The sequence below is a fragment of the Indicator indicator genome, chromosome 20 (assembly GCF_027791375.1).
Source record: "Indicator indicator isolate 239-I01 chromosome 20, UM_Iind_1.1, whole genome shotgun sequence".
NCBI classification, from domain to species: domain Eukaryota; kingdom Metazoa; phylum Chordata; class Aves; order Piciformes; family Indicatoridae; genus Indicator; species Indicator indicator.
The window spans coordinates 13246775-14400207 of record NC_072029.1 but is presented as its reverse complement, the minus strand read 5'-3'; the positions used below and the strand labels follow the sequence as shown (position 1 = coordinate 14400207).

The 1153433-nt window shown below is 39.2% G+C and overlaps 9 protein-coding genes across 12 annotated transcripts; 4 read left to right on the top strand and 5 right to left on the bottom strand.

Annotated features, from left to right (window-relative positions):
* Window positions 1-4478: 4478 nt before the first annotated feature.
* MNX1 (motor neuron and pancreas homeobox 1) lies at window positions 4479-7713 on the bottom strand. Its single transcript, XM_054390228.1, has 3 exons — window positions 7116-7713; window positions 4906-5066; window positions 4479-4817 (listed from the first exon to the last, which is right to left on the bottom strand). Exons 1-3 carry the CDS (start codon window positions 7711-7713, stop codon window positions 4479-4481), a joined length of 1098 nt encoding a protein of 365 aa, XP_054246203.1.
* Window positions 7714-49021: 41308 nt separating this feature from the next.
* On the top strand, window positions 49022-112562 carry UBE3C (ubiquitin protein ligase E3C). Its single transcript, XM_054390018.1, has 23 exons — window positions 49022-49087; window positions 57249-57302; window positions 59930-60004; window positions 60714-60860; window positions 61355-61470; window positions 63434-63591; window positions 64945-65098; window positions 65779-65999; window positions 66279-66433; window positions 66631-66818; window positions 73120-73206; window positions 73871-74028; window positions 74558-74790; window positions 79380-79484; window positions 80537-80624; window positions 84033-84130; window positions 84778-84910; window positions 86635-86882; window positions 100176-100388; window positions 106412-106600; window positions 106698-106764; window positions 107635-107765; window positions 112322-112562. Exons 1-23 carry the CDS (start codon window positions 49022-49024, stop codon window positions 112490-112492), a joined length of 3255 nt encoding a protein of 1084 aa, XP_054245993.1. The 3' UTR covers window positions 112493-112562.
* Window positions 112563-121419: 8857 nt separating this feature from the next.
* Window positions 121420-179002, top strand: DNAJB6 (DnaJ heat shock protein family (Hsp40) member B6). 3 transcript variants are annotated; one of them, XM_054390244.1, is made up of 10 exons: window positions 121420-121506; window positions 131144-131252; window positions 133264-133373; window positions 135654-135713; window positions 136070-136180; window positions 145108-145236; window positions 146143-146284; window positions 148034-148104; window positions 169212-169418; window positions 177422-179002. In XM_054390244.1, the coding sequence occupies exons 2-10, from the start codon at window positions 131188-131190 to the stop codon at window positions 177502-177504; spliced, it is 978 nt and encodes a 325-aa protein (XP_054246219.1). In that variant the 5' UTR covers window positions 121420-121506; window positions 131144-131187; the 3' UTR covers window positions 177505-179002. The 3 variants fall into 3 exon arrangements, with proteins under 3 accessions (XP_054246219.1, XP_054246218.1, XP_054246217.1); XM_054390243.1 differs by having other exon boundaries at window positions 145105-145236; XM_054390242.1 differs by lacking the exon at window positions 177422-179002 and having other exon boundaries at window positions 145105-145236; window positions 169212-169525.
* Window positions 179003-269126: 90124 nt separating this feature from the next.
* On the bottom strand, window positions 269127-861355 carry PTPRN2 (protein tyrosine phosphatase receptor type N2). Its single transcript, XM_054390032.1, has 23 exons — window positions 861226-861355; window positions 804738-804788; window positions 714477-714590; window positions 655172-655289; window positions 649712-649874; window positions 638858-639329; window positions 632743-632997; window positions 631377-631417; window positions 629681-630051; window positions 610958-611044; window positions 596036-596115; window positions 492190-492254; window positions 366392-366604; window positions 346100-346294; window positions 325655-325802; window positions 319497-319570; window positions 311255-311332; window positions 298625-298744; window positions 297426-297592; window positions 291777-291830; window positions 289625-289689; window positions 274322-274395; window positions 269127-269198 (listed from the first exon to the last, which is right to left on the bottom strand). Exons 1-23 carry the CDS (start codon window positions 861353-861355, stop codon window positions 269127-269129), a joined length of 3207 nt encoding a protein of 1068 aa, XP_054246007.1.
* A 14207-nt stretch (window positions 861356-875562) lies between these two features.
* NCAPG2 (non-SMC condensin II complex subunit G2) lies at window positions 875563-909360 on the bottom strand. Its single transcript, XM_054390099.1, has 27 exons — window positions 909286-909360; window positions 907107-907286; window positions 906093-906207; window positions 905474-905631; window positions 904524-904658; window positions 902604-902698; window positions 901717-901786; window positions 900967-901053; window positions 900487-900582; window positions 896125-896250; window positions 895085-895264; window positions 894579-894731; window positions 892656-892878; window positions 890707-890828; window positions 890109-890282; window positions 888224-888294; window positions 887789-887942; window positions 887433-887606; window positions 886815-886931; window positions 886551-886694; window positions 884581-884680; window positions 883739-883923; window positions 882869-883012; window positions 881398-881501; window positions 880452-880549; window positions 879968-880070; window positions 875563-875644 (listed from the first exon to the last, which is right to left on the bottom strand). The coding sequence occupies exons 1-27, from the start codon at window positions 909358-909360 to the stop codon at window positions 875563-875565; spliced, it is 3465 nt and encodes a 1154-aa protein (XP_054246074.1).
* A 12612-nt stretch (window positions 909361-921972) lies between these two features.
* On the bottom strand, window positions 921973-985321 carry ESYT2 (extended synaptotagmin 2). Its single transcript, XM_054390031.1, has 24 exons — window positions 984968-985321; window positions 958537-958578; window positions 957446-957580; window positions 955081-955157; window positions 951924-951996; window positions 951030-951119; window positions 945457-945512; window positions 941474-941594; window positions 940717-940893; window positions 940239-940321; window positions 938772-938820; window positions 937997-938086; window positions 937328-937423; window positions 934483-934584; window positions 930708-930770; window positions 928633-928707; window positions 928181-928267; window positions 927299-927448; window positions 925801-926189; window positions 925355-925453; window positions 924613-924744; window positions 923166-923271; window positions 922182-922231; window positions 921973-922084 (listed from the first exon to the last, which is right to left on the bottom strand). The coding sequence occupies exons 1-24, from the start codon at window positions 985319-985321 to the stop codon at window positions 922039-922041; spliced, it is 2742 nt and encodes a 913-aa protein (XP_054246006.1). The 3' UTR covers window positions 921973-922038.
* Window positions 985322-991638: 6317 nt separating this feature from the next.
* DYNC2I1 (dynein 2 intermediate chain 1) lies at window positions 991639-1014349 on the top strand. Of its 2 annotated transcripts, XM_054390092.1 has the most exons (25): window positions 991639-991653; window positions 992880-992933; window positions 994573-994996; window positions 995536-995588; window positions 995843-995893; window positions 996211-996522; window positions 997011-997069; window positions 998127-998184; window positions 998883-998960; window positions 1000459-1000645; window positions 1001692-1001794; window positions 1003177-1003306; window positions 1003785-1003896; window positions 1004226-1004320; window positions 1004642-1004768; window positions 1005628-1005800; window positions 1006319-1006481; window positions 1007345-1007458; window positions 1008461-1008522; window positions 1009557-1009608; window positions 1011008-1011068; window positions 1011316-1011412; window positions 1011655-1011786; window positions 1013007-1013230; window positions 1014178-1014349. In XM_054390092.1, the coding sequence occupies exons 1-25, from the start codon at window positions 991639-991641 to the stop codon at window positions 1014347-1014349; spliced, it is 3108 nt and encodes a 1035-aa protein (XP_054246067.1). The 2 variants fall into 2 exon arrangements, with proteins under 2 accessions (XP_054246067.1, XP_054246068.1); XM_054390093.1 differs by lacking the exon at window positions 995843-995893 and having other exon boundaries at window positions 1000432-1000645.
* A 1428-nt stretch (window positions 1014350-1015777) lies between these two features.
* On the bottom strand, window positions 1015778-1024720 carry MTPAP (mitochondrial poly(A) polymerase). Its single transcript, XM_054390097.1, has 9 exons — window positions 1024543-1024720; window positions 1022215-1022387; window positions 1021439-1021669; window positions 1020836-1021060; window positions 1019845-1020056; window positions 1018856-1019082; window positions 1017576-1017668; window positions 1017399-1017472; window positions 1015778-1016614 (listed from the first exon to the last, which is right to left on the bottom strand). Exons 1-9 carry the CDS (start codon window positions 1024718-1024720, stop codon window positions 1016252-1016254), a joined length of 1776 nt encoding a protein of 591 aa, XP_054246072.1. The 3' UTR covers window positions 1015778-1016251.
* Window positions 1024721-1030002: 5282 nt separating this feature from the next.
* MAP3K8 (mitogen-activated protein kinase kinase kinase 8) lies at window positions 1030003-1046383 on the top strand. Its single transcript, XM_054390193.1, has 8 exons — window positions 1030003-1030037; window positions 1030912-1031272; window positions 1034630-1034794; window positions 1036860-1037121; window positions 1039623-1039729; window positions 1043723-1043875; window positions 1044472-1044718; window positions 1046250-1046383. Exons 1-8 carry the CDS (start codon window positions 1030003-1030005, stop codon window positions 1046381-1046383), a joined length of 1464 nt encoding a protein of 487 aa, XP_054246168.1.
* Window positions 1046384-1153433: the final 107050 nt, after the last annotated feature.

Below are 1153433 nucleotides of genomic sequence, written 5' to 3'. Positions count from 1 at the left end.
TAGTGCCCACAGCCCAGCAGGGCTGGATGGGGGCAGGAATTCTCCATCCCCATCTCCTCTGTGTGGGAAGACAGAAGGCAGCTGAATTAGAGGCTTCTGCATTGTCCGTCCATGCTCCTGCTTCAGACACAAGTCCAACCTGCCAAAGGCTGCCATCGGCCAAGAACATTAACAGAAGTCCTGTGAATAATAATTTCAAATAATGGATACATTAGAGGAAATTGTGTCCTGCTTGCAGATGTCCTGCAAGCAGTAAAATGGAACTAATCTTCCAGCTACACAATTCATGGCAAGCCACTGTCTCTGCTAGGTTTTACAAGAGGAAAAGGGCATCTTTATTCTCATCTACAGATTTTAGAGACTAGTTCCAATTAGATTTAACCCAGTAAAACCTGCTTCTTCTCCAAAAGGAAGAAAAAAAGCAAAATTTTCATGTTAGTCTTCAGAGCAGGGAGAACATGACAGTCAACATCTTCTTTGTTTATGCCTTTGCCGGGCTCTTTGGAGGGGACATTATAAAAATCCTCAGTCCTTAAGGCAAAAAAAAGTAAAGCAAAAAGTCTCAGGAAAGACAAAACCACCTCATCTGATCAAAGACAACCCCAGCCTACCATATATGTGATGCTGATTGCATGAGTATTAGCAAAAAATAAAAAGAAATCTGTATCACAGTTGTTGAGTAACTCCCAGAACAACGTGCAGTTGGTATTAACTCTGGCCAGACCTGAATCAACATGTGGGGGTCAGAAGGCCTGTAATTTGGTTAACACACAAAACACCCAAGGGAGGCTAAGGTCCCTGGAAGTTTCCGCTCTTCCACTATTTGTCCTCTGTTGCTGCTTATGAGATTCAAAGAGCCAGCCAAGAAGCAGCCTGCACATCACAGGAATGACGCGTGGCTCAGGAATTAAAAAATAATATTTCTGCTTTCACAGCTGAAGCACCATGCAGTTATCCCAGTATCCACAACTCACAAGGGAGAGTCAGAAAAGAGAGTACCTATGCTGAGGTTGGCTGCCTTGGGTGATCTCTCGTGCCTGAGGTGTCACTCACTTGGGGAAGCAACTCTTAGTGCAGCTCCCCAGCAGGAAATGAGAGCTGGGAACAGAAATTGGAGCCTCGAAGGAATCACAGAACCAAAGCAGCCCCTTGCAATCCTATGGGGAGCAGCAGGCACACAACACTCCCACTCCTGGCCCTGCTGCTGCCAGCCAGGTGGGTGTAAGGAAAGGGGTGTTCAAGGAAGAGGAGGAAGCACAGGATAGAATTTTACTGAGAACTGGAGAAAAGTTTTGGATGAGCATAACAGTTTGGACCTCAAAAATAATCAATAGTCTTTCTGCTAGTGAAGAATTTTGTTCCCAGCTATTTCATGGGGAGTTTGAGGGGGGATTATATATTTACAGTTTCCCATTTGGAAGACTTTTAGCAGGTTTACCTCAAACATATGGATCCTATTTTGGTTCTTTTGTTTTAGCACTTAATGCTTATGAAATTGCCAGTTAATGACATCCATGCCTAAATCATGTTGCTTTTTAAAGCAAAATGTCTACTAAAGGCACATATTTATACCTACCACTTCTCAAGTACAGCAATGAAAGTTTTAAGAGGCTTGTTACCTACTGTGTCTGGGACCGATAGAATAACGAAATTCTACAAACAGGGGGTTAGATTAAAGCCTTGCTAGCCCAGTCCTAAAGCAAAGCAACCTCACCAGCACCAGGGCGGTGCTCAGCCGGAGGACGCGGCCCCTCCCTCCGCAGCCTCTTGCTGACCCGCGGCCGCGGGAGATGACGGCACCCCTCTGGCGCAGCCCGGATGGGCGAACCCCGAGGCACCCACTGCCCGGGGCCAGGTTGGGCCGCTCTGGGAGCGGGGAGCAGGGCGCGCACGTTACCGGGTTCCGCTAATCCCCCTGAGCCTTTGATTACCCTGCACGGGGGACGAGCCTCCTCACTTCAAAAGAGCGTGGGAAATCCTGATTAAAAGGCTTTTCTCTCCCGTTGGGATCGACACCTTCTTTGAAGCCCTTCCAAGCGACAATGCAAACGCACCCACCGCCAAAGGACCGTATCTATATTTTAAGTAACTTTAATTTCTCTTTCCCTCATTCTTGCTCTCTTCCCCCCTCCTCTCCTTTCAATTTTGGAAACACCTGGTAAGTTGTAAAATGATTTACGAAGTGAAAGTGTTAAATGAGGCCACCAGCTGTAAGACTGACAGAGCTTTATGAGTTTTATTAGGTGCCCTATTATGGAAAATAAACTTTAATCCATCCATAAAAACAGAATCTGAAAAACATATTTGCCCTTGTAGTCTGGAACACTGAAGGTATTCTTGTGAGACGCTGGGCTTTAAAGAGATTAATTTTATTGAGACAGACACAATACACCGGTAGGACTTTGATACAGAGTCCGTGAATAGCTGCCTGTACACCCAGGGCTATTTTTCATAGGGCCGAGACACCTTTAGGCACACACCTCTTGGGCATACAGTAAATTTCTGGCTTGCTGGCAGACGTCTGCCAATTTCATTAACGGGTACTTAATTGGAATTTTATAGCTGACGGAGGATCTTTTGGGGAGAGAGAGGTGATCTCAGGTAGCACTTCTTTTTTACCTTTTTGTTTGTTTGTTTGTTTTATTTTATTTTAATGCAATGATAACGATGCGGCCTCCAAACTGCTGTCTTGTAGATGTTTTAAGGTGTAAGCAAGAGGTAAATCCTGTTGGAAGTGAATAACTCCGGCAGGTTGCTGGATTTAGGGCAGAGAAGCTCAGCGTCACTTTGAGTCCGTTGCATGGCCCTTGTGCAACCCTTCACCCACGAAGACAGAGCTGAGGCCAGAGACTTCGAGAACTGTATAGCGACCAAAGCCTTGAACTTTCTGTCGCCTTGAATTCTCCACAACCTGCCGTTCAAAAATTTAAGTTAGAGCCTCACACGTGGTTTGTTCCCATACAACGGCAGGAGGTATCGATCAAATCCAAATCGAGCTCATCCCCATCAAGTTTTTTGACATATGGGATCAATCCAGATCTGTGATTTACTTGTGTGATTTGAGGCATTGTTGCTAAATGCCATCTTCAACTGGCACTAACTACCTGAAGCTCTCCGTGATGGACAACTCTTTCATTGTGTAATCTCATGCCACAAACTCATGTATCCACCAGCCTATATTTCACAAGCTGGGTTTTTACAGATCTCATTTAGAGGGGCCATGCTGCTCCCATGTGAAAGGTTAATGCGGTTTTGTGAAAAATTGCTTAAAAATAAAAATAAAACAAATCAAACAGGAGTGTACAGGAGTGGAAACGCTTCGTATTTCGGAGCTTTTCACCCCCCGGATCTCTACGAGGGATTGGTGGTACCCGGGATGCGGGAGAATGTGGGGGATGCTGGGGACCGGAGGCCGCGCCCGGCGGCGTGGACCTCAGGTTCCAGCAGGTCCCTCGTCCCTGCTGCGCGGCCTTAGGCAGGAGAGGGAGCTGAGCCACCCGGTAATTCATTAGCGGCGATGAATTGCCAGCCGTGGCCCCGAGCTGGTGGGGATGAGCCAGTGATTATATTTAAATTTGCTATAATTGATTTGGGGAAGAGCTGCAGTGACAAGGATTAATTGATCAGCAAATTTATTGGAGAGATAAATCCCGCACTTATCGAGAAGCCGGCGCTTCGCTGCCGGGGCGGCCATCGTGGGGGTGTAGGGGATCCATCCGCGGAACCGGGAAGGGAGCGGGAGCCCCTCGCCCCCTTCCACTCACCGGAGCTCCTCTCTCTTTTGCTCGATTCGTCCCCAGTACTGAGGCGCTTCTCTCAGAAAGACCCGTGCTGATGTCAGATTTTGCGCCACGGCTGCGGCACCGAATCAAATTCGTGTTAGAAACTGGTTCCTTACTCCCTTCCTTCGACATCACCAAGAGCACCGGGACCTTCCGGCCCGGGAGAGCCCAGCATCCCCCCGCCAGCATAAAGCGCTCATCCATCGGAAGTACAAAAGGCCGTTTATTTTCCACCCCATCGCGCAGGTGGGAGGGTCTGGGGAATAATTTAGCATGCATAAGTAGAGACTTTTTTTCTTTTTTATAAATACAATATACAAAAATAAAGACAGTATTGAGATTCCCAGCAGTTTTAACATTCATGACATGAACAGTTTTCCCGATATATAGCAAGAACAAAACATTTCCAATACTCAATAAAAGGAACACGCTTTTCTTGGGGGGGGGGGGAGGGCAGGGATAGGGGGGGGCTCAAGTTTTGTGTGATCTGCAGTCAACAATAACACTGTATGCACCGTAAATCCTCTTCCCTGCCCTGCCTGTGGAACACCCTTTTCTCCATCCCCCTCCAAGCAGGGAGAAATCGGAAACAGGGCAGAGGGAGCAGGGCTGGTGCCGACCAGGAGCGGTGGAGCTGCCCCCGGGGCGGGACGCGCAGAGCCCGGGGCTGGAGGGAGCAGGACCTGCGGAGGAGGCTCACTGGGGCTGCGCCGGGGCTCCGTGCCGGCCCCGCGGCTTCGCATCCTCCTCGTCCGCCTCAGAGCAGTCAGAGGAATGGTAGGGACAGCATCTCCCGGCTGCTGACACTGTTGCCTCCTCTTCTTCCTCCTCATCTTCCTCGTCCTCGGGCTCGCTGTCGGCCAGCTCCCGCATCCTTCTCCCACCACTCTTCTCCGGAACGGGCAGCAGAAGGTCCTCATCTCCCTTGTCCTCCCCACAGCCCCCCTTCTGTTTCTCGGCCTCCTGTGCCGCCTGCTCCTTCGCCTTCTTGCTGCGCTTCCACTTCATGCGCCGGTTCTGGAACCAAATCTTCACCTGGAGGAGACGGGGGACACAAACCCCCCCACTTCATTCACTGTTCCTCCCCCATCTGCCCCGCGGAGCCGGGGGTGGGGGAACTTACCTGAGTCTCGGTGAGCATTAGCGACGTGGCCACCTCGAAGCGCTTTGGCCGCGAGAGATACTTGTTGAGCTTGAACTGGTGCTCCAGCTCCAGCAGCTGCTGGCTGGTGAAGGCCGTGCGGGGCCGGCGGCACTTGCCCAGGAGGTTGGACTGTGCCTGGGCTGGGAAAGGAGAGAAGGGGGGAGAGCAGATGTGAGCATGATGAGGCATCCCCCCGCAACCAGGCATCCCTGGGACCGGGGTGAGAGGCAGAAAAAACGGTGAGCGGGGGGAGATTGAAGCAAGGATGGACAGTTATCCACCAGAGCACGGATCGAGGGAAGGATCTCCTCCAGTCTCCCTGTCCTCCGGCTCCGGGGTTTCTCGGCTTGCAGTGTCAGGGGATTCCCCCATAGGGACCAAAAAATAAATTAAATTAAATCTTTTAAATAAAGAACAATATGTCTCTTAATTTCCCAAGAGCCTAACAAATGCGAGACAATAAAACGGAGTCAGGAATCACGGCGAAGGGGTACCAGCCTCCCCTGGGAGCAGCAATTTGCTCCATTTAATGCTTTAGTTGAACGTGCCACACTCCCAGCACGCCCAGCCCCGTTTAATTAACGGGATTGCAGGCGGGCACTCCTCCACAGGCTGGGAACACTGGGCACCAGCCGCCCGCCTCAGCGTAAATCAACAGTGGCTGTCTTTGAAGGGAAGTTTCCGCGTTCAGAAACAAAACAATTCTTTAATAAAGGATTGCATAGGGCAAACAAAAAAAAAAAAAAAAAGGGGGGGTGGGGAAGGGGAGGACAAGGCGGGGGGCACTGCGGAAGGGACTGAGTCCCTTCGCAGGGTCCAGACATGGCCAGAGATGATGCGACGCAGAGGCGCTACCGCCCATTTCTCGAAGTATTTGGGCACTTGGGATCATTTGATTTAGGGGAAAAAAAAACAACAAACAAACCAACCACCAAACCACCCAGACCAAACACAAAGCCGACAAGTCCGAAGGGGTGGCTCTCGCTGCCCGGCCGCGTTTGGAAGCAGTTCGCTAAAGCGGGCAGCAAGAGAAAAGGCCAGTGTCCACTTCCCGGCAGCAGCGCCGGGGAGATTTCTCACAGCGGTGCGATTTTCCGAGGCTCCATTCTCGTTTCTCTCTGGTTATTTATTCCTCCCCTGCATCTTGTTTGAGAGGTAGGGCTCTAACAGCTTTTCTAATTATTTTTTCCCCCTCTCTGAATGTTCCAATCTAAACAACCCCAATTCGAGAGAAAACAATGGACTTTTTTGTCTGCGAATGTGTGTGGAGAGTATGAGAAGGCGAAAAGAGTGAAAAAAAAGGAAAAAAAAAAAAAAAACACCAATCCTTTTCTTGGCACGATTTTCGTAAAACTACACCTCCGGTATTGTTAAATCGGCCATTCCCACAGAGAGCTCACACCTCCGAAAATGCTTTTTGCCTAAACCAGATGCACACACGGTCCCCATCGCCGCGAGGCCTAGCTCTCCGCACCGTCTTAGCGGGGACTCCGAGATCGCCTAGCTTCCCGCAGCGTTCCAGCCTCCCCTGCTCCCAAATCAACCCCTTCCCACCATGTTTATTTTATGGATATTCATTATCCCCAAGGAACGCGGAACCACAGATTTTTGGCTAACCTCAGACCCTCCCTACACCCGCTTGGCCAGAGGAACCTGCCGTAATTATCATAAACCCATTACCAAGAAAAGAGAAAATTCAGAACGGTGGCTGAGTGTTGGTGACCTGCTATCCCGCTTTTGGGGGATACATCAAGACCAGGTTTTGGGGAAAGACTATGGAGCCTCTGCCTTTTCACCGTAGCCCCCCCCATATACCCTCCACGGCGGCTGCTGCACTCCGTGGACGGCGAGAAAAGGCGTTTGCAACGGCAAGGAGCGATTTGCTACTTTCTTATTTAACCTGCACTGAAAAACCGAGCCCACAAGGGCCGCGAATGGTCAGGCGACCCACAGACCTTCCCGCCCCCTTCCTATCGCGGAAAGCTGTTTCCTCCTTCTAATAAAACTAAAATAAACAAACAAACAAACAAATACAAATAAATCAAATTGTCGAGTCCAGTTTGAATCTGTCGCTTATTTAGGCGTGAGAAAGGAGGTATTTTCTTTCCTCTAGGAAGGAAGCAGCTACCGGTAGGTTCCCGCACCGGCACAGGGGATGCAGCTACGGTCAGAGGGAGGCAAATACTCACAGTTGAAGTCGGGCATTTTGGGCAGGATCATGCCGGCGGTGGAGGCCCGCAGCCACTGGTCCAGCTGGAAGGTGCCGGCGCTGAGCTTGATGGGGTCGGCGGCAGGGTGCGATGGATGCGCTCCCTGGACTTGCGTGTACGAGTAGGAGAGGGCCGGGTGCTGCCCGCCCAGCGCTGAATACCCGTACACGGGATGCCCGTAGAGGGCTGCCTGCGCAGGCATGCCCGGCCCGCCAGGAGCAGCAGGATGCAGTCCCAAGGCCATGCCGGCTGCCGAGGCGTGGTGATGCGGATGGGAGCCGGCGCCAGTACCGGGCAGAAAGCCGGGTTTCGGGACTAGGGTGCAGTGAGCAGCCAGGAGGCGCGGCGGAGAGGGGCTGTCGGTGCGCAGGCAGTCGGCGGGGCCGCCGGCGGGATGCTCGGAGGAAGATGAAGAGGACGAGGAAGAGGAGGAGGACGGCGGGCTGCCGCTCCCGCTGCTACTGCTGCCGCTCAGTGAGGTGACCAGAGCAAGCGGCGCGCTCTGCCCCGCCGCCGCCGCCTTCGGGGGATCGACAGCCAGCAGAGCGTCGATGCGGAAATTTTTAGATTTTTCCATGGGAGCGCCGGTGGGCTGGGACGGGAGGCGGCGGGTAGGAAGGGGGAAATCACGGCTCGTCGGGCGGCCCTGGGCCGGCCGCGTCTCCCAGCGGCGGCGGCGGGTGGCAGTGCGGTCGTGCTCCGCGGCGCGCCCCTTCAAGGGCCGCAGGCGGCTCCCATTGGGCCGGCGTCTCTGCAGCTTCGCCTGCCATTGGTCCCGCCGCCCACCTGTCACGGTGGCCCGCCCCCTTCCACCCCTTCGCCTCTAGGCTCACCCCTGGGGATTCCGGGCAGCGTGTAGGGGTTAGCGGGAGGAAAAGCTCCGGTGTTCGGACGGATAGCTGGCTCCCCTCCGCGGAGAGAGCCCTTCCAGCCACAGCACTGGCCTGGTTTTGCGAACTGAGATGCCTCCCGCCGTGTATTCAATGGCAGTTTTCCACTATGCCCGCACAGTGTAAATACCTGTTACAAACGCGCCGACGGCCGCTTTTTAACGAGTCGGAAAGAATAAACACCTGTGGGTCAGGGAGTCAAGCCTGCCACCAACTTCTGGGTCTGTCAATAGTGTTATTAGACCTGCTTATCTAAAGCAAACAACCCCGAACAGAAAAGGGAAAGAGCGGGGCGCGGGGTCGCTCCTTCATCAGGGTCTCATTTCCCCGAGGGGGCCTGCAGGGACCACTGCAAAGGTGGTGTGAGTGGAAGGTCACCAAGTACTGCCAAGGTAAACACGCTTTTCCTTCAAAAAGTCTTTGCCAGCCCCGGGGAGAAGGCAGTAGGCTGCACGAAATGCCCATGTCGCGGGCCCGCCTCCGTGAGGCCTCCTCGGGAGGATCTGTTTCGCATCCGGGGGGCGGCGGGGCTGTACTCTCGGGGCTGCGCGTGCTACCGCAGCGAGGGTGCGCTGCCCGTGCCCCTGGGGTGGAAAAACTAAAAGCAGTGAAAAGGGAAGGGGGGAAGGGGAAAAGAAGGGAAGAGTGTGGGGAAAAAAAATAAATAAGAGAGACAGAGTCTGACATTACCAACAAAAGATCCCATAACTTTGCTCCTGGTGCCCTTTCTCACCACTGTTCTATGAGCAGAAGGCCCAGAGCGGCTTTGTGGGGCGCACGGACACGCAAGCACTCTTACCTTGTGCCCTGATATTCGCCTTTTCTCCTGCACTGCTGTTTTCCCCTTTGACATCTCTGACTGGAGCCTGTGGACACATTCACACAGCACACACACAGGCACACTACGGCAGGCACAACGAGGCACACAGACAGAAGCAGGACAGATGGGCAGGCACACCTGTACAGGCCAGGCACAACGGCAGCCGGCAGAGGCTCACGCGTGTCACATTGGAGCCCCACGCAGGCGGACAACGCTTGCACACAGGTGTGCCCCACACCCGCACAAAAGCACGGGTAGAGCAGAATCACCCAGACCCGCACAACAGCTGCTCCGGCACAGGGGACCCCGACACGCACACGCTGTGCAGGGGAGCTCGGGGACCAGCCCCGTAGACGCATCCCTGCACCCTGCTCTCCCCTCCCGGGTCCTGCGGGAAGAGGAGTGGGCTACCGGGTCGCAAGATCAGTTTCATGAATCGCTTTGTTTTTTGCCGGGCCATCGGCAGGCTCCGAGGGGCTGGAGATGCCTCAGGGAAAGGGCCCAGGCTCACTGCCTGCTGCCCGAGCTCCCGGGCTGGCCTCATGTTTCCATTTGAGCGGCACTTTGGGTCCCACATGAGGGGTATTCCCACGGTAGCGAGTGTCATCATCATCGGGACTTGTTCCCATGGCCGGCTCCAGAGGCAGGGGCAATACTGGCCCTGTACCCGCCTCCTCTTTCCCTGCATCCCAGGTCCCGGCAAGGCTGGGCGTCACCTCTTTTCGATGCATCGTGGGCAAGGGGGGATGTCCACCCTCTTGGAAACGGGGCTGTCACCGGACAGAGACGCTATCAAATCCCAATGCCCGGCGATGCAGGGGCTTTGCAGTCGCGTCCCGGGCGCATGTTGTTCGGCCCCTTCTCAGCGCAGTTCTGGGGAGAAGAGCGCGTAGCTGCAAGGGAAGTTACCCCCAACTGTCAGCACAAGGATGCGCTCAGCACACGGAGGGAAAACTCTGGCCGGAGTGGTGCGCGTCTCGCAGTTGACGGCGAACGAAGGTGGTTGATACCGTGACCATTTCTTCAGACAGTGATGGGCCGTCTGGTGGGGGCCCGAGGCCGCATCACCCCCCTCCCCGGGTGCAACACCGCCTCCCGGGGAGGAATCAGGCCGGTTGCCTAGTCCGGGCACCCGACGCCTCCGGGCCCGGTGCCCCACGTCAACATCGTTTGGCTGATGGACGTACAGCAAAGCCGGCTCTGACTGTGACTTTGCTCCTCTATTCGCCCTTCGCTGCCCTTTAGGAACACCCCAACGGGGCTAGCCCGGCCCCCGCCTTCAGGGTCCCCTCACTTGGACCCTACTAATCGCTCCCAGGCTGTCCTCTCGCCTCGGGGGCAATATTCGGTGCTCGTAGGAGGATTTCGATTTTCACCTTTTATTTTTTTTTTTTTAGTCGAGTACTTTTTTCCATCCCTTTTCGCCGATTATTTTTATTCCCCCGTCCCCGTTCCGTTCCGCGTCCTCCCCGCGACAGGTGCCGCAGGACACCCGGCACAGCTGAACTTCCCGCGGCTCCCGCACCTGTGTTGATCCAGTATATTGCCCGGGAGCCAACAATGCGCGGTTATCTCGGCGGAGATAGTGCAAGGAGCGCGCTGCCCCGACACCTCCGGGTGGTCCCCTTTCAGCAGAGCCTCCGCTCTCCCGGCCGTGGGCAAACAGATACCTATCTCGCCTTTTGAAAGGCCGGGGTGGTGCACTCAGGGGGCGGCGTGGGGCCGTGGGGTAACCCCGGGCGTCGGCGGCGGGGTGAGAACGGCGATGAGTCCGGAGCCCTGCGATGGGGTCGTGGGGGGTGTCTTAGTCTTCTGAATTAACCCCCACACACTCCAAGCCGGGTTTCCCCCGACCGTACAGTCTCTCCAAAGCCGTTGCAAACCTCGGGCCCGGGGCCAGCATTATTGCCAAAACACATATTACACCACGACATTCTGTAAATGAGATAATGATACATAAACCTCCCTGATAAATGTGACATCCTCGGGATGTCTCCTCTAAATTAGCCGCTTGCATTGACTGATAATAATGGTGAGTTTATGAAAGCAATTTCAGTGCAAAAAGCACAGGGTCTTCTCGGTCTAATCAGCCTGCCTCTCTTAATGGATGAGAGGGTCAGGCGGAGAATTATTGACACTCTACTGCCCTTAACCTGTTTCCCAATAAAGCTGATTAGTTTTTTTCAATTCATCAGCTAACCACTCTCGCCGGGACTGCATCAAAGCCTTATTTGCTCAGGGGAAATCAACAAGTCACAGATCAGATCCATTACGGAACAGCTCCGGCTGTAGGCGGCTCCCGTAACGGGGCTGGGGGGTGGCCCGAGGCATCGTGGAGGCGGGGGGTGTGTGTGTGTGTTGTTTACTGGCTCTTCTGGGGAGAAAACGAGCCCCTCCGGGCACTCGGGCTCGCATAATCAATCTCAGGTACCTGAATATGCCTATGCATTATCAAATTTTATTTTTTTTTTTCTTTCGCCCGGGAAAGGAGACCGGGATCCCGGCAGGCGCCCCGGGCAGGTCACAAATGCGGTTGCGTCCCCATCAGCGCCCTGTCCTGTTTGAGTGCTCCGAGGCGACTGCCTCTGCACGTCCCTCCCAGGAAGAGTACTTCATGCACTTCGAGATGTCAGTCCCGGAGAGAACGGCTGGTCTGCAAATGGACTGCAAAACCCCTTTCTTCACCCCAAACCCCCACATTTGGGGGCAAATCTGTCCCTGCATTAGGATGCCAGGATACCTTTTTTTTTTTTCTCCTTTTTTCTTTTTCTTTTTTTTTCTTTTTCTTTTTTCCATTTTAAAAAAAAAGTTTAGTTTACTTTTAGGATTTTTTTTTCCTACAAACCACCTGCTCTCGTTGGACTTTCTCTTCAGATTAGCGTCAAGCAAAAATTACAAGTTTATTTCTGCTACTGCTGCAAACCCTGCATCCGGCGCAGTTTGTCTGTAATAACGAAAGCTTGACAGTTTCTGCTCATCCACAAGAAAATAACAAAAAGCCCACCAAATGTGCGCTGTCCCTTTAAGCCCCGACGACAGCTTCTCAGCCCACCCCCCTTCAATTTAATTTCATTAAAACAGAGCATGAATATTTCTATTAAACCTAAAATGAAATATGAAGCCATTTAGACTCTGCCTGCACCAATCACCCAGATTTATGACTTTTATTCATCACATCAAGAGCTGGGAAAAATGAATTTTCTTCACCCAGGAAGGAAATAAAAACCTTGCCTTGGTCATTTCCAGAAAGCTGTTAATTTGCCCATGTGGTAATTACTTTCACAATTAACTAAAATACAAATCAACCTGACAAATTGGGTTAGTTTATATATTAATTAGCCAGTTTAAATTTATTCATTATGAAAAGACAATTTAAGAGGACCTCGGGTGTCTGTTTTATCGCAATAAATTATTGTTAGGAAATGGGGGCTAATAAAATATCACCATATTTGAGGGCACCGCGCAAACGGGGGGCTGCCGCTCCGCCGCGGTACTTACGCGGGCTGGAACACGGCTCTCCGCAGGGGCAGGGATGGAAATGACATCCCGGAGGAGGAGCAGTAGGGCCGGGGCCGTGCCCCTTCCTCCAGCTGCTCTGATTTAACACCCCGTCGATAGGATCATTCGCTGCCTTTTAGCTTGTGATCTTTATAAATGTCCCGCTATTAAATTAGAAAATGATTCTCTCCTCGTTTAATTGTATTCTTTCGTTTCTTATTTCCAATTAATTAGTCCTATCGACGTTGCAATATTTTAAATGACTGGAGTCCGTTTACAGTTTAAAATATATGGGTCAGCGCGTGCAATTTTAGACTAGGCAGAACTATATAATGTGGGTTTTAACTACTCTTCTCTCATACGTCTTAAACATCTGGCTAGATGCATCATTCGGAAACACCGCGGGTATTTTGCGCGGTTGGGACCGGCCGCGCCGCTTCCCCTCTAAGCTCCGCAGGGGCTGCGTGGTTCTGAAAATCGCTTACGCCGCTCCTTCCACCGGCGCTGCAGAGAAACGGGCAGTTAAGGACAGACCCGGGCGGTCTGGGGCAAAAGCTGAGGGGATTCTTCTCCCACTAGAGCCTCGGGGTGCTCCGGGGGCTGTGAAATGCCTTTGGGGCTCCCCCTGCAAAACCTCCCCCGTGCAGCCCCTCCATACAGGTGCAGCAGGGGAAACAGATGAGGGGCTGTATGGGGACTCTGATGATGCCTGTACCCCGCAGGACCCTGAGCTGGGGACTAGAGAGGGAGTACCAGAATGTTTCTCTATATAAGTAGATATCATAGGGTATTAAATAACTGGCCCCTCCTGGTTGGGGTACTCAGTGGGGCCTCCCCATGCCCAGCCCCAGGGATGTGCTGGGGATGGAGGGGAACATGTGTGTCCCTCCAGTATCAGAAGCAGGCAGGAGACCCAGTACTCTTTCACCTTCCATTCTCCGCTCTTTGCCATAGTAAAGATCCTCCAGAGCTGCCCCAAAGAACAGGGTGGGCAGTGTGAGTCACCTTGCTTAACTCCTCTCCAGGATCATCTCACCCTTGGTCAGTCACCTTTCACAGAGCAGCCACAGGCTCTACACAGTCCCACGCTCTTTCTCCATGAGCTGGACTGACCCTGTGCCCATGCTTTGAATCATGAGGGGACCTTACAAGCCCATGAAGGGACTCCTGAACATGTACGAGGCTGAGGGAGAAATTCCCCAGGATCAGACTGGCTTCTCTGAGAAGGACCAAGAGGCATTGGTGAGCATGGCCAGGCTGTGACAGTGTAGTGGAGTGAGGGTCAAAGTCTGCTTCCTGCTCCCCCTTCCCCCTAGGGCTCCCCTTGGTGCAGATGAACACAGACACTCCAAGTCTGTTGGTTCTTCACCTCAGCTGGTGACTCCTCCCTCATCCAGCCCATTCCATCCTACTCTCCAGCCCGTGAAGGCTTAAGGGCTACTGCAAGGGTTGCATGTCTCAGATATCCTGTCTGTACGCAAGTATGTGAGACATCCTTCATCCTGAAGGGCTTTCTGGATTACCCATCAATGACTTGTGCTCAAACACCTGGGACAGAGAAGTTACCTGCCACCTTTGTCTCATACTGAACCTCTTCCTAATAGCTGTGGGCCTGGGCAGCAAAATCCTGGAGGTCACATGTATAGCAGGCAGAATTGCGCTGTCCTGTCCCCAACTCACCAAATGGGAGTGCCCTAAGTAGACCTTGGGTCTGTAGATCTTGTAAACCTCTTTGAGCTTTTGAGATTCAGGTAGTCCCAGCCTCAGTCTCCAGCTCTGCCTGCATGAGACCATCTCTCCAACCAGGCAAGGCAACTGATTTGAGAGGAATTATTTGTAAAAATAACAGACTCGTGTAGATGGGGTGTGGGATGCCTGCCTCCTCTTCAGGAGACACATGAAGACTCTCTTCACCTTCATTCTGTTCAGCTCAGGGACTGTTTGGGCCTCCAGTGTGCATATCAGAGGAACAACATAAATGCCATGAAGAATGAAAGATGAATCATAAGGGCAGATTAATAGCGTGACAAATACTATTGTTTCCTAGCCTGGTCTTCAAAGTTCCCTCCCATCCATGGTGGGCTCAGCTAATGTGGTCAAACCTAAACATGAACCTCTCCCAGCATTAATTGTATCAAATGTCATCGTAGTAACATTAATCATGACAAGTTCCTCCTGTGATTTAGGAGGTTGTAATATGTGATTCCATAAGACTCTCATTGTGATTTAGCATTGATTAATGTCCGTTCATAAAATGATATAAAACTTACTTCTCTTCCATTGTAGAGCCCCAAACCACATTTCAGCCAATATTTCAAAACCTTGTTAATGAAACTGCTAATTTCAGAGGGTGATAGTGATGGTTATGGTGTACATGGGCTTGTGTGGAGGGGTCTGCTGTAGGGGCAGGAAGAGGTTATAGAAATTATTTCCAAAGCAGAAAATTGCTGTCCAGTCTAAATTATTTCATGTGTTATATGGTTATTCTGCTGTGACTTCAGACTCACACCAGAGTTTCTGAGGATTTAATCAAGACTTTGAAGTGTCTGACTCAAAATGCTCAAAGAATCAAATAATTTTGGTGATAAAACCCACAGGATTTGTACCTGTGGCTTCTTCATTCCTGTGTAGCATTTGGCCACCTTCCACTCCCAGCAAACTGGCTGCTCTGAAAGATATTCATAGACACAGTTTGCTTTCACTGGATTTTCTGGAGGCAGGAGGCTCTGCTTGGCACAGGGCCTAGTACAAAATAGCTCATGCCTTTTATTTCCTTTTCTGCTTCTTTTTTAAGACACATACCAGGGATTGCAACGTGCATGCTTAATGTTATGTGAGCCAGGAATCACGCTCTTGCAAAGAAAGATCAAATTAGTGAAGTGGGGAAGAGACTGTGTGACTAGTGAAACGTTTAGAGAATGAAGAAAAAGAGACTGAAAGTTAACATCTGGATAAAAAACAGTATATAACAAGAAGTTTAGCATTTGCTGCTTTAGTATATATAATTTAGCTACAGATAATAGATAAGAGAGGGTTCACAGGATCACTTGATGGGAAATATATTGATAATACAATTTTTCTTTGCAAAATGTATGCAATGATTGCAGTTTTGGTTTAATAATAAATTTCACTTTGAGGAATCATTTGATTCAAACCTCTGCTTTTTCTAATGGCATTCAGAATTATTAATATCTGTCTAGCCAGCTAAAGAGGTTTTTAAAAGAGTATGCTGGGTGTTCTGCAATTAGAGTAGCCATCTGCCCTTTATTAAAACTCCATTAACCTTTACATTAAAATACATTTAAAATGCAGACACACTGAAAATATCAAACACAAATAAAATAGATAAATGTAAGTGGGTTCTTTGCCTTACTGGCTTATTTGTGCAGAATGTGGCAAATTGTTGTGGCATCTATAATTTTCTGGGGACAGATAACCACTTTGCACCATCAATTTTCCCATGCTAAGGATAAGAAATAATTACAGGAAGGTAATGGAATTAATAACATCTTTGATGAAAAATTCTAGAACATGATCTTGTTTATAGAAGGCCAGAAAATCGTTTAAAGTTCATATTATTAACTTCAGAATAAAATGCTTAATTTGAAGAGCAGAACTAATTTGCCTTGCTCATGCAGCTCTGCTGACTACAGTGGAATTATTTACATGATGGAATGAATCATGCAAATGAAATGAGAAAAACTTTTCTGAAAATATTCACATATAGTCCATATAAAATTCAATACAGTTTCTGCAGATGCTGCTGCGTTGTTTCATCGACCCTTGTGTTGTGGTATTTCTTGAAGAAGTGAGAGTGATGCTGTATTTTCCCTGCCTGAATTATTGCCACTACTAACAGAGCTGCTGATTTTGTTTGCAACTAAGTATGACTAAAATACCCCTTGTAAGACCTACTTTTATTGCTTCTAATTTCATCGCATTTGATCAACGTGGTCTGAAATTCCTGAAGTTAAACATTTGCCTGTTTTTTTTTCTTTCTTTCTTTTTTTCTTTCTTTTTTTTGCCTTTTTTTTTTTCCCCAAGTCAGGGAAAATGGCTTAGCCATTTCCAAGACTCCGTTGTTAAAGAAATAATGTCATTGTTTCCCGTAGATTTAAGTCTTCCCGGTGAGAATGTTTGCATACCCATTGAGCTGTGATTTACAGCCCCAGCTGGTGAGGAGCAGGTCCCCCCTGGCATGGGGCACACCTCCTGTCATCGATCCCACAAACCCAGCCTCTGGCCAAATCATAAAACTTTCGAGAGCAGCTCCTCTGTATGCTACGCAGCCTCCTCAGCTGCGTTTCCCAGGGACTGCCTTTGCTCTGGAGATAACCCTCGTCATCATCCGAGAAGGATTTCCCTCCCTGCTATTGCTTTTTCTGCCTCCCGTGGCCTGCAGCAGCCGGTACCGGAGGAGCGAAGTATCAAACCCACCCAACTGCAGCGAGGGGAGCGGCCGAGGAAGGCGCCGAGTGAGTAATGCTGACTGAGCATCGCGGGTGTCACACCTGCAACGAGGGCTGCAGCGAAAGTCAGAGCTGGACATTACGGAAGCAGGTAGGGGGACATCAACGCCAGAGATGCCGGGACAAGAGGGAGGGTGGTGGGAAGTGAGGAAGGGCAGGGAGGATGAGGAAGTGCGAGGGGTCCAGGTTTGCGGTGCGAGGCTGGGGCGGAGTAGCAGGGAAGAGTGAGAGCGTCTGGAGAGCACCACGTGAAGCGTACGTCAGCATCAAGAGGGAGAGCTCAGTGGTGGTCTGTATCCTGCGCGTTGCTGCTGCTCCCAGCAATTTCTCACAGAGGAATTTCTGCCAGTCCTAGAATGAAATATCCTCATTTTCATTGCAGAACTGACTGTCTAAAAATGTTAGCTGGTATAGGTGACTTTGCTCTGGCAGGGCAGTTGGACTAGACGATCTTTCAAGGTCCCTTCTGGCCCCTAACATTCTGTGATTTACACTGCAAAGCATTTCAACCTGGACCACAAGAAAATGGTTTTACTTGATAGAGTATTTTCAGAGCCATAGTTTCTCAGAAAGTTTTACAACATTTTGCAGTTTCTTTTTATTCAGAACAAAGCCAAATGTCAGAATCATAGAATTTCCCTAGAACAATGAATCCTGCTTCCTTTAAGGTCCTGGTCTCAGAGATCCCTGTGTATTAGCTGGTACAATTGAAACTCAGATCCCAGTAAAGCCCTGCTGATAGAGAAACAGTTTGGGGGATTAAATCATATATATTTTTATGGACCATCATGCTATTTTCTTAATGGCATTTTTAACAATAAAATCCACATCTCTCTAGACTGGGGAAAAAAAAGCTTGGCTTTCAAACAGGTTCACAGTTTTCTTAGCTCAGTTTATATATGGTCCTTATATTGACAGTACTTTTTGATTAATATTGTGTATAACATTTCTTAATGCATCAATTGAATTAATTATGCAGAAACATTTGGTCACCTGAGGGTACTATTGATGAAATGACATTTTATTGACAGTTTAATACTGAGCTTCCTTAAAACTCTCTGCTGAATAGATTGGTTCAGCAATTCAGGAAATAATTTTCTTTTCCCCAAAATTTGTCATCTGGCTATGAGTACATCAGGCTTGCTACTGGAAGTTAGGAGTGGGCTACTTTGGGTCTTCTGCTGATGAACAATACAGAGGAGTGGTTTAATCCATAGCTTCTGCTGTGTGTGAGAGAGAAACTTTCTCCATGAAGTTTGATAAAATGCACCTGTGGGTAGTAGCACCACATCTCCTTTTAATAGGGGCCTTGCTGTGGCTTTGGGAAGTTCAAATTATTTTGGTAAATGAGTGGAACTGTGGCTGGGTGACATATATGGCTGCTAAGGTTAAAAAAAAGAGCTGCCTCCACCAGCATGGCTTGTGAAGAGCCCAGATTTGCTGCTCTACTTACACCTTGGCTGGAAGACCATTCAAAAATTTATCTTCTCATCACAGTGTGGACACTATGATCTTAGTGAGTGGCCTTGAACAAGTTTTCTGTAGCTTTTGTTCTGTTTTTTAATTCCAGCCTTTAATAGTCAAACAGACTTCAAAATGACACATTTGGGGTGGGATTTTCAAAAGCTTACAAGTGACTTTGGAAGAGGTGTCTTAGGAAATTGCTGGGGTACTCAATCATTCAGACAATTTGGGAAAAAAATCCTATCCTTTATCAGTATCTTAGCTTTTCTTTCTTAAAAAATTGGAGTGTAGAGGCAGTCCTGATGATGGAGAATAATATTGACTTTCTGTAGCTGATAGCAGAGATGTGAGTGGGCTGGGAGTTTTCCAACCAGATGTTTTTTTCTTGGAAAATGCTGATTTATTGAAACTGAAACTTTTCATGGGAACATATCAGTAATGATTAAATTTTGTTGAGAGAGATTGCTAGGGTCCGAGCCAGAATTTCTCTCTGTAATAAAAAATGAAATCCTCAAATGGGGAATGGTCAACAGGTCAGGGCAGCCATCTGGTGCCTGTCTGAGTCAGGTAGAGGAGAGGACGGACTGTGAGTCTCCCACATAACTGACATAACCCTTGGGCTATTTCGTACTCCAAGGATTGTCTACTGGTTCATCCTAAAGCAAACTTAAAAATCTCTCCAGTTTATTCTTGTAACAAGTATAACCAATTTCTTGCCTAGATTGTTGTGAGAATTAAATATTTGCTTGCAAAGGTCTTTGAAAATCCAATCTATCAAATTTTCAGTATTGCAGTTATTATTACTCACTTAGAGATGAAGTTGCACTGCAGGGTGTGATCAACAGAAACACTTTGAAGAGGGTGTCTGGATGTCAAGTCCAAAGACTGAATACTCTGGAAGCAAATTACTGGTAACTGCATTATGGTGAATTATCATCAGTAAATGTTATTAGCGTGAGGATTTGTTCCCATCAGAATGATGTTAATACCATATTAGTGATGCAGGTCTTTGGTGTCAACATGAGAATATCAGATGCAAGTGGAGGAAAATTGTATTGGATTGTGGAGATGATGGCAAATCAATGACACAGCAAATCTATTGAGAGCAGTTCATAGTGACACAAGAAAGCAGTGTCTGCATAAATCAGTGCAGCCCAGTGGATACTGTGAAGGGAAATTTCCATGGAAGATTAAGTGGACATTGTTATCATGTCAGGACTATGTGAAATAAGTGCTACAAGATGAGGATGATACTGTGATACCAACATTTAGACCCACCAATGTCAACAGAAATTACCCTCTCATTAAAAGGAGTCAACAGCCTACTCTATTACAAACTCCATCAGCAGCATGAGCAGCTACTGGGCTCTGTCAGGCCTGGGGGAGGTCCTGTGTTGCATCAAGTGCTGCAGTGTTTGGTGCTGAGCAAACACATGCCTACACCATCTCTCCTAGTCCAGAAATCTGCCAAAGATGTGGAAGAGCAGATGTCTGTAAAGGGGACGCAGCAGCATATGAAGAGAGGAAAGGACACCACGGTCATCGTGGGGGCAGTGGCCTCTGCTTTGCTGAATTTTCTGTATGCCAAGGAAAGAGGTGAAGAATCAGGAGACTGATATGCTCTGGGGACTGTATGGAGCAAAAGGGAGGGCAGTTGGAGAGCTGGAGTGAAAGTTGCGAAGATGTTGCTGATGGGAAGCAAAAACTGATGGTGAAGTCACTCAACAAGTTTCATAGCTAGCCCCTTGCTTAAGAAGTTAACTAATATGTTTGGGAGGTGAGTTGGTATGTCTCATTCTTCTTACCTCCATACAGTATAGAGGTCATGGAATGTTCTTCCTCCAGATCCTGCTTTTCTTGAAACTCCTTGACATCACAGGCATGGTCCCATATCTCAGCATGTAGCCTGTGTGTCCTGCACTTGGGGAGTTCCCTGCTGTGGATGGGAAGCCATTCTGCATGTTCTACACTTATTGTACATTTATTGAACATTTATTAGTTAAGACACAGTGAGCTGGGTCTCAGGGAAGTCAGTGGGAATTTTGCCACCACTCTGACAGCGAATGGGACCAGGCATTGTGTCTGCAGAGCAGTGTAAGTGTCCTAATGTGTTTAAAGTGTTTATAAAATTACTCAAGTCAGACACATTTTTCAGTTCAGCCCATTAGCCTTTCACATGTGTTTGTGTGGAGTGCAGCGCCCAGGCAGACCGGCGGCTTGTAAATGTTAAATCAGCATAAATATCACAGCCTCCATGAAGACTGTTAGTGGGGCAACTTAGAGCATGATTAGCATAATTCAAGGAAAGAAAATATTGACATTTTATAAATCCCTATCTCCATAATGCTGCATGGAAAGTGATATCTGCAATACTAATGGATGCCTAATTGATGCTATTACAATACTTCCAGCTCACTGGTGAGAGGGCCTGTAAAAGAGATAAGATTAAAAGAGGTAACAGTTGTAGTAATTTCAGCCACATTTCTGGCAGCAAATTCTGGAGTAGCACTTGCTTTGACAGTTCCTGCTGGCATTTATTGCTTCGTAGTTTCAGGCGTTGATACTGCGAGGATGCTGGGCAGTGGGTGGTAAAGAGGTGCAGAGGGTAATGAGCAGGAAAAGTCAGATTTAGGAATGAATCAAAGACATTTTGTCACCCACCTTTGCATGGTGCAACATTGGTGGCTGCTGCTGAGAGCTCTCTTGACAAAATGGGGGGGAGATGAAGAGGAACATGACAGTGAGCACCTGTGGCAGTGATACAGGAAGATGTTCAAGGAGGAAAAAGGCAGAGTCCCCTCCTGGCACAGCCTGTGGCTGTTGTGAAGTTCATGAGCTTTTGTGGGTGGTTTTCTATTTATGTTTCACACATGGCTTCTCAGGCACTGCCACTAAACTGAAAATGCGCTTTAATCGCAGTTATGAGAAGCAGTTACTGGCTTAGCCTCATGCTGATCGGGGCAAGGACTCCCCAGATACCATTTTAAGAAGCATCCCTGTGACTTGGAAACTGGTGCTGCCCTTTCACACCTCGAGGTGCTGATCAGGTGTAGCTCCTCAGAGTGAGGAAGGGCTGAATCTTTGAGTGCACCCCCAGGAGGCAGGGGGGAGCTGTGGCTGTGTGCCCTCCACCCCCAGCAGGGATTCTGGGGACAGCATAGCAGAACGTTGCAGTGTGGTGAACGGGGAACTCTGGAAAACCAGTGTTATAGTCTGTCCTCAGGCTGAACCTCTGGCAGTGAGGAGAAAGTGAAAGTTTGGGGTAATGCTTTTCTTTATCAGGGCTCCAGATTTGTTGCAACATTGATTTGTCTTTGGGTGACGTAAATTTTCCTTTTATTTCTGCTATTTGAAGGACACAAATATCTCCTGGAAGCAGAGCAAGGTGTGTTGATATTGGTTCTGTTCCAATTAGGGTCTCCTTCCTCCAGCATCTGGAAATCTAGGACACTAGTTGAAATACTAACCTTGCTTGAAAGCTCTCTTCTCCTGCAGCAAGACTTTCATGCTGTGTGCTTTTCTTCCTGCACATACCAACTGGTGTGCCAGAGGCCAGGCTATTGCACATGAATACAAATAATGCACAGTACTGCTAGAATTGCATCATGTCATTAAAGGCAAATCCTCAAGCAAAGTTACCTTCATGCACCAGGAATTCTTACAAATTCAGGAGCGATGTGCTGAGGGGCATGGTTTAGCACCAGACTCAGTAGAGTTACATAATGATTGGACTCAGTGACCTTAAAGATCTTTTCCAACCAAAATGATTCTATGATGTGAGATTTGCAAGACACTGATGCACCTATGGACACCCTGGTCCCTCATTGCTTGCTTGTCTCCAGCCCCAGTGGTGTTGATTTTGCTTCTACTACATCTGAGCAATTTGTTTAGAGGCTAACCATCATTTGTATGCTGAATAACCTAAACTCTTTAATCCAAGATTGTTGGCCCCAAGAGGGAGTGAGCTAAGTTTCCCCAAAGATGGCAAAGAGCCAGCACATTATCTTGAATCACAGTCTAGTTCCAGAACAATCAACTCTAAGTTGTTTAAGGAGACTGTGTACACTGAAGTGGCTGTAAATCAGCATAATGAAAACAACAGAACACGTAGAAATTCATTACATATCTGATATGCTGGGGTGTTATTTTATTATTTGGTGCATTCACACTTTATGACTGTTTTGCAGCATGAAATTCCTCCGATGGCTGTGAAATTGCAAACTGCTGCCACTGTTTTTTTGCAGGAAACAGAATGCGTTCCGATAAATAAGTAAATAAATAAAATAAACACCTAAATGTTTTATTATAATAAAGTTACTTCAGGCCAAGAGTTCAATAAGGAGAATTTATAAACATATCATTTCAGATCTTGGAAGGATTTCAACATAATTTGCTTGTGGTATGGTAAGTGAGGTGAAATCCATCTACAAGTCTCTCTGGAGTAATAAATATATGGAAGTGTCTGTTTATATTTGCAATGAATTTACTGTAGCAGAAGAATTCTGTAGACTATAGAAACCAAATATGCATGACTTTTGGGTGAGGAAGGAATTCTTTAAACACTTCACTCTTAAGTGAGATCAATTTTATTTCTCCACAAAACACCCCCCCTATTCTCTCTTTACTCACTTGACTCAAATGCAAGAACTACCAGTGCCATTAAGGTTTTGAAGAACCAGGCCCCAGGGCCCCAGCTTTCAGCAATATTTTTTGAATATGCTTTCATCTAAGTTGACAATGTAAATAAATTATAATAATTGAGACTTCATTTTCTGTCCATTTGTAAATGAACATAGATTTTTCAATTTATCTAAGTAATTAACCATTTATCAGAACTGCTGGCTGTGTATAAAATGACAATTTTATTTACAAATAGACACTGGTGATTATCTGAAGGTATTTTGGGCTTGCTACTCAAGTCTTGAGCAAATTCTCCCTTGTGCAGGTGGATAAGGCTGAAGAGTCACCTACTGCAGAATTCCCTATTCTGTTGTCAGCAGCATCTCTGTAGGGCAGTGAGAGGTGGGGTTGCTGAAGGAAACAGCTTTGCTGGAGCAGGACAGTTTTTCACTTAGTAGCACTGCTGAGATTTTCACTTTGGTACCATTCACTGCTGGGATTAAATCAGCCTATTTAACTAAACTTTTGAAACCTTGCACAAATAGCCATCCAGAGCTTTCGGGGAAGTTTTATTTAGGAGAGGTGTCAGGTGGTAGAGGTTATCCTGTCCCACTCCAGCAGAAGCAGTGCTTCCTTTCTAAATAGCCAGGGTTAGGCTCACTTTCTAGAGCTACAAATTAAATTCCTCACTAAATTGAGACTGACAGCCCTTCCAGCCAACACATCTCCAGTCTCTGGTATGTTACCTCTTCCTGTCCCATTCCTAAGAAAAAAGGGGTCAAGAAAGGTGGGAACTGCTAAGACTAGTGTTTTTCTTAAACCCACAGTCAGAACTTTGGTAGCTGGTCCCTAGGAAGTGGATCAACTCAGGGGCATCTCTAGTGGGAGCAAAATAGGCCCCATTTTCCATCTGCAATTTTGAAGTGACCCAGAGGCTTATCCACAAGTTCAGAAATCTTGCACTTGAAAAGTTTTTTTTTTTTTTCCCTACAAAACCATCTGCTCCAATTAAGAAAAAGAAAAAAATAAATGTTTAAAAAAAAAGTTTAAAAGTAGCTCTAGATTTATAACTCTGGTAACCTCCAGTACCAAAACAGAACCATAGGGGGAACACGACTATGTAGCAGCAAATATACATATTTTGGGGTTTTTCACTTTCACTAGATGAACCCAAAGTCTTAAGAACAAACCTCCTGCTCCAGGTATGCAGAAAAGTTGGAATTTAAGAAGGTAGCGGATAGAATCAAAATCTGACCATGGAGGGAGGTCAGTCTTCTTGCATGAGCAGCCTGTAGAGCATGAAAGGATATATACAGAGGCAGAAGGAGCTTGAAGTCTAATGCAGCAAAATAATTTTTAGTAGATTAGGCTAGCAAAAGATCAATCAGAGATTGCATAGATAGTTTTTAATCACACCCTGGGGCTGGATCAAGGGCTTCTCAAGGTCTCTAACAACTCTATTTTCTGAGATCTGACAGCAGTTCCAAGCTGAAGTGCTTAAAACTTGCTATGCAATATAATTGATTTTAAAAAGTGCTATGAGGTATTCTGGCCAATCCAAGAGAGAGAAAACGTCCCTTCTGCTCTCCTGGTGTGCAAATCATAAGATGGATAATAAAATACAGATTGTGACAGAATTGATTTCCACTCCATTTTGGAAATGAATGACTTTAAAACATTGGCGATCTTCTCTTGCCTGGGTTTTGAACTCCCAAATGCACGTTTTAGCTTGAGAGGTTCTTTCCATTTTGAGAGGCAAAGCAAGTATTGAAATGTTTTGGCAAGCAGGGCAAAAAAAGCATCAAGCCATACAACTACTGAACTCTTGAGAAAGAATGCAACAGCAAAACGCTGCAGTGAAAAGGAGCCTCTCCTAATGAGGAGAAGCTGTGCAGAAGGAGGATCACCGAACTTACTCTGGGACCATAGGGATCATGATGGGAATTGTCTGCCAGCTCCTTAAAGAGGCAGACGTTGAAGAAAGTCTGATGTTCCACCAGACCTTGAAATGTGAAGGGTGGAAAGAAAAAGAAGGAAATAGTTGGCAATGACTTAAAGTATGTACAGAATTAAAAATTGCCAGAGCTTTGAAATCAAAGCTCTGGAGAAGGATGTTTGCACAGCCCTACTTATCAAGGAATGGAAAAGATCCAGTTCAGTCTGATTAACAGTGGAAGCTGATGCTGCAGATGAGGAAGGGGAATCACAGTCTCTGACATCAACAATCCAAGGATTTTTTTTTTTTTCCCCCCTGGAAGGGGAATTTTTATTCTTTGCACAGACCTTTTGACATCTACTTCCCTAACTCATTCCCTCCAACAAGCAAATGACATGTAAACAAACAAAAATCTGCTGGATTTCTTAATGGAAAGTAGGTTTAGAGTATGTGTATGGGTTAAACCAAATCTAAAAATCTGGAAGTCTGAAAACTGGTCAGGCCTAGAAATTGCATCCAGGGATAGCATAGGTAGGTTTGATCCTGTCCCAGGTTCAGGTCAGAGCATCTCAACAATCCTATGATTTGCTGTAATGGAACTGTGGTTACCAGCTCCCCTTGTACCTGCTCAGTGAAAAAAGCTGTGGTTTGCTGGTAGCCTTCAGGTAGTATTAATTATGCTGCTGTTGAAGGAGTGGTTCCTCAGCCAGGGTTCCTGCTATGTATCAGCTCTAACAATCACCTGACTGCAATCCAGGTTGGTGATTTGTCTGCAGACTAACTATTTTTGGGTTTAGGGTGAGTTTTTAATCTCACAGATTGATTAACTCTGCTTAATGTGGGCTGCACATTCATTCACAGTCTCCCACTCTGTCCTTCTTTGCATCTTCTACTCCTGTGGCTCCCATGAAGACCACCTGCGAGGTGCCTGTGGGTATCTTACCTGGGCCTGGATAAGAGCTCTGTTTGCAAGATGCAAAATGACCAAGCGTAGGATATGAAAGATTACTCATGCCCCCCAATAGACTCCAGTGCAACCAGTGCTTGAATATATTATCTTTACATGGAGAGAGACTGGATAGGATGTCTGCCTTTGAGTGATCCTCAACGGGTGGTGTGGAAGAGCACAGTGTTTGCATCTGTACAGGTCATCTCAGAGCATCTCATGCAGACTTCTATGAAACAGAGACTCCTTTCATGACTGCCCCAGCTGAAAAGCAAATTGAAAAACCATTACAGAGACCCTGAAGCTGCTTGGGCACAGCAATCTATGGGAACTGCCATGCAGATTTCTGAAGCTGTTTCATTTGGGTGTGTCCTTGTCTCTTTTAATTTGCTCTTCAGGATCAGGCCAGTGCACAGTTTGTGTCCTTGGAGCAAGTGTGCTTTCTGCCCTTGTTCTGAGTCACCACATGACAGATAACTTTTGTCAGTGGGAAACAGCCTTTACTGTGAATCACCACACTTCTTATGCTCAAAGTTTTTATCCTGCCAATCAATAAGCCATGTGGTACATGTCAGAGAGCAAATACTCCATGAAAAATAACTTCCTAATTTGTAAATATGTGCTGGAACTGCCGACCCAACTATGCAGTGACTGCTTACAGTTTCCAGGTCGTTTCTGAATGATCTTGCAAAAGAATAAAACAGAAGAGTTAAATTTTTTTCAGCAAATTCCTTCCTGTAAGTTCTAACTTCCCTTGTGCAGAAATTCACTGTGTAAGCATGGAGGATATTCCATGGCTGTAACAAGCAAATCTAATGGCAGCTTGTGTCTCACTTTCCCTCTCTGTGGATTGACAGTAACTTTGTATTTTGAGGTTACTGTGATTAATGAAATGTTCTTACATTTAAATGGGTTTTGATGAGATCCCACGAACTTAGCATGCCTGATGGTCCTAGTGCTACCTCAGGTGACATTGCAATTGCCTTAGCAGTTATTAATGAGCTGCAGTTGCCTCTGATATATGGCATCAGAGAGCCTGAGTGTGTTCTAGGGCAAGATGGGTGGGGAAAAAGCAATGTCCAAGGCTTCATGAGATGATGGTTTCCCACATCCACAGGTCTGGTTTCCTAGGAAGCATGTTCTTGTCACAAGAGACTTCCCCAAAACAAGATGGGGAATGGACATGCCAGGGCTGGACAATGTTAAATGCACTATCACAAAGTCCTCACATGGGCATCAACAGAAAGGAAAAAGCTGTACTCTGTGAGTGGAAAGCAGAGTATTCCCCACAAACCTTGTTAACATACCAAACCTGGTGGCTGTCAGCCACTTGTTCATCTAAGAGACATGGTTCCCTTCCCTCCAAAGCAGGTGAGTCCTGAAATAATACTTTTTTTTTTTTTTTTTTTTTTTTTTGTAAACCAGTGCATTTCTGCCAAGCACTTTGTTACTTAGGAAAGATTTTGTTGAAAAGTTTCTGTTCAGCTCAGTGCATCCTGACACCAAACTCTTGGCAAGCATGTTGGGATACAAACAGACCCAGATCAGGAGGTGACAAATGGCACAGTCCCAGTCTGTATAATCAAGACTTCCCTATGTTTCCCTTATATGTTATATTGGTTTAACTAAATATAGTAAACCACAGTTAACTAAGTATAGCTTAACCAGAGTCATTAAGCAAAAGCAACAACATAACCTGTGCAAGGGACAGGGGCTGTTCTTTTGTTCTGCATGCAGCCTAGAGTAAAGCAGCCCTTTAGGCTTGCAAACAGTGTTAGAAATTAATATCAAGTGATGACATATGGATTCATTCACCTCCCAACTATTGGATAACCTGTGAGCAATTTCCCTGAACCCAGTTGTTACAGTCTGAAGGTCAAAAGCACAGAATTTTTGTAAAATTTGTTCTGACAAAGAAAATCTGTTTTAGTTTCTGGTTGCTTCTGATTTACTGGATTGTCTCTGTGGTTCCTACTCTAGTATCAGTGAACGGGTTTCTCTCTAGATGTTTTCTCCATAAATTTCAGAATATCCTTACTGCTTTATGTTTTTAATGTGAGCTGAATGTTTAGTAGCTGGAAAAGGGACAAGTCTCTTCTTGCTTAAGAAGAATAGCAAATTATTGCATTGGGAACATAAAAATGATACCTCATCATTCAGAAAGTACCTGTGCTGAATGCTTGGAAATATCTGACTCTTGTTGAGTTTTAATAATAATCGGTCAGTCAAAAGTGGTGACATCTGCATGGGTTTGGTGACTTCCATATCCCTCATGCAGATGAGTTCATTACCTTTCTCTACTAAGGGAGATGGAGGCAACCATTGGACTTGGCAGTGTATTCGTGGATCCTAAAAATTATGGGAGAGGAGACAGGGCTGTTCTCCAGTGGGTAGTAGGATGGTATGTGATTGTGGTCACTGCTGCTTCTGAAGAGAAGCTGCAAACTCTCCTGCATGAAGGACTCGATTCAAAGCCCACTGGGATGGAGTAGGAATATTTCTGTGGACTTCACTGGACTTAGCCCAGGCAGTATGTCCCTTTCCTTGGACTTAATTTCTCAAGTGTCTGTACATGGCAGGGCACAGAGATGAAATGGGCCTCCCCAAATGTTACCTGACTCTCTCACTTACTCCTTGGAGCCAGACCCTGTGGTCATTATGGGCATTCCTGCACAGCAGGCTTCTGCTGGCTTAGATGAGTGAGTGGGAAATGCAAAGGAGTGACCTTGATGACATACCCTGATGTGGGTACCAGCCTTTCTTCCCTGTTGTTTGACTTGGAGATCCATTTGCCCGTTGTTACGGGTGTCTATGCACAAGGACATTGTCTCCATGCTGCTTCTCCTACCCTGGTGCTCATAGGATCTCTGGAAAAGCTGTTTGACCTTCAATAGCTAATGCTGAGGGGAAATATTTTCACCAGCCAAGGTTAATTCTTGTCTGTTCAAAATCGAGCCCAGAACTCTCTGGAGAGGGGAAAGTCCATACTTGCTCTGTGCCTAAGCACTGGCATGGCCATTTGGCTAGGGAGAATGAAAAATGTTACAGCCTACTTGGTCAGCATACCCCCCAGCCTTGATTCTTTCTCAATTCAGAAAAAATTAAAGCTCAACCCCAGGTGAACTGACAGCCAGCAAGGTGAATAGAAATACCTTTTAATGTTCTTGTATCTGTTCTTTACTCCAGAATACAGATGTAGCTCTACTCCTGGGGACAGTTTTCAGAGGAGTCTGGTTCAATCTTGACATTAGGATGCCACTAAAAGGAACCCATGTGGTATTTTGCCCTCCCCCTTCCAGTGTGATTTAGAGAAGTCAGGTGAACCTTGTTTCAACCTTGTTCTTGGGTTCTAAGTGGTCATTTCATTTAGGACATTTGACTAAAAGCCCTTTTCATGGAACTAGCTCCTGCAGGAAAGATGCCAGCAATTAATGAAAGATGATAAAATAATAAAAGAAGTAATACATTAGCACATTTGGGCAGACCTTTTCATTATATTCTCTTTATGGACCTCTTCCAGCAACAGCTGAAGAGCTTCTTTATCACTATTCTGTAAGTGTTTTGGTTTTCAGACATTAACAAGTTGTTTAAATGCAAAAGCTCTCTTTTGCTTTTCCGTTTCCTACTGGTAGATTTGACACAAATAGCAAAAAAGAAATTTTGGTGTGTTGCATTTATACATTTTCTCAGTATATATACTAATACCAAAAGGAATTTGGACCTGTGACTTTCTTCTTCTTTTTCCTTCCTGTGAACATGCACAGATGCAAATACACCTTATGAATACTGGTGTGTACTCTTCTGCTTGAGCAGGGCAGTACTATGTAGCTATAGTAGCCACATTGTTTTGATATAGATGATTTATCTCTTGAGACAGTAACTTCTGAGAAACCAGAGTAACTCCACCAGCCCACAGCACAATGACATCTCTGCACTTTAAAAACACTAGTCTCTATCTCTCCTGTGCTAAGTGGGAACTCACACAAATTGCATGACCATGTAACTGCTTCAGTGCTAGTTCTAGCACCAGTACAAACACTAATCTAGGGACACTGTTCAAAGCTTGACTATGCTTTTACCCAAACCAGAAATAGCTCTCTAGGTGGATCTGTCTTCTGGCATCCAAACAGGGCATCAGGTGGGAATGACTATTTTTAAAGCTTTGATTTAACATGTAGTTCAGATTTCTTGAGACAAGAAATGTAGATATAGTAAAGCCCCATGGGAAAGCTAAAGGGCTTTCCTTTATGTCTGTTATGTTATGTCTTTCCTTATGCCTGTTAAGTAATTAATTCATTCCACTCTTCCCAAAGCTTTCGGACAACTCATTACGAAAGGTATCAGTGGAACTGGGGCTGAGAGGAGGCAACTCCTAGACTGCCTGTGTACCACAACCCAGAACGCTTATTTTGGAGTATTTTCATGTATAGCACAAAAATAAAATGCTGCACCTGATTTTTTATTCTGAAATAACACTGAGACTAGAAAGATTGATGAAAACTGCCAAAGTTCTCAATGTTATTTTTATTTTCCCTATACTTAATCTGTTGCCTTTCTCCTGAAATAGCTGTTGTTCTACCTCCATATATAGATAGATATTTAAATCCTCAACTATTAAGTAGTGGTTTGCCAGACTGGAAGAAGGATGTCAATGGATTGTCAATTCTTTATACCAAGTAACTGATTAATTGGCACAATGTTAATCTCTAAATCAGCAGCAATAAATTCTATCATTTTTAATCTTGACCTAAAAGTACTAAAACACTTCTAATTGCCACTGTTGCTGCTGTAAAGTGACTGATTAAACTGCATTCATATCATAATCTTTGTTGCTCCTAAAATGTCTAATTGACAGTCACATCAGTGACTCAGTGCCAAAAAAGGCAAGGGATCTTGCTTTTGCTTTCTCTCAGGAATGCCTTGAATGGGAAGATTTGATGTTTTTCCCCTGGCAGTGCTGGACACAGGCCTTTAATTTTAATTACTGCTGCAATGCTATTTATTGTGTGTGTTGAGTCCAATGTGCTGGGTGTTTTACAAACCCAAGACAGAACAGTTCTAAGCCTGAGAGTTGAAGAAGAATAGATAGCTAGGAAAGCACAAAATCATGATGAAACATCAAACCAGACACCAGTTCTGCAGTATCAGAACTACTGACAAGTTTTCATCAAAGTAAATGGGAGTTGGAAGGAGAAGAGCCATCTAATTTTTTATCATACTTTATGAAATTATTTTCTAGCAATTCAACATTGAAAAGATCCTGGAAGTCAGATTTACCCTGACCCCTGTATGCATTCCGAGGGAAAGGGATATAGCCAAAATCCCACCATTATAGTGAACCATAAATCCTGGGGGCCACGGGCAGCTGGGATTAATGAAGAACAGCCTAGTGGTCCCAGGATTAGGATGGCTGTATCCAGGTTTCCTTTGCCTCATGTCTTCTCCAGGCTGAACACAGCTCAGCCTGATTTGCTCTTGTACTATCATCATGCACAAGTGGGATTTGTAAAGTAGTATTTTAACCTTGTAAAAAACAGAGTTTTCTGACAAAGCAGCAAAGCAGATCATCAGGATCCAGCCCTGCCTTCTTTGAAGTCAGGGGAATTGGGGATGCTTTCTGGCAGACAAAATACAGCTCACCCTTCCTGTGTGAGTTATCCAAACTGCTGAGAAACTTGAGTGGCAGCTTCGTATTATAGAAACCTAAAAAAGAATGAAGTAAAAATAATAAAAGTCACAAATCCTGCTGGATTAAGCTGAGGCCCAACTTCTAAACTTTTGGGAACTAAGTCAGTATGAAAACGCAGCTAACAAAGTCACAATGCTTTCCATCCCAGATCCGTGGATTCTGTTCTGGTTTATTCATTATCAGCCCAAGTTCTGTAGCTGCAACTTTATTATTGGTCCCATTCCACATGCAGTTTGCAGATGAAAATGTGTTGAAACTGTACCAGATGTGATCTGAAAGAAACTAAGAAAAAAGTAAATCCAGACCACCACGATACTGTAACTATGACTATAGATATTGTAAGCCTTATCCTGCATTATTGCATTTGACAGTATTACATTGTAAGTGGCAGTATTGCTTTAAATTAAGAGTCTGTTAAGCTGAAAACCTGTGTTTTAACACAAAATTGGTTAAAGAAATCCCAAACATTCGGAAAACCATCAAAAGGATCAGAAAACAGCATGAGCAAGGTCATTCCTTTTGCCTCCTTAAATCTTCCCATGATCCATGCAGTTGAGTTCTGTAGGATTTTGGAGAGAGGTACTGGCAAAGGAGAAGGAAATAAGGGGTGGAAGGCCACAGCTCCTAGCACAGGTTTCTCTCAGTAAACTCAGGGCAAATGCCTGTGGGTGCAGATTAGCCATATGGATTTTTAAACATACCTGTTGCTATCTTGGAGAGTGAGAATATAGGTGGTGGGAATAGACATATCCCTTGAATTACAGAGGCTTTCTCATCTCATGGACATCTGAGGGGCTGGAAGCACAGAATACCTCTTCCCTATGTTGGGAAAAGAGCCATGTTTTGCAGCTTGACCCTGTACATTTTGCGGGTGTGGATACTGACTGGAAAACAAGGGCATTAGTGCAGTGTAAATCTGCTTCTGTGGGTCAGCACCAGGGTGGCAGATGGCTATGGATGAGTGCTGCTACCTTAGTGTTGTTTTTCTGTGGTTTTATTAAGCATTGAGGAATACACATTACATTTAAAAAAAGTATTATAGTAATTTGTGTGTGTGTGAGGGAAGTGTTTTATGGTATTTCTCCTATGCCATTCTTGTTTGTTGTTGCAGGGAATTTCTTAGCTACAATGTTAGCAAGCTGTAGGCAGTGACCAAGTAAACGAAGCAATGAGCTTAAGAGGTCTGTGAAGCCAGCCAATTTAATCTTCTCCATGTAAAATCATGTAGGTGAGGAAGAGGAAACTCCATCTGATAGCCATCTTTCATGAGATGTTTGTGTAATTTGAAGTTTCCTCTATGAGAATTGAGAAATATAAAAGTATGGAGTATTAATCACGATTGATTTGGTTGTTAAATCGACCTCTATAAGTCTTTTAAGGTTTTTCTTTCTTTCAGAGCACCCAGTCACTCCATCTTGTGCTTTAAAAGCAACATGAAAATTACTCTAAAGAAGAGGTTATGTCTTTCACTGTGGGCTTTTATAAGGAATACCTGAAGAATTAATCTTGTTTCTTAAATAAAAGGTTTCTTCTAGTTCATTACTGCTTTGAAATTAGCGGAGGTTCTGTATCTTGGCAATTTCTGGTTTTCATAGGTGGAACTGAGTAACTTGAAAGTGAGTGCTGTGATTTCTCTGAGACAGGTGTCACAGTGGGAGTGTTCTCTCTCCAAAAGAGACAGTTGATGTCTTATATCCCAAATGTCAACAAGTGAAATGATACAATCATTAAAACCAAACCTAGCCACAAGTCCTGAGGAAGTCATCTGACTGATCAGCTTCACAGATGTCAGTCTCTTGTCTTTTCTGATGTCCTGATGCACCAGCTGCAAGACACCACAGATTTCTGGTACAGCCAAGAGCTGGCTGAAAAAGTCTAATGAAACAGATAAAAGCATATCCTAAAACTTCTCATGAATCCCAGACTGTGTGAATGCAGCAGATTTCAGGCTTTACTTGCTTATCATGAACAATAAAAAAGGCTACAAACCCAATTTAAAAGAAAAAAAAATAGATAGTCCTTGTCCTGTACAGGGGTAATTCCTGGCCCTCATTCAGCCTGTTTCACTCTATTTCCTCTTTTTTTTTTTTCTCTCTCTGTGTCCATGGCAATACACGGTACTGTAATGCTTACATCCACCAAATGATTTGGACAATAGTCAAATACCGCACACATCTAAATGGCTTAAGTGGGAAAATTTGTCATGGGACTGTGTGAAGGTTTGGCACCAACCTCCCAACAGCATGGAGTAATTGATCAATCATGGGAAGGCGTGGAATTGCTGTGGGGTTGCTGGTGGATTTTCTTGGTTTTAGTTACATGGGGTGAGATCCGTTTCTTATGGTGCTCTGGCCTTCAAATATGCGACCAGGGGCTGCTGTAGCTATCTTGGGTTGGTGTATTGTCACAGCATTGGTGGTTTGAATCACTGTGGGAGAATCCCCCACCTTGGCGAAGGAGGAAGACATCAGACTGGGTCACTCTGAAAGATCTCTCGCAAGACCTTGCATGGCTTCAAAATTATAACAAAGTCCATAAATAGATGAGTGCTCTCTACAACAATCTGAAAAGTCTCTTCTCTCTAGTATCAGATGACAGAATGAGAGGAAAAGGCCTGAAATTGTGCCAGGGAAGGCTTAGATTGGATCTTAGGTAAAGTTTCTTTACAGAAAGAGTGGTCAGGTATTGGGATAAGTTGCCCAGAGAGGTGGTGGAGTTACTGTCCCTGGAGATGTTCAAGAAATGTGTGGACATGGCACTTCGGGATATGGTGTTAGGTCAATGGTTGGACTCAATGCTCTTAGAGGTTTTTATCCAACCCAGATAATTCTATTGCTATCTTATGATTATCCTTGATTAATTTGCATTTCAAGCTTTTCTCCAGTGCTGTGGGAGCATACCTTAGAAAGCTGGGGCTCCCACAGAGCCATTTGCTCCAGGAGTCTGCAGAGCAGCAGAGAGACAGAAAAAGGGCAGGTTTGGGGCTCTGACTGTGGCAATGGGGTCTTGGCCAGGAACTTTGTCCAAGAGGCTCTCAGCCTGCAGGAGATGAATTTATCTCATTGAAATGCTGAATCACTCAACTGGCAAAGCTGAAGTTACTTCTCTGATAAAATGTGTTATCTCTGCTGTTCTCTCTGACTTGTCTTGGGGAAATACACTGTATAGCTTATTCTTCATCAGAAGTAATTAATACAAAATCAATTGTGTGCCACAGTATTTGCCATGGAAAAAAACCCCAAAAACGTGATGATAAGCTAATTGACAAAGTAATTTACAACAGATACATTTTGGGAAGAGTGTTATATGGCAAGCTCGGGAATGTAAAACTGTGGTGACAATTAAAGCCAACATTTACACATTAGTAAACCTTAAAATAGTCCATGTCCTAGATTTCAGAATAATCTACAAATGGGTCATTTTTCAACTTACAGTCTTCAGAAACTATTGTTAGACAGGTCCAAAGCAGAATTTTGTTTGCCAATAAAATTTTCCAAAGGAATAGTGTTAAAAATGGTTAGAACATAATGTAATAGATTTATCTGTCATTTTCAGCTAATGGTTTTGGTTTCCCTGTGATTAAGAGTTTGGGACAGAAACATCTTATTATTCATGTATTAGAAGATAGTTTCATTCCTATTTTAAATGCAAATGACCATGCAAACCTGAGTGCTGGGTTGCCTTTTAAGTATTTGTCATCAAATCCATTAATCCTCAAAAACTTCAAGTCCACTTATGATCAGATCCATTTGTCACATTGGACAATGCTTCTTCTACAATGATCATCAGTGGAACATTAAGTGAGAACATCCACAGGATGATCTGTAGATTGCAGAGCAAAGTGTGGAAAGATATTATTGAACTAACTCCTGATCTTTCCCCATGTTTACAAGATTTCTAAATTGCCAAAATGCAAACCCAGTGTACTGCTATTGCAATGAACATAATCAAAAAGAAAAAGGAAGGGCAATTCCAAGGATTAAGAGATGCTGTATCAGCAGATACATACAACTAAAATGTACCCTCTCTGTGTTCTGCTACAGTCTAGTAGCCAGATTTCATCATAGTTAGTTTCTGAAGTGTTGTAATTTTTACCTTTAACACTGTTTTTTATACTAGGTCTTAGGACTGGGTAAACATGACCAAACCCTCATATTACTGCTACTAATAAATACAAAATGCCTCCTCTCTAGGGGTGTTCAAGGCCATGTTGGATGAGAGGCATCATAGAGCCATGCCTAGCTGAGAGGCATCCCTGCCCATGGTGGGGAGGTTGGAGTAGATAATCTCTAATGTCCCTTCCAACCTAAGCCATTCTGTGATTCTACAAAAAATAATGAACACCCCAAAAGAACTATGGTGATTTTCTGATACTGTATAAGATGTTTGACAAATGCATTTGTAAATTTTAAAAGAAACTTGCTGCAGTCCACTACAAATTTCTGTAGCAGAAAAATATCTACATTTCTGCTTTATGGGCATATTTCAATGACACCTTCAATGAGGAGACATTTTGGTGGTTTCATGCTAAATGGTGCCTCCAAACCTGTATTTATCATTTTGTCATACAAATTAATTGTGCAAGATAACCAACATGACAAGTCTTGGAATATTTTTGCAGCACAAGATGCTTCCTAACTGTAAAGGAATGATGCAAAATTTGAATAGCTAAATGAACTGATCCAGTTTTAATGTTCAGATACTAGACATGAACATTCTAGTTCTTTTGGATGATGGAAAATTGCACCGTTTGCCAACTATGGTCTGATGCTAGGAGAGACCAATGTCCATAACTGCTATAAATTAATTTAGTCATAGCAATGTCATCACTACAGAGGTTACACAATTTATTTTTCTTTAGGTTTCTTTTGTTTGAGCCAGCTTGCTAGCACTTGAATTGAATTACACTGTGAACTAACTTTCAAACTGTATCCATGTTGTTCCACACCTTTTAATTTGTCTGACAGACCTGAGCTTTATAATTCATGGCACTGGTAAAATCTGACCTGCTCAGCAACTTCATTCCTAGTGAACATGGAAGAACTTTTTGGGCTCACAGAGGATGTGTGAGAAGACCCTCATGAAATGAGCTGGCATGGAGTCTGGCACAGTACCAAGTGGCTATGCAAGCAAACCCTTTCCTTGCCCACTGTGGCTTCCCAGGTGCCACTATACAATGGGTACAAGGCTCTAGAGGTGGAGGATCAGTCAACGATCTCAGTGGCTTTGCAGTATATCAAAGGGGCCTAAAAGAAGGCTGCAGAGGGACTGTTTACAAAGGCCTGTAGTGATAGGATGAGGGGCAATGATTTGAAATTAGAGAAGAGTAGATTTAGATTGGAAGTTAGGAACAAGTTCTCTAGCATTAGGGTGGTGGAACACTGCAACAGGTTGCCCAGGGAGGTGGTTGAAGCACCATCCCTGGAGATATTCAAGGTTAGGCTTGATGAGGCTCTGAGCAACCTGATCTGATGGAGGATGTCCCTCACTGCAAGGGGGTTGGACTAGATAACCTTTGGAGGTCCCTTCCCACCCAAACCATTCTATGATTCTGTGATTCTATATTGCAGCATTTGATCATGTGTACTTTAGCAGTGCTGGCTGGTGAACGTTTCCTGATCGTCTTCAGCACATTGCTACAGTGATCTGTTCATCATATTTCATTATCAAATGCAAGGTTAAATACATTATATAGAGATTTTAGGCATGAAACTCGCAAGGTTAATGCAAGCACAGCAATAACTGCTCATGGAATATAATTATACTTTCTCTGCATTCACTCAGCTACATTTTTTTTTCTTAGATACCAGGGTTATGCTATGGAAAATGTTACTTCCCATCAGGCCTTGTTATTGGACTTCTTGAGATTAATGTTCATAAGGCCAAAATATAATCCACAAAAGATGTCATATCTTGGGAAATTATTACCAGAGATACTTTATTTAGTAAATTAATAATTGGCAATGACATATTGGTAACATATTAAGTACAGCATGAGACTGCTCTGCAAAACTGTCATTCTAGCAGCAACAGCCTAAAACTAAGTAAACAGTTTTTCTTGAGTTCAAAAGTTAAAAGTATCTTTAAAATTTGGTTCCCTTTTTAATCTTGCCTACTAGATAGATAGTGGACAGTGCAAGGCCAATAAATACATGTCAAAGGCTGCATAATTTTTTACATTCTATGGTGTTTAGTTTGCTTGTGTGGCTCCTAAGGACAGGAGATTTACCTAGGAAATGTCATTTTGGTGCAGAGTCAAACTTTATCATGACAGTTTCTAAAACTAATTTCATTCATATTCAAGATCTTGTTGTTCTCTCTAGTCAGGAAAATAACTATCTGAAGATTATCTGTGGTATACTACCTGGTGACTCCCAACCATGTTAAATGGACCACAGAATTGTAATTTTAAAATAATTAAAGTGGAGGCAGGAGATTTAGTTAGCTGCAAAATAAGTAACCTTGAACTTCCTAAAATCCTTTGCCGTAGTCAACCTGAAAATTAACAACAATAAGGAGATCAGATGTGTGAGCCAGTCTCCCTTTAAGACAAACTCTTAAAGTTAATTTTAAAATATATTATGTATCAGTGAATACCAGGACTACTAGGACACAACGTTATATAGAGATGTGGGGGGAAAAAAAAAAAGAAATTACACATTCACAGAAGTACTTCAAAGAGAGAAAGGACTCACAATGACAGGGGACATCTGCTTGGCAACACAGCACCCAGCTTTGGTCAGGCACTTGACAAAAGGTGTGAAGAGGAGCTAACAGAATGATGAAGGGAGTGGGGAGCTGACCTTACAAGTACTTTCCAATATGTGAAGGGGGCCTACAATAAGGATGGAGAGAGACTGTTTACAAATGCTGGTAGTGATAGGACGAGGGATGGCTTCAAAGTAGAGAAGAGTAGATTTAGATTGGGTGTTAGGAGCAAGGACTTTACCATGAGGGTAGTGGAACACTGGAACAGGTTGCCCAGGAAAGTGGTTGGGGCCCCATCCCTGGAGATATTCAAAGCGAGGTTCCACCGGGCTCTGGGCAACCTGATCTAGTTGCAGAGGGGGTTGGACCAGATGACCTCTGGAGGTTCCTTCCAACCTAGACCATTCTGTGATTCTATGATGCTATGATTCTACGATTCTATGAAAACAGAGTTGGTGAGGTTCCTGGAGGTGGTGTGAACCAACCTAGCTGTGAGCACCTACTGAACTGATCCTGCTCACTAATTTCCTGTCAGTTTAATCAGCTAAACTGAAAAGTCAGACAAGAGCCAAAAGGAAATGGCCAGGAGAGAAAGGAAGAGAAGAGAATTTGGGATCATGGCAAGAGGTTAATAGATTGACTCAGCTTGCTTCTGGTAACCTCACCTAGCCCAGCAGACCAAGACTTGCTCAGCCCAGCAAAACTTGACAGGGCAAAAGGAAGATTTTGTCCATCAACACTCAACCAGATAAAACAGAAGCCAGTTGCAAGAACAAATGGATACAAACTGGCCATGAACAGAGTTTGACTACAAGGGTTTTAGGCTCCATATCAGACAAATTCTGCAACATCTTCTAATAGGATTAGTTAGGAAAATGGAAAAGACATTAACACCGAGGGACAACCAATAAACACTCAAGTAAAAACCTTAAGCAGAAGGTGCTACTTTTTCACCCAGAGAGCATTTATAGGCAGCAACAGGACTCTGCTGCTGGAGGATGTTACAGAGGCCACAAGGATAAATGGACTCAAACAGGGACTGCCCAAATTCCTGAAGGGCAAACTCATCAGTTTCTACTGCACACTAAGTGTTCCTAGGACGGAGCTCCATAAATTTCCGCAAAGCATTATACATATGGAGCCTGTGGTAGCAGGGGACTGGAGTGCATGACACAGGATGCCTTTTCAAGTCCTACATACAAAATGTATGGATCACTGCAGAGGCAAATGGATAAAATTCCATGTCTTGTATTCCACAAGAGACCAAAGTTCTGATCTGTCCAAAATATTTATTTGCTTAAGACAAAGGTATCAGATATTGCAAGGCAAGCAAAACTTGCAGGCAAGTTTCTGTTTCTCAGTTAAAAGTGTTTTGGCTTGATTCTTCACCACCAATCACTGTTACTTACTTCAGTAGCTGTTGGGACTAATTGGTAAGTGGAACTGACAAAAGTTAGTATATATTTCATACAAATCATAGTTCAAATGCTATTTCTGTTATTTGAGTTGCATAATTTAATTCTTAAATTACAGGTTTATGCTCCAGAGATGCATAATACACAAAATTTAGCAAATGGTCAGACCTGTGTTACAAATTTCCATATTCCATTGCCAGCTGTAAATATTAAAAAATTATGAATCAGATCCAAATAACAACACATCCTTGAAAATATTTTTGTAAGGAACCAAGAAAATTCTGACTGTATTAAAGTCAAAGACAGATCTTTTGCAAAGTCAATGATGAAATCCATATGGGATTAATTTGAATTGCCTTTCATTTTTTTATGAGCCTTCAGGACTCACCTACTTGCCATTTCCAGTGTCTGTAACCAGAAAATTATTTTTCCTTTTTAACTGACTGCTGGAGTTTTTCTACAGTCCAGTAACTCCAAAAAATAAGGCAATATCATAAGGTTTGTGTGGTAATTATGAGAGTCAGCTGGAGAACAAATATGTTTTTGAAACTCATCCTGCAGGAAAAGGATGAGGAAATGTCCCTGTCTCACAGGGACATTTGATGAATTGGGCAGGGGTTCCCATGGCTAGGAGAGTGGTCCAGCCAGCTCTGAGAAGGTGGGAGGACCAAGGTGGAAGGAAGAGTGAGATGCAGATCCTGACTGAGCTGACATGGCCACTGCTTCCTAGGGGGGACACAGGTTGGGGCAATGCTGTCTGCTTTTGGGTCTGTCTACCTCCTTCCTCATTACTGCAACTTCTTATGCCCTACGTCCTCCTGCAGAGGCAGGAGCTGCCTGTCCTGTTGTGCAGTGCCACAGGCAAATTTGCACTGAGAGCAGAGTTGCTGTGCTGTCTTGCCCTTGGCAGCTGGCTGCCCCATGCAGCTTTTTGTGTCCGTTGTCAACCCTGCTTGCTGGGCTGCATATGGGATGGAGGGAAACAGAGGACTACAACTGGAAAATATTTAATTATCAGGCCACTTAAGTTCAGATCAAGCTTGACACTTCAAACAATGCCAGTGGACTTGATATAATTTTCCAGAAAATGGATTTATCTTCTACTGATGTTAGCTGACTTTATCTTTTAGACTTGACTAACTGTCCATTGCTGGCCAAACCTCCTGGGAGGTGCTTTACACAAGAACAGTGATAGTGGAGTAATGAAGACTTCTCTTGAGGCTGGACAAAAACATGGAAAAAGAGCTGGAAATATCTGCTTAGAAGATAAGTGCTCAGCCTAAAGAGGAAAAAAGAAGAGCAAAATCTGCAAGAAACAGGCATGGCAGGAGGGGGCCAAGAGGGAAAGAAATGTTTTAAACCAAAAATAAACCTCAGTTCTCAAATTTAAATATATAAAGCTGTCTATTAAAAAAAATAGGACCAGAGTACACATGTACAGTGCCAAATAATTAATGACTTTTAATAACCCTAATGAATTTGGATTTCATCAAAACCTTGTTGCGTATCATTGTCCGTTTCAAGAAGGGACTATGAGCTCTTAAGGCAGACTAGCACCTGTATTAAAATGCACACTGCTGACATCTTTCCCAAGTACATCAATTATAATTAAAGAGTAATAAGAATGCCAAGATGGACTTCTTAGGCACTTTCATGTAGGAGCCCTAGCATTTAAAATTAAATCCATTAATTGTAACTACTGTACGTTTGTGATCTCTCAGCATGCAAACTAATTCATTGCTTTTGCAGTCATGCCAGTCTTTGTTAATTAAGGTTTGTGATTGATTTAATTTGAGCAGGAATCTATCAGAGTGCCCCGAACTGGACTGATAAAAGGTCATTAGTTCATACTGTTCAAGACAATTTGGAATCTGATTGTGAAAAATGTTTCTAGGCGCCTGACAAAAATTGATTAGCAAAATGGGCTCTAATTGTTCAAAGGAAAGCTCCGTATTTTCTTCAACCCAGCCTTCTGAAAGTTCATATGTTAAGAAGCTTTTCTCACTGTGAAGTGGCTCTGAAATACGTTTGAAGATAAAAGGCTTTTTTAAAATTATTGTTGGCATTGCTTAGGAGATGAGGGAGCCACAGTGCTGTCATCATCTGGAAGACGATTTCTTTTTTCTCTTTCCATATATAGCAGCCAGCATTATGGTCTCTGAGTGAGACTCAAATATTAACAAATGTGTTCCTCAAAAAAAATACTGAGGTAGAAATATCTCTGCTGTACAAATGTGAAAAGAGTGTGGGACTGATATGAGTAACTCCTTAGAAGGGACACCCTTTTGTCATTAGAAAGATCTAAGCAATTGAGCAGTAATACTGATAATGGACTGATACCTCTCATCTTAAAGTCAGTGTTGGATGACTCACAGCACTGATGCCAAAGGGAACCTGGAGCAAACCAGGTCAGATGTAAATGACAATACTACAGCTATTAGTTAGGTGAAATGAATCACAGAATCAGGCAACAGTTATGTTGAAAGGGACCTGTGGACTCGGTCCAAGCCCTCTGCACAAAGCAGGGCAACAGATTGCTTACCACCCTGTGCAGTGTAGATGTGAATATCCTCAAGGATGGAGGTTTCACAAGGTACTCATCTGGGTCTCATTCCAGCGTTTCTAGTTGCAAATACCCTAATTTCCCTTGTTGCCACCTGTGTCTGTTACCATTTGGCTGCAACTTGTGTCCTTTGCTTGAAGAGGAGTCTAGTTCCACCTTCTCTATATACTCCCATTTGATAGCTATAAATTACAGTAAGGTCTTTCCTTCATCTTCTCATCTCAAACAAATAAAATTCTTTCAGCCTTTACTTTCCCAAAGTAAAATGGGAATTATTCAAGTCTCTCACACTTTTCTCAACGTCCTTGTGTGACACTAATAGCACTCCTGAAAAGTTTTATTCCTCATTTGTCATTTAGGTCTTAAGGTCTGTTTAGAACTGTCATTGCTCTTTGTTTGTGGATGAAGGATATACTTCTTCTTTACTGACTGTTTTGTCTTCAGTCACATGGAGGGTGAACTCACCTCAGCCAGCTCCAGCCTCCAGCTATGCACATGGCAGGTGCCTAATCTCATCATGAACTTTCAGTCAGGAAACATATTCAGTGAGTTGAATCTCTTATAAGAGAGGTGTTTAACAGAGGAAGTGTTGAAAGGTCTAGATGAAGAGGTTAGACCAGATGCCTAATATTTAGACAGCTAAAATTAGATTACACTGATCTTGCTCATAAAGAAATATAAAAGTATGCAGAAGCAAAATTCAGGACCTTTATTCTAAGACAGCATAAACTGTCTTCAGTCAAACTGAATTTTGTGTAACCATGCTCATTTTTACCAACTGCAAAGCTAAATAAACGGATCTGAGCTGTGCAATGTCTAAGACTATAGAAGAATTTAGGAATAAATTAATACACCCATGCAGAAAAATAATCTGAATAACTTGAATGATGCACAAATGTATGTCAGAACAATCTTTTAGGATTACATGGCATAGCTGTAGTAAATTCTCCAGAATAATTGTAAATATCAGAATATTATTGTTTCCTTGTTTCTTCTTAGTTACCTGAACTGGTTTTGGTTTTTCTGGGTTTTGGTGTTGGCTTCTCCCCCTGCCCCCCTTGCTTTCTCTTAATTTTCCAGAGGATCGTAATTTGTGCCTCTCAAATAATTTTTGCATGATTTTTCATAATATGAGCTTATCAGCTGCTTACCAGCTGCCATTCATTTCCAGCAGGTTTGAAGGTCACTTCTATTTCAGGAGCTGGTCAGTGGGTGTGGTATTGGCATGTGTTTTCATTAATTTTTTTTCACTGATAAGAGATCCAAGGCCCTTTACACCAAATCTGAGTGTTCACAATGAACATAGGTGAGGATGTTCTGGGATCTTCTTCACACATTCAAGAGTAATTTGTTGTGAAGGACTTGTTTAATTTTTTTCTGAGAACTTTTGCAAGAAAACACTTCCACATATCCATATATCAATATATACACATATAAGCATGTGTGTATGTATATATTTTTCTGGATCACAAGGAAATTCAGGTGACCTAAACCAAAGAAATAATCTGTCCTGGTTTTCCTCAAACCACATAACAGATTTGACTTTGATACGGCTCTTGTTTACACGGGCACCAAGGGAAGGTGAAAAATACTCCAAACAATTTAAATAGGAAATGAACTGGAACACTTTTTAACAACAGCTAGATGTGCACTGGCCCACAGCACAGATGTTTCTGTCAGCATAAAATCGGCACGTCGGAATTTGCTTGGAATGGCAATTTTTGTAATGCTTATATATAGGGAAAGCTTCCAGGTATAGTAAAGGTAAGCCAAAGACAACAAGGTAAATATGAAGTTATATTTGTGCTCACTTGAGGGCAATTATTCTTTGCAATTGGTCTTTCAAAGACATCTCTGGATCCTGGATGCTCCATTCCTATTGAAATAAATGGATACTTATTTTTTTAGGCAGACTTGGAAAAGAGCATCATAATCTTTATTATTTAGCTGAATATCTTTGCAGCACTAGTACTGGAATTAAATATGTTCATAATTTTTAACCCCAGAAAACAAACTAGGATTTATGGTTAGCTAACATTTGCCAAGTAACATTATAACAACTCACAACTATATATTATAAAACTATAAAAAGCCCTTAACCCCACACTCCTCAGAAGGATGGATACCTAAAAGAAATGACCTTGTTCAGTCAGATTCTGTGAATGGAATGTAGGAATCTCTGGGGGAAAATTTTGCTATGCAGATCTCATAAAGGAGCTGAGACCACAGGGTAATAACTTTTTCATCTTAGAAAGCTTTCTTATTCTCTTCAGCTTGACATTCCTATGGAGGAATAAGGTGTCAGCATTAAGATAGGTACCACTTGTTTGCCTGTTTTACAACCTTGAGAGCATGGACTGTAGACGACCTACAGATATTCACAGATTTCTAATGAAAACCCCCAAAATCTCACTGAACCAAGCCAACAAAACACGGAATGATCACCCCAGACAGGAGTCCAAATGCATCACTGTAGTTTGCTGATCTGATCAGCTCTGTAACACAGGATGGAGCCTGTCCATTTTTCAAAACTGGGCTAAAGCCTTGAACAGTTGTTTTGATAATGTAGAGGAGGGTTTAGGTCTTAATAGTTCCTACAATTACTGCTGAATCTGGCCTTGGCTCAGGAATAAACTCCTTGTATTGAAAAGATTTACTACCCTAACTATATCTGTATCTCAATTTAATGAAAATGTTAAGGATAATTTGATGGTCTCTTGCCAGTGTAATTTTAAATAAAATGTCTTCATTCTTTGGCAGTGTCTGTTGGCACTCAGGCTTAACTAAAGGAAGTGCTTAAGTGAAGTGCTTTTTACATTACAGTGTTGCCAGTATATTCTCTGATAGAACAGATTTAATTTTCAGTGTTTTACCCAGAGTAAATAAATTAAAAAAAAAAAATTACCCTCCCACAATCGGTCCATATGAAAGCAAACCTTACTAAAGCAATACTAGAAATCAGATATTGGCCTATCACAGCATTTGGACTAATTTCAAGTCTCATCTCCTGTAAACTAAAGTATTTCTAACTTATTTACCATTCACTTACTATGCACTCCTGTAAAAAATGTTTCTGCATCTTGGGAAGTAATGTAGCACATAATGAGGTGCTGTCAGTGCATCTCAGATTTTCATCTGAGTTCAGCAAGTCAGCATAAAAGTTTAGGACACTTTATTATAATTGCACAGGGAATGGAAAGTAATGGTAAGATGGTGACAATTTGGCCATCATACCCTACAGAGCTGAAGCAATTGCCAAATACCCTCTTGATTGCTTACCCTGTCTAAATCAGGAATATAAGCACAGAATGGAGCCAGAAGGACAATGCACCAGAAGTTAAATTGTTGGAGGACTAGTCTGAGAATTGTAGATATAAAACAGTGCTCATTCAAAGTGTAAAATCAGTATGTATAATATTTATTTTCTTTTTAAAATGTAAATGTTATTAATTTAATATGGAGAAAGAGTGTTTCCAAAACCTATAATATTTCCCTGAAAAAAAGCAGTGTGCCATTACTTTCATTAAGGTACCAGTGGCTTATAAATTATAAAAGTTCATGAGACACCTCAGTAAGCTATCCTTCACACTCAGCACAACATAAACTCAAGATCTTCATCAATGTTGGGAAAGAATTATTTTGTCATATTATTATTACTACTCAACAAATCTTCATTCCTGGTTTGGTACTGAGGTGTCAACAAGCTACATTTAGAAGATGCTTTGCTCCAAGTCATTAATAGTGAATAAGGAAAAATAAGATCTTACAATATCAGGTACGTACCACAGATTTTTTCCCCTGTCCTTTGGCACCAGGAGGCAGGCCCAGGAGAGAATCTATAGGTAAGTTTCTCTGTAATGTGGGTTGAATCACATTTTACCTGTATTTTTGACAAGTGTGACTATCTTTGTGTTGCTGTGGCATGCATTCGCAAGAAAAAGAAGGTATTCACACATCCTCAGAAAACTCGATTGTGGGGAGTGAAGAAATTGTTGTGTAATGACTTTTTTTTAAGAGATTGTATCTGATGAACAACTGTGGGAAAGATGGGAAACTGCATATGGAGCTAACTTCACTGCAGCAGGTGAGGCGGGTGGGTGTTAACACAGCATACATAGGAAAGCATTATTCCTAGACCCTCAGATATATGTTTGTCTTAGTCCTGAATGCACTGACAGGACTTAATTGCCCTGAACAGCTTCAGCCACCCCTCTGCACTTCAGTCTATCTAAGCTTTGGGAGACCTGTCTCCAGCCCTGCCTCCTGGACAGATATTGGACCTATGTCATAGCACTATCTTCTGCTTGTGTCTGGATCGTCCAGATCATCCCCTTGCCCTGCCTGGGGCTTTTTGGTGGACCCTGCAACCATTGCAAGGCTCTGCAATGATCCTTTGGGATTACATCACAGAGGGCATGGCTTGTGCTGGGGTCATGCTCAGCATCCACTTGTCTACCTTCATGGAACAGCTGTTCTTTTGCTGCTTCCTGAGAATATTAAACCAATCTCTGCTAGACAAAGTCAGTTTTCTCTACTGTGATATGTGTATTTTGTCCTTAAACAAGAAAACACACTTAGAGTTTATTTTTCAACAAATTCACTGTATTTGTGATATACTCAGTTGATTCTGTTACACAAGTTTTCATTTAATAAAATTATGTCTAGAGTGGCAAATGCAAATCACTAAGACTTCTCAGACAAGCATTCATCAGCTGAGACCACGTTATTTACCACCTGCTTATTAGGAAGATAACAGCCATGGTCAGCAGAGGATATTGTGTCCTTCTGACATTGGAGCTGGAATCTGTCAAATGTGTATTGGTCCAAAACCTACTTCATAGAAACCTTGGTCTCACCAGTTTCGTGTTTCTTTGGCTGCTTACATGAGGAGGGATTGAAACCCTAAGTTGGCTTTGCTACTGATAGAAATTTGGCACAAACTCATGTGTAATAGGTTACTTCTGTATTAATTAAAATCAATTAATTAACTGCTAGGGACACATAGACTAGTCCTTTTTTGTATGAGACCTACAGAGTTTATCAAAGCCTGTAAGTCCACTCGAAAAGAATGATTGGAGAAAAACCTGAGATTGCTTCCATATAGAGCGATGTGATATTACATCATCAATGCAATGTGCTGAAACTGTGAATAAACATTTGATGTGGTATTTCACAATGTCCTAAACCTCAACTGCATTCATTAACAGTATTTATAGGAGGCCAGACTTGCTTATATTGAAAGTAAGTTGTTGGGAAATGCAGGGCTAATGTTTACTCTTGCCAAGCACTTGTTCCCTTATGTAAAGTCTGACATTTTAAAACTTAGACTCTTCTGAATCATCCAAATCCAAAGAAATCTCAGCAAATACTTCACTTGTTAGTCAACCTGGCAGTAGTTAAAATGGCATTGTGTTCTTAGTATGAACAGCTGTGAAGTGCATACATAGTCTCCTGACATGGACCCTTGCCATTCGTTTGTTGTGGTATGCCAATGTGAGCATTCAGATTTCCACTGAAAGAAATGAAAGCTGTATTTGGCCACCTATGTTTATTTAGCACCTCGTAGCTGAAAGGCGAATAAATGGTTTTTTGCTATTGATGTTGTCTATGCCATCCCTGTAGCTGAAAGTATGCAATCACTGCCCTGAAAAATGGAGAACAGGGTAAGAAATATAAAATAAAGGAGCCTTAGGTGTAGTTTCACTGTTCAGGTCTGCTGTTTTCAAATTGTAGACTTTTTGTCTTTCCATTCTTCATTGACCGTTTGATGTCCCAATCCCACGTGGGCCCACCTCTGTCAGGAACTTTCTCAAGTGGATTTTGACATCTGAGTAAGCACAAGAAGCCGTACTTGGGTGTTCAGCGTTTGCTCTTCACACTGTTCATGAACACACCGCAATGGTGTAATGTCTATCATATACGTATCCCACAAATAAGGCCAAATGATACACGTCCGTAATGCACGCTACCACAGCCCATGGTTGCTGAGGCAGGCAGCCATGCACTGAGGCCAAGCAGGACACTCAGCACAAACCCATCCTCAGTGCAGTCCAGTTGGGGCAGAGACAGTGCACGCGCTTCTAAATCCAGCTCCCAACGCACCTGTACACCCACGCAAAGCTCCTAGTGAAAAAGGGAAGTTAGTTTTAGATAAAACAGGCCCACTTCGGACAAACTGGACACCGGTCAGGGCTGTGAGAGAACCAGCTACATAGGGTGGAGGGGACAACTCGGTCGTGAGGCCCGGGCAGGGGTCAGGGCTCATCGTGTCTAGCAGGCGGCAGGGGCCACAGCCAGACCCCAGGCCAGCCACGCAGCAGCGGCCGCAACCTCCCTTCCCTGCGCCGGGGCCGCGGCGCATCAAGGCGCGGTCCCGCTGGCGTCGGAGGTGCGGCGCGGCTCCGGCGGATGCGGGCGGTGCGCGCGCCGCCGTGCCCGTCTGTCGTGAGCGCGCCGGAGAGGCTGCGGGCGGCGGCCATCTTATTTCCACAGCCGGCTGCTCCCCCAGTGCAAGTGAAGCAGCCCCGTCAGCCCCCTCTTCTGCTCCTTCCCTCCCACTACACTCAGCCATCGCCGCCGGTCAGAAAGGGGGCGACCGGGGAAGCGAAGGCCGCGGGGCGGGGAAGGCGGAGAGGCGGGTGGAAGCCGGGCCGCCGTGAGGGGAGCAGCCCCGTGGGGGCGGGCAGCGGGGGCGGCGCAGGGCTCGCCGGTGGCGGGCGGCCGCGGGTGCCAGCCCGGGGGTTCCGTGCCTCCCCGGGACCGGCGGCGGCCCCCTCCACTAGACCCTGCCTGCCAGGCGGCCGACGCCCCCTTTACGGGGTCAGCTCGGGGGTGGAGACCCCGCTCTAGATGGGATAAGCTGTAAACATGTTCAGCTTTGAAGGGGATTTCAAAACAAGGCCCAAGGTGTCTCTTGGAGGAGCGAGTAGGAAGGTAAGAAACGGCGCCTGTCTGTCTCCGCGTTTGTGTCTGTGTCGGCTTCTCTTGTCCCCCGCCTGCCTTGCCGCCTTGTATTATCGTTATTTTTACCGTTGGGCCTTCAAAAATGGGAGCAGCTATGACATAGGTTTAATAGAGAGGGGGGAAAAAAATCCTCCCCTCCTGATGATGTGTTTATCCCTGATCTCTTTGGCTCTGTGTTGTGGATTTTTTTTTTCCAATCAGGCCACACACCCCCTCTCAGGCTTGTAGTGTAGTAAGAATTGTGGGAAGCAAGGAAATGTCTCCGTAGCTCGTCCCTCCTGTAATCAGTCCGGTTTGTTGTGGCTGGTGGCATCTTCCGAGCAGTTCATCTGTAGGTGAAGGAGTGAAGATTTCGGAGACTTCTTGCCATTTCTCTCCAAAGGGAGAGTCTTGCGTGGGCCCCCCCTCGTCGGAGCAATTGGGGGTGGGAAACAGCCTTACACAGCTCGGGATCAATGCAAAATGCTGGGGGAGGCTTCATGCACGTGAGTGAGGGTTGCGGGGTCACAGGTTTAGCTTTTCCGTCAATACCAGACTATTGAATCTCCTTGCATTTATTGATGGAAAAGAAGTGAAACGATTTGTTTAGATATTGCTTATTGGACAGGGTAGTAAAAAGTTTCAGTCAAGCACTGAAGGGCGTAGAATCGCCGAAGAACGAGAGAAAGGACAAAACGTTTTTGGAAGCGGCCTGATTTGAAAGGGTCACTTTAGTTTACTGCTGAAGCAGTGATTCCCCATGTTGTCATTGGACATGACTGGGAAGTTGTTGGGTGTTTTCATTAGTATTTTCTTAATCTTAATTGGGTTAACAAGTCTTAAATTTTTGTCACTGTGTACTGTAAGCAAGTTCGATTCTCTGAAACTTCTGAGTTTGCATGATGTGAAATTAAAATCACAGTGAAGTTTGCTTTTGGATATCATCTTACATAATTTATTAAGGAGAACGTGTAACAAAACTGTATTTAAATTGTGCAGCTTTTAATCTGAATAATCCTTTGGTTACCTTTGACATTTCTGTTCATTAGACTACATGCAGTGGCATTACACATCTCAAAAATACAATAGGTATTCCCCAGCTGAGGTAGTGCAGAACATGTCCCAGTCCCCAGCTGTACATTTGAGGTATTTTACAACTTTTGACACTGCCTTACTAGTAGTGTTACTTGGAGAGCATGTTTCCTTCCACAGAAATAAACAACTGTCATAATGTCTTATTTTACACCAACTGATTTCTGCATGAAAACTTAGCAGAATTCAATCAGTTTTAATTATAGGGGCCTAATTTATTGATGTCATGCAGGTAAAAATTTCCAAGGGCAAATATTAAAAAGTAAAGGAAGTGGAAACTGAAATTGATGCATGACTTTCACTCTGTCCAATTCAGAGGTTATATTTCGTTATCAAGTTGATATGGACTGGTCACAGATTTCATGAGTTTCCATTTACATGTACACTGTACATTTATGCTGCAGCAATGCAAATCAGTTAGTTACAGCTTTGGACATCATGGTTTTATGGACATCATAGAATACCCTTGAAATAGCTGATTATTTCCAGGAACTATGTACAATACTATTGAAAGAATTATTTAAATGGTACTAAGAGTTACTCCTAAAAATGCTTTTTATGCCCCAAGCTTTTATGTAAACATACTACAGCAGAGATTGACATGGCAAGTGTTTATGTGGGTTCGGTGAGCTTCTCATTATTTCACATCACAGACTTCTTGTGATCATGTTTCTCCTACCTACAGGCTTTAGTTTTGCTGAGGGCTGAATTATAACATGTTTCCTTTCAGCTTTTTGTGCACATGTAAAAAACCAAACAACCTGTTCTTTGCTAAACCCCCTTGTTCTTTCCAATTGTCTATAATTTTAGAAAGATACATAGTTCCAACTCTGTGCTCTCTGATGCTCTGTGGGTTAGCTGGATGCTTAGTACTACTGCCTTTTTGATTCATTTGGTGGAATAAAGCACAACTCAGAAATACTGGTAGAATCTATATGTATGCTGCCAAACATTAAGAATGTCCCTCCCCAGTCGGGGGGAAGTTTGCCAAATCTTGCTGTTGCACCCATATTAGCAAACCCCTCCCAGTACTAAAGCAGGGACTCCAGTTTGAGGAGCTGGTCGGTTCTAAAGATGCCAGTGAGTCTTCCTGATCTGCATACAACTACATCAAAATAAATGATCAGCAAAACTGACTGTTGAAAGTAGGTTTTGCGCATATAAATGCAGCTGCAAACAGTAACTGTGTTGGTTATGGGTCACATGTTGATACCCTGTCTGACATCACCATGCCTGTGATGTTTGGGCCTTAGGAGAAGTTTGCTTCAGTAAGCCCTAAAAGCATTAATCATAGAAACATAGCTGGGGACTTGTAGCATTGTGGCAGTTAAAGGTCCTGACTCCAGTGTGCTTTCTCAAAACAAACTCCTGTGGCATTTCTGTATTATAATAGCAGAGAGGTTCAGACTTGTTCTTGCACTGTTTACATCTTATGCCCATGTGCATTACAATGCTCTGAATTTTGGGTGCTGTAGAGAGGCACTTCAACCAAGCCTTTTGCCAAAAAAGTGGTCTTTAAGTACCATCTATTTTTGTTAAATTCATGGGTTGCAAAATTAATGTTCTCAAGATGACTATCCCTGTGACTGATGCTTTCATAATATAATATTTTAATGCATAGTACATAAGTGTAAAAATATAGGTGTTATTGTCAGTGTTTGGACATTTCCTTGTGTATCTGCTTTCAAAAATCTGCTGATTCATTTGGACTGTTAGTGATGTATATGTTCGAGGGTGTAGATACTGTGTTTTATTTACAATGTGATGAGTTATTTTTTTTTTAAACTCATCTTTTGGGTTACTTATTTTCACCTTTAAAGCATGATCCCTAGGTTATAAGGCTCTTCAAAAGATATTTTCAGATTTAGTTTTAATTGTAACTGGCAAAACATACTTTTATTTTACTTCTAAAGTAAAATAGCCTCCAAAAATGAATACTGTTACTGGAGATCAATGCGAGAACATCTTGAATTACTAATGGGCTTTTTGTACAGGACTGTAATTGTTGCCTAAAGGCTTTGGCTGCAGAATTTCATGGTGTGTCAAGCAGGAAAAAAGAAGTGCATCTCGAGTTGGCTTGGGGTGCAGTTCAAATTGAGCTAACCTAACCTAATGTGCAGTGGACTGAAACAGATGGTCCTTCACCTGGGTGGTTCCCACCCTGTTGTTGTATCCCATATAGCAAACATATTTCTTTGAGATGGAGTGTCACTGTGCCTTCTGGTGGCAGCTAGCAGGTTTCACTAATTTTATCATAAAACTACGCTCTTGGTGGCATAGTGCAGAATCTGTCCAACAGTGCTAGCTTGATTTGGTGCAGTCAGGCCTAGCATTCCTTTATTAATCAGTGTTAAGAAAAACATGAGGTAACAACAGTCCTTTAGTACATCCATGCAAGGGATTCCCCATGCCTGTGTGGAGAGGTACAAGGAGCTTTGTAGCGCCACATTATTCATTTAGGTTGTAAAATATAATAATGACATCTTGTAAGTTTTTAACAGGGAAAATGGTTAAAAGAATATTAAGTCAGATTTACAGTATCACTTGAGAAATCTAAACCATGTTTTTATATATCTCAAGACTATTTAAAATAGAGTATTTTAAAATTCTAATGCAGTATGAATTTGTATTACAAATGAGTTAGTGCTGTCATGAAAGTAAGAATGAAATCAACTTCACTACGTTTCTTTTGTCTTCTAGGACATGTTTTTGTGGAAGACATGGAAAATTAATAATGAACAAATAGTGATGACTCCATCTGTAATTGAAAGTCTCTTTAATTTCTTTTAATAAGAAAATTTTTAATAATCAAAGATATTTAATTTACAAAGTTTATTTTATTTTAGTGGTTACTGATATGCTTTCTTAAATTAATAGCATAACATTAAGCATTAGATTCCTGTGTATTTTTCACCCCACTCACAGCTGAAGTGCAGGGGTAGATCTCCAGAAGCATCATGTTTGTTCTTTGTTGTCTGTATTCTACACATTAAATAAGTTCTTGTGGAATAAAAAGTAATGATTTGAAAAAAGTGGGCTGTGAGATTGCCAGAGTATGGAGAGATCTGCACAGGTTTGCTTCTAAGCAGATATACTCTCTACATGGCACTGCCTGCAGAATGAAACTCTCCAGGCATGCTGAAGGCATGTCACTGATTACTTCTAAATAGGAACGTTTTACTAACTTACTGAATGCATTAGGTATCGTCTTGTGGTGATAGATGTCTGTAGGATTTGAGGAATGATGGGAGAGGTTTGAAAAAAGGTTTCGTTTCTCTCTTACTGATTCGTTTAGAAAGGTGTTAAGTTCAAGAAGGAAGATTGATTTAAAAAAAAAATCTTTTAAATTATATCTTGTTATAACCTACACCAGTTCACAATGGAAATGAAACAGTGCTAGGGATTTGTAGTACAGGATTTCTAGATCACAATTACAGATTTAGAATTTATTTTTGAATGATGGCAAAGACTTGCACTGCTTTGCTCTGAAAGATCCTTGTCCCATGACACACATAGCGTATATCTGTATTCAAGTATATACCCCATTCTGAGTCAGAGTGTTTTTTCCAGAACATGGGAATGTCAAAGCCCACTTGTTTCTGAGACAGTGAAAAGTCACTCAACTACAATGATGTGTGCAATATGCATCCTAAAAGTCACGGTAAAGACAATCTGAGTAAATGTCTGGGAAACTTTTGCATTTCTTTTGGCTTCTAGAATCTCAAGTCAAATCCTGTTCCACTGTGTGTGGCTTTGTAGCTACTATGATAAAAGTAGTTCTTGGTACTCCCTACATCCTACAGTAAAATTTGAGCTAAAAAACTACAATATTTCTAGCAAGCGCTGTGACATTGATTTCAGTAAGATCAGGCTTTCCCTGGCCAGATACCTCTTTGTTGGCATGTTTTAAGGACTTTAAAATACATTCTTCCGGAAAACGGTCTTCTCTACATGTAAACCTGACCATGATGTAAATAATTGGAGATGTGAAGAGCCACTAACTGTTCTAAAGCAGAATTTTTCAAGCTGCTGAACGTGTTTTACGCAGGCTGGCTGAGCTGCGTCCAATAGAATTTAAATTGCTGAGGTTCAGTTCAAGACCTTGTGTGTCTTTAAAATGCTAATTTCTTTCAACATTTGGAGAAAGCAATTGAAGTGGAGTTTATCTTGTCTAAAATAATGTTGAAGCTAGAACCATTTCTGAGAGCAGAGAATCTGGTACTGTGAATAGCTCTGGCTGTAGGTAGGAAGGGGTGGTGAAATAGCATCTGTAGCTGTCAGCAGTCAGGTGACTGTACAGATGGGAGTTGTCAGATGTATATCCCCTGCTGTAATGCTGCTGTCATTCACAGCCGACCACATAGCCACAGCTACAGAGTTTAGCTCTTTTTTGCTCTGCTGTTTCTAAGAGGATTTCAGAGATGATTGACCAGTTAACTGTCTTTAAGAAATAATTTTGTTAGTGTGCCCTTTGTAGGTGAAGAAGATTATTTCGTAGTTATTTTAATCTCTTTCATGTGGTGGCTTAATTTTATTGAGTATTTACTGTTAATTTTTAATTTCTGAAGAGGCAGTGTATTGCAGTTGGGTTGATTAGCTCTGAAGGAGATATATTTAAATGCAATAAAAATGTATGTAGTGAGAATTACCATTCCATTCCTCTATGTTTCTGTTCTATGTGGGCCTTATTTGACCCATAATAATTTTTTAAAGGTGGGATGTGCTTACCTGAATATTTTATTAAGACAGGTCCTCTACTGTATTTCATTTATACTTTACCAAATTGGTGTTTTTTTTTTGCAAACACTCAAAGCAAGTATATGACATTGACCAAAAATTTCGAGTTTTGTTATTTTTTTAAAGGTGGATTGGTTTAGAGAGTGCTTGCTTAAAGGAACCTGATTCCTGATCAGTGCAAAGCTAGTGATACACTAAGTGAGAATATGCTGCTCTCTTATATCTCTTCTCTTCCTGCTCCCCCTGCTCCCCCCACTCCCCAAATACTTGGAGTTGTTTCTGATAAGTCCTGTTATTTTCCTGTATCTACTAATCCCTTACATTTACTATGTTTGTATAGATGTTTTTTTGTACCATTCTCTTATTCACTCACATACAGCAATTTGTCTTCCGTTTTCTATGTGGTTTTTTTGCTTTTTCTTTCAATCCACTCTGAAGTGTAAGGAAAAATTCAGCAACATTTTGTTTCTAAGCAGAAATACTCCCTACATGGTGCTGCCTGCAGAATGAAATTCTCCAGGCACACTGAAGGGATGTCACTCTGATCACTTCTAGATGGGAACATTTCACTAACATATTGAATGCAGTGGGTATCATCTGTTGAAAATGAAGTAATCTATTAAAAAAAGACCTGAAACTTTAAGCCATCTGTTGGTTAACTGTTTCTTAATTTAGTACATTATTTTATCCTTTTTATGTGTGCAAGGTCAGAATCTCTTGCTTCACACATTACCAAGCAGACCGGGAACCTTTCCTATTGCTTCAGCAGAGATACATCTTATGTATAGATTTTGGTGTGATTTGTTTACACTGTGTTTAACACAGGGGAAAAAACTCTGTCTTTAGAGGGCAGTAGCTATAGTTAGTGGTGTCTTTGGCTGTAAATACTGTCTTTAGAGGAAAACATGGTTAACCATCTAGTGGTTTGGTGGTGTGTTTTTTTTAATTTTTTTTTTATTCTTCATGCTTGCTGCAGTAAATTATCTGGAATACATCCCCAAATTTAAATTCCCTTTTTTTGGTATCTCTAGGTTGGGTTGTTTTTTTTTCATTCTCTTGATATATTCTATCCTAAAGAAACTGGAAGAATCATAACCTCTGTATCTTCAAAAAAGAAATTTGGAAGACTTTTGCCCTCACTTTTTTTGTATCTGCATATAGACTTTGAAAATATTCCAGCACAGTTGTTTTAGACATGGTTAAGTATTTTATAAACATTCGTTTGCCAAGATAAATTGTATTTTTATGTGTGTAGATACATCTTCAGCTTGAGTATGTTTTATTTCTTAACTTTTCTAGACTAATAAGGACATAAGGAGAAAAGGAAAATAGTTATATGTGTCCTAGAGGCACAAAAAGAAAATAGTTTACTTAAATCTATTGTCTATTTTAGACTGGGTTTGGGAAGGTGTCAAGGTACTTTCAGATCTTCACTGCAGTGGGGGCTGAATACTCTGCATCAAAAAGGAGTTATTTTTTGTATTTCTTTGGAGGTTCTGCAGAACCATCCATTAAGAGTTTCTTACAACTAAAGCTTTGTTTATATTTTGTAATCTGTGTGTACCTGTTTAAGATTGTGGGTTAGAAGCTAATGCACAAGTTTTCTATTGTAATGGTATTGTTCTTTAGAGGCCTCATGAATACTTTATTTTTTTCAATTGGAGACATCACCATCCTGAAAGTTTCAGTTTGTAGCCTTAATTTGGGCAAAGAGTTCAAAATTTTAAAAGGAAAAGTTCTTACCATTTCTGCATAAGCCTGTTTTGACATCTTTACTGGACAAGTTTTAAGGAAAGGGTGAGTAAACATAAGAGCTTAGTGCTTTTTTTGCAAGTTAGACAAAAGTATGGGGCTTTGGAAGGAACAGTGATGACTTTCAACATGCCACAACTTGCTGTGCACACCTGGGCCAATGTCTTGTGTGCTCTCCAAGCAAGGAAAACACTTGATAATTGGGTACTACCTGATGGAATTGGAACCTTATTGTGGTCCAGCTCCCCTATTTTTAAATGGATGATGTTTGATGTTTGCCGATATTAGTGGGATGCTGGGGAAACAAATTTGGACAGGGACCAGTACTGTTTGCTGTTGTTCACCTGTCTGTTTTCTTTTCACATAGCTTTCTTCTGTCACTGTGCTTTTGAGAGGGCTACGTTACATGTATTTGTAAGCATGGGAAATGATTGAGACTTGCTTTTCTCCAGGGTCTTACTTGTTACGTTTTATGAACAATCCCCAAAGTGAAGTCAAGATTAAATAACATGAACACATTTGAATCGTGTTTGAATGAAAACGCAATAGTATCTTTATTTATGCTTTATAGGAAGAAAAGGCTTCTCTCCTGCATCGTACTCAGGAAGAAAGGAGAAAACGAGAGGTAAAGTAGACTGTAAGCGTTTGCATACACACTGGATTTTTCTTCCATGTTGTAACATTTGCAGTCCAAAGTACTTTTGTTGCAGTCATACTTGGTTCAGGAATGTTTTGTTTCAGTTTGCAAGTTCTCAGTAGTTTTCTAGTACGCTACAATTGGCAAACGGTTTCACTGCATTTAAAGGTGCTTCCTAGACGTGATTTTAATCTCAAAAAATGATAGTTCAACACAGACTGGCTGCAGAGGGGATTTTTCCATTTGTTTTGGTGCTCATTTGGTCTAGACTTTGTTAGGAAATGAGAGGTATTTGGATAGTTAAATTGCAGGTTTTTGTCTATAATCTCTTACTAAGGATTGGTCTCAGCAAACTCTTCTGCTCCTGTTTCTGCTGTAATGCGCTTCCCCAGTGTGTGCCTGAGTTCTGTGAAGGTAAAATGGGAACAGTGATTCTTGAATGCACCCTAAAGTGCTCTGAAATTACCTGAGAATTGAGAGATGATAAGAAGTTCATGTGTGAGGCTTTAGGAAGCCTTAATACTGGTTTGTGATGGAAGCTTACTGCCATGGATAATTCAATCTAGAGTAATGCAAAGGAGAAATAGGGACTGAAAGGGAAAACAACCAGTTTTTAAAAAAGTGGCAATATGAAAAAGTGAATGTTTAAATTTTATCTTTTTTTTTTCTCCCCTCCAGTCTCGAGATGCAAAAAAAAAAGGGCTTAAAAATGAGTTTAGCTCTGTAGGTTTCATGCTAGTCAAGAAAACTGTTTGATGTGTTTGAGCTGTGCTAGGTTCAATACAAGTTTTGCAGTTGCACCTGTTTCTAAGTACAATTACTGCTGTTTTTTTCTTTCCAACCTGAGTGTATAATTATGAACCGAGTTTAAGTATGAAGTTACTAGGATTTCACCGGTTAGTTCAGAATGCTGTGTCCTTAGTGACATACATAAAAAGATATTTTTGCACTTCACAGACTTTTTGTCATATATCAAAATGAGTAATTTGGTTGCTCAGTTCTGTCTGCTGCAAAGCCAACGCAGAGTCACATACTCTATACCTCTATATGTTCACACATACATGCAATGATTTTCTGTGCTATGTATCAGATTCTCACAAGATGAGTGACTCCTGAGAATAAAATCAGTTACGGCTTTTAAGAAATGCCTGTAGCAGAATCTTAGCAGTGACCTCAGACTTAAAACCTTTGCAATTACGAGTCTCTAATTGACAATTATCATTCTAGATAAAACCTCTACCTAAAGAAAAGGAGAACATACCTACTGTTCAGTTGAGCATTACATTATGATTATGAAGTGATAGTGCCTATCTGTAATTGAATCTCTCTCCTGCTTGCCCCCATACTTTGCAGTTTTACTGTTAGATACTTCTGAGAGAAAAATATCCTTTGACCTATTAAAATTTTGATTCTGGACAACACTCTAGAGGTAATTAGAATCCTTCAGGTATATGCTTGTTCAGAGAAATTGCTTTAGGGCCTGGGGGTTTCCAAGAAAAATACAATAGACATTGGATGGCAGTTTTATCTGGTGTTTTTCTGGTCAGTTCAGGTGAAGTGCTTATGTTGAATACATCTTTATAGGACAATAAATTGGCAGTCCAGTTTTTGCAAGTTGAAAGTTGGTGTGAACTTTCCCAAATTTATTTTAACAAAATTTATAAAATGTTGTATTTTGTTTTCCTTGGTGGCCTTCAAAATTATGGGCTCATTAGAGTTCAAAAACTGGTTATGTTAAAATTACCCTTCTTAAAGTGGGCTTCTCTGATTTTCACTTATGATCTTTGTACTTTATCTTCCTCAACCTTTGTATTTTTAGGTTCATGAGCAACTTTATCCCCTAAGAAGCTATATGAACATTATTAGAATCCTAATTACAGACAATACTAGAAGCCTAATGACAGTAGCCACTTCCCTTAGTTATTTATTGTGATGCTGGGGGTGTTGTCAGAGTATTCCCTGAGTGGTCTTTCCATAGTACCTGAAGCAAGCTGGTTTTCAGTTCCTCAGAAAGTGAGGCACTGTAAATTGACTATTTTCTAGATGCAGAGGAAGACATAATAAAGTAACTCACTTTATACATCTGACTTGAAGGAGAAAGAGCAAGAATTTTTATTAATTTTCATATTGTACTCCTGGTCTTAAAGCATTAAGTCTAATTTTTTTTCTTTTGACAGAAATATGGCTTCCAAATATCTGAATTTTTTTGTGTATGGTGGTGTTTGTTTTTGGTTTTTTTTTTCCCCCCACATGTAAACTGCACCAGCCACATTGTACTGAGTGGAAACAAATAAGGGGGTCTTCAGTGTTAGCTGATCTATGCAGAAAGAGGAATGGTGTCATTGAATTTGACTTCTTCAATGTTTAAGACTTCATCTAATAAAAATGTTTATTTTTGACTTCTGTACTATTACATACTTAGGGAATATTAAAAATTCTTTTGCAGTATCTTAATGCTAAATTTATACATAAAAAGCTTTCTTCCTGATTTATTTGATGCAAGCCTTCAAACAGTGCTTAGTTTTCTTTAAAATATACATGCATATTTGATAAAATGGTAGAAATTATGAGTCAGTTCCACAATGATGATTTCTGTTTTCTACTTTCTTTTACAGGAAGAAAGACGGAGGCTGAAAAATGCAATAATAATCCAGTCATTTGTAAGAGGGTACAGAGACAGAAAACTTCAAGTAAGTATTTGCATCTCTCTAAATAAATAAATAAATAAATAAATAAATAAATAAGCCAGCTTGGCCAAAAAGGAGATTTTTTTGCTAATACATCATTCTATTGAAAAATCTATACTTTTTTGAGTACTGAGTATGCTCACAAGCTGAAAATTCTTTTTCCCCCCTGATGTTTAGACATTTATTCTGCAAAGCATGTCTGTGACAGTGGACCTAATGGAATTATGCAGGTGTTTTTTTTTTTTTAGCAAATGAGAACAGTTAAGTATTGGCAGCAATCACACCCAAGTGGAGCTTACTTTTTCCCAATATGGCTAAGGTGATAGATTGAGTCAAAACTGTGTTCTGAACTGCTAGTTGGGTAGGTTATTCAAAGAAAGCATTGTATCTGTTTAGATTCACTAATATTTATTGAGTAAAGTAGGTGAAAATGTTTGTGATATTCTTTTACTTCAGAAGCAACAAATTGGTTGCAATGCAAATTGCAAGAAATGCAATGCAATGCAAAACTTTCTGAATTGTAGAAAGCAGTTTTTATGGCTTTAACTATGATAGTGTATATGTTTTGATCTCTGAGTAAATACTTTTATCCATTTTACTACTTTGCAACCACTGTGTGGTTTGGGAAGTTGAAATGAAGCTTTAAAAATTTTACATCTCTATTTTAAGTTGTAACTATTATTGATACATTGATGCATGTCTTCTTTTTCAGTACTCTATCCAAAGAAGTGAGTTTGATCGCTGTGCTGATTTGGCCCAGTCTGGAGGAACCTTTTCCACTGCTAATGGAGCTAATTTGACTCTTTTAGTTCGTCAGTTACTCTTTTTTTATAGACAGAATGAGGATTCTAAGCGTTTGGTGAGTACCCTTACATACTTTGATCCGTAGTGCATTTATTTCATGCACTTTAAAACTCTTTCTCTTAAAAATTTTGTATGGGTCAGTACTTCTGGTGTATCAGTTGCGAAATCCCTGCAAACTTACCAGCCGTATGAGTAAGTATGATTTATAGTGGATATTAATAATGGACATTAAAGAATTATGGCTATTTTAAAACAATAAGAAAAAACATTTGGGGTTTTTTGGTTGTTCTGGTTTTTGTGTTAGTTTTGTTTTTGTTTTTTTTTAGTAAGAAGTTATTTAAATTCAGTCCTAACTTTGAAATTTAACTATTAGCAGTTTTGTAGTGTATGTTGTATAACTTTTTTTTCCTTAGCTGAACATAATATTCTTACTTGGTGTTTTGTAAATCCTTCAAAGGTATTCAAAAGAACATGGAAATATTATTGTCTGTGTTGCAATAAGTAGTGTAACTTGTTATAAACGGTGAACTTATGCATATCTTTTCTCAGATATGGATGTGTCAGAATTTAATTAAACAGAGTTCTCAGTTTGTCAAGCAGTTGGATGGTCCAGACAGACTTACTTGCTTATTCCAAATAAAAAGACTGTTGGGGCTGTGTTGCAGGTAAACTCTTTTTTTTCTTACGTGCTGTTGTCTAAAAAGTGTTTAGAAATTATGTTGGGCATTTTTTTGTTTCTTTTTGCAGCAGGTGATGTATTAAATACAAATTTTATTTTATAGAGACTTCTTATGTTAAATACGTGTGTAGGCCATTGGCAGAGGATACTTGTTCCTGTGTAAGGGCAATGGACTGGTTCTTAAGCTCCAATGACTTTCAAGTTAAACATGTACTTGGGTGCCCTGCATTCACACAGATGTTCTTACCTGTTTGTATATAGGGCTATCATTAGCAATATTTGTGAAACCAGAAAGTATGGGGAACTGATAGTGATGAGAAGATACTATCTGAGTTAGACTGATGTTCCAGGATATGCTTTGGATATATTTTGTTTTAAAACTAATATTATTCCTTGTGCTTTATTTTGAATTTAAGGTGTGTTACACAGTAATGCTACTGGCTTTGGCAGTACATTTATCATTTGTAGTGGGAGGATCCTGGGACGATCACAGGAAAGCAAATTTACCAAGGCAGCTTGAATAGCTGGCAGCTAAAGCTTAGTTTAATGAAACAATGTATTGCTCTTATCAATATTAGGAACTAGTTATACTCTCCAGAGGCCTAAATTTATTTTCTTTTTTCCCTTTTAATATTGAGGCTTTTTTAGAAAATTGTTTCATTTGAGTCATTTAACCTTGTGTTCTTACAGTTGTGCATACTGTATGTATAAAAAACAGTGGTATCAGATACTAAAGAAGACTTGAGTGGTGGGCTTCTAAGTGCATGTACAGTGGAACACAGTTGTGGGGTGCTGGATCAAATTGGATATTTTCACTGCAGTTGAAATTACAGTTTTCCAAATGCAACTTACAGTATTTCCACTGTCCCTTCCTGTCCTGGGGATATGGGAAAACAAAAGGAGTGAAAGGGCTGTCCTTGCCTATACATGTAAGGAGGGTGAAGGAAGAAGCTTTTAACTTCACTTTGCCAGCATGATGATGAGTGTCTACGCTTGTTTTTTGAATTGCTTTAATGTTCTGCAAAAGCCTGGAAAGCAAGCAACGGGACAGGTAGTCAAAAAAGTGTGTCCTTGGGGATAAGTTCAGATTCATAAGCAGCTGTAGCTTTTGATGGCATGGTAAAGAAGTTGACTATGTAATATTGTAGCAAAAAATAGTAGCTTGATTTCAGCTACATCTGCAAAAATAGGTCTTGTTGTCAGAGTATCTTTGTTTTTCTGTTCAGTGAAATGTCTTAGCTATGGTGTTAAAATCATTTTGCTAATAGGTCCCTGCTCCCTGCAGAAGAGTTGGACTAGATGACCTCTGGAGGTCCCTTCCAACCCAAACCTTTCTATGATTTCCCTGAATGACTGGGATGGGAAGGAAAGTCGCTAGGGCAGCTATTCCTATGTACATCTCATACTAATGAATTCTAATTCTAAACAGGCCCTTAATCTTGACCTTTTCTGTGGTTACTGATAGTTGTTTCATGAGCAACTTGCTAAAAGGATCAGAACAGTTTTATTTTCAGGCTGTAATCAATGACATTGTTTTAGTTATACATAACATGATGTTACACAGTGTTAGTTCCCAGCCCATGTTGGTCTGGGGCTTTCATGGCTTAATTTTTAGTCTGGGTGGTAATACATGCTGGAACATAATGTATTATTTGATTCCCTTCCAGTTTATGCAGTAGACTTCCAAACTTTAGTGTCATTGTAAGTAAGAATTTAGTAGGATTTGAAGAGAGTGCCATATTCATAGAAACCCTAAACCTAGGAATTATTATTACAAAGATACCAACAAAAAGATGTAGCTAAATTACTGAGAAAATTTGGAAACCAAGTATAAATAAGTTATTTTAAGGTGAATGTGAAAGGGTTTTTTCAGTTCTATTTTTAAATCAGTGTGTATATGCTGGTGGTGAAATAAGAGCAATATCTCATTAAATAATTTTCATTTATAGGCTACTGCAAAATTGCAATGATGACAGTCTGAATGTTGCACTTCCTATGAGAATGCTTGAGGTATTTTCATCTGAGAATACATATTTGCCTGTTTTACAAGATGTCAGCTATGTGACATCGTTAATTGAAGAAATTTTGCACTACATGATTCATAAAGGTGAGCAGCTAGGAACTAGAAGTTCTGGGAAATAGTGGAACAGAATGTGTGATACCTGAAGACTGTTTTGTTTAATCACATTTTGCCTTTACCACAAATGTAATGAATTAAGTGCTATGTACAGTAGCCTATACATTAGATAGAGATTTTGCTTGTAGAGATCACTGCTTGAGAAGTTACTGTTTGATTTCTTTGGAAATCTTTTTATAAATTGAATATTCTACCAAGTTAATTATACAGACTTTTACCACAAATTTTGAGGGTAGGTGGCTACTACCTAACAAAAGCTTTATTCTAGTTGCTGTTTACATATGCTCACACACTCATGCACACACAGCAAGGCAGAACTAAGCTTTAATTGTGTAAAAGTTGGATGTGATGTTGCAGTGCTGTTCTCTATAAATGCTGATGGTGATTATTATCATAAATTGGCATTACCTGTTCATCCTGCTAATACTAGAGGCATTTTAGCAAGGTGACTGAGCTTTTGTTTCCTTTGTACCAACATCAGCAAAAAAACATCACCCTGGGAACGAAGAAAAAAAAATTGGCATTGTAGCTTGAGTTTGCAAGGCTCAGTTATTCCTTTATGATGACTTCCATTTGTAGCATTGTATATCAAGTTAGCTAGTCACTGATAAAAGGTTTTAGATGGGACCCCTCAGTGGCATGACACTATTTATGCATTTAGAGTGGTTCCTGTAGTTGTGGAACTTGTCTTAGTTTAGGAATTAACTGAGCAAGAGGAGGTTAGTTTAAGAAGCATAAAATCACAGGATTCCATTTGTACTTCAGCAAGACAAAAATATCTTTATGGCTTGGGTGGTGATGTATTATTGTCTGAGAGATCCCTGTTTTGGAAACAGTAGTGGTATTCTTCAGCCTGCTTAGGCAAAGTGTTCATAGAATCAAGATGCTCTGCCAACAGGACTTTTACCTGTATGATGCAGTTGTGCTTTGGAGTAGAGGGGAAAAGGAACAATTTCTGAAATGGTGGAAGGACACCTGTCAAGCATGACTAGAGGCACTCAGAGGAGAAAAGAACATCTTTTTCAGGGATCATTGTTTAAAACAATTAAATTATTCACTTTATCATGGGTATTTGAAGATCAAACTGACTCTAAATGAAGCTATTGATCTATGACTGTATAAAGTGATGTTTCCAAGGAGGTTCTTGGTATATCCCATTAGTTATGTGAGTGTAACTTGGACTGTTGTAAAATGTCTGCCTCAGTAAAGCTTCATGCAATGATTGTTAGGTATTTTTCAAGTTACGGTTAAGTATGTAAGTTGTTTTATATGAAAAAGAAGAAAAATAATGCTGTATTTTAAAGTGGTATTTCTCATTTGCAGGCTATTACAAGTCGCTTTATTTGTTAATTAACAATAAGCTTCCCTCAAGTATTGAGTATTCTGATGTTTCTCGAGTCCCTATTGCAAAAATACTCCTGGAGAATGTTCTGAAGCCATTGCACTTTACATATAGCTCCTGTCCAGAAGGTGCAAGGTAAAGTTAAAAATAGATATTTCTGTGCTCATTGTCAGAGTGTGCAGTTTGTTGTTGTCTAGCTGTTCTTTCAGTGAAGTTTGCTGATTTATTTGCAATATTAATGATTTTTTTGATAATACTGTATGTTGATGAAACAATGTAGTTTCAGGTGTGTTTAAGAAAAAGGCAATAAAATGCTGAACGCTACAATAAATAGCACAGACAATAGCAGATACCATGATGTGTAGGAACACAGGTGTGGGAGAACTTAGATGAGCAGAAAAGCAGTTAAGGGCAGATGAAAAAAATTTTGGATTTAAAAAGTTTGACAGAGGATCTGAGGTTTATGGAGAGAAATTACTAAATCATAGCTTGCAAGCAGAAAGAATCAGGTAGGTAGAAAGATGGAAGAAAAGTCACACAGTATCACGTGATAGTGTTTTGTGATGAAGTAGTGTTGGGGGAGGAGACTAATTGTGCTTTTAAAATTATTTTTTTATTTCAAGATTATGAACAACAAATTTAACTTCAGAACAATTTTCTATGAGTTTGTTAAAAGTGTCAAGGATAAAATGGAGAGCATTCTGCAGGCTTCTTCAGATCATGCTCAAACTTGCAAATTGATCTATTGCTCTGTGGGTATAGTTGTGGGAAATTTTACTTGTGTTTTCTACAAAGACAATTTTTCTTCGTTTCAGGCAGCAGGTTTTTGCAGCCTTCACAGAGGAGTTTCTGGCAGCACCTTTTACAGATCAGATATTCCATTTCATCATTCCAGCGCTTGCTGATGTGCAGACCATTTTCACTTATGAACTCTTTCTGAATGCACTATTATTAGCAGAAAGTGGATGTTCAAGAAGAAGTGATCAAGCCCCATGGCTTTTTTACTTTGTGTTAACAGTTGGAGAAACATATTTAGGTGAGAAAGCTGAATGGTTAACGTATTATTTTTTCATATTCCAGTTAATATGTTACATATTTTCACAGTGTGGTTTGTTGCCAAGCAGAAAGGACAGTTTGTGAATAAAAATATTGGAGAGATCTTTTTTATTAGCTGTTCTTCCCCTTTTCAGTAAAAATTGCACTTAATTTGGGAAGATTTGGCATAATGTACTTGTTCAAGTATTTCTGGTAAAGTACATTTTCTAGTGCAATATGATGTGGCTAATGATGTTCTGTTTCAATATATGTGTTACAGGATCCCTTTCAGAGGAAGGTCTTCTTGTGTATTTAAGGGTACTCCAGATTTTTCTGTCTCAGCTGCCTGTGTCTACTGCTGGTACAAATTGCCAAGATGCAAACAGTGATTCTGAAGATGAGGATGAAGAGATCAGTAAAATGACAACTACACCAGTAAGTAGTGTAGAATTTATTTAAATGAATTTGTATTATAGCTGCAGCAAATAGAGGCAAAACCATGATCGTCCTAAGTCTGGTATTTTTCTAGATATGTATAGAAGGGAGCATGCTTATTTCTTAAGTATTATGAATTTTACAATACTTGATTACTAAAAAGACTTAAAGCAAATTTTTCTTTAATTTGTTTGCAGGGTGATGGGAGAATATCAGTTCAGTACATAACTGAGGAGTGTCTGAAGAAACTGGATACAAAACAACAGACAAACACTCTGCTGAATATGGTTTGGAGAGATTCAGCTAGTGAAGAAGTCTTTACCCTGATGGCATCAATCTGCCACACACTGATGGTACAGCACCGAATGATGGTGCCAAAAGTCAGGCAAGTATGAATAATAGTGATGTTGAAATGTAGTACATCTGAAGTCGGTTTTATTAGATAAGATTTGTTTTAAATACCCTCTGGGGATTGTTCTGTGTTTTCTTTTAGACTCAGCTGAAATAAATAAGAATTTCAGAATTTAAATAATAATTCCAGGCAAACCGAAGGGTGGATTTGTTCTGTTTCATTTTTTACTTCTTGTTGATCATGCTTTCTCTGTAGTAATTGCTGGATCCAAAGTGTAACATCTTGATTTGCTTAGTGAGTGGCAAATAGGTTAGTCTTCAATGTGATGACAGAATATTATGAAACAGGTAATGCTTGTGAAAACCACCCACTAATAGGGATTGCAAGCATTCTTGAAAGTGATTTATCCATCACCTTGCTCAGAGGCACTGTTGTGTCATTCTAGCAGAAGTTTGTCTAGCTTGTTTTTAAATGTTTCAGTAATGTGGATTTGACAGTCTCTCTGGCTTGCTGAGTGCTGAAACCACCAGCATAAGGGGTCTTTAATATACAGCCAGAATCCCACTTGCTGCAAATGAAAACCATTCCTAACTATTGAAAACCACTGTTGTTTGGGAAGTCTTTAACTCCTGAGATGGAGATCAAAGATTTATTCGTTTGTACAACATTCTTTTACAAGGACTGAAAACTACAAATATCAGTAACAATGGGAGAAGATTTTTGATGTTTTTATTATCAGACTAAGATCCAAAAGTATTAACAATGTTCTGGTGCAAACAGACTTTTGAGTAAGTATGTACTTGCTGGTAGTAAAGTAAGTATTTAGAGAATGTTGTAAACATCATCAATTCAAACTGCATTGTAAACAGTGATACAGAAAACTAATTAGGTGCTATCTTAGCCCGGTGGTGTTTATAGCTGCTAGAGGAAGTAAGATGTCAGTGAAACTGTGATTGCTCGATTAGGGTAATTAGTTCTTTGTAGACTAATTGCATTAGAGCAGGATGTGAGACCTGAAGATCATAGCAGCAGTTGAATTAGTATGCCCACTTTATTGTTGCACCTAGTACATTGCCTTGGATAGTAATTACTGAGTTTAAATGCATCACTGCTTTGGCTTGAAGTTGCTGGTGAATTCTCTGGAAAAGGGTGTTTAATGAATAAAGAAGTCACACAGAACTTCAGCTGTATGGGTATGGCATCTATTTCCTCTAAGCAGCCATACTGGGTCTTTGCAGTTATTTGTGGTAACAGGCTAGTGGCACACTGGGCAAATTCAAGCGCAATGAAAGCTCTACTCAACACCTGTCACAGAAAGAAATTTACAAATTACAACTTTTGAACAGCTCCAAAATAGTTGAATGTACCAATTTTAGAAAAAAAAGTAGTAGAAATTTGTCAGCAATAGAGAACCAATGGAATTATTTTTATGGTTAAGATGAAGTTAATTCAATCAGATATTTGGTAAATTAAAGTAGATGTTTAATTACTAATTCTGACTTCAAAGTCAGTAACAAGTGTTGGATTTGCCAAGCATTATCATGTCAGGAGGTATTTTGTCCTATTATCAATGCATTTTAGGTCTGGCCTAAGTTGCCAAGCAGCTATTCTAAACATTACTTCTGACTGTTTTTCAAAGGATTTGATGATTACTTTAAAGGTAATAAATATTGTGCTGTTTTGGAAGACAATTAAAAAATCATTCTGAGTAAAGTATAGTTGAGCAGAAATAATGTATTTAAAATTATTTTAAATGTATTTTAAGAGCTCAAAATGCAATTAAGCTCAATTAAAGAAAAAGGTTGCAAGACTGGAAAAAAACCTAGTGGTAGCTAGTGTTCGGTAAGGAAGATGAGAGGTGTAAAATAAAATCCTGTTTGTAATGAAGTAATTGGAAATTACACTTGTTTTCAGAGGGGCAGAGAGTCATCTTTTCACTGTAAAGTTGGTATGTATTATTGAACAGTTATTAAAAAAGAAAACTTGAATCTTGGGAGTGTTGTTCTCATTTTAAGTAGATATATAAGACCTTTGTTCGCCAAAATTATACTTAAAATAACTAGTAATTCCTGTTTCTGCAAAATACTTAGAGGTCTATTTTAATATTACAGACTGTGGTTCATCAATATGGTTTAACATTAAATAGTAATAGGCACTCTGCTTGTACTGGGGCTTCAGTCATGATCATCCATCTGGTCAGTACCCCAGAGTGATTGCTGATCCTGGTTTTTAACAGTTTCATAGTGAGTGCGCATTATTCCTATTTAATTAACATAATATTGTTAATCTTAAGATGTGGTTGAAGATAGTTTGAAAGCACACACTCTGGTGTAACGTGAGCAGCCCGTCTTCATACGTGTGCAGAAGATACTTTGGCTTTACATCAGACTATTTCAGTGATTCCACACTGCTGTATTTTTCTTAAAACCAGAAACATTTTATAAGAAGTTTTTACTTCTTTTTTAAGCTTTGTTTTACACTGTTGGTCCAATACAAAGAGAGGCAGAAACAAGAAGCAGCCTGAAGAGCAGCTTAGTTCATTTAAGGATGGCTTTGTATGGTGTCCCCTACCTGTGACACCTTGCAGTTCTGAAGTGTAAAAATCTGCTGCCCTGGCAGCCCTGACCTTTCACAGACTGTATGAGCTCCTCTCATTCTAGTGTATTCTCTTCATTAACTTAAATGGTCTCAGTGGGAAGCTGGGCCCAATTTATGACCTAGACTGAAAATCTTGCCTTTAACTAATTAACTTGTAGCGGTGCCTCAGCTAAATTAAGCTTAATGGGTCATTTAATCTGTCCTATTGCACAGGAGGAATTTGACACTTTTTTTAAAACCAGAGGTACCCAAAATACTCTTCTGGCAAGTATACATAAATCATGTGGCCTTCATGGACAATTAGATACGTAGAGAGAGAAACAAGGTTCTAAATAAGTGATCGTTATGTACTTACTTTTGGGAGCAGGTAATTTAATTTTATATGATTAAAATAGGTACTTCAGAGGAATCATGAGAGTGAATTTAACTCTGTCATAGTGTATGGCTGAGACAGTGTGTGATTCTCCACTTGAAAGGAGCATTCCACTCTTCTGCTAACAAGAACATGATTTTCCCAAACTACAGTGCTACATCTGAATATTCAACTTCACAGAAAATCTGTGAATGAATCCCATTATATAAACCCATGTATAATGATCTCATGAAAAAGAAGTTGGTGCAGTGAGATTTTAAAGAAAATGCCGTGGGGGGAGTTGAAAACCAGGGTTTAAACTTTATCAACCTCATTTGCTTTTAGAATAGTACAGATACTGAAAATGAAATCCCAGAGTTAGATTGCAAAAATTTACATTATCAAACATGAAGTCTAATCTTTTTGATTTCTACTGTTTATTTGATTTCTTTAAAGTAAAAAGTGGTCAAGCTTTACAATAACTGATTTCTAAACTTCATGGATTGGTAATGCTTTGTCTTCAGGGTATATAAGCTATCTCTGTCATGTTCTGCAGCTTAGCAGGAAGAATTCTCTTGCACTGTCTCATTTTAATGTAGTTCTATCTAGAAATGCTGGGTTTCAGCACATCTTTTCTCTGCCAAAGACCAACTGAGAATCACAGAATGATAGAACGAGGAAGATATTTTACTATTAGCAAATTTTTTCTTTGCTTTTTAAAATTTTAATTTTTTTCTTTGACTTTTCATGTTTCTTTTTTTTTCAATGTGAAGCCAAAAATTTTTAGTGCCACCAATTTCTTAAACTATTGCAGAGATAAGATTTTTCAGGGCCATTCCTGAATTGAGGGTTTGTGGATTTTTTTAAAATTTAAAAACAAATTTAACAATTAAAATACTTTAGAATTGATGAAATTGATTTATGTTCTGTAGATACTTCATACAGACAAAATAGGGTATATGATAATATCTTTTGCCAAATTTGCATTTTTGTATTTAATCAGGTTTTCGGGGAAGGGAAATGTGAAAGTTGAATGCATTCAGCATTTCTGGAATTGGGCCATGAAATATAGCAGTTGCTGAAATTGACTGCCTGAATCACGGATATGGAATAAAAATGGCTAAAACTTAGACAAAGGTTATTATTATAAGCTCTTAAGGTTTGTCCTTTTTCCCCTTTCATTATGGCTGAATATTGCTAGAATGAAAAAATGAATTACATTATGATAGGTTCAGTGCCCATAATATTTGTTCATTTCTGCTAAAACTATTACATAATTTCCAGGGATGATTGTAAAATTAACAAGTTTTCACTCGGAAGCCCTATGAGACCTAACGGCACTGTGCCAAATCACTTTTCTTTTCAAATATGAGGCTGAAAACTGAAGGTCACTAAGAAAATTTTTCATTTCAAAAACCAAGACATCTAAGCTATCATTCTGATATTTAAACATTAAAATACAAATCCTTATTCTAAATTAGCTACATATAATAAGCTCTTCCTCAGGTGATAATGTATAATTTCCACCCAAATGCCAAAATAATGTGACTTGAGAAGGAAATAAAATTCCCATTTATCAAATTCAGGTTGATTTAAAAGAAAAAATTCAACTTTCCTAAAGCAGAACTTAATTTTACCATAAAACTTACCTTAAACTTGCATTAGTTGCCACTGCTTCAAATTTAACTCAAACTTTGAAATTATCACCAATATGCAACTTGATTGGAATATGTGAAGCTCCCAGGTCTTTTAAAAGATATGATCTATGTATTTAAACTCAGAATATTTTAAATAAGATGGATGATAGCAAAGTCAGACTGCAAACCAGAGATTGCTTATGTTTCATTTACACTTCTTCTGCATGCCCCTGTTCTGTTTCCAGAACTCCCTGTACCTGTGAAACTCTTATCCTTTCTGTTACTTGAAGGGTTCTGCCCTTCCTCATGCTACTTTATCCTTGCATGTTTCTTTGTCACTGGCTTTTGGTGAATGCAGGTGAATTGAGAGCCTGAAGAAGAGGCGAGGCTAGCAGTGTGGGTGCATGAGAGGCTGTACTTCACGGAAGGCAGAAAAGAGCCTACAGGACTTTAGCAGCCCAGTAAGCAGGGACCCAGAGGCAGTATTTGTGAGTGTGTGTGTGCGCAAGTTTTCATGTGTTCTTTCTTTTGTTTTATTCTTTTGTTTTATTTTAATGTCTTAAACCCTTCTCAAATATTTTTAAGTGTTTACTGATTTTTTTTTTTTTCCCTTAATGAAATGTGTGCTTCCTTTCCTTTGCCATCTGGCAAATTTTAATGTATCCATATGGTCCATAATAAATACTGTTCTTTCAGGCAGCAGCTAGTCTACCCTCCCTGCTCCCATTTCCCAGCCTCCTATCTCTTGTATGTGTGATCACAGCGAGTATTGTTATTATGAGGCCGTTGACCTCTGAGAGGAGATGTGGACCTGAGCATCTGTTTTACCTTATTTATTCTTACAGTAATTAGGAGACCTAGTAAAGTAGCATTTGGGATAACTCACTGAATACACTTCTTCAGTGTCCAAAAAATGACAGTTCAGTCAAAGCCTGTTTGATTTTTCTGGAACACACAGATTGTTCATACAGTGTTTGTTATGTATGTTGCTTCCTGCAGGGACCTTTTGAGTCCATGAAGCTTTTTATTTCTCATTTCTTCAAAAAATCAATCATGCTTTAGTCATGTCTGTAATAATATGGTTAAAGTCAGTCCTATGTATAACTGACTTGTAAACAAACACATTTATTTTCACATACTCAGGTGTATAAACCATTTGTTGTCTATGGATGGCCTAGTGTATGTGTATGGGAAGCTACCCTCATAGACATTGTTCAGTTGATGCTATTTTTAGATCTGTTATGCAGAATGTATCAGTAAAATTGCTATATAATTCTAAATCAGTAGTTGCTTCTAGCATAAATTAATTTTAAGTATTTTAGTCTACTTTTCACAAAAATGGCTAAGTTTGTTAAGTTGGAAGAAACACAGAAGTGACTTGTAACTAGTTGGTGTGATTTTTTCTTTATTAGAATTTACAAAATTCTCATATAAATAAATCGGAGTATATGTTGTTTTTATTAACGCACATTTAATACTGTGAAATACTGAAATCTTGGGGTTATATTACTTGATTTGATGCAGAGTTAATGAAAATGGTACACTTTCAGATTTAAGAATTTATATGCTTGTTTTTCAGCTTTTGGGGCTTTCACCAGATTTTAATAGAATAGAACCTCCATCTTAAAAAAGAAATCTGAATTGTTAATGTTTGAGAAATCCTTAACAGAGAAGTTCTTATGGAAGCATTGTGGTTTGTGAATACAGCACTTTGGAAAACACAATTTATTTGAACTTCCTTTTGCAGGCTTCTTTATAGTTTAGCCTTTAATGCCAGATTCCTGAGGCATCTTTGGTATTTGATATCTTCGATGACTACACGAATGATTACAGGGTATGTATGATACCATATCTGCAACAGCCTTTGTTAAAATAGCACATATCTAATGAGAGGAGAATGAGACCATTAGTGGTATGACAATGTTTATGGAAGGTGATTAAACCAAAACTCTAATGGTTACCTACTTCCTATGGTTTCATAAAACTGAACAAACTCCTGGCAGTTGGACAGTAAATAAATAAAATCTGCATTTAAAGTGAGGTGGATGTTTTACAGTTTTTGGAGTGCTTCCTAGCATCAGTATAACAAACACCAAATCTTCAAGTGCTTCATCCCAACTTTGTGAGTTTTATCTCTTAGGCTTTAACTAATCCAAAAATTGATGGTGGCAGAAACGTATTTCCAGGGACCGAGGCATTGGACCTACAGATTTGTTCTATGCTGACATGCAGATTAGTTACTCTTTGCTTCATGCCTTTATCATAAACCAGAAAGTGTCTGCAGTCTGTAGTAGTTAATGTCAAAGTTACATTGAGACACTGAGATGCTATAGTGACAAGAACTTACAAAGAGTAACTTTATTTTGCAAGGATGGGAAATAGTTATTTAACTGAGGGTCTCATCCTTATTTTGCTGTAGGAACTACTAAATACTTAAAAGCTGAAGTTAATACTTTTGAGAGTATAACCATCATTTATTTGCCATTTTGTATTTTAAGGTCTATGGTGCCACTTCTTCAAGTGATTTCAAGAGGCTGTCCAATGTCTTTAGAAGACTCTAGTCGAATTATCCCTCTCTTCTACCTTTTTAGTTCTTTGTTTAGTCATTCACTAATTTCTATTCATGATAATGAATTCTTTGGTGATCCAATAGAAGGTGAGTTTCAAGCATACTAAATAAGAGTGCTTTGCAAAATGTTGTTGTGTAAGACTATGGAGTTCCCTGGACAATGATTTGCTGACATCTGTGGTGAAGGGTTTTCTGGGCTGACTTGCTAATAGTCCCCTGGGCACTCAGCTTTCAGCAGGCTCTTTCATGGTGATTGCTTTTAGAAAAAAGAGAAAAAAAATGATGGCCTACAATTTGGGAACCCTAGCTTTACAGGGTCTGATGTGGAAGTTTTTAATCATGGTAATTTTTAATCAATCAGTAAAGAGAGTGAAGTTGTTCTGCGCTGAACATGTAGTCTAATGCAAACTAAGAGAATATTATAATTAAAATAATTGTGAGTGCAAACAGTTACAAACCCTGATTGCCTTTATAAGTGTATACTCATTCTCTTTTTGGGTGATACTTGCTTTCCCTACCTTTAGATTTTATGTGTGAATTTATACAATTAAATATTTGTTCTTTTTTAGTAAAAAAGATTAAGATAAAGTTGTTTAAGGAAATGTGTTTTATGTAGTTGTAGGTCAAAGACAATCATCAATGATGCCTTTTACACTAGAAGAGCTTGTAATATTATCACGCTGCCTTCGAGATGCATGCTTAGGAATCATAAAGTTGGCTTATCCAGAAACGAAACCAGAGATTCGTGAAGAATATATTGCAGCATTTAGAAGTGTTGGAGTAACAAAAAATACAGAAATGCAGCAGTGTATCCAGACGGAACAAAAAAGGTGGATTCAGTTGTTCAAGGTAAATGGTGTCAATTTCAGCACATATTTAATTAAAAATTTCAGACTTCTGCTGAAGAGGTGAGATTAAGTTTGTGAGTTTTTTAATTACACTTGTAACAGTTGTTACAAGAGATACCGATTTGGGAAGGTTGCTTTTTGGTGTATTCGCTAAAATTTGAGTAGTTAAATTCTGATAACTAAGAGAATTTTTTGCTTCTTATTTTTCTTGCTTATCGTGTTTATAAAAAAGTTACAGTACAGAATACAGGTTTTTAAGTTGGACTCCATTCAGTGAAGTACTTAAGCGTGTCATTTTAACATTATATAGGTGTGAGTTTCTAACTGGCTTATGCATTTACTGAAGTATTCCTGTATTAGAGGCCTCACTAAATTGTTACCATGGTGTATTGGCTTTGTTGGTGTTCTACTAAACTGTGTTGGCACTGCTGCTTTTGGATTTGCTGGAATACAAATGGAATGGTGAATCTAGCTCAGCAAATGTAAACTTAATGTATACTCTTTATAGATGTACTTCTGCTAATTTTATCCATGGCGTCCTACCTAAGGCGTGAGTTAAGAGAAGCTGAAAACACTGACAGGAAGGAACCTAATATAACTGTTGTCCAAAAAAAAAAGGGGGGGGGGAGAAGTGCTTGACTTGTCATGAAGATTCTGCAGCAAACACATCTAGTCAGCTAAAATCGCTCATTAAAGAAGTGGGAGCAAAAGAAATGCATTTTCCAAATTGAATGCTAGATTTACAGTCTGTTTAATACTGGCGACCTCTCACACACTAATGTTCAGTTCGAGTCATCAGCTGTCCCTTCAGGTCTTTTTATCACTGCTTTTGTCAAGCTATCTATTTAATTGAAAGAAGTTAATTGAATGAAAATGATCAACTAAGCTTGTATTAATATTGCTAATGGAACTTTCTTCTTGGCCATGTTTGGAGAAAGATGTCATGCTAGACTTTAGGAAAGGCCCATTAAGGCTTGCACTTAACCTGATGGGCTAATTAAGGAATGCTTATTCATTCTACAAGTCTAAGATAGCCTCTATCCAGCCTATTCTGCCTGATTTTACAACACATTTCACTTATGAGCGTAAGCATTAATAGCAGTGAGAGTAACTGATAATGTTTTGATTGCATTGAATACAGTCCTAATGCACCACTGAATCTGTAATTTGCACGGATTGATCTAATACATGTTTGCACAATTTAATTTAATTACTTGTCTTTAAATTGCCAAATAAACTTTCGATTTAAAGGTCACAAGTGAAACCCCCAATATTTCTAATGTTCCAACAAAGATATCATGATTGGTGTATTTTTATGTATTCAGTTTGTATTACTCCATCTTCTATATCTTCTCTTTATTTTGTCTGTTGCATTTTGGCAGTCAGAAATGAAACTTACATGCAACTGTCTAAACTCAGTGTACTCTTACTATTTTCAGGAGCCAGAATTGTCTTCTCTTAACTGAGTTGCAAATGTATATCTTGAGGGTATCTCGAGGAGTCTACTTCTACCAAAAAAGGAAGTAGCTAATAACAAAACTTAAGTTGTTTATTTCTTCAGAAGTATTTTGTTAAAGATAAAAATTCAACCCATCTGAAGTTTATCTTATCAAGAATACTGTTGTACATAGCACTAAGGTTTTACTAAGAGTGGCTTCAAAATAGTGTTTTGCCAGTAAGCAGGCAGCAATATCTTCTTCCAAATCATTAAAACAAAGCTCAAGTAGTTAATCACAAATTTAAGTAGAAAGTACTATTACTTCCTTTACACTGTCAAATACATGAGACATTAATCCTTGCAAGCTGCTTGCAGGGAGAGAGGTACAATCCTTCCCTATCATCTATGCTTTTATTTAGTATTTTTTCTTTTTTGGTTTTCTTTCAATTTCTCACTCCTGTTTTGCGTATTTTCCATGCCACTGGTGTCTGATGATACAAATTCCTGTGTTTATACACACAAATACAGGTGAGAATGGTAACAATTATGTGCATATTTGCTAACAGATTGGAGGTCTTTGGTAAGATGTAAATATGAAAATGTCTTTATTTGACAGAGGTCCCCTTTTTTTTGCTCAGTGTAATATTGATTAGTGTAGTCAACTGTTACAGATTCCGTAGTACATGAGTACATGAAAATGAATTTTGTCAAATAAAAGAATTATTTCACTATCTTGAGTTAATACTGCAAAAACGTGTTGCTAATTTTGCTGAACTTCAGTTTTGAATGTTACTTGAACATGGTGCTCTATTGAAAAGAAATACTGACTGTGATATTTATTGGGATGGGTATCACAGTATCACAGTATATCAGAGGTTGGAAGGGACCTCAAGAGATCGTCAGGTCCAACATCCCTGCCAGAGCAGGATCACGGGAAGGAAATGGGTCTTTCCTTTCAGTAAATCACCGACTTACAATTTTTTTACAAAGGAGTCCTGAGTTCAGATTGTTAAGATTTTCAGTACCCATTCATTATGTAGGTGGAACTCTAATCTCATCTAATTTGATTCAGCTTCTTTTAAGAATTCTCTAACTGCTTGTAAAATACTTCATTAGCATGGCCTTCACATGGATAACATTGGTTTTTTTTTTTAACCTTTTAAAAAAATCTTACAGTGGTAATGGAACTACAGATTCTCAGTGACTTCTCTAACCTGCACTGATTTTTTTTTTTATAAGGCCAAGGTGATGAAAATTCCTGTGTAATCAGACAATTCCCTTAGTAGTATTCTTTGTTCTGTCTTTATTCAAGGCCTTACTTTGCAAAGTAGATCTTAAAAGGTCCTTTGTGTGGTATCTAGACACAGAATTCCTTAGAAGGCCCATTAAACTCTTTGTTACTCTTGACACCTGCCCATTAAGACTGTCTTTTAGCAAGATTACTTCAGAAAAGCTTTGTCTGTATTTTTTCCTATTAATTTTACAAGTGCTGTAGCTCTAAGTTGCAAAACAGATGGCTGTTCATTGTAGAAGAGGTGATGTCTTCATAGGCTGGTAATTTAATACTGTATTAATTCCACTTAATTATGTTTTATGTAGTGTTGGGCTAAGTTGGTTCTGCTTTGGATGGAAGGATTCCTGGATTTGAAGAAATGTCCAAGAAAAATACTAAAATTGCAAAGACCCTGCTGACCATGATAACTGTTGTTCTCAGCCTCCCAATTTTGTTATGAACATATGAATAACTACTTACCGATTCAGTCATTTTTTGACTGTAATTATAATAATGCTATAATTACCTTTCATCATTTTAATTCCTTGTGAATAAAATAGAATTAAACATAGTGGGTTTTCAGGTAAATGCTTTATACCTTCTGTTGGAAAAGGGCCTACTAAGGTAATACAGTGAAGGGCTTTTACAGAACACATTTTACAGTGATACAGTGTATATCTCTACACACATATGAAGCACTGTAGATGCTTTTTAGGCTTCTTAGGGTGATCACCAGAAGAATATTTGGTAACTATTCTTATTCTGGAAATGGTTATCCAGTCATTTTCTCAGGAGTGATTTTTACTTTCTGATCTGAATCTAGTATGTTGGATCCTTTAACAATCATATGGCAGGGTTTACTGTAAACAGCTGAGCTAGCCACACTAGAGAGTGTGTTTTAATAGAGAAAAGAACTTAGAGGGTACAGTTCATTTGATAAATTACTACCTACTTCGGGATGAGGTAATCTATTTCTTCTCTGGCCAGCTTTGAAAACAGTAGTAAGATATTCATTGACAAGAAAATGAGCCTGTACTTCTTTTTGGATGTAGACCCATACCTTTAAAAATATCAGCATTTGTTTTTCCACATGGATAATCACCTCAGTGTCTGCTGAGGTGATATCATTAGCAGACACTTACGGTTCCTCTGAGGCACTTCTAGCTGGAAATACTTTAGCTTGTTAATGCAGTAACAGGAAGTAGTCAATCTTTCATGTACTTCAGAGATGTTTCTTTTGATGTTATGTTTTGCTGCCAATTTAATGCTTCTGCTCTCTCCTCTACTTTCTGAAGCTGATGCTATTTTTTGTATAGTTTGACCATTGAGAAGCACACCACATGATCTTATGCTGACTAGTTAAACTTAGCTAACTATTTACTGTAGACAGAAATACCCATTCTTTATTGGTTGATGTCTCAAATTTGCCTAGTGTGGAGTGAAATGAGCTTTGTCGTGAGCATCAAGCAGAAGTTCTGTTCTTCTGTGAAATTCTGGAACCTTATATAAGCAAAAAATGGTATAAATTACATGGTTAGATGTAACTTTCTTTAAATAAGTAATTTAATGCTGATAGCGAGCTATTTAGGCTTCCCTGTAGTGGCATACAACTTTTTAGGTGGACGAGTCCTAGGTAGTCCTTGTTCTTAGATACTGGAATGATACTTTTAAGTCACAAAAAAAAATATTTTAAAGTAAGGCACAATTACTTGCTCTTACATTTAAATACCTTAGGATGAGAGTAAGTTTTTGTAAGTTAAATATAAGTAGCAATTGAGTACATTACTGGAAGATACTTTTAAGAAGTTTTGCTTGTGGATTGTACAGCTTCATTCACAGTGATAAATGTACATTCAATGTATGTGTTTCTGACACCTAGGTCATCACAAACCTAGTGAAAATGTTGAAATCTAGAGACACAAGGAGAAATTTCTGCCCACCAAATCACTGGCTCTCAGAACAAGAAAACATTAAAGCAGATAAGGTAGGAGTAATGTCCTTTTACCACATAGCCTTACAGCTGTCAGCATTTCAGTGGTAATGTGTTTGGTTGCTGATAGTTTCAATGATGTTGCACAGATCGTGTGGTTTAAAAGCTGGAGTAATGCTGCTTTTGTCTAACACTGAAGTCTTGCATCTGTTATGAAATACCTGTTAATTCACATTTCCAATTCATTAAGTAGAACTTTGTCTACAGTGCAATGTTGTAAGTCGTCTGTTTTTGTAGCAGAGGAGAGTTGAAAATCTGGTAGCGTTTTGTTAGACGTATATGTTCTAGTTATTTTAAGTACTTCTCATAATAAAAATGCTAAAGAAAATAATTCTTCTGTAGTGGGGAAAACCCCCTCAAAGTGGTCTTCCAAAAGAAAACAAAATTCAGTAGCATTTCTCTGCTAAACTCACCTAGAAGTTGGCTTTTTTTTCTTAAGAGCTTTTGAAAGAAACTACATTGAGCTTAAAAATCGTGTATGCGTGTGCAAAAGAAAATGCTCATATGTATGTGCAAGTACATCCTTTGAATATTTGAGTAGCTAGTTACAGCTCAAATAGGCTTCACCCTGCGCTGTTAGATGTCTTAACAGTTGAAAGTTTTGCATGGAATGGTTACCAATGAACTCTTCTGTTTATTTTTGATGATTGTACATTTGCTTGGCTTACATTCAAGATTCCCATTTCTCTGTATGACAGTTTTTTATCGTAATTATGAAATCATGCTTACACACCTTAGAAAAAAGAGCAGTAGTTGTAAACTGTGATGCTAACCTCCATAAGAAGTGAACAATTTATTGGACATCTCAGTTTCTCTAGTATCTTAAATACCAGGACTTAATGCAACATTGCATGGTATTTTTAGATGACAGATGGACTTCATATTACACTGTGAATTTTGCAGCTTAGCTTTAAAGAACAAGTATAAGGAGTAGTTCAGACATTGCTTTGGATGTGACAATTTAATATGTTTACTATGTAATAGTAAATTGTAATAGGAAATTTGACAATCATAGGTTGAACTGTAAAATACTGTTAATTTATTAGGTTACACAGCTTTATGTGCCATCTGCTAGACATGTCTGGAGAGTCAGAAGAATGGGAAGAATAGGACCTTTGCAGTCTACTTTGGATGGTAAGATGCCTTCTAGGCAATTTTTGCTACAGCTTATCCTATACAAAGAATATTGTTTATTTTGTATGAAAAAATCTTATTGATAACCAAAAGCAAGGCAATCTTTCATAGTTTTGTTTCAGATATTAAAAAAAAATGTATATTTGTGTACAAATGCGTGTGTATGTCTTTGGAATATTTAATGTATAACAGCTTTCACCCAGCTTCTACTGTCGACTGGGGGAAATGGTGAGGTGGACAGATGATATGTTAGAAATACAGATACTGATGTATAAAAGGCAGTTGCATAAGAAACAAAATTTTAAAAGTTGCAGATATAAAGGGTTGAGGTTTTGCTTTTACTGTGTAATATAAAGATACGTTATTATATATTAAACTGTTACAAACAAGCTCAGTGATAACTGCATTGCTGTTTACAAATACTGCCTCTAATTAGATAAGGCAGAAATGTAACCCCTTGAGTTTTTCAAAATATCTGCACTTCATGGCACTTCTAAAGAAAGATGAGAGAATTGGACAAATATAGCACTCGAGTGAATTTACACTAGTTTAGTTGTGGCAATGTGCTTTCTCCTGTAGACAGTCTGTTTCTTTCAACTTTTCATAATTTAGTAGTATCACTAGGCTAGAATTTTACCTTGCTGTGCTCAGGTAAAAAATTAATTACATCACTAGTACTTGTGAAGATTTAATAATGAGTGAAAAATGAGGCCTTTGGGCAGGAAAGCGATTCACCTATCAGAGTCCATATCTTTCAAGGTGATGTAATCTGCTTGAGTACCGTAGCCAGATATAGTAGATCATTTAGAGAGGACCGTAGCCTTTGAATGCTGCCTTAGAGTTATACAGAATTAAGGGCTTTATCCAAGGTTGAAACCTAAGGAATTCTTATGTTATTTTTTATTTGAATAACTACAGTGGTAGAAGTTTACTCTGGTTGCCTTGTTTGTATAGTTGCGAGATAACAGCTAGTTGGTCCAGTTTAAGTACTCCTCGGAATTTTGAAATGAATATTTTTTCAGTTTAATTTCTCTCTTTGGAAATAGCCTATTTGAGGTGATGGATAATATGGCATCTTAAAAGCAGGTGTTTTAGCAAAAATTTTCAGGCTTCAACAGGCCTGTATCCTGAGTACCTTATGGTACTGCTTGTTCCATTGACCTACATGACTTTTGACAGCCACACTTTTGTGACGTTCTCCGCTGTCAGACCTGTTCCATGTTTATTACTTCCATAGTCTTCCCCATGTGATGAGTCTACTAGCCTCTTTCTGCTCATATGTGTAGTATCTTGAGTTCTTTCCCTTGTTTTCCTTCCCATAGTAGTACCAGTTCCTTCTGTTTCATTAATGCCTTGGTCTGGGGCAGTTGATGGATGAAGAAATGCATGTGCTGTGGCTGGTGCCAAGCAGCAGTGCACCCTTGTTTGCTGGCTGGCTGTCAAACAAGCTGACACACTGAACAGAGTGGATAACTGAGCTCTTCTTGCTGCTTCTGTGATTAGGTCACTAATGGAATTTCTCTTCTTTGTGGAGTTCAGAAAATTTTCACAAAATGTAGTATTTCTGAATCTCTTATGTCAAAATTTAGGTTCAGCTGTTTAGCTCAAAAGGTGTGTTGGAGGCGAGATGTTAAGATGACACTGTGTTTATATAAACCTTGTTTTCATGTGAAATTGGGCTAAAGAGTGCAGTCAACACGTGTGAGAACAAGCAGCTAACAATGTGCATGAGTTGTTTAGTGTCTCTTAACTCCATATGGGTTAAAGCCAATTAGCATGAAAGTACTGCTGAATCACATATGGTCATGTTTATTTGTGCTTTTTCATTTACTTAAATGGCAGACTCGTGCGTTCTAAATGCCCTCTGTATTGATGACTCCATCCCATATTTCTCTTTAAAGAAAGAAGCTGTGATGGAGAAATGCAGATAAAATTGACTAATTGACCAGAATAATTGAACTGTTGAAGTCATGTAGTAGTTTACCTTTGCTGTACGTGCACTTTTTATTTAAAATGCTTTTAACTGTTAGCTTAATAGGCTGCATACATTGTCTTTAATTAAAAATGTTTACTAAGTAAACTAAAGGTGATCACAGATAAGCATTTTATCAGAAATTCCAAAGGCTTGCAATGTTGAAACCTGCCCCAAATGAATATACGTCAAGTATGTGATGTTTTGGGCCATGTCATGTTAAATTGGTGCTTAAAATATCCCTACTTAAAGTGCTTTGAGGAGTGGGGAAAAAAAATAAAATAGAAGAGAACATTGGTGTCCAGTTACAGAAGGGCAGGAAGATGCTGGTCAGGTAGCAGCCAAAGGGAAAACTTGTAACTGTCAGCAAAAACTTGCGGAGTGGGCAGTAATGTGAAGCATTTACGTCAGATTTGTAATATGGTCTAGACTCTGGAGTATTTTTTTTCAATAAGGTGGTTATTAAAGAAGAGGAGCAAAGGCAGCTTTATTTCCACTGGGGGCTTTTCAGGAGCTTAGTGAATGGAAACAGCAGAGAGGACATGCAGGATCTCTCACTGCTTTATTTGCCTGGCTGCCTCTTGATCAGGTCTTTGCTCTGTAAAGAGATGCAAAGTCAGAGCTATATTTACCTGGGTGTAGCCAACTTACCTAGAGCTGTACCTAATGTTCTGTCTCTTGGGATGAGATTCAGCTCATCTAACTTCAGCTGCTTAAAATGTATCTGGTCTAAGCTGATGGCTTTCTGAAGACAGTGGAAGGACCACTTTCCAAGTGTCCCAGGAATTCACTTCCTTCTGTGGCTGTAGGGTTTGGGACTTCAGATCCACGAAAGTTTTAAGTGTTTGGTATACGTGGGACTGGATGATGTCAGGTGATCAGCCCCATGCTGAAAATAACCAGTAATCAGAGCACTTGCAGAAGTGTTCCTGTGTTGTGGGTTGCTGCAGTGTTTTTTTACAAACTTGTCCCAGCCTAGCTGCAAAAATATTGCTAAATAATACTGCTAGGGAGGTAGCAGTCAGGTGGGAAACTTCTAGGGGAAGTAAGGAAGTAAGAGTCATGGAGTAAGAGGTTATTCTGGCCTTGCTTCTCTGATGATCAAAGTAGTGTTTTCCGATTTCATTAACCTGCTCTTGCCTCTGTTTTTAGCATCCCCACTTATTTTCCCCTCTTCTCTCACTGTCCACCTCTGTTTCCTCCTGCTCCCAAGCCGAGATCCCTGCCTTCTGAATAAAATAAAAAATACAGGAGTACTTATTTTTATACACATTTCAGTTAGAAACTATTGCTTAAAGAAAGGTAAGGACTTTGTGTGACTGTTTAGTAAATACTTTTTGGTATGTATTTTTGTGCAAAGTAAATTGAGTTACTGATACAAAGTAAATGGTTTATTTAAAAAATGCTATTTTAAAAATTATTATTTCTGTTTTAAGTGGGTTTGGAACCAGCACCTCTTTCTGTATCTGAAGAACGACAACTTGCAATTCTGACAGAGCTACCTTTTGTAGTTCCTTTTGAAGAAAGAGTAAAGGTACCTAATTTCTAAACTGCTTTTTTTTTTTTTTCAGTTTGTTGTTTTCTTCTACTCTTGTAGCAACTGAATATTTGAAGTTAATTACTTTTCTTTTACTAGTTGTATCACCCTTTATAAAATTCAAAAATGTATTCCAAGATATATGAGTACATTTCTATGTTTATAATAAACTGCAGTCCTGAGTCAGTGGTTGATCTACATGATTGCACCCTCTTGTGGTAAGCAGAGCACTAACTAGTTGTGTTATCTGTATTAAACACATTACAAAGTCAAGACTCTGGAGACTTATGTGCAGTGGGTGGATTTACTCAGAATGAGATGATGGATGTCCATTTTGGGAAAATAATATCTAGACATTAAATTTCTGCATTCATATCTGAGTATGTAGTTTAAAACTTGCAAGATTTTGCTTTTGAATATTTTCTAGATTTTCAATATATTAGGTTTGTTGCCAGAGTCACTTGCATCATATATATATTTTTTAAAGCTATTATTCCCCAGCTCAGTGAAGGAGAAGACAAATCACTTGAAAGTTGAGTGCCCAGAAGCAATTCAAAGGGCAGCAATGGTAGTGAATAACCATGTCTTACTGAATATTTAGAACTGCACAATGACATGATTTATCTTTCCACTTATTTTAACAGATTTTTCAAAGACTGATCTATGCTGATAAACAAGAGGTTCAAGGAGACGGGCCATTTTTGGATGGAATTAATGTCACTATCAGAAGAAATTATATTTATGAAGATGCTTATGATAAACTTTCTCCTGAAAATGGTAGGTTTACGGTAATTATCACCTCATTTATAACATTTAACCATTCTTTACCATGTAGCTGGATATTTGCTTGCTTGAATAGGATGTTAAAAGTGCTGCAAGGTGTAAAGGTTCTTATAAATTTCCTCATTTTTATATAAAGTAATTCTCATCCACATTCTGATTATTGCAGTCTCGTTCTCTTTAACACAGTCTTCCTTAGTTGAAACCTTCTTTTGCAGGGCTTTTCTTCCCATTTACTTGTCCAAATAACTGTACTTAATATATTTATTTATGTATGTAGTTCATTAGGCGTAACCTGCTTTGGTAGTCTGTGTCAACAAAAATATACTGAGACTGCAGAGGATTTGCTAGGTACAGTATGGCTGTGAGAGTGTGAAACACATGGCTTATGAGAAGCTGTAACTTCAAGTGGAAAGTTACGGAAGCCAGTTTGATGAGGTGCAGTGGTGACATATAGCAGCAAGGGAAATTTTTGCTGGACATACATGGAAAATACATTTGACAGACTTGTTAAGCACTGAAATCAGCTGTCCAGGGGGGCTGTGAAGTCACCAACATTGAAGAAGTTGGACCAAGGCACTGAGCATCCTGATCTGGCTTGAAAACTGGCCATGTGTTCCACATGGGGATTTTTGATCATGTGAAGTCGCTTCCAGCCTGAGCTGTTCTGTGGTTCTGTCAAGCCTTCTGTTTAGCAAAAAGAGCTCTTCTTTCGACACAATTTATCTGCATAGAACTTACCTGTATATAGTTGCAGCTAATGTTTTCAGCCTTTTCTTAGGAAGAAAATTACTCATAAAACAGTGACAAGAGAGAAGCCAATAAACTCATAGCAAGGGATTTGGAATTAAAGTAATCTCTAGGTGAAGATTTCTATCTTGTTTAGAGGTACTGAGGCCATGGTGGTAGCTGGCCATTGAAGTTTGAAAATTTGTGTATTATGCACCATGTATATGCACCCATATACATACACACATATAGAGAGAGCGCTATCTAGTACTGTATTAGTGCAGCACAGTGCTCTTTAGAATTGGTAAAAACTAAATTAGAAGGTTAGTCTGTCTTTTTTTTTTAAGATGAGACAGTGTAATAGTTGTTTTTTTTTTTAATTTTGTTTCTGGGGTAAGTCACATGAGCTCCATGCAGGAAAGCAGAAAATAAAGAATTCCTGAAAACTGCAAGAGATGCAGTTTCAAGACTGTAGATTGAACTGATTAAAATCGATCTAAGAGAGTGAACAGATGATAGATAGGGTCCTAGAATTGATCAGAAGGGGGTGAAGAACACTGATTTGGAAGAGGCATCCAGGTTTGTCCACTGGCTCTGAAATGAGACCTACACAAAATTACTTTCTGCAATACCTTAACTGAGGTCATTAAGAAAACAAACTTGAAATATCAGAAATGTACTAAGTTGGTTCTCATGGATCTATGTTTTTATTTATATGTTTACTAATGTGCAAACATTTTTCATTTTTCCCTGTGTGACTGCAATTTCCAAAATATTATGTAATAGCTTCCAGTGGATGACCCTTTGTGCAAAGCGAGTTTCACACACTGCATATTCCCAAATTCAAGTTAGCAATAGATTTTTGCTATTTACTCATTCAAATTTTTTTATATGTTATTGTAGATATGTTTGTATGTGTAGTTACATGTTTTTATCCAAACAAAATTCAAGCAGAGAGTTGTATTTGAGTTTTTTCTCTCCTTTCTCTGCAGAACCTGACCTAAAAAAGCGCATTCGTGTTCACTTACTTAATGCACATGGTCTTGATGAAGCTGGTATTGATGGTGGTGGAATTTTCAGAGAATTTCTGAATGAACTACTTAAATCAGGATTTAACCCTAACCAGGGATTTTTTAAGACCACCAATGAGGGACTTCTTTACCCCAACCCTGCTGCACAGATGCTTGTTGGAGACTCCTACGCCCGACATTACTACTTTCTTGGAAGAATGCTTGGAAAGGTAAAACCAGTGTTGTATAATATAAAATTAGAGCAATATTGAAACTGTTCAGTAATTTTTTATTCTTTTTAGATTTAAACAAAAATTATTTTTTTTCTAAAGCTGAGGAAGTACAACTTCCAGATGTTGGATCTGAACATTTTTTTCTACATATCACCCAGATTTCTGATTAATTTTAATAAGTTACATACTTGAGAAGCACAGAGAATTTGAGATACTCTTGACTGCCAGTTAAGCAAAGTATGCATGTTTGCTTTTGTGCTTATCCTCTTGCTTAAAGTTAAGTTGGTTGAAGCCAATAAAACTATTCTGCTTATGGTGATTTGTAAGATGGAGCTTTCTGGAATTAAACTGCTATTATGTAAACAGAATATATGAAATGAATATTTTCAGAAACAATTTCTAGTTGCTTGAGGTGTTTAATTCTTGCTAGCATTTAGTATGGCCATAATCATTTACCATACTTAAGAGCCATGTACAAATTACCTTTCACTTACTCTTGGTTTTTCATACATTTTGCATCTTTCTTGAGTTTTAGTGCTTGGTATTTTGATGTTGTGAATATTCAGAGACTAATACACACTTGTTGAGCTAGACGAAAAATGAAATTGGGGGGAGGAGGGGAGAGAAAGTAAGAGGGAAACAATTACAAATGTTCATTGAATTCAGTTTTCTTTTAGGGTCAGGTTTAGTACTGAGGCTATTTGCTTTTAAGCCCTTGAAATAATTTTTGTAAGGCTAATTAGTTTGGAATACAAATTCCATTTTGGGGAAAAAAAAAGTATTGATTGCTACTCAGCTATCTAAATCTGAAGGTATTTAAGATGTAAAAGTTTCATTTAACTTGCTGAATTATTTTGGAGGCTAAAATCCTGTTGACTTGCAGTGAGATTGAACATGTAGTTGGATGTCCTTCTAGTGTAGCTGGAAGCAGTTCAAGAGGATGTTGTTGGCAAACTTGAGTTGTTGAAAGAGTGCTGTTCTTTAGAGCTGCCAGTCAACTGATGAAGATTAAACTACCACTTTGTAAGCAAATTCTCTGCTAATGCATCCTGGATTCTGCAATATCCAAACTTGTTAAATAATGACATTTTTGAATCAGCCATTTCAATAAAATAATTTTTGAAGGATGTTTCTGTTTTAATGGGAGATAGATTTAGTACCAATGCAGTAGTTTGTAATGATGACCTACGTTTCGTGTCCAAGGTTTCTCCTTCTTTCTGCATCCATAGATTTTTGGAGTGGGGAAGTGAACACTGCTGTGGTATCATGAGGAAGTTACTTCACTCCAGAAACATTTAGTATTTATCTAGGACTTAGTTGTCAAGAGGAAGTTCCAAACATAATTAAAAATAAAAATGCTAATTTTGATTCTTATTTCTTCCGTCGAAACAACACATTGCTTTCTGTAACTGGATTTTAAAGATTAGCATAAAGATAAATATGTTTTATCTCCTGTAGAGTGCTACAAGTATAGTTTTGGTTTTGTCTTTTTAAAATCAGAGGATCTATTATTTTAACATTTTGAAAGCATGAATTGTTTTTGTATTTGCAATGTGTTTACATAAGGTAAGATGTGACAGTGTTACTTAATAATTAGCCCTGCCCAGGTGCACAGACACCTTTTTGGAAGTGTATTTAGAGACTTGATGAATCAAACAGAAAGATAAGGCACGACCATACTACTCAAAACCTGCCAGTATTGTGGTCTTGGTTAAGTTATTGAATACTCACTCACCTGTTTTCAAAATGTGTCCATTTTATGCTTTACACAAGGTTATTTGAGAGCAATAGTGGATTATTAAAAGCTCCTTTGTAAACAAAGTAGATACAGTGCAAAGGAAGCAATCAGGCATCCACAGCAATTTCTTATTTGTGGAAACCAGTATGTAAAGAGTGCTGCCATCAAAAACTCTCACGTAAGAAGTTTCAATGTTATCAGAAAACAAATACATTAAAATATAATAATTTATAGAAATTCTCTGTCTCTTGGTAACCATTTCGTACTAATATCCAAATGCATTTAACTTCCAGTACCATAGATTTACACCTAATTTAGTTTTTCTTCTCATCAGGAAGTTTCTAACAGCTTGACATCTTCTGTGTTAATGAACCAGTTCAGAAGTAGAAATAGCTGAAAATGTAAAACTTGTCTTTAAAAAATGGTTGTTGCCTCTCAGAGCCCCAGGACTCTTACTGAACTGTTTGACAAAAGGAACATTTGCCTCTTTTCTAGTGCCCCAATAAGGACTTGCACTGGCACAGATTCAGAAAGTTAAAATAAATAATAGGTTTAACTCTTTAAAGCATTAGATGCAACACTTTTGTTGTCATGTCTGGAAAGTAGTCCCATTTGGTGTCTCAGAAGTATGGATTGGATGTTGTAATCCTTTTGCTCTCTCAGTAGGTAGAATTGGGCTGTGGGGAAGCACCTGGTTTGGTTTAGTTGTCTTTCCATATGCAGTAGTTGTGCTGGAAGCACTAAGTCTTTCCACGTGCAAACTTCCCTGCTGCAACTCTGGCAATGTAGTGGACTTGGCTCAGGAGAACCCTGGAGTTTATATTTTGACAGGCTGCCAAAACTTTAAGCAACATAGTGAGAGAAGGCAAGTTTGAAAGCAACACCTGAGAATCTTAAATGAGGATTTTCTTTGTGCTGATTCTTGGATGATCTGCTGGAAACCTGGAAAGAGGGAAATTCTGGTTAACCGCTTAAACAGAAACAGTGACTAGATAGAGAATTAAAATCTGTGCACGTATCTAAGTGTTAAACATGCATAATTGACAAAAAAGTTAAACTACATGTTTTAAAATGAAATATTAGAAGGGTAATAGTAGAACAGAGCCAAATTTTACTACCTTACTAGTAAACATAGGACCATGACTTATTGATTAGATTATTTTTCTGTATCTTGGAGAGTGTGCCTTGTGGTTACTGTGTGTAACTTTGGGTAGAGCTGTGCTAGGTCATGTGTTGTGTGAGATACTGTTCTTGGCTGCAAGGTACAGTTCTAAGCTGAGCAGTATCTATGGTACAAGTAGTTCTTAATCATTCTTGGGCCATATCTAAAATGGATTGAATCAGTGGAAGTCTTTTACAGCAAGGTCTGGATCAGATCCTAAACTCTTAAATCATTAATAAGCTGCACATATGGAGTGAAAACTTTTAAGCAGATGTTTCTAGTAATATATTTGTGTGCCCATTTTGGGCCAAAATCTTGTAGAGAGAAAACAAAGAAAGCAAACTCTACAATGACAGTTACTGAGCTTCATATACTTGAATATTTGGTAGGATAGTGCATCAAGCATTGCACTGCTGTGCTTCCACTGTTTCTCTGACTCTCTGAAGAGTGCTTAGAATCATAGAATCTTAGAATCAAGAAGGCTGGAAGAGACCTCAAAGATCATCGAGTCCAACCTGTCACCCTAAACCTCATGACTATCTAAACCATGGCTCCAAGTGCCACGTCCAATCCCCTCTTGAACACCTCCAGGGATGGTGACTCCACCACCTCCCTGGGCAGCACATTCCAATGGCCAACCACTCTCTCTGTGAAGAACTTTCTCCTCACCTCCAGCCTAAACCTCCCCTGGCGCAGCTTGAGACTGTGTCCTCTTGTTCTGGTGCTGGTTGCCTGGGAGAAGAGACCAAACCCCTCCTGGCTACAATCTCCCTTCAGGTAGTTGTAGACAGCAATGAGGTCTCCCCTGAGCCTCCTCTTCTCCAGGCTAAACAGTCCCAGCTCCCTCAGCCTCTCCTCATAGGGCTTGTGCTCAAGGCCTCTCCCCAGCCTCGTTGCCCTTCTCTGGACATGCTCCAGCAATTCAACATCTTTCCTAAACTGAGGGGCCCAGAACTGGACACAGTACTCAAGGTGTGGCCTAACCAGTGCTGTGTACAGGGGTACAATGACCTCCCTGCTCCTGCTGGCCACACTATGCCTGATGCAGGCCAGGATGCCATTGGCTCTCTTGGCCACCTGGGCACACTGCTGGCTCATGTTCAGGCGGCTGTCAACCAGTACCCCCAGGTCCCTTTCTGCCTGGCTGCTCTCCAGCCACTCTGACCCCAGCCTGTAGCTCTGCATGGGGTTATTGTGGCCAAAGTGCAGCACCTGGCACTTGGATTTGTTGAATGCCATCATGTTGGACTCTGCCCATCTGTCCAGCCTGTCAAGGTCCCTCTGCAGAGCCCTTCTACCTTCTAACAGATCAACACCTGCTCCCAGCTTGGTGTCATCTGCAAATTTACTGATGATGGACTCAATCCCCTCATCCAGATCATCAATAAAGACATTGAACAGGATGGGGCCCAGCACTGATCCCTGGGGGACACCACTAGTGACAGGCTGCCAGCTGGATGTGGCACCATTCACCACCACTCTCTGGGCTCGGCCCTCCAGCCAGTTCCTAACCCAGTGCAGAGTGCTGCTGTCCAAGCCACAGGCTGACAGCTTGGCCAGGAGTTTGCTGTGGGGGACAGTGTCAAAGGCCTTGCTGAAGTCCAGGTAGACTACATCCACAGCCTTTCCCACGTCCACCAGGCTGGTCACCTGATCATAGAAGGAGATCAAGTTGGTGAGGCAGGACCTGCCCTTCCTAAATCCATGTTGGCTGGGCCTGATTCCTTGGCCATCCTTCAGATGCGCAGTGATTGCCCCCAAGACAATCTGCTCCATGATTTTCCCTGGCACTGAGGTCAGGCTGACAGGCCTGTAGTTCCCAGGTTCTTCTGTCCGTCCCTTCTTGTGGATGGGCGTCACATTGGCCAGTTTCCAGTCTTCTGGGACCTCTCCAGTGAGCCAGGACTGGTGGAAAATGATGGAGAGAGGCTTGGCCAGCTCATCTGCCAGCTCTTTCAGCACCCTAGGATGAATCCCATCAGGTCCCATGGACTTGTGAATATCCAAGTGACTCAACAAGTCTCGAACTAATTCCACATGGATTTCAGGAGTACAACACTGCTCCTTGACCCCATTGACCAGCTCAGGAGGCCAGTTATCCTGAAGTCCTCCTGCCTTACTGTTGAAAATGGAGGCAAAGAAGGTATTTAGAATCTCAGCCTTCTCCTCATCCTTAGTTACAATGTTACCCTCCACGTCCAATAAAGAGTGGAGGCTCCTCTTGCCCCTCTTTTTAGCATTAATATATTTATAAAAAAGCTTTTTGTTGTCCTTCACGGAAGCGGCCAGTTTAATTTCTAACTGTGCTTTTGCCTCTCTAATTTTTCTCCTACATGGTCTAACAACATCCTTAAACATATCACTAGTTGCCTCCCCCCCTTTCCAAAGGCGATAAACCCTCTTTTTTTCCCTTAAATCCTTCAGGAGCTGCTTGCTCATCCAGGCTCGTCTTACGGCATGTGGGAACTGCCAGTTCCTGTGCCTTTAGGAACTCCTGTTTGAAGTAGGTCCAACCATCCTGGACCCCTTTGTTCTTAAGGGCTGTTACCCAGGGAACTTTCCGAATAAGTTGCCTGAACAACCTGAAGTTTGCCCTCCGAAAGTCCAAAGTGAGGGTTCTGTTACTGCTCCTCCCTATTTCCCTGCATATTGAAAACTCCACTATCTCATGGTCGCTGCACCCTAGACAGCCTCCAACCATCACATCTCCCACCAGCCCTTCTCTATTTGAGAACAGCAGATCAAGCAGAGCCTTACCCCTGGTAGGTTCACCTAAGAGCTGCATCGGGAAGTTGTCATCCATGCACTCTAGGAACCTTCTGGACTGTCTCCTCTCTGCTGAATTAAGTTCCCAGCAGATGTCTGGTAGGTTAAAGTCCCCCACAAGGACAAGGTCTGATGATCTTGAGACAGTTTCCAGCTGCTTATAGAATATCTCATCGGCCTCCTCATCCTGGTTGGGTGGTCTATAACAGACTCCAACCAGGATGTCAGTTTTGTGCGGCCTCCCTCTGATTTTAACCCACAAGCATTCAACCTTTTCATCTGCAACCTCAAGTTCTGAGGCATCAAAGGATTCCCTAATATACAGGGCCACCCCTCCTCCTCTTCTCCCTTGCCTGTCTCTCCTAAAGAGCTTGTAACCCCCCAGTGCAGTACTCCAATTGTGAGAATCGTCCCACCATGTTTCTGTGATGGCAACTACATCGTAGTTCTCCTGGTGAACCAAGAGTTCCAGTTCATCTTGTTTGTTGCCCATACTGCGTGCATTGGTGTACATGCACTTCAGCTGATTCACCAGTTTATGTGGTCCTCCCTCCTCTCCAGGGAGACTGGTTTCCACACCCACCCCCTTCAGACCTATTTTAAAGCCCTCCCAATGAGTCCTGCCAAGCCCAGTGCCAGCACCCTCTTACCCTTTCTAGATAACTTCAACCCAACTTGGTCCAGCAGGTCAGGTGCAGTAAGAGTTGCCCCGTGATCAAAGAAGCCAAAATTCCGCTGCTGGCACCATCTCCTAAGCCAACTGTTGATGGTGTGGGTTTTCCTGTTCCTCTCAGTGTACACCACAGCTGCTGAGGGAACTGAGCAGAACACCACTTGAGCTCCTGCCCCGTCAATCGATTTCCCAAGGGCCTTCAATTCCTTTTTAATCTTCCTGGTGCTGCTCTTTTCAATTTCTTCACTTCCAGCCTGGATTACCAGCAATGGGTAATAGTCAGAGGGCTGGATTAGTTTAGGTAACCTTTGGGTGATGTCCCTCACCCGGGCCCCAGGTAGGCAGCACACCTCCCTATGGGATGGGTCGGGATGACATATGGGTCGCCTTGTTCCCCTCAAGAGAGAGTCTCCAATAACTATAGCCTTTCTCTTTTTCTTTGTAGCACTGGTCCTTAAGGTTTGGGGGGGCTGCTTCGTCTTTGGCATCTCCTTGATTGGTTCCTCTACAATACTCTCATCCGCATTGCCCTCAGCCTGCAGAGTCTCATAGTTATTGCTCAAGGGCAGAGAGGGAGGGGAAGAGGGTTGGGGTGCATTCCCTTTGCTTCCCCTGACAGGGACCTGTATCCATCCTCCACTGCTCCCCTCAACTGGAGGGGGTTTCAAAGCCTGTTCCCACATGTCCAACTCCCTTTCACATTCTCGTATGGTCCTGAGCCTTGCTACCTCCGCTTTCAGCTCAGCCACTTCATCCTTCAGCTCAGCTACCAAATTTAAGAGACAATTCACCTGGTCACACCTGACACAGGTGTCTCCTTCACCCTCCACACCAAGTGCCAGGCTCGAACACTCACTGCAGTGCTTTGTGGCTTTTCTTTTGCCTTCTGAGTTTTAGGCTATCCTTTCTCATTGCTTACTGTCTATTTAATTAAGATACACTTTGGCTTGACTTGAATCGGCACACTCTTAATTGATTTGTGCTGCAGCTACAATTAATACTACTTGTACCTAGAAAGGTAGGTATGGAGTTAGTGGTAGTGGTACAAAGAAGGTAATTTGCATAAACTTTGTTTTATTCATTTCAGTTTCCCTGCACATAATTTTTTGTAGACTCAGCGTTTTGCTTAAAAGCACGTTAGCAGATGATCATTTGTCTCAGAATATCCTGAATCATCTGAAATGGAATCAAAACAGGAATTTACCATGGAAAATGACATGTTCTTTTAATTACATATTTACAGTGCAGAAACACAACCATAAGAGAGTAAAACCGATACCTTGTGGACATTATTTCATGATTTATGAATGTAGATGTAAACTAATCTGAATGTGTTCTGTGATGTGGTTATGCAGCTTGAGAATTCCTTTGTGTACTGGTTTGTTTAACATTAACCAATTATATTAAGATTACAAATAGCTACGTTAGTACTAACCTTGTAGATATATGTCTAGCACTAAAAGACTGCTGAAATGTGGTATTTTAACTCCAAATCGTTAGGAAGGAAAAGCATGTATTGATGGATTGTTATATTTATTGGGTCATAATGTATTTAAATTTTCTTTAATGCATATGTTAGTGATTGTTTACCGTGATGAAGTGCATAGAGGTCTCTGCAAGGAGTTTTGCGTGGAAAGAATTACCTCACGTCAGTGGGCACTCCTCAATTAAAAGTTCCATTAGCAGATGATTCTTGCTTCTGGTTTGTGTACTGATTGCATTTTATTGCCTCTAAATCAGGTTCCTAGACAGGGAATAAATAAACAGTTAAGAGTGTGTGGTAATGGTATCCTGATCTTTATTCATGGCTGGGAACACCTATGTCCATTTCAATCAATTAGGTTTGGAATATTTACTGAAATACTTTATTCTAGTTGAAATGTCTTAAAAAATTACTCATTTCACTGCTATTAAAATATAAATTTGTCTTAGAAGCATATCCAGAGGTTGGTTATACAGTAGTCAATGTTTCATTTTTTTCAGAAGAACGTGAATGAAGAGGAGATGTTTTCCTTTTATCTTCAGCTCTTACTAAATTATGTTTAAATTTGAGACATGAAAAATCTATTAAGCCTTTTCTGGAACCTCAGTAGTGAATGGTAACTGTCAGTTATTCAGTGCATCCACAGGTATCTCTAGTCCTTCCCTTTCCCATCCTTTAAAATCCCCTAGATGACATTGACAGCAATTTGTTATACATATGGTGTAATAGATAACTGTTCCTACTAAAACACAAAGAAAATACTCAGGTGATGAAATGGTGGTTTTCTGCAAGTACCAACATTTCTGGAGCACTCTATTTTCGTAATAAAAATTCTTGTAATAAAATGAAATACAAATTAAATTCAAAATCAGCTTAAGATCATTATATTCTATCTGCTCCAATAGACTCTTTGGAAATGGATCCTTACATTTTTATGGTAATGTATGGTTCATGAGTCAGTCATGAGCTAGTTTTGTGCTTATCACACACTAGCCATCCATGTCAGGTATTGCCAGGGACTTCAGCAAATTGAACAGGCAGGCACTTAACATCCCAGTCTTGCTGCCTCACATCTTTGAAACTTTTATGAACTTGTACTTACTGACCTTCAAATGGCCAGCAAATGGGAAAGCAGAAGTAATACCAATTTACAAAAGGCTTTATTTTTTCTGGAGGAAAGAGAAAAATTAAATCTGAGGATACTGACACTACCACAACAGGTGTTAATAAAGCTTTCTCAGAAACCTAATTACAGGCATATAGGTGTGGAATTTTGGGCTCTTAATTTTCTGAAAATGGAGAAGTCATGCAGTATTTGAAGAAAAGGCACACTATGAATTTTGGCAGGCATGTAGGGAAGGTAATGCAGCAGATTTTCCATCACTACAGTGAGGTGAATGAACCTCTGCTATTGTGGAGCTCAGAACTGAGAGTGACTGAAAGTTACCAGGTAGACGTATTGAATTGTTACATGCACCTGAAAGAATTAGTTTTCTTTATTCATACAGATGTTAGGAACAATATCAATTTAGTTCTGCTCACATTAAAGCACATTATTAAGTGTATCTGTAAGAAATGATTTTGTCTTAAAATTACTAAATGTTAGCTTTCGAAATGCTTCGGATTATGAGTACCTGTTAATTTTAATTCAACTTGTAATTTTAGTTTTATCTTTTTTCATTAATTTTATCATTTTCCTTAGATTAGAAAAGGCTTTGCTGGCCCCAAAGACTGTGACTGTGGTGAGATATTTCTAGGGTATAAATAATAAGGTAGAAGGAAGTTCTAATGGTTTTCCTATTTTTCTATCGTTTTTATTAATGATTCTGTACAGCTTTGAAGATCTATTGCACTCTGTAAGTGCTAAGTATTATTTAATAGTAACTGTTTAAAAGGACTGGAATAGAAAGGGTTATGGTCTCTGGGGCTGATAAGGGAAATAACAGAATTTAAGCCCAGTCATTTACTCCCTCAGATCATGAGACGTGTCTTTCTAGGGGTATGACTTTATCATTGTTTGGATTTTAAAATACAGTTCTAGCTTGTAAAGGATTAATGGAATGTAGGTGCAATGACTGATCAGTTATTTTCCTTAAGAAAGATTTTAGTTGAAATAGTAAATGAGAGAATTAATTGTGGACGTGAAAGTGTAAGTGAAGGCACGAAAGCTGCCTCACAGTCGGGGAGGTTTAGTTGGTAGGTCTGTGAATTTGTTTACGCAGTTGGAACCTCATTCAACTTGTAATCAAAATTGTTTCGGTTGGAACTGACCTTTAAGATCATTGAGTCCAATCATTATCTAATTCTACCAAGTCTGGTGCTAAACCATGGCCCTTAGCACCACACCTGTCCTCTACGATACTTAGCTAATTTGTCTGAAATGTTCTGACTGCTTAATTTTTTTTTTCTGGTTTTAAAACATGGAGCAAACTTTTTTCTTTCAAGAGCTATTTTCTAAATGATGTGATCATACTTGAACAATGCCTCAGGTAATCATTAAGTACTATTGCAAAAATTACCGTATATAGTCCTAGTCAGGTATTCTCATTAGGATGAAAACAAAGGGAAAGGTCCCTTGGAGGCTCTGAAGTGTTTATTCCTCTCCCCTTCTCATCTAAACATTAGAAACTAGATGTATAATGTCATATATGAATGCTGGTTGTTCCATTCATGACTTCCTATCTGGATTATTTTGCTTCATGTAAGTCAGTTTATGGGACTGCAGATGGACACAGTGAAGTAGGGGCTTGTTAGAGTGGTAACTTGTAGCTCCCCAAGACAGTTCACTGAGGGAAGAGATGGAAGGAGTGAATCTCCACTTCTGGCCATTTGCTTAGCTGTAATAAGAGAAGTACCCTTCAGAGTGGACTTCTGTGGACATGTGGCTGCTCTAAGATTGTGCTCCCATTGAAAACGTGGTCCAGCTGTCCCTATGCAGTTTCAGCCATAACTGTGGGCTGGATCTGATTCCAATTTGAAAGCAAGCTCAGTTTTGAATAGTGACTTACGAGGTATCCACCAGCACCCATCCCCCCTCCCAAAACCCAACCCAAAGCATACTACAGATAATCTGCAAATTTTGACCTTTATTCAGCTTGCTGTAATGCTCATGTAACCTCTACTATACAACTGCTCTGCTTTCAGAGAAACCCAGTAAGCAAGATGATTTGTTCCATCGCTGTTGCGGGACTGGGTGGAATCACATCTTTTGACAGTAAAAGGTGGTTTGATCACTTTATGCTGGCTGAGAAGCAAGGAAGTTAGATGGAAACTCAAAAATAAAGTTCTAGTTTATTTAGTCATATTCAATTGTACACAGCATTTCTCAGCATCTCTGCACAGTGCTGTAGCTGTAATGGCATAATTTACCTCTTGGAAACAGCACCAAAGTTTATCATGCTCTTATTTACGAAAGTTTTAGTGCATTTTTTAATTAAACTTTATTAGGATGACTTGACTTTCAAAGTAATTAAAACACTACTGTTTGTCTTGTTTCCAAAAATACTCTGGTTTTAATGTTGCAATCACTTAGCTAAAAGAAGGAGTAATTAAAGTTATTCTCAAGTTGCACAATTCAGTTTATTTAAAAATGCTTTATATAGTTTTTAGATGAAGTTATAAATGTTCACTTTGGAACTACCTGAAGATTAATAGTGATGCATTTGAAATGCATTATTTTTTTATTGATTCTTAATGTAGTAAATTACTGAAGTTATTTGGCAGCAAACAGAAATAGCCGGTGATGTTGTTCACATTTATTTTCCTGATAGCGTCACAATTTGCATTAATTGCATTGCAGCTGCACTCACTTATATTAAAAAGCTTCTACTATAATTAATCCTTTTTATTTCAAATCATTTTGGCACAATTTCTAGCAATAAACACTCATAAAAGACAGACACTTGAAAAATAACGTACAAGTTTTTTCAATATACCTATTGCTGTTTTTTCCTGACAGGGAATTATTGATAGGCTTCTAGGATCAAGTGTTGCAAGTGGCTAAGACTTAAGACTGGTTTGAAAAATGTTAAGTGGATTATTTTGCATAAAAAATAGACAGGTTTTGAATTTGTGTAATTAACCTGTGTTTAGAAAATACCTTGATTTATGTCTACATTTGTATTTCAGTTGCATACATTATGGAAATTTAATTTATAATCCATTTAGCTGATGTGATCATAGTTTTTAGTGCTATCATTTATTAGTCCTTGTATATTAAATGCTCTAAAGGCTTAAACCTGCCTTGTGTAAAAAATTACACCTCTACATTTACATTTTATGACTCATAGATGGAATTCTATTTTAAATTCGGGTAGCTTTGATATATTTAAGGAATTACAATGGCTTTATTGTTACTAATGCAGGAACAGCAAACAGTGACCTTATACATTGCAAATTAATGATTTATCCCTCTAGTTTGCTTTTAAAGTCAACTATACAAATGAGGATTTCGACTTCTACACCTTGAATAAATCATATGGCTCTAAATATAATGCACCCTTTGGCTTTGAACTCGTTACTCTGAATTCTTTCTGCAAGGTCTAACTTGCCTCATGGAAATGTTCTTTCAGAAGTTGAGGGAGTTGTGTATATTTTTCTTAATGTCTTTGCTGGAATATCATTGAGTGATTAGAGTACATTTAGTCTTCTTGTTTCCTTGGGGTTTTTTTTTGGCTCTCCCCCCCCGCCCCACTTCTCATTTTGCTTCCTTTCTAAAGTATGAAGCAGATTGTAGAGGAATTAAGACAAAACACTGAAACACTGCTCTTGAAGACTGAAAAAAGAACAATGTTTTGTTGGTGATGCTTTTTCTGTTCAGCCTGACAGAGATATTAATGATACTGTGAAGATCTAGTTGTCATTGTTAGAGATGCTGATGTGGCAAATGGACAGAAGGAAAGGCTATGCACAGACAGGAGGTTTCAGTAATGTGTTTTAACGGCTTTTACTTCTCCTTTATGCATGTCTTGCATTTTCTTTCTAGCTCTTGAGTTTCCATCTGTCTGTCTTTTGAGAGCCACCATAAGTACTTCTTTCTTCCCAGTCGACAAGAAGTTGTTACTATATGAAAAATAAGCACACTTGTTTCGCATCACATCAAAACGTGGTCTCACAGTAGATCTGCAGAGACTGGTACTGCTGGAGTATTGAGTTTTTTCTGCGTTTTTGACAATTCCTGAGGCAACTCAGTTTACAGTGAAAATACGTTTTTTCATGAGTGCTGGATGTTTGGGTCAGGTTTGTTTTTCATTCAGCAATTTTTTTGACAGGTGTAACAGTGTCAGGTCTAGGAAGGATTGGGCATATGATAGAGTCATCACTGGTGAGCTCTCAGCTTGGAAGTTAGGATGGTTTGATAATGCCATTAGCCATTAGATTTCACCAAAATATGCAGCAATGAATCTGCATTTTAAAAGGTACTGGGTCTACAATAAAAATCTCATGCATTTAATTGCTTTGTTTTTCAGGCTCTTTATGAAAATATGCTGGTGGAGCTGCCGTTTGCTAGTTTTTTTCTCTCTAAATTATTGGGAACAAGTGCGGATGTTGACATTCATCACTTAGCTTCGTTAGATCCAGAAATGTACAAAAATTTGCTTTTTCTCAAGAGCTATGAAGGCGATGTAGAAGAACTTGGACTAAATTTCACTGTGGTTAATAATGATCTTGGAGAAGCACAGGTAAGAATGGCTTTCAATTTTTGTTTTCTTTTATATATGACTGATGAGGCATTACTACCCCTAATTAATTTTTTAACTTGGTAGGAAAAAACTGTTAAGGGTGCTGTGTGATGTGAGATATCATATGGATTCTGACTTAGCATTTGGAGTAGACAGTAACTAGGTGTTATTAAAAAATAACTTTTGATGATGACTTAAGAGTTTGGTTTTGTAAGTAGTAAACTATGGTGACTATTTTCGAACAGTCATGCTTGAAAAATTTTGTTTCCCAAGATAATTTCTTGAGCAAAATACTTGGTTTCTTCTTTGCAATTATTTGAAATGCAATCAAAAACTATATTATGTGTTAACTATAGAAGTACTTCCTGGTTTGGAATCTGAATTACAAATCAGAATAATTCTAAATACTAGTGACCCTTTATTGTCACTAAGGAGTGTTGTCTTCTTTAGCTGTAATTTGTCCAAGACTTCTGCTTTAACAGCATTAGAGTTGAACTTTATCTTTACTCTTCTATCACCCATTTCCTGTCATTTTGGAAGATCCTAAAACCTGGATTGCATTACAGTTTTAAAACAGTATAATCAGATTTGGAGTTTCTGAATTATACTAAAGGGAAGAGTCAATGACTGCCTGATATATATGTTTAACATGAAACATTACTTATCATAATGTCATTTCCTCCATGAATTATTCTCCCTCTGTGAAAACTGGCCTGCACTGTCCTAGGGAAAACACCCCAAAACTGAAATAAAGGCACGTGATAAACGTGTATCAAACAGCAGGTTCTTCCAGCTCTGCTCTGTTGTACTGTACTTGTAGCATCTGCCCTAAGGGACTGATATGAATTGAGTCTGTAGTAGCTCCTGTATTTGGTTACTAGGTTGCAAAGGACACAAGGTGACAGTTTCCAATATAACCCAGGATTTTCTAGGGCAGCAGGATAGACTGTTGGTTGTATTCTGAAGTCATTAATTTAAATGCGCTTAAAGCGATAGTTTTGTTGATTGCAGCTAATACAAATTCAGTTTTCTCTCTAAAAAAGGAAGGTAGTCAGTATTTTCTGGACAAGTTTTGGTTTCCATACTCCATATATCTACTCTGTGTGCCCTCAAAAATTAGCCACACAAGTTAGAACATACCTCAACAAATAAGACTGAGGAAAGAGAAATAGCTCAGAAATTATGTAAAAGGGGAGGTCTAAGTTAGAGATGCTGCCAGCTCTACCTACTGCAGCAAAAACTTGTAAAAAATGATTGTTGCCAAGAGGCTTAATTTGTTTGTTTAAAATCTCTGAAGGCTTTGGCTAGTATTATCAAGACTTTAGATTTTTAATTGTTTGGCATAACCTTAAAAAGAAGATTAAATATAACATTGAGTTTCTAAATCACTAAACTCAAAGTAAGTTAAATATTCTGATGCTGTTTTGCTATGTTTACACTTGGAGAGCAAGCACTACCTGTGAAATATTAACCATCTCTTAACGAGACTTCGTGTTAGTGTAGTCACCATCTTGTGTGTTTAGATGCAACAAGTTTTTATACTTCATTTCATTACCTTAATAAACCTCATACGGACAAATAGATTTTGTCTGGTATTTGACTTGTGTAACCATTGCATACTAATTAATTGTGTCAAGGTAAAACTAATTCACTTTGGGAAAAGAGCTTAATTTGCACTCCTTTCGTTGAATGTGCATTATTTCCAGTTTTCAGCTAAACAGCCACTTTAGTGTCTAATAAATTAGTGCCCAATAAATGCATAATAAATCTATCCTTGTAAATAGCTATCCTCAGGACAGTGTCCATCCAGCAATTGTGGCACAAAAGCATTATCTGCAATGAAAGACACATTGCAAAGGGGCTCCATCGCTCCTGTCAGTAGTAGAAGGTAGAAATTCTATTATCAGCGTATTGATTCGAATCCTGTAATGTGCTTTTAGATCCCATTAAACTATTGTCAAAGTGCATTCACCAGAAGTTGAAAAAGGTACTTAATAATTTGCACATTAGACCTGCTAATTAGGGGAGCTATGCCATCAGCCTTATCTTCCAACCCCAAAGAGCTTTAGCTTTTGATAAAGAACTATCTAACGCAGTGATACCAGGCTAGATTTTAGCTGTTAGATGGGCTGCATAAACTGGTGGCCAGTAAAATATCTCATGTCAGCCTGTAGTTAGAGGTGCCTTCAAGTTGTAGTGTATATTGATTTTATTTTTCCTTTTATATTGTAGATTAGATGATGATTAAATGGTTATAAAATGTGTAAGATTAACAAATTTAAGAGAATGCCTCCTGTTTTCAGACCTTTCTCTCAGTGAGGGAGGTGAGTTTTGGGGCTGTCCAAGGGAAGAGAGGAAGATTCAAATGTGTATTCCTCTTGCTTTAGAAATGTTAGATCCTGTACTCCAGTGAGTCTTCTCAAACATTGATAGCTAACATGGGTTGGAACAGTTGAATAGGATAGGAGACTCCTATGAGTCTTTGATAGGAGACTCCTATGAGTCTCCTATGGAATGTAGAAGCACAAATCCGCAATCACTGTAAGTTTCTATGAAATTCACGTAGGGTAGAAGTTGGTGTCAGGACATCACCTTGGGGTTTTCAAACATGTGAATGTCATTGCTGTTAACTGAAAATACTGTGAATCACTAAAAAAGAGTTCTTTGTCTTTAAAGTTCCATGAGAGAAAATATTGAAGCCTTGAAAATAATTCTGAAAGTTTCTATCTTGGCAACTTCTATTGGAGAGTTTTCAGAAGGCAAAATGTTTTGAGGCTGATCCTTCTTGGGCAGATTTATAACACTTATGGCAAATGCATTCTTAGGCATTCAAATGTAATCTCCTACCTGGAACTCCTGCCTAAACATCTGGAAGACAGATGACAGGGAAAGAAAGAAAACTTTTATTGGTTTATTTTCAGAATGGGGAAAAGCTTCAGCAGTGATGTGAACAAAAGCGGTTGGAGTCTGATACAAAAGATAAAATATTTTCATCTATTCTGAACCCATGTTTCTGAGAGTCCTTTACTATCTCTAAGAGTGTTTTTGGAAATTACATGTCCTAACGCCTGGACACACAAACCAAGAATACCTTGATGACAGATCCCTTATTCTTTCCTAAGCTTTTTCCCACTCTACCCTCTAAATATTCACACTTTTTCTCTATTAGCTAGGGAAGCATCTGCCACTGGCAGATTTGTGTGAGCTGCCCGTAGCATTAAGTTTGTCCAAGTATATCCAAGTTTCTGTTAGAGGCATTATGCAATACTTTGGTCCACAGTAGTAAAAACTGCCAAGTACCCCCCTTTCTCGTAGATTTTTAAAAATATGGGACTTTTCTATCCCATTTTGGTATTTCCCCTTCATTTTGAAAATGTATTTGTGAGTATGGAATAAAAACTCAGTTACCTATGCTATTACTTTATTGATCTGAATGAATAATGATCTAAATAATATGTATGATAAGTTTTATTTAAAAATGTGTCATTTTGATAGCAAACCAAATTAAAAGTTTTGTTTGTTTGTTTAAACTTACTTCTACAAAATGGATAATAACTCGATGACACAAGCCTGTGGTTTTCAGTTCTCTCCTGTCCTGTGTATGTTCATGTTACTATCTCACACCATCTAGTGGCGAAAACTGGATAGATGGAAGTGAAAAAAAAAATACAATTGAGTGTGATCCTATCTCAAAGAAAAGAACTGTATTTGGTGAAGTAGTGAGAAAAGATCATGTAATTGTGCAGTTCTGTGAAACAGAAAATTTGTAAGTGGGCAGATAGCAAAGCGTTAGTAGTGTTGATGTCTCAGTGACCTGTTCTTGAGGAGCATCTTTATTAGTTCTGATCCTGTAACACTAGAAAAAAGAGGACAGAAATTCAAATAACAAGAGAAAGCTTTCTGATCTTGTTAGGCTTTGTAAAAGTGTATAATATAGGAGAAAACTAAAGGAATCTGGCTTACTTTATTTCAGTGGAAAAAATCTCTGGGCAGATTAATGAAGTTACTGCCTATATGTATTAAATCATTGATATAATTGAGGAGGAAGGAAAGAGCTGGTTAAGCTATAGGACAATATTGAAATAAGAATTGGGTGTGAACAAAGTCTATCCAATGGCCTTGATGTGTTCTAGACTGTGTTGTTGCCTGCAGTATCAGAGGAGAAAGCTCAGCAGCCATGGGGCCCCTTCTCATGAGATGTTTCGCTGTGGTATGAAACATGTCCTATACTTCTGTTAATGCTCCTTGTGGACTTCACCAGTGAAAGTGTCATCACCCTCAGGCCAGTCAGTGGCACCAGCTACTGGCCTGTAGCTCCTTCAGAGTGTCTGGCTGCATGGCATGCCAGGTTCCCAAGGGATGGACCCCAGAAAAGGCTATCCTGCCTCTTGTGTCCATGGTTTGTTTTGAAAGGGACTCACTTGGAAGGGAGCAAGGTAATGTGTGCAGGGTATGAAGCAGAGTCATTTCACTTAATGCTCCAGGGAGTAGGATTTAAGCATAGTCAGTACTACCTGCACACAGACATAGTGGAGTATTGATGATATTTTTTTTTTTTTTGTGTAGGCAAAATAAAAGCAAGAAGCTTACTTCCCACTTCAATCCTTCAGCTGCAAGACTTATTTTTAATGCCTATCGTAATTCAGGTTGTTCTGGCTTTTCAGGGAAAGTGGTAAATACTCCATCACATGGGGTCTTAATACCAAGATTGCCTGTCTCTCTAAAAAATGTGTTCTAACTCATCTATGGATTTATTGAGTTAAATACAGGAATCTCTAGACAGAATCCTCTGGCTTGTGTTGTCTGAGAGGTCAGATTGGCCTTAAAAAGCTATGAGTCAAGTCAAAATCCGAAGGCTCAAAAACACTGTGAATTTTTAATCTTGCTATTTTGTGCTTTGCTTAGTACTAGAACATGTTACAAAATAAGCTATTTATATTTAATTCTCTGTGCTCTAAATGTCTGATCATTACCACAGACTGAAATGTGCAGTCATTTTAAAAAAACTTTAAAAACTGCTGAATCCAGAGTGTAGAAAAGCAAACCCTTTTTTGGAAAGGTTCAGAAAGTGTCAGAATCTCGACTTTTCAGTTATTTAAATCCTCCTCTTAGTACTCCAATAATCCCAGTTAGGCTGCTTCTCAGCAAAATTAACCTAATATAGAAGAGCAGAATATGTAAAGGTCTTTAATATTGTACTAATGACTACCACTGATCCTGATTTGTATCTTGCTGCAATTACATTATCTTTAGTTTTTCATTAAAAATTCTTCCATGCTGAGGTGCCTTGGTGTACTTGAAGGATGAAAGTGAATCTTCTCAGTAGCAATACAAGGTTTATGCTTGATTTTTTTGTTGTTGTTGGTGGTGGGTTTTTGTTTATTTTTTTTCTGTTGTTGAAAGTACTGAGCATGTATAACTTGGAATTTAAGTAGCAGGAATTATGAATGCCTGTTATTCTGTAAATTAGAGTTTAATTGTGACTTGGCAGACACTGCTTTTACCATAATATGGTCCTGCAGCATTCATGATCACCAAATAGTTGGAGGTGAGCCTAGCCAGTCATGCATGGCTTTCCTAGTCCAACTGGAAGGAGGATGTGTGAGCTCTGTGCTTATGCATCAGTGAAACTAGGGGGAATCCTGCCAAGGGGAAGATTTTCACTGATGTTTTTCTGACTTGAAGTGGTGAATTTAGTATTACACATGGTCTGCTATAAAAGTGCTCTGACTTTGCCAGATCCTCTTTCTGGTAATAAACCATGGGGCCATGAAGTCAGATGCATCAGCGGCTGGTGGTCTAAGTCTAAAAACTGGATGCCACAGAATGTGCTCTTTTGAATAAACAGAAAATAAAGAGTAAATACCTTTACTTCTTGTCATACTCTTTTATCTTGTACTGAGGTGAATGTTTTTGAGTATTCTAGTACACTTCACTTACTAGAATGTTTTGTAGTTCAGTTTTACAGCTACAGCACACAGAACTAAAGTTTACCAAGATGATGAAAATGGTTATGTTTATAGGTGGTTGAGCTGAAGCCAGGTGGAAAAGATATTCCTGTCACCAGCGCGAACCGCATCGCCTACATCCATCTGGTGGCAGACTACAGGCTAAACAAACAGATTCGACAGCACTGCCTTGCTTTCCGTCAGGGACTGGCCAATGTTGTCAATCTCGAGTGGCTTCGGATGTTTGATCAGCAGGAAATACAGGTACTTCTGCTTCAAAGTGCAGAAAACAGTTGCTTTACACAGAAATAAATGCTAAGTTTTGCCTGTAATGTAACTGTCTGATTTCCTTCACTGTTAGGTTCTGATTTCTGGTGCCCAGGTTCCTATTAGTTTGGATGACCTTAAATCTTTCACAAACTATTCAGGTAAGCATATTTCACTGAAATTAAAAAAAAAATGCATTATGACTGACTGAGGAATAAATAAATTTTTTTTTTTTTAATCCTAGCATTAGGAAAAAAAAATTGTGGGGTCATTCTTGCTAACTGTAGTTGTTAACTTTGGCCAAACTCTTTGGACAGGTGTGAATTTGAGATTGGGTAAAAGTACCACCTGATCTTATAAATTCTGGGAAATACAGGTATGCAGTTTTTTACTCACACGCTTAAATACAAGTTTATAGCCAGACAGTTAGAGGATATGTAATTCCTTTTCTAAATGGACGTTCGTCAGTGGTTGTGTCTAGCTGCCCCAAAAATAAGCCTGCAAACAACTTTGGGATAGTTATTTCTACCCCTGTATTCAGATGCTTACCATTTCTCAGGCAGTCTGTAGAGAGAGTGTATATTTTTTTCCTTGTGAGGAATTCAAGGTGTCTTCATTTTTCCGTACATATCATGAATGTAATGAAAAAGTAGTTACTGTATCATCACTTCACATCCAAACTTAGCTCAAGGTAAGCTGATGCATGAAATATCCCGAGTCTTGCAGATTTTACAAACTGTTAAAAGGCAGCAATCCAAACCTGGCAGGTAAATGCTACGCTAAATAAAATTAATTTAAATAATTCATTGAAGAAAAAAGCTGTTAAGAAGTTGAGGTAGCCAGAGGTAAGCAATGAATGAGAAACTCAAAATGCAGTAATCAAAGAGATCTATAGATACTGGAAGTCAGCAATGTAAGCCTGCTGGTTGAAGTATTTTCCCCAAGCTTTTCAAGATTGATGCTAGGTTTCTGCAGAATTTATTTCTTGCATAAAACCATTCTACCTATAAATCATTTCAATCTCATTATAGGTGGCTACACAGCAGACCATCCTGTAATTAAAATATTCTGGAGAGTCGTAGAAAGTTTCACTGATGAAGAGAAACGCAAACTACTCAAGTTTGTCACGAGCTGCTCTCGACCGCCTCTTCTGGGGTTTAAGGTATAGATGTCTTCCCGACTTCCGGGCAAGTTGTGTAAACACTGCACATGATGATACAAGCTTTTCTTGTCTGTAGAAATCTACGGTACTTGAAAGATAAATGTTGTAAGAATTTCTCATCAGGTGTAGGAACTGGGCTGTTCCATGTGACGTGTCTTGGAGGTGATACATGATGAAGTTCACAAGTGAAAAAACTCTTGATGGTTTTCATAAGCATTATTTTCCTCTGGAACACAAGAGACTCCAGTATTAAAATCACAAGGTCTCAGACACAGACCTCTAACACTTGAATGATTCAAAAGACACAAAAGTGTCTGCGGGTTGTCATAAAGTAGTATGTGGTTCAATTGATAGGAGTGATGAAAGAATATTCTTAGTAACTTAAGCAGCTGATTTTTTTTTTTTCAGGCTGCAGAGCAATTTTGAAGTGAAAGAGTTGTTTCTGGTGCCACATTCTGCAGGGAGGCATAAGCATGGCCCTTTTCCCTTGACTTCTCTATCCTCTAATGCTTCAACTTCACATTGTCTTCCTTCTGTAAATCTTCTATTTATTTTCCTGCTTCTTTGTCAGCGGCTATGGGTACGCAGCACTGCCATTGTGTGTGGTAATTTAAACCTCCCTTTGGTGCAGCCATTCTATAAACCTCTGTGCAGTCTCACCCTCTGCATAATCCCTTCAAGCTGCTGTAGCAAGTGCTGTGAGGTGCCACTAGCACGTGGAGGGGCAATGTATCCTTCATCCTCAATATCTATAATCTATAGCTCAGCTACACTCGTTTTATAGGCATCTAGGAGAGGAGTTGGCTTGTTCAGTGAGTAATTTGACTGTTCCACATGTCTACTTCAGGGTGAAGTGAATCATGTCTTAGACACCACAGAACATACTAACTAGATCCTCTTTAGTGTTAGAGTGTCCAAGGTGACTAGGTTTGGATATAGAGACTGTGGCGATGGCTGTTAAATAACGTGACTCCGATCTAGGGGATTCATCGATTTGGTTGATGTGATTGATCAGTTAAAAGCCTGCAAGCATTTCTCTCCAAGTCTCTGTGAATATCACTCTACAGTACTCTAACTATAAACAGGAATTTTTAGGACAGTGGGAAGAACAATTCGAAAACTGGGATGAGATCAAGATAGAACAGTGCACATTAGTCATGGAATGGAGGGAGAATTGGGAAACAATTGTGTGGAAACAAAGTAAACAGAAGCCTCCAGTTGTTGTCAGCCTTTTGAATTAGAAGAGGAGAGAAGGAAATGCAGATATAGCTACCCAGCTTTTTGGTAGCCAGTGTGACATTTGAAAGAACGGAGGAAGTGAGTCAAAAATTAAAATACTAAGGCTGACTGCGACACATTGGAAAGAGGCCAAATATGAAAAGCAAATTTTGTGTGTGTACTTGGGAGATAGGCTACAACCTGACTTTTGACATACTCGGCTAGGAAAAAATAGAAGTAAAATACTCATCGAAGTTTCAGCATGATAGCAATACGTTAAAAGATTAGGTTCACTTACGACGGCCGTGCGAGCTCAGCCACGTGCAACAGGATTGGAAACAGCAGAGTCAAAAGGCATTACTGCTGCATTGCTGGGCAGCACTGAGCAGGAGTTGGGTCAGTATTTGTGTGGTGCTTAGAGCAGTATCCTGTTAAGATGGATTTACCTGCAAACCATGGGTTTGCCAGGAAACGCTGGCCAGAAAAGGAAGTGGGTAGCTGCTGTCATTGTCAGTAATGTCTTGCCAGCCTGTGGCAGCCTGTGGTTGTTTAGAGCTTTGAAGGTGAAGAGTGTGAAGCTGCAGGAGTGTAGCCAAATAACTATCTGACTATATTTGTGTTGATGGCAGATGTTAACACAAGTGATCTTCCAAATTTGTTTGCAATTTTAATATGTGTACTCAGATTTTCTGAGAGGAACACCATTTCTGGTTTGCACTGTGAAATCTTCTGTGTGTTTTATACTGTAGAAACTTCACATTTTCAAGTTAGTGTATGTTAATGTAAGATAAGGAAATGTCTTGGCATTCATAGCATACAGATAGCACAGTCTAGCTCAACATCATTTAAAAATGTTAGCTTTCACTGCCAGAATGAGGCTCAGAATAACATTTTCTAAAGCTAATTAAAGTTTAATAAGTTTAATGCATGTGATTGTTACAGACAAAAAAAAAAAGTCATTAAAGTCTGGTTGAAAATGTTAAGTTCCAATCAGGTCACATAATAAATTGATGATACTTTTTACTTCCAAACTATTGCAGTTTCCCGCTGCACAGTATTTAATTATGCAACAAATGGTGCCCTTGCTGTGACATTTCAATGTAGAACTTCATTTTTCCATTTTTAAAGCTAAAGTAGGGGAATTCAATTAGCATTTTGAAAGGAACACTAAAAACGCAGCATTTTAGCCATTAAATACTTTTAAGGCATCCATTTGAACAATAATTTAGCTTAGAATCTCATTGACCTATTGCCTCTCAAGCTGGTATTTTTTTTTCACGTTTCTAAACTCAGAACCATTTTAACTCAGGCAAGCATTAGATAAAACTAATACTTTCTCACCAGCAAAAGTGGTGCTTTAGAGGTAACAAACAAATATTTGTTACTACATTCTTTCTGTGAAGAAAAAATCGTATTTTTAAAAAAATATTATATACAACATATCTTCAAAGACTGTTCCTTGGATCAGTAGTTCCTAAGTAATCCAAATAACACCTGAGTGTCTTTGTCATTGCTCTGTGAAGCATCAAATATAATTTCTTTAAATACAGATTGCTCTTTATTTGGAGAATATAAAGTACCTCTTGAGTTCTAGACCATGGTAGTGCCAATACTTGCTTAATTGGACACCTGACCAGATCCTCTGTCCATCTTCATATTCATAGATTTAGGCTTGCTGAAAGGTTAATTTAGAGATAAATCCCTTTGGGGCAAGAAGGGCTGTTAGCGTTGTCTTAGACAATGGATTTTTAACAAGGAAAATATAGTATATTGTGGTGAGGAGATGGAAGATGAGGAGAAGGAAGATTATGTTTGGTGATTGTTTATATTTTTGGGGGGTTGGGTTTTTTCAATGTTACAGCAGGAAATTGGGTACTCTAACTTTCCCCCCTCCTCCTCCCCCCTTACATCTGGTCACTTATCCTTTTTTCCTCACAGAATCACTTTAACATAAGTAAATGCTCAGGTAGAATTTGTGCATAAAACTGGAATATTTCTAGACTCTTAACAGAAGAATGTTGTAGCTGCCATTGCACATCATTTCATTAGCTGGAGCAAAATTACCTTTGGGATTTTTGTGTATATAGGAACAATGCCCTCTCTACCTCTAAAGACAAAAGCCAAGTATAATTCTCATCAGAAGACTCATTTTTATACAATGACAACGTGTCATTCAAACACAACAGAACATTGTTTTCCATTTACCTCTGTTGCTGCAAGGGGTCTGGTGTTCCTGATGTTCAGCATGTATTTCATTGTCAGAAACCTTCAGTATGGCAAGAACCCATCATTCTCCTGTTTCTGCAGAATATGTGGGATCCATTGGTATTTGGGAGCCTTTCTAAGGAGAGTGTGAATCCCAGTTCTGTATCCCAAACGCAACAAATTTATTACGTGCTGCTGTATTACTTTTTCCATTTTGTGTTTCACTGGTTTTGTAGCATCATGTATTTGCAGAATGGAGTGCGTGGATAATAACAAATTATTGCTATTTCCGTATGTGCTGGTTTGGGGCCAGACAGATCGTCTCTTGCCCCGAAAGGGACAAAAGAATGAGACTCACACAAACGGATTGGAGAGTGATGGAAAGTTTAAATGGAAAAGCAATTGGTGAAGCTACAGAGAACTACAAACTACAAAGCATAGTGACAAAGAGTATCCCAAAGCATACAGAGCCTGTTACAGAATTCCCAGAGCTTCCCAATCCTTCCCTTCTTCCCACCTGAGGGTAAACCCAAACCCCTCAGGGCTCTTTCTTCCCCCTCCCACTGCTAGGCAAGTCTCAGGCTGGCCAGGTCTGAGACTGCCCCCCCCTCCATTCTCCTCCTGGCATTAGGCCTAGACAGGCCTAAGAGGCCTTGAGGATACTCCCCCGGCATTACCCGATAAGAGAGGACATCTCCCAGGGGAGCAGAGAGGGAAGAAAGAGAGAGAGAATGACTTTGCAGATGGCCTTATAGGGTGCAGGATTTTATGGGTAGAAATACGTCGTTTCCTGTGTCCACCCCTGTGGGTGGGCACCCAGGACACCAGAGGTGTATCTCATGCGGCAGTGGCAGGGGGCACCCAGCCTAAACTGCCACACCGTAGAAGCAAATAAACTGCTTTGTGTTTTACAATTTAATGGATCTTGGTGGAGACAAGGTTGAGAGAAGCACTACACAATTCAAGAGTGCTGTTGGGGCCACTAGGAATGAGAGAAAATGCCATTTGTGTATGTCATTGTGACAGGTTTAATCTAATAATTTATTTCCTAGAAATCTGTGCCAGCTGTTACGGGGTAGCTTTTGGCTTGGATGTTATTTTTTGATACGTTATTTTTTTTCTGTCATTTTCAGGAATTATATCCTGCATTTTGCATTCACAATGGAGGATCTGATTTAGACAGGCTACCTACTGCCAGTACCTGCATGAACTTGCTGAAGCTTCCTGAGTTTTATGATGAAAACCTTATGCGAAGCAAGCTTCTTTATGCCATTGAATGTGCTGCTGGATTTGAATTAAGCTGAGTCAAACTGATGCTTATTTGAAGATCTGCAGAGGAACTAACCAGTGCCTACTCTATAAGCAGCACCCATACTCAAGCAGTTTTAAGGGAATTCTGTCTAGATTTCTGCAGCTCTTGTGTCTTATAAGATGCCCTCAAATAGGTTTCATTTTTAAACACAATTTCTTAGTTAGCTTTCACTAGGTAATATTACATTGACACTGCTTTATGATTCAAAACAATGAATGCTGTGTGCAGTGTGGCTGTGTCCTGTGTTTATGCAAAGGAAGAGCACATGTAAAGAAGAGTGACATCTCAGTGAAATTAACCAAAGATGCAGCTTTGGCTTTGTGCTGTTCAAACATAAATAATTTCACAAACTGGCAATAAAATTGTGTACCATGCAGCACATTGGGATGAGACAGGGCTAACATCCTGTAATTAATCTTTTAGATGGAAGCGAAGCAGATGTTTGCAGATATCCCAGAACTGAGAGGATGAAAATGCTCATTTCTGATAACCTAACATCTTTACTTACATTGTAGAATTGTTTACAAATCATAGTTGTTGCAGAACTGATTTTGTTTTAGTCTACCTTCCCTCAAGGTGGTAGGCACTGAGATAAAATGTTTATAATACTCCATTTGTGCTTTCTGAAATACTTGGAGAAATTGGAATTGCATTAAGTTCAACGTTTGGCTGCATCATTATCACTTGAACACTGTTGTGAATGGGTGTGACTATCCATGTGTTCTCTGTTCCGTTTCTGTCTTTTGTGCCTGTACAGACTTCTGTTTTTCTTAAAAAATGTATCAGGCTCCTGTTGCATACACAGTACATACAAACGTCATCACTTTGGAAAAAAAAATACATGTAACAACCATTAAAATTATTTAAACCAAAGTTATCAGGCTTTATCTTTTATATTTGAAGCCTGTGGTGGTCACATTCCTTTTCCCCGTCATTTCTTTCCATATCTATGCTGTAGACACTAGTCAAATTATTTTGTTTTCTTTGTTTTTCTTTTTTTTTGTGATTAAACAGCTTTTATCTCCATCTGCCTGCAGTACTTCTGCTAAGAAAAGTAGGTGGAAATATGCTGCTTAATATAATTTGGTATCTGGGGAAAAAATTTGTTTTCACATGGAAGGAACCGATCCTCTAGTTGTAGGCACATCGCTGGGTATTCATATGCAAGCTGCAGTCAGTTTAAAAAAAGGAATTATAGTTCAAACTGCTAAGATTCATAGGTGCATCCCTCTGAACTTTAGTTTTATACTTTAAATCATCAAAATTTACAATCAAATTTGTATTCATCTCTTATGCAAAAAAAAAGTATTTTGCTGTTACTGGGAGCTGTGTTGGATTTCATATTTAATAAGCAGTAACTAGCAATATCCTTTTACATGTGGGGAAATGGAGTGATTTTTAAGATGTTTACTAGTAACCATATAAAAATGTATAATTTCTTAATTTGGGTAATAAATGAAGTGTTAAAATACTATTTGTAGTCTTGATGTACAGAAATAAAACGATTGGTTTTCTTTTTGGTTTTGCTTTAGGCTTTTTATTTATGTTAAATGTTACATACCCAAGCTATTCTTTATCTCCAAACTCTTTTCTTGTATATTTTTCTACATAAATTATGAAATTTGTAAAGAAGTTGAAAAAGAGATCAGTAATAGTGGAACTGCCTCTTCCTCCTTGCAAAACCTGAATTCTTCTTTTAGATAGCATTATTTATTTTAGAACCTAATGCTTTAGATATTTTGAAATTATTTTTTGATTCCATTATTTTGCTACACTGGGTAGTGGTGTATCTGTATTTTGTAAAATTAAATTTTCTATTTAATATTTGTGTTTTGGAGGTTGTGTTGGGACACACACCAGGTAATCAGGAGTGGTAATGTACACTTTCTGCCTTGGTACAAGGAGACAGTGCACACCATTCCTGCCTGTTACTGTGAATGCAAGTTCAGCAGGGAAGGTAGGCTGGGGAAGGTGTGAGCTGCAGATGGGTGTAGTCTTGTAAATGCAAAAATCACACAGCTGTGGAAGACTTCAGCTGAGAATTTGAGCTAACTGAGGATATTTGGTATTTCTTCAGTATGTAGTACTCTGTGATCTTGTTTTGTATATTCTATACATTAAGTGTGAAATTCTGACATACTGAAGGCAGTGGGGTTGTAGCCCAGAGTTCATTCTGCAGGTGGTCAGTTGGAAACCTGTGCTGCAGCAGCTGACACCACCATCAGTATCCAGACCGCAATACGAAGCGGGTTGGGCTTTCTTTTGGCAATGGCTGCTTTTACCTCTGGCTGTCAGCTGTCTTCTTACAGTCAGGATGGAGTCCCTGCTTTTCAATGATCCTTTGCTGGATATTTTAAGGACCAGGAGAAAAAGGTATGAGAAATAATACAGTTAGTCATGTATTGAGGAGCTGGGTGGTCTCTCGTAGGTCTTAGCTAGGAAACATTGTTTATATATGAAAATGGATTTTCTGTTTGTCAAAAGAAGAGTGAAATCTCTCCTGGTTGTGATGCTCCCAGGGTTTAGGTAGGCAGAAGCAGGAAACACTTTGCATGCAAAGTAACCTGAAATATTGTAGATTTTGATCATAAGAATTACAGCAGTAATAATTCTTGGTTTAGAGATGTTCTCTGTGCAAGACAACTCTTCCTTGAAGTCAGTTCCTGTACTTCAGTGTTTTGTCTTCCTAGTTCAGTACTTGTCTTTTGAAAAATGAATTACAGCATTTTCTCTTTCGGTTTTGTTTTAAAATAATTTTTGGTTTGTAATTTTGTAACCTCCTTTTGAAAACATTTTTGTCATGGTTTATCTTTATAATGGAAGAGGTCACAAATTCTTCATGTCTCAGAGTTAAAAGACATAAAAGCAGAATAATAAAAAAAAAATTAGCACTTGGTCTGTTTCATGGTGAGAATTTTTCCAGGTGTGGCTTTAGTTCTACTAGCTAGATTAAAAACAAACTCAAACCAAAACAAACCAAAAGTGATTTGCCTTGTTCCTTAATCTGTTGTCTCTGTCATGGTCCTGATAGCCAGACTTCTATAAATTTCACAAAACTCATAATTTCTAGAGGAAATTTACATCTGCAAAAGAGGCAAGCTTTCTCTCCAGTTTCCTGCATAAAGACTGAGCTGACAGAAGTTTGATTTGAACAAGAATATCTTCCCTTACTTTATTTGGGGGTTCCTTTAAAACCAATGAGCTTTCTGATGCTGTTAGTAGCAATGTGGACAAGCCTTTTGACATCACCTGAGTAAATCTAGCACAAACACATGGTTTGGATTTCCAAGAGAACCCTTTAATAGTGCAGTGAGCTCACACTCGATTTCAGTTTAAACCAAAAATCTTAAGCACCAGTGGGAAAGCATGTACTCTTCACCACTGAAAAATAATGCAGCAGAGAAACAAAAAGGACAAAACTAGCTGTTTTTCTTGGAATGTTTTGTAGGAGCTGTAATTTATTTATTTATATGCAAAAAACTTCATAAAACATGGATCTGTGTTACTGGTTTGTGATGTAAATGCTTGTTACTGTTCTTTTTCATGATGCTTTGCCTGTCAGTGAAGGAGGGAAGCAAGGAACATGGTCTGTAAAACTGATCAGGATATCTATATTTTTATCGACTTCTGCTTTTTTTGTGAATAAAATAATTTGAGTTTTCTTGAAACTTTGCAGAAACACTCTTTTTATTTTATTTTTTTCCCCAGTAAATTTGGCATTCTCTTGCTGAAGATTGATGGTACTGTACAGATTCTAGAAGGAAACTAATAATATCTGCTCACTGGAACAGGCTGCCAAGGGAAGTGGTGGAGTCAGCATCCCTGGAGGTATTTAAAAGACTTGATGTGGCACTTAGGGACATAGTTTACAGAATCACAGAAAGTTCAGCATCAGAAGGGACCTCAAAAGATCATCTAGTCCAACACTTCTGCCAGAGCAGGATCACCTGGAGTTGGTCACATAGGAACACCTTCAGGTGGGTTTTGAATGTCTCCAGAGATGGGAGATTTCACAACCATTCTGGGCAGTCTGTTCCAGTGTTTTGTCACCCTCACAGTGAATGATTCTGTGTTTTTCCTGCTTTAGGTTGATTTGTAACTTCAGTTTTCAAGCTGTGAAGTTCCCATTCTGTCAGTCAAATCCCTGATGTGCTTTGAAAAAACCTTTTTCAGAGTCTTTGGAAACAACAAAATTCCCTTGGATAAAAATATGTGAAGCCGTAATTCATAGTGAAGAGTGTCACTCTTGTCAGCACAAAACCTACAAAACCAGTTTCTTCTGGAATCTTAGCATGTATGTGGGTCCCTCTAATGTGCAATTTAATTTTTATCTCCTTTGATAATTACAGTTATCTGCTTCCCTTTTCTATTATTTTCCTTGCTAAATACACTTCTGGTTTCCATGATAGCATTCATGATGTTAGTTTCGTGCATGTTTATTTTGGAATACTTACAAATAGCACCACATATTCTACCTGCCACTAAAAATGTGATAAACAGAAAATTGTACAAAATTCCTCTTGTAAGGCACTTCATAATTCGTAGCATGAATAGAACACAGATGCCTGGCCATCTTGCTTGGTTTTCAGTATGTAGCTGGTAGAATGGAAAAATAATAACAACAACAAAATGATGTGTGTAGAGCAACAGTACAAGGCAGGCAGTGCTTGTGAAGTTATACCAGTTGAATCAATTTCAAAGAACACAGAATGTTTGAGGTCAGCACTAATATCTGGAGACCACTGAGTCCATCCCCTCAGCTAAAAGTAGAGTCACCTAGAGCAGGTTGCTCAGGACCTTGTCCCATAGAGTTTTGAAGGTGTCCCCATGGATGGAAACTCCATCACTTCTCTGGGCAGCCTGTTCCAGTGTTCAATTAGCTTTACAGTAAAACATTTTTAATCAGGATGAAACACAATTTCTTGTGTTGCATTTTGTGCCCTTTGCCTCTTGTCCTGTCAAGGGGCAGCACTTAAGAGCAATCTGAGCCTTCTCCTGGCTGAACAACCCTAGCTCTCTTTGCCTCCTCATAAGACGTGCTCCAAAACCTTAATCATCTTCCTGTCTTGCCTGTTAGTGAACACAGTAACATCTACAAAGAACCTCTGGGGAATGTTGATGTGACTGGGAACTACAGTAGTTCTTCTCCCTGCCAGATGCCTGTAGATGTCAGTAGTTGTTAATAAATGGCACTTACCAGGTAAGGTTGGATTTAAGATTTTGTGGCTTTGCTTTTACATCTTCCAGTGCTGCTTTGTCTTCTTAAGGATTTTGTGAATCTGTTGCCAACTCAAATATTTTCACAACTCTTTATAAATGCAATGCTAAACATTGATGTGAAGACCATAGGACTAATGCAAAATGTTAAATCACTTCTTTGACCACCACCACCAGCAAACATCTAGAAGTGGAACTTCTTGTAGGAACTCCTGTGATTTGGCCGTCTTCAACAAAGGTTGGGTAGCCCAGCGTTCAGTGCAATCCAGCAAAACACGTCAGGTAGTCAAACAGGAGAAATATGAGAGTTCTGACTGGCACTGATGGGACTGCCTGCACACAAAGGCATGTACAGATGTCTTGCAGGCTTGATTTCACACTGTCAAAGGATGAGCTTTTCCTGTGTGACCGTTACAAACAATTGCTACATTTCGTTACCAGAATAGTTGTTCTCCGGTTTAGGACTAAGTTTACCTGTCCACAGCTCTAGAAAACATGCATTCCATTTCCCGTGTTTGTTAATGTGTTTATAAGGAACAGCTTGCTCAAAGGTCCTACTATATTTAAGATCATTCTTTTCTGCATTCCCAGAGCACTTGTTAGTTCATTCTGACATTTGACTGAAAGTAGTTCTGTATTATTTCGATTTTATTCTCAGTTTATAGTTACACGTAGCTCTTGATGACTGGTGTAGGAAACAGCTATTCACCAGATGGTGTTATTTCAGATCATCTTGCTGCTTCTGCTTACCCAAATGTTAGATCTAGCAAAAGCATCTCTTATCAGTTGCTCTGCAGTTTTGATGTATGTTATCAAACACACCTTTTGAAGAAATTAGTTCCTTATAGCTTTTGTATCTTTAATAATTCAGCTCTGCTTACTGTTTTCCTTTTTTCCCACTGTGCTTACAAACAGTAGTAGAAGTTAAAGTTCTGCGGAAATATTTTAAGTCTAATTATCTCTTAGATGTATCTTGCTGTTAATAAAAATTTTACATAGAATTATCTAATGTTTGGCATTGACATATGGGTAAGAAAGCATATCCCTGATGAAGTTAATGAACATAAATGCTGATCAAGCTGTCCTTACAAGGAATAAGCTCGTACCATAAGTTGTGAGATCTGACTTCCCACAACATTTCTTAAGTTGTTGTCTGTCGACCCCAAATAATCAGCAGAATACAATTGATATTTCAGGAAGAAATGGTGAAAACACCAGCCATGAATGTTCAATGGCTTTCGAAAGCATTCCCCCAGTTCAAGCTTTTGGTTTTACAGAGAGATGTCCAGGTAAACTTGCAGCCTCTTGATGACCTAAGGAGCACTATACCAGTGAAAACTGAGGTTCTGCTTGGCAGGAAAACTCTGGAGAATGCTAATGAAAATTGGTTATTTTGTCCTTTTAATGCTTTTTGTGCTTTTTAAACATTAGGTGTATTGCTCGTATTTCAAGTCTAATTGTTTCTGATAAGCTATCAGCAGAAAGTTAATACTTATATTTAATTAAGTGGCACTTTCCAGAATTACTTTGCCGGTAGTACCATAATTAAATGATGTGAGAACAGTCTTTGATACATATGAGCATATTCTTTGCTAATACAAAAAATAGAGTCTGTAAATAGAAAAACTGGATGCATTAAGCAGCAGGCCAGAGCAGGAGGCCGGGAAGGCTACAACCATTACCACATCAAAGGGACTAATATTAATATCTCTCTAATGCAGCTTTTTTTAAGCATTTCTTGTATTCTGATGGGCTTTTCATAATTGACCTCCATAAGTCATGAAAAATGATTAAAACAAAGAATCTGGGAACTGGGTGAATTGCTAATACCTCCTGGAATGCTGCCACATTATTTCCATCATTAGGTTAGGCCTCAATTAATCTCACTTAACTTCAGCCATCTGTAAAGTGGCTGTCAAGGCACTTCCGATGAGAGACAGCCCAGAGACGGAGCTCCAGAGTGTGATTCTTTCCTTACCAAAATACATCTCCAAAGTGGGAGGAATGAATCATGCCCTGGAGGTGCTTCCTCCCCTGTCTCTCTTTGTAGTTGGACACCTTAGCCTAGGTGCTTAATTTCCGGGCACCTGAACTTAGTTGAAATGAACCAGACCTTTCCCTCATGTTCCCATGTAAGAGCTGAAAATTCTTGAAAAATGAAGATCTTTCAATAACAGAGTTTGTTCTGACTTATGACTCAGCACTTGGATCTTTGATACCAGCTTTGACAGACCAACCAGTCTTTATCAGCTTTTGTTATTGGAACGTTGATCCTCTGACAGCAGCATCAGATTTAATGCTCTTTAACACAATATGCCAGCTTTTGCTGCAAGCAGCTAACCTTAAAAACACAGAGCACTGTTACTTTACACTTTTGTAAATACCTTCAAAGAAGGGTTTAGGAATCCAAAAGCTTTTCTATTAGTCCTGTAAGTAGGATCTAATTAAACACCTTATCTATGAGTCCTGCTTCTTCAGTCTTTTCTGTGACATTACCTCTGATGAGGAGGAAGGTGGTTTTGGCTCTTCACCTTATGCAGTTCCCCATCCTGTTTATCATGTGGATCTACAGCCTGGACTTCACAGCCACTTGCTGCTGAAAAGCTAATAATGGTACTAGGGGTCTCTTTGATCTAATTTTAAAGATTTGTTTCCATGACTACAATTTGGTATCAGATCTCATGGAACAGTATTTATTTTGAAGCCTCTATTTTGCCAAAGCACCAAGCCTATAGGTTTCCTGGGGTTGTCCTACTACTTGCCTTGCTGATTTGCATTAGCTCCTCCTCTGTCTTGATTCAAACTTGCCCTTTTTTTTTTTTTCCTGTTTGAACTGACCATACCCCCACACAAACACCTCTGAAATAATGAGTAGCCTTTTAATTGACTTTATTTGGGGAACACATAATTTAGGTGTGGAAACGCTCTAATTTCACCATGGTAATCTATAAATAGATGCCTCCTCCAAAGGGCAAGAAATGTAATTTTGCAGCAATTTAAATCGTGGATCAAATCCAAATTTAGAAACTAGAATAATAATTTGGCTGCTTATGGTTTGCTTTCAGCCATGATACTTAGAAAACCCAAAGGATGTTTAAATATACTCAAACAACACCAGGAATCTCTAGAGGTGGCAGCTGGAAAATGATGACTCTGGCCTCAATACAATTATGCGTGAGGGTTACAGTTCTTGAGACAAAGAAACACAGGGGAGGAAGAATTTTTTTTCCTCACTTCTAACAGTCAAACTCACCTATTCCAATAAATGTTTTAAAAAATTATTATTTTTCCCTTTCCACCTAGAGAATTGTTGAGGCGTTTGGCAGCCAACTGCCGGCCTCTGTCAGCCGGGTTCTAATCCCCCGGTTACCCCTAATGGCGGTGCTGTGCGGCAGCGCCAGCGCCGGCCTCAGCCCTTCCCGGGCCAGTGCCAGCCGAGCCCGATGAAGGCGGCTCTGCCAGTGTAGTGCAGCTTCGGAACGTGGGCTCGGCCCCCCGGGAGGAGCGACCGGCCTGCCTGGCCGAAGCACCGCCCTCCCCACGGTCCCAGTCCCTGGTTCCCCCGTGTCGCTGCAGAGCCGCTGGACGCCGGCAGAGGGCAGACTCTGCCTGCGCGGATTGCGCGCGGCCAGGCAGCAGCACGCTCTTCGAGAAACTTCCGGAAACAGCTGGGCGGAAGTGACGTTGTGTGTGACGAAGCTTCCTGTTTGCGGCTCTGTTGAGCAGTTGCCGTTGTCCCGGGTTGCTGGCGGGGAGGGTGGTGGCCGCGCTGTGGAGGTACCGGGGCAGGTGAGTGCGAGGGATTGAGACTATGCCGAAACTGACTTTATCTCATTCGGCCGTGAGAGAATGAGGGGGGGAGCGGGCGGAAGGGCGCGCTGGTTCCCGGGCGAGGCCTGGTCTCAGTTTCTGCGCCGGGCCTCGGTTCTTAGCAACAGTGTTGCTGGTAACGGGGCCTGCCATGCCGCCATGCTGCGTGCTGGAGGACCGGCGGCCGTGTGTCCCCATAGGAAATGGGGTGCTACCTGCCTCGAGATTTTCTATCTAGTTGTTGGGCAGGTGCATGGCGGCAGTCCTGGGGCGGCCGGAACGAGGTTCGCGTGGGGCGCGCTGCAGAGCGGATGGGGCGGTGGGGATCTTCGGCACTGAGGGGCGGGCAGTGAGGGAGCCGCCCCCGGGCGCAGTGGCTGCGTTGGGCTTACCCTGTAACTCGGAGCGGTGAAGGTACAGTTCGGGATCTTCGGGCCGTACGGCGCAGATCGGAGTTATTTTCGGTTTGCCGCAAGCAGGAAGGACTTAAGAAAAAAAAAATTACAAGTCGGTGTTTCCGTTTTTGTTTGTAGAGGTTTCAGTTACAAAAAGGTGAGGGAGAGTCGCATTTCACTCTTTGCTCTTGAATGCGTTGAACATACCTGAAAGTCCTGTACCTCGCAGTGTACGTTTTTGTCATACTTGTAAACTAAACATTTTTTTTTCCCGATCAGAAGTAGTTTGGTTAAATTCTGTTTTGTGTTTATTCACAGTAGGTCGGTAGTAAGGTTTGATGTGGGTGAAGGTGGTACTGGCTGGATGTTTTGAACTTGCAGTTGCTAAGTTGAAAATAGTCACCGGCAAGTGAGGATCATAGTTTGTCTTAAGTCTTTGCTGGACTTCTCAGAGAGCAGTAAGTTAGGAGGTGAACTTATTTATTACCACTGTTCCTGTTTGTAGCAACACTTTATGTTGTGTTACAGTTTTATTGTCAGACATCTTCATGGCTACTCAAAACCTGAGCTGCAGGCTTGAGCTATTCTGTGGAAGCCATTGGAAAAAATCATTCAAAATACTGAACAAATCTGTTTAGAATTCTGATAATGATAAAGGACTTGTTTGGTTCTCATTTGGCCACAGTAACATCATAGAAGCTAAACGTATAACAATGCTAATGTGCAAACGATCAAGCTCGTGACATTGCCTTGCCAATCAGTGATCAAGCCCTGAGTTAGGATATAAAGCATCGGAAAGTTAGAAGAATAAAGTGTTAACATGGGGAACAGCTGGAATGAAACAAAGCTCTGCTTCTCAAGTCTTCTGAGGTTGGTGTTACTGCTGTGTGCTGACCTTAATTTTTGTTTATTCTTCGGAGATCCTTGTACTCTAGTACAAGGGATTTTATGTTCAGCTGATGGTCAAGAGCCTGGTGGTTAAAGTACCATTTAGTTTGCTAGATTATGTTGTTGGAGAAGACTTGTTTGGACTAGTGAATAAATGCATTTGCAGATGTTGTCTCTGCTTGCTTTTTTAATTTTTTTTTTTTTTTACTTTCAAACAACTAAAATTCTAACTAACTAGTGCACAACATTATAATTTTGTTTCTTCTTCTTGGCTCTCATGCTGCCTTTTCAGAGACATTTCAAAATAGAAGTTATTTTAGGATTACATTTTCTTAAATATCAGCCACGGGAGGAGAAATTGACATTTCTAATTTTACTGGCAGTACTGTTTAAATTTCAATGTTAACAATAATTTCTGTATCCCTAGACTGCAAAATTATCTTTGTTCTCTTATCTGATTTGTGTTTTTAGCAGTTGTGCTTTCTGACTACAGCATGTTCTTACCAGTCCAGCTTTTCTCACTGGTATTGTTTTCTCTCTTTCCTAGTTTGATACAGTTTGCTAATTTATCTTGTCAGGAGTTTGAAAGAAAGCATGCAAGGCTTCACTTTTGTTTAACACAGGATTTTTAGCTTTCCTATGTATGTATTTTGTAAAAACAATATAGTAAGAAGAGAAATTTATATGTCTTTCATTGACTGGTAGTTTTGGAGTGCACATGGAGAGAGGAAACAACTACAACTTAGTTAAATCATCGTCTCAATAACCAGGATATATTACTTCTGTATGTTTTTTGGACTATACTCACAAAAGAAATATCTGTGTTTGTTTGCTTGTTAGTTTTAAATTGTAAAACTTCCAGAACTCCTGCATCTGTACAGCTGTGCTTAACACATTGTCACAGTTAAGTCTTTAAGCTGAGGTGGGGCAGGTTGAGTATGATGCTTGCGTTTTACTGTGAGACTAGAAGTTCTGTCCTGGAATTGACTGAATTGTCACATCAGCCTGAACAGACCGAGTGCAGCCACCTGCGTTCTGTTGACTATTCTGCTCTTGTGTAGGGGATGGTGCATCTCAATCAGGTCAATACTCTGGACTTCCAGATTTGTGTGCACCCCTTGTTTCTTGCCATATAAATAGTGATGTTTTTAAGGGGGTGTATTGACTTAATTTTCAATTTAGCTGTGTGAGGTTTAATGTTCTAGTATTTTGCTCCTGCAGTAGGAGGTGCTTCATTTCTGTGATAGCATTTATGATGAACCTTGTCAGCTGTGTTCTGAAAACATTTTCTGTCAATGGTTTTTCCATTGTCTGGCTTTATGCAAGAAATGGATTAGTGAGAAATTATTTAGCCTTGTCAAAACATATTGGATCTTATATACAATGATTGTTACTTTCAAGATAGGTAAATTAAAACTGTAGTTGATGTTTGTGGGTTTAAGTTAATTTTGCTTTTTAACAAAATACTACATTTGAATGTCAGATGTTTTTAAAGTTTGAATGTAATAAAAGCATTATTCTGCTTTTGTTTATTTAACTGCTAGGTAAGAAATAATTCATGCATATGAATTTCTAACCTACAGTTACTAGTTGTAGGTTTAATTTATGTTTTCTGTTTGTTCTGAGTAAGTACTGAAATCCCGCTGATAGTAGTGAGGACTCAGAACTACAAGGATCTTAAAGCCCATAATTCTGAAGCCATTTGTAGCTACATTGCACCAGCTTTTGTTAAAGCTTTGTTAATTCTTTTCAGTAGAAGAAATTCTTCTCCATCTTAAAATGTATTCTGGATCTCTGACAACCTGTCATCATTCTGAAAAAGAAAAGGGCATTTGCTTGAATGCAGCTTTTTTTGTGTGTGTGCTGGTTTGCTTAAGTAAAATTATTCTGACTCCAAAAACTACTTAAGGGGAAAGTGTGTTGAAACTTAAAACAATTTTCTTTTCCCTGAAGGATCATCTAGTTGCGTGTGATACTTGGCTGAAACGTCTGGACTTGATCTTTGCCAGCTGAGGCTTTCACTGTTTGTAGCTGCTTAATCAAACAGGGATCATGCATTCTTTAAGGAGTTAGGAATATTTTTATTTTGTATAAAACAGCCTTTTATGGTTAGTTTTAAGAGGGTGCCAGTGTTCCAGATATTTGTATAACACAATTCCAAATTTGGACACCTGAGTTGTGTTTGGAAAAATACCCCTTTGGTTTAAGGATAGCTGGTGAATAAGTACCCCTTGATTTAAGGGCACACTCATAAATCAGATAGATAAGCAGTTGGAGTATCATCCAAGGGTGTGAGGGTAGCCTGTTCACTGATCTACTTCCTCTTCCAGTTTTTGTTAGCTGCTTTACATTTCTTTCACAAATGAAATTGTGTTGGTTTTTATTTTTTTTTTGTGTTTTTCTTAGAGTTCTATTTCCATTTTTCGTAGGTCAATTGTTCTCCAATTTTTTATTACTTGTTGCCCTCTACAGGCTTTCTGTGTGCCAGGCAGTAACACAGACAGAAAGGTCCTGTGGTTCTTGCCACAGTTGCATCTTGCTCTCCACAGGAAGAGAGGAATAGAGGGGGTTTGTTGTAACTTCTTGCTTTAAAGGGTGAGAGAACCTGATGCAGGTGACTCTTTCTTGGGTTTGGTGGCTGGGTTTGTTTGTTTGTTTGTTTTTTCTCTTTACCTGGCACTTCCAGTTCTATTTACAGAAAGCCAGTCAGCCTAGCTGCCTTTTCCCCTGCGTGAACTGCATCCTCTCCTGTAATCACAGTATTAAAATCTACTCATTTTCTATGTGAAACAGGATGTTTGGTATAAACATGAGATTAAACTAAGCATTTTGGAATGTTCATTTTACTAGATTCATCTCATGAGGATGCTGTATTAATGGAATGAGTATAAACATTGCTATTTAAGTATGTTTTATTAACTTTAATTACATGGTAAAATTGCATTTTTCCATGAAACTAATTTCAAGAATCCATGAAGTTAAACTGACAACTTTTCTAAGCCTAGGTAGGTAGATGTTAAAAGTACTAAGGTTTCTAATATACCTTAGTCAATACCACACTGTGTGTATATCAGTGGGAAGAAAGATTTAATGTTGATGCACTGTTTAAATAGATGTCTTAGTCATAGATGTCTTCTCATTCTCTATTTATTGCACTGTACAGAATTAAAATAACTTCTTTTTTGATTTCTTAGCATTCTCAAACTTCCTCTTACAAAGGTTTTCTGGTCTGCATCATGGGTGTTAGTGCTTGTACAGTGGAGGTTTGCTGGTATGGCCAAGAGACTGCTCATGATCTCAGCTCAATTACTTATGGCCCATCCCACATGCTGTTGCTAGAACTGACTAATATTTGTCAAGGTTTTGGGACTTGTATAGCTGCCTCTGTTGCTCAGTTTTATTAGGTGAAATACATCTGATTGTTGCCTGAGTGTTGTTCTGCTCTGAGGAGTTGTGCTGTGAGATCTGTCTTTTTTTTAGTTAGGGCTCAGGATGACACCAGAAGGCAATTTCTATAAGCAGTACCTGGGTGTTAAAGACAGTGGCCTCTTCAAGCCAGTGAGAATTCCCTGGCTGGTACAAATGTGTCTTGGAAGCCTTGGCAGGTAGTTACTGCTTTATGGTTGATCTTTACTCTCTTTTAAATGGGTAACATGGAGAGATAGAGGCGAATAATTCATGGATTTCATTTGAAATCTGTAACTTGTGAGCAAATGAACTTCATCTGAAGGCTGAAAATACTTGTATGTCTCTGAATTTACCAGACCATAAATAATAAAAAGTTTAGCAAAGGTGGCTTAGCTATGTAAAAATAAAAAAGGAAAATGGAATACTAGAAAACTTCATCTGTGTGCGTATCTTGCTTAGTATTCTGTGTATGGCCCACAACAGTATTAATGCTACTGTAGCCTGCAGTAGGAATGTGAAACTTTATCAGGTCCAGCTGCCATACTGCTTTTTGATATAACTCTTGGAATGTAAAATATAATATTTTTTTAATCGTAGGTTGCAATTCCCAAATATGCTTGAGTGCGTGCATTATCTGTTGACATAGCAGAGGCATCTCTGTATTGCTCAGCTGCTGCTGAGTAGGTTAAATGCAGGCTCAAGCTGGACTGGGATTCAGAACAGGGTATTTATTCTTCCTGCTGCCAGAAGCCTGCAGTCCTTTAGAGAAGTTCATAGAAAGCAGGCAAGTACTAGGAATTGGATGGCTGTGCAACTTGACTGGCATCTTCTGAGAGCTGTATGAATCAGGAATTTGGATCTCTGTCTCCCACTACCCAGGTGACTGTGCTAGTCACTGAGCTTGAGCTCTTCTGGCATCTTTCAGGACGCTCCATGCTGCCCCATTGCTTCATGGCCAGAAATAGATAACTTTTTCTGTCTAGGCTGACTGCAAAGGTCGCATGCCCCTTGCTGTCTAAATTCCCTCCCGACTGATTTAAGAATTTGTTTGGATACCTTCCTCCCTTCCATATTTAGTTAGGGGTACTGCTCTGTCACCCCTGCAGGTTGTGCAGATTACATTTCTTTTTGTTTCTTTCTTTGTCATCTGATCGTATAAAACTTTATAGCTCTCTACATATCTACTGTAATTTTCTCATGCCTTTTATGTAGCTGAGGTCTTTGCTGCAAAGAGAGTTTATGAGCTGGGCTTCAAAATAATTGTGAACTGATCTGGCTTTGGGCTGTGCTGTAGGAGGGATGTTTCAAGACTGGCCCTGCAATCCTTTCAGTTGCCTTGAACCAGTATAGGCAGTCGGAGCTTCTGCTTGGTAAGCCAGAACTAAACTGACTTCTCAAACGGTGACTGAGAAATCTATAAGCTATGGAAACCTTCGATTCATGTAAACAGTTGGATGTTTGATTTGTTCACGGCTATTCTAGAGAAAAGAGTTGAGAGTAGTTGATAGCATCCTATAAACACAGTACGATTATGAATGCAAGAAACTGCAATTTCGCAAGCAAACATGAAGGCCATAAAATGATTTCTTTAATCTGGAGTTTTGTTTGGTTTTATCTTCTGAGACTTTGAAGTGTTCCTGTGGTTGGAGGTGGGAAGTTAGCTCATGTGGGCTGTCTTCCTTGTGGCTTTTAAAAAAAACCCAACCATCTCTTCAGTGCCTAGTGTGCCTTGCTTGTGTATTTAGAGGCAAATTCCTTGTCAGTTATGGAGTTGGAAGATGATTTTTGTGATGGCATTTTGGTTAGGACGATTGACTATTTTTGCTTTTCATCTTGCAGGATGGTATATGGTTTGCTGCTTTGAAACTTTTAGGCAGTCTCACTATGCAGTTTCCTACTAGCCCTAAAAATATTTTTTCTTTCATGGGCAGTTTTCTGTTTTGTTATAAGATGGTCATGGTTGTTTTGTTGAATGACCGTTTTAAGTATTGTTTTCCTAGAAAGAGTGGAGACCCCTCTTTTCTAGTTGGTGGGTGCTAGGTTGTTTGGGGTGTTTTTTGCGTTGCTTTTTATGGTTTTGTTTGTTTTGGGTGTGTGGTGGTTTTTTTTGTGGTTTTTTTTTCCAATCTTACTGGATAGCTTTGCACCATTTGCTTAAGACGAACTGTAAGTTGCAGATGAATTTTTTTCATGCAAATGTGTGCAGAAAGGTTTTAGCAATAAGAAAAAAGTTCCTCTGGTACTAAAATTGTAGCATTGCAGTTTATGCTTGATGGTAACTATCAGATAGAAATAATGATTAATTGGAGATAAACTCTTACTGTCACTCCAATGTTTGGTTAGAAGAAAGAAAATAAAACCAGCTTGCTTTCTTTGGAGAGCTACTGACTTGTTTTAATTTCCAGACTTCATGTAAGTGGCAAGTAAAAATTGTACAATAACACATTCACAAAACCCAGAATATGCAAACCCCAGGCATTTAATTGAAACAATTTCTCTCTTCTTGGATGAGTTGCTTTTTAAAGTCAGAATAATCTATTAAGATCTGGGCATGCTCAGCGCTCACTTTTGGTCCCAACTTCAGGCTTCTGTTATTTTGGCTATATTGGTACATACAAGCTGCAGCAATGTTTTTAATGAACAGCTCAAGTGTGTATGGAAATATATGTTGAAATCAATGTGACTACCAGTGTGCACAAAGTTCTTTAGGAAAAGATGTGATATATTTTGTTTACATATAAGTTGTTTGTCCTACCTGCTTATCCTAGCTAAAAGCTTGAGTTTTGAATTCTCACTTTAAAATACCTGCCTGAGAGAAGCAAGGCTTGTATTGAAGAAAAAAAAGAATATGGAAAACCCCTTTAGCAGTATGGTACCACTCTTATGTGTTGTGGCTTCCTGCTGTTGGCTCACTGGTTTTAGGCTGATACATCTTGCTAGGAGGGGCTCTGACCGTAAACTTGACTCATAACAGGTTTCCCTTGCCCTGATTTCTTTATGTATACTGTATGTTCCATATATGCTATTACTCATAAGAACTGCAGGATTTAATAGCATACTTAACCCATGCCAACCTTGCTCCTCACGTATAAATATGTAGACTTGTTCTAATTATTGTTTGGGAAACAACAGAACTAGCAAGGCTAGTTGATAGTAAATATTCTGGGATATTCTTAGTAATCTCAAAGTTTACATATTGAACCCTGCTATTACTGTATCGGCATTGACATTGTAAATGTTCATTTTAATGCATGAGTCCCAATTTTATTCATCCTCACTTCCCCCCCTTTCCTCCCTTGTGGAGCTTTATTCAAAGGGCAAAGTCAACAAAAGGGCTATTTTACCTGCTACACTTTTTTGTTTATCATAGAATGGCTTAGGTTGGAAGGGACATCAGGGATACCTCCAGACTCCCCACCATGGGCAGGGACACCTCTCAACTGGATTGGCTGTTCAAGGCCTCATCCAGCTTGGCCTTGAACACTCCCAGGGAGTAGTCATCCACAACCTTCCTGGGCAGCTTATTCCAGAGTTTCGCTACCCTCGTACTGAAGAATTTCTTCCTAACATCCAGTCTAAATGATTTAGATTGCTAAAACAGCCCAACTTCTAAAAGTGTGTAGCTCCTTCAATGTGTTTACTTCTATGTGTAGTTTGTAGGGTAGCATAGCAGGGTATCTCTTAAACTGTTTTTGTCATTTGAGGAAATGTGTTTAACCACATCCCTAATTAAAGTTAATTAAGCTTTAACCTGCAGCAGCAATTTAATTTGAAGATGTACCAATTTATTTTAAAAGGCAATCTCTCTTTAATGTTTATATTTCTGGATGTTGAAAGATATGTGCAATAGTAGTACAATAACTTCATTTCAGAATATTTTACTGGGTTGTTATCATGCTTGATTCTTTCAGCATTTATGTGAAAGAACATGAAAATGAGACTTTGCCTAGGCTGAAATGACAAACGTCGAATGATTTGGGGAGGAGAAATAGTTTTGGTGAAGTTTTGTTCTTGATGTGTAAGATAAGAAAATGTGAGTAATATGTTGCTGTATTGTTCTAAGTGTATTTGGATGACTTTGCCTGCAACGAGTTAATAACTCATCAAAAAGCTTGTTCATAAAGCTTGAAACAACCAGCAGGAGTGGTAGGATGGAAAGGTGGTTGGAAGTTTCACCAGAATCGAAACTTGTTTCAGTGGTGGGGAGAAGAAGCCTTCCATGAAGAAACAAAATACTTTTCAGAATTTTTTAAAAGATTATTTAGTTTAGTTGAAGTAATGATTAATGTAACTGTTCTGTGTAACTGGTTTTTAACATTGACAAGAAACTGTCAAATCCTTGTAGGACTCTTGTGAAAATTGTGTTCTGTAATACTAAGAAACAAGGTGTCTCTCTACTGGAGCTGGTTGGTTGGTTAACCTTGCAATAGGAGCAGTCTTTCCTGGCTATGTACTTTGTTGTTAAACACAAAGAAGATTAATAGAGTTCAGTAACTTTGACAATATATGACTTTTCTGTTAAGATCTGAGTATAGAAACTATAGGTGGAATTGTAGATTTCTAAGATCTGCACGTACATAGGTTTCTTGAAGGGAGCATCTCAGTGGAAGATGGAAGATGTGCCCCTTGTTTTATTCTTATGTTCTTAATACACGAAGCAGGTATCAGAGATGACATAAAGTGAGCATGATGTGTGTTTTTTTTTTTTTTAGCGTTCAGCATGTATAAGTCAAAATGGTGACATACTGTACATAGTCTTCTTAACATACTGATTTGTTTCAGGAAGCTGCTGTTTACCTGTGCCTCGGTGCACCGTGTTTCAGTGGGATTGAAAAAAAATCAATATCAAATCTGTCAGCTTCTACCTGAATTTTATGAAGTAGCATTGTTGGACAAGCTTCATTTACAAGTTCTTATTGCTACAGGGCTTGAAAGGCTCAGCTGTCACTAGCAAGACACCTACTGAAACATGGTGGATTACTACGAAGTTCTGGGAGTGCAAAAGCATGCCTCAGCAGAAGATATTAAAAAAGCGTGAGTATTACTGGTATATAAGTTATTTTGTTGTCAGTACTAGGATGAGTAGTAGTCCCCTTCCTCAGTGTTCTGAAGAAAAAGAATTTGTTTTCTTTATGAAATTGGGAAAAGAATCCTGAATGGTGCTGAAATGAAAATGTCGTCAGTTTCTGTGCAAGTGTACCTCCAAACTTGATACAGTACAGGCAATGACAGCTCCTTTTGTGGATGAATTGCAGTAACTGTACTTTGCCTCATTTGCAGAGGTGCTTTTCAAAGTGAAGTATTTGACACACTGCTTTTTTTTTTTTGGATACGTAGGTCTTTCTTAATGTGAGGTCTGGTTTCTATGCTTCGGTTTTGATGGACTGAACATCTGTTACTGTTAAAAACTGTATATAGGAGTGTTCAAAGGACTTAAATACAATTGCTTGCTCAGATATACTGTTTTATGTACTGTTTTAAGATGGGTGTTTGTAACATGTTGAAAGATACTGTTTACTGTTCAAACAGCTGGGAGGAAACATTTCTGTATTGTGCATACCCAAACTGTCTGACAATAAATTGCAGTTTCAGGTGACTGGGATACCTGGGTTTAATCAATCAAATTGTACTAGTGCCTGGAATTACAAATTTCTGCACATATTACATTGACAGTTCAAATGTTTAAACTGTGGTCTTGTATGACTCAGTGTAAACTGCTCCAAATCAGCCCAAGTGCAAGCTTAGCTTTGTCCCTTTTCTTGGTTTAACCCCAGCCAGCATCCAAGCACCACACAGCCACTCGCTCATTCCTTCCCCCTGCAGTGGGATAGGGAGAATAATCAAGAAGTGTGTTAAGAACAGTTGAAACAGAATAGTAATTGGAAAGAATGTAACAAAAAGAGAGAAAAGTAAAACCCAAGACAAATGGTGCACAATACGGTTGCTCATCACCCGCTGACTGATACCTGAGCACCAATCCACTTATCCTGACCATACGTTCTATGCTGTGGAATATCTGTTTGGATAGTTCAGGTCAGCTCTCTTGGCGCCGTGCTCCCTCCCAGCTTGCTGTCCACCTGCTTGCTGGCAGATCATGGGAAACTGAAAAATCCTTAGCTCAGGATAAGTGCTACTTAGCAACAAGTAAAACATCAGTGTGTTATCAACATTGTTCTCACACAAAATCCAAAACACAGCACCTCAAAAGATCATCTAGTCCAACCCTCCCTGCCAGAGCAGGATCACCTACACCAGGTCACGCAGGAATGCACCCAGGCGGGTTTTGAATATCTCCAGAGAGGGAGATTCCACAAACCCCTTGGACAGCCTGTTCCAGTGTTCTGTCACCCTCCCAGGGAAAAGATTTGTCCTTATGTTTCCATGGAACTTCTGTGCCTCAAATTCCACTCATTGCCCCTTGTTCTGTCATTGGGTATCACCAAGAAGATGGTGATCCGTCTTCTCAGCACTCACCCTTTACATATTTATAAACATTAATAAGGTCACCCCTTAGTCTCCTTTTCTCCAAGCTAAAAAGACCCAGCTCCCTCTGTCTCTCCTCATAAGGAAGATGTTCCACTCCATTAGTCATTTTTGTGGCTCTGCTCTGGACTCTTTCAAGCAGTTCCCTCTCCTTCTTGAACTGAGGTGCCCAGAACTGGACACAATACTCCAGATGCAGTCTCCCCAGGGCAGAGTAGAGGGGGAGGAGGACCTCTCTCGATGTATTAGCCACACCCCTTCTAATACACACTGGAATGGCATTGGCCTTCTTGGCCACAAGAGCACACTGTCGGCTCATGGTCAACCTCCTATCCACTAGGACCCACTGGTCCTTTTCCCCTTCACTGCTCTCCAGCAGGTCAGTAGTCAACCTATACTGATACATGGGGTTGCTCTTTCCCAGGTGTAAGACTCTATGCTTGCCCTTGTTGGATTTCATTAAGTTTCTCCCTGCCCAATTTGTTTGAAACATTTTATGTTTGTTTATATAGCGTAATACTTCATTTCAGAGTAAGATGTCCTTTGTTTTCCTTCCATTTAGGTACCGTAAATTGGCGTTAAAATGGCACCCTGATAAAAACCCAGACAATAAAGAGGAGGCAGAACGGCAGTTTAAACAAGTAGCTGAGGCCTACGAAGTTTTGTCAGATGGTAGGTATTTTAAAAGGGCTTTGAAATGCAGAGCTTTAGTCTGGGTATCAGACTACAAATAGTGATCTGTGATGCTTTAAAGGGATGTTGTAACCATCCAACTCAACTACTTCCTTTTCAAAACAAAGGAGAGCTAAAGAAGCTTTCAGGTGAGACAGAATAAGCGGAAAATTTGAAACAAAAGGTTAAAGATCTCTCTAGATGTGTAAGCAAACCAGTTTGCTTCTAGAAACTGAAGTCCTGTTTGCCAGGCTCTTTTCAGTAGTTTCTGAAGATACGTGTGTGAATACCAAGACTGATATTATCTATGTGGTAAAGCCCATGTTGCTATCAGTATAAGGGAGTTACTGTGTGTATACAGTAAAAATCAGACCAGACGAACCCTGCATTGTGTACTGCTGGGCCTATTGTAACGTTAGTCTAGTCATGACAAAGCCCAAGCATACTGTAAACAGTGCTGAAAATCTGGATTATGTTTGGGTGAATTCTGTAGATTCAGTCAATTGTGGTAGCTGAGGACAGTGTTAATTTTGAATTGTTCTGAAACACTTACTTAGCCTGACCCATGTGGTGCAGGAATACAGCTTGTAGTTCACCCATATCTTTTTGCTGAAAAAGTATCATTATCTTTTGCGTCTGTTCTGGCAAAAAGCCTTCTGAATCATAACAAAGTGATTTAAGCTGCTTTGATTATTTTCCTCTGTAATTGACTGCAGCTGTCTATATGCTATTTCTGAAGTGTCCTTGATTTCACCTGAGACCAGTGAGTATGGGAAAACTATATTTAAAGCACTAGCAGCATCTAGATTACCCTTCAGAATTTGGCTTGGTTTATGAGGCTGCAGTCTTGTACACCCTGTTTGTTTGGTTTTGATACGTAACTGGCATGGGAGAAACAATTTATGGGCAGTTCTTCTAGAGTAATTTAACCTTAAGCGATTTTTTTGAGCAACATAAAAATAGGCTATTGGTTTAGTTGTTACACAGATCTTTTAAGTTCTTCAGAAACAGTACACTGCTAGAATTTTAGTCCACCACCGGTAAATACTGCCTGCTTTTGGATCTAGATAAATCCTAAGTTACTGGTGCCTTAATAATCATTTTTACAGCAGGGTCATTCCAATCCTGAGCTGTGTGATTGAGAGGCAATAAACCTTTCTGCAGACTCAATAAATTTTTCCAACACCGTTAAGTTTTGAACGAAGGCAGATTTTTGGCAGAAGAATAATTTAAAAGCGGTTACATAATCAAAGAATACTGAAATTAGGTGATCACAGAGCACACGTCCCTTGTGATTTCAAGAACATTATGTTTTCTGAGATGTACTTTGGGCTTTTTGATCTTTCTGGTGGTCTTCACTGTTTCCTGCACCTTCTGATGGTTTGTCTGCCTTAATGGTTTGGTCTTTTTACCTTGGTGTGTAGGTTAACCTCCTTTCTTTAACAAAGGGCTTTCTAGAAGGGCTGTGCAGATAATGTACCAAGCTATGCTGGGAGTGTTTGTTGATGAACCTATTGCAAGTTTCCATTGTTTGAAGGGGAAGACCAGTCTAGAAAATTTTAATTCTTGTTGGTCAGAAGTATTTTACTTCGCAGCAGCTGTTTGAGGTAACGGCATGTTCTTTCAGTGATGCTATTTAAATTTCAAAAACATCTTTTGTGGAAGAGATTCTGGTGGGAATAGCATGTTAATACGCAGGTCTAAAATCAGATGCCCTGAGTGGTTTCTGACTGATGCTTCCACAACAGGGCAAGCAAAATAAACTATTTGACTCTTTAAGCTCTTCAGGTTCCTTTCTAGTACCAACAATTTGATCTTACATATTAATCTAAGAGAGCAAGCAACTTGAGTCAAGTCCTTCCATGGCATATTTTAAAAATCACTTCATTTTGCTTTATTAAACTATTAAGTAATTATAATTAATTTGAGGGGTTTTGCACTCACTTGTAAAAACAACTGTGTAAAGATGAAGACTACAGTATGCTTTTTAAAGGCAAACTTCCTTGTGAAATTTGTTCTTACACCAGAATTTTTCCTGATACAACAGGACCTGAGCTTTTACAGCTAAGTGGTAGTAGGTACAAAGTTTAGTTCCTGTTCTTTCTGAACAGAAATTGCTCCAGCAATCCTCAACAAAAATGTTCACCAGTTACATCCGAGAATTTTCTCAAATAAACTAGACTTGAGAAGATACTTAGCTGAGAATAGCAGTTAAGTCTGGGCTTTTTTCCAGTTTCAGTGTGGCTGTTTACTGACATGATGTACAATTTCTCCTTATAGTTGGTAAACGTGAGCTCTATGACAAGTACGGAAAACAAGGCTTAATAAATGGAGGCGGAGGTATGTTGACAACTTGCAGTTATTTGCTTTCTTTATTCTGGTGTTAAGCCATTTTCTGGACCTTACTTTTTAAAACGGAAATCTGGAAATGCTTATAGTAGGACCTAGATGTAATCTTAGGAAAATTGAAATGAAAATTCTTGTTACAATTTTTTTTCCTAGTTGTTGTAGAGGTATTGTTCATATTTGAAAATAGAGAAAAGAAAATTAATTATATAAGGTATTGTGTATACTTAACTTGAGTGATACCTAAAAGGGAAGGAGGTATTTTTTAACGATTCAGATACCAAGTAGGCCTGAACTTTCTTGTTAGTAAGAATGTGTGTGGGTAATTGAAATGTAACATTTTTTTGCAGTTGGAATGCCTCACGATAATCCATTTGGATTTGAATTTACATTCCGTAACCCAGAAGATGTCTTCAGGGAGTTTTTTGGTGGGAGGGACCCCTTTTCATTTGATTTCTTTGGTAAGTAATCCACTGGTTTTGATGTGTATAGTAAGTGTGGCTAAAAATTTACTTCTACAAAACAAACATCGGTAATGCATCTTTATTTAAAATAGCTTGAAAATGGGAGGTAAACAGTCGGTATTTTGTATTGTATTTAAAATATTTGTTTCCTGCTTGTTTCTTCTTGGTTGATTTGACATTACAGAACAGATACAGCTTGCAAATTCATGTTTTGTTGGAAGGCCTGGTTTTAAAAAAAACACATAAAATCATGGCTCCTGTGACTGGAGATTGGAAGTAACTAACATTCTACAGGAAAAAAATACATCGGAATTCCCTCTTGAGAATTTGACTGGGCAAACAGTCTGCTGAATTTGATCTCTTTTCATCTGTAAATATCAAAAGATGGTTTTGACAGCTTATGGACAAGTTAACTGTAACTGTTAGAATATAGCTCTCAGATCGAACTTGGATCAGTGCAGGCATGATTTTCTTCTACCAAGATAAAGACAGCTGCATACATAATTTAGACACTGTCCAAAACTAATGTCACATGTTTGCTTGGGAGATACTGTCCCTGAAAGCTCAGATAATGTAAATAGTTCTTGAAGCCTGGATGCTTCAATTAGTTAAAAGAAGGAATTATGTGATAAAGTAGTCAAAGTAATCTTTTTACCATAGTGCTGATGGTCTTTTGGCTGATGACGTTCCTTGCACTAGTGTATTGAAGGTCTTTTGAGAGCTGTTGGAATTCTTACTAGGTCTCTCTTTGAACATTCTACTGCATAAACTGCTGACCTATAAAGCAGAAAAGATTGTGGGGTTCAGTATTTAGAGAAAATAATAAGGCCTATATGGAAAACTGCAAGAAGTGTACTTGAAAAACAAAGCTGTCTTCTTACTGAAGTGCCTCGATGCTGATTAATCTCTATAATAATGTGTGTAGTGGTTTAATATTTTTAAAGGCAATTTTTAATCTTTACTGGCAGCATTGAGGGGTTAATTCACCTCAGATTTTAATTATATTGTTCTCTAGTTTGCTATTGAGGGATCATCTGTTGTTGGATGACTAATGAAGGATTAGAAAAGGGGTTTGAAGGACTAGAGATTGAATTCCAGTAGAATGTTCATTGATTAATTAGATGAATAGCTTGAAGACAAATGTGGAAGAGGATAAACAACAGAACTTAAGCAATTGCATCCAGTGGGAAATCAGAGGTACTAAAGGGCAGATTGGAGGAAGCATCTAGCAAAATACTGATGAGTGAAATGGGAGCTGAACTGGGAAGATGCAACTTCTTCACTGTCCACAGAAGAAAAATCTTAAGGAATACTAAAAAGGATTTTGGTGTAGGTGAGATGAATGACCAGTTCTGGGCTCCTCAATTCAAGAAACAGACACTGAATAGAGTCCAGTGAAAGGCTGCTAAGAAATTAAAGGACTGATGCTTCTCTTGCTTGAGGAAAAGGTTGAGAGAATTGCTGCAGTTGTTTATTGTAGAGAAAGCTGATGGTGAGAGTCTCATCAATGCATATGCAAAGAGAGGGTGTAAAGAAAATGGCCTGAGGCTGTTCTCAGTGGTGCCCAGTGGCAGGACAAGAGTCAGTGGGCACAAATGGAAGCACAGGAGGTGCTGCCTGAACTTAGGTAACACCTCTCTAATAGTAGGGAGACTGAGCATTGGAATAGGTTACCTGAGAGGTTGTGGAATCTCCATGATTGGAGATAGTTATAGGCTGTCTGGATGTGGTCCTGGGCAACCTGCTTTAGGTTGGCTGTGCTTGAGCAGGAGCTTGGATCAAGTGGCCTTCAGAGGTTCCTGCCAACCTCAACTATTTTGTGGTTGAGTGGTAGAAAGACCTAAAAAAATCTGAGCAAGATGTTGAGCATGAAGGTAGTTAGGAGGAGTTGGGAGAGAGTGTTTAGCTCTCGTTTATCTTTTCCTCTGAGGTACTTTAAATAAAACAGGTAGTTCTCAAATATCTGTATAGCAAATTGTATAGGTGTGGCATGTTCTAGCTACTGGGAGACTGACTTAGCCTCTACTTAGTTGTACTTGCTTCATCAGCACTAGCAAAAGATTTAACTTGCTGTCTGAATATGTCAGCATTCATCATGAACCTTAAAGCCATGAAGTTAAGTCATGGGCTTAAAAAGAACCTGAGGACTTACCTTTTGGATTTCTTGGAAGGCTGCACAGCATAATGTATAGAGCTGTCCAGCTTATCAAATGGAGGTACTGCTGCTGCCAAAGTTTTTTCCAGGGATTTTGGAGCTACTTTAGCTTCTTCTATAGAGCAATACTCATACATCTTACTCTGTGGTAACAGGGAACTTAGCATACCCCTACTTTAGTGACATTGAGGCATGTTTCCAAAAACATTCTGCTTCTGCTTAAGACCTGAATTTATTTATTGAAAAGCAGGTTATCTACTTCATGTATTGATCTCTATCATTGACAGCTTTTAAGATACAAATAATGTGCTACAGGCTCCACTTCTGCAGAATAAGATTCTGGCACTGTCAGCAGTATTACATGTACTCCAGATGATGAAAACTAATTGTTTCAATGCTTTTTCTGCTTTATGTGGGTAGTTGCAATGTCAGTGATGGTAGTCCTAAAACCTGTGGTCTGTGTTGAACTTTAGATTCTGAGTAAAAGCTCTTGTATTTTTTCTTGTCAGAAGTCTTCAAAGTGAGCACCTCTTATTTTTTTGTTAATTTTTGAAATTTGTTTTGGTTTTCACATGCTTAAGGCATTGTTTAATACAGCAAAGTGTAACTACAAAACAGTTTTTCCACAGCTTTCTGTAAAAAATGTTTGCAGCAATCTCTGCATTTATGTGAATGTTTAAGGTAGTAGAGTATGAAAATACATCTGCTTTCAGCTGAATGTAGTGCATTTAATAATGCCAAAAGAAAACTGTAGAATTGTATGTATAGCATGAATATTTGGATTCGTAAACTTAACACCCTTGTAGATTCTGCTGTGTTAAAACACTGGTGGGACAGCTTCTGTCCTGAAGAATAAGGGACTTCTAAAAATGGCTTTTCAACTTTGTGAATTTTCTCTGGAACTAGTGACTTTTTAAGGAGTTACTCTGGTTATAATTGATTTTATAAGCAATTGAGCAAGGACTGAGATCATAATTTCTAAAAATGTATATTGGTGGAATCAAAGATGAAATTGAATAAATACTTTGAAATGTTTGCACTTTTTCTGCAGTTTGAAGTCTCATGTAATGAATCCCACACAATGCAGGTGGGACTCTATATCCTTACTGCCATTGAATATGTAAAGAGCAACATTCAGATGCATATTCCTTGTAAATTTATAGATGTGAAGAATTTCTAGAATTTGGCTATGAATTGAGTCTGTTATACTCCACAGACTTGCACTGCTCTCTTGCAGTTACAGAAAGTGTTCTTAATAGAGAGGCATCTTTATTTATTCATAGGAAAGAGGAGTATGTATGAAGGCTTCTGTGGTGATTTCTAGCAGATCCGTCCATTCAGACATTTCAAATGGAAATTTATAACACTGTTGAACACAGCTTCCAACTGCAGTAAAGTTATTGCTATGATGAAGTTTGTCTTGTGCATCCCAAGCCTGTTCAGGTTGTTAGACCTCCACCAAAATGGTTTTGTTTTCTTGGATGGCTAGCTGGTTAAATTGGTCAGAGAACATATGCTGAATGTAGCACAAGAAAACCAAGTCATTCCGTGGTAGTGGAAAATTCCTCCATTTTTAAGGTAGGTCTGATTATTTGGGCATTGACTTGATAAATAAGAAATGTTGGTTAGAGTTGAATTTAACTCTGCTTGAGCATCTTTGTAATCATAGTATAGATGGCATTCAAAGGTAATGTTTTAAGCCTTGTTTTTCTAAAAAATTACTAATCATAGGATCTCTATTGTATATCATTAGAAGGACTTTCAAATGCTTGTGGTAAGCTTTATTAAATAAATGGGGCAGATACCTGTTTGACATCTGATTTATAGAGGCAAGCAATTACAAAAGACCATGCTGAAACACTCCAGGCAGGTGAATCAACAGTGCTTGCAACAGCTTCTTAGCTTGCAATAAGTTTGCAACAAGTTTGCAACTTTTAAACTTTTTTTTTTTCAAATAGTAGGTAAGACAGAAACACCCACTCCCAAGAATTTAATTTTATTGTGTGTATCATATAGTGCAGGATTACTGGTTGGATTTGATGATCTTAGAGGTCTTTTCCAACCAAACAATTTTATACTGCATCTCTAGCCCTTTGCATGAACAGATTATTCAGACCCATGTTTCGCACTCTCTTCTGGCATGATCCATAAAGTCACTTAGAGTATGCTTTTGATATAAACAAATGATGACAGGCAGTCACCTGTGCTGCTTTTACTTTCTGAAACTCTGCAGACTGTAATACTCAAAAGCTGTGGAGTTTGACTGCCTCCTTATGGAGGGGCTGTGCAGCCTTTCAACCTGATTCTGCTCAGTGTACTGCAGTTACAGTGTCATCATCCTGCATCAGCAATAAGGGCATTCAGCTTGTGTGTCGTATTTTGGCAGAGGCAGTAGCATGGCTCTGATTGCAAAGAAGGGAAAGCAAGCTCTCTACTGGCTGGGGAAGTAGTCCAGTGAGTGATGACTGAGCAGTGATCCTGTTTTCACAGGGTAATGCTCCTTTGCATACTGTCCCTATAAGATTATCAGCATCTCCAGCTGCAGCAGTGCATGCATGTGAGAACAATTGCTGGCAATTTATCTCAATACTTGATTTTCTGAAGGTGAATGATGGCATTATGCTGGAATGTGGTCAACACTTTCATCAGGGATAGCATTGTTCTGTGGCTGAAGGCATCTTCCTGCACTGCTTTTGACCCTTGGGCACTTCTTCCTGCTGTCTTTGTAATCAGCACAGCTGCTTTTATGGTCACACTGTGAACTCTATCAAAGAATTGCCGTGACTGAATTTCCTTTCATCTGGAGATGCTTTTTTCAGCTGATCCATTCCTCATCTGGTTCCCCAAGCAGAGCTGCCCTGGTGCAAGTGTAACAGTAAAAGTGAGTGCCAGAGGAAATGTGTCCTTTTCTCCTTCCCCTATTGTATGGTGCTCTCCTGCCTATTTTCTCTCAGATATGCCAGAACTGAGTCAGATTGGCTCATGGGTACAACAGAAGGCTTACAATATGAATATTAAAGTGTTCTCTTTTAGATCAGTCATTGGGTTCCATGATCACAAGGCAGGAAAGGAGAGCAGTCACATCTTTCAGGTAGTAGTTGGCAGTAGGTTTATACTGCTGGAAGGGAGAAAATCGTGTTCCTGTGTTACAGCTGAGGCCTCATGAGAGTAGGGAGGGATCTGAGATACTTGTTTTCATTGTTGTTGTTTGACTTGTTTAGAAGTGAAATTCTTTTCTTGTGACTACAGAAGAGGATTCCATGGTTCACAGTGAGCAGGTTTAATGTTTTGTCCAGCAGAACAAGACAGTTGGTACATTTGAATTAGTAAAGATTTTTCTAAATAATGTAAATTCTTTTGGAAACACTAGCTCTAGTGTCATTGTTTTCACATGGGTTTGTTAGTGCACAATCTTGCCTGGTGCTGGGGGGGTTTTATGCTCCAACCTTTGAATTAACTTTTTATTGTCTGTAAGTGCAGTCTTGCCACCTAGTAATAGGAGTCCTCTAGTCCTTTGTTTTGTCTCTCTTTTTGGGTAACAGTTTACTCTGAGTTCCTACTACTGATTGACAGATTAGAAGGCTGTCTCACTGGCTTCCTTGAAATCTCTTACCTTTTGTTCTCTCTTGATTTTTGCTGTTTTGACAGCCCCACAGGTCCTGTGTCAGAAGCGTGCTCCAACATTGTTGTTGAACTGAATCTGATACTCTGTCCTCCCATAAGCTTCTCGTAAGACCCAGATTAAACTGTGAATTTATCTCCAGACAGTATTTTGTAATACTATGAGGTTACAGTAGTCTAGCATTTCAGTTTTCTGAAGCTTTTAAGTTGTATAGTATTTGTATAATACTTTCCCTTTTTAGAAAGGCCTGCATTTCTGGGTTGTTGTTTAGTGGTTGGTGTTACCCTGCATGGAAATGCTTTGCTTAAATCACAAAATAGACCTACCAGTCTGAAATGTTGCCATTTTGCTGAGCAGTTCCTGATTTAGGGACCGAAAGCATAAACAGGGGCTGAATAGTTGTGAGGTATTACTGTATGTTTGATACAGTAACTGATAATGAAGAGGCTCCTGTTGCCTTCTTTCCTTAATTGTTCCCTCTCCCCGCCCCCCCCCCCCCCCCTTGGACGCTGTACCTGGATGGCTGTCAGGATAGTTAAAAAATATTCCCTCAGGAAAGTCCTACCCACTTTTCCTGCACAATTCGTCTTGCTTGATTCCAGTCCACTCTGTAAAAATTATTCAAGTAATATTTACTGGAGAGAATTTCTGGAAGAGCACTGGAGGATTATTAGCAGTGCTGCTAACAGATGCCACCTGAGGTTGGAACATTTGTTTAATACAGAGTGCTGACCTCTTTCTGTGGTGTGTAGGGGTGCCAAAGGTTAATAAGGCATTTCAAAGTCTTGGTTAGGTTTTTGTTTGTCTAGGAGTAGACAGTCCGTTTAGAAGCTGTGTTGATAGCAGGCATCTCTGGATAATTCTGTGATTCTTCCTAAAAAATGTTAGCATTTCTGCTGCTGTTGTGTTGAGAAGGAGATATACTGTGGGAGGTTTAAAAATACAGAGCTTACATTGTAGGTTGTTTTGTTTTTCTTTGAACTCCAGGTAACAAGAAAAATTGGACTATAAATAGAAAGCTTAACAGTGGGAGTAATATAATATAGATATTTGTACACGTGAGTGAATGACCTTCATAACTAACTTGTGAGTCACTCCAGCAAGAACAAATTGGACTACAAAACAATTAATTGCAGTGGATTTACTTGCTAGATGATACGCTAGTCTGAAAAAAAATAGCCTTTTTAATAAATGGGCTTAGTGCTTGTTTTGGAAATAGTAATTTTAGTGGGAAGTTCTCATATTTCCCTTTTCCCTGCTCAAGCATAGGTTTAATTTCTGTTGTTTTTAAGTTAGTAACAGATCATCTTTGCATTGAAAAAAAGCTTGTTCTACATGAAAAAGAGAGAAAAAAAATGTTACCACTTGATTGTCAGTTTGGACTTGCTGTGGTTTATTCAATAAATGCAGAAGCTAGGGGAAGAACAGGTTATTTTTAGTTGCTGTTCTTGGTATTTTATGCCTTTGCTGTTGTGTTTGAACCTCAGCAGCTGCCCTTGTTCAGCATAAATACATTGTGACATTTCACTTTCAAGTAATTGCATACAGTCCACATTGTGACTAAAAACTTCTAATTATCATATTGATTGCTTTAGTATTGTCACTGTTGCATTAAATGGGCGATTTATCATTTTGTGGGGGCTACCAGAGGTGGAATAAATACTGTGTTTCTCACCTTTCCTTTATTTCCCTGCTTTCATTATTCTGTTGCTGCTAGCACCAGTTTCTGCGTTTTTCAGTAAGAGCTTTTTCTGAGCAGTGTTTCAGACTTACCTTTTGATATTGAGTCCCCACTTAAAAAACTTGGTAAAATTGTTGGCATTGTACAACACTCATCCTGCAAGACTTGCAGTTGATGGAGAGAGCACTCGAAGTTCCTAAACTTTTCTGATTTTAATGACAGTATTATGTCTATTGACTCTCTCTTGCATGATTGAAAATTTTTACCTTGTTTTTTAAGAGCATTAGCAAAAAACATTGACATAATTCTAGTAATAACTGCATTTTTTTTTTTTTTAGGAAAATGTGATAAAGTACATGAGAATTGCTTGTGTAGGTGTCTGATCCTTCCCCCTTTCCCCTTTTGAGATTTTTTTTCCCCTTTTTTCCCCCTTCTTTTTTAAGAAGAGACTATTGTCTTCCTGATGGGGATGGAACTGCAGCTGTTCTGAATGACATAACAGTTGTACTTGAATTTGAAACAGCATTTTATCCATGACCTTTCTTTCTCCTCTCTTCCTCCTGCTTGGTAGGAACCATGTATAAACCTCCATACTTTGTTGTGTAGACATGCAACAGAATACATGTTTGAAGTACCTGATGTGGCAAGTGCTAAAATAAACACTTTGAACACTTTAAGATTATGAGTCATCAATCCCAGGCTTGTGTTTGTGTATTTCAATAACTGATATAACCTATTTGGAAGTTACTTTCCAGAGACCTCATCATGGTGATCCACAATAAATCTTGAATAGAAATAAGCTTGAAAGTTCAGGTACCCATGTGCACTATTTTAAGGTTTGTTATATTCAAATTCTAAGAGTTTTTAATTTGTCTGTAATGTCACTCTTTATTCTGCACCTTTGGAAAAACTTGGTCTGAAACAGGGAGTTCTGTAGAACAGGTGAAGGATTTGTCTTATGGTGATTTGGTGTGTAGAGATGATGGTTGTGCATCTGAAGAGTATATTAAATCTGTCAAATGCTAACCAACTGGGCATGGTTGGCTCCAAGTAAATGATGAGTTCATTTTTTTAATTGTACCCCCCAGTGTATTATGCTGTCTGAGCATTTGATAGAAACAGTGCTATTTCTCTAGGTCTTGCCATTTCTATTATACTGAAAAATGTAAGGACTTTTACATTGTTTACTCATTTTTAATACTGAACAGCTAAAATGAAGGAAGCGATTACTTCTTAGAGGTTATGTCTAAAACTGAGACAGAATTTAGTCCAGGAGGAGCAGAGGAATTATCTTTTTGGTGGATTGTTCAGTAGCATCAAATATTTAAAAGGAAGAATCTTAACCTGTAAGAGGAAATCAATCTCTCTTTATTTTTTTAATGAAAAATCCCTGCGTAATCATTTAACCAATCAGTATTACCACATGATTCTTTATTGATTAAATGTTGTCTTCTGTTTTGTAGAAGACCCTTTTGAGGACTTATTCGGGGGCAGACGAGGTCCAAGGGGAAGCAGAAGCAGAGGTGGTGGATCATTTTTCTCTGCCTTTAGTGGATTCCCTGCTTTTGGAAGTGGTTTTCCTTCATTTGACACAGGTGAATATCCCAGCATTTAACAAGGAATGCAGTTTGGGCTCACAGAGTATCTCAGTAAAGTAAGCTGATAAATGCTTTTTTAGAAGCTCCTTGCATTTGGGAGATTCTAAGGCTGCTTGTTTCAAATCAAGCTGCTTTCTGTGAAGTCTGAATGGAAATGAAATGGTAGTTACACTCTTTGGCCTACCTGAAAGTTCATGAGAAGTAAACAGGCTTCGACATGGTAGAACTTCTTCTAGTGTTCTTAATTTTGGTCCTACGGTTTCTTTATAGTTTTAGAATTGGTTTTATTTTGTTTACATTTAGGTGTTGGGGAATATGATAGCTTTCATTTGAGGTCCTGAAATAACACTGAAATATGTGTGCCTAAACCCTGTGGTACTACTATGTAGTTCTAGGATAGTCAGTTTGGACGCAGGCCAGGAGTTGCTGAGCGTAACTTGTAGTCATCATCCTTTCAAATTCTAAGATTCTGGGCACGTTAGTGATACAAAACTTGTTCTTTCTGCTAGCTTGGGCCATCCCAACAGCTACATTACATCAAAGAAAAGATTAACTCAAGTTGCTAGCTTTATCTTGAGTGGAAAGAGCATATAATGGTTGAGTGCAGCAGACAGATATGAATGCCTTTTTTTCAGGGGATGGGGGTGATGAATGGTATTTGGACAACACCATTTGGAGCTTGAACTGTGGGGTCCATATTGGAGAAATCGATGGGGTTGCAGCCATGCTTTTTAGTATCAGGCTGATGCTTAATGCCATCTAGTCACTGGTGTTCTTTTGATTCAACCAATTAATGGCACCCTGAAGTTAGGGTGTAGTCTGAGTGGGTGGTAGATTTGGATCCCCCTGTCACTGACAGCATCCCATTGGCATTTTCAGTCAAATACCATTTTTCCCTAATAGGTTTTACTTCCTTTGGTTCATTGGGACATGGAGGCCTTACTTCATTCTCCTCTACGTCATTCGGTGGCAGTGGGATGGGTAATTTCAAATCAGTATCAACCTCAACTAAAATAGTTAATGGCAGAAAAATTACTACAAAGAGGTAAGTGATATAAATGTATTTGTATGGAACTTTATGTGGTCACAATCATAGCTATAAATAAATGCATGTAATTATACTATGTATTTATACACATAAATATAGTGCTATGTATTTCTGCTTTTGCTATTGTGGTGATAACATTACTTGAGTTTCTCTGATTTAAAAAACAAAAATTTGAGAAGTTTGAGAAGGTCGACTCACCTTGGCGTTGCTAAGTTACTTAAAGCTATAGCCTGTGGAAAGATACTGCTTTTCTTTAAACTCTTGATAGTTGAGGAGGATTCAGATCCTTAAACATGCTTTTAGAACTGCCCTGATCAAAAATGAAGGTTTGAAAGGGACCTGGCAGTGGAGCTCCTCCAGGCTTTCAGATGTATCTTTTATTATGGTCCCTGACGGCTGTCTGCCAAGTCAGCCTGTGCTGGATGGGAAAAGTATAATGAGTTTCTGTTGATTCTGAGGCTTTTAACCTGGGGATTGGGAGGACTGCAGACATGATAGGACATGAAACCATGTTCCCTAACATCAGCTCTAGTTTGCTTTCCTAGGCAGTGTTTGGGTGATGTTTTTATCTGTTAAGTGAAATAAACAACTGAAACCTGCTTTGGAGAAAACTTCCTGTTTGATAAGTGAATTTACAAGTACTATATACCTCCTCACTGTTTCGTGCTTGTGGTGGGAAAATCACTGCATGCATTGGAGAAACTCAGTTACAGAGTGGCCTACATGGAACGTTGTGATCTCAAAGTTAGGAGTATTGAATGCATTTCAATACTTAAAATGTACTGCCAAGCAAAGGAGAACTGACTATTTTGTTTGGTAACTTGTGTCAAATATGGTTAGCCACATCTAGGAGGATAAATTGACCCTCTTTGGGAAGTCCTGTTACTTGTAGAAGGTCTGCCTACAAGGTAGCTACCTCTTAAGATTCATGTCCCAGCACACCCAGTGAAAATCCTCTCTGAGTAATATTTTGCTTCAGGCAAGAAACTGTTCCCTTGGATTTTAATACAGGTGTATTCACTTCACTAAGTCTGACTTTCAGAAAAATTTGTACTCCTCCATGTGGTTTCCTCATTTGAATCATGAAGGGAGAATACCCAGTTAGTTAAAATTCCAGCAGAGATTAAATACTCTAAAAATAACTTAAACATTCCTTATCTTTCTGTTTTTAAACCAACAAAAAACCCCAAATGCGAAGAGTTCCTTAATCTCTCCTCCCAGTCAGATACTTAAATTTTGCAACGTACATGCTGGTCATACACTTGGTATGCAGTAGGTCTCCAAGTTAATTGCTCTGAACAAATGAGAAGCGGATTAAAAACTGTCTTGTGTGCCTTACATCATGCAGAATTGTGGTTGTGTCCAGAATAGTACACATTTAACAAATGGGTAGGTACTAAATGCACTGTCAAAATTTACAGTTGATCTGTCCAAAGGCATTTAGTTCTGGGCAATAGTGTAGTGTCAGTGCAACTGTGACAATGAATGAGGTGACAGCTGTGACTGTGAACTCTACAAACTGGAGGATTCAGACAATTTTCCTGCTATACATACAGGGTATCAGTAGGGGAATACAGAGGGTTACTAGTTACTGCCTCTGTGCTGTTAAATACAAAAGCCTGCCAACTATAGTTGCATTAAGCAGGCAGTGTGCTCCATTGTAGTTCATTATCTAAACCCCTTGGTCTAGTATGTAGTTCAGAACTGCTTACAGTGCTTCATTATGGCTGTGTTTTTGTCCTACAGGATTGTTGAGAATGGACAAGAGAGAGTAGAAGTTGAAGAAGATGGCCAGTTAAGGTCGCTAACAATAAATGGTAAGGAGAAGCCTCTGCGCTTGGATAACAAGTAATTCAACGCACGCATTTAACAGAAATTTTAAGCTATAACAGCCACCATTTGAGGATTGACAGGAACATTTTTTGAAGATTTCAAATGAACTCAACTTTCTGTATATCCGTACTTAAGTAGTATAAATAGTTCACAGAAGCTTGTATTTGTCATAGACTTGAGTTGATTGTTGGGACCACATCCGTTGGACCATTTTTTGTCCTTAAAGCTGTTAGAAATTTCTGTATGCACTTTTCTTTTTATTATATATGATCAAGGTCAACCATGGTCCTTTAGTAGTGCTAGGGCAAGATGTACACTAACACTAGCATGAATCTTGCTTTTTCCAATTTGAAATGTGAGCCAATTAGTAGTTTAAGTCTGCTGTGAAGTTAAACATTTCCAGGATAACCTTTTTTTATAATTTTTTTTTTTTTTTTTTTTAAGTTTAATAGTGAACAATGTTAAGACATTTCTGGTAATGCATTTCTGGTTTAAATAAATTAAGGATGTTTTCTAGTTGTGCATGAATGCAGACAACTTAGTAAGTTTTAACAAATGTTTAAATGTGTAATGTAAGCAAAAGGTAAACAAAAGTGAAGGCAGTAAGCTGAGTCTTTTGTTATTTGCTAAAAAATTAATTTCAAAATGAATAAATGCTGATGTTTGTGGTGCATTCTTTCATGAATGGCATTTGTAACCTTCTTGTGTCTGTGTGTGATTTGGGCAACTTGGGAAAACAGTGCTCTTTGTTTTTTTTTTTCTTTTTCTTTATTCTTTCAGTCTTAAGGATGAGGGCCTTTGTTCTTTGCAGATGTTTTCTTCAGTGTGACTGAAAACATGATACTTAGTTTCTTTTCTAAATCTGTATGTGAAGCACCTGTTTTTAAGAAGCATTCAGAGGCTGACTCTCTAACTCCATCTTTTGCCCTAGTACAAAATTTTTTTTTTTGTTTTTAGTCCTAAAGCAACTCTGTTTAAAAACATAAAAGAAAAAATTACAAAGTTTTAAGTTCTGAGATTTGCTTCAAAAATTAAACTGTGCTGAACACAAATGTACAGGAAAACATTCAGTAATATCTGATAAGATTTTATTTTCTTTTTTATTTTGAGAACAAACGCAATTACTTTGAAGAAGATTTGGACAAAGTTATTAACATTAAAATATCCTATTTTTAGTCATAAACCCAAAGATGAAAAATTAATTAATGCCTTTTGTTAAATTAATGGACTGAAACAAAGCATTAATTTGAGCTAAGACCAGATTTTCAAAGCTTAGTGAAATACTTGATTTCTGTATGACATAGAGAAGGCATGCAAGTAACTATTGGCATATGTTAACACCTGTCAGGCTCTGAGTAATTTCATGCATAAATCATGGCTCTGCAGTTTTTATATGTGTGCCAGCTTTGAACATCTGGCCTTCATGAAATTCTTTAGAGTGGCTTAGTGTTAAAAGAAAAAAAGGAGGAAAAAAAAAAAAGCATGGTGTTTTCAAATGATCACTTAATGCCTTCTTGCTGAACACCATCTGCTTTGTACTAACAAATGTGTTGGTTATTAAATACATCGAAAAGATTTGCTCCTGTTTATCATGCAGGAAAACAAATTCAGCTTAACACAAACCAACAATATTGCAAACTATTACAGCAGAGTTCATGTTTGCAGCAAAGTTAGTATATCTTACTTTTGTCGCTCTGCCATTAATGCTGATTTCATAGAACCAAATGAAATAACAGGCAGAAGAAGAAATAAACATGTACCTTTGGTTTTGGGGCTACAGAAGTTATGTACCTCTTCAAGCTCTTTGCAGAGTTCTTGTAACTTCAGTGTTGTGTTTTTGATGTAGAAGCACAAACTCAGTTTAGAACTAAACTGTTTTCTTGTTAATGCTGTTCTTTTTTCCTTCCCTGTGTATGTTCCTTCTTGATCCAGATAACTAAACAGACAATTTCAAAATCTGGCTTTGTTGTGATGTCTTGAGTTACTAAAAATGTTAATTTATAGGACATAGTGTACTCCTTTAAGTTATGTAAACTGTAAAAAGTGCTTCAGAATTGGTTAATCAACTCAAATAAAATTAGGACAATCTGGAGTTGAGTTTGAATTCCTTCGTGCTTGACCCGGAAGTTTTACAGTGAACTGCCAAACTTCTCCACCTATTTTAATCTTAGGTAATCGTTAAACATTTAAATTGCCTAGATCAAGTGAAGAACACAAGTACAGAAGAATAGCTGCTAGTGGCAAATCTGTACCCACATGCTCGCCTGAGATCTTCCTACCCAGAAAAGTGTGGTCCTTCTCACATCATTGCATATAAACGGTTCAATCCAGGGTTCTATGATTAAATCTTTTAACACTAAATTTGCTAAAGATCAGATGTTTTGGATAGTCTCTTCTTCCTTCAGATCCCTGAAGCTGGATATCGTCAAGAGCTGGACAAAATAACAGCATTAAATGGCAATACTACACTTTCTTGGTAGAAAGTAAAAACTGGCGAACACAGAAACAAAGAAGAAACGAGTCGGTAGAAAGCATAATTTATCAGTAAATTAATTTCCACAGTAGTCAGCAAATACCCATACACCAGCATTTGAACAGGCTGGGGGTTGAACTGGGTAGATACATGGACTTGGCCCAAGTATAGAACTGGACTGGCAGTTCAGTTGCAGATGTTAAAAAATTGTCTTCTTGCACTTGACCTCAGCCAACAGGCTCTGCCTCTTTCAATATGTAGAACGTAGGGTTGTTTTCTGAAACAACACCACATCCAACCTTTTAAAAATGCAGTTTCTTGCATCCAACATAATTTTTAATACACAAAATGAATCCTCATTATATGCTTACTGTGGATCCCATTTAAATTCTTCCTGTTATGTTGTATATTCAGAATTTCTTCTTATTTGTGCTGCTGAAATTAGCTTTTTCTCTCATGGAAACCCACTTTACTAGGTTGCTCTGAAAAATGTTATGTCATTCTTTACTAATACATAACTTGCATGGATGTACAAAACTTGCTTACTAGAAGTCAGGGATCATCAAGGGCAGCACATTTTCCTAAACTTCCATTTTGGCCAATACATCCCCAAATACTTCATAGCAGGAAAGGCTCAAAATTCTAGCAAATGCTAGGCTTCAAATGTGCAGTGGGATGAGGAGGCTTTCAAAACCAGGTGCTGTTTGATTAGAAGTATCGTTTCTTCATACAGGAGGGATTAATTCTGAAGGTTTAGGGACACCATCCAGTTTAAATGAAACTTCCTCCAGTGGTTTGGAAAACTAAGATGGAGTTTTTGAACCTGCTAAATCACTTACTCTTTCATGCTCTGCTTCAAAGTTCACTGGTAGAATACAGTAACTTTGTAATGCTTTTTCTTGGTGCAGCTTCTTTGGTCTCTTCTGCATGGCAGTGATTTCAATGCAATACACCATAACACAAGTTCCTCTTTAGATTGCATGGCATCTACCCCTTTCTCTTGGCTTTACTGAAGAAGTTTGGATTTTTGCCTTAGAATGCTTCACATTTTAAAATTGCTGCAGCTATTGGTAGTTCTTCGTTCTTAAAACTTCTTCTCTTGAGAATGACAGGCACTGTTTTGTGGTGTGACAAAGCTGCCCTTCAGAGTGAGTGTACATAGCATTTTTAAGAGGTATACTGTATCAGCTTGTGATTAATTGATGGACTGAGTCTTAGAATGCTTAAAATACGATTGTGTAAGACTTAAAAATCCCCATCATTTCAAAGCCCTAGGGGTTTGTATCTCTCTGTCAGTGTTTGTGTTCAACTGTCTTGTTTGCTTGCCCTCTTCAGTGTATTGGTGTCAGGTTTGTCTTTGTATTTAGTTGTTCTGCTTTGTTGTAGACCATCTCTGGGGTGGTCCGGTGATAAAGATTGATTTTATTTTTGGAAATATGAATTCTGTTCCTGAATCTGCTTTTATTCTGCTTGAGAAATGAGTTTGTCTCTTATTTACCCTTAGTTTCATTCGTGAGGTAACGGTGTGGTGCTTACTGGTGAAGATGATTGCATTGCAAATTGCTACAGCTGTGTGATGCTTGTGGTCAGAGTGCTTTTCACAAGTGCTCAATGTTAGTGCAGTGCTTTAATTTAGTAACAGAATACTTGTTAACCTTTTTGTAGAAGCAGTTCTTAGTACTTCTGGAAAACTTGTCTCTTTGATCCTGATTTTTGAATGTCTTGATATTTAGCCTTATTTTTCAGTCATGTTCTTGCAAGGTAGTTGACAGATTACTGATGTTTGTATTGCAGTTAGTAGTAACCAGAACTGTGAAACTCTTACTAACATAAGAAAATGAAGCTTGTTTGCATTGTTTGCTGCCTCTGGTCTTGTTTACTTTGGGACTGAATTGTGACTGCAGACTTGCTTTATTTAGTACTCGGCAGAGACAGTTTGGGTTTTCTTGTTGTTGCTTGTCTTCCAAGTGGTTGTTTTAAGTAAAAAGCTTTTTATCTTCCACACAAAATGCTGAAATGGTCCTTATGTTGCAATAGTGTTGGAATGAAGCATGTTTACTTGGTTAGTCTTACAAATTATAGTTTTTGAATATGTTCTTTTAGTGGGATGACTGCATGAACTGCTTTGGTTTTGGAAAAAAATGTCCTGACTGGAATTGGTTGTTGAGTAGAGTGCACTACTGAAAGGCTAGAGCAAAATATGTTTGCGTTATACTCTGCTGCATAGGTCATGTGTTCACAAAATGGTAAGCCTCACTTTTGGGATGCTGCTGTCAGATTAATAAGAAAAAAAAAAAGTTAAAATACTATGACCATCTGAGCCATAACCCTGAACCTGTGCAGGCTGACTGCTGATTTGAACTCACTGAAACTTCTCTGAAAACTGAGTTCTGGCAGACAGAGCAGTGGGTTGGTGTTATCTTACTTCTGGCAGATGTTAGCAAGTTAATTGAAAAGCTTTGTGAGTACTGTATTCTTGTCATGCTTGCCACGTCCAAAATCTATGCACTGGTTTGGATGTGAAATCTGAAAACTATGAAGTCCTGGTGTGAGGTAGATTGCACTGGTGGTCTGAGTGCTAATTATATTCCACATAAAGGAAGCTGAAGACTTCTGCCTGAGAAGATGTCAGCTTTGAAATATAATGGTGGGGATTAAAGTATCTTTAATTGAGAAGATAAGTAAAAAGTGTTATTGAAGGGATGCCATTAGTAGAATTTTCTTTAGTTCTCTGGTGTCGTAAATAGTGCTACATTTTCCAGCATAGTGGGCTCATTTTAAAATCACCAAAAGTAGATAATTGTTGAGCTTTATTTAAAATTAACAGTCAAGCAGATAGATTTTTTTTTTTTGAGGCTCTATCACAATAACTCTTAAAACTTTATTTTGCCCTGTGACTCTTCCTTTGTACTGAATCACAAATGAGAGCTTTCAGTATTCTTTTCAATGCAGCCAACTTCAAACAGAAAAAAAACCTGCTCTCTGCCAGCTGGATACTTTCTTACACCTGAATGTTAATTCTGAGGAAGATTAAATAATAACACCTAGTTTGTAAAGACTACAGTAAGGATGCTTGTCTTGTATGAGATACAGCAAATGACACTACCTTGAGAAGGCTTCAGTTCCTCATTTTATTGACTGCTAAAAATCAAATACAAAATCTTCTGCTTTGTTTCTTATTTGTAAATTTATTTGAATGTGTTACTAGTTTGGAAGAGGAATCCAGGCTGAGTGACTGGTCACAGAACTCACGTTGTGGAACACACATGCCTGATGGTCAGGAGTGAGAATTGTTTTGGCTGTGTCTGTACTGGAGGTGCTTGAAGTTGTTACTACAACAGCTAAAGATGCAAAGCAGCAGCTCTGGAATAGGATTCTTCTGTCTTGATTGCAGTCACAGGCTTGAATGAATTGGAGTCTTGGAGGGGTGTTTACCTGGAAAAAAACAAGCCTGCAAAATCTTTGACACATCTGGTAGAAAAGCTGGGCAGATCCATCAGTCTTGATTTCTTTATGGGAACACATGCCCTATATGTGTTCATCTTTGAAACTGTAAAGTAACTTTATAAATAGTAAAGTAAGATTAACTTGGGTATTGATCACAATCTGCATAGCTGTCACCATCGCCACCTCTGGCAAACTTTTTCCTGAGCATGTATTTGAGCCTTTAAATTTTTACAGAAACTTAATCTGAATTTGTCATCCTGTTGCCATACTTGTCTTACTCAACAACAGAATACTGTCTTGCTTTTGTGAAAGGGCATATCTGGAGTATCAGTATTCTTCCAAAGGGAGCTAGGCTTTGGAGGTTTCACAGTTGCTTTGGACTTCTCTGTGAAATTATTTCTGGAGGAAAATGGAGAAAACTCAAATGGCCAAGGTTCAGCCTTTCCTCCAGCCTCTCTTAGCCAGAGTTGGAGGGTGAATTGTCTTCAGAGGACTTTGACCAGGCTTTCTATAATAATACTGACTCTTATCAGAAGGCACTTTGGTCCTTTGATTTATTTGGACATGTCCTGTAGTCACTCAGACACCTCCCAGAATTAGTCTGCTGATCTCAGACCTATGCATTTCTTACTGCTGGGTGCTTACGGGAAATACCCGCAGGTCCTTATCACCAAGTGTGCTGCCTTTCACTAACAAAAGGATATTATTCAGGTCTTCCATGCAAACTGGGAGCTGGATGTTAAGAGAGCAGTAAAGAGCTTGACATTCACTTAAAGCTGTTTTGGGTGCATCTGGTATTTCCTGCAAGCTCCTGAACGAGAGCAAAGAGGTAGAAAATTTTTCTCTTTGGAGATTCATGCTCTGAGTTAGAACAACTGCTAAAATGTTTCTTTCATTAAATACCTCTAGTGCTACTTCTGTCTTTTGTATGACTGGATGTTCTACCCACAAGAAGAAAGATCATGGAATCACAGAATGGCTTAGGTTGGAAGGAACCTCAGAGATCATCTACTCCAACCTCTCTCCATGGGCAAGGACACTTCTCAGTTAGACTTGGTTGCTCAAGGCATTATCTGGCCTGGTCTTGAACACTCCCAGGGAGGAGGCATCCACAACCTCCCTGGGCAATCTGTTCGAGAGCCTCACCAGCCTCCTACTGAAGAACTTCTGCCTAAGATACAGTCTAAACCTATTCTCTCTGCATTCCCCCTTGTCCTGTCATTAGACACCCTTATGAAAAGTCCCTCTCCAGCTTTCCTGTAGGCTCCCTTCATATATCGGAATTCATGAATCTTAACTTCCTTGTTAGACACAATGTTGTAACTTGCAGGGCTGAAACAGTGAGGGAGAAGCAGGAAACCAGCACAGCCTGCCTTGTGCTGTTGACACAGATTTCAAGGACTTTTGGCCTTTGCCTTTCTCATCATGAAAATCTGATCATGAGTTAGTGAATGCAGAAGGGGTGGGCATTTGCCTGGTCTCCGCTGGCTCAAGCTCGGTGCTGCTGTGGAGGCTTGCTTCCTTGACAGTGCAGGCAAGGGAGGTGCTGCTACAGCCAGAGGGTGGTGTGCCAAATTCCAGTTTGATTCTACAAAAATGGGTACGCCAGTAAGATGCAACTGCACATATTAAAGGTCACCTTGTTTGGAAGAAGGGTATAAACATTTGTATCAGGCTGGACAAATTCAAAAGAGAAGGTAAACACACATTTTTAACACATGGGTTATTTAGCTGTTGGAAGAACCTGCCAAGAGAAGTAGTCACTCTGCCTTTCAGAGTTTTAAAAGACTAGCTTTCTGAAAAATACAATTTAGTGGCAATGAGTTTTTGGGCTCTACAAAGAAGTAGTGGAAATTCAGGATTCTGGGAGACAGATCAAGATGTAACACAGGACACACTGTTCCTTCGGGCTTTTCTTCATAATCTGTGCCTGAGCTGCTTCTCTCCCTCTCCTGACATGTTAACGTTAATGCACATGACATCCTCTTATCATAGTTTTGAGACTGGGAGTGCTTTTGTGATAAAATAATTCGAGGGATATTTGGGGTGGTGCGTGGGGGCCACCTTGCATGTTGGGAGGTGCTGAGGAAGCAGGATAGCTGAGAAGAGAGGAGACAACGCATGCCATCTAGGGCACAGATACTATTGCCTCATGATTTGCCCTGAAGCATCCAGTTTGGGATGTGTAGGTGCTGAGAGTGGACTTCATGTGGGACAAGACTTCTGGATCTATTAAGGTAAGTAGCTGCTTTATTGTAGTGGACAAATTGGGTGTTTAGTGATGAGAAACCAGGGCGAGGGCAGGGATGACTGTCCCAGGAAGTTTGATTTGGAATTTGCATTACAGTGAGCCCTTGTACATCTGCTGTCTTCTCACCAACAATAGACTGCAGAGCTTGAGAGACTTTAATTTCAGCTCCAGAGGTGAAGATTAGAAGCTGCTAAGTAAAAAGAAAATCCTGTGTGCTTGCCATGCACATTCATATTTTTGAGGTGTTCTACTGGTACATGACTTTTGCAAGGGAGGCTATCTAAAGCATTTCTGAAACACTGGTACTGACTGCTTTTGATCTATCATGGAAGTATTAGCCTAAAAAAACTGGAAGATAGTCCTGTGTGAAAAGCTAAAGTTAAGTGATTTGTCCTGAATGCCACCCATAGCAGTTCTGTAGCCGTTAATATAACTCTGTCTTGAAAAGTGTCATAGAACAGAAAGTGAATTTAAAGTGCTTTCCAAAGCAGTGAATCATTTGAGAAGATGCTTCTTGTAATCAGTCCTTAAAACAAGAAGCTCAACTCAGGCTAATAAAACATTTCTTCTGAAAAGACACAGGTGTTTAAGCCTGCCTGCTCTTATTGATGAACAAAATGAAGAACAAAAGATTAATTGATTACTCTTCTGTGGTTTCCACTCTTCCCTCTCCTCCAGCACTGGCTCTGAGATCATGTGTGTGCTTTGCTTCCGAAATGTTTATAGATGACAACGACTACATCCCTGGTAACCCTTCTTGTAGAATAAATAACAGAGCCGAGTTCATGCCCGTGCTGTGTACTCTGCTGCAGGGAGGTGCTTGTTGCCCTGCACAGAATAGTTTCCAATAGTGGAAAGCTTTTTTTTTTTTTCATGAGAGCTGTTGGAGCGTTTTGCTTTACGCCTTCCAGCTTCTCCTGAAACAAAAAGCCAGCCCTTTGTTCGCACCAGGCTCCAAATTCAGGTCACTGTTTTGTTTTATGGGTGTGGAGGCAAAATTTCCCAGATGATGGGTGTCTCTGGTGCTGAATATGGATCTGTAAGTGGCTTGGAGCCAAGCTTGCAACTTTAACATAGGACAGATGGTATATTGCTAACAGAGGTCAAAGCCTGGCCAGTTTGCTGTCTTCATGACAGTTCTGATGAATCTTCTTTTAAAATACAAGCCCTCAAATTTTTAATTGAAGTTTTGATAGAATTGGCCACTCTGAGGTGTTAGCTCAACTGTCATCAATGTCTTGCATATTGGTATTACACCAGCCCAGGTTTACTGATGGGTTTAATCTTCTGCACAGAAATTCAGTGCTATGAAGGATTTTACTAACAATTTACCTTGTGGAAGGTGAAGTTACTGCCTTGCTTGCTTAATTTTATTTCCAGTTCACTATTCAGTCTTGAGTAAGCAAGTTTTTCTTTAGAAAACCAGTTGTTAATTATTTTAGTCAGTATTTTAAAAAAATTACTGCCAAAGGAGATTGTTTCTGCAGAGTTACTGAGCTGTATCTAGTACCAAGAGTGCAGGCAAGGTCAGAATTGTAATTAACAAGTGATGAAATGTTCTCAAAGGTGTGGAATCTGGGAGTTTTTATGTCAGTTGCTGGCTTGCATAATAACAAATGTAGGTGAATGTCAGTCTTACTGTTGTGCATCTGTTCTGGTTTTCTGTCTGCCGCAGTGCTGACTGCAGGACACTTTCAACCCCACAAAGAGAGCAATAGTGATCTTACAAGGCTGAGGAGAAATGCTGTAGTGTAAATGAAGTTTGACATCTTCAGACTGAGTAAAACTCTTAGCAAGTGTTTCTGAGAAGATTCTGACTTTGCTAGTGTTCAAGGGGGAGGTGGATTATCTTTGCTGGATCCTGCACTTTGGCCTACTAGGTGTAGAAAATTGTCTTTGTAGTTAAACAGTTCCAATCTCTTTGGTTTTGATGATTTGGTTTTAGTTTTTCAAATATTTATACCATGGGATAATGAATCTGCTAACAAGCAGCCAAATATTTAGAAAAGCTTTACAGAATTACAGGAAATGTGGATATGTCCATACCCTGGGTGAGCATGGAGCTTTGAAGTGTGTCCAAAGAAGGACAGTGAAGCTGTTGAGGGGTCCAGAGCACAAATCCTGCAAGGAGCAGCTCCATGAACTGGGGTTGTTTAGCCTGGAGAAAAGGAGGCACTGCCCTAAAGGAGGTTGTAGTGAGGTGAATGTCAGGTCTCTTCTCTCAAGTAACAAGTGATAGGATGAGGAAGTAATCTCAAGTTGCACCAGGAGAGTTTTATATTGGATATTACAAAAGATTTCTTCACTGAAGCGGCTGGAAAGCATTGGAACAGGCTGCTCAGAGAAGTGGTGGAGTCACCATCCCTGAAGGTATTTAAAAGATGTGTAGTATAGATTGGTTCTGAGGGACATGGCTTGTTGACGACTTGGCAGTGCTAGGTTAACAGTTGAGCTTGATATTAAAAGATCTTTTCCAATCAAAACAGTTGTATGATCTGTGATTTTGAATAGAAGCTCATGACAGCAACTTCAAGCATCAAGTTGTCCTGTCACGCAGTTTTGGTGGGTGCATCCCACCATGGGCACATCTGCCTCAGCACTCAGATGTTCTTTGCTCCTTTCTGAAATGTGGTGCTCTGAAATTTCTGTGCCTTTGTGGTAGCTCTTAAATACTGGTCCTCCTGTTTTGGCCCCAGAAACCACGTTTGGAAATGGTTGTTACTGTCCTTGTTGCTTCATCCCGTGGATCTGAGAGGTGTGTTAAAAGAGAAGGTGGAATGGGGCCACTGCAGCAACATAGGATGGTAACAGCCATCAGTCCAGGCAAGGGCAGCAGCTCTGGAGTGGCCTTCCCAGGAGATGCATGGCCATCCTTGGTACACCAGGCAGCTACTAATGTTGCTATTCAAACCCTTCTTCTGTTCTCAAAACTCACAAAGCTCTCTTGCTGAAGTAAGTGTTCCCTGTTCCCACTGGATCTCTGCAGAAGAAGCCTGTAAACTGACTGCGGTACTGTTCCCAGGCACAAAAGATGTTGTAAGTATGATTGTTGTTGGATGGTAGTCGTCTTCCTGGTTTGGTGTTTGTTTTCTTTAACTGAGAAAATTGTAACTTCTGTGTTCTCCATTTCTTGGTTACTTTGGTCAGTACTTCAGGTTGAGCAGTATACATGAAGCAGTCTCTTTATGTGTAGATCCATGTATGTTTGTGTATGTTTGTGTGTACATTTGTATGTATGAACATGGAGTTATTGGATTTGAAAAACTACTTCTTGTGTTCCTAAACCATGGTGGGTTTTCAGGCACAGGCTGAAGAGGTTGACTGTGGGTGGGGAAGAAAGATTGTTTGGAAGTTTTCAGAGTTCCCTAGATGGATTGGAGATGCCAAGCAACAAAAAGTGGTGCAGCTTGGGAGTTACAACCCCTGTAAGGCTGCTGTGCAGCTTCCTAATTAAATATAATATTTAGTCAAAATCAGTATTGAATGTCAACTCGAAACCATATTTCTTTTTTTTTTTTTTTTAATTCAGACTTCCATTAGCATGTCAATATTATCAAACAGAACACCACTGGCAGCTTAGTGCTCTGGTTGTCAGGAGGATGTTGAAAATGGGATTAGGTTTTGCAGTGAAGGTTTGTAGAACACTTTCAAACCTCCTGAGCTGTCAGAAGAGGTGTCCTGTTACTGTGAGCATGTGTCATTTTCAGGGTCGATTAAAGCATGATGGTCTTTGTATGTCAATGGAAAGATGGTGACCTTTGGAGTTCTGTAAATCAGGGATGTGTGGGAGATGGGATTTGCTTGCTCAGTCCTAGTAGTGCAGGGATGGATGAGGAGTGAATAACACATTGAGGATATAATTGGAGAGGGCAAGTACCTCAGGTTTTTTTATAATTAACATATGACACCCTTGGTGTCATATTTAAGGCTCAGGGTAGAAGGGAGAATATTTTTTAACTTATTAACCTGAAAAGATGAGCACTTAGAAACTGAGCATGGACAATGCAGCATAAAATGTGGAGCTTGCTGTTACTGTCTTGTGTCTGTGAGCTTTCAACAGCCCTAATAGCCATTTGATGAAAATATAAACTTGGTGATTTTGTGCTTTTGCCAAATTACTATGGAAGTGTTGACAAAACAGTTGGGGAAGGCATTAATCACATTTTTCTGAAGCAACTCATGAAATTGTTTTCATTTTAAATTTAACTGCATGGCTTTTTGCTTTATATGTATTTTCTTTTATGGTACACTGGATTCGCTGTGCATTAAGGTTTTGAAGGCTGGTTTAAAGGTGATAAGCAATGGAAAAATGTGTAACAAAGCTGTAATTTGTAAATTAGAGCTTGCTCTGAACTGCCCTGGAGATGCTCCTTTTAGTGAGGGCCACTAATGGAAATACGATGTCTTGATACTTTCACGTGTTGTTTTAAAAAACGAGAGTTATAAAGATCCATTCATTGAGAGAGAAGAGCACTTTGCATACTGCCTGGAGAGTTTTCTAATTAGAAACCAGTCTGATCTGCCCTGGTGGTGGCAGCTCCTAGGAAGGCTGAAGGCAAGAAGCAAAGTTTTGTCTGTTGTGGCAGTGAAGGGGCCGTTTCGTTTGGCACTGGTTGGTTCTGGAGAGCGAGTGCGAGAGGTGCAAAGGTCCACAGGGCTCTGCTTGGGCACAAGGAGAGAGGAGACACCAGTGGAAAGCACCCTGTTTCTGGGTAAGCAATGAAGGGCCTGGCTGGGCCGCATGTAGTTGCACTGTGGATTTTTTTATTTATTTGTTTTCCTCTAGCAGTGAGTATTAAGTTGTGTCATAAGGACCAGTTCTTCCGTTTTTTCTCAGTACAATTTTGATTTGCGCTTGAAATCCAGCTTCAAAGTGAAACTCGAATTGTGAGGCTTCCTCATAGTGGAGGTGAAACCTGCAGGGATTTTTGCCTGGGGATGAAATACGGGCGAAATGATAAAAAACTCTGGATGTTGAACCCCACCAAGTATTTTGCTGTTAGGGATCCCAGTTCTGGAGTAAAAGGAGCTGTGTAAGAGAGGGAGACAGTTACAGTGATCTGAGCCCCATCTCGCCTACATGTGACTTAGGAAGTGTATTAGGGAAAGAAGCCTCAAAGATAGAAGCCCTTTGAGTAACTTTTTCAGGGCAGGCAGCACAGCAGCACAGTGACATACGTTATGACTTACAGGAAGCTGTGGTAGAGATCTGACATGACCCTGGAAAGTACAGAAAGCACCATCTTTAAAGTAATCTCAGTTGCTGTTTAAAAATCAGGTCCATTTGTTCCAATCCTGAGCTTGAAATCTTGCTAATTTGAATTTATATGTCAAGCTGTGGAGCTCAGTCTTCATTCTTTGCTTCCTTTCAAAATTCATGCAGAAATGAATAAAACCCTGTGTGATAAGGTCTTTTATTAAAAGTGACTTTGAGCAGCAGCATGCAAATGGGGTCATCTCTTTGCTTGCTGGAAACATGGGGATTTGTGTTACCTCCTACTGTTTGCATTTCCCACATCCCAAATCTTTTAAGATGAGAGAGTTGGGGGTAATCTGTACGGATGTCCTGGCCTGCTTTGGCAGAAGAAAAATAACTGCAGAAGCCTGGATGTGCTCAACCTGCACTTCTCTCTGCCCTCAAATTTAATGTGGGGCGATGCATTTAACGTAGCATCTCCTGATCAGAAAGTTTTGGCAATGATGAGGCAAATCCAGGCTTTCTCAGCAGCTCCTCTATCTATCTGTCAGACTGCAGAGCTGTGCCACCTGGTACGGTCAGACAGAAGTGGCTTTAGCCTTGATTCCATTAGCCACTCAGAGGAACATCATGATGACATTTCTTTTCCAAGTACCTGCTTGCAGTGCCACTGTAGTTAGCCTATGGTGTAGGCTCTTTTAATTTTCCCAGCTGGTTGCAGGTTGGTCTGTCTTGGTGGTGAAACAGAGTTTTCTGGAGTAGCTCAGAGTGCTGGGAATGCAGGATTCATGTTGGTACATGCTGGGCTTGAATACAGAATATAATGGGGCTCTTGGGCGTGTATGGGGGTGGTAGGCAAAATCCAGATGGCTAAAAAGAAGAAAATCCGAAGGCTGAGGGAGTTGCTGTGGGGTGGGGAGGGTGAGCCAACCCAGAGCGGGGCTTTCCCTGCCCCTGCCCTGTGCCGCTGGGTAGGAACGGTGCGAGCTGGCACCGGAGCAGCTGGATGCAAGGGCAAAAATAAAAGGAGTAAGCCCATTGCCAGTTTTAAAGCCAGGAGGTTAGAGGATTGCTATGTGTGCTGAGAAAAAGCACCAAGCCCTGCCCTTTCCTGGATACTGGATGTGCTGCAGCCATGGCTCTCCTGGGACAGAAATAGCACTGCAAGAATTGCTCCATTGGTCTCTGTCTTTTTTCCCAAGTCCCACCCACTTACTTTCCATCACTTCCCAGGACTCCTCCACCACTGCCTCTTGGGGAGTGTTTTCCCCCTTGCAGAAAATGGCCTGCTCCCATGGCAGAGAGAGTAGTGCTGGTCCTGGCCTGTCAAAGCCTGGTCCAAATTCCCCAAGTTGTAAACTTACTACAAGTTTTTTGTTTGGAGCAGGGAAACTGAATGCATACGTGAGCATGGCAATCTTGGTGAGGGCCAAGATGTGCAGTCAGAGCCAGCACAGAGTGTAAGATAGTGAGAGGATGAGGTGAGACATGCCCCCGGATTGCTGCGGAGAGTGCAGATTGAGAGCTGACAGTGTTTGTGTCTCGAGTTTCTAACCAGCTGAGCACTCGGGGCACCACTTCAGCTCAGTATTCCCAAGGTTTTGCAGGAGGGATGTCTCAGACATCAGTTTGCTGCACCAGAGGAAGCCCTGCATCTCCTCATTCTCTCAGTAGCACTGAGGAATGGAGAGTTACTCTGGAAGCAAAATGATTGCCAACAATTGGTGAAAGCCACTGATTTGTGAGACATTTTGTCCCTCATCCTGTGCTGATAAACTTCACTGAAATAAACTCCCTTTACAGTTTACCAAAGCTCTGCCCCTGGAAGCAATGGGACAGCTGCTCCAGCATTCCCCAGATAGTTTCTGAGTGATTTCAAGGCTCTTTTGGCTTTTGAGAGCAGTTGTGTTTGTTTTTATCAGTAGATGTTAAAATAGCTGCTTTTTCTCATAAGCATCACATCGAGTAACAGGAGAGAGATTTTTTTTTTTTAAAGGCTGTCCCTGCCAGACTCAGAGACATGTTCCAAAGAGGATTTGAAGCAAATTTTAGTTTGTGTGGAATCTGACAAACCCAAGAGGGCACAGGCTGAAAGTTGATTCTGTAACTCCTCCTGCTAAGCATCACAGTACTTGTGTTTCCTGGCATTTAGAAACAAGAACAATTATTCAGAAGAACTTGCTCAACACAGCCTCCAGTAATGGTGAGGGAGTATCTTCTTGGCTGAGTGTGTTTCCTTTACAGTTCAGGAGGGGTGTAAGGGTTATGTGTGCACATGTGGGTTTGGGAAACACCCTGGGCTTGGTATCTTACAGTGAGCATCCCTCACTCCCAACAGAAATTAAAAGAAAGTGATGATTTGGCAACTTCCTGAACTTTGAAGTTTGGCCTCCCAAATGAGAGGCCTCCCACTTTCTTCTGTATTTTAGTAGAGTTTTTTTTCTCTGTGCTAAAATGCATTAGATACGGAGCTTTTAAGAGAAGAAACAAAAGAACCAGTTAATCTCCAGGAATTTTTCAGCCCAGAGCAATCCAGGTCATTTCCATTAAATAAGGTCTTGGCTCCAACAGCCTCCTCTAACACATCTGTCCCAGCAGATGTTGAACTTCTCAGAAGAACCCTGGTATCTTCTGCTAAGGTAAACATTAATACTGGAGCTGCTGCCGCAGAGGAAAAGTTGATCAGTACAAAAGTCTTATCAAGTGATTGCAAACCTCATAGTGCTATGAACTTCAGATAAGTGTGTTTCAGTGCTTTTGCTTTCTCTCTAAGTCACTGCTTGGGTCACAGCTCAGCTCTCCCCAGCAGCTGCGGATGTAGCTGAGTCATCAGAAACTCCAGTGCCCTCCGTAGGCACAGGGTAAATTCCCACAGGAGCAGAGAAGTCGTCAAGTGAAGGTTTTTCCTGTTGCACTCTGGTTTTGTTGTCAGTCAGCGTTGGTAGCAGCTCAGATGTAGCATCAGGCATCCACTGGAGTCTTCTCTAGGAGCAGCAGTACAGTGTCCTGCTCTGAGCTTCAGAAAACACACCACCTCTTCACTTGTAAGTCTCAAAGTATTAGTTAGAAAGACACTTTGCCAGCCATCATTCAAGGAAGATTTGAATGCAGTAAGTTTCCTGCAAGCCATCCTTACAAAACTGACTTACTGGAGCTTAGCTTGGAGCCATCTTGTGTCACTAGATACAGCCAGGTGTCCCTCACCAGTTGCATCTTCTCCTAATGCTGGTTACAGGAAGGTCCTTGTGTGTGCAGCCTCGGGGAAGCCTTCCTTTGGAGTAAGTGAACCAGTGTGCCTGCTTTTTGTTTCTTAACACAGGGGAAAATCCTGGTGATGTAATTTTTCTTGGTTAGGCGTGTAAGAAAATAGCACACAAGCAGTAGGGCTGCCATGTGGGAACCATGAAGGCTCCACTTCTTCCTGCATGGGAAGTGACATGGTAAATAGGTGGTTTGATATCCTCAGGATGTTTACCCCGGTTTGTTTGGTATGTTTCTCTTAATTACTATCTTGCCATTAAGTACTACTGAATTCCTGGTAGGATTCAGCTCAGCTCCAGGACATACGTGGATGTTACTTAAATGTAACACAAATCAGTCATGCTGACAATAATGCAGGGCTGCTTCTGTGTGAAGTGTGCTGTGACTTAGCCATCCCACCTCACCTGGAATATCCTCTGCCATGGTGTTTTCATTCCTGTGCATTATCTCTGTTTTCCAGGAGCACACACACACCCCGGGGTGCATCCGGTGGCTCACGTAAAGCACCCACCTAGTCCAAGATTTGTACTCACAGTTTGCCTTAGACATGCCAAATCTCTGTGTTACTCACACAATAGGAGCTGGCAGCGACTTGCTGATAAGGCTGCCCCTCACGACAGCCGATGTTGCCCTCTACTGGTTAATTACAGGTGCAGGGATCCATGTTTCCCCCTTCCATACAGCAGCATTTTGTTACCAGAAATTATTTTCCAGCCCAAGGCTCACTTGGAGCAGGAGGCAGGTTTTGGTCCTAATGCACCTTTTATGGATGCTACAGCTCGTGTTTGATTTCTTTTTCCCCAGAAGCTGCTTTTTGTTTAGGAGAACCTGATGCACCAGAAAAATAATTATTGTTTTTAAATATTACAAGTGATGCTGAATCCCTCATTTCCAGGACTAACCCTTAGAAATGTAACTTGCCCAGACTGGTTTTGCAAGTGAAATAACTTCAAGATTTTTAATTATTATTTGCATTAGTAGACTAAGACCTTTTTCTTAACACTGTAATCTGGATGCTGAATCCAACAGCCCCCGATAATTGCCCCCTTCCTTGCCCCAGCTGGGGTGGCTGCATGATGAGCTGGATCCAGGCACTGAGCTGGGTTAAAAATAAGCTTGCAAAAAGAGTTATTTTTAACCTGGGTCAGTCCCCTGCTTTGGTTCACGGTGCGCCTGCCTGGGCTCTCACGTGGGTGTGCTGGCTGAGAGGCACAGCAAACAGCAAGAAGGAGCTGTGGGGGAAACCAAGGGCATTTCAATGCTTGGAGCACCCTGAAAGTTGCTTCTCAGGTGGATATTCCATCACTGGACTTCGCAGTGGACCCTCCCTCCATACAACTAGTCTTCCTAAAAGTCTTTTCTAGGACCAACACTGCTGCTGACGCAACTAAAGCAGTTTTGGGTGGTGGTGGCCTGTGACTGACCTTTCCCAAAGTAAATTTTTTTTCAAGTCTCATATTTGCAATTGGTACTGCTGGGGGTTTTTTTGTGTTTTTTTTTTTTTTTTGAGTCTGGCTCAAATATATTTAAATATGAAGAACAAGAGAAAGTAGTTGATGCAAACGACACTTGAGTTTTTGCTTTACAAGGTGTGTAAAAGGTGCTCAGGAAATTGGTGGCATCTGCTGACCACAGGACATAGAGAATTAAATATTTGAACCACAGCTATGTGATGTTATGTGTGGCACTTAACTAATCTCTGGTGTCCCTCTACTCTCCTGCAGTTTGGAAAGGGATAAAAATTGGACTATTTCAGGGACTGTTATTTGTTGAACTACAACTTGTCTGTAGGGGAAGAGGTGAAACTGAAAGACTCTGGGTGAATGAGATGGTTTAATCCTTTCAGTACTTAAAGGGGGCTTGTAAGAAAAGTGGGACTTTGCAGCAGGGCCTTTTGTAACAGAACAAGAGGTAATGGTTTTAAACTAAAAGAGAGGGGAGATTCAGACTAGATATAAGAAAGAAATTTCTTACCAGGAGGTTGATGAAACATTGGCACAGGCTGCCAAGAAAGATTGTAGATGCCCCATCTATGGAAATATCCAAGGTCAAGTTGCACAGAGCTCTGAGCAACTTGATCTGATTAAAGATGTCCTTACTGATTGCTGAGGGAGTTGGACTAGATGACCTGTAAAGGTCTCTTCCTGCCCCAAATATTCTATGATTCTCTGATTTAGTTGCAAAATATGCTGCCTATGTAGTGATGGGGAGCAGCTCTGCATCCCCCTGCAGGCTCTGCTGTGGGGCAAAGGACAGATAGGAGCAGGCTTGGAGAGCCCAGGAACAAGTACAAATGATTTTTCTGGAGGTGCAAGAGGGCCAGCACGCAATGATGCTGTGGGTATGTCACCAGGGAGGAGGAAGGTATTTTGATTCTCCTAGTGTTTAACCATGCCTTCCACACCACCTGAATTGGACTGAAGATGTTGAGATCGATCCCTAGCATAGTTAGGAGTTGAGTTATTCAAGAAGGAAGACATGCAGTTTCTGTTTCTCTGTGGGGAGAGGGAGCTCCTGCTGCTGGTACACTGTAGTTTGTTAGGTTAACTCTCTTTGTCTGGGTTTTGTGTGTGCATCTGGTGTGCATAGGTTTGCTGTGCTTTGGAGTTTGTTAACTCGTGGCATTTTATAGGCTTCACCTTCAAAGATCTGATACCATCAGACTGATACATGCTGCAGTGCTGTTCCTATAGCATGTGAACTCCCACAGCATCTTATGGGGAATGCTGCCAGCTCTGCACCTGAGCTTTTCCTTGCCCACCACCTCTTGTACCTGAAGTGCTGTGCCCCCTCTGAGGGGGAAGAAGTCATCTGCCAGCGTTCTCCTACTCCAAGGAGAATCGTGGACACGGCATTTGATTTTGATGTGATGCAGGCAGTGCCGAAGTGCAGAAGGCCTTGGTGTTACCATCGCTTGTGTTTTCGTCTTGTTTGCTTGTGCCTCCAGAAGTGCAGGAGAATCCAGGGTAAAAAAGCATGGGTGGGGGAGGGGAACGGGCATTTAATAATTTTAATCACCTGGGACAAGGGCCCCTCTGCATAATGTCCGAGCACATCAGGTGCTCAAATACACGGTGGTATGACTTGAGGTATGTCTTGGAGCCCTCCTCTTCCCCAGCGAGGCCCTGGGTGCCGCATTGCCCTGTGAAATGACTGCTTAAACACACCTTGCCTCCTTTTCCTCATGCCCTCAGAAGCGTCTCCCCAGGTTCGATTACAAGGTAAAGACAACTCGCCCTGTTGTGTTTGAGAGTGTCGGTGGTTTGGTGCGCACCACCGAGCGGGCATCGCCGCTCTGCTTCCGTACTGCATGCGTGGTGCTTTTTCCATCTTCAAAGCATTTCCCAGCCATGAACTAAGAGCACAGGCGTTAGCTGAGGGCACACACCCCTCCCGAAGCAGCTGATGCCGGCCACATCCCAGGAAAAACTTCCAGAATGTGACACACCACGTTTGATGCAAATAAAATGACGCCATGTTTCATCAGCTCTATTAAAAGTGCTTAAGTAATTGAATTAATGAAACTTTAAAAAGCCTTTGAGAGACAAATGTGGTACACACCTTTCTTCTCACCTCTTTTTTTTTTTTTTTTCCTCCCCCCCCCCCCCCAATTTTTGTTTTCCCTGTTGAATGTCTTTGGTTGGCTTTTGTGTTTGTTATCTTACTGTTTGCTTTCCAGTGTGTGGTTTTGCTGGTTTTCTTTGTTTTGTTTTGTTATGCTAGCTGATTTGCAGCATTGGTGGTACTGTGGGTTTCTGCAGCAAAGGGAAGTGTCATCTGCCAAACAGCATGAGGGTGACTGGAGGACCTCATCTCTCATACTTTCACAAACATTGGGGTTTTATTGCCATTGTGTTCATTCACCTTTGCTGTATGTGCCTGCCTTGCTCCCTGGACTCTGCTCACCTCTTACATTTTCAACCTGGCTTCCCATCTTCATGTGATCCTTCACATTTCTCTACTGCCCTTCCAGCTATGGATATTCAGCATCCAGCCTCTCTGAACCCACACTGGCTTTGTTTTTCTCCCACCATCCCTATAGCCAGCTTGGGTATTTCTCCCTCCTTTTGCTATAGCCTTTTCTTGAGCAGGGCTAACCCTTCCTAAGCAGACAGTCCAGGTAGGGTGGAATGAGATGACATGCTCTGCACAGGACAGAAATACTGTCCAGAGCCATGTGCTTGGCTTGCTCACCTTTTCCTTTTGGGGAAAAAGGAAGCAGTGGCCCAGAGTTGTCATGTCTAGCTGGCTTTTTTGAGTGGCTTGAGTGTGGTGAGAGGCCATTGATGGAGCTTTCTACTCCAGACACTCCCCAGTCAGCAGGTAGACAGGACTGTCTGTGAGCCCAGGCAAGCCAAGTGTTTTGTGACATTCAATTTCCAGCCCAGTTTTAAGTTTTCTTCAGGCTAAACTTGAGCATTTTGGGCGCAGCTCACTCTTCTTGCACTCTTTGCTTTTGCAGGTGAGGCAGATGAAGAAGCCTTTGCTGAGGAGTGCAGACGGAGAGGACAGCACGCCCTGCCTTTCCAGCCGACCAACCCTCGCCTGCTGAAGTCCCACAAGCCTGCCAGTTCCCCCAGATACGCCTATCATTATAATAGTGATGAGGTGGAAGAGCAAGATAGAAGCCGGGTTACAAGCAGCTTGGAGACCCCTTTTTATTTATCAGGTGTGCACAAGCATGTTGATGAGAAATGTGCAGAAAAGGATCCACCAGCTAGTCAAAAGCCCAACCCGAAAAGCCAAGCAAGAGGTTACTGCTGTGTGTTGACTTAATGTTAGCACTCCAGTAGATAATAAATGGCAGCTCGTGTGTCTTCATCCTGCGTTAGCTTTGCGCTTCCATGTAGTCTAGATTCACAAATGTCCTGGGGTAGTCAAGGGCCCAGGGCGGATACTGTTGTGCTGCTGAAGTGCCAATGCTCTTCATTCTTAAAAGTGAAGGCCTTTTAGAGATGAACTAATCACAGTACTGTGCACTTACTTTTACCTAAATTGTGCTTGGCTTCATTGTTGAAGTTCAGCAACTTGATATTATTTCTCAAACCTGCAATTTTAGGCACTTAAATCCTAACAGAAGGATGAGCATGTTCAGGTGAACGTGGAAGTGTGGTGATCATCCCAGTTATTTTTGGAAGTAATTAGTCCTTTGATATATTTCATGTCTGTAATGTTTCAGCAGTGTAGTCCAGAGGCTATCCTGGACAACAAAGGCCTCATAACTACTTGATTTAATTTGAACCTGTGGTCAAAGATCATCCAAGACTGCCAGGACAGGTTTTTCTGAACATGAAGATGCCTTTCTAGTTGGATGTCTAAACCAAGGGCCCTTCTCAGTAGTGCTGGATTAGGTGAAGTGCTGGCAAGCGTGAGCATGTGAGGCTCCTCAGGGTAAACACAAACACAGCACATGAAAAATATGCAGTGTACTCCAAAACATGCTCATGGACTACCTGCGCTGTGCCAAGTTCAGCTGCCTTTAAGAGCCTTTAAATCTAACACTTTGTTCTGTGTGGAAAACCTAAAGATAACATGTGGGCTGACAGCTTCAAAAAATAGAAACATTCAGATAAATTTCCTCCTGGTCAGTTGCTGGAGGTTTTATCTCTTTAGGGGTGGCTAAGTTGAATCTTTCATTTAAAAAGGAGGGAAAAAAAAAAGTTTAACACTTCTCTGCAGAAGCCTGAATGTAACCTCTGGGCTGATGTCCTAAAATCTCCCATGCAAGGCTTACAGGTTTTGTCTCCTGTGTCTGCTGCTGGCCAAAACCAAAACCTTAGCTCTGCATTTGGAGACTTGAGGTTCTCTGCAATGATAACAATACTTTGTAGTGATTTCCAAAGAGCATCTGAGTTTGACATGAAGCTTGTCATTTTTGGAGCAACTTTGGACTTTTTGCTGTGAATCTATTTATGCTCCAAGATGCACAAGTTTGCAATGAAAATGAATTTCCAGAAGCATTTGTGCAATCACAAAGTTGTTTCTTCTACCAGTAGACTGTGAGTTGCCATAAGAGATTCAGGGTGAGAACCTGATTGCAGTAAGACTTAAGATTTTACTGTTGCTTAAAATATTTTGCCTACTGTTCCTCTGATGGACAGGGCTGCAGAAGGACTGGTCGAGTCACTCATAAAAACCTACGTGAGTGTCTTAATCCCTCCCTGGGAAGTTTGTGCACGAGCCCTGGCCAGTAATGCCATTCTCCTTCATGGGTGTTCACCTCTGCCATCTGCCTTGCCTTGCAAGCAGGCTTCACCAGTGCAGCTCTGTAAATACATAGACCACTTACTTGCTCCTGCTTGGCTTCTCATTGATCACTGCAACAGCTGCCGTGCGGACACAGGCCAGCGTTGGTGAAGAGGAGCATCTTTTCTGCCTGGGTCCAAAGCCCATGGTTCAGTGGAAAATAAAGTTAAGTTCAATGGCCTCAAACTGGGCACCGTTCCACCTCGAATCAGATGGTTTTGCCACCACTGCTGTGTGGCCCTTGGCAGTGAGACTGCATGGCAGTTTCAGATATTGTCCCAGTTAGAGCACCTCAAGCAAATCCTCAGCTGTTAGTGATTCACCTGCAGTGGAATGGCTTTCCCAGCTTTCTGAATGGGAATCGTTCTGTTTTCATTTATAAACTTGTAGCAAATTGAAGTGAAGGAAATGGGGATAGGTTTCATCTTGTCTGTGTGGTGGGAATCCCTCTGGAAGTGGCCAGCTTTCTCTAGAGCCCAAGGAGGAAGGCTGGCCAACTTGTTTAGATTGGCAACCAATATCCAGAAGTGAGATGAATCCTCTCCTTAGTCAGGATTTTCAGGCTTTACAGTGGGTATTTAAGAAATTGGAGTTTAATTTGATTCTCCATCTAACACTGACACTGTTTTAGTAGAAATTGCTCTGGCTTTTGTACTGTTCCTGGTTTCATAATGGCCTTTTAGAATAAACTCCAGCTCTTGTGCTCTGAAGTCACTGCGTATCTCAAACAGTTCTCTAGCTCCAAACAAATATTTTTAAAATAAGATACAGATACTGCAAGTAATGTTCTTCAAGATCATATGGTGTATGACTGACTGGTGGTAGCCAAGCTGTCAAAGTGGCATTAATGCCAGGGGCTTGCAGCTATTAGCAGTAGAAATGGTGGTAACTATTCCACCTCCCCAAACCCCCCCCGCCCACCCAGAATCCCACCAAACCCCAAAACAAAACCAAAAAAACAACTTTGGATTTGAGAGTTTTGACCTTTATGTAGAAAGAATGGTTTAAATGTTTAATGGTTAAAAATACTGAAAAATACATGATACAAAAGATCCTTATTTGAAAGATAATATTGCAAGGTTTGCTCTTCCTTTTGAATGAAATACCTTGTATTAACTCACAACTTACAACATTAATAATTCATCTTTGCTGCATTTTCATCCACTGGCATCCCTGAAGAGGAAACCACTTTGAAAGAACTAGTTTCACTAATCTTGATCCTCATCTGGCAGAGATTCCTCTGTGGACAGTTGAGCTATTTTTACTTTATTCACCTTTAATGCAGTCTCCTTTTTACCAACACAGTTTCCTGAATTACACTTTACTAACGACTAACATCAATATGCTTGGTTATCCAAACTGATTACTTTATCATTCCCTCACGTATTTGTATCTGAGCCTGTGATGGAAAGAGAACAGAAAGCAAGGCTGCTGTTTTCTGTGGAAATCTAGTACATGAGGAATGCTGGAGGTGTGGAGATGGGAGTGAGCTCATGCTGCCTTTGCTCCACATCCCCTGGCTGTAGCTGTGTGCAAGTGGGACAGGGTCAGAACTGTACTCTTCTGCAGGCAGGGGGTGGGAAGAGTGACTGTTGGATTTGGAAGCTGGCTGGTTGTTCCCTGGCTTAGCTAGAGCTGTCTTCATGCATGGTTTTTTGGCTGCTAGTATGAGAATGTCCCATTAGCCATTTGTAGCTTCCTGTAGAAGGTGGTTGGCTTGCACATGGAAGGGCTTCCAAGGCTGCATAGCCTTGCAAGCTTATGCTTGCCATGTGGGAGTAAAATGTTGGACTTTATTCAGTAGTAGTGTTGCCTTAATTAATGGCAGGCAAGCAGGTTGTATCTGGCTTGATATGTTCTTGTAGCAGTTCTATGCAGAATTGGTACTGACAGTCGTATGGTGAGCAAGCGTGAAGGAAGGCCCCAAGTTGTTCAAGCTTTCCAGTCCCCTGAAACATCAAAGTTGGAATGACATCACTGGGTTGGCCAGTGAAACTGGAGAACTTGCCCCTTAACAGTGTGGATAATTAAACAGTGGAGCAGCATACCTAGACAGGGTGGGATGTTTTGTCACCTCAGGTCTTCATGTAAAGGCGAGTTCTGTCTCCTCAGTGCTCTGTGGATGAGAGCTGAGGATGCGCTGAAAGAATTAATAGGTTAGTTTGTGGTGTGTGCTGGGCAGTGGCTAGGGCTGGAAGGAGGCAATGTGAAAGTATAGTGTAAAGCTGTAATTGTAACTTGAGTCACACATATGAAATTGTAATGAAGCTGTGATCTGGGGCAAATTCTTACAATAGTATATGCAAACGTGGTCAGTCTGAAATAACAGATGGTGGCTGCAACTCAGAAGTTAGCTACCTTTGAAATATTTGATTATTGTTCTAACTACAGAGAGATTCCTAAGAGCAGAAAATGAGAAAGTCCCCTACAAAACCCAATCCACACATGCCCCACTGCCTTGTTAAAGCTCTGTGTGCATGCTGGAGCCACAGCTACTTCCATGGTTTGAAGGAGGGCAAAAGAATGGCTGCCAAAAGTTACTAATGGCACCAAAAAGTTAATAATCTTGAAAACCATTTTCTCTGGGACTTGAACAGAGAGCATAAATCCCCCCCACCCCCAGCCTCAGTGCTTCAGAGCCTGCAAGTGGAAGGAGGCTCCAGCAGAGCCATCACCTTTGCAGGAGATGTACAGAAATTAGGCCGTGGCTTTTATTACTGACTGCTGTGTGTCAAGAAGCAACAAAGCCAGAAGGCTGCATGTTAATCATCAGTCGTGACTGAAGAACTTGTTTCCTTCTGCTGACTCCTACGCTCCTTTGTGCTGGCAGAAGGAAGGTGGAGCAGACCTGTGGCGACATTCTGCTCCTTGGTAGAACAGGCGCGTGTCAGGCAGGGCAGGAAGAAGTAGGCTCCCACAAATGGGTTGGGGAGGAGTGTTTTCCCTGGGACACTTGGCCCTTCGGATCAGCCACTTGATGTGCACACCTCTCTTACAGTTGTCACCCAAGACCAAGTGACTGAACAAACCTGTGACTTAGGGAGGTGCAGGTGACAAAGAAGTAGAAAGACAGATGAAAAGCCAGCCTGGGATGCAGCAGAGAGGCTTCTTGGTTTGTCTTGGTCCTTGCTGAGTGGTTGAGGGAGTTGCTGCTAAGCATTGTTGGAAGTTGGTTTCAACCTTCAGCTTTCTGAAAGCTGAAATAGCCTCTGTGCTCTTTATGGTTGCTCTGGAAGTAGATGAATGGATGAAATGGGAAAAGCAGGTCAGTGGATGCTGTTTGGTTTAGACAAGAATTATCCAGGTTGTAAACCATGTGTAATTCCAAATGGTGTGGCTTCTTGCTTCACCCATCTCTGCTCCTGGCAGCTGATAAAAGCAAGATCATACCAAGTGAGGCTGATACCTGTCTGCATTTGAGTGACTCTAATTGTCAAAACTTGGGCAAGCTGTCAGAAATCTCTCTCCCTCCACCTTTCCCTAAGACTTTCTGTCTTAATGTAATGAGATGACTAACAATTACTCTTAATGGTGGAAATTTGAAAAGCCCTTCTCAGAGACCAGAACTGTTTGACTGAAGCCAGTTCAGCCAGGCCCTGAGTATGGGAAGTCTCCATGACTGCTTCGTGATGCTTGGCAGCTCACCAGGGCACCAGTTCACTGCAGATTAATCAAACTGCAATGGGACCGCTGCTTTCTAATTCAGATTTTGTTCTGTCATGACTTTGGGGTTAGGATATAACCAAGGCAGCTAAACATGCTTTCAATTAGTGCTGGATGAAGTATTTGAGTGAAATAAGCACCGAAGGGTTGGCTCTTTAGCCAGCAGTTTTTATTTTCGCTAGGAGCTGCTTCACTTCTTTGGGTCAGGTTTCTGGCTGTTATCACCCAGCGTAGCATCACTGAAGCTAACAGCCTGGCAAAGTTCGACCCATCCTTTCTTCTTCAGTGGGGTTAGAAAAGGATATGGTCAAGAGTGAAATTATTTATCACAGCAGGCTCGAAGCAGTTTTCTCTTGAGAAATATGCTGTGTTTGAGCCTTATCTCCTACTTCGGCCAATCCGTTTCTGTGTATGTCAGTGATAACACTTGAAAGATTTCCACTTTTCACCCTTATCTTTCCAGAGGCTTGTAGGAGACCTTGTTGTCAAATGCCTAAATATCTTCATTCTTTTTTTTTTTTTTAACCTTTGAATTGTTTCATTTGTAAGACAATGAATTATTTTAAGTCCTAACTTACATGGTCTCATGGTATTTTCAAGGAAGAGTTGTTAGAATTTCTTTCAAAAATCTCAAATGTTCGAAGAAAACGGAGTGTTGCAGAAAACCACAACAGCAGCAGCAACAGAATAGTATTATGATATAAAGTAACAGTATCAAATGCAGTCATGCCTGGATGTGCCTAATAGAAATACTGACGCTGTTTTGAGAATGAAAAATGAGAAAATGATGAAGGTAATAACCTGTTAGGGTTTAATGATCCTTTCCCAATTATCTGTGTTAATGTTTCATAGTTATTGCATGAACTAACTGATCAGCTGATATGATGCTGATTTTCCCTCCAGTAAAGACAAGTATCCTTTGAATAACACCCCTCAGATGACTGACTCTCAAGAGTCAGCATGTTTCTTCTGTCTCCACTGGCCTCTGTGGGAAAGCAAGGGGATGCTTGAGCCTTTCTGGGCTGTGTGCCTTACAGCAGTAAACAAAATGCTAAGGGATCCTTATTTTTGATGATATGTAGGTGACTGAAGGGCTGACATTTAAGTTAACTTCATGAATGGAGTTCTTAGGAGATGTTCATGCAGTGTCTCTCAGGACTGGATTGTAGCTCAGAAGGGTGACAGCATGTGAGGAAAACAGTGTCATCTGCAATTTTGCAAAGCACTGCCAGTTATTCTCTTCCTTAAACAATAAAACTGGTTTCCACACTAACTTAGTGCAGGCTAATCACTTGTGGCAGAATTTCTAAATAAATATCCTGCTGCTTGACTCAGGTGATTGCAAAAGATGAAGTCATGCTGTTGATACAGCGTAGGAGCTAGAATGATAACCTAGGAACAGTTCCCCTTTGTTACAAGGGAGTGTATTTCCTCTAATGCACAAGCCTTTGAGATAAAGTCTCAAGTGATTTTAGCCCAAAGATGATATTGTGCTTCTGCCTAAGTCTTAAATTTCAGCTGAAGAACTGAACTTCTGCTGTAGGCACAACCCTAATTGCCCTTGGGAGGAGCTCTGATTAGGAGCAAACCCGTCATAGCAAGGCTTCATACTCCTCTGACCTCTCACCACTTCCTTTTCCCATCTTAATTTTGCATTAGTACTAAATTGATGGAGAACCAGGCATGATGGTGACACAGCTTCATCAGGGTCATCTCTGCTTGCTTGCAGACAGAAAGAGGGAAAGAAAAAGATTTCCAGACAGGGTTGCTGTGCCCTTCCTGAGCTGTTCCTCTACCTCCCAGCCCTGCTTCTCAGCTGCTTTGCAGGAGCTCCATTGCTCCGTGCTGGCCCCCTTCACCAAACTGTGCTGATTCCCAGTGGCAGAGCACTGCTGAACTAAAAGGTCCCTCAGAGCATCACAGAATGATTACCTAAGTGAAGTGTTTGATAGCTTTGAGTTTAAGGTTTGTAAGTGCGCTTGGATAGATGTGGTGCTGGTTCTGCACAGTTCACTGTCTGTGCAAGTCTGTTAGTGAGTGAGTTGCAGTTTACTGCAGGTTTGGAGGAAAGGGCTCGATGCCAACCAAGAACTGTTTTTCATACCTTTTTTTTGGGGGTGAGGGGAGGGTAGGAAACCATTGGGATGATGATCACATGCCTGAAAGCTTGTGCCTACTGAACCTGTAAGAAATAATTGTTGCTTGAACTTAATGCTTCCATGCACCATTGGAGCTGCAGTAGGATATAACCTATGGTGCATAGTTAAGCATGAACAGGCTGATGACCTGCATATAAAATGCCTATTGGTAAACACCGAGCACCTTATTTACTCAGGATTCTTGGCATTCCCTAGTTTTAAAGTGGAAATGCAAATACTGTGGTGATTGACTACTGTGAGCAGGAAATGCCAGTACTTAAATGGCTCCTGCTGTATAAGTCTTATTTATCGCTTCCGTATTGAAAATTATTCTGGTTTTGCATGTGCTCTAAGTTTGAAGCTTTTTCTGAATGGCTTTGAAGTATTTTGAAAGTTCTCCAGAGCTTTTCAAACTTCAAAGATTGATAGTGTTTTCTTTCTATTCTACATAAGGGATATATAGTAGAGCTGGGGAGGTAGTGGATATGATCACTTAAAGAAAATGCATTAGAAAGCCAGACCTTTTCTTTAAGATTCCTTAAACCATTCAGATAATGTGTGCTTTTGCTAGAGAGAAAAGTCCATGAATGCTGTGAATAGTGTTTTAAAAGCCATGTTTCCTCAGGACACAAAGAAGGCAGCAAGAGGAGGAAGCAGAAGCAGAGAGAGGAACAGAAGAAGAAGAAGTCAACCAAAGGGAGTTACTAAAATGGACTTCTCTGCTATGCCAATACCTTTATAGTAATGACAACTTAATGGTACATTTGAGCACACCTCTTTTGTGTATATTTTTTGACTGTTCACACTGCTAGCAAGGAAGTGACTCATGTTTAAAACTGTACTAAAATTGCACTATGTTACCCGTTTTAGTTTCATGGAGTGGCTTTCTTGCCAGATGGGTTAGGGAATTCCAATAAGGCTGATCTCGGTTAGAAGTGTGTTACCTTTGAAGATTGGAAAGCAGAATTTCTTACCTCTTCCTTCCCTGAGACTAAAATGACTCTAGTCTAGTGTTTATTTGTTTTGTGGGATATAAAGGCTTGTGCAAATGCCTGTTTTGTGTGGTCACTCTGGCATCGACATCAGGCCTGTTGAAAGAAGAGTCCTGTTCCCTCTTGTTGGGAATGGGATTGAGACATGAGCTCTGGTAGGGTAATTTATGCAAGTTTCATAAGTGACTTTTATGGTTGTTGTTCTTCGCCAGGCTGGGCAGCAAAGGTTTGTCCCTGCTATTAAAATGTTCCTTCATTTAAAATTGTATCATGAAGTTATATCCTCTGATTTTAAGAACCTTAGTGTAACGATGGTCTCCTGTAAGCACTCCTACTGATTTCCTAAAAGCATAGCTGATTCCCCATGACTCGTGTAGTGAAATCATTCCTTATTTGAAAAGTTTATTTTCAGAACCTAGAGACAAACGATCTAAGTGCTACTTCAAAACTGGTCTTTGTTTCTGCTGAGTAGGTTCTAGATAACAAACATTTTTTTCAGCATCCATATAAGATTTTTATCAAGCTGTTTCTGCAAAGAACTTACACTTTCATGTTTAAGAGCATTTTGCATCGGTTTTATTGCAGGACTAATTTTTTTAGCTTGAAAAAAATATCTTCAGTTTAAAAGAAATACAAATTTTCTGGCAAGATTACTTCCTTGCTTCCCATACTTGTCTCATGTGCATGGCACCTTGCTTCTCTTAACCTTGTAGTTTGTACAGAGCCCTTCCATTGCCTTAAGCATTTACTTGCATGTTTGTTGTCAGTATGTTGCCTCCTCTATTTAACTTCCAGGTAGGAGTTATCAGCTTATGTTTTCGTTTTGTTGCTTTTGTCCTCCCCTTGTCAATATGCTGTTGATGTAACAGACTTAAACCTGGCAATATTGAAAGTTCATGGTTCTGGAGAAACTCACTCATCCTGATGTTTAAAAGATGTAGGAATGCACATAATGGTGTCAAGAAGGAGCTAACCAGACAAATCAAGTCTGCATTCTGGTAAGGGTTGATGTAACAAGTTCTGGTGTCTCTGATATCTGAATGGTTTAGCTTCAAATGCTTACGTTGCCCAATGTAGCACTATGCAAATATATAGCCATACATGAGCTCTGTTAGGGTACTTAAATTGTGGTTAGTATGAAATAAGACTGAGTACCAGTTTTCTGTCACTTAAGTACCACTTTTTGTTTTGTGCAGTGTTACTAATATTTAAAAATAAAGAAAATTCTCCTTTACACTTTGTCCTCTTGCACTGTACTGCAGACTGCAGCTGGGATGAGTTGTTCCTCTTTAGTTTCAGTTAAAGGTGAGGCTGAGCACAAGGGGAAGAGTCTTCATTCACAGAACCTCCACAAGCATACCAAGTTATTCCTTGTGCTAAATCCACATGCAAGTCGGTGCAGTCCCTGTGTGAAATGGCTGGTAATGGAAGAGAAGGGTTCTTCCTAGCTGGAAACTTCACTGTAAGGAGCATATGCCTCAAACAGCTTGTACAGTTGCTGTGCAAGGAGCATTCTTCCTGGACAAGACACAACGTTTTGAATTGCCTCCCATTTAGGACACTGGGAGAAGTCCCTCCCAGTACATGTACCAGTTTTAAGTCATTAGCACTCCTTTTGCTTTGGGGAAATCATACATGCTTTAAAAAAAGCAGGAGAGGTGGTAACAGTGTAGGGCTGGTCTCCCCAGGACTGTCCCTCTGCTGTGAGCAGCTTCACATCATAGGAAGGAGTGACTTTGGATCGGGAACAGGTCTTGGAGAGTTACAGCAGACTGAGATTTGGTAAGTAAATGTCGTCTTGATGCTGTTAGGCTTGAAGGAGGATGATAGAGCATACTTGAAGGTAGGCTCTAAATTGCTGAGGAAGCTTTTCTCACCAAGGGTATGCTTGTGCTATGAGAAAGGTGCTGGTGTGCTTGCAACTGGGCTCCTACCCCCTGTGCCTCCCGTAGGGAGAAACTCCTGGGAAACAAGAGTGCCCAGATGAGGGAACCATGGGCATAATCTTTCCTATAATTACCTAGAATCTGCCCAAGCTTGCCCAGAAATGAAGAAACGTGAGCCCATGGCCATTAAGCCTAATTCCTCCCTTCTCAGCCTGACTGTGTCTGGGTTTTAACTGAAGGGTAACTGCTTGATTGAGCAGGGCTGTCAGCCTGGGGATAGCATTGTCCTCAGGGAGTGATGCTGCTTGCAGGACAGCCTGGATGTAGTGCCACGTCCACCACGTCTGCATGAACATATCTGAGGTCTTTGTATCCCAGTGCATCCATCTGCATGATGGGGAAGACTGCATGATGATATGGTTACTTAAAGTATGTGTTGGGGCAGGAAAAATGCAGGTGGGTGTGAGACACCACAGCTGATAACAGATGATGCTGGCTTAAGTGGCTGTGAAGAGATCTATTGTGAAAGCTGGAAAAAGATTCCTGTCCATCCTACGCCATTTCTGTGGAAAAGCTGAGGAAAGAAACAGTAGTTTAAATCCAGACCTGACATGATGTAGAATATGTACTGCAAAATGATTTTTTACAGAGCAGACTCCTGGGCTCAGAGACCCAAAATGTTTTCAATCCCCTTAGTATCCCATGAGAAAAGTAAATTATGAGGGTAGAGTACATACGGAGTGGAGTAACAGTGTGATTAAAATGATACACAGAAAATAAACCAAAAGGGGACACAATCACAAACAAAATACACACAGGTAAAGGTTCCTGCTCCTCACTTGGAAGCTGCAAATGGTTTAAATTCAGCTGTTTTTTCACACTTTTTGGAGAAGTGCAGTCTGCTCTTTGAGCTAAGGTTTGCAAAGACTGGTCTTACATTAATGATCTCAGAGTTACTTGTAAGTGTTAAAATCAGAAAAATGTTTTCTAGCGTCAAGATGTTGCCAAATCTCTGCTCCATGCTTATGGGCAGCAGCCTGCAGACCTGGAAATCCTGCTTCTAAGGTAACACAAAGCTCTGTTTTTCTGTCAGCTAAGCTGCCTTTACAGAATCTCCCCAAATTTCCCCGAATTTCCCCCCAAATTTCAGAACATCTTATGAGCCTTTGCATTCATTTCTTGAAATAACACACTGAAAAGGTGCTTCTTTTGAAAAGAGGAGAGTCAGAGGCCCAGAAAATGTGCAGTACTCATTAGGGAAGCAGTAAAGTGCCCATTTGCCCAACCACATCTGAAATAATGTGACTCGTACCTACTTCAGGAATGTTCCTAGACATGTGCCACCAAACTGGTGCCTATCAAGTGGTGGGATTAGCTTGTTCGTGTGTTGACTGTTGGTTTATTCTGTATATGCAGAAATGTATTTATTCCCATGTTTTTTTTTTTCTTTGTTTCATATGCTAGTTGCACAGGATTGTTTATTCCTGGGATGTTCAGGTTAGTCCTTCCTGCATTTCAGATCTAAGTTACCGTTCTTCATCTGCAGTCCTGCTCCTTTAAGTCCAAACTTAGCTCACTATTTAGTGCTCTCTCATGTTACCTTGCCTGGGAAGTACTTTACTTTAATTAACCTATTGATGGAGATGGAGTGGTACAATTGCACGTAATTAGGTATATTTAGTTCTCTTCCCAATTAGCAAGTTGAAATCTGATCTTAAGAGACTTCATATCACTAAACATTGCTCATTGCCACCTGTAGCACCAAAAATTCTGGGCAAGGCAATTTTCCTCTCCACTGATGAGAATTAAAACAGGGCAGATAAAGCCATGTATAGACCTCAATTTTAATAAATGTTCATATTTGAAACTATGATTTGTTCAGCTGCCCTGTGCCAGCACACTTTGACTTCTCACAATTTTTTTTCTGGCCAAAAAGGTTTAGGCAGCGTTGGAAAAGTGTCAGATTTGGTAAGTACCTTGTTACTGCCCTCTTGGCCACCAGCAGTTGAGTGCTGTCAGTGGAGGATGCACTTCCAAAGTGGCTGGGCTGACCTGTAATGACATTTCTGAGTGTGGAGTAGGTTACCTTGCTGTTCTCATCACAACAAGCAGAGACTCTTCATGTTATTTGGCACATCCTGAACTCCAGCATCGAGTACCCCAGACTTTCATTCTGCCTCGACAAAAGCTAACAGTTCACAATGGTAGGTCATGCCAAAGCCAGTATGCAAATACACCTCTGAAATGTATTAGGTTAAGACATATGAAATGTGTGCTCCTGCCTGATCTTTGGAGTCTTTGGAAGATTTAATATGTTAAGCTGAGTAATGCTGGTTGTGTATTGCTACATGAGATCGAGAGGTAGGTTGAAGATGCTTTCCTAGACTGCATGCACAGAGCTGAAGAAAGGAAGGGGATCGAAGGAGGCATTAAGGAGCACTAAGCAAATGCTTCCCATGGCACCTGGAAGGAACACTCACCAGAGGTGCACGACTTGATCCTGGCAGCAGATGCAAGCTACAACCTGCCATACAGGTAGTGTTGTGACAACATGGGTTTTACAGCTTTGGGACTGAAGGCGAGGAGGTAACCAGCACTAGAGCCTTGGCAATGCTGTGAGTCATGCTTTATACCCATAAAAATGATTTGTCAGCTACCTGGCCCACTGTCCTGTCTTTGATAGTGACTAATGGTGGATGCCTAGGGGAGAGCACATGATCAGCCGAAACGTGTAATTATACCTCACCAAAATGTTTTCCCAGCTGTGGCAATCTGGGACTGAGGCTCCTGGATCCAGAAATGGTCTCTCTGCACCAAATATTTTTTTTTCTGTTGACTTGTTCAATTGCCTCTCAACCTAGAACACTACTCAGTGGCCAGTGTCCTGTGGTAAGGGATTCTCCACCTGACTCTGTTGGGCAAAGATAACCACTGTGTTATAAACCTCTCTCCTCCAGCTTCCTTTGATTTCCTCGCCTTCTCCATCCTGACACAGGAAGAGACTAAACACCACATCCTCATTCCCCTTTTCCAGGCTACTCATGCTTTTACATAGTTTGCTTATGCAGCCTTTGGTGAACTCTTTTATGGCTCAAGAGGTCCAGAAAAGTTGTCTCCTGCCTTTGCTCACCCTCTCAGTTAGGAAAGCTTCTTAGGCAGCAGCTGTCACTCAGCTCCATAAGTTGTGATGTCTGCCCAGACAAGCATGACTAGTACTTGAGCAACTTGCTAATACCCCGTTAGCAGGCTGACAAAGAGAGGAGGGCTGTGCAAAGCCTGAGGTGCAGGAAGAGCAGAACAGTGCTTCAGACTGGGCTTTGATGCCCTCAGTCTCACCTGCCTCCTACAGACTCTGGAATGAGAATGCATAAGCTCATGGCAGTGATGGTATCTCCAGAGCATGGTCCCACACATCTTCACCCTCCTTTCTATCCCCTCAGCTGAAATGGTGTCATGAGGCATTCCTTGATGGCTCACGGACCACGTACCTCCTGACTTCGGCACAGCTGCTGCTGCACTCATTCCTCAGACTGTGAGGGCTAACTGTCTGTAACTCCGCTTGGCTGGGAGCTTGACAAACTGTGGAGGAAATGCTTTATTGTAAGAAGTGCCTGGTGATGCCACCTTACCTGCTCCCACAGAAAACCAGCACTGGCTGCAAGATCCCTGCCAACCAAGGAGACAGGTCTATTAACCTTGGGAAGACACCGAGCTCCTGGTGTGACACATCCCTGCAGGCAGTGTGACTTCATGTGCCCCTGATTTTTGCAGCAACAGCTTTTCCACTCCCACCCTCCTGTCCAATGTGTGGATGGTATTTCCCATCTGTGGCAAGCTGGGCTGTGACTTTTCTGCTCCCCTCAGCATCTTTTGTGCAGGGACATGTGCACGCAAGTGTTCCATTATTGGGTTTTAGGTTCACTGACATCATTTGGGAAATAGTAAAGTTTGGGGAGTTTGTTATGAGGAAACATCAGTAATGGTAGGGAGGATCCAGAGATGTGGGAGGGTGCAGAACATCAAGAACTGATTCTTAAAGAGCAAAGTCAAAACTGGCCTATTCATCTGACTCCTCAAAAGGCTCTGTCAGGATCTCTCCAAGCTCAGATTTTGTCTGGCTCTGCAGTTCTGCTTCAGATCCAGCTCGACTTTAAATATGATTTTGCCCAATAGGTTTTTGATCTGCATACAGACTCAGGCTTGAGTGACAGGTACCCTCTGCCTGCTGTGCCTCTTGCTCCAGCAGATAGCTCTGCTGAGGCTTGCAGGAAGGGGTTTTCCAGCTACACCTGAGCTCATAGCTGCTGCTTAGCAGAATTCAGGTTTGGTGGCAGCAGTTTTTTAATCCACAAAATTACTTCCCTTGGAACCACAGATTTTTTAATCATGAATACTTAGGAAAATATTATTCAGCTCATGTGTAATGCTGAATTACCCAGGTTGCATTAGGAGATGGGATGTGATAGAACATGATGGGAATGAGTCACTTCATATCATGTTTTATTGTGATGTGTCAGCTGAGAAAGCTAGAGAGCTATAGGTGTTTCTACCAGCCCAGTTACGAAACAACTGCTGGTTCATGCAGAGATTACAAAGTTTTTCCTAGGCTAGGTAGCAGATAAGTTTAGGTCTGGGGTTTAGCAATGTTTTGTTTAAGTTGCTAACAATGAACTGCCTCAGAATCTGCTTTCCACCCAGAATGGTAATCAGTTTCTTGTTAGCAAGGGTTAACCTCCAGTCATCAGGATGATACTGTATCTCTCTTGACTAAGGGGAGAATTTGTGAGATTGCCTTTATTTTAGGACTGCTGCTGCCATTGCCCATTGCTGCAGAACTGAGAATACGAAGGCATTATTTGGCAAGTCAGGAGGCTAGAGACTGACCCTGTTCTTCTCAGTTTAATCCAGAGAGTGACAGCAGGGTAGACACAGACAGAAAAACTCAAAGAGTTTTCAAGGTAGGCTTTTCATTTCCATTACTGCTGGATGCATTGCTGGTGGTCATTAAGAAGCAGCACACAGGACCCTTCAGGATGTTGCAGAAGCCCTGGCTATGAAACTGTGTCTATGGGATGTGGGCAATGGAGCTTGTGAAGACCAGTGGGCTTCAGTTCCTCTCCACCACTGGTCTGGTGAGACCTTCAGCCAACTGCTTTGCCTTCTGCAGATATACACATGGATTTGCCAAAGCTGCTCCAGCAAACACCCACTCAGCTGGGTGGCCTGGAAAGATCTGGTATATGTGATCTCCTATGGGGATGGTGGATGACATTTTGTTTTTTTAAGAGTTTGAGAATAAGGATGTATATGTTCAGCTGTTCTTGTTGTGCTATTTATTTGAAGTAAGAGGGGACTCAGCAGGCCTCTCACACATGGGACAGATTTGGGGCAGGTGTACACGTCTCCCACAACTCTGTGGCTTCTCCTGACTGCAGCTCTTTGGCAGTCCCTGTCCCTTTAGTCAAATGTCTCTCTGCAGCAGGAAAAGTCAATTCAGTGAAATGCTCTGGGGCTTTGCTCTGTCAATAAACAGAGACCAGGGTAGGACCTTTCCCTTCATTTTTATACTATGGTTTGAACTCCCCTAAGTGTTGGGCTTGCACCATTAACCCCCTGCAGCCCTGATCTGAGGAGGAGGTTTCCTAACAGGGGTGTAAATTCTTCAGAGGAGGCATCTGGGGAGGGAAGCTGAATAATGGAAACGTTAACAGACCTTTCATTACACACCCGATATATCATTACTTAATTTCTTTGCTTTTGTCTCCTGTTTTTATAGTGTGTTTTCTCCCTGATCAATAGCATTCATCCTACTCAGTGAACAGGCTTGATACTGTTTTTATGGTGTGAAAATTACTGTTGCTTTGACTGGCTCCTATTACCAGGTGACACTGCTTGGCAGAAAACAATTAATCTTCCTATTATTTGGAAAATAAATGTGATTTATGGGAGCAGCAATCGATAGTGGTCTGCGTGCTGCTGTCAGAGTGCTTGCTTTCTTGAAATAAGGGTTTTACCTTTGGAGTGTGGAGGCTGTTTGCCTACTGCTGTGGAGCCATTTATAATATCTATGTTTTAATCTCAGCTTTTATTAAGATTTTTTTTTTTTTACAGGTGATGATAAAGAAAACATCTGTTGGGTTTTTTTAAGGGTTTGATGGCTATGTGGAAAGCAGTTGTGTAGGTGTGAAGTTAAGCAGGCTAGCAGGGAAGGACGTGTTGTGGATGATGGAGGGAGGAAGAGGAAGGGAAAGCTGACCATCAAGCACCTGCTGTCGCTTCCCTTCACTCACTACAGAGCTGATAGTCAGCACTAAGGATTTATTATTAAAACCCCACAATAGTGATAGCAAAAAAATGGAGCAATTTAACTGCAGGGAAGCAGAACCGTTTCACCTGGTAGCTGTGCAAGACATTACCTAGAGACGTCTGGGGAGGCTTGTGAGGCTGTTTCTCATTTTTCTGTTTGCTCTTGCGCTTTTGCAGCATCCTGTCTGCTGCCTACTAGTTGGCCTTAGCTATTGTGAGCCAGCTCTGCTCATAGACAGGTGGGAAGGGGCTAATCAATAATTTTAAAAAGTCACTTTTCTGTCAGGTAAAGTTTTATTTTGGAGATGTTTTACTCTCTCTTCCTGCTGGCCTTCTTGCTCTGCTTTGGGGCTGATTTCTGGTCAGGCTGAAGTGAATGCCAAAAGTTGTTTCTTCCTCCCCAGAAATAAATATCCATCCCTACACATGCATACATATATAGAGGTACCTCAAGCACCCTTCTGGTGCCAAGAGGATGGATTTGCTACTAGCAGCTAAGAATCTGAAGCCTTTATCAGTCTTAAAAGAATGGAATCAGCAGTTTTCTGGATATCTTTATGCAGAGTCTTTACTTTTCAGGCCTCTGAGTTTCTGGTCAGGTAGTGCCCAACAATGAGGTGATCTAAGCCTGATTCAAGTCTCCTTAGTGGAACTCTTTTGTTTAATAGTCAAGAATGGGATATTATGAGAATTTGATCTGCTACCTTAGGTGAGGCTATATCCCATCACTTAATGGTGCCTGTATTGAAGTTATGATCTCATGGCAAACCCAGAGGGTATCTTCTAGGGAACACCTAGTCACAACCAGCATAATGACCTCATTTAGGCATCAACTCTTACAGAAGGTGCTTCAGTTACTCATGTTCTCAAACAGCTGCTTCTCAAGGAACAGGTTTCAATGAGTAAAACAGCATAAATACAGTTGCCAGGGTATCTAATTATATAGAATTGGATAAATATGATTACACCGCTGTTAAAGGGACTTTGGTGTAATTTATTTCTTTGACTTGTAAGAGTTTGATAGAGATAGAGAGCTATCAAACAGAGTCCACAGTTTTGTTTCCTTATCTGAAATGAAAGCCTCGGGGGACAACTATATTCTTGTATTTTGAAGAATAATTTAAAATAAATACCATAGCTTTTATATCAGACTCTTTCCTTCTATCTGGGATTTTTGTCACATAGATGTACTTATTACAGGTGCAGCTTTTCCTGCTGTCCTACTTTGGAGAGGATGTATTTGAGTGTGCTCACCTGGCTATTGGCACAGGATTCAGCACTTGGTGTTTTAGCATTGTATTTCTAGTGGTAAGTATCTTTGTTGGGAAAATTACACAAGAACTGGAAGAGGTGTTATACATTAATCATACCAATACAGATAGAATGGACTTGTTTAAGGCTTCATGCATGTAACCAATAAGCTATTGCAGAACCTGCCTTTCATGAACACATGCTGGCTGGGCCTGATCCCACTCTTATCCTGCACTTGCCATGTGAGTGCACCTACATCAAACTGCTCTGTAATCTCCCCTGGCATCAAGGTCAGGCTGATATGCCTGGAGTTCCCTGGCTCCTCCTTTTGGCCCTTCCACTATAGAAGATCCAAGGTGCTCCTATATAAATTAAACCTTGTGGAGCATGCAATGATTTTCTGAATGGAACTAACCAGTTTTTAATTTAGCCCTGGCAGTTGCTGTGCTATTTGCACTAATGCATACTAACATTCAGTGAATTAAATCATGATGCATCCTTCAAGTACAGCACTGAAGAAATCCCATCAACCCACATCACCTTAAAGCAGCCTTCAACTACTGATTTGTATTGCTCCAAACATGGAGCACCTTACTGTGATGAGTTAGCTCTAATACTTACATAGTAAACCCCCAAATCCTGCTATCTTTTATGAGCCTAGAAGGAGCTTTACTCCACAAAGCTTAATGTACTCATGTCAGGTTCCTGACTTCATAAATAAAGCAGTGCTCTGCTTTCCCCCTAGGAAGAGGTTGTTGTGCTCCTGTTTCATGTCAAATTGAAACATTTACTAAAATAGCTTTCTGGCATCAGCCAAGAGCTTTCTACTTCAGAAGCTACCTTATCCTTATTTTTGATACAGCTGAATTTCCTAGCACATTACCCTTACTTATCAGCTTTGTGAAAAAAATCTGTTATGATTTCTTCCTGTAGACTCCTCCTGGTTTTCTGTGATTCGTGAGCATTTGGGGCTGCTGAAGCACATTTTTTTTGCTGCAGGAATCAGCTCTTACAGATAGGAAATTCAAAGCTGGAAATTTGTTGGAGTGAGAGTAAGCTGGAGGCAGAAAGTGGTTTGATATATGATGCATGGCCACATTGCAGCCATAAGTCTGTACTTGAGAAGGTGGCTTTCCTAGTCAATAGAGTAGCTGAGTTAGAGAGTCCAGGACTTAGAGAACCTGCATGCAGTTCTTGATTCTGCTCCTGCCTTCTTGAGTCAATCTCAAAATGGTTACATCAGCCTATCTCACTGTTCCCCCTTGTAAAATAAGGTAATTTAATCCCTTTCTCTTGCACTTCACTCAATCCATTTAGCTCATTAATTCTTCAGACTAGAAACTCAATCATGCTGTTTCACAAGGCAAGCACACAGAGAATTGTGGAGCAATACAGATTAAACAGTCTTGTAGCTTATACAAATGAAATTCAACCCTAGAGAGTGCACTCCTTTACCATCAATACTGAGACAACAGATTTCTTTCTTTCCCTGAAATCTAGACACACCAGAAGTGGAGATGGGTGATGTCTACGAAGTGTCCATCTCCACCCCTCTGCCCCGTGGCCTTTGTGGCATTCCCTCTCATTCTGCTTAATTGTGTTTGCAGTGCAAGTATTTGTATAATCACAGCCATATCCCAGGGCTTTCCCAGAGGTAAGGGGCTTTATTTCACTTCCATCCACAGCTATCTGCAAAATAATGTCATTAGTTTACCCCATGTTTGTCATGAGAAAACAAAACTGAACAACTTCAATGGCATTTGGAGGAACAACACATTCCTGCCTTTTGGCATACTTCAGTCTATAACTCTTTATCCAGCTGTTCCTGTGCTAGGATGTCCACCACTCTGGGGTGTGACACAGAACAGGGCTACAGGAAGACACTTTCTTGTTTTAGAGGAATGTTTCTGCATGTCTATCACAGGGAAAGTTATTAAACTCCTGCAGCCATTTATCTTCTGTACTTGTAAGCTGCTCTTTCGTAGGTACTCCCATTTCTGGGACGCAGGTTAAAGCAAACCCACTGTAAGCAGTTCTCTTCCAGCTCTCCTTCAGCTCCATCCCCAGCATGCTGGACATAAGTCAGACTGGAGAGGAACAGACTCTGTAACTGTCCTCTCTGAGGGGTTTAAATAGATTTTCCTGCTCATTAGACAAACCTAACGTAACTCTAACTATTCAAGCCAGCTAGTGTGGTAAAAACATGTTGTAAGATCTCAAGAATTCAGAGCAAAAGAAGGAACATTTTAAAAAGAGCCCCCCCCTCCCCCCACCCCAGACAGCTGCCTTTAATGGAATTAGATAGCTTAGTTAAATAAATAAGAAGCTATTGCTTGTAGAAAAGCATCTGAGTGATTTCCTCTGAGGTAAAACCCATAGGGCAAAAGAAAAAAAAGGTCTAAAAAGACATCCCTCACCATAAACCCAAAGAGACTTTTCAGCTTTACAGTAGAAATTGGAGAGACCACTCAAGCAAGAAGAGGATTAGGCTATCTCCTATCAAGCACGCTGGACTGGATTTTTACAGCAGTTTAAACAGAAAGTGGTGGACTTCTGGGTTCTATTTTCCCCCCATTTCCAGCTATGGCAAAGACTGGAAGAAAAAATATTCACAATACATTCTCTAAGGTAGTCTTCCCAGCAGGACAGGTGCCTACATTCTCCTTCCAGGTCCCTCAACTTTAACTACAAAACTGCTCTGCTTTGTACAGCGACCACAAAGGCAATGTGATACATTTATACCTTTGGCTAGATCTGTGAAGACCTCATGTCCCTCAGCACTGAACGTGACACTGAGATGGCCTGGCTGTGAGAAAAAAAAGACATAGCTGGTGATGAAGGGTCTTGGATGCTGCCTGATGCAGGAGACCTGGAAGCAGCTACACTACAAAAAATCTTGCCTCGTAATTCCCTCTGACCTGGGTTCCTGATCCCAGACACATCAGCACTCAGCTATTTCAAATCTGCTCAGGCTTCCAAAAATACCAGGCATGCCCTGAGCATACTGCCATTAGCACAGAGTCTGCCATGAGAACATGGAACAAGCTTGTTTGCTCCATGCTGGAGGCACTCTGCTTGCCTGCCACTCTGCAGAACAATGTGACTGTACTTTCACAAAACAGACATTGGGCAAATTATTACTGGAGTTCATATAAATGATTCTTTATTAAAACTAGATTTTTCTCCACTGAGAATAGGCTTTTCAGACTGCACCTTTGCTCAGGTGTGTAGCTGACTCTAAGCATTGAGGGGGAAGGACTGAGTACATTACTGCTGTATAGTCCTCAGCTCTATCACAAGTCACCTTGCTGCTCTACTGCTCTTTGTCTTAAAGATGTTCTTCTAAGTACCAAGTTAAAAGAGAGCATTTATTCTGAAGCTATGCTCTCACGCCAGTTTGAATTTACATCACACCTTGTGGCAAAAGAATTGCTTCAGTATATGAATATTATTATTAAATAGTATTCAAGGATGCTGTTGATCTACATGAGTTCATCAAGGCTAGCTGTAGTAATGAATTTCTTGCTCAATATATGGTGAAAATGGGTTCCATATCTTTACACATTTATAAATTTAGCTTCAGACATTTTATTGTGACTGGTGCTGCTGATAAGCTTTCAAAATAAACACACATGCTTTATTCTAGATGACCATAATCTCTATTCTGCCTGCTTTTCCTGTTTCAAAAGTTCTTCTAAGTGGGACTTGGTAGGCCAGTACAGCCTTCCTGGAATTATTTCAGATGAATAATTCTGATGCCAGGGTAATATTTGGCTGGTACTTCCCCAACCTCCCTGGAAAATTCATTCATATTTAAAAAACTTAGAAAACTAGAAATTTGCTGGTTCCCAGCTGTCTTTTGCTCCTTATAGCCTACTTTGGGAGCACTGCCAGAAGCTCTTCTCGGTCTGCTCATGATGTGTATGTATATAGCTCTTTCAACACAAGGTATGGCTGTGGACAAGACATGTTGGTTGTCTCTTCTCTTGTAATACCTATTCTGTGTAGGCTTTATTACTTTATTATTATGGGTTACAGATTTCACAAACTGGGAATGAAATCGTGGTTAGCATGATACCCCCAAATACTAATCTGTCTGCTTGGTTTCTCATGGGAGCTAGTTTCTCTTTGCACAATCTCAGCACCTTCCTCCTGACCCAGCACAGGGGCAGAACTAACATCAGAAAGTGTGAAATTCACTGTTAGTGTAGAATAATTTTACTTAAAGCCACTGGCCTAAATCCCAGTGGAATTTATTTGTGAAACATGAGCCCTTAGTGTAGCACAGATACCATGGTTTTGTGTAAAAGTACAGACTCTTGCTTAGAAAGATTGACCTGATATTAATGACAACTGCATTTAGATGGTAGGAATTAGTACATGCCATAAACTGCTTGAACACTCATTAAACCTGATGAATTCAATAACCCTCCTGGGCTAGAGAGAGATGCTGCTATCATAGTTTATGATTTCTCATATATTACATCTGTTTGTAATTGTTCTACCTGTGATGTTTTATGTGTGAAAGGGGTAGCATCAGCAGAAAGATCAGCTTTTTTTGAAGAAATGGATGCTCTGCAAACAGGACACAGTGCAAAAAGCCTGGAAACAGGGAAAGCTGCTGGAAATCTCTCAGATAGCCTGAGGAAGTGCTGGAGGACTTGTCTATACAGAGAGAGAGCCTGAAGAATATTTTTATGGAGCAGTTATTACACTGTGGATTGAGGATCATTTATGGTAAAACAATTTGTATTCTGATTTCAGTTCCTTTGGTTTGAGTGCTCTCCCTTTGGAAGTGCTGCCACAGGAGCTGCTTATCCACTGCTTGGAGTCTGGTACTTGATGATACTGATATGTGTCTCTTTTATTTTGCAGGGAGCACTGGACTTGGGCCCAGATCTGCATTTCAGTGGTTCTCTAAACCATTTAAGGCCTGGGTGAAGGTAAATCCTCTTAAAACTGCATGCTGAACATCATCCGTTTTGTGTTATCTACATAAGCACTTCCTCCCTGCCCCCCCCCTTTTCTTTCCTGGTAGCACAATTCCTTCACTTCTCAGGTTTACACTTTTCTTTGGTCATGCCTGTGTTGATGGGCTGAGAGCAACTCCTACCAGCCTGGGCCAATTCCTGATGGAGTCAGTGGGTCCTGAGCCAGGCCAGCTGCCCTTGGCTGTGAACTGTAAAGTAAATATTTCTCTTACACTCAGAGCATCTCCACTATTCCAAGAATGTCTCAAAAGCCGATCTAGGCTATGTCAGCTCTTCTTCATATGCAAAGGGGAAAAACCCTTTCAGAACTGAGGCATGGGAAGTATGTGACGCTGAGATGTGTCATTGTCTAAACTTTGGGCAGGGTGGGATGTTAGGGAAGGTTTCCAGGGAACAAGAAAAACTTTCACAAACTTACTGGCTGACGTCCATGGCAAATGTCATTCCAGATATGGCAGAGAATTAAGCAGCTCTATAGCAAAGTCAAACCGCATTGAAAAATAAAGATCATAACATTTAGATTTTCATATTAAATGCTAAAAATATTCAAGTCCTGTAAAAGTCAGGGAGACTGAGGAAGAGACTTATGGTCCTTGTAGTATTTTAAAGGAGTAATTTTCTGTGATTCTGGTTAGGAACAAATTCAATGTTTAGATGCATTTAAGCGTGTGAATTGCTTCCCAGCTTTAGGAGGGGCCAATCTTTACATTATGTACTTTGCCAAACTGTGGACAAAATTTCTCTCCCCTGGCCAGTGATGAGTCCCACTGTGATGAGAACATACTGTCTCTAGCTTAAAGTGTCCATTTTAAATCTAATACATAGAGAAAGAAAAAAAGCTACCATTCAAAGAAGGCCAGCTAGGATTAAAAAAATCCTTACTCAGGCTGTATAAAATTATAACAGTAAATAAATATTCAATATCTCTGATAACTAAATCTCTGCTGGAATTATAACATTAAACAAATATTCAATATCTCTAATAAGCAAAGCTCTGCTGGCCTAGAACTAAATATTTAAAAATTAAATGTGTCCTACTCCATGTAAGACATTGTCCTCTACTGATTCTCCTCTTATATGTCCATTTTCTCCTTTTTCAGCTCTCTTTCCACCTCTCTCTGGGGCATTATTTGCCTTGATCCCCAGGTCCAGAATTATTTCACTGCTGACAACTCTCTATTTAGTGGATTCTTTCAGTGGCAAGCACCTGTAGGGAGCTGTCTCCAAGAAGCCTGTTATCAAAGCACCTGCTACAGACAGTGGAGCTCTAGTCAGTGTAAGCCCTTGACTGAGAAATGCTTGAGCTCATCCTAAAGTACTGACCTACCTTTGACTCGCCCTCTGGGCTCCAGTGGTCAGACTAACATTGACTGTAATGCAGCCTTACACATCAGCCACCCTGGCAGACACCTTGACTTCCATGTCCTAAGCAGGAGCTGAATCCTGCCTTTCTTGTGAACATCCAGTTGATTATGGTCCAGTTTTTAATCTTCCCTCCTGATGTTTTCTCCTTTCTACATTCTTTCCTAATCATGGCAGGTGATGACGCTTTTCTGCCTGTCACTCAGGCTTCCAACCTAGCCATCACATTAGCCAGGATTTAGCTGAGCTGTAATTACTGAAATCTCACTGGTTCTTGATTTCTGACTTCTCTGAGAGCCAATCCTTCCCAGCAATGCACAGCAGTAAATCTCCAGACACCAACTGTTTTGTACCTAGATCCTCACAGGTTGCTTTCCGTTGCCCTTGAGAAATTCAATCCTACCCTGCTCTTACCCATGGGTTATCGAAGGTCATTCTCTAGTCTGGATCAACTCTCACCTTTCTTTATTCCACACTGAGACTTTTTCTCAAATAACATTGGACATAACCTTCTTGCCTTGGCTCTCCTGGCACAGCTTGTCTGGTTCCCTACTTTCTGCCTCAGCTTTCATTACCTATGAGGAGTCATTTCCCATCAGGTTGCCATCATCCCATTGTTAGATTTTCCCACAAGAACGTGTACACTTTCTTCCATCAGGCCCTCAGGCTTGGGAGAGACATCTTGCAGTCTCAAAGCTACATCACTACTTGCCTTCAAACCTCTTATTTAAATTCTCCTTTGCCATAAAGCTTAAGAAAAACCCCCACCTTTGACACCACACAGACTACAAGAGGATATTATACTAAATAATATATTTCTTCATGATTTCCCCTTTTTCTAACAATTTTATTATGATCTTTTTGGAGTGAGAATCTCATTCAGGGGTTTGTTGTTAGAGAAGACATAAACACAGGGTAAGGATAAACAAACTCTTTTTCATTCAAGAGAAAGATCCACCAAAATTTCCTGTTGGTTGGCTGTTGTGAACTTCTTTAGGAGCCATGAGTATTGATGGCACTTTGCCTAACTCACTGTCACTTTTTCTAAGGTAATAAGGCATAGTTGCTAGCTGTAGGAGACGTGAGAGCACCTCATTTCAGTCAGCAGCACCACCACCTTTTTTCTTCGATGCTGCATTTTCTGGAGAAGCCACTGGAGGGACACCTCCACTACGAAACTAAAACCAAACCCAGCCGCAAACGGCTTCAGCGCTTCCAGTCTCGTCCCCTCCTGCTCCCGCGTTATTTCTCTGCTTACAAATTCTTTCTGGGTTAACATCAAAGACCTAAAACGACCTAAACTTATGAGGTTCTATAGACACAAGAGAAAAAGAAAGAAGGGAGAAAATGCTCTTGTCGTTCTGGACCAGCATTAAAGATCAAACCTTCACGGTGGGAATGTCAGCAAGATCTGCTCCTACAAAGCTCAACTTGCAGAGCCCCTGTGCTGAAGTGAGGCTGCTCACACAAGCAGACCCTGCAAGAACAGGCCGGCCACAGCCATAGCATAAATCTGAGCCACCAGACATGTTTAGGCATCCAAATCATCTCTGATAGCCATATCAAAGCTGAAATTGTCTCATGTTGGGTCCTAGGGAGCTGCAGAATTTCCCTTTTCCACATCAAGCCTTTTCCTGTTACTGACTCTTGCCAAACCACACTTCCCCCCCAAGCTAAATAAACAAATATTTATGACTAGCCACTACTTTCCTGTAAAAAATAATAGACACTAAGAAGGAAGCAATCTGAGGAAGACATGCCAAATGTGTCTAAACCATATCTCTCTGCAAATATGATTCTATTTTTGTATGAAACAGAAGGCAGGAAACATTTATGTTTCTGAGAATCTAAATTTATCTTGAAAAGAATATTTATTAAAGTCACCATAGAAACAGAAATTTAGAATAATTAGACCTATTCCAGTTGTTACAATTATTATTCTGTCCACAGCATGATCTGCTATATAGCAAATAATGAACAGCTCAAGATCTGTTATAATCTTATTCTAGAGATTTTTACCCTTTGTTGGAACCTCCCAAACTTATGTGGCATGTAAAACTGCCCTTTCACACTCCTGCTTTAATTTACTTAACAAAAAGAGTAAAAGGAGAAGGAAAAAATAATCTTGGGATGTTTGCCTGGAAGTAAGGACGCAAGAAGGTTTGAACTAGCAGAGCACAACTTTAAGGTGGTATTCAGGAGAGTTTCTCAGATTCAAAGATGCTTTTTCATTTGCTGATTTATAAACAAGCTCTGTGGTTAGCTGTACACAGCTCATCAAGAGTCTGCTTTGCCTGGTGGTCCAGTGGTCTCACTAAATTATATCAACAGTTGTCACAGCTGCTCCTTATAAAGCCATTTTGAAAAGAAACCCATCACTGATTTGCAGGAGACCATTTTTGTAGCCTTTAATCAGAGTATCCTCTGGTCTACTCAGCAATGAGCTCAAGCTCTGAGCTCAAGCTCTGATCTTGCCTGGCACAGTTCCCTCTGGTTTATAGAGGGGATGGCACATGCCACACTCCTGCTGGATTGCCTCGCATCCATGTGGATGTGCTCCATACAGGAACTATTTTGGTTAGAAAACTTTATAAACAAGCATCTTACAAATGCCAGACTCTGAAATACGTTTTCATACGCGAACCCCAAATTTCTATGGTGAAATATGGCCTGCAAAACTTTAGGCAGCTTGTGCTCCCACCCTGACTCGGTGCAGCTCTTCCCCATAGCTAGTGCAGAAGCTACTCCACATTAACCATAAGAGTTTCATTGTCTATCAGCTTATTGGAAGCTTCACCTTTTCTTCCTGGATGTATTTTCCAAAAGCAACAATGTAATCCTGTATGCACAGGTTATATTTATCACAGCTGGCTTAGGCAGAGACAGAATTAATTAGGAAGTGTCTCAAATGTCAGATCATTAAATGAAATTGTAAAAAGGTAAATTGTAGTCTTCAGCAAGCAGATATCTCACAAAATGATCCTTGAAACAAATTGCAGTCGCTGTAAAATTTTCATTTCTTCTTTGCAATTGCTTATAGGGACAATGTACATGGTTCCACATAAACACTAAAACTTTCTAATTTGATGTGAAGGTCATCATAGAGGTTGGGATGAAGAATTTCTTTTAGTCTCTGAGGAACAACTAACCACTGAACAAATATTTAATTTGCATTTTACATTGCATTGAACAGACTTGTCTTCTTCAAAAAATCCCCCTAGAGTTTTAATTCTTGTCAAAAATTTACAGGAATAAAAGGGAAAAAAAAAACCAAAATCAAGAGATACATAACAAGAAGCTAGCATTTAATATATATATATATATATTTTTTAATACCAAACCAGGTCCTCTAATAGTGAAAAATGGGAAAATGTAGCTTATTTCTCTCTTTCCATCCTAAAGTGCCATCTTTTTTCTATCCTGAAATCAATACATAAACTCAGCAGTGGAAATGCAGTTTAGTTGGAGAAAACCTTGTAGCACAGTTTAAAAATCATGCCTGTTATTTTAATGTGCTATCTGATTCCAGGAGCTCACAGGAGATTTCTGTATCATGATGCTAACTCCTAACTCTTACCCACATTACAAGGGGTAACAAGAAAGCAAGCAGCAATGTGGGGGGTAGCAATATTATTCCTCTTCCTTCTCCCTCTTTTCTCCCCAAATCAATCTGTTTAGACTGAAACAGTTTTAGCTGCAGTGTCAAGGCAACACAATATAAAAAAGGATGCTTTGAAGGGCCTTCTGTCCACTTGCCTGGATACTTTGCAGACCATTTTGGGCACATATAGGCCCTTGATGCTTGCTGTCTCTGCAGTACTGACACAATGCAGACCCTGGCAGCATACATGTGCAAAAGCAGGCAGGTAAACAAGCCCTGCTCTCTGAGGGAGCTAGTGTTACTGAGCTGCAGGGAGGAGGAAAGTTGCATTAAAGCCAAGTACACTCTTTCCTCCCACTTCTTCTAGTGTACAGAGGACAAATCAGATCTGGAGGCAAAAGGACATGAGTGGACCTCGGAAGAGGCAGTCAGTAGCTCAGCATGATGTTGAGGTTGTATTATATTAAGGTCAAATGTAGTATCTTCAAAGCAGTGGTCCCAAACACTCCAGAATCTATTTAAGGAGCTCGTTTCTTCTTAAGATTCCCCTCAAATTTGCATCTTCTCTGTGGACACCCAGCTGTCTGGCCCCACTGTGTTAAAATCTTACCCTTCCCACATTCATAACTGTTAAGAGGGGCAAGGGGCTTGGGGTTGGTCACCCTTCCAGGGACCCTTTCCTGGGATTTTTCCTTGGTTGCAGGGATGTAAAGAGGGTCCCTGTCCCTTCTCCTCTTCAGAACAGGTTAGAGAAACCATTCCTGAACTCAGTGAGTGCTTGTAAAATGAAGTAACCTGTATGGAAGGTCTTCAAGGCTTTTTCCCTATAAAGCATTTGTGACAGTGCTATCACTGGTCCCTCCCACAGTCCCAGCAGACTTTCGAAGAAAGGAGTTTTCAGCAGAAAAGTGCACAGAGATTCCTGCACTGCTGAATCTGTCTCCTTTGCACAGCAATGTGGAGGGGAACTAGGCTCTGTCCCATCTGCTTTCCCAATTCTAAATTCACTGAATGAACTGATGCTCAGGAGCCAGCACTTGTAGATGTGAACCTGGATATCTCTGAAATTCAGGTTTCAGTGCTGCCTTTGTGACTCATCTTTGTTAGACCATGTCATCACATATTGGTACCCACAGGCATATCTACAGTAGCTTCACCTAAAGTAGGAGATAACACTCACTGTGTTCATAACCTGCTGTAACAGAGAAAGTGTTTCCACCTGGAACTTGGCAATTCTCCACCGCACCATCAGACTCACAGCACTCAGTGAGACTGGCAGAATATGCCAGTAAAAATGTCTGTGTGCTTAAAGGAATGAAAAAAAGGGACTGACCATCACAGCCTCTAATCTTCCACCAATCTTGCTGAATTACTTTCATTCAATCTTCCTTTGTGTTCTTACCTGATATCACACTTATCCCTTCATGCATGCTGCTCCTGCTGAAAGCGCAGGCCTTAGTCATCTGTTAAGAGGGTACAGTGAATGTTACATGAGTGTATTCTTGGATTATTTTTTTTCCCCTTTGTGAACTGTTAAAATTGCTTTTTGAGGTCATGAATGCCTTTTCTGGCTATCTCCACTCCTCTGTCTTCGTCTTTGACACTGAGGACGTTTGAGAGGTACAGGTCATGTTGCTTAGGAGCATGAGATGTAGAAAGCTTAATGCATGAATCACAGTCATTCTGTTTTGTTTGCAAAGAAGAGGTAGTTGGGGATGTTTTCTCCTAAAGTAATCTTTTAATTAGCAGATGTTTTTAAAAGGAGGATTTTTTTTTTGAGCGGCAATCATGAAGAGGTCTGCCTGCTTTTTGTTTCATGTTATCCAATGATTAGCCTGAGAGAGATATCAATTATATTTGTATAAGAGCATTTTTTCCTCATTGTTTTTAGCTCTGCGTGTTACACTGATTAAGGGGAATTGATCTTTGCTGCCATACAAAAATGGGAAAACAAACATCAGCTCAGTGATTGTTCAAGATGCGCTCCAGGGCCACAATTTGAGCCAAGCAGAACACTTTGTGGCTTAGTCAGACCACGCAGACAAGTCTATCAAATGTACAATGTGTCATATACAGATTTCTGTTTAGTGGACCTTTCTGTCCCAGCCTCCACATTTATCATTGTCTCTGTGACAGGAGCTCTGCCCTGTTATCCTGACTTGTATGTCATTTATCAGTGTTAAGTACAACAAAAGAGTATCTCTTTAAATCCCCTTTACCCTTTCACATGCTTCTACCCTTGAATAATGATATCTGTCTCTGCAGCCACAAATATTCCATTTCATTCTTTCCTTTGTATTATGTTAGTTGCTCAATAAATGATTAAAATGGCATTAGTGTACTTCAAAATGAAAATTACTGTATTATAGTTGAATTTATGTGTAAGAGAAGAGAGAAAAACATTTGGGTGCTTTTGCCTCCTTTTTAGGGCTGTCAAGACAGAAGAATTTAGTACAAAAAGCCCCCATCCACAAAATCAAAACATTGCAATATGTCAACACAGCCCAAATCAACCCCAAGCCCAAATCTGAATTTTTCAGCCATGGGTATAAATCACTGTCTCCAAAGCAAACAGTCTGAATTATGACATAAACCCAGAAATTAAAACAGCATTGATGGTCTTTTAACCTAATTTTACATAGGACAACAGCACTTATATTTTCTGAAGAACAAAAGGAAAGGTGGGGAAATAGGCCACAGAAACCCTAAAATGGTTACACAAAATGTGGAAACAGTTTCTGGAAAAGAGATTTCCAAGCAGCATTTCATGACCATGTTTGCTGCCATGTTTTATGACAATGGACCATCTTTATACAAAGTTAATAACATGCTGGAAATCATAAACTTCACAGAATTTATGTCTAGTTACTGCCTTGCAAGATGTTTTATAGAGTTCTGTTAGCAACTCTGTGTAATGGGTAAGTTCCAGGCCCAGGTTATTAATAATAGCTTCGAGTTTCAGTTTATGATCAATAAAAAACCCAAACCAATTGCCATTTCACAGCTTTGTTTCTCATTCTCTCATGTGTTCATACACATAAATCATCTGGTTCTCATACTTCTCCTGTTACATCTCCCAATGTATTTTCCAGACCTACTTCCCTGCTCTCCAGAAAACAACTCATCCTTCATGCTTTGCCCAGCCTCCTCATGCTCCCTCACTCCTGATGCTGCACTGGTCATACCTGGTCCCTGTCACTCCTCATCACTGTGCTAGGTCCTTTGAGGCCTCACTTAAAGAATGCTGAGACCTGCAGACTTGGAAACAGCAGCAAGGGAGCATCTGCAGGGGAAGAGAATGCTACATGGCATGGCTAAGTCAGTGTGAAATGTGAATGGGAAAGGATGAAAGGATGCTCTCACTACTTCAGATTTGGGTCCTGAGAGAGCTATCAAGATCGTTTCCATTTCTGTAACATCTGCCAAAACCTCTCTGACCAAGACAGGTAAGTGACTGTAACATGAAAGAGACCTGGGGGTACTGGTTGACAGCCACCTGAACATGAGCCAGCAGTGTGCCCAGGTGGCCAAGAGAGCCAATGGCATCCTGGCCTGCATCAGGCATAGTGTGGCCAGCAGGAGCAGGGAGGTCATTGTACCCCTGTACACAGCACTGGTTAGGCCACACCTTGAGTACTGTGTCCAGTTCTGGGCCCCTCAGTTTAGGAAAGATGTTGAATTGCTGGAGCATGTCCAGAGAAGGGCAACAAGGCTGGGGAGAGGCCTTGAGCACAAGCCCTATGAGGAGAGGCTGAGGGAGCTGGGACTGTTTAGCCTGGAGGAGGCTCAGGGGAGACCTCATTGCTGTCTACAGCTACCTGAAGGGAGGTTGCAGCCAGGAGGGGGTTGGTCTCTTCTCCCAGGCAACCAGCACCAGAACAAGAGGACACAGTCTCAAGCTGCGCCAGGGGAGGTTTAGGCTGGAGGTGAGGAGAAAGTTCTTCACAGAGAGAGTGGTTGGCCATTGGAATGGGCTGCCCAGGGAGGTGGTGGAGTCACCATCCCTGGAGGTGTTCAAGAGGGGATTGGACGTGGCACTTGGTGCCATGGTTTAGATAGGCATGAGGTTTAGGGTGACAGGTTGGACTCGATGATCTTTGAGGTCTCTTCCAGCCTTCTTGATTCTATGATTCTATGATTCTATGAAAGATCTTGATACTAAGGAGATGCTTAGGAAGGTATTATTGGATGAAAAGCAGGTCACCAGCTCCTGAAGGTGGTACAATATCAGGAATGGAAATGGGGGAGTCATTTGGAAGGCAGGGTGTCTCCAAGAGCTCTTGGTTCTCAGGTCTGGCAATTGGAAAGGCTCCCAGGGAGCCTAGGGGGTGGAGGTTGGTTGCCATCCCCGAGAAGACTTGCCTTTTGTATTTGTTTCCTTATGAACATTTACTTTCGGTGTGGTACCTAAGAGCCTGGTCATATATCTTTGCTAATTGCCTTCTCTCCAGTTTAGCCATTGAATTTACTTGGTCCCCTGTGTATGTTGGTCTTAAATACACTTAGCTGAAAATCAATAGATTTGTACTGAGTAGAGGAATCAGGTTGTGGAGCAGGTTTTCGGTAGAGGGTGAAAACCCACCTGAAGAGGTTTAAAAAAAGCATGATGTAATGGTGTTTGTGGAACTTGTGTGCTGGCATGCCAGACTTAGGGGAGTCTGAGAGTTCTCTGGAAACAGGGTACTGCCTACTTTTTGCTGACAAGTTGCTATCACAGACTAGAGATCTAGGAATAACTCTCTCACAGAGGCTGCCACCTGGCAGCTTACATTTTTCAACTGGCAAGCAAATCCTAACCTCTGACTTTCCTAGGAACATCTCTGGAGGGCAGAGAGGTGATCTGAACACCCTTTCTCTGGCTGCTTTGTGAGAGCTATCCCTGGGTGACCATCTCAGTGCATGCAGTGCTTCAGATGAGCTCCTACTCAGACAAAGCCTTACTCAAAGCCACTATGGCAGCAGTTTTCCCCAAATGGGATGTGCTGGTCTAATAGCCACTTCCCAGCAGAAGAAGAACCTATGCTTTCCTCCCATCTCTGCTCCCTGCTACACACCCTTACCATTTACCATGTGGCAAATCTGTGTCTCTCTGGGTCCCTCTGCAAATGAATGCAGCTCACTTTTTCCTTAGTTACCAAAAGTCACAGGAGACTGGACTAATTGGCAACAAAAGATCATGAGAAGAGTTTAAGGAAACTAAAGATGGTGTGCAGGAGATAGTGGAAGCATGAAGCTGAGTGTAGGGAAAGGGCACAAGATTCATGTCCCCATTTTTAGGCAGTAGTGAACTGTTAGATCATCCCACCAGATCATGAGCCATCAATACATCCTCAGCTCTCCTGGAAGTAGTACTCCTGGAATAACTGAATGCAACCTTCTCACAAGTGCCCCAGACTGGTGACTTGCAGTTGCCCTATAACCAACTCATGAGCAATTCATTGCTCAATGGTGAGCTCCCATTTTACAGGAGGTGTTTTGAGTGTCACTTCTAAATGTATCAGTCAGCATTTTGCACCTTGATTTTGTTTTCACCTTGCTTCCATTATTTCAGTCAAAAGTGCCATGCAATTTCTTCCCTACAGCATACAAGTTCTTCTCTGGGAACACCTCCCAGCTTTGTGCCATCAACACACATCATCAGCATGATCCTGACATTTGTGCCAGTTTAGCATGTGCATTTAGGCTACATTTTCAACTAACCACATGCTGCTTCATATACCCTGATGGAGGATGGCTTAACCCCACGTTGTCACTTAGTACAACGTTTGATGCTAAACACCCTTCTGGCAAGAATCTGATAACTCCCACTGAAATCAAAAGGGGTCTTTGCACTGGTGTTAGTGTGCCAGGCCACCACACCAAACAGGCTGGAAAATTTAAGAGCAGTAAGTGTAAGTTGTAAAGAAAATGGTTTGAATATGCCAGTTTTATTTTTAGGCTAAATTGTGTAGCTTTATATTGATCAATACAATGGGAAAAAAAAAACCCCACCCTGTGTTTAAACAAAATTACAGTGAATTGCTCAAAGGCAAAACAAAATTCTCTGCTCAGCTGTTTGGCTCACATTTGTCTCCCTTTACTCCTATGGAAGTGACATTTTAATTAACTGTGTCAGGTGGATGTGTAACATCTCTGCTGAAAAGCCTGTATCAGCTCAGCTGTGTGTCATACTTTTTATACCACTAACATCAAGGGGTCACACTCTTGTGGCAGGAGGCTCCAAGTTCTGAACAAATACTTTCTAACACATAATCTGTCTAAGCTTTTCTTCTGCTTGCAGTGATTTCCTTGGATTCTTTTTTTTAAATATGAGCAGGATCAAAAATCAGTTTCTTTTTGTGGGTAATAAACAGTTTTGCATGGGACTGACTGGCTAAATGGCAGCAGCTTTGTTTCTCCAGTGAGTGTTTTTCATTATGAATGCCTAAGCGTGCAAACATAAATCACGGCATCTGTAAATGTGTGTGCAGCTCTGAGGTTCACTTTCTGTGAATGTACATGGACACAGAACTCAGTCACTTGAATATTCAATGCAAGTGAACAAAAAAGTGGCACAAGTGTGGCTGGCACAAGCAGATTTCAAAATGTAAGCTCAGAATGAAGATTTCCACTCGCCTTGCCAATGTGAACACCTTAAATTTTGAGAGCTTTACAGTATCGACTGGATTCTGAATTTTGCAGATAAATACGGTGTGATACAAGCCATGAGACTCCACAGAGTCTTAAGAGGAACATATCAGTTGTGTCACAGAGTCTGATTTGAATCTGAAGCTTTCCTAGTCAACTGTCAGCTTAGACCTAGATGGGAATGCTGTGGTGCGGGAAATACTTTTGCTGAGATGACAAGGAGATGGTCAAAGAAGAGGATCACTAGCTTTATGAGAGCTCCTTGTCAAACCAAGCATGAGGGTGAGCAAGCAAGGAAATAGTGTGTGAAATTCTGTGAAAGGTGAAGGATGAAGCTGAGCCCAAACAAATAAACCAATATATGCTGGGATTTGAATTGTGAGTGTGCCATTTTAACCTCAGTGAGCAGGAGGAAGAAACAAAGGAGGAATGGAAATCTATATATACACTTATATGTGTGCTTGAACATATATTCTCAATCTGTCACCTTAAGATGTGCCCACTTAGCTGCAGCTGTGAGTGGGAACCTCTGAAAGAATCACTGAAGCAGGAGTGGGCATGCAAATACAATTAAACTCCAGGAGGCTGGAGTACTGCATTTTGGTAGATGCGCTTTAATTTTACCAATAGAGAAATCACACACAGATGCAATCTACAGGGAAAGAGCTTTGGAGGTTACGAACAAAATCAGCTGAAATTAAAGAGAGGCAATTCAGACCTTTGGGAAAGCTAATGGCATTTTCCCAAATGCATCATAAGTGTATGATCAGTGGGAGCTCACTGCACAACAGTAATGTGAGTAAATGGCACCTCCTCCCGTGATAATGGGGAAACTGAGGCACAGAGCTGTTTGGGGATCTGATTCTGCAAAGCACTTAAATGTATGCTTCAAACATGGACCATTCCTGGAGGTTCCTGGAGGTGTTCAAAAAAAGATTGGATGTGGCACTTGGAGCCATGGTTTAGTTGTCAGGTGGTGTTGGGTAATAGGTTGGACTTGATGATCTCTGAGGTCTTTTCCAACCTGGTTGATTCTGTGATTCTCACTGATGGCAGACACTGCTTTCCTGGACCTAGAAACTGTTTGCCTCCTTGTTAAAACAGGGGAATGTGATGGCTACACTTGGAATTATTCTATGGTTTGAAATGTGTTAAGTTTACTTTGTTGAGACAAAAGTTATGTGTATGGCTGAAGATGGCCAGAGACGGGCCTGGGACACGAGAATAGTATTGCTGAGAATATTAGGCACAAGTATCCCTGATTCCATAGCAGTGGGAAGTAAGGAAGAGCAAGGACTGAGGCAGGCAGATGATGGACAAGATACAAAGGTATACGGGAAGCCTCAGAGATGCGCTGTTGAACCTGCACATCATACAGAATATGCTGCAACAAGCTTGGGGCTCTCCAGATATCCTTGTACTACCTCAATATAAGCAGGGGACACTGGGGAAAGGCTCCTTTTCTCCCTTCATTCACTTTGCAAGACATGGTGGGGCAGAATTTGGCCCGTTTCTTTTAAGCATGTTGCTTTCTAATCCTTTTCTTAAAAACTAAGGCAAAGCTGCAGTGATTAGTGCAAGCTCTATGGTCAGAATCTTCATTTCTTTATGCCACCTTCATTTCTGCCACACAGCTATTTGCTTCTTCAGTAGCTTCAATGGAATATGGATTATATTTTTTAGCTAGCTAGTAAGAAGGGTTTGGGTAATTTAATCATTCTTTAGGTCTTGATGCCTGTTCTAGCAGCTTTACAGCTGATGACAAACCCTCAATAATCAGATCTTAATGCATTTTCAAGGACAGGAAATACTACCTTTCATTATACTATCTTACTGACACCATGTCCACTGCCCTTTTACTGATCCTCTTCCAGAAAAGTGAAATCTGCTAAAAATTTGCATTTCAGTCTACATTATTTATCAGAATTTTTCGTATTTTGTGGTTGACTTTTCTAAGTGTCTCATAATGATGATATCTGCAACTCTAAGCACAGTTGCATTAAGATCTACCAAAACTCTAGAACACAAGGTCACTTGCTCTCTGTGGGGTTCTCTCTCTATTCCCCTCAGTGTCAGTACCTCCTGACTCTTCTCAGAATGCCACCAAATGACTCGGTGACAGTAGAAGCACATCATTAAAATCAATTTAGTTAGAAAGATGATGAACTTTGATATATTTTCAGGCATTGGAATGTGCTGCCCAGGGAGGTGGTTGAGTCACCAACCCTGGATGTGTTTAAAGGTCATTTGGATGTGGTGTTTGGGGATATGGTTTAGGGGTGAACTTTGTAGAGTAGGGTTCTCAGTTGGACTTGGTGATCCTGAGGGTCTTTTCCAACCTGAATGTTTCTGTGATTCTGTGATATGGGGAGATTTACTTTGATAACTTGCAGAAAAATGCTGGAAAGGCTGGTACTGCCTGGCTGCTTTTCCCTTTTTCTTCAATGAGAAGGTATGTTGAAAAAGTAGAATTTATTATGTTTTGTCTCCCCTGACTTGAGTCATTTAGGAAGCAGGCACATAGTCTACATCAGCCACGTGGGGTCCCTCTATATTCAGTGGAGAGACACCTTCATCCCTCTCACTGTGAGCTCTCAGAGTTTATGCTGAGGGGTCACTGTGATTTTGGACAGTCTCTCCTCAGGAAGGCTCACTATTCCTTAGCTGTGGTTTGCCAAAATTGTTGCCTTAAGAAAAACACTAACAAAGAGATTCTCTTTTAGTCTCTTTTTCACAAAAACCTGTGTTCCTTTGGAATTTTCTGAGCCTTCACTTTTAACACTATCCAAACCCTGAAACAAAGCCTAAGCAATATCTTGTTGCTAATTTTCCATATTCCAATCCTTCCTGCTTTCTCTCCATTTGTCTCTTTATTTTCTGTTGGTTTTCCAATAGAAGGAAAGCAGAACAGAAAATGCAGAGAGAGAAAAAGATTAAGCCTGTTTAACTACACCATTAAAGGCTCTATGAACACACAGCCAGGACTCCCAAGGCAAGTAGAGCTTCACCATACGATATTCTCTGCAGAGTTGTGTGGGATTAGGTGAGCAGGGTTGCCTCTTCAGTTTCTGCTTAGCCATTAACCCCCAGCAATCTCTACTTCATACTCCTGGGCTTCTGTGAGTTGAAGGGATAAGAAAGAATTTACAGTAATGGCTTATTTCTGCCAGATCTGGGTCCTGGTAGCAGTTAGTCTGCTCCTCTCATCAGTCTGGTGATACAAAGCAAGCAGGATGATGCAAGTCAGACAAAGCAGCCTGCTTGATTATTCTGCAAATATTTTGCTTTTTTCAAATTTGCTTACTTATCAAAATATGGGGTTTGCTGATAAAAGGCAGCAGCTCCATCAGAGTCCATTACAATCTCTCAGGCAAATACTCTAATTTCCAAATTAGTCCATGGACTACAATACATTCAAGTGATCTTTATAATCTCTCTTCTAAAAAAACATCCACTATAAGAATTACGTAAAGATGGATTTTCCAGGCAGAGAGCTTGCAGTGTAAATGACTTGTGTTTGGATAGGTAGAATGCATATCAAAATGCATGCTCAAATGAGAGACCATATTGACTCTTTCCAAGCTGTTATGGTCTATTAGATAAATATTATCTTAGTTCAGGATTGTGGTAGTTTTCTATATGCACAGTTTTCTGATAAGCCATATGGACTCTCAGATAAAATTGTGTCTTCAGATTTAGAAAGTGATATGGCTGAATAGCTGTAATGAGTATGAGGAAGCTCCTGTTAACCAATTAATCAGCATGTGTCGTGAATGCCCCCTCCCTTTCTTGTGTTAGTATGTGCTATAATATATACCCAAGCAAACATGCCTGGCTCAGTGGTATTTTGACAAAAAACATATGCCAAGGGCATGGCAGCTAATCCTTGTACAACAGTTGTGGTTGTATTTGTATCCCTACACCACTGTGATTCCAGTCAACCTTGTGATTATTTTCCATCTTGTGCACACAAACGCACACACGCTTACAAGCACAGCTCACCAGTGTTAACAGAAAGAACTCATCTGCCTTCAAAGGTTTCAGTCACGCTTTGCCTTTTCTCAAGAATAACTTACTAAGCACCAATGGCAAACCTCAGTGGATTTACACTGAGGTTCATCTACACTGCATTCATCTACATGGACTGTGAGCCCCAGGGATCACTGCATAACTTGTACGAGTTCAGTGAACTTACCAAGGCTGGGACACAAGCCAAGAAGAGAATCGTAGAATCATAGAATTGTCAGGGTTGGAAGGGACCTCAAGGATCATCTAGTTCCAACCCCCTCGCCATGGGCAGGGACACTTCCCACTAGATCATGTTGCTCAGAGCCACATCCAGCCTGGCCCTAAAAACCTCCAGGGATGAGGCTTCTATCACCTCTTTGGACATCCTGTTCCAGTGTCTCACCTCCCTTAAGGTGAAGAACTTCTTCCTAATGTCTAATCTAAATCTCCTCTCCTCTACTTTGGATCCATTCCCTCCCGTCCTATCACTACCTGACATCCTAAAAAGTCCCTCACCAGCTTTCTTGTAGGCCCCCTTCAGATACTGAAAGGCCACAATAAGGTCTCCTTGGAGCCTTCTCTTCTCCAGACTGAATTGCCCCAACTTTCTCAGTCTGTCTCCATAGGAGAGGAGCTCCAGCCCTCTGATCATGCTTGTAAAAAGGTTTTGAAAGGATCTAATATTTTCTCCCAGCAGAGGAAGTGCCAGGTGGCTGTAAGGTAGGATGCTCCTAGGAGAGTGAGCTTCATTTTGGGAAAGGGATGGTCCAAATACAGATAAGGCCATGAGTGCCATTACATTGTTCTTCATAAAAGGGTTAAGCAGCTTTATTTTTGACCTTTGCTTTTTTTTACCTCCAGACCTTAGAAGCTAAAGCAACAGATGACATATTAAGAAAGTAATTTTAGCAGGTGAGGAATGTAACTTCATTTGGTCCTCTGTTCCATGGCTTTCTTATTATCTTATTAAAAGTAGCTCTGCTTTGAATGGCTAAATTCATTCTCTGCAGCATGGTGCTGAAGAGTAAACATCATACAACTTTGATTTGCTATGACTAGAGAACACATGCTGTTACTGAAAAGAACATACGAGATTGCCACGCTTTTAGAAACCAAATGTTAATTATGAGTCGGGATTGGAGGACACAATAAGCTTTTGCCCATTCATTCTAGCCAAAGATAATTTTCAAGCCTCTGCAAAAATTGTACTTTGCAGATCTGCTTGGATTCTTGTATTTTATCTGGAGAGCAGTATTTTCAGCTCCTAGTCCTTGCAGAGGAAGCTCTGGCTGCAGGCATTGTTTGATGCTGTTGCCTACCTTTGTGAAGAGGACATCAGCCCCTTGCCTGTGCTCATGTTCACAGCCATCCTCCATGAATCTATGTTAAAACGTTCTGCTTTAAGTGGCTCTGCCATGTTGTAAAGGTGCTGTTGATGCTTTTGTAGGCTAAATTGCACAATGTTCTCTTGAAAACATAACTTCTTTCTGTCTATATTAGGCTGTATGTCAAGCTTGGATGGGAAAATAAGAGTCATGAGCCTCAAGCATCAAGAGGTGTCAAAATCAACCGCAGCTGCTTTATCCTCCCCAAAATCTGGCCAGAGGTAAGGGAAGATGAGGCCTGTTTTTCAGCAGCAGTTAGATCCTCTGAAATATGCAAGGCACCAAACCAAAGTTGCACATGTAGTAGAAGTTTTGGATTCCCTTTGCTTTTCTGGGCTCTAATATTTTATGCAGCATGTTTTAAATAATTTTGAAAAATTAGGAACAGCTGAACATTGATGTTTATAAGTTCTACTAAAAACCATTGTGACTGAAAAAGTTAACCTGCAAAACCTTAGATAAGGTCAAAGCCTCTCCCATTTCCAATATTGAAGTGATGTGGGAGGAGCTATCCCGGTATCACGGTAGACTAGAGGTTGGAAGGGACCTCCAGAGATCATCGGGTCCAACCCCCATGCCAAAGCAGGATCACCTAGGGTAGTCCGCACAAGAATGCATCCAGACGGGTTTTGAATGTGTCCTTGTGGCTCTCCACTGGATTCTGTCCAGCAGATCCCTGTCTCTCTTTCAGTGCTGGGCAGAGCGTAACTGGCAGAAATTATGCACATGCACACTTCATTCTTGCAGCTGCAGTGCAGGTTATTGCAAGAACTCAACTTGCTTTGCTCAAATAACATTTTGGTAATAGACTACACTCCTGCACCTTATATTTCAGTGCACCTTCAGTGCTGTCAGATTCTAAAACCAACAGAGCACTCTATGGCTGGCTGTTCTGAAGACTGCTCTCTCTTCAGTTCTTCAGGAAACACAGTTCTCATGAGATTTCCAGCACCCATGCTCCGTTCAAAAGACTTGGATAGGCTTGAATAAACATCTGACCTTCTTGAGGAAGAAAAGGTAAACCTCCCTCCCCTCCCACCCCAGCTGCGATTCTTTTGAGGTTCTTTTGTACTATTTGTCTTTATTTATCAAGCAAAGAGTATGTTTCAGTCTATATAAGAAGAGAAGACTTTCAGACTTAAAGAAGCTTTTGGCTGTAATAGAGACAAGAAGTTCAAAATATGAAGCCTTTAAGAAGGAAGTTTTTGTTTTAAGTTTTTTACACTGTGAAGAATAGACAGAATAAATAAAACCCCTTGTGCTTTATGGTATACAGCATGTAACGAGCCCCATCCCCAGCTCATTGTGACAATTGCAAATACATTGCAGGCTTTGGGGAAGAAGTGCAGAACTGTATGGCTTGATCAGGCAGGATTTGGAAGGTCTTTCATGGTTTTGTTTTACTAAAACACTGCTGTTTTCAGCCAATTTTCATGTGTGCCATCAAAACCCAAAAGTAACTTAAATAGATGTCAATTTCCTACGTCATTAAATCCATGTCTTTTCATTTGTCTTTTTTCACTGAACATTTGATGTTCTTCTTCAAATTGTTCTAGGCTCAGCCTCCGAGAGAGTAGCGAGGGAAAATCAGGCCATTTAAAAATAAAATAGATTACTTCTGCACAGCTTTCTTTAATCAAAACCATTATAACTGATGGCTCAGAGCCTTGATTACTTCTCTTCAGAGGGCACCCCTTGATTTTGCACGACATCCCTGATTATTGTGTTTATTTATTTATTTATTTATTAGCTTTTTACTTTCTGCCTTGATTTCTAGGTCACTGAGTTGAGGCTCTTTCTTGCTCTAAATGGACTTCCTTTTTTATCAGTGGCAGGTTATTTTTCTTACAGGGACTATGAAGTAAACATGCCCCTTTTCAGAAGAAGACAAAAATCCCCATGGTCACATATTCCTGGAGCTCTTTTTCTTTTTTCCCTCCTCTAGCCCCCATGGAGAGCAAGATTGGACCAAGAGTCATTCCTCCCGACCTCTCCCGAGCCCCTGTGGTGCTATGGGCCAAAAGGTCATTTTCTCAGGTTCCTTCTGGAGGGAGAATCCAAAGGTCATTCCCTCCCCTCACAACTCAAGTGCTTCTGAGAGACATTTAAAACTCTTTTGAAGAAGGAGAGGAGAAACTGAGTCCATGTACTTTACTTCAATAGCCAAGAGATGTAAACCAGGGCTGTGCATGAAATGTTTGCCTCGATACTCAAACCTACTCAGGCCTGGTCTTGGGTTCCCAATTTGACACTTTGTGAACTTCAGCAGGGATGGGCAGAGATTGCTCACACAGCTGTGAAGTAAGCCTTTCCTATTCTTGAAATTACCCTTCTCCTTTCCACAGTCCCCAGGATGCTCCTTATCCTCCCAAATCTAGGTTTTCTGAGGAATTATGAAGTGGTGTTGAACAGCTATGAACCTTCTGATTCTCCTGGTTCTTGGGAACGGAGCTGCAGGGATCATTTTATGAGTCCCCTTAGAAAACCAACCCTGACAGACTCAGACAACCTCACCCAGAGCTCCTGCTGCAGCTGCCCTGTCATCCACGAACACAATGGACCAGTTTTGAAACCACCCTGCATCTCCCAAGAGAGAAGTAAATAGTCAAGGTTAGCACCTCTACACTTTCTCTTATCTCTTTCAAGGAAAAAGTCTCTTTTTCCCCCTTGCTCTCTGAATGACAAAGTAATAGAGAGAGATTTCTCATTGTTAATTTCCTTGCCCTGCCCAGGGAAGGAAGGAAGGAAGGAAGAGAAGAGCAACAGTTATTTCACAAGGTCCCCCACAGAATGAGGGCACCAAGGGTCACTTCCTCTTAATCTGTCCCCTCCAAAGCAGAGCAGTTAGGCTGTGTCAATGCCATGGTCCCTTTATGGTGGATAGGCAGCCAGAGGTCATCCCCTGCCCCAGCCTGGCTCTCACTGTGGACACACACACTCTCCTGTGCACTTGTTTTCTCTGGCTGATGGAGGGCAGGAGAGATTAGTTCTTTTTTCCTCTCTGCTTTGTACACAGGAAACTCACAAGTTACTTACCTGGGCCCCTTTTAGAGAGACAACAACAAAAGGGCAGTTCCTAGTTTGGTTGCTTTTGTGTTTTGTTTTGCGTTTTGTTTTGTTTTGTTTTTCCTGAGGATTTTTCAGGCATCTGGGGCATAGCTGAATTAGCTAAGCAAGGCTTTAAAATCCAAATATAAGTGAAATGCTGAAATACAGGTTTTGAGGCACTTGGAGTGTTTGGTGACAATGTCCAGTGCAGACACAAATTCAGGGCAAAATTTTTACTGACCTAAGTAGGCAACAGCCCTAAAATTGGGGAAAACACTAAGCTCCTGTGAAGCACTGTAAGAAAGCAAGGATCATGTGATGATACACTGGAAAATTCAGATTCTGTGTTATTAGACAGGACACATTAAATAAAAACACCTATCCTGCTTGGGGATTTTTTGGGTGTGAACTGTTGCAGGTGACTCCTTTAGGGCCTGATCTGAATCTTTTGAAGTAATACAAGTGGTATGATTGAATTTCACATGCTTTGGATCAGGCCATGACTAGGCTTCAGTCTTTACATTAGTCTCTGGGAAGATCTTTAGGGATATAATGTGGAATTAAGAATTCTTTTCAACAGTTACCTTTTCACAGAGGACCTTCTGATTTTTTCAAGTTTTGGGGCCAAATTTTGTTCAGAGATTGAAATCTACAGTTCCCACTGAAGGCAGCAAGCTGGTCTTTGCTGCCTCCAAGGCAGGGCAAAGGGAAATAAGCACTGTATAGCTGCTTACCTTGGAACAAGAATTTGGCCCTAAGATAAAAGCAGAAAACACACATTGCATTGTTAAGGCATCCTACAGTTGCAGCCTTCACTGTTTTAAGTGGCATGAATAGTGAGCTGTTCAAAGAAGGTGTGCAGACTTTCTGCGTACTCATACCCTAGCTGAGCAGAGAAACTAATTTGGCAGCATAAATGTATCCAGAACCTCCATGTGAACTCCTCAGCAAGATTCAAAGTTCCTTTTGGCACACTCTAAGACCACTTCCAGGAGTAGAAATTGCACTCAAGACTCTTCTTTGTTTGTTTGTTTCTTTCTTTCTCTCTTTCTCTTCCTTCCTTCCTTCCTTCCTTCCTTCCTTCCTTCCTTCCTTCCTTCCTTCCTTCCTTCCTTCCTTCCTTCCTTCCTTCCTTCCTTCCTTCCTTCCTTCCTTCCTTCCTTCCTTCCTTCCTTCCTTCCTTCCTTCCTTCCTTCCTTCCTTCCTTTCTTCCTTTCTTCCTTTCTTTCTCTTTCTTTCTTTCTCTCTTTCTTTCTCTCTTTCTTTCTCTCTTTCTTTCTCTCTCTCTTTCTCTCTCTCTTTCTTTCTCTCTTTCTTTCTCCCTTCCTTCCTTCCTTCCTTCCTTCCTTCCTTCCTTCCTTCCTTCCTTCCTTCCTTCCTTCCTTCCTTCCTTCCTTCCTTCCTTCCTTCCTTCCTTCCTTCCTTCCTTCCTTCCTTCCTTCCTTCCTTCCTTCCTTCCTTCCTTCCTTCCTTCCTTCCTTCCTTCCTTCCTTCCTTCCTTCCTTCCTTCCTTCCTTCCTTCCTTCCTTCCTTCCTTCCTTCCTTCCTTCCTTCCTTTCTTTCTTTCTTTCTTTCTTTCTTTCTTTCTTTCTTTCTTTCTTTCTTTCCTCCTTCCTACATTTCTCTGTAAAGTCAGAATGACTCTCTTAAGGCAGATGTTGACCCCTGGTACTGTGATTGCAGTCTGTGCATTTCAGGGCTCTGAAACAATTCGGGACTTATCCAGCTCTTGAGAGAACACTCTGTTTCTGTAGAAGCAGTAGCACTTAAACGTGGAACAGCATAGCTTTCATGCCCTAGCTGAAATATATCTCTGTGAGGCTGCGAAGCTTGGGCAGTAAATGACTATAAATGCTTGGAGATCCCTGTGTAAGTGTTCAATATCGTTGCTGTACAGCACCCCACCACTGTGGAACTCAGGATTGATGCCATTCATCAGTGCTTCAGATGACCCCCTGCCTTACAAATGAAAGATTTAGCCTTTGCTAATAGAAGTGACGTATTTTACATGCTGGGTTACATGTAGGTGGGACACCGGTCCTCTGCACAGTGTGGAGTCTTTCTGCCCATGCCCAGAGACATTAAAGGATGTGATGGGGGAACAGGATGCATTCTCCTGCACAGACTTGCTTGAATCATTCAAATGTAGAGCTACTATTTCCACCCATGCCCATGGATCTGTGGCTCTGCCTTGATGCGTTCCCCACACTTCAAGCTGAGCATGTGAGGATTCTTTATTAACTGTGATTTCGTTATTGCCACACAGTGCTGCTTGTTAAGAGGAACACAATGAGTTTCAGTCATTGTAGTATCCTTTCCTCCTCTCCCTCCCCAAATGCCAAGTACAAATCCACTTAAAAAGCAGAGATCTTTTGACTTCTAAAAGAAACTTTTATCCGTATAAGAGGATAAGAAATTCATTAGCTTAAGTTGTGTGATTGTAACAGCTCATTAGAGCACTGTGCTTTTCAGAGTGAGCATGCCTTCAGCCCTACATGGAATCTGTCAAAGTTAAGGATAAAGGTATGGGACAACTTAACCATCCTGGAAGGCAATTTCTGATTTTTAACTATGCAGACCACAGGGTTCATTAAATTATTTTAATGAACAGTCACAAGCCTGACATTCATATCTTCATTTGTGTCTAATTGCAAACAAAATGCGAAATAGCAAAATTGATCTTTCTTGCCAGATTTTAATTTATGGTCACTAATCATATTTTCAGAATCGTTTTGACAAACTGTTGTTGTTTTGGGTTGTTTTTGCTCTTTTTAATGTAAAAAAAATATTTCAGGTTTAACTGCTGCAAAAGACTGCTGTAAAAAAAAAAATTCAACATGGCTTCTCTTCAAACAAGGGAAGATCTACCACTTCTAAACAGAAAACATAGTAATTAGTCCTGCTAATTTGCTGAAAGAAATCAGTGATAAAGCAGAGTTCTCAGCCATTTGTCAGATGAAGAAAGTTAGCGATAGGGCATTTTTTAATCTGTGGATTTTCAGAAGGTATGGCCTTGACAAAGCAGGTCATTTTCAACATTTTATAACATATGAGGGGAGATTGGAATGTATTTTCCAATCTTCCCCTGGCAGCCTTCATGGCTTTAGTCAATTTATGCATCATCTGGCAAAGTTCAAAACAGGGCACTGGGTCCCAAACTGTACTTTGAAGCATCCATAGCAAATCTTCTAATCTCTGCTTTCACTATCTGAGCAGCATATGCATTAGACTGGAATTTGGGATCAGCTTTTAGGTTGAGGGGTGAAATGTTTGCTTAGATAACCTACAGCATCATGGCTTCAAGTGTAATGTTCAGGTTCGGATAAATGATTGCTTTCCATTTTCCCCAAAGATAAATGATAAAAGATACAGTTTTATACTGGGATTTCTAGACCTCTGTACCTGCATACACATGGACATCAAGAATTTCTTTGAAAACGTACATTAAACACAAACATTGCAAAAGCAAATCTTTCCTTACGCTATCCTGAGAAAAATGATACTATAATACAAATATTGCGAAAGCAAGTCTTTCCTGCATGCCATTCTGAGAAAAATGATGCTATTTAAAAGAACGTGATGATGGAGTAAGCCACCATTGTGTGCCTTTAGTGATCAACGAGCTTTCACTATTCTTATTTAATCTAAGCAAAGCTCAGTACCTTTCCTCCGCATCACAGAAAGGAAATGACACATTTTTTAAGTGTAGCAGTACTGTGACTCTACAGGAGTTAACAAAACTTCACAAATGCAGGCAGGTTCAATGCTTTCTGCACTTTTTGTTTCCAAGTACTGTTTCTACTACAGCAATTTTTTTTTGTTTTGTTGTTACCGTTTTCCCAACTGTGCTGTTTCCCCACTTCCTGCATTTTGGCTTTGTTCTCTCCTTTGTCATTTGAGAACAATGACTGTGCCATGTGAGGTAAGACAAGCTATTGGCATGGAGGGTAAAGTCACAAACCAGTAATTATTGTTGTAGAGTGCAACGGAATTAAAAAATAAGTCTGCTTTTGAAAGCGATTCTTTCCACAGCAATCTCTGCTGTAGTGTATGGCGGTGAATAGTAGTAGAGTGTTTCTGCTTCAAACAGACAAACAATACAAATTGCTTATCAGTTATTCAGTTATTCAGCTAAGGGCAAGTAACAACCTTTATTAGGGAAAAAGAAAGAGGCTAACACAGGGTTTTGTGCCGGGCAGCTCCAAGACGCTTTTTCTCAGACAAATCCCCCTCAAGTTACAACTATTCTAAAATACACACGCTTGTCTTGATTGTAGTTGGGTTTTTTTTAATTGTTATTTCATTTCCTATTGACCAAGCATCATGCTTTAGCATCAACACACACCGTTAGGGTCCAGCTGGCCACACTTTCAAAAATGGCCCAGCCTTCACTGAAGGAACACAGCCGCCGGCGCTGCCCGCCCTCTTCCTGCCAGCCCTGCCCGCCCTCTTCCCGCCCTCCTCCCGCCAGCCCTGCCCGCCCTCTTCCCGCCCTCCTCCCGCCAGCCCTGCCTCTAACGGCCCAGCTTCGCGCAGCCTCCCAACTGGAGCTTCCCTCCCAACTGGAGCTTCCCTCCCTCTCGCCCCGTCGGATTGGCTGAGAGGCTTCAGAAAGGTGGTCGCCGATTGGCTGGGGCTGGCTGCTGTTGCTATGACTCTGTTGCTAGGGCCTCATCCGTCTCCAAGCCCCGCAGGAAACATGTAATGAATTATGGATGGTTGATTTTCTCAAAGAGGCCTGATCTGTAATGCAGATGAGCTGCATCCCCCCCACCTTCCCTTCTGGGGAAAAAATATTAAAAAAAAAAAGGAGAGAAGAAGGAAAAAAAAAATTCTGAGTTTTAAATCAGAATCTGGCATTTGCTCCATCCCCAGCCACCAGAGTGACTCCTGAATACTGATGTTAATTCTTATGCAAAGACAGGGCCAGAGGTCACTATCTGTTATTTGTTCAGGAAAAGCTTGTAGGATTTTCACTGAACTCTATGACCCATTGGGGCATTATTTTTTTTTTTCTCCCTCTTTCGTTCTGAGACAAAATAGGATACAAACACCAGAAGTGGTATTTTCTAACAGTTGGAGAGGAAATTGCCCCTGTTGAGCATGATGGAGCAGGAGGAATCCAGCAGCCAGGACAGACATCATGCTGATGTCTCTTACCTCATAAAAGATGTCTTTGCCCAAATACGACCTAAGACCTTCAGCTGCCATAGTTTGTGTGGCGCAGGCCTTTGTTAATAGTTTCAGCAGCCTTTGGCTGAAGAGAGGTTCCCTGTGAGTGCCACATCTATAAAATGACTGCTTCACACAAGCACAAAACTTGGTGTTGTTAACCAAGACCTAGCTCCCTGGCTGGAACCCCCTACACGAACACAGCCTCTCATGCTTCATACCTGAATAAAAAGGTTGCTACAATTAATTTAGTTTCCTAATCTTCACCTATTAAGAAGGACAGTTGATGTTATGCTGCAGAAATCTGTAACTGATTAAGCCACTTGTTTCTCTCCAACACAGAAGTGAGGGAAAGTAACACACAAAAGAAACAAAACCCCATACCCCTCTGGGTCGAGATAAAGAGTTGAGATAAAAAGTTTTACTGAGAAAAATGAGATAATACAATGCACAATTACCTTAGCTTAGCCAATTTGCAGAACAAGCTCAGCAAAATGCAGAAAGAAGAGGCATAAAGCAGAAAACAGAGAGCTAACTAACTCCCACCCACCTCACTTCCATCCCCACTGAAAAGAACAAACACCCTAAACCTGGAACCCAAAAGCAGCCACCAGGACAGGAAGCCTCTCATGTTACAGTCTGAAATTCAAGCCTGGTGGTAGTTTTGGGCTGTGCCTTCAAAATTTTCCACAGATCTTGAACAGAAAGTAGTAGAATGTAAATAAATCACCACTAGATGTAAAAAGGAAAGTAATGCTAAATTCTAAATAATCCCATTGGACAGATAGCTACCATAAAGCTAGTTGTGTACACTAACTTTCTCTTTTTTCAGCTTCCTTGCTCTGGCAGATACTAACTTCTGGCTTCTGCTGGCTTTGCTAACCTTGAATGTGTTCTTCTTGGGGTTAACTAACTAACAACAACTCTCTGCTCTTTCTCTTGTCCCACATACAGAGGAGTAGGGAAGGGAGCAGGGACAGAAGCTATTAGCAGCCCCCTGGTTTATCCAGAGGGGTTCTTGTTTATAAATATATATGTGTAAATATGGTATATTTTGTATATATTCATTGCATTTCATATTTAGATTGTAGTTTTGCTTGTAAATACATCTTCATTTGCTTTCCATCTGAGCTGGTCTGGCAATTTTATGTTGGGAGGAATTTTCAACCCACCACAAGCCCCATAATACTTTGCTCCAGCCAGCACTTTTATTTTGAAGCTGGGGTGAGGCAGGATGATGTGAATAGCACCAGCAGATTTCAACTCAACCCATGACAAAATCACAATATTTTGCTATTCCTCATTTCCATTTTCCTATACTGATGTCAGAAGGGACACCTCTCTTGTGTTCAAGCAGTTTATTATTATTTTTCGTCCTTTCTGTGTCAAGCATCTGCAGACAAATGCAAATTGAAAAATTTTTATTTTAGAGAAAATAATGAGCCCGATCCTTATTTTGAGTCAGATTGTGTGATTTTGGCCAGTCTCAGCCAACTGTGGGCATTGTCAGCTGTCCACATATTGATGTCAGTGGAGGTCTCTTGGTACTTTGAAGGTTCATGACTGATGTGAGGGACAAGGCAGCTCTGTTCCTTCTCAAGGCCCTGTTTGTTTGCAACTGCATACTTAGTAATTTAGTCAGCAAGGAAATGACTGAGAAATTAAACAAATTTCTGCAGATTTTGTATTATAGAATTTATGCTTTTTACATGCCAAATCCAGACTGATTCTTCCTCAAAGACAAGTAAATGACTTAAACAAGAGGTCTAAGATGAAGATGAAATATATCTGAGCCTCCTGTGATTCCTTGTGTGACACCCGATTTCTATGATTATTAAACAAAATGTTGTGTTGTGTAAAATACAATGAACACTGAAAAAAAAAATTAGTTGATGAAAAACTGCACACAGGCATAGAAAACATGCTCAGCTCTAGCCATAAGGTAGTACTTGAGAGATTCAGCTGCAGTGACCCTTATCTTTTATTATTTTCTATTACAAAAATATTTTCTATTGAAGGAAACGGTTAAGGCAAAACTATATTGCCTATCCCACCCATTTCTGACAGAGCATTCATCTAACTCCAGAAAGAAAAAATAATTCCAGGCTATATATGTGTCATTAGAGACCCAATGATGCTTAAAGCTCAGAAATGTCTGAGATGCAGCTTGCTGAAAAGACAGTATTAACATTTGTGTATATGGACGTGTTAAATTTGGGGGTTTTGTGACAGTGGTTCTTAGCAGCACATGTTAGAATGAAAAATATGTTAACAGTTTGTGCTTGCAGGAAATGTAGGTCATGTTTCTGTGAACCAAATAATTGTGTTTAAAACTTTTTATTTAGTGATCTCTATTTTTATATATAACACTCCGTGCTTACCACATTGGAAGCCGATTGTTCCTACACCTCTATAAGTACAGCATGCACCAGGAGATTTGAAACAGCTTAAATAGCAACGAAGAAGCGAATGACTTCTTAAGCACATATGCAATTTAAACAAATAGATATTTCCAGTGCTATAAAGGACATTAGTATCCCTCCATGCTTCCTATTGAGGAGGCACAAGAAATTCAACCAGCAGCAGCCAAGTTTTCCTTAGCCGGACTGGGCAGTGTAATGATGTCTGTGGCATAGCAGAGCTGGGCATCGTAATGATGTCTGCAGCATAGCTTTTGCCTTCATGAATTGGTCCTAACTTCACTAAAAGTGTGCTTGAACCTGCAGGGCAGAGAGACCTCAGCTCCAGTGAGCCTTGCATCTTCCCCAGGACATTTTGTAGGCATCTTCTCAGGAGGAACCTTGCTGAGTTTTCCTCATTAAAATTTTATAATTCCCTTTGCTGTGTTTGTGTGCTGAGGGATGAAGGAGAGGTTGCAGGTCTTTATGGTGTGGATCCTACAACCTAGACTCAGATACAATCTATACTGGACAGCAGTGAAGTGCAAGAATGTCTGTAGTCATCAACAGGCAGAGAAATGCTGCAGAAAGCTTTTACAAAAGAGGCAACCCTTAAGGAAAGCACTGAATGAGGAAAGGAAGTTGTTTTGGTGCATGAGGAGTGGGAGATCAGTGTGTGGCCAGGGTGGAGCTGGAAGCAATCTTTAGAAAGTAGGAATGATTGTGAGAAAGGGAGGAAGTAATTTTTATGTGGGTCGTTCCCACCCCCCACTTTATATCTGACTGATCTGATTGACAAAAAAACCCTAATCTATTTCCACAGAAAATATCAGTTATATTTTTTTCCCCAAATTTCTCATGTTGTTGCTTCAGTAGAAGTTTCTTTCTTTCAGAAACAAAGATTAGTTACAAAGAATGAAAACTTTCTAAGGCTCCTTTTTTATTAAAAACTGTATAAACAAAAAAGCTTTGCATTTTTAACAAGAATAGTTTTAAAATAGAGCTTTGGCACAACCATATTCTTCTCAAAGATCCTTCTGTAATTGAAAACATTTTCTGCTGAAGTAATTTCAACTGGTTTATTCTATCAGTAATCTTTCATAGAGTTTACATTAATCCACAAACATTATATAGTATGATGAAGCTGATGAGAATCAACAAAGGATAAAGTAGAGTATCACAGCCCAGATAAAGAAACTCACTGTTTAATGCCAGCTGCTCAGGAAATGTCAAAAGTAAAGTGAGTTTCAGGTCAAGGGCACTGGGAACGCTCTGCTAGCAAATCACAAGACAGGCAGCTCTTGTTATTAGTATAAACGAGGATATGGTGAGTCCTTTTTAATCTGTCTGTGGGTCTCCTTCCAGCTTCCCAGACATGAATCCATCCCATTTGGGCTCACCTCTGTGGGATTGCTGGGAGTTTAAAAAAAACCACCCTTTCCGCTCTTTCTAATGTTGCCCATCAGATTTGCTAAAGGCTGGGATTTCAGTGAAAATCCTGCTCCTAGGAGACATGAGGGTTCAGTGCCATGCTTTGAAAGTGCAGAAGATGGCACACTACTGCTCCTTTTTTAACTTTCCATGACAGCAAGGATGTTTCTTCACCCCTTGTGTTTCTGCCATGACATTTAATAGTACTCGTGTCAAGCCCATTTCCATCTTGCACACCTTTGCCTTTGAGCACCTTGGTGTGCTCTTCTGGAGCGTTTAGATGGTGGGTGGTGAGCGCACCTTCTTTATCACCACTTAAGGGAGTTGTACCTCTTGCTACAACACTAAATAGGAACATGATACTTATGAAGAAATAGAACCAGAGTGTGGGCAGGTTAATAGCTTGATGAACCTTTCAATCGGTAGTCTGTTTATGGAGGATGGGGCATTATTTCATGTGACTATGAATCAGAAGATCTGGCCTGGGAAAAATAACATGATATGTGTTGATACTGCTTGAATAAAATGTCCCCAGGAAGGTGCTACAAAATTAGAAGAATGTTGACATTTGCTCTGGAATGAATGGCAAAGCAATTTGGCCCTGTAACTTCAGAACTATAATGGGCACTTTCTGCACCTGAGTTTCCTGTAGATGTCCAATAAATGTCCACCAAGTCTGCTGGGAAATACAAGGAATTTTTGCAATGGTTCTTTGGAATGTTGCAGATTATCAGCATGGTTTGACTCTTTCATAGTTTCATAGTTGGGTTGGATGGGACCTTGAAGGTTATCTAGGTCCAGTCCCCCTGCCATGGGCAGGGACACCTTCCACTAGACCAGGTTGCTCAAGGCCTCATCCCGCCTGGCCTTGAACACCTCCAAGGAGGAGGCATCTGCAACCTCCCTGGGCAACCTGTTCCAGTGTCTCACCACCCTCACTGTAAAGAATTTCTTCCTAATATCTAGTCTAAATCTGCCCTCCTGGAACTTTCCTTGCTGATATTTTTAGCATCTCTTTGAATTTTCAGGGATCCCCTAAATGCACACTGTTAACATACTGTGGGATATGGCTCATATATTTCCATGATTTAGCACTAGGAAACAAGCCTCTTTTGTACAAAGTCTGTGTGCGCAGCTAGGGCATTGCTCAAGTTGATGAAGGAGCTTACTCCTTTAAAAGTTATTGTAACACTCAAGTATGTTATCACATTTGTATTGTTTCAATAGTGGATAATATGAGATACAGTCTGGGAAGAGAGAGCTAATTGACTCAGACTCTGTTGGTGCCACAGAGGTTTTTTTCGTTATTAGAGCAAGGCAGATTTGATCCTGTTTGCAGTGTAATTGTCCTGTGTGTTGGCAGCAGAATGAAGAAAGAAATGACAGCCAGTATAACGCCAGCTACTATGGAACCAAACTTTCAGTCTAATCAGTTACACACAATTCACATATATTTTCACTGTGATGATTTTAGTTAAAGAATTTATGTCCTCAGGGCTAACAGTTGCATACCACAGGCATAGAACTGAAAGACCAAACTGTAGTGCCAAGTACGTATGAGGCCCTAGCAATGATGGAGATTTTATTAAATGAGACATGACTAATTCGTCACAATTAGTTAAAGTAATACCTTCTCCCATCTTTTAACTAATTTCTTTCTACTTTGACTTGAGAAATTCTTTCCAGTCTTAAATCTGCCAGTCAGTATGATTCTGTGCTTGTAAGCCAGAAATACAAACGTAATATCTAGGAACATTTGCCTCTATCTGTTCAAAACACAGATCTGGTTTGTTTGGTGCTGCCTTGTCAGTTCTGGCAAGTTTGTACTTTTGAAGAAATCCAAACCTCAAACAGGTAAAGAAACAAATGTCCCAGCCTCCACTCCTCCAGCCATCTCCATCTCCCCAGCATCCAACATTTACCAGTGGTGTGGTTTCTGTGTGTACCCTACAGGGATAAATTCTGCGGTAGTGATTTCTTTCAAATGTGTTTTTTCCCTCGGGATGAAGTAAATGTTTTAAATTACAGCTATAGCATGGAAGAGAGAATTTGACTAAAACACAAATATGAGTCATGACAATGTTCGTGCTTTATTTTCAGGGTAGTAGCTAAACATCTGCTAAATTACATTTTAAAAGTTACCCAATATTTCACAGTGGGTTTTATCTTTTTATTTGTTATGTTCTCTTTTAAGGCCCACTCTTGATCCTTGATCTGTGTGGGAAGGTTGCCTCATCTATGAAGAGCTCCCAAAATTCAGCAGAACATCACATGGAGTGATTCTCTGTGAAGCTGACTACAGGACAAAGACTGAGGTTTGTGCAACAAGGACAGTACTTCATGGGACATTTAGGTGGAGCCCTGGCATAGTACTAGGTGCACCAACATGAGAGAAGAGATCATTACTTAGAAAAAAACACAAGACTTTTTTTTTTTTTAAAAGCTTGTGCAACAGAAATAAGAAATTAAAAGTGACTCATCTGTGTTGATTCTGTCTAACCTTTACTTTCCCACACATTGCTGTTTTCTTGTGTTAGCAACTTTAGTGTAGTAAAAGTGTCTCACTGAGGAGCAGAATGCTGTAGATGGGCATTATCTTCCCTGAGATTTGAAGTGTGTATTTAGTCACCCAGCCTCTTGGGCACATGGTGGAGGGCTCATGTTCAGTTGTCTGTTTTGCTTTTTATGTTTTCTTTAGTTGTTCATTCTGGCACTGAGTGGGCAGATAAGACTCTTGAACAATCTGTAATTACATAGTGTCACAGTTGACGAGGTTACAAAGGAGTAAATATGTAGTTGGTATTAGAGAGGATATTTTTAACAATACTCACTCTACATCTAATAGAGTGCATCTGTGTCCTCTGTGGGCACTTTGCCTTAGATAATATAAAAGGAGAGCAATGGGGAAGAGAGCAGCACAATTATACATGCATAGTCTTTAGCAGAATCACTTTCTGCAAATACACACTTGACATTTGAACTCTTTCATACCAGCCCTGCTCCTACTGATGCCAGTGGCATCTTTGCCCTTGAGTAAGAATAGGATTGAATTCTGACTGTTGAATCTCCTAGGACAAGAGAAGTGGAAGTTTCCCAGCATGATCTGATTACCGTAGTCACAGAGAAGAGTTTTATTAGACCATTGTGTCAGTATTTCTTGACCTGAGGTCATGACTGTGTCTTGGGGAGGCATGACAAGTCTCCCTTCTTTTTGGCTCATGAGGAGAGAACAACAATCTGATATATTTTCCTGTTGTAACATGGGTCGCAGTGCAGAAAAGAAAAAATAGTTTCATCAGCCTGCCTCTGCTGAATTGTTACCTGCTGCCTTTATACTTCTGCTAGCCAAATTTTGGTGTCTTGGCAATACAGAACAGCCTGCTCTGGACAGTGCCACATGTCTAAGGTAATGAAATCATAATGTATTTATACTACTGAGAGTTGAGAGAAATAACCTTTCAAAGAGTCAAGGGCCAATTCTGTGATGGCAATGTAGAAAGATTTGTTTCATAGGCCATTGCATATTGATGCTTGATGTTTCTTGGCCTAAGCAGTTGCTAAACATGCACTTGGTCACCTTTGTTATTTGTACTCCAACAGCACTTATAAATTCACGTATCTTTTCTAAATGTATAGAGTGAAAGTCCATTATTTCCAGCTGTGAAAATAAGAAGACTGACTTCCATGAAACAGTATCAGTTCTCCTAAGCTGTTACACTCCTCATACAACCTGAGGATGTGACTCAGGCTGTTTGGAACATCCACCCACCTCTCAGCTTCGATATTCAAGGTACTGCAAGCATACTGATCTTCAGCAGCAACATACCCGCCTCCATGTGCACGTTACAATGAAAAAGAAGGACTCCCCTGTGTGTCTATATTGTTCCCTCACTTATATCATAGCAGTAAAGGGAAGAATAGTGTTTGAAATACCTTCAGAAAAACAAGGCAAAATTGAGAAAAGGCAACAGTACGCACAGTTTGTCAAAGCCTGGACAGAAGTGCAGGCCTGCACTATTTTCTAGAGTCACAGTGAATTCCTGAAGAAGTTACTAATAATTTGGGTTTGTTTTCCTTGCCTTGCTCTGTCTTTCTATATCAACTGATGGTTTTCAGCTTCTGACAATAGCACCACCTATGCAATAAAGCAGAAATGATCAAGAAATAGGGGGAGTGGTGAGATGATATGCTTCTCTGGCAGCTTGATAAGAGCCATCTTCTGTATGAATGAGAGAAGTCAGATGCAGAGCAGAAAAAATCCAAGAGAGCTTGCTTGTGTTTTTCTTCCTCTTTCCTGCAGCCACAGGAGTGGATTGAAGTAATCCCAACACCTTGGGCCTGTCGTTCTGTGGAAACATTATCCCTTCCCCCAGTATGAAGGGTTATTTGTGACTTCTTTTGTTCTGCCATTTACTGTATTTTCCCTGTCTTGAGGTTTTCCCTCATTAAAATGGTGTTGCTGTTTTTTGGCATCAAGGTGAGCAGGACATAGAGAGCCAGGCCTGCTTTCATCTAAAGGCAGAAAGAAAACAGTCCTTTTCCCTTTGACTTTAGCATATTTTGTGGGATCTCTGCCTGACCCCCACCATTCCCTTTCTCTGCCTGATCCTTACCATTCCCTTTCTCTGCCTTTGCTCCTCCTTTGGTCTGCCCACTCAAACATCCCTCTTGCAATTCCTTTCCCCTCCTTGTCATGTAAAAGCTCAATATCCAGGTAATGAATGCCATCTCACCTCTTTCATTTTACTCATATTTCTGCAAGGTGAATGAACCCACTGACAATGGAAGGCGGAGATAAGAATTCCCCATGGAAATACCATACATAGGTAAAATAATTCGGAGCAAAAAATCCCTGCAGGTTTATAGAAAACACACCACACACACACACCACCCCCTCTACACACAGAGATTTATTTATCTGCTTTACTGCATTTTGCTTACGTCAAGAGCTGGATTGCTCCTGTGCAGCCCCCTCACCAGGCAGATAATTGCTACATATTCTTTTGTATTGCTGCCACCACCTCCACCATCGGGCGTTTCTCAAACAATCGCCTGCGCAGCCTCGGAGCAATCCATCTCTGCAGACAGTAGGATAACAGTGCTTTGATATTAGGGGTCTCCCAGGAGCAGGTGAGAGTCTTGCCTCTTTTCTTGAAAATCAAATGAAGTAAATACTGTGCGTTTCTCCTTCCTTTTCCAAATCATTAGCAAAGATGTTAAATAAACCCAGGCTAGCTCTCTGACAGCTCCAGCCTCCTCTGGATGGTATCTCGTTGGCCGTCACTTCCATGCAGACACACTGACCCGATGCAGTGTCATTTATCATTACCTTTTGTTTACAGCCACTCAGCCAGTTGTCACTCTCTGTGACAATTCCCATATTCAAGCCAATATGAATTTATTTTTCAAGAAAGACTTTCTGAGAGTAAAGCTTATGCCTCACTGAGGATCCAGCTGTACAACAGCAAGACCTTTTCCTTCACCATCATCCATTATATTTCTGATTAAAGAAATCATAGCACAGCCTGGCCTTTCTCTTCTTGTTATTTACTGCTCAGGGTTTCTCCCACATGCTTGTGCTTATCCTTTCAGCTGGGTATTCATTAAATTCTATTGCTATGCATTTAGGCAATAGCAATTCTTAGGCTTTCTTGTTTGCCTCTGCCTATCTCCAGCTCCTGAAGGCCTGTTTCCTTCTCAACTCCCTGGACATGGGACTGTCAGACTTCATTGGCTGCAGACCGCTGGAGATGCTAGATGTGCCAGGACTATCCATGAACTCCAATTTTTGTCCTAGAAGATGCCTCTGAAAATATAACATCCGTATGTGTGAGGTGAGAGATAAACAGCTTTATAGGTCACAGTAGCCATAGCAGCAGATGATCTTGGTTTTGATCTTTCTTTTCTACCCTTCCCTTTTTCCTCACTGCTCAGTGAAGGTGAGAAGTTGGGAGAAGCAGTAGATGCAGTGGCAGCATCCTAAGAAGAGCTGGACCACATGTGGTTCTCTCTCCTCTTCCTGCACTGGTGTGACAGCGTGCAGTAACAGCCTCTTTGCCATGGCTGTGGCCAGGAGGACATGCCCAAAAGCTGGGTTTGCTGAGTTGCCTTCTGGTCAGAGGCAAAGCTGGATGGAGTAAAACTACAGAGACTTGTTGCATGCAGAGACCATCAGCAGCATGTTCAGCAAAATAGTTTGCTATGCTATGGACAAGTAATGACTCTCCTTCCAATTTTTATTGTCATTAATACATTCATTACCAAAATAGATATTTCACTTCCCAGTACTAATGCAACCCAAGTGCCATTTAGTACATATCTATTCCCTCTCCTATTGTACCCTACCCCAACAGCAAGAAATACATAATTGCACAAAAGAGGGTGGGGGACTATGGACATATTTTAAACTTCCTCCAATCTGTCTACAACTTCAAAATGACAACAGGAACCATATACTGGGCCCAAAAGACAGAGTTGGATGAACTATTTTATGCAAGATTTCTGGTGAACCAGGAAGATTCCATGATGCTGAATATTTACTTCAAAGCAAATTTTATTTCACTCTATAACTTTGCAGAAAATATGCTTGTTTCAATACTGTGAGGGTGGTATATTCTATTTTTTAATTGGAAAGTACATTTCAGCTAGAAATGGCACAAACATTTATTTCAGAAAATTAAAACATTCTTAGCAAAAAAATAAATTATTTTAGTACACGAAGCATTTTGTGTTGTCTGATAAAATTACTTAAAAAATATTTCTCTGCTTGTTGATAACTGACAAAACAATTTGGAATGAGACAGGGCTATTTCAAAGACATTTTCCCAGAGCTACTAGAGAGATAAAAATCCATTATCTTTAAAGCTCAGAGTAGAGAGCCTAAGTCATGAATATTATGCTGAAAGCATCTTGTGATCTTCAGATAGCGGATACTGTGCTCTTACATATATATATATATATATATATATATATATATATATATATCATATAGATGTGTGCATGTGTGTATTTGTATATACATATGTGGATATGTGAGTATGTATCTATAAAGAACAAGCTCATTGTGCTATAGCAGTTTTGCCCTCAAATATAGTAGCTCAGTATGGCTTAGGAGAGGCATGCAGTCTGCATTATTACAAATATTAGTTCTTTAGAGCTTTGGACCCAGTCCAAGATTTAAGCACATACTTGTGTTTGAGCATGTCAGTAATTGCACTGAGCTTTACTTGAGAGTTTTCCTTAAGTCTTTTCTAAAAGTCTTCCACAAATACAAGGTGTGGAATTTTGTTATTTACCCTTTTATTAGTCCCCAACATCCCTCGTTTTCTTCTGTTTTGGAAACCTGCATGAGGTGATGCATGCATATGGGGGTTAGCTATCTGGGCTAAGTATCTGGATCTCAGCTTTTTTTTTTTGATTCACTCAAACAGGACCACTTCTAAGAGCAGTTAAATCAAGCAGGGCTGTACTGGACTCTATGCCCACATGGCTTAGAGAAAAGATCTGCCACTGCTGCTGATGGTATAGAAGGCATTGAGGGCAGTAGATACTATCTGGGGTAAAAAATACCAAGCTCATGAAGTCGGGGTGCTTTCTGCCATGCCTAACAATAAATCAGTAAATTCAGCTCCAGGACTTCTAAAGTGGGCATGAATCTAGCAACCTAGCCCTGGTCCTTCATTCTCAAGACTAAATCTCATTTTTTCCCGCTACCTGAGTCAGACTGATCCACCTTTGCCTTTGTGTGTTGGATAGCGAGTGTCAAGCAAGAGGTGCAGCAAGAGCAGCACAATTTGCTCAGCAGTGCTTTACGTGAGCACTCTGTTGGGGCAAGAGCGGCACCTCGTTCTGTTGACTGGGAAGCAAGTGAAAACAAGCAGATCAGCCTTTGGCTGCACAGAGCTACAGATCAGGTCCCCAGTGCCCAGTGCCCCACTGATGGACAGAAACGCGTTGTGGAGGCAGTGTAGCGTGGCTTGTTTAATGCTGCATTATGTTAATGCATACCAGAGAGCCATTAACATGGGAATCTTAGATTTAAAATACACCAAACCACACGATTCAATGTTTTGTAGCAGTGTGTACTCTGGAGTCATAAGCACGTAATTTTTTTGATCAAGTTGCAGCCCAAAGCAAATTTTATCAGCTAAGTAGCTCTCTAATCTATCTCTCCACAAATATATACATATTTCTTTTAAATAAAATTTGTTAATATTTGCCAGACACATAATGGCACTGTTATTTTTACCCAGGGTGCAGGCTTTACCTATTAAATGTTATACAACCTTTCTAAAACCAAATTAAGCAAAAACATTAGCATCAACCCATTAAATGCAGGCACTATTTAAACAATGTAGATGTTTTCAGACACTAGCGTGAATGGAAAAATATTGCTGCCTTGACTGTCATATTATATTTCTTTCCTATTGAAGCTAAGTGGGTTAAATTAAGTGATTAATTAACTATGCATCTGCACAATTAGGCGGGCATTTTTATTCCATTTAACTTATATATTTATTTCTAGCTTGGGAAGAAAGGAACCATAAGCAGACAAAGGGAATAATATATACCAGGATTAAATATTCCCCACAGCACTATTGTAGTATGGATTTTACTATCATTTCCATTGTAGCATTGTTAAGTCGCCGAATTTACAACTCAGGCATGTAAATTTGTTCCATGGTGAAATTTCTCAGTCAGAGGAAATTTTGCTGGATTTTTATTTACAGTTGTTTTCAGACTAGAAAAGCTATAACAACATCTAACAAAACCAGCCACCTTTGTTGCAGGTCTTCTGTGTTTGTTTCTGTCAAGGGTTGACTTTGCCCAGCCTGCCATTGAGATGTCGTTTCCAAAATCAGCTCCTGAGCTTCTACCTGGACTTTGATTTGTGGTTTCATGAAGGAAGGTGAGTAAAGGCAGATGCTGCTTTGCAGCTCAGAAACTGCTCAGATGTCAAGCCAGTCTAGAGCAAAAGCAGCAATCACAAGTTCAGTTTCTTCAGTCCTCTTTCCAAAGTGCACGTGAAAGTCCATAAACCTGCTGTTAACATTCAATGAAGACAGGCACCTATTGCTTCTCCTCCCCGAGTAAAACTCTGTCCTTCCACACGTTTCACTGCCTTCTCATAACCACAGCTGGGTGCATCCTTGTGCTGGATTTCTTGTCAGATTCCCCTTGGATGGTGAAAACAGAAGTGCTTTTCAGCACTGCTGCTCACCAAACCTCTTTCTGAGATGGCCTTTATCTCATTCCCTGCCAGAATCCTGGTTGCTGGCTGGTACAAATGCTGTAAATGGACTAATGTGGGCCCAGCAAGTGCTGGGCCTACTGTTTTGAGCTGTGCCTTTGAAAATAATGACCTGGATTGTCAGAGTCCTCAGTCAGCAAGGCAAGAGAATGAGAACCCTGCTGCTCCCCTGCTCAGTTTGCAACTCCAGCTGTTGGCAGTGGCAACCATTCAACCGAAATTCCCTACAGTGAGAAAGGTCTTTGGCAACATAGAAATGTTGGGATTTTTCCCCCTCTCCTGTAACTTTTGTTTTTTGACATCAGCTGCCTTGTGTCCTTACACAAAAGTCTTTTCTTTTTTCTTTTTCTTTTTCAGGCTGACATTTTGATTCTGCTTTAATTAAGCCACTTATGAAGCAGCATGACTCTGTTTTGGAATGAGTTGCACTGGTACCAGTGTTGTGTGGAGGCATCTCTATTTCAGAGTGACTACATCCCTTCTGACAGTCCTCCCACGACTAGCCCACCTTGCCTTGCCTCAGTCTGGGTTTTTTTACCTATACAAACCCTACTGCTCTACAAGCATCCTGACCACATGTCACAGGGCAGTTTTTGTGCTGAAAGGCAATCACTTTTGCTCCTTTGCTTTTCTGCTTGGCCCTCCTCTTGCTCCTCTCCCCCTTCTTCCCTCTTCCACTCAATTACTGACCCAGTGGTGATGCTGTGTCCCAGGATTTCTCAGGGCTTTTTTCCCTCATCCAGAAGAGCCTGTCTAGTTCTTACTGAATTAGTCAGTGCTTTGCTGCAACCTACTCCCGCCTGGAGCAGGGCATGCAGGGAGTAAACTCGTGTGGGGACAAGGGCCAACACCATACTACATTCAAGGAATGTGGGTTGCATTACTGCTGTACAAAGGTGTTCCCTCTACCTGCAGTTAAGCAGTCAATTTGTAGCTTTAAGCAGGTCATTATAAGACCAATAATTATTCTTTTTTTTTCTGTTTAATTTCAAATGCACCCCTGTCTTGCCCTGCTTATGTGGTGCTCCTACAGCTTTATACTTTTCACAGCTTTGTTTTGTTCAAAGTATCTAATTTTGCAAAAAAAAAAAAAAAGCCAAATGTCCTGCCTTTTCCACATGACCATGTGCTTTATCTTACTCTGCCTTGCCTGTTTAACCACTGTTTTTTTACCCTCTCTTCCCTCTCTGCAGAGCACAGTAGACAATAAAGTATCAGTACTTTGCATGACATGTTTATCAGGGTAGAAAAACACTGCTTCAGAAACCCCCATGAGTGAACATTCAGTTTTTTAACTACATTTATAGTAGAGAAGGGAAATTGCCAAAATTAAGTCATGACAATATTACATAAATCCGTGGAGATGATAAGGCAGATATTGCCAGACATCACCTCTTGTAACTCCACTTCCAAGCCCATGAGCTCATCCCTACCAGCATTTCCTGCTTGAGGTGCATGCCTCAGTCTAGAAGGCACCATTATAAGGAATTCTTGGCCATTTTCAGTCACATCCTTGGAATTTTTAACAATTCAGATTAAAATCTATTATTGTAAAGTCTAGTTACTCGGAAATGTACTTTTATGATTGAAAAACATATGGAAAAGGATTTAAACAAAGAGAATGAGTGCTCAGTTTCACTGCCTGAATTAAAGAATAATACACAGTTTCCTCATGGGATTGTATTCGTTGAGTGTTTCATTCCCATCCCAGCAAGGCCTTTCTGAGCGCTACTGTGGTTCATGAGCACTGTTCCATTGTCCAGGTCTTCCATTTCTGTTTTGCAGCCCAACATTACAAAAAGCATCCACTTATAGAAAAAAAAAAATCCATGGAGGATAAGAAATAATTACAAATTAACTATTATAAATTTTTTTACCCTGTGCTCATGGTTAGTGGATTGAAAATTCAGCCCACTTGGATGAATCAAATTAAATGCAAGGGGAAGACTATTGGGAAATGATTATCTGGTCCCTGTGTCCTGGAAGTCCTGTAGTGCACCACTATGAAATTAATAGCATTTCCAAAGCCAAATGGCTGAATTCTGGAGCATAGGATATCGTCCTAGGACACTGCAGAGTTACACTGATAAAATCTAACACTACGATAGACACGAAAAAGCTCTTAAAGTGCCATTAAAAAATCTTACTGAATATGTTTAATAAAAATGTTTTATTAAGTACGTTTTCTTAGGGACGGGACGAGACCAAACTGGATAAGAAGATGGCAGGCAGAATTAGGTAATTCGTGGAGTCCTGGCTCTGTAATCCCTTTTCTATAGGAGAAGGGAAAAGTGGAAGTGTAATTTCAGGAGAAGAAACACTGCAAATTCTGCTTCTTTGAGCAAGAAAAGGAGGAAACTGTGAGCATTCCCTGATCTGCCCCTGCTGCAGGGCAGCTACAAGCTGTCGCCTATTCAGGGCAGACGATGAAATTACAACCTAGCATAGCCCAGTGGGTTTGCTCACTGCCACAACAGCTATGTTTAGTGGTGGGTATTTTCAGAACCAGAACTTTGTGTTGTAATCCTTGTCACACAGCACCTGACTGGCAGATGTCTGGGTACACAGCGAGGCTTGGAGGAATTGGTAGCTTGGAAGTGCTGGAGAGGTTTTTGAACCTGACTGCTTTGATCGTATTGTCTTTATTCCAAAAGTGAATTTCTAACTACAGCCACAGTTCTGTGTCAGCAAAAAGCCAGAACTCACGTAAAAACAATCTAATTTTTGAGTTGTCAAAAATGGCAAGATCATTAAAAATCTTTCAGCTCATTAATATATAATAATCACATGCCAGCTTGCCTTGAAATCATTTAGCAGATAAGATCTCCTTTTGCTGTTAACGAAATGAATTTTAGAACATTTAAGGTATTGTTTCTTTTAAATCTTGTTTTCATTTATGATCGCTTGTAAGTGTTTATATCCATTTAATACCTAAAGGAAGCATGTCCACAATATGTCCCTGGCTGAGTTCCTCTGAGTAGTTCACTCTTTCAGAGTGGTATTGGCTTAGCTTGTTGGTTCAGTGATCAGCATGATTTTTGAATCAATGTAACACAGGAGAGGGTTTACGTTACTGCTGCCACAAAATGTAATCAACCGCCTAGCATAGTTGTCTGAAGAATTATCAAAACATAGAATGCAAAGTGGCATAGATAGAAGTATAATTCTGGTAAAATCATCAAAGGATGCAATAACTGAGATAGAAAATGCAGTGACAGATCTAATTAACGAACTAAATTACAATTCAGACCAAAAATAATTGTCATTAGAAGTAAAATCACATTTCGGTCTGAAGCTTCTCAGCATGTTTGCCGTAGTGATTGGTAAAACCAGAAAGAAACCCACTCTCATTATTTTATTTAATGCAATTATTACACACAAAAATCAGTCAGGAAATCGAATATGCCAGTTTAGCAAACCACTCTCAGCTGAGAGCCTTCCCTCTCACACTGCAACACAGAGCTTTAGTCTAGGGCTGCTGGTTTACAACTCTCTCCTTTTCTGCTCATGTTGGAGTCAACATTATTTTTTGATTGACTTCTTCCTCCCAAATACCTCTTTGTTTTCTGAATTAAAACAACAGACCGTTTAATTTTAATATTGAGATAATTTTGTGTCTGAATCACTTGGAACTGTCTAACAAAAGGAAAATACTAATCGGACATGTGCCAACTGCAGTTTAAGTTGGGCTGCTTTTAATGTAAGCTGAAGAGCTTTTGCATTAAGCTCTAACAATGGGTAGAGCAGCCGCTGAGCTGATTACTTAAGCAACCTCTGGATATATTCACACAACAAATTTGAATTCTAAGTATTTTGCATACTGTTTCCACCTATATAATTGTCTGCTGGCCCTTATCATTATTTATTATGCAAAACTGATTTTTTTTTTTTTGGAAGCATGAAGAATGAAGTGATTTAGTATGCAAACAGTTAAAACTCCCATGTGGATTCCCATTTCGTATGTGTTGATAAATTCACTTATGGTGACTGACAGTGTGAGATTTTTTGGGGTCATATCGGTCACTCTTTCCATGACACTGATGAAAATGATAAACTAAATGCCAGAAGTGTCCCTGGCGCATCATAGGATGAAATGTGCAAAATGTCAGTGTCTAGCCGGTGTCTATTAATAACTAAATATGATTGCATGTAACGAGCAGAGATTTTCATGTTGATTGAAGTATGATTTCTTTTGATCTTCCAGATGTTGCTGCTTAGAAATTCATATTGCTCTTTTGCTGCTAAATGCATAATGACCTTTTATAACCTTTTAACTGTTAAAACCCCTATTATTTTCAACAAGGAAGTCAAGTTTCCAATTTTTTTAATGTTGAATGGGAGTTCCTTTCTCTCCCCATCCTCACTTTCCTTTTTTACTTTCTCTAGTCTCCTCCTCTCCTCTCTTTTTATTACCCTTCTTTTCCTCTAATACATTTCTTTATCAAAGTTCCTGATGACACACTGCTGTGCTCAGAGGGGCAGGTGGCATAAGATGGTTGGATTCTGTCACCACTTGTGTCACTGCCACTCCTTTAAAGCCTCAGGGAGTTGCGTAGCATAGCTGGGAAATGTGGCCCAAGCAAACATTTCATGTAAATACCCAGGTCACCTCACTTCTGAGGTAGAAAAGAAACAAAAGCAGGTGTCAGAAATAAAGAATCATGTAGCTGATGCTGATAGTGGAGTGATCTGCTCTGAAGAAAGGAATTGCAGAGCATTGTAAGCTTTCTGCATGAATAATGCATTTGTGTCGCTCATTTTTGGGCTTAGTCACACCCTGCCTTCCACATTTGGCCCATTTATGGTTGCACCTGTGCATGAATGGTGACTGCCTGAGAACTCACTAGAATAGAAAAAGGCCTGGAGTAAAGGCAGCAGCAGCAGCAGCAGCAGCAGCAGTGTAAGCTTCTCTTCATTATTCAGCTTTTGTGCCAGTCCCGCATTAGCAGAAGGCTGTCTCTGGTCTGTATGACTCAGCCTTGTTAATGCAGGGAGCTGCTTCTGCACCATGAAGGTGTTTTAAGTTCTTAACCAATTTGTTTGGTGGTCACTGTGTGAAGATGGAAAAGAAAGGTGTCTCTACTCCTGGCACTTTGGACAATACGAGTCGTCACTGCACCATCCCAGGATCACTCATACCAAAAAGGGCCTTGGGAGGCGAAGCAGGGCCAGGATTGGCTTGAGAAGTATATTTTGCCAAACCCATTTAAAGTATTTTGGATGGGTCTGGAAGGAGAACTGCATCTGGCATGTTGTGTTTGGTATGGTGTTTACTCTGTGGATTAAGGGCCAAATCATCTTTATAGTCTCATTCTGAGCAAACGCAGTGTCTTCAAGTAGCACTCCTGTAAATTAGCACAAGGACAAATCTGCTTGGAACAGTTTGACTAATTCAGTGTAAAAGGCTTGTCCTATCTAGTTATTTCCCAGACATCCTTTGGGCTCACTTCCTTCCAGCCTAGGAATCAGTCCAGTGTTTCTTATTGTCTGGATGCTGGTAAACGATGGAAGCTTTCCAAGGGCAAGGCCAAAGCACAGGGCTATCCTGGGATGTTTTGTGGCCTCTGAAATGAGGACATGGTTATGGCATCTGTTTTAGCTGTTGTGTAACAGCAGGAATATGTTACCACTTCTGCACAGGGAGCATGTAAATGGAAAAGGATAATGACAATAAAGCAAAGGAAAATACGTTTAATCTGACAAAGTTTTTTACACCTAGATTCCATGTTCCTGGAAATGTTCAACATAAACCGAATTATTCTGGTTTTAGTTGCAAATTCATCACACAAAGCCAAACCCCAGGAGATCCTAGATCCTTGGAGGACTGGAGCAAGTCTACCATAGCATAGGTAGAGCTCCAGTGGCTGCTGTACCATGTTGCATCACATTTTTGTGTTTGCGGGTGAAAAATGCTGACCTCTGTAAGGCACCTTTGCAATATCTTTGTGAAAATGGCTGCATCTTTTACATACTTCCCTGTGGATCTGTTTGTCACTAGTGCAATAGTGACAGTCCTGGAGCCCTATTGCTCTCAGTTTCTGGCTCCTGTGCAGTGTACTGTGTCATTCATTATATATTCTGGTCCCATCTGGTCTGACAAGCCTTCTCCATCCTCAGAAGCGATTACAAATAATAATGATGACAAAACCCAGAGAATTTTTGCTTTATTTTGAAAATGATTGTTTTGTGTTGCATGAGGGCTCTTCCTGCCTATCTCTGGGGGTCACCTGGCAACCAATTCCTAGCCTCCTGTCATCAGATCCATATCAAGCAAGGGCATCGGGAAGCTCATTTGGGATGGGAGCTGTTCCCTTTCATGATCCCTGCTGGTCTGCTGTGGGCAGAGGTGAGGTGACTGTGTATATGATGGTTTCATGACCATTCCTCTGATAGAGGCTATTTAAACATAGTGTAGCAATTTCATTTGTGTGCTGCCAAAATATTAAAAGAAAAGCTGATGCTAATACAGTATCAACCACCAACACTGCATAATTAAGCATGCATTATTTGCAGTTGATGTTTGTCTGTTTAATAGAATTAAGGATAATTAAGAGAAAACAGTGAGAAGATAGCACTGCACAATATAACAATCTACCAAAGCAAGTTAAACAGAGAAAGCAATGTCTTTGAGTAAGATTTTTCACCCTGTGTGCTGTTTGTTCCTTTGGGTCACCTAATAAGAAAAATGATACGTTTGTGTAGGTGCATCCATACCCATATGTGTTTATACATGTGGATTAAGTGAAAAAGTGACAGAGCATGTCTTGGGTACATTAGGACTTCAAAAAGGTACACTCAGATTTTGGAAGAGTAGCAGCATTTGCCACATGGGGCTAAGAAGAACACATTCCAGCTTTCTCTCGTCCAGTGTCCTTTCCTTTTGTTTACGCCGAAATGCCCTGCGACTGCTCCTGTCTCATCACATTCCCCACTCTCCTCATCCTGAAGCTAACGTCCCTGAATTGACTGGAATACATCCAGAGGATGTTAAATACTGGCTTGGTCACTGGGTTTTGCTACAGGAGTGAAAGTAGATGGATGGCTTGTGCCAATCCATACTGTGGTAAAAGCATCTTCTTTTGACATCCCACCTAAGCTGCCCCCCTGACGGTGGTGTCTCAGACATAAATCACCTTTCTGCTGGTGGCTATCTCTTTGCTTCAAGGGCCTGTTTCTTTAATCAAAATCAGTAGGGACAGCAGAAGGAGTGTGGCTAAGGATGTATTTACTTGAAACATCCAGAGCTCTGAATATATCACCAACGTGGGCCAGAATGGCCTGGGGAACATCTGTGCTTCAGCTTTTCTCAACAAAGACAAATATGTCTCAGTGCTTTGCTATTACATAAGTTTCCATATTGGTAGAAATAATTCAATGTATCTTGGTAATTCTGTTAAGGCAGGCTCACCAGTTCCCCCACTTCAGATTCAATAGTAATTGGGTTGATATTACCTGCAGGTATCTTAGTAAGAAGATGCTGTTAATGTCACTACTCCAGAAGCTTTATCAATTCTTTAATTGGTGCTAGAAAGTTGACAGCCTACCCTTATGCATGTCTGGCTTTGAGCAACCTGAATTTTAAGTTATTATTTGAAATTATTTTTGTTTTGGAAGATAATGCACTACAGAGGGACAGTAAGCAGCATCCTTAGACAGCATCCAGGTTTGATGAATGGATACCTAATGCAATCACTATTTTTATTTGTTCCTGTAGTGGAGGCACACCCAGGGGCTTTGGGGAGGATTAGGGCCTCTCTGCTCTGTACCGTTTACAAACAGCTTGCAATTGAACGTGGATTCATATATAAGAAAATGAAACCAGCCATTCCCTTTCAGAAAAAATTGAATTCCCTTCCCAGCAGGTCAATAAGATGAGCTCAGATGGTGGTAGTTGAAAAGGATAGCTGTCACAGTGCACAGCAGAGCTTCCTTAGGAAGGTCCCATATCTCCATAAGGCTTCAGCGAGATGAATCTCTGCATCACCACAGAGTTTTTGGGAAAAATCATGCTCCAAGAGAGAAACTTCCCACTCTGTCTTCATTCCTCCAGGGCTACCTTTACAGACAGTTGCAGCTGGTGGTTCCCTGTGGTAGCAGGGTTGGCAGACTGCCTTGCTTGGACAAAGTATGTGGCATAACACTGCCCCAGTCCCCAGTTTGGCCAGTCTCTTATCTGCACAGCTGCTAGCAGAGAATGTAGGAAACAGTTGCTATTCTGGGGGTTATCTCCTTTCCTTCTCAGCAACAACTCAAGAAGCAAGTCCATGTCGCCTTCCCAGACCTGTCCCTTCCCTCTCTCACCTGAGCATCATCTCCTGTTCCCCACTCATGAAGCATTCAGACAGAGGTTCAGTAACCCACAGAGAGAACTTAGAAAATCCTTTTCCTGGATTGGTTTCTCTCATCTTTCCCTACACCTTTCCTCTAAATCTTCTCTTTGCTTTTGCAGAATTTAATTTTGCCTGTAATAAGGATGAGCCTTTGTGTTCTTAAAGGTCTGCTGAAAGCTGATCCTGAAATGTACCTTTCTGCCTGGATTTTGCAGAGCTCTCTAAGATTTAATGCTCCTAGGACTGCACAAAACCCTGATGAGTTACCACTAAGGGGTAGTGAAGACTACTGCCAGCCGTGTGAACCCAACTGGTCTAATTTGCATGCATGGCTGCAATTTTTGGGGGGCTGGAAAGAAGGAAAAAGAGATACAGTTGCCTAAAGCTCTTTGCCAGTCAATGCAAAGGCATAAGCAACTTTAAAGATTTGCATAGGTTTCTACTGTCTCCCTTTTTTGTGAGGCACTTGGTGACATGGTTTAGTAGTCATGAGGTCTTGGGTGACAGGTTGGACTTTGATGATCCTTGAGGTCTTTCCCATCCTTATGGATTCTGTGATTCTGTGAAAGCAGAGGGGAACCACTGGAAATGTTAGTTGTCTTCATGCCTTTGAAATCTGTTTCATCACCCTCTCCTAAAGGCAGAAATTTAGTACTGGACAGTGCCATTTCTTATGTTTTGAACTATGTGGCAGTAGTTAAAGCACTGACTTAGGATGGGAAGCATCCAGCTCTCAGCTTTCCTCTGATGGAGGTAGAAATGTTCTTCAACTTCCATGGTGCCCTGATCAGCAAACCACCCTGATCAGACATGAGCACTCACAAACTCTTCTTTTCAAGCCACACCATGGTACAACCAGTCAGTCAAGAGTCACATGGAAGAGACAGAAAGCAGGAGGGAACTGGGCAGCAGCCAGCAGCCAAACACTCATTCAGTATGTCTTTTAGCTATAAGATAAAGAACTATCTATAAGAACTAATTATCTATAAGATAGACACTATAAGAGTAGAGATACCCCAGCATGCTGCAGCCATAACAATAGGGAAATGACTGCACCACCTGGGTGGTATCAGAAGTCCTGGCACATCTGGAAGTCGAGGCAGGGTGTAGGTGCTTGTTTGCTTACACTTCGGATGCTTTGGGATCAGTAGTCCCAACCACACCACCTGCACCAGCAGCTACAGCAAAGAGCCTGCGCAAGGTTCAGGCAAAACCTGCATGAATTTAGCTGTCAATGTCCAAGCACATTGTTGTTGCAAAGGAGCAATTCTGATGAAGGAGACCAGTGTCTGATATTTGTAAACCAGAGTGTGTCTGTGTTCATATTTATTCACACCATTCTCCAGTGTTTCAGTTCCTAAATTGGTGTGAGGATAATTCCTTGGAAATTAATAACTGTTAGAGCTCTGAGGCTTGGTGAATTGTTTACTTCCTTACATCATTAATACCATCCTTGTAGGGAGAAAGAGTGTTGAAAATAATAAACACTCTTTCCTTCATTAATATTCTGAAGGCTGTGGGTGCAAAGGCAAGACCTGTCTGCTAGCTATCATGGGCCCTCAAATACACAGCTTCCAGCTGGTGCTTCAGTCCACACTCAGGTCTTTCCCTATCACCATAATAAAAAAGTGTACGACTGCACAAGCCCAAGTTTGTATCTTTTCTGCCACACTGGCTTCTGTTGTCTGTCTCTCTGTGTATGTGTTAGGGATACAGTATTTAGAAAACGTGCTGGATTTGTACGTGCTGGGCGTTCGTATGACTGCGGCGTCTGGCTGGGCAATCACCCCCAGCCCTGACGGTTGGCGGGGCTGGTGGTTCAGTAGGTGGCACTATTTCCTCTTGCTTTAGGACCAAAGCCGAGCCCCAGCGCGGTGTGAGGAGCCGTCAGGAGCCCTGTTCGAGTCCGTTATCCGGACGGGTTGTTTCTGTAGGAGACGTGAAGCTGCGTTTGTGGCCTCGGGTTGGGGGAGGACTGACCCTGGCATCGTAGTTAAAATTCATTTGTGCGAGTTCATTCTGATTCTACAAATCTCTTTTGCACATTCAACTGGGTACTGTATTGTTTTTACTCACCAGCCTAAAAACTATCATCTGGTATGCAATACGTTGTAGAAACTCTTAAACCAGTTGTTACTATCTACCCCCGAGATGGCGTTACTATCTACCCCCGAGATGGCTGCATTCTTACAGTGGAAAAGAAACGTGTCCGTATACATTCTTCCCCTTACAATGTCCAATCTTAATTAATTGCCACTTACAAAGTGCTGTGAGATCCCCAGAGGAAAAGAAAAAAAAAGTATGGAAGTGCAAAGTATTGTTAATTGTGATTTTAGCACTTTAAAAGCATGAGCCTGGCCCTGAAAACTAGCCACAAAAATGCACTAATTCCAAATTCTGCATGAGAAAACTTGAGGCCACAAGGGAATTTAAAAGGTTCCTAATTAGGGAGAATTCATGAGGCAAACAAAAACTGGAAGACAAAGGTTAAACAGAAGAGGCAAGAATATATTTCACAGGAATCCAAACGACAAGTAGAGAAATGCAGTGACAGACAGATTCCTGGTCTGGACCACAGAGCAGGTGCAAATCCACCTGGGGAGATGCCTGAGCCTTAGCACACTCTGCACTGGTTCCTGTGCTGGGCAAACCCATGCCTGAGGTAGCTCAAATAACTTCCTTGGAATGACACCAGGGATTTGCTTGGCCCCTTTTGTCTAGCTGATATCACAAAGGCAGAGATGGGGAATTAGACTGACATTGATAACTGCCTGCTCTTCAGCTGGGGACAGAGTGATCATTTGTGTGCTCCTGGCTCTGCCCCATAGGGTCTTTGGATCTTGTGGGATTTTTCCCCCTGTATTATTATCCTTACTATATTTAGAAAATCCTGGAGAGAAGGAGCAAGTGGTTAAGAACACTAACTTAAAATAAAAAAATGGAATTGGATTTACAAGGGCAGCTTAGGATACTAACAGCCATTTTATGTTCTAAGTCCAAATGTAAATTTTCCTAACCCTCTCCTCTCCCCTCACAGGAAACATTTAATTCTTTAAACATTAAATTTTCCACTGGTAATTTACCAGGTGCCATAGCACTGGGCTTGCATCAATAGGCCTTCAATTGCAATTTGGTGACTCTAAGTTGTTTGACACATTTCAAAGTTGTTTGACATGTTTCACTGATAATTTTTTTTGCCCCTTCCCAAAGGAGGGGATCCTGCAGCTTTCCTTGGAGCCTGCTTTCCTCCCACCTCCCTGCAGATTCTCACAAAGTACAGCCAAACAGTCCTCCCCACTACACACCTTTTTGCCTCTTCTTCCAATAATCCTTGAGACTGAACCCCTGCTCTGTTTGTTTTGGGACACAAACTCACAGATCTCTCTTTCCGGAGACTTTCTGCCTGTGGGACGCTGGGAGAGATAGGCTGTAGCTGTCTGAGTGAATCCCATAATTTATTTCCAATTTTGTAGGAGCCCTTTCCTTTGCATTTGCAATTCAGTATTCACGGACTAAGGGACCCAGCCATGCCTCTCCCCCAGTGCGGGGAAGGATCCAACCCTGAGGGCTACAGAATCAATGCTTTACCACTTCTTATTCCCTGTGACTTAATGAATATTTATATCTTTATTGCAGCATGGAATAGCTCAGGTCCCCTGAGCACAGCAAGCAGGGGAATGTTTGATTTGAGAGCCCGAGATAGCGAGTGGTTGTAGCTGAGATTCAGGTGCCCTGGGGATTTCTGTGGAGGAGGGGAGAGCCTGGCCATCTATGTAATTTAGGTACCAAGGAGGTCTTGAGGATAGCTGAAGTTAGCACACAGAGCAGCAGTTAGATACCTCCAACCCCCCAGTGAATCTAGTTCCAGAGACTCCAGGACCATATGCAGTCCATATTCACATATTTTAATTATTCAGAAAAGGTTTTTACCTTCCCTGAAAATTAAGCACAAAGGGCCTAATTCTAAATGCTGCAGTGATAACAACTCTTGGTAAGTATCAGTGAAGCTGATCAGGAAAACAGTGTTTCACATCAGCCTCTTTGAGAATTGGTTTTATTTCTTACCTAACCAAATATGTGTTGTCATCTGACTAATCCATACACCTACAAAAGAAATCATCTCTCTTGTTTTATCATTGCTGCATCATTTCCTCTTTGGACATTCACTGCATATCTAAAGGCTCCACAATTTACACAAAAAATGTAAAGAAGGATGTGGAGTTCTTAGAATGGGTCCTGAGGACGGCCACAAAGACAATCAGAGACCTGGAATATCTCTCCTGTGAAGACAGGCTGAGAGTTGGGGTTGTTCATCCTGGAGAAGAGAAGGCTCTGGGGACACCTTGAAACAGCCTTTCAATGTTTGAAGAGGACTACAGGACAGCTGGAGAGAGATTTTGTACAAAGCCATACAGTGATAAGATGAGGGATAATTGCTTCAAACTGAAAGAAGCTGGATTTGGATTAGACATTAAGAAGAAATTCTTCACCACAAGGATGCTGAGGCACTGGAGCAGGTTTTCCAGAGAAGTTACAGAGGGTCCAGCTCTGGAAGTGTTTAAAGCCAGGCTGGGTGGGACATGGAGCAACCTGGTCTAGTAGGAGGTGTCCCTTGCCCATGGCAGGGGGTTGGAACTGGATGATCTTTAAGGTCCCTGTAGTCTGTTTCCCTTGCATTCACTTAGCTCTTTAGATCTCTTGGCAATCAGTTTGTAACATTAAAGAGAAAAGAGATTAAGGTGGGGAAAGAAAAGAAGAAATGAAAGTTAGATTAGTGAGCTGATCTATGTCACTGTTCCTTGTTGAGCCAATGTGAGGAACACAAAAGGGCAGTGCTGCCAGTAGCAGGGGGATGTGCAGGGATGGGGACTGCCCCTCAGAGCTGTGAGCTTCCCCCATCTGCCTGTGAAACTTCACCCACAGAGGTGAACGTGTGTCATTCCTCTGTGTGATCCTCCCTACGTGCCTCCTAGTAGAGCTCCCAAGCTAATGTGAATGCAACAAACTAGACCCAAATGCCTCAATTAGAGCATGCTATCATTGCACATACCACAAAGCAATCTGAGATGGGAGAAAGAGGACCTGAGAAGTGATGCTAGCAGTGGTAGGAGAAAATAGACTGTTTTCTTTCTGGGTTTGAGCCTAATTATTGTACTAGGAGTCTGTCATCACTGATATATTGGAGCTTTAGGGCTGTGCTGAAAGCAGGATAAGTGCCAGTAGCAAGAGCACGGGGTCCTCAGTCCCAGAACAACAAAAACATCTTCATGAAGGCAGTGACCTGCAGGAGTCTAATTAGCTCTGGTAGCAGCAAGACCCAGCTGTGATGCTGAACACAGATCTGAAGCTTGAGGAGACTCTGGCCAGCCACAAGCAGGCTCCGTAACTGTGCCAGAAGAGAAGGGAATAGAGGAAACTTCTGCCATGGTGACATGAAAGAGTACTCAGAAGGTGTCTTGAGCTCTTGTGCCAGCTGGCTGAGTGGCTGCAGAGCCTAGGTATAGAGACTAATTTCTGGGAAATGTAAAGACATCTATGTTTAATATTAGAGCTGATGACTCATTTTCTCTATTTGCTATCCCAACTGTGCAACCAAACAGAGGCTCCAATCTTCTTTCCTATGACCTTCAATCATCTGTTGGAAAGTCCCATCATTAGTATGAAACTGGGAGAGTCTATTTCAGAAATTTCAGTAAGTGAGATGAAGAAACTTCTGAGCTGCTTTTGCCCATCTTTTCTTGAAAACCAAACCAAGGTAGGTCACCCCAAAGGCAGATTTTCCCATCATTCTCCAGTACACTCTCCATATTGTATTGAATGCAGGAAGCTGATAACCTTAATTTTGTCACGTTTTTCAAGACATGAGCCTCTTTTCATCACATTCCTCTAGGCAATTCCAGATCTATTTTCTACTTGACCCCATAGATTTGATTTGCATGGCAGGCTGCCTATTCCTTTAAGTTTGCACATTTCCTTTGTTTAACAAAGAACCCCATCTTAATCCCTTGAATTTGCTCATGATTCTGCCATTAATCCCTCAAAAAACTAAAAGGGTACAAAAAGTACAGACTCTCCCAGAACCTGGGGAAACAAATACCAGGAGGAAGATCAGCACTAAATGCTGCTGTTTAGCCATGCACTCCAAGGGCATTAATAGGTTACAAAATGGAGCTGCATTCAGGTTAAGCAGACAGCTTTGTCACTTTGCAGATGACAGGCCTTTAGACTCACAAGATAAATAAGACAACTCAAGCATGGCTTTAGCACTCAACATACTTCTCCTTACGTTCTTACAGAAGCTTGTGCGATTGTGTATTAATATAAAAGGCACTTTCCTTCCTGTGATTATTTATGTAATCAGTAGGAAAAAAAATTCATGATGAACTAGACTCTGCAGGTCAGCCTCTGATCACACTAATTTGAATGTTGGATGAAGAAAAAATGGTACAGGCAGCCAATACCCTGAAAAAGAGAAGACCTCTGGGGATGCTAACAAGGGACTGACAGTGAGTTGTCACAGTAGACTTCTCTGCTTGTTTACTGTTTTTCTCTCTGTGTATCATCTGGTCTTTTGCCCCTGAATTACTAGTTTAGGCTCCCCCACATGCAAGACAGATGCCTAATTTGTGGATACCAACAGGAGTCATGTCCAAAATAGATGTTGAACTGCTCAGACCTGTTAAAACCAAGAAACTTTTGGGCACATCTGAAAATACAGCATTAGTTGCCTCAGAAACACTGATTCTTGAGGCTGTGATGCCCACAGATTTTTAGGTGACACGAGGTTTTGTGAAGGAATGGGCTTGGGGTATCACTTTTTTGGATCCCAAGCCTGTCCTCACAGCAAAGGTGTTTAATTCCTCTGATTATTTTTGCAGACCTCTCCTGGCCCCACTCCAACATGGATTTCCATGGGGATCTTGTGCTGAGAACCCCAGAGCTAGATGTAGTAGTCCAGGTGGGGTGTCACCAGAGCAGAGCAGAAGGGCAGAATCACCTCTCTCAGCCTGCTGCCCTTGCATGTTCTCGTGCAGTCAAGGACACAATTCTGTGATAAGCTGGCTGTGGTGCTGATGCTTTTTGAAGTGCTCCCCAGGTGGAACAGGAGGACTCAGGCATGAAGTGATAGAGTTTCACAGGACCCTTAGTGCAGTTTCAGAAAACAGTTTTACTGACACTTATCAAAGGGGAAAAATCTGGCTGGTGGCCAGCAGTGTATGGAACACTGGGCTCTGGTGAGAGCTCATCTATGATACTATGTCTAGTTTGGGTCCCCTGCTGAAGAGGAATAGGAGGAAACTGCAGGTCTAATGGATGAATACCAAAGTGTCATAAACCTGGGAGCTCATTGCTAACAAGGAGAGGCTGAGGGAGTTGGACCTGTTCTGCCTTTGTGGCAAGAAGGCTAAGGGACACACTTGTAACTCAAAAGACTTGATGGTGAGCTAGAAAGAGGGAAGACTCAAACCTTTGGTATTGCCAGGCACTGTAACAAGGGCAAAGACCACAAAATGTGATTTGGGATTTCAGTTTGGGTGTTAAGAAAATGCATTTCAGCAAGAAGGCACAGCGGTGGAATTGTTTGCCATCAAAGTGTCATGCAACCTGTACCTTTTGAGGTGTGCAAGGCTCAGCTACACAAAGCCACAGACCTGCTCCCATGTAGGCCCAGCTGAGTAAGAAGATGGAAACTAGAGATCTCCAAGTGTTCATTCCAATCAACATTTCTGTGATTTCATGATGTAGACAATCCTGGGCTTTTTTTTTTCTTCTTTTTTTTTTTTTTTTTTTTTTTTAAGCTGTTGCTTGTAGCACAAACGCAGTTACAGGGCTCTGAAGGGAGACTGACTCAGACCAGAAGACTAGAACAAAAAAGTCTGAGAGCAAAAGTTTTGCTCTAAGCCTCAATCCATCAGAAAACTTGAAGAATGTTATCCATGTGCTGGTAGAAGATGAATGGTGTGCTCACCATTATATAGAATGGACTGACGGTGAGTCTCCTGTCATGGTAAAAAGAGCTGAGGATAACTTCAGAAGAAACCTGCTGGAAAGAGGCTCAAGCTGTTGCTCAGCTGACAGCAGAACAAAATCTTGATATGCCCTAAAATGATACTTACAGAGACCAAGGAGCTTATGTGTGTGGGGCCCCATAAAGCTCTTGACAGTAGTGCTCCTGATTAAAACGTAAGGAAGAGAGAAGGAAATACCCTGAGGAAGCAAGACAGCATTAATTTTACTGGTGCTGGGTTTGGGAGTGAGTAATACACCAAAGACTCAGGCTTACAATCATCCATGCTGTTGCAGTAGCCCCAAATTTAGTCTGCAACAAAGAAGTCTGCTGTCAACACGCACATATCTACACCACCTTTCAAATAGCTTCTAGTGCCACTTGCCAGTTACTTCCTAGGTGCTGAACACATTCCTGACAAGTGGGCAAGAGCAGCATTTCCAGTTCTCACTGTTCAACAAGTCTTTGACCGTATCTTCTGGCTGCTGCACAGAGCTAATTGTGCACTGCCATTTATCCTAATCCCTTGAATCAAACCAAAGCAGCAGATTGAAACCATGGCAGGCACACACCAGTCTGCATGGATATGAAACCTAGAAAAGAAATAAACTTGTAGATCTCCATGGATCAATTTAAATGCAGTATTTTATTCCATTCCATGTAGCTTTTTATACAGTTCCATCACCATAGCAACAGAGGTCCAGCTCTTCAAAGGGTATTTAGGTATCCTTCAGCATCTAGATCTACCAGCTGGGGGCTATTTCAGCCACAAAAGTATTATTAAGCTTCCACACACTCCAGTGTGTGTCCAAGGTACTGGAACATCAATGCTGCCCATAGCTGAGAACCTGCTAAGTGCTCCAGCTCAAGCCAAAACAGGACATGAAAACAGATCCTCAAAGTCAGAATTTGACTTTCTAGTGCCTTGGAAACACCCTGGGAACAAGGCTATATGAGCCATGGCTCACCCAGTGGACGGCCTAGGGACAAGTACAGCCAATGGGCATTTCTGGATCTGTCCGTCTTGCCACCTTGGCAGCCCCATACAGCTTGGTGGTTAAAGCACTGATGTGTGACAGACAGGCTTAAATTTTACTCTGAATTATTTGAAGCAGAGAAGTACACCTCCTTTCCCCACATCCTGCCATAGCCCCACTTCCAATTCTCCCTGTTTGAATGAACAGGGTGAAGCAAAAAGATTTCCTGTACAGAACACCTTGCGCGCAGGGAAGAGGTTTGAATTTTGCCCTAGATGAGGCAAAAGCAGGGAACTGAGCTAAAGTTTCCTGCAGCACAAGATTAACAATCATCTGTCATGGTTTAATTCCATTATCTTTTTGTAAAGGGAGTTGTGTGTGCAGGGGGATTTTTAAAATATACCTCTTTCTGTGCATATAAATTGTGTACTTCTTTGCATGCTTCTGCCTAGATGAATAGTGTGTGTATATTTAGCAGCATTGTACAGATCCCGCATGGAGAAAGGCTGTTGTGTACATTTTTAATTTCCCTTCAATACATGTTGTATACAGGGATGCTTATATGTGCAAGGCTGTGTGTGCATGTGCCCTGTTTGATGAGGGAGGGGGATCTACTTGGCATAGTACTTATTAGTATCATCAATCATTGGGGGGTGTCATTTCCAAAGTCCCTTTCCCTTACCTAATTTGCTAAACCTAATTCTTTATCACCCTACAAAACCCAGCATGAGAGATGGAGTGATAATGAGAGGTGGCTTGCTCATCCATGCTCTACTGTATAGATGCAATGTCAGCCTGGCATCTTCTTGAAGGATTTCCCATTTTCTTTCTCCTCCCATGTAGGGTGCTCTGTAGCTGCTCAAGCCAGAGCAGTTGGCAACCCATTGCATCCCTATTGCACTGCGGCTCTATTTACTTCTGACTCCTTAGTGTGAACTCCAGTTGCTGCAATCTTTAAGTCAAGCACCTTGCTTGATCTGTCTGCTGGTGCTTTCTTGGCTTGGATATGATTGTTAATGCATCCAGTTCAGGATACCTCCAAAATGCACTTCATGAATCTCAAAAACCTAAGGCTATGCATTTTATTTTTTCCCCCAAGTCTGATACTAAATTAGCAGACGACCTTTATCAAAAACTTGCCTTATTGAATTTGCCAGACCTGTTCTACTTGTGCAAATAATTGCACATCTTTAAAATTTAGGGGGTGGAAAACAACAAACCATGAGTGGAATCTAAACTACTGACTCAAGCCTCTCATGGACAGGGCCAGGATTTCATTCTCTATGTGCTGTCACTCTCATCCCATATGCAAGTGCTGTTCTTGCAATGAATTTAACTCACTAGAAGCCATTGATTTCCCTGGGTTTATTCACAGGATTGCCCTACACATGGACTCTTCATGGAATTAATGGCTCTGCATCCTGTCCACAAAAATTACAGCACTGGATTTGGGCCCAGTTATTCATGGATGTGACTTTGCTTCACCAGCAGAGCTTTAAAGTACACAGTTTCTTCTCTCAGTTTTTTAAAAGAGGATGCCATATCAAGAAAACACAAACACATGAAAATGGCAATAAGGCAAGCCAGGAGCCATGCAGGAAATGACCTTCAAAATCTCATGCATGTTAAGGAGAAAAAAAAACCCCACCAAGTTCTCTTTTCCTTAAAACAGGGAAGGTACATCCAGTGTGTAAAGCTTTTAACACCAACACAAAGTCTCAGTAGCGACTGAGTCTTCTGTTTGGTGAGGAATGAGTAAGAATACAAAGATGTCACCAATTAGCAGCATCTCAGTGCAAAGTGTGAATATTTTTAGAAAACTGAAAGAACAGAAGAATTTATGTTTAAACAAAGAAGAGACTTTAATCAGAGGAGAAACAGATATTATGGGGGATGCTTTACAAAAATCCTTTGGGAATTTGGTTGCTAAGTGCCAAGAGGAACAGTGCTTAACTGATTTTTCTTTTTTTCTTCCTTTTTTTACACTCTGAACATCTATGGTTCCCCCAGTGACAACACAGTTCCACAAAGTAAACCATTTGGATCTCCCTGTTCAGGCACTGTCATGATGCCCTCAGTCTTTGTAGGAGCACAGGAAATAGCATTGTGGATCAAGGCACATTGTACTGAAGTTTCACTAAGCCCCAGAATCTTTCTACAAGCCCAGTAAAACAGATGACTTTGGGAAGTAGCTACTCAGAAGGTGAGATGTCAGATCAGTAGCACAGGTGGACAGCAGTAAGGATTTATCAGAAAATCAGAGGAGAATGTTTCTGACAGAGTTGTGATAACTGGAGATGTACAGCAATGGTTCTACTTTCACAACTGGATTCACAGTGATGAACCTTACCCTCCCCCCTCGTGTCCCCCTGCGGCAGCCAGGCAGATGCACAACAAAAGCAACGTAGCTCTAAAGCCCATGTGCAGTAGCAAGGATCCCAGCCATGGATCCAGCTGTTTGCTCAGAGGCTCTGAGGCCACAAAGACTGCTTTTCCTTTACAGAGAAGGTTCTTGTTTGCTCAGCTTCCTGACTGAAAGCCATGTTCAGATAGCTATAGCTATAAATAAAGGCTTAAACAATGGTATCCCTTCTAAGCAGGGATTGAGTACTATGCTGACCCATTGTCCCTTACTCTACTCTCGGCTGGCTTTTGGGTACCCCTCTAAGACTTATTCTTCAAAGAAAATATGAAAAACCTTAAAGGCTAGAAAATGACAATATTCCTATGGGAAGTGTCAAGCATAAAGGAGAACCTGTGCTGGCTACAATGTAGACCTTCATTGTACATGTGCTCTGACCTGGTGATTTCACACCCAAGAGGATCACACAAATGCCAATGTCCAAGGAAAGGTACCAGCAGATTAATTGTATCCCATTGGAGGGCCCATAAATGAACTTGCCTAATAAAGTCCTCTTTTCTGGAAGCTGTAAGTACCTAATGGAAATGGCTTTTACCATAGAGAGGCTACAAGGAATGAAGTAAGACTTTGGCACAGAAACTGCATGCTGCTGATCAATGGCTGTTCGTCATCCCAGAGCCAGAACCACAACTCTCTCTTCCCCCAGCAAATGCTCCAATATTCAAGCTGTCTGAGAAGTATGAGTATTTTGTTGGCCTTTTGTAGCAGGCCTGTAGAGAAAAGAACACTAAAATAAATTGTAAGTCTAAAAATTAAATGAGATTAGACACTAGCAATAAGCCTCAATTCCTGCATATTCCCTTGCAGGCTGAAAATAGTCCTTTTCCTCTCTTTTACCCTAAGGCTGTCCTGTCGGCTCTGTCCACCTGCCTGCCTCACTGACACAGGTTGCAGAGCTATTCCCTGGAGAAGATGAAGGAATTGCAACTTGAGCTCACAAGTTTTGACAGCTCAACTTGTCTCCACATGCTATGACAAAACATGGGTTTTGTTGAAACACTCTTTTGAGGCTGCTGTATATTTCTTGCACCAACATCTAAGGAGATATTAGTGGAGGTTTGTTTTAGGCTCCATTTCTGGCAGTACCTTCCTTAATGATTGACCATTCCATTGTAACTAATATTTCTAATGGGTCTTATCATTGTGGCATGTAAGTTAGGTCTTCTAGCAACATCAGGAACAGTCATGCATCTGCTCTGAGAAACCATGTAAGAATGTTTTACTGAGTGATGTGGCCATTTTCTCTCATGTCTACAAGAGGCAAAGGAGCAACTCCTATATGGATGACTAACTCAAGAGCTGCTTCACTTAGACCACAATGACCAACTCCAAAGACAGATGAAGCTCTTACCCTCGCTAGCAGAGTTTCCACTCCACCAAGACAGGTGGAAATTGGCTAGGTCTCAGATTTTTTCAGTCTGTAGAATTTTAAAGGAGTCACCAAATGATTGCAGGGATAAATCTTTCTTGCATACCTTGAAACTGGAAAATATTACACTTCATGGCAGAGAATCTTTTGACAGGTAAGTACCTTGTGATTCACATTTGACTTTCATCAGTCATACCAGAAGTCAGATAAGTGCAGTTAATACTGTGCCTTGAGAGGCTGCCAACAATCTGTAAGGCTAAATGTTTCTACTATTGTATTTAGATAACTGCCACAGCTGCCTGCAATTAGATGGTCTGTACTAAGAAAAATATTATTACTTTGTACTAAGACAAGTATTATTACTTTTGCAGATCCACCAAGTTGTGCACTGAGGTGCCATTCAAGCTAGGACAGCTCTGAAGTTAGTTGGCACAATCCTCCTGCTGCTTGAAGGGCTGTGTATCAACTTTGGCCCAGGAGCTAGCTGTACACTTGGGTAAAACACCAGCAATTTTCACCTTGGGGTAAGGTTTAGTAGAACTCATTGTTTTTAATTTGCTGCTTTGAGAAGTGTAACTGTCTATGTTTTATAGATTTTTCTTTTCCTATGAGGGAACTCATCAACTTTGATGTCTGTAACTATTGATTCTCTGTATTAAGGGATTGGTAAAACAGATTAACTGCAATAGCATGTTAATTAAGACCATGTTTCAGCTTTCCAAAATTACTCTCTCTTTGCAGAAAGCTGATGAATTGACTGGCATTAGAGATCATCCAAGCCAAGGAGCCAGAAGGTATAGCTCACAAGGGAAACCATCCACATACCCAGGAGAAGGTTTGGAGACAGCATCATCCTGTTTTTGCAGTGTCCTGTGTGTGGCTGTTATATCCAAATCTTCAGTGGTGCTACTAGGATGCTTTGCATAGACTGAGCTCTGTCAGATCTTCAGCCAAGTTGAGACTGGATTTGCTGTCTGTGAAAATCCCAGGATGATGAGTCAAAACTAGAAACAGAAAAATGTTCTGCCAAGCAAGCCCAGCCTATTAGAGTGGGAACCTCTTCAGTTTTTTTAACATTACCTTCAGCTAAATAAATCACTTGGCTCCTTCCATCCTTAACTTTAACCTGTCTCGTACAGTTAAGCTTCAGTCTTTTGAGCAGACCTTTGTGGTGGGTTTGTGCATGGTACAGAGGGTGCTAATCCTAGCTCAGGACATTATGGCTGTCCTAGGGTAAGTAACAGTTTTCAGCTGCAAGGAAAATGCAAATGCCTTGGGTGCTTTGTTCTCCCACTATAGTGCTTCCTGGAGGAAGGACCCTCTGCCTGCCTTCCACTCCAGCTTTGCTCTGCCTTTCCCAAGCCCCATTTCTGACTGCACTCTCACTGATAATTTTTTTTCAGAGGCTGTAAACCTCAGTGTCAGTTCAGCTTGCATTAGTGTCAGAGAAATATCTCTTGACAGTTTACAAAAGAGAAAATGGAAAGCTGAGCATTTTTTAATGTGAAATGCGGTAGAGTTCCTATGCTGAGCTTCTCTGAGAGGCCTGAGGCTCCAGCTGCCTGAAAGAGCTGATAAAAGTTGCTGTCATACAGTGATTCAGCTCCCTTCTCTGGCCCTGCTCTAAGTGGATGACTCACAGCACACATGAACTTTGTGGGTTTTTAGCTCAGTCTTCACTGTCAATGCCTCTTCCCATCTTTCAAGTGGATGGACTACAAGAGAGGGAGAAAAGTCCCCCTCACTGTGAGAGAAGATCAGGTTTGTGACTGCCTGAGGGACCTGTGTGTACTTTGGTCTGTGGGACCCAGAGGAGATGCATCCCAGAGTCCTAAGAGAACTGGCTGATGCAGTTGCCATGCCACTCTCCATGTTATTTGAAAAGTCATGTCAGTCAGGTGAACTTCCTGGTGACTGGAAGAAGGGAAATATTGCACTCATTTAAAAAAAATGGTAGAAAGGAAGACTCTAGGAACTACTGAGATGTCAGCCTCACCTTTGTTCCTGGGAAGATCATGGAGCAGATCCTCCTAGAAAGTATGCTAAAGTTCATGGAAGACAGGGATGTGATTCAAAGACAGTGAGCACAAGCCATGGGTGAGTGTATGTCCTGCCTGATCAACCTTCTGTGATGGAGTGACTACATCAGTGGACAAGGGAAGAGCTACAGATGTTGTCCATCTGAACTTCTGTCACCCACAGCATTTCTAAATCGGAGTGATATGGGGTGGACTGTTTGGCGCATGAGGAACTGGTTGGATGGTTGCATCCAGAGGGTAGTGGTCAACGACCTGATATCCAGATGGAGGTCAGTGACAAGTGATATCCCTCAGGGATCCATAATGAGACCAGGGTTGTTTGATATCTTCATCAATGACACACACAGTGGGATTGAAAGCACTGTCAGCAAGTTTGCTAATGGCACCAAGCTGTCCATGCTTATGCCCAGTTAATTTCATTTAATTTGGGTGTTGAAAAATTGTCAAGAATGAGTTGCACAGCTTTTGGACTGTTGGTTAAAAATACATCTTTGCTGGGTAGATGGAAGTGTGCAAAATGTGGGTACTTTCTAGAAGAAACCTCGATTTTATTATTGATACAATTTGTCACTTCCAGCGTTTTCTGGAAGGAAGAGGGATATTTTTTTAGGAGAGTATTTGAGCTGGTTCTTGTCCATTTTGCTGAACTGAATTACTCCCCCCTCTCCAAAAGGCTTTCTTTTTAATAACAGCTGTTATTTCTTTCCAAGTGCTGGAAAAAAAAGAGTCCAATAAACCCCTCCTTGGGTTCCTTCCAGAAATAAAAAATAATTCGGCCACCATTCAGGCCTGCCTTTTCATTAATTCTGTTTCAGTGTGTTTTATATGACCACAGGTCTGCCTTTGCAACAGCAAGGAATCTCAGTGGGATGGAGCAGCTTCATCGATCAGCAATCCTGGTCACCCAGAAAGGGTGTTAATTGGCCTTGGTACTTGAAGCATGTGACACCACCTGACCTAATCATCAGAACTGGAGAAGTCAATAATTCAGAGGAGAAATGCAGATGGATAAAATAAATACCAATTCTATACAACACCCTGTGAACATCATTCCTGAAACCAGCAGTGCTATATGGAAAAGGCAAGTCAAGCATCTGCTGGATAAGGCTAAGAGCAAGAATAAGTCTGTGTTTTCAGAGTTTCACCTTTTAGTCTTCCATCACGTACGTTTGATGTGTTTCAGCAATTTGTCATGAAAGCTCCTAACTGAATCTGTGAAAATTATTCATTCTTGCACTCTAATAGCCCAGCAGTGCAGCTTGCTGTGCCCCTGCACTCCCCAGGGAGGGGCTGAGGCTGACAAAGCCAACATGACCTGGTCAGGGGACTGGTAGGGACATGCCAAGGCTCACTTCCTTCTGAGAAAGGGCAGAAGCTCACACAAAATTCAGTGTCTTGGTTAAATGCTGCAGGTGAGATCTCAGCTGCAGCAATGGGAGTGGGATTGGTTAGCCACAGGATACAGTGTTTACCTCCAACCACTGATGAACTGCTAACTTCAGACTGCTAATTTGGGTCTGTAATTTAGACCCATGAAGAAGCTGGTGCAAATACCTCCCCAGGTGCCTGTGCATCAGCCATGGCCAGGGGAAGGCTGAACAAGAGAGTGTTACCTTGAGAGGCAGGACGATCTCCTTTTAGCCTTATTAAAAGTGTTCCCATTGCTGTGTTGCAGATGAAGGACTTCAGTTCCTAGAGCTGTCAGGGGTGACTTTCCAAGCACTGACTGCAAAGGAATCAGCATGTGGAAGCACAGGCTGTCCTGATGAGTGTAGGAAAGGATTACCTCACATACGCAGCCAGGGTCTGAGCACATGGGCTTTTGGCAGGCAGCTGGGTCAGGCAGAGGCTAGTGAGACAGAAGAGTCCAATATCCCAAACCTGCATGGGGGCAGAGGCCAGATCTCTTGTGCAGTGTGCCTGGGTAGGAACAGAACAATAAACATCCCTTCTGTGGGACAGGGTGGTGTCAGGATTGGATCTGGAGTAATAAAGCTCTTCATCCTGCCCTCTCCAATGGCAGCAAGTACAGTAGTGAATCCTAAACCTTCTCCTAAACATTCAGAAAAAGAAGGAAATAAACAGAAAATGCATCTGATGGGCAATGGGTTAAATGGAAGATGGTGAAAAGAGTGTCCCCCACTGCCTGTTGTGTTGACAGTGAAGCACTAGAACTGGAGCAGCACTGGCCTGCACAAGCCCCTTCAGAGGGGAACATCTGGAGGAGCAGACATAGACCTGGCCTCATCTGGCAGGGTTGTACAAACTCTTTTGTGTCTGTTGGCAGGGCCAACAACCCTGGGACCCTGCTGGGGTCTGCTGGGGCTACAGTACCCCCAGTAGCCAGCTACAGAGGTGAGCAACTCAGTACTGTGTTTAATGCCCTCTGCTGTCCTGTCTTGTCAGGAAATGGCAGGTGACAGAAGATTCTTAGATGTGAGACAGGAAAGCAGTGGGCATATGCCAAGTCCCAGGCTAGGAGCCATTAGGACTGAAGCCCCAAGGGTGAGGACACGTAAAATAATATCTGTTACAACCTCTGAACACCCACTTGGGCTCTGAATTGCCTTCTAGTTTTTGTCTTTAAGTCTAATGATAAGCAAAGTACTTGTGACTGTCTCTGCAGCCATGAAGCTCCTCAAAGGCTGAGGTGATTTTGTGATTAAATGTTTCTGGACACAGCAGGTGGCAATTCTCTTCCCTCAGAACCCAGCACATGGCAAATGCACAGAATCCAATCTGAACTTTGATGTAATGAAAACCAACCCCTGAGAAATTTCTTACTCAAATGTGAAGCTGTGAAGACTGGGCTAAAGTCTCAGTCTAGAGTAGCCAAATCTCAGAAAAGGGTCTTTAGAACCAGAGCATCCTGAAGAGCAAATTTTCAATTATTTTCTTTTCATCAAATTTTTCACCAAATACGGCATTTTCCAATAGAAATCTGTTAGTTTTGCAGCCGACTCTTAAGCCACTTGGAAAGTGGACATCTTCAATTTTTATTTTTTATTTAAAAAAAAAAATCAATTATTTCTTAAATCAGCTCCAGAAATCTTTACAGCAGCTCCAGTACCTTGTCTTTGTATTTGCACCCTGACCCATTCTGTAGAGCCACACAAGGGAGAGAGAAGAATCAGCTGCAGATGATGCCACTGCACATGACAGTGCTCAATAAAAATAAACACCACCTTCCCTATTTTATATGTGGTGCAGTGGCAGCACTTGTTTACCTTTAGAATTCCATTAAGAAATGAAATTTACAGCCTTCCTCTTTAGAATTTTGTCCCTGACCACCTCCCTTTTAGCAATGTAAACATATCAAAAATCATGGCTACAATGAGAGAGTCTTCTAGGAGGCTTTCAGGTTTGTAGTTTCCTACCAGTTGGAACCACCTTATGCTTTTGGAGTCAGTGGAGGGTACTGGTGGGGGAGGCACTGCTGCCAACCAGGTGCATGGACAGAAGTTACAGGCAAAATGCCTCCTAGCTCCTAGCAGAGCCAAGATGGTAGGGAAGAGGTGGACGTCTCCTACACCAAAAGCTATAGATGCCCAACCATGAGTAAGTGAACATGTGCCTGGTAGGAGTGCTATGATGCTATTTTATCCAGCACAAGTGTCTGGAGGTACACTTACCCATCTGTTGGCTATCCACATAGCTGTACTCTTTATTATTTTTTTCTGTTGTTGTTTATGTATATATAGATCTATTACATCTCTCTCTCTCTCTATATATATACACCTTGCCTCTCCAGAGAGTTGCCTAGATAAACATCTGTAGGCAAAGTACAGTCCACAGTGGGGAAAAAACCTCACTGTGTTAGGAGAGAAGTTAACATAAGCTTACAGTTAAAGGTCACAGGCACAGTCCTGTTTGTTGCAATTGTTAAAAATAAGCAAAGCTTTAAAAAAAAATAAAATTAAGGAAGAAAGTCTAACAAGGCACTACAAACTCATTTTGTTGTCCTTCAGGTGCCAGAAGGTGTTCAGAGACAGTGGAGCTATTGATGTTATGTCAAATATGAAAGGAAATGAAACCAGATTATAGTAGTCTGGTGGACAGGAATGAGAAAAGACATAAGGAATAGGAGCAATAAAATCTCCAGACTAGCCAGGTGAAAGGTGCAGACCTGGTTTGTCTCTTCTCAGAGACAACAAAAGTGCTCTGAGTGTTTCATTTGGCTAATGAATCTATGCTCCTCTCTCTTGGGGCAGAACACCTTATCATTCCCCAAATGATGCCATTGTCAGCATAACTCATGGTGAGGTGATGCAGGGAAAGAAATCTCTGCTCAGCTTCCTTGGTGCTGGTCTCTCCTTCCTTCAGTACTTGGTGCTGTAAGAGGGCTGATCATTGCTTACATCTGACACTGCTCTGCTCAAGAGCTGCTGCCCTGTCTCAGGGTCTTTGAGGCCAGAAGGGACCACAGTGTGCTGTGAAAAAACATCACACCTTTATCCTTTCTCATACCAGAGTCTGCTTACTTTGCTACAGCGCAAACAGCTCCTTCGCCTATTCAACTTGGGTGCAAACCGAGTGGAATAGTCTCCTCCATTCTTCACCTAAAGGTTGAACAAGAGTGAAATTTTGGCTGAAAGGTGGTCAAAAGAAGGCTGGCCTTTGACTGAAGTTAGAGCAGGAGGTGATTCTGCATCTCTCGTATGGACAAAGTACTAACCTGTATCACTGTAACATAACTCAGGTGGCTTTGAACCTTGTGAAAGACAGGATGCATTCCATCCCCATCTACTTTTAAGTCATTTCATTCCATGATAGGGCTGCTTCTCATCCTTGGTTCAGGACCCAGAGGTTTTGCCCACTACTTGCACTCCCATCATGAATATCTAGCAAACTGAAGTTTCAAGACAGCAGAAGATCAAACTGGTGTCATAGCACGTGGGACAGCCCTAGGAGCTGGAACACTGTCTGGTATTGTTTTTATAGGCTCTGACTAAAAAGGAACACCAGAAGTCATGGGGTTTTTAATATGCAACCTCAAAATGTCTATTATTCATAATCCTCACACAAACTTAACCTCTGCTTGGGCAATCTTTGCCTCAGCTGTGTACTGCAGTTCTGGCACATCAGGGAGGCTCTGTGGGAGCTGAGTCTAGCAGTTGCCTGCTGGCAGTGCAATACTGTAAGAGCTGCAGTTTCCCTGGCCAAAGCCCCAGGCACACTGTGGAATGGCAATGTTCAAGGGAGACCTAAAGCCCATAGCCAAGTGGGAATCCTTCCACAGCTTGGGATGCTTTCCTTCTGCAAGAGAAGCTATTTCAGTAATGTCCTGCCTACCTAGTGCCCAGATTGTATTTTCCACTGGGAACAGTGTTTTTCCACTTGCAGCTCCCAAACCATTCTGGGCTAAATAACTTGCCACTACTCATCTCTCTCTGTTGATTTGGGAGGAAACTGAAAGGATTAGTGGAGACTACCACTCAATTTTTAACTGACTGGATTAGGGGAACCAAATCCCACCTTCTATGCCTACATTATAGACTGAAGTGTTAAAGGATGAGATGGGATGGGAAGATGAAAGCGTGTGTGTGTGTAAGTGAATGCTTATTAGAGGGTTTATAAAAACATCTCTTAGTGACAGTGCTGTGCTGTTATCTGTCATCTCCTGGATGGTCTAACTCGCACAGAGCCACCACTCATTCCCTGATCGGGGGTACAGACAGCAGAAATTTATCAAGATCCTGGTGCTTCCTTTCCCTCCCTTCCCCAACCTTCCATACCTCATTATACATTAAAGGGAAACTCAGACAACTAATTAAATTACTTTTCCTTGACTTAAAAAACTTAATAATATTAAAAGAGCTTTCGCAGATGCCAAAAGTTAAAAGCTATAATGGCATTTTCAACCAGCATTGAATTATTAATTAATTGACACACATTAGAAAAAGTGCAACACATCCAGCCTCAGCCATCTATTTAGAGCAAGCCTTTAAAATGTGATGGTATGGTTAACTCATGCTGGTCAGACCCAGTTAGGCTTGTATACATAGCAGCAGGAGCCTCCTTTAGGATGGGAGTAGTAACATTGGCTACATATGGCAGGGCTGTTTGTGTCTGCCATTTACATAAATCCTGCTTTTACAGGACTACAGTTTGCCAAGGGAAATTTAAACAGCCAGCATTCTGCTTAGAAGGGGCTTTGTGGACATTTTGGTGGGTCTGTGCATGTTAGGTGTTGTGTAAACAACTTACAGAAAAGCAAGTTTCAGTGGATGCAGAACAGGAAGAGCTTTACTTAGAATGAACAGTAAAAGAGAGAAAGTCAACACTGTTCTGTTCTGTAAGGAACGTATCACTGAATCAGGTCACTTCCACAGCCCCTTCAACCATGCATGGTTAGATGCACCAGATGTTAAATTGATCTCCCTTTTCAAAAAGAGATGTATATTCCTGCCCACGGAACCAATCTGTAAATAATCAAAAGGTAATTCTAGAAAAGGTGGTGGTTTATTCCCCCCCCTTTGGTCACTCACAGGAACACTGTCTTCTTTCAGCCTTGGCAATGCTTTTACAGGGATTTCAAAGATGTGGGTCCACGTTGGCTTCTGCCCAACAGATCAGATGTGGCATCAGCAACAGTGCAAGAACTAGTCTTGCTCATGCTCACTCTCTCTCTCTCTCTCAATATCTGTATGCAGGAACAAACATTTCTAACTTGGACAACACAAATGAAATCTGCTGGAAAATGGAGCAGATTTCCTGTGTGAAGGAAATGGATGCCACATTTAGAAACAAGTCCTACTAGAACACTGCTGTTTACTAGGTTTTTTTACATGAACTTGAAAGTCTAAATACCATGGGTTTGGCCCATTTTCCTTTTTTCCCCCTTTTGTGCTGGAAAGCAACAGTGCCTGTGCTCCCACACATAGCTGTCACTGGCTGTGAGGTACACAAAGCCATTAAACACTACCCAACATAAAGGCTACTCTCCAGTTGTTCCCTGCTGTGGTCATTGTAGCACCTTGTTCCTGGGCTTGGTGTATGCCCAAGCAATGCTGTCTGATGCTGAAGTCATAACCCTACCTTAAATGCAGTACTGATGGATGTTGAAACAGGCATAACAGGGGTTTTTAAAAGGTGCTGCCAGTTTGGGAGTGGTGGCTTGCATCTGGGAAACTACTGCCCTATGAAATCTCCTCCCATGCCCTGAATTTCAGCAGAAGCTGCACAATCCAACTAATAGACCCATGATGTGAGATTCAGTTTTCTGAATGCAGGCATCCAACATCATTTGAGGTACCTCAGGAGATTTAAGCCACCAGCACAGGACTGGCAAACAAAACACAAGACTTCAGACCCTCAGCCATTTGGCATGAGGGCTAGAGGCTAGGCAGGATACCCACAGCATCTGCACTCACATTGAACACTTACAAACGAGCATGGAATCCTGCCCAGAGGGTGAGATTCGGCTCATGCACTAAGACACACAAATATAAATCCTTCCATCTGTGCTACATGCCTGAGTGTCCACTACAGTAGATGGCAACCTTGTTAGTGGAGCCCAGAGAGGGATTTGCCTGTCCAAGTGTAGGTGGTTCCTTTCGGGCAGCTGATTAGCAAAGAATTTGCATCAAGGCAAATTTCAACTAGGTCTTGAAAATATATTTTTCACAGAGGACCTGGAGGAATCTGCATCTCTGGAGATACTCAGAACTTGTCTGGAAATGACTCTGAGCAATGTGCTCCAAGTACTGCATTGAGTGGAGACTTGCACTGACTGAGCTGCATAGCTGCATTTTAAAGTTCATTCAGTAGCTCTTCACTGACTCCAAAAGGATACCAAAGCTATTTGAGTAGGTGTCTTACTCTACAAGTTGCATCCACTCTCTCATGTCTAGATCCTACACAATGGAGAGCATAACAGGCAGGGAGAAGCAACATGGCTTTTGGAGGGGGAAGTCATGTCTCAAAAGCTTACTTACTAAGGAGCTTTGAAGGAGTCATTTACCAGAGGCCATTTCAAGACAGGTTCTTGCAGAAACTGCCATTGGATTAGGGGGAAGGTTTTTGCAGATTAATGAGTGATTAAGAGGTAGTAAGCAGGTTGTGAAGCAAGGGAGAGTTTTTGCAGTGGTGGTGATTCCCCAGTACAAATGATGTGAGAAAACAGGAGGTAATAGGTAGCAGCATGAACGACACATATTATCTAGGGCTGTAAAAGTAAATGTAACTGTGAAGTGTCAGGGAGAGACCTTGAGACTGTGAAGATGGTAGATGAAGTCAGTGATGAGAGCAATAAAATAATGCACATTGTGAAATGCACATCCCTAACAATAAAGACATTATGATGACTTCTTGGTGAGCTATTGCCCAAAGAAAATAATTTGGAATTGCTGTGAACGGAGGTGGTCTGTGATCACCAGCTCAGTACTCAGCAGTGGAGTATTAGAAATTCAAAAGAAAAGGAAAAAAATAGCAAAATATCACTATATAACAGTGGACTGTATCTGGGGACCTGTGCACCTCAGAGCAAGCATAGCAGAAACATAAAAGGGCAAGGTAAGGGACAGCAAAGGTGATCAAAGGCATGGGACAACTTCTGTAAGAGGAGAAATGAATGTTCAGTGTGGAACAGGAGAAAACTGAGGAGGAAGAGGATAAGAAGACCTACAAATTCAAGGATAAATTGCACCCTAAAAATGCTTATTTTCCATCATTTTCTGCAAAGAAAGCTTACGGCAAGTTGCTCATCTGTAGAATTCCATGCAAAAACTACTCAGAGATTGGTTAAGATGAAGCCCACCTCTAACACCTGTTGGAAAAGATGGAACAAAAGATTTCTTTATCCTTGAAAACTGTAGCCAGAGCTCCTGCAGGGAAAAATCTGGTGGAAGGCGACAGAAGTCATGTAGCCCCAAACTTAAATCTGTATCACCCAGGATGGTTATTCATGTAGAATTTTTCCCCCTTCCTCTGTATTGCTGCTTTACCTTTGAGTAGGTGCATTCTCAAAGAGAGAAATTAATTTTTGTCTTAACTCCATGGCAGTAAGAAGAATTTCCCCAAGGATTCAGTTATTTCAAGCACACAGTATGCCAGTTCTGTCACTAACCCAAGAATAAATCCAACCTACAGGTTACCCCTTACTGTGGGTGCACAAGTCTTTGTATTCAGCACACAGAAATATCAACCATATCAGCAGTGGAGTTTTAAACAAGTTCTAAAAATAACCCCAACAGGGCAACTTGAACAGTTTTCAATACTGTATGGGGGGCTGTAGTAGTTCAGCTGGGACCAGAAGCAAGTCTTTACCTTTCCTGTTGGCACCAGGCAGGGCAGCAGATGAGCAGCTCTTTCCTCCTCTCTCCCGTTTTACTGAGTGCTGTGTCCTGCTTCCCCAGAAGCAGGAACAGCTGAGGAAGGTGTGCTATCAAGGGCATGGCTCTGCAACAAGAGGTTTCAGGTGTGCTGGGGCTGCTCCAGGCTGATGCTCAAACCCAGCTCTTTCCCGAGCCCTACCAGAAGTCAATATCCAGCCTGCCATACTGAGGAGTTAGAGCCATAAATACAAACCCGTGAGTAACAGCAACTAAGTAATGCCCCTTAGCAGCAGCTGAGACGCTGTCCTACAGCCAGAGCACTGGAGAGGCTGAGGCTGCCTGTGTCTGTGTAGCATGATGCAAAAGCAAGTGCTGGCTGCATGAATCAGTGTATGCACAACTGATGGCTTTCGTGTTTGCCTAGAAGATACATAATGCTCCAGTAGTTATACAATTAAATGTATTTTCCTTTTTGTCCTCCATCTGATGTTACCAGAGGCTTCAGAAAGCTATCTTGGAGATGAAAGACCTCTTAAATTACACCACTAGGAAAATAGCTATAATGGTGCATATATTTTGCTTCCAAGATGAAAGTCACCTTCTTACACTGAGAAAGGCACAGATATTAAACCACGTAACAACAGGGCTGAGGAATGTAAAATGTGATTCTTCTGATGGGAAGAGAATGAGCTGGACCAGGATGGTTTCTCCCTGTTTACATTTTTCTAGGTATTTCCAGGTAAGTGGCAAACTATTTTAAGTCTTCTTCAAAACACAAGTGAAATTTTAACACACAATACAGGACCATGAAAATTGCCATCTCATGGCTGTCTAATCCTGAAGAGTAACTCTGATTTCATGGAAAGATACAAACCTTCATCTAGTGGACAATGATGATGGGAAAATTACTTCCTATCCCCTGGGGTAAAGACTGGTTACTTTATGCTGTGCTTATGTGGGAACCTTAGACTTTATCCCTCTCAACCTTATTTAATGTAACAGTAAGTATTTTCCATTACCAGTTCAAATCCTTCTGTGAATCTTGCTACTATTTGAAAACTATAAATCCTTGGGCAACCCATACCACCCATTATGTGAGGCCCTGATCCATCAGCCTTCCTTCCTCAAAACCATTTTCCTGCCTTTAATTTTCCTGAAAGAGGGTAAAATTTATTCCATTTGTTAAGATGTACACTTTGTGACACCAATTTTTTCCACTTCCCAGTTGTACAAGGACAGTGTCTGTAATTTAGTAATTTTTTTGCCTGCTTCACTTCCTGGTCTGAACACGGGTGTCTGCCTTGACCAAAATGTTAGAAGCTGCAGTATTACAGGCTATACACCCAAGCCAGAAGTGCCTGCAATCTCTTCAGGTTAAAGATCCACCTGTAAGCTGCCAGCAGGATGTTTGTGCACTTGTCAGCCCTGTGTGCCCACCTTTGATATTCAGAACCCAGCTCTCCATCAACAAACTGAGGTACCACTCCCACCTTCCAAACAAAAGCAAATCACCAGCTGTTGATGCTATACTCACAATACCATACTCCACAGACAATGTGACTTTATTCACAAATATGATTTTTACAGAGGTAGAACAAAATACTTTTGTATAATTATTTTCTTTTAAAACTATATACATATAAAGAATATAATAGAATGACAAGAAAGAAGAAGTTGTAAACAAAACAATATTATGCCATCAAATACAGTACAAACAGCATGCAAGAACAGCTTCAAATGAAATCTTGCTGGTGTAACTTTATTTTATTTCTAATGTGGTAAATGAAGAGTAGTAAAGAGTCATGCTCTAATTGGATTGAGTATGCCACAGCTCTGCAATTTTGTTTTAATTATTTTTTCCCCTTTTACAATAAACCAACAGGATAGCTTTCTTTTCACTGTGGTGGGGAATGTTTTTGTAATGCCCAATGTAATCTTAACAGAAAAAGACAATAATCAAATCTACAAAGTGTACTCTCATTTAAAAAGCAAAATCATAAAAACTGTACAGTTTTAAAAAGTGAGTTTTATCTCAACTGCTTCTTAAGAGAATTTTCTAAAACAAGAATAAAATATGCAGAATAAAAATGAGGAGAGCTATTCTTCTGTAACAAAACTAATCAAGCAGTTGTTTCCTATTCCAACAAACATTTTTATGTGTTTTATTTTTTTTTAATTAATGACTATTCTGGAAATTATGAAGTGGGCTGGGTTTTATTAATGTTCCACTTGACTAATAAAGCATGAACTCCTTTCAGGTACTATAGCTGTCATTCCCGTGGAGACTGGTCCTGCATGCATGCTAGAGACAGGAACAAGGTTTAGTCATTGGTGTAGTTTTAAAAAATATTTTTTAATGTTTTAAATTTTTAGTAATATCTATAAAAATAATCTGGTTTGTTTTGCTCTTGGATTGAGATTTGGATATGGGATTTCCTACTGAAATTCATTCTTGGTCCTCACAATTGCCAAGGACTTTAACTGGATGCTACCAGGGCTGCACCAGGTGCCACAGATGATGGTCAAGAGCAATGGTTAGAGCTTACACCTGGAACACATGAAGCCAACAGCAAACTCCACACTGTTTTCCCTGTGGCTAGGGCTGAACCTCAAGGATCTGGGATTTGGAGAATGGTGCTCTCCTGCCTCCCTCTAAATCCTGGCCCATGTCATGGGAAGGGTGAAGGCAGGAGCAAGCAACTCTGCTGTGACTCCTCGGAACTATCAGCGCTGGTGACAACCACCCCTCCGTCCCTCAGATTAACACCCACCATGGCTACCTTAGTGTGGGGTGTGCTCAGGTCACTGCCCTGCTTGGGGCCAGCAGCCATGCTTGCTGCCGTGTCTGGGGGAAATCAGGGTGTTCTTCTTTGCCAGAGGCTTTGGCCAGCAAGGAAGGAAACTGAGCACTGGTGTTACATTGCCCTCAGGCAGCTCCCTCCCTTAAATGTCATTTAAAGATTCAACCACACAAGCAGCAACTCTAGATTCAATTCCATTATCAAGAACATGAGGATGGTCAATACTAAACACCTGCTATTTATGGCTATGTGTCAGACACCAGCCCAAGCTTCGATTGCAATGAATTTACTAAGGATCCAGCAGAATATTGAACAGTGAAGGATGGTGGGTCTCATTTGACTCTGGGTTTTCAGGTGACCCTAGCTTCCAAAAAAGATGCTTAATTAAACTTGCCAGTGGACACGGGACACGCCCCTATCCAGCACAAGCGGCCAGGGGGGCCCTGGACTAAATCACAAGGATTAAGTGAACCTCAGTGAAAAGCGTAAAGAAATACCTGCCCTGCATGAGCAATCTATCTCTGTGGCTCTATCCATGGCTTTGGCATCTTCCTGGGAAACGGACTGTCAAACTCCTTTGGATCACCCTAGTGCAGCTGAAACCTGTATTTCACTAATAGACCCTGCAGCAGATTATCACCCCCAGAAACAGGGCATTTATTGAGAGGTGTGAACAGTATGCTGCTTGCACAGATGAAATACTCTGTGTGATAGTTTACAGTCAATAGAATAAGCCTGGCACCTCTTTGAGGAAGAACTGTACAAAACGGCTGAAATAACAAGATTGTCAATGAGGTTCAGTGGGATATACTCTAACCCTCTGAGTAAGACTGCATCTTTCTGTTGTGTAAACTGGTCTACAAGTATGAATAAAACAATACATCCCTGCCCCATTAGCCTCGGTGAAGATTAATGCCCTCTAATCTACACTAAATAAACTCCGAAGCATGAAGAGCAATATTTGAGTCCTACACTCAGCTGCTTGTGAATTAATAGGGATCACCCTGAAACTGCCATCATGCAATGTAAATATTTGCAAAAGAACAATTAAAAAATATTCCTGAAGTGCAAACGAAAGGCTCATCAGCCATGTTTGTGGTGTGCACAGGGACAGTCAGAAGGCGAACATTAATGAATCCCAGGGCAGAAATCTGTGCTAAAAAACCCATTAGCCCATTGCCAGTAGGTAATGGCACACCATCTTGCACTGGGAAATAATTCTACCCAATAATCAGAGGGCTTGGCTTAAGATACTCTCATTTTGATTCTTTGGACAGCTTGTTTGGATATAACTACCTGTGTTTTCATAAAGCTGCAGTACATGGCTCACAGTAAATCTACTTCAAACACTCGCTGATACTGCTCAAACTGATCTCATCTGCCCTGATCTGCAATTTTGTGTTAGCTAAAGTAATAAAAGAATCCTGTTAAACCTAAATTATCAAATGAAAAAGGCAATTTTCTCATTCATACGCCATTAGTTTTTTTAGTTATTGCTAGGAAAACTCTAAAATGCTTAGGCCATAAAATAAACATGTGGCTTAATGTACAGTATGTGTACTTAAGAGGATGATGGCATCTGCAGTAACTGCTCTGTACTGTTATAGTAATGGAATGCACAAATTAAGCAACAGCACATACCATGTAAAGCATACAATAATGTATGGCAAAAAGTAAGAAGCCTTCTGCTTTTTTTTTTTAGTTTTTATTTTTTAATAATTCTTTAATTGCTATAAAGAAGAAATCACCAATATCCACACCTACAACACAAAATTGCAACATGGTTGACTTTGATTGATGCCTGTAACCTGTGCCAGCAAAACTTGGTGGTATTGTTATCATTACCATTTCACTGATTAGGAATTTATAAAAGCTGCCTCTTCACAAGTTAAATTAAATGATGTATTTTCCAGTGCTGACGTCAAACGATTAGCCTAATACAGATTCAAGCAAACAACACTGTTAAGATTTTGCATAAAAAAGCACCCCAGATTTTAAAATCACAGAGATGTTAAGATAGCATATGAAAAAGCATCCAAGTATTCACTTTTGATAATGAAATTATGAGCCTAGATCACTTAGGTACCTTTGATGATTTTACTCCCAGGCCCTTCATTCAAACATATCAGAGTACTTTCCATCAATAACTGGAAATCCTTCAGAGTACCACAACTTAACCTCTGAATTCACAAAAGCAAGATTGCATAACCAAACCATTTGCAGACATATTTTAGCATTACTTTGCAACAACAGGCATTAGGATTTAGAGAACACAGGGATTTCCGAAATTCAGCATGTGTGGTTCTTTATCCCTTCGTGGTTAGTTAAAACAGGTATCAGTCAGAACAAGGACAAGCAGAGCCTCTGCAGAAAGGTGCAATGAACATTCTGATCAGACAAACTCGATGAGCATCATAAAATGCAGACTGGAGGTTTCTCCTTCAGCCAGGCTTTTACAGAAATATATTTTCCTGGCTAAAAAGGATGGCACAGCACAGTTTTACAGAGAGAAATGCAAAAATATAAAGAGGAAAGTCCCATTTTCTTCCTCAGTTATCCCATAAAGCCAGGAATCCGCTTCCCTAACCACTCTGGATGTTTACCTGACTTCTGATGGGGCCTTTCTCCATCACCTGAGGTGAGCCTACACTCTCCTTTTCCACGCTGTCAGTGGTAGGTGCATGATCAGAGTTGTGTTTGTTATCCCCTGGTTTCCTATTAATGTGACCAACTTGTTTTCCTGGCTGCAACAACTATGCAGGCCTATGTACTTAGAGTTCAGATTTTCTTCTATTCATGGCACAAAGCTGAAAAGTAAACAACAGTTAAGAAAACATTGCCTTGCCAAAGCCCAGCACGATAAGGTGGAAACTCTCTTTGCCAGGGCCTGGACCTGTGTTTACTCACACTCTCAGCACTGTTTCATGCTCTAACTCAACATTGTGTAGGAACAATCACCATCCTTTTCTGCCCTCCCTCCTCTTATTCAGCCTCTGAGAAGTTACAAAATATAACAGAACACAGTTTTCTGAGACTATATTGACTGCACTAATTACCCACAATACTGTATATTTGCTAGTAAGAACATGAATGTGTGCTTTCAAAGTGGGACATTTGGGGCTTCGAGGATGTGAAAGGAATTTGATGGATTGTTCTGTCACTTAATCCGAGGCTTCAATGTCCTTTAAAAAATTTGTTTAAAACCCCCAAAACCAGACTACGCATCTTAACTGTTGACCTTTTACCAGCTAAAGGAGTTTGTAAGGACCCTATCACTATGTGATTACAACAGAAGATACACAGTTAAGGTCAGGTCACGGTTTCCAAGGACATTCACAGGGACTGAGGATGAGGAAAACGAGGGACAGATCCTGCAGGAACCTTCAGGAGACTGAGCTGCTCACTGGGGAAGTGCCTTGAGTATTGCATTCACTTCCTCTGCAACCGCTGTCAAAGCAAACTCAAACTGCTCCTGTGGAGAGAACAAATGCATACTCTGAATAATAAAGCAAAACACTTTCCTAAAGCCTGGTACACTGCTCTGCAGCTAAGCATCCTCCAGACATTGTTGAAAACATGAATATGCAGGATGAACTGTACGCTGTAATGGGAAGGAACAAAATGTTCTGGGATTATTGCTGCCATATAGCACGTTTGACAGCATCTTGAAGCCAGAGTAATTTTAATGGAGAAAAATGTTGGTAGCAGAAACTAAGCTATTGGGACACAATGATGTATTACAATTACGTGGTCAGAGGGTTTGGGAGTAGTTATCACCAGCAATTTTCTTCTGGCACAGAGATGGAAACTTGTTAATGCAACCAAGATACAAATAGGCAAGATGTTGCAAACCACAGCCTTTGGCTTTTCTCAGGACTGTTTCTAGTTGAAATCAGATAGAATAAACAGTCCTGAGAAATATCTACTTTTTGGTTTACCTGTTTCCTTCCTTTTCAATGGTCTTTCTACACTCACAAGTTACCTTACAATGTTTAGACCAGCTCTATTTAAGAAATACTTGGGAAGGTTTTCCTCTGCTATTAATTTACTGTAAGCATAAACCCAAAATTACTAACAGGCTTCTGTGCTGGATTGGAAGAGGCAAGAAGGACACAGCCATGAGTGTCCATCTCTTCTAAGTGCAACCCAAACAGACTTCTGAACTGCATAGTCCTGCAGACTGACAAAGGAGTTCTACTTCCTCAAGGTTAAGAGATGTTACATTTTCCAAACAGGTAATTTTTTCTGAAAATTTTAGCCTACTGAAATATCTGACAAGATGATTTGGTGTTTGTGGCTTCTCAGATGAAAGAAGAAATGTGGGCAATTTATTTCAGAATATAGGCAAATCAAGGACACCAGACAAGGACTGTGGAGAAGTGTCTGGATTTTGTAGAAGTACTCCAGTTGTTTACACCAGTCAGGGTCAAAAGCTGCTGAAGAACTGGCATTGAGAATGGAGGTCTGAGGTGCACCCTACAAAGCACGCTGAGACCACTGCTGGGATACTGTCTGTGTCTCCAGTTAGAAAATGATCTGCCTTGTCTTACTCCACTGAAGAGTTGTATCCCAAGTGGAGATGCCTCAGAGAGAAGCAATGATGGGCACAGTCCCTGAGCAGAATAAAGAACAAAACTCAGAATAATTTCTCAGAGACACTGACATTCAAGAGTTTTGCTGTCTTCTTGGTGCTGTCAAAGTGGCATTTGCTGGACTGCAGCCAACAGTTTTTAATCAGATGTCAATTCACTCTAAAGAGCGTGACTCCTTAGGGACAGAAAATGGTGTAGGTACCTGCTTATGCCTCCCTGCACTCCCCAAGGTCTCTGCAATTCAAAGACAAAGCTGGGAACGCTGGTGACCACGCAGGAGCATCAGCTGTATTTTAGCCTGAGTACACTGAATGCATGAGAGGAACTGAAGGGCAGCGGCAGCAGAGAGGGCACTCTTCTGGACACGCCATGCTAGAACCAAACCAGGTGCTTATAACAACTCTGGAAATTTGGGCTGATGCTTGTGAAGTTCTTGCCTTCAGGAAAACAGCTGCTTGGCAGGAAGAGCCAGCATCTGCTGGACCCCACTGATGCAGCCCTGCGAGGTGACAGACCTGTGGAGCAGCCTGGGAGACCCTTGTTCTGGGGCTGGCAGGAGAGAAGCAAAGCAGGTGCTCCAGGATGCCAGTACTCAGATGTGAGTGGGACAGTTGATAGCCATCACTGCCAGTCCCTGGAGCATGGGGAGCATACCAACAGAAGAGGCTAATCTGAGCATGATGGGGTTGACATGGTGTTGCAGCCAAGTTTCAGAGATGTACAGATGCCTCTTCCAAGGTGTGGGTGTCAATTCAGAAGAGAAGCTGCCCATGGTAATGAGGCTACCTAATGTTCTCTTCATCTGAGTGTTTTACAGTCAGGAAAAGCTCCTAAGACTGGGAACTACATTAATATTAGCCATATTGCTGAAAGTAACTTATATTACTCTGAAGTTATTCACTGAGCAAATCTGTCCCTTAACCTTGTAGGTCCAAGATCTGTTCACCTTATTGTGAAGATCTGTCAGGCTGGAGACCATCTGACCTGTGGGTGTCTTTACCCCTCACAGGGGGGTACCCCTCACAGGAGTGCAGGCCATTATTACACTGCCTGAGGAGAAGTGTCTGTCTCACCCAAGGACTGTGGATTGATCAGCATGAACTCCAAAGTTCCATATGGACGTCAGAGACAGGTCCAGTGGAGACCACCAGCTAACATTACATGTGACCTTAAATTACTGAGGCAAAACAACTTACAAAGCATAATCTTTACAGACAGCTATCAAGACTGACAGAAACACTTCAGTGAAGGGAGCAGTGTAGCAGAAACAAGAGATGTGTGAGGATGTGGTCTTTCTGGGAGGGTGCAGCTGAGCTCTTCCCCCTCCTTCCTTTTGCATAACACAGGTGAAAGGCAGACAGTGCAGTTTCCGTTGATGTGTATCACTAGCCTCCAAAGAAAAACCTTAACACATCTTCTGCATATTTCTGTGAGAACAATCACAGTTAAATTAATTGCAGTAATTTTAAAAGGCATTTGTTTTGTACAGCTACACTGTCATTCACATATGCTATTTGCATACATGAGATTGACTGGAGATGAATTTTAACACCTAGTTTTGCCTGGTAAACAGAGCCAGAGAATCATTTTGTGGCATCAGTCCTCCTATAATACAAAGGTAACAAGAATATATTTAATAAAAAATACTAAGCTATGTTTCATTAAGTCTGCAAATAAAAATTCACAGGAAAGCAGAGTATATGTAGCATCTATGACACAATATAGATCTTAGCTAAATATTACAGATTAGGAGAGAAAACATAGAGGACAGATTAAAAATGGAAGTACATATTTTTCCCATCACAGAGAGAATGCACTTCCTCTGTCATTACTTTTTCCTCTCACATTTATGATTCCCCTGCAAAAAAAGAAAAACAAACCCAAAAAAACCCCACAAAACAACAAAAAAACTAAACCCAAAACCCAGCACACACACACAAAAATACCCAAACCACAAACCCTCTATTATACTTCTCTGAAATGCAGAATGTCATTATGATAATGTCATTACCATTTATTATATACCATGCTTTTGAATTAAAGATGCCTTCCAGAAGACAAAATGTTGGAAACAAATCTTTCACATGCTTATTGAAAATGTGGAGCGCTGCCTGCTGGAAACACAATAACATTGCTGAAGTAAGTTGGTGTTTATTTTGCCTAGGGATATTCTGTAATTGGCATTTCTAACCTGACTTTTAATCCATCGTTTTAAATTACTCCAACAGTCTAATATTCCTCATTTGTATTCAGTTGGGAAAGCACAGGGGTTTGTTTAAATCCATCAGAAAAATTCTCTGGGGATCGTGCATTGCTAGCATGTAACCAGATATTTATAATTTGCAAGACATTAGCTTGAATAAGTGATTTTGGTGGTTTTGAGAAAATGACAATGATGGAAGAAGGAGCAAGAGAAGAGATAAGCAATATCCTGATGAAAACACAGGGTGCATTTGTTTCCTGGAGCTCATCCAGATAAATGTTTGGAGGGTAAAAAATGCTTCTTGAGTGAGGTTTTCATGGGATTCAGGTAACTACTTCTGAGCTAGGTAAGAGAATTGGTTTGCATAACCTCATTCTTTGGTTCTGGAGCTATGTTTTGTTTTGTTTTTTCTTTTGTTGATTGCAACAAATTGTAAATTCCCTTCCCTGAGAGGGAACCTGGAATCTGAGGTCTGTATTTCTACAGACCTGCCATATATTTTGGATGCATTCAGAGAGTAGCTCAAGGCCTTCCGTCTTCCCTCAGGGTAAATACATGTGACATTGGATACTGTGTGCTATATGCATTTTCCCCCCCTGTCTGAATAACCAAAGGAGAAGAAAGATTTGTGCAATTTTATGTCTTACTTGCAGATAAAGATTAGTTAGCTTTGACTGGCTCATCTTTATTTTATGCACTTGATTGGTGAATAATAATTAAACCCCCCCCAACTGTTCTTCAGCACCACTTCTCCTAGTATTAGTGGGAAGATAAAATGATTAGGAAGAGATTCAAGAAAACTTATGAAGCAATGATTCCTGCAACACACATTCATTTCACCTTTGTCCCTCAGCAATTTCAGCTGCCTAAATGCTGCAGACTTTCCTATCAGTTCCAGCCTGGCCAAGGCATAGTTTTATCACATTGCTCTTCTTGCTCAGGTTGGAACTGTAACTCTCATTTGATATTTTACAATGTCATATACAGATTTATTTTGTCTCCATGCCATGAACAAAATTTTTTATTGCTATATTTGCAGCTCTTAACTTGCAGCAAATACCTCAGAGTATCATTCCATACATCCCTGAAATTATTAATAATAAGAAGTTTCCTTTCTAATTGAATGGACTACAGTCACACCATCATCTATATGTAATAGTTTCACATTGGGGAAAAATATCAAAACTATTACTACTTACAGGAATCACAGAGCAAGGTGCTCATTTCACCAAAGTGTACAGATACACTTACCATGCTACATCCATAGAGGACATGTCATTAAGCATGATGTAAGCTCTTCTGCCCCAAAATACAAAAAAATGACCTGATTTCCTACAAAACTATATTCCTTTTGTTCAAAACTTCTTTTCTTTTTCCCCACAAAAAAATTCAAATGCAGAAGTTACATTCTCTTTAATGAAGATTAAAAAAACAACTATTCCATGCACAGTTAAGCACAAATACTCTAAGAAAATAATCCATATTTCAGGATGAAAGCAAGAACATTCTTTCAAATGCACATTTTCTTTAGTAGGTTATAGATTGTTGTCTTGACTGCCCTTCATATATGGTAATCAAGATAGATGTTGGAGATGTTACAAGAAAGAGCAGTAAACACCAAAGAAAGTAGCCTAGATAAATCTTCAGCATAAATAAACCTCAGTTGGTAGGGAGCCAAACAGAGTAATCAGCAAGCGACCTGCGTTAAATTAGGTCATACCCTCTCTCTTCTGTCATGAAAACAACTACTGTGAAAGACCTTTAATGTATTTAAAATCCCAGTGGATTTATTGACAGTACCTTTGTCTGGACCATGCCTGGTCTCTGGTCCCTCAAGTGCTCCAGGGTAGCAGCAATATCAATCTCTTTAGCACCTGCAACAAACCACAAATTGGGCTGAGTTCAGAGCACAAGATAATCCATGCTGCATCTGTCAATCTCTTGCTGTTGGGTTCCCTTTGGGCTAACAGTCCAAATGAAAATTATTACATCCATCTCTCAGCAGACTTGGCAGGCAGCTGCAATTTTTGTGTTCATATAGAAAAGTAAGAAGTTGGGGCAGCCTTTATTAACATGAATTCAAGAGAAGCCAGACAAAAACAAATTCTTAAAAATGCTTCTGCATCTAGAGCAGAATATTTATTGCAGAACCTAAGGGTCCATCTTGTCAATGCCACCCAGTGCCCCTTTGTCCCTTCTAAGACCATGCATTGAATCAAGGGCCTGAACCACACACAGATTTATGCTGTTAGAACAAGATTTAGGTGAACTTTTGTCACCTGCAGCTGAGATCCAGAAAACTTGTCTGTGGCTTCCTAGCTCAGGACCTCCCAGACCATCTTGCTGTGTGATCACTGTTTTACTTGGTGAATCTACAGCATGCTCTTCAGGGTATATGTTGGCTGTCTGGACACTGCTGCTGTGTAGTGATTGTCAACATCAGGATGCAGAAAAGAGCATGCACAGCCTGACTGCTGTGCGGACTGACTCTCTTTCTTGGTGCAAATAGAAGTGCTTTGTTTTAAGACATGATATGTGGAGATCAAAGAAAGCCCCTGTACCTTTCACTTTTCCTATAATAACCCAAAGCATGGAAAACTGAGAGAAATGCTGATTTCCTTCACAATTTCCTCACAGTGAGGTGTTTCAATGTCATCCTCTTCAACTTTCTTAAGTGCCTAACTTGATATATATTTTTGAAGGGATTGAGAGGAAATCAGGATTTTGGTCCCTCTTTGTATAAGCACCAAGAGTAGAAGCCTGGAGAGCAATCCTTTGAGGTGAGAATTTGGATTTCTTGCATCCTGTCCCTTTCTGCATCTTGCAAGAACATCCCACAGTGTCAAAGCATGAGGCAGATGGGCAGAGTATAATCCTAGTCTAAGTGTAACTGCCCCATCTCTGCTCCCCTATCCCCTACTGTCTATGCATTCTCCTAGGGCAGATGTAGGTCCATAGCTTCTGAAGCTTAGAAACATACTGACCTTAGGTGTCTCCTCTTCAGTATGTATACTTTCAGGATTAGATAGTTTATCAAGGACAAAGATCAGCTACAATTCTGAAATCTCTGTTTTTAAAGATACTCAGTGTTGTGCTCTAAAGAAGACTGTGGCCCATCAGTGTGCAATTTGACAACCATTTCTTATTGCCTGGCCATAGAACTCTCCTGTGCCAGTTTGGGACTTCCTTTTGGAGGCATTTCAATGACTCCAACTACTCACAGGGGTCTCAATGCTTACCTTGTGGGCCACTCACACTGCTGCAGTAGCTAACTTGTACACATCTAGAACATACACTTGTTTAGTTCCCAGGACTGGATTTGGAGGATTGGACACAATGGCTACCACTTTTCCCACAACTCTTGCAATTTAATGGTAATTTAACCACAGTCTTGAATAGCCTCAAAGGTGCGTTGCAAGGATCAACCCAAAGACCCTCCCAGTGGAGCAGGCAGATTCCAGTGCCACACAGGCTTCCTCATGGTTGTAAACATGATTATCCTCCTCTGATGAGGGATGGTCTTTGCTTGAAAACACTCTAGGCTTAGGACAAAAATGGAAAAAGGTTCATGCCACGACCTAATAACACTCTTTAATGGCCAGAGAGGCTTCTCAGCTTACCTTTGTAAGAGTTAATTCCTCTACTTCTGTGATGCAAGATTGCAGGCATTTACTAGAGAACTGATGCTTGCTTTTTCATCATCATTAAGAGAATAACGTGCTTAACAGTATGAACAATGCCTGATTATAAAATCTTGATTCAGCAAAGCTCCAAAGCATATGTTTGCACTGGAACATAAGAATAGTCCTGGTGGGTCGGTGTGCTTAATGGATAGTTTGTTTTGACGTGTTTTGTCAGTAAAAGTCCCTTAAAAGGTCAGGTCTTTACAACTTAGTGTTCCCCAGCCCATGCGTTTCGATCAGCCTGTCACTCATGATCATTTCTGATGTCCTCAGCTATAGGCAATTAAAAGGAAATGCAGAGCAAGGTATGATTTTGCAAAAAATCACGTATCTTGTGGAGAGGCCAGGGGGTCAGACACGAGGCAAAGCAGAGGAAGAGATTAGTTTGCAACCTGCTTTTTTGCATTTCTGAATGTCTCTGGTCCTACGGGAAATACCTAAGTGCCTAAAGAGGACGATGAACAAAATTTAGTGATACAAAGACAGGCAGCTGTTTTGGAAAAAAAACTCAAGCACCTTGGAACAAGAACATTCACAAGGAAAAGGAAGAAATCAATGGCATTAGGATCAAGCCAGCATGACTTGTCTTCTCTCTGTATGAGCAAACCTCTCTTCCTCCTGTGCATCCACTGGTACACCTTCTGCATCTATTCCCTTATTGTCTAAAACACAGGAGTTAAAAAATACCTATACACTATTAAATCTCATTTTTTGGTGAAGGCTTTTTTTTTGCCTATTCAAACTTACACTAGACTGCTTTTGCATTACGTAAATTTGGTTCTCTTCCACTGATCTGTGCAATAGTCTGCAGAAAGTTCTCCGGTGACACAGATGGACAAAGGAAGAGATTTCCAAGGCACAAAGGGAGGCCTGAACCCAACCTGCCTTCAGAGGTGAGAGGAGCTCAGTGTTTAACTGCAGTGTGAGCTTTGGAATTCCCTTTGGAAATACTTCCTTGAAATCTGACACAAATTCAACATCATCTTCACCACACTGAAGTTTTCTCTTTAATCTGAGAGTACAACAGCGTGGCGTAACATTCTATAGCACCCAGCAACACTTTATGTATGCTTTTGAGCCATTTCAGGTGACAAAAACCACAGCATATGCTACATGACATTAGGAGAGAGGGTACTCCATTTAAGGAAACTAGGGTCAAATCATGCTTTTATTGAGATGGCCACAAAATACCCACACACTGCTAAGGTATTTTAAACATTGTTTATCTGGAAAGCTCACGTGTAAACTAAATTTGTGGTGGTTTAGAGCAAAAGCTGGAATAATCTGATCCACTGACTCCAAGGATATGCTGTTACTAGAAGCATTTTGCTCAGACTGCTCAACTATGAAGTCCAGTAGTAGATGGAGAGGCAACTTATTGTCATTCAACAAATAATCTAGAGGAAGGATTAAAAATGTTAGGAAAAGAGAACACAAAGTAAGTCGAAAAGGCAGTATTTTCTACCTTTTCTCCTCACCAACATGTCTGCTGGTTTCACAAAACACAAAGGAGGCTAAACCAGGAAGCATTTAAAGAAAAAAGAACTGACTTTTCACCTTTTGACTGTATTTTACTCTGCAGGGAATAAATTTGGTTTGTGTTTGTGACAGGTTCCTTTTTCATGATGGATTTCATTGCTTGTTTTAAATGAATGTACGAATGTAACTTAAGTGTGGGACTGAGCTAGCGTTGTACCAGCAGTATTGTGAAAAATGACTGTGCAATGTGTTTTATTTTTTCTTTCACACAGAACATGCATTTGCAGTAAAATCACTGTGAATCAGATACCACCAGCCTTCCCCTCACCCTTAGCAGCTCAGTGAGCTAGCTGAGTAAATATTTCCAAAAGCACTTCCACACCAGCGCAAGCGAGATTCTAACTCCAGCGATTAACTATCATCTTCCTAAAGGCTTGAAGCATTCACAGTGAGTGCACAACAACCCACACCAGGAACATTAACTGGATAAACGAAAAGAAAACAAGAGAAGATGCAAGCTGAATGATATTTTGCCCCTAAGGAGAGAAGCAGTTTCTGAAGTTTGGGGTCATATCCTTTTCAGCCATTTCTCTCCCTGCAGGCACTGATGCAGGATGCATGCTGGCACTCAACAGCTGGTGCTCCTGATTAGCAGATCTCAAGGGGTTAAAGTGTTTTGCCCTTAGATAGTCATGTAAGTGTAATACCCAGAATGTCATAAAAGCATGGGTAAAAGTCGAATTCCCTTTTTCTCCTGCAATAAATAATGAGCTAGCCACATTGGGCCACAATAGGCTCCATGAGGTGACCAGCAGCAGCTTGTGATATTTAAAATCATCACGAATTATCTAATGTTAGTTTTATGACTAAAATAATGAAATTTTCCCTTTTTTCTCCCCCCCCCTGCCCCTTTCCTAAAGACTGCTTGTGCTTGTGATAAGCACAAGCAACCATGATAAGCATGAGAAACCACTGTGGAGAATAATCCCTTCTACATTGAAGCAGCATTGCTGTCACTGTGATGGTGACAGGAATATGACAGACAAAGTTTTTTGTTTCTTGTATCAGCTGGGAAGAAAAAGTGAAGTTATATCATCAAAAAGGTGTTTTCAGGTTCAGCACGCTTCAGAGTTTGTGCACATGAAAATGTGCTGAGATTTTTTTTTTAGTTGTAAGAAAAAATAAGCATTTGTTACATAAATGTATGAAAATTTTGGCTTAATTAAGGCATACTTTGAGATTTTATTTTTATGAAATAGGCTTGAACATGTTGGCACTGAAGGCAAACTCAAAAGTTCTATTTTATTCATTACTAATGAAAAGTGCAGCATAGATTCTGTGAGACTGATAGAATTTTATATTAAAGGACTGTATTAAAAAGAATATTTTAGATTCTAGTTGCTCTGAATTTTCTATGTATTTATAAAAATAAAATGATCCTTAAATACTTCATCAAAGCAGTTATTTGTGTGTGTGGGGGGGGTGTCTTTTTTTAAATATCCCAAACTGAAGATATTTCTTTGTGGTGTTTCACAAACACATACCCACTCATAAATATTAAATTAAAAAGATTTTATGTGTAGCTGGGAACAACTTTCAGATCTACCAGTACATATCCACAAAAGCTAGGACTATAACTCTGCAGAATGGCCATAGATTTGTACTATGTATGTCCTGCAGGATGGCTTGGTCATTTAGGTTGCTACATTTAGATGCAGTTGAGTTGTCTTCCAGACTAACACTCTGACTTCCTGCATCACTTTGGTTAAAACATTAAATTCACTCTTTGTTTCACACCATCATCTAAAAAATGAACCATCTTTTTCCTACCTATTAAATTGTTATGAAGGCAAATCGTTAATGATTAGATTACACGGCACATGGACACTAGAGAGATGAGGACCTAGATAGGCACTTTTTTTTTCTAATACTCTTTGCACCTTTCTCAGTCCTCTTTCTGTTCCCCTTGATCACAAAGCTGAATGCATGATGTGAGTCATGCTGAGCAGTTATAAATGTGGGATTAGTAGAACTGTTACTATTTCTCCTTAAGGAGATGATGATGATCTCTGTGAGAATAAGCACTTATCCCAATAGAAAAAAAAATTCTAAGGGTAATACAGAAATGACACATCAAGTACTTTTCTCTTTGCAGCAGTAAGTATTCAGTTTCGTTCTAGTCAGATATTACCTGCTTAATGCATCTTTTTATATTTATTATATTGTATAGATTTTGAATTAGGCCTTGAAGGGCAAAGGGACTTGTTAGGTCAGACTGATAACTGCCTTGTTAAAATCTTGAAGGAAGAGTCCCTAATATAGTTCTTCCTATTGCTGTCCCTAGAATTTGAAAAAGATCCAATTAATATATTCAAGATGCTGCTGATTGGCAGCCTTTAGCCTCAGAGTTAGGCACGGTACAGTGTTGAGGGTGGTTGGGAGCATGATGGAAGAGTCACTCATAATATTACAAAACAGCAAAAGTACCCAGAAAGAAAATAAAGGCAAAAAACACAGTGTCATCAAGAACAATGAGCTGTCCCTTCACAGCATGTCTGTGTTTAGGAAGAATACAAGTGCTTTTCATGTTTGGGTGATGCCTAAAAGTGATGCTTCATGGTCAAAGCAAACTTTTGCATAGCAGCTTTATACTGCCTTTCTTCCCTCCCCTGTGTGAAGACTTTGACAAATTCATGGGCTTTTTTTGGTTTAGTAGTTTAGTGTTTGGCTATGTCTTAGAAAGGAGGCAGACAGTAAACTGTAGAGACTCAAGGACAGAAGCTTCCTACACAAAACCAGACAGCAACAGGATCCAGGTCTGCCAGGAGCCTGTACACAGAAAGGGTCCATCTATACTGCTGGCTGTAATAGTGCAGAGAAAGAAGTGGGCCCTCTGGGGAGTTAAGAGGGTATAGTGTACCAGTACCCATGGACTATTACACTCTCACAGCTATGCTGTCCCCAGTGCCCAAACTGGCTGGACATTGCACAGATATGCTATGGATTTGCAATGCCCACAATGTCTCCAGCTTCCCACTGACAACTTTTAAAGGATAGCTTATGTAGCTGCTCCAGCGAGTGTTTGCCCCATTGGGCACTTAATGTTGCAGCAAAACATTTAATCACACCATATGAGGGGCAAACTCAATCTGATTAAAGAAGAAAGGGTGATAACTAAGGGGAGTGTAACACCACTTCTTCACTGACCATTAGTTTTAATGGCATACCAGTAATATTTACTAACTAGCTTAGTCTCAAAGGCCCAGCTTCATCTCATCTACTCCAGCCATCCCTGAAGCTTGAATCAGTTAGTTATCTCCTTTCCCAACAGCTGAGAGAGGGGAAGCTCTGGTGGGCAATTCATTTGCCTGAGAATTATCCTCCAGAGGTGCATGTTCTTCTCCACTGGTGACTGAGGAGACCTAGACAACTAGGTGGGGTAAGATGCCTAACAGTAGGTACTTCATATAGCTGAAGTCAGTTGGAATGAACCTGTGTTGAAAAGGGTTGAGTTTCTGCACTGCAGTTTTGGGCTCCTAAGTACCAAATCTAATGGTGTTTGAGATCTGTGTTTTGTGTCTGTTGCACTCCCTCCTTCCCTCATCCTCAGTTAGGCAGTTTTTGATGGAAATGGCAAAAGACAAAGCAACCTGAATCACAATGTAAAGATAAACCAGTTACAGTATACCATAGGGAAGGTGATGGAACTGAAAAATGTAAGAGTAACTACTGTTTATACAGAGCTCTGATTCAAAGAAACAAGAATATTTTCTTGTAAATACTGGGCTTTAAAATAAGAGCTGAACAACAACTAGAAACTGAAAAAATAAAAGCAATTTTCATTTGTAGTTATCCAGATGTCTGCTGCTGTAGCTGCTGGATTTCTGATATTGGCCAGGAGGATCATTTGATGCTTTTCATAGCAAGAGAAAAGCACGAGCAAAAACATAGTGAAGGACACACTTATAAAGAAAAGAAAAAAAGATAAATGTATTCTGGCTGGCGTTTTCATTAAATGCTTATTCTCTCTCTGACATGAGCAGAATCTGTGTGCATGTCTGTATGTAGTTAGGGATGGACCCAACGTACACCTGAATCAGTGAATTGTCCTCAGTTTCAGACAAAATACCTAAGTGCTTCTATACATCTAACAATGACCTCAATTAAAATTTCACTGCTTTTATTAAAACCAAAACAACAAAGCCAAGAAAATCCAGTGGGTGAAGCAAACACATAAATGGAAAAGGGGATAATTAAGGTAATAAAAGTGGAGTAATGAAAATTACCGTCAGTCATGCACACACAGAGTATACATTTACGTTACATAATGTGTTATTATTTACACATTTTATATTGATACTTAAAACTACATATTATAAATGTATAAATGTAAGTGATATGGCTTTGTCAGTACACAGTCCAAAGGAAGGTGATACTGAAGATGGAACACTTAGGAACAGCCTAGTATTTTAACATCTGCTACAGGGAAATAACTTCTGAGCTTGCAAGGATAGACATTCACTACTGAGATGTCAGATTCTAAGCTAGTATCTTTTGTCAATGCAGAAAAACACATGCAGAAATCACTCACTTTAACTGAATACAAATAGATGACAATTTGAGGACCAATCCTTCCTCACATCCACTGTGCATGAGAGTATGCACATGAAATTCTGTAACATAGAGGAACTGTTTCTCTTTAACATCTAGATTTCCTCCACTGTCCCCAGAAATTATAAGTAAAAGGAATATACCTACATGCAAGAAATAGAATTTCATGAGTTTTATTCCATATAGGGTAAGATATCCCATAATTACCTATGGCCACTCTAGAACCAGTGCACATATCTAAGTTCAGATTACACAAGCACACACACACACATACATGTGCACATACAAGTAAGGACTGTGGATGTACTGCTACTACCTACTTAGAGCTGTTCCCCAGTGTCAGCTCCCATAGAGTTCCACACAGTTTGCTTCTTCTAGCACCTCTTCTTCCAGAAACTATCAGTGAATTACCTGAAAGGCAGTTCATCTCCATGTACTGAATCAAACACGAGCAAAGTTAAGATGCTGATTGCAAAAGTGCCATTTCTGAAAACACGCCCTATAAAGTCTTGGAGTCCCCTTTGGAAATTGTGAATTTTCCATAGAGGGGACACAGAAGTAGCTCACCCACAGGAAACTACTAAATTGTAAGAAATGCATTTTACGTTACTTTGATTTTACATTGCACGTAGGTGGCAATGCCTTCACAAGACAGTACATGGAGTGACCTGAATAGAAGATGCAACTATTACGGATTCATTCTTTAATGACAAACCCAGTCCTTCTATAGAAGTTGTGGAATAATTACACCTTACTTAGGTAATATATGTTGCATCCTTTACAACCAGAAGACTACAGAAAACTTCCATCTGGTCAATTAAACACTTCTCTTCAAATCCCTCTATGGACTGCTGCATGAGATTAGCTACAAAAAAAAGTAGGTCTTCACTCTGTTTATAAACCTCCTTTTCCAAACATTTGCCCAGCTGCTTCTCAAACTGATAGCACAGTACTTCTATGACCAGTTTTTTCCCCTTTCCATATTCTAACCTACCCATTGTGTGAAAAAATGCTGCCCAAATTCCTTATCTGCTTGTCTCCTCCTTAGTTTCAGTCAATGACCTCTTGTTTTCAAATTAGTCACTATCTCAAGCTGCTTACTGACATCAATACATTCCTTTCAGGGTCTTCTAATGCTCTATGGGGACCCCCCTTCGTGCTCCCTTTCCCAAGGAATAGCCCATGTCTGATCAGTCTTTCTTCACAATTCATTTGCCCCAAACCCTGAATAATTAGGATTGCTTTTTATCATGCTTTCCTACTCCCAATTCTTTTCCAATAAAATCCTCAGAACAGCAAATCACTGAAGAAATATAGCTCTTGTAGAGTAATCCCCAGCCACTAAACTAGCTAAAAAAAAAAAAAAAGGAAAAAGCCAAAGAAATTATATCAATAATTTGTTTGCTTTTTGTTTGAAATCTCTATACACCACAAAGGAAACCATCTAAAAATGCATACAACATACACTAGGAAACATCGACCAACACCACCTTCCCAGTGGTCACTAATTCATTTCACAACAGAAGCTTGTAGAACACACTGCATTTTTATATTCATTTTGTGAACTATTAATCAGTGACTTTATAGTGCAAATAACGTGCCAAAAGCTTTGAAGCTTTATATGTCAAAATGTGTTTTGCAAAGGAAATAAACACCGTTTAAAACAGCTTGTTCTAAATTGAGAAAGTTCGCTGAGCATCACAGGCTGGACCGTGAAAAAATGTCCTATACATTCCCTATACACTTTTGCATGTAGCTGGGGGCCCAGATCTCATTGTGATTAATTATCTGCTGGGAAAGGCTGCAAGAATGAGCACTATTTGCCTAATTGTGTTTCCAGGGTAACTCATTACATAAAAGTTACAATACATAAATGCAGCTCATTTGGAAAACTGGCATTACAACATATGATATGTTTACATGGACACTAAGAACTTCCTTCAGAAATTGAAATAGCAACATTTCAGATTTACATGGTTAGCACTATTGCTGCTGAGAACTGAGGCAGTCTTGTGGATAGTACAATAGTGCTAAGTCTAATTTTTCGGCTTTACTGGCCTGCATTTTTAAACATTTTCCAACAGATAGTGATCTGTGTCACTGAAATCTCACAGACCAGCAATGTGATTGATTCAAACTTAGACCATGAAAACAAATGCATTTTTAAGTCCTGATTTTTTTTGATGCAAACTTTTCTCCAGAATACCACCTATTTCTAATCCCACTTCTTTCCATTTTACCATTAAATTAAAAAAAAAAAAATCTCTTACACTATACATTAATTCAATGACTGTGTGAAGTTTTGTTTTAACAGGAAAAGCTAGATCCTGGGTTGAGGAAATACTCCCTCATTCACCAAGAGCATATCAGAAACATGCTCTATTTCTATATCAGTAAATACTCTATACTTGTATCATTACAACTGAACAACAGAATTTATTCAGACTTGCATAAGCATGCAAAAATAAGCTGATTGAATCCATTTTAACATGAATATGGGCAAGCATTTTCTTTCATAAAATCCTTTCAGAGAGGAGCTAACCCCACAACTTCATCATGATTGTTAAATCCAGACAGCAGACAAGCAAAACCTCAGCAAGGGTTCAGATTAGCCAAAATCATTTGATCACGATGAGTCAGAAGGTGAATTAAGGAATCTTTTGTTTTGCTTTAAAATGTCATGGTATGAACTGCATCTGCTCAGGAGCTGACTCACAAGACCCTCAGACAATAGGGTAGTAGGGGCAAGGAAAGGACTTGGGGAGATAACCTCCGCAGCCAGCCCAGGCCAGAGCGTGTGCGCTCATCAATTATAATCCAAGCTTTTGAATTTGAGAGAATAAACCATTGGTTCAGCTTTGCTAAATTTAATTTTTTTTTCCCTGGGTTTTAGAATTTAGAAATCAATACTTTAAAGGGATTTTAAAATTCATATTTGTCTTCCTTTTGACTCGTCTCATTCCAGCTAGTTCAAACACAAGAAAATGGATGGCCAGCAACCCCCAAGCAGCTGCTAGCTGGATTAATATCTGAAAATCAAACTATTATCTACACTATCCAAGCTTCTCAGTTCAGAAAAATGAAAGTGGGAAGACTCATAATATCTTCACTTCTTTTTTTTTTCCCCCCTCCTTTTTTTTTTTGGTGCCAGAAACACTCAATAAAAATGTCTTGCAATATATAAAACTTTTAGGCAGTACAGTAAGTCTGCAAGAAAGACAATAAATGAGAAAATTCTCAACTTTTCTTGAGATCCCACAAAAATAAAAAACCCAGTTATGTCAGGGTTACTGTGAATTTGGGGTGAGGAAGGAATATCAAGTGGACTAAATCTAAATCAGTTTATCTTCCCTAGTACCAAAAGATAAAACTTGTGAATACATCAAGAACATTGAAATTCTCAGCAGTCAGCCTCAGAAAAACAGTCTGTGACAAAAACCCAGCAAGCATTATTATCTAAAAAAAAAAAAAAATCCATTATAATTTTTCTGTGTTTATTTAAATCATTCAAGTATGCATGGAGTTCAAATAAATCCCTTCCCAACTTCTCCCTCAAAACTAAAGATTTGCTTAAGCTGTCTATCAGGGAATGAGGGGTGACTTGGTAACTGCCCTAAAATTGTAACACCCATGTAAAATAGTGTTAAATAATATTTAAATGCATTACTGTAAGGCCAGATTTAACAGTCTTTCCTTTTTATTATTACTTGGATGGGTGTAGGATCAGGGTCTTGTAACTACTCTGCCTATCAATCTAGCAAGAAAAATAACTACAGTAATAAACTACACGACAAATAGCAGCACTAAGTTACCTGAGAAACTAAACAAAAGGATATACTTGCATTTAAAACTTGCCCCTGACACAATGCAAAAATGATAGCACTGAAAAGATACTGGTGTTCTCTTGACGGTTCCAGCATCTAATAAGATTATTCAGTGTATGTTTGGAGCGAACGCACAGATGCAGTCATTACATTTACTGCACAGAGGACAGTGAAATTCATTAAAAACACAACCCAACACGACAGCCCTCCTGATGCTGTGCAGAGCCAGAGGGAGTCCTGCAGGCCAGCACTGCATAGCTTTCAAAGGCAGCTGGGGGCTGGGAAGGCATTTGCTGAGTGAGGGCTCCTGTGAGCTCTCTGCTTGCTCTTGTGTGCCCTCCCACCAGCTCACCACCCCACTAAGCACACCAAGGGGGCATTTCTACCCTCAGTACCAACTTCTTCTCTTCTGCAAGCACACTAAAATAGGGAGCTTTGTGTTTCTTTAAACTTCATTCCTGCTTTCTTGGAGGGGTTGGGGCTGTCAGGCTGAAGTGGCAGGTGTCAAGCACAAAATCCTTCCCAACCTGATTTCTTTCCCCCTGCATTAGGCTTTAAGAACAGATTCCTTTCTGGTGCTTTTCAGCACCTAAAATAATACGAGGCACTTCAACAGACAAGATTGTGGAAGATATGAATTTATAACATGTTTAATAGACTAAGTATTAGCACTAATTCAATGAGCAGTAGGAGAAGAAATTGTAAATGACAAAGGCATTTACAGTTAACTGTCTAAGAGAATGCAGGGAAGTAAATCATTACTTGAAAAAGGATCTCCTTTTCTCAGCCTACCCTATTAAAAGCCCCACTAAAGAGCCAAGGCATTTATTGATTGCTTTCTACTTTCCCACTGCCGAAACTAAGTACTCCTCTATTTACTTTGATTTAAAAATGCATTATTGTCTACTTTCTAATAAACCAGACAGTAGGACAAGAAACTCAAATCATTCTAAGTTTATTCTTAAAAGTCTGGTTTTGTGGTGGTTTTTTTTTTTCGTTTTCTCGTGGGTTGTTGGGGAGGTTTTTTGTGGGTTGTTTTTCTTTCTTTTTCTTTTTTTTTTTTTTTTTTGAAAGACTGAAGGCCTTAATCCTTAAAAGCCTTTTTGAAAGAAATGTTACTAGATGCTGGCCTTGCAGCTGGGTCCAGATTGAAAGTGCACTTAGATTTTTATGTGTAGCGCTGAAGGACTCTGAAGTTAGCCCTCGCACTCCACATAAAAGCTTTGGAAAGGGCATTCTTTGCCACTCGTGCAATTCATTCTCTAAGAAAAGGAAATGGAAAGAAAGATTTCATGTCCAGGGCTTCAGGCCTTTGATCATTTGATGAACATTGGATCCTCAACCTGGGCCTCCAGCTTCTCAGGCCAGACAAAGAGGGCCCCGGCCGCACAGGCTGGGCGCGGGTTCCCGCCCGAACAAAACCTTTGGTGGCCGCACAGTGTGACAGCCTGGGAAAGGCCCACCTCAGCAGGGCTGAGATGCCCGCTCTGCCCTTTGATCTTTCATTTAAACCCCAGCCAAAGCGCCAGGTCAGAGGATTTTGCGTTGCAAACCCCCATGGGCAGAGGGGAGCAGGTCAAGAACAAAATGGGGGTGACCGATCTCCATAAAGCCCTGCGACGCCTTTCTCTGGCCAGTTTCACATGACTTGTCTGGTATTGTCCAGGGCTAAGCCCACACTTAAAATGGAATTTGACATTACATGCTACAATGGAGTCAATAAATGGCATTCTTCAGTGCTTTTACAACAAAGTCAACCCTCCCTTAAGTGGCTGAAAGCCTCAAGCTAGAAAATACTTCTCATCTACTTCTTTATGTGAGTAAATTGCATATACTTTAAATCTAGTTTTCATTACAGCTGCTCATTGCTGATGACTGCAATGAGCCGAACAAATACCTAACAAAGGTCTACATTAATTTTACGAGGTACCATTGCTTCTATTTTTAAAGACTAGGTTGTCACATGGCACATAACAAGCATTGGAAATATCTCCAGATTCCTTCACAGAGTGAAAACCTATTTTCCAACAAGCATGAAAAACCAATCTCATCCCACTGAAAAATTTATTTTCAGTACACTGCTAAGGAGAAGGCAAACATACATCTTCTTTTAACATCAGCAGCAAGTTCCACATGATGCTCATGGGCACAAAATTCAGTCCCCATTTGATGAGATATGTTAGGAAAATCTGGAGAGTGAAAAAATCCTTAACTCTTCTTTCTAAAGGGACAGGAGGTTGCTACATCCCACAAGACTCAGATCTCCAGGATGCAAAAGCACATGAGTGCAAGGCATGGAATGTGATTTTAAACTACATATGAAATATGTCCTTTTACAAATTTTAAACAACTGAGTGATTAGAAAGTGATTAGAACTCAAAGTGATTAGAACTCAAAGAACTAAATATCATTTATATAAATATATGTTTTTACAATTTATCATTTTTCTTTAAATACATGTATGTTCATAATGACAGATCAAGGTGGCTTAAGAGTTTAGGTTGAGAACTAAGAAAGGCAAATTACTATTTTCTGTTTGTTTTCAACCTCACGAGGCTTCTCTTCCTCTTAAAATGTAGTTCTAAGAAACTGTGATACAAACATGTCCAAAAGCATGAAGAAGGAGGATAATATATAAATAAAGTTGACTACTATTAAGTCTTTTTAACATATGGTCGGGCTTACATGCCCACTTTTACCCTCATTCCTTTTGGAGACAGAATCAGTATTAAAAATTTGGTTTAGTTTTAACACACAAAGATTATATCAATCAATAAAAAGTAAAGGAATGGTCCCAATCACTAGAGAATCTATAGACTTCATTTAAACAAACAACAATACTATATTTATGTTGATGGATGATTTCTGACATCATAAAATTACGTCTCACAGATAAAGAAACTAAGAAACAGAAAAGTTAAACAAATTGTTCAATACTGGAGAGTGGCGGAACTGGGAACAGAGCATTAGCTGATTTATTTTCAGTCCTCTGTCCTGTTCACTAGACTCTTTTTGCTCTTTAAGAGAATAATTAGCACAGCCTATGAAGCCCTGTCTGGTACCACTATTTCTAGGCACTTTGGTGGCAATGGACATCTACGAAAGGAAATGTAATGACGTATGACCATCATGGCTGCGTAGGTGACAGCTGACCTGGCAACAGTCACGAAGCAGCCCAGGACCTAACGCATGTAAGCACAAAATAAGGATTGTACAGAGCCAGAGTATCTTCTAAAAACTGTGGTGTGATGACTATTTTAAATGATAAAATCCAAAATTTAAATGCTTCTCAATAGTGAAAAAGCACCTGCTCCTTCACCAAGCACTTGCATTCGAGTTTGTTGTTTGAAATTGCTATAAAAATAAAACTTAAGAGCATTCAGGAAAGAGTACAATTTGCCTCTAATTTATTCTCAGATTTTCTGTGAATATTGCTCCCCACGTTGTCATGGCAACACAAGCACATCTTTCAGTACTAAGGAAGTAACAAGCCTTTTGATTCTCACCTTTAGCCATTTTATTGAGAACCATGTCAATTAGAATGTAGGTTCCACTTCTTCCCGCACCATCACTGCCAACAGAAAGGGAAAAAGAAAAAATAAAGCTGATCAACGTGCATCTAGATTCAATATGGAGATACCTGCCCCTAATGTCATACTGTTATACATGAGGGGAGAGAATGAGGGGTTAAAGGAGGGTATTGAGAGAGGAAAGAAGGCTTGTACAGAATTAACACAAGCAGTTTGTAAAAGATTAACTGCTAGCTTGCATTGATAACAGGGGTTTGTCTTGATTTTTTAAGTCAATTTCTCCTTATGCAAGCAAAGCATTTTAAGCAACAGTGGAAAAGTCACTAACACTAAAACAGGATACCATTTCTATTTAAAAAATGTACATATAATGAGCTTAGTCACTTGTATATGAGATCAAGCACAGAATAAGCCAGACCAGACCATTACCCAGAATGGTTCCAAAGTGTCACAGATTGCGTTTGAACACAGTGGTAAAAGGGAATGTGTACAAAAATCTGCTAGAGAACCGAAATATTTGATACTGAGGGACTGCAATCTTTCTTCAGTATACATCGTAAGCAGCTCGTTTTTTCTTTTACCTTTCCTTTTATTTTATTACCTTTCCTATTACTCCATTGCCTTAGTTGCAATGATCAGAAAAAGACATTATCATGTAATTCCTAAGAAACAGGTTGAACTTTTGTGTATCATCAACCCTTCCTCAGAGATGTGAGACCAAGCCTTAGGAGGGGGAAAACTCCCTAATCTGAATGCAGCTTGTGTCCCTTTCAGAGAGCAACATGTAATTGCCAGCATGATGCTCTTTTAGAGCTGCTGTTAGCAAACATAATTAAGACTTTAAGTAAAAGCTTTTTTTTTCTTCCCCTCCCCAAAATTTTTACAAAGGTGCATGTGTGACCAATTAGACTGGTATGTAGTTTTATTAATTAAGTCATTATTTTTATTGATAGCTCAATTTGTGTACAAGAATTAATGAAAGGAAAAATAATAGAACAGTGTGAAGCGCATTATTACATTCTGTTTACAGGTGGGCTATGAAATGTAATTTTTGTTAAGTCTCTGTAGACAGAAGCTTTTCTCTTCCAGTTACTAGATCACTGCTTAGAAAAAATGAGGTATGGTAATAACTTTTTTTCCCCCCCCTATCTCTATGAAGAAAACAAAGGTACAATCTTATTAGTTAAGCTGAATAATGAGAGAAAAGGCAGCAATCAGGCTCAATTAAAAAAAGTAATGAGCCAATGGTAGACATTTCCATGCATCACAGTAAGGAAAGAGCAAGAAACTTGAAGGTTCTTCATTTTGCATCAAATGTTTCTTTTCTCAGGCTTCCTGAAGGCAATGCAAACAAATCTCCTCCAGGGCATTCACCTCTGCAGAGGGCCACTTCACCAGTGGAAGGTGACTCTGCTGAGCCACATGTGAGAAACACATCCCCTCCCTCCTCACCCAAAATGGAGTGCCACATGTCAAACAACCTGCCTCTTAGCAGGGCTGGTTTCTCTACCTTCCTTATGTACAAGAATATCATCGATAAATAAGTGCATCATTCTCCTTATAACTCAGAACCTCCAATGGTAAAAACCAAACATTAACGTTGTTATGTTAAAGTTTTTCAGTGATCTGCCTGATACCTCTTATGTGCATTGGACTGTCAGGCCTAAAGATAATCTGTGTTTAACAGATTACTCAATCTCTGGGTAGTTTCCATCCCCTGACATTGCCCTCTTTTAACCATGATCACTAAATGCAAGCAAAGAAGAAATAAAACATAATTCAGTGTTACTATAATAAAGACTAATTTGGTAGGGAATGCAAGGAACCATTAGCATTCTGAAGAAGATTTATGAAACTGAAGTGCATCTTGTATTGGAAAGGGTGGCCATACATTGTTAAGTCATAGCACAACATCTACAAAATCATAGGATTGGATAATTTTATTATGAAAACAGATCCTAAGTATTAATTAGCATTAAAAAAACAGCTGAATTACATTTAATACTTCAGCCTAACTCACTGCTGTTTAGTGATTAATCTAAAGCTTTAATTTGTTCATTTTTTTAACATCTATATTAAATTCTTACTCATACAACTCTCTCTAAACTATTTGAGAAATTGTACTTGCCTGCAATGAACAACTACTGGACAAGAGCGACCCCTGTAGCACTTGTTTACTTTTCTGAAATAAAACAGACACAAAAAATTAATTAAGTATATTCCATAGTTTCTCCAGCCAACTGTCAAAAACAAGCAATTAGATAAAGCAAATACTGCAGTCTTTAAAGAAACAGTCAGGCTGATAATTTCCCAATAAAACAAGCAGTTGTTACCTACATAATCTTGTTTAAAGTTTGCTTCTGCTCTGCTGCTGTAGAAATCCCAGTAAACATTTCATTGTTGCTGTTGGCTAGGCAAAATAAATGACCTCTTTTCTCAAATGTCTCATGTTTTAGCTCCAAACCTAAGATTATCTTGAGATGCTTTAATTTGAAAGGCAACTTTAAGTTCATAAGCTTGCTCACAGAAATATCAAGGGGCATCAAACTGAATCCAAAATGAAAAACACAAAAGGCTATCTGGTATACTTTGTACAGTATGTGATGATTTGTAAAACCAGTTGTCCCTAGAAAGGCAATTACCAAATCTCCTGAAAAGCCCACAAAATTCTAAAATGTAATCTATCGTGGTAAAAATAGCTAAAGCCATCAGTAAGCTTTACTGCTTTGGTTCTAGTGCAGAAGCCTTATATATTTAATATTTACACATTCTTGTCTTCTACAGCTTCCTGGTTAAACATTCTCAGTGGCAAGAAAATAGATGTGAAGTCAATAAAAGTGAAGCACAGAAGAGGTCTGCTGATACGTAAACTCAAGGAAATAACTAGGGCTGAAGCAAACTAAGATACTCCATCTAAGAACAGAGACCACAAAACTGGTTTGAATCTATTTAAAATACCTTACAAAACCCCAAATCCCAACCCTCCTCTTCTGCTTTAGGATATATTTTGAATGTCAAGTATGTTACAGGCCCAGAAACCTATAAAATATGCACACTTATGTTAACAAGGCAAGCCGAATAATGGCTAAAATGGGAAAGTATTGCTTCAAGAAATTAAAACCATTCCATTTACTTGATGAGATATTTGAGTTTACTGGAGCTAGAAGGTCTCATATAAAATTATTTCATATGGCAGCTTCCAAGGGGTGCTCAGACTCTCTCATAGTCACCAGCTCACTGTAAGTACTAAATAGGATGCTGACTGCTAAACTCAAGTGTGCCACAGGAATTTGGCAACTGTGGCATGAGGTTATTATGAATTTTAAAGCATAACTAACCTACTGAATCATTTAGTTCTTGGCTGTTCATCTATTCACTAACATCTGTGCTGTGAAAACATGCATATATCTTTAAACACTGCTTACAGTATAGCCTGAAGATGCCTGAAGTTCTGATCTGACAGGGAGTCAGGATACCTGCAACTCAATGCAAATAGGCAATGGAGGTGCTGCTGCTCTCCCATGTAACTGTGTTTTCATATTCTGCTTTTTATTATTTAAGATTCTAACCAAACTTGATAAGATTATTAAGTTCTTGTCATGATTCCCTTTAAACATTAGAATTCAGGAATTTGTCACAATTCTTACTGCATTGATTACCAATGTAAATTGTACTTGCAGAGTACATGGTGTCTCTATATTCCTTGATGGAAGTAAGTAATACAGTAGAACGATGTTCTGTGAAGTAAGTGGTAGGTCATTGAGAAGCACCTGACTTTAGAAGGTAAATGGACCATTTCTATGTCCATAAATGCAAATATATGCAGGCACTACAAAGCAGAACTTCAATGACTTAAGGTGCAGCAGAGTTTTCACGTAACTGAACTACTCAATCCGTAACGGTCATACCTGAGAACTAACTCCTCCCATACAATAGAAAGCCTGGTATTTGAGGTTTTTTTATATTGTACAGTAAATTATATTTAAAATGTCTATAGTAACATCTGATACAGTCAGTCTGCATTCCCCTACCTGCAGCTGGTCATTCTCCTTCCATCCCCCATAATGTGCATTAGTAAAAAGTAATGTCTGTGTTTAAAGAACTAAATGAAAGCTAATAACCACAGAGGAGCATTTACCATTTTTTTTTCCTGCTTGTGTGGTTCCTTTGTTCCTTGTATGGTACCATTAATATGATGTTTGCGTGTTGTGACTAGCCATCTACCAAAGTCCTAATAAAATTTCAATGGCAAACTCAATTTAAGCCTATCAGTACATCAGATCTTCCAGTAAATCAGACAGCCAGAGACACATGTTAGGGAAAGACACCTTATGTTTGTCAGTTTTATTGAAGGCGTTTCAAACATTTTCATCATCACACATTTCAGAAAGCACATTAAAACAAAGAGTTCCAATCCAGCTGGTTCATAGCTCTGTCTATATTTAGCTTATGAAAATATTTAGAAATGCAGCAACATCTTATTTCCTTCTTAGTTCTGGCTAATGAGAGTGAGCTGAAAATTCATCAGTAAGCATAGTTCTTGAATGTTGAGGAAAATATATATTTTTTATATATATATATATATATATACACATATACAGGAAGAATTCACTTAGAAAGAATGATTAGTAATACAAACCAACCCTTGGCTCATTGAGTGAAAAAGAAATCATCATGCAAACCATCAGCAAGCAAAGGTCAGAGGTCGTTAGAGGCTCAGAAAAGGGGTTTCCCACATTGTCCCTGCAGCAGAGTCACAGTTTCCAATGATCACTTTTGTGACTATGCAACTGGGCTCATATTACTAGCTGCAACATCACAAAAATGACACTGGCAACCGCTAATTAGCTGGCAAAATAAGAATTTGTCCATTTTTAAAGTGAGCAGTGTTAGTAAATGCCATTGCACACAGCGAGAAGTGATAGCATAATAGATATGTATTTTAAGCAAAGCCCTCACATGTGATGCTAATTATCTTTTAGCTTAGCAGTCCCTCTTTAAAGTGTAAATGTGCTCCCTCTGGGCTCAAGAAATATTTAATTACACATATCAGTGCATGACTAACAAGCTAGTCCAGAGCAATAATGATTGGTCTATTGTTCAAAATGAAATTAGGACTCCAGAAGCGTTTAAAACTGACCAGTGGTTTCTGTAGTAGCCTCACCTCTCAGGGACTGTCATTTGTACAGATTTTAAAAATACACAGAATAATCTCTTTTTGGCAATTTATACCTACATTATAAAAGTATGATAGATTATTCCACAAGGTTTAATGTATCTGCTAGATGCAAAACCATCTAAAATACTGTTTGATACATAGTAAGATAAATGTAAGCTTTCAGTTTTCAAAGAGACTTGCAAAATTTACTTCAATAAAAATTGTAAGGTCCATATTTCCACAGACTCTGGGCAAGGTAATTTTGGGAATCCAATTTTTCTTGGTGATGAATTATAAAAAATAGAGGGTTGGTTATGTATATGTTTAATTTCATATATGTATGTGAATATATAAATATACACACATATCCATATATACACAAACACACTGAATGCACATAAAAACATAGATAAGATTAAAAGAAATGAGAGCAGCCCCTTCCTAACACTACCCTACTATGGGTAGGGTAGTGCTGTCAGATGTTTATTCTAAGGGCTTTGTGACTCAGCTGTTGCAATCCAGCCGAGTTTGTACTTTAAATAGGAAGCTTCAGGTGCAAAGCATGTGTAAATGAATTCCAAATACATCGTTTTAGCAATAGTGCATTAGGGTTTTGGTTTGGTTTGGTTTGGTTTTTTTGTTATTAAAAACCCAGCAACATCAGATGACCAAGAAAACTGAGATTCACAGACCAGCTATTGTGCATGCCAAAATTCCTTTCCAGGCGGAATTTTACTATGCATTCAGTATTATGAGTTCATTGTACAAAACCTGCACGTAGCAAATGATTACAGTAGCCTACACTGGACTGTGAATACATATGAAATGAACACTCGGAATTCAATTAAATCTTAACAGGTTCATTCCCATACTGGCTTTAAATACAAAGAATGGCAGCTCCACTACTTTCCTCATCTATATTTTTTCTTTTTCAAAGTATTGCATAGCACTTCTCCAATATGTCTATTTAACCCTTGAACAATGTCACTCTAAGAAGTGCTTTCTTGACAATGTGAACTGCGACTTACTGTAGATCTAATCCTGCAGTTCATGCAGGGACCTCAATTCTTACTGAAGCAAGTTGGAGTCGAAGTGTTCCCAGCTTCCCATGTCCTGGCTGTATGGGCTCATTTATAGTCAAGTTAGAATTGCTAGCAGATTTCCCACTAACTTCAAAAAGAGCTGAGTTTGCTCAGTACTGCAGCCTTGCACGTCTTAAGGGAACCGGTTCAGAATTTTTGTTACAGAAATTCACTATAAGTAACTTCTTCAGTATCACAAGCAAAGGGAAATCAACCCATGAAAATCACATCAAAGTTTGAACCCAGAGAATTATGAAAATTTAATTACAACTTCTACTCCATCCTATGACCGTGCTTCCCTCCTCTGCTATTGCTTTTATGTCATGACTCTGTAGTATATCCTTATATCCTTACCTAGACATAGCTCCTAGTAACTCACTGAAGCTGTCCTTCATTACTTGACCTGCACCGTGAGAGATGACTCTCTGCTTTGAAAAGCAGTATCTACAAGAATACTGATGGATGAAGGGTGCCATTTAGCCCTAAATTTGTATGGCTAAAATTTTGCCAACAAACAACTGCATAACCAGTTCCCGTTGGGTATACCCCAGCTTCTCCCCTCAGGTACAGGTGTGTTAACTCTGACTGGCATCAGTCAGAGCTTCCAGCACTTATTCAAAGAAACAAGTCTGGAGCTTTTGAACACCAAGCCCCATATAATCACTTTGGGAGGCTGTAGATAATATTGTAGCCCAGAGAGGAAAACATGTGATCCCACAGGCCACTTGTGGATTGAGAACTAACTCCCCAAACCTCCTGGAGATTCTTTTCATTAATCGTAAGCGCAGCGCTGTGGATTAGCTGATACATGCTAACACCTACACATGATGCACTGGGCACGGTTCGCAATCAAACGAAGATTATTTTTCTCCAGCATTTATCGAGCATGGCTTTAATTTTCAAATTAAAATTTAGACACAGCAAACATTAGGGAAGGTGGAAAAGACTTTCACAGGTTTTGGGTTCTTGTATCTTTGTATTTTAAAGCCATGTTGACTTTCCTTAAAATTCCAGAGGGTATGTTTTGTCAACATTTTCATCTGCTTTCTCAAATTTCCACCTTCCTGCAGCCACAGAAGGTCTGGAGACCTCACTGTTTGATCCTTACAAAGAAACACTCCTCCAGGAATGCTGCTATTGTGATTTTTTTTGTTTTTCAAGTGTGCTCACACTACATAATTTATTTGTGAGATTCCTGCAATAAGGATCATAGGGGAGCCGCACAAAGAGCTTGGAGGTTGCAGAATGGGTAAATACTTGGAAAACAAAGAAATATAAAAGCACTGAAGAGCTGTACAAAGGGAAGAAAGGTATTGATCTGTAAATGGGAAATGAGTATGTCTTAAAACCAGGCAACATCTATATGTGAGACAACACTAAACATCAGCCTACTTGCAGATTTTTGTGTTAATTTGGCATTGTGGCTGAAGAATCCCCTTTCTAACCAGAAATATTTAAAAGACTGCAAAAAGGACTAAGTTTAGTTCCTCAGATTCTGTAATTGTCTTTGAACAAATTGTCATACTTTGTGCTTTACCTGCGGAAATCCAGAAGTGATCTTGTGGAAGCAGGAACCCTCTGATCATTCCAGCTGAGGAAGTGAAACTGTGTCACTGTGCGGGTTTCATTTGTCTGCAGGTTCTTCAGGTAGAAGCTCCTCACAAGGAAATCCTCACACCAGATGTGCTCAGAGACAAGGTTTACCTACAGCCCACAGGAAGGAACACATGGAGATCAGCAATTTCAGCTGTAGGCCTTAATCATCAGTATTGTAGGTAAAAGATGTCTAGGATGACAGAACTGCATAGGAACTGCTGGGATTTTTTTTTTTTTAATTTAGTCATTGATGTAGTTATCAGGGAGGAGTTAGCTGTCACTGCTATTTTATTGAAGACATAAAAATATCTTGACAGTTTTAATGCAAAAGAAAACTAAAGTGAAACTTTATGTCATTATGTATACAAAAGACACTGCCTGAAATTATGTTAGGACTGTCAGTCACTTTGTATTCAGAAATGCCCACAAGATATTGCCCAGTCTGCACTCAGTGGTCTTCTCCTGCTATGTAGAAACTAAGTTTAAAAAACAAATGTAGTTTATTTACAGAGTTCATCTTCGCAAAAATGAGTTTGTTCACGTTTTAGTTTAAACAACAATATTCACATTTCCCTGTTCTTCGTGTTTGGCATTGTGGTATTAGTTTCTTCCTCAGCTGACAAGTGGAAGAATCTGACATCCATTGTCAATGGTATATTTTGACCAAACTGGTGATACTTTGAACTAGAAAATACAAATATATATTTGTTGCTGTGACTGAGGCAAGAGGTAAAAACAGATAGCACTACTTGCTAAATCTATAGAGCAGCTATTCTACAAAGATATACATATGGCTTAAATTCACTAGTTCTAAAAATACTGTTTACTATAAAATATAAATACATGGTTTCACGTTTCAACCACTTGCAAAAGCATTTGAAAAACAAAATTGTTATCCTTTATTGATTGTAATACTTGGCTCATTATTTATGAGATTTTATCCAGCAGAAACTACCTTGCTATTAAAACTGTGCCGGTTTCTTTTCTGCAAAGCTGAAAAGAGTTGAAGGCATATGAGGAGCACTTGAGAGCCTTGAGTTCAACCTCCACGTCAGATCAGCCTAAACACCATTTTTCCCCACGTGAAATTAAGCTGTATGCTTCCTGTCACGTTTACAACCAGATATTTTGTTTAGGTACCTCATAGATGTGGTAGAGGTTTGACCCTTCGTCTGGCCAATAGTGGTAGCACTGTTTGACTCCGTTTTCTGCGAGGGGTGTCAGCATGACAATAACGACACAGCCGTTCTCCCAGACCATCTGCAGACAAAGAAAGACACCGTGGCCACATTGTGACTGCCTAATTACTGCGTGACATGTATAATTACTGCACTCAGACACACAATCAAAATTTATTCCATTCACAGGAAATTTATTTCATTTTCATTAGACACTTTTACTCTGCAGCTGCTTTCAAATCCTTGAATAAACTGGCATCATATTTTGCAGGCATCCATGAAATATTAAAGAATTTCCAGTTATTTCAAGTCAGGTCTTCCACAAAAATCTCTCCTCATTCCTCATACTGTGTTCAGCTGCTCTTCCATCAAACTTTCAGACCCACAAAGGGAACACTGAACAATGGCTGCAGGATAGACAGCTATCTGGGATTTGATATTTAGTATTAAAGGAGTATGCACCTACTGAAGTGTCATGTACTTAAACCTTTTTGTGTCCTCAGTCTCTTTCTTATTACCATTGCCATCTAGGAAAACCATTAAATACTGCATTGCTGAAAAAATCCTGAAAGTTTCATCTGAACAACAGCAATGAGGAAAAGGCAGGAAAACCAAAAATCAAATCTGTTCTTCCAGAAACATTTCAGATGGAGAAATCATCCCTCCAAAATCACATTTAAAGAAGACTTGTGGCAAAAGTGTGTTACTTTCTCTTACATCTCTTTTCCTTTCTTCCTTCTTTTTTCTTTCCTTTTGTTTTTCTTTCTTCATGCCTTTCATTTTCTTTTTTATTTTATTTCCTTTTTATCCTTTCTCCTTTAATTTCCTTTCCTTAACATTTGTTTTGGCTTTTTTCTCTCTCTCTCTCCAACTCCCTTCTTTTACCTTCCTGTTTTTTTTCTTTCTGGAGGCAGAAGGAAAGACCAACTCCTGCAGCAGACTGTGCATTCACATAGTACAGGTACAGTAGGAATAGAAGAAAACAGTGTATCTTCAGTATCAGCATGACTGCTTAATAATATACATCAGCCACAGAGTAGGATACAGCTCATCCTCAGCTAAAGGCTTTGTAGATGTCTCCCACAAACAGCAGAACAAGCAGAGATGCTCTGGTCTGCCCTATCTCTGTTCCAAACACAGCCCATGGCTGAACAAAAAGGCTTCTATGAATTAATACCAAGCAGCACAACACCAAAACGTGTTATTATTATGCTGTACATTGACGTTATATTTGCATACAACTTTCATTGTCTTTCTGATAGCATATAAAATTACTGAATGAAGAGTAAACTGCTCTTTTTGTGAAGGGTTATGTTTATTTCACAGAAATATTTATCAGCAACTGTATTGACATGTAAATTTTGTAAACAAAAAAGGCCTTTGTCTAAACTGTGTGAAGATGAGATGATACATTCAATTCAAGGATTATTTTTTTTTAATTACATATCAAATAAAAAGGTTTCCCATTCATGGATAATGATGTTGTCTTCTCTTTCAAGAACAGCTTGCATATAGAGAAACAAATAACATTTTTCTTCCTCTCCCCACCCCCCCCCCCATTTTGCAACATAATTAAAACAACTTTCAAAACCATAGTAGAATTATTTAGAGAAACTATAATTAGAGAAATTAATCCAAGGTTATTTATAATTTTGAACAGAAGTGGGGGGAAGAAACACAACTGAATGTGAGGAATAAAAATAAGCTTTTTTATCTTCTTTTTTTATCCCCTTAAAATTATTTTTAAAACAAAAATACCTGTAATCCACTCATTCTCCCATTAAATACTAATAATGCCACAATATCAGCAAAAATACTTTAAATTGACAGGTAATTTATTTCCTTGACAGACGTAGATTTATTGTTTGTATCTTTTTTTGCATTGCTTTCTTTACACACATCTGGGAACTTCCTTTGTAAGGAAGATCATGCAGATTTCATTATTTCTAACATAGTTTCACCTTTGTTTTTAAAGTCAGCAATCAGATTAAGGTAAGAATTCAAAACATGTATCTTCCTTTAAAATTAGCCCCACTAAATCAGTACTTTCATCACATAACGATTTAATGTGCCTCTAGAAGGTATGGAAGCTCATTGAAGCCATTACGAAAATGAGGAGAAACACAGTTTTTATGAGTGTAATAAAAATACAATGATCTAGACCATAAACTAATCATCTAGCACTCTGCTTGTGCCACCCAAGTGTAACATTATAAAAGCCCACTCGTTTAGAGAGGAATCCTTACAGTTTGGCAACCCTCTTCATTGGTTCAAAGACACAGCATTTCATTAGTAAGGGGCTGCCTGCACCTCTGAAGATTTCATTAAGCATAAATCCAAATGAAAGTTAATTTAAACAAACAATTTCAAAGTTACTCTAGGGCATAATATTTCTTTTAGGTCATTGTGTGAAAATGTAGAAGTCAAATCTACTAAATCAAGGAAGACAGCGCAATCGAATGCTGTCATCCCTGTTACAAGCAGTTGTCACCACATCTCCTGTGCTTACCATTGAGACACAATTCTCACTACAGCCTGTGACCAGAGGACAATATTTTCTTTTTTTCCTGGATAATTTAAATATTAGACTATCAGGCTGTTTGCTGAACTTCTTTCCAAACAACACATAAGTGTTCAGGGGCAGTTCACAGAGTTTCATACTGTCACCTGACTGCCCCATCTTTAACTTGGTGATGGATTTCTCAGAAGCCACATTTTCCACTTTGCTGTGCCCAGTGTTCAAATATGGTCATGTGCTGGAAAGTGACCCTAAGGAGTGTGTCTTTGTAATTAATGAAGGAACAGGAAGCACAGACCTGGCCTGCACAATCTCAGTACAGCCTTTGGAGAAGTGCCTCTGGTTACCAGTAAGTCATTTCATCTGGGCTTGGAGAATAAAGTAGGAGGTTCAGTCGCAAATACACAGCAGTTCAAGCAATTCTGAACTTTTTATGTTTGCATTCAACCCAAGTTTAAAGAGACTATAAGGTCCTCAGTATAAAGGTTTTTCTTTTTATGTAGAGCCCAGCAAAATTAAGCCTTGGACTCTGTGCCTATAAAAACTAAATATACATAACCCCCCCCAAATATATTCCATAAAAGATGTTATATATAAACCTGAACTTATTTAGATCACTTAGCACAGGCAGTTTCATGTTTGCAATTTAGAGTAACAATTCCAGGAGAAGAAGAAATGTAGAATGAAGTCTTCTGAACGGAGGTGATACACTCTGAGTTATGTATAGCAGCTCACTACAAAGCTTTGCAATGCGTTCCTTTGCTGAAAAAGGAAGAGTGTATAATTTTGTGTGACATATCTACATTCAGCCTATATGCCTAGAGAGTAACATGTTAATGATCTTCAATGAGGTTCTGCTCTATATTTCATTCTCAAAACATTTCTTAGACAAGAATAACACCATCCCTCTTCATTTATTGCATATTAAAGGCTGAATCCTGCAACCTAAAGATGAGCAGTGCATTTGACATCTGCAGGATTCCCTGTTGATGAAATCTACCACGTGTAGAGACCTCATGCTGTGGTTATCCAGCATGCCAGTCCCATACAAAGAACTTCCACATTTGGATGAATTATATTTAGTATGAATTATGTGCAAAAGACCACAGAATTGTTTTTCCAAGAAAGGAGAAAAATAAAGTCAGAATCAGGAGAATCAGCACCAAAACACTGCCACAAATGCAGGTTTTTAAGAGATTGTAAATAAAGTATTTAATATGATTCCCTTTATTATTATTTTTTTCTGACACTTCATGTCTAAGCTTCTTTTTCAATGAATGATGCATCCCAAGCCCCATTTTCCAGTCATTTTCTTATTCAGTTTAGTGTTGGGGAAATGACAAGATATGCTCTGATCAGACACTCTTCTTTCAATGGCAACTGGTGGAAGAGTTTCTAAAATGTGATGATTTAAAGAGAAAATAGATGGGATAATCAGTGAAGTCCAGCCTGTTCACTAAAAATAACAGGCTGATTATACCAGCTGCTTTCTGGAAGAGATCTCCAATAAATGAAAAATTTCACCTTTTCAGTCTTTTAGGCTTCCTGAATAGTTATTAAATGCAACTATTTGGAGAAGCAGACAAACAAGCAAACAAAACCCAACTAATTTCTAATGATAATCAAAACATGAGATGAGCAAATGTATCTCCTAACCAACAAAACAAGGTACTAACCCCTGCTGAATCAGATAATAGTCATGCCATTACATATCTTGAATGTAATTAACTCAACTGTGACTTCTTTCAAGTCCTATACTGGAACTAGGAAATACTGTACTTAATGGAGATAGAAAACAGCATAATTCTGGGATATTTTAAAACAAAACAACAATGCTTTCATGGTTTACAAAACAACAGAGAAACTGCTAACTCAAACTCAGAAAAATAAATTGGGGGGAAGGGGATTTAGATTTATGTTATTAACTAGAACTTCACAATGCATGACAGTCAAAAACCAATTTTTTCTGCAAAACCTTTTGGTTGAGAATGACTTATCATTTTGATATGAAAAGGGTCAAGTCTGTCAGTCAGTGTTGCCATTTGTAAAGTCATAGCTGTGCCAGACAGCAAATGTGTGTTAGGTTGAAAAATTAATGATTAACAATCTATGTTTAATTAACTTGCCATTGAAAAGATGGCTTGAGAGAGGGTCATATATAAACACCTGGATGTCACATTGGCTCCACGTGTTATATCACTGCTGCTTCAGCAACACTTGTTTGGAAGCTAATGGGAAAAGCAAACTCAGGATGATTGTATGTGTTGCAGTAACTTCTGCTTTCTCAGAGAGACATAAACTGCTCTTATTCTTCTCAGTAGACTCCTAACTCAAGCCTTATTATTAAATAATTTAAATATAAACACTGCTTAGTATTGTGGTGCTGACAAAACCACACTAAGGAGAGACAATCTGCTAACCAGTAATTAGCTTTTCCCTTCAGTATCGGAAAGGTGTGGAACCTAAACAATAAAGGGACAAAAATTTTAGAAGGACCACTTGTAAGCACCTTTTCCAACAGGAGCCATAATTAGAAGTGAGCATGGTAAACACACACTCCTTGACTGAACGCCCACGGAATTACTAACGCTGTATTTATTTCACATGGCTTGACAAGTTACTAGAGCTCTAGGGGCTACTGTTCTGTGCCTATCTCTCCCTTGCTGCTTTCCTTTTATTAAATTAAAATATGCATATTTTACACATTGAATTGCTTTGTGTCGCTTTTCATCTGCTCTTCTTTCTGAAGGTGAGAACTGATTAGACATGCAGGAAGTCCCATTCCAGGCAAGGAAAATAAAACTTGGGAATCACCATTGCTTGAAAGCACTGTGTTCTGCACAGAAGAACAAAAGGCAGGGAAATAATTTTGTCTGTAAATTAATATCAGCACTCATAAACTATGCTGAACTGGGAGCACAGAAACCAGTAATTAGGGCAGGGGAGGGTTTGGTACAGTTGTTCTTACTCAACCCATGTGCCTGGAACAGTGGTTTTGCAGGGAGACTCATTCAGCTACAGGGACATGATCTTCTGCTCACTGGGGTTTGCCCTTGGATATGACTCATGACTAATGCTTTATACACAGGGAACAATCAACTGACAGCATTCTGTATTTCTTCTGCTGAATATAATAAAAAATGGAAAAGAAAACCAAGTACTGCCAAACAGATATACAAAGCTTTATCGTGTGTGTAGACTGCAGCTTAGGAACTGGGTTCTTCACATGCTGGTGTGTTCTGGGAGGAAAATGGTAGCTAGTTTTTGAACTGAGTCTGATAATATGCTGCTCCTCCATATGGGTAGAGACAAATTATCCTCAAAACAGTTTTATATGAAAAAAATGCAGGATTGAGAGCAATGAAGTCTCTGGCTCAGATGAGGGTTCTGGTCTTTACTCCTGGGACTCTTTCTTGAAATAAAAACTAAAAATAATCAAAGGAGCAGAGATGAGGTCTCTCCCCATAATCACAACAGTGTAAAATCTCCCCTTGAGAGAGCTTTCTTCTTTGCTGGCAACATATCCCTAGCTTTAATTAAAGGGTGAAGAGTACTCCCAATTTCAAGACTATTTCACATATTGGTAAATAGTAGAGGAAAGATGAGGCAATAAGAAGTATGAGTTTGATTCAGAACATGTAGAATGAAGCTCTTTCTCACTTCCTAGAGGAGCATCCTAATCACAAAGGCACAGCACCTGAAATTGGCTTTCCTCATCCTGTGTTTGATTCAGTGCTGTTTATGAATGGTATCAGACCATCCCTGCCAGACTGGAACCCCATCAGGGACTAAGGCATCTGGGGGACAACCTAGGCTGAGCTACACATCTATTTAGGCAAAAGCTAGGGAATTTTCTGATCCAAACTACCACTGTTAACTGTATTTAATTTCATGACCTACTGTTCTAGGTGCTTTGAACCTTACTGAATGCAGACTGAAGAAAACCAAATTTCTCTACTCCTTCAGTAGAAGCTATTTAATGTTCATATACTTATTAATGATGCTGGTCATGGAGGGAGGACATCACAGAAACACAATAAATGTTTACAAAAATATGTATTATATGTGATTTCATTTTCTAAGGCAACTAAAGCATATCCTCCTAAGTCACTTAGCAGGAACTGCCTGAGCCCTCCCTCTATTTCACTTAATATGGAAAATTAAATGAAAAAAACATGGAAATGCACTTCTTTTCATAAAGAGAGACAGGAAAGAAGGGCAAATGGAGGTAGATTTATGAAAGCAAGGCATAATGCAGGGTATTTTTCAGTGGGAAAAATGATGGCCTCCTACAGAAATCTCCACTTGGAGATGATGAACCTTAGCAGACATGCAATTTATAAAACTGGCATAATTAAGGACAATTTTTCAGTGCAAAGACAGTTGGTTCTAAATATCCTAACTCCAAGGAATAGTTTCTTGCATATTATCATCCCTTGCTCCTTAGAATACATTGCAAGTTAAGACATGTACTTCCTGTCAAATACTTCATGGAATTATAACACAGGACATAGGGAAAATAATAAAATTTTATGCCTCCAGAATTATTCACAACATGGAACTCCTGCTGCGAAAACTTGTTATAGATCAGAAATGTTCCACATCCTCTTTCTTTTGAATTATGTTCAAAGAGATGTTGAATTTTAATAGTGTTGTGTGAAAGAGCTGAGTGAAATCTCACTGAAGCTGCTGGACAAAACCATCACCTTTCATTCAAGATAAGTGTAAGAAACAAGCAAACTCTTTTATGGAGCCTGATAACTGAAATTACAGAAGTTATCATCAAAACCAAGAGAAATGCGAAGCATATGGACCCAGGAGTTTCTCCAGAAACTGATATACTTAATGCAGAGAGTCATTAATCAAGGCAAGATGATTAATTCAGATAAGCAGCAAAATAAAGAAAGCACCAGCACAGCTCAACACAGTAGCATTGTGATTCTGGTAGAAGAAAAGCTGTTTGTGGTAAAACACTGGGTGAATGAGGCTTAGGAAAAAAAGGAATTATTGCCTGTTATTTAGTTCTCTCTTTGTTCCAGGAAACAAAAGTCTGTACTTTCTTTATAAATAAAATGGAACTATATCAAAGCATTCTGAGGATGAATTCTCTTTCCAGCTGAGAAGAAAACAACCCACAGGCCTGGCAAATTGTTTAACCTCCCAGGTAAAAATGGATTAATACCATGTGAGGGGAGGCATCCAGTTTTCAAAAAAGGGAATCGTGAGGTGGAATTCCCACTGAATCAAAATAGAATCAGTGGAGGAGGTATCTCTCAGAACTAGTAATTGGTAAAGAGATGAAAACAAGACCAGACGAAATTAAGGAAAGACTTAAATCAGCTGGAGGCTTTTTAAAATTAATTAAAGTAGTAGCTTGAAAATTTCCAGAGTGGTCTAAGGGATGACATGCAGGCATAGATGAAATCTCTGCTTGAGCCACAAACACAGGGTATCCAGACATAGTAGGAAGCCCTGTGGCAAAACAGATCAATGAGATGACTGACAACACAACTCCTGCAGGCTAGAAAGTTTTCAAAGAAATAGGTAAGCCAGGAAAGTTGGAAGTTGGCACTTGCTGACTTAGAGGAACTATGCCAAGAATACGAGGAGCTGAAGAAGCAAACTGGAGGGACACAGATGACTGTGCAAGTCTGATGCCTGGAAGTGGTCTTACACCGTTAGAAAAGCCAGAGCAAGACTCTTGAATTTTTTATCATTATGTTTTTCACAACATGACCAACATACAGGAGCTTGGACTATCTACAGAACAAAGACTGCATCTTTGAAAGAAAAACTTCCATCAAGCTGATCCTTCTCAGGTCTAATTGAAAACCCAAATGAACAGAAAGGTGTACAGATAATGCTGAGTCTAATGGGCAGCTCTAGTTGCTCAAATTAAATGATAATGAAGAACAATACTTGCTCTCTTCCTGACCTTACTAAAAAGAACAGCATCTCCCAAGAAGTGGCCACTAGTAAGATGACTAAAACTAGTCCCACTCCAGTCCTATAGTGGTACTAGGCATAAATCTGCTCACCAGTAGTAAGAATGCTGAACAAAAAAATCAGTGACTTATGAAATAGCTTTGCTCAGTGTGGGAAAGAGTAGGCACTGAGCTAACCATGATCTTTGCTCATATCTGGGCAACTTGAAAATAGTAAATAGAAATTTTATTGTTAAGTGTCTAATAGCACTTGCACAAAAATAATGGGCACTGGGTCAACAGAACAGAAAGAAAACTAAGGAAAAAGATTATCCAAAACTAAATAATCTGTTTGGTTTAAAATAGACATAATGGATGTGACCACAAGATCACATAGATGAAAGACACAAAGAGCAGCCAACACTGTAGACCAGTGTTAGAGCTCAGGAACTGCATTACTTGTGGAAGAAGCTTCCTCCAGATGCATTGGTAGCCTTCTCTCTTGCTAACAGGCATTTGGGTCATTGGACCACTGAGCAGCTGGACTACAGTGAAACCTACAAAGTTAAGTACTGTGACACTCTATAAATCCATTCCTAGTAGGCCACACTGCTTGCTAATACAGAATGGAAGAATCCAATGCAAGCATTAAGAGAAACTAGGTTTAGAAACTGCCTCTAGAACTTGGGCATGAGTTCTAAACAGTCCAGACAAATTAGGAGCAATCTGGGTTTCATGACAGATATCATCTTAAACTTTCAAGTAAAGCAAATGCTTTGTAGGAATGTGTTTCCTAGAAATCAGCTTGAAATACCTACAGGAGTGTAAACAATTCTAAGAGTTTCTTGCTGGAGTAGTCTTTCAGCCAAGTTAAAATGGCAGCGCCTGATGCCCACCATGCAACTAGGCTCTTGCAAATCTTAGCATCCAAGTCTCTGCAAAAATAGGAAGCAATACATGTAGTAAATATTGCATAGAAGGTGATGCCAAGCTCCAAGAGTTTCTGTTGGACTTGCTTAAGCATGACATTGTGCAGAACAGTCCCATGTCTCTCTGGAGTCAGTCACTCTTCCCACTGTCACTCAGAAAAGTGCTTCACTGAGCACATAAAAGGGGGAAAATGCAACACAGCTCACAACAGCTGGTATTAAGTGGAGGAAGGAGAGGGAGGAGAACCACTGAGAAGATGAATCAGGAATGAATAATTGACTCTTTAAACAATCCCTGGTGGCAGCACCATGGTCTGTATACACTACAGAAAATTGTATTGAAGTAAACATCAAGGGATTCTGCCCTGACAGGAGTTAATACTCTGTCTTCCACAGCAAGTTCAGGTTTTCCATGCTGAACCTTAAAATAGGTACTGCTAGATGAAAAATGGATATAAACTTTGCTCCTGCATCTGGCATAAACCACAACAACTTGAAGCCATGGCTTTCGACCTGTACAGTGGACCTACTACATTTCAGTGGTGATGGGCACAGTGTTCTGTAAAGAGTTAATCTCTTGGCCTGTTTATTACACCTGGTTGATACCCTGAGCCACATAAAACTTGGGACAGTTCCGTGAATCAGCACAACGACACAATCTGGGGGAAGTTTATATTTTAAAAAAGCAGGTGATGGACTAATCTGATATAGGTAGGTTGTTATGCTGAAGTGACAGACGACATCAAAATGCATGTGAGTAGCAAACTTATCTAAGGGAACTATTAGAAGAAACAATAAAAAAATATCACAATATAAAATGGACACATGGCCACTCTTGAGCAGCCAAACCACAGTCATCAAATGGTTTCTGTGGAGATGTTTACAGATGATCTTGTGGAGAGATGGAGTGAACTTTCACTGATGGATAATTGAAAGAAATAGCTAAAAAGAGAAGCAGCAAAGTGAAGATTCTCCACTCATAAACAGTGTGATGGTTTAAAACTGTCTTTTTAATTTTCCTTCACAGAGTTCAAGCAGAGAAAGCGAAATAATGTAAACAAATCACTATTGGGTGTAAGAAAGCAAAATAACGATTTATTCTAAACACTTCCTTTGGAGAGAGAGAGAAATGTTTAATAACCACTACTCAAAACAAAGTTGGGGCAGTCAGAGTCTGAGTTCTCAGCTTGCTTGCTGGGCTGTCTGGCTGCTGCTGCTTCTTTTCTGGCTGAAGATAACACGCTGACCTTGAGGAGCTACGTCTAACAGCCTCTCTGCTTCTTAACTCTCTGCCTTCTGCCAGGGGGGTCTGGGAAGATTCCTTCTGGCTGGTGGAGGGGAGAGGCCCCTTGGGAAGGCCCCTTTGGAGGAAGCAAAAGGGGCTTGACTGTCCTTTTTCTGTTGATTGTACATATTTGTAAATGTTGTGAATAGTGTATATTTGTACATATTCATTGCATTTCATCATAGATTGTAGATTTTGCTAGTAAATACAGCTTTCATTTGCTTCCAGACTGAGCTAGCCTGGTTATTGTCGGCGGGCGGGGGGGGGGTGTGTGTGTGTGTGGTGCGAATTTCAGCTCACACACTGTTACAAAAAGTATCAAGAAAGAAAGTGATCTTTTGAGTATGAAGTTGAAATGAAGAAGATTGGAAGACAGAAGAAATAATGTTTCAGTTTTAGCCTCTGTGCAAACAGGTTGTCTAACTGTTCAATATGGAATGAGAGAAGGACAAAATACATTCTTCACACTGTGTTTGAATGATTAATTCTGATTTTTCTGCATCAGCAGCAATGCTTATACAAAGGATATTTTTTAAATGCCTCCTTTAAAAAGGAGAACTTTTTTCTTTTCAACATGGAAAGATGCAGTTACAGGTAAAAATATACAAAATATAAATATATTCAAAAAATATACAATTAACCCCCCTTAGACCTTAGGAATCATAAACTATCATGACAGAACAGCTAACACAGCAATTGATTTGGAATGTTTAAATACATTTTCAAGTACCATGCCTGTTATAATAAGTCCACCTGGCAAGGGAAAAAAGATCAGTCTTCTCAATTGTGAAGACAAAAATCACAAGTTACTTGAAAATTTAAGCCAGACCAACAGCACAAGAGACTTAAAGCAGAAAGCATTTGCTCTGCACTTTTAAAAGCCAGTCCCAAAAATATCTCAGACCGAGCATTTAAATATCCAGACACACAAAAATCAAACGAACTTTTGGAAAATGTTTCCTCATCACAAACAGTAGGAAATTGTGATCTGAAAAGCATCTTCAACAGAGATCAGTTAACACTTTTTAATCATAGGCCAAGTGATGCACATGAAGAGAGATGATGATTTCAACTGATGCAAGCTCCTGCAATACAATGGCACTTCCGAAAGTTTTACAGAGACATTCTTTATCTTCAGAACAAATGTTTCTAAATTCACAATGCAAAACAAAAAATAAAAGCATATGTTCATGCTGATAATAAGCTCCAGTTGGCCTCCTCCCCAAACAACTTCAGATAGCTTTCAGGCACAGTTTTACACTTACAAGGGAATATCTAACACAGAGTATCTGTCACACAATCACACACATCTAGGCTGGCAGTGAGTGCATGTCCAAATCTGAGAGCTGCATGAGCACAGAGGAATACTGCATGCCAAGTAAGCTCCTATTTGTGCATAAGCAAGTGCTGCTTTTAGCCCCAACCCTGCAAAAATTATGCACCTATTTAAATGGATGCAGCAGGGTCTTAACTCAGCCTGTAACTCAGCTGCTGCTAGTAGGTAAAATAGACAAGAATTTAAGCATTTGGGGGAAGTGGGACATGTGAGAAACAGGATTCGGTGGAAGGATTAAATGCTACATAGTCCTAGGTCCTTTTTGATCTGAAAAGTGACAATGAATCCTGGCTACAATCATAAGAATTCATCCAGTCCTTGAAAGTTGTTTAATTGCAGAAACCTGGCACTAAAATACGAATACTCTGACCTGAGATTTTCAATATAATTTCTAGATAACTGTTCTTCCTCAGAGTTTGTCATATGCATAAATGCCTTGAATATCCATGTACTAGATTTTTAAAAGGCATTTGAATGAAGGATTTTCTGCCTGTTGTGACCCATGCACAACATATTTTTCTGTATTTTAGATTTTTAGAAGCACAGCAAAGCATTTGACTTGTAACATACATTCAGTTTGCAAACAGATATTTTACTTACCTGCCAGAAGTCAGCAACGGTAGCAGGGAGAGGGCCCTGGGTGGCAATATATGCAGGGTTTCGAGGGTCGTGGTCCATCTGGAATAAGGTAAGAGAACACAGACTTCATTTATGTAAAGAAAATCCCTTGCTGTATAAAAACAGACAGTATATGAGGGCAGAAAGAAGGGACTTCCTAGAGGACTGTCATGTCCCTCCATCCTTTACTGACAAGCAAAGAATTTTAATTCTATTTATAAGTTCAGAAGATAACTTATAAAAAAAAAAAAAGACAAAATGTTACTAGATCAGTATCAGCACTGAGGAGCAATGTCCTATGTCCTCAAAATGCAGTGTAAGATCACACATGGTGGTTGACAAAGGCATTTATTTGAGATCAGTACTTGTGGTTTCGTAGCAACCTAGGAGCCATTTGAAACATTTTCTACACTGAGTTTTAAGAATGCTTCACACATCTAAATATGTTCTCCATTTCCACCGTGCCAGTCAAGGGCACATGTAACTAAAACCCAGCAAAAACGGGGAACAAATTCTGTTTCTGGCTTTTTCTGGTTAGCTGATTTATCTAAATACATGGATTTGGCCTCAATAGAGGAAGTTCTGCTTAAAGACCTTAATTATTACATTTAATTCAAGGAGCAGAAAATTCACTGAGCAGAAAAAATAAAGAATCTAAGAAACAAAGCCATCAAGAGTAAATAGGATTAGTGTGTTACAATGAATGTTTTCAAACTGATGGGTGGTTTTCTCGGTTCTAAATCTTAGGACCCATTCTGCTGAAAAAGAAGATCTACTGATAGGATTAAAAAACAAACAAACTCATTCTAACCCTGAACTGCCCAGAACAAAACTTTGAACATAAAGAGATCCAGTTCAACTTTCAGATGTGTGGGTGTGACTCAGTGACACTGAAGTCGGTGAGAGTTAACTCAAATCCATGGAGCTGAAGGCAGACTTTTTCTCAATATATGATTCTCTTCTATAAGTAAAGATCTGAATAAGAATGAATGTGAGTCACATTTGCATTAATAGGCATCTACTGAATTTATTCATAGCCTATCAAAATTTTCAGTGATGGTACATGTCAGCGTAAAAGAAGGCACCTCATAATTATGTGCAACATAAAAGAGGGAAGAACCATAAAAGAACAGATGTAACTTATTCTAACAGAACAACAATATGATGAATGCTGCAAAAAGGAAGAACACTTTTATGTTTCTAATTTTCTGATGTATAATTAAGCTGGACTTAATATCAAAGTTCTCCATGACAACACAACACAGGTAAAATGAAGTCATAAAATCCATTTAGAATAAAATCTTACTTCTAATTCACTACCCTTAGTTACAAAAAAAACTTGACTAGGATGTCTGTAATACCATCATTTTATTCTGAGCTTCACTAAGATGCTTCTCATATCAGCAAATAACTCCTCACAACAAGCAATCGCTCACAACAAATTTCAACCTTGCTTTTTTTTGCCTTTTAACAAAAGCAATTCTGATGGCAGGACGTTTACTACCATGGGTATTTTGAGACCAGGGGAAAAGTAGCTTTCTTTGGAAAGTAGTGCTAGTAAAAAAAAAAAAAAAAAAAAAAAATCAGGAAAAATGGAGAACTTTTTGTTTTGGTTTTGTAAGAATTGAGCCATTGAACTAAACACATCTGAAAACAACAGCAAGTGTGAATAAGGAAAGTCAGGCTTAAAGGTTTGTTTGTTTATTTGTTTTTCTCCTATGGTTGAAATAATTTCTGTTGTTCTGAATCCCACAGAGATCTATATGATTTAATCATGTGCTTAAATGTTTTCTTTTGCTGGAACTAAAACTCTTGGCTTAGAAAAAATTCGACCTGCACCAAGGAGGACTCACTATTCCCAGTGGAAATAGTTGTAGACTGCATCTACTTGAAAATGATGTCACTTGTCTAACAGATGAGAGCCTGACTTGGAAATGTAACCGACAGAGAATACACCAAACTTTAGAAAAATAGTAATTTACTTTGAATTTCTTCTTAAACTAAATTCTTTTGTATGTAGACATGCCAGAAAACAAAGGCAGAAGAAATCAAGGATGATGCAAATAGCGCTGTCATGGAGCAAATACATCTCAACATTCAGCTGATAAATCAGGAATAGGCCAATCTTGGCATTTCAGCATTAATCAAGCTCTGTCACAAAGGTGCTGTTGGAACGTGGCAAACATTACAATAAGCATTGAGTAGTGAAGTGTATCAGCAGTTTAACAATAATTCAAAAGACAATTACAATTATTACATTCCAAGCACATTGTGTTGCACAGAAAACAATTATGAACAGAAACTCTTCTTGCTTGAAGCAAATAGAAGGTGGCAGAAAGCCCTATCACACTATTAACTGATCTTTAACTGAACACAAATAAGAGCAAAGAATAAACTAATTACATGAAACTCCTGGTTTCATCAATTTTCTATTATACATACTCTTTTAAAGGCCACGTATTTCAGGAAAAGTGTGGAAAATCACTATTCTGGTCACATTCAATTTAACATGAGTAGATGACTGCAAGGGATGGTTATTCATTGTTTTTGTTATGTTCCTTTTTATTCTCTCAAGGTCACCAAGAACACCAAGGACATCTTAATCTATCAAAGTTGAATGAAGTTTGGACAAAGAAATAAAGTCAGTAATGGGTTCCAAACTAACTAATCAAGGATCAAGTGAAAGGCTTTTTTTTTTTTTTTTTTTTTAGATTTTTCTATGTCAGAAATCATCATCTTCTTTCAAGGATCTTTCAGATTTCTCACTTTGTGAAAATAAAGCAGAAAATGTATTCTCCAGAGAAGGACAGCAAATTGCAGGCTTCATCCTATCAAGCAGTAAACCAAGAATCGACTATTTGCTAACATTTTACATTGGAACAACATTCAGAAATCGCCCTGACAGTAATTGGTCAAAAAGAACAAGATTTTTCCCTCTGTGTCCCCATCAAAGCACAAAGTTCACAAGGCTGAACTGGATCGAACAGCCATTTTTGGAAAGAAAAAGCTACAATTATTACAACTGTTCTGCTATGGTGGAACTCTCATTTTCTGCTGCAGCACAATAAAGACAAGTTTGTTCCAATTTATTTTTTTATAATTTTGTATTAAGGAAAGAAAAGGATTGAGGATGACTATAAACGACCAAGCAATCGACTGTGATTTCCATCACTACCAATAACAAAAGCAAATGGAAGCAGAAAGGAGGAGCATTCAGATTTCTTGTTAGAAAATAAAAACTGCCAAAAACTTCAATGGCACAAATTGTGTTTTTCTACAGGGCTTTGTAGTATAAGTTGACTTTTCATATCTTAAAGGAGGAAAACATATAAAGAACACAGTATCACAAGTAGTAGCACCTTTGTTAAATTAATATCATACCACAGTTCTAACTTTTGCTTTACCAGAGAATAAAAGCTGCTCTTTCAGGTTTTCCTCCATGAGTTCTACTATCCAGTTGCTTTGTCCTAGGACTGTGCAAGGATTCCCTGAAGAAAACTAATCTTTGGTTGAGTTTTAGATAGAGGTCATGCTGCTGCCTGGTTTCACTGATCATGCTGATGAAACAGAGCAAAATCAAAACACTCTAGGAGTACAGGCTCGAATTCCTTCCATTTGGACTAGCAAGTGGTACATACAGATTCTTGTTAAGCAGTCTTCTAAAACTGTAAAGTGAAGTCAAAAGTGCCAATAGGTACCAATGACCATTTTGAGATCTCATGTAAATGATACACCAATTCATTCCTGCCCTTTACCTTCCCTTTCAACTTGTCAGATCCTTACTTCCCACATGGAAATATGCTGGATGAGATGTAGTCTAAGTTGCACTGTATTTACCTTGACCTAAACCTTCTGAGTCCAGCTGAAACATTCCTAAATCATACAAGATTAGAATGAGATTTGGTGTAGACCAAATATGATGGAAAGTTGAACTCTGATTAGCACCTTAACAATTTGTATGGATTGAAGCTACTGTGTAGTTTCCAGATTTCATATGTTTATAATACAAATAAAATCTACTTCCATGCATGTATTTATTATACAGAATATAGACAGTCTCTGAAAGTAAAAGTATACTTGTTTTTGTAAAAGCCTATCCAGCAAATGCAGATGAACTTTTTAATCACATTCATCTCAGTATTAAAATTAAAAAGGAAGACTAGTCCTCCTTTTCATGTTTCAATTAAAATTTAAAACAATTTTTAAATCCTTCCTTTAAAACCCCTAATGGAATGAAAGAAGTAAATCTGGTTGTGAATGCTATTACGAATTTCAGAGTGTATTCCTGGTGATGAAATTTGTATGCTGTGTTTGAACAAACTGTCATGCTAATGACATTCCTCAGTCTGGTGTCTTCAATAATAAGCAAACTGAGTTTTTAAATGTAGTTGATGGGATTTTTTTCTCTCTCAGACACCCTATGAGGAAAAACAGAATTCCCATTTACTTTCATGACCTCTGATTTAAAAGCAAAGATTGCACATTATTTACTACTGGATGATTTTCCTGAAATTTAATGAGGACTAAGTACAAATATGACAGATGTAATTATCACAGTTTTATTCTGCACAGTCAGGGTCTTCTTGTGCTGTAATTGCAAGCCTTTCATTCAGCTGCTGATAGCAGAGTTATTATCATAGTACTTTATGTTATTTCAGAGAGGAGGGAAACAGATTTCTACCTCACTTTTACCCTGAAAATTTATCCTGAGGACTCATTTTGCCTGGCCTCATGCTACAGTGAAATTAAAGACTTCTGGGAAAGATTTTGACTAAATCTTTTCTGATTTTCCTTACCCACATCCAGCCATGGTGAGACCACCAATCCAACCTCAGTTTTCACAACATATTGGAGGCAAAGGAGGTCCTGAGGGGGGTAGCATTTTTTAAAAGGAAGAAACATGTGGGCAGGTGGCCAGCTCATTGTCTAGTAAAGAGATTTTTTTTTTTTTAATGGTGTACTGCTGCACTCATTTAGACTTAAGTTAAGGTTGAGTGAGCCCCAGCTGGAGACTGGACCACTGACCCAGAAGCTGGCGATGCCCAGTGACATGTACACGACTGGAAGCCTTCCTTTACGAAACTCAAATATAATTACTTTATTTTACACTCTTTCCCCACCAGACAGCTCACACGTGCAGGGACAAAAAAGCCTCTTCCAGTCAGTTCAGACTGCACTGATCCTGTGCTATTAATGCCCATCTTGCAGCTCACTACAATGCTCACTCCTAACCTAAGCCCTGCAAGGCGCAAACGCACCAGGAGCATCACTGTATTGACATGATAATTACTGGGGTTATTTAAGTTGAATGGCAGCAGTCTGAAGGAAAGGAATGGTAGGATTTTTCCAACACTGAATAAAGGCAATCTTACTGGTACTCCACAGCCACTGCACACTTACGAAGATGTGGATTAAATCTGCGTCTGCTGACAGAAAAGATCTCAAATAAACAGCAGAAGTCCAGCTCATGTATGTCCAGTTCAGGCTCTAAGAGCTGCACAGCAAGAGTAAATACTGCAAAATCAAGTGCCCAGGATAATGTTCCAGTAGGCTTCTGAGATGAGAACAGACACTGAATGTCTCTGCCACTCCTATATTCCACCTCATTATACATAAACTATATCAGATCAACAAACATGTTTATATTAACCTGAAGATATTTAATTTTTATTGGAATGAAACAGTTTGTAGGGAATCTTTCCAAACTATGGACTTGCAAAATAGTGATTTTCTCCTACCAACCTGTCACTGCATCAACTTCAAGAAACACACATTTTATTTATTGCTTTCAAAACAGAGAAATTGCTATTGACTTAGTGAAACAAACTCACAAAACACCTGGAGCATGTCTTCCCTTGGAAGAGCAGGTCATCTACACAAGTGTGGGCTCTGGCACTTTCTTTCCATACAGTATGGTCCCTCTCCTACCATGAAGAAGAGGAACTTGGGAGTTTCTCTTGGCAATTTTGCATGACTATGCAAGATACTGGGTGCTTGTGCCAATCCAATGAAGCACTTGGGCACCCACTTATCTCTGGGCATAGAAATATTTCTGTAAGAGGTACAGAGACAGCCATAAGAATATTTGCCTGTGACCTGTCTCATTAAACAAAAATCTTGAGCCTAGGAAAGCTACAAAAAAAAGATGTACCTTGTAATTGTGCAAAAGAAAATAACCTTATTAAGTACTGGATGGAAAGGCAAGATTACAATCCCCTGTAAAACCATGAGAGCTAAAGCTGTGGAAACAGAGCCCTGCTTCCTGCATTGTCTTCAGGCATCCTGACAAAGCAAATCTTTTCCCAGTTATGTCAATGGAATATCTTTCTCTCCACCCCCAACGCTACTTAATCTTGTACTTTTCAGTGCAATTAAGGAAACACACTATAATACAGAATTACAATTGCAACAGGCATATACACACGTGCAAGAATTTACCCCTTCTCCAGCCAGTTAAAACTGGGTCCACAAAGCCTTTTGGGCAGGTTTCCAAAGCCTGTCCTGGTTATTCGGCAAAAACACAGCATCTGTACTGCTGCCAGCACTGAACCTGGCTCAGCACTGTCTACAGATGCTGCAATTCTACTTCTGCACCATGCTGTAGTCATGTGAACTACAACCAAGCTCTTAAAAGAATACAGTATCTCACTTCCAGCTAACACTTCCCACTCCTGTGCTTGCCACAAAACCTCTCAGCTTCTGCTATCAGATTAAGACTTGACCAAACATAACTCACCAAATCTGCCCTGAAGAGAGGCAGAGCAATGAAGTGCATGAATTTACAAGCAGGATACATATTTCTTGAAGTGCTAAGTTACTCTGATGTCCTAATCCTGGGGTCAGCTAGAGATTGGTCTAGTTAGAGACATACTTAACAGTGGTCCAAAACCTGTTCTAGTCTGTACACATCCACCTGTCCTCCAAAACAGCAGCTGGAAATCCCTGAAGTGTGCAGATGCTTTGGTATCGCCTCTACCCTATGCCAAAGCTAACATCATTCTGTCTATTTTTCAGCTCTTTGAATAAAACATTTTTATATATTCAAGGAAATGATGCTTTTGGAACTCCCATGAAAGCAAGAAAAACAACGTTAAGAGAACAGGTTCTATGTAGTTGTGGGTTTTTTTAAGACAAAAAAAGTATCATCAACAACTTTGGAAAGAAGCAGCCTCTAATTTCACGCAGTTGTAAAGTGTCAGCTGCGTTGGTCACGCAAAGTAGAGGACAGATAATTCCCAGGAAAATGAATCAATAATGGCATACACAACCTACTGCAAGGAGATCTAATTTTCCCTCCTAAGTTCTTTCTCATAGTTCCCATATAGCAACTTTTCAGTGCCTAATTAAGGTGCATAAGAACCATGGGCAAAAGTGACTCCAGTACTAGCATGGCATAGTGCCTTTTCATCCCTTTAATTGGATAGCATGGCAGTTCCATTGAAATGCTATGACAGGGCAATGCTGCTGGCTCCATTATACCTGTTTTGTGCTTAACAGCAGAGACCTATCTCTATAACCTTTTGCAAACAAGATGGGATTCATATTCAGCTTACATCAGGTGAGAGAAAGGGCAGCTGGGCTGTACTGGAGTAGTAGGCTGCAAAAACTGGATCGACCCACTTAGCAGTTTCAATGAATACACAAGTGGAAAGTGATCTTGTTCTTGCTTTCAAAACAGTAAACTCAGAGAAGAACCAAAAGAGTTACAAAACCACCAAGTTATGCATTGGCAGGGCAATGGAGGCAGAAAGATAAGAGGAAATGTCACTTCCTAATGCAGAAGTAGTTCAGAAGCCTGTAGAGCTCAGCACTTGATGCCCACAGAAATGATTCCTCCTATGACTGTTGCTAGTAGCACAAAGAAAAAAAGGACAAGGAAGTTTTACCCCCTCAGAGAAGGAAAAGCTCCACTACGGCTGTATTATTGGAATTTTATGATCCATAAGTTAAATATCAAGTACAGAAAAACTGACAGCATTACAAGGTAAAACAATGACTAATGACTTTGTTTTCTTAGTACATAAACTTCAAGGGTATTGCATGCACAAAGAGAAGATTTACTTCTCTTCCATTTGAAAGGACAGCCTGATATATCTGTGAGGTGCTCAGAATCTGAGGTTGCACAGAACCTGAACAGTGAGGTACGTGAAGTTAACATATTCTAACAACAAGGAAGAACAGAGACTGACTATGTGGATTATTTCTCATAGCTTACCATACTTACAATTGGGCTAGCGTTGATGTAGTCTGAATTGTCGTGGCTATTTTCACCTTTCAGACATATCCTGGAATGATCATCTGTAAAGGAGAAAAGAAAAGAAGAAAGATTCTATGCAAGTATTCTAACCATTTTAAGTTAAACAATTCAAAGTCAGATTAATGTACGTTTAGAGATGGACAAACAATAAATATCAGAAAGGGTATTTCCTTCTGATTCCCAACCTAGCATATCCTCCCACCCTACAGCTGCAGCATCACAGCTGGAGTCAGTAATGAAGCACTAAGATATCTCAGAAGAAAAGTATCAGAAAGCTTGTCTTCATGAGATGCACTACAATGTGCTACAACCTCCCATAGGAAAAAGGTGAAACTCTACTGCTCAGGGAGTTTAAGATTTAAACAAAGCAAATCACTAGGGAAAAACCCCAGTATTACAGAAACCACTCCTGTGTTTGCAGGGTCATGGAAGAAGTAACCTGACGCAACTTGTTCATCTGGCATCTCTATAAAATGAACAGCAGGAACATCACCGTTGAGAGATGGACAGTAAGTTAATCTGTCCTGATCAAAGACTGGTGCTGTATGGTGCTACACTAGAGACATGGGGAGAAGTTACGACTTGGAAACGTGCCAGTAGCAACTGCACCTAGAAGTGTGCAAGTGGCACATACATATATCTTACACTGCTGGGAAGGCAGCTAGTTCAGACACCACTACTAAGAAACAGCAACTTTGGACATAGAAGACTTACTCATGTTTACCCATTGTCAATATTCTTTCATCACTTTTTAATTTGTATTTTTACTGGTGCTCAATTATGTTTAGAGCTGGCACACCTCAAACTCTATTCTTTACTCTGGGACATATGTAATAGATGGGGTTTATTTATCTGTATTTAGACAGGAACAATACAGATGTCTGCATCTCTTCCGGTCACCTAGACTTTCTGCTACGAGAAAAGAAATATTTGTATGTCATGAATCATGTCATCCTGGTTTAGCTAAAACAAACAGGCTAAACTGCACTTGAGAAGCAGCCATTTCTTTCTACTGACTAAAGAAAGACTGACCAGATCACACACAGAAAACGTGTGCAAGAGATGCCCAAGTCTTTACATATGAATCGCAAACAATTTTGTACCTGATATGTAACCAGCACAATTTATGCTTCTCAGCAAACCTACTCTGCACAGTATATTGTGGTGAACAAGTCGTGACAAATGAATGAAGGGTCATTCTTTACTATTCACATAAAATTATTTCCTATGGCAAGGTTTCAACAAAATAGGAGGATGAAGAAGATGAGAAAGTGAACACTTTCATGAACATTATTCAGTTCCACCTTACTTTGCCACCACTGCACAAAAAAAATTGAAATAAAAATGAACTTGTGACATCTGAGATCTTGGGGCTACCCAAGACTTTTTATAGGGAGCTTTACAATGAGCATTGTCATAGAGTGCTTGGAGAACTACAGCTCTGAAATCTTTTGGCTGCGCAGGAGATATGCAGGTTTTGTGCACTATATGTAGTCTCTCACGAATCTTACGCTAAGTAAGCACTCAGGATTAAGCCTCATTCATTGGATAGCAAATGTGTTTGAACTGATCACCAAAGAAAATGTGTGAAATGTTTTCAAATGGATGAGGGAGAGTAGAAAGTGATTCATCAGTATTTAGCACAGAGACGTCAATGTGACTATCCAACAAAAGTCAAATGTCAGATCAGTAACTCGAGGATCTGGGGTTGTTTTGGGGTTTTGGTTTGTTGTGGGTTTTGTTTGTTTGTTTGGTTGTTTTTTTTTTTGGCAAACACAACCTCTGATTTAGCGTGCAATATGATTATCCTGACGGCTTGGAGGGTTTATCAGAGGGTGAGACATGCTAAGGTTTTGGTAATGAAGAGCTGGTGAGACTTTGTATTTGTTCTCAAAAGAAAAAAAAAGTGCAAAAAAGGTTGTACATGTGTTTTCTGAATACATCAAGAGTTTGCACCCATGTGTGCTTCAGTTGCAGAATAAAGTGTTCATATTGACAATGAACAGATTGTGCTTGTCTATGCCTGTTATCACCTCAAAGCTTCTAGGAACTAGCATAATAGCTCTTCAGAAACAGGCAGGAAAAGAAGAAGGAAAAAAAGAATACCACTGACACCAGTTTGTTATGCTAACTATAAGCAATTAAGGGAAAAATGCCGGCTGTACAAGCCTTTTTGGTTTTTTGGTGTAAACTGCATATTGATTGTGTTAGAAGCAAGGAAAGAGAAGCAGGAGAAGCAGGAAATGAAGGAAGGGGATGACAGAAAAGGAAGATATACAAGAGTAATCTAAAAAGCAAGCAAGAAAGATGAATGAAGAAATAGGAGAGGGATGGTAATAGCAAAGTGAGAGAAAAGACAAATGCTGTTACCAGCTACTGCAATGTGGCTACAATAGCTACTGCTGAATGCTGAAGTACTTTGCATTTGTTATTGCTCCAGTCAAGCTACAGCTGAAAGAAAAGTAAAATATATAGATGGCTATGTGTGGCTGAGAGAGGCTTCCTAAAGAAGGCGGGTAGTACTAGCCCGAGTTTGCAGCACAAACCCCTTCAATTCACAGACTAAGAAACCTAAACTTTGGTGTCTACATACAGATTATCTTCATGTAGACTAGGTTGCCGCTAATGAAGCTTGATTTAGTAGGCAAAACATGAACATGTTCTGTCTGTGAAATGTTAGAGTCGATGAGAGTTCACACAAGGATAACACATACGACACAAGAGCTAAAGACTTGTACCTTATTGAAGCAGCATCTGAAGCTCCCACAGATTATATGCAAGGGCACGCTAGAGTTATTAAATTCGCTGTAATCCAAACAGCAACTTTTGGCCATTACACAGTTCTCTTGATGCCACTGTACTGACTAGCTCTTCACTGGCTGTAACAGTTGGTTTGACACCTGACTCATAAGGAGACAGCTACATGGAGATATACTTAAATTTAGGCAGTTTAATGTACCTTTTCACAGAATCATGTCCAGAGAATTTGACATAATATTTATAGTGATATCTGAAGTGCTCTAAGGACACTCAGGCTAGCAGCTAGGAGGGCCTCCCTAAGGAGGCTGTGTTATACCTACCAGCTCTGTGTGACTACCTTGAATACTTTAGACCACCTCAACTAGCACTGAATTCCTGCATTTAAGAGACTGAGTTGATTGCAAAACGTCTGGATTATTAAAACAGTGACCGACACTACAGTGCTGTGCCATCTCACAATGCAAGTGGCCCTGCAACTTAAAGAAGGCCTATTAGTTTTATTGTTTTTCAGATGGGGATTGAAAGCTTGGTAAAACAGGATTCACATCTTGCCTAATTCCCTCTGTCTTCAGTTTCCTTTTAGTCAGACATTTCTGAAGGAACAGAACGAACAAACAAAAGCTGGAAACAAGGAAGTGGGAAAGTGAATCACAAAATCATAGAATCATTAGGGTTGGAAAAGACCTCTAAGATCATCAAGTCCAACCATCAACTCAATACCACCATGCCCACTAAGCCAAGTCCTGAAGTACCATGCATAAATGATAAAAATGGATCAGCCTGAAGTCTGTGAAGTATCTGCTATCAAGTATTTTAAAAGCTGTTTCTAAATAGAAAAGATTGGTATAAGAGTATGCTATGCTAAAAACGTGCGATTGAAGATAATGTTGATCTAGAAATGACATCAGCATTGTAATCAGTGAAAAATAACATGGTATTGTTTTAAGACTGGTTAGGAAAGGAAAATGCAAAGTAAATACAACATAATATTAATGCTTCTTTGATGCCTTCCTAAGATGAAATCTTTTACATGAATTATCAATCTTTTCTGCCTTGCCAAGATGATTACAAATATGAAAGGAATAAGGAAATGCTAACAAGGCATTACTCTGTTAGAATACGCTGAATGTAGCATAACAACTTTGTAGCATATCAAAAGCATATCAGCCTTGCTTCTTCATTTATTATGAAGCAAATCTGTGACTTTGCTATAGTTTTAATGTCAAACAATAAAAAAAAAAAAAAGTGGACAAACTGGACTCTTTCTCATTTCAGTCTAATATTAGAGTCCACAATAACCATCACTTTATCAAGATTTTTATATTGTCCAAACTCTATGCCACACTTTCCAAAGTAGTTTTAACCTGACAGCTTTTTACCACTGTACAGCAACTTCATAAGTTAAGGCCAGATAATTTTGTGCAGTGAAAAAGGAAAGTTTCCAGCAGTCTCTATATAATAGAACTTACCACATTGTAATAAAGCCAAAAGATAGCCTTTCCCTCTTGTAAATGCCCTAAGTGATTTTAAGTGTGCTAGAATACTTCTAATTAACAATTCCATAAATTTCAGCCACCCTATCCGTGTCCAAAAACCTTCCCAGGTCGTACTGATTCAGTCTGCTAGACTCAACGATGGGAAGAACAGGCATAACAATCTGCCATGGAAAAGGCAAAGGCAGAGACTGTCAGCTGAAGGCTGATCAGAGTATACTGATTCATTCACTTGGTACAATATGATGAAAAGAGACAGAATATATTATCTCTCAAAATTGTTGAGCTCTCTGATGTGGCATGACACTCAAGCTAAAAAACCTCTGCTCCGTACCACTGCTGCAGCTGCTACTTCTGGATCCAAAGCTAGAATGATCTAGTCTTGAGGGTCCTTATCTTATTGCTCATTGTATCATGCAGACACATTTTCTACATTGGCTGAGTAACCAGCACCCATTTCTGGCAACACCTGTAGCTCCCATGCTGTCTCCAAGGCAAGCAACCAGTAACAACCTGGCTTAATTCATGAGCAGTGACTTGGAACAGTTCAAGATGGTCTGACTGTAAGTATACATTGAAATGAACGCTTTAAGCTGGAAGATTAACTTGGATCAATACACATTATCATGGAGCACTTTTAATTTCTTATCATGTTGGTTAAATGCTATTTTCTTCAGGATGGGAAAGAGCACAGAAGGCTTGCGCTCTTTTAAACACATGTATGTCAGTAAACTTGCTGTTTCCCCAAAAGGCTTTCAAGCAGCACCACATTTACTCAGGGGAATTCATATCACCAAACTACTGCACTCCTCTCCTATGTAGCAAAGTATTGCAGAAAGAGCCACTACATAAACAAGAGAGCCAAACCCTGCTGAAGCAAATGCGCAAGGACTGATGGCTCAGTTAAATTGTCATGTACCTCCAAAGAATCTTCAATCTAAATCTGGCTCTGACATTTACTTAATGTGTTACCTATCATTTCCCAATTTCTAAAGCAGGAATAGTACTTACTCAAGGCTCTCATATGGAAAATTAATGCTTTCGGGGCACTGGAAAAATTAAAATAGTTATAGACGTTTGCCAAGCTCCCAGCTGGATTGTGGGCACACTGACTGAGAACATTTTTGTTGCTGTGGACTGCATATATTTTCAGTTCCAGTTTTGTTTCATTGGTTGCTTAATAAAATGTGTGGACATAGATTACTAATGTAATCTATGAGATACATATATTTGCATAGGAAAAACACACTGCCTTCATTTCAAGCTCAGAAAGGTGGCTGCTTTAGGAAAGAGCAGATTTGAGGAATATAAACACTGGCAGCTTTTTTTCCCCTCCTTGTTCTCTTTTTATCCTAAGCCTAGCAGAAAGAGAAGCCAGTTTTCAAGCTTATCCACTGAAGCCTAAAAGGGCTCATTCAGCACAGCTGAGTATCTGATAAACAGATCATCTAGCTCTGATTATAGACTGCTGGTATTACTGTTGGATGGACATGATACCAACTTGTCTAAACACAAGCCAAACTTCTTTCTGTTGAATGGCTACAGATGCCACTCTTGTACAGAAAGTATATTCCAGCATTGAAAAGCACTCTGGCTATTGAATTTCAAGAGACAGCACAGCTGCAGCAGTGCTATGTAATATATTTGCACGTTTTGGTAACATATATGCTCTTATAAAGAGAAAAACAGTCTCTGATATGACAACAGGACATGTACCCAGCCCACAGTTGTAGCTACAGCTTTCAAGCACTCAGCTAAGCTGCTCCATATTCTGTTTGCCTGTTGCCTGTAGCTGTCAAACCACTGTGCAAAGGATATTGAGAAAAGTATCAAAAGCTTGAAATGCAATCATCCAAATTACTGTGTACATACATGGTACTACAGCCTGAGAGCGATTCTTCTGGATGTTTTCCTCCTGCTGGGCAATGGTGGTGGCATTGGGTTCAGCCTGGTAAGCACACAGAGCTTCCCACTCTTTCTCCAGACGATTCTTGTTTTTCAGATGATCTTCCATGTAGGACTGGAATTAAAAGAATAATGTATTAAGCATTGACTTAGCTATGCTGAAAACTGAGCTAAAAGGATATATCTCAAGATGGAAAGTATCAGCATCTCGAGCTCTAGGGACAAAATACACTCAATCTCATGGCTAATACGTTCACTGAAAAGTTAACTTGAAGCTTATTTGTGCTACACAAAATGAGAACACGAATGTGTGACAGAGGAGAAATGCTTGAAACCCCCAGGTACCTGGAAAACCTAAGTCCAAATGTCTCTTTCATCAGGCAATAAGGAAGAAACAAAAGCCCCTTAGTTACTACAACAGCTCATGTAAAACTGAAGGCCTTTAAAACAAAAGTTTAAGCACACATGCAAGTCACAACAGTGACACAGCTGTTGAAGAAAATAAAAAAATTGCCAGGCTGAAGAGTCATGGCTCAAATATTGGTCATTAGAAATCCATCCTGCACATGGCACAGAGAGAGCCTTGAACTGAAAAGGCACTGTTAATTAATATTAATGTGTGTTATGAAGGACCGTACCTGGCATTCAGTAAAGTTAACAGCGTTAGGAAAAGCATCACCAAAGAAAAATGAACTGGCTGTGGCAGGAATGCTGCTCCATCAGAGTATATTGGTGCAGGCCATAAGTTTCTGCGGATGTCCTAAGGCTAGAGATTCAGTACAGCAACAGATCAGGAATTCAGCTCCCAAGGTTTGCCAGAATTTAACTAACACCCTATTCCTTCACCCCATGGACCTGAAAATTATCCAGGCAGACGAGGGGAAGAGAGCAGAAGGGAACAAGTGGGAAAAGAAAGAAATCTTCCCCTCCACATAACAAGAAAATTAAAAAAGTTATCACCCGGTAGTGTAAGCCTATTCCTACAACCAAATTAATTTTCAGAGCCTGTTGTCTTCTCCTTCAGCAAGCAAGAGAATAATCTCACATGTATCAAATTCATATTTTTAAATTAAACTCCACATTACTTTTACAAAGTAGACTGAAGTTAACATCCTTAAGCATTAAAAAAAGGGAGAGACTGTTTTGAGGACTAGCTCAAGGTTTGGACAGGGTTTGGGAGCAAGGCAGTGGGTGTCTCTGGCACAAACATTAGTCAAAGTGGTTCCTGCTGGAATGCCCAATCTGTAGTAACACTTGTCTAGAAAAAGCTCCTGGAAAAGGTTCACTGAAAAGTCTAAGTCTAAAAAGTAGATTAATTGTTTAGAAAATCCTTTCTATAGACAGTCTCTGTTAATGTCAAATAGTTCTTCCCAAACATGCTTTAAGGAAGAAAGGCACTCATGCCCTCTCAGCAGGTTTAACAGAAGGTGCAAAAAGCTTGCAGCTTGTCTTCTGCCAAATGGGAGATCTGTTAAAGCTGTCGCTCCACCATGCTCCTACCTGACCAGCAAAGCAGAATACTGCTCTCTCCTGCAGCTTGAATGGTTTTTCAGTTATAAAAGAGCCCCTGGAACACAGCCTTGTTTGGTGCAGTTTGTTTGGTGTGTGCATCTTTACACAAGATTTGTAAATCAAACCCTGTTACCAAATGCAAGTCAAAAAGTGATGTTTCCAGAAAGGACATCTTTAAGCACAGACATACACTGTGTTAAAAAAATGGTTTGTAAAGGAGATGAAAAATACTAGTGGCCTAGATATAATAATAACACCTACTGTGTGATTGCTTCTTTACTATATTGAAGGCAAAAGTATCACAGTGGACAGAGCTGTGACCTGACAGATGGGGAGCTGGGAGAGTTGCACAGCCACATCATGCGTTAGGGGAGCAGGTCAGCCAACAAATTCCCAGCATTAACCTGCAAGTTAAAGGGAGGAAACCCTCCTCTAATAGTTCGCTTGTCCTTGTCAAAAGGCCATTGCTACTGGGGAAGGGAACGAGGCTGAAGGGCCCTTTTCTTTTCTCCTAGTAAATTTATGCCTGGATATGTATACTGAACATAATAATAATTAAAAAAAAAACCCTCTCCTGAGCAGAGATTAGTTGGTACATAGGAATGTTTATGATGTCAAAGGAAAAAACAGTAAAATCTTACAATGCCACTGAGCCAAGACTCCTGTCTTGAGAGAAGCTGTTTAGCATGCAGCAGGCAGAGATCAGGCAGTCAAGGACCAGCCTGTAGCATCTTCCCATTTTAAACCACAGTTTCACAATCTGATGCATTTTGACATGCCCAGGACCAATGTCCCACAGGCGTCAGGGACATTTTATGCAGATACACAGACCTGCCAATACTGAATCTCTGCAAAATATTGTGAGATTGATGAAGCTGTAGGAAAAGGGCCATGAATCTTAGAAGCCTCCCTGTGGGTCCAACTTGTTTTAGTACTTTCTTTTTAAATCATCAAATATGAAACAGCTAAGGTAATTTGATCACTTTACAGCATAAGAATTTTTAAATAACTAATATCTCTTTAAACATGAATATTCTTTTTGCTTTTGCCTTCCTTTTTCAGGGAATCCTGAGCATAAGAGAAATGAATGTTCCAACTGAAACACACTGAGATCTTTACTTTAACTAGAAAACTGCTTTTCATGTAGGTTCAACACCTGCATCACATGGATCAGACTCACAGGGCACTTCCTGACAGATCTTGAAAAGGTGTTTGACTGTTTGAATGGACCCATGGAAGGCTCAGCACAATATGAACATCTGCTTTACAAGCTAGTGAGCAAGAAGCTTGTTTTAAAACATTCAAGAGTCAGACAATTCCCTTAGAGTTAAGTAATCTTTCATTTACAGTCCTTCAGAGCCCCTACACTCATCCCCACTTTGCTAAACAGAAGCTTAGTGATTTTGAAACACTCTCTTGGGAGCTGCTTGGATGTACATTAAATTGAGTGGAACTTCTGATATTTTAGAGACTGTGTGTCTACTCAAATCCACTCCTTAATCAGGATGTTTTCATGAGACATTCTGCAGTGTTTCCCTGGTACAAAAGAAATTCATTACTAACATGTCAAACATGTTATGATTTTCCTTGTCCCAGCACAGCAGGTAAAATAAATAGAGGTTGTCACCACCGTTACTGTAATGCCCCTGAAACTCTGCTGAAAAAGATAGAGGTCTGGTCTTACCAATAAGTCCACATCAAGACAAATCCTGTAATCCCAAGATTATGCTATTATTTAAGCAAATACTGTCTGCTTGGACAGATCTCCTGATATACCTTAAATGTCATTGTCCTGAGTTTCCTTCCACTGGTCCTCTCCTGCAAAGACAACTTGCAGCCCTGTTCATACTTTCTCTTGTATATAGAGAAGAGAATCTTGCTACCAAACATGTTATGGGGATAAGGAGAATGCATTGATGTTATGTGGAAAAGTGAGCTGTGTTGTAAAATCCATTATTCTTGTGTGAGACATTTCAGTCATAAGGCAGAACTGAAGAACTGTCCCAGAGACAGTATTAGAATCCAGAGCCACATTCAGACCACACAGAGCACCACAACGTTTCTCTACATTTTCTAAGCATTTCTCACACTTTCTAATGCTGTTTCATAGAAACATAAGTTGCTTTAATGATTACAGAAGGTTGATGCTCTGAGTTGTGGTTGCATTCTTGCAGAGATCAAAGGCTGAGAACTCACCACATGTTTCCATGAAGAATGCTCTCAGTGGTGCTCCGTGTACAAGAAAACACAGGAGCAGAGCCAAACTATTCCCATATTTTTCCTACCTTTCTTCCTTAACAAAGCAGACCTTAAATAAAGAGATGATGCCTGTGTTGACCAACTAAAGTATTTCAATCAGTTAGCGTGTTAAGAAAATCAGTTTTGTCCAACACAGTTCTATATTGAAGCACCATAGGTATTTCCAATGCTCTGATCCAACCACCCTGTAAAATGCAGAGCCTATAGCTATTACCAAGACTAGCTCCATCTCTGAAACATCTCTCCATAACTGTTGTCACAAGCACTTAGCTTTAGTCCTAATGTGGCAAATCAAGTTTTCAACATAAACTGTAGAAAAATGTGACTTTCTTGGTCTAGTCACATTGAGTTTACATACACAAACAAAAATTCTATTGTGGCAAATCATTGCCAGAATCTCACAGAATATGCATCTGGAAGAAATCTCAGTAAATTTACATCTTGCTTTAGTTCTGCATCCACTACTGTCAATGACAACACTCCTGACTTCACTGGAGACAGGGTTTTGTCACCTGATTAGTCAGACATTTCAGGCTGAAGGTTCCTTTCTCTTCTCTAACTTGTCCCATGCCATCCCAGCTGTCTTGATCTTACCAGCAAAAGCTGCCCAAGGTAACTACAATTGAACAACAAATCTAGGAAATAAATTAATGAGAATTTATACTTTGTCTTCATAAAATATGCTAAGAATTTTTTTTCCTCTTCGATGTTGTGGCCTTATTACTACCATAATACGTTTTGATCTAATTTTAAATTGTATTTCTCAGTACCTGGTTACACCAGTGAAAGGAGTAATTTTGAAGCCTCCTCAATTAAATTCTGAAAAATACCATGAAGCTTTACTAGCAATTTTACATAAAACACTACTAATATCATACATAATATGGTAGGTGGTAAAGGAAGACTGGAGAAAAAAAACCCAAACAACAAAGGGAGACAGTTCTTTGACAAAGCAACTATTCAGCCTGGTGCGGAATAATATCCCTAGATTGTTTCAAATAGGTTCTATTATTCACACATAAATTAACTTCCATGGTGATACCAACCAACAACAAAAAAAGTGACATTCCATAGTTTCAGTTTTATATTTTTGGATGTACAGATTATTGTAAACAACTATGCATGCACACAGCAAACAGTCATGCTTTAAGTATGCCATCTAAAATGATTTTAGATGATTGTCCTTGGGTTTCTAGGGAAGTATCATCTTTGCATGAGCTGTGTATGGCATTGTCTACCAGACTAGACTCTCATACAACTTTTTGCAAGATTGACTGTAATTCACAAGTGCATTAAATGGCAACCTGTGTTCTGTTTACCTAAATTAATATACCCTTGATGTAGCGAATATCACTGCCTCCTCCTTTCTTAATGCTCTGATAATAGAGTTTTGTAACTTGTAAAAGGATTACTTCAATCCAATCAGCAGGTGCTGGGATCAGTGTGTGTCAGGCAAACACTTACTAATCCCTTTTCTTACAGCCCCCAGCTGCCAAAGGTGCTCAATGAAATCCCAATGAAATGGCTGGATACAACCTGGTGTGGACTGATGCAGGTTTTCAGCTCTAGAAGAAATCCTGGAAAACACAAGTGATGCTAAATTGCTTCAATTGGAATGATGGAAGCAGGTATGCTTTTGAACGGAAATGTAGCTAAGAAAGTAAACAAAAAAAAAGAGAGAATGCTTATTATGAAATATTTACTCTACCTGTCCCTCTAAATATAGCAAAGGATAAAGAAATTCACTCTATAAAGAATCCCTTTGCAAGGATTATCAGCTGCTTAATGGTGTCTTCTAGGTCTTAAAATACAACTACCTCCATTCCCTCCTCCTTACTCACTCACTTTCCTGAAGTCTAATTCATGCCTATGAAGTTTCACCCCTGCAATTACTTTGCTTTAAATAAATCTCAACAAAAAGGAGAAGATGATTACCGTAAAAGGAATATCATTTGCTCCCTTACAATCTCTGTATTTCTATAGCTCCTTCTGTCCAACTGTCTGAAAGTACTCACGTTACTTGTGCAGCAGAGCAAGTACCATTGCTGGTTCACAGACAGGACATGAAAAGGCAGAAACACTGAAGTGAATTTCCCAGGATCACAGATCATGGTTCCTAAAACACTTATTTTGCAGGGAAATTCAGAACTCTGTCTTCTTGATCTCCATTTCTTCTCTTTCCCATGATCATGTTTATAGCCAGGACTCAAGGTCATGAATCTTTTATGAATCCACATGTGATATCATTTTTGTAATTAGAGCACGCCAAATGTTCTGTGTTCAAAGGAATTAGAATAGGTTTGGGTTTGAAGTTTTAGTTGAGAAAGAGAGGGTTTAGGTGGTTGATGAGTAGAGGAATTTAATTTATGCATGTTTTAGATTCTGTTTATACAAATAGGTGCCAAACTAAATAATAAAGATTTAAATGATGAATTAGCCTGGAAGCTCATTTTGGCTTTCTGTACTTCTTATGGCAAATTTCACAATAAAAACTTACATAGGAAATAGCCTGTAAGTAAAGGAAGAATGTCATTTCCAAAGACGGAGGGCTAAAGCTCTTAGCCAAGTACTGCCTTTATTTTTTTTTTCCCCACAGTGTGGGATAAGTTGTAACATTTCTTAAACAGAAAAATAAATAAATAAATAAACCAACCCCCAAGCCTCCCCATTACAGACAGCTCTGCAGTATAGAAACGGATGCCAAGGATTATGTCAGCTGAATTCATCAAGTGAGACATTTTGGGAAGCAGTTCTGGAAGTTTTGTTAAAAAGTAAAAGGGCAAGCTACAGAGCTGAATAAAAAAAAAGAGTACTAGAAAAACTGGAAAAATATATGTAGATCAAGTCCTTTAACACTGTGATAAATATTGGCACCCAATTCCATCCTCACAAGAAACTGCTATTTTCTTCTTAGACATTATGCCTATTTTTCACATGATCCCTTCTTCTCACTTCATTTTTTTTTTACTAATGGTTTGAATACCACACCAGAATCGAAGACGTATTTATGCTTCATTTATATGCCTGCTAATGATGCTGTATATCTGAAAACTTCAAAAACATATTCCTACTCACTAATTACCTAGATGAAAACACAAACCCAAATTCCCTGCATTCTTCCTCTCCAAACCCCACTAACTCAATTAAGCATCTAAATTTGGGTTCCCAGTTGGGTACTGTATTTGCAAATTTAGATTTTAGTGAATCAAACTCTGTGTTTCTTTTCAGAGCCCTTGTACAGTCATCTTCATTTACTACATATAAAAATTACCGAGAGATAAATATAGGATTCTGAAAACGTCATGTTTAAAAATAACCTTCTTTTCAAGCGTGGTCAAGTTCTTCAGAGATAATGAGACTAGGAAAACCCAGGCAACCGTGACCAAGTACATCAAAGTGATGCAGCACAAGATATGATTTATAGATACTCTGGCAAATTGTACCTCTGCTAGACAGTGGCCATCTTGAGGGTAAGAAAAGGAAATATTATTTCTACAGACATAACATCGTTGATAGAACAAAGGGATAAGCAGCAATGCTCTTAAATATGTGAATAAAAGTGAAAAGGTGCTTCTCCAGGAATAAACTGACTCATAATGCAAACCTCTCTACTTTTCAGTGGGTTTTTTCTTTGTACACGAACACACTCTGAGGTTGTTGTGAAACTGAGAACATGCAATACGATATCCAAGAGGTCTTTCAACCCACTCTCTACTCACAGCCTAGCAGCAAACTATGCATAAGGGCAAGTGAACTTATGGTCACCTGTGAGAAAAAGCATGGAAATAGAAGATTGAAAAATCAGCCTTCCTTAGAAAACTCCTGTAACAGTCAGGGACATGAAATGTCAAACTCCCCAATCATCCTCAATGGTCAAATCCTTGGACTCAAGATCACTTTGGAAACACGTCTCCAGCCTAGGAAGTTCCACGTCTGCACACGGCAAACTGCAGAAACGCAATCCAGTTAGACTAAATGACAGTCAGGACAATAAACAGGAAAGAAACTTTTTCCACAAATGTGCTTTCAGGAATTAATAGAGATGACTGTTGGAGAAGATATGCCTGATGTCTGCCATAATCCTTCCATGTCACACTCAGAGTCACGTTGAACCAACATGCAGCAGGAGACAGCAACACTGGCCATGAGAAAGATGTAGCTGGCATCTACCCAGTTCCCAAATCCAGTGGAAGTGTCCCATTTTTTAGGTATCCTTTTATCTATGCTCCATGGGTTTTTCAGCTGAAGGTGGCCTAGCTCAGTGCTCTCAAGCTCTCAAATATTTTTCTCATGAAAGCACTCAAAAGGGATTGTGAAGTAATGGTAGAAAAGCTTTAGAAGTGTGTAAGCTGAAGACATCCTACCTACTCCTGGGACTCTTGGGTTTCCATGGAAGCCAATAAAGGATAACACTGACAAAGGGCAAAATAAGAACAAGGGAAAGACAATGTGAAAGAGGACAGAGAAAAAGAAACCAAGAAAAAAAAATAGAGGTCAGCAAAGAAGTGAAATCATGCAAGATGACACTGTAGTGCAAAGAAAGAAAATCAGAAAAACAAACTAAAACAAACCAACCAACAACCTAGAACACAGCAAATGAAGAAAATGCTATGGGAAGAAGTTAATTTTGATCATAATTAGTATTTGTCAACATTTCCTCTTGCACTGTTTTCTCTTCCTTGGAACACTTCATATGCTGAAGCAAATTAAAAATAGAGAGAGTGGTAGCAGTGGTTTGGTACTCAGTAGACAATTTCCTGCTAAATAGAAGGAAAAAGCAAATTAAAGAGCCTAAAATTCAGTGCATGTGTGCATGTGTGATGGCTAAGGATGTAGCAGTTGGGGAATAAATTCTTGAAGAAAACAGATATCAATTCAGAAGAGACTCAGAAAATTAGTAGATGGCATCCTTTTCCATCATAGGGCTAGCTAACTATAGCCTGCACATCCTGTTTGGTTCTCACAAGCTTTTCCAATGTGTATTTAATATCCTCCAGACAGCTCTCCAAATATAGAAGAGTTTGCTTTTCAATAATGAGGCCAAAACTAAACTCACAGAATCAAATCTGACAAACTCAGGTACAGAACTCCTTTATACTTTCATGTCGTACTTTCATGTCTTAAAAAAGACTAATGAGGGACGAAAAAAAAAAAAGGGCAAAAACATTACCCTTTGACAGGATCCTTTTTTCTTTTAAATCCAATACAATTAGTTGTGAGAGAGCAGAGCCCTGGGATGCCAGAGAATGGAGGTCTACTCTTGGCTCTGCTTCTGACCTCAAGGTTAGTCTTGGTTAAGACAGTTCCTTGTCTGTGCCTGAGCTTCCTAGAGTAAAGACAAGATAATGATATTGACCTTTAAATAAAGAGCTTTGAACCTACTGATCAAAAGTGCTGTGTAAGAGTTGGATTATTATTATTTTGGTTACTGAAGTGAGTTGAAAGGCCCCCGACAACTTTAATCAAAATTTCTTCTATTAGGCTCCAGAATCCTACCTGAAAGGCAAAGTTGTGAGAATACACAAATGGAAAGTCCAAGGCTCACACATATCCTCACATACTGCAGTTTTCTTGAATGTAGCAGAACTTTAAATGAGAGGCTCAAAAAAAAAAAAAAAAAAAAAAAAGGCAAGTTCTGGACTCCCAGAAGAAATATGTATTAGGCACCATTAGTATATTCACTATGTTGATAGTAATAAAATTATTTATATATATATATATACACGTACAAAAGGTGATTTTGTAATGAAAGTGCTTCTTCAGGTACTGCTACTGTACACTATTTAACAACTACTATGTTTAAGCTCAAACTCCTTTGATTCTGTCTGATGCATGAACATACACTTTGTGGCAATTTTTGCTACAGTACCACTTTGTCTGCTCAATTGTTGCAGAGCAGCATGCATAGGATTAGAGATACAAGTTTCATTCTGTAACCTGTCATATTCTGGGTGAACCCAACGAAATTCCAACATGGCCTGCAGAGAGGTAAAGCTTGGAGTAATCTCATAGTAGAGCAGGTACACAAGGATTTACTGTGTGGATCATATTGTTATACAGAATTCATCTATCCACACAAATAATGCATTAATCAAAGCATCGAAACGATCTCTGATCTGTTCTGCTGGTAAGATTTGTCACTGGCAAGGACATGTGACATCTCTTACATTAGTTTGTTTGGTTGTTTTTTTTTTTACTGTAATGGGACAGACACAGGCACATTGATAGTGTTCCTTAACATACATTTCTCCTCTAGTACTCATGTGAACTGAGACCACTGCAAATCAAATTTTGTAAATTAGCACTGCTTTGCTTTTCACCATTTATGTCACTATATAATTGTAATTTCCTCTTCCTGAGGAGCAGAAACAGCCTTGTCAGCTTCATTTGTACATTCATATAAGAGATGAAAATTGCAAATATTGCAAGGAGAAGTTTTAAAATTTGACATGCCAAGGAGTTTTTCATTAACACTTCAAAGATGTTTAAACCACTGCTCACAAATATTTATCTATACTTATATGAGGATACTGTTGATGGACATGGTATTTGTAGACCAGAATACATGTGGGTATAAAACACCCACCACTGAATACTCATCTCAAGGCACATGATACTGATAAAAGTATCTGAAAATAGAAAAGAAACCACTATTTAAAGAAATAAAAAGACCTAGCTAAACATGTAGTAACATTGTTAACAAACATAATTATAGGTTTTTTTCTGTGTCATAAAAGTATCACCAAGGTCTAGGGCCTGACTCTGACTAGGCTCCCAACTGCTCGTGAGCTGTGTGCAGAAACCACCTTTCAGTTCTCAGGATTTTCTGCTGTGGGTATTTTTCTGTTGTGGTCTCAGTAAAACACCTTCACTTTGGTAAAATGGATATAGAGCTACCATCCTGGAATATGTGAACAGAAGCAGCTCGGCATCAGCTCACACATGAACAGCCTTAGCTCCCATAAAACAGTCATTCATTTAAAAAAAATATTTGCACCCTGCTGCCAAACTTAGACAAATTCATATGGAGCTTCAGAAAATAGCTGTTTTAATAGTAAATGATGTTCCAGAAACCTCTTTCAGGCTAAACACTCTCGTCAAAATTATTTTAATAAGAAAGATTAACAATTTCAACATTAGCTGCTAATCCCCTTTCATTTGAAACTGTGCTGATAAAATTCTTTGCTTGTCATTCAAATAGTAAGCAATAATTATAGATTTGGGGGCTCCATCTCTTGCTTCATTAATAGTAAATTGCATGGAAGTCTGAAGCATAAAGTCAGCTTTGATACATCTCAAAATGCAATTTCCATAGCTTTCCTTAGCTATGTACAATTAATTACAGAGTTAATAAGGGGAATATGTTAATGAAAGGGAAATTATTCACTCAGGCCACCTGGTCTTATCAAATTTCTTTAATATGTTTCCTTCTTTCTGTGAATTTGGATGACAGCAAGAACACAAACCATGGTGTGCATTGCTAGTCCTTTAGTATTTGTAACCAGCTAAAGTTCACTGCAAGTATGGAAAGAATTGAAGAACTAAATAACTGACTGTATTTGTTTTCTCAAGTTCCTTTTTAATTTTAAGACAACAATGCATAAACAGCTTCATAATTAACAGTCTTTTCAATGCTCAGAGTATAAATATAATGTATCTGGCAAGGAGACATTGTCATTGTTTATTTATTTGCTTTTAAGAAATGTGTTGCCTGTACACATATTTAATAAAAGAAGTACAGAACATGCTTTGATTCACTACACCCTGACCACTGCTAGAGCTTAGTTGCTATGTGCAGTAAGGTTGTTAGATGTTTATGGGAATGTTTTAGATAGTTCAAACAGCCTGGCCAGAAGGAGGCAAGCTTGGAAACAATGCAGTGGTGATTCATGGTCAGAGAAGTAGTTTTTAAAAGACATGTCAAATCCAGAAACCAACCATCTTCGACAGGCATTAATGAATTTACTACTAACCAGACTGAGGACAGAAATATTTCAGGACCTGGACACCAGCCCTCATAGTCCTTCCAAATAGAAAAGGGCAGAGAATAATTCCCACAGCAATAACAGGTCATGCTTGGTAGAAGTGATGCCTATGAGCAGTTTGCCACCCCTCCCTTCTACTTTCAGTTCAATCCAACGGTGCAGCAAGCAGCCAGAAAGAAGCAGCAGCTTGTAATTGTCCCCTGCAATGAATAAGGTTTTCTTGGCCAGCTGGGCAACCTAAAGCAGTATCAGCACATGAGTTTAAGACAACATGACAGCATTGAGGGAGAGCTACTAATTAGAAAAAAATTAAACGATATTACTCTAGTCTGAAACAAATGAAGAGTTATATAAAGGAGAGAAATTTACAGGAAAATTACACATCTCATACAGACATACTGGAGGAGGGATGTCATATTTGAGGGTAGACTTCAACCTTATCTGGTTTTGACTAGAAATTATCATAGCCTTCCTTCACGAACCAGCAAAACACTATGTCATCCACAAGTGAACTCCACAGATTTTAATATTTGTGTCCTTATTTTAAAAATGTTTCCACAGCTGCATCGTGGGTGCATATGCAAAATCTGATCGTCACAGGAGCATTTTGTCTGTATCCTACACATAAATTTTCCACATACCACCCAAATTCTGATACTTTATTCACAAAACACTGCCAAGTTAAGGCCTAATCCCAGAAAGAGTTGCAGAAAAAAAAGTGTACTTTTTTTGTATCTTACCCTGAAGACGAGCATAAACAGACTTTGTTGAATCGATGAAAGGATTAAGCTCTCTTCATTACCAAGAGCATCTTAAGCAGACCATTTCCAATATCATCTTCTGGTGTAGCTCACATGAAGAGAAGGAGCTCCCAAAAATACCACTGGATATCTTAAACTGCAGCTAGTATAACCGTGCAGAAACACAGCTCCAGCACAATGTCTCTTTGTAAGTAACACAAGTAAGCTCTAGTTTCCTCCTGAACTCATAGGTGTTCTTAGAAGCTCTGAAGTTGTAGTCCCACTTACCACGTCATTTGGTCTTAGTGGGGCATCATGTCTCACGACCTGTGTGAGACATTTCATTACACCACAGTGAGTCAAAACTCGTCTTCTCACATCTGCCACCAGCTTGGAAACATTCTACAACATGCATTATCAAATACTCTATAAAGTATATTATCATATTGGGCATCCTGCCTGCGAAGTGTTCCTGAACCACCACCCTCTTTCTAAAGTCCTCCTCCTTCTAAATAGGAATTTCCACATGTTAGATTGAAAATATGGTAAACTTCTATAACAGGTTATCAATGACTTAATGGATGATGTGAGCATGTACAATAGGACAAATACAGCAGAGTGCTTCATTACTGAGAATGCATTTGGAGACAAAAGATAAGGCCAGTTGCTTCTTGGACAAGGGTTCATCTCTCTGCCACTAACCAGAGTCTCAGAAACAGCTGAGGACCCAGTAACAACCCTTATCTTCAAACTGAAGTACCAAGACAGATCTTTTTCATTAAATGACCTCATAGCATCTCTTCCTACTTGCTGGTACTACAACTGGTACTTATTGTGCTTTGACATTACCTGGATGCTCTCTAGAAATGGTAAAAATATGGGAGAAACAGAAAAAAAGTTCAGATAATCACTAAGTTTTGTTTCAGCCACGGCAATGATCCTTTCTTATTATTTTCTGCAAATAGTTACATAAGCTAGTTATGGGTCATATATTTCTCCCAATGTAATGTTCTTGTAATTAGTACTCTAGAATATTAATAAAAATATTTTCTTCATCTTGCAACTAAAAGCCTTAGGGAGTGATATAAGGTGGTTAAAAGTGTTCAGCCAAAGAAGCTTAAACAAAGCTGGAATAAATACCTCACAGCCAAACAACAGACTGAGATGTAGTCATAGAAATTTGGGGACTTACTTCTAGTTATGAATATATTTGAGTAAAACAACTGAGAGGGAAGAATTTAGAGGACAAAGAAAAAGGGTTTGAAATTAATTACATAGCATGTTCATGAGGAATGTTTTCCTTGATTTAATACTGTCTCTGTAATTGTCATTATTTCCTAAGGACCATTCAACAAGATTAATATACAAGAAGGGAGGCATCTGGACATGAAACAAATCCAAATGGAAGAATCAAATGGTAACCTATTCAAGAGTATTTTTTCCTGAGTTTTATTGATGAAATCTATGTAGTACATATATCCATTTATTAGCTGTATGGCTCTATTAGTAGAGTTGCTTTCAGCATCTTATGAGGAAGGGATGAAAGACTTGGCCTGTTCAGCTTGGGGAAGAGAAGACTGAGAAAGGATCTTATCAACACTTAAGAGTATCTAAAGGGTGGGTGTCGAGAGGATGGAGCCAGTCTCTTTTCAGTGGTGCCCAGCAAAAAGACAAGGGAAACCAACACAAACTCAAACACAGCAAGTTTCATTTGAACATAAGGAAAAAAGTTCCTTATTTTGAGGGTGCCAGAGCGCTGGAACAGGGTACCCAGAGAGGCTATACAGTCTCCTCCTCTAGAGATATTCAAAACCTGCTTGGACATGATCCTGCACAACCTGCTCCAGGTAAACCTTCTTTAGCAGGGGGGTTGGACTAGATGATCCCCAGAAGTCCCTTTCAATCCCCACCATTCTGTGATTCGGTGATGCAATGAGACTTTTTGCATTTGTTCTTCACAGTTTTTGTTTGTTTCTGTATCTCAAGCCCTGGCTTTAAACAAACAGAGAAAAGTGTTTCAAAATGAACATTTAGGAAGGAAAACCAAAAAATAACATGAAGAGGTAAGTCCCATTTCATCAGCAGAAGCTCTTTCAGGACAAAATCATCTCCGCTTGTCCCTAAACACACAACTCGGAGAGAGAAGGCTAAAGATTTTCCCATCCACAGTATTTATGTCTTTTTGGAATATTGGCTATTTTGTCATTGAGCAATGCAATATACAACAGCCTTTTCCCTTGTGAGTCCTCTGGCCTGACTGTTTATGATGAAATGGCCTTTAGGGGCAAAGCCTTCCCGGGACTTGCATTTCATGAGACACCTACAACTATTTATACTGGCACAGCTGAAAAATAAGTTGGGATTTACATCCACTTAGCAAGCATGTGTAAGGAATTTGTTCATTTAGCTAAACTCTGCCACTGACTTCCTTCCCTTCCCATGTGAGAGAGGAATTTTTAATTAGTTTTCTCAGTTGTAAGCTTGTTTTTAAACAGAGCATTCCTATTCTTGAAATTCATGAAGACCTGAAGAGAAATTACTGGTGGTAGAAGGACATGGTGGAAAAAAAAGAACAATATTTAAAAACCTCACTAAATAATCAGACACACTATAATTGTGACAAAGACCTTGTTTTCTGGACCTGCAGTCCTCACCTTTGTCCCTGCTAGCATTAATCACTTCTGCAGCATGTGTCCCCAGGCAGTGCAGTGCACTCACATACCCTGCATCACGCTCCTTCACTCAGGAAATATTTTCTGTGTATCTAATTTGCTCAAGGTGGAAAGTGCACCTGCAGCTAGCACAGTGCTATTGGTCCTCACATGCTGGAGTTTCTCTATTTATTTGCTTTAAGACTAAAACCAAGAGGTTTCAGAAAAATGTGGTTTAGGATTTAACAAATAATTTTTCTTGTTGGAATATGTCCTCTATCACACAATTCCTCACTCTTCCACATTGAAGAAAACCTATAGTAGCTACCCCTTAGAGTGCATTTCAAACATAGTTTATTTTTAAAAATAAGGAGTGAGGCAAAATTGCTTAGAAACCATAAAAACATCATGCAAAGGATACAAGACATCAGGCCATCCACCAGGTTCAACATTGCAAACTATTCCCTGCATATTACCCTTCTCTATCCCACAGCAATCATGCCAACATTAAAACTTAAATCAATGCAAAATCAGCATCTTGGATTTAACAGATTTCCCAGCAGCAGGTCTCCATCCTGTGTCCCCCAGTTTAAGCTGTGTCACCTGTGTTCAGGTTGTGTCCCAAAACTTCCTTTTGACACAAAATTATCATGTGATGCCATCTTTCACTTCTTTAAGGGGAAAGTCCTTTTGGTTTTGCAGGCATATTGCCAAAGACAAAAGGATCAAGTGGACTTACATGTGCCAGATGCAAGGCCTTCAATTTCAGTCTCTAGTTCATTTGTTTCCAAAGTCTTGCTCAGCCCAGTTATAAACCTTTCTTCTCCTTCTGAAAAGTACAGTACTTGCAAACTATCACAGACTGTTATTATTTCCAATGCATATAGCAGTTTCATACCCTCAGGGAGAAGACTTCTCAGACTTCCAGCATAAACTGAAATAGTACCGAAGAGAACCTTTTGTAAATTCACAGTTTCTGATATTCTAATTTATATATAATGCTCCAAATTTTATACATCTGTCTTTATAAGGTAAAAAAAAAAAAAAACAAACAAACACAGAAAAGAATTTCTCCTTCTACACATTCCCTCTCTATGGTATTCAGATAACAACCCCAAAATGTTACCATCAAAACCATACACTCCCTCCCTGCAGTACTGCTATTCATTTAAAAACTCATAAAAGATTATTTTAACCAAACAAGCGTGGCAATATACAAAGCAGATGTGGAATCCAATCTACCTAACTTATGTGCTGCACTTGTCCTTCAGCACAAACAAAAGAGATGCCTTCATCTGAGCTGCAGATGTCAATGGGATGGTGCAGGCACAACAGGAGGCCTCCCAAGAGAAATCCACTCTTTGCTGAATTATCTGGAGACCTTCAGAGCCACCCACTCACTTCACCAACTAGAAAGGGAATTTATAGATTCAAGTCAAAATTACTTCATTAAGTGCCAGAAATGTAGGTCTATGTTAGAAGCCCAAGTTAGGGAGACTAAATCACTCCTAGGCACCTTCAAATCCCCTTTGGTTTTCTTGTTGGACTGCAAGAGGAAAAGTTGCACTTTACTAGGACTTCTCTTGGCACTTGAAATGTAGATGCACACATGTGAATAAAGTGGATGAAAATGTAATTCCAAGTTCTTGCTCTTTCCCTTGCTATGACCTTCTGATTTTTTTTCTCCTTGCAAAACCAACAGTGACTGAAATGAGGGCAGTTTGTTGTTGTTCTTGCTGAAACCAGCCAGCCAGCTCCACAAACATGACTGCATAAAACATGCTCTTCTAATTACACTTTCCAAAGTGCTTGAATCTTTCAGAAAGACAGAATCAAAAAGTGCCATATGGGCCATCCTCCTGCTATAAATGTGAGGAAAGAGAATGTGAAAAGGGAAGGAAAAAAAAAAAAAGCACTGAATGTTGTTATTGCTGTCCTTCTGGGCCTCCTGAGTCCTCCCTGCTTCCTCCTGCCAACAGCACAAACCACCTCATGCTCCTGTCAGCAGCGCAGAGACATTGCTTTTGCTGCATAGGAAAGTGGCAGAAACGTCAGATTTTTCCCTTTGAAAGACTGGTTTCAGATTAAGTGAGGAAACTGCCCCACAGCCACATGTGTTTTTCCAGACCTTGAGTCCTATAAACGATGGGCTAATGACAAGTAGCAACTCCTCCAGCGGAACAGTACCTGTGGCCAACCACAAGCTCCAATAATCCCAAAGCTGAGGTGGGTTGGACATCACTTCAGGTATGACCTGCCAGCATTTTCCAGCAAATTAAACAGGTTTAACCAGAAATATTTCTGACCAACACTACCTCTGAGCAAGATTACATGGAGTCCTTCACCAGTTGTAGACCCATTTCATCTAAGCTGCTTTCATTAAAGATGTATTCTGTTTATAAATCAAAATAAAATATTTCCTGCTGCCACTTTATATAGTAACCCATTGTTTTATTTTCTTAGGGGGAGGTCCTGGCATGTGACTGAAGAGCCCTAGCTCAGGTAACTTATACTTTGCCACACAGGGTAGAGCTTAAAAATACATCTACAGAGCTGCAAGTACATTCACCCTGAAAAGCATATGGCATTTCCCATTCTTATTGGGCCCCTTGCTAATATCTCTCACTCATTTTTTAGGCACTGAGACATTTATTACGAAAAATATCTACAAAATTAAAAATATTGTGGCAGCAGGAAATAGAGGGAACTGGAAAACTTCTTTTATTGAATGCTATAAAAGTTGCAAAGCAGCCCCTTGCTCTCTTCCACTTGTAGCTGCAGGGCATGGGGAGGAAAAGCTCATGTCTGGTGAGCCTTTTCTATTGCTGAAGTCCCACAAGCCACTGCATCTCCAGAGGGAGAGAAATTCAGGCAAATAAGGTATTACACATATATGCATTTACTTTTGAGCAAACATAAATTAGGACAGCTCTCTGGTTTCAGTGTGACCCTCGGTGACACAAAACATGAGCATTTCTGATCAAGTCCTATCATCTGCTTCAGTGCTGCAGCTCAGTGATACTGATCTTTCCATGTAAACCCAACCTAGCTTCACCTCCAGCATATCTTGAATTTATAGTTTAACTACTTCCCTTAAGTAAACATCCCACTGTCTGCCTGACCTGATATCCAGGCTAAACACATCCTTTTGATTCTAACCCATATTTTCTTCCTAATTGTATCACTGGCGTCCATTAAGAATGATTTTTCCCCATCCTGTATTTCAAAGCACATAGGCAGACTCCCCTGAATCACTGATTTTTGTTTGTTCAGTTTAGACTAAACAAATTAACTATTTTTACTCTCTCTGTGTGGTTTGTACTCTCAAGACGCTGCAGCATTTCTTTTACCCTTCTTTGAAGGCTCACCATCTAAGATATAACATATGCAGCTAGATAACTACCATATGTACGAGTTCATCCAGGGTTAAACAGGATTGACTGAATTATGGACACTGAACACCGTAAAAGTCATCTTGACCAATCTATTTTCTAGGTTTATTTATTGCCATACAAGGACAATTCTTTCCTGCAATTTTACAGAAATTCCCAGGGCTAGAATAAGTGGTTCCCATATGCAACTTCCTCTCCTTTAAGCATCATTTTGTGATTTTTTTTTTCCCAATAATATAACTGAGAACAATTTTGCTCAATTTAAAGTAGTTGAAACTGTTTGCAAATATTAAATGCATATTTCCGCCTGCACAGGAAATTTTTCTCTTGTTCCCATAGAAATGTATTGCCTTAGAACCTTATAACAGCAATTTGGACTTATTTTGAGGTCGGGCAATTGGGGATGTTAATTTTTGACTTAACCATTTTAGTTAACCATGAAAGGAAATCGAGTGAATTTTAATTTTAGTGAGGCAAAAGCGAGATAATAAAAACTGTAACAAATGATCTTCTCTCATGGGCACAGTACTGCCGAATTGCACTTGTATACAAGATTTTAATGTAATACTTAATGCCCTCAAAGAGGAGCAATAGGCAGGGACAGAGAAAGAAAAAAAATTACTCAGGATGACATACTCTGATGAAGCATCTGCTTTACAATCCTACCCTGCTTTTGCTCAGTTTTATAGCTGCGCTGATCAAGGCTGAAGGTCACTATCTTGGCTGAGGTCAAATTACCTCTTTGGGTTTTGCCTGCCTTCATTCCTTTCTCCATTATGTGAGGTGGCTTATAAGAACTTGAGAAGTATCTAAGAAGACAGTACTTTCTAATAAAATTCCAAAGAAGAGAGAAAGAAGTTAGACAATTATTACCCAAGAGTATGGTCTAGTGGAGAGTTTTCTGAGACACCCCACTGGTGAATCTTGTCAGCAGTGCATAAATAAATCAACAGGGCAGTTTCCAAAAGCACAGCAACACTACCACCTGGAAAGGGTGCTTACTTTAGATCAACCATACCAATAAATAGCAGAAATCCAATACAGAATGCAAAATAGCACCTGACTCACCATCTTTACTATCATCTAACTTCTACTCAGGCAATTTCAATGCACTCTACAAAGACAGTTTAAAGGAGGAGGAAAATAAGGCACAAAAATTGGGAGATTACAGCTCTCCCAGCAGGACACTTACAGTAAGAAACCAAAACAAGCTGTGACCTGTTCCAACCATTGGAGCCTGACTCTAACATATACACAGACCTTCACTAGTCCATCTTCTGCACTGACACTGGTCATAAGCTGTGTTTGGAAGTAACCCAAGCTTTCCAATGCAGACTCCACCAAGAGAGGGTAATTTCAAACACAGAAGAGACGCAGTGTGGAATAAATTCAGGCAAAGACAACAAAATAAGACAAGGCTCAACATTCCTTTTCCAAGAGTAATGGAAAACAAATTCCTCCATATCACTAATACTCTATTGTCTTCTCAGCACAGATACCTCCACACATGATATATGAGAAAAAGCAGCAAAACAATCAGAAATTTAGTTGTCCAAGATGGGGTAAACATAAATTAAGAGGACAAAAGGACAACAGAGAGCTGATCTTTTCTAAAGCAAGTGCACAAAAAACTTGTATGTCCAAGATAAAAAAATAATTCCCCAGAGAAGAAACAAAAGATACAAAGAAATGGAAATAAAAATCCCTTCAGTTTTAACAATACAAAGCTGAGATTACCAGCAAAGCTCAGGATTATTTTTTCACCTGTGAAAAGACAGTTTTGTGCTCTTTAAAAGATCTCTCTTCCGAAAACTGAGCAGGTACATCAAATTCTGACAAAGTTTCTTCTGCCAGGAAGAGAGAAACACCTTACCAAGATCATGTGACCGGTGGAGATGTCCATGTTGGACTGAACTGGCTCCTCGCTCCAGGAGGACGTGCTGCTGCGGGCCGAGGGGCTGGGGATGGGCCCATCGCTGAACTGTGAGGAAACGCTGTTTATTCGAGAAGCGTGCAGGGGCTCGGGGCGATCAGATGTTTTCACTGCCATGCGCTGACGGCATAGCTCCTAGAGAGAGAAAAAAGGAAGAAACAACCCACAGTTAAGAGTAATTACAGGATGCAGTCTACTAAAGACATATGATTTACAATATGTTTCCAGGGCTGGAGTGCTTTCCCCCTCACTGCAGTGATTTTTGGAGGCTGCCTGTTCTGTTAGGCACATCCACAAAGAAACAGTCAATGAAATTACTATGTGATGACTACCCTAACCTTTCAAAAGCGTAATTATGACTGCACACACATCTCCTTTTAGATAACCAAAAATATTATTTTGGCGCTTGACTTCTCTAACAGATAGCCTTTTTTCCCCCTCATATCACCCTGTGCTCTGCGAAACCACTTTTGAGCTGTGCAACCTCCTGAAGTTAATGGGGTTGCACACGAGTAATTGAGAGTGCTGCTTGGCCCTGGATATGCAAACTCAGCAAGCTCAAGGCAACGGAATTGATGTGCTCTCCAGCATAAATCCTAGTTGATAGATGCCTCATTTCTCTTCATTAAAATAGCAAACTCACAACACTTCCTCCCTGATGTGGGGCAGAGAGGATGAAGAATGACATTAACGAAGAATCAAAGCAGAAATCTGTCACTGTATTGTTTAAGCAGCTTTGGCGAAGAAAGAAAATTCAAGCTATCACACATGCTAATGCAAGCCATGTTAAAACACCAAAATAGATCACACTGGGAATATGCATTTACAGTTGCTCCCATGTGCAGAATTCACTCTAAAATACAGAACTCTGGTTAGGTAACAGAAAATCCTGCTGGTTAAAACCGACTCCTTACAGTACAAAATTCTGACTCCAATGGGATAAACAGACCCACAGTCACACTGCCATTGTTATAATGCTTTTAGAATCGGTTGTGTGTGTGTATATGTAACAGTATAATAAAACTATAATTTTTTAACATATGTCTATTGACCACAAGAGATACTTGGCTGCCTGTGGTGCACAGCAAGACTGGCTAGTCCACAGTATCTGGCCATATTGCACGCGCGCTGTGGCTACACATTTGTCTCAGATTACTCATTCTGCACAGACAAATACTAAGAGCACAGTCTTCAGCCTCAGGCTAACAAAATAATACAGTCTGAAGAATTCACACTATTGATATGCCATAGCTTCTGTTTTCTTATTCATTGATAATATAGTTGCAGCCCAAATGCCATCAGTAGAATGATCTGAAAATCCCCATGTGTCAAATGCAATAAATCCTTCTTTTCAAACAAGGGTTAGAAATATATTAAGATGATGGTGTTGGGTTTGTTTTTTTCTTTTTTTTCTTTCTTTAGCCTTGTAAACTTTAGGACAGCATTCAATTAAGCCCTCTGAAACCACCATATTGAGTCTTGTCTTGCCACCACATATCAACAATTAAAGACCCCTCCAAACATTTTCTTCTACCAAAGCTTCTGTTTGACTTGCCATCAGAGATGCTTATGTGGCATTTTACTATTTTATGGTGTGTAATATATCATATACATGAAAATTAAGATACAGTAAGAGAAAAATCCATTATCTTATATAAACAGGAAATATTTTGTTCTCCAGTCAAACACAGTCAACAGAATTTGGGAAGCACAGATTGCTCCTTGCATGTGATGTCAGTTCTTGTAATAACTGTTCAGACTGTCCCAAGTGAAACTGCTATCAAACTCCACCATTGTAATTTGTATATTTATTAATTTCATCCATGCCTTGTAAGAATTTCTCCAATTTTTATTCAATGTAGGGGGGTTTCCACATTTGGCTACAATGTTTTCTGTCACTTGGTACTTTTGCTCCCACTGACTTTAACAGGAAAAATATTAGGAAAAAAAAAATTAAAATACTTTGAAATGGAGTCACATACATTAGTGTTAGATAGGTCAGTTAAACTATCAGTATTAAAACCAAGACATTTTAATATAGGAAAAAATGGTTGTTTTGTTTGTTTTTAATTGTAAGGACCAAAAAAAAAAAAAATCTTCCCTTCTCTTTTTCTCTGAAGAGTAACACATGTCATAGGAAAAGATAGCAAGAGTCCAAAATGGCTATTACTAACCTCAGAATGACCTTGCAGTAAGTGCAATTTCAAATCCCTACTTTTAGCAGATTTTAGGAAAAGTGTATCAGCATGGAAACTTTTTAGACAGAAAAATAAACCTACAGAAGATCAAAATGCTGTTCAAATGGTTGGATATGAGCCATTCTCAGAGAGACTGGTTCATTAGATCAGGCAAAAGTCTAATAAGTAGAAAAATATGTAGTCTATCACATAACTGCTGAAGGGATGTATCTTCTGGATTGCTTGCCATGTGGCATAGATATAAATTTATTATATTCTAATAGACATCCTGCCACTTGACTCACCCCAGCTCTGTGCTAACAATAGCATTTGTACTCAAACAGGATCTTTGTTTTTAAGTTGATCTGTTCCTGCTGCTCATATCCTGCTTCAAGTCAAAATTCTCTGTGTTTTACAAGTGGTTGCCTTGGAAAGGATTATAGACTTCTGCTTACAAAAAAGAACTCGCATCAAGTGAACTCCAAGAATTAGTATACCATTTTTATGCAAATAATAATGACAAAAGAAGTAATATTATAGCCAATTGGTTCTACAGCAGATCAACCTCCATCTAAAATGTAGCATGTTACTAAGAAATGTTGTTCTAAAATTAAGTTTAACATGGTCATGGTCCTCATGAAAGAAGACAAATTTGAGAAACACAGGAGAAAAATAGAAAAATAAGGTAATCTAATCTGAAATAGCAACATATTTATTTCCTGTCATACACAGAACCAAAACAGTTATCCTTAGAACTGCTGTAGCTGTGAAATACCTTAACCAAAGCAACCACATCACTACACATGTCATAAAAAATGTTGAATGTAAACAGGAAGGTCAAATCATAGTTGCAAAACCACCCTGAATTTCCCAATTATTTTTTTAAATTCCCAAGACAATGTGTTTCCCCACCACCTGTAAACAGAAATATTTTTTTTGTTGGAATTTATTTCTAGATTGGCCTAACAGCCCTTGACAGGTCTTCCTTCCTCAACTCCCAGCCAGCCCAGCCCAGCCCAGGCTGAGGAACCTGCCCCATTCCCATGTGCATGTCAGCAGTCTCAGGACACCTACAGCTTCTGCTTCTTCAAAGTCACCTCTCCATTAGCCCAACCATTTCAACTCCTGGTTGGGTTTTCAGTCCAGCCCTGCAAGGATAACACAGCTCACACTACCACGTATAAAACCTTTGATGTGTGGGCCACTTTGGGGAGCCAAATGAGATTTTTTTCATGATATATGGACTAGGAAGGTCCAGCTCAGAGCTGGAAATGCCCAAATGTGGGATCTGAGTTGGCTTCAACCTTGAGATGGTTGGCAGTGTCTCCTTGCTTGCTATGAAAGGCATTGGGAGTAGCAGGAGCTTAGCATGTGGGGTGTTTCACACAAGGAGCTCTCAGGGAAACACCATCTCTGGACACTTAAAGAGGTGGCATCACTTCACAAGCACACAAAATCCAAAGTAGTTAATACCCTCTTTAATATGCTGTAGACTGTTACTTGTAGACTTCTCTGCATGCTCAGGTATGCTTTTCCTCACTCTTCAAAACCTTTACTCTCTTGAGCATTTAGTAAATCAGCCATCTACCAAACCACAATTAGAATTTAAACTTGACTAAAACGTCAAAGCTACAAACTGTGAAAATGACACGAGCTGCATTGCTGAACAGTCTCAGCACATACACCATTAAAAATATTTTCTAAGAATGAATTCAATTCACTGCAGCACTTCTATATTTAGCTGAGTGGCTGAGGCTATTTCTGCTGTACTGCGACTCAGTAATGTCTAGCCGTTGTTTGTGTATCATTCAAGTGCCATTCTTCATTTAAAAACATCATTTACACCTAAAAAAGCAATCATAATGCATACAGTGAAAGATGAAGAAATGATCCTCCTGACCCTTCAGGCTATGATCTAATGGATGGGTTGGACGTAAACATTTATTTAAAAGGTAATTTGAAGTTTATGACATTATTTCCCATCGCATGGGGACTGCTATCATGCTGAAACACTTACCCTGTTTTTTATTTCCCAACATTTATTATCAAACTTATGTGGCAGTCACATGCAGTATATAATGGAAAAGTAATATCATTGTGTGACAAAAACTGCCATAACCAAGATAATATTCTGTAAATAATGTCCACTTAAATGAGTTCAAAGTACAGCACAATGATCATCTGCAGAGGGCTTTTTATTTGAGACGTAATTGATAACCTTAAACAAACCATAAACACTATTCTCAGGGAAGCCCTGGACCTCTTCCAATGAGGTTTTAAAATGTCCCTAATACTTGGTTGTCCTCACCAAGACAGGGAGAAGCACGAAGCAACAATAATTCAATAATTTACTCAAGTACAATAAATGGATTTCCATTTGTGAATGAACCATAGAGCAGTCTAAAGGTAGTTTATTCACATTTAAAGAAGGGCAATAAGACACTCCATGCACTTAAAGGACAACAACTCACAGGGATGGAGAGCCAGTCTCTCAACTTGAAGAGATGAGTAAGAAACTCCTCTTAATCAAGGAGACATCAAATCTGTTCAAGTAAGAACCCCACAGATAACTGTCCAGGCCTGGCTTAGACCTGCTTATGGTCAGAAGTGTCAGGCTACCTATTCTCTATATCCTCAGACAATGATAGCAGCATTTGCTGCCACTTGGCTTCACGATGAATGAAGTCATTTGTGTTACAGAAGGACAAGACAGCAAATTATAATTTGGAGAAATTTCTATCTTCTGTCAAGTTCAACTAATACATTGGTATCTGGGAAATCCATCCAGTCCTCGGAGTTTACTAAAATGTTTCAATTTAGAGAAAAATCTAAGCATATACCCAGGTAAGGACCGAGTATAGGCAAGGAAGAAACTAAAACCAGATACAATTGAGGCTTGAATGGTCATTATTGAATCTTATCCCTTGTTTTATTTGCAAAAATGCAATCTGAAAACCTCAGGATGGTACATTACAGGCAGAAGACCTGACCTGATCATTGTGGTTAAGAGGTGCCACTCACTAAAGATGAGCCTTTCCATCTCTGAGTTGCTGTTTATTAAAATATACCTACTTAATGCAAATACACTATGCAGTATCTTCAGGTACTTCATGTCCAGTACTGATCACAGAATGTGAATTGTTCTCATCTAGCTGGTACCAGGTGCATTATAAAGGAAGCTGTTCAGTCCAAAGTAAATCAAAACAGCTTTGTATTTGAAATACTGCTCTTCTTCCCCAGTCACATGAACCTCAGACTGGCTTAAAAGGAGCCTGGAATCTGAGGGAAATTCCAGCTTTCCAGTTTATTTATGAAAAAGAAATATAATTTCATTACTAGTTATTAATGAAAATAATCTGTTTGCATAATGGACCCCCAAACTTACACAATTCCAGAAATGAAGCCCAGAAAATAGGGCCTAACATTTCCATGTTCTTAAGATGCTTTTGCTTAACAAATTCAAATGCAAATCACTTGAGGTAGTCCAGAAACTAATGTGACACAATTATTTTTAAAATTAACAAAATATAATAGAGAAAAAACCCTTCCATGGCATAATTATTAAGAAAATGCAGAGACATTAGACAAAGAAATTACTGTTTATTGGAAGTGATAGCTGAGTGTACAGCAAACCTTTTCAGCCTGACCTGTCTAATACTCTATCAGAAACAAATCTGCTTAAGCAGGCATGATCACAATAGCACTGTGTTCATTTCACTTGTGAAACAAAATGGTTTCATAGAAATTTTAAATTAAAAAAAAACAACAATTGAGTCTAAATATCCAAGGCTATACTTTATAACAAAATACATAATGAGAACTAAGAATAGACGTAGCCTTTTATATGCTAAGTATGGAAGAGTAAGATCTTTTAACATGCTTTTCTTCTCAGCTTTAATACATCTAATTAAATAGTAACCTCGCTTTCCTTTAAGGAGGTATTATTCACAAGATAAGCTGAGGTCTGCATGTACAGACCTATGGATGCAGTCATAACAGTGACATTTAAAAAAAATGAAAAAATAAGGTAAGCTCATTTTTTTTTAAACAAATGAATCTAGGACTACAAACATCATTATTCTCTAACTAAATTTGCTTAGTGTTACTACAGGGTGAAGCTAAAGTCATTTGGCTGCCTTTGTTTTGCTTCTGCATACTTAATATGCTTGCAGGTGTTATATATTTTAACTTATTTACCCTGTTCATAGCTTTGAGGAAAATTACAGTTTTATTACCATTTATTTTTGAGTTAATGCAGCATACTTTGAAGCTTTAGTTTCATTTTAACATACTTTTTGTCTAGGAGTAAAAGAGCTGTTTACCTATGTGGAATATTTGTAGATATATTTTCTGTCCTTGACAGAAAGGCAACTACTGATATCAGTGTGCCTTCAGAAAAGGAACAAAGGGATATATTGCAAAAGAGAGTGGTATTTTGAGAGAGACAGCATCAAACATATCATCACATAGCTATACTATGTACAATTCATATTTATCTAGACTCCTATGTGATTGATCTTGGGAGAAAAGGAAAAAAAAAAGAAAATAAAAGAAAAAAAGAAGAAAGTACAATGTATTTATTTGACTGTCAATCCAGCCTTAGTCTGTCTAGATCAATTTACTATCTGCCCTCTCATACTGCATATCTGGATAGAACTCTGAGTCTCAGTGTAGGGGTTTTACTTATTTTAGTTTTTAAATGACTAAAAGGCAGAGCTGTTGTTTCTCTTTGAGAGCATGACAGTCAAACACAGGCTTGAGTCTCATTTTCCCCCCACAAAATCCAAATTTTGAGTAAGGGCTGTGAAATTTCAGTTTTTAAAATTTCATTTATTTTAGCATTGTGATTGTTTCCTAGTGGTGACTCATTCATTATGACTCCCCTTTCTCCACATACACAAAGAAATTAAAGGCTATGCAGGAAAGGAAAGGCAAAGAAAACAAGGCTATCTTTATATGGAAAATGGCTTTTCCTTTATTTGCATTTATTTGTTTTATTCCATCCCTTTAAATTTAAGTATTTAAGGATATCCTTAAGTATTTAAAGATAGTCTTATCCTACCAAATCAAACAAAGAAAAAGCCATCACATCTCTAGAAGTCCAGTAGATATGAATATTTCTGGCTTGCACAGAACCAAAGGTACTGACAATGCAACACAGCCTAAGGAAGTATTTTTACTTTAATTCTTTCATTAACCTCTCAGCAATGAGGTAAACATACAAATAGCCCAGAAGCTCCTGAAGGAGGGAGAGATCTTTCACCTGGCTCACACTGCCAAGAAAGACACGACAGCAAAGGTCTAATGATATTTCCCTGGAATAATGCAGTGTGTTTTCCCTGCTATCCATGCTGGCATCTTGGAGGATAATACTAGAGGTGAGTGAAATTTGAAGATCATGTTTAAGCTACTTTACTTTGGATTTATTTCCTACATAAAAATACAGAGGACCACTCTAACTGGGACTGTGTAAGAACAAAAGTTACGTCCTTGATTTTTAAGAGGGAGGAGTTCACTGAAACAGATACCTGTCTTAACATGACTGTGGTACACTGGGCTTCACAAATAGAAGATATATAAAGAAGTTCCTGGTTTCTTTAAGCTGATTTGACCTGGTATTTTCCCTGCATAATGACTTCATGATGACATCATGGTGGTTTCTCTCAGACTACCTGGGTGGTAAATCTAGAGGCAGCAGGATATGAGATTGACCTACCTGCCACACCAAAAAAAAAAAATAAAATTTGGGGTGTTTTCAACAATGCTGGTTTCTAAACTCTATTTCCCAGCTCTGGTTGTATGTCACATTTTACAAGTACACTGTAAGGATGAAACTGGAAGAGGAATAATTTCTTAAGGAGTAACTAAACTAAGAAATATAATATGCAAACCAACCTTTTCCATATTTTGCCCATTTTAACTAACTAAAATACATGAGCATGTACATGAGGGAACAGCTACTTCTAAAAATGAATTTACACAGTAACTTGTCACTAGCATGGCAAAGCCATACAGCACAGTATGGGCTACAAATAAACCACAGTAATGACTGAATTAAGCTGAAAGGCCATGCAGAACCATGTGCAAATTGATCATGTATTTTGACTTCGTCTAACCCACCCAAAGCCTGACCATCTTCCAGCAGATGCCAGCACTCTAAAAGATAACTGCCACAAATGTTTCCTTTTGCACTCCCAGCGTTTATAGTTGCCTGGGGCCCACAGCAGGCAAAAAATGCAGTCCCAAGGCAGCTGTAGTTTCTCAGGAAAGCTACACATTAAGGCTGCATAGTCCACTATTTTATTGCCTTTCAGGACTAAAATTGGGAGATCTTTTCTGCTAGAAATAAGAATTCTCAGCTGCAGCAGGATGCAGCATGGAAAGAAATAAACATATAGCCACAAGTTTATGCCTAAAAACGTTATTTTTTCCATTACAAAGATTACTATCGCTCTTGCTAAGCCTATGTCACTGCATTCATGGTACTGGAGGTACTAAAAACATCAGAGAAATACAAAAAGAAGTCCTAAAAACTTCAAATACTCTTTTTATCATTGAAGATGGCTATACACATAAGGAGTGATGCTGGGTAAGGAAGTATTTATTAAGGATGGCCATCAGCAACAATCTTTTTCCCCCCTAACATCATCTATCATGACAGCTGAAATTGCCAGTCATTACCCTCTCCTGTTTGGAAAACTGAAGTCATTGCTTTCCACCCATTCCCCACTGAAAATAAAAATAAAATCACTCTTTCAATTCTGCTATGAAGAGCAAATGCAAATTTTCTGAACAAGGAAACTGCATTTTAAAAATTGATCTAAAAAGCATGAAGTTGCTAGTAAGTGAGAGCAGGTTATTATGAGCCAAACCAGAGAAATTTCACTAAACTATGGTCAAAAACAGTACGTATGAGTTTCGTCATGTGCCTGAGAACAGACATTCTTTCTATCACACACCACAAAAGTCTTCAAGGGTTAAAAACGTCAGTCAGTATTTCCCCACATTCACTTCATCAGTGTTGCAGAAGATACTAGAAAAACTAAGAGGGGTTTTATACTCTCTAGTACTGATGGTCAGAGATACAGGGAGACTTCATACTCTGGAGAAAACAGCCTCAGCAAAACCACACCTTTCTCTTGAGCTCTCCCCTGCCTCTCTGTACAGCTTCACCCTGAGCTGGCAGAGAGCTGCAGACACACACACATACACCCACCCCTCCTATCCCTAACCTGTCCTAAGGCACCCCTCCAAATAAATACCCCGAAGCAGCAGCAAGGAGTTAACGTGTGTGTTTGCTTTCAAAGAGAAGAACTTCCTTGGCCATTACTGTAGGCACATTCCTAAAATGGTCACATGCTAATTTTGGATTATTTTAAGGTGTTGGGCATGAAGTTATAGATCTCTTCTAACATTATTAGCTATTTCATTACCTAGAATACTTTTTCTCACATGCTTCTTTGTTACAGAATCACAGAATGTGATTCAGAGATTTATGAGATGCACATTTGTGCAACAGCAACATTCTGCAGGTAAGAGTGTTGCATGTTGCAATTCTATCACACAGGTATCTTTGTTAGTCTTTTACATATTTGATGTAACTGAACATATTTCATTGGTACTAGGCAGAAGACAAAATAAGGATTTCACTCTTTCTTCGGTCCCTCATTTTATGTACTTTTTTCTTCACTACACTGCCAGTTGTTACTGTTTCAAAAGATATAATCTGCCTTTTCAATCTTCATACAAGGTTTCCATATCCTTAATCATTCTTGTCACCTTTTCCTCACTCCATTTCTGCAGCATTGCTTTGGCAATGGAGTGACCAGAACTCAGAAGCCTCAAGCACTGATTTATACTTAATTAACTTCTACAGCACTCAAACAAGAAAAACGAAATTATTAGTCAACAACGTCTGGAGAGTCATTGGGTCAACCCAGACCTTCAAAAAGAAGCTGAAATTTGGAACAGCTTGCTAGGCAACCTTCCTGTATGTTTTAACTTCACACCAAAGCACTTTCCAGTGAGGTTAATTAAGAATTTCAACTCTTTGTTTCACTCTTGTGAGTGACAGTATATGGAATTTACATGCTCACATTCCCATTTTACTACACATATTACTTACCCCAAGTAGAGAGGGAGATGCTGTATGACATAATTTCACTATGTAACATGAATTTACATGTGTAGATTGTCCTTCATCCCAAAACAAATAAATTAATCTCCATCACACTTCTCCTATCTTACGTGGATAGCCAGCCGCTGGCACCTTCCACTGCAATCTGCTGCAGCAAAATCTCTTCCAGCAAATCACAGTTTCATTCTACATGTGGCATTTTTATTTCCCAGGAAGCCAGGATAAACTCCAGTTGAGAAGTTGGAAAAAGGTAACATCCAAGTTTCTTTTCTCCACACCACCAGAAAAGCAGCAGCATACTGAATTTTTCCTTTTGATCTTTTACTAATAGCAAGAAAGATCAATATTCCTCTGACATGAATATTCTCCTCAATACATTTTTGAAGACTGAGGGATGTTCAGACCAGCAGTACCAGAAAATATGTAGGGTTAACATTTCTGGCTCTATCGCAGCTCACTTCAAACCACATACCTCTGCTGTTGTCAGATAGCACTACCTAGAAAATGCCTTCCCACCTGCATGAAATGTATGTATCTCTAAATTAGGTAATGATTTTAATCAGCAAAGGTAAGCATGGAAACCCAATACCAAAAGTAAGTTTTATCATGATAATGATGTGCAGTTCCATCTTTGGAAGGCACTCCTGAGATCTTTGAGATGCTGCCAGAACATATTTGTGTAAAGCAGCAGCAGAAGAATAAAGCAAGAATCATCAAGAAGCATGCATCTGTTAGCTAGGCAAGGAAGAAAACAAACAAAACCCCCAACCACCTGCACCAAAAATAAAGTGGATTTTATCAGTCTGAAGCATTAAAAATTTAACAAACTATTTCCCTGATCAAAATCTATGCTTGTTCAGAATGCAGTCATCCCATGCAAATATCAATAATACATCATTCATTCATCTTTGTCAAAAAGGCTAGAAAATGGCCAGCAAAGCTTAGAGAAAATGTCATTTCTGCTTTGGATAAGCCATCTATGCTAAATTTTATTTTCTCCATTTCAAAAGCTATTCTCTACCATCCCCAAGAACCAAATCAATTTTGGTTCTTTAAAGGACAACTTCTAGGAGTGTCCTTTTACAATCTCCCTTCTCCAGTATTGGTTTAGTTATTTATTAAGAAAACAAGTGACCAGAACTGTATCTGCATGCTATGAGCTGAGAACCTGAACTGGAATCCAAAGAGCTGCAGGAACACCCCAGATGGCTTACACTGCAGAGACATACACTGGTGCTATGAGAGCTTAGAACCTGTAACAGCAAAAATCACAGCAAAAAGAGGTCAGGTGAGCTATCTCAGTCCTCCACCATGCCATGCTCCTTGTGTATTAAATCACTCAAAACTTCTTTTACAGTTCTTAAACCCACTAGAAAGCGTTCAGATCTCTGTTATTGAGGGACTTCTTAGGGTGTTGGGTAGTGATAGGACTAGGGGGAATGGATCCAAGCTAGAGGAGGGAGATTTGGATTAGACATTAGAAAGAAGTTTGTCATCATAAGGGTGGTGAAACACTGGAACAGGTTGCCCAGATGGTGGAAGCCCTATCCCGGAATGTTTTTAAGGCCAGGCTGGATGTGGCTCTGTGCAACCTGATCTAGTGGAAGATGTCCCTGCCCATAGCAGGGGGGTTGGAACTAGATGATCCTTGAGGTCCCTCCCAACCCTGACAATTCTGTGATTCTGTGTAAATACATGAAAAGGAAAACATCTTGGATAGGAAGTCATTATCCCTGGATCTGTAGCTTCGTCCCTGTTGAGAGGAATGAAATGAGACCTCTTATCCAGTCAACAAAAATCACATCCTCAATGTCCAACTCTTTGTACCCCTGCACCCAGGCCATCCACAGGTCCCCCTATCCTCATGTGTCATGCATGCTCCTGAGGCTGTTTAAGACAGACTTCTCAATTGTGCCTTTGGGAAGACTGGAGCAGCATGACCCCAGGAAATCTGCAGTCTGCTCTACCCAAACTTCTTCTCTTGTAGTATACAGAGATCTCATTGTCATTAGGCAGGACAGACCTGGTCTGCCAGCACGCTGACAAGCACAGCATGTCTTCCCTCCCTGCATGGAGAAGGAGAAAGGAAGCAACACTGCTTCCCCTACTTCTTTTCCCTTTCACTGGCTACCACATGAGACTGGTGTGCAGGATGAACAGATGTACCCAGAAGAAAACAGTAGAAAGAATCCTTCTTATATACCTTACAGACTTCAGAGAATAAATTGCAACCTGTTCCTGCTCATAGCCAAGGTGGTCCTACAAGGACTGACAAACATCATCCACAACAGTTCTTTATGTACACACAATTAACTTCTACTGTCTTCCAGGGAATGTGACCCTGGTACAAGACTTGTTCTGCAAACAAAAAAAAAACTTCCCAGTTAAAATATCTTGAAAAAATATTTTTTTTCTTCTAGTGCATCACTCCGAAGGAATATGAAAGGCTCAGCAAGCCAGACCAGAGTGTTAGCTGCTGAGTGTTCAGAGAATACACAATAGAAGAATGTGTCAAATCTGAAACACGATAACAGAGCTGCTCCAAAAGAAAAAGGGAAATCCTAAAACTGAAAAAAAGAGAGCAGAACTGTGTAGGAAAGACAGGCTTGATTATCCTCTATATCACATCAGAAAAAAAAAAAAAAAAAGCCATTGAAGACAGTGTAGTTATTCCAGAAAGAAATCAGGACACTCAAGATGATGTACTGCCTGGGACTGCAGATCAAATACTCTCCAGCCCATTAGGCAAGGCTGTGGTTATCTTTGGCTTCTTTATAACGTACAGGCACTGGGACATAATCAATTTACCAGAGGGAGACAATCCATTGTACTTCTCCAGAACCAGCCCACGCTCAGCTGGCAAACAGCCCATGGTGCAGCAGGCACAGGTAGAAGGGGCTTTGAGGTAGGAGCAGGATGCTCAGGAGAGGGATGCTCAAGAGCAGGACTGCTCAGGAGCTGCAGCCCAGACCCTGGCAGTTTAGGACAGAGAGTTAGGGCAGAGAAAGAACCAGTAATTCTCACCTCTAAAACCGGGTGGCACAGACAAACGATTTAAAATGTTAGGTGAATGAATATATGTCTTTTTCTTGGCCTCTGATAACTGTGCTGAGCAATTGTTTGGGAGAAAGTTGTGTGGCTTGGCCTGAAATGGTGCCATGGCCATTCAAACTTCTTCCTGGTTTAATTCACCAGGCAAGATGCAGTCTGAAAGTCCAGAGCACCTCCAGCAGATTTTCTAAGAAACAGCTGTTTGAATAAGGACTCTGAATTTCCTGGTAATTAAAAATGAGTCACTAACTCAATTTCCCCTCCTAATAATTTTTATATCATTTTCTTACATTCTAAATACATAGAAGTTATACTGCAAGATGCTTGGAGCAGGTTTGTCCTCCTTCCACAAAACACCAAGCTCAAACATCATACTGTCTAGACAAAGAAATATAAATACAGCTAAGTAAGAGGAGAGGGTTGACATTACCTTCTCTCTACCACTTTGCAGTAATCCTATGCAGAACACCAGCCAACTACTTGCAACTATGACATGGCACCTTCTCATCAAAGCACTCCAGGAGTTGCATGCATACTCATTTTCCTTACATACCCACAGAAAACCTCTCTCCACACCTGCCTGCTCTAATGTAAAGTGTTGCTGCATTGCCACTGCTTTGACAGCCCAGGACCAGGGCTGTGAAGGCAAAACATTGTCTGATAGGAGCAAGACTATTTCTCCAACACTGAGTAATTTACAAAAGATAGTTTCGTAACTAGGAAAAGCTTGGAGGAAAGTCATTCATAAAAAGGCCAATGAGCCTCTCAGAGCCAGTGCAGTTTCCCCCCTATGCATGTGGGAGAAGGGAGCAGAGCAGGGAGGAGGTGATGAGGGAACACTGCTCCTCACAGATGGACACAATAAGCCCAAATACAAAATTGCCCTCTAAAATCTGTGCCATCAGGCTTCAGCACTTAAGATGGGCACTTCTCACTAAGCAGTATTTTGAAGTTGATTTTAATGCCAATGGCATGTTTGCTAGCATATTTATTCATACACACCCCATTCTATCAAACAAGCACCTTTGATAAATTTATGTTGATTTATAAATTCATGCAGTATTTTGAAATGCCATTCTTTACATTACTACCATTTAACTTAATTTTATGGCTATCACAGGAAGCAAGGTTAGGGAATTACATAGTCCACTGCACCACAGGAATTGTGGATTGTTCTGAACACTAATCAAATAAAACACAGATTAAAAGTTAAATCTGTATTTGTACACCTCCTGTTTTGCCTCATTCTGCTTTGGCCAGTCACTGTCTGAAGTGGATGAAGTGTTTAAACATAAGGTAAACTCTCTTCTAATTACCTTAAAACATATCCCACTTCATTTTTGCTCTCCCCTTATTGTTATGCATGACTATTGTGTAGAATATATATTTTGCACAGTATGAAAACTGTCTCACCTTATAGTGGTTTATGCAACAACATTGCATACAAAGTATTTGCAAGTCCCTGAGAATGTATTTTAAGAAATAATTCTAATGAGAAAATTGTTCACATAATACACACTAAGCAGACTTAAATGGACAAGAATAGCTCTTCTAATACATACCTATCTATGCATACCTTCTAAACCCTCTCTGTGTACATTTTATTATGAACAATTACAGTTTGTCTTGTTGCTTTACATAGTCATGCAAGATGATTTTTTTCTCCTATAACAAAGACACAGGAAAAGATTAAAAATGTGTTAAGTTCTTTGCTTCTTCAGAAGAAAACACAAAAATGCCCTTCGTAGCATTCAGCCTTAAGACAAAATTTTCATCTATCCAAAATTTGTACTAAAGGTATTCCTTACTGAAATGTTTACTAAATACTCATGTACTGAATACACATAGTCCTAAGTGATATCTTTTTTTAAGTGTAGTGAGAGGTTCCTTGAAAATTAAGTTTTACATAGATAGGAGGGAATACTTTATGGTACTGGTCATACTCAGTTTACTGGTTTTCTTTGATCCCAATTCTGATGTTAATCAGAATATCACTGAGAACTTGATCAATAAGAATATCAAAATTTTCCTTCATTATCGTGCTTAACTTAGTTTGCAGGATTCAATTTTCTATAGAATTGATAGAATATAGTATTACTATAATGTTAAGGTCTAATACTGAGTCAGTCTAGAGTGTAAAATACTAAGCCATATTAGAGGCAATGAATTATCTCTGCTTAAACACACAAATCAGGCATGATGGTTAAGTAAAGAATATGTTTCCAATGGATTCTTTCATCTGAAGCCTTTCAAAATATTTGCAGCAAAATATTTATTGTAATTGTCATAAATACTGTGTTCTTAACATTTCTAATACAAAATACCAGCAGGACCAAATCTATAAAAGCACAGAGAAGTTCTTAGTGGCTTTGAATCCAAAATGATCATGTAATTAATAAGACTGTATTTGACAAAGGAATATATAATTCATATATGATACAATACGTATAATAATGTAGAATTTAACATATAATTTACAGCTATATGCCTGCCAAATCAAGTTACTTGAACAAGTTTTTAAAACAGCTGATGATGTAATCCAGCTGCACTGAAAACAGTGTAGCCATGAATACTTCAAACAGTGTAAGAAGGAACTTCATTGTAAACTGGTCTTTGCCTCCTCACTCTTTAAAGGAAGTTCTTTTGGCTGAGATGAAGGGAAATTAAAAAGAACATTATTGACATAAAATATTAAAAGGCAGGCTTTTCTGAAGCATTTTAACTTTTGGCTTTAAATTCCATTATGGGCAACATTTTGCGGAGCATAACCAGTGATGCAGAAGACCATGCTTGTAGGAATGTTCTGCAGCACAAAGTATAAAATATGCTGATGATTTAACATCTCACACAACCCAGCACTACTCACAGGGGGGTCAAAAGCCAAGGTTCAGCTGGACTTACAAATACATCACCCTGAATCAAACAGAGCATCCCTAAATAGTAGCAGTCACTAACATACACTCATTACATTAATAAATTGCTCACTAATGGGAGCAGTGACAAGTAAGATGTGCACTTAGTGGCCCTGCTTGCAGCCCGCCCTCGATGTTTGAATGCCCGTTTCTTTTTTCTGGGTTATGTTCTAAGGGCTTCAAAGTGCATGAAGAAAAGCTGCTCAGCGTTGTGAAATAAATCAAAGAATGTCTGCTGAAAATTCCTAAAACGCTTCTGCCCTAATCTCCCAGACCAGAGAGTGGGCTCACAGAATGCTAAACTTGCTTTTCAAAGAAGATCAAAGCAACAGGAGCAACAATTAAACACATGGGTGCAGGTGTGCGCATGCGCAGGGGCACTGCAGAGGCAGCAAGAACCTCTTTTCAGCCATCCCTGAATGCTAGTGCTGACTTACCTAACCATTACACATGTGATTTGAAAGGACAGGAGGTACACAACAACTGCCCACCTCTATGTAGAAAATACGCTTTATGCACATGCAACATTTTACAAGCTACTCTATTTCCATAATTTTCAAAAGGTCCTTAACCACTGTCTGATTAAACCAGCCTGGAATTTTGTTGTTTAGTGATTCAAAGACAAATGAAGTTGCAATTGTGTATCTATCCTTCCTAGTGTTACTTACTCTTTCAATAGTGTTTAGTTTCCCAGACTTCACTTAACACTTTAAAGACCAGATGCTTGCGTTTCCAAACACCTTGAAGAACTAGATCTCTTTTCAAGCAGTACTGGGCGATTTGGCAGCTTATCAAGGTGTTGGAACTTGCTTCTATTGGACTCAATGGTCAGACTAGATGATTTCAAAGGGCTTTTCCAACAGAAATGATTCTATGATTCTAACAGATTTTATTTGCCTGCTTCAACTTCTAAACTGTATTGGTAAGGCTGCTCACTTCTACATGCACTTCCACAAGAAATACTCATTTTGGTAGATAAGTCTGCTCACATGAGAACTGCTCAAGCTAGAAGCTAGACACCCAAGGAAGGGTGATGTTGCATGACAGGCACTACGCCTCCGGTGCGGGGAGAGGTTTAGCAGCCAGCCTGCTATTTCCCTGACAATGTGGTTTGTCTGTTTTCCCCTTCTTAAGCTGGTATTTAACTGCACAAACAAGAAGGTGGGGGGAAAATAATAAAAAAAATGCAGGCAGCTGTGGGAAAAAATTCTTCCAAGTTCACAGAGTGAGTAAGGAAGGAGTAAAACCCCAAGTGAACTCTCCTGGCTGAACTGGGTTAGGATGAAAAATGCTCCTGCTAAATGTTGAAAATTTAGGTCAGTCTTGTTTATGTGAAGATATAAACCACTGACATTTTGAGAAGCATGTGAATCAAAGTGATATTTCAGTTTTCTCTGTGAATCACATTGGGCTGCCAGGCCCTTTTATAACAACCAATTTCTTCCCCTCAAACTGAATAAATAAATCTAAATTGTCACTTAAGCTGTAAGCAGCAACATACTGGAGCATTGTGCTTTAAAATCTAGTGGCAGCAACCACTGAAATATTTCATAGTTTTAAAAAACACTGAGTTAACTGAGTAGATACTTAAGAAACATTTAACAGAGAACAAACTAGGTCCAGTTTTGAAAGCTACCTGCGTTTTTTCTTCGCCTTTATTAATTAATACAGGTTACATTATTCCCCTATGAGTATCAGAGAAGATGAAGAAAAAGATAACTGATGCTTTTCTGAGACATCTAATTGATGTTATCCAAAACATGCATCACACCAGATACCCATTACATTTAACACAGCTCAACATAAGGCGATCTCCACAATGCCAGTAGAGCTCTTCCAATCCACGTGAATAGTTTATTATACACAGACCCAGGCTCAGTGATGCATTTTGATAAAACACTACTGAGCAGCATCAAAACTGACAAGAGTATTTTGTCTGCCCATACTAGGGCCTCCCACTGCTGCCACTGAAACAAATGGCAAAATTCCCATTTGCTTCCACAGGAGGAGAGCCAAGCCCTTAGAAACCTTTGTATTTAAGGAAAAACAGTTTTCCTCCCACTGATGACTACAGTTTCCCTGAAAAACCAATGGAAACGTTTAATAGGTCAGCTGGTTAGGACTGGGTCCAAAGGTCAGGAACAAAGAGTATTAATAGTCTTGCTATTGAAAAACTGAGCAGCATCCTCGAAGCCTTGTTGTTGTTTTTAAACAGAAAAAGTCATTCTTGGATCTAACTAGTAAGATTTAAGAATATATATGAATCCATAAAGAAGAAATGAAGCACACATTTCATTTACTGTCTGGATTACAGATTCTTATTAAACAAACCAGAGCTCATTATAAAATCAATATCAACTTAACCGCTATATTCCCAGGAGAAATGGCAAAAAGGTCACTCCAAGAAATTCAAACAATTTTCCTGCTGGAAGGGCATGATTTTAATTACAGATACTATTAATTAGAGCTGTCAGTAGGAAGATTGTCCTGTTTATTATCACAAATTCAGTTTCAAGCGTGATTTTGGAATCTGGAGGGCTTTTTTTTTTTTTTGTAATTTAAGAATTCTTGTATTCACATGCACAATTCTTGTATTCAGGAAGAAACAAACCACTTTTCCCTGTATTAAAACCAAACAAAAATATTTACAACCACAGTCTCTTTGGCCAACAAAACTGATCTGACAAACTACTATTTTGTTCATACTTTATCCTAGAGGACACTCCTTTTTCCACTGGAAATGCTCTTGCTCTCTCTTGCTTTGGAAGTCATTAAAGAAATAGAGTGATTTAAATATTTTCTTTTTGTTTTTAAGTAAACATTCGATTTAAACTGAAAACCCAAACCATTCCCGACAATAGTAATTGTTATAGAAGCATTCATATTTATCATTCTGTATCAAAATCTCCCTGGACTCAGCCTACAGAGATGTACTTAATATATTACATATTTAACATGTAAGAGGCAGAGGCAGATCCAAACTTCACAAGGAAATACTAGTTTATTCCCGTATGACTCCCAGCTGCCAATATGAATCTATCTCAGTTCCAGAATACAGAAAGACCATAACGTCTGATCCCAAGAAGAACAAGAAGGTAAAATAAAATTTCACAGAAGAGTGCCACTAGTGAGACCCTGTGGGTGAGTAGCAGACAAAAATACTACAGCCACAATGTTTACACATACTTGAGGTCTTTTTCCTGGTCACACTCCAAATATTTTGGGTTAGCAGACCCAGGGCTGTGTGGTATATGACCATAACAAAAGCATTACCACATCAATAACACACCAAGAAGTAAACGCCAGGATCTAAAACAAACTTCAGGAAGACTTAGAGTGTGTCTCTACCCAGTACTTTTGAAAGTGAAAGAGAAAGCCTGAGGTTTCTGATTTATCTCAAGAAATCTGAGTGCAGCCTTCCTGTATTACTGGGTACACATCTGCTACCATTGTTCTCACAGACCCAGTGCTGGTTTGCCTCCCCATCTATCAGCATTAGATTTCATTTTATCTGAATAATGGCAGAAGGTGGCAACAGATCGGGTCAAAGGCTCTTTTCATATCAGACCCTGAAGAAGCCGATTACTCAAAAGGAGAGACATCTTCAGATAACCGTGCAAATCATTCCTCATAAATGTTAAAGATTTTTTGTTATTAATAGTGGCAGGGGTGACATATTATGGATATTAATGTTATTTTTCGGGGAATTTCAACTGATAGGGCTTGCCTTTTTTTTTTTTTAATGTTTCTAATTAGGCACGAATTTACAGCAACCAGCAGAATAGCCAATATTAATACCCAGCAGTAAAAAGCTGCTACAGTGAATCCACGGGAATATGAATGGAGCAGGGTGGAGGGGGGGAGGGCAAGCTGCCCACCCCCATGGCTCCCAGTATGAGATGGGTCCCCCCAGGGTCTGACGGTTAACCCCAGGGGAAGAAAGCTTGGTCCTTACCTGATAAGCAGCGGGGGCGTCGGAGCCGACATCGGCCCCCAGCGCCGAGAGCTTCTCCCGCAGGCGGTGGTGGGCGCGGTGGCGGAGGCAGTAGATGACCCCCGATGCAGCCAGGACTCCCGCGATGCAGGCGAGGGAGAGGAGGGTGAGGAGAAGAAATTTCGCGGATTCTACCTCTTCCCCGCGCTGCGGGAGCGGCGGGACGTTGCTTTTCTGCAGGGGAGGAAAGAGAGGCAGCGCCTGAGTTGCGCGGTCGCGGAGCAGCGCAGAGGAAGGGGACCCCGTCGAGGGTGAAACACCCGGCAGCGCTAACTTTCAGTCAAGGATGAAGGCAAACGGGCCAGCAGAGACATCACCGCTGACATGCCCCCCCACCTCTACCCCATCCCCTCCCGGCGGCTTGCATTTAACTACTGAAAGGCAGAAGCGGGCGCGCAGGCTACGCATAACACCGCGGCGCGCCCGCAGCTCCACGCACCCCCCCGACACTCCCCCCCCGCCAAGTTCTCCCCTTCCCCCCCTCGCCGCTTCGCATCCAGGGCCAGGGGCTACGAGGGCAGCAGCAAGGGAAAATCCGATTATATATCTTTTTCTTGGAGTGAAAAATAAAGCACGTCACAACAGAGGAAAAAAAAAAAGTAGGTGGCGGTCCTTCCTTTTGTCTGTTGTAGAAGGCAAAGGATAAAAAAAAAGCCCGATAGTTCCAAACTCCTCCAGATTACTATTATTTTTTCAGCAATAGGAGAGAATCCTTCTAGTACATTTCACTTGTCTCCATGTGCTAAAAAGTTGTACAATAATTTCCCCTCATTAGCTTCATTATAAGCTATATTAGCAACAATTAAAAACGCAACATGAAAATGAAAAGACCAGGCGCGCAAATTGCAGCAAGACTCATTTGGCCTGCATTCCCCCTTTCACAATTACCAGGGAAATGAATTGAAAAGCACGCCCCTGCCTCAGTCCTGGTTGCTACAAGATGAGAACAATTAGCAAACTCCTTTCCACCACCTAATTTCGCGTGGTAACAAAATGGATTTTTCCCCATGAATGCCTAGCCGGCCTATTCATTATCTCTCCTCTATTAGTAATTTTCTGCTCCGTATTCAGCTAGCCAGCTCTTAATTTCCTCCTGTCTCGCAGTGTACACAGTGGCTCTTATGTCAGGCCCGGTCCATTTTTATCTTGTAATCATAAAGGCCACCAAAGCAATTATCGCTGGTCTTGACTGTAAAAGCTTGTCATTAATTAGCCTCCTTGCCTTCAGTGCTGAGGATTAGCCGGGGCTGAGGCTGAGTTAATGGAAATGCAGGTTCAGTAAAACTCCCGGATTTTCTTGCCTGGATGCTCCGAGCGGAGGAGGAGGAGGAGGAGGAGGAGGATCGCCTGGTTTGTAAACCCCGGGCGGCGGGGGGCGGGCGCGGGGCTTGCCGAGGCCAGACATGTGCCGCCCGCCTCCGCGCCCGCGCAGCCACCGCCGTCTCCCTGCATCCCTCCCCTCACCCGCAGCCGGCCCCTCCTCCAAATCCCAACAGCCACCAGGAGAACGGTACTATGTCCCCCCACACCCCGCCCCAGCTGCGGAGGGCTCAGGAGCCGCCTGCCCGCGCCCTCCTCCCTCCCCCGGGCACCTGCCCCGGTCCCGCACTGCTGCCCGCCCTCCGCGCCGGAAGGAGGAACGAGGCTGGTTTGTAAAGGGGACCCGGGAAGGGTCAGCGCTGACGGCAGCCGCTGCCAGCTCGGAGCTCCTGCCGCTTCGGCCCTGGGGGGCTGGGGAGCGGGAGTAAAGGACTGCAGCGTTCTGCCAGTAGCATCTCCCTGAAATGCCGCCTTCCCTTCGGGGCCAGGGGTCGCAATCTGCATCTAAATAGGCCGCTCCGCCAAAGCGCCGGCGCCCTTTCCACGAGCGCTGCGCCCCGGGACACGAAACCGCCTCGCCGTGGTGTTTGGCCTCCCACTGGCGAGGCAGGGACAAGCCGCCTCCCCCCGCCTGCTCCGGAACCCCTGCGGGCCGGCCCTGCTACCCGGGTGCGCGCAGGGGCACGGCCATAAGCGGGAAGGGGCTGGCGGGCAGTGTCGGGCACTGCTCCTGAACCTCTTGATGCTTTGCTTTCGCAGCCACGGTTTTAAAGGATTTTCCTTCTCCGATTGCTGTGTGAAAGAACCGCACAAACACCCGAGGAAAAGCTACGCGAGAGAAACAATGAAAATCATGGGAGCAAAGTGCTGTCAAATGCTCCGAGTAAACACGGGGGGGAAAGTGCGTGCTGGCCTCTCTGCCCCTAGTTACAGTGATTGTAGGTGTTGTGTCCAACTTTGCAAAGCAGGTTTCCCTTCAGAACCGGGGCTACCGTTCTCGGAGCTGGCTGTCCTTAATCAAAAATGCGCGTGCTGAGACAGCCCCCACGTCCCCAGCGCTCGACTGCACCCCGGAACGTAAAACACGGGGGAAAGTTCGAAATCGTCCGTGGGGTGTTTAGGATGGCTTACACCTCGGTAAGCACTTTCCGTGGGGAACCAGCATAGCCGCGCCGGCTGGTGATGGGCTTCAGGCAGGCGAGGCTTTGTAAAAACCCTACACATCTCAGGGGAGCATCGCCAACGCCTGTCCCGGCCTTCCGTGTCCTGGAAGGGGTTGGTGGCCCGGCAGCGGGAGGGAACGGAGGCAGGGGTACGGCCGCTGCCTGCAGCTCCTCGCCTGCGCGGACCTCTGGCCGCTGCCCGCCATGTCTCAGCGTCTGATGGGAAAGGGAGCGGAGAGGAGTTCTGCCGTGGGGCCGCCGCCCCTTCTCCCTGCTCCTTCCTCTCTCCTATTTCACGGGGAGCACCTCCGGAGCAGCTGCCGTCGGGGTCGAGAGAGTTCCCCTCTCCGCTCCCTGCCTCCGGGGAGTCGGTGCTTAGGGCGGACTCGGCTTCTGCCCACACCGCCCCTAGAAAAACACCCGGGCATCGGTGACTGATGCCGGCTGCGCAACACCGCGTACACCGTCGAGTAACGACGGCGGCGGCAAAGCCCGGCCGCCCGGCTCGGGGTCTCTTACTGGTAGTGCTGCTGGGCCCCGCGCTGAGGACACCCGGTGCCGTAGAGGGCAGCGGGGCCCGCCCCTCCGGGCCTGTCCCGTCAGGAGAACGTCCAATTGCCCCAAATCAGTTGAAGAAATCCTCTGCCCTTTTCTCTTGCCTGATGGTCTGACCAAACATCAAATTATGAAACGGGTACAAACCAATCCAACGAGTTCGTTACTAGTTGCCCCCCTCCTTCCAGCCAGGAGCACAGATTTCCCCACCCTGCCTAAACCTTCGGTTCTTCCTTGCAATAAGGCCCCAGCCTGAAAAGGAGCTCAGGGTTAATTAGTGGCGTCCTGTCAGACTTGACTTGAAATTGAAAGAAAAATGTTTAAATATTTATGAATTTGACATTTACAGTCGGATGTCTTTTAAAGCAGAACACCTCTCCCTGTGCTAGTTGGGGCTGCCGTGGTGTGTGTGCCTGGGGTAGAAGGCGAACAATAGCTGTTTTATAACAAGAAAAACAAATCACCTTATTTTTTTCCCACCCCCCTAAGGCTTAACAAATAAATAGACCACATAAATTACAGGTAATTAAATATTAAACTCAGCTACATGTAACTATGCATTTTTAAAACTTTATATAACAGAAGCTATCGACATTCCTCTGGATGGTTTTCTCATTGGAAAAATTAGTAGCATAGAGTCCCAGTGAAGGAAAAACAACTAATTCCTAAATGGAGGGCTTAGAAAGTGACTCTCAACACAGAGGCTTTGGAGGTATCCAGCCAGTCCTTACTTGCTTTGAAACAGCTCAGCCCGAGCCTAAATACTAGAAGGCAAAAGATTTACCCTATCTCAGAACAAACGTTACATCTACCACTTACATTCAGCAGTGTCTGCTTGAAGTACACTGCTTCTGAGGTGGTTTGTGGTTGGTTGTTTTTTGGTTTGGTTTGTTTTTTATAGGGGAAAAAAATGCTTAGGGTCTGATCTCATGTAGGCTTTCCCAGTCCCTTGACAGAACACATTTTATATACACCCAAAAGTGAGTCAGTAACTAGAGCAGCCATAATGCTGGAGTCACAAATCACTGCTCTAATCAAAGAGCAGTGTCCCGTTCTGTGGTGTCATCCCATGATGCAGCAGAACAGCCATTTCAAACGAATTCCAGTCAAATGTAAATATTTAATGCATGCTTTCATGTAAATAAGTTCTCACACCTATGCTGGAAGTGTGGGAGAAAGTCTTTGTAAGAGCAGAGAGGGGGTCCCCGTGCAGTGGTGTGAAAGCTCACCTTCCAGATGCCTCAGGAGAATTACACTGCATTATTTCCTTTAGGACACAGGGCCTGATTTTGGACCTCACTGAAACGAAAATTGAGGTTTTGTTTTGTTTCATAAATTAAAAAAGATAGTCCTAATGTTAGCCTCAGTTTGCCAGTTACTACACCTTTCCACTTTGCAAAGGAAAAAAATCACTATAATTAATTTTTAAATAACTTGATGTTATAACTTTGGCATGCCTTGATTTTTACACATACATTACACAGTTTTGTTTCTGACCAATAAAAAAAAGGGCAGATTTCTTAGTAAACGCAGGCAAAAAGAGGAACTTCAGAATATGATTTGTTTCAAAATATTAGAACGTTAAAAAACTCAAGAGGTGCTATTTTTAATTTGGAATTCACTATAGAATCTAATAAATGAGAGAAGTGAGGCGGAAATAATCATGTATTAATTCTGTGCATTACAAAATCTTTTCAGAAGCTATTATCAGAGCAAGAGGCATTGTGGTTTGGATTCAGGGTGGGAGAAATCCTTTGTGCAACTGAAAGCTATTGTTCCTCTGTGCAGATGAAATTGTACTTGCAAATCTGCCATTCAAGGAGGGGAAAAAGTGCCTGGGCAGAAGAAAAGAATTCTACAAGAAAATCATTATTCTTAAAAATAAACTTTACTAAAATAAGTTTTAGTTCATTGGGTTGTTGTTTGGGTGGTTTTTTGTTTGGTTAGTTTTTGGGCGTTTTTGTTTGTTTGTTTTAAAAAAGAGGATTCTTTGCTAATAGTTGTAGCTACTGACATAAAGGATATATGTATTATGTCCTTTATACAGAAAGCATGAAGAAAGAGATGTGTGTGGGTATGAAGATATATAGTATGTATCCATATAGATATACACACCACATATCTGTGCATGTCTGCTTGCTTAAATAAATCTAAAGTTAAATTCACTTCATGTATTTTGCCTCTATAAGGTTATCTGAGACATAGGTTGAGATATATTATGCTGGTTAATTTTGATAGCTTACTAGAACACCAGAGAAACACTTTATATTAGGAGGAGCCTGGCTACCCTAAGTTGTCCCCAAGAAACCTACAGACAAGATTCCACACCCCCACACACACCCCCTTTAATAAAATAAAGCAGCAAACAGAATGGAAAGTAACATCTCCTTTGGTTTTGGTTCCTGCTTCTCCTCCCCTGCTTTGTGTTTCCAGTCAGGTTAGACTGGGACAGCAGGGCCTGAGGATGTTCACCTGAAGTGTGTATAATGCTTTTCATGATCAGCACTGCACTCTGGAGCTGTATGGTTTGGGCTACTTGTTGGTGTTTTAAGGTACTATCTTTAGAGTTAATGAGAGATTTCTGAGGCTGCTATCCTCTGCCTCCCTTTTCACCATCACACTCCTCCCTTCCCAGAAAGCTTGTCTGATGCCAGCATCACTTTCAGCAGATGTCAGTTCACCACCTGAAATGAGGTCAATTCAACACTTTTACTCGGCAGGATAAAATCAGATGGGAAGGTACTTTTTGCTTCTTTTAGGGGTTGCAAAGATTACACAAATCGACAAACACAAAAGGCAGATGGATTTCTGGGAACTGCAGCTTATTCAAATCACTGAGAAAGGTCACTGCAAGAGCCACAGATCTATTCATCTATAGGGGTACAATGATCTTTCCGCAACCTTCAACAACACAAAGCACTCTGGAGCGTCTCTATACCTTTTAGTAGGATTAATACCATGAACAATGACTAAATACAATCAAGAATTCAGTGAGTTCAAAGATCCCTTGATCAATGGTAGATATTTTCTTCTGGCTTCCTAAAGGCAAGTGACGTTGCTGGTTAGAGTTACAAGAACTTACAGCTATTATCCTGAATCCCACTACAAGGTGATGCTGAAAGATGCCAAGATGTCCGAGAATCCCAAAAAAGTTTGTGGTGTGAAGGGAATAAGGTTGCAAAAGAAGAAATTTTAAGAACTTCAAGATTTTCCTGAGTGTGATTTTTTTAAAGTCAGCATTTAGTTAAAAGAGTATGGCACAAAAGCCTACAGCATCACTGAGATATTGTAGGGATTAACACACAACTTGGAGAAACCAGAGAGCCACGTCCATGCCTGTGGAGGAGGTAGGTGAGCCAGAGATGGAGGGAGTGTGGCCCATCCAGCCTGAAGCCATGGAGCATGCCTCTGGGGTGGCAGCAAGAAGAGGAGGGTGCGGTGACACCACAATGAAGGAACTTCGATTCCTGTCTCTAAGGTCTCAGGAGCAATGAGGGGGAAGCAGCAGAATGGAAGCACCAGGAAGCAGATTTCCTCCTCAGCCCAGGCTTTGTAAGCCGGAGTGAAACAGATAAACAGAGGGACTCAGCAGGTCCAAGTCACAAAGTGTCAGAGCCCGAGCCAAGAGGACGGTCAGCGATAGCCGAGCTTAATCAAGTATCTTCAGCAAGCAAGAGAAACACAAGCCGTAGTGCCAGCGCTGATATAATGCTGATGCTGAAGGCACATAATTTAGGAATTAGATAAAGTGCCCTTAAACCTGAGTGCCAATAACCGAGCTCTCTCTGGGTAACACGCTGGCCGCGCCGGAGGCCCCGTCAGAGGAGCGGCCGCCCCGTCCCGCAGGGAGCCGGACCGGGCCTCTCACCTGCCCAGACACCCCTGCCGCCGTCTCCGCGCATCCACCGCGGGCAACCCGTCCGCGGGGCTCCGAGCTGTGCGCGAGTCGAGGGAAGCGGGAGAGGATGTCCCACTCCGCCCCTCTCACGTCTTACTGCCCCGAGTCCTGCAATATTCTCGGGGCACCGCTCGACTCTCGGAGCCGGGAGGAGGCGAAGTGGCCCTCCCTCCGCCCCTCCCGCCGCCCCTGCTGCTTCACCCAGGACCTGACTCGGCCTCGACCGACGGGGTGGTGGTGGCAACGGCTGCCCCCCATCCCGTTCGGCTCCACACCCCGCTCCTCCGCCCCACGCCGTGCACGCGAGCTCTGGCCAGGGCGCCTCGAAACACGGCGGCTCCCCTGTGTCCCCCCGCCCCATTCTCCGCCACATTTACCTGCTGCCATGGGGCGGGCTGCCCCCGGAAGGGCTCAGCGCACCTCCGCGGGCTCTAGCAATCCTCCTTCAGTGCCAAAACTTGCTCCCCTCAACCCACTCCTCAGCGGAGACAAAGGCGGCGGCAGGCACCATCGCTCCCGGCAGCCGCCTCCCGGCTCGGCTCGGCAGGGCGGGGGAAGCTGGCAGCCCCGGGCGGCCTCGGGCAGCTCCCGCGGGGCGCGGGCAAGGGTGGAGGATGCCGGCGCGCCCCGGCGCTGCCCTCCTTATATCGGGCGGCTCGCAGCCCCTGCCGGCGTGCCGCACATGGCCCATCCACCGGTTGCTATAGCGATGCCTCCCCTCCACATGTTGCTGGCAGCAATTGGCTAAGGAGGTCTGGGCTGTTCAGAAACCCTTCGCCGGAGTGAGGCGATGAATGGACAAGGGCTGTGTCACTCATTTGGCAAAGCTGTTTGCGGTTTCTGGTGTGCATGAGTAGTGGTTTCTTTGCCCTTTTTTTTTTTTTTTTTTTTTGTGGGTTTTTGGTTTTGGGTTTTTTTGGGTGGTGGTTTGTGGTTTGGTTTTCTATGTCTGGTTTGTTTTGGTTTGCTTTTTTCTTTTCTTTTTTTTTCTGTTGGTGCCACTCTTGCAACATGGAAGCGGAGGGCACAACAATGACGGAAAGCCAAAATCAAACAAGGGCATCAAGAAAAACCTAAAGGTAATTTGCATGACAATATAGCAAAGAACCCTGCAACGTTTCATCCTGAAAGGACTTTCCTCTATTAAAAAACCTCACATGGTCCCAAGCAAAGGAAGTTCAAACTTTTCTCCCTCCCGTCCTCGTTCTCCTAAATAACACAGGATAATAGGAAGAGGCAGTGTGTTGTGCCCAGCTATGGGACAGTGGCGGAGTTAAATAAACCCCATCAGGGACTACCGAGGGCAGGTGAGGGCGAGTGGTGCTGTGCCCGGAGCTTCACACCCCTAATTTCCAGTTAAAGCTGCTTTTCCGCGCAGGTGCCCTGGGGCAGCACGGATCCAGAGACAGACCCCGCAGTCTTCCCCGACTCCCCCAGATTACAATATGCCCCCGACAAACGCTGCGGGGACATCCCCTGAAGCATCAGCCCGCGGAGTTTCCCGGCTGCGGGAGTGGGACAAGAGCGAGGGGGGAGCGAGGAGGCCTGCCAGGTGCGGATGACAGGTCCTTGGGAGGCCCCTTCAGACACCTCCCACCCCGATAAAGTGCCCTCCCGCTTCCCTCTCCCACTGTTTCCCGTTGCCACTACAGCTGGGGATGGCAGGTAGGGCAGAACTGGCCCTCCTCTGTCGCGAGTGGAAGGCTTTCCCCTTCCCAGCCGCAGCCTCCCTCCGCTCAGGAGGTGCAGCCCCTGCGCGTATCCCCCGGGCAAAATCCACCTGAGCCAAGAGAGCCGCAAATCAGGGAGGGGAGCTGATGCCCCTCCCTCCCGTTCCCTAGCCGTGAGGTGGCCCCGGCGGCAGGGGGACGGTGCAGAGGGATCAGCGTGCGGGGATGGGATGGGATGGGATGGGATAGGACGGGCCGCCCTCATACCCACATCCTTGCCTGACCAACAGCCGTCAGGAGGACGGCCCGCAGCCCGTACTTTGCCTCTGTTTTCACTCTTCCACCCCCCGACAACATTCATCCTGTCTGCAGCCGACGCCTTGGTAAGCAGACGGGCCTGTCCAGAATGCCAAGGAAGAATAAGGGCAGCCCGTGTCACCAAAGCAGCCCCACCCCTCTCCCCAGAGCGGTTCTATCAGACAGCATCAAAAGTAAGGTAGTATTCAGAAAGCACAGAGTGGTTGTGCCATAGGCTCCCCTCCCGTCCACCTCCGATAACCATAAACCCACACCAAGCCTGCCCCTTTCACATTGAGGAAGATGCTGTTTCCTTCACTAGCGCTTTTGACAATAAGGTTCCCAGGGAGAAGTACTCCTCACAGTCTTACATGCTCATGGAAAATCCTTCATGTTCCCATGGATTAACACAAATTTGGCTTCTCCAAACATTTAATCAGCTACATTTTTCAGTGCATAGTATCAACTTGTTACTTTGTCAGTGTGTCAGCCGGATAGCACTACTCTTCCTCTAACATTATCCTGCCCTGGTAGGAACTATAGCATACAAAATTTGCTCACTAACCTGTATTACTTAAAAGATAAATGAACCTGCCAAGAGACTTCATTAAAAGGACATTTGTGTTTGCATATAGATCCTTCAAAGAGAACTGTCTGAAGTGGATAAATACTTCCATTAGCTTTATACTTTGTATTTTTTATTTACAAATATACTAATTATTATTATGGGCAAATATTACCTCTTTTCAGAACTGTCAGGTGCTGAATGGATTGAATATGAAATTGACCAGCCAAGTGTCAAGAGACAGCAAAACATTGTTTAAAAGACAGATTTCCTCAACAGTGAAATTTGGAGACATTTGTAGTGTGATTTAAAATACTTTTCTTTTTTTTTTTAATATAATGTTCATTACTTTTATCTTGTGCTAAATACAGCTTTTAAGGGGATGGCAAATATATGTGAGGGTTATGTCACAGGGAAGAAATCATAGACATATATGATTTAATCTAAATCTAAACATAGATTATTTATTATGCTCATCATTAAAAACGTAGGACTTTTTGCCACACAGAAAAAATAAATTTCAATTGTATACTAATTTAAAATGCTTTTTAGAGTTTTCCTAGTACTGTTACTTACAGCCCTCATTTGTAAATCGACTTACAGGTACTTGATAAAATCTCATTTTCAATTGAATAACATTAATTTAGGGCTCTAAATACATCTTTTCATATGATTTAGTGCCTTTGTAAGTGGGAAAATAAAACAACCTGACATTGGTAGTACTTAAACATAGAATTTCTAGAAAGTTTAATTATTTTTTTTCTTGGAAAACACTTGAAGTTGAAGGTAAAAATGACTTTGAGACAGTTTCCCTGGTTTGAGCATATCTAAAATACCATTATTTTTAAGATTTGCATTAACATTCACTCAGATTCAAGAGCTGTATTTGAACTATGCCTAAACCCAACATATTCTGAACCTTTCCATTTCAATGAGAATGGTGCTGAAATATATTTCCACTTTGTACAGCACAAAGCTCCTGTCTGACAACTAGCAGTATTTGTCAGCACTCCTTATAAATCTGTTCATAACTTGGTGCTGAAAACCACACTGACCTTTCAGCCTTGATTTCTGAATACAGATCTGTCTGCAATGTAAAGTTCCACCACTCCTTTCTCCAAATGCATGCACAATGTATAGCATGATTTTCATTCTTGTAAAGGATGTGTGATAAAGCTAAAACACCATTTAATCTCATTTGTTGTTTTGTTTAGAAGTTTTATCTAACATCCTTTGGAGCCCTTCACCATAAATACAAATCCAAGTATGTTGCAGAAGATTTGCCCCAGATTTTCTGTCCATGAGGATCTTAAGATCAAAGTTGAATTTCCTTAGCTCCTATGAACAAGAAGTATTTTCTCAATATTAACTTCCTGTACACACTTTTTCCAATTACCTTAACTTCAGAAATACTTGCATTAAGAAAGAGACAGAGCCCTATGTCTTGAAACCACAATGTATTTCTTATAAATAAACCCAATACCTAGCCCATGATTTGATAATGGACTTAGCAATATTTCATCCACTAGACTTCACTGAGTTTTATGTCTTATCTTCTCATGCTCATCTGTGAAGATCAACACCAGACACTTTCTACTTCCAAGTAAATTCTAGAGCTCTTAGCTTTATTAAGAAAATTATTTCATTCTGGCTAAGATTTGAATCTAATTAATCTGTCTTGCAGTTAAAAAATGATAACTAAATTCAAGCTGCATACTATTCTTCAGAGACAGCTTAAAATATTAATTAACTAAAGAGTGCATTTTCCATTTATTTTAATTACATTAATACAGTTTCAATAAATAAAATAGTGCTATGCTTCATCAAATCAAACAAACCTGAATGCAAATTCTTCTACTGATTTGTTATCTGTTCACATTGGCCTTTTTGGCTGTTTATTTTTCAATAGGAAAGAGATGCAGGACTGTTTGGGGGTTCCCATTAGTGAAATGAGGTCCAGCTGTCTGAAAAGGTCAGCTAAGCCTGCTAAGAGGCTGTCAGATACAGCCTTGTAAAAGTAGCATTCTGATAACATACTCCTTATAAAGGTAATCAGTGATAGCAAACTGGATGCCTTTATAGACATTTTTAATCAAATTAAGATTTTATTTAAGTACTTTTTTTTCAGGTTAATAAAAAAAATATCTGTTAGAACTCTCTAATACACTTGCCTACCATGCTTACTGATCAACAGACAAAATGCTACAAGACAACTGGATTGGTTGTGGTTTTATGTTTCAATTTAGTTAAAGTTGACATGTTCTAGATTTGCAGGTGAACCCCTTTCTTGAGATAAGACACAGGACAGGACAGAGGCAGTCTTGTTAGTAGCTACATCAAAATAAAAAAAGAGGTGTTATTCTACCTAATCCAGTAATAATTCAATCCTTCAAATAATTGAGCAGCAGCTGAAGGAAAACTAAACTGAAGAAAAAGTTACAAAATACCTTTGGTGTCACAGCAGATGTTTTGAAACATGTCCTTTATACATTTCATAACACTTTCAGGCTCTTTATAAGTTAGGACCCAATCCTGCACACCTCAATCCGAGAAATTAATTATAAATCAAGGGAACTAATCAGAATAGCAACTGGAACACAATAGTAAATGCTTTCAGGGTCATGCTTTATGTAAATCAATATTTCACAAAAAATGCTTGCAATATTGAAACCTTAATTGTGTTGTGATTAGTTTTATATTAACAGAATATAGATTAAAAATATTAATTTAAGTTGTAGCATGAGAATAAATGCTGTTCTTATGAAAGTCTGATCAAGAAGCTTCTATAAAAATGTCAACTCAAAAGTTGTTTAATGTTAAAACATTATGAGAAATGAATGATTTTACACTGTGATCTTGTTATAACAAAATGTGGCTATCATTGAAATGTTGAACTTATTCTATGTGCACGTGCCAAGAATTCAGAGACCTGTTAGGTGTCAGTTTTCTCTGCTGTAATATCAGCAGTTTTGTTGAAGTGCTATTCTGATATTGTCGTGAAAAGGGTATTTATTTCTTTTTTCCTGAGATGAAAACAAACTAGTACAGTTTACATGTGAAAAAGTATTTTCAGAATAGTAGCCAGTGCTGCACATGAAATCTTAAATCAAGATGTGTTTTTTTCTGCCTTTGACAAATATTGCTCCTTCTATCTTATCTTCTAAATACTGGTAGCCTCAAGACAAACATAGCTTACATTAGGAAACTGTCCTTCATTACATTGATTGGCATTCACTTCTAACCTACCCGAATCTGATGGTAGAACATTTTTATTAGTTCTAAATTGTGTGCGTTATAAATTTAAAATAACGAAATACTTTAAATAGTTTAAAGTTCTAAAACCAGATGGTTTACAAAGTTTTTATGTGCTTTGTACAGTCCCATTGAGTTTATTTTCACATTGACTTTCTGACTGCAGAGAAAGTCCATCTCTGTGGAAAACACAGCAATGCTTTTTACAAAAATGTTTTGAGGCAGCAATTAAACCAGTACACAAAGTTTTAGCAAATGTCAGAATTACAGAGCACTGTCTGGCCAACTAAAATTCTTGCACCAGTACTACTCCACTTTACATTTGGTGCTATCATTGCTTTAGGGTCCCTGATAAAGGTTTTGCTTTTACCTTGTGACCCACAGAAACGATCTAAGTCTGAACTGCATTAGCAGGATCACCAGTAACACCAGTCCTAGGGCTGAGCTTTAACCATCTGAGCTTTACTTTGGCAAAGATGGCAGACACCCAGTAAAATCCTTCTTACACTTTCGCACCACCCCCACTCCCACCCCAGTTCCATATTTTAGAAAGCAATTTGCCAAGGTTTTCCTCTTCTTTTTTTTTTTTTAAACTCCTACTGAAAAAAGGGCAAAATGTCCCTTGATAAAAAGCAAGCCCTTGGTCAGTAAAGCAGGTAGGCACTATGTGCAAGACATTTTTAATATAGCTAATTCCCTGAAAGTATGAACACTTACCAAAAAGAGAAGGAAGATCCTGAGACTTGTAGGAAAGAGGATGGAGACTAAGTAACTATCAGAAAGACCCTTTTCTTCTCTGAGTCATACTAGCATTCAAGAACATTGGAAAAATTTGCCTTTTCTGGCTGTGGAAACAGGAAGGTGACTACACTGGTTTATGCAACCACAAGCTATAAAACCTAGATAAATAATCACATATGACAGCGTGCTAAAAACAGTGTATCACACAATCATTTTAAAATACTTGCTTTAAACGTATGCCTTCAGATTACTATGAAATCAGAAAGATTGTTATCCTGTGTTCTGCATGTAATGAGACATGTGCATGCACAATTAGATTTTTTTTCCCCAATTAATTTCAAAACAAAGTTGTGTGGATTTAAAATGCTATTTAAACCAGTAAGACTTTAGAGTCACTGCTTTACTGACACAGGTACATCAGTTTACGTGAAATGGTTTCTCATGGCTTTTTTCAGACACTTGATGTTTGAAGCAATTATCACTGAAGAATCTTTTTAAATAAATAAAAGAAAAAAGAAGGGAAAAGAAGAGCTAATTTATGCAAACAGAAGCTTTCACCCTTAAACAATGGTCTTACAAATGGTACCAAGAGCTATGTCCACATGCCTATCACTGGATCCCCATAACATCATCAGAATTTTGGAAGGGCAGCGAATGAAGGGGTCATGCCAGAGCTTGATAAGACATGCACTGACAAGCCTCTCAAGCAGAGCTAATTGCAGAGGGAAAGTCAGAGCTTCTGAAAAGATCTTCTATTTATCACTGTGTTTTTTGTGATTTGCTCAGGCTTTTGAAGGAAAAGACCTTCTTGACTCTTCCCTCCTTTTAGCCGCTGTTATGTATAACTTTGTTCAAAAGGTTTTCCAATAAATCTCAAGGATTTCTCCTAAATCAATACAGACTTTAAAACTGTCACTAATACTAATGATGCAACCTTTTCAAATGCACAGATCAGGAAAATTTAGGGGTTCTTGCACTATCTCAAATTATGTATAAAATTTACATTTGTACAACAAATTAGATGTTCTCTAATGTAGCTACTCCTAAGTTTTCTCTGTTACATTTTCTTGTGAATTCAAAGAATTTAAAGAAGAACAGGACTTCAGAAAAACTTCCTCTGGAAGTCCTTCCAGCCTTCCTCTGGTTCTGTTCTTAGAGCTCCTGAAGGCACTGCAGAGATCTCAGGATGGACTTTAAGCATACTCAGGGAAGAGCTGAAGGTTTGGTGCTCGGATCAATTGCTTTGCACATGAAAGTGCAACTCTCCCTCAAGCAGCTCATAGGCCAGGAAATGAGTGCCATGATCAAAGCTTACATCTTTTTCTACAACCTATCCCTACTTCCAGGACAAAAGCACACTAGAACCTGACTCCACACAAAAAAAGGAAACTATGCATTAAAGTACTGCATTGTTTAAAACATAAATGTACTGAAAGTTCTTACAGAGTTAGAACTATGACTAATAGAAACATTCTGCTGTTCATCTCTTTGAGCAAATGGAGAAGATGCATTTGAGAAAAGGACATGAGAAGGCATCCTTTAAAATCTTTGTTTTCCTACACCATTAACTAGCTTTTAAAGAGTTTTCATTCTTTAGCTAAATTACACTTTGGGACTGATTAGCCCATCTTCTGTTTCACTCAGCCAAACATTTGACCTGGCACTACTGCAGACTACTTTGGTGTAACACCACTGTGTGTGTTCCCTGATACCTGTGCATTTCGTTCTGATTTCTTGCTTCCAAAAAACCGAAGTCAAGTCCACAAACTACAGAAAGCCCAGTTATGGGCTTAAGTGAGGTGCAACTGCTCCCTTTTCCTCCTGCTGGTCCCAAACGCCTCATAACAAATACAATTTCTTTTAGTTTATGTTCACCATGTTAATTACTCTACTGTTGATCACAATTAAAAATCAACTGAAATAAATATAATCTCTTTAGAAAAGTTACCATAGAAACAACATCAGAGAATTCCCTTAAAAAATGTCAAGATTTCCCTCACATTTAAATACGGACTCCCAGGCATTACTCACACACCATTAAAAACTACAACATATCCAGTGAGTCATTAGTTTAAAAATATATCCATAAACATACACTCTTTCAAAGACAGACATGTTTTTGTCTCAGTAAACATGTATCATGACATGGCTCAACTCTTGATTTTATCTTGTTCTGTTTTACATCCCCAGAGAAAACTTGAACACTGCTGCCTTTTGTTCAAACACCTGACTGAGGAAGGAGAGAGAACAAAAAATCAAGAGTGACAAAACACACAGAATGTGAGAAATCCCAGCAAAAGTTAGTCAGAGAGAAAGAATAACTGTGAATACATATTTACATGGTAGTAGATGAGATGAATAGAAAGAAAAATGTCTGAAATGAGACATAGCACAGACATTCTGCACACACAAACTGTAACGTATCTTAAAGTAAGAATATTTTAAATTGAGAAAATTCCTAATTTAAACTAATTGAGGCTATAGTACTGTGCTGTATCAGGTGATTTCCATTTCTTTGTGCCAATCTGTACTATAATATTAATCTCACATACTTCCTTCTTCTGTGGGATAACTGGCAAACTCTGACAGCTCTTTGGCAGAGTAGAAGGCCCATTTGCAATAAGACACTTTGATCATACAGAAGCAGAAGAAAATAATCTGGAGTCTAAGTGGAAGGTGCTCCACAAGAAATAATAATGCAAATTTAAGGAAAATTCAGAACTGACCACAAAGAGACTGATAAATAGTTTATTCATAATCTTGCATATTTAGAGGAGATAATAATATAAAGGCATTGTGCCTTCCCTTTGCATTACTGGTTCTGCTATAGATAAATACCATGGCTGAATGGAACCAGATTAACGATAATAAACACAGTTTTCTTATTTTCTTTGTAGTAAAGCCAAACTGAAAATGAGGAAAAACAACAAAATTGAACTATTTTTTGTTCTCTAGGCTCTTACATAAATGTTCTATTTCTTTTTTTTTCTTAATGTAAAGAGTCTTAGAAATGAAATTCTGAATTTTTAGTAGTAGAAGTCCTCCCATTCCTGCTAAATACTTTTTCCTCTTTTTTATTTTATCCTTCCTCCACTTTCTCTCCTGTTTGTCACTTATTCAGAGAGAAAGATAAACACTGAAGGACAAATATATGAAAAACAATAAATCCAGTCTAAAAACCCAAGCCAAACAAAATTATTTTTCTTTCTTCTGATACTCAGTTTCTACTGAGTATTTATATTTGTCAAAAATGCTGCAAACATTTCCAATATTAAAGAGATTTCAAATACAATATTTTGTCATTTTTAGCCACTTATTAATTTATATAATCATTGTAATCTGATAATTCTAATAAACTTTTAGGGTTTTTTTGCTGTCAGCATTGGGTTTTCTGTTCCAACTTCAGCTGAGTGACATGAATAAAAAGAATAAACCCAAGGAATGAAACTGAGATCATGAAAGGGTGAGGAGAGGTGTGGTATCAGGACAAATCTTTGTAGAATACATCAACAGAAAAACAGATTCTGGAACTGACACCACATTTTAAATTATTTTACAGATTTTGATTATAAATTTCCTGTCAATCAGAAAGATAAACATTTGTAGTATTCTTCTTCCTAATGCCATGAAGGGCAGTGCATAGGACAGCTGTAATGGAGCTGTCATTGACATTTTGCTTCCCATTTTTGTTACTAATTCTAACAAGAAAGAGCAGGTTTGGGAAATACTCAGATGCCATTTTGCACCAGTACTGACCTCTTAAAGAGTCATATTCCCACATTTAGCCCAGATTGTGCCCCAGCCACACCGATAAGAGGCTTGCTCTTACTTGCAAGAGACAGAAGCACAGCATAATCAGCAAGGAGTGCAAGGAGAGGTTTAGGTATGAAACACAGGCACGTTGTGGCAAGTCTTCAGCTGGAGGTTGGCTTTAAATCTTTGGTAATTATGTTTATATTCATTGCCACAGGGGGAATTTCACATACAAATAGATCTGTTTGTTTCAAAACCAAGTCATTCAGCGTTGTCTGGATCAACAAAACACATTTATTAGTGTATGGACTCAGTGCCATAACACTACAGCGTGCTCATGAGAGCTGGACTTTGCATCTGGCTATCAAAGGTAGGTGATTAACGTGCGGAAGTTATCCTGACAGAGAGCTCCCTGCTGACCACACATCTGAGTGTGAGCTATTTTCATGTGAAGTGTGAGATTTGCTAGAGGGAGGTGCTAGTTTCTTCAGTAGACCTCCTCACCTCGCTTCTTCAGCAGGATGTATTTACTTTATTTTGAGAATTTCTCTATGTTCACCTCATCATCTATTTACCTTTAGATAGGAACAAATATCAAATGGGACCAACACAAAGACCCGAGGTTCAGCCCTGAAGCCCCTTCTGTACTGTCCTGTAGCTTTGCCACCTATGAGTAATACAGCTTGCCCTGAAATCACTGCAAAAATCTCACTTCTCCGGTCCTCTCTCCAAAAGACAAGTTGCTGGAGCTGTAACAGTTTACACTGGGGAAGGTCTGTCCTCATCTATTTTTATTCACACATATGAATCACACTTCCATGCACCACAGCTAGAAATAAAGCAGTAGTCCACCTCAAAGCTTTAAATTACTTAGGGCTTAATTAAGAGTATGATAGAACAGATAGGAAATTTAAGATGCAGTTAGAGGGTAAATTGTTGCAGATGCAAGCTCATGTGTCTGCTGTATACCTCAATCTGGTATTTTCATGCAGAACAAATTCCCTACTAATTTTCTCCTTTAGATATAACATAGAGTAGTGTAATAACTATGATTACCATTATATGAAAATTAAACAATTTTGAAATTGCAGGGTTTGGAAACATGACTATCATACGTATGACAAAGAAAAATGCTATCTTTCTGCATCACTTTATCTCATACATGGATGAGGGTTGGATCTTGGCCCACTCCAGTTGCTTTGTGACACTGCAGTTTTCAAGCAACTGCAGAGCTGGGGTAGGCAGGTCCCTGAGCACTCTCATGCATCAAAGAGGCAGAAGAGTTGCTGTCTATTGATTCCTCTCAGCCTCTATAGAAAGGCCACTCCTTCAGGACAGGAATACAACATGAGTGCATTAAAGCAAGAACACCCAGCTTCTTTTTAGAGAGTCCCCTTTCATTTTTAATTACCATCATGCTGAGTGAGTGGTCCCTCAAAAGGGGAAATGCCTCAGAAAGATGACCAAAGCTGTCCTGTCTTATACAAGTAGGACAGCCTATGAATCCTTCACACTATTCACAAGTTTGAGCATTCATCCACACGGAAAAGAGAGATGGAACAAGGCTGTAAATTATTTCCTATCGCAGCCATTTGATCTGGTACTTTGTTCAACAGGACTCTTGGTTGAAATTGGGCTATTCCACAAAAAATTTCCCTGTTGCACCTGACTGCCTCCAATAAATGCATAATTATTTATTTTTAAGCTGCTTGCTTTCTGTTGGTTTCCCACAGAGTCCTGACTGTTGCCTTTTGTTGCTGTGTAGAGCAGAGTTTAAGGAGAACACCATGGACCTGAGACTAAGAAGGTTCTGTTGCTTTGCACTCTATTATACCACTAAATTAAGCAATCAAAAAGTTTGGTTTTAGTCCTGACTGTGTGTCAGTGACAACTGGTAAGAATTTCTTAAGACTGTATTAAGAAAATACAGCTTTAATTTCAATCTTGCTAACACATTTACTACATTAAAACAAACTCTACACTTGGCCCGAGAGCTGGACCTCCTCGTAGCCAAGAGCTAGAGAACAAGAATTCTATAAATGGCTTTCCAGTGACTGAGAAAGAGAATAAACACCAAGTCCTTTTTATGGGAGAAGAAATCAGGCAACTGAACAGTTGCATTATATGGTTTAGGGATGCAATTAGAAATCATGATTTTTGAGAGTAAACCTCCTGAATGGAGAAGAAAGGCTGAGTGTGTCCCTCAGCTGCATGCTAAGGAAACATGCCTGGACTTACAGTGTCAGTACATCAGCTACCGCTGCTCTCCTGCATCAGCAGGCCACTGCTAATTGCAGGGCTGAAGAGCAGTGCTGTGCCTCCCTTCCTGTGTGCTCTGAGCTGGGGGCATTCCTTCCTTCCTGCTCCCTTATGGTGTCTGGCCAGAGGAGATCTCCTTAGGCATTTGAAGCTTTCAGAGAAGAGACAGAAGGTTGCTGGAAGCAGATGTGATGCTGCTCAGCACTGAACATAGGAAGCAGCAGGGCACAGCCTTCAGTCCACTCCTTCTCCCTGCACAGAGACACTTGGAGCAGAGAACCAAAGGATCACCTTGGTGCCATCTTTCATGCCAGTGACAGAAGCTCTCAGCCCACGCCCAGACCGAAAGTTGACTTTTTTCTGTATGTTGTGTTTCATGCATTGGAAAACTGTGTAAGGGTTGAGTGAGGAGAGCTTGGGCCTCTCTGGTAGCCAGTCTGTGTCAGCACATCTCCAGGCTCTCACACAAAGTGGTCATGTCTGAGCACTGGAGCCTGTCATCACCTCTTTGCAAAAACATTCCTTAACCATCACAGGACAAGCAGGCCAGCCAGGCTTACCTACAGAGACACCTGCTCTGATGACACGAACAATTGCAGCTACTGGAGTTACAAAAGTGAGTATTTTCTCATAATGTACAGGTCCAGAGCAGGTGCTGTGCCGTTGGCTGCCACAGGCAAGCTTTCCCAAAGCACCATGTGTCCTGGGGCAAAGTCCAGGTGCCCAGCTCCAGGCTGGACTCAGGCACCTGCGTGCTTTCAGCAGGCTAGATCTCAGTACATGAACATTGAAGAAACTAAAGCCAAGGTGTACAAGGCTTTGATAATCACGCAGAAATGGGTGTAACAACAGGCAATAACTGAGGGACAGAGATGTGAAGGCAGCTGGGTTGCAGTTTTGGATGTAGCCACTTTTCACCACGGGCTCTGAAATCCCACACTGAATTTAGCCCCAGATTTCAGGGGCAGCAGCTGCATTATGCATTTTTCCTAGGAATGTCAGCTCTCCAGCTTCTAAGAGCAGGGACATTCATCATCTGCAGATCTGCTGGATTATTTATCATTGGAGAAAATCAAGCATTCTTACTTATACTTTAATTTAAAATATTCATATGGATCTATTTGTCAGCGAAACTCTAAATGGTTATGAAGCATACAGATTGTAGCAGATTTTACTTATAGGAACACCAAAACATACCTCAACATCTCTTTTGTTGGAATTCAACTATAAAAACTCTGTGACTAAGATGTGCTTTGACTTTAACACCTCTCTAGCGGCTTGCTGCTTTTCCTTATTAAAAAGGATCCCAGCAGAGTACTTTTCCTGGTTATAGATCACTTTTTGCCCCTCACAGTAGAAAATGTGTGCTCACACTAATTTCTATATACCAGATTATTATTATTTCTTGTGACGATCAGATCTGAACAACTTGTCCTGGCAGAATGATTTATGCATCTCATTTCAATAATAATAGGCCTCAATTTGATTTTGAAAAAATATTTTTTTCCTTTTTTTTTTTTCTTAAACAGGAAGAGGATTAGAGAGACCTCTGGAAAAAACAAAAGATGCAAACATTTTATTTATTTCCTTACGTTTGCCCACTAAATTGTCAGCACAACAGCAAGTTTATTTTAAAGCCTAGAGAATTTTTAATACAGTTGGTATCATAGGCATTTAATGGGAGGTGTAGGCTAGAGCTGCTAGCTGGGAGGATGTGGGCAGATGGTAGAGGGATTGTGGATGTTATGGGGTGATTGGGCCATTTGGAGGAAGAATCAAGGTGCCTGCCCAGAAGCAGGTGAGAATACCTCTGTGGAAAGCCCTCTTTTTCCTCTCATGGCCTGGCCACACAAGGAAAATCACATTGTTATAAAACCACCTCACAAACTGGCCCAATAAATCCACAATTTGGGTTGATATTAGTGCAGCTATTCCAGGTGAGGGGGAAAGCCCCAAACTTTCTTAACTACAGGGTTTATCTGCCCTCTCTGTATCCTCCAAGATGCTCATCCCCAAAATAATTTATTTTTCAATACACAATACTTTCCTTTTTTTTTTTTTCTTTTTGGCATACAATGGTGCAGACAGAGACAAGAGGATGAGTGGGAAGAAGACAAGGTGTTCATCTTCAGACCCATGCCAGATCTCATCAGAGAAGCTTACAAAGCCTTTCATAGTTAAACAATGACAGCAAAGTGTCTTGTTCTACAGATTTCCATGTATTTTTGGATTTGGGGAAGGTGAAGTGATGAGTGGGCATTTATTCCCATGTCTGTTCATGATGGTATAAACTTTTGCAAGTCATTACATTTATCAGTTACTGAGTTTTCACATTTGTAAAATGGATGCAGCAGAACTTCAGTCCCTCACAAGGCTGCTGTTGAGTTCAAGTCATTAAAATTTATAAGATGTATTCAAAATTTTTAGTCAAAAGTTGCTGTATAAATTGTAAAGCTTGTAACATCTGTTTCTTTCTCTACACAGCTGAATACCAACCAGAAGCAGAAAAAAAATTAAAATAAAATCATTTATATAGGTTTCCTTATGCTAACATTGCCATTTTCTGTCTTTTTCCTCATTGCTCAAGCTGAAAAGATATAGGTAGGCAATTCACAAGTGGCAGATCATTTTTGAATAAGTTGTGACTCCCCTTTGCAACCATCAGAAAAGACCTGCTTCCAGACTGTGTGGATTTCTACCTAACACAAATAGCCTGAGCTCACTAAGAGGTCAGATCTCCAAGCTACTGGCAAGACCTTCATACAATAATGCTAACAAGAAGTTGAAAATCAGACTAGGCACTGAAAAAAATAAATAAAATGAGACTACACATTCATGTATTCTTACCCTGGTTTAAAACCAAGCAAGAGGGGTACAATGCAGTTAATTTAAATATCACAGCTGACAGACAGCTGTTCAGACAGGTTCCTGTAACAAGTGCCATAAAGCAGGAATAAAAAAAGGTGGCTTTGTGAAAAATGCCCAAACCAGAATGATAAGGGATAAAAATAATTCAGTTGTGTGTGGGGGGATATGAAGTTTCTAACTTGTTGTCATAATGGCTCAAAACTCACTCATACCATTGTAGTGCCAACATGGCAATTTCATGATCGTCCTAGGATCTTAGAATAGGCCATGGATATACAAAACCCAATCTATCTCAGCTTCACCCATGAGTCATGAAAAATCTAGAGTTTAATGAGGTGGCTGCTAAGGGATAGTTAATTTCATTAAACAATTAACAAGAACGACCTCTTGTTTCAGTGTAGTCTTGGGAAGAAAGATGGAAAAATAGAGAGACATGAATTGGTAGGCAAAGCCCAAATATATGAATATCTGGAGAATGCATTTGTTACCTGCAGGCTTGTCAGAGGGATGTTCTGGCTAGGAAAGCCTGATATCTAATGAAACACTTACATTCCAGTATCATGAAAAAAAACCAGGCCCAAAGCAGAGGAGACATTGCACATAATCACTAGCAAATTTAAGTAAACCAGAATTCCCAGGCTCTATTGCTAGCTCTTGACTTCTCTTGGGCATGCAGTTTAACCTCTCTGTGCAAGATTTTCCGTAAGAACCAGAGGGATTCAGAAGTGCAAGTCTCATTAATTTTCATTAGACTTGTGCAACTCCACCCCCTGGGTCCTTTGAATTTCTCCCTTCCTGTGTTTTTTAGTTGACTTCCCTGTTAAATAGGGATAATAATTACAACTGATCAACCTGTTTAAATATTACAGTTATAATATCACTATTATCTTCATAGATTATATTCAGCACTGAAAGAAATACATCATAATAAATAATGCAGAACTTTAACATCTGTTCTGGTTAGTAAATAATTCACAAGTCAATAATTAATTTTCTAGCTGTTCATTTATAATTGATAAATATTTGCCAAATATTCAGAATCTGAAAAATTTTATCTGAACTATTATGTGAACTTTTCCTTTTAATTATTACACACTCACTATTTGTGTCATTTAGCTTGGCATTTAATTAACACAGTATTATTTTCTGTATCCTGACTGAATGGAATTTCTCAAATGTTAGAGAGAAAGTCACTGTCAATACTGAGTCATGAATATTCACTTAGTATGACTTTTCAGTGCCCACAAAAATTCATGGTGCTTGGAGGACTCACCAGGATTCTCAGGAACAGCATCATTTCTGGAGTTAGTTTCAGTGTGTTTATTCATATGACATACACTCATACCATTTGACTTCATCTGCCAACTTGCCTACTGTCCAGTAGTTCCATTAGCCAATTCTCCAGTTTACTCCCAGTGCTTATGTACTTCAGCTAATTAATATCTGCATGATGATTTAGAGTTTGGTGATCAGGATTTGGGTGGGAATATTTTTTAAATTAGTACCAGTATTTACAGAAGAAAAAACCCCAAAGAAAACCCCAAACCAAACAAAAAACCTTTGAAGTATTCTTTCAATAATTCTTCAAGAACTTAGATGCCTTTTATAACCCTGTCACATTGGAAAACGTGACAAAGGCATCTTTGACACATCAGACTGTGGCTGCCTTAACAAAGAAAAATCACAAAGCTCAATCACTGCTTTTTATTCTGCAAAACATGTATCACTAAATATTGCAAATAATCATTACCATCAGTGTGCATTTATAATGCAGTTTAGCAGTAGAAGACCTGAAAGATTGAGATTATCCAACCTGAGGCATCTTCCTTGGCTGGTAATTAGTTGCTGTAGGCTATTTGGGCTACAGAAAGTAACGAGTCTGCTCTACAGGGCAGTTCTGGCTGTAGGATGAAATGTTCTAAGGAGACACATCTTGCTCTTTCTCTGGTACCTATACACAGGGCCAGAGCTGCTGAAGGTGCTCCTGTTGTTTCAAAAGCAGGACAAAAAAATATTCACTTGCTACTTTTCCCCTTTAAAGGAATCTCTGCATTCAACAAATGTTCCTGATTAAGTCTCTGAAATAGTCTAGAAACAAAATGAATAGTTTTAGTCTGGTTCTCCAGAGGACTCAAAATCTGAAGCTAATTTTCACCTGGATTTAAATGCCTCTTCAGAACAAGAAGCTGCATGCAGATCCATACAAACTCACGCCTATGTGGGTGCATGGTGAGGGTACAGGGGTTAGAAATGGGACTGAAAAACAGTCTGTCTACAGAAATGATGGCTACGCTTCTCTCACTAATTAGACCTTGATCAGATTAATCATGTATGCAAGTCCTACTGAATGCAATGGGACTACTGCTGGGGACAAAAATAAAAAGCAAGTTTAAGTGCTGCAGGTGGTTAGATTGTCGATAACTGGAGCCAGAACCTTTCATATAACAACTCAAGCAGGGAAAAGCTATCTTCTACCCAGCATTTCCACGCCTATTACTTCACCAGAATCATTAGGATTGTTATGCAGTGAATATCCCTGGAACAGCAAAGTATCATTATAATGGACTTTTTGTTACGAGTTCATAGTATCCATAAGCCTATTCACATAGCAATATGCAGCCATAAAGCTTTGAACAGTAGGGTTTAGAGAGTGGAAAAGTAGCACAAAAATAATTCAATAAGTTGTTAGTCTCACAAACAGTATCAAAAGACTAACTTTTACAAAGATCTTGACATTTGAAGCTAAGAAGATTTTACTTGTTCATATTATTTTCATTAGGAAGTGACACTTATTAGGGATTTTTTCCCACTCAGGCACAGAAGAATGAGACAAAAGCCAGATATTTAAAACCTTAATATAATGGCCTGGTACCCTGTAAATAAAGCTTTGTTGATTATCCATTTGCTCCAAATATCTTTTTTGTTAAGCCACTATTTTTTAGGTCATGTCTGCAGTTTAATCAAAAATAACTGTAACAGGTACTAGCCCTTGAACATAAGCATCACCTACAGATGCAGGAAGCAGACAGCAGGTGTGTTCATTGTACCAGGCCAGGAGGATCTTTGCTCCTTTTAAAAAGGATTTGATGCAACCTGAGGACAGGGCCTACATTGTCATTAATGCTAAATTAAATGAAATTTCATTAGAAACAATCTAAATAGGTAGAAGCCACTATTGAGGCTGCTAAAGGCACTGCTACCAGTTTCCCTTTATACTGGTGCAGTTATTTGCATACTTGTTTAGCAGATCAGGGGGCCTGAACACCTTTCTTGTGATGAAGGGCTGAGTGAGTTGGGATTGTTTAGCCTGGAGAACTGAAACCTTTGGGAAGACTTTATTGTAGCTTTTCAGTGCCTAAAGCAAGCATTTAAGAAAGATGGAGAAAGACTTTTTACCAGGGACTGTAGTGTTAGGACAGGGGGTAATGGTTTTAAACTAAAAGAGGGTAGATTTAGAGTTGATATAATACAGTACACCCAGAAGCACAAGCACTAAACCTGTCAGAATGGAAGGCTGATGCAATTTTACAGAGTTAGTCCTAACCGACTTCCCTGAGTCAGAGCAACATTTAATTCTCGGTATTGTAACTGCTGGGCAACTGTCATAACCAAAGGGCTATTCATCCTTGTCCTTTGGAAACATCCTACCAACACATACAGGCTTAGTTAATAAATTAGGTAGTGCAATAAGTTTTGAAATTCGTAATAAGAAGAAAGTTACCCAGGGAGGTTGTGGAGTCTCCTTCTCTGGAGACTCTCAAAACCCACCTGGATGCGTTCCTGTGTGGACTACCCTAAGTGATGCTGCGCTGGCAGGGGGGGTGGACCTGATGATCTCTTGAGGTCCCTTCCAACCTCTGATATACTGTGAGACTGTGACACTTCCAGAAATAGTGCTTAAGAATCATACTCCCATTATTCTAACCACATTAGTGAATTAAGGCTAAAACAGGATACACCTCATTAAATCCATGCTGTATCTAAAGGAATAATCTAAGTCACAAATAAGTAACCTACTCCAAGGCCTAAAGCATCAGGACATTTGCAAAGAAACTATGCAAACATTGCTAAAGATGACTATTTCAGCTAAAAGTATAGGCAAGCCGATGTTGGGAGCAAAGGAATTCATGACACTTTGCCCAACCTTTTTCTCCCATTTCTTAAATAATGAATGGTTTGAAATGAGAGCAAGTCAACATCTCATTATCTGATGTACCATCCTTTCACAAGTCACATCATCATACAAATTCCCAAAGAGGTAGCAGATTTGTCCAAGCCACTACAGCTATCAAGGAACATTTTATACAACATGCTATTGGAAATAATTTCACACACAATGTCAAGTTAATCCTAAGCATGCTTGGTAGCAAGGGGTCCTAATAAATTATAAGGCTGCAGAAGCATAAGGAAAAGGAGGCTTTGTAAGTCCTTTGCTGCAAAGAGACTATCATTTTGTTTTTCTAAAGTTATGACATTTTGCCTTTGGGTGGTTTTCTTGGCAAATACTGTAGACCAGTGTCAGAAGAGGAGGAGGAAAAAGAGAGACTGTACAATACTTTCTATTATATGCATCACATGGTGTCTTTTGGTTGACTAGACAAACAGCTTTAAAGTTCAAGGCTAATTCAAATTGGATTTTAGAAACACAAAGTCTTAAAACATTTGTACCAAACTAAGGGATTACACTCTTATCTTATCCTTAGAAAAGCTTTTAAAAAAAAATATGGTCGCTCAGATTTTAAATTGGGTCTTCAAAACCCTCTTGTCTGTAGCTGTGTCATCTGCTTGGTTGCCTATTGTGAAAAGGTAAAATGCCTCATAGAGAGAAGGATTTGCATAAATTGCTATCACCTGCTAGCCATCCAGGTTAATAAAAGGGGGGCAGGGAAAAAATGTAGGAAGCCTTTGAGCCTAATCTTTCTTGACTGTTTCTGTGCCAAAACAGAGGAGCAAAATATTGCTGTGGTGGTCTTAACCTACAGATCATTTACAGCGTGGGCCCAGTCTTGCACCTTGCTATCATTCTCTTCACCTACTAAAATCTGTCAGAGTCGAGGAACCTGTTCATAGTACAGATGCTTTTAGTCTTCTGCTCCCCACATGTGCCAGAAAATATGTCATACAGGATACAGTGGGAGCAAGCTATATTAAAAGAAAACCACCCCTTAGTGGTTTGAGTAGTGCATACACAGAAATTGGACAGTCAGGCTAGAAATAACACATGAACATAAAAAGGCTATTAGGTAAATGCTCATACTTCAAGCTAATTGTACACCTGGTAAAGAGGAGTTAAGGGCAATCTATAGCACTCTACAGCTAACTAAGGGATAGTTACAAAGATGGCAGAGTCAAACTCTTTGCAGCAGTATTAGATGACATATTGAAGACAATGGTCATCAGCTGTGGCCTGAGAGATGAAGACAGCCCAAAGACTTAGGAGGACCATACTACAACTGATGTGGAAGTATGTTGGTGATAGCTGCAGCTTGATCTGGAGGTGAGCCTAGACCTTTTCATGTCCCTTCCAATCACCACTTCTGTAATCCTATATAATGCCAGGTATGAAGGTTAACATGGTGAGTCTGACCATTTACATAAAAGATAAAAAAAACGTATAGCAACTGTGAAAGCAGTAATTTTGTTCAGAACGATAAATAATGGCTCTGACAATTTACTCCAGCATAAAGTATTTTACCAGTCATGTCAAATGAACTGTTTTTTGTAGTGTCTGCTTTTTCCTGCTTAGACAGTTCACAGGAACCCACCATTAATATTCATGGGGAATTTATATTTACATCAGAACAGGTCACAAAGTGAGCCAGCGCTCACCTACAGGTGAGTCTCATTTCAAAAGGAGTGTCCACTGCACTCTATTGTCTAAAAAGGTATTTACACGTTGCAAAGTTTATTCTCTTTTGTGCAGGAGAGGAAAGGGCAATTTGGCTTAGTGTTGAGGACTTTCAACCACCTGTGAGACTGACCACAGCATTGCCTGGAAATCTCACAAAAAAACCATCACTGCTTGTGTGCCAGCCTGTTCTATCTGCTGTAACAAATATATAACCACATACATTAAAAACACATTGAACTATGAATTGTTATAATAGGGAAAGCCTGGATTATGCATTGATTAGTTGACCTATCCATGAAAAAGGTGTTTGATGTGCATCTGTGTTACTGCACACGGGCAGATCAACGATGCAGTGCTGATGCTTCTGCTCTGTTTATCTCAAATATACCCAGCTCATGCACATGCAATGCAACACTGTGCATATATTTCTTTCAGGGAACTCTCTGATTGATCTGTAGGAGACATATCTGATGATACAAACGAGCATAAGGAGCAGTCTTGTTATACATGCAGTGCAAGGGATGCCCGCAGAAGGTTAATCCATTCTCAGAAGTTGCTAAGTAACAGTACCCTGAGCTCAGGATCGCTAATTACTCGACAGCTCATCGCCCAAGACTTTGACTTGTGTTTTGTTGGCTGCACATCACTATTTCTTGATAGTTTATTTGGGCAGTAGGGGTTGAGGGGAGGAGAGAAAGTACTGAGTCAATTTAAATCAGCAGAGAATCTGAGTTGTCTCACAATTTTGAAATTTGAATCTCAGTAAAAGCTCCTTAGTCATGAGAAAACACATTGACTTCTGGACCAGTATCTACTAATATGCCAAATATTATTCACTCCAGCTATAATAGCTCTACCATTTCAGAATTCTCAAAATTCTTTAGAAGACAGATGAAGTAAACTTGATTTTGTCAGCCTATCATGTGAGTGCATATTACTTAGAAAGTGGAGCCCACGTATGTTTTGCATATCTTAAGTACCTCATTTCTGTTCACTGGAGGTTATTTTCCATCTGCCAGGGATTTTTATTCACCCTTTTTAAAGAAAGAATCAATTGAGTCTCCTCCCAGCAGACAGGTAAATAAACTTGTACCAGCAATGGGATTAAGGTCAAAAACATAACCAACATTCCTCTGTAAAAATACATTTATTTTAATCTTGGGTATTTATTAATGCTGTTAGAAATCTCTCCAACATTTGAATGTTGTGACATTTGAACAATAATAATCTTTTTGCCTATCACAGATATGTGCATTTTTGTTGACAAATACTGTAATACATGGCTTTAAGATCCAAAATAAAGTTCTAGCAAAAACTTCACATAAATTAAGGACAAGACCAAAGCCAAAGGAACTGCATTTGGTTCACAGATGCCTTTCTAATATTAGGGAGTAATGATCTACAAAAAATAACACTGGCTAAAGCTTTATTGTTGTAAATATAATAGCTATTTCAAAAGCATTTAAAAACAATATGAAAGATACCAATTCATGTAAAACATGATGGAAGAAAGCACATATCTAGCTGAAATAAAAATCAATAGAATTTGTTGCATAATTTAGACATAACTTTATCCTCTTCTATTCAAATGAATAGAATGAGGGTTAGCAATTTATATGCCAAGTCTCAGTTCTCAGGGATTAGAAACAGCTGAGATATACTGCAGCATTGAGGTTTATGATGTGAAAATGCTGACAGTCTCAAATAAAAGAGCACTGCTGCTACATCAGATGGGAAACTTGATCCAGGAACTGTTACTGGTTTGGTGTAAATGTCTGAATCCCCAGCTTCAGCCTAAAGGGTTCAAGTTTGCCCAAGGGATGTTGCCTAGCCTCTACCTCTTTGTCTACAATACTCTTCAAAGCAATATTTTACCTTAAGTGAGCTTCAATTCAACTACTTCTAAAAAAAGTACCCTGTAGTGGATCACCAGCACAAGGCTTGCATGACAGCTGAGCCTGCTTAACACCTTAAAGAAGGGATTAACAGATGTATTTTCTCAAGCACTGTGTGTGAGCCTCCTTCTCCTCTGCTTCTGTCTCAGGATTTGTGGCATTGTGGTCCCTACTCTGCTCTTATACTTCCCTTGCCTGGCACATGTGGCTGTGGCAACCAGCTCTCTAATTCAAAGGCATCTCAATGGAAAAGGACATTCTTCCTAAATCCTGTTTTTTGCCTTTCCCCAAAGCTAACATGCCTAGATTATGCAGAAGCTCATGGCTAGACCTCAGGCTAATCTCTCTGGATGAGGGTGTTTGGGTTTTCACCCAGTAAACCTTGTTGTTAAAGTCATTTGACAGTGCAGCATGTTCCTCTCTCTGAGGAGCTCTTCTCAGTGAGTCTTGGCTGTCCTGGGCAGATGCAAAGGAAATTGCCAGCCAGAGTCACTGCATTTGATCCCCACAGAGATCATTACACTTTCCTGTTTCCTCAGGCCATGGCTAAATAGGGCTTGTGGTGTCTTGAGTCTATAAAGATGCATTTTTCTTTCATGACATGTCTCTGCTTCCTACAAGACTTCCCCAAAATAAAAAAAAGTTTCAAAATAAAAACTAAATATAAAAAGGTAGGCTCTGAATGCTGTACTAAGCATGAAATTCCCTGAGGTGTGAGGTAATTGTAGCACCTGGCTGTCATGGTAACAGGCACAACTGCAATTAATAAAATTTAAAGTGTGCTGTATTAGGAAGATGTTAGGTAGAAGCTTCCACAAGCCTGTGGGTTTTTTTTTTTTTGTTGTTGTTGTTTTTGTGGTGTTTGTTTTTTTTTAGTCACTCCTGCTTTCCCCCTTATCCTGTCTGAAAACTTTCCTGGTGCACCTCAGCTGGGCATCAGATGTTCTTTAGAGATTTCAAACCTTTGTGCAAAGCCACTGCCAGCCATTCATAAACAGAATGATACTAAATTTCTCTGCCCTAAGGAATAGTACCAAACACGTACAATTTGGAGAACAGAACCTTCAGTTCTCTATAACGTGTACTCTTGAATACCAGGAACTAATCTAATATTGTGTAAACCTCCTTTCACCGCTCGGCTTTATAGCCATCACATCAGCATGGTTTTCTAGCCAATGTCATGCTGCCCTGGAACTAAGAAAATCAATGAAGGTTAAAAATCACACACATGAAGGCATTGTGTTGATCTGCACTGCCATTAATTTAAACCATTTGGGGAGGCTAAAAAGCAACCCAATTATTTTCTATTTGCAATTCTAGTGTAGGGCTAATACACAGAGCAATACCTAGTATATAAGGAAATGTAAACCTGTCAGTTTACTGCTAAGTGACCCAGCTTATACAGATGTAATTAGAAAGTTATTAAACCAGGGTCCCTTTAGCCATGGCTTCAGATGAACAGCTCTGCTACTAATACTATCCATTAAATTGCATCCATTTATAGCTGGAGCACTATCACTTTTTAATAGCATTACTCCTAACAATCAACCAGCATATGCTGTTTCAGTGTTAATCCTTGCCTGCCATTGGCTACTTATAAACACAATACACATTAAAAGAACCATAGCACTATCTTTGCAGATTGTGATTAGGAGGCACACCCTCTTTTGCAGGTGTGCAGGTACCAGGGGCCAGGCCTGCTCTCTCCTAATCAGTGCCTGTCAGGCTAGAGGGGCCATGTGGCATGGCATGGCAGGATGTGGTAGCTTACTTGAGGTGACATCCTCAGGAAAGTTGCTCTGTTTCACAGACCCCTCTGAATGTTTCTGCATTTCCCGCCTTTACACAGGTCCATACAAGAGTCCATTAGCTCCACCAAAAAAATAAAAATCTTCAAAATAGGTTCAACTGAAATGCAAATGAAAGCCTGTGGCAAGAAGGCAAATGTTCTCTTTTTTGAGATGACCTTTTCTACGTTTATCCATAGAGATTGATCTGTATTTGCATGTAAAACAGTATAATTCTAGTTGAAGATCTTTTTAAAGTCAGGTATTTTCCTAACTCCCTGCTTTATCTGTGGGAAGGTACATTTACTAGAACTTAAATCTAGAAGCATACAGGCTTCTGAGGTTGTACTGCATGGAATAGTTTAATTAGGTAATGGTACATCAGTATTTTTAGGAGAACTTTCATTTATTACATGAAAGTGATCATAAAAGTTGAATGAGCTCTGGAAATAACTTGTTCTTTCCTGATACTATTCAAAACCTCATCTTTATTTTTAGATTTAAGATCTATCTTAATTTTAAACTGTATAGATACAGTGTACTTAGAACATATATAATTAGAAATGAGAAACATAAATTACTCTAGATCAGGAGCTACACAATTTTGCCCAAGACCTGCAGTTGCAATGCCTGTAGTTTACCATTGGAGACAAAATCTTTATAATAAAATGGCTTGCATCTCAGACTCTTTCAGGTGCAATGATCCATCAACTGGGTCTGCTGCATCTAACCTCAAGTCCATAGATATCTAGACAAACAGAAAGAGAGGAATTCTCCTTGAACAGCCTCTCATTTTTTCTCTTAGCCTTCCCTCCTGCATGTAGTAATGAATTCTAAGCCCAAGGTTACATCAGTGACTCATGGACACAGAGGTCCAGCTCACTGACAGTCCTGCTTTGCCACACGTCTATGGAAGTTCTTTCATTTTGCTAGACTGTAGAAACTGTGTTTCTGATCATGTAGCTTTCTATACTGATTTTATCTGAAAGCTTCCTCATTTAGACCTAGACAATCTTAAAATGAAAGCATTCAGCTCTTGTACCCCAAAAGTATGAAACACTAAGGTAAAAAGAGAGAATCTGTGTTTCTTAAAACATTTCTAAAAGACTGCAGATTCTAGCAGGTAAGACTCCCTGACATTACTTAGTGGAAGATTAGAAGTAACAAGCCAAATAAGTTCTGCAGTGCTAAAATACTAATAACTGCACCAGAATGGTTTTGAAGCTTGAAGAAATGTATGTGTATGTGTGCACTTTCTTATAAGAAACATCCACGTGTGTACTGAAAATACTAATGTGGAAAGATCAGTATAGAAAGACCTCAGCATATTGACGTCTTTACTGGAGTAGGCTGTCTTTAACAGTGGTGAGGCACAATCTTTAAATGCAGAGGTGAACAATCTTTATTGTCCTGATCCTTGAAATAACAGCAAAACTACAGCATATGCCACAATACAGCAGGATTTTAACTAAGCTGCCTGAAGTTCTTGCACTGTTGGCTCACAATTACATGCTCTAGATGAGGGATGTATCAGAAAATATATTTTTTTTTTAGGAGAAAAATCTCTTTTTCAATTTCTATTTGTTGAATACTGTTTGCAATGGCACTGAAGATGCTAAGTATCTTCCTGGATTTGATGCTTTATGGCTCCTCATTATAGCAGTTGACTATATATATCTGAATGTTTTATAAGAAAAGGACACAAAGAGTCTTATCCAAAGAGAACTTCTGAGCCTGCATATTAGCCCATTATAATCCATATAACCAGGTCTGACCTACTGTGGCAGCTTGCTGATATATTGCCATAACAACTACATATACACATTGTAATACAGTTCAGGCTATTACCAATAAAAGTCAGTTATCTGGCCTCTGACATTTATACAAGCCATAAATATCCAGAAATAAGAAAGCTAGATCTTGCTTTCCTACTTCTTGTCTTCCTAATGATGCAGGTTTTTTTCAAAGTTGTTAACAATCCTGTGTCCAAGAGCTGCTCAGCTCTGTGCAGTCATTGTGCACATTTACATTTGCCTATAAAAATGCAAAACTTTCACTGAAGCTCTTTAACAGCAATTTTTCCCTCTGATTTTGACACCTCCTTTATACTCTCTCTATGTTGTAAAATGGAAATTCTTAGATAACCTGACACAGAATAGTCTATTTTTGGTATTTTAATCGGGACCTGCTTCCCTCCCAGGATTTACTTATGCTATAAAGCCAAAGCTGGTACAGCTGACAGAAATTCTGTTTCCATGCTCCAGCTAAACTGTTGCAAAATAAAAAAGAAATGTACAACAAAAGCTGCATTTTCTTAAATTTTTACCAAGTAGAAATGTAGTGTTTCTTAAAAACCCAAACATCCTCTGTACTGGGCACACAGGCATATTCTGGATTAGAGTGTCAAGAGGACAGAGCCAGGCTCTTCTCAGTGATGTCCAACGATAGGACAAGGGGCAATGAGTGCAAGCTGGAGCACAGGAGATTCCATCTGAACATAAGGAAAAACTTCTTCACAGTGAGAGTGACAGAGCAGTGGTACAGCCTGCCCAGAGACTGCGGAGTCTACCTCTCTGGAGACATTCGAAATCCATCTGGATGCATTCCTGTGTAACCTACTCTAGGTGACCCTCCTCTGTCAGGGGGCTTGGACTAGATGATCTCTAGAGGTCCCTTCCAACCCCTAACATTCTGTGATTCTGTGTGTGGTTCAGATACTGCAACTGTCTTCTAAAGTCTGAACAGACATCCATACAAACGTCAGCTACTTCAATTCAGCCTCGACACAGCAGTTCCTAATAGACGCACTTGGGTGGTTTAATACATTTACTAGAACATTGGTTCAGATAAAATCTGTGTAAAACAGAGACAAGCCTCATGTGCCATACTTAAACTGTTAAATCTCAGCAGTCTGATCTCAGCACCAAACTCACACACACGCTTCTGTGGTGGGCTCAAACTACCACAACTTCTGACTATCCTGATTGAAAGAGTTGGTGGGCAGATGCCTCATCCCCTCGAGGCATGGGATAAGGAGCACTTGGAGAATTATACCCATCTGAACACTTCAGTAGAAGCCTTGCTGCCCAGCTCGGTTGCCACAGTTGCAAATGTGGGCCTGTAGCTGGAACCCCCATTGGCCAGGTCTGGCAAAATCACAGCCCAAAAGGGAAAGCTGCACTACAGATCAGTGAGAATTTACTTAAATGGTAAGGCTTAAATGAGTATGTCTTTCCAGGAGGACAGCCACTTTCTACCAAGTCAGGCAGAGTGATATTGCTTTTAAACTAGCACCCAAACACAAACCAAGTATCTGTGTGAAGATCACTCGAAGAATTTGTGTCCTGCTTTGAAATTCGATGAGGCCTCAACTGCTAGCTTCAGATCCTAAAATTTCCTCTGCTGGGTAGCCCTGCTCATCTAGCCTTGTTTTTACATGTTTTTTTCTGTCTTCTTTGCTATCATCCTCATGTTTTTTCTGCCTGTATTTGTTCCCATGCCTCATCCTGTTTTGCTGGGATCTATAATCCTCAAATCATGCAAAGCTCCACTTTCATGACTTCTCCAGTGCCTGGTCTTGTTTGTCAAGATTCTTCTTGACTTCTTTCACTCTGATTCAGCTGAGTTTAACCAACAGGTAGGACCACCCATGTCCCATTTGCGACCAACTGAATCAGACTTCAGCTTGCTGCATCTGTTTCCATCAAGTTTGAGAGCTCTGACTACTGTAAGCATATCAGAGAACAAACTTTTGAGACTGGGAGGCTCTACACTCTATTCAGTGTCCTTTTTTGTTTTGGTTTTTTTATTGAATGTAACATAATGAATTTTGGGAAGGGCACATCTGCTCTCCTCCACAATTTCAAGGGGAATGTTGGAGGCAAGTTGAAGGAAGAAAAACGTATCAAAGACTATTAAACACAAAGATACCATCTGTAGTTCAGAAAGTCCCTGGACTGCAAATTACCGAAAACTGGGGAAATACATCAGCAAAGTGTCACTACACACTGGCCCTATTCCATCCTGTTGTTGCCTGCAGTTGGATGCAGACTTACATGGTCCAGCAAAGATGTTTTGTTTGTTCCTAGGCAGCCAGGGGAAAATCATCAACTTTTATAATCAACTGTGTTTATTGAAGGGAGGATCTGGAAAACTGAAGGCAGGACTACTACCATCTGCTTAGTAGAGCCACTGCTTCAAGTACGTCTGCAATTGCCTGAATGCCAAAGAACTGACTGATGGTACCAGTGGACATCTTCCAGAAGAGCAATATCCCTGTATGAGCATCTCCCTGTAAAGTTTAAGGTAGTGCCTTTCCACACGTCCTGCCTCCTAGTCAGTGAAAAAATGATGGTGGTGGGAAAAGGGATGTAAGCCCAAGCACTCTATGAAAGGGAAGGCAAAAGGGGACCTGCAGAGCCCACCAAAGTAATTGAAGTGAGGAGAAAAGGGGAGAGCCAAAGTGAACCCCTTCCCTTCCCCAATCCCATCCAACAGCATGCATATCTTTTGTATATGGTAGTGACACTATAGAGCAAGCCGTGTCCCAGATATGGAGGGAAAGCTCAAATTCCTGGGCCATGAGCTTGAATGACAGATGCCCCAGAACAGATGAACCTAGTGATAGATGGTATATCTCCCCAGAGCCAGAAGATGTTACTCCTTAAAGAACTATAATGGGGGGCATGGAATTAAATTACGTGTGGAGACTTGCTAAAAGGTTAAAGAAGATCATTGTTTCTGAACAGCCTGTGGAATACAGAGCTGGACTGTGCACTGATGGAGTGGGGGAGCCTGTTTCAGCTTGTAGCAAAGAAGGACAAGATCAGACAGGATTTGAACTAGGGTAGCACAAGCCCTGAGCCCTAATCCTATTGTTTCTGAAAGCAGATACATTTCTTTTATGCCCTGAATGTGCTCACTCCTCAGTTCAGGTCCCAAGTACCAAGGAAGGGAGCATGCCGAGGGACTCGGAAACACGGGTAGGAGGTGCTGGCTGCAAGTGAAGAGGCACCACAGCACAGGCAATCGATGTACCCAAGCTCAGGGCTTTCTGGGGATAACCTGAGCATCTGGCAAGTCTATCTGCAGCAATGTTCTACCCCATTGGTCCAAGATATTATCTTTTCACCCTCTGCACGACTCTGTGCAGTGACCTAGTGGACCCCTAGGAAGAGTCCAGCTCCAATGCAATTAGCGCAAACATCAGAAAATGCCTCCCTGTCATACAACTACATATAGCTGGGGCACAGCTTGAACACATTTATTCTGTGCAAAGCTTATGAAGAATTTGCATTAGATAACGCAGATGGAAATTATGGCTTTTGCTGCTGTTTTTAAAGCAAATTTCACCCAAAGAGCTATTTACCTATTATCTAGATTCTGTTGTTGATAATTCTAGCTTTGCAATATGAATTAAAAAAAAATATTTTAAAGCAATACTAGGAAATGCATTTTGCACCATGTAATTATATTAATAAATAAAATTGTTTGATGTTAAATATTTGTTCTTCTCTCACTGTAATCACACTTTTGATGCTGCATACATTTACAATGAAAAAATGCATTTTTGGAAGTCTTCAAACTGATTACTTTTTCATCACAATCCATTAAAACCTTAAGGTTTTGAGTGGAGGATTTGGGGGGGGGGGGTTTGGTAGTGGGTGGTAGTTTTTTTACTTTTTACTTTTTTTTTTTATTTGAATGGTCTGTTTTGCTTTGGTTGGCACAGTGAAAAGAAAGAAAGCAATTTGGGTTTAGCATGCAGAATTTAACTAAGCTTTATTTATTTTATTGTCAGAAGTAATAATAGGGAGCAATTTAAGTACTTTGAAGATGTGCATTTAGTGGTCTTTGAAGCATAATCCCATTAAGATTAATAATGAATTACATCTGAGAAAGACTATGTCCCTTAATGCTAATGTCTTTTGCAAGGTGGATAAATCGCTCAATTTAACAGCAAAGACAAATGTGCAGAGGAGCTGTAGTTGCAGTGGCTTATTTGATGTTGGGAGGTTCTAATTTTGGTGGGGTTTGTTGTTTGTTTTGTTTCTGTCTAGAATACACAGAGACTCATGGTCAATCAAAATGTTTGAGCAAAATCATACCCAGGGTGGACCACTTCCCTTAAATAATCACCATCCACTTCCTATGACTGCAAACCTTGCCGCTAGTTGTCCCACCACTGCCAGAGGCTTCAGTTTCTCCAGCAGGTCTTGGGCATGGTGCACACTAAAAACCTGCAGCAGCCAAGATGGGCTGAAAAGCTAAACAATGGTGGGACTGTAGATGGCCTAGTTCTAATCTGGCTCAATAAACCACGCTCCTAAGTGTCTCATGTGGTGTTTCACAAAAACTCATCCTTTCACAGGCTACCAACCCCAAGCTTCACTCTGGTGCTCCAGAGTGCAGAGATTCTGCTTCTCTGCCTGGAATGGCAACATTTTTCTGTGGTATGCATAGCTAGGAAGTAAAAGGTAGATAGATGTAAAGCACAGCCTGTTGTTTTAAGAGCAAGTGGGATGCACCCCAAAACTGAAACATAGGCTGCCAAGTAAAGTGCTAAATTAGAGCTCACACTAGCCAGATCACACTGAGGAACAACCAATCTCCCTTCAAGCTTCCTTTCAGGTCCAGCTTTGTATCAGAGACCCAATGGAGCAGATCTTTGTTCCCACTCAGGTACGGGCAGGACAGCAGGCAGAAACTCCTCTTGTACTCTTCAATTACATGTATGTCAGTCAGCTAAGTCTTCATCCTGCTTAATTTAGAAGAGCTAAAGAGATGAGATCACAGACTGGTACAACCACAACATCAGGGCCATTTAGCCCAATAAGTAACACTGTAAGTCACTTCTGATTTCAGTCGGTTCAAGGGGGCAACAAACCTCACAGTATATGTAGCCTTCAAAGCACCTATTAAAATACATTTTTATGTTGTAATTGCTCACTAAGATGGATGCATTGATTTATTCCCTGACATCTGAGAAGCGATTGTACAGAATTATAATCAGAAGAATGCACATAATATATTCGAAAAACTAAGCATGAAAAAATCAGTTCAGATTCCACTGAGTGTGAATTTGGGGAGGAAAAAAACATATCCCTTCACCTTCTCACTACTAATGCAGTAGGGTTTATTTTTGAATGAAGGCAATATGAGTTTAAATTAAATGTCAAATATAATTTAACATTAAAGCATGAAGTGGCTGAGTGTGTGCACGTCAAAACTAGCAGCTCCTCTGAGTGGTTAATTGCTATCTACAAAATAATAACCCATAAAAAGATCTCTCATTTTCAGTAGTGAGGCTTAAATTTACTGCACTGGAATAATTCTAACAAAGTAGAGCTTGGAAGCCTTTTTAGTCACCCATGCCACATAAAGACACACAATGCCAAATAAAAACATCTGCAATCTGGCTGCCTACTTCTCTGGGAGATGTCTAGACTCCTTTTATAATCAGCAATGAGAAATAGACACTTCTAGGCTGCAGTTCATCTTGTCCTAAACTAGATATCTAAAATAGGCCAGAAGAATCACATCTGAAGAATGCCTATTTCTCTCCACTGACTATAAAGGAGGCCAGGAGTGATTAACTCAGAGGCAGAAAGCTACAAGGCAATGTGTAGTTTTGATCATCTTCTGCCAACAGGATCAATGGACCAATGCTGTATTTCTATTTTTTTTTAATTTTTTTTTCATTGACACCTGACAGGTAACTATTTCTAATGTTAGAAAGTGGATATTTTATGCAACATGTTTCCCACGTTAGAAAGCAGTGAAATCCTTGCCAAAAGAAACTCCAACCCTGGGATATTGTCTCTGGGACTGAACTCTGGAATTACATTACAACAACCAAATAGCTAAAACTGAGCACAACCATCCCAACAGACCTAACATTGCATGCATTTGTACACCTGCTTAATTCTAGCCATACAAATAGTCCCACAGGGCAGATCTAGGTGACTTTTTAACTAAGTTGTTGGCTATCAGTGAGCAAAGATCTGTATTGCTGCAGTACAATGGACTGGATGGAAACCTCCACTAAATCAGTTAAGTTCTGCTCTAGGGAAGGGGCAGTCTCATTAGAGAAAAATAAAAACAGCACATGCATTTTATGCTGGTATACTTCTGTCTCAAGGTTAAGTTATGACTTAATTTTCCTTTTTTTTTTGGTTAGTATTCTGAAATATGTAACAGCATAAATAATACAGAAAATCTGACTCAAATGCATTAGGAACAGCTAGACAACATTCTGATAAGGAAGAAGTTAACAGCAACTGACTTAAGTTGATTGACAACTTCAGCCCTTCAACATTTATAACAACTAAATATCTAAAGTAGCTTCCAGGATATGAAACAGAAATATGTTATTGTAATGTCTCTATACAACTATTTCTGCTAGGAGAAGGAAGAGATTTGAGATAAAACAAGAAAACAGTTTTGTAAGCACATTATCCCTGGGGTCAATGAGTATAAAACCAATGAACTGTGACTTTCATAATGATTTCTTGTTGGTCTTCAAAGTTACATTTCAGAATCACACAGAGTTGTCCAGTTTCTGTTGGGTGACAGAAGCTTGCCCTGTACATTTGAGCACATCCACCAATACAGAAGTTTTGCTGTGAAAGTTTACAAGCATCATGTAAGACACATGATGGAGAGTGTGGGAAAGAAATTAATAGAGCAATCTGAACACTAAATATTCCTTAAATGGTAAGAATTACTATATAATCAGAAAAGCACTGAGTTCGATTTCTAAAAGCTAGTTATAATATGGAATGATATGGATGGAGGAAATGGAGGGTAAGCAGCCTGGAATCACAAGGGAAGGAGTAAGCAGTTCCTGTCCCAATCTTTCCACCAAAACAGATGCATCTAAGCCCTACGGAGCTGCCTTTTTACTTTAAGATGAAAAATTCTGAAACATAAGCAAGGCTTACATCTCATTGAAAGTTACTGTTTTGTTTGTTCTCCTTTGTCCAAAGGCAGTGCTGACAGCAGGCAAGCAGCCTTATAAGGGATGAGGCCAGAGACAGCTTATGGCTGTGGTAACGCAGTCCCACTCCATACAGCCACTGCCAAAGGTGCAAATCTGCAGGAGGTTTTACACAGCGGCATGAGCTTTAGGCACAGTGCTGACATCCTAGACTGTCTGCCAGCTTGGTCACCTCTTGCCTTCACTGTGGATCGTTGGGTGTTAGCCATAAGCTGGTTTGAGTGGTTCCTTCTCCTTCTGCCTGCTGCTGCATCTGGTATGAAGTGCTGCTATGATGCCAATGGCATCTCAGCACTGTCAGAGCAGTCCTGAACTATCTCATTTGCAGCAGTGGAAGCACAGGTTTTCATTTGCCAAAGCAGGTCACTTTTTGTAGCTGGGGAGCTTACAGCCATGCGGGAGGTTCCTCACCCTCTGACCAAAGACCAGAGCGTTTTTTCAAGCCCCAACACAATGTGCGTAGGACACACCTTCTCTGCTGTCATCCCTCCCTTTGACATACCATAGGCAAGCACAGAGGAGCTTAGGGCTATTTCATGTTCTCACCTGAGGACTAAGGTACAGGATCTTGATGTTTTCCTGTTTGGTTACTGTCAGGAGCTTGCTGATGTGGCTCCTCCTCTACATGTAGCAAGCCTTTCGCAATCTTAGTGCCTTTCCTGCACTATAAAATCTGCCTGTCCCATGCTGTCCTGGCTCATGAAGGAACACAAGGACTATCTGCCTTGTTAACAGGCACAAGACTGTGCTACAGCAAGTAGAAGCAGAAACCCATGATAATAATTTCTTCCTCATTTCAGAGGAACCCCACACATTGATGTGCAGCTATGCTTGGCAGCCCAAGACAGAAAAAGCCAAGGAAATACAGGTGCTTTGCTACACTGGGTGTAAAGAACGATGTAGTCATTACCAATTTCTGACACCTGGGTGCATCAAGAGCCCTCTTGCTACTTCCCAGCTACAACCTTTGTTTCTTAGGCTACTATAGAGAGGTCTCCATACTTTCTACCTAAAATCTGGTAACCTGCTCCCATCAGTGTCATGATGCTTCATTAACATAATCCATTCACTAGTAACTGCCTTCTGTATATTTGAGGTCATAAGAATGTTTTAAAACAAGAAATAATCACTTTACCCAACAACAGAGCATATGAATATGACCTTGTGATACTGGTCATCATGGTAAAAATATATCTGTAGTATTTGCTGTATGGTTTATTCTTCTGCAAGCTAAACTCCATAACAAACAATTAAGAACTTTTTCTGAAACCTCAATATTTGTTGATTTAGCAGAAAAAAATGCATTGTAACAGATGAACTCCAGCAAATTTTGCTGAGGTGGTTTAGATGTTACTGTTCTCAGTTATTTTTCCTATCTTTCTGCCAAAGTTTCTACCCTGGACAGAAGGGGAAAGTGAAATGTGGGCCCATATCTCACCTTCAAACTGCTGAGATATCAGTCTGCAGATGGATGCCCTTGAAGTACAGGTGTCCAGTCTTTTTTCTTGACCTTGATAAAGAGCACATTTGAAAGAAATATGTCCATCAAAAGCTTTAAAAATAAAAGATGCAAAACTACCTCAGTTTTCTCTCTCCCTTGCTTTCTCAATGACTACAAGTCAAAGCCTTGGTTCTTTACAACCGTCCTGCTATATGCTAATTTCAGCCAGGGACCTCCATTGCAGGGTACAACAAAAATGAAGTTATGAAAGGATGAGATCCATAGCTCTCTTAAATGTTTTGTATTTTTTCAATTCCTCAGTCAGTTCCCAAATACTTTTTCTGGTTCTATCACAATTCCAGCACACATATGGAAACACAAAGTGCCAAACAGATGCAGCTATTCGTAAGAAAAAGCCAAAACCTCCTGTCCTCTGTCAGTGATCTCTGACTTTCAGAATCTTACCTGAACATTCATCAAATATTCCCTTTGCTGTTGTCATCCCTCTTAAATACATAAAGAACTTATTCATGAATGTATAAACTTTTGTCAGTCTCTAAAGTAAATGGAGTTTTCTTTTAAAATGCTCTAAATCAAAACTGCTCAGTACACAGCGCTCTGTACTGTTATCCTCTCTTCTTCAGAGAGTGTCTGCTTTTGATCCTTTATTCCAGACTTCTCCCTGGCACTGATTTCTCTGTCAATTTGGGAGATCTGCTCTGTGTTAATGTTTAGATGGTGTATTTTGATGTTTTTCCTGTCTCACTTAAAAAAAAATATCTCTCTGAAAATTGGTGCTAATAAAGGTTAAAGATGCTCAAGAATAATGTAATTGAGGATTTTGTTCTTCCTTTTTTCCTTCCCTGCCTCCCACTATTCTGTGAAGAAACAGTCAAGTAACCATTGATGGGTCAGAAATTCCATTTGAGTTGCACAGATAACAGACTTTCATCCATCCTACTACAGAATATGGCCCTAAATTCACAAAGGACTAAAGACTATAGTCCAGAAAAAGGTTCTTCTTCAGGAAGCAGAAATCAGTCTCTCCGTTTCCTACTTGGACCCCCATGGCCCTCATATTTCATGCTGAAGGAATTATGAGCTTGCTTTGCTAAACCATTTCTTTCATGCTGTGCAAGGAGACCACCACTTAGGATGCAGGAGTTGGGTCATCTCTTCCCAAAAAAACATTCAATATTCATTGGGCACTGCTTTATATAGTATCTCTCTAATGGTTGAATTGTCTTTATTCATCTAGTGAGAAGAATGGCAACAAAGCAGCAGAGACTGAGTCAACTCTATGAAAGAACACAGACAAAAGAGTAAAGAAATCCTTCTCTGGAGTATCCATGAGTGTCTTCATATATGATTTTTTTTTTAATTAAACTTCTGCATTACACTCACTTTTAGAGATAGAGAAGTCTCTGTTAAGAAGCAGTGGAGAACTCTGAGATAAAGTAATTGGAAATGTGTCCTTCTGCAGCTCCTATTCACTGCTGGTGTTCAACAATAAAAAGAGAATTGCAACCATGAATCACAAACACTACTGTGCTGTCTTAATACTGCCTTTCAAGAACTGAAGAGACAAATACCACTTAGTCAAGGAGAAGCCCTCATATATCTGATACACCTCCAAATGCTGTGTGATTAATCTCTTTCTCTTAAAAACAAACAAAACAAAACAAACACTGGTTGAACAAAAAAAATTCCACATCTGACAATCTAGACTTCCAAAGTTTTGATGGAATGAGGCCACTGGTGAGCAACAGTAGAACTTCACACAGGAAAAAACCCCAAACACTTTACTAAAGCTATCAAAAGAGCTATTCTTTTAGGTAGTTTTGGAGTAAATAAAACAACACTTACTCCTTTAAGCGATTTGTTTGCATTAAATGATTCATTTGCATTTATTTGTCTAATCCCAGAGAGGTCATTGTGCTGCAGCATGCTCAGACATTCAATCAGGGCTATTCTTTAAAGCCAAGTGCTGTGGCTTCTAAAGTGAGAGTGTGGATGCTGGATTTCAGCAGAGTTGGAATCCACTACTTGAAAGAGTTTGCTATTCTCCATTGTCCTTATCACGCTTGCTTGTTGAAACAACATCAACCTTTCAGCAGTGGGAAGTGGGTGGCCTGGGGAGCAGGAGGGATTCCTGACATACCGCATGGCCCTTTGGGAATCACTGTGAGATGTGTTTGCAAAAGCACTGGTGACTGCTACTCTTCTCACTGTGAGCACTTTTTGAACAGCTTCCATAAGCCTCTTCAGGATTATGGTCCCCTAGTGCTTAACTGGAAAGCTGTCAGAGTTTCAAGTGCAGATCTCTCCTCAAAGTCATGTGTGTCCTTTGTTCATCAAGGTAGGACTTCAGATTTTGGTTAGGCTGGCTTTCACTGCCATTTCTGCCTACATGCTCTCGCCCCAGCACTTGCCCTGATCTGGATCAGGGAGTTGAACTGGTAAAACACTATGAAAAATAAGAGCTGAATAGATGTATTCCTATTTAGCACCCTGGACTGGTTCACCACGATTGATCGTGGACTTACTGCAAGAAAGAAAATGGAAGCACATGGCCAGGGTAGGACAGAGGAAGTTTTTACAGTGGTTTAAGGATATTGTTAGTTTATTTATCTGCCTATAAATAAATCTCTTCCCATGGCAGTGCTTTAGGAACTGTGGTTGAAAAAGACACTTATGAAAGTGCTAATGTAATTTGAATAAATGATGGCATTTAGGCAGTGGCAAGAGAGGAGTGAAACAGCCATTACATAATGTAATTGGAGATTTATCCTCCAAAGCTTTACATTTCGAGTGGGACAAACTGGATGTCCCAGAAACCAGTAGTTAAACAAGCACTGAATTTGTAAACCCATTCAAAATTTGTAAAAAGTATTGTTGTTTTATTACTGTTATTTATCTTGATCGTGTTTGTTCTGCTTAGAAGACATAAAACACAGGCGCTCTTTGCTTTAATTGCTGGGCCTATTCTTTAGTAAACAATGAAAAGTGATTAGAGATGTTTTTTGGCATGCACAGTCCAAAACCACCTAGTGAGAGTTCAAAGAACAAAGCAAATGCTTATTGGAAGAAATTACTCAGCTAACTAAACTTGTGTATCTTTGAGTCAGAGATTTTTTCAGCATCTTTACCCCATTTATCAACGCACAATTACTGTCACTATTGTGTTGTGTCATTAGGCATAAGGTTACAAGTGCCAGTTGGAATAAAAAAATTGCAGTAATGTTGGCATAATTTTTCATTATCATCTTCATTAACCACAGCTAGTGGGAGTAAGAGTTTATCCTTGCTGTTGTCATCGTCATGACAACACTTCCAAAGCTTGTCTGCCGAGAGTTCACCAGATACAAAAAACCTGAATGTCCTCATTATTCCGCTTCTCACACTCTCACCCATGCCAAGGGTGATCCGAGATGCACAGGGCCCTTGATTTATCCCCTGTGATTTCTCTTGACAGCCTGGTATGGTGTCTCAGCTTAAGGCAATCGGTCTGATTTCACAGTTTAATTACTGCTAATCTGAAGGAGCGTGGCCAATGCTAATGAGCCAGCAGCAATCAAAGCCATAATGGTTAAACTCGCCCTGTTTCATTCTTCTCTTTTTATTAAAACACCCCTGCCCTGAAATAAGAAAGTAATTTCTTCTCTGCACAACTGCATTGAGAGAACAGATGAGCCTCATACAATTTGGTGTTATTTCAGAAGCAAACTAAGATTCCTTTATATTTTGCACTTAACCCTCTGTTTAATGTTAGTTTCCAAACAGCTTTGATTCAAGAAAAGAATCAATAGTTGGGAAAGACTCATTAGCAGATCACTAGCTCGACTACAGAACATCCATGGTGGCACACTGGAGCCAAATTTGGGATGGAGACCTCCTTGATTTCTGCAGCTGGGCATTGCTGAATTATGCAGTGAATGAAAATACCTATGACAGCACTGTGAAAGAGAACCTAGAGTACTCAGAAAAGACTTTACAGTAAAAGGAATTAATTATAAAATAGGATAACAATAGATGCTGCAAAATGACCAGTGCCCTCAGCTGACACCACCCAATACCAGCAACTTGCGCATTCTCCCTTTTCTTGAGCTTCTCTCCTATTGTTGAAATAGATGAAAAAAAGCACAGAAAAAAAGCTTCAGGACCAATTTCTCTCAGTCACACCTCTCAATCAAACACCAGGAGTAACTCCAGGAAAATAAAAGGAATTGGGCCCCATACCTGCTTTTCCATACATCCAATGGCTGCATTATGAGTTCCTTCAGATAAATTTCTGTTGGCATTTTTCTAACTCAGAGCAGAACCTCCATTTAAAATATTTACCAAGCTTTACTCTGTTGATTTGATTAATTTACAAAATGTTTTACACTTTAATGATTCTCCATACAGATAGTAATGTACTATAAGCATGAGCCTCAGCATCAGTGTAAATCCTGAATATTTCTGCAACCTTAATACAGCTATTTCACATCTTACTCTGGTAAGCTGTAAGAAGACTCTGGCCCACTTTTGAATTAAGCAGGAAAACTGTGTTTCAGCGTTACTATGTGTGATTTATGACACACAGATAGAAGGTTAGGCAATATTTTGCTTGTTAAATGACATGGGAGGAAGAATGTTAGAGAAATCAGCCATAAATAAGAGGGTTTAGAGCAAATTTTGAAGAATGTGAACTGCTTGTCTCGTACTTGCCTCGAGTTTATCTGTCGTTACTTCAAATTTGGTGTTAGTTAACCCTAAGGAAGATAGCTTTTTAAGAATGCAGTGGGCACCTAGGAATACCTGACCAGAGTGGAAAATCCTGTCTCCTTTGCAGATAAAGTTGTTTAGTAGAACAGTAAATATTAAAACGTAGCATTTCGTTTTTACTGCAGTGTCATTTAAACGTGGAATATAGGAAGGCAGTGTTACTTTGTAGGATTAAGTCTAGTATAAATCATTTGATCTCAACCATTCATTAAAGAGCTGTTCTATCAATGATTGTTTCACATTCATAATGTTGTATTTAAAACCAGAAAAGTCCAGGTTGTTATGCTACAGAGACCTGTTAGCTTGCAGTGTTTTAAACCTATTTAACCTATTTTTTTGGCTCTGCCTCAGTACAAAAAAATAATAATAATTAAATTTTTTTTAAATGCTATGGGTACTTACAAAATATGGCTATTTTCATAAGATATGAGAGAGAAAGAGTGTCACAGGAGGGGAACATGATTCTAATAATATTTTGTACTTCATCATAGCACTGTCAGAAGATGCCAATGGAGACTTCAAGTCATTTTAAAGAACCACTTCATTTACAGGGAAGGAGTTCACTCCTAATTAAGTTGGAAAGCCTCTGGGGCTTTTTCCAGCCTTTACAATTCTGATTTCCCTGGAGAACTCCTGGTAAATCTAAGAGATCCAGAGATTTCAGTGTGATTAAGACCCTATTGACACAGACATTAAAATGGCACTAGTCAAACTATGCCACAGAAACCCCCTGTCCACAACAGCACAGGTAAACTGAACTAGAAGCCTGCCAGTAATGATGCTAATATGGCATAACTATGAGGCGCAAGTGATAACAAGGAAAAGAAGAAAAACTTAGGTTTAAGACCTCACTAGTCTCCATTAGTACACCTCCTCGATATTCATCTGCCTTAGCTGGCTGAGAAACCTTGACGTAAAGTGAAAAAAATGAAAAAAAGAGAGAGAGCAGAAAAGCGCAAATTTTAAACTGTGTGCGAAAGAGCTACAATTCTGTTATCTTCTAACTTAGACTGTATCTAGATGGTAAGAATGTAGTCTGGTGGCACCAAATGATATAGTCTAGCTAGATGGGAGATCTGAATCCCTGTAAATAAAACTGACATTTGCACATAAAGCTATATTGTTGGATTTGATTCACTGGAAAATTCCACAGACTCTGTCAGTTTGAAGAGAAGGAATCAAAAGTGGTACAGTACTTACTTACACTGTTATTTTCATCATAATTAAAGAAGAATGTACATACAACTGTAAAATAAGAATCAAATTACTTAAGCATCTATATTATTGAATTCTAATCTAAACTGATTATGTGTAACATATTAGTGGGCTGTCCATACAGGTGCATTTCAACACAGAAGGCAAGGAAATACCCACTCTCATTTATAGTTCTGACTTGGTTCTCCCCTTTTATTGAATATCCATCAGAAGCTCTAGGCTGATAAGAAGTTGTCAGTCAAGAGCAAGTACCAGATAGAGGGACTCTGGCAAAATTGAGGCCGTGTAAATTTGGGTCAAAAAGAGCAAGTTGCACTGAAAAGCTGCAATAGAGCAGGGAACTAATTTTGTGTCATTCTGAATAATGGAAAGCATCAAAGCCTTTGAATTATCTTTCTCTTCCCATAAATGGGAATTGCTAGCACAAGTGTAAAGCCTTTTTGTCACTAAAGTGATACAGGCATCAAGTAAGAGACATCATTAGCAAATGTAGGGTATTTTAGTGAAGTGTGGTGTGATGGACCCTGTGACAAAAGAAACACAATGATGAGCAAAGACTTCTAAAATATAATAAAAGGGACACATTAGTCACATGGAGGCAATGCCAGCCAAAGATGATACTGTCAAGAAATCTGAGTTGGTTTCCTTCTGGATGTTGAAAATTTGGAGGTTGTCAGTTTTGCTTAGCTGTGGATATGGCATCCTGTTACTCTTCCCCCCAAAAGGTATTTCTCAGATAATAATCCATCAAGCGGCCAGAACCAGTGCTGCTGGAGCTGCACTTGCACAGTTTGAAGTGGCTCAGTTTTTAAGTCATAATAAAGCAATTGCCTTCTATTAGTCTATAATAATGCTGCTGTTCAGATTTTTGCAAGACAGAAGGGAGACAACAGTAGCATGTCACTGCTGTGGAAAGAAGGAATCTGAGGAATCATATAGAAGAACCAGAAGGGAGGACATCTGAACACAAAAAAAATCAAAATGAATAAAATTGGAGATATCCTCAAACAGAAACAAACGTCAGAGGCAAAGGAAAATAAAAGAAAGCATACTTGGTTTGTTTAGCAACCAAGACTAATTCCCCTTCCTGTTACAAAAGACCTTCATAGATCAAAGTATTAGAGTGCTCTGAATTTCACTTGGGCAACCAGCAATATCCTGATTAGATTTGTATTTAAACAGAATTCTCATATATTTCAATTATCAGAATTATTGGAGCCAAATGCTCTTTCAAGTTAGACCTAAATTATCCATTTTCTAAGAGAAAGTGAAAAGGCATACAATATTGATACCAAACATTGTTCTGTAGAGCCATATATACATTTAGCACTCACAAGCATAAATGGAAGCATTCTGTATTCATGGAGCTCCACTTGTGAGCTGGAAACTTACTACAGCAAACAAAAGCAAGAACGTTCTTGGGTTTCAATTATTTTAATATTCAAACAGTCATTTTTCAGCCTAGTCTCCAAAATTGTTCTTCAGAACAATTTGTTCCATGTGCTCAAAATGAGAAGAGATACTCCAAAAGATACTGATTTTCTTATGTGGGGCTAAGCACCTTCTAAAATCAAGTGCCCTTCATGACATGCCATTTGAGGATGCAAAGCCAGATGCACCCTGAACTAATGACCTCTTTAAGTGATGATGTGATATCGATTGATTTGCACACTTGAATATCCCTAGTAGTGAACAGGAATCTAAATATCTATTGAAACTGCCCGGGAAGCATATCCCCTGCTACTGAAAAGAACCCAAAGCAATGAGTAATACCAGCCAAACACAACAAAGAAGCCTGAGAGGTATCTCTACGAGAGATCTGAGAAATCTAGCTGTTAATTAAATGCACAAGAACATAGATAGAGAAAAAATATTAATTTTACAGCAAATCACAAATTCTGTAAATAACTGCTTCTCAGACTTAACACCTACATTTTGAATCTATGATTCAAGAATTACAAAACCCCTTTTTTGTGGCTCCATTTTTAGGATAATATCACCATTACTTAAAAATGAGGATTTTCTTTCTTACAGTACTGTATGAGGTTTTATGTCTTAACTTTTATTTGTTGCTATTCAGTAGACCCTAGGAGTCATGCTGTTACTATGTCTCATGCTGTCTGTAAAATTATGAAGTGCTTGCAGGATAATGGGGAGAATTCATTAACACAGGAGATTTTCAGTGAATAATCTTCCAGATTCAGAGAACCACCTCCCTCCTCCTACCTTTCAGAATTTTGCTGCTGAAAGAGATTACTCCGAATCACAACACAGCAAAACAAATTTCCATTGATGCTTTTAACTATTGTGGACCTTTGACCACTGTCACTGCTCCCATCCTCCCTACACTCCCACTGCAAGCAGCCTCTTTACCCTCACAGTGTTTTCTTACAGGTTCCTTTCGCAGAATCTGCATAACACCCTACTTCTACTCCAAGATTCTTTCCTTATTTTAGCAATCTTTTTCCAAAAGATGATGCTGTCTATCTCATCTGCAAGAAATAATAGAAAGCAAAGATGTTTAAAAATGCCACAGCCATCTGGATATATCCTTCTCAATTATCTTCCCCTCAATGTCATCTGTACGTCTCAGTTACTGCATTGTACTGGATGCCATTACCTGGGCAAGAGATCAGCTTTTAACCTATCTTATAAGAAACCTGATGTATCTTTGAAACCCTAAAAATAATAATACACTATAATTAAAGAAGAAAGACTGTAACTTTTCCCTTGTTTTGATGAGATTACAAGTGAAACAAATCACTATTTATTTCCAACACATCACCATCACTGTATCTGAATTATGGTTTTCTCCTGCTTGATAGTTTAAATAATTTAGGAAAATGTTAGGCATACACCTGCCATTTCCACTGAATAATTTCTCTAGAAGGTAGAATGACCCTACTCACATTCACAGATCTCTTGCAAAGAAAAAAAATAATTATTGTAATATGAGTTTACCAGTCAGGTTAGATCTGATTTAAAGTAGGTGAAATGTCCGGGCTGCAAATTTTATATGCAATTTGTATATACAGTGGGTTAAAAAAAATATTTGAAAACCATAAAAATTTTAAAGTGTCATGAAAATAGCAGATTGCTAATCTATGCCATATTCTGTCTGTTGAAAATCTCAATGTATTTCTTCAAAGGGCTAGCTCATTTTAGTAACCCGTATGCAAAAGGGACACCATTTTTAGCTGTCAGTGTAGGTACTTATTCCACACTGGATTGTGTGTTCTCTTGGGATCCTGCTAAAGATGACATAAGTGTCTGTAACCCAGTATTACTTCACAGGTAAAATTTCAGAGTCAGGACCTCACCTTGTTGTTCATCAATAAGAATAAGAAACATCAAAGAACCTTCTAATGCTAGCCAGAAAGTGTTGTCATCACTGTTAGCACTGGCAGCAGCTGAAGGTGGATGTACAGAACTTCTACAGGGTTGGAAATGCAGCACTTAGAAGTCCAGATGCACGATGTCCTCGATTATCCAAAGCCCCTGTGCAGAGTTCTTTTCTCTTTTAAACCTCCTGTACCAAAGAGCAACTCTTTAAAAGGCTGCCAACAACCTTCCTCCCAGTTCTAGGGAAATATTCAATATTTGCACTGAGATGCTTTTTGGGGTGTTGGTAGCTGCATCTGTCTCTACTCGTGAGGTCCCAAAAATCAAGGTTGCATAAGACTTACTTCTTATAAGTGCTGGTCAGTCTGCCAGGTTGCAGCACCCAAACTCAGCAGATGGTCAATGAGCTATAGGAGTGAGAAAGAGCAGGAACCCTCCCTCCTTAAAAAACTAAGAATGCATTGAAGCACTCTTCTAAGCAGGGGCTCTAGGTTATCAATACAATAGGAAAGTGAAAAAAAGAATATAAAATCCCTAATTCTAAATACTTTAATCACTTCAGTTGAAAAGATGGACTAGGGTCAAGCCCTTACCTGGCTCCTAGTGCCTAGTTCTCTCACCTGGCAGCTACTATGCCTTCCTCTACAGTAATCTCTGTCTGACAGGAAAAGAAAACCAAACACCCACCTTCCATTTCAAGTTATTTTTAGTAAGGTATGTGAATCATTGTCAACATAACCCAGAGGATACTGAAAGCCTTTAGAAAACCAACTCAGGTTACTTTCCATCACATCATTATGCATGTCTAGAATTCCTTAAATCATGCTCCAGCAAATGTGGTTTCTGTTTTGTTTGTGGGGTTTTGTTTGTGTGTTGTTTTGCTTTTTAATGTTTTTAAGCTTCTTAACCATGTTACTCAAATAGGAGATCTGATTTTTGTTAAATATGTTATCTACAGACAAGAAAAAGAACATGCACAAGCAATCTCTAGGCTTCCTGTTTGGTATCTTCACGTGCTTTGGTAAATAGCAAGACATGCAAGATGTATATGTTTGAAAATAGCTTTAGTGATGCCAGAGAATGAGTTTTGTAAGGATCTTTGTGCTTTGCTTTCCTAGCTATGCTAAAACAACAGCAGTGGATGGTAGCAGGCAGTTGTTATATGCACTATATGTATACAATATTACATATTATCTACCTCTTTTCTTTAAAGTCTTCCTTAGCAGTAAAAGAAGCAATACAATGCTAATTGGACATCGAATAACTCATCACTGTGATAAAAGCAGTCTGCTTCTTCCTTGTTTTAGACCATATTCTGACTCAGACAGTCTCATCTTGTTGGTTTACACTTAATTTGCCTCTTCATTATCTTTTCAACCATAAAAAAGATGATAGCTTCTTTGTTAAATAGAAACCCAGGACAGAAGCAAACACTCCCTGCAGAATAAAACCTCTATAGGTTAAGATGTTTTCAGTGTGTCTGCCTGAAGGAAAAAAAATTGCTGGCAATGGTATTAAAATAATAATAATAAAAGTTTTCCAAGCTTCAGTCTCAGTGGCCCATTCTCAGGAAAGAAGGCATGTAAAATATCCAGAGCACCAAAGAAAGCTGAAAAATTATGCTTTCACTAATCCGTTCTCATTGAGCCTGAAGCTGTAAGATGATATTTTCCTAACATAATCTTCTAGTTTGTGTCAGTTGAAGACTGCATTTTCTGGAATTGGAAGATGTATCCAGACCATTGCATTTAATAACCTTTGAAACATCTTTCTGTCTTGAATTTGTCTAATAATTTCTTAACCTCTTTAAACATGTGGAATCTAAAACATCTTGTAGCAATGAAATCCTCAATTTATTTTGTGTTATGAAGAAAAAGTGCTTCCCTCCTGCCTAGCAATTTCAGGATGTCCCTATGTCTTGTTGTGTGGTAACAGGGGATGATCTCCTCCTCTCTACATCCTCTGGATCATTTATAAATTTGTACACCTTTTTAGATCTTTGTTGTTCACAGTATTATATGCACTGTGAGATTCCTTTTTTCCCCAGGGTGAAGAGATTTGGTGCATTCATTATCTGCCTGTACAGGAACTGTTCAGTATCTCCATTCAGGCTGCAGCTTTTCCAGCTCCATCACATCCCACTGGAGACAGGATAACAAGAACTGCACACAGATATGAAACACAGGAATGTCAGAAGTTAGAGCCAGGAATGCATTTTCTTTTCTGTTCTGTTCCTTTTCCAATAACTCCTTTTTGTCTGATGAAGTAGCATTTTTACAAGATTCTGGGCTGTGTGCCAGAATGATGTGAGATGACTTGATGTTTTCAGTGGTATTTTTCTAAATCCCGAGTCCTCTGCACTGGGCTATCCTGCGGGAAGGGTTCCCAGAAAAGAAATGAATTGGCTGTGACTGAAGAGTCACCACTACCTGTGTGCAAGCCATCCCTGCTATAGATTTCATCTCAAAGCAAGTGTTGCTGTTGTGGAAAGGTCCCTCTGGGAGAAGGCAGGTCCATACCATGGCTGAGTGGCTGCATTAGACACTGCAGTATTCTAATGTAATTAGAAAACAGCTGTGAAGGAATAGTCAATTGTTTTTTGGCAGTCACAGCCAATTTTGCACCAATGCAAATGATGAATCAAATCCTGCAAGTGTACAGTATCCACTGAGGGTGCAATGGCAGAAGCCATGCTAATGATTTTAAATCTCGTTTATACCATTTTTGGCTGATGGAGCAGTCTCTTGTCCCCTAGAAGCCTCCAGTGTGAATGAATTCCCATACACTGCATACACCTATCACACACAGGAATTTCCATTTACACCGTAACACTGATTGGGAAGGGAAGAGTAGAGCCAAATGGGTTGGCTATGGAAATTGAGTAGCTACCTTTCAGCCACAAAGTAAATATAATACGTTCTTCTTCCTTTCCAGAGCAGGAACAGAATCACAGAATCAATAAGGTTGGAAAACACCTCAAGGATCATCAAGTCCAACCTGTCACCCAAGACCTCATGACTATTAAACCATGTCACCAAGTGCCACGTCCAATTCCCTCTTGAACACCTCCAGGGATAGTGACTCCACCACCTCCCTGAGCAACATCTAACAACTCTCTCCATGAAGAACTTTCTCCTCACCTCAAGCCTAAACTTCCCCTGGTGCAGCTTGAGACTGTGTCCTCTTGTTCTGGTGCTGGTTGCCTGGGAGAAGAGACCAAACCGCTCCTGGCTACAACCTCCCTTCAGGTAGTTGTAGACAGCAATGAGGTCTCCCCTGAGCCTCCTCTTCTCCAGGCTAAACAACCTCAGCTCCCTCAGCCTCTCCTCATAGGGCTTGTGTTTGAGGCCTCTCACCAGCCTCGTTGCCCTTTTCTGGACACGTTCAAGTATCACAATCTCTTTCTTAAATTGAGGGGCCCATGCCATACATTACTCAGTCTCACCAAATAAACATTAAACTGGTAAGAAAAAATAATATCAAGTACCCAATTACTACCAGTTTGCTCCTCCCTAACTGTCAAACCCAGTCTATTTATTAATGCATTAGAAATACTCATCCAAGAGAATAGAGTTATTCTTTCAAACATGTTCTTCATACTGGTTCTTTTAACAAACATCTAGCTCTGTTAAGGCTATTAAATATCAGCCTGTGAACTGTCATCTGCTCCTAAAATGTGTGCCACCTTACTGTCTGAATGATGGCAACAAATTCTAGGGCCATGTTATTTTGCTAAGGTCCCCCCCAAGATCTTTAAAAATTATTGCATGTGGCAGTTGGGATTGGAAATGATTCTTAAGAGGAGGATAACTGCTACAACCACACTTTGTAGTAATGCCTGTTAACATGACCAAATGGAATCCAGTTGTCAATGTTCACAGAAGTACAAACTTTGAGATAAAGATGCTAGAAACAATATTTGAAAATGGTCCTTTGTCCCTCTTGTTCTGGCCTGGAAATAGCTGTGTGTGAGTCTTTAGAAGGCAGTATTTTTGGCCAGATACTCAATAAATGTAATAGAATTATCATGGGACAGAAATGGCATCCAAAAATGGATTCATGTTTAATCTGGTAATCTGGTCCCATATGGCACTTTAAAGAGTGGGAGGAATTAGTGTTTGCTGCTTAAAGAAATTACCCAGAAAATGACTGCTGAAGACAGACCAAATAGCACCTCATCAACATTCAGTGTGAAAAAGACAAACAGCATAGGAACAAGAGAAGTTAAAAGGTGAGCCAGCAAAGAAAGCCAAAATTTGTTCCTGCATAGCTGGGAAAAGGATAATAATCAGATGATAAAAGCAACCTCACAAAGTACTGGTTATAAATAAAAGGGAATTAGAATGTATTGCACAGAAGGGCAGAAGGTAGTTTCAAAGCTGAACCTAACAATGAGCCAAGCTCCATCCTTAAATACCCATTCACCTTCACTGCAGTTCTGAGAAGGTGTTAAGAATGCATCAGAAAGCACAGTTTGGTCTGTATTTATCTCTAATCATCTTGATGAGGGAACTGAGGGTCTCTGGCACAAGGCTCGTAATGACTGTCTTGGTTCTGACACTTGATTGTGCTTTAGGTCACTGTTTCAGGACACAATTCTGGGAAATCAAACAGGCCAATGTGGTTCTTTCTTTCTGCCTTCATCCCTCAGCCCTGCTGTTTTATTTGTTTGTGAGGCCTTGTGATGAACTAGATTCAGAAACTCAACTTGCAACTAATCCTGTTTAAGAATGGGGGGAAAAAAAAAGGACTGAGCATATTTTTAATTTGGCTAAGGTCAACCATTTCATCTGTAGCCCTGCAAAAAGTGGCAATGGCACAACAGAGGAGCCACCCCTGGAGTGAACAGTTGGAGATAAATGGAATAAACAGATGGAGTTGAAGAGGAGAAGAGCAGGAATGGCTCAGCCTGCCTTTGATGCCAAGAGCGACGCTTGCAGAAATGCACCCTCAGAGCTCCCAGTTTGTGCTTTCTCTGGAAGTGTGTTAATATCTGCACAGACACAGTAAACATGGCCTCTGTGCTGAAAAAAAAAAAAAAAGTAAAAATTATCAGCCAAAAATAACTGAGGTATGAGATGTGATGAACATCCAAAGCACTTCAGATTCTAGGCAGACAGCTCAATAATTTCATGATGCCTTTTCTATGTTCTCCTTCTGCCAGGATGTTCAGCTTCCCCGGCCTGAACCACACTGGAAAACCTCCTGTCTTGACATTGACCTTTCACTTGGCCCATCCCCCAAAACCCTATGAAGTACAAGAAACCCTTCTCTTTTACTGAAATTATGGAAGCTGAAAGGCATTAAAACAATGGCTAGTGAAGTTGCAGCTAAACCCAAGCAAGGTTTGCAGGTTGCAAATGTATTTAGTTATTCTGTAAAAACACAGATGTGCAGCACAGGTTAAAAACCAAAGAAAAGCTATTTTTTCCCCCCCTTCCCACCTGCCTGGAAAGGAAAGCATTTTGCAGAACAAAGCATCTGTTGTAAAATGAAATAAGATGTTACTTCTGGGGTAAGAATACAGGATTTATCTGTAAAAGCAGCTCAGACCAGGGCAGTGCAGTGGCTAATGAAACCTGTGCCAATATGTGTCCAAATCCTTTCCCTTTGTGTCACAAGTTCAAGCACACCAATTTGTGACAGAGCTACGAAATGAAAAATCACAGCCCAGTGCACAGAGATAATATAGACAATAACTAAGCTTTTGCTGCATGCTTATGCACACATGCAACACCCAGCATTCAGCTCAGGCAAAGCTTGGCTGGCTCACCAAAGCCAACAGACCCAAGATAAAGAGTTCAAATTAGAGGGAGAATAAAGAAATAAATCTCTCAGGTGCAGTCTACAAACACAACAAAACACAATACTTTTTGACTGGTATCCAGAGGCTCTGATCAGGCACAGTCTTTGGGTCCTGCACAAATATCCCATGTCAGAGTTAGCACTATGTCATTATGTCTTTAGTGGGTATAGTTTCCTCTTAGTTCTCTTTCTACTGCCACCCATCTCCTTTGTTTCCTATTAAACTACCTCAGGATCTCCAAAACCTCTGGAAAATGTACTTTAAGAAACTAACTTAATTGTATCTGCAAAGCCATTTGCAAAGGAAAACTTTTGTTTGGTTGGTTTGTTTTGTTTAGATAGCAACTGAGCTAGAGGGGAGACAATATCCATTTTTCCTCTAAAAAATTCCACAGGCAGGGGCTAGTCTGGGTGCCAGAGCAGCAGCTACCAGCTCTAGTCAGTATGGATTACCACACTATCTAGCATTTTCAAAACCTCTTTGATGAGTGAAACCCCCAAACATTGATGAGAACAAAGCAGTATTTACTCAGCAATGTACGGTACATCAAGAGGGAAATACAGTAGAAGTGTAAATGTTGTTTCTCCTTTCCTAACCCTCCCCCCCCCCCCCTATTTTCTGAGAAATGTAAAACTGCAGCATGCTCTCAGGGTCTCTTTCACTAAGGACTGGCAGCTCCTCCACCCTCATGTCATCACCCAGACATTTATGTCATTTAGTGGTTTAGGCGGTTATAGGTTCAGACCAGAAAGATCACAATTTGCCAGGCTAGATACAACCAGGCTAGAGGGCTTCACCAATTAATAGCAATCCTGTTGTTATCACCAACAAGCCCTTCCAGGCTGTGCTTGATTTCCCTTGTTCCATTTCTCCTTTCCCTCCTCTGGAGGCCTTGTTTAACTCTTTGCAGAAAAATATCAAATAGGTGAACTCAGGTGATGTAAAAGCAATTTCCCTATGTTCACCTTTTTTGTGCTCTGGTCAGCCAGGATTTCCTTGTTTCACCTAAGAGAAAGGCAAAGGATGTGTTCCAAAACCTAGCATTTTATTTGCCCAGTATCCTAGAAGGTTGTGCCACTATTAATGCCTAGCTCACTAACAGTGGTTGCTTCCCATCAGTTCTTACAAAAAAAAGATTTATTGACAGGTCAGAAAGGGAAAATGGCAGACTGGATGTACTCATGCAGCTGTAATTGTAATACTTGATCAAACCTATACTTCGGTTCTGCAGTGTGATTAAGATGTGGATGTCAGTAAATGATACTTTTATTTGAGGATTTGGTTAAAATAAGGAAGATATTATGCCTTTCTGATGGCTTATTTTCTTTATGGCCTTTGTATTGTGTCTCCTTTTTTGTGTTGTTTCCAGATTCAGGAGTAACCAGACCCTCCTTATGGGCACACACTAAAAGGTATCCTTCAGCGAGTACAACAAAAGAAGGCCTCTTGTTTCACCTTGGTTATCTTGTCTAATTACTGAGGCTTCAGGAGAGTTGCCAGACACAAGTTTAGAAGATGCAAAACAGCATAGGAATCAAGTCACAGTAGTAAGACAAACTGGCAAGGCAATGAGGACTCCAGGCTCAGCCCTTCAAAGGGGTTAGGCACCACCTTAAATTTAGCACAAGTTCCAATAACTTCCAGCATGCAAACAGCAATAGCATCAGTTTTCATCCCAGAATGGATTCACACTTTAAATCCAAGAGATTCTAGTGTCTAGAAAGACCAAGTTCCCCTTGTATCTCTGCAAGTCAACTGATTTTACTCAAGTTGAACTATTACTTAATATGAAAAGCACAGGCTGGAGATGGGCTAGATGTGCAAGACATGTCATGAAAAAAGCTGGAATTAATGGATGGGTCTCATCAATCTCAACTTGTATTTGTGATGAAGACAGTGCAAAGCGAATATACACCTTAAATAAGAAAGGGAATGTCAAAAACATGACAGTTATAAATCCAAGGTCAACAGTAGCCTTCAAAGAGTTTTCTTAAGCAGTTGTGATGGATTCCCAATTTGCTCAGAGTTTCATGTAAGACAGCTTGACACTTTATTGCCACAAGTTTTACAGCATAAAAATGTCAAGGCTTTCAGCTAACAGCAGATACATCTGAAGGAGATTATAGAACCTTGACCTCATTTTTGGTACCTATCTTAGTTAAGCCATGAAGGGGTACCCAAGCCATACAGGAGTGCTAATTTTTGTCAAGTCATTTCCTTAGTGACTACTTATAAATGACAGCTTAGTCTAAGCCAAAGTCCACAGAACTCTTGACAAATATTACCATTGACTTTCATGTAAAGCCCATAATGTCCTTTCATCTTGAAGGCTATGTACACATTCCACCCACTCATACTCTGTTGAAGTTCAGCAGCTTTCAAACAGATATAAAGTAAATACTTGAACAATTTAGAGCAAACCTACACTATTCCTTGGAAGAAACGGTGAAGTCTGCTTTAAAACAGCATTTCCAGGGTTACTTTGAGTAGGTACAGTGTATGTTTTGCCTTGAATCTCTAGACAGTCCCCCTGAGATTGTAAGCTGATGTGACCTATATATATTTTTTTTATTATTTTGAAGCTAACCCCTGAACAATTTTTATCTTGTTCTCCCACAGATCTCTCAGTGAACCTCAAAGTCTCTAAATTCCAGGCTAGATCTCCAGCCTTCAGGGAATGGCAGAGCACTTCAGAACAGGTTTCCCAAGAAAGACAGCACGTTCATCTGCTGGCATGGCGTAATGTTCTTTGCTTCAGTTCCTATGGTCTTCCCAGATTCATCTTTCTACCCCAAATCTGTGGTCAGTATCCCTGCATTGCTAACATTGCAACTCATTGGTTGTGGCAGTGGGCAACCTGGCTCTGCATTTTCCTCCTTCCATTGTTCAAATTAAGTAAGTGGTTTATCATTTCTTTGACAATCTAAGTATGTCTATTCATTTGTAGTTCTACAGCAGCTCATTAATACCAAATCAGAGATGTGAGATACTAGAGCAGACAGACACACAGATGTACTTATTTCTTTATCTATTTCTTCCCATGTCCTTCATGTCTTTACTAAAGTAAGAAGTTATTTTTTCTTCAACATATATTGGGAGATAAACCAGGAAAGCAAAAATATAAACAAACAATAATTCTGCAGAATTACCCGAAGAGAGAATTTAAACTTGTATTGTGGCTCATGTTGCCATCAGTTGTAAAGCAAGAAGTGCAAAATGTGTCAGGGTTTCATTTCCAGTCATAGATGTTAAATTTTAAATCTAGTCTGAAAGATAATTTTAATGAGCAACTCAGCTTCCACTTCAGCTGAAGGAGAACAACTTCTGGTGCAGTCTGTTTCCTGGATACCTCCCAGGGGACTTGATCCTTCAGTGCCTTGCCTAGATATTGATACTTTTGCACAAAAAGGTATGATGTGCTACAGTTCTCGTTGCAGCACTCGCTGCCATTCTCCTCTTCTGCTGAGCAGATGAAAACGAAGAAACAAGCTGCAAGGCTGCAAAGTATAAAACCTTAAACCTGCGCTTCCATGACCAATCCTTTGTATTGGAAACACCACATTTAAAATCTTAGCAGAGAAGAGACTATTTTTAAAGTCAATGAAATAAAAATTTTATGTTAAAGTTGCATAAATGCAAAGAGTCCTATATATTTGAATATTATTTTATGTTGGCTGAATTCCTGAAAATAATAGTTATGCCTCTGAAAGCAAAAAATACGATTAGCTTTAATAAAGCTTATCAAAAGTTTCCTTTCTTAGAAACATATTTTAGAGTTTTGGGTGGGAAACATACCAAGTGTCCCTTCCCAGTCTGACATTACTCCTGAGTCGATTTAATTCTCATCTCGACCATTATGTCTCCCAGAACTTGCTTCTCCTAAAACCTCAAAGATAAACTCTGCAGTGACTTGGGATCAGGCTTGCTAGGTACTGGCAGTCGCAGGCAGTAGAGGGGGCTCAGACACAGGGTTACTGGGTTGGCCTCGCCTATTCTGTTCATTTTCACTCTTCACTGATGCTAACAGCAGAACAGAGAATTTCCATCGCAGTACTAAAACTTTGGAACCCAAATTTTCTGACAATTTTCTTTGGAAATTCTGTACATGAATGCTTTTGATGATAATTTATATTTATTTCTTGCATCGAGACATTCATCAGCAAATCTCAAAGATCTTTAGAAAGGAGATCAATGTCATTATCATCATTTTGAAATTAGCTTACCAAGAGATTATTATTTCTGGTACAACGTGATTGCTATATAAAAGCAGTATCAATGCAATGGCATTTGCCTTTGTGCCATAAGTTTAACGCTGCTAGATAAAAATTTCTTTAAACAAACCAGAATAAGACAGCCTTAGTATTTTCTGCTATTTGGGGAAAAAACCCCAACAAAACACAAACCAAACCAAACCAAACCAAGCCCAACCAACCAAACAAAAAACACACCAAAACAACAAATCACAATCCAACCTCCCCTCCCCAAACATGAAAACAACCCACAATAAACAAAACAAAATGACAAAGAAGAAACAAAAGAAAACCCAAACCAACACAACCCCCTCCCCAAATCATTCCCCCCACCCCCACCCCCCAAAAAGCAACCCATCAAACCCAGAGGAAAGAGTGAAAGAAATATGAGTCTTTTGGCCTAGATTCAGAAATCCAAGTTATCCTTACTATACATTTATCTTAATTCCAAACATATAATCCCAGAAAGACTGACAGAAAAAAAAACCCTGAACACAGTCATCAGGGGAAAGCTTTGCTGCTTGCTGAGTTACATGCCCTGTCCTCTACAGAAAGGGCTTCACTGATATTTTGTGGAAACATGGGCCCAGACTCGAACAGCACTGTGCTTGCTCCCTGAACAAAGAGAATACCAGAGGCTTTCAGAGGACCTAATGCTAAAATGCTGCATTTCCTTACTGTTAGCCATTTTGCTGCAATGCATCCTTGACAGGGCTTAGATGTTGACCTATCAATGCAACACCCAACTCAAGCAAGTCACACAGAACCACAGAATTAACCAGATTGGAAAAGACCTTCAAGATCGTCGAGTCCAACATAACACCCAACACCATCTAATCAACTAAATCATGGCACTAACTGCCTCATCCAGTCTTATTTTAAACACTCCCAGGGACTGTGACTCTGCCACCTCCCTGGGCAGCCCACTCCAATGACCAGTCTCTCTTTCTGTGAAAATTTTCTTCCTAACATCCAGCCTAAACCTCCCCTGGTGCAGCTTGAGACTGTGTCCTCTCATCATGGGAATGCTTTGCAAGGGAGGGAAGATGGAAGGAAAACATTATCAATAACTAACAGCAACCAAAGTATTTATGAGGAGTAAGTTCTTTCATGAAAATCTTTATTACAGCACAGGTCTAAAATTGTATGTATATTTTTGATTTAAGTGCAGGAGAAAGTCTGAGAAATTGAAACTGATAACAGCTAGAAATAATTTTTGCAGCAGACAAAAAAATGTGGACAACTTTGTTCTTTGAAACAAAGAAGTTTGTATTTTAAAGAGAACTGAAAGATGTGGCTTTAAACAGTTTGACTGCTTCTACTATTCAGGCACCAGCCACAAGACAAAAAGAGGGGAAAAAAAAGTAACAGAAAAAAAGAGAGGAAGTTCTGTAACCTTTTCAATATTCTTCATTAGACTCCACCATCCACAGCCCCTAGAGTGAACTGCATCATCAAATCAATTGCACCAAAGCCTCCTCTGATTTATGAAAGGCCTCACCATGGAGTTTTCATATACTAGTTATTTAAGTACTGAAAAGTCTTACCTATAGATCCTCAAGTAATTACACACTGAGAAAGCTCACGCAGAGCAGATTTTCAGCAAAGGGAGGCCACCACAGGAACAAAAGCCTTTTACAGCTGAAATCAGGCATGTATTACAGGTTTGTGTTTTTATAGGGCTGCGTTAAGAACCGAGCCCTGAGACTAGCACAAAATGAGAGCAAGGGGACTCTCCCAGTGATAAATCTAAGGAGATGTAAAGGCATTTCCAGGACCATACCTATGATGAAAGCCAGATACAGGTTTTTCCCTTTACAACTGTCTGATTAAATCTTTTTTGGTGACCTGCAATGAGACACATACACGCATGTGTAGATGGTAGGTGCTACAAATAATATCACCTTTCCATATTTGTTCAGTTTGGATTTTTTTAAAATTATCTCATTACTTTTATTTTCTCATTCCCCACCAGCATTAAACCCCCCCAAAATACCCCAAAAAAAACACCAAAACCCCCAACAAACAAACAAGAACACCCAAGTTGCTACTTGCAGGAGTAGCATCGGCTGCGTTTCCACTTCTGAGATCTGGGCAGTGGATTTGTATGGAAGATTCTCAGTCCCTACAGTATTTGACCATTGTGTCATGATGGTGTGGGTAAAAAGAATGCTCAGACCTTTTCTCTGAAACCTATCCTTCAAATACAGCAGAAATGGAGCTTTCAAATGCATTTTCAGGAGGAATTTTATATTGGTGTCTTGATTATTCCCAGCTATGCAAAATAATTCCTGATCTGTAATATAGTAAACCCAGCAAAAGTAGTATCAACAGCCTTCACTTCACTAGTGGAAACTATTTGCCCACTTTCCCCTGACCAAAGTCTCTCCAAAAGCATGAACTGGATAGGTGAGTCAGTTCTCAACCCTTCACAAAATGGAAGATCACATTTATATGTTGTATCCTCCTTTATGAAGATTTATATTCACTTCACAAACGTTTATACTTGTTTATACTCTTTTAGGAGGAAGGGTAAACAGAACTTTGCAGAGCCTTTGCACCAAACACAAAGAAACTTAATCCCTCTGCTCAAGTTCAGTCAGTTCAGTTGGTAGGCTGCACACTCACTGATATTAAGGGAAGATTGCTGCATATCATGGCTCCCAAAGAAATCTAGTTCCTCCCAATAACAACAGCTAAATTGACCTGCTCTGCTCCAGAGTTAGTTGCTGGTTACTCTCAAATAGGTACAGATAACAAAGTCATATAGAAATCCATTTTACATGCTAAAATCCATACCAAATGCCACTACAGTTTTAATAGAGACGACTGAGCCATTGCACCTCGTGTTAACACTCATGTGAGCACAGTCAGAAGGTATCATGAAGGCCTTGGTTTAACTCTTACCTGTGATGCTTATACACAATGATACATTAATTAGGTTACAATTTCACTGATAACCTAGAAGCTACAGCTTGCTTTTTTTTTTTTCTTTCTTTTTTTCTGGGTGTCCTTTAATTTAGAGGTTTTTTCCAGGTAATTAAATATCGCAGACTACATTTTGGTGGATTTTAAAATACCTTTTTGACAAAGTCAATCAGCTGCTGCACCCTAAAGTGGACCCTCTTAGTCTACCTGAGAATAATGCAGCATCAACTCTTTCCTACTTAGAAAGCACAAAGTAATGCATAATGGGGGGATTAGGAGGAACGTGAGGTGTTCAACATAAAAAAAAAAAAAAGCTATAAGGTCCAAAACTACCTGCAGGTGAATTTAATAAGACTTCCCTGAAGTTATGGCCTGCCCTAAAGACAAGAACTAGCATGTAGTTAATAAGAGTGTAGTTACCAGAACACCTTTTATTGTAAAATACTTTTTGTACCTAATAAAGCTATTTTAATTACATTGTTAAGTTAGAGAAAACCAAAATGAATATTGTTATCTTGAACACAAGCCCTTCTATAAACTGAAAGGAGAAAGCATTTTGAAATGGTGAAACATATGAATTTGTTCTGTACTTGTGCTTATGCAGACCACTGTCTTCTCCTGGATCACCTAGCAGATGCTCTGAATGCTTATTATCGTATCATTCTTTGGAATCTGAAATCCATCCAGACCTAGGATAGGGTTTTCAAAGGATTGAAGCCCTAACTCTATTTAGGATCGTTCCCATAAAGCCTAATCTTAATTGCTTGATTTGGCACTTCACTGGCTACAGTATCTTTACTATTTTTAAAATAGAACGACGACAGAGCCCAGGTTTGGGTTCATCTAATAGAACTCAAAAACATGGCATCTGGTCACAGATTTTGCTCACAAAAGTGAGTAATGTTTCTGATTTGTCATTGATCAAAGTGCAATTTATCTCCCTTGGGGAAATAAGGATGACACAGTATTTTCCAACAGGTGTGACTCACAGTTATCTTCCAATGAACTTCTAGAAGCAAAACGACGATCAAATTTGGCAATGGGTATACTGGCTTCCCCACAACTGCTATTTTTACAGTGCTAATGGCTTGTACTTTCATTGGATCACAGTGAACAATGGTGCCACAAGGTTCCCTGTATCCCGAGGGATGCTGTAGCTTCTTGGCAGCATATATTTTATCTGATGTCAGACAGCACCGTCTCCAACAGCAGCAGCATCCATCAACTGCCATGAGCTAGGAAAGAAAGCAGCTGTTTCCAAATCTTTTTGAAATGATGTGTAATACACTCAAACAAACCTCCCTTCCTCTCCCCTGGGATGTATTATAAATATTATGAATTTGTATTATTAATACTGTATGAGTGTTAGAATATTTATTGTAAGTATGGGGCCTTAACATTTGTACAACTCAAGTGTGTCTAGGGACTCTCTCACTTAAGTGCTGATATGCAACTGCTTCTAGGTAAGTATAAATATCACAGGACAAGATTGCACAACAATTTGAGACAGAAAGTAAAATATGTCACATTATCCTACAGGGCAGATGCTGAAAAGTATGAAGTATGAATTATGACAGGGCATTAGGCAGCCAGTCTAGCAAAAGTGTAATAAGATTGTTAACGAACAAGAGATCAATAGCCTTTTAATTTCTCCACCTGAAGTACTGCAAAATGCTCCCTGTAACATGAGGTTTTCCAGGGAAGGATGTCAACTACTCACTAATCAAAGCTACTTTCTGCAGCAGTGGTGTGCCTCACAAATCGCCCTTTGAGAACCTGTTCCTGATTTCCTTGTGAATCAAATTGCACTCGTCAACCAATGTGGGATTGCTGTAATAGGAGAAAGCAACAAGGGAGGACACCTACTGATATATTACTTTTCTATTTTATTAGCAGGAACCGTGTTAAAGCCAATTAAATTTCATAGAACAGAGAACAGTTGTGCTCTTCTGGAGATTCCTGTGAAGGTTTAAAGCTAAAATTGAGAGTCTCCCACAGAAACTGTTAATTATAATTGTTCTTAATAAAGAGGGAGCATAAATGAACCCAGAATTTGAAACTGTTGCTGCTGATTTAGCAGGTCTTTTAATAAAGCTTTGTTTTTAAAAAACTGCTCTCATAAGCCTCTCTAATATTCCAGCAACTCCAAAGCTGCTCATCACAAGCAAGGTTATTTTTTGATTTTTCAGTGCACAAAAATGCAAGACTTTTTTATTTAAGTACAAAATTTCTTTCAAAACTTGGTATTTCATATCTTCAGCTAACACGTGTACTAAGCAGCTGGAAATGGCTACTGGAATGTATTTTTCCTCATTTTTATGCAAAGCACAGACTGTTCTGCTGGATCTTTCATAATTATTGCTGAAACAGGTATACTTCAGATTATTCACAGTTTTAAGTGTTCAAGAAACTGATCTAACATAAGAAAGTTTAACCTTAATAGCTAAATTCCTTTTAGAAATAGCAACCTTTCTGGTTTTATTTGTACTTTAAAAAAAAATTTCCTTATTCTGTCCTACTTTTTCCCCCACCATAAACAATGAAATATTGAATTTACAACTTTTTAAAAGGCATTCTTAAGACAATGTGATCAGATGTTACCCCAGGAAAGAACAGCCAGTAAATCTGCAGGCGTTTTGTGGCTGACTCAAATATGCAGAGAAGGAAAAGCCAGACTACCCTGCTATATAATTATCAAGTTGCTTGCAGTCTCAATAGCTGCAAAATTATTTTTTTTCTGAACTCAGCAAGCCCCAGCTTTTCAGCTTTTGGGAGTTGGCACTTACCTTCTCACATGTACTGTGTCATCACTTCAAACAAGTTTTCCTTGAGTTTCAAGAGTCAGTAAAAAAAAAAAAAACCAACCCTAGCTCTACAAATTCCACAGTAATTTGCATCTACCACCATCACAGGTTCTTGCTCTCCCTCTGTTTATTTCCCAGTTTGTAATGACAATTTTGGATCACCAGGTGTCTTTCTTCCTAGTGAAGCCTCTCAAGACAGACTAACAACCATATCAGTGTCCTCTTTGGATTTCGATCACCCAGGCCTTTGAGAAAGCTGGAGAGGGATTGTTTACAAAGGCCTGTAGTGATAGGGCAAGGGACAATGGTTTGAAATTAGAGAAGAGGAGATTTAGATTGGATGTTCAGAACAAGTTCTTTATCATGAGGGTGGTGGAACACAGGAACAGGTTGCCCAGGGTGGTAGTTGCGGCCCCGTCCCTGGAGATATTCAAGGTTGGCTCAACAAGCCTCTGAGCAACATGATCTAGTGGAGGATGCCCAAGCTTACTGCAGGGGGGTTGGACTGGACCTTTGGAGCTCCCTTCCAAACCAAAACATTCTATGATTCTATATATTTTTTTTCCCTGTGGAAAAAGATGTTCATAGCATTACGACTGTTTAGGCCAAAATTGTGATGCAACTCCTAGTTCAAGTCTGATGATGTGAACTGTGTCATATGGAGGTGTAGCTCTCCTTTCTGCTCTGTTATAATCTTATTTTCCCTACACAAAGTAGTAGTCTGAGTGTACTGTGTAGTAGTGTGAGCTCCCAAGATGCCACCTTCTGGGAGAAAATACATGTAACAACCTTCTTGAAAAATGGGTTCTATTTATTCACGCATTTGGCATTTTAAAGCATGATGTATAATTTAACAAAAAATATAAAATCAATAACGATTTAGTTCCAACTATAAAGCAAGTAGAGCACAGATCAATTTTAATAACATGCTTATAATAATTTAAACACCAACTGATGCCTGATAAAAAAGCTCAGAGAGATTTTGCAGGTGTAAGAACTCCACATTCAGTAAAACATGAACAAAGAAAAGCCTTCACTTTACAGTCCTCTTCCTCCTCCAACACTGCTTTAGTCTGACCATTGTACAAGAAGCACTAGATTAAGACTTCACAAAGAACTTTTCCACTCTAGCATGTCACAAAAGATTAGCATTTTTCAGTCCCTGAAACTTTCATAGAGCTATGGTGCTGAAGTCAAGTAACCTCAAAATGCAGGACAGGCAACGCTATAGCAAAGACAATATGGGTCAGGCTTCTCAAGCTCTGTCTAGACTTGGTAACTGCAGGCCTTGTTCTGTTGAGCATGAATCAATAACAGAGAAATCAGGGCTACTTTCTGCACAAATGGTACCTGTCTTCATGAAGTTCTCAGTCTAACCTTGTAAAAGAAATAACCCCAGCACTAAATATTTATACATTCCATCACACTTGTGAAAGCTTAGTATAATGCTGAGTTCAGAGTCAGCTCCAGTGTGGACCACCTGGTTCTGAAAGACAAGGCATCAACATCTAACTTGCTGTCTCTTCTGTTCCTAAACTAGAGCCCCCAACTTCAAAGCCCTGTGACCCTTCTTCTAGGCTGGAGCTTTCCTCACATAACCATTCACACAACCAGCCCAAACTGAATGTGGAACCAGAAGTAAGGTCAACAAGACAATATCTGAACAAGGGTGCCCGAGCTACCTTGTCCCTTTTCCCTGCAAAAGGAAGACTTTACAACTCTAAGCTAGGAAGTTTTGACTTTAACTTCAACCTTAACATAAATGCAATGGGACACCCAGGCAATCAGAGCCCTGTGAGGAAAGGGATCACCTTTTCACCAAGAGAAGCAAAGATACTGAAGTTTTTCAGTTTTTCAAGACTAACTTTTAAGACAGCACAAAGTACCAAACCTGAATGCAGTAACTACTCTATGTAATGAAAACCCAGTAATGGTGAAACTAAGATTTTTGTAAAAGGTGATTTTCAGTGTTTTACTGGGTCAAAACAACCCTGACAGTTGCCTCTGGACACATGGGAAGATGTCTATAGTCTGACTGCCCCTGCTTTTCCCAAGCATCTCCCCTCCACCCTTGCAGTATAGGCTAGGCTCCTATTTACAGTCCCTGACTACTGCACGCTTCAGCCACTTTTTGAGGTTTGACATCCTCAGTTATGCCAAGGAAAAGGGAAAGAGCCTTCATCCTTGGAGAGATTGGAGCCAGGAGGAAGCCTTTTGGCTTGCAATTTGGCACTTTTTTTAGTAAAGCACACAACACGATACATGTAGCCCACAACAAACAAACTAGCTAATTATACCTTTGCCAGAGTGAGACAAACGTCAGGTCCTCTCTTTAGCAGTGCTTCATTAGTTGTCTGACCTGATGCTATTCAGTTTTGGACAAACTTGGATCAGTGACACCTAACAGAAGTCAAGCAGAATCAGACAATATGATACACAATTAATCAGACTTTCTGACAGTCTCCCATTTCAGGCCAAACTGACAAGCTCAGGTGAACCAAAGGCAAGCTTTGGAATAAATGCAGTCTTTGCTGGAAACCTGTGTTCCCCCATGGAGCAGTTAAGCTGCATGAACTGGAGTGGCCTACACTCCTCCCACTGTTTCCTGAAACGTTACATGGCACTCCCTAATACTTACAAAATTGGCAAAGTTCCCAATACCCTCAAATCTATGATATTCATCTTTCCCCAGAAAATTGTGTTTTGATTTACTTTGGGGGCTGAAACACAATAGTCAGTAGTAGCATTTCCCTATTGCAAATAAAACCTGGAACACCTTTCTAAACTGAGAATTCAATAGAGGAATGTCACTTTAGCACCAATATTAGCAACATGGATGTTTCTTTACACAAACCTATAGAGCAAAAGTTAACATCTCAGTAATACCTCGCTGTCCTAAAGAGGCAGCTCAGCAAATTATTTTGTTACTGCTGACAATTTGCAAGTTCTTCATATTAACACATGGAATTGTGTAGGATTGTGTGAAAGCATTTTTAGGATCTATTCTGCTTATTTGCATAATAAAACTGACTATTATATATTTTCTGACATTTGAGAGATCTCAAAGTCCCTCACAAACTTAAAATAATACACAAACCAGAGAGACAAAGGGTAATTCCACTGAAAATCAGCACTGGTTTAGCAACACACAACACTAAACACGAAATCACCTTGTTCTCTCATACCTACTTCTGCAAAAGGTAATAAACCACTAATGAATAGAAAAAGATGAGTTTCTTAAAGCACAAGGGTAAGCATGTAAGATAGTCTGTTGAAAAATATGAAATAAATTGAGACATCAATACCAGTCAAAAGAAAATAATCCAGTTACTGATGCTTTACCAGAATATACATCCCCTTGTAAGAATCATATTCTTCTGACTTGGAAAATAGATGAAACTTTAACATTTTTTTGGGATGTACATGGGGGATGTACCCTTCCACTCCAATTGGGAAACACCACCATATGCCTGTAACACACGGCAGCCCTATAGACCTTTTCAAAGTGAATTCAGCTGTGGCCAGAGAGGGGGAATCTAAGCAAACTCTAGGCTGCCAAAAGGATACAACTTATTCTTCTCTTTCAAAGATCAGAATGGGGATTGACTTTTCTTGTGGTTTACAAACAAAGGACAGTCCAGGACATAGATCTGTATCTGAAACCTTGAAGGTTTCCTCACAGTCCATTGGCTGAAGATTCCCAGACCCAGATTTTCCAGTTTGTATCCTGTCTGTTCCATTCTTTTGCTATTAATATTTGTCCCCTCTAATTTAAACAGTGCATTCAGGTTGTTTGGGTTTTTCTCGAGTAGAGGCATTAATTTCACAGAGGGTGAGTATTTACTACAGCAAGCTAGATAATTCACAGTAACACTTGCATTTCCATCTTGAAATAATTATTTAGAAGTATGTTTTGCTCTTTCTCAGCAATGTTATTTTCAACTACATTCAACAATATAAAAAAACCAGTTTTTTAAATGTTTCTTGCACTTTTGTGAAATTCCAGTTTTACAAAAGAAAGCAAAAGGAAACTCATGGGAGTGCGTTTTAAATAATCAGTCTCAGAATGTCTAAATTTCACTTGAAGAGTGCTGCATAGAATTTAAACATTTAAATGCAGAGCCAATATTGTCATATAATTTCACTTCCTGAACATTAGTATGACACTTTTCACCTCTAAATAATAAACATTAATCCCAAAGCAATCTGGTTAGAAGTAAGCATAAATATCTGGATGCACTGAATGGTGAGCTGCTACTACAGGCAGTGGTTATGTTCACACTCACAGCACTACGAACCTGACCCAGACCCTTGATGAGCATTTTAATTCCTTATGTACACAAAACAAAACAGTAGAAGGAAAGTTAGTGACTAGAATCAAGCTCAGTGTCAGAAGTTGTCTTAGCAAATTAGGTTTTCCAGTTCCTTGCTCTCTTTTTGGCTGTTCAAGCCACACCAATTGTATTTGAGTCAGAAATATTTTGCTTGGTCTATTAAAAAATGAGTTGTCTCTTACTCTCCCACAGCTACAAAATCCACATTTGACCTTCACACTGTATTTCAGTATAGCATTGCTTCATTTTTCACACATAATCTGATTTCATTATACAGGTCAGAATTACTCATAATGGAAAGTTGAACTAATAACAAGGGGCACCACTGATGCCTCTTGCCTCTTCATTAAAGGACTTTATTATAAATGGAATCATAACCAAATATACAAGCATAAGGCATTATGACAGATTTAAGCTTTTAGTGCCCCCCTTATTTTTTCCCCCCCCTTCCTTTTTTTTCTTTTTCTTTTTGCTTTCTATTCTTATTTTCTAACTAGAGAGTAATCAGGTTGGTTGATTTAGCTTCATTTAGATTGGAACAACTATCGGTCTGTTTTGGTAAGATCTTCCACTCAATACAACAGCAGCAGCACACTTTTTAATGCACAGCTCTGCATGAAAACAGAACACAAATCTCCAGCTCTCCACCCACTGTGCAGTGGAATCTGTGGGTGACAAAGTGCAGTCAGAAAAGCACATTTGCAGCCTGTAACAAAACAAATGTTAGGATGGTAAAGAGAGGGGGAAAAAAGGAAGCAATTTCTAGAAAGAGTTTAAGCCATCATTTACCCTAGCAGGAGGATGTGACTGACTTGCCACTTTAAGGCTTTATTGATTAATAAGATTTGAGGACACAGCATAGCAAGAAAAAATTTCTTTCTTTAAAAAAAATGAAAATAACTTCAAAAGATGGTACACAGCTATTCAAAGTTGCTCATATTTACTTTGGGATTGAAATGAAGCCTTTGAGCATCAGGAATCCATTCCAGAGGGAATGAATGATGTATTTTGATTTTTAGACTTGCTATTGTACTTGCAACACATCTTTTGGCAACAATTCAAGTTCTTCTTAGTTTAAAGTTGGAATGACTTGCTTATCTGTGGTTGAACAGACCGAAGATGAGGAGCCAGTGCTCCTATGTGCCTATGTGGGAAATGGGATGCTCACTGTTTTGAAAATGAAAAACAAGGCTCCAGATCAGCAACTGACTCCAAGCCTGGAGCTAGCCTATATTGCAAAGTCACTCACATGATCAGAAGTTATGTGTTATTAAAAATAGATGGTTTTTCTTAACCAGCAAATGAAAAATAAATGTAAATGTATATAAATGGCACACTACTTCCACATGAAAACCCTGACCTTTGTTGTGTACCTGTGTCTGAGAGAAGGTTTGATTAGCAAATCCAGGACCTCAGTGCCCAACAAACAGGTCTAGCAGAAAACAAATGAATAGGTGTAGCTTAATTCTACAGTAGTCGAAGGAACAAGTGTTTTCACAAATGCATCTTAGAAAACCTAATTCTAATGTGGTTGCCATTGCCCAGGCTAGGCTAGAGAGTTACACTGATGGAAAACTGAAGCAAGAGAAAGCTAAGAAAAAAGAGTTTTCATTTCTTCCAGCTATTTTCAGTTTCACTTATTATTTCTCTCATGTCACATACTAGAAAAGACTTTCCCTTCCCTTCCCCCTCACCCCTCCCCCCCTAACACTTAAAACACAAATAAGAAAAAAAACAGCAGCAGTAATTCAAAGCTCAGGGAAAAAAAAAAAAAAAAGGATGCCAGATTTCAAGAATGAAATAAAGTTTTCCCTATTTCCATCTTAAAATGTCCTGCTTAAGAGTTCAAAGCCTGTTTTTTCCCCCCTCTTCTAGGCTAGCCAGGAATAAAATACTATGGCCAGGATTTAAAGTACAACTTTTAAAGTATGTGGAGAATTCAAATTGGCAACAACAGAAGAAACTGGATTCTTAAGAAAAATACAATTTTTTTTTCAGAGTCCCTGGCATTTGCAAATTTGGATTCTTAAAAGAATGTGGGCCAGAAAATCACCACAATAACTAAGCTTCATTTTCCACTCATTTAAACACACTGACCTAGACCTATTGTTTTCACCAATAAGGCAGCCACCATGCAGCTAACTTGTGGTCACAAGCAGACCATTAACAAAGCAGGGAACTGAATGAAAATCCCTGTGCCCCAACAGAGCATTAGGCAGGACAGCATTCCTTCATGTAAGAGGAGCCTTTAAATACATCTAATGTTGCATAAGAAATGGAAGCAAGCAGTATATCTAAAAAGTTGGAAAACTCCTCCTGTATTTAAATTAAAATGGAAGAAATAACCAAAAAAATTCAAAGAACAGTTACTTATATGAGTATGTTTGGTTTGTTTTTTATTAAACTGAGATGACACAAAGCCATCATGATGGTTGCCTCTCTGCCATAACACATCACATTTTATATAGAAGCTGGTATTTTCTTTGTGAATCATTTTGCTAGGAAAAGACCTTTAAGATCATCAAGTTCCACTGTTAGCCCAGCACTGACAAGTCACCACTAAACCATGTCCCTCAGCATCAGTCTCTTTGTAGCACTGTATTAAGGATTTGCACTAATTTGTAAACAATAATATTTACAAGTATCACAAGAAAGAAGCTTCTAAATGTAGGAATTGCTGAAGCAGTAAATCTTTAGTAGCAAGGTTGTTTGTTGCACTATGGACTTTACAAGGACCATTGTTTTTAAAAGCCTCCTGTGGTCAGCATTCAAATTTCAGCTACTGGCCAGTGCTGAGTCCTTAGGGAAACACAATGAACAGCAGAATTAAATAGTGGTTTTTTAAAAGCCTGGGATTTGGGTTATGCCCTAATTATGAAGTTTGGATTTGTTTCTGTGTCTGACTGTGAAAACAAAGCCCCATGCAGGCTATACTATTACAATCCCTACCAGAAGCAGAATGAGCAATCTGCACATTTACTGCGATTTTGCAAGTGTTGCTTCACTTCATAAAGATCCCTGTCATTTCTCCAAAGATACAAGAGCATCTTACAAGAAACCTGCACTGCACTAATTCAGATTTTTTTTTCCTCCTCTAGAATGCCTTATGCATTCCTGCACACAGACATGCTTTTAGGTGACATGATACGTTTAAGACTGGTTACGGATTGCACTCCCCATTGTCATTTCCATAAACAACTGACCTGCAATCCGTGTATGCTTGCAAAGGCACACAGCCTGATATTTTAAAAACATCAAATCTAAACTATATTTTCACTTTCCCTCTTGTGTTGTTGTTTCCTATCAAATCAGGTCAAAGCATTTGTTTCAAGTGTATTCAGCGGTGCCTGGAAAGATGGTGCTTATGACTGTTAAAAAAAAAGCCCAACAACATAAAAACCCAAACAAACTTTCATCTCCCCATTCCTGCTATCCTTATTCCCCACCAACCTGGGGATTAGTGATTCAAAATCATTTATAGATTCAAAAAGAATTGTGTACACTGTAAATGCTGGTGAGTAGCCCAATATGTAGGACTGCTCCTGTTACATATTTTCATAATCTCTCTCAATTGTGGGGTTTGTTTTACTCCTTTGGAGATTTTTGCTGTTGTGCTATTAGATGCCTATTAATATATTAAGTAAATTGCTGTTGTGCATGAGAGCAACCAAAATTGACTATTTGAATGCTAAAATAACTAGCAGTTTCCGTTTATTTCATAGCTGATTAGAAATCTGCCTTTTGCACTGAAGCAGTATTTACAGGGTATTCATGTAGCAGACACACAGTGTAATCTTCTTTCTCTGCAGCTGACAGCACACAGAGATGTTCAATGTAAAACTCAATGATGTACAAAGAATTTGACTGCCATGAGAAAACTGGTCCTTTTCTAAACCCTCTCCTGATGGATTGTGGGAGGCAGACAAAATAAGGATCTGCTATGAGGCTGATAAGTCATTTCTGTTCTCTAAAATAGGGAAGCAGGACCATATTAAAGGTGAAAGCATTTATAAATATAGTCCTGTGGAGAAGGAGATGGACAAAAGGTTACATGTGATGTTTGAGTACCCATTAAAAGAAGCAGGAGCACAAAAACTGAGCAGATCAAAATAGACGTTTGCATATGGCCATTAATTGAGACAAATTTTTGAAGAATGCAGCCAAGATATTCCAGCATGAGTAACAGAGATTGGGCTAAGTTCACAGCAAAGCACTTAGGAAAAAAATAAAAAAATCACTTGGTTTTCAGAGGATATTTGAAACTTGAACACAAAATGTAATTGTCTACCTTTAGGCACCAAAAATGAAGCCACTGACAAAATGACTAACTCTCAGCAGCCATCAGTTCAAGGAAGCTCAAACACTTAGCCCAAATTTTCATACACAGGTGAGAATTTTTTTCGCCTGTGTGTTTCTATATGATGTCATACATGGTCCAAGCTTTTACAATGACACAATTAGTGCATAATATTGTCTTAGGGACAGCTTTGGCATGTAGTGAATCCAGTGGAAAGGTTCCTCTTTACTTCCATGGCTACCACCCTTGATCTTAATCCTTTTTTGTGTGTGTGGAGATTGGTACAGTACCATATATTATCTTCCTTTAGATAATTTGTAACACTGACACGTGCTCATCCCTAGGATTTAAGAACATTAATGAGATGCTGCTTACTCAGAAACCTTCATACGCGTATTAACACACAAAGGTGTGAACTGACAAGCACAAGTGTATGAGAAATATATGTTACAAGGTCCTTGCTTAACAGCCCTTGCTTAAAAACATTTAATCCACTGAAAAAGCCCTTGCAATATTTATTTTTGCATTACAAACCAATGATACAACAGAAGCTTGATAGTGGGTTTCTGTTTGGAGATATGCATCTGGGTATTATTGAAAATTTTTCATTAACCTTTTTTCTATAATTTGACAGAGGGGCAGAAGTGTTGAAAATGCTGTTACAAATAATCAGAAAGTAGGGCAGGCCCTATTTCCAAGTAAAACATAACAAAATTATTTAAGAATAAAATACTCTTAATTTTAAAAATAATTATTTTTGCACATAATGTGTTTCTCTTATCTTCAGCTAAAAAGTTAACCTACCATATATTTTATTTAGTTACATCCACACTGCCTTGGCTTCCTGATTCCTTTGCTCTTCTGTTGGTAGCAGTGAGAAAGAGTCTTCTAAAAACTGATTTCATGATGTGACTCTTATTAAAAAAAAATGGAAACATTTCTCTGGCTTGGATTTTTATAGAAAGCTGTTCTGACAAAACCTATATTTTATATCTAATGCTTTTTCTAAGGTGCTCTGATTAAAAAGGACAAACTTCCTCGACACATTTTCTTCTCCACAGGAGCCAGGGTTTGTTTCAGTTTCAAACTTCACTTGAAGCGTCAGACATCAAACCTTTGCCCTAGAAATTACAGGCTGCACAAACAGTTTCTGAAGGGTGTGCAGGAATTGTATTTGCATGTTTTCTGTTTCTAGTACTCTGCCTTTACTACAGCTGAAGTAGCCATTGTGGACAGAATAGTCAAGGCTGAATAAAACAAGTTGGAGTGATTAAGATCTGAGGAGACCTTTACTGGATATTTAAAGCCATACATCTTATTAACTAAAACAAATCTGGTGACAGCCATCCCAAGCTTGTTTTTAAAATGCTTTATATATAGTCCTTTTCAATTAAAAATCCTGGATTCTTGCTGTCACCTGTATTTGTAAGACATGCAAGTGGAAAGAGACCCAACTCTTTCTGTCAATTGGATCATGGGGCAAAAACACCTCTTCCTGATGAAAAGGGAAGAGGTTTGTGGGTTTTTACCCCATGACCCAATTGACAGAAAGAGTTGGGTCTCTTTCCACTTGTGTATCTTCCCTCCACTTGTATCAGTTTGCTGACACCAGATGAAGTTGTGAGATGAACATGTCATAAGGGCAAGGCATCTTACAGAGTGGCCTGGGTAGGCTGGAAGAAGGGGGAAGCAAAAACAATATGAAGTTTAAGAAAGACAAGTGCAAAGTCCTGCACTTAGGGTGAAATAACAAAGAGCCCAGCAGAGCCTAGGATCAGACTTGTTGAAAGGGATTGAGAGGTCCTGGTGATCCCGAACAGGAGTCAGCAGGGCACTGGTGCAGCAATAAAGGCAAATCAGTTTCTGTACTGGATGCACTGGGCCATTATTAACAGAGATAGAGATGTGACCATCCCACACTACCCAGTGTCTGATAGACTGCACCTGTAGTACTGTGTCCAGTTATGGATTCTTTCCAGTTCAAGAAAGATGCAGATAGACTGAAGATGGTCCAAAGGAAGGTCACAAAGATTATCAAAGGGCTAGTGAACTCACCCTTTGAGGAAAGGCTGAATGAGGTTTTTTCTCCCTGTAGAAGGTAAGACATCACAGTACTTCAGTTGTGACTTGTGGAATTCCCATTATGGGAAGTTTTCTGTATGTAATAATCTCATCTGGGGTCCCTTTCCCCTGAAATGCTGATGCTGATCTTTCAGGGTCCTTTCTAACCTGAGTTGCTCTCTGATCACCCAAACAGATTCACTAATTATAGATGAAATTCAGCCTGAAATATTATTTGTAGGGAAGAATTCAGATTGATTAAGATTGTTTATTTAGTGAAAAATGCAAAAATTATCTTATTCTGGGAATTTGAGGCAGCCATAACATAGATGGTGTTGTCACTTCTCCCTGTGCATTAAATGCCTTGAATTTTTTGCTTTTATTTATTCCTTACAATTAAATCCAGAGACCTATACAGAGATAGATGAAATTAGTTTTTGGGAAAAATAACAATAATTACTGGATCTATTTTAATCTGGAATGCTAAGACTTTTCAAATGGAAACATATTTCTCTTCAGTGTTCAGTGAACAAAAAAAAGGAATTTTCATGGGGAGAGATAATTGTATAAAAACAATTCAAAAGTAAAAGATAAAATTGAAACAGCTTTAAACTAGTAAACACTGAGTGCCTGATTTTTCAAGGCTTAGAGCTCTCTTTATGAAAACAGAAGGATTATCCATAAGCAGTTGAATTTGTTATTGCTGAACTAGCATTGATACTGATTATGCCAATGCCTTACTGGTCCAGTCAGTTAGGGTAAAATACTACTCCCCTTAAAAGTGGGGATTCAGTATTACTGAATCTTTAAAGAAAATTTAGGAGTAGGAGGACTTGCATGGAGTTCAGGCTTGATCTGTAGTGAAGATGTCATTAGTGAGAAAGAGGACAGAGCCCTAAATTGCATTAATTCATTTCAGTACTAGATTCCTTTCTATACCACACAAGACCCAGGAGAACTGAGCTGGAAATGGTTTTTCTTTCCTCCTAAAACACAAGGAATTTCAAAATTTGATTTGCATTCATTGGATCAAATCCAGCAATCTGAACTTTGCCCTATAGCAAACGACGATACATTTTTTGAACCATTATAAACAGTTTATTTAAATAATCTACAATGATTCATTGGCATTTTAAAAGTTCTAAAATAGACTTTTAAAACAGACCTCAAAGAGTAACTTCTCTTGCTCATATCACTGAAGTGGCAAGATCTTCATTTTCTATGTAGCCCTGTTACAGTCCAATTGGAGTGCAAAGAAATATATCAAATTTGGAAGAATTTTTGAAATTCAGATAAACTGTTCTCCTGCTACAAGTAAAGATTAGCATATTTTGGCTAATCTGAGTTTTCAGTGATAAGCGATAGTACATTTAGTATGTATAACAACTCAGTATTGCACTATTTATTGTTTCTCTCTCTCTTCTTAACTGCAGTGCTATAGTTAATGTAATGGACAAGAGCATTAGCACACCAAAGATAATTACAGGGAAACTTCCCTTGTTTCTGCGTCCCTGCAGCCTCAAGCTAATCTCCTGCCAGCACGGACCATCCAGATAATGTCAGGTCTCTCCAACACACACAAACACTTCACAACTTGTTGATATTCAACACAGGAATTAGGGCAGACCATTTTCATTCGTGGCTGCATATTGATGCTAGTGAAGCAATTAGGAGTGCCCTACAAGTCTCATTTCGTTAAGACCATAGGAATACCCAGGAGCCAAAAAATCATCTTGATTAAGACAGATCTCTTCCAACACAGCCCTCCTCCAAGTGTGGATTCATCACTGCCTTTAGCAAGCAGACTTAGAAAAAAAAGTGTGGACTGCCATATGCAGCTGATGTTTTTTGCTAATAAGCCAGTGTGTAAAATCTTAACCATGCTAGCCCAGAAAACACAATGCTCCATGAAAACAACAGAAATAATCTTGCAGTGTAGCATGGCAGCTTTGGATGCAGCCTCAGTTTAATTATTAATCAACCCTTACACTTTGTGGACCACCTCTCAGCACTGTCACACATTTCCTTCAGCATGCTTGCTTGCTTTTGGAGAAACAGCCACAAGATTGACAAGTGAATGAAACAAAATTACCCCCCTCAAACCAGAAAGGTGTCCTCTCAAGGTCATGTTCAGACAAATGGCATGAGCTGTGTGCTAAATCTCCAGCAATTTACCTGGGCTCTGGATAAACAGAATCCTTCAGGATCCTCTGAAGCTCTAATGCCAGCTCCTCCTTCTTTTCCTCCTCCATCTCCCATATCAAATTCGTTGTGAAGTTTCAAGGGGGAAAGGTTATTCTACAGCTCACAGAGGTTATTTTAAAGCTCAAATCCAAATGCATTTTTAAACACTGCTGAACTCACTGCAGATGCCATACACTAGACAAAGAGCTGCAGAAGGCTCACAATAATACGCTAATTCCATTGCGAGAAGAAAGGGAGAAGACTTCAATCAATCTTGAAATTAATTTTGCATTTAAAAATGTAACAGCCTCTGCACTGTGCAGAGTGTCAATTCTTTTATCATGATTACTTGTTATGTGTCAAACCATTTAGTCTCACCTCCTATTGTGCTGTGATTGAGTTCATGGCAGCAAACATACTGGTCATAAAAACAATGAAAGCTTAAATGCTGCTCAAAATATTTGTTTCACCGAAGCTGAATAATCAAATGCACATTATGCTTTTAGTCAACAACTTTAATTTAGTTCTGTTTAACTGATTGCCTATGCCTTACCCTTTTTTTCACTCCATAAAGGAGGCCTGTAGCACAAACAAGAAGTAAAATCGCGATCTAGAGCTCATATGCCTGTAAATAAAGAAAGGCTGAGAGCTTTTCTACTTACATGTTTTATGAATTCTTCTGTCTTCTTCTCAGTTTAAAGTTCTGGATCCAACTTGCAGCTTCAAACTTTTCAACTTGGATCTCTGCAATGCTTTTGGTGACCTATTTTGAATTTTCAAAGACCTGAACTGCCTACAGAATCTACGAAGTTCTTTATTTTTTTAAGACAGGTTTTATTGATCCCAAATCTGAAAATGCCTGGACTTGTTGAACCTTTCTGCTCTGGTGAGCCCACCAGTACATGTAGGAGAGTCAAATGTGCTCCCCAAAGGAACTGCAGTTAAAGAAGAGGTAAAGCTCCCACTCGTTAGCCATACTAATTAGCACTGGTGAGAGCATGTGCTTTCCATCGGCAGAGAATATTAAAGCCTACACTGAGGGCCACTGTAGTGATGGGGGCAGAAAGGATGTGAGAATCTGAGTGCTTCTGCTGCAAGAGTGTTCTGGTCTCCTGTACCTTCCTGCATGTAGCAGTTACAAAAGTTTATGACATACTGAGAGAAAAGTGTATAAGTGAGGTGGCTAAAGAGGCAAAAATCAACATCTTCCTGCACACCCAACCATGCTGCTAGCTGCTCTCCTGATAATTGGTTTGTCCACAACAGCAGTGGACATGGGATCCTATGAACTGAAATTCTTTTGGACTTGTTTGTTCTACTTTCTGGAAACATTTCTTTTTAAGATGTGGAAAGGTCTGAGTTTTTTGTTGCACCCTTTAAATGAAATCCCTTTATTTGAAGTCTTGTGGGAAAATTATTTTTTTATTTCTTTTTCCATCCACAGCCTAACAACTAAATAAATGCTGTGTTCTGTAGTAAATTCTCCTTTAATAAGAAATATTTTACTCCTGTGGAGTTAAGTGTAAATTTTAACTTTCCCTCTTTATTGCAAAGACATCTTCACGTAGAAGATGAAAATGGCATTTCAGCCTTTCAGTCTCAATGTGAATATCTGAATACAATATCCCAAACAAATGAAGAAATGCACCAAGATGAATATGAACAGAGGGGAAAAAAAAGGGGAATGAGCTGTTTGGTTATGGTTAAGAGTGGGAAACAGGGAGCAGCACAGGGATGGCAGGCATGCATTGCTATTCACTGCTAATTTTGTAGACCATTTTTTCTGCTTCACAACCTTTAGGCACTGGTCCACTCTGTAACCTGCTCCACAGATCTGAGGGCAGGCAGATCTGCCCACAGTACTACTTTATTAACTGTACATAACGAGGCATGCAGCACTTCAAATAACAATACATTAGTCAACAGAACAGGAACCCAAAATGCAGGGCTTGGGTTGGCTTGCTGTTCACCTTCACTCAAGCAATGGCTTAAGGCTGAGACAGGAAAAAAAAAGAGGTATCTAGCCACTACTAGAGGTAATAGAAGCCCTTTGATTCTTCTTTCCCCTTTGACCAAGGCAAAGGACTGACCAAGCAGGCTGGCTGCCAACAAAACTGTCCAGAAAGGAGAAATCTAGGATGTGACTCCTGCTAGGGTGAATGTTGGAGTACACCACTGCCACTGTGTCTGTATCTGTTCCTCACATCTCAGCAGCAAGGGCCCCATCCCCTCTTTCCATCTTTCTGCTATACCTTGACTATTCCCTAGAGTGTAGAATAGCAAAAACTTAATTTTTTCCTTAAATGATTTAAAGTTTTGACTAACTGATGGTTCTGATTTTTTCTGTATTAACCTCTGGAGTACAGGAGGGAACTAGACCATCTAATTTTCACAGAGTTGAACAATCAGACCCCTAACTTGATTTAAGAGAGTAAAAAGTGAAAAACAGTGGGGAGACAAGTGTGAGAAGAGATAATAACTACATAATTATGTTTTTTTTCTACTTAGGAAGAATACAATGAACAATTTTTTTTTTTTTTTGCATTTACTGATTCATTTTGGAGATAAAATACTGAATTAACCCAAGACTGTCCCCAGTCATAGTGTCTAAAACTGAAAAACTCAAACAAAAGCCATGCTAAGAATACAAGTATTAATTATATACTGATATCTCTAAGCTCTTAGGAAAAAAAAAATGCAAACACTGTCCTTTAGATCATGCCCTATTTCTGATGTAGACAGACAGCACGCTAAGGAAAAGCATAAAAACCCTTATTTCTCTGAGTTTTCACTTATTTTTGTGACATTGCTTGTTGTCTGTTTATCTACATTTATAAATATCAAGGGCCAAATTCAAATATGATATGTGAGGGGATTATTGTCATCCATCCAAAGTGCCTCACTGAAGAAAAGTATCCTATGTTCTCCAAAAGAAAAAATAAAAAAACTTCAACCCACCTAGCCCATGGCAACATTTTTCTCAGTTTCTGTCCACATTTTCTGTCTTACTTACAATATCTATGATTAATCAGAAAATAATCCTCTGTTTTCCCATAGCTTTCCATTCAGAAACCATGGCATAATCTGAACTGTGTTTGCTTCATAAGCACACACTGATGGGTGAGAATGGTTCCAAGACTTGGGACGACTTCAGGGGGAAAGTTGAACACAGGGTGGAAATCTCACCATGCTGCTGAGACTAGTTAAGAACTAGAGGGGAGCTTACCCGCTAGGAAGATGCTGAAGACCAGCTGTGATTATATTCTTCTATAGAGGGGCTGGAAAGGGGCAGAGGATTATTGTAGGTAATGAGGGATGCTGATATGATCCTCACGGGACAGAACCCATGTCACTGGTCTGCTATGTGAATACAAGACAGGTTGGTCATGCCCCTTGATACAAAATCCTACAACTGGAAGGACAAACCTTTGCTCTTTCAACCATTTATTCTGCAAATCTAGTTTCAGAGGTCACCTTGTAGCTGTGTGTCACTGCAGGGGTACTGGAATTCTTTACAGCAGCCATCACATTGCAGCCATGTTGTAATACCAGAAATACTTAAATGACAGCATTCCTAAATTAAAAACCACACCAGTTACAAATAATCACAATACAGAAGTAGAAGCCCATCTTAAGTGTCAAGTTTCTGGCGCTTCCACAAACAACGGAACTTGTGAGAGGCACATGTGAGAGCTGTCTGCTTGCCACCATATTCATATTTTTCTAATGTTTATCCAGTGGTCACTATCTGAGCTTGACAGTTCTGTTGCAGAGGCACAGCAGTTTTAGTTTCCAAATCAATTTAAATAACAACCAGAGCAAGACTGTGTAGCAATGACATAGGGAATGGTTTATAGAAGCAAGGTTTGAGCTTGAAAAAGGTTAGTTTCCTGCCTATATTAAAATGGAAAAATCCTTGTTGTATTGATATGGAAAACTCTTCTTGAGCACCTAAAAGCAGCTGGGGAGTGAACAATGAGTACAGATTGCAAATGCCAGGATCAAAGCAAATGTGAAGTGTGGTAAAAAGGGATAGTTAAAGTCTCCTTTTTAAACGTGCTGAGCATGGCCTCATTTCCACTGAATTGGCTACTGTGTTGTGAAGTCAAACTCAGGGACTGCAACTGTCCTTTTTTGCCTTGGCACTTCCTCTGTTTCAGTTCCACAACCTAAGCTCAAACCCAGAGAATGACCTGGCTCATAGGGCTGCTTCAGCACAAATCAGGAGATAACCAGGTAACTACATGACACAATAATCCCTTCCTAGCATGAACAGGTGAAATAACATCTCTTTTCCCAAGGGGTGGAAGTGTGTAATGGAGATTTTGGACTTTAAAGATGCTTTGTGATTAAACATGGGGTCTTTGATACCACTAGAGGCACTAATTTTGCTTGGAGCTTTGTCCCAAGTAACTTCAAGAGTAGAGACCTAACGGCAAGGTACTTCTAAAAGCACTTAAATGGTGATCTGATTTTTAGTTTCTAGATAGCTGTAATTCTCATGCACTAATTGTTGCTGGCTAAATATTGCCATTTCTGTAGATCTTTAACTTAAGTCAGGTGAATTTGAAAATACTTGTGTAGGCACTTAGCAAAATTCACTCACGAATTCATGTCCATAGAAAGGAGTATTGATTGTGAGTTAGTAACAGTAAGAAGGGCTAAACCTACTTTCTTCCTACAAATACATTGTTGTGGTGTGCTGCACCAACCCAGATGATGGAGACACTTCCAATAAGCTGCCACAAACCTAAAGCTAATTATGAAGACAGGAAATACTGACTAGGAAAATGGACAGATAAGAAGGAAAACACTAAGGTGAACTCAAAATCTCTGTATTTCACATCATCAAGACCTTTCTTGACAAGCTCCATCTCTTCTCTTTATATACATAGAAAATCAGCATATCATTTGATAATGACCTATCAAAACCTATGCTTTGATTACAGGCAGCTGCTTTTGATTACAATCAATGAATCACTAATTTGTGCTCAGCCACAGAACAGTTGGACTCCATCTATTATTCATTCTTGAAGTGGAGATCTTATTTAGAACTGGATTCCAAATTTCACTAAAGCTTTTACCCTCTTGGCTGTTAATAATTTTGTTTTGAAGTTTGGTCTCTAAGGTTTCATGATGGCCTCTTTTGTCATGCTTAAGCTCTGAAATAATATGCTCAGCTGTTGCCCAGATCTATGCACCTTTCTCCCTGTATGTGTAGAGTGGGCTAATTTAAGTCTAACAACCACAGGATATTCTTTTGATTTTCAAAAGCCCTTGCCTTTATGTCCAGTATAAACTGAGCCATTTCCACAAGGGACTGATAAAATATGGTCTGTGATTGTGTGACATGAGATTTGCAGGTCTTTGAATTTGTGTACAACATCTTTTATATACATACATATAGATAGATAGATATATACACACATGCATATGACACAATAAAAAATTACACAAATGTCAGATGCCCTCTCAAGTCAAACTATTTAGCTTGAAGTCATGGGATATAATGCATCATTGTACAATTACGTGTGCATTCTTCAGATAAACCCAAACCTTTCAAGCTCCAACATCTCATGTTCAACAGCTTTGATTACATTATCACTAGCCCAAGATAAGGGACTGCATGTTTTTTCTTAGATTATCAAAGAGATTGTTCTTAAGGGCTCGTGAATTATTTCTGCTGTGGAAGAAAACCTCTCCTGTGTAAGTGCCTTTGAGTGTAAGACTATCTGGCACACAAATCTGCCTGATGCCATCAACCAACATGCACGTGACAGCTCATCTGTTATATGGAGGATGACCAGGCTCAAAATGAATTAATGATCAATGAATGTTAGTTTTCAATCAACAAAAAATAATTAATATCAAGAGGGTAAGTTAATTTACTAGCTCAGAATGTCAAAAATGCCCTGTTATTCAATTTGGGTGCTAGGTGTGATAAGTGGATGCCTATAATTTAAAAGGTCTGCTCTAAGCAACTGTTAAATACGTTCACTGTATGTGGAAACATTTTCAAAGCGCAGCTCACACCTCAGAGCCTGAACACTGTTCTTAGGCTAAATCTGAAGCAGACAGCTCAGGCTTGAGGATCAGTCTAGTAGAACGTATACAGCACTTGCTGGGAGGGATCACAACTTTGCTTTCTGGTCATGGTTTGTCTCACTCCTCAGACTCCTCATGAAATGTGGCAGAAACTGTGACCCCAAAAGGCAGCTGGAAAACAGCACCAAGTACCCTGGGGTGCACTCCCCATACTGTAAACCTGTGGAAAGAAAACCTAGATATCTTGCTGTAAGTGGGGTAGCCTTGAGAGAAAATCAGTTTTAGCAACAGACGTTGCTTGGAAAACAGTGTTGGCTCTTAAATTTACTCTTAAATTGCATTCTAATTCTGAGTGAGATTTACCACTGACAAGAAATAGCTGAGAGAAAGTGAGATACCTCATAGTTCAAAACAGTGGGCACAATTAGTTGCAGGCACAATTAGTTACAAGTATAAAGTGGCATCCACAAAAACCAAAGATGAAATTTAAATTTATACCTCAAGCTTGACAAACACAGGCTCATAGGGACCCCAATGAAGTCCACATTTCTAATAAATGTTTACTGCTCCTTCTATCTCTGCCCACTGACTTCAATATAAATCATGCTTTGTGATGTTTTTAAATAGTTAACAGCATGCTGTAATCTGTAACTCTTACTCATGATAATAAGTACTTAATCATCTCAACAGGATCTAGACATTGGGTCTGCTCCTGAGAATAAATTACTTCCTGTTGAACATAAGGACTCGGGCCCATGTTTATTTACACATTGTACGTGAGATTCACAAAAAGACTGTGAAAATTCAGCCAGAGGTCTGAATTTACAACACTTGCTGGGAGCTAAGTGCCTTTGAGTATCTGGCACATAGTACCAAACATCTGACAATCAATCAATCCATGAAAAAAATTTTGCCCTCCTATGTATGTTACTTCCACTAAAGTCAGCAAGTTACACATATTTCACCAGGGAATTTGGCCATAATAGAGCTGTTAAGGCAGACTGACATTTTGGAGTTCATTTTTAAGTAAGGTAGTTCATTAGAAAAATAGCCATGTAACTAAATGTTTAACCACCAATACATAGATTTGAAATGTCAGGGAGGAATAAGTGTTACGCTTGCAAGTCTCTTTATTTCCCAGGGAAAGCCACATAACTCACTAGGCCCTTTACAAACAAAGAAACAAAAAGAGGAAAAGAAATGGCTTCATGCTCTTGAAACACCTCTGGGAAACAGAATGGCTGAGTGGAGCCACACAGCAATTGAGCTATAATGGCCAGTAGCTTCAAACAACACAAAGCCTGCATAAATGTCAGCTTTCCATTATTGGCAGCCCGAAATCTTTGCAATAGAGTTGTTTCTGTTAAGATGTGACTCTACCACACGCTCTAATTACTGTTAAAATAGTCTATCACGTCCGAAATCTTTCAATTTATAAACACATCCACAGCTCAGGGCACAGGTAGATTCACAGCAGCAGCATACACTGAAACTATTATTGATGGCTATCAGCAACACATATGAAGGGAGAAAAAAAACCTCATCAGTGACAAACAGGTTTGGTGCTCACTGCTTTCTGCACTAGGGGTGTGGGATCAGACCCTGGCTGAGTTACCATAGCCTTTGCTTTACAAAACATCATCTAGAAATTAAAATTGAACCTCTGAAGCCTAAGCACAGCTCTAGAGTCAGGGAATAAAGCTAATGAAATCTGTGTTGAACACCCTGAGACTCTTCTAAATGTTTTCCAGTTTAGTTGAATTTGCCTGGATGCAAGTTGAAACAAACTTGAGACCCTGTAAAATTAACTTAAGGCTCCTGAAATGGCTCATGCTGTTTCAAACATATGGATATAAAACACCAATGTGACTATAAAACTCCTTTCCTGTGGAGACAAAGCCTAAGGTAAGCTGAGTCTGTATTGATGTGAGAGAAGTACTATGAATTATCATTATTTGCTACATCACAGAAATACACACAAGCTAGAAAATGGGTAGTCTTGTCAGACAGTGAGGATCAATTGAATTCACTTGGAATCAGGTTCCCTTCTACTTTGAGGTGACACTAAGGACCTCTGGCAGGCTGCATGAGGTGTGGAGTTCTACTATCAACATGTGCTAGTAAATGGTACAACAGACAACACAGAGATGCTGGAAGTAATATATCTCATTATTTGGATGCTGGGTTATGGGGGAACACACACAAACTTCTAAAGGCCTGGTATTGGCCAGATGTGGCGCTCTCATTGCATTTTCTTTTTGTTCATTTAGGATTCAGTTTGCTATATGAAAGGCAGACACACATAAATATCTACATACAAACTCCATGTGCTCTTGTCTTCAATGCTTATTTTTTCCCCCTCCTAGTTTTCACAGGCATAAGCAAAGAACTTAAAGACAGTGAAGAAATAACAAGATCAAAGAATTAAAAATTCAGTAATTACTATAAAGTTTTGAGTGCTGCTTTAGAACATGAGTGGGGTGATGTGTTAATGCAATCATTAATGAAGGAGGTCCTGTAAGCAGGACAAATGTCACGTGCAGCACTGAAAGACAGATCTTCTCCAGTGGCAGCAACTATCTGATGTGAGATTTGAAAAACACCAGTGAAACCTATTTAACTTCCTTTTCATATGAGAAGTAATTGCACCTTCCCTAAAGTTCTTTGTGACTTTCTGGTGTTCTGGTGTTTTCTTCTGAAAAATCAAGCTCACCAAAGTAACAATGTGAAGGACAGAGTCTTTTAAAAATAGCTTCCCACTAATTATAATTTTTGCCATTTTGGTGTGCTCTTTTGTGATATCTTACCATATTGCTATGGGAATAAGGAACATGTATTGGGAGAGGCTACTGTGAGGAACCAGATAATTTCAGGACCAACAGGTATCTCTGTAAGATATTCTGTGGTCATTGCGTCCTAGTAAATCCACCTCTCTATTTCTCTTACATCCTTACCTCTAGTTAGAGCTCTTTAATAGCACTGCTGGAGATCTAGGGATAAACTAAGCTGTATTTATCATCAGATATTTGATAAGTTTGATGACAGGATAAATGCTATCTACAACAAAATGCATAAAAGCACAAAGCAAAATGGTAACTAGCTTCAGAAAACAGAATTACTCTTAGAAAAGCACTTCCCTGCACCTTAATCCACATTAATCTATCTGCCACCCCTCAGTCTAGTGCTGGTGAATTTCCTGGTCTTGTATTTCTGGAGTCTTCCTGAAGGAGAGTCAGTGTCACAGCACAAATAGGGTATCATTTTAATTGTAAAATAAGAAAGATATTGTTCCCTAGTATCCCACTGGATTAGACTGAATGTGAATGAAAAGGATGCAATCTGAAGGTGAATTTTAAAACATTAAGCCTGCAAAGATCTGAAAATCTGGGCAGCAGGTACAAACTGCACAGGCATAAGGTCTTCAGGGGTACTGTTCCCAGGGGTGGCATTTTGCTCTTTCTACAGATTTACATGTCTGGGACACTTTACAAAGGTGATTAAAAGTTATTCCTAGTGCCCATCAACACTTACTACCCACTGCAATACTAAGTGGGTGCAGCTGCACGAGCTGAAAAACTCATGCCTTCCTTCTCCAAAGCTTATACTTACAGACAGTCACCATTTTGCATTCACCTTTGAGGAGGCATGCATCAGAGACAGCCTTTCAAATCCAGCTATGGGAAAAGTTTCGGTAAAAGTGTATCAGCATTGCCTATTGCCTTTCCTTACAAAACTTAGATGTGCAAACCAGGAACCTTGTACCTTTTTATAATGTTTGTATTCTGATGCTTTGAACTGGTTTCAGAACTGTCTTCCTTCAGTTATGATTTTCTTTTGCTGAAGCAAATGAAAAGCAGCAGGCATGATTTTTAAAAGCAAAACAAACAACAGAGATTACACTTAGGTCTGTGGATTCCACCTGCAATGCCAAAACAAGCTATCAGATTACAGCATAAAGGGAACAAAAGGCACGACCTATACATTTATTTTTGCTCATGCTTTTCACTGTTCTGTTGGTTTTTATTGCAAGGCTTAATTAAAATTAATAGCAAGTCAGGCTGGCTTCAGATTGTTTGGGAACACTACAGAACATTTGGATTGTATCTCCACCTACTGTTAGCAACCAGTTATCTAGAGAAGGGCACATCTTCAGCATTTTAAAGCACTGACATATGTGATGCTCTGGGATACAAGCTGGGCAGGTCATGAGCAAGACAACAGCAGTCTGAATTGATGGGGGAAGTTTAATTTTGGCTAAATCCCATATTTTATTATTACTATAAAAGGGGTGCAACTGGGAGATCTGAGCTTCTATCTACACTCTCCTGTCTTGTATAAAACTCAGGTGCATTCAGGCAAAAGGAGCAGCCTTTTCTCTTGTTTCCATATATCTGGAGATTTTCTCCTCCTTTGTCTCAATGGGAAGGGTTCTTGTGAGGCTGGGGCTCACAGAAGTGCTAGCATGCTTTCAAGTGCATAGTTTAAACAAACTTCTGAAAAGGTTTCTTAGAAGCAATCTTGTACTTTACATTAATGAAAAGCTTACCTCTGAGATTATGCAGAATGCTACCTAATTACATGTAGACCACATCTTGCCATTCCTAAATATCCCTTTTCTTTTACTTGAGATAGATTAACCAAAGGGAGTTTGGTAGTATCACTGCAACAGCTTCTTCTCAGACATTATGCTGCTCAGGGCTTTTCCAAACTCTGAATCAGGCATTTTAGGGCAAGAAAAAAGCCAGACTGAAGAGTTCATAGCATTGGATCTGCCCAGCCTAACAGTAGAAGATGTCAAATACTTGGATATGGCTCCAGCTCTGCCTCAGTCAGGGACTCACTTGCAAAGTGGCACTTAGTTGCATTTAGGGGGTCACGTAGTTAACCCTTTCTTTAGATAAGCAAAGAAGATCTGGTCTTTGCAAAGGATAAGGGCAAGATGATAAAAGTGCCCCATTTCATCGAGTAGCTTAGTAATTAGAGTAGCTGTCTAAATGATGTGGGCCCCTATCTTGATCAAACAGTTTCTCCACCTAAGGGATTGGGACTCATCCCTCCTGTTGGGCAGCTGAAGCCACCAGAGCTGGGGTTTCCTACTGAGGCCCTTCTCAGTCCATTCTGTTGAAACTCTTTGCATAGCCCAATTAAATATTCATTGGGCCAGACAGTAGTGAGCATCACACTGTAGCTTAGTAGTTGTGGCAGTCCCCAGGGAAAGATTCTCATCTCTGCTCTGATGAATATCGAAGTATTTTCTCTAAAGTATTTACTGGAACAAAAATGCAACAGCATTCAGTTCAGTGCACAGCCCTGAGGGGCCATGCATGTGAGAGAAGTGCTGCAGTGGGGAGGAGAGACTTGACTTTGCATCCTGCATCTGGGGTGCAGGTTAAGTCAATATATGTGTCTCAATGAATGATTATTTAGTGTTTTATGGTACTTACCTGCTGGTCTCAGCTGGAACAAAATGTTCCTGAACTAAGGCTAGAAAATTAAGCACTCTAGATATCAGGAAAAGCCAGGATTAATGTTGCTTACTGAACTTAGTCTTGCTCTACATGTATTTTGAATTTGTGTCTTTCTAGATGACTCCTCTTTACTCAGGGCACAACAGTGGCCAGTGGGTTTTGTGTCTATATTCACATTTGGCCATTAGCCTTATTTCTTTCATATTACACCATGTCTTCTGTGATGACAGATGTCACCTGTAAGGCTGACATATAGGTTCCCCAAAGAGGTGGCTGATTCACCATCCTTGGAGGTGTTTAGAAGATGCAGAGATGTGGTGCTTAAGGGACATGGTTTAGCACCAGACTTGGTAGAATCAGAAAACGGTTGGTCTGTTCCAGCTGAAACAATTCTATGATTAATAACTTTCAATATTTTCATTTCCCTCTTTGGTACTCATTATTCCAGTATATAAACACTCCAAAATTTTAATGAATTTCATATCCTCCCTAGGACATAAGTGGGTATTGTTCCCTCTATAAAAAGCGGATTTGAGGCACAGAGAGATTTGTGTCAGAAAGTACTCATTAAATTTGGGTATCCAGTTTGAGCTGTCTCTGTATGTTGTAGTATTTCATATAGCCACACAAAATCTCTAGTTCACACATTTTTTATGTAAGTGTTCACTAAACCTATGGATGAAGAAGGTTTTGTATATCCAGAAAACGACAAAGAAACGGCAATCTCTGACAAAAGGTTAGATAAGAGAACTACATAATTATATATAAAGACACTGGTAAAAGCAAATGAAGTTCTGCTGTTTTAACCAAGAGACTAACCTGTCCCATTCACTATATATTTTCTGACTCAACAAATGATGTAAGGGCCTCTTAATTGTTTGCTTTATTGCAAAGTTCTAGTTCATTGCCAGACCTGACCCTTTCTGCATACAAATGAAGCAGGATTCTGTAATTAAACATTCTACCTTAATATATATGGAAATATGGGACAAATTAAGGGTGTACAAACAATATAAACCAGACATTAAATTTTGAGGGCTTAATTTTCCTATTTTTTGGTAAAGATTTTTTTTTCATAATAAAAAATGATATCCATAAAATTCTGACTTAAAAACTAAATGCCATGTGACACTGGGAGCTTAACCAAGTGCTAAGTGTCTGTGTTACAGACTTGTTTGAAAAAGCTCTCTTCTACTTCTCACCCTGAACGTACAGCTTGTAACAAACTCTCAGGATCATGGTCCACAAGCCCTCAACAAGCTTTTTTGTCCATCCTATACATGCCCATCTGCCCATCCATGCGGATAGATTCCCTGGTGAATTCAGATGCTAAAATGTCACAAGTTTCTTCAGGGCATGTGCAAACCATACAGATGCACAGATTTATAACCACTTTGGAAAAGATTTCTGAGATTTCCATAAAAATGAGCAAAAGATAAATCCTTGTCACATGGCTCCCACTACCCATCAGCGTTGAGCAAAGGTAATGGAGATGAATCACTGCAACACTAGAAAGAAAAAAAGCACCATAACTGTTTGACACTGGCTTAAGGTTAATTTTCCACAGTGCAGTCTCAGAAATGACTGAGTTGTTTGTGTTGTAATTTTCCAAAGAAAAATTCAGCCAGAGGCAGAGTAGGTGCTAGAGATTTTCAAATGATTAAAGTTTGCAGCAGAAATGTCTAACAGGAAGTGCCAAGAAACAACTGCAATGGTTGCTAATGCTGTCCAACCTGCCCCTAGGTATAAGCTATGAACAAAATACCTAAGAAAGAAATTTCAGTATGCTCATATGGGACATCTTTTCACCATACATAGACTGCTACTGTGAATGAAGAGAGTCTGTACCTCCATCAAAAGTGCTTTTTATCTTCCAAAGACAATACAACAGCAGGCAAATATGTCCTCTGTTCTGCTTCCAAAAGCAAAATCACTTAAAAAACAACTTTACAAAAATGAGCAAATATTCAATATAAGTGCACAGGCTACAGTTTGGAGCTCATGCTCTGTATTACTTCATATTCAAATGAATTCTTTTAGGAAGGGCAGCTGTCATGATTTTCTGTTAAGCTCTAAGGACTGGCAGAGACAGATAGCTTAAAGCAGGACTAGACCAAGTGTAAGCATCAACCTGTACTTATGTCAGTCCTAAAACAAACAGAAAAAAAAAGAAAAGGAAAATTTAATGAATTTTGGAGGTCCCTGATATCAGCCTGGTCTATAAATCCATGATAATGGATTTATAATTTTCAGTAAAAAATGGGTACAAAATACTTGCTTTCTATTTATTGGTTATGCTTTCTGGGTTATCTCTCTTAAATTAAGGCTATGATTAACTTTGATGTGTCTTTCAACACTAGATCATAGACTTACTTATCCAGTACTGCTGGGAAGCTGAAATATTTTAATGACAATCTAGAAATGAGAAAAACATTAAAGGAAAAACTTTCTAAGGTCCCCATGAGATAACATTGCATAAAATCTTTCTTCTGAGATGCCTGTATACACCTCAAACATCCATTCAAAGGCAGAGATGAACCTTAAACATCAGTGTTGCTAAGTAGTCTGTCAGCTATTGACCACCATTTGTTGCATGAAAATGATGTGAACTGAATGACTAATAGTCCATGATTCTGGATCATTGCTACTAGATTACTGGGGAATTACTTGGCTGTAAAGATGCAACCCAATTATCACATCACTTAAATTTTTCAGATCTATAACTTTAAATCATTTTTGTGAGAAATTAAAAAAAAAGTGTCATGGATTTATCAAAATCTTCTGGAACATGTATCCCTGATTGACTGCAGCAAAGCATGAATTATATTCACAAAGAGTTATTTTAATATCCCCAGGAGTCAGTTTTATCTGCAAAACACTTTAAAAGAAGCTAATGTCAGCAGGAAAAAGTACTTTCTGTATCAAAACTTACAGAAATATATTGATATGACTATTATTTAACAGATCAGATTTAAAGAAAAAAGTTACATGTAATGTAGGCAAAATCAGGGTATCTCCCAATGTGTGAGGCAGGAATTCCTCCTCCTGCAGCCTTCTGCTCCAGATTTGATTCAGAGGTATGTGGTAGAGCTAGGGGTTTATGGCAGACACAAGCCCTTAAAAAAATTAGCCTTGTTCTCAGGAGAAAAGCTCTGACTTAAAAGAGTCCCTCCCCTGACATTGTAATTGTAAATTCAAATGTGTATGGGATATCTCCTTTTATGTTTTCCATTGATTGTGCTGATGTTAGCACAAGATGCAGAAAAATGTTGTGTTATTGCAAACAACTTTAATTTTGATGCATGTAATTCATTTTTAATAAGGACAACTACATATTTCCCCTCAGAAATGTATTTAAAAGAGCCTGTAATAAATTGCATTCTGCAAAGTAAGGCTATTTATAGGCAAAATCCAAAAAATCTAAGCATGCTGTTTTCAAATAAATTGCTTAAGCAGGTGCACACTAAAAAGCTGATTTTTTTTTTTTGTGTGTGCACAAAAGCCTATAGATTTTTACTGGAAATTCAGAAACTTAGTGTGTGTGTAGGTGGGCTTAAAAGCAGCAAGTATACAATATTTCCATATCAAACAGATTTCGATATGAAAGATTGCTCCTGCAATATGTAAGAAGAGCAACAACATTCCCTACAAATAGGGATCCTGTCTTCAGAAACAAGTTTTCAAGATTACTTCATGGAAAATGGAGTAGGAGACAAAGGGTCTCAGATGAGATGCCCAACTAGAGCAGCTTAGTGCAGTACTTCAGCCCTGCTGCTTTGAAACCTGCCCCTGGATTTTTCAAAACGGAACCACTTAGCTTTCTGCTCTGGAGTACATGATGGGAACTGCACTTCTCTGATTCAGAGCTTCCACAGGGGCTCTAGGATACAGCCATGCCTTCTGTTCTGACAGATTTCAGCAACAAAATCATCCTTATTGATGCTTGGACAACGAGGCACGGACTAGGGGCTTTAGGTTTGGATGTTAGCAGAGGAAGATGTCAATACCAAGCTTTACTCTATATTGGCCTTAGATCCTGCTCATTAAACCCCCTGCTCCTCAACACTGGTTAGGATCCCATCCTCTGACAAGTGTGAAAAATGGAGGGAAACCGTTGAGGAGCCCTTCTTGGCAAACCCTTCTCATGCTCAAAGAAATGAGAAATTTCACATTGATACCCTGATTCTGAGATTCCTCATTATAAAAACTGTATAATATGCTCTTTGGTTCCTGTTACTCCCTACCTGGACTTGGACTGCTCCATGTCATATTTGCATGCAATTCTTGGACAGAAGGTCAGCACATGACACATGAGGTGGGTAAAAATGCATCAAGTTCCATGCACTTCTCAGGAGAGAAGTGGATAAGACATCCATTGTGGCCTTCAGCACCCATTTAATTTGGGCTGGTATCAAGAACAGCAGAATAACAGAAATGTAATAGTGAATGATGGGTGACTCTTATGGGTTAAACTCCACTTTTAAAAAGATGTGCTTGGCATATCTGGCCTGTAGCCTGCTGTGCCTCTTTATGTTGTATTTTCAGAAGTAAGAGGATTTTTTTTTTAGGTTGATCAGAGGCAGCTGTACTTTTTGAAATGCCTTATACTGTAGCTGTATGTTACACTATACTAATGGACTTCTCTGAGGCAGCAATCCTAATCCATTTGGGCTGCTATGGATGGCTACATTTCTGTAAACTGGAGACAGTTTTGTTCCCAATTTACACATGGATTTGACCGAACATCAGTGATGGGCAAACTGAAATTCTGGAGGTGCAGTTTGGCTTGAAAAGGACCTACACATTTTCTTACCCAAATCTCCTGTGCTTACGCAATGTCTAATAGCAAATGATCTTGGGAAGAGAAAAGCCTCTCATGACACTTTCAGCACTTCATGCATCCAGTGAAAACCAAACCCATAGATGCAGGAAGTATCAGAGGATGAAATCACACTGTTCAAATGACTATTTCAATATTATTAAACTTCTAAAATAGTTTTGGGTTACATCAGCCTGAAAGATGAAGGAATATCCTGAATGGTTACTAGTTCATTTATTCATACTTCTATTAGAATAAGGCTGGAGGTTATCAGAGACAGTGTTGACAGTATTTCCATCCTGCTTGTCTGCACTTTCTAGTTTCAGGAATGTGATATATTGTTCTGAAGGCACCTTCTCTGATACACCAATGGAACTTCTAAAAACTCATAGCATTCTCTGAGGGCAGTAACTAATTTTCTCGTCCCTAAACACTTTCAGCACAGTGCTATATTACTGCTTAGTCTACATCGTCCTTCTGGTACTGGTCACCTATGTAGCTGGTCTGCTGAAGAAGAGGCACTAGGCAACCTACCCAAGGGCACATATTGGGTCAGCAGTAAAGACTCAGGAATTTGCTCAGGAGGCTCAGAGGCACATAGAAACTGGGCAATGGAGTGAGGGAGGGAGAAACTGGAGGCTGACAGGGTGGCTCTGAGCCACAGAATGCAGACTGTTGTGCTGGCACAGCATCCTAGCCACGCTGTGGGGCAGCACTTCTGTGCTAAATCTGAGCTGCAAAAGACTTAATTTCTCACATGATAAGAGCAGGAAATATGTGGATGCAAAAAGAGATGCTCACAGGTTACAGGCCCTTGGGCAGCCCTTGCTGCCCATAAGCACTCAGATGACATTAATACCATGCAGAAGAGTTTCCATTTTTATAATTATTCCTTCTGAAATACAGTGTTAATCTGATTTCAAAATCACTGGGGATGATGTCTATTGCAGTAAAAGGATGTACAAGACATCTTTTTTTTCCTTATGTTAACCAAATTGCCTACAGATTAATTCTATTCTATTTATTAGTTTGCTCGCTTGTTTGTTTATTTATTTATTTATTTGGAGGTGTCCCCTGATACTTCAGAACACATCTGCCCACAGTTGTGTAAGAGAGTTCACCATTTTAAACCTATAATATTTGATACAAACCATAAGATGCTATAAATAAAGTGAATCTATTGACTTCTAAACACCTTAATTTAGAAATAAGCTTAAGGTGTAAGTTTTCCTCAGACTGACAAAAGAGAGGGAGGTATAATCTGTAGCCACTGTCTCCATGCAATGAAAGCATGCATTTATCATGGCCTCAGTGTTCAGAAACACAAATGATGATTTGGACACTTTTGGAAAGAAGGAACAGAATTTTAAAAATATAAGTTCTAAATGGAACACAATTTTTAAAAGATAAGTTCTAAATATCTTTAGGGAAAATGTTGAATTTATCTTCAAGAGAATCCTGTTGCCAATAAAAGCTTTATAAAGGAGCAAGCCATAGATATGTCTCCCTTTTTTTTTTTTTTAGCTCTCTGCTTTTCCTTCAAATCTCTCACAATTTTTCTTCCTTCCAAAACAGCAGCCAAGTAAGTTTTACCAAAGAGCAAGAAACAGAAAAATCTATGCTGCTACTTCTGTTGTTTTGTTTTGTTTTGTTTTGTTTTCAAGTTAGCTACAACATTTGGTCTTACCTCATTACCTTCTATATGTCTAACTTTTATGAATGGCTGGAAGCAGAGGAATGAAATTATATAAAAAAACCCTGCATCTATTATAAGGAAATATTTCTGCTTTGATTAGAGTATCAAGTTTGACACAAACCTACAAAGCAGACAGAAGTCACATGAACACACATTTGCCTTTAGGGGGACTGGAAAAGTTTTTCAAACAATTCAAATTGCTTATTCAATAAAAAAGATGAGTGAAATATGCAGACTGTGCCTAAAAATACTCCTAAAGAGCTCAAAGAGAAGTGTAGCTAGTTATTGAAATATTTAATTTACTATCAGCTATAAGTGAAGGTAACAGCAAGCTCTGGGTGCTCCAAATCCATTCCCAGCCTTGTCAGGCCAGTGACAAGCTGGGCCTGGGCTCGGAGTCTTGTGTTTTCTGGGCTGACAGACTTTGCTGCTTCCTCATGTATTATTCAATACAAAGCAGGACCAAATAAAATAGATTTAAAAGATCTCCTAAAAAGGAAAACGATGACAGAAAAATAAAGGTTAATCAGAGAACCTGGTATTTTTTTCCTATAATTTACAACAAAAATTACAGCCTTCGTTGAGCTGGAGGTGTCTTTACTTGTTATTACAGGAACACCTTCAATTTTGCACATTTCTCCATGCTGACTTGCTGTCTGCAGGGTGCTTGTAGAACAGCATATGGTACACTGTGGACATTTTTTTTCCTACTACAGAACCACAGTAGTGCTTTGGCAAGGAAGCATTTCAAGGATCAACAGCAAACTCGGGAGTTTATTTTCTGTGGTGGTCCAATTAAAGTTACCCTGCAACTCAGAGTCTTTCTCTTCTCTGACCTGACGTAGCTGTCAGGAAACTGGAAGCGCACACTCATTTAAATCAGTACCAGATAGTCTAAAACCACAAACACAATATATTATAGACATTATTCTCTTCAAGGAGATCCATCAGTTAGTTCCACATTTCCTTTATATAAAGCCTTTTCTCAACTAAGTCCTATTGAGGCATCTTGTCTGGTGTTGATTATTAAATGTAATCACTTTCACACTACAAAGATGGTGCAGGATGTGTATTGGAATGCCCTGCAAATATTTGATAGACCAGGCAAACAAATGTGTTCATGTGTACTGAGATATACAGACATTGTCCATGTATGTGCAATATGGAGAGTAAAAAACAATTTTTGCACCTACTATTTATTTCTGTGAGGTTTTCTTGTGTAATATTCTCCTCTATTAATCTCTAAAAACATCTACATGTGCTTCAGCTAATATTGCCCCTGTGGTTGATAGAAGTCTCCTTTGTTGCAGGTCAAATGTGTATTAAAAAGCTGAGATTTTTCAGCATCTGAAGGACACAGGCTACAATATAATTGTGATGCAGCTATACACAAGATTTGGAAATTGAGTTCTATTCAAACTTGTAGTCCCACTGGTCAATTCTTTGGTTTGTTGTTTGTTTATTTCTCTAAGTCTTTGAGACCGTTGTGGATGTATATCTGATTTATGATATATGGGATGCTACTTTTATACATATGCACAGACCCAGAGAACTCTATACAAGAAATTACACTAATAGCATCAAAGACCAGCTGGCAATACATGTTGGGCAAAAAAAGGAAGATGTGACAACTTTGGCTAAGCCAACAGACAATCACTTGATTTGGTCTCTGCACATCTTTAAAATCATGCTCTGTGAACATTGTTATGACAGGGAAAAACAAGATTTTTTTTCCTGTAAAATTAAATGTCACTCTTGATAGCATAATATCTGAAACATCATCCTTCCAAGTCCATAGCAATACTTTACACAGAAAATTAAACTCCCTCTCTGTTTATTGAGTGGATAATGCAGTCTTCGAATGTGTGAGAACCCCTGCTAGGTGAGAAATTAAAAAAGAAGCACTATAAAGTCTAATGGTATGTATGAAATACAAAAAAGAGAGAAAAAGGTAACTTAATTGGTAATCAGAAGAAATCATAAAACTAATCATGCAATTAATGTCTTTAAAAGCCAACATATGAGGTGTGTATAATTACCAGAAAACAATGCAGTGATGGTTTCAAGGATTAATGAATTAATGATTGTTGGGAAGAGGAGGATTTGATCTGCAGTTTCATATGTTATCTTTAAATCCATGCTAAACTATTACTTTGCTTTGTTTACAGGAAATGACCTCCCCTGACATATAGAATTTATTTTTTAAGTTAATGGGGTTTTAACATGACATTTAAAACATCTTCCTTATGAGACAGGAAAATGTGCTTCTTTTCTTTCATACAGCTTCCCATTTTCCCTTTTGTTCAGGAAATAGAAGACTCTTCACAAGGGAAGGAGTTTGGACACATACATACATCAAAATGACACAAAGCCTAGAGAAATTCACCAGTTGCAGGTGCCAGAATAATTTAACAAATATTTGAATATATGTAAATATTTTTTGTTTTCTTTTTAAAATGTAAAGTGCTACACCACATATTACCCATTGTCCTTTGTTTTGTACACACATTAAAAATAAATTTGTGTTCTTGTGCTGATTGCTAATTTACTGATGATCTTATATACGAAGATGTTAATTTGTTGATAAAAGGAGGTGATAGAAAATTACAAATGACTTAAGACTGCTGTACATCAAAACATAAGCATTCCTTTGATTTAGTTGCCAATGACAAAGATTTCAAACCATCCTATGGTAAACAGTGGTCTTTGTTCCTTTTTTTTTTTTTTTTTTTTTAAATTACATCCTTCAAATGTGTGTATCTGCTGCTAGATGCAATAGCAGTACATGAAGGATAGCAGGATGGCTGAAAGGACTGGGGTTCTTTATGACAGCATTGTCCCGTAATCAAACATCTTCAAGGACAGGCTGAGAGGATGGTTCAGTGGTGAGGGAGCTGCCTTAGGACTGGGAAACCTGGGCTACCAAACACATCTTCAAGGCCAACTGAAGGACACACTTTACATCCTGACCTTGATGGCCTTCAAGATTGCCAAGTGGCTGGATGCTACAGTAAGACAACACTGGTGAGTGCCACAGGTAGAAGCTTTAAAAATTACATGGCTAGTAAATCAGAGTTTTTTAAACTAAATGAGTAAGTCCTTGTAAAGCATGCTGCTGTTACAAATGTAAGCCCTTTCTACGAGAAGTTTGGCAGAAGCTGGGTTCCAACAAGGTCTATGAGCCTTGGTGCTCCAGGACTTGAACTTCTTGTGGGTAATTCAGCTCTCAGTGCAATTCCTTCCATTGCCCCCAAACAATGACTTCAGCTGGGGAAATGGGCTAAGTAAGGAAAAAGAACAAGACAGAACAAAGGACAGAAAGTACGGAAATGAGACTGAGAAGAAATGAAGCCAATTCTCAAGTCTGTTGCTGACCTTCCATGTGGTCTTATAGATGCTCACAGTTCATTTCTACGCTCCAGCTCCCAGCTATAAGTGATTATAATTCTTGGCTGCACCTCAGAGGGGTTCCCAGCATCCCTTCATTAATGGCTGGAAGCAGTCACACCATGGCAGTGACAGTGGCTGTAACATGGGTAGAATTAGTATCTCACGTGAAAATAGTGTTTGCAGAAAGCTGTATGTTAAAAACTAGAGCGAGGATGGGTAATAACAGCCCCTCCATATCAAATACCCACTTTCATCTGATAAGCTCTGAAGTCCCTAAATCTAGCCTAATGCAGCCAGCCACTAGTTGCTGCAGCTTCATTCTCATGTATTAACAGGGTGGTACTGGAGTGAAGGAGATCATCACATCCAGGTGTCAAGGCCCAAGGCCCATGTGCCCTAGAGAAAATTCAACATTTTGTCAGAAGAGGAAGAACTGTAATTTTTTGCAGTGCATTTTTTTTTCCTTCTGTGAGTTTGGGGCTGGTTTTGGTGGAGCTAGGGAGTCTTACATTATTTTGGATATTTCTAGGTCACTCATTTTCTATTTTGTACTTGCTGGAGGTTTGTGATCCACTGTGTGAGACAGGTATTGCCCTGTCAACCCAGTTAAGTGCCTCTAAGCAGAATGGGGATGTGTGTTACTGCACCTCACTCATCATTTAAATCACCTTCCTATACTGAGAGTCTCTAGGCTAATCAGAACCACCATAACTGTTTCCAAGCTAAAGACGTTAACAAGATTTGATGACATTTATTAATATATTTGCCTTCATCTTGCCTAGTAAACAGGCAGGCAAGATTTTAACTTCTTTAATGATGGTATGGGTGGAGATTTGCAAGGGGAGCTTGAATTCAGTATTTATTCCCAAGAATAATAATTGCATGCTCTCTTGAGATGAGAAAGCAGTGTAAGGAAAGGCTGAGCCAAGAAAGCAATTGCTCCTGCAGTTCTGCAGTTGCTGTCTCTCTCTATCCACATCCTGCAACATGACACAAAGATATCAAGGAAACTTGATACAGTTATGCTTTGCTCTGACCATCCATAAATTCAACAAAAATGTACTCCCTCATCTTGAGGAATCTGCCCTCCCACACATGTGGTATCAAGAAAATTCTCCTTCTAGAACTAAAAGGAAGCTTCTCAGTACAAATCTTCTCTAGGCTCCTGTCATTGATGACACTCGGAAGTAGTTAGACTAATTTTCCTTTTCAGAAAAATGTTTTCCATTCTCAAAATTTCTAATTTGATGGTTTATGAGCAGAAAAATTACCATTTCATCTTGGTGCAACTTAAAAAAACCTCCAAATTCTAATTAATTTAAGTGAATTCATTCTTACATGGTAACCTTAGAAATAAGTGTTTTGATTAATATGGTTAGATAATGCATGAGACGGAAAAATAGACTACTGAAATTTCTACCTGGAATCCATAGTTTACCATATAAATAATTTATGCTGTAAAATTTCAACAATAAAGCCTCCTTTTAAAAAATGCTTGACATTCCAGCTCTCACCTTATTCAAATTGTGGCTTTGAGTATTCACTAGCTTTGGAAATCCAATCTCGGTGACACAAGTTAAACACTGAGACTCAAATACAAACAATTCAAAATTAAAAAGTAGTTCTGAAGCTTCAGTTGTATGAGCTTTGATAAGAGTTGAAAATAAAGTTTTTAGCACAAGACAAAAGAGTGTCTGAGTCCCCTAATTAAAAATTCTCATCCATGGCCACAAGACTACTCCTACCCCTCCTAAGTCATGCTCTGCTTTAGAGTATGCTAATTTATTTCATCTGAGTTCTTCCTAAAACCCATCTTTCCTGATTGTATTTTTCAAAGCAATTCAGCATGATTTAATCTTAAATGACACTCAGACAGTGACTTAATAATTAATATGCCAAGTAAAGCAGGTAAACTAAATCACCTCTTAAATTAAGAAACCAGATCCTTTCTATTAGAGCATAAACATAATTTCAAACATTGGTCTTAATAACTCATGCTCTATTAAGGGAAGAGCAGGTGGCTTAGCGTTGCTAATGCTGAATTGATATTACAGAAAAATGTAAGAATCTTTGCTTGGTATATAATATACTTCAGTTGCTTTCTAGCTGTACCATCAGCATTTAAATCATGAAATTACATTCCTATTCATGAGCCACACTCATTTTAAGATGCATGTTGTAATTCTATTTAGAAATTAAAGGATTCCCAGTGGATAATAATAATAAGAATAATAAGAATATATTGTATATATTATATAAAATTATTATTATTATTATTATTATTATTATTATTATTATTATTATTATTATTATTATTATTATTATTATTATTATTATTATTAAAATAGCAGGGTTTTAAACATGAACTACCCACCTGCAGGAAGCAGGGCAAGTATCTACTCCCTGGGTTAATAATCAAGCAAGCTCTTTCCATTAGCAGGTTGGGTGAAAACAGGCTGAGCTGCAGGCAGTGCACACTGAGGTGCCCCATGATTAGAAGATCAGGAAGTGTCACTGCCAAGGCTGCAGGCAGCTTTGTTTAACTTTGTTTTGCAATGGTCACTTGAAGTTTTCATTTTGATCTTTTGTGTTCACAGGCTTGCACCATAAAGCTCTTGTCCATAGTCTGCCTGCTGCTCAGCATCCCTCCAGGCAGAAACACTGAGAACTTTGTCTCCTACCTGCTCCACAGTCCAGAATTCAATTTTAGTTTCTGTGAACTAACTGTCATGAACCAGTAGCTTCCACTCTATCACATTTATGGAACTAAGAATAGAGACACTCTATGCTATGTGCCAGTTTTCTTCTGATTTTTTGTACTTTGATGGTGAAAATATTGTATTTAAGCAAATACTGTAGATCAAGGCTGAAAGCAGATGCCTAAAAGATGGTACATAGAGCCCACTGTCATGTCTCCATAAATTGTGAAAGTAAATTTATCACAATGGCTCATAGAAGTTTCCTGCTTACCTCTTGTGTAATTCAAACTGCTGGGTATTCCTTTATTTTCCCTTTAGTTAAAACTTCTGCTAAAACACTGGTAGTGTTTGCATCTAGTTCGCTTTTTCATGGTGAGCATAAGTAAATGATGGAGGTACTTACATAGAATGAAAATATCAGCAAGAACAAATGCCACAGTAGGGGAAATCTTTGTACTGTGGCCTGCAAAAATAAAATTATTCATTTACTTAAGCCTAGTTTAAAATGCCTTAGTGTAAGAAGAACCCTGTAAGAAATAAACTCCACACCTGGAGAATATTATTTTGGACAAATCTCAAAGTTTATTTATTTAATTTTTTTAAAATTAAAAATAAAGAGAAAGCAAAAGTAAAAAAAAACAAACAACAAAAACCCTACAGTCATAAATGTCTCCAGTAGGAATCTGTTATTTGATAAATTAATCATATGGTCCAGAGCTATCTTCTGACTCATCATCACCCACACCAAGATGATGCAGTTTTAATACTATAACATTTTCATTAAACATCATTGCTGCTACTGAGAGTTGACAGAAATTGTTAGGAATTTAACACTAGGATGGAGACAGAGTTAGTGATCTCACAGGTAATTTAACTTGAGACAAGTCCTTTCCTTTTCAACAGGGTGACCACAGAGAGCTCACCAGTCAATGTGAGGTGCAGATGTCGGGCAGATGCTGCTCACACCTGCTAGACAAGGATTTGTGTCAGAGTGCATGCTACAGACTTCAGATAAACCACTCATTATTTAGCTGTCATTTGTATCTACAATTGTTTGGGTTTTGAAGGGGTTTTGATATATAGACTCTGTCCTCAACATTATCCACTTAGTTGCTCAGGTTGATAAAACAGGTGAAAAAGAAAGAAAGGCACAAAACCTTCCAATGGATACAGAGGCTTCCAGTTCAAAGCTGCTGTTGACTGTGAAATGTGGCAATAAAAGAGAATCAAATATGTAGTAAAACACTCTTCTGGGAGCTAAAAAACCTTCACGCATTCAGCGTTAAATATTATACTCACATCAAATTGAATTGAGAAATAGTATGACCAGTGCCCAAAGAGCCATGCATGTGAAGTTGTCATTTAAATAACAAGGCAGTGTTCCTCCAGCCCATGGCACAGGGTTGTGTGCACTCTCCTAAGGATGACAGGGAGGCTCCATTTGTAACTTTAACTCTGACTGGAGCGTTTGAAAACCATTCATTTGGAAAGAATAAAAAAGGATATCTGAACGTTGGAATGAGAGACAGGAGTCTTTAGTCCCAATTTTGGTCTCACTTACATGGGTGTGATTTAACAAATAACATCCCATAACCTCACACTGCTGCTTGAACGCTGCTTTAATAAATCTAGAAGCAAACCACCTCCCTGTACTTTCAAGCAGGGCTCACCTCCAATACAGTCAGTTAAAAAGCTAATGAGGCAGGGATGTAGCAGCAGCTCCTTTCGATGGACTGATCAACCACTCTACAAATGAACACAGTACTTCTTTAAGGGAGATCCAAGCATGCATTAAGTCAATCTCCAGCTACATTTCCCACTCAAGAGACAAAGACAGAGATGAATGATCTAAAACTGCTATGGAGTTGACTGAGAGAAAGAGTCAACCACATGAAAAATGCTGGGTTTGTGAAGAACAGCAGCTGCCACGGGGCAGCACCGCTCTGTGGTCTGGGATCGCTGTTTAATAAACAACAGCACAAATGCTGCTGCAATCCTTTAGAATAACTTCTTCTAGAAGACAAAACATCTTGTATATGTGCAGTGATAACCACACCTTATAGAAAGAAGCATAAATGGATTGTATGGCAAAATCTATCTCTTATACCTGCACTTTATATTTAATACTGTATGATAACATGCCTTAGAAGTCACATAAATCATTGTGACATTCTAATCCAACCTCTATGATCTCTATTCAGAAATCACAGTAGCTGTCTTTTAAAGTGTCCTTCCCAATAGTAACAAAATTTGATCTGTTAATGAGATCAAAGCTTAAAATAGCTAAATACTAGTCAATGGTAATCATTGTTCTGTTACAATTACCAAAATGCAATCTTTGCACCCATAAAGCACTTCAAATTTTACTAAACTATAAATGGATGGGTTTTCAGCTAACTTATATGTGTCCGTATGAACTTGGTTTCTATGATACATAGGTATGGAATAGGAATTACAGTAGGTGCATAAAGTTTATAGAAAACTTGTAATATATTTTTATCTTGAGTTCACAAAATAAATACTTAATTTTGTATGTTTATCTCTTTGGGAATTTACATTGTTCTCATGACCATTAGTAGCAGTGCAAGTCCACTAAAAAATACAGACAGAACACAGCTCTGTCATCTCTCTCCTGTGCCTGTAAGAATAGCTTATGAGGGTCCATAAGATACTAACTACAATTTGTTCTAACTTTCAGAAAGTCCTGAGTCCAAAGCAGGTTCTACAAAACACAGTCCATGTTTTTAATACTAGCAAAGGCAACATGGTGGGTGTTTAAAAGTCAGACTAACATTATATTCAATGAGTCCACACTAGAAAAATCCCAGGGGGATCCCTGGAGAGACCATGGTTGTGCAATGGACATCTTCACCACTGTCTAGAAAGAGCTATGGTGTGGTGAGCAAGGCAGTGCTCTACCTTTTGGGAAATTTGTTTAGTAGTGTTTTTTTTATTAGAATTAGGCTAGGAAAATGAACCCAAGGAGTGGAATTCTTGTCTTTCTTTTGTATGCAGGGACAGTTGAGTGTAGTAGAAATTCTACCATCTATGCTTTATCTTGCATCCTAATGATCTTAATGCATTTTTGTGAGACCTAAATCAAAGCAGTTCTTCCATTGATTTCACTGCATTTTGAATCAGAACTGCTGTAGGCACACAGCCCTGAGCCTCTTCAGAGCTGGAAGCAGGCATGGGGGAATAAGCTCTGGTAGTGATTGTGTCCAGAACAATTCCAGTCAATTCTAAAAGTTCCTCTAGGGCCAAACAATCCTGCAGCACACTCATCCAAAGCCTCTAGTGACTCAGAGATGGTAAATAGCTGCTGGGAACTTTAAATTTGTTTGTCAAGCCAGCTCACACCAGCCAGTCCACAAGGTATAGAAAAAGTCAAGTAAATGACAGCGTTCCTCACCCTACACTGGGGTAGGTGTCCACCTCCACTCAGGCCTGGCAGGAATGCAAAAGATGCTCTATTGGTGATTGTCACCCCAAAGACATCTGTGGAAGACACATTTATTACACGCAGAGCCTTTGATGTATGGCTTTGAGCATGGACTTTGAGCAGGTGAAGAAAGACAAAGACAACTCATTATTATTTATCATGTGCCAGATGCCAGGTGCCAGGATCCGGATGGTTTTCCTAGGGGCCCATCAAGATCACCAGCAGTCAGCAAAAGACTAAGAGCATAGAAAACAAGTCCTTGGAAAGGCGTGAGGCCAGATTTCACAAGCAAGGTAATACTGGGAGCAATCAAAGGCAGAAATTTTCTTACAGAAAATTTCTAGTAGTTCCATTCTTTTCCTTCTGCCTTCAAAAATTAGTCCTTATTTTCTAAGACTGTAGATGGAACTGCCAGTACAGAAAGGAAATCTGCCTGATATGGTGTTTGCGACCACCCTGCTCTGAGCAGGATCTGGGATGAGGTGACTCCAGGGTCCCTTCAGCCAAAGTTTTCATGATTTTGTGTTGATTTGACAGATGTTTCCAGGAGCCATCAGGCTTTGAAATATGACAGCAGTAAGAGGAAACTTGACCACGCTTTTTCAAAACTACCTTAAAGGTCACCAGGTATAGGCATGAGAGTCATGGTTATTTGGGGCACAGGAGGAATAAGGCATAGCTGACAGTTCACTCCTGACCCTCTTTTGGGCTACAAGCTTCACATAGGACCTAGTGCTGTACATATGATGAATGTCTGCTTCAGCTGGGCGGTATAAACACCTTCTTTTCCTGCTAACTTGGGAATGTACCTTTTCAAATTTCATAAAGCCATCATAGAGAAAACAGGAAGGATTTGTTTGGTGTTACATGAAAACCTTATACTCAAAGCTAACATCTCTGCAAACGAGCATTCACTGCCCAAAAGAGAAAGAAAAAAAAAAAAGTTAAAAAAAAAGTTAAAAAAAAGCATGTTTTTAGTCCAAAGTTATAAGGTACAAAAATAGCCCAAGGGAAATACCACATGGAGGTTTCACAGAATCACAGAATTATTGAGGCTGGAATAGACCTCAGAGATCATTAAGTCCAGCCTATGACCTAACACCACCCCATTGACTAGACCATGTCACTAAGTGCCACATTCAATCTTTCCTTAAACACCTTCAGGGATGTGGACTCCACCACCTCCCTGGGCAGTCCATTCCAGTGTCTAATTACCCTTTCTGTGAGGAAGTGCTTCCTAACATCCAACCCAAACCTCACCTGGCACAGCTTCAGGCCATGCCCTCTTGTCTTGTCGCAAGTTGCCTGGGAGAAGAGCCTGACCCCCACCTTACTACAACTTCCCTTCAGGGTTGTATCAAAACATTCAAGTGCTAAAGAATACTTAAGTTTGTGCCAATCACCTACGTTTGTACTGTTGTAAAACCTGAAATAGTGTGTCATGTATGTGTCCCTATGACACTGCTGCATCTGAAAGGGTTTTCTTTCTGCCTGGTCCTGGTAGAACATGAGAGAGGTGAACGGTCTGTTCTTCATGGAATTCCCAGGTACAATTTAAAATATAAACCAAGTATGAGAAAATTGCACTGCTCTCTTTTTGACATTGCATAATTTTGTCTTGGTAATGTCTTTAAGCTGTAGAAACTGCCTGGAAGATATAAAATATGATGGGAGAGGTGGAGGAAAGGAAGCACTTACTGCTAACCAGATACTGGAGAGAGGAGCACCAGTCATGATCTGACCTGGTACCAATTTCTGTGAGAAGGGGTTTTCAGGAGAATTCAAATGCTAAATGCTTGTACATAATTGCAAAAACAAGTAACCTGTGAAGTCATGGGCTATTAACTAATCACTATACTTCAACTAATGGCAGCATACTGTTGCCAGGTAACCCCTGATAAGATGTGTGCATTGGCTGCCTGAGAATTACTTGAGAGAAGTGATTCCCTCTGCCACCACCATCATCACCAAAACCATCACTGAGTCAAACTGATTACGTAGGAGTTTCTGTTTTGACTGATTTTATAGGAGATAAATGCTGACTACATTGTGTTTAGACAGATGAAAGCTGCATGCTAGTTGATAATATAAAAGAAAAAATGCAACCACTGAAGTGCATTTGTTGCTTTTTCAAGGGGTTCATTTACCCTTGACATCATAATGCTGCATGCTGGAATACTGAGTTCTCCAACTGATTTATTTTTATATACTGCATTATGTTTTATAAAGTGTGAAGAGTCAGATGCCTGGAAGTTGACTTTGAAAATCAATACTGGCATATACGAGCAGTGTTGCTCTTTTACGTTTTTTAAATGTTTTTTACTCTCAATATCACACTATCACAGTTAGGTGTTTGACATAAACCTGAAATTCAAATCTATTTGAGCTTTTTTTTATTATTATTTTTGTTCACCAGGTTAATATTAAATAAAAATGAATGCTAAGCCAATTCAGTACAAAGTTGTTTAGGAAATGTATTGGCTCAGTTGTTCTGAATAAAACAAAAATAAGACGAAAACCAAAAACAAGAAGAAAAATAAAATAGAGAAGAAAGAGACAACTCCAGTATGAAGAAGCAGCTGGCAGAAAATAACAGATTTGATTTTTTTTCCTCAGCTGTCTAGCATTCAATATAGTGCATACACTCTGCAAACTGTTTGGGCAAAAAGACTTGCTATATCTCTAACAAATAGTCTTAATATTATTCCTTGCCCCGGAAAATCAGGCACTCCTAAGGAAATTAATGACAAGAAATCAAGATAAATTCTATGTTACTTCACCTTGCTAAATTATGATTTTTACAGCATGTCTGACTGACCCAGAGTACCCAAGGGCCCCATAATTGTTCACATGAGGCTCCAGGCTTGGTGCAGGCAGAGTGCAATCAGCTTCTCGGCTGTGTGAGTTTACATGGAGGTGGCAGCATCTGCTTACAGGTACAGGTTTGCAACTGGACATTTTCCTCATAGATAGCACTCTGTCCTCTACCACAAGACTTTTGTAAGCAAGCAACGAAGGAAAGAACTAAATAAGAGGCAACAGCATTCCTGTATTTTATTTCTGACAGAATAGAATTTATGGGACACACCAGGGGGTTCTGCACTACCAGAAGACAAACGCAGTTGTTTGCACACACTCCAAGTGGCATGACTATTTTTGTACCCCAATCACACATCTCCTTTGCTGGTATCAGCCAGGATTCTTACCATGGCATACATAGCTCACAGCTTGATGCAATAAACTGCCCAACAACTATACCGAGAAACAGCTTGTTTTGTTTCTCTAATTTGGAAAACAAAGGCGTACCGCAAGCTGCGCTGACTAGGAAATCATACATCTTTAACACAAAGTAAAAAGGAAAAGAAAAGAAAGAAACATCCTTTAGTTACAGTAGACACCTTTCTCTTTCCTTGGATTGCCCTGTCAGCACCGCTGACCTCATGCCACCTTTCAACATCAGCTGAAAAAGAATGAGATCTTTACTGTCTTTTGTTCAGAAGTTAATATTAGGAAACTTGTTGCCTGTAACTAGAGGGTTGCAGGCTACTACTAGAGACTCATTCTCTGGTGGGAACAGCTATGAAACTCATGCAGACTACAGACTATTCACTTCATAAACCAGCTAATCTCAATGGGTTGGTCTGGAAGGTGAGTTAACCACTGGGCCATCAAGAGCTAGCCTAGCCCAGAATAGCATGATCTGGTCTGATATGAGCTTTTATTTCCCCTCACACTCAGCCTCTTTCCAGGGAAATCCTTACTACAGTACCCAGACTGGGAGACCTGCTAGGCTTCTCTTATCTGACTGCTCAATCTCAATGTGCTCACACACTCCATGAACACAGTCTCAGTGCTCAGAGCATCAAAGATGGCCACAGAAGACTGAAGATAACACTGGAGAGTTCCTAGCATAGGCTTATCAGATCAACATGGAGTTCAGTGAACGTTGTTTGTACCATTCACATCTTCACCAACATTACAGGTTGTGGTATCTCAAATTCACCTGGTTATTATATGACAAAATCATCCTGACACCTCAGATCTAGTGGAGATCCAATGTAATCAGTCTTAGCTTTTAAACTGAGTCCTGTTTAACTATGCAGCCCCAGCCTTTTGTCACTTGCAATCAGCCGTGGGAAATAAAAGGCAATTCCAATCATAGGTGGACTCTGCTGATTATAGTGCTCAGTTGACTACACTCCTATTACAGATGTTCAGTTAAGTGTACTACTAAGTTAGGGGTGGATAATGTTAACTACTAATAGACTTTTCTAATCAGTGGGCTCATATCTCACTGGAAGAGGTAAGGGTGCAGGGAAGTTTCGGAAAATGTGAAAACTGTGACATTGGGAAAAAGCCAGAACCAGTCTTGTGAACTGGGAGCCTGGAAGCTCTGTGTCTGCAATTGCCTGTTCCTCCAGCACCCTGTGAAAAACAGCTGTGTACAATTTCTGTAAACAAAGAGAATTGCATCAAAGAAATAACTTGTGTGAATTATTTACCTTCTCAGGAAGACTACTCAGCAAACTTCTGAGCATTTGTTAATCTGTCAGGTATTCCAGCCTGGTAGTTCACTGTACCTGCTACATCATGGGCATGCAGCAAGGAAGAGAGCTTGTTCTGAAAACTGTACAGTCTGAATGGGCTGGGTAGGAGTATTGAATCATACCCTGAAAGAAGTCATTTTTCAAAGAGAAATTCTGTAGGTCCACCTCTTCAAAGCCAGAAAAGCCACAGCTGACACAACTTTCCAGTCTGCTCTCCTGACTTGTGTTCTGATGGCAGGTTTCTAACACCATATTTTAAATTAAGGGCAGGTGCCAATCCAATATATTGTTGTGCCACTGTATATTATAAAGGTGGCTGCCTTCTTCCATTTCATGGAGATTATTTGCATGTCTAATCAGAGACAGAATGTGGCCGGGAAATCTGGGAGTCCCCAGGACAAAGCAAAAATTTCAGCAGAAATTTAATTGCTTGAAATGTACCAAGTTGCCATATTTTGTTTATTTCCTGAGACTGAATTACAAAAATTGCCAGTCTGCAACTCCAAATTGCATGACAACTGTTGAACTTATAGTCTCACAAGGATAATCACCCCAAAGCACACACACTACTCTACTCCCATAAATTAATACAAGCTGCCAGTATTTGAAAAGGGCAGAATAAACTCCATACCTCCTTTATTCTCTGACTGGTATAATGAGGATGTCATTCTATTGTCTCCTGGGTGGCATCTTTTGCCACCTCAGTTGTTACAGGTTTTTTCTAGACATGTTGGGTACAAATACGGTTTCACTTCACGAAACGTCTCTGTGCCCTCACCAGTCTGTTCGTGCTTGTCAGTTCAGGATTTCACACATTGTTTTCCGCACATTCGCTAATCTTAGCTAAAGTTCCATTTCCCCAGCCCATTGCCAAGGGCTATTAGTCTGGCACAAAACTCAAGCTCAAAATGAAAAAGATAAAACAGAGAAAAGACAGCAGACACAGCTCCTCTTGCTCTGCTTTCTCGTGTTGCAGCTAACAAAACATCCTTAGTAACACCATTGTGTTAGTGGTGAGCTAGAGACAACTGGGTGTTTCTCATCATGCCCTGTGAAGAGAAACCATTCCTTGAAATATTCTGTATCTGCCCATCAGTGTTTCCAGAGTTCACCATGGCAGTAGACAGAGGAACATTTCATTGTCTAATGGACACAAAGTACCAATAAGATGGTATTAGCCACTGTGGATGTTACTGACCAACAAGGTCACAGACAACACCTGGACCTGCTCCAAGATTTGACTGCTGAAACCAAAAGACTAAACTCTTAAAACGACAATTCAAAATTCCACACATGAAGAATTACATTTTTATTATTATGGCATCAAAGATCTGAGTTATCTGACAGACTTTTAGTATTTTTGCCTACTTGGTATCAACAAAATAAAGAAATTGAGCTTGTTTAGAAAAGAGTATTACTTTTCATGACAAGACAAATATGTTTTAAAATGTAAGGAAATACTGTCAATTTGTTAAAAAAAAATATTGGCAGCTTCTGGTTGCTATGCTTGAAAAACTCTTTTCTCTGGTTTAAAAAAGAATAATTTTCTTTTTAACATTCAATTTTGCATGCCAATATACTCTGCATAAAATTTACACACCCTACTGTATCACAAACGCTTTGTCTCTTATTGTAAAATCCAAGACCAGATCCTAGCATTTCATGGCTAGGATTATTAAAACACTTTGTTAAGCCAAGTCTAAAGATAAGCTTTCATCCTGATGTTCCTGGAATTGCATACTAATGGGCAGGAAAGGTGAGCATCTGCTTCAGGCACTGGATTGGGCTTTGGGTCCAGTCCCAAATTTCTCACAGGCTTGCTTTCAAATTTAAACAATTTCATTTCTTTATAACTCGAATCCTTCTTTCTGAAATAAGAAAATTTTTAGACCTTTTCTTTTCTAATCTTGTCTTTTTGACTATGTGTAATTGTTCAAAGTCACAGTTTTCCTAACACTCTGTGTGTGGGCAGGTACCCAGAGAGATCCCAGTCCTGCCTAGAAAACATTACTGTAATGCCCTTGTTAATCAAAACTACTCAGCCTGTGGTACTTCAGTATTGTGAAGCAGCAGCTCCCTGCAAGAGAGAAATGGGATCCAGGACCACAGCTGAGGACCGTGATGCACTTGAAGCCTCTTCCTTGCCAGTGGCAAGAACCTAAGGACATTACCTAATTTAGTTAATATAAAGTACCTTAAACAGCTAAAATAGGTGCAGAGGTCAGGGGTGTGAGTACTCACCACTGTATCTGACAAGTAACACTGCATTGCCTATAACCATATACTACCTTGAGATGTATTACAGCTTAATCTTTCTTTAAGCAATAGATCATCAACATAATCATACTTCTTAAGAGAAACACAAATTGGCTTTTTAGTAGAAGGGACTATGACCGAGTTGATCTTTTATCCCTAAATATTAATCTATTGTGGCCAAGTTACTTGTTGCATATTAAAAATCCCCAGACTTTTCTATGAGGATACAGTTAGTATTTATTCTAAAATTAATAGCAAAAGGTTTATGAAGGTGAAATGAATAAAGAACATAGATCAAGTAGTTCTGCCTAATGTCAGCAGAGACTGCTTCTGTTCTGCTTCAGAACATTATGAACTTCACAGAGTCGACATAGTCTCTTGGGAAAAGGCAAAAGGGAAAAAAGGTAGCTCTGGTTTAAGCACTGCTCCAGTCAAATGGATAACAGTTAAGAGGGGCCATTGATACTTTCAGGCATACACCTTGCTAGTGCAGGTAGCACTAGAAGAATATACAACTCTTTCTTTTGTGAACAAATAATGGAATTTTCCAGAAAATACCTAACTACCTTTCTTTATCTGGCACCTGTATGCCAGACACCTGTACACTGCTGTACACCCATCTGCTGTATATGATTCATGTCTTTTTTATTTTTTTTTTAAAAGCTTGGCAAAGGAGTTGATTAGGAAAATCTCTGAAAAACATTTTGGGCAAAGATGCCAGCACAGATTGTACAGAAAAAGATATCAAGTCTGCCAATACATGCACACTGCACTCTGCAGGCTGCTTACACTTGCCTCTCAATGATTTATTGCACAAATTACTAGAATTCTGAAATACTACAAGCTTTATCTCCATATTTCTACTTGGTATAGACTTGATAATGAAAGGATGTAACCTCCTCAACAAGCTATATTTCTATTCTAGCTATTCTCTTGGTCAGTAAGAATATCCTCTCTTTCAGAGCGGTCTCTGCTTATCTTCCCTTTCTGCTCTCTCATGCTATGGCAATATAGCTGAATGCTGCTGATAGGACTTTGTCCAGTTCTAAATCTAAAAAAAAAAAAGACACCTTTTGTATGACAGCTTCTCCAAGAGTTAAATAAACTCACAGACAGTATTTGGAGTTTTGAAATGACTGAGTCAGACATTGCTTGTGTATGCAGAGCAATCAGAAGCTAGATGAAACTGTCTCGTGTTCAGTAGCACTCACAACTCTGCTAGGTAGATCTCAGAAAACACCTTCCACAAAAAGGTGTCCACTGCATATATATACATGCAGTTGTTTGTAAGACCAGGACCTTGATGATTTTTTTTTTTTTTAAAGTCACAAAACTCCCAGGAAGGACACGATGTTATGAGTGACTACTGAACTAAATAATAAGAATAATTTTCTAAAGAGTATGTCAAGGCAAACACTTTATTAGGACAGACCAAATTGTCATACCTATGTAGTCAAAAAAGTGTCAAGAAAGGTTTTTCACGGAGTATTTTAACATACAGGAGTATTAATTGAACATACTAACTGATACAGGAAGCATACTACTCTCACTTTTGGATAAACTATGGCAGATTTTATTCACATGATATGCTTTTTGTATTTTGTATAGTTTCCAGTTGGTAACTGCCTGACTCTTCCAGTCAGTGCACAGCACACAAAATAGAAGTTGGCTTTTCAGGTTGTGCATATGCATGTGCAGATACACAGATACACACACAAAACCCTAAAGCAACATACTGCACTTATCTTCTTCCCATTTTTAGATCATACATATTTCATTAAGCTTCATGTAGAGTGTCTTCTGATTTATGGTAATTGTCAACAAAAGCAAAAAATGCCAACAATTTTAACCCAGCAGTATAGTGGATTAACTGGGATAAAATTAAAATCTTCATGAATAAAAAAAAAAAAAACAAAACACAAAACCAAAAACACCAAAACCAGCAACCCCCCCCCTCCACCACCACGACACCCTGAGCCACTGGGAGCTTGACCCTTGAGATGCTGTCAATTTTTTATTTTATTTTATTGTGTTTGTTGTCTGCAGAAGCAGATGCCAGCAGCAACATCTGATGCATCGGACACCTCCAGTGTTATCCCAGCATGCTCATGGCCTGGAGGACTTGGAGTGAGACTAATTTCCATATCAAACCAAATTTAGATGAAACATCTTGGTTTAGAAAAAAAGAAAAAGAAAAAGCCAGCGCATCAATAGCCCCTTGATTAGATTTTCATCTCCTGAGCAGACAAATATGAATATTTATTACCATGAATGCAGATTTCCCTCTTTCCATTGCTCTGATCTTGAATATTACCCACTGCTAATTTTTATGAAAATTTGGGCAACATAATGTTTTCACATAAACTGACAGTTCTTGAGATAATCCCGTTATTGTTTGGTGGGAAATGACAGTTTCCGCTTATTCATGTGTTAACGAGGGATTAAATATTGTTTTTCATCACTGTAATCTAAGATGGACTGGAAATTAAAATTCAAACATTGTGCATTAGCAGAGCTTTGAGGACCAGAATTTGTTTGCATTCACTTGGTAAAGATCTGTAAATTAACAGTGTAACAATCAAGTGAAATCTGTATCATAAAAACAGCACTGATGTTTGTAAAACGAACTCACTACTCTACCTGCTGAAGGTAAACAGCCACAGAAATAGTGCACAAAATGACATTCCCCTGCAAGAGCAAAGTGCTCAGTGAACTGTGGTCAGCCACAACAGTCCTCAGGCATTAATGGACTAGGTCACTTTCCTGTGGCACAGAACCATTTCCCTTTTCCCTGTTACAGGTTCAGATACTCAAACACTCAATATGCTCAGATCACATTGAAAAATTGCTCTATGATAGATCTATTTGCAGCACTAAAAGCAGTGATACTGACCCAGGCACTGTTTTCATCCATGCCAAAGGGCTGTGCTCACCCCCTGGCCAGTTCCTGGTGTGCAGTACACAAGACTTAAAAAATTCAGCACTGCAATGGGAAATTTGCTGGTGTTGCAGCAGGTAGCTAGAAAGGATCAGTTATGTCCTTGATGCCTGTGTCTAGTGCCCAGCAATGTGATTCAGAATACTAAGCATGAGCGTACCAAAGCTTCATGTACCAAAGTGACAATGGACACCTATTGGTGACATTCTACAGCCATTACCTGGCTGTTTCTATAGAAGCTTTGAGTTACAAATTCAGTTTGCAGCAATTCTTGTAACTAGATAGAAAACAATCCAACACTATCTGCATCTAAGCTTTAATTATAAGTAAAAAACAAGTCTTAACATCCATGCTCCAAAGCAGACCACACTGAAGCTGCCTGCTATGAATGGACACTGGTCGGGATCTTGCTTAGACTTGGAAGCAAAACAGCCTAGAAGAATACTAGTTGACACAGGACATAATGTGAACAACCATGACAACAATTTAACAGCACAGACAAATGTGGGACCATGATGGGCTCTGTGCCTTGTTCTTGCTTATTTTACTAATGTTATAATGCTCCTCATGCCAGGGTTTCGTATAACAAGGCTGGATATTTCACAGCTTGAATCTTAGCCCAAGACACTTGCTCTCCTGTGGTTACAGAACAAGAGCAGAGGCCCTGGTGAGTGGCTTTCTGTGTTGACCTGGAAGGGAACACTCTCTACCCACGGACTGCTAGTGAGAGGGCTGAAGGATCTGGATTTGCAACTTCTTCCTTTCCTCAAATATTTAAATCTCTGTTTGAGATTGCTTGAAATCCATGTATTCCTGCCAGGATCAAGCTCTTGCCTCTGGAGGTGGAAGGATCTCCCTTCTCTCAATTTCTGATCAGCTCTATTACTCAAATTTCAGACAGTTAAACAGAATTTAATCTTAATCTACAGCTTCCCCAGTCAACTAATGAGGATTTTTTTTTTTTTTTTTGCATCATAATGAACTTGTTTCTGGTAGAGGGGGATGCTGAATTTCATAAATCAGTAAGGTATCTAGTACAGTCAATCACATTCTCCTATGTAAAGATCCTACTATCTTCTTTATGAATATATCAAATGCAGGCTTTCAAATCATAGGGTAGGTAGTAACTGATTTTTAAGCAGAGATACCCTGCAGTTTGCTTTATGTAGTTGGTGCTAGTATTTAAATCTATTTGCTCTACAGATCTATTATGCTTTGGAAAGGAAACTCTGCTTAAAAAACAATGGCATGACATGGCTTAAAACCAAGACAAATCTTCAAACCAAACACATTCTATTTTTTCTAATGGAACAATGTTAAAAATGACAAAAAGGAACAACACTGGTAGGATGCATAAGTTCCTGAAGCCACAAGGCAAACCGTATCTTGTTTCATTTTACATGATACTGAATAAAAATTGAATTGCTGTAGTTGCCATGGCAACTGCCACATCACTTGGCACTTGTGCTCCTTTAAATCACACAGTGCTACTGTAAAGGAATTCATGAACCAACACGACACTCGAATACTTGCGCTTTTTATACTGTTTCAGGAGGAAAACATAAATCAATATACGCCGATAGTTGTCTCTGAAAATCAGTTTTGTTGTATTTGTCTTAACATTATCATCTCCTCATTTCCTTGTCGTGTTCTTTAAAATTTTGTAAAGCCGGTGGAGGGTGTTGTCACAATCAGAGTACAAGAAGAGAAATTACTACTGACACCTGATTTCCAGACTGAAGCTGTGACCTGTCATTCAGATGTCAAAATACCTCTGCTATGCAATATTCAAATCAAATACAGGAGATAAACATTGGAACTTTGCCCCTCCACAAGCAGAGACGGTGTGATATGTGACAGAAGACAGAGTCTCAGTAGCATCCAGGCATCTCTTTAACACTAAATTTATCGGTAGCTTAAAAGGAAAGTCAAACTATGTGCTTAAAGCTAAGCATACTCTAAACGTTTGCAGAGTTTGGGCCATGATTTATATTGTTTTAGTATGTTCTGTATATAACATGTAGTTACAGAAGGTCTATGACAAAACAACATAGTGAAATGATATACATATTCATGCTGCACATTTTTTGGTTTTATTTTGTCATTTATTAATGCTCTGGATGCAATTTATTTGAAAAGCAGCCCTCTAGTGGGCTATGTGCCATAATGAATAGTTAATAAATAGCATTAACACTATCTCTAAATATTAGCTGAAATGCATTTTGTGAAAACATACAAGATCTTAAATAAATGAGCCATAGAGTTCCATCATTCTCTTTGGAGAAATTTAGTGTCCTGTTTAGCTTTATTCCTTCAAGCTCTTGAAGCATTACTTCTAAACACTGCTCTAGGACTAACTTCGGATTAGCATCACTTTACTATAAATGTATACTCACAAAACTGTAACAGTGAGATATGTTGTTCACTACCAGTAAAACTCCATGAAAGTAGTGTATTACTGCTAGCATTCTATGTAAAATATCCTCTATTTAAAGGTTACACAGCTTTAGAATCTCTAATTTGTGCATGTGGGATAAAGTAAACCTCATTGTGCCTTCAGCAGAAATATTTCCAGGATTATACTCAAAGTTTTTCATTTAATGGTTATTTTTCTTATTTGAATTTATAGCCTTGAAGTTACATACCTTAAAGCAAAGAGCCCATCTGTAACCTAATGCATGCCTTGCTCACAGCAATGTATGTTGTCCCAAATGACTATCCCCAAAATCTCTTTTCAACTGCTAATCAACACAGCCACAGTGATCAGCAAAAGCCTACAGCAAGAACTGGCTGCAGGATCTCCAATCTCAGATATCACATAACAGAAAAACCCTAATTTGTTGATTTCTAAGACATGGCTTTTGTAGAAAGAGATACTGAAAGCTGGCTCCTGGAAAAAGCTCTCCTTGATGTCCATTGGTCTAAGAATGCTTATACTGTAATGCAGAGGTGTATTCCCTCACATGCACCTATGCTTGGCTTCAGCCTCATTCGTTCTGGTAAGAGGAGGCTGGGTTTCGATGAAAACTGGAAAGCTTATCTGTGACTTGGGCTGAAATCTGAGTATTTGTGCATGCACAGCTGCTGTTCCTACACCATGGTCAGCATCAGAGCTACCTCATCTAAGTGATCTTGGGTGCAGCATCACTTCCTACCCTCATTTGTGGCATATTGAAGCACAGACCTCTAGGTGCAGTATGTGCTCCAGATTAGAAGTACTGGCTGATTGCCAAGATGTAAGAAAGGCAGCTGGAGTAGATCCCAGGCTAATTTGGTCTTTTCAATCCAAAAGCCAACCCTTAGCATTTTACCTAGTAGCTATTTTACCTAGTACAGAAAAAACCTGACACCTTATTCTTCATCAGTTTGAAATTATTTCTAAAGTTCTGTACTCGCTCCAAACTTTTATGGATTTCCAATATAATTCTGGGTAATATCTGGATACAGAGATACTAATGACAAATTTTGGCAACACTAAGGAAGATAAAAAGTTAGACATCTGACTCCTGCCCCAGAGACTTGCGCATCACTATAAGCCTGTCCTATCATGTCCTCTAGCTTCACTAGAGTTTTTAAGCGCAGATTTCTTTATTGCAGTAACATCACTTTATGTAACATCAACATAATTCTACAGCTATCAAAATATCTATAAATAAGAATATCCTGAAACATGTCAAAATATCACTGCTTTATTTTAGAACATCTAGAGGTACAGCAAAGTGTTCATTTCACATATATTTTGGGTTATTTCCATTTGGTATAGAAAATTATTCTACTTCTTATGTCTGCCATATGAGAATCATGATTCAAATCCTACAAACAAAGTTACAGATCCAGCGATGAGTGTGTTTTGTGAAGCCCTACTGAGAAATTGAATGAGTTAATTTAAAAGAATGTATTCTGGAGTGAATGCTGTTCTACCAATTCAAGACAGAACCAGTGCCTTTCCCTCGGTTTGTTTGAGGCCTTGATTGAGATCATTTACTATTCAAATTGCAAGCTCTTAGCCTCCAAAACCTTATTTGAATTATTACATTTTCTTGAGATGCTGGAGAGCCTGACCTGTTATTCTGAAATTGTTGCTGAAAACAAATTTCAGCCAAACCCTGGGTAAACAGTTATTTTTCCATGCCACAGTAACTGCATTTGAACCATTATTTGAAATTTTCTTAAACTGGAGTTGGACTTGAGCCAGGCAAACTACAGTCACAGCCAAGCTCAGCATGGAACTGACCTGAAGAATACTGAGCTTTTATAATAATTCAAAAGTGCTTATGAGAAGGGAAACAAGTGATCAAGTTCCTAAAGGACATGGAAGAAATTCCAGGTTATTCTGTGACTTCTATGTAAAGCTGTAGTTCACAGTTCCTGCCGAGCTCCCATGAGCTGGAGAGCAGCCCCTAGGTACAAGCCCAGCTGGACTAATGTTTGTGTGGGACTGGGACTCCCACCCCTGCTGAATCCTGGACTCAGAGCAGGTCAGCTGGAACCGTGCTGCTGCTAAGGAGGCTTTCCCTCAATGAGACCAAACATTGTCCCCAAGACTTTGCAGAGGTGCTCAACCATGTAGTACCACAAATTCAATGGTCCACATCAAGATAGGAGATAGGAGAATGGAGTCCGAGCACCTGCTTAATGTAGCTCTTTGGGTTTTTTATCAGTACTAGTACATAAAGACACACAGATGACACATATTCATGCCCTCACATAAACTCTTGAACTTCTGAAGATGACCTTAGGACATCAGAGATTTATTTCTCATGTGGGAGATCCAAAGAAGATACCCCAAGGACAACAGCGGCTTCACTGTATCTGAATAACCAAGAAGGTATGAAAAGCTCATGATGAATTTGTGTGGCACAAACACCATGTCTGACAATGACTCAAATACATCTTGCAGGGCTACCATGGAAGAGTTTTAGAGCTAGTATAGGTGTTGGGAAAATCCAAACAGAAAATAAACACCTTAGAAAACAGAGGTCATCAGTGCTAGAGCAACGTACGTATCCTCAGAATTTCAGTGTCAGCACTAATTCTCTCTACAGCAGTCTCTCTTCCTTGTTTTCTGGGATAACAGCCTTGTTACAAACAAGGTAAGTGCCAGAAAAATTAGCCCTAAAAAATTGACACACAGTACATCAAACCATAATCCAAATTTCTGGATCCCTGCATCATTATTGAATATTCTGCTGGCAAATGTTAGATGTTGTAGTGGATATGGTGTAGAAGTATCAGTAAGGGTCTGTTCCACAATGAGCTGGAAGAAGTTCTGCTGACCCCACTGCACTATATCACCCACAACTTCCCGTGAAATGTATAGAACTTTTAAGGCAACATCCTGACACCTGAGCAGCTTCTGATGTTGCAGCTTAGGACCTGACTTTAAATCGTGCTAAAGCAGAGCCTACACTACACTGACAGAGTGCAACTAAGGGCAGCTCTAACCAAAAAACTTGCTGAAGCTGTGGAAATCTTTCACATGACATAAAGATGATGAACTGCATTGTAGCTGTGCTAGACTCCACACCCGTGTTGTTAATGACTACACAGCACATATTTATGCAGTGACATGAAAACAATTCATCAGCCCTCCCCAGACTTGACTGCATGACTCAATAAGCTTGGTGTGAATGGTATAATCTGGGATTGCTTTTGAAGTTATTTTCTTCAGTTACAGAGAGAAGGCAGGAGACTGGGGAGCTATGAGAACGATTTCTCCACAGAGAGACTGTTTCCTTCTACTGTACCCAAGGCCTGGGTACTCATTTCTTACTGAGGCACAAATTCTGCTAGCATAGATCAATACCTAAAACAGATTCCTCTGTCCAGAGCAACACATGAATTATTGCTGATCTTAGAACAGTTCCTGCATTTGTTTATACAGCTGTTCCATTTGCCACTAGTATCTCAGCTATATTTCTCTCGAGCTATTTCAGATATGAAACTTGCCACGCAAAATCAATCCTTTTTATTTTACAATCCTGCAAGTGCAGATTATATATCCATTAACTTTGCCATGAATCTGACCTACTGTCGAAACAAAAAGGCCATTTCTCATTCTAGAACTAGATTTTTTTTTCTGCTTTTGATTTGAGCATCTTGACTTTGATTTACAGTTACCATTCCATATATTTCCATTCGTACAGAGTGGAGAAAAGAAATCCTTATTCGACAGAAGGCTCTTTCATTATGTTAAAATATGGGCTTTCTATTATTTTAACACCGTTAAACACCTGGGTGAATCAGAAACAAACTGCAAAAACTGGATAAACATAGTCAGGTTTAACCTGAAATAGCCTAAGTTTGATATCCTCTCAACAAAAAAACCCAGCTTGGTTACAGAACTCCATTATTTTTCATGTAAGTGAGACTGCAGAAATGTATTCATTATGTACACAATCATATCTGATAAGACATAAAAGGGGGAATATACACAGCTGGGACAATTCACATGCAACAAAATATATAAGCAGCTGAATAAATGTTCTTCCATCACCTTAATGTTCCAAACCACTTGGCTCTTTCACTGCTGATTACTATATCTCAGATGTAACCTGGAATAGAGTTAGGCCGAAATGTCTGCTTCTCCTTGGTTAATTCAATTGCACATTTTCCCCTTCTAAAACTACATATTTGGCAGGATTAAAGCACAACCTTTCATCAGTCTTTATTAATCCAAGCAGTGTCATACTTTTTAAAAAAAGCTAAGATAGGCTAAATATATGGGAGGTGAGTTCTGCAGGGACTCTTACTCAACCAAGCACAAGAATCAGACTAGGCTGCTCTCTAGCCTAAGAACTTGTTTGTTTTTTCCAGTTCTGTTAGCTGCTGTTAAGAAAAGGTAGAAAGTCCTTAAGGCTATATCCCCAGCACATCCTTAGGTTTACCATGGTTACAACAACCCTATTACTACAACGTGGATTAACAATGCATTTAACAGTTGACAACTTCTTGCATTTCAAATATCTCAAAGTATTTTCTTTCTCCATTGGCTGCATAGAAGACAATAAGTTGTTTAACAGTAAGCATCTGAAATGAAGTGGGTTTTCATTTTCCAGTTGACTTTGAAGCCAACTGGAATCCATTAAGTGAGTGGAATGGGACAAAATAAATGGAGGTATTTAGTTAGAATAAGGAACCTCATTGGATAAAACTTTACTGAATGTGGCTTCTATAGTCTGTGCCCCAGTCCTGGTTCTCATGCTATTTAGCAGAAGTAACTTGTGGATAACATAAACGCAAGCTTCACTCTGGCTTGAATTCATGACACAGCCTGAGGTGCACAGCCATGCTCTGGGATACACTTCTCAGCTCTTAAGGTTATGCACCCTTGAGAACATCAACTAAACTAACTCAACTAACTAAACCAACAAAAATAGAAATACAAAAAATGAAAATCAGTTAAAAAAAAAAAAAGTAAATTCCTTCAGTATATTATAAGTTAGTAATTCATAATTCTTAACACCGAGAATAATGTAATCACAAGAAAAAGGCATTTGTCTAGTCCCATGAGCATTCACCACTAGCAAAATTACTTACATGGAAAGTTAAAAAAAAAAGATAACTGTGTACATAAAATTAGCAGGAGAATTAGCAATCAACTGTAGATCACATACAAGATTCTTAGCAGATAGCATCATCTTTATTAATAAATGACGAACTGCTTAGTGGAGTTTTTGTATAGTGGTATCACCATAATAACAGACACATGTTTTATTTATGTTTTAAGTTATATCCAAAATAAGCAAAGCATTTACTGTGAGCTTCTGTCTAGCATCTGAAGACTCTTTACTCCAAATTTAAACTTTCATTGAGCTAGATGAGCTAGCACTCCATCAAAACCAATGGGAATAATATGACAGCTTCAGTTGCTGTCCTCATCTTTAAGGATTTTGCTCCTCTGATACAAAAAAGCAAAAAGCTGCATTTCTTAAAGGCAGCTGCACTTTTCTCACAAGGGTGATATTTTTTTTTTCTCTGTGGGATACAGTGCTATTTGTGCAGCAGATTGTATTTTGACAGATGCAACTGTATCATAAAAAGGCCCTTAGCACTGTCAGACTGGTTGCTCACAAATGTTCATGAGCTCCAGAATTTCTTAAAAAAACCCAATAATTAAAATATTTTTGAGGGTGTAAAATGCCCCCAAGCCACTTACCGCCCCCACACCAGTCTGAAGAATCTTCAGTCCAGTCGTTTTTTCAAGCTTCTCTTTGTTTATGGCTGTAAGGTAAAATAAGATTGAAAGAGTTATAGGAAAGTTGAAATATGCATTATGTTGGCAGCTTTTACAGTGTAACCAACCTTCTTTTCTGCCTATGCCATCTATGGCATATCTTTCCCTGACAGCAATTCTACTAGTCAGTTTTTGAATCCATAGGGATGCCATTCATTGTTCATTATTCTGTGAAAAAGAAAGCCAAACTAATGCTAGTTCCCTTGTATACAGAGTATCATACAGATTGGACACATAAGCACACTATATTTGGGATATAGTGGAATATATTTGGAATATCAGTAGAAGCTTCCCACTGCATTCCATGCAGTGAAGAGCAGGACACCACCTTGCCATTAGAACAGCATTGTCACTCCATAGGACATTCCACAGTGAAGCAAGTTTATTTCACAGCATGGGGATGCAATGCACAATGCTTTCTATCCTGAATTTTTTTTTCTTATTTATCAGCCTCTATATCAAGCATTCAAAACAAAAAAAGAAGCAATCCAGTATAAAACAGTTAAATGCAAACCAGAAGTAGTAATTACTAAGACTACATCTATATTTGCAACATAAATATGCTGGGGGCATGGACTTCTAGCATTTTCTTACCCTTGCCCATACTTTTAAAATCATTACTATGGTATTCACGTGATTTTGGCCTTTGGCCACCAGTATTCTCACAAAACAATGCCCAACCACAGTTCTGGGGACAGCATAAGCATAAGATTACTCCCAGAGAGGGGTACAGCTAAGGTCATCTCATTTTGGATGGGAAGATTTTAACCTTTTAGATGCAAACAGTGACAGTCAAACTCATGGCCAAAACCCAGGCACCTGGCTTAATTTATGAGTAGAAATGAAGCCTTGCAGCCTTGTTAACCTCTCCTCCCTTTAGCTGTCTAGTTCTTGACTATATAATCCAAGTGAGTCATCTAGGTTCTCCCTGCAGTCAGTGGAAAGGGTTGGACATTTAATACGATGAGTCATCCAAATATCCAATGCACATCTGCAGGCACCTAGCTCTTTGCTTTGATTATGGACACAACTTGGATAGACTCAGCTTCTCAATTTAAGTTGCCTAAAGGAAAACATTCCTACCAGAAAGGACAAGAAGTATGCTAGAACATATTGTACACTGTAAATTCACATAAAAATACTGAAAGGAACTGATATATCCTCTTTTTTATTTGTGAGAAATACTCTTTGATTGTTGCTGTTCAAAACATTCAAAGAAGTTCAGATTAGACCAGACAAATTTCAGAAGCAGTATTAATTTGAACTGATTTTATTTAGCTGGTCCAAAGTGCAACATAAATGACTCACTTTTACTTCAGAGGCAAGTCATACCATTAGGGCTCAGCCCCACTTTATATGTCCAAAATATGAAATTATTTCAATAAGAGTTTTATGTACAAGGACTCAAGAAGTTAAACTTCAAGCAATTCTATACAGAGAAACTTTTCTGACTGCCTTCAGCAAGGGATGAATATTGCCCATGATTTAAATGGAGAACAAAGCTCTGTCCACCTTTCAGACCCACACAGCTTTATTTTTGCTTCTTTTTAATATGCTACTGATCAAGCAGATGTGTTTTACTGGATGACAGCCTAAAGGTCGCATACAGTACTCACATACTTCATGCTTATGCCATGCTTTACACACTTATAAACATAATTATCCCACCCAGAGTAACAGAGATGACATGAGAAAGAGAGTTGCCTGGATTGTGTGATTTGAGGCTACACCCCACAATGTTGTATAAATTGGGCTGAATTAATTTTTTAAAAAAAAACAGTAAATCTTTGTCTGTAATGTTGATTTTCAGCCTTGAGCTGGCCTCCAGACTCTGTTGCCTCACTGATAGCTGATGATCTGTCATATCACATACTAACATTGTCCCTTACTGTTGGATGTGCCGTTTCATTGCAAAGGGATGCCATGCTACCACACTGACTGCCCCACACCCAGCATACATATTAAAGGCAGATTTCTACCAAATGCAAGGATTTAGTAACCTTATAAAAGCAGAAACCTCCACAGCCTCTTTCAAAGAAACTGAATAGTCCAACAAATTATTTTTTTGGTAGCTTAGGATAAAGAAAACTGCACAGCAGAGTGGCTGCAAAATAAATGGGTATAGGTAAACAATAAGGCTTAAATCCCAGTGTGTAATTTCCTACCACATGAGCAGCTAATAGAAAATATTTGGTCTGCTGAATTGATGAATTTTGTAATTACTGTTACATATTTGACCTCCTTTTTATGGGTTTCCTGCAGACTTTAATTATTGTAGCTTTGATATTAAGAAACAACAAAAAAGTTTACTTAATGCTTCCCTTTCCCCCTTGCTATTAGCTAAAACACAGAGGACAGCTCTGACAACCATGCTACCATAAACCCTCCTAAAATTAGGAGGCATGAAGACAGGGTGTGCTATTGATTAAATCACAACCTGAAAGTGGTCAAGCTCAGACACAGTCAGACTGCAGAAAGAAACACAGCAGACAGTCTCCCACATCATCTTAAAGATCTTTTCCAACCTTAATGATTCGATGATTCTAGGATTCTATGTTCACTCCATGTCTGTACAGGAGCATATTTTAGCTACTCTTGAACTCCATAAGAAGTTCAGGAAGGTCAACAAATTCTGACAAAAACAGTGGTGCTGAAGCATCAACTACATATCAAACAGCTGAACAGTGAATGTAAGCTACTTAACTTTTTCTATGCATAACTGTAATTGAGCATTTAAGACAGTAAAACATAGTCAATAACCTATAGACGGATGAGGAAGAAATGGTAGGACAATAAATTCAGATATTAAGAACAAGCTATTAATCCTCTGAAAACTGGCATAATTTTTTAGAAAAGTATTTCAGTGTATTACCTGCTAGCTTTTACTCCAATACAAATATAAAGCCGATAATGTTTCTGTTGCAGATTTTATGAACTGTAAATAATAATTCTGGGTAACATGGTATAGTGCACATTCTATCAAAGTTGATTTTTTTACAGCCATGGTTTAAAATCTTGAAATAAAAATGGAGAACTGACAAACTCATCAGCAAAGAAGCATAATAAAAACAGCTATTAAAAAAAAGAAAGACAACCCCCTCCCCCCAACCCGGTTAGCAACATATAAATCCCTTTTTTAATCTTCCACTGAAACAAAAAGGGCTTCCAAACACACAAAAAAGAAGGCCTTTAAATTATACTCACTAGATGAAGGATATGCAAATTACCTGAAGAAGCGGAGCCCTATAATGTTCTCCAAATTCTGCAATAGCCTATTTAATTAGTATTTTAATTTATCAGAATAATTCTTTGCACTTGACAATTTATGCAGTATTCCATATAATTAAGCACGTAGCTACAGTGGAATAATTTTGCCTACTCTCTGTATACCAGTTATTTTAACCTGAAAGAATCTGTGGAAGTCTCTTCTGTGATCTAAATTACAACGGGGAGAACTTAATGGCTTTGCTCTATTATAGAGCACGACAAGAGCGTTAGTGTTTAAGGTAGGGATTGTCACTCTTCATAGTCTTCACTAACTTGAAGGAGGTCTGATGTGTTTTCTGAGGGCTAATGTTTATTTCCTTTATCAAAGTTATTTGCCAGTGGCATAGTCAGGAATTCGAGCGTCTAGGTTTGTGGCTGGCAGGTTTAACCTTACGAGTCCTTCAATTATTAGGAGAAGAAAGCCATACATGTCTTTGAGCAGACCTCCAGTCTTCCAGAGCACTTCTGGAAGAAGGAAGCCCTAAGAAATGACTCATTTACAAAGGTTTGACAGTGTACACACCCATGAGAGCTGAGGGAAGGGTTTCTTCAGGAAGCTTCCTTGGTCTGTCTCCTGTGCTGCTGTAGCATTTACCTATTCCAGAGAAGAAATTGTCCTTAAATATAAAACCTGTTTGCAGAAAGACAGCATCACTCACAAGGAATTCTTATTTTTCTGCTGTGAATCTGACTTTGAGGGTGTGCTGTATTGAATTAAATGCAGGAAAAGAAAAAAGTACTTTGAATTAAAGAATGATAGAACCATTTTTCTTGGAAGAGACCTTTCAGATCATCAAGTCCAACTATTAATTTAGCAATACCGAGTCCATCGCTAAACCTACGAGGAAACAGCCTCCAGCTGTGCCAGGAAGGTTTAGGCTGTACATTAGGAAAAATTTCTTCACCAAAAGGGTTGTGAAGCACTGGGACAGGAAGTGGTGGTCGTGATCACTGGAAGTATTTAAAAGATGTGTAGATGTAGCAGTTAGGGACACCGTTTAGTGATTCCCCTCACCTCTCCCAGAATAAACCTGCCTTTGCACAGTCAATGCACCATCTGAAACTGCTGCAGCGTTCACAACACCAAATGAGAATGAGAAAGAGGAAACCCACACTTGATTCAATCCTCTCTAAGTCTTTTCTCTACAGAAGAACCCAAAGCTATATATATTTTTTCCCACCTCATGCACTTTTCTTTGTTGGAAGTAAATAAAACCTATTTCAACAAGCTTGGAATTAGATATATAATCATGTTCATTAAAATAGACTTTCTGGAATACAAGATAAATTCTTCCTGACTTTGGTGTATGTCCATGGGGTGGTGCGTGGAGGCCCTGTGCCTAGCTCCAGACACTTTGTCCAGAGGTTACAGCCTTTGAATCTGTAATTCCTCTGATAGCATAGCATCAGATTGCAAGTAAGGAAGCCAGAAGCACAACACAAGCATTCAAAATGCTCCAGCTTGAAATAAAAATAACTCACATGGTTAGATGCAAGGAGAAGAGTCCCCTTACTAAATTTTACAATTCAATTAGTAAAGGACAAATACACAGGCTACGGGCAAAAGGTATTTTCTCTTCCAATCTTTACTGGGTGATGGCATGAGATAGCTTCATGTGTTTCTAGTTAACTGGCAGCCAGGCCTGGAATGAAAATGATTGCAGAAAAGTCAAAGCCACACAGCTCTACTAGCGACAGCCTGCTAAATATTATGTCATATTCAATTTCCAAGTCATTTTTCAAATGAATTTAATTAGATATTGTTTCAATCTCACATGCATTAATTTAATTTCTGATATCAACATTTCAGCTTTCAATCTGTTCAGATGAAGTACCTGTGGTAATTTAAAACATTGTTTGCTTCTCCAGCAATTTTGAAGGCACACATCCTTTACAATTTCTTCTAGCCAATAAAACCAACAGATGGAAATTCAGGCCACTCTCACCACTCCCAAAGCACCTTTGCATTCTCACAGTTTTTGGTACAGGACACACAAACCTCCATGCACACAATCAAAGATATTTCCATTTGTCTTTAAATCAGTTAAAAAAAAAATACACACAAACTCCACTTTCCAGGCAAATAGGAGTACTGCATGTTTCTGTAAGAGAAAACTTGCCCCAAACTTGCATAGCGAGGACCTTATACATCCAGATCTGAAATACCTGTCCATTTGCATAGATTAGCTATGTATCATAAACACATTCTTTCTACCTGAGTGCTTGCATTATTTATTTGTACTTATTTAATACTGTGATGCTCAATTGTATACTTTCCCTTAACTGTCTTTTAAATGACCACACTGCTATTCTAAAATGTGACACTCGAGTTATATACAGCAGAGGAGTTTGGGATACATGCAATACTTTTTTTTTTTTTTATTTCTTTGGAGCTTTTATGTTAATGGTGAGAAATCCATCTTCTCTAACTTTCCTGCCTCAACTGAGAAGTCAACATTTCTTTACTAGAAAAGGGAAGTAAATAAGCATCACCAAAGACTGATTTATCCCATCCTAAGATAGATATAATTTATTAATCATGTATAAATATAGTCCTGGAAAGGCCTGTTGGGTCAACCAATCCTTTTTTCCCCTCCCCCCCACTGGCATACCATTGTAAGAAACACATGCATGCAAGCTCCAAAATGCTTCAGCAGTAAGAGTCCTACAGACAATGCCATGGCTATGGAGAGGAGTTTTCACAGTGTGGTGTCAGTGCGATGGTTCTGTTCTTAAAAGTATGAACAAATCTAGTTTATATGAATTAGAATTGTAGAAATGAAACACCTTTGTCTATTCTAAGGATTTTCTCATAGAACTTCAGAAACCCGTTATCAAAAATATTCTCCTAAATAATATAAGGAAGTTGATGTGCATCAGTTGAAGAGTTTCGAGCACAAACAAAAATAACCATGCTTTGGCTGTGTGTGTTTTACAAGTGCAGAATATATTTCAATGAATTCTTAACATGACAATTTTTAATACTACTGACCATTTTAACAGTGACAATTCAATGCTGTGTACTACTTGATGGAGTGCAGTGTGTGTTTATGTAATGATTTGCTTGCATACTTAAACCACTTGGCCATTATTTATAGTTGAAGGTGTACTAATTTGGGCAGTGTTAGCAGAAAAAGAAGTGCCATTCCACTCTTCATATCACAATTTGTTCACATAAATATTCTTTGGCAAGTTTCAGCTCAGTACAGAAATGCAGATGAAACACCCCACAGTATGTTGAACTGAAACTAGAGCAGAATACATTCAAACAGGTCAAAGTGGCACAACTACCTGTGCGAGTGTAGACAAGTTTTCTGTGTGACCTTCTCTCTGGCCTGATTCCTATCATCTAGATTGTCTTCTAATTGTACTTTTTGAAATCTGTTGGCCTAACATTGAAGTTCACTGTCATATGTGCAATCTTAAAATTTACAAATTGGAAGGCAAGATTTGTGGTCCCAGCATATGGGCAATTAAAAAACGACCACCTGGACCTCTCATCAGCCCTTTCAATGCAGGGAATTCTTTGCCTCTTCACCTTCACAACACCGTGAAAATTAACACTCCATAACATGATCTTAAGACCACAGTTTCTTTTCTCTCCTCTTAAATGAAGAGGTTTGGGAAATAGCATTGTAAAAGTACAATTTCTCTGCCTTCTTTTATTTATCATCAAGAATTGGTTTAATTTTCTTGTGATGGAAATACTACCAAAAATCAAACAAATAGCAGCTACTCAGCTTCTCAAGGGTAGCTACATATTCTAGTTTAGCACCTTCCTTTTGATTTTACTTGAATATACTCTCCTTCCACATCATTTTGATCCCTCAGGATATCGACTACATCTCCTTTTTGTGGTTTATTATTTTAAATAAAAACTGTCTGTCCTCTTTAAAACCATGAAACTTGATGTAAAATCCATTCCTTGTGTTTTTAACGGTTTAAAAAGAAGTAGAAAAAATTACAAGCTTCTATGGTCATCTCCATCTAAAAGGAACAAAAATATTTACCTACCTAGTGCTCACAAATAACAATATCTAAAATACAGTTTTCTCTTTTTCTCACTTTTCTAGCAGCATTAACTGGGATAGACTATGAGGAGAAAGAACCAGAAGGTGCTGCTTATTGTGGTAGCTTTGCAGAAAATCAGGACACCCAATTATCTGGAAGATAACTGACCTTGTGTGGTTTCTTTAGAATAGATTGTGTTGTTGGGGTGAGAGAAAGGACTAAATTATCTCTCCAGAAGCATACCACTTACTTTTTCTATACCTTCAATTATTTTTTTTTAACTTAAAGGAAATTAAAATCATCAAAGAAAGAAAACCAAGAACAGCCACTGCACTTTTAAAGAGGTGATCCACTATCCTGAGGGTCTCCCTAGAAAAGGGTCTCCCTAGAAAGTACACTGACCCTTTCTGATGTTATAATATATAACATTTAAAAATACACATATTGGCCTCTAATTTTTAATATTTGTTATGCTGTATTTTTAACATCCTTCTGCCTGTGTTATTTTGAGTTTTCTCATATAAACAGCCTGAAATGTATGAATTATTCTTCTTTAAAAACCTATCAAAACCTTTGGATGGACACTGCAGTGTCTTTGCACTGGTACATGAGAAACTGAAGGGATGCTACCACTAATTCTCAGCACACCAAACTGTTGTTATTTTTAATAAATACACATTCAAGAATCATGTATATTTTTCCCAATCATTTTCTCAGTTACTAAAACAGTGGCCTGTAGATTCATTTCTTTAATGATCCAAAACATAACTTCAAGGCACGTTATTTGTTATTCATCTAGAACTACACTTAATGTCATCCTTGTGGCACAAATGTAACAAGACTGAGTTGGGAGAACATTAGCAATATTTCAACTGACTGGCTCACTAAATCATGAATAACACAGCTAATGCACAAGGTCATTCACTAACAAAATCTATTTGCTGTGCCTCAGAATAAAATGAAAATATTTATTATCAAGGATGCCACTACTAACAGGAGTCACAATAAAGCTTTCAGGTGAGAGTGAATAGGGATGATGATAACTTGCCCCTCATTTCTCAGAGTAATTTTTCATAATTTTGCCTTAATGAATACTTTGAAGGCTGCTTTGCTACCTTTAAAAAAAATTATTTAAACTCAGCAAAAAGTAGAAGAATCAAGTAAAGCCTGCTTATAAGTTAAAAAAAAAATTAAAGAATATAAACTTTAATCATATAATAAAAAAGTACTATTTTTATCCTTGGATGGGTAAAGTGCAAAATGAGGAAGAAAAATGCTTGCCTACAGAGATAACACTCCTAAATGCATTTACAGAATTTGCATGTGCAGGGGTGTGTGAAAGTATGCACATTTAATGGGAATGAGGAGAAGGATTTAAGAAGAAAGATCTAAGTGTGTGAAGAACGGCTACTTTGCAGATCCTGGGGCTAGTGAAAACATTATAATTATTACTATCACCTACAAATTCTTCACATGGCCAGGACTGTCAGAGGAATGTACTGGGCAAACACACAACTAAAAACTGGTTCCTGTGCAAAAGAGCTTATATCTGTCAAAGAACTAGAGACAGTAAATGGCTACAGAGAGTAGTACAGGTAATAAGGAATTGATAGTAGGCAACGCAACAGCAGAATACGAAAGCAGCATCCATCCACACATTCTTTCTCTTATTTCTTGGCCCAGTAACTGATGTGATCATCTAAGCCTTATAAATTCTCGAAAAGCTGCAGAACTTTAACTTTTTCCCTCTTTAGAGGAGCAGAAAAGACTTATTGGAAGGGTTTAAAACAGGAAGAAAAGGCAGGAAAGGGTGCACTGATCAGCTGTCCCAGAAGTGCTGGAAGCAAAGGCAAAGCTTTTCTGTAATTGGTGTGATGGAGAGATCACCCTTCTGTTGTAGGCTACAAGGTAGTACTTACTGGCATAAGTTTCTGCTGCCACCACCTATTCCTCTAACAATGCTGCAGAAATAGTTTTTAGGACTTCCCCACAAAGTGCAAAAAAAATTAGGATACCTGGACTGTCCCACTTCCTGTGGCACCAGTTCATTCTGAGTAGATTATAAATCAGTTATAAACTTCTCATTGGGCAGAATGCCATTCTGTATCTCTGATCTCTGTCTACTCTGTGGGAGAAGCCTACGTTCAGAGACAAAGCATTCCTGTCATGCTTGTTCTTTTTACAGAAATCATAAACATCTACAGAAATATTAGAACTACAGAAGAGAGGTGAATTGACAGAGTGAGGCTGTAGAGTAATACTGTGTGTCTGGAGCTAGCCCTGCTGGTAAAAGAGTTTACTGTCCATCAAAATGCCAGCTACGCACTCTTGTGAGTAGCCACATATCCTTTCCCCCCCCCCCTTTTCTTTTCTTTTAAAAAATATGCATCATTAGAAAAGAATCTGCTATTTAAACTATTCAAGCTTACCTGGCAAGTTTTGACTGACATGGTTTAGAGAGTAATCACAGGAGCAGTTCCACCAGCAGACACAAGGCAGTAGTAACCTCTGTCAAGGGTATGAGAACCTTTTTCATTGGCACTGATGCATTCAAAAAGAGGACATCGGCACACAGCCTTTATGAGACTGTCAGACTTGTATGGATTATGCAATTTAACACAGAGAAATCATTACTGCATACAATTTACAATAAATGTAAATGAAATGCCTATCCGCTTTATGCCTACATGGGCATAGGTTGCTATTTGAGTGCCAGCAATTTCAAGCAATTTCTGTATGCTATTTTCTGCAGAAATTAGCACAATAGCTCCCTTATGGGGTGAAAATCTATAGGAGAGTTAAAAGCTTGGAGGAATGTTTTCTGACTTCTTTCTGACTGCTCCATTTGGCAGGCAGACTTTCTCCCACAATGGCAGGCTGTAAATTCCACCTAAGTCTGTTCAGGAAGCTTGCCTTGCAGTGCTCTCTCCTCCCTGAGAGCGTAGCTGCAGCACAGCCTTGTTTCCAGAGCTTCACCTTCATGCAAATATATGGAAACCAGTCTTAAAGAAATACTTGCTACTGAAAATGAAAGGTGAGTATTACAAGGGCAGTACAGATAATGACTTCCTCAGGAAATAATTTTGTGAAGAAGTGGTTTGCATGTTTCCTAACTCCTTTCTTTTGTGAACTGGTGCATTTGTGACTGATTTCTAAAGCAGAAGATGCTCTTTTGAAAACATTTTAAAATGTATTTATATATATATACACATACACATGTATATATATAAATATATATATGGTCAAGAGCCCTTAGTTTATAAATAACTACACTGATCTATACATACACACATAACATTTATGTCTCAAAATAAGATACATACATATAGCTTATTCCATCCACCACTCTTCAAAAATGAAAACAGACCAGTAGGATAAACATAAATTAAGTATGAGGTATATGTCTCTGCCAATCAAGATTAATGTATATTATTATCCCTTGACCCTTTCTTAATGTTCCATTTTATGATGATTCTAAAATATTTATACCATACAGGGTGTTAAATTATAGCAATTAAGACCATAGTATGGTTTTATTAATATTTCATCAAGAATGTTTCATAATTTGAATTTCCCTGGTGCCCTTCTGCTGCTTTGCTGTGCTCTGTGGGGATGGAGGGCATTTCTGTCTTGTTCTTCTTTGCCTTGGCAGAACTTTACCAGTATTTTGCTATTTTCATGGGAAAAAAGAAACCACCAACAAACCAAACCAGAATTTTTTGTATTATAAGGATGGATTTGATTAATTTCTGATAAGATCTATAAAAAAACCCTTTCTCCTCCCAAGAAGTTTGCTGAAACACAAAGTTGACAAATTATTAGGAGGAAGAAGTGCCTCCAGGGTTATCCTGAAAGGATTTGGTTGTTGTGGGAATTCATATAAATGGAGGCACCAGCAAAAGAGCACAGCTTTCTATATTACATTGTCACATAGCAGGAAAAGTTGATGCTGCTTCAGGTAACATTGTGCCACACATAAAAAATGAACAATTTCAAGCAATTAGTTTCACCCAAGGTTGAATGAGAATCTGAATGTTCTGCTGTCATGTAAGTGAAGCTATGAAGGAGAAAGGAGGCTAGTTTTTCATGTGTAGGATGGGTGAGGAGATGAATGCAAGATAATTAACAGGTTGCTGCATCTCTTGTTTTTTTGATAGCTAACTTAATTAGATTTTCTGTCATTCTGTATCTGGACAATTCTTTAGGTCAAGTTAGGAATGCAATTTCTACAAAAATTCATCTTTAAGGGACAAAAGCACTAAAATCTTGTACAATAGTGATATATGTAGGATGTAATTATATGTAAAATGTATGTGGTTTGTGTGTATGATGTATGGTGCTGGGATATGATTTGCATATATTTGAATATTCATTAGATCCTCAATATCTTTTGAAACAAAATGCAATAAAGGAACGAATAGAAACAGAGATAACAGGGAGAAGATGCATCACATTCATTTTCTTAATTTCACACTGTATAATGATCTACCCATCTATTTTCTTATTTAAAAATATCAACAAGATGTCTGATATTATAAATAGCATTAAATAATCAACATTAATAATGCATTATAACCTTGCATTCAATTACAATCTTTAAATTAAATCCAAAGATATTAATACTTAAATAATAATTAATACAAAATTAGCTTTTAAATATAGCACTGTATTACTCTGTGGAAATTATATTAGTAGTTAGAATGCTTTAAGGACATAAGCCTGTCTAAATCAAACTGGAGGCACTGCTGGCAATTCATTAGAAGAAATCACAATATACTACTTATTTGGTAATTACAGCATATAAATACAATTCTATTATCATACTAGTACTGCATCTACCTCATTCTTTTAAAAAATGGCAGATTATTACTGCCATATTATTACTTGTGCAATTTTACCATGTGCTTGAAATACATTACACACCATTTAAAAATTATTATTTCAGCAGCAGTAGCGTTAGAGTTAAAGGGAAATGGCAGTTTTATGAAGCCTAATACATCTGAAGAGAAAGGCACTCAGAGTACCCAAATACGTTTTCTATGCACAGTTTGAACTGCAGTTGTTCAAAGTGAAGTGCTGCCTTTGGTGTAGAACATGAAGTACTTGGGATAGAAAAGCAGAGCAGCATCAAAGGAGGACCAACCATCTGATGCCACAAAATGTGTGTATTGATTTCTTATTTTGAAAGGCTTCCTTTACCTTGAATACTTAGTAGATCCAGTGAAAGTTTGAATGGAGCCAAATGAGTCTAAATTCTACTTTAACTAAAAATGTAAGATTTGAAAAGGACTTGTTATCAATAAACAGGACAGTAATTCAGAGATACATGATACATGGGGCTTTTGGGCCAGAAAGATTACAAAACCAACAAATGTTCATTGTATTTACAATCCTCAGAAAAAGAAACTACTTAGAAATATCTTTTACAGAGTAGGCAGAAGATTTTTTTTTTTAACATTGCTTATGTTAAAATACTTAACCTCATTTTTCTACTATACAGCATGTTTGCAGCCCCAGACAAATCACAAACTAATTATATTGACTATTGGATGTAACTTTGGCATTTGGATACACCTCAAAAACCCAAACCAAAATGCATTGCTTGACTTAAAAAAACATTTACTTTGATTATCATTTGTTTTGAATTTTTCTAGAACTAATTGCTGAGATGGCCAGAATAGAGCTTAAAGCACAATTGAACCTAAATACTTAAATGGAAATTATGCAAGGAGATGTAGGAAAGGAAACAACTTGTTCTTTAGGTATTTACCAAACTGAAAAATTTTGTTTAGTGAAGTTTAAAAAAAAAAACAACACTCTACAATACTTTCCCCAAGAAAGTTCTCCACCCAACTCTTTTCAAGTATCTAAAGCATTTTTATGATTATAATAAAGAAAATATAATTTGATTTGGTGATTTAACTGAATCCGTTTGGAGTAATCTTATCTGGAACTGAGACACTGAAAAATTGTTTTCCATTACATGAGCTGAAGATGCACCAGTAGGGGAGGGAACATTGCACGTGTTTTCAGCAAACCTTTCTTTGGAGAGATAGGTAAAGTGGTTTTATGAAAAGTGAGAACAAAGTAAGTACACAGCTCTCTTTCTTCCATTATCAGCTTTTGTTTCAAATGCATTTGAAAATACCTTTTCTAATTAATACAATTCTTGCCACTGTTCAGGTAGTTAACATCTGACCTACAGACAGGCATGTTTCCTGGCAAAGTCTAGAGCACATACTTGGGGGATCCCAAGATGTTGCTAATAAAAGTTGCAGCTGGTACTCCTTTCACTGAAATTACTAGTGTGGAGCAGAATATGTGTATGTGTCTGAGCTGCCAAGGTGAAACACTGCATCTTGGCACACTCCATCCTCCCTGAGTCTGGTAGTGACAGGAGATGGCTGAACATGCCCCAATCTGCTGATCTGCCATGGCAGTGCTAGCCCTTGGCAAAATGAGTAGGAGCCATACATAACATTTCGCTTCTTGCAGCTCAAGTTATCAGAGCATGTCTACCTGAGTCCCATAGCTGAAGCCATCTCTGTGCATCCCTGCATCTAAATAAAGCCCAATTAATCTCACTTGATTAAAAATTCAACTCTGAGAAAGGGGATATTTTGCCTATTAAGCTTGCATATTTTCCTGTTTTGCAGTTTTATTTGAGCACTTTTTAGCTAGGCACGGTCTTGGTTACCTGGCTGATGAGAGCAAATGTGTCTGAATAATTGTTAGTTGTTATAATAACTACATACAAATGCATAATTATGAATTTATATGAAATTCTTCCATGTGTTTGTAAGTTCTTTCAAAACATCTTGGTGCTATGACTTTGTTAAACCTAATTTGAAGACAAGTTTTCTGTCCATAATTCTTAGGTTGCAATTTAGAATTTGGTTCAGGGCTGAATCTTGTTGTGAGGTGATAACTGTTTTGGGCCCCACTGATTTCACTGTTGCGCTCCATATGGGCGCTGTCAAGGGACCCTGTTGATTTTATAGAGTTACATCTTCATAAGCATTCAGATCAATTCACTCAGAATAGAACTGCTGTGCATCATTTTCAGTTAGACATGAATGTCTCATTGAGACACTTCTGTTCTGTGACTGGGAAGACTGCATAATGTAGACACATCCCCTTTAGATGGCAATACTTATGTCAGTAAAAGTCTTTTGTCTTCCATAGGAGATGGGAAAGTTGTGAGACAGTGAGACAAAAGTGATTTGCTTTGAGTCACCTAGCAGGGTACTGGCAGAAACAAAAATTCCTCACTATCCTAAAGCCAAAATCAGTGATACTACATTTCATCCCATGGTTCAGCAGTGCCAAATATTTTTCTATAAATATTGATAGTTTAACATGTTCACCCCAGCCTGGAATTTGTAATGAAATGAAATACTACTTGGGGGGGGGGGGGGGGGGGGAACGGGGATGGGGACTTGAGGTAAACAGCAATAAGTCAAAGCAAAATACAATTATAAAGCTAGATAAATCAGCTGAACTAAATACTCCATTTACATTTTTGTTCCTTTGTTTGTTTTCCTGACCCTCAGCTAGCCACTTTTTTTTCAAGAAAGATAAAGGAAAGTCTTCTGAGCAAAGAAGAAGCCACCTTTGAGAAAACAGCTGTAATCAATGCACAACAATAAAGTCATAGATTATCTGAAGGGTTCTTTATCCTAAATACATCTAACAATTCATTGTACTTGGTACTTTGGGGCCATTTAAAAATAACTTGATAAAACAACATTATTTATTAGACCAATAACAAGCTTACTGAATTTCAGGGAGTTCAGAGGCTTCCTTGTTTATTTAGCTGAAGTAGTCTTTTAGCTCTCTGATCTTCTCAGTCTATCATTATTAGTCTTTCTTGAGTCCTGCTTTTCAAATACTTTGTCTCCAGCTCACTTTGCATTTCCTATTCAGCAATTTAACCCTACAGACAGTTTATAAAACAAGATAAAAATCCATAAATTAGGCGTCCATGGGTGCTTGTGCCCTATATCTTTGTCAAGGATAATCACAATCAAGCCCTTGTTTCTCAAGACAGCCTGTCAGTGAGCACAATTACAGGTTCTCAACTTGCCTTGCCATAGCACGAGGCAGAAGTAAGACTTTTGTAGAGGGGAAATGGCTTCATACTCATCCTTCATCTGTCTCGTTTCTGTCTCTATTTTTCTTTACAGATTGTCATTAATACTCCTTTGAAAAAGCAAAACTTTATTAAATATGCAACTTCTCTATTAACTGGAGGGCAGTGCAGACATAGCTAAGCCCAGGGTAACGTGGGGAGTTTGGTAGCTCTGTCACATCACCACGACAGTGTGAAGGTTAATGTAAGGCACTGGTCCAAGATGCCACAGCTAAACTGCTAGCAGTACCCCTAGTAGTTTAAACTCTTTGGAACGTTGTCATCCTCAGGATCTTTTCTTTTTAGACCTAACAGGAAAATCCTGCCACTATTAAGTAGAGCAGAAACTTTGCAATGGACTCTGAGATCCAAACTGTGATTTGAGTTTTTATTACTTTTGAGGAAAACCTGCTAAGGACTGAGAATGTGACTTACAGCCATGTCTCCTTGCCCTTGGACAGTAGGAACAGTGTATTCAGAAACATCTTTCCTGAAAGTAGTGGTAGTTTTAGGATGAATGCTGTAGACCATTTGTCACCTGAAACAGGACATACTACAACAAATTGTGCTCGAGCAAGGAAAGATGAAAATGGTGTAATAAAGAGCTATATACCCCACATCATTATCATCGAGTTGAGTGATGGAAGAGAAATATCTTAGATTTCTGAAAGTAAATTGATATATATTTATAAGATTTATCCAAAGTGAGCCTTAGCACGTTGCCAAAAGCGAAAAATAGGATTATGCTGCATTGGTTTTGTGTCTTTTCCTTTTAAATTCTTCTGGAAACCATGACATATTAGGAAGCTCTGTCATTTTCTGAGCACTTTCTGATGCCTCACAGCCTCCTCCAGGATGCCTCTGTCTTGGAGCTCTACCTGGGGAGTCCCCACATCACCTCATACTTTGCTCCTATTCCTGACATGTATTCCTCATCATCCTCACCCTAATATGCTCCCTAAGGGATCATCAGAGGACAGGCTTGAAGTCTCCTGTCAAAGTCACTATGCCAAGAGTCTCTAGATATATCTGCATATTTTAAATCCCTTTACTTGTCTCTCTGCATGCTGCAAAGAATTCAGTGTTGCAGTAAAGTCTCCCACCTTCAGTTTGTGTTTCTTTCTTAAAAGAAGCAGATTTGTTACCTCAAATAGGAGCAAGCAACTAGACAGCCAGGCAATGCGCTGACACAGGGGGACATGTCGGTCATGAATTCAAACACTCTCCTACTTGTCACATTTTCTGCTTTTCTGGCAAATACTGCCAGTTGCACCATGTTATTCCACCTCCAGACAGAATACAAACCATTAATTAGTTCCCTTAGATTTCAACAATTCAGGTAGTTTTTCACCCTTGTACTAATCCACTCATTGAAATGTCAGAACCTGAATTCGTGGATGCTACAGGAGATCATGTCAAAAGTCTTGTTTAGGTCAAAGTAGATAACAACCACTGTTCTCTGTTTATCCACAGAGCTTGTCATATCATTGCAGAAGGCAATAAGGTTGGTCAGGCATGATTAGCCCTTGATTAATCCATGCTGGCTAGTCCCAGTCATCATCTTGTCCTTCATGTGCCCAGTAATGACTTCCAAGAGAACACACTCCATAATTTTCTCAGGGATCAAAGTGAAGTTCACCAGCCTCTGGTTTGCTGGAGCATTCCTCCTTGCTCTTTATGAAGATGGGTCCAACACTGGCTTTTCTTTAGGTTTAATCCTCAATATTCCCCACTTTCAAAGAAGACAGAGTGGCCTTTCTGTGATATCAGCTACCTTTCTTATATACAGCATCCTTGCATTCATCCATATGTTGATATTAGTACAAAAACATGAATGAACTCATTCTATATGGCTTTCCACTTTCCTTCCACATTCAAAATAAACATGTTTAGGCTGCATCCAGAGAATCCTGTGCCTAGGTTCCTTATGTAATTCATCCATGTTGTACAAGGGAATTGGCCTAGGATAGTCTCCTTTTGCCTTGAAAACACCCTGCTTGTGAACATACTCCTTAATTCTGACTGCAGTCCTTCTTTGGTTGAATGTTCTGGCTCATAAATTGTGATAGTCTTTACCTTGGCACCATATGGTACCATTTACTGTTTCTGAAAGGTATTTGTTTCTAAATTATACCAGCTGCACAGCTATAACTTAGATGTGAGGCAGAAGAAAATCAAATCAATGAAACACACTGCTATCATGACCGGTGTTGTCTAAATTTTGGAAAATCTGTTTCATCCTGGTGAGGCTGAGTCCACCCAGAATTGCACCCTAAGTTTCACTTTTCCATCTTGCCTTTCTGAAAAGCTTTAAATATTTTTTTGTAGTTCACCATATTTTGGAGAAGCTGAACTTTATTCATACTAAATTAAAGATACTCCTTGGGAGGATTTTAAGGTGTTTTTTGAAAGTGAAGCATACTATAAATTAATCCAGGCAAATGACCCCAAAAATGTAAAGGCAACGATGTCAGAAACCTCAGATTTCTTGTGGTCTTACAGCATTATCACATAGCATTTCAGAGTCTTCAAACAAGTATTCATTCAGTCCATCTAAAAAACCTTCCAGGTTTCAGAAACCAAAGCTCCAGAGTTTTTGATCTCAGCACCTGAAGTCTTTCCTTAATCTTAAAAGCTTTATATTTGCAACTCCTTCTCCGCTGATAGACGTTATTAGTAGAACACACAGGATCAGGATCTGGGATGGCTTTTCTCACTTCTGGTTATTTATTTATTACAACTACTGCTTTTTTTCCTTCTGAGGACATCAAATAACTGCACAGGTGTTACTCCTTTGACCTTTATTTGAAGTTTGTCAAGATGCCATTAAAGCATTGCTGAGAAATGTATCATTAAAGTCACCAGCATATGACCCTTGATGTTCTAGTGGTTCCCATAATCTTTTCCTTAGGCAGTTAGCATTAAACACTGGGAACTTTTGTACAAGGAGCTACTCAAAAAGGACAGGTAAATGACCTGTAAGACAAGAATTTTGTGTATCTCCAGAATGCAAAAATTGCTGGTTATAGAGAAAGCTATATGGAGCCCTTCTTATGGACCAAGCAGCCCTGCTGATATGCTTTGTTTTACTTTGTAAAAACCAGTCTCCTTCAGATCTTGTCTCCTCCCCACAGTCCCCCTGACAGCTGAATCTGTGCCTGAATGGATGAGCCAGGTGGGGAAGAAACAAGAGGTCCTATCTCAAGCAACATATGAAGGTAAAATGAGGTAAGTTTGAGAAAAGAGAGCCTTTGATCAGGAAGTCCATAGAGATTTCTACACAGTACTAGGGTGCAATTCAGATAAGAAACATTAAGTTAAAAAAAAAAAAAATCCCCCCAAACCAACCAAATCAAACTCAAACCCAGCCAAAACAAACCCCTCAAAACTAAAGGTGAGATCTATTAGATTGTGGAGTAATCTCCTGCTGGAAGTAGTGGAGTAGAATAGTTTGGGTTATATCATTCAAGTGCTTCCCTGAGAACTATATTTACACTGTCAACAGCAAACATTTCCATTAAACCAAAAATTGCCACCATATATGCATGTCAAGTACTTTACACTTAGAAAAGCAAAAGATAATATTAGCTTTAGCACACATCCTATGTTTCCTATTATTAGTTTGCATACCTGTAGGAACAGTTTTATTGTTTCGGGGGTTTTTTTGGTGGGTTTTTGTTTGTTTGGGTTTTTTTTGTACAGATGGCAAAGAGAAGAATTGGAAAATGCATACTGTTTAAAAAGCTACATAGGTTTGAAGGGTTTTTTCTACCTTCAGAGAGTAAAGATCAGAACAAAATTGTCTTGAGCAATTTGAATGTTTTCTTTTTCCTGAATGAAAAAAAACCCAAAGTGATGAACTGTAATTTGGTGCAGAACATGCAGAAACATATTGCAAAGTATGTATTTCTCAAGAGACAACTCTACTCTTATGGCAGACATGTAACTGCTACTAATGACACCAGAAATTACATGTTTGCCATAGGAAACTGACTGCTGTGTCATGCTCTGATTTGGCCATTTTGCTACACTAGTACTTGAAACTCTTCACATCCTTTACTAACCACAATTTTTATTCAACAACCAAAAAGAGTACAGATATGCAAACACAGCTATTTAGCAGTGTTGTATAATATAATAATGCCCACACTTTAGTAGAATCATTTCTATTGGGAGCAGTCCCTATGCGTGTATGGAAGGATACTTCATATATAATTGAGCTAAAAATCAGCAGCTGATTTCAAGCACATATCTGTTTCAATAGGGAATGTAGCATTACTCAGGATGCAACTCCTGAGCAATTGGGAAGCTTTTGGTCAGCTGTAAGTCTGCTATAGGCAAGTATCTCAGTGTAGCTCAGCTTACTCTACAAGCCTGGCTCTCCATGGCTGCTCAAGGGCCCCAGCAGGACTTTGGTGGTAGCTGGTAGTCCAGATGACTTCTCATAGCAAATCTGGCAGCAAGCAGAGATACGTGAGGTATCTTTTAAAAGGCTATATTGGGTAGCAGAACCATTTAACCTGGCACCTTGCCTGTACTAATTAGCCCTGCAGAGAAGATGGGTAAATCAGTTCAAAATACCGTAACATAACCAACCTGCTTCTTGTACCTGAGCCAGCTCACTGAATGTTACCTTAAGTATCTGTCCAGGGTGATGCAATTGTGGAATACTACTTAGTGATTTACTCAAAGACTGGAGGAAAAGGGAGCAAGGTAATGGGAGCACATAGAAAGAAGTAAAACCTTAATTTTCTGTTGTGTTTAGTCTCTCAAAAATATCATTCTCTTTTGAACAGATAATGAGGATGAACCTCTTGACAAGACAAACCTATTTTCAAGTCTTAGAGAAGGCAAAGTAGTGTTAGAAGCTCTGTGTACACATTTCATTGGCATGTAAATAATTTACCCCAGAAAATCACTAGAGCTACTTAAAAAATATCCATAGGTCATATTTTCAGGTACGTTGTTTCTGGCCTTAGCACCATTGCTAGTTTTCTTGGCTTCCAACACTGCACTCTTCAAATTTAGACAGAAAGCTGGCCAACAAATGGAGAAAAAATATGGTAGAAATGGAATGAAAGTTTCAAACCTCTTTTAGCTAATACACTTTCTAGCAATGTGATTCAGCTGTATTATATGGAAATAGGCTGCAAGTAAAAGATTTTGAAGTAACATGAGATAAATGATGAAAATACATAAGAGAGAAAGATATCACTATCTCTGTATAATTCCACCTTAAACTTAAAAAATATAGTTAATAAAGTAAATACTATCCCTATGTCTAAAAATACAGAAGAAAAAAGATCCACTTAAAGTGGGTTTCTAGGCCATAACTGTAGCCATCTAAAATGTAAGCACGCTTTTCATACTGCTGGGATCAAAATACAAAGTATTGGAGATAGGTGCAAATGATAAACTTGTCCTGTTCACATGTTAAATTATCCCAGGAATTCTTTGTTTTCCTTCTGTATTTCCCACAATTACCATTTATTCCTTTAGAAAAGTGTTTGGGCTTGTGAGATTCTATGATTTAAATTAATGCTAACTACTTTCTCAGTCTCAGAAATCATCAGCTCAAAACAACGGGTTGCTGAGCGCTTCAACATAACAAGGTGACAAAATTTGGCCTAATGTCTTCTTGGTTATTTTGGTATCTGCTTGTTATTTTAGAAACCTCACTAGTCTGCTTACTTGTCCATGTTTTTCCATTATGAGGATTCAACACATCTTGCACAGATCATCTAACACTTCCTAAATGCTTTCTTAATTTCACTGTTACTACTTCAACTCAAAATGAAACATTGTTTGGACCATTGTATCTGTGACAGTATTTAATTCTTTGTTTCAAAGAATATTCTGGTAAAAAAATACAAAAGCTGTGGATTTCTAACCACTTCCCTGAAGATGAAGCTTTACATCTTGAATGATAAGGTTGCATGCTTTCACTTCGTATTAGCATGTGTGCACACATACTAGCACCAATTTATTGTGCTTGCCAGACTCAGAAGAAGATGCAAAGAAAACTCTGAATGATTAGAGCTTTCCATGGATCATCTTTGATTCAAGCTTTTGCATGAATTATGTTTGGCATAACTCGAGCTGAACAGAGGATGTGTGGAGTGGCAGAAAGAGAAAGCTAGCAGTGATCAAGGCAAGCACATCCATGTGCAGATTGCAAGTTTCATGCCAAGGAGCAGGACATAAAGAGATCACATGTTAAGACTGGCCCTAACTCATAATAACCTGGGTAACATTTTAAACTTGGATGTTTTCTACTGACAGCTTCATATCTTTCTTAGAGAAAACATATTGCCACCACCATCTATTTCTATTACATTAAGACTCAATTACCTCTTGTGATAAGTGATTTAAAAACAAATAATTAAAAAAATCCCTAACTAGAAAAGCTGCATCATGGATTCATGATAAATCACTGTTAAAAAGTTAGATGTTCAAACCCACACTTTATCATCTGTGTAAAGACATATGTAGATCACGAAAGAAAACCTCTGAAATATCCTAGATACCTATCTGAAAATAAGGCAAACAGAGGTATCTGCTTCTCTGTAGTGGCTACAAGAGAATATAAAGTGACTAACTCAGACTTATATGTCTAACTTTTGATGTTTAGATTACGGCAGATAAATGCTGTGAAAGAAAAAAGTGACTTAGAAGGATGGAGCAGAGCACAATCAAATATATGCATCATTATTTTTTATTATTATAAAAGAAGAATTGTAAACACCATCTATATTCATCTGTCCCCAACCTGCCCACTGGTAAGTGATTTATGTTGACATATATTATGAGACAAGATTTGTAAAAGGAGGAACAGCTTTTATTTAATGGATTATGCAGTTGCTTTTCCCAGTTATAACAGTGGGTCCACAAAAAAAAAAAAAAACCAAACATTTTCATCATTAGAGTCCTTCCTTCTTTCACACCATTAAGGATCAGAACTGTATTAATATTGCCATACAGAGAAGATGTATGATGGCAAAGATAGGTTTTAAAAGAGATTTGAAAAAGAAAATACTGGCTGTTATGTCAGGTTTAGGAGCCCCAAGTCACAGTTTAGCTAAGGAAAAGAGCTTTCCTTTTTATATAGCATTGAAAGTTATAAAATCAGAGCCAGAGTCATTAAATAATGTACTTAGACAAATAACAGGTCAGGACAAACACTGATCATACAACCCCATAGGAATCATTTGCATTCTAGCCCATGCACGCAGTAAATTAGAGACTGGGGTGCTATCAAACACAAACTCCTAAGAGGAATCATTGTGTTTGCTGGTCTTCATCAAGTAATTCAATCAGGGCAGAGTTCAAACCAAGGCAAGTCTTAACACAAAAACATATTGCAAGTCCATTACAGGAACAGCTCAAGTGAAGGTTGACCTTCTGGGAGTTGCACCTCTAGTCATCATGGCAATCTCAGCTGGCATCAGAGTTAACCAGACAAATCATAACATCCACTCCAAATAGTCATGCACCACTTCCCTATCTCTGCAATCAATTGAGCAATCCCTTCTGTACTCTTCCTATGGGACACATATAAAAATGCATTTCTGCATGCCCTTGTAACAACCTGCATTTGTTGGAACTGTAGAGTCCAATAAACTTCAGCACAGATGAAAAAGCCAATAAAAGTACTGATTAAAGTGAAAGAAATGGCTTTGCCAGTAAAGCACATTGGAGAACCAACACTTCAGTTCTTGTGCATTGATTGCCACATGTCTGATAGGATCGTGCTTCATCATCAGCTTGTTTATTGTAAAACCATAGAGAAAGGATAAGAGAAAACAGCTGGGACATTGGTGAGAAATCTAATAAGAAAACCATGAGCACAAACCCAGAAATAGTGACATTCAGAACAAATTCTCTGAACTTTCCATCTAAATGGAAGATACTGTGTTGTAGGCTTTTTTGGCTCCCAGTGGAAATTGAAGAAAAGATGGGGGATAAATTTGTCTGAGAGACAGAAAGATGTTTGTGGAAAATAGGTAAGACAACAAAAAGTTTCTTAATTTCCTGGGCAGGGAGCAACCTGGAAGAGCAGTAATCAGTGATGTGTGGGAATTGTTCCCAAAGACCATAAGCAGAGGTGATGGCTGTGCCCTTTTGGTTGCTGGTGGCCCACGGGACATCACCATCATCAATACCTGGCAGCTATCCACCACTTCTTCAGTGACTTGCACTGAGTGGTGGTGAGAAGTAGCACTTTTGGCACTCTCCAACGAGGTACACATTTTTGTGTTTCATCCTTTGACTTCACCTGCTAGTGATAACATACCCCACAGAACACAAGAGCAGGTAAGTGTGGAAAAAGTTATTACATGAGATTTTTTGAGGAGAGGGTTTTTTCCCCCCAAGTATCACGTTAAAAGAGGTTCTAGGTGAGAGAAAGCCAGCTGCAGCTGCTAGGATAAAAGGCACCTATTTGAATCTAATTTAGTATTTTATTTCCAGCATCCTAAAAAGCATTCAGTTAACTATAGGCCAAGTGATATTCAGCAAAAGAAAATTAAAAACAAAACAAAACAAAAATCCACCCCAAAAAACAACAACAAACAAAACTGTACAGAGAGAAGGATGCTTTTTAGTCCCTCTAAAGTGAAATGCTGTGAACCGTACAATTCCAATTTCAACCTCCCACTTAAGTATTCATGTGGATATCCTTTGCACTGCAGTGGGACTAAAGGCACTCCCAAAGTCACAGTAACACAGCTCTTTCTCATGGCAATACACTTCAAAGGAATAGGTTTACGGATCTACTTACAGGTGCTTAGGATCGATTGGAAAAATGTGTGAGGCATCAAGGCTCAGGTGACCTCACAGATTAAACATGGTATCTCATTTCGACAGGAGCATGTAAACCTGTCCCAGGGATCTTCTCCTCCCTATAAATTTTGGGGTTAGCTAACCAGTGAACACTAGCTTCTGGTTGTTTCCAAGTGGCTCTATAAAATATTTAGTCATTAGAGGACTCAGTCACTCTGAAAGTGTGTCTCAAAACCAGATGTAACAAATACTACAGCAACAGCCAGCAATGCGAAAGAGGAAGAAAATAAACAAGTGAACCTGAACGGGGGAAGCAGTTTTTGGTTTGTTCTGCTTTGTTGATTTCCAATAATAAATCAATTAAAAAACATACTTGTGATCTAATAGACTGAGAATGGGAAAGATCCAGTAAATTGTAAAGAAAGGTTCAGACTAAGCAACGTTGGAGTGAGATGTTCCACAGCTTATAACATTATTTCTCACAGGACAGTACAATGTAAAAATGTTTATACAGTCTTTTGAAATTAAAAGTACTCTAAATATTTCTATTAACTAAGGACAGTTAATGTTCCAGTATGGAAAGTGTTGTATTGTACCTTTAATGAGAACACACTTGGAAATAACAGGTATCTTCAAATTGTTGGGCATGATACATCTTCAAATTTCAGCATCCATGAGACTGTAGAAAGAAGCCCTGCTTCACGGCACTCATACAGCAAAAAAAAACTCACACAAAAAACCTGAATATAAGCCATCAGTATCATGCTATTGCACAAAAGTACATTGCATTCTGAAACACAAAATCCTATTTCTATTTTTCCTTTCATGAGCACTGCTTTTGAGGAACTCTGATAATAAGTCGTTAAGCAGTGCAAAGCAGCATTCCAGTGCTGCTAAAAACCCTCTGACAAGGTTAGGTTCGAGATATTTCACCACATAAGTGTTAATGGCCCTAAAGTGCAGTGCCTCCAGTTGCTCCTTTCCACCATAAGTGGAAGAGCTGGCTAAGATTTCTTTTCCTTTGTGAAAATCTCCCATCTCTTTCTTCTCCTCTCACCACAGGAAAGCTATATTGTGGATAACTAGATGGTGTTGTTGCCAATTGCAAATTTAGCTCTTTAATGTCGATATAATAATAGCAGAATGCCAACAACAATCAACAACAAAAATTAACTTATGGTTGAAGAGCAAATCTGGGCTGTGCAAAACTCTGGGTGTTACCTCATCACTCTCCAAAATGCAATTCTGGATTGCATGAAACATGTTTTTAAAATATTTATAGCCTTTGAGGATTGACACTTCATCCTAGACAAGGATTAGTCATATAAACAAGCCATATGTGTCACCCACCTCTAGGCTTGGATATGTTGATTTATTATGTCTGAAACAGAATGCAAAGATACTATGCCACTGTTTGAGAATTGGAAAGGCATTCAACCACAAAGCAGCTTAGACAATATTTTAAATAGGAAGTTATTAGGGGGCAGAAAGCACTAATGGGTGTAACAGGACGGAATCACGAAGAAATGTGGATTCCTTTGCACTGTGAGGGTGAAACAAAGCATCCACTGGTGTCATTTAAGCCACAAGGTAAACTGAGTTTGCCTTTGCCTTCTGTGGAACAACAGTGTGACTGAAACACAAATATTTACTTTACACAAATTTGTGCAGTGTAGTTGCCACTCACTCTTTTTCAGCTGTACACGTGACTTTAGCACCAATTAAACAAAAGAAAAGTTTTTCTCTGTCAAAATTCCTCACAATTATTGGAGCACATGCTGACCTTGTAAAGAGTGAAAAATATGAAGAGTTGCTTTGATAAAATAGCAGCATGATAAAAATGAAGTAATTATAAGGTAAGGAAAAAAAACCCTCAAACAATTACCATGACAATACACTCTTTCTGGCCATCAGGAAAATAAAATTTAAAAGAACGAATAACTGTGTCTTCCTGTCACTTTTAATGGAATTTCCTTTACTTTTTCTATTTAGCAACTATCAGTCTTCACATATCAAATTTCATTTTGCGCAGTTTTTTTTTTCCAGTTGTAACCTCATAGATTGTAAAGCCAGAAGGGATCACTATGATTGTCTAATCTGACCTCATAAATGAAACAACATTTTTCTTAAGTTCAAGCTGAGAGCATGTGTGCATGCATAGGTGTGTAAGTACATATGCTTTTTATTTTTTTAATGGAGTGTCTACAACAACTCAATTTCTGATGTAAACCCATGTTTGCTAAATCCATTGGATTAAGGTTGACAGTTCCAAAAAAACTGGAATGCATTTTCGTGTTTTTCATTATCTGGTTGCCAAACTGGAAAGATGGTTACACTTGCCTTTCAGCATACAGCAAACGTATTTCAGTGGGGGAAAACAAAAATCAACATTTTAAAATTAAAATCCATCGTTACCTTTCAATTACCACACCTGAATAATTGTTAAAAAGCAACTAATTATCTGCATACCAGAAAGCACATTTAATTAGCTATTCATGAACAGAGTGCATTTGGAAAGTCCTCTGGAGGGATAGGTGCAGAAATTCCATTAACCAAAGTTGTGTGTGAATTTGAGCACTTCTTTGAAAATATGCTCTGGAGACCACTTTTATGCATATTAGTTTTTCTCTTCAAACTACTTTCCTCTCTTCCACAGGCACATGAATGAAAAGATCTGTCCAGCTACATGGGTACAGGATTTTTATGAATGAAGGATCAGTGAGGTTTTTGCGTTTTGCCTTTTTGTGGTTTTTGTTTTGTTTTGTTTTGTTTGTTTGTTTCATTGGTTGGAGGTTTTTTGCTTTCTTTCTTACCAGGTAGTAAACACAGATGTTGAGCATTTTTCTTTATAGGTTCATGGAAACGTTACAGAAATGATGTCATCAGAAAGGGATAAGAAATGGAAAATTCATATGCAAAGGATCAGCTTCATTCAGAGAGTGACTGAGTTCACAGTCACTACATTTCTACGTTTGCCAGGCAGCTGTGTCTCCAAGGATATAATTCAAAACCTTCTCCCCTGCTTTGCTACAATGCTGAGACAATAGCACAATACTAAAAAACAAACACACAATCCACTTCTTGCTCTGACAATATTATGATCACTGAGAGTCACACAATGATACATATATACACACATACACCATCTCTCGCATGCATTCACTCAATCCAATTTTCTCCTCTCCAGCCCAAAATGAAACTGCAGCCAACTTATTGAAGCAAACAAATGTATGGTCTCTTTCTCTTTTAAATGGAAGAAGTTATCTGGATTTCCTCTTGATGAAGTAATGTCAATCCCTGTCTACCTTATTCCTTTACTGCAGAAATTGTCACCTTCAAAAATAATGGTCCTTTTCAGAGAAGAGTGCCTATCTCAAAGCATTTATCTGATAGAGCTGGTAACATTTTTCCAAAGAACCATCCCCCCAGCAGGAGATACTGAAATTGAAAGTTTCAAGGGAACATGTTGATTTTTATAGTATTTGACAGAAAAATTTTAATGCTTCAAATAAAAATACAACACTGGGCTTTCTTACTTGATTTTGTTCCGATGACAGAATCTTGTTCTATTTCTATTTGCACTTGTTTTAAAGCTTAATTTCTATATAATGCAATATTGCTTCCTATAATTCAATATTATATTCTAATGGGCTGAGATTGTCAGGCTGAACTGTTCTGACACTGCTGAAATTAAATTTTTACTAACAGTGGTTGAGATGTTTAGAGATACATTTGCTTCAAATTTTTTTCTTTAAGTTGCAATTTTTCAATTCAGTGCAAATTGAAAGGAAGTTTAAAAATTTGATATTTACCTGAAGAAGAAATTTTGGGCTTTGACCAAATGTATAATAACTATACAGTTTTATATACAGAGGGTTTTTAACTCTCTCTCTCTCTCTCTCGATAGTTCAGTGTCTTCTGGAACGCATACAATACACAAAAAACTTCCATATACATATGGTCAGATGTGAATTACTTTCAATCTACACACATTACTAGCTTTATTGCTTAAGGAAGGAATTTTTACTGAAACTACTCGTATCTGGTTGTAGTAAAATATTTAAAGCCATAACACATACATTTGCATGTATGTACACATAAGTACATCTTCCTGCATGTATTCATACCCATCCCAAGCACTATTGTTAAAAGAGGTTTTCATTATACTTTTACATTCTAGGGTAAATGTTTCCCTCCCAGTTTTACACCTCAAATAATGAGCTGTGAACTGTGATGACTTAAGAAAACTTTAGGCAAGTCCCTTGTAGAAAGAATTCCCAGTTTGACTTTCTAAAAGATATTTTAAAAACTGAAGCCAGTTTTTTTCCCCAGTATTATTGATCTTCTATAGCCAAAGCAATTACATTTACTGAATCACAAAGGTAGTTTGTCTCTTGTGATTTCTGCATTAATATGGAATATTATGGTAGTCTTAGGTGCTGCTTATATTGCAATAACAGTGTCAAATAGCCTAATTAGAATATGATTGATTCCCTGGTCACAAGAGGTGAAAAGTTGTTGAGTAGGCAAGATAATGAATGGATGAGATCTCACCATTTGCCTGGAAATCCTAAATCTCTCAACGGACTCTTGTTTTATCTTAGGTAGCAAACAGTGAAAATACTTGGAGAAAACCACACTTTTCACACACGCTTTTCTCAAGATTCAGCCTCACTGGCCATGCTGTAGCCCAGTCTCCTGGCTCAGTTGGTACAACATAAACAGAGACAGCTCTGTCACCTTCTTTTCTTTGCCTTTAAAACATAAAACTCCACAAACATAAAGCCTAACACTCCCATTCTTCAGTGGCATTTTTTGTTCTGCCTTTGCCTTTATTCAGCTAAAGTTCATATTACTTATCCTTAGAAACTAATTTAAAAAAAAAAAGGAAGGATCAGTCAGCCCAAACATGTCTCTAGCCAAGTATTAAAAACGTTTATCTTTCTCTCGCTTCTCAGACAAAGTTGGTGACCATTCAAACTCTCCAAATTGAGCAGAAATTTAACTTGAAGAGCTTCACTGTTTCTTTTGCACAAAAGATAAAATACTGCAGAATATAGACCAAATGTTTGTGGATATTTTAAAGCATATATAGCAAGGTATAATGATTTTTCAGAAAAATTTTTTTTAGTTGTTTGAAGTTATGAAAATCATTATTAGCTCCTGGGAATTTCTAGGGATAGCATTGGCCACGATGAAACTGTTTATGATAAACCAGGGCTTCCTTATGAGTACCTCCACCGTAATTCAGAATTAAGGGACTATAAAGTATCAGAATTTTTAGCATCATCTGAGATGGTACATTTCATAGCTGCAGTAAGGCACAACCCCCAAGTGAATTAAAAAAAAAAAAAAAAAAGAAAACACAAAACCAAAAAAACAGAAGTGTAACATTGTTGTAAGAAAGTCCTGGTGAAACAGCAAGGCTTTTCTTGCCTCAGGCTACAATACCTACTAGTTTGACTCAATGGTCAGAGCACTCCCTGGGGAAACAAGAAGCCTTAATTCTGCTGCTGCTAGTAACTTTCCTGTTGCTAGCAGCACATGTACGAAATTATTTTAAAAATAACATCCTATGTATTAAACACTCATTCCAAGATGATTTATAAAAACAATGTTGCATATGTGTAAATGAGATTTTGGCAAGGACAAAATTATATGCAGAAATTACATTTGGGTATGGAAAAGACTCTTTTTACTAAACCAGATAGAGATTTAATTTCTGTGGATAAATTGCATGCTACCTATTCACTAACATAATTTTCCCACTGATGATTGACATTGAGATATCAAAGAGCAAAAAAAGATAGCATAACATTAGATTGCACATCTCGGAGGAGTAAAAGGTATTCATTAGATGAGGTATTCCAGCAAATGGCATGCTAAAATCTTGACAAAAATCATGTCAAAAGTCATGTCAATCTTTTTTTTTTTTTTTTTTTTCTCCTTGCTACCTCAAAACCACATCTGTCTATGGATGACAATCACTCATACTGGCACATGGAATATAACAAACACCACCCACACTTGAAAGCCAGGATCAACGTGCACTACACTACATTGCTGACCGGTATTCAAGGATATGAAAATGCATGCTTGAGTATTCCCACAGGGACAGTGTGCAGCTGAGAGGCAGTATGGAAAGACAGAAACCATGGCAAAGGAACTGAGCGTTTAACCCTCCAGTAAGGGTGTGATCCACAAACAGCAGCACAGCCTTAGAATAGGGGGCAATTGCCACACATTCCTCTGCAGTGCCTCTTTCAGCAAGTTCAGAAATAATGTATCCTGGCTTCAGAGAGAATGTAAGCCAGTGCCTGTAGCTGAAAAGAAGATGATGTGTTTGATTAAACCCTATCAATTTTTGTGCAAGGGTTAAGTTAGAGGGAGAAACGAGGAGTAAATTTTAAGACCTTTAATAAGGATGGAAAATATCCAGAATTCTAGCCCTGGGAGAAAGCCAGGGCCTGTGTTAGGAAAACAAAAAGATTGCTGCATTGCAGAGTAACTGGACAAGAATTACTTCTGCACACCATATTGAACTATTCAGAGGAGATGCACTACATATGGGAACACCTGTCCTGCAGTTAGCATCTAGTTATGCTTCCCTCAAAATGAATAACAAAAACAATATAATAATGGTAACATAATAAAGGAAGGGAGGAAGATTTGTGTTGTCTGCATTCATTAACCAAAACTATAATACTTCCCATAAATATTAAATACATTCCTATCATTACAATGTGAACGGCCAAGGAAATATACTATGTGGTGGATATTTTTAAAGATTTTTTTTCTTAAGAGACAATGGGAAAAGCAAAACAGCTTCTTTAATCCTGTAATCTCTCTGGTAGCAATCAGCTTGGGATACATTTCAGTTTATTCACTTGTCATCTGCATTAAGAGCCCTTCAATGAGCTTTATTTTAAAGTAAATACAGAATGACACATTTATAATTAGATCTCCCTGACCATCCCTTTTTAGGTTTGAAGGTTATGAGATGTGGGCATGTCATGCAGTTCCTGCTCCTGATCAGTGTGCTAAGGAGCTTAGACTTTCACAGCTGATAAGTGAATTGTAAAACACGAACGAAATATACTGTGGGTGCTGCTTGTTAAGATCTTGTGGCCTCAGTTATTTCCTACTTGCATGAACAGTCAGAAACTCAAGGAATCTTTTGAACCACACTGAAAAATAAAGAGTTTAAACCAATCCTGAATTTCAAGCAAAGATTTTCCAATCATTTAAGAATAATAAAACCCACTGTGAACAAAGCAGCAAGCAAGATTCCAGATTCCTGTTTCTCTTGAGCCTAAGACCAGTGAGTGTGTTTTAAGTTCATTAGGAATACAGTATATGTTAATGTTTGTATTGCCCCTTTATATTTAAATTATTTCTTAACATTCATGGCAATTTAAGCTGTCCATAACATTATTTCTCACTAAGAGATGAGATTTTATTGTTGTTGTTGTTCATTCCCTCTAGTTCAGATTTGTTTTTTAATCATTTGGTATCCAGGAGCAAATTTCTCAAAAAAAAAAAAGTATTATATAATTTTCTTTGATAGTCTAGAAATAGCCTAAATATGCTGAATTTTCAAATTTTTTAAATTTTATTTTTCAAAATAATAACTGTATTCCAACAGCTTGCTTGCTTGATTGCTTTCTTAACATCTAGGACAAACCCCATACATTTTTACTGCCTTAAAACAAAAAGCAGAGACAATTGCCTCACATGTTCCTTGGTTGCATCCACTGATCAGAGGAAAATATAAGAATCATTCAGTACTTTAGTGTGCAACTATCATTTTACTAAGCGATGTCAGCTTTGAGGATTTGGTGAATCAGCAATGTTCTTTAGCCTTCTGATTTTTACCAGGACTATTCAGCACTAACATAAACCTCCTGGGACCCCAACCCTTCCACCATCAAGACTATAACACAACACCAGCCAACATTTGCCACTATTCTGACCTTCCTCACTGTGCCAGGAAAACAACAGTAACTTCCCACTTTTTTTCTTCATAAAGTAAAGCTTTCTGTCCCAATATTCTGCAGTCAACAAAATCTCCCTTGCCTGTTTTTATTTTGTCCTGCTGTCTACACTTTGTCAAGTCACAATAAGTGACTCGCTTTACCAACTCCTGTCATCTAGCATTTTAATATCTGTGCTCTATTTATAACTCAGACTTACTGTTTACTACCTCTTGCCCATCAAATCTCTTTTCAAACAATAGCAATCACAAAAATTCTAAGAATCCTAACCTCTCAGTTCTTATAACTACAGCTAATTTATTAGTGCTAAATAAAAAAAAAAATGGCCAGTGACTGAGTTTTAGTCTTAAAGCCTCTTTTACTTGCTCCACACTTGGCCATCAGCCTGCTCTGGGCCCATACACCATTCTGTGACCATAAGGAATAATTAATGTTTACAGGGAGGAGTTCAAGACATCTGAAACAAGGGCTGTGCTGTAACTCACCACAGAAATATTTCCATTGCATGAAAACCATGTATGCTGATTTCCCTGGAGTACTCTGTGAGTGCACACACAGGTATTTGATGTCATAAAGCCTTCAGGGAAAGTGCTGGAGGGCTATCAAGAAAGCAAAATCTGGTTCAGTCTTTTTACCTACAGGTAATGGAGATTTGGATTTGCTGTTCCTTGAGCCATGCTCAGGGACTGGGAAAAAAGCCTAGCTGAGATGGGCCAGAACTATGCTCTGGATCATGTTAGCACATACACAATACAGTGATCCCTACAGTCAGTGATCCACTGGTAAAGACTACTCTCTCTCCATGTCTTATTTACTAGCATAAACATAATTATTTCCTGTGTGGCAAAGGCAGTTAGAAAATCTGATAATCATCATCATAAGTAAATTCTAACTAAAGTAACTAAACATCTATGAGAGTCTAAAAGTTTACTTCCAGCATGAGAGTCAACTCTCAGATTAAGACAAACAAAAATAGTGCCTATCTGTGATCCAGTCAAAAAGTCCAAGGGAGTCAAAAGAGCCACTGCATTTATATAAGGCAGATGCCTACAGTAAGTGCAGCTAATGCAAGCAATTGTATTGACTGTAACAGAATGTAAATAACAACCTCACATGTTGGTACATCTAGGCTGAAACTCATCTCTTAACTCATTGATATCCAGGTCTATATGAGATGCTATTATGTACTTTGTCTGGCCTCTTACAATCATTGCAGAAGAACAAAGATCTCCTGCATGTTCTGTGTCATACCTGATGATTCACATGCAAGTGTCAAGTACCATTTCAAAAGGCATCAGACATCTGTGGGTGGGCAGGGGAATTAAGCCTGAGACGTCTGGTCTCTGTCAGTGAGGGAGATGCCTTCAGAGAGCAGCTTAGTCCTTCATGTAATAGTGGGAACAATTACCATTGAAATCAGATGCTTAATATTGGGCAGGAGTAGGATGGCATCAATCCCAAAATAAGAAGTCTATAACACCTACATAAACTAGTTATGTTATCTCCACTCTACGTATCTTCCTGCAAGAGGTGAAGGATCCTCCAAAATTTATGCTGCATGTATCATTAGATGCAGCCTGAAATGCCACTGAAGGATGCTGTCTAATGCTACTAAATTAAAGATACTCTGATGATGATTTCAGCAATGTAAGAGCTTTAGTTGAAATTTCTAAGTTGGCAACAATTCTCCCTCACACAAACTAGATCCTGTAAAGAATGATTACACCATTATAATGTAGATTATACGGCATATAACTTTTGGGATTTTGGAATGCTGCATCAAATCCCTGTTTAGAAGTCATATTGCAAACAATTCCTCATGAAGAACTATGTTGTAAAATTAGCTCTGCAGAAAATAATGAAATTAAAAATTTAATCTCCAGTTAGCAAGAAGTAAGAGGAAATAATTTGTCTTTCGTAGTTTTGGTTTCCTTGGGCACTAGAATACAAAGATCTAAGGAAGAAAAAGATTTTTTTAGCTGTGAACCTAAATGTGGATTTGGAAGCTTAATTTTAGACATTTAGCTTTACAGAAAGTGTATTTGAAAGATTACTCAAGTAAAGAAAGTAAAGAGAAAGCCAGAGCAGAAATATAACAATTAGGTAAATAGGGAAGACAAGATTAAGAATTATAAATCTGTAATGGAACAAAGGAAGCCTGTAGAGATACTTAAGGAGAGGATTGAAACGGTCAAATCACAAGCTACAATAATAAACCTAACAGCTATAGTTGGTATATGTCAGAGTTATGTTTGAGTTGGCCAGGACTGAGAGCAGATGCAAGGAGAAAATGTTGGAGAGTCAGCAAAAGTTATGCATAGCCTATAGCTGAAAAAAGAACAAGGGAAAAGAACTGAAAACGACACCCAAGTTGATGAGGAAGATGTTGTTGTCATCAGCATTATGCCTTAGCTGCATATGTCTGCTCTTTCAAAGTTACAGGCCAACATCCAAGAGAAGGAAAAGTTCAATACACTTGGAGTTTTGCCTTTCAATTTTTAACTCAACTCTGGAACACAGTTTGCATAAATCAAATACAATAATTGAGTCACAATATTTCCAAGATATATTTGTAGGGCCATCCCTTGGAAAAAGTGAACAAAATAGATCAACTGCAATCTAAGGCCATACCAACTGTCAGCAGGACATTCTCTGTTTACACCAGCTGAGGCTCTGAGTTAATATACCTGACAGATCATTCCAAACCAAAGCAGTGATTGACATTAAAATACAAAAATCAGAAAACAGAAAGTGAAAGGGTACAGTGACAATGTATGGCATATTAAAAAAAAAAGGCAGTTCTTTTCCCTTCAGTGTTTTATTACTAGTAAAAACAGCAACAAATTTCAAAGAACACTGATTTTCTGAATTAATGGAATTACAAATGAGAAAACACTGGACTTGATTTTACCTTCATAGCATTTAATATGAGATTAGAACATCTCGTACTGGTATAGCTCCATTGATTTCAATTAATTTAACCTTCTGACTAACTATAAATCAGGGAACAGAATCAGGACCAATTAGCCTCAATGAGCACAAGTGTTTCAAGGATGAGCAAAACTCTCAGGATTAGTCATCAGAAAAAAAGCTTTCAATCTAGGGAATATTTTATACCTCTTTGTGGAAGGCACTAAGCAAACAGTGTAAGTTTTGCATGGATTTTTTAAGCCCATGTACTAGAAGAAACACCTTAATTGACCTAATTTAGAAATGTTCTTTCTGATCAATGTATTGATTTAGTTATAATTTGATTCCTGGCCTGGTGATTGTCTTTATGTAGCTCTGTAAGTATACTGTGAATCTGAAATGCACACATGTGCAATGAAATCCATTAACTAACAAAACAATGATCAGTTAATTTGTAAGAAAAGGCTCAGATTTTTAGGATAAATGACTAGTTTTCTAATGGGGATTCTTGCACAAACTTCTGTATGTTGAATTGCCACCATCCTATTTAATATCAAGAGAACAGTGGCATTGCAAAGGATGGGAGTTTGCTATTTATTGCTACCTCTGGAAGAAAATAAGATTGCAGGAGATTTCTATCAAGGCCAAGAAAAAAGGTGAAATTGTTCTTTTGTACTAAACTCTAAGTACCTATCAAAATATTCTATAAACACAAAATAATATTTTCAAATACATATTATCTCTTGATTGGACCTTTCCTCAATAAATTGTTATTGAGTCCATATTCCTACCCACGCTCACAGTTCCTTACAGTGCTACAAATATAGTTAAAAAAACTTAACTAAAGCCTGATCCCGCACACAGGAGAGTATCCTTATGAGTAGTTCCACAGAAATCCTGTTCTTAGAGTGAAAAAAAGTTATTCAGCTGATGCTCAAGGGATTAAAACTATTTCATATATTGTAGATGTATTCTGACCTCCCTTCCATCACTTTAATTCAAATCCCTTGTAGACTTTGGAATTAATCCAATGTAAATTAGATGATATTCCTATCCCAATATTCCAGATTTATTTCTACATGGTCTACAACAGAATGGTGTCCTGTGACCTCATAGACTGCAGATTTGACAGTAGTTCTGTCCTCTCTCTTGGGAACACTGAGCAAAATTTATAAACAAACACTCTTCTGTGACACATCAGAAGCAGAAATACTTCACTTTTTAAAACAGGCTTCATATTACACTGTAGCAAAAAGTGGAATTTTACTGTTATCAGAAAAGTTCTAACTTGAATTTTGCCATTTCCCTGTCTGAGGATCATTACTTTTCCTGCACTGCTTTCCAAAATCTCAGGCCTATTTGAGCTGGAGGCAAAGTTAGGTTTTTGACTTCAGATTTTCATTTAGGCTCATCTTTCAAACACTTACTATTTTTCCTTGCTGGCATATGTTTGCCCATCATCAGTTAGAATCTGCACAATTTTACATTTATAAAGAAAAGTTAAGCAATTCAGCCAAACCCATAAACTTTTTTTTTTCTAGGGACCAAAGTGGCAGCTTTCTCATTACATATCAATTTACAGCTCAAAATCAGGAATAGATCAATGCAAACCATCTGCACCTTGCAAGTTTTAACATATCTCCCTTTTGTCACTCTCAGTAAAGCAGAGGAAGTTATGCAGAGCATGTGGTCCGCTTTCACAAATAATTTCTATGGAAAACAGCAGTCAGACAGTAATACAGGCCCAAGGTGACCTCATTACTGAAATTTGTTCTAGTTGTCATTAGACATATCACACTGTGTCACTCAAATCGGGAAAGGAATAAGAGATACTGACACGCAGGCCCAGTGATTAGAGATGAAAAATACTGTTACGCCATAAGAATCCCTTGGTGGAAAAGAAATATGTATAGTGTTTAAGATTCATTCACCCCCTCTGAGCTGTCACTACTGCCTTTATGGCTTTATTCTTTTTCTACTTGTTAATCCTCCTTCACAAGGGACAACACCCTTTCTTAAGGATTATTTCAGAGGCCGATGCTCACTGGCCAGCTTCCTTGCATAAAACACCGCTGAAGTTTTAGTAGTGATGCCCTCATGTTGTGTAAAGATACTTACTGCCGTTGTAGCAGGCCAACTTGGACAGGTGGGTTTTGTGTTATTAGTGCAGCCTCTTGTCACTGCTTAACTGCAGACTTGGCTCATTATTCACAACTCTAAGTTATGGTTAAATCAGACCAAGTTTTTGGTCTTTAAGTCCATCATCTGCAAAGAATGATACCGGTAATCGAGAATATGACATCTTCTTAGCCAAGAGGAAAGCATGCTTGGCAAAGAACCCAGTAAGAAGAATTAACTCTCCAGCCAACTCTAAGTTCCAACTCACAGCTTTTCCCACCTTGACAACCAAAGATCTGGGTCAGCCTGGCCTGTAAGACTTCCTGCCCAAGGGATGCACTTCTACACTTGGTAGATGTTCTCCTCCTCTGAGTCCCCACAGAGTCATCCTCTGCCAGTAGCAGTTTCAGCACTTACCTCCTGAAGCACAATAATTTGAAGGAGATTTAGTGCCAGATGCTAAAGCTCAGGTGATTTACCTTGACTGAAGAAGAAGGTCCTTAAAGCCAAGTGCTCATCATTTATCATTATCAAAGATCTCAAGATGCTATTTGCTAGTGTCCCAGAATAAGTGAAAAATCGTTTGGCATCCTCCCAAATGTTATGTCCAAATTCCAGTTTGACTGATTAGATTTTGCTTACCAAAGTTCTCACTGATAAGTAAAAGGAAGGGAATTTGCTTTCTATTTCTGGCCTGGACTTTTGAACAGTTGTTACTATGCAATTTAACCCTGCAGTTTTTCACCCGAGAGTCAAAGGTTATGTTAGAATCACAGAATCAAAGAATAGTTCATCTTAATATAAAAAGATCTGGGGAGTCTTCAGGATGAAAGGAGATATATGAAAGCAAGAAGTTATTGGTACTTTTTTCTTTACAGACTTTTGCAGCTGTTTTTTGCTGAAAATTATACATTTTTACGCTGAACTAGATCAGGGAGGAGGAAGAGGGAATCTTAAAAAGAATGTTGTGAAATAGTTAAAATATAGATGACAAAAAAAAAATACAAACAAACAAAAAAACCCCAAACCCAAACCAACCAATTAACTAAAAAATTTCATCTCAGTTACTCAGATATAAAGCTCACTTCTAAAAGTTTGCTCTTTCATGCTGTCCATTTATGTCCTGCTTTGCACTTCACTAACTCCACGGCGAAGCAGGATTGTGTGAGTCTGAGTTATGCATCTCCTAACAGAGAGAGAAATATTTGCCTTTTCGGTCTCTCTTGAAAGTATTGTAGTTCTTTTTGCCTTTCAGGCATCTGCCCCAGTTGGTTGTTTTCTTGAAGCAAACACATTGGTGATTAACCCTTTCTCTAAGAAATCTAAGACAATGTTTTAAATCACTGCCTTCAGAAGGATCGATATATGATTTTTTTTTTTTAGTCCAATCTAAAGACAATCTCTCTCAAGCTCCTCATATTTTAGAAATTCCCCCTTTGCTAACACTTTTTTTCATTTCTATCAGTACTGCAGAATGTGAGAATATGTGTATTCCATTTAACTGTAACATTGATAGCAGTATTTTTTCTCAAGGTGTGTTCTATGTGTATTTTCTAACTGATACTTACTATATTTGTAATTCTTATCTGGAGTAGTGATGGTCCTACTGTACTATTAATTTTACCAATTAAAAAAAAAAATAGGGCAATCTAAAAATGTCATAAACCAGCCTTAGCACATCTGTGGGAAAATTGTGTCTTGTGAACTGTTCTACAGCTGTTAGGGTTCATGTTGTTCCCTTATAAACTAGAAATAGGATTTTTTATTACCTTTGGCTGTAATTTAAATTACATGAGCCCAACCCCATGCTGTTGATGAGTGTACTGCCACGCACTTTGGCTTTCCTTTTGGCATACTACAATGCAGCTCACACAACTCTAGCATCAGTAGACATGTGATAGGTAAGGAAAGGATAAACACACACAGTATTAAAAATGCTAGAACAAAATCTTAGGTCTATAAAGAATTATTACTGTACTTGCAGCAATTCTCATAGGCTGTATTTTTGGCAGCTTTACATCACCAAAGTGAATCGTTCAAGCACTTTGCTCATACTCAACAAACACTCTAAAGGTCAGTGCTGTCACCTTTTCACTAAACATCACCAAAAATAGCTACATAGATGTTCTAGGAGCTCTTGCTTTATTTATGAAATAAATTTTGAGCTCTAAGGTTTTTTCTAAGTCTTCCATTGTAAAAAACTACACTAGATTATTTTCAACAATGTTTAAAAGTTAGAATTTTTGAGCAAACTCTTCAGATAAAAAACTATTCCACTTTCAAAAATTCATTTGAAGAACTGCTTTGCTCTCCATAAAAAATGTCTCACAACTCCTCTTCTCTACATGTATTTCTTTAACTAGAAAAAAAGGGTAATTTATGAAATATGTAGAGGTTATAAGAGAAATTAAAAACTAGACCCCAACATGCAGAGCTAGCTGAGACCAAAAAAATAAAACTATTTCATAAATACCAGCAATAAGATGAAGCTGACTCTGCATAGACAACCAGAAATGTATCCTTTCCCACTCAACTACAAGCAGGAAAAAAATGTATTTGGCATATGTGTATTTAACAGAGGAAATACATATGTTATAATCTGAATTTATCCTTAACAGATTATATTCATTACATTCTTCTTACACTTGGATATGCCTTATAGTAAGCTGCAATTTGTAACCTGCCAGGACATAAAGGAACATGAATGTTCCCCTAAGCTCATTCCAGTAACTTGCTTTAGAAAGTCATAAACATTATGGCTAATTAACAACCTAATGGAACACTGAGAATGAAGGTCTTCTCTGTGCTCTTCTGGGCTTGCCTTCAACTGGTAAAAAATTTCCAGGGCTATAAACTGAACATTGTCTTTTCATCTCACATAAAAATAATAATTATCGTTAGCTTTCCGATTAATTTTTACAACTCATTGTAGCGTGAATAAAGAGTTCTTCAAACTCAGGCCTTGGCTTAAGGATTTTTACATGTCTCCTCTTTGATTTCATGCAGTTTGTCATGTTAGGAAATAGTCTAAATGGGTAATTTTTCCTTCAATTTAATTGCAGGACAAAATGTATTAGACAACAGCAGTATCATACCAAGAAGCTGTGGTGGTTAAAATGTGGACCTGGATTCAGAAGCTCTCAGGAGACTTATTCCCTGCTCTGCCCCAGACTGAACCACATAACCTTGAGTTAACAGCTCTGTGTCTCTACCTGCACTGTTGAATAATACTCATTCCCATCCTTAGTCTCTTAACATCATTACCTCAAGAAAAGTGGTGGTGTTATCAAGCCTAGATTTGCACAGCCTAGGACAGCCCAGCATACTACTAACTTTACTAAACCGTTTGTTACTCTCAACCTCATTGAGATTATTGAATTATTTAACAAACTTAGTCTATGAGGAATGTTTCCCACAGTTTTTTAATGGCATACGAAACACTATAAAGTCTTTCTTGGTGTGTAGCATACAAAAGAGCACAGCTATGATTATTTTGGGACTGAATAAATAGGAATATAGCGCCAAACAACTAAAGAAATTCTTCCAAAGTTTGAAAATAAACCCAAAAAGAACAATGGTTTAATTTTTTTACTTACGAAGAGTACCATAACCAGCGATTCCAGATGAAAGCTTCACTAATACTTGCTTATTAAGTATGAGGCCTTGCTCCAGCAATCAAAACCTTGGGGAGTGTATGCAAACCAGGACATTTGCATTTGGCCTTGAGCAATATACCTTCTGCACGACAGTGTGCTCCCCACAGTTTTGAACATGCTGACAGACTAAACTAACCAAACCTCCAGAGAACCAGTGACTAGAACCTGCAATAACCCAACAGGAAGGGTTACAGGCTTTATAAATAATAGCACCAAGTTTATGAAGAGCCAGGTTCCAGGATGACTATTACTGTAAAGGTGGAAAGGTTTTACTAGGGATACCTGCCAGACAAAGGTAGAATAACAAAACCCGAGGAAGGTTCATTATTTTGGAGATGATGAATGCAATTTCTGTGGTTGACCTCTCAGGGTCAGACTGTGACCTTGAGGGAACAGGCTGACAGTATGGCTTCTGTTGTCAGCTGCATGGGCTCATGCAGATCTAGTGACCCATTGGCCACCTGCTGTCCAACTACTATCCCTAGTCTTGTACTTCATAATCTTTTGAAATTAAAATAAAATTAATTATCTTCAGAAATTGTTCAAACCATTTCTAAAGAAAGTATCATTTTACCCTGTACAGAATCATAATGATTACCATTTAAAACCAATTAAAAGTTAGTAAAAACTTTGAATCTGTAATTATTCTTTTTATTTACTTACATGTGAAAAAAGTGTGCATTCTTTTCCTTATTTTTTGCCATCTGTGGACCTCAGATTGATAAACCCAGAGAGATTAATTTTATTCCTGAAAAATCAACCAGAACATCATCTACCTCTTTTCACAGCATCTTCAAAGTAGGACTCGAGTGGACTCAAGTGTTGGGGGCTGTGCCAGAGGCTTATTCTCATATGCACATCACCTCCTCCTTGGGGACAGAATTAATTTCTATACAGACCATTCATATTTCTTGTGATTTATAAACAACTTATAGTACATATCCTAAAGTGAAATTAAAAAAAAAAATTCTAATTAGACCTGAACCAAGCCCTAAAAGAGGCTTGAAGCTACGGTATTTTTTAAAACTAATGTATTAGTTTACATTCTAAAAATTTATGTGGGTGGATTGCAACCAAAGAATTACAGCCAAGTGTCAAAAGCACAGCAGATATCAAGACCAATGTGGTTTTAATCCTTTAGAATAAATCAGAAGAAATTCTTTAAAAAGAGCAAATAAAGTTATTACGAGTAACCAGAAAATGTGTAAGAAATCCTCTTTGCATGTGAGCTACAGCTGCAGCAGTCAAACTGAGAACCCCAGCAAGTCTGAGGGAAAATACACAATACACAAACAAGCCACAGGTTCCTTTGTCATCTGACATGCACCAATAGCTAACAAATGAGAGCCTCTCTGAAATGAGCTGGTCCTGCACAGCTAAATTTTGATAGGCAAATGCGATAGGAATGAATTATAGAGCAACGCTCCCTGTCGCAATACATCCTCGCAAAAGCTGCTTCCCTTCGGAAGTTATCAGCACCTGCCAAAGCCACAGGGATTACCCTTCCTCTGATGGAACATGTAACAGGAGGGAAAATTTTGGCTCCTAACCAAGTAACCAGAAACTGAAAAATGTACTTATGAGTGAAGTGAGAAAGCTAAGCCAAAATTCTTTAGGAAAGTAATAGATTTATCCATGCCTAAGCCTGACTTATTGACTTTTAGCCTCCACACTACAGCATTGGAATGGCTCATAGAGCACTGTGAAAAATGACTGACCAGGCTGGGTCTAAAGGCCTATGCTTCATCACCCAGCCATGTTTCACTTAAGAACAACAAATTCATAGAGAAATTTGACTCACTGACATACTCTGTCCTACTGGTAAAAACACTGTCAGCATCTGACCCCAGACAGCCAAGAGTCAAAGTGTGTAAGGAAGCACTGTGCCATGGAGAGTGCAGGCTGCAGTAGGCTGCTGCATATTTCACCTGCCTTGAATTGAACTTCAAAGGACACTGAGGCAGCCTGGGACATTCACCCAGTATTTCTGATTTCTTGAGAAAATAGAGGCCAGGGATCCCTTTGGCAAGAATAATAACAGGAACCCCCATCTGTTTGTTCATTTCCATCTACCCTCTTCTGCATTCCAGCCTTCTGAAGGTGCTCAGCAACCTAAAAGCACTTCAGCTCAATTAAGTGCTCTTCTTGTTCTCCAAATGTGGTCCTCACTTGTAGAGTCCAGATGGGATGCTACATTTTTCATCTCTCCATTTATCAATTCTTTCAATATACTACCCAATAAATACAGGCAGTCACAGAAAAATATTCTGAAGGATGTGATGGCAAAAACTGAGCAGAGGAGGGGCAGAATATACAGGGTGAATGGACTAACAGGTACACAAAGAAAGCCTAGACATACAGGAATTCATAGGTCATCCTTGTATACAAGAATGTCTCCTCCAGACATTTATGTGAAGGTAGAGATTTAGCACTTTATGGGCTTTTGTGAAAAGAGGGTGCACTTTGTTTTCACTCTAGTGATTGACTCCCATAAAAGTTAAGTAGCCATCTATGAATAACGTTTACTTTAAGAGCTCAGGTGCTAGCTGTCTCTACTATAAAGATGAAGATATAAATTCTGATCATCTAAGGTGAAGGTCAGTATTGTTCAGCAGAGCAGAAATTCTGTTTTATTATTTCATTTCATAGTATCAAAAATAATTACTGAAGGACCCCATTCAAATTCAACTATTCAAAAGGTAGGAAATGCCAGATTAAAACTGCTTTTGCAACTCAATTTGGACTTCTTGAACAACTCTGCTATGAAACTATCTTTAATGATGTGATCACAGACTATTTTTCCACGGCATAGCTGTAGTTCTTTTTGTGTGCACTGTGGATGGTATTCTGAGAAACGGTATTCTAGGATTGAATCAGGTTTATGTAGTGAATGAGGTTTTCATTTCTCTCTGCCTCATTTGTTTCAGGAACTGGAAGGTATATAATGAACCAGCAAGGGACTACAGAATGAGAAAATAAGATTTAATGGTTAAGGCAGCTGCCACTGAAGAACTGAATTCCATTTCTGGATCTGCCATGGAGTTCCTATGCGATGTTAGACAAATCACATTTCCCAGAGATGACCATTAATTTGATGTTCCTCATTTTCTGGCCTCTCTACAAGACAATTGAGCTGAGCTATAGAACACTTACAGCTGTAACTGATGTAGATTAAAACTGTATTTATATACACATAAAATTGATTAAAATTATAAAGACTATGAAAAAATATTATTTAGAAATTAGTTGATACATTGTCAACTATTTTGTCCTTTCTCTCCCTGTGCCTCTGTCCATCACCTGTGAAGTAGGGATAATAAATCCATGAATGATCAGGGTATTATGCAGGTAATTTAATTACTTTGTGTGAAGCATTCAGGTATGATAGCCATGAGAACAATGAAGGAACCAAAAATTTTGTATTCAGTGCAGGTTTTGTATGATGTGTGGTAGGGAAAGCTGGGTTGGAGGATGGAAAGAAACACAAGCTAACTGCTGATGCGGCAGGGTAATGTGAAAAAAAACAGTATTCGCTTTTAAAAGAATGTCAGATTGCCTGCACTCAAAAAGAGCTAAATTCAGTTTTTCAGGAGCAACTTTAGTCCTGGCATTACATAGTTTCTCTGTGGATGCCTTCTCATGTAGGTCTGGAGCTGTGTTGCCTGCTTCTAAAAAACATTTGAATGTGTATTGCAGGCTTCATCTGAAGAAGAGAAGAATTCAGGTACCTCCCACCCCTCCCAATCCTAACCTAGGCCACAGATGATCTAAACTCATGTTTCATACAGGTGTAAGAAAAGGTGGAGTCTTATAAAAGTTAACAACTTGGATGTGGAAATGAGGTCCACGAATGAATATCCAGATGGATGTAGCTCCACTGTCTTGAAAGGCTGCATCCAAGCCATCCTCAGAAACAGGCCTGAGTCACCTAGCTCTACAAAAACTTAATATTCCTGCAGGGACAAAACACCCACTTGGTATCTATACAGGACTCCATTCTCTGTCATTCATTCAGGAAGATTATGGCTAAGCAGTCAATGCCTGAGGCCACTAGTGTTCAGCCAGGTCTCAGCTCAGAGCAAGTTAAACCTCAGCTGGTCCCTGAGATGGGCTGGGCAGATTAAGGTCTGCCCTGGAGCTTAGCTTTTACCTCACTGCTTGTGTGAGCTCGGCAACTCCACTACCATTTTCTCTAGATTTGCATGCAATTATGTATTATGAAATACAAAACCAATTTAGTACAGCAAAGAAAATTATTTCAATCACTAAGGGAAATAAAAGTAGCTTTTACTTAGAGCATGGAAGAAAAGAAAAGCAAACAGGAGATTAAAAGCATCCTCTCTTGATAAATTCCAGTGTTCAGCCTAAAGAAGATTAGCCAGAAGAGAAAAAAATATTCAAGAATTTATTCATAAAATTTAACAACCTTAAATCTACATGCTGAATAAATTATAAATTCCTAATCTTTCACATCTTTGCTATCAGCTTTCCTTACCAGAGCAGAATACAAAGTGTAACTTGGACCTGAGAACCAAGCAGGGGTGCAAACTGCTCATTCCAAACTCAGCCAACTATGTATCTCTACATACAAAGCATGTATCTCACCTGGCATCTTACCAATATTAGGAAGAAAACACAATTCCCACTTTAAAAGTAGATGGAAAGAAAATGGTACTTTCAAAACAGGTAAGAAAACAGAAGGCCTCCACACCTACTCCTGACATCAGCCTTACCACCAGTAGGACAGAGAAAACTTGGGAAATTTCCATTCCAGTCAACAAGGAATGAGGTGGTATTTGCAACGAGTGAATATAAAATTCCAGCTTAGGGACATTAATCTTAAGAAAGACATAGTGGGAGCCATTCCTTTAGGCAGCCTCCCTCTTGGCTTATGAAACCATGCAGAGGTACTTGCAGATACAACAAATCATTAACCTATCTCAGAATAGCAATTAATTTTTGTTTTCACTAAAGCAATTTCTTAAGACACGTTTCCTTGAATAGTGCTGCAATCTGATAAATGTCTGGAGTCATATAAAGAAAGTACTGATGTGCAAGTGCCCAGGCTACTTAACAGAAGCTGTCATGTTATTTTAGATACATGTGAGGACAAAATATTGCACTGGGGAGATTTGACGTAATTTGATAATATCAGCCATAGGCATTCATCAACTGACAAGGATGCTTTGGTTTCCAAGGCAAGGAAACCCACAAAATCCATGCATGAAAGAGCTACCATGTATTCAGACTACAACTCAAATATGAAAAGCTGGGGGAAGGGAGCAGCCTGCACTACTTTGTAGTCTTGACACAGCTCCTGCATAACTCTGCTTCCCAGCAGCACAGCAAGGACATTTTTTTTGGTTTGTTTTCTTTGAAACTTTTTGTCTCTCTTTCTAGTTAGACACAAAGGCTGCTGAATTCAAGGCCAACCATGATCCTGTAAACCTGTACTTCTCAATCCCATCATGGCTGCAGTCCTGATCTCCTGGAGTACAAAAGCAGTGCTGTGTATGAAGATGCAGGTGTAGACAGCATTAGGAGTATCTCCATATGCATAGAGTCATACAATATGAGCAAGCACAGTCATTTTATGCATGAATTAAGCCTGCATGGCAATCAGAAAGTTCAGCCCTTCACATCTTTTATTATTAAAGCAGATACTCAGTGCAAAATGACTGCAGATTTCCTTTTTCATGCAAAGTTTACATAGGAACATTGAGCAGCAATTTTTAATGTGGGAGATGGTGTGAATGTAATGAAATATTTTTAAGAGCTTGGTGTTACAAAGTGGAGTTGAAGGAATATCTTTTTATTCACTGCTTTGTAATAATTTTTGTGGTATTTTCAGCCTCAATATTTAACCACACTGTTTGAAAACAGGGCTATACTTTACTGAGATTAATTAGCCCAAGCCATTTACCTGCAATTAAAGTGGTAAAATTAGGAACAAATATCAATTCCTACTACAGAACTTCGATATAACTGTAGGATAATATAATTTCCAATTTATCTGAAGTGTATGATAACTTTTAAAACTATGAAATTAACATCAAGGTGAAGAGTTTCCTGTAAAAAGAAACTGAAAATAGATTTCTTCAGATAAGTAGGTGCTGAAATGGGCACTAATTGGTATAACATAGATAAAAACATAAAATATTGCCAAAAATAACAGATAACTGTCCCTGAAATCAATGCCTGAGGAAGATGCTAATGAAGAGTACATCAAAGGAAGTGTCATCTTCCATACAAGGTATGAAAGCTCCTGATCACTGTGTAGTTGTGTGTAACCCTGGATATTTTTGTTAATACTAGAGACTTTGGCTCCTGGATTTCTGCTGAACAAATTTGTTTTAATTGCATTCTGTGCCTCTAATTCCTCCCTTAAACATCTAAACTATTCTGGAGTGCTAATTGTATCATCCTACACACCTATTACCCTTCACCATAGGAATCTTTGAAATTCTTTGCCCGTATGTCTAAGTATATTTCCTATATTTTGGGCAAGAAACAAATGCTATTAAAAGCCTTACGTTTTTCATTTCAGTAACTGAATATGAACAGAGTAGTCTCATATGACAATGCGTGCAAGGATTTTTAATTTTGGAATTTAACATTCTCCTTTTGTGTTGGCTGTTTCTTAAAAAGTAAACGGTACCATCTGTATAGACCATCTGAACTGAACTGACCCTGAACAGGAACACGAACAGAATGAACCTACAGATAATCCACAGCACTTTGTCAAGCCTGATGATAGCTAATTTACTTCCAGATAATATGGCCAGGCAATCACTACCAGAAAAGTTAATGAACAAAAATTTAGAAGAATTACCTTTATTTTTGCAAGCATTGCTTTCCACAGGAGTTTGCTCTGTGGAAAAGTTTTTGGCAATATGAAATGATAAAGAAACGAGTCATAGGGGCTGGTTCTGAACCCAGCATCTGTTTTCCCACTCCTGTCAAAATCATTCACCATTATTTAGTGTGAAGTTTGGCTTGCACATTAGCAGAGCCTATGATACAGGGTATCAGTACACACCTATGAGAGCTGTATACACTGTACAGCTATCTATGGTGTGCCTGCATGTCCAGTCCCACATATGCTGCCAGTTCCGCATATGCTACCAGTAGTGGCAAATAACAATTAAATAGCAGCAGATGAAGAGTAATTACATTTAAGGAATGGGGGAAGAGACTGAAGCACACTGAGACATCCCTTAGGAGATCTTAGCTTCTGTACTATGCTTTCATGCCCACTTGGGCCCCACATCCACTCTTCCAGCATCTTGGCTTTAGGCACTCTCCCCATCAGGGCTGGTGGCATGACGAGATGTCACTGGTAAAACTCAACATCCTCATTTGCTCCAAGTGCTCAGCTGCTGCTGCAAGACCAGCCTGTACACTTCTGGAGCTTGTCTTACCCGCAGGGAAGTCAGGATAACTAGATTTACTCCTGTCAAGGAAAAGGGTGCCAAGCCAAGAGATCTGCTTCTCCTGAGCCCTTGGCACTCAAATCAAGCCTCTGGTTCTGTCATGCCCTTTTTGTTGCTTGGATTCATGATGAAAGGCTATAGGACTGCTTCCTCTCCCCATACAACTAAACTGTACCACTGTGGGAGGCTTGAACTGTGTTTCTAAAAAGGCTCCCTGCTGTTCTGTGTCACATTCTTTCTCCTTCTCCTTCCATAGCAATTTTATATATATTACATTCTAAAACAGAGGGCAAACTCCAAAAATGAGCATCCTGCACACAATTTTCCAATGTTCATGGCCAATTTGCTGTGTTCTGCTGTGAATTTCATGACAAGGATCTCACAAAGTATTGGTATTGCATTTGATCCCTCCTCCTTTTCCCCTTGTAACCACCAGTGTTTGTGAAACAAAGGGGGATGGGAGGGAGGGGATCTTCAAATTCCAAAACTTTAATATTTATACATTTTTACAGAAATTACATTAAATCTGATTTCATTAAAATGATGACTTAAAAAAACCAAAACATTTTGAGGAGATTAACTGATACTACTGCAACAAAACCATCAATTTATCTCTTTAGTCATGTCCAGAGATTGATTTAATGCAAAATTTAGACATATTTAATAATTTTTTATTTATTTTTCAATCTTTTGATGAGGTGATAATAAATGGTATATTTCATGGTCTTCTTGGCTTACATTAAGTATTGCCTTGTATTTTCTTAGAGCGAGGTGCTCTGCAAGACAGCACTAGCACTCATCATTAAAGGTAGGAAAATAGTTAAAATCCAAAGGAATCTTTTTGTCTTCTAGTTCCTCAGTCTTTGCCAAACACATACATACCTATATATAAATGAATATATATATAGGAGGTAGTGAAAAAAAAAGGTTTTCTTTGATTTAATTTCAAGAAAAATGTCAAATACATTCACTATCCTTTCCTAGACATCAAAGTTATTTTTCAACAGAAGGGTCCCTGCTCAGCCAAAAATACAGTTTCCATACTGCAGCTGAAGACTGCAAAAGCTCAGAGAGAAAGAGGGGGGGAAAAAAATCACTTTTCATGGCCATGTACCAATTTCTACAGAATGAAAGATGAAAGCATTTTTGTTTGAATCAGCCAGCACCTTTTAATGAGGAGAAGCATTTCCAAAAGTGTCTGCCTGTCTCTAGGAATACAAGTCTCGGTCACTGACTTCTGTTTTGCAACAAAAATTAAGCTATGACTTAGTGACATCTTTCACAAAAATGGGTCAATTTTTCTTTCATGAAAAATGCAAGAAAACCTGACTTTCAAGTCATTTGGCCTTTTATTATAATACATTACATCCCATGCACTGTCTTGATGACATTTACTGTTTCTTACGCAGGATTCCACAGTATGTATGAGTTGTCCGAAGTTCAAAGAGGGCAATCATTAAAATTTGACATTTATGTCAGTGTGTACACAGAGAGTTTACCTTTTCATTAGCTGCATATATACGTGTGTGTGTGTGTGTGAGTATATATATATATATATATATATATATATATGGGGGTTTTGTTTATTTGTTTGTTTGGTTTTTTCTGGTGGAAAAAGCTGAACATGAAGTCACGTAAGACTTGGAGTGATTTTCTGTGGTCCCATCTGAGACTAATGGGCAATTCTGTGTAACTACAACTGAAATTACTGGGTAAAGGAACTGATTAAAGATTGTTAAATTTTTGCTATTATTTGTCAGGAGGTGTTGAGTCATGCTATGAGAAGTACAAGCGTTGAACCTTCTGCTGCCATATACAGAAATGCCACATTATATTACACAGCATGAACAGAATGAAGTTTAAAAAATTTTCTTTGTACCAAACACAATAATTTGGTAAACAAAACCTATCAACTTCAGAAATTTGGTGCTCAGTCCAATTGTATGTTATCTTTTATGCCTGATACACTCAGACTTTCTCAGTGCACAAGTCCTAACAGACCTGCAACTAGTCAAGTACAACTAGCTATCACATGTTGCCCTAAAGGCAAGACCATGCCATGCAAAAAGTGGACACATATTTATAAGGAGTAGGACAGGCATACATTCAGTGCATACATTCAGGAGCCTCCATTCCATAGCTCTTTAGGCTCATTTAAGAAGCTGGATTTGCATTATACAAGGGGACCTGTGATCAGCAATCAAATTAATGATGCAACTTAGGTTACCTGAGACAATAGCATGAGCCAAAACCTGCCTCTCCAGGAAAAGTTCTAGAAATATTAAGCTATTTTGATATGATTTGTTAAGCTGAAAAATACTACATGATGTCAAAAAGAGTGGAAGGAAATGGCTGAGTAAGGCCAGTAGGTAGTATTTCTCTTCCAGTCTAGTTGATTCTGTGTTGATTGGATAGGGCTGGGTGATAGGTTGGACTAGATGATCCTGGAGGTCTCTTCCAACCCTGTTGATTCTATGACTAGGCAAATTTTACAAAATGATAGGTGTTTTGCTTTAGAGCTTTATGCATATTGTTGCTATCCTTAAGAAAGAGAAAAATCTGTTAATTATATTTAATCTTAGTTTTTTTGCTTTTATTACACTTGAAATATAATAAAAGACAGTATGAATTCCATAATGGCTTTAAACCAGCAAACTGGAAGATATACAACAAATAAGACTTTTCAATACAGTAATTTCCCTCTTCACGCAAAACTTAAAAAGGAAAACTCTACTCGGTCAAGATAATTCTAAAATCTCCCCAAAAGAGCATATTTTCCTCAATCAGATTTGTACAAGTATCTTCCATATCTGCATTCTGAATTTGTGCATTTGGTAATCATTTGGATGCTTAATTAAAAATTAATCTGATTCACCTCAGGAGTGAGATGCCCTTGACAGGACTATTTCACTCCATAATGCAACTCAGTGAAGGTACAATTTGGGCCAGCATATTATGCCCTTACATGTTTTCCCATCTTTCTCTTCAAAAACACACAATCTAAATTAGTTGTCATATTTACCTAAAGATTTCTGTTGCATCTATGGTTGAAATAGCCATTGTGAAAGCTCTTTTACATTAGTATGTATACATAATTATTGCAGTAAATGTTTTAAAAGCTGCCCAGATTGGAGGAGGGTTTTAAAAGGTCTGTGGCTGTAGGCAAAGGTTTCACTTTGTTCAGCTTCCTTCTGTTCCTTTTACCAACCAGTCAGTAGCTTCTAATGTTCTGCTGACAGACACCTTTCAGATTTCTCTACATCTTTTAAAGACAATTACCGAATTTACCCAGTGAGCTAGACTAGGAACATCCTAATAGGAGTGTGAAAGGCTAACAAGCTGGAAGCTTTTGAGGTGGCATCAGCATCTCACATCTCTTGATGTCAGTGAGTTGATAAAATTGTTACTAGTTCAAGAAGGCATACACCCACAGTTTCTCCTTTCAGGCATTTCCTTCAACTAAAGCTAAATAGTTAATGCCTTCTATCTTAGATGTGGTAAGAGGTCTGAAATATCACAATTCACTGTTCAGGAGCTTCATAAACAAGGTGCTTTGTGTTTTGAGGATTGAGCTGTTAGCAGTGGGAGAAATTGTCTCAATCTCAATGCATTTTTCTTGATTTTTTAGAATTATTTTTTATTTTTAAATAAAGGGAATGCCAACTCCAGCCTCTTTCTACCCATAATCTCAGCAAGATGTTGATGAAAAGATATGACTTCTTTGGAAGATTACTATTTCTTGGAAATACGAAGCAGGATGCAGCTGTTACTTTGTCACATATGGTCTGACAGTGCTCAGTTGTGAGGAAAGACATCCCACACCTTATTCAGCCTGGGAAACTGCTCAAGTCTGTGAAAACAGTCCAAGATTTAAATCCTCAGGGCTGAAGTGGAGTCAGCCATCCATGCTTGCCATCAGGCTGAACCATCCTGTCTGAATCACCTCACTGACATCAGTGGGACTGTTTCAGCTACAAGTACTCTTTTTGGTGTGAGCCAAAATAGCAGCACTCAAAACACACAGCTCCTGTAAATAATAATTGACCCACAAATTTTTATGTTCAATAAAACTCCACACATACTCATTGTCACAAAAGAAATAATGCAGTAATGAATAGCACTAGCAGTACAAGCCTTCAGGTATTTAGGGGCACACAGCAATGTGATAATCCAGGACAGCAGAGATTATCCAGTTGAGTCTGCATAGGGTCTACCTTACTGACATTGGGTACTGGTCCTGGTATCTTGTGTAGAAAACAGCTAGCACTGTGTAAAGTCCTGAACTGAGGACTGATGCAGAGCAAAGAGTGCCACCTACAGAATTACCAGGAATATTTGCTTCAATACGTTAGGTCCCCTTTCCATTTCCAGACCATCTATGATGATGTTCAGTTAGCACTGTCTGGTGAGATCAAATGCAAACTGCAGTGCTCTCAGAGCCAATACATTAAACTGGAAAGCGAATTAGTGCAAGAGCAAAGCTGCTAAACAAAAGAGATGTTTGAAAAAATTGCTAATACTACAGCTATAAGAAATAATCTTCACAGCTCAGAACAAGCCTGCTTTGGATGTACAGTCTTAGCACATGCTTGATATCATAATTTGGCACATTTAATACTTGCACAGAATCTGCAATACACAGTACCACAAGAAAACTGCAGAATTACTGCTGCTGCAATTTTATTTTCATAAGTGCACACTGGACTGCAAGCTCTCAGTGAGAAGAAGCACAGAAGTTAAAATCTCTGCATTCCTTCGTGTTCTGCCTCTGTTAAAGTCCAGCAATATGTTACCCTGCAAGTTTAACTGGATGTTAACTTCCTCAGTAACTAGAGGCTAGTTGGCAGTTCAGAAACAGATGGTAGGTTAAATAGGCTCAGCTGGTAGGAGTTTTTGCTTTGACCTTTCCCACTTCCCTTTAGACTATTATATGACCATATTGCAACTGGAGGATTTTAAGTAGTGGTCAAAAAGTACAACAGGCATTCCTTATCCACATACAAATAATTTCCCTACCCATACTATCCAGACCATAAACTGCTGTTATCCATCTAACAATGACCACAGAGATAACAACAGTCTTGTGACTGGACTCTGAGTCCCAAATTCTATTAAATGTGCTTGTTCTGGGGGTGGTAATAGTCAGGTACTGGATCTACAATATAAAATGAAAGAAGGGTGCTCTGTCAGAGGAGAGAGGAGAAGGAAAAAAAAGATTTTTTTTTTCTTTTGTATCCAGTGTTTGTAAGAAGTTTAAACCCCCTTGTCTTCTGTATGTCATACAGCTTGCATATCCTGAAAAAACAGACTATTCAGGGCTGAACCTGACCAGTCTGCTCAGCAACTGTGTGTCTGCCAAGGTTTGAGCCAACAACATATTGCAAGAGCCACTGCAGTAATTATAAAATCTGATCTCTGCATGCTACCGAAATAAACTCATAGCTAATGATGGCAGTGCTACCACCATTTAGCATGTTGAAGAAGTGTGCCATATTTAATGCCACCTCATGAGATCACTTTCCTAATCTGAAAAAGATTTAAGACACTTAGAAATGTGCAGCTACTCCTTTCTGCCATTTTCAAACTGCTCCTGGTCATATTGGGCCTCTCTCCTCTATCCCTCAAATAAACAGAAAAGCTGCTTTCACAGCTCATCTCCAGATATGAAATTACTTTCATGGTGGCTGAGCGCTCTCTACTATCCAAATTTCTCACAAAAAAACATTGCTTTCATTTTCTTGTGCTATTGAGCTGAACAGAGATAAAAGGAGTCAAATAAAGATTATTGATTTAACGTTATCATTTCTCATTCTTTCTCCTCCTTAGGAGCACTGTTGTGTATTTTATACCAACATATGCAGCAGCAGCAATGCCGCAAACATGCCAGCTTTGTGACTCTTGCAGGCTTGAGTTATCAGCAGCCACCTGTGCTGTATGTTATACTGAGGAATTACTGATTTGGAAAATTATCCAATCCATACTATCAAATCAAGGGAAAGATCTACTGTTTACAATTACTCTCTCAGAGCTTGCTGCTGCTCCTCCTTGCATTTGATAAAACTCAGCTAGTGGAACTACAATACTGGCTGCTACAGTGAGAATTCATCGGGCGTTTTAAGTATATTCTTAACGCCACAAAATATGACAGAATGGTTACTAAGTGGCAATTGGAATATTTTTTTTTTCTTCTCAAGTTGAAGCTAGGTTGTATAACTGAGGAGTTAACAGTTATGTTTCCATTTCCAGCACGCATACAAACCTAAATAAAAGGAAAGTCTCAAAGTCAAGGTTGCAAGAGCTAACATTCCCCATGATTGCAATGATAACAAGAAGATAGCAATTTTCACATGTGTGTACATACGTGTAAAGTTATCATGAGGCAACCTCTTAAGAACCATAACATGGGAAGTCATGAGGCCTTACAGATGCCTTTCCAAAAGTGCTGCTAATGTGGATTCTTTAAATGCTTTTATGAAGGGCAGAAAAAGGATACCCAGTCCCCAGCTAGAGATTTTAGTTTTAACCTTTTTAAACCTAGAACTTTGAAAAAAAAACAACAGCATAGCTGATGATTTAGCATCTAAAATATATGCAGCAAAATGTTAATGTGAAAGAAGCCTCAATAATAGGAGATATTTTTTCTGAAAAAATAAAAATCACATAGTCACAAGACTTTAAGAGAGAAAACCCAAAGTAGTGAAAGTCACCACCTGAACTTTATCAATGTAGAATATCTGTCAACATTTTGGAAACAATTGGATGCATTAAAGTTGTCAGAACAATGGAGTGTACATTAATATAGCTAAATTCACAACTTACGCCTTACTGTGTATTTTATGACAGACTGGGGATAGAAACAGGCTAACACAGTTCCCTCAGTTAGGACAGACACCTCAGGCTGTGGTGAAACATGACCTTTATAGATATCTAGCAAAAAAACATTTAAGAAACAGATATAACATCATGACCTTTTTAGACACATAGCATAAAACATCTAAGGGGAAAATCTTGCCCCTCTTCACTTCTGCCACAGAAGGCACAGACACAGCAGGAACTGCCCAAGGGGCCAGTGGTGGTAGCAGGAGTCACAGGATTTACTGAATACCCAAGTGACGGTAATGGGTGGACTGATTAGGCCTAACTTTGCCACACACGTGTCTGTTATTCAGGATTTCCTTCTAGTTGCTGGAGGCAGGAAGGCAGCTCCAGAAGTGGTGTTTTAAATAAACATCTAAAGCAGAATATATGAATTGTAAACCAGAATTCATGCATTGTTCTTTGGAGGTACTTCCATTGCTCTGACTACAGAGGGACTATTATTTTCTAACTAGAGTTCACTCAGATGAACTCTGCCTGAAGGGATGACACTATCATTGCATGCTCTGGTGATGAGACGCTGTTTATATTGTTCCAGCATGCAGCAGAATTGGCATTTTACTGGAATCTGTGCAGGACACAGGATTTCCTTGATCAAACAGAAGCCAAGACTTAGCTTTCTTATTCTGAACTTTTGTTTATCAATGGAAAATAAACTGCAATTAGTCTCAGAGAGATTTTTGTTTCCTTTTCTCCCATCAAAAAATGTGAAAAGCAAAGGAAAGTTTATTTAATTAAGTTTGAGAAATGAAAGTTGTAGCATTGCTAATGATAATGCTTTGCTGCTTCGGTGGTCCTACCACGTACAATCATATTCCAGATACAGTTTGCAGGGTATTTTTAGCAGAAGAGCACCAGAAGTGTTATTGAACTCTCAAAGGAGGAATTATTGAGGAATAAAAGCCAAAAGGCTAATAAGAATCTAAAAACCAGAAGCAAAATAAAATCCCCAGGAAGGAATGGTGCTATGTGGAATAAAATTAAGAGGGCATCAAAATGCATGATGAAGAAAGCAGGAAGACAAGAATAAATTCTTAATATCAAGATTCAAGAGGCCAGTTAAATTAGACAGAAATTAATTAAAATTTGGAACTAAAGTATTTGGTAGAGACCCAGTGGAAGTATAAACCACAGCCAAAACTCGGAAAGAGGAAAATCCAAACATCTAAACCTATTTTGCAGTGAAAACCAAATATAAGATACTTTGAGGACATGAGAATGAGAAGAATGAGAAGGATTTGCTCAAGACCATCAAAGGTTAATGAAGCAGTTAAGGAAAGGTCCATCTGAGAAGCTAAATGATCCTTTGCCTGAATGAAAACAGGAGACCCTTACAACTTTCACTAATTAAGATGAAACACAATCAAAATGGAGGTGCCAGGCATTCTGGAACAAATAGCAAATATCCAAAGCTTCTGAAGAAGCTCATCTACAAGTTATCTGAAACGTTTATAAAATATACTCTTTCTGCTGCTTTTGATGCATGCAGCACACTGCAGCTATATGTAAAATCAATCCACAGCTACAGAATTACTCCAGGGAATTACTGACCAGTTCAAATCAGAAAAAACAGAACAATTGGAAGATGATGATAATAAAAGAGCTAATCAGTGCTGGTTCTGTGAAGAAACACCATGTCTCATCTATTAAGACTACAGGTCTATCTTTTATTTTCTAGAAAAGCCATCTTCAGTGCCTCCCACTCCAGTTTCCAATCCCCTCACATTTTTTGTAATGCCCTTACAACAATTGTACCACTATTCATTAAAATAGATTATAAGTAAAATAATTTTCTGCCAGAATTATGTTGTAGAACGTATTTTACAATTAGATTGTATAACCCAGCTCCCGTAGTGTTTACTATGGAGGAGGCAGTGATAGTGGCATAACAGAAAAAAACAAGATCTTTATGTTTGGTTTAGTGCTGAAGAAAATATGTCATAGAGCCACAATCTTACAAACCTTGTGATATGTTGATAAAATAGTGCATAAAGAAGAACTTTTTGACACTTGTATTCAGATTGCCAAAATTCTTTTTCAAGGTTACAAGTATAGGCAGAGAGTCCTAAAGTAAAGAGGAAAACATTGGCCCAGACCAGTAAATGGCCAGAAAAGAAAAGACAAAGAATATGATTAAATGGTGTATTTTTGTCATGGTGAAATGTTAATGACAGGGCATCTTGTGGTTACTTTCTAGGTCACTGGCTATTTAATAGATTCATTAATAATCCAGAAAGGGATGGTGTCTAAGTAGGCAGCAACACAGGCGCATGGTAATTTTTCAGGTTGTCCAGGACAAAGAGGACGATGAGTTCAGAGTTATGTTAGAAAATGAGTTTGTCTTTTTCTAACAATGTTTTCTTAACACCAACTAGTATCTTCTTAAAACCACAGGGATTCTCAATCTAGAATACAATAGTTCTATTCTTTATGAACTAGAAATTATGTTGATTTCACCAGATAAGCCCCTGAGTGACACAGGTTATTTCTTTATTTTCTGTCCTACTTTTTTCTTTCAGAAAATCTCCCAGAGAATAATGTATAGTTTAGCAGCAACACTAACTAAGCTATCAAGATCAAATATCAAGGAACTCCAGAAATCAGACTTAATGCAATAATGTAGGTTCATTAATGCTGAGCTCACTCATACTTTCTATTTTTCTTTTGCCCTTTAAATATCGATTACTTCCCATTTGGCTTACCTTCCTTTCCAGGGAGGGGAAATAAAATACTATTTTTATTTTAAAATTAATTTTCATTCTCTTAAATATTAAAAACAAATAACAAACCTATTTTAAAAATTCAAAATTTATAATTAAAATTATCCTATTATTAGTTTTCTAAGACACCTTTAGCCTTTTATTCTTAATATCAACTAGAAGTTAATTTCTGAGGAAATATTCACAAAAGGTTATTCTTACGATATGAGGTTTGGGAGATTCACCTGCAATTCCACCCTGTGTAAATGCATAGGTATTATAATAGAGGTAATTTCTTTGTCCCTCACAGCTCTAAGAAGAGAAAAATTGTCAGGTTCTTAAAATGAGCACAGCAGCCGTACCCTGTATACAAGTGTCGAATCATAAGACTGCTTCTTAAGGTCAGTGCAGCTTATGGTAATGAATATGGAAAGGTTACTTTTGTTGTCTTTTGTTGATTTCTCCCCAAAAAACGCAAAGAACAAAAAGGTCACTAAGCAATGTTTCTAAGCTACTTTGGAGTTTACTAATCTATCACTGAAGAAAATAAAAAGGGTTAATAAAATATACTCTAGACATAGAAAATCAGATTAGAAGTGGCATTTCACTGTGAAACCTTCTTTAGACAGAGAAAAAATAACCCCAAAATCAGAAAGGAAAGCTACTTTCAGACTTTGATCACTAAATAAATATTTACAAACTGAATAAAGCTTTTTAAAGTACAAGGCTGGCACACCATAACACGTCATTGAGGAATACATCTGTGACAGTGGAGCTGACATCTAGTACTGTAGTGAATGCTAGATGCAACAGTTTTATGAGTACTGTGCTCGTCCATACCAGTAAAAGCAGTTACTGCATATTGAGCTTTGCAGACCAAGCCTATATGGGAAATGATTGGAAAAGCAGGCGGGGTAACAATGGAACAGCAAGAAGAGATTCTAGCATGGTGTACTAAATTACCGGTTGAGAGATAGCCAAGGACAACAAAAACTTGCATTGTCAAGCTTGGATAGCGAAGAGTTCGAGGTAGAGAGCATCTCTCAGAGATGAGAGCAAAAGCCTTGTCAAAGGCAACATGGATTGACATGTTGGCAGAGGCACAAAGGGGTTAGGACTCTGCAAAGTGTGTCCAAAGGCACTGCTCTCTTTTGGGTACAGGTTGGGGAAAACTTAGATGCAGTCCAAGTTTTAAACTATGTCTCATTCCTCAGATACGTTTTTATCTTGAACCCATTATACATGATTTTCAAGTCATTTGGTTTCTGATACTGTCTCACAGTGAAGGATTTGCAAACAAGTCAGATCTACTGTGGAAACTCCTGGTGATATCTGGGAGCTATAGGATCAGGAGATGATCTGAGAGAAGGAAAAATGTATATTTCAATCTCAATATAGAGAGGTGGGGATCAAGAACCAAAAATACACTCCAAGATGCACTTCACAGGCTATCTGAAATAGCATGAATAAAAACTAAAATTTTGCTAAGAAAAGATAGCAAGAATCTAATTCTGTTTCTATATGGATACTTCCATATATGTGCCAACTGAATAGGCACATTGTAGATTCTGAATTATTGCATGCATTTCTGTGGCATTCTCACGTTGTGTGGCCCCTTAGCTTTGCAGTAACCTGTCTACACTATTTGTGTAGTGTGATGACAGAGTGGAAGAAGCAGCATAATCTTGACATTTTGGCATTACTCTTCATCTGTCTTGCCTTTTGTGGAAGTTGCTATATTATTTAAAATGCCAAATGTTCAGAACCATGTAGATAAGCCAAATTCCATGAATTTTAATGGGAATATTTTATACTTTAAATTCAAAATAGGTTTCTTGTTTGAGTGGAGGATCAGCTTTGAAGATAACTGTGCAAACAGTGACAATGTTGAATTGAGCTGTTTAGTAGAATAAGTTTTGAATGAAGGAGAACATGTAAGTATCTTTATGAAACAGCCCTTTCACTGTTAGGGGACAGGTTAATCTAAGAAATTTTGAAGTCATAAAGCAATGGAAGTGTTCTATGTAATGGCTGGTGCTGCTGGACTTATATGATCATTTGTCCATATTTTTAAAAATAGAGATTACTGAATTAAGAGATGTAATTAGTCATGTTGCACTGGCAATAAGCAGCTCTAATCTATCCCTTTCCTATTACAGAGAATGACATCTTTAACAAAGGGAAATTTAAATAGAATTTTTAAAGGCTAAGGCAACTGTTTCATGCTGAGCTTATTCTTTCATGTATGCATTTATATTTGCGCAAAGGTTTGAGTAAAAATTTGCTTCTCAAGCAAATTTTATTTTGAAACTAGACGTGATGTTATATCCAGATGGAGTGTAGTGAGAAGAAAAGAATTTCAGGTTTCATCTGTATTTTCATTTCAGTATATATGTCAAATGCTTTGCCTTGTTCAGATAAAGGTCAAGAAAACAAAAGATTTTCTTTTATATCTCAAGAGTTTTGGTAATAAAAAAGGAAAATGTAGGTGGAATGATTTGGAAATTATTTCCTTTTGAAATTTTCTACAGATGTCAATTCAAGTCCTGAAAACACAGTTTACTTGTAGGAAGATGTATCCTACACTGATACAGCCTTAACTACTCCTTTGTGCTGCAGAGAGGAATCAACATGGTCCGGAGAACATGACACATTCTTAACACAAACCCTTACAGAGTAATGAAGAAGGTACTGAGCATGGTAATGCTGCATGAGCAGGAAAGAGAAATAAGAAAATTATTTGTACTTCTTTTTTTTTTTTTTTTTCCATAACAGAAATTGTGTGTAACAGATTGTCACACAGTCTGTGTATATTTAGCAGTGGAAATGCACTATTTACTTCAGTAATCTGAAGCTAAGCACATGCTTAAGAATGAGATTTTGGGGAAATTTCACTCTCCGTATCATTAAATGGTATCCTAAAATGCTGGCATCAGATGAGAATTATCTATTTATTATTTCACAAGCCATCTTTGTGGCAAGGGACTTGTAAAAACTCGGGCCAGTAGCAGAGGGCTAAACAGACATGTGAGAACACAGCTGGAGGTCAGACGCATCCTTAAGACAGATTCTCTTCAGTTTACCTTCTGCATTTCTCTCCAATTACTACAGGGCACCTCACATTTTCTTGAAATTGTTATGAGGTTTATACCTCTGGTATTTACCTACTCTGAGGGTGCTGTAATGATTAGCTAACTCACCTTGCACAGAAAGTCACCAGAAAATGCTTGCATTAGACAAAATCGGTAAAGCACCCTGTAACTGATGATGACAATGACTCAACAGTGACTCTCTACCACAGAAGTAGAAGGTAGTGAGGGATGAAAAACATATTTGAGTACTCCTAGAAGGAAGCAGTCACAATTTTTTTTCACTCAATATGGTTAAAATGAAAAAGATATGCTAAACTGGGACTTCTGTGTGAAAAAAGAACCCACTGAACAGAACATTAAAAAAAGAAAAGACCCTTTACAGATTTTTTTTCTGTCTTACTAGATAAACTGCATTGAAAGTTAGACATAGAAAGGTTACACTAATTAGATTTCTAGAAATAATTGCAATCACTAAGCAAAGTGAATGACAAATCAAACTGATGACTCAGTTTCAGTGATGGATATCAATCTACAAACATAAGAAAAAGTAGATCAGATTCTTTATATACCTTTAAGATGACAGGCAATATCTATCATAGACTATTCAGGCAGACTAGGAAAATATTTTTTCATTCCCTTGCCAGTTATTACAGAACTCTATAAAACCTCTGAACTTCTGGAATAGTGAAATCATTTTTGTCAACATACACATGCGTAAGAAGAAGAATAAATGAAAAATTTGTCATAAATTCTTCTACAGAAGTATTTCTTTATTTTTCTATATCAGACATGAAAAAGGAAATAAAATAATTATGATATTTGAAACGTGTTTTGTGTTCTTTTTTTCCTAATCATCCTGAAAACTGGAATTGTTTGTAACATGACTTTAATAAAAAAATTTGTATCAAATCAAAATGTTAACTACGCCTTCATTCTGATCTGCTTTATTTATCCTCTACAAAAATAAATGGCTAGAACTTCAATATGATTTCAGGGCATTTTGATGCAAGAATCTTTTTATTTCAAAAATGGTTCAACTGTGGTCTGGTCAATTAACATCAGCATAAATATGTACAGCAATGCAGACATGGTACACGTGTTTTAGAGCTGAATACTCTTTTAGAACTGAATACAGTTCTGTTACTGAGACATTATATACACTTTTGCAAAAGCACTAATACTCACATTGATCTTTCTTTTTTAGTTCAGGGGGCAAAATTCAGCTTTCCATTTCTGCTCCTTTCTCTATTTCAAAGTGCAAATAATACATTTCCTATAACCACACTTTTCAAGCAGAAAACAGCCCATGGATTGTTTTTTTAAAAAGGGAGCATTTTCAGAACAAACCATAACTAAGAGAAATGAGACAATTTCGAACTTTATGCTATCAATTGACTTTACTCGCAATGGGATTGGGGCCCTAAAGGAGATGTAGAATTCGGCTTTGAACATCCTACTAAGTAAGTAGCACTATCTGCACTTCTTACTTATATACAAAGCTGATCGTTAATCATCTGGTAATTTAGGGGAAAAAATCAGGATTCTCAAGCACCTTTCAGAACCAGGCTGGAGGACTGCATTCAAGGAATAATGAGAGAATGAAAGAACAAAATTGCAACTGTCTTTCTTCCGATTAAAAAAAAAGAAAAGAAAAGAAAATCAATTTCTGGATAAGCCAAGGGTCTCAGGTACTCTTCACACAGGAAAATAGAAAGCATTGTCATTATTCTTTGAAATATATATGAAGATAAATACCTTAATTGGTGCAAGAGAAGTACTTGAGAGTGATTTGAAGATTTTATTTTTTGTGAACATAAGGCAGCTCTTATAAAGAGGGTCAGCAGAACTTCAAAAGGATAAAAAAAAATTAAAAAAAATCAGTCTAGCCTTTATTTTATGCATTTTTCTATCTCATTGAGAGAAGAGTCAAACTGCTGCATGAAAATGCTTGTTTTATTCCAATATACAGAGCAGGGCTCTTCCTGAAACCCTTGTGCAAATAAACAGCTTTGAATTGCATCCAGTGCTAAGTTAGCACTCCACTCTGCTAGGATGAAACAGCTGCAGCCAACAGCTTAAATCAAATTCATAAAATGCAGGGACTGGTATTTTCAAAAGAAAATAGCAGCTAGTATAGATGAAAATAAAAGAAGGGTTTATATTAATCTCCAATTTTTTTCATTTTAAAGATCGAAGCTTGGAATAAGGAGAGGGTCAAGCCTAGAAACGAAGCATTCTGAGCACAAGGTGATTTAATACCATACCAAATGACCAAATTTGGCAAGAGAGAATAGAAGGGGAATGGCAAGGAGGGATTGAAAGCTTATTCTTGGAAAGGTTTAAAAATAAATTCCCTGCCCTAACAGAGCTGACACAAACACGTCTGCAGCTCGTCTAAGGAAACACTTGATATGTTAGTTCAGAGACAGGTTTCATCCCTTTTCCCCAGGTGCTGCGGCCCCATGGGAGAGGTGCAGCAGGAGACAAGCACCTGCAGGACTGTAGCTTTAGGCTGCTGGAACTTGGTAAGATTTTTAGAATGCAAGACCACTAGGAAGGTTTGCAGATCTGTGGTGTTTCTGATGTGTCCTAAGCTCTAATAATAATATTAATAATAATAATAGATCACAATAACTGAGACATAGCCCCCTCAATACATTAATTATCTTATTTCCTCATTAATGACAAGGATCAAAATATTGACATAAAAGATTTTGCAGTGAGGAAATGAAACTTCAAACATCTTGGTAGGCAAAATAATTCAGATAATTTTATTATTTAATAATAGTTCCTTTTTAGTCTCTCCTATACTTTTTCCTCTGTTTCGAGATCTCTCTTTTTTTTTAAGTGGCCTTCAGTATTCATATTCACTTAAGGAGGATGTAGGTAGCTAAATTGCTTTGAAATTCTTGGAGAGCAATTTTATGTTTCCTAGCTCAGGTTCTTTTTCTTGTCTGTTTTCATCTTCTCTTCTGTCCCTTAAGTCTCACTCTATTGCATCTTCATTCCTTTGGTGTTTCGCTGTTGGGCCTCTCTACATTTGGACCCTCCATTGCCTCTGTTGGGAAGCCTGGGAGCAGATGAGGAGCCACTCTAAATAGCTCCTGCCCATGAACTGCTCACAGGACAGAACAAGTGTGGCAACAGTTTTCCCATTCCCTAGGCAAAAAGCAGCAAACGCCCAAGGCAGCATCAAGCCCATCTCCTCCATCTCAAACCCTCCCATACTTCACACTGTGTAGCCCTTGCACCCGGGAGGCAGGAGATGCCTTGGTGATGTCCATGCAGCACCTACTCATTTACTATACATCAAAGCCAAGGATTTTTACTTGTTAATGCTTAATTCAGAAAGACCAAAACTGTACCTGGTGGAAGGTGATGTGAACAATCTGTGCAAGGCTGAACTGCCATTTGGTCTGTAGTATTTGAAAGCAAACCCACAATCCTTCCCTATATGAGTCTGACAGCCCCTGTATTAATTGGCTATCGTACAGCACCCATGCATGCAGTGCTGGTAATTAAGGCAGAGTCAATACTCATACACCCACAGATTTAAAGAAAGATGGCTTGGTTAATTAGGACACAATTTGTTTTCGTATGATTCTAGAAATTGTTCCAATAATAATTTTGCATACTATTATTACCAATTAAAAACTGTCAGCAAAGCAGCTGTAATTAATGTGTCTGACTTAAAGCCACAACACATGAATTTTGAGAATTACTCTTCCTAAATGGTATGAAAACTAATGTTGCTCAGGTTTAAAAGATTGAATCTAAATGGGTTTGTTCATCAAGAAGAGGCATATTGGGTTTCCCTCTATTTTTCCAGGATAACACATGATATTAAATTTATCTTTCCTTTTTTTTTTTTTAAAGAATCACAGCTATTTTGAATTAACCCATTAATAAGAGAAGTGATAAATTCCATCAGCTCAGCAACACAAGAATTTGCCATTTAAAAACCTCGCCATAAAAACTTGACATACTGCATCCGACACACTGTATCTGTTGCCACAGATATGCATCTAAGCACTGCAAATTGTCATTTTTGGGGCAATGCATAGCAGGGAACAACAATAATGAAGGGAAAAAAATCCCCAAAAGTATAAGCTACAATAATAGAGTTTAGGATGTAATCACTTAGCTGCTGTCTCTGCCCATAGTGGTAGAATACTACTTTCCAGCTGAGTTTCGTCTCTGAAGGTCATTAGAGATGTGTACCAATAAACATACACTCTGCTATCAGATTAGCAGACAAAACAGTTTCCATGGCAACCATTGGACAAGAGAGCTCGCCTGCATTCAGCATTAATTTAAAATATTTTTTTTTCCTCCCTCAGTCTCCTTGGAGTCAGTACTGTGAAACACAAGTGCTTGCAAGCTCTCTAATCTGCGGCTGCCTTTGAAAACCCATCCAATGTGTGTTGAAGCTGAGCCAATTAACGTTACGAGAATTGGGTGAATTGCAGAGAATCTGGCAAGGCTGTGTTTACCAATTAGGGGCTTTTTTATGATGCAAATGTTGCACACCATGCAGCAGGAATAAAAGCCAGCTATGCTGAATATGAAACTGTTAATTGCATTTTTCTGAGACATGGCTACAAGGTGAAACTAATCATACAAATGATAACTGGGTTTTACCACCTACAGTGCTTTGGTATTGCACTTCCACTAATCTGTATTAAAATAGCCCATAAATTTTTACAGCAAAAGAAAATGCAGACCTTAGTACACCCCTCTGAATTTTGGGGGACATAAGGAATCAAGGAAATTTGATATAGAAAACAAGGAAAACAATCAACTTATCATTAACAAATACCAAACAAATATCCAATTTTCCACAAAAAAAAAGAATATAATCTATTCCACTCAAATGAAAATTCTCCTCCAGTAATAGACATTGGTAAAGGTGTCAATGAGCAGGAAGTTTTCTGAGTGAATCAGTCCAAAGGCAAATTGGGGGTGAGGACAGAAAATGGTTGGATCAATAATGTATATTTATGGAGAGGTTTACTAGATACTTTACAAACCTTACATCTAACTGATCCAAGTGTGCAGTATCTTTTAAAAATAAAAATTAAAATATTATTTATTTTTAAGGATGCTAATTCAGCATAGGAAAGGGTAGGCAAATAGATTTTTGTATCTAGACCTCCTCATGAGTTAGGCCTTATTTCTCCAAGGGTAATTCACTTCAGTTAGGTGAGTTCTTAACAAGGAACACTTAGAAAAGTAGTTAAATGAAATCCTTCAATAAAATTTTTCATGGTATGGCAGTACCTAGAAACAGGGAATTGTTTGCTTTAATTTTACTTTTTCCTCAAATATTTCTCAGTATGAAAAAAAGACAACATAAATTAATTTTCTACCTTTTCTTCTGCAAATGAGACACTGAAGTTTAATAATTCGATAAAACCATGAAATCACTTTTCTGATATGCATCTTCTGAATATTTAGACATAACAACTAACCCTAATACTAAACACTGCCACTAACACTACCACTATCTTGTCCATTTGGAAGTATGAAATACCTTGAGTATACTCATCCAATTGTTTCCTGTGATAAATTAAACAGTGATGACAAACAGAACAAGGTCCTAGGGACTAATTGAGTAAGCAGGATCAGATATCTTCAGGCGTGATAAAGACCATGTACTTTTAGGACCCATAGACCCAGTGTTCTCTAGAATCTTTGATCAATTCCTTGTTGAATCTTTATGACAAAAGAAGCATGATCTTTTCCCTTCCTTGCCTTTTTTCCTTAATTGTGTTAGTCATTAAATTAGAAACAGATATTAAATCTCCTGTCATCAATTAGTTTGTTATTAAATTATCTTTATGCCTCTACCTTTGTCTTTAGAAGACAAAGCATGCAGCACAACAAACATTTGGAGAGTATAAATATTTGCTAAACTAATGTATTTTGTGGTCAGCAATCATATGTACATGACACTTAGAAAAAGAAGGAAAGCATCAGGCAGAGAGGGTTTTCAAATGCTGCACTTAGAGAAGATGATCAAAGTAAATGCTACAAAGAATAACCACAACTAGAGTATTACACTAGACAACTTCAATTGAAAGTGGCATGGCTTAAAGTAACAAGATAATAGGGTTGAATAATGCAAACGACCATATCCCATGTGGGTTTGCACTACAAGACATCCTACAACCACAGAAAATTAGGAAAAGGCATTGAAGAGCAGATTCTTGAAGAGATTTTCCTAAAAGAATAGAGAAAATGAGGACAGCTGGGAACCTTGAATGCACAGCAGGATGAGGGGCAAGGGAATGATTTGCTCTATAATAAGAACTGAGGGAAACAGTGACAATTGTAGAAAGTGCATGAAGACAGCTAGCCAGGATTGAATGGCCCATGTGTTTCTGAACTGCACTGGCAATCAATCATCTATTTTCCAGCAAAAGACAAAATACAAATTTGAGTCACAACTGCTGCCAGAGTGTGCTTAGCCCAGGTTGGTGTAGCATTAAGACAAGAGAAACCCTGTCAGGCTTGATAAAATGCTTATTAGAAGGGATGAGTTTTGATGTGCTTTGGAAGACAGAGGGGTCAAGTCAGAAATGAACTGCATCTATATGACACACTTCTCTCCCTTCTTTTGTGTATTTGTTTACTCGAGCTTTTCATATTCTTGGGTTGATTCATAGGATGCTAAAGCCATCCAATATCACTGGCATATACACCTTTGAGAGCTAAAGGATTGAATCCCCTTAAGAGTTTTCTTCTAATCAGGAATTTACTGCAGGCCTGTTCAACTGCATTGTCCATAATGTTAAATGATACAGATTTGTAAAATCTTCTTTGCAAGAACTTAGTAGCTATTCAAAAGTGGACAGAAATGATTTCAGTTTCAATTTGCAATGTATAAATTTGAAGACCTTGGATCTTGGGCTTAAAGAGAAAGAGAGAAATTAAAGTAATCAAGATAATGATCCAGGAATAACAAAACACAATTGCTATTGAAGATTGTAAAGCTATGGAAAATCTGACTGATTATCTCTGCAAACGAGCTATCAGATTGCTGGAAATTGTTAGAAGTGTGAAGGCTATTAGGAAAAAAGATAGCTTCACAATGAACAACAAAATTATGATCTGCCTTGTGTCCCTGAACTCATAGATAGATGCAAAACAAATCCTCTGATTCTTGAGAAAGAAGCACCACTTCAAAATTATTTCTTGACAAACAGCCCAGAAGCATGCCCTAAGGAAAGCCACCACTTTTGAATAAGACTACCTGGCAACAGAAGGCACCTATAAATGGTACAACATAAAGCAAGTATTACAAATTACTGGTTTATGGTTATACTAAGTGAGATGCGGGATACTTCCCAGTGATCAGTTGACCAGATGGGAAGAATTGATATGCTCAGGGTAATAAACTCAAGCAAACAACTTAAACCAGAAGATCCCTGAGATTAAAACAGGGAAACTTTCTAACAGATCCTTTCCTCAGACATGTTTTTGTTGCCTTTTTTTTTTTTTTGCATTTGTTTTATTTTGCAAATATGAAAATGTTGTTCTGCACTTCAAAAAAGACCCACAGAAATCCCACCACTGAAAATTATAATGTAGAAATAACCACATTCAGAATATAGTTATGCTCAACAAACACAGAGAAGAATGAATGATCTCGTCCTTACAGACTATTTTATATTTTTAAAAAAGAACAAAACAAGGAAGAGAGAGAAAATGAAAACATGAAAATCATTAAAATAGTAACTGGGAAAGGTTGATTATCCTCAAACATACCTGGATTCTCCACCTGGCTGGAGATACAGTGCTCCTAGTTCTTGATATGAGTTAGCTGGGCTTTTACAGGAGTCAGAAAGGATTCAAAACCAGAAAATAATTCACCTTAGTGACTCAATTTAGGAAGGTATGTCCCATCCTCCTAAAGAAGTCTGAGAAGGGCATGTCTACAATAATACCTGGGACACTGGATAAAAAAATCAAATAACACCATTATTTTCTATTGCTGGAACACTAACACATCTTTGTCTTGCTCCAGAGTTTGCAATCCCATCATACTAAAGCAGGCTCATACACAAGTGGCAGCAGAAAGTGCACTCTGAGTATACTGGAAATTGGAACTGTTGATTTTTCATTATTTTCTACTTAGTGTTGCTACTTTTAAGATGTGATATCACAGATGACAATCGTTACTACGTTCACAGGGAATTTCTCAAAACAATTATTATTATGTAGAAATGTTTTCTCCCTCCCAGGGAACCATGGTGACCACAGCACTAAAAATAAGCACAGTTTGCAGAGAGATGAATGACGAAATGAACGTGGCATTCTGCAAGCCACAGCCAATAAAATCACTGAAGTTTGGATGGAAATTGTATGGGAAGAAACCTCACTGTCATTTTGCCAACAAACGTTTGAAATGCAAGTATCACAGAGCTGAAGCCACATCAATATGAGTCAGTAGTACCCTACCTGTCCTACTAACCCAGACAGTTTCAGTAGACTTCTACACACAGCTGACATAACTGCTCTTGACTCAAAGTCCAGATGCTACGGTAGCTCTAGGGGTTTTAGTCTCATAAGGTTACAAAATATAGCACAATATAATCATGATAAACCTGGTAAGTGAAATGCCTAGACACTCTACTGGCCCAGAATGAAACCCATTCTGCCTTTGCTTTTCCTAAATTCTGATCTATATGGAGTAAAAAAAAAATTATGAGATTATGTCCAATATGTATCGGAGTAATGAATTCAATGCATTATGTGACTCCTGCAAAAAAACTACTGGACTTCAAATTGCAAAGAGAAGCTGAAGACTGTGTATTTTGAGAAACATTTTTTGAATCAGGAAGCGCTTGGATTTTTAATCTGATCCACCCATGGTATTTTGTATATACGTGAACCACTTGTATCTCTGAAGAATTCTCATAATCCTAGTGTGAAAAAAGTCAGTTCTTTCTCTACAGGTTATTGAGAACTCCACAGAGAGTAAAATTACAGTCCAGGATGAGTCTGAATAGTATAATTTACAATACAAAGCAGTAAAGTGTTCCTTAAATTTCCAAAATAATCTCCTCCACCAACGTAAAGTAACACAAGAAAATAAAGCTTTGGTTTATGCCTGCAAGGCTTCCACAAGTAGAGTTTACAATGCTCACCCACTGGATAGAACAGCTTTATTTCTCTCAGAAATGAGAGAAAAAGAACATTTTCACTTGTGGGTTAAAAGTAAATGAAAAGAGGAGATGCAAGATTATCCCTTAATCTGTGTCCTTAAACCTGTATTATACCTTTCATTACTCCAAATGGTACAGTTATCAACTCAAAAGTAAGCTGATATGCATGATACATGAAAACTATGTAATTTAGCAAAAGACTGAAAGGCAGAAACACTTTCGAGTGTGACATTAATTTGTCATCTAGGTATATAAAACTGTATGCAAAGTGTTGTGGTGCTGAAACCAGCTAAGACATCCATGTGAACATGAAAACTTAGGAGCAAACTGACTTTCACCAGAAGAGAACACACCAAGATTGGATTGTGTGGATTTACCATGAACAGAGGAGTTCACTGGGCTGAAACAAACAGGTAAGATAACAAAGGCAAAATAAACTAGGCTTTGGAACAGGGACCAGAGATAAAATCAGTCATCAAGTTGGAAATGTAATTGTTCTGGTGCGGGTATTGAAGGTTTACATTTGCACTGAACAGTTTTGACAAAATTTTGGAAGGTTTCTTTAGATGTTTTAATGTAATTTATAAGAGATTCAGTTAAAATACATTGGTTGAATATAATTGTAGCTATTGAATCTGCAGGCATATCACCTTTTGGACTTAGAAGTGCAAAATGTACCACATAAGTTGAGAATTCTTACTGCAGATTCAGAACTACTCTCACCAGCAATCTGCAATGTTAATTACACAAATGAACAACAGTTTTTTCATTCTAGTCTCCCCAAAGCTATCAATGAAAAATTAGTAATGGCAGTAGAACAAGAGAATGGAAATGCATAATGTTTAAATAACATACTAAAAGCAGAAGCAGAAACTAAAAAGAAAGCCAAAAGGCCAAACAATTCCCTTGCACCATTTTCTTTCTTTTTTCTCATTCTTTTCAAAGATACCTTCTCAAATAACAGCATAGTGTACAGTTAAGATTGCTAGAGTGGTTGCTCAAGAGTTGTAAATGTATTTTCTAACAATGGTCTTGAGATTTTGAAAGCAGAAACAAAAGACATGTATGCTACATTTTGTGTATCGATTGACCTTTGTATACGACACAAAAATACCTTCACTTTGTGAGCACAAATTACAAGCAGAAAGTTTAAGACATTTCTATCTTTAGACTCATAGACCTCAATTTTCTTTTCAAAACTATAACAAAGACTAACCTCCAGTTTCACTAGCCTAGAGTAAGCACAAATTGTCTGAAGTTTGACGTTTCCTAGTATTTTCTAGAATTCAGGGAGAAATGCATACTGACAAAAGCATTATTCACCTTCCCTTACATGTTCCACTATATCCCAGCTGGGTAGAAGTGGGGATCTCTGCTTTCCCCAGGGAAATTCGAGCAGAAGAAAATTGTATGTTCCCAGAGCTCTGGAGCTGCACCCCGGATGCAGCCAAGGTCAAAAGATGAAACTTGTTCTCTTCAAGATATAGTCAGACCAGGATGCATTTTGAATAGCCAGGACAGGTTATTGCATCATAGAAACCAGGTTGTTCTAATTCACAAGTTTAAATCTGGAACCTGAAGTTATATACAAAAACCTCATATCTTTTAAAAGTAGAGAAATATCATGACAGTTGAGTCACTGATTCAGAAACACCATAAGATTTAATAGATACCTGTTGATCTACCCCAGGAACATTTAAAAAAGTGGAAACAAACCTATTTTACCTTTTACAAAGCTGCTACCTAGGAAGCATTTAATCAACTATCATATTTTGCCAGAGGGGCTGTTTTCAGGCTTGTTCTATCTCCCACACATTTTCAGCCCCAGCTGAAATAAACAACTACATACCACAATAAGGAAGCCCTCATTGATCCCTGAACTTCAGACACTGGCTAATATTTCTATTGCAGCATCTTGTAAGACATGACACCAGTCATTATATTTTATTTCCCTGTTTTCATTTTTATTACTGAATACAATGCAAATTTTTCTCACGTATATTTCCATGAGTCCTGTAGGGTAAAGGAATGGATCTGTAACTACACCTTTAATGATGGCTTAAATTTAAATTGCTGCTGTAGATAGGGATATTTCTCAAATATATTATCAAAATGGAAAAAAAACAAAACAAACACAAAACCAAACCAACCAACCAAAAAAAAAAACAAACCCAAAAGCCAAGGAATAAAATAATTCAGCAGATCAAGTCCATTTGTTTCTAGAAGGTATGCAGTATATTGTGAAAAAAATATTAATATAATAAGAAAGCTAAAGACCAGAAAGCAAATCTAAATGAAAGCATGTATCACCAAATTTAAGCTTAGTAGATTAGTGAAACAAAGTCTCCTATGGATCCAGAATAAAAATTTCCTCTCTGCTTAATTTCTGTTGTATGGGTTACATTTCCATTTCAGTGACTTCTGTAACAGAGGCAATTGGCTGTTATTGACCATTTGTATGGAGCTTCATTGCCAGTAGCATTTTGAGGGGGAAAGTGCCTTTCCAAAAGATCCTGTATTGCTTTAACGCATGTAACAGTTTCAGTATGCCAAATGTACGTCGTGCTGTGAGCCATCACAGCAGTACGCAGATATTGATTTAGATAGAAACCAGAGGGCTGGGGAAGATAGAAAGGGCATAGTGTGCTTTCTGATGTGTATGCATTATTTAGCTTTCATAGTTTCATCTGAAGTTAGTGCCTATTTAGATAAAATTATAGAATCAGTATCACTGGGTTCAATACAGGTACATCAAATTACTTCTGAACCAAAGAGACATAGATGATATGACATTTGTTCTTGTAGCTACCAAAAAAATGGCTTTTAGCAGTGATTTTTTTTTTTCCAGCTTGAATAATATACCTGGAAAAACTACTGCGTTGTGAAAACCAATGGAAAACATGAGTTTTCCAAGTAGCTGCTTGGCTCCCAAACAGTCACACTAGAGAAATTTATCATGAAAGTCAACTGATTCTAATATCTAAGAAGATGAAATGATTGATTTGAGACAAATAATTGGAAATTTCTCTAAGTCTGAAACAAATTAAAATTCACAGAGTAATGAATGCAAAGGCAAAAGAAGAATTCAAGGAAGAGTTACTCAATTAACAAAGGTAGGAAAGAATGGAGAGGTCACAAGACATCATATAACAAGTACATTAGCAGCATAGTTTAAATTCCCAAAGTTTTGGTTTTATTTCTATTTCCACACTTTTCTGTCATGTCTTTAACTGTGACAAATGTAGAACAGTTCCTAGACTCAAAACTCAACAACTGAAACAAATGCAATTTTTTCAGTATAGCCCTAGTTCCTTAGAAAACTCCTATAGATCACCACGTCCTTTTGGGGCCAGAATTTGTATTTAAAAATGAAATTATATCAAGTTGTGCAATATTTTATGAGTGACTTTTATGCATGCAGAAATGATCATGAAAAAAAAGCTGAGTGTGTCAGATGCGGCTAGAAAAATACTCTGAATACAGTTTGCTGTTTAAAGTACCATATTTTGAACTCTTACCAAACTTGTGTACTACAACAGGGCCACATAGAAGTGTACAAATAGAACTGCATACAAAACATATTGCTACAGTGGCTTCTTTTCTCCATTTCTAATTTAGAAATCCCTTGAGCTAATGAATCGATACCAAGCAAAACTTCAAAATGGCATCCAAAATTTAAGAGAAGCTGTATTTTATTATTTAAATATGATTTAAAGCACATTTGGTTTGAAAATATACCAAACAAATGTACCCCCTGCCACACACACACAAATAACCCCAAACCAGATCTTTGCAAAAATTTACTAGGAGAGTATTTCTGAACATAGTGCTTTAAGCACTAATCTCTTAGGGGGATGAGCAAGCCAGGACTGGAAGAACATTCCTTCCCATTTTTAGACCTTGAAAAATAACTGCAAGTGACAGTTCATAGGCATCATAATTTGGGGACAAGGTCCAGCCAGTCTTTTCTGTGCACTTTTCCTGCTGAAAACATCATAGAACAGCTGCGCTCACAGGATTTTTCATGGAGTCTCAGGGGACCTTCTTGTTATGTTACTGCAGTATTGTGAATGACAGGCAGCAAAAACAACAAGATCCAAAGAGAGGAAAGAGTGAGGAGAAGGGTCATAAAGAGACAGGGAAGTAGAAGGAAAGATAAAGAAAAACGGATTACGAGAAAGGGACGGTCAGAAAATATCAGCAAAAATAGGGAGTGGGAAAACCAGAAAATTAGACAAAAATAGAAATAAAGTGAAAAAGATTTACAAGAAAAAAGATTTTTAAGATAAGAGAAAGAAAGTAGGAAAATAAAGTACCCATCACAATTGTAGAGTATATTTAAATAATAAAAGAGTGGAAAAGAAGCTTAACTTAGAAGAATTAAAATAGAAGGGCTGAAGAAGGCCTCCATGAAACTTGCAATAAGATGCAAGAGATGAATACAAAACAGATGCTGTGTATCTAGAAAGAAGAGCAATCAAATTGTGAATAAATGACATTCACAAATCAAGCCCATCTTAGAATACATGTGTTATTCTATTTTCCATTAGTAATAGAAATATGTTGAGTTTGTAGTATCCATTTATATCTTCTCTAAAACATTGCAGGAGCAGGGAGGGCTAATATGAGTTTGCCTGACACAAGTCTGGTAAACAATGACTGGTGGTTGTATATGTACACATTGTGTATTTTCAGCATGTGTTTCTTTCATTCTTTGCAGCAATGCTGACATAAATTGAAAATTCACTGTCTACAGGCATGTACAAACACAGACAGTCAAGATACAAGTGTCTGGATTTTGGAAAACATAAACACCTCCCAACTTTACAAGTATTAATACTATACAAATTTACTGCCATGGGAAGACAACAGTAAGCCTGTATCAGCAATGAGAGTTTAGAATTTGATCCTGCACCTTTCCAGGCACTGAGGAACATTCTGTTTACATGCATTGGGGCCATAATGCCATAATAGTGGATACTCAGATAGGAGAGGAAAGAGATGATGATTTTCATAATTTGAAGAGGACTTAAAATGGAATTAAAGGTAGCAGCAATCACTGTGTGCTTTAAGCCTGATCTGAGGGCCAGCAATGTCACAAGGAAAGCTTTCATTAGCTTCAGTGCCCTCTCACACCCATTCTTTTACATTCTGGAGGGCAGGAAGAATTAGGTTTTGGAAAGCTGAGAGACAAATTATGCTGCACAGGCATTAAAAATGCCTCCTCTCTGCCTCAAGTGTGGCATGGTCTCAACTGAGTGACTGGGGACAGGGATAAGATCAGGAACTGAGACTTCTGATCCTGAGAGCAGAATTGCATTCATATCATTTACCAGAGCTGAAAAAACACATTTATGTTATTCTTCAAATTACCTCACTAGTTATTTCCCCCTCTTCTTTCAATTGTTAGTGAACTAAGCATGGAAAAAATATTCAAATGCCTAGTACTGTGATATTTCTGTAAAACAATTATTCCATTTCGATTATACAATTAAGCAGTGTTATCTACAAGGCAGTAATTCAACTAACAAACACAATGAAATTTCCTCAGTATTACATTCTACCTTTTCTCATCAATGAACATTAAAAAAAAGAACAAAAATATTATTTGAAGGGTAGAAATATATGATTTTAATAGGTAAAACTTCTTAAGTTTCCACTGACAAAAATAACTTAATAATGCAAAATGTTATACTTTCTTTAGTCTACCTCTCTTCTCTTTCTCCTCCATCTCCACATCCCAAAAATACATGTAAAAAAATTTAATGTCAGCAGGAACAAAAAAGTAAGGCTCCAAGTATGCAGATGTGTAATTTTCACACATTTTTTTTTCTCATGCACTTGTCTAGAATTAACTTTCTAAAGGAAGAAAGGATACATTATAACTTCTAAATCTCCCTTTTCTATCTTAAAATATTAAAATATTGCTAATGCATGAACTGAGAGGATTATGCCTATTTTTATTTTAAAGAATGTAGATAAAAGGAAAGCAAAGCCACTTTTTTTGGCTTTGGACTGCTTCACATGCACATACACCCCTTTCCAGTGTTGTTTTAATCTCAACTGGAGGTGACTACAGATTTGTAAAAGAAAAGAGGTTAAGAGGCACTAAATAAAGATGACAGATAGCTTCATAAAATAATTTAAATTACTCTGAAAAGGAACTGGGTGGAAAACAAAGATGACGCTGTTTACAGTAACAATATTTAAAATGTATTAATTAAACCCAGAGCAGAACTACAAAAGAGAGAGGTGCTTTGAAGATGGAAAGCTCTGAATGCCACAGGAAGCTTTGAAGTTTCGCAGTTTCCTTTGTTTCTCACTCATAATACATGAGGACACTCTGCAGTAGCTAAGCTTTAACTTTCAAGGGACCTTTTTCTGTTTGTTCCACCATTAATGAGAAAAAAAAAATCATACCCTGCTCCTGCTATTCGTCTTTAGAATTCATGACAGAGAGATTCACTGCTGCCGTGAGAGTTACTGGTTCCTATTTGGGAAGGCTGACTTCATCTGCTGAAGGTCACTCTGCAGTCTTATGCCAAATATATGCCAGACTAGCATGAATTAATCGAAGCAGTCACCTAGTACAGCTTCCATTATACTTTGGAGGCAAAGTTAGCAATGCTTGAGCCAGGGGTGGTTTGAAACCTGCTCTTAAAATTGAAACAAAAACTCAGTTTCTTATTCAATTACTTGATTTTCTCTTCAAATATCCTCCAGCAATCACTTTAGCAGAAAACTATATTGATAGTAGGAAACACTTTCTATTGACACTTTCTTGTGTGAGGACACAGGAATTCAGAGGAAGAAGAGTCTGAGGAGTGTTCTACTTCCTGATGATGTCCCTGGAAGCCATTGTTGACTTCAATATTTGAGTATATTGAATCAAAAGGTGACCTCATGCACGTTTATAGGTTTCTTGACCTTCCAATTCACCCAAGGGGAAAAAATAACTTCGTTTCTCACACAATTCCTGCAGCAACAGAGGTGTTCCCTCTCCCCATTCTCCATCCCACTTTATAGATTTAGGCAGAGAGCAGTTCCACTATGTATATGTCCATTATCTCCAGATATAACACAATCACATTGTCGTGCAAACATGCAAATAACCACTTCTAGTTGCCATGGTTTCAAACTGAAATGCTAGCATCCTTATATCATGGCCCAGCATAACTTACTGTAAGGAAAACTAAGGAAAACAAAACAAAACGGCAGCAAGGCAGCAACTAGTGGACGAACCTGAATTACACTGGAGGAATGTAGATAGCTCTAAATCACCTGCTGTTTAGAGGACTACACCCTAGGCTTTTCTTTTTTTTTTTTTTTTTTTTAAATTCCACTAGAACTTCTAGACTCAGATGCTGCATCTGGGTCTTAGTTAATTAAAACATTTTTACATAAACTGGCTCACATTACCTCTAATTTAAAACTAAATGAAAGGAAGGAACATCAGGTTCCCAGTCACAACACAATACCACTGGGAATGTGCAGCTTTCCAGTTTTAGCACTCAGGAAATATTGCATTAATACAAGCAGAGGAGCTTTATATTTAAAAAAAAAGGGGGGGGGTGGGGGGGAAGTTTTACAAGTCTATTCGTTGATTACTTTTACAAAGACTTAGGATTTAAATACCACTGAAGAGAAGAATTCCAGGCAGGGGCAGCACAAAATTCTGTGTTGCACTGCTGAGGTGCTTCTGTAACTGTCACATACGGGCTAAAAGCACACTCAGGTTAATGGCCCTAAGTTTGATAGCAATGCCAGCATCATATTAAAGGTTGCAGGGATGTGAATGCATCTGTTGGAAACAATATGAAGACCTCAGATTTTCTTGTATAACATTAGCCAATGGATGCTAACAGTTTTGAGACTCTTTTAGCAAAAAACAGGTTCCAAAGAAGAAAATAACTGCTGTCTCATGTCTTACCAATCTGCAGTTCACTGCTGGACATGTCATTAAATTTAGGCATCCTACTTAAAATGTCCATATGAACAGGCTAATTTTCTAAAGACCTCTGCAAGAGAGTGGAAAGGATGAACTTTCTACACAGGGTGATTCAGAGTTGCACTGTAACTAAGATGCTCTAAGTTTTTCTCTGGGGAGTCTTCCCTCAGTCTGAGATCTAGATAAAGAGATCATCCTCCTAATTTACTATATGAAAAAACTAGTTTAAATTCTGGGGTCTTGAAGATCTTCCCAAAAGCCTAATCCATGTCTGGACAAGAATTAACATACAAAATGAACCAACAGAGGAACAAAATGTGAAGGTCAGGTTAGACAGGACAATTCTGCTTATGGTAAGCCTTAAGAATGAAACTTGAAAGATCTGGCTTGCTCCTTCTCAGAAAAAGGGAGCCTAGGCATGGCTGTGCCTCCCAGATATATACTTTTTAGAGATGTGGCCCTCAAACACTTCAAGTGGTATTTTCTTTGTATTTTACCCAAGATAAGAAAAAATAAAATCAGTTAATACACCCCAAAAGTTCTCCATTTAAAAGCAGAAACTGAACTAAGATTTATAGTGTTTACTATACAAGAATGCTCACTGTTATGTTCTGTCCCCCGAATTAATATTTATCATACTTAATTAAACTCTCTCTTACATCCATGTATACTCCACTTCAAGCTTGAATACTAAATACTATTAATAATTACAGCTGGTACACTGATTCATGCAAACATAAATCACACATCTCTAGAGTCTAAAGAAATAGTCAGCCTTCATTATGGGAAGTCCCCAGACATGAACTCTGGCGCTCCTGATTTTATAGAACATTTTCTGTGTGCTTGTGACTTCTTTCAGCAAGTTAAAATAGCACATAACTTCATGTTACGTTGAAGCCTCTGTGGCTTTTCCTCAGCAGCTTTAAGGCAACCTTTCCACTGCCTGTGGAATTGTAGTCTGCACCCTTAAGGTGGTGCCAAAGTAAGTTGTATATTTTAGCGTTGAGGAGCGAGGTGATCTCTTTGCCTACCACTCAGACAATAGAGTCCAGAAGGAGTATTCTTCCTAAGATTTCAGGACAAAATTTGCTTTCCTGCATAAAATGACATTTGGTGGTCTTTCTGTACTTTTTAAATTAGGAAAGACGTTTGAAAAAAATACTTTTCACCCATACTCTCAAATTTGTAGTAGCTGTATGCATCAAACCAGAATTGCGACAATTTTGTGATGGACTAGATCAAGTATTAACAAAATTATTATCAGTAATTCTATTCTAAATCTCAATATTATTAAAAAAAAAATTGTAGCAACTAAGAGCCACAGTTCTGGAGTCACAAAACTCTAGTTACGCCTTGGGCTTTTAATTACCCCTTTGACCAATATCCAGTTGCTTTCAGTTGTCATTTCATCTCTCTCTAAATAACTTAGGTGATAGTCCAATTAAATCAAACACTTCATATGGCCCTAAAGAACTTTTGATTTATGTAGACTGGGGTTGATATATTCAGCAAGCCTCACCATCCTTAAAGAGAAGTAAATGGAATTGTCATGCACAGGAAATACACGCATGAAAAACATAAATCCAAATATCAATTTATTCTACTTTTTCTTCAACATATGATACTTTCCATGAAAAAAAGGAAAAGAAAAAAAGAGGAGGGGAGAGGAGAGGAGAGGAGAGGAGGGGAGTAGGGGGAAGGGGAAGGGGAAGGGGAAGGGGAAGGGGAAGGGGAAGGGGAAGGGGAAGGGGAAGGGGAAGGGGAAGGGGAAGGGGAAGGGGAAGGGGAAGGGGAAGGGGAAGGGGAAGGGGAAGGGGAAGGGGAGGGGGAAGGGGAGGGGGAAGGGGAGGGGGAAGGGGAGGGGGAAGGGGAGGGGGAAGGGGAGGGGGAAGGGGAGGGGGAAGGGGAGGGGAAGGGGAAGGGGAGGGGAGGGAAGAAAGAAAGGAAAAGGGAAGGGGAAGGGGAAGGGGAAGGGGAAGGGGAAGGGGAAGGGGAAGGGGAAGGGAAGGGGAAGGGAAAGGGGAAGGGGAAGGGAAAGGGGAAGGGGAAGGGAAAGGGGAAGGGAAAGGGGAAGGGAAAGGGAAGGGGAAGGGGAAGGGGAAGGGAAAGGGGAAGGGAAAGGGGAAGGGAAAGGGAAAGGGAAAGGGAAAGGGAAGGGAAAGGGAAAGGGAAAGGGAAAGGGAAAGGGAAAGGGAAAGGGAAAGGGAAAGGGAAAGGGAAAGGGAAAGGGAAAGGGAAAGGCAAAGGGAAAGGGAAAGGGAAAGGGAAAGGGAAAGGGAAAGGGAAAGGGAAAGGGAAAGGGAAAGGGAAAGGGAAAGGGAAAGGGAAAGGGAAAGGGAAAGGGAAAGGGAAAGGGAAAGGGAAAGGGAAAGGGAAAGGAAAGGAAAGGAAAGGAAAGGAAAGGAAAGGAAAGGAAAGGAAAGGAAAGGAAAGGAAAGGAAAGGAAAGGAAAGGAAAAGGAAAGGAAAGGAAAGGAAAGGAAAAAAGAAAAGCATATGATTTGTCTTAAGTAGGAAAAGCAGCACAATTTTAATGTCTATTTTTGTGTTAAGTTTCCTAAGACAAATATTCTCCCCCATCTGACAGCACAAACTGAAAGGCTCCAAAATTCCTTCCTCTCCATTTCTTGCTGGTGTTTATACTCCAATGTGTTCACTGCACATATTCTTTGCCACATGTGCTTCTCAGATGACTTAGAAATATATAACTGCCTTGTGGCTACTTTGTTTGATGTAGCTTTGACATTCACATCTCTGTAACATCTTAGCCTTTGAAACCAAAGGAGAAAAACAAATGTCCTCAAGGAGACTTTATTACAATTGTTACTTCATTGATTTCAAATAAATTCAGGTAGCAATAAATCAGGAGCAACAGTATTAAAGATAACATTATTGTGTAGGGAGCACTTAAGAGCTTACTAATTAGTCCACATTGCTACGGTGACATCAGGCTGCAAATGCAAACATCCCTTAAATGCAGAGCCCTAAATGCAATAATCCAGTAGTAAAAAGCTTAAAAAGGCAGAATAACTGTAAGTCTGCCACCTGATGACACAATTGATAGCACAAATAATTTGCTTAAAACCCTGTCTTCAACAATGACTAATCCTGAATACTTAAGGGAAGCCTTTGCAGAAAGGGAGAGAGAAATGTTTTCAGAACAGTGCTGGAAGGTAAGTCAGGGCATTTCTGAGGCAGAGGTGGCATGTTGTGATTCAGAAACTAATGATTTTTTCCTCAGACTACTTTGTGCTTTAGGCTTTCTTTAATCCATATAAACTTTAGTACTCACAACGAACATTGGCAAGGACTTTGTCAGCTTGACAGTGCATTTTTTGCAAAGCCACTAAGAAGTTCTGCTTGTTCACAGCTTGTTTCCCTGTACTTAGCAATGAGGACATTGTATACAGAACGTTAGAAGGGCTGTATGTTATACATAACATAAAAAAATTGATGGCCTCTATCTCCTGTTCTGAAGACAACAAATATTCAAACTCTACACAGCTTCCCCAGTCATGATTTTACAGACTTCTGTTACATTCTTCTGTCAGCCATACCACCTTAAATAGAATCCTGTTCTGTTTAATCTTTCCCTGTACATCAGATGTTCTACACATTTGATCTTTCTTGTTATACCTATCTATATTTTTGCCCATAATAACACACCCTTTGGAGAGCAGGGGAGCAGAGCTTCATGCTTTTAGGGACACAGGTAGAATATGGTTTTGCAACAATGACATAATGATGCTTTTTGTTTGGTTTTGGTTGTTTGTTTTGATTGTTGTTTTGTTTTTTTTCTCTCTCTCTCTCTTTTCTTCCCTAACATGTAATTTGCTTTCATTACTGCCATTGAGCACTGATTTGGCATTTTCATAGAACTATATATTATAACCTCAAATGTTATTCCTGAGTACTTAGAGTTAGCTCAGTGTCCATCAGTACATTAGGAACGAGGGGGTTTTCACCCCTAAATATCATATAATGTTTATAAAAATTGAATTTCATCTGCTAATTTATTGCCCAGTCACTCATATGTCCTTCTTCAATGTTATGCAGTCAGGACTTGTCTTGAGTATTCTGAATATCTCAAAATCCTCAGCTAGCTATTCTGTCGTTTTAACATCATTTATGAATCTGTTGAGCACAAACCTCTGTGGAATTCAGCTGGTGACATCTCTGCATTGTGAAAATGGAACACTTATTCTTACCCTCTGCTGTGTGTCTTTTTACTGACTATTTATCCATGTGAAGACTTCCCTATTATCCCAGAGCAACTTAGCTTCTTTGTTGAGAGGTATTGTTGAAAGTCTTTTGGAACTCCATGGGAATGATATCAATAGCATCTCCTTCCTAGGGACGCTTGTGACTGAATTCAAGGGCTGAACTTGGGAGGCAGGACTTTCTTTTTCAAAAGCTAAGCCATTCCTAATACGCCATCCACACCCATGTGTTCACTAATTTAATGCTTAGAATGATGTATACTGATTTATCCAATATAGACACTGAGTTTAGTGATGTGTCATTTCTGTCAATCTTCTCTGTGGCCCCTTCTACAAACTAGTATTAAACTTACCATTTTTCAGTCTGTTAGGATGAGGCTTTGCCTCAGCTACTTCATTCTGCAGAGTTGTTTCAATGTTTTTGAACAAGTATCACCTGTCCATGGTGTCTGTTGTTCCATAGATTCAAACATTATCTGGTGAGTTTCCCATAAAGAAGAAGCTTTCACAGAAATCTTGAGCATAGCATCAGAAAACAGGAGGCAGCCCAGAGCAGGAGACGCAAAGCCTCTCTGATAGGGCCAGCCAATATGTTTTGCAAGAAGTCTGAAAACAAAGCAAGTATAGACCTTCTCTATGCATAGGGAATGGAAATGGTGCTGCATTCCTGGAGCCTGCAAATCACAGCACTCTGAGTGCATCCTATGACCTACCTTGGAGATGTAGCTATTGGGAATCATTGCCTTTGGTAAAAGGACACGGCGAAGCTTAGCTTTTTCTTAGCAGAGTAAAATAGCAAAGCAGAGGAATAATTACATATAGCTTAATAATTGATTTACAGAATAATAAGAACATCAAACATCATTAAAAGATTATGCTACATATCAATGCCATTTATCTAGACACAATCCACCAAAGGAAACATTACAAAATACTATTTACAATTCAGAAAACTATAGAACGGTACACACAGAGATTTTAATAAGACCGCAAGCCGGCAACAAATGTACGGAAGCTGAAGCAGGGATATTGGATACATAGAAGCCTGAGCAATTTTGTGCTATTATCCCACTGTGGAAGCCTCAGTAAGATTCAAATATTAAAATACATTTCCCATACATTATACATGCACATGAGATGTGCAGTTTTCTGTACTTTAAGCATCTTCATGTTTCAAAAGGAAAAATGTACCCATGTTCTGCCTTTGCCTATGCTGAAGGAGATCCAGAATATTCACCACAAAATATTAAATTGTGCAGAAAACCTTCTCCACACTCTGTGACACACAGATGAAGCACATACTTTCCTGCCTCCTAAGAATGTTGGTACACAGAGTACAGCAATACCATAGAGATTACTGTGAGTGAAGATTTGTAACTATTTACTAATGCTGCTCACAGACAGTGAGGAATATGAAATAAAAGACAATTACTAGTGGGTAGTAAGAAGCTGTGCAACTGGAGATGTGTTTTTCATCACCCTGCATGTTACACAGTTTCTGCTTTAGAACTCTTTTCCTCTGAGGACTGCACAGCCCTTTGCAAACTTTATCAAAGCTCAGAAACTTTCTCTCTGTGTTACACCTTCTTTTATTTTTCATTGAATCATAGAATGTTTTGGGTTGGAAGGAATCTTAAAGATCTTCAAGTTCTGATGCCCCTGCTATATAGTGAGGGACACCTTCCACTGGATCAGGTTGCACAGACCTCAAACACTTCAAGGGATGAGGCAGCCACAGACTGCCTGAGCACCCTGTTTCAGTGCTTCATCAACTTCACAGTGAAGAGAAGAACTTCTTCCTGACATTTAATCTAAATACACTGTCTTAGAGTTTAAAGTCATTACTCCCATTCTATGACTACATGCCCTTGTAAAAAGTCCCTTTCCAGCTTTCCTGTAGGCATCCTTTAGGTAAGCTGTTAGAAGTTTTTCCCACTTCAAGGAAAACCTTAGGGACTTCACTAAGGTCCTATCAATGGCATTGGGTAAAGATGTGTGTCAAACTGAGTTTGGGGTGTGGAAGATTGTGAGGAGACCACCAAATGATTATTGTCCTCTCAGTGTGTCTGACTCAGACAAAAAACTACTACTATAAAGAGAAGAATTATGTCTATGGTGAAATTTACATCAGCTTAACTAGGTGACTTTTAAAATACTTCATCTTAAACAATTAAACTGATTACTTCCCTATTTTATATTTCAAAGAGGCTTTTACTTTCCTAATACATGTATGGGTAAAGAGTAAATTCAGGCAACAACAAGAAAATTAAAATTTTATGATGAGCAATTACAACATACACATAAACATTTATTCTTGAATCAGCACAACAGATTAGGTTTCCTGGACCACAAAAGCACAAACATATAAACTATCTTCCTTCTCTTTTAGGAAAAGCTTGTTCCTAATATTCCTCTAATTAAAACTGGGTCATTACTACAAAGGCTGCATATATGCTCACTTGAACTGAAATAGATATTGAAGTCTTATCCAACATACGTAAATTACTTACAAATATGAATGTAAGACTGGATGTAGGAGGAACCACAAGAATTTTCAGATATCATGTTTTCTCCAAGTTTAGTAGTTAGGGCACCCAACAGTGGAGAAAAGAAGATTCCTTCCTGCCAGAATGTCTATATTTTACTATTGTCCACTGAGCAATGCAAAAATACTGGCTGATGCAAAAATCCAAATTCTGAAGTCTCCCTGATTTTACTGAATTTAGGGAAAAGGTTTATTTTTCTCTTCAAAGGTAAATCTGGTAAATTAGGAGACCCTATGGCGTTACCTATGTTTGTAAGAGTCTGTTTCTTGTGCTACCAAAAACTAAGTGAAAAACTAGAAAATAAGAGTGTTTTCAGTGAAGCCTTGAAATAAGTTGTGAACCACTCAAGAAACCTCTGTGCTAAACTTACTCATCCAATGTGGTATGCTAGAAAATACATTAACCATAGCCATCCACCAAAGAGAAATTAGAATGAAAGAATGAGAAATTGTCCAATGTGATCACTAAAGAACAGATCCCAGAGAAAATTAAGGACAAAAAAAAAAAAAAAAACAACCAACCCTATAAGACTATCAGCTTTAATAATTTCATTACTAGGGCAGTTCAGGCATCAGTGGTAAATGACCAGACAGGAATGAGAGAGTGCTCCTGCAATATGGTTTACACTGGGATATTTTGCTTTTGTTTGAGAGTGAACCACTTGCACCTGAACAAAAGATTTGCTTATAAAAATATATATTAGAAAAAGCCTATACTTGAGCAAATCCCCAGGGCAGACAGAGCTGAAGTCTAAATGTCATTGCTCTTTTGGAGACAAGATCAACCTATAACCTTATCAGAACACGAATTATGTCAGTGAACAACATCCAAAACCTGCAAAGGCATTTCAGAGATTTTTGGCATTCTAATTTATGGATTTCAGTTGCTGTTTTCTAACTTTCAGGATGCTCTTTCAGATAAAGAGACTTTTTTTTTTTTTTCTGGATTGGCCACAAAACTCCTGAAAATCGATCACTTTTATTTTTTGTGCATTTTGGTGACATGCAATGCTGAGGAGAAAGTGTCTCAGCTGGTAATAAGTTCCCTTCATAATTTTTTTTTTCTTGAATGGTGTTTTCATGCAGTTCATACAAGAATCCAATTAGCATATCATTGTGACTGATTAAATATGCCTCACGTAAATTTACATGTCAAAATACATACTGTACTTAAACAAACAGGCGAGGATGCCAGTCTTCTGTAAACAGCTTTGCATGCATAAGCTACCTCGGAAACACAAAAGCTTATATTTAAATTCTCAATGACTACCTGAATAGAGTGAAAGGGGGAGAGAAAGGTAATGTTACTCATGCATGAAGTGAGAGAATGAATATAGACATTTGTCTCTCTTTGTCTCTGAAGGAAACTATTGACAAGAGATTCCCCATCTGCATATGAGGCTGTCACGTCAGATTAGCTCATCAGGTAATGGAAATTTGGCCTCTGATCCAGAAAAGGTCCCTATGCACTAAGAATCGAGACTGTTTCAAAGAGATTGTATTATCTTAGACAGCAGGATTAAATTAGTATGGGAATGACTTCTGCTGGAGGAAATTTTTTGTTAAACACGTGCTAATGTTTATTATGCAGAGCATCCACTTCTCATAAGTGATCTTTCTTGACATTTATTCATTACTTTTTGACCTCCCTTGCAACTGAAAAACAAACAAGCGAAGTGCACCCCATGTGAAGCATGGATGATGTGGTTACAGCCAAAACCTCTAAAGATGCTTTCTTGCTAGAACACATTACAAAGCAGTAGAAGTTGTGACACTGTTGTCAGAGAGATCAAGTTAATCTCCCCAAAGTGGAGAAATTATTGAAGTCAGTCATAACAGACTGGACTCACAAAGTAAATGTTGTAGTTGCTGTCCTTTACCAGCAAAGGAAAGACCACAGTTTCAGTTCTTTCTCAAATGAATAGTCTGTTGCCTTACATTAAATATGCAATGAAGAAAGGACTTGGAGGTGAGTCACCCAGCTCCTGGCGAATGCCCACATAACAGGCTGCAGCATGGTGTTCCCTTCTGCTCTCACGCACTCCAGGTCAGTGAATGCAAAGTGTAATAGCATCTAGAGGAAAGGCTGTGAATCTCCTCTCAATACTCCCTGAGGCAGAGGCAGATAGTGAATTTATATCTTCATCCTGCCCAAGTGCATTCCTGAGAGGAGACTGAGGTTTCATCTACAGAAATTAATCAGGAACTCTGATTATACAGATATGTACTGTGATTTGTAGCACAGACCAAAGGAAATTAACACTTCAGGAAAATAGCAAGTAGTTGAAGAGCAAAAGACAAAAAACTCATGTAAGACTAGATACATTTGACAGTTTCCAACAATTCCAGGTGAAGTCAAGTCATTTCAATGTCTTGAATGGAAAATCAGATCAGGATACCAATGAGCGTGTCAGAAAAACAAGAGGCCACCTCACCCTCAACTATAAGGATGTTCCACATGTAAATAAACCTGCAATTAATCTGATCCCTATAATCTACTTCCCATTTCACACAAACCAGAAGAGCAATGGGAGGAATAATATGAATCATGGAGATATTTTCTGCAGAGCCTGGGTGTGTCTCCCAAGGCTGAGACAAAATGCTTATGCTTATTACCATTGCAGTGCCTCAACCTTCTGTCTGTTCTAGTACAGAAAGCTTAACTAACTCAAGACCCTGAAATAAGCAAGGTGATTGAGGGTTTTTTTCAAAATAAATTTAGGATGTTGAAATAGTGAAGCAATGTATATCAGGACAATGAAATGATATCTTTTTATTGACATTACAAAAAGAACAGGCCTCATTTTATCTAAAATAATAGATATGTATCAGTACTTGCTATTAAGTCTGTATGCTAGTTCTGTTACTCTCATATATCAAAAATTTACAACAGATTTCTGAATTTTCCAGTATCTAAAATCAGCAGTTTAGAAAGTTTCTTTGCCAGATCTAACATTGGCAGAATAAAATGCAGTTTAATTTTTATCCCAGAAGTGAAGAAATCTTTTTTAACAGGTTTGAATTTACATCACGACCTTCAGCTTGTATTAATAGCAATCTGAATTGTGAATGTTCTAAAAGGAATTGAAAACAGAAATTTATTGTTACAGCTCTAATTGCTGCCAAAGGGATGATGTTATAATACTGACAGTGATAAGTGATGTCAAATTTTCAAATGTTACAGAAAGGAGAAAACTGTTATTTTCATGAATTCAGTTTGATTACATAACCATTTATTTTTCTTTGCTGGAAAGTCAGGTATAGATGTTTAATAAAAGTACAAAAAACAACTACTGGATGATCACAGAAAAAAAATCACTTGTAGGAAACGTTTTTGTTCTTTTTTACTTTCAAAAAAGTGAAGCCTATCCCTTTATGAAAATTTATCACTAGTAACAAGCAACTACAGATGTTTTATTAATAGAAAGCTATAGAAGAGTTCTTATTATAACAATAACTTTATTTCCCCAACTTTTCTTTAAGACTACCTTGCAATCTAAAGGGCATCTCACAGCTTCTGCAGAAAATTTAAGCCAGAGATATGCTTAACAATCATTGCTAGTCCTTTTGGTGCTTAGAACTGAGAAGCACTAAGAGTGCTAGGCCATCAAACTCAGTAGAAGCTATGAGTAGAATTCAGCAATCAAAATAAGACATCTAAACCTAAGTGCTTGCATGGATATGCCTACATATCAGTTGGTTGCCTAAGCTCCCAATGTTGTTAATAAAGGCAGAGTCTAATAAAATTAAGAGGGCTATTCAGATTTCCCTGAATCGGACACCTACTCTTGTCCAGCTGAATAGCTCTCTCAGCTCTGCTGACTGCAGACTGACATGAAACCTGGAGCAAAGCTAACTGTCTACTGCCCTTGTAAGTGCTGTTGGTTATGCTGCCTGGCCTCCAGAGGGATGTGGACCTCCCTCATAAGTGAAGTCCCAGGCAAGTTTCTTAGCATCTCCAGTGGCCTCAGATATCTCCATCAGGCAAATGAATCCCACCATCACTATAATGATTGCATATCATTAGGTCAAATGTAAGCACTTACATGTATACATCCACATTTAAGTATCTATCATTCTGAGTCAAGTACCAGATGAAATTCCCCCTCCTTTCCTCCCATAAGATACTTCAGGATCAAGTCCATGGAAAGAGACAGAATTCTAAAGACAGGAAAACATTCTCAAATAATCAGATTTGGTTGGCAGTTGCTTTGAGCACAACTCTTCTGATTATATCATGTAACAAAAAACAAACAAACAAACAAACAAACAAAAAACCCCAACGCAACCCAACCCAACCCAACCAATCATTGTATCCAAACACTTCCTGATAGCCAATGACTGGTTTAGAGACAAGTCATGTACATTATAAACTTGAGATGGTGTGGTCACATGGACAATTCTGCAAAAAAAAATAGTAACTTGTCTCATTCAAGCTGTTTCAGAGAAAGTTGTATTTGATCTTCTCTGAGACTGTACCATCAGGTATTGTAAAAATGTTGAAATATGTCAGGAATTATACTTTTTATAAAGAGATTTTGGTTTAGTTTATTCAGAGAAAAAAATCTACTCTTAGAAAGACAAAATGAATACTCAAATATGCTGTGAAAAAGAAGCAGACGGAGAATTTTCTAGAGGGGACTTTTTTTCAAAGCAGTGTGAAATTGTGTATCCTGTGGTTTAAAACGTTATCATGTTTTGTTTATCCACAATCAAGATTTAGCTTACTGCATGTAAAAGAGGGTGTCAAAAACCCCACTTTTGTTAGAGAAAAACATTTTTCACTTGATAATGGAGCACTGTAATTTTTTCTATTAATGCTCAGTGCCATAAAAGTCAAACCATGTGCTTTTTTCAGAGAATGTAAAAATTTTCAGCTAGTGACTTTCAGACTCTATAATGGGGAAACAATTCAGCCACAGTTAAACCAACAATGCATGTAACATTCTCCCTATTAAAGTTGGGAAAAATCACCACAAAATACTTAAAAATTGAAAATCAAATTGAGTAAAAGTGACAAAACCTGCATCTGTGATTTAGGAGCATATGGCTTTTCCCTTATTTTTTAAAGGCAATGACATTTAAAACTGCTAAGATATGACCAAAATGAGATTTCTTGAGATTTTCATTCATGACACAACTAAAATCACATTATTCTTAACATAATTAAAAGATTGTTTATAACATAGTGGGTTATTTGATTAGGGAGTGGCACACATAAAAAGAAGACATTTATTGCATGATGGGGAGGCTAATGGTGTAAGTTTCATGGGTGACAGAATTATGTATGCTGAAATACTCTCTTCCACATTGAAAATCTCTTATCCTCACTCCTCAAATACAATTATTTTTTCGGTTTACCAAGTCCAAATTGTAGTGAAGTAATGATTTGAACAAACAGCAAGGCAATGCTAAAAGATGTTGGTAATCCTCTAGCAGAGATGAACATGAGGGATGTAGACTTTCCAAGGAAGAAATGAATTAATTAGAAGGGAATAGCAATGATTGTTTCAAGCAGACCCACTGCTGTACATCCTGACTGTATCTTGCAATAGCAAGATTAGAAATCTGTTAATAGATGAAGGCTACAAAGATTTACTGAGTCTCTGCAGAAAGTTAGAAGTGCTCAAACTGCTACTAAACCATGCTGTTCAGTCAATTTGCACAAGGGAAAGCAGAAATACCTTGCTCCAAGAGCTGCTGCCCATAACTCAGTAACCGATTTCTACACCCGTATTAATTTTGAAATGTGCTCTGCAGGTGCTTGAGAGAGATCTAAGGGATTTGCTTTCACTGGGAGATCTTGGCTGGCTCTGAATTTAAGCAAGACTCCCGTTGTAGTTAATGGAGAATAACAGGATCCTCAAGGGAATGATATATACACGACCTGTCTTAGACACCAATCATAACTGTGATAGACATGTATGGGATTGATGAGATACAGGTGATACAGATGAGACAGATACCTCTCATGGGATGAAATGAATTATCCTCTGGAAGCACTTATTACACTGAACTGATTGTAAAGGGAGCTGAGGTTGACTGGCTTACACTTAAAGTACCTAAAAGACATACACCTGAGTTAGAGGAGATGAAATCCACTCTTAATGTTTAAATTTGATTACAAAGAATTGATTTAACTGACATAATACTGAGCAGGACTGATTGGGTCCATGCACAGAAGGACAATCCCAATTCAACACTGAGCTGCAAGGCAGCTACTGTAATTAGTTGGCACAATGTTAAAGAAAAACTTGTTTTCTAAGTCATTGAGTTAACTCCTTTTTAACATAAGTAGTCATAAGAAGCAGTCTCAGAAATATGGGACAGTTAGGAATGATGCACCCGAGAGATTTATGGGAAAACCCCATTGTAGTTCTATTCTGGACAATATTACATAATACTAATTAATATAAAATACTAATTCCCATTTTAAATAGGTTCTGATGAACACAAATTAGTGCTGAAATACAAATTAGAATTCTGTATGGCTGAACTGAATGCTTTTCAGCATTAAAAAATTGACACATCTTGCCAATGTAAACCAACAATATTTGAAAGGATTTTCTTTAAAATGAAATCTGAAATTAGCCTGTATACTGCCATAAATTGAGTGAAGCTATCATGATTGAAGACAGCAAAATGTCTGTTGCCATAAGGACAGGCAAGGAAGCTTGTACGTGTACTGAAACTTTTAAATTCCAGCACAGCTTATACATATGAAGATATTTATGTAAAATAACAGGCATATAATTCTAAAGAGAAAAAAGTGACAGCATTAATGTATGAATGGCATTTTGTTTTGCTAAAGATGATTAACGAACTGAATTCCTATGGAAATGTAGCATGCCTGACATTCTCATACCTACCCAGCGAGTTAAAAATGATTACTGCTATTACAATGAATACAAAATTAATGAATAATAAATTAAATCCTTACACTAAATTGATATTAGGAGCCTCTTTAAGTCATTAATTTTTTGTAACATTCAAGTCACAATCCATAATAACCTTGTGAGAATAACAAGTTATGGATTTAATTACAGATAAAAAGAAATATCTTCTATTAAAATGTGGGAAATTATGCCCTTAAAAAAAAAAATTCAAAATGGAGCAGATGTTGCAAAGCAGCAAGATCATTCATAAACTAAAATAATAATATTATTAAAAAAGGAAATTAGAATGTCATGTTTTTACTTTCAATGTTTTCAGAAGAAATGCCAGGATTAGGGTAAAAGATGAACTAGCCAAGCATACTAACAAAAAGTTTGATTGGCTTATGACATGTCCCATTTAATTGCCTTGATGCATGTAGAGCTTGATCAGCAATATCTTTCACATCTCTGCAGGGCTCTATCCTAAACTCAGCTTCACTCCTTGGGATACCGACCACTAACAGTGGTTTAATGAGCTAGTGTGAATTGCATGTGCTCATACGTAAGAGGAACAGGGGCATGCAGGATGCTTACCAGCAGTAACTGCACATTCTGTGAAAAGCTGATAGCCATTGCTAGATACATGCTAAGAACCAAACTGAACCTATTCCTAGGGGTACCAGAATTTTAACTTTAAAGCACACACGTGATAGTGAAAAGCTGCTGTGGACTAGCTGCTGCTACTAACTGTTCTGTCCCCTTAGCTTCCATTTACACTTTTTTTCCTATCTCCTAGTGATGAAATCCAAGTTGTAAACATCTTTTGGAATGAGAAGTCTTAGATACTTATTGCCTTCTGTCTAAAGCAAAGATTTATTTAACTGTATGGCAATATTCCACTAAGTTTGTTTAAAACTCTTAAGGGCAAGTTGTAATTCATTTTGATACATATGCCTCCACACATAAATATCTGCCAATTCTAACATTTATGATTGCTTACAGCATAACAGATATCAGTATAACAGAAGATAACAAATTAGAGTTCTTAAACTCTCTGATACTCTTTACCTACAAGCAACACACCAAGAAACCAATATAACATAAAAGATGGATGCTCTTATTCACACTGGCAAAGACCATCAGAGAAACTGAAGCAATATGTGGAAATGCAGCTGATAAATATGCAAACTCTGCCTCATCACCAGTTTAATAATAAGAGAAGAGGATCAACTTCCTCATCCATACTCTTGCTTCTGGAAACACCTACTTGTACCTCTGATATCCTAGACTTCCTACACATCCCACCTTTTAACTCAATTTTGTCCACTCTGCTGATTTTGGGTGTTTAGTTATTCTACAAGATCTCTGCTGCCAGCAGGAAAAAGATCTACAGATATAACGTGAGAAGAAAATGGACCAGAAGAGAAAAGCAAAACCACAGGAGGGCTGAGAAAACCATTTCAAATGTTCCCCATTACCTGTATTTAAATCAGAAAACCTAAGAAGGGCAGCTGACCCTTCACAGTTAACAAAATATTAACTTACCATCAAATAATAATTGTCAACATATTTTCCTAAGGCTTATAGAAAGTAGAGTACTGGGAGCTGCCAAGTGAAAGACAGCTTACTTGCTTAAAATGTCACCTAACTAAGAAAACATTATGTTGTAACATAAAATAACAGGTTCTACAGCAGGTGGATTTCTCAATATAAAACACATTAAAAAATTAATGTTTAAATGCTTTTAATTTAACATAAAATAATGTAATAGCCCAGTTGACTTCTCAGTTCTTAAGTGGAAATAATTCCTGTTTGAACGTGCCAATCCGTTTGACAGCCAAGGGTAGTAACTACACCCAGTGTGGCTGATTTTAGCTGCACATTTCCCATTAATGTTAATGTGATTTTCACAGCTATATCACTGCACATGGGTAGAGAATGTACCCTCAAGTTGTTAAATAGCAATGGGAGAAGAGAATGAATATGCGGTGATTCCTCTGAAGAGGAAAAATGCCAAGGAAAGAAATGTCAGAAAGAGTAATATAATACACAAAATCCATTCAGAGAAGGAGGGATGGGGTGGAGTGGGGGAGCAGGAAAAGGAAGCACTTTTTTTGGTCTTTTTCCAAAATCAGCTGTGTTCTGGGTTCTCTGCAATGACATGATTGAAAAAAGACTTCATCTTCTATAAAAACCCAATCAGGGAACCCAGAAAAAAAATACATCTTTTCCTCGATTAAAGTCTATGTTTCAGATGGATTTACTGTTATTTAGACCTACATTTAAAGCTTATTATTATTATTAATATTATTATACATGTTCTAGATTGCATGGAAAGTAAGAAAGAATTAGAGGAATATTTTCATCAGTGTTGCATCCTGGTGGGTCTTTGTTGGTGACAGTTTAATAGTTTGCCCAGCAGAGTTAAAGAAGGTTAAAACAACCCAACAAAAATAAAAGTGTCCCTTTTTTACTGCTACTACTGTGAGATTCCAGCTCCAGCTGCAACCACTGAAACACTGCAACTTACTAAGTTTAGGCCTAGCATTAAGCCATCAAATCCTGACCTGCATTTCCACAGTACATACCAGTCTGTCCAAAACAACTATTCTTTCAAATCTTGCATTGATTCTCCAGGCACTGAAAGAAGTTCATGGTCACCATATACCTAAGTTATGTATTTCAATTCAAGAAGAAAAATCAGAGAGAACAAATGTGTGAAACCACAGCAGATCTGAGGTCCTAGCTGGGGTTTAGGAGCATAGCTGAACACCTTGAGCTCCCCTGAAAAATTTTGTTTCTCTCTTTCTTTCTTTTATATAAATATATATGCACACATTTTCCATAGGAGAAATGTAATCTTTAGTTTGGTCTGATACAAACAGGAATATGCTGACATGAAAAGGTAGCCAACATTTTAAAACAAAAGGCACTTTTAATAAAAATCTTCATTGTTTTCATATATTCATTGTTTTAATAGATTTATTTTGGCTTTTTTTTTTCTTATTTTCTTACATTTTGCTGAACTATTTTATCAGTTTAAAATACATCATAGGAATCTATTCACAGCGTATAGCTGGATGAAGTGATATTGACGGGAGCTTTATGCATGCATTGAATTTTTGCATTCAAGACTTCCAGCAAAATTTTCCAGTATAATAAATATATTTTTCCTTTTCTTTTTCTTTTATGTTCTTCTTATGATTAAAGTTTGCAATGTAAATTACAAATATTAGCATTATGCATCTCTCTGTGCATGTAAAGCCAGATACATCCAGGTATAATATATACATATATGCATGTGCCTGTATATATAATACCACACATACAGACATGTGCATAGAAATGTATTTAATTTGCACTAAAATATCATTTTCCATAGTACTCCAGTTTCATATTGTGCGCTTACTCCTAAGCATCCATTTAGCCAATTTTGTAAACTATGGTACGTGAAATTCCTCTGTATTATTAAGTTCAGTTATGTTCAGCACAAAACTACAGTGAAAACTGGTTTCCACAACTTGTAATTACAAAACATTAGCTACCTGAGTCTTCTCCAGCTCAGCAGATTAGCATAGATCTTCTCTGCTGACAGCTTTGACCTTCACTCCAGCAAACACTTGTCAAAATGCCAAAAGTAATTACCTGGCTGTTTAGGAAGGAGTAATGGGGTGTAGCTACCTACCTTTTCTTGTTACTGATCTAAAATGTCTATAAAAGTTTGCCAAGAGGCACCCGCTGGATTTTGGCATACACATTTTTTTTCGCATCTGTCTTTCTTCCTTTTTTTCCTTTTTTTTTTCTTTTTTAACAGACTATCAAATATAAGCTGTATGATCTCCTGCCAGCCAATCCCATCACACTTCGGCAGGACAGGCTAAACAACCCACTAGACAGATCTTTCAACCAAAATGAATTTTTTGATTGCTATCATCCTGACTTTGTAGCACTGATGCAACCAGGGGAAAAAAGGAGAAAGGCAGCACAGGAATAAATGATCATGATTACACTTGGTAAGACTCTACTGTCTATCCTCTGAATTACCTTTAAAAAAACATCATGTTATAGTGTTAGTTTGTTGTTATTTTTTTCTTTTTTTAATAAGAAACATTTTTCCTGTTAATATTTCATATTTACAATGAAGAAAATAGTGGCATGGAGAATTTACAGGTGCTTCTGGAAAAACTATGGCTAGATTAAATCCAGCACATCATTTGACTTCAGCCAACATGAGGCCATAAAATTTCTCCTAATTTGGAATGTTGAAACTTGTAGAAAATATTTTCTAAAGAGAACAAAGGGATTTAACATGTTTTGTTGAAGACTAGATAATACCAAAAAGATTAAGTATTTGCAGATTATTACAATGGTCGTTAATCTCTAAATCCAGCATACAATTTTTAGCAGACAATAGAAAACATCATCTCCAAATAAGAACAAGATCAAAGGTCTATAAATCTGACTCACTTTTTACATGTCAGGAAGAATATCTGCAGTTCAGGGAAGCTCAGGAAAAAACAAAATCCTAACAAACCTTCTTTGACCATAGTCTGGAAACCAACAATTCATAAAAATTAATTGCTGGCCCTGTGGTCACAACACTCTAATAATTGTGCAGCCTCTCACGTAACAGCAGCAGCTGCTGAAGTAGCCTTCCATGCATTGAAGAAAAACTGCTCAAAATGAAGTCCAGGTTAAAATATAGAACTGATTACTGCTGACAAGCCCTTGTGAGTACTGCTAACAAACTTATCTTCAAAAAGTATCCCAAAGCTTTCAAATAATTCCTTGTACTGGCATCAAGAGCTGATTATTTCCCTTCCCAGATACATTCCTCCACAAGCTATCAGCAGTATAAGGTCATGCAAGTGGCTGTTCTCAGGATGGATGATACACAAATCCTCCGGACCTCCTAACTAAGCCTTTTGCAGCCAGAAACCCTCCACCTGCCCTTTCATCCCAGGTCATGTTTGTGCCTCCTTCCCAGCACACAATTCCATAAATTGTGTTCTGTTGAGAGAACAGGTTGCTACCAAGTTGGGGTCAGCCACCCCTGCACACCGTTACAAAACACCACGCTTCTGGAGAAGTGCCTTTGTATGTCATTACTTTTCTCCAGCAGAAAAGGATGACAACCTGATTCTAAGAAGATTCTCTACGTAATTGAATTGTGTTGTGTTTTTTAATTGTGCTTTAAATAACAGCTATTTTTCATAGAGCCCTGAAGTAACACCACACTTACTCACAATTTTTTATTATTTGGCTGATAGTAAAGCTATCACTTACAATCACAGGATTGCTAATCATCATATATTAAAATCAGGATATTTAGTTACATCAGATAAAGAACACTTTCCTGTTTGTACCAATTAAAATAAATTATCTTCTGTTCCACATGGTGTCTAGAGTTTATTTGCATGTATAGTTTAAAACTGTTAGGTTTATCTTGTTGCTCCAAATTTTGAAAAGTTATAATCAATCTAATGGGTGGAAAAAAAGGTACTCACTCTTCTGTTCCAGGTAAAGGTTAGGTTACAATATTATCTGACCTAAATGTATACCCAATCAAGGCAACTACTTTAGACAGCTGCAACCAGTTAGATGAATTCTACCTTCCCCTTTAGAATACATTTAGTTACATTTCTAGAGGACAAAAGAGCTTCAGTTGTGATCTCTCCCTTGAACCTTTGACAGAACTGTCTGGTTCAGGTTAACAACTATTTTATTTTAAAATATTTATATTACACCAATATAATACATATATTACACCAAAAGTGTGTTTCTATTTTTCTAGTTTATACCAGTCTGATGGTTTTTAGTAAGAGACATCAGAATGAAATGCATGAACAATCATTGCTTTAATTAAAGGAAGTTTGCTACATAATGCTATGTAGTAGTTTTTCTCCCTAATTCTAGAAAATTTTTAACTACCTTTAGAGTTTCCAATAGTTAAGAAGCTTGATTTAGGGGTTTATGCTGGAACAGAATTAATCACTTGATGAGGTGAACAGAAGGACATTCTGAAGTTTGCTTTAAGACCACGACAGAAAGTGGTCTTAAAGCAAAACTATTTATTTCTGAAATTAGGTATCTCACAGTTATTCTTACATGAGAGAGGTGTATGTTAAAAAAAAATATATCCATCCTTACTAATCACAGCAATGAATATCACAATTAGAAGGAAGTCATCAGAGAAGAGTCATAACCAAAGAAACTTGTTATTCTTCAGGACTGAGGCACGTTTCTGAATGGTAGCACCCATCACAATCACTATAATTCATTCTGTTTTTCAGCAGCAGAACAAGGTGGGAAGGAAATGACACCTTAAAAAATCATTAATCATTGTATCAGACATTTTGGAGTACAGGATACAATTCAAATACTGAATAAACATTCAAAACTGCAATGACATCTTTTTTTTCAATAATGGAGGGATTTGAGGAAAAAAAATTTAGATGAGTCGATGCTACAGTAGGGGAAAGGGAATTGATCCACTACAGAGGTGTCAAGAGACAGAAAAGGACAATGTGAACTAAGGAGGACTGACTGGACAAAACCAGGATTTGCACCAAAAGACTTAAAGAGAGCTAGCAACAGAAAAAGAGCTGTCAAGATTTTACGTTTCACAATTCAGACCAAAGAACTGTAATCCTCCTTAAACCAGGGCAACAGCAAGTAAAATCAGATGGACCTCACAGCCTCCTGGCTACGTTGTTCAAAGTTTCTGACACAGAAGCTGTCAGTTCCCTTCAAAGATGAACCTAAAATTATTCACAGACACACTCTTTGTTACCACCTCTGACAGCGAGACACCTAATTGCATGGTCTACAAAAATCTAGATAGAGGGGATGAATTCAGCCACAGACTTTTATCTTGCTCTGTTCACTTCATCACAGCTGAATTATGATCTGACAATGACTGGGCAATGAACACTTTCAACAAAAAGCACAAAAAAAAGGCAACCAAGATAGTATGTCAGCATGGAAGTGTTTGTGACTACAGCAACAAAGTTCATCTTTCTGAGGCTTCTCACAAGACATGCAAAGCTTAAGCCAGAAACCAGCAAGACAATCAAGGCTAGATACAGCCGTTTAAATAGAAAAAAGGAGCTTAGGGAGGAGCAAAACTTTTTATCCAGAAATTGAAGTTTCTTGCTTTTGATGGTACCTCACATTGCTCTTCAGTCTCTCTCTCTTTTTTTTTTTTTTACATCTAAAATGTTGCATTGAAATACAATACCAAAAAAATGTAAATATGATTTTAACAATTAAAAGATTGCAACTACAGGCAAGCAGATGCTGTTATTTCCTTTCACTGATGTTGAGTGTCTGTGTATAAGATCTAGAACTTTTTTTTAGTTTTTATTTTATGTGCAGTATATATATGATCAAAGAAATCAATACTTCAGAACATTCCTCTTTTCTAATTATCACTGTTGCTGTATATGATTTTGCATTAAGCGGTGGGATTCTGGAATACCTATAGAGTAAACTCATTGCTCACAACCATACTGCCTATATTGCCATATTTATATTAATAGAGTTATTTCTCTGCTAGATTTCTATTAACCTTTAAACTGAGGAGAAATGAAATCCACATTCATGTGTCTAAATGATGTATGTGCTGAGTGTAATTATCATAGAATCAACAAGGTTGGAAAAGACCTCAGAGATCATCAAGTCCAACCTATCACCCAGCACCTCATGACTAACTAAACCATGGCTTCAAGTGCCACATCCAAGCCTTTTTTGAACACCTCCAGGGACAGTGACTCCACCACCATCCTGGGCAGCACATTCCAATGGCAGATGACGCTTTCTGTGAAGAACTTTCTCCTCACTTCGAGCCTAAACCTCCCCTGGCACAGCTTGAGACTGTGTCCTCTTGTTCTGGTGCTGGTTGCCTGGGAGAAGAGACCAACCCCCTCCTGGCTACAGCCTCCCCTCAGGTAGTTGTAGAGAGCAAAAAGGTCAGCCCTGAGCCTCCTCTTCTCCAGGCTAAACACCCCCAGCTCCCTCAGCCTCTCCCCATAGGGCTGTGCTCCAGACCTCTCACCAGCCTCGTTGCCCTTCTCTGGACACATTCAAGTGTCTCAATATGCTTCTTAAACTGAGGAGCCCAGAACTGAACACAGTACTCAAGGTGTGGCCTAACCAGAGCTGAGCACAGGGCAGGATGACTTCCCTGCTCCTGCTGGCCACACTATTTCTGATACAGGCCAGGATGCCATTGGCCTTCTTGGCCACCTGGGCATAATTAGTTCTAGAACAGCTCATCTATGTCTGAAGAGAAAGCTTATTTCCTCAAAATGTTGAGGCCAAATTACACTGCACCACTGAGCCTGACTTATTAAACAGAAATAAGCCAGGGGATGGCTACTTGATGCCAAATATGTTCTGTGTTATAAACACCAAATACGTGACACTGGCAAAACGTTGGCTGCCCTGCTCTGTAGTCAAAGAGCAAATAAAGGTATTGTTAATGTGAGAAAGCAAGCTATTCACAATTTTAAATTACTGTGTTGACAGCTTTCTCTTATAATTATGTAGCCCTAGAAACTGCAAAAAGAGTAATCAAAACATTTACAGAGAAGTGGAACTGTGCATCACTGGAAAAAAAAAGTTTTATCAGCAAGAACATAGCTTGAAGGATTTTAGAGAGCTTTATCTCTCCTCAAGCCATGTCCTGTGTAAACCAAAAAAAGAAGAGATCTCAAACTCCAAGAAAACATAGGATACTATTTTTATTATCAGATTGCCATACTTCTATTTTTCAGTAAATACTCTGTCATTCTTCTGTTTGCACAGTTGCCAAAAAGCCTTCTCTAACTTGTGCATTTGTCAAATGCCACAGGGGAGGATAAGAAACTTTTAATATAGTTCCCTATATATAAACCTAAATAATGCAAGGAAAATATGCAGTTTACCCATTTTGGTTACAATAATATACACTACATGAATAATAAGATCAAACTGCTGCAAAGGAACTGTTCCTGTGGATACCAGTGCGACATGCATGTACATAACATCTGCACAAATGTGGCTCATTTACATTCCCATAATTACCATGGCATCTGACTAACTCAATTTCCACATTCTTTTCCTTTCTAAGGATGTGATGGACAGTGAAATTCTTCTGTCAGTTTGGTCTATTCATTTTCTGTAAACAAGATCTGCTTTCAGAGTTCCTGGCTGGATGTCAAGTTACCTAATACCAGTACAGCATGGTACAAGCATTTACCCATGCCCACTCTGGAAGCATGCATTGATGTATTCTGCTTTGGTTTTCTTTGGTAAATTAAGTTTTTGGAATGTTTCCATTCAAGACACTCTTGACTATTAAAATTTCTTATTACAAGATAAGTTAAAAAAAACCTTCTTATGTAAGTATATGTTGCTGTTGATCATTTAACTGAATTTATTTTTAGCTTTAGAGATCTGCAAGTAAGAATTTTGCTTAAAATACAGGAACTGATTATCGAGCATATTCACCAGCTACTGTTACCTTATTTATGGTTAGAAAAGAAAAATGAGATACTTTCAAACTGTACAGAGTTTGATGGCTGGATAGAATTGTGAGTGCATTTTTTTGTAAAAAGCAAACACAAGGTTTAGTTGGAACAGTACTAGGGCCACAGTGATATATCAAATTGAGCTGATGTAAAACTCCTACAAACCTTTCTGCAGCCATCAAAACCTGAAGATTTTTAATTCACTACAGAAACAGAAATTAGGAAATTGCTGGGATATTATAGAGAGCAGAAAAAATTACAATTAAAATGTTGGTGAGTCTGCAGAACTCCCTCTGGGGTGACTTTTTTGTCCCCAGAACCTCCCTACTTTGTCAGCAATATTTAAGTTAAAGAAGTTGAAAACAATTACTTTGATGCCAACGGTAAGAAAATAATGTTTTCTGACTTTTGCTGAAATAAACTAGTTACAACATTTATACGTTTCAGAGTAGCTTGCTAGGAGCAGTCCAAGGCACCTCCTGAACGTAAAAAAGTTTCTACAGGCTTCAGTAGATATCTGTTCCATGAACTTGTTTATATGTAAATTTTTGATCATGTCTAAGGTTCATTATCCACAGCAGGAAAAGCTACAAACTGCAATATGATTTATTTTTAACCTGTATCTGTCACTTTCATCTGTTCATGCATTGCAAGAGGCAGTGCACCATCTTGTCCACGTTTGCTCTTCCACTCTGAACTTGACAGGCCTTTCTGCTACCATACTCATTCTTTCTTTTTTTTTTCCAAAAGAAAGATTCCCGCCTTATTTCACCATTTCTTATATGGAAGATACTCTGTACTTACAGTCATGCCTTCTGTCTTTTTCTGAATTTTTTTTTGCAACCAGAGATTCTAACCTCCGTGAGGTAGAAGAAGCAGAACTGTATTTGTATTTAAATACAGGCAAGGCGTAGATTTAAACAAGAACAAATTATATTGTTCTGTTTTCTATTTCTTTCCAAATCATTCCTAGAAACACTTTTGTTGTTCAACTAGAGAGTGAATTGTTATTTTCATTAAATTATCTATTACTACACTAAATTCTTACTCCAGAGCAGTTATAGCCTATTTAAACCTAGAGCTTCATATATAAAGCTATTTTCTTTTCCATATGCAATTTTTTTAGACTAATTTATAAGGGATTTAACCTGCCATTTTGAGTACAGTCACTCAGTCTGGTAAGGTTTTTATACATTTCTAAGATCAACTTTTACCTTTAATACTGTGAATAATTTAATATTATTAATAGGATTTCTCATTACACACTGCTCACTCTCTTTCCAAGTCATTTATAAGTATGTTGAATACCACAGTCCCAGAAGAGATCCTCCCATTTTTCTGCTATCTCTAGCCTTTTAAAAAACTAATAATTTTTTTCCTAATCTGTGTTTCTTGCCTCAAAACCAATTACTGAGCCATCATTTTTGTGATCCATATTCAACATTCTAAGAAATTCTAGTGAAAAACCTTGTCAAAAGTCTTTGGCAATCCAAGTAGGCTCTACCAGCTGCATAATATTTGTTGATCCCTTCAGAGAGATTAATTAGGTTTAAAACGCAGGACACTGCTAGAAAAAAAAAACATATTAATTTTTCCCAAGTAAATCATGCACATTTAGGTGTCCTGTAATTCAATCATCAATTTAATGTCATTTCCTACTTTTGGCAATAAATACCTACAGCTCTTTGGCTTGTTAAAGTCTTTTAAGAAAAACAGTATCCCGTTTGCTGCTCTAATCATCAGTTAATAAGACCTTTCTACAATGGAGCTGCAGAGGAAATTTCTGGCATGGGAAATAGTCCAACTCTTTCTAAATTCATCCATGCAGAAGGGAGAAGTCAATGGAAGGGTTAGTGCTCTGAGTATTTATTTAAACATTTTCTCCTATTTTCAAGCAACATTGCAACATGTTTACTCATAATTTTTTAAACCTATCGACTGATTTGGAAGCAAATCAGTTATCAACTCAGTTACTTTGCAGAAAATGATTCTTGCAGTCAACACTCCATTATACAGTTAGCCAAGCTGACAAGAAGCCTTAAATCAGCACTATGTAATCAGAAACATCTTAGCCCTAGAAATACAACTCCCAAGATTAACTTGCCAGTTAAATTGCCTAAACACTAGACCATCAAAGGTGTATTCCACCATCTTTTGACCCGGAAATTAAGAGTAAAACATAATAACAGTTTTGTTCCCTGAGAGAGATGTACTGGAACAGAGAAGGTATGATATCCTCATTTACAAGTAACCAATGTATTCTACAAATTCATGACAACACCACGCCAGGCCTTGACTCCAAGTCTCTATGTAATCCACCTCCCTGACAAACAACAAAGTCTCAGACGGTTTCAATTGAGTCATAGATGTCAAACTTAAATATGCCATATGTGTCACTTACCTCTTGACTGTCTCCCCCCGTAAATGCCAATCTTCTGAGAGAATGGGATGTCTGTACTGTTTGTAGTGCTACTGCCCACTAAAAGGACATGTGAGAGGTCACAATTTAGGAACAGAAGACAAGGACTTACCTGCTGTTTTGGCAACATCTGCAGTTGAAATGTTTTGGAGGTTTGAGTGCACTCTGAAGGTCACAGCTGGTCCCACCACGCTGGAAGAGATTATTAAAAAATGTAAGATTCCTAATCAAGAGCCATGGCATAATATTCCTTATCAAAATAGGTTTTTAAAGAGAACCTATTAAGACACCATTTAGTCCTCTTTCTTTTGCTTCATTAGCTACATTTGCATACATTTTTATACCTCTTGTGGTTTCTTGTGTGTATCTTGTGCCTGTCTGAAAGTATTTCAACGACATTAACTAAACTTCAGAATACTCCTGTAAATACTGTTCTCGTTACAAAGATGGAAAAATGGAGGCACTGAATTTGTTATTCACCCAAGTACAGCATGGATCACCACTGGAATTCAGCATCCAAAGAAGATTTATGCATAGTTTCAAATTCTATATGCCTAACATCAGCACAAGCTGAGTTCTGCTGTCACACTGCAAGTCAGAGGGGCAATGAAGAGACACGTATTTATCCTGATCATGTCTTGCAAGAACATGTGTGGGGAAAAGTTTTTGGATATATCTGATCCAAAGGCTAATTTTGATGAGAAAGCACAAATTACTCATCTCTAACAACAGAGGTAATCATCTCTGAATGACTTATGAGAGGAAATTATTTGATTTTGTGGTGGCTTTTTGGGGTGTACACTGACGGTCCTTCATGGCATGAAAATCTATAAAGCATGTACAAAGGAAGGTAGTGATCAGCCAGATGAAGAATTGCAGAGTAGTGTTCAGGGTTTCACACAAAAAAAAATTCATTGTGCATTTTTAGAGAAAAAAAAAAAATACATATACGTATCGCATTGATTCTCCATGCATCTCAATAATATCCAACTTAAATGCACAGCTCATGGAAGGAAAAAAAGGAAATTGCAGTTCAGATATCCTTAAAACTATACTAAAGTACATGTGTGTGTGTATATATATATATATATATATATATATATATGAAAAAGGTAAAAGAAATACACACATGCATACACAAATATAGTAAATGTATTTTTAAAGAAAATTCCTGAGTACTAAGAGACTATGGAAAGTATAACACAATAATTTCCAGGGGAAAAGAGCACAAGGGCTCAACAAAGACAAAAAAAGGCACTACTATAAAATTTCACTTACATATTATGTATTACATAGCTCCTAAATTTTTATTATTTATATAATCAATGAAAAAAATTATATTTATAATATGAATAACAATCTTGCTTAAAAGGTGAAGTACATTGGCTTGAACCATACGCTTCCTATAGTTGTAGCTCATAAAAGAATTGAATTTGAAAAACAGCTACATGAAAGAAATAACTTGAAAAATATTTCTGTTGCAGGGCTTGAAATGAAGCATTCAATTACTCCTTTACTAACATTTTAATATTCTGCATTCATACAATGCAAAGCACTTAATGAAGTGTGCATAATTGACAGAAATTCCTTTAAACTTTTTCCATTTGAGGAAGAAAAATAATATTACTAACCATAAAAGTGTGCTTCGAGGTCATAAAGGGAATCAGAGTAAGACTAAGAAACAGCCCTTCAATCTTTTACTAGAGTTAACTGGAGTTAATAGGGACTGTCATTAATCCATCATTTTTCTCTAAAATGGCAGGGGGGAAGAGAAAAAGAAAACAGAGAGATTTTATTGCTAAAGGACACTCCAGATGCCAAATCATTAATGTACAAGAAACTTACTTTAATAATGTTAGATAATTCTAAAGCATTTATAAGCACAATTTAAGGAATATTTTAGTCATAATACTAAAAAACTGCAAAGTACATTTTATTGGAGGTAAATGCTTTACAAAAATTTAGGCCATTCTCCAATTCTTTCACTAATGCTGAGATAATCAACTGTAAAATGCACCTGGGAGTTTCATGATACCACACACTGAATATAGCTAATTTTGCACTGTCCTTCTTTCTGCATTGCAGCCTAAGAGGAATGATGATTCCTCTGTGGCTGCTCAGACATTTGCACTGTAATTAGAAGTTTGTGTTAAATAAAAGCAGGTACCACCCCAGAACACAGCTGTCCAACAACAACGACAGGGTGAAAAACCAACTCTAGATATTTCCCCCCAAATCTACACTGCAGAGTTCATTATAGCTGAGAATCTGGAACCAACACAAACTCTCAAGCACTCTTTCAGCTTTAACAGCAAAGGCATAACAAGTTTCCTTCACTCTTTCCCTTGTCTATTTTGCTTCTAATTTTGATCCTGATCTCACTCCCTGCAGCTGTCCCTTTACCCCACTCACTGCAGCTATGCACAGTGATCCAGCACAGGCAGGGAAGCCAGGCAGGGACCATCTCACTATTCTCTACTGACTCCACCTGGATAATCCAGGAGCACAACAGAAGCCAAGTTGTGCCCATGTATCCATTGCCACAAGCACTGTCATTCCTCCACACAGATGATGGGAAAATTAGGTAAATAAAGAGCAAAAAACAAGGGGGGAGGGGAAACTCCTTTATGCAAGTGGGATTATATTGGGCCAACACTGCTCTTCTGCAGGAAAGAAAAATCTCAGAATCACCCACTCACATATTGCTTTGTGGGATATTGTTTTTCTCTACTGTAGCAATTGAATGCTTGATGTAGAAAAAAAATCACCTGACAACTACATAAGCACAGCTTCATTAGGAATATTTACAAAATACAGAAAATAAAGCAGCTCCTGTCACAACCCTTTGCACATTGATATTCTGCTGTTTATTTAAAAGCAAACAAAAGACCTTGAGATTACTTGGTCAAAATTGCATTTCTGCTCAATGTTTTGGGAACGGACTGCTTCAAGGAGCTCATAAAATGAGATTTTTCTCATGGGGTGCTTCTGGCAAAAGCACTCAATAAATAAACATTTCAATAACAATAGATGCCCTTTGGGGAATTCTTCACTGTTCATTATGTGCTGGATGAGAACATTTAAACAATAACAATAATTATTTGATGATAAAATTATTTTTTTAAAAGACTTTAAGAAGAGGTCAACTAGCCTGAGAAAAAGGTTCTAAGATATATAAAATGCACCCCTGATACTTCCTAACCAGGAATTTTAAATTAGATAGATGAGACTGCTTTTTCATGACACTGTCAAATCCTCAGAAGCCAAGGTAATATTAACGGCAATTGTCGTTGCATCATTCTAAATATGGAGGCACACCAAAGTGCACACAATTGTTTATGACCTGATGAATTACAAGCAAACCATTCCCACAGATCAGGGAGGGTGCTGCCCATTAGCAGAGGCATCTGTCCAGGCTGGCAGGTTACATCCTGCCAACACTCGGCCAGCTGAAGCGTGCAGGTGAAAGCGATCAGCAATGGAAGCCACAATTCCCTGTCTGAGGCATAGCCTCCACCTAAGACATGTACCTGCAGTAAGCAAGATTAAAAGTGTTAGATAGTGGCACTTTTAATATAGAATGACAATATTTTATATTGTTTATTGTTTTCACCCCAAGCTGTTTGCTACAATTGCATCTATGTAAATTTGGGGTTGACTTCTGACATAAGGGAAGTGGGAACTTATACCCACCTAAATAAAAGATCATGAAATTTAGAAGGCACCTGGACTATACTGTTATAATCACATTTGCCACTTTTTTTCTAATACTTGGTTATGATTTTTTTTTTTTTTTAATAAAGGTAAGCTGGTCTGGCTTCAAGGCAAATAAACAGTGACTTCTCCTGAACCAAAATGTAATGTCTGTTGCAATAATCTGCTAAATTTGTTACTTGAAATTTACTGACTAATTACCCCCTCTGTTGGCTGTCACCACTTCTGCTTTTTTTCATTTCAATAATGTTGCCTTCAGCCATAATAGTTGTGTTTTTTTTTTTTTAACAAAGACATTCAAAGCATATTGCAAATTGTCACCCTTATGTGCTGTTGTCTTATATTCTGTTTACCAGAGATGAAATAATTACAGTGTTTATACCAAAATGACTTGAAGGTTGATTGCTGATTTAATAATATCCCCACCCCCTTGGGTTTATATTTCCCATCGGAAGGTGGGAGGGTGCACGACACGCACAGAAACAAACACTATTCTTTGTGTAAAATAGAAATATTTCCTTTCATTAATTGTTTTACTGTCTCACAACATTCTTATTATATTTTGCCTGTCAACAAATAAATGATCTGAACAAACAGAGCTGGAGCATGATCAATATGGCAAGGTCCATATCACTTTCAAGCCGTAGGTTATAATTATATTTATGAATGACAGGATTTGAATCTCCATAAATTATGTACCAGGCTTTGCATGCCTGTTCTTCTCCCTCATCTGTGTATACTTTAGTATTACAATATCATACAGAAGGTTTTACAGTGAAATACAGTCACAGTCTATCATACCCCCTAGTGGAAAAGGATTTGAGAAACAAGTGCCAACATGGCTGTGTGTATTCTTGAAGATGAGACATAGAGCTGATGCCAGATGGAAATGAGTTGAGCTTGAACTGCATTTAAAAAAAAAAACAAAGGCAGACAGCAATTTCTCAAGATTGGAGCAAAATGAGGAAACTAGGATTGGATATTTCCAACATTAAACATTCTCTTAATGACCCTATTTCCTAAAACTGAGCTTGCTTTAATAAAGCTTAGATTTGAAATTAGAGCCACTACTTGTCTATATGTTCATTTCAAAATCCTTTAATCTCTGGAGGTTAAGAAAAGCAATTAGTAACGCTCCAGAGGATTGTGCAAAGTAAATTTTATAGCAGCAAAGGTAATTGTCTCAGGAAATGTTTGGTGGGCTTGAACTAATGACTTGCAATGGGTACACATTTCTGTGCTTACTGTGTTTAGGAATTTGAAGCTTATGTCCATTGTTTATATTGCACAGAAGCCTCCTTTGCACCTTCTCAATTTTGGAAATATGTAAAAGCTCATACTGCAATAAATATGTAATATGATATATGTGTGTGTAGGTATATGAACATACATCAAATCATATTAATAGCAAAAAGGAATATGATTAAAAGAGGCATTTTTGTAATGCAATATGCTAATATGACATGGTTTCCAGAGCAAAGTAAAGGCAGAAAATTGCATCTGGTCATTGTCACATAACACACAAATGGATTAAGAAGTGCACATTTTGTTCTCCTTCTGATATTCAGATCAGCTGTAAATCCATTAACTGCTTGATTCAAGTTTCACCATATTTTTTGACCAGGAATGCTGACCAAGATTTGTTTTCTGAAAATTCTGTCATACTCTATTTATATTATAAAAGCAGGTACCTGAATAAACTTCAAAGATTCAGGAAATCCATGAAGGAGGTATTATGCTGACTAACTACAAGATTACTTTCCTGTTCAGTAAAGAATACTGATCATCATTCAGACTTCATAATAAAAAGGCATACACCTCTCACTCTTAATACCTTTACCATTCAAAGATTTGCTTCATCTTGCACCTGAACTGAATGAATGTCAATGTACAGCTGTATGTATTCTCACATTTCTACTGATACGTTATGTACAGCCAGTGATCAATTAACAAATCTTTTTCTGTTTTAGTAAACTGATCCTTTCTCTGAAAACTCTTTAACACACTTCTTAAACTGCAGAAAGTCACTGTTCCACAAAGTGCTGCAATACAGTTGAAAATGTATTATTTATTCATATTTACATCCTTTATGTACACTAAGCACAAAGTGTTTGTTTGCAACATCGTCCACAGAAGTGTGATCCTGTAGTAAACACACAGCTAGCACAGAGAGAGAAAGTTAAAGATTTGTTTTGCTAACATCACACTTTATGTCTGACAATAACCAAGTACTACAGATGGAAAAGCAAAATCCCTGCTAAGGGAACAACATTAATTGCAGTGCTCACCAGTTAGTGGTTGATTTTCTATCACCACTTACATTTTCACTAGAGTGCTTTACACCAAGCAGCTGGGTGAGGTGTAACAGAGATCACAAAGATTAAGCAGATCAATAGTTTCACAGCAATCACCTCTTGCAAAGGTAACTACACAGAAACCAAACTGAGGTTTGGATTTGATGGTTGCAGCTCAGATTTACCAACATCTACAAACTTAATAAATCAGATATTTCTTTGGGCAACTTGAACTGCTCTCTACTTTCCCTTTGAAATGACTAGTGCTTCAGAGTGACTTCATGGAACATTGTTTTAGAGGGAGAGAAGGCAGCACTACAAGGTGGAAAAAATAATGAAATGTATTTTGACTGACATACTACTGTCATTAGAATAATTTCAAGACTAAAGTCACTACTGTCATTAGAATAATGTCACGACTAAAGTCACAGAAAAGGGATGTCTGGTCCAGAATGGGATGCTTTCCAACAACATCAGTCCATGTTTAGTGGGTCTCTGATACCAACCAATACTAAATGATGGACTTCTAGTTATTCATCATGAATTTTATACTAATCATGTAAACTATAAATACAAAAAATTACCTAAGCATACTGACACTAATTGACAGTGCAAAAGTGATAAAACAGTATCCTTAAAATTTTACCAGTTCATCTGAAGTGAAAATTATTTTGCTAAGCATACAATTTAAATGATTTTTAAAAGAGACAATGCTCACTTTAGAGGCTGATGCTACACTTAGTTTGTCCTATTTTTGTTCTTCATAAAATGCACCTTCTGATGATTACTCAATATCTATGAATAATTTGCAGAGTTTTAAAATAATTTTTCTATTAATCTGTCACAAGCCATGAAACTTGACATTTTCACCATGCTGAGTACATAAAAGTTGCCAGCTTTACCTTCCGTGCAAATAATGTTCTTAATTACAGTATTTAATAGAACAAACCATACAAGTGCTGCACTTCTTTGCAGCAAAAGACTATTTGGACCCTGAGAGAGTGGGAAAACAGTCTTAAAATGCTACTTAAATGTACAGTGATTTTGCTTTCAGTCCCTAAAGATTTTAAGTTAGAGGATAAAAATGTTATGTCATACGTATTTAAAAATAAAAAAAAAAAGTAAGAAAACTGTATTTTCTTTAGATTTATGTTCCTCTTTGTATCTTTTAGTAGCCTGCCTGCTACACAGACAGCAGATGGTTTTAATGTTTAGGCAGTAAGCACTCAATGCATTTTACTGACCTCAAGTCTACTTAACCGCTGCACACCTCTGTTGTTAATGGAGTCTGTTGAAATAACATGTAAAATTTGTCTACTGGGATGATAGTCACCTTATGCTCAGTTTGCACAAGTGACTTTTAGTAATTAATGAAGAGCATGACTCGTGTGTTAGGACTTCTGCAGAGGTAAAAGTTCAGCATGCTCACAGCTTTGATAGGAGACAGATAAGACTGATTTCTTTGATGACGATTAGGCAGCACAACCAAAGACCAAAACACCCAAATTTGATACAGTTTCAATTCAACAAGCTACAAAATTATGAGTGCTACAACCAGAGTCCTCTTGTCTGCCTACTTAAAAACCTGCTGGTGTCTTCTTTAGCTCTGAGAAGACCAACTAGAAGACTCATTCTTGATCTCCCCTCATACCCAGATGTATGGTAGAGGCATTTGCTTTCCAAGGGAGGCACTGCAAGAATTTATTGAGCTCTTTTGCTTGCACCTACAGATGTTTATGTGCTCCAACTGCCTTTATGACTTCTGAGGAATGCAAACCCTTTCACAGGCAGGGTTAGCTCATGGGCCTAAGCATGCAATGTTTACTGGCTAGAGCTTAAAAAACAAAAGGAGATAAGTATTATTTATCTTTTTAAGCTTCTTACAATCCATCCAACCATCCAAGTGAGAGAGAGAAATATACATGCTTTTGTACATAGGAAAATCAGGGCAGGAGCCCTGATACATAGCCATGAGCAGGAGAATCAAGAAAGACAAGGACATGATTAGTTTTGTACATTTTTTTTATAAGGGACTATTCTTTTCTGCATCATAATCTTTTGCCATTTCTAATATTAGTTATTCTATTTGTAGACCAAGCTTCAGTTCAAGAGTGAGAATCACAGTTCTCTGTTTCTATTCTCATATCTGTCACCAAGTTCTGTACCATCTTAAGGAAAATCAAATAAACCATCTTGAGTTTCAATTTACCCATCTGTAGAATGGAAATGATTACCTGTTAATAATATGTGAAAAACCCAATGGCACATATTCAGTGACTTGCATGAAACAAAGCAGTATATCCTGCCTACCCTATAATGTTATGAACTCTAATTTTGTTAAAAGGGAACATAATGGGATTCTCAGTCACACAGAGAGATGAACAGTAAAAAAAAATACGAAGTTAAATAAAGAGACAGCTAAAACTCAGAAGCTCAGTTATCTGGAAAAATATCCTCTGTGAGTAGGGACCTATGAGAACATGGAGATATATCTATAACACTGGATTTAATTCTGCTTTTGATTTCAAAGGTGTTAATCATAGAATCAAGCAGGTTGGCAGAGACCTCCAAGATCATCCAGTCCAACCTATCAATCCTCTGATTTAATGAGATTAAACATGGGAATTGAAAGCCAAACTTTGTACATTTTTGTTTATAACAGTCTCCCTAGATTTTTATAGTCTTTGTATTTCGTCACCTAGAGTTCATTGAATGCAACAGGTCGAAATCTTTCTTGTTATTTTAATGTATTTTTATATTTTTCTAGCAGGAAGGTTACAAGAGAGAGGAAAAATTATCTTGGATACATGCACATTTATTAAAGAAAAGCACACAAAATATATTGTACCTCGGGGGGGGGAAAGCCATGAGACAAATGTAATGCTAAGGCTGAGAAATCACTCATTTTTAAGTAAAGGAATGCATACTTGAAATTTCCACCTTATTTTTGTTTTGTTATCCTCATTCCTTTAAAAATTGATGTATCTTTATATTATATAAATTAGTTGTCAAATAAGACAACATGTAGCAGGAAACACAATGTAATTTCTTATAAAAGCCTGCATGCAATGAGTTACAGCAGTACATTTCGCAGACAATTTGTTTTCCAGACTCATTAAATCCGTGGAAGAAGTCAAGTTTGAATAAAAGCGGTTCCATTATTTCAGAGTTATGCTTTTATAGCATTTTAAACAAGATTATGGCAAATAGCCTTAGTCTGTTGGTTTGTTATTTAAAAAAAAAAAAAAAAAAAAAAAAGGTGGCAGATATTTTTGAAAGGTATCTCTCTGTATTGAGACCAAGCATAGGACAGCTCAAATTGAAATAAAAATGTTTTTAATTTCTGGACAATAAATGGAATGGAACTATGGAACTAAAAATTCATTCTATTGCTGGTTGATACTAGAATACCTTAAGGAGAGAAGGTTTTTTCATAAGCATAGTATTAGAACATTCCTCTCAGTGAAAACTAAATGGCATATACAGCAAAATCCAAAATCTGCCATCTAGAAAGAAAATTGCAAGAATATTAATTCATAGATGTTCAACATACAATTTTGGTAAAGATTAATCACATCAAATCATGGAGAAAGGAATCGTAGAGTATCTGTACAACAAGGGGGAAGTTTGCAGATGCAATCCTAAGAAAACACTGTCTCACCTGTCCTGCTAATGCTCAGTGGTTAAATTGTCCTCCCTCACACTACCCTGCCTCTAAAGCTGCCAATAATTTCCTGAGATGTTCACATTTAGAGCATACATATACCACATGTCATAATACATCAGCATGGTGAAGTGAAAACACCAAGTAGTGTTCCAGTGTTTAGGTTCTGGATGACTGAATATGATTAACTGGCTGATTGAGTTCTTCAGGTGTTAGTAAAACACATGACAAACAATGAACAAAACCTATACAGCAAGATTAGGACACTACAGCCAGTGCACATGTTCATAATAGGTGAGGCTGGGAACTCCACTCATCAGTCTGCCTGCCCAACACTTCTGATTTGAACACATTTAAAGCTTCTCAAAACTTTTACCACTCGGTTTGATTTTCAGACATATTCCTCAGTTCAAGTTCTTTTCACTGGGATGGTTGGTTGGGTTTTCAAATTGTATTTATTCCAGCCCAGTCATTTCAGCCCCTACTAAGAACAACGATAATGATAGGTATTGTTTGGTCATGTAAGGCCTTTTCTTTGAAAAGGAGGTGGAAAGTGCCTCTAACCCCACTGCTTGCAAAGAGATTTGAAGTATGCCAAGAAAGTGCTTGTAGCTGTCCTCATGATAAGCCTTCCACATTCAAGCTTTTTTCAGACCACCATTTATATAAAAACATGCTAAAAAAACATAACTGTCACTAAGGACATACTGCCAAACAACAGGAAAAACTAATCTTGACTTTGTATCTAGATTTGCAGTCTTCCTTTTCAAAATAGTTTTGGTTTGGTTGGCTATTTTTTTTTTCAATAGGTTCCTTGTCATTCAAGAAAGGATGGCAGCCAGTTGTTAGAGAAGACCAATATCTTCGGGGGCCTCAGCCTAATTTTTATCAGACTTCATGAAGCATGTTGCAAATAAGGTATTGAACTACAAAGATGTAAAGGTCCTACTGTTACTTGGAGTTCTGCTGCTACCATTCAGTTCTGTATCAGATTCAGACTCAGTTCATTTGAAGCCAAGTAGGACTGTACAAACTGTGAGCTGACTTCTGGGACTGGTGAAGACTCAGAACAGTAATTGAAATCAATGGGATCTCAGTAAGGGAAGTTCTTTACAGAAGAGGCTGAATAAGCTATACTCTGAGACATGAGACTGGACACCTCATATTGGCAAATGCTTTGCTCTTAATCTCTTCATGCATAACAACATCACTGTATGGTCCTAATAATACCTCATCTCTCATGTGAGTTAAGTACATCAGTTGATGTTTGTCAAGCATTTTGATAGCATAGTCAATAGTGCCATAGAAAGAAACAAAACAAAACAAGAGGAAATGGATTTCCTGACCTCAAAGTAGGATTTGACTAATATGCAATAAATAAAGCCTGAAGCCACACATTGAACAATGAGACTAAAATGAAACATTGAAGACATGCTCATTAACTGAGCATTTTATTTCCTGACTTACGGAATAAGGCAGAGATCTTTAGAAAAATACATATAATTTATTTTTTCAAGACTATATCATAATTAGTCTTTATTGAAACATTGATATTTTTGGTTAGCAGAACAAAAAAAAAAAAAGGAAAAATTATTTCAGTTCAGAAAAAAAATATAGTTTTTTTTAATAAAAGGGTGTTTTTCTTAATAAGAGAAATTTAGTTTGATTTTGAAGCTCATCATTATGTTGGATTTTAAAATTATAGTATTTTATTTGAAAAATGCCAAACCACTCTGCTGTGATTGCTACAAATTTTGAAAGGTATTTTTTCAGCTGAAGCCTCTATACAGTTTCTATACACACCTTCAGTTAACCTGCATTTCTATTTTTCATGTAAGAAATTATTCAAGTAAAACACTGAATTCATCTCTAGATGATAGATTGGTCAGGTGAAAGTTGAACAACCAGCCTAAGGCCTGAAGGTTTCAGCTTTAAACTGGAAAAACACCCACACATGGTGAGGGAACAGTGGCTAAGTTTTATGACTTTGCAGTCCAGTCCATTACATTAGATAATCCGAATCAGATATTTCAACTACCTTCACAGTTTAGCATAAAGACTTTAGTAACTTTATTATACTTGGATGTTTCTTTATAATCTTCTGTGTTTGTAAATTTACTCTATGTGTGGAAAAACTGTAATTACATGAGGAAGGTCAATGCTGCAGATTGCAGGGTGGTAAAGTTATTTTTTTAAAACACTCCTAATATTACAATCCATTTGACTTCAATCCATGATACCAGTCCTGCAATCAATCACCAGGGGCATTGGACATCCATAATTAGATTATAAAATCATAACTATAGTCATTTTACGTCTGCTTGCATAATTACATCAGCATGCTAATATCCTTTTAATGGTCTCTAATGATGTAATAAGAAATAATGGAATTATTTGACAGCTACATAACCATTAACAAAACATATTAAGCATAACTATTACTTCTATAAGTATTCAGGCTGTATCAGAAAGTGACAGCTAACATGTTGGATCTTTTCTTCAGCATTGAAATATTTCTAATTATGAATTCCCCAAATCTATTCGCTCTGATTTGCTTCACAGGGTGAGTAAAGTTTATGCCAATGTGAACCTGACAACAAACCAACTGCAGAAGTGGACTGAACGCTCTGGGAGCCAAGCCTGAGGCTATACTGTGAATTGCAGGCCATTGGTTAAAGTTGGCAGGATTGTGAAGGAGAGAAGATAAAATAAGCTGATTACTACAATGCATCAACTGATCAAGAACTGACATGGGAATTTTAAGAATCCATGGCAAAAGCAATTGTTCGCTTACCAAACTTGAAAGCACAGGGGAAAAAAAAATAAGGAAGAGTGAAAGATACTTGCAAAAGGTAGTAATGTATTTGGAATCAATCCTTTTAAAATTAATATTTTTTTAGAGAAATGAACAAGAAACACTTAATTGAGAATTTTTAAAACTTTAGGACCTGCAGAAGTAAGAATTAAGAACTTTCTCCTCAGTTCTTCTGACACTACTCCTATTGAATGCAATGGCTTTGTCTATACACTCAAATTAACCCTGTGATTTCATTTACATGTCTTTATTCTGAAACCGTTGCAATGGTCTAAAATATTCAGGCCTACATCATTAGGTTTTTACCATTTTAAATTCTTGAAGGTAACAGAGAGAACTGAGAGTTTTACATCAAGCTAATACCCAAGTTGGAGTTCAAAGTAAACTTTTAAAAAACTTGAATCCCTAAGAAAAAGAGTACTTTCAGTTGCCAGTAAAATAAAATAATTTGAATTGTCCATGATGCCTTAGGCCAAGTAAAAAAGCATATTTCCTGAGAGGCCTCATTCTCATACTTTGATATGTCAAAGATGGTTTAAGAATAACAATGACATAAAGTCTTTCCTGAAACCCTTTTCCACGATGCCACTCAGAATCTAGTCAGAGCTCTCAAATTCACAGTTTTCCAATGATGGCTGTGTAGTGATGACAAAAGAACGAATTCAAAAAGCATTAATTCTTTGCTTGGTGATGCCTTTTTTTCTAAAAGGCTCTACTACTGCAATATCTACTGGTCAGCTACACATTTCTTTGGCTTTTCATGGATTTACCTAAGTCAAAGCATCTCATTATCTGAAGAAAATTTATTACAGATGAATTCTTTGCTAACTTGAGATGATGTGAGAAAAGCTTTCACAGATTTATAGATCTTTTAAAAAGGCAAAGAATATGTTTGTGTTGATAGACCAAATACTTAATGCTGCTTTGGAGTTACTACAATTCAAAACACAGTTTTCAAAATACTGACAATACAATACAAATAGTTTCAGTACAGTCATATGACTGCATATTAATGAACACAAAATAACCAGCCTCCCTAATGTCACACATTAAAATAATAATAAAAAAAGGTTGTTTATAGCTAGCTATATCACTGGAGGGATATTTTTCATTAGAGAACAAATCCACAGCCTGCCAATTGCAATGTTGTTGTGATTTATCAAATGATAAAAACATAACCGAAGGCTTTATGCTAACAATTACAAAGGTAGGTGAAAGTGTTCTTGTACTGTAAATGAATGAAGTTAATGAAGCAGAACCAGCTGATTCCAGTAGAGAAAATCTTCCATGGGATTACCCCGTTAAAATTGCAGCAAACTTTGTCTGCTAGTATTCAAAGTCAGGGCTGCAAATTGCCTTTAAAAGGAAGGAAATATAATACAATCATATTTTTGTGATTGAAAACTCGGTTTTCATGAAAATATACATTTAATAAAATACAAGCAAAGGACTTTCATCAATATAAAGAAGTTCTAGCAAAGAAAATATGTGAAAGTTTTCCTTCTAAACAACGAAAGCAAATATGTCTGGGTATTGGTCAGAATTCTGAAAAGATTTTCCCACCAGTAGTCTATTTCTACCTCTATACACAGTAATAAAAAGGGTAGGTTATTTTTTTTTTCAAATAATAATAAATACAGCTTCAGACTAGGGCTTAAAACAACAGTATTAAACTATGAATTATATTCTCTGGAACTAAAGGTTATACAAAAGCTGATGGAAGTACAAATAAAGTTGAGGGAGATGGTCCTCTTCAGCAACCTGACTCATGGACCAAAATAAGTAGTTCCAAAGCTTCTAAACATAGGCAGAAATTGGGTGCTACCCAGACATCAGTTATTTTCTGTGTGTCAAGATGTGACTTCTTTCCAGCAATTTGTTAAAATTCTCTCACAGCTGACCTCTCTTTTCCCATTACTTTTCTATCACAGTATTTTTATTTTCTGTTTCACAAAGGAAGAATTAAGTTTTCTGAAGAAATGTTCCCACCAATATGGTTACAGAAAATCCCCAATATAAAATATTTTACTAAACATGGCAAATGAGGACTCCAGGAGATTAACATGCAGAGCATTCATCAGTATGAATCATATGAAGAAAAACAGCAGCTCAGCACAGCTGAACTCCCTGTGACTTGTTAAATGAGTAGCTGAACAAGTGGCATGACCTATTGTGCCATGTGCCAGACTCAAAGCCAGGAATCTAAGTTCTTATGTATTTCTGATGTAATTTCCCCCCTCAGCAGCAGTGTATATAGTGACCCTTCACAAGACTTTCCTTACTTAGAACCTGTTAAATAAGGTTGGTAATATTTTTGCAGCACTTTGAACAGACTATTTTTCCCTATGGAGCCAGAGGAAAACTTCAGTCTTTATTTTTTTTTTTTTCAAAATAATTTTATCCTGTGCATAGGGGATGTTATATAAAGCATCTTTTTGTGTCTCTTGCACACTAATTTTGGCAGTCTTGCTTTTCCTGTGAGACAAGCTATTAAAAAATTGTGAGAAATGCAATTAAAAAAAAAAGGGACAAATGCCTTATACGTACTTGATGTCATCGAAGGCACTCATCTGCAGCTTCAGGAGATCTGCCACTTCATTTATTAACTCCAAGCCCTTTTCCACACTCACGGGGCTGTTGAAAGGGAGGAAGAAAACAGAGCATCATGAAAATGGAACTCATCAATACTTGAGAGGCTAAAAGTCCCAAAAGAGTTATCACCTTGGCCTCTTAGAGTCTGAAAGCCACCACTAACTGTATTCCTGTCACATAGTGATCGTGATATCAAGGGAATTGGGATCAGGTGCTTCTTCAGGCATGATGAATCACCTGAATTTTCCAGCAATAAGACAAACAATAAGGTGTAAATGGAATTGTTAGGAAGTGTAATGGGCCCATGATGCAGCAACCAGTTCATCTCAGTCCTCAATAAAAAATGTAATAAAGTAAAAGGACAGAAAGAGAGAAAAGGATTGACGAGACAAGGAGGGAAACAAACAATGAAAGTCAAATTGCAGGCTCAGAATCAAATGGACAAGGGAAAAGCATATTTTTAAATTCATTAGTTTTTAAAATGAATCTTCACCCAGTGAAAGGATATAAAATTATTATGGATTTGAAAGTAAACAATGGAGCAAGGTGCACAGTCCAGAGGACGCTGATTTGATACGTAGTATTTAGTTTGGTGTGTGCATGCACTGTTGACAGAACCTACTTTAAATCTCTCTAACCTTTGTCAATGCCACATTTACATTTTTTAATTTAGAAAACAGGTTGCAATCAAGCCTAACACAAGAGGATTGCTACCATTTAAAAAAGCACTTATCTAGATACAAAATTTATACTTGCAAAAATTTCAGGTTATTAAAGTTGGTACGACTCTAAGGATACATTTAAAACATGCTGCACCTAATATACAGTTCATACCTTGTTTTGTTGTTGTTCAGTACTGTGGAACCAAATATAAAAGTATTAAGTAAGAAAAAGATAAGGAAATGATATAAGAAGGTCCACTGAGAACAAGGGATACAACATTCTCTGTCTAAATGTGGTGATAGAGTTACTCTCTAACATTGTTAAAGTCCCAAAGATCATAAAATTAAACCTTATAAGCTTGATACTTATCTAACTTATGCCATGCTAAATCAGGAACAACTATGAAGAGACTAACCCAGGGGAAAAAAGGCTCTGTATTTTTTCCTTCAAGGGTTTATAGCAAGTAGGAGGCGTCAAAAAAAAAAAAAAAAGTATGTACTATTAGACATGATCTTTTCAACTGAACTAAAGGGGGGAAAATTTTTTTCCAAAGCTGTGCACCTAGGTTATTATTTCTGCCTCACAGTGAAAGTTTTTGAATCTAATTTTATATCATGGTAATCATTGCCACAATTTTATTTATTTTCTGCAATGAGAACTGTTTATTTATTTATTGCACTGGGTTCTGCATACACTGCCCTTAGGGCACCTCTATTTAAATAATGGAATATCTCATGTGGATCTTGGTTAAGATGGAATTGCTACTTCATGCTACTAAGCCAAAATGCTCAAGAGACCTCCTGTCACACAAGCAGAAGTAGCCCCTCAAGGCACCAGATAAATTTAGAGTTTTTCGAGATGTCTAAGACAGAAATGTTCTTATGGGAAAGTAACAAAAAATCTGATTGTTTCTGTAAGGAAAAAAAAGTCCTATAGATTATTCATAAACCCCCTATATTTCAAAGGCTGTCAGTGGGTAGAAATGTGATTATTCCCATCAGTATGAAAGCAGATTGTCATAGTGACTCAGGGGCTTATGTGTTAATTAAATCTTTTCTCCCAAAGATGTTGGCTTAAATTTTATGGAAATGATTGGTGTCAGCAAGTGGGCTTTTACTGTAATAGCAAGCCTATGCAGTGGTACAGGCAGTCTGCTGCGTGCATTGGTGCGTTTTTTTTACCAAAGGAGTCTCATTTGTAAAAGCTCTACCTCTGACTCCCTGCTTACCCCTCCTCCACTGGAAAAGTATTCCCCGGCTTCAAAAACAGGTATGCTGCTAAAAGTCGGTGCAGTAGTAATGGGAGATATAATCAGAGCATTTAAATGCTACAACCCAGCAAGAATGCAGGAGAGAAACTGGAAGAAAAAATGGTGCTGGAAGGCGTCATTTTGTAATCCTGAACATCCGGGAATAGTCTTAGTAATTCTTATCCAATATCAAACTAAAACACTTAGGTTTGCAAACTAAGGCTAAGAAATTGTCGTTCATAATGGCACAAGAAAGTTGCAAAATCAGTATTCTCACTCTTTGGGACCAGTACTAACACTGATCACACCATCACATTTGAGGATTCATGCTAATAATGATTAATTTGTATAACAATATTTTCCAGTGCTATTTTTCCAACTACTCAACATTCATAGATATGCACAGTTTATTACCGTCCTGTGGCAGTTGTATTGTAGAGAGTTGAATATTCAGAATCTTTCTCTAAAAATGCCAGAACATCCTCCTCCATGCTTTATTTCTGCTTTGCTTTTGTTTAGTGTTGCTCTTTGCTTGGTGTGGAATGGTTTGTACAGGGATTGCCTTTAGCTTCCTTTACACAGAGAATACACCATTCCCACCAGCACAGCTGTGAACGGTGTACTGTGCAACAGCAACACACACCAACATCATCCATCTCTTTTCAGGTTATGTTACTAGAAGATAACCTGCAAACTTTACCTATGTTCCTGCCCATGGTCCTCCCCCATGTCCCAAGTGAAAGCACAAAGCACTTGTGGACCAGTCACTATTTGTGATCTTTCACGTACTAAGCTTGGTTTTCAGTTTGCTTCATTCCATTCTATATGGGAAGAAGGTTCCATATTATGAGGTGGCATCTGTCTTATGAAAATGATTCACCTATTGATTGCAAGGGTTCAACAACCATGAAATTAATTCAAAGTGTTACATAAACCAAAAAAGAAAGACAAAAATTCGTTGTTCAGATAAGGAACAAGTAGTGAGATACTTCAGACAGAAACTGTAGCAGTAGAAAGACTCTTTAGACAACCCCAGTGATTTCATCACAGCCAAAGACTTGGAAGTAAGGTAAGGATGGAGGTATGGCCCACACTACTTTGTCTAAACTGTCAAAATGGTCATTAGTTTTCTGGAGTGGGAGATGAGAGAGGGGAAACCTCTTTTTGGTCACAGGCCTAGCTGGTACTTGGAGGAGCATGAACAGAGATAGCCTCTGGGCTATAGTCCCTTGGTTTCCAGACATGCTACCACAAAAGTCCAACTCATGCATTTTCCTTTGGGAGCCTGTGATAACACATTTCAGAAAACCAGTAATGGTGAACTCTTAAAAGAGAAATTTCATCTTACATTGGCCTGAGAGATACTAAGCATGTACTGGAAAAAACAAAAGCAGCAAAAGGCCTACCCATGGACACTATTCAAGCTTTAAAGTTCTCTTGAGACCAGCTAACTCTTTCTGTATCAAGGTAAATTCATGGCTCCCGCAGTGTCTTAACAATTCATCTTGATTTTACCACTACTTTTTCTGATTGCCTTGAAAGTTTCTGATCACCTTCAATCTAGATTTCAGCCTCAAGAAGAATAAAATGTTGGATGGCATAGCACCTTCAGGTTTCCTACCTTTGCTGTCATTTCACTTACTGTATATTTCTCTTTTGCATTTTCTTTCACGTTAGTTGTGCTAAAATATGATAATAGCACCTAATCCAAAAATTGATATAGCTCACAGTTTAAAATACTCTTTTGAGGTCCTTTCCATCTCCAGTTGTCTAGATCTTGGAAGATGAACAGAAAGTCAGAAAGCATAGAAATTTCATGCATAACCAACCTCCTTTCACTGCTTTATGCCCTAATGCCATGTCTATCTTTGAGTGCTAGCCTAAATACTACTTTTTAGTTGACAGATGCAGACCCTGCTGAACCAGTAGCAGTTCTCCATCTCACTTAGATGCAAATCTATATCTATTATTTGTACAATATACTTTGTTTGACAGGTTAATGACAATGAAGAAATAAACAAGAGGTTAAATATAAGTATTTCCTTTAGTGTTTACAAAAAAAATATTTTAAAAAATATATATCTATTCCTAAAGTCTGGCAGAGTATCATCTGCAAAATATTATACTATTGCTTTTATTTAAACTCACTTTTCAGGGCACAGTTCTTGAACTGAATTAGTTATACCTGCTGGAGCATATGGCTTATATCTCTGCTAAAAATAGCTGATGTTTTATGGTAGTACCACATTAACCCCTTCAGATTAAATGTTTTCCCAGCTCAGTGCGAGACTGAAGTCATGATTTAACATCATGATATAACCATAAAAAATTCCCTATCCATTTTAATCATGTGAAAATAATTTAAGCCATACCTACTTGTCTGAGCTAAAATAATCAGGAGCCAATCAGATTCCTTAATTTCAGTAGGATTTTTGTCAAAACAAAACAAAACAAAAAAACCACAAAAAACCCCACAAAACAAACAAACAAAAAAACCACCAAGGGAAATCTAGGCTATAAAGATATTTTATCTACAGATGAATCAGAAATGAATGTACAGGGACAAAGATCTCTCAACTTTAATGTGAGCTGCTGAGCACTTCTGAAAATTAGTATAATCCATTTAAATGCCCAGGAGTAGATTTCAGAGTCCAACTTTACATAACTGTTTGCTAAAACATTTCCACAAAGTACACAGGATATTGAACACAGGAAAATTAGATTGTCTGGTGAAAATAACATTCTTTATCATACAGTATCTAAATCTTTCCCAGTGAAGGAGCTGAAAACAGATATATTTTAAGGAACAATCCACTTAACAGAGGTAATTTAAATAACAGAACATTGGATTATAATCTTTCTTTGCTATCGTCTATTAAATATTTCACTTTTCATTTGCTCAGTTTACAAGCAAAATACAGTGATGAGGAATAATTTCTAAAATCTAGTCCTAAAATGTTAGCACAACTTAGAACAAAGCCATTAAGTGCTTTTTTCCCCTCACTCACTGCTACAAAATGTATAGAAATTGCTAGATTTTTTTTTAAACCTGTCTACACAATCCTACTGACTTCAATGGTTTTATACATAATTGAAATGAATTATGAATGAGGAGCAGAATAAATCTTCATCTGGAGGAGGTCTATCAAGTTACCCTGGTCAAGACATCACCCTGACCCTCAATTTCACTATCTGTAAAATGAAGGCACTGATAGCATCTTTCTCTGTCAGATGGCTAATATTGTTATATAAAAGACTGTTATTATTTGACTTTCAACCATTCTGGATCTAAGAATAGAAAGAGCAGTACTCTTGGCTGGCCCTGAAGGCTATATATATTTCTTCCTACCAACTAGAGAAAAGATATAGTAGTGAATACCAAGTAACCTGAAAATTAACTTCTAGTTACAATAAAATCTTCCTTCACTCCCCTACCAAAAATTTTGTTTCAAACTTTCTCAGCACAGAGGATCTGACAAATGCAGGCAAATGGAGTAGGAGTCTTATGGCCTCACAAATGGCCAATTAGACCACTCCAACAAAAGAGCTGTGCTGAATATTGGATGCTGATCTCAAGACCAGTTCAGCTTTATGCTGCAATTACCCAAACAATGTTACAAATTGATTCCACGTTTCCAAAAAATTCCCAAGATAAACTAAATGAGAACAATCACTTTGAATAATGGTCTGTCTATTTTTGACCTGGATCTAATGATTTATGCAGTAAAGGCTCAAAACTTTCCCTTCTGGTTAAAGAACAAGAAGGAAACATGTAAACGAAGGTACTTGAGGAGCTCTGCAGGGAGTGGCACTGGCAGCATGGCCAGCTCTGCATGCTGAGCTAAATGGAGCTCAAACTCTAATAAAAGCCACTGGGCAAAGTCAAAGAGAACAAGAGGCAAAACAGAAGTAAACAATGATGAAAACGATATGTTCCGTATTACCCAACACGCCTGTCAAAACAATCCCATAAACTGATCCATTTTGGTAGTGAAAAATCTGATCCAGTTATACAGATGGCTTGATTGCTAGTGTTTGCCAAGCCTGCTCCCAGCCCAAGAAGAGCAACACAGAGCTCAATGCTATGCTGAGGTTATGGCAGTCTCATAAGCATTTGCTCTCATTTGCTTTTCCTCCTCTCAACTGCCAAGTGTCTTTGGAAAGCCACTTACCGAACTCTGAAATTCTCCCTTAGTGCCATCATCCAAATCATGTATTGTCTTTACCAGACTGTACCCAGTGCCCTTCCAACAGTCTGTTTAGCAACTGTAATGCAGCACTATAATGGTCATCCACAGTCAGCACTGTCAGATTAGTTCAACTGAATTATTTTCTACAAAAATGAAGAATAGTCTACAATACAGAAATAGGCCTGGTATTGGGAACTACGCACCTTAAACCTAAATGTCAGTCTAATCCCCCATGAAATTTTAAGTAAGACAGGGTTCAATTCACCTAAAATTTTATTAAATTGGGACATAGGCAATGAAGGCCAGTTTGCCTATTTTAAAGAGTAAAATTGCAAGGCATTTCTTTACAGCCTAAAGGTTGCCTGAATGCTTAACTACTGTCCTCCCAGCAGTATCAGAGAGTGCATTTGCTGTGGAGGTGTAGCCACTCTCACACTCAGCCTCTCTTTTGCCTTCCATGCTCAGGCACAGTGGCATCTTTGCTCTACTTGTTTCCCCTGAAGAAGGTTCAAAAGTTTGGCTACACCTGTGACTAGCTTGAATAGTATTGAATCCACATCTGAAAGGGAGGAAGGTAGAACTTGAATGTAACACCTAGGACTTTTGAGGAGGAGACATTTCTTAATTTAGATTAATGTTTACTTTGAAACCACTTTCAATACATACCAATATAAAATGTGCAGGTCCTAGAAAAAGAAGTTTGGACCATCAGTCTTCCTTCCTCCTTAGTGTTGCAAGTTAAGAATCATGTGCTTTCTTGCATGCTTTCTATCCTGCAAGTTGCTTTTATGCCTGATGATCAACTGCTGGACCTATCACTCGCAGTGTGTACACAGAGCACTCACTCAGGGAGTGAGTTAAAATTGCTCAGACTAACTTCAGAAAGATCTTCTCCATCTCCTACTTCACTTACTAGCCCCTGCAGTACTAAGCAGAAGACAGGCAGAAGCTACTGCACCTAATGCCTTTCAGCAGAGGACCACTAGACACACTGGATCCTAGAATATTTAAGGAATTTCCAGTTGGCTGTTTTAAAATAACATCTCTGTGCATGAACATCAAATTGGCTTCTCCTCAGCAACAAGGCAACAGCCTAGAACACCATCACTTTCTTAATATGCAGTATTATCTCCTTAGGGCTACAGATAAAAAGCTAAAACTTAACAAAATATCCAAATTCAGAAATATAGGCCTGGGATATTATATGGAATGCTTTAGAGAGTCAAATTAAAATTCCACCTTTAGGATGAATGCTGAGGACTAGTTTTCTCTGGCTGTTAACACCATTTCGCAGCAGCATGGGCATTGAATAAGCTGCAGGCAAACTCCCTGCTTATGGGAAGCTGGGAGGAGAAGCCCAGCCAGCTCCAGCACAAGCTGCCACCTTCCCTCCATGCTTGGAAAATAATAGATATATTTGTCACAGGGATCAGGCTGAGCAATGAGGCTCTTGAGGCGTATGGAGCTATTTCAGAGCTTCTTTAAAACAATTCACAGATACACTAGGAACTGTTTTATTATCTGTTCTGATAAATACAAAAGATGAAATCCAGTAGAGGAGGTCTATTTGAAGGGAAGACAGTAGCTTCAGCACTTCTAACGACACACACATTCATGGTCCAGTATGAGGTCTGACTCCTTTCACATGATCTCTCTTCCCTCAGTGTATTGCCTGGAATGGAGAGGTGGATGAGAGAGAATGCCAGGACTTGAGCGTTGCCTTTGCATGGGCAAGGGGCTGGCATGTACCAGCTATGATTACTTTGCCTGCTAAAAGCAGTGGAGAGAAAAGGGTAAAGAAGGGGAAAGCAATTTTCAGTTCCTGCTGCCGGAAAAAAGGTGTGAGAAGAGCAATTGCTGAAGTGAGCACATCCCCAGCAGTACAGACTAACCCCAGATGCTGAGTTCAGCTCTCAGCAGCAGCCACCAGCACAAGACTGGAGGTTACTTTAAATCGCATGGGACAGGCGATACTCTGTCCCAGGATTGCTACGAACACCTGACCAAATACAAGATTATTATCCATGAAAAGACCAGATTCCAGCAGATTCAGTACCTGACTCTGCATGGCAGTCTAGGCAAAGAATCAAGAGAGATCAGAAATCAGTCCTTCTTGCCTTACACCCTGCAGCAGGAGCATTTCTTCTGAAAATAAATGAGTAAGATTATAGTATAAATCTACAATTAGATAGTGTGATTATGTATATACTCATTACTTACAAAAATCTCTCTTCTTTAAAAATCTCCTGCTGAACTCTTGTCCTCAGTGAGATGTATTAGACTAGCTTGTGTTTTAGAAATACACAACAGGGAAGTGGGCCACCAACTTCAGGATTTGCAAGTCTTCCTTTAAACTTTCAAGTCCCAAAATATGTGCCACCATACCAGGTAGGATTCATGTATTTAAACACAGCAAAACTTTTCTTTAACATTTTCCACAACCTCAGAGCTCAGGCCATGAGGAAAAAGGTCTGGTTCTGTTAATGTCTAATAGTCTGTCACAGTTATTCCATCCGAATTTCATGTACCATTGTGCTTCTTAATCCCTCAATGTATTTAAATCCAACTAGAATTTTTCTAAATCCTCCATAGTTCATCCTAGCAGAGACAATTTGCCCATGGGGTACCCCTAATCTCTCTACTCAATGAGAAGCAGCAGTTCATGACGAATCTTCCTCTCCTATCTCCTAGTCAGTTCTTAATCCCCAGTGATACCCTAGCTCTTGCTCTGTGACTCATCTCCTTAAAGTCAGTATGAAGAGCATCCCATTTATCTCCTGTTGATTTGAAGGGTAGGTAGAACTTGCAGTTTTGCTGCAACAGCAGCTTTTCTCCCAGGAGAGTTTTATGTATCTCATCAGATGGTGCAGTGCTGCCATGGAGGAGAACAGAAGGCCCCTGGTACCGCCTCCTGGAAGTGGAAGCTCAGTGACCTTCAGATATAAATAACCAAGACTTAAGATGTGACTAGTAACTTATCATTATTGTGGTCTCAGAATTCTCTCCACCTCAGAGAAGCTGAAAACAACACTAGAAAAGCTTTTAACAACACAGTTGGGTTTTTTCCTTTTTATTCCTTTTTTTTTTCTGCTAAGATTAGTAAATATTTTAACAAGCAAGATAATGGGAAACTCAGTTGCTGAAGTATGAAATAGAAGGATGTAAACCTCTTTGTTTTCAACTTTCAGTAGTAACTGATCTGTGGAAGACCTGGTGATGCCATCACAATAAACATATACAGTTTACCAAGGTTCCTCAAGAGATTTTACCTCCCTTCTTACCACTGACTCCTGTCTCCTGGGAACTGGTTTTGTGGCCCTTTCTAGCACACCAACACCATTTTTCTCTGACCTGAAAGGTGACTTACCAAACCTGGCTGATTTAGGTGATAGCCACCAACCTCTTAACCACATGCCCTGCAATCCAGAAGATGACACATTTGCCTAAGGAGGGAATACACAGCATGTGGAGTCATCTACACATGCCTCCCAGAAGGCATGAGTGTTCCTGCCACTTTAGGCATCACAGGGCATGTCAGAGGAAACATGGCAATATTGTGGCATGACTAAACCAGCCTTGTTAGTTTGGCAGCCATCAGCAGAAGGTTATTGAATTCTTCAACCCCTTCCTCTCTGTTTCTAGATATAATGGAAGTCTCACTCATCACAAGACAGATATATACTATCCACACAGTAGAGAAGAAACTTGAGACAATAGAGTGGTTTGCTCCAGGACACGGAGATAAGTGGCATAAGAAAGGCTACTGATAACGTTTTAACCTCAATTGATAGCATTACCAGCATTGCCATTAAATTAATTCTGAGCTTAATAAACAAAAACCAAATAAACAAACAAAAAAGACATCAAAACTGCACTTATTTCTCTTGTCTGGAAGTGCTCCTGAGAGTAACTCATCCCATGCCTATAATGAAAGTCCTGGGCACTGATGCTTCAAGTCCACAGTGTCACAACAGCCTGCCTGGTCTGTCTGAGTTTGAGTCTTTTGCCCAGGTTTTAGTGTCGTTTCATACATCTTGATGCACACAGTCCCAGGAAAGACTTGGAGAAGGAATGTATTTTAGCACTAGATGGATTTAATTTGGTTTGAATGCAATCTGTGCCACAAATTTTGTTAAATAATGATTAATTTTGTACCTCGTTCACATTTTTGCAGGAGTCATGAAAGCAACCAAGTTCTGAGCACAGAGGTACTCACAGGGTTGTTTGAAAGCTGACTGCACAGGACTGTTATTGTAATCATTTTAAGGACACTGCAATTTTATTGCATTGGGCTGCACTTTCATTTTTCTATGTTTGTTTCCTCACAGGCTTTATTAGCCATAAAACCTTTTAAAGCTTATTTCTGTTTTGACACCTCAGCAAATTCCCACTTTCCATAATTTTTTCCTTCTTTTCCCAACACCGCTAAGTATGAATTTAAACCTCTTCATACAGACAGGTTCAGGTCCAGACCAATTTGTAACCCACATGACAGCTGGTATAAATCAATGGCAGTGGTCAGGCTGTGAAGGTCAGAAGAGAGAACAGCATCATAGAAACATGAGAGTGATAGAGAAGTCGAAAAGGATCAACTCTCCACAGTTATAACACAAGTGTGACACTGTGCCAGCCTGTACTTGCACTACTTCAAACACTCACTACCTCCAGCTGTGTTAACAGCAACAAATTCATACAGATGCTTTGTTACTAGCAGAAACACGGAAATAATGGCCAGTGAAAACCTGTGCCATAACTGTGATGTCATCCTTTCTGAGGCTGAAATAGTACCATCAAAGTACTCTCTAATGTATTTTAGTACTAGAATACTAGAGACAGTGCTGGAGTCCATTTGTCATGAGCCTTGAACCTCTGACACAAAGAAGCCTTGAACACACAGAATGGTTCTTTCATATCAAATTACTCCTTCATATACCCAATTAGTAAATACGATTGAGGACAACTGATGATAACACATCTTACTGCACTTCTGACTTTTCATTCTTTCTCTTAGTTCATACCTTCCCCTCTTCCTTCAAGGCAGCTTAAAGCCCAGACCAATTTATAATGCAAATGGTTTAAATTAAAAATGACAAATATCCAACAACCTCGTGTAAAAAGAAAGAAGTAACACAAACATTTCTCTAAGATGAAACTATAAATATTTTAAAACTCACTTTTAATAAATATTATTTTCCAGACTAATAAGAAATTAACCCTGAATTATTTCCATAGCAGATATACCTAACCTTTAGATTGTGGTGTATTTTTTTGAAAAGAGTGCCAGTGGAAAGCCAGAATATCTACTTGAAAGAAAAAAAAGGTATTTTTTTCTTGTGTTCTGAATTAGTCCTCACTGATTTTCTACTTGTGAAACATCATTTTTATGAAATTACTTTGTTCTAATTTTGAGGGTCTGGTGTTTACATTATGTACATGTTATCTGAGTTAAGAATTTTTTTAAAAAAATTTAAAAAACCATCAGGTGTGAAAATTAAATGCTTGTTTGTTTATATCTGAACTTCCCAGGACTGAGCACAACAGCACAGATGAAAAATAATAGACTACATGATTTAGTTTGCTGCATTCCCAGGAATCCTGATCTTTGGCTTTCTTTTTCTCACTCATTTCAAAAGCTTAAAATTCATCACTGTTTTATAATGAACTACATGGTAATTAGATGAAGAACACTGTGATATACTAAAAGTATTGACCATATGGTATTGTGAGATATTGCAGCATCTCAGGGTTTTAATGACTATCACTTGTTTATAAAAACAAAGCACAGATCTCAGTGCCCCATCCCTCACATTCAAGGATATGCAGTGTGCAGCCTCAGCAGCTAAAGGTCTATAGCCTGGAGTCAGCAGAGGGACCTGAAACTGCTCACAGAGAGATTGTGGAGTACCTGCACCAGATGCTGTCCCAAAAGAGCTGGCACATGAGACCCAAACAATAGATGCTAACAAGGCACAGAAGGCATGGAAAGACAGAAATAGGAGTGTCTGGGAATGCCTTCTCTGGGAAACTACACCAACAGCCATACCTGTGCTACATGGAGAGAGAGATATGTGAGCTAGTCATGGTAGCACTACTGAGGACTTCAGACACACTCCTATCCATTGTCATTTAGCAGCACAAGGGATTAGAGTAATTCCTTGCCATTACTGTTGCTAGTGTGACAGATTGGCTGGTCACCTGCTAGATCAATTAAAAATTTTGCTCTGGATGTTCCTCTAGAGGTAAAAATGAAGAGCTCATCCCAATAGAAAGCAGGGCAAATGAAGATCTGGGAGGAGGGAAAGATGCACTCTTCTTTTGTGAAATGATCTACATCAGCAGGTGGGAATCATGTTCCAAGATAATACATTTCAACAGATTTTAGAAACACAAAAGCTAAACGGAACAGAAGTAAAACAAACAAATCATATTATCTCTGCACATACAACAGATGAGAAGAAATTCAAAGTATTCAAAGCTGAAGTCTCCTATTGAAATAAACTCACCAATATTTATTTCTCTCTGTGGCTACGTTACAGTAACTGCTGCTATTCTGTTATATTCTTGCACATGAATAAGAAGCATGAAGTAGCATTTTCCTATGGGAATAGATAATAACAGAATTAGGGCAGTGAAGCAGTAATGTGGGGGATAGGGTCTTTGTCACTTTTTAAATATCACAAGGAAAATGGAGGATTAAAGAGGGGAAAATTATTTTATGTCTAGAAAACTCTATGGAGTATAAATAATTGCATGTGAAGAGTTAGCCACAGAAGATTCTAAATTTATGTCTGTCCAGCAGTTATAATGCTGAGACACAACAACAGAATTGTCTGCACTGGATAAACTCCTATTTTCCATCTGCATTATTTAGCTATGTTATCAGAAGCAAAACTTTTGGCTTTAAAATCAATGATGGACATATATGGAACTTACTTATACAACAGTAGAGACACCAAGGAAAAGTAACAAAGTGAGGGATAAAAATCTTACTTTTAACTTCTCTATTAATGTGAAGAATGCTGTCCCTTGCTGACTTAAACAGACTTTAGTAGCAAGAGCTATTCTGTCTTATGTTTATAATTTTAGTTTATAAAGCTAGTTGTAAAAGTTAAATGAATAATATGCAGAAATCTTTTTCCCCTGAGAAAGTGCAATTGCAGATAGAACGACTTCAAAGAGGACCCAGAGATATGCACAGAAGGTCAAATCAGTGTTGCTGCTTGTATACATGTATAAAAGGACAAGTACATTTTGTTCTTGTTTTCTAAAAAGAGCTGAAAAGCATCATGGAATAGGAAAGTTCAGCTTCTAAAGAACATCAAGACCTTCCTGTAAGAAAAAAAGAGTAGTAAAACCTATCAGCACTGTTCCATTACTGTAGGTATTGTGATTAACTTCCTTCTATTTATTTTAAATTTCATTTGTAAATGCAATTAAAATGCACTTTGTGGGGAAAATAAGCAATGAGGATCATAAAAATACAACGCTTTAATGACTTGCCTAGGAAAAAAAGGAAAATTTAGGGAATGAACCAAGAGTGCCCTACAACACAGCTTCAGGATCATAACCTGAACAACATCATGAGGAAAGTAATCATTATATGTGAAGCATTATCATTTATCACCATTGTAAAGGTGAGGAAATAATATCAAACACTTAGAATTAACCTAACCCTTCAGCACGTTAAATGGGTCAGACTAATCATATTCCATGGCAATTATATCTTATGAACACAAGGATCCATTTTCAGCTTTTTCGTAGCATCTGAGCAGAATACCATCTACCTCAAATTAAAAGCATAGAAATGAACGTGTGATCCACCTAAGTTAACATGTTGTGAACAGATTCACAGCCTATAAAATGTTACAGAGTCTGGAATTGAGAGTTAACATGACAAAACACGAAATACCCAGGAATTAACGAATACAACAATGCCAGAAGTTGGTTCACAGGCTATCAGATCTTCCCTGAGCTGGTTGTCATCTTGTATTTATATGGAAAACCAGTTTTTCATACTTGAGGAACTAGAATTTCAGAAAATAGGAAGAGTTCTTCTGTTCAAAGGCAAAGAATCTGATTTGAGAGCTTACACTGATGTATCCCCACTACACAGAGACACATTTTATAACTATGCCAAAGCAGCATGTAAATGAAAACAACGTCCTGTAGGTAACTTTATAAGATTACTTTAGAATTTCACAGCTAAAAATCAGCAGAAAACGTTCAGGGCAGTTATGAGAAAGAAACACACCTCTTTCACACAAGTCTTACAGTGGTAAAATCCCTTTTTTTTTTTTGAAGGAAAAGAGAGTAAACAAAGTAAATCACTCAATTTGATTGGTTTCTCAGCATAATAAAGTGCTGAAGCAGCACAGTGGAGGATTTGTTGGACAATTTTCTACACCGAAACTGTCAATTCATTCCAAAGCTTAGCACTGATGGATATTATGGATTGGTATGGATTGCACTGCTCCAACCATCTGAAAGGTCACTCAACAAACACAGCAGGAGTGACCTATTGTTCTTGCCATTGACAATCAGACTGCCGTTTTGACAAGTCTTTAAACTAGCACAAATCTTTTCTTCAAGTATTACATGGAAATGTTTATCTTTGCTTTGTGGCACAATTAAAAGCTGGCATCTTAGGAGTTCATTGAAGCGGTCTTAATATCTCCTTGGATCACACTTGCAAAGCCATGGAAGCCTGAGAATCTAATAGTGAATGGATCACCCCTGACATCTGTCAACTACACCACTGAGTATAATATCTTTTTAGTTCCATTTTCAGATCAGAAGGTGAAAAGAACTGAAGCTATTATCCCCAGTGTACAAATAGGTTGGACTATTTCCCTTTCTCTCTAAAAGAACACTGCTTCAGCTATAAAAATGAAACTTTGCTGCTATAAAACATCATGGCAAATAAAAACTTATGGATCAAAACTATGACCTAGTGCTTCATGGAGGAAAATAAGTAAATAAGTGCATCTCGAGTTATATTTTGACATTTCGTGTGCAGAAGAGTGGAACAAAAACACTCACCTAAATCATGGGTTTAGGTTTATAAATGTGCTAATTGCTGGAAGAAAGACACTTGACATAGTAATTTGTCTAACGCTCAGGATGTCAGATTTATTTCACATCTACCTTTAGCTCTAGCATCTTGTCTACTTAAAAGCACAGAACTTTAAACAAAAGCATAAAAGATCTTAGCACAAAATCATACAATGACAGCCTGCAAAAATCTTTGAGATCATTGTGTCCAGTTGTAGAATATCACAGATTAGTTATGAAATCAATTTCCTGATCACTTACAGATGACAGTCATCTCCCTAAAAAGCATGGTGTTCGGCTGCCATGGGTTGAAGATCTGGTTAGGAACAGATCCAGCCATTTTACTTCACTGTACGAGTAACTTTCAGGTCCAGGTATATACAAATACGTAGCATACACTTAAGTAATTTATTAATAGCATTTATTTACTGCAAACAGTCAGGAAGGTTTCTAGCACAAAATCTTACAGGACACTTACTAAAGAAATTTTCCTTAAAAGGACAATAAAATTGCCCTTCTGCACAATCATAGTTAACAAATATCCCTTTCTCTAGCTTTCGTCCTCCTACAAGAAAAAATACAAGTACAGCAGCATTCATGAAGACAAGTCTGTACTGAGACTGAGCTACACTGATCTAATTGCTCTCTGAGGCCACTTTATGTACTAAAGAAATGGTTGTGGGAAACACACATATGTAACAGATCCCTCAACTGCTGTCCATTCACTGCTCCTGCAAAATGGACAATTCCATTTTTAGCATGTGGAACTCCCTGAACAGGTGTTATTGTTCTCAGAAAAGTCCAGAATGTGTAATTTTTGGTTTGCAAAATATGAGATTTTCATTTTACTCTTACATTTCAGATAAACCTATTCCAAACAAAATTAACAATGACAACCACAAGAACAAAAATTAAATCAGTATTTTTGGAGGCTGAGGAGGCTCAAATCACTGAACAGCTGTAAGTTACTGGCTAAGAACTCTGAACCTAAGTCTGTTTGCTGCAGGTTGAAACAATCCTGGTACAAAAGGATTTTTTTCTTTAATTCAACTCAGTCAGATAATTCTCTTTAATAATTAACTCATTTTATATTAGGGACTTTAAAAAAAAAAAGTATGAAATCTTATTCTCTTTTTTTGTCTATAGTGACGAGGAGATTTTCTTAAAGTGCTAAGAATGTAGTGAGGAGTTACCAGGTAAGTTTTCTGAATGCAGACAGTATGTGCTTTATGTAATGAGCTGGTTACCATAAAAAACTAAAATCAGGTTTGGTAAACATATTTTATAGCTCAAATAATTTGAAGTAGTTTCATCTAACTCATTGCAACTTTTTCTCATCATTTGAGCATTTTTAATGACATCCCAATGTTTATCTAAAAGCATCTTAGCAGAAAGTTACTAAAATTGTACCTTTTGTCTTTCTGCTATTGAAAATGGTAAAGAAGCTAAACAAATCTGTGTTATTTGAGTATATGGAGTCCTCTAGGACAAATTACCTTCTTCAGCAAGTTTCACTGAATAATAAACATAAATTGGCAAAAACCCATCTGCAGGGGACTAGCTAAGAAGAAAAACAGGTAAGATAACTCAGTGAAGAATCTACATGCTATGAAAGTCAGAACTTCTACCCATTATAAAGGGCTGTGAAAGCTCTATGCTTTTAGAAAAATTAGGAGCCAAATAAGTCTGGATGGTCACAGGAGATGGTGTTAAAGGTGCTTTCCAAACTGATATGAGTTAAAGGGCCTGTGATAAGCAGCACTGAGCTTCTACTGCTTCACATAGCTTTCATAGGCAGGAACAAAGAGGTGTGGTAAAGGTATTACATTAATTTCTGGTAGACTGATTTCAAAATCACAGAAGGAGACTCCTGAGTGCCCCCTTAGCAAAAAGCAAATAGAAATGTAGCCTACCTGACAGACTCAGCTACAACATAGAAAGAAACCTGCAAAACTATTTTGTAGTCACTGGCTTTGTTCTGAAGCATGTCCTTGAGAATAGTGAGCCTGCTACAGGAATCAGTCCATGAAAAAGAACATTACAGAAAAACAGCTGAAGAATGTAATTACAAAAGCAGTTTAAAAGTTATTAATTAAATACAAAGCTCTTGGACATTAAATAATAATTAGCAGTGGCTGCTGACATACAGACAAGTTAATGGAAGTATGAGGACCTCCACTTAGGGACTCTCCTTAAAACAAGTACTTCAAAACTAAAAAAAAGTATTTTCTAAACTCTAGAGCTGGGTCTTCTTTAGAAAGTGAATAAAATTTAATATTAAAATGGTAAAAATAAAATTCAAGATGGGACACAATAGCAATGCAAGGATCTGTTAAAATAATTCTCATCCCCACTATGTCCTCACAAGGTGAGCCCTTTCCTTCAGCATCTCTTATTCTGGTAACTAACTCAGGGTTAGTTACCCTCTGAGTCTTTATGAAATTTATTCCTTCCATTATCTTTAGGGAGCAGGCATTTGTTCTCTACTTTTTGAGAAGTCTCCATTTGTCTCTGTCTGTGTCTGCTGTTTGCAGGCTGCTGATTCTCAGCTTTCCCTCCAACTATCTCTCCATACACTGTATAACATGTCTTCCCCTAAAAGGCATCCTTTCCTCATGATCCCATCTTTCTCAAGTGTAACCCTTGGGAGACGATGAAGAACAAGTTGTCTCTGATATCCAGCCATATGGATTTCAAAGAAATACAACGTGGTAAAAAAAAAAAAAAAAATCCTCCTGTTGCCTTCGATCCTATTAATGGGTTTGAAATGGTCAAAAGAATCAATGCATGCTACAGAAGCTTCTGTTTCAGTTTGGGCAGAGATTTGCAAACTCATCCTAGGAATCCCTGATTTCTTCACAGAAGATTAGTTGGGATCACTAACCAAATATAACATTGTTCTCAAACAGGTAAAAGGATTTAAAAGTACCCACATCATCCTAAACTCCCAAATGTTCCTGTAACAAACTGTGTATAACTAGGGGGGGAAAAGCTGTCTTTTCAAAGTATAGTATTAAATGTCAGCTTCATTAGTGACATGACCTGAAATCATTAGGTCTTCCCTTCTAAACTAGCTGCATATGTGATGTTTGGATTCCTGTATGTGTTATTTTCAGATGAAAATGAAGCCACAGAGAAAATACTGTGCTTTATTATCCTGTGTCATTCTTTTGGAAGAATGACTCATGCATTGATATTTAAGCTGCTTTCAAGTCAAATATTTAAAACTCACATCCTAAAATAAGCACACCTACTGACATATTGGAAGGTCACTAAAACATGAAAAGATAGAGAGAGGTCTAAGTAAAAGACCTACAAACTAAATACCTTGTGCACTGGAGGAAAGACACTATAAGAAAAATTCCTGTATTTTCATCAAAGTACTGAATAGGTTCCAAACAGTTTCAGATGTATTAAAAATCAGGCCTGTGGCATTTTCCTCTTGTACATCCATATTTCATTAGGTGCAATGACTTTATCTTTTCTCCAGCTAAAAATGCCATTCAAACTGGCTGCTATACTTACTCTTTCACTGTCACAATATAGCCGTACTCTTTGTCATCGGAAGACTTCACTTCAAGTTGTAAGCCTTGTCCTGTATTTTTCTGAGGCTTTTCATAGGAGTTTCCACCCTTCGTTAAAGAATTCTTAATCCAGTGCTGGGTATCACTTAGGTCTTTGGAGTCCAATTCACTGCTCTTTGCAGCTGTAAGTTCCCTTGAGAAAGTCTCACTTTTTACATTTTCCACACCAGCATTTATTTCTTCTGATGAAGAACTACTGTCTTCAGATTTCTTGGTTTCTGTCTTAGTAGATTCTTTAGGTATAAGCTCTTTAGGCATATTTTCAGGTAGTGCATTCTCATTCAATAAGCTAACTAGTTTTGCAGTGTTCTCCTGTATTAAAAGAATATTATTATTTTTAAAATAAACACAGGAATGTTACAATGAACCAAACCTGGATATAATCCTTCAAACTCTTATTCATATAGGACAGCCTACTCATGCAAATGTTGCATGGTCATTTTCCTAATGTCTATATGCTGCCAGTCTATGTAAGAACATAATGTGTATTCAATAATAATAAATAAGCATTAAATTATGCCACTGTACTTTTCACTACTTTTAATAAGGGCAAAGAAATTCTATAGTTAACAGCTAATATCTTCTTATTTATCACAGAATCTGGGTAGTCTTTCCTCTGTCTTCAACAGCTAGAATAAAATGCCAATAGTATTTCCATAGTGCTCCTTTTCTTGTGTCTGTATGTTTAAGTATTGATGAGACAAAAGCTTTGTTATCAAATGAGTTAATGAAATTAACAGAAATATCCATCGATACGCTTAAGTGTTTGGACTGGAAACATGCATACCTCTGGGGTCTCACAAGTCACAACACAAGAAAGGGAATGGATACTACATGATGAATTATGTTTGACTTTTCATCTCTAGAAATTGTGACAAACTGCTTGTGAGAGAGTCAACACATGTTCCTGGAACAAGCTAATTTCATTATACAAGTTTGTTGCAGTTGAGTTTTGGGCACTTTGTGCTGTGTATGACAACATATTCCTATCGCAATCACTATTTGAATTGTCACTAAAGATTTACATATGGGAACTTCTGTAAGTCTGTTGTGAATGCAGCACTTCATTTCTCAAAGAATTTCATGTGGGTGGTTAAAACTTCCACTTGTGTGTTAACTCCTTAAGGGATGGGCAGCTGCTAGGGGGATTTGATTGAACACAAGAGGGTTTGCCCACATATGAATCTTGCAGCATTAGCTTTTGATAGAGCATATAGTAGGAAAGGTTTCACAGAAGATTTTAAGACTACTTCCTTGACATTTTTATGCTCCGTGTAACTCAGAAAAAAGTAAGATGAATACACCTCAAAAATGTCTGAGTATTGGACATCAGAGTGCAGTATATGATTCAAAGTTCATGAGGAATATTGTAAAAGTAATCTGGATTAAAACCTCAAAACTGGTGTTTCCACATAGGGTATGAGATGTAATGCCTAAGCTTTGGAAATACGTCTGATATTCAATTACTTGGAATAATTAATGGCAAAGTTTAAAAAAAAAAAAAAAAAAAAAAAAAAAAGAATGATAGATCCCCTCAAAGGAGAGGGAATTTTAAACCCTCCCAGAAACATATGCCGTCAGAGGGAACATGTTTACATGTCTGAGATGGAATACTTGTTCAAGTACTGATACTCTACCTTTTTATCAGTTCTCACATGAGCTTCATGCACTCCATTGTCTGTAGGGTATGAAAAGAACAAATAGGCAGTTATGAAAGGAAAGCATCATATATGAAACAAACACAGCTTATAGGCAGCTTTGTAGTGGTGGCCTTTCATACAATTTAAACATTAAGACATCAAAGCTGAAAGGGCAGTGTAAAGAGCACTGCATAAATCAGTATTGCTATTCTAATCCCATTTTGATAGTAAATTAATGCCAGATCAATAGACAGACTACTTCAAGAGCCAATGTAACAGTGTTATTTTGCTAATTAAGTATCCAATCTTCCTATCGGTTTATCAATATCTATGGAAAAAAAAAATCACCAAAATGGCTCCAGCTAACTGAATGTGCATTTACATTACAGAAAAAGGAAAAAAATACAACCCTCATACACATTTTGGTGGAAGATTTATTTCAATAGGTATCATCTACCAAAACCATATTACAGTTTAATTGCAGTGATAGTAATAATAATGCTGGCTTTCTGGTTTATGAAATTATTCTTATTCATCTCTCCCAGCATGATTCAGGACAAACCCTCAAGTCTGTTCATTTTAATCTATAAAAAGAAATGGCAATTAAAATAATCAGAATATTCCTAAATAGTAAGGATTTCAGTATATCACCATGAAAAAAGACAGTAAGTTAAAATCACTATTTATAGCATATGGTTTTGGTATCCTGTATATCATAACATTCCTAAAGTACAGAAAAAATGACTGGTGGGTGACGTATGCCCTGCTGTGGTATCAACTCATTGATGGCAATTACTGGAGCTCCTGAATCTGCATCCCCAGCAAAGTAAATGTCCAGAAAGAAACAACCATCCATAATAACTCTTTTATTTCCTTAAACAGGAAAAGGAATGAGTAATTTTCTATCTGTACACATCTAAGATTTTCTTCTGCAAGTAATTGTGGTACATTAAAGAATTATTATCTTGTAAAACATTTTTCCCCCACATATTTTGAAGTACACTCTTGGAATATAATCATTTTTCATTATCATTTTGCTTAAACATGCCATTTTCAAGAAAGAGAAATTAGACAACACAACATAAAGCACTTTGTATTTCAGTATAATTGACTATGCAGGTTTATCTTGTTTGTGAAGCTTGAAGACCAAGGGTTCACAAACAGATCCATTCTTGGTAAATAAATTACCTGCAGCAAAGAGAAAACAACAAGGCTAAAGTTCTGCTGCCTTCAAGGAAAAATACTGCAGCTTTCCCTTATGTCTTCTTTAAAAATGATTTTTAAAAGTGTAGCACTACTCTGAAATAAGAAAGGAAATGTAGGGTAGCTATATTTTGCTGTACTTAACTCTCAGAATTAATACCTGGAATGTTAGCACTGTTTTCCATTAATCCAGTCTGAACCTCTGCTCTACCTTGAGCACCTCCTTTCTTCATTTGTGCTTCTGTTTTATCATCTTCGTTTTTTCCAGCACCCTTTTCCGTTTCTTCCTGAATGCCGACAGCTTGAATTGCGTTAGCGACAGTATCGGCAATCTCATCCAGTTCTGCTGAGCTGAGGTTCTCCACATTCACTTGGTGTTTCTCTAGGTCCTTCAATACATCTTTGATAAGTGCCTCTGGACCACAAAACAACATAAACACAAGATTTAGGTGCATACATGAAATGTATGTGCTTGTATTAGAGAAGCTCTGGGAATTGAGGTTGTTCAGCCTGGAGAAAAGGAGGCTCAGGGGAGGCCTTCACACTCTCTACAACTACCTGAAAGGAGGTTTTATTAAGGTAGGTGTTTTTCTCCTCTCCTTGTAACAAGTGATAGGACAAGAAGAAATGGCCTCGAGTTTGCACCAGTGGATGTTTAGATTGGCTATTAGAAGAAAATTCTTCTCTGAAAGGGTTCTCCAACACTGGAACGGGCTCACTAGAGAGGTGGTTGAATTTCCATCCCTGGAGGGTGGTTTAAAGGACACAGATGTGGGGTTAAGAGACATGGTTTAGCACCAGCCTTGGTAGAGTTGGATAATAGTTGGACTCAATGATCTTAAAGGTCTTTTCCAACCAAAACGATCCCACAATTTTCTAAAAGAGATCCATTCCTTCATGGAGACGATGTACAAAAAAGTACATACACATTTACTGACCATCTTTACAGAGAACACAGTATTATAAATGGATGTTAGAGTTTACAACAAAGTGAATCCATATCAGGCACCAGGGGATGTATGCCACTACAACCTAGCAAGTTGTCATAGAAAGAGGGTATAAAATTGTCACTTTTTCTTTACAAGGGTGTTGTTTCCCATTCTAAACTGACAGAAAAAACTGAAGACAAGTGTTAAGGTAGTTTAACTATTTTTAGGTGGACTAAGATAGCACAAACACTACTGTACTATTGTTTATTAGAGATGAGGCTTCTTAGGTGAATTTGCAAGGTAAATAGCTATATAAAGGATACAAAGTTCTGGGGGAAAAAGAGTCAGATATCATGCCTTTCAATCAAAAAGATCCTCTTGAATTGGAAGCAGATACAGATATATGTCCATTACATATATGGAAATGTAATGCACAAACTTTCTAAACAATATTGATTTCTCTTGGGAAATACATTATGTCAAAAGTGAACTGCACTATTTTGGTTTGTCAGATATAAATATTTTACCAGTCAAACTGAGGAAAGAAATGCTACAATGACATTACAAGGCTAGGAAAAGCAAATGGACTTATATTCAGTGGAGACAAAACAAACACACACACACAAACCAGAACCAACCAAATCCCACCCCCAAAACCCAACCAATCAACCACTAAAAAAAACCCCAACAAAACAGTCTCAATGGGAAAACAGTTTTGATAACATGGAAACTCAAGGACAATGGGTATTAAAGGTAAGAAGATGTAGCACGAGAGTTCTTCAGGGAATGTAGTTTTCTGATTGCATATATTGCATGCATCCTTCATGATCATTCTATATAACTGCAAAACTCAGCCCAACGTCCCTTGAAATACGAGACACTAAACATAGGGATTAATACAGCACATCAAAGCCATTCTCAGTCATGCCTCTGTTTTGCAGATTGATGCTGGTCAGGAATTTAACCTATATATGCATGCAAGCAAGAAAATTCTTTCACACAGGTAGTATTGTATATGAAGAGGAAGATGTGGATTGCTTTTAAATCTTTTGAAAGTATTATTTTCTATATAAGCACTTTGAAAGCAACATCCAACCTTTATTCTTTACTGCAGCAGTGTCCTTGTTAAGTCCTGTAGCAGGATGGTTCCTGCAAACAAGACTTCGGGACCATACTGTCAACTTTCAGAAGTGCATGAAAGTGAATTAAAAAGTAGGTATTCAAAAAGGAAAACCCCACCAGGAAAAAGGCTAAAGATAAGGTTTAAGCGTATTGTATCTACCCCCCCTGCTAGGAATTTAATAATCTAATAAAAACATAATAATCAAGTGCATTTGTTTAGGAAGGTAATCTACAAGAGCAAATTGAGTCAAGCTGGAATAAAAGTTTTCACTAGACGTGATCAAACTGAGTTCAAGAAACTTTTTCAAGAAGCACAACTGCTACCTGGAAGATGGCCATTTGGGAAAGATGTTACACAGAGCAGCAATGCAGGAAATACAGCACTGCCAGGTTACTGCAGAAGACTTGTGACTGCTTAGGAACTATCAGAAAATAATCTGACAGAAAAACAAAACAAACAAAAAACTAAATTACTGAAGGAGAGCTAATAAAGTTAATAAAGAACACAGAGAATACATGACAGTTCCAAATCAAAACTAATAAAACTTTTCCACAAAAACATCAATCTTCAAAGACAAATCTTAAAAGATCATTATATTTCAGGATGTATACAATTAAAAGAGCTGTATTAATGCAGCATTACGAGATTTTTATTTTGGCTGTTTCACAGCCAGCTGTCAAGACCAACTCCTGAGCTACTCAGCAACAGAGAGTCAATACAACCTTCTAAGTCCCACTTCATTTTTTTCAAAATAACTTTTCTCTGTACCTATTATCTTAGGTAAGTATTATCCCTCCAATCTGCTTCCCCATATCCATAGCCAATAACAAAGCAGTCTCAATCTCAAACAAAATGGAAATGAAGGAGCAGAGCAAGGAATCACATGAAACAATGAATGGCTACAGGCCCTGCTCACTGCAGATGCTCCTAGCTCATAAGCAAACCTATTATAGAGGAGCCTCCTGCTCCTCTGGTGCTGCTCTTCCTACCCTAGTCAATGATACCTGGATGCAGGTCATCAAACAAAGTCACAAATACTCATGTCAGTAAAACATTAGCATTGTATGCTACCTTTACTGAACAACTACAGGTGTGGCTTAAAACACCAAAGACCAAAGCTGATAAGCAAAGCTAAGAAGCAGGAGGATTGGGTTTTCAGTACATAACAAGGAAGAGTCACCAAAATGCCTGTAGAAGCCTGATAAAATGGAGGACTACATAAGGAGTCTTTCTAACTTCATGACCAGAGTGGTCTGTCCCCTTCTGTCCCATCGTCCTACCACATATTGGCTATTCTCAGCAGCTGAGCACCATACGGATTGGTGACTGCAGCTTTACAATACAGAGGACGTAAAAATTGTCTTTGCTCTATAGACATGGAAGTTTGTTATTTTCTGAAAAAAAGCCATCTGAATTACTAATTTTGTGATCTTTCCAACACAATGGAGAGGTGCGTTCTGCAACATTTATTCCACCAAAAAATTAGTAGACTAGAACAAATTTCATAAAACTGAGCCAAATTCTGAACACAGCTGGTGCAGAGGACAGATTAACAACTCCACTGTTGCACAGCATGCTGGTTTCAGCTGGGACAGAGTTAATTTTCTCCCTAGTAGCTGGTACAGTGTTGTGTTTGCATTTACAATGAGAATTGTGGTGGTAACACACTGATGCTCTAATTGTTGCTAAGCTGTGTTTACATTAAGTCAAAGACTTTTCAGTTTCTCACACCACCCCACCAGTCAGGAGGCTGGAGAGCACAAGAAGATGGGAGGAGACACAGCCAGGACAGTTGACCAAACGGGCCAAAGAGATATTCCATGCCATATGATGTCATGTTCAGCATATAAACTGGCATGAAAGATGCCCAGGCTCTACTGCTCTGAATCTGCTGGGCATCAGTCAGCAGATTGTGAGTAGTTGCATTGTGCATCATTTGTTTTATTATTCTTACTTTTTTATCATAATTATTATTGTTACTATTTTCCCTTACTTTTCTGTCCTAACTGTCCTGTTCTCAATCCGTGAATTTTCTTTCCCCCCCTGTTTTCTCTCCATCCCACTGGCAGGGGATGAGTGAGCAAGCAGCTGCCTGTTGTTTTGATGCCTGAGGTGTTAAACCACAACACTCAATAACTACAAAGGAAGTACTCACACACATCACACTACTCCGAGAGGTGAATTTCCAGATCTGATGTAAAAATAGTTCCAAATTTCCTTCTTTCATATATCTCCCTCAGGGTGCCTTGTTAGCTAATTTACCTGCCACTGTTTTGTCACGATTCTTAGTGCTAATCTGCCCAGTACCTTCTGGATTGTTCTCCCAGTTAAGTTTCTTGGTGCAGACCTCTATCAGATGCAGCAGAGAGCTGAGCTCATGTGACTGCATCCCATGCTTTCAAGGTTTTGAACAGTTCTGTGATTTAAAGAGTGCAAGAGAGAAACAACCCACACATGTATGAAAATCCTGATGAGTCAGAGGGATTGGAGAACAGTTAAAAGCAGAAAGAGATGGTGTGGTCAGCCTGACAGACCTGAATCCAAACCCTCATCCCAATGGAACATATTTTAAACAGATCCACTGGGGTCTGTCCTCACCATTTCCTTATGAGAGTATTAAGTGGCTCACAAATACAAAGGAAACAACACTCAAACAATTCATAATTTTATGTCTATGCAACATTTAAAAGCTAATGTAATGGAAGAAGTTCCTACAGGGCACATTATGTATGTGAAGTGAAAGTAGTGCAAGCCAATGAATTGTGAAACATGTTATTCCCTCTAAGTGTTAAGCATTTTTTTCCTGGTTGGCTCCTACCAGGAAAGGTGAAGTGGAACAGCTGGAGGATAATGAAACCAGCATGTGTCTAGTTTGTTTTTAGTCTAGCAACAAAATTGTCTAACCTGTGCAAGAGACTTACAATGCCACCTGGATTTGATTTTACATTATAGTTTGTTCTTGAAACCTATTATCTCTGGGCACCATACCAAGAATGCTTTCACTTCTGAGCATCCTTTAGATTGCAAGCATTATCTTTCCTCTGCTGCAACTCTGACATTTCTGTGTGTTTTGGGGTGTTTTGTTTTGTATGGTTAGTTTGGGTTTGGGTTTTTTGGTGTTGTTTTGGTTGTTTGGTTGACTGTTTTGTGGTTGGTTCTTTGGGGTTTTGTTTTGTTTTGATTTTTGGTGGTTTTGCTTTGTTTTGTCTTAATCAAAGAACCATAAACTATATGGATGATAATCACTACAGAAGTGATTCAAAGAAACCCTCTTACACACCACCAAAATCCACTGGGATAGTGGTGACCACAGTGTAACAGATTTAACTGCAGGCAAAGGCTGACAACCAGTTCTTTCTGATTTCAGGAATTCTGAACCACTGTAATAACATCAATAGTTAGATTAAAGAAACAATAAAGTGAATGAAAGTTATTTTCTAAACTCTGACTGATCCCCAGCCATGGCATGAAGATCCATCTTGTCTCACAAAGCAACACTTAAAAGTGTACTACAGCACCCACTAAGACGTTACATCCCATCTTCATTTAAGTATTTGTCTAACTATCTTATACAGAATAGATCAGGATCTGGTCATTATTAAACAGCATTAGCAAGGAAAAAAGAAAAAAACAAAAAAGGGGAAAACAAAAATCCAGTAAATGGGTGGTTATAGAATGTCTAGTCAAAACTAGATGTAACCTCACCTTCTTGTGTTACTGTGTCCACTTGTTTGCATAATTGACAGACTCTTCCCCTCTCTGTGTTCTACACTATAATTTATTTTGGTACTATGTCTAACCTTGAATGCTACCCATGGTCCTTGAATTTCTAGTTAAACATAGAGAAATGGAACAAAACATATATATAGTGTGGGATGCAGGTAGAAACCCAGATTTGATAGTGAAGATAAACCCACAATTAGGTGCTGTTTGTAAAATGATTTGAAAACAGAGCCAGTTACATAAATGTTACATCACATTGAGTGACATGTTTCTGCATGCATATGGAAGGTAGGCTGAAGAATGTGGGTAGGGAAGAATGTCTGCATTCTGGAAAGAGTAGATAGAATGATGAACGTTATTATTGTGAGTATTATGGTAAATATAAACTTGATAACAATAGGAAACAAACCGGAATGCCTTTTTCTTTTTTTTCCCCTCAAAAATGCTTAATGAACATGAGGTAAAACAGGTAGTTGAAAATAAGTGAACATCATTCTTACCATCCACTGCACTCAGAGGGTCCCTTAGATCATCCTGGGACATAGATCTATGATTCAGCACCTCAGGGGTTGGCTGCAGCACTCCAAATGCAGGTCTTGGCTGGAACAGCTTCTTCATTTTAAAATCCTCTTTTCCTTTGGCAAAAGTTCCATCAAAAGGACTGACTTGTGAAGAGTGGAATCTATCAGCATAAATGTGAGACTCTTTAGTCCTGCTGTGAGAGCTTTTATCATTGCTTTGTGCTGACAAGTTCTGAGTGATGTACGTGTGCAGTGCAGCCATCAGAGTTTTTTGGTCAAGCCCCATTTCTGACTCTAGTGATAACTTGTCTGGCTGAGGCTGGTTGAGGGTCCTCCCACGGAGATTTTCAGCATGTTGTTGACGGGATGTTGATGCATGGGCCACAGGAGTAGCTCTTTCTTTGGATTTTTGCATCATGTAGTACCTGATAGGATCATTATAGATGTAGCTCTAAAGAAAGTAGAAGGTGGAAAAAAGGACTGGGTCATTATTGCTTTGTAATGATCACTGGTATGCAGGAATCACAGCCATAGCCCTTAGAGTTTTACCAACCAGGAAAACAATAATTAGAGCCTGTAATGCATATGTAGATTGCAAACGTCAAAATGGTAAACTTTTGTAAATCAGTTTATAAAATACTGAAAAGCAAGAGAAAGGTATCATAGAGAATAATCTAACTCAAAGTTGACATGAACTGTGCATGCGGTTTTTACAAACATATACTTATAAATCACAGAGATTATATACACCAGAGGAGAGAAATTAGCAGAATCTGGCTAGAAAAAAACACAATTATTTATATATTTTATAATGAATTTTGTAAAAGTGAAATATGTCAGGCTGATAAGCTCTTCCAGAGATGAATAAAAAAAAAAAAATAAGAAGAAAGATTTTATCTAGTTCTTTACTTATGGACAATAATTTTGCTCTGCATCTGAACAATTTTATTTCTCCTGATAACAGTCAGTTGATTTTATAATATATATTCATAACCCTTGCTTTCCAAGAGAGTTAACTTTCCCCTGAGAAATGATTGAAGAGTTTCATTCCATGATTCCACATCATGATTTGTAGATTTATGGCTTAAGCAACTTTATTACAGGAAAAAAAAGGCACTCTGGCTTCTTTGGCTTGTGGTCCACCAACACAAGGCTTTTGACTCCGGCAGGTGGTCTTCATCATAGAAATGTGCTTTGCTAATATCAATAAATTGGACTAGACTAAGACAGTGTCAAATAATATAGAGCTAGAGATCAAACAGCTTTGTGTATGAAATATTTTAATGGCCCCAGGGAATTGTATCAAACAACAGCAGTGTAGCTCCAGTTCGGTGTAGCAGCTGCAGGGTATCCACTGCTCTGATCAATACCAAGAGAAGAGGCAGTTGTCAAAATACAAGCTGAATGCTGTTTACATGCTTAAAAGCAAATCCTACTTGTGAAAAACTACTAGTTAGAGGTATTTATCTCTCCATTTCAATGGGTCTTTGCATGGGGTAATTAACTCTCTAATGATATTTACTTCCTAGAAGGAATCATAGAGGATGATATCCCCTAACACAAAGCAGTCCCAGACACATCAAGTAGTTTACAGAGATTTCACATAAACTGACTGCCTTTCCCATGTCTGTAATTCTCTACCTTCCACCTTTTGGAGAGCTTTCTGGGGATAGGGAAAGGAAGAACAAGGAGCTGGGAAAGAGAAAAACATGACAGGGTGAATAGCACAATCTCTGTTCAGCCACAGAAAGACATTAAGCCAGCTCAATCCAGCCTGTGTAGCTATAGCTTAATATGGATCTCTGTCCTATATCCAGCTGCCTCTTTTGCCTCTAAAGCTTTACTAACAAATCACTTCTTAGAGGGAGCAAAACTACCAAAGATTCTCAAACCACTTGTGGAAAATGAGGGCCAGGGGATGTGAGCTGGCTTTTGATGAGCTATTTAAGAAGTCCAAATATCCTTTAACAGATCTGTGATTTCCTGCCCTTGCAGACCAGCACAATCAAGAAAGAAAATGCAACACAAACACCAAGTGATTGTATGCAAATCGGATACAAGTCCTGGGTCACAGCTGCACCTCTGTCAAGAAGGGGCAGCCTCTCAGCAGCCTGACAGCTCACAACCTGAGAGCCAAATGGGTGTCGTGGAGTGGAAGACAGTGCCGAAGTTCCTGGGGTGGAGCTATGTAAGCAGTAGAATTGTGTCTTTAAAGCATCAATGGCTTCAAGTTGCACCAGGGAAGGTTTAGCCTAGACATCAGGAAAAAAATTTCACTGAAAGGTTTGTCAGGCACTGGAACAGGCTACACAGGGAGGTGATTGAGTCACCATTCCTGGATGTGTTTAAAAGCAGTGTAGGTGTGGTGCTTGAGGATATGGCTTAGTGGTGCACTTGGTAGAGTAGGGTTAATGGTTGGACTCAATGATCTTGAAGGTCTTTTCCAACCTAAATGATTCTATGGTTCTATCATAGCTAAAGTGGCCAGCCCTACACTAACGAAGCATTAATTCTTTCAGCTGGTGAGGTGCTGTTCCCATACAGTGCTGCACTGTCAGTAGGATACCTTAGCAGGCTTCCAGGTTCAAGGCAGCTGAAAGGGCAGAACTCTACTTACAAGTGTGTATGTGCTGTAGACATGGTATTAACACACTTTGCCCAAATTCAGTGTTAGATTTGTCTGAAAATAATAGGAAAAGCTAATGGAAGAATTCAATTTTCTGAGCAATAGCAGAGCAAAAGCCTTTTCTACCAGCTGGTAATGACCTTTTCACTTACCATAGATAATGATATTACACCATGCTTAAAAAATGAACTTTGAAGACTAATTCAGAATCCAGAAACTAGCCAAAGGAACAATCCAGTGCTTCTTGCAGCAGTGTGGTAGTATCAAGCCATGGTCTTTTTATAGATTCACAGGTTTAAGGCAACAGGCCTTTACAATACAGTCATCTCATTTTACCTTCTGTTTCACCAAAAATTTTCTGTAACTATCTCTTGTTTTGTTTCTGCGAATTACAATAGATTTGAAACCACTTAAGAGCCACATCAGAGAAGTATAAATGGAAAACATTGTTAATTAACACCCTGTGATTTGCAGCGTCAAAAGCTTGATCAAGAAAAAGGGGTCTTCAGAGTCTTCTTTGATCAAACTAGTGATGTCTTTGCTTCCTAATTCTGGTTGTGAAACTGTAGTGTAACAAGACTGCATACCATTCAATAATCTCACTACTGCAATTTCAGTTGACAAGGATTTGATTGTGAGCAGCATATTCTACCACTCAAACAAAACAACTCTCCAAAACAAAAAAGAAAGAGGGTAAATATACTACCTTCTTTCATGTGTAAGTGACTGTTTAAGAAATGAACTTCAAAGTTTCTGATGTTTGCAGTCATTCTTGATCTCCTTTGGATCAATCTCAGCTGTATGCCTACCCTTCAGTCTTCTCCAACAGACTCTTGAATGAATATTTTTTATCATTGTTTGTGGCTTCTTGTACTGCTGAGGAACTTTCTGGCTTTCGTCTTCATAACTGACTGCTGGTTTTCTTTGTTTCTGACAAACCTCCATGTTATGGGTTAAAACAAAGTTTCCTTTGGTGTAGAAGGAGTGATAGATGCTCGTCCCTCTGCATTCATCATGAGCTTGTCATAAAAAAAAAGTGCCAGTTTTACACATTGGGTTACATGATTAACCTGGCTTGTCTCCACATATAAAGGATGAAATGTTTGGCGAGAAAAATGATGGATTGATGAACCCAAATAAGCTGATCAATGCCAATGGTGCTCCTGCCCCAGCTCCTCGCTGGGCCATCACAGCCAAAAAGTGACAGTCGAGCCCTAGCAGCTGGTAGAACTTGTGCAGCATGGCGATCAGTGCTGGTAGCTATTCTAGGGTGCATCAGCTTCTCTTGCCTGAGAACAGTTTGCTCATATGTCAATAAGTCTGTTACTTAAGGTTTCAGTAAATGATGTTTAAACACATTTTCTGTAGGCATATGCTGGTATATTGAGCTAACTCATTATCTAAAGATGATTTACATAGAAACATGAAGATCTTCATCTGCCAAGAGCTGAGCACGTTAACACCAATTCAATATATTTATAACTCTGACATATGAATCTTGAGAATACTTTTGCCCAAAGAAGTGCAAGTGAACAGAGATGTGCAGCACCCATCTCTACAACATTGCTTTACAAGCCCACTGAAATCAACCACTCATTTGCTGGACAGCTGCTTGAGTTAAGGTGAGGTATTTTCCTTTTTTTTTTTTTTAAAAAAAAAAAAAAAACAACACTTTGTAGTTGCACGGTCCTGAAATGTAAACACCAGCACACTCACACAGAGGTTAGGTAAAATAAGTTTACTTTTTTTCTGAACTCTGCCCTCTCATTTGATGAGTATGATCTAAAAATAAATATGGAATACACTTTAAAATTCGTACCAGCTCCATCATCTCATATTTACTCAGCCCAGTGTCCTGAAGAACTGTGCGCAAATATTTGAAACACAAAGAGCAAGCCTGCAGGAGAATGACAGAAGCGAAAACTCCGAAGAGATGGTATCTGGTCTCCCCCCACAAAAAAAGCTGATTTTTAAGGGGGTGGGAAGGGATCTGAAAATGAAGCAAATCTTATTGACCAGTCAGTATTTGAGATTTTAAAACTATCAATCTATGCTTCCTCTGGGAATTACTAGAAATTAATTAACTTCCCTTTTAAATAAGCCTCCAGACTTGACACACATAATTTATAATTTCATTTCCACAGCACTTGTATCTTCACATCATTGTACAAATAATTAATCTTTACAAGGTAGCTGCATGAAAAGGAAAATTATAATTTTATGTTAATTTTTCTATGTGGAAATTCTGTCACTACATTGTACTTAAACTGACAGGTTGTAGGTAAAGGTAAGTGTTGGGTCTAAGAACTGAAGATCACAATACTAGCAACTAGAAGTTTCACCTGACAAATTATTAATTCAAAAATTAAATCACGCTTCACATTAGATCACCACACTCTGCATTTATGTCCCAAACAAACTGATTGTAATTTTACTAGATTCTCTAAGATCTTCAAATGTATGGGTACCAGTCCTTCCAGAAAAACATGCTGGTCACACCAGATTCATACAAGGTGACCAACAGGATGGAATTTAGAATGTCTTATTTTATAGATTTAAATTAGAACAGTTAGATCCCATTTGAAAATTCTTTTTTTCTCCTCACTGATCAAAAAAATCGGTTTAGGCTGACTTGCACCAATATAAACATCTGTATTTCAAATGAATTCTACTCTGGTACTTACAGATGCATGTTTGTTTGTTTGTTGAGTGTTGGGGTTGTTTCATTTTGTTTTGTTGGGTTTCATTGAGTTCATTTAAGAGGACTTTAATGTTTTTTATTACCAAAAAGGACCATGGAGAGAATGCTCCAAAAGTACTTTTTCTGGGACTGGTTGCTTAGCTTTTAGTCTATGCTCCCAAAAACTATTGCATGACCTCAGCAAAGCTATCCCATCTGTCTGTGAGGCAGCAGTATTAGCTCTTCCCTACTTTGTAATGGTATGAAGTAAACAGATATCATCAACCCTTGGGAGACATTCAGATATTACCCTAATGGTTGTTGTATAGATATGCCAGTAGATGGGCAATTCTGTAGCTTCAGGGAGACACTCCTTTATCAATTATTCCTGATATTTTTATGAAAGTGTTTAAGCAGAAGGTGAATTACATTTTTCTTACTAATACATAATCCCACATATATGAAACATTGAATTTTGCATTTATATAAGCGGAGCTTAAATGTATACATTGAAGAAAGCTTTTTGACTTTTCAGCAGTCAGCCTTCAAATTGATTCCTGATGATCTTCGTTCAGTACTGTATTTTAATCAGTGCTAGATAAATAAGGGTCCTTGCTTTTTTGAATTAAAGCTCCAGATTAAAATGAGCAATGACTGTGTAATTTCTTAGTAGTTAATCACAGCAATTATTATTTGCAGATAACTTCAGGGTACGTCTTTGAGCACTTGTGCATTCAGAGTTTCTAGAATAAATAATAATGTTTTTAATAATAATTATACGACCTAGTTCTTCAAGAAGATCAATTAAAAAGCGTCAAACAAATGATTTTCAACCCAGTAAAATTATGAGTACTATTCCCTAAACCTGAAAGGGAAAAATAGGTGGAAGGTTCCCCTCTTGTACTGAGGACAAAAATATAAGGTTTCCAAAATGCCTTGTTTAACCTTGTACCTTTCTAAATTCCAAAAAAACCCTGACTTTGACACAAACTTTCTTTTTTTTTTACCTTCGGCCTCTTTCAGGGACACTGTACTGCTGATGTAACACTGAGCTGTATCCCTCTGCCACTAACCAGTCACATCTTACATTTCTTTTCCCCTTCATGATTCTGAAAAAATCTTTAACTTATTGTTGACTTCTTTGATGTCAAAACTCTATTTTTAATCTGAGTCTTAAGTATTTTAAACAATACTTAAGACTCAGAGATTTCTGCAATCACGATATTTATACATAAAACCTACCCTGAAACTCAATGCAAGTGATTTAAAATCAAAGAAACAGCAGAAAACAGATTAACATCCTTGAGGACTCTGAAATAATTTTCTCTTTCTCTCTATACCACATAGTAAGCATAAGGAAGACATAAGCAGCAGGTTGGTCCCATATCTGAAGATCTCTGAGGCCAAGTCAGGGAGAAGAAATAAGATCAATCACATGAATTTTCTAGACATAAAGCCAAAACCATTAAAAAAACCCAAAATCCTGCAAGAAGAAATGCAACACTGGCACATGCATAGTGGGCAACAGTAGCGTGTTCAGGATTTCCAGAGGAGCTGATGGAATATCCAGCCCCAGAGTGGAGCTGGGAAATTAAAATGCAAGGAAAAAACTACCAGGCTGTGTGGTGGACACGACATGTGTGCTATATCTGTGGCATCTGAAATTAGCCAAGTGCAGTGGCATGTAACCACAACAATGTGCTTTTGCCAGCTTGAGGTGTTCCAACATGCACGAGTCAGGTGAGAGAATATGTTAAAATAACAGTGAGTTCAAGTTAAACCCAAGCCATTTCAGGTGAAGCATTTTTATTTTCTCCTGATTCTGAGACTTCTAAGTCCAAATTTTTTTCCTCTTTCTGTGATGACTGAAAAATTATTCTTGGTCAGATGAAAGCAGTATAATTGAAATCTCCTGTTACTATTCAACTGCAGACATGTGGACTTAAAAAAATCCTATAATGTAAGATCATTCCTCAGTGCTTTGGCTAATGGCTGGTGAAAATGTAGACAATGTGGGTAGCGTTTCCATAACAATTATTTCTCCTATCTCTCTTTTCTGCTTTGGTGTTACAGCAGCTGTGGACAGAGCTTTTTTTCTTTCTTTCTTTTATTTTTTTTTCCTTTCTTTCTTTTATTTTTTTCTTCTCATTTTCTACTTCCTTTATTTAAACATTTCCTCAAGGCCTCTCACATGCCCCTGCTATGCAAATGCTCATAGAACTCACCAGCAAGGTTTACATGAACTCACCAGCAAGGTTTACATGAGCAGCAAAGCAAGCAAGATTTACTTTAACAACTGCCTAGCTTTAGTAATATCATCTATGTGCTGTTCCTTCAAACCCAACAAACTCCACTTCTCAGTGTCTGTAGAAATATCAACAATATAGCATTTTTTTCCAGACTTTGGGTTGTTATTTTGGTTTGGTTTGTTTTTTTCCTCTGAGATGTGTTTGGTCAAAGTGGAGAGAAGAGCAGGGGAATTAATATATGACTTGAAGCTTCTGTGTTTCTTTCCTCAGTAGATATGACAAACCATGTTTTCTCATGATGTGTATGTTCCTAGATACATGTTCTTTTCCATACTAAGTCCAGATTTGGTAAAAAGGAATCATAAATATTGATAATGCAGTATTCTGTGAATGGTAAACACTTCGTCAGGTCCAAGTGGGGAGAAAAAAACTGACACAAAACCCCACCAGCTAATGCTTAAGTAACAAATGCCAGCAAGTACCCATTTTCTGAACAGCTCTTTCTCAGGTGAACTAAAGTGAAATGCTCTTTACAACTGTCATCTTCAAGAATCAGACCCACCAGATCTTCTGATCTACTGCAATTTAACCACCATCAAAGTTATTATCAATTGCCTAAATTACAGCCTAAAGTAGATACTCTCTAAATACTGAGGAAAAAAAAAATTCACTAAAGGAAGCTCTTGCAATAAATGGTAGACATAACAGGAATTTTGGCCCATCATATGATTTAAGTTTAATAGTGTTATTTCTGTCACTGTTGTATCAAGCTTCAAGCTGGCAGCTTGAAGCAGGAACAAAGGAACCAGGTTTTGCCATGTCTCACTTACAAGGCTATGCATCACTGTATGAGTGCTGTCTACTTAATGTTGAAGCTCTGTGGTTTTATTCTGATCATATGTGTGGAAAATAGTAAAAAAAAAAAATTAAGACCAGTTTACTTAAAAATATTTATGTTAAGATACTAAATAATACTTTTGGGGTATAGGAAATGTGTTAGAGCCTTTTTTGTCTTTTTTTTCTTCCTTTGTTTTACTCTTGGTCAGAGTGCTCTAATGACATATTTGGAAGAAAACAGAATTCACTCACGAAATCTGCCTAGAAAAGCTACATTTCTGCAAGATTCAGCTATACTTCAGAACAGGTAAGGTGTCAAAGCTACCAGCGTAGTGTTACATCTCCTATTCCCTGACAGCAAGAATGAAGTGACAGAAGTAAATATATACTGGGAAGAAAATAAGTTGTGAGAAATGCAAAGGCCCCAAAGTTGCAATTCTAAATTTAAGTACCTCTGCTTTACCCTTATTTTTAATCAGAAAAGTGCAAGAAAGTTAAAAAGATAAGATTTTGCTACAATTTTTAATAAGGCTCATAATTTATCCATATATGAAATACAAAAATAAGGTACCAAGATTTTTGTTGAAGCATGCACTTACAGTGCCTAGATGAGTGTTTTCAATTTCAAGTCATATGACTACATCAAATGCAGCTCTTTCAGTCATTTTACATCCCACTCTTTTCAAATCATTAAATTTTATTTCTTTTTCCCCCCCCCCCTGCTTCCTAGAGTAAGAAAACTCCTGTTTTGTCTTTTGTTTAAATGTTTTTTCATTAATGACCCAATGAACCAGAATACAAACACATTGTCCTTCCTTTCTTTTGAAAGAATAGCAGGTGCATTTGATTTGCAGAGGATAGAGAAATATCTCCCAGATCATTTAAAAGTCATGATTGGTTGCTAATTTTTAAGGTAATTTTCCTTCTTTAAAACAAACAAAAAAAATTAAATTCCAGGTAACATGCATGACTCAATGTCTGATTTTTAAATATGCTCCTTAGTAAACAGAATTGTACAGTTTGCTCCCATATGTACTTCATCTCCAGATTTTCTCCTCTTTATCCTACTCCCCCAGGCTTCAGAGTACCCATCTCCATGGCAACACTCGATAAGGTTGGTGGGTGGTGTTATCACAGCAGGCTTCCCCACAGAAGGTCTCAGCCATATGGATTATTTATGAACTTGTATGACAGCACCAGGCCCACTGAAACACTTCTTGAGCAAGTTTTCTTGTCTCTTAAAACCAGTGATTTAAAGCAGGACATCCTCACTACAGTCAGCACCCATGAGCAGAGAGCGGAGGAAAAGTGCCACAAAGGCGGTCAGTCATCTCTCCCCAAAGCTATTGTGCCAGTGCCTGCAAGTTTCTCTTACCCTAAGTGAACACCTAATGACACACGCCATAAATCAGAGGTATTATATATGCCAGTCAGTGAAAGTGGAAACTTTCAGCTTACAACAATAGTGACATTTCAGTCAGATCATGACTAAACAGTTGATACAACTGATCCTGCTGTTGAAAGCTGCTGTTGCAGACACACAGCAGTAGTTCTGTGTCTGCATTTTCTTTGCTTAAAATTTCAGTGTATCTATTAACTAAGGCTTTCATGCAAACAGGATATACCATTTTTTGGGAAAGGATTGATATAATAGTGGCTTATGTCTTTAAATTAATAGAGAGCTTTGGATAAACACATTTATTGAGCAAAAGACACAGGTATTTAAGGGCCTGTCATATGTAACTCCTTCATTCAATCATTTTTATAAATGTCTTGAATTCCATCTTGGAGCGAGACAGATTTTCTCTAGGAAATGAAAATTTTGTTTTAATTCTCCAATAGGCATTTCTGTGCTTTTTTAACACAGCCAGTATTCAAGATTTAACGGTCCTGATTTATCTTCCTAGCTATCTGTTTACCTGTAACATATACATATGAACCTTCATTGGCCACAATAGGCTTCCTTTATGATCAGTAAAACTTCAGAAATGTTGAGGTACAGTTCATAAGGTGTATTGTCAAAACCTGCTCAAACATGGTACTAATTTTACTCTACACACCATAAACAACAGCAAGAATTCACAGGCAAGTTCAACCAGCTTTTTTGAAGAGATGCAGTTCAGATGCTCTAAGAAGGGTTTCAGATCAACCAATGAAAATGGCACCACCTTTATCCCACTCTTCCTCCTTCCTCATGATACAATCCACCCCTAAACTAATGTAAAATGCTCCAGATGAGAAAAGCTCTATCAGTTACAATGGAAGCTGCCTCAACTCATTTGGGGAGCACTTGGTTAGTGCAGTTACAATAATCAGTCAGAGGTGGCAGTAAGAAACAACATTTGGTCTTGAGACAGAAAGGAAAACTGAAAAACAAAGGAGACTTTGGAGAAGAAGGAATCAGAAATCACAGTATGTAGGCACCACATTAAAAACACTACCTTGACTGAAGCTTTGTCAATCATCTTCCTAGGATACAAATTTGTAGTTGCAGACTGGGAAAGAATACCAAGATATTCAAGATATTGCTGAAGAGACTTGGCCAAGTTCCCATCATTTTCAAGCTCATAATTTCTTTCATTATCTGCATCCTGTCCCAATGCCCTGCACAGCAAAGCAAAGCAAAGTAAGTTATCAGCCTATACAATGAACAAAGTGCCCAACTAAGAAGGCACTGCAAACCACTGAAGTTAGTTCCACGTATAATCAAAGACTGACTCAAAAGCTTAGCAATCACAAAAGTATAAGAAAGTCAATGTTTCAGCAAAAGCAGCCCAAAAATGTTGCACTATTAATTTATTGCACAAATCAAGGTTAATGATCCAACAGTAAATCAAATAAAATGCCTGTATCAAGGCAAAGCCATATTCATAAGAAAAGAAAATGCTTATACAAAGAAAATATGCATAATTAAATTGCACCCCAAAGAAATATGAGATGCTTCTATGACTTTTTAAAAAATTGCTGGATGATGATGAGATTCAACATCAATTTGGTCCTGCACCAATTTACAGAATACAGTGAGACTACAGGCTATGCAGGAAGGAAAATGAAGAAAAATCAATTTAGCTCCAGCAAAAGGCTTTAAAAGGGAATAATGAGATAGAACAAGTATCTTTTGTGATCTTCGCATGTGCCTTGGAATTCATAGCATAGCATAGCAGTATTTCCCAAGTGGCTTAGACAGAGCTTGGTGACGTTTGCAAAGAAAAACTGAAAATGCAGTTAAACAACAGCAGCACAGAGGTGTTTGTATGGGATTGAGAGCACACTGTGCAATGAATCTGAATTATGACCAGCTCTCCTCATCTATCTCAACATGTCAATGATGATGATAATTTAAATGTCAACACCAGTAACTATTTCATTCCTTGTGCAAGAAAGCAGAGAGAGTGTTCCCAATCTATTTCCTTCCCTGGAGTGACACCATTTTTTTTGAGGGAAATCGCCTTTTTTGCTGTCACCATTTCCTACCCACATGCCCATGCACTTCTTCAGTTAAGAACAATTTCAGGTGGAAGACTTTGCTAGCTCAGGAAGATGAGGTATCTTCTGACTTTCAACATCTCTCTGCCACTGTAAGCAAAATTTTATTCTACCAGCTCACACCATGGTGCTTATGTAGGGGCACAGCTTGAGAAACTACTGTTATGTGATTTTCTAAACCTTGGGTTTAATTGTATTACTTTAAGCTCAAAGCAACAGACTTTCTTCCGTGCTCCCAATTGTATCAGATGAGTGTCCTGAATAATTTTATTTTAATAAATGGAATTAATAACCTAATTTACTGTGGTTGGCATTGCAACCAGTAGTCTTCACAGAACTCCTTGCTGTGAAGTACTAGAAAACCCCTCCATCTCCTCAGCGTAGAACAACCAGCTATGTATCAGGTATACAAACTCTATGAAAATGAAAGTTTACTGCATGAAGCACTACAGCAATCTTGACATCATTCATCCTGATCCCTTCTCATGCTGTTCGTATTTTCCCCTTATTCCAGAGCTCTAAATTTGGCCTTACTATGGAGGGTGCACATGCAAGTAACATTATCCACCTTGTTTTCAACTTAAAGCCAGACTAAAACTGTTACACAATTCTTTCTCCCAGAAAGACCTGGGCTGTATGTTGTCTGCTTCAATAGAGATGAACTAATCCAAAGAGGCTCTTGTCATAGATGGTATCCAAGTTTCAAACACTCATCTTTCATTCATCAATTAATTCCAACACCTATCTTCTCTCTTCTTTGATAACTTTGAAAAGAAAGGGAAAATTGAAACACCAGACCTAATTCTGCCCTGGGGATTTCCACTGGAGTTATTGGGAAGTGAATGCCCAGATAAAATACAGTATTTAGGTTACCCTTGCAAGCTATTATTTACAGTATATAATCACTCACACTGGTGGTAAAAGCAAAATCTGAGGTTTAGACTTATTGTTTTTCTTACAGAGACAGTAATCACACTCAAATTGTGTTTAAATTCCACACTAGATGTAGCATTTTATGCTATGAACTTTAAAACAATTAAAATTTTAAAACCTAACAAAGCATTACATTTCATTTGATGACACCTTTAATAAAATCCTATGAATCCCTCTGAATTTTTATTAAAATATTTGTAGTTCACCAGTATATCACTGTTGATCATTTTATTATCACAAAGTAAAATGCACTAAATGAGCTGCTGTTGCAACTGAATTAAAACTTGTCTTTTAAATTGGAAAATGGATGAAAGAAAACACATAAAAACACCTGGTGAGTAGGAGAAATGACTGTCAGTTCAGCTCATGTTGTGCACTCATGTGAAAGTATTTTCAGTTTTAATTCATTCTGAAAAAGGACTTTGCATACAATGAACATTATGATATAAAACAAATAACATATATAATTATTTATCTACAGAATTATATATTTCATAATCTCCCTAGCACTTTAGAAGCTTTTGTGTGGAAATACCTAAATTATCACACCTCAGCTATTTCTAGAATCTTCTCAAATAATTGATAACCACAGTTTTTAGAATAAAGCTTCACCCTTTTAAATGCTGTGAGAATCTTATTACTGATTTAATGATGGATTTATTATAGAAATAATGCTATACTCCGTTTCATACACTGAAGTTTGCTGGAAACATTTGGGGGTTTGCCTAATTGCACCAATGAACACAACTGACATTTATTCCTTGTGCAGAATGGACTTTTTCCCCTTTATCTTGGATCCTCTTTCAAGAATAGGGATTTTTTGAAATTTAATAAGGGCCCAGGAAATACCATGTAGACTCCAGTTAGCCGCTAAAGAAAGAACTTTCATCCTGAAATCAAACTCCTAGTTTCAGTATTTTTAAAAGATTAAATCCATATCTTCTGTTTCATCAGATTTATTACACACTAATTTAGCCAAAGTCAATTTACCTTTCAAGTGTCTATTTTCTTGCTCTCAGTAGCTCTGTGGGGATTAATGAGTCATTAGTATGACTTCATATTTTCTTATTACACACGTTACCCTTAATAAAAGGTCTTCCTGCTATAATGTATCTTTGATAATTAGATACCTACATAAATTTGCTTTTTAAAATTATTTACTTATTATTTTATAAGATTTTAGCATGCACACTGAACACGCTGAGCACATAGCAAACTTGACCAGAATCTACAAGACACCAGAGAAAAGTTCCTGCTGTTCTCTGACCTACAGAATACATTGCAAATGGACAACCAGAAAAATCAATTAATGCTTTAAACTGTTAGCACATAAGATAATGCTTTCAGAAGCACAGCTGGGTAACTTCAGAGAAATCTATCCACAACAGGAAGTGCTATAAGGTGAATACATTTGAAATTCTGATGTTTCTAAAGTGTCAATACACAAAATGTTTTTTTGTTAGTTTTGTCTGTTTGTTTTTTTAATGTATAGTTTTAGTTAAAAATGCAAAACAGCTGAAACCTGATCACAACAGGAATTCCTAAAAGTGATCATCTGTCCTCAGTCTAAAAATGAAATTATTTTTTAATGTCTTTTTATATGTTTATATATATATATATAACTATAGATCTGGAACACTATAGAATATAGTCTTGGCCTCATGGAAATCAGGCTTATTTTATCTTACTGTCATAAATACAAGTTTTAGATACACTCATTCTAAAAAAAAAAAAAAATCCACTTGAAGATATTCAGGATCATTTCTGCACTATATACAAAGAATAATCCATACAGCAATGGCATTTGGGGTATCTAAGCAGTAAAAATATGTTTATGGATTCAACCACACATTTTTATCACCTTCATGATAATCTATAGATCAGTATCTTCTCCAGAAGTTAAGTTTCTACCTTACTGCATTCCTGAAATACATGGTGCTGTGATTTTAAGGAACACTTCTGAATGAACAAACATATGTGAAATACAGAGCCAAATTCTATATATTAAATCAAAACTAACTGAGGCAAACAGCAGGAGCTACAGGGCAGTACCAATTACAGCATTTTCACTTCCATAAAAGAGCAAGCTAGAAAAGACATGGTTCTGCAGTACATGCAAACCACATATTGCAGTATGTGAATATCTAAATCCCAACATTCAATAATTTCCCAATGAGGCTAGAATTTAAACTTTCTTTGTCCCATTTTAAAGAATGTTTTCTAACAGAAAGTGTTTTCTTTTCAATTTCACTAATTTTGAGATTGTGTTAAAAACAAAACAAACAAAACCCTCACAACCCAACAAAAATAAGAGCAACATTTATTATTTTTAACATTTCTAAACTTTTATGCCTTTTAAAATTTCCTTTTGGGGCTTGTGTGGCTGTAAAACAAACAAAACAAAACAAAATAGAGCAGGTGCAATGGTATATGTGTAACTGCATATGAAGATGTTGTAACTGCAGGTCCTACACTCAAACCACTCTACAGAATCATAGATGTATCTCATGCCACAGACAGCTGCTAAGTTACCCTTTAATATCTTTCAAGCTGTGAGGAAAATACCTTCTATAATGCAAAGCATAGAAATGTTACAATATTGTTTTCTGAATGGGAACTTAAATCAATCTCTCCTTCCTGGACAAATTTTGCAACTGAAGTCGAGAAGCTATGAACCTCAAAACAAGTACAGCTATATTTTTGAACAATAATGAGTTAAAAAATATAATTAATTGCTCAGAATGACATTCAACACTCCTTTTTGTTTGGTTTGGTTTGGTTTTAGCTTATTCCAGAATAAAATATCTGCTGTGGATGAGCTACTGCGTAAGTCTGTCTTTTTAAGCCAGTCACAAATTGACACTAGAAACTGCATAAACTTGAGAATTCCAAGCATCAGGTCTTTTATGGCTTCTATATTGACAACAGAAGCCATATTCCTTAAATTGATGATAATCAGAAGAGGGTTGAGGGGTTTAACTCTTGCTGCTTTCCTACTGGTGCTCTCAGTATTGTTTTATGATTAGTTTCCATTTATCATACATAGAGTGCTTTTGATGATGTGTGTACTAGCAGCCTTCCAGAACCTGAAGGGGACCTACAAGAAGGATGGAGAGTGTCTGTTTACAAAAGCCTGCAATGACAGGATGAGGGGCAATGGCTTTAAGCTGGAGAAGAACAGATTTAGATTGGATGTTAGGAACAAGTTCTTTACTATGTTCCTTACACTGGAACAGGTTTGCCCAGGAGGTGGTTGAGGCCCCATCCCTGGAAATATTCAAGGTTAGGCTCAACAAGGCCCTGGGCAGCCTGGTCTAGTTGCGGATGTCCCTGCTGACTGCAGCAGGGAGGTCAGACTGGATGACCTTCAGAGGTCCCTTCTGGCCCAGACCATTCTATGCTCCTATGATTCAGCTTCAGTGCTAATCTATTGCTCATCATTTGCAAACCCTCCCAAAATACTACCAGGCAAAGAGGCTTACCTCCGTGTTTCAGATCCTTCAGATGCAAATACATCAGGGCGTCTGTTGTGGGTTTTGTGTATGGTCGAGAGCTCCTGACCAATAATATGCTGTGTATAATCATCTTGCCAGGTAAAACCTGATAGAAAACAACAAGAAATTAATTTAAAAATAAGCAAACTTACTATTTAATAACTTGAAAGTTCAAAAAAACCCCACGTGTCCTGTATGAAAAACATGAACAAAAAAAAGAAGAGGGGGAAAAAAAAAAGTCTTCATCAACTCTAATCCATGAGTGAACTACAGATTCTTCCCTTCTGTATAAAATTTTGTTAATCAAACAATGGAAAGAAGACACTAGATGATGCAAGGAGACTTTGAAAGTCTTAACTTTTGGCAGAAATTTAGCTAGTTACCAACTAGCTTAAATAGATTTAAAAAAAAAAAAAAGGCTACTTCAGACAGCTATAGAAAAATTATCTCACTAGATGGTTATCTGTTGAAAGGTTGATTCAGTTCTTCCCTCACTCACAGCACATTGTCCTTTATCCATTTCCTCCATGAAACTATGTTTTTAGAACATTATAGGAGCTAGTGCTGCAGTGGAAATAAGTATTTTCAGTTTTAGTATAACACATGTGGAGGTCAATTTATGTTAGCTTTATACTAAAATACTGTGACAAAGAACTTTACAACAAGGAAGAATTGCTACTATGATGGCATATTCCAGTGACTACTCATTAATTACATGTACTGCTAATCTCATGGTTATTATACCTGGAATGATGATATAACTCCAAACATAATTGTTACCTGATTTGTAGATTTTATATGATACAATAACACTTTGATTTATAGAACATGCCTGTGCAATTATCTGTAATTATCTAATAACTAAATATCACATAACTGAAGAGAACTTCCTCTTTTACACTGTGCACAGTAAACCACCACAAAACCCTCAAATGTACACTGATGAAAGTTCCATATATGATTATCCTGCTAGTATTTTCCCATGAGAAAATGCAAAAAGAAAAATTCTCTCTAGCACCAGATGGAAGTCTAAATAGATTTGTCCATTCTGCAAAAGAAGACAGTTCTGAGCTTGCAGAATTAAAAATTCCTTACTTTTTTTTTTAATAATACAAACAAGAATAATAAACAGTCTAGAACCAAGGCAACTGTGCACAAAAGCTTCATCAAACAAAAAAGCTCTCTGACACCTGACAATCGCTTTTGCTCTTTCTTCTTTTCTTAAATAAAAATGTTACTCAAGTTTATTGAGGAAACACTTCACCTGAAATCATTAGATGTTAATGGCTACAGTAAATGACTCCAGACCCTTGGGAAGAAGAATAACCTCTATCTCTAGCTAATCTATTTTTAGTTCTGATTCATCTTTTTCAAATGCAAATCTCACCTTTTCAAATGTGCCAGTTAAGTAGATGGATTCAAATAATTTCACCAATCTCAATCTAAGGCTGCTCAAAGCATGTTCTTATGTGAATAAAAAAAAAATGAGTCACCATGATGATTTTGGTATAGTGTTATTAAAATTATTTTTACATGAATGTTTTTATAAATATAAATTTATGAATGTTCCATTTTACAACCGTATTGCCTAGAAGTACACATTTCTGTTTTATAAGTTCATGCATGAAAAAAAAAATAACATTAAAATTTGCAAGAATATTGAACCAAAAAGTTTAGTTAAAATACATTAGCTTTTAGTTAAAATCATCAGCTTAGCCATAAAACAACTCACTTATGAACGCTGTCCAAAATCACTACAGCTGCAAAATTACTACAGCCAATACCAGCCCTATTAAAAGCTCAAGAATACACAATAAATATCATAACTTTGAAGAAAAATACACAGAACTACTCTGGTAAGTTTTGTTCACATCAGAGCAAGAGTAGCTCATCTGCAGTACAGACAAGAAATTCATCTCTCAGTCCTGAGCAGTATACATGGTTAGAGACAGAGAAGTCAATAGCTGAGTTTTAATGCCTCCATAAAACAAGGGTTTGGGTACAAGAGCATAAGAAACCACTGTGATCCCAGTTCTCACTGGTCATGATAACAGAGTATCTTTTGCTAACTTCAGCATAGATTCTTTCTCCTGCAGCACTATTTACACATTTTCTCCTAATGCAATTCAAACCAGTATTGTAACAAAACACACCTGTGGCATTAAAGGAGAGCAAACAGATGAAAGAAAGCCAGAATACTTGTTACAGAGCTTAAAGTAGAGGCAAGAGAATATGCCATCTCAACTCTATCTCCTACAAGTTCCAAATTCCATGAACGTTAGAACGAGACATGGATAAAAAAATGCCAATTTTAACTAATCAAAAATCCCCTCATCACTAAGTTAATATTGCTGCTTCTTACACAGCTATCTCAGGAACTGCAACGTGCCTAAAGCTAACAGTGCGCCAATCATTTCCCAGCATTGATTCAGTTAAATAAAATAAAAAAAAAAATCTCTCCCACACACTGAGCTCAACAAAACAGCACATTCAAGAACCACAATGCCATGCTGACAGCTGCAATCAAAATTAAGGTTGAGAAGGCACATATGACGCCGTATGGTGATTTCCTGTTCCCTTTGTCTCTGCCGTCACACCTAGCACCAGCTCCTGCCTCACCACCCAATTACTACAATTTCTCTCCGCTGGCTGAGCAGGATCACAGCAGTGCTCTTGTACACACATTACTTCCATGTCACTAACAGGGAGTGGTATGGAGGGACACCCAGCCCTTGATTAACCATCCCCCCTGCTGCAGACCTGCATCTCCCAACCATGAATTCCCACAGATGGACAATGCCAACGGAAGAGATGGAGTCTGGTAGACACTGGAGTGACGCAAATACTATGACAGCAGCAGCAGTGAGACCCCATGACAAATAGCCACTGGTACAAATTTTCCCCACTATCGCTTTTCATTGAGGTTGAATTTTTTCTTTTTTTTATTTGAAACTCCATAACCTAAACATGTGAAAAGGTAATGCTGGTGTAGAGACAATAACTGACACATTAATATGTTTATTAAACCTAACTTGTGCATTAAAACCAGTGGAGGTGTTCCACATATGACATATTCTTTCCTCATTTTCATCAGGTATCTCCCTTGACCTTTTTATTCCACAGCACAACTAACTATTATTACAATTATTATTATTACCCACAACTACAAAAGTAATGATGACATTTTTATCATTGTCTAAGTCCCCATAATATCCAACACTTAGCAACGACTATTTCAACAGAGAGCATATGTATATTTTGTTAACTGAAATCAGATCAAGAGCAAACAGTGTAAACAGCAAGGAAACCCATTTTCACAGATTCACAGTAGTAAAGATAATACAAGCTTATCTTCAAAATCAAAGTCAAAATTGTTTTCACATTTATCATACAAATTTGGTTTTCACCTGTTTAATTGGCTTGTTATAGCAACTGCAGAGAATTACTGAAAAATAATCAAAATTCAAATGTATCTTTCTGTCTTTCAGCTGTTCAATTTCTCTAAGTAATGGCATTCTTTCTTGTGTTTTTCCACTGGTTTTCATAGCAGAGGAATTTCATGCCTCCCCATATAAATCCAACCATGCCTTTCATGTGTGCAAATTATAATATCAACTTTTGAAAACATTCATCAGCTATGTCTCTGTCTCATTCTAGTTTAGAATTATTCAGACAAATAATCTTCACCCCCTCTGAAGGGCTAAGCAAGGAAAACAATGGCTTTGTAACTTTGCTAAGGAGTTCTGCTGTAAATCAGTAGAGCTCAGTTCTAATTCTTTAAAGAAACAACACTTCTCACTGCTGAAAAATCTGGCCATGCAGATCCTCTTGCTCATGCGCTGCCAACCCTTTCCTGAGCAGTCCATCTGAGGCTACACAGAGCTCTGCAGGCTAGTCGAGTGAAACCTGTGTCTGACAGAATAACACCATGAGACTGTTTCAGCTCTTGTGCCAATCAAAATCCAAATTGTTCTGCATCAATATAATAGAAACAAAATTATTTTTAAGTACCAAGGCTCATTCAAAGCAAGAAGAGATTACTGTACATAGGCAGAAACCTACATACAAAGACTTGATCCATTTTTGTGATGAATATCCCCACGTAAATACAAAGAAACCTCAAAAATTTTCAAATTTTGAACCTGAACATGTTACTATTTTTGAATTGGGACTTCATCTTTTTCCCCAGGTTTTGTTAGCATTATCCATTTTGTCCCTATATGGTGGATGATAAAACAGGTTTTTCTCTTAGCTGTCTTCAACTGCTACTTCATTTCAGCCAGGAAACTCTCAGTTGTAGAGCTCAGAGACTTTCATCCCCCATGCCATGTGTTGCACATTGTTAATGCCTACTTTAGCTGTCAAAATGTCTGCAAAATTGGGAGTGATTGGCTTTCTTCCCTATTTTCACAACAGACAGGTCAACGTATAGACGTGCCTTTCTGCAGGCTGCCTTTCCACATTCTCTAGAGGAGCTGCACTTGTTCTCATCCCAGACCTCTGTGTTCAGAGCTCAAGGACATACCCAACATTGTTCACATATTTCGGTACTAAGTCAAAACTGCAGCTTTAATGCTGAGGTTGCTGTGTGCATAACAAAGTTAATTCTTTCAATCACTGTATTTTCTACCTAGGAATGCAGTCAAAAGATAAAATCCTGACGTTTCTTCCAAAAGTGATTTCGCAATACAAATTGCAATAGTAGATTAACAGCAAAAATAGTAATAGAAAAGTTAAACTCACCTCTTAAGCCACAAATATTTAATTCCTATGTGCCTTTGGCTTAGAAAATTCATTTGTTCTGAAAATTGTGATTGAAGATGGTTTCTAGAGAATTGAAAGAAAATCTGCCAAGATATTTCAGCACTACACTCCCATGAAAACTTCCTCTAATTAAATCTGTTTGCTTTCATCAAACATTGTATTGTTCCCTACACTAAAAGAAAATCAAGTACAGACTGTATTTGAAGGAAGAGCTGAGAGCTGTAAGCAGTCATCACTACTCTTGTTCAATCCAATTCAGCATGAACTGTGGTCAGCCTCTCTTGGAAGTCCTCAGGAGCTTTTGTTGTTTCCTTCCCTGTTTCACTACAGTACCAGATCTATATAGATGAGTTTGTTGCCCCCTTTTGGAGCTTCTAGTGGGATTTTTATAATATGCAAGAATTTCAGTTTGTGCATTCTGCAGCAATTCACTCACACTCAAAGGCAAAAAACCTTCCATTTGAATGAACAGATGAAAGGGCTGCCTAAGGATTATGGTTTCAAATTTTCATATATTGTTTTATTATACATAAAAGTGATAATCTCCATAGAATTAAATTACCAGCATGATCTTCTTGCAGCCCTGATTTTAATTTACTCTAAGTAACTATCCCAGAAGGTGGAGGAAAGGCTTTTCTCTTCAGGCTTTTTTTTTTTTTTTTAATTTCTATTATTTGAAAAAGCCAAATGAGTGCTTCATTTGCCAAGGAGATTATAAAACGCTCTCACAAGACTCAGTAGGCAGTGTTTCCTTACCTTTATTTCAGCAGACAGTTACAAATAATTGGTTTATACAAGAGAAAGTTTCTAAGTGTTATATAAGATTTTTCTGCCACTGGAGCAGATAGTAATAAAAGAATAATATGATAATGCAAAATATATCATCTAACTTCCAACCAGAACAGGCTACTTTAGAAAGACTAAAACAGAATAGACATATGAAAAAGACTTCTCAAATCCTTGAGATAAATCTCATGCTATTCACCATGTCAAATAATCTTTTCCACAAATTGATGACCCTCGACCTGAAAGCAGAGGGTTCTACTCACAAAAATGCTTTTTAGGAAGGAAGACAAAAAAAAGGTCCTCCTTGCACAGTTACAACTTTATATTAATGTTCAACCTTAATTTAACTTAAGTCACCTCTTTAACTGCAATGGCTCTCTACAGTGTTTAGGCTGTCAGATATTTATAAAATTTAAAAAAATAAATAAATCTCATCTATGGTGAGTAAAGATGTAACTTCGATTACTCCATTTCCTCCTGACCCTGAACTAGGCACAGACATTTTCTTAGTGCTGTCAGTCCAAGGAATTTTCATGAACATGAGGAAATGTTCGCATGCATCCAAAACAGTGATACTAAAATAAAGATGAGACTGCTTTGCTTGTTTCACTGAGCTCTGAACCCATGTTAACTGACAATTACATCAAAGTGCATGTGACTATTCCAAATTTAACCCAAACCCCCTGATGTTAGTTCTACACCACAAAACAGCTCTCTTCACTATATTCATTCTCTGCAATATTCTTTTAGAATACAAAGTGGTGATCTTTCATTTTCTGTTCCCTTCTTGTTCCTTTTCTATCTTATTATTCCTCTCCAAGATGTCTTACACTGCTTTAAACTTTCATTCACTCATCTCATAATGCAAAATCTCTTTAGTATGCACGAACTGGTTGTAATGCTAGACTCTACCAATGCTAAGAATGGAGATATTGTCCAAATAGTAGTTCACAATGCATATAAATTCAGCAGGTCTACCTTCTCATTTTATTTTATCCATTTCATTTCATCCTAACAGTAGGATAAAAGCCTTATTATCATGAAAAATATAGTTCCCAGGAAAGGACTTTTGAAGTGCCTTCAGTCTGGGAATTAAAACATCACCTGTAACAAAGCAGAATTGGTCAGAAATGTCCTGACACTTAAATAAGTATAGAAAATTAACTGGATATGCAGGTTATACATATTCTAGCAAATTCATCTCAGATCTACAGTTCTTCATGTATTTTTAAATACCTATGAACAGAACTCCTCTTTCAGCTCTCCATAGTGGTTCTCACCCTCATTTTATGTAACTACTGAACTGTCCTTGATGTTTGGGAAAAAATCAATTTTCAGCTGTCAGAGAAGTGCTGTCAATTGCAGATGCAAAGTCAATACATGGGAAAGTCAAACCAGGCAGTACAGCAGAAGCTTCATGTGCACATGCACCTCCTACTTTGGTCTTTAAGACCAATACTCAGACTATTGTATCAGCAGTTTGGAAGGAATGTTAGAATGAGTCAGAGCAAAGGCGTCCTGCAGGATATTCACCATGTATCACACAGGGAAATTCAACACACTTCAAACTCCTTCTGTAGTAAGCACCTTTGGTCTCCTACTCACTATGTTCTGTCCTGCAACCAATACTGATTAAACAAGGAAAATAGTAGTCTGGGGTTTTGGTTGGTTTTTTGTTTTGTTTTTTTTGGTTTTTTTTCGGTTGGTTGTTTTTTTTTGTTTGTTTGTTTGTTTGTTTTTTTTTTGTGGGGGGGAAGGGGAGGGTGTTTGTTTGGTTTGGGTTTTTGTTGTTGTTTGGGGTTTTTTTATGTTTGGGTTTTGTTGGTTTTTTTTTTAATAACAGGTAAAAAGTCTACATATAGTTTGTCTGGAACTATATCTTTAATTTTCCACTTTTAAGCCACTTCTCTTGGACTGCAAATTCCTCCAGGAAAAGGCTATATATTGCATGCATTTGTATGGTTTCTTTCTACAGCAATAACAACAGCAGTAATTCTTATGGTTGCTATTATTATTAATGAAAGCACAGCAGCTGCAGAATTTAGGGTTCCCTTAGGAACCTCGTAAAGATCCTGGTGGCTGAAAGCTGGGAGTTTTTCAGGAAAGCACGTTAGCCAAGTCATTTGCCTGAAGCAAAGATGAACAATCTGCAAGTCACACTGGTCTCCAAAAAACCTGACTATTGCTTCTCAGCTTTCATTATGTATTCACCCCACGTACAGAAAATACAAACTGAATTTGCGCAACCCTGAAAGGCAAGATAGCATTTTCAGCTGGTGAAGTATTTGAATTCTTTTTGCTGTTCTCTTGTATGCAAACTTTTTGGGTTTTGATCTTTCAACAATTGCAAGGGAGGCCACAATGAACTTTACTGCATGCTGCGTGTCAGATAACTTTTTCATTTGAGTATTTTTAGTCTTTTTATCTCATTACAAACTGATTACAATTAACAAATTACTGTACCTCTTGTCAGCTAACATACAGTGTGTAGACATTTATTTACCTGGTGTCCATGGGTAAAAATGGGATTATTAGACTTATGTTAGCCAACAATAAAAATTATTTAGTAAGAGAAGCTCTGACTGTGATTTCCTGCCTAGAGTTCATTTTCCCTACCTTGTTTCATGAAGTTAATACCTCAGTGAGCCTCAGTAACATCTATGGACAATTAATGTAATGCTGATTCCTGGGTTCACACTGATGCTTTATCAGCTGCACACACACTGATTTCTAACTCTTTCTAGCTTCTTTACTGCCTTCTGGGGTTGATCTCTCAGAATACTTAAAATATGCCATGCCATGAGCTGTGATTCAGTTTTACTGCAATGTATCACAATGCCACTAAAAAGCAGATTTTTTGTTTTAAATCTTCAAATGAATTTTTGAGCAAGATTGTCAATGAATTAAAATATTTATAATGGAAGAGCTGGAATAATCAGATATGAACTGAAAACCCCTAAAATGTGAGCACAATTCCAGCTGATGTCCATTCATAATGCATCATTAATAAAACTCCATCAATTTTTGCTCATAACTACCAAGAGATGCTAGCTTTAAATGTCAATTATGACAAATTCTGACAGTAACAAAATGCTTCAAAATAGGTCATGATGATGTAACACTGAAATATACATAGGGAATAAAAAATCCTTATCATTCTTGGGAGAATTTTTACCATGGTATGTTCTATGCTCAGCTAAAATCTGAATAATGTAAAACACCTCCACTAACTTCATGCTGCCGAGGTCTAACATTACCCACACGGACATACTATATGCACTGTGCTCAATATGAACTAGACAGGACTTCCTCTGAGCAAAGAGCATGGTTTGAGGTGTAGCCTGAACCTGCAGGTTGAACCACAGGGAAGTGAGCACTGGGAAGGGGGACCCAAAGCATTTGTCTTCTTTCAAATCTGCCCTTCAACTAGCAATGCATCACAAACTCTGTGACTCAGTTCTCTGCACAGAAAAAAACCACAATTTCAAGGGTTAAAGTGCATTTTGCAAGGCATTCCAATATTGCAGAACTGGGCAGGCATAAACAAGAAACAGAGTCCACCAGGAGCTACTGCAATGTGTCATTAAGTTGGAGGTAGTTACTTTTTTTTTTTATTCCCTTAATTTCAGTTTATTTCTACTACATCAGAACTAGCAACATCAGCCACTCTGAACTGCATACAAAGCAGCAAATCTTTTCAGCAAACACTAAAGTGAACCAGCAATGATGTTAAAGCACTAAAAAAAAAAATGTGGTGCAGCTCATATTTCTCTCATTTAGAAGATAAATCTTCTGATCAATGGCTGCCAGCTTTAAGAAATGGTATTACATTTCTAGATAATCAATTGCTACCTATTAGCATACTTTTGATGTGGTGGAGCATTCATGTGCCTTGTTTTCCACCTCCACAGGGTATCCCGGTTATACCTCACATGTGTTTTTCTCCATGTTAAGAAAACAAAACTTGCATGTTAATTCTTTTTAAGAGAGGCATAAATGCAACAAGAAACAGACATTGATTATTCTATTAATCTATAAACTACTCCAATAGGCCTATAAATAATACTGGACAAGAGAATGCAGACAAATAGGAGCAGTGTTACCCCTCTGTTTATAACAGTCATGGCAGATGAAACCTGCAGCAAGCAATCTGATTGGTCTGATAGCATCTTAAACTAATTCACAAGACTCAAGTTAAAAAGCTAGACTATCACATGCATTTTACAAATATATCATCCTTTAATTTAAATATGCTTCATTGATGAGATTTCTGCTGCTTAGTAATGAAATTACAAGCAAATGTCCCTGTAAATGTATTTTGGAGCTAATGTGTCCAAGAGATCCATATAATTCTCCTTAGCTCTTCTAAATATCAGAATGAAAAAAAAGAATTGCCCTTTTCTCATTCCAAAATGCTTGTGTTTCAGTTCCCCAGATCTGTAGCTCAGTAAAGCAATCTACCTAGATGATGTTTGCTATCCTGGCCCCAGAAGGCACAAATGGAAAGAGCAATGAATGAATAAACTATTGAAAATATCCTGCTACATGCAGGACACTTGCATGCAACATTTACATGCAACAAATCCAGCCTTCATTTGGTTTTTCCTGTTTATACTACCTCACACATTGAGGTACTGAGTATCTAGCACTGCCAAACAAACAAACAAACAAAAAAATCTTCCATTTTTTTCTAGAGAAACATTTATTTTACCCTTTTGGGATTATTTGTTGCAAGGAGTAAAGTAGGACCTAAGATTACCTTGTTTTATTTACTACAAGAAGCAGAACAGAAACATGAGGCACTGTAAATTCAATGACTTATTGTTATTTTGCTATTCATACTCACCATTTAATTCTATATCTATATACATGATAAACTATATTTATTGATATGGATGTTACTTTACTTACAGTCTGTGACACATGAAAGAAAGTATTTCCTTCTATCAATTACTTTTTAACTAAATATCTAAGATTCAAATGTATGAATGGAAGAAATATGTCCTGACAGCCAAATAAGACTAGCTTTTATACTTCATATTTAGTCAGTATTTATGCAGTACCAAGGTTCAAGTACCAAAAAGCTTGAACCTTCTACATTTTTAGAAGCTATATCCATTCAGTGTTTTTCTGAAAAGATAATTTTTGGTTGGCCTGTTTACTTGAAAATACATTAGAATTGGTCCAGATTTTGAAGGTTAGGGCAAAGATACTCCCATGCCATGCTGATATGTTGCCAAGACCAGTTAAGTCTCTTTCCTCATCCGCTCTATATCTCCATAAAAATCTGTCATGTTGACATGACATGCTTACATACCTTGTGTGTGTGGTACTCTGTATTTGTCTGTGATACAGCATCATAGCCCAGGCTGTGTCTCAACAGCAGATCTCAGGTGCCCAAGCACCAGGGCTGCCAGGCATGCTGCAGCAGTAGTTTCCCCGCTGCCAAAGCACCTCTCACCCAGGATTCCCCAGTGTGCCAGAGACCGAAGCAAGGCAACATATTTTCCACAGCTCTCCTAGAAACCAAGTGGGCTATTTTGTCAGATTATTTTGTGTGGATAAACACACTAATGTACCTTTCTCTCCATCAGTACGGGTGAAGTTGCCCAGAACACTTTTCGCCCAAGTTCTTTGTGTACGCTTTGATGGTGTGGGGCTTTGTATGATGTGGCTGAATGAACAAGTGCAAGAAACCACTCCTGAACAGGAACTCACATAACTACTGTAATGACAAAACTAAAACAGACTCTTTCCCACTTGCCTCATGCTAGCTGGGCTTGCACTGCTAACAGGAATAGGAAGCAGTACATGAAGTCACACAAATCTGGTAGTCCAAATGAGAATCCCAATGATTGCAAATCCTATGTACTTTTAATGCAAGTTCTTCACATATCACCCAAGTAATGCAAAGCACTTCTGTTAAAATAAAAATTGGGTCCACAAAAGAATAGCTTCTAGTCAGGTATTATGATTCAGTTATGCCTAGCTATTATAGCAAACATCCCAGCTATAGCCCTTCTACTGTTATTCTTTGCATTATTCTTGTTAGCCAGGGAAATTTTCCCTGGCATAGTTTTGACAATTCCACAATTAATTTGTCTTCATTTCATTGTGCCCTTAATAACACTATGCAGGCAACAGATAGCAAGTCTTTCCAAGTGGAATGAAGCAGAAGTGAACTCACATCCCCAATAAATTGTTTATTGAATATTTATTTTTACTTGGATGACAAAGTGCTAGCGAACCCACTGGTGGTAAAGCCCATGCTTACATGCTACAGCACAACATTTATTGAAGCAGCTATTTCTTGCCAAATCTATACTGCATTTATAAATCTTCAAAACAAGCCCTGGTAAATGTCACTTCTTCTTAAATGCATGGCAGAATCAATGACAAGTGATGCTGCCTTTACCCTTGAAGAATTCATGTGTTTGGATCTCAATCCAAATTCTAAAAACCTGTTCAGGAACACAGGCAGTGTAAACACACATGCAATGTACCAGAAGCAGGGAGAAAAGAAAAGTTACTCAAACTACAAAAATTAAATATGAACAGAAAGTCTGTCTATTGTTTTTCCAGAATTTCATTGTAAGCTCTGTGAAATATGCTACTACAATGCCCATTAACTTACTTCCATTCTGCATTGGAATATTTGCACTGGTCTTCCATATGCTACCCAAAAGCAATTAGTTGCTTTTGATACCTTATCAGCATTACATTGAGCACATTTTGAAATAAATATGAATATCAAGTGAAAATATAGAGTTATGACACCAAATTCTATCCAACAAAACTTTTAAAGTCTGGCATAACATCAGACAATACCACCTTCTGTGTGTTTATTTGTGGTTCTTATGTGTGCATCCATCATTTACTGAGCTGGGATTCTGAAATTTCATTATATTTTCAAGTTCTAGGAGAGATTAAACACACAAGTTATGATGCTGCTTAGTTTTTGTACCTCCTCTGACTTTTTGAATGCTGTCAATGGACCCTACACTTTGGAACAGTCTGCTCAGCTTCAGTGGGATGGTCCTCTCCAAAGATCAAAGCTGCTCCACTAAACAGCACAGTCCAAACTTGCTCGTATCTCACATGCTGCAACCCAAATGCTTTTCCAAGGAAGACATTGCAATGTTCTAATTTTCCAGCTGGTTTTGTAGCAGCCATACCTTAAATGACCATAAGGTGGTCTATTCAGGGCTCTGAATTATACAGCAAATAGTATTTTTCAAGAGTATGTCAACTGCCTTAATGTAATGACATGTTTCTTAGGCAGAGCTGCAGCTGTATCATCTTTTTGCCCATGGTGGCTTTCTCAGACGTATGGGAATTTCCCCAAGCAGAAATGCTGTCAGCAAGTACAAGGAAAGGGACCAAGAAAAGAGAATACATGAGATCCAGCAACAGAGAAACTCCCTCCTTCTGAGTTACAATCCCCTCAGCACCTTATACCTTCCCAGCCACAGAAAGACAGGGATGCAGCAGTTCTCATTCGCTCCCTTTTATAAGGAACTTTTCTTCAGAGGAGAAACTGAATCTGTCATTCTCTTGACCTGACCCACATCTATCTTCAGTGCTCCTTCCTCACTAACCAGCATTTCTTTTCTTAAAGCAAGACCTACACTTGTTTCACTCCCAAATGGTAGTAAACACATTAATTAAAGAGAAAATAATTGGCAGAGCTTGTCATAGAAATCACATTTTAATGGTAGATGAAATCTTGGGGCAATATTCATTGATAAAATACAAAGTGAAATGAAAAAATATTTTTAATTGATTTAAACCAAGATTTTCTGCTTGCTACTAAAAGTTTTAACAGTAAAAAAAAAAAAAAAAAAAAAAAAAAAAATTAGTCTCCATCTATTGATGGCTTCCAGGCTGCTAATTGCCTCAAAATGGAATACTAGCTTTGAAATGGAAATAGTTGATGAGCACAAGATTACTTCTTAAACACCCATCCAGGAAAACAGAGGACAAAAAGATTCTGAGATATTTCATTACGTTTCATTTCTAAGTTAAACAAAGCATACTCACAATAATTAAAAAAAAAAAAGAAAAATATTTATAATCCTTTCCTTTCTTTAAAGCAATATTTGATATACACACAGGTAGGAAGAATAACCTAAGTCAGCAATTTTACTCTATTTAGTAATATCTCTGGGGATGGTATGTTGTAGTTGGTAGCAAGGGGTTTATTGTGCTCTGATTATTACATTACTGCGTTGTTTAATTCCAAATAAAACAAACCCACCGCTCTTACAATTTAGATTTAGGTTTGATGTCTGCATGCAGTGATTTGTAAAGCTTATAAAAACTGCTCAAGCACATACCACTTCATTTTCTCCCATTCCTGTATGCTTTGTTAGCAGGATAGTTTGGATCTTTGCAGGAGATGTGGATTACATGGGAGCCACTCGCACATTGAATAAAGTTTCCAAACGTGCAATGCAAAGAGTCTTTCATTTTACCTGCCAAACCTAAAGATACCTCAATTGATATAAATAATGCTCCAGCCACCCTGTTTGAAAATTACTAAAAGCCAGGTGCCAAGATGCTGGAAATCTGTCCTTTCACCAACTCTGGCTATGTGACAATGAAGTGAGATTCTGTTGGAAGAAACGATTCTGGATGTAAGTATCTTCTCATCATTTGTGGCTCTGATTCTTTACAACTATATCTGACAGCCTTGACTTGAAATAATTTGTGGAAATGTTTAATGTTCCCTAAATGCAACGAATAAAGAGTTTTGAATAAGGCTTAAGGGAAGAAATGCAACCTGTTCATGGTATAGACTACAGTGGAATCTAAATAAGATAGTTTCCTATTGATAAGAATGTGTTTACTCATCTCATATTCTTCACTGTCCACACTGTATCTCCCTACAAAATGTTTAGGGTTTTATGATGGAGATGAAGTATGACAGGTTCCTAATCTACAAAACAATTGGAAAATGTTATTTTTTTGCAGAGGCAATCCCACACTCATCTGCTGCCTTATTTAGAGTTTCCATCTGGACACTTGGCAGTCAGTCACGACAGTTCAGACTCCCTCGAAACGTAACACACAGGCTTTGGGCAAACTGATTTATAAACTAAGGGGAGAACAGGCTCTTGCTAAAATCACTTCCATTTTTGGATATATCAATCAGATGAACAGTCATTTCATTTCCATTCTTCCAAAAACAGAAAGGGAGAAAATCACCTAAAAGCTGAAATTATCATCATGGGAATTTTGTTGTGCCCTGAATCTCCAGATATAGCTTGAAATAATCCTGACAGGTTTAGTCTATTCATTTCTCCTCCATCCCTTACCCAACAGGTATAATTAAGAAGCTTTAAAACATATAAATAAATACACAGATCTATGTAAAAGCCAGTATACTATTTCTAGAAACATCATTATTTCAAGAGGGACATTCTCTGAGCAACACTGTTTTCTGCATTACAACAGCAACAACAACAACATACACACAATAAAAAACCCCTGCAATCACCTTCTCCTCTTCCTCTTTCTGTTACCGTGTTGTTAATTCCAACTGTGAAGCCACTGACCCTTGAAATTATTTTCACATGCCTGAAAACACATGTGGCTTATCCTTACCTTTATCTTTCTAGAATTGTTCTTTCAAAATTCTGTGCACTTCCTGGAAAATACTAAGTCACACAGGATTCTGTTAATAAATATCAAAACTTAGCCTTAGTTTTAGCTTCAGAGACTTAAACCTCTAATGAGGGAATTCAGAGTTCAGCTACATTATTCCTCTCTAGTGACATAAAAACAGGTTCAGCGTATGTAACACTGCTGCAGCTTAAGCACAGCAAGATATACCCTGAACTTTCAAATCCCTGCCTCTTATTTGTACAAGCCAGGCTATGAAAACAGACACTTCTAATGAATTCACTGAGAAATCCTTAGTAGAAGTAGCAATGGCAGACTTAGAGCTGTAATATTTAAAGCAACTGCAAAATTGTGCTTTCATCAGGAAAGGAACAAAAGCTTTGTTAGTTTTGAAGCTTGCATTTATATTCAGCATAATAATTCAAAGTATCATTGCCTGCCACTATTAGGAGACAGAGGTCAAATATGGCAAGTAAAAAAAAAAAAAAGAAAAATTTACATTCACAAGCTATACAAAAGAGAAAATGGGCTCAAATTGTATGAAGTGCAGTGACATTATTTAAATGTCTTTGTTAATCAGGGTCCTGACATAAGAGACAGTGCTGAGAAGAATTTGCTCTTCAGACTCTTCTCAGCGTGGGTCAAATCTGCTTAATATTCCAAACGCTGAGTCTAGCTGAACTGCGTTACCCCTTTATGATCTCTCATCTATTTTTTTTTTTCTCCTTTGAATTCACAATGCACTGGTATTTTCAGTTTCCATCACTGCAAAAGGGCAGGGAAGCTATAGTATAAACAGTGAAGCTCCTTTCAAGCCTTGTTTATAATGATTTATACATTATACAGCTATTAGATCTGCAGAAATTTTTGCAGAAAGTCAGAACACACCAAAAAAAAAAAAAAAGGTGTTTGGGAATGTTTATTTTCAACCTTATTTATTTTTTCGAGTTGCTCAATGAAAGAAAAAAAAAATAGAACTATCTGCTGATTCATGCATGAGAAAATAAGAGCAGTCTAATTTCCACTGTAGACAGCCACAACAGTGTGAAGCCCATGCAAAGCAAAGAATGATTAGGTCAACAGAGCACTTAATGCAGAGATGCTGCTGCTTACTTATCTGCAGCAACATCCTCTTTGAAGTACACCTATGAGGACTGTGAAGGATGTTTCAGATGGCCAATTGCCACTCTTTCACGGATGAATAAAACATAAATAAAAAGATTCAAGTCCTGCAGGTTGTAAATCTCAGTCAGTACATTCGTCTCCCTGTTCTCCAGTGATGTTTGTGGAGAGCAAAACCAGTTCCTTAAAACAAAAGACAGCTCTGGCCCTCTTGATGGCATCATACTGTAGAGAGTGAACACCACAATCATCAAATCAAGAACTTGTCTTCCTCTATTGTTCCTTCTCCACCAGCATTCATGTAGCTTCTCCAGCCATCTCCAAGCGTAATTCTTGACAGCTATTTTCCCATCCTCCAAGATTTGCTATCAGAGGGGTCTGGTGGCTGGTTTTGTTTCCCTACTAAAATAATCCATGAAAGACTTTCTCCCATTTCAAACAAGACATACAGAGCAATGAAAGGACATGAAAGAGCAGCTGGCTAGTTTATTTTGATTTATTGGAAACATTATGGGATTGCCCAAAGGCCTTGGTCAAAGTCCCATTGTGCTCAGAGCTGCTCCACCCTGTTTGAAGTAGTGCAAAGCAGTAAGATAGATGAGGTTGCTCTAGACAAGATGAGATCCAGCCCACCTGAGGACAACTGTTTTCACAGTGGGCATGCTACTGTAAAGACTAATTGCACAGTTGTTGAAGGCTTTCATAGCATGATGTAACTGAAAGACCTGAAAAACTGCAGTGACACAAATCAGTCTGACATGATTCTCTTTCAGGCATTCAGATAAACACAATAAAGCTTTCAAACTACTGAACAGCATTTGTTAAAAGCTGGTTTCCAAAAATGTTTCTGTTCAGAATCAAAACCAATCCAACCCTAACTACTTTGCAGAATGTCATATCCTGTATTTACACTTAGTGGTTATTTTTCTTCAGGTAGAGTGGGGAATGGCCTATGTATTTCAGAAGTACAAAGCTATTGAATTCAGTTTTGAGACAAGTCTTCACCAAACCAGTGTATGTTACAAGAGTCTTCATCCATAATATTTAAACAGGGTTGTATACCAACCGGGAAATTAGGGTCACAATACCGACTTGTCCATGGCTCTGAGCATTGCTATAGACAGCCAAACCCAGAGAAAGCTTAAGTGCTGTAATTAGAGACTTGCACATTAGGAGGAGGCATCAGAATTGTTGGAAAGGCTGAAAATGCTTTCATTTTATTGCAGCATGAGCAATGACAATCAGGTACTGTAGCTGAGACACTTCTATCAAGGGAGGTGCACCACACTGTGTATATAAGAACACAGTATAAATGTGCTCTGGTTTATTGGAAATGGGATACTTGCACTTCATTTATTAAAACAGCCCTCAGAAGAGCGAAGTGAAACAATAAAGATGACATCATAACGAGATGCATGAAATAACAAGAGGAAAGTTTTTTGGAAAACAAAGGGGAAAAGAAGGTTTAAACAAATTTCTTCCTCTCCTTACAATTTTCTTCAAGGTGTTTTTCTCATTTTCAGGACCAGTTTCAGAAGGGGAGTATTTAAGGATTATAAAAGAGAACTCTTCCCTTCAGAGACCCAGTTTCACGAAATGTAATGTTGACAGGCACTGTACAGCTACGGTGTGTATTTGGGAAGACAATAAATATGAACTGAAAAGGTCACATCTCACACAGGCACCTTTGACGACTCATGCAGACTCTCTCTCAAAATACAGCTCAGAAGTAGATACAGTAACACATTCCTTCCCTCCAGCATTCACGGTAACTAGGGTTTCAAAACCACTTAAATTTCCTATTAAAAATCTCAGTTCAAGAATATACTACATTTTAATTTAATACACTCCCAGAAAAGCAGTTGTGCTTCTGTATTCCATGCAGCAGTCCATGTTTGACATTGAATTATTCCTTTTTCATAATGATAAATAAAAAGTAGTTTTCAAAGGAAAAAAAATAGATAGTAATCCATTTATCACAAAATGTCACTCCTTCATGCTCACACTCTATATTTAAGAGATTAATGAGACCCCAAATTGTAGACAAATAGTAAGTAACTGCAATGTTTTTAAATAAAAAGAATGTATTATGTGATTTCTCTCTTTTTTTTTTTCATGGTTAGATATTGGAATTGAATGGGTTAATTTATTTCCTGAGACAGAAGACCTTAGATAAGCTTGGTGGTTATGTAGGCATGTCTGGGTTGCTAGGAGTTTAAACTATCAGCTTGCAAATGGAGCTATTTCAGATCCCAGGTGATCCAAAGAATAGGTTCTCTTCATGCACTAAACGATGCAGGGATTATGTGGGGAAAAAATAGTATGTGATCATATAATCAGACACTACACTGTAACGCACAAGCACAAAGATGCTGAATTAAGGCCATGCAGCAAATGCCAGAATTACAAGTCTCCATTCTGAATGTTTGATTTGCAGCCCTCAGAAGGGTTTTTTTAATTATTATTTTTATTAATCATAACTATTGTGTATAAACACACACACAGAGAATATGATAGAGTACTGGGTAATAATGAGACCTCTCGTGTGCAGCACCTGCTCATTAATTGTCCTGGTATTTTTCTTACTTGGACACGGATATTCCAGTGGCTAATGATATTATATTTTCTGTGTATCAGCCCACTCATGCATATGACCGCTTGATTGCCTCACATACACTGTTTAACCTAATTATCATACACATCAATGTCTCAAGAATTTTCTGTGGCTCCAAGAGCTGCACTGTTGAGAACAGTCAAAACTCCCTAAGCAGTTTCCGAGCTTGGTCAAAATATAGTAAACCTGTGCCACTTCCCTAAGTCTGATGCCTCATTGATAAATACTGCTGGTTTCAAAAATATTCTGTACCTTCTGCTATTGTTTGTGTTAATGCAAGGGCTAAAACACCCATAAAATAAAAAGGGAAGAAGCTTTAGAGAAAGGGAATTGCTTTTGTGTATTTTTCCTAATAGTTTATATAAGCACAAGAAACATCACCAAGTACTTAAGTACAGGGGGGAAAAAAGGAGGTTTGAGTTTATTCAACAATGAAAGTAATGAGAGCCTGTCACACAATATATAAAATATGTTCAAACACATACTTGAATTCATTGGTGCTAAAGCTCCCATCAAACTAAACTGAAGTTCAGGGTACTAAGCACCCCTGTAAATCAGGGGCTTCATGCACGTGCAATTGCAGTCTTGAGCTGCCTGTTTAACAGGAAATCACTTTTATCATCACAGTGAGTCAAGAAGAGAAGCTCACAACCAGAATGCAGATTTTATCTACCAAATCTGTGACTCTGTGTAAACTATTTCTACAGGAAATAAATATGTAAGAGTGGCATCAATTATTACAGTTTCAATTAAGGTAGTGAATGGCAGGAGATGCCATGCATAGCAGAGATGACTAATTTAAAGGGGAATAAAGTACATTTTCCAGATAAAGCTGAAGTAATTTATTTTTTAAAAATAATTTAGGCAGGATATTTATTCTGTTTTGAACAAAGGAGACAAAAGTATCCACACATGATAAAAATCTTCTCACTTCCTCTTCTAGACAAAGGTGAAGGCACAAGGCTAGTTTTGATATTCGAGCCCCCCAAATATTAGTTTTGCTACTTTCACAGTCCTTACCAAAGACTCAGCTTTACTCTTCAGTTAAAGATCAAAGTAAAAATCCTGAATATGTTGACCCTGAACTGAGAAATAGAGATTAAATACATGTGTGTACATGTGTGTTCGAATCACCAGAAATTAAGAGCTTGTGCCAAAACATCTTCAAGATCGTCTGTATGAATATGACTGTTGATTTTTTTTTTTTTTTAACATGAAGCACTCTGATGAAGAATTTGATTTCTAATGTTTTGGGTTAGTTTGAGAATAAAACAACACTACCAAAATTAACGTACAGAAATTTCACAAGAACTGATCCTGTTTCTGCCAAATTCTGCAAAACTTCTCCATGTGCTAAATGCATTTCATTTAACCCCCTGACTAAAATTATCAAGAAAGTTGTCAGGAGTGGCAGGGAAAACACCTGTAGATGAGTAACTGATGTGATACTGCAGGTAATAACAGTACACTGCATTTATATACTGCCTGCCACCTCTAAGGGCAGTCAAGCATCTCAGCCTCCTGCAAAGTCATACAAACAGAGTAAGTCCAGGCTGTCAGTGTCCCTAGCACTGACTTTTGTTCAGAATGGCAGATCAGTTCTATCCAGCACCTGCATGAAATTTTCCACTCAGAGAAGAAAAGAATCTCTCTGATGTCTTGAGATATGAAATAGCAGCCCACATTTAACTTCATACAACTCAGACTCCTCTCATGCCTGAGTCCTTTTCCCTTCCCATATTTCTCTGCTTTAACTTTCCTTTCCCTCCAGTCAAGTGAAAACATATATATGAAGATTTGGGTTTTGGGACGCACCTTCAGCTCAATTCACTTCAACCAAATCTTCAAACACTCAGCCTCTCTGACTATCAGGCCATAAATATAAGAGTGGATGTCTGTACCCTGCAACCTCTCCCCTTTCCTCTTTGTGAAAATACTGCTCACAGCTTCCCCAGGGACTGATTTATCCACAGGACTGGCATTTTAAACTCAGCAATATGCAATTCATTGTCACAGTCCTCAAAGATAACAAAATACTCATTTTTAAATTATTGAATCATTCATTTAACTTAGGGTGACTGAAAATAATAATTTTTATGGAACATAATAAATTGTGACTGCAAGTAATAAAACCATAAGTAAGAAGAACACCCGGACGTACCACAAAGAAAATACCTCATTCTGTAAATGAATGTGGTTAATTAATGATGATTTTTAATTGTAACACATTACTTGCAGAATTAACACTTTTTTCTATCTATCTGCTAACACCAATTTTTAAAGTTATTTCAGCTGCAAATGGTTTGTGATTTTTTTAATAATAGCTGCTCTAAGTTCAGCTTTCATAGAAGTAGCAGTAAGTGATGTCAGGCTTTGCCTGTTCGAGCCCCTGCATGGAGCATTTTCAAGAGGGCACATAAGTGGTTATCTGGACTTGTGTCAAGGTTCATATTCAGACCTACAGACTAGGAAACGATGTAAGGGCTCCTGAACACTACACCTTAAGAAAACGTTTCTATTAATTGGCAATCCAAATTAAGCTACCATTACCTTTGGTTCAGTATCTTGCAGATATTGCAGTAACCATTACTTTCCCATCTACCTAGATGAAGCTGTAGTGTTGGATGCAAGTTAGAGCACTAGCCCCATTGCAAGAATACAGACACCTTTCCTGGACAGCAAAAGCCTTCCCAAACAGTCCCAAGTGTTTAAAGCCAAAGGTCGTCTCCTGCTTAAGTGAACAGCAAAGCTCCAATGGTATGTTCACTCTGGCAGTTATACTACTACTTCACAAAATAATACATCATATTTGTCAACAACAGTGGCTGCTAGTGATTACTGTAAGATGCAAAATTTGAGTCTAAATCTTCTCAGAATTTACTGGTGATGATATTTAGTCAACAGAATAATCCTTTGCACTGTTCTCCATTTATTTACCAAGTTTGGCAATAGTGACAGGGTACTGAGGGATGCCTTACTGTTGAAATGAAAGTAGTTTGACTTTCTTTCTTCATGAAGTATTACTCCATGATTAAGGTTGCTTCTTTTGTTGTTTATTTGTTTCTACATTCCCATTTGAATTCGTCTGAATTCAGCTTTCAGCCTGCTGCAGCCAAATCTTGTCTTCTGCTAGATTTTAGAGGTAACCAGTATTTTCAACACATTTAGGCTCCTCTGTACTGCAAAGAGATCATCTCTGTCTTCGAGAAGACCAGAACAGACAGCACTCCGAGCTTCTCATTGCGATGCATTCTCCAAAATTATTTCTCTGCCCCATTCATTTACCTTCAATTTCCCCACATAATCTAAACAAACACAGACTCAAAACCAGACGAACTATTCCAGTAGCTGCCTGGCTAATGTGATCCATATTGAGAAAATAATTTCCTTCTCCCTAAGCCAGTACTCTAATGTGTATATTCACCATCCACATTAGCCATCTTTGCCTTAGTTCTGATGGAAAGCCCCGACAAGCTGCTTGTATTGTATGACCTTTCACAAGTACAAGCCCTCAAAGAAAAAGATATCTTCATCACAATCCCCAGGCTGCATTTGCCTTATACATGTTTTTTTGAATGTGCCATGCTGGCAATCATCCTAATCCTCTGGTAATTATTATTCACAATTCCAATAGTCTATAAGTAATTTGGATTTGTTTTTTCCCTGGCAGCTGATATAAGTGTATCTCTAACTTGCTGACAAAGTTGTGGATGAAAACTGAGCTAGCACCTTCCCCTACCACTAAGTCTCATTAATATTTTGGAGTTAAAAGCATCCTTCTAGCCAAATAAGGAACAGTATTTGTATATTAGAAAACAGCCAAAATCAGACTTTCCAAGGTATAATAAAGTGGTGGGTTTCATCCTGCCAAAATGTCAAGGCCATGTAGGAAAATAACATGCAAGTATCAAACCCAGTGGTCCTTAAAAATCAATTTCATTTGAGCAAAAACCCTTAGACCTTGTGTTTTGCACAATTCAGTGTGCATTAGAAGAACAGAAAATACTGCACAAAATAAAGAATGCATACACTTATACAAGTTTGAACCACAAAAAAAAAAACAAACAAATGACTGCAATACAATATGGAAAGCACACTAGATGGAAGTACATTTATGCTTCCATAATTGTGATATTTTATCAAATACAAGCTCTGCCAAGGATATAAATCCTTTCTGCCTGTCCCCAGAGCACCCAGGCCCAAATAACATAAGATTAACTTTCATGACAGACTTTTTCCTTTAGGGAGGAAGGTAGAGGATAAAATATTTTGTAAGGAGGAAGTCTTAAAACAGATACAAGTTCACAGTAGTAAAAAAGCACATCTTCATTATTATTCAAATTATCAGAACTTCAGAATTCAGGAAAGCACTGAAACGTGAAGTCCATTCATTCCTCTGAAAGAGGCAAGTGCAACTTACAGAAATGCTAAAACAGTTCTTGGACAGGAAATCATCTAAGGGGCATCTGCATTACTACTCCTGACACCACCTCAGTTCCTCCTCCTTTGTTCTCTGTTCACCAAGAGCGATGGCAAAGACTGCACATCTCAGGGTGAAATTTGTAGTATAATCAATAAGATACTACAAAGCTGAATATTTGATGCTAGTTTATTATTCTCATTGTCCTTTTGCAGGTTCGGTCTCCCTCCCTCCCCCCAACCTGCTCTCTTCTCTCTTCTGCAAGCCCCCTCCAGAGGCACAAACAATTCTAGCTCAAAAGTCACATTACTTCTCATTTTATGAAATTTCTGCAAGGAATAACCTTTAACCCATACTTTGCCTCCTCCCCTTCCCTGCCAAAAGCTTTATTCATTCAGTTCTTTTTCAACCTCAATTACTTCCCATTTAACAAATGGTTGGTGTAGCAGTGAAGCACTACAGTAAGAACAAAGGTTGGTGCTCCATTGCAATCTCTTCAGGGTAGAATTAAAGGCAAATTCTCTATCAGAGAAAGCCACCTCTCCTCGATTTTTCTGTCACTGCATTATTATTATACAGCTTTTCTCTGAAAAGAAGGCTCTCAGGGTGTCATGAACTCTCAGAGAATTTCTGGTCTACAATGCCTTTCAGTGAAAAAAGGGAATGCTCCAGAGAGAAAATAACCTTTGTGTAAGGATAGGTTTGTTCTCCAATATTGTCTGAGCATTGGCTTTACAGGGAAGAAATCAGTCTTTGCATTTGCATTACGAGAGCACAGAAACTGGTCTGAAAGAATATCACTCTGCACAGTCTGAGCTGTACTGCTCTCTTCTCTCAGAAAGAGACACAGAGAGGCTTGAGCAGGATTAGACAGTATATACAATCCCTCCTCTGATAGATGTCCCCAGCAGAACACACACAACTGAATACAGCAAACATGAATCCTGTCCTTTTCAAATGGTATTCTTTAACTGAAGAAAAAGAATTAAAAAAAAAAAAAGGCAAGCAAGCCATGTCTTTTATGACATGTCTTTTCTGATCTCATTTGAAGGACAAGGAAAGAATATTTCCCCAATTGCCTCTTCCCATATTCCTCATTCTCTCATATTTTTTTTCCCCTGATTTTAAATACTTTAAATACAGGCATAAATTCTTGCCTTTTTCTGGCATTTCTGTAACAGCAGTTCAAGGCAGCAACAGGGCAGTAACATCCTCATGGAGGCAAACTGGTGATAATTCAGCAGAACCCTAAACTCTTGTCCAGAAAAAAAAAAAAAAAAAAAAAAAGAGGACTGCTTGTAGCAATTATGATTCATACATGTATGGACATACACAGAAACACACATGTTCTGGCACAGGAGGGGAAAAAAAAAAAAAAAAAAGAGGACAGACAAAAGTGACAGATACTCTTAAATAAGGGAGGAAATGAGGAGACAGATTCCAAGCTATGTGAATTGCTAAATGCCCATTGAAATAACCTGGTAATTTCAGTTTAGGATCTGTCCCTGAGAAATTAAGTGCCTCTCAACCTGGCCACATCCTGCTTTCCTCAGTTATTTTAATTAGAGAAAAAGTTAGGGGGGTTATTTTTATTTCATATACTTTTATGTATTCCACTGGCTAGTTTAAATATTTATTTTTTCTATTTCAAGTGGGAAGTGTTTTTTAATCTATAGGAGACTAGATAATAGAATGTTGAAATGTAAACAGAAGGTAAAATGGTTAACAGAAGTAATTACCTATAAATACATAGGTAAACCCCAAAGAACAGGAAAAAGAAAATTTAATTTTCTGCTATTCAGATTCATGTTCAAGCTCAACAAGAAGCATGATCAAAATGTATCCTCCCTCAAGAGCAACAGATTAATGAAGACAGTGGCACTTCATATGCTTTTCTGAACAGTGTTTACAAATTACATCCTTCTAGGAGTTGTAAAAAAAAAAAATAATTGTACTTTAAAGGCATGCATATAGGTTATCACCTAAAGCTAATGGCCACCACTCCCACATACCTGAAAGACTATTTTTTCTCTTGAAAGAAAGTAAACACAAGAAAAATATTATCATGCTTGAAGCTCTGCAAACATTTTAATAATATATAAAGTCTGAGTTTAGAAGGAAAACAACTCAAAACCAAATCAATAATGTCTATAATACTTAAAAATGTCAATTTAGCCTCCACTTACTCTGCATCAGCACTTACTGCATGTTGTACAGGCTACTTCACATACCTGCATGCCTAGGATATTCTTAGTGATGTAAATCCTTTAGATGTATCCCAAATGCTGAGATGATGCTATTTAATTTTGTGGAATAATAAACAATTAAAAATCCCACTACTGCTGTCATTCATTTAGACTTTAAAAATAGCACAGCTAAGCAGGTGGTGAGTAGTGATTGCTGCGCTTGCCATCACCAACTGACTGCAGATTGTGCACACAGCAAATCTATGCCAAGATATCTAGATATTTTTGTTACTCATCTCATCCCTTCCTACTCATCGACTTTACCTAGATGTGTTTTTCAGCTGTAATATGATGAGCTTTAAACTGTAGACTCCTAAAGACAGAGATTATGACTCTAAACTTGGTTACTACCTGTAGAGCATGTCTTAGACTGCCAGCTAAGTTATCAGGCTGATTTTGGTAATCACTCAAAGGCATCTTCAGAGACAGACTTGACCCCATAGGGGTAAATGTCAACAATAAAGCATTAAGTATTTTGCTTCTTGAAGACTTTTGATAGTGTTAAATACTAAAAAAAAAAAAAAAAAAAAGGAAATCAGAATTTGGGATTCTAGAGAAAGGAGCAAGCTGTAGGCTGTGAAATTCTAGGTTAACCATTTGCTAAATTAAATTATGATCTGTTTGTAAAACTATTTCAATTTTGAATTATATGAAATCAACAGACTGAAATGGACACAGACAGAAATTAAGCATACTGCTGTTACTTGCAGCATTTCAGTTCATTTTCAGAATATTTTGGGATTTATTCTCTACAGCTCTTTTGTATAAATGGATAGTACACCTGGCCAGCTCATCATGACATTACTTCTTCAGTATGATGCTGGAGAAATCATAAGAGGCTTTTAAAAAGCAGAGGAAGGGGGAGAAAAGGTTTTCAAAACCATTGTCAAAATGAGGGTCCAGAAATCAATTTGTAATTATCTGCCAACACAAATCTAAAGGCTTTTCTGTGATAAGGGTGGTAATACATAGGGCTGTAATGTGAATTATTTCAAAGAATAAAAGACTGATTGTCTTCATGACCTATACAGCTTTTAGTGAGCTTTAAAACAAAATTACATTCTATACTTCTCATGAATGGCTTTCTCCCCCCTCTCTCCCCTTTACAAAATGCAGGGGTTTTGTCCCACCTTGTAGGCTTTCTGCTTTAAATAGGACTTGGTTTCTTCCAATGTTGATATATTTCGTTCCACTGAAAGTGAAGGTTTTGGCTTTGCAAAAGAGCCAAAGCTTCCCCTGTGCAAAGGCAACCCTTTCCAACACACTTCAAAGTAAACTACCAACCCACATCATCATGTTATTTCTACACAGCAGCTCAGCACTCAAATTCCTTTTATTTTTTCCCTGAAAAGTTTTAATCATAAATTTAAGATGAATAAAATACATATTTCACAAGGTACAAAGCTGCCAGGGAACAGCTTATCTTAGCTTAAAATAAAGTCAAATGGATATGAGGGAAAAAAAGATATGCAAGGTTGATTATTTGTAACTTATTGGGGGAAAAAAAGACACTTTGGAAGACTGTGAGGGCCATATTCTATCACTGTATTAATCACTTCAGCTCCTGTGGCCTGATGCCACCAGAGTGATTCTGGATGTAGATGACTGCGGGTCCAGCTTTTAATCATTTAGTGATATAGAACCTACACTGTGGTCCTGCAGATCCAAACCTATGAAAACTTCTCTGTGGGATACCAGTTGCAACTTCCTTACACGAAGTTGCCTCCACATGCTTTTACTTATGGTTACTGCCTGCTCAGAAGCTGCTTTCCAGGAAGGCATGGAGGTTTCAGTCAACTATGATATTGAAAATATTGAACATGTTAGCCCATTAATATTGCACAGTACATGTCTACAGAAGCATTTCAATTTTTGAAAAATATTTGGTTTTTTTTCTGTTGGCTTTATCCAGAGATTCAGAAGAATCAAGTACTAAGTTTATTAGCCTGAAACCATTTTGAATCCTGATAACAGTAAGCTCCATGGGATAAATATATATACCCTGCTCTTGTTAACAATAAGCCAGATCCTTAAATGGAACTGCATACTGTTGTATGTGTCACGATTCCTTTGCACTAGCAGCTAGATCATGCTTCAGAAGTATGATTAAATTCTTTACCCATTTAAGATTCTTAAAACCATTCTAAAACTAATGTAATGATTCTGGGGTTTTAGGACAACAACAACAACAATTAAAAAAATCATCAGTTACCTATATACTTGTTTGGGGTTTGTTTGTTTTTCCCCTGTTAATCAATCAACTTGACATGGTAACTATCACTGCTTTGACCTCAGAAAAGAATAAACAAGTAGTTCTTTCCTTGGACATAGTGTTACCCTTACAAAAGGGTTTTCTAATCTATTAAGGTGAGAACTTTTCATTACTGTATCTACTGATTCTCTTGAAGAGTCATTTTGACTATCATATTCTTCCTGCTCACAGAACAATACATACCTTATGCCACTGAGCCTGTATGTGCATACATTGCCTAGCACTTTAAGGTCGTATTCAGAAGTCCTGCTTTTTAAATAATACATTTTTAGGGTTTTTTAAATAATAATTTTTTTAAAAACACAGTGCCAACATATCTCTGCCAACTATTCTGTAATTGGCAGGCACTGCTCATTTAATAACTTTAGTTTTCACTAGAGAGTAAACCTGTCCCCACAAGCCATATGTCTTTTTCCAACATTTGTTTCACTTGAACTTAATTTCTGAAGGTATATAATGTCACAATAACTTGACAATATATTTGCTAATGCTGTAAGGAAGGTTATTCAGTCTGTTCTTAAACTCTAAATGGTTTCTATTAGGTCAAAATGGTTGAATAGAAGCAAGGTAGTGATCAAAACTGTTTGGTTTCTTCTTATTTCCCAGCTTAGTAAATTAATGGTGGGTTGACAAGATAATAAAAGCACAGACTGGTTCATCCAATTTGATGCAAAACTACCAAAGACTCTGACAAATCCTCTTTTGTGTTATGACTCCTTTCATTTAGCAGAAATGCCTCAGACAGCACACTTTGAAGAAAAAAAAGATAGAGCAAGCAGAAAGTGTCCTGATAGCACTGATAAATGACACCCAGTCCCTTGGGAAATGTCATCTTCTGACCACAAATAGGAGCAGCTCTGAGGATGTACCACAAAGGAAGACCTAAATAATCATTTAGCACAAAGATAAGGACACCGAACCATGTTCACTACTTTATCCTTCTCCCTGTTCAATATGAACACTGCACCAAGCCTCTGAAGCAGCCAAACACAGCTGAAGAGGCAAGTCCATAAAGCTTCCAGAACAAACCAGTAAGAAAACGGAAGTAGAACTCAGTACATAAAACTCTGTTAATCAACTCTTATCTTCTAGGCAGAAAAACATGCAAATGTAACATCATTTTTTGTTAAAAACGAACACTTTTAATGAAAACAGGAATTACTCCACGCTGCTCCACAGAGGATGAAAGATCTAGTTTCAGCCTCATTGTTAAACTGTTGAAATACCTTATCTCTCCCGCCCCCCTATTTATATTCTTGACTTCTTTAACATATAGATTGCCTTTAATTTGTTCAGATGGTATGTCAGTTCTGTATAAGGCTTGCACTTAACTTGCAGTTGAGAATTTTCCCAAAAAATAACCTTCTGTCCCCTCCCTTCTCTAACACCTTCAGCACAAATTGTCCATCACAGCTCCCACATGATGGACATTTTATTGTCTTCTCACTCCATCTTGCAGGTTTGTTCTCATAAGTGTACAAAGGAGTGCTATCCTCAGCCTCTGCTAGCTTCTCTGCTCATCCTGTGACTGGCCAAAAGACCCATCCTGCTGTAAATCATAGTGCTACAACTTTCAGATTGTTTTGTTTCTCCATTTCCCTGATTCTCAATGACTTTTCTGTGCTGTGCAGCTCAGATTCTCTTGACAAACAGTGCTTACCCTGCAGAGCAAATCTTAGGTCCTTTATGTAACTGTCTAGTATGTACACACTACATACACTTTAAGGACTTATCCCTATGAAATTGAGACTAATCTCATTCAGTTATTTTTGTGAAGTTGTCACCCCTCTGTGCCTTTGAAAGACACTGTATTTTTGCATTATTTTCTTGACTGCCTTGAACCTTACGTGTCCCAGCAAGTAAGTTTCTCAACTTACCAACAACGTCTAAGCAGTCACCTCAATGCATAGAAGAAGCAATAAAGACAGCGTAACATATTTGAAAACATTGGTTCTTTTCTCTGGCTGTATCTGCCTCAGTAGGAAATGATCCCAACAACACAGAACAGAAAAGCCTTGTAAGTCTGAAAACATATCTTACAGTTTGAGGTCAAAGCTTTTTTGGCTTCTTTTCCTTCACTGAGGTAATGGACAATGTGTGGTAGCTCAGCATGCTTGTCACTAGCTTCTCACCTCCAACTCTCCAGTTTATAGTAAGATCAAAGCAGAGGAACATAAAGGAAGATTCTATCACATGGATCATGGAGAAAGACCTATTTTTCATGCCCTTTATATACAACAACCCTTCTGATTACTGGTATTGTGTTCAGCTCCTCTTCCCTTTTCCTAATTCTCCTCAGTATCGATTGGTACAAGGGCTACAAAGCAGTTCATTCAAAAAGGAAACAGACAACTGAAGAAAACTGCTGATAATCAGAGGAGGATCTGCAATAATTACCAATGTTTGACTGAAACTCCAGTATGTAGTGATACTTGAAGCATTCATTGATTCCACAGTGATTGAAAAAAGGTAAACTATCAACAACACCAAGGCAGCCTCAGGTTCAGCAGCATCTTCTGAACATTGAAGGTAGAAAGTGATCAACATTAGTCACATAAATGGTAAACTCACAGCAATTCAATCTGCCGTGAACCTAAAACTTTCCACTTGAAAATTTAAAAGGAGTATTTCTCTCCAAGTCCCATTTGCAGGTAAACAGCTTCTTACTATGTTTCTATTATTCTTGACCTAAAACAAGTAGCTCCCTCTGTACCTCAGTTGCTTGCAGTAGTAATCCAGATTGGCTCTCCACCACACTGAACTCACCAGCAGCACATGAAACAGCTGAGAGGAGCTAAAAGATCAGAGATCACAATATGCTAAAATGATTCACAACATCCTTAAAAAGAACCAGCTGAATGAATGAAATTGGAATTGCCTCTCCAGTGCATCACAGTGTAAATGCACAGGGTACTGAAATATCACAGTCATGAAATCCATCTCAGGGAAAATAATTCCAAAGACAATTTCAAATAATGTCCAATGTGAAGCTTAAACCGCTATCATACTCTTACGGTTCTCTGAATTTCTTTTCTCCCTTCCCATTTGCCTCAGTTAAGACAGGAGAGAACCACAAATTATTTCTCTTACATAAGAATACCTGTTCTGGGCTTTTGCCCTAGCCTCATTTCACAGGATCCCAATTCCTTTAGGAATAATATTTCCTAGATTTGGGATCCTAAGATTATTATTCTTCCTTCTTAAAAAGAATTTCAGCACCCAAGCTGGCATGTCAAGAGAAAGTCAAATTCCCACCTTCGTTTTTATATGTATGCTTCACTCTTTGAAACAGTACTAAAGCTGTAAAATTGAAGTCTGAAAATAGAAAATAATCCATCACACTGTCTTGTATGGAAAGCAATTTGGTTTTGGATTTGATCTTACTAGTAAATCCTTGGGAAAAAAAAAATATCATTGAGCAGCTCTTTCATCCAGCTATGTGTGATGTTGCAGTAAAGTCTTTGGAATGTTCCAAAGAACTTGTTTAGATATATTTACTTTATTGCCATACCCAAAGGAGGAGAATCTTTTTTTCCTCACACAGATTTCTATAATTCAGTGTAAGGCATAGAGGCTCCATCCTGCAAAATGACAATTGGCTTCCAAAGGGAGCTGGCATTCTTTAGTTTGACTGGAGAAACAAGGTCTTGATTAGTCCCAGTCGTCTGAACTGGCCATAACTTCTCAGCTGAGGAAATAAGTATCTACTTCTGAATTAAGACTGTAAAATAATTAAGACTGTAAAATTTTATACACATTCATGCAGGCATCATCATGCATGCATTTAGCCACACATGGGTGTAGAAGTAAAATCTGAACTTGACATCCATGTTGGCAGGGCCTGATTGCTTGCACAGCTGCTGCACAAACATGGTTTTGCAGCTAATGCAATGTTTGTTACTTCTCATGAAACCAAGCAGTTATCCCCACAGTACATTTTTTTCCTTAAAATGTATTTATAAATAGCTGTGGAGAAATAATGTATATTGTACAATCATTTGTCTGCAAGTGCCTAGACAAAATTCACTTGTGTCCCTTAAGGCAGATTAGATGAACTACCATTTAATGGTATTGATGATGGATGCAGTAAACAGCTGTAGGCCTGGGAATATAATCTATGACTCCTAAAAACTGCTAGTGTAGCAAGAAGCTCATTTGCAGCATTTAGACAGCACTAACTATCAGTCTACGTCATGTAAATGGGAGGAAAGAGGTTGTGTTGTGGGATGCAGAACATTTTGTGAAAAGTAACAGGGCTATGCTTCTAATCAGAGCATCTCCCTGGTGAGCACTTCAGATCTACTATGGGCAGTGCAAAAGCTTGGATCAGTTATCTAGAAATAACATTATAATCCTTGGAGATATGGACAGATGAACACTTATCAGCGGAAAACTTTTTCACCACTCTTACAAAAATTAAAAAAAAAAAAAAAAAAAAGCAAAGCTGTCTCTTCCTCTCAGTGTAATTCCTCCCAATCTACTAGGTAAAATTCCTTCATGTGCAGAGGGTGATATAAGGCTAATTTTCCCCCTCACAGCCCATTTAAAAGGCATTCATAGGGAAACATCCAGTGCTAGCCCATTTGTTTATAACTGGGACTGGCATCTAAACCTTGAGTTATCTACTCATCAGAGATAGAGGAGAAGGGTATGTCCTTCAGACAAAATACAAACACACATTCAAAAATTTGAAAAACACTGAACTCAGCTCTTCATCATTCCGTTTCAGGCCTGTTCCTGCACTGGCCTCCCCATTGAAACCAGCTGCAAAGGCAGCGCTTTTGATAGGCAGGTTTTTGTAAACTAGAGTCTGTATGGAACTGGATAGCAAATTGAAACCTACAAAAGTGATAGCAAATAAAAGGCAAAGAAAGGGCTTGCATGTAAACTCATTGTCATGCCAAACAAAAAATATCCTCAGGGAAAAGTACCAGAAATACCAGACAACTGATACATATTGAAAATTTGAAGATACTGGCCTCGTAAGGGTTCCTGGCACAGAGACTAGATTTTACTGCTAGTGGTTAGATTCTCATGGTAAATTATCAGTTACCTTTATGAAAAGAGAAGAAGCTTAATAAGCCTTTCATATCATAAGCTGGTTTACAGTAGGAAGTCCATACACATAGTAGTTGTTCAGAAATCTGTTTAAGCTATAATACACAGCCCACTACTAATGATGAATATGATGAAATCACTAAAATTAAGCAAAACTTAAGTAAATGTAATAAACAGGGTAAGCATAAAACTGATATCTGAAAAATCTGATAGAAGCTTAAGGCACGGTTTTAGCATTTTTAACGTTAAAAAAAGGCAAACCACCAGAGAGATTCTAAAACTGACCATAAATATTATATCTACACAGCAAATGGACTAACATGAAGAGATACTTAAGCTAGCACTGGCAAAGCTATAATGTGTACAAAACAAAGCACTGTAGAGCTTAGTAGCACTAATTAACCCAGAAAGAGCACTGTCGACACCATTATATTGAATGAGCTATCTTGTTCAGTGCCAACCAGGATGCAAAGACATAAAAGCAGACTCTACTCCTCTAACAAAGGCAAAAACATCTTGAAAATTTTAACTGATTATTTTAACATAACAATTGCTACCTGGATTCATTCACTTGAATTGGCTGAGCATGCTGAGCCTGGTGAACTCTTAAAAGTATATGTGTGTTCATCCCTGTGACAGTAAAGAAATGGAAAAAAAAAATCACAGAGACGATGTAGGAGAATAAACTTGATTTGCAGTGGTCTGAGCACTGTTTTTGCTTAAATGGTATTTCCACTTTAGAGCAAGCACAAGCAGGTACTGGATTTTCTTTCTTGCACTAATCTCACTTTTTCCAAAAGCCAAGTAAACAGCAGAAGGGAAAATAAATTGATTAAAAGTCTGGACTTGATCTTTCTTCAACAGGAACAATGAAAAAGGGAAGGTAAACTGGAATATTCTTAATGACAGCTATTGGCTTTATGCTGTTATATTTGCTATTTGTTATATTTGCTACTTTCTTACTAGGCTGTTTCTACTTGTCATAGCGCGGTTTGATCTGTGATAGGCTCTAAAAGGTGACCATCATGCAGATCAGTTTTCCATGAAGTACCCTAGGTTTAAGCAACTACCCTAATCTGCTCTGAGCAGCATAAACTAGAGAAGTGCAGCAGCAGAGTTCATGCCATAAACCTTGCAGCTCAGTTGCCTATTGCAGTCACAGTGAGACTTCATACAGCACCCTCCTGCTTCCAACCTGGCCCTTCCAAGTTCTGCCTTCTCCAGGCAGAACATCCTGTCTGGGTGAGTGTACCCAAGGTTTAATTAAGAAGGAGATCAGGTGCTTTCCAGCTCTCTTTTTCAGTTTATCATATTTCCCTTCCCTTATTAAAAGCAGAGTATGACACTGTCTCCCCTTCATGTATCTCTGTCTCCACTCAACCAGTACCAGTCTTGGCCTTCAAAGAACATGAGCTTTGCTAGAACTACAACATAGTTTTGTTGTAAAGGCAACCTGGACGCCAATGAGGCCTTGGAAGGAAGCTTTGTTCATTAACTCTGTTAACAATTATAACTTCTCTGTAGAGCTACACGATTACTTCTTTGCCTGCAGTAACGAGGTTAGCGCCCTCGGTGCCAAATCCCTGGGCCCCATCTCAGCAGACAGCTGACATGCCTGTATAATGCAGGCATCTTTCCCTGCACAAGACAGGTTTTGTTCTCTGTTTAACATTTGATTTCAGTAACAGCATGTAGAAAGGCTTTCTAAAAGTAACTCCCAATGTGGATTTTTTCCGCAACAATCATTGCCACAGTATTAATTTTATTTATAAAATTATTCTCTATTAAAAATAAAATTCACGATTGCATTAAAAAAAATTCTAGTCATGCATTTCCCACCCCACCCCCCCCCCCCACCCCCCTCCCCCCGTTTTTCCATACAGGAGCTCTTACAGCTTTTTAACCCAGATAGGTGCTTCTTTCAAAGTGGCATAATGTTCTTTACCACTTGCCTCTTGCAATGACAGGTCATTTTGAACGCTTGCTCATCCCTGCCTGTACCTGATGCTCTTGACACTAGACATACACATTTTAACAGAATTTCTAAAAGGGCTGTTTGAAAGAATAGGTAACCTGACAAAGAAAAATGTTACTAAAAATCTTTTTGAAATACTTTCCACATGACAATCTGCTGTGTAGCCACACCAAATGTATGCATACTGTTACAGCTTCCAGTAAAAATGAAAACCAGAGGGGGGGAAAAAAAAAAAAAAAAAAAGATAAATCACCTGGGCGGAAAGTTTACAGAAGCCTGGAAGATAATATAACATTAACTAAGAAAGTAATCACGCTCTCTTATTAGATATGTTACAGCACATCATGGAAAATAGTTTGCATTTAAAAAAAAAATTAAAAAAAATAACAAATATGCTGTTTGGTTCCACTTTTACATTTTAGTGATTTCTACATAAAGAAAAAAGGTCAATTTCAAAATCAAAAAGTATTGAGCATAAAGTAATTTTTATTACTGTTACCAACAGCTTTTAATATGAAAGCACTGCGAAACTGTAGCACTTTTTTAGCTGAGATTAGTTATGTTGACCTGTGTGGGCTGAAAGAGTGTCTAGCTGATAGTATAAAGCAAAACTGAACAGCTGATAAGGACAATGATTAAATAAATCTAATGGATTTTATACGGGTGTGGGAGGAATTTAGGAAAGAAAATTGTCTAAATTAAGTTTATGTCAGTCACTGAAATTTATATTCTCCTTCTTGCAAAAGGTGTCTATCATCTTTAAAATCCAGAGGGGATCAAGGCATTATACTTCACAGTGGCATCTGTGCTTGAAACAGCACACTCCCCTTTAGAGCCATGCCAGATTATTGGTTTAGTGTTAAATAGACTTGGAAAGAAGGAAAGATAAAAAGGAACAGTAACAAAACAACTGCTTTGTGTAGCATCTTCACTTTATTACTGGTAGTCTCCCATTCAAGAATTGACTGAATTTAGCTTCAATAATTAACCCTTACATTTTTATTAATTCAACTGACTCAGAATTATATGTAAACTCCAATCCACCAGAACAATTATATTGCCTTTTCCATGTTGCAAAAACAAAACAAACCCAATGCTGTTAAACCTCTTCCTATCAATGGAGGCAATTTTAAATATTCCATACCATTTGGTGATTTCTCCTTTTTCCCCTCTTTAAAAAAAAAAAAAAAAATCACGACACTTTTTGGTTTTGACATATTGCTCAATACTAAATGAGAATCTCACCAGAAAATAAATCCATAGTTGTTTTCATGACAGTAAATTACATGCCAAAGTGTGACATTTAAATGTTGAATTTTAATGGCATGTCAGCAGAAGTGAAATGCGTTTAAAAAAATTAATATGTGAGAGAACAATGTGTCTGTCTATAAAATAATTCTGTTCATAGTAGACATGAATGGTAAATACAGTGTCAAATGTATTCTATTTCTCAAAGCATATCTTCATTTAGTAAGAAAGGAGCTATATGAACAGGGGTTAAATTCTGCTCTCCTGCTGACACAGTGGATCTCTGCTGGAGCCATACTGGATGGGAAACTCCTACCAATATCCATTTTCAGGAGGTTTCCACATGCAGGACAATTTTAGCAAAGGCAATAAAAGGTGAACCAGGCAGCTTGAGGAGACAGAGCAAATGTCCAGCACCTCTTATAAGCACTCAGTTATGACTCACCACATGCTGCCTATCTTGTCCTGCTACTGACAAAAATAAGATACTTAGATGAACTAATAAGAAATAGGATTTTTCCCACCTCCCTGGGTAATAAAGCACACAGATTTACATGAACCAGCACATTTCTCTGATCCATTCACAATTTTCATTACTATTCCATGAACAGAAACGTTTTTTCCTAACACTCACATAGAGCCATTCTCTCTCCTCCAGAAAGGCTTGCGTGACTTCTAGCAACTGTCAACATCAGAAGTTAATGCCTTAACCACAAAACAGTTAGTGCACAGGAAACAGCAAAGCATAATTCCATAAATGCCTTGACAATGTGCTTTCATCTAGGAGCACATCAGTTCAGCTCCTATGCCTATTTAGTCCCTGCCCTTTATACTTTAGAAGAAAGGCTGACATATCAGAAACTTGTCCACTTTTTCCAAGTATATCAACTGTCACAAAACCTGTATTACCTCTTGCTCCAAAGCATAGATCACTCAAACTGATATTAACTTACTTTTGACTTCTTTCATACTGCCTAAATCATATGACAATACATAACTTCAGATCACCTGCAGTAAATCTAAGCTGGTTATAGTCCAGAGATGAATTCCTACCACCATCACTCTAAAACATTTGTTCTGATAGATGTTATCTTGACACTTACCTTATGATAACATTTATTTCATTTCAAGGTGTATTTTTAAAGGAGACTAGCACTAAGCTGTCTTATTCTTCAACTTCTGTCATTGCTATTTGTGGGTGAGACACTGAATTCTTGTAGTCAGACTATTACTTTCTGATACACTTCAGGATTTCCACTGATGGCCTTGAAGAGGCAGCTAAAGATTGAGTGGCACTAAGACCATGTGCACTGTGTGGCAATGAAACTAAATACCTTTATAATCAGTCAAGCTTCTCTAGAACAGATGAAATAAGATTTAAATTAGATTTGCAGTTAAAAATATTTTGGTCTGTCAATCAAGCCTCAACCAATTAGTTAGCAACATATAAAATTTATTTCTGAAAAATATCTGCAAACATGTTACAAAATTAGACAAACAAAAATTCTTTACACTGCCAGTTTTCTCACTGAAAATGAGACTTTTAGAATTCTAATTCTGAATCTCTGTATACTGAATTTTTAGCAATATGTAGACTGGAGACTATGTTCTACAAGCCATAATGTACCCAAGTCACTGGAAAAGCCTGTTATTTGACGAGTATAACTATTGGGAAGAATTGTTGAAAGCAACATTGTCTAATTAAGCAGCAGTGACCTGACAGAAATGTCTTCACCTCTGCTTCAGCCTTAAACATTTAGAGAACCTCCCATTGAACGGCAACATAAATACAGGCAGTTCAGCTGCGAGGATGAAGGGTTGTCAATACAGTGGCATTAGCATGCACTTTTGATTTTCTCCAACTAAACATTATTAAGCACTTAGTTTATTAAACTGAAACAATTTTACTGCTATAAGTGGTAATATCAAGATACTGGATGAAGGAAATCCATAACAGAATGGTAATGAGGCTACAGTATTGAATTTACACCATTAAAATCCCCAGGTAAGTTCTCAGTTTTCTCCTGAACAGTCAATGGAAGGGAAAAATCAAGCAGAAGCCCTGTGTATAGCTTACTGATTTCCTTCCACCAATCATTTAGGGAGTACAAAAGTGACTGAGAAAAAAAAACTTTGTATATATAAGACTTGAGGTATCTAAAATTCTTGCCTAAACCTCTACGTCCAAGTCTGTACAGAATGACTTACACATGCAAAGACATATCCCCTTTTCCTCATATCCACAGGGCTCCTGCCAGATCACATTACTGCCTACATACTGACCCATATCATTTCATAATTTCTGTATGCTGCAACGGTGCTCTTTCAGGATCCAGCTGTTGTCTCTTAACTTGGAGGTTCTCCAGATTCTGTCTATACTGCTTCCGTACTTCGGTAGCCAAAACAAAGTCCACAGACAGAACTTCTAAGCACTATGATAATACTGTAGAGTTTGGAATTGATTTAATTTTGTGCTTGCAGTTTAAAAATAATCGGTCTGCAAGTCTGCTTCACTTTTCATGATTGTGTTCATCACAGCTACAGCAATACCATAGAGATATAGATACTGAATAAGTAATTAATTTATCTTTCAAGATTAAAAGAACTTAAAAAAAATAAAAATGCTGTCCTTAGGAATAAGCCAGCCTCAGTCCAAATTGGTAGCCCTTTGGCATGTATTATCTTTCTGAACCCAGAGATGATGTATTTGATGGCAGGCAGCTTTTTATAGTTGTGGGTTTATCCACTATTTTTTTTTCAATACTGTTTTTGAAAACAGCCTTTCCTATGCTCTTCCTTTTCATATTTAACCCAGAAAAGACTATTTCATTTCATGCAGGGGAAGAAAATATCCTTCCTGTAACAATCAATGTAATTATCATTATCCTGGTTTTTTGGCATTTAAATTCCTCTCCAGAATTAATTCAAGTAACCTTTGTCACCCTACCAACAGCCCTTACATCAAAGTGGAAGCAAGAGACCTTATTTATTTTTAAAATCGTATTTCTGTTCCCAGTTGGTGAAACTGAAGAACGGAGTAACAGTTCTTCATCACATTTGGGAAGGTGTTTTGACCTGCATGTTATTGCCAAAACTGTGAGTGTCAGTGCACAAGTGACAAAAATAGCAGCAATATCTTTTTATTGCTATAGTATTCACTTTATCCCCCAATGTTAAATTTATAGTTTTCCCTAGAGAACTGATACCATATTCACATCTCCATCATTACAGCCATATGAGGATTGCCCTTTAGAGCCAGTATCAATCATACCATATGTTGTCCTGAAAAGCAGATAGTGCAAACAGGACACCATGCCCTCTGATCTGCAGAATTAGAGTTTAATTATGAATGCAGTCTCCACCTCCTTTGTTTTCAACTATGCAGTAGCACAAAAGATGTTATAAATATTCAGAAATTATCACTTTTACCTAATCTCTACTTTCCCCTTATATCCTCCCCTCCCCACTCAATTCTTGTGATACTGATTCTTTTAACAGTACAGAGAACTTTTAGTTCTGTCCTGAAACCTCATCTCCTCTAGCTTTTAATCCAATAGCAGTGGCCATCTCCCAGTAAGCACTAGGTCACTTGTAAATGCTTCCTTAAAGTCAATTCTGTTTTATAATGCCCAAGGCAAACAGCTAACAAAGCAGCTTTCTCCACCTCTGTCCCATTATGCTAAAACCAGCTTGGTGAGAATAGAAGGCTTAGACTTCACATAATCCCAGCAAGCATACTACACAAAAGATGAACTCAAAGAACACTAAAGGATTCAGATCCCTGTGTCACTACTGATTTCCTGTAAAATCTCAGCTAATCACTAAGGTCCATGACCAAAAACATATTTAAGCATCTTATATTAGGAGACTTGCTACTGAAATCAATGGAAATATAAATATTTACATATCTCTGAATCTGCCCCTTTAGTCCTTCACATCCCATCTGTAAAATGAGGATAACATTAATTCTTTATCTAGCAGAGATAGAGAGTACAAATGCTGAAAATTAAAAAGTGCCCAGATTTTACCATACTACAAAAGGAAACAAAACATTTTAAATGTGAGAAAACCTTAAAATCAGGAGGAGTAGGGGAAACGCAGATGGACTTAGTGATGTGTCAGCCAATCTTGAGTGTAAACCTTCTAAGATAAATCCCTCTTCTCAGGAAGGATTCTAACTTCAATACTGCCTTTATCTCTTTGCTTTCCTGGAATACGCTGCCCTGACTCCCCCTGCAGAGGCAGGCAATGTGTGATACAGCAGACACTGAACCTTTTAAGTCTTTGACAGTTATGATTTTTTTCATAAATTGTAACATTAAGCCTAACCACTCTGTTTCATGTTTGTGCTGCCTCATTTAGATGAACCTGCTTTTTCAACAGGAACACAGAAACAAAACAAATTCAGATTCACATTATTTGCCTGGCAACATGTATTTAGAAGATCCTTATGAGGTATCTGAACATAAGGAAGAGAGATACTTAACACTCCTCCCCAACCCAAAGAGATAACGAAGCATCTTTCATCGTGATGTGTATGTTCTGTTGTGGACAGCATCAAGTGAATTAATGCCACCTTCTCTATCATTTCTCTTAATAGAGCTGAGGCAGAGTATGCTGGCAGCAAGTCTTGCCCTTCTGTGAGCTCAGCTTCTTCAAAAATGTATAAGGCAAAAATCTGATGAAAATTCTTTCAGAAGATCACCTTTTACAATATAAACAGATAGTCATCTTTCTCAAGAGCTAGTAGATAACCCAAAAAGCATCCTAAAAAGGCATTCTGTCCAAAATAACATCCCACAGCAATGATCGCAAACAGAACATAAGCAAGGAAGACACAATGAGCCCAAATTCTGCTAAAATGTTTTGAGGCAGCAGCTAGAGTACAGTGGGGCAGGATCACACCACTTCTCTGCTAATATTAGACTTCCAAGAAAATTCTACCTAAACACCAGCCTTCACATTATCTCTATACAGAAAAAAAAAAAAAAAAAACATAAACCACAAAAAAAAAAAAAAACCCACCCCTTTTGGGTGTAGTAACCTTTTTTCCTACAGTAATGAAAATTCAGTATAAAACATTATAAATGAGAGAGCAATGGGAGATGAGGCCAACAGCAGCATTTCAATGCAGCAAGAATTTGATACTACCTAAAAGCAATGTAAGAAATTAAAGGGTAAAGGGACTTATTAGACTAAGTATAGTTTCTGCTAAAAAAAAAAAACAAAAAAAAAAAAACAAAAAACCCACACTACACCAGCTTGTCTAACAGTCAAATGATGTATCATATGGCATAGTCACTCTGAATCCCAAAGCTGTCCATCTTTAGAGGCTGTAGCATTTCTTAGTGAAAAATAAGCCAAGACACAGATTTCAAGGCAGATGGAATGCAGCTTCCAGGAATTCAGTTTGCAAAAGATTAAGGGGCAAATAATTGGTTCCTTTCCACAGCTGGATCAGAGTTAATCTTGGGGTGCCAAAACAGGATTTGAAACAGATCCATGGCAGATTCAGTTTTGCTCTTAAACTTTCCTGTTCTATTCCACAACGTCATCATTTCAGCAAAATCAGCCCATCTGTTTCCCTACCAAAAGCAGAAGGTGCTAATGTTTTCTTTTCCATTAAAAGCACAAACATACGATGCATCAAAAATTCATGAGAATCAGTGGTGACACAGCCAAAGTAAGAAACCAGAAGATACTAAGGAAATGTCTATGTGATATCCTGAGAATTGTGGATGAGACTGACTCATTGGCCAGCGTTGTGAAAATTTGAAATGAGCCTCCTATGAAACGTATCACTAGCTTGCGTATCTTAAATGCATCATGCAATTTGACTTCAAGAAACCAGTTAGCTCCATTTAATAAAAGCAGTTTGCTCCTGATAGACCATAAAACATTAGGATAAAAATTACTAGCTCTGGGTTTTATTTATGTCATACTGCAGTAATTACAACTAAGGAATAAGGTGGAGTAGGCAGCATGCTGTCCCTGGGCTCACGCACCAGTGAGATGTTTGTCCTTGTACAAGCAGAACTTTTCCCAGCTGTGGCTCTACTTCAGAATAATTCAGGCTCCTTTGAGGGATGTCAAGAGGTGTTTTAATGAATGAAAGGACAGCCATCCCAGAAATGTGCTGTATCATTATCTTGAGAGAACTCAAGAATCATTATGAATAATACGGATTTTTTTTTTTTTGTTTGTTTGGGGAAAGACAATATTCCAAAAAAAACATTTCTAATATTCACAAACTGAATTTCAGAAAGAGACTGAATCTCACTGATCTACAAAAGGACCTTTAAGGGAACACTGACTGTGCTGACTGGCTGCAATAATTGCTCATCTTTCCTCTACTTCATCATAGATTGCAGCTTCTTTGCTTTAACGTTAGTATTTTAGTTGCTTCTGTGCATTGCAAATAGTTTTTCCTTTGTAATATATAAGAATTGTAAAGTGTCTAAACTACTGAGTATCAGAAGTCACACTACAAAAAAGCTTATCCTGTACTTGCTCAGTATCTTATGCTCCTTCCCCTCTATCCCTAAATATCTGCTACCAATTACTGTCAGAGGAGAATTTTCAGCTAGATGAATCATCTGAATGAGCAAATACTGCATTTCTTCATCATTTACCAGCCCAGAGCAATGGGATTCTACACCTACCCAGACTTGTTAGCTGGTTAAAACAATCACTTCTGGATACTTTCCTTCAGTCTGCAGGAATAGCTGAACTAACAGCTTAAAGAGAACAGGAACCAATGTGAAAATTCAAGAGTGTTCTGCTGCCATGGGGTAATAACAATAAAAGTTTATTTCAGACAAAGCTCAGCTGTAGCTGAAAACACAGCTACATGATGAGATTGTGGATTTTGCATCTTCCAGGTATTTTCTGACAAAGTTCTCACCCCCCCTTTGCCAATACATGGCAAGAAGTTGGCTTCTATTCTGCACCCTGTGTGAAATAGGGAAGCAAAACAGAGTCTGAGATGCTTCAATGACTCCTCTTTGAATAGACCTACTGCAGACCAAGTTCACAATGCTCAGTATGTTGTATGTAATGCAAATAGCCAAAGTTCCAAAGAGCCTTCATCTTTAACTCATAATAAAGCAAATAGATACAGACATTAATGAAAATTATTAAAGAGGTTGTGAATATAATTTTTACAATTCTCAAGTTATAAAATAATTACTATCACAAAGAGCCATATAACCTTAACTAGTGCTGTGTAAGACCAACCCTGATAGAATGGATATGCTGTACATGGTCCAGCTACAGTAAACCCACTGACAAAAATTAGCTTCCTACCAGCTCTGTGGCCTGTAAGCATATACACACTCTGCAACGACTGACTCACTCAGCAAAAGCAAGCTGAGCAACTCTGCAGCCTGGAGATGAAGGATGCACTTCAATTTGATCTAAAGTTCCTTAAATCTCTTATTTATAGGAGCTGTAGTATGCATTCCATGAATCTTAACATAAGCATCACTTGTGCAGCACTTGTGCTTAATATGAGAACTAAACCTAGAAATATTGAACTTACATCCATTAATTGACATCCTAGCAAAGTAGAAAAGGAGACTGATTGTTGATCATTCTCTATACATCTATGATTCAATCTCAGATCAATATTTTTTTTCATAAATAGAGACAGACACTTGATGAATCCTCCAAAAACTAAAAGCATATATTAAAAATGTAGTAAGATACATTATTCAGAGTATTGAGTAATACAGCAAGCACCAGGAAGAAAATTTTAAGTCCACACGAGCATTTATAACAGGGTAATAGCCTCAGGATATTTTCTCCCATCTCAGGGCTGGTGACATCACTCTGAGTTTCTGTATTTTGTTTAAATTCTTTTTTGTGGTATTCAGTGTTCTGCAGTGCATAAATCAACATATATGTTCCACTTGTTGCTTGCTTTGTATTGTATGGCCAAAGCTGCATCAGCTGTAAAAGCAACTCACCTAAGCATACAGCCAGAGAACATACAAGTCAGCTAACCAGTTCTTTATATAAATACATTTGTGAAATTATTTAAGCAGTTGAAAAACTAAAGAGAGAGAGCAGGTTAAAGAAAATTCTTTTTAAAAACTGTATTAGTAAAAACAGATCAAGAAAAGCTATTACACTTATAGCTTGGTTCTTAAAGCAGAGGCTAGGGCATTAGTCATTGGCAGCATAACTTCAAAAAGTCATATTTATCCTGCTTCCCAAAACAAGTATTGCTACACTTCTGCACAAATTTATTTTAAAGGAAGAGCTTATTAGCTTATTGGTCAGTCATCCATGTGAGAAACCGAAATACTTTTAATTCTTGCCTTTTGATCTCAAGCCCTAGATGGTTGCACTACTGTAAAACAGCCTGGAAAATCCAATTCACCCAAGCTTTTCAATGTGTTAGCAAAAATCCTCCAGAAAATAAGTGAAATGTGTGTGCGTGAGTGTGTTCAAGCATGCTTTGATTTCACTGTCCTAAATTTGTACTTCTGAGTATTTTCCTTTTATTCTCATGAATCTTTGGGAAAAAAAAAAAAAAAACACTGAAAATAAACAGAAACATCTCAAAAGACGACTCCTATATGACAAAATACAGAAAATCAATGCCATTTCATTCTCAGCATCACCCACCCTCAGCTGCAACTTGTTCAGTAAACCAGCAGGGACATGAAAGCCTCTAAAATAGCAGGGTTTATTATTAAAATTGATGCTTTCAGTAGTCTTAGCAGAGTGCCTAACAGAGAAACAAAGACAGCTGCTGTACTTTGAAATTAATGAAATCATATTCAATAAGGACATTCCAGACCTACTTTCTAAGAGGGAAAATATTGTAGTTTGACTATTCCAAGAGATCTGTTACCAAAAAGATAGGGTTTCCCCCCTGTGATGGGTTGAAATTGCCCCCAACTAATTTGAGAGAATTACCTTCCAAGTAAAATTGCCAGACCAGCTCAATTTGGAATGGAAGCAAATGAAGCTATATTTACAAGCAAACTACAATCTAGAAATATGAAATGCAATGAGTATGGACAAAATATACACTATATGTACAATATATATGTATATTTACAACTTATAAACAACACAGAAACTCTTCAGATCCCCATGGACGGATCAACGGGACCCGTTCACCTCCTCCCCTTCTCCCTCCCTCCTTCCCATTACCTCACACAGTAGTCAGAACAGAGATACTCCATACAAGGCCATGGGAAAGAGAGGTAAGTTGCAAGCAGAAGTGACAGAAGAAGAGAGAAAGAACTGTTTATGCCTCTGCTCTATATTCCCATTAGCAATCCAAGGAATTATATAGACCTTATTATCTTCCTATTGCATCCAATGGTAATTTTTTTTTACTTTCAGTCTCTGCAGTCAGGGACTAGGCTAAAATTCCCCTTTCAAACTGTAACATACACACACACCCCACCCCAAGACAAACATTCTGAAAGATCCTAGTAATCTACTGCATAGTTTTCAAGTATTGGTTTAAGGCAAATGGAAAATAATACCATGCGACACGGACTCACTAGAAAATAAGACACATGTAAAGACATTTATCTTGTCCCTAGTTTAAAGAAAAGTGGTGATGTATAAAACAACAGCGATTTTAAGATCACAAGAATGTTGTCAGGGCTAAAAGCCCAGTGAAGCCAGTTCATACAATCAGCTGTCAGGCAAGGGCCCGTACCAAAACCTGTCAAACTAAAGTTCAAAATAAATCCAGGATATGGTCTAGCATGAGCTGCACAAAAATAGTTTATGCCAAAATAACACAGCAGGATTAGAAATTACCCAAGCACCTGCTATTCAGCAAAGGTCAGAATTTGAGCACTGATTAGTTGCTCTTTGCTGCTACAAGGATAACTGAGGAGTACCCAGAGGACTTCAGAAAAGTAATTAAAATGCTGCAAGACCACGGGCCACGGCAAAACGCAGCAAAGGTGATTTCTATTTTTCTTTCATTGACCCTGGCACTGGGAATTTGAAATTGTTTCTCAGGTTCTGTTCAGTCCGTTAAGACTATTAAAGTTGTACTAGAAGGTACTTATCCTTAAAGTGCAACTTAATTCCTCTAAACACCTCTCCATAGGGCTTGGAACATGGCTGCACTTAAATACTGCGTTCAGGGAGACATAAATGACAAAATTCATTTGACTAAATGAAACAGCAGAGGTGAGCTGATGTGGACTCCTTAGTCAATGGAGAGCTAAGCAACATGGGCAGTGAAATCTAGGATAAGCCACTTCATCTACCAGTTGTCTGAAATTTCACAGTGCCTGTTCTGCCACCAGTTACAAATAAAGCCCCAGTAGTCAGAAGCTGCAGGCTCACAGCTACGTGAGATAGATGCCAACCACACAACTGGAGCAGAGTCAACCCAGGGCAGCAAAGTGCTTGAAGCACCATCTTGGGACTCAACTGTCATTAAAAACAGAACAGGACAGAGAGAAGGGGAGGTAAAGGGCTAGAGGATTAACAGCCTTTCAAATTTGCAAACCCTGTTGTATTTCTTTGGTTCAAGATGGTGCCCCATACAGCAAATTTAAGCCTGCTATCAATGAAGTTGAAATAACATCTCCATGCTTATCATCTCTGCTGGCAGCATCAGAATGTGGATCACCTGCCTACAGATTGAGCGAAGAAGCATAAGGAAGAAGATCTACTTTAAGAGGAAACAGTAGACTTATGCTAGGGCTTTCTGCAGTGATTAGCTGCTGGCCTAAGAATGAAACAAATGCCATCTCTTCCCAGAGTTCAGTGGAGAACAATCAGTCACAAGGAACCTGGGATTAGGTGAAGGGCAGAGTCCCAGACAGAAGACAAGCGAAGAACAGTGAAACAAAGAAAAGAGCAAGGTCATGTGTGAGAAATAACAAAGAAAACTCTCAGGACACCACTTGCTAGGGAGAAAACTAGCATAGATTTTATAAAGCATGAGCCACTAGTTTTAAAACTAATGTTTGTATGTTCACATATTTTTATACACTAATTTTGATACTGAAAATACATCTTTAAGGCAACCTAGTATAATGTCAGTAACGCCTTACTATCAATGCTTGGCTAAGCCTTCAAATAGATTTTCCAGCATAACACAGGAAGGAGATCTGTTAGTTCCTAAAGCAGATGAATACAGTACTAAAGATGAAACAATAACATTATTTAGAAAGATTTTAAGCAGAACAGGTAAGTGACCAATTTTATCTAAAATCTCACTGAAACATGAAGTGGGATTTCTTATATAGTAAGTGCTAAAGTTGAGCACTTAATTAGACTGTCAAACCTAGGAGGACCAGAAGTAGATTAAACTTTAGATACTTATACATAGTGATCAGACTATGCGGTGGAAAGGAAAGATTAGATGATCATAACTAATGAAAGTTTTAATTAAAATTTAAAAGCAGACAGGTTTTGTAATGCCCACAAGGGGAAAAAAAAGCTGAGTTCCACCGAGATGGGCTCAAGTGTGCTTTCATCATTTCTGAACTGATTTTGGCATCCAGTCTTTCTAATGCCATTCTCACCTTAAAGAAAATTCTCACATTTTAAACAGCTCACACGGGCCACTTTTTTTTTGTCTGGTCGAATTACCTCATAGGTTAATAATATGGTAGTAAGAAGTTTTCAGCATTGATGAACATTTTAATTTTAAATTTAAATTCAGTGTATTGCTCTCTAAGCATTCACTGCCCTCTGCTCAAGCCTGCAGGCCGTGTCCAAACAAAGTTCACTTTGATGGAAGGAAAGAGAAAAATATTTTATCGTTTCCTCTCCAACATGTATGTAAAAATATGCTAATGCCCAGTCTTGCAGAGTTTCCAATGAAGATTGCTGGTAATGTCAAAGCTTTAACTCAAAACATAATATAAAGTATTTTCTTTCCTGTGTAGGGCTGATTGACTTATTCATTATGATTTCATTAGGTGGTGAGTTTAACCCTCCTTCTATTTATAAATTGTTTCCAATTCATTTCTCACTTATGTAAAAAGTATTCATTATTCATAAATATATTATGAAGTGTTTAGGTGAACAATTTTAAACTTAATGAATTTTTTAATCCCTGTTTTTTTTTCTACTGGGAGTGGCTGGCCCAAGTCACATAAAGCTGACCTTAGCAAGTACTTCCTTGCTCAGCGAGTCTCTGGTGATACTCCTAGAGTCAGTATATGTAAAGTCTTTTCTGAAATGAGGATAAAAGTAAGTCTATCAGGTTCAAAATTTAAGGATGATAAATACCAAATATTTGTTTGAAGAGTTTAAGTATTATTTTTTAAAGAAGAAAACTACAAACTAAAATTTTGCCTTTTTTAAAAGAAAATCTACAGGAGATGCCAGGAGGAGATTGAGTGGAATAGGCACAAAGCGCCACTTAGCACAAATATATTGCACCAACCCTACCCCAAGATAAGAAGAAATTGTTGGCACTCTGTGAACATATGGAAAAAAGAGCTTCCAGGAGCAGTGGGTAACCCGGAGGAGATGGAGGGGTTGGAAGTCCGACAGTGGCGAAGCTGTCCAGAACCTACCCTGGCAAAAAGTGAAGCAAACATTCAGGAGAGCTTCAATATGGTCGATGACCAGCTGAGGTCTCTGCACAGGAATAAACTTCCAGTGTGCTGCACCTCTGTAAGGACCTGGGCAAGTCAGCACTAGTTGGGAGGCCTCAAAGGCCCAGGGAAGTGCTGCACTACCAGCTAATATTTGTGGGACAGGAGATGAAATAGAGTGTCTTTTTGGTCTGCAATTCTAGCTTCCTCGTATATTTACACTGCTGCTCAGTTGGGAAAGTGGGAATTTTACAGAGCTATTTCATGAAGAGTTGCAAAGATAAAAGGTCTGTACTCAAACAAAATAACTGACCTTTTGATCATGTACCTTTTTGATTTAGGAGGATGGTTTGTACATCGTCCTGCGGTATTGGCTACTATTAAATCCCTCTAACATCTTGGATGTGACTATTAGCTAGGTGCCTGCTAAATCCTAATAACTATAAACAGAATGAAAAGCTTGATGTTTGACACCATGTTGAACGTCACCAGCTATAACATTACCAAAAATTAACATGTTTCATTTAGGGTCTACCTAGAAAGACCTGAAACTAACCAAGCTGAAGCTGAAAAGGCTGAGCTGGAGTGCTAAAGTCTGCTGCTGCTACTACGAAAGGGATAGAGAAGGGAAGAAAGCAAAATGTATTAGCAACTCTTGTAAAAATGGACAAAAGTAATGCTCCTCAACTCAGTACTTACTTACACTGAATAGTTTACAAAGCAGGTGATGTGGCCCAAGGAGTGCCTCTTGCCTTGCTTTTCTGGTACAAGTGATTCTAGTAACCCATATCGGGCTACATTAAGAGAGCAGGCAGCAGGCATTACCCACTCTACTCAGCAGTAATGTGGCCACATCTAAAGTACCATGCCCATGTTCTCACCCAGTCAGGGTTCAGCAAAGGAATTGCGACACTAGAAAAGGTCCAACAGAAAGTTACCAACCTGAGCCATATAACCCAAAAGAAGAGATAGCATAGGAGCTTTTTTTAATTTTGAAGAATTGGCTACATGTGGACCTTAGCCACCACCAACACAGCCCACAGCATCATGGAGGGAAATTGAAAAGACAGCAGTCTTACTTTTGGCTGATAATAAAAAGGGGCAAAAACCATGAGGATTAGGTTGCAGGTGGCAAGAGCTGCTTCTTTCAGGGGCTAGTCAAAGACATCAAACTTCAGGTAAACCATGAACCGTTTTATAATCCCATTCCCTGAAGGTTTTCAAGACTTAAGCAATCTGATATAGTCTCCAGTTTTCCTGCTTTACCAGAGACTGAACTAGATAACCTTCCCTACTCCATCAAAGCAGCATTTCTATGATTCCTCCAAGCACTTCTATTTATTTAATGTTAATTATTTGACTTGCAGTTATTAAACCTTTCATATAAGGACAACACCAAATGAAATTATACAGTAGCATGGATGAGTAATTTTGCAGAAAAATCTTTTTCACTGTGAACAGATATTGACCTTTTAGTCAATTCCTTTTGTAATAAAAGAGGGTTGCCAGCACGCTGAGCTCACATGTCTAATAAAATGCTCAGCTCAGAATAGCACCTATGGTGTTCCCCTGTACCACCCCCTGTGCACTTCTCTGCAATGTCTGTGTCTTCTCTTCATGTGTCTCAGGTAGCCTTCCTGCCCTCTCAGATGGGTAAAACTGAGGCTGGGTATGACCGGCTCCAAAATACAGAATTAATGCATTGGCTGCACAATCACAGAATGGGTTGGGTTGGAAGAGACCTCCAAAGGTCATCTAGTCCAACCCACCCTGCAGCAAACAGGGACATCCTGCACTAGATCAGGCTGCTCAGAGCCCTGCTGAGCCTGACCTTGAATATGCCCAGGGATGGGGCCTCAAGCAACTCCCTGGCCAACCTGTTTCTGTGTTCCACCACCCTCACAGTAAAGAGCTTCCTCCTAACATCCAGCCTAAATCTCCTCTTTAATTTCAAACCAATGCCCCTCATTCTATTACTGCAGGCCTTTGTAAACAGCCCCACTGTAGCCTTCCTGTAGGTCCCCTTCAGATACTGGAAGGCTGCTATTAGGTTTCCCCCAAGCCTTCTCTTCTCTAGGCTGAACAACCCCAGCTCCCTCAACCTGTTCTCATAGCCGAAGTGCTCCATCCCCATGGTCATTTTCACAGCCCTCCTCTAGACTCACCCCATCAGGTCCGTGTCCTTCCTGCATTGCAGGCCCCAGAACCAGACACAGTATTCCAGGGGAGGTCTTACCAGAGCAAAGTGGCAGCATCACCTCTCTTGAGCCACCAGCCACGCTTCTTTGGATGAAGGCTACGATGCAATTCACGTTCTGGGCTGTAAGTGCCCATTCTTTGGCTCATGCCCAGCTTCTCACCCACCAGAACTCCCAAGTCCTTTTCCACAAGTCTGCTTCCTCTCACCTCAGCCCCCAGCCTGTATTTATAATGAGAATTGTTTTGGCCCAGGTGCATTGGTCTTATTAAACCTCATGAGGTTCACCTGCACCCACCTCTCCAGCTTGGATAAACATCCCATCCCTCTAGCATATGGACAGTAGGCATGCAAGAGCCAGCTGCTGCTGAACAAATGGGTAACAGCTGATTTTACCCCAGCAGTGACACTAACGCCCTGGTGTTCCTCTGTGTAGCTAGTGGTTATCCAGAAAAGTATTTCATTGTATTTATTACACATGAAAAGCTCAAGTCTGGTCAAATCGTGTTTAAACTGAGGGCAGACAAAAAAGCTACTACAAGGGAGAGTGATAAATGGACAGATAGTTCTTACATCTCTAACAGCACTGTTTTTATCAGTCAAATAAAAAGGTAATAGAATAGTGAATATGAAGGAGCATCTCAAGGCTCAACACAGCTTTCTAGGAGCGTATCAGACAACAGAAGGATGCTTAGGCAGACTCTAAAAATATCACAGACTCTGTGGTCTTAAACTTTCTGAGTCAAGTTTTGTGTTATGGGGTAGCTCACAAGTAGAATAAAGAAAAAAAAAAAAAATCAATTACCTGACCATGCTACAGAAATGTGAAAATACTGCATTCAATAAAATCCATACAAACCTCAAAACAAAGGAAAAGGGGAAAAAATAGTTTAATAACTATACATTTGATATATGCTAAGTCAAACACAGAAAGTGTATTCAAAGCCTTCCTAAAAGATCTGGGACACTTTAGTTAAATATGCAGTGCAGGTCTGTGCAATGCTTAATTAGAAACCACACAGCAATTGCAATAAAAGACTAAAAATGTTGGGAAAGTTCTTTTTGGAAGGAAGCTTCAAAAGAGAAAACTAAGTAATGGACAAGTGTTGGAAGGGAAGTAGGATTTTATTATCGTGAACTGCACTGTCCATGATCATACACACATTTACAGGCAAAACAAAACAGAAGGAGAAACTTGCAAAATAAAAGGAGGATATGCTAAGAATCAGCATGAAAGAAAACACGACAAACTAAAATAGAAATCTAGTAACATCCAGACTTTGCAAGAAAATGCTAAATTTGTCAGAAGCATTCTAAACTGTGAGATAAAGAATGAAAACATCTACATACATGGAAAAAAGTATATATATATTCTACATATTCTGTATAGCAAAGGGAAATGAGAATTTTTGTGAGAATTCATACTAATTACTAAAAGTGGAGCTTCAGTGATACCATGGTGTACTGTGAAGAACACAATCTACCTGTTAAGGTCTTGTATGAATAAGATTAAAATCATGAATTGGAAAAAAATAAGCCTAAACGTTTCAGAATTTGAAGTAACTACTATAAAGTTAAAAATATGTCAAATACTAGGTGTAAGTAAGAGTTGATATCATAAAAGAATGAGAGGCCATGTAGAGATAAAAGCTGTAGGTAAGGATGTGCAATGAATACAGAAATAGAAAAGGGAAACAAATTCCCTAATAAAAATCCAAATAAGGAACAAAATACTGGTAGTGCAGTTATGAAAAAATTAAATAAAGTTTTGTGTTGAATATGTAAATTAGCTATAATTAGAGATTAATGGTACAAAATGCCATAATTACTTTGGATATGCCATATTGTTATTCACAGTTTCCAAAAGTAGCATTATTAGAGAACACAGCAGCTAAAGAAGTAATCTCATGCTTGAATTGATATTTGCTGATATTCTACGTGTGGGAACAACTGATAATGAATTGCAATTTGATTGCTGAATTTTCAAGTGTGCTTTAAAAACATTTTATGTACCTACATCACTACAAACCCAGTATGCCCAATCCAGTGAAAGGTGTTGATTGTCTAAAAAAAATGGTCTAAGAGAATAAGTATTAAGTTCAAAGCCACATGTGACATTATTAACAGGGCAGCATGTTAATGAATAACCCTAGTGCTGGGAGCAAGGCCATCCAGAGGAAGCCTGGTGAACTTGCTCACTCAAGTCCAAGTGACATCTTTAGCTTCTTCCACAGAATGAGGAAACCGAAACAGTCTCCAAACTTCAAAGATCAGAAAAACACTGAAGTGTGGAAGAGTCAGCACTGAGAGATCCATGGAAAGACTAAGCATTAATGAGGAGGTTAAAAATCCATGAGGTGAGGCAGAGATCTTCAAAACAAAGGAGGCAAGGCCAGGAACTGATCAACAGCCTTTAATATTTGCATTATATTATCACTAGTTTCTGTGTTTCCATTGGAATAAAAGCTATAAATTTATCTGGGCCACAAAGAACTTGATACATCCTGATCCCAGTCAGCAGTTGTCACTGCTAGTTGACAGAACATGACAGAAAGGAGGCACGCAGACCTTTTCTCCTTCCTATCAAACATATTACTTAATGTGTTATTTTATGAAAAACACAAGTAAAAGCTCTGCTTTATCTTTTTATTCTTTTTTTTATTTATTTATTTTAAACAAAAGGAATATGATGCTACTGGGATGACACACCCGTTTTCCAAAAGGCAATATTCAAATGCAATAAAACCTTACAAAACAGTGTTATTAATGCAGATAAAACTAAATACGTATTAAAAGTTTTCTTCTGTACTTTCTAATATCTTTTCCACAGTACATTGTATCTGCTCTGCTCCTATAATGATTTCTGTAATGCAAATGCATTCTTCGTAAGTACCACTTTCCTGAAAAGAACATTTTTCACAAATGTCCCCAAAGAGTGAGTCAATGCCATATCAGATTATGTCTGGTAAGCAGAGCAGCTATACAATGAACCACATAAAAAAGAATTTATTTATTTGTTTGTTCTTTGCTGTGCAACATACAGGTGTTAAAAAAATATATTTCAAATTGTATTCTTTCTGCTGCTTTATAAATAGATCTCTTTTTTTTTTTTCTTTTTCTGAAACTCAGCCTTTGAAGACCAACAAATATCAATGATGCACTTAACAAAGAAAGGGATTTTTCCAGCCTGTTCAAAGTGTTATTGTCCACTGAGCCAAAAAGTCAAGGCAGTGTGACAGTGAAACCAAGAGAAGGTAAATATATATGTCCAGCCCTGGCTGAGTTCCTCCAGTGTGGCATGTCATGGGGGTTTATGTCTGGCCTCAGCAGCCATCTAGGACACAGATGCTCTGTACACAGATGTCTGGAGCACACTGATGCCTGGGAAATTTTATGTAAATGCACTGCTCTTTTCAAGTAAAACTTTTTCCCCTTGAAGGCTGAAAGAAGAGTTTGCCTTCCCTTATATCAATATTTGAATTTGAAGAAAAACCTGCTTTCCCCTACCTCTCCTAGTTTCAGGTTTCTGTATACCTCCATAATGATGTGATAATCACCTTGCAAATATGTGCAAGAACTGCATTATTCCTTTTAAGTTTATTTCAAAACTGAGCTTATAAAGATTTACTTTCAAGTCTGTTACCTTTGTTGCAGTAACAAATGATTCTTTGCTTTGAAAAATAGTCCTGGCTGAAATATTTAGCAACCCTTTTGTAATTCACAAGCTGCATGTGACAAGTCACATTCATTTCAATTTTCAAGGTAACTGATTGTAAATTTATTTTGTAAAACAAATTTGCTGTAAGAGTATAAAATTATTTGTAGCAAAGTTATATTAATCACCTTACACTTAACTGGTTAGAATTAATTTAGCACAAATATTTTTTCTCCTGTCAAGAGCTTCCTGGGTTGCAAAGGAAACAAACAAGAGAGAAAAAGTTCCCTTTTTTTTCCCCTTTTCTTTTTCCCAAAACAGTCTGTAAATCTGTTGCCTACTTTCATAGCCCATGAGCCTTTCCAGAATAACTTGCTCACTTGAGTGAAATTAATTTAAAAGTGCATCCCGCTCTTTTTGCTTCTCTTAATAACACTGCTGATATTTGAGTATCTTAAGCAAGACTTTCTTCACAACAGTGTGAAAGAAATTGCTTTCTTTGAAAGTAAAGTTTTCAACAAGAAAGTGTTATAGCAAAAATTAAGTAGCAGGACGTAAACTCAGGAATCGCTTAATAATGACTCCAATTTAGGTAAGCACAACAAAACACTTTTCCCTGATTTGTTTTTCAAATAGTCACACTGCACAGTTTCTGCAGTAAAGTCACAACACCTGTACTTGAATTACAATTTAAGTAAAACATAAGACAGAAGCTAAACTACAGATTATTAGTCTAACATGCTCTGCTTCTAGGACAGTGTCCTGTCAAACTGTGCTAGAAACAGTGTCCACAGGGCATACAACAGACACAAATACACAACTTCCAGCTCAGGAGAGCCATATGCCACCAAACACATAATGCTGAGAAAGTACAAATGCTGGAAAAGCTTCTCTAGGCTTAAACTTTCCTTGTATTTTTTTCCCCCTATATAGTGGCCACACTCAGGGGCAGAATCCTAAATTAGATGGGCGTTTGTTGTGACCCTGAGGAAACACTTTTGTTCAGATGTCTTTAAGTAACTGTGTGCCCCCAACTCCATCTCTGCTCTTCCATCAAGTAATGCTCATTGCTATGGCAGCTGCACTCTCACAGAGTTGCTACTACGTTCTCAGATAGTCTGAATCACTGGTTAGAAACTATTCTATGAAACACATGTAAATGCCTCTTCGAGTAAATAAGTTGAGAAATACTACTGTTCACTTTTATTACTACTTATGCTGATATTTCATGTGCTATTTATGCATTCATCCTTGAGTTATAGCATATCATGATTAGTCCTCCTATCTCATTTTCCATGTTTCTCATGTTACAGGTCAACCATCAGCATGAAACTGTTTCTACAATCTTGCCAAGAACCACAGTGATGCAATCACTTTACCTTCCTAAGCTGGGTAAGCGAACACAGAAGACTAACCATAGGAATAAGTATTTCCATTTCCTTCAGAGACTAATCATTCACCCTTCTATGCTGATATTTCCTTCATTTTCTATTTCAAATGGTTTAGTCGTATCCAAGCAGCATCCTTTTGATTGTCCTATTTATCAGACAATGAGAAATTTTTCAACTCCTCATAAACCATAAATTGTAGCATAATCAACTTGGAAAAGTGATTCATCACGTTTCAGCAACTGTGAAAAAGTCCTTTCTCATATAGATGACCGCATTTATAAAAACTGAATCTTCAGAAAACCTTCTTCATGGAGGGTATTTTAAAAGATTTGATTGACTCAGGGACAGTGTGAGAGAAAATGCCATGAACAATGGTATTTGAATGCTAACAGATCATTTCTTTAGTAGGAAACTAATATTCCAAGGCATTCACTTCTATCATCAATCTACTAGTAGACAGTGTAGAGAAAGATAGAGTCAATGTGTAAAGAAGACATAAAAACTATAGCATTATGAAACCTGAATTCAATTTTAGTCAAAGTCCTTTATTAAACAGATTATCATCAGGTGTGTCACTCATCTAAGCCTCTGTCATATGCTTTCCTATTGTTGTAAACATTTGAGTTGGCATAATCACAAATAGCATTTTCTATTCATATCATGTTATCCTTTGTTTTATGGCACCTGACCACACAGTCTTCCATTTGGACTATGATTCAAATACAGGCATGACTCAGAAGTCATCACCAAACAGAAAAGAAAAAGGATGTAAGTTTCACAAGAATTCTTATGAATTTACTTTTTTTTTTTTTATTCTATGGAAATAGCTTTCAAAAAAACTATTGCTAGGAAAAGAAGAAGATACCAGTTACACTGCAAGGAGACATCAGGGAGAAGGCAAAAAAGGAAAACCAGGTCACACTAGAAAAATAAATAAATAAGAACCTAGTCAGTAGCCTCCAAAATACTTAGCCCTTAACCGTATAAACACCTAATAAAAATAGAAAGTGTTCAATATAGACATTGCTAAAAATTATGCTTATCACGAGACCTACTACATGGACTTCAAAGAGAAATCTGTCCTGCTGTTTACAAAAAAAAGAAAAAAATGTAGCTTCTTATCCCTTGCAGGGAAGTATGGCATCCCAAGCACATCTATCCAGTACTCTTTTGGAGAGGACAAGAAGAACATAGTATTACATACATAAAGGAAATAAGTCATATGAAAAAATGAAGCCCTTGATTAAGGTTACCAGAAACATTTCAGTGGTCTTTACAATGTCTTGCGTATCTACACTGCAGAAATGGACATGATGTTTTGCACACGATTTGCAGAACTGTGCAAGTGACCATCACAGCCAGAAAACAAGACCTGAGGGCTGAATGTGTTACATCTGATAGCAGCAGCAAACAGCAGCCTTCTCTGAGCAGCCTGGTGTCAGTAATCCATTAATCTGATAGCTCGTGTTGATTCTACTTTTTATATATTTCTGTCCTCAAACATTTCAGAATTTGCTGAGGATACTGAGAGTACAAAAAAAAAACCAAAAAACCAGAACTATTTTATCAATCTTTTGAACAATAGCATTCTAGCATTCTATTATCTTTTACAGATATATTTAAGATCCCCTTTACTGAGATACCCACAGGCCACCAAAATTGCTTGCAAAAGTCATATATCAGCTCAAACCATATAGACATTTGTGTATGCACATCTAAATGTCATGAGTAAGAAAAGATAAAAGAAAAAATGCTTTAATTCACCAACAGTTTCAATCTGTGTGTTCCTTCTGATTCTCTTGCTATGAAAAAGGAGACATGTCCAAATTTCAATGCCCAAGTTGCCTTAAAAGAAACATATTGCAGTTTACCACAACAAATACATCCAGGGAGACGGGCTGGTAGTCACAGAGATCCTAGGAAGGGTTGGCTTATTGATCAGAGAAGCACTGAGTAAGAGGGAGATCACATCAGTTCATATGAACTAACTAAAATCTTAGGGTAGTCAGGGTGATGGGCACAGGTAAGCTTCTTTTGAGATGGCCTGGAGCATTCCATCAGCCTCTACATGTGCCCCTCCAAAAAAACCTGAATCTCCTGCAGGTCCTTCAACTCTGACAGCCCCATGGAGGAAGCTTCATATAGGACTCAGCATCAATATTCAGGCAATGTTACTGAGTGCTGTTTGTCCATGCAGATATGATCAGTTTAAATATCAATTTACGTGTCTTAGTGCAATGAATTTGCTCCTACTTCTACACTATATCCAGAGAGCAAACACTAGCTTTTCCACTCACACGGTGTTGCCCTGATGAAATAGTATTTTCATAAAACTTGCTTGCATAACTTAGCCTTTAGAAAATGACAAGTGAAAGAGCAAAAAGTACTATTCACACGTAACTGTTAAATCAACCAGCAGTTAATATAATCAAGTTTTGCTGAGTTTGCTTCATTTGGATGGGAAGTAAATCCCCGGAAATTTTTTAAATCCTCTAAATCAGTGGTTTCTAAACTAGAAGTCCAGATTATGCATGGCTGTGAACTAACTTTCAAGAAATCAATTTTTCCCCCATAATTAAACTAGGATCGCGCTAATACAGTAATGCCAGTTTGTAACTGAGATGGTAATTGGAAAATATTTAGAAACAAACGCCCAGAAGGATGATGCCAATGAAAAATTAACGATTCCAACAATTCTCTTGAAACAGTTTAGATTACAAAGATTTCTTGATCCTGCGGCTGTCTGCGACAGAGGTTTATTTCCTTTATTAGCACCTAAAAAGTTTGTTCTCATTATTGGCTTTCCCTTGATCCAAGCTTTGATTTCTTAGTTGAAGTTATGCCATTCAGAAGCCAGAACATCCTTTCCAGCCTTGGAAATGGCACAGAGATTAACATCAGAAAGCTGAATAAAAATTAAAAGGAACAGAGTAGATGCAGCATGTAATGAAATCAGAGTTGTTGTGCTTATTTGAGTTCACTAGAAAGTTAAGAACTGTTTCTAGCTAACTAGAAGTTGTGCATTTTCTGCCTGCACACCTTGAAATACGCTGCGGTGCAAAAGTATACATGGCAAATTATTTTCCTTTCCTGCTAGTTTATTTATGACAGCAGCATTCATAGATGTTAAAATTCTATTGTATAGAGTGGCAGTCACAGACTTGCACTACACAGAAAGGAAGCACCTCTCCTGAAATTGCTTCACCCAGCCCTTGTTGCAGATTCAGGGAATTAGAAGGCCTTTTCACTTTTATAAAGTCTGCACTACTGGGCCTGAAACACACAGCGCTCAAAAACGTACAAAGGTCTCACCTCAGAGGGAGCACAAAGTAATTGTAACCCCCAGCACAAGTTATACTCTTCCAGAACTTTACTATACCTCTCTGTGAGAGCTTCTCCAGGATGATCCTTAGGCGCTGAAGAACAGGGGGTGAAATGTCATATTTATAGATGTCTATTACTGGCACTCGCTGACATCTCCCAAATATTCCATCTGCAGGAGAGAGAAGAAGAAAAGGGAAAATATAAATTTCATTTTCTGAGAGGAGAAAATGTATTATGAGATGCGCATTTCCAATGTATCCCAATTATATACTGAAGGAACCTTCTAAAAGACACTTAAAAAACCTATCAAAGGGCTATTGAAGTCACGAGACAGGGTATTTTCTATCAAAATAAATAAACACTAGAAAGAATATTAGTTGGAAGAGATTCTATTGTACAAGTTATGCATGCAGTTTACTTTAAAGTAAATTCAGGCTTCTGCCTCCCAAGTCTTTTGATGTAAGACTTCTTTACTGGCAATTTGGTGGGAAAAAACTTAATGTTCAGTGCCTGCTACATTGCAGATGAAGTGCAGCATCCAGAAATATAAGTATTCATTTGCAAAAACTATGAGGGCTTACTGAAACGTTTTTAATGCAGGAGCTGTGTGTTAGGCATTGGTAAATGAGAACTGCATCTGTAATGGCTAGTAAAGGCTCATTTCAAGAAGTACCCTCTAATGAATGCAATAAAAGAAAGCTGCTCACAGAACAATGAGATATTAATGTGGCCTAATTTATTTAGCTCCATTCCATTTGTCTAGAATGACAGACTCTTCTCATCAATGTCTTTTCAAATCACACCTTCTAATTAATTTAGCTTCTTATTAGTCTTTATTTAGAGAATTGTTCACTTTGAGACATGCTTCCTGTGTATGTGTGGGAGGAACGGGGAGTTCAAACATTCAAATTACCTTTCTCTCTTTCATACAAAAGACTTATTCAGAGCCTAGGTGCTTCACATACAATCTGACCATCTGCAATTCTAGGCCTCTGAGAAAGAAAGTGGTTTCATTTATTGTTCAAAACAGTTCTCTTCTATATAGTGATCCAAAGGAAGCAATTTGAATGCAACAAGTTTAATTAGCAAAATATTCTCCTGCAGAACTAGTTTTAACACAGTAATTACTTCTGCTCTGATATTACATCTCTGCTCAAAGAGGAGAGCTACATCAGATTAGCAGAAAATAACGGTCACTATTAATTTGCAAACGTCCATTACTTCCTCTGCTTCTTCAGAGAGCTAAAAGACCACAAATGGGAACTACTGGCCCAGCTGTTCACTAAACACAAATAATGGCATAAAAGAAAATAAACCAATCCAAGATGCAAAAAAAAGGGCATTATTAGCCTTCACTGTTAAATACAAATACCTCATTGAAATTAGCCAACTTCTTTCTTTGCCTTTCCAATCCTCCTGTCATTTACAACTGTCAAATTAAGTTAATCCAAATTAAAAACTTACCTCTGCTTCTACTGTTGTTTTTTGAAACTAGACTTAATTTAGAAACCACATACACAGAACTGGCTTGCTTTTCTGCCATGTAAGGTAAAAAGCAGCCTAACAGCAGAATAAATATTCATCTCCATTTAAAAGTCTGTTGCAATTGGAAATAAGCAAAGTATATAAATATCAGTCATTTGTAAATGGATGGATAACAGAAATAAATAATGTCCTCATTGTGAAAGGACCAAAAAACAAAAAATAGATTAGGGTTTAAGAGCAAGATTGTTCAAAACTAAATCTAACTTGAAAAAACCAGCTCTATTTTGGAATACTACCATTAATGGCTATTAACATTTAGGACAAAATCTGTGTTTACACCAACAATTAATATTCCATGATTTTTTTAAAGATATCATACCTTTAACTATCATTTTATTTTAGAGAGCAGAAAAGATACAAATTTAGCACTAAGTAAAGTTTTTTGTATTAAGTATCATTTAAATAAAACGCCATGGATGCAAAAGCTAATTTGCTCACAAACCCTGAAGGAGACAGCCTCTTTTTCTAAAACCAAAGTTTTCAGAAACCTTTAGCCTACTGCCTTTGAATAGAAAAAAATAATACAAACCCTAGCGTTAACAACTAGCACATGAGTCTGAGCTGCATTATACAATCCATCCAAAAACACTGGGACTGCTCAGGGAGAAACTGCAAGTTACTTTGGCTTTTGTACTTGAAATATGGGCATAATAAGCTTTGAAGAGGCTGCAATCACAAATAGCCTCTGCCCTGCTAAATGCAGGACTAGGAGAGTGGAGAAGGAACAGTATGCCCCAAGGAGCAGTTGGCAAATACCATCTCTAAAATACAGAGGGTCTTTATAGTGGAGATTACAGCTGGGCTAGAGTTGTGCAAATAGTGGATTTCATCATTCAGTTCAGTCATTTTTTAAAAAAAATATGAATTTCCCTAGGTTTTTCTACATGTTTGGGAGTTTTCATGATTGGACTTGTTTTTGGTTTTTTTGTTGTTGGCTGGTTGCTTTTTTATTTGATTTGATTGCAAGGTTTCTGTGGCAAGACTTAAAACCTAAAAAATTAATCTGAGGTTGAGCATTCAATTTTCAAAGTATCTTTCAATTAAACCTTCTTAAAATTACAATGGAGGAAAAGAAGGGGGGGAAAGAAAAAGAGAGAACCATTTTACACACACACACACGAAGAAAATTATAAAAGGTCCCTTTTATTTTCTGTCCAAGAAATCTATTTGGCAGATGTAGCCCAAATTCAGGAATAGCTTTGGTCCAGCACAAACCTCATTTTCACCTAAATTACAGCTAATGTTTAACAACTGTCCAGTTTAATCTGCTGTGAGCTATCCAAAAGCACTGTGATCTTTACACTGAGTAACCACATGGTGCTTCTTTCCAGAACAGCTGGATCCACCTCTGGAGCAGGGCGAGGTGAGGTTGTGGCAGAGCGTTGGTGTCTGAGCACCCTGTCATGCACCCATTTGACCTCTAACAACCTCCAATAAGTGAATTGCCCAAAGTTGTCATGAGGCAAAAAGGGAAATGGAAAAGCTCCCAGATTCTACAGTAAACACCTTATGGCAGAGAAGTTCAAAGCATGAGTGATGCTCTAATAACCACCATCCCCTGTATGCCTATAGCCCTTCAGAGTGTGTTCACACTGAACTTTGATTAAAATTATATTCTGAGAAGGAAAGACATCTGCTCTTTACACATGCCCAGAATGAGGGAAGGCTGAGACAACTGATCAATATACACATATGGTTGCTATTAAAGTGCTATCATTTGCTAAATGTTAGCAAAGAGTAGTATGTGAAATTGCCATAGTAATATCTTACAACTCATACTTAGACCTGAAAACATCTGTGTTAACAGCATGATAATGTTGAATTTTAGACAGCTTCTACATTTGTTTCCAAAGAAGGCACTAAAACAGAAGAATAATATACCTGAGGTGACAGTGAGATTCCTTTTTTATGTATTTGGCTATTTGGCTAATACATTTAGTATTTGGGGGGGAGGGGGGAAAGGCAAGCATTAGTTTTTACCAACTCTATTTAAAATCTTGAATTTTGACAAATATACATAACAAAATTAGACACTGACATTAAAAGACGCAAACTGGAAGTAAGCCAGGTGCCCAATAAGATCTCAAATAGTGTCAGATGAAGCTCTTTTATTAGAGACAACATCCTAAGGCATGGTACCTGCATTTACACTGAATATTTATCAACTTACAGTAAAAGAAATTACAACTGCTAGATTAAACTGTGAACAAGTCAAAACACAGGTTCAGGAAGGGTGATTTTTGAGAGAGGTTTAGAAGCAAACAGAAAACATCTAAATTCATTATTATTGCAAATTTGCCATAAATTAGTAGGTATTTATGACCTCTGTTACCTACTGATGAAGCAAGCATCACATTACATTCATGACTGACATTTAGATACTGAATAATGTAAAAGAAGAGCAAAACAAAATATGTATTTGAAAGAGTTTTGAATGTGTGCCAGCACATTCACTTGCTAAGGTAGACAGGTATCACGTGCATAACAGGTATTAAATATCTTTGGAAACTGAAAGACCACCTTCACCTTGAATTCAAGACTATTTGTGTGCAGTGATTCATTCAATCATTTTTTAGTATTTCCTACTGAAAGAGAAATAATTAAAATATATATATCCCAGCATATAATACACTGTTCTTGGCTTAAAAAAAAAAATCCCATCCTGAAACTACTAAGTAATTATTTAACCTACATGCAGTGAAGCTTCCAGAGGGTGCTGACAAGTGACCTTTGCAAAAAAGTCTTCAAGATGCTTTGAAGCACCCACTTTTGCCCATCAAACTCCCTGAAGCAGCCAGAAAGGAAGAGGCTCTCCAGACAGCAACAGTACTGACACGAGTCAACCAATGCTTCTGCTTCCTTGGCCTAGTTACCTGACAACTATTAAAAAATTATAAAATAGACCTTCGTAAACATGTAAACTTGCTCCATATTGCAAGTGTTATGCTTTATTTCTGTGTCATAATAAAAATAAGAAATTCCACAAACCCAGCAGTACGTCAAATGGCATCTGCTGCCACCTTTGACTGCATCATTTGTGCTCTTGCAGCTAATCAGAGAACTTCTGCTAACATTTCTGTAGAGTTTTCTCTGGGAATCATTCTTCTGCAATTTAAGATTATGTAAGAAACAGATTCTTTCTCATTGAATGGGGCATTACTTCAAATTCCATACCCCAGGTATTGGGTTTAGGTGCTGTAAGGTCCATGAGTAGCCCAGAACTAACAAAAAGACCACTATTTGTTACCTTACAATTCAAGATTCAGAGCTCAAGCTGCCTACAGGAAACATTAATCATTTGCCAATGGGAAATATAATATTTGCACCTCAAAATTCTCATGATACTGGGCTTCAAGGTCACAGATTTTAAGTGTTTTAGGAAGCATGAAGGAGATTAATAAAATACTTTTAACATTCTTTCCTGATCTTTCTCCCCAGGTGTTTACTTTCAATTTTTCTTTTTTTTTTAATTAAAAAAAAAAAATCATATGCTGCAGTTCCTTGAAGAGGACATTATATGACATACCAATGAGGCTTATTTCAGACGTCGTCCACAAATCCACATGCAATATTTGGCAAGCAAGCCCTTCAGCAAATAGCACATTTTTAATATTCCACTTATTCAAAAAGATTTGGTCCTAATTTACATCTGTGCTTTTAAATTCTTTTTATAAGTGAGATAGAGATCATACGGACAGAGCAACATTAGCTTCCACAGTGCCATTTCTCACGCAGTGTTTTGAAAATATTCCTCCAATGCTCTCAGACAGCAAACCCTCACAAGTCTCACTGCAGCTGCTCGTCAGAAAAGCTGCTCTGGCAGTCACGGTGAGCTGCATGGCAAAGCTGCAGCGCTCCAAACACAGCGCAGCCGCCCTGGGAGGCATCTCCCGGCTTACGCTGGGAGCCTTCCTAGCAGTGCGCTTCGCTCCGCCCTGCGTAGCCCCGCGGCCGCGGTACCTCGTTTCAGAGCATAACAGTGGCACCTAGTGGGCAGCTTCGCACTCAGGGACCAGTCCTGGAGCACACGCTTCTCCACCTGCTCAATTTACCGCTTTCAGCTCCATTTGACTTCTGCCAGAGCACATAGCTGTGCAGCTACAGCCACCTCCAGTCTTCCTTACCCATATGGGTGATAGGCGTGTGGAACTTGAGGTAGTTATTTAAAATCAAGAAATGCAATACGAAAAAGGCTAGGATATTTGTTTGGTGAAGTAAAACAAGAAAGGAAAGTGTACACAGATTGTTTTTGAAAGATCATCTAATCTTTTCTATGTTAATACTCGTTCTAGAAAGAGAAGAGGAAGGGAAAGATTAAAGATAAAGACTCCTCCAAGAGGAAAAATACAAAGTGTAAGTTAAGTAGTATTAAACTTACACCAAAGGTATCTATTTAGCATATTTAGTCCTTGGGCTGCAAGATTAACTTGTAAGTTTATACTTTACATGACTATGTCATTAGTGATAAATCTGAGCTGTGTCCCATCCCCCAGGTAGAAAAAAAAACCCAACATTTTCCAGAAGACACAGAATTCTGCACCATACTATGACCACATTATTACTGGAAAGATACAAATAAAATATAGAACTTCAGAGAAAGAGGAAAGAAAGGAGGTAGCCACATAGATCCTTAAGCATTGAACTATCTGATTCTTTATGAAAAAGACTACAAGTTTATGTAACCTGGCTGATTAATTATTTATGACATTATTGGGAGAAATGGAGTGGGAAGATAAAAATGAACACTCTGAATAAGAACAAGTTTCAAGCACGGAGAGACTATTCTGAAGGTGTTCAACTCCCTCCTGGAAGAGTAATGGATCTCCTATTGCTTGTGCTGTTTAAAAATAAGCTAGAGCAATGAGGAATGATGAAACATGAGCAATTTTTTTTTAACTCAATATTCATTTATGAACAAAGGTTACTGGAGGGACTAAGAATTTATTTATGGAAGCAATGAGATGCAAATATACTAATGCTTATTTATGCACACTAATTTTCCAAGTATCACTGAGATGTACTTCAGTCACTTCAAGGATCCCCATTACATTTTCACTTGGTGCCAAAAACCACTTTGGCGCTGGCAATGTCTTCACTGTGTGATCAGACTGTAGATGCTCTTGCCTCTCTCTGTATTCCCAAGGCAAAAATAATTCTGCAAGGAAACATGTTTGGCAAAACAGATATCATTATTAATTTTAATTTTGTATTCAAAAACAAAGTATTGAAAGTTTTGACTTGTGCTAAGTGTCAAGGGCTTATATTTTAGGAGTTAGTTATTACAGGTTTGCAGGAGGCAGTGTTTGAGTGAAAATATGACATGACCATTCCATTCGTATTCATCTGTAGCATCTAACAGAGCAAACAGTTTATTTCTGACCTTTGTCAAACCTGAAGCTTTCTAGATCTTTGCAGGGCAATATTTATTGAGATAGGAGATAACTTTTGCAATATGAGCTACTGAATTTATTCCTAAATGGAACTGACTTCAGACATGCATGAAATTATAGTAATAAAGATCCCCATCTTGTTCCATAGCTGTAAAGCATTACAAAAATTAAGGAAAATTATGTTATGCCAACCTGAACACATCAGCAGAAATTTTAAATGCATTCCTTTATGAAGGGGAGGGAAAACCCTTATAAACTAGGATAACTTGAGTGCTACACTCCGTGGACTTATTAAAACTGTTAGGAGCTATCTCAGAAGTCTCTGCACCTTGCTCAAGTACAAAATAGAAGCACTCCTATTGAAGCTGCAGCACATTAAGCTGCCTCTAGAAGCTTACACATGGGGACTGCAACAGTCAAGAACCTCAACTCAAACTTTGATAAAGGATGCTAACGGTTTCTCAGCATTCTGGAGAGCTTAAAAAAATCTGACAGTTTTCAAGCAAATTGTGCTTTTAATAGCTAAATATCACATTACATGCCTAGAACTACCTATCAGAAGTTGCATTCAGAATAATTATTTCTATCACAATGGATTAGAGGTCTGGATGCAGCTGTCCCCTGCTTTGTGGCAGAGCCTGAGCTCTGCCTACATAGGTGAAGGGCATGAAACCCTGCTTGGCTCAGATCCCAGCATTCAGTCTGAGGAATACCAGAGCAAAAGCACTAATAAGGTTTCTGGACATAGGAACATGACAGCAATAAGTTGCAATAAGGAGGTGACATAATTCAATATGCAGCACTGATGAGGTCAGTGGGGGAATACAGAGTTCTGGTGTCCAGATTTTAAAATAAGTGATATATTTTGGAAAGGACATTGAGAGAAGCAAGAGAGATTATCTACAGGCTGGAAAGAGCCCTAGAGTGAAATGCCTCTTCCAGCACAGAAGTCTTCAGAATAGAGGATGATCTTTTGTCTCTATAAGTCTGCAGACAGAGGAAATGATACAGGAATGGAGACCTGGAACAGGACTAGGAGCAGTTTCAGAAGTATTCCGTTCTCCTCAGTTACAGTAGTATTTTTCTGCTTTTAGTGCATAGACCCATCAATGCATGTGAAATGTGCCCCCCAAATTGCTTCCTGTTCTATTCGCAGAATACATACAGCTCACACAATATTTAATGTCTGAGCGTATTTAGAAGTTCTACTGATCTTTTTAAAATACATTACCCAATATAAGCCATTTTTAAACTGGAATTTGGGGGCTGAATTTAATCTGTTCACAGCTTTAGATTCTCCTACAATTCTAATAGTTACATACAGAAATTGTAAACTCAGCATATATACTTCCTAAAAGAAGACAGAATAAATAATTTTGAACAAAATCTTTTTGATAAAAAAAGGATATAATACTTCATTATTAATTAAAGTTCAAAAAAACAAAAAGAGGAAAAAAAAGAAAGCCAGGACCACAGGATCAGCATAAAATCCTGCTGAAATAATACTATACTGATGAGTGCAACACAGTATTTTTCTGAATTTCTCCCTCATATTATATTGCTTAAGGAGCACCTGATTCTTCCTTGGGATAATAAAGCTACACAGGAAACAGCATATTTGTTTGTTGTCTCTTCTTACACTCCAGCTGAATGTTCTTCCGGGCAGAAATCATCCCTTTTTTTTTTTCTTTTTTTTTTCTTTTTTTTCTCTTTTTTCTTTTTAGCATAGATAGATAAAGCTAACAAAAATGAAATGCCTCTACCCAAAAATCTATTCTTCTGAAGCTTCTGCTGGATAATTGAAAATAATACTAGACATTTAAATAATATGGTGAATTTATGACACTTATTATTAGATGGATAACTATTCACTCAGATCTCTGCACAAAGACTACTTTTCTTAATTTTCTTAAGCATGTCACCTGAGAGTTTAACTCTTCTGCTGGTGCTTTTCCACTCCCCAGTTACTCAATCAGCCCAGGCCATGCTTCTGTTCCAGTCAATAGAAAGGTTTGCAAAGACCCCCCCACAGGCAAAAATATAAACAGACTTGTAAAATCAGTAATGAAAGCAAAAGGATAAAGCAACATTGTAAAAATGTGAGAGGAAGAAGACATGAAGATTCACCACCTCCTATCCCCAGTCATATTTCAGCTCTAACTTGACAGTCAACAAAATCCTTCTCTGATGAAATGTAATTTGGATACAGCAAAGCTGGAAAGATTTCCAAACAGTGTACAAATATAAAGAGTTTTTGATGCATCCAGATATTGTTCAATTTACAACAGCATTTTCCACAAAGGCATCAACCAAATAGTCAATTTTTCTCTTTTATTCCAGCCTCTGTATATCTTGTAACTGCAGTAATGTTACAGTGTATTTTCATTTATTTCTTCAGTATCACTATGAACAGGAGTCAGAAAACTATTAAAAAACTTTGCTGCTATTTACAATGTCTGTGAATGGACAATGTGGGAGCAAAACATCCCATTTCTCTCCTCTCTGGAGCATCACTCTTTCAAACAAAAATGCTCACCCCAAAGTCAAGACAAGATAGTCCAGAAAACAACCTGCAAATTTTAATAAATTAGTTCTTTTAAAGGCTGCACCCTGAGTCTTTTGCACAAACTTCATTTGCTGCAAAGTTCATATTCTGCCTAAACCACTGACTGCTGTCATATTTGGTGCAACTTGTTATGGGTGGAAAGATAAGCAGCAGGGCAGCAAAAAGAGGAGGTTTATCTATGGCAGCTAATCTTCTCAATCAACAGCACTCAGCTCTGCTTAACAGCCGTTGCCAAGTAACGGGGACCAGCTTTTCTTATCAGCTTCATAATGTTTCATTGACTATTCAGACTAGAATAGAAAGCTGTGACACTCAGGGTTATAAGCAGCACAAAATGAAAATGGCATATTATGTGGTATGAAGAAGAAATCTTTTAGCCCTCACCTTATCTGGACAGTGACTGTAACTCAAAAAAAAAAAAAAAGTAAAAATCATCTATCATTTTCTGCTCTGTTTATTTTAATATTAAAAAAAAGGGGGGGAGAACAGAAAAATGTTTCTACATAAACAAGATTATTTTTTTTAACATTGTTGGCAGGTCCTCAGCAATTCACTGACGTTACTGATATCTCTCATACAGAGAGACAAGGGTTGCACACATCCCTATTACATTACTGCAAAGCAAGCGTTCATTCCTTATTCTAAAGCTATTGCAGCACCTTCAGTGCTTTGAGGGATGTCTTCTCACAGTAGGTGGGATGTTCCTCAAACCTTGATAACCGTGACCAGAATATAAGACAATCTATGCAAAACTGACAATGTTGCGTTTCTTTCACAGTATTACTACTTTTGTCTCCTGTCTTCATCTCTGCACAGATTCCGATTTTCAGTCAAATATTGATACTCTTCAGGCATTGGATCGGGAATAGAAAAGCCTTATAGCACCTCTTCCAATTATGATATTTTAAATTATAATCACCTTTTCTGAATATCTGCTTACTAAAATTTAAGTCTGGGATCATCTAGGATCAATTTTAACTGTAACTGTATTAACAGGTTATAATCAGCATATACAGAATTATATCACTATCAACCACAGGAAAAAGTGGAAAATAAGTAAGAGAATGTTCTTAGACACATTCACTGTACCAGAGAACCTTTGTTCCACTCAAAAGAACGATTAACCATTCCCAAATCACCATATCCAGAGAGCTGTGATCCCTCAAAGTTTTGTCTTTGACATATTTACACATGCCCAGAAAATGGAAAGGATACCCTGAAATTAATTTTATACTGATGGAATTCTCTGTCTTGCTCGCAAAGTTCAGGTATGGATTTAAGACAAATGTTTATAAGCATTTGAGGTTGCAAGTTCTTGAGAAGGCAGGTAGGTATCTTTCTGTGCAAACTCCAGTGGATTCAGTTACTGTTAAGCAAGGGCCTAAATTTACGTTCACTGAAAGTCTCCCAGATGCCACTGGGAATATTTCACTGCTCAAAAAGAACTACTTGTTTAAGCAATTGTCTCTACTGAAGCCTCAGTGTTCCATGGCTGGCTGTCTTTTCCAAAATTTTAGAAAAACGTGAAAAAAATACAAGCAGTTGCAAAACCCTTCAGGAAATTTTAAAGCTTTGCTGTAATATGAAGCTCATAGGATGAATAGCATCTCCTGAAGCAGAAATCCACCTTCCCTTGACACTGAAGTTTCCTATACTGATGTTATTTCAAAGTACTGATTGCACTTAGGTTGAAATGTCTTATGTGATCACGATACAGTGTGATATGGACACAGGCTCTCTTACATTTAGAATAGGATTGATGAATTCATTTCACAAAGGCATAACTTTCAGTCTTCTTTCAGTGAAAATAACTTCTAAGATACACTCTTAAAGCTTACTCTCACTAGTAAGCCTGCAGTTTTATCTAGACAGTGTATTTAGATGACCTAAAGCAGGGTTATCTACTTCTCCACCTACTCATCTCCTTCCATATTTCACCATTAATGAAAATAGAGACATTACAGATAAGAGAAAGTATTATTTCTACAAACAAATAAAAGCAGTGCTTATTTTCATTCTAATGGCCTGACTTTTAGGGAAAAGAAACATTGCATATGAGATTAGACAGGTAAACCAGGAGTGTAGTTGCTATAGTTTTCCTCCAGAGCTACTAAAGAGAGAGTGGCAGATGCTGAAGGTGATGTGGCTAAACTAAAATCTAACTCATTAAACTGAACAGATAGGTGCCTTGATATGAATAAAGTCACAAGGCTTTGATTAATGTATTAGCCATGACATAAGAATAAACTCTAAAAAAAAAAAAAAATCTGTGGATTCAACCATAGCTGAGGTACTACCATCAGTTTTCAACCAGCTTGGCTTTTCAGCTAATGAACATGAGGAGGAGGTGTTATACCTATTTCAGCTTAAGTACAATAATAAAGTAAGAGAAGGTTCAAACAGAGATATGTTGAGTCTCTTCTATCACTCAGATTAAATAAATGTGCATGTTTATTACTCATTTGGATTTATTGATTTATCACTTTTTGAATCTATTTGAAATTACTACTATGTGAATGTACTTGGAAACATCACTGTGCTTCCAAATCTATTCACTTCCACGAAGATTGTGGTGGTTTGGCCCTGGCTGGGGCCTGTCAGTTCACAAAAAGTACCATATCTCTAAAACTAATTTAAAAGTCTCTTTGAATAACATGTAATTGTCCCCTTACTCCTGTGCCATATCAGTAGTGACATTACTGCTGAACGTTCACATCATGATCCCTAAGGGCCAAATATTCAGAGCTAAGCACGTATACTTAAGGAACAAAGGAATAAAAATATCAGATGGGCACAGGTAAGGAGATCCACAATTTTGTGTGTGCATAAAATCAGTCATAGGGGTTGTGTCACGGGAAAGCAGATACTAGCTGCAAGTGCAGACACAGGAAGCACTCCCATGTCATGATGTACAACCTGTGGAAGACAGCCAGGCCAAAACTGGAGCAGAGATTACTGCTACTGTTTTGACTTCTGTCCCATCAGGATTCTGTTACAAAACTGTAATTTTCAGATCCCTGTGATGTTCTTTCAGTCCCTTCATGGTTTTGGTATCTGGAGTGGGAAAAAAGGGGGAAGGAATTAGCAGAACAGAAACTAAGAATGCTAAACAAATACTGGAATAAAAATTTTGCAAAGCAATATAAAAAAAAAATTTACTTTATATTGAGTATAAAAACCCTACCAATAGGCCTGTCAGAAATTACAGAGAAATACATTTCCTATGCAGATCCATCATAAAGTGTACTTTTAGTAGAACCATTAAACGTGTCCTCTTTTTACCTGCAGGCAAAGCACTTATGCTAAGCTGCTCCCACATATTTAAGGAATCAATTTCAACAGCACTCTGGTTTGGATTTCCTCCTTTTTTTTTTTTTTCTCCTTTCTTTCTTTCTTTTCTTTTTTTTTTTTAAGAAGACTTCAGAATAATTTCTACAAAACCAACATGGATCATCTTTAATTACTGCATTGCAACCATGGCTATTTAAAAATCCAGTCTCAGCAAAGTAGATGACAAACATTAATGAGCAGTAATGCACACATGGTATTGTAAATGAAAGGATAATGAAAGCAATTTATTTGAAAATTAAAAAATGATTAAGAATGGCAGTCTGTACTAGGACCCAGATGCCAACAAAAAGCAACCAATGTGCAAGCAGACTGTCATTAATCCGGGAACTGTATGAATTTGCTTTCTTTTTTTTGACAGTTTTTAATATAAAGCATCTTAACTAAGAGATAGCATGTATACACTGGAAGCCACAAGACCTATGCAGATTTGGAAGAAATGAAGAGTACTACTGGGAAAGTCTCCAAGAGGAGAATCTCCACCAGAGAGGGGAGTAGATTTAGGAAATATTTCAAATTTTAGGTAGGATGAATTATAGTCTACAAAAGTGCCTCTCTACATTGATAACTCACACTCAGCAGAGTGCCTAAACTGAGGTCAGGTAAACCTAGAGGCACCACCAACAGTATGTGCTCAGACCAGCATCTAATTAGGAAGAGGACACTCAGGGAAAGCCCAAAAAGCAGGTGCACTGGAGTGAGCTAAATGCATACAGAGAAGGTCTAGAAGCAATTTAACTACAACAGAGTACTACTAGTACTATTCCTGCACATCTGTTAATAAGGCTTTCTGAGATTATGCAAATATGTTTAGGATCTAAACTGGTTCCATCTGTAAAGTCTCCATCACTTCAAGGACCTCTGAACTTTCCTCCAAATCAGAGTACAGCATATCCTTAAAACTTGAATTAGTGTTAGGTACTAAAATAAAAATGCTTTTTGTTTATTTTTTGGCCAGGAAGTTGGACTTAATGATCATTGTAGGTCTCTTCCAACTGAAATATTTTATACAAAGCAAAACAGAATACTATGCTACTATGGACAGAATTTTGTTGTGTGTTTACTAGACGTGGTGCTAAGGGACACGGTTTAGCACCAGCCTTGGTGGAAGTAGGTCATGGTTGTACTAGATGGTCTTAAAGGTCTTTCCAACCGAAACGATTCTAAGTTTCTGTAACGTTCATACAGTGTTTTCAAAATATGTAGACTAAGGAAAATCAAGATAATCAATAAAAAGCTTCTTTCACTGCACTGTCTTGAATAAATTTATATTTTCTGCATGTAAATCACTTATCCTATCAAAAGACAGCTTAGAGAAGCAAGTTTCATAAGCATGGCTCACAAGAACTACTGTATCTAAAGTCAGAGAACTTCTTAATACTTGGATGTGCAGTGAACACATCCTAGCAAGAATGTACACTATTGGACACTGAAGACATCTTCCATAACTTTTTGTCTTGGATAAGGTATTTTATACAATATAATAATTTACATACATATTACAATTGTAGAAGTAAACATGTAATTATCTGAAACACTGGCAAAGTTTTTAGGAGTAACAGCTGTACCACAGATGAGCTGAACTGGCATTTTATTGCTACTAAGAGCACAGGATAGGAAAAGAAAACAGTTTTATTTCTAGAACTCAGTGCCTTAACAAAAGGCTATTCCCTGGCCTCAACACATTTTTTCCTCCACCTCTTTTTTTTTCACCCCTACTGTTGCATTGCTTTAGCTGTTCCTAAATTTTACAAAGATTCTTAGAATTTTAAGCTTCTAATTATTTCTTTTCTGTCAGTCCAGGCAATCATTCAACACATCTTCTTAAAAACTGCTTCGATCTCTGTTTGAACAAAGCCACTTTTGGGTAGGTGACAAGGGCTAATCATCAATGAAAAAATATAAATAGAACCAGTGGCTGCTTAAAAATATATTTTAATCCTTAAGAAATCCACTGGGATATTAACAAAAGGTGGTTTTGTCTGCAAAAAGGCATTAACATAGCCATTTATAAAACTAATAGGAAAGCGAGCACTGCTCCAGTAATAATGAAAGTACACTGCAGAATAACATTATGGAAATGGGATACCAAATTGAAGAATTGACCTTGGGGCCCTGGCTTATCCTGGATGAAGATGACTTGTGAAATGAAAATTTGGCTGTAATTTGCTCTTGCTTTTCCTAAAAGGTTGAAGGCATTTCTATTGCAAATGAATAGAATGACTGTTAATTTCCTAGCATTAAGCAGGGTGTTTTAAATATAGTTATTTAAGTATATTCATATACATTTTTAAGTCTTATTTTTATCCTTAGAAAAACAGAACTGGGTTTCTCTCATAGTCGATTTCTAACAGTTAATTTTTAAATCACTTCAAAGAGAAGTACCTTCTACAGCTGAGTCAGTTGGATGCACTATACTTATGTATCAAGTGTTTATTTTCAGTTGAACAGAATCCATTGGTCTGAGCATTCAATACTGTAAGTGAACACGAATTACAGAACATGAAGACATTGCTTCAAATAATCATATTGCTTTCAGATAATGGTAAAAAAAATCATAACCTGTTACAGCAAAAAAAAAAAAAAAGAGCTAAAAATATGAGTTTCATGGTTTTGTGTAACATGAAACCTTTTTAATAGTGGCCATCAGTACACCCATTTCAGGGAATGGGTGCATTTGATAATATAATAAAATTAGAATTGAAATAAATCTGAACAAAGCAGAAGTCACAGATGGATCACACGTTAGGTAAAGCCTAAAGTTTGCATACAGTAGTGTCCTTAAAGGTACCAGGCATACAGCAAATAACACCAAGAACCAAATGAGAGGAACACCTGCCTTAAGGTCCACAAATCTTCTAGCATATCTTTTAGACCAGTAGTTTTGATTACTACTACCATAGTAGTGCCTAACATCCTCCAAAACTCTTCAGGGAACATATTTGGAATGCAAGCATAGAACAACAAAAAAAAAAGAATCTATCAATGTATATATTTACCTATAGCTAAATTTAATATGTGCACATATCTATCTTAATATTATATATACAGATATAAATAAAATCATAATTTAGCAAACTTTCCCTCAAGGAGGTTGCATTCATAAATGAGTATTCATGGCATTCAGATATGGATGCACAAATAAGAGCTTGGCAATAGCAGCCAGAATGACAAACAATATAAACACAGTCCAGTTCCCTGAACATATTTTGTATGATTAACAGAGGAGAATTTCAGGAAGGAATCTGAAGGACAGCTTTAAATTGGCTTATGAACAGTTACAAACAGCTTCTGTCAAACATGAAGGATATAAGGCAGAAGGGCAAAGGTGCCTATTTGAAAATGAATACAAAGAAGATAAAGCCTGAGGTAAGTGGTAAAACAGAAAAACTAATTAAAACCTGTATTATTTATAAGAAATAAGCCTAATACATTCTGAACCTGTATTCAAAATGAGAAAAAATCTCAAATTACATAACACAGAGATTCTAAATTTGCTATGTATTTTACCAAATTTCAAATTAATCCCCCTATATTTTCAAATTAGCAACCTCTTACAAAATCCTATTGTTCAGTATATTATTTATTTTATTTAGCAAAGTGGAATCAAACACAATCAGTGAAAACCTTTCAGAAATCTATAATTTCTAATATAACTTTGTTCAGTAGCAATTTGCTAAGCTTTTACAGGGAAAAAAATGTAATTCTTGTTTCCCTTCATGGTAAACTAATATTTTATTTATTTCTTACATCAAATATAACAAATTAAAACAATTTATATGTGTTCATCAAGCCACAGTCTCAGTTTATGAGACAACCCAACAGCTCCATACGCACTGGTAACCTAAAGCATGCTCCAGAGCCCTCCTAAGCACTGGCATTTGGTCTGCTTCAAGAAGTTAGAAAGGTCTTTTTGTACCCAGTTACTAATCTTCCACACTAACCATATGGATAGTTTATGAGCTATAACATTTCAAAGATGCATTTTATAAGAGGCAGTGCCCATCTGGCCTCCTGATGACCGGAGATGGACTACTCTATGCTGCTCAGATGCAAGGCTAGACAGTGGGTCCTGGTCATCTATGCAGCCCACACAGTCACGTACTTTTAAGAACACAGCATAAACAGCAGTGGTTATTGAGTCTCCAGGGTGTTTTTTCTTAAAACACCTTTGCATCTCACAAGTATCTGACAGCATCAACTGAAGTGCAATTTTGTGTAACAGGCAGTGCAGCAACTGAGTCCAAAGCCAAGTGCAGGATAACGAAAGGAACTTTCTCTAGGATGTGCTGGACATCAGAAATTTCTGTTGTAAAAAAAATAATAATAAAAAAAAAAAAAGTCAAACTTCACCTTCAAGATATTTCTCACTTTTTCCTTCAAAGTTCCTGTCAGGAAGGTGGTGCCAGAGCCCAAAGTCTTGAAATATCCTCAGAGTCTGATTCTGAACCTAGCTGTGAATCATTCCTACCTATCAATTCTCATGCTAATAGTGGCCTTTAGCTTAAATAACCCTTTTCACTCCCTGGTATTTTATCAGTAACATACTTACAGATAACAGCTGCATCATCAGGTATCATCTGCATATCAGGTATCATCTCTTGGGTTTAATCTGCAAGGCTAAATAGGATGTCTTCTTCTAGTTGCTTCACTGATGAGAGACTTAATTCTCTAATTTTACCAGCCTCTTTTCTGCACACACTCCCAATTTCAACTAAACTTTCTTCAATACATATCAAAGAAAAACGTCCATCTGAGGATTCCAGGTGATGTTTGGCAATTGTCAGTAGGAAAATAACAAAGCAAACCTTTTCAGGCCATTGCTGTAATACATCTTGGGTCAATTTATATTGTTGTCTTCCCATTTAACTCAGGTCAGATTTACAAGCTTGCATTTGTCTGCCTCATACTCTCTGCCCTCTTAAATGTAACCAATACTTTCTTCTCTCCACTCTGTTGCTGTGTTTCCAACACTTGCTGCCAGAGCCACTCTTTGGTGTGGAACAGACATTAGGGAGCATCAAGGTCCTAAAAGGGTTTTGCTTCAGTTATTGTGATTTCTGGTTTTGCTAATAAATACTCATCTCAGTTAACATCAAACTTACAAAAATCAAGGCAAATTATTAGCAGAGCCATAGGATTACTTCATTTGAAAACCTTCATCAGTATGGAAGTAGTTCAGCTGGCAAATCTGTTGCTGCTATACTACCTGGATATGAGTAATTTTAGGAACTGAAGCTTTGTCTGTAAGTCCCTTCTTCATTTACAAGGTCACATTTCGAATAATTACTTCCAGAAGGATATTTTAGTAACATGGGGTCTGAGCAGCTACAGACATTTAGGCAAAAGAAAAACTATATATAAATATATATTCTGATAATTATATTCCATTTCTTATCTCTTATTTAGAAGATTAATCAGGAAGGAAAAATCACAAGAAGTCTGATGCATTAACAAATGTGCCTCTCAATAGGTTTACTCCCTAAAAGAATAGAATACATAGATGCATTCTGTGCTTCTTAACACAGGCCCTTTTCCTACTTGCTCAGCCATCACCTCTGCATCTTTTCCAAAATGCAGCAATGGAGCTGATGGCAAGACAGGCAGGAGCTTGCGGCAGTGCACAATCACAAGTTTCTCCTTTCCAGCATTTGCACCCCTACTAGTCTTTCTAGAAACCACAATAGTAAAGGTTATTAGAGTAGTTACCATCATTTCTGTGCTTTTCCTGGAAAGCACACGTAAACTTACTAAACAAGGGAACACTTGTAAAGAGATCTGAAAGCAGGTATTCCATCACTTTATACGATCTGCTACCAAATAATGGCATTATGTCAGAGTTCTTAACTAAATGCTTCAGATTTGATCCACGCAAGAACAGAACATGCAAATTCTGAAACAGGATTGAAACACATGAAGTCTATCATGTTTCATGGTAAAGACCAGCAATGTCAGGAAGAAATTTCTGCACTGAGACCTCCATGTGAACTGACAATTGAATTGTTTGATGAACCTCAAAGTGCTCTTTTTTTTCATTTGTTCTAGCAGGCAGAGAATTGTTAATGATAAAAGTATACGTTCACTCTTTGCTGGCTTGCTGCTTGAGAGATTACAAACAAAGAAAGAAAAAAGAAAATTCCCATTTGTTAAAAAAAAAAAAAAAAGAGATATAGAATATTTCCTCTCTAGTTCAACTTAATAGCATTTTTTATTACCAGACTTAAGATGGAATTCTAACTAAAACAAAGAAGAAAAAACCATGAAAAACAGAACTGACAAAAATAAATGACACAAAAAGCTCTCAACTGTCTTCAGTGTTCAGGAAAGTGAATTAACATATTTATTGAATTACATTGGCAATGAAGACAGCAATATATTGAAATTCATTGATTTTTTTTTTCCTTGACTTAAAAGCAACACAGATGCTTATTACAAAACAGCAGTTCTTCTTCTCATTTTTATCAACCCTTTTTTAACAGGCACTGACACTGACAGTTTCAAGCTTAATTGTACATTCAGCATGTACTGTTAATGACATTAGATAAATGGATCACATCAGAATGCAGTATCGTCAAAAGAGACCACGTGCCAATCTTACAAATTTAAAATCAAACAAGCTACTCTGTAGACCCTGACTCTTCAAGTTGTTTATCAACTGAGTACTAGAGAATATTTTGAATGTCATTATACATCAAAAGATGAAAGATGTGCCTACCACAGCCCATGTTCCATTTATACAATGAAATTTAATTACATGTTATAACTATGCTGTCTTAGAACTATGGTAATTAAAGGGGTACAGTACATTGGTGTTTTATTCATTGTAAGCCTTTATTTTCAGAGGGCTTAACTCAGCTATGCAAATTTACTCCCTTATCAAAGGGAGGAGTCTGTCACAAAGACAGCAATGCTTGCTGCAACTATGCTAAAACAGAGTTGAAACTTATTTGCAGCATTGTTTGGGATGTTGTGAGAATGGCCATAGAAACCTCTTTTCCCTTGCAATATAGAATGCCTCAGAATACTAGCTGTTTAAAATGTTAGTTTATGTTTAGAGGAATGTTTTGTTTGTATACATTTCTAATCAAATCTCTGAGCAAAATACTCTCAAACCCATGCAAAATATTTTTCTGAAAGTCCATTATTAACGCAAATGGTGAGCTTCCCAAATGATTAGGAACCTTTTTGGAAGCATAAAATTTATGTCCTTAAGCAGCAGGGTGTTTGGATAAAATTTTCAACTGTATAGGCAGTTGCAAATCATAACCCTTTGCATCTACATGGGCATCTGAGCAAGACCTGGTGGCTGAGTGGAGGTAGTTTAATTGTCTGGCCGTGCGCCACAGGAGCAGTGAAGACTAGCTTGGAGAAGTGCCGAATTAACACACCTCACAGATTTCCCAGTCCTCTCTCATTCTCTGCTTTATAATACCAGCCCTGCCCCCACAAATCTTCCAGACATCCTAGATTATGGTGGCTGCCTTCATATGTGTGCAGTAGCACAGAACAACCAGATATGTCTTCCAAAATGTATACAGATTGTACAGATACACACAGAATGAAACACACGCTGCGCTTCCTTCCCAGACAAACTCCCTGCTCAGTCTCATGCTTTCCTGGAATTCCAGTGAAAAAGGAAACAAATCCATAATATCAATTCCCCATAAACTATTCAAGAGTCATATTACCTTCATTAGCCAAAGTTTTCAGAGAGTCTAATCTCACTAGATTTATTGTTTTTACTCGTTACACAGTGTAAGGTGCATGGCATTTCTTGGAGTAGGGTGTTGGGCAAATCCTTCTTTCCCCATGCATATATACAAAACAGAGTTGCACAAAGCATCAATAAAAATAACTTTATCTTCAGTTCACTGAAGAAGGCATATGATTCCCAATAAGCAGTCATCCAGTGTAGCAAAATCCTGTGACAACGAACAAAAGGGGCAATTTAAGGACGGAGCATTGCCTTGCTTCTGCAGATCTAAGACTTTAAGCTTTTTTTGTGTGCGTGATCAAATCAGCATCAACCCAATTACGCCTAAGGTCTGTCTTCTTGTTAGATGGCAGGGTCAGTCACAAATGAGCAGCCTCTTGCAATTTTCCATCAAATCAGCTCTGTAATTTGAGAGCTAATGCAGACATCTCATGAAAACAAATCATCAGACAGTGTCAGCTCTCCCCCTCCTTCCCAAAACGAAGCATTTGGAGGGATTTGGGTTTCTCTTTTAAAAGCCAATTCTTGTCTCTGTGAAAGCCAATGCAATCTGTAGTAAACAAAAGTCAGTAGTCATTTTTAGACCTTCATGAATATTTCAAACTGCTATGCACCTTTTGTTCCAAAAGAACTCTCACTTTCTTGGTAAAAGATGATTCATTTCAAGTACAAAATACACTCTGTGAGTAAAGGTATTTTGCAAGAAATGAGACATTTGCATAAAACTGCAAAATGCAAACCTATAGTCATAAACTCACTTTGCAAGAGCTCAGCACTATTACAATAAACACATTGAAAGTAAATATATATATATATGTGTGTGTGTGTGTGTGTGTATAATAAAAATCAGCTCTACGTTAAAGGCTCTTCATAATTCCAAAATACATGAACTCATTAGTGGTCGGCCTTCATGATCTTAAAGATCTCTTCCAGCCAAAATGATTCTATGGTTTTTCATAAAAAGATCATTATTTCCAATGGAGGGAGAAAGAGGCTGTGAATAACAAACTACAGACAAAACCAAACTTGAGCTGTTCCATTCACCCAACCTCTGCCTTCTGACATACTCAGCTGCTGCTGAATCTGTACCTTGAAACTGCCAGCGAAAACAGTAGAATGAGAAAGAAAATCTCTAAATTATTCAAAATGGTTTCTGGGCTTCAAAAGACTCCTTCACTTTGTTCCTTTATGTATCTACAGTTATTTAAGTTTGCCTCTGGCTCTTACACAGACAGCATTGTGCCTGTGATGTTGAAAGAGAGGAGCGATTCCCTAAGTTTGAGTAGACACTTCTCTGGTTGTGGAACCCACGAAGAACAAGTTGGACACTTTGGCAGGTCTTGGGATGCAAGGACTCTAACTCTAAAGAAGTCATTCCCACCCCGCTGCCTTTCTATTTCCAGTTTCTCCTACACTATAGCACTTCTGCATATGCCAGATGGAATTTGTCAATCTCTCTGAGCATCAAAAAGTAAGATGCTATTAACATATGCTTTTACTGCTTAATAGCGTATAGACAGCACTCCCAAAGGGGGCCTGAGGCCTCTAAAGAAGAAAAAGAAAAAGATAGCAGAGTCAACATCCTGCCTTAATTCACAGGTCTACTGCTGGTAATGTCCACAAGTGTTACACTGCTTTTTTGTGCTTCTCTAATGCCAGCAGCCTCATTCTTAACAGCAGACAATAGGCTGACAGAGCTATTGAGCTTAGGAAGGTGTAGATTTCTAGTGCATCGCCTCTTGGATGGAGATATCTTTTTATTCTCATATCTGCAGAAAAGACTGGAGAAAATACCCTTCTAAGTTCTGCCAGCTGCTGGCAAAAGGCTCCTGAGTATACAGCCTTTCATACAGACTCCCACTGAAATCAATGGGATCGCTCACATGAATGCGAAGTTGCTAAATCAGGCACTCCAGAGGAATTGAAAAGCCATCTGCTAATTAACTTTAAAATCTATTTTCACCAGATATGTGAATACACACCCTATGCACTTCTCTGCGTAGTCCTCAGATTTAGATCCCAAAACACAGGAAAAGCCTGGAACCTGAGAACCTGCAGTCAGGGTAAGGATTGAGACCTCAGACCAAGAAAGGAAAATATTAAAGCAAGAGCCCATAAAAAGTTTTTTTTCTCCAGCTAACTATTCTCAAAGCAATGTGTCTACTGTAGTCTAGTTTAGTAACAAGTTTGGAATTTGACCCTAAATTCGCTATGTGCACAGCGCTGCTGCAGAGGAGCTGGGGAAAGCAGAACATCACTGTGGAGAATTCAGATCCATTACCCTTGGAAAGGAAAGGTCTGGGGTGAACGGCTGAAACTCAAGGCCAGGTCACGAGTATAACCAAGAAAAGGATAGGGTGTCTTGCACAGAAACACATGCATTTACCTCAGCTACCAACTATTCCTGAATAATTTCCATATCTACAAACACTCCCTCCCAGAAGATGAGCATTTTCATTTTTTCCTGTTAAGAAACCTATTTTTCAATAGCATTCCATCTCTGCCTCTACTTCTACTAGGCAAGATTTAGAAGTCTCAGCCATCAGTGAGCTAAGACCTCTAAGAAGTAAAGACTGCTTTCTCAGATAAAAGGGATTTTCTAATGTCTGGCCTTCTGGATGTTTCTTGTGTAGTTTGGCATTCAGAAACACTGACTGGTTATTGCAGTTCCATAGAGCTCAAGAAGCAATTTTGTACTTTTGCAAGGATATTGCCATGCTCCATACACTCACTGCATCCCTGTAAGCTCTCCCTATAACACTGTGATATATTCAGAATCAAAATATTTATATGCAAGCCTTATAAGCAGGTTTAACCTTTCCAACACATCTGCCAGAGTAATGTTTACACACCGTATTTTATGTATGTATTAATGAGATATGATATTGTCTATACAAACATACATTATGTATTGCATCTGTAAAGAACAGTATAGCTACAAATACTGTGTGCCTTTACCATAATGCAGGCCAGCATTCAAATGACAGCAGTTTTGGAAAGATCATGTCAGCATCAGCAACTAAAAAAATGTGTAAAAATGAAGTTTTAAAATCAGCTTCTTGGTGAGTTTGCTGAGCTGGACACTGCAGCTATCCACCATCCAAAAGAGATACCGACCTACATAGATGATAGATGTCAGATTTTCAGATTGTATATTTTTAAACATAGAATTGAGGTGGGGTTTTTAAAAGATTTTAATGATTCTAAGTCCAGAACTGTAAAATATACAGTAAGTAAATATTTATCACTGGATTACTAATAGCTTCGAAGCCCACAGTGATAGTGACTTCTTTAGTAATATTTTGCAACACACATTTTCTGAGCTTCTGATGCAACACATAGGTTAGCAATGTTCACTTAGGATGAGCTTCCTGTCTGCATCCCAGAATCACTCAGTAGCAGCCAAAAGAGCACAAATCACCCAAGTGAAGATGTAGCTGTGGCACAATTTCCATCATGACTTTATTCATGGGAAATAGGGGCAGAGGGACAAAAAAAGCAGCAGGAGCTGATAGCCTTCATGGCCAGGGGCTGTGCCTGTGCCTGCATTAAAAGTCATGTCTCTATTTCTAGTGCTCTGGATTAAAAGAGATACCATCTGACTTGCCATTTATTTATTCACACAAAGTTTCAATCTACAGGGTGCAATAGGAACAGAGTACTGGAAGGTTATTTAACATGGAAGCTGACAAGGCTGCCAGTAAAAAAGTTTTCTTTTCAGTAACTAAACCATTAAGCAGTGTGCTTAAAATTACCCCAATCACAGAAACACTCCAGAAAACCAGCTATGTCACACATCTGACTTTTCTTCTCACACCCTAAATCTTCTACTAATCAGATTGTGTTCACAAACTACATTTGTGCAAAACCCCTTTAAAACCAACAAAACATCACAGAGATTCCCACTTGCAACTGCTGACTCAAGCCTTTTGATGAGGTGCTGACTAATTCCAAGCTGGTGAGCAGCAAACCATAACAAAGGGCCAACAATGCCGAGGTCCTGCCAGAAAATCCATTTATTGCACGCATCTTCTGGCAATAGCTGTACCTTAGGAAAATATATACTTTGGCCATATTGCTCTAATACTGCAAACCACCAAGTAATTATGATCAAAACAGCCTTTGCTTGGTTGGTTGGCTGGGGTACAGGATTTTTTTGGGGGGAGTTGTTGTTTTGGGGGTGTGGTTTTGCTGTTTTGTTGTGGTGGTGGTGGATTTTTTTTTTTTTGTGGCCTTTTTGCTCATTTATTGGGGTTTCATTTTGTCTGAGTAAATGACAAATACACAGGACCAAGGCTTTTTGAAATATTCTCATGAAAACTCAAACTTCTCACCTAATTGAATATGGAGTAAATGATTCTTCTCTTGCATGTTCTTTGTCATCTAGGGACATGGTGAGAATTAATCTCTAAATATAAGAAATATTCATATATAGGATCTAGAATCCACTCAGGGTATAGGGTAAGGAAATTCAAAATAACAGCAATTATATGCAATACAAAAATATGTTTCAAGTTGCTCTGGCAGTACCTTATAGAAAATTTACAGAGATGCAATTTATAGCCTGTAACAACAATTGAAAGAAAAATAACATTAATCTAGGAATAAAAAACAACCCTGCCATTGTCAGAGCCATGATACAACTGTAATTCCAGCAGGCTAGGCTGAAGATATAATACAAAGTAAAGCACTAATATTATTTGCCTTTTCTCAGATCCCTTTTTCTTCTCAGTGGCTTCTGCCACTATGGTTGCAATAGCAGTTATTTTCCAATCTTTTGCAAATGGAAAAGGGGGAAGGGGAAATAAAACATCTCTTATTTGCTCATGTTTGGACTTTCAATATTTTTTCCCTTGATAGATTCTCCTTTGAGCAGTAGCAGTGTCAGTTCCCCAAGGGCAGAATTCAGGTCTCAGGAATACGTACACAGCATACAAATCTTCCATAATGCTCTTTCTAATAGTTTGTTAAACTCTGAGAAATGTTACCTATGGAAATACATAGACACATTTCATAAGCCCAAAACCAGGTAATGATGCCATCTGCACTGAGCCATAACAATCATTTGTTAGCTGTACAGAAAACATTCATAGTTTATACAAATAATTAAGTTTGAATAATTCCTGCCAAGATGAATTCAACATCTATCAGCAGATAGACCTCTCCGTGCAGTCCCCAGAAACCACCTCAAGTCTGTGTGGCAGTGTGCATAAGCTGCAGGTTTGTGAAGTCTTTCAGAAATTATTAGACAGACCTAATTACAAACTTCCAGCTTCCTACAGAGCTGAAGAAAGTCCTCTTTGTACAACTATCCACCAGCCTGCCTCGAGCCTGAATTTATTCTTGGTGTCACTGAAGAGCAGTTTTGCTTCTATAACCTGTGAAGCTCTGCATCATTTTGCTAACTAGTATAAAAGATTGTGCTGAATTTGTGATGTAGTTTGTAAGAATGGAGCAGTCACCACAGCAGACAAAACACTGGAAAAAAAAAAATCACTGAGTGCTCCAGATTATAGAATTATGTGCCAATACATGAGAAATAGCCTGTTGATGTCATAAAATTAAACAGAGCAGACTTTTCTTAACAGATACCAATGTCACACCATCCAGAGTGAAGCTGATTTTCTGGGCAGGCTGCTATTAAATCAAACCTGAAAGTTTGCAGCGGCAAAAGCATCTGTCTGACAAAATTTTCACCTGCATGTGTTGTTTCCAAAATAACCTGCAACTATTTTAGGAAGATGGCTTCCTCTAACTAAAACCAAAATGACAGTACCTGCAGTGGTACAATTCCAGCTTATAATATTTTCACTCTAAATGTTTTGCCCTATAAAACTGTTTCAATCACCATGCCAAAGCTTGCGTAACTTTTTTCCCCTCTTACATATACTTTTAAGAAACACTGAACCCTTCTTGTCCCTCTAATTTTCAGTTTGAATTCATAGTCTGTGGATCAGTAACACAAGCCTTTTACCAAACAAAAATCATTCAGGTATTTTCTGAAAGAGGTTTTATATACGTTGATACACTTTGCTGAAATTATTTATTATGGATATAATTTATCAAGAGTAATGAATGTTAGAATTCTTATTCTTTACAAGTCATTAGCTACAGACAGCAAAACATGCATGTCTCAATGCCTTTAGCTTTGTTCACCTGCAGAAACAGTCTTTATGAACTACATATCTAAAAGCATTTTCTTATCCTAGAGTGGAATTCATTTTCAAGGCACTCATTTAGAGCCAGAACTGACAAATTTAATGAAGCAGTTCTCTATGCTACACTGTCTCAGAGGGATCTCTGAACACCAACCCACTGGAGAAGTTCACAGCATGAACGAGAGTTACACAGCTGAAACACAAAGCACCGTGCCACTGACAGCAGTTCAAAATAGCCTCCAAATAGCCATTAAATCTGTAATTCTAAGGTCTGGGCATTTCAAAATAGTATATACACTCCAAGAGTAAATACTTTTTGAATGCCTTCCTAGTTCTTTGGCTTTTATATACAATTCACTGGCAAAATAATTTTCAGTTTCATTAATGTATGATTTGCAAGTTAGATAGAGATGTAGACATGATGGTTGTGGAGCACTGCAATTCACCTGGTAAAAGCACAAAGTCTGTCATCAGGTACTATAAAATACCAATAGGAATCTTTTTATTATTTTTTTTTTATAATCAGCCACTTTCAGACAAAACAGACTGTGACTGCCACAGCTATGGCTTAGACTGAGATGGTACAGAAAGTGATTATGGCTATCAACACAGAGTGATCAGAATAGCATGTTCCCAGGTGTGCTTTCCAATTCAAAGAGGCTCTTGAAGTTTTAATGGAAATTTGGATGAAGCACGAGAAAACAAATGCTAAAATACTATTGAAGATTATGTTTTTGATTAAAGATCAAAACTTTTAAATGGGGAAAAATATCATGGCTATTTTATATTGGTTTTATGAAAATAGCCACAGTGAGGGAATTTTGGGAGCCAATTCCTTCAATTTTACATACAGTATTGTTACAGGGAAAAAATTGGCCAAGTCACATGCTTTAAATGAAATCAAGGTTGAAGTGGCTTATTGATTTATGAATGGTATGTAATTAACTGACTATTAGTGAGCTATACATTCAGGATCAATATCAGCAAAACAACAGATAAACCACAATACTAGGCACATATAAGATGACAGCAAACAATTTTTTAAACATCCTTCTACTGCTAACTCTTAAAATTTCGTTTCCCCATGGCCATGTTCACACAATTGCCTGTGAGTAAGTGTTGTATGAGCAGGCAGTGTGCAAGAGTCTCCCTCTTCTGAGGTGTGGGTTCCCATTTATAAACATCTCCTTTGGGAGATATGGGGGGTTTACCTCTGTGCATACCTGTCCTGCTTTCTTCAGTTGGATAATTTGCAGATCTCCCAGAGCCAGGTGTGAATCCCCAAGGTGGATCCCAGCTATGCTAGATACCCACAATCTCCATCAGGGGGAAATGCATCACTCTGAATGCAGGCTGTGATGCCGGTGGGGTAACCTGACAACCATTTTAATGGTGTTCTGTTCCGATTTTTCTCTGCCCATTGTAGAAAGTTTTAGACTCCTTTTCAAGCTACCTCTTTCTCTCTCTCTTTTTTTTTTTAAGCTCCCAAAAGTCTTTGAGTGACTCCCTTGTTAACATATACAACAGGTGATAGTCCTGCTAAGCAAACTTTGTTCTTTTTAACTTCTGCTTTTAGCATTACCATTTTTGGGGCAAACATTCTCTTAGGCAGTTTTGGGTATTCCATTCACATGCCCTGGTCACACTTATATTCCTCTCTGCAGTTATGCAGGATGTGTTACTAAGAGCAGGAGCCACACTGACTCCCTCCTAAGTGTTACCACTAGGTGATTATACATACTAAAACTATTCTTCCTGGACACAGGACAGGAGATATGATAAATGAGCCAAGGTTTAATGGTTGAGTTCAACCAGATTGCAGCAATGTTTATGGCTAGATATATAACGTTAGCCATCAAAAACAAATTAATAAGAATTAACAAGAAAGCTTGAAAAGCTGGGCACTGGTTCATAATAATGCTGTTAAGTTATAACAGTCCAAATGAAGCAGTGAAATTTTACTCAACAATAAAAAAAAATGAGAAAGAATGCTTGCAGTAAAACTGATGTCAGAAGAACTGGCAAAGCACAGATGTATAAGACAACAAAGAAGGAAAAAACAATGTTTTCAGAACATAGTAATTATCAAAACTTCAAGAAAGTGAGACAGTGTGCATATGTAATATAACTAAAACAGTCACTTGCCACATATGACTTTCTAAGAGGATGCCCTTTGGTCCTGCAGTTTTGGTGTACTTTACGAATACATGCAACCTTTGGAGAAAATATTGCTGATTTTTCAGGATAAAGGACACTGAATCTGTTATTTTGCCTGAAAACATGTCAGAGAAGTATCAGTAAGAAAGATGAAAATGATGATGCCCATCAGCACAAATGGATAAATGAACCATTGATACTTCAAAGATAGCTCAGAAAGCAATCAACAGAGCAACTAAAGAACCTCAATATAATTACAAAGCTCAGTCACGAGGTTAGTTACATACATTTCAAATTTTCTGCTATATATTTTGTGTCTTAAGTTTGCACAGTTCAAACTGAAAAGTTCACTAGTAAGAAAGAAATGTGGAACTCTTTTTCGGAAGTCTGATATAACATAGAGGCCAAGGTTATATGCAGAGTGGGAGTGAACAGAGACACTAAGCGAAGCAGATCTGTTAAGTGACCTGACCAAGGATGATTCTTGACCACATCTTTTCTATTTGCTAAAGAAGTGTTTATCTTCTGACATGGTCCTCAACAGCACCAAGCAGGCAAAAGCTTTGAAGCTAAGTGAAGACATACCATCAGCTCCCTGCAGACTGTGCACAACCTGTGGGATGTCTGAGCACCAAACCACCCTTTGAGTATCCTAGAGATGACAAGAAGGGATTCAATACCTATCAGTGCTTTTAAGTGATTCCATCTCAGCTGATGTCTCCCCAGAGGGAACTGTTTCCCATTCACCTGTTATGGCCATGTAAGGGTACCACTGCAAAGAGATAAAGAGCCCCCCTCCTCCTGAACATCCTAAATTCCCCACCCTTCCCACTGTAGGAGTCTTCAGCCTCTATGCACTAATGTGTAGTCACCCCCTAGCCATCCTTCCCTCCCTGCAACATAGGGTTTGGGCTTTCCCCATGCACAGCCTTGGCAAAAACCCTGTGCAGGCTGTACACTATCTCATGCAGCTCCCCTCTGCATGGTGGCTATGTAGGTTAGAGTCTCAACCAGAGCACATCTCTCACTGGGAAGCCCAACCTCGCTGCCAGCCTCAACAAAGGCACCAAGCAGCTTATGCAGCCTGAGACCTGGATGGCTGAATCCTCCATCAAGAGCTCCCTTACCACATGACAGAGTGGATGGTCCAGCACATGCTGGGGAATGCACCCTGGGCCACATCACTATCATTGCTGTGCAGTCCAGTAGCACCTTCAGCAGTACTATTTGTCCACTTGCAGCCCCTCATAGCAAAACCGTCATGACAGCAGCTCATTCAGGAGTTTGGTTCCTCACAGATAAATACTTGATAGAAAAAATAAATAAAGCAAATACAGTAATTCTATGCTTTAGGAAGGATTAGAATATGGTAGATGATCATTCTCAACTCCAGGAGTTGGGGGAACCAAGTCTCTTGCAATGTTTCAGGGACTGAAAAGAACCTGTTTGTACATGCTCGGTGTTGACAGTTTCAGCTTTATTTCCCCTAGTATCCAGTTTTCCAGTTGGTGAAATATTACTTTTCTCCATTGAGTCGACTCATTAATCTTGTTGAAAAATGTAAATAGTCCAGCAGTGACTGACACCAAAACTCTTAAGACTAAATTAATAATAACATGTTCAGCACAGGGTGTGGATATGGTGTTCAGTATGAACAGACTAATGAAAATAAAAAGAACTATAGAATAGGTGCTATTCATTGAGCATAAAGAGACACTCCCAGACACATTCAAACAGATGTCTAAAAGTGGAATTGCATAAGCACAGGTCTGATCACATGAGTAAGTACTTTTGTGGATGTGGTCCACTGCTTCTCAACTTCTTTCAGGTATGAAAGCACAGGGCAGAAAACTGCAATTCTCTCTCCCACTCATGCCCAAAATAAGTCACTAAATGTTAGATAATAAATATCACTTGTGACATCATCCTAAAGGGTAAGAAGCGATTTATATTTATATGAATAGACATGGAGGACAAATATGACCTATGGGAATATGCTAAATGTCTTCATGTGAAAACCAGAACTCTAATATTAACAGAACAATTGTCTCTCTGAAAGATGTTTTCTTGCAGTCCAACCAGTATCAGCATACACACCTGCTAACATTTGTGTTGGGTAACTAGATTTACACGCTTGATCATCTTTCAAAAGGTGAAATGTCTTGGTTTCATCAAAAATATAAAAATATTTGAAAGAGAAAAAAAAAATTTAAGAATTTTAAATTGAAGATTATAAACCTGTTATGGAAGCCGGTAATATAAAAATTCAATTTCGAAAACTCTGTGGTTTTGAAACAACAAAATATCATTACTGTTACCTATTTCATTTAAATAAACTTTGCAGCTTTATTTATGCTGGCAGGGAATGGATTCAGACCATAGTGTATGCCTAGTGAGTAAACATCTCTGAGGATAAAAGCAGGTCATCAGTGCATACAGTGGACTTGGGAACTGCTTAACTATGTTTCTTCTTGATATTCATTACAGAAAAGCACCCAGGGCATCTATTTGACTTTACATTGTTTACTGCAATTTCCTCTCCTGAGAATTTGAGACCTTGACAACTAGAAGTTATAGTACCAGCCCTCAAACCAAACTTGCTCACAACAGAGCAGCATTCACATTTGATGTGACTGCAAGATCCGAGGGAGAGTCTAACAAAACTCAAGAGCTGAAATGCTTCTGGGTTTTTGTTGTGACACTGAACAGTCATAATAGCCCAGCGTATAAAAACCACTTTGAGGTTGGTTTTTTAGTTAGTTTAGTAAAGAATTTGTCCTGTTCAACCCAAACTATATTAGGAGAGAGAAACTGTGATCAACTTTCATGACACTGCATTTGGGTATGAAAGAGAAGAATGTTGGAAATTCTAGATTTTGGAGCTTAAGCAGTAACATTTTTAACACACCCCTACCACCCCACCAGTTTGATATTAATTATCAGAATTAATCCCTGGTGATGAGGAGACATCTCTGATGATCAAAATAACTTAAAATTAAAATTTAAATTTAAAGCTAAATTCAAAATACTCAATAGAAGGCATGGTAGCTAAGAGAAAGATGTATTACAACTGAGTAAAAAGGAGTCCAAACACTACTGAAACTCTTCCTTTACATTCTTCATCTTGCTCAGGAAGGATTTACTGCATTGACAGTGAATTGCTTCACTTTCCAATACACAATGTTGGGCAACTGTTAATTTCCAATGATTAAATAATTTCATAAGCTAGAAAACAAATAAGTGCACAGGGTTTTGTAATTGCTGGTTTTCCCTGATGAGCACTGAGAATATGAGAAAGAAGTGGAAACAGGGGAGAGGGGAGAGAAATATTCTGCTGCAAGATTAATATGCACAAAAGAAATTAAATATTTCCAACCAGAAGCAGCATTTTTCAACACAGCAGCCTATCTGCCTTGAGAAAAGTCTGCTCAAGAATCGTGAAAAAGATAGTAGAAATAGCTTCCATGATCTGAAACCTTTTCAAAAGTAAGAAAGAAAATTAAAGTGGTAAAAATCTGTCCATAAATTTTATATTTCACCCATTATATTTCTGCATTTGACTTTTCTTGCCAATGAAGTTCCATCTAGCTTTTGACTGTCTTTTACTGAGAGTCAGCTGGTGTGGTACCACTGAGATGTTTTTTCTTTCCTTGAAAATGACTCTCTATTTTCTGCAGTCCTAGATAAGAACATTCACCTAAAGTAATCTTCCTGCTCTCCCCTGGCTAGTCTTTAAATTGCTATTTGAAAGGCATATTCAGGTTGGGGGATTCCTAGTTGTTAATGGTTTCCTGAAGCATTTGGGATAAACACATCTGCATTTCTTCAGCCATTCAAAGCAGACAACACGGTTGAATCATGGAATCATAGAATAGTTTTGGTTGGACAAGGTCTTTAGTATCATCAGTTCCAACTAACAACCCACCACTGCTGAATCACCACTAAACCATGTTCCTCAACAGCACATCTACCCTCCAGTCATGGTGACTCCACCACTTCCCCAGGTAGTCTGTTCCAGTGCTTATTAACCCTTCCGGTGAAGAATTTTTTTCTAATATGCAATCTAAACCTGCCTTGGCACAAGCTGAGGCCCTCCTTGTCCTATCATGTTACTTGGGAGAAAAGATACCTGCAATATTTTCTTTGCAATGTCTTTCCACAGAGGGAAGATAGAGCGAATGTGGGCAGGACTGAGCAGGATATGCTCCTAAACCTCTAAATCTGTACTAAGAATCAGGATGAAAATCCTCCACAGACACTAAAAGGTTCAGGAAAAGAGCAAACACCTGGCTTTTTGAAACCAAATACAGCTGTACAGCTATGCACTTCCACTATCAAGAACCCACCAAGAATTTTGCTTATACCTAAATAACGTTGCTGAATATGTAACACATTTCCATCACTTTTCTTTTATCCTCTCCTACCAAAAATAAAATACTATATTGAACATAATTTTATTCATTTCACATTGTGTCATTAAAAAAAAAAAGAAGTTGAGGACAGAAGCATAAAATCTAATGTGTCTACATTCTTGCACAAGTTAAATTTGCCATTTCAGTACTTGAATTCAAGTGGGGATATAGCTTCCAGTAGATTTGAAGACATCAGAAGTGAAACAATATTGGTTTTGAATCATAGATGGAATTTTTTGACTGTTGGCACTAAAAGGACTTTGGCATAAAAGCACCATATTTTATATTTAAAAAGCAGTAATTAATTCCATACAAAGCCAACAGCTCACTACTGATACACTTATCTTCCTCTATTTTCCTCAGAATCCTTATGGTAAGAAAACAAGCTGGATTCATTCAGTAGCTGCAAACATGTTCATATAGCTACAAAGTGTTAGTCAAACTGATGACAACTGCTTCAAGTATGGCCAGTAATGTATGACATCTGCTATTCACAGAAAAGAAAAACAAACAAAACCAAAACCAACCCTGATCATGGCTGCTTGGGATGGTTTCTTACAAAACATGTCTTAACTTTACAGGTAAAAATTCTAGAACCACCACTTTGAGGGAAAAGAAAACCAAGACTGAACGTTTGCTGCAAGTGTACATAAAATACCATTAGCAGAAGAAAGGAAATTCAGTCTTGTTGGAATTCTACTAGCCAACCATTCCTGCCAAAGATTTGCTCTATTACTGCCTTGCATTTTTATGTATTCTTGATGCAGAATGCAAAGATTGGCATGGCATAGATATCCTCATGACCTATGTGTATGCAAGATACTGTATGGAAGATACTCACTAAAAGAAGTGGATGCAGCAGAATACTAATGACTTCATTGCCCAGAGGAAGTCAAGCCTAACTTGTATTAAAACTGCCTATAGCTTTTGGTCTAAGCTTCAGACATGTGGGTTCATTAGAAAATGATTTATAATCTTTCCTCATACCTTGTCAGTTCAATTAATTCTCTGAAAAATGGAGAACACCAGACTGTGGAACTTTTTTAATTTTTAAGATATTAAGTAATGTGACAGGTCACAAATTTGAGCTGAATTATGAGATATTCCTTCATCCCACCATAAGACCTCCCCTTCTGGTTACAGACTTTATAAAACTATCTAATTTTATATCTATGTAATACATACATCATTTGTAAAAGTATTCCTGTAGATCAAATCAAAACAATATACAATGATAAAAAAAGTGTTCCTGACAGTACCTAATGCTAGTTTTCTGCAATTTCTTTAGCTGAGATATAGGAATAGATATCAAAATTGCTGAATTTCTGAAAGACTGGCTTAGAATACCATTTAGAAGTTCATTATTAAAAATTGCAGCATACATTGACTGACATGAAGAATGGGGTTCCTCTACATAATTACACTTTTGTATTTACTATTTACTTACCAAAATTGTGTATATAAAGAAGAGACCCAGATGATAACTGCCAGAAAAGAATCAAAAGATGTGACTGGCAGGTTTGTTGGGTGTTTTTGTTGGATTTTTTTTACCCAGCTTGGTGAAGTTTTGTTTTTATGTCCAGAAGAGAAAAAATTGAAAATGTTTAGCCAGATGCAGGTTTTAGGGAACTGCTTCCCTTCAAGCTGAGATACTCCAGATAGATATTGCCGTGACTTTGACACATTTCCTTCAAGTGTGCTTTAAGAGCAAAAAGCACAAGCAAAATGTGAAAAGACAAAGGAGGAAGAAAAGAAGATCAAAATATAATAATTTAGTTGAGTTACAAAGTTGATCAGTACACTTCTTAGTCTAGTTCCATGGTTCACACATCCTAGCTGGTTCTTTCCTCTTCCAACCACTAAATTCATATGTGATTTTCTAAAGTGGGGCTTTTATTATAACCTTAGAGCTACACACGGTTTCATCTTAGCTTGGTAAAAATATCCAAAATGCATATCTACATTCTGCTCAAATCCATTCTAGTTCTACACCCAACTGTCCAAGATGCAAAGGATTCCTTGAATTATCCTGAGGGTATTGGCAACTACTTGAAGTCTTGTTTCATCTTCTTCATTACAATTCAAAAGTTTTCCCCAATATTCTAGTTAACTTTTGGCTCAAAATGGCCTAGGAACATCTTCTGGCTACTATGGTTCTCTGAACCAAATTTTTGCTTGTCATCAAGAATGATGATCTTTTGCAGAAAACAACATCAATACAACCACTCCTTTGAGAGGAGGCCACTCTAGGGCTGGGGACACAAGAAGCACATGGCAATAGCACGCACTCATTCCCTCCAAGAATGGAACAGTATATTCTGCTAAAGATAACCCATGGTGATTTGACTGAGTGGATTTGTAGAAATAGGATGTCCTGTATAGAACCATAGGATCAACCAGGTTGGAAGAGACCTCCAAGATCATCCAGTCCAACCTATTACCCAGCCCTACCCATCAACTAGACCATGGCACCAAGTGCCTCATTCAGGCTTCTCTTGAACGTCTCCAGCGATGGCGACTCCACCACCTCCCTGGGCAGCCCATTCCAATGGGCAATCACTCTGTGAAGAATTTCCTCCTAACATCCAGCCTATACCTCCCCTGGCACAACTTGAGACTGTGTCCCCTCATTCTGCTGCTGGTTGCCTTGGAGAAGAGACCAACCCCCACCTGCCTACAACCTCCCCTCAGGTAGTTGTAGACAGCAATGAGGTCACCCCTGAGCCTCCTCTTCTCCAGGCTAAACACCCCCAGCTCCCTCAGCCTCTCCTCATAGGGTTTGTGTTCCAGACACCTCACCAGCTTTGTTGCCCTTCTCTGGACACGTTCCAGTACCTCAACATCTCTCTTAAATTGAGGAGCCCAGAACTGGATACAATACTCAAGGTGTGGCCTGACCAGTGCTGAGTACAGGGGAAGAATAACCTCCCTTGTCCTGCTGGCTACACTATTCCTGATACAGGCTAGGATGCCATTGGCTCTCCTGGCCACCTGGGCACACTGCTGGCTCATGTTCAGCCTACTATCGACCAGCACCCCCAGGTCCCTCTCTGTCTAGCTGCTCTCCAGCCACTCTGTCCCCAGCCTGTAGCGCTGCCTGGGGCATCTGTACTGCCAGAAAGTTTTGGATCACAGCCAAAAATACCCAATGCCTGTAGTGGACTCTAAGTGTTTGTATGAGGAGCCTATCCCTGCATCTTGGTGACAGAACTGCAGATGTGTACAATTTGTTACACTTCTATCTAGAACTTGCCTACCTCAGATTTCTACAGCTGACTAGATCCTTGTTTCAGTAAAGACAATTCTTTGCATGACACTTTGCTGGGCAAATTTCTTCTCCAAGTTCACTGATACACACTCACATCATTCCCAGTTACACTTCTCATTGAATCTCTCATGAAAACATAGCATGAAACCTTTCATCAGTTGGTAGGATATAAAAATGATTTGCAATATAACATTTTTTTTTTGTTCAGGTGCTGGGAGATGTGGTTATGTGCAGACTCATGACACTGCAACCTAATCCACTTACCTGTCATGTCAACTCTAGGCCTCATCCCCCCCCAGAAAGACTGAACTTTCAAGCATCAACAACACCAGGAAAAACCAAAACATTGTGACAAAAAAAAAAAAAAAAAAAACACCAAAATTAAAAAAAAAGTCTGAAGCCTTTGAAACAGATCAAAAGTATAGTGATTTCTTTGATCCAATCTGCTTTAAAAGTGGATATTGAAATATTTAATACGCTTAGTCCCCACGTAAGAAAATTACTGTAAAATTCCCCTATTTCCTCCATCCTTGAAATCTTTGATATCTTCTCCAGTTTTTTTCCTGTTAAAATCCTTCTTCTAGATCTAAATATCGTAATCACCAGGAAGAAACAAAATTACAATTGTGGAGCAATATTCCACCCTGCAGTAATCTGAATTGGCTTAACCTCATCATCAAAATGTACAGTACATCTCACTGTGTGCTCTCATGTTTGTAGGAACTTAATATTCTGGCAAGGTGCACTCAGTGTCTGACTGAATTCACAAACAGTGTTATCCAAAATAAATAAATAAATCACGTTTCATATTATGACACCGTGGCTTTTTTTTTTTTTTTAGACTAAAATTATCCTTGAAAACAGACATAAAACATAATCAAATAGACCAAGAAAGGAATGAAAGAAAATCTCAGAAGGGTTTAAGCATTTGAGATAAAAGACATAGAAAATGACTTTGGATGTAGGGAAAAAAACCAACATGATTGAATAAGAGAGAGAAATATCGAACAGGAGCAGTATTTTTTTTTTTTTGCTTCAGAGTCCACGTTTCTCCCTCTCAGTGAGAATTTATACAGTATTTATTTATGCACTGGAAGAGCAACATCAAAATATGCAATAAATGCAATAGGAGAAATTCAAAGATTACAACTATGCTGCTCACTGCGTGATGAGGTATTTCATATCTTCCTATTACATCTTGACACAAAGGATTACAGTATTTTATGCTGGTATTTTATAAAATTCCTTCAACATTAAAGCAAGAATTACAGTGGAGAACATGGAATCTATTTTTTTCTTAGTGATAGTTTAACAGTAGGTAAACATTTTCATAAGCCATCAAAGAGATTGCATCATTCATCATAAGTAGTCCTGTGTAGTGGAGTGCTATGCTCTTTAAAAACCCTCCTCACAGTGTAAGTCTGCTTTCAATATTTGTATCTCACTCATGGAATACATGGTCAAGGTGGGTTTTTATTTTGCTGTTTAAAACTTTAGTTTATAAAATTCTTCAAATGATTTCACAAAAATATTGGGGAAAAAAATATTCCATTTAATGAACTACTGCATTCCTAATTAATAAATTCAGAATTCCTAAGGTGAGCTACAAAGTCATGACCAGGCTTATTTCATCATTACTTTCCCATCATTCACCACTTCTTTATTACAAACACTGAATAATTCTACTTGCAGTGCCTAAAAAAAACAAAGAGACAAATAAAATAATCAGCCCAAACACCTCAGATGCTGCCATATTAAGGCATTGCAATATTCTTTTCTTAATGCCCAAGCCACCCTTCTTCCATAAAAATCCAAGTTCATTTTTTATAGAAGACAGCTTTCATAGGGATGCAACTACTCTGCATGCATGAAAGATGTTTTTCACAGAGGTCACAAGCAAACCCTCTTTCTCCTTGTGCTGGGACCAGCAGTAGCATGTCCTCCACGCTGGTGAGAGAAGGTAACGAGACAGGTCAAGTACAATCAACACTTGAGGAAGTCATAAGTTTTATAATATTGTCCATGAAGAGGATTCGGTGCTTGACAAAGGTATGAAGAAGTATTACCTTCCTCTTTAGCATTCTGAAATAATTTTCCTGGCAACCTGGATGGTGCCCAGCACTCAGGCTGGTGCTGTGCCTGGGCTGTTTGCTGTGCAGGAAGCTTTTAGCCTTAGGACACAGAAGTGTTCCAGGACCAAATGTCCCACTTTGCCCAGTTAAAGTTTTAGAAATTCAGAAAGTAAATATCTGGAGATTACTTGGTGCACATCTTTCAGGGCACTTCATTTTACATGCTTTGGGACTCGTTTTAAGTATTTTAGAAACATGTATTAGCAACAAAGGAGACAAAAAAAAAAATTACAAAATCAAAGTTGAAACTGAATCGGCCTTGACAATGCTGAAAGCAGCACAGAATAATCCCATAATCAATAAACTCTTAAGCAGTCATACTTCCTACAAATCTCTGCCAGAAAGTTATAGAGAATGGGAGGACTCCACATGACTAAAAACTGAAAACAATGATGAAAGACAGGCTGCACTGAATCTAGGTCATCAGCAATACTTTTCAACTTGGCATAAGAAAAATTAATGGAAGTTCCTTAATTGGCTAAACCACATCCGTCTAACATTTTGACAGACTTAAAGAGGAGTAAAGTCTGTTGCTGCCACTGAGGCATGTTAATAGAGATCTGATAATTTGCATGATTATAAGCCAGTCATTTTTATCAATATTTCTATGAGAAGTAATATTTTTGCAAGTCTAAACCACTAAGATCTTGAATGACATATCTCTAAGTGAATTATAAGCAACTGGGTCCACTGGTTTCAGCAAGATGCTCCTAGTGAGCAAGGATGACAGAATAGTACCCCACAGATACATATACAATACCCTTGCAGATGATGAACAAATAAAAAGTTCTTTCTGGACCCCATTTACCCTTTCAAATGCGTATTTACCCAGTGCAATGCAACAAAATGTGAAGACTAACCAAACTAGCACATTTATACAGCACCATGCAGGGATATTAGCTGAGGTCTCAGAGAGAATATAACCTCGTTAGAGCAACATTGTGCATGGGCTAATTAGGCCAGCCTCTCAAGCAAGGCTAATTATTCCCAGTACAGGACCATACTGATATCGCTCTGCTGCTTCTGGGTTCTGGAGCTAGATTATTCAGCAGTAGCTCAGGGATCTCTGCCCCACGCTGCATTCAAAATTGTAAACAATCATGAGAAATGGATGCATTATACCCAGAGACCAGCATGATGCACTGCACTGTCTCTGTTCATCTATCAAGGACATCAAAATGAAGGATTGAAATGCCTATGCACTGAGATCTTCATTTAAATGGGAAATTCCACCTCTAGACCAGTTTCACTACAGTGATGGAATATTGAGCACAGTTAGCTGAGAAACCTCAGAATGTCCTACCACAGAAGCTTCAAGGCTTAGGAGAGTTTGCCTTCGTGGTTTCAGATGCAAAAGCTGATACCAAATCTGTGTCAATGAGGGGCCTTACAGAGCCCAAACTAGAAATGACAAGTGAGCCAGGACTGACTGGATGCTCTGGAAGCTGCCCAGGTGGATTCACCCAAGTAACAGTGATCTGCATCAGACAGCAAAGAAAGGAAATGTTTGAAATTAAACTGCAGGAGGAAAATCAGTAACATAAAATACAGAGGAGTCAACAAAATTGTTATGAGACAGTCAAGAAGCTTCCTATTTATCTACTAAAATGTTTCTTATATCTTTAATTCAACTATCTTTCTATTAACAACTCACACACACACAACTGAACAAACAAACAAAAAACCTAATAAAACCAAAACAAATTGTTGAAACAAAATGGCAAGGTGAGGTCTTCTCAGATCACCACCAAACTGAATGCATTTTGTTTTGACACAAAACAAGCCTAATGTACAAGAATGAAGACTTAATAAACTCCATTGGGATTTGAGCCCTGTGCTGCTGACACAGTTCTGTTGTAAGACCAAATTGCCAAGAGTCTTCCATTAAGGACAGTAGCTTTGTCCGGTTCTTCTTGTGATGTCAGGTAACAATAAATCTACTTTTCAAAAGAAACTCTAATAGGAAATGTGAAATACCAGAAAGGTGAGCTAACATTTTAAGCCATTAGCATACTGTGTCCACTTTCTTTTCTACCTGGCAGTTGTTACCAGCATAAAGATTTAAAGCGTAAATAGGTAATGAAAATGAAAGGGGGAGGGGAAGCAAGGAAAGAAAGAAAGAGGGCTGTGAAGACAGCATGTTCCTTAGAATTACAATAGAATTAAACAATCAGTTTGGATGAGGGGAGCACAAGGACAAGGCAGAAAGGCATTATCAGCTTCAATTCCATTTACCTTTGTGGTTACTAGACTGTAAATGAACACCTCTTCTGTAACAGCATAAGCAAAGAGTTCTTTTGGGTGTTTCATCAATACCTATCTTCTAAAAAAAAAAAAAAAAATACTGGTCCAAAATTTGAAATCCTGGGGAATGTGGTAATAAAATAAATTATGAGAATTTGGGGATTAATTGGTTCCCTCTTTTCCCTGTTGCTCAACCCGCTCATTGGGAAAATATATATATATATATATATTTGTTCTTGTTGTTGGTCTTAATGATGAACAGAAGGACACTGAGAGCATTGCCCACATCTCTCATTGCACAGTTTAGACTCCCTACCAATGCCTAAAATACAGCACTTAGAATCCATAAAATCCACCACTGCAGATTTTTATACAAAGACATGAAAACCTCAAGACATTAGAAAACACTGATTTAGGGAACATAAAGAGGAGAAATCTTGTTTGAAATGAATTCATAAAGACCATTTTAAAATCTCAATCTACAGAAAAAATAAATACTGATAGCATGTGAAATTTCCATCTTTAACATACATATCAATTTTCCACTCAGTTTTCAGGGATATTGACATCTCTTTTGTACAAGCTGAAAATGAAAGGTTTTAGTTACTCGAATCTTATCCCATCCAACCTCTGCACTTGTATGCTGTTTAACATGCTAGTGCCTGATTGTTTCTGATAAAAAGATATGATATATCTTGCTAAAGCTGGTGATGTGCCAAGTGCTCAGTGACACAGTGACAAATATCCTCCATTCCTGACGAAATACTCCCTCTGCTGTACAACACACACAGTTACATAAAGCCCAATGCACACATACATATGTATTTATACTATGAAGGGGTCATGGGTACAGATAGGCTTCATAAACCACAGAAACAATTCACTCTTCCAGAACGACCTTGCTGGAAATAGAACTATCATTTCTAGCTACCAAATAGAAATTGACTTATTTCAAATAAATAGGATGAATATATCAAGGTATAAACATATATAGGTGCAGGCCTCAAGGAATGTAACATTCCTAAATTATTTAGTTTTGCAGCAAATGTTAGGAAAGAAAGGGTCAAATGCCCAGTTAAGACATCAGTTAAAATATAAAAGGGTCAAATGCCCAGTTAAGACATCAGTCAAAATACAAATATCTAAATGTAAGGAACACATAACGGGGGAATTAATTCAGCAATAGTTTTGTTTGTATTTTACTGCTTCTATTACTGCCTTGATTCAAAATTGCTCTCTCTACAGTTTCATCATGCCTCTATAGTAAATATAAAAGTCATTAACAAGACTGGAAAGCTTGATATTTCTCATGGGCTTGACAAATCTTTTGAGATAAATTTTCCATTTAGAAATGACATAATCCGAGTTACATAAAAAAGACTTGGAAAACCACAGGCATTCAAAAAGCCATACTTTGAACAAACTGAAGCAGTTGTACTGAGGACACCAGAATGAAGTCTTGTCCATGCCATGTAAAACCAGACCAAGCTGCAGTACATTAACTCCTGGAGTGGCATCCATGTACCACATGTATCAGAGCCTCTGGGCCAAATGAACACATGGAATGACATCTCTGAGGCTGTATCACAAATCGGGTTTAATATTTAATGTGCACAACCTGTCCATGCACAGCCACGAAGTAAAGCATAACTATCCATAAAGTTATGGATCTATGCATTCAGATAGTTCATTAATCTACTCCACTTTATGTTAGTAGTTCCTGATATTAAAACTTCCTACTCCAAGCTCTTGCATTCATATAATTTCAATTTGTAGAAATATGTTTAAATAAAATAGGAACTGAGGAACAAAATCATCTAAATCTCATGTTTTCATTATATATCTTTTAGATTTATTCCACAGAGATGTTAAGGAATTTAAGCTCTGAGGATTAAATCAAGGCAAATTGTCATTATGCTTTAAATATCATTAAAAATTCAAACTTTATCTAGCTGTCATGAAGATAATTTACAGAAATTAGCCATTACAGGGAAGAAAGACAAAAACATGGTAATAACAATAACACTGACTTATCTGGGAATACAAAACCAAAAGATAATTTCTTTCCAGAAATTCCATTAAAATTGTTCTAAAGCTGAAGATTAATTACTTCTAAGTATAACTGTAAGATGGGGAACTTTTTTAATTTTAATATTAATAGTTTATATTACTTTTTAAAAATCGTAATTACTTCAGGAAAGTATCAAGAATATATAAATTCTCCAAAGAGCAATATTCAGGAGAAATACCCTTTGGATTTTTCTCTCAGGCAGTACAATAAATATAATTTGCTCACTAACAAATAACAATTGCAGCCAGCTAGGGTAAATTGTATAAAATCAAAATCTATATTGCTCTTATTCACTCCGTTCAAAACAAGGATCTGGGCATGGTTCATAACAGCCCCAGCATCACACAGTAGCCCACGTTTAAGCAAAACTTGCCAAGATCGGCCCTTTGCAGTGTATTAGTACTGCCACAGGATGGCAGAAGGAACACCTGATAATTTCACCGGCTTTGCAAATTCCCAAGATGCTGGTGAAAGCCTATAACCAGCTGAATCCTCTGCTGCCTGCTTTCCGTTGCATTTGCGGAACAAGTGCCAATTACATGCAGAATCTCACGGGCAGAAGCTTACAAGACGTTGTGAAAAGACTCAAACGCTATAAAAATTTTGAGTAGTTTTACTGCTACTCATTTCCACATTATAATCTCCTAAGAGCTACAACAAAGTTACAGTTTGTACCTTTCCAGAAAAGAAGAATCAGATGAATTTTTAAACTGTACCAGCAGACAGTTTGTGGCAGGTGGGGCATCCCCTTGTGCCATTCTTACAGCACAGTTACCATATATTGTACATCCAAGCACATAATTCCACGGATGGAAAGCTCTGTCAGACAATTCTTCAGGCCTCCTGTTCAAGGAATGTGCTTTCTGTACACAATGCAACAGAGAAGCAGGATGCTACAGAGAGCCAAACCAGCAGCACACTCGAATCAAAGACTGCTTCTCACCCTCAGGCAGAATTTTATTTTCCTTTTCAAGCTGTGTACTACCACTAGCAGGTATTCAAGAGATTCTGAGTAACTTCCAGGCAGTTGTTTGATAGAGTATTGATCTAAGGAAACAATTGCCCCAAAATAAGAGCTAGCTTACGTGTGACATTTGTGCCTTTGGTCCCACAGCCTTGCATGTGTTATGTCATTCCAGCAGTCACAGAATTAGCAGCAGCCTCAGAATGAGCAGAAATGCTCACCACTTCACCCTACTCCTTACTTATGTACGCTTCTGCTTGCTTACAGCATGGTGCTGGGAAGACTCCAGGATGCTGCAGCTTGTACTTTCATCCTTCTCCTTCTGCCCCTGCATCAGTAACCTGATGTTCCACAGGGGTGGGGAATTTGGGAAGACTGTAACAAATTTCTGAACTTCTAAAGTTCATAAAAAGCAACCACACCTCTGATTCTTTAAGCAAAGATTACTGATTACTGGACTGTGTTTAAATTTTTTGGTGCAGCAAGCTGAAGAAAGAAAGTCTTCATCAAAGACCTTATCGGAGATTTTAGACAGCTTTTCACCCAGGAAGAGAATTCACAAGATCTCACCTCAATGCTTTTGGATCCTTGCTAAAATTATGAAGACTACCTTTTTCATTACACCGTGTAGTTTTAGCATGTCTGTTGAAGCAAAGTTGAGACACACCTCCTTCCTGCTTCATCAAGTAATAGTCTGAATTTAATTTAATTTCTGCCTTTTCCCCTGGTTCTCTGCTTAAGAGATTGAAGACTTCAGATTAAAATTGCTATATCTCTTTCCTGCTGGAAGAAAAGAAGACAAGGAAGTAACTAATACTGCAGACTATCTCTGTGGTTTGGCTGAGGGAAAAAAAAAAGGAAAGAGAAAAAAAAGAAACTGCTATTCACTTATACTTCGGAATAGTGATAAGAACAAATAACACCTTTTTGTTTCTGGGTTTTGGACAAGGATAAGGATTTAGTGAGTTCAGTCAGCTGAACAATTCTTCTATTTTAGCTAATCCAAAGAAATGGAGATACTGTTTCTATTGCTGAACTTGAGAAAAACGTTGACTGTGCCCCAGTGCAGTATTTGCAATGTAACAGATTTCCAGCCATTTGGCAACTGACTTGCTAGATATGTTCAGGTGTTAGTGAGAATCTTTTTTTCCAGTAAAAAAAAAAAAAATCAGTTTCTGGATTTATTCAAATCAAATTAATGGAAGCTAATAGCCTCTAGAGCGGCTTTTATTTTTCCAGACCGCTACTCATTTCTTCTTGTTTCTTCCTTGAAAAGCATCACACACTGCTCTTTGCTTCAATAAGGCATCAACTTCACCAGTTTGAAGCAGCTCAACAGTAGTCTTAAATGAATTACAATGTCATCCATCCCTTCCCCAACATCTGAACACCACAATTTGTGGCAGCTTCTCCCTTAGAACTGTCTTTAAGAGTGATACATGACTGCAATTTTCTTCCACCTGCTAGGCCCACCAGCACAACAGCAAGCCTCTGGACATCTTGGTTTTGCAGGAGCTTTCATTGAGAACAGATTTGCACCTTTAATGCGCACAACACTATTTGATGGTGTGGTAGGGAAGTACCTGATTTTGACTTCTTTTGTGTTTATTATCTAGAATTGCCTTCACTTTATGCAGCACATTAAGAAGCTAATGATTTTTGAAGCATTATGAGCCTTAGTTTTTTTACCTAACCAGGCTTGAAAATTGCTATGTTTGGACCTTTGTGCAGATCTTCAATGGTAGAGTAATTTCTAGAACGCAAATCACACAAAATATTAATTTCCCCGTTCTAGGTTGTTATGGATGGATTGGACTTTTTTGGTTGGCTTGGGAGAGGAAGGTTATTGCTTTTTTGTTTGGTTGTTGGGGGGGGGGGGTGGGTCGTTTGTTTGTTTTGTTTTTAAACATCTTGCTTTACTTTCTCAAAAAGTCAGTTTTGACTTCCACATTAGGAATGTACACAGATTGCTACTGTGAACTGCTTTCTCCTTCATTCCCTCAGTGAACCCTGGCAATTGCACAGACTACCCTAAAAGTAATTGTAGAGTCTGTATACTAGCTCTAGAAACAGTAACTTTTCTAACTGCTTTTTAGTCATTTTATTCATCATTCAGTGATCAGTTTAAATTTGTATTTGAGCACTCTTAATGGTTTCACAGTCACAGAATCACAGAATGGTTTTAGTTGGAAGGGACCTCTGAAGGTTATCCAACCCCGCTGCAGTGAGCAGGGACATCCTCCACTAGCTCAGATTGCCCAGAGCCCTGTCAAACCTTGCCTTGAATATCTCCAGGGATGGGGCCTCAACAACCTCCCTGGGCAACCTGTTCCAGTGTTCCAACACCCTCGTGGTAAAGAACTTCTTCCTAACATCCGGTGTAAATTACCTCCTTTCTAATTTGAAACCCTTGCCCCTTGTCCTATCACTGCAGACCTTCATAAACAGTCCCTCTGCAGCCTTCTCGTAGGCCCCATTCAGGTACTGGAAGACTGCTATTAGGTCTCCCCAGAGCCTGTTACCTGCAATTAATAGCTTCAAGCAGGTTTAATTTGTTTAATGATTCAGAATACAGTCCATAATATTGTATATGCTTCCATATTCAGCCCAATGTAAATTTGTGCTAAAAGTAAACATGGAAGGCTGGATATGAATCAGAAGGTTATAAAGCATCATAAGAGTCCATCATATGCCAGAGCAGCTAAGTTAAAATGATAACTGTATTGTGAGCATAGATGAATCAAGAATAATTACAACTCCTCTTCAGTGGATGGATCCCATATATTTGATTCATGTATGAGGAAACAAGAAGGTAATTCAGAGTCCTTATACCTTTACAAGTGGGGAAAACATCACTCAAGTAATTTTCAAATATCACCTTGAATTTCATTTGAGAAAAGTGGATGGTAGAGTGCTCAGCAAAGTTCTGCTTGACTCACTTTGTAGAGAGGCTGGGAAAATATACTACTATTCTAAAGAAGAACAAAATAAAAACAAACACAAAACCTTCCTGTTCACACCAGCTTCCAGAAGTCCTGCTTCAGCTTTCATTTTTGTGTAGATGAGACTGAAAATATCCCTAACATTTTCCCTGATGTTAATACATTCTGAATGTAACTCACTTCTTTATAGCATGAAGATTGCTCACCACCTTTACCACTAAATAGCAGAAGATACAAATCTACTGCACTCTTCCATTTGAGGCATCATTATTGCTCCCCTCTGATTCTCAAAGCTCTGGAAGATCCCAATTTGACAATTTACTAGTAAATTTACTTTTTTATTTGCTCATTCAACTTTTCACAAAAGAAAACATTGCAGAAGAAAAAAATACCCTAAAACAAGAAGCAAAGCTAAACCAATAATAGAATAAGAAGACCCTCAGTGAAATTTAAATCTGCATTTGAAATTTTACTTTTACTTTAAACATTTTGAAGACAATTTCATGGAGCAAGTTTGAAAAATTATGCATGTTAATATCAAATCCTGCAGAGCTCATTTTTATCTTATGTCAAAGTAAGAACTTCACAAGAAAAATGTTATCAGTCTCAGGTAAAATCTGTAAGACAAGAAAGGCTGGACCAGATGATCCTTGAGTTCCCTTCCAACTTGGTATGGCATGAGTATGAGTATCAAAACCATTTATCTGCCACAAAGCTGCTCGTAGCAGTTGTCTTCTCAATGACCATCAACGAGCTTCAGAGCCAACGTCCATCAAAGACTCTTAGGATCACATTGCTTTAAGACAAAAGAATGACTGTATATGAGTTTGACTATCTGCACATTAGGGTAAATACTGCAGCATTTATCCACAATGTGCTCACAATTTCAAAGCCATTTTCATAACTACAGTTGCTAGTGAGAGAATGGTAACAGAAATTTTGATTTCAGAACACAAGATGGCAGCCTCCAAAAGGGAATAGAAAGATATCCCAAATCACTTCCAACAGTTACAGACCTTTTCATAATGACAGTACATCCTGGACTGCAAGAGCCCAAAACTACCATTTTTTTCAGATTAATTCATCACAGAAATCCTCACTAAAAGTAAAGAAATAAATATGAAGCCAAGATGTATATCATTAAGAGAAAAACAAAGTAAACTATGGGAAACATTTTAAATATTTCCATCTGTGACTTCTTAAAAGGCTTTCCTTCCTAAGGTAGAAACACAGACTGCTATTCCACAACCAAAATCTACAAGTACAACATGATGATTCTGGTTATGGAGGAGCAGTTAAAAGCCAGATTTCACTTGCAAACCTGTATCATGTGAACCCTCAGTAAACTTCATCAGTGTTGCTGATGGCCTGAGACTATGCTATGTATGCTGTATGCCACATGCAAAGTAGAGACCAAGCACAGTTCACTTTCCTCCTTAAATAATGTGCAAAATGTTTGCATTGCAATAACAATGTAACTTCATGGATTCCAGTACTTCATCTTCTCTTCAACCTAAAAAAGTGAGATAAACTCTTCCAGACACTCATGTAGCAAAGAAGATTAAACTACAGATGTGATAATGAAACTTGGAGGAAAGAATCTAAAAAGACGTTTTTGACATTGCTTTAACCTCCATCCAGCTTATTTCCACAGCAATGACTTGATTGTAGGCTGTATACATGAACACACAACAAAATACAAGTAACTACTCTATTCAGTGCAGTTCCATTTGCATTCACATTACAGTAATAATAATGACTTGATTATGTCTTAACAAGTCATGGTATCTTTAAAATAGAGGTATGATTAAGCCAAACCAAAATCATATTACAAAAGCTCCTCAGTTGTTTCATATTTTTAAGGAAAAATTTATTTAAAAACTGTAGTAGTTTTAGCCTATGCCTTTAAAACTTTTCGCTGTAAATAAATCACTATTTGTTGTAAAAAGGAAAATAATGGTAGTTCTAAAAAATCCCATTGGAGAGTTATCGACCATAAAATTTAGTTTGCAAAACAATCTCTCTTCTCACTTCCTTGGGCTGGGAGATACTAACTGGCTTCTGCTTGACCTTGGCTGAATTGTTTTGGCTAAGTTCTAACTTCTCTGCTCTCTTGTCCCTCTGTGTACAGGGGGCTAAGGGGGAGGCAGGGAGAGATAAGCTGTTAGCAGCTCCCCTGGTCTTTGGCCAGGAGGGTCCTTGTGCTGGTCATTAATTGTAAATCCCTGTAAATATTGTAAATAGTGTATAATTTGTATATATTCATTGCATTCCATTGTAGATTATAGTTTTGCTTGTAAAGACAGCTTTCATTTGCTTCCAGCTGAGCTGGTCTGGCAAATCTCATGTTGGAGGGAAACTTTCAACCCACCACATTACAAAACCTAGCAAACCAATACACCACAAGATATATTACCCTAGTGGCTAGTTCATAAAAAAATAAACACTTCCCACATCAAATACAAGTCACACTTTCCTATTCTTTTGCAATCAAAGCTTTTACTCAATTTTTCCAGAGGCAAAGTCCTTTCTTCCAATACTAATCACTAAATCCTTGTCCAGAGGCACCTATTGCCATCCACTGCTTGGAAGAGAAGCCTGGAGTTGTGCAATTTGTATAGCTAAGCCTCTAAGTTGCAAAAACTAGGCACAAATAATCCTATGTTCAAAGCTAGAGCATCCAACTGAATAAGACCTGTGGTGACAATAATGAATAAAAATACCAAAGCCTAGAAAAGTAGATTTATGGCACTTGCTGGAGACATCAGTTTAGAACAGACAAGGGAGGCATGCTACAAGAACCATTTTATCTGGAAGGTTTCTATACCATCCAAATACTTCCTCACAAGCCGTATGATATCTCAAAACGATTTGCAATATAAAAGACCAAAGTGACAAAAAACTTTCATGTCTCATAAAGTTTAAAGACAATTTAAAGCTCGAGGCTGGCATACAAGACAAATGTGTAGGCAGGCAAAATCCTTTGCAAGAGCAAGGCCTGAAGGATGCTGCAATGAGAATCATAACTAATCTAACAGATGGCAGTGCACAGCATACCCTTGTATCCTGGCACGTTGCAGTTACTGCCTATCATTTGGTTGCACCTGTGTCTTTCTCTACTCAAAGATTAAAGTCCTGGGAAGCTGAACATATTTTGCTTCCATTTTTTGTCTCTTTCACACAGTTGCTCTGGCTTTCAGTTCTCTGAGGTCCCCACCCAGACAAGCTGGCATCTCAGGAAAAATGGGATATACATTCAATTCAGACCTTGTGAGATCAGACATCACTCACCATCCAGGCAGGATCAAAAATCCCTACGCTATTTTTATAGGCTGAATTTCACTAAGAATCTATTTCTGTACTCATTGTCTGTAGGGTTTGGACATTTTTCCTCATCTTTTCTCTTGATAGCCCATAATACAGCTTGAATTACAAGGTTTTATTTTCAGTATAGGGAGACCTTTTTTTTTTTTTTTTTCCATCTCAGGCTTCTCTCTTCCAGAACATCAATTCTTTCATCTGTTTTTCTTCACATCATTCCTACATTACTCCAAAAAGACTTCTTCAAGCACCCAAGCTAGGCATTTCTCCAGAATAAACCTCACAAAAATGCTAATGGGAATAGAATTACTATCTCCCATACATTTTTTACTTAACATTCCTTCTTAAACATACCAGTAGGCCATTTGATATTTCTGCAGCATGATGATGGGAACAACTCAAGCACATCTTGCAATGCACTTTATACCCCAGAGCACTTTCTGCTTCCTAGCTAGCTTTGCCCCTTCCACACATGGTACACTACAGACAAGTGTGGCACTTGACACCACTGGATTGCACCACATTTGTTTTCAGTTTTTGTCTGTCATTATGAATTTAAAGCATTTCCTTGAAGATGTTGATTCATAGATGCATAGAATGTTTTTAGGCCCTCCTGGCATGTATATCACACCAGTGGATTTCATAAGCACACTTTCAGGTGCATCATTTAAATCATTATGAAAACACTGAAGAAACACCACATAACCATCTCCAAACAAGCAGATGAATCAGGTCAGTAACCCATGGAAGCCCTTACTGAGTCACAGGGTGTAAGGATTCAGCACAAGCAAAATCAGGTAATCCTGCTGCCCACAGGGTCTCCACCAGTAACAGGTCCCATCCTGGAGGAGTTGATTTTGCTCTATTAGTGATGCATTTATGAGGTTAGGGCATTTCATATGGACAACTTGCTTCTGAAAATGTTTCAAAAATATCCTTTAATTCATATTTGATTATGTTTACTGTGTATGCTTAGCCCTGTGGCTTATTACACTGTCAAAGGATGAAATTAGGTCATTTGAAATCCTTTGAGAGTTGTTTTGGTTTTTTTTCTTTTGGTCAAATGCATGTTGTCTCTTACTTACCAATTTTTTTACTTCTTTATTTTCTTTTTTTTTAATTGGGTAGAGGCTAATAAACAAGCAGTTGAGGTATACAGACCTCAGCCATTTCCCAGAAATTTAAGTTAAGCTGAGAATGCATCAGCTTTCCCTGTTTTGCACCCTCCTTTTTCAAGTTAGGTCTACATTACCCTTCATTGTTCTTGGATCACTAAACCATCTCCATGACTTCTTTAAGACTACTGCTAAAAGGCAGAATTAAATAAATTTCACCTTAAATCACCTGGAAACAGGGTGAGGTGATCTCAAATCATTTCACTTAAATAGTGTCTGTCTTTTGCTTCTTTCCTGTTCCAGAATAGTTCTTACTCCTCTGCTGCTTGTGTCATCTACGCAGAGCTAATTTCTTTTTTGCAAACACAATATAGAAGGGAGAACAAAACACTTTCATCTTCCCACTAATCTTCCATTGTCATCTTTTCCTTGGGTAGCAAAACAACTTTGTCATTAGTCAATGCAGCTATAGATGGAGTAAGAAGTAGTAAATATTCTCATTTAATCTTTTTCTTTTTTTGATCATTCACAGTTGTACTGCATTGGAAGCTTTCATTTGTCCATTTAGTTTTACTTTTATTCCCAATGAGAAAGAGTGCCCTCAAACAAGCTGGAAAAAAAATTAATAAAAAGTTAAAAAACTCTGGATGATCTACCAGCATCTCAGCTCCCTTCTACCACAGTGCTTGCACAAGTTGGTCACAAAAGAAGATAAAGTTTAAAGTGAAATAAGGCTGCTCATGTACAAACCTGCAGAAAAAGAAAAAAAAAAAAACAACAAACAAAAAACAGGCAGAATCAGAAGCTGAAGAGCAGCATTGTGGAAAGCAGTGCAGCTCTGACTGCAGGAACCAATCAATAATCTTGAGAAGGAGGAATACTGCTGAAAAATATATCAGAAAAAAAAAAAAAAACACAAAAAGCACCACCAGGAACTGAGGAATATAGCAGTGACCAACAATAACAACTTGGTTGGCAAGAGCACATCTGCAGATGAATGGACAGATCGGACTGCTCTGGTTTAGGGGAGATGGTCAGCACTACTCCCATACCCAAACAAATCAACCAGACTTCATCTCTTCTGCCCTCCTTTGGTATATAATGGCCTCACATTAATTTTTGTGTTTCAGTTTGGCAAGCATTTCCATAATGAAAGATAGTGTTAGTACACCACTACCAGCTTTGCTGCTTTTCTCTCTAGGGAAATCCTTCGATTTCACACTAGGGAACATTTCAGATAAAATTTCAGTTTGGACAGAGTTTCCATATGAAATTTCACATCAAACCATCTTTGGCATGAAGACTTACAAAAATGGAAAGAAGAAGGTGTTCACAGTAGTGCCTTATTTCATATGTCATATGGTTTTGCAGCAATTCTCTGCTTCACCATCATTGAGCAGACTTTGGTTTTCATAGTGGAGCAGATGTATTCACCTTTTTGATGGAAATAAGCACTAGCGGCATTCAGGCCCCACGGATCAGGCTAGAAGTCTTCCAAGGGAAAGCACTTCCTGAAATCTGTGCAAGCCTGGATTTTAGGTTTGCAAGCCTGGATTTTAGGTTTGCAAACCCAAGTGTTTTTGCTTGGTAGGTCTGCTCCGATTGCACCACATTATGTGCGAACACAAACACAGCCAGAACCTAGCTGAGAAACATTTTGCCTTCCTTCAAAATCCAGAATCACATTTACACGGTCTCTTTCTCTCTCCTTTACAAGAAAACATTCTGTCATACCAAATGTTCCCACACTATTGATATTTACCCATTCTGTGATTTTCATTCCCTCAGGAATGGTAAAGTTGCTTGCTAATTAGGGTATCCTCACAGCAGATACTTCCCCCCTTTGATTCAATCATATTTTCTGTCTCCCCCTTGTGGGAGAAGGACTGAGGTTAACCAAGAGAGTGCATGATAATGTTTGAACCTAACACTCCTTTTCACAATGTGTGATTTAAGACATATGCAATACATACACACATGACTACAGAGAACACTAAACTAAGAATTACAGTCATCCTGTTTGCTTACATTGCAAAGAAACTGACCAGCAGTATGACCACTGAGATATGCTGTACCCAGGGCACTGTTTCCCACCAGGGCTCCAGGCTTACAGTCAGGGAACAGGTAGAATACATGGAGGAGCAACCCAGCATGACTGTCACAAACACACCATTTCCACAAGTCACTTCAATCTGCAAAACCATGCCCTTGGGTAGTGGCATGGACCTCATGGACTTCCACTCACATTTCCTTCTATTCTTATCACAAGGATTTCTCCTAGAGTAACAAACACACCCATTTTCTTGAATAACAACCAAAATAAGATTTAACATAACCACTAAAACAGCCCTTCATTAGAAATGTAAAGCTTGGTTCTTTGCAAAGAAACAGAAAGCAAGAAGTGAAAGTGAGAATGACTTGGGGATATCTCCTCTCTGGAGGTGTTCAAGACCAGGCTGGATGAGGCCTTAAGCAGCCAAGTCTATTTGAGAGGCATCCCTGCCCATGACAGGGAGCTTCCAACCTAAGCCATGATTCTATGATGATTCTAGAGAGATACTGAGATGTCCTTCCATCAGGGAGAACTGTGGATGACAACAGGGATGTACCTACTCTTGATCAGCTTTTGTCAGAAAAATAAGACTGAAATACTGTTACATACTTTGGAGTACAGAGGAGAGGTGTTGGAACAAGCCCATAGGATGAGAAGCAATAAACTATCAACCTGATTGTGTTATCATCAGAACCAGAAATCAACCTACGATTCAAAGAGACAGTGATGCTTGAGGTCTCACGGACAAGCATGACAGACACTGGGATGAGAGAGACAGCAGGTGATATTTTGACTGTGTTGAAATCAGTAGGATTTATGCAACAATTTGATTCAAAGTGCTATACACCAGCACTTCCACAGAATTATTGTCATGGACTAAGATGGATTGTTTGCTGGTTTATGACAGATCACCAACACAACTTGCTATGGGAGACTTGCATCCTTTGTGTTATAAAGCTTCCATGCTTGTATTTGAAAAAACATTTTGCAAATAAATTGAAGTTAAGCCCACAAGCACCACAAAATGTTGTACATGTTAAAGCCTGAATACCATAGCATCTCTTACATGGTCTATACGCCCTGTAGAGTGAATTACAAATATTAGCAGAAATTATACATCTGCTCTTAAAATGTCAGATTTTGCTGACATTAGGGAAAACACAGGAAGAGTTATTGGAGCAGTATGCTACAGATGAAAATCCTCCAAGGAGTACATTTTGATTAATGTTGCTGCTGCGTTCACTAATGAATGACAGGCAAGGTCACAAGTAATTTTGGGAGTCCTGTATATTACAGCTTCCATGGCTGTATAAAACAAGCCCCATATTTTTCAGAAGCACTTCCCTGAAGGGAATTGAACTACTTTGGAAACAGTAATAAAACACATAAAGCTGTAAATTTCACCTCAGATATTCAGATATCTAAAGTCATTAAAAAAAATTCTACCTCATATTTCCTTATGAAAGAATGAGATCTCTCAATAAACTTAAGAGTTATACACATTTTTCTCTCTCTAGTACATTGCCCTACTTGCAAAATCTTAAGAGCTAAAAGGCCATCTATAACTTTAATCCAATGAAGGAAAGGGTGTGGAGATAACAGATCACCTGGCAAAGTTGGAACTGAGACAAATTTAGTGTCTCTGCAACAACCCTTAGTTCACTAAGTTATAAAACACCAGAAATCCATGTGTTACCTACCACCTGCCTACCTGCCACCCTATTTACACAAGGCTTAACTCTGTTATTAGCTAAGACAGGCAGCAAGGAGTGAAGTTTTATCTGCATTTCACAAGGTTTTTAAATCTGCATAAGAGACTAACAGCTTCTTACTGCAGCCTTACCACATCAAGTCCAGAGCAGCACGGTTAACTATGTGAACTCCCTACGTATTCTTCAGTGTCATGCTAAAATTTACCTTAACCTATTAACAGCTGAGAGTGACTTCTATCACACAAGGTACCATGCTGACTTGGAACCAGCCCAGCTTGTTTCTAACAGATCTACCAAATAAAAAAAGAGCTGTTGCTCTGAACTCCTGTCTCCCTCCAGTCAATGAAACAGACAATGAATAAATAGCCTCTTTGGCCAACAGTTTTACTTAACACTATTCATAAAGCCGCTTAAAAATGGTAAGAGTTGCTTACTTTTGAAACACATTCCATGCTGCTGATTTTATTGGGGTTTACATCAGCTGCACCTCCAGCTTTTAAACTCAACCACTCCTATTTGCATAGCTAAACAGAAACAGACTGCTGCAGGGGAGGGAAAGAGGAAATAATGCACTTTATGCATTTAATACCTGGCCATCTGGTACCTCAGAAACACGTTCAACTTCAAACCGTCAAGAAAATATGACAAGGGAGCCAAAAGAGCTTTGCTGCAGCAAGAATGCATTTATTCTATCCAAACAGGGCAAGTGGCAGCCAATGCAGCAGACACACACATAAATCCAAATTCTAATATACAGAGATTATAAGAATAGAAATACAATAGGTAAGCAATATCAATCGAAAGTGAAGTCTCTGCTCCTGACATATTTCTTTAAATTATTTTTTTCCAATTTTCTCTTCTGTAGGTCCCTAAAAGTAGGAAGAAAACTGATTATGTAAGGCATTTTCCTTCATGTGGAGCACTACAAAACAAGAAATGCAGTAATGTTTAGCAGCTTCACCGTCTTCAACATTTTCAAGACGTCGTGAGAAACATACAGATAGTAGGTGGAATTTTTCATTAGTACACTACATAACTGCAGTACTGGAGACAGGAGTCATTCTACTTCAAAGAAAAGCCTTAAGATAGGTACAGATTTATGGGTTTATCAGTAGAGAAAGGTGGTGATCGCATCACAGGAAGAAATCCAATTGAAGAAGCCTTTACAGCTTTGAGGAAACTCCTGAACTTCTCTTAATCCCTCTCCTTTTGCCATTTGAAGGACGCAGGGCAAAAAAGGCACTGAACTATGTTTGCCATGAAGCCACAAGATCTTCTGGCAGAAATAAGTCTAAAAGAGCAAATTACTTAAGGATGACCTTTCCAGCACCTCTGCGTGGTAAAAGCTAATTCCTCTGAATATGAACAAAAAGCCTGTGTGCACACAACTGATCTGCCACTGCTGACAGTTTAACTGGGTTATGCACCTTGGGACACACCAAAAAAGTAATCATGTGGAAGGTCATGCAACTTCTGCAAAAAGAACTCTCTTCTAAAGATCATTATGTTTAGATATATTTTATTATTTCAAACCCTGGCCATCTGGAAGCTTAAATTGTGAAAAAACAACAATTAGGAATCTTCTTTACAATAACATCATTTTCCTCTGCTATTCAATCCACCAGCTCTTAGAGGCCTCATGATAGTTGCAGGAGAGCAATAATGATCTCATTTCCCTATATTGATGATCCAGCCACACCACTGATAATAGATCAAATAAATGAAGATGACTTCAATTTCATTTGGAGTTATGATGGGAGAAAATACATTAAGAATAAGGTAAGGAATTTAAATAACTTAGTAGGCTTTAGAATATATTTACAAGTAAGTGCCTGCAAATTTGGTTGTCTAATGTTTTGAATCAAAAATCAGACCTTGTCTTTACATGAATGATAATAAGGATTAGAATACTAAAATCATACAAATAGTTAGTTTTCCACAGAAGGGTGGTTTAAAAAAACCAAAACAAAAAACACACAAAAAACCCAAACAAACAAAAAAAGTAAATTAAGTCTATCTTAGTTTTCCAAGTTTTTGTTTTTCACATTTGCTCTATTTTAATTCTACATTTTCTGTGAACGGCTGTACATAGCAGGAATCAACAAATTTTCAAAATTCAGTCTGTATGGTTGACTCAGACTCTTCCCAGTCTTAGATGCCTCTTTTAAGGGAAAAAAACAAAAACCAAAAACCAAACAAGCAAACAAAAGAAATAAAAAAAACCTCTGAAGCCCCCACAAACTTAGATGAGAAATACATTCTGAACTGAAAAAACATAAGTTTATAAAATGTTTGGAAATCCTTGAATGGGAATTAAACTTTAAGTTTAAAATAACTGTTTTTTTTCATGAAATATGTGGTTATTCCACAACACAAAATATCAAGTTCATGTTAGGCAGAGACTCACATAATTATGTAAAACTGTCAGTCAGGGATGACTCATCACCAAAACAAGGTCTGACAATCTCTCTTCACAAGTAGTTGGAGAAGGAGCTACTTGCCATCTGGACACAGCAATTTCAGATACTCAGTTGATATCCCAAACTAAATACAAAACTTAAGCTTCCTACCTTCATGGCAGCAATGTCATCCTCAGATGCAGAATACAAACACAACTTGAGCCTACTGCTCACAGGAAGCTTTTTTAACAAGAAGAATTGCATCCAGACAGTCAGTTATTATTGAACAAAAACAAAACAAACCACCAAGGGATCTAAGATTTAGATAATCTTCTGTAAGACAAGTCAAAGTGGATCCCTCTTGATGTTAAAATTACTATGCTAATAAATACATTCCTGTAACTTCCATGAAACATCTCTTACAGTCAATTTTTATTATTTCTGTAAAGTAGCTAATGACTACAATTTTACATACCTACCTCTGAAATAACAGTTTCATTTTGACTTATGATAGACCAAGGGGTCTCCAAGAGGAGTGGCAATGGTGCTAAAACTCATCCTCCTCCTAAGATTAGTTTCTACAATTAATATTCCTTCCAGCTGTCTACCTACGAAATTATAATGCACAGGATTCTTTAAGAGACTGTGGCTTCTGAAGGGAATATTATAACCTGGGGATATAAAATGATGGAAGCTTTATAAATTAGCTACATAGCCTATTAGAGTAAAATATCAAACACAAGTATATATCTAGACTTTTAAAAGCACCTTTTGGCTATTAATGGCCATACATATACAGGAAATCTCTATACCTTCGATAATTTCAGGCCTTTGGTGATTTTATATGGGATATATATCTATGTGTACATATATATATATATATGTATTAGTGGCACACACACACAGAGCAATTTGAAGCAAAGGCAAATGACAGATGAATCATGAGGCCATAGTGATTCCCTCTGCTGTAATACAACTCTGAAATACAGCATCATTATTTGAGATACTTTCCATTAATTTTTTCTTGCTCTACAAGTCCTTAATTATAACATATTAGCAGTGCATGCCTGAGTGAGCACAGCTCTAATTTGAAACTGAAACAATGCCTGCATCCCACCATGAGCAGTATTAATTAATATCTCTCTTCTGTTTTCCCTAAACTCCCCTCCTGACATTTCCAGGTAAAGTTAAATAAAAACGTATGTCAATATGTAAAAGCTAGCTCTCAGCAGATATGTCATGTAACTGAAGTAGTGGATGTTGAACATCAATTTAAATGTCTTCCCCTTTGGAAAAGGTGTTTGTCAATGTAATTTCATATTGTGGTCTTCATTAATAAAGAGTAATCACATCAGGCAGTCTTTGACAAGTTGATAATATTACAAAAGATACATACATGCTTTCTGGGATATAATAACAAGTAGTAACTCATTAGTGCATTTATTGATATTCCAGTTAAGAAGGAAAAAGTAAATAAAAGGGGGAAAAAACCCTACGTTTTAAGAAGAAATAAAACATATAAAATGAAGGCTTGACATACAAGATAAAGTGAAACATACAGCAAAACAAGAATAATAAACACAACAATGATCCTCATGAGAAAATTCAGCATCTGAAAAAAAGTTTAGTGATTCCAGTCTAGGTTAGATGCTGGTTGATATCAGCAAGCATGTAAAGTTCATAAAAGCTCTTTGGGTAAAGTATACCTCACACACTCTGCTGTGCAACCAGCCCTTGTCTCAGGGTTATGTAACTTGGTCAGCAGTGTTTCCATAATTGCCTTTACAGCTATTCATTCTCAAGACAAAATATGTAACAGGAAGCATACTGATGAGTGTTATTTCTGTAGTATTGTTCTCCAACAGAATCTTAAAGATACCTGACATGCACACAAACCTATGTCCAAATCACTGCTATTTGGTACTTGAATAGGAGTGCCCATGACGTCCATGCCCAATGAAAAGGACCAGCTCATACGAGACGCTGGCTGTGCTGAACTTGAGAAACGTTATCCTAACAGAAAAGGCCAGCTTGCCAACAAGAATGATAGCAAAAATTGCTCTTAACAAAAACTGCTTTCAACAAAGCTCCTGCTGTTGCAGCCAGGAAGCATCCAATTTGCAGTGGTCCATTACTGGTCTGGCAACAACCAGATTAAGCAAAGTCCAACTGTGAGATGCTAAATTCAAATGATTAAATGTTTTCTAGAAATGCCCCACAACTGAAAAACTGCATCAATTGGCCTAGAAGTTTTTTGTCCTTTCTTCTGGATCTTCTTTTTTTTTTTTTTCCTCAGCTAGCTAGATAAAAGCTGTCATAAGTGTAAACGAGCCATACTGAACCAGCTTTTAACTACATTTTGTCTATCAGAAGTATTATATTCCAATATATCATATTTCCAATACAAGCATATCAATCAACCAATCAATGGTAGCAGCCATTTCTGGGTTTTGGTTGGCTATTTTTTTTTCATTGTTGTTGATTTGTGGGTTGTATTTTTGGTTTTAGAGGGTTGTTTGGGGTTAAAAAAAAAAAAAACAACAAACAAAAAACAATTCTGAAACCTATTCTTGTTTGACAACCTAGCCAGTGTTGTTTTAGTGGAGTACTCTTCTGTATAAAACTAATCTAGCTGAAAATATGGGGCAGGAGGAGGGTAGAAAAGATGTTCTAATCACCTTTAGCAAGAGGAATTCAACTTGTAATTTAACTGCCCTCAGTGTAACTTAATATAACTTTGCCATACATTTTCAATTAACCTGTAAGTACATCAAGTTCATGTAAAATTTAAAGAGAAAGAAATTGAATGAATACATCATTATTAGCTCAAGGTACAAGAAATATTTCCATGGCATGCAGAAACAGAGCTCTGTGTGTTACTTATCATTGAGCACATACTTAACTCCTTACTAAACTAAACCAAAATTTCCCTCGTTTCTTGGGTAAAACATCTGCAGAGGATGTAAATTTATTACAGCCATATATAGACACATCCATACGTTATAGTCATACATACAGTCATCAATCTCCTGTGCAGGGTGTCACACAACCAGCTTCCAAGTTCTAGTGTTGGCTCAGATGACAACTGTCACCAAACTGTCATCTCCATTAGGAGAATAATATAACCCATGCCTGCCTGAGGGGTGTAGGGATATGGTCACCTGCAACCCTGGAGACATGAGAGCTGGCCCTGTCCTGATCTGGTACAATTCCAGCTTTTGTGGCCTCAGCTGGCCTTGTACTCCAGTGCCAACTGCAGGATTGTGGGTTTGTGCTCACTAGCTTCAAAGTAGACACATCCTCAGACGGCACAAAAGCCAGCCAAAGAATTACCATCAACTACAGTGAAGGAGAAAATACAATGCCTAAACTGTCAGTGGAAGTGAATTTTCTTTTTTTTTAAATGTGATCTGGCAGAAGTTTCTGAACAGAGGCCAGTACAGTGTGAACAGAGTTTTAACAGAACAGTTACTGGAACAGAGTTTAAATTTTTCTCATTGTAAGGCTATTTTTGCCTTACCCCTCTATTTCATAGGCAAGAAAACACTTGTTTTTATGTGCCAGAGAAGCAGATTCTTATCAGAAGACAGGATGTGGCACAGCTGAGTTTTCTCCTTCTTGAAATCACCCCAGAAAGATTGCTGAACTTCAAAGGGAGTGGCTAGCAATGGTTTGGACCTTCATGTAATAGAGTTTCTTAGGTGTTTTCAGACCACTGTTGGAAAAAGCACTACTCAGGTACAAAATATTGTGAAAAAAATCAAACTGAAATTGAAGTCACACCTTAGAATAAAAAAGTAGACCTCATCCGTTTAAATCAATCAACCCAGAACTTAATGGAGTCTGACATGCTATTAATTACTACTGGTAAGGCAAAGGAAAATGCTTAATAAAGTAGCATTTTATGAACCGTGGCAATGGAACTAACATAATACTTCACAGCCTTTGAAAAAAGGTGGGAAATTGTACTTCAGGGAAGGAAAATATCAAAACCAGAAGCTTTTATCAAACACCTATTTAGAGTTAAGACAGCAAGTTCTACAGAGAGTTGTTGCAGTACTTAAGGTTAAATCCAGCTACTTTCAAAATACGAAATTATTTAGGCCAGCCAGAAATATCAAACAGCTTTCCACAAATACTGCAGTATTTGCACAACAAATTTTCAACAAACCCACTTACAAGTAGCTGCAATTCCCACAATAATAATGTCAGTGTATTTAGTGATGATAAAACCCAATGATTCATAAACAAATGTGCTACTAGGTGTCTTAATTGCTGCCCTTTAACTAAAAGAAGACTTTTGAATCAGCTATACACATTCACTAATATCCAAATTAGTCTGCTAAGCAATCCCAAAATAAGCACTGCTCTGCTCAGGATAGATTTTAGCAGGGCATGCAGAACAGTTCCTTGCTCCATCATTAAATGTCCTCAGTCTTACTTCAGATTAGTAACAGCCACCTGGGAACAAGTGAACACTTCAACATAGAAGCATTGTGTGCTGTCACTAGAAGGAAAATACATTTCCTTTTCTAGATTTACATACTTCATTTAAAGACTATCACCTGACATGAGAGGCAGGAGACAGTAGCAGGAAAAAAATCTAGCTGTATTTTTGTTAAAAAGTAAAATGTGTTGCAAGAGATACTGCTAACTTCAAGATAAATAAAGCCTGCCATCACACAGTCCAAGTCATTCCTTATTTTAATTATTAAACTGTTCTTAATCTGCACTTGGTACAAAAATCAGTATTGCACATAGGACTATCATTCTATTTACAATATTCTCACTATAGATCAGAAATTAAGTGCTCCAGTCCCAGCCTAAGATACAAACCCAAAACTGGCAAAAGCCTACACAATGCTTAAGATCCCCAAGTGAAATAGTGACTTGCAGTGCATTAGCAAAACTCAAACCAAACCATCACATCCCATGGGCACACTCAGAGAAAGGCATAAAATTATTTTTCTGTATCTTAGCAGGTAGAGAGGATGACAGCACAACCTAGTAGAAATAATCAGATAGTCCAGATCACAACATACATACTTATGGAGACTCAGCACAAGTATTGCCCTGAATGACCTGAAATTCTAGGAGCACTTGCACTTCTGCTTCTGTGTGCTAGCATAAATCCTCACTACCAAGCCACAGAGAGCCAGACTGCAATTGAAAGACCAGACAATGCCCAGAAAATGCCAGTAAATCCTTGAATTTTTCTGCTTTTAAAATTATGATGCCTACTCCCATCATTTTTGATAAAAAACCAAAACTGCCTCCAAACAAACCAGAAGGGCAGTGCACTCCCTCTGTTAAGATTCAAACACTCAAATTGAGGGTATACTCAGTATCTTTCTAAAAAGCAGTTCTTAGCTAGTAGGGACTGTGAGGGAGTTACAGATATATCTATACATATATATAGACATACATGTGTGTGTGTGTGTATATATATATATATATATTCACAGATATATAGCCTCCTGACTAGCACTTCTGCTCAGGAAATGAGAAATCTAAGTTCTTCAGTTTGAAATGGATTCTCTCCCTTATCTGCCACATCATAGGACAGTCCCCAGCAATTAGGCTTTAAGAGGGGCTGGGACATCTCTCCTTTTTGCTGAGGCCGTGTCAATGAATAGGAAAGGTTCCATGGAGCCAGAAAGAGAGCAAAAGGAGAAGCAGGAACCTTCACCCTAATAGGATACTTGACTGGAGAGAGTGCAATTATCTTTTCCAGCTCTTGCTCCCAAGACTGTTAATACATTGTACATTAAGTAGCTATTCAGTGAAAATTTGACATAATCTTGGGAAAAGGACTCAATCACAGCATTACCATGAGGGTACACTCCTGTTCCCTCTTGTCCTATTTTTCCAGCTCTGCAAAATCATGTCGCTTTTCTATAGAACTGCTTTAGCAAAAGGCAAATTCTGTCTTCAGTTTGTGCAGTCTGCAGCTTAGCAATTACTGTGCTGCCCCTAGGAGTTAGTAAGATCTTAGACTGTAGTTGTGGGTGATCCTGCTGACACTTTCAAGGCTGTTGGCATGTCTAAGCAACCATAGTTTGAGAAGAAGGGAAAGGCATAAGGCAACAGCTACTAGTGTCAAAGGTCTATCTTTCCTGTTTTCTTGGCCAAGGCTACACCATGTTTTGTTGTTCACCTGCCCAACATGACTGGTACTTGCTTTACCTAATTAGAGCAAGTTTCCTTCACAGGAGGTAGGTTTTCGATTTCCCTTTCAGATGATCAAAGGAAGGGGACAGCAGTGATCCTAGGGAGTGCTGACTGCATTAGGTACTTTGTACCTGCCAGTTCTTTTGTTTTGCCTGTCAGCACCAGAAACTGGCCATTATCCAAGACAGCATGGATGGGAGTCATGTGGTTAAAAGTAGGTCTTATCTAAAGCAGACCTAGTCATCCTATCCACTTCTTTTGCAGAGCTGTCGTCAAGGAAAAAATTTGTCACTAAAAAAATGCCTATTTTACCCTCAACTATATGGAACCTTTGGCCAATAAGCACAGAGACTGACACCCAAACTGCAAATATCTACAGTTAAGCCTGATAAATGCCTCTTCATATCTCCATGAAGCAGAGTTTTCTCTGACTTCATCCTCTGGCCTCTTTATGTTGACACAATCATGCTTTGGGCCAAAGAAGGAGACAAGTTTATCTCCAAAATACACTGAGATATTTCATAGCCTTTTGGATAGGTCTAAGCTTAAGTAAGCACTGGATTCCTACTCAACTGTCACTAATGTAAGTAGTCAATTGGTGTAACTCTCATCATCCAAGTCCTTATCACAAATCTGCAGTACAACCATTAACATAAATTCATATATAGTACCCAAAGGAAAAAGAAAAAAAAGCATGGTTCAGCCATTAAATCTAATGAAAAGTTTCAAAAGCCAATCACTAGTTTGCAAAGGAAATTAAAGACAGACATCTACTTTGTTAGAGAAGATGTTTTTCAAATTAAAATGTCAGATTGCACCTTGCTGATACCATTGATGTTCTGGAAGAACATTCTCATCAGGGCCATTTTCTTCTCCAAAAGCAGTGTAATTGGATGGGCTAGGCTGGGAATGGCTGTCATAGATAACATACACGGTAAAAGGTCTAAGAAAGGTGAAATAAATCCATAATTTATTTTGAGACAAAATTAAAGCAGACAAGATTAATTAGGAAACCTGACCAGAATGCCTCCAAAAGTGAGGCACTAGACTGTTAACCATGAAAAAAAAAAAAAAAAAAAAAAACAAACCACCAAACCAAAAACCAAACAAACAAAAAACCCAGACCAAAACCAACCAAACAAAAAAGGGTCCCTACTAAGCAAGCAGTGAACTAAGAATTAATTTAGAAAGTGACCTACAATAAAATTCTCTCCGTTTTTCTCCAACCTTCTCTGCTCAGGACATTTTAATGGAAATCCTCTCCCCATTTACTAGCTCTGCTAGTTAATGGCAAGGCTATGATTAATAAAGCAGTTTCTGCCTGAGGAATTGGATTCTTTAGATATGAGGTGGTCAGAACAGATTAAGGCCATGTTGAAAATATTAGAAATAGCTTGAACTCCAACATGACAAGCTGTGTCCCCACAGCACCATGCAGTTCAGAAACAGGTCAGAAACACTGCAGAGCACGATTTGTCTGGTTTCCAAATTACACTCCAAATGTCCTTTAATGCATTTACACAAACTTTTATTCCTGAATTGCAGTCTCTGCACTCCTATGCACTAATACAGAAAGTGACCCCAACTGCTTCATTGCTTGATGAAATCTGAACAGCCAGAGTTCAGGCCAGAAGAGTTCATGTGGCCATTTAACCAAATTGTTCATGCCTCAGTCTTCAGCTTCATTCCTCTGTTCATATCAACTAGGCAATGTTGCAGAAAAGCACATTCAACCAAAAATATTATTTAAAAAAAGACAATCAGGCCTATTTGAAGACAAGTGACAAATAATCTACTTAGCTACTTTCAGGTTTTGCCCACTAGTTCATATTAAGACTGTCTTTTTGCTTTGAAGAGGTTGTAGTGCATGGTATTTGCTGAGCATTAAGTACTATACCACTGCAGTCATGCAACCTCACAATATTCTGAGAAATTTAATAAATTCAGTCACAAGCCTAATTTTATTTCAGCTACTCACTTCTTTCTCCATTCTAATTTTTCACAATCAGTGACAGTTTTATGCAGCATTCTCATAGTGGCCTTACTACAATGAAAATTAAGTCAAAACCCTTCACATCCCCAAGTTACTTTTTGTTTTTTCCATGGTAACTCTGGCATTTTTCAACCTATAAGTGCTTGAGAGACTCCACATCTGGTTTGCACAGCACATATTCCCCCCACCCTGTTCTAGAAGTACATCTTTACATTTGAGTGTACCAAACCTACCTGTGCTTGGAAGCACAAAAGCCATGCTCTTACCAAAAACTTTTGTGTCTACTCCTTGTGTCACTCACAACTATGTCTTTTTAGGAAACAAATTGTAATTAAAAACTAAACAAATATAAAACAGAATAAAGCTGACCCCTACTTTAAAATCCATATCATGACTAGCTTGACATTAATGAACTAACTGAGAACATGGCTAAATCAACAAAGCCATATTCCTACTTTCTTTGCTAGCTCTACTTTAAAATTTTTGGCCTTAATGATATTATTTAAAACAGATGTACATATCCATCTGTTAAATAAACTTATACTGTGGCTACTTTTTTTTTTTCATGATAGTTATGCAAGATTCCCACCCATAAATCTCTTTAGGATTTATTATTCCCTTTATAACAGTGACATTACAGGTAGAAATATTTTTTCCTTCACAAGAGATCTTAGAAGGCAAGAGAGAGCACAGAGCATGAGAGTATAACTATATTCTGCATAACTGGAAAATACATTTAATTTCATTGATATGTTTAAATAAGGTAATTAGCATTTTAATTTGAGCTAATTTAATTAACATATTTTATTTAAATATATTAAAGAAGTAGAAAATGAGAATAATCCCCCAAAGCTGCACAGATATTCATTCTGGTTTAAAAAATGAATACTTACATCAACATATTCAGTATTCTGGATATTACATTATTATTTTGTTTATGCTTTCCACATCCTCACAAGCCCTGCCCATCTTCTTTCATTTTCTATGTCCATTGGAAGACCTTTTCTGCTTATAGTGTATCTACTACATGACTGGTGCTCCCTGCTATTGCAGCTTTATTGTGAAGACACGAAAGTGTGAAAGACATGCAAAATATGTTGATTGTTAATTTACATAAACCCATGCCATACCTGAAAATTAGCATGTTTACAATTACTTCGTTTAGTTGTTAATTCAGTAGTAATTCCCAAGTCCAGCTTTGTGTTCATTACAATCTCTGTTGCAATTACAGATCTTGTTAGCTTTCCAATTTGCTCTCTGAAAACTTCAGCTGATGCTTAACTTTAATTTAGGTGTCAATTCCATTGCAGATGTTCAGCAAACTGCCTGGTTAAAGGATTTGTGATTGCATTCTGGAGATTTGCTCTTAACTGTTCAGATCTATTATCAACAAAGCAGAACCAAGCCCTGGTTCAGTCTATCCCTGCCCTCTTGTGTTATACATGAACTTGAGCAGTTTTCTGTGTGCTTGGGAATCAAAAAAGAAGCTACAACAATGAAGTTTAACCCTCTGAAAACAGAAAGGCAGTTTCATGTGTTGCAGATATAACCTGGTATGATTACTTCACAATGGTAAATAGTAAATTCAAAGGAAAATCTGAAATTAGTAGACATAGAGTTTTCCCAGAATTCTGTAGAAGTGCTTAATCTGAGTCTTTACTGAAATTTCTTTCACAAAAGACATTACCCTTTTATATGAGCACTGTGTGGTTCTGCAGGTCAGTTTTTGTGCCTCTTATAAAAATACAATGCATAGGGAATTAATTAATCACTATATACTTCTACAAAAATCATTCACTTTCCTGTTAAGATAAAAACCACAATGAACTCTAAATTTGTCATAAATGTAGCCGTATCCTTAGCACAATTCCTGTCTTCCTTTCCAATTAAGATGAATGGATTCAGATGGATTGATCTAAAACATGTATGTCAGTTGAGGTATTTACCAGACTGCATGAAGGTATGTCATTCCTGCTAAAAGTACAACCCACCTCCTCACTTCTGTTCTACATATTCAATACAATCTTCTTCATATGCAATATTCATATGCAATACAATCATCCCATGCCACATCCACTTCCAACACTCTACACTGTTTTTCATCCAGTTGTTTTTGCTTCACACTATGAGCCTCTCTGACCATTCAGAAAAGCCTTCAGCAATCATTAGCACCATATATCTCACTGAGGTCTAAATGGTAGGAGAACAATAAGAAGAAAAACATTGCCCAATCACTGCAGAAGAGAACTCATTTTAACAACTACTATTGCAGACATGTTCCAAATCAGAACAGTCATTATACCATCAAGGAGATTCAAGTTTCAAAAATGAAAATTTATCACTAGCTGAATACAAGGAAGTCTGAATAGAAGTATTAAATGTATAAATCTATGTTCATCTACAAGAGCTTGTGCCACAGCCAACAGATTTTTGTGCGTACATATCCACTTGAGTTCATTATGTGAGATCACCTGAAAGATACTTGCATAGAAATATTTCAAACTAAATAATCAATAGCATTGGATAATACAAATCTACAACATAACACACATGAAAGGCATATTTCCACTGCTATTTCATCACTTTACTGTGAACAGCTACATGTCAAACTAATATTTAAAACGTGGATTTCAGACATACAACACAACTGTGACAACTGACTTCCCAACTGGTGTTTTCAGCAGCAATCTAAGGAATGCTCAGATCTGCACAGCTCTGCTTTCATTTGTTAATACATCCTTTTCCATCTTCTCCAGTAAAGAGAAGCCACATACTTAGGTGATTAACTGATTTATAATCCTCAGAGGTACAGACATTTCTGAGGCAAGTCAGGAACTTGGAAGATAAAAACAACACCTGTGAGGCATTTGCATTCAGTGCAGAAGTGCTAGTCTGCTAAAAGAGTGAGCAAGGCAAATTAAAGCATTTACCATACAGACAGTAATACGATTGCTGTTGCTTTTCAAAGCATCTCTCAGAGACTACATTGTGCCTAAAAATTCCATGTGCAAGGTCAAGCATCTAAAAAAAATAACCACACCAAAAAAACCCTCATTTATATAGCTTGCACTCCAGCTATACATTATGACATGGAATATTTAATCCTGTAGAACTCTTTTCTTTTTCATAGTAGACATGATGGATCATCACTAGGCATTTAGATTTGTGGCTGTAGAGGGTGCAAACTGATTTCTTGCTTAATAAAATCTTCTGTGAATTCAAAAGCATTATTCCCTTGTGAATTTCCACTATGACACCTAATATAAAGAGCAAGGTACAGCCATAAATGAACATGCATATCAGGGGTTATCATTCCCATAGCCTTAGCAGGAAATATTCTCCTGCAGTTCTATAGTTCATTTCAGTTGCATCTCTAATGATTATGACACACTCTGTATTTCTCCTGATTTCTATGACACACACTTAGTATAACTTTATGCTGACATGCATCTAAATTTTTTGAGAAACATACACAGGCACTCCAAAAAACAATCCCATTGCAGACTTGTGCTAGTGTGAATTAAATTACTCATTTTTGTCTTGTATTTGTGCTCTCCTAGCAACTGACTGCTAGTTGGAGAACCACATTTTGATCTCTAGCAATGCACACACCTAACAAAAAGCAACGAATCCTCAGCTCAAAATCTGAAAACCCCATTATCAGGGCATCAAGATGAACAAACCTTCCCCACTCAGCAGCACATCCCACCTCTTTCCCAAATCCATCTGTGTGCAGGCAAAAGGAAAATAGTGGTTAAATGGGCAAGCCCAAAATGACCCTTAGCCCTGTTGAATCCTCCACTCTTTTTGCACTTGTGACAGCCTGATGGGGAGGTACCTAACAGCTTCATCACACTATTACATTCCAGTCACTGTTCACTGTTGGTTTTCCCAAATCTTCCTTGCCTGTAAACCAATGGTTTCTGCAGGATTTGCTGCCCCTGAGGAATGGTGATGCACAGTCATGATGTCCAGGTTGTTCTCCAGCCACCTCATCCGGAGATGTTAACAATGATCTCATCATGCCCAAGACTTTCAGCCCAAGGTTTACTTTTCAGTCTCACAGCCTTTCTCTGGCACAAATACAAAATGTTTTCCATACCATCTGCTCATCTACAATAAGCAGGGTCAGCACAATGTTACATCAAAATAATCTACACCCTTTCATTCTGACTTGCCAGTAAATTACACATCAGCACTAAGATGAAACTATTTGCAGACACCCTCAGGTGCACAAACATTACAGAGGCACTTCCCCAGCTATCCTGCATGTGGAACTGCCAGACACATCATGCAACAAAAGGATTTGTCAGCTACCACTGAAACATAACATATGAGGCTAGTTACACTGTCATTATGCTGTAGCAATCCTGGTTTTAAGAACTCAGCTCCACAACCTAACAGGTTGGTTTATAGTTTAAAAAAAATAATAAAAAAAAAAAATATATATATGTATGTATATATAGTCTACTCTTGACTAAGTGAACCAAGATGTTCTATGAGTTGTGGGGAGAGGAGCCAATTTGCTGCACTTCTGAAACTCGAGTTTCAAAATTCCTTTTTTCTGTGAAATTTCAGGATTTACCACAACAGCCCTGACTATGACTTTTGTTTTCTACCCCTCCCTCTCATCACTCTTCAATGACATTCAGAAAGCATATTTGGATCCTTAGCTGCAGCTTCTGTATGATCTGCTCTTGCACTTGCTTCTGAAGGATGTCTGCCGCAGCAGGGTACAAGAGGAAGAGGTTGATGAGGAGTCAAGAGACAGAGCTGCATTAATGCAGGAAAATAAAAGGTCAGGACTCAAGGAGGGACTAATGAAAAGGAACAGGAGGAGAAAGTAACTTATTCTGAGCGAGAACAGGCTGTTTGCTGTGTTGTTTCATGAGAATTTAAGATTTTTCTCTCAAAATGAAACAATTTTTTTTTCTCCAATACAACAGTGCTGCTATGCCAATACCCTTCCAACAAAAGTAGTCTTCTTAAAAAGAAATATAAAAACTAAAATCCCACTAAATAATTATACCATAATACAAAACATGGTATTTGGTTGCAACATTTCATTTCCCCCCTACTACTACCCAGAAAAAAATATTCATCTGTAAAACAATGCAGAATTGAAAAGTATGATCTTTTTAATTAAGGATAAAATTGATGTTCTTTAGCATTGTTAGGCTTTCCCTACTTTTATTTGCAACTATTTCTCACATAAAATTGCAAATAAAACATAAAATTTTCATCACATAGGGCTGTATTCTGCATGTTACTGACCACAGATGAGCAGCTGCTTAAAATAGTTTGTATGTATTCACAAAACAATTTAAAATGCTGACAGACTCTTTAACACAGTCCCCCTAAACACCTCTCTCATGAATTCATCTTTTTCATAAGAATGCCATCTAATAATAAGGTCAAAGAACTGCAAAGCAAACAGGGTAGCTCTGCTGCTGTAACTTCTCCTGAGACAATGCCCTCATCGAACACAAGATAATCAATATGCTATTTACATGTTTATCATAAGTCATTTTAGATGCACATTTTCCAGAGAGCAAGTACTGTTATAATTTCTCCTTTAAAAACAGTTTGTTAAAGACATGAGCTTGAACATGGACACTGCATGAACCTGGACAGTCTAAAAATGGAACCTTCCTTATTTCTGCATCTGTGATTATTACAGCAAAATAAATCTGTGCACGTGCAGGAGCAGGGAAGAAAGGTCAGAACTGTGTCCCCAGAAGGGACACAATAATTGAGTAACTATCAGCAATTAAAGTTATGCTCCCAAAGTCAGTCAGCAAGTCTTTTTTGAAGGTTTTCAGTGTGTTTGTTTTTACTAATGATTAATAATAATAATACTGCTTCTGCTTTGTTAACTGAAAGGGCCTGGGGAAACATCCACATGGCTACAATGGCCTCACACTATAAGCACATCTCCGGCCACAGGGGGATTTCACAAAGCCACATCACCAGCCTGGCAGAGATCACCCAGGCCTGTGAGACATCTCCCATCAGCAGCACAGACCACAGCCTCAGGCAAACCCAGGCAAAATTCATGCCTCTAGCCACAAGACTCTCAGCAGCAGACATTCCCCAGAGCGAAAAACAGGGATTGATTGTGCTTCTGCTTAGAGATTTTCTCATCATCTGGTAAGAGATCCTTAGTGGAAGATGGAACTGTGTGAAAGACAGAATACACGTGAAGGGCCAGGTAGGTTATCATAAGATACATCTAGTTCAGAAGGCAACCTTCTGCATCCTAATGCCCACTGGACTGCAAAGCCCACACAGGATATAAACCTTGTGGAGTAAAAGGTAAAAAGAGGACCCCACATCACCCTTGCCAGCATCAGCCACAGTCAGACAATCTAGCCACAGTCATCAGAGAACAGGAAAGTGTTATTTTCACATTAGCCATATTACTGACCAGAGAAAGGAAAGAAAAAAGGCAGAGCCTCACGAGAACAATCAGGCTGCCTGCTTTTGCTCATGCAGATGCCAGGAAGGATGGGGAAGGAGCATCTGGAAGCTGAAGAGAGCAGCCAAGAGTTTCAAACAAGGCTTAAGATTTGGAAGGGGTACCCTGAGCACAACAGCACAAGCCAGGCAGACTTGAGAGAGTCATACCTGTTGAGGCAATGCCTAAGATCATATCTCATCGTTATTCAGGTAATGATTTCTTCTAAGCACATGAGTTTTCAAAAACCTGTAGGAGTTATATCACAGGTATGGAAAACAAACAATTTTTGTGTGTGTCATGTCCTGTCCTGTGTCCCCCATCCCTGTCCCATCCCCCCTCCCTGCTTTTGTTTTTGGTGTTTTGTTTGGTTTATTTTTGTTTTGCTTTGGGTTCTGTGTATAGTAGTAGAACATCTCAATATCAACTTTTTTTAAGACTCTGCATATCACATTTGACCACGTTTACATTGCTTACAGGTACACACAAACATTGCTGTAAGACAAGTGGCATGCCATGAAGCAAAAATCAGTTCAAGAAGTGTCATGGTGTGGCCGTGATGTGGCCCAGTACAAACCCAGACAGGCCTTAAGATGTCAGGACAAGGTCCCTTTCTCTTCCCTCCTTCCTGCAGAAAGACAGGGTAATGTGGGAAAAAGAACAAAGGGGACAGGACTCCTGCCTGTCTGGTGAACAAGCTGTTTATCTGGGTGAGAGCACAGAAGCTGACCACTGCTCCCCCAGAAACAAATGTCTTTGGTTCTGCCTTTCATGGTCATAGCCTGGCAGAACACCTTTCATTGGGCAGCTACAGGTTAGCTTCAGTGCCCCATTGGACCACTTGATCTCTGGCAATGTGTATATATACAAGTGACTTGGTAGTCACCCTTGCCTTGCCTTGCTTTAAGCCTTGCTCAAGCCTGCTGAAGCCTAGCTTCAAACCTTGCTTCAAGCCTGCTTGGACCCGCCTTGTAGGAACTGCCTCAAGTTGCCCTATCCTGCCTCAAGTGCCTGGTCCAGAGCCTGGGATATAGTCACGAGCCGTACACATGCAAGCCGGAGAAGCCACAAGCCTAGAAGCCAGATCCACCCAGCCTGCTTCCCCTTGCCACCAGACTCGTGCCATGCCTCAGTTTCCCCCGGAACCAAGCAAGCGCCCGTCGTGACAAGTGTCATTAACTGCCTGCTGTCTGCTGAAGCCAGATCAGCCTGGGACCACACGGTGAACTCTAACACAGCAGCAGCAGCATCCCCCACATAGGTAAAACCAGCTGTGAGCAATTAATTCACTGCCCTTTGGGTATAAAGGTTCTTATTGAGCCTCCCCCTGTTGTAATCAAGCACTATCTGCTCTTGGGGACCTTCTCTTTCCAAGTTATTGCCTCCTAGTTTGCATTAAATTGCTTATATCTGCCCTAAGATTGCATATTCCCATTGTAAATATATATTCCAATGATCCTAACAAGTTTTGGCAATTTTCATTAATAAAGGATTACTATTTTTATTAATACCCATTTGCCATATTGTTTATTATTGTTGTGAGGGTTCTTAATTCCCCCTAGACCACAACAAATTACTTCCAAGAAATTAGGAAACTTATAAACTTCTTCCTGACATAAGTAGTCTTTCTAAAAGAACCCAAATACTTCTAAACAAATTATATAGTATCAGTTATTGCTGCCACTTGCAGCTGATTCAAAGATTATTCTAAACAGCAAAGATTAATAAAATTGTAAGTGTTCCCATAAATACTGGAAAACTTTGCCATACTGAAAAGCTTTTCTTGATATTATTTTTTCTTTTTGGCATCTGCCAGCTCTATCAAATTCTCTGAATCTTCTCCAGCTATCAAATTGTTTGCTACCTCTACTGCCTATTATCAAATCCAATCTGGAACCCATCAGCTTTTCACACCCCATTATGTTATTACTCCTTGTTATTGAACACCAATTTCACCAGTTGTCTTCCATTCTGTGATAGCTAGTTTTAATGGGAAAAGGTACATGGCTTAATATACCTCAAATTAACTAATATTTCTAGCTCTCTCAGACTAATCTTGGGCAAGACAACCTCTTTGGATGGCCTTTCTATCAAGCATAATGCCATCACATCTAATAATTACCTCCCAAGAAGAAGAAAATATACATCAAGTATTTCAAATTCAGTACTAAAATCTACTTTCTAAGCCAAATTATTGTTACTCAAGTTTGCTTCAGAGAAAGCAATTAAGAGGCTAAAACTTCAGAGCAGTGAATTTCCCTCTGTAATGTTCTTGCTTCCCAGTTTCACATTGTCAGCCACTGAAACAAGGATGGACTGTTAAGCAATTTTGGAGCAAACTTGGCACCTGGCTTTACTCATTCAGATTTCCCATAATATTGATGGAGCTGCCTTAATGGCACCCATCCACAACTACACATACCACATAGGCACCAGCCCTTGACAGATCCCATTGCTACTTAAGTAATGGTATTTTTTTTGCAGAACTACAGTTATGCCTCTCTTTGCAGTAGTTTCAGTCATGACCTTGACGTTGTAGGGCTATCAATTGAGTCTGTTTGGCTAACAGCTCTACACTGCTAGCACCTTTCATCCTAATTTAGCAACCCAGCAAATGCATCAGGCAAAACATAGTAATGGGATTTAGAGATTAGCTAATTCATCCAGTTACTGTTGAGCCACTGCTCATTAGGGCAAGACAACAACAACAGACCAAACCTTTTTAAACAGGCAGAGTGTTTAATGGAGACAGACAGACATCTTAACCATCTCTGCCTGCCTATTGGCTTTATTCAGTACTAGTGACAAATAGACTCCTAGCTGCTCAGAAATATCAGGCTAGAGTTATTAAAACACAATCACATCATCCCACCACAGAACTAAGGCTTTTTTTTTTTTTTGACTGACTAGGGAAAGCAAACAAAATCCCTCCAGAACAAGAGAGATCCATGGAAGCACTGTGTCTTATGACCTTTTCTGACACAACCTTTCATAAACTCTAAATATAATCTGAGAACAAGGTCTCAAAAAGATATGGAAGATGTGGGAAAAGAATTTTTCTTCTCATTGTTTGACCCTATCCTGGATATGACCTTCCAGACCTCTAGTACTAAAGCTAAATCACTCCTCAAGTAAATAGAGACTTTTAGTCCTTTGCTCCTACAAACACTCTTGATGCAAATGAGTGAAAATTGATTTATAAATAAAATTAGGGACTAATCTTATAATTTTTCCCAACAGTGCTTTAGTTCTCCCCCATTAAAAATGGTAAGTTTTCTATTTTAAAAATATGAAAATACTTGTTATATTTAAAGACTATATGAAATTATTGATTCAAATATAAAATAATATAAAAGTGAAAGTATACCTCCAACATATAGTATTCACATGTTATGTCTGAATATTTACAATAGCCTTTGTTAAGTACTATTGTCTACCATTTTCTTTTTGAAATTGCTGGTGAGCTTTAGCTTTACCAAAACATTACACATCCCTCAGGGGTCCCCTCAGGGTCATTTAAGATTTTAGAAACCCCTAAAGTACTAGTGTACCATGGCACTTAAGTCAGAAGTCAAGACCTAGTATAGTAGGACACAAAAAGATGCTCCTTTGAATCTAAAGGACAAATATTGGAGATTAATAATAATTTAGGTTAGTAACAGATTTAAGGATAGATGTGAAGGTATAAAGGAGTATGAATGCAAACAATATCCAAGGCTTCCCTGTATGGAATCTGGCAGGATAAACAATTTCTGTGCTTTTGACCCAACGGGCTGCTGCAGAAGGCAGTAGGGATGATAATTTGAGAGCCTCACCCAACAGAAATGGCTTCTTTATAATCTTGATAAACAAAAATAAGTTGCACTGGTTCCACAACTCTCCACCATCACACTTTCTCCATGCATCTCTTTCAGAGATGTATCCAGAGTCACATTTTCTCACCCAACTCTGCAGCTTCTCTCATTGCCTAGGAGGCCCCTCAGCCACAGAGGAAAAACTGAATTTCACTTTTGGTGACATCCAGAGTAGGAAGGGTGAAAGAATGAATGGGAAGGAGCCCAGGGGTGAGCCAATGTGTCCCCAGCCTTCTACCGCTTTTCAGATTCCCTCACTTCTTCCCGCTCTTACATGCCTGCAAGGTCCCTCCACAGTCTCGAAGCTTCTATCTTTCCCCATTCAGCATCCCCACAGTCTATTTGGGGGAGAAAAAAAATGCAAAAAAATTGGCTTCCCTTCCCTCAAGCAGCACATACTACTCACACAGGGCATCCTAGACTATGGCAAGGAGAAAAGGCGTAAGATCACAATCAGATTCTGCTCTGATACAGCAAGGAAGCCCAGACATAAAAACACCACCAAGCCAAGTTGCTCCAGAGAACAGAGCTTACTGTGGTTGAGAGAACAAACCATTACTTTTGCCCACCATGGCCCCACACCAAAGCTGCTCTAAGCAGCACTGAAGTCAGAATACACTATCATCAGCTCAGCCCTGCCAAGAAGAGCTACGTTCTTTGGCTGGATTTGAAGTTGATTCAGATAGTGTTAACAACAAAAGATAGAATTATGACTTGTTAAAGCCCTACTTAGATTCTCCTCCACTTTCCCTAAGAATGGCCACTAATCAATATTCTCCACAGTTTCTTCAAGTGCAATTGTGCAAGACACTTCCGAGAAGCTGCTCCCAAGGGAAGAGTTATCCACTTGGCACACAACACTCACAGACCTCTGCAGAGCGTGGATCCAGCCGTGCAGACAGCATGGCTCATGGGCACAGACAGTAAACAACTAGAAATAAATCAATCTGTTGCCCCATAAAATTGTTGTCACTTGAGCTGCAGTATCTCCTGCACTGATAGTGTGGATAATTCTGTTTCATCGTGATTACGACCAATATTAACACCCAAAGCAATAAAATCCTTCACATTCTCATTTTATTCAAGCCAAAGGACAACCCTGCTGCAGTGACATATGGCTCTGCTCCTCTGCAAGTATGTTAGACTGCCTATAAAATCTTCTTGTCTAGCAAAGGATAATGCTTTTTAGAATCAATGACCTACATTAATTTGTATTTTCCCCCAAGAAAATCTCACATCATAATCATCTTTCTAGAGAACAGATAGATGAGTTTTCTCACATTGTTTACATTTTTTCTTCTTTAATGGAGTGGTTTCAGACTATGTCATTGATTATATGGCTATAATGTGCAATTTTTTCCAGCAAAATAGTCAGCTTGGGGTTCACAGCTTGCAGAGAAATTCCTACATGATGGAAACAACAGAAAGAACAGTCTAGGGGATGTATGAACTGAGGATGGGCCTAAGTTTTGCAGGCTTTTTGGAAAACAAGGCAGCTCATAGACAATTATGCATGATTTTCAACTCTCTGGATTTTCCTTTTAATCCAAAAGCTTTCTCTGTAGTACAGGTATTAACATCCAGGTGGGCTGGATCTTAATAGGATTAAACCCCATGTGGTTGGGGCCCTATCCCTGGAGATATTCAAAGTGAAGCTCAACAGGGCTCTGGGTAGCCTGATCTAGTTGAGGACGCCCTGCTTACTGTAGACAGGATTGGACTAGATGACCTTTGGAGGTCCCTTCCAAACTGGACCATTCTATGATTCTATGAAACCCCCTTCCTGCTTTTCTCCTAGCCACAGGATTCTTTCCCATGTTACTGTAAAATGACCAGCTGCCATGAGGGGAGCAGATATTATCCCATATCACTGTTCTGAGGGGCAAGCACTCACATTTACACCTCTGAGGTGAGGCAGACAGGGATGTGAAATCATGGTACCAAATGCCCTGCAGGAGACCTCGATAAATAGCTCCCTGTAATCCTCCCTTGGGAGGATGGAACAGATTTGTGTTTGGTATTTCTGTGCTTGAAAAATGCAGGTTCACATAGGAAAGAGAGCTGCAGCACCATAAAATAACACCTGATGTAATGGGCAAGTGCTGGTTCATTAAAAAAAAAAAAAAAAAATCAATGGCATAAAAGATAGGAAGAAAACTATTTATGCCTCCTGTTCTTTTTTCCATCCAAAACTGTATTTCTGAGAACAGTTGGTTTCAGACCAAGACAATTCTGTTTATTTATTGTTTTTAACAAAACGTCTTCTGTCTGTGCCAACTCCTTAGTAGTAAACAGGATGCAAACTGCATGACATACAGGACCAGATTTTGTTTAGCAAATGCTTAACATCATTGTCATGGCTTCTAAAAAGGCAGCTTGTAATGGCACTGAAATATGCACTTACTGCAGCTTAATTAACAAATGCCCATTTCCCATTTCTGTCTAATGTAGAGACATTTAGATTTAAAAAGGGAAATATTTACTGATATATTACTGCGTACGAATGAAATGTATGATGAAAACCTCTTAGCCCTAGAATTCTGAAGTACCATTTCCTTTGGTCTGTGATGAAACACATAAGCCATTCTCCCCATAATTGTAGGATACTTGTTTAAGTAAAGCAACAAGGAATAACTGCATTAACTTCACAAGACATTGAAGTCCTGAGAAAGTACATCCTGTGGTTTTACCTCAGCCAGAGACTAAGCACCACACAGCTGCTCACTCACTCTGTTCCACAGTGGGATGAAGGGAAAAGAGAACTGGAAGGGTAAAGACAAAAAAACTCATGGATTGGGACAAGAACAGGTTAAAAACTGAAATAAAATAATAATAATAAATGTTAATGAAAAGGAAAATAACAGAGAAATAAAACCCAAGAAAGACAAGTGACACAAAAAGAATTGCTCACCACCAAATGGCTAATGCTCAGCTAATCCCCAAGCAGTAGCCCCTGGCCAACCTTCCCCTAGTTTACTGCTGAGTATTGACATTGTATGGTATGATATGAGATATCCCTTTGGTCAGTTGTCCCAGCTGTGTCCCACAACATTTGTGCACCCAGTATCTCCCAATATTTTGTGCATCCTCAGCCTACTCACTGGCAGGGCAGCATGAGGAGCAGAAAAGGCCTTGACTCTTTGTAAGCACTGCTCAGCAGTAACTGAAACATCTCTGTGTTATCAGCACTGCTTCCAACACAAAGCCCCATACTAGCTACTGTGAAGAAACTTAACTCTAGCTCAGTCCAAACCAGCACAGTATGGCATCTCCCAAACTTAGAGTATTAGTTAATTCGTGTTGCCCAAGAGATGCCTGTGAATAGAAAAAGGATGCACAGTGATAGACTGATTTTCTTGACATAGTTTTGTGGAGGAATAAATCTTTTGAAGGTGCAGCTGTCTTCCATACTAAAATATGCTGTTAACCTCTACTCCAGTCACAACACATTTTCAATTACCATGTCAACAAAATTCATTGACACCTTTAGATCTTTTTTGACATTATCTATGGACACCAATATTTCATGAAATGCAAAATAATCTTACCCAATGACTTAATTCACTAGAAAAAACCTCCAGCTTTTGGAGGCTAGTATAAATCTCTTTTGACATAATTTGAAATAAAGCCCAGCAAGAAGACATGACTTGTAATGAGATCTAGAGACATGAAATGGGCACTAACTGGCTGATTACCTTTTCAGTGAACAAGGATTTATAGTTTGTATTGCAATGTTAAACATATCTATCAATCCTTTGCCACTGAGCACTCCACCCCTCAGTGAGGCCGCACTGAAACAGGGATCCTTTTCTGCTCAAGTTTCTTTCATCAGTTTCCATTTCTTCAGTTATAATTTCTGTTGCATGGGTGAGCTCTAACTAGAGAGCAGGAAGACTGTCTCTTGGGCTTTCAAAGCAAAGGTAGTGACCCTACTAAAAGAAAATAAAATCGTAGTATTAGAGACTAAATTTCAAACATTTTTAACAATAACATTGAGTGAACTTTGGCATCTAAAGTTAAATTTACCATAACAAAATGAAAGTGAATAAAAAGAAATGTGGGTCATGGAACAGGACTAGTATTTCCTAAATGTGTAAGAGCATTACATTATCTGATGTTTTGTTGACTATATTGGTTCATTTATATTCAACCATTATTCACAGAAATTTTAGAAGTAAAAACAAAACAAACAACAAAAAAAAACTAAATCAATATTTAGAACACAATCATTCAAACAGATCCAGGCAAAACAAAATTATAGGTACAAATTCAAGAGGGAACTTTTCTAATAGCTGCTGTCAGTGAAAGAACAGTTTGTTCTATTAAATTAGCTAGCATAAGCCATCAGTGAAATTCCATTAAAATGAAGGCAGGCTGTCATTAAAGTAGGACTCTTTCATTATTGTAGAAGTGTAGTAAATCTTTATATCTCAAACTTGAAAGTTAAACAGTGAAGGGAGCTGAAACAATAACCTAGAAAGAGATAAAAATACAAATACTAACAAGAGTCTCATAACTTGGACTAGATGATCCTTGAGGTCCTTTCCAACCTGGTATTCTATGAATAAACTTGGAAAAGTTTAGGGTTTCTTTTGTCACAATAAACACAAGAAAGTCAAGCTTGTTACTTAAAACTAGAAAATTAATTAAAATTTTAAAAGAAAACAGACTCCACTACCCCACAACTTCACCTCCAAAGGAAATGGATTGATTTAATTTTGGAAATCCACAATCCATTTAAACTGCTTCCACTGTGATTGGGCATTGCAGGTTGTCTTCTATAAATGTCCAATAAACTATGAAATTATTGGCAACCATACCATCCAAATGTCCATCCATCTTACTGTCAGTTTAACACAGTACCCTTTTTCTCTGGATTTCACAGGAATAGAGCAGGAGTCAAGAAAGAAGACAATAGGGGGAAAAAATCTGAAGAAAGATCTTAATTTTCAACTCTATTCTAAATTTTCCCCACCCCTGTCAGCACATTATACAGTTTCAGGTCAGTTAATACTTCTCTCTCTTACATAGTATAGAGTTCACCATAGAGAAAGAATCAATTACAGTTCAATAACAGATAGATAAAGCTAGCAAAACACATTCTTGTCATTGAAAAATTGACTAGTGTGCAACTGCTCACAATTATACCTATCCTGTTACTTCCAGGAAACTTAAAAAAAAAAAAAAACAAAAACAAACCACCACCTATGATAGCATAGTCTAATCTCCAAAGAGAGTCAGTGCTGAAAGATTAAGTACAGCATTAAAAGGCCTAAGATTAAATATAATAAATTAAGTACACATTTTCAACCTTCATATTGAATTTGTAATATTATTCTAACACCAATGCTTGCTCAATTACATTAAAAACCAAAATATTTTCCTTTGACAGACATCTTTCCTTTAAGAGTTTAGAGTCCAAACATTAAATGATGAATTCCCTTACTCTCCCTTACCATTCTCTGCTGTCAACCTTCTTAAATCATGCTGATCCTACCTTAGGGCCAACAGAGGAACATGCTGACACAGCAGCAAATGCAACCAAATATTTCTCAGCTTATGCAGAGCAATGGCCAAAGCTATTTAAGTAAGGGACTAAATAACAATAAATAGTCTGGGACCATCAAATATATTTATTGTTCTGTCTACCTCTGGAACAACTTTTGTTGCTGTTGCCATGGAAGTTGTGGGGCATGAAAGAAAACTCTGTTTAAATTAAAGGCTTCAACTGCTTTATATGGAGAATGACTTTTCATTACCAGGCCTTTACCTGTTAATCAACAGTACTATAATTAGTTCACTTTCAGATTGCTCTTATTTAGTAAAGAAAGACGCAGAACAAAAAAGTCTCTCACTGTTCTTTATTACAGAACATTTATTCTAAGCATAAAAAGAAAGAGAAGGTATATATTTTCTGTCTCTCCTTGGATGAATGTTCTACTCTGGACCAAATCCAGCCCAATTAAGGACTTTCAGTGACTTGGGATAAAACATCTACATTCTTTATTTAAAACAAAACCAAAAAAAAAAAAAAAGGAGGAAAGAGAAATAAAAGCATCTTCTATTTAGTTCATCTGTTCAGATGACAATCATTGAAAGTTGTTTTCATATATATATTATCTGCATATGAAGAACAAATATATGAACTTGCATTTCATATTTAGAATATTATAAAGTCTTTCCTTCATCCTTAACTTCTTATCTGATGTCATGGTTGTTAAATATTGTTGAATATATTTTCACATACGAGCTATCTCCAGACAAAAATCCCCATGTCATGCAGAAACTATAATCAGAGTTCTGCTTTGCTGAGGCAGAAAAGCATTCAGGTGATCTAACTTACAAGGTTTTGCTATTCAGTTCTCACATTCTGTGAGAGGTTACTTAGCCAGGACTACAACATTGCCCTTCACAAACCATAAATATTTTTTTCCTATTATGTTAACTGTCTAAAGGCAGATTGAAAGTAAAAAACAAAACAAACCAAACTCTTAGTGCTTGTCAAATGCTACGAAGTCAGCAGCACAAAAACGTTCAGTAAATGGTTATAGTAATTCACTTGAGGCACAATCTGGCCAGCAAAGAGAAGTTTTGAAAGAGCTTCTGAAGGGGAGGAGGGGCAGAAGGGGCAGGGACACCCCCATAACCATATGACATCTTAAGGACAGAAACTTGTAACTGTGAAAAAACATTCAACAGGATGTTATTTAGAAGACATGCAAGAAATCTACAGGGTTTGCCTCCCACACAGCCAAGAAAATGCAGAGTGAACAGTCAGGAGACATTCATTAATGGCCCTGTAAAATTGGCACATTTGGACAATATATGGTATGATTCATGATCCATATTTTAACCATATGTATCACTTAACTATATGTACTATTAGATTACTGAAGTTTTCAAAAAGAAAGATACAAGCAGCAGGATTATCAAAAAGCAGCACACAATTTTCTCAGGCAGGAAATGTGGTCAAACTTTTCTAGTCTGTTCTCTTTTAGATACTCACTTCAATGTCTCTGTTAATTATCAAAAGTACCTTGCTAATTAATGATAATAATTAATCTGACCGGTAAACCACTGCTGCACTGAGACAACATTCGTTTACGGATATTCAGGAGGACAAAGGCAAGTATCACAGTTTCATATCAAACAGATCAGGTGAAGCCCAAAAAGAAGGAGTAGATCCAAAGATATGCACTTCATTTTGGCAATACACATCCCTGAGTAATCAACATACTAAGTAGAAAATATCCTTTTAACACTGTAAAAATATAAAATATTAATTTCTTATTCAAATCTGTCTGCATAGCCATCACTTTCGAATCAGCAATTCCAAGTCTCCTGTGTTTTGACAATTTTTATTACCATTCTTTATTCATAAATATGTTTTTGCAGGGTTTATGGTGGGGTTTGGGTTGATTGAGAAATTTTAATTTTTTATAAGCAAAGAAACAATGTAAGGAAAAAATCCTGCCTATGATTCTACTTTTCAAAAACCACAACCCAAACACCTCTATCATGAAGTAACCATAACAGTTCTGAATGCCCCTTGACACAAGAGTTGAAAATATGATGGATTTTCAGCAGAGGCACACTGCTCCAGCGTCACTCCAAACCAGGATTCATTTGCTTTCCACCTCATGGCCAGAACATTATCCCTTGGTGTTCTCTTCTTTATAGACCACACTGTCCTTTTCAGGCTCTTCTGTTTCATGGTTCATCAGTCACAAATTTTACTGTGTCTCCCTAATGCCTTTTGTCAAATGGGTTGTACTTTTCCATGGTCTCCCAAATGCTACATTTACAAGGTTTTTTTGGTTTTGTTTTTGTTGTGGGTTTTTTTGGACATAAAATAATGAAATAGGGAATGTGTCCAACAAATGTGCCAACAGTTGCTATATACCTTACCCAAAGAGTTGACAAAGAAGGCCATCACACACTAAGAAGACACATGACACAGACTATATCTTAAATACCTAAATATATTTTAAGGGAAAAAAAAATCTGCTAGTGTATCATATATTTTCCAAGTGACCATAAACTGTATATATCCTGCCTAATAATAGTTCCAAAACATCAGCAAATAGAGAAAAACATCCAAATCCCAATAAATGCATACGCACATCTTATTACTGTAAATAAATCATCTGGGTAAAAGAGGGACACAATATAGTTTACTCTTCAATGATCCCTTTCACAACCCCCTTCCCAGCTTCCAGGTGGGGAGGTAGAGTCTTTTAAGCAAATGTCTCAAATCAGGCACCAAAGTCTCCCTCAAATCCCTCAGGCATACACTGGCTAAGCAATTTTACATGCAGTGCTTGCCATGATTCTGTGAAGCACATTGCTCATATTTGGAGCAAGAAATTACACTACCATAAGTCACAACACTAAGGTAGAAATGAAAGTTTCTGTACAACAGAGCAGCATTCTTGCCTGAGCCATAGGAATAAGGAAGCCTGTCCACATGAAATAATGCTGTGCAATACTCCAATACTTATTTACTACAGCACAGGACGCAGGCATATAAATACTTGGCTTTCACTTGGTGCTGCACAGCAAGCTGTCAGTGAAGTCTGAGTGATGGTTTTGTGCCAAATAGGAGTTACACCTTGAGATTCTCTGCAGAAAAATGCCCAAAATAAAGCTGTTAGTGACAGCTGGAATGGTGGATAACCATAGTTGCATTATCATGTTACACATCTGGTACTAATGAGAAGATAATACCTTCCCCTTTAATCATTACTCCAGTTTTAATCCCACTAGTGCTAGACACTTCTACCCCACTAACACAGAGATAGCTATGTTAACACCATATCAAGACAAACACAAGACAGTCTGAAAGATAGATGGGCCTCTTCCTCGATGAGAAACAGCATCACACTATTGTAAGGTAAAACAGACGAAGTTATGACTGCCCTGGCTTTTTTAATGTTCAGGTAAAACTAATTTTTTTTTTCCACAGTGCTTTTGCCTGAAATAGCTCAGAACCATTCAGCATCAGTGCTGACTGAGTTCCTGTTAGCAAATACTCTATAGCACACCAGCCCCCCTGGTTTAGAAACTGAACTATTTATTTGCCAGGTATCAGCAGGATGGGGTAGAATAGAGTCAAGAAACCCTCCACTTCCTCCAGTCACCATCTCCTGCTCTCTTTTGTTGTGTTTTCATGATTCATAAAATAAGTTACATTGCAACATCTCTTCTGCCCATAAATTCTGAGGAGCTCAGACACTGGTATTAATACAGGTGTCTTTAAAGCCTTGTAAGACAAGGGGAAAAGAGAGCTAACAGGAGGGAGTATGTAGACTAATGGGAAAACAATCTTCATCCCAAATGAACTCCATATTACTTGCCCCTATTATACAACTCACATAATTGAACAGAGAACAAGTGTGGGAAGAAAACTAAGGAAGTTTTAATCTTGGTGTTTATTTTCACAGAGTTCTTTCAAAAGATATATATATGAACTCTTTAAGAAATGTAGAATAGTCATAATAAAGAAGGCACCATCCTTACAACCTCAGATTCTCAGGAATATTTAGCTGTTAACTCCCCTTTGATTTCAGCTGAATGAAATGTGTAAACACTTTTGAAGATGTGACTTTTCAGAATATCATTGTACAACAGTAGATCTTAAAGTTTACTCCTTGAGTATCAATCTAGATTGACATGCACCTGACAGTTATTCAAAGCATATTTTTAAAAGTTTTGGTTTGGACAAACTTCCCACAACCTCTTTGAACTGGTGTGAAAGGACCACTAAAAGGAAACTCTTAAATAATTGGTCAGATTTTTACCCCAAACAAATGTATTCCCATGTACCTCAGAATTCAGGTTAGAAATTACAACCTTGGGTTTACCTCATAGTATTAGGACTCCAGATATTTGTAAAGAATTCCCACATCCTTGGAAACTGCAGAAATTTTCTGTATATGCAATAAAGTGACAGTTCACAGAGGTCCCACTTAGTGTTACTTCTATGGTGTAACAAGCACTGATGCTTTCTAGAAAGCTTCAGAAAGCTTAGGCACAGATTTATAGAGTCATCTGACAAAAATTCAATAGCTTTAGAGCAGTGCCTTGCAAATGCGGATGGAGCTGCAGACATCTGTTAGCTAAACAATGCTGAGGTGCACCTCCCTCTGTAATTCCATCCTACCAGGCAATGATCTGGAAAACCTCAAAGCGTAACACATTAAGTTCAAGAAATCATTTCAGGGATCCTGACTTCTCTCCCTTATCATCTGTAGCACATGTTTACCATTTATGGCTCATCACCAACACATGCAATCACTTAGATTCCAAATGTTCCAGGAGCTCTGTTGCTGAGGAAGAAAGTACATTAATATTCTAAGCTATCTGGAGACACTCAAACTTGGAAAGGCTCATGACTTTGTACAGCAATGCTTGGATGCCTTTGACACACTACGCTAACCTAAGTCCCTCCTAACAAGTGCAGCTTGAATACATAAAGCAATATTGATTCAGCTGTGCAGAGCTGTTTATACAGCCTTTCAGAAGCACAGCATCTTCAAACACTACTGCAGACATTAAACCATCTCTTCCTAGGAGGAGTTTCGTGGCTGTCAGCGAGGCTTGACTTAATGACGCACACTGCGCCAACGACTGCATTTAATTAACTTTTTTTGGTTGGCCTCACAGAGCTGTTTTCTACAATCTGATCTTGTCTGGATGAACCCTGTTATGATTTCATGTGGGAAGGAGGCTTGCAGCCACAGCATCCTTCATAAATAAAACTGCCTTGATTTATAAAGGCTCCTCTGATAAAGAGCAAAGATATCGTGGTATCCATGCATGGATAAAACACAGCACAAAGCTTATTTCTGAAGCAAAATATCTGAAGATTAAACCTAAAGGAAAGAATGCCATCTTTCTAAATGTTCAAACAGTTTAATAAAGGGAGAAATGAGGACAATAAGGGATGCTTATTTTTAAATGAATGCTTTTATCTGTACCACATGGAGTCTTTCCCAGTGGCGCTGCCAGAATTCAATAGCATGATTTCATAAGAAAGGATAAGAACTCCTCTTTGCTTTGCTGCTTTCAGAAGCCAGTTTGTTTAAACCTTCCAACAGGGAAGCTATGCAAGCTGATGCTTTACGTAAACTGCTTTACTTATCACTTAAAATGCAAAACAGAACATGACATATTCCCACTTATCCAACTGTACTAGGTTTAATACAGAAATACAAGGAGTGTTCAAGGATAAGTGAAGGATCTCTGTCTCTGAGGTCAATTAAAAATTCCTTCTTGATGCTTCTTTCTCTTTCCTTTTCATAGAAACACATCCTAGGCACAACAGTCAAGAAAACATAAATACATGGGCAACCTCATTTGCTTTAACTTCTAACCCAGACAGAAAAACATATGTGAATGTGTGAATGCCATATCCCCCTTTGCCCACAGCTGTGTCACTACACATGCCCTCATTTCAAATCCTGTCCCTTACATCATTCTTTTCCCTCCCATAACTTCCCCTTGTGTAATTAAGATGTTACTTGCTTCCTTTAGCATCTGTAGCAGCTTATCAGCACTTATGGGGAAGCAAGCATTTCCAAGTGCATAGCAGGTCAGGTTATTTTATTTTTGGATCTGCAACTCATAAGCATATCCATGTTTCATATTAAGTATTTTAGCTGCAAGCTTTCAAGATTCAGGTCTTTTAGACGGTTGAAAATATCAGTTCCTTCAACTGTAAAATAGAGGTAATGATGTACCAAAAGTGAAGTAAATGACACCTAAGCCACTTTATCCCACCAAGTTCTAGCTTTGCAAAGAAAGAGCCTGGGAAAACTAACTCTTTTTGCCTGGTTTATCCTAATGCCATTAAAATAAACATGAAACAATATGTTCCTTTTTAACCACTTGATGAGTCAGTGCAGCTCAGGAAACTGATAAAAGGTTTATGGAAATAAATTAATATTGCATGAATTCTGCTGGAGCTATTAAACAAACATAAGCGAGAACCCATCACTGAAGCCAAGAGACCTTTAGATGATGAGGGGAAACAGCAGAAAAGTCAACAACCATTATTACAGCAGGTTCTTTGCCCTGCAAAATGGCATATGACCAAAACAGATGTAAGAAATGCAACTGATACAGTAATGCTGTTTATATCAGATCATACAACTGGATTACACTGCTTTCAACAACAAAATCAGTTTCTTTTAAATGCCCCCTTTTAAACATACAAATGAACATTGTGAAGACTTATGTCTGCAATAGGCAAACCCAGTTTCATTTTTGAAAATGCGGTCAGTTCAGTCACCTTTGCTGAAGGCTGAGGTAAAAGATCAAAATTCTCAGCCTTCCTGTAGTCAGAATCAGATCTGCAGATCACAGATGCTTCATAAATGCTCCCCAAAAGTAGCTGCTGTTTCTTTCCTACATTCACAACACACTTCAGAAATACACAGCTGTGTGGCAATAAAGGAGGCAAACCTTCCTATGACCTTGAAATGCACAAAGCTCTGCTCCTGAGCCTAACAACCTCCACAGCCTTAAGACCCAGAGCTTTCCATTCAGCAAAGCATTCAGACTTTATCAGGATTTTTTAAGAGCTTCAGAAATACATTTGAACCAGAAGCACTTTGGACAGGAAAAAATGGAAAGGACAGCTCAGAAGCAAGTGGACCTCTTATTTTCTGGTCCATATAAAAGGTAAATTCTGGTGATATTTTAATAATTGCAAAATTGTTAATTTTCTCAAAAATAGTGTATTTTTACTTGCATCAAGGACATTTCCCCAGCTAAGGGGAAAAAAAAAAAAAAGTACTTTGCAATGACCTCAATCACGCTGATGGAATTCTTGCAGGTATTTTTTTTTACTTACAATCAGCTGTTAGGGAATATAATTGATCAACTAATCTATTCATTACTGACCTTTAAGTTTCAGTTATGTCAAAGTAGGAGAAGATCTATAGGAAAGGTCCATGATGATTTCAAATATACATTTCCCATACTTTACTTTTGCATGCTAATAAAAGCCATGTTGAGATTTTAGAAACCAATTAAGAAAACAGGTAGAGTAAGAAGCTATGAAGTAGCCTTTAAAGGATCATCTGTACTGAAGACCTTTTGCTCTCAGTTGCAGTACATACACTTCTTTACTGTCATATGTTGCATAAGTTTCCCACTATACACTGTGTAACCTCTCATAAAACCCAATTAAAATCACTTGCATTAGGGAAGACTGAAGGCACTGAATATCATTGGTAGTTAGCAAAATGCACCACTGTAGAACATTGCCACTGCCCTTCCCGAAGTCATTCACAGAGATTGTCAGTGAAGAATTTTTGCATATTATTGGAACAATTTTAAATGACATTTTTAGAGGCAATTCTTGTGTAAGAGTTTTTTAAAAACGCAGTTTCTAACCCACTTAACTCCTCCCAACTCCTCAGCTATGTTTCTGTGTTATATTCCGTCTCCTGCATGCATTTGTCTGTCATTCAACAGTACTGGAAATGTAATCTCATTTAATCTTAAGTGTTTGTCAAGTTAGGATATTAATAAAGTTTAACAACAGAACCATATTATTGATTTCTGTGTTTGATGGACAATGAAGAGGTATTTCATGTATAATACCTAACTAAAAAAAAAAATTCCTTATTACAGATCTACATATTTTACAAAATAATTTCTTCAAAAGACCTCTCTCTAAATATGGTCCATCCTTCATTAGCATCTAAATAATTTATGTAGCACATTAGCAGTCTTTGACTATCATCAGAAAAAAAAAATCTCTCCTACTAGGCCATTAGGCTCATTCAGACATTTCAGTAATGCAAAAAAAAAAAAAAATAAAAAAGTGAATGGCAACAGAAGAAAACTGCTTCTGTATCACTCAAGTAAAAAAAAAATACAAATCAGAAAAAGGAAGCAGCACAATCAAGAATAATGGCAGTCTTCCTTTGAGACCTTCCTTATTATAATAAATAACAACCTTTTGAAGGAAAGGAGATTAATAATTACTCAACATCATCCTCTAAAAAGATAAACAACTTGAAGATAGCAGAGCAGTTATTTTCACTCTGTATTAAGACAAATTAAATGCTACCATATTTCAGTGTATTTAATTACAATCCATTTCTCCTAAAAGGAGATGATGATGTTCAAGCTTGACAGAAAATTTATCTGTTCTTCACTACTAAATTTCCCCTAACTGATGACCAGAATAGTCATATCTGATACTTTCCCTTTCCTCTCCTTGTCATTCATATATAGATTTGTCTTACTGAATCAACCACATAGAATTAACAGAGCAGAGGACAAAGCAGTCAGCAAACTAAACACTGGAGACTTACCATTTACACAGACTTCAGATGATTTGCAAAGGTCATCCTCAAACAGGCAGCCTAAAAACACAACAGAAAAGTAAAAATTAATACAGGTTTCAAACTACAGATCACTAGTAGAGACTGAAGACCTCCTAGGCTGTAAAATGCTCAGCAAGAGTCAAACATTTGGTTGGCCTTAGAAGTCTAAGTTGAGCAGTATGCAAATTATGAACACAGAAACATGTTTGGTTCAGTTTTCTCTGTTCATGTCTCTCTCATATCATAATTTGAAGAACTTTAATATTCTTTTGATTTTGAATGTGTTATGATACCATAGCACAATAATGCTGCAGTACTCTGAAAATACACAGCAGGAAATCAGGAGTTTCCTACAGATATTTCTACTGTGATGAGACAAGCCTAGGAACTGAGTAAAAATTGCTCAAATAAGGCCTTGATTTAGTAGACCATGCCTAGATCCTCAGGAACAGCAACTCTCTGAAGAAAGGCTTTAAAAAAAAAGTAATCCATACCAACACTATGATACCTCCACAGACAGCTGACAAATCAGCACAACTCTCTGAAAAACATCCTAGGGCTTTTTTCCATTTAAATTAGGAAATCTCTTCCAAAGCCTGCTGCTTTTATGGGCCCCTGCTATGCCAACCCCATACCTCACCCTAGAGACTGCATCCAGGTAGGCAATCTCAGCTCATCCACTTTTATATAACTTTACAGATGAAGTAATCTGTTCCTCTGATGCTGACCTAACCAGGTAAAGAAACACTCTAGTTATTATTCTCTTTATCTCTGACAAAAAAAATCAACTCCTACTGATATTTAAGAGAGCAAACAGAGAAGTGGGCACGATATGCCTCTGCTCTAGAGTTACTTCACGCTGAGGAATTAGGACAAGGACCAAGTACAGCAGCAGCATGAAATATCATACTACGGTTAAGGGCATGCACTCTGTGTTAACCCAACCAGTAGTTTCATTACTTTGTTTTCTGACAAAGATAAAGTGATCAGACTGGCTAAAATCCAAGGAGCAAGGCTGTTTACTGAACACAAACTGTCCTAGAGAACACATTTTCACAATTAAACCTTTTAACTTCTCTGGGAAGCACCATAAGTTTATAAATGGACACAAGGAGCTAGAGAAATTAATGTTGAACAGTTTCACACTATGCATAAAAAAGCAGTGAGGAACATCACCACATCTAAACACAGGAGCAAATCCTCTCTCTCCAGCCATGCCTATCTCCATGGAAGCACAGAGTACATGCATTTCTAGTCATCAGAGAATCAAACTGATGAAGTAGGTTGCTCTTAAAAAAAAAAATCAGAAAGGCTCAAGATTCTCTGTCCATGAATTACCCAAGTCAGAACCTTGCTAAAAGAAAAATTCTGGGGGAATAAAGTGACTTATGAATGCCCCCATAGCCTTCCAGCAAGTAACTGCGTTAGCACATCATTAAGCCTGAACTAAAATGCTGTGTCACTCAGCAGGATTTATTAGCTCAGTGCTAGGCCTGAGCTAGGTAAACACATCTACATGAATTAGAGACATAATGGAGCACCAGCAGAGTCCTCTACATCTATCCTACACCTGTCTGAAAAGATCACATACACAAAGTGAAGCAGAAAAGTCTACAATATGCACTGCAACAGAAGCGTTGTCTCCTTTTACCTATACATCACTAATCTGTGGATATACATTTGGTAGTTTTTGAAAGATACAGGAAGCTTCAGACCAGGAATGCTTCTGTAAGCAGAATGCTGTAGAAAAGCATGTGTCTACACAATCCACAAACTGTAGTTCATGGCACAGTTTTGAGATGAATATGATTTTGCTCCAGTCAAAGCAGAAGGATGCCTTCACTAAACGTTGATTGACAAAGAACATAAGACAAGAATGATGACAGGCAGTGGCCAAAACACATTAGCACAGAGTACAGCCACAAGAAGAGCTCTAATTAAAGATATGGTAATGCTAATTTTGAATATATATATGCTTGCAGAAAAAAAAAAAATAAATCAAGTGCTAACATAAGCTAGATACATGAAAGGTATATTTCCATATTTCTGTCTTCAGAAGTCTGAAATTTTATCTTTCAAAATAAAAGTTTTTATGGTTAGGAAAAATCCCTGGTTAAATGCCTTTGCCTTGTTTTCCTGAGAGAGCACAGAAGAGTTAGAAGCAGAAACCTGAAATGTCCTTGTCCAGTGAAGGGCTGTAGAAGGTGTCCTGTGAGGGAAGAGCCAGTTTTGTAGTAGAGGTGGTGGTGAGCTAAAAGGTATCAGACTAAAAGTTTCAATCAGGATGTTTCTAGTGGAGTGACACATTAAGAGTGACTGGTTCACCCAGCCCCTGCTGATTTTGAAGCACCTGGAAGCTGAGATCAGAGCCACCTGCTACCCATTCTCCTCTACACTCCAAGAAAGCATTATTCCACCACCTGAATGCAGCTGCTCTGTTCTGTCGCTCCAAAGCACACACACACACTGCTGTAGTCAAGAACTACCCTTCCTGCCTGCACTCTCTCCTTTCACCCATCCAGGCAAAAAGCATGTCTGTCACCTTTATGTCATTATTGATTGCTGGCAATTTCTAGATCTCCAGTGTCACCCTTTTCCACAGATGTCCTCTACTTCCCTTCTAGCACACTCAACCATTCCTCATCTACCTCCTTTTGGTGCAGTGACTAGGAGAGAGGTAAAGAGAAAAGGGGTAAGAGAGGGGCAGAATTTGCTCCATCTTGCTCCCTCTTTTCAGAGTCTTTCAAGAGTGCAATAGGTCCAGCCACATTCTCCCTTTCTCTTCTGGATACCCAGAATATTCTTCACTGAGAAAGGCATTTTATCAAGACATCAGAACCTGTGGTTTATCAACAGCTGCTTGGAACAATAGCTAACTACAAAAGAAGAGTAAATCAATGTGGTAAGAAAACATTAAAGGAACACATACTACTGCAGCACACAATACTATTTTCTCCCATTAGAGAAAGTGAAAAAATCCATGACAGCATGATAAGTACTGAGCTTTGATCTTCTTTACTCCACATTTTCTGGTTTTTTAATGTAATGTTGCCTGATGTTTTTGTAATACTGTAAACTCTTGGGAATAGTTGCATTCTAATTTTTTAATTGTGTGCATGTACAAAGCCTAGTGCAATGAAGCACTTATCCCTGGTGAGGAACCCTTTCTGTAATCCAAATAAACAGTCATAAAGATGACAAAAGAAATCCCTGCAGTGGTTAACTGAGGGACTGTGCAATCTCTTACATGAAAAGTTTCCAAAGTAAAGTATGGAAAGGTCTCCCGTAAGTGTTACCATATGGTGTTAACACTTCCTCCTCTCAGAATTATTCCTTCTTTCAATTATTTTTCATATGCACTGATTTTGTGTATTGAAATATGGCCTTAGCCAGAATAATTCACAATGGAATAGTTTTCATGCAAAAAGTGAAAATGTCAGTATTAAACTTATAGCCAAGATTTGGCCCTGAAGCCTCAGTGATAGTACATATTAGGGTTTCAATTGCCTTTACATCACTTGCCCTTCAACATGCATGAATTAATGCACTAAATAGGTAAAACAGTACCAAAAATGCTGTGATGTATGATACTGTATTTCTCACTATGTAAGGGCTGCATTTTGTCCTTTCTGCATTTAGAAAGACAAAAGACAAAAAAAAAAAAAAAAGCTTACTTCTTTTCTTTGCATGTAATTAATCCTGAGCCTTGTCCATCACTAAAGAAAGAAATTGCTTTGTGGTGAAAATACTATTAACTTATCTGATTACTAATGCCATGATTGCAATGATGTAGGGCTTTTCTTCTGGGGAGCACTGAGGAAAGGTCACTACTAAGAATAAATGAAGATGTGAGCAGTAATAATAGTTCATGAGGTGAAGAGACAAGGAAATGCCATCACTGGGGAAGCTCCAGAACATCATTTGCATTTGCCTAGGGCTCAGAAAGAACATGGCTTATACAGGAAACATGTATCTTGGTGCATCTTTTTGTCATTTTTTCACAGTAATTATTTAAAGAACTTGTGTTGTCTCCCCTGAAAAAAAAAATCTAATTCTCTCAATGCTATATTTTCCACCTTTGTTTCTTTAGCAGAGACCACCACCAATTCACCATACACATCTCCACTAATTCTTAGTTACATTGTACACTAGCATCCTCTCTATTTAAATAAAAAATTTGCAGATAAACCTGTTATTGGAGAACAAATAGAAGGTCATTTTAAAATTAACACTAGAAAACATTACTTCTTAGGATAAATACCAAAATCTTTTACCCACACATCTGTGGCTGGAGGGGTCAGATGTGATTTTGCTCAGGTAATGCAGCTCCAGACAGAAGAGCTTTGCCATGTTGGTAGCCCATATTTGGACAAAATTAGCATCTCCACAATATAAAATGTGTGATCTATTCCTTTAAAATTAGAAATTGTTAACTGAAGTGCTTACAAGCTGTATACAAAATGTCTTAAAGATCCAGATCAGGCCTTCAATAACTGCAATTCGATAGCTTCTTCTGGTCAACACTTGCTAAAATTCACTTCCTTAGAGGGCAGTAAACTGAAATCATCCAACACTCACTGAAATCACAACTATGACTAAGCAAAACTTTTTTTGCACTGAGGAGAGGATTTGAAGGCTGAGCATCATTGACTCTAAACAAATAATTCCACTTTGCTGTTTAAACACAATAGGCAGCCTGATATTTTCACCTGCTACTGCTTGTGATATCCTTCCCCAAAAAAATCTGTGGGTGGAAAAGCCTACTATTTTTCATAGCCAGAAGATATTAAAAGGGTAACACTGAGACTTACATACAGCAAAGTATAATGTTACTCACAAAATCTTCCCCAGTGTTATTGCACATAGCCCAGCCAGCATTGCATTTCTGCAGCCTCTGTCATTCTGTAAAGGAACTACTGCCATCATTATATGTGTCAACCTCATTTTGCCCATCAGTTAACTGTCAGACTGCTCCTGTATACTTGCTTTACAAAACTGCAGAACAGGAGTGAATTCTCAGTCTTCATTATAGCATAATTCTACCCTTCTTCCACAGTCAGGGTTAAGACAAGCTGGGTCAAAGAAGTAATGAACCATTAGCTAGAGGAAATAGGATCTATGTCTGGGGGTTATGTGCTTTGGAAGGTAATTCTTCCAGATATTATTTTCCAAAATGGTAAAGAAGCTCATGTCCTATCTTCTGAAGCTAATCAGTCTCCAAAAGCCACATTCAGTGACAGGTTTTCAGGTTTTTTTAAACAGTACTTTAAAGCTGTGCCTTGTGTTTTGGGGAAACTCCCATTATTTGCATTATTAAAGGAAGGAAAAGAAATACATTTATCATTTCCCTCTAACAAGCATCAAAATTTGCTTTATTCGTCAGAGATTCTTAATGAGTATCTCCTTGGTGCTTAAAAAACATAACCAGAATGCACAGCAATTCTCATCCAGTTATACTGTCTCTAAATGGCAGTAATTACCCAGTAGGGATAAATGCACCTCTCCCAACACTGCCTTCAGGCGACTTCAAAAGCAAACCCAGTTTTTTGCAGAGGACCTCTCTGGAATGATTTGCTTTTCTGTGTTGTTTTATTCAGAAAACTGTACCACAACTTCTACCCAGTAATGCCTGTACCAACAGCTGCAGTATTACCAGTATGTGTCACTTACAACCCCTTCTTTTTTCCCTTCTTCATTCTTCTGAGAAAATCACTCCCTTTTTTTGTTCCATCTCTATTTCACAGCTAATTTGAGCTGCATAAATTGTCATGTGGACTTGGCAAAAACAACTTTGGAAGATGAGAAAGAATCATATAGCTCAGTGGAGTCTGAAGAGCAAGGGGATAGTTCACAGTCATTTATTGCAGGGAAGTAATTCTAATCTAGGCAAGAGCACACATGGGGTTGGGAGCTATGCTTAACAGATGAGCTCCAAATAGGGAGATAGGACCCAAGCAGTACTTTGAATCTGTCTATTTCTGTTAGGCATGCCAGATACTGAAAGCACTTTAAACTGCCTGTATTGCTATTATTGTAAGCATGATTGAAAAAAAACAGCCTCATACCTTTATCATACAATTTTGAATCAAATGATAATGCTGAAATCACCTAGGTTCCTCTCCTGAAAGAGACCCTACTGTATACACTTGGAATTTAAAGAGTCTGGAGTAATCTGCATTAATTTTTCATGGGTTGGAGGAAAATAATGAAAGTCAATGTGGAAAGTCACAGACTCTTAAAGTTCTTGAAGGCAAAAGAGTAATATTAGGTAAAATTCACTGGACTGTGGCACGGAGATTTATCCATATCGCTTACACTGGGAATCTGGATTACGAATGAAGCTGCAGCATTGTGTGGTATGGGACAGAGTTACAAGAAGTAGGTCATACAAGGATGCTGCTAGCACATCAAAGTTAACTGCACTTAGTGAGGATGCCTAAAACTTCCCTTTTGACAGAAGAAAATGAAAGAATCTTACAAAATATTATGTACTAGAATTTTTGTTTAAAGCAACCAAGAAGTGAGGATGCCTAAAACTTCCGTTTTCACAGCAAAAAATGAAAGAATCTTACAAAATATTATGTAGTAGAATTTTTGTTTAAAGCAACCAAGAAGTCAGTTGTTCCCATCAATACCAATTATCTCTTGGCATATAACCAATGTGCAGCACCTTGTGGCTTTGTTCAAGTCTCGTTGGACTTGTAGCGTACGTAGCTGCGCACGTGGGCATCATGGCAACGAGGGGCAGACGTACTTTGTTATGCTGATAAAGAATTAAATCTGTCTTGTATTGATTCAAAACTCTTTCCAGATGATAGCTTAAATTCATTACAGAGTAAAATGATCCGCTTCTACTTACTATTGTAAAATTACCCTGATTTCAAGGAAAATCCATAACTGAGAGTGAATGGTCCTGATTTTGACCAGTAATTGAGCTCTAATTACTCCTGACTCACCCTGATGAGTCTGAGGCTGGCATTAGAGCCAGCTGTCCTAGAATGCATTATGCTGTTGTCTTCAAGTAGCTCTGCCTATCCTCTGATAGCAGTGAGATTTTTTTTTTCCCCAGGCTATCTGTTGAGAGGCAGCCATCATAATGACACATATCAGAGCAATAGTTATGAAAAATTACTAAACCAATTTGTGGAGGAAACCAAGAAAATTAAGAGATCATTCTGAAACATGACAAATATGATGCAGGCTGAGCAACACCAGAATTCATATTCTGGTTTCTTCCTAAAGACTGCACAAAAGGCATTTTTTTTCTCTCTCTAGAAAAAAAAATAAAAATTTAGAAGACTAAACCTCACAGGTTCTAGAAGTTCATCTAACTGTTAAAATCCTCTATACAACAAAGAAAAACTACCTTTGAGAAAATTTAGGAAAAAAATCCGATGATTTGAATGCCTTAATGAGTTTATACAGGTGCCTTTCACCATTAAGAGTAGCCAAAATTCATTACTGTATCATAGCCATATAGTCACCAGCTCTCATTAACATAGCCTCTAATGCCCATCCATTTTGATTGAATTGAAGTGTCTGAGCAGCTTAAGATGAAGACCAAAGTCAGGGATGTTTGCATCTCTGGCATCAGCCTCCAAATCAGGCTTCCTTGCAGAAGGCAATATATTCTACAAAGATATACAGGTACTTCACTGAATTTCTACATATCTCATCATAAACAGCATGTCTTATAAAAAGCCATATAGCTTTTACTGCTTGCATTTATGCAGCAATCTTTATTCCCATCACTGCAGCCTCCTCTGTGCTCATTCCCTATCTCATCATAGATGCTCTTTGCTCCTGAGAGTTACCAGGTAGAAGGCACATAAAGCAAAAGAGAAGGGAATTGGGATTTTTACATCACTACTAAACAATGGGAAACTACTTCCTAGTTTCCTCTATTGCCCCACAAGTCTGCTTTGAACTCCAGAGCTGGCTGTACCGTATGAATCCGGCCTCTCATTAGTAACAGTATGTAGCTCAGAGCCTATACAACAACAAAAAAAGAATGGAGCATATCAACTTCATAAAGGGATTATCACAATGTAATTCAAAGACTTTTCTTTATTTTCTTTTTAAAAATATAAATAATTAAGATAGATGAGGAAATTTTGAAACAGTAAAAGACAGGGAAGACAGTAAAAGACTTAGACACTTGGAAACAGTAAATCTAGCAATTTAGAATAAAACACTGGAGAGAGTACCATGGTTTTACAGAGGAAACAGTAAACATTTCACTATGCAACAAGTGAAGAAAAAGAATGTACAGGAAAGGAGAAAATGGGAGTCCAAGAAAGGAAGTGTCTATAATGCATGACTAGTTAAAAGTGGGAAAATGTCTAAAGTAGAGAGACAAGCCAGTGGCAGAGAGAAGAACAGACTTGAGTTCTCCTGTAACAGCATATTGCACTGACTATACAAGAGTGCTGCATTGGGATTGCAGGGAGTTTAGCATAAGGGAGCTCTCACATTCCAAGAACAGAAGTTGTTTTACAGCAAGCCCATTGATAGTTTGCAAGCCTGTTCCAAAGTTTTGTTAATTCAAGATTGGATTCTATTTTCTTTCCCTCCAAAAATGCCTGGTGATAATATTTCATGAAGTTCCAGACATGAGTTTTCAGTCTACCGTTGACTGTAAGTTGACTGGCATTTGCATAATTCTGTGAGACATGATATTCAATGAGGTTTAGAATCAGTCTGGCACCTCATATGGGAGCCTTCTTAAGAATTCTTAAATTATTTTAATGAACCAGTATTATTCAAAAAAGTTAATCTTTTTTTTTCCCTTCAGGGTTTGAACTTCAGCCAAAACACTAAACCATAATCTTTAAAAGTATACTTGGAGAATTTCTGTTTGATTAATATCTTACAAACCTAATCTTGTGTTGTTTCTGAATTTAATACTCTGCAGGCAGCAAAGAACAGTGTGTATGCAATGTTTTGCACATTAACAAAAAAATCCTAATTACAAGACTCTTTAAAAAAACCCTACAAAACAACAAACAAATCACCCAAACAAAACAAAGCTTTGTGACCTTTATCCTATGTTCTACAAACTATACCCCGTGCAGCAAAAGTACAGGAACAAGAATATTAAAATTATGCCCAAATGAGTAAGCAGTGTGGGGTATTTTACAGTGTGACCTCATTTGAAGTGTTCTTTCAAATCAACATGACACTTCGACAGGACTGTCTGAAAGTTCTGAAAGTTCCATTAAAGGTATGACAAAAACCACCAAACATGGAAAAGTGATGTGTTATTACACAGTAGTCTGTACAAGGAAACAATACACAGCTACTTCTCTTCGTTTAACCTGGCTGAGAATAAAGTTCAGCTACCAAATTCACCTCAAGTACTAGCCTGTTTGAGAGGGTCGCTTCATTTTCCTGCAGACAGTTGAAGAGTATCAGGTCAAGGACCAGAACAGTACTCACTGTATCTACAGATCTCTTCGTTTTGTATCATTTTCACTGAGGGGCATATGTGAAAATGGGAAAAAAAGAAAAAAAAAAAAGGGCAGTTCACAAAATATGAGCTGTATTGTTGTTCTGCTTTTGAAAAACATGCACTGGCAGACTCTTGGCTGGAACGTGGTTCAGGATAGCCTCAAGATTTTTACAGCTAGGAGGTTTGTTTTTTTTTTTCTATCAATTCAACTTCCCTTTAGCCATTAGTTTAATGTCAGAACAACTAAAACAAAAAGTACTTTGTACCACTTTCTGTATAATCTCTACAAACTATCATAACAGTTCAACATAGATAAAAACATGAAGTAGGTTCAATGAAAAAGCAGTCCTCAGAGCGGTCCAAATCTGCTGGAGTATAACATCAGAGTAATGCAGCTCCTCATTTTCCCAATAAACAGAATATGAGGAGAGGGCACAACCATGATGGAATGGGGGAGGGCTCTGTGTGAACATACTTGCATCTTCCCTACCTCACAGAAAATCCTCACTTTCTTTATGCCCATCAGCTTTGTCCATTGACATCTGATGACACAACAGCATACAATTTGTGTAACTCTGGGCTAAAGGTAGAACACATGCATAGAATATAACTACTACACATTTACTCTTGCTTTTAGTTGTAATGCTTTATTTACAAAGAGATATGACAGTGTCTGCACACTTTCAAAACAACATCTGGGTATTGGAGCCTTTTATCACTCCAGAATTCCAAAGCCTTTATCTGCACTGTGATAAAACCTTCAATGACAACCTCTGTCACTGTTCTTTGAGAACACTACAACTTTAATCTGTTCTCTTCTGAGGTCTCCACCCCACCTCCCCAGCCTGGCTAATCTTATGGACCATACAGTTTACCAACGAGTTTAGGCAATGGATAATGCCCCCACAGCCACTACCTTTTCAGCTGTGTGAACACCTTTATTGCTATCAGTAGTCTAGTGTATAACTGCAGAATGTTAATGGCCAGCGTCAGAAAAGATTATGCAGTCTTCTGTCCTTTTACAATCCACATAGCTCACTTCACAACATTTCTTTTCCCAGATGAACAACTGATTCTATATCCTGAAAAAATTATTCAAGAAAATAAAAAAGTGAAATATCATCAGAAAGAAACATGAGTTCATTACTTCATAGAAGCTTTTTAAATATAATTTTTACTAAAATATCCTAAGAGATTTAAGGTGACTCAAAAATGACTAAACTATGGAAGCTCTTTTCCATTTGTGTGGGTTTTTTTTTCCTTTATGATGAAGGCAAGCTGAAAGAACTTTGCTTTTGTTTCTTGTTATTTTCTGCTTAGTGTCTACCTTCCCTTTTCATAATAACAACAACATACATTATGTTTTATCTTGAGAAGCTCCTAAATGCATATCTCTTGTATCAGCAGGAGGCATGGTAAACAGAAAGCAGTAACCACACAGTTGTAATTACAGATCAAAGGTGACTACTAATCTAACTAACTACTACTTGTTCTTCTCCCACTTTGTCAGTGCTATCTACTTTGCAAAGCTATAGGTGTGTATATATATATATGTATGTATGTATGTATTACATATGAAAAAATAGACATTTTTAATATGTTTATATTACATTTGTATTACATACATAGGAATTTTTAAATAACAATTATTATTGTTGCTGCTGTTGTTATCATATTAAAATGGGGGCAAAATTTCTTGCCAGTATATTGGGACCTAGGGATATACCACAGACTAAGACACCCACACAGCACTGAGAGGTATGGTACAGCACTTGTGGGAGATTCCATCGTTTGTGGAGTATCAGGGCAGTTAGGCAGAATACTCACAGCACTTGAAACACAAGGTGTCTTTCTTTAAGCAACTGAGTCCAGCATTGTGGTGAGCCATGCCATAAAAGTCCTACTTCTGTCACTTGGTCTTGCAGGTTTCTCTGCAGTCATCTTAAAGGTAAATGTAAACTAAGTACCACAATTTCCTGAGATGAGACTCTTCTACTGTCTTTTTTGAGAAGTCAAAACCCAAAAGCCTAGCTCTTCAAAACTGGTAGTTTTGTTCATTACTGTTGAAACATACAGATTCAGAGGATACAAGGACTCAACAGGAAAGGAGAACTAAAGAGGAGGCACTGTACATCATATTTAACTTCTTTACGAAGTCTGAAGATTTGTTGAACGTCTCCACTTGTTACTAGTTCTGTTGTCATTGTAACCTTTGCTTGCCTGCTCCTACCTCATATTCCAGCGTTGCAGGTGGTTTTATTTCCACAATATAGAGTGCAACAATCTCCAAGAGAATATCCTGTTCCAACAAGCCTTCACTGATCTTTGAAATCACTCTGGATCCTAAATGTTCAGGACATTAATAGGAGTTAAAGCAAACTGGAAAAGTGCTCTTGCTGCATCACAGGCTAGATACTATTCTTCAACTAAACTAGGAACAGAAAAGTGAATTAACCTTTCTTTCTGCTTGGAAAAAAAAAAAAGGAGAAATATGCTCCTTCCTATATTTTGATTTAGTTGCAGAGAATGCCTCCTGTTATTTATAAGCAACTTTGTGAATCAGAAACAACTCTACACTGAAAGGCACACAATTTTGCCTGGTAGTATTATGGTAGTGATGGAAGCCTAGCACAAGAGAAATAAGGCCCACCTTGACTTTCAAAGGAGGAGGTAGGAAACAGCTAAAGAACTTTGCATAATATTTTTAGGATCCATTCCTAAGAATACTTGAAATTATCTAAATATTGTTGAATATTCTTAGAAAAAGAGTTCTAAACAATTAAGATTTTCCATGGAGATCTATGGCTCAAAGATGCAGTCACCTTGCCAGATCACTGGCACATAGTGAAAGACATCTTTGTGTGTTGAAAACAAATCTAATGGCTTTATTTTTAAATACAAGCATTTCATAATGAATATTCAGCAAGACAGCTGCAGCCCCAAAACCAGCCACTGAACATAGCCAAGAATGGTTTCAAATAATCATTGCATACATGAAGAAGTCCACAATATTCCTCATATGCCTGCCTATGTTTTAGGGATTATTTTTGTTGGCATGTGTTATGTATATATAAACAGTATTTAAAAGGAAGTTTAGAAAACTAACAAAATCGTGCCACTGGCAGCATTAAGATTTTTTTATTCTAGAAAAGTGCATCTGCCAACTTTAAAATGTTTATCTGTATAAGTAAGGCAATTATTTATAATCTTTAGTTTTTTTTTCTTTTTCTTTCAACTCAGTAGAAAAGTAGAATCTCATTCTATAGCTCTGCAGTCAATATTAGAGCTGAAATTGTTTTATCAGGGTTCACCCTACTTTATGGTGGCTCCTCAAAGAATAGTAGGAGAAAGGAAATTAACACTTTAATATTCCTCACTTTCTTTAATCACTGTAAAAATCATGAGGTAATAAACCAGTCTGTAGGAAAGATTGTCATGAAATACATACACACAAAAGATAAACTACACAATTCAAGCAGGGCAGCACCCACCATCCTCAAACCAGGACGTATGGCTTCATAATTTTTTTTGAGAAAGCAGTGATATTTAGTATTTCTCTCATGTCTAAAGCTGTGTTAGCTGCACACGTAGCAGTGAAATTTAGTCACCTTAAAATTAATGGTAAACTCCCACTTGTTGCAACTGGCTCTGAGGTTTATAATTCTGATCAGAACATCAAATTTCATTGTTAGACATACCAAATGGGTATGGTGGAATAACAAACAGGTTACTTTTAGACCATCACCTAGGCTGGTAGTAATCAAGCTTTTAAAATGGTAAGGTCTCATTCATACAAAATTTCTAGGCATTTCTCTTTTCAAAACATAAACTTGAGCATCACTTACTGAATTACGTATTCTGCACAGAGCAGTAAGAAGCTCAAACACTAACTCAAGAAAGTAAGCATGAAACTAGAGATTCTAGTTATCTAAAACTAAGTTCAGAAGGTTAATTTTTAGTTCGACAAGTGAGAGATTAATTCTCTATTTCTGTGCCCCACTGCATCTGAATCCTTGAATGATCTCTACAGAAAAAGCGTGAAGGAGCAAAAATGTAAGGCTATTTCAAGTTTATTTCCAGAACTGTAGGAGTCTGACAGTATTTCATTTTTCAACATATGCTAAAACACCGTGGGATGACTTTATCACTTCTGCAGCTTCATGCAGATAAATACAGCTAGATAGGATCTGGGTGTTTCATGTAGTCAGATAGATGTAAGGAACAGTACCAGCAGGATTACTTTCCACAGTATGGTCCTTACAGAGAACAGCAACATAGGAGCTCTTCATAACTAGTTACAGCAACTGGAATCCAAGCACAAAGAAACAAAGACTGCATCCAAGCTCATTTGCCCTGTTCACAAAGAAAGACTACACAGGATCTGAATTGTTCTTTACTGTAGTAGGCCAGTTCACTTGGGGCCAATACCTCAAACATAGGTGGATGACTAATTTATGATGACTAACTGAAGAAGTTTCATTTTTAGTGGAATTAATTCAAAGTCACAAGAAAGCATGAGAAAGGGAAAACAGAATAAATTCTTGTGACTCAGGAGAAGCTTAACTCTGTATATGCTCTTCCTTCACAGTGAACATTTTGCTCCCATGTTCTTTCCTGTTCTTCTGCTCTGTACAAGGCAGCACTGTTGACCATTTCCAGATGAGACTTCTTCGATTTCCATACTCCAAGGGCCCTTTTATATCTTTGCAGCTCAGCAGAAGAACACACAGGCAACAGAAGACAGAATGCTTTTCTTATTCTTTTATGACAGCTGCCATTTTGTCAACTGAGGTGGCCCCAATACTACAGTAAAATCACAAGCATGAAACTTAATGTGTCCCACAATAGCACACAAATTTGAAGAACATCAGGCTGGCCATTTGCATCAGGGGACTTCTGTCCAAACCTGGATTCTGGCTCTGAAAGTGGCCATGAGCAGATGTTCAGGGAGAGAGCATCAGAAAACTTTCCCAGTGAGAGGCAACATACGATTTAAAAATGGATAGTTAGAGGCTGTATCTGGACTATTGTTCCTGGGAAGTACCAATTCCCCTTCAGAGCTCATTTATTCTTTTGGCTTCCATAAAACTCTTCAAAGCCCTTGTGCCAGCTAGGTAAACAAATATTATCGACTTTTAAGAGGCAGAAGGAAATGTGTTACATAATGTGTGCCAGATGTTGTGAAAAGTAAGCAATTAACAGTGCTAGCAATGGTCTATGTGCCACTTGTGTGTCTCTTTTCACTTAAACATCTTACAGTCTAGACAGATGGCATAAAATGCACCAGCAGAAGAGAAAAAGTGTCCAGCCTGATGCTCGGTAAAATTATTATTAATAGTAGTAGGAGTATAAAAATAAATATATTCCCCTTTACTCTGCTCTTGTGAGACCCCACCTTGAAGATTTTGAGCAGTTCTGGTGTCCTCACCATAAGAAGAACACAGAGCTGTTGGAGTGAGTCTAGAGGAGGGCCACTAAGATGATCCAAAGGATGAAGCACCTCTGCTATGAGGATTGGCTAAGGGAGCTGTAGTTGTTCTGCCTAGAGAAGAAAAACCTCAGGGGGGGACCTTATAGCTGCCTTCCACTACCTGAAGGGACCCCACAGCAAAGCTGGAGAGGGACTTTTCATAAGGGTGTCTAGTGATAAGACAATGGAGAATGATTTTAAGCTGAGGGATAGTAGAGTTAGACTTGATCTTAGGAAGAAGTTCTTCAGTACAAGAGTGGTGGGACCCTGGAATAGTCTGCCCAGGGAGGTTGTGGATGCCTCCTCCCTGGGGGTGTTTAAGACCAGATTGGATGAGGCCTTGAGCAGCCAATCTAGTTGAGAGGCGTCCCAGTCCATGGTGGGGAGGTTGGAGCAGATGATCTCTAAGGTCTCTTCCAACATGAGCCATTCTGTGATTCTACAAATACAAATCTAAATAATATAAATATAGGAGTGGATGACTGGTTTTTTTCTTCTTCTGTTTTAGTGAATTAGGTCTCCTGGTTCCTAGTGTCTGATACAATACTATCAGATCAAAATGCTTCCCTGTTTTTCTCTTATTATCTTGGTACAGTACCTTACCCACATATAATAGTTAATTTTCTTAAAGCAGAATAAAAGCTACTTTACAGGCTTGAAAGCATTACCATCTTCATTACAGTCCAATTAGATCATCAGTAAAGTGAAAATAATATTATTTTCCTAGTCTTCAATCATAAAATAAATTCTAAGGTATAAAAGACTCAAATTTAGGCTAGGCTGGAAATCAGGTTTCCATGTATTTAACCCTTCTACCCTTGAACAGCGATTTTTACTTTAAATAAATTCAGAGATAAACTTATGGGATCTAAATGCTAAGGAGGTTTAGGTAGGGCAGGGTATTTTGTGTTCACACAAGGAAAATTACTCAAACATGCAGAGATTATATCAGAATTTAGCTACTCTAAAATTTCTGACTCTTCCTTTCCAGTGGTCAAATACAAGAACATAAGCATCTAATTAAAACATTTGAAAGGACTTACTATAGTTTTCCCAAGCACATGAATCTTCTGGGAAGAACATAACTTGCAAAGTTTAAGCTGTAGAGATAAAACTTTTGGAATATATCAGTATGTGATACAAGGGGGTAAGACCAGAAACTTTTCATACTTACTACACAACCTGTGCCACCTGCTCTCCTATAAAAGTGCTGTTTTCTTCTGCACGGCTTCACAAGTTTTATGTGAGTGGAATCCTTTCAGTACATCTGAGGACTAATTCATACTTCCAGTTTACATCCAAAGCATAACATGTAATAATTATAATTGTGCACTAGAGGTCTATCACTTTTTGGAAAGACAATTTATTCTACAAAAGAGCATAATGCACTTAACTTTAGTAGTACTGAAGAAAAGGCCAAGGGATATGATATTTGTCTGCAGTTGGTTGTATTCAACTTTCTGCATGGTAGTTAATGACAAACTGTAAACTTCATTGAAAGAGTAGTTATAACTTATATCCTGCTTTAGAAAAAGCATAAGTATCAGAATGTATATTTCCAGCTAAGCAACAAAATAATGACTGGTGTCTTCGTTACACATATATTTGTTCAATAGAATCCAGAATTGCAAATGAAGCCAAAACTCATTACATTTTATTAGATAAGCAAGTGAGTCTCCCACTTTGGAAAGTAATAAAAGATGTTTGCAACCAGTGCTCTTCATAACATTCACAACAGCCTCTCTCAGCAGGAGTCTCTTGCTGATGGCAGAAAAATACCAGTAGATAACGTTTAAACTGATTAACATGTTTGTCACTTCCCCATTACATACACAAGAAATTTTCGTTCTGCAGAGGATAACTTTAAGAAAATTATCTAACAGTTCATTCATTTTGTGAGTGTCAGTGGCCATTTTGTCACCTGATTAGAATTACCTTTGAGAACACTGAATAAAAAGGCGTAAAAATTTCTCATCAGCAAATGCAGCCTACATGAACTCCACCTATTTTTAGCCACTTGTGCTATTAATCAGCAGTGCAGATTTCCACTATGATAACAAGACCAAGTTCCTGACACTCAACAAACAAGAAATGGAACAGAAAACATCATGAGCAAACTAACGGTGACAGCCTTAATACAGAAAAGAAAACAGTGAGCGAACCTGGCTTTGCAGAAAGAGCACAACACAAACTCTTGATGTTTAACTTCCCTTCAATAATTGTGTACAAGTGATCAGAAGCCAAAGTAGAAAAGATTGTACTAAAGTAAAAACTAACAAATCAAAAAAAGGAGTCAGGTGGAGTGCTAAATTAAAGTGAGTGTGCTATTCAGGGCTTTGGAAGAAAGGATAAGCAGTCAGAGATTTAAAATCAAGAACCAAATTGTCCATGTGTAAGAAGCCTAAGTGCTACAGCAGATGATGATTTTTAAGAAATGCCTACAAAATTAATTAGCTTTTACTTCTTAGTAAATAATTTTTTAAAAAAATCTTTTTTTTTCTCATTCAGGGGCTGATTTCTAAAATGAAAAATTAAATATAAATAATAAAAGAGATAAGCTCTCTGCTCTGCTAAAAGAAATAAAAAAGTTTAAAGAATTTAAAATATTTAAGTATTTTAAATTATTATTAAATTATTGTAATATTTCAAAATATTTTTATTGTAAATTAACTTTTACCAGTCACTCTAGTCTTAAATTGCCAGATGGCAACGCCTCTGGCTGCACACATCCTTTCCTCCAGAATAAAAGGATGTAGAGGGTGTGTTTGCCACATGACATTTAATACCATCATCTTAATTTGCTAGGAATGTCTTTACAGGTTCTTTGGTGCCAGCTTGTGTACTGGAACCCTGATAAATTCCCCTAACCAGTGTGCTTTGTTAGCATGCAGGTATACTGCTCCCAAATCTCAAGGTGGTCAATAATAGCTGCATTTGATTGTAGTACTCTTTACCCATAAAGAAGGTCAGCAAGTCATCTGAAAGAGGTAATAGAACATCCAAGAGTGTGAGAGGCCTTCTGAATCCTCAGCTGCTATATGCTTAAACTGAATTTCTTGTTGCCATTCTGCTCACTGCAGAGTGGAGAACAATATTCAAAATACTGAAATTACCACAGGAGTTTAATTCCCCAAAAAATGTAGCACAAGGGAAATGGAGTAAGTATGGACTCAATTATAGATGGTCTGGTTGCCTCAGGGAGGAAATTCTGTTTACTAGCAAGGCCCTGAGTTTTCATGATGCCATTGAAAATCACCAGGAAAACCATCCACACAGCTTCTACGTTTGCATTTTTTGGACGATAAGGAGATGGTAGACTCTCTACTAATGTCTTCTGCAAAAACTCCTCTTTCAGAGAGAAAACATCTACCTTTGTATAAACATGTACTAGTCAGCAGTAAGGACCATTTTCTTCAATAATAAAGACCTTGTTGACCAACAGCTCAGTTTTCAGTGTCTCTCTTACAAAAGAAGAGTAATTAAGACATTAAGAAAAAACAGAAGTGCTATTTCCCAGTCAACTGCCACAATTGTGTAACCACCAGGCTTCAGGCCAGGGCAGTTTTGAGACAGCATTCATTGCTCTGACAAACAACCCTCTGCTCCTCGCAGAAAATGCATCTAAGCTCATCCCACTGGGCTGTTGTGCAGTACAGGAAAGGCTTCTCTCCTCAGACATTGGTGGTTACAGGGATAAACAGGAATACCTGAAATGGTGCTTCCCATCAGAATGAACCCAAAGGATCATCACAGGCCCTACAGAGCCCACAGGTCTCCGTCCTCAGCACCATATTACTGAACACTATTCTGGGAAAGCCAGACAGGGAAACTGCATTGAATCACCAGCAGTGAAGGTCCCCACAGTTGTTTCAGTTCAGAGATGAATGGCATATCCTCCTGCTGTTCTCACAGCCTGGCTGAAGTCAGCACTTCACTGAAGACCAGATGGCTAATCCCAAAGCCAGAAAAGAATGAGGAAACCTTTTGAAGAACATGCCATTATTACCATTAAAGTATATGCAGGATTTCCAATACAGAGAAGAACCTATTAACAGTAGGCCTCTTCCAAGCACCCCTCAGAGAGTGTATACCTTAATTATACATTTCTATTTCTGCAAATATAAGTTCCAGGTCATTCATTAAATCAAACTTCTGGAAGCCAAAGAGTGGTAGAAGTGACTGTGTAACCTTAAATACTCTTTTGCTGAACAGAGATTGACTGGGAAAGAGATTTGTGGGAAAATGATCTCTAATTAAAACCCAATCACAGCCTATGTGTGAAGTTTAAAACTGGTGATTTCCAGCTTAAAGTGTCAAATACCACAGCCCAAGATTTGGTCACATATATTAACCTTGTCATAAAGAAGGCTAACAGTATCCTGAGCTGCACTGGAGGAGTGCTGAGGAAATGATCCTTCCCCTCTACTCAGCACTTGTGAGGCCACATCTGGAGTACTGAGTCCAGTGCTGGGTTCCTCAGCACATGGACATACTGGAAGTAGTCCAAAGAAGGGTCACAAAGATGATTAACAGACTGGAGGATCTGTCCTTTAAGGAAAGTGGACAAATCTGGGATGGGAGCCGGGAAGGCTCAGGGAAGATCTCATTAACATCTACAAATATCTGAAGGGAAAGTGCAGAGAAGACAGAGTTAGGCTTTTCTCAGTGGTGCCCACTGACAGGACCAGAGACAATGGGTACAAACTGAACCACAGGAGGTTCTCCCTGAACATCAGGAAACACTGTTTTGAGGATGATAACACTGGCACAGGTTGCCCAGAAAGTTTGTGGCATCTTGCTCTCTTAGAGGTACTCAAAATCCATCTGGACACAGTACTGGACTTTAGGTGTTCCTACTTTAGCAGGTGGGTTGGGCATGATAATCTTCATAGGTTCTCATCAACCTCAACTATTGTGATTCTGTGAAAAAAAAGCTAACTCAACAGTCAAGCTAAACTCAAAGAAAATCACTTTACTTCTGAGTGCCCACACAGAGTGGGTGTGTAACAAATGTGGCACAACAAATCCCTGTTAAATTCACACTTTTAATCATTTAGGTTAACTTGATTATGTGGGCCTATGCAGAAAAATCCTATGAAGTAATATTTTCATATTTTGGGGATGTGCTTCCTTCACCTTTATGTTTTAAAGGGAAGAAAAAACAAAAGGTAATCATCTGACACTGTAGCAAATACTGTGCATCAGAAGCTGTCTCTTCTGTAGAAGATGACTTTACCACTTAACCTACAGGACAACACCTTTTGCAGCTTCAAAGCAGCAGATTATGAGACAGGCACAGAGCTGGGAAGTAATTTCCAGGAGTCCACTCTTTCTCCTCATATTACTTTAACTGATTTTAGGCTTTCCTTCTGCAAGAACTGCTATTTCTGCAAAGGCAATGTGCAGTTACACTTGGGTGGACCATTGTGTGGAGATAAAAGTGCAAACACTTTCAGGTCATAAAACACATAACAAAGCATTTTCTTCTGTCTAAAAGTTATAAAATACATACAAAAATTTAAGTTAAAGCAACATGAAAGGCAGGTGGCAGGAAGTGCAAGAGATCATCAGCCCAGACATGAACCTGGTTTGTCACAAAATGTTGCAACAAGAGTAAAACAAAATCAAAGTAGTCCTTATTTGCTATCCCTTTCTTTAAAATGAGTATACCTGTAAATACAATACCTTCATGATTTAAAAATGGAAACATAATTTTCAAATTGAAAGCATTCCTTCAGCTTTTCCTTATATGTTAATAAAAACGTTCCTAACTTATTTTCAGTAATGAGAAGTCAAACACACGTATCTAGAAGCGTATCACTGTTTCAGTTTTAAGAGTACTCAAAGAGAAGGGACATCACAGTTAGGGAGATTCCAAGTTGTCAACAGTGCCTTATTTTTCACAGCTAGGTCCTTGCCAAACCATTTAAAAGCAAGCTTGCTATTTTGCACATCACTAACGCCTACCCATCCTTCACATTTCACTCCACTAGTGCCCTTTTGTATTATACATCAAAGCACAGGCCTCTTAAATAGCATGTTGGGGAAAAAAAGAAGGACTCTCTAATGTTACTTACATTCCATCACACTGTTACTCCTTGCTTTTACTTGTCATTCTCTTTGAATCCCTTATTGATGTGACACATCAGGACGTGGCTATACTACAGATGTGGCATGATTCATCTGGGATGTATGGCTCTACTTTCAACACAAAAATGCTTTTAGAAGATATCCAAGTTCATTGACTCCATGATTCTCACTAAGAGACTGTTTTAACACTGGTTCTCTTAGTTTTCCTATGCCAAAGCAGTGTTGCCATTTTCCCTGCATCCCTGCTTCTGAAGTCGAGTAGCATGCTCTTAAAATCCCTTAGATGTAGGCACTGGGATAAAGTAAAATAAGCCTCTGCCACTAAGTCTTAGTGCTGCATGCTAGGTTGTTCTCTTCGTTCTGCCTTGTTTTAGTCAAAAATAGCATTTAAATTACTTTTATTAATAAATATTAACAAATCCTGACAATTTGTTAATACAACAAATAAGTGAAAAAAGCCTTGCAGCTGTGAGAAACCACTGCAATCTAAGCAGGATAGAGCAGTAAAAAGAGATACAAGAACAGAGGGCAAAATAAAATTAACCCTGATAATTTTAGACAATAAGAATTTGTAACCAAGGATTTTAATAACACACCATTTGTAGAAAATCCTCATAGCTGGTAAAAATTTCATTGTGACTAGATGGGACAACCATCTTGAACTTCTGACATCTGACAAGTTAATTGAGTCATTCACAGCCCATTACTAGATTCAGATACTTTCATTTTCTAAGAAAAAATACCTGTCCTGGAGCAAATCTTTCTATGACACTGGAATGTAGCATCTCATTTATGATGAGCAGCCTTGAGGAGATTTTACTTTGGCTCTGTCTCAGGAAGAACAGGTCATAATTATCTGCAGAGCTACAGAGAAGGAAAAAGGGTGATAGAAAATAACAATTCCATGAGCACTTAATACTGGCATAGAGTAGCATGATCACAGCCTTAACTATTCATTCCTGCCTCTTCTACCTCCGGCTAGTTCTAGCTGGGATTCGTTCTCCCAACATGCAGAGGAAAGGGGCAGTATGAGGGCAGCAGAGTGGGAGCAGGAAATGATTGCCAGCCCAGTAGAAGGCAGATAAGCAGGACATCTTGTCTGGAAGCAGTGTAACTGTCTGTTACCTTAAAATTTGTGTGGAACTACGATGTTAACACTATATAGTCACCAGAACTTAAAAATAGTTTTTTTTTCTGTAGCCCATTTCTTATAAAAACACTGGAATTCTTCAGGAAGACCATACAGATGTACCACTCAAAGTCAGAAACAGAAACATGTCACCTTATTTGTGATACCGCTGAAGACAGAGACATCTTCATGCTGTGGATTCTGAGAAAATATTAAATAGCACCGTGTTAGAATACCTTTAGTAAGTGATAACACAAGACAAAGAAGATATGCAGAGAATGAAGAACACATTTTTCTCCTGGGTTGCTTGTAGATATTTAGAGTCAGGGAAAAGATACAGTAATTTGATTGTCAGAAGAACAGAGGAATTTTTCTCACCAGTAAATCGCTGCTCTGCCTGCCAATAAGTACTCAGTTATTCCACACTACTACATTTCAGCATCTCTTTTCACTGTGATGTATCTCTGCTTTGAAAAAAAAAGTCACTCAATAGAAGATTAACACTATTTTGTAAATTAACACAGTTTTTTCATTAAGCTCTAATGCAGTTATTATTGCAACTCAGTGGAAACAAATGTTATGGAACAAATTCTGTCACATCATACTTTATGCAGAATGAAAATCAAGGTAGTCAGACAGGCCCTGGGATGATGAAAAGTAACAGGGCAGAGGCAGAAAGCTGAATGCTTTGGGATGGGAAAGATAAGGAGGACAGAGAGCACTTTATATCCTGTCAGGGTGATGCTGTCTGGGGTGATGAAACAGTGCTCAAAATGAAAGGCAAAAAATCCCAAGTGATTTCACTTCAGAAGCAACTGGTACTTATCACCATAGTTAAAACCTTTCTTTTCAAAGCTACTAGACCTGCTCCAGGCTGTGTGCAAAATCAGCTACTTAGGCCAAAAGAAGGGGGGAGGGGGGAAATTAATTAAGCCTAACATATAATAAAGAGCAAAGTAAAGCATTCTGACAAATCAATCAAAAAAAGTAAAATGCTGACATTTTTAGTCTAAAAGTTTTCTAGATTTTGCCACTTTTAAAAATATAAGCATAAAATTATAATCAAGTTTAATTATTATTAACAAATTATTCATGGTAATAACTAGACTCATAAAAATAATGAAACAAACAAATGTCTCCTAGAAAAATGCCACTTTCATGATGATATTGTTTCTTCACACTTAAAAAGTTTGCCTATTTATGATCAAAATAGTGCCAGAAGTATGTTCTTACTCACTTCCATCTAAAAGCTGCACGAGTTATATGAGATTTTTTACTTCAACCATTCTCTGTCAGACTTTTCCAAGTTATAGCAATTAATATCATTCTACTCTACACACTTGCTGTTTCCTAATTTTTCCAATTATCAGCATAATTTGGAGATTTAGAATGACACCAGTTCAAGCAACAGCATCTTCTCATTTCATTAATTTCTAATTTAACTTTTCAAAGTAGATCCCATTCATTGCTTTTTAGTTAGGATTAGTATCTCTGTATAATCTCTCTAATAACTGCTCTTTTGTCATTATTCTAATACAGAGATAAAGGAACCAAACCAACCAACTAACAACAACAACATTAAACCATAGAGTAATATTCTCAATTTGTGTAAATAGCCTCATAAAGGAAAATAGAGAGTGGAGTCTACATTGCTATAGGACAAATAAACTGCAAGTTTCTTGCCACTATTAATAGAAGTTTAAATATCTACAAAATTGTACTTGGATAGAGTTGCCCTCCAACCTCAGGTAGTTCAGCTCAGTCCTCTGCCCCACAGTACTATTTATTTTAGAGCTGATATATTTTAATATTAAGAACACAATAGTAAAGATGCTTGAATGGAGTTTTTTAAGGAACCATCTCTGTTTCCTATTGATTTAGAAACTTTTGTTATACTTGATTTTCTTCCCTCTTGAAAAAAGTATGAACACAAAATATTTCTCAGTTATGGCAAAGTCAAAAAGGTAAGACCATGATTATTGTGAAAACCTGTTTTTTATTAGCTGCTTCCTATGCAGTTTATTTGACATTAGTGCAAACTAAGATCAGATTAGCAACTGCTGTTTGCCAACATAGGGGTTTAATAAATAGGAACTCATTTCTCCTTCTAACTATTACAACCAGACAACAAGATCTTAGGCTTAAGATAGAAGGTTCCATGAAAACATCATCTCTGTCCTCAGTAGCTGTCAAATAAATAAATCCAGAAAAAACAGTGGAGGGATTCAGCTTGAACCCCAACTGAGGGGGTGGGTAAAGCAGAAGGCTAAAAAATTCATAAGTAGCATGGGAAAAGTAAATAGGAAGGACTAAGTTCAGCATCCCTTCAATCACCATAAGCACACTTTTAAAAAAAATTACTCTTGTAAAACTCTAGAAATAGTGTCCAAGAATGTGATACAATCTTTGATTTAGAACTCCCTGAGCTGCAAATTTCTGTGAAATTTCAGTGAAGTATACCAGCGAAATGTGACTATACACTTGCCCTATTCTTTCATACTCTTTTAGATAAATGCTATAGGCAACAGGCAAAGAGATTGTACAGGGCTGTAAGGATCCTCTAGAACAGCTCCTGTAAGGTTCACTGGCAGGTAGCAATGTTCCACAGTTAAAAATAAGACCAAGGTTACACAGAAGTAAATAAATGCCAAAAATAGATGCAGAAGTTCCATGTAATATTCAGTTCCAGGTATTATTTCTCTGCAGCATATGCTTATGGAGGCTCAGCTGGACTTAGATATTGCAGTGAAGGGATATATATTTTAATTGGACGAAATAGTAAATAGGTATTTGGAAAATATCTTAAATTCTTTGTTTACAACACAAACATTGCAGAAGTTTCCTGTGACAAATACAACTAAAGGCATATTCTGCACAAAGAATTAAGTAGCTGTGATAGGTAACCAGTAGACACAAAAGCCAATAGCTGTTCTATTCACTCTAATTTGACTACCCACATCTGATCAGCTGAAAAGCTCCCTGGACACATCAGGTTATATTGACCGTAATGGGAACTTAGATAACTAATTAATGTAGAGACGTCTACATGGATACATCGAAACATAGGTGTCTTGATGTGCAGCTCAGTCCTGCCACATGTAATTCAAATGCGCCTTAACTATTCATATTTAAGTAATGCATATTATAATGCTTTCATGATTTTATTAACTTCCAGCCTGGCTTCGATTGCTGACCCCGTTTGGCTTTCCAGTTAATAGCTGTTTGATGATTAGCCAAAACCAAAATCATGTGTACAAATTGTTCCTTGCTGAATTGATTGATTCAGGACTTATTTTCAAGAACATGTCTGCCCCATTTGCAGATGTTCTGTTCTTAATAAGGGCAGGAAAACTGACAAGTCTTATTAGAAAATTTATATCACTTCTTTTCTGTTATTCCCGTCAGTAGCTTGTCTGAAAACTTGCTGCTGCTATTCCTCTTTTTCAGTCAGAACCAGTAAATCCCATACTTCATTCAATTTTTATTTTCAGATAGGATTTTCAAAGAGACCTAAAGGATTAGACTTCTCAGCTCTCATTAGCTGCCACTGGGATCTGGGCTTTTAAGTCTGAAACTCCTTATCTTACTCCTATAAGCTTTCACATTCTGCAACTCCAACTCAATGCAGACAGCAGGTAATCACTGACACAAGCATGGTTTAAAGGACTGTTTTTCAAGCGAGGAGAGACTTACCTGACCACAACCAAAGCTGATGCCTGTACCCTTACAAGCTTGTAGCCAGTCTTATGATTCCTTAACACATAACTTCAAATGTCAAGATAACTCTGGGATGCTGGTACTTGTTCTCTCAGGCTGCTTCTAAAAATAAATTAAATGGGCCAGCAACAGTTCTCTGACCCTGGTATTGATTAGCACAGCATGGCTCACATCCATTTGGCTGACTTCTCTCACTCTACTCTTATCTCCTTGCCCTCCAAAAAAGAACAGCTGTATCCTACCTGCCTCTTCACAAAGGTCTTTAGCCCATAATATATCCACAGACCTTGCCTGGTTATCATGTGGAAAAGTGCTTATTTAATACTCCAAACTCCACCCTGGACATGACCATGCTAGCAGTTCAGCAGTATGGATGACCATGTATCTCTGCTCAGGCCCAATCCATCCATGATTAGTTTATTAATAAAGACCTAACTTCATGCTCCCAGAGTATGATGTGGTTTGGGTGAGAGGTGGATATTTTTCACTCTGAAACTGTAAGCAGAAGTAGACCTCTTAATGGATATATTTCACTAAAGAGTATTTACTTATCTATTTACTTTAACGAAGCAATTCTATTCTTCTCTGGGGGTGTAGCTTTCTCTGTCCTTTCCTAGCCTGAAGACTTAATGACATTCTCCAAAAATTGAGAAATCCTTCAAAAATCACTTAGCCATCTCTTCAGTGTGGTCAGCTATCTCTGTTGAAGGTTGGAAGTGTGAGAAGACAACCTTACAAACCCCTTAACAAAAATATTTTGAGAGGTGTCTGTTTAATTCATCTTCACAGTAAAACTGTCAGAGTACAAAGGTGCAAACTTACAGTCCTAATAACATGCAAGCTTAACTACAGCTTTAAGACAGGTGCCCAAATCCACACAAGAGAGAATTTTTACTGTTGCTTCTCCACTCCCAAATACTGCTGTGCATGTTGTCTTGCATGCTCTGAAGAGCCCCATTTCTACCAAGTGCCTAACTCTTCCTGTTCTTCTTTGGAAAACTCTGTTGCCTAAACCAAAATTGCTTAGCCAAACAATTTATATGCATTGCTGGCACAGATGGTCCTAACAGTGGCCAAGTTCTGTCTTTGGATCTGGTTCTCAACATTTTTGTGGCCTTTTCTTGCCTAATTTAGATACAATTTCCATTTTTTGTTATGCTATTCTCATTCGCAGTCCCTTCATATTTCTCTGGTTTCTGTTCTCTCACTTTGAAAGCATCAATTGTTCCCTAAACAACATGCTGCTCTATCTCATGTCCTCACTTTTGTCTCTTCTTTGTAACTTTTCTTCTTCTGTAACTTTTCTGGAGGAAAGGCCTTCCCTGTCTGCTGTCTGTCTCTTCTGCCAAATATTTTAAAATATCCTCTCTTGCTTTAGTATGTTCTGATTTTATCCTTCACTCAATCCTCTTCTAGATACTTATATCACGTATTTTATATGTGAGTTGTTCCTTATGCAAACCACCATTTTACTGTGATGCTCTCAGGGCTCTGAGTTCTGTCCTAGAAGCATGGAAGCTCAAGGACCTGTTATGAAAATAAGAGGTGGAATTGTGGGTCTCTTGGGAGTGGCTGTTAATCTGAGACCCTGGGCCCTAGCATAAACGGCACTGTAGCTGTGTTGCCATTGTATTGATGGCTGGGCGTGCACCCTCTTAATCCTGACTGACAATCAGACTTTCTTATGACTATTGGCTTGCTCAGTGGTCTGGATTCTCAGCTAAACCTGGCTAAGGTCACCAGATCTGCCCTGCTTGACTTGTTCACGTGTAGGTGAGACAGGTGTGGGTGCTTGTCAGTGAGGCTACTGCCTCTGCCAGACCTGTTACCACTCTCAGCTCCTGGCCCACTTTCCATTAGGGAGCAGGCTGCCTTCGCTGTTCCCTGAGAGATTCTTTCTGAGCCATTTTTCATTCAGACTTTTACTTCTGCTGAAATAGCACTTGGCTTTTATCATCTGAGAGACAAGTACATTCAGAAAGCTCTTGCTTCTTTCATTATTGTTCTTGACTTTATTTAGATAGTATCAATCTTACCTTTTAAGATAGAAGCAGGTTTGTTTTTTGCAATCAAACAATCAAACATTTTTTTATCTTTTCTTTCTTAGCAACCTTTCAGGAAATAATGGAGATTATAATCACTTTCCTTTATTAATAGGCATCTCCCAAGAGTCTAACAATTTCCTTCTCAACATTTTGTAGTGCTTTCCTTCTTTCACATACCTTTTCTAAAGAGGCTTTTTTCTTCAAAGCTACAGTTTCTATTCTTAAATTGAAAACATGTTTTTCCAGATTTTCTCCAGTATTATTGCTACTTCTTCCTAGTTTACTTCTATTGAATCCACAGAGACAAAAAAATCAAACAAATAAGACTAGGAAAATCCAGTCTTCTTCTGCACTCCTATAATGCAAATGTGAAGATGTACTATGAGATCTGGACTTGATGTGAACTTTTCAGTGTTTTATTGCTTTTAGAAGCATTAGTTTGTCTCTTACTTTCTACATTTTTCTATATTTACACCATTTCAGTTCTTTTCAACATCTCCTATCTCCTTATAACACCTCTTTGAAAGACTAAACAGTAACCAACTTGTTTTGTTCAAAAGCTATTTCTAAGTCACCCTTCTGTTGTTCTTACCTAGCTTTTTTTTATCAAAGACATTACAAATAAAAGTTGAAACATTAAATGCAATTATCTGACTGTTTCCTCAATCTAAAAGCTTCAATGGTTCTCTAGAGCCCTTTCCTGTCCTTTCATGTACAGTATCATGCTATTGTTCTCCATAAGTTTATTATGGAGAATGATGACTATGCAAAAATGAGATTAAATTAGAATGTACATGTAATTTTATTTTTTAATACAGATTCTTCCTTTCACAATACAAGCATCACATATAAAAAAGATTTTGCTAATTTGGCTCCTGGAATATGTCTTTATTGAGAGCATTTACTGTCAATGAGTCAGTCTTTTCATGAAAGAGTTTATACCACTGTGACCTGCATTTGTGTAAAACCCTTTGCTCTGAGCCATTCAGTTGATGGCCACTTTCCAAAATACTGGAATTAGTTACCACAAATCTACTGCAGTAACAGAAATGTAAGTTCTGAATAATGGATTTAAGAAGCCTATATTACATTTTGTCTCATAAGAGACATTAAATGTGTGTGCAGTGCAGCAAACTTCCAGAACTCAACAGGACAATGCACAACACAAAATATTTAAGGTTTTGTTGTGTTTCCCAAGTTAGTTGGGATCCTGTTTAGAAAAAGTTAGCCTTGTAGTCACAGAAATCTAATCTTTAGCACTCAAAGGGGATGTTAATTGAAAGCCTTCATCTATATTTCACAGCAACGAATAAACCTGGTGATAAATTAGAGGCTTTCTTGATGAGGAAAAGTAACAGAGGATGCAACATCTTCTTATGTTCTAGCTTTTTTCCTTTCTCCTTTTTCTGATATCTCAACTTTCTACCAGATTCTGCATATTAAATACAGGCCAAAGGAAGACAGAAGAGGGCAGCCCTTAACATCTCCAGCCAAAGAGTTTCCTCAGGTTTCTCAGCTCTGGGCAGAAACTATGTTGTTGTTTTTTTTTTAATACAATAACAGGGGGGAAGCAACTGGGAGAAATTTTTACAGAGCAGCAAAATTTTGAGTGTCTCACTAACAGGAACAGGCCTGGAGAGTGGAACAGGGCAACTGTTAATATTTTTATTGGTTTTTGTGTTCTTCAGAATTCAGCAGGGCACAACTAGGCAACATTCCTAAATTTTCCTAATTTTGTCAATAATTAACAGCAAAGCACAGAGCCAAGTCCATCATAAGAATTAGTGACCTTACCTCTGTCATGAATTAGCCACTGGAACTTTTAGGAGTCAGGGGAAAAAACAGAACACAGGGGAAAAATTATTTTTTTTTCCAAGGGCAGAGAAAAATATTAAACTTATTGGTAAAAAGTTCATGTTTTCAATGTCCTAAATAAATAGCCATAGATATCACCTGCCTAGGTACCATAGATAAACCATATGGTTACAAACATTAACAGAATCATGGCTCGTGCTGCTGCCTATACATAGTTTTATTTTACTTACCTAATGGCAGATGTGCATGTCTGGTAACATGACTGGTGAAATACACTCTGAATCAGAACTGCACTGCTAATCTGAGCAGTACAATCATTATTCTGTTCCTTTTTCTCATTACTCAATTTGCATTTGAGCAGTAAGATAACTACAAACATCACATAGCTAGACTACATACACTAGAATGAGATCTAGATACCCTAGGTCTAGTGGGAGAAGGAGGTAACTGTGCTCATATTGGAAGGGAGGATTTGGTCAAGTTTTCATTTAAATAGTCTTTTTCAATCTACATATGCAAATAATAACAGAACCCATTTGGAATACCATTGGTTTTAGTCAAGTCTTATGCTAAAATAAATTAAAAGATCAAAAAAAAGTTGTTAAAAAAGATAGGGATTCTGCAATTTTGCATTTTAAAAAGTCATTTTGGTGATTTCAAGCCCTGAATAGTCTCTCCCTATACACTGAAGAACCTGTCTACACTGCAGAAATAAGACAAATCTAAACTCATTACTTTACTTTGGAGGACTTATGCATTTGAGGAGTTTTTTTAATACAGGCTTACAAGCACTGTCATAAATTATTCAGAGTTTGATTTTATATTGGGTCTGTTCCACAATGCAGTGATCAATCTGTGCTGCTTTCAAAACCAGGAATGGCAGTTTGTGCAAAATACAGAAGTTAATAACTTCTGCTTTAATTGTCTATAGTCTGTCACTGTGGGTCGGACAATGGGTCAGACATTTGGTTTATTAGTGCAGACTGCAATCACTATGTTTTGCAGCATATTCAAGAACCAGTTTCTCAGTTGATTTTTAGTTTTTTGTTTAATGAGCTACAGAAGACCTTTTATGTGTACTGATGATTCTGTAGCTCCATTTGCTTGCAGGTTTTGCACCTGATTGCATCATTAGCAGATAATTACCACCAACCCTTATTTTCTGCCATATCATTCTCACTGCAGTCATAGAAGTGCATTTCTTTTGACATCTACTTCACTTCCACAGTTGTTTTAATATTAAATACCTTGCTAATTCTTACTGGATTAAAAATAGTCTATTTTGCTCAGGAGATAACTTGCCTATAGAGCACTGTGGTCAAAGAAAATAAATTACTGTGCTGTCCAGCTAAAAATAAATGGCATCTCATGTAGCTGAAGGAAACATGTCAGCAACACTCTTACTGTTTAAAAGAAAAAGGAATACTTTTTTCAGGAAGTAATACATAGTCAAAAAAACATTCCCTATGTATTTTAATGACAGGCAGGAATATACATCAATATGTCTCTTCTTAAATAATTATAGATTTCTCTATTTGTTTTCAAGTATTAACAATCTTAATTTATCTTTTTTTTTTCTGAGATTCTTTTCAATCTACTATTCTCCTTCTACCTCCAGAACCCTCATTTTACTTTTGCTGTTCTGAGTTTACACTCTCTCATTATTTTCTGACCAGTCCTTACAAAACTTGTATTACCTCAAATTGATTGTGGCATTCTGGAAGTAGATAATAGATATTCAGAAGCTGATAAAAAGGAAGAGGGAAAAGGGAAGAGGGAAGAGGGAAGAGGGAAAGAAATATTTCATCTGGAGGAGACTAACAAAGATCATCTTGTCCATATTCCAACTTCCAATAATACATAACTTAGCAGAAAGGTGCCAATTAACCTTCTAATATCTCAAAATACATAGATTAGTCTAAATCTGATTAAAATCTGCAGGTAAAAACTTACTTTTTGCCTTAGGGTAAATTAAACAATTAAAGGAAATAGAGTAATATGTAAGAATAGTACTCCTTTCAGCTTCAGGAACAAATGCAGCCCATCTGAATGAGGAAGCTGTATATAGATGCCTTCATACCTTCGAGTAAATCTGTACCTGATAGCATTGCCAAAATCTTGAAGAGAAAAACAAATGTAATATGATAGAAGCAATAGAATGATGGCATCTGGAAAGCAAGCAAAAATGTTCTTAAAAGTAATAAAGGACTATGATGAAAGTTCCTTTGGGAATCTGTAGTTCAGGTGTTACTGTGTTCATACTAGCACAATCCTCACACACATTTATTTTCTGCAGATCCCAGAATTTACCATGTAGTTTTTATTGGGTTTGAACCTCTGTAAGCTAAAGCAACTTTGTAGTGCTCTTTTTACTGAAGTGGATGGCAACTAATTTAAATAGAACATAAATATGTTCTCAGTGTTTCTCTGGCAGCTGAATAAAATCAAATCTAACTTGAAACCAGTCCAGTTTTACGGGAGAGGTGGGGCTCCTTTCATCTACCTGGAGCCATCTATAAGTTAAGTTAGTCATATATGATCTCCCTGTTGTACAGAAGCACTTCAGAGAAGTATTCATCAAGACAGGTAGCAACAAAATTGTGTTTATGATCAGTCTTCAGCATTCTCACATAACCATTTTGCACAAATCATTTAAATGACCTGTGGAAGTTTAGGGAATATAAAAGCTATAAATATTATATTTTCCCTCAAAATTTTTAAGCATTCCAGGCTGCCTGGAAAAGGTATGGGATTCCCAAGCCTTTCATGAGTTATGGTCACTTACTTGATTACTTCTGCAGTTGTTTTTTTGTTTGGTTTGTTGTTGTTAAGTGAAAAATTACTGGAAAAAACTCTCCAGCCATTTGCAGTTTATTACAGATATAACTTTTATCTGCCTTTCTTCCAGTCTTATTTACCTTGAACTATTAAAAAAATGTTAATGTCAGAGATATTTGAGTAATATATTTCTCTTTTAGGTATATTTCAAAATTATTTTCATACAACCATTCAAACATACTTAAAAGTTCCCATCTATTTTTAAAGTAGAAACAGCTATGTATGGATGGGCCCTGTTCTGTGCTGTCTTATTCCAAAAGAAGTCAGATCCTCTGAGGAAAAATAACAACCTCTCAGAAGAAAAGCTGTTGAACTTCTATCTGATGCTCTAGCCTCTTGCTCAAGTCCTGGTATGCAAGATAAGTAGTCTTTTCATTAACCTTCATATTTTCCAGTAAGCTTCCTTATACTCTTGAACCAACAGGACTCCTGTCTTCTGCTTTGGAGAGCATCCAAAGCATTAACAATGATTGCTGAAGTTTGCTTAATACCTCAATAAATAAAATACTTTTACTTTCTTCTTCATATTGTCTTTTAGCCATTTTCTATGTTCCCAGGCAACACTGTACCAAAGCAATAATATTTAGCTGGTACTTTGGAAGAGCTGAAACTGCAATTATCTCTTCAGATGAACGGTTAATCAGGGTGTCCTTACTTTCATGATAGTCATAGCACTGCCTTTATTCTGTTGCTTCATAGTGAACTATCTATTTCTGGAGCAAAACAGACTATATTCATTCCAATAAATTATTTTGACTGTCTTCTGTTCCCTTACTGTACCATACAAATGAACAAACACATACAATCTTTTCCTATCAGCAGCAGCAGGTAAGAAAGAGAAACTGTTACAGATTCCAAAGGAGAACCACAGGATGAAAGAAAAACCTGAATCTTAAGCATCTCTTTTACCATTAACTATCTGATTTATCCAGGCTGGTCTATCAGGTTCTTTATTTTTACTGTATACACTTATTTTTTCCATATATATGTCCAACACAACCTGTGTACAATTTAGCTGATCAGATGCCTACTGACTCTTTGTGGTTTCCTTCTTCTTTTCAATTTTGAACTGTGTGTTTGTTCCCTGTTGCTATGTGATTTTTAAAATCACTTAAAATGCAACTCATGCAACTGTTTATATTAGACTGGACTTATCTGAAGGTTGATTTTCAGCTGAACAGTAATGTGCTTCCACAGCAAGGAAGCTAGAAATGGTTTCCAGTTTGGAATCACAGACACATCATGTGTGTCAATGTTGATCTTTCAACTCATTTCTAATAAAGCCTGAAAAGAAAAACCATGTAAAGATAAGAGTCGGAAAAACACACATCCGTGGAAAAACAAACCTCTTCTATCTGTCCAGCCAGATCTGCATCTTCATTACTACTGCATCACTGAAAATAAACTTTAAATCATAAATTAGTTCTAGGAAGATGCTCAGCATTTTCTGTCCAAAGATGGATGTAATTTTCCAGTAATTTTAGAAAGGGTGGGAACCTTGAAAGCACTATGATCTTGTTGAATGGGGAGATATATAGAAGGCTGAAGCAGAGCCAGTAGTTTTGATATTTTTAATATAATCACTGAAGACATTTTTCATTAAAATCCCCAATAAGGATGGGCATTTAACTCTCTCAGGTTGCTAAGAGAACCAGTGCAATCTTGCTATTCTTCTAATCCATTTTACAGGTAATAAAGAAAGATTGACAAATCCCCTATTATAGAGATTATAAACAGTCAGCGTGCTACATATTTACCATGGAATGGCCACAAAGACACTCGCTGAGATCATTCAACATCTGCCAACTATTTAAAACTAAATCACAGGAGACTTTTTTGGGATTTTAGCCAGTCAAGTAAAAATCTAAAATGTATGCAAAACAGTCTGTCTCACATTGTTTTTGTATTAGGTCTCACACCTCAGCAGACTGTATTTTGCATTTTTTCTACTTAAAAAAAAAAAAAAAAGCACACACACACAAAAAAAGCAACACCACAAAGAAACAATCCCACCCCACCAAAACAAACTAACTAGCAAAAAAGCCAACCAACCAAACAAACAAACAAAAATCCCACCAGGAAAACAACCAACTAACTCAAAGCCATATCTAAACCCCTCTAATAAATTCCTTCTGTGAGCAAAAGAGAATGGATACTCCAAACTGATAATTCTGTCTCTCTACATCTCAGCACTGTCCCTCACTCCAAGAAGACAGGAATATTTGAATTAAAAGCATGTTTCCTGTAGGAAGAAGAAGACAGAGGGCACCATATTGCACATGGATGCTTCTGATCTAAAACAGAATAATTGACAAGTACAGAATGTCTGAACAAAGATATGCAGCAGAAGGAAAACATAGCCTGTAGATGACATTTATAACAACACTTTCAGATGGTCAGAAACACTACGTTCAGTCCTCAGCTAGTAAGGTGTTTCTGGCTACATCTGGCATCTCTTACAAGCCACTGATTCTGACTGCCACATATTAAATTCTTTCCATACATGTTTATTAATCAGTCACCCTGACATAACTCTTCCAGCCAGGCACTGTACAACTATTTGCCTCCTTCCTTTGTATCTCTTTCTCTGCTGTGTGTGCTTGGAAAACTGACATCTGTTTTCCAGGGATGGTCAATCATTATTAGCATTGAAACTAAGCATGAGTGTAGGTCTGTAAGAGCAGCAAAATCTTGCTTGGAAGCTAAAAGAGCCATACTTCCTGGAAAAAAAATTGCATTGGCTACTTTCATGTCATTACATTCCTGCTCCTTAATGTAAAGCAAAACTACTTAAACATCAAGCTCAGATATCACCCTCAAACTGGTATGTCCATTCTACCAGCTCCTCAAAGAACTGTGTATCTGCAGAAGATGGAATTTGTTCTCTAAGGTCACCTCAAATAATCCAGTACTGAATTTCTGCCTTTATCATATGAAATTTTGGAAAAACAAACAAAACTAAAAAAACAACCAACTCCAACACAAAGCCTCAGCCATTTACTGCTCCAGCCTGCAAAATAACTAGATACATAGTGTTCAGCTAAGTGTATCAAAATCTCATTCAGCTTTTTGCTCACTGTCCTAGAGTTCAGCCAGTGGAGCTCAATGTCTCTTTTAATCTTCTCTTTCTTCATCGTGGTCTGCAGGTACATCCCACCTCATTATATAAACTCAACAATAGTCTTTGAAAAATTGTGTTTGACAGTTCATTCCATTCTATCCCTCTAGGACTGCATAAAGCAACTTTCTGGAAATGTAACCCTACTTTGGTTGTCTATCTTGGGCATGACACCTTCCCTTCCTGACAGCCATTTAGGTTTAACCTAATATACAGCATGGTCCAGGAGTGCCAGATTCTGTAATTGCTAGCAAGTACTAGAATCCTCTAGCTGAAGGGTGAGAAAAGGCTGTAATTACTGGCCATAGGTGTTTCCATTTTCCAGGGAATTGTTAACTGTCAGCAATTAACAATGGTTACTACTATTGTGACAAATGGAAATATCTGCCTCTAGCAATGATAGCTGCTTGAAATTTCTCCTCCTGGACAAAATGAACTGCTACTGTCTTATTTAAGTAGAACTGCTGGGCTGTACTCCAAGAATCTCATCACAGTGTTGCATGGCAGAAATATTGTCTATATGAAAAGCATGGATTTAAAAGTGAAAAAACCCCAAGCAACTCATCCTTAAATATTAGATATAGTGAATTGTTTCACTGAAGATTAATTCAGTGAATTAAATCTCAGCTTTATAAGTCTTATCTCTAGTTCAGTAATTTGAACTGAGTCCTGATGGAGAAAGCAAAATGTCATTGACATTTTCTGCTATGCTGTGCCTTAGTAGTTAGGTCTATTAAAGACAATGTGAAGTATTTGAGCAAAAATGTCCTTGCAGCCTCGCTGAGACAAAAGACTTGCACCCTAGTGTCTATGGACAAGCCAAACCACCAACTGTTCCTGTGGCCTGCTTAATACCTAATTACTTTATACAGAATGTGAAAGCTTCAATAAAGCCATCTCATCTTTGAGTATCTCTAGAGCTCAGAATAAAATGGACTAGCTGAGCAGCCTGGTGAGAGAGGCAGAAGGCACCATCTCTACCATTTTGGACATTATGCCTAAATCTCCTTGGTAGTCCAGATCTTCATTTCCACTTTTCTTTTTGTTCTTATGAAATGCTTCTTTCCCAAAAGCTGACCTAACAAAGCATCTTTTTAAAAATCAAAGTATTTAATCCCAGGTTGACATAAATTAGTCACAACTGAGTCACCATTAATTTACATTGCTTTATCTACTCTGCCTCCTATTATTCTTCAGTTAAAACCATTTCATATCTCAAAACTATGCAGAGAATTCCAGTCTAACAATGTCTGCTTTAAATCTTAGGTCTGCATCTCCAGCAATCTTGTGTTATGCATAATCTTGAATTATGTTAGGTTACTCAGATTCTTGACTATCAGAACCAGAAACCTCTCCTCTAGAAATGAGTGACACCTCTGCCAAGAACACATTGATCAGATCCCCTCTGTCTTCTCAAGACTAAACAGCCCCAGATGTCTCAGTGTCTTTTCAAAGGGAGATGCTCAAGTCCCCTAATCATCCTTGTGGCTCTCTGTTGGATCCTGACAGATCCCTGTCTCTCTTCAACTGGGGAGCCCAAAACTGGACACACTATTCCAGGTGTGGTGTATACATATATATATATATATGGTCAGTCTTATTAGCTGAAATAAACAATCCTTTCCAGAAAACAAGAAGCAAGTTGTCTGACCAAGAGTAACAAAAGTAGGTCAGTATTTGGATGGCAGGTCACCCGTGGATAACCCATAGTTACATGTCACCAGACACAGAATAGCAGTCTCTATGGCTTCTGTTAAGCACTGACACATATGAGCTAGCAGCCTTCCTTAGTGCTCAGTGAACATATTTTTTCTTTGCTGCTTTCACTGTCTAAACATTTTCTGTCTTGCTTTCAACATTTCTCTTGTCATTTCACAAAACAGCTGTGACACTTACGCACCATTATCTTACACAAGCTGAAGCTGGCCATACATGCAGACCCTCAGTCTATAAGGACATGCCTTTCCTTAGGACAAAGTGCTAGAGCAGCACACTATTTTGAAGCACCCACTATCACAGCTATCTCTCAATAATTTTGAAAGGACAGGAATATTTCACTAGCTTCATTACCTCAATAACTAGGAAAACAAATTGTAATATTTGAATAGCTAGGAAAAATATGTGCAAGAAGATGGAATAAAAGAAACCTCTGCTGCTTAAAAAATAGCTGTTCTTGTCTCACCTTTTTGCAGCTACCTGCTCTATCTTTTGCCATGAGAAAATCATACTATTACTTTTTCACTGTGAAAGGCAGTAATTTATCTCCTTATTGACATTTTCAGTTGCACAAATTCCGGCGCTGTAAAACGGAAGCAAAATACAGTGAAATTATTTTATATTGCCAGTTTCATCATGCAAACCACAATTGCCCCTTCTGCGAACAAGACAAGTTTAGTGCTACTGAAAAGCCTTTAATCTGTTCTTGCAAAACATGACATGAGCTGCATGGAAATTAGACCACACCTCCTAATGACTCATCTCCCATTTGTCTTGACAGTACACATATTTTTAAGGAAAATGTCTTTAAAAACACAGTTGTGGATTGGTTTTAGGCTTTTGGTTTTTTCCTGGGTATACAGGTAGGTGGGATCCTTTCACGTTTCTATGGTCACAGCTATTTACTTTACAACTCCTGTATTGTCTACCAGTTATTTTTCCCATCATTTGTAAGAAACTTAAACAGCAGGGGGTGAGCCATTAGGAGCCATTTCTAAAAATAAGAACATTCTGTTGTCTAATCATAAAAGATAGTAGAGGGGTAATGGATGAACTAGTGTTTGAATAAACTTTCTGTTCATTTTTGAAGGGATCATATTTCAGCCTGTTTGTTCCCTAAAAATCTCTGCAGCAGCTGCAGATGGGTAAAAGACAGACGAATAGATACATTTCTCTCCATGCTGTATGTGGAGCACTTTCTGGCTTCCATTTCTCGGATGGAGATTTTGGCAATAAAAAGAAGGGTAAAGAGTCTATATGAGCCAGTGATACAGTGCCTGCTGGGGCATGATCCCACAGTGACCTGAAGTCACAAGACTCATTCTATTTCTTCTGTGAGAAACACACCAGAAAGCTGCAGATGAAGGCACAGAAAGCTTCGCTGCAGCAAAATACCGGACCAAAAAGAATAATGATCCCTTTTTCATCAAAAGAATAAAAACTCATTCAGTGCTTTGGGGTCAAAAGCTATTATTGCTATATATTAAACTCAAATTAGTCAGATTTTTCTGTGTGTCATTTCATTTCTAGTTACCATAAAACCAGCCAGCCGCACTTGGATTATCCAAGTGCAAACACTACAGAGGTAACTAAACAGACAGGTGCAGAAGAATCCAGTGGTGGCTTTAATGCTTTCTGATCGTGGTAGTGAATGGCAAGAGAGACTATGAGAAAGACTTGACCTTGTGTGTGCCTGTAACGCAGTGAGTTGTACAGGGACAGTGAGTAGAAGTGAGCACTACTGAACCAGCCCATGAACGCATGAGAACCTCAGAAACAGTAACATTTAGGCATGCTCAGCTATATGACTACAAGCAGTTGATGTAAAAATTGTGAATACAAATGAGTCCTTCATACCAACTTCCTCCAGGTCAACCCATTACAAAAATGCATTAAAAATAAACTGACACTTTGCAATTTAATAAGATTTTAACCAACATTGATAAGCATTTTTATCTTTGTACACTGGTGTGGTTCACCAGATTTTCTTAGACCCCCATTATTTAGAATAAGAAAAAAATTGCTTTGCTTTAATCACAAAACCACCATCAAATCATCTTACTCTGGAATTATTAGGTACCATCCTTCACATTGCATGAACAGTGAAGAAGGAAAAATCTATACAGAGTACATTTCATGGTGAGGTAATGCACTCTAAAATCTGGATATGCAGAAGTGTGACAGAGATTTCAAGGTCAGAAAAGACATTCTACATGTCAGAGAATGTCATCGACATCATCAGGTGGTCACTGCAGTCAGTCCACAATTCCTGTTTAAGTATTGCATCATCTGCCCCATTTGAAACATTTCAATGACTTTTCATCCACTGATGCCAAAACTCATCTTTTATCATGCATTTATGCAGCTTCAGGTTTTATTTTCCACCACTCATTATGGATCATGAAGTCCAAAAACAAGCTCTCTTCCTCATTAACTATTCAATATGGCTACAGATTAAAAAGAAAATCACCTTGCAGAAACTTGTTCTCCATAAATAAAAAGCTTTATATACAGAATTTAAACTCTTCAGAAATCTTGATTGCAGTAAAATATGTTAATGGTACTACTAAAAATATACTGTAAGGTCAAGGAAACTGTAAATCTAATGCTTTTACATCACCATGTTCATTCAGTAATTTTTAAAATTAGTATAAGTATCTCATTTTAATTGCACCAAGACCAGAGTTGTCACCACAGTTCTCTACTTAGTATGCAAGTGTTATTCACATTTTCTGCTCATAAAAAAAACACAAGATAAATGTCATGATTTGCCTAATGTCACATAGCAGGAAGCAGAAATCAAATCCTGTTCTATGACCACTTGACATTCAAAGCCTTTCATAATGTGATTCCTAATATTCCTTTGCTCTCCTGTCACTCTCTCCTCTTTCAACACTCAAACCTGAGTCTTCCAACTTCTTGTACTCTTCTTCACTGTTTCCTTTCATGCTGCAAATACTTTTGGTGTTGCCTTCCCTTAGATAAAATAAAGCTGCTTGGATATTGTTAACAGGTCTTTCAAGGATACTTCAGGATACTTCTGATGAAACACCAGATAAACGGTAAAAATGTATTTGAATACTGAATTAAAATATTTCATTTGGAGTCAACCCTGCAATGCATCTGAGTCAGATATGAATGGTGGGCCTTTGATTTCAGGCATTTCAAATCCCTCTTTTGAAGTGTGGCAAGGATGAGTTGAACAAGGAAGCCTGACCCAGTGACAATACTGGGGCCTCAGTGGCACAGCAGTAGCTCAACAATATTCCTCCTGCCCATCATGAGCAGGCAAGGCTCTGAAGATTTAACTTCTATCACTTCCTCTTCAAGGAACAACCTCTGTTGTAATTAAGGAGAGTAAGCAAAAACCATCAGATGCAGAACCATCCCCCAAAATAATTTATTTCCTTGTTCTGTTGGCTCCTGTAGAATATAACTTTAGTAACTGTACTGCACTTAGAGTTTTAATCCAATGATCAAACAAAAGTAGTGGCTCAAAAAGTTAAAACCAGCAGCTATACAATATCTAATAGCCATATTGCACTTGGGAGCAATTTGAGATCTCTTGGTCTTCAAGCAAAAAATCACTATCTTTGCTCCAATAGCCTATATACAGCAGCCAAAGAAGAGGAAAAACAACAGCCACTGTAGTAATTTTTTGTGAAGAGTTAAAGGTTACTATTCTCCTGCATCATCTTTATTTTAGAGAAAGTGATAAAGTTGAAAGTGAAAATGCTGATAGGCTTATTTTAGAAAAATAAACTTGTTCTGATACTCAGAAGATTCAAGCAACTCTTCTGTTTTAGAATGCATATTCAGGTAACTGGAAGTACTATTCAAAGGAACAAAGATGCTTCATTTTAGTTAAAATCTCTCACCTTCTTCCATTAAAGAAGCCTTCAGAAGTTACATTTCTTTCAACTGTGTGACTGCAAGGTTACAAAAGATTAATAGGTCTTCCTGAAGCTGTACTGCCTCTCTCAGTAGTATTATACTATTTTGTTTCCTTGTCTCCACACTGACTCTTTTGTAAGACTTTGTTCACTTCTCAAAGTAAACTAAAGCAATTTAAAATTCTTGCCCACACTGGCAAGAAACACTAGCAGTTTACCAGCAAAAACACACTCCATTTTGTTTCTTATAAAATACCAGTATTCCAGGGCACAATGAGCAAACACTTAATTCTTGATTTGCAATTACTGCGACTGTATTTTTTTTCTCTTTTAAGGAAAGTTTGTGTATATCTGCATCTGAAATATTTGTCCACTTCAGAATTGTTCTGTCATTAGTCAGCACACCCTCAGGACTGTGAGATATGTTCCTATCAGACCACAGGGAACACAGATTATTCATGGAGGTGCTGTTTGTGCTTACTCCATTTGCTCTAGTCAAAAGTTCCTTAGGAGCAACCATACAAAGTGCCAGATCAGAATTTAGACCAAAATCTGTCTCTGACAGCAATCAGTAGCAGTTGCTAAGGGAAAGAGTGTAATAATGGGGCAATACACTGGCATCACCTTGGGATGACCTCCCCATTTGCCAACCATCTGCCACTGTCAGACAACCCTCTGATCTATCAGGCCTCATACCAGCCTGGAGAGCTGGTCCACTGACAGAGATGTGACTCTCAGCAGATGCACAGAAAAACGAGGCTAATATTTTAAAGCCTCATATAATAGAATGGCAAAATATTACTGCAGGTGAGATTCATAAAAGTATCACTCTCTGAAATCACCCTTTTCCTCTTTGCACCAATTGACTATTTTTGATAAACCATTCCACAAATACCCTATATTGCACTGGAAAAATTCTTACTGTGAAACCTGAAAAAGATTCAGTTAAGGAGAACACTAAAGCTTTTATCAAATGTGAAAAATATTACTTTACTGTTGCTACAGTAACATATTCCACATAAGTCCTTTAAATTTAAACACTGCCTTATGTTCTAGGTCAAGTTAAAAAGCACAGACAAACTCTTGAGAGGAATCAAGTTTATATGCAGCACAGGTAAAAATGCAACAGAAAAGATGAACTAAAGTTTTCAGCTGTTTTTGTAATGACTTCTCACTTGCTGTGGTCTGTCCTACATTCTTTCCCCTTAGCCACCCAGTAGTCTCTCTTCTGAGGAGAGAATTCTCAATTTCCTCTAAGGGGAAAATTCCTAATTTTTTTTTTTATCCTATAGAAACATAACATCTTCATTAAAAAAAAAAATCATTAAAAAGCTTGGATTTGCAAAAAGATATATTTGCAGACATAAGTTTGCTCCTCCTGAGAGAAGACCAAGAATAAAAAGCTATTTCCAACTTCTCACATATAGAGAATAACTACACATAGAAAATACACGAAGTGAGAAATTGCAGAGTGAATACAAAAATCATTCATGAGACACCTGGGGATTATAATAGGAATTTGTATTTATTTGCTCTATAACTACATGATATCTGCTGTTCCCTCTCTGATCTTTAAGGACTAGATAAAAAGTTATTCTTCTGAGAGAGAGCTGTCACTATGCATACTGGGGACCATCTTTGGAAAAGGAGGAACCATCTCTTTCAGTTTTGCTGTAATTGTAAAGCATTTTTTGTTAGTGCATTTTTGGCACCAGTCTGGTTTCAGAGAAACGTTCAGTTAATTTGCGTCTTCTCAGCTGTAGGTTTTTACATTCCTTCCCAGATGTCACCACATACCTACAAAGCCTCTAACTTATCCTAGTGTGTTCTATCAATTTTTAAAGAGTAAATTAAATACACAGAGAATGCACTCCAAACAGCACATTCAAAGTAATTTGAGGAATTCCGATCTAGTATTATTTTTAAAACCTGTTCTAATTATTTTATTTGGGAATGCCATAAACTCTTTAAATAACCCTAAAAATATACAATAAAGCTTGTTAATACAGACTTTGCTACTATGTGAAATTTTGATGTTATTGAAGCACTCAATTACCAAGGAAATGAGAGAAATCAAAGCCCTGACTCTACAAAAGTTCAAGGTATAACCAAAACTGCTATGACCTCTTTTATCCCATTCTGAAAGCAAAAGGGACAAACAGTCCCATTTACTACGTGACAACAGCACTTACCTATAGTTATGCACATGCCTAAGTATTTGCATTTGTAATCAGAACCAAAATTAAACTGACAGACTTAATCAGAGCTGCCAGGTAATAAACTATTACAGAAACAGCTCCGCTGTGATTGATGATGTGGGAAAACTATCATCATAATACCTGACATACGTTAGCCACAAACGAAATGTGACTAAAAATAGATCACTAATAAATACAACAGAAAACACTGTGGAATGAACTAGTGGTAACGAGTGGAAACTACAGAAGGAAATTAATCTGTTCCCAACAAAGCTGCCAGTTTGCTGACCAAAAATAATCTATCTGTGGGGAATTTCCCTCAACATTCTGATAAATCAGGTTAATGTGACAGTCTGGTGATGCCAAACCAGGATTACCAGTAAAAAAACGGTATACAACTTTTTTCTGCACATATTATAGAGTAGTTGTTTTACTGAGCTCTGCATACAGTAGAAGACTGCACTTTCTTTTCATGCATTGTCAAACACTGAGGAGTGACTTAGGTGTGGCTGGCAGTGGCTGCAGAACACTACATCCTCTCTTTTCCAGAGGGTGACAATCCCTGAAAAGTGAATGCTCACACCTCATTCTGCAAGGGCAGGGCTGCAAGATGGTACAACACCAAACCACCAAAGCCCATCCTTCAGCAAGAAAAATTCTCTCAAGAAGAATTAAGCAGAGAATTTTTGTCAAATCACAGGAAAACACGGGGGCTCCAGAGCAAGGCTACCTTCCAGACTGCAACAGAGACAGTGGAAAATTGGCTAGAAAGAAAATGTTCAAATATTTACTTTCTCTGTCTCAAACTGAGTTAAACATATTCTATAAAACCAGCTCTGGTGCCTTTAATCACCTGAAATCTACAAACCTTGGACTAATATTAGTGACATCAGAAGCAAGTGAACCTGCAACTGTTCTCATTTACACAAACCCAAAAACTTCAGGAAAACAAGGGAAGATATTCACGAAAGGCTGCATTTTATATGCTTCTGTCAATAGCAGCAGCTCCTTCTGCAATGATGAACTTTCATCTAAAAGCAAGTTAGTATTATTCTGATACTGGATGGACAAAAAGAAAGGAAATTAATGGCAAGAAGCTCATCCTGTTAAAGGAGCATAAGGTGGCCAAACATATGTACACCTATATTGAGATTCTGGCAGCTTCAAGCAGCATCTTAGGTGGGGCTCACTCCCTTCTTCATGCACCACTATGAAATTTAGAGTCCCTGGAATGAACCTTCCTAAACTGCAAGGTAAGAGGAAAAAAGCACAATCTTTTAACAACCTGTGTAGCCTCCCAGTCATGAGGTAGCTGATCATGTCAGAGTTCTTCCCTATTTGCTAAACTTTGAAAATAGCTTCATAATGTGAAGATTATAAAGCATTGTTCTAAAACTCTCTCAAGTAATTCTTCAATTAGGAAAGTTTGACAAGGGGGTGTGATCAACTCCTTCATTCAGGCTGAATCAGATCCTTCTAAAAGCTTTGTGTTCTCCTTTCGAAAATGTCAGCCATTTGACAGCTGTTTATTCTCAAGCCTGTGCACTGTGTCCATTTCCTCCTCCCTTCTCAGTTATTTACTTTCAGATTATCAACTTGTTAGAGCAGGTGTTACTCAGAGAAACAGAGCAAATGGACAGGGGGGAAAAAGAATAAAAAAAAGAAAAGCCCTCAACTGTAGATCTTTGTCTTTTGGGGCAGCATAAAACCAAACATGTAGTTCTAAGCTAACCTGCCTATTCTGTTTTTCAGTGCTAGTTGATTATAGCATTACCCATTTCATACTGTATAAAAGTGTGAGTGATTGCTCCCAGAGAACATGATCAGTTTATTTTTCCACTTGTTTTCTATTTTTCTGTTTATTTATCTTAAAATGGAAATTCACCAGATAGCCTCAGTTAACTCCTTCAGAATTTCAGTTTTCACTATCACTGCATTTATTTTGAATATGCAATTTTTATAGCTGCCTTTTGTCCTTGGAAACCGTTCCCTGTATGTAATGTATGTTGGTAAATTGCAATTATGAGCTGACCTAGTTAACCAAAATAAATCTCCAGACAGGTAGTACTAACAAGAGTACTTTAACAACTGTGAAATTTTGCTTTGTAACTGAGGAAAGGGAAAACTGCAGACTCTCACCCTGGATTTCAAGGGTAAAATAAACCCCAGACATTTCTTAAATATAGATCAAATGAAAACCAAAAACCTAAAAGGAATACCTTGTGCTGAAGAATGTGGGGGGAGGGTTATCTCTGCCAACTGTGTCACTAACTCCATGATCTGTTCACCTACCTAAATGCTTGATGATATTTACCTTGGTATCTTACTTCATTAATGTCCAGCTCTGGAGCACTCAGAATACAAAAGATATGGAATTGCTAAAGAAAATTCACAGGAGGGCCATGAAGATGATCAGGTGGCTGGAGAACCTCTCATATGAGGACAGGCTGAAAGTTGGGATTGTTCAGCCTGGAGAAGAGAATCATAGAATCATAGAATCATAGAATCAACCAGATTGGAAGAGACCTCCAAGATCATCCAGTCCAACCTATCACCCAGCCCTAAGCAATCAACCAGACCATGGCACTAAGTGCCTCATCCAGTCTCCTCTTGAACGTCTCCAGTGATGGTGACTCCACCACCTCCCTGGGCAGCCCATTCCAATGGGCAATCACCTCTCTGTGAAGAACTTCCTCCTAACATCCAGCCTATACCTCCCCCAGCACAACTTGAGACTGTGTCCCCTCGTTCTGCTCCTGGTTGCCTGGGAGAAGAGACCAACCCCCACCTGCCTACAACCTCCCCTCAGGTAGCTGTAGACAGCAATGAGGTCTCCCCTGAGCCTCCTCTTCTCCAGGCTAAACACCCCCAGCTCCCTCAGCCTCTCCTCATAGGGTTTGTGTTCCAGACCCCTCACCAGCTTTGTTGCCCTTCTCTGGACACATTCCAGTACCTCAACATCTCTCTTAAATTGAGGAGCCCAGAACTGGACACAGTACTCAAAGTGTGGCCTGACCAGTGCTGAGTACAGGGGGAGAATAACCTCCCTTGTCCTGCTGGCTACACTATTCCTGAGCCAGGCCAGGATGCCATTGGCTCTCTTGGCCACCTGGGCACACTGCTGGCTCATGTTCAGCCTACTATCAACCAGCACCCCCAGGTCCCTTTCTGCCTGGCTGCTCTCCAGCCACTCTGTCCCCAGCCTGTAGCGCTGCTTGGGGTTGTTGTGGCCAAAGTGTAGAACCTTGCACTTAGCCTTGTTAAATTTCATCCCATTGGCCTCTGCCCACCCATCCAGCCTGTCCAGGTCCCTCTGCAGGGCCCTCCTACCCTCCAGCAGATCAACACCTGCTCCTAACTTGGTGTCATCTGCAAACTTACTGATGATGGACTCAATTCCTTCATCTACATCATCAATAAAGATATTGAATAGGATAGGGCCCAGCACTGATCCCTGGGGGACACCACCAGTGACTGGCCACCAACTGGATGTGGCACCATTCACCACAGAAGGCTCCAGGGAGACCTTAAAACTGCCTTCCAGTGCTTGAAGGGGGACTGCTGGAAACGTGGGGAGTGACTATCACGGAGCATAGTGGCAGGACAAGGGCTAATGGTTTCAAACTGAAAGATGGGAGATTTGGATTAAATGGAAGAAATTCTTTACTGTGAGGGTGGTGAGACACTGGAACAGGTTGCCTAGAGAAGCTGTGGATGTCCCATCCCTGGAAGCATTCAAGGTCAGATTGAATGGAGCAACCTGATTTTAAGGAAGATGTTCACAGCAGGGAGGTTGGAACTAAATAATCTTTGAGGTCCCTTCCAATTCAAACCATTCTATGATTCTGCGATAATCCACAGGGTGATACCATGGAAGTGAGAAATAGGATTTAGCTGAGAAGCTGGGATGAGAAGTGAGGCCAGGTCACAGAAGTCAGGTATAACACTTTGCTAAGTGTAAGCAAGGCCTTAGTCTGACTACATACTGAGAATACTGAGCTGTGCTAAAATCTAGAAAAAGGCATTTTAGGTCACTGAAAATATTTGATAGCCTATCATATCAGATATCAAATAAAGCTGAAACATAATCTGCAAGTGTATAAAGTATTCCACAATCTAGGCTAAAATTATAACAAATCATTTTGCCAAGCAAAATACACCATAATGTACACAGTCTTTAAAAAACAGAACAGACCTTCATATTCTTCGGTGGTGATTTATCTGCATTAATCAAGGGGTATAATCTTTGATGTCACATTTTTAATTCAGTACTGAGGAGGAAATAGAATTTAATGTCTAACTTAGAAGTAATTTCTGCAAGAGAGGTCAGGTTAAGAGGAGACTATATTTTATAAAGACACAAGTCAAAGTTTCATGTCATGAAGAGCTCAGGGGCAACAGTGGTATAAACAAATCCTATCCCCAAGCCCATCTTCATGTTGCCATTTCATGGGTAGAAGCACTAATCCCCTCACTGTTCTCATGGCCTGTAAGCAAGGCTGTGATTTAAATCCATTTTTTCATTTCAACCAAGACAGTACCCTTAACAAAGAAAAGATCAAGCAGTCACTGGTTGGAACACCATAAATTTTTGTAATTGCCAAATGTTCTGTACTGCAAAGGTGCAGCCTGATAATAGTTAGGGGGAAAAAAAAAAAAAAAAAAAAAAAAAAAAAAAAAAAAACCACAATTTATCAACACAAACTCCTCCTCAGGCCTCAGGATGAGGCATGACTTTCCAGGCAAAGTAAAGCAGCTGTCTGATACAACTGCTCTGAGTTTAACTGAATTGTATTAACCAACAAAACAAGTTATAGAGAAAAGACAGCCCTCCTGGTACAGAGCAGAATATCAACAAGAGAATAGGTTACAATATCTTTAACTCTTCTAGGACAACCACAGACAGGTAATTATCTCCTGCAGAACAATAAGAGCATGAGATTTCTGTGTGCCAGAAATAAATGAACAATCTACCAGTTTTTTCAGCATCTGAGATAGGGATTTTCATAAGGTACTTCATAGAGTTTGTTGAGATTCTGCCTCTGGGAGGGAGTAGGGAGGGGGGAGTGAAAATAGGGGGGTGCTATATTTATGCACTGACTTTTGTTGAACTTTGTTTTTTTATTAGAATAAGTAGTACCTGCTTGGTCTCAGTTACATTGTTTCCCATGAGGACAGTAAATTACATTTTGGGAGGCATATATATCTCTGTACATTACCTTGTACTTGTTAGCTTCCTTTCAAGCTTATGTAACTACCATTGCCTCCTGTTAAGCTATGACTGAAAGAAAAGACTTTACACCCACTACAACCAGCTGTACTTCCAATAAACCTTCTAGCTACTGATTTTTACGTGTTAAAATAGCTTGCATTACCAACATACTAGTTGGAAGCAAAATAGGTAGGCAGTGTTAACTCCCTGTACTGTACTGAGACTGTACACAATGTTTAGTATTTGTTTCACTGAAAGAAACCACAGGAAAAAACACAGTAAAATGCAGTAATTTAGTAAGCTACTTTACTTCTCAAAAATTCCTTCTCAAAGGAATAAATTCTCTAAAGTGAAGCCCTTCTAGCCTTTTCTGAAAGAAATTCCCAAAGTTTTTGGTGAGCACAGGTGTTCTGAACAGCAAACTGTTGTTGGGAATACTATAGTATATGGATGCTATGAAATGGTTAAGATAAAACCAGGTCTTCCAACTCCCTCACATGTACAGCCCCTAAACCTCACATAAGCAAACTCAGTAATCCCATTATCTTCCATGCCCCTGGTGCTTTCTCCTGATGGTACAAAACTAGTGTGTTTATGGTTCCCTTCCCTCAGCTCTCCCATACCACACTCCCCTACCATTTGACTATCCTACCTGCAGACCTCCTGTTCATTTATCTTCTTCCCCTTTGCTTGCTCCTTCCGTTATGCTCATTCCTTCTCTGTCTCATTCAGAGGGCACCTTCATTTGCTTGCAATTATCAGAGGGTGATTTCTCAGAGATTTTTTTCCCCAGAGCTACTAATATCCTTCAGCCACCTCACTTTTTTCAGTCCTTTATGTGATAAACCTGCCTGACTACTCTCAAAGTCATGCCTGTGGTTTTGAAGTCATGTAGCAGGTGATCCCCAGCCAACCTAATTTTTAAGCTGCTTCATTAGTCTCACCTCAGTGGGGAGAGGTCTCTTCCCAAGTTTAATCTGAGCAACTGATTTTTAAATAGCTAAGGAACAGTACCTACTATAGTGATGAATAAAGCCAGATACTCATCCCAGTCTTGGAACCATATTAAGACAACCTAAGTAAAAAGCAATAGCTGCACTCAAGGAGTCACTTATCTGACCTGTGTGAGATATGTACAGTTGGGTGAAATTAATTGAAATCTATAAACTAGATACAGGTTAAAAGGAGCCTAGAGTGATTAGCTTAAATAATTCCATTTAGTTAGATTAATCCTACCCCTTACATTAAGATAAATAAATCCTTTCTATTCCCAGAGCAGTTTCTCATGGTCTAAAAGCATTTCCTGACTCCATCTTTTGCCACGTTTGGGCTACAGGAATGAATTAATATTTCTGTTTTGTGAATCCCTTTAAGTTCTTGTCACCTCACCTCATTTTCTCATGTTTCAAACTGGTCCACTGAACATTTGCATTTTGCTGCTGCGTTTGGTTGTCTCTTCCATGAGAAAAACTCCCTCCCTCCACTCTTAAGTTTCTATCTTTACAGATCATACACAACTCACTGATCTCCACTCCTGAACTCCAATTCCAAGAATTCTACTTCTACTAAACATTTTATTTCTCACTGTCTCTTTTAAACATCCATATTCCCAACATGCATTCTTTGGCATATCTTCTGATTGTTTCTATGCAAATACGCTTTTCTTCATCTTGCTCATTCATCTTCACTTGCTCATTCTTTATTTGCAAACTCTTTGACCAGCAACAACAATTACTTACTGCATTCCTAGAGTTATTAGTAATCACCACAGTGAGTCTGAAGTCAAACATACATGCAGCTCTGCATCATGTCTTTGACAGAGACTACTGGTAGACTTTGTCTCTTGAATACTTTCCCTCCCTTATCGCCAAAACCAAATTGATCTTTCCTCCATCCTTTATTGACCACCCTCTTGAATCTGTAAACACCAATACAGATTTTAGCAAGGCACTTTACACACTGATTTTGCAAGAACAACTTAGAGAGTTAATCTAAATTTTAGGCTACAGTGTAAATGGGATGAGGCTGAAATATCTATCATTTTCCTGCCTTTCAGCTTTCATGGGTCTCATTATGCATTTGGAATCATATGACTGACAGTAATCACCTACATCTTGTGCTCTTTTTCCAGCCAATGGAAATCTGATCAGGAGACATCACCTCCCTCCTCATCACAGGGCTCCAGTATGTTCAGAAGCAGCAACTGCCCTTTTCCCACTCAAAGGAAGTGTCTCCACTCTGATGTTTATAAGCATTGCTGTTCACTGCAACAAAGCACAGGCTACCACCTATTTAGTCAACATTAATTAGCCTCTGCTATTCTAACAGAACTGCTCAAATATTCCAGGATGTTACAACTAGGAGTAACCTCATTTCCTCTTAGTAGGCCAGTTGATGGCATGATATGGTTATGGTGTGGTATGATGAAGTTTTTGAGACTGCTGTGTTTTGTTGGTAGCAAAAAAAAAGAAGAAAGACAAGTATAAATATTCTCTTTTGTTTCACCAAAACCAGAAAAATGCTGGGGTATACTCAGGAAAGAAGCAGAAAAGAGATTATATTTCCAAAGTCTTGATTGTTTTCTCTCAATTAGTAAACTAAATAAAAAAATCTTCCTAGAAATCCCACCCTATGAAAAACCTTTAGAGCACCCTGCAATGACTTCCTTTTCCTGATAGAGAAATAAATATCTTCCTATCTATTTGAAACTTTCAACAAACACAAGTTAGATAGTAAAAATATACTGTAGAAGAGTCATGGCATGATGACAAAAACATTAATTAATGTACATTCTTACCTTTAATTCAGTGCAGCTAACAGATGCCTTAATATCAAGTTACTTTCGGGTTGCTTTCCAATATACTGAATACTTAAGGAACATTTCTAGAATACACAAAAATACTCTTGATGAGTGGAAGCATACAGCTTCCTATACTGAATCCTTCATGTTCTGAGCACACAACCTTGTCTTAACTAAATTATTTTGTTGATATCAACATGATATCAAAATACATGAGTGGCTATAAGAAGATCCAAATTATTGTAATTGGAAAGTCAGGCAATTTTGTCTACTGAGCAGATGGTAACATTGGAACTCCCCCACTTTCCCAGCCAGTCTGCTACAACCCTTAACCAGCATTTTGATCCAAATGCTTCTGAAGTCAATGGGACAGTTGACATTGACTTTGTGAGCTTCAACTGTACTGAGAACTGGTACAAGAAGCAAAATTTCATGGACAGTTGACAATGATGACTGAGAACAACAGTTTTCAGTTTCTCTTGTGGTAAAAGAACTAAACCAAGATATACTTTTTTGCTATTCCCTATGTAATATCCATACACAAAAGTTCTCTGTCTCTACTTCCTTTGGACTGTATTTGAGGCATTGACTGAAAAGCCAAAAATCCTGTATTTTTTCATCTGCCCTACTCTTTATTTCATTCTCTTGTAATTTAGGAAGACTGGAGAAAAACCAAAGGTCAGTGAAGTTCCTGATCTTGTAATTTCATGCTTCTAATCAATTTTAATCATGTGAAACTCCTAACCCATGTCTAAAATATTTTTTACACTGCCAAACCTGAACACTGTACTTTGTCAAAGTCCTACAATGAACACACAACATTTTTTTAAAGTCCCACTATCACAGTACGTTAGAGGTTGGAAGGGACCTCCAGAGATCATCGGGTCCAACCCCCCTGCCAAAGCAGGATCACCCAGGGTAATCTGCACAGGAATGCATCCAGACAGGTTTTGAATGTGTCCAGAGAAGGAGGCTCCACAACCTCTCTGGGCAGCCTGCTCCAGTGCTCTGTGATCCCCACGGTAAAGAAGTTTCTCCTCATGTTGAAGTGAAATCTTCTATGTTCAAGCTTGTAGCAGCTGTTTCTTCTCTTATTATTGTGCACCACTGAAAAGAGATTGGCTTCCTCCACTTGTTACCCATCCCTCAGATATTTATAGACATTGATGAGATCCTCTCTGAGTCTTCTCTTCTCAAGGCTTAAGTCCTCAAGTAAAGTTTCTATCCTCACTTTATGTTTAAACCCTAGTGAAACATAAGACATCGTCTTTGTTCATTACATGTGTCAGGAACTCACAGCTACAGGTTCAGAAGAATTCAGTTTTATAAAGTGAAATGCAACTGACTTGTCTTTTTGTTAGTTAAAATCTCAGTTCACAGGCATCTGACTTACAAAAAGTTTGCACATGATGATTTGAAAGCAGCTTCAAAGAAACTTTTACATGGCGTACAGAACAACTGTTTCCAGAAATTTCCACACCATATTAATGTACTCATTTAAGAAGAAATTGCAGACTGAAAAATGGGAATGTACAGAGTACAAAAGATCAAATTATATTGCAAAATTAGACTCATATCCACTGAAGGTTATAAGCATCATTTTACACACTAGAGGTCAATGTGAAGGCACTGCAGTGAGCACACACTCTTTTGTAGTACATATGAGGCTCAACAGGGCTCTGGGCAGCCTGGTCTAGTTGAGGATGCCCCTGCTTAGTGCAGGGGGGGTTGGACCAGATGACCTTCAGAGGTCCCTTCCAGCCCAGACCATTCTATGATTCTATGACTTCTGCTGCAAAATGTTGCTATTTTAGAACTAAGGAAATAATGTGTTTAAGAATGTTTTACTTTGTTCCCAAGTTCTCTATCTCACTCAGCCTACCTAATACAAAAAGAAAATGTCACCGCAACTCTCTGAATAGTCTACTTAAAAAGCTGTACAACTGCATAAAGATTCTGCAATTGTTGGAGCTGCAATTTTACCGAGTAACTGCTTAGTGTTTATTCAAAAGCACTTTAAGTTTAACTGCTTCCTCAGCATAATTATTTGCTAATAAGAAAATTCCTTATTGGAAAAAAAAATCCACATAACCATTACTACAGGAGTAGAATAACCCAAATCAGTGGAATTTAGTAAACATGATCAGGATCTATTGTTCACAGGTGATTACTTTGCAAAAAAGATTTAAAAAGAAGTTCCATAATCTTGAGTGACCTGTGCCTTATAAACAAACAAAGATTTATTTAGAATATTAAACCCCCACCCCCAGGGTTTTATCAGACTAATGAACACTACTATGTATTCAGCTGATTTTTTTTTTTTTCCTGTGGAAAAGATAAGAATCTCTCTCCTGGGCTAAACCTGGGCAAGAAACAGAGAGAGTGGAAGGGCTATACTTTCCCTCATTTATTCACATGTAAAATGCCGCTACAAATATCAGGAAATGGAAGAATTTCTGCATTTGTTGATAATAGTATCTCAGAAAAACACTTTCCCATGGGAACCATTTACAAAGCCTCACAAATTATAGAGGCAGAAAAAGCACAAATTCAAATCTTTATCTTACTTAACTGTAATTTAAAACTTCACATTTCTTAAACAAGTTTGTAAGTATGTTACAAAATTAAAAGGTCACCATTTGGATATGATTACCGTATTGGAAAACATAGACAAAAGTTGACCAAAAAAAGAGGAAAAAAATGAAATTGGACTACAACATTTTATGAAATGGTAACAGTCATAAACTTTAGCTTTCAGGAAGGCTTTCTGAAACACTTAATAGAAACAAATGAATAAAAAAATGTTTCTATAATTACATGGCTTTTAGGACAGTTTCCAGCACATATTATGGAGGTTTAATAATGCATCTGTGTTCAATTTTCAATTAATGAAGATTGGACTGTGCACAAGAGGAAAACAAACAGGTATCTTCCACCTAAACCCACAAATAATCTCAAAACTCAGATATTTTTTTAAATTACAGTTGCATCTCCCAATTGTGTCTAAAAATTGCCATCTAAAATTGAACAGAATCTACTATATTAAGTAGTTTGAACTTAAGATTAATGAGATCAGAAACAATGACCAGTAAAAGAAATAAAGGAACTCTAAGGGAACAGGCAGACAAAACTATTTCACTTCCAGCAATGGAAACATTTTCCTTCATCTTGCCAAACACAATAAATCCTTCCCCATCTTTCACAGAGATACATATCAGTTCCCTACCCCAGCAAGAAGTAGAAAAGATCAACTTATTTTCCTGCTATTGAAATATCTCCAAATTATATCTCTCAGACTACTGAATTCACTGTGTAAAATGAAGCCTGCTCTTCTCTCATTGCCTTCCACACAAGGACTGCCTTAGCTATCAGGCAGGTTATCCTTGCTGAGGCAGAAGGACTGGGGAGCTACAGGGAAGTGACAGACATTGTTTTGTAGCTACAACACACCAAAAAATATTTTGTGACCCGGAAAGCACAATGTATAGCTTATTGCATTACTAAAGGTAAAAATTACAGCTATTACCTTCAACATTTTTATGCAAGCTTTCTCCTCACCAGGTTAGGAGAGTCTATATCTATAGCAACCAGGAGAGAGAAGGGAGGGTTATATCCAGTCCAAACCATTTCTCCTTAAAACCTTGCATCACTACCTTCGCTATGGCAGGCATTTAATAGATCATTTTTATTGCCACTTGACTGAAGACTCATTAAAAGCATGGTCAGCTGATTTTTAATTCCTTCTTAATAAATAGAATGTATAAGGAAGACTGCAGACACTTTTGTAGGAGGCTTCCTTTGTTTTGTTTTGTTTTGTTGGGTTTTTTTGGGGTTTTTTTTTTGTTTTTGTTTTTGTTTTTGTTTTTGTTTTTTTGTCTTAAGAAAAAAAAAATATTTCTTAGGGAAAGCTAGTTTACCTTTCACTCTGATTTCCATAACCATTCTAGACTGGAAGTGTTAAACTGGAAAAAAATTACAAAATTCTCCACGTTTTGACCTTCTTGACTTAAAGTGAATTTGAGGAAGATACTGCAAGTGAAGTAAGACTGACTGTATTAGTAGATAACATTGAAGATAATTCTGGTGAGTACACAGTCAGGAGTGCCTCGTTGCAAGGAAAAGACTGCCAGGGAGAGTGGCACAGGAGAATAAAACTGATCTTAAACACAGATGGGAACGTTCAGTGCAGATGGTATCAATGAAGGGGTTGACTGGAGAATGCCTCAACAGAAAGAAGCTCTTTAATGGTCTTCACCGGGCAGCACTGGGTATTTTTAGACACCTCTAAAAGAGGCTTAACCAGAAACAGGTGCTGACTTCCACCTGCAGCAGAACGCTTTAGCAGCAGTCACCAGCGAAGGCTGGGCTGAATCTGGGGGTTTGTGGCATGGGGATTTCCTGTGGTTTCCAAATACAAGAGTAGTTCAGTGGGCTGAATCCACTAAGCCGGAGGAGGGTTACGTATGTGGAGGATGGATGCATTTTGGGTGACTCGCCACTGGTGCACCTCGACTTTAGGGGCCTCATGATTGTCTCGCCGCAAGTTTTCAGCCTGTGGGGCCACTCGGCACGAACAGCTCCTCAGAGGTGTCCCCAAAGATCCCACCGGGACACGCCGCTGGGGCAGCTCGGACCCTGGGTCAGACTTGCGGTGACCAGGGACCGGCGAGGGGAGGCAGGACCCAGGAGGTGTGAGGAGATGGATGACAGGGACCCTCAGAGGGCAGCCGTGCCGTAAGAAGCCGAAGGACAGGGCTCCTCACCGGCAACTGGTTGTGAGATACCGGAGGACGGGGGCCCTCACCGGCAGCCGGTCCTCAGGGACGGGAGGACGGGCCCCTCACCGGCAGCCGTGCGGGCGCGGCCGCCGGGGGCCTGTCGAGCTGCCTCTAAGGAATATCTTGGACAGCAGCGAAGGCAACGAGGGGACGGCGCGGTCCCGCTCCCCGCCAGCCCCACACCTCCCGCCCCTGGCCCCACTCACCGATCCGCGCCTCGGCGGCGGCTCCGCTGGAGGGCGGTTGGCTACGCGGGGCGGCGGCGAGGATCTGCAGCAGCAGCAGCGGCGGCAGCAGCAGCAGCAGCGAGAGGACGGAGCCGAGCGCCCCCATCATGCCTGGCCCATCTCAGGCGCCTGTCCCGTTCCCCTGCTCGCCGCCGCCAGCCCTCACTCCATACTGCCCGCCCTTCGCCTCCCACAGCCGCTCCCCGGCTCCGGCAATCGACAGCCGCAGTAGATTCAACACCCAGGACAGCGACCAGCGCCGCCTGCCCGCCCCCGAGCCGGCCCCGCCCCGGCCCGCCCGCCCAGAAGACGCCGGGGGGGCAGGTCGCTCCAGCTCCGTGGTGCCTCGTCTATGCATCCCTATTTCCTGCTCCCTACCTGTCTGGCTGCGGCGAAGGGCCCTGCCCTACCGTCCCTGCCGGCATCGCGGGGAAGTGGCCCCCCTCTCCGGCGAGATGAGGGCAGGAGATGTCCCCCGGCCCGGGAGCTGTCGGTGGGCCGCAGGCGTCCGGGCACTGCCCGTCCCCAGCGCTGCCGGGCAAGGTGCAGGGGAGATCCTTCGCTATGGCTATGGCTATTCGCTTGACTGCCTTATAAAAATAGCTGAGCATTAGGGTCGTGAGGTTTGTTCCACGCATCTGTTTTTATGTAAATCCAATTCAGGTCCTGTCAAAAGTTTTGTCCTGCAAAACGTGCTAGTTGGGTGGGTTATGCCTGCAGCCTGCCCAACAGCGGTTTACTTACCATTTTTTCCACAAGAAAATTTCTTGCCAAGAAAGGATTTTATGAGCCCTCAGGTAAACACCTCCTGCAGTTGAAGTTTGTGTGTTTGCCTGGGACATGTCTACACCAGTGACGTGTTTCTCCTCCATCTCCTCTCCTCAATTCACTCCACGTGAGTGAGAGTTCTTGATCTGGGCTGCTGGGAGGGACCAGGAGGCTCAAACTTGAACCCACTAATGTTCTCCTCGTTCACACTCTCATTTTCTCACAATCTGGGTGTAACAACATTTAGCCATTAATACAGCAGTAGCAGTCACCAGGGTGAAGCAGCACAGATGCCATGCCTCCTGGCAGGGGTTGCATTATTGACTGGGACAGCCAGCTCCATGCCACACAACTGATGACTAGTCCCAGCCCCCTCTGTCACCCTGACATCTGCTTTATGCCTGCCTGAATTCTCCTGATCTTCTCCATACTTGACATAAACAGCTGTAACTATGCTCCCTGACATGCTTCATCCCAGGCTTTAATGAGGTAAAGTCATGACAGACTCATACTAAAGGTATTTAAAAGGAGTTTAAGTTGTACTACATGAAGTAGCTTTGCTGTAGACCAGAAAACTTAGTTTTCATTATTTAAAAATGAAAGCTCACCAAACAAACTAACCCTGAAAAGCAACAGCCATTCCTCCTTGCTCACCTCAAAAGTGGCAATAGAAGACACCACCAACATGACCAGACCAAGTAAACATGAAGAGTCTAGCCACCATTATGGGACTACCTTAGACCTCCCATGAGGTTGCCAGGTAAGCCTGGGGGCACAGGTCAGAGCTTTGCCCTAGGTTCTGTGCAGGGAGCCTGAGTGGAAGCTTGTAGGACCACACAAGGGCAAACATAGCTCCTGGTGTAGTTGATAGCTGCAGACTGCTCTTATTCTTCCAGTTTTACTTTGTGGGAAACGTGTGAGCCTCTCTGCTGAGCAAAAGGAGACATGGCTTCTAGAACTGGTACAAAGTGTCACCTCCTTTCTGTTGTAGTTAAGATTGGTGACTCAGATGCAAATAAGGGCAGGGAATAGAAAATTTAAAAAAATACATGGTGTTGGATGGTGTTCACTGGTCCAGTGTTTGCAGAAAGGCTGGATGGTCTTTTCAAGCATTTCTGTCCTTGAGGTCTGTGACATGGTTGCTTACATTTTGCAGGGGAGTGGTTTCACTAACCCAAAAGGTCCTTTTACCTCAGGAAAATCAATTTTGACAACTCTGAGAGAAATCTGAGCACTGAAAGGGGAGACACCAAAAAAGGAGGGAAAAACATTCAATGGAAAGGACAAAATGAGAAATGAAAGTGCTGAAACATAAATTAGTATAGTCTCATGGGTTATGCAAACCATCTGGCTTTAAAAGCTAGTAGTAGGAACAAGGGAAAAGTTCATCTGAATTAGCAGAGAACTGCAAAACAACTGAAGGTAAGAAAGGAGCAAATGGCAGGCACAGTGAGAGAACAAGCTGTTCATCAAACTACGGCAATGGTATTCCTGGAAGTCACTGGAGCTCTGCAATGAAGTGATTTGCACAGGTCCTGTGAATTTATGGTCAAATACTGTGCAGATTTTAAAAGGAAATTAAAATTGTTATAGCTACTCCATGCAGAGAATTATCAAAACAATTACATCCATTCAAAAGCATGTGAAGCAACATGAAAAATCATGAGAGGAAATTTATCAGGGAGAAATCCTTGAGTAAACAAGGTTAGTAAGTTAGTTAGACAGGAGTAAGATGTCAAGGAAAGAGTAAAGAGTCTATTGGTAGGTGAATTGGATATTTAGAAAGAGCACAAGTAGCAATTCTCAGGACTAGAAAGCACCAAGCATTCCCTGCCTGGTTGTATTTTACAGTTTTAGACTGTAGCTAGCAAAGATACACAGATCTGTCTTAAAGCCTCAGGAACAGACAGATTGAAGTCAGTGGCATTAGGTATAATGAATTTTGTTAATGACGTGTAAAAACTGCAAGACTTGAGCCTGTGTGTAAATTAGATGAGTAACAGAATCAGTGTAAATAACGTGTTGTGACACATGCAGGTTCCTTGCTGGTTCAGTCATTTTCTCAAGACATTTCTCAGTGCCAAGGCTTTTAATAGTTTGTAAGCATCCATGTTTAGGTCTACCAACCTTGTGAGGTTTTATTACTGTGTGTTCGGCAACTTTCTGAACCGTGGAAAAAGGAATCCTAAAGGATATAAGTAATTTGTGAAAATTACTGGGAAAATGAGAACATTTACTCAATTGTTGAGTCAGGAGTGTGGGACTCAAACAAACCTGCAGGACTTTAATAGTTTTGGAAGAAGGTATCCAGTAAGTTCTTCTGTGAGGGCATATTTAAATCTTTTTGGTAGGGGATTCTAAACTTGTAAAGATACTGAATGGTGGCTGAGAGGGTAGAATACCAGCTCACTGTTGCTAACGTGTCTGGAGAGGAATGTGAGGCTATATGGAAGAAGGACATTGGAAATTACAAATCTGAACATTTTAGCACAGTGAATAACATCCGGACGTTTAGCATGTTCTTAATTGCTGGAAATTAATCTTTATATGGTACCCATATAAATGTGACAAACATGCTAAGCAAAGTGCAAAAAAAGCTGGATAATCTATATGATTTTATACATATGAAAGATTTACATCCTTATCCATGGTAAGCACAGCTGAAAAGGAATTTTTCAAGGAAACGGTTTTCTCTTTGAAAATGCTGGGTTGTCCAACTACGTTTTTTCTTGAGAAACATACATGTTTTAATAAAAAATACTTTAGTAAGGGCCAGAAAAAGATCCAGAAAGGAACAGAAATTATCCCAGAATGGCTAATTTCCCACTAGCCAGGACACCTGCATGGCCTGAGATTTTAAAGCTTCAGATTTTTGCTCAGATCTAACCATTGGACAATAAGGTCAGCCCTTCTCAATTTTGCTGAGCTATTTAAGGGTATATCAAAAGCAAACAGCCCTGCTATAAAAGCCATTGGTAGGCAGGAGTAGTTTAGCATGGAAGAGGAAAGGAGACAAGTATAGGATTTATTTTGTTGATTTACTACTCTTTAGAATGAAATAGTAGGAGTAATGTATTCTGGGAATTGAGTTAATGATAGAATTTTCAGATGTAAGAAGAAAAGATGATAGAATCACATGAACTAAAAACTGGGTGGGGGTAAAAAAGAAGATAAACAGAGCATTCAGTTAAAGCAGAGCTTGCCAGGGAATAATTTAGACATAAAAATACACAAAAGGAAAATAGTTATATACTTACAAGTAATTAAGTGCTAAGAGTAAAATGTTGTAAACAGGATTAAAATAATACATGATAGTTGAAGGCTAAATATAAGGATAATAAACCACAAAGGCAGCATCTGAGTTTTACCATGTACTTCATTACTAAGGTCATGTTTGTAAGCCCTTGCAGGTCTGTTTTTTAATTACAAATGGGAATTATATATACAAGTATAGGCACACCCTCTCCACTGTAGATGTTGTATATGTGTATTTGTATAGGAGAGAACTGCAGGTTTTGTCTAAGGGCCACGGAGCCATTTGTCAGTTTAACCAAGTATAAACAACCCAAACCAAAGGTCAGTTCCAGCTATTCCTACCTGCATAGGCAAACATGTCCTTAAAAAAAAAAAAGGCATTAAAATTACCTTAACTTTCTTCCTCTCCTCCTCCTGTCCCCACTGTGCTCCCCCTTGTGTCCCACTCTCTCCCCAAATCAAGGCTTCTGAGCACATTAATTGCAGATCATTTGTCCTGTTAATGGGTTGACATTCCACAGGGAACAGTATCTATCAGGCAGTTTATCTAAGATTCAGTAACCTAGATATCTTGGCAGAGCTTTAAGATGTTTATTAATGGAATGGAGAGTTCCTAAAGGGAGAAATCTTTCATTGCTGTAAAAAGGTATAGTCCCAGGTCATATCAGAGTGGTTGTGATCTTTCTTTCTCAATTATAGAATGTGAACTAAAATTGCTTGAAAGGATTTTAGCACCCAATACAGAAATTACTGAATGTCAATATTCATTATTTCATATCTATAAAACTAGAAGAGCCTTTTGGGATCTTTAAACGAATTCCTACTGAATTCAGGTTAGTGTGAACATGAGTATTTGCAGGGTCTAGAAGGTGTCAGATTGCTTAATGGAAAAGTGTGGTAGGATTGATTTTATGACTATGATGGCAAGTCAGTGGTATCTAGGAACAACATTTTAACGTGCTGTTGATTTCATGCTGGAGCACGCTGAAAGTTTCACTCTAGATATTTCACTGAGGAACAGAAGTTCAGCATGGAGTCAGAAAGAAAAGTCCTTGAGAATTGTGCAGCTGTATGGCTGATGAAGTTTAAAAAAAGGAAAAGAAAAAAGTAGGTTGATTTTAGTTATGACTGGCAAGCTGTGAGCTGGTCTTTTATTCCCTTTGCTGTAACTGAATGATAATGGTTTTTATGTGTTGCTGGAAAGAACAGTTGGAAAGGAGCCTAAAATGGAGTGTTCAGGGCCTAAGAGATGAAATGTAGCTAGAGAAAATTACCTGTGAGAATAGCAGATGTGACTTACATTAACTGAAAACTATAAATGTAACGTACATTAACTGAGGGCCTAAACGTCTGTGCATATGAGTACTTAGGGTAGCATGTTTTGAGCTGACTTCTGAGGCTACAGGAACCCTTGGTACCAGATCAGCCACTTCAGTGTGCATGGTAGTTTGGGCTTGTGAGGAAAATTTCCATAATCTCTTCTGCTGGTTTGCTAGGGATGCTGAAGAGAACAGCTTCTGTAAGTGTAGACGTTTCAGTTCTGGATTGAACCCAAATGTATCTGAGGTTCATTTAAAATTCTAGCTGACTTACTCAAACACCACTTATGGTGATACCTACATTAAACAGCGCTGAGGCTGTGTTTGACATAGAACTAGTAACAGGGAAAGAAAATGTGGCATGAAGCAACCTGCAAGTAACAATCTATGGATGTTCAGAAACTGCGAAGAACAGACTGTTGTCTCAAGACAGGTCAGTAACTGATGAATCTAAGCTCTAAGGACATTTCTGGCATCTTTGTATCTAGTATCAGGACATGAAAGGGAATTTGGGCTTCACTGGGAAAGGGATGGCCTCTATGAGAACAAGCAAAGGCCACTAGAGCTGGTCCTCTTTAACTGACAAAGGCTTGATTTCTTGCTAATGCCCATCATCATCTCAGATCAACATAAAGGTCAAACTGTGACATGTCTATCTTGAAGCTACTGGAGACAGATTTCAAAAGCAAATCCACCTGAAATCCTACTAATTTTAATGTGTATTTATAGTTCTCAGCACAGCTGAAAAACTTACTGTCTGAGTTTATCAAGATGGCATAACCAGATTAAAGGATCAGACATTAGTAAATGGTTTTTGAGAATGGGTTCTTGTTCTTTGAAAACCAGGTTGAAACTCCTAGGTGTGCAACAAGTAATTATATTCGGTCACTGTTGATCAAAATTGATTTGAAATGTCAATAGGGAGCAAAATAATTAGATGCTTTTAATAGGAGTTCTGAAGCAGTTAAACATTTCTGATGTTATCTGTGGAATAATCTGTAAGATTTGCTGTGTGATGAATGGATTTTACAACCTATAACTAACCCTCTGATATACTCACTCCTCTTGTGCTAAATTAAAAGATGAATGAGATTGCTACACTTTGTCATTCTGAAGGAATAGGCTAGTGGTTGATTAAAGCTGCTGGGGAGCTCTGGTGCTCCTCTTTCTATGTCTGACTTGAGAACCTAAAGTCTGATTCATGTGCTAAACATCCACAATTGCAGCTGGATAGAAGGGTGCTTTGAGGTGACAAGTGCTAATCAATGTGACATCTCATACTGAGTTCCCAAAATTCACAGAAATTTTTTAGCTCAGTCTCAGTGTACATTTGTGAAGCGGTGATAAGAAAACCTACAGGGAGTTGGAAAGATGAATCATTGTGAAATTCTGGGACTGCAGTGAATAGTTCCATAGTAACGACATAGCAGAAGTTAACAGGTCTGTCCTCAGAGCTGGGCATGAATAGCATGCAGCAGATTAAGTGCAGAGATGTATGTTGAACAATGGAGGAAAAGCACTGAGTCCTTGCTGTGATGTCAGCAGCAAAAATTTTGAATCCATAGAACAGATACAGGCTGAGCACTGAGTGAGGAACAGGCTGTGTGGAATAAGTAATTGTCTAACGTAATTAAAGATATCACGTCATCCAACAGGTAGTTAAAGGTGACATTAGAACTGTGCATATCTTCATTTTCATACCTCCACACTTCTGAGTGCCTGACTTTTCAGGTCTAACAGTGTTCTTAAAGCCATGCTTTCGTGTGTTACGTTCAAGGGAGGATCTGGTTTCACAAAGTGCACAGTGTGGATGCTTGCATCTTCCAGCCCCTTGCTATGATGAGAGGAAGAGTGGGACAGCAGACAGTCAAAACCACACTTGAGCTCCTTTCCTTCTCTTTCTGTAGCATGTCTCTCTCACCTTGGCTGCTCATTACTAAAGTTGTAATATGCTTGTGGGTTAAGCTCATCCTCTCTATATGTTCTATCCAGGAAATGTTGTCCTGCTTACAGTAACAGAAGGAAGCAAGCCTGGTGGTGAGCTAGAGGCTAGAATATTTGCTATTAGCTGTTGTATGACTATAAATTTGGAGTATTGTTGAGAAATATACTGGGAGGAAATCTGGAATTGAACAATATGTTTGATAGCTCAGAATGGAGCAGGAATGACCAAGCTCAGATAATTTTCACTTTACTTTTATAGCTTAATGCTTATCAAGTACATAGTTTCTATTGTAAAAACCTTAGAAAATCTTGCTCAAGGCATTCTGATATTTCAGAGTACAGGACTTCTCGGATGATTGCCTGTGATGTGTTTCATTTAAAAGAAGGTTACTGAGAGTATGCTGTGACCAGAAAACAAACAAAAAAAGTAGGGGCAGTTCATGGTAATTACTGTTGGGGAATTTAACATTGTTTGGACTACACTGAAATTACATTATGTCTCTTTGTAAGTACAAGATTACGTTAAGAATAGTCGTAGGTTCTGGTAAAGTTATTATAAGTTGAATAATAGAAGAGACAGGATGCTCTTTTTCTGTTCTGAAAATTAAAAAAAAAAAGAAAAAAGCCTTAAAAAGCCTTCCCTTTGCTTTCTTTGATAGTTCAGAGTGTTCCAAGAGAGCATCAAAGACCAAATAAAAACACTTACTTGACTTCTCAAGGGAATCTTCTTCCTAGGCTGAGCATTTTCCATGAACTTTTCTGCTCTGTATAATAGACCTTATGGTATATGACTAAGTGGGTTGAGTCATACAGAATTTTTTTCTTATGCAATAGTGTTAATTAATGTGGATGCACTGCTCTTGATAAAGCCAAGGAGTGACTACCAATTTTGGAAAAGCAGAGCACGCTGCAAAAATCTTACTATTTTAAAATGTGTATCACCTTATGCCATCCTAGCCTACAGTTAGCCTCTTTAGGATGAGATTGGAGCCCCCAGCCTGTGAAAAGCACAAAAGGGAATAGGGGGAAAAAAAGATACTGTGCTGAAGTCCCACTCACTGAATGAAGGAATAAGGGTGGCTAAGCAAGAGCAGCCACGCAGAAGTAGCCTAGTGAGGGCTGGGGAGGGCAGTCAGAACTGGGATTGTCACTGCGAGTTCCCTCCCTCACAGGTCCCCTGCAGACCTCACTAGGATGTGTCTAGAGCCTGGGCCTGGCCTGAGTTCCACTGCTCAGAAGAAATCCACTAACAGGATTTAGTTAGTCCCACCTTGGGAAACTTCTCCAGGGGAATTTCTCCAGATGATTCATAAGAGAGATAAACAAAGCTCCTGCATTGAGTTTTATGATGGATATTTAGTATTCTGTCATTAAATCTCCTATGTTATCACTGAAAAAAAGGAAAATCACGGTGAAAAAGTAGAAAAGGTACAAAATTCTACTGGCAAGAATGACATGAAACACAGAAAGAATACTAAGACAAAAATAACCTTGTTAAGGGTATTTTCTTTCATTAGCAGCTGAATAAAATTACAGGTAAAAGAGCTATCCTAAACTGGAACTGCAACAGGAAGGCAGGGCTAAAGGAGTGAAGATTATGTTCACAATAGATTTGTGAAAAAAGAATTCTCTTCCCCCTTGCCATGACTTCAAAAAGATAAAGCTGTTTCCATATATAAATTCTTCCACAAAGTCAATGTATTTCCAGAGCCAAAAGCATCACACCTGTTCAGATCTGCTAATTACACAGGAGAGTCTTTCATCAGGTAGCACAGAATGCTTTCTAATATTAGAGCACATTGAAACAAGGATGCTTTAAGCGTTCAGTCAATGGATCATGATACACTGATAAATGCAAGATAGATTCCCTGATCTCTCTTTGCTGCTCAGGCAGTTAAAAGATAAGAATTCCCCAGAGGCTGGCTGAGCTGTGATGGATAGCTCAGGAGGCAAACATTTGCTGTTCAGTCCAGTGTAGATCAAATCAGTGAATCAGGAGGCTGTAATCAGATCCCTTGATAAGTTCTCTCATTTTCTTGCATCAAGCGTTTCTCAGTTTCATTGCAGATAGTTGTTACCTTTCTTTGTTTTCACTCTTGACATAACTTTAACTTTTTAATTCTGGCAATAGCAGATGTCTGAAAAAGTAAAAAATAAAATAACCTGGTAAACACTGAAAGCTTTTTTTTGTTGATTTTTTTTTTTTCATTTAGAAATCAGATTCTTGGGCCACAGATGTATAGTACACCATACAGTATGAGTCTCAGACATTTTTGCTTATGTCCTTGAGTTCGAATATTGTTGCAGGAATCCAGTGTGGATTGAAACACTTGAAGAGGATTGGCTTTTGTGGTCATCAAACTGTGGATTCCTCTAGCAGCTCCAGTACAAGGGCAAATTCATCTGCTAAGTACCGTGACTGACTCTGACTAAGGCACTTGACAGAAGCAGCTTTCGCTGTATATCTATTTGACACATAGTGGGAGGACAGCCACATGAAAACAGCCACCCTGCAGATCAAGAGCAGTGGTCCATGAGAGGCAATGCTGAGAGAGAAGATCAGAGAAAGGTAACTATTTTTGTCATGAAGGATGGCCACTTTGAATAAACGGCTGCTTTTAAATAAAGGACAAGCCTTAGAATGCCTCTTTGGGTGGAACTGAGAAAATACTGAGAGTAAAATCTTTTTCTTTATCCTCTGTATTAGTAGTGTCCAATCTCAGAGTACGGTGTAAGAAAGGACACTGCTTTTACCATTATGATCACTAAACTGAGCTCCTTCAGTAAAAAGGGCATTCCATCAGTGGCCAATGGGAGAACTTAAGTCATGCTGTCATTAGATAGCTTAGAGCTGGAACTAGATTCACTTTTTTGTATGTTTTCTGAAGTACTTTCTTGGATTGGTCTAATTAGATTCATAGCCTTTTACAGATGCTGTATATGCTGTATATGCTTTAGATGCTATTCTGAGAAAATAAAGTTGCTAATACTTGCCTTTTTTAATAATCATGGCAAGGTTTCAGAGAGATCATCTAGTCCAACCCCCAGTCTCCAGAGAAGGATACTCCACAGCCTCTCTGAACAGCCTGTTCCAGTAAGCAGGCAAGACCTAGAACCCTTACGACATTTCTATGAAATGCACCACAAAGACTGAAGGAGAAAGCACTGACAAGACCTTGGCTCAAGGACTCCCCAAGAACATCATTATTTGTGTTGCAGAAAGCCAAAGTCCTTCCATCTGTCAGAGCAGTTACAGTAAAGCTGGACTAGAAATTGAGCTGCAATCTATACACCAGCTGCAGGGCTAACACAAAATGATTTCAACACCCTTGAGAACCACTTGAGTAGCAGCCACCAGGATTACAAAAGTTTAGATTTTCCTACCCTTCCTAGCAATATCACCTCAGAGTTCTTCAGAAGAAATCAGCCTATTTCTGATGTAGGTATCACCTTTATTTCTTTCAGGCTCAGGAATATCACATCTGTAACAAATATTCTGTGAAAAATGACAGCTGAAAAAACAGTTACACAACAAGGAAAAACAAAGCAGTCAGTTTGGCTTCTTTCTATAATCTATGAGCAAATACTGAAAGACTGAGAAGAAAAAAATAGAAAGAAACTGTGATATACATATTCATTAAGCAATTTGTATAATCAGAAGATTTAAAAGGTCATTACTGGAACACCTGCCTGTTAACAGATGTAGAAGAATGGAGGCCAAAGAAGAGAGTTTTTATAAAGATGTTGATAGATAAACAGTTGGCAGATCTACAGATACCTGCTGTGGCAGCATTAGGCTTTTTGCTTGGGCTTCTGTTGTGGATAAGGTAAATCTTCTGGCATTCCTGAGTCCACACACAAACTGGTTTGCCTGTAGCAAAACCTGACAGTTGTTTATTAAGAATTTGATTGCTTTTAAATACTAACAGTTCAGCTAAACAAGTTTTTATCCAGTGAGGAAGTTTTATGCACTAAGGTCAAGTAAAAAATTGATGTAAAGAAGGGTGAAAGCAGCTCATTGTACTTAACAGAGCACACTAGAAAAAAAAAAATCCTGGTCTTTACCACAGACATAAAACCAGCACAGCAGATGCCTGTTTAGACAGATGGGGGTACAGCACTGTGCACAAAGCTTAATCAAAAGGAGTCTGTCTTAATTTAGCTAAATTTGTTAATTTCCATTTCAGTGTCACTCAGTAACATTGGGGACCTCAAGAAGCCATTTGCATAGGAACATAGTGAGAAGCACTTCACTTAATTGTAGATAAGTAAGCATTGGATACCCAGCCCAAGTGTGGTCACCGTATGCTACCTTTTAGTCCATGCCTGACCCATTTGCTGCGGATTTGCTAGACCATCTTCTAAACCAGATGAAAATACTGCATTGTCAGCTGAACTGGTTTGAGCTGGTAGAGTTCAGTTTTGTCACAGTAGCTAGTATTGGGGCTGTTTTGGATTTGTGCTGGAAGCAGTGCTGAGAACACAGGGATGTTTTAGCTACTGCTGAGCAGTGCTTACAAAGAGTCAAAGCCTTTTCGACTCCTCACACTGCCCCACCAGCGAGTAGACTGCAGCTGGGCAGCAGGTTGCAAGGGGACACAGCTGGGACAGCTGACCCCAGCTGGCCAAAGGGATAGCTCATACCATATGATATCTTGCTCAACAATAAAAGCTGGCTGGAGAGGGAGGTTGGCAGAGAGGGGCTGCTGCTCAGAGACTGACTAGACATTAGTCAGTTGGTGGTGAGCAATTGTTTTCATTTGTCTTTCTTCCTGGCTTTTATTTTCCTCTCTCTGGTTGTTGGTACTGTTTTGTTAGTTTGTTTGTTTGGGTTTTTTTTCCCCTCTCTCTTCCTACAATAACAATAAAAAAATTACTATTTTTTTTAAACCACTAAACTGTTTTTATCTCAACCCAAGAATTTTCTTCTCACTTTTACCCTTAAAATTCTTGCTTCATCCCATTGGGGATAGTGGAGTGAGTGAGCAGCTCTGTGGTGCTGGGGTTGAACCACATCATGAGCTTGTTCATCTAATTTACAGGTATCTGTCAGGGCAAAATACCATTCTGCAGTCAGACTGTTACTAGTTTTATGAGAGCATGTGGTTGCATCAAGAAAAATAAGTGACTTACATGTCTGCATTGCCTATATTAGTATTATTAATTTATCAAAACAGTTAAATAGAAAACAATTTATGTACTAATCAAGTATATCTTTAATAGGTTGGGCATTTCCCCTACAGTACACTTGTCACAGAATCACAAGACTATTCCAGGTGGAAGGAAGCTCACGAGATAATTGGGCCCAATCCCTGGCTCAGGCAGGGCTAACTTCCACATTATAGCACCATGGTCAGGGCCTGGTCAGTCCAGTTCTGTATACCTCCAGGGATGGATATTCCACAGCCTCTCTGAGCAGCCTGTTCCTGTTCTGTTTCCAGTTTCAATTCATTCTCAGAACGGAAGACTTTCTTGCTGTAAATTGTTTTTCTAGCCTTATAGTTTCTTCATGTGTACTTCTGAGAATTCTTTTCTTATTCCTCACCCAGGTAGGTGAGGACAGCAGGTAAGATCATCCTTCTGCACTTGCCTGTGCTGTTTTACAGGGTTAGTCCATTACAGGTTGAAGAACATGTGTCTTTCTTGAATATAAGATTTGGGGATCTCAAGTCCAGCTTATCAGGAGTCCATTAAATGGGACAACCCTACTCCTGGGTGTATCAAACATTGTTCCCAAGTGGGTGCCATCTGCCAGCAGACTGAGGATGCATTTCATTCCATCACCCAAGCTTGTAATAAAAAGGTTAAATAATATTGGCTACAGTAGCTGCCCTGAGCAATGCCACTAATAGCTGGCTTTCAACCTGACATCATAGAATCATTATTCTTCATGTCTGATGGTCCAGCCCTTCCTCATTCACTTTTTAAGTCCACCTGTCTCCAGTTTGGCTATAAGGAAGTATCTGCATAAGCCTGTATTGAAGTCCATGCTAAGGACAGGAAAGATAACATTTTCTGTTCCTTTCTTCTACAAAAGGAAAGGAAATCAGGTTGCTTAGGCAGAATTTGTCTCTGGTGAAGTCCTGATGGCTGTTCTCAATCACTATTTTGTCCTTCATGTGTCTTGAAATAAAATTTCCAGAACCTCTAGGAATAAGCTCTATAGTATTCCCGAGGAGGATGTGATGTTCTACCTCAAACCCAAAGTATGCCAGATACAATTATGATTTGTTTTATAGAAAATACTGATTTCACAGCTGTGATGGTTTAAAACCGTCTTTTTAATTTTTCTTTACAAAGTTCAAGTAGAGAAAGCAAAAGAATGTAAATAAGTCACTATTGGGTGTAAGAAAGCAAAATAATAATTGTTCTAAACATTTCCATTGGATAGATAGAAATGTTTAAGAACCACTACTCAAAACAAAGTAGGGGCAGTCGGAGTCTGAGCTCTCAGCTTCCTTGCTGGGCTGTCTGGCTGCTGCTGCTGCTTCTCTTGTGGCTGAAGCTAACACACTGACCTTGGTGAGCTCAGTTAACAGCCTCTCTGCTTCTTAACTCTCTGCCTTCTGCCAGGGGGCCCTGGGGGAAGGAGGCCCCTGGGAGAGAGGCCCCTTGGGAAAGTCCCCTTTGGAGGGAAGCAAAGGGAGCTTGGTTGTGCTTTTCTGTCACTTGTATATATTTGTGAATGTTGTGAAATTTGTGTATTTGCAAATATTCATTGCCTTTCATCATAGATTGTAGATTTGCTTATAAATACATTTGCTTTCCAGACTGAGCTAGCCTGGTTATTGTCGGTGTGGGGGGAAATTCAGCTCACACTGATACGACATCTATCTCCAAATAAGATATTTTAATAAAGAAGAACCTATTTACAGCTGCTTAAAAAAGTTTACTATTACATGGTTTCTATATACACTTTTATACATTTTGCCTGCTTTAAATATACAGAATAACAGAACAAACTTTATTAATAATAAAGTTTACAAGATAATAGATTTAAAAAGAAAACAACCAATACATCTTCCTTCCTTTAATTTTCATGACAAAAGCTTCCACATGGTCGTGGATTCAAAATTTCATCCAAAATTTTCAGAGATGATTCACAGAGGGCTCTGAAATGGCACAGAACAATGTATAACAAGATTAGGTATGCTAAATGGTAAATCAATCCTTGACTATTTGATTCAGAGAGTACAGCTACATGATTTCTTTGACCAGTTACTCCATATTGGTTTAACTATTAAATATGCCTTTACAAATTACTTTTGAAGGTGTTTTTTTTTGGTTTTTTCTGCTGATCATCTCTAGCTATAGTGTGATCTACAGCAAGCCAGTTGAAATTACTATGTTAATTCAAGCATATTTTCTGACATTTCTTCAGCTGTTTAAGGAACTCACTCATTTTCTTCATAGCTTTTTACTTTTTTCAAACATAAACAGCTATATCCTGTACTAATCATTCATACTAAGGCCACTTCTCACTTCTTACTCCCTCATTATTGTCTTCATGAATTTTTCTCCTCACCTGTGGTAACTATTTTCCAGGCCTGTGCTTTATCCTATCCTTATTAGCAGCTGCCTCTCTTTCAGCTGCACATACACCCCATCTAACTCTCGTCTCACATTATTCCCTAAACAAACCCAAAGGTCAGCTCTGGAATTCCCATCTGGCAGGCCCTCTATTTTCTTGCATTCCCTGACTCACCTAGTGTTTGTAATTGCATATACAAGCAACTTCTAACATACCCATTTCTTCGAAAATATCCTCAAAAGACAAAAATGGACACTTGGGTCTTCTGTAAAAACATTATTTCCCCATTAAACACCATAAACTTTATCCTTTGTGCTACTTCTGAAAAGATTCCATCACTTGTATCTCAAGCATTTTTTTCTCCATATTTTTATTACAGCCCTAGACTGATGCCCCAGCCAAGAAGGTTAGCCAGTCATTACTCACAATGAGTTAGGGAGACACCAAGACCTGAAGCACAAGAGGTAACTGCATTTCCCAGCAATGCACTGGATGTTAGGGCTTGCTGAGTTCAGACCACCAGGGTTAAGTCCTGTGCTCCTCTTTAGAACGCTAGATCCTTTAAGCCACCATGGAACTCAGCTGCCAAAACAAGCTAGTGCTATTAATATACTATTAGCCTGCTATAATTAAGTATTGTGGTTTCACACACAATGCTATTTTGTATACATTTTAGTTTGTTACAATTTAAGGCTAACAAACCAACAGATACGCAATGTGGGGCCATGTACCCGCAGCACACTGAACAACGAGCTGTCATTCAGAGTAACTGCAGGGTTCTCCCAAACACACAAATTCAAGTCAGCTTTACCAGGTATCTTTTTAGTGAACTTTAAAATAGGTGGCAGACAAGTCATACACAAAGCTGTTACAAAGCAATTCAATCATTATTTCCAAATGCAATCAGAGTGCAATAATGACTTTCAGCACAGCCATTAGATAAATTTAAATCCCAGGAGCCATTTATCCAAGTGCTAGTAAAAGTAAATACAGAATATTAAGGAAAAGGTATTATTCTGTAGCATATTTGGTTTTATAGAACATGGAACATTTTTCTCTAGCCTCCAAATCACTGTACTGACAACTTTATTCTAATTTTTTTGCCAGGCATAAATATTTGCATTTTATAAACTAAACGAATGTGTGCACCACCACTCTTGAGGAAATTCTCTCCATATACAAGATGTTGTCCAGAATTTTTAAGTGCACTGAACAGCATTTTAAAAATAATAGACCCACAGGGTCATCTTAAACTGTCAACTCAGCTGAAGAGGGAAGACTAAATTACAATGAAAAGTTTCGCTTCTGAATTAGTGCAACGATTCCTTGGTTAAGGGCAGCACTTTAATTACTACACCAGACAGCATTTTTACTTTTTTCTTTCTCTGCTAATATGCAATAGATTACTTCTAAGTCTAAATTTAAGATGCTGGCACAGAATGGCAAGTCTCCTGGGAAATTAAAGAATGTACTATTTGCTGGTATACCTGGGTATTAAATAAAATAATCCCTCAAGGAGGTATTATGAGATAATGCATTCAGAAGCAAAAAGTAATAACACTATTAAGTGTGAGTTAAGAAAACAGTAATATATTTTAGCACGCATCAGTGCAGCAGTGCTACAAGACTGCTCAAAGTAATGATCAGAGATCTAGCTTGCAGCATACCATAACTACAATTCTGATGTTTGGCAAGCAGGTTAGGATGATAAAATAGTTTACAAACAACAGGGCACAGTTCAGACTCTATGTAAGCACATTTCAGTTATACATTATCACACTAGTACCAAAACACGACAAATTGAATGTTAGAAGACACCAGGGGCACAGCCTGCTCCAGCATTCTGTCTGTCTGAGAAAGTGCTTTAAATTAGTCAAGCAAAACCTAATCACTGAAGAACTTCCCTGTAATCTTCTTTCCAGCATGAATTACTTTACCCTTTTCAAGAGAAAAAATTCCCAATGTACCTGCATAAACATGAAACCTCCTCACTTCTGCAAAGCTGTGCAACAGTGTCCGAATTTTGCTAACATACTGCAGCTCTGATTCTTCTTGGACCTATGCCCCATCATGTTCATTTCCCCCATCTTTTAGTTTTATCTGCAACTATCTCTTACTTCTGTACTATACAAAGGTAGCCATTCATATATCACACAATTAAAACACTGTGTAGCATCTTATGCTCTTCATCTGCCCCAACTTCTAGGTTGATTTGTCCCTGTTCACTGGGCAGAGATGATCATACAGATTCATAAAGCAATTATCTATGTTCTTCATGAAATTTATAGTCAGTAGTGCACTCAAGTGGCAACAATTATTCATTTTAATGTGCTATTTATTTAATCACGTTAAATTCTCAGCCTTTTCTACTCTCTTGATTGAAAGTGCAAGTTGCATCACAATACTCTGCTGCTCACTTTTCTTTTCCAGATTATTATTATTATTTAAAATATTCTAGTGAAACACTTAGCAACCCAGCATGAAATGATTTAATAGGGGAAAAAAAAAAGGGGGGTATTTTAGTTTTGTTTGTAGAATAGGTCCTAACCAAAACAAATTTGTTCACAGTTGAGCAACTAATTAAAACAATCTACTCAGGAAATAAAGTCACTCTGAGATTTAGAAGTCCAATTATGTAGTGATTTTTTTTTTAAAAAGAGACATTTGTCGGTTCTTTATCAATTTTATGTAACATGAACACAATGTCCTCTGTGGAAATCACTCAGAGTCTTGACAGCAAAATTTCTGTTTTATATTTACTTATGCCAGGCAGGAAATGAAAGTGGAAGCGTGCACTGGTTTTGATTCTGTTTCCTTTCTTAAAAAATAAGTAAAAACCTCTCATTTTTGCTGGTACATAATTGAAATGGCTTCTGCATATTATAAGGACTAGAACAGAAAATTTTAAGTTTATGAAATCTCTTTAAAGAAGGCTACCCAATACCTGTTTCTCTTGGATATACTGGCAGTTTTAAATGAATGAGCATGTCAACACTGCTACTCTGCTGCATTGTCCTGACTATCAGGCAGGGGGTTTTTTTCTGAAAAAAATCCAATTTACCTTCTGCACTTCAGAACCAATTCCAAAGAGATATTTCTGTACAGCACTCTAAAAGTTCTACCACTTAGCATAGTTTTTGAGCTTCCAGAGACAACTCAAGTGCAAACACTGCGGATCTGAAGTATGGTAACAGGAAAGGTTACAGCCCATGCGGCTCCCTTGATAAACCTAGCATCTCATAACTTTAGTATTGGCTTAAATTAGTGACAACAAATTTTTAGACTTATGTTTGTGACTTTGGGCTAAAGCATTCATCATGATTGTCACCTCAGGCAGGTCTGAAATTATTGCAAGTATGATATCGCCAATCACTTTCAAGAAACTTAGCCCAAAAGATCTGAAAGTCAATCAGATATGACACCAAAAATTCCCCAAAAGAGCAAAATAATATCACTTGTGGAAGTGTCTTCAAGTCATTGTTATATCCAGTTAAAGTTTTACCATCTGCATAGGTGGTATGCCTATCCATATGCCTAATACTAAAATGTGGGAGAAAAATCTTCCAGCAATAAGAAATAGTAAATAGCCTACTTGGCTTTGTCTTACACCTGCTGCTAATGGGACTGAATTCCAGAACTGAATCCAGTGATGTACAGGGCCAACTCAGGGCACATTCAAATGAAATGCAACCTCCCCCCCAGACTAAATATGTAAAGACTGCAATCACAGCAAATGTATGGGCTGGAAATTCAATACTGTGCTGGGCTCAATACTAGACCATTTTTTTACTCACTACTTTAAACCTTTCAATCAGTAGTCAGAACACCCAGACCATATTATGTAGCCAATTATTGCAGAGAGGGTCTAGGAGAGGTTAGTATTAATTTCCCACAGCACATTTACCTTTCAGTGCTGCCAGATTCTTCTGTGACAGCATTCTTGCATGTTATCAGTTTCCTTTGAAGGGCAGGTGCAATATCCATTAAAAGTGAAGTTCTGTGCTTACCTATTTGAAATAAGATTATGTTGAAAAGCTGGCAAAAATCATGATTTAACAAAAACAACCCCTGCATATTTTCATTGAATTATTTTTTAACATAAAAGATTAATGGAAGATTAGATATGAAACTAGATTTTCATTGTCCTGGATTAATTATTGTGTATTTCAGCAAGTCAGAATATGGAGATGAACCCTATGAGCAGGCAGTTATGTTTTTAAACTCATTACACAAAGACTGAAAGCTTAACAACATCATTTTAAAGTCATATAATCTTAAATCCTGTAGAAAAATGGTAACAACAGGAAGAAGAAAGTGCCTGTTGAATTGTATAAGACTTCAGCTTTCAAATTATGGCACATTAAAGAAAAATACAAAAATGGTCTGACCTTTAATTACAATCATAATGCAGACAGTAGCTGTTAGCCTAAAAATCTCTACAATTTCTTCAGAGAGAACGCATTCCATTAATTCATTTAAAAATGACCTAAGGGAAAAATAAAGCAAAAATCTGTTAGAATTTCAGCTTCTTTTAAAATAGAACTGAAAACAAGAAGTTTGTGATTATGCTACCACAGCTTCAAAGCTACCATGCAGGACAATGCAATGGTTATTGGCCAACTGAAGACTACATGCTGCTTTTGAGTATCTGAGCAGAATGATAAATTGCTTGGGAAGAAAATAAAAAGTTTATATAAAGAATAAATAGCTGTGAAGAGAAATGACAAGCTTGTAGACTATTTTGGGAAAGTCAATCCATGAATGATTCTACTGGAATTTAACTCACGTAATTTGCATTGACATTTCTAACTGAAGTTTAAGAAATACATTATATGACTCCAATTATTTGTAAGTAACTCTTCAGGCCCTTAAAACTGATAATACACTGCGCTGGTGTCTTCTAACATTCCCTTTGCAGTGCTTGGTACTAGTGTGCTAATGTGTAACTAAAATGTGCTGACATACAGTCCAAACTGTGTCTTCTTGTTTGTAAACTATTTATCATCTGATACAAAATATACCTATATTGAGGGGACTAATGTTTACAAGTATCTTATGAAAGAAGCAAGACAAGATGTATGATGACAGAACTCATTTACATGACCAATCTTGTAAATAAGAAGCACTCTTAGATGTAGTTAAAAACATGGAATTCACTTCCCCAGTCAATACCTACAAGCAATATGCTAAGAGAAAGGGATTGCAAAGTCGTGTGGGTAAATTTAATAAGCATCTAGTTCCTCAAATTTTATTTGACTTTAGAAATTGTTATTGACAACATGTAAACTCCTACATTAGCAAGAACCTCAAATAAATTAATTTAGAAGCATTTACCTGATAACATTAACTGACTTCACAATTATTGTCACTAAGCTCCTTGAAAGAGGGGGAAGTTCTGAAATAGTCTTTGGTATAGTTATGTCTGTTTCACTGGAAGCCTAAAAAAGAAACCACCACCAACTGTTGTAGATCAAGGAAACAAAACAAATCTGTATTTCAGTAATTACACCAACCAAAGCATAAATAATTATAAGAAACATTCACATGTATTCTTTGAATAGCTTTAGTTTCTAACTGCAATTAGAAAGTCTAAAACTAAATCAAATAAACAGTATTTGTATCAAGGCAAGTATTCTCCAGTTTTTCTGAATAGGGGCTTCTATTTACTACTCTGTTGGTCATGATCTATAACGGCACAGCCTACTAAACAAAAATGAGTATCCTTTATGTCTCCCAGTTTAAGCATGCAAATGTGATCTCTAAAAATAACTCAGGTGCCAGTGCTTTCCTGCCTCCCTGTGTCAGCTCTTTGTGGTATCAAGTTCTGAAGAGCATGGCAAGTATTTAATTAGAATTTAATTTTTATTTACTAGTACAATAACCTGGGGGCAGGGAAAACCCCATCTCAGATGACTTACTGCAATGAACATTGACCATCTATGAGTATTTGCAGTATCATTGAAGACCATACATTTTCACTCTGCCTTTAATCAGTTTGGGTGAACAGCCTCAGCTGTGTGTCCTTTTCAGCTCACCTGAAGTCTGTTTACTGTTTTTATTTAGGGCAGGGGTGAAGGGAAGAGAGAAAGCTGTGACACTCTGCAAGCACTGTTCAGCAACAGCCAAAACTAGTCTGTCAACAGTGCCTTAGCCACAAATGCAAACCACAGCACCATAGGAACTGCCTCCCAGCCAGACTCAGTATGAAAACACAGAGAAATTTTTTCTGACTGAGGCAGATAGTGACCTAGGCATCAAGACAAGTCTGCTCTTGCATGGCTGTGTTCATAAATCTGAGAGATGCAGAGGTTGTTCTCCCAGATATCAAGTCACATGATGAGAAGAAATGGATTTATGTTGCATTAAGGGAGGTTTAGATTAGATATTAAGAACAAATCTCACCACTGAAAGGGTCATTGGGCTCTGAAACAGGCTGCCCAGGGAAGTGGTGGAGTCACCATCCCTGAAGGTGTTTAAAAAAACGTTTGGATGAGGTGCTTAGGGACACAGTCTAATAGTCATATACAGGGAGATGTTAGGTTATGGTTGGACTCAATGATCTTAAGGTCTTTTCCAACCAGGTGATACTGTGAGTATATGATTATAATGCAGAATTATGGCAAATAACATTTCCTGTTTGTTCCATGCCAACACGCACAATATCTTCACCTGCAGTACAAAGGTCACACTTCTGAACAAGGCTCTGTTATTCCAACATAACATTTAAAAAGCAACAAGTGTAAAAAACACAAACAAGAAAACCAAACCAAACCAAACCACCCAACTAAGTCAGCATTAACCTTACCTTCTGCAGCATGTAACTTATCTCTGCTACTATTGCTGCCAGGAGACTGGAGAGTACACCTTTGCAAACTGCTGGGCAATAGGATTGCCAGTGCTGCACCGCATGTATGAATTCTCCAAGAGGCATTTGAATAGAGTGAATCAACTAAAACCACACACACACACAAAAAAAAAAAGTCAGGTTTTTTTCGCACTGCTTGAATATAACTGAAATATTTCAGCAAGCTTCTCTATGAAGATGTGCAGATCACACCCTGAGGCTACTGAGCTAGATCAGAGGGGTAAACAGCAACATGTTTGGGAACTCTGCTCATAAATTTGAGAGAAACAAACAAAACAGTGGTTGTAACAAAAAAAGAACTGAATGCTTTTCAGGAGTTCTGAAAAGCAGATCACCAGTTTTTCTATAGTGATCCACCTGTCTCACTCCTATCTAATCTCTACTATGAAATACAAGAAGCTAACTTCTATTGTGAAGAACTTTAAGACATCAAGCATATTTTAAAGCTGGTACAATTCAGGTTGAAATAAATGAATAAAATAATGATAATTTCTCCTCCCTCCCAGCATCATAATTTATGTAATCAAATTCTTTGCTCTGGATTGAGAAAGATCATTTAATTGCAGACAAGATTAATAACCTACAGGATTACTGTTAGCCAAATGCATTGTTCTCCATTTTACTATTTTTTCTGTCAAAATGAGAAGAAAAATGGTTTAAAAAAATTGGTAACACAGAAGCTTGGAAATCTTAACTCCCTATTTAATCAGATGTTCACTCAAATAACAACCTCAAAGTGTCTAACACATCTGTGTAAAAAGTATGGCTTCATCTATGCACTAGGTAGCAATTTCAAGTATAGCATGATACCTGAATCCCTTTTTCCTGCTGTTCCTGGAGTCTGCATGCCACATGTTCTAAAACTTTCTGGAAGACAGCCTGCACAGCATGGTGAAGATTTGCCACTTCATCTGTCTCAAAATTCCGAGTTAGAGAGGTCTCCACAATTTCTTTTAGAGCATTCAGTAACACAGGAGCACAAAAGCCACCTCTCTCTAGAAAGAAATACTACAGTATGAAAGCTGGAATGGCATATTCTTCAGCTACAAGCTTAGAATGAAATCAGTTATATATCATAAATGGTTATAGTCTACAAGTACACTTGTAAACTATATCTTTATATATGATATATTTAATTTCTGAGCATCCTTAGGTGAAATTTCCATACAGGTCAGTCAGTATTTTAATAATCAATATTATCCAGTGTTCCTTCCAATTCTTGAAGGGATTAAAATTGCAGATTTCTTGAGGAACTGAGCTCAAATTCTCTCTGTACTGTAGATGGAACGTCACAGATGTGAGCCAGATTTAAATAGTGCTACAATCTTGTCACCTAAGGCACACTGATCAATAAGTCATATATATTAAAACTTCCTATACACATAAACCCCCTTATATTATGTAGTAATAGCTGAAACCTGAGAGCAAGGAAGAAACATTAACAACACTGACATTGTTCTGGGTTGGTTCTTTGCTTGTTTTCAGTTTCCTGAAAAGCTGCCGTGACTTTTCCAGTGTCATTGGCATTACCATAAGCTGTAAACCTTTTTTTGAGAAACAGACTGCAAATGCTAAAAGCAACAATTCTGCTAACGTAAGAAAAGTCATCTAAGTACTGATGGAGCTATTAATGTTAACATAAAATATTGTACCTGCTTGTATAACTGAAAGACCTATATCTAAAAGGCGTGCTTGAAACGTGGCATTTCCAAAGCCAATCATTATGACATCTTTACATACTGTCAGGTAGGCCTAGAAAAGAGATGCAAAAGTATAGAAGAAACAAAATTTATATAAAGTAGCTATTCAGTAGAACCTAACAATAATAAACCCACAAAATCTTGGCAAAGTTGTCCTTAAAGCTGGTGCATCTACTTGGAGTTATTCAGTTCAAAACCTTTGAAAAGCAGGAGTTCCAAACAGTTCCTCAAATGCTTCTGTTACCCTCTCCTCCAGTAATCAGTTTCTCAAAAGGCAGTAAAGCCTTTCTAACTCAGACCCAGATCAGAGACACTGATACTTAACATTTACCAAGGCACAATATGACAAGACTTGAAAACAGGACACAAAAAGAGGTTTTCCCTGTGTAGATACATGTTATATACTGCAAAGATTATACTCATGTATAGAATTTTTAGCCAGTCTATGTACACAGGAGCTGAGTTATTGAAGGACATTGTGACTAAAAGTTAGCCCTTGTATCAAAACCTGAAAGGACCCATAGCTCACTGCAAAATACTCCTTGAGTGAAGTGAGAAGTCAAGGGAATGCAAGAGAAAACAATCCAAAATCAGCAAAAACCCTCACATTGTACAATCAAATGCTTTCTGTGAAGGGCAAGTGAAAATAATGGGTAAGGGATGCTCTTAGTGGGTTTGTCAGAAGACACAAATCAGGGGCCTAAAGAGTGAATCCCTACCCATAACAGTAATGATACATTCTGGTAATGCTAATTAAATTTCCTGTTCTGCGTCTTGTCTGTGAGATTGAGTTCTGTGCCTCCAAACTACAAAAAATACCCACAAAAGAGCTACAACAGGCATACTAAATTCTTCATTCAGAGAGAAGCTACAATAGCATATAAAACAACAAGAAACCTGTCACAGGGACAACTACAACACGAGTTTTAGTTTACTATCTCTTTATACTTTTTGGGCTGCAGCAGCAGGATTTATACAAGACTGAACTCTTTATTAAATTCTCAAGTAATTCACATCCTACCTCCCTGCTGACTTGTAAAGGTATGTTCTATGGGACACAGAATGAAACATACTGAATTCCTCAGGGTATAATTTTACCTATTTCTTTTGGAAAAGCAGGAAGAAAAAAAAGAAGCAAGCAAGTAAACATTATTAGATCTAAATCCTGTCTCATAATCACACCAACTTCCCGTTCCTCTAAATCACCCTCCATTGTGCTCTTCAGCACAGTGTGCACAACTGCAGTGATTCTGTTACTTGTAGGATCTCCTGCACTGCAGAAGAACAGGTGATGATAATCTGTACTAACATACGACAAAACTATATCCTTGTTTTCAGCAACTAATTTTCTTCTCCTTTTTCAGTGACAATCTTAACTCTGTGTTAATGTGCGTTTCATAAAATAGCACAATATGAGAGACTGAGAACAAGAATTACTTGACAGAAGCCTAAAATTTGAGATACTCAGATTACATCACCTGCTGTGCTAGAAATTTCTTGAGTGGGCATTTTCACACGTGTGAAACATAAAGCATGTTCCAACCTCACTTCAAACATGTATGATTAGAATATATATTATGCACTGGTAGGTGAAAAAAAACCTAGATAAGACAAGGTGTTGTTGAGTCCAATTACTTGATTTAATTGCTAAGGCATGTAATTATTTTTTTTACATTTATAAAATATAAGTGTTATAACTAAACTCAAAGCAATTTAAAAAAACCTAAGTGTGCAATTTTAAGCAATCAAGGGCATAGCAAATGCATGAAACTGTAACCTCAGAACTATCAGGACTGTGTTTCAGTAGCTCATTCACTTGCTGGAGTTTAAAACCACCAGTGCATTCTGTCAGTATATTATTGCTACACATATGGCTTTTCAGATTGGCAGCAGTTTGATTTATATTGTAAGAGATCTCTAACCTGAGTAATTAATTCAGAAACATTAGTGTGTTTTGAAACACCATCCTTTTGATCACTTGCTAGTATAAAAGGTACAACTTGACTTTCTATCCAAGCACCTGTCTCCTTCAGAAGTGAGAGGCAATCTTTTCCTTCTTTGGCAAACTGGGGAAAAAAAAAAAAAAAAAAAAAACAACAACAAAAAGAAGTTTACCAGTTGTCTGTTTGGAATTTCTTTATATTATCAGTTGTATCCCAGTTGATATTGAAAAGGTTTAGCCATACCTTGTTCTGAAGATGAATACTCAACCTGCAAAAGAGGCTGAAGGCTCGTAGGCTAGCTGCTTCACTGAAGATGCCAGAACCTGCATCAGTGGATTTCAGAACTGAGACAAGAACCTCCTGAAATATAAAAGTTTACATTTATATTTTCCAGGAAATAATTTCAAATGTCTCTTTCCTCAAAAGCGTTAAACTAAAATTAAAACAATACAAAAATAGCCTGGAAAAAAAATCCCAACTCCCAAAAACCCACAACAGCTATATTCAAACAGCATTCATTTTGCAATGCTGTAACTGACTTTCAGACTATTCCTTATATGTACATTCCAAAGGTCAAGCCCCTTAACGTTGCTCAACACTAGATCATAAAAACGTTGAGACATCTAAAGATGACAAACTGGTTAAAATTTGCTATCTATAGACAGTTCTGAACTAACATTCTTCTATATCTGAATATAAAGAATATTTGTTTGATGAACAAATCAAAGGCAAACCTTTTTAGAGGGGAAGAGGAGATCATGAATCTTACTTATTTATTCTTGCAGGCTTTAATTTGACTCAGACAATGTATGATGTTAAGCACTCTTCTATGAGCACAGCTTATGGTAAGAAGAATACTACCTTCGAAGAACCGAGAATTTTCAGAAGCTTCTTCAGTTTCTTTTTAGGAACAGAGAGCAGGCAATCACAATTAACTGGGTGAGTCAATATATATTCAATGTAATCGGCTGCTAATTCTGGCTTCGATTCCTGTGTGACCTGGATACGTACTCGTCTTTCAGAAGTGTTAGTACTCTAAATGAGGAAAGAGCACAAACCCAGCCCAATACTGTTAGCATCTTACTTCAAAGGTAATTCCAAAGCAGAATAACGTGTCATTAAAGAGGCTTCTCTTATTAAAAAGGGAAAAAAACCCCAACATAATGCCTTTACATAACCTATCAATTCCTTAACCCTTTGATGTAAGCACAGCACACCTTCTTTGGGGTTAACGAGTCAGACAACCAGTCACAGGCCAGTTCCAGAACATGTCCTACTTGACCCCAGCGACACATGCAGTCTATCAGCATAGAGTATTTGCTTTGGTCAGCTCCACTGTTGATATTTCTGAGTCTGGAGATCACACCACAGCTTAAAAGGAAACAATCAAAAAAGAGATGCATTAATTTTGCATCTGTAAGTGCAGCAAAAATTCAAGGAAAACCAAACAGTGGAATACAAAAAAAAAAAAAAAAAAAAGTCACCAACGGCTCAAATACTTATTTGCACCTTCACAAATTTTACCAACTCACTGACTTTGTTTAGTGGATTAATTTATCCAAACGGGCATTTAATACAGAGTTGTGAAAAAACAGCAAATACAGTCAACAAGAGATTTCTTGTTATGCATATCTGGGATTGAAAAATAGTACCTGAACGTAGGAATAGCAGCAGGGGGCATAAAGGATGCCAGAATAACCAATGGAGCTGTGCACCGCTCATCCTAGGATAAAAAAGGACACCATATGATGCACACATACAGATACCACATGCACAAAAACTGAAGAGTGCTGAAAAAACAATGATTAAATTATCTCAAATGAAGGATTTCTCTTGAGTAGAAATGGAACTGAAAGATGCTCATAACATGTGGCTTGCAATCTGAAACCTTTGATTCCTATTCTCAGCAGTCAATTATCACTGAGCTTTCAGACAAACTATCAGAACAACTATCATGAATAATTATGGCTCCATTAGATTAATAACCATTGCAAAAGAACTAACAGCTTTAGTTAACATTTCTTCCAGTAGCAGCTAATATTTAATTGCACAATCATGATGTAACTCCTCTCACGTAATTGCTGCATTCACATCAGAAATTGATAAAAAAATACTCTAAAGGGAAGGGGTGCTCATGTAACAATGGTAATGTAAAATGCACCAGAAGTGATTACAACACATAACACAAGGTCTAGATCACAACACAATCTCACTGTGGTTATGCAGCAACCAATCCATGGAAAAGATTTTTAAAAACACAGTGTATCACTATGTCCATGCTTCATTAATACAATGAAATTAAATGATTACCTACTTAAGCCAGCTGAAGATCTAAAATCTTTTAAAGATGATTTTTAAAAGAACATTTAAAAATGCATTTGTAGCTTTTCAAGAAAGTGACATGCTGCTTCAATCTGTAGTCTTTCAGATACTAAGCCTTTCATGACAGGTCTTTTTAAATTCAAGCTGCTTACTCACTGCAAGAATAAAGTCAAAAAGGTTGCTTGCTAAATCTTGTCTGTTCACCAGAAGCTTTCAGGAAGGCTGTTACATCCTCCCACCAAAAAAAAGATTTGGAATGTCTTCGACAACTTCCAAATGCTTTCAAAGATAGAAAAAGCATTTGGTATATATATGCTGCAGAATATTATGTGGCAATGAACTGTTTTCCAGTCCCTGATTATCTAAGGCAAACTTAGATGTTGTCAATGAAAGAGCTAGAATAACATAGTATACTTTAGCATAAAAGCTCTAAGAAAGAAAAAAAACCACAACACTAAAACACAACCAAAACACACACACAGACAAAAACAGCCCAAACCAAAAATTGCACAAAAAATTCCACCCCAAACAAAAACCCCACAACAATAAAAAACATCCCAAGACATCTAGCAGATAATCTTCCAACAGGATTATGCAGTTACTATTAGCTCCTATCAGAAGATACCATCCTGAGGAATGGCAACTGATAATATGAAAACAACTTATTTGAATTAATTGCTTACATCAAACTCAAACAAATAACTGTATCAGAAAATCATTACAGAGTAGAATCATTAACAGAAACTAATCACAAGAAAGTGAAAAAGGAGCCTCATCTGCTTCAGCTGTCTGTTCGAGCAGCAGGATCATAATAAGAAGTGGTGATGGCAGATGAGTTGGGGGGGAACAGGCAGTAAAACATGTGGACTATTGCATACACTAAGTATTTATTCTGCAATGGCACATATTCAGTTATTGATTTCCAGATGTTAAGAAAAAAAAAAATCAGAAGAATGGAATCCTACTAAAACACTGCAAGGAGAGGAATTTACTGCTTAAATGTATTTGTGTTGTCTGTTTAGATAATGGCTAATCACTCAGATACTGCAGCTGAAGAACAGCTTCTACCCATTTGTGGAATTTCAAGAAACTCATTATTGTTTATAGAAGCAATGAAAAAGAATACTTAATGCCATGAAAACACATAGAAGATGTAGCACATGAAAGCATCTGAAGAAAAAGATAAGCATTACAGGAAAATCTAGGTTTCTTTACCTTAAATACTCTAAAATACTCAGGAAGTACAGAAGCAAATTTTCTGATAGTATATTCTTTGGCATCTTCACTGCAATCCAGTGCTTTGTGAATACTTCTCCAGAGAATCACAGTAATCTCCAACAAACTTGCCATGCTGGCCACATCATTTGCTGACAACACAGTATCCAACACCTGCAGCACAAACATTCAGATGATATTATCTATTATATTCTCAAACACAAATTTAGCTTAAAACAAGGGTTTAAAAAAAAAGACTGAAAATCCTTCTATGTGTTTGACAGAGACTTTATTGTAGAGCATGAACTCCACGATTCAGTCTTATGCTACATGTATGACATGAAACATCATGCAGTGTTAGTTTTTTAATAATTTAACTGGAAACCCAACCCAATTAGTACTGGAATTAGGGAAGCATTCGTTTATAATATGTTTCATAGTCCTTCTATCTTAATCAAGCTAATCCAACAAATTCCTGCTATTGCAGGGTATGAAAACACCATAATGGCAGTTCTCCTAATTCCACACTCAAATGCCTACACCTCGAATTAAGGAGAAAAAACATTACCAGAACTTATCATAAAGTGGACTTTCTTACGCTTTTATTCTCCTTTTCACTTTTATCGTCATCATCATCATCGTCAGTATCATGAAGACTTTCTTGTCTTGCTTTCTGGATGCAGGCTTTCAAGCAGCGCCGAATAGTAAGCATTAGTTTAGCTACATTTAAATATAATGAGACTAAATTAGACATTTACTAATCATTAAGAATATTGCTAGTAAATGCTTCTATATGTAGTGCTGGAAAGTCAGTCTGAAAAGCAGGTAAGAGAATCAGAAATGACTAGGAAAAAATAGAAAGGATTTCCTGGTAAAAGGAAATGGAAAAAAATGTGAAAATGGCTTATATCCTCAACTACGAAAAATAATATTCTGCTTTCATCTGGGGTAGAGCTAATTTCCTTCCCAGCAGCTGGTACAGTGCTGTGTTTTGGATTTTGTGTGAGAACAGTGTTGTTAAAACACTCATGTTTTAGTTAGGATAAGTGCTACTTAGCAACAAGTTAAGGGTTTTTTCAGTTTCCCATGATCTGCCAGCAAGCAGGTGGACAGCAAGCTGGGAGGAAGCAGTGCCAGGACAGCTGACCTGAAGTAGCCAAAGGGACAAAGAACGTCACACTCAGTATACAGCCTGGGTTGAGTTGGTCAGGAGGGGTGGATCGCTGCTCGGGCATGGTGATGGTGGTGAGCACTGTGCATCATCTGTGATGCATTGTGCATAGTTTGCCTTTTCTTAGGTTTTATTTCTCTTTCTGTTATATTCTTTTTCATTAGAGTTATTGTTACATCCTACTATTATATTTTAGTTTAGTTATTAAACTTCCCTTACCCCAGTCCAGGTATTTTGCCTTCCCCTCCTCCCCCCCACTTTTTTTTTTTTAAATCTCCTCCCTGGCACAGGAGGGATCCAGCAGCCTGCTTAGTTGTTGGCTGGGGTTAAACCAAGACAAACAGCAACACTGTCATCAAATTCTAGAATTTTACTATTATAAAGTCTACAAAAAAAGCCCAAACCAAGTACTGCATTACCAAATCAAGATGAGAGGAAGCTGCCTCAACTCCTATATTGATCTGACAGAGCTATTCAATAATACACCCCCCTCCAATGTCAATTCCCATTATTTATATAAAAGACGTAGTAGCCTAACAATTGCACTCCTTAACAAGCAGCTTACCTCTAGATAAAAGTGAAAGGGTAAGGGTATGACTAGCTGAAATCTACTACCATGTGTTATTTCAAAACTACCTTGGATATTTTACTCTAGTCACTCCATGCTGTCTACTTTGTTTTTACGTTATCAGAACTCACACAATTTTTTTCCTGATTTAATTGCTTCAACAGCACTTTTATTAAAAGCAGCTATACTCTGTGCAGTACACAACCTTTTTGCTGTAAGTTTCTGAAGCTTTTAATAGGAAGAAGGCCTTTTCTATTTTCTCTGTGGATGCTAGAAGTCTTCAAAGCCAGGTCTAGGGGAAGGTTGCCCCTACCCATGGCAGGGGGGTTTGGAACTAGATGATGTTTAAGGTCCCTTCCAACCAAAACCATTCTATGAATCTAGGAAGCTTAAAAACACTACTGATCCACAAATCCCAGAGAATCAGATTATCAGACATAATTTTTATTTTTAATCTTTTATAGAATCTCTCACAAAGATCTCAAATTACCTGAGACACCAGGGTATTTATTTCACTATTTCTGCATGGTAAATAAATATCAACTTAGATAGTTTCAAGGTACAGGCAAGGAGAAAGGGGACAATAGAGACCAGATAACCAGCTAGAGAATACAGTATCCCTAAGAGCAGAAACAAAAAGCTTTGACTGTAGTCAGCAGGATTCAAGAATTGCAAAAATTACAAACCAGTATTACACTAAAAACAAAAGACCTAGCAACAACATAGGACTGTTAAAAAAAAGAATTAAAAAGCAATTCCATGGTGTGATATTTGCAATGCCAGTGACTGACAGAGTTTTGTACTTTACCTATATTGGTGGGGGCAGTATACTCATGAGCATATTGATAGAACTTTCTAGCTGCTGCTGAATTCATCTGTATTAGATTAACACAGCGCTCACACCACACATCCTCAGGTTGGTTAACGGGAAAGAAAGAGTTGAGTAAGAGATTCACTATGCGCCGGGACACAGGCCGTGAATCAACTGCAAGACGAGTCAGAAGATGATCCATGGGACAGATGTTCCAGAACTTTTTAAAATGAGAAAAAGATATTAAAGGAGCTTCAAAACCAGAGGAAACAAATCTATTAAAGTGTTGTCCACATCAAAAGTCTCAACAAATATAAACAGTATTGACCAGAAAAGCATCAGTATTTTTAATTTTTACCAAAACACCACCATTTACTTGAGGTCACGTATTGCTGCAACGCCACTTTACTGTTCTGACACACCTCTAAATCTCCCAGTATCTCTGACAGACTGGAAAAATTCCAGTCCAAGCAATTCCAACTCAATATACCTGCAATGCTACAGCAAGTCCATAGGTATAAGGAAAAAAGTATTTACTGTACAAGGATATCACCACAAAATACAATTACTTGTCATGATGTGCCATGTTCCATATTCTCATCATAGGACAAAGTAGGAACAAACTACCTACAGGTATGGTGTATCCCTGAAAATTCAGTATAGAGCAAGACCATCTTCTTGACACTCACCCTTAATGGATTTGTAAACATTGATTAGATCCCCTTCTCAGCCTTCTCCAGGAGAAACAGCCCCAGGTCTCTCAGCCTTTCCTCATAAGACAGATGTGCTATTCCCTTAATCATCCTCACAGCCCTCCATTGGACTCTCTCCAGTATCTCCCTGTCTCTCTTGAACTGGGGAGCACAGAACTAGACACAGCATTCCAGATGAGGACTCACTAGAGCAGAGTTGAGGGGGAAGAGAACCTCCCTTGACCTGGTCACACTCTTCTTAATGCACCCCAGGATTCCACTGGCTCTTTTGGACACAAGGGCGTATTGCTCTTTTATGGTCAGCTCACTGTCCACGAGGATGCCAAGGTCCTTCAACCCCTAACCTGTACTGTTGTTTAGGCTTATTCTTGCCTAAGTGTAGGACTCTACACTTGTCCTTGTTGTATTTCATTAGGTTCCTCTCTGCCCAACTATCCAGTCCGGTACCTCCAGATACCCAGAAGAGACAAATAGAAATTATAAAAAAATAGGTAGATATATTTTAAAAGCAGTTTTGTAAATGCATTAAGCATTTAGAAGGCAAGTTAGTAACGAGCTAGCCAGCTGGAAGGAAGCGTGGCAGTACTGGCTGCTCTGCCCGGCATGGCCACGAGAGGGCAGGGAAGACACAAACGTCCTGGGCAAAAGGTCTGCCAGCAGCCGCTGAAAAGCCAGTGAGAAATAGGAGCTACCGGACCCAGTCATCATCCCAAACCGCTCAAAAATGCAGAAGAAAGAAAAAGAAGTGTGTAATTGGCCCAAATAAAATACAAACTGTCCGGCATCCCTACAGAATCTCTGCTGCGATAACATTCAGACATGGTACCATCTCTTGTGGTTAGTTTTCTTGAGAAGAGGCAGCTATGGGAAGACTGAAAAGATCATCAGAAGTAGCCACTTTATTTGTTTTAAAAGATTTTTTTACTGACAGCATGATTTCAGTAGAATTCACAAGATCTGGCAAGAAATACTTCTATACTTCTACCTACATTTAAGTCACAGTCTTTCAAATGGACAGAGGTAACTAACAGCAGCAGAATCCACACCTCTTAGAAATAAACTCTTATATGCTTAAACACATGACAAAGGGAAAACTTGAAATTAAGAGTATTACTACATTTTTTCCTTTTAGGAAGGTATTTCTTTGTTTTTTAAAAAAAAAAAAAAGCCTTAATTTTATCTTCTTATCAAATGTCACTCATCCTACCTTAGCAGCCTTGGTAGCCTTTACTTTCAGCAGCATATCAACAAAAGCAACCCGCACTTTCTCAGAACTATCATGAAGACTGTTTCTGACTGCTGGCAGAAGCTGTTCCAGTAATGGATGACTTAGTTTGTTGTCCAAAACTATCGGTAAGCACTGCAAGAAAGAAAAAGTTAACTTTTTTTTTTTAAGCATAATGAGTAGATTGTTACTATTATTTCAAATTTCCAGTGGATTGTGTTCAGTGAACTCCTTTCAGTTGAGGTAGCTTCAGATCTACATGGGAAATGTAAAGTGGCTAAGAGCCACAAAGCCTGAGTCACTATTTTAAAAGGCATTTGTTCATTCCAAATGTGTGGCTTTTATAAAGCATGTGCAAAACTCATATGCATTAGGAACTCATTTTGCAGAGTAAGTAATTTCCTTGACTTCAGGTGGCCTATGCTAGAAACCTCTGCATCAAGACAAAAATGGCAATCATAGTACTAAATCTAGAAAGAAAGATTTACTTTAAAAACAGAGCTTCGAACATCAGCAGATGCTGTATCACAGGCCAGCTCTTCAGTTAGTTTTTTTAAAAGATCAGCAAGAACTGCTGGAGGAATCATCTCCCAGTATCTGGATGTTATCTGAGTAGTTCCAAGTACTCCTGTAGAGCGGACAACAGGATGAGGATCTTCTAGGAGACTCTAAAAAAAAAAAAACAGTAGAATAATAATGTCACTATAGGGAACCTAACATAAACAAAGAGCATTCCATTACCTTTTAATCATTATGCAAATTGTCATACTATGAAATAAATGTACTATTAATATTCTCTCAAGGCATTTTATTATGAAGCAAAATAGGGGATTTAAATCAGAAGTAAAATTAAGGCAACTATGGATCTTTTTTTTAATCGAACAGTTGAATTTCTTTTTTTTTTTAAATACCTCATATTAACTCTTGCATCTGTGACTTAGTTATTTAGACTTCCATTTACATGTGAGCTTACACTGCCCACTGTCCCCATGCAACAATATAAAAAAACTTGGAAATTAATTTAATTATCTAATGTTTACATGTTTTTAAGACCATACTTAAAATTTTCCAAACATTTTCTTAACGAAAACACTATGTTCATTCTCACCTATCTAGACTGGTAACATTTTTTTTTAGGTTGTTATCTGTTTCACTTAATTTCATAAGTACTCAGTAATAAAGCACTGAACTTCCACTGGATGCCTACATATTAAACGCAAAGCTCTCTTCACCAGTCCAAGGTTAAATAAGGATCAAGACCCATTTCTCATTTATCTAGTCCTTCAACAGCATCTTTCATTCAAAGATTAACAAGTAACAATACCAAATATTTCTTTTTCAGAGCTGAAAATGGTGCATGTCATTGTTTGTCAACATACTACAGAAATTGAAAAATATTATTTTTGCATTTTCTGCATCACAGGGCTGTATACTATCCAGAAATTTTAATAAGATCAAAAGCTTATTTTTGCTTTTTGTCTTTTATAAAAGTTTAATTTTCAACATTTTATATTTTATGAAAACTTACAAAAAGTTCTTCAAACTGTTTCTGGATTTCATCATCCATCTCTCTGTTATTAAAACTGGGATCACGAAGAGGAAAAGCATCAACAAACAGAAATGCTGCATTTGATCGAACTTGTGAGTTCCTGGCCTGTTACAATGAAGCAAGAAATATTTTTCCGATAAGCAGATTCTTAATATCAGATAAATACTGCTCTCCAAACACATTTATGCATTTAGTGAAAGAGAAAAATATTTAAAAGTACGGAATAGTTTACAGTAACACTTTTTTTCCCAATCCTTTTTCTCCTTGTATTTCTGCCCATTCCATAAAACCTGAGTTACTAGTACAATCAGCTTTCAAAGCATATCAGCTTCAATGACCCTGAAGAGTCACAGTCTGACTAATGCCGAATAAATTAAAAGCAGCTGAGATTTCTCTTGGTCACCTTAAAGCTCCTCTTCAGAATACAAGAATCATGAATTCAGGCACACTGAATTAATTAAATTGCCCGTCAAGAGACAGGTGATTTAATTGAAAAGCTCATGCCTACTTCTTCAAGAAAACAGTAGTTAGAAACTAAGTACCAGAAAGCTTGGAATAATATGCAACAGAAATTTATTCAGCTCTGCATCTTTGCACATAAGGAACCGGACCATACTCTGAACTGCAGGCAGCTCATCAAAAAATCTAAAAGCAAGCCCCTCAAGATCCTCAGAAACTTTACCATCTTTCTGTGTGCTACACCATGTATTTCACTGGTTGTAGAGCCCCAAACGTAAAGAAAAATTAAAAGTTTGTATTTAAACACTCAATCAGTGAAAAACAATGGGCCCTGTGGACTCCTAAAGGATACAAAAAGACAAGTACTGACATGAAAAGAGAATTCAAGGCATCTCAGGGAGAAACCTGAAATGTAACCATCAGACTGCATTTTATTTATTAGAGCAGTGTAATGATCCTGTGATGACTTCTCTGGGAACGAAGAAAGAAGGAACAATTTTGTTCAGATTTCGGGTTCACATCTCTGTGTAGAACCAAAAAATTCCAAATTCTTCAAGTCAATAAAATTAATAGCAATTCTCAAGTTAATTCTACAAAGGCAAATAAAGCCCATATACAGAGTCTTCACTCAGAGACTGGTCTGTTACTTTATTTATCACAGATACTACAAACAGTATAAAAGTGAAAAGATTATGATTCTTAATTCAATTGCAGCTTGTCTATACTGAAGAATTAATGCATAACGAGCTAGTATGTGAATTCAGGGTGAAATATCTCTCCTGCACTAATAATTCACATGAAAATTAATTCAAGCACATTTCTCTGCAATAAACCAGCCCTTGTTTACCATGGCCATTCCATAAAGATAATTTTCATAAAGTTTCTAAGTGCATTACACTGAATTCCATTAAGCCCACTTGAATTCTGAACTGACTAACCTTGTTTTAAATTCCTGTCTTTAATTAATTGGAATTTATCCCAAATGTATTTACATATACAAGCTTGTTAATAGAGTAAATGTCTTTACAGAGGAGAACCCAGGACATTAAATTCATATCATACTGACTAATGTTTCTTTGCCTTCCTCTTACACTATTCTAAAGAACTTTCAGAACCTTTTTAAACAACAGTTTAAAGTTTTTTGTTCAGTTAATTTTCAGAGCTTTCTTTCAAGTTTCATCTTGTTTCACAGGCCCTGAGATTCACTTCCAATTATTTAAAGCACTGTTTTTCCAAAGTTTAAAAATGCAAGATGCTAAAAACTACCAAACAGCCAAACACAATACTTGAAAGGAATCATTTTCTTCCAACAGCTTGAATTCCTAGAGGAGTGGTTCTTGACCTTTTAAGCTTGATAAGAAACAGCTTAATCACTGCTTATCTCACAATAAATATCCAGATTTTTATATTCATCTTGGCTATGTTTGCAAGAGACTTACTTTTCATAATAAAGACATGAAAAAAGATTAAGAAGCTAAATGAAGGTTTATATTATAAAAACTTAGACTTGCATAAATGCTTATAAAAAATGTGTAGGTAAAAACCATAAAGGAAACTTGTGGAAGCTCAGTATTTGTAAAACAAGCAAATTAAGAAGAAACAGAACTATTCATTATAAATATACATTCTCAGTTTAAACATTTCAGAGATTAAATCAAGTAGTTTCAATATGAAAAGTTCTAGAATTCTATTCATTCCTACAACTACAGTATTTTTCAATATCCTTGCAAGAAAGAACAATAAAGAGGTTCATTCGAGTTCCCTTTCTGCTCTGGAACCAGTGTTCCAGAAAAAGATTATGTTCATTATATTAAACTAGGGATTTGTACAGTGGCTGAAATAGGAGCATCCTACTAAGGAGAATTATAAGTTTCCCTTCTTAGTTCTGTATCTTAAACTACTGGTGATTCTGAGTCACAGCAACATTACCTTAAAAATGCCAAATATTTCAGCAGTACTAGATGAAAAAGAAAGATTAACTATACAGAAGTCACACAGCAAGTCAGTGGCCTATCCAAAAATAAATTGCCAAATTTTGACATACAGTCACATACTTCCTTTCACCAATCACAAATGTGGGACTGAATCATTTGCAATTCAGAAACTTTTCTTGCACTGAATCATTACATGATTCATATAATTGCTGCATTCTGAAATGTATGTTCACAACAGTTAGACTACTTTGCTGTATTAAAACAAATTTTCCATGCCTTAGTTGATGTGCCTGACAATGTCTAAGATTCAAGTGCTTAATTACATATGTAGAAGCTGTCAAGATAAAAAAACAAACCCAAAAATCTCCGAAACCCATTACCTCCCCCTCCTCTGAAAACCAGACTAAAAATGGCTCCCAAAAACTCAGATTTGTTCTAGCAATGGACGCAAGAGTGATGTGAAAATTGTGACTAGCAGCTGTTAGGAATTTGAAACACTTTTGGAATCAGGAATTTCTCCCATTGTCTTGCCAAAAATCAGTAATTAACCTTTTTTTCCTCAAGCCAAACCCTTCTACTGTGTTTCTCCAAACAAATCTATGCAGACTTAATGAAGTTTGACAGAATGTTCTTCCACAGTACCCTAATTCTATATCTGAGTTGAATCCTGGCCTTTGGAAACTGAACTACTAGCCTTGATTTACAGATAGCAACTCCCTTAAGAATGGAATACCATGTTTTCCTAACCACTCTGAAGTTGTTTCTAGACACTAGTCTTTAACTTTGCTATGCTATCAAAAAATCAATTTAAAATCCTATTCTTTTTAGAGATGGGAATATGGAAATTAAAGAAAGCCATGCCTTGTAGCTATTATTCCCTAACACCGAGAGCATTCATGTTTAATCCTGGATTCTTGTTTATATTAGTTCTAAAGGGATGACATCCAAGCCTTAATGTTAGGCCAAACAAAATAATGGTCTAGCAATGAGTCTTTCTATCTTCCCATTTCTACCGTAGGGTCTACTGAAACTAAACAGCTCTCATCTCCTTCCTGTAACTCATAAAAACAATTTTAAACAACTTTTTAAAGTTGTTTTGAAATACTTTCACCTTTAAGAGTTTCTAAATACAGCTCTCATGGATAGAGAAGATTGGTCATATGACCAAATCAGTAAATGAAACTTCAGTAACTGAGTAAGAGCAGTCAATTTGGCTGTAACAAATGGCACGTGCATGCTCTCACTGAAGGAATTTCATAACCTCAGACAGAATAAAAGCTGTTTACAAAGAAGGAAGCTTGGCTTATCTGAATCATAAAGTGTGACTGAGTAGGAGAACTGCAGTAAGTACCCTTTAGTTGGTGCACATAATGTGCTGGAAGACATACACACTTGCCTTAAAAGTCCTAGAAGTCAGAAATTTCATTCTGAATGCTTAAAAGCACATCTATAGCATGTCTGCACACACAATCAAACTAGAATAAAAGGGTTTGTAAAGTAATGCTATAATTAATTAATTGATCTGTATTCTATGGCTGGTAATTAATGCAAAGGTGAGACTAATTAAGTAACCTACTGATTATTTCTATCATTGATCATTAAAGCACTGATCATTCCATAAAAATCTTGAAAAAGAGAGTAAGATTACACAGAATTCCCAAACCGAGATGATGAAAACACCAAACTTAGTGTTGGTCCCACTCTCTGCTAGAAAGCCCTTTGTGTACCTGGAAACAAAACTGAACTACAGAAGTAAATTATATTAACAGAATATTGTTTTCTAACTGTGCCCAATTACAGCTCGTAAAATTACTCTGCAACAGCTGAGATAAGAAACACACCAATTACTTTTCCATAGCCACCTTATTTTAAGAGCAATTATTAAAAACAGAGCATCAGAATTTATTAGTGGAGAAAGACAGTTCTGTTTTCTGAAAAGGATAATTACCTTCAGTGCTCTCCAAAGGATAGGTTGATACAATCTATAGAGCATTTCTTCAGCTCCTTGACAAACTTTACTTTGTTTATGAATATAACTCAGTATCTGAGAAAACACAAACAAACCAATCTCAAAACCAGTTTTAGCAACACTATTCCTTTGATCAGTTTGGGTCAGATGTCTTGGCTGTACTCACACCCAACTTCTTGCTCATCCCCAGCTTACTGCCTAGGAAAATGTAATAGGAAACCAAAAGCTTTGACACCAAAGAAGTACTGCTCAGCAACAGCCAAAACACTGGTGTTTTATCAATACTGTTTCAGCAAACAAATCCAAAACAAGGCACCATATGGGCTGCTATGAAGAAAAGTAATTCCATTCCAGCCAGACCTAATATAGTATTTTAGTATGAAATCAAAACTTTCCACTTCAAAATAACTGATCTGATTTTGATCCTACTAGTTCACGTCATGCTTTACCGGAACTTACTTCTCTAACTTTACAAAGAACAGAAGAACTTCTGGGAAGATGAATTCCATGATGCATGAAATCCTGAATGCAGTTATGTTCAAGTACCTACAGGCAAAACCACATACAGGCTACTATTAACACACAATAAACCAATAACAAATACTGTAGCCTATGCAGCAACTTATATTTTTCTCTAAAACAAGCAACTAAAAACAGTCTTCAATATTAGTTTTTGCTTGGCATATGTATTGCCTGAAGTTTTTTACACCAGGGGCCTCTGTCCATGATTTCTGACATTTCAAAGCATATAATTAATCAATTCTCAGAACAAGTCTGGAGTTCAAAAGCATCTCCACATGGTAAATACGAATTGCTTGGTATCTGAAATTTGGTTGTAGTGTAGTTGTGATGCTGTCATTATGCTTTTGATTGTCTCCATGGAAATTCACATAACCTAGACAAATGTCTAAGTTATGTAATAGATAGACATGCACACACTATTTAATTCAATAGCTTCAATAACATGGATAATGGTCTGTTTACATGAACCAATATTTCAGTAAGAGAATTAAAGACGTTTAAATGCAACCAAGCTGATCCCAGTGGGCAAACAGTCAAAGCATGACGTGCTCTTATTCCTTGACAATGCTAAAGAGGCTCTTCCTTAAGAAAAAAAAAAAAAAAGCCTCAAGGTTTGCAACCTTTCCAAGCCACGTATCTTTTCCACCTTGAAATTCAAAACTATTCAAGTGAAATTTCTACTATTACCTGTAAGAATTCTCCTGATGCCTTCTTCCAGGCTCTGAAGTAAACTTCTGAAATGTATTCCATCAAGGATCTGTATTGACATATGGGAAACACTTTCAAGCAAGCATCCTAACCATACCTATGTATAATTCATAAAGATAGCATCCTGAATTTTTGGTAAGTACTAATATTTTTCTTAGCTCTGTATATCAGTTTCAGAAGAAGGAAATAACTTTAAAGTTTACAGTAATAATTATGGAAAACCAAAGTTAATCATTAATTAATGAACCCAAGTACTAGTAAAAAAACTCACGAAATATGTCTTATGGTAGGAAAATCAAAGCACAGATATTTTATCACTTATCTCACAATGAATGCCTTGAATTCTTTATAAATGTGTAGAGGTATACATAATTCTAACTGAAAGCATTAGAAAACCTCTGATTTTAGTATGAAGAATTCTGTAATATTTCACTGAATAATCAAAAGAAAAAAAAAAGTCCACATTTTTCATCCAGCAGTCAGACTTATTATTAGAAAGCCTCTGCATAGAATCCTACCAAATTAAATTAAAGGTTGCTTATAGGAAAAAAATAAAAACACCTTACAGAAGCATAAATGGATCTGCAATTCTCACACAAACACTGCAAGCAATGCAGCACACTTCATCTGACAGTTATTTGCTTTGGCTAATGCTAAATCAGCATTTTACTAAACCTATAATTGTACACATAGGCACACAACTATTAACTAAAGTTGCTGAAACAATATGGTACTTGCAGTCAGCAGATTTGAAGATCTCTAGATTTTGATATATTTTATCAATATACTAGGTATTTTAGTGTGAGACAAACAAGATTTCAGCCAAGCTCTTAATGATCATTAAGAACTCTAACTATGATGCATACCTTGGAAAGAATTGTAATTGGTTTTTAACAGTTCCATGTATCATTTTAATGAAGTTTACATTCCAGCTGAACAAAAAGCTCAAGAATCTTCTTCCCTGTCAGCATGGGAATAAAGGGGGGAGAAAGGGAAGTCAAACTCCAGAAGAATACCCAATTTAAGTGTCACCTCAAAAGTCAGTGCTTAAAGATGAAAATAAATGACACCTTTAATTTTAACATGCTTAAGTGAGCTTATTGCAGAAAACATTAATGAAGATTCTTCATTTTTTAAACAGAACTCAAGCATTGCTTTTATTTGTACTGTAGAGAAAACACAAAACAAATGAACATGTGGATTACACATCTGCCTGCCTTTTTTTTTTTTAAATAACCATTCTGTTTTAATGTGACTTCAAGTGTTATTCCACATTATTCCAGCCAGGGAGGGAAACTAGAGAACACCCATGGACTGGGTTACCACTAAAAGTAACTCTCTCAGGATGCAAAAATCCCAAACAGAAGGACTCGCAACAGGTGACAGTAGTTTCATAGCAGCAGGAAAATGCCTTGAATACTTTGAATATCAAGACAGTCTTCTCTCTGCAGAGCTAGAAAAATCCCAGATTTAACCATTCTGGATCTAGACTGGAAGTTCACATGCTGAAACTGGATTTCAGCTCAGAAAATGAGACAGCTAAATTTTGATGCTTAAGTCCCTAGAATTTTAATTGCCTGAAGAGTGATTCAAGTGACCAGCTGTTTAGGAATAGCTTTATGAAGCTGAACTGTTGACTTCCTTAGCCAGAGGCAGTATGTCACTACGTAAACATAGAGCAACTTCAGATGCCTTTCCAGAAGGCAGAGATCTATGACAGATGCTGTGTTTTAGGGGCTAGCCTCATGTGGATGTCTGAGGCAACTTAAGTCGTTTAGTGTAGCACAGGTCATTCACTGGAGCAATCAAATTCTTCCCAAAACCAGTAGTGATTAGGCTTCTGTGTAGAAGTCTAAATTGGTTTCAGGTACAATTGAATGGAACTTGGTCTTGCAGCCTTTCCAGAATGGGTTGTGGTTCCCCTTTTATTTTCAACAATTTTCCTCAAGGATGTAAAGTGACTTGTGTATTGGTTTTAGGTAGCAAGGTAATGGAGGGGACTACAGGGATAGATTCTATGAGAAGTGTAAGTAACAAAAGACCCCAAACAACTTATTGTCAGGTATCCAAAACCTGGTCTATCAAACATTTCAACTAATTCATTTGCTACCACCATTTTTAAAATGCCATATCCCCATACTGCACAGAGCTCATTTTATGACAGAAGTTCATATATGCCATTAAAATGAATATATATTTTTTGAACAGGTAGGTAGAACTTCAGAGCCAATGTCAGAAAAAAAGCTTGGATACTACTATCTCTGTGCACAAGCACAAACTAAAAACTGCAATACAGCAACTCTTCACTGAGAGAAACATGGGTAGTCAAATAAAATAATTCTCATTTTGCCATAAAGTTGTATCCTACTTATGTTGCTCTTAAAACAGACTAGGGCAATGCAAGGTTCTAAATTGAATCATTTAGAAGGAAAATTATTTTGCTACAGTTATCTTTCTCCAATAAAATAAAAACCGGCTACAAAAAAGAATTATACCAGGGAATTTTTTTTATGTACTGAGGGACATGCACTGGAAGCAAAGCACTTCTTATTACCTCAGGATACAAGAACTTAAGTGATGATTCAGATATATACCTTTACACTTTAGTTTGGAATAGAAACAGAGTTTTCCAAATGAAACAGAATTTCCCCTATTTATAGCTTGGAGTCAGAGCTGATTTGTCTCATTGCTACCCACTGTGCTGTGAAAAAAGGTTTAATGCAAAACCATTAACAGTAACCAAAGCCTGCTCACACAAAATCACGGTAAGATGAAAGTTCACTTACCTCTTCTTTTTTAACATATTTTACACTCATAAAACACTGAAGCAACAAGTCCTTAACTTCATTACTGTCCTTTGAATCATAATCAAAACAAAGTAATGTCTGATGTAGATTCCATACATGAACTATATCTGTACCCTGAGAGGAAAAAAAAAAGCCCACATTACAGTGACACAGGTACAGCTTTAATATGAAAAGAAGCATTTAAAGGATTTTAAACAATCAATTTTTAAAGCATTGCTATAGAAAAAAGATTTTCAAATTGTAAACTTTTGAACATTGACTTTCATAGTTGGAAAATTTACAAAAATGTGTAACTGTAGCAATACTGATTTCCAACAAATGAAGATGTGATCAAGTACAGAAAGAAAGCTGCTGTGTCACGCAAAAAAAAAGAAAACTGTATTATTCCACTTTTGAAACTTTATACAACAAAATCAATTAGCAGGGAAAAATAAAAAAAAGAAATAGGCAAAGGAGCTATTTACTGGCTTAGTACAAAAGATGTATGCCACAATAATCTAAGTAACTCACATTTTAAAAAAAGACTTCCAAGTCCATTAGTAGAGAAGAAATTTATTCGTAGAGATACAGAGTGACAGAAGTTGAAGCTTCCCACATAAGAAGTCTCTATGAGAAGCACATAAAACCTGAAATATCTAAAAGAGTTAATTCCTATTGAAACCTTGGTCATTTGACTTCACAAATGAGCATAAAACCCCCTGGTACACTTGTGAAATTGACGCCAAAAGTATTTTTAAAGTTTGTTCAGAGAAGGCTTATGCAAACAACACCAAAAAAGACATTTCTAACCAATATGTACTCTACATTCGTGAACTGAGAAGCACTATGACATGTAAGACAAGTTACCCTGATATAAAAGGTATTTTGGAAGGGTAATCTTCTTTGGGATATTCAGTAAGAATGCATGAGTCAATAGAGCTTCAGCATACCGTGGCACTTGTATTCAGACTTTTTCTCAGTAGAATGATACATAGAGTCCTTCCCAGCTGCTCCTTCCCTTCCAGTCCTTTCTCCCACCACATCTCACATACACGTTGGATAGCTTTATGTAAGATTTTCTGGGATGCAGGTAATGCAAGAAGAATACCTATAACGATAAGAAAATAATTACTTACTGCAATGAACCAAGTCAATCCTATAAACCACTACTCTATTAGTACACTAACTATACCCCAGCTTTTGCTATATTTACACAACTCAATATGTTAGTACTGTGGATATTAGTTAGCTTTAGTCACTTCTAAGGTTCTGGCCATGTGTTGGGATGGTTAACTTCAGTTTGGCCTCAACAATAATGTAAGTCACAGCATAAGGAAAGTTTTCTAGCATTGGATGAACAGTTAGAAGATAACTATTTAATTCCAACTTTTAGACTGTGTAACTGATTTTTAAGTAAATGCTCCTTTAATTTTGTCTCATAACTAAGAGCTCACATCACTACCAAATTTTTCTGCTGTAAATTCTCTTCCTTAAGCCAGTCAAATGAAAAACCTAGTATAGTCATCTCTTAAAACTTAAGGCAATATTCTGTAACAATCAAGTACTCACCATTTAAAATAAAAACACATTCCAGAAGAGCTTTGTAGTCTGTAGTTTCATCCACTGCAAGTATGGAAGCAGTAACTACAGCTGTCACTCCTTGGATCACAGCTATTGTTTGTTTCTGAAAGAAAGCAGTGTTGTTGAAACAATTCTGCAATTTATTTTATACTTGGAAGATAATTAAGACATGAAACAAAACCTTAGCTACAGAGAGCAAAGTTGAATTGCTATTATACTTTTGAAAGAGTACACTGGCACTCAAAAGTTACCAAATAAGAAGCAAAAGCACAGATTTTTAAAGTACATCCAGTTCAAGAAGTTTGGCAGAGCTTTCAGCTCCAAATAATAGGTAACTCTATGACCATAGGTGTCCACTCCACTATTAAAAACTTTATCTGCAACAAGACCACTCACAAATCCATACCAGAACTAAGAACCCCCTAACTAGCAGGGTCTGTGCAACTCAAAATTGGGTAGATCCAAGTACATGATTCTATAGGCCTCTGCACGTATGATAGATTTTCTACCAGCCTCTAGGCCTCCCTAGTGATTTCCCCACTGCATTTTCTTTTTCCTTCAGAAATTAAATAAGTTTTTTTCCCAATATTATCAAGACTATGTGGACTACAGTGCAGAAGGAGTACATAAGATTCTGAGTCAGAAAAATTCCATATAAGCTAAATCTGTGGGAGAAGTGTTTAAATCTAGACTTCATGACCTTCATCCAATAAAATAATGTAAGAAAACCGGCAGTAAATTCCTTAAGTGTATATGCCAAACACTAAAGGAAGACCAGAGATATCAACATTTATTTACTGAAATAAGATATACAAAAAAGGCCACTCAACTCTAGGGGAAAAAAAAATAAGTTCTACCTTTCATAATTAAAATTATCAGTTGATCTAATATTTTATAGAGATAAATCATGAGTTGAGCTTAACCCAAGCATGGCAGTTAAGAAGCTACATTTCCTGGAAAACATGAAATTCTCATCATATTTTTATTTTACAAGATTTTTACCATTTCTGGAACTATTTCAACTTCCATGTCATCATCTGCAACCCCTGGCCACGTTTCCACAGGACTCTCCATCAAACTGTCTGACAACAGCTGTGTCAGTCTTTCCCAAAGTACTTCTTTATGCTTTCTTGACAATTCTTGAAGCAGTTCATTCAAGTCAAAAGGATCAAATGTATTTTTCTGTGGGTGGTCAGAAGATACCATACAATTCCATGTCAGTGAACTGGGTTATATTTCAGCATCATATTTCCTGCAATCAATGGTTTTTTTACCTTAAGGATTACTTTCCACTCTTCTGCAGTTCTAAAGTAGCTTCTAGAAGTTGTATTTCTTCAAAGAATAACATGACAAATTCCTGCTGATTAACTCTTTATCGTGAAACAAGAGTACTTCTTTTAAGACTAAAATCTTTGGTCCTTGATAGCAACACTACTGAACATAAATCACATCCCCATTATATCAACTTCTGCCTCTCGTGTTCTCAGAACTTCATTCCCAATGGAGATAGTTCCATACCATTAGCTATGTAGCTCACAACTGCATAGAATTCAGGTCCTTGATCACATTGTTGATACCTTTAATATAGACTGATCATGGCTGTTGAAAGAAAATCCTTATGCAAACTGTAGAGCCCTGTGTACAGCCACAGGGACAGCACTACAGATTGTGGATTGCAATCTGCATAAAGCAGTACTCTCTATACAGCACTATTCTGAAAGCCTCCCCTATCAAGCCTAACTCCTGAGCACAGTAACCCCACAACTCCCTCTTAAGCTCTACTGAATGGAAAGCCACTATCGGGTGTCACTAAGAGACCAATCTGAACTATTTCCTCAGGACAACCTTCCTTGCTAGAATCATTTACCTCAGAGCCTCAAAAAGTCTATTAGCATCCAAGAAGGACAGGCAATCTGCTAAGAAAGGGAATATGCAGAGGAAAGAGAAGAAGGAAAAAAAACAGAGAGGGTCAAGAGTGTATGTTTTGAGAAGTGAAGTTTTAATGGATCAAAATCACTTCAGAAAAAAGGGAGAAAGTTCATGATCTTGAAATAAGAATGTTTTTACTTAGCAGAGATGCTAAAAAACAGGAATCAAAAAGAAAGAAAACAAAAGTTGAAGGGAAAAAGTATAAAATACTGAAAAAAAATCTATAAGTACCAGGAGGTCCCCAGAAGGGTATGAGAAGATCCTGTTACATATTTATAACAGAATTTCTATCCCATTCTACAGCTGGAAACAAATAGAATAAACCAAAGGCCACGGAGGGAGTTCTGCAGCCCTCTACTTCAAACAAACCCAAAAGGCAGGATATTAAGATTGTACTGTTCTGAACAAAAAGAATGAATTCATAATAAGACTAAACCTTTCTGATCTTTCCTTAGGATGATAAAAAACAGAATTATTCCAAAACCTATGAGAGAAAAGGATGTCACTGAATGACAGTCATATCCATGACTCCTATTTTTCTAAGATATAATCTATTTTCATGAAATGGAATAGGATTTAGTGGGAAAAAATGTGCAGCACCTGTTAGGGACCTCAATGAACAGCACCACAAAATGACAATATTTTTAAAAGATTACAAAGGAAAAAGGCAAAAAGCCCAAGGCAAACTTTGATGGAAAATTAGCAACCCTCCAGAACTTTAGATGTGAATGAAACAGAACATTGAGAAGAGAGAAAAGGAAAACTAAAACTAAAAGGGAACAGGGGGTGGAAATGAAAGACATTGAAAGAAGTAGTGATGCTAAGAACATAACTTTTAGGAGTTAAAAGGGCAAATTCTAAGGCTAGAGTACAAAGCTGGAAAAACAGGCCATAAACATATTACAAAAACTAAGGAAAGCAGTCAGGTTCTTCTTTCTTTCTTTCTTCTTCTTTCCTCTTCCTTCTATATTTACATATGCACTTGTAAAGGACAGAATACACTACCACAGCACCCTCCAGAAAAGTAATCAAGAATTATTCAAGATCCTAAAATGAGGATCCTCATCATAAGGCAAGACAAGAATTTTAGCTTTCACAACTTTTTCAGTTATGTTCTCTTAAGCACAATTTGAACTTACTTTCCACTGCAATTATTCCAGCACATCTGCAAGTACCAGAGGAAGTTTCAGACCCTACATTATTAACTTTCAGCACTAACGTATTTCATACACAGATATCTTGGCTTACTCACAGGTGTCTGAGTATAACGCAAGAAGTCTTCAATTGACTCTTTACACACAACTTGTAAAAATGCTTCGCGTTTCATTGCCGTCTTGATTTTTCTTGCTTTATAAAACAAAACAAAACGTTAGCACAATCGTTTTTGGCCTCAGTGAACAACGTGGGAATTTACATTTTTCATCTATATGTCTATAAATGAAAGATGTTTTTGCATCCCAGAATACTTTATTATAGCTAGCTATCCAAGTCAGCACTGAGATGTATAACAGCACAGTCTACAGTATTTGCATACTTTCTTTTTAGTTACATATTAGTAAAGCCTTAAAACAGAAGAACCTTTTAATTTTTTTAACTTTTTTTTTTAATTAAGCGTATCCAGCACATAATCTCTATTTAGCTCCCCATCATTCCCAACGATTGCATTTACTTCTATGGAAGGTACTGATGACAACTAGAATACTCTCTCCTTCTCTTCTCAATATAAGACCATGAGAAACAGGCACGGCCCCGTCACTTGGGAAACCGCCTTGCATAGCCATTACTGTGTGAAGCTGTATCTCGGAATGGGGCAGGTGCCAACCCCGGGCGTGGTCCCGGTTCAGACAGGGGCTGCCCACTCGCCCTCCTACCGCCAGGCCCCCGACACGACCCCACCCTGCAGAACAGGAAGTGGGAAGACTTACCCAGCACTCCCTCAGACAGAAATCCCTGTAGATCTACGGGTTACGTTTCAACAGCGCACAGCGTATCAGGGAAACAAAACCGGTGACCCTACAGACTAACAGGCAGAAGAACCGCTCCTCTTCATATCACTGTCCACAGGAAAACTTGTCCCTATGGACGCTCCACAGCCAGAACAGAAGCCAGTCCCGGGTGCGGCTCGGAGACGGGGCCGGCAGCTCCTCAGCACCCCAGCCCGCACTCCTCCCCGACTCACGCAGCCGTACAGCCAGCCCCGGGCCCGCCGGCGCGAGCCGCCCGGCCTTTCAAATTCTCGCGCGGCGGCCGTTGAGCGCGGGCGAGTGGACGTCACGCGCCGCAGACCTCCCATCTCGCGAGAGCTTGGCCCTGCCCCTCCTGGTGCGCAGCGGTGGTGAGGGCGAGGCCCCGCCTCCCCCGCGCGGCGTCGGGCCCCCGTCCATACTCTGGCGGTTTCGGGGTGGTGTAGTGCTCTGCTCCAGCGCGATGTCGGGCTGCCTGCTAAACCCACCTTCTCGCCTTTCTGCGTCTGCCGGGGTGTGCGTGGGTGTGTGTGTTTGTTCTTAAGGGAAAGTTTTCAGTCAGATGCTGTTCGTCTGCCTGGGTTAGTTGTGGTTCCTCGCTGCTACCTCCTGTCCGAGGCCACCTACTGTGGAGGGCCGGAGAGCAAGCTGCTGTTGCCGAGATGACAGAGCAGCGGAGTTAGAATGGAGGAGACGCGCTAGCCAGTAAATCTCCCTGAAGAGGACAGGGTCAGCAATGGGCCTGTCTGGACAGCTGTAGCCCAAGCATTAGCAAGGAGTTCCTCGCTTCTCGGTTTTAAACCCGGGTACACTGAAACGCTCGCTGCTCGACTGCTTTCACTTTGTAATAAAGGCTGGCTTGCTTACACCCCATTTCCCAGCAGGAGCATGAATTACGGAGAAGTGGCTGACAGGGAGTAAATGTAGATACCAGCTTACTGTTACTTTCCTATAGTTCTATCTTAAGTCTCACTGCCTTCAAACGGGCATAAGGCAGTTCAAATCCCTGTATAGGCTTAAGAAACAGCACGACTTCTCCCCTGGATTTGGGGTCAGACGGATGTATGATTTACAAAAACACTCCTGCTAGCTCACAAAGCCCCCATCAGCCATTTGATTACACTGGTGCCTTTTTTTTCCCCCCAAGAATGTTTATGGTGGTAGGGTTGACAAACTATGCATTTGATTTTAGTCGTAGTGAACAGTACCTGTACTGCACACTCTTCATCCAAAACAATGAAAAGCTGTCTACTTACCTGAAGTTATAGGAGACTACATAGGCCAGATGATTAGACTTTGATAACTAAGCAATTTTTTAACGTATTATGAAATGCTGGTTGTTGTGGGTTTGTATTTGTTTTGTTGGTGTTTGGTTTTGGGTTGGGGTTTTTTTTTTTTTGGTGGGTTTTTTGTTTTGCTTTGTTTTGTTTTTTTCCTGAGATTGAATTTTCAGTATGGGGAAACTGGGCTCAGTTCCTCAAATTATGCAGCGTAACTGGCTTTCAAGTTTTGTAATAGGCCCTGTTCCACTTGTTTGAGCTCTTCTGCAAACCAAAACCAGTCAGTATGTCTTGTTAAGGGCTTAATTTATATCTTTCAATTTTACCTTTGCAGTATTATAGTACTTCTCAGTATTTCTGTTGTCTGCTCAGAAGAGGTAGGCACTTAACTGAAATTGTTTACTTTCAGTATGTGACAGAAGCACAGCATCTGCTGCTTTACTGTGCAAACAGAAAAACAACAATTTTCATAAAACTCCCCACATCTGATCAGAATTTTCTGGATTGTAGTTTTTGAAAACATGAAGGAGTAAGTATTTTAGTAAATACATGTAAAGTTTCACCAGCTTTTTAAAGTAATATATATGTCGTCTTTTGGTTTTTAACCTAGAATTTTACTTAATTGTCCTTCCTCTTACGGGATCAATTTATATTCAGAATTAAGAAAGACTTGTCACATTTTCTGCTCTACATATTTGGCTTACAGACTTTATTCTGGTTTATTTTCTAAAGTTTTTAAGTAAACTATTTACTTGTTTTTTATAGAGTTTGAAGACTATAGGATGAAAAATAGTTTTTTATATGCTTACCTTGTATAAATTCTGCATTGCTTAAAAAACATGTGTAACAGATGACTGATGTTACCAAAAACAAAAACGGTTTCAATTTCTGAACCATCACCTGAGTCTACATGAAACTTCTGAAATAAGTGGAATTTAAAACAGTTATGGTGCCAGACAGAAAACACTGTAGGCACTGTGAGAGAATGGGTTACAAGTTGCCTACCCAAGGCAGGGACGTTATGGCAGGTTAGCAGCCAGAAACTCATCTTCTTAAGCAACATAAACTATGCACTTCAGTATCACTCCTTCTCTCCACCTGAAGCCAAATGCAAGCATACCATCTCACATATTTCTATCTAGACAAAGGCCTATCTCCTTTGAAGTGTGAAAAAGCTAAATTACCAACATCCACCTGCAGCAGCCATAGAGGAAGGTCCCAAGAGAGATGATCCCTGGTCAAACACTTGAAATTGCATGTCCTTCAACCCTAATCCCCACACTGTGACAGCCCACAGGCGTGTACTTCCAGAAGCAGACTACTAAAAGAAGGGAGCATTTTTCTGCTCAACAGTAAAGAAGGATCAAGAATTAGTGTTGTTTCAGACCTTCTTGTTAGGTATTCAGCTAAGTGCAAGAAGCCTGTGAAATGGTTTGGTTGAAGGAAGTTCCACAAGCAGTCATCATACTTGTAGAACAATAAAAGCAATATATAAGTATAGAAACTGACATGTATACCTTGTGCTAATGCCTGTCCTTTCTGCATGTATTAAAAAATTTGGCCATTTTAGTTCCTGACTGATGGATGTGTTTAGCATATCTCCTGTGGACTGAATATGTCATTACTATCTTGATTAGTCTTTCAATTAGATGCTACATTAGTCAGCTGGTTCCTGTTTATTTAGTCAGGCACACACTCATTTAGCAAACAAACGAAAACATCTTTTAGTTTATAATTCGTGTTGCATAGCAACCACAGAATGATTTTTTCATAGTATTGAAACTCGAAGTTGATGCAGATAACAGGCTGAGCAATACGAAATTATTCATTTCAAAGGACTGGGCAGGGAAAGCAGAGAGGCAGAATAGTGTTTTGCAGGTTTTTTTCAAGAATTGTGCATGAACTGCAAGGTAGTAATGAAGCTACAACTCTATTTTCAGTTTTGCTAATGTTCTCCCTTTCAGCAGTACCAAATTACGTGCTTCTTTTTGACATATCTGTTCATCTGTTCAAAATAATCTATACTCTGTGATAATAATCTCTTATTTATTATCATTTTCCTGTCAAGTCAAGTTAAGGCAAAAATGAAAAATGGGCCTTCCACACACGGTTGCTGAGCAACAGCAAATAAAGATTTGCTTTTGTGCTGCCGCTTCTTCAGTCTTTATTCATGTTGGTGGCCTGTATATAAGAGATCTCAATTGCAAGTGCCTGACACAAGCACATCATAGTTAGGTTAAAACAGAATACTTGCTGTAGTCCAAAATGACTCAACATTATAAATACTTACGAAGAAAGGAACAGGTAGTTCCCTGAGCATCAGATGCTTTCTTGACACGTAATCTTTTTTTTTTTTTCATATTTACAATTATTATTTTTATATGATAGTTTCTGCTGACATTATTGTACACATTGGCTACTAACTTCTTATAATTGTTACTCCTGTTTCTTTTCGTCTGACTACCTAATAAAATTTGTTTTAGTTAATACAGTAGCCAGGAAATCTGCTTGTCTTCCAAGGCAGGCTGTTAATAATTTACATGCACTCGTTTCACTTGATTTTTTTTTTGATCTTCACATACTTGGATAAATAATCCGAACAGCATGGGAGAGAGATGAAGTTTCACACTATTCCACATCTCCAGATCTCCCCTTGCCTGAAGGTAATCCTGCCAATCATGCCATCCTTTATTCAGAGGCAACTGTCAGTTTTCAGTGGTGGTGTGATTAGACCTTGAAACTGCTTATTTCCCTTAAATTATTAATATTAACATGAAACAATTTCAGATTTTAAGAGATTAAGTAGGGAAAAAAAAAACCAACCCATTCACTACAGAAGAAAAATAAATTATCCTTGTCAACTGGAACAAAAATGAGGAAATAAAATGCGCAGAGGGAATGCAAAAGCTTTTCTGCAGAGCCACTCCCTCGGGCAGCTGTGGATGCTGTCACAGGACCCAACTGCCGCCCTGTGGGAGCTCATTGGTACTGCTTGGGTTACTCACAGCAAGCCGAATGCAAGACCTGAAAGCAGTGCAATTTTATTTTGCCTTATTATGAAATACTGCTATTTGCTTTATTTTTGTGCTCTTACTCTTATCCCTCTTTCCTTACAAGCACTGTTATAAATCACAATAATTTCACTCTGCTAACTTACTAGTACCATGAAAATGGAAAATTTCTGAAATGCTATAAAATGCTCACAAAAAGAAATTACAATAACAATTTGCATACCTACAGCAAGTATCTTCTAGTATAAAGACATCATTAGCACCTTTTAGAATATTACGTAAATCAATTAGTAAATTGATAATACTAGTTTGTCTGATAATATGTTCCAGATAAAAACCACACCAGTTACATTTGCCAAGTCTAGATAACTTTATTAAATTTAACATTCAGATTTATTAGACATTTACAGCTGTTAAAGTGTCCTGTCTCCTTTCAGCTTTCACCCTATTTTAGTCTTTATAGATAAAGAGATGAATTGTTTTTAACTTACAAAATTGTCATTGATTTTGCAAGTGCTCTTAGAGGGTTTATTGTGATAGACATGCATCAGCTAGATATGACACCATCTCTGTCCATCTGTTAGTAGGAAACATGAAATTACTGTGAAATATCAGTGAACATGGTTCACTCATCCATATAAGTTTATATAAATATGTGTGTATTGACATGTATGCACAAACACACAACCAACTGCATTGCCTGGAGAATATAGCAGCAATTGGCTTGTCAGCATTGGCTTTATCAAGGCTGAGATGGGGATGTTTTCCATGTTTCTGATCCAGACCAGGAGCCTAAGCAGAGCCCATTTCTTACACAGCGAGTGTGGTCTTTGCTCCATGCCATCCCTATACCAGGCCAGGGGGTTATGTTTGGAGTCAGGCTCTTGGAAGTGTTCACATGTTCACTAGTTCAGACATACCTGTCAATTATGCCTCTTCTGTGCATCAAACAGCAAGACTTTGTGACAATGTGATTTGGCAAGTATTTTCTGATCATGTCCTTAAGCATAGGGAAGTTGTAGCTTTTTTTTTTTTTCTAGTAGAATTTGATCTTGCTCCTTTTCTCCCTCTGTTTATTGTAGTGGTCCACGATGGATTTGTTAGATAAGATATTTTAAGTTTCTTGCCTCATGCTTGAACCAACAGTAGAAACAAAGCCAGATGATGTTTCAAATGTGCTGGTCAAAGCTCTTTTCTATGTCTTAAACTGTAATTTCAGTTCTGCCTATAATTAATTCCAGACTTTTGCACTTGATCTTTTTAAAGCTGTCAGCAACTCAAGGGAGTTCTATAATCAAATCTAGTCATCTAGGCTGGGTATCTAAGGCACAAAACACCTAAGGTGAATTGGTACCAGAGGCACACTAAATTCATGGTGAACTTGGAACCTTAATCTTCACAGCATCACAGAGCAGTAAGTGTTGGAAGGGACCTCTGAAGATCATCTAGTCAACTCCCACCCCACTAGAGCAGGATCATCTAAGCTCCAAATTTCCTCAAATCATAGACCAGTTATTTCCCAGTGCCTCATGACTAACGGCTTTTACAAAACAGTTTGGCAAATTGAATGCAGGTATTGTTAGTCCCCATTATCAAAATCAATTCTTTTAGTGACACCTGTGTCTCACAGCAAAGGGGGAGAGCAGAGGGCAGTGGGAAGCACGCCTGTTTTTTCACTGCTTTTAAGCTAGGATAACTTCATTCTCCGCTCCCAAAGATGCCTAGAATCCACATCACTTCATTCTTGTACAAGAAACAAAGCGCACAGGCAGCAAAGAAAGGCTTTTCAGACTAGAGTCTGCACTACCATCTAGTGGAATATAATGGTGTCTTCAGAAAACAAAGTATGCAGCAAGGAGTATAAATTCAAAAATTTTAAAGGCTCATTGTGACAGGCAAGGTAAGCAAAAATAAAATGCTTTTAAAAAACTTTAAATTAAGCTTTTTTTTTTTACATTTTAGTAATCTGAGCTTGAAAAAGCATACTGAATTTAAAAAATATGACCTAGAACAAAGTTAAGACTGTAACATTTAAATCTCTTTTCAGAAAGCTTAGTATTTTAAACCTTCAATTCCAACTTATTTTACATGCAAATTAATCAATGATTTACCAAATAAAACACAAAGAACCAGCATTGCTACAAATGCCACTTTACAAATCACAAACAGCTATTTCTATGATCTTGTTTTCATTACCTTTCATTAAACTTCCATCACTTGTGTGAATGACAGGCCTAGAGGCAATCCAGATTCTTTGGATGCTGTTGTCACAATTTGTCCAATTTATCCAGCTGGGCTCTGAGCTGAAAGTTACAACAGAGCACCTGTTCAGTGGTTACATTTACATTAGCTCAGAGCACATTTCATGATTCGTGCAAAAACAGGTAAAGGGTCTTACCAATTCTAGGTTGCAAACATTGCACCAGGTTAACTGGAGCTAAATTTTGAAACAGCAATGAAAAAATATGCAAAATACCTGAGGGATTTCAGCCCTTGAAGTATTTCCCCCACGTTGAAGTCTGCATGGAACAGTTTTGCAGAATATTCTTTATTCAATTATTAATCTGTGTGAAATGCTTGGTAAGCTGCAGCTGCCAGTCTCTGAGAGCTAGTAGAGTAATACGTTAGCTTGCAAATCCAGATAAAGAATAAAAAAACCTTTATTTGAAATTCTGTGCTGGAAAGAACCACCAGCTACTGAACACTCGAAACGACAGGGGCACACAGGTTGGCCTCACTTCAGCAGCACCTGAGGAAACAGATATGCTGCAGTCTGCACAAACTGGATCCCACTGTAGGTGACTGGCAGGCAATATTCCCTGCAGATGGTGAGAACAGAGACCATCACCTCTATCGCATGAATACAGATGAGAGAACTTTCCTCCCAGAGCTGCTATCTAATCTGGCAGCTAAATTCACTGCATAACGCTGAAAGGAGTAAGTGGGTTTACTTTAGTTGCTTTGCATTTTTCAGGTACTGTCTTTTCAGAAGGTGGCTGAGAATACTGCTGAGAGCCTACCAGCCTCAGGAATCGATAGGAGAGCATACAGTGCTAGTTAGGCATTTTGTTAAGGTGTACAAAGACACCGTCTGTGATTAAATAGCCCAAATCCTTCAGCAACCAGCCACAGCTACATATAGGTCTGGGACCATCTGAAGTTTTGGTTCTACCAAATATCAGTGGTAACATCCAACACTCAGAGTTTGTTTGGGTTGATATATAAATAAACTGCTTAAAACAGAAAGCACATCGGAAAACAATTTTGTAGTCAGCTCCTTCCTAGCTGAGAAGAGATCCAAAATAACCATGTAGGTAACTGTATTGGCAAATAGTGCTCTTAAATGGAGACTGGATGAACTGGCCAAAGCAAATTAGTAGAGCAAATTATAAGAAAAAAGTCTAGACTTGGCTGAGCCCATCAAATTGATATCAAATCCATCTGGAGCAGCATCTTGCAAAATTACTTCTGCTCTTCAACAAGATCTTCTGAATACACAGGCAGCATTTTCTGTAGGTGCTGATCCAGTCTTGCAGGACTGAAAGGAAGGTTTGATTTTGATCCAAGTCTGGAAAATGCAGACACCTGATCCATCCTGGCACTGTCAAGAAGTGTGCCATCAAGAAACACCTTCCCATGAGGTAGTTGTGAAGGCGGGCAGGCTTTTACTTGGTGTTAGCTGCCTTCCCATTGATTAGCAGAAACCCCTGATTATGCTATAAAAAGGAAAATATCTCACCTAAGGAAAAAAGTCAAACAGGAACATAATTTTGTAGCTAGTATGAATAAAGATTATCCAGTAGGGACGCTTCCAAATATGATGGTGACCGAGTGACGAAGTTCTGCAACTTTTAGTTATGTGCCTGATGAAAAATGACTATTAGCTCTTCAGACAAGTTGTAGCTGCTTAAGGGAAAAGGTATCTTAAGGGCTCTAGAGCTGGACATAGTACTCCAGGTGAGGTCTCACTAGAACAGAGCAAAGTGGCAGAATCACCTCTCTTGATCTTCTGGCTGCACTGCTTTTGATGCAGTCCAGGATGAGATTTGCCTTCTGGGCTGCAAGTGCACAGTCTGCTCACACCCAGCTTCTCCTCCACCAGCACCCCCAAGTCCCTTTCTGCAGGGCTGCTCTCAATTTCATCATCCCCCAGCCTGTACTGATATCTAAGATTGCCCCAACCTAGGTGCAGGACCTTGCACTTTGCCTTATTGAACCTCATAAGATTCTCCTCAGTCCACCTCTCCAGCCTGTCCAGGTCTCTCTGGATGGTACCCATCCCATCCTTCAGACCTATCAGCTGCACCACTCAGCCTGGTATCATCTGCAGATTTGCTGAGGGTGCCTCAATCTCACTGTCAATATCATTAAGATATTGAACAGCACTGGTCCCCATACAGACCCTTGAGGGACACCACCTGCCACCCATCTTCATCTGGACATCAATCTATTGACCACTACCCTTTGGATGCCAATCATCCAACCAATTCCTTGACCACTGGACAGTCCACCCATCAAATCCGTATCTCTCTCGATAATGTCACACCTTGTTTGAGACAACAGAGTCATTATAGCCTGTCACCCATGTCCTGACACATGTATTGTTTTGAGACAATAGAGGATTGGGCTATCACAACCATTTATTGAATAAATACATGCATCATAATGTAGAATTACATGAGCCAAAAAGGCAATCTCTACAAAATTGATTACCCTTTGTTCTCATTTCAACTCTCACCATTTGCTGCAGCTCTGATAAAGGATTCAAGACAGAAAATTAAAACTCTTTTAATCCAAATCCAAGTGATATGCATACTGATTTGAGTTTGGTTTATACCACTGCTACAGTCAAGAAAGCTGGTTTTCTTGTCAGTGAAGCAGAGGAATTCTAAAAACAGTTTCAATAGTAGAGAACATGCGTTGGTACATACAGGTAACAAAGTATTTTTTTAGCCATTTCTTAAACATCTTCATATGTTCATATTTTAAGGCACAGGATAAACAAGATCTACATTAAAAGCTATCAGTCAATATAGAATATGTTGGCTTGATTACGAGATGCAGTTTTTGCCCGGAAGAGAAATGCTGGTCATCCTTTCTACTTCCACATGAATGGAACATTCATAATTTGGTAACTATGATACAGAGGTTTGTTTCCACTTAGAAAAGAATCAATCTCATCTAGCCAGTCATATTCTGATCCAAATTCACTCAGGAGAATGTTTCTAAAGAGTCTGGCATCCAGGACTGATTACAGTCAATGGCAAATACTGTTGCTGAATTAGAATGACAGTTCAATCTCTTCATTTTAGATTCCTAAATGGGAACTCAGCTCTCTTTAGAGACTACCCCTAATTTTATGTTGTGTGCTATTTTGGAAACCTGTCCTATGTACTTTATTCAGTTACTCACTTTGTGCTATCATCTCACATTCACCAAAACACAGCATTATTTTCCGCCTCGAGACTTTCAAAGACAGAATGTGCAAGTTTTTATAGTGTAGAGTCTTCTAAAAGCTTGTCTCCAGACTTCACTTAAGACTTGAAACTCAGAATCAGTTTAAAAGCTATGGATCAAATTCTAGGGAGTCACTGATCAAGCTCTACAGCAGAAGTCCTTCCACCTCAGGCCAAACCAAGGCAAGACAACAATGTTGAACTGCTGCTCTCAGCCCTCCTTTATTAGGTCAGCTTTCTCTTTCTGCATTTTCACACTGTGTTAACCAGAATTCTGTGTTTTTCCATTCTTAACATTTTAATGGAGAGCTCACCAAGAAAATATGTATTTCATAATAAATAACATTTTATATGAATATATGAGTGTATAGATAGATACTCATACATTCCAATATAAAGTGAAGCCTTCAAGTGGAAATTATTTCTTACAAGAGCCTCTCCCTATTGCCCTGTACACCAGAATGTAACAGCAGCAAAATTTATATTGTAAGTTTGCTAAAATTGTCTTGTATAAAATGTGGCAATAAGAAGGCCATCACTGTATAGAGGTGTATGCATGCGTGTCACACACATCTGTGACAATGTTCATCTCAAAGTGAATTTAGACAAACTGAAATGAGTCAATTCTTAAACCTGAAAAAGACAAAAAGCTACATCTATGGTAGGCACTTTGGTATGTCTAGTTATGTAGGCATATTCTACATTTAGAATTAAGGTTCTGTCAGTAATCTTACAATAAAGCTAATTTCAGGAGTTTATGATTCTGCTTTACATTTTCTCTTGGCTGTGAGATCATTCTAGAATCTTAGCTAAATAATATACTTTGTCTAATTGCATACTTATTCAAGAATGAGGGTGCTGGCTCTGAAAGAGCTGAACTGTTCTCCTGGATTCTTAATGCACATTTTTGTAACAGTCTAAGAAAACTTAACAGAAACAGAAAAATCAGTTTTTAATATGAAAGAAAACTTCCCATATATCATAAAATTAGAGTTAGGAGCTCAGCTATTTAGGGCTGATACTCTCCCTTCATCTGTCTACTTTTACCAGTTTGTGCTAATTGTATCACTGCTGTAGTCTTGCAGCAGACTATGGCAATGCTTCAGCAGAACGCCATTATTTCTCAAGAAATCCGTGTGGACCACTGAAGTGCAATTTGTCATGCACCAAACATTAAGTAGCAATGAAGCAACTGTAAAGACAGTCACTTTCAACTCAATTTCATACTTTCTTACCTATTGGTGTTCCATTTTAGTATGACAGAAGCTACAGCAGAATATCCGATTTACTATTGTATAATAAAAATAACATGTCTCATACGTATGCCTACTGTATGAACTTATATTTGCAAGCTGATCTGTAGACCTTATAAATCAGTGAAATATGGCAGAAAGGATAGTTCTAAGTGGTTATAGATTATGGCTAGAATACAGAAAAGTGCACGTCCTCATACCTTCAAAAGGTCCCATGTCTAGTAGCATAGAGTACAGGAATAAATAACAAAATCCAGGTGAACCTGTATAATAAAACCGGACTGTTAACATTTACTCCATTGCATGAAAACTCAGATTCAGAAACTGATTCATGGACCTCATTCTCTCTTTATACAATATTTATAGAATTCTCGCTTTTGTTTATAATATTCAATAGTGTGGTTTTTCAATAATACATTTACATATAAATATTAAAATGTTATATTTTTGTACATTTGAAGCTAGCCACACTCGGCCAGAAACACAATAAAGTAAAAATGTTTTTCTGCAATTTGTTTCTGAAGAATATCACAAAATCATTAAGACCATTGTGCTGCAAAGACAAAAGAGATTCATCTGAAGAAATTAACATGCACTTACAAGAAAATATCTATATACTTTATCGAATTTTCCTCTGAATTCAAACCAGCATGAAAGAATTATAAAAAATAGTATCTATTTACATGGTACAGTATACCTTGGTGAGATATAAAACAAGGCAAAAAACCAGCAGAACATAATCTTCTCGCTTTCTAATAGGTGCAGCCATCATAAAGATCAATTTAAACACGAAAGATTACTGTACTATTGCACATTACAGTAACACCAAAAATTGTTTAGCAAATTAAAATACAAAGTTTAACAATGAGAAATGCTACGTCTACATAAAATGATCAAATGTTACAAAATTACTTGGGATGTGTCTAAGAACTAAATCAGTAAAGCTATAAAAATAATATTGGTACATCTGTGAGGACAGCGCTTGAAAAATATATAAAGGTTGGCAAAATTATGCATGGGGAATTCCCAGGATCCATGGGCCTAACTTGCACCATGTGGCCTTGTACCATCTTCTGTTAAATCATACCTGAAAAAGAAGAAAATGGGATTTTTTTGTTTACATTTAGCATGTATTATTACAACTCTTAAGACACTATTTATTAGTAAGGAAATATTATACTTACCACTGTGTCCAGCCTTTAGCAAGTTCTTCAGATGCCAGAGGTATTAATAACTGTGGAAAGTTAAATTAGCAATCAATGCATTATGTGTGTCTTTCAAAGATCAAATCTGACAATCCTGTAAACTACACTACAGGTAATGTCATTAATAAACAACACATTTTACATCCTTAACATCACAGCTATCTCCTATCTGCCCAGTGTGTAATAAAAGTTTCAAACTGCTGATTTTGACCTAAAAACCTGTACCTTTAGTGACATGATAGAGCAGCTCACAAACTTAAATTCTGAAGATGGCAGTCAGATATGTCCTTATGCTAACAACATTCCTGGTAAACAGGAAATTTAAGAACGCTGTTCACCATGAACTGACCACAATTCTGATATCTCTCAACCTCTTTACAGAGCTCAGATATGGCAATTTGCAAGGGTGTAGAAATATACTATTCTTTTTTTTTTTTTTTTTTTTTTACATGCTCCAATTCACACATGTAGGAAATAGTGATTTCGAGAGTGCCTGTAGAACAATGAAGCTGTAAAGACATTCGCTGGTTTTGGCATTGGGAACATCTCCAGTAGTTCTTTCATATTAAAATTCCAGATTGTAAAATCCATAACTAAGCATACATTTGTTCTGTGTGCTTGCTTGCCTTTCCAGTTTTGTCTGAACATGTGCTGAGGTATCACCTGTTTTCACTGGCTAGTTTCTTTCTCTGACTGCACAGTTACTAAGTCTAGTGTGGGTTTCTTTTGTTACTGCAGTCCTCAGAATTTACCATGCCCTAGAAGAGATTACTGCCTCATCTTTTGCATGTCTGTCTCTGCAGTTTGTTCCTTCCTTCACTGAAGTTTGACATCAAACCATCTATCATTTTTAAAGGCTTTGTACCTGAATTAAGTCAACACTAACAAGCTCGTATCACCAGAGGATTTTAGTCAGATATAATAATATGACGTACTAACAGAATTTGCTTGTTGTCAACTTACTTTGCCGAGTAGCCCTTTATCTTTGGATAAGAAGCCACCACTGTTCTTCACTGCTACATCTAGTGTTCTTCTCTGTACTTCAGGCAGGGAAACACTGAAATCAAATCTGAACAGGCAAAGTGATGCTTTAGAGAGAATTTTGTACCTGCAAGTTCAGTTCCTACAGCTAAACAAACCACCCCACCATGCCCCAAAAAAATGAGGTCTGAGATAAATGAACAAAACCAATCCCTATGCTTTGGCTAAAATTTTCCTTCAATACTGTGATCAGTATCAACATCAAGCGTGTGAGACTTCTATTACCTTTGTTCTCTAGAAGCCACTGGTAAAATAAACCAACAACAACAAAAAAAACCCACAAACCAAACCCCCCAAAACAAAAACAAACTGAAGAAGAAAAGGGTCAACCACTGACTTGACAAAGAATGACGAATCCTACTATCTGATGGCTTAGTATCACTATTCTCCAAAAGGGAAAGACTGCTTAACTCTTACTGATCCTCAGTCTTTGATAACAAGAGCTCTTCTTCCTACCTGGCACACCAAGGAAACCTATCAACTTTCAACAAAGAATGCACTTTGTTTGCTAGATCTGAAACTTACAGAAAGTGTGGGCAAGATTATACCACAATCTACATCTACTAGGTCACTACAGTTCTTAAGCAGCTTTATTGCTTTGTAATATAATTTACTTGGAAGGGCACAGGAAAAAAAATCTTTTAGCTGGAATAAACAGGAGACAGCTGCAGTACCAGGAAAACCTACCAGAGCCTCCAGCTAATGATTTATAGATTTCCTTTACATAGAATGGACTCTGAAGTGTTGCTTTTTCTAGATGAACTTTTTTTTTCTGCAGAGAAAGTTCTTCTTTATTAATAAGTGCTGGGTGGGGGAGGAAGGAGTACACGTGAGAGACTACCGTCATAAAACTGATTTTTTAATGGATTTTTGTGCAATATACTGTTGCACAAGCTAGCGCAACTTCCAACCCGTGGGTCAGGATACAACTACAAGATTTCCCCACTCCCTGGATGCTAAGAAGTAGACTGAGCAGTTTGATCATGTACAGACACTGGCTGGCCAGTCCTACTGAGGAGGCAGTCATCTATCAGCCAGGCAATCAGCCAGTTAGAATCCACATGCATCCTAGCAGGAAGGGATGTGGGCCAGCTAAAAGGCACTCATGTTCTGACCACCTGCCAGAAGAGTGCATGCTGCATCTTAGCTACCAGCACAAAGGGGCTGTAACTGACATGGGACAAGACAGAAGAGAAGGGAGAAGTGACTGGCAACAGAGTAAGAAGGGCTATAGTGATAACAGGGAATAGCTCTGGTGGTGACAACTAGGAGTTTCAGCAGCTCATTCATTCAGGTAAGATGAGAAATCTTCATTTGATAGCTTTGGAATTACATGATATAAAACTACTACACATAGATTAGAACATACATTTGATCAAACACTGGGTTCAATGTCTTCTTTGATACATGTGTTTTTCTTCTTCCTGATCGTCTCTTATCAGGCAATAAATACATTCGCACGTATGGATCAGATCCTTCTTCTGAAAATGCTATTAGATTTCTGTGACCAGTGAAAAAACAAGGGAAAAACACTTAGAATATACATGAGACATCCCCAAATATAAGTATCTACAAGATTATCACTTAGTTTAGTACATGAATTGGTTGTGGGATATGCCACACAAAGAATAATGCTCAAGATACAGCAAGAAGGTAACAGCAGTGGAAAAGAAAAAAGAAACAAACAAAATGACAAACAGCGTCTTGTGCAAGATCAGATAAAAGGTGAGCAGACCGCAGAGGTGGAAATACAGTGTTTCTTAAATTCCAATTCAAAGTTTAGATATGGCTCTCCAAAAATCATACATCTGTCATTCTATGAAAAAAATAAGTCTCTTAATAAGAGACAGCTTTCAAACACTGTTGATATAAAGCTACAGGTGATTTTTATTTAAAATCTAAGAGAAGCATAAAAGAAAAATACAAATTCACAGCAAAAACTTAAAAAAGTTTTTACTGACTTTGAATGTAGCTCTGAATGGTTTTGTATTTACACATAACTTTGAAAATAACCAAGATCATCTAGACAACTAATTTAAAGATAAGTCAAGATATGGCAAAGTTTACAAAGAAATCTGCACAAAAATGAGAACTAGGTATCTCATGCTCACCTGCAGGAATGCACTACCACAATCAGTTTGTTTCTTTGTGAACTATGACGAATTGTTAGCTGAATCTGTCCTAATGGAGACTGACCCAGGGTTGTTCCACTGCAGGGAAGAGTAGAGTATTACACTTAGTTTTGAAAACTGATATTAAAGGAAGACCTAACTGAAATATGTTAAGCAGTTTTCCCAGGTATCGCGTATCATCCATTAAACTTTTCCCTAGATCACTGTGAAAGAAGAGAGGTGCTACATGTTAGCAGGTGCAGAACCTCTCTGAAGTATTGGGAGAAAGCAGAAAACCACAAGAACTGATTTTCAAATGCAAGGCTCAAACTGCAACAGGAAAAAACTACTGAAATGCAAGCTAAGCAGTCATCCTTTGGTTGCACTGACAACATTTAGGTAAATCAGCTTAGATGAGGTGCAAACCCAAGTCATGAACATCGTACTTTTCGAGCTGGCGTAGTCTTTGCCGTAGCTCCTGGGTGGCAATAGGCAGAGATATGTCTGAAGCTATGCTAGGAGTGGGTTCTTTGACCGAGAGGTGGCTGGGAGAGTAAGAGAAGTTAGAGGCATGAAGACTGGAGGAACTTCGGCTGAGATCTGTTGTCCACTGAGGGCTGGCATTGGAAGGCTGACTTTTTTCAGTGGTATCTGTCTTTTTATCACTATCAGTCACTGGGGAAGCTGGAACAGATTTGTTTGAATCAGGTTGTGGTGAGACAGGAACCTGAGGCTTAAAAGATGATTTTCTTGCATCTTTGGAAAGAGATGGCCTTTTCACTTGAGCTGAGTGTTGATGATCTGGAGATCTTGCTTGCTTTTCAAGAGAAAGGACCTAGATATGGTAAAAATACATATAATATATTGATATTAATATTTTACAAATAATATATTAGGTATTAAATGCATATTAATATTCAATATATCATAATACAAGATAGTATAAATATAAACATAATATAATATAAACATAAACAAATTGGTTTCTACAAGATTACCAGCTGGTAACAAGTTGTCAAGTTCAGACACTAGAGAAGGACCACAAAACATTCACACTAAACTCATTCATTCTACAATAACAAACCTTTTATACAGCAAAACACAGCTCTAGTTTCTTTGTGACAAATGCACTAACTATAAAACAATGTGAAATTCTCCATTCATTTAGCATTATTCTCCTTGTTATTCCTCCTGCACATTCTACACGCTTCTGGTGCAAGGGCTATTTACTTTGCAGCTCTAGCCACCTAGAAAGCTATTCTAGATTTTTTTTTCTTTCTAATCTTTAGAAATTTAATCCTACATCACAATTTCTTCCCAGTGTCCTTACTTTCTCTTTTATAAGTTGCTTTCATTTATTAACTACAAGTGAACAAGAAAGTCCTTTAGAACAGATCAAGTAATGGAAATTGTTTGCAAATTTACCTGGGGTAAAAACAACCCAACTTTCAGGTGTGCAAGTTCTGTCTTCAAAACTCCAATGAGTTTGAAAGTTGGTCTGAATGTTTCTAGTGCTATGAAGATACTTCTTTTTCTTATAAACTGTATTATTTTTAAACCATCATGACCTCAACTCCATTTCTATAAGACAAAGGCTGTTTCACTGAACTGTACAATACTGCGCTGTAAGAAATGATGTAAGAGACTTGAAGGTATTCAGATTCTAAACATCATTTCTGAACCTAAAACCATGGGGAAGTTCAGTCTTATTTAATACAGCTGATTACAGTTTTGTTTGGAGAATTTTCTGTCTTTGCAACAGAATGTGTTTAAATTAGAGGTTATCTTTGTGTACTTGATGGCACTGCCACAATTAAAGACCCTTGGCATTGTGATACCCAAGGAAATGTACTATGTTCTTCATCAAGCTAGAAGACCAGAAGTCATAATAGTCTTAAATATCCTTTCAGGCATTTATAATGCAGAAAAAAAAATGTAGAGTACCCTGAGTGCAATCTTCATGTATATAGTGCTGTTTGGACCAGAGTTGCTCAGTTGGAACCGCTGATGCATAGTTAAATCTTCACTCTCTAGCAACTGGCTTAGAGGCAGTTTGAGGTTCCCCAAAGAACACTGATGCTGTTCATCTCTCACCTGAAAGAACACAGAAGCTAAGTCATTTTGTCTCGTCTGCTTTGTAAGAATTAAGAGAAAGAACGACAGCTTTATTTAAAAACAAAAATCCAAACAATAACAAATGTTGTTTGGTATTAAACCAAATCTCTCTCATCGTAAGATTACACTGAAGAAGGAAACAGCAAACATACTCCACACCTAGTTGATTCATCCCTATTCTTTACAGCAAAAGCAAGACAGAAAACTGACCATCGCATCTACATCTACCATTAATCAAATTAACTACATGATTTCCAAATGGTCTGTGTGAAAATGAATGCCCCCAGCTGCTAAAGGAATAGTTACTGGGGCAGTCCTCGTTTACACTTCAGTGTCTTTGAACCATATAAATAACATCAGCAGTATTTGGATAAAGCAAAGACTTCCCTGGGATGAGAGAGGAAGCAAATCAGACATACATAACAGCAATTTCTGCTAGCAGTTAAGGCTGTTAAGGTTCAAAACAGGTATCAGACTTTACTTTTCCTTTTTTTGATTTTTAAGTAGGAGAACCATCAACTATGTTTTTCTGATGAGAGATTTACTATAGTCTTTTTCTTGCTTTTAGTAGTAAATCTAAAACATTTCATTGGTCTCAAAAAATGATGTTCAATATATTCTGTCTCATTTCCTAACAGCCTGTAATGTCTCATTGTTACTACTGCAACATCTCAGAAAACAAAGGTATCTAAATAGAGTGAGACAACATACCTCAACTTCAAGATCTTGCCTTTTAGGATTGTGTACAAAAAAAGTAAAGTTTTCCTCCCATACTGGTTCATTGGTCTTGTATCGAATCTAAGGTTAGAGAACAGGAAGCATACAAATTATAAAACTCTTAACTGTTGATTCTGTAAATTTTCAACTCCTTTTGAAGCCTGATTTTTTCCTAAAATGTGATTTATATAATCACTACTGTAAGAAACCAGTTGCAGACCAGAACCTACTGTAGAAGGACATCTACAAATACTTTAAAATCTGGTCTCTACTCACAGTTTAAACTGAGCAAGCACTTGTTCAGCCCTTCGCTTCTTGCTGGCAATTTCAGGTCTGGTGGTAGATTTTAGTGCAGTGCATAAGCTCATGGCTTGACAGTCAATGCCAAGCACAAAAAGTCACCAAATGCTTGCAGACAGACCCAAGTATGAAGAGTATGAACTTACCTTACTTTCCTGTGCCTTGTGTCCAACTGACAGCAAAACAAGTGGGTTGGGATTGCTGTTCATTTTCTTTCCTGACTGGTAAAAAAAAAAAAAAAAAATCAAAACCTTTGCCTTCAGAATAAAGCAAAACCTCTCTCCTCTGAAACTTAAAATGTTTGCATCTTAAAATAGAAGTCATAATGCATTCCACTATATGCTCACATATTACTCTCAGTATTTTATCCCAGAGGCTTGAATGGCAAACTGACTAATAACTGGTGAACACATTAAAATGAAGGCATCCAATTACCCTAGATATGCTGAAGCAAAACATTACACATAAGCATGAGTTTTAGGCTCCTTTCTGTTTTCTTTGAATGAAATTGGTAAGGTGCAAAATCTCATCCCATGGCAAGGAGGTTGGAACAGATGATCTCTAAGGTCCCTTCCAACCTAAGCCATTCTATGATTCATGAGCATTACAACCCACAAAGCTAATGAAGCATAGTTGAAACTGCAGAATGAATATTGCATGCAGATGGGAGATATGGACAAAGCACAAACTCAGGAAGCTTACTTCATTTACATTGCAGTAGTATTATAAAATTGGATATAATATCAGAACATTGATACATTCCCTCTTTTCAGTTTGGGGAGATGCACTATAATGTACCTGATGTATATTCCTACAGTTTACCAAATACTGTTATTAAAGAATGAACCATCTGCCATATCTGAGCCTTGCTCACCAGCTGCATAGCATTACCTCAAACTGTGAAAATAAACATCAGAAACAAATTACAGATACAAAGGAATTTCTCAACTATATGTTTCTTTGACAAATTTTAAATTAACCTAACAAAAATTTAAGTCAGAGAGAAAAGTTAGACATGAAAGTTAATCATCTCAAGCAGGTGTTAATGCAGTTTACAAGGCCTAGAAAATACAGTACACGTGGTTAATAATGTACTTTGAATTCTGTCATGTAGGAAATTGCACAGATCAGGTATGTAAACAGTTAGAATATACTTAATGCATGTAAGGTCACAATTACAACTGTGTCAAATATTCTATATTTTAAATTAAGAAATGTGCATAATTTAGGTGGTTTTGGATCTGAAATTACATTTTGGAGGTCATATTTCTACTAATTTACTTGACACACTGCTTATAACCCTACTTTGCATTAGGGAAAAAAAAAAAGAGAGCACTCCTTTCTTGGATGAATGCTGCATTTTTTTTTTCTAAGAAAAGAGCATTTAGCTCCCAAAGTTCACACAATACAAAGAAACAGGAAAAAAGGTGAGATTATACTCCAACTGATAGTGTTTAAAAACGGTCGGTGACATGTTCCATTTTCCTTAGTCCATAAAAAGATGCCTGAAATGCCATTTTCTTCAGAAAAAAAGATGAAACTACAAAGCTGACAAAAAAGCCCCTGTGCTTATGCTGATATGTAAATAATTTTAATTCATGCTAAATAGGTAGTAATATGTACACACACACGTAACCCACATCTAACATCTGCTGCTGACAGCCCATTAGACACTGCCTCTGGTCTTCAGCTGAGAACTTGGCTTATACCTTCCAAGATTCCCTCTGAAGTCTAGGTCTTCCATATCAAAAAGCTAGGCTAAATTCATTTATCACTTACATGAAAGATGCAAAGCCTTCTAAAAACATCTAGCAGAGAGAAGATTATTTCAAAACATGTCAGAGACTGATTTTATTGGCTCGGCATACAGAGTGGAACCATAACGTATCACTCAGTATGTGAAAGATGTCTTAGCTTTCATGTCAGCTTTGTTCTTTAGTTTCTACTTGAAATCCCTTCTCAGAATTGTATTTTTGCCTGTTTTCTAAAGTGGTCTCTTCTAACTCAACTCATCTAAAAGTCAATTATCACAGACCACAGTATTTTACCACCCTTGACCGCTTCTTGAAAACAAATACGAGTACAACATAATTGCACTAAATATTTATCTGGCATGAATCTGGATGCAAATTCCATCCATCACTGGAAGAGAAGTATTGCAGGCATTTGTGCAGTTCCAATTACTTCTGTGACCTTAAATGGACAACTACATTAGTTTTACCTTTAGGGCTTTCTGAACAGCAGCCTTCTTCAAGCCATCAGGGTTAAATTCTAATGGATTATGCTTTTAAGTCAGGAGAGAATGAACATAGGAAGGGTTAATAAGTCATGCAATGAAGCAATTTCACTAGGTTAATTAATTATGATGTGACAACATAGGACAAAGCAAGGGGTGGGAATCAACCCAGGGGAAAAAAAAAAAAAAAATCTTTCAAACAAAACAAGGAATGGCAACAACCTCTCTGAATGTTTGTATTCTGCTTTAAAACTAAGATACTTACTTCAGTCCTTTTTCTTTTTTTCTTTTCTATAGTAAAGAAACTTCACAAACTAGGTTTTATTGAATTCCTGATATCCTCTGGTCTGCCTCCTGAATGAAGCTTTTTAAAATCTGGTTAAGTATATTTTATACGTCATAGAAGCCTCTCAGCTGCACCCTGTTGTAGGACAAGGGGCAATGGATATAAGCTACAGCACAGGAGGTTCCATCTCAGCATGAAGAGGAACTTCTTCACTGGTTGCAGAGCACTGGAATAGGCTCCCCAGACAGGTTGTGAAGTCTCCTTTACTGGAGACGTTCAAGACCCATCTGGATGCATTCTTGTGCAAGCTGTGCTAGATTTTATGGTCCTGCTCTGGCAGGGGTCTTGGACTCAATGATCTCCAGAGGTCCCTTCCAACTCCTAACATCCTGTGATAAGTCAGGTAATTATGTGAAGGGAGTCCTTTTCTGGGAAAAATTACAATGCTGAAAGTACCAATAAGACTTTGATCATTACCAAAATCAAAGTCTTGAGCCTCTTCAGCAGATGATACAAACACTGCATTCTAACTAGAATGAAGGTCTCCTGCTTTAAGTTGAATGCAAGTACACCAACAAAAGGAATTTGAACTGCTTTAGCTTGACAAAACCTCTGACTCACTTCCATTAATTAAGCAAATTTTTAATTTTGATTTTAGGATTAATATCATCTTCTTCAAGCAATAAAGTTCAAAGACGTTACAGCTCATTCCCATTCAATTTGTAAGAAATAATTTCAGGAAACATGACTTTGAACTAAAACTTAAGGTAGTATACTTATGGCTGGCTTTTTCTTTAAGCATCAATTCTTATTTCATGGGAGGATTCTGCTTTAAAAACTGTAGTGTATGGCAATAAAAAAAAATATTGCATCATGGGGTTTTTAAACATGCTGGTTTATGAATAGGAATCAATATTTTTGATCATCTGCCAAAATAAATGCCTTCTTGACATTCAAATGCAAAAGTGAGTAATTTTAAGAGATATTTAACCTTCATTCAGAAATACAGTTTTAGCTTTTCTTTTAGAGTGTCACATTCTGAAGCTGGCCGATATATATGACAAGATTCCTGACATTCAGCTTTAAAATGTCTATTTCAGAATAAACATACAGTATGATGGAGAAAACTGGAGAGAAGTTTTTGTTGGTTTTGTGAGATTTTTTGAATTATTTTTCTTAAAATAGAATTCAGGGATCTTCCACAGTTATATGATACGTTAGGGACTTACTACTGTTCTTAGAGACCTTCAAAGATGGAGACCTTGAACAATATCCTTATATTTATCAATCGTAACATTTAACTATCTTTTTCACTATAAAACGTTTTAATGCTCCACAGGTATGTTCCTTGCTGGAGTTTAAGAATTGCTTCTTGTTTTCTGGCAAACATGAAAAAGCCACTTTGTTTGCAGCAGCCTTGTATCATTTCCATCCGTATCTTTACTTCCCAAGGCTAAACTCTTTTCCTCTGCTAGTTTACAGATTTTCTCATTATCACTGGCCTCCTCCAGATCTTAAATGGATGCAGCCAAAAATCAGTGTTTTAACAATGGCTAGAGTAGAGCAGAAAGTTTAGACCACACCTTCTGTTTTCAGATTGTGCCTGTAATTCATAATTTTGAATCCTAAACTCCCTCTCATCTTAATTGCTATCTTTCCCTCACATTTGCACCTGCATATTCAGTAGACAATTCTTCCCCCCCCCATCTTACTATTTCAAAGAATTTTGAAAGTCAAAACCAAACCTATGTGATCAATCATAAAGGCAGGCATTCCTGGATATTGAACATGTCTCAATTCCTCGGGAATCATAGCAAGGATAGGCCAAGAGGGGTATCAGCTGGGACAAGTATCTTTAAGCCAGACTTCAGGGTTAAAGGGAAGGAGATGCTGGTCCATGAGGATGGTGGTTGCAAGGCTGGGCAGGAGGAGACTAGGACAACAAAAGGGACTATTCAACACAAAAAGCCAAGAAAAGGTCTTGCCTTGGGGGACAACATTATCTGGTTCTGAGTGTCACTGCAGGTATAGGAAAAGGGCATGGGTATCCAAGAACTGTACTAATAACTAATGCAATGGAATAGATCAGATTTCAGGCAAGTGTTCTGACAAGAGCCACTGACATTTACAGTAAATCCTAACCAACCCATAGAGTTCACTCCAGCTAACAGGCTGTTTTGTTTCCAAGTCAGATCCTAATTCAATATGCTATGGAGAAGGGCCAATTATTTGCATTGATTCACTAAGTCTTGCTTGGCATTAAAATGGGCTTTAAAAGTTTTGAAATCTGTGAGTGCATCCTCAATAGATAACCAAAAGACAGTCACAGATCTTTAAGTGCTGACTTAAACTATGGATAATTTTTATGTTATATAGACAGTAAATTAAAAGAGAAATTGTTCTGAACTCATGATAATGTATCATAAAGTTAGTATAATTTCTTAAAGTAAGTAACATGAAGAACACTATTCCTAGTCCTTAACTTCATAAAAATCAAATTTAGATGGGTAAATGTCTGAATCAAGAGTCATTAAGTGATTGGGAATGGGTATTACTTTTTTTGATAAGTTTAAAAAGGTTTTGTCGGGATTTTGGGAGGCAGGGGAGAAAGGTTTTTTTATATCAAGGTTTATGATATGAGCCAAAAGTAGTGAGCCAGCAACAAATTTATCTACCCAATTGTAAATGGCATACCCACCTCTCTCTGACAAAAGAATTCTTATTCTGAACAGACTGTCATCCTTTTTGAAGAAACCAAGGTTGTTTTTACAGATGCAAGTGCAAGAGACTCATTAGTTTGTAATCATCTTGTAACATTAAATTCAAATCCAAAATATTAATAGGTGGCTTTCCCTAGCCTGGATTTTCCCAAACACAGACTAACTGGGGAGGGGCAGGGGTGGGAGGGGTGGTGTGTGTGTGTGGGGAAAGCTTGGGAATTTGCAAAACAAGGAGCATCATGGAGTGAAATAGAATTTACAAGGGAATTTATATGTTTGGGGAGCACAAAGAACCACCCTCATTTTCAAAGCAGTACTTGAACCAGTGCAGAGAGGTTTCAAGTTCTTACAAACATTAAATCCATCACCTTTTAAAGAAAGTACAGGGATGTTGGTTGTAATATTTATTAGCAACAAACCCAACAATTTGCCAGCACACAGTGTGCTAGTATAGTATGCATTTTATTTCTCAATGAATCAGCACATAAGTTAAAATGTAAGAGCTTTTCCAACAAACTTATCTTGGGTTTTTATCATAAAAAGGTAATTACTTACCCAATGATATGCTGATTAATGAAATTTAAGTAGCCTTTAAAATGCAATAAAAATAGCACAAAAACAATGCACACTTGTTGAAATCATGCAGCAAAACAAATTGCATGCTCTCATTCCACTAGAGTGAGTGGCTTTAGTAGCACTAATCCACACTCTGGCAGAAAAAAAGGTACAATACAAATAATACCAGAGAACTCACAAATAGTGCTCTATAGAGTGAGGTAGTGTTTTCACAAAAGACTAGTCCCGATGCTCTCCTCTCTTTTAAGTATCCACACCCAAAGTTTCCCTCGTAGATACTCTTAGGAAGATGGAAATGGAAGGAGAAAGCAGAGTGATGGGATTGTGGCAGAATGAATGCATAAGCAGCTTTACTACACAAAAAAGTTAAGGAAAACAGTCAAAGGATTCCAGAGAAAACAGCAGATTGAAAAAGTAAATATTTGTCATTGTAAATAGCTTCATCTGTTAAATGACTTTCTGTAGCACAGCAAATTATTCAAATATATTAACCCACTTTCTAAGTTTACTCTTGGGAGTTCATATTTATATGGCATGTCCAAGTAAGTAAGTTTAGGGAACAGCCTTTTACACCATTTCTATTTCACTTGAAACATTATTTCTGACAGATCATCTCAGTGTCACAGAGGACCACAGCTATGATGCATCTGTGCAAAAGAAATGCCTATTCTGGGGATTATCCACTATAATACAAACAAAACAAGGCTGAAGACAAGATCTGAAGTATGCTAGTGATAGCCATTAACTTAAGAAATTCATTTTGAAGGTAATAAAAAGTACTATTTCATCTATAAAATATTTTAGCTATAGCATTAAAGTTCTGGACAAGAGTTTTCTAAACTATTAATAAAGGTCAGTGTAAATTTAACACTTAATTTCCTCTGAACGTTTTCTTCCCCATAAATATAAGCAATAAAAAAAAAATAATTTTGCTCTTCCACTACATGACGCCTCTCAGTGAATATGAAAACAGTGTGTGAAGCCAGCAGAGTTTCATGTTTAATCTTGTAACTGCTGTTCCATACTAGAACCAAATGGGCATTAAAAAAAAAATTAAAACCTGTATTTGCTGTAATTCACTGCAGTTTGTTTAGTAGCTTCAAGACATTACCTAAGTATTGTCACTATTAAATCTATAGGAATGTTTTCAGCTCTCCCACATGAAAAAGTCTTTCCATAGTATTTTCCCTACCCCCTGCACCTAACTCAGAAACCTTTTCATATCTGGTTTTGGAGAACTTGAAATAAAGAGAATATTGTATTATTTTATTGTTGTAAACTTGTACATGGACTTTTCAAGTGTTCAATGTTACTTTCTATCATATTCCTTATAACACATTTCTGGAAAGAAGTTAAATTTAAATACTGAGTCATTTGTACAAACTGCTTCCCTGAGCTGGTAGAGCAAGAGAAAGGAATAGAAAGATTAAACAGGTCCCACACTATGATGATCCTTGCTTTCAAGCCACCCAAAGCAATTTTGTGCTGTAGAGAGAATATCAGACACAGCAATGAGAAGTTTGGAATCCTGTTCCCAAGTTTCCTAACTGGTCAGCTTTGAGGAAAGAACTTCCCTTTTTTGTGCCCTAGAGTTTAGAGACCTACTGATTAAGGCACTGAAATTAAAATACTGTCCCTAAAATTAGGCAGAATTCAAACCTTGCAGCAACTTTGAGGACAGAAGAGACAATGTTATGGAGTATCTGTTTAAAACAGAAGGGGAAAAAATGAATTTATGACAAAACCTCTGAGCATTTGCTAGAAGTTAATCTAATATAGAGAAGCAGAATCGTTTGGAAAAGAATTGGAAAATGTGTATGAAAGAACTTTAAACTTAAAATTAAATAAGAGGCTTTAGTATATTTTAACCAATATATTAAACTTGTAACAGCTTGACTAAAATCCTGTAGTAGAACCAGAGATGGGTTTGCTTTAATCTAGTGCACAAAACAGATGGCAGGCAGACGACTTCTGTGTATTGACAGTATTCTGAAACTCATGTTAAGCACACCATAATACTATTCTAGTTTTGTGTATTCTGTACTAGAGTCATTCTACTAAGTCTAAGTTACAGACTTCCACTGAATCCAATATGGTAAGGTTGAGAAGATAATGCAGAACTCTATTCCAAATGGGCTACATCTTTTTACTACTGTCAAACACTGCTGTACACACCCTGGAACAGACACTGAAATCACTACTCAGTAATGTAAATTGCTCAGGATACTAAGGTTTTATTTGTTGCCACTCTGATTTAAATTTGATGAGTGAACAAATTCGCAAAAAAAAATGCATGCAAAAAATGAGGTGGAAAACTTGATTTTTCTGATTAGTTTTTTAGTCATCACTTCTAGAATTTGCTGAAAACCAGCAAAACTCAGTGCTATGCTTCACATCTTATGGTAGGGTTTACTTTATTACTGATATAAGTTACAACCACAAACAGTACTTCACTAAATAAACTACAAAGCAATCTGTTCTTGTCAAACTATTTCACAGTCCCATAGTATAATCCACGCAATGACAGAAATGTATTTTTTCGTTTATGTTTTGCACAAGCAAATAAACAATATCCCAAGTGACCTGACAGAAATTTTGTACAAGTATACTGCCACTCTAGCATGAAGTACACAGTAGTAACAGATACCCTAAACTACAGCAAGCAAGTTTACCTGAACTGAAGGAAGTGAGCCTTTCCCCAGTTAGTACCTCAAAATTCTACATGCTAATCCCATGCTATTTATGCAAAACACTGTATAACAAAACATGCAGCCTTTTAAGTCCAGGAAAGGAGCATTCTTTAAAGAAAAATCATACTGATTAAAGAGTAAGGTTTTATTAAGTATGTATCTATACTACTAGAAACGTGGACCTTACATTACATGTTTTGAAACGAGAGAAAGTATAGAAAAGATGGCTTAATGTGTGTTAGTAAAGCAGGGTGCCATACTACCAAGCAAGACATGCTGGAAGTATGCAAGAGATACTCATAACGAAAGGGTATCTGTCAGAATACAACTTACGGGCAGGTTTCTTGCAGAGTCCAAATAGAGAATAAGCAATGCAGAAGACAGCCCATCATTGGCTTGGTCTTTATCAGCTCTAATGCTTGTTAGCACCTAGACCCAAAACATACTGTAAGTCTTTCTGAAAATAAAATAAGATTACTTCTGTCCCATTCCTGAGAAGTATTTTAAAAAAATCTCCTAGAACACAAACATGCATAAATGCATGCTGGGAAGTGTAAGAATAAGTTTTCAAGACTCATATAGGCATTTCAAACTGATTTTTATAGAAATTTCCACCCCATTTCCTGATTATTATTTTTAGATTAGACAGATTATATTACCATATCCAGCTTTATCTTCCAGGTTAACAAAATGTTAGCTGATATTCTCAAATTACAACATTAAGAGAAAAGAAGACACAAAACCATTCTAAAATCCCATGCTGCAAGATTACATTGACAGTTATGACTGGTTTGAAATGTCTAAAGATAAACAGCCTGGAATAAAAGGTTTATCCAAATCCATACAGCTGGAGAATCAAGTACTTTCACACTTAATGAAAAAAAAAAAAAAAAGGCAGCCAAATGAAGACAAACCAAAAAACACCCCCCCTCCTTCACAACATGACAACAAACACTCCACAAACATTAAGATTAGGGTAAAAGTAATGTGTTGCTTTAATACCTTGTCTAGATTTTCAGCAGTTGGCATCAATGTGAGCCATTCCAGTTTCAAATGCAATTTTCCTTTGGACACTTCATCCAAAGTAAACCACTAAAAGTCAAGCAAAGTAACGTGAAATTATCTAACACCCAACAAATACAAGATTGCAACTGGCTCTTCAGAATGTTTAGGAAATGCAAAACTCTACTAGAAATCTCAGAGATAAACTCTGCAGAACCTGAAAATATCTGATTTATTGTTTCAAATACCCTGTTCCACACTAGATTATTACAACACAGAATAACAAAAGGAGCCATGCAAGCATCTGTGCTGTACAGCATAATCATGTTTTAAATATCAAGAGAATTCTTCAAATTCTGTAAAGAAGTTCTGTAAATTCAAACCCTTTATAACCTTACTCTAAAAATCTCCCTTACATATAGGACAAAAATTAGTCTGTTAAGTCCAGTAATATCTAAACCAGGCAATTAACTATTCTCCTGCAAGAAAAAGCTCTCACTAAATATATGTTACTGTTGTTTGCATTTACATACTAGTAATCTTAAAATAAGACAGAATAAAAATCCATTATTCTTCAGAATTCACCATATCAGATATCCACTGTATTGATGACCAGGGAATCTATTTCTATAGCATTAAGGTTATTCATGCATTTCCAGGAACTACCTCCAGGGAAAAAAAAATAAAATAAAATTTTAAAAAATGAGAACAAGTACATATGAGGTTGGCTGGTTTTGTTTGGGTTTTTTTACATCAATACTTACTGACCACTTACCTCATCTAGAAGACGTTCCTTTTCAACTTCAATTAAATCTATCATCAAACTAGAAACAAGAAAAAAATAATCATTTTAGCCAAGCAAAAAAAACCTAACACAGAACTCAAACCCCACCCTGTGCTTGCTGAGTATCCAGGCTTCCACTGAGATCAAAAGAGCAGAATACTATTCTTTTAGCCCCTAAGAGAGGAAGAAGTAGGGAATGAAGTGAATGCAAGGTAACAGAAAATATGCCTATACTAGAGCCCATTTTGCAGCTAGAAGGGCAGCTGGCACAGTATGGCTCACATACATACGACCAAACTCTCAAAACAGTGACCACATCCAAACTGCCCACTGGAAATAGCCCCTGGAGATATACTATGACCAAATTCACGCTTTGGCATTGTCTGGGAGAATGCTAATTTACACAAGCTAAAAATGTACCAGAGAATCTGCTAAAACTTAAATAGGGCAGACAACTGCATGCCAGTGCATGAACATTTGTTGAGGCTTTTATTTCATTAGTACTGATGTACACATTATGCCACTTTCCCCCCCACCACTTCAGTGTAAGATTAGGGAAGTGTAAAGAAAAGAAGCCTTTGTACTACCTACTTCTTTATTTTAATGAGAAGAGAAGTAGGTACTGTTGCTCCTGTTAAGAGAGAAGGAGCTGGAAAGATAAGGGAGTTCTACTCTGTATGGAAAGCAACAATGGGAAGCTCCAAAACTCTGCAAGAAATAAAGGTGACAAATTACTGGAGAAAGAAGCTGACTAAAACCCTGAAATGTTTATGGGTAAACACTAAAGGTAGGCCTATGGACTAAGAGTGAGTAATGCCTGTGAAAGCATTACAACAAAATGTCTTCTTTAATCAAATAGTTAAGATCAGCTCTTAGAGAAAAATAAACTCTGAGATAGCCATTTAAGAACTATGAAGATGAAGAAGATACATAGTTATAAAACTGTATTAACTTTTCCTGAAGAAGTAATTAAGACTTAGTGCTACCTTACAAACATTAAAGCAGGCAGAGTATAAGTCCTTTAAAAACAAACAAAAAAAAACAAACACACCCAAACCCCAAACAAAAACAAACCAACAAAATCCCCCCAAAAACAACCAAAAAACCTCCATATTCCTCCCCCTCAAAATAATGCAAAAAACCCAAAAACCAAAACCCCACCCAGACCCTTTTTTTCCCCCCAGATACTCAAAAAACTTACCTTATTTTTTTTTAAATATGAGTAATCATAGATGTGTATATAGACACACAAGTATATTTTTATATACATGTATTTACATATATGAAGAAATTAGGGAACTACTTACTACTATAATTTTGGAAAGATAATTAACATGTAAGGACAGTAATACAGCAGAACTACAACTGTGATGAAGTTCAAAAAGACAAAAAAATACTTACATCAAAATTTTTAATCTTTTTTTCTGTACCTACAAACATACTGGCTATAATATTTACCTTCCCAGGAAGTCATCTTTATCTGGATCTTCATCAAAGAGCTCAATCTCCAGCTCCTGTCCTGGATGTTCATATACTAAGGCCTGGAAGTACAGGAAGATGGCACTGTCAAAAGTAACTGGCTTTGTTAACTGGCACTGTAACAGTAAAACAGTGAACTGCAGGGTCTTTGTGTACTCAAACATGCCAATAAGCAAATGCCTTAAGAGATGCACTTTAATGAGTGGAGCAAGTATAAGAGCTTTTCAGATGCTATTTGATCATGGTGCTTTTAAGAAACCAGATTACTTTTAAGAATGACTGATGCTTAGTCCAAAGACAAAGTATATAGATCAGTGGAAAACAACTGCTCTGATACAGACGTTTAGAGGGGCACATCAAGGAGGTCCTTGAGGAAGTCCCCAGACTATCTTCTTTAACAAAAGAAACTTTAGAAGACAACTTTACAGAATATACAAGTTGTTTTTATGGGTTATACCTCATAAACTTCATTCCACTTTGGATTGAGATTCTCTTTGATGACCTTGCTTTGGAAAATCTGGTTGCCCACACGGATGATTCCATAAGGATCTGACTTTCCTTTGACAATTCCTTTTAGGTAAGTATCTTTCCCCTCCAGGTCCTGAGCTTCAATAAAGTGTATCCTTAGAACACCCTGAAAATGGAGAAAAGTTTCTGTAGTAATCTGAAAGCTTCCATAGCATCACAATTTATGCAATAAATGTTTTACAGTTTCCATTGTGGTTTTCTTAATGTGAAAATTAGTTTGGAAATGGAAGGATATCAATGATGATCCACCTACACAGCACACTAGCACACAAGAAATTCCTGGAAAGAAAAACTGTCATCAACAATCAGAATCATGCTGGTTGTATCAAGAAATGCCATGCAAGTAACAGCTTTGAAGTGAAGAGTGCTAATAATAAATTTACAATGATAACGTGAAACATATGCTACTTAATTTTTATTTTATACAGTTGAACTATATTTCAGCAAGTAATATGGTTAAGATTCTAGCAAAACAAAAAAATCCTGGCATTACTATGAAACATTAGCTCCACAGAAATTATTTATAAATTAAATCAGTTATTTTAGGTGGCTGGATTCACAATAACTTGTACTACTGCAGTAACTGTGTTTAGAAACTCACATAGTTGTGCCTATCTTTTACTAGTTAATGCTACAGAAAAAAAAAATAAGTGCCAGATTATTAGTATTAACAGAAACATGCTTACCTTTGGCATAGGAAACCTCAACTGAGCAATCTGCACTTCACTAACAAGGGGGACTGTAATTCTATTTGGAAGGACCAGGTAGTTGGATATTATATCCAGTATTATTGTATCTGATAAGCCACTGTTAGAGAAAGTAATACACAGTTACTTCAGGAGAATTAAACATGTTACAGCAATATACTTCTTTTGCTGCTTAACAACCAAATGGATAAAACATTTGCCTTTTTTGGGGGGGAAGCTGAGGACACATCTGGGTCATAAACAAAATTTTTTTTAAATAAAGGATTCCTGCCAGAATTGCCACCAGGTGGAAGCAGCTGACACTGAATAGGAGAAACCACAGAGATGAATATAAAGTTCTTCTTTCCCTGCCACTGCCAAGTTCCCCCCACATTTAAGGCCACCCAGAGTGTAAGGCTATTGCATAAGTCTTCTTGCTTGTAATGCATATAACCAAGCAGATGTTAACTGTTAAATATACTCTTTTATTTCAATGATGACTTAACTGTTTTCTTTGTGTTTCTGTTTTAAATCCTCCCAGCTCAAGAGCACAACTTGTTTAATAAGAATACATTCTTGTGGCCGAATAAAACAGAGGCTAGGAAAGCAAAACAGGTTTCATTCTGGCAAAAAAGGGAGTGGCAGTACAATCACACTGGTAATGAATCATTTAAAAAACCCAACCCCATACCCCTCCACAAACACACAGAAGGTTCCCTAATCTATGGGTTCACCTAGTTTGAGTGTAAATTGACAATAAATCAGTACGTTGGCAGATTAACATCACTGGCTACACACATTGCCTACACTGGCAGAAAGACAGAACTGGAGTGTCACAATCATGATGGAAGACAAGTAACCAGGAAGACTTCAGAGGTATGTAGAGAACGTTCAGAAAGAAAATTATAAAAACACTTGAGATCATCTCAGCTGCAAGTGTACTCTTTGTCTAAAATGAGGCAATGAACCCCATTGTTTTGTTAAATTTTTAAGATTAACATCTCAACCAGTTTTAACATTAAAAGAAAGAAAAAACCCAAACTGAGGTGATGGTAACTACACAAGCAACAATCAGACTTTTCAAAATACAAGTCTGATGTTGAAATTCCACTAGAGAAATCAGGTAAGTGTGTTTCATTCCTGCTTTTGTTAGCGTTCCTACCTGGCAAGAAAAGAAAGCTCTGCCTTTTTGCTCAGTTTCAGGTATGCCTTAAGAATAGGTGATTAATGGAGAAAACTAAGTAACCTATGTTAGAGAGAGCAAACAAGCAGTGCAAGGGGGCCAACGGCAGCAGAAATGGCATGAAAGAAAGGTTATCATGCTCTTCTTCAGTTTAGATAAAATCATACCCATTATAAAATAAGCTATAGGTATAAATAAACCTATCCCAGATTAACAAAAGGTTCAGAGAGTGAGTAGTGTGCAAATGCTGCTACAGCAGATCTCTTTAAATAAGAGAAACATACTGAAGCACAACACAGCCCAGTCCCTGGGAGGATTTGCAATCCTGTGTGCTAGGACCAAACCCCAAATCTAAATCCAAAGGTCAGTCTCACATTTTTATCCAAACTTAAATGCTTGAATTTCATAAAATATCAGAGCATTAATGGAATTTCATGGAATTTTACACAGAGCAACTGAACTCACAGGATGTAGTAGTTATTCTGTCTTTAAAACCAGGGAGCCAAAAAAAGAATACTGAAGATTGTAACTAAGTAATTAATTAAAAGAGAATTCTAAAACAACACAACGTTTTCAAGCTGTTTAAAACTTAGCTAACCAAGTATTAACAAGCTGGGATACTCCCAGATAGAAATTAGTCTTCAGGAACACAGGGCAAAAATTACAATCTTTCTCATTATTTTACTACTTGAACTAAGAGGTCTGATACATAGAAAACAGAGACAAATCAGTGAGCAAGCAATAGAGGAAGACATGTAATCTAAACCCTTATGTTAATGTATCATTGATAAATGGCTTCTTAGGATCGTAAAACTCTTGAAGTCATTGATTCTATTACAATTGATTTTTCAGTTCACAGAAGTGAGAGAAGTGTGAAATGCCTCATACAGATTATTAACAGTGTTTTCAAAAGCTCAATTTCATTGCAACAAAATAATTGAGAGGTGTTTACTCTTTTTTATTCCTCTCTGTTTAGCTCTATTTAATTTTTAGTGACAGAATAAGCAGCTATATATATTTCCTGCATTGTCTTTATGCATACTGTGAAGCTAGCACATCTCTTACTGCATGGAGTATTTTTACTATATCTCAAGCAACCATAACAGAACTCATCTTCCCATCATCCACATCCCCTCCTGACAGCACTGGAGTATTCTTACAGCCTGGCCCCACTCCTCTGTAAGTTATATTAATGATGGAATTTGACGTACTTTTGTGTCTGTCTCCTTGTAGAGTCATATATGAAGAGCTATGAAAGTTGTTAACAGCTGACAGGGAAAATTCCAGCAGCAAATGCAGAAATTCATTTAGTAGAAGACATTTGCAGAATATGAATAAGTAAAGTGTGTAGCTACCAGCCACAGGATGAAAACAGTACCTGTGATGGCAGCAATCTCTTGTTCATCATTGTTTATAACAACTTCAATAAGTCAAGCTGTCATATCAATACATACAAGCTATCTATACAGATAAAAAAACCCAAACAAATACAGCACTGAAAAAATCTCTTGGCAAGGCAGAGTATGAGTCATCCAGCTACAGTTACTATAGAAACTGTATCAAATCTAAATGGCACTACTTCATGCATGTGGCCAAGTGTGGTTGCTCTGGAAACCATACACTTGACATGCTTAGTAAGGTTTGTTTACATCTGAGGCTTTGTATTTGCGGTCAGGCAAATATGTAACATGGTATGAATCTCAGGAGCCTAGTCAGCTTAAGTACTACATGTAAATTTATTAGTGTTGTGTCAGAAGAGCAAATTATTACTCAGAAGCTGTATTTTGGATGCCATTTCCTCACTCAAAGAAAATCTCTATCCTCAGAGTCAGGCTTGAAACATAAGCAATTATTGCAGCCATTAACCTACTTCAGTCAAGTTCTAATTTCAAGCAGTTCAACTGGGATTCCATGCAATGGCTTCACATGCCCAAGTAAAACAAAAACTCTTTCACTCATGCAATTAAGTGCTAAAGGATTCATTTAATACCTAATTTCAAACTCCTGTCTTTAAAAACAATAACAAATAATCTTGGAGTCAGTCAATGCCTGAGGGTATTGCATCCAATAGAAGGACTAGTCATAAAGTCCAAGTGTGTATCAGATTCACCACTAATCCTTTAGCCATTGTCTCAATATTAATAAGCCCCATGGTGACTTGATAATTATGAATATATTCATAAATTCAACCTTATCAGGATTGCAATATCTGAAAGCAGTTTGGTTTTCACCTCCCTTTTTGCTTTCTAATTTGGGGGTTTATCATGGATCATTTTGGAAAGCTCTGAATATGCCAAGCCTTTTTTCAAGCTATATACGGTCAATAATTTTGTTACTCCATTTTACCTTCACATAATAAACTGAAAGGTTTAAAAATAAGTACTTGAAGAGATTGGAAGGTTTATTTAATTGGATTACTGTCTTAAGGCATTTCCAACTACCTTTACACAAGCAACTAGGGATGTATCAGCATCCAAAGCCAAGAGCCAAGATGTTGTGAACCCAGTGGCATGAAAAATAAGGCTCTTAATCACAAGATTCTGGAAATCTGGAAAGGCTAAGAAAACTAGAAAAAACAGATTAAAAATTATCTTTTCAAAATGTTTTTAGCAAGATGTACTAGATATACTTTTGATGTATTTTCACTTGTAGTGAAATCACTACCTCCTGTATACAGAGCAATTTCATATAATTCTAAATTATATGATAACTTCTCAAACATTTAACCTAATATTATTTAGCTAACAGTCTTCTGACTTTCTGGTGGAGAAATACCAAACACTGCTTTACATGTACTCACTTCAGTCCTGGAACATCCAGAAGATTGGTCAGTCCAGTCCAATTAATTTCCAAAAGCTGTGAATTACAGTGAAAAGAGAAAGAGGGGGAAAAGAGAATAATAAAAAGGAAAAGAGGGGGGGGGGAGAAAAAAAAAGACAAAAGAAGAAGTTAAAAAGCAACTTAGAATTGACATGACTGCATGACTGAAGTTGGAGCTAAGGAATTCATATATACACACACATACATATAACTATGGCTAAGCACTTTACAGGATTATTAGAAAAGCTTGGCAAATAAATCTTAAGCCATTAAATATTTTGGAAGGAATACAATTCTTCAAACTCCTGGCACAAATCAAGCTGTCACTATTTGGGCTTTGAAGGTAAATTGTCCTTGCAGACAAGATCTGCTGCATTTGCCCACTAGAGTACTTCCTTTCTAGATCTACCAGAAGAGCCCAGCAGGAAGGAAGGACTCTGCTACCACTGCAGGAACACACACTGCCCACATTCCTCTCACTGAGGTTGTCTTAACTCTGCGCTTTCGTCTTCTGAACATAATCAGACTTTACTGTAAGATACACCTCTTGCAATGTGCAAAACGTTTTCTAAAAAGCAACATTGAGTTCAAGCAAAGAAAGCACATACCTGCAGTAGTAGGGAAATAGCACTGAGAGCAGACAAACTCACAGTAGAGACAGACGACAGTATTGCTTGACAAGCAGGAGAATCATGGAACCGTTTTGGCTGGAAAAGACCTCTAAGATCATTGAGTCCAACTGCTGACCTGACAGCTCCATAACCATTAAACCCTATGCTAAAGTGCAATGTCTATATGGTTTTTTAACACCTCCAGGGAGAGTGACTCCCATCACCTTCCTGGACAGCCTATTCCTCCTGCCTAGTGGGAGGTCTTCCAGCCAAATAATGGATTTTCATTCTAAATTTTGGGTATTACCATGCTATTATGTGCTGGAGAAGATGCCAACCTCCTAACTTGTGGTTCTAACAGTAAATAAAAGCAATACTACCACCCTAACAAACTGAAGAGCCCTATGGACAGAAAAGGAGTAAGCAAAAGACATTTTATGAAGCACTGAATTAAAAAAAAAAAAAAAAATCCATGCTCATTTGGCCTATAGATCTCCAGAATAGCTTATCAATATTGTTTCCATTGTCGCTGCTCTGAGCAATGCATAATTCTTAGTTTAGCTAAATTCAGGGAATGCCAGCTGGTTCTCTGCAGCAGAACTAGCAGGGCACTGGAAAGACTGCGTTCAGGATTTGTCACCAAGTGAAACTGGCAGGAGGCAGAAATGATGTGAGGTCTTTCCACAACACATTGCAACTGAGAGGTGATATGCCTTGCAGAGATTTACCAGCTAGCTCCCTGTCCTAGAGCAGGATTTCAGGCACCACTTACATTTTCCAATGAAGCAGTATGTGCATCACGTTACTCAAAGCTCTTTCAATTCTTCCTCTGATCAGAGCAGACAAAACAAATTACGTTTTCTCCACAAAACCCAAGAACTTTGTGTATTCTCAAGGCTCTGTACTGAGAGCTAATGCCACATACGTGTTTGAAAGAGTTTTAACAACGTATATGCCAGCAGCCTCTAAGAAAAGGTAGGCTAAAAACTGATGAGCATTTTTACATATTTGGTGTTCTCTATACCCTAGATGTCTTCACAAAGAGAAAAGCATGCGCTGGAATGTAGAATATACAGGGCCATAACTGAAGTTCACAGCAGCACAAAAGGCTGCCTCTAAACACTGCCAACTGTGTGGCTTGATTTGGCTGCCATAAGCAGTACATTCTCAGAACAGAAGCCACAAAGTATTTTAAAATGCTGATGAATAACTTCCTGTTAATCAAGTTATGGAAGTATAAGATTTCTGAAGGATAAATTTAAGCTCAGTGATACAAGTTCATAGGATAAATTGTGTTTCTTCTCAGAAATTTATTCTAAGGAGACTATCATGCCCTTTTCTGTTACTTGTAAATAGTCATGCAGAACACAGTAGAATTTGTCTGTTAGCAGAGTGCAGACCATTACCACTACAATGCTGAAGTGTTAACATTACTGGAATAATTTAATAATTTAACTACCACTTTACCATTTTTTCCAATCATTTCACTTGGACTCATTCTTGGTGCAAGCACTCTTTTTGAGTCTGATTTTCATCAGTACTGATAATTCTGAAAGGCGCATCCAGCACTGACTTTTCCAAAGGCAGTCATTATTAAATGAAACTAAATTACTTTGAATAAATCAAAGCTATAGGGCAGAACCTAACTGTAAAGTGAATAGAGGAATAGCAGTGCTCAATTCAGCAAGTGGAAGGCAAAACTAAACATAAAGATGAAAGCTTTGGAAGAATTGCCCTCTTTTCTTGGAAGGCATCCTGTTTTCCAGCTCTTGGGGTTTTTTGAACAATAGTATTGGTATTTTCATGTGTCTGTTATGTTGTGGGCTTTTTTAGGAGGAGAAAAGGGTTGGGTTAGGACATGGCTTCAACATGAAGTATGCCACTAAACAAGTTACCAGTCTGCAGTAAAAGCTGTAAGCCATATACAGTTCTACGACCAAACCAAAAATCAAACATTATTAGCAATGTGCTATTTTGCTTTACAAGAGAAGCAAAATATATTAAACACACATAAGTAATGCAAAACACCCTTACAAATCTTGACTATTTACAGCACTAACTCAGAGCCTTTTAAGACTACTTCAAAACATCAGAATGCACACTTTTCTCTCTCTTGAAATCTCTTACATACTTAGACATATTTTATAAGCTGATGAAACTTCCACTGTTTTTTTCCTTCACAATATTAAAAATGAAAGGCAGTATTTGAAAGTTTGATATGAAGTAAGAACTCTTGCAGCATCCAAAACTTCATGTACTACTCAAATCCAAGACTGGCAAATTCATTAAACAAGTATGTTTGGAACTAGTAATTTAGGCAAGGTTGCCTTATATAGTCATTAAGGGCAGCAAACAGATGATACAGAGCAAGAGGAATTGTTGCCAGTTACTTTAGACTGGAAAATATGAGAACAAAATCTAATGCTAGCTGCCAAGAAATTCCTCTTCTCTTCTAACAAAAATACTGAAGAAAAGCTTTCCTTGGCTGCAGCCATTGCTCTCTAGTAAGAGGACAGAATTTGGTTATTTTATAATAGGAATTCATTTGCTTATTTCTACATAAGTTAGAAAAATAACCACCAGGAAGACACACTGCAATGGGGAGAGAAGTCTGCTTAGAAAAAAACTAAACATCCGCAAGTAACTATAAAAATTCTGGAATAACTCGATTCAAAGACAATTTTTGAACATTTTGCTAAGAAGCAAAACAATATCAGAGAGTGTACTAACAATTACAGTGTGCAGACTGCCATAAGGAAGTATTCAACCCTTGCCATAGCCCTGCTTAGTTTGTTAGTATTAACGTGAACATTAACAAATGCCCTTCTTTCCTACTGCTCAGCCAGAGGATAAGGATCAGACAAAACTTCGGCAGATACAATTGTAGCAGTCAGGGTCACCATTTATAACCGTATCAGTCGTGTTCTTCTCATAGGCTGCCTGTTATGGTGTTTCCAGGTGAGGACAAGATGAGAAGACTCTTATTGTGAAAGGCAAAAGCAATTATTGCCTATGTAACTAAGCAAAGCACTAAGCACAAGCAAAAGCAAAGCAAGAGCTTAAGCATAAGCCAAACCAAAGCCTACTACTCTGTTACACAGTCAACTTACATCCTTTCCTAATACAGAGCTGCCACATCCCAACTGGCTATCCTTTCACTGACATACAAGAGGTTAATACTGACAAACAAGCTTCTCAACATATCCAGTCAACTTCTGCCTAGTCTTTCTCTTCAGTTACAAGGTGTTTACATTCTTTCCAACTCAAAGACAATACATAGCCTTCTCAAAAGTTGTTCAAAGGTTTGCTATCTTCCTACAGGCAGACATCTCCTAATGTTTAGGCTCAGTTCAAAGAAACATGTGCAAATCCAAATCTGGTTCATTCCAATGTACTTTCCAACCCCTTCCAAATAAGAGAAAAGATTTTATGAGCTTTGCATGAACTATTTATCTTTTAAAGAAAGCTCACTAAATTATCTGTAACGCATTTCCAAATTCTTGCATTTTTAACTCCGATTTAAACCTATTTTTTCAACACTCAAAATATCATATTTGCTCAAAAGGATTGTATTACAAAAATGTGACTTCACTGAAGATAACAATAAACTTTCTAAAGCTGTTAAAGAATCCCCTCGCACCCCACCCCCCAAACCTTGAAAACTAGATCAACTGCAGAAAGTTGCCAGTTCCTGAGGAAACTAAGATGATTAATCTGAAACTGTTTGAGAAGCGCCTAAACCCTTATACTTGTAATTTATGATCTAGAGGAGTCTGAAACTGTTAAATCTTGACATCACAAGATTTACTGGTTAACTAGAACATATCCAGGAAATAAAAGCTTACAATGGAAAATATACTTCCAAGTAAGAGATGGAAGTAATTAATTTCTTTAAAGAAAAGTCTGTGTAGCATTAGAATTTCCATGTTCACATCTTCCATTGAAAGCAGTATCCAACTTCAAATCACTGAAACTGCCTTTGCTACACGTATACACAACAAAGAACTTTCCAGCAGCAAGTGTGCAATATGTATGATGATCTCCTTCATAATTTTCTACAATAAGATTGTTGTATGAACTTTGCAACATCTGTGAACAATTCTTGATGCATGTGTAGATTGAAAAAAAAAAAATTCTGGACACCTAGACTAGAATTGCTGTCATATTTTGTAATATGTAATTCAATTAAGACTATAGAGTATCTATTACTCATTTTCAGACACTGAAAATTACATTTGCTATCTATGCTCTGTTATTCTACCAATGGTGCACTAAGTTACCAACAGCCACTCTTTCCTGCAAGATTCAGACCGCAGGTTTTGAAGTGAAAGCATCACTCCATTGTGCAATAATCCACTATCTATAGTGTCTTACCACAGCACAACCTTCAATGAAATACAGTGATTTCTTTTTTTAAAGCTTATTTTGAATTCCAGTATGTCTCAGACTGTGCTCCAATCATTCTCATACTTGGGTCCCTGGTAAATGTAATGGAAATTGCCCACTTGATAACTTCCATCATCATAGTGGGTAACGTCCATAATAGTGGGTAGTTTGTGGTACATCAGCATAGCCCTCAAAACAACCTTGCAGGTATCTTGTGAAATTTTAACTTAGACCATGCTCACTTGCAGCCTGTCAAGAGAAACAGCCACAAAAGCTTTTTTCAAGCAACATAGACAGTATCTAATGATATCTAAGTACCTAATTACTTCTACTTGTAAGAAAAATATTGTCAGTTTTGACAAAACACATTTCATAATTCCAAAGTAATTATTATTCCTCTTGTTTTCTAGTATTCATAACCTTTTCCACTCTTTTATCTGTCAGAGTAGTGATTTCCCACGTTCTTTCCTTTTACTCCTTAGTTCTTGCTCCATCATTTTCTGACCACTGTCATCAGCATTTTAAAAATAGTAGAAAGAGAGATAAAAGTACTTACAGGTTTCCTAAGGAAAAAAAGGGATAGTGCTCCAATAAGGGGCATGTCTCCAATTAGTGGTTCCAGGATAACCCTCATAGTGCCATGGATCTGTAGAAGGGGAGCGAGGAAAAAAAGGAAATGAAATTGTCTTTAGTTCAAGTTTTAAATAAAATTTATTCAAACTTTTAATTCATCAAATTCTGGATTGTGGAAGACTTCATATATATAATTTTACAGGTAATCCAAAATATTTAACAGACACTGTAGTCTGGCTTATAAATTCTTTACATTCAGCTACAGGATGCTGTGTCATGTTAACAGCAATTCTGCTTAAAATATGAAGCAGATGCTTTCTAGAGTTCAGGGGAAACAAATGTGGCACAAAACAATACAACGGCCTCTGCAGATACTAGAATAAAAGCAGGTAAATGCTTATAGGTAAGACAAACAAAAATGCAGGCTATTTTTTCTTGTTAGAGAGATCTGTTATCAGAAAGGTAAAGAAATTCAAGAAACACTATCAGAAGGCAAAGCTACTACCACTAACTGTACCTAAACTAATAATTGCATCTAACACTGAAATATTAAATGAAACAAAATTTTAAGCTCTGTGGTCCCTTTAAAAACATAAACATCACATGAACATTGGCTTGATGTGGAGGTAAATCCATCTTTTCCAGCAGAAAATGTTATACGTTTAACACAATCTGATATCTGAAAGATGAATTTACCCTTTAGACAAGTCATGTTACTGAAATTATTACACAAGATCAGTATTATGCAACTGAGAAAAAAGTAGTAACAAAACTACTCAATTACTAGTTTGTTCTTATAAACTATTTCATCATAAAACAATTCACTGATGACTGAATATGAGAATCAAAATTAAAAAAAAAAAAATCTGAATTTCACCTGTATACTTTTCACACCAGCTCTGCAGAAGTATCTCTTGATCTCCAAATCAATTTCACAGTTTCCAACAAAACTAAAACAGGAAACAGACGTTTTTATGAACTAAAGTGGATACACTGTTTGTTCTGTGTTGCAGTCATGACAATCTGCTTTGTATCTCAGTCTCTACACGAAAAAATGCAAGTTAAAACATCACACTACAACATAAAAGAAAGTCAGGAGCGTTACAAAACTTACATCCCCTTCAAAACATCATCACCAGTGTCATCAAAATCACTCAAATTAATACATAGGTATGTCATCCTCTCTGGAAGCACATGCAACAGAAAACATAGAAGTAGCCTTCCTTTTGGGAAATAACAGGCACACAATCCATATTCCATTTCAGGAAAGCTCTACGTAGATCTCATTGACAGTGCATGTATGAAAATCCACTCTCATCTAGTATAATCATGAGAAGCACTAGACAAAGACAGTTATTTTACTAAAAATCAATGTTGTCTGTAATATTCAGAGACTTGCAAAATCAGTCATATTTAGAAATTTAATAAGCTGGGCATGCTAAGCTGGATGATCCACTCCGCAAGGTTTAAGCCAGAAACAGTTGAGCCCTTTCTGAAGGGAGAGAGGAGGCAAGAAGCAAATTAGAAAGTAATTTTAAAATAATATTTAAAATTATGCACTTTCCTGAACACTTCTCTCCTACTTTGAGGGATGCAAATGTAATCAATCCCTTCAACATAAACATTAGTGCCAAGACATTCTTGTCAACATCCAACATTGGATGATTTATTTCAGACTATTCAAAAGATAACACTATGCAGAATAATTTTGGTGCAATGACCAGCTTGTGGAACTGAAAGACAACAACATAGACAGGGGTCCATGTGAACGGAAGGTGACCACTGCTGTCCCTGGAAAGAATGTAGTGTGACTGTAGAGTTTAAAAATAGAGATATAATTTTTAATACACAATTTAAAACTATGTAATTTCTATTTTTACCTGTGTAACTATATATGGAGATAGCAGATAACACACACACACACACACATATATATAATTGCATAACAACATGACACAGAAAAGCAAGGTCAATCAAAACATGCAACTGAAACCTCAATGCTGGCACTTTGCAGCATCAGAACTATTTGTGTTATGGAGACTGGGAAGCAATATGCTCATTTGAAAATCCTTAAAAACATGATGACAAATTCAAGTAAAAATAGTAACAAACTGCATTTGAGGGGAATAAGTCAACAACCTTTAACCTTATAATAAAGTTAAAGGTGGTTTTATCCCCTAAGACATTTGGCTGGTCAGTGCAGTACAGAATTGCACTGTAATGTAACATACAACTCGAAAGTTTATCAAGTAAGCAAATTCCATACATTCAGACCATAATATCTCACAGAAATATTTATGACCCTTGTAATGAACAGATCATCGAGACAGATTGCAATTTAATGAGGGCAGTCTTTTAAGACTGTAACAACAGCTGTACTGAATCAGATGAGAGTCACAGTGTACTGTTACGTGGTGACTGTAGCACACAGAACAAACAAAGAATAGGACAAATGTTATTTTCCAGATTACGATGATCTACGATTCTGTTTCCTGGACTGTCTTCATTATTTTTTAGGTTTTTTAACCCCATTTTGACATCTGTCTTTTGCCAGTACAATGGTAATCACAAATATCACTAAGTAACTAAGAGAAAGGTAAATTCTTCCCTTTGCAAACATGGTACTAAAGTTGAAACCTTGTAAACACATTTTCCAGAGACTGCTTTGTAGATAAGCTAGTCAAGCTGCTTACAAGAGTAAAGTTCTTAACTGAGTGCTAAGTGATGCACAGGTTCTGAACAGAGCTCTGAAGCAGGGATCCTAATGCACTCCACATCCTTGTAGAAACAATAATACATCCTGTTTGCAATCAAACTTTAAAAGAAAACAAACAAACAAAAAAAACAAGGAAATGCAAAAAATACTGAAGTCTGAAGAGGTGAGGCTGCTTTCAAGCTGCAATCAAAAGTTGGAAACAAAGAGAAACCTGAAGGAAGTTTCTCCACAAGAGCTACCAGCTCTCAAGAGACAATACTGCTCTATTTTGTCTGACAACATCAATCCCTTATTTGAACAGCTTTTTCCTACAGAATTAAATTATTCCATTCAATTAAGACTAAGCCCTGCTCACAGACATAGCCCCCATCCCTGGAAAGCACAGAGTAGCATCTTCTCTTATCACTCTGGGGTCCAGCTCTGACAAAGCACAGTCTTCAATATAGCTGAGATTTAGATGAATAATTCAAAATTAAGAATACCCAAGTTCAAACTTTGGAACTGACTCTGAAAAAGAAAAGCCAAGAGGCCTGATTACCCTTCCAAAGGGTTACTGCTAGGGAAGCAGCAACACGGAAAGCTGCTCTCTGCTGGATAATCAGTGACTGACAAACCTGGCCTTTCCTCAGCCTACAAGCAGGCAAAAGTAGTCATGGCAGCATGTCTGTGATGGTTACATATAAAAACATTGATGGGTTCACTGACTGAACTTTTAAAAAACTAACTGCAGATTCTGTGGAGAAAGACTTGGGCAAACAGTGAGTAGATCTATTTAAATACCTATATAAAAGGGGTCATGATAAAAGGGTAAAGAAACCTGAGGCAGCAGAGCACAGTCCCTCTGGCATTATATAATACCTAGACACACTTTGGTACTTCAGTAACTACCATTCTCATTTTAATACTATGCTTATGAAAAAAATCTAAGTGAAAAAGGGGGGGAAAAGATTTACAAAACAAACCCAAACACTACATGAACTAAATTTTAGACCAGACTAATTGTCATGGCAATATTTTAATGCATTAAAAAAAAAAAAAAAAGAGAGAGACAAACCCTTCAAAATAATGCTTTTGCTTTGGAAAGTATTTACTACCCAATATTATTTGATGATACAGTCTTACTGAGCTGATATACTATTTCCCTCAGAGAAATGCTATTTACAGCTTGCACTTCCTTCCTCCATTCATACAAAATTAGCACTAACTACATTTGTGTAATGAAGCAGCTCTTCCCCTTTCAGGCCAACATAACTGCTGAATCAAACCACGCACATACTATAAAGCATGAGTATCACTGTAATATGATAATCAAGTTTACCTGATTTGAAGATCCAAAATGATCTGCCTTTTGTCTACATTTTCAGTGTACACTTTTACACCATTTATCCGCAGAGGCTGAAAAAATGAAGCAAGTAAAAGTTGGACCCTTCTGCTGAATGATACCATATTAAACTCTTAACTTGGAAATAAAGGTGAATACAAGCACATTCATGACTTAAGAATTTGCTGTAAAACATGTGAAGAAAAGCTACCATTTTAGCTCAAATTGTTATTTCAAGGGTAAAAATTACCTGGCTAGGATCCACAGAATCATAGAATAGCTTAAGTTTGGAAGGGAGCTCAGAGATGATCTATTCCAACCTCCCCACCAACTTGACTCCACTTCTCAAGGCCTCATCCAACCTGGCCTTGAACAACCCCAGGGAGGAAGCATCCACAATCTCCCTGGGCAGCCTACTCCAGAGTCTCACCACCCTTGTACTAAAGAACTTCTTCCTAATATCCAGTCTAAAACTACTCTCCCTCAGCTTTTCTGTCACTGGACACCCTTATGAAAAGTCCCTCTGCAGCCTTTCTGCAGGTCCCTTTCAAGTACTGGAAGGCAGCTATAAGGTTCCCCTGTCTCCTCTAAGCTGAACAACCACAGCTCCCTCACCCTATCCTCATAACAGAAATGTTCCAGCCCAAATGTCAGCTGTTCTGACCCAAACCACAGCCCTTCTGAACCTTTTACTCAAACCACAGCCCTTTTGGCACTTACTCTGGGTTTAGATCACTAGATCTGAAGAGTTACAAAAGATTTAATATCAAGCTTTTCCTTTCCCCCCCAAAAAAATTTCATACCTCTGTACTAGTATACATCTGACACTCCCAAACATAGCATTCTTCTTTTCTGTGCAGCTAACACACCAAGCTAAATTTAATTCACAAAAATGTATTTGCCTTAAGTGGAATTTAGTCAGAATGGATGAAAATAATCCATAATCCCCACAAAAAGCTGTGTCAACCACTCTGTGCTCTTTCTCTAAACCACTGTGCTGAAATTCTCCTTTCCTCTTGCTCCCTCTCTCTCTCAAACAGAAACACCACCTATCAATCACACATTGCCAAGACTCAAAAGTTCACCAAATACCAAGTGGGAAAGGATGACCAATGTCCTTACTTAGCACAACCTCCTGCCGTATTTTGTGGTTTTCTTTCTATTTACACTTTTTTTTTGGTAATTTATGTAAAATGGAAATCTGACTGCCATCATGTATTTGGGGCTATGCACCTCACACAGTGTTAACTTGATCAAGGCTGCAACATAAAGTAAGAATAGCTGTTTCTTGTGTCCAAAGTAGCTCAGTCCAGCTGCAGAAGCATACTGAGGTGTGGAAGCTAACTTAAACCCCACTTGAAAGGAATGCTATTCTACAGTATGTATTACAGGTGTATCTAGGGCAAGACAGAGGCCTTGAGTAAAAGGATTTACAGCTCTGAAAAAAACAAAACAAAAAAACCCCAAACCACCAATATAAAACACCAAAAAATAAACAACCACACAAAAGGTGTCCTGAAGTGTAATAAATACAAATCAGTCACAAAGGCTGAAAAATGATCCCCCTCCACCACACTTAAAATTTAATTCAGTTTTCATCATATTCAGAGGGGGGGGGGGAAGTTATTTTTTAAAACCGCATTTATGATAAGCAAGAGGAACAAAAAGGACAATTTCACAAAAAAAAGTGGTTAAGCTACACCTCAACAGAAGTTCCAGTTGATGGAGGTAAAAGTAAGTAGTGCAAAACTAACAGCAAGCAGATAAGTCTCATTCTTAGTTTGGACTGCTCAAAGAGACAAGCATGTAAGAGATATGTACTATGACCCCTTCTTTCCTGGGACAGAAAAGAAGGGAAACACCTATCTGCCTCTTGGTACTATGTTAAATGAAGACCCTTGGCAAGTTGAGCCAGCAGCCTTGTCATCAGACTTCCTACATAACATGATTAAAAGTTCATCTGTTACAAGTAAGGTAACTGCACTTATATCATCTGGCAGGAAGAGGATAGTGGTCCCTGCTCACTTAAAGTATTACATAACAGCATTAAAACCATGTTGCTATGAGCTTTTCACAGGTCTAGAAGTTACTGTAGTTTCAGTCTTCTCCCAATTTGTAAGCAGATTTCTGAATCTAGAGACTGTAGGGGGAAAAAAAGCTGCCTCTCTTAGCAAACAGTGACATCTTTTTATTTTGTTACAACAGAAACCAGAATCAGGCTTATCACCAAGTATCACTGACAGATAGTTTTCACGTAGATTTAAACAGCCTGCATGAAAACAGGATGTAAGACAGAGCTTCTGTGGCGGTTTTACATCAGGGAACCCACCACAAGCTTCTCAAGAAAACTTCAGACACTGACCTGATGACCAATATCAATCTTTGTAAAACTGAAGGTACTGAGGTGGTTGTTTGCTCCTCTTACTGCTGGTTCTATGGTCTCCCGGAAGAGTTTCTCGATAAATTGGCAAATAAAAGGCCACATCTGTTTTACAGTCTAAGGAAAAAAAAGAAAAACAAACCAAACCCATGACACAATAACAACCATAATAAATATCTACATCAGACACAATTCCACATCATTAAAAAAAATATTCTATAAGGCATATTTAAGAAATTTTGTACAAAGTTTTAAACATTGAATTTTGACACACGTTTCACTGCAGACATAAAAAATGGTTCCTCTTATGTACAGGAAAGCTTCCTGCAATTCTCAGTTTGTGTGTTTTATACAACTGCACAAAGCTGAAGCACTGGAGGAGGAGAAAACTAATATTAAAGAATTTCCTTCTTCTATCCCACAATTGCATATGCATTGAGCGCTGATGCTGAATGTTGAGAAGGAGGAAGACGGTTATTTGCATGTAAAGAGAAGAATGAGAAAAAATGGGTCACGTGCATTTCTGAAGTACATGCATAAGACTATAAATGCAAAAAATATGGTATTTTACTGTCATAGCTGAAAATGCTGTATTTATTTTTTCCTGGATTCTAATTTACTCATGTTCTTCTAAGATCTTTGAATTAAAGACTAAAAAAACCAAACAAAACATAACCCACAAGCCAAATTAGATCTGTATCTTAGATAAGCACACATACAAATCAAAATTGCAAAATCGATTTACTTTTAAATTGTGGGTCAGAAACCTACAGTAACCAGAGAGTATCCCAGACAAGCAGAACATAGGAGTGCTTACAGCTGCTCCAACTTCCACACAATTACAGTCATCATTTTAATGCCACTAAAATGATTCTGCAAAACTCAATAGTATCAAGACTGCAAAAGCACATTTAATCTCTCTGGATCAAAAACTAGGAGCTTCAAGTGTATGAAGAGCACAGAAAAGTTAAAACTACTCTGCTCTCAGATTCTTGCCTCACTCTTTTTTTTAAAATCTCACATTTCCCTCCTCCCCCTTCCCATATGGAAGTGATGCTAACAGCTATCCTTACCTTGTTGAGCCATTCTGCCCTCTCTGTGTCTGGAAAATGGACCTAAAAAAACCAAAACATCAAACAAGAAATTACACAAATACAAAACACCTTTTAGCTAATCATGTTCAATCACATATGAGAAAGCTTAGGGATCTCCCTATAAGCAATGTAATGTATACACTGAAAATATATTCAGCAGTTAACATCCTTAATAAGTATATTAGAATTCAATCAGATAAAATATCCACTCATTCCTGAACTATACAGATACATGTCCAAGCATGTATTCAATAGTAGCATCTGGAATAAATTACTGCTGTAACACCATAAAGGAACTTACAAGCATAGCTGACACAACTAGTGTCAACCAAATTTACCTCATGTTTCATGGGCTTCACAGGTGACATGTGGCTGCCCAAGTCCTGACTGCATTTCTACTTCCTTTCTTTCATATCAGATCTTTTGCCAATACCAATAAATCATGGCTAGAAATATTTAACTGGTGAAGTTGAAGCTAAGGAATATGTATATAAATTCCTTCAAAATCTCTTCCGAAGAAATTTTTAGAGATTTCTTTTTTTAAATCAGTAGAAATCAGACCTTTGAAATCAGAGACAGAAGGCTGCTGGTATATGCAAAGGATTGAAAGTACCCATCATAACAGGAAAACGTCATTTAAATGCTGAAAGAACAGAGTTTTCCAGAAACAGGAGAGCACAGTTAGTACCTTTACATCTTATACACCCAGGCAAGAGGAAAACCTGAAGCAATTCAGTAGAAGCAGAGTTAAAAATTTCTTTAGAATCTATCAGCTTCTAGAACAGGATGCAGATCACACTTCTGAAACACAAAGAGCCTTTGAACATGCTAAAAACCCATGACCTACATATACTGACTTTCATGAAGCAATGTCTCTGCTTAACTGAATCAGGAAGTCTTAATCTCTTCGTAGCGTAACAGATTGTACCACTGGTTTTAACAGCAGTGCCTACTGGTTATTTTTATTATGCCTATATCCCAAATTTAAACAGCCAGTTAAATACATACTTTAACTGTATTTTCCACAAGTTGGATTTGAAAGCAAGCCTCATTTGTTTAGTTTTTAATCAAACTCCTGCATGAACAATCGACACTAATATATTCTTGAATATACCCAAATCAAGCTTAAGTTTCTTATATCAAACACAATCTTATACAAAGACAACTGAGGAAAGGCTGAGGGATGCAAGCTGGTACTCTAGATGAGCCAGGACTGACAGAAGAGCATCAAGGCAACTGCACAGAAATTTTATGGCCAGAAATAGCAGCAGGAATCAGACTACCTGATGTGCAAAATCACTTACTCCTGTATGAAATTTATTAGACAAGCATGATAAAGAGACAGACATTCAGTAAAGAGTCAAAAACTAGGAGCATTTCCCACTTGGTTTCCATTATTAAATTGCCCATGCAAGTTTGGCAAGTATCGCCTCAAAAAGAAGTTAGGTAAAGTCATGTAAAAATACATGATTTAGCTTTCTCACACAAATGCTTGTGCTCAGCTCTAAACAACCCTCGTGCACTTCCTATTTCTGCTGTGCTCATACGCTGTGCTGTCAAGAACTCAATTCAGAACACATAATTTTTGGTAATGATCAAAAAACCACCAGAAAGAGCCCAAGGAACATAGTTCTTGGTTCTGTCCTGGAAGGTAATCAAACAAAACAGCAACAAAAGAAAACCATGAACAAGCTCCTATTTCCATAATAACAGCAGAAACATTTCTTAACCACAATTACGTTATTATTCACACTATATACGATATTCATATTGGCTACATTAACTCAGGGATTTTTTGCCCTGATGATGATCATCTGCATCTACAGAAACAAGGCTAGCCAAAGAACAATAACCATGAAACTCAAACCCCATAGACTAAGGATTGGTGGGAATTTTAATACAAAACAACCAGGGATCAGCAGATGACAGCAAATGAGTTTTAAAGTGCAAATGGTAATAATATTGCTGCCTTAAATAGAAACCTTTGTTCACATAAGGGAGGTTTCACATAGCTACATTAATGTCACTAAAAGCAAGCATTGACAAGAGATCAGAAAGAATGAAATTATAACACATTTTTAAAGTAATGGTGAATTGCTCTCACCACAAGTTACAGCATTAATGATCTATTTAAAAATACAAATAGTACACTAGCTGTTATTGTTAACTGATCCCCACACTGTAAAATATTTTTCTTCTTAAAATTATATTTGTAGCCTTCTCCATCCTTGAAGTTATCAGTCAACCCTTGTTATATTTAATTTCTATTTAATGACTAATATATAGGTCCCAAGTACTATTTAGATGAACCAAAACAGCAAAAAGGGCACCTACATTCAAAGTATTAAACCATCTCTATTGACCAGAGTATTTCACGAAGGAAAACCTCTTTTTTGCTACAAACCAGTCACTTTCTCATTGTGTACTATACCTAAGTAACAAAAGGAAGCAATAAAAGTAGTCTAGATTAAAAATAATTAAATTCAAAGTCAAACCAAACAAAACCTCCACACCACTGTATATTGGCTTTTTCCCTCTTCTATTCCTAAGTAAGAATTCCATTTTAGACTACACTAAAAATACCATGTTATGGTAGGTGTGTTTAACAAGTACTTATCTAGCATTACTTAGCTTATGTCTAGGTTCCTTCCACTGTTTCATTACTTGTTTAACTACTTATTGCTCCTGGTTGAAAATGTTAAAGAAACCACACCAGTAACTTTCTGATTAATTCTAAAGTCACACAATATAGCCAAGCTTCGTGATGCAGTTAAAACATAACTAAATATTCTTGAACAGTTTTCCAAATACATTAGATATCTATACCTTGGAAATCTAAAATTACATACAGAAAAAATCCTCCTCTTGATACAAGAGACATTTGTCTAGCCTAAATGTAAAAACATAAAAGAGTATTACAACACAACTTCATAGACTTTTCATGCATCACCAGTGGAGAGAACATCCCACAGAAGGAAATTCAGAACAGAAATCCAACTTAGGGGCACTAAATCTGCTCCTAAATAACTGCCTATGCTGTGCATTTAACTACTAAGCCTCAAGCCAGGTGGTGTGATAAAAAAGAAACACATTAAAATTAAATTACCCTTTTAATTATAACTACCAGATTAATTTGTCTAAACTCACTGCACTCGTAACTCAAAAAGGCCAGAGAAAAATCAGTAAATTTAGAAGTTAAGAAGCATCGCAGCATGAACAGAATAAAGAGTGCCATACAGTGATATTCAAGCTCAATTAAACAGCTATTCACTCCAGTGTTTTCCAGTCGGTAAAGCAGGCTGGCCTAAGGACATTTTAGGTACAAGAGAGCTGAGCAGGGCTAAATGGCTTAATCCCATGTAATGCAGCCAGCAATCCCTTCTCCCTCTATAAAAACAAGGAGCAGCAGTAGGTGAAGTATTTGTTCCTTTCCACAGAGGAACTGATGCAGTCTTCTGCCACTCAACACAACCTGAAGAGGCTTACCCTCAAACACAGACTGGGAGGACAACTTCTCCTCTCTAACAGGAGCTAAAGAAGGGGAGGCTGGAAGGAAAAGCTGAGCAGCTAGGCTGGCTGTCTCCTGTTACTGTAATAATCCACATCCTGAGTTATCCTAGCACTTTTCCTAATTTCTGTCAACCCCAGAAATATTCTACCCCTTGAATCTTCTGAATTACACCACACAATATTTACTGTTGCAGAACTGCAGGATTCTGTGTTACTGAAAGAGAAGATCATTGTTAACAATGAGGGTTCCTCAGAAATATTGCAATTAGCCACAGCTCCTTGCTACTAAATGAACAAGCAACTGCTACTTCCATCGTTCACTGGTAATCTGATTCTGTTTCACATCTTTGGCATGGACTTTTGCGTTTGCAATCTTAAATGCGTCAAAATTATTATTGCCCTTACACAGCAAAATTTACATGCAGTATTAAAGATGCTGTGTGTTTTGGTATGCAGATAAAGCAAGGACTCTTGAAATAGTTTCACTGAGAATAATTAGGAGTCTGTTGCCCATGTCCCGTCTTTCAACAGAAACATCTGGAAGACCTGAAAGCAGGCTGAATACAGCAAATCAGCTTTGTCACTCACATGGCACTTCACAAAACAGCAGTTAGAAGGACCTGTGTAAATCAATACAACTAACCTAAAATTAAAAGCTATTGAAAATAAGCAGTTCAGGTTTTGACAGGAGTTGCCCACGAACAGTAGCAACAACAAAATAATAAAACATCAGAAAATTAAGGGAAGGAGGGGAGAAAACAAAAACGCATGCAGAGTAAAAGGAGGTGGAGAAGGGACCTAGAGCTGTTTCCACAGCTCTCTGATCACTATAAAACCTGAAAGCAAAATGGAAAAACTAGGAAAAAAAAATATAAATGGAAGGAAGAGTTGTAATATCAAACAAGGTTAAGGACTGTATTATTTAAAAACTAGAACATAAGCCATTTCAATGCTTGGAAAAGACTGGAAAACAAAATAAACTTTTAAAAATTATAAAAAAAAAAAGGGAATTGTGTGCCCTTTTGAGTCAGATTTACACCTATGAGACAAGACTGGTATTAGAAACACATACTTGGTATCTCACTAAATGTTCCTAAAACAGTCAACCCAGCACAAACATTGCCATCTCACATGAACTGCACTATCAGTTCAGCAAGTCCTAAGAGCTGCCACAACAGATTACAGACAGCTATTCATCAGGAGTTTTCCACTGTGATCTCTACCACATTCTCCACCGCCTCACCAGGTGCCTGCTTCAGAGTCACTGTGAGCATCAAAATGAAAAGGAATTATTTCAACAACAAGGCAATTAAACACAAAGCAAGTTGGCACTTGCAGGAATTCTGAAACAAACAGCTTTTCAGCACCTACGGGTTTCAATACTAACACACTCTAATAATTAATCTACCTCAAGTAATAAAACTATAATTCTTTATGTGGTATAGAAAGTTTTATTTCATTGCAGCCTTTTATTACCTCTGTCCCACTCCTCCTCCTAGAGGTCTGAAAAAAGATCTAACATACTGAAGTAGTTGAAATTTGAAATAAAACAGTAGCTTACACACAGAGGCTACTTCAACGTTCTGGCATGCCCTGGAGGAAGTATTCCTAACACTGGCTGTTGTTTGTAAAATCAAGTTAAACACGACTTCATAAAACGCTGCAAATGGTAGCAGCACTCTAAGACCTTCTGCTACCCATACACACACTGCTGAACTGAATTAAAGCCCAAAATGCACTGAGAGCTCACAGTCAGCCCCCCCCACCCCATTCTGCTGTGCTAGAATTAAAACATAAATTACAAATATTAAATGCTTTTTAAAATGTTGCTAATTACCACAAACGTATCTGTCATTTAAATAATACAGACACTACTTTGCCTAGATTTTTTTTAATATATGTAAGACTGCAATTGAGAAAGCTGTCCCTCTGTTTTCCTTCCAGAATTCCGTACAGAGTTCAGTGGAATAATATTTAGAAAATTAATAATCCTCTAATTTTTGCTATTAGTCTAACAAAACTCTGATCACTTTAAAGTTTTAGCAGCTGTGGATTCAGAATCCAGCCCTCTGCAGCCCTGCAATACCACCAGAATATTCCCACCTGTACATTCATCCTATCTTCTTTGACAAACAAACGTTCCTGGCAATGCAAAATAATTCTGAAGTTGCAAAAGAACAGCCTTGCCTCAAAGAGGATCCATAGCTCTGATATGACTGAAATGGCAGCCCAGAAGCCAGTCATACAAGAAAGCTGGGAAGGGACTTTTTAGGATATCAGGTAGTGATAGGACTAGGGGGAATGGAACAAAGCTGGAAGTGGGGAGGTTCAGACTGGACGTGAGGAAGAAGTTCTTCCCCATGAGAGTGGTGAGAGCCTGGAATGGGTTGTCCAGGGAGCTGGTTGAGACCCCATCCCTGGAGGTGTTTAAGGCCAGGCTGGATGAGGCTCTGGCCAGCCTGATCTAGTGTAAGGTGTCCCTGCCCGTGGCAGGGGTTTGGAACTAGATGATCCTTGTGGTCCCTCCCAACCCTGACTGATTGTATGATGAGTAATAACAAAGCACAAGTCTCATTTTCTCCCTGCATTATCTTTCACCTCAACATCTATTAAATATGCTTCACTCATAATGGAGTGAGGCTTGTCAGAAACTGCATTACTTTTCAGCAATTTGACTCATCAGTACAAAAAAAAAAAAAAAAAAAGAGAGATAAAATTTGCCTAAGTGTTGCCATTTTCCAGAGACAGAGCAAGCAAGATGCAATACAAAGTTACATAGAAACATCTTACTTAGCAGAAGCTTGACATAAAAAATCCACAGGAATAGGCATTATAAGCAGCTGCTCTGGAAAAATGACAGAACAGTAGTCTGGTAGTGAGGGAACTGGAAAATCCTGCTTCTAGCCTGACACTCAGCCTTTGCAACACCAACTCAAGGAAAGCTGTTCAGCCTAGGAATGAAAACCTGAGCATCATTAACTTCCAGAAGCATTCTGGCTTAATCACCTGATGATAAATCACATAAAACAAATATCCTTTGCTTTACCACTAGTGGTTACATGATTTCCTTCCAAACATCTGAAAACACACTGGCATGGGTTTCTGTCCTATCTGGATGCAGAATCTACTCTAAACACAGCACACTATGTCTGCTAGAGGGAACCATACAGCTTTCCTTTGCTTGCCTGCTACCTCTTTCAGTCTTCTACAGCAGATTCATCTTCTAGTGCAGCCTAATTTCAGAATAATCTTCAAAGACCAGTGTACTGACACTATACAGCACAACTCAGGCTTCAATAAAGAGATTAAGTCACCTCTGTAACCAATCTGCTGTAGTCTCATTGGAGCTTAAGACTATGTCATTTCCCCCAAATTGTTACGTTCACACTTCTTTTCTACTTTCCAGCTGGAAAAGGACTGTAGGATTTCAGTGGTCAGTTTTGACTGGGACAGTTTAAAAATAAATAAATAAATAAATAAGCACATGGGAGTATTAATTTGCAGGAATCTTTTACTGGTTTCCACTTTCTGAAGGATCTACATGAAGAACCTCTGACATAAAACTGATATTCTGACACAGAAAGAGGTGCATTTTTCACACCTAAGTAGTATTTTCTCCAGAATTTAATGAAGGTTTCTCAGCCATATCTAAAAGAAGATCTCGGTTTCCTGTGGTGGGAGATTTGCAACAAACAACTTCAGCAATGTGGCACAGTATGTTAAATTTGACAGGAAGTGTTCCTAAGACTCAAAACAACTTACTGTAAATGAGAAACAGAGCCTTTAGAACTTAATTTTGCTAAATAGATTAACCTTGCCTTAATCTTTCTCTAAAATGCAAAGTATTCATCATGATAAATATATAGACTGAGGAAACGAAGATAGGCTTCTTGCAGTTTGATGGCCAGGGTTTTTAATTTTTAGAATCCCTTTAACATAGTAATAGGAAATTTTATATATTTCATATAAATAGAATTTAAAAGCAATACAAGGACTGAAATCATCATGATGTTTGACATGTAGGTCCACCAAGACCTAACAAGTCACCTGTATATACATTTTCCTGACAGCTGAATGGCATCTGCTGCTTAGCAGACCTGCCAAAAGCCAGTTCTTCAATTGCACCATGGAGTTTCACATCCATTATTCAGAAGCCATCAAGAATAAAGACTCACCCAAAGATAGCAATCTTGATGTTCACAGGGAGAGGAAGACTCCCAACAAAAATATTTCAAGGCATTCTTCATCTAATGGTTTACAATTTCTCTTGTTATCTGGAACAGAAGTGATGTTGAGCACTTCTTAAAGTGAGTCAAGGTAAGAATTTAGGCTTAACATTTTGATTGCTTTCTACCCACATTTACAATAGTGCTCTTATCTATGCCGCTTACTTATTCAGAAGATCAGAATTCATTATCAGCTGTTAGAAGACCAGGGTGCTCTTTTCCATTCTTACCTTCGGGGGGGGGGGGGAGGGGGGGGGGAGGGGGCGGGGAGGGTATTCACAGCAGTAAGAACCGAGTTTTAAATGCTGATGTTCAGAGGCAGGCCAGGATAAGCAGAGTTGAAAAACAAAACTACAAAAAAATCCTTTAATAGCCTGGCACTCTATATAAGCCAAATATCAAGAACTGGATTTATACTGTTTAAAGTTTTGCTATCACATCAGGTTAAAGACAGATAGTGCAACCACTGTTTACAAGATAAAACATTTCATGACAGTCCAAATTAGTACATCTCCAAACTCCCAGAAGCACCGCAAGCATTACTGAAAGCAGACACCCAGATTTTAAAAATCTAAACTGCTGAAAGGTGTAGCAGGAACCACAGCTCTAAGAACTCACTGAATTTTACCACTTGAAAAAAATCTTGCACAATGCTACTTTTTTAACATCTCATCAACTTTACCTTTTAATTCTCAAAAGTAATTTAGTCAGTTCTCCTCCTTTCCAAATAAAGTCTTAATACCTTGAAATGCGAGCTTTCAAGTTGTAAAAGTTTTATAAAGGCATTAGCATTTTCTCTTCATGACATTTTTTTCCTACTTTTAAGCCTGTATAAAAATTCTTTTTCACTTCCCTTGAGAATCCAGACATGTTCTGATTCTACTGCATGCCAGAGTGCCTTGCTCTCTTGATTGTAAACAGAAGAAAAAAATTTCATCTCTGGACTCCTAAATACCAGCTTTCAAAATGGCTCATACAACCACTCTTGCAGCACAACCTACTATCTCTTGAATTGCCTACAGCCAGGCTCTGCACTAAATTGTCAGCCATCCTTGTTGCTACCTTGACTAAAATGTTGAAAGTTTCTTCTCTTTTTACTCCACTGAACCACTATGTGCTTTACTGAGCCCTGTAGTCAGGAGTTCTGATTCACTAAGGCTAAAGGTTCCTTCACCAGGTAGATCTTACTCCTGTGAACACTTGCTCGGTTACATAGTCAATCCCACTAAGAGAACCACGAGGGCATTCTGTGAGGACTAAAATGGACATCAACTTCCGGGAAAGTTAAGTGTTCAGGTAGTACTGACCACCTTGTGCAAGACTGCCTATCCTCTTTCTCAGGTAGGTTAAATGCTCTTTCCTTTAACTGGCTTACCAGTGGCTGATTTCTGAAAAGCAAAATGATCTCCTGAGACTTCACATGCACATTTTAGCATGAAACATCTCCATGTATTGAACCCCAAACTTTACAGACAATATTTTTTTTTTCTTAGGTTTTTGTTCTGCTGTTTGGATTTTTTAATTTTTTTAATATAACCTATAATTCACAATTGAAACAAACCCATGTGGACTCTGAGATAGATACCATTCACTTCATTTTTATTGGTTTGTGGGGAGCATACTGCAAATTCGTATTTGAAAATACAAAAGTGCAAAACAGAGAACTTGGGAACTTCTGTGCTATTCAAGCTAAAATACAGTATGAGAGGATGCAAAGATTTTTAGGGGAGCCCCTATCCTCATGCAGGATCATGCTGAAAATATGAAGCCAGTGAAACACGTAACTGGAAAACACTCTGACCACTGAATTCCAGTCCCCTAAAACTGCAGGCATCATTATTCTATTTCTGTTTATACACTCCACCTTAAAACCATGGAGTTTGCTACTGTTTCTCAGTACAGACCAGGAAGGGCAGCTCCAGTGTGTTTTTGGTAGGCTGGGTTGCTAAGGAAAGACATTAAAGCACTCCCTGTTAAGCCAACTTTCTAAACTTAGGTATGCTACATCACATGTTTTAGTTACAAGGTGGAACCAAACCTCAGGCTGCCTCCCAACTAAATTAACCATTATTTTCATCCTTAAATATCAGTCGTACTATTCTGACTTTAGAAGAAAAAAAATCATCATATAACAATAACGTTCAACCTAAATAAAAATTCCAGTCAAATCCTCACCCAGTAATATCATTTGGTTTTGAAATCGGAAAAATATTTTCATTATGTATTAAAAACGTTTTACAGGAAGGTTTTCAATCTGTGCCCACAGCTTGTAATTCCTGTTTCCACACAAACCATGGCTCTGTTTCAGTAGCCTGTCTTTCCACTGGACTATCTGTCTCATGACTGAGCTTAGCACCTCTTTAGCCAAGAAGCTATTTTGGAAAAAGCAAAGTGTACTTAAACCAAGCTTGCAGAAGGAAAGGATACTACTAAAACCTCATCTTTGGCAGAAAACACACATGCTTATGCTACTGGACTGACACACATGGCATCTGCACATCTGTAAGATCAGGCAAGCTGCAAATCTCCTGTAAGAGCTATGCTTTCTGTCAGCCAAGCAGTCACCAACAGAAGAGTATAGTGTTAAGGTCAGATATATATTATCTGCTTCATTTTTTCATATATAAATGCAGTTGGGGTTTTCTGTGTGTTGTTTTTGTTTTGTTTGTCTGTTTGTTTTGGTTTTATTCTGGAATTATAGAAGTGGGTAAAATCCTGATCCAAGTAATGTCAGCTGCCAAACTCCTATGAATTCAGTAGGCTCAGAGGAAGAATCCATCAGCAGCAGTTAGACACCACATACACAATTTCACCCTAGAATGTGAATACAGTGCCTTAGACAAATACAGCACTAAAAACAGATTGACAATCCAGCATTGACCCTGAATAACAGAGTTTTCATTAAAAATAATAAAAAATTGAAATAAACAGAATTTCATGCTTACAGAAGTTGCTGTTCTAGACTACACACAAGGCAAGTAGGAGGACAAAGTATGCTTGCAGTCTCGCTCCAGAATCACACAATAATTCTCATCAGAAAGTGAATTCAATACTGAAATACACCATCCACAGCACATCATGCACCAACAGTTGAGTACTAATCTGGCAAGCACCTGAGTTTGCAACATAATAAGGTCCACACTTGCAAACAGGAAGATGAAGTCTCTCAAGAGGGATTGAAGCAAATGAGTACCAAAGGGCACGTAGTACATTTGCTCCAATGCACTACCAAATCCTGCAATACTTTAGTTAAAACATGCCTATATATTTGACAGTACTGTTTATCATCTGATTTGTATACACAGCAATATTTGTTCAATCACTTGTTGCTCTTCCATGCAAGTCTTTACAAATCAGCAAAGCTAAGGGAAAAAAAAAAAATCCTGCTCTGAATAGGAAATCTGGAGTTTAAAAGCAAAATTTTACCAGTTTTGGCTGTTTGAGTTTGAGGTTTTGTTTTTGTTTTCCAATTCTTGTTTGTTTGGGTTTTGTTCAGGGTTTTGGTGGTGGTTTGGCTGGCGGGGGGGTCAGGGAGGGAGTTAGGCTTTTTTGTTGTTTTTAGGGGATTTTTTAATTAGTAACCAAATTTCAAGGAGATGACATCTCTTAAAAGAACAGTAATAAATACAAAAATATAAATTACTAAATAGAAATAAAAAGCCCAGTTGTCAGCTTGTAATGCTCCCCCTTTGCCCTTCCAAAATTCTTGCATGCCCTGGTTCCTGGAAACATCCCCTGAGTTTCCATCTTCCTGCAGACACAGACACTCTCTCATGTTATGACTGCAAACCATCACTGATACTGCCTTTCAAAACAGCTGTCTTAACAATGCTCTGCATCAAAACATTCCCCAGCCTGTTGAAGTTTTTTTCTATTAAAAAGCAGGGAAATAAAGTGATCATAAACTCTGAAAAATAAATGCCTCTTTTTCTCAGTTAAGCTATTTTTTATTTAATGATACCGGAAACCAAAGAATCTGCCTTCCTCTCCTCTTTGGGAAGTTTAATGCTTGGCAACATTATGTATTAAATGATAATTAATTTTAATTTCTCTGCTTTTAAGGTAAAATCACTTATTTTAATTGCATATATTTAGAGATCCTACTTTTCTTTCAAAATAATATATGCTAGTTTCTACATAATCAGTCACCCAAACCAGTCCTTCAGTGGAGCCATAAACTGTGGAAAAACACTGCCTAGAGAATATTGCAGATTTTCAATAATACTATCAATTTACTTCCAGGTAGCATGCCCAATCAAGCGTGCATAGTTGCTGACCTGAAGGACAATAACACGTTTGTCTACACAAAAATGTTGTTTATCCTCAGCAAGTGCTTGCAAGAAGATGGTTATCCACAACTGAAACTAGCCCTTGTATAAAGGCATTTATTGCTCTTGAAACAAATGATGGGTAGCAAGTTGCTGAGTGAGTAAGATTTGGTATTTCTTGGACACAAATGAGGAACGCTCCAGCGTTAGAGTGCTGGAATTGTTGGGTGTTTGATAGACAGAAATGAGAGGCAGCAAGAGTGAAGAAAGTTGGATGCATTTTTCAATTTATAAACGCAGCACAGAGCTTCACCTCTTCTCTTGTGTTACTAATTATCATCAACGCTAAATATAACCCAAGCATTCAGGGATCTCTTGAATATTCTCCACCCCAAATTCAATCATTACAACAGGCTATGTGCATCCATTTCTCAGTCCAGCAATTGAAAATCAAACAACTACTCTAATGCAAGCAGTTGTAAGGCACTTAATAAACACAACTGCCTACAACTGAGTAACATTAAGCACATAACAGAGTCTTTAAAGACTGAGCTGCTTGTAACTGATCCTTAAGTTCACCATTTCTACATTTCCATTCCTCAGTGTATAGCTGGAGCAGAGATAATCAGATCATACCCGCTAGCTCCTGGTTGGGGTTCACAATAGGAAAACTCTTCTTGCATCTCAGCAACTCTTTTTACCTGTAGATGGCTTCACAGCAATTTCAAAGGTTTCCGATTTAAACATTTAAATACTGGTGATCAGTAGGAAATTCCAAATGCTGAAATCTATGATCTTCAGAATTCTAGCTTTCACAGGTCCAACAATAATCTAGTCACCCTACACCTGCTATATCATCAATAAAGAGAGATGAGAGAGATATATCCAACGTCTTCAAACACTTCTCCTATGGACAGACAGAATCCCCTGGAGATGTCTGTACTTACCATACAGAAAATCTCAAATGAATTTGGACTTACACATCTAAATTTGTGTTCAGCAAATTCTAGCTATGAGTGTAAACCAAAAACTTGTGCCTAGAAATAACTAAATATTGATACTATGAGTGGAAATAAATTTCTGTTGATTAAAGACAACTGCCTAAACTGCAAGTTATCAACCATCTACTCCATCAGCCTCCCAAGATGTACCTTCAAGAAATCATGCCCATGGCAATGCCAGACTAACTACACCACTTCACTTGACTGGTCCTAAGCAGAAGCTTCCTAGCCTGCAACTCTCCTAAAGGAGAGGTTAATGTCTGTGCACACACAGGGAGCAATATGTGCAGCCAAGTCAGTGTTAGCTTCTAAACTTCTCAGCAGACTTTACAACAGATGCTGCTGCACAGTGCTAATAGCTTCTTTAGGAGTTCTGCAAAAGAATATTTACTACATGTATTAACTAAAATCTAACAGCTGTGGCCTACATTATTCCTTGCTAAATTTAGGCCACAAAAAGATGCAGATGTGAAGTTGTGACCTAATTGCTCTGGGTTCTGATTATACAGAGAAAAAAGGACCTCCTGCAAAGAAAGTCAGCTCACCTCTTCCCACTGACTACAGATAGGTGGCAGAAAGACACTAAGTCTCAAAAATGACACACCTAAGTTCAGTCGGATAAATCTACACTTGTTTCCTACACAAAAATTAGTTTCTGTGTGCTGATTGGTAAGAGGTGGAGGGCTTTATGGCTTTTACTGCTGATGGTATTGTTTTAGGTCTGAATTCCAGCCTAGTACAACTTACAGATATTTTCATCTGCATGTAGCTCTTAATCAAGAGTAAAAAGCTTAAGTAATAGCTTTCCTGTAAAAGACATCACTGGAGTTTAGAAGACTGCAGGGATGACAGAACAAAATCAAATCCTCTTTACAGAATGTCAGTTATTCTCAGAGATCAGCAAAAATAGCAGTCAATTTGCAACTGTATCGTTCTGGGGGGGAAAGGGGGGAAAGGCACATTTTCAAGAATTTGATAAAGGCTTTTCCAAGTATAACTTGCCTCTGAGGAAAAAAAGCAAGGACTGTATCAGTTTTCAATATCAGACAGATGCTGAAATCAAATCCACCATTCTCGTTGTTATATAGAATTTGCTGCCTCAGATATAGTCCTTACTCTGCTCGATATACTTGAAAAATCATCAGGACATCAAATAGCAGCACACTGAACATTCATCTAAGACACTCTTTTAAAGAAAAAAAAATATCTGAAGACTTTTGTTTTAACTAAATAGTTGAATAGCTATTTGCCTATAGAAATGTCTGCAGGTAAAAGTCAGTCATGAACTATGTTGGCAACAATTAAAACAGCTTTTAGGATGCACGTTTCAATGTCTCACTCTCAGTGTTCTCTTTTATCCTCATATAGTTACTTTCTGTTAAAATAGTGACATCTCAAATCCCACATCATTGACTAATCTAAGATGGCCCAAATCAGATGCTTTTTCCAGTTTCCTTACTCATTGGGAGATCACAATGTAACAGTTATACTTTGTGTTCTTTGCCATGCTATGACAGACAGCAATGTTATTTTCATGTGCCTGGCAATGCAAACAATGAGCAGCAGAAAGCAGAGCTGGAGTTCATCACGTTGACTGTTGGAAGAAGAAACTAGGACAAACGAAAACCCGCAAAGTCGACTGGAGTTGACAAAAAGGAAAACCATTTCCCCAAGCACTGCAAGTCTCAAACCAGAAAGTAAATGACCTTGTAAATTCTTACAGGTTACACCTAAACTAGAAGCCTAGGTGTTACATGGGAATCAAGAATCAGAACTTTACAGTCGAGGAAATTCCGAAGTGATTTGTCAGAGCTTAAAACCCATTAGTTTTAGGAACACTGATGAACTGATTTCCTCTATCTGGCAAGTGGACACATTCCTATTATTTTTCAATAAATTGAAGCTTAAATTGTATTCTACAGTTTTTCAATTTGCACCCTGAGGATAGCTGTGAATTTACATTACTTCAAAGATAAATGCTTTCAAGCAACTCTAAGTAAAAGTTACAATCACTTTCATCTATTTAAGAGAGCTTCACTTCAAGCACAATGGCCTCCACTTCTTACTCAAAAAGTTCTACGAAGTATCTGCCAAATATTCTACATCCCGACTACCAAACTCACTTGAAGTGAAGCCAAAAGTTCAGATGTCTTCAGACAGAATAAACACCCTGTCCCACAGAGTTTATGTTCTATAATTGTCCATTTGGCCTTAATGTGCCTGTCAACACCTACTCCCAAACAAGAACTGCTCACTACAATTGGTTACCACTCCTGTACAACATCGAAAACATTGTATAGACTCTCTCCTCAAACCCAATAAAGGCTTAAGACCAGGAAAAGAATAAAAAAATTAAAACTAAGAAAAATACCTGTTTTCAGAGATATAAACTTGTACTGCCATTGATATTGTTGTCAGATATATTGTTATGGTGTTGCTAGTACAGCAGGCTTCCTTCCTAGCAGAGACAGAAAATTGGAAGCAGGCACAGCACTAACAACATTCATGTGCTGGAAGCAAATCACTTCACCCCAAATTACTGTTTTAAAGTAACATTTTTGTAGTACCTCATCTCTCATATGGTAAAAATTAAAGTTTGTATTCTTTTACAAGAAACTGATTTGTAAATCAGAATCTGTTTTCAGGCTGTTATTATGGCTCTATCTGTAATGGATTGCTTGAATAAACTAAATAGGAAAAAAAACCCAAACAAAAACCCAAACAAACAACAACCCAAACTTCATAGGGTTGGGGGTTATTTTTGTAAATTAAAGTAACACAAAGCAAACAGGTTGGTAACTTTTGTTATTCACATCAGAGACTCACGAAAGACAGAACATATTCAGGAACCACACTTAAGACTACAATTGCAAGACTTTCAAAACACAAAGAAACTGGAAAAAAAAAAACAAAACAAAACTCCAAACCCAAACAATTGTTTGCAAATGTCTTCTGCTATCCTGTATTTATGTTAAGACCTGAAAACAACACAAGACCATATTATGCACAACTTTTTAGAAGCTTTATACATAGCCACATTTAGAAGAAAATTAATTCTCATTAAAAAGACTTTTTATGAACAAGATAGAAATAAGAAAATTGATTTTATCAAAGAAATATGAGCAGTTTAGGCACATTCAGATCAATACAGTATTCATATCTAACAGCCTAAAAATCAAAATAAATATTAAAAAAAACCAAAACACTTTCAAAAGCCCCAGTATTTTCCTTAAAATATAAACCAAAATAAAGACTACCATGAACAAAGAGAAAAGAAGAAAGTAATACAATTCAAACTAACATATCACTCACTATTGAATGTTCTTATTACAAGTCAAATGACTGAACACTGGGCTTTTTTTTTGTTTCCCCAATGAAAAACTCTCTTATCATTTCCAAGCTGCTATTTGACATTTAACTGGCAGAGGGTGGGTGGGTGAAAAAGCATTCTTTTTCTAGTTCAAGTATTTTAGGAGAAAGTCATTGGGTGAGGAACACAGAATTTTAAACTGAATCTGCAGCATAAAACTGTTTACTAAACTAAGACAATTTCAAAGCCACACAAGAAGAGAATTCAGCATTCTAATTCATCAATTAACAAGATGAATTAATAGACTGGAGGTGGGAGGGAAGGAAAAGTCTTGTCTCAACACAAATTACAGTTTTTCAAAATTCTGGACCAGCAAGCTTACTGCACAATGAAATGTTACAAATAATAGTACATGAAGAAAAGACATTTCGTCGTGTGAAATATTGCACATTCATTATCTTAACGGTCTGCTTGGAACATGCAGACAGACCAAACCTGCCAACTACCAACAAGTCCTGAGAATTGAATTTGCTCTGTAAGTCGGCACACAATCTCCCAGCTCAGAGCATATCCTGTGATTCTCTTCCCTGAAGAATACCACAAGAGTTCTTGCTGAGATTTTTTTTATATAAAAGTTGTAAACTTAATTCACTACTGGTTTTCAAAGCTAAGTAACAGTCTACAGAAAACGCTATGTGAAGAAGGGCATCTTGATAAAGCACAGTCTCATTTATTTATATCAAGCTATGCAGATCTGAAAGAATCCATGAAGGGCCATGTATGACAAAGCAGCAATAATAATGCTTAAATACAAAGCAAACTACGATCTTTCAGAGATGCTAAGTTCCATTTGAGCTCCCCCACAATACTTTTTAGGAAGCTATTTTAAAAATGAAAATTCACAAACTTTAAGAGCAGAACTGTGGATCATAACACTAAACAGTTAATTCAAATCAGAACAACTAAGGTTTTATAGCTACCTACAGGCTTCAACATATCTTCTTACTTTTAAAAACAGAACAGTAAGATTGCATTTCTAGGGATTCATCTGCTTTCTTCCCATCTTCCTTTTACAGTAGGCAGTGATGGAATACAAGACTATGTATTGTCAATAGATTTAATTTTGCATATGGTGTTACATCTTTCAAAATCCTCCCCAAGGAAGCTATTTCAGTCAGTTTGGGTAATTCATGTTAGCCAGTATTTAACTGAAGGAATGAAAACAAAGGTCAGGAAAACAACAGTGCTTAGAGTGCATTAGATTTTTTCAATTAAAGTCTTCATTAAAACAGATGAAAAAGGTATGCACTTTACTTTGCAGAAAAGAAATCTCTTAGGTGGAAGTGCTTGCAATTGAACTAATGTAAACTTGACCCATGCTGCTATATGATAAGGACAGTCAAATGACAATGTAATGCTTGGCTGTCATATGACAGTTATTTTCAGCCAAGGAAAACTAGTTTTGTATTTCTAGTGACAACTTAATGGTACCTAATTCTAAGACTGCTTCAGCTGGAAACCGTTATCCCTGTTTCAAATTTTCAACTCCTAAGGAGAATTTTGTAGTCATCAGGGTGCAGCAGACAAAACTTTGTGCAATGACTCATTATATGGAAACATTAGTCTTCCAAAGGTTATTTATATAACAGGATTTCCATTTGTAAAATTGTATGTTTTACCAATTTGCTGCACAGAACTTAATACTAGCTATTTAGGTGACAGGCATCTGACTGACTTTAGAAGTGTCACTACCTCCTACAAGACACCTCTCTAAAGTGAGCTATCAAATTTTTATTTTTTCTTTCCTAGTACACTTAATTACACAAATACTCATGTTTTATGCAGAAAAAGTTTATTTCTACTGGAGACTGAAAGCTAATTTAAATGACATCTTAAAACAAAAATTGTAGAAAACTCCAGTTGGAAGGGACCTCTGGAGCTCATGTGATCCAACCACGCACCAAAAACAAGGGCAACTCGAACTTGGATGTGAAAGTTAGCATTAACTGCTCAAGCCCAAACTTTGATTCCCCACCAAGACCCTTCAGCAGTAATATCTGCCACTTCTTTTTAAGAAGGTCTTCTTCATACAGGCTGTTGTTCCATCTCACTTTCAACCTGACCACAGGCTTCCATAACCTCCTTTTTGTAGGCACTAGCACTTGTGTGGTTGCACAGTAAATTCACTCAAGGAACTTTGTCAGATGGACATTAAAACCTGGCAAAAAACTTACAATTAGGTGGCCAAGTAAATTCTAATGCTGGCACAAAAAGGCACTGGGGAAATGCAATTGGATGCAGGATGCCCTTTTTGCCAGGAGTGCACATTTATTTTGTTTAGAGAGACTGCTTCTGCAGTCTCAAACTAGCAATTCTTTAGTCATCCCACATTCTCTCTGCAATATTTGCATGCAGAGAAAAGCCTACAAATAAGACAAATAAGGAACTGTTTCTCTAGCTTTTAACAATATCACAGGAAGCACATAGAGGGAACAAAACCAAGCCAAACAACAACAAAACAGGCTGTACCATTTAAACTGCAAAGAAAATAAGAACTCCACCAATCTAACAAAGACTGGTACATGAAGCTTGGTAGAAACTATTGGGAATAAAAAATTACACTGGGGGTGAGGATCAAGCAAATTTGCAAGAAGGCTGAGAAAGCACCTCCCTTCCTCCTTCTCCCAGGCACCATATCTATGGGATTCAAGAGGAAATGGGACATTGCTCCTCACCCAAACTCTGACATAAAACCAGAGCCTACACAGGTGTATGTTAAGGAACAAGGAGCCAAAGCAAAGCAGCCTGAGAAGCTGAGTAAACGCAATGGATTTAGCAAGACCAGCATACTCATTGAACACATGCTCCCTAAATCAAGAAAGGATTAAGGATTTTGAAACTTTCTCTCTGCAACGAAACTGCCTCATAAAGCAAGTTTAATCTGGAGTAATTCTAGTCAATGGATAAGAAACCTACTACTGCTCTCCGTTACTCCATTAGCTGATGTGCCAAGTTTGTATTAACTCACTTTCCAACAATCCAGTATTGCCAGCTAAGAAAAGTCACAAAACTTGTATTAAAAATATAACAAAAGGAACACCACCTATGAAAGCAAAACAGAGAAGGTGGCAAGTGCCAAAAAGAAAACGAATTTAAGTTGGCTCTTCATTTAAAAAAAAAAAATACACACACATCTTTAATTACATTATTATCTTCTCCTAGTTGCCCCAACAGAAGTTAACTCAGAGTGAGAAGTCTTCCCCCAAATAGGTATTAATACTGTTTAAGATACGCAAGTCCCATCTAGAGCCTCTGTTTCGTTTGCTGCAAAATGAGAAAGTAAGTCACTGCATGGCAGACAGGACTAAGGAGGAGTCCTGGGTTAGCTCATCCCATCTTGGACGACTACAACCTCTGCCAAACACATCCAGCTGACAACTGCTTTCCACCATTTCACACACAACTCACTTTGAGCAAGTTCTTATTTGAGTCTTCTCTCTTACGCCTCATCCAACCTTTTCTTTCTAAACTTTACAGAACAATCTCCATATTCAACTAAAACAAATCTTACCCAGAAATATTGAAGTGCTATATGATCCCAAAGTTATACAAACGATAAAATGCCAGACCACTCTAAATAGTTTGGCTTCATAATTTACTTAATTCAAACAGTTGTTTAAAACAAAAACACTCTCCTCTCTTCTTAGCAAAACACTGTTCCTCCACATGAATTCACATGATTCTACGTTGAATACTTCATCTCTGTATATTCCTTATTTTCATTAACTGTTCACAAACACCAGATAAGGATTTCATTTTCTTCACTGAAGTGGTTCAGGACTTCCCCCAAATATCAAGGCAGCTCTACATGCTGTCTGCCAGATTTGGTACACAAAACTTAAAAGTTGGCCCCTGCTAGGCTACAGAATAGCTCCAAAGCTGCTGGTGGGGTGTCTCATCTAAAATTCCTTAGGAAAAGATAGTATTAGGTTTAATTTATATTGTTCAACAATAAAGAAAAACAAAGCTCTGTATCTAAACTGCCAATGTCTCATACAAATTCTCTTATTTCTGTAATCCTTCTAGAAGAATTACACTCTTTAATTGATTTCTTTGTATCTACATGTTGGAACATACCAAATCAATGGTATGGCTTAATTTATAATCATTAACTGCTACTTTCAGAACCTGATATACTACTACAAGGCTCTGATAAACAGGACTCAGACAGTATAGAAGATATTTTTAAATTAGCATTCTTTTAAGACTTCATCTTTTAAAATAAATTTTTAAAAACAGCTTCCCCAAACCCACACCTCAGATTCAGTACAAGCATACGATCAACACAAAATTGTTACAAACCTCAAAGAAGTTGTTACAGGCAATTTCAGCAATTAGAGAACCTTTTCAGTGATATAATTAGTGATGACTTCATAAAATGGAGATAAACTGCAATATAAATCAAATTATTTAAGCCAAAGTATTTTATTTTACCAGAAACAAAATGCTGTCTCTTTCACTTCAAGACACGAGAATAAGACACCAAAGAATTGTTTTGAATACTTGAAATTTCTAGAACAGGTTTTCATTACTATAAACTACAGTGAGAATGTTTTGACAGTAACCCTGATTCATCTTCCTATTCCCTAGCAGGCTTTCAAAGCAACCAAAAAAAAAAAAATCCTAGAATGCATATTAACTGCACTCTGATGTACCAACAGTCTCAAAAAGTAGCAGCAATTTAAAGTGACAAGAATCTTGTAGAAGTACACAAGGTCAACTGCTACTCTTCATATTTTTTTCTTCTATAAAGTCTTTACTGACAAGGCATTTATAACTCCTAAGTTTTTAAATATAGCTAAAGATAGGCCAGTCCTTATATGCAAAACTATTTAGACAGGAAATATCAATTTGTTATATGAAAAAATAATGTATTGTACACAGAGATTTAGAAGGCCTGCGGCACCCAAAAACTGTTCAAGAAGCACACTATTACTTTCAGCTCGGTATTTTTCATTAGTACTTTGACATAATGTTCATAAACATGAGTTCATCGTGTGGTTTCTACCATAAATATTCTGGAAAAGGATCTTTAAATATGCACCATATAGTGTTGCTTACATTACAATTTGAGAGATTGTTATGCAACAGACATTACCTCAGCATAGTTTTAACACAGTAAATCTGAAAACTGAGTAACAGAGAGATATGATCAATTTTCCCAAATAAATGCCTTTTTTTTTTTTTTCTCCTCTCTGGTTGTCCGTTCCTAAAACCATCATTCACCTGTTTCTTAACTATGGGGTACTCTTTGAAAGTTACACACCTTACCTTCTTAACTACAGAAAGTAATACTGAACCAAAATTAAAAAGTCACCCCTAACTACAAAAAATTATTATCATTCTTTCTAAAATTCAAAAACCTTTTAAAATTCCACAATGCACATGGGTATATATACATACAGTATGAGGTACCTAGAACAATGGACAATTTTGAAAGGACATTACCAGGCAGAGGAGGACGCAGACTTCAGTTGTTAAGCATTCACAAGTTATTACTCTAACTCTTACTCACATTCCTTCAGTTTCCAGATGCAGGCTGGCAGCCATGGCCAACTGCAGTACTAACCACATAAACTGATTAGATCCAGCTTAGCATTAACTAGCCATACATGGAAGTAATTTTTCTTATAAATCACTCCTCCATAAATTCAATCTAACGTGCTCAACTAACATTTGCAGAAAGGATCACAAGAATGTGCTGCAATGCCTCACAGTCTTCCTTTGCATATTTTAGAATTGTATAAAAAAACTTGTAAAATTCCTACAGCTACAATAATAAGAGCACTAACCAAAACTATAATAGAAGTTAAGAGAAAGATCTTTTTGTTCTATAGCAATTAAAAACACAAAGTGTAGAAGTCCACTTGTTCATCAGGTTTACTGAGTATGTACTTAACATCCATTAGCAGGGGCTGTTTGAAAAAACTCCTGTCCTAAATATCCATCTAAGATCCAGTTAGTAGCTATACATCAGCATGTAGTAGAAAGGGTACACGCTGACAGTATCTCCCTCCTACAGGTATAGCTATGCTGTAGCAGTGCAGCAGTAATTCGCCATACTCAATCTGAAAAAAATTCATACAGGTTACCAAAAGAAAGGAGATCCAACAGATTTCTTCACAATAGGACTGTAAATCAGCTCAGTTAAAAAGGTGACAAGACACTGATTTAGATGGAGGTAGTAGATTTTTCCTTTTACCTTATGTAGGCAAGAAAACAAAACAACAGAAAGAAACCCAAAAAGTCACTCCACACTAGAGCAGAAACTCAAGTGAGTCTGTAGGACCCAAAACGCTAAAGCAGACTTGTAATTAACGTTTTAGTAGGTCATTACTTTCACTACAATAATGTACAACATTTCAGTTTCTGTATGATACATGGTTAGGGATACAAAGAAAATTATCTAAACCTGGTATCAGAATAAATTATTTAAAACCAATAAGATTTGTTCCTATTTTGGTCCCCTACTGATCGCTGACAGACTGCTCACAGATACTGTTCCTGGTACCAGGCCAATTTTACAATTGCTCTGGAGGGATGTTGGGGGGGTGGAAACCAGCACAGCTTTTTATCTTTAAGAAAACAGGAGTCAAAATTTCACTTACACAAGAAGATGTCACACTTGGTAAGCTGGCATGTTAAAAAAGTCACACTGAGCAAAGAAAAAACCTCTACAATGGCAAAACTGATTATTTTTTTTGGTTGTTCCGAGAAAGAGTGAAGAAAACTCGTAATACTACTTAAGATTATGGAATTTCATTACTGTTTTAAAATTACAAGACAATGGGATACCTGGTCTTTAAAACCTGAGAGTCCTGGTTTCTTACTGTCTATCCTCTAACACTGCTGATTTCCTTGTATATGTTTGCAAGTTATTTTCATTCATTACAGTATAAAATACATCTAGTGTATAAAAATGTTCCTAAGAAAGGGGAAACGACTTGTTTTAAAATTCATTCTGATCTCCAATCCTTTCTCATTTTCTCCTGCCTAGTTTTAAATTACTTGGAAGAGTACCCATTTCTGCCCCCTCCCACTCCATATAATCAGTGACATCTTCCAACCACCCAGCAAAGCTGTAACTACATTAGCAAGTCTACAAGTACAGATCTTACTCTTTAAAGACAGTAAACAAAATATTTTTAGTACATACATATTTCTTTTAAACGATTCAGTGTTCATGTTTTAAATAGCTTGTAGACACGTTGAATTAATTCATTTTACATGCACAGTATGGAATATTCCTATTATATAACCTCCTGCTTATAGAAGAATTAAATCTAATTTAGGAACTTAATAATTAACATCATGAACTCTAGTATGATAGCACAACAGTATCACTTTCAAATCGTAACTGAGCATACTGCCAGCAGAAACATCTTAATTTGTTACTCCTGCAACAAGCACTTTCTTAAAAATTAGTAACTCAGTGCAGCATTACTGAATATTTAACACAAATCACTAAAGCAGCAATAAACCCTAAGGTGGAAGAATCACACTTTTATATAAGACACCTTGTACATAAAAGAACTTAGATAAAGTTCTTTTCCAATCAAGAGCCCAGAAAGATACAATGTCAGATAAATGTTTTGGGCACTACACTATTTTAGTCAAAAAATTGTTTATCATATCTCACTCTCGGTCCCAGCAAAGAATAAAAATTGCCATATTTAAAAGATAGCACTGCCCTACTCGAGTAATTTAAAGTTTATTTCTTTGACCAGAAACCAAAGGAACACACTGCAGTTTGGAGTTCACATTGGATCGATAAATTTAATACCTATTAAAGAGACATCAGGCTTCATACACCATTCTGTAGCTCTTATTTGAAATATAACTGGAATCCACAAATCTCCAAGACAACACACAAAGCAGAAGGAAGGAGAATAGCAGTTTTCCAAGACATGTTACAGAGGTAGCAAAAAGACTCATAATAAAGCTTAATGACTACATCAGCAGACACTGAAGACCACTTTTGATTTAAGCTGGATGTCAGTTCTCAGAAGAATTCTCTTTTCCAGATTGCATTTCAGATCTGGAAGCTACCTTTATTTGGAAGCATGATAGTTCCATAATATTGCATATATATCAGCAGAGAGAATAGAACCAAGACCTTTAAAGTTTAGCAACATTAATAAAGAGGGAAAAACAAACAAACAAAACCACAAAAACAAGCAAACAAATAAACCCACAGTAATTTATGATCCATCTGCCAACTGGTGCATCAGAAGGTCACACTTTTGGGGAAACTGCATTGATCAGTTGCTTTCTCATAGTACCATAGGGATATGCAGTTGTTTCCAACCAGCACTCATTCATCCCTATGATTTTTTTTTAACTTTGACTTAAGTCAAGAGGCCCCCTTCTAAATATTTAGTTATTTGGACAACTCCAATAGGAATTAACTGCGATTTTATCAAAGGTAACAAATCATGACTTAAAATTTAGGCACAGCACTACACTTGAATATCTACTGCTTAGTTACCAGCAGATAGTTACTATATAAAACCCTCTACACCAAACCTAGCTTCAATTAATTCATTTTAAATGCATCAAATCAGAACACTTCCATTTTACTGCTGCATGTTTACAGGGGAAAAAAACAATACAGAGCTAACATAAGAGCTATTAACCATGTTATTTAAGACTCACATCTCAGTTTCAAGCAATAAAACTACTTCATCTGTCTTCAACATTCTATTTGTTTTCACCACAATCTTCCACTAGAACTTGAGTAAAAGGTAAGAAATAGGAGTAAAAAAGACTCCCATCTCACACCTATATGCTATGTTCTGGATGTCTGGAACTCCTATAACTTACTTAGCAGAGCTAAGACAGGTCACGTCAGGGGATCACATGAAAACAGCTTCTTGGATACTTCTCATTTTAACACTGCCGGATGCACAGCCACTGCAAGGAGTACATAGCAGAGGTGTGGACGGCTATCACTGAGCAGAATACAATAGTTAAAAGAAATCACAGAAAGATTTAGCTGAAACATTCCAGATTTCAGTATGCAGATTAAGACAGTACCAAGATCTGCTGATCAGTGCAGCAGATCAGGACATAGAGAGGCCTGGGATGAGCACTGACACTGTTGGGTGGCTGGCTGTCAGGCGTGTTCAGTATAGTTTATCTTCCAAAGCAAATATTACGAAGAAAAAGTATTCAACTTTTAAGCTGAGCTTCAGCCAAAACCCCCCCAAAACATATGTAGTTCTAAAGACTTACTAGGATGCCTGAAACTTCTAAAGTAAGACTTCGCTTTCAAAAAAAAGCATTTTAAAGTCAACCCCAGCCCCTTTACCTTCGTCCTCACTTCACAACCCTGAAACCAGCCAGAAATACCAGCTCATTTTTATGCCGCTCCCTCTTAAGTAATGCTTTACTGGAAACAGTGAAACCGTTAAGATCCCGATTTTGTCTACCTCTAATCTCAACTTTTTAAGAAAAGGTTCCTGCCCGAGTCACGACATCTGTGCGCTTTAGAGACTTCGCTACATCCCAGACGTGTGCGTCACTGGTATCTGAGGGAAAATAAAACTCTAACCCTGAGGGAAAGTTTATTCTGCGAGGGAAACCCCGGCCATGACAGGTTCAGTGCTGCACGGCAGCGCCGCGGGGCTGTCACCATACGGCAGCCGCGGCTGCCTCAGCTGCCACGGGAGCTAACGGGCAAGGTGGCCGCGCCCGCCCCGGGGACAGGCCACCCCAGCCGAGGGAGAGTGCCTCTGCCTGCCCACGTCCGGAACCGCCGCTCAAGCACAGCAAGCCCGAAAGAGGGTGGCGACCTGGAGACGAGTAGCGTAGGAGCGCGGGGATGCCACCTCCTCACCCCCCTCCCTCTTCCCAGGCCGGCTCTGGGGCTCCGGCCTGCATGGAGCCTCTTCTGTAGACCGAAGACAGGGCAGCCTCGGGTGTGGGCATCACGCAGCTCATGGGGAGGTGGCAGGCCCCGGCCCGCCCCGCGGCTGCCCTGCCCGCCGGGCGCGGGTGCTCCCTCGGAAGCGCCGAAGGGTGTTGGCCACTCACCCACGCAGGCAGATCCGCGGAGGAGACGCTGAGCCGCACCGCCTCCTCCTCGTCCTCCAGGAAGGCGAGCGCCCGGCCGAGGCGGGAAGTCTTGCCGCCGCGGTGCCTGCGGATCCAGAAGAGCCCGCATAGTGCAATGAGGACCCAGCTGAAGCTCAACCCTAGGTAGCCCAGCACATACACGGGGAAGATCAGCACGAAGCTCCTCGCAAACTGCGACACCAAGCCTGTCACATCCACGCTTAGCAGCGGCGGCGGCTCTGGCACCGAGTCCCCAGCCGCCGCCTTCTCCGCTGCAGCAGGATCCGTGGCGGACCCCGCGCCCGGGGACTGCTTAGCCGCGGACCCGCTCATGCTACCGCAGCGGCAGTTCCTACTACTGCTGCCGCTCCTCCCGCTGCTGCAGCTCCTCCTCCTCCTCCTCGGGCGCTGGCTGCGAGCGGGCAGGGGGGCAGGGCGGCAGGGCGGCGGCGGCGCCTCCGCCTCGCATCCTGCGCCCGGCCCCGCTCACCGCGCACCGACACTAGCCGCCGCCCGCTTCCGGGTTCGGGGTGGTCCGGCCCAAGCCGTCACCGCCGACCGCGGGCAGAGTGCTGCTGCGGAGGACGAGTCGTGGTACCGCGAGGAGGCGCCTTATCCCCGGCCTCCTCTATTGGCGCCCGGCGTGCCACCTCCCCCTGCCTCCGGCGGCCGCGGTCCCCTCCTCTCTGCCGGGCCCTAGCCGGCGGAAGTCTTTCATCCTTCCCTTACGGGCCTGCCCTAGGGAGATCAGGTTTGCCCTGCACGATGGGATCCCGGCCAGGACATTGTCGCCGCCTTTCGCCAAGCTCTCCTCGCTGCCCCTGGGAGCCCCTCGCCCAGCCTAACTTGGGGCAGCCAACCCAGCCGCCCACCCGCAGCGGCCACCGGCAATCAATGCTTGGCCTCGCAGGAACGAAGGGAGGGGGCAACATGCCGCGGGAAGAGGAGGTTATAACAACGAAACGGGCGCTTGCTGTGGCACGAAGCAGAACCCGCTTGTTAATGCGTTGGGAATAGTGAACGCGCTGGTGTGTGCTTCCTCATGGTTAAACCACATCACCTCCCACCAACGTGTTAATTAGTGTGCTTCCTCATGGGGAAGCCACCCCACCTTCCCATTTTCTTTATTCATGTGTGCCATTGAATGGTTTTCACCTTTTACACCCTTCAGTAACAAGCTTCTTACTTTTCTTTGTCCTCCTTAAAGGGATGTTATTAAAGGACAAATTAATCAGTGGCTCAAAGGAACCACAGTCACTCCACTCCTCAGTTACAATAGGTGTTTCCCGAAGCTTTGTTCACATCCTCAGATGAAATTGGTACCTCTGTCATTTTGTTAATCCACAGACACAGCAGTACCTGAAGTGGCACTCATCTTTTCGGGATTACACAACTCCTGAATCTGTGGAACTAAACCATCTAATTTTCTACAACCTTGTGACATGTATCCCTTCAAAACAGTAACACCCGGTTACCACCTCATTCCTCCTACCACTCCTTTATCTTTTTCAATAATGTAACTACCAATTTTGTAAGGGGCAGCTGTTGCTTGTCCTTTGCTGTGTGCTTATCAGTTTGCTGGTACACACTTGCATTCAGCAGGAGGCTTTGGCTTTTTTTTTTTTCTCTTGGTTTTAAATAGGTAATCTTTCACTTAGTGAGAATTTTAACAAAATTTGTAGGACTTTATGAGACTAGGAGAGTGTGAATTTAGCCAGTAGGCTGAAAAGTTATGGAAACACATACAAATGGACATATAGGAAAGCTGCGTAAGCTTCCTTTCCTTAAGAAGTAAAAGCAACTTCATCCTAATTATCCACGGAAATGGAAAGTCAGAAAGGCAACAACACAAAAGGAAAAGTTGTTTGCTCAGAGCTGCACAGCAGAATCAGAAGAGTAATATGTATCTTGACAACTGAATGTGCTGTTCTGTTTTATCATCTTTCCAAATTCTCTCCATGCCTATGATCAGACACAATGAACTGATCACTCTAAGTACAATTTCTGGCCATAGGTTTATATTGCTCTTTACCCCCTCCCTACCACTGAGAGGATGTTTTCCAACTCTATACTTAGTTTAGCCAAGATGAAAATTCAGAAGCATCAAATGATACAAAACAAACCAACAAAATGGACAATTTACAACTGCAAGGTAAACCAAGCATTGAAATTATAATTTACATTGAGTTTCCCAGAGAACTCAGAACACCTCAGGCTGTAACAGTGAAGAGACTGAGAGTGCAGCATAAGCCCCTGTAAAAGCCTGTTACCCTAAGTGGGGACTATGAGGTCTGTGACTCCTTTGGATACCAATAATATCAAACTACTGTAAATGTGAGAGAATTTCTACATTTGTCATATTCCTCTTCTAATTACGTAGTTTGCTTATATAGGCTTTCTTATGAACTCACTCCTGAGTTTCAGTAACATCAAGCCCAAATTGCCATATTGTATATTGGCTTCCTTCATTACAACCAATACTATTTATATTTTCTCACTTTTTCAAGCCCTTTGTTCTCAGTCTTGGGCTTCGTTGCTCCATTATAATTCCCTGTGTGACTTCACAGTGTCTGAAGCAGAATACAACTGTACCACCCATCAAAAAGAAAATTCAGAATCAGAAGGAAAAAAGCAATTGAATTAACATCGTGTTTGCCAACTAACACTTTACCATATGCTGTGTCCTATTCTGCTCTCCTTTATGTCTGAGTGTGTAATCTGAAAATGAGCTGGATATAGAATTTGTAGAGCAATACCCCATAGAGTCAGTATTAATACACTGAAGCAGCGCATCAGAAAATAAATTAATCTTGTGGTAGCATTCTGGTAGGCCTGACAGCCTAGCATTGATCCTGGGCAGAGCAATTAATTAGCTCATACAGAAGTTTGATTAATCAGAACTAGAGATGGGTGATAAGCAAGACCTTGCAGCAGTAATTTAGATAGCATTTACCTGTATAATCAACAGAAAGTTCTGATAAAGACTTCTTAGAACTCCTGTAGATAACTGACTTGGCTCCCCACAGTGTTTTGGTGAAGAAACTGAGTGCTATGAAATTAGCATACCCACTGTTGTAATAGGGACAATAGAGTCTTGTTAAAATCAAGATACAAACTCTTGCTACTAGGGGATAAATTAAGGTCAGCTACTCTTTAATAAAGTTTTTCATATTTTTTTCTGGATAAACACAAGCTATTTGTTTAATATTCTGGTGCTGATAAATTGTTTAATAATTCACTTGAGAATCTTGGAATTGTTCATTCATGTATTTCCTGATCCTATTTTCTTATACTTATGTGGGATAATTCCCTAGCTTCCTATGGGACAGGACAGCAAGTTTAGTATACTTCAGGACCAAGGTCATTTACAATCAGCAGGTATTTGTGTTAAATGAAGTTTTGTGAAGCTGGCCTGCCAAAAACCTGAAAAAGGGAGTCTTATGAAGATAAGACGGCCCTGTTTTGGCTAAAACCAATTAAGCAAGGCTAAAATAACATAAACGCCCAACTTCAAAACAGATTTTGAAGGCCAGATTTTGAAGACCTTTGCCTAATTAACTGCAATTTTAAGAGAGTAAACCCCCGTTGGTATGCTAATGAGAAAACCTGAGTACATGCTAAACATATATGTTAAATCTCAAATCATGCTAAATATCACCTAGAAGGCAGGGACACTCAGGGTTATAAAACCTGTAAGTGGAATATCTCTTGTTGTGCAGGGGCACCAGCACTAGCAGTTGCGAGAGAAAGATGGAGATGAGGACAGTTGATAGGTGAAAAGTTTATTTCAGAAAGCCATATTTTTGCTCTTTCTATTTATGGACATGGAGGACTCACTAACATAAGCATTGTGAATACTTTGCAAGAGATCATTTGTGCACCTCTGCTGACAGCAATATTAGAGTTTTCTTCTCACCTTCACAAGGCCTCAGCAAAAATTGGTTAAAAAGCAAGGGGTGGAGGGGGTATATAGCTAAAAAGCCTAGATCTTAATGTGTCTCTTCCTTCATAGAAAATAAAACATTTTTATTTTTAAAATAAATGTGTCATCATTTTGAGCATGGTGGAGGGTTGTAATGTTGTCCCTATGAGGGCTGATATTTCCATTCATTTTTTTGGTATTATTCCATACTGAGGTGAAGAAAAATGCAATACTGCTTTACAGGATGAGAGGAACATCTAAAAATTCTTATTACTACTTAATTTTGTTCTTATTACTACTTAATTTTGAAAGATGTGTTATTGTATACTCCTGTTTTTCAGATAACAGTGCAGGCGAAGAATAAAATATGTGTACCAAGCGAGACAAGAAAAAAGCATATAGAAGTTAAACGTGCGTTAAAATTATTTTTTTCCACTACATTGGTGAGAAACTGTAGTTTAATACATGATCAAAACATCTAAACGTGCATAAATTTTAGTTCTATTATTCCAAAGGTGTTATTGTAGGTTGTGTTCTCATGCAACAGTTAAGACTTCAGTTCGATCCCTGGCTTTAAGGTTTGAAAAGTTCTTTCAAACCCTCTAGTGGTGCCTTTTGACATCAGTAGTTTTTCTCTGGCCATAAAGCTGCCTGACTAGTACACGCTAATAGGAGTAAGAAGAAGCCGTTGGCAGCCAAACCTGATGTGTTTAGTTTTTACTTACATTTTTTAAATTGTATTTGGTAACAAATACATACACATATTATAAAGAACAGATAATTGGACCATGACTTGAAAAATGGCTTTTTCTTCTGTCCAGTCTTTCATATCTCCGTTGCTTTTGATAGTCTTACATATAGGCATTTGCTACATTGTTTTAAACCCACAATTCAATTACAGTACTTGAAGGTACTTTTCACTTTCAGTACCCCTATGTAGGACAGCCTTTCTGTGGAATGTTCTTTACTAAGCAGATGCCTGGTTCCATGTAACAGTCACCACCTTGACTAAAGAGCACTCTGAGTTAATCCAAGGTGACTTGTGAACACATTTAATTTGTTCAGAAGATATGACTATAGATAGTTGTTCTGCCAAAGACAGCTAAAGAATTCATAAGAATGTTTATAAATAGTGTAGTACCTATAGATGCTGGTATTTGGTAGATGCAATTTAGCCCTTAAAGGTCAAATTTACAGTTTATGGTGATGTGTTGGTTTAGGTTTTTTAAAATAAAATATAGAGAGTTGGTTGTTGGGTTTTGGGTGTTTTGTTTTCCCTCCTAATTGCTTGCTCATTTGCCTTTGCTTGATAAAGGCCATGATAAAGGACAGTATTTCAAAGTCCAGGCAACTTTTACAGCATTTTAAATTTATTCTGAAAACATGTCTAAGGGGCAACGGTATCAAGGCCTTTTATATAATCAACAACTGGCTATTTAAGGCCAAGTATAAGGGGTTAAATTTTATCTTTTTGAAGTCAGTGTGACAAACTCTAGTTGAACTAGAACAAAACTAGAAGTAGGTAGATTCAGAATGGATGTTAGGATGAAGTTTTTCACCATGAGGGTGGTGAGACATTGGAACAGGTTGCCCAAGGAGATGGTGTTTAAGGCCAGGCTGGATGTGGCTCTGAGCAACCTGATCTTGTGTGCGGTGTCCCTGCCCATGGCAGGGAGGTTGGAACTAGATGATCCTTGAGGTCCCTTCCAAACCTGGCAATTCTATGATTCTGTAACTATGACAAGAATGTTTCTCAAATACAAAATTACCTCTTCCTTTGCTTGTATTTTTTCTCAGTAGCCAGTTCAACAGACATTACTGATGTTAACTGTTAACAGTTATGTATTAAGTTTTGGTGTTTTTACTCTTAAAAAGAAAAAAAATAAAATAAGCAACAAGTTACACATGCCTGAAGGAATTTTAACTTAGTCTTTTAAACTGCAGATGTTGACAGGTTGTAAATAGGTTGTAAATATTTGCTAAGAAAATAGCACACACCTTTCCTGCAGGCGTTGATGTCGAGTTTACTTCGCTTGTGTTTGGTATGCTGCCCCTTTCTTGCAGAAAACATCTCTGGCATTTGTTAGTGCGGGAATATTGTTAACAATTTTATTTCTACAAGTGTTTTTCCTATCTGCTTCTACCTAACATCCGGGTAAACGGCAGATTTAAATTAAGCGTTATGATTTTTTTTCCTCTCCACAGTGATCGTGCGTGACTTTTAGTAGAAGTGATTCAGATACAATAAGGAATGGTTTCATGGGATACTTAGCATCTAAAAAGTCGGTAACGAACAGCAGAACAACAGTGCTTCAAACGCTGCCCAGGTGAGCTCTCCGTGCCCGCCTCACAGGATGGTGCCCGGCGGGACGCCTTCGCCTGAGAAACCTATCTGGGTATCAGCTCCAGGAGGAAAACCTTCCTGCAGCCACTCAAACAGTCCAAACTATTGCTTCCGGCTAGGCACGGGCGGGGGAATGAGTAAGTCACCCGCCCCGACGAGACTCACCATGAGCCCAGCCCTGCGCACTCTCACCTCTTGTCTTTCCCACAACGCCGTGCGGCCGGAGCGTTCGCCCGCGGCGGGCCCCAACGCTCATCCATCGCTCGGCTATTCGGCTGCTTCCCCCTAGCCAACTGTTGCTAGGCAGGCCCGGACGCAACTGCCTTGGTTTCCTTCCCGCTCGGAGGCGGCGGCACACGGCGTGGCGCCCCGCCCGCCCCTGCCATGGAGGGTGACAAGGTGAGGGACCGCTCGGAAGCGGCCGCGGCTCTGGGAGATCGGGCGAGTCTGATGGAGCCCGAGCCCAAGCCCGGCTTCTGTCGACACCGCGAGAAGGGCCGCTGCGCCTCGCCTCTTCCTGTGGCTCCGGGAGGGCCCTGCGGAGGTGCTAGGGCCGGTGGCAGCGGTACACGTCCACCGCTCCGTCTCCCCCCGCTCCTGACCCTTTAAGCCTTACGTGCCTTTGTGCCATCTCGCTGAAACCACTCGCGTGCCTTGACGTTGAATAAACCAGGGCTCCTGTGGAGGCAAAAGCGGGAAACACTCGTAGTGTTCCGTCTGCTGGCACTGAAAAGCCCCGTGGCTCTCCTTGGGCAATTCCAAGTATCCTCGTTTTGTCAGCATGCAGATGAAACTGGCACCCAAGTAGAGATCGTAAGGAAATACTTTTTTCTGTAGCAGAAGATTGAGGCCCTTTCAGCCACAGATCTTCCTCCAGAAGAGGATAGATGGTTTGGGAAAATATCCAAAGCTGTTAATGTTTCAGACTGTACATAAAGTATATTTAATAATTTGTATTCCGGTAACCGCTAATTGTTGGGTTTTAGTTCTTTAAGAACCCACATAACTTTTGCATAATGATATGAATTATGAAAGGTTTGTAGAGCTCCACATTAAAGGAAACAAAAAGCACACGGACATGCAAACATCAGTTACTGTGTTACACGTTCACTTGAAAAAGCCAAAGTATCGCATTTACTGTTGTGTGAATCTGGATTTTACAGCTAATTGGTGTACGGTCATGCTGAGTAGAAAATGGGGTAAGAAATACAGTGGCTGGGCAGGGTATGTGAAGTCATACATTAGGACCACTCAAAAAAAGCATTCAGGTATCATTTCAATAACAGTGATACATCAATAAGCTCTTTACTGAAAATAGGGGAGTTAATGAATTGCGGTGGAAAGTTTAACTGATCTAAAATTTTCTGATATGTGGGTATAAGACTTGCCAAAGAACTTGAAGCTTTAATGCTAACAGCCACACCATGTATCTTCTGTCAAATCAAATCTATCACTCATGCAGCTTACCTATTTGAGGGCTCTCAAATAGGCAGCTTATACTGGAAATAAGAAAGGTAAATATTTACATGTAAAAAAAAAATACTCTGTCTTTAAAACTACAGAAAGGGGATCTCACAATTCTCTCTTCAAATTGATTGCTCATTTGCTGCTTTTTTGTGTTCTAGAGAAGAACCAAAGAAGATACCTGGAAATCAGAAGAACTTAGGAAACACCTCAGGGTGACTTGATTTTATTTCTACTAGTTCTGATGTTAAGTTGCCTTACAGCTGTGGAATTTGTTGACAGTTTAAATCTAAAAGGTTGATTGTTCTCCTATCCACTCCCCCATCTGGGATCTATAATAAGGCTCTTTAAGGCTTTTTTGTACACCAGATGCTTTAAATTTGCACCATTGAATGTGTAGTTGCGATATTCCTTGACACAACAGACTGTTCTGGAATCTCTGTAGTCCCAGGTGTGTCCAGAGGCTGGCCCACTCAACTCTTCCTATCTACACAAGTCATATAAGATTGCTCTAGAGATTTCTTAGGTAAATGCTAAAAATACTGTTGTGGTAAACACACAGCATGTAATGGGGTCTGATTTGCTGGCCATCCAAGTACAAGTTACAGCTCTGCTTTATATCATAGAATGGTTTTGAGTTGGAACAGACCTTAACGATCATATAGTTCTAAAACCCCTGCCATGAGCAGGGACATCTGCTGGACCAGCTTGCTCAAAGCCTCATACAACCTGGCCTATTCATTTTCCAACATGTTTGTTATGTATTATATTTGTTATCATCATCTGTGATGTTTGTCATGCACTTTTAAACTGATTAATTACTTTATCTGCTGGCCAAATAGGTATTCAGACTCCAGCCAGTTGCACTTTTGGTAGTCCTATTAGTTTTGAGCTATCTTTTTTAAAAAGCTGTTTTCCAACATGTGTCTTCTTCTCTATGTCTTGTCCAGACCTTTATTAGTCCTTTGATAACTAAAGCATCCTACTTCTTAATCTGTTACCTATCTTTCTATCAATTACATTTCAAAGCCCCCATTATTTAAATGCCAATACTGCAGTACAAGTATTTTGTATTTTTTTAGACATTTGGTGACATTTCCACTAGTTGCATGTGGGCTAAAAGCAAACAAATTTGAGTTGGGTACATTAATGCCAGCAGAAGTGATGTGACTACTTTTTTCTATGAAACAGGTGGATAAAGTTTAATTCACTTTACTCATTTACTATAATTGAAGCAATTTCTACTTGTTCTGCAAATAGCTGAAATCATGGGTGTAGTGAAATCAGTGGGAATTGTGCTTCTGCTTCAGGAAGGCTAAATATAATCTCTTACAATTCAGAAAAACATAAGAATAGTTGGATCCTTAAGGGATCTAGGCCAAAACCTTTTAAAATTTTTTATAGGCTTCTTTCTGTCCCAAGTGAAAGCTAATCTCTTATAAAAGCAGCTGCAAGATGCCCAGTTCTCTATCACTATTGAATGTATCTGTAACCTATTTTAGAAGATGGCAGTTTGTCTACATGAGCTATTGTAACAACTTTAACACACTTAGTTGATTTTACAGTGTAGCACTAAACAGAATGCACAGTTCCACAGTAAATTTTCTGGGTTAACCAATTGATTTTCAAATGTATTGAAAATGCAGCTTATTTATTTAATTTCTTAGTTCTTTTTACAATAGGTGTAGGCAATGTTAGTAATTTTACAAAGTAAACTTAGAAATATACCAGCATTTTTATGCAGTTTGGGAAATTAAATTCATTGTTATCAATCCACTGTTGTTGTTTTTTTTTTCCCACAGGAATGTTCTATATCAAAATAGATTGATGAAATATTTAAATTTTTATTTTCAGGCATCACAACCAGATAGTCAAAATGAAGACCAAAAGCACAAAGGAAAAATGCACAAAGAGAAGCCTGTGCATGACACAGGCACTCATAAACATGAACACAGAGACAGAGGAAAGAGTAAGGAAAGAATGAGAGAGAGATTTAAGTCAGTTGAAAGAGACAGGGATAAAATGAGAGAGAGAGAAAGGGGAAAAGAGCACCAGGGAGAAGCTGATCAAGAGAGACACAAAGATAAGCATCGAGAGTCAAGTTTACAGAGGGAGAGATACAGTGAAACAAAAGATAAAGACGGGGAGAGCCACAGAGAGCGAGACAGAACACGTAAAAGACATGAGATGAAGCAAACAGATATACAAAATAATCTGAAGTCATTTGAAGGAAAAGATAAAGAACATCACAGAAGAAGAGAAAGCAGGCATCGTTTGGGTGAGTTGCTTGAAGTTGCTGTTGTACTTTGAAATATTTGATATTTAGAAAGAAATAATTTGAAAGCATAACCCCACCTGTATAGAGAGGATGAAGACAAGAAGGTCTGAGTACCTACTGAAATGTGTATCTTTATGGAATCGTGTGGAAACCTAGTTTTATTTTGGTGCTTTTAAAATTTTTAATGGTAGCTTCTCTTCCTCTGAAGAGAGGGTAAATGTCACTGGTTTTATTGGTCATTTGATGTGAAGAGGATAAGCACCTTCCTGCCTAGACATCCTCTAATGAGATCCATTTGAATGCCTAAGTTGCAGGGTAACTGCTGAAGTTACAATTGAGAATGGAGGGGTTCATTAAGAAAGGCAAAGGAGTAACCAGCTTTGGAGAGAGAACTTCAAGAGAACATTAAGTTATTTTTAGGAAACTCTTTGTTTTAGAAAACACAGGCCGCATTGATATTCTTTCCTACATAGAATTCATTATGTACATAGTTTCAATATAATAACATTTGTTCATTAATTTATACATATGTTTTCCAGAGGAGGAAAAAATAAGAAGTGAAGAGCAAGAAAGAAGGCATAGAGAAAAGAAGGTAAAGGAATGAAAAGGAATTAAATGTATCATAATGGAATAAGATAAAATAGTAGAATAATGAAGAAACTGGATCAGACTCCAGTTTCCAAGAAATCCAAGAGACACATAGATTGTAAGTTCTTCACAAGTGTACAGAACACATAAGAAAATACTTCTAAGCCATTCTGTTTTAAGGAAAAACTACTGTGTTCTTTCTTTAACGTAAAAGAAAAATATAATTTGCATAGCAAACGGTGCTTTATTTTTGTATAGCTACATCAAAAATTTCCATCTGCTATCTATACCTTTATTACAAGGTTATTGGTAAGTACACATCCTGTTTTATGTTTGACCACCTAGTAAACAAAGGCTAAATTCATGTGTGAAGAATACATAACCCAAAGAATTTTCTGTAGCAAAATACACAATGTCACAGACGAAGTACCAGAATCTCAGGTGATGAAATAATTTGAAACTTGCCATTGTAGCAGATACAAAAAATGGCTGTAGCATCCACTTGGCAGAAACAAATTAGGTACTTACAAACCCATTATTCTAATGGACAAAAATGGATAGATTTGTGAAGATAAAACAGTCTTGGAAAACTTTCTAACTCTTTAATGTTATTTTTCTCTTTCCAGGATGATGGTGGCAAAAAGAGCATTGACAAATTTTTGGCTTACAAAGTTGAAGAACGTGAACGTGGACACAAGTTACAGAAAGATCAAGAGTTGGATAAAGAAAGAGAAAGAAGACACAGAGAAAAAAAAGAACATTTTGCTAGGCTGGGAAAAGAGAGAAGTCATAAACATTATGAAAAGGAGTTGGAAGAAAAATATATGTCGAAGAGATCTAATGAGGGATCTTCCTATGGAGACAGAGAAGGGCAACCAGCAAAAGCTGATGAGAGATTAAAAAGTAGAGAAAATGAAAGAAAGAAGCATGATCTAGGGGTTAGTTTTGTTAAGACTTTAAAACATTGCCTTACAGCTTAATTTAAGGGCCCAGAACATTTTTTAACCATTGTTATTAAGGTACTAATGTGAAGGTATCCTATAAAAAAGCCAGAATTTACTCTTTTAAGATTTCGTTAAGCAAAGGTGAATACTTACATATCTTTTAATTTAATTTCTGAAATGCATTACAGAAGGGCATGTGGCCAAACTTCACTCCCAAATATTTAGTGTTTTCAGAAGTGCTTATTACGTGTATAGTATGTGGGTGTTTGTTTTCTTTGATTGCTATAGCTGTAAGAAGATATTCTGACGTTAGTTGATACACAGAACTTCTTACAAGCGACGACTGATAAAAAATAGTATGTCTCAGAGATAATTCATTAGAAACCTTTCTTACTGCTTAATGTCACTGTTACTAATACAGATTCATATACATATCTCCACCTAGCATTTCTAACACATGAATATTATGACTTCTTTTACAGAGCAGTGATTATAAAAAAGAGGATGAGATTCAAGAAGAAATGAGCCATCAGCATGTAAGGTAAATTCAGAGATTTAAAATAAATATTTATTATCTACTAAGATTCAATTACCAACAGAACAAGAAACATGAATTCATGATCTCAGCTATCTAGGGTGAATATAATATTTTTTTAATAGGCCCTGTGTACAATACCATAGCAATTAAAAAATAAAATTCTGTGTTTGTTTTTCCTCTAAGAAGATTCATATAAAAATGTAGTCTTGTGGTTTTTCCTACCGGAGGATAGCAAGAAATATTTTTCAGTCCTTGCACTTAGTTTGGGAGACAGAAGTTCTGGAAATTGACTATGCAGTCACATAGATACATGTGAGGACTATTTTATATTTATTTTAATTTAAATATCTCTGTTTAGTTCCTACTCTGAATGGCAGCTACAACATATATATATATATATATATATATATATATGTGTGTATGTATCTGTATATGCGGATATCAACCAATCAAGTTTAATATTGTGTGTGAAAGGGAAGGGCGTCCAGGTCATCCTCAGTAGGATCACTTAAATTTCAGGACAATATTTCTAAGTTTTATTAATAGAAAACATAAAATCTTAGAGAAGTTTTCTATATAGTCTAGTACTCTTGGCATTCTTTCATGCCTCAGCCATGTCAAATTCCTCATCTTTCTGAAGTATAACTCTTCAGGTATGTTGTTAGTTACAATTTTCACTCTTAAATCCCAGTTTACTTTCCTAGTTAAACAGAAGACTGACATGCTGGTTTCTGGGGACACTGACAGATGTAGTGAAGTCACTGCCACTATGGCATAGGTATTAACTTCTGTTTCTTCAGCATGGGACAGAACACTTTAGTCACAGTGACTGATTAATCACTTGGCTGTTTCACTATCGTTTTGTATCACAGAGATCTATAAAAGTATTTGTAGCAATATTTCAGTTTATTGGAAATTGTCAACTGTTTTTTTTTTCCATTTCAGGGAGGAAGACCTATTTTTTCTAAACCAAACAAACCTTCCCAAAAACAAAACCACAAGAAAACTAGTGGTTTTTTTCTGAGTTAACAAATAAAATTAATGTTTTCTTTTTCAGTAGGACAGTAAAAGATAGTGGAAAACTCATTGAGAAAGAGGAAAAGGACACAAAACAAGAGGTAAAACTATTTGATTTTGGAACTTGGAACACTGCATTTTTCTTGGCATTAATAACACTTAGGATGTGTATTTCAATATCATTCCATTCTAAAATAAGGTACCTCTTAACATCTCCTCCTGGTTACACAATTAGAAAATACATTTATTCTGTATAAATTTGCTGAGCATTGAAGGTAGCCATCTATTTAACTGTATTTCAGGATCTTCTGTGCTTGAAAAAATCATTCTCAATAAGTGGAAAGAGTTTAGATACAAAGAGACTACAAATCATCTACACATGTAAATACAGCAGAGGATTCAATGTTAATGAAATTACTTAATTACATATTTTCCTATTATATCCATGTCTGTTTTCCTAGTTCTGTCATCTGCATTATTTTATTAACCAACTGAGTCTCCCAGTATAACTAAAAATGCAGGTCTTTCCCAGTAAAAATACTGGTGGGTAAACAGTTGGTCTTCCCAAGATAGGCTTTGGTTTTGTTTTGTCTTCTTCTGTTGTTTTTTAAATCAGTAATTATCACTTGTTCATACACTTTTATTTATATTTCTAAACTTTATTTTTTTGTATGTTTGCTTTAAAATATATAACTACCTGAGAAGTAACAACTATTTATCTACCTTCACACTAATATTTGGCAGATTTATATTTCTTTTATAAGACTGGTTAACAGTTTCATTTATTTTTCATATTTAGGAAAAGAAAGATACAAGCATCTATAAGTCAGACATGGGATCTGATAACTTTTCAGCAAATTATGAAGATGATTTTGAAGTAAGTCATACAAGTGTCCTTTTGAAGTAATTCTGAAGTATCAGAAGAGTGATTATTCACAAAAACAAAAATTACAAGATTTTACAGGGTTTTTGCTTATTGTTTTTAGGTGATAGTGACCTTACGTTGCCTAACAGTAGATGGTGAATAACTAAAATGTTATATAAAAAACTCTCTGTTGTATACTTAGTATCATCAGGGGTTGGTCTTTCTGCCATGTTGGATTTCAACAATTAAAATGATTTTCTGTGGAAAATGATGATTTTTTTTTTTTAGGAGGGAAAAAAGACTCACTGGTTTTCAGTGCAAGAATATCATAGAAAAGAAGTATTGACACACAGCAGTCTCTCCCCCAATTTGTTTGATACAACTCTTACTTTAAGCTCTCTTTTCATAGAATCACAGAATGGCTCAGGTTGGAAGGGACCTTAGAGATCATCTACTCCAACCTCCCCGCTGTGGGCAGGGATGCCTCTCAACTAGATTTGACTGCTGAAGGCCTCATCCAGTCTAGCCTTGAACAACCTCAAGGAGGAGGCATGCACAACCTCCCTGGGCAACCTATTCCAGAGTTTCCCCACTCTCTTACTGTAGAACATCTTCCTCAGATCCAACCTAAACCTACTCTCCCTCAGCTTCAAACCGTTCCCCCTTGTCCTATTGCTAGACACCCCAACGAAGAGTCCCTCTCCAGCCTTCCTGTAGGATCCTTTCTGGTGTGGAAGGCAGCTATAAGGTTCCCCTGGAGTCCTCTCTAGGCTGAACAACAACAGTTCCCTCAGCCATCAAGGTTATTAAGATAGAAGAGTTTTGAATGTGCTTTCATTGCTACCTGAGCCAGCTAGCTCAGCCAGCTGTATCTTTGTTGGGTGAAGCTAGAACTCACCTCCACTTCTCTGATGTCTGCTGTTCCTTAGAGTAGCTTTTTACCATTCAGTGGAGAGAAATGGGCATGTTTAAGGCTTTTTTGTATCATTTGTGTTTGGTGATTATTTTAGTGTGAAATGAATTGTCTCAGTTAAGAGAATTATTAAAGTATGACCCTTATACATTGACTTTCAAACACAGATAGTGTGGTAGTTCAGTAAATTTGAGCCTGCCATTGAAGGGCAGCTTGGATTAAAACTATCAAATAAACAACTTTATACATCCATGATGCATTTATGCCACTGAATGGTGTCATTTTATTTCTTTAAAGAACACATAATTCACTTAACATATAGTTCCTATTTGAAGATATGTAAAAGAGAAAAGGAAGCTATTTTGAGCACTGAAGAACACCAGTGTGAGATTGTCTTCTCTTGATTAAAATTACTGCATAATCAAGACATGCCATTTTCTTCCTGTCAAATAGATATTTTAAAATGCCTTTCAGTCAGAGAATTTATGGACATCTGTATGAGAATTTTGTCTTTGACATCTTGAAAGTATCTTGAAAAGATATTATACATCTATAATCCATGTTTATTAGTTATTGAAACTCCTATTACTTTTAAAGGATTATGAAGATGATTTTGAAGACAGCAGTGATGAAGAAGGAGATGCAGAAGAAAACCGAAGAGAGATTCCCTTTTCCAGAACATCAGAAATGGAGGAAATTCAAAGAGCAATTAGTGCAGAAAATGATAGAGTTTGTACCTCACTGCCAAAAAAATCTGAAAATGAAAACCAGAAACCAACCATGGGTATGCAAATAGATACCAGTCTTTTTTATATTAAAGGTATGAATAGCACATACAACTTAAGAGTAAACAGCCTACTTTTTCCTAGAAGTCTGCCTAGAGGCGGAAATCTGGTCCTCTGGGTGAGTCACTTAGGTTTGTGAGTAAGTGCTGTAACTTTTACATTGCTGAAGAATGATTCAGAGGCATTACTAATCATTTAAAATGTGAAGTATGAAAATTTACAGACTGACATTTAGCATGTCTTATTTTAGTTAAGAGGAGGATATGAGAGCGTGGAGTTTGAAAACTGGAGGAGCACTAGAACAGTCTGGGGCTTCCGGTGACATTAACTTGCCTTTTTCTTTTAAGCAAAGTCAAAGCCACTTCTCTAGGTGGGAAGGCAAGAGACGTACTGATAATACTTAAATACACAGTTCTAAATCACTTTTAAAATGCGAGGGTTTTCTGAACTTGTGTTCTTGTATTCTGATTTTCTGAATTCTGTATTTTCTTGATCTGGTATCTGTGAGTGCCAGATATACTTATGACATCAGATAGTGTTTTTCTTCTGTTAACTGTGGCTTTTGAAGCATCAGTTTTCAAGGTTTCGTTTATTCATCCAAAGGCATCAGGGAAGGTTGGTTTGATGAGGCTGTCCACTAGATACAGTGATGAATTCTTATTTAGAGGTGTGGCAAACATGTAGTGTAGTCTGTGTGAGTTGGATACAATTTTTAGAATTGGCCATAGAGTGTTTAACTGTGCACAAGGGAACAAGGGACCTGCTAGTGGTAGGAGAAAGGAGGCACTTTGTGTATCAGTCTTCTAAAATAAAGATGACAATGGTCAGTCATTTGGAAATGGACCATAATAAGTGAACAGTGCTGGCCTGTTACTGAAGTTAAGAAGCTTATTTTACTGATAACTGTGCTAAAACATGTTGTATGATTGGCAATTACTAGCTTCTACTAGCTATGTTGTAACAAATCTGTTGTTTTTACTGCTTTACATTTTAATGCACTGTAAGGTGTGCATGATAACACTAACAATGTTTTATAATATCACAGAAAGGCAACACCCTTCTGTCAGAAACTCTTTTTGTGGGATATTCATGGATTTTCAAAGGGCAAACCAACGACAAAGTAGTCGAATTATGGCTAGTAAACAGAAGTAAGTATACTTTAAATAATCCACACAAAATGGCAACTCACTATGTGACACGCATATTTTTTAAATTATATTTAAAATATGTGAAGTTTATAAACCTGAGGCTTTTAGAATCAAATATTATTTTGCAAGGCAATTAGTTCTTAAGTAAATATATTACAGCCTTTGCTAGATGTTATTTTCTAACAATTCATCTACACATCAGTTTATGTGTATCATTTTATTACAGAATGAGTTGCCCCAGGATTGTAATTTCTTTGTATGACTCTTCAGTCACTTGAATGGTTAGACAATGGGTGACAGTACTAAAGGGCAAGACTTATAGCTGTACGGTACAGCAGAACTGTAATTTCTTGAAGTTGAATTGCCTTCTGAAAAGGTTTTGTCAGCCTCACTAACTTTGTGCTGTGACTGGTTATGACTATGTATAAGACTTTGTGTACCTCTGAAGATATCTGGCATTTTAATGGAAAGAGAAAGGAGTTGTGGAATTGTTCACTGTGATACTAAATCATTGTCAGAAATAGACTGAAAGGATCCCATAAATAAGCTGTGGCACTTTGGAGTTATAAGTTTTAATATGAGGCTTGTTTATGTTAAGTTTTGTCTACATGTGTCATTAAGGTTTGTAACTAGGAAGCAACTTTCGTACATTTGAATTAGAAGTCAGCAATCTGTGCCCGTAGTGTTTCTGAGGAGGTGGTGTATTAAGAAGTAAAAATAAAATATTGGTAAGAAAATGCAATAGATGTCATCAAGCAGAAAAAGAATGTGGAAACTGTCCTTATGCCTAAAGCAAAATTCAGCCTAAAATATTGGAAGAGAAATTCCAGCTCATGTTGTCTAGCCTTTTCCATTTTCAAGGACTGTCTTCCTGAGAAGAAACTGCAATTAGAATGTGGATCTCTAAGACTGTTTAGCTATGGAATTGCTGCAAACTCATATTCACAGATTTCATTGGGTTGGAAGGGACCCTCAAAGGTCATCTTGTCCACACCCCCCTGCAGTAAGTAGGGACATCTCCAACTAGAGCAGGCTGCCCAGGGCCACATTGAGTCTGATCTTGAAGGTCTCCAAGGATGGTGCTTCAACCACATACCTAGGCAACTTGTTCCAGTATTTTACCACTCTCATTGTAAAGAACTTCTTATGTCCAACCTAAATCTACCCTGCTCTAGTTTCAAACCATTGTGGCTTGTCCTGTCACTACCAGCCCTCCTTAAATTCTATTGATATATTTTTATTTTGCAATTAATTTTGCTACAGCTTCAGTCAGTAGATTTAGTTCTCTGTTGCTGTACCAAAACAGGGTGGATTTTCTCTTGAAATACCAAATACTTGGTCTTAACCATTTTTGTGTTTCTCTCTTGTAATTCGTTCTAAAGAAAACGGAGTTCCGAACTTCTCCCACTGATTGATCTAGACTTCTCAGTTAGTTTTCCTTTGTTGGATTTGCCTCCTGTAAATGAGTACGACATGTATATCAGGAATTTTGGAAAAATGAACACTAAACAGGTGGGTAGCAAATATGTAGTAAGATTTAAATCCTGAAAGTGCTGATTCTTGTTCTGGAAAATCATTATCCTTACACAAGAAGGTTACTGAAGCTAGTAGGACAGTAAAGTAATAAATTGATAATTTTTATCTCTAGGCCTTAATTACCATGAAGCAGTGATACAAAAATGTTTTGGTCAAACAGGCCATTTCCTTTCTGTGTTACAAGAGAACTCTCTTGTGTTCCTTCCCCATTTTCTAAAGGACTTTCTATATGTCTGTAATTCACTGTCCCAAGTATGCTTGGTTTAGTGTTTATACATCATGTAAGACATCCTGTGTTTTTGCAGTAGGTCTGGCATTCTTGTGTGAAATGTGGTAGAATGTGCATGCACAAAATAGTGACACTGTGTCAGTATACTTACAAACTCAACTTACAAACAGCTGTCATTTGTAGCTTAGTCACCCATATATTGATCACTTTATCTTTCTATTTTAGGCCTATGTTCAGTGTAATGAGGACAATCTTGAGAGAGACATTCAGACTGAGGAAGTTGAGACATCGGAGAAATGGACACAACATCCAGCAGAAGGTGCCCTTGTGTCTGGAGGTGAAGAACACTTTAATCATATTCATTTATGGATGTCTGCATGTAAACTTTCATGCCCTTCAATTCTCAGAATTTGTAATATTGGCAGGCAGGATTGGTAACAAACTGTCACAGGCTCTCTGAATGCCCTTGTGGAGGGGATGGAGAATAAGGGGCAGAAAGAGTTTCTGGTTGTCTGGATTGCTGTTTCTATTGGCAGCAGATCTTGTTCTGCTGAAGAGAGGTTGATTCCTGCCACTCTTGCTTAAAAATTACATTGATCATATGGTTTTCTTAAATTACTCCCTTTCGAAGCTTCGAGTTTGATTTTGGTTTTTGTTCTCTCTTAGGTTCCCTGAACAGCCAGGATATGTCAGCGAATGGAACTGTAACACCTAAAATTGATTCACAAAGATTAGCAAATTTCCTCCAGTCTGCTTGCCAGGTACATTGTGCTTGATATCCTTTCTGAGTAACATACATAAATACGAAGTGTAATAGATCACTGACAATACCTGTTCTGACTGATTTAAATAAATTACTTCAATAATACTCATTATCAATGAGTTTCATCTCTCTGCAAAGGAATGTAACCAGAACTGTGCAACTTCGATGTCTGTAAAGCTGTATTTGCAGAGGTATAAAATTAGTAGGGGAGTTGATAATGGTTTATTAAATTATTCCACATGCTTTAGAAAGCTACAAATAGTAAAACTAAAAGATAAGACAACCCTTTTATTTCTACAAATGTAATTATGTTTGAAAGGTGATTGCTGTTTTGCTAGAGGAAGATCAAGTTGCAACAGAACCCAGGAAACTAAGATCTGGACAAACCAGTCTGTCTATTAGTGATAGCTGTTTCCAGATAAATACTAACCAGCCATTCCTCCATGGTAAGGGAACTTTATTCTATGCCTTCTAGTATACAGTGTGAACTATTCTTCCTTATGCAAAATGCAGTGCTTTTTGTCATGACTGAAGTGCGAACAGCACATACCAGGATATATAGATCATGTAAAGCCCACTTTTAATTGCACTAATCTTGCTATAACTCTGCAAAGATTGGTTTCTCATAGGGAGATGCTATAAACCAGAAATGTAGCCAGCCACTAGCATGATACAGGGGTTCCCTGGATGTAATTTCTTGCCTCTGTAGTTGAAGGCCATTCTAAGGGGTGTTATTCTGTTTGAGCTCTTTGTGGTGGCAATATGGCCAAAGTTGCAAATAAAGCAAGGTTATTGAGCAGGGGGAATGTAGCCTGATATATTTGAACTGCAGTTATACCTTCCTCATGTAAACAGTAGGTGTTCAGATGAAAACTGAAATTATGTTAGGAAGGTTTATTATAACACAAACCCATGTGTATGCATATCTGAACACATGAGATGAACCAGAAAGACCCTGGCCTGTGCTGTTTCCTGTTTGAGACTTAGTTTTATTTTCTGTATATATACTGATGTCAGATCAGATTGACTTGTTTATGCCCAGCACAACTATTCTATTAACTTCCTGGCTCTCTTTCTTTTTTGCCTTCTACTTACTTTTCATTTTTTTTGATTCCTTCTCTGGTCCTTCCTTTTTTCTTGTATAGTGTTAAAAGCAACAGACTGTTAATAGAAATATTCTGCATAGTTACATCTTAGTTTCTTTGGTTGTTGCTATAGCAGCTAAATATGCTTTTTCTTCTGCAATGAGTTTACTTTTTTATTTACTGCTTTTGTTTCTTGATTCTTTTATAAAAAATCATTTAGACCGAAAAATATCCTGCCTGTACGTCTCTCAAGTTCAGAGGCAGACACTACTTTCTGTTCATGGATTACCTGAGAAGGCAGCTGTTGATTTACTGAAAAGAAAGAGTATCATATGTGTTTGGAACATCTGGCAGCCCTCCAGTCCTCAGAAAGTTTTAATATGTGACTCAGAGGTATGTTTTACTAACGATGTATATTTGCCCGTTGAATGAAAGGTGTTACTATGTGTGTGCCTGCAAGATATGTCTTCTGAGAAGCACATTTGAGCCACATGAACCAAGTCTTCTCATTCCACTTTGTGCTCCAGAACTGGTGTAGTGATGGTCATGATGTTTCATTGGTTTTTGTTTTAAAACTTTGACTCCATTTATGGTTGAAGAGTAAATGGAATTAAAACAGCTGGCTGGGATGGTGTTAGGACTTCTCTATCTATCTCCATCTTGCAGTTGAATCTCTGCCTTCAGCTTTGTGGCAATAGATGCATATTACACTACAATTGTCTTGAAAAGTGAAGGCCTACTGAAAGTCTTGTATCCTGCTTGCCTTTTAAATAAATTGTCCTTCTCCTGCAAACACCTTTAAGCTGCCTTTTCTGTATTTACATACCTAGGAAGAACAAACATATTTCAGGTTTATGAAATTGTTAGCCTTTGGAATAACATCAACCATGCATATTTTTATTGTGTAACAGGTGATATGTTGCTGTTTTAGTCCCAGTAAAACACCATTAGTTTTTGCTGGAACAGTAGATGGTTCATTGTTGGTGTGGGACCTTCGAGAAGATTCAAGAATGCATCCTCATGTGACGATGAGTGAAAATGACTGGACATTTAGAGTTCCAACATTTTCCACTGGTTAGTATCTCTACATTCTCATTAGTCATTTTATGGGCAGTGAAACAATTCCACTGCTAATTCTTCTATGAACAGTCTTGTTTTGTAGTCAGTTCAGAGGTTATATTTAGTCTAGTAAAAATTGTTGTAAAGTAGCCATGTAAAAGCCACCATTAGTTGTTGTTGATAAACTTCTAATTGTTTTAGCAAATCAAAGATGTTTTGTTTTCTGTTGCTAGTAGTCAAACATATATACACAGTTTCATGGAGTTGCTTACATAAGCAAGCAGGTTTTAATGCTGTATACTTAGGAGGCTTTATGCCTTTAGAATTAACTGAGGTTAAGTTCAGTGCACAGGGCAAGTCCAGAAATCAAGAGTATCTGACAAAGAATGCATATTGGAATAGTTTCCAAATAAACATTTATTTTAAAATGTTATTAAGGGGTAGTTTTTGTGGTGTTTGTTTCAGGGTAGTTACTTTCTGTTAGGAGTAATTTTTCTTAATTTTTGTCTTTGTGTGGTAAGGAGTGATTTATTTCAACCTCTATTGTTTATGGAGCTTGAAATAAATTTAATTGTTTCCATGGTAACACTGAAATGACAGATTTTAATGAAATATCTGGTACAGTGGCATAAATGGTGCAGCAGTCATTTGGAAAATGAGAAGTACATACAAGTAGTGAAACATTGATTTATCTAGTAGTATTTTGTTAATTAGGAAACAGTTTGCAGTTGTGTATTTAAGACTTCTACAAAGTAATTCTTTATGAAGTTCATTGTTTGCCATAATTTCTTTGTGGTCATCATTCTTCCATAAGCTGAAAAGTTGTTGGTTTTGCTTAAATTAATACAGTGTTTAACTTTCATTATCCTTAATTACAGATGGCATTCTAAACTCAGTAAACCACACCTCTCCTATACTAGCAGTGGAATCTGTCTCAACCTCTCTCTACGCTGATCAGAATTATGGGCTCTCCAGTCTCTCTTATCAGGAGGGTATGTAAGCTGCTCTTCAAAGCATCAATACATACATCCTTAAGGATCTAGTGAAATAAAGACATCAAAAATCCACTTTATAATTCTGTTCTGCTCTGAAGTTGTCTGTAGTGTCAACTGACCAAACCATTCGTGTTTATTTTCTGCTCCCATTTTTATTTAACATTCATTCAGTGCAGCTTCCTATCAGATATAGAGACATAATTGTTATGTCTCTTTACCAGACAATATTTTTTTCTTCCATGATAAAACAATTATCATTCAAAAACTGCCTTTGGAGAAGTCTTAGTCCTTCTATAATGTCAAAAAGAAAAAACCCTAACTGAATCAGTGGAGGAACTTTCTTGCAGCTGAAAGCACTTAAAATGGGAGACTTGGTGGTTCTTCCTATGCCTTTTGCCTAATTTTTTTAATGACTGATCTTTGCAAAGAAATTTTAATGGTCATGCCCAAAGTGTGCTAGAGGAGATATTATGACTTCCATTTTCACTTTGAAGTCAGATTAGTCCAAAGAAATGTGCTGCATATTGCAGGCTTTACAAGATTTCATCTATTGCACCTATTAATGTTCTGTTGCAAAGCCCATACAGAATCCAGACATATGAAAAGATGCAGAGATCATCAGGACAAAACGAGCACAACAGAGTAAAGATATAGAATACACTGCAACAATCATCTAGTCCAACTGCCTGCCCAGTTCAGGGCTGACCAAAAATTGAAGCATGGTGTTAAGGGCATTGTCCAAATGCCTCTGAAACACTGACAGGCTTGAAGCGTCGACCACATCTCTAGGAAGCCTCTTCCAGTGTTTGGCCACCCTCACTATAAAGAAACTTTCATGTGATTATCTTTGACACAATAGGACACTTTCCGTTTTTATATATCTGAGAAAATCAGGAAGTTTTGGAGAATGTGTTAATCTAGGAAATGTTTCAAGCCCTTTGATATTGTTCAGGATGCAGGTCAGTGTATGAGTATAAATTGTTACTATTCGTTCCACAGAAATGTCAGGTCCTCCCTTTCAGATAGCATCAATGGATGAAAATGGAATCCTCAATATGTGGGTGAGTAATACATGTGTAAAAAGAAAAAGTATCATGTGTTGGAATAATAAAATACTTCTCGAAGTAGAGCAACCCAAATCTGGGATTTATGATGAGAATTTCCTCCCTCAAAAGTACAGCAACGCTGGCCATTCTGTTGGAATTCTCCCTGGAAGTTTTGACCTAACTCTCTAGTGCAGTGATATTATCCTTAGGCAAAAGTATTTACAGGTACCTGGAATCATGAAAACAGGCAATCAGTAGTTCTGCTTCATAGGAATATGTTCACATATTTCTTTTAATTAATAACCGACCTCAGTCTACCTCCATCCACCTAAATTATTTGAATCACAGTGGTGTCAGAGACTACAGATTGTATGTGAGAAATAACATCATTTATATAACAAATGTTCAAGAGGCAAAATGGGAAATTATGTTGATAAACATAAATATGATGGTCAGGTGGGCACCAGGTTTGGTGCTCTTAATTAGTGTCCTGACAACTCTTCTTTCTATCAGAAATTTTCCACCTTTTTGAGTGATGCAGCTGCTGAACCTGTTGTTTATTTCCAAATCGGTCTTGCCTGAAGAACTGAACGGTTAAGGGAATAAGAAGGGGATAAAAATATTTCTATCCTGTATCACTAGTTAAGTCTCTTAAAGCTCTAAGTAACTTTAGTAGCAACAGATTGAGGACAAATGACCTACCCTTTCTATGCCTTTAATAGTGAAAAGCACACAGGTCCTTATTTGGTGGGTTAGGGTTTCTTTTGTGACCAACCAAATCAACAAGATGCCAACTAGTGCTTAACTGTAGAGTACAACTTGCCATGTTCTGCTTCCCAACAGGAAACATCCAGCAGGCACATGAAGCTATTTTTAGCATTGCAGACATTGACATGGCACAGAGAGTCTACCTGCAATGATTGTAATGTTAGACCTACTTATGTAAAGGTTCCTTTAGAGCTGAGTTATAAATTTTTGCAACTAATTAAAAAACTTTAAAGTCTCCTAAAATTTTACTGCTTTATTAATGTTAAATATTGACTTTTCAGGTAGTTGTTGAATTACAGAAAGTGGATTTAGCTGGTTCACAGACTGATTTAGGTGAGTATGTTAGAGGTAGAATAAAGTGCTTGAGTTTTGAGATGAAGTTAGAAGAGAGAAGAATAATCAGTGAAGGCAAAAGTAGTTTAGAAGAAGACAAAGTTACTGAGGAAAAGATTGATTTTGAACAGGACATATATCAGATATTTGGGGGTGTGTATTAAGTAGCATGAGAATTATTTTGACTGGGTGTCATCTACTAATTTTATATTGATAATTGCCACCAGACAACCACATTCCTTTAACTGTCAAAGCAGATTTCTGTCTCCTCCACAGTTTGGGTTTGTTTTAAGAATATGAGATTTTATGTCTTTCTTGATCCTCCTTTTTTATGTTTAGCTTTAACCAAATCTCTTACAATACTTTGCAGCTTATATCTCTGTTTTTTTAATTGTTCAGAAAGTTTTCTTTTGGGTAAGGTACTTAATTTAATGTGAGAAAAAGTTTCCATGACAAGAATAGACAAAGTCTATTCAGCACTTTTGGGGCGATGTGAATGAACAAAATTGCAAACTTTTTGTTCTTTGAACGAATTTAGACTTAGATATTTACCTAACTGGAAAAGGCTGTAGTTAAAATCCTGATACATTTTAAAATACATACATAAACAATGAAGTAATCCTAACAAACTAGAATTTTTGATCAGTTTTATGATTTTTAAGCTCACATGCAATGTCTGGCTGCTAAAGCTGAGTGTGGTGTCTGTGGAGAGATGCATTTTACAGCTGTGCTTGTGTGTTGACAGTTTTAATGTCACCAGCATTTTTTTTTTCTCTTCAAAACATTCTTCTGTTTGAAGCATATGAATTATGTTATTCTTTACTAACAAGTAGCATAGAGCAATCTTACAGAAGCATTATTACAGTCTTTCATTTATATAATATATTGTCCAAGATCCAAGTGAAGGAAATGTGTGTTCTCACCATTGGTGAGATCATGTTACTCTGTTCTCTTTCTTTGATTTCTGTCAAAGACTCTTCAGATTTGAATTCTGAAGTAAATAATTCTAAATGATGTAAGATTCTTATATGTCATAGAATGGCTTAGGTCGGAAGAGACTTTAGTGATCATCTACTCCAACCTCCTTGTCCCATGGGCAGGGACACCTCTCAACTAGACTCAACTGCTTAAGGCCTCATCCAGCCTGGCCTTGAACAACCCCAGGGAGGAAGCATCCAAAGCCTCCCTGGGCAACCTCTTCTAGAGTCTTACCACTCTCACACTGAAAAACCTCTTCCTAAGAGCCAGTCTAAACCTACGCTTCCAAAAGCTGTTTCTACAATAAACAATTTAATTATTAAATACCCTTTAAGTTAGTAGCTTAGGTTTAATTTGATGATAGCACTTTCTTAATGCAAGCTGTTTAAATCAATTAAATAGTGATTTTATATCATTTTAGGTTTAATTCCTGGAGGGAAAGTGAAGTTAGTGCATAGCTCTACTATGGAATTGAATAACAGGTAAGAAAACAGGAGCATTTTACATGTGTATCTCACAAAGCTAATTTTTCCTATGCTTTATTAATTTACTGTTGTTTAAGTTATATTTAACAATGTTTTCATTATTTGTTTGGAGCATTTTTAATGTGCACTTTTTCCTGGAGTTAGTCCTAGAAATTTTAGATTGAGAGTTTCTGTATGTACTTGCATAGCTTTAGGAGACAACTTCCTGTACTTATGATATCTTTTACCTTTATGTTTTTCTCAGCCTCTTCCCAAAGGATGTGCGCCAGAGAATACCCCAGACACTGATGGTTAAATTTCTGCCTTCCAATCCTAATCAATTCATTGTTGGAACAAACATTGTGAGTAATGTCCTGAAATTAATCTCATTTGTTATTTTTGGGTTTGGAAGCTGCCCCATTTACTTATAATTTTACCAGTAGACTTACAATTGAGGCTATTATTAAAATCCATTAGCTGTTAAAATTTGTTAGCTATTAAGGATCTTTAAAGGTAGCATCTCTGAGAATTATTTTTTTTCTTCTAATAATGATAACTCAAATTTTGTTGTGTCTTATTGAATTTATTTTCTTTATATTCATAGGGGCTGGTATGCCATGGTACAAGACATGATTTAAAAGTTTTTCCAAAGCTATTTAAACCTCAAGAAAGTGGACTGAGATCAATAAGCATCACCGCCATTGATTTCTTCCCTTTTGGAAAGCCACTATTTCTGGTATGAAAACATTTTAATATAATACAAGTTTTGTATCTTAACCACTTGCTGAGGAAGGATTTCAGATTTGCTATATTTAACTAGATATGGTAGTTGCTTTACCTCACTAATTCCAGTCTGCCATGGAGGGCAACAACAAATCTTGTGCTCACAGAAACAAATGACACTCTCACTGTAGCCTCCTGACTTACTCTTTGTTTTTACTGAAATTCAGCTCTGCAGTCAGATCCGCTGCTGGTGAAGCCACAGCTGTGTCTCACCTCTGCCTGTCTTTGCATTTATTTGTTCTCGATTCTCTCTTGAAAATGCTTTCTTTGTAATTTTGTCATGATTTACATGGCTTGGTTGGAATTGCTTAAGGTATGAAATGAATATATTTGGTAATAGTGTGGATGTGTCACATTTACACAGTCAGAACTTTTTTTTTCCTTATGTGGATACTCTTGATGTTCCTGCCTTTTTTCCAGATGCATTTATTTAGAGTGATATTGACTTCTGCATATTTATATCTGCAGAGTCTTTTTAAATGTAAGCACAATTTGTAGAGTGATGGTAAAAAGTCATCATAATTGGAAAATTCCAGGAAATCTTCCTATTGTAGAGGTGGTCCTTGGTAGTAAGAATAAGATATTTTATATTTTCATAGCATATATTTTCTTTTGTAGCCAAGTTAGAGCAAACTTGTGGGTGTTATACTAGGCAGGAAAAAGGTTATAAGAAGATATCTAGAAGCAGTGATATCTGTCTGTGTTTGGATTTAGTTGTTCATCATGAATCACTTTCCTATCATGATACTGTTAGGCACAGCCTGTCCCACTGAAAGCTACTCCTGGTTTTACAGATCATGTATGTCACTAAATAGCCATCTGAATTATCTGTAGGCTCTGACCTTGCCCCAGTTCAGTCTGCAGTCAGCATTAGTAAAGCTGATAGTTTAGAACTCTTTTTTTCCTTTTTAAATAGGAAATTAAGAGTTCCACCCAGGATTAGATGAGATTAGATTAGTGTGCTCAGTACAGAGGGACTGCTTTTGAACTCGAAATGACAATAGAAGTAAAAATTCAAATAGTCTGTAGGGTGGATATGAGAGAGATGTGCCACTTGAGTCAGATCAGTATTTTCATTAATATACTTGATATTCTCAAGAATCAAATTGCAGTTTTTATCTTGCTTAGTCTGTTTTGTTCCCAGGAAGTGTTTCTGTTTTTAATCTGATACAGGTTGGCTGTTCAGATGGAAGCATTAGACTACACCAAATGACATCAGAGTATCCACTCATGCAGTGGAATGACAGCACAAATGGCCAGGCAATCATTGCCCTGCAGTGGGCTTTAACCAGACCTGCTGTGTTTTTTGTCCTGGATGCATCATCTAATATTTACATTTGGGACCTCCTGGAAAATGATCTGTTGCCTGTGGCAAAGCAGACTTTTCCATCAGAGAAGTAAGTGCCTGACATGACTCTCTTTTAAACAAAATATTAATATTATTATAATCTAAATTTGGATGGGGTTATTTGCTTGTTTTCAAATGTTCTAAGAATTTGCTTTACTAACTGTATTTTTAAACTGTTGGGGGTGTGAAAATAGATTATAGTGAGCTAAGTTTTAGTTTATGCTTCTATATTATTTTATACAGTCTGATGAAGGAGAAATAACATTAGAGTAAATAGAAGTTAGGTATAGTGTTATCAGTTGAGACAGGTATCTATATGTGAAGCAGTTGCCGTTTATATGAAGAGAAAAATTTTGTTCCCACTAAAATTACGTCAAGTTCAAAATGCTGGGTCAGGATCAACCTCAAAATAGGGAAAATGTTGGGCAGCATTTTAACAGTATGGTTACCAGTTCATTGTCACAAACGATATGTTTAGCTAGCACATGTTCACCAGAACTAAGATCAGGATAGTCTCACAATACTGTTCCTTAATTACAGGCTTCAGGATTCTTTTCCCTACCTTGTGGAAGCCCTGCTGGGAAGCTGTCTTCCCTAGACTTAAAATAGCCTTGGTTGATACCCCTCTCACTAAACTTTTCCCTTGTAAATTGTAGCAAAGTGCTGCTAATTTTGGGAGAAAATATTTTTTTTGTTACTCTGTACTGGAAAACACCATGAAACAGAGTTAATTTTTACATGCTCGAAATAATATTTAAGTCACGATTAGAAACTGATGATTGAATCTGTGAACAGGGGAGGAAATGCCTGTTATATTTACATGAAACTGCTGAAAAGTTAGAGCATGCTGGGGCTTGAAATTGTTAGACTAGTACACTGCGGTGAGCAGATAAAAGGAATAATTTCGTTAACTATAACCTACTAGAAACATCTGAAAACATCAGTTTCTGTTAATTTGCCCTCTGTTAAAAAATTCCTCTGCTCTTTTGTTTTCAGCATTGTAAGTATGACTCTACTGGGAGAACCGGAAAAGCCAAATGGATTGTTGGGCATTGTGCTGGCCAAAGAATCTGGACAGATAGACGTTCAGTACGTAAAGAAGAAGTGGGCATTACCTCAGTCTGACGAATCTGAAAAACTGCATTTGACTTTATTGCAGGCTGTCTAGAAGTCTGGGTATACAAGTTAGTGCAAAATATTTAGATTCTTTCCCACTGCAATTAGATTTGTCATTTGCATTTGTATATAACTTCTATATATTTTTAAAAATACCAGTACAGTATTTCAGTTATGTATTTTAAAATGACAGAACCAAATTTAGCACTATTATAATGAGAAAGATGATGAACTGTGTTTCATTATTGAATGTATTCTAGATGTATATATTTTTTTAAAAAATACTGAAAATATATTCCTATAAATTACACTCCTTTTTCTTTCTTCTATTCTGAAGTAAGTGATAGCAATCCTTTGTCTGGTGAGAATAACGTTGTGCCTTTATGTAGGGAGTCTGAAGGTATGGAGATTTCTCTCTGGGCCTTTTCCATACTAACACATGGTAACGCTTTCTTGTATCTATCTTAAAATGTTATCAAACATACCAGAATCCAAATTTACATCACATAGAATCACAGAATGGAAGGAAATAATTTGTAAATTCTAATTTACTGGTTACAAACGTTTGCTTTGTAAATTGTTAGTTAAATCGAGCAAACTCATAGTGGCCACACGGTGGCGCCAAGTCACAGCCGTAACAAATGCAGTGCCTTGTATAAGTATCACCTCAGGGATGAACCTGTTGTAGTCTATTACTCGTTCACCTATCCTCAGAAGCAGCAGGCATAATCCAGAGAGCTCAATAAACTGGCAGAGAGATGCATATTTCAGAGACCATTTTTGCTGTCCCAGTTTCCTGATCAGCCATGTAATTTATTTTTATACGCATAAAACCAAATTCCTCAAAAATCCTCAAACTGGATGAGTAAAAAGAAATGTACCTGGAAAATCTATTTGACGTTTGTCTGTTACCTGTTTCCCTCTCTGACTTCCTTCCTTTCCTCCCCTCTCCCCCTTCCTCTGAAAACGCTTTGTATCAGAGAACTCAGTGCTTTAAGTCAGCAAGAAGCAGTGGCTCTTGCTGGCCCAATTGATCTGGAAGAGGGATAGTCATCATTCTGCTGAGTAACTGAAAAACATGAAAAAAATGGGAACAGGACTCCAGCATGCTATATAATTCCCTATGTCTCTCTCTGCAAGGAACAAATCCCTCTGTAAGGAATAGTGAGAGGAAAGTTGTGGTGCTGCCTGGTAGGCAGTAACTTCAAGGAGAGAGACAAAGCAAGAAAGGCATGCAAAAGCCCCTGCCTGAACCTGAAATACAGGTTTAAAGTGAAGTTGAAAGCAAAATGAGAAACAAAAATATATACACAAGTCTGGGTGGGAACCAGTCCTATGGGTATGGAAAACAAAAGAGAGTTGACTTAAGAGATTTGAGATCAGGTGGTAAACACAAGACTAAAACCACTTTTCCAACACAAAACAGTTGTGGTGCCCTTAGAGCAATGAAAATGCAACCCTTACTATTCACATCCATTCTCTTTATTTTGTCTTGGCACTATCTACATGAATGGAAACTGCAAAAATAGATACATGCACCTTCCAGAATATGGCTGGAATGGAATCAATGATTCTAGCATTCATCTTTCAAACTGTGGTTTCACTGCAAGGTGGCTGTTTCTTGAGGTTTTACTTAACATACCACTTGTAAGTTAGCCAACAGGATTCCCAAAGGGCTTTTCCCCTGCTTCTGTCAGTCGTGGGTTTTTTTTTTTTGTTTGTTTGTTTTTTACAGAGCACCCAATTAAATATTTCTTCCAAAATGCATCTGTAAAATTCCCATTTGAATGCTTTTTATTCATAAAACAGACGGAAAAGTGAAGAGTAAGGAGAAAAATGTACAGAAGGAAAGCAGATCTGTACAAAAAGCATCACAATGGAAAACAGAGGTCGTTTGATTCTCCACCATAAAAGAAATATTAAAAGTTATATTCTTCAATTCTTAGAGTATTAGCTACTCTGTTTCTGTGCTGAAAGTCACTTTCCCACTGCTTTTTGTAGAGTTGTTTGCATTATTTAACTTTAAAGAGTCCAAGAGGCTTCTGATTGTTTCACTTCCTATTCCTTTCATCCTATTCTTCATCTTGTTGGGATTACTTTTTCCAAACGGTACCAGTAGAGCTGCCAGTCCCCAAGGCTCTTTATTGAGGGTTCGTTGAGTTTTATCTTCCTTCTGTAAAATCCAGGCACTTTCTCTGGCCATAGCTATAAATTTCTCCAGCTGTGGCTGGTTAACATTCTTGCTGATATTAAGGTCTTGTTCAAAGGGGTTCCAGATATAAAGAGGAGATGACTCAGGTTTATTTACTTCCTTCCCCTGCAGGTGATGTAAAGAAAAAGCCAAAGTTGCATATATGTGGTATAGACTGAACAAATAAGTCATTTGAGCTATTAACATTAGCATGAAGAATAAAAATACTTTGACCTAGTAGAGAGCTTTTGCAAACAAGCAAGCAAGCAAAAAGTGATTATTAATCCAGTTAATTTTCCTGTCAACCTGACTGGGTGGTGACTTCAGGTCTCTAAATTCTCTGAGTAGTGGCCTTCCTTGCTATCTTCATCTTAGGTTCCCCCCAGGCAAAAAACACACAACTACATCTTAGTCTGTCCTTTTGGCATTTTCTCTTTCCACAAACCTCAGACCTCACTCATTACAACCTCCTACTCCTATCTCCATTTGTGTATGGGCAGCTGAGTGTGTCATCTTACCCTGCTTCATGTGGTTTGATCAACTACTACAAGCACTTAAAACTGCTGAAACCATGCCTTTCAGTGTTCATTTTAAGAGCTAGTATAACAAAACAGGGTTACTGCCTTGGCCAAAATTCCTCCCAATTGTGGTAAAGAGTGCCCAGAATTATGCCCCAAATATTGCCAAAACTTGTCCCTACATGTTTTCCTCAAAGCCCCTCCTTTCTGGAGCAGGTACTCAGCCCTCTCCCTTCACAGAAAGGACTCAGCTTCTGGATACAACCAGTTTAAATGTACTTTGTATATACAATTAAAAATTATATAAATTGTTGTTTAGCATAGATAGCAGTTTGCCAAACAACAGACAGAGAAATACAGTTGATAATGATGAGAGATTAGAATTCATTTACCTTTCGAAGATTTAGGGAATTCTTTCTGAAATCAAAGTTTCCAAAATATTCAAAAAAGTCACCCAGCAATTCATCTAAGAGAAAGAAAATGAACAGCCATCAGAATCATTAAGGAAAAGTTTATTTTCAGTATGCTTGTTAAAAAAAAAATTTAAAAGTTTATGAAGATTTACCTACCGAGTGTTTCTGTATTTTTTGTAGGTTTAATCTTGCTTAAATCACTAACAAATGAGCAATCATATCCTCCAATTACATGCTTGTCATTTTCATCTGAAACAAAAAATTGCAGGCATATTTTGGAATGCTAAACAGTAAAACACTACTGTATTTAATAAAATTCAGGTAACAGACATGACTGAATTCAACGAATGTGATCATGTTAGCTAAATCAAATTAGGAGTTCACACGTGAACTTTCAGGATCAAATTCAACTAAAGTGCTTAAATATTTAAAGGAAAAAAGTCAATAGGATGAAGATGTACAATATGACATACTTTCAAAAGCCTACAGGAGAAAGATTTGTGACATCTTGGTATCCCTGAAGTGACTTATTTTAAGTTACAAACCTGGTACCTCTCCATTGAGAACTTTATTATACACTAAACATTAGCACAAATCTCTGAAGATAATACCTGCATGAGGGTTTCAAAACAGATCAGACCCAAAGTGCCCACTATCATTTTCTGAAAAACTTAAAGAGAATTAGAAATACTCTTGTGTAAAATTTCAGGACAAGTGTTCTGTTTTATGTATAAAAATTCCATAGAATTGTGATGAAAAAGTTTAAACTTATTTTAAAATAACTGAGCACAGACCTTTCTCTGCAATGCATTCAAAGCTTCCAAGGAAGTATGTTGATGAGCAGAAGGCATGAATGAGGAATCAAGAATTCAAGGTGTCATTCTATGCTTTCACAGGATTTACTGAAGATAATACAGCCTGAAAGCTATGTATGGAACAGCCAGAACAGCTTGTTTGTGAAGACAAAGCAATTATTTGCAAATGGCCTGAACAGTTTCAAGCATATTACAAACTGAGAGTTAAAAACACAGCCTTTCTTTTAAATGCCTGGTATTTGTAAAACTATACCCATTATGTCTGTCTACACAAAATCCTTAACTGCAGGGACATTTGAGACCCTATGAGTCTCATTAAAAAAAACAAACAAAGCCTAAAATAAACAAAAAACACTCACCTTGGGAGCACTAAGCAAATCAGTTAACTTTTAATTATCTGAGGCACACAACAAGTCTAACTCCCCCTAAACAGAACTTAGTATTTTATTGAAAATGGATTTGTTTTGCCTTTAAAACTGCATTATTTCCACCTCAAACTTAAGGCACACATAATATGCATTAGTATTTGAGAGCACAGAGAAAGAGGCTGGGTTTATTCACCCCTTTAGAGAAAACAAATGTGAATGTCAGTTCAATGGACACCTGAACAGCTGTCCCTACCTGCCAGCTCTTTAAGTTGGTCTAGTGTTGGAATGATAGGTGGGGATCTCTTTTGCAGAAAAAACATGACCATCATGGTGAGAGAGAAATTTGTAATCCAGTTTCCAGGAACACTACTTGTAAGTCCATGAACCCGGGCCCAACACCGTATAGTGAACACCAGCGCTCTCACACGGGGATCCAGGCAGCCGTAGATGTACAGGAGCTCTGAACTTCTTATGGCAATGCTGAAGAGATTAAAAGTAAAAGATAGGTAAATGATGAGAGAACTGTCAAGGTCAGCGTTCACTGTTCAGCCCTGACCAGTTATAAGGGAAGAAGGCATTAATTAAAAACCCCAAATATTTAACTTTTATGCATTTAAAAAAAAAAACAAACAGAAGAGAATGTCTGAAATTGTCCAGGATGAACAACCTGAATACCTGGATCTTCTCCATAGTAAGAAGGGTAGAGGTATGGGTAAATAACAGCACTGCATTTGTACTGTTTCCTCTTTCCTTGCTCCACATCACAGTGAGGGAAAACCAAAAAACCACCTTCAAGTACTCAGGAGTGAAACTATGCAGAACCAAGGTAAAAAACCACTATTTAGCCACCACTGCCTTGAAGATACATTAGGTAATACCTCTATCCTAACATATAATAGAATACAACTGGAACTTCTTCTATAGATTTAATATAAAAATTAATAAAATACTGCACTGAAAAACACATGTAATGGCTAATGAACACTGCCTTCTCTTAATTCCTTATCAGCCAGCCTTATTGTAGAGTGGTTTTTCAAGTCTTCAGTTTCAGCTAGCACGTATTTCCTGTGCTGGAGAAATAGATCTTAATCACATTGAAACTGAAGTTCTATAAGCCAAAAATACCCTTTTTACTTTTAGAGGCAACATTCGTACTTTTTAAGAACCCAGAAAGGAGTAGACTAAAGAGTTGTCAGGTTTCAGAACATAAGTACACTAGACTTTTTTAAAACCAGGTCTCACCTGTTGCTCACTGACAGGTCACACTGGAATCCTGTTGGCTGATGGGAAAACTTGACCAGGGGACAGCGAGCATTGAGTATCTTCTGTACGTTCACACATCCAGGACCAAAATTATCAAGGCAGTCACCAATGACAGAAAGGATTTTCTGAGTTGCTAATCTTTCAGATGGTAATCTTTTCATTTGAAATTCCATTTCAAAGGGACCTTTTCTCTATTAGAATTTCAAAAGCAAACTGTTAGCTCTAGAACCAAACACATATTTAAGTACACTTCTGCAAGGTTTCTTTCAGGAGTAAGCCAACTAATTCCCTTCACAATGAAAATCAGGTGCTGTTATCATGATGATGTTCTCTTGATGCACAACACAAACACGAATATGTGTGCAGCCCTCAACTGTTCACCAATATCATCCCAGGTCTTAAACTTTCACACCTCCACGAACTCTTGTGTGTGTGTGTATATACAGATATACGTATCCTAGTATGTAACGCAACAGCTTCTCTGCAGCATGAAGTCAATTCTTTGAACTAAGGAAAATAATCTGACACCTTCCCAAAATGCACATGCACACACATGCACAAAGCACAAAATTGCTATACTTTAGAACATGGAGGACCCTAAAAATCAAAGCCAGCATGGATGAAGCCCAGCAGCTCCAGAGAAAAAAACCACAGCAGCAGGATGGAAAGGTCCTGACAGTCTCTCATTACTGGATCAATTTTGGATGTTGAGGAGTTTTCTCACAGTGAAATTCACCCAACAGTCTATTTAAACACTAAGTAATTTTATTCCTGTTGCAAGGAAGACCTCTTTCATGTCACATCCAGCTTCTGAAAGTCTTCAAATCCATTAAAATAAACTTGTCACAGTCTATAGTCTGACCCCATGTAAAACCTATGTATAAATAAACTGATTCCTGGGTATGAAAGAGGAAATGAGCTGCTCTGTGGAAGAAACCCAACAGACTGAAGATGCACAGCATAGCCTTACCACTTTGGCAGCATGCTTTCGTGTATCATGGAAGTCCAGAAACATGTCCACATCACATCCCAATTTGCCAAAGGTGTTGACTGAAGAGCCAAATGGCTTTACTGTGCTGTCTGGAAAATAGGCACGTGCAAAATCCCGAACCAGAGAACAGGCCAGAAAACGGAGCTTGATGTTTTCATCTGTAAGCTGATACTCATTCAGTAGAATGTACATCTGACTGCTTATCTGGTTAAGAAAATAACATTGTAAAAATAAAATGACCCATCTCCATCTATTAATATTTTCATCTACTTAGTATCGTTGCAATTAGAAGATCTTTTAAAAACACAAACAGATTTATTTCACAGAATGCATTAGGTTGGAAGGGACCGTCAAAGGTCATCCTGTCCAACCCCCCCCTACAGTGAGCAGGAGGAATTATTTTGACAGTTAAAATTGCTAACTTCATCTATCTGCTTGAATGTAGAAGAACCACTCACATTAAATTCTAAAAAATATTACCATTTTTAAACAAATACTCTATAAGTCTCCCGTGACCACTTGCAAATCTGAAATGGACATGGATCAGTTTTAAGTGAGAAAGATGTAGAAACTTCTACTTACACTGTCTGCATGACAAAGCTTTTGAATAAGATCTTTCACAGGAATGTGAGACTGAGGAGAGAGGTGAACTGGTGTCTCTCCAGCAGCTTGACTCACTGGGTTTTTCAGTGTCAAAGTAAAAAGTCTAGATTTAAATGGAACATGATGCTCTGCAGAACTTGGGACTCCAACAGCATCCTGCAGTGAGGCTATACTGTTCTTTTCCGAAAATTCTATTAAAGCATGGATACCCTAGAACATTGAGAATGGAAACAAACAGGATTAGATAAATGCATACAAGCCTTGAACTGATTGTACTGGTATTATTCAGATGTTTTTGGGAGTATTGAGACAATCTTCTTGAAGCTGAATGCTTGGTGCTGTACCTCAACACTTTTAAGATGCTTTTACACTAGAGGTCAAAAATATTTAAGATATACTATTCTTGGCAGTAAACACTAAACATAAAAGCTTTTCAATCTATTTATCCTCACAACAATCTATTTAATGCCCAAGAAACTCATGAAAAAGTTAGCTCTATTATAGCAGCAACAGTGCCACAGAATAGTTTCAAAGACTTAGTGCCAAACAGGTTGCTAGCTAGCTTTTACAGATGGTGATTAGCAACTCATGAATAAAAATCTGTTTCTCAACAATGTATAAAATTTAACAGAGATAAAAACTATGTTAATATGCTAATTATCATTTGCTTAACTTGTGTATCAGAGGCCTTGAACAAATGCTTGTATTTCTTTTTGTCGAAGTCTAGATTTTAGTTTACATTGTTAATTACTTACACGATTTTCAAAAAAGAAATGACTTTTAATGCTTCCATGACTGGATAAATACTGCAATAATTTTTTTTCATTCAGTTTCGATGGACACTTAATTAAAACAGTCCGTTCTGCTTGTTCCAGTCGTTCTGCTTGGACCTCAGTGAATGTCTTCTTTCTGGTATTGACTTCAGCATCTGTGAGAAGAAATGAGCATCAAGGCTTTTCTATATAAAGATTTACAAATACAGAGAGTTGGAAGGGACCCTCAAAAGTCATCTTGTCCAACCTCCCCCTGCAGTCAGCAGGGACACCTCCAACTACATCAAGCTGCCCAGGGCCGTATCAAGTCTGAAACTTGGTTTTAGTACACTTAATCTCTTCCTCTGGATTGAGCAACTGAAAAAAAGATTTGTCCTGGCTCTCTAAAAGGCTTACAGCAAAATAGAAAACAAGACTGAAGGACACAAACATGAGTGTATTTCTCTCACAAATGCATACATTTGTAAGAACAAGGAGTAGGAAATGTAGGAAGAAAACAATACTAACTTCCCTTGATGCCACAGGAAGCTCTATGATAAATGGAGTCTGCTCTTTGAATCGCTGCTCACCATCGAAACCAGCACACACAGTTGGACTCTATGTCCAAGTCTGGAAATATCAGCTAGGATACAAGGCAGAGCTACACCTTCAGCAAGCTGCACAGAAAAGATCATCTCTCTCAGCTACCATGAAACCAGCACTTTCACCTTTGGGGCAATGCAACACTTGTTTTTACAACTCATCACATTCTTTTACAGTAAACTCCTACTCAGAATTTTTGTTTAATACCACACTTTCACCTCATCTGCCACAATAAACCCACAGATCAGTCACATCTCACCACACTACTGGCGATCTATACTGCTTCTGACAGCCTGCAGAAATAACATGGAAATAAGACATGCTGTAATATCCAGAAACACAGAAGGTGGTTTTTTTTTTATTGTGCACAGGCAAAGGGGTCATGTCCCAAATGCAAAATCATGATCACTTCTCTGTATAACTAACTAATCCACTGATCATGTAACATTACTGGAGCCTGCAAAGCTGCTCCCTGTTGATACTGCCATTTGTAATTCAGACTGGGAAGGTAGAAAACGTGCAGTTTTCTGCAGCTATCACCTGTACAGAAAGGTTCAACAGAGAGCTCTTATGTATTCAGTTTTGAGGAACTCATGGGGTACTGTGGCCTCAAGAAAATATTAACTCTCAGCTAATGACAGGTTTTTTGATGTTGCCTTTTAAAAAAAATCTTTCATTTTACAAGTTTATTGAGATCTCACACAGGCTTGTAAAGAACCAAACTAGTTGTTTCAATAGCTTAGTTTTATATACCATTTTTCATCAGAACACCAAAGCAGCACTTTATGAAGATGATAAATGTCCCGTTTTCTGTAGAGGCAGGGAAGTGTGATGTGACTGACATGCAGAAAAGACAAGTCCCATGGGCAAGTGACACAATCAGGAGATGAATTCAGATCTTATTCCCACAACTCTCTGTATTAGATCAGAGTGGCTGTGTGATTATTGCCTGATTTACTAAGTGTATGTGCTTAGTTACTGCAGTAAAAGATGTCCTCTGACATCTCTTCTCAGCTCTGCTGTCACTTGCACAGTCTGAGCATTGCACAGATGTAGATCACATCCAAATGGTCACTGTGAGCATTGTAAACACAGAATAGCTAGGAAAGCCCCGGTCCATACAACATTTCCAGTTAGTGCCGGATAATTTCACAATTTTACACACCAGCACAGCTGCCAGAAGCAGCCTCATCCTCCTCAGGGTGCTCGTACACATCCTAATGCTGCCCTCTGCGTGCTGATGCTAATGCAAGCACTCAGCTGGTCCTGTAGCCAACCAGGTGAGCCTAGTGGACAGTGCTCACTCCTTCTTGTCCTGCCCTAAAGCCACAGCAGCAACCAGGCATTTTAGGTGTCTTTTTAAGCCAGTCCCTCATGACAATCACTTCCACTTAATTTACCTCTACATTTAATGAAACAAGTCCTACAAAACGGCAATGGAGTTCGATCTCCTGGCCTGAATGGAGCCACCGGCTCCGCTGCTGTCGAAATACCCGCCGGAGGAGGTTCCCCGGGTCCCGAGTTGCTTTTCATGCCTGCGACGCCGGTAATGGCGAGGCGACTCTCCCGGAGCCGAGCCGCCCGCTGCAAACATGACAGGCGACCACTTCACTCCCCACGCTCTCGCCTGACGGCATCGCCTCCCTCCACTGGGGGGGAATCACCCGGGAGAAACTGCAGCCAGGCCATGAGGGGAATGCGGCGCGGCCCGAAGACTCGTACCTTCACCCGCTTCCTCGGCGCCGGCCGCTTGCAGGGCCCTCTGCACCGCGGCGCCGGAGGAGCCGAGCCGGACCTGCTCACAGGCCTGCCCGCGGCCCGCACAGCCGCCAGCCGCAGCCGGGCCAGAGAGGTGCAGGCGACCCCGCAGCAGGGACAGCGCACGCCCTCCCGCGCGGTGCGCCATTACCGGGCAGCGCCGCGCCGTCAGCGGCAGACAATGCGCAGGCGCAACCTGTCGCGTTCGACGGCAGCCACCGAGGCTCAGTATTCCTTTCTCTGGCGCGGAGCGGCTACCGGTGCACTGAGCCGGTCCTGGGTTATCGCCACGACGTTTCACGGGTTGGGAAGGGCTGTTGCTGCTGCCGAAGCGTGTGACAGCAGGCAGTTGCCTGCTCTGACATGAGGGAGCAAGTCTAACCGGCTGGCCCAGGCCAGTACCAAGGCGTGTGGGTGCGGGCAGCTGCCTGTTGCGGAGAGAACAAACCGAGCTGTCCAGGCCCGAGGCATATGAGCGCTGCCGGGTGAGGAGGCACACGGCGACTTCCCACCTGCCAGGGCCCGCAATCACCCCTCTTTTGAGCACCAAGTACAGGAGGGTGAAGGTGGACTTGGTGGTGAACCTGCAGCAGACCATGACCAAGGTGATGGGAGACGAATGCAGATTTTGGCAGGCTGGCTATTTAGGAAGGGGAAATAAAACGTTTGTCTGGCCCCATGCCAGGGCTGCAAAAGCAGTTACTGTAGAGAAGGCAGTGTGCACATTCTGTAGGGTTAGAAATGCAGGCACTTGGGAAGTAGTCATTGTCCTGCTGTACTTTCTCCAGGTATGGACTGAAGAAGATGTCATTTGCTTTAGTATTTAAAACCGGTCATCTATGTAAAACTTGTGGGCACATCTGTAGCATATCTTAAGAGCTATGTGGTGTCTTTGTGCATTACCAGGTCTTAACTGCAGAGCTGTAGTCCGGGTAGCCTCCTAGTGAATCAGAATCTGTAAGTAATTGCAATGACCTAATTATCTTGGATTGGTATGTAAGGATGATCCTGAAGACAGAGTAGATTGCTTTTAAAACACTGCATTTCAATTTATATCCTACATATGCATGCCATGGAGCAGAATCTTGTGTTTCCTCCATTTCTCTGGGATGAATTTCCTTTGGAATCCTATGACTTGTTTTTCCTAAATTCATTCATGTGGAGAGAGAAACTCCTCCTCTTTTTCCCCTTTGAAGCTGGTCTTAAAAAAGGAAAATGGTTTCATTAGAAGTAATTGTGGGTTTAGGAAAATTAATTACTCAAGCTGGTTCCTGAAATAGGATACCTCAGGTATCCTTGCGTGAGAGCTGCTATGTGTTAAGGATGTACTCAGTCTTAACCTCCTACTTTCAAGGTAGTGCCAATTACACCCTTTACTAGGCCTGGGAGACTTTTTGCCTCTCCTGTAGCCTGCCTTGTTCCTCAGTCCCCTTCATTTCCTTCCTCTGTTTTCCTTCAATCATCTTCAACTTTCTTCCTTTGTTTTACAGACATTTCTTATCAAATGCACTTAGTAATGCAATTGAACAAGGTCAAACTTAACAAAGCGGACACACTTTTCTTATGAAGTTTTGCCGATGTATTTATCATTTATATATTTTGAAGAAGCCATGTGTGAAGAGAGGTTAATGCTGCTAGCAGTGTTCCATGTACTGTTATGATAGGCAAAATGAAATCATGCAATGAGTCTGAATCCCTGTGCATTTCAGTATGTCATTTGTGCCGTAGTTCAGACAAATTTGAAGGTCGGAGAGGCAGCAGAAAATACCACCTTTGAACAGGGGAGTCAGTGTGTCTGGACAATATGTATGTACTACTAATAAACATTGAAGCCTAAGGTGTTTGTTCTGAAATTCCATAATGGAGGTTTTCTGTTGACTTCAGTAAGCAAATGGTCATTACAGTGCAGATAATAAACATAAAACACAGCTTGAATCTCAAGAGACTGACATATTCAACTCCTCAGCCCCTGGTGCTGCATCAACTGGTTTTGCTGATTGGCAGGTGCCATTTCTCGTTAAAAAGTAATTCACTGAAGAGGTGTCATTGACCACGTAGTTCTGCCTTTTGAATCAGCCATGAAACGTAGTTCTGCCTGATTTTATCAATTACTATACGCAAACTACCATCTCCAAGCATATTTTAATCCTACAGTCACTAACGACTGCTTCAGTAGTTGTCCCAGATTTCCCCCGATTTCCGGCAGAAGTCCTATTCGGATGATGCTTGCACCAAGTGTGTGCCAGCAGCTGCTGGGGTCCCCTTTAGCTGCACATGGGGCTCCGAAGGGCCATCGGTGCCACCAGCCGCGGGTGACGCGAAAGGGCAGGACGACAGCGCTCGCCGGGACCGCCCCCTGCTCTGCGCCCGGGGCGGGCGACGCTGGCTCCCGCCTCCCAAGAAACCGAAATAGAAACCTCGGCCGGGGCGCCGCCGGTTCCCCGCCCACGGCGAGGGGCGGGCGGCGCTACCTGGGCCCTTCCCCGCCCCCGGGAGTTTCCCGCGGGACCTGGACGTGGGGTCCCGGCGCTGGCTGCTGGCGGGCGGCGTGTCCCGGAGCCCTGCGGGTAAGCGAGAACTTGGAGGGGGGCAGCGAAGAATGGGACGGAGCGGGACGGAATGAGAACTCGCCCTCCACTCAGGCGGCTCCAGCATGGGTTGGGGTTGCAGGGTGGGTTACGGCTGACAGGCTACTGGCTGCCCTCAGCCCCCTGGACAGCGTCGTGCTGACCGTTGAAGTCTGATCCCGGCACCTTGTGCTGCTCCCGGGGGCAGCAGGACAGGAAGGGGTCACTGGGCACCATCCTGCTGGAGACGAGCTTTCTTCCAGTGTCAGCACCAAGAGGTCTTGTATTGGTGGCTTTTTTCTTTTTCCCAAGTGAAAATGTGAAATTATATAGAAATGAAAATTGTCCCTTAACAGCAGAACTTACTTTTTTTTCCCTTAAGAGCTTCTGTTTTTCAAAGCCTGTCGATAACCTTCCTTAAAAAACAATAAGGGCTTTTTTCTTTTTTTTTTTTTTTTTTTTCCCATCAGTGGTGGACAGTTACTTGCCCCTTAAACCAGAAAATTATTCTCTAAAAAGAGCACAAGAAATCTTTATTATGAGTGTATGTCTGTGTTGAGCCAGTCTGTGTAGTCTTGGGTTAGTTTGCTGGGGGGGTGTATGTGTAAATTTAATTGTAGGCTTTGTTTTGTTCTTTGCTTTGTTGATCCATGACACAAACGCCTCTCCAAAATCCCACAGGCACTCAGACGTCTCTTATCTAGTTACTGTTATTTTAATATGGCAGTTATAAGGATGCTCTCGAGCTTCTCAGAAAAAGGGGCTTAAGTAAAAGCTGCTTGTGATAGAGAAATCAGCTCTTAGCTTACAAATTAGTCATGTGAGGATGTTGAAATAATGGCAGAACTGGAGAGTCTGGTGCTTTAGCAACTGACTTAGGTTCTTGCATTTAGTTTTCTTCTTTCCACTGTAGGTAAAAGCGGTTCTTTAACTGAGAACTTAAGTAAAGCTTGCTTGGTGATGTCAGTTCTTCATGTAGCTGAACTGTATAGAACTATTTGATGGATTTGATGTTGACAAACAGGCATTTTTTTGTTTTGGCTAGTGGTGATAATATAGTACATAAAATGATAAATTTTTGCATAATTTAAGCATTAGCTTTATGTAGTCTAGATACTGCTTTCATTTTGTAAATGTTTACCGTTCAGAATTTGGTAGATACAGGGAGAAAATGAAGGGTCTGCATCTGCTCTCAAGCACTAAAAGCCCAGTATTGTACTGTCCAGTAACAGGCAGGCTATAGGCACTTTTTCTTGTTATTCAGAGCTTTTTTTTTTTTTTTTTTTGGGGGGTGGGGGTGGGTGTATTAGTGAAATTGTCTAGGATGTTAGTAGTGTTGTGCTGTAGTTTGGGAACTCTTTGAGGAACAGAGTTTGAACCTATGGAAAATAGCATTTGTTCAGAACTGTGCAGATAGATGCCTTATGCATGAAAACATTTCCAGTGTGAGTTTAATTGTGGTGTATACTCATCTCTATCCACAAAAGACTAGAGCATCTCGAAGCTCACGTTTTCCTTCAGAAAGTCCCTTGGGAATAGTTTCTACCTTTACCTGACTTTACCCATGCAGTCTCTCAGTTTGTTTTATGACTGCCCTGTTTCTTTCCTCCCCACCTTCACGAATTCAGCACTGGAAATAAAAAAGGCAAGGAATAAAAGTTCTGTTGTCGGGGAAAAAATCTCTTTCACAATAAATAGGTTTCAGGCTTTGTTGAGAGCCTTTATCTTGGGCATAAAACAGGAAGGTGAGGTGCTAGGGGTTAGAAGACACTTCTAGCATCTTCTGTTACTTGTGTGGGTTAGAAAAACCTGACCTGTCTCATCACCTCAGATGCAAATCCTGGGTGCTTCCCGCTTGAGCAGTGCTGGTGACCACAAGGTTTCCAACCCAGCTGTCCTAACGCTAGAGGTGCTGTCAGGTTGGCTTGAGGCTGGTTGAACTGTTGTGCAGTGCTGGTGAGAATCACTGTGTCCATCTTGGGGGGACGAAGAGAAACGGTGCTGCTGTGCCACCATCACCTCAGGGGTTTGCAAAGGAGCGTGTCGCCCCTCCTTGCCTTTCCTGTGCTGCCTCCGCCGAGCTGTCCTGCCCTGCCCTGCACACTCGCAGCACGTGGGCTGAGTTTCTTTGCCAAGTCGGCCGAGTCATTTTGCTTGGTTTTTTTCAACGCTAGAGCTGACGTAAATACTCTGACCCATGAGAAATATGTGCCACAAAGCTTCCACGTCCTTGCAGGGAGGGTAAGAAAGATAATGATTGTAACCAGAAACTGTACCTGGGTGAACGGCATTGCTTCATGGCCTCGGGGGACCGAGTACTGCCCGTCCTCGAGATAAATGTGCTTGCTGCTTTTCTTTTTCAACTTTCTGTTTCTCTGGTTGTTATCTTTTGCACGAATTAGATGGTTGCAGCCGATTATGAAAAAGGGAAATGAGAGCTTTCTAAACAGGGCATGCTTTACTCAGTTCTGCTAAATGAAAAGGAGAGATCCTTCTCTTTATTGCTGTTAACAGACTTAAGGCCGGGGGGATAAAAGTCAGGACCTAACCATGGAAAAACTATTTTTCACTACTACTTGGAAATCTGGATGGTCATACAGCAGCTGGATTCTTGTTTGAACTGTCATCTTTTTCTGCAGAAAAATCCCCTGTTATCTCAGCCTTGTGATTACTAGTTTTTCTTTCCATGAAGCAAGTGATCATATGAGCATAAACCAGTCCTTCTGCTTGAGCTGGTATGCCATGGCTTTATTTGTTTTGCCTTTCCTAATAGGCTGCTGCAGAACACTCTGAAATTATCACCAGCAGTAAATACGGGTTCAAGAAACATGACAACTTTGAGGATTATATTGAGACCTTTTTGATGTTTTTGAGTGATGTAACCAGGATAAATACAAGGTATGTGCTCTAGACATTTATGTGTTGAAAACTATTTGTCTTAGTATTTTAATAACTGACCATGCATATTTTTAGCTTGAATAGATTTAACTCTCTCTGGCTTAAAGTAGGAACTTGGGATGGGAAGGGACTTTTAGGGGTGTTGAACTCAGTTTCTTGAAGTGAAAGTTCGCTTCAGCAAAGTAGTCAAGATTTATATTTAAGTAATTGCTAGGACTAATGAAGGCAGAACAAATTGCTGGAAACTGGTTAAAAATCTTACTGCTTTTATGATAACTCAATTTCTGACTTTTTTTGGAACTGGTGAAAAGTCTTGTTCTGATCAGTTACTTGCAAAAAAGATGGGTTATGTATCTCAGGTGGTGATGCACTTGTGCTTTATGCAATTATGCTAACAGATGCTTATTACGAGTGGAATGACCTTGCTCCATGACCTTTTCCTCTTTCTGCACACATCAAATAAGTTTGGGATAAACTAACTGAGTACATTTATATATCTCTTTGTCATTCCTTTCCAAATAATTAATTCCTTCATTTTCACTGAGGGTACTCCTTCGTTTTTGCATATCCAGCAAAACTTACTGTGCTTCCTTACTGTGCCAGTTCCTCTAACTAAAAACTTTACCACAGTGAATTCCAAGTACAAATGATAAGGGAAAACTTCACTAATAACTTCTATTTACTAGCAAAGAATTTTTCTCCATTTCCTTCTCACTCAGTCTGGTAATTATGATTTTCTTCATATTGCAAATTAATAGTTTTAAATCTAACTGTATAATGATAAGCTGTCTATCACCCTGAACACTTCATTCATACTTTGCTGAAACATTTAAGTGAAAAGTGTTTTCAAGTTTGTTTATTTCTTTTTTTTCAGGAGTGATTTTGCAAAGTGGACAGTGATGGAGTATATGAGCACGGGTAGTGATAGCAAAGAAGAGATTGACTTGTTGCTAACTAATTTAAATATGTCTGAGGTGATAGACATCATGGAAGACCTTTATCCAGGTGGAGAACTTGCAGTCTATGAAGACAGCCTAATTACAATGTGTGAAGAGGGAAATCAGAATGAAGAACGTGCAGAATCTTTACTGTTTTGTGAAAGGGAAGTTTCTTTGATGTCTTCTGTCAAATATGGGACTGTGGAAGATCTGCTTGCTTTTGCAAATCAGGTGTCTAACACTGCAAAACAGTTTAAAGGATGCAGACAGCAGGAATCAGGAATCCTCCTGAACGTGGTATGTCTCTTTTCTTTTTACTTAAAAATTATTAGAACCTAAATAGAAATCACCCGCCAGTCCCAGGGGTTACACTCAGGCTGTTGTTCCCTGTGCAAACCTGGAACTGGAGGGTATCTTGGCATCAAGTCTAGCCCCTGCAGTCTCAAGCAGCTGTGGAGAGAGGACCCACTATATGTTGTCTGTTGATAATCCTGGAGATTAGAAAACATTTCCCAACATGTAGTACAAACTCTAGACATGCATTAAAAAAGCAAAAACCACAACTGTGGTGGATTACAGGTTTGGGAGAAGGTAAGAATTTTCCAGTGCCTTGTGTGCACGTAGTAAGAAGAGTTCATTATGCAAAACTCCCAAATAAGAATCTATTTTGTGTGGTTACTGAATTTACTCTGTCTGCACAAAATACAGAAAGCAGTAATGTAATGAGAATTAGCATATAGTATCAATTGTGACTTTCAGAATCACAGTGTTATGTCATACCACACACCACTAAATTCAAATATATATGCATTGTTTTGAAATATGTTAGTTTTTTTTTCTTTCTTCCCTAAAGTGATTTGTGTTCTACAAGCATGTGTAGGTATTAGTGTCATTGAGCTTCTATTTAAAATCAGTTGCTCTGACAATAATCAATTATGAAGTGGAAGTTTATTCATATATGTTTGTATTGCTGCTTCATCTGTCTACATCTGTCTTAAATGTCTTGCACACAGTATGTTTTGGATGTGAGCACTGCTTGCTTGAGGCTTACTGGTTACTCAGGTGTGAACTAGCACAGGGTGTTGCTTTATTCTGATTTGGAGGGAGCATTGCAGCATTGCAAGGCAGGCATTTTTAAACTCTGTAATTGACTTTATTACTGAAGTGACACTAATATTAAAAGTTTCCTATACTTGGGATAGGTACTGTTCCACATACTGGTCCTTGGTTTGCTTGCATATTGTTTCTACAGCTGCATACAATTGGTATGACCCATGTACTATTTAGGTGCATGTGATCCCATTAAGCAACTGGGGATTGGAGGCAGGGCATTTACCTGTGCATGCATTTCAGCAGGTACACTGCAAATACCTACAGCATTTCAGGTAGGGTCAGGAGTGCTTCTGATTGCCTGGTGACCCCACTGACTGCACCATGGCTCACATCATGAGGGATCCTGGAGCACGCAAGCTGGATTGCTTTCTGCTGGAACTAACTGGGGGATGTGTTAGACCCACAAATGAGCATTTGCTTCACAGGGGCAGTCTAGAAACTAGTCCTGAAAGTCACCTGAAAACATGCTTAGTGTGGTGGCTGTTGCTTTCTTGCTCTGCAAATCCATTCCACTTGTTATGTGTTCCTTTCCAGGATAGGTGCAGCCCATGTGGATTTGCAGAAGTGAGCAGGCAAGATGTTCAGATTGCTAGTCTGCACCTTGGCTCTTGTGTCGGTGTGAGCTGAAATTCCCCCCCACCGACAATAACCAGGCTAGCCCAGTCTGGAAGCAAATGAAGGCTGTATTTACAAGCAGAGAAATGCAATGAATATGTACAAATATACAAAATTCACAACATTTACAATATATATATAATCAACAGAAAAGCACAACCGATCTCCCTTTGCTTCCCCCCCAAGGGGACCCTCCCAAAGGGGCCTCTCTCTCTCCCAGGAGCTTCCCCCTCAGACCCCCCTTGGTCAGAAAGCAGAGTTAGTTAGAGCAGAAAGTTGTTAACTTAGCTGCCAAGGTCAGTACGTGTTATCTTCAGCCAGAAGAGAAGAAGAAACAGCAGCCAGACAGCCCAGCAACTGCCCCCACTGCCGAACGCAGAATGTGCAGAGTGCCTACTTTGTTTTGGGTAATAGTTCTTAAACATTTCTATCTATCCAATGGAAGTGTTTAGAACAATCGTTATTTTGCTTTCTTACACCCAATAGTGACTTATTTACATTCTTTCACTTTCTCTGTTTTGAACTTTGCAAGGAAAAAATTAAAAAGACAGTTTCAAACCATCACAGCTCTGATAAGTAGAGGGGAAGCTCATTCTGCCTATCCTAAGCAAAATATTTGTATTAAGAGACACACTTCCCCCACCAGTTCAAAACTTACCCTCCCCAACAATAAGAACTTCGAAGTACTAACTTATTTCATGTAGATACTAGTCACAAACGACAGTTTTAGCAGTTGAGGAGATATTTTCCAAATGGAAAAGCATGAACATAGTTAAAGCACAGAAAGACTATGTACACTACATCTTAAAAAGAAGTCTAAACTCAGTAATCTTCCTAAATGTGCTATTAAAAAGAGTAGCTGAAGAGCTGAGTATGTGATGCCATGTGACAGACATGACATGATAAATATCCTTGATCTGCTTTTACATATCTTCAAGAATCTCAGTAAAGTAGCAGTAAACAGGTTAATGATATTCTAGATATGACAACACTGTCTATCCCTGAATTAACTAGGAGCATGTTCTAATTACTTAGAAACATTAGTAATTCCTTAGCTGAGACAAGAGACTGAAGAAAGAGCATCACATCTCAAGAAGTACTCACATGACTATAGTTAGGAGTTTGTCCTCTCTCTATCATGTGTAGAGGGAGGGAGCTATTTCTGAGGAAGATTTAGAACAAGATACTGACTTAGATGCTCTGAATCTCTTCCTGGGGGAACCTTCCTGGCCTTGTTGACTGTACAGAGAACCAAAACTCCCAGCTTTACCCACCTAAAGCAGACTGTGACTCCCACTCTGTTGTTTTGGGGTTTTTTTGGTTGTTTGGTTTGGTTTGGTTTTGTTTGGTTGGGTTTTTTAAGTACAGTTTAAAACTAGAAGAAGATTGGTGGTAAAATTGTGGCAGGCTTCTTCTGCCTTTTACTAGGCAGCAAACACTCTCCTACAAGATGAAAAATGTAGCTGTGTTCCTCTAGCAGTACATGTGATATTAGGAAACACTGAAACTCTTGCTCACGTGGTGTAAGATAGCCTGTGAGTAACAGGTATGTGGCATAACAAGTTAGCAGATTACAGGAAGGACAAACATGTGCAGGTAAATCTAATAACAAGAGGCAGGCAATTTCATTAACCCAGCTGCTGTTGTTGTTGTTTCAAGACAATTAATTGCAACTTACACTTTGTAAGTTAGTCACTGGAGAGAAACGTGGATGCCTGGACTGTGAATGAGTGCCACACCTCACATGCTGTTCCCATTTGGTGTTTCTAAATAAAGACTGTCGAATAGATCGCATGCATCATGCACACACATAAGTGATACTTTTTTTTTTCCACTACATGTATAAAATTAATTAGGCTTGAATTGATTTTCATTGTGATCTTTTTTTTTAATTTAAGTCCTATTTTTTTTTTAATAACTCGGCAGATCACACCCAAGAATGGACGCTATCAAATTGACTCAGATGTGCTGCTGTTTCCTTGGAAGCTGACTTACAGGAACATTGGCTCTGATTTTATTCCTCGGGGAGCTTTTGGGAAAGTCTATTTGGCCCAAGATAGAGAAACCAAGAAACGAATGGCATGCAAACTGGTATGTTAGTTCAGGAGCTTTATCTCTGAGCAAACATTGTACAACATTGTATGTACAGTATATTTTCATATATGCCTGCATCACAAGAGAGCCAGGACCTGCTGGAGCAGGTCCAGAAGAGGGCCACAGAGATGATCAGAGGGCTGGAGCATCTCTCCTATGAAGACAGGCTGAAGGAATTGGGGTCCGTTCAGCCTGGAGAACAGAAGGCTCTAGGGAGACCTTAGAGCTGCATTTCAATATCTGATGGGGACCTACGGGAAGGTTGAGGAAGGACTGTTTGGAAGGGATTGTAGTGATAGGACAAGGGGCAATGGTTTGAAACTGAAGCAGGGCAGATTTAGGTTGGACATAAGAAGTTCTCTTTACAATGAGAGTGGTGAAATACTGGAACAGGCTGCCCAGGGTTGTAGTTGAGGCCCCATTCCTGAAGATGTTCAAGATCAGGCTCAGTGTAGCCCTGGGCAGCCTGATCGAGTTGGAGGCGTCCCTGCTGACTGGAGGGGGTTTGGGCAAGATGACCTTTGAGGGTCCCTTCCAACCCAATGCAATCTGTGAATCTGTGAATCACATTCAACCATTAGGCTGATGATCATCTTGGTTTTGTTGGCCTACACAAGGCAGGAAAAATGCAGGTCTCTAACTGTTAATTGTTTTAATTTTTTGGCTCTCAGACTGCAAAAGTGTCTGCATTTTGAAAATATCTGGAAATATATGTAACTGCCACATGGGCAGGCCTGCTGTGCTGTGGGGGCTGAAGAATTTCTTGTCCTGCTGTACTCATGGTAGTAAAATATCAGCATGAGATCACGTTTCTCCTGGAGATGATAGCAAAACCATGTTGCTGCAGACGGTTTTAGGATCTTGTCCTTTAACTGGGGTAGATAAGTTTTATTTAATTCAGTGCCAATAACCTTCCTGGGAGCTCATTTTACCTGCAACTCTCATTGTGTTTTGGGCACTGACTGAGCTTAAGGTTGTCCTTAAGCACAAGCAGTCCCCTGTTTTTATGCAAACCAACATTTTCTTCCAACTTACTGCTCTGAATTAGGCAGTAAATATTTAGCATCAGTAAAAGTAGAGCTGGGAAATTGCTTTACATCCCCTGACTTTTGAATAAGTACCTGTATTGCCCCTGTGAGTGAGAGCTGGGAAGGCAGTTGTATGTGGCAATTGTACCCCTTGCAGTCAGTGTATCTACATGAAGACACGTTTAGTTTGCTGCTCCTGCATAACCCACTGTAGAATTAAAGCATCCTAATGTTTCTGAAAATGCAGACAGTTTCTCATTGCAATAAAAAAATACTCACACTCACATTGTCTGGACTCAGGGATCCTAAAGGTCTTTTCTAACTGAAACAATTCTATGATTCTAAGTCTGCTGAGGGAAGCTGAATAGAAAGAGTGATAGTAGCCTTTCCATGCATGAGCAAACATTGATTTTATTGTCTTAGCAACCTACTGTCAGTACTTTTTAAAGAAATACAGTGCTGCCAGATGCTGCCTTTAAAGCAGGTTTTGTTTCTTCTAAGCCATGAACAAGCACTGATAAGGACTGACTTGAGGTTAGTGCTGGTCCTTAGCATGGTTTGTCTGCACTCTGCTGAGTACTGCAAGCACTGATCCACGTGTCAGACAGGTGTATGGCTCTGGCAGAGCAGATGAGACTGCACAAAGCTAATGGAAAAAGCAGCAGGATTTTTATCTCCTTCACCAGGAAGTTTGCACAGAGCTTTTGCGTAACCAGCAGATTTTGACGGGAATAGCTGTTACTACATTGCTTGTTTTGGAAGATTACGCTTTTTATTTGGGCATGATTCCAAAAACTCTCTCAACTTTAAACAGGATATATCTCAACTGGAAAAGAAGAACAAGTCATAGGATTGACATAAAACCCTATGCTTTAACAAGTGGATCACAGGATCGAAATAAAGCTCTTGTGTTTTAACACATGGCTAGGAGAACTTTGCTTCCTTCTTCCATTTTAATCTGTAGGATAATTAGTGTTAGTATGGATTACTTGTTTTCTAAGCTGCTTTTCTGTGGTTTTGTTTCAATGCCCTAGGTCCCAGTGGAACAGTTCAAACCTTCAGATGTTGAAATACAGGCATGTTTCCGTCACGAAAACATTGCTGAATTATATGGTGCTATTTTATGGGATGAGACAATCCATCTCTTTATGGAAGCTGGAGAGGGAGGATCTGTCATGGAGAAGCTGGAGAGTTGCGGTCCTATGAGGGAATTTGAGATCATTTGGGTGACAAAGCACGTTCTGAAAGGACTTGACTTTCTTCACTCCAAGAGGATTATCCACCACGATATCAAACGTATGTGTATGTGGTTCTTGGTGTGCTTTCTGGTCTAGGCTGGGCTGGGTCTGAGGCTGACCTGGGGCACGTGGACTCTCATCTCTGGGAAGAAAGGAAGCATAATGCATAACAAATGACAACAAGGTCATAGCTCCTTTGTCTTTCTTGAGCAACTCAATTTGAAGTAGAAACTTGAAGAAAATGAGTGATATTATCAGTCTATGTTAAGCCAGAGTTTCCCTCTTTCCATGTAAATTCATCCTGAGTGCTTCCATGCCCACCTTGCACTTGCACCTTCTTTTAGGTTTTATGTTCCTGTATGGCTATTCCTCAACTTGAAACGAAACACATATCTTGTATTGTTTTTTCTTTTAACAATGACTCTAAATTTTAGCCTATATTTGCTTTTTAAAGGCTCTGGGTATTGACATGTATAAATAATCAAAGCTGACCCTAAATTCAATACATACATTTTAAAGCCATTTAATATTAAATTCTAATGCATTATATTTACTTTAATATTAAATACTATTTCTCCCAGCACCACCTCCCCTAACAGCCAGAAAAATTCTGTCTTTCTAGTATCCGTGCTTCTGATTGCAGACATATCTCTTCTGTAGGTTAGTCTTTACTAAACCTAAGTGTTTAAAGTAGAAATATTCAAAATTAAGTGTTACAATAAATAGTTTACTGAAGGTGGTAACATTTTGCTAAATTTTCTTGCATTTTTTTAAGTTAATGTGTGTCAGTACTTTTAGATCTACACTTTTGAGATTCTGGCAACTCTAAAACTGCTTAGTTTTGCCCTGAGCTGTGCTTTCTCACACCTAGTAAGAGGCTTTCCTCTGGGTTTATTGTAATTAGCAATAACAATGACATTAATTGAAAGGTTTAAAAACCAAACCAACCCACTTCATCTAGATAGCAGACAGAAGAACCAGTCCATTGCGAATGTGGTGGATGTGAGTTTGTTTTGCCTTTTCCACCCTTTTTCTGCACTACTGGATGCAGGGTAGGAGCCAAGTGGGGACCACCTGGGGCTGATGGGCACCAGTCTTGGAGATGCTTGGGTGTAAACCCTGGCCACATTCCAGCCTACAGGGAGCTGTTTGGTTTGAGGGGGTGATCTGGGTAGTCCAGCCCTTTAATGGCAGCATGCCTACTGCCTAGCAAAGTGGTCTCTGCTCGGGGGAGTAAGGTGGGCATTTTCCATCACCAGGCAGAACCAATAGAAATGGCTTTTTCCCAAACATCTCTGATTTCTCCCTCACTGCATCCACTGATGTTCAGTCTCTGTCCTGCGGATGCAGGAGGAGATAGGGTTTTACTGAGAGAAAGACTGCCCTGAGCCAGGAAGGGGAGGGGGCTGTTCAGTGTTGCCACTCATTGTAACCCTTGGTTGTGGAAAGCAAGGCTATTTGGTGAGGGGAACTGCAGTCCAAAATCAGCTGGAGCTGGGTGCAGTCCCAAACAGGCAGCAGGGTGTGCTGCGCTGTGGCACTGTGGCCCCCTGCAACATCCTTTATGTAGTGTTTAAAATCCATGTCTTCAAAGGTATCCCTAACATCACACATTTATATGTGTAGTTTTGTAGCTCTGGCAAGGAGGTGGGGGTGTGAAAGGTTGCTTCAGGAACTGCTACTGCTAAAATCAAGCTTGCATCTTCCCACTGGCTGGTCACAGGGGACACTTTCAAGATGGAAAATGACCCACAGTTTCCACTGGGAGAAAATGTGTTTTTGTTCTGTAACTTGAAGACTTCATTTGTCCAGACCTTTGAAACAGCAAACTAGAATTTTTCAAGGTTTACAGAGAGCGCTACCACCATAAATATTTGATCATAAGTACAACTGCAAAGAAAGCCTCTGAGTACAAAGTACTACCTTAGGCAGAGGTTTTTTGAAAGAAAGTGAATTAAGCTCCTAGATAATGCTGCAATTCAGTGGGAGTTTGGAAGTCTCTTTCATTACTTTTGCAGCCATAGGCATCGCACTGAGCCACTCTGGCTGACTGATGGAGGAGACTGGTGTGACTGCTATTGAGGCACCTTGGTTGCTCTCTACTTCTTTCTTCATTTAAGTCAATAGTGTAGAGAAGCCTCTTGGTGACCAACAGTTATGTTGTTCATAGCTATGCACAGCATACTCTCCACCTTGCAGATCATTAAGCATCTTCAAAGCAAGCCTTGCTGAGGTGCCTACCAGTCTTCTACCTTCCTCCCCTGTCCTGAGCCATTTTCTCTCTCTTTTTTGCTTCTTTTGTGAAGCTAGGAAAGTGACCAATTGTTGATTCTTCTTTTACATAAACCTGAAAAGTTTGAATTTTAAAATATGATTTAAAATTGGACCCAGTCACTAACTGACCTGTTTTGGCTAGAAGATGCACCATGAGACTGATTGTGCTATCTCCTTTCTCAGGCTAACATCCAAATCAAAATAAATGTGTTGTAAAATGAATGCTCATATTTTACAACTGAAATGTTGTATTTTCTTTTTCTTTTTCTTTTGTTTTTCTTTTAGCAAGCAATATTGTCTTTATGTCAACTAAGGCTGTTTTGGTAGATTTTGGCCTAAGTGTTCAAATGACTGAAGACATTTACTATCCCAAAGACCTTAGAGGAACAGAGGTAAGAAACTGGAGGGGCAAAATTCCTTGTGTTGTGTTACTCCCGTGATTGTGATGTTTAGACTCAAGTTTGGAGCTTGAGGGTAGAGGCTTGGGCAAAAGGGTTTTATAATGAAAAAGTTACAAGTCAACATTAATATAATCTCAATTATATTTTTACTTTCAATTTTCTGAGTGGAGAATTAGGTGTTAGACTTTGAAGGCTGTTATCATCTCTACAGTCGTGTTTGTTAGCAGTGATTAAATCTGAAGTTAAAGAGAAATCAGGGTTCACTGAAATAGAACAAAGGATCTGTGCTCTGAGGAGAGTTTGCAGTGAATCAGTTGCTGGTCAGAGATACTTCAAACAGGAATTCGTTCTCTGCTCTAGCAAAGATTTCCTCTTAAACACCTGCTATGGACCATGATGACCTGCTCAGCACAGTAGTTTGACTCCTTTGAGACTGCAGATATTACAGACCTCTGGGTTTCATCCCTTAGCATTTCTAAGCTCTGTTCCCCATCCACAGTAACCCTTCTGTCCTTGGGTGTTATGTAAGGCACAGTTGATGGTTATCTGCTAAACTTGCTTAGGCATTACGGTGATGTAGGTGGGGACCTTTTAAACGTTCTCTGTGACTTTGACTCTGAACATGCACAGAGATCCTGCACACTACTTGGGCTACACTCATGCCTTGGTGTTTCCAGGGCTGGAGCTTTAGCAGCAACAATTATCTTGGATAGCTACTGCAAAAGTATCTTTGCGTGCTCTCTGTTGTTTACAGGAAATACTGCAGATGACATGTTGGCACTTACTGTTTTCCTAGTTTTCCACAGCACAGGCATGTGTTTAGAGGACTTACTTTCAAAACTGAAAAAGAGCATTTCACGTCAGGCTTGGGGTTTTGTTTTGTTTTGTTTTGTTTTTTCCCCCCCAAGATATTTGGGAAATTGTTTGAATGTTTATTTTGACTGCCTTTCTAGCCAGAGGAATGAAGAGCTTAAAATTCTTAGTGTACTGGAAGCAGCATGCTTCCTGGCACGGAGTGTACGTGCTTTGTTGGGGGGGGGGTATTTTGGTCTGGTTTGGGGTTTTTGACTTGTTTAAGAGGGTTTTTGCGTGTTGTTAATAAGAATAAGTGAAGGGGATGAGCTGGAAGCTCTGGTAGCATATTTTGTAAGGATGGAGATGTGTGTAAACAGGAAATCTCCAGGTTTGTGGAGTGGTGATGATCTGCTCCTGGCTGCTGGAGGTGGGCCAGGTTCATAGTGGTTTGAACTGTGAAAAACACTTAGTTCTTCATTTAGTAGGAAGAAAATTACTCTGCACTGTTGAGCACCTGCAGTCATATCTTCAGAAAGTGAATAGTCCCCACAAGCCTGAATCATGGTGGTGCTCGGTTTTAGCTGCCTTGGGGTAGAAGCATCCAGTCCTTGGAACCAGCTGTTCTGCCACAGCATCACAGGTCAGAAGTAAGGTTGCAGAGACAGAACTGGGAAAGGAGATTTTCAAATACCAAAGATTTACAGGAACATCATGAATGCCAGACTATAGGTTTTTCTGCTCACAGTCTTCCTGCTAGGCATCTTCCTCTCTGCCTTGTGGGGTGCCTGATCCAATCTCCCACAAATGCTTTCTGTAGTCTTTGATACCAATGGTCTGTTTCATGTTTTCAAAGTAAGATTTTAACTCTGAAGTCTTCCTGAATTTTGCACTCTCTATTATGCAGCCTTAAGATGTGGTGCATGAGTGCTGTTTCTGCATGTAGTTGTACAGCTCCTTGTTAGAGCTCTGTCACTGCCATGCAGCATCATGCCTGTGGGCATCTCCTATGTCTGGTATTGGCAGGGACTCATGAAGTGGCAGTTGGAGTTATCTTTTTCCTATGCATGTTCTTTTCTTGGGGGTTAGAATTTTTGTTCACTTCTCTAGCACAGAAAGTCTGAGTGTTGTGAATCTTCTTTGTGTTTATGAAAATTAATAGCTGCAATTCTGGGGAGAATGACTGAAAGATTATTAGATTTTGTTGAGTTGGTGTAGCATGAAAAACCTGAGTTTTCTGGATAAGTCATGCAACACGGTATACTATAGCTGTGATGAAACTCCTCTGCAGGAAATTACTTTTTCTAGGCATTTGCTATGCTTGCTCTTATGCCTCTGTCTCTGTTAGCTTCAGTGAAGCTCTTTGAGGGAAGGAAAAAGTTGTCTACTAGGGTTTTATTGAATGTGGGAAGTGTGATTCATTAGCAGGAGTGCTAAACTAAAACTAGCACAGCATGAAGAAAAGGGCTGGTTTTTAGTGGAATCTTGTCTCTGGTCTGATGGGCAGCCAAGTAATGACCCAGCAGTAGGGAGGAGTGTGAATGCTAAGGTGAAAATGGGCTTGAGTTGCCAACTTTGGTGACAATTTTGGCCAGTGTAAACCAGTCTAAAATCACAGCTTTGGTGCATGTCTCAATTTGGCCTTCTGTTACTCTTCAGTCAAGGCACATCTTGACCATTTTCAAAGCTGGGCTATAGTTGTTGACAGGCTCTTTGTTCCAGTATCCTTTTCTCCTCAAGAAGGCAGCTGCTGCTTTTTTTTTTTTTTTCCCCCTCATACACAGATTTCACTCAAATTGCACTGTATTTGCTAATCACTTTTTTGTATCTTAGCCCAGAGGAAACAATGGGTAGGACTCAGCAGCAGCTATAGACTCTTGCTGAACCTTTGCACATGGTGAACCTTTGCACATGCTTCTGCTCTGAAGCTCTGTGCTGCAGATAGGGTTTGTGATTTACTGGGAAATATTCCTTGGCATTTGCCTGAGCCCTACAGCCCTTCTCAGCCTGTGGTAATAAGCAGTCAAACCATGTGGCAATGACTTAACTTCCTGCTCTTGTGTCAGTTAATGGCTTTTAATGTGATTCTTTGTGGCAGGATGACTTGAACTAATTAAAGTTCTGTTTGGCTCCTTTAGAGGGAAATTGGGTGAGGGAAGAGTAGAAACTAGAAGCAAATAGGGCGGCTTGCTAACCTCATGTGTTGTGGGCTGTGCCCATGTTGTGTTGAAACCTCCTCCCTTGGCTGGTGGTGGTGGCTGAGCTGTGCAGGCAGCTCCTGCCAGTCCTGGGGTGTGCCTCCTGCATCCTGCCCATCTGGTTCTTCTCTGGCTCTGCTCCCGAGCTGCCTGGAGCTGTCAGGAGCTTCCCACTAAATCCTTCTTTAGTTTTTTAACAAATCCAAATGTTTCAGTGAAATGTTTGGATAGAAACTGTATTTTGGTTTAGATGAGATTAGCATTTTTGATTAAAAAAAAAAAAAAAAAAAGGATAGAAGAGGGATACTCCTTTAATAGCTGCTCTGAGAGTAACCTGGTGGAAAGGGCATGCAGCAGGACTTAAGAGACATGGATTTTTGTTTATGCATTGCCTTAGACCTGGCTGGCTCCTCACCATTCCATTTCTTGGAATAATGTCCTGACATGAAGGTTATTGGGTAAGGTGGGGAGAGGAGAAGAGTAAGGAAGACAGGAAGGTGTGTATCTGTCAGTTCTCCCTAGAAGAGTTGTAAAGTATCTGATGTTACAGGGATCTGAGGAGTGGACTCCTGCTCCAGCTGGGTGTCTGAGCACTCACAGTCATCCTGGTTAGCCTGGTACATGCCCATGTTGTTCAAGCAGAATGAGGCAGTCCCAACAGTGCCCCACTGGCAATGCAGGCACCTCCTTTTCCTTTGGAGGGGTGAGGTTCCTGCTACACAGCCTTGGCTTGAACATCAGTCTCCCAAAGCTCAGCTAAGTCTCATAGCCACTGAACTGTGGCATGTGTAGGGAGGGTAAACCTGGAATATGAGTTTGTCCAGGTGCCAGAGCAAAAAAGTCTTACTCCTTGCATGGTGCTTGGTCTTTATGCTCTAAACACTGTTAGGATGTATCCCTTCAGAGAGAGTTTTCCAAATCTCAAAATGCAATGATTTCTCTTTGTTTATTGCTTTCCTCTATTGGTTAATCTCTTTTTGACTATTCTGCACAGATTTACATGAGCCCTGAAGTTATTCTCTGCAGAGGCCACACAACAAAAGCAGACATCTACAGCATGGGAGCTACTATTATTCACATGCAAACTGGCATCCCACCCTGGGTGAACAGATACCCTCGTTCTGCATACCCCTCCTACCTCTATATTGTGAGTGTCCTCAGCAAAGCTGTAGCTGAGTTTCAGTTGAAGGGTTTCTTGTGCTCTTGTTTGGGAAAGCTCCAGTCATATAAAAACTATCAAAGTGTTTCTCAGAGAGATGATACCATCCTTTTTGCTTCAGGGGAGGGAAGTGGGTTTTGATTGTTTAGGGGAAGGCAGAGGCTGAACTGGAGTCATCTCTGTCATTTGTGCTACAATTTGCAAGAACAGGGCTAGAACAGCATAAAACTTGATTTGAAACAAAACCATCTGTGTCCTGCTTGTCTGTTTTGCTTAGAAGTGGCAAAATGAAAACTGGAGCCTGGCAAATTTGATTCTTCTAGTGTGGCATAGAAATCTGTGAATTTGCTTTGCACCAGATTTTAGTCCTGCTTGGAGCTGCTTTGAGTTTTTAAACTTACGATAAAAACTTGACTTTTAAAAGGTGGATTTTGTGCAGCTGTTCTGTTCTAATTGATTCACCCATCTCAGGGAGGAGATGAGTTGTAAGTGGGGAATTCCCAGACCACTCGTGGTTATCTGTGGCTTCCTCTTCCATTGTTTTTGGAATAACTGTTTTAATGGTCGTCTTTTGATTACAACAGATCCACAAGCAAGCTCCCCCCTTAGAGGACATTGCTGAAGACTGCAGCACTTCCATGAGAGAGCTGCTAGAAGCAGCTCTAGAAAGGAATCCTAATCATAGACTGTCTGCAGCAGATTTACTGAAACATGAAGCCTTACACCCACCCCCAGAAGAGCAGCCACGGTGCCAGAGCCTGGACTCAGCACTGTTTGAGAGGAAGAGACTGCTGGCAAGGAAGGAGCTGCAGCTGCCAGAAAACATTGCAGGTAGTGATATCAGGCTTACTTACTTTGCACTTTGTAGATTTTACTTTGTCTCAAAACTTAAGTGAGTGTTTAGAATCAAACCAAACTCAAAAGGCTTCTGGAAAGAGACCAGTAAACAGTCCAACCAGATGAGATCAGAGCCAGAGCTCATTAAGAGTTATGTGAAACGCCTGTTGACTTCAACAAGGGAAGAACTCTGCCTGAATTCTGCTGCTCCAGAAGGGCTGGCTCTTGAAAAACCTCTGGCTGTCATTCAGGGCACCTTGTGAAGCTAAAGAGTGGGTGTCAAGAAGAAGGTGACAGTTTCTTTTCAAATGGTGTCCTATGATAGTACAAGGGGCAGCAGACACAAACTGGAACACAGGAAGTTCCACCTCAAACTTCTTTACTGTAGTGTGACAGAGGAAAAACTTCTTTACTGTAAGTGTGACAGAGCCCTGGAGCAGGCTGTCCAGAGAGGTTGCAGAGTCTCCTTCTCTAGAGACTTGAGACCCATCTGGATACATTTCTATGTGACCTGCCCTAGGTGATCCTGCTTTGACAGGGGAGGTTGGGCTCAATAATTTATGGAAGTTACCTTCCAACCCTAACATTCTGTGATTCTGTGACACTCAAAACTGTGGTGTGGCTGAGCGTTAGCAGTACAAACCTTTTGTTTTAAAAACGAAAGTAACTAGGACAGAACGCAGTTCCCCTTGTGCATTACTAAGTGCTTTATGAAGGGTAATACACAAACCAGCTAGGAAACTCAATGTGTCCTCAGATAATATCAAGCCCAAGGGAGATTTGGTGCCAGCAACCTGCTAGCAGGCTTCAGAATGTTTTAATTCTGCTTCTGTGTTTTGCCTTGTGGGTGCATAATCCTTTGACTGGCTCAGGCCATCTGAATCAATTCTTTTGAAATTGAAAAATACTGAAAATTAAGTGGGGGGGAAAAAAAAAAAGGGGGAACTTTAGTTTAGGTGCTTGAGATTCCAGGGTACTCATTCTACAAGCATTCAGGAAAGTTCTGCCACTGCAAACCAGGTCTGGGTTCTTCAGATAACAATTTAAAAGGAAAAAAAAAAAAGTCTGAGACCGATGGTCCTGTGTTTGTTCTGTGCTGTCACATCAAGTGACACAAAGAGGATGTAATCTGTTTAGATGAAAATTCCCCTGTAATGAAGGGGAATTCTTAGCTGGCAGAAAGCTGGCAGGTTGGTTTTTTTCATGTATCAAACTTTCCTTTTAGCAATGTGGCTCAGAGGATGTGGAAGCTCTGCCTAGCTGTCCCAGCTGATGGAAATAGTTGAACACATTTGGATGTTTCCAGCAGCAAACTGCTTACCTTTCTTTGCCCCATCACTGAAGGTTGATTTGCTATCTCTATTTTATGTGAGGTTTATGTTATAGTGTCCTTAAAAATGAAGCTTTCTAGACCACAGGTAAATAAAAGCAAATAATAGGCTAATAATTCCAGTAATGTCTACAGCCATGGAACAAATGTAGCTACTTGTGCAATAATGATGTGCTTTGTCTCTCTGCTTTTTAGATTCCTCATTGTGTACTGGGAGCATGGAAGAGTCAGACCTGCTAAAGAGACAAAGATCCCTCTACATAGATCTTGGAGCTCTAGCTGGTTACTTCAATATTGTTAGGGGACCACCGGCCTTAGAATACGACTGACTGAGTAGCATTTTATGTCAGCAGGTTAGCAATGGACCTCTACCTCTTAAAACTTTATTTTGAGACTTGATTTTCAAATTTGTACGTAAAAATTTTGCCATTGTGGGCTGTCAAATGTGAATAGTGTTTAATTGCACAGATGATTAAGCTAAACCCTTAAGGGCTCTGATAAGCTGATCCTAAACAACCATTATTTGTGCATCTGCTGGTTGACCAACAAGAAGATGGCAAAAAGAACACTGTTGGGAATGTCTCAATCCAGGATATCTTCCCATGCTGGGCCTTGCACTTTTGTAAAACTTGTAATATATGCTTGCAAATACTGCCATGAAAAAAAAAATCTATAATTCAGCATGTGGGCTGTAAGATTCCATCTCTGAACTGTCCTTAGAGAAAACCTTCTAAAAGAAAAAAAAAAAAGTCCTTGATTTAACCATTTAACCAGTCAAAGACTGGTTCAGTGTTGTTCTGTCTTTGAGACTTGGCCAGCCTCTGGTCAATCTTAATGGAAATCAGGGCCCCCCCGCCCCCCCCTTAAGCTGAGTTAATTTTTATCAGCTGTCTCTGGAGACAAAGCATCACTTGGTCACAGATGTGGTTTACTTTGCATCTTCCCTGGGCTGTGGAAGCAGGGCACTGTCCCACTTCTCTGTGGGTGGAGGGAATCTTTTCCTGGCTCTGTCAGTTTGGTCTGGGAACGGCACAGCAAGCTGGCCCTGACTCCACCTGCTTCCTACATTAGAGATACTGCAAGAATATCTTAGGTAGTTCTCAAGGATAGATCAAATGTTATTCCCTGCTGGCAATAGTGGGCAGGCTCCAGCCTCTTGCTTTTTAATCCTTTCAAAGTGTACAGGTGTATAATTGCTGTGAGTGCTGTGGTTTGGAAAGCGTGTCAGTAGTGACAGGCTGCGTTCATGTTCCTATGGAAATGGAATTACATTGTTCTTGCTGTGCCTCACATATTTGAAACATGATGTTTTGGATGATAGTAAAACTATGTGAACTGCATAGTTCTGTACATCCCATGGGATGAGAACGTAAACTTTTATAAAACTCTTCTTGGATGCTTAGGATGACCTCTTTATAAGCATTTGTGTTTAAGTGGCATACTGTGTATGTTGGACACTGAACCCTTTGGAGAAGCACAGTCTCTTTTTTCATATGTCTGTTATTTAATGCTGCTCCTATCTAACAGATGATTTCTAGTTTGATACCGATACGGTCAAATGAATAAATCCAGCTCAGTGCCTTGAAATGTGGTCACTCTGTTCTTTTATCTTTGAAAACACCAGGAGGCTGTGACTGTATTTGGGGCAACCTTCCCTACCATGGCCCAGGTACGCTACACACAGCGTTCCACTGACTGGGGAGCTGGGTGGAGGTTGTCACTGACAGATTTTGGACTCTTATACTAACAGACAATGAATCTTTTCTGAAAAAGTCCCATTCTCAGACCCCAGTACTCCTTCTAGACTGCCTGAACGTTGCAAAGGGCAATATGCAGTTCTTCAGTCCTGATCCTAATTGCTGCCAAAAATCCTGCTGGGAATAATCTACCTGCAGCAGTACTTTGTGCAAAATCTCTAGATGACTAGCTGCTTTGAGGAGAACTGTGCTGGGGAGCCCCCTTCATATTTACACTGGCTGTAGTGATCAGGATATTCAGGGATCAGACTTCCAGTGTATGTGACTTAAAAAAAAAAAAAACCCATAACCTAAAGGTTTGAACATTCACCTTTGCCTTGAGAGATCTAGGTTCACAGAATCACAGAATGCTGGGGGTTGGAAGGAACCTCCAGAGATCATTGAGTCCAAGCCCCCTGCCAAAGCAGGATCACCTAGAGCAGGTCACACAGGAACACATCCAGGTGGGTTTTGAAAGTCTCCAGAGAAGGAGATTCCAGAATTTCTCTGAACAGCCTGTTCCGGTGCTCTGCCACACTCACCATGAATATCTCCTTGTGCTGAGGTGAAACTTCCTGTGTTCCAGCTTGTACCTGTTGGTCCTTGTCCTAACTCTGGGCACCGCTGGAAGGAGCCCGACACCTTCATCTTGACACCCACTCCTCAGATATTTATAGACATTGATAAGATCCCTTCTCAGTCTTCTCAAGACTGAACAGGCCCAGGTCAATTTTCAGATCTTCTGCTGATGGCTCTTGATCTTTAATGAGGTTCATAGAATTAGTAGGAAGCAGCTTTTCAGGTAGCTGGAAGTGAATTTAAAATATCTTCTCCAGTTTCCCTTCTATAAAATTGAAGTTGCCATCCCCACCAAATAGTTTCTAGAAATTGTGCAAATAGTAATCAAGTGCCTAAATATTTCAACGGAATTACAGCCTGCTAGGGGGCTTTTACCATTGCTTGAAAAAAACGTTATGTTGAGGTTTTTGCTTTTATTTTTTTCTTTAATGCTATTCTCCCTCTCCCCCACCTGGTTAAATGATTTAGCATGGAAAACTGCAGATGGGGACAGGCTCACTATTAGTTCATTCTGAGTGTATAGCTGTTCTATATCTTCTAGTAATAAGTGAGCAGGTTATCCAAAGTAATTGCAGTTTATGTATTGCCAGACATAGGTGACAAGGTTTGGGTAAGTGAATCGGGAGTTCTTTATAGGCATATCCACAGGTCTAAACAGTCTGAGGTTTGAGGAGCAGTATCCCTTCAGAGGAGTGGTACACAATCAACACATAGCTGTTCAGGTAAACCAAACACCAAGCATTGCTCCTGCTTCTGTGAGCTTTCTAATAGCTGAGGACTTTTTCACATGAGCCTCAGGCTGCAACTAAGCGAGATTTCTCTTGGGAGCAGTACATCGTAAGATGCACTTGGGGTAACCCAAGCTTACCCCATCCCTCAAGTGTATCCCACAGACACTGATCGTGTAGGTTCACTTGTTGGTGCCACTGCTTGGAGAATGAGGTCAGGGAAATGAACTGGGTTAGAATTAACCTGGGAGGGGGAAGATTATTTCTCTGATCTGGTTGCCTGAGCAGCTGTGTACTTGGAGCAATGGAGGCTGGAGATGAGGGGGAGAATGAAAAAGGATGGTGAGAAAATCCTGTCCCCTCCCAGCAGGATGTCTGGTCTGCTCTGAGCTGTGGGATTTTGCAAAGGGTTTGCCTCTGTGTTGATTTCTAATGCATAGTTTCATTTTCTCTTGGGGGAATAGTGAGGCTCATGCTAACTACAAAGGAAAGTGCAAGTGCATGGGGAAACCCACAGCTCGCAGTAAGTAGTGAAATTAGGGAGCCACAGGTGCCTTTTCTCTCAGCCTGCAGCCCTAGAGCAAGCCTACCACTATGCTCCTCTGCAGGGCTTCTTGGTGTGAATGGCCTACAATGGGTTTGGATATTGTGTGAAGATGTGCTCAGATCCTTACTCTGTTTGTGAAAGAAGATTTGGGTTTGGTCATGCCTTTGAAACAACACGGGGGTGGGGGGGATGTGTTGGGGGTGTGAGAGAAGTCAAAGTCCTTTTTTTTCCTCATTTTCTTGTAGCAGCTGCTTCTTTGCAGCCCCTGCTCTCCCCTCCTGTCTCACATGCCTCCTGCAAGAAAGGTTTTGCTTTCTGCCTGGTTTCTGCAGATTTCTCAACTCCTAAATTCAGATTTCTCAACTCCTAAAATCAGTCAGTGGATAGAAGAGACTGGGAGGAGCAATTGGAAGATGTAGAAATAAGGGTTTTCCTGCCTGGGGGTTAAAAGAGCTTCCCTGTTAATCCAAATGGGAGTTCAACTGCACTAGAAGTACAAAGCCAGACCTTCCCTCTATGGGGTGGAGAGGGAGGAGGAGGGAGGGAGCCCTTGGCCAAGCACCTGTTCCTTTGTTGGGACATTGGAGAAAAAAAATGTGTTGCTCTTCTGGCTAAGTAGTCAGGGAAGAAGCAGCTGGGGAAGAGACACCAGAGGAGTGACCCCTGCAGCATCTGGGGAGGCCAAACAGGTCAGCTGGGAAAGGCTGGGGTGTTGGGACCTGCATGGTGCCATGTGTGGCCAAATCTGGGAGGGTTTGTATGGCTGGAAATTTACTACCTGCTTCCAAGGCAGACCCAAGCACCATGGGCAAAGACTTTGCTTCCTACATTTTGCTTTACATCCCATGCCCAAGGAGGAAGGACTTTGCCAATTCTCAGGAAGGGAGCACAATTTGGAGCCTAAGCATCCTCTTTCTTTCAGGAAAGGCCCAACAAGGTCCTCTTCTAAAACTGTCCCCTGTCCAAAGCTAGTCATTTGAGCCAAGTCCTTTTACAAACAAATCCTATACAAACAGTGCGTGCTGGCCAAACTCAGCAACACCCACGAAAATCTGTCTGGACCTTGGGAGTGGCTCATTGCAGTGCCATGGGCACACTCGTGCTGGTTCTGGCTGGCCACCAGAAGTAGCCCTGCCGACTGATACTGGGGCATGATGACTCAGTGGGGAGGAGGTAAGCTGCCCTGACAGCCTGAGCCTTTGCTCACCTGTGTCCCACACCTCCCACACGAGACAGCACCATGTGCCGTCTGAGTAGCGGGATGACACGGCCGTGGGATCAGTCTGAGCGTGTCCAGAGGGAGGAGAGCCAGGGATGCTCCAGAGTGAGGTGTGCAAGAGAAAATGGCTGTGCATAGCTGATCCTTGTCAAAGCTGCATGCAATAGCAGCATCAAGCTCAGCCATAAATCTGGTTTCATGTGTGAACCAGTAGGAGCCAGTTTCAGAGGAAGGATGTAGCTATAGCATCCATGAACAGAGGAACAATGGCCCCTTGGCAGACTGTGACAGTAAGCATAGTTTGGCCAGTATGAAAACGTCAAACACATGGTGGTGTTTGAGAAGTTTAAAATCCCTCCTGGTGCTGATAGCAAGTCATGTGCTGAAGCACGAAGATGGGCAAGGAATGGAAAAGAGGCAGACACAGGACACAGAAATGTGGTGCTGAGGGACATGACTTAGCACCAGATTTGGTGGACTTAGACAATGGTTGGACTTGATGATATTAAAGATCTTTTTCAACCAAAATGATTCTATGATCCTGTGACTTGGCAAGGTGCACATATGAAGCCTCAGAGGAGGGGGAATCAGGAAGGTGTCCATTAGACCTCTGGAGTTGAAGTGCCAGGGAGCTAGCAAGTGAGCTAGGAGCTGGGCAAAGCTACTGCTGCTGGTGCCAAGGGTTGCCTTCTCCTGTAACTCTTACAGTAAACGAAGGTAAACCTTTTTTATTCCCTGTCCCACCAAAACAAACAAACAAAAAAAAAGCCAACCAACCAACCAAAAAAAAAAAAAAAACAAAACCCAAACCCAAAACAGAAAAAAACCAACACAGTTTGCCAAAGAGGAAGTTTTCAAAACCATGGTGTGAAATCCCGGTGTAGGCTCTTTCCCTTTGTCAGCTCCCCACTTGCCTGTCTAAACTGCAAGTGGGCAGGAGCTGCTGCAGGTGATCCTGGTACACAGAAGCTTATGTCAGAGCTGACCCTGGACAAATCCTGTGCCTGTATCTCACTATGGATGCTGATTCAGGAGCCTTTATCCACTGCTGGTATAAAGATCACCTCCAGCTGTGTTGTGCCTTACTTTTGTGCCTGATTAAATAATTTCAAGGCCAAAACTGGTGTCCCTATCACCTGTGCCAACTTCCTTCCCATCCCACTGTGTTCACTCTCCCTCTGCAGTGCTGTCTGATCCCCATGAGCCTGCACAGCACATCCCACAGAGCCAGCCAGCCTGGTAGCTCTCTGGCACAGCCACAGGGGATGTTGGGGGCAGCTGACACCATGTCTGTGCCTCTGCATTGGGTCACTAGCCACTTGGAGGTGACCTGACTGTCACTAGTGGCAAGGGTGGAGCTACTTAGAGATCTTTGGCTCCTTTGTCCACTGAGCTTCCACCATGGTGCCTGCAGATGATGGGGCCCAACTGCTGCCCTGGGCAGAGCAGGAGTTTAGCCACACCCCAGTAATGACAACAGTGCTCCCATCTCCAGGTGCTCGTGGCCCTGGACCCCTGGGAACATCTCCCAGGTGAGGTCTTGCTAGGGCAGTGGGGCTGGGCACTCTGAGGATCATGGCTGCACTTTCTGACATCAAGACATGACAACACCAGGGCACCACAGGTCCCAGCAAAGGCTCCCACTTAAGGATGTGTTTGAAAAATGGTCTGAAAAGCCTGTGTTGATGTCTGGTCTCACTGGCTTCCTGCTTGCCCTGCAGCCCTGCTGTGGAGGGGCACGTATGCAGCATCCATGTGGGCTTGAGTGAAGGTGGTTGTGAAAGAACAGAACACCAGGTCTCACTGGCTCAGACTATTAGCCAAATGCCATTTTTGTGTACACACTGGGTTATTTCCAGGGAAAACTGAACCATTTTCTGCATAAGGAAAGAGCTTTTCAAGCAAGGAAGAAGTACCCTTTGAATTTAAGTTGGCTCTTCCCAAGAAATAGGACAACATCTTTGGCTGCAACACAACAATAACTCATCCTGGCAAAAGAGCAACATAGCAGGGAAGGAAAATGACATCAATAAAGTTAAAAATGCTCAGGAAGGTCTGGCTCCCTTTCTGCACCGTTTTGTGCAATTGCTACCTCACATAGGCTATATTTTGCAGCCTTGCAGCAAGACTGCAGAACTAACTCTGGTATCTTCTCTTAGACTTCCCTGTAGAGCTCATGAATAAGTGCAGATTTGATAAGAAGTCAGACATTATCTGGAAGGAGGAGGCCTCAAGGTGTGTCTCTGAGAGTGTATATCTTAAAGAGAGGCGTGGTATTTCCTTCTGCACCCCATGAAATTTGTAAACAGGGCTAGAAGCATTCTTTCATGATTAAGGGGGGTGACTTCCAGTGCTAATTTCTCAGATGGATGCTTGGGCAGTGTTGAACATTCAGACTCCTGCAGCTGCAATTAGCACGCGTGCCCATCAGCAAGTGTCCCTGCACACCTCCTCTTCTGGCACACCAAAGGACAGGAAGGGCCACCCAGAAACCCCTTCCATCAGCAAGTGTCTCCTGCACACCTCCTGTTCTGGCACACCAAAGGACAGGAGGGGCCACCCAGAAACCCCTTCCATAAGCAGGTCTTGGAAAATAACCACTTTTTGTCCGCACCACCAGACCATGTATTAGGACACATGGGAGATGAAAACAGCACAGCAGGAAGGCCTGCTGAAGATGGACAGCAATAGAGACCTCTCATCCCTCATGTGCCTGGGCAAAGAAATGTGGTGCTCCTTGCAAACTTCAGCTAACTCCAGATGTTGTCAGCTGGAATTTACCTTCTCTTAGACTTTAATGTTTTGCATGCCCAGCCTTCATATTTCAGTAGATACTGTTCTAGGTTTTGCAATGGCAGTGGCTACAGTATCTCATTGTAGCTTTGTAATAATAAAAAAGTGGTTTAAGTGAACTGGATGGCACTGCTACGTGAAAAGGCATCATGGCAGAGTCAAGCTTCTCTCAGGAGCAGTTAGTACCAGAAGCCATGAAGACAGATCCCCTTCTTCAAAATGATATTGTTGGTGGTGTATTTGCAAATGTTGTCTCAGGCAGCATGACCTCTCTCCCTGAAAGATTAAGAAATGAGGCAGAGGTTAGACACCAGAGAAACATGCCCAGCTATTAAATATCGTCCTGTTGAGGGTGACTCATCTTTGTTACACTCCCTGCTGGGCGCTCCTCTCCCAGGTCCCGTGAGGCTCTGACTCTGGCTGGAGTCAGGCACTCGCAGTAACATAACAGTTCCAGACCAGAGTTTTGAAAAGATGAGCAACCAACTGGGTGCATAAGAGTGCATGCACAATTTCAAGCCTAATTTACAAGATCTTCAGGGTGTACATTGATATTTTTACATATACAGGGCTATATTTTCAAAGCATGAACAGGACAACACAAATAACTGAGTGTGAATTTGCAGTCTGCCCTGTGTGGAGCACTCATGAAAAAGCAAACCTTGTCTCTCTTCAGCATCTGCCTGCACCCTCAACTCTGTCTGGTGTTTCAGAGCAATGAGACCCTTCTTATTCCTCTGTTTGCTTACCTCGCCTCCCTTCCTACTCCTGCAAGATCTCAGGAATGGCTTTTATCATTTCCACCTCCTCATGGCAGCGTCTTCTACTCCCAGTACCTGTAGCTGTCCTAGTTTATCCTTTGAGCTTGGGAGAAACTACAGAAGGAAGCCTTGTTACCTCCATCCAGGCAACTTTTGATGTGCTGCAGGACACTGTCCTTCCATGCTTCTCCCCTGCCTGACTCAGTCATCTCCTGGCCTCTCTCCTCTGTGGTCACGGGTGAGAGACTATGAGGGCCTCTGTGCCTTTCTGTGCAGAAAAGTCCATCTAGAGTTGTGATATGAGTTACTCTCCTCCCTCCTACCAGCCCCTGCAAGTGAAGGTTTTACTGGGAGAGGAGCCAAGAAGAAAGCCTGGAAGGGTACAAGCCTTCAGCAGAGGACAATAGTTGGCATAGCTGCACTGTTACCAAAACATGCTGGTTAGCAGAGGTGGCCTGTACACTGTGCTTGCTCTGAGCCAGCACATTGGCAGTGCTGGGCTGGCTCACATGTCAGGTACTTTGGGAAACCAGCTGCTGTAGGAACAGGTCCTGTGCTACCCACTGACTGGTGCTGAGCATAGCAGCGTGTCTCCTGCTTCAGCACTGGCATGCTGCTGTAGCACAGAGCAGAAAGATGAAAGATTATTTCCACTTTCCCAGCAATGTCAGTGCCTCCACCTCATCTCCTCTCAGGACACTGGACAATACATCCAAAATCATTCCACTGCCAATGTGTGAGTCAAACCCACGCACCAAAGGAGCACCAGGAATGCAGAAGCTGACCAGAGGCACAGGATGTAGTCTGCCCCTGCTCATGCGCCTTGTGCATCTGTCCACGACATGCACACAGGTTTCTCTGTGCTTTGCAACATCTCTTCCAGGCCTTTAACTAGCACCCACCTGCCTGTTTTGCAGGAGAACATCTAGCAGCTTGGTCTGATGTGTTTCTGAGTTCAAACCCTTCCTCTCCTTAAAAAAAAGGAACAGTCTGGTTTGTGCCACTCTGCCCTCAGACACTAAGACACTTGCAGTTTTCTTAGGCTGATGCTTGCATGACCTTGCCTTGCATCTACCCAAATCTCATGCAGTCTGTATGGAGCAATCTAGCCAGCAAAAGAGGAAAGCTGCCTGCACTCAGCAAGCCTGCCTCTGCCTCAGCCCCAGCCCCAGCCCCAGCCCCAACCCAGCAGCTGAGCTGCCTCCTGTCACTCAAACACTTGAGCTCTGAGTTATTCATTTATGGCAGGATCTTTATAATGATCTCCACCTCCTCCTTGGCAGCTGGTAGCATAGTCCCAGGCATGCACATCACAAACTCCATATGGAGAATGTCTGTCCTGCGTCTGCTGGGACAACAGGCAGTCACATATATTTAGGGAGCTATGTTGCTGCTAGTGATGAACTTCACATAGCTTTCCATCCCAGGGTTATTCACAACCTCCACAACTCCCACGGACTCACTGCTGGTGCGTAGCTGACTCCTGGTATCATGCCACTGACCGCACAGGCACGCTGCCAGGGACAGAAAGTCTGCCTGCATTTGTCCCAGTTGGTAAATGGTTTCTCAGCCATGTGCACTGGAACACTCAGCTTACTTCCTTGCTGTTGAGAGCCAAGCTCAGTATAATGTTTATTTATTTGTGCCTGAATCTTGTCTCACCTTTCAGAGGGTGTGGGAAGGAAAGGCTCATGTCTGGAGAGCAGCATGTCCACACGCTCCATGTGAGGAAGAGCTCACAGCCACCCTACTCCTGGCACCCAGGGAGGGAACACAGCTCCCCCAGTTCAGGCCGGGCATTTTGGCAGTGGCATGCTCTCTGTCTTGTGCCTTCCTCCACCATGGTTCCCTGCCCTGAGGTGCTCTTCACAGTGAAGTTTTGGGAAGTCCGTGTAGGGTTGGTGGAGATACCCCAGGAATCAGCCCTTGCTGCAGAGCAGCTGAGGCAGAAGAGAAAGCTCTAGTGTGGGGTAAAAAGAACAGAGCAGACACGTGTGAGAGAGAGGAAATGGTTCAGAAACCTTCAAAGTGCAAGGGATATTTGTCATCTTTTTTAGCTTTTTACGTAAGACAAGCTAAAGGACTCCCTGAAGAAACTCCCCCAGCTGCTCTGTCCTGCCCTTCTTCCTGGAGCAGGAGGGATGGTGAGTGGTGGATAAAGTACTTCAGAAATAGGAAAAGCCCTAAATGTCACAGCTGAGTGATACCAGCTGTGACAATTGACCTCATGGGCAGGAACTACATGAATTTCTGCAGCAAGCAGAAGAGCAGGCAGCACTGCTGAGCAGGGCCAGGCAATGTGTGCACTGTGAGCACCTCTGGGCTGGGGCATCTGCAGCAGAGGACCTCCTCCTATTTCTGCTGGCAGCAGTCAGAAGTGCTACATTGGAAGGATGCAGGAATTGGCTACTGTTTCTGGCCCACCTCATGTCCTCTATGCGGCAGTGGCCACATCCCTGGCTATATCTTTGTTTCATTCCTTGTCTTCATGCCTTTTTAATTCCACACCCACACCACTCTCATCCTTCTCCCACAAGGACCCATGAGCCCCAGGCTTTGCCCCTTCCCTCCCAGGCTGCCGCTTGGTGCCCCAGTGTGCTTGGTGCCAGGTGAGTCACGCCAGGGAGTACCCCTGCCCACCTTTCCTGTGACTCACCCACCCCGGCCCCCAGCCCTTGGGCACTGAAAGCCTGTGTGAAGTCAGGAAAGGAGATGACCCCCCAGCAGAGGGCTGCTTTCATTTTGCTCCCCCTTGGCAACTCTCTTGGAAAAATCTCTCTCAGGTCGATGTTTTCTTATGCACAAGATCGGTGCAGAAATGAGCTGGCAGTGAGGAAAGTTTACCTTAAACCCCACTTTTAGATTTTACCTGCTTGCACAGAAATGCTGTTTCTGTTCCAACCTTTCTGAACTCTGGTTAGTCTGGGTTAATTTTATTTTCAGCCCTTCTAGCTTGGGGATTTCCTGAAAGCTTAAAGGAGGAAGGTATCCAGAGACAGAACCTAAAAGGGATACAGGAACTGAAGCCCAGCACCTGATCAGATGATGCCAACCCCTGACTATGTCTAAAGTCTCTCTATTTATTCTTTATAGCCTGACTTCCCTAGAAACTGAAGGGAAACTAGAACTAAGGAGAAATTAAGAGGATGTAGTAAAAATACTGTCAGGGAAGACGACTGTACAGTTGCACTGGTTTTTGCAACACCCCCGGGGCACTGCTGCATCACAAAGCAGACCTTGCACAAAAGAGGAAGACTTCCTGTGGTGATTTCGTTCTCCTCTTCATTTAACCCATAATTTGCTGTTTGTTTTGATGTCCTCTGACTGATTCTGTGACAGGTCTCACTTTCCCCTTGCACTCTGAGATGTCCAAGGTACAATCTTGGCTGCTGATTTTCCCCATCCTCTGCAGGCTCCTTCTTACACCTGAAACCCTTACCCAGCTACCTACACACACTGTCACACACTGACTCTACACCTTGGTGCATCAAGCCCATGATGAAAAAACCTACTGACCACCAAAACTATGACTGTTGCCCGCTTTCTGGAGACTGTTATCAGAATGCAAATTTGACCTTAAGAATTTTATAGCAGATTCCTAACCCTGTCCTGCTAACAATTCTTAATGACCAATACAACAAACGGATTTTTACAAACATTAGAATTGGTTTCTTTCCCATTCCCACAGTGAAGAAACTTTTCCTTCTCCCTATTCTCTGTCTTATTCACTATTGATCCTACAACCCTAGGTGACTGTTAGCTGCTGTTCCTTCAGCTGTTATCTGCTGTTATCTCTATATTAGCTGATTTCATGTCTTTCACTGGAGGATCAAGATACTCCTCTATTTTATTTCCTGGGCTGCCTGCATTTATGTGCAATCTTCTTGAACTCCTGTTTGTTTTTTGTTTGGGTGGTGGGGTTTTTTTGGGATTTGTTTTTTTTTTTTTTTTTTGTTCTTCCCTGTCTGGCATCACTCTCTTTCTTAGCAGAAATAGGCACAATTATCTCATTTACTGCAATGTTTCCTTAACAACTGCCCTTATCAGCATGACTACTTCCTTTTTCCTTGATGCACATTCTCCTGCTCTTTGGACTTCTTGTATCTCCTACTCTATCTTACTGGTATCTTCCTGTCTAACAAGATTATGCAAAGCAAACAAAACCTTTTCAATAGTTGACACTTGGAGCTGAATGGGAAGTTGTTCCCATGATAACTCATAGGCTGTAAGAACAATTCCCTTCAAAGGTTTTCTGGTTTCCTTTAAACCTTGAAGTATCTTTCAGGATCGGCTGGGTCAGATCCAGCTCCCAAAGTTTAGTCTTTTGGCTACACAGATTTCATGCTGTGAGTGTCTCCCTCAAATTGTCCTTATAGCACGATGTCTTGAAGCATCTTTGTTTTCATTGTGCAGTCAGGACTTTGCAATCCTTTTCTGTGGCCAGAAAACTCCACTGGACATCACCTAAAACTTCTTCACTGTAAGAATCTTCCACTGCCTGCTGTAGCTGTGCAATACTATTCCAGTACGAATTCATACTATTCCAGTATGAATTGCTCACAGTCATTTGGTCTAACAAAAAAAAAAAAAATCCATAAGCTTTCACTGTCTTGAATGATCTCTGCAGTTTCAAGTCCTCACTTGGTGTCAGCACCCTTGGCAAACATGTTTGCTCTACAGAGAAAATTGTCATCCTCTGTTGTAAGAAGTGTACAGGTAGATAAACAGATCTGAATCTCATCTCTCCATCCTAACCTCTTTGGTTTCTGGGTTCAGGCCATCTCTATTACACGGCAGCATTGTACACAGTGCTGGTTAAAAGAAGCTTGAATTACAGCACAGGAGAGTGACTATGAAAAGTTACTACCCACATCAATATATGGCCACTGGCCAAAGGAAAATGGGAAGAAGTGTCACCTACTTCAGGGAAAAAGCATCCCAGAAACACATGAGCTTGACCAAGTAATGTGAGGACTCATGTTTAGAAAATCTATTCTCAGGCTTGACTTTGTCAAAATTAAAAGTTTACAGTTATTTTAAGACCTTCAGATAGGAATTTTGACTGAGCAGCAAAACGTCATTGCTCATAAATATTTTCTGCTAGGCAAAACGAACTGAGCTGTGGCTACTGGTACCAAGTATGTATTTCAGAGGGAGGAGGAAGTATTTGGCTGGTTCACAGGAATAGGCAGGTGTTAAAATTTGGTTTTCCTTTAGCTAAGCACAAACCAAACTATCTCATAGTGCCCCTGTTCTGTTTCCAAAACTTTCTTGCTTTACTTGACCCTAAAGATAACCTGAGAATGCCTTTTCTTGCTGCTTTTCACTTCTGCTTTCAGTAGTAACTGGAAACCTGAAGCTCCAGCACACACGAAAACAATGGTGATAGGAGAAAGAAAATGACATTTACTGTTTTGAACTCCCAATGGAAAAAAAAAAGCCCAAACTTCCCACATTAGACTGAGTTTTCACTGGAGCCTGAAAGAAGGAGGCTAGTGTAACTGCAGTTCTTCCTGACAGGGCATGGGGTGAAGGCCAAGGTGTCTTCCCCCACCCTGGCTGAGGGCATCCATGTAGATGCAGGGATTAAAGGGACCACCATACAAAATGAATTCAGTCACTAACATTCAGCCACTACAAACGGCCAAAACACAGCTGTGTAGCTTCTAGGAATCTCCAGGATTTCCAACACACGTAACCACATCACAGTTAGATGCTTGGTGGGTGCTTGGATTGCCAAAAGAAATGCAAACCAGTACCAGAAACCCCCACAAAATTCTCAAGCATTCTGACAGCATTCTGAAAGCCATCTGGCTTATGAACAGTTACGGAGGGTTTCTACTTCTGGGGAAAACTAGAGCAACTATTGGGCTGTCACCTGTGAGTGCTAGCCTTACCCAAAGTTGTGCTGATATCAACCTGGTAATAACAACAGCAGATGCCAGGGTGTCTGTCCCAGTTCAGCAGATGCTCACCAAAGCATTTCCCCAGGGTGTTGCAGGGCAGTGTCCTGCCTACTAAGCCTGGCAGGGGTTGAGCAGTGCTGCAGGTTGCAATGAATCTTCTCTGGCAGTGAAATTTCTCTGCTGTCAGCTCCACCAAAAGCCTCTTCTTCCTGAAAATGACCCAGCCATGACTGAAAGAGTCTCAATGGCTGCAGTGGGGGTGCAGCCCTGGTGAAACTCTCTCCTCTGCTGCAAGCTCCCAGGAAACTCCTGCTCCTGATGCCTCGGTGCACATTGGCACATCCCTGCTCACAAAGCCGCTGGGAAGATCGAATCTTGGAAGACTGTGCAGGTAGATCCTCTGCTCTGTAGCTGAGAGTTAATAGTTAGAAAGCAAAATACTGTCATCTAGACCATGGCCTCTTCTTTCTGTCTATCTTACAGGGTCCAATTTCATCCAGGGTGGCACTAACACAACAGTCAAGCTCTTTCCTGCTCTCTCTGGTGACATTTTTGAGTATCAAGTGGGCTTCCAGTGAAGTGCTACCAAAGTCAGCCCCATTCCTCCTGGTGCTGAGAGCAGTTTTGGGGAGTTAAAGCTTGAACCACATTCCTCAGCCTCCTGCACATCCTAAGGAAACTCCAATTCGGTTTGAAAAACTTCTATCGCCATCTAGTGATGTCTCTGGAAGAGACAGATTTTCGCGAGCTGCAAGGCTGGGACCAGCGATACTAATCCCCCGGAGCCCGGAAAGGGACAGAAGAAAGCCAGAGCAGCTGAAAGCAGGGTTATTGCAGCTGCTTTCCCTCCTGGGCAGGCAGGTTGGGATTGCTTTGCACCAGCTCCTGTCTTTCTTCTGGGAATGCCATGTGTCCAAAATGAGGAAGGACATGGAACTGCTGGGGCAGGTTCAGAGGAGGCCACGAGGATGATCAGAGGGATGGAGCAGTTCTCCTGTGGGGACAGGCTGAAGGATTTGGGGCTGTTCAGTCTGGAGAAAAGAAGGTTCCAGGGAGCCCTTAGCGCAGCCTCCCAGTACCTGAAAGGGCCTACAAGAAAGCTGGGAAGGCACTTTTTATAAGGGCTTGTAGTGACAGGGTGAGGGAGAATGGCTTTAAGCTGGAAGAGGATAGAGTTAAACTGGATATTAGGAAGAAAGCTTTTACACAAGGTGCTCATGGAGGTTGTGGATGCCCTGTCCCTGGGACTGTTCAAGGCCAGGGTGGATGAAGCCTTGAGCAACTCAGTCTCGTAGAAGGTGTCCCTGCCCATGGCAGGGCTGATTGGAACTAGGATATCTTTAAGGTCCCTTCCAACCCAAACCATTCTATGAATCTATGAAATGTGGCTGAGGGCCCAGGGGTTATGTGCTACCAGTGGGTACAGTATCTGAGCCCTGCAGACAGTGCCTGTCACCTCATCATTCAGACAGTTCTAGACAGTGCCTGTCACCTCACTATTCTGTTCTGCTGGCAGCCAGTGTTCAGCTACCAAGGGACAGGATTTCAGCAGTGTTCAGTTTAAATCCCCAAGCACAATGAGATCTCTCTTGTGTTTCACAGGTTAAATTAGGAACATGAATATCCTGGTAATTTGGTGTTACAAGCATTTTATAGGCAGTCCAGCTTTACTGCCTGAAAATATAGGACAAGCCTTCAAAGTTGCCAAATGCAAGAATGAATGTGACACAGAGGGGAAATGTGAGCCATAGAGCACGTCAGTGCCCTCTGAGCAGACAGAAACTCATGAAGCTGTTCATCAGAAAATGGCACACATGGGACAATTCACCAGGACTGAAAATTTAACACATTGTAGCTGAATTTTCTTAAACAGAAAACTTCAAAGAGATGACCCAAGATATTTGTGCAGTAAGAGCAGGAGGATTCAGATTCACAAGATGAAAGAGAAAATACATACAAGCAAAAGTTAAAAAAGAGCATTGCTAGCTCATTGGCTCTGTCCCCCCATGCAGCAGCAACTGGTTGCCACCTTGCCTGGTGTGATTCACACTAGTGGAGTCATGAAAGCATGTCCATGTTGCAAAGCTGGAACAAAGAGCTCTTTGCCCTGTCCCAGGCACTTGTTCCCATCTCCACACATAGTATGTCTCCCTTGCACTCATGCCTGGGACTACATCTGACTTTGAAATGATCTCATACTACAATTGAATAAATTCGGGAGCAAGCAGGCAGGGATGAGTTTTCTGTGGCACTGCTGCTGAGCCTCCAAACACAGTCCTGCAGTCTCAGTGTGCTGTGAAAAGACACTAACAATTGTGGCTTACTTTCCTTTCCACTTTAGAGCCTTAGTAATTTCCTTTTAATTCCACTTTTTTTTCCATTCCAGACTCTTCTTCTACTTCCCCATGAAGCACTCAAGTGCAACTTTGGGCACTCACTTGTGCTGGTGGTTGGGTGGCACTGAGATGAGAGGTCTCCAGGAACAGTGGGTGCATCCACTCTGGACACATCCACACTGCTGTGCAAATGCACATCTTCTCTCTGCAGTTCTGCTGATACACAGCATTTCTGCCTCTCCCTTCAGTTCTCGGTCTTACTTTCATTCAAATGACTTTTCCTCTGTAATAACATCACCCAGAATTTCACCAGGCATGACTCAGGCCAGGCTGGTTCCCTCTCTGTGCAGCACAGGAGGAAGCAGGTGTTTGCTCTTGCAGTCTGAGATCATACATGGTTCAGGCAGAGACCAGGCACATTTCTAGTGCCTGGAGTCTCTCAGGACTGCACAGGCTTCACCATCAGAGGTTCCACTGATCTGGCTGGAGAGGTCTGTGCTGGCCATTCCATGGTGTGCTGGACTGCTGGTTTTTGCCCACTTTCCAGGTTGTGTCCTCCCTGGTTTCCTGCATGTCTGCCTGCTCCCCTAACCTCCTCATCTTGGTGGGTTCCCACCTCCTTCAGTTTTACACCATGTTCAGACTCAGGTTGTTTCTCCTCCAGAGCAGTAGCTTGGCTTTCTCCTCTGCAATCAGAGCTCTTCTTGTAGCATGCTTTGCTCTGAGCAGTTTACTCATCTTAGCCAAGGATTTTGTGACTTTACCAAAGTTATTTTCCTGACACCTGACTGCTCACAACTTCTGGTGGAAAGAGATGGACTTAATCAGCATACATCCATAAACCACCCAAGGAAGAGAAGTTTACTGGGTTTGTTTAATGCCTTTTTAAAAGAACTGTGTGTGTTCTTCTAAGAAGGGAAATGGTTGGCAAAGCAGTCCAATGGATGATAAATAAAAAACTCTGGAAGTGGGGGGAATAAAAAATACGATCAATGTTGAATGGATGAGGCTCAGAGGATTTTTCTGGGCACTTTAACCCAGAGCTGGAGCTGCTGCTCTTTCCTAATAGTATCAACACTGGAAAGAACACTTATAGAACCACACTTTGTAACCAAAAGGGAAGTAATGGGGTTTTTTTCCTCGCCTTGGGAAAATTTGCAAACATTATGTTGAAGCTTTCTTGGACTTTCCAGTGATGTCACTTGTGGTGGAATGTTAAAGACAAAGCCATAAAAGCTGAGCCAAAAATAAATAAACTGAAGGAAGTACTCTTTGAAAACAAGGGAAAGTATAAAATATATAGAGGTAGGGAAAAAAAATTATTCACCATTACCAAGGCTGAACTGGTTTTATTTATTTGTTGGTCAGTCTGACTTTTCTCACCAGTCACACACACCATGGTCCCTGCACTGCACCTGTCCTGCAGCAGGGCCATGGTGTACAGAGTAAGCCACACACTCCATATGTGGGGGTGAGGAGGGTGGGCAGTAGCCAGGGACCCTTCCTGGAGGCCTCTCAGCAAAACCCTGATGCAGTTGAGCAGTTCTTCAAAGGCAGAGAACAAGAGGGAAAATGCTGCATTATTTAGGATTTTTGAGCTTTCAAAGACTTCTCCTGTATTTGGTAAGAAGAGCACTTGCTCTCAACTCAACATTTTTTACGAAGGAAAAGCAGTCTATGGTGGGTTTTGAGCAAACATGATGTACAAACTCCCATAAATGGAATTTGCTGAATGCATTGTTGTTCTGTAATGGAAGCATGCCAGTAAGCATAGATTAAGATTGCTTAGGGCTCAGATGGAAAGCTAATATGCCCAGAAAGAATCAGGACATAGCCCATCCAGTCATTATTATCAGTGCCCAGCCATATAAACATCACCTTGCTTGCACAGTCAGATAGAGTTTGCACCAGACTGTTAACCTGTTGACATATTAAAGGGGAACTATGGATTTCCCAGAAACTCATACCACTTCCTTGACAACCATACCAGGACTTAACTACATGTGTAACATATCCTGCTATCTCCTGGCTTCATCTGCAGCCAGGTTCAGGAAAGCCAAGCAGAGCCATTTTCTGCAACCAGCTTTGCTTTTGTTGACAAAGGGTTCCTGTTCCAGGTAAAGAGAAATCATGCAGCAAGATTAGCTGCTTTTTCTCAAAACCCTCCATTCATTTATTAAAAAATGCCCAGGAAGTTCCTCCCTGCCTGGCTATAATACAGCTTCCTTCAGCCTGCAAATTAAAAATTGCCCTTTGGCTGCTCTGCTCTGTATACACTACAGTCTTTATTAAATAACTTTTGACTGAAAAGGATCTGGAAAATCAAATAAGAATTTACAACTAGTTGATAGAGATAGAGGAAACTACATAAAGATAAGGGCTTTCATGTTTCAATAGCAACAACAAGGCCTATAAAAATAATCATCAGTACACAATGTAATTTCCTCAAAGTATAAACCACTGGTCCTGTCCTCTACAAGCCTGGAACCTGCATCTCAATAAAAGTTGTACACAGACCTCTAGCAAAAGCTGTAGCTCGCATTGGTTTCTGATGAAAAGAGACCTCAGTCACTTGCAGCTTTCTGAATTTTTATCACTATTGATGTTTTTTTGTACCTATGTTGGTTTAAGGGCCTCTAAGTCTGTCATTAACAGCTGTTTTTAGATGTGGCTCTTGAATCAGTGTGAGTTTTAACAAACTTTACCTTGATGAATCTTGGTATTTGCTGGGCTTTAAGGAGAAATGATCACCTTTTTTCATCATTTGAGCAGAAATGTTTTACTTCTATTTAAGAACAAATGAAAATCATACATTTCCCATTAAGATGTTTTGTTTGGTATTCAGGTGGAGATGAGCTGGCACTGGAAAGATGATGATGAAAGGCACTCTGGTGGTTTCCACACTGGATCTTGTGGAAAGAGCATATTGACATTTTCTGCATAGGTGAGCTCACCATATGGACAGTCTGTGTTTGGGAACTGGTTTTGCAAGGTTGCTTGTGTGTCACTTCTATATACAAGCACTTACAAAACTAAACACTGCTAATTCTTTCATTAAAAATCCTTACAAATCCCTAACTCACTCTATTTTGGAGATAAATAACTTACCGTCTGCTTATCTAATATATACCAGCAAAAAACTTTGTCTTGTGTGACTATGGAGTGAAACTCCTCAGTTACTGCATTTAAAACACTTAAGCTCTACCCTTCATACAACTTTCCTTCCTCTTTAAGTAAGAGTACTTCTCTATTTATGTTGTAGCAATACTAAAGTTTGCAAACTACCCCAAATTCTGCAATAGCTTGGTTGTTGCTTTTTAAATACTCCCTAACTCTTGGAGTCAGCAAATATTTATGAAACTGTTCATTAAAAATAGTCCAGTCCTGATGGCTGCTAGATATTTCTGCTGCTGTGAAGTCTGTGTGCCTCAAGGTGTCAGAGGCTGGGAGATAACCTCATCATTCCCATGCTTGGATTAGGAAACTGTGTAGTCTCTAAACTAGAGTCCAGCGCTGGAGGGAGGCAGGTCTGACTCCTGGCTTTGCGGCACCAGGCAGGCTGACGTCTCCGTGCTCAGCTACCCTCTATCAGCTGCATTTTGTTTTCTCCGTATTAGGGCTCATTATCCTTCTTGCATTCTGTGTGGGGATTTCTGAACATTGCTCTGCTCTCATCTGGGAACTATCTTCCTCCTTGTGTCCATTGCTTTTCCAAGCAGTGGTTCTGGAGGGCAGGAGAGCCATTCCCCTGTGACTCCTGAGTTTAGTCAAGGGGTGTCTATTGCTGGAGTCTGGGGGTGGTGCCAGCATGTCTCCTCCAGCAATGGTGCCATGCTGTGGCAGTCAGAGCAGCACTGGAGGCCATTCATGTTGTGAGAGGCACAGTGTTAAAGAAGAACTGGGTTACAAGGAGAAATTTGGGAGGTTTGTTCCATTTTGTCTGAGATGTTTTCATAAATTGATAGAATGGTTTGGGTTGGAAAGGACACTTAAATGTCATCTAGACCACCCACCTTGCAGTGAGCAGAAACATCTTTAACCGCCCCATCCAACCTGACCTTGAATGTTTCCACGGATGGGGTACTGACCACTTCCATGGGCAATCTGGGCCAGCATTTCACTACTCTCACTGTAAAAAACTTTTTCTTGATATCTAGCACAAATCTCCCCACTTTTAGTTAAAAGCCACTACCCCTTGTCTTGTCACAACACACCCTGTTAAAAACGTTGTCCCCATCTTCTTATAACCCCCCTTTAAGAACTGAAAGGCCACACGAAGGTCTCCCCAGAGCCTTCTTGTCTCCAGGCGGAACAACCCCAACTCTCACAGCAAAGGGTCAGTGGCGCCCGTCCAAGCCCCCCGCGCTGACCGGGCGGCGGGGTGCGCAGTGCCGAGCAGCCCCGTACAGCCCCCTTCTGCCCCGTACAGTCCCGTGCAAGCACCTTCTGCCCCGCGCAGCCCCGTACAGCCCCGTACAGCCCCCCTCTGCCCCGTACAGTCCCGTGCAAGCCCCTTCTACCCCGCGCAGCCCCGTGCAGCCCCCTTCTGCCCCGTGCAGCCCCTTCTGCCCCGCGCAACCCCGTACAGCCCCGTACAGCCCCGTACAGCCCCGTACAGCCCCGTGCAAGCCCCGTACAGCCCCGCGCAGCTCCGTGCAGCCTCGCGGCGGCGGTCAGCAGGTGGCAGCGCAGCCCCGGCTGCGGGAGAGGCTCCGCCGTCCTCTCGGGAGGGGCGCGGGTAGGCGCTGCCGTGCAGCGAGAAGTGGCAGTGCCGAGTAAGGCCGAGCCGAGCTCTGCTGGGATCCCTCCACCGGGGTGAGCGCAGGGCCTGGGCAGGGAGGGGAGGCACTGAAAACATTGCACTGGCCACACGGAAGAGTGTTCGGTGTGCTGTCTGTGCGGGCCAAGGGAGGTAAGGGCCGTACCTAGTAGCAGTTGAGGAGAAAGAGCCCCGCACACACCGACTCTCTGTGCGCTGCATTTGTATGGCAGGAGGCAGGCAGTGTTGGGTGAACAGCTTACCAAGTGACAGAGATAGAATGGTAGAATCATGTCAGCTGGAAAAGGGCCTTAAGATCATGGAGTCCAACCATTCTTTAATTCCACCAAGTCTGAACCATGCCCCTTAGAACCACATCTCTGCTTCCTTGATTCGATGTATGACCTTGGGTGAGTTATTTAAACTTCGTATGCTGGCTGCTTGCTGAGTTGTTCTGGGCACACTGGATTTTTTTGCCACCCATGTGAGCCTGAAGGGAATGGCATGTGGTGAGCTAGTGTTCCTCAAAGGTGCCTGCCACAGAAGCTTGCTGGGATGGCCCTCACAGAGTCTTCTTGACTGGTTCTCCATCACCTAGGGGTAGGTTTCTTCACTCCTTTCTTCTCCTGCACACTTTCTCTCCAAGAAAGTGTCTATGGAGGCTGTGAAAGTATTTTCATGCCAAATAATTGGTGCCTTACGGGAAATACAAAAAGTCCTGTAATGTGCAGCTGTAGAATATTTTGACTTGAAGCAGTAAGTGCCAGAGATAATGTGGTACAAAAACTCCTTTATTCTGTTCATGTTAAAGGTGTAACTTTTCCATTTCATTGAGTTACACAGTTCCAGCATTTCTCTTTTCCTTCCACTATCATCATGTTAATTTCCTGTCTTTCAGCTCCCACTATCTCTGCATCACTTCTTGTGAAAGATGGACCAGAGGTGAACGAATTATTCTTATGCAGGGTAGACTTAGGACTCATTGAACATTTTCAGACAATTGGCCATTCATTTTAAGTGAGCTGTAACTACTTGTAGTACACAAGGTTTCCACCTGTGGGTATCATGGCATTTTTATTAGTCTTAGGGCAAAATCCTAGACTCCTTGAATTCAAAGGACACTCTGCCACTGACACAGAGGAGTTTGTGCCAGACTTGATGGGTGCAATTCAGCTCACTGCTGAATGTAGGTGTCTTTGCGAGGCAAAGCCCTGCCATGTCCAGGCTGCAGAGTAGGAGGCAGATTTAAGGACCATAAGCACCACAAGCATGTTACGACACCACAGTCACTACCACTCTGTGAAGTGAGTACAGCCAGAGCTGTAGCAAGGGCAGGTTGGCAGGCATCAAGTGAAGCAAATAGGTGACTTCATCCCTCTTTGTTGCATCCAGTGGAAGTTCAAGGCCTGCTGTCATCGTGCCCTGTGAAGGATGTCAACACCTGCCTTTAAAGTGCTGGCATGACTCGCAGACACACAGTGACCGCTGCAGATGGTGGCTTGAAGGCTCAGCTCTGCATAGCGTGGAGGGGCAGTGTCAATCAGCACTGGAAAATTGGCATGGAAGACTTTTCTGACCTGGGGGGATCCAGCTCAGTGGTGTACTTGGTCTGGACAAGTGCAGGTGTCTAGACTTTGCACTGTGCCTTTAGGAGTTAGAAGAAAATTCTGGCATGTCTTTAAGGGGAGAAAATGACCAAGGCAAAACTGTTCCTTCGACTGAAGGATACGAGAGGAGACACTTTTATAACCATCAGAGTAATCCTAAACAAATCCTGAAACTTTAATGGGAGTCATTTTAGCATATTTCCTGTAATTAGTAATATTTATTTTGATGTATGTTCAGAAAGTTTATGTAATATTTTTCGTGCATGAGCTACTTTTGGCAAAACCTAGAGATACAAATTTTGCTATTATGATTGGCCAGACTTTAATAAATGATTTGTAATAGCAAATATTGGCCATGTGCTTGGAACAGGCATTGCCCAGTGCTCTGGCATGGAAATATCTGTTTATTGCAGATGACCTGACCTCGGCTGGCCTCTGTGTGACCGTTGCAGAAATCAGTCTGACCTGTGGCTCTGCTATCTACCCAGAAAGTATGGTCTTTCCCAGAGTATACAAGATTGCAGCTTTAGGGGCCAGATTCCTCACTTACAGCTTGTTTCATGCTCCTTGTCTGTGTTTTTTTTTTTTTTTTTTTTTTCCCTGTGGCTGTGTGAAAGCATTGTATTCTTGCTTGGAATATCCTTTGCACAATGTCAAAAACATGGGATAAAAAATAATCTTGCTGTCAATCATGTAGTATCAGGGTAATTCTCATCAGATAGAGTAATCCTGGATTATGGTCTGGATGTGAATCCAGTTTATGTTCACTAGCAAGAGTGATTAATTTCTGCGATTTTAAATAGTGCAGGAAACTTAAAAAAAAAAAAAAAAAGGAAAGCTAGAATTGGGTAAGAAACATTTAGAAACAGGAATTGCTGTGTATCTCCTTGTGTACCCAGGAGAAAGCAGGGTCCTGTCTTATCTAAATGTGAGAACTGCTTTGTGTTAAGTGCATACTTTCACAAAGTTCACAAAGTTTCATTTCCTTTTGAAATTATAATTTTTTTTTAATATAGGAGTGAACACTGCAGCTTGATGTCCTCAGTCTACTGGGTTTTCTTCCCCTACAGGTCCTGCTCACCCCTTTGGGAGGTCTTTTCCTTCCCACCTGGAATCTCCAGGCTTTGGTACACCACTGGCTGCTCTTCACTCAAGTGATGCTCTTCTGGCCCCCACCTGTATCAGTGCTGGTTACCCACTGAAAAGTGTGGCTTGCTTGAATTAAAAGATTTTGTTGGCTGCTGACCAGCTGAAGGTCTCCTCAGCTGTTGCTGCTGAGCTCAGTGAGTGTGCTCCTGTGTTAGCCATTGCCTGCACAACTCTGGGCCGTGGGCAGGATGAGGAGCCTGAAGCCTGCACTGACACCACACACTCTGCCAGCCAGCCTGGTGCTCATGGGGATGCTCGGTCTGCACCTGGCAGCACTAAGCTACACCTGAACTAGCTCCTCTCTTTTAGGGCACATCTCCACGCCAGCTATACTAAACTGAGCTCAACTCAGAGTAGAAAGTGTGTCAGCTTCCAGATGATTCTAAAGCACACAGGTCCTGCAGAGTCCTGCCTGAGCCAAGCTTTGCCTCTGCAGCAGGGTGGCACTCCGGGCAGAGGGGCTGCTTGGCAGAACCAGGCTCTGGGCGGTTGTGTTATTTTCTAGCACCATCTAGTGGGTAGACAGGCCCCTCCCCCACAGGTCACCTTAGGAGAAGGTTTTCCTCTTAATGCAGGTTTTAAAAAAACAGCTATAAAAGCTTGCACTTGACCCTTGCTCTTTTTCTATTAATTTCTTACCAGCATAGTTTCACAAAACGATGCACTGATACACCACAAGCAGTCTGTCCTGTCCCCCCAGGCAGAGGGCTGCTGAAGAGCATCAGAAGATCTCAGTTTATCATCAGCCCTTCATGGGAACTTGACTGAACAGGCTCCGAAAGAAACTGAGTGCTTTTAAAGAAAAAAATACATTTGACCAAGCTGCTACTGATCTAACTGAAATACATGGGGCAAGCCAGCTGTAAGCAGATATGAAACAAAAAAAGAAAGCATTAATTTTCTATTATTTATAGCATGGCTGTCACACACAGAAAATGTGCCAGGATTTTCTTGGCTGTCGTTTTCCCACCCTGGTTTTGAAACATGCAAATAGTACACAGAGAGCAGATAAAGCTGAGCTGGCAGGAATATAGGAAAACAGTCAGTGAACAGGCTGCCTTGAGCTCCTGAGCATCCCTGTAACTGAAACTGGGTTTTCTGGTGGTGTTCAAGACAAACAACCTCTAAGCTAAGCTTTAAAATACCTTTTGCAGTCAGGATGTGGAGGAGAAGCCAGCCAACAGATCACTTTCAGCAAAAGCTCAGGCCTGATCCTGCTTTGCCTACTGCAAACACAGATGAAAACCAAACCCGCATTTTCTACCCAAAGGAGAGATGCAAACTTAGATGCTGTTTGAAGAGGTATATGGGAAGAGATATATGAAAGCTGTCCTTTCATGTGCCCACCTAGCAGCACTCGTCATGGCACAAGGACTCTAACCAAAGGTTCTCCACCAGCAAATGTTGGAGGTGCTGCATCTTTATGTACCCAAGTAGACTTGTACCTTATGCACTCAGACCTGGAGCAGAATTTGGCTTCTGGATATCAAAGAGGTTTAGGAGAAGTCTGTCTTTTGTGTTTGTGCAGAGGTGGGGGTTTTGTTGCTGTTATTGTTTTCTGTTATATCTGCATATTGTCATTACACAGCAACAATCTGTCTCTCATGTGTGTTCCCAGAACTCCTGGCATGCAGCTTCTGTGTTGACTTCCTGGGAATGATTTCTAGTTCTCACCAAATTAAAGGAGAACTCATCCACTGTGTACAAACATATATTGTAAATTGCTTGTGCAAGAACTAGTTGCAGAACAATAGAGAACAAGGTCAGAAAAGGATATTTGGCTGGCTTTGGCATTATGCTCATCTACACAGATTGTAAAATGTTTGCAGGTAATGTGCAGTCAGCTCCATGCTTCCCCATCTGAGTCCTAAGGGATTTTAGAGATTTTTCCAGTGGGACAAAAATGGTTTAAGTCCCTGTGCAAGTAATTCCTGCTCTGGGGAAGCCGTCTGAGGGTATTGCAGCCAGCACAGCAAGGGCTTTCCCTGGCCAGGCAGTTGGCTTCAGGTCTGCCCAAACCTCTGCTTGGAAATCCCTGTGTCTCTTTCTTCTGTACTGTATTTTGAGCTTCACCAGGCACAAGAGATCCAGAATTGAGGTTTCAATTGAGTGGGTTTTTTTTTGTGAGCAGAATGGCACCCAGTTTGCACTGTGCATCAACCTCAAACGATTAGTGCACGTGGCCAGTTGATCATCTTGCTGGCTCCAAGTGGAAACATGCCAAGACATTTCTGTAGTAGTGAGGCCATTACATTTGCACTTTATTTGCATTGGATGTTTAAATATTTCTGTATCCCAGTCATAGTTTCCCCCCACCAGTTCTTACAAGTGTCATACATGTTTTGGATGGAACTGAACAGAAAAATATTTTTAGTTAATATATAAATTCACAGCAGTTTTAGAGCAATTGAATCAATTTGGATCACTTTTGATAAATCATTTCTACAAAAAGTAGGGAGAAGGCCTGGAAAACATCTTGATGTTTTGTTTTAAAATTACGTTTTCATTTTGAGATCAGGCCATATATTAAAAATCAAATAAGCCCAAACACTTCTTTTCAGTTGGCAGCTAAAAAAAAAAATAATCTGTTTTCCACCCAGTTCTACTGGAGAGTTTAACAAGGCATGGTGATCTAGTAAGCATGTCTTGATAGGAAAATGAGTACTTTTGAACTATTTGTGGTTGACACTAACATAGTTTCCCACTCAGAACTGTCACAAAGAGTTTTACAAGCAGGGGTCTTGTGGTAACTCTGAAGAAATTATTATGCAGATAACTGTCCCTTCCAGATTACTTTTGAAGGCTGATAAATCACTGCAGCCATAGAAGAACTTCCATAAGCCTAGAGGCAAGATTCCTTGTAGGGAACATCTCTGACTCTCTTTTGGCCAGGAAATGTCAGTGGCAGTGCTCACAAAATGACTGTTTCAGCTCTCGCCTTGGGCTCAAGATCATCCTCATCATAAGCAACACTGTGAAGAAGCTGTTGTGTCTTGCCCTTTTTTCACACCCACATGCCTTGCTGATGCATGGCCATCAAGTTTTCGAAATGAGTAGTGATCATGCCTGTAACATGCTTGTAGCATATGTGGCAGACAAAACAAGAAGGTAAAATGTAGTCGACATAGGGGTGTTGTGCTATGGCACCCATGGACAGTAGTTTCCTGCACTCTCATTAGCATTGCTCATTACTATCTGATACATGATGCACTGCTGTCAGTGCTCTGGCTTGTTTATGCTTGCACAAGAGTGTGATGTATATAACCCATATAAATATATGTATGTATGTATATGTATATATACACACACACATACATAGTGTGTGGTAAATATTTAATTGTGGATAAATGCTTTGATCAGTTTAATCCATCTTCTGGTCATATCCTGATTTCTGGTCATGCTCTGACTTCTGTTTTCTTGTTCAGCATTTGCTGAACAGCACAGACAAACTGTTCTCAGACTATGAGTTTTCTGGGAATCATTCAGCTATTCACTATTCATCTTTTGTGGTAGAAGACTGGCTACTTAAACCACACAGTGGTTTTCCCTCCATTCCTAACTGGGCATTTATAACCAGTAAAATGAAGATGGACGAATTGTGAATGCTTTTCTTTCATTGTGGAGATCCTTGTTTGCCTGCCTATGTGGGCACAGGTCCCAAGAGCAGCCTTGCCCAGAGCTGTGTGCATCCTTACAAACACACAGAAATCTGGGCTTTGGGGGAAAGTCTATAAACATAAAGGAGCACAGTGTGTGTGTAGGGGGCATGTTTCAGGGCATAGAATATACCATGTCTGCATTTTGGATGTGCTCTAGCAGTTCTCAGGTTTGCTTTACAACACAAAATAATGCTGCTAGTTCTCATTTGCAAGGCTTTGCTCTACCTGCTACCTTTTTGCACGTGCACAGGCTGTCTGTTTGGTTGGCTCATATTCACAGGGCTGCTGGTTGGCTCCTTAGCACCTGCATCCCTGGGTAGGGCTCTGACACTGACATTAAAAGTCATTTAATAAAGGAGATCCTGAAGGATCTATGGATTTTAGGGTAACATAGCAAGTGGCTGGGGATTTTGTGGATTGAATTTATGCATGTGCTAGTTCTGGTGGCCCTACCTTTTCTTGTCTTTGGCCTAGACAACAGAGCATGATGGACTTGCTTGCTGTCAGTTAAGATACTCATTTTCTGTAATTTGGTTTGACTTAGTTCCAGCTATGTGTCTATTTCAAAGTTCATTGCAGAGGCCATCATCATCATAAATAAGCAGATAGAGAAAGGGGAGTTGCCATGGTGATGTGCTAAGCAAGTAGTGTTTAACCTGATTAGGTTTTATTTCAAGCATTTCTAGGTCTGTAATGTAATAATAAAATAGTGAATTGAACTGTGGATCCTGTTGAGTCTGTATTGTTACTGCCACAGAGGGAAACCAGCCTCAACCTTGAAGAATGGAAGAACATAAACCCACATCAGGTAGCCCCTTGCTCCTCCCAGAACTGCAAGTAAGTCAGCAGTGATTCTTCCTCCCTTGCCTGCTATGATATCAATGTTTTTTATAAAGGTGATTGTTCAAAGACAGTGTTGTGGAGACAGAGAAATCAGTCTACTCATAAAGCACTTGTGCTTCCTTGTGCAATGCTCTGCACTACGTTGCACTGCAGACCGAGAGGACTTCTGTGCTTTGTGGAAGCCATCACCTGAGTGCTGAGCTGAGTCAGAGCCACAATTGGGAATTTAGAGCAGAGCAAGGTGAGGGACCTGTGCTTGCAATTCCTTCCTCAAAGAGCATCAGCACATCGTGGGCAGTAGAGGAGAAAAGGAAGGGTTGCTGTGGGTGCAAGGAGAGGGGTACGAGCTGAAATGCAGTGGGTTTTACAAAACATAAGAAAGAGTACAGAAGCCATCAGGAAGCACCCTTAAATTGTGGGAAGAAAGATGAACCTTTATTTTCCAGGCCAAGGACTAAATGAAACACCTTAGATAAAGGGTCTCAAAACATGGGAATGGAGAAGCATCAAGGGTGTCAAGCAAGGTGCCCTGTTTTACTGCTTGTGATTCCCAAGTTGTTCTCCTGCCAAGCAGGGAAAGGCCAGATTGGTCCATGGAAGTAGGGATATTGTGCATACAGAGATTTTCCTTTGCATCTTAAAAGCAAAGAGAAGCTGGGACATTCAAGACCCCAAACATTTCTTTATCCTACCTAGGATGAAGGTTGGAAGTTTTGAACAAGGTAGGCTGATGGGCTGGGTTGAAGGGCTGAAAGAGGTGAGGATAGGGTGGGCCATGCCTCCTCTGTAGACTCTTATTAAAGTGGATACAACAACACTCCAGCACTACATCTGAAGCCTTCAGATGAGAACACTTATTCTTCTGCAGATGAATGGGTGAAAACTAGGATGGAGATGGCCAGAGTGTGCCAGAGAGTTATACTGGACTCTGCTTACTGGTGTGAGGAGCTACAAGTTTCCACTTTCTCTGTGCAATGTCTGTGAACCTGTGGCCTTGCTAAAGAAGTAAAATAAAAAAATAAATAAAACAAGACCTCATTTTGTGTCTGTGTGAGATTACTTCAACAGTCAGTTCTCAACCACAGTCAACAAAGTACCTTATGTTTATCAAGGCACATTTTCCATTATATAAACAGACTTTTTTTTTTTTTTTTTTTAACATATGAAAGGTCATTTTGAAAGCCCACAATACCACCCTGTTATGTAGGCCCAACAGAATTTCTGGAAATGTTTAATTTGTGTACTGTGTTGAAAACTCTCTCAAACAAAGTGTGCATCATTCAATCTATTTATAGGACCCCTTCCTTCCTTCTCTTAAATAGACTCTCATTCTTTCTCTCAGCTAGTAAAGCCTTACTTTCTTTTACACCAGTTTTTAGGGTTTTGTCAGGAGTATTAAGGGATAGTCAAACTTGTTCAGATCAAAGAATAATACCTGAAATTTTCTGTCTTGTCTCTAAAATTACTTTTTTTTTTAATGTTAGTCTGAAAATGTTTTCTTGAGGACTTGTTAAAACACAAAGCTTTAAAGAAAAGGAGTGGACACACTAAATTAAAAGACTCTTTATATACATTACTTGTAGTCTAATCTGGTAAACTGTAAGGAGTGAGGTTTGACAACACCTTCACTAGCACCTGAGCAGCTTCCTTTAGAAGGTAGATTTGCTTGAGTGTTTCTGAGGACAGAATTGGGCTCCACCTTTTGTTCCCAGCTCTGGGCTGACTCTGCTGCAGTGAAGTCAGGCTACAAAGAGAGACAGAGAATGGTTGCAGAACTGGGCTCTCAGCTATGCTGAGTGTACTTCAAGAATTCAAATCAGCCATGGAAATATTCCCAGCACAGCAGCATTCCCTCTTGGTAAAGGAGGGAGTATCACTGCAGCCCATAACCTCTGTGGGGGATGAATTAACCTTTTAAACTGGACACTGCATTTGGGTAGGCAATGGGCTTAGTGGGGGTCTGCATGCAAAGGAACCTGTGTGCTTTGGTACTCATTCAGGTTTCAGCCTATGCACAGAGTGACAATGGTCAAACACAGACAAGGAATTAATTATTGTGAAGTGGTTTCCAGTTAAAAATATCCGTAGTAGTTTATCATTCCTTCTCTGGCTGCTCTCTAGTGTCATATAATTGTATTTTTATGAAGGTGATGACTGGAACGAACTGTGCAGGTTATTTTTCCAAATGGATAGTGAGAGGGAAGACTTTTCAAGTGACTTTGAATTGCTCATGAACAGGTTCATCCATGCAAAGCTGCATTTTGACCTGCAGCTGTGCTGGTCTGCATGAACTTCCCAGTGTGGACAATCATGAGAACAGTGGTGTCAAAGCTTCTATTGAACTGCTGTACAAGAATGAAGGTGGGTTTTCATCCTGATAGAAATATAAATAAACAGTTGAAGTCTAAATTTTAATCTCTTTTTTGATCACTCATCCTTGCATGGTAGTTTTTTTTCCAGAGCATACTGTGATGCTGTCAAACAAATAATAATTTGTTGGAGAAAACTGCAGCAATGTTTTCAGTTATTTACTCTGTAACATTGGACCTCTGTTTTGAAGGGATAAATTGAAGTCCTGAAAATATTCTTTCAGCACTCACAAAGCTTAGTGGAACTACAAGTACAATTTCTGCCAGTTAATACAGATGAAGCATAACATTTTTATGACATTCCTAGTCGTTTAATATGTTTTCTTTCTAACTGAAACGTGGCTCATCTGCTAAATGAACCAAAACTTAGTTTAATCTTTTCTGGAGTGTTTCTAAGACCAAACTGTTCTTCTTTTCTTGGGAGATTTCATGAGCTTTAAGAAGTTCCAAATTCTCATCAGATCTTTCAAAGCAAACCTTTGATTTTCACATCTGTATAAAACATGATTATTTTCAATTTCTGACTGAAGCATTTCCAATTACACGCTTGGTTTGACTAGATGAAATTTTACCTTTTTGCTGAAGAGTGTAGTCTGGATATGCATGTAAGGCAGAGTGTGTGTCACTATGATTTTCTCAGATTTATATTTTTTTTTATTTTCCTGGGTTTTAATCATTGCTAGAGAGGATTCAAGAAAAAGAGAAAAGTTTGTTGTTTCAAGGTGACTTTTCAATCGGGCACCACGCATGTTCAGTTTGTTTATACCAAGGAATTTTTATTGCTGTTTTAGCAGCTTTGGTGTAAGTCCAACCCCTTTAAAGACATTTTTTTTTTTTTGCCAGCTGAAACACCCAGGTTTGTGGTCCATGTTCGGGCAGAAATCACTGCACTCCAAGAGTTCCTGCAGCATCCCAGCTGCACACGGTCTAGTAGGATGCACGTATTTAAATTTCCCTACAATTTCATAGCTAGAATCAGTCTCAGTTTGTTTGGGTTATTTCCATTCTTTACAGAAATAAGGTGCTTTACCTTTCATGCCAGAGATTTTCTTCTAGCAGCATCTGCTGCAAGCTGCACTTCATTGGCAGAGTGTTTTCAAACTCCTGACTTCAGCAGATGTTGTCAGCTCAGTGCTTCGATGCTGACCATGTCACCTTCTTGGACACCTTCCCCAAGACTGAATTTTCACTTTTCTATCTCATTTGGTTTCTTTGCTTTTCTTGACTCCTGCAGTTGTTAGCTTTGTTATTGTCATCATATTTGCTCCTGTTTCTGTTGGGTTATTCCACGCATGCCAGCAACTTAATAATTGATTTTAAAAAGAAATAATTAAGCTTTTCCTTTTGCTCCCCCAATATTGGAGCAGCTTGTCTAGCAAGAATGTAGTCAAAGCTCATTATGGAAAATGATTGTGTTGTGCAATATCTTACAGTGAAATTAGACTTCCCTTCATCTCTATTCTGATATCATTATGAATGATGATTGTGAAGTGACAACTTTGTCTCTTGTGCTTTCTGCTGTAATTTTGACCTCTGGCTTTCCAGAACAGAGTCAAGAATTCCACAGCATTTTCAACCCTACAGTAGTTCAAATGATCTTCTGCTTTCTAAGATGAAATCTGGGCAAGCATCCCATAAAGCAGTGTCATCAAGTAGTACAATAGTTGACTTATTTTTGAGTGTGTGTACAGAAGGGCTTGTCCTATTAAGATTCTGCACTGGGGCTTCAGTGATGCTGTGCATTTGTTACCATGCTTCATTGTCCTCATTCTGCATTTCCTTCATATAGAGAAGAAGAAAATGCAGCATAGCTGTGAGGGCAAAGTCTTTGGCCGTACCCCACGGTTTGACTGATGTTCCTTTGCTTCTTCTGGTTAACAAAGATTCCATTTTTACATTTCTATTGGAAAAACTCTCCCTTGAGATTTTTCTGGTTTCTTTTCACCACCAAGATTCAGTTGCCAAAATGTACTGCAGAGGAAGTTTAATTTCAGAGAGACCCAAACTAGTCATATAGCCCTGGTGAGGGTTTCCTGAAATGGATTAAGTATGGAGATGGTTTTGTAAGGTGTGGATAGCAAGCCTGAGGAGCAAGTTAGGCAGTGATGATGGTGGGTCTTTACCAGTTCGTGATAAGCTGTTGGAATATGGGGAGAGGGGTCCCATTCTCAACTGCCTTGTGCCTGCATTGGTAAGGATGTGGACACTGCTGCTGAGCTGAGCTTGCTCACTCTGCAGAGCAAGTCCAGGAACTGATCAGCCTCTTACTGGAAGTGCAGCACACAGGTTCTGATCACCTACCCTCACCCTGCTGCTTTTTCTTATAAGCTGATTGTAAGAAGTTCCTTCATTTTACATGGATGTCCATTTCTGCACTAACCAGGTCAGTTAATAGGGCACCATTATGATCACATTTCACTCCAGTGCTAGTAAAACCAAAAGAAATAATTATCCAATTCCTGTTTGCTTCCTGTTTATTCCTATTTGATTGCTTCTAGTTGCTGCAGAGCCTGGGAGGAATATCTTCCATCCCAGACCTAGTGTTGCTCCAAAGTCAGGCCAGAGCTGCTGTGAGGTGATCAGTGCTGGCTGGATCAGTTTGATGCACTTCCCCAGAGGACAGGAAAAGTGCAACGATGAACAGCTATGGTCACTGCATGGGCTGCAGACATGTTAGTTCTTGTCCTCATGCCATCCTCACAGAGGCTGTCCATCCCAGCCAAGATATGCTTAGGAAAGGAGCAAGTGAGTAATGGATTTAGTTACATTAATGCTCCAGACCAGAGTGAGCACTGAAGAGCAGAGCTCTGAATGCATGCAGGAAGCATCTCCATCACAGTTTGTGCAGAGCATGTTGTATTGCCAGCAAATGGATGCCCTATTTCTTTCTTTAAAGTAATTTTTACAAATTGATTCCTTTTAGTTAATAAAATTTTCATTCCTCACCTCACTCAAATAGCTACTGCAATTTTACACCCTGGCTGGCAAAGATCAACTGGATGAGGGCATTGCAGACACAAGTTTGTCTACATGAAGGTTTATTTGTGCTCCTGTCCACATGATTCATGCTTGCTCCAGGGAGGGGTGGAAGCTGTAGGTGAGAAGAGATGCTAAACTACCATGATTTTCCATGCCTTCATATAAAAGAAAATATCCTTTCTAGCCTTTTATTTTTTTTTTTTTTTGCCCCATTCAGTGTTGATGTTGCGTGTTGCTAGAACAATAGTTGTTCAAATCCAGACAGTCATTGCATTGTAAATCACCAGGGTGCAGATATTACAGTTCAGGTATTAGTGAGTTTGTTCAGTTTCTTCACTTTGCAGGCTTAAAATCAGCCCACACAAGCTTTCAGAAAACAAATGAAAAATTAAATGGCTCAGCACTGAGACATGCTTTGCCAAGTGTCAGCCTGGGAAGGTGTTCTGTAACTCTGTGGTAAACCCCAATGTATATGATTACAAAAGAAAAGCTGACAGACTTTCAGCAGTAGCTTTGCAGTAATAAAGTATTATTATTAATAGGTCCTTTTATCCAGGGATCTCAAAGCACTTCAGGAATATTCCTTTTCAGGGATAAGGCACAAAGTTTAATCTTCTTTATGCCATGCTCTATCAGCAACCAGGTCTGGGTACCCTCTCCTCAACAGGTCCTGTGCAAGGGACTCAGAGACATTGCCATGGCAGAAGAGTTGGGAAGACATGGTCTAGCATGAGGATAAAGGATGCTCTGTGCATTCTTATCTCTTCTGTGGAAACCTGCTGCTGCTCTGCTACTCGTGAGGGGCACCATTTGCTATGGACACATTCAACACAACAAACCTGTGGCTGGTGGTGCTCATCTGAGGCATCTCTCTACAGAGACCCAGCTAGAGGACCTGGTGACAGCAGGCATATGAAGGAAATCAGTTAATCCTTGCATGCAAAATACTAGGCCAGGGAGCTTTGTTTTCCTCTTCAGGGCCAAGACTTTAAAAACGCCATGTTTTTATTTTTTTACCTAATCCCTGGCCATCCTCCAGGGAACTTGGGCTGCAGAGTCAAAAGGGCTGCCTGTGCTCCAACTCTTTGGGAGAGTTGAAGGGATTGGGCTCTTGGAGCAAGACCTGGGCTAGAACAGGTTGCCCTTGAGTGGCACTTGCCCTTCTCCCACGTACCCTTTTCTTCCCTTCTCTGTTGCACAAATACCCCTCTCATGCCTGTGTATGCTGCTCAAACAGCAGCTGGCAGCCAGCCTGGAGTAGTCTCAGGCACTGTTTCCCTTCCTTTTGTTTGCTCACCCCTTCATTCAGCAGGTGTATTTAGTAGATGACATACTGGCTATGCAGCATCTCACCATTTAGTCTAGGAAAGATTTTACTTATTTTTGACTCCCTTCTGACTTAGCAGCTGTTTGCTTAACATGGGCTTGAAAGGCTGGACAATGCAGTCAGCTTTCTAAAGGATCCATTTGTAAAGCATGGTACATCTGCTCTTGAATTTGAGGCTAATTTCATGGCACTAAGATAAGCCTTGCAGTGAGGGCTGGAGCACCTCTCCTATGAGGAGAGACTGAAAGAGTTGGGGCTGTTCAGTCTGGAGAAGAGAAGACTCCGAGGTGACCTTCTTGTGGCTTTCCAGTATCTGAAGGGGGCTACAAGAAAGCTGGGGAGGGACTTTTTAGGCTATCAGGTAGTGATAGGACTAGGGGGAATGGAATAAAGCTGGAAGTGGGGAGATTCAGACTGGACGTGAGGAAGAAGTTCTTCCCCATGAGAGTGGTGAGAGCCTGGAATGGGTTGCCCAGGGAGGTGGTTGAGGCCCCATCCCTGGAGGTGTTTAAGGCCAGGCTGGATGAGGCTCTGGCCAGCCTGATGTAGTGTGAGGTGTCCCTGCCCATGGCAGGGGGTTGGAACTGGATGATCCTTGTGGTCCCTTCCAACCCTGACTGATTCTATGATTCTATGATTCTATGATTCTAAGGTGTTGGACTGATGGATCACCATGAGGAAAAAAAACACAACAGAGGGAACCCCTTGCACAGCATCCTGGGCACAGAGCTCCTGGCCATGGTGGATGTCTCTGTGCTTACCCTGGCCCAGGCAGGGATGGCTGTGCATGTGCTGTTAAAGATTTCATTTGCATGTCTTAGCTCCCTGAATGACTCTACTGTGCCAAAATTATCACCCTATGGTGTGAACATACTTTAACCAAGCCCAGTGCTGGCTGGCTCCCATGAGCTATTTGCCAAGTGGCTGCCAGCCACTAGACACATCACCCGTGCCTTGGTGAGCTGGTCACAGCCACACCATGAAATCCTGGTGGGAGAGGCACTCGGTCTGCTGGAAGACTACAAAGTGACAAAGGCTGCCTTAATCTAAGAAAATAAAAGTGAGGCAGGGTCAAGAATTCATATCACTCTCCTGAGAATGCCAGTTTCTCCATACAGCACGGATGAGCTAAGGGATCAGGTCATTCCCAGAGCATCAGCTCAGCTCTGCAAAAGCATTCAGCTGTGGGCTTGGACCAGATTTAGTACAAACTGAACATCTGTCCGAGCAGCAAAGTTCACCAGCCCTGAAATCTCTGCGTTCCCCACCCCTTCCCCATGAATGAATTTTATTGCAGGGAAAATAGATGAGCAAATTAATTCATTTTGGAGTCTGTGGGTGGCCTCCAAGGTGAACTGGAGTGCTGAGTTTTACATAGGCATGTCCCACACCAGCTCTGTCTTTGCTTCAAACCAGCATCAGCGAGCCTACGCACACCTCTCCCGAGGCCTTTGCACAAGACCTTTATCCTTCTACCAGTGGGGAAGCCAAACCCTCGGGATGAAAGACCAGTTGAAAGCTAAGATCTGAATGATTTGGCAGAAATGGACCTATTGCTTGATTTTCCAAGATGAGCTCACTGGGGGACTGGAGAGCTTGTGATTGTTTTACAGCCTGAAAAAGAGAATGGGGCTTGATTTAGACCATGTGCTGAGACAAGCTGCTGAGCATCATGAAGGTAGAGTATGGCAAACCCACCCTGACTGCAGTGACTGCCCTCTCCACATCTGGATCACTTGGAAATAACATCTGTCTCTGTTCCTTGTTCTTAAAATAGTGAAGTGCTGAGCTGAGCTTTGGGCCCTGCAATGGCAGTGGAAGGAGCCTTTGTGGTGGGCTTGTTGAAGACATTCAGCAGTCCTGTGCCTCTGGAAATGGAGAGACAAATGTCTGACCATTAACTGCAAAGGCTGTCAGAGCCCAGGAAGTAGAAAAGATAAGGAAGAAAGGAAAATTGGTCACAGGTAGAAGAGTAGGAACAGACCAGTGGAAGAGGACTTCCAAAGGACATTGAGCCTGGGCTCCTGCTCCTCCCTGCTTGTGTCCCTATAGCTTCCAGCACTCTTCATCCTTGATGCTGCTATGCCCAGATGCAGAAGTGGAAGGAAATTGTAGCATAGCTTTGGGCCAGAAATTCCTCTGAACTGTGTGAGACAGGACAAGGCTCTACTGCTTTCCCAGCATAAACACTTGAATTATATCTGTGATGCCTGGTCTGAGAGAACTGCTTGCTCTGTCTTACTTGGATTCAAAGTCCTCTTCTGAACCAGGACAGGTATAAGATGGTTAGAAGGAAAACAGACCCCAGCAAGGGCCCAAGCCAAAACCTGAGGGATTATCTGCAGGGAAAACCACAGCCTTAGAGAAGCAAAATTTCCTTGTTCATGCTGCTAAGAAATACGACGTTTATTCATTAAAGGTAGTCTGCTCAGTCCTGACTACCCAGCACTGACCTCAGTACTGCTGAAGCATGGATTTGGGTAGAGGCTTACTGTGGAAGCTGGAAGATCTCACAGCTCATAAACCATCTTCAGCATCCTCCTTAGGATGTGACATTCACTTTTAGACATCATTAGATAACATCCTCTGGTTTGATTTAGATTTTGCAAGCCTCTGTAACAAGAAGCAGATGCATTTTCACTGGCCTCAGGGTGCCAGTGTCTGGGGACTGAGGGGAAGGAAGCAGTCCCATCAGCCTTGTTCACCATCAGTACTTGAGGCAGACACTTGCAGACACAACCCCTTCCAACAGTGATGTCTAAACGAAGTGGATGGACAACCCCTGGAGCCATCTACCCGTCTTCTCTCAAGCCATGGTAGCTACACCTCTGACTCTGTAGGGCTGGGTGCGACGACCCCCCCAGCCTGCACTCATGGCAGAGCCTGATCCCTCTCCATCCACAAACACATGCTGCAGCTGGACCACGGTCACTGCTTACAGATGGCACTGATCACGCTACAGGCCACGTGTGGAAAATGCCAAATCCCCACCATGAGGACCAGGATAGACCCTGCAGTGGGGAAGAACAAGGTGTTAATCTGCTCTGCAGCACACCCACATCATGGAGGGTGGTGGGGACAAAATGATGAATGAAAAGATTTGCAAGAATCCCAGTTATGAAAGTCAGCAGCGAAAGTGCCAAAAGGTGCAAAGAAGCCCTCTGAGTGCTGTGTGCAGTGCCTGGGGCTGCTGTGTCAGGGTGACTCCTGGGGATGGAGACCATGAGAACAGTGTCTTTTTCTGCCTGGACATGTTTAACTTCTGACCTGTATCAGCTGTCAGATTAGAAGGGGTTTAGCCACATCAGTCTGAGCAGGAATTAAAGTCAAGCTCCAGAGGTGAAAGGGCAGAGCCTTAAAGGGATCACCTTAATTGATAGGGCCTCTTAATCTGCCTGTTCTTGTACATTAATCCAAATATCTTCAGTTCTTCTTCTTAACCTGTTTTCATAAAGTAAAGAGAATTATACTTAATGTAACAAAGCTGAGTGTAGGAGGCAAGCATGACCTTAGCCCTCCTGAAGAAGGAGTTTGAGGCTGTTCTGAATGCTGCTCTTTATCCCAGCCACTCCCCAGCCCTTCCCCAGCAGCTTGAGAGCTGGAAATGATCAGGCAGCTCCTCCTTGGCCGAGCCGTGGCAGTGATGCTGTGCAGGATGGGGCTGTTGTTTGATGTTCCATTTGCAGTTTACATTTATAATGGAAGCACTCTGATAACCTGGGTACTTGAAACAAGCCCAAGCAGAGAAAAGCTTGGAGCACACCACATCCATCACCTGATGAGCGCAGTCTGTGGGGCTCCGCTGCTCGGAGCATCCCTCTCTACGGTAGCAGCTGTTGTGCATGACCTGCCCACATCTGCGGGGGGATGTGAAGGGCTGAACAGAGCTGGAGGTGTCCTTTGAATTGGGGAAGTGCTGAGATTGTTTCCCTAATGCCTGATGCACAAAGGATTTCAGGCTCTTTGATGATCAGCCCAGCAACTTTACAAGCTACCCAATAAAAGGCAGTTGGATTTCCAAAGTCACTTTTTGAAGCAAAGTTTGTTGGTGTGCAAAATCAGTCCTTTCTGAAATGATTTTTTACACACTGCAAAAAGCCTTCACACTCCCTTGAAGACTGATCTCCTGTACAGGAGGTGTAACTGAGATCCCAAACACTAAAGGCATTGTGTAGGCAGTGGAAAAACTAACTGATAACCTGGCAAAGTTAATTACAAGCTGTTAAACTAAGCTGTTAACAGCTAAGCTAAGTTGTTAAACTCTCAAGGGCAGGGAGTGTGCCTTTGTGTGCTTCCGTAGTGCAGCTAAGCACTGTGACCAGGAACTCTCAGCTCTACTGAGAGACAAAGAGGGGTAAAGAAGGGGTTCAGCTCTTGAATCATGGGGAGAAATCCCACACTTGGTTAAATGAGAGTCACAAATTCGACATTATCAGAGTTTCAGGTGTTGGGGAAAGTGCCCATGGTGCTAACACTGTCCCTGAGTGGTTTCAGTGGCTGTCACTTTTCAGAGCCTGGGAAAAAGCCATCCCTAACACTACCTCCCTGCCATCCGTGTGCATTGTGCTTTGTAGCTAGACTAGCTCGTTCTGGTGGTGAGAAACTTACCCTGCAAACCAAGTTACTCTCAAAATACATTTAAGGCATCTATTTTTCTGCTGGCATGGTGGTGTAAGCCACAGAAAATTGTGGAAAGAATGAAGTTTCCAGAGGCAAATTTATTTTGTCTCATTCTCAGCCTGCTTGAAGTTCAACTCAGATGTTTTAGGAACCAGATTTGTACTGAAGGGAAGCAGTCTAAGAAACGGTTGTGGATAAAAGAAATCTGAAGGGTGTTCAAAAATAAGGAGAAAAAAAAAATCTTTTGAGTGGGCTGGAAGAAAACAAACACGGATCCCCTGAGGAGGACTGGGCTGAAGGAAAACAAACCTAGATCCCATGAGGAGGAAGAGAGAAGAAAAACTCAAATGGAAAAAAAAAGTGGATGGTGAAAAACTGATTTCACTGAGGTCAATAATATTTTGCTGCAAGCTTTTCTGGGCCAGGATTTTATCCATGGTTTCTAACATGATGATGGTCTCTTCCTTCCAAAGTTGCTCTTCCATCCTGTGATTCATCACAACTCCTGTCTGGACATGCAGTAGCACAGAACTCCCATTTAGTTAGGAAAATCCTCCTTTAGTGGAACGAATCACTATTGGAAAAACCACTAGTTTCAAATGACAGCAGGAGGAGGAGAAAGGTTCATAACCTCAATGTGAGTTTTGAAGCCCTGGAACACACACACCACAAAATCAAAAATCATTTGAAACCTTAATTTCTAGCCGATTTTCCCACCTCTAAGTTTGGGCTTGTCATATTAGAAGTCCAAATTTCTCCTTAGGTCCATCTCTATGCAGACAGTGACACTGATGGACTTTGTAAAAATCCTGGGCAAAAGCAGAGCTGTGGAAAAGGAGCTATTTGGGCAGCAGAAGACGGAGAAGGGGGAGCCAGTCCCTTTGAAGTAATCAGCAAGGAGAGGCGTTGGATAAGCCAGGGCCGTTTGTAATCAGATGTCTGAGAGGACTGTCAAAGGCATCTCCCAACACTTGCCTGGTCACTGATGGTATCTCAGTGCAGATAAAATAAATGCAGTGGTAAAAGGGAAGTTTGAGCCGTTATCTGCCCACACCTAGGCTGCCAAGGGTGCTGAGCAGAGACAGTGCCCAGCCATGTCTGAGGCTGCTGGGAGATTCTGGTGGGGAGTAGGCTGCCTCCCACGAGGTATGGGAGAGCATTGCCCCGCAGCCCTGGGGAGTGCAGCCTGCAGCAGTGACTCCTGACTCTGCACTGGGCTTTTGTATTTGTGGTAGAGAATTTGTGCTCTGGCCTTAACTGTCAGCTCCCTGAAAGGGTGTTTTCTTCCAGCATGGTGGGGAAATATCGCTACAGCTGCTCACTATGTCTCTTGCTGGCCCCCCAGCATTCATGGGAAGTAGCTTCACGAGCTACAGAACCAAAGTCTCAGTTTTGATGCTTCCTTTCCTTTGCATTTCCTGAAGTTGAATAGGACTGAGGTTATGTAGCAGCTTTTGCTCTGAGGAGGTATTTCTAGGCTCTCTCCTCCCCATGTACTGTAAATCAGCTTGCAAGAATGTGATCCCTTGAAGCTGCTTCTACTGCCAAAACTTAATTGGAATTGGCCAGCAGGCTTGAAGGGACAGATGGATAGACAAACACATAAACAAACAGTGCTATCATATTTACTCTATTTTTCTTGGAAAGCTGAGCTAGAAACTCCAGTAACCTAACCAGGGATCTGAGGTAATACTATGTAGGATCCTCAACCCAACTCAAGCCCTGCTCTGTGAGACATGAATCATTCATGGGCACTGTACAAGCACCAAGAACTTGTCCACACACGTGGCAACCTCAGCTGTGCCCAGAGTCACTGCAGCAGGTCACATTTTGAAACAGCTCTTGGAAATGTTGACCATATCTCCATAGACTTTGTGAAATTATAGCATAAAGTGCCCAGCAGGTCTCCTAACAAGGAGTCTCTGTACTCCAACTTGGTAAATTCTAGGCCTTGAAGGATTTGCAGTGGGTTTGTTTTTTTTTCACTCTCAGCAGTGGAAAGACCCTGATTCTCCTGTCTTAGAAGTCCTCTGCAGACAGGGGAAGGTCTGCTTGACGGTGGGTTTAGGACTGAGTCAGTGCTCAGTCCTGAAGTACACATCTTAGGGACTTTTCTGTTCAGTCTTTTGTCTTAGTGATGTTTTGTGCTGATGTCCTACAGACACAGACACTCTGTGAGTAGGTACCTCTGTGGGAGCTTTGCCAAATTTTTATTCCATACTAAACTTATTTACCCCAAGAAATCAATCATCATCTAAATTCTAGACACTAGGCAGAGACCAAGGGGGTTCATAGAATTACAGTGGTGTGAAGAGAGACCTTGACTCTTTCACTATATTTAACATAAATCAAACATCATGAGACCCCATGTCTAGTAACCATATTCCCATCCTTACTAAGCTACAGTAACTATCTCCCTGCTTTCCCCCCTTTCTAATAGCAGCATAAATACTCTAAAGGTCTTTTGTCAACACAGCTTCCAGACTTCTAATTCTATGAGGGGCAAACGTACTTTGTTTTATTACTTGTATGGCATTCCTCAAAGAAGGGGACTTTGACCTTCTTAAATTCCTCCTGGAGATTAAATACCAAACCCAGCAGTCCACAAGGGAATTAATAGACAGCTTCAATACACACAGCAGGACCTTTGGAGGGGGTCAAGTTATTAACACACTGGGAAATGTAGATTGTATCTTCCGATGCGGGATATATCCTTCATTCTAGATCAGATAATGACAATGGGGCCTGGAAAGCTGCATTTCTGAGATGAGTTCTGCAGCTCCCAGCAGATCTTCTAACTCTGCATATTTTACTGAGAACACAAACTTTGCTGACTTTAAAAGTCTTCACATAAGAAGGAATGCATAACAAACTTCTTTGTTTGGGAGAAATTGTGCCTTCTGTATTAACAGAGGGCCCATGTGGCTTTATTTTTCATTAGACAAGGAATCTTACCTGGGGGCTTAATACTTATTCTACCTCCTACCACCTCAAACCAGACAACCCTACAAAAAATATTTGGTTAATATTTACATATTTAAGGAAATTGATGTCAGGCATTGAAAGCCCTTTAAAGTTCCTTTTTGTGCACTTCTGGATAATCAAAGTTTGCAGAAACTATTTAAGCCTGATGATACCTAAATGGTATGTCTTCCTTGCAGTGCATATTTGCATTGGAAGCATGATTGAAAATGTTCACTTAAGGCACTTGGGCCAAGGAACAAGGGTATGTGATAGAAGCAACCAAAGGTTTTAGGCTGATTCACCTTTCCTGTAAAACTTTGATACTTGAAAGAAGTAAGGAAATATGGCAGTTTAGTGGTCCTTCCTTGTTTTGGAGCTGCTGTGCAGGAGTCTGAGCTAATACTTGGAAATTCTCAAGAGAGGGCTAACATCTACAAATGTCCTTTTCCCCCCCTTTCTTTTATTTTTTTTCCTTACCTTTTTGTTACGTGGTTGGGCACTTCTAAATAGCACAAGCTGCAGAGGTAAAAGCCCTACAGTAAATGAAAATAATTAAAAAAAATCAATAAATCATGATTTGGAATATATTACTTGTTAAGAAATACTCCTCTGGCATGAATTGCAATAAACAAACCAGTATCCATTCCAAAACAGCTGTAAACAAACTTTGCTACTATTTGAATGCCAAAAATCTCACACCACTCAAAGTGACATGGAAAAAAGCATCAATGTTAGTGAGGGATGAATTTCAGGAAGGCTGGGATTGGTCTGGATAAGCCTTTCTGAAATGCAAGCCTTCTGGGAACCTATGGAAACAAACTTTCTTAGGATATTTCCTGCATTTCTGGTTGGGTTAGAAATATCATGACAGATAGCTTCACCACAGCACTTGGGCACTCCAGGTTGTGTTTCTGGCCAGAAATCAGGGAAGCAAAGATGCCTGGAAAGGGAAGAAACCACAGAACAATACTTAGAGCTTCTAGAGCCAATGTACTCTTACATATACTGAGAGCTGCATGATAGCTGTGTGGAAAATCTGCACTTCTCCCTCCACACAGAAACAAAGTGAGGAATGACTGGTTGAAAAAGGCTTTCCATCTCTTTTCTAGCTGCATGTAGGATGTACAAACACACAGGCCAGTCCTTACTGTTCTAGCCTTGGGGCATAGTGGGGCAAATCCATTGTACATGCCCACGCTGCTGCATAATGTAACATATCTTCCACCTTCTGTGCTATACCCATGAATTAATTTGATTAATCTGAGTAACAACTGTAAAAATGCAATGCTACCATACAGAACTCAAGTTTGAGAGGCAAAGGACCTGTCAGAAGTTTGAATTCTAACTTTAGTGGGTCTTCTAGCAACGGCAAAACAGACTTTGGCTTTGTCCTAATTATAACATTAGGGCATGTTTTCATTTGTGTGCCAGTCTCATCTCACACAAACGAAAAAGCATAATGAAGCTGTGGATATCTTTGCCAAAAGTTCTGAGTGCTAAAAGATTGGACTGGTTCAAAAAGATAAATCCAGAGAAGAAAAATCTACCAAAGGCAATGATAAAAACTCGTATCATGCTTGGAAGAGCCTTCACTATGAGTTGCTGAATGCCAGGGGAGTGTTGCAAGGCTGTGTCAGTGCTTGCTGCTTTGGTGCTCACCCAGTTCCTTGGGCATCTACACTGGCACTTCAGGAGCACCAGGAGGACATCTCACTGCCAGCAGTGGGCCCATTTGTTTCCCATCCCACATGAGGATGAAATTTGCCCTTATCTTTGTGTTTTGTTTTATTGATCTGAACAGGGCTGTTGGACAAGTCTTCTAGTAAGACTTCTAGGTATGCCCCAGATAGCTTTCTACTCCTTGCTGAGCATCTCCAGCTGGAGACATGCACTTTGCAAAAGCATCCCCAAGTGGGGCCCTGAGCTGATACTTCGCTGGGCTGTAAGCCTCCCCAGGCAGTGTGCCAGCCGTGGCTAATCAGCTAAGCTGTCAGAAACGTCTCCTGGAAATACCTTGCTCCTCCTTGGTATTCTCGAAGAACACTTCCCATCTCCTCATTTAACTGTAAAGGGAGCCAGACTTGCTGCCTTCTTCTGGCTTCACAGACATTTCAGAGGCAAAAAGAGGTGACTTTTCCAAGGCAAGTATTAATCAAAACGCAGGTCCCTTGAGTATACAAGGGATGATAACAGAAGGTTCCTATTCTGGTCTTGCTGGGATAGTTTTGCATTTCCTCATGACTCCTCAGGCCACCACATGGTTGCTACCATTCCCATCAGCAGTCTTCTCTGTCATATTATCTATTTGGCTGAAGGATTTAATGCTGTGCCTGCTTTGCAAAGTTTGCTGCCTTTGAGCAGGGCTTTCTGTGTCAAGCTTCCTCATGATTTGTGTTTTAGGAGCACCTGAGTGTGCTTGCCCCTTTGCAAGTGACAGGAGGAGTTAACCTGCCATCCATCTCTAAGGGGAAAAGGCACAGCATCTTCTGCCTCTGTGGCTTGTAGCTGTATCTGTAAAACACAGTAAGTGCAAACCAGATATCTGTCTTTTTATCCTTGGACCAAATTGAACCCTCACTGGCTTTCCTACTGAAAGAAGCTTTTACTTTCCTCCAGGAGCCCCTTTTGCACCCAGAGTAGGAAGTGATTCTGGCTTCCAGCCTAATTAATCATCATCCCCTGCTCCTCCATACATATCCTGGGAAAGAAAGGTGTCACCAACCAGGGAACACAGAGACAGGAAGGAGGTGGCAAAGCAAGTCTGTCTGCACTAGGCTCAAATGCTAGATCTGTTGTTCTATTAAAGAACCAGTTTAGGTTTATGAACACAAAGGCCTTTGATGTTGTTATTTGGCAAATAGTTCTTAGAGATAATAGATGGTTTCAAGGGCTGAGCCCCTGGCTGGGTGTTGGCAGCTAATGCCAGGGAAGACGTGCTGCAGCTGAGACTCCCTCGATGTCCATATGCTTTCCGGAGGGCAGCCACAAGAGTGTCTCCACCTCTTCCAGCCATCCAGAGAGGGGGAGATAGCTGCCTGCCTCGTGAGGTCTTGCAGAGTTCTTTGAAGACAACTTATTTACTAGTTAATGTTTGCTAATTTGTTCTGTCTCTTTGGGTCAAGATTTGAGTGGGCAGCACAGGCAACTCCAGCTTGATGCTAGATTCATGCCAGGAAGAACTACCTTCTCCTTGGCCCCTCGGCTCTGCCACTTGGAGGAACACCTCTGACAAGCAACTTGGCTCAGAGTTTCAGTGGGACTTGGCTATGAGTTGGCTCCAGCAGGGAGCTCTGACACTGCTCATTCCTGGCAGGTAGTGCCCGGCTGTGAACATGTGGATGCACATAAAACCTGCTTTGACGCTGCCACACCAGCCACCTTGGGCAACACACACCCTTCCTGGGGAACTGCCCTCTCCAGGCACCGCCTTGTGTCTACCTGTCCTTCTCCTGCAGCTCACATCCTTCTGGCATGGTCAGGATCTCTGCCACCCACGCAACCCATCTACTAGGGCTCTGCCCCCAGGAGAGGTTTGTGTCCCACCCTTTTGGCTCTTGGAGGGTGCTGGCTGAGGAATAAGGCAGTCATCTGGAAGGTGCACTTGGCACCACCAGTGAAGAGGCTGCCATTCCCATGGGGTCGCTTCCCTTGGCAGGGAGGGACAGTGGTGTGAGTGTGGGGGTGCAAGTGAGTAACTGTGTGTGTACCTTTGTGTGAGTCTGTAACTAGGTGTTGAGTGTTTGTGTGTGTGCAACAGTGCAAGTGTGTGACTGTGTGTGTGTGTTGTACAACAGTGCAAGTGTGTAACTGTGTGTGTAAGTGTGTGTTGTGTAACTCTGTGTGTAACTGTTTGTAACTTTATCAGTGTGCAACTGTGTAATTGTGTGCCAGTGTGTAACTGCGTATGTAACTGTGCGCTCTGTGTGTGTAACTATGTGAGTGTGCAACTGTGTGTGTGCAACTGTGTGTGTGTAACTGTGTAACTGTGTGTATACAACTGTGTGAGTGTGCAACTGTGTGTAAATGTGTGTGAGTGTGCAACTGCGTGAGTGTGCAGCTGTGTAACTGTGTGTGTAACTGTGTGTGTAACTGTGTGCGTAACTGTGCAACTGTGTGAGTGTGTAACAGTGTGAGTGTGTAACTGTGTTTGTAACTGTCAGTGTGCAATTGTGTAATTGTGTGCTGGTGTGTAACTGTATATGTAACTGTGTGTGCTGTGTGTATAACTGTGTGAGTGTGCAACTGTGTGTGCAACCATGTGTGTGTGCAACTCTGTGTGTGTAACTGTGTGTGTATAACTGAGTGTGTAACTGTGTATGCAACTGTATGAGTGTGCAATTGTGTGTAACTGTGTGTGTGAGTGTGTAACTGTGTAACTGTGTGTGCAACTATGTGAGTGTGCAGCTGTGTGTAACTCTGTGTGTGTAACTGAGTGTGCAACTGTGTGAGTGTGTAACTGTGTGTGTAACTGTGTGAGTGTAACTGTGTGAGTGTGTAACTGTGTGTGTGTGTAACTGTGTGTAACTGTGTGTAACTGTGTGTAACTGTGTGAGTGTGTAACTGTGAGTGTGCGCACTCCACACTCCTACTTCACAGGAGGTGAATTCGAAGTGCCTCCTCAGGACACTGTGGCTGTAGATGGGCACTTTGTCGGTCTCTGTGGTGGAGCCATCAGGCCCTCGAGGTCCTGGCCAGCACCCCAAGCCGGAGTGAGTCCCGTTTCAGCAGGGCTCCCCTCCCCAGGCCCTACAATGTTCCCATTGTGCCGATGCTGTTTTTCTGAGGAAGCGGCAGGGATTTAAATATCATAAAGGCAGAAGCTGGGCTTTGATATACTGTCAGCAAAAGCTGAATACTGTAATTTCTAGCAATTTTCTCCAAACTCCCCTTCCCACCCTGCCCCTCTGTCCCCCAGCCCCCTCCTATCCCTGGGCCTCCTCTCCTGTGCTTTTTTTCCTGACAGACTGCCCTGTTGCTTCTCTTGCATGATCCTCACCCAACAAATTAATGTGCTGCTGCTGATGAGAGACAGTGGGATACTGTGAGCATGGGCTCCCTCCTCTCCTCTTGCTATTACACCCTGGCAACTTCAAAGCTCTAATCATCCTGTTTCCATCTTCCCATGGGTCTGCAGAGCCTGACTCAGTTGCACGGTTCAAAAGTGCAGGCTGGCCAGGACAGTGACAGCCCCAGCCCAGCAGCGTTCCATTGACACAGCCTCGGTCGGAACTGAAGATTCACAGATTCACAGATTGCATTGGTTTGGAAAGCGTCCTCAAAGGTCACCTTGTCAAACCCCTCTGCAGTGAGCAGGGACACTTCCAAGCAGAGCAGGCTGCCCAGGGCCACACCGGGTCTGATCTTGAATGTCTCCAGTGACAGGACCTTAACCACATCCATGAACAGCCTGTTCCAGTGTTTTACTACTCTCATTGTAAAGTACTTCTTCATTATTCATTATGCCCAGCCTAAATCTACCCTGCTCCAGTTTTAAACCATTGCCCCTATTTCTATTCCTACAAGCCCTTCTAAACAGTCCCTCCCCAGCCTTCCAGTAGGTTCCCTTCAGATAATATGTATCTGTAAAGTCTCCCTGGAGCCTCCTCTTCTCCAGGCTGAACAGCTCCAATTCTTTCAGCCTGTCCTCATAGGAGAAGTTCTTGAGCCCCTCTGATCAGCTTTAGGGCACAGCTCTGGACCTGCTGCACTTCTCCCACTTCACTTAATTCCCAGCTGAGGCAGCCTTTTGTAGAAATAACTATTTTTATTCCTTCTTTCTTTTTTTCTTTCCCTTAACAACCATTCAGTGTTTTGTGATCTTCCCTTCTAGGCTGCCTGGCCATTCCTTTGGTGGTAACCATGCTGTTTGTTTTAGCTGGTCACAAAATATTGTTTTGGATACTCTGTGAATCTAGGGTTTATTTCATATTTTCTTTTTCTGTGGCAGAGAGAGATCATTGTGATTTCTCCCTCAGTAACAATTATTTTAGCATATGTGTGAAGAAAAGGTGAGCAGGGAAAGTGCCAAAGGTTCACCTGCCTGTCCCCTGTCCTCAACACTGTGGAGCATGGTGAAAAATGTTGCTGCATTTTAACCATTTCTGGGCTTTTGGACCCCTGTACATTGTGAGACAAGAAAGGCAGCCACTGAGAACTGGAGCTGTAGAGGTGTTGCCCCAGCTGCATGGCTCTCTCTCAGGGCAAGATTTGGTGCACCAGGCCACACACCTCCCTTCCCAGGCTTTGGCTGATGGATAAACAAAGTGCCCAGACACCCTGGCCCCACCAGGCTACAAGGCAGCTCCTTCCAAAATCAGAGTGCTTTGTGTCTGTATTCCACTCCAAACCCAGCACTCCTACACCATCCATAGGATCTCTGCCCAAACAGCAGACGTTGAGAAGCACAAAGGGCCCAAATTCTTTATGTCATCCCCTGCCAGAATCCTTTGTGATGAGGAGCAGTAAAGATTTCTTTTCTGCCTGGTTGCAAAGGTCTCAGGAGGGCTGCTGACTGTGGTGGCAATCCTTGCTGTGCAGACAGGGGACAGCCACCCTTCAGGACCAGCAATACATACTCAAAGAGGCTTTCTGAGAAAAAATAGATGCTCATCCCTGCAGCTACAAAGACACTGCTGCCACATAACCACAGGTCAGCATCCTAAACTGAACCCACCCAAAGGGCTACATTGCAGCAAGCCTGTGGCTCTTGTTCCCTTGGTGCTGTGTTTCATTTTGCTTAGACAGTGGATGAATTTTTCTCTCTCTGACTGCTGGAACAAGACTGCTGGCTTCAGTCCAAGGACCACAGTAGCTCTTTCTCCCCAGAGAAAGCAAGACAGTCAAGAATAAGGAGTGTCTTAGAACAGGACAGTCTTATGTTTCACCCAGTGGAATTTTAACTGGTTTGTGGATTTTATTCACCTGAGCTGCTCCTCAGCATCTCCCTAAGGTTATCCAGGCATCCACATCTTTTGCCTCACAAAAAGCCCACGGAGAGCACAAATTAAATAAAAGAAAGAAGAGAGATGTTCCAGCAGCCAGAGTGGTTTGTTGTGTAAAGCTGAGCTCACATCCTTGCGTTGTTGCACGACATAAAGCCTTGGGTACACCTAACGTCACTACTCTTTAGTTCTTCATCACCAGTGGAGCAGAGGAATAGACACACTAGTTGAGGTTAAATGATGTCTAAGTCTGCTCAAATGTCCTCCTAGCTGTCCAGGATCTGCAGGATTTCCAGTATTATAGGTTTATCAGGGATAAACTTGAGTATGTGCCGAACTCCATGTGGCTCCAAAAAAAGAGCAAGCCCTTCATTTAACTACCTGAACGTATTTTCAATCCAAGGCAGGTCCTATGACGTTTAACAGGCTCCTCTGGGGCTTTGGAGCATGTTACTAGAGGATCTGTTAAAGCATAGAAGTTTGCCAAGGTTACAATTGAATTAAAATAGGTCTGAAGCTCCCAACCATGCCACTCCCATTACCTCAACACAATTTAAATACATTAAAAGAAACAAGGAGAATGACAAGCCCATGCAGCATAGTGGTGTCTGACTTGTTAGTATTAAGGCACTGAATTTCATCCTGACTGTTTCAATTTGAGTCAGTATTTTATGAGCAAGTTCTCAGATCTCAGTGTCTAAAAGTCTTGCTCCAGGCATCCCTGTTGTGCTATTTTCCACATAATGACATCGTTGCGTGTAATGAGATGTTAGCAGCTCATTCACTGCTTACATCTGTCTTGGAGGAGAAAATTGCAATTTCTTGACTTATATGCTGATTAGTGTAAATGTAACTTAGTCATGGCAAATTTTAAGAAGTCCAAACTTTGGAAATTATGGCAAGAATGATGAAGACTCAAAGGTATGTTTCAAGGGAGCCACCTACTTCTGGAGAACTTGGCCTCTGCATCTGATTAATTTTGCGCCAGATATATGCCTCTCACAAAGCTGAATGCTCATTTTGAAGGACATGACATGTTGAACAGGGAACTGATTAACCCAGTCAGAGCCCCATAAGGTTCAAACCTTCGCTAAAACTCTCCTCTGTATAATTCTTATAGGAAAGAACCAACGCAGTGAAAAGGCCCTATGTGGGACAAAAACTAAGCAAAATCCACAAGCAGCTCTTTGCTTTGGGTAAACTGTCAGTGTTTCATTTGAGTGACCCTCAAATTTTGGAGTACTCTTCTTACAGTGTCTTCCTGATATAGTCACCCTGGACTTAAGCATGGGATTTAGCCACCCACATGAGGCAGTTGAATGTAGATGTCCTAACACTAGATATCTGAACTCTTATAGTCAATGGAGAACCAGTCAATGTGGTCAACAGAGATTGTGTCAACTGCCTAAATATGACCAGCTAGTGCCACCAGAGGTGATCTAGGATATTGGGATGTATGCACCTACTGAGAGTTATTGTGCAGGACCAGAAGAGGTTTGCATGCTCACAGACCTGCAGCTGGAAGCCACACAGGAAACCTCCAGATATCTCCAGTGTCTCCTGGTGCCTATGTTGAAGCACTAAATTGAGTTCAGAGAGCTCTGTGTATTATCCAGCTGAAGAAGCATGAGGTATCTACTTCAGATGAGCTGAATCCCACTCTAATGGCTTAACTCTGCCTAAAAGTGCACGGTAGTCCACAAGAAAAAGTCTAAAGCTGACACCTCTAAGTCTGACACCAACAATTTCACTACTTGTCTCCTGCTCCTCTTGAGACTCAGGCACCCCAGGCTGCGCCCCTTTACAGCAGCCTAAATCCCAGGACCAAAAACATAGTTCTGGTGAGCACTTTTCTATTGAATTTAAGTAGGAAACAAGAGAAAACATTTCATATTTTATTCAGAACAAGAGCTTTCAACTTGTTGAACCTGTAGTGGCATGTGTGGTTTGAGTCTGCTTGATGATGGCCCTTCCTGGAAGATCTCTTTGAGTGCTCATGCAACCCCTCCAAACTGGGGAGCTTTCTGACAGCTGTTTGATCATAGGTCACATCATGATGTGTGCCCTGGTGAGAAGCCTGGCCCTCAGGTGAGAGCTGGGTTTAAGAGAAACTGAATAGCATCTCCCAGCAGCAGCAGCAGCAGCAGCAATAACCGAAGGGGACATAACCAAAGACAGCCTTTTGGTTTGAGAATGTCAAAATACTGCAAGTATTTTGACAAGTCAGAATTCTGGCAATGTCAGAATAACATTTCTTACACAGACATTTACCAGAACTTTTTATTTCTTGAGAAACTTTGGCTATTCAAGCTTTTTGCTTGAAAACAAATGGGCAATGCTCACTGTTTCTCAGGGTCAGAAAGTCTGATCACCTACTTCCTGCTGAGCAGCAACTTGAGCAGTATCTACAAGCAAGGGAACAGGGAAATGTTTTTTCTGACATGTTTTTCTGTCTCTTATGTTACACCACTCCTTGTAGCCCTGCATTGATGAGTACAAAGTGCCTCCTGGCCATGACATCATGCCACAGAAAACAGACTAGTGAGGCAAAGGAAGCAAGGCTCACTTTTCCATGGGGAGACTGGCTCCAGTCACCTGGTTGTAGTTAAGACAGATCACACTGAGCTGTTCTGCTTTCTAAGAGCTGAATTTCATTCTGTGTTACTGTGTGTTTATCTGATATCTTGTAAAAACTGTTGTCCATTTCTCCTGCCTTTAGATCTTTTCCTTTTCTGAAATGCTAAATCTCCAACTGCGACTCTTCAGCAAAACCAGTTCACTTCAGCAAACGAATCCCACGACTTTGATTATGTAGGAGCATTCATTAAAGGGCTCCAAAGTAAAGCAGACAAGGAAATGTCTTTGTGATTTGCGGCAATGCATTGAGAAACAAAAGGAAATGGATGGCAGAGATAAGGAAAATAAAATAGCTGCAATTTTTTAATAAGGGGAATGGAATTTTCCCCGAGGGTCTGTGCTATAATGGTCTTCAGTAAAACACAAGCAAAACCCATCGTAGCAGAACTTAAATGCAACATATTTCCAGCTTGGAGCAGCAGAGTGAAATTACTAGTAGTCAGAAAACTCTAATGTGAAGGTATCCCCAGCACATTTTAAGCTCTAGATAATAGTGCTTCCAATGGACTGTTATGGATTTAACCATAAAACTGGAACTGCCATGTGCAGTGCTGCTGTGACATCTCCTTCAACAGCATCACATTTTGCTCTCTGCTTGCTTTGTCATTTGAATCATGGAGTTCAGTTATGGCACAAACATTCTAATTCTTTTCTGGTTGGCCCGTGCCATATGTTGCAGCTTGAAAGACCAAACTCATCTATGGATGATGTGAACGGGGACAGTTCTGTTTTCCATGGGGCCGTTATTTAACAAGTGCCAGTGCACAATGCAAGGGCTGCACATTTACAAAAGGGTCTGGTCAGCACATGGACACCATCACAGACTTTGTAGCCCAGTGGAGAAAATCAGCTAGGCTTGCTGACAATCTCACCTGTAAATTCTATTTATTTTTTTCCACGTGGGTTTTCTCATAGATTAACATTAAGTGATTAGGTGAATGAGGCTGATGTCTGGGCTTTTGAGTATTTTTGTGGTTTGGATTTTTTAATAGGAGAAATACGTTTGATTGTTATTCCATTTATAAACTCCTTCAGAAAATGATCCAAAAAGCCATCACAGAGCTGCTGTCTTATGTAAAACACAGTACAACTATGCAGCAGTGTTAAATATGAGTTAAGTTTCTGTGTCTTAATTGAAAGTTAGAGCAGAGCCCAGGCCATGCTAGATCCCATGTGGTTATTTTTTTAATTCCTTCAACCAAGCAAAGTACAACCTCCCCAAAATGACTGTCTTACTGCTAACCTTTCAACATCATCTGTTTTCTTGTAGCATTGCCAGAAGGGCTGATTATTCCTTAACAGTCATGGAAGTCTATTTTACCACTCTCTCACAATTTGAAAGACGCTGAAGGGATTTTCTTCAAAGTTTCCATAAAGATTACTCCTCAAGCTAAGACCAACATGGATGACATCAGCTCAGAACAGTTGAAAAAAGATTAGCATTTGGAAAAAAGGAGTTCAGGACAGAAAGTGTCCTGCAACCTTGAGGAAGAAATGAATCTGGCACAAATCTGAAGTAATTTCCCTGAGAGGGTTTGCAGCAGCCTCAGCTCTACTAGCACAAGGGGGCTCAGCTGCATGGAGCCAGGACATGGTTCAGGCAAGCAGGACTCAGCATGTGAGGCAGGAGAGCAGGATGGGCTGCAGGCAGAGGGGAATGGTGGTCCTTGTAGAAGGGTCATGAGCAAACACACAGGGTGCCCTGGGAAACTCTGAGAGGATTCATAGACCTTGGGCCAGAAGAGTCCATTAGATCATCTTTTCCTCACTGAGCACCAAATGTGATTTTTAATTACCTTTTGAGAGCCACATGGTGGCACACCCCTTAGTGTTAGAAAGTCTACATTTTAGCAAGGCACTGGTACCCCAGAAAAAGGGACCAGGTTCAATTTCAAGGTTCTTGTAGTAAAACTATATTCACCCATTATCTAATAACTTTGGAAATTGAACATCTGAGATCTAAAGCATGAATCATACTTCCTACTGCCATGCAAGTTAGACAAAGATACTGAACTCAGGGGCCCTTCAGACTTGCCCTGCCCAGCTGCTGGATGTCTGGGATGGTATTTTTTTCCCCCTCTCCCTTTAGAAATCCATGGGGCTATGCCAGCATCACCAAGAATGCTCATCTGTCTCTTTCCCTGTGGAAGGTGAGCAGAAGGTTTGTGGAGAGCAGCAAGAGAGAAAGTGACAGACTGGTCACCAAGGAATGGCACTGGCCCTGACTCCATGGAGGCAGGATAGCAGGGGGAGCAGGTGCTGGGGATGGGGCAGTACGACGTGGTCCAGAGCTGGTGATGGCAAACTGTGTTTTCCACAGAGGGATGGCAAGTGTTGTAAAGCCACTCTGGAGCAGGGTGACATCTGAGCCTGAGAGGGTGAACAAGTCATCATTGCTGACACCCATCTGTGTCCCCATTTGGCAGAATCCTGAGAACTGCCTTTCACCATTGCAGACCCAGAAAACCATCTGGTCTCTGTCTGGAGATGTCAAGAGCTTGACAAGCCATCATTTCTTTTGCTTGTTTCTTCTGGTTGTTTACCTCTTTTCACTGCTTAAAAGTTTATAACTAATTTCTCAGTTGAATATGACTGAAGGTAAGTCTCAGACACTGGTTCTTGTTATGTTTTTCTCCCCTGGATTAAAGAGCTCTGCTGTGCCCAGAACTTCTGCCCATGCCAGTACTTATGCTTTGTAATCATATCATCCTTTAATCTTTTTGATCAGACCACCAGGCTGAGCTCCTCAGTCCCAGCAAGATGTCTTGGAGATAGTGGCAATGAACAGAAACACTGATTTTTGTGCTGGACTGGCTCCACACACAACTGAGTGCACAGGCTCAGGTTTCCCTCTTTACCATCACTGACACAGGAGTACAGGCCATGAATATGGGTGAGAATTTGGAGATGCAACTGTTTGAAAGGATCAAATGGATTCATAGAATCACAGAATTGTTTTAGTTGGAAAACTCCCCTAAGATCATCAAGTCCAACCCTCCACCTAACACCACCATGGCCATTAAACCATCTCCTGAAGTGTCATGTCTGCACATTCTTGGAAAAACTACAAAACATTCTACCTTTTCCATATTTCCCCTCCTAGTGAATCACACAGGTGGTACTTCCCTCAGCATCTTCTGCTTACTCACCCTACTTCATCCTTATGCAAACACAACAATATTTACCACCTTATCCTAGTTTAAATTACAATGAAGCTGCCAGCCTCTCCCTCAGGATATGTGTAGAAACAATAGTGTGTCTTGCTGTAAGCTCCAGGATCAGTAACTGCAACAGCAGGACACCAGCAGGCAGGGAGAACAGCCTGGAGAGGAGCTGCCCCATGGCTGGTAGCAAATAACTGCCCCCAGCCTGCAGCAAAGGGGACCAGTGAAGATGGGGGCGGTGTGTCAGGGGGTGGAAGGGTGCTCAGAAGCAGATGCAGAGGAGAGGCAGGCTGGTAGCTGGAATGCCAGACCACACAAAGAATCTCTGACAGAAGGAGCAATTTGGGAGGGCATTAGAAGAAGTTTCATTTTGGATTGGGAACAAATAATTGTCCCTGGTTGCATGACTCGTCCTGTGCCTGGTACACTCTCTCTCAGTCTGTAAAGAAAGGAGGTTACATTAGAAAATGTACCTAAATCCATCTTCAGTTTCTTCTCTTAATGAATACATTCTGCAGGATCCAAAAATCTGGCTAGATACTCAGGTTGGAAGAAGGTAGTGGCATTTGGCCAGTACAAGGCAAACAGAGAAACTGAGTTTGCAGTAGTTCCATTGGCAGGGATGTGTCAGTGCTCTGGGATGTCTCTTGAGTTCACAGTGCAGTGGATCTGGCACCTCCAGCTTTGCTCATTGGAGTTGGGGTGTAGGGCTGAAGATCATGGAGGAGATCATGGAGGAGAGGACCAGCTCTCCTCTCTGACCTCATGACCTTCATACCAGCACTTTCTAGTCTGTATAACACCTACAAAGATAATTTGGTCTCAAAGAGCTTTCCAGAAGATGACAGCAAAGGTCCGAGCTTCACTGTGCTGATGGCTGGCTGGACACACAGCTGGGTTCCAACAGCCCAGCTGCTTGCTCCATCCTCATGCACACATGTGGATAACTCAGCAGCTCTGGTCACACACAGCCCTGCTCTTGGTGCTGTGGGCCATGCTCTGATAGCTCTCGAGCTCTCATGGTCCACAAGCTGCACATCAGCTAAGTGACTGCTCCTCTTCTAACAGTGGCTTCCTGACTGCTGGCTGATTCCTTGGTATAATTTCCCTTCCTTGCAGATGAAAATAGTGATTGCAACAACAATTTATTTATTTATTTAGCTTTTTTGGTTGTTTTTTCTTTTCTCCATTAAGAATGAGTTCATTAATCTTTCAAGGTAGGGTAGTGCAAAGGCAACAAATGTTATTGCATAGCAGCAGTAACTAAAAAACAGCCAAGAAGAGCTCCTTCTCTCCTTTTTTTTTTTTCCTTTGTGAGTGGAAAAATGTTAAAAACAAACCTCCTAATTTGCTTGTAGGTTGAGATTTCTGCCAAGTGAATATTTATGTCCAAGTTTGAAAGATGGGGTGTCTAATGGAAGTGTTGAAATGCTCTCAAGCGATCCAGAGCTGTTTGATGACATCCCCTGCAAGGTCAGTCCTGTTTGCTGTTAAAATCAGTGATAAAACTTCCTTTGAATTCATGGGGAAACAGGATCAGGCCCTTTATTTAATTAGTTTCTATCTTGTTAGGAGGTTTCTCGTTCCTTTAAAATATGCCTCTAGATGATCTCATGATCCCTGTTGTCCATGTGTGCTGGCAAGGTCCTCAACAGTTACAGTGCTCAGACAGGACAGCATGCCAGATGATTACCTGCAGTCTCGGTGTCACCAGGGCTGCTGCAGGTTGGGGGATAAGGATTAACAAATTTCCCCTGCAAATACTACCTCCTGGAAATAAATGGAAAATTTGCTTTCACCAAGAACACAAGGAAAACATACTCTATTTTTCTTGGGATTCCAGATGGATAGGGTTGAAAGCAAGTTCCTGACTCAGTTTCCAAATAAAAGTGAAGCTGGACACCTAGAGTTTTGCCTTAAGTACAAGGGAAGAGACAGGCTATCTGTCACACCATACACAAGAGAGCTACCCTGTGTCCTCAGAGCTCTACTGTGAGTCAACTACATATTTTACTGGGGGGGATATTAGAGATTTTATGGGACATGGTTTCACAAAACTGTGGCAGATCACACCCAGAGGTGAACACAACTCCCTTGTTTCCATACCTACTCCAGGACTCTAGCACTAACATCCGAGTATATGAGATATCCACCATCTCCAAAAAACACAGAAGATGTGTAACTAAGTCACAGATAAAATTTTTTGCCTTAATGATCAGTACTGTACAGAAATTTCCCCAGATTTTCCTTAGGATGGGAATGAGTAGGATCCTCTAAAGATTAAAGCATATTTTCTCTTAGGATCTGGCATTTTGATTTAAATGAAATATTTTGGTGAAGTGGCAATCATCACACAGTTAAAGTGTCTGCCCTTGGCTTACATCTCTGGACCTGGGCTTGGATTTCAAAGCTTGGCAGTGTTAGAAGGTAAGATTTTGATTCAGACCCCATCTACTGACAACAAATAGGTTGCTCTGATTTTTTCCCCCTCTTTCGTCCTTCTAAAGACAAGAACAGCCACCACTACATGACATGAAAACCACTCCTTTGTATTTTTGTACTTTCCCAAGGTTCAAAGAAAATGACAGAGCAAATGCTCATCTGTGATGACAGCCACCATCACCACCACCATTTCTCTTTAACCCTCTCTGTTTCTGCACCAAACCTTCCCAGCTGCAACTCACAGCTATTCCCACAGCAGGCATTGCTTTCCACTGGACTGTAGCCTTTCTGAGGTGGAGGAACACCACTGGCACAGGGCTAGATTCTGAGCTAGGGTCTACTGTAGAAATCTAGCTGCAGGACCACCCTATTACGGCACAGGCTGGACTGGGAGCAGGAGAGCTTGCTCACCTCCTTTGCTTACCTGTAACTGCCTTTGGGAGTGAGCTCTCCAGGGTGAAAGGTGAAAACAAGGCATAAGCAGGCAGTGGAGTTAGACATGCAAGGCCAGCTCCCCAGCAGGCAGTGACAGGGCTGGCTCTGGTGACCCCAGGCTGCTCCCGCAGACTGGGGTGTGCACGGCCGTGCGTGCAGGCGTGCACGTACACTGTGGCTGTGTCACACAGCCCAGGCCACAAACTGGTTTTATTGGTGCAGGCATGGAAAAGACAGAGCTTCAGGCACTGCCATTTTGCAATGTTTTTATATTAGTGGTGAAAGTCAGGTCTCCCATGGGAACTAGAAAGCTGACAAATGGCACCCACTAAGGGAAGGGTTACATGCTTTAGCTGCTCAGCCACCTTGGCCTCTTACCCTGGGGCTGGTCAGCCTGTGAGCAGAAGCTGTGATGTGCTGTTGGAAAGCCATACCCAAACTCTCCAACTCTTAGACCCAGTTTGCACATCAGCCTTTTACACAATTACCATCACACACAGTGAGTCATACCCTACCGGTCAGGGCATCTGGCTGAGGAAAGACCTAAAATCTGAGTTTTAGGAAATAGAGTGAAAACCCTTCCCTTGGGATTGTTTCTCACCCCTCTTCTCTTCCTTTCCTTCTCCCCATACACACTCTTTCACCAGGACAGCTGGGGCCTCTCAATAAACCCCTCATTTATACTTAGTTAAATCAGTACCTCCTGCAGCAGAACTCAGCCTGGTGTGGTCATACCAGAGGGGACTCCCCTGGCAACTGCTCACTGTTCCAGAGCAACACTCACCCCATCACCCAAGGATGAAGCCCCACGAACCCTGCCCTATGCCATGGGAGCAGGGATCCAGCACAGCCAGGGAGCATTGTAGCTGTGGCTGTGCTTTCAGGGACAGCCCTTGAGGGTTCCTGTTTCACCTGCAAGGTGAAATCCTGCAAGTGAGTCTCCCTGCACAGGTGTATTTTATATTTTAAGGTGATATTGCAGGGTATTGGCACAGACAGAGGAATACCACCTGTTCACCCAGAACAATAAATAACAAAATTATTTCCAATGTCTCCAGTCAGGCAGAGGTGGGATCCCATGAAAAGAAATTCAAGAAAGTTTACATCCAGAATGCTTTAGCTTCTACAGGGAATAAATGGCAGACCAAGAATTATCAGACATATCAGCTGATGTGCAGAGGAAAGCAAGGGATTACATCCCAGTACTGGGTTAGATACTGTAAAGACTGTTAGTGAGAGGCTCCTCTAGTTAAGGCAGAAGAAGACACATGAGCATGCCCTTTTGCCTCAGGCTTGTGATGAGGACCCAGAGAGGTTTTCTCTATGTCCCAGAGCGGTCAGTGCTTTCTCCTGGCATGTTGGCATCTCCACAAAAGCCAGTTGTACCCCACAGGCTGGTACGACCACAGAGCTGAAGCAGGGCTTGGCCACACAGCAAGATGGAGATGTTTATTCTCTCTTCTCTCTCCATTCTGATAGCTCTTTGTTTTTGGCCATGGACACTAATAAACCCAATGACAATTAGAAAATCACTTAGAAGAGGATCAGTGGAAGGAATCTCCCCCTTTTGGAAGCATTTGCTTTCATTTAAACTATCTAAACATAATAAATAACAGGGCTCCATAATGACATAATTTGCTCATCTTCTTGGTTTCAAAGTATTTTTTAACAAGGAAAATGAGTTTTCAAACATGTCTGTGATATCTCCTCTGGATTAAATATTAATCAGATGCCAAAAGTAATAAATACAGAAATCCTGCCTGGTTGTTCTGACATGCAAGTCCCTAGCTGTGTGGGAAGCTTCTCAGATGGGTTTCAGTTTCAGCAAGAGATAAAATGCCACAAAGCCAGTACAGTGTCTGTGTCACTACAAGATTTACAGCTCGAATGCCTGCCTGGAAACAAAGGAACAAATAGCTGCATGTCACGCACTGAACTGAAACATTATGGATTATATTATTACTCCAGTTCCTACAGGACTTCTCAGTGGGGGAAAAAAAATGCTATTAACTCTCTTTTACGACTACCAGCAGGGCAACATGAATAGAATAATCTCCTCCATTTATAAGGTTTGGGGGCCTTATAACCTGAATAGCAGTCCAGCAGCTTTGTCACAAGGTCTGTCTGTTTCCTTTCCTTCATAAAATTCCTATCTCCATTAATCTGTGTTTATTTTCCTTCTGCTTTTTAATTTGCTTAATGGACTTCAGCCGAAGTCTCTCCTAGAAGTCAGAAGAAAGTAAACTCTGATAAATCCTTTGGGACTTAATAGTCACAGTTAAGCACTTCTTTGGATTATTTTGTCTGACTTTCATCTTTGCTGCTGCAAAAATGTCGGCTGCCTAGTGCTGCAGGCCTAACCCTATGACTTAAGAGCCTGGGAATGAACTGACAAAAGATACCCCTCTTTCTTTCTTCTGCAGGCATGGAAATACAACAAGACAAGATTTAAACTCCTAAAAGGCAGGCAGGGTGTCCTCTGTGTTGCCTGCCCCATGCAGAAAGCCTGTTAGAGGCTCAGTGTTCCTCCAACTGCTAGTCTCTGCCAGTATCTCCCATTCCCAGGCTTTGGCTTCCAGGGATAGGAGGAAGCTCTTGCTGAGCAGGAGTGGCTGTGTACTATACTGGACCCAGGTTGAATGCTGGGGAGCAGATCCTAGTCTGCACACCTCCAGCTCAGCTTCCTGAAGCTGATACCATTGCTGTACAGGAGATACCAGCTGCTCCTCCATCATGCAGCCTGGCACCCTCTCACCTTAGCTCCCAGCACAGGTGGGCTGCAAGATCCCAGACCTCATGGGCAATCTGCCCTCTGGCAGTCCATAATAGTCATCAGAGCCCTCCTGCAGGAAAGGAAACCTGTGATATTTGCTTGTTCCCAGTCTTACTGGGATCGTCTGCTCAATAATGTTTCATGTTATTAATCTGTTCTTATTATTTTCTTTTCAATGGGTGGGCTTTGAGTGACAGCCAACATCAGTATTAGCCTTGAAATACCTTTTTGTTAGGAGTCCAAATCCTTTGTGTTCTAACTCATATATTCCTTTCTCTGCAGCAGATTTATTTTTGCACAGCATTTATTCCTACAGGATCTGCTTACTCAGAAGTTGCATTGTATAATTAGGTCCCAACTGCCTATTTCCAATCCTGAACAAAGGTTCACTTGATTATTTATTTCAGCAATTTACATTTTCATTTTAATTCTTCTATATTTGTTTTTTTTTTCTTCCATAATTAATTAGGCCCCATTCCATCAGTCTTTCTATTTCTTTTGTCTAATGATCAGGCTTTTAAAACAAACCCTCCATGGTTTTAGCTGGAGCAATTTACACATGACCACCTGTAGTTAAACTAAGGCATGAAGCAATGACAAGCACTAAAAATTGAGTTCCTCTGACTAGCAAACCCTGATATAGAGAAATGATGGGCCCATTGACCTGTAATTGAAATTTTACTTATATTTTGGCCCAATCTGTATAGATTTAGGGCAGTTTGTTCCTAAAGACAATTTCTAGCCTCCTGATTTTGTTTGACCCACTTGGTAGAGTTGTCTCCTATGAATGCATAGGCTTCTTTCTCAAGGGCTGTGAGTAGGTAGTCATGGAGAGGGTAATTCTGGCCATTTTTATGGAAGCACACTATGATGTGTTAGAAGAAAAGCTGAGCTGGCAGGCAGGCTCCATATCACAGTAATCTGCAGCCCTGGCTTCGCTGCCTTGGATCTGCTTTTCTTTCCTTGGTTTAAGATGCTTCAGCACCCCCCTGGCACATTAACCATAAATGTCAGCAATACCTTCATTACAACATATCTTATCTGCATGTTCTTCCTTCTGGTACCAGCTGGTCAGCCAGAGCACAGCTTCAGCTTGCTGTTTTGCAGCAGTAAAGGGAGATGAGGAGCTGGAGGTTAATACAGCGAGGGTGTGTAACATAGAGCTCTGGGGTCTGAAAGCCTGATTTCAAAGAGTGATCCAGCACTTAGGGATACCAGGAAAAAGGCCTATGGTAGCATCACAAGGAAATGTGCTCTCTGGAGTGGCTGAAGGCCTTGGCAGGCTGTGGTGGCTACCACCACTGCTACCTAGGGCAAAAAAACCTTTGTATGCTTGAACTGGGCAGCTTGGGGCATAAGAGAAGCATGACTGGGAGAGCACAAAACTCTGCTAGATGCAAAACCCACCCAAGAAGCTGGGTAAATTCTCTGGTGGTTTGCTCTGTGGAGGTTGCTGCTGCTGGCAGGCTTGCTGCTGGTGTCCTGGCTGGCCACAGGCCAGTGCAGGGGTGTCTGTACCACTCTGCAGGCACAGCAGGGATTAGAGGGGCTGAGCAGTCAGTTGCACAAGCTGATGATTCCCCTGGGATCAGCTAGAGACAAATGATCAGGAGTCCTTTTTTGGAGCTCACAGTGGTGGAACAAAGGCAGAGGCTGAGATCCTCTATCTGCCACTGCAAAGCTCACACTAAGCAAGGAAAAGATGGACATCTTGTTCCAGGATGACAGAACAGACTGGACCTTGCTTAGATGAGCCACGTTCCATGAGCTCTTGTGCCTTATTAGTGTGGCTCGCTGATCTGTGCTCTGATGTCTGGGATCTTGCTAATGAAATTATCACATCTAGTAAGAGTCAAAGCTGCTTTGTGGGAACCATGAGCTTCCTGTCTTCTTTGCATTTGTGAAGAAAGACTTTGTCTTGTTCCCAGGGTAGAAGTCACAATTTGCATTAGGAAAATATAAACAAAACTAAAAGATCAGCCCGGTGATAGTCAGCACAACAGCAACGGATTCAGGAAAGTACTAACGAAATGCTGCACAGCAGGCAGATGGTGATTTATATTTGCAAAGCCTTTTTGGTTTCAAAACCCAGCATTCTCCCTCTTTCATCTCCAAAACCCAGCCAATATAGAACAGAAACATAGCTTTTGGCGGTCTTCATTTTTCAGCTAAACTTGTTTGTGTTCTCTCTTAGTGCTTGAAGCAAAGCAGTAGCAAATTACATTACTGCTTCTCAGTCTGTGACACACTGGACCATATTTTTTCAATAAAAATGACACCACTTAACTTCGCTGGGTCAGTAACGAAGCAGCAAGAAAGATTTTGTTTGGCAAGAAAAACTAGCCCAGAATCCAGAGCTTCTTACAGCTAAAGCAAAATAAAGGATTTAGGTTAATTAGACTATTTATGAACTCTAAACTCTTCCCTTCATTTATGCATTATGATGAAATGTATCTCCGTGGCCGCTTTGAGCAGCCTTCCACACGCTATGGGAATATTTTTCCCACTCTACACAACAGTGGTGGTGCACAGACATTGCGGAGCAGGGCTTGTCCCTGGGGTACCAAAGGGAGCCTTTGTGTCTCTGTCTAACCAAGGAAGAGGTATGTCCCTTTGACATGAACTAGGATCACAGTCCAGCACAGAGTTCCCATCAGAGATGGCCAGTGGGCCAGGATGGAGCAGGGATAGGCTGTCCTTTGCTCCTAGGGCTGTGTTCACTTGGTGGAAACATCTCAGATATGCAGCTTTTCAGTGCACCTCTATCACTATCCTGTTTCCTGCTGAGGGATGGGTCAGCTCAATTGGCCTGAGGACACTGGTTATGTTCTCTGAGGAAAACTTGGAGGATAACAGGCACTCTACTACTTTTGGAGTGTGAAGTCTCATTTCCAGGTGTGTCAGGCATCAAAATCCAAATCCTGCTTCGTATAGGTCTGCTTTTCTCTCACCTTTCCATTATTTCAGTCTCATGACACCAGCATCTCTAAATGTGGCAGCATTCTTGAAAACACTTGGTAGCAAGTCTCTCTTGCATTGAAGCTTACTAGGTAGCATCACAGCACACCTGATGGGAACAGCAGCCAAAAAATAGGAGTTGTGTCATGACATTTTCAGTGGGTCTTTGAAGTCAGCCAGACTAATGATCACATCTGATGAGACCTCCAGCCAGACTAATGACCACATCTGATGAGACCTCCTGAATAGTGTTGCTGGCTTTGAAGAAGCTGCTAACAGCCTGAGGCACAGAAGGGCTGGTGAAAGTCTGTGCTTGCAAGAGTTCAGCCCTGCCATAGGTGGGGGTTTGTGTTGCCAAGTGTTCCTGCTGGAGTGTGGTGCTCCTAAGCAGACAGTCCCAATGCAGCCTGTGCCAAGATGCAGATGCCATCTGCCCTCTTCCAAGGGAGGTACAAATCACTGTCAGCCAGATGTACACCAGTGGGTGACAAGTTGGTGTTCTGTGAAGTGGCTTTCCATGTCACCTGGGAGCAATGCATGGTGACCAGGAGTGCTGAATAGAGGGGCTGGCATCAGCTGCTGCAGCCTTGCATTTCCGACAGGGACTCATGCTTGGCATCACTCTGCACCAGGCCTGCACCAAAACCTTGATGCATTTCGCAAGGCACCAGTGTCTGGCAGTGAATTCCTTGCAAAAAACATAATTGCACCCCTCGCCTAAAAGTGACTTTTTTTTTCTGGCCAACAAAAACTCTCCTTCATGCACTATAAATATTTGGGGGATGGCATTGGCTTCAACAGCATATCATGTCAATGGCACTGAACCTTGTTCCTGGGAAATGATCTGTGCTGACAACTATAGGCCTTGAATTCTATTTTCTGCAAATGCCTTGGCATCTCTTTTGCTGTGTCAGTATTTTTTCCAGTCACAACTGCCTGTTTCTCTGTTTCATCTACCTCCTTATCTCTCAAGAACAACGCTTCAGTTGTGGAAGGATTGTTGGTGCTTGCCTGAACTCATGTAATTTTGATGCAGAGGATAAAGAAGACATTTTGCTTTATATCTGAAGGGAGTTTTCTTAAGTTCATATGGAGCTGGCTTTAGCTGGCAAAGCCATATTACATTATTATTGCCATTATTAGTAATAATAATTATTATTACTATTTTATAAAGTTTCAATTGAAGTTATGCAGCTAAAAAAAATTAATGTAACAAAGTGGGAATATTTGTATATACACACAAATATCCAGGCATGTGCATACACACACACACACACATTCTTTATAGTTAAGTCAAACTCTTTCCTAATACTGAAAATTATGGTATGTTCTAGTTATGAATTCTCTTGAATTAATGACACCCTCACATTCTCAATTGATTAATAGATCATATTTTTCTTGAACAGTCACAGATCCAGTTCTGTGGTTATTTTAACAGGCTTCATGCCTGTCTAAGAAATGCACTGAATGTGCTTTACTGTGACCGCTCTTGACGCCTAAATTTCACACTCAAGAGAATACTGGAAATGTTATTAGCTTAGGAGTGCAATTGAATTTATTAGTGGTCTAGCAACAGAGAAAATAATGTTGGGTGTAATTTTTGTTCTTATTTGTAAGGGAATTAAATATTTCTTTTTCAGACTGGGTGTTATCTATACTTATCCATGACTAACCCATCTGTTAACTGCATCATATCTGTTAATCCCACACAAGAGGTGGCAGAATGCTTTCATACCAGTTTGGGTTTTTCTTTCCCCCGGGTAGAAAGATGAAGATCAATATTTCTGAAGTTTGTGCAATTCTGATGGCTGAAAATAACCCATAAAGATGATTTTTGAATAACAAAATAGATTTCCAATTTTTGTTTGTTTGTTTCATTTTACTTTTTTTTTTACCTTTATTTTCTCAGGTACAATGTGGACAAAGTAAAGCACTAAACTAAGGGGTTTTTGAGTCAGCCACAGCATCCCAACCTCAGCTTACACCAGCTCCAACTTTGGCCCCATGGCACTAACCAAAAAAGCCTTTGCATATACGTGTCCATCAACATCTCTAAACATTAAAAGCTTTCTAGGCTCCTCAGGGGTTAAAGTTGTTCTAGTAAGTGTCCTTAATAAGGAATTCAGACGGTTTCTGTTTGGTTTTAATTATGACAGCCTTTCATAGGGGTTGGAGGGGCTCCTGGCTCTGTCCTGTTGAGACATTAAAGGTCCCTTTGTTTGAAAGTTCAGAGCCAGATCTGAGATTGCCTGTAGTTCACCTTTAGGATATAGAAAAGTGCTGAGACATGGCAGGGGTTGATGCTGGTAGCCCCCGCAGCGGGAGCTGCGGCACAGGGTGTTGTCAGCATCGCTCTCCCTGCTGCAGCCTGCTCTCTCCGGCCCCGATGCTATCAGCAAGCCTTCTGGAGCCTGTCTGAGTGATGGCTGATTAATGAACTGGGGCTACAGCTATCTGTGAGAAAGAAGAATTGCTTATTTCACCCATGTCACAGCCCTAACTGGGAAAACCTGACAGCATCTGCTTCACCCCATGTGTAGACACCAGATACACTAAAGGGCTTCTTCCAAGATCACCGCGATATTCACTGATCTCTCCTCTGCAACAGCCCTCTCCCCAGGAAATAAAATAATCAGCCCTGGAATTTCTTTCTGAGGTAGAAGAAGGAAAAACATATATCCTCCTCCTTAACTACATTTATAAAATGAAGCACAAAACACAATATTTTTTTCAGAAGCACAGTGACATCAGAATTCTCATATGCTGTTTCATCTGAAAGTAAATACAACAGAGATCTCTGCCCTGGTGACTGGGCTTGAGATGCCTGTCAGGTTTTTTTTTCTTTCCCTTCCTTAACAGATACAACAAAACCAAAATAAAAAGCTGTAGATGCAGCCCACGTCACTAGCCAAGGTTGTCCTTCATGTTCACCAGTGGAGGAGGATGCTGGACCTTCACCTTTCCATTGCAGCCACTGTTCAATACCCTACAAAGCACATCAGTAAGAGTGCAAGTCTGTCAAGAAAGTTGCTGGATTCACTGGTGTTATTCCTCAATTTCTCTTGGTAACCAATTATTTTCTCATCCATGTTACACTTGGCAGGACACAGGGTTTTCCAGATGGCAGAGTTGGCCTCTAGTTTGTCTGAGAGAAAATATCGCTGAAAATGTGAGGTGGCAGAAGTTCAAACCTGAAATCTGAACACAGCATTAAATCTGTACTGACACGAAATCTCTGTGCCATCTGTGACCTGCTGCCAGGCTGAAGCACTTGGGGTATTTCAGCTATGCAGAAGATAACATCGTTCACAATTGCCTGCAAATAAAGACGTAGCAGTCATCCTCCTGGATATTTGGTTCTCTCAGAGAAGGCCTTCTAACTAGTCATTCTCACACCAGTGATTTATGAGCTGTAAATGCTTCAAATTGTGCTTGTTTGGAGGGCAGCATTGCACCAGCGTGTCAAAAAGACACTGAAATCTGTCAAGAAGTCCCTTCAGTGGCTGAAATGTCAACCTGCCTACTCTACACTGATTGTGATAGTAAGCCTCATGGGAGATGCAAGATTTCTGCCATGGCAGTGAGTCAGGACGTAGGTATGCTGCTTCATCTTCTAATCCTCTGCCAAATCAATAAGTTCTTCTCAAGGATAGGATTTTCAGCTGTAGTACAGGGACAAACTGTGGGAGGCATAATGTAAACTGAGTGAAGCCTTGGCTTTGCAAAACCTCCCTTTCACCCCATAGCCACCTGCAGAGCATGGCAGGAGCCCTGCCATTTGTGCAGGCACTGGGCCAGCCTGGCTTCTAGGTCTCAATTTTGTTTCTTCAAAGGAAAATCTGAGTAGGTCATGTGCTTTAAGAAAAATATCTGCTTTACTAAGAAACTGTATTTTGGCAAGATGAGCATGTCTGATGAGCTCACCTTTGGTGTGCTGTGCCATATTATCTGAGACTGAATGAAAATCCATGTCTCTGGCTGTGTGATTGTTTTATCCTGTCATCCTTTAATGTAATGGCTGGCAGTTCAAAGGAACCTTTGAACCTAAAGCCTGTACACCCTCAAAACAAATGCAGGTCAGCTTCTGAGGGTTCCTCGTGGATCCCAGAGGCAAGCGAGGAATCTGATGTTAACCTCCTTCCAGATTCTAGCACTGCAATGAACCTTTCTAAGTTAAGATAGCCTCAGTAGTATTTCCAGGGACACTGAGGCAAAAAGTTTCAGGGACCTCTGGACTCAGGGGCATGTTTTTTTCTTTTGCTGTAGCCATGAACTTACAGCTGTCCCTTCTCCTCAGGGGAGGTTCCAAGGGGCTTGGTGGCACTGACATTCTGGTTGTCCTCCACACACACAGTATTTACAGAATCTACTTTCAGTGGCCTGGCTTCTCTCCCCTGGAGGTGTGTCAAACACTTCAAGCTTGAAAAATGGAGATGCAGTAGGAGAATGAGAGAAGTACTGTGACAAAAACAGCAAAGAGAAAGGCAAAAAAGATTCAAGTTACAGCAGTCCTTGAGCCCATGTCAGCTAACTTGGTTGTAATATGCTTCCATCTTCCCAGAAGCACACAACTTTCCTATATTAATCTGCACACTGCTGCACAGAAGACATAACTAATTGTAGAAGAAGGCAAAAGTATCTCCATGGCCACAGGAAAGGTAGCTGCATGCCAGGGATGGATACTTTCATGGCCTCAGAACCTAGGAGGTACAAAGCCATGATGATGTGGGAGCAGCAGCAGCTACCTTCAGAGGCATGAAATGAATGCTGCCACTGTCTCAGCTAGCAATGCTGGAGCAGCTCAGGGACTGTTGTTACTTGCAGCAGTCGCACTTGCAGTCGTGGTTGATCCTGATTTGAATAAAGCCTGAATGGGGAAAAGAGGCTTTAAACTCAGTATGTTCATGAGCAGAGGAAGAAAGAGGTGAATCCATCCCTGGTTTACACTTTGTTGCACGTTGCACGCTGGTGTTAGGACTAAGGTCTTCCACAGGGGCAACTCGTAGAATAAAGTCAAATTTTCTGGGTATGTGTTTGTTACATACAAGGTAAAGTCAGAACAAGATGGAAATCTTATGTGCTGAACCCAGTGCTTGTCTTGCTTGGCTGTACATTTGAAGTCTGTGCATGGTCTAGGCTTCAGCCCATTCCAGCAACCTTCCCACTCCTTCCAGTCACCTCTATGAAATCTCTTTGGGTGGCAGGATTAATGCAGCCAGAATGTACATATATCATCGGGGGAAGGCAGCCTGATTTAGAGATTTCAGCTGCTTGGCCTTCTCAGGGGGACTTTTAAGGAATTGTATTAACAAAGCACAAGGAGTCAATTAGGAAAAGTCATCCCTCCTTTGAGTCTGTCTGCTAGATCTTTGCAGACAGTTCGGAAGTGCTCTTCCTGATGGTGCCAGGGGGACAGCTGGAGGAGGCTTCACAGCATCCGCTTTTCAGTCTGATCTCAATGAACCTTTGTGGTTCCATCCATGCCAACGTGAGAACATTTCCTCTGAAGCCATTCCTGTAAACAGCTAGGAGCATTCTGCTTTTTGTTCCTCAGGACAGGGACAGTAGCCTGATTGTTGATTTAGTTAAAATGAGAAAAACAACAACAAAAAATGTCACCAGGAAGTTGCCTGACTATCAGGAAATGCTCAGCAAAGGGACTGTGTTAAGCAAAATATGCAAAGCCAGCAAAAAAATCCACTATTTTATAAAGGAACAGTTTTTGTGTTTCTGACAAAACATTCAATGACTCTGTCAGGGATGTCAACTCTGCTCCAAATCCTTTTTCACCTTTTTAAAACATTTTTTAATCCTGAAGTATTTCTTTAGGACACATTGCAGAAAATGGTTGTAATAGGGAATTTATTTTCATGATTATGTGTTCCTGTTTTGTCATTAACATTCCTTCCACTGCACCGTGGCCAGGAATGGGTGCCAGGTCCAGGAGTTTAGACATTATTTCTGCATCATGTGGAAGCTTTGCTAATTGGCTGGAGCTTTGTACTACAGTGGGAAAGTCCAGAGATTTTTAAGCTGAACCACTTTCATGTAAGTTTACTATGTCTTCCCATAATATTTGTGCTTCCCTTGAACCTCTGGCTTCAGACATTTCCTGCCCTAATATCTCTTTCTGTTCTCAAAAAGAAGAGGTGTGAAAAATGTCTGGTAATGGCAGGAATGGGGACATTACTCTGAGTAGAATACAAAATGGAAAACAAAATTAATTGCCACTATCTCCAACAAAGAATATGTCTATTAAAGGCCAAGGATTTCATTCTATGTGTTATGTGTGGGAGGGGGGATTTGGGGAGTTGAGTCCCTCAAAATAAGGTACTTTCTGGGATGAGAAAACAGCCTTTATAAAACCTATGCTTTCAAATGAAAGTATAGGTGGAATGAAGATGTTCAATTCTGCTTAGCAGTATCTTGCACTGTCAGTCCCTCAGATCCGAGCACAAATCTTTGCTCCATGCAGGCTCCAATGCTCTGCTCATGGGAGGGCTGCAGTAGATAAGAAGGAGCCCTCAAATGACAACTACTTACTCCCATGGCAGGAGAGTGGCCCCAAGCTGTGGTGCCTGGTGCCCTTCTCACTCAGCTGTGTTCCTGGGGTTGCACAGTGCCAGGGCTCCAACAGTGGATGAGGACCTGAGCTTTGTCCTCCTACAGCCCAGTTCAGGGCAGCCTGCTGGTGACACCTGCCCTCCCTGCCAGCTCTGGTCACCTTCACCCTAGCTGAGGAACTTTTGGATCATATTGAAATCACACCCCTGTGAAACGTATAGAAAAGAAGGGCAGAATTCCTTCTCACCCACTCTTACTGGTCTGTGCTTTCCCTCTTCTCTTAAAGAGTTTATCTGGGGTCCAGTTCTGTGAAACACCTTGCTACACATTTTCTGCACTCAGCATGCATAAGCTTAACTAGATCCTAAACCTTTGTTATATCAGGGTCTTGGTTAGGTGCATATTATAGTTTGGTGCCCACTCACCACCAAATTGACTTAAAGGTGTGATAATGAAACCAGGGGTGGGAGGAAGATCCTATTTCAATGTCTGATACAAGCTAGCAGGTCACTAAGCTTCTATAAACACAGGGTTCAGCCTAGATTACATCAGCACAAACCAGTTCAAACTGTTCATTTGAGAGCAGAATATTCCACTTCATTAGAAACTGGAACTGCAATTTCACAGCTCTAATTCCCATAAAATAATAAAAGCAGTGAGCCAAGAATGGACTTTTTTGTTTAAAAATGAGATGTATCAATAGAAGGAGAATCTCAGTGGCCCAAGAGATGAGAAAGTGTGTACAGGAGTTTAGTATTCAAGATGTTCACTGATTAAACACGCTTGAGTAATGCATGGGAGAATGTTCCTGGTGCTTTTGCTATTAATCCAGGCACAGTTTATTTACTGCTGGCACACCTTTGTCCAAAGTCATGTTACTTTAATATCTTCATGAAATGTTCTAATTAAGCATAATTTTTAAATGGGTTCCATTATTCATTTATTGATTTGTAAATATCCTTCTTTACACACAGCCAGGTTTGTTCCTTTTTCTTCTGAGCACCACTGTCTCAGGGATGGGGACAGTTATATGAAGACAAACCAGCACAGGATATCTTGTTTGCTCCTCCAGCAGACTGAAAAATCCCCTGGTGTTTCTTGTCCTCAGAAGGATTTAGCAGTTCTCTTCCCCAGTTCATGTCATTCTAGGATGGTGGAACAGGCTCAGGGTAGCTCCCCAGGAGCTAAGCTGGTGGGAAGGAGTTTCTCCTTCCTTTTGCTGGATAAGTGGCAGGGATGAGGGCAAAAGGTTCGCAGTAGGCTGCAGAGCAGCAGGCAGTTCAGGCAGTGTAGAAGCAGGTCCAAACTGTAGATGGTTAATGATTGCCATTTGTGACCTCTCCTGCACCTGGGCAGCAACCTTGCAGGATTTCTTCCCCATTCTGTGGCACTCTGATCCATCCTTTCCCTCACTGAGAGCTGCCATGGATGGTGCTTGGCCTGGGGTGCAATGATTAGGAGGAAAGAAGGGGAATCTGATTCTCCCGAGGGTGTCACATCAGAAAGGACTCCATTAGATCCTGTAAGGACCCTGCTAGAGAAAGACAACTCTGAAAATGTTGCAGTTATTTAAACTGTTTATGAAGCTAAATCTTGGGATTAAAGCCAGGTTTCACAGGATTAGCACTGTGGAGTGTTCTAACTCTATCATCTCCAGCTAGCAGCTCTCAGCTGGGAGAATCAGAGCTCCTGGGGTGAGTCTCTGAGTCCAGTGGAGTAGCATGACAGAGCAATGACAAGGCTCAGATGGTAAGGGTAAGCTCTTATAAAAAATCATGCTTTTTTGGACTTTCTCATTCCAGTGACAATTAAGTTGTGTAAAAGCAGCAAACTCTTTCTTGACACAGCCTTCCTCACGGCTTTCAGCAGAAAGCCCTGCCCACCTAGCCTGGGGAGAGAGGAGAAACTGCACCACAAGCTGAAATGTCTCACTTGTCTCCTGATGCAAAGGCAACTACTTGAGCTTCCCGTTCCTGCCTGACCAGGACCCAGTAGATGGCACTCCTGGATGGTGTTTCTCCCAGGTAACAGGCAGCATCTACCTCCAGCTGCCTCAACTGCCTCATCCCAGCTGCCCTCCTGGGCAGAGGGCTGCAGGCAAGGCAGAGCTGTGCCAGGGGAGGTGGGGTGATCTCTGCTCTGCACCTTTAATCTTAAAAAGTAGTATTCAAACAGCCTCAGTTGAAAGGCTGGGAGCCCTTGCCAGCACACTGACCAAACAGGCCACTCCTCTGGGGGCTTCTCCCAAGAGCCTCACTGGGCCAGACAAACTCCACATGAAAAGGACAAACCTGTGTGCTGCTGGTTGGGCTGCACAGTAAGCACAGCTCACCAACAGGTCTGGACAGGTCATCATCTCACACAGAAAATCACAGAATCGGAATACTTGAGGTTGGAAGGCATCTCTGGAGATCATCCAGCCCAAACACCTGCTCACACCATGGTCAGTTAGAGCTGTGTCTAACTGAGTTTTGTGTATCTCCAGGGATGGAGACTCTGCAACTTCCCTGGGCAACCTGCTCCACTGTTTATCCACCCTCACAGTAAAATAGTTTTCTCTTTAAGTGAAATTTCCTGTATTTTGACTTGTGCCCATTGCCTATTGTCCTGTCAATGGGCACCACTGAGATAAGTTTGACTCAAACTTCTTTTCTATTCCCATCTGGTGTCTACACACATGGATACCCCACCCCTATCTCAAGCATTTGCTGCCACCCCTGTGATATTTTTTTCTTTCTTTCTTATGAAACATCAAAAAGTAACTGGCCCTATAAGGATGTTTGTCTTGAAACACAACAGCTCTGAAAAGCCTAAGTTATTAAATTGTTTATGAATCTAAAAACTGGCTTTTAACTATATTTCAAAGGAGTAGTACCATGGAGTACTCCCAGCCTATTGTCCTCAGCTCTATCATCCTGTATAAGCAGGCAGGGTCCCACCTAGACAGTATCTCACTGGAATAAGGATTTTACCATTATGTGCCTAACCACAGGGCTGGGATCACAGCAAGGTGCATATCTCAGCACAGAGTAGGTGTTCCCTTGGTTTGGGTAGGCAGCCACTGACAGAATTTTGGATCAAACTATTCCCAGCTTGGGGGAAGAGATTTCAAGTCTGGATCTTGAGCTCTTGAAGCTTTGTTGTTGACAAATGCAAACCAATAAAAGTTTTTCTAGAGCCAGGGTCCAGGTACAAATGCTATTCAATAGGGTGAGCTTTCTTGCTTAAACTTTTAGAAATGTTATTTGCTTGTTCCATCCTTGTTGGACCTTCCCATCATGATAGCTAGCTCGTAATAGCAGGCTGGGTAAGTAGATCCTCCTTCTCCTTGTGTTTTCTCTTGACAAGCATTGGCTTCTGTAGACTGAGGTATCTGCATGCCAAGCCACGATACTCCTCTCAGCATGATTTCATAGTGATTTATTTATTATTTCTGTGCTTCATCCTACTTGCTTGCCAGTGGAAATCTGCCTAGGGGTTTTGTTTCATGTGTCTTGCAATAGGATGTGGAAATCTGCCTTCCCAGCTTTACCAAAGCACTCCTGGCCAGTGGATGTCAGAATATAACAGCTCCTGTACTGTATGGGAAATGCATCTCCCTTGATGGCTAAAAACTTTTGTTCTTTGGTGGTTCTTCCTCCACCTTCTCTGCCTCTTTCTCCTCCTTCTCTTTTAGAACTGTTGTTAATAATACATTTGTTTTCTAGAAGAGGCAAAGTAGTATCTTGCAGCCCCTCCAAGAAGCCCTATCTACACGCTACACCCGAAATGTAGATTTCTCTCTAGTCATGGTCCAACACTTATCACACTATTTCACTGATCAGATTTACCCATTCCATTCTCTCAAACTCTTTGCCTAATAGAGATCTTGAAGCCTGTTTTATTCATGACCATTTGAATCCCTGCTTCCTACAAAACAGAGATAAAAAGTGTTTCCTGGATGTGGTATTTAAAGCTGAGCATTACACAAGAGACAGAACAAGGCTCTTATTAGAGCTTGTGTTGCATCCAGACACAAGACTGTATTGTTGAATCTGTGGTCCTTCAGAAGGCTTTCACATCCTACATGTTGAGACATGAAGACAAGCTAAAAAGGGGGTTTGATGCAAACCTGGCTGTAGTTATTAGAAGGCTGTCCAATGACTGTCCAGATTAATTTATTTGAGTCCATGGGATTTTGCAGATGACTTTGTGGGTTCCTAGAGACTGACTTTCAGCATTTCATCCAAATCAACTTCTGACACTGGAGTTGAAGGCCTTCCTGAATGGTCTTTTTGTTTCAGTTTAGTTAAGCTTCTTTATGGGAGCATCAGCTGTAAATGACCATTTAGCTGACACTCAGAAATGCTCTCTCCACTCTAGAGAAGAAGACAGATACATCAGTGGGGTTTGAAAGAGCTACAGTTTGGCTCCTCCTTATGACATCACAGGAAAACATCATCACTGAGCTGTTGTTATGCAAAACTGAAGATGATACTAGAGATTCAGAAGGTCCTGAATTGGATTAATTGAAAGAATCACAGAATCACAGAATGTTGGGGGTTGGAAGGGACCTCTGGAGATCATTTAGTCCAGCCCTCCCTGCCAGAGCAGATTCACCTAGAGCAGCTTGCACAGAGCAGTGCCCAGGAGGGTTTTGAATGACTCCAGAGATGGAGACTCCACCACCTCTCTGCACAACCTGCTCCAATGCTCTACCATCCTCAAAGCATAAAAAGTTCCTTCTCAGGTTTTTCTCATGTTTTTGAAAATTTTTGATTTTTTCAATAAATATCTACTGCAAAAAAGTTAAAGAATAGCTCTGTACCCATCTCCCACTGATCAGCAACCAAATCTGTACAATCCTATCCTGACTGGCACAGCAGAGAGCTGGCCACACTACAGGAAAGCACAGACTGTCATGGGTAAAGAGCCTATCTGATAGTCTTGCACTGGAGACATCCAGCAGCAGAGCTGGCAGAGTGAGGAGGCCTTGTCCTGGCTGCAGCTGGCCATAAAAACATGTAGATTTTTTTCCATTTCTCTGCCTCCCTTCTGCTGCTGGTGAATACCAGCTGTGGAGGGGTGGTGAGCCAAGGGAGTGTGAGGGAGAATTTTCCTAAGGTTGGCAGGGGAGGTTGGAAAAGAGAATTAGAAATTATTACTTGAATGCATGTGCCTCTTGATAAAGTCAGCATTAAGGATCCCACTTCTTGCTCTTAGCATGCTCCCACCCAAATGGAGATAGAGATTCCCACCCAGAGCTTTCATCACTTAGGCTGTTCAGGCCAACCAAATTCACACTTGCCAGTGTTAGACTGTAGCCCAGAGCCCTGCAGGATGGTGTGGGTGGAGAGCAAAGCACCTCCATTTCTACAGTTCTTTCCCAGGCCTTGTAAATCCAGTCGTGGCCCTGGGTGTAGATGTACATCCAGGCTGCAAATTAAAGCTTCAAAGGAAGCTGGTGTGAGCCAGTACTTGTCCAGTCAGGCAACTTGGAAAGCCTCAGCATAGAAACACGAGCTGGTATAACAAGTAATCAGCACACTTGGGTTTACCTGAGTCATCATCATACCTTACTAATGAACATCTTGGGAGCTCAGCTAGCAGCCAGAAAACTCCTTTGGAAGTCAAGATCCCACAGACTTAAATTGACTTGGGTATATTTACTGCTTCTCAGATCCTGAGATGAGTGAATGTATGGGCAAGATCACCACCATCTTGGGCCAGAAGTATATGAGAACACACAGGACTAATTTAAAGTCAGTAAGAGGCCACAGTTGGTGAAGAATGCAGGGGGAGGTCCTCAGAGATGGTGTTGAGGTGCCTGAAGCAAGAAATGAGCAGAATTTTGGTGGCTGAATTGAAGCTCATGCTCCAATGTACCCACTGAACTGAGTTATCTCTGCAGATCCCTTGGCTTTTCATCTCATCATGAGAACAACATCAGGAACAGAGAGGCAAGAGCCCAGGTATCTCAGTTCTCTAACAGAATCAGATGTCTTGCTTGTCCTCTCTGTCCTTGGCTGTGTCACACCCACCTTCAGGAGCAGGAACGTGGAAGAGACCTCTAACAGGTTGCTCTGGGGTGTGGTTTTTAGGGTTTTCTTGGGAGAGATGAGAACTCCTTCCATTCCAGCTTGTGAGGGACCTTGCTGCCCCAGCCACAGTGGATAGTAGTTCTTCCCTTGCACCCTTGAGACAAGCACTAAATTCCTACAGGGAAATGGAAGTTGTTGCATTCCTATGCCCAGAATCATTATCATTTGTCAGCCTTGCTCGATGAATTTTCGTGGGTTAATCTGCAAGAGCACCAAGTTTTTCCTATGGGCCAGGGTCTTGTCTCTGACTCTACTGGGCACAGATCCACAAAGGTATATGGTGAGTTTTCAGGCATCTGTCACCACATGACATCAGTGGTCCTCTCTATTTTATGGCAGCTTTGCTAAAAGTGCCTATCTCTATTTCCCTGAACTGTGATTAGGCATTTTTATTATCTTTTAGATATCACAAGTTTTAAATCAAGAGTAAACAGGATTGCAAAGCATGTGGTGTGTTAGATGGTCATAGCTTCTGATGGATGTAATAGTAAATGAAGGTATCTTACCTCTCAGCACTGAGCCTTGGTGAAGTCAAACACGTGCATGAACATACACAGCCATCAAGCCTGAAGCTTTTAAGACACTGGGTCTAACAATATGTGTGACCCTTTCCTTCCAGCTCTTCAACAGGCCAATGAAGGCTATACAAGGAGAGCCAAGTCTGGCCCATGATATTGACTACTCACTTTAACATTATGAGACTCACACATGTTTCTGACATGAAGATGAGCTGCAGAAACACATTCCCATAAACAGGTCAGCCTGAATGTGTCAGCTTGGTGAAAACCAGCTCCTGTCTTGGAAAACTGAGCAGTGAGGCACGCTCATGGAAAAACCTCTTACATTTGTGACCAGCTGCCCCATAGCTCTTTATGGACAAGAAACTGTTGTGTGGTTATTTGGGAGTAGGTGGACACACAGTTCATCTCTCCAAAAGCAAGGTTTTGAAGGCAGCCACAGGGCAGAGGCATGCACTCATCTCCTTGGTGCTGTGAAGTGATCCACATGTATCATCCTCATTGTCTCATTTCACTATTCAGCAAGGCATGCCTGCTTGGGCTAGGTGCTGTGAAAGCACCCACAAATTTTCTGACAAGCTGTTTAGTCCCTTCCTGTGTCCCTTCACTCGAAAGGTATGTGATCTATACACCTCGAAGAGTCAGTGTGTGTTTAGTTCTGCTCCATTTTTCTCTGGACTCTACATCTATACAGCTTGGTGCTCTCTACATAGCAGCGTTTCACAATACAGACAAATACATGCAGTGTAAAACAAGAAAGGAGCAACTCCCAGGCTTGGAGTCTGGAAGCAGCATCACTTCCACGTGGCCTGCAGTAGCACTAATAAAACCAGTGGATGGGAGATGGTTTCCTGTCTAACCAGTCTGGTATTGCTGTGCTGCCTTTTTACAGGATCTGGAGAACAATTCAAAGATACCTGAATGCAAAATCAGCTCAAGTCAATCAAGCTGGAGCTGCTGATATCAGCCCTGGGGAGCGGGAGAGAGGACAGTGGGCAGGTGGAGGCAGTGCCTGGAACCATCGTGCTGAATGTTTCCTGCTCTGGGGTGCCAGAAATCCTACTGCTCCGGCATGGAACAGTGCCTGCCTGCAGAGCAGCTTGGGCTGAGCTCCCAGTGAATTCACCATGCAATAACCAGGTGCACAGGAGAAAAGTGTTTCTGCAGGGGCCAGCCCAGCTGGACCGAAGCTGAAACTTTGTCAAGATGTTCAAGTGCTTGAGAGCAGTCTTGAGGAGAAGGATTTGTGGATGTCAGTTGGTGAAAAACTGAACATGAGCCAACAAAGGTCACTGACAGTCCAGAAGGCAAACGTGCTGGACTGCATCAAAAGAGTGTGACCAGCAGGACAAGTGAGGTGATTCTACCCATCTGCTCTGCTCTAGTGAGACCCCACCTGGAGTACTGCGTCCAGTTCTGGTACCCCCAGCATAAAAGGGACGTTGAACTGCCAGAATGGGTCCAGAGGAGGCCACAAAGATGATCAGAGGGCTGGGGCACCTGCCCTGTGGGGACAGGCTGAGAGCTGGGGCTGTTCAGCCTGGAGAAGAGAAGTCTTTGGGGAGACCTTAGAGCAGCCTTCCACTACCTGAAGGTGGCCTAGAAGAAAGCTGGGAAGGGACTTTGTACAAGGGCTTGTAGTGAAAGAACAAGAGAGAAGGGACTGAAGCTTGTGGAGGGTAGATTTAGAGTGGAGATTAGAAATTCTTTACAGTGTGGGTGGATGAACCCTGGCACAGGTTGCCCAGGGAGGCTGTGGATGCCCCCTCCCTGGAGGTGTTCAAGGCCAGGCTTGACAAGGCCTTGAGCAACCTGGTCTAGGGAGGTGGCAGGGGGTTTGGAACTAGATGATCTTCAAGATCCTTTCCAACCCCAACCATTCTATGAATCTATGAATCATGCATCGTGCTTCAGGGGTTTTACAGTACCAGGGGGATCCCAGCCCTGTGTTTCCTCAGCTGGAGCAGTTGACTATAAATTAATGCCTGTTTAGCATAATTCAGCTCCAAAGCCTGAGCTAATGACAGCTGACAGCTCTCTGACAAAAATACTCACCCAAGATGGGATGGTGAAGACGTTTGCGAGGTGAAGGCATTTGCTTCACATCTGCTGGTGAATCAGTGTCAGTCCAGGGCTGTGCCATGAGAAACCCTAACTGCCAGAGCACCTCACCAGACTTCACTACCCCTCATGCTAATGGCTTCCATGCACAGAGAGTGTCACAGAAAGCCATAAGTGAGTGAATGAGTGTGAGAAAGATGCCTGGGAGGAATCTTTGAAGAGCCTTATAAAGACAGAGCATGCAGAAAATGCCTGGGTGATAATTTAGCTGGCCAAACCTCCTTGCACGTGAAGTTTGCTGGGCCTTCCTCACTCACGTTGTGCCACTAATACCCTTTGAAGAGAAGGCACTTTCCTATCCATTCATGCAGCTACTTGTCTGAAATGCACTTACTCAGGTACAGCAACTTGCTGGTGTTTACCTCCAGATGAAAAGCTGTTCTGATATCCTGGTGTATTTGAATGACAATTAAACTCCTCACAGCTGGAACAGCCCTTTCCACACCTCTGGTTTGAGGCAAGTGGGTGGGAGCTAGAAGGTACCTGAAAGCATGGGCATTTTTAACAACGCAAATGAGTAAGCAGTGAGCAGTTTTGGATTGCAGATGTTTTGCTTCAGCTTAGGGGCAGACATTTCAGCCCTGGTGAGCTTTCCTCCAATGTCTGAGCAGCTGCAGTTCAGACGTGTGCTGTTTCTAGGCACTCGCTTCCCTATCTTCTCCTTCACACACAGCCACTGTGCCTTTGCAAGAAGAACTGGTGTCAAATTAGTAGCAAGTAATTGCTAAGAGCTGATCAATCTCTCAGATGAAAGGCACCATCTAACTACAAACTTTTGTCATTATACCTTATTATGAAGCCATCAGTTAAAGGGCTGTTGCCCTTAGAAATCTTTTTAGTGTGTTTTAGTTCTTCCATCTTGCTAATGTTGCAGTCTCGGGGTTTTCTCTTTTATTTTATAGTATTTTATGTTTCATTTTAGGTCCTTCTTCCCTAGGAGAATTTTTTTGCCTTTTCTGTTTGACAATAGCTCTCGACTTGCCACATAGGCTGTGTAGACAAGTTATTTGCACACCCTCTTTAAAAATGCTGTCTGAAAGCTGAGTGTGTTTGCAGCCATGCCTGGGCTGAAGATGCAGTGTTTGGGCCTCATCTCTTGTTTCCTGACAATGTTTCTGTAAACTGCAGTGCTCATTTGAGGTAGATAACACTAGTGAAAGAAGAATTGAATAGTTGCTAGAAGTACAAGTTGATGAAATCCATCAATGATCTGGTCTGTGCATCCGTATATATATCTGGGTATGTGTATGTGCAATTACTACAATGCCAGGCTGCAGCTTGTAAATATGAACCACAATAACAAGGCAGATATAAAATAAACAGCTCGGGAGATCAAAGAGAGAAACCCTGAATACATGTGGAGCAGAGTATCAGACATAGCACTAAATAGGAACAAACTGGAAACCTACACCACTTCTGTGCCAAGCCCATGGCTGGATTAACTTCACGGAGTTTAGTGGTGAACCAGGGACGAGTTAGGCACGGGGTGAACTTTTTGTTCTCAGCTAAGTTGTGACAGAATGTTGAAATTATTCTTACTGAAGTATGCATGACTCAAATTAGCTGAGGCTCCAAGCAGGAGTTGGGTTGTTGTGAATGGAAACTGCATGTAAAGTTAACAGAGGCTACTTTAGAGAGTGATTGCTTGCAGTTGATTGAAGATAACCATTCTGCTGAAAGCCATTACTGAATTTCCACAGCATTCGCTTCAGAAGGCTTCAATTAGACTACTGTGCATCCCTTCCTCTGCACTGGAAGCCACGCTGCTGCTCTCAAGGCACCTTGGTGCTTCCATGAGCTCTCTTCTCCCACTGCCCTATGGCCACAGGAGATGGAAACACCCATCTTCAACTTTCATATACAGGGCTGGACATTCCAAGTTTTGATCAAAATAGCTGTTTTACCCTGGATTGATATTCCAGTGCAGTGAAGCTTCAAATGCAGGAGCTTAAAACAATCTGTGTTTTTGGGATAAGCAGTTTTGGCTTAATGGGTTTACTCCTGCAGGAACCTGATCCTCACTGCTTTGCTGATGTGTCTTCAACACATGTTGTCTACATCAACAAAGCTTTGCTGGGCAGGGACTGTGTAATGAGTGATGGATCTCAGGGTTTTCTGAGATCAGAGAAATAATCCAAACACAAAAGTACTGATTTTTCTGGATTCTGAAATGAACAAAAACCTTCAGGCCCTGAGGAACACGTAATGATTCAAAACTATGTAGGAAATATAACCCTGGACTATCCCCATTTCTTTGTGCTTCATTGCATCATTGCATCATTCATTGCAGCTTCATTGCATCTCTGCTCCTCTGAATGCCCATTAGAACAAGTGGTATTGCTATAAACTCTTTTTTAAGGTGAATAGAAAAATTCGTCTTGGTCCCAAGAGCTCACGTACGAAAGATGCTCTTAACCTGGCACACTTGTGCAAAGATCCCAGTGCTGCTGTTCCACAGTAGGAAAGGAGCAGGGAAAGGATCTGCAAAGTCTTCAGAACCCCAGTGATGCCAGATACTCCTGGTGTTTGACTGATTTATAGGCTGCCCTAAATAACTTGGCTTCCCCTTGCTGATAGCAGAAGCCTGTTTTGCTTAATCCCCCTGAACAGCAGAGCTGGTGTTATCTGCATTTCTGATGAGCATTTACTTGTGAACTTACTGACAGCACCTCCTCTGAGGAAGCCAGCGCTGACAAAACAATAGTTCCTTTGCTGACAAAGTTATTTCAAACACAAAATAACAAGGCACTGTTACGTATTATGGGATTTTATAAGAAGATGTGTAAGATTTAATTTCCATGGTGTGTTTCAGTGACCTTTTTATTTCCTGACACGGAAGTGCCTGTTTCTCAGCTGTCTCCAACAGCCTCAGCTGAGTGCCTCAGCTTTAGCCTAGTAATGGGCCAGGTCTGCAAGTAGAAGAGAGGAGAGATGTCTCCAGTGCTAATTCATGTTCATCCATTGAAACGTATATTGGAAGTATGAGCAAATGGAGGCCAAAGAGATGCAGAGAATATACATAAGAATGATACCAGAAATTTCTGGTTTCAAGGCTTTCCTGGCAAAGCAAGACTACAAGATGCCATATTACTGAGTTTTGTTCTTTTAGTCTTGCTACAGGACATACTGAACACACAAATGACTCCCAGATGAAAAGGGGATGGGATTTTGGCATGTTTAAGCAAGAAGAGTTATTCTCCTAAGTGGGTTTAGAATTTGCCAATACTACTAAAGAATTGCAGTTTTGTATTAAATGATCTTCCATCTTTATTTTTTTCAGTTGATTCCATTGCAATCTGTTTTCTTCCTTTAGACATTCTGGTATGCCAACAGCCACCCATATTATGCTCCAAAACAGAGCTATGGCCCTGCATAACCAGAATTTGTTGGTTAAAATGCTTGAACATTCAGAGTTGTGTTTTTTTCCCCTCTCTTTTTTTTCCTAGTAAGTCTCAAAAAGTCTTTTTTTTTTCTCTAGTTCAGAAAACTACATTCTGCAATTACCCTTAATCTTATTAGTCCTTATCCTGAACTGTATCTTTTTTTCTTCATCCAGCTGCCATCTTTTTGCTGGGAAAAGTATTTGTAGAAGAAAACACATTGATTTGTATCTCTGGTCCCATCTCAAAAAGATATACATGTGTTTGCTCTGTCTGATGTTAAACCAAAATGATAATTTGGAAGCCATATATTTAGAATGTAAATGATTCATCTCTAGGTGAAACTGACCCTAATTAGATCTAGATCAGCAGTCGTTTGACAGAGAGAAAGAAAATTCATTTTCTCTGAAATGTGGTAATGGCCAGGAAACTAGCCCCAGAACTTTAAATTAAAAGCAGGTTTTAACATGCTGGCCCCATGCCTGCCTTCAATATCAGCCTATGCCTGTTTCAGTTAAATAAATGGTAACAAAAGAAGACAGGCTGGGTGACGTTAAATAAAGAGAAATTTAAGAGAGCAATTATAGCATTAAACAGGGCCAGAGGTGAGGAACTGCAAACTTGGTGGAACAATGTGCAGCATCACAGTTTCTCCAAGGCTTTGTTCACTAAAACTCTTTTACTCCTGGTCACACAAAGCTGTTTGTTAGCTGAGGTGCCTGTCTCCAGCTCAGGACATGATCATGCTCCCAGGCTGATGCCTGGCCATGCTGCTGGCATGAAGTTGTAAGGAGTGGTATGGGAGATGCCAAGGGTGGATCCTGGGGTGGTCAGTGCTGGTGTGACATTCCCACAAGAAGCATCTTACACTGCTTTTCCATCTCAATTTTCAGTTCCTTTTGATAGCATGCGTGACTTGCCGTTCTTCCCCTGCTAGGTGGCTTTGGAGAAGAAGGTTTACAGGAGAATGGTCTGTGTCTCCTGCTCACAGGTTTTGAAGTATTTGTACTAAGAAGGTATGATAAAAGAACAGCCCATTTCAGTCAGTAAGAGTCTTAAAGAACAGTTCTGACTACCAGTTATTCTAACAAAATCAAAGATATGCCTGCAAACCCAATTGCTCTAATAACATGTGGTGGCCAAAGCTCAGAAGATTAGGGACTTAATTCACTTAAGCACCCGAGAGAGGCACACAAAGGAGAACTGAATTTAAAAAAATCATCTGGGCCTCACTGGTCTTTGAAATGTGATGCTCTTGTTATGAATGAGGCTATGTAGGCATCTGTGTTCTCTGCCTGTGTATGTGCAGCAAGACATAAGAAACACACTCAAGACCAGAATAATCCCATAACCTGATGCTCTTGGGAAGTTCAGAGAACAAAAAGAAAACCACACCTAAACAAAACCAACCAAACAAATAAACCCTAAAAACAAACTACCTAACTAACCAAACAACCCTCTCCCCAGCCCCCCCAACCGAAAAAAAACCCCAAACAACAGCAACAAAACAAAAAAATCAACAACAATAAAAGACACCCCAAAAACCCCCCAAATGGTTTAATGATTTCTAAATATTTAGCTACAAGAGGACTGATGTGGAACAGATAAAGCTTGTGCATCAGCCAGCTTTTGAGCTGAAGCAAGGTCCTGGTGTGCAGGCATCATTCATCATCTCCTTGTGCCTTGGTCGAGATCTATCCCTGCTTGAAAAGTTGAAGGGCCCAACCACACCCAGCTTTCATGCAGCTTTCTTCTGGAGATGAAAATAAAGCACATCCTCATTCTGCAAGCAGAGACTTTGGTACTAGGCAGTGCAGTATAGTTGTGTTCCCCCGACCTAGCAAGTCCAGTCAAGGGCCAAGGAAGGCATTCCCAGACAGGCATTTAGAAACCAGGAGCTAATCCCAAAACTCCTGAGATATTTAGCATCGCTAATTTTCATATTGTGTGCTCTTGCCTTCTGCTTTCATACATTTTCAACTGCAAGTTTTCCAGCTTTTGATAACTTTGAGGGAGTGAGAAAAATATTCAATATTAATTGCATACATTCAAGATGTGGGGATATGGAAAAAAAACATAAAATACTGTGAGAGTTGGCAGAAGTAACTGAAAGCCACTGAGATCTTCAGGAATCTAATGGCCTGTGTAAATATTAAGTTCATTTGTTGCAGGGTACTGGGAATAGTAAAAAGATGTGAGCAGTAGTATTTATCTCAGAATATTTTTATGGAGAACATTATCATCTTTTCTTTTTATGGAAAAGTAAGCAAACATTTTGCCAGCACTTTTTGCTAATGCTTTTCATTCATTCCTTCACTGAATGCAGTGATCACTTATGAAAGACATTCACTTCAATTAAAAAATGAGATGTCAGTGGAAAAGTGCTCACAATATTTCAAAATCAGTTCCTCTGAAAAGAAAATACTCAGGTCAGGATTTAATCCAAGATTCTTTTCAAAAGATGCCAGAGTCTGCAGTTCAGGTACCTGCTGAGTGAGACATGATCAGTTTGCTCTGTGATCCCTGTACAGGGAATACTTGCATCAAGGTCTCTGATGGGTTCAGCTTCCCTTGTGTTTTTAAGGTAACTTTTACAAATGCAGAACATGCTGAACGCTGCAGAACTCCTGCTGGTTTCTGGGCCCTCACACCTTTGGCTATCTGGAGTATTTGCATCTTAAAATATTCTTAGAAGGTGGAAAAGCAAATTTTATGGCCCTAATGTCTTGTTCATGAATTTCAAAGTGTTGTTATCAGGATTGATGCATAGGTCTGGGGAAATGTCCCTTTTCCATCACCCAGGATAAAGGGAAGGGAAATATGCACTAGATCCTTTAGGAAAAATGAAAGTGCTGAGCTGATAAAGTTTCTTTGAAAGGAGAAACAACTTCCTTTTCCCCAGTAGCATGACTTCCCTTCTACCTCTAAGATTTCTCAGGAAATCCCATTTTTTCCAGGCCATGCTGGCACTTGGAGAGATTTTACAGTAGCTTTCTTGTGCTTTTTATGCTATTAGGGTATGTATTGCTGCAGAGGGTGGTGTTCTCATATAGCAAAGGGCAGGACGCTTATTAGCAGCAGCAAAAGGAATTCAGTCTCTGTTTTTTTAGGCATTAAGAGTTCTCAGGCACATATACTAAGAAAGGCAGCCATATCGAGGGAATCTTCTTGTTGCTGCTCTCTGTATGTCAGCTCTTCCATGACTAATGTGTCCCATATTCTTATCATCCAAATCTTGACGTCACAGATGGTTCCTTTTAGAGGGGGATGTGATTAAGCATTGCCTGCACCGAGAGCTCAGAGATCAGTTTACACTGCTTACTCCAAAAGGGGCTGTAGCCATTAGACTTCCTGAGGAGGATGAAAATAGCCCTCATATGTAACATGAAACACCAGATAACGAGCCTGCAGAGATCCACCTGAGTCCAGGAGGAGGTGTGGACCTTGCATGTCCCTGTGAATCCCATAATTTCCCTTGGAGTTGCAGGAGAACTAGTGCTGGAGATGCTATGCTCCCAGCTGCCATGATACCTCTGAGAAGAACAGGAGGAGCTCAGGACAGGGGTGATTGGTCCATACATCACATGGAGATGAAATCACAGAAGTAATTCATTGAGCTCTGGAGACAAGCTTCCTTTTGCAAGTGTCTCTGGATAACACCTGGCATTACCCAAAGCCATCTAAAGTGACGTTTGCCCCATACCTTCCCAGTCAAACACAACAAACCCAAACCCCCACATCCACCACGCTTCTTGCTGGTAATCAGTCATCTCAGAGGAAACTGCACAGAGATAGCAGTACCACTGCTTTTGAAGAGCACTACTGGCAAAAGCTGAGCATCACCTTTCTCAGCCCAACACAGCTATTACTGCTGGAATCTCTGCAGACAACACATCTCTTTCTGTTCATCTACTCCCTGGCACTGAGAAGAGAGTTTTGCCTGCAGATCACCCAGCATGGGGGAATTCACACCTTGGGTGGCTCCAAGGCTCCAGCTGCTGCTGTCTGCAATCCACCTTCCCTCCTGTGGATGCCTTTCCATCCAGAGCATTCTCACAACCTTGCTACCTCGTCTCCTGGTATGAGATTTTTACAGAGAGTAAATCCTATTATCAGTTTTCTGTTGGACGGTGTCAGAATGCGTTAACTGGAGTGGAGGCTTTTTTTCCTTTACATATAGAACATTTGTTCTAAAGGTGAGGTTTAGAGAGATGAAAGGTTTGGTGAATTTAGATCAGGTAAATTAAAAAGTACTTTTGTTCCTAGAGAAAATTTTCTTTGTGGCACTTGATGATGTTCTTGAGAAGACAAGATGAAGAACTTTTTGGTTTGATGTTTCAAACAGAACTTTGTTTATTCTTTTCATCAAAACTGTTTTCATCCAAGAACATGAAAAAGAGACACAAGCAGATCTTCAAGCAATAAGTACTCTGAAATTATGTGTTCCATTGGGGGTTAACTCAAAAGTTTCAGGTTAAGTCTCCTTATCTTCTTTATTTTCTTGCCTTTTTAAATAAATTCTTTAAAAAAACCCCAAAACCCAAAAAAAACAACTAAAACTGTTTGACTTTTTTTTTTCCTAATTATGTAAATATTACCAGTTTCTAGCTCAGTATGGAACCATGCTTGGATTAGTGCTGTATAAAAAGTAATAGTGTGTGCTTCATACACCACTAATGGCTTTGTTGGTTAGATTTTGTTTCCCACAGAGCTGATAACTGAGTGCATTCCATTAAAAAAAAAAAAATTCCAGTCACTCCCAGTAACCTGTGCCCCACTGTTCTACATCACTAGATCACTACCATAGCTACTGAAATATTTATTCTGGATATGGTTTTTTTCTTCTAATCTTAGCCAAAGGTCATCATAAAGTACATGGTGGGGGGATGACTTTGGGGTGGGCATGACTCCTTAACAACTTGAGCACACCTGTGGCTGTACAATTACCTCTGTACTGCTCGTATGGAAAGTATCACTTGAATTGACTCTCTGCTTGGCATACCTGGAGAAATGTTAACATCTTCTTTACTGTCTCTCTCCTTTGAAGTCGTATGAAATGTCTTTGTCCCTCTCCTCAGTCAAGTGATCTTCCTGGGTTCCTATCAATGTAATTTTTGCATAGTACTTCTGCTGTGATTGCTCTGTTGTCTTTAATTACAAGCCCATATGGAATTAACAGTCCTTTTTTTTTCATCAAATGATGGCATTACCTGTTCTTCTTTTTGCTTATTTTCACTTCCACCTATGGTTTACTTAACCCCACAATGAGCACTGTATGCCCTGAAATGACACCTTGATGCACCATGGCTTTTCCTCCAAAGCCAATGCCACAACTCAGCAGATTCTCTATGGATGATGTAGGAGTGGCTAACCAAAATGATTAGAGACAGCCTGTACTTTAACTGTGTCCACGAAGCCCAGGAAAACTCTTCAGAGCTTCTGGGGATGTTTTGCCCCAGTGGTGTCCACTCTGCAAATGATCATCTGCCTCTCCAGAGAAGTGTATTTACTTCAGTGTTTGCCGCTTCATGATTTTAGCCTGGATTTTCCAAATTATGTCTGCATGTGTGGTCCAGGTGTGACTTGGCACTTTCACATCCATCTCCTTTGCCTTTGCACCTTCCTTGGTTGTCACTAGGTCAGAAGGTCCCACTTCATGCAAGGAGACCTCAGAAGAACTCTATTCACTCCTGGAGCAGTCAGCCAGCCATTCTGTGCTATGTGACTACCCATGGGGCAGGTTAGCTCTGCGTCAGCTACTGAGTCCCTCCAGCAGTGAATGTCATGGTGATTCCCGAGCTGGGAATATCTGGACAAGGTTTAGGAAATGTATTAAGAAAACTACAAGGCTGAACAATTGCACAGTCAGGAATCACCATGTGGGAGGTATGCAGAGTCTGAGCTCAGCCCCTCCACATCCCTGTGATGCCTGACACCCTGTAATTACAGGCTCATAAACCCGACTTGTACTTAAATGTTTCACTTCAACTGTAGATCCACAGAGACAGTATCTCATTTTGGTGTAGTCATCCTTAATTTCTTTGACCTAAGCTTCCCAAATGTGTATTTTGATTTTGGCTTTTTATACAATCTATTCTTTTCCTCCATTTCCCAAATAGTCTGTGGAGCCAGACTAATCGCCACTCATCAAGTGCCCATTGTGTTTCTATTTCCCTGTCCCATGGTAACAGACACTTTTATTGTGATTATTCATCTGCTGTTCTTTCATTAATGAAACATTCAGATTTCACTGCCACAAGGCCTTTTCAATAGCTGTATATTCTACATACACTTTCAAGTGGAAACCTATTCTTTGGTACCCCAGCAGTGACACTTGAGAGTTTTTTCTAGCTTCTTGCTTGGCCAGTGACAGCAAGAAATGCCCTCTTCAGGAACTGATGATCTCCATTCTGTGTTGATGGTCTAGTTCTCAGTTTACTGCAGTCTAGGTGCCTCTGAGTAAGGAGCCATAAGGAGAAGGACCAGCATTAATTTCTAGCATCTTCCTCCCACCGTGAACTCTAGTGGAAGGGTGCTTGGGAAAGTTTCCCACATCTTTGGGACCTAACTGATTCCCTCCGTTCCAGCCTGTGCCAGGCTGTGTGTGTATTGCCTTGTCATTTAAGTAGGCCTGCTATGTCATACGAGGAGTGTGTTTATTAAGGGAATGTCCCTACTGCTGCTTACAGTCTGGTCTGTCATTGCCAGGTCCCTGTTGTGCCTCCAAGTGAACTGGTGGTGTCATTCTGCTTGCGTGCAGAGCAGCTCTCATACTTGTTGGCTCAGTCTGCTTTGCCCTTTAATTAAGACCAAACCTGTTATCTACAACCTGCAGAAAATGAAGGCATATTTAGCCCTGCACTGAATAAGTGTGTTTGTGATCATTCTTGGTAGCATAAAGATGTCTTTTCCTGGAAGACTCTCCTGGACTGCTTGCCCTCAAGGACTGTCTGTTTTAATAGGTCCGGTTTGGGGGATAACTGAGTGATCTTTCCAGGCACAAAGACTACCATACAGGCTGAGGTACGGACTAGTTCTTTGCCTTGGTTTACTTGAGGTCTCTAGTGATAAAAGAAGAGGAAGAAAACCTGTCCTTGGGCAATGTTCATTTTTATAGATCATATTCCTCAAAGAAAAAATCTGTCAGTGGGATGATGATAATGGCAATTTTTTAACAGGGTGGGAAACTGTCCTCTTAATCCTCTGAGAAGAAATCTGAGTCAATCCTTCACTAGCTTCCTCATTGTCTCTTTGTCTCTTTCCATACTCCTCCTTCTCTATGTTTTATTTAACCCCTTAGATGTGTTTTTTTTCTGTGCAGATTAAAAAATAGATTGGATCCTCTTCTGAAATAAACTCCGATTTCTACTCATCTCTCTAGTTACAGACATGGAAAGTGATGTTGGAGCTGTCTTGCAGATCCGTCACTCACTGACTACACATACATAACCCTGAGACCCTAGCAGCTTTCCTGCTGGCTGACTCTCCTTCCTCAGGTTCAAGCTTTTCCTCACACATCTTGTTGCCACATTCACTGACTAGCTTGATCCGTTTATTATTGCCTGTATCTCTGTGATTGAGTCTATTTTTGCTTGGAAACTCCTGCTGTTTTCATTCATTTCCCACTTTCTCTGTAGTCTGTGTGCTAGGTTCCTCGGCAAGGAGTCCTTTATAGTCTGACCAAGCACCTAAAGACTCCAGGACTTCTCAGACAGGGTGAAATAGTTGTTTTCTGCTTATAATACAGCAACACCTTCGAGCCCCTGCTGCCGAGCAGGTCCCTCCAGACAAACAACTTTCACAAGATGGTGCCTGCCCAAAACCACTTATAATTGGAGTGTAGGGCAAAAGACCAGGAGAGAAACGACAGGTTCACAGCACACTAGAAACTACTGAGTAATACTCAAGGAGTAAACTTATATTGAGATAATGAAGCTGTAGCAATCTATAATGAAGTTATTCCCAAGAGGCTTGTATTTATAAGAACTCTGGTGTGCAGTCAAGATTTACATGTGTGCCTTGCTGCTGCCCTCCATGTCTGAATGCCTGAAACATCCCTACTATTGCTTATGAGCTTGCAGAGGAGCAGAAGGCATGGAATTGCTGGACTTGGGTCAGGGGCTTGCATTCAGCGTTTGCAGAGGATGGAGACAGCAGCTCCTGGGGCTGCCTTAGGGAGAGCGGATTCAGTCTGCCTGTCTCTGGTGATGGAGATGCCTTTTGGGATTCAGTCTTTCAGCACAATTCTCACGTTCTAGCCAGATGACAGCCTGCTCTGTGAAAGGCCATCCTTGTAACTGTGTGAACATGGTCCTTTCACATCCCTTTGCCATTGTGCACTGCTCTCTGAACTCAATACACCAAGGTGGGAGCTCGCACAAATCAATGTCTTTTATCCATTTCATCAGGTGCATCAGGCCCATTTTATAGCCAAGTCACCTGAATTTGACCTGAGCTGTCACAGCAAGAGAGATTACACAAGCTTTGAGACTAATACACTCTTCCCTAAGCCTTGAATTAGGTTGATTTGTCCCAAGAAAATGCACCTCAGGCCTGTAAAGAAAATATTTAACATTTTCTAAAATCCTCCAGGCCCTGATTTTTCTCTAAGCTGCCATCTACAAATGGGATTTATGGCCAGAGTGGATGTTCCTGATTGTCCTTCTGGCTAGAGAAGTGTCAGGCCAGAGATGACTGGGGCATTTCTGAGATAACTGATGTGGCTTCAGTTTTTAATAATATGTGGGGGACAAACTGCTGCAGAACAAGCAAGAAAGTTTAAAAAACAAAGAAGGGAGAGGAAAAAAAGAGAAAAGTTGTGGCTACTTATGAGTGCTGACGACATGGATAGATTTGCACTGACAGAGAAAAGAGATCTCTTTAGCATGTCTCAAGCATATTTTTTGTTAATTGCAAAAGGTTATTTCAGTCTAATCAGTTGTTCATAATGAACAGATTAAACATATCATCACATACCTTATCTACATAAGAATATGAACCAGTTTAGCTCAGCCTGGTGCCGTCTGTTGCAGGAGCATTCTTATTTAAGAATATATTTCAATTGGTAATCAACCTGCCTTGTGCTCATGTAAAGTAAAACAGGGAAAGACCTGTCTTGGGAGGTTGCTGAGTTAACCACATGCTTTCAGAGCAACTTGTCTCTCAGGGTGTGGTTTCTCTGGAAGTCTTGTAGACATCTTTATCTGAAGTGGTCACCACAATCTGAGTATCTGTAGTCAGTGAATCTAGGGCTCAATCAATTCCATCCTAGAGCATTGCATAAATAAGGCTAGTTGAATTCTAGTATATGGGCACCCCTACTTACCCATTGCTCCTAAATGGAGCTAAAGGAGATGAGCTCAGCTGAAGAGCTGTAGGCTCTGATGCTCTACACATTGGTCATACAAATTGAACCTGTCCCACTGCAGACAGGTAACCTGAGCCAGGCTCAGCACAGGACCTAGCTCAACACAGGACCTGGCTCAGCACAGGACCTGGCTCAGCACAGGACCCAACTCCACTGTGAGCTCTTGGGAGGACATGGTCTGTCTGTGCTCCATGTGCACCAGGGTTTACAGTTTGGATAAGGACTCTTAGGGCAGAAGAAAGAAGTATGAAGCAGCTACCTACTTGATAGGACAGCAGTTCAGTCTGTGTCCACAGCTCCCTCACCTCCTCTGGGCTCATCCATGAATGATGCATCAGATATGCTGAAATTTCTTGCGTCCTGTGAAGTTTTATGGAAGGCAATCTATGACTACAGGTGCTTAGAAAGCAGAAATCCATTCTGTGAAATATTTTCAGGTAATGACCTCTGGGTTCTATTTGCTCCAATTAGGAGTACCCCTCACCACTTCTAGCACTATTCTATGCGTTAAAAAAGTAGAAAAGAATGTTTCATGTTGTTTTTTCTGGTGTTCAAGTCACTGCTGACTTAAAATTACTGAGATATTCACTTTGCAATTCTTCCCCTTAAGGAAGAGAAATGCTTACTCAGGAAAGACAATTTTCATTTTATTTAAAAACCATCATGTGGCATAAAAATGTGGCAGTTGCTTTGCTTATTTTCTGATCCATTCCTCACCAAAAAGAACTGTGAATGAACTTGGGACTAAAACCTCATGGGGTGTTAATGTCTTCATGGGACATGCTAAGCTGTTTAATTCCAAAATGTTTGTTATTCTGATTAACGGGGTAGGAAAGATGCAGATTGTAGTGGGGTTTGACAGCCACATCTTGTAGCTAAGCCTAGTCTAGTTGATCCAGTGTGCTGCAGTCCTGGAGAAGTGCATACCTACCTTGGGATGTCTGGTAAAAGATAAGATGCTGGACTTGGTGATCTTGCCCAGTAGAGGGGATCCAATGGCTCCCACAAAATGGTGTGAACTTGGGTATGGAGCACAGCAGGTGAAAGAAACAATAAGAAAATGACAGCCCATAATGAAATAGTCTTCCAGATTCAATAACTAGCTCTAATTAACTACTATGAGAGCTTTTCAAATTCCAAAGGCTTCTGCATGCTTAAATTTTTCTGACATCCTCCTATTATCTGAGATATTAAGGTAGTTAAAGCCTGAGAAAAATGTAAGCTATGTCTGCATATTTTGTGTGGTGCTATCAGTTAATCCCAAGGCTTTCTCAAGGAATCTGGTTGTTAGTCTGGGATTTAGAAAAATGACATTAACGTTCCTTTGCCTTCAACCCTACATCCATTAGATTTAAATTACAGTCTCTCCTAGCTTGATTGCTGGAAGTCCCTGCTTTTGTGTCTCTTGGCAGACATTTCTCTTTCATCAGTCTGAAAAAATGCTGCTGCCCATCTTGCCCCTTGCCCTTGTGCTTACTCACCACCTGAAGCCATCCCATGAGCAGCCTTTCCACTGCCCACCTAACTCTGCCAGTCCTTTGCAGCTCTGCTGAGTATCACTCACCCATGCTTTTGGTCTGGGTCTTTACTTCAGATCCTCCTTTTCCTCAACCACATGCACATCCCTGGCTTCTCCTGAGATGTGAGATTTTAAAGGAGACCAAGCTCTCCTCTAAAGAGCTCCAACAGAGGAACTGGGAAGGGTGTGCTTACAGCCTCCTTCCTGATTGTCATGGCACTGCACCATGCTGCTCTTCAACATATTTCTAATGCAACATGTAAAGGAATAATAGCATTAGCTGACTTCCTACATTACTGAGACCTAAATGTGATTAGTAATTCAAACTTTATTTCTGGGTGAAATTGTTAGACCAGAGGTCCCTTTTCACAGCTCATAATTTCTAGGGGATGGTAATTACATTACATATATGTATACTTTGATGCCTGCTAGCAATATCTCCTGAAATCAGAGGGGCTTTCTGTGGTGGCCTCAAAGGTTGCATTTACTTTCAGTGTTTTTGTTGTAAATGAAGTTGCTTGACATAATTATATGGAAAGACCAAAATATCCAGTGTTTAATTATCATTTTATGAGGAGAAATTTTCTTTTTTGACATCACAGGCTAGAATCTGACTTGATTTACTGATCCAAAGAGAATAAAGATGAGTCCTCACTTCTATGCACTCTAAACTTAATTTAACACAGGCTTCAGCTGCACACACAGAGTACTTCTGACCTTTTGAGGGAGAAGGAAAAGCTAAAATGAAAACAATCTTTAAATGTTGTCTTATACATTAAATGTTGCTGTTAAAGGCTGCTTTGACCAGGCAGATAGTAGTCATGCATTTGATGAATGCAGCATGTGTAAAGTTTCCTGGTATTTCTCTTTTTCAAGAGATAACACAACTACAATTGTTATCACTATAGCCTACAATGTAAGAGATTCAATCCAAACATATTCCTTCAGTAGTATCTTGACACAAAATGTTTTTGAGAGAGATCTTCTGCCAAGGAAAGAATCTGTTGAAGGTTCTCCTATCATCTTTCACAAGAGAATACCGTGATATTCTTAAGGTGTGTGGTCTTAGAGAGGCCAAAGTGGCCTTAGTTTGAAAAGAGCTATCACTGTAAAATCACACACTCTTTGGGATTTAAAGACTTGTTTGCGACCCCTGTGGCTTGTGCACAGTAGTATGTAAGCTTCATTCCCTGGTTTCAACACCAGTACTGGCAAACCTGCCTGCCATAAGGTTTGGAGCACCTTGGCATGTCCCCCAGCCCAGCAATAGATGTATTCCAAGTCACCCTGTGTTCCATCTTTGGTCACCCCTTGGGTTAATCTGCCACCTGTTGCACTGCATTTGTGGCCAGCCTTAGCCTGTGTCTTCTACCAACCTGCAAGCCAGCCATGGGGACCCCAGCACATCATTTAGCACTGTGTCAGCAGCACCAAGACACATCCCTTGAACTTCAGCCATGGTGAACTCATTGTTTGAGAATATGAAGGAAGGTTTTCATCAGCTCTCTTAACAACAACGAGCAGAATTCTGCAGTTGTTTAACAATCAGTTTTGCATGAGCTGTAATAATTTCCAGTTCCTGTTTCTTGTCTACCTTCCTGTTTTCAAAGTATTCAATAAAAAGGAAGGATTTAATTATATCTACTTAGTTAGAGTGCATAAACCTGCATTTTATGTCCTGATGTTGATCACATTTTTGGGTAGTAGGCCAGGTACTTTGATATTATTCCAAACTAAGTGGATGGGTATAAAAGAAATTAGTCTTGGTCTATACTTCTATAGACCAGAGCAAGATTATTTCAATTTAAATAATTACATAGTAGATATAGTTGTAAAACTGCATAATCCAAGAAAAAAAAAAAACAACTAAACCTCAAACCATTTTGATCAAACAAACAAACATTTTATTTTATTCAGTGTGGAATATTTCCTTTTCTTTTCATGAGATAAGACCTTTTAAAAATATTTTTTTATGGCTTTCCAAAAGAGGTTTTTTTGTTTTTTTTTTTTTTAAAGAACAAAAAGCTTTGACTTTTCTGATCTTCCTCTCTAAACTCCATTTCTGCCCAAAATTATTAATTCAATTTCACCCCAGTTCACAACCTGAATTGTTTTAAACCCACAGTTTTTAGCAAGTACATTATTATTCAGAAATATGCCATCTGGCCAAATCCATGACAGATGTCTTTTTTGCTTCAATACCCCATTATTGTATTGACATGCCTTGCACCATGCTATGGGGGACAGGGAGAGAAAAGGAAGCATGAACAGCAGGTTGAGGGAGATGATTCTCCCACTCTGCTCTGGTGAGAACCTACCTGCAGTGCTGTGTCCAGCTCTGGAGTGCTCAGCACAAGAAGGACATGGACATGCTTGAAGAGGTCCAGAGGAGGGCCACAAAAAAGATCAGAGGGCTGTAAAATCACTCCTATGAAAAAAAGCCTGGGAGTGTCAGATTTGTTCAGCCTTGAAAAGGGAAAACTCAGGGGAGACCTCATTGTGGCCTTTCAGTACTTAAAGGGAGCTGACAAGAAAGATGTGGACAATGCTTTTAGCAGGACCTGTTGTGACAGGACAAGAGGTGATGGTTTTAAACTCAAAAAGGGGAGATTTAGACAAGATATAAGGAAGAAATTTGTTACAATTAGGGTGGTGAAACACTGGAACAGGTTGCCCAGAGAGGTGGTAGATGCCCCATCCCTGGAAATATTTCAGATCATGTTGGACAGGACTCTAAGCAACCTGATCTAGTTCAAAATGTCCCCCCCTTACTGCAGGGAAGTTCAAGTAGATGACTTTTAATGGTTCCTTCCAATCAAAAATGTTCTGTGATTCTGTAACTCTATTCCATTTTCTAATCTTGACAGCTACTCTACTGCCCCCTCCACCACACTACCCACATGCTGGGCTTGCCTTTGCTATGTGATGCAACTAGGCTCTGCTACACACAGGTTGGCAGCTCTCATCCTTTCCTTCAGGAGAAGGAGGGTGTGGGTGTGTGTTGTGCTTCTTGTGTCTGCCTGTGGCTCACTGTGCATGTTAGGTCAAAGAAGCACATCTTAACAAAAAGCAGGAGTGGGAAGGACTGTGACAGCCTCTGAGTGTCTCTATCAGTTTGTTCTGCTTTGTCTTGCTCCTCAGGAAGGTTCTTCTCACAGAGACACAGAGAAAGTTAGCTGTGCCAAAGAAATGGTGGCCTTTACCAGAGTCCTCACTCAGGGCTTGGGATCTCTGCACCCAGGACCATATCTGTGAATTGATAGCCAGCACAGAGACAAAATAATGTTTGTGCTTCAGTTTGCAGTAGTCCATTCTATCTGCTGCTAGCTGAAATTTCCAAGTGGCTGAAGATTTCAGGTCCAGTTATGCTGGAAATGGGATATGTCCAATCACCACTAGGGTATGATTTGTCAAGTTGATGACTCTTAGCAGATAACAGGATGACCATCTCATGGCCAGATGGAGACAGGGGAAAGCACTTTTCATGGATACTTCTGCATGAAAGCTTCATATCTGAAATGAACAAAAAAAACCACAAATGAAATTAAATGAACCCACAACCAGCACACAATGTATGGACTCAAAGTGACAACCAAAGGCTCTTATCTGCCAGCCCATACAGTTCCTTTTTCCATGCCTGTGCTGATTTTGACTCAGATCATCCTGCTGATTATGATCCATATATGGCACTGGATTGGAAGGACTGTCTGCAATCTGCATGTTGCTGACATTTGATTCATGCCTGCTAAAGCATTTCCCCAAGAGGAAGTCTTTTAGTTAATTTCTACTGCAATGTCTTGAGGGCATTTTCCTTTCTGTGATCTCATCAGACCTCACAGCAAAACAGAGCCAAATATGCTTGGCATTTGGCTAGGAGACCTCATGAAACCTGGTGAGTGAGAACAGTGTGAAGCTTTGCCAGTGAATCAGCAGGGGAGCTCTGTGCTGTGCCCATGGGTAAAGGAGTGTGCACAAATGTGCTTGAAATGTATGCAAATGGAGAGGGAAGCCAAGTTATGGTTTTGCATCCACAGAACCTTGAGCTTACTGCCTTGCAATACTGCCTGATGCCAAGCATTGAGCTGGCAGATATAATAAATATGCAGAAAGTTGGGTGGTGATTGAAAAGGTCTAGTTTCCCAGATGGTCTTCAACCATTAGGTTGTTTTCCTGAGCCCCAGAATTTTTATTTGCCATATCTTCAAACAACTTCTGCCAGTTTGCATGGGAGCAGACTGGGACCCTCTGGCATGTGTTGCCCAAGTCCATTGTTTGTTTGCTTGGCCTTTGTATATGACCTTGAAGTAGAGCATTGGCAGAAGACGTGAGAAGCCCTTGGTCTTGTCTCCACAAAACCCCAGAGTCATACACAAACTAAGGAGTTAACAGATCATAGAGTTGTACTGTTACAGATTTAGAAAAACAGAACCCAGGGGCATGTACAGTTCCCACACTCCACACTCAGAGCAGTTCTAAATTGCTAGGTTATCTAGCCATTCCTGAAAGAAGTTTTCTCTCCACCAATGTATTCTTTGTGGTTGAAGCAAAAATTACTTACAGACAGTGCAATATTTCCTGCAAAGGGAAGCTTTATCCGACAGAATGTTTCAAAACTCAGCTGTGGTATCTGTTAGCCTCTTTCTGGCTGAGGGTTAATTTGTTCTGTACCTCTTCATGCAGATAGAGGAGATGCCTCACTTGCCAAGAGACATGGTCATGGAGATATGGAGTAAAGCAGCAGATATTCAAAAGCTGCCCTCAGTTCAGTTGTAGTTGCTGCTGATAGCACAGAGATGTAGAGTAAGCAATGTACAGTAAGCAATCTGCAAGCCAATTTCTGATGTCAGTTACATCAGTGTAAACGAGATTAGAAATTGGCCCAAGGCTACAGGTTTAAATGTGGCAGTCTTGAACTTCATTTTCAGGACAGATAATGTTTTTGAGGGAAACAATGCACTTGTTAATTTTAGCAGTTCCATCCCAGCACAGTTTGGCAACATTTCTAACATATCTCAAGCACTTGGCTTCATTTTACTCTTCATTATATTGCCTGAGTGTCAGCACAACTCAGCCTGTCAGATAAAGTATTTCCATGAGCAAAATAAGGGTTTGAAGGCTGGAGACCAATAATGGGAGAAATGCAAACAACTGCCATTAGGATGGGTTTCATATTTTGTGAATGACATTTTCCTCTCTGTACTGGGTCTGCTTCTATCCCATCTGGTATTCAACACTCAGGCTGCTTATTATTAGATGTGGAAACCCATAACACGTTTCAAATACATCAATGGCATCACAAAACTTGCCATCATGCAGGACTAAAACAACAAGATAAGAATTAATTTATTTTCCCTGGCAACTGCAATATTTTTGGAAAGAGCAATATTTCTTTGACCTCTTGATTAATTGAGATACTTACAGAAAAGAAACATTTGTCTTATGTATGAAATATCTTAATGCAAAGCTGAATCTGTCCCAAGGAAAATTAGTTGGGACTGATGCTATTAAGGCCATCAAAAGTCTCAGGTATCTTTTCAGCATCACATACTTTCCTTTTGAGACTTGTCAAGGAGCTTCTGTGCTGGCCTCTAACACATGCATCATTGCTGCTATGAATCTTGCCAAGCTAACATGAGATTCTGGCCAAAGATGTGGACCTAAATGTCCTTTCTAGACAAGATGAGAGTTCACAAAGTTAAATTTTCAAACAGAAAAATTAATTGAGATGTCTTCACAGAAGATCAAGGGTCTTAAAAAAATGCAGGTGCTACAGTCCAACACAAGTCAACTGAGAGCAAGCAACTAACCAAGGAATGGAAGTATGCAGGAAGACATGAAAGATCTAATCACTAATGAGAAACATTTAGTCCTTCACTCTGTGGGTTGTGTGCTGATCTTCCATTCACTTTTTTCTGTTTGTTTTTTTTTTTTTTCCCAAAAGTATTTTCTGTGCTACAATTCACAACAGCTGGAACCATTTTGTGTGTGTCCCCCTACATGTGTGTATGTGCTGGACAAAAAAAAAAAAAGCATTACCAACTTGAAAAGGAAAAGGATGGGCACTGTGATTGGAACTTGGCTCTGAAGGGGATGTATAATGATATGAGAAAGATTAAGTAAGTGGAGGAAGCTGGAGGATCTCCTAGCCGCAAGGCTCCTGCAACATGGGTGGGCTCAGCAAGGGTCTCAGCACATCCTGTCCTACTAGTGATACCCTGACCCTGCTTCAGAGATTTCACAGCACTGTGGAGGAAGAGGGTGGGTGGATATATTCACTGCAAAGCTTTCCTTCAGTCAAAATCATTCTGGGCTGAGGCCTGGCTAGCGACTGATAGCTACATACAGGATTTTCAATTTTTTATTTTTTACAAAAACATAATGAGGCTTTGTTTATTGTGGCCCTGAAAGCTTCAGAGTTGAGACACTGGGGAAAACAAACAGAGAGACACTTTGCAAGCTCTCTGAGCAGTAAATGGTTCCCCCTGGCATGTTCTGGCAGGCCATTTCATGTTAGATTTGCTGAATCAGCTTAAAGGGGAAAACTCAAAACTCATTGCCAAGCTCTTATGGCAATTTCTCTTTACCACAGTAGTCATAAACAGATGTTGGTATTCCCTACACTGGGAAACAAATAGGGCAAGGATATACAGATTGCTCCAAAATTAGGGAAAGGCTGAGGGCTGGGAGTGTGAACACTGGAAGTAAGCCTTTGGGTTCATCGCATGGAACACACAAGTTCCATCAAGAATTTAGGTGTGTGACATTGGTCACTGTGAGGTCAAAACACATCACCACCTATGTTAGAGCAAATGCAACTCTGTGTGTTGGGGAGAGACACCATTCACAAATTTTATCTGATAAAATGCTATGAGTGCAAGCAGTACACATAAATTAACCATTGTCCCTCTGTGAGACTATTGCAGCAGAATAACTCAGACAGACCATTAGTAGAAGTTATAAGCTGACTTCCATGGAAGGAGTTGTTGCATCAGGAAGTCCAAAGTATGCACTGAGTTAGCAGAATTAACCTTTCTAAGGGGTATGACCAGAGTCCCATCCCCAGCTTCAGAAAGGAAGGTAGAGGTTGTTTTCAAGGCCTTACATCAGCCTTTTGCTGGTGGACACAGTACCAACACAAGTGAGTGTTCCTTGGGACAGATTCAGCTTTTATGATGGGAATTTCCATCCATGAATTGCATACAGACATGCCCTACTTGGTGTTCAGAGGTGTGTAATTAAGCTATTTTACACCTGATAATTCTTTTAATACAATCAAACATGGTGCCTGCATTTTGCTGCATGACACATTGCTTGGTGAGTGGCTATAAACCTCAAAAGGTACAACAGCCAGCAGAAAACACCTGTGAAAAATTTGGTTTAGTGGCAAATTCTTCTCATGATTAGAACTGTTGGGACAAATTCCCCAAGAATCAAATATGTCCAAGCTTTTGACTGAAGAAAAACCTCAGAACAAAGCTTTAGGAAAAAAAAAAAATCACCATCAGAAGTGTTTGGGCCACCTATCCCCTTCTTGCCCCTCAGCCGCAACTCTCATAGGCTTGAAATCGAGGCATAGCTTGCGCCAGTTGTACATTTCCTGCTCTTACTGCACCAGGCTGCTCCTTGAACAAAATATGAACATCCCTTCCCTGCCCTGTCCTTCTCTAGCGCTCAGGCAGCAGACTCTTACCCTTTGAAAGAAGTGTGGGTTGGAGACATGCCTGAGGCACAGTCCCTAGTGAGTAAACCTGAGTCTTAAAGTGTTATCTGTGACAAATACAGTCTGCATGCCAGGACACCCACAATGTGGGACATCTTTCCACTTGGTTCTTTGTAAGCCAGGGCTTAGAGCAAGAGATGGCTCAGACACAGCCTAGTGGTAAAGCTTCCAACTACTTAATAACGCTGCAGCCTGTCAGATTTTGCTGCAGCCTGTAAGGTTACTGGTTTGTTTCCTCTAGCTATCAGCATAAGAAGGCCTCTTCTTGGAAGGCTGAACATGACCTTGACTGGGGGCCACCTTGGCTTGGCTGTGCAGGAAGGCTGTGTGAAGGCATGAAGTGGGTTCTCCAAAATCTCTGCCACATCCTCTTGTCCCGCAACGTCCTTTCCAACCAGTAACTCCCTGCACCTCCAATCTTAGTCATGCATTTTGCCAGCTTTGTATCAATTGCCCCCAGAGCCAGAAGAGCTGTTTCCTGCAGAAAAGCCAGCATGGGGATCATGAGCTTTGATTAATGGATCCGTGCATTCCTGATGCCTGAATGCATGCCCTAATTTACGAGTACCAACAGGGATGTGCTCTCCAAAGCAAGTAATACTTGACTAAATTGTTCTCTTGACGTAAACCTGTAATTTAAAAATTATATATATTTAGAGTGCAAGTCAAAACAGGAAGTGCCTTCCCAAAGAGGATAAAGATATTTCTGAACCTAAATATCTAGTGATACAAAATTGCCTTGAAATGTCCCTCCCCGCCTACCAAAACCACCCAGTACCAAATAAGCCTGCACTTTATGGGAGCACTTTGCTCTATAGGCAAGTTAGTTATCACTGAGGTCTTTCAGTAGCCACAGAGTCACAGACTGGTGGGGGTTGGAAAGGACCTCTGAAGATCATCTAGTCCAGCCCCCCCTGACAGAGTAGATTCACCTAGAGTAAATCACACAGGAGCACATCCAGGTGGGTTTTGAATCCCTCCAGAGATGGAGAGTCCACAGCCTCTCTGAGCAGTGTGTTCCAATGCTCTGCTACCCTCAAAGTGAATAATTTTTTCCCTTATGTTTATGTGGAACCTCCTGTGTTCTAATTCTTGTCCATTGCCCCTTGTCCTGTCACTGGGCACCACTGAGAAAAGCCTGGCTCCATCCTGACAGTCGCCCTCTAGCTATTGGTAAGCATTAACGGGAATTCCCCTCATTCTGACACTGGAAATCAGAAGTTTATCCACCTCAGCAAAGCAAACCTGGCACTCAGAAACCATTTATGTAAGTTCAGGCAAGGAAGAATGTATCAGGAAAATCAATTTAGTAGCAGAGGGCTAAATACCTAGTTGGAGATTCACCTAGCTAAACACAGTTTTTCATCTTAGCTAACACTAACTGCTGTTGGCTCCATCCATCTATCATGGAGAGCTGTTCAGCATAGGCAAAGGGAGTCTTGGCTGTGGTGCTTCTCATCCTCGGGTAGATGTCTGAAATAGAAAAACCAGCAATGTGCTCAGGAGGTGCCTGGTTCTCCCCATTCACCACAAGCCATCTGGCACAGCTGGTTTGGCTGCAGGCAGCCATGTGGCAAGTCTCAGCAGTTAGATGCTGTGATGCTACTGCGGGAGTGAATCTGAACATCAAGTGAGAAACATTAACAACAAAATAAAACACATCATAAACAGTAGGGAAGGGGGAGATGAAATGATGGCAGGTATCAGTTGATAGGAACCAGTTGGTATGCTCTCTGACTTCTTACTTTCCAGTCAGGGAGTGGCAGACTATGTGCAACCAGTCCCTTCAGCAGACAGCAGTTGTGCATGTGCAGAGAGCAGCACAGAGCTGCAAGAATCACTCAATCCCTTCACTGCAGAGCTGCAGAGCAGATGCCACTAAAGCAAAGCTCTCTGTCCTCAGAAGCATTTGGGAATTCACATGTAACAAAACCTATATGTACATGTAAAGATCTAAACACACACACATATATATGCATATATTACATGGTTTATTTATAACTCCAGATTTTGCATAGGAACTGGTTGTACAGATGTGAAAGCAAGACCTCATAAACATGTTCCAACAGAGAACAGTAAGTCTGGCACGAGAGCAACTAGATATGGGAACATCAGTTTTGCTAAAGCCCTAAATCCCAATTTCTGATTTACAATATTCAGATCTGTTTTAGCTGAAGCAGTGAGTCAGAAGAAACAGGGCTGGTGCCTCAGTGCTATTTTCATTATTTTATGAGGCACAAATTAGCACATAACTCTAACCTGTAATTAATTCTGTGGAAAAATCATACTATTATTGCACTATTCTGTGCAATTGCAAGCCAGTAGATTTTTTTTCCCCTGCTGTATTTCTGCTAAAACCATTTACTCCAGGCGTTGTTGCATGACTCCAGCTTGTTCTTTGTGTAGGTAGCCTGGAGGGATCACCTCCTTTAAGACCTGTGCTCAACCTGGGCTCCCTTTATTTCCTGGCAAATCTTGACACACTTCTCCTGACAGACAAAGTAAAGGAGGTGACCTGATCCATGACCTGCCTTGGAAACTATTTCCCATAACTTCATGCTTTGCTCCAGGCTAAAAGGCTAGCATGGCAAGAAAACCCAAATAATTGTTATAGCAATACTGCCACTGTGGCTAGGTACAGGTGAACTACCCACAGGTGATCAAAAGGTGGGCAGTGTAATGCATGCACCAAATTTTATTTCTGCAGCAGTATGTTTTTAAAGTAATTTAATTTTATGTGTAGCCCTGTGTCTACCAAGAAGCCCATGGAAGCCATCGTTTTTAGAGCACATTTTGTACATAATTATCTGCCAATCAGAGTACACACTTGTCTGTTTGCTCTCCAAAGCAGTGTTGCAAGTACTGCTAAGCATCCTCACCTGTTCACAGCTGCAGAGAAAGTCTCAAGGATGCCTGAGGTCTGCTCTGAATGCTGGTTGTGCTCTGGTGAAATGGACTCAGCCAGTGCACTGCACCACTGTGGCCATGGATGCAGAGGCATAAAGGTGCCTAATCTAGTGCAGTCATCTCCTTTCTAATGACAGCTCCTGTCTAAAGACAGGTAGTTTAATAAATGCCTAACCAAGACCATGATGGTGCTGTTTAATTGTTACACTAACACAAGGAAAATTCCACCAGCCCTCTCAGTAGCCACCTTCTCCTTGAAACATGCCTCAGTGTTCACGGTCTCCTTTTGATGTATATTATTGTCAGAACAATATATTGTGTCTGAAGTGTCCTCCCTTCCTAACTGATGTGACTCATCCAGTGGTACATAACAATTTTCTTTCTTTATTTAAGTCAACCGTATTTTGCTAACTGAAGTTATGACATGTCTTAGAAAGCAATCAGAGGAACTCCAGAAAATAACACAAGAAGACTTCAGGCACTTTGTTCAGTTGGTTTTCACTTACAAAGAAAGCTTACACCCTTGTCTGAGGGTTTTACAGTCGATTGCACAATAACCTGGTATTATGTTATTTTTTTTTACCACACTTACCTAAGGCAACATGAGCTCTTATAATTGTAGTGAAATACTGAAACACAATTTTCTACCAACTACACCATTAGGAGTGATACTGATCCACAGCATTCTGCTTCTAGTTCATTTGTAGGGGACAATAATAAAATATTCCTACTAACTTGATCGTTTTATGGCATGAAACAGAAACACCAAAATCGAGGTCAGGAGTATCTGAGTATTTTAATTTCCCTGGTGCTAGCCCACATTAAAACTCCTCAGGATACAGTCTCCTGGTCTCCTGCAAGTCATTATGTATTTAATTTTCTCCTTGTAAAGTGCTTTTCTTGAATGCAAACTCTGTGTATTCTAGAGGTAAATGCATTAAGATAAAAGGTTCAAAGAGACTTTTTCTAAAGACATCTTATAATGTCTCGTAAGCTTCCTTATGAAATTCCAGTGCAAACCCCAACCATACTGTCTTCAAAAGAATTCCCAGTGCATTTTCTTTATTTGCACAAAGGAAGGAAGGAAAATTAAAGGGCAGAGGGAGGGGAAACTGCGGTCAATGTTATGGCCCTGCAGATTGCTGGAGTCAGACACTCTGGACCCTCGGAGTGAAAAAAGAGCTATTAGGCAAGGCACAGCATGGGAATTTGCCTGTATCTGCTTGTCTTGGCTTCCATGGGCTTCAGAGCATCTCATCTCCCAGATGCTGCTGTACTGCCAACTCCTCCTGACGCAGCAAAGCCCTAGCACATCTTCCAGCAGCTTGCTCCTTCCCTCTTGGACTGTCTCTCACCGGGGGAGGAGCCCCCATTAGAAACAGCCCAAAGCTAACCTCTCAAATCACACCTTTATCAGCACAACTCCCCCCCAAATTACAGGGATGTGCTGAGATTGCTGGCTGAGGTGCTGCCCAAACCTGTCTCACTGGTTTCTCTTGCTGCCTCCCTATCTCCGTTTTTATCTACACATTACTCTGTGTTTTATAGCATGGGCTCCTTAGGGAAAGGACTGCTTGGCAGTGCTTGCACACCTCCTGAAACCCTGGGATGGGGTGCTCCAAAGTGTTAGTGCCCTAGGTGTCCTAGTAAATAATAATCCAAGCAGTCACATGAGGAAGTCTCATCTCTCCACATTAGAGAAAGAGGTAGGAGAGATAAAGATGAGGTAGATAAAGCATACTGCAGCAACTCACTTAACATGCATCTTGGCTTCATTTTGTCTGTCTTCTAAGACTCCACCACAGAATTTTGGTGAGACTGCTGATATGTCTGCCTGATGAAGAGCACACTATCTTCCCTGCTCAGGTGGGCTTGATGGCTGTGCAGATGCTAGCGAAGGGGAAAGAAAAATCCTTCCTATTCCTGAGGTCTCTGTCAGGCAGAGTTCTCTTGCAGAGGTTGACTGCAGTTTCAGGAAGCCCTGCTGGGCATCAGAGTTTCTGCTGAGGGCTGACATCCCTACCTGCAACACAGGTGTTCCTCCCGAAATCCAGCCCAAGCACAGATCAGGGGCTCAAATGAGTCCCAGTCTTTATGGTGGTGTTGTTTGCACTGCAGCTGAGCCCTTGTGAACGTGGCAGTTGCTATCTCCATTCATCTTTTGGATCAACAAAATAGGTCTTGCAAATTTGCAGTCTGCCTCTGAGAATGACAACCAAAGCCTGCAGCTGACAGGAAGAGCTCAGAAAATCATAGCCAAGATTTATGGGAAGTCACAGGAAAAACTCCAGAAAGCACATTTTAAGCCTAGAGTAGTTTGTAATGGAAGAGACCTTAAAGATCATGTAATTCCAACCCCTGGCATCCTCCAGTAGATCAGGTTGCTCGAACTCCCATCCAACCTGGCCCTGAACAGTTCTGGGGATGTGACAGCCACAATTTCTCTGGGTAATCTGTCCACTGTGTTCTTCCATGGGAGAGAAAATTAAGTAAGAAGACATCTTGTCAGAGAACTGTAGATTCATAGAATTGTAGAATCATTAAGATTGGTAAAGATCATCAAGTTCAACCCTGAACCCAACAACACCATGCCCACTTAAACCATGTCCCATGTATTTGTGGTATTCCATATCTATGATATTCTATATCATAGAACACTTTGGATTGGAAGGGAGCTTTAAAGATCACCTAATCCAACCCCCCTGCAATGAGCAGAGACATCTGACCCAAAGATGACCTTGATAAGATCTAACATAAGTCAGGTCCTTAGTGAGGGACTGAAATAGACTGAACATCAGTATTAGTGGACATTAGCAAGGAAGACCACAATGGATTTGTTTTCTGAGGGAATGTAAATGGGGACAAGCAGTGTAAAATCAGAGTGAATGTATGTGGAAGTCCACAATGAAGGCTGGGTTCTCCTCTGAAGATACATGATCCAGCCATACTGTGTTGACCTCAGGTGACTCCAG

Excerpts from the sequence above, each read along its gene's own strand:
- NCAPG2 (XM_054390099.1), bottom strand. The coding sequence starts at position 909,360 with ATGAAACGCGAAGCATTTTTACAAGTTGTGTGTAAAGAGTCAATTGAA. Across the intron at positions 892,879-894,578 it reads AGGCTACCAAGGCTGCTAAG|TTCTGGAACATCTGTCCCAT; the intron begins GTAGGATGAGTG and ends CATTTTAAAAAG. Across the intron at positions 886,695-886,814 it reads GTATTCATCTTCAGAACAAG|TTTGCCAAAGAAGGAAAAGA; the intron begins GTATGGCTAAAC and ends TTTTTTCCCCAG.
- UBE3C (XM_054390018.1), top strand. The coding sequence starts at position 49,022 with ATGTTCAGCTTTGAAGGGGATTTCAAAACAAGGCCCAAGGTGTCTCTT. Across the intron at positions 66,000-66,278 it reads AGTTGGAGAAACATATTTAG|GATCCCTTTCAGAGGAAGGT; the intron begins GTGAGAAAGCTG and ends TATGTGTTACAG. Across the intron at positions 79,485-80,536 it reads AAAACATTAAAGCAGATAAG|GTTACACAGCTTTATGTGCC; the intron begins GTAGGAGTAATG and ends TTAATTTATTAG.
- DNAJB6 (XM_054390242.1), top strand. The coding sequence starts at position 131,188 with ATGGTGGATTACTACGAAGTTCTGGGAGTGCAAAAGCATGCCTCAGCA. Across the intron at positions 146,285-148,033 it reads AGAAAAATTACTACAAAGAG|GATTGTTGAGAATGGACAAG; the intron begins GTAAGTGATATA and ends TTTGTCCTACAG. Across the intron at positions 148,105-169,211 it reads AAGGTCGCTAACAATAAATG|GTGAGGCAGATGAAGAAGCC; the intron begins GTAAGGAGAAGC and ends TTGCTTTTGCAG.
- MAP3K8 (XM_054390193.1), top strand. The coding sequence starts at position 1,030,003 with ATGTTTTTGAGTGATGTAACCAGGATAAATACAAG. Across the intron at positions 1,034,795-1,036,859 it reads AACGAATGGCATGCAAACTG|GTCCCAGTGGAACAGTTCAA; the intron begins GTATGTTAGTTC and ends TCAATGCCCTAG. Across the intron at positions 1,039,730-1,043,722 it reads AAGACCTTAGAGGAACAGAG|ATTTACATGAGCCCTGAAGT; the intron begins GTAAGAAACTGG and ends TATTCTGCACAG.
- MTPAP (XM_054390097.1), bottom strand. The coding sequence starts at position 1,024,720 with ATGGCGCACCGCGCGGGAGGGCGTGCGCTGTCCCTGCTGCGGGGTCGC. Across the intron at positions 1,019,083-1,019,844 it reads GACCTGTCAGTGAGCAACAG|CATTGCCATAAGAAGTTCAG; the intron begins GTGAGACCTGGT and ends TAATCTCTTCAG. Across the intron at positions 1,017,669-1,018,855 it reads CCAACTTAAAGAGCTGGCAG|ATGAAAATGACAAGCATGTA; the intron begins GTAGGGACAGCT and ends TTTTTGTTTCAG.
- DYNC2I1 (XM_054390092.1), top strand. Across the intron at positions 1,001,795-1,003,176 it reads ATTATGGCTAGTAAACAGAA|AAAACGGAGTTCCGAACTTC; the intron begins GTAAGTATACTT and ends TTCGTTCTAAAG. Across the intron at positions 1,007,459-1,008,460 it reads CAGTCTCTCTTATCAGGAGG|AAATGTCAGGTCCTCCCTTT; the intron begins GTATGTAAGCTG and ends TTCGTTCCACAG.
- MNX1 (XM_054390228.1), bottom strand. The coding sequence starts at position 7,713 with ATGGAAAAATCTAAAAATTTCCGCATCGACGCTCTGCTGGCTGTCGAT. Across the intron at positions 5,067-7,115 it reads CAAAATGCCCGACTTCAACT|CCCAGGCACAGTCCAACCTC; the intron begins GTGAGTATTTGC and ends CTCCTTTCCCAG. Across the intron at positions 4,818-4,905 it reads TAATGCTCACCGAGACTCAG|GTGAAGATTTGGTTCCAGAA; the intron begins GTAAGTTCCCCC and ends CGTCTCCTCCAG.
- ESYT2 (XM_054390031.1), bottom strand. The coding sequence starts at position 985,321 with ATGAGCGGGTCCGCGGCTAAGCAGTCCCCGGGCGCGGGGTCCGCCACG. Across the intron at positions 937,424-937,996 it reads CTGCTGAAAATCTAGACAAG|GTGCTAACAAGCATTAGAGC; the intron begins GTATTAAAGCAA and ends TTTTGGGTCTAG. Across the intron at positions 928,268-928,632 it reads ACAAGGCACAGGAAAGTAAG|ATTCGATACAAGACCAATGA; the intron begins GTAAGTTCATAC and ends CTCTAACCTTAG.
- PTPRN2 (XM_054390032.1), bottom strand. The coding sequence starts at position 861,355 with ATGATGGGGGCGCTCGGCTCCGTCCTCTCGCTGCTGCTGCTGCTGCCG. Across the intron at positions 804,789-861,225 it reads CGCCGCCGAGGCGCGGATCG|GCTGCCTGTTTGAGGATGAC; the intron begins GTGAGTGGGGCC and ends TTGTGTTTTTAG. Across the intron at positions 596,116-610,957 it reads AGTGCCTTCGATGACATCAA|CGTGGTGGGACCAGCTGTGA; the intron begins GTACGTATAAGG and ends AATCTCTTCCAG.